The sequence below is a fragment of the Ischnura elegans genome, chromosome 6, assembly GCF_921293095.1.
Source record: "Ischnura elegans chromosome 6, ioIscEleg1.1, whole genome shotgun sequence".
Classification (NCBI taxonomy): Eukaryota; Metazoa; Arthropoda; class Insecta; order Odonata; family Coenagrionidae; genus Ischnura; species Ischnura elegans.
This window is the reverse complement of record NC_060251.1, coordinates 112,257,410-113,337,097: the sequence shown is the minus strand read 5'-3', so window position 1 is coordinate 113,337,097 and position 1,079,688 is coordinate 112,257,410. Positions and strand designations below refer to the sequence as shown.

Genomic DNA, 1,079,688 nt, shown 5'->3' with positions numbered 1-1,079,688 from the left:
CCATGAGGCAGATTTCAGGGGGTGCGGCAAAGTTTGAAAAGTTTATTGCAAAAAAGTTATTTAATCTTTCTAATTAAATCATTTAACAATAATTATTAATTTATCAATTTTAAAACAATAATATTAATGAAACTTTTAACTGGCAAATGGTGTGTAATTTCAGCTACGGCATCTCAAAGAAATAGCTTATGGATGTACTATATTTTAGTGGTGGTGTAGAAGAGGTATAGGGGAGGAAGGGTGGCAAACTAACCTTTCCCCCCCCCCCTGATATAACTCCTAGTTTCAACCCTGCATATAAAGGAATTTTGACTTGAAATACTTTACACATCAAGTCCATATTAAATGGTTTTATTTACCTGCTACAATTATACCCAGAACAGTTGTGAATTTCAAAAATTTAAACAAAGTGTTTGCCATGGTTAAGGCATTAAGAAATCAATTCTCTTTTGGTCCTCTTCGTATATGCATAATTTTTGATAATGTGGACTTCGTTCCGTAGCAATTCGGATTAGCGACGCTACTCTGTAGGTACTTTGAACGAATATTATCAGCTGGAAATACCATTGACGAATAAAATCAAACCCACTAGTCCCACATGTAGTTGGGGGCACAAACGGTTCCTCGATTTTTGATCGGGGCACCAACCAATGGAATGCATATTATTATAGCCATAAAAATTCACACGAATAATATTTTACTCACTCACTTACAGTGGCGGCTTGCCCATAAGGACTCTCGGACGCCACCCCTCCCAAATATTTGAAAAAGTAAAAAAAAAATCCATGAATTTATAATTATATATCTAATTAATCAAAGTGTTTTTTCAGTCACATACATCGAAAGTGTTGGAAAAACACGAAAAGAAATAGCGCGAGAAGTTCGTATTTGTAGCCGTGGGGCGCTGGCCAGAACGTCCCAATCCATCCCCATGCAGTTATATGGAGAGTGGTAGTGGTGGGGGCCGCTGGTGCTATGACGCGTCTAACGTTGTGTCTTATGGAACTCTTGGGACGTCGTCCGAAAATGCGCCGAGCGACGTGTGAGTTGACATCGCTGCGCAGGCCGGCGGGCGTACAATCTGGCGTCTACTTGGTGCTGCCACAGAAAAGGGACGTACGGAATCAGAATGGTCACTGTACTGGGTGTAGTTATACGATTTTAATTTTTAATTACTGGTAGGTATTGCTACAGAAAATAAATTATCCCATTATGCTTGCGTTTTTTTGGTGTTTGGATTCCGGGACACATAAAATCAACCAGTTAAAGGCCGTATTGATGTAGGAAAACTATTCCCGAGTATTTGCCACAGTTCTACTATGATTACGAATTTCAAGAACCTTGGGGAAACTAATATTATAATGTTTAGGCCTGAACAATGTATTCATATCTTCCCGATGTTTAGAAATGCGGTACCTATTTTTCAGATAAATTTATCAAAATACCTGCAGTGTTAGGAAAATCAGTTAACATTCCCCACTGATTTATAATTTAAGAAATAGGTGCGTGCGTGATAGGGAAGGATTAAACATGATTTAACCCGTAAAACGTGACTTTAAATGGAGTTATTCAATGAATGTCAAGAAGTTCCGCGTACAATGTACCTTTTGTGTGTAGGGTCATCATTTTTCTAGCCATCCTTGTTCTATTAGTTCATGTTCACCTAATTCCTCAGCGGCAGAGCGGTAGCTGTCTGACGGAAAATGGCCACTTGGGTCTGATTTAAGTGGCTTCGAAGAGTTCATATCAGTGCGAAGATCCTTACAGCTCCTATCTGTGGTTCAGAGTCGTCTTCTTTTACGATCTAGAATTTATATTCTATTATATCATGGCAATGATTTCGAATACATGGTTATTCCAAGTGCGAACCGTTGGCGTTTCGTTTGTTTACCACATATGAATCTTAGACTCAAGGAGATGGTCCGTGACGTCTGCTTGAATGCCTTTGCTGACCTTAAATTCGTCCCTCAGCTGAATCAGCATTAGTGGACCACGACTTCTATCTCCCTTGAGTCATCCTTATAGTAACGGCAAGACTCTCGGAAAGAACGGAGTGAAATGAGTTCAGACATCATTTTTGAGGAGTTAACTGTGCTTAATTGCCGATTAAGAAGTTTCTTAGTGCTGTGTGTACATTCAAGAAGACAATTTTGAATTAAGCAACAGTGCTCGTTTTTGTTATAGGGAAATATAGGGAAAAATTGTCCCCAAATCTGTGTCCAGGCACCTTGTTCTTTTTGGTCGTATTTTTCGTCGGCCCATTTTGTGTCATCCCTTGTTTATTAAGTCCCTTGTTTATTTATAGACTAGTGCCCTTACCATGTGTTCAATCGGAAAGAAATTGTTGTCCGGCGCTGATTTCAACGAACGTGTAATTGATCACTTCGCTGGACAAAAGGAAAGAAGGATAGACTTCTGCAATATAACTAAAGGCATGTGAGTATTTCAGATTTTGTTAAAAATGTGTGAGAAATGTTTAATTATTGATTTTCAATCATACTGTATTCAAGAAGCAACGCGTACACCGCAATCAAAGTTTGCATCTGCAATAGCAAAGCTCGCGCATTCTAGTAGTGTTTGTTACCTAGTGGAAGTCAGTGACACTCCCCTCCCTCCTCAGGTGTTACAAGTGTCATTGCTACCTAAATCTTTGCAAATGTTGAATAGATTTGACAAATAACGCATTATGATTGCAAAATGAACAACATAAGTGTATTGCGGGCATATCCGCACGAAGAATTTAGGCGCTAAAACCTTAAGTTACGTATTTTCGTTTGTATTTGTAAAATATCGCAGCAAATATATTTTTATTCTTCAAGATCATTGATCAGTACAATCGAGAGTCCGGACTAAGCCGATCCGTATGACCGAGATTATTAGTTTTAGTATTTATTAATCACGCTTTATTGAGAAAACTAGTAATTTTTGTTGAAAAAAACGGAACATATGGCATCACAAAATTTTATTCCTAGATTGCCGTAAAAACTTAATAAAATACAGGAAATATTAAAAAACTATGACCCCCGGTGGAGTGCGCCCCCCCAGCATTTGACTCACGAGCCGCCACTGCTCACTTATTCTCACAATTCACATGAATAATATTTTACTTAATCAGGATCAATCGCGTGAATTCCATCCCAGCAAGCCGCTGTTTGAGCCAGGTTATCTTCTAACGCTGCAAATTACACGCACGCATTTTTTTTATTCCACCAGCGAGCCCTGTGGACACCAAATAGCATCGTCGCTGTATCCATGTCTCCATTGGAAGTCATACCGATGTTGATCAAGTCACGGACGGTGGTCCACTGGCGAAGACAATGTCACGCTAACTGTTTTCAAGTAGTTTAAAATGACACAAAAGAATGAATCACAGTCGGACGACGGTGAACTAGACCGCTAGGGAGCGAGGGTGCGGAAGGAAATACCGCAAAAGTTAGGAGGTGGGGGAGGATTAAAAATGGAAAGCGGTGACACCTGGTTGAATGGGGCACTGCAACTACCGAAATTGCTTCGTAACACCAAGAGAGTTTAAAAGGCGACGGGAAAACAAAAGACAATCGGTGTTCAAAAGTAATCATTTTAAATTATTTAGCTTGGAAAACAAAATTATTTTAAACGAATTAATAACAATATTAAACTATAAAATTAAAGATTATTTATCAATTTAACACTGAAAATATATTTTAAGTGTTTTTACGAAAATAATTCAGACTTACTTTTTCGTGACGTCATGGACGGCCTTCACTGACGTGACTATTCGCTCCCGCGGAGCCAATCCCTCTCAGTTTAGAGCGAACCGGCGTGGAGTGAGGATGTAAAGTGAGAAAGCCATGTGCGTGGTTTCGTTTTCCCGTATCATACCTATGTCATTACCGTTTCATTTTAGTGTTTAATGTATCGGTAAATTTGCTGTTATTGTAGTCGATAATAATTCGTGAGTTGACTGCTTTATTAAGACTTATTCCGCCTGGGATCATGTTTATGCTAAGAACCTCAAGGTTTGAAGGTAGTGTGTTTGTGATATTTTCGCCAGTGACTTTGTTGTGACTGCGTTGTTCCTGCCAAATATACGAGGATAGTGGAGACATTTGGTTCTACATTTCCAATCCGTCCCCTATAGTCACCTCTAATTCGCTTTTGCGGGTCATATTGCTATTGTGAAACAATGCACGTCTAAATTGGTCATCGTGCGGTGTCCATTGGTCTAGTGTCAGTAGTGCTGTTAGGATGTCTCGGAAGAATGCTCGGGAGTTTGTTACCAAGGTGATGGAATTTTCGTAAGTCTGTCCCATTTGACTGCCGATTGCTATGACTTGCCCTTCACATCCATCGCAAGGCATGATGCGGAGACCCTATTGGACTTATTTCTCAATATTTCGTTTTGAGAGTTGAAATAGACGCCTCTCCTTTGTGTCGTCGGCGAATGGTTGTGATCGCTTGAATTCATCACAGTTATTCGGCAATTTCGACCGAATTCAACCGACCAAGACTTCTCAGTTTCCTTAATTAATTTTCTCTCATTGGTCGTTCAATTACATGAACTTAGCAACCGATCACGTTAATTTTTGTCTCTTTCTTACTATTTGAAGTAAATCGAATTGTTATTTCTGAGTGTAATCGAGATGGAATAAGTTTTTTGAATTTTGGCGCACTTGCTAACATTGTACCATTATGCTGTAATAAATGAGTGTCGTCTTCCGGTGATGGTTTCCTAAGTTGCTATGTTCTATTTTTCCTCCACGATAAGTCCAAATTTATCCACTGCCGATTTAATAATCTCAACAGGTCATGGGCCCAGGAAGTCGCAAAAAATTGGACTAAAGTCTTTGGGTACGTTTATTCCCAGTAATTCGTGTGCGTTTCTATAAAAATTAATTTTTTTAGCCTGTGTCGCGAGACCACGTTGTGGCGAAAGTTGTGTTTCAAGTTTGTGCGTCGAAAATGGGCGAAGAAACTGCAACATCCATCACGAACATTCACTACGGTGCGTGTTCGTTGCCGCAGATGGAGAAGTTGCGAGGAGCAGCGAATTACGAGACTTGGGCCATGGACATGGAAATGTATCTCATCCATGAGGATATGTGGGACTTCGTGAGCGAAGAGTTGTCTGCTAGTGCCACGGCGATACAGAAGAAGCTAGCTCAAAAAGCGAGAGCTAAAATCTACATGCTTCTTGAGTCCGGCCCTAAAATGGAAGTGACGGGTAAGCAGACGGCCTATGCAATGTGGATGCATCTGAAGGCCACGTACGAGAACAGAAGTGTGAACCGACATATTGCTCTCATCGATCAGTTGTTCGATGTGAAGTTAGTGAATTATTCCGACATGGAGGAATATGTGAATAAGTTCACGGAGATTGACACTAAGTTAAAGAGCATGGGGAAGCAGGTAGACGACGAGCTCCTCGCAGTCCTGATGCTGAGAGGGCTGACGGAGGACTACTGGCCGTTCCGGATGGCTGTGGAGAACACTGCGACGGACAAACTCAAGGTGGAGTCAGTGAAGCAGAAGCTGCTCCAAGAGGGTTACAGGGTGTCAACTGACATGAAGGCGTCAGCAGTTGCTTTTACCGCGAAGCACAAGAGCACCTTTCCGTCATCTGGTGGGAAGAAGTCTGATACAGGTTGTCGAAAGAAAACGGGATTCGACATAAACAAGGTCAGATGTTATAAATGCCACGAGTATGGGCATTTTTCCCGTGATTGCCCAGACAAAAGTGTGAGTAAAAATGTAAATGCTAAGGGCTATTCGAATTCTTTAAATTCTGAGGGTAGAGAGAAAAGTGTTGCCTGGCAATGTCAAGTACGGCCTGAAAAATGGTATATAGACTCTTGTTCGTCTGCTCACATGACGAGGCGCAGAGATTGGCTGTCTGATTTCGATTCTAATGCTGGTACAGACATGCAAATCACTGTGGCAAACAATGAAAAGATTGGTGTTGCAGGGAAAGGGATTGCTGTTGCAAGACTGAAACAAGGTGGGGTGCAAAGCATTTCAAATGTATTTCATGTGCCAGATTTATCTGCAAATTTGTTGTCTGTGAGTTGCATGACTAACAATGGGGCCTCAGTTTTATTCACTGACAAGGGATGTGAAATCTATGAGTCTGTCAATCTAAGTGTTAAGGGAAATTTAATTGCAACCGGTTCTGTTGATGGTGGTGTGTACACCTTGGATGTCAGTGAAGGGAGGGAAGTAGCTGAAAGTAAGCCTGTTAAAAATTGTTTTGCTACAGCATTTCAAAAAGAAAACCCCTTCGAATTGTGGCATAAGAGGTTAGGCCATTTAGGGCGCAAGAATATGTCTGTTTTAGAAAATTTAGCTGATGGTATGAATTTGGGTGAATATAATCAGTTTGAGCCATGTGTGGCCTGTGTAGAGGGCAAACAGTGCAGGAAACCATTTCCTGTTAGCAGTCCTCGTCTAGAAAAGACATCCAAAGTCCTAGAATTAATTCATTCTGACTTGTGTGGACCAATGGACCCCCTCTCAATTCACGGTCATAGGTATTTTTTAACGTTTATTGATGACTTTACCAGGAAAACGTTTATTTGTTTTTTAAAGAGTAAAGATTCTGTATGTGAAGACTTTAAAATCTTCAGAATGAGGGTCGAGAATGAGACCAATGAAAAAATTAAGTGTTTGCGTACGGACAATGGGTCTGAGTATGTAAATGATGCAATGCTAAATGAGCTAAAAAAGTTGGGAATCAGACATGAAACTTCCATTCCGTACTCACCTGAGCAAAATGGTCTTGCAGAGCGTGCAAATAGAACAATAGTTGAGAAGGCTCGCTGTATGCTTCAGGGTGCTAACTTGCCTAAGTGTCTCTGGGTGGAAGCATGTAGGGCATCAGTTTACCTGAAGAATAGGTCCCCCACTAAAGCTTTGGTCAATGCTTTACCAGAGGAGAAATGGTCGGGAAAGCGGGTTGATTTGAGTCACCTGAAAGTTTTTGGATGTGTTGCATATGAGCATGTTCCAAAACAATTTAGGAAGAAATTTGATCCAACCTCTAAAAGGCATTACTTTGTAGGGTATTGCGAAGAGTCCAAGGGTTATTTTTTAGTGGACCCTGATAAGGCTTACAGAGTTAAAAAGGCTAGAAATGTTGTATTTCTCGAAAATGTTTTCAGGTCCCCTAAGGAAACAGAAACCAGAGTTTCTAGCAATGCTGTGCTAATGCCTCTAAGTACCTCAGTAGTGGAATATCGAGGTGCAGATATTGATGTTGCTTTGCCACAACCCAATGAGTCAGATGGTGTAGACAATAGCACATCCAGTGAGGGTCAAGGTGAGTGTGAAACAACAGATGTAGGCATTGGGTCAAGTGAGGGTAATTCAGGGTTTGAAGGAGTCAGAGACGGAGGTGTACTTCGTAAGTCTCAGAGAGTTATCAAACCCACACAGTACGCTGACTTCATTCTATATCTGACAACAATGGGTGGAGAATCGTGTGACCCTGTCAATAGCTGCATGGATCCCCAAACTGTTGGAGAGGCACTCTCTAGGAATAGGGATAAGTGGTTGGAGGCCATGGAAGATGAATGGAATGCTTTGGTTCAAAAGGGAGTTTTTGAATTAGTTGACCTTCCCAAGGGGAAATCCACTGTTAACTGTAAGTGGGTATTCAGGGAGAAGAAAAATGAAAATGGGGAAATTGTGCGATACAGGGCTAGGCTAGTAGCCAAGGGTTGTAGCCAGAAGTATGGGGAAGACTACAAAGAGACATTTTCTCCTGTAGTAAGTTATGCTACTATTAGAGTTTTGATTGCCTTAGCAGTAGAACTTAATTTAGAGATACGCCATTTTGATGTCACGGCTGCCTTCCTAAATGGTGAGCTGAGGGAAACAATTTACATGAAACAGCCTGAGGGTTTTGTCAAACCAGGGGCTGAGAACAAAGTGTGTCTCCTAAAAAGAGCGATCTATGGGCTTAAACAGGCTTCAAAATCATGGTATGATAAGTGTAAAAGGGTATTAACTAATATGGGATTTAAAAATTTTTTGACTGAACCTTGTGTTTATGTAAAGGGTGATGATGATTCTCTGGGTATTCTTGCTGTATATGTTGATGATTTTTTGGTTTTTGGTCAAAGTAATGTTGCAACAAATTTGCTGAATGCACTCAAAAATCACTTTGAATTAAGAGATCTTGGTGAAGCCAAAAATGTTCTTGGCATGAGAATCAAAAGAAATGGTGATGAAATTTCTATTGATCAGAAGGAGTATGTAAAGGGCATGTTGACTCGATTCAAAATGTTGGAATGTGATCCCATCTCAACACCTATAGAGGTAAATTTAAACAATTTACAGAAAGGTGATCCAGAAAAACTTCCACATGTACCTTACCAAATGTTAATTGGAAGTTTGATGTATGCAATGGTTTGCACTAGACCTGACATTGCATTTAGTGTGGGTAAATTAAGTAGATATAACAACTGCTACACCATGGAACATTGGGAGTATGCAAAGAGGGTCTTGCGTTACCTGAAGGCAACAATTGACTATGGTATTGTGTACAAAAGGAGTGGAAAGTCAATTGAAGGGTTTGTGGATGCTGACTGGGCTAGTGAAAAAGAAGACAGAGTTTCTTGTTCTGGTTATGTGATAAAGTTTGCTAATGGTGCAGTGGCCTGGGCTAGCAGAAAACAAGACTGTGTTGCGACATCAACTGCTGAAGCAGAGTATGTTAGCCTTGAGTTGTGTGCAAAAAAGGCTATTGTACTCCACAATATTGTAGAACATGTGTGCAAGGTGTTTAAAAGGGCTGTTCTGAATAGCAGCGAGCTTAGTGCTATCAATGAGTTGTGTGGAAAGTTTGTATTATTTAATGATAATCAATCTGCTGTGAAAAATGCCAACTCTCCTGATATCAAAGAGCGATCCAAACACATAGACATTAAGTACCACTTTATTAAAAAATTAGTTGAGGATGGCAAGGTGATCATGAGATATTGTCCAACCAATGAGATAGTGGCTGATGTATTGACTAAAGGACTGGTGAAGGTCAAACATCAGAAGTGTATTGAGGGTATGAATATGGTAAATGTATATCTCGATTAAGTGAGGGTGTTATTTCTGAGTGTAATCGAGATGGAATAAGTTTTTTGAATTTTGGCGCACTTGCTAACATTGTACCGTTATGCTGTAATAAATGAGTGTCGTCTTCCGGTGATGGTTTCCTAAGTTGCTGTGTTCTATTTTTCCTCCACGATAAGTCCAAATTTATCCACTGCCGATTTAATAATCTCAACACGAATCCGTGTGAAATTAGTGCTGTGTCAGTTATGCGAGTGATATTTCCTGGAATTCTTCTGCATCGGAGAGAGATCCTGAGGGGTGAATGGTAAGCAAATTTCATTTTTTTCACTATTGTACTGCATTTTCTTTTGTTATTTGCCAAAAAGGTGCCTTTACTTAATCCTTAATCTTTACCGGCAATAGAAGCAATTTATTTACATGCTCGGTGTTGTATACTCTGCGGATAAACAATTTTATTTGTGTTTGGCTTGTTCCTTCGTGAAATAAATTCTTTAAAAAATCAATACTAGGAACTAAGAATACTAGGAAAAAACAATACTAGGAATACTAGATAAGATGCATGGAACTAAAGAGTAAGAATATACTTACTCTATGATGGAACTTAATCGTTGTGGGTATATGATGCAGATCTCATGATGTTGGTGACGGATGTTTTTAAAATATTTCGTTGCATTGTTTACTTGTTTCAAATTTTACCATTAGACCTCTTAGTGGCATTTAAAATTTTACCTGCACTTGAGCATTCGTTATGAATATATGAGTCTTCTCTATATGCTTGACGAGAGATATTCTGGATATATTGCCACTAGGTGAATGGTTAATCTTATTAATTACGATTCTATTATTTTTTGCGGCAATAGGTTAGTTCCTCTGTAACATTACCACATTTGTGTCTCAATGCTACTGAATGTTGATTTTCGAGCTATTATTTGATAATGTTTACCTGATAAACTAATGTTAATAGTCTTGTCGGCATATTCTGAACATACATAACTCCATTCACCGCAACGCCTACGTCTTCCGATATGTTCTGGCGTTGGCCTCTATAGTAGGGTGGTGCGAAAAAACTCAAATTACAAATTTAGTGTCGCTATAGCGCGGATTGATTACAAATAGTATAGGTTATTATTAATTTAAACATAAACATAGTTTAAAAAAGTTATTTTCCAATCGCGCAATATCATTAAAAATGTATAAATTTAGTAATTTAGCCGATTTTTCAGAGTAGTTTATTAATTACTTAAGGTCATATTTTAATCTAAAATACATGTTTGATTATGCAGCTCGTCCTTTGCTTAGATATGATTTCACTATTTAAACAACTCAGAACTCACCAAGGGGAGGTGGCTGTACTTCGAGTTCCACCCACATCCTTCCCTCAATCCTACCAATGAGGGACAGCGCTACTTACAATATTTACATTTTTTGTCCTTCTTTTAACTTTTAGTTTTTGAACGCTACTTTGCACCGCGATTTGGTGGTGTTGGAAGTCTGGCATAATGGATAGCGGTATGCTGGTAAAAGGTAGCGGAATGTTGAACATAGCCCTAATAAATGCATCTCAGGCTCAATAAACGCAAAATTTAAGGGTTGCCTATGTTACCAATTTCTCACACGGCTCCACTGCTTGCGTGAGGTAAGGGGAGTTTTTAATATCCCAATCTGACTTATCGCCTGATTCAATGAAGGAAGCTATTTCTTCATTGTTAATTCTCCGAAGAAGAGGTGGAGTAGATAGTTTGACTACATTCCAGTCATTCAATTCTACGAGTATACTTATAGTCAGTTGCTTTGAAGTTCATGGCAGGAGTAATAAAGTTTCCGTTATGTTTGCCTTTTGGTTAAGTATGTGGCATTTAATACTCTTTTCAGTCCTAGCTCTCTAATGTGCCTTCTGTAATACAAAATCATCTTGTACTAATTATAGTATGGAAAATCGTACAGCAAATGCTCCCAACTTAATCGTTCATTTCTTTCAAATGCATTTGGCTGAAAAGTCCATGCATAATTCCGTGTGATTAGAGGATCTTGGCTATTGATATTCGCGTCTAACGCCTAAATAGGTAACATATCCAGCATTTCTTTCACCCTAAAGAACACCTATCATCACTTCGTCGTTTTCCAAAGTATCTCAAACGGGAATTCTTGTATCACACATTTTCAAATTTGGATTTATTGCTTCCATACGAAGAAAAGATATTATTATGATCTGCAAAAGATATGGTTAAAAATATGATCAAATAATTTCAACTTTGTTGCCTTCTGAATTCTGCCAAGGGTAAACGTTGATCGTCAGAGTTTTTGCTGTTTGCTGTTTTTGCAAATCTTCGGCGGTTCCAAAAATTGCTTCCTTTAAGTCCTTGCTTTAAAATACGACTTCCAAAATAATTCCATTTTCAACCTTTTTTCATGTCATTGTTAACTGTGCATCGTATTTCCTTCGCCAAATAGTTCACGTTTAAATTCCTCAGTCGTCATTTTCCTCTCTTTAGTTTCAAATTGATGGTTTTCGAAGACAAGACTCCGGTGCCGAGTAGGCTAATTCCATGCGAGGTAGATGTTCTGGGGTTTTTCGAATCGAAGTAATAATCATACTTTTTTAATTTTGCAAAATATGCATTGTTGTCACCACTCGCGAGGTAGGCTTTTAATTTCCCTACCGTCCCTATTTTAAAATTCCCTCTCTTCTCCCTTGGGCGCGATTCGATCGTCTTTTGGTTATTTTTGACATTCGAATGTCTCGAGATTTTTCGTCTGCTCGGGAAATATCCGTCGAAGGCTCAGTTTTCAACACGTTCAACACGCCTTTGGGTAAACAAGTTAGCTGACGGCCTCGGGCGAGAACATATGCCGTCTTCGCAACGGAAGCGAAGCAGGTGACCAGGTCCTCGTCTACGCTTATTCCAGGTATGATTTTTGCATTCCCTATCACCATTTTTTCCGGTTTCTTTCACTTTGGTCCTGGCTTTTATATGCTTGCCTCCGATTCTATTTTTCGGTGTGGCAATAAACGCCTCGAGGGAGCACATTTTTTGGTGCCGAATCACGGGAATTTTTTGTTACGAGGTGTTTTTGTTTCCATTATTCGTTTCTGTGCTATTTATCACGAGAGGGACGGACTGGACAAAGGGTACAGAGCTCTGACGAGGGAGCAGTTTGAAGCTATCGCTTCTTTGATTCAAGCGGAATGTTTAACGCAACGATTTCTCTTGGAAAAGAGTTAGCCAGAGAGTTGAACGATGAGGGAGCGGAAATCTTAATTCATCCAAAATTAGATATCTTTCGCACTCGTGGGGCACTCATTCAGGATGTCTACGCTAAATTTCAGATCGCTCAAGACAGTGGCGTAATTAGGACTATGCTTGGGGGGGGGGGGGAGGATGGGATAGCCTGGGGTGGTGATCCCCCACCACCCCAGAAAATTTTTGAAAATATTGGGAATTATTTTTGAAAAATAACATGCCTGGAAATGCATTTCACATCATTTTCGCTTAAAAAAAGTTAACTTTAAGCAGACGGAGTCATTAAATGTAAAAACTAGAAAATAGTTTTACATATGCTTTTTTATTTCTCTGCGGCATTAGGGGGGATCTATCTTCCTCATCCCCCCCCCCCCCATACTTACGCCACCGGCTCAAGATAATATTTTCGAGTATTTCCACAATTCCAATAAACCGGATCTTCTTCTCTGTGGGCTCGAGCCTTTTGGAAGACGTCGAGAACCACTTTTACTTCATTCCCTTTGTTTTAGAGAAATCATGTTCATTTGCATCGAACAAGTCTGTAGCGGTGTCTAATTATATTATCACAAGTAGGTTATCCCTACTTCTAATGATTGGATTTCTGTGCCATGCGGGTACAAATTTACTCGTCTCACGACGTTTTGTTTGTGTGCGTTTTGTTTGCTTACATTTCCACCGCACTAATTCGACTCCGGCCGCGAATTGCCTTCCTGTCGCTGTGATGTGGCGAACGTCCGTCGCCCAAGCGTCGCTCTATCTTCCGTCGGCGGACTGCATTTTATTTCCCCATCTAATGCGAGCGGAGCGCTTCGACTCCAGCCACGAATTACCTTCATGCCGGTGTGATGTCGTGAACGCGCGTCGCTCTTTCTTGCGCTGGCGGACTGCATTCTATTACCGCATACAGCGAGCGGATCAATTCGACTCCAATCCACGAATTCATTTCCTGCTGCCATCGCGGGTGCGACGCAGGGGGCCACGATGTTTCCCTTCAACGCAGGCAGACTGACACGCTGCAAACTTAACCCCTTCCACTTCAATTATTTTTCTGAATATCGAGCTCCTATGCTATGTTTATTTTTTCTGTGGTTCTTTTTGAAATGGTAGGTAATGAAATGATATTTTGTGATTTATAATCAACGTAGAACCGTGAAATGAAACGTGATTATTAAGCATGAAGAACACAGCTATCGCTACTCGAATAAAATCATTTTAATCCTTCCAATGCATCATGTTTTATGAAATATGAATTATTTACGTACGCTATGTATGTTTTAACATTTTTAAACTTTCAAAATAATTATATTTTTCCTCTAAATAGTGCTCAACTTATGAAAATCCGATGAAGAGATACACTCGTCATTGCGCGGTTTGGCGTCTCGAAAGTTCATGACGAGCTAGACTCGTCATAACAGTGCAAGGAGTTAATATATGAAAATGGGCTGCGTGGCTTGTGGACGATTTCATTATTCAACTCTTCACTCCTCTAATTCTGTTGCTAGCAACAACGGCGTGTCGAGGATTTTTTCTTGGGGGGTTGGGGCAATATGGTCTGTCAGGCAAGCTATCTTCTCGTATTTGAGATTGAAAGCAACACACAAATATTACCGTACGAAATATTCTCTTCATTTTAATAAGAGAGGTATTAATATGAAATTAAATTATTGAAGTTCCGGAATACGCAATACAAAACGAAAATAATGATGACCATATTAAAAACCTTGTCTATTTCTTAAGCTTCCGTGGGAGGGGGAACCGTTACCCCCCCCCCCCCCCCAAATCTGCCAATGGCTAACAGCCATGTCAGTCGTCCTGCTGCGGACCCTGTTCTTCTGATCGCCCCCCCTACGCTGCCGGACTCAAAGATCGTGGGACTCTCCAGATACCTCTCTCACCGCCATCGTTCAATGTGTACCTTCGCAAATGGTTTTCCTCGGTACAGCTGTATCTACATCTACATAATACCCCGCAAGCCACCTAAAAGGCATGCGGCAGGGGGTGTTAGGACACCAGCCATTTACTCATAAGAAATTAAGTCCTCTGACGAAGTTAAGACTAGCGTTTATTAAATTCTTTTATGATTCGGGGGAAAAACGTATTCCCATATCTATCCGTTCGGCAAAACATCTATCTTAATTTTTTGCTTCTGTCGGACCTGGAAATATAGTGTGGCTCTAATATTATGTTCTCTGTGTCGCTCTTTAAGATATCCATTCTCAATTGTTCAAGCAATCTATGCCTAGCGCGCAGCCTCCGAGTCTCCAGCGGCTCCCAGCCTAATTCGCTTAAAATCTGGGTAAAATTGTCTGTACACCCGTAGCGGTTTTTGACGAAACGCGCAGCCTTCCTTTGTATTTTGTTCAATTCGCGGATAAAGTCTTTCTGCACCGGATCCCATACGCTCGCTGCATATTCAAGGTGCGGTCGGACGAGTGTGAAAAAGCACCTTTAATTTACTTTCTTATCCGAAAATCTTCCCACAATACGCGTGACGAATCCTAGTTTCTTCAGGGCTATGCCGCAAATATTCTTTATATGTGTTCCCCACGTGAGGTTCGAGGTTATCGTAACTCCCAGGTACTTCACTTCGTCTGTTGCCTTTATGTTAATACTATTCACTGCATAAATATAGCTATAGTTGGACGAATTCCGCAAGAAATGTACCGTCGTGCATTTGCTCAGATTAAGTTCGAGACACCACCCTTGATTCCACAGAAGTGCGTATACGAAATGCCGCTGGTCAACTGGAGCCAATCAAGGTTCCCTTACATTGTGAATCACAAGTCACTAATATTTCATCCTCAGCGGTTAACCGGCTGAGACCGCATGTGTCAGCTTACATAGGGCATCTGTATGTGTTATATCACACTCCCCTTCAACGGCCTAAAGAATTTGTATGCAGCAGTCTATTGCCTATATATGCTCCGTTCACAATCTTGAAGACTAAAGCCGCCATTCTTCCTCATTTGACGAAAGATCTTCCTCCGCGACCATTAACGGATTCTTTACGATAGAGTTTTTCTCATCTAATAATTGCGGACAGGTCTTATGATTCGACCTCACCGGTTGACTTAATTTTAGGAGATTATCTCCCAAAGCATTTTATTGGTGGGCGAAAGACATTCGCTATTTTTTATTCTACTGCCTTTAATACCATTTTTGGATTGGTTTTAATGGGGAGCGTACCTACGACATCCTCAATAGAGTGGTCTCCTATTATTTTTTATTGCCTTAATCGAAAGATTATGACTCCTGGAGTACGTATTTCACGCTTTTAGATTTTTAAATGACGATATCTATCTTTAGCGATTAAATGAAAAGTGGAAATTTTCAAGCGCGCGAAAACGCGACGCCTAAGTATTAATGATGGGAAAACCCCGTGTGACGTCATTCTTGTGCCTGCAGACGCCCTGTGAGGTGACCATGGGGCGAGGCTTTGAGCGCTGATACGGTGCAGGCTGCTAGCAGGTAGCAGAGTACTCTGCTAGCAGGTAGCGCTTGGCTAAAATGAGGATTATTAATATCCTATCAAACGAAGGAAACTTTTCGACCTTAGGCAGTTTTAATAGGTGATTATTAAGAAATGTTTCCCTGAGCTCTGTGCCTCATGCATGCATTGGTAATCACAGACGATGTAAAACCCCTATCTACTCCTATAGAAACTAGGTCACTGTGACGTCACGTGGAGTAGAATCGCATGGGCACCAATCTGGCCTTTTTCAAATGAGTTTAAAATTGACCGTTGCCATTCGTCTAAACTGGGATTTCTAAAACCAAATAATTTGTATGTTATGAATACACTAATGGTGGGTAACGGATCGCAATCAATGCCTTTCGTCTTCTTTTATGAAGGAAACTTCCCCATTTCCTCACTCCAAGTGTCATGTACTACCCTTGAAGAAATGCCTCTTGCGAATCAACTGAAGCGTTTTTTTTGGAATTAGAAGAAACGTTAAGTGAACCAAGTCAAAATCCTGAAGATCGACCTTGTGCAGAATTCTTCTCGCGAACCCATTGCAGAGATGTTGCGGGCATGCACATGGTGTCGTTACCTTTCAGAAAACATATTTACCAATCATCTTCATGCTTACCATCTTTATCAAATTACGAATCTACGGTTGAATATTTTTCCTGAAGCTCTATCGCATACAACCAAAAAGATTTCGGATTTTCTTCGAGGAATTCACCGAGTACTTTTTTCTTGAACTTTCGTATTGCAGTTCGCATTGATTTCTTGGTTATTGAGCGTTGTACAGCGTAACTTTCTTTAGCTTCAAGTTCCTTCGATTTATTACCCAACGTAATGGACTTTTTGTGCAAGTTGTATAGTTTTCTCTGTTTCCTAAGGTCCTTTCTGACATCGTTGTAGTATCAACTTTGTTCTTTATTATCACATTTCAATTTTTGCGGAATATATTCGTTGATTCCTTGGCTAAAAATTTCTAAGGAGTGTTTCCATGTTACATTTGTGCTTTTATCCTCTGTTTTAGCTACGAATTTTTTGTAGGAGTCATTAAGCATCTCGCAAAATTTAATGATGTTGCATTTATAAAATAAGTAAATATTGCGTTTCGGTTTTACAGCTGACACTACATAAATTTTTAACGTTGGAAAAATTACTCTGTGATTACTTATACCGTCAATAATATCGATTTGATTTTATCAATTTCGAATGGCTTACTGCTGAAAGGTCTAATATCTTATTTCCTCTCCTAAGCTTGTCAACTACTTGAGCGAGAGAGTGATTTGCAAGTGCGATATGTAAATCTCTGATTCCTCTATTCCTTGAATTCGGTTTTAGAGTCTAAGTATCCCAAATGTGTATGTTTTGGGCCACCAAACCTTATATTTGCTCCTATTATGTTCAATTTGAATCTGATATATCGTCCAAATGATTGATTTTCTCCAACATTGCGAGTATCTTGGATCCAATTGGGGCTTTATCCCCCGTTGTTTTTTTGAGCTAAATGCTTAATGCAATATCTCCTGCAGTTGAAATTGGGATGGGTCTGTCGAAAATTCACATTCCTCGGTTCGTCGCGCTTCCTAACCGTGCGGAGTGCCAATTAGTAGGATATTGTGACGCGTCTGAGCTTGGATATAGTGCTGCATTTTTCCTACGCTTTGTCAGAGGAAAGGGATCAAATGTTTTTTTTGGGCACTAGGACAAGGTATCTCCCCTCAAGATGATTATCATACCAAAATTGGAGCTATTTGCGACACTTTTGCTGTCACGACTCTGGAATTGTATTTTCCTCACTTTGTGAGATAGGTTTTCTATTACCCACTCTTTGCCTTTTCAGATTCAACCGTTGTTCTTTCACGATTGACTACTCCTCCTCATCTACTTAAAATACTTTTAGCCAATTAGGCACCAAATATAAATAGTAATCTTCCAATGTGTTCATTGCGTCATATTGGCACTCATCAATCAGAACCTGGCTGATTGTGCCTTTCGCGGTCACCTTCGACAGCAACCAGCGCGTGCTCAATTATTTTGGCCAGTACTATTATTTCTCCTATTGACCTTTGGCCCTTAGAACATATTCTCTTGGAAGCATCATCTCTCCCAGAAATCAGGCAGACGAAACCAACTACTACATTCTTGCAGGAGGAGGAAAGTCTCTAGCATGGATGCAACAATAGGGTGGTTTCCTATTATTTTTTTATTGCCTATATCGAAAGATACTACTCCTGGAGTACTTATCACGCTTTTAGATTTTTAAATGACGATATCTATTTTTCGCGAGTAAATTAAAAGTGAAAATTTTCGAGCGCGCGAAAACGCGACGGCTAAGTATTAATGCTGGGAAAACCCCGTGTGACGTTGTTCTCGTTCCCGCTGCCGCAAGTGAGGTGACGTTGGGGCGAGGCTTTGAGCGCTGATACGACGCAGGATGCTCGCAGGTATCAGAGTACCCTGCTAGCAGGTAGCGCTTGGCTTAAATAAGGATTTTTAATACCTTATCAATCGAAGGAAACTATCCTACCTTAGGCAATTTGAATAGGTGATTATTAAGACATGTTTCCCTGAGCTCTGTGCCTCATGAATGCATTGGTAATCTCAGACGACGTAAAACTCCTATCTACTCGTATAGAAACTAGGTCCCTGTGACGTCACGTGGAGTAGCATCGCATGGGCGCCAATCTGGACTTTTTCAAATGAGTTTAAAATTGACCATTGCCATTCGTCTAAAATGGGATTTCTAAAACCAAATAATTTGTATATTATGAATACACTATTGGTGGGTAACGAATCGCAATCAATGCCTTTCGTTTTCTTTGATGAAGGAACCATTCCTATTTTTTCACACACCAGATTGGTGCGAGTGATGAGATACTTCGAAAAATTCATTGATGCGATTCAGCCCAAACGCGGAATGCCTTGTAGAGGTTTCACAGTGGACCCGTAGTCTTTTTCAAGTGTTGATGTTGGTTCAATCCTACCAATTTCGAGCATTGGTAATTGAGATTCGAAAAGGCGGTAAAATCTCGGCCGGTATTAATAAACTAAACTAGACCTTATTACTACTAAACTTTCCTAGACCACCAAGGACTTATAAGGGCAGGGGGCTGACTCAAGCACCCCTCACTTCCACTTGCGACTTAAAAAACCCTTACCACTTCCTTAGGATGACCACTTATCAAGGTTTATAGTTAAACGCTATCATTTGGTCACTCTTCATGGCAGCGGTGCAACTAGGAATTAAGGATTTGGGGGGGGGGGGGGAGGGGTTCGGCGCAACTAACACTGGGGGTCTGAGGACTATACCGGACAAGGTGGTATGGACTGCTGAGCATATTATGCGACTAGTAGTCCAGGTCGTGCGCATGGCGCCACAGCCGGAGAGAAAAGCCCGAACTTTGAACACTTGAGGTGTTCGCTCTAGACTTATTTAAGTAAACCGGTATAGTTCACAAATTTCCACAGGGGAGAATGACGCCTCGGTAGCTTAAGTGGCCAAAGCACTCAGCTAGAAATCGAGGGACCTGGGTTCGAATCCCGGTCAAGGCGAATGATTTTTCCTCTGTGGATTTTTCGCACAAATCGCTTTGCACCCCCACGACCGTTTACCTCTGTGGGAGTTGATTACGGCGGAGTGTTTTCCAATGAATTCGGTAATAGATGCATTCCTCGTATTCGAAACTTTCTTTTCGACTAAGGCAGTCCATTTAAAAAATGAGTGACTTCCTTATTCACTTCAGCGTTTATTTATGTTTTTCAGCGCTTTATTTCTTGTCGGGGTATTCCTTCAGTTATCTATTTTGACTGTGGCACCAACTTCGTTGGAGCAGATAGAATTCCCCATAATTATATCGTCATGTTAGTTCCAATTTGCATAATTAGGTGTTATTTTATCTTTCTCCAGAATCGGGAATCATTTGGAAATTTAAACCCCTTTCTGATTCTCATTTTGGGGGCTTGTGGGAAGCCGTGAAGTCTGTGAAGTGATATCTTCGCAGGGTGGTTCAAGATCAAACTCTGAATTTTGAAGAGCTATATTCATTGTAATGAAAAATTGAGGCAATACTGAATTAATGCCCTGTTACCCTTCATGAATTGAATCACGTCGGCTGAGCCTTCGGGAGTAGATTTTTTACCTCCGGGTCATTTTTTTAAACTGGCGAGACCTTAACAGCATTGCCATGAAACATCAATAACGATGATATTTCTCTCTCCCTACTCGTTGTAAGCTCATCGAGAAAATGTATGTAAATTTTTGGCGGCTTTGGTTGAGAGAATATTTGCACACGATTCAACAACCCGTCAAATTTAAGTATACCGGGACTAGCCACGGTGATAACTTTTTATGGAGTCACCCGCAATGCACAAGTAGTGAGAAAAATCCACAGAGGAAAAATCATTCGCCTTGACCGGGATTCGAACCCGGATCCCTCGATTTCCGGCCGAGTGCTTTAGCCAGTTAAGCTACCGAGGCGTCATTCTCCCCTGTGGAAATTTGTGGACTATAACGGACAAATTTCCACAGGGGAGAATGACGCCTCGGTAGCTTAACTGGCTAAAGCACTCGGCCGGAAATCGATGGATCCGGGTTCGAATCCCGGTCAAGGCGAATGATTTTTCCTCTGTGGATTTTTCGAACCCGTCATATGGTTTGAGGTCTCTCCTAACATTAGTTTTGGCGACCTTCTCCTCATTCGAGAATACAATATTGCTCCTTCAAATGAATAGGGTAGTTTCCTTCATCAAAGAAAACAAAAGGCATTGATTGCGATTCGTTACCCACCATTAGTGTATTCGTAATATACATCAGTGGCGGCTTGCCCATAAGGACTTTCGGACGCCGCCCCTCCCAAGGATTTGAAAAAGTAAAAAAAATAAATATCAATTAATTCATAATTATACATCTAATTAATCAAAGTGTTTTTTTCCAGTCGCATACATCGAAAGTGTAGGCAAAATACGAATAAAATAGCGCGAGAAGTTCGCATTTGTAGCCGCGGGGCGCTGGCCAGAACGTCCCAATCCATCCCCATGCAGTTATATGAAGAGTGGTAGTGGTGGGGGCTGATGGTGCTATGACGCGTCTAAGCTTGTGCCTTATGGAAGTCTTGGGACGCCATCCGAGAATGCGCAGAGCGACGAGTGAGTTGTCATCTCTGATCCGGCTGTCGGGCGTATAATCTGGCGTCTACTTGGTGTTGCCAGAGAATAGGGACCTACGGAATTAGAATGGTCACTGTTCTGGGTGTAGTTTCACGATTTTAATTTTTAATTACTGGTAGGTATTGCTACAGAAAATAAATTATCCCTTTATGCTTGCGTTTTTGGGTGTTTGAATTCCAACCATTTTTAAGGCCGTATTGACGTAGGAAAACTATTCTCGAGTATTTGCCACAGTTCTGTTATGATTACGAATTTCAAGAACCATGGGGAAACTTATATCATAATATTTAGGCCTTTACAATGATTTCCTATCTTCCCGATGATTAGAAATGCGGTAGGTAGGTACCTATTTTTCAGATAAATTTATCAAAAGACCTGCAGTATTGGGAAAAATGAGGTTACATTCCCTACTGATTTATAATTTAGGAAATAGGTGCGTGCGCGATAGGGTGAAGGATTGAACATAATTTAACCCGTGATACGTGACTTTAAATAGAGTCATTCAATGAATGGCAAGAAGTGCCGCGTACAATGTACATTTTGTGAGCAGGTTCATCATTTTTCCAGCCGTCCTTATTCTGTTAGTTCATGTTCACCTAATTCCTCAGCGGCAGAGCGGTAGCTGTCTGACGGAAATTATCCACTTGGGTCTGATTTAAGTGGCTTCGAAGAGTTCATATCAGTGCGGAGATCCTTACAGCTCCCATCTGTTGCTCAGAGTCATCTTCTTTTACGATCTAGAATTTATATTCTATTATATCATGGAAATGAATTCGAAGACATGGTTATTCCAAGTGCGACCCGTTGGCGTTTCGTGTGTTTACCACATATGAATCTTAGACTCAAGGAGATGGTCCGTGACGTAATTTGTTTGCTTGAATGCCTTTGCTGACCTTAAATTCGTCCCTCAGCTGAATCAGCATTAGTGGACCACGACTTCTATCTCCCTTGAGTCGTTCTTATAGTAACGGCAAGACTCTCGGAAAGAACGGAGTGAAATGAGTTTAGACATCATTTTCGAGGAGTTAACTGTGCGTAATTGCCGATTAAGGAGTTTTTTAGGGATGTGTGTGCATTCAAGAAGGCAATTTTGAACTAATCAACAGTGCTCGTTTTTGTTTTAGGGAAATATAGGGAAAATTTGTCCCAATTCTGTGTCTAGGCACCTTGTTCTTTTTGGTCGTATTTTTCGTCGGCCTATTTTGTGTCATCCCTTGTTTATTAAGTAAACGCAATCATAAGAGTCCTTTTCTTTTTTAAAGGCTACAAGTATTAGTATCTCCTCACCTACCGAAAAGTAGGTCCCTATTCTGTGGTGTTGCAGTGTTGCTGTATATCTTGTTTTGGTGACCAGTTGACTTATTGTGTGTAAATTATTTTATCGAATTAGCGATTGGTATGTAAATAGGCCTAGTTGCAGTTGAGTTAAACGAGTTAGTGATTGTTACTGTTTTAGTGTTAGTGATTGTGTAGTGCATCAGTGATTCATAATGGCTTCGTCTGTTTCCAACAATGTGAATTTTATTATTAGTAATGGAATTAAGGACCTGGAACATAGGATCGAGCTCAAGAATTTAGCCCCCCCTCCCCCTAGGCTTATACTAAATGTAGACGAAACGGTTTCGTTCGGTAAATTTCCAATAATTTGTACAACTGTGCTGATTGGTTGTGTTGGTGCAAAGTCAAACATTCTTTTTTATTTCCTTGATTGGTAATGGGAGTTGCATTGACAGTGGATGGTGTCTCGGATTTAAAAGATTTAAATGATTAAGTCAAAAAACATATATTGAGAGAAAACATATTAATGCTTGCATTGAGTATGCCGTGTTAGGCAAAGTTGACATAAGAGTCCAATGATATAGTGCGTACAGATTAAGAACTCAAAATCACTTTTTCAAAGACGACGATTTCAATTTTTGGTTAATTTTTCAATAAAATTATGCCTCATTTGTGACATTTTGTACAATGAACTACCACACAGGACAATTGATTGCTTAAAGGCCTTGATTTATGCAGACGAATTTAAGTTTTCTATCCAAACTATAAGAAACTCTTCAGAACTTGACTCCAAAAATACCCATGATACTACTTCAGAGGCCGAGCCGAGTTCGAAACATGATCGATTTGAAGATAGAAGAAATGCGATGGCTAAGGAAGTTTGCGATGTAATTATGACGGGAATTGAGGATTGCTTTAATAAGTAAATTTGGACTATTATTCTGTAGCAAAATTATTCCAGCCTATGTTGTTTCAAGAATTTACCGAGAGTTTTCCAGAACATGTACTTGAAACCGTAGCTAAACTGTTTAAACTAAACAAAGTGGAGCTGAAACAAGAAATTCGAGTTATATACATCAGAAGAGATTTTTAAAGGCAACCGGCTCATTGCGGTTTCTTAATTTTATTTATGACAACAACCTAAAAAAGCTCTCCCAGAATGAGTTAAACTACTCCAGATCATCGGCACCATACAAATGACAACAGCAGAAAGTGAAAGATGTTTTTCAACATTGAAACGAATAAAGACATTTACTAGAAGCACGATGAAAGAAGATAGACTTAGTGCCCTTGCCATGTGTTCAATCGGAAAGAAACTGTGGTCCGGCGCTGATTTCAACGAACGTGTAATTGACCATTTTGCTGGGCAAAAGGAAAGAAGGATAGACTTATAACAAAGGATAGACAATATAACTAAAGGCATGTAAGTAGAGTATTTCAGATTTTGTTAAAAATGTGTGAGACATTTTTAATTATTGATTTTAAATCATACTGTATTCAAGAAGCAACGCGAACACAGCAATCAAAGTTTACATCTGCATTAACAAAGCGCGCGTATTCTAGTAGTGTTTGTTGTCTAGTGGAGGTCAGTGACACTCCCCTCCCTCCTCAGGTGTTAAAAGTGTCATTGCTACCTAAATCATTGCAAATATTGTATAAAGTTGACAAATAACGCATTATGATTGCAAAAAGATCAAAAGAACTGTATTGCGGGCATATCCGCTCGAAAAATGTAGGCGCTAAAATCTAGAGTTACGTATTTTCGTTTGTATTTGTAAAATATCGCAGCAAATATATTTTTATTCTTCAAGATCATTGATCAGTACAATCGAGAGTCCGGACTAAGCCGATCCGTATGACCGAGATTATTAGTTTTAGTATTTATTAATCACGCTTTATTGAGAAAACTAGTAATTTTTGTTGAAAAAAACGGAACATATGACATCACAAAATTTAATACTTAGATTGCCGTAAAAACTCAATAAAATACACGAAATATTAAAAAATTATGACCCCCCCGGTGCGCCCCCCCAGCATTTGACTCACGAGCCGCCACTGATATACAAATTATTTGGTTTTAGAAATACCAGTTTAAACGAATGGCGATGGTATATTTTAACCTCATTTAAAAAAGGCCAGATTGGCCCCCATGCGATTCCACTCCACGTGACGTCACAGGGGCCTAGTTTCTGTACGAGTAGATAGGAGTTTTACGTCGTCTGAGATTACCAATGCATGCATGAGGCACAGAGCTCAGGGAAACATCTCTTAATAATCACCTATTAAAATTGCCGAAGGTCGGAAAGTTTCCTTCGATTGATAAGGTATTAATAATCCATAATTAAGCCAAGCGCTACCTACTAGCAGGGTAATATGCTACCTGCTAGCAACCTGCATCAGCAGCCTGCACCTGGTGGCGCACATGTCCCCGCCCCAAGGTCACCTCACTTTGCGGTAGCGGGAACCAGAATGACGTCACACGGGCTTTTTCCCAGCATTCATACTTAGCCGTCGCGTTTTCGCGCTTGAAATTTTTCACATTTAATTTAATCGCGAAAAAAAGATATCGTCATTTAAAAATCTAAAAGCGTGAAATGCGCACTCCAGGAGTAATAATCTTTCGATTTAGGCAATAAAAAAATAAAAGGAAACCACCTAATTTTGGTGACTAAGAGCAAAGATGTGGATCACTTGAACTTTGTGATACAGAATCAAATCGTTGGTATTCTGCACTCAAACAAATCTATTGACTGCGTAACACACGAAGACGAGGTCACCTGCTACCCTCCTGAATTTTTAAACTCCTCGGACGTGCCTGGCTTACCACCGCACAATTAACAACTGAAGGTTGGCTCCGTGATCATGATGCTTAGAGACCTATATCGATCATTACATACTATGCAATGGAACGCGTTTGGGGATTAAAAAAACTGGCGATCAATGAGATTTTACGGGACTATAAGCACGGGAATCTTCAAAGTTGAGGAAGTTCTCATTCCGAGAATTCGTATGATACCAACCGATATACCCTTTAAATTGAAAAGAATTCAATTTCCAATTCATGTTGCATTTGCGATGACGATTAGCAAATCACAGGGTGAGTGTTTTTGGCTTTTTTTGAAAACCTATGCATGTACAACCCCTTTCTTTGCGGGGGTTGTAAGAGTGCTCGAGTAAAAAATATCTTCTAGACTATTTACTCGTGCAGTTGTTAAATTAATACCCTTGCCTTCTTCGGTATAAGGGCTATACATTTTCTTTTTGAAGTTTCTGTTATTTCTTGAGCGTCCAAGAGCCATAGAGCGTCCCACATAGAGGAATAAAGGAGAGGAAAGACCTACCTGAAGATATTTTTAAGATCTTCCCCGTAAATACTGCAATTTTTAATACTTAATAAGTGTTCATCGATTCTTGGTTGATGACATTGTGGTTTATAATGGAGAGTTTGAAATTGAATTATTTGGGTCAATATTCATTTGTTGGTTGTATGATATTATGATTAATGAATTTTGATACTATAGGTGTATTTTCTGTTTCTTTACTTTGTTATTACATAGGTAGACTTGTCAATCATTTTTAAAAATCTAATGCTGCCACCAGACAATAGCCCACTTGCATTCACATGCAATAAATAAATTGTGGTTCGCACTCCCACTGTTAGGAAAACGTGTGTTCTTTCATTGACGTAAATTCTCACATTTTTTCGTAATGAAGTTCTAGAAATTAGAAAACAATGATTATCGATCGAATTACAATTATTTTTCTGACTCTAGGGTTTTCAAAATGATTTTAACGACGAATGTATCTGATATCTCAGTGAATCCTCACTGCTTTAAAATAAAATTTTCAACGTAATTAGTCATTATTTTAATGAATTTTGTCGTTTTAAAAAATCGGTGTTAAATATTCACTGAGTTACATGCTTCTATCATGTTGATATTAAGAATGATTCAATTAAAAAAATGAAAGTGTTATTACTTTGGATTCGAGCCCTAACAAAAACCCTCCCAAATAATGCGCGTGAAATAAACCTACTCAGCTACGGAGCCACATCTACCCATCATGTAAACGTTGCGTCCAAATTTGAATCCAGAGAGAGGAACAACCTCGCCAAGGAGCCCGAATGAAAGCACTCCGACGACCAAAACGTGAGCGTGAATGCGAGTTTCCTCAGTGCATTCCATCCGCTTGGGCTATTGCGCCTGGAGTCTGACTGATAGCCCGATCGTCCCCGCGTCCGTCCTCGACGGCTCTCGGTGCCGTGGAGGAGAAGGATGCAGTCTGCCTCATGTGCCAATCTTCCAAGTTTTCACCGACCTCGCCACTTACGTAAAGTGGGACAGTTGGGTGTCTCCATATTATTGAAAACGATTTTACCACAGGGGTCATAAATATATTCGAAAGGTGATTCCAAATGGAGATATTTCCATTTTGAAATCTGTCTTTCCTCGCCTTCTGATTTCCCCCTTTGCAACTTTAGAAAAACACCAAATCCGGCTCATTCACCCTACCTAAATACGTCACGGCAAAATAACGGGTGAGCGTGATTAATAAGTTTGAAGACATGGGTGACTATTTCGGTCATAAGTTTATAATTATCATATAATAGTATCTCACCATCCCTTCAATACATGCGCATCTACACACTACCTCGCAAGCCACCTGCAGCTACTGTTTAAGCCTAGCCTGCAGCCTCCAAGTCACTAGCGCTTCCCAACCCATTTTGTTTAACCCTCGAGCGGGCGCACCTGATCTATTTACACGTACATTTTTTGCGTACTTTATCCACGATATATGCATTTATATGATAACTCTCGGTTTTTGTTAAAATTTCTCTTTATTTGTATGATTTAGTTCAAGCTTGTACATTTATAGGTGATAAAGATATAAAGTCACACAGGTGGTACACGACCGGTCGCGCGGCGTAATTTATTCACTATGGTTGTCGGGATCCTCTTGTCGATCTAAAAATAAAATTCCAAAAATATTTTGTTTTTAAAAAACTCACGCTCATAAATACAATATAAACTCTATGCTCACGCTATGCACAGTCAAAATGACACTGTGATAATACACGGGGCCTTTCAAGAAAAGCAAAGCATGAGGTACAAGGTCGGTCGCGCGGTGTACTTAGTACACCACGGGTGCCGGTTCCTCTTTCCGATCTAAAAATAAATTAGATACAATACTTCGAGCTTTGAAAACTCGCACTATGGACAGTCAAAGGACATTGCAAGAATACACGAGTCCATTCTAGACCAGAATGACCGTTCAATGTTGAAATCCTTGGTTTTCGAAGATTGGCGTACTTCATACGCCAGCGCGCTCGCTAGAGGGTTAGCAACTGTGTTACGCTTTCTGTATGCCCATAGTAGTTATTGAAGAATCGCGCATCTTTCCTTGGTATATTATTAAGTTCACTGATTAACTCTTTCTGTCCCAGATCCCATATGATTGCTGCACTCTCAAGGTCTGGCCGGACGATTGCGAAATAGCACCTCTCTTCAGGCGCGCCGACTTACAAAAAATATTGGGGGGGCCCTAACCGGGGATCTTGCCTTGGGAAATTTTATAAGTAGTGAGTTTGAAGTTTTTTGAGCATTTTTGAAGAGTCATATGATCAAAATTAGAACACTGATAACTCGAATCTCGATATCTGAACACTCCGGGGAAAATCTACAAGCCTGACACATTATTTCCTCACACCCATAACGAATTTTTGACGGGGCTCGGGCCCCTTCAGGCTCCATGGAGTCGGCGCCACTGCATGATAATATCACTTAATTAAATTCTTGAATTATTGGGGGGGCTCCGCCCCCCCAAAAGAATTATTGAGGGGGCTCGAGCACCCTCAGGCCCCATGGAGTCGGCGCCTATGCCTCTCTTTTACTTTTCCATTCGAAAATCATCCCAACAACGCGCTTGACCAACCCTAATTTCTTCAGGGTTCTGCTACAAATATTTCTTGTATATGCTCCCCATTTTAGGATGGAATTTATCATAACTCACACATACTTCCCTTAATCTGTCGCCTATATCTTGGCGTCATCCATAACATAAAAAATAGGGATATTTGGGCGACTTACGCGAGAAATGTAGCGCCGTGCATTTGCTCGGATTAAGTTCGAGTCCTCACCCTTGGCTCCACACAGTTGTGTTTCGTAAGATCAACCTTTTCGTAAGCCGTGCTTATATACATGGAGGAAGTTACGACAGTCCAAGAAAGTTATCATATTTATTACGATACGCTCGAGAATCTTGTCTATAATGAAATCGGTCGATAGTTTTCTGGGTCATGTCTGTTTCCCTTTTTGAATATCGGTGTAAAGTTTGCGATTCTCCAGTCCATTGGTATCTTTCCTTCTGTCAATGACTCTCTCGCATGTGACTAGAAAGATTTCCGACGTACACTGAGTACTTTTTTCTTGAAATTATGCAGTACAGTACGCATGGATTTCTTGGTATTTGAGCGTTGCGCAGTGTAACTTTCATTTTCAAACTCAAAGCAGGGATGTTGCGGGCATATGCACGGTTTTGTTACCTTTCAGAGGCCGTATTTATCGATCTTATTCAAGTTTACCATCTTTATCAAATGGCGAATCTACGATTGAAGATTTAAACTGGCGCACTCTCGCGTATGACTAAAAAGATTTCGGATTATCTTTGAGTAATTTACCGAGTGCTTTTTCTTAAAACTTCGCGGTGCAGTTCACATCGATTTCTTGGTTACTGAGCGGTGCGAAGCGTAACTTCCTCTTGCTTAGAGTTCCTTCGATTTTGAACGGACTTTTTGTGCAAGTTGAAGAGTTTCCTCTGTTTTCTAAGGTCCCTCCTCACATCGTTGTTATACATGCAAAGTTCATCTCAATCAAATTTCAATTTTTGCGGAATATATTCCTTGATTCCTTGGCGTAGAATTTCTAAGAAGTATTAAAATGATATCGGTGCTTTTATTCGCTGCTTTAGCTACGAAAACCGAGCACGATTTGTTAAGCATCTCAACAAATTCATTGAAGTTGCATTTATCAAATAAATAAATATTCCATTTTGGTTTTACAGATGACTCCACTCTGAGTAAGAGTATATTATTTTTAAGGTTGCGAAAATTATTCTGTGATCACTCGTACCGTCAATAATATTTTGCGAATCGAATTGTCGAATTAATTGATTCATCGACTTGTTCTATCTGATGCATTAACTTCGTATGACTTACTGCTAAAACGGCTAATCTTGTAGGCTCGTCAACTACTTGTGCAAGTGAGTGATTTTATAGAGAGTTCAGTAAGATCTCGCTGATTTCTCTATTCCTTGAATTCGGTTTTACAGTTAAGGGGAAGGCCCAGCGTTTGAATTTCCCTATTTAACGGCTCACGAAGCCCTCTAGCCGCAGCGCCGGAACATGGAGACGGAAGCCAAAGCGCCGCGAGGGAGAGAAAGGAGGGGTGGGGGGAAGGCGACTCCCCTCCCGACTTCGCCCGCGACGACTCCGAGGAGAAATTTGATACTCGTGATAAATTTGATACGGGTCGCTGGAACAGGGGTCGCAGTCGGAGTTGATATGTGACACCTAAGTGGCGGCGAGCCAATTAAAAATAGTAGTAGCCAACTTCTGTGGGCCTTGTTCCTCTCTCATGCGCTGAAAAAATATGCCTGTTAATACGAAGGTCCTTTTGAGTTTACACCTTTTCCGAAATTGTTGACGATGTTATCTTCATAATGTAAACAGGCAGTTCGTCAACATCACGCCGCCGACCACAAATTCGTTGTCCTCAAAACGTAAGTTTGCCGTTCAATATCTTCTCAATAAGCTTAACTGGGAGCAGGAAGTGAAGACGAAGGAAATAATGCAGAATGTTATGAACAAATATTTTTCAATACGTATTACCAGAAATGGGACAAATGCAAGAGAACCAGCGACAGGTTTGAAAAAAACGTCGATGTTGGTTAGACAAGGATATACCCAGCTGACACGCATAATAATCTCCTTGAGACTCCTTGCAAAGGTTGTAACCTATTATTGTTGAACGTATTCGTATTGGCTTTGCTTTCCTCCGAGGCGATTTTATATCACTATTGTTATCTAATTCCTGGTATTTCTGAGTAAAGCAGCAAAGAAAGGCCTAAGAAAGACTTTAAGAGGTCTAGTGATAGGTCTTACAACAAGAGCAGAAAAGTGACTGATTTGAGAAAGCAACAGCAGCTGAACTAACGCTAGCCACATCTGCAACACTGCGCTCGCAAGGGAATGATGCGACAGCGAAGATAAACACGGAAATGACCACGACCACTCCCACCCGAGGGAAACGGATATTACAGAAATGGAGTAAAATATCTACAACTGAGAATTAACTGACGCCAGAAGGAGCTCTTTCGTCGATTGTTGATTGCAATTTCACAAAATTTCTATCCAAAATTATTCGTTAGACTGCCAATATCAGTGGCTACCAGCTTCATCTCAGTTATGAAAGGGCTAGACGAAAAAATACTTCATACCCAGAGGGGACATCAATGGAAGAAAAAAATTTAAAGTGGACCTTCAAGGGTTTCTGAACCACACAGTATCGCGCATCATAGCATCAATGCCAATTCAGTGACGATCACGGGGTCAACTTTTCCCTTGAATGCAAATGAAAACTAGTTGTAGAGCTGGTGAATTTATTCTTTATGTTTTCTTATGATTTAAATACTTTTGTTAATTTATAACGGTTCATACATAACTTCATGCTTTCCATTGCATTTTTAAAAATACAAAACGCTTGCGAGGTGATTTTTGATGAATATTATATCAGAAAAAATGATGACAGAAAGTTCAAATATTAATTAACTACTACTTATGTCTTGAAATGCAGGTTTCGGCTCTCCCACAGATTTTTTTCATCGAGTTCTGTTTTATTGCTTCTTTTCATCGGTGTTAATTTAAAAAATATTTCTAGCTGTAACTTAAGTAACCATTGTTTTTAGCATCCAAGTGTGATTTTCAAGCAAGCTAGGTGACATATATTGTTACATTTTATTAATAATTAATTATATTAGTTGAACATATTTCGCGTAAGCATAGTACCTATATCAAATCAGAAACATCTCCATTTTTAGTTTGCCACCCGTTTTTCCCTTCCGTTTCGTAAACTACGAGCGATGATATCTTCATTACGTAAAAAGACTACATTCCGTTAAAAAAAACATCATAAACCACAATTCAATACTGAAATTTCATTTTTTAATTTTGTTTTATTCCCAAACCACCGAATACAACTCAAATTGAGCCATTTTATATTGAGTATTCAAAAAATTTAACAATTAATTACTTACACGAACAACCAAGCTCTGGATAGGGAAACCTACCCAGGCGGGACTCAAACCCGCGATTTCTTGTTTGGTAGGCGAGGACAATACCCAGCCACTTATTTATAGCCCAGTGATTATTACACTGCAGTGAGATAAGTTTTGAAATTGAACATTATGTAAACCATCTCCCGATGTGTTTATTTTTTAATTAATTGAGTTATTATTGACTGCAGTCAGAGAGGATTTTAAATTGAGCATTATAATAACCATCTCTCGATAGGTTTATTTTTAGGTAATTTAGTGAGTATTACTATGCAGTGAGATTAGTTTTGAATTTGAGCATTACGCTAACCATCTCCCGCAGTTTATTTTTTATGGTACTGAGTTATTATTGCACTGCAGTGAGATATCTTGTGAATTTGAGCATTACGCTAACCAACTCTCGATGGATTTATTCTTTAAATAATTCAGTGGCAGTGAAAATTGTTGTGAAATTTAGCAGTACGCTAACCATCTCCGCATGGGTTTCTTTTTTAAGTAATCGAGTCATTATTGCTATGCTGAGTGATATGTTGTGAATTTCACCAGAACGGTGACCATTTTACCGATGGGTATATTTTTTAAGTAATTGATTGATTCTTGCTACGCAGTGAGATTTGTTGTGAATATGAGCATTACACTACCCATACCCAGATCGGTTTACTTTTTTAAGTAATTGCCTGTTTACTGCACTGCAGTGAGGTATGTGTTCAATTTGAGCGGTACGCTAACATCCATGGGATGGCTAAACTTTTTACGTAATTGAGTGATTATTGCTCTGCAATGAGATATACTGAGAAATTGAGAAGTACACTTGCCATCTCCCGATGTGTTTATTTTTTTAAGTAATTGAGTGATCATTTTACCGCAGTGATATATGTTGTGAATTAAGCAGTAGGCAAATCATCCCCCGATGGCTATATTTTTTAAGTATTCAAGTGATTATATCTATTCATTTTGGTAAGTTTTGAATTTGTGAATTACGCTAACCATTTCCCGATTGATTTATTAAAGTAATCTAGAGACGAGGGTGCCGCGCCCGCTTCCAGCGGGCTTCCCCCGCTCTTTCCAATGCAGGTCCACAGAGGGATAGGCGCGTTTCTAATTTTAAAATAAAGAAATAAAAGGCAGGGTCTAATGTACAAATTTAATTGGAATGTTCATGTACAAATTGAGGTCAGAGGACCTCTTTAAACACAACATTGGAAGTAATTACACTATCCTCTGTTAAACGCACATGATGACTCATACTTACATATCAACAGGGGACTTGAATGTGGAATCAGCCGCATTTTGATAAAAGTTATTTAAGGAATGCGATATGTATCCGCAAATGAACAAATGTATCAGTTTGTGCGCCGTTTAAGTCACGAATATTTACCAGTGTTTGTTTTTTTGTTTTTTTTTTAATCATTTAAAAACAAATTTTAGGAAACAATAGCAATATTTAGGAAGAAAGATATGCCGTCGCGTGTTCTCCGATAAATTCTGTGCATTTTGGTACCTCATTTGTAGAGTTTGGTTGCGTATAAGTTGAGAAAAAGGTATCTTTACAGTAGAAATAATATGGAGGATTGTTGCTATGCAATTATATATGTTCTGAATTTGAGCAATATGCTGACCAGCACTGAACCAGCAAGGTTATTTTTCAGTAATGTAGTCATTATATCAACGCACTGAGGAATGCGTTGAATTTGTGCATTACGATAACCATCTCCAGATGGGTTTATTTTTTTTAGGAATTGAGTCATTATTGCAATGTAGTTGGGTATATTGCAATTTGAGCATTACATTATGTCACGACGGCAATATTTTTTAAGTAAATGGGTGATTGTTAATGTGCGTTGAGGTAACTTGTGAATTTGAACAGTACGCTAACCATTCCCCGATGGGTTTTTTTATTCCAGGGGACTGGATACCACGCCAGAAAGTGCCTTTGCAGGACGCCGCCATTCAGGTCCGTAGGCGGCCATGATTATATCTATGCAGTGAGGTAAGTTTTGACTTTGTGCATTGCGCTCACCATATCCAGGTTGGTTTATTTTTTAAGTAATTGAATGATTATTGCTATGCACATAGGTATCCTACGTATTTGAGCATTACATTAACCATTTCCCGAAAGGGATTTTTTTAAAGAAATTGAGTGATTATGGCTATGCAGGGAATAGGGTAGTTTCCTTCATCAAAGAAAACGAAAGGCATTGATTGCGATTCGTTACCCACCATTACTGTATTCATAATATACAAATTATTTGGTTTTAGAAATACCGGTGTAGACGAATGGCAAGGGTCAATTTTAACCTCATTTGAAAAAGTCCAGATTGGCGCCCATGCGATGCCACTCCACGTGACGTCACAGTGACCCAGTTTTTATACGACTAGATAGGAGTTTTACATCGTCTGAGATTACCAATGCATGCATGAGTCACAGAGCTCAGGGAAAAATGTCTTAATAATCACCTATTAAAACTGCCTAAGGTCGGAAAGTTTCCATAGTTTGATAAGGTATTAATAATCCTTATTTAAGCCAAGCGCTGCCTGCTAGCAGGGTACTCTGCTACCTCCTAGCAGTCTGCGTCGTATCAGCGCTCAAGCCTCGCCTCAAGGTCACCTCACAGGGCGGCAGCGGGAACCATATATACGTCACACGGACTTTTCCTATCATTCCTACTTAGCCGTCGCGTTTTCGCGCGCTTGAAAATTTTCACTTTTCGTTTAATCGCGAAAAATAGATATCGCCATTCGAAAATCTAAGAGGGTGAAATGCGTACTCCAGGAGTAATAATCTTTCGATTTAGGCAATAAAAAAATAATTGGAAACCACCCTATTGACTGATTATTGATATGCAGGGACGTATCTTATGAATGTGATCATTAAGCAAACCATCTCCCGATGGGTTTATTATTTAAGTAATCAAGTATTTATACACAGACTGTCCCAAGGGCATTTTGTGTCATTTTTGACCTCTAATTTTAGTACTTTCCCTCGAGCATTCTTGAAAATTGGCATACTAATAGGGAAAGGTCCTAAGTTTTGTTAAGTGTTAGCTACATTTTACAATTTTGACCTTTGACCTCACAATGTGGGCCCAAACCAAATTTTTTTATTTTCCATAAGGGGTTTCAATGATAAAAAAATCGAGATAGAAAAAAGTCTGAATTTCATTGACCAATATGTCAATTCTTAGGTTTTCGAAAACGAGAAACCCGAAAATAACACTTTTATTTTCGAAAATTCAACCATTGACCCAGTAAGGTAACAGTCAAGGTCATAAGGGTGGCAAAAAGAATAAGATACCAAAAAAGGTGTCGATCCATGGCTTTTAAAGGGTGCACAAGTCATTGGTATTGTCCAAAGGGTGCTCAAGTCAGTTTTGCAGTTCATTTATCAGTATTGTTAATTTTTTGATCTCAGAAGGTCATCATTATAATGTAATCTTTACGCTTTCCAATGTAACGATTGAGGTATTTTTTGAGTAATTTATTGATTATTGCTGTGGAATACGTTTGTGATATTGAGCATTACGAAAATTATGTCCCGTTGGCTAAATCTTTAAGTAAACAATTGTTAATATCTACGCAATACGCTGAACATCCCCCGAAGGTTACTTTTATGAAGTAATCAAGTCATTATATGATTGCGATGAGGTAAGTTTTGAATTTGTGCATTACACTCACCATAAGGCGATGGGTTTGTTATTAAAGTAATTAAGTGGTTATGTTATGTAGTGTCATGTGCTGTTATTTTAGCATTACGCTATACATCTCCCGGTTATATTTTTTAAGTAATGGAGTTATTATTGGTTTGCAGTGAGATTTGTTGTGATTGTGAGCAATACGCTAACCAACCCTCGATGGGTTTATTTTTTAAGTAATTAAATAATAATTGCTATGCAGTGATTTTATTGTGAATATGAGCAATACCTTAACCTTTTCCCGATGGGTTTATTACTTAAGTATTCAATGAAATTTCAATGAAAATTCTATGAAGTATGGTATGTTATGAATTTAAGCATTATGCTTAATATCTTATTTATTATGCTTATTGGTTTATTTTTTTAAGTAATCGAGTAATTGCTGCTATGAAGTGAGTTATATTTTGAATTTGACAATTACGCTATGCATCATCCGATGGGTATATTTTTAAATAAAGAAAAAATTATTGCTATGCGGAAAGTTATGTTGTAAATTTGAGAATTTCGATAACCAATCGCTAATAAGTAATTTTTTGAGTAATTGAGTGATTACGAGCGTGATGCGCCCGCTCCCAGCGCGCTTCCCCCGCTCTTTTCAATGCAGCTCCACAGAGGGATAGGCGCGTTTCTAATTTTAAAATGTAGAAAAAAATAAAGGGTCTTATGGACAGATTTAATTGGAATGTTCATGTACAACTTGGGGTCAGAGGACCTCTTTAAACACAACATTGGAAGTTATTACACTATCCTCTGTTAAACGCACATGATGACTCATACTTACGTATCAACAGGAGATTTGAGTATGGAATCAGCCGTATTTTGATAAAAGTTATTTGAAGAATGCGAGATATTGTTGCAAATGAACAATTGTATCGGTTTGTGCGCCGTTAACCTCAGGAATATTTACAGTTTTTTTTGTTTTTTTTTTTTAATTATTTAAAAACCAATTTTAGGAAACAATAGCAATATTTAGGAAGTAAGATATGCCGTCGGATGTTCTCTGATAAATTCTGTGCATTTTGGTACCTCATTTATAGAGTTTGGTTGCGTAGAAGTCGAGAAAAAGGTATCTATACAGTAGAAATAATATAGAAGATTGAATTGCTTTGAGAAATGTTTTGAATTTCAGCATTACAATAAATATCTCCCGGTAGGTTTAATTTTTGAGTAATAAAGTACTTAAACTTGATTGTTTCTGGCTTTACTTTGTGAAAATCCATTCTTAATAATAAAAAGTTATTGTACTTTTCCACACGATTTAATTAAATCGTGTGGAAAAGTACAATAACGTTTTATTATTTATAAAGTACTTAATGCGCTACTGTGATAGATGTTACGAATTTGAGCAACACACTAACCCTCTCCCGAAGGAGGTTTCTTTTAAATTAATTGAGCGATTATTATAGTGCTGTGAGATATGTTGTGAGTATGAGCAATACGTCTATCACATTCCGATGGGTTTAATTATTAAGTAATTAAGTGATTACTAGCTATTACCATGCAGTGTGCTCTGTTGTTAAGGTAATCAATACCTGTTCCATCCGGAGGGGTTTATTTTTTTAATAATTGAGTGATTATTACCATTCAGTAAGAAAATTGTGGCTTAAAGAATTACGCTAATCATATCCCATTAAGAATATTTTTGATGTAATTGAGGTATTGCTGCATCTATGTGAGACATGCTGTGATTTAAGCCATTACAATAACAGTTTCAAGTTGGTTTTTTTAATTTATATAAAGTAATTCAGTGATAATTGCGCTATAGTGAGCATTTAAGGGAATATGAGAAGTACCCTAACTATATACCAATTGATTTCTTTTAAAGTAATTGAATTTTTGCTATGCAGTGAGGTATGTTGTGAATTTGTGCATGACACAAACCATCCTCGAAGGATTTATTTTTTAAGTAATGAATAATTATTGCAGAGCAAAGAGATGAGTTGTCAATATTAGCAGTGCGCGAACCATCTCCAAATGTGTTTATTTCATATTCCAATGATTAGTGCTGATTCGTATTCGTGCGTAAAAATTGACACATTAGAAGTTTGCGAATGTTTTACCACTGCCATTAACCCATGAATTTTGATAATTTGCATTTGTGCGTAAAAAGTCACATCCTCTGAATTACCATATAACGCGATTCCACGTATGCCGCTAGGTAGAAAACATGGAGGAACATGATGTTTAGTGTTTGCATTTCTAAGAGTCATAGAATTTGAGAATTTTTATTTGTTTTTAAGCTTTTTGTTATCCCTTGTCTATTAATACTTTGTATTCGTGCGTAAAAAGTGACTCGCTTCTGATTTCTATAAAAAACGATTCCTCTTAAGCAACTACTTAAAAAATATGAAGGCACATGCAAATCAGCGTGTACTTTTCTAAAGATCCATAGAATTTAGGACTAAGTTCATATTTCACCCCTTTGCTACTATCCCTTTGCTGTTCATTACTTGCATTCGTGGTTAAGTCCCATCCTCTGAATTCCTATATAAAGCGAATATTCCTATACCACTATGTAGAAACATGAGGACACATCCAACTAAGGGTAAACCATTTCTAAATATCAATAGAATTTCAGTAGGTATTTGTGATTGATCTCACCTATGTAATGATATCGTGGTTATTGATTTTTTTCGTATGTAAAATGACACATCATCTATATTCCTATATAAAGACATCTTCTTATCCCTCTAGGTCGGAACCATAAAGAAGCATCCAATATAGGGTTAGCATACATAATATCCATAGAAATTCAGTATTTCTGCATATTTTCACTCTTGTCATTATCTGGTGGTTATTAATAATTTTGCATTCGGGCATAAAAAGTCACTTCCCTTGAATGTCTATGTAAACCGAATGTTACTATGCAACTATGTAGAAACATAAGCACACATCCCATTAAGGGTTAAATTCCATTTCTAAAAAAGTATATGATTTCAGTATTTGTGTATGGTTAAACTATTTTCACTATCTCATGGTTATTGATTATTTGCATTGTGCATAAAAAGTCACGTTGTCCCAATTCCTATCCAAAGATAATGTTCTTATGCCACTACGTAGAAACATAAAGTAACATCCAATTTAAGGTTTGAATTTCTAATAAACCATACAATTTCAGTATTTGTGCATGTTGCCACTTTAGTTATCATAACATGCTTATTGATGATTTTTGCATTGGTGCTTTAGAAGTAACACCCTCTGAATTACAATTTAAACCGATTCTTCCTATGCATAAGATAGAAAATATAATTGCATTTCCATTTCTGTGTTTTGCATTTCAAAAAAACCTTAGAAATTCATTATAAGTGCATGTTTTCATTTTTGTCGTTCTCCCATGGTTGTAAATAATTTCCATTCGTGCGTAAAAAGTCACAACTTCTAATTTCCAATATAAAGCGAATATTTTTATGCAATTAGATAAAAATCGTCAAGAAACATCCAATTTAGGATTAACATTTCAAAAAATCCGTAACATTTCAGTATTTCTACATGTTATCAATTTTGTGATTTATCCCATGGCTATAAATAATTTGCATTTGTACCTAAAAAGTCACATCTTCTAAATTCCAATACAAAGCGAATACTTTTATGCCACTAGGTAGAAAAAGTTAATAAATTTTTAATTTAGGGATTGCAATTCTAAAAATACATAGCTCTTAAGTATTTGTCCACGTTTTCTCTTTTGTCATTTTCTCATGGTTATTAGTAATTTCCATTCGTGGGTTAAAAGTCACATTTTTTAATTCCAATACAAAGCGAATATATTTATTTCACTAGGTGGAAAACGTAAAGAAACGTCCAATCAAGGGTAACAAATTCTAAAAGTCCATATAATATCTGTATTTGAGCACGTTTTCACATTTGTCATTTTCACAGCGTTATTAATAATTGTCCATTCGTGCGTAAAAAGTTACATCCTCTCATTTCCAATACAAAGTGAATACATTTATACCACTAATAGAAAACGTAAAGAAACGTCCAATTTAGGGTTTGCAATTCTTAAAGTCCGTAGAATTTCAGTATTTGTGCACATTTTTATCATTTGTCATTTTCCAATGGTAATAATAATTTCCATTCGTGCGTAAAAAGTCACACTAAAAAAGTACTAAAAGTCACATCTTCTGCAATCCATTAAAAAGCGAATAATATTATGACACTATGTAGAAAATGTAATGACACGTCCAATTTAAGGTTTGCTCTTCTAAAAGTCCATACAACTTCAGTATTTGTGCACGTTTTCACTTTTGTCATTTACCCATGGTTATTAATAGTTTCCATTGGTTCGTAAAAAGTCACATCTTCTGAATACAAATAAAAAGCGAATCTTTTTATGCCACTAGGTAGAAAATGTAAAGAGACGTCAATTTTAGGATTTGCAATTTTAAAAATCCATATAATTTCAGTATTTGTGAACGTTTTCAGTTTTGTCATTTTCACATGGTTATTAATAATTTCCATTGGTGAGTAAAAAGTCACATCTTCTGAATTCCAATACAAAGCGAATATCTCTATGCCACTAGTTAGAAAACGTAAAAAATACGTCCAATTTTGGGCCTGATATTCTAAAGGTCCATAGAATTTCAGTATTTGTGAACGTTTTCAGTGTTGTTATGTTCCCATGGTTATTTATAATTTCCATTCATGCGCAAAAAGTCACATCTTCTGAATTCCAAAACAAGGCGTAAAACTTAATTGCATTAGGTAGAAAACGTAAAGAGACGTCAATTTTAGGGTTTTAAATTTTAAAAATCCATATAATTTCAGTATTTGTGAACTTTTTTAGTCTTTTCCTTTTCCCATGGTTATTAATAATTTCCATTCGAGCGTGAAAAGTCACATCTTCTGAATTCAAATACAAAGCGAATATTTTTATGCCACTTGGTAAGAAACGTAAAAAAACGTCAAATTTAGGGTTTCCATTTCAAAAAGCCCATAGAAATTCAGTATTTTTGTGCACGTTTTCAGTTTTGTCACTTTCACATGGTTATTTATAGTTTCCGTTGGTGTGTAAAAAGTCACATCTTCTGAATTCAAACACATAGAGAATATTTTTATGCCACTGGGTGGAAAACGTTAAGGAACGTCAAATTTACGGTTTCGAATTCTAAAAGTACATAGAATTTCAGTATTTGTATACGTTATCGCATTTCTCATTCACGCATGGTAATTAAGAATATTCAATATTGCCTTAAAAGTCACATCTTTTGAATTCCAATAAAAATCGAATATTTTTAAGCCACCATGCATAATAGTCTTCGGTGCGTAAAGAGTCACATTAGTAAAGTTTACACTTTTGTCATTAACCATGGTTATTAATAATTTGCATTCTTATAGTAAAAACTCACATCTTCTGAATACCAATTATAAGCGAATATTTTAATGCCACTAGGTGGAAAACGGTAAAGGCCGCTTTACACGGTGAAAGATCATTCGAAAGATCTTTCGAAAGATCATTCGAATGATCCATCATTCACCGTGTATAACGGAAATTTCCTGGAAATTTCCAGCGTGAATGATCATTCGAATGAAATTTCAGGCCTGTTCTAATTTGCTTGAATGATTTCCGTGAGTGATATGAGCGCACGGCGTCCATCTTGCCATTGGCATCCACCTCGGAATTTTAATATTTTATATAAAAACTTTGGAAGCATAGTAACCCATGAAATAGATCAAATAATTAATATGTACTTTGAGAGAACATAAATTCACAAACATCAACTGTCAAAAGTCAGTAATTTGGAAATAACATTTCGGATAGTTAATGAATAAAGACGTCGTTTTTCTCCTCGATTGCGTCTATATTTTGTTTAATTTACAATTATTAAACTATAGTTCATGATTTGAGCGCTTAAGTTTCGGGTCAGAGTCCCAATTAATCACACAATATCTGTTTATTCGGTAAACACATTCCAGCCAACACGAGCCGCTACGTTATCTTGGCTCACCTATGGGATCGCAATATTGCCTATCTCTAATCATTCAAGGAACTCACCCGAAAGAAATTTCGAGCATGTCCTAATTTGCTTGAATGATTCCGTGAATGATATGAGCGCATGGCGTCCATCTTGCCATTAGCACCACCTCGGAATTTTAATATTTTATATAAAAACTTTGGAAGCATAGTAACCCATGAAGTAGATCAAATAATTAATATGTACTTTGAGAGAACATAAATTCACAAACATCAACTGTCTAAAGTCAGTAATTTGGAAATAACATTCCGGATTTTTAAAGTTCAAAATCGTCGTTTTTCTCCTCGATTGCGTCTATATTTTGTTTGATTTACAATTATCAAACTGTATTTAATGATTTGAACGCTAAAGTTTGGGGTGAGACTCCCAATTAATGACAAAATATCTGTTTATTCGGTGAACACATTCCAGCCAAAACGAGCCGTGACATCACATTGGCCCACCTAGGAAGTCACAATCTAACGGGGTTGCCTATAATTCAAGGGGCAAACCCTATAATGCCGATGTCCCACGGTCAAATTTGCGTCAAAATATTTGCATCAAAATGTTTGTCCAAATATTTTGATGCAAATATTTTGATACAACTGGACTGGGGGTGTCCCACGATGCATCTCATTTTGATCAAAAACAAACGAAAGACGATATTTATGTAAACAATTAGGAAACTTGTGGAGGTGGAGGATTCTTTCTTTTTTAGCAGGCGAAATTGTCTGAACAGGCCTCTTGAACATTAAAGATGCGAAAAAAAGAAAACATAAGGAATGCTGAACTTGGCCTTGGCTGGAAAGGGGGTATGAAAGCGTTGGAATAAGCATGCTAAACATGTTGGAGAAGGAGTTGGTCGCCGATGTTCCCGTTTATTATCGATAATAATTGACAAGTGAGGATATTTTCATGTCCCTTATCAGCAAGGTTGAGGGCAGAATAAAACGCCAGGATACAAACGTGAGGCAGTTTATTCCCGCGAGGAAAATGTTATTAATAAATGATGGACATTGTGGTTGAGGAGACGTTATAACGTCTGAATTCATATATGAATAGTGCTGTAAGCGTGCATTTAAATCACATTTTTCTCTCCTAATCTAGCAGTTTCTAAAATAAGGTCCTTATCCGATAATCATAGTAATAGAAACGGGCAGCTGTAGTGTTCCATCGGTACAATCGTCAGTTCATATTATTCATTTCTCCAGCTGCTCGCTCGCATTGTATGCCTTCCACAAAGCGTAAAATTCGGCCACGATACCTAAAGTAAATCTTTTATTATTTCCAAAACATCCCTTCTGGTATTGCGATTCTAAATATCGCTTCCTTTCTATTAAAGGTCAACTAATTATTACGGATTTCCTAGTTGAGAGCTTCCATCGCCTATCACTAAGACAAATTTTTGCTCATATTTACCTTTAGGGCCACACCAGGCGATGAAATAGACGAACACGAACGTATATATATATATTTGAAATAATGTTTTGTGAATTCACTTCGTGGTATGTTGATATTATAAATTTAAAACTAAGCCTTTTAGTATTCCATACAATACTAATGAAAAAACTCAACCGGTTTCGATCTTTTCAGGTCCTTATCTAGAGGTTTACGATTAAGATAACGACCTGAAAAGGTGTAAACCGGTTGGGTGGGTTTTTAATGCATACAGTGTGGAATAGAACAAATTTTATTTTTGTGTCCATAATATACATAATTATTAATTAAAATACTCATGCAGACGATAAATAAGTTTAACCTATTTGGCCTGTGTGTCAGCGCTTGGCGATGCTTTTTTGTCAAAGGCTCTGTGATTGGTCGGTTTCATCCAATTGGATGAAAATTTAGAACCTGTCCTATCGACGATAAACGATAGGACCAAAAGCCAGTTGGACAAAATTTTGACCGTGGGACAGGGTGCGCGTCAGTTGCATCAAATTTTGATGCAAATATTTTGACGCAAATTTGACCGTGGGACATCGGCTTAAGTTAGCCCATGCATATCACAGTCCACTTTCTTCACCTGCTTCGATAGCAAGCAATGAGATGACACTGAGCCAACTTCATTGTAGAAAGTATGAGGATGCTGAAGCGCACTCTTTCGAAAATAGAACAGGTCGCTTCCTTTTTTCTCTTCCCGTTACCTTTCTTCTCTCGCACAGAAGTGATCTTTGCTCGACTGCATTGTGAAGGCTGTGTACCCGAAGGGACCCCAAACATAAAAACTCATGTTTTACCGGCCTTCAACCTTGAGGAGCTTTTGCTTTATGCTTATTATGTTCTTTTATTATGGACCTGGACGCCGCGGCGTCAATACGGGACTGGTCCCATAAGATAGGATTTTTCTGAACGAGTAACCATGTGCAGATTTTCCCCAAATAATCTTTTCACTTACTTTATAATTTAATGAACCGGAAGGGAAAAGACCTCGGGCAGCCATTTGAATATTAAGTTCCCTTACGATCATGTTACAGAGCACTTTATCTTGAAGCATAATCATCTTTGCTCTGCAGCGAAAACAACCCATTATGTACTTCGTTACAGGATTACCAAACGCACGCTTTATTAAAGTGGTTTTCCGCTGTCAATACGTACCGTTCTAATTCGCCTCATTACTTAGTGCGCCATACCCCACCGAAAGTCAAAGCAATACCAAAGTATACTGAAGCGCACATGTAAACAAAGCGTTCCATCGTCTGCGAGCTCCAAAACAAATCATGTGGTGAGAAACGGTCGGAAATATCGTTAGAATCGAAATACACTATCGATAGTCGCACCAGTGCGCATCGTTTCTGCGCAGAACTTTCACCGAAATCATTCACGGAAATCTTTCACCGTGTATAGCGGTACCGGCGAATGAATTTCTTGCGAATGATCATTCGAATGATCTTTCGAAAGATCTTTCGAATGATCTTTCACCGTGTAAAGCACCGGGTAGGAACGTCCAATTAAGGGTTCTGAATTTTCGAAAGTCCATAGAATTACAGAAATTGTGCAGGTATTCAGTTTTGCCATTTTCGAAGGTTATTAATAATTTCCATTGGTGCGTAAAAAGTCACATCTTCTGAATTCAATACAAAACGAATATATTTAGGCCACTTTGTAGAAATTAAACACAAACGTCCCAATTAGGGTTTGCAATTCTAGAAATCTATAGAATATCAGTATTTCTGAACGTTTTCACTTTTGTCATTAGTACATGGTTATAAATCTTGTAAATCTTCTGAATTCCAATACAAAGCGAATATTTTTATGCAACTAGGTGGAATATTTTAAGGAATGTAACATTTAGGGTTTCAAATTCTATAAGTCCATAAAATTTCAGTATTTGTGCACGTTTTCACTTTTCTCATTTACGCATGGTTATTAATAATTTCTATTCGTGCGTAAAAAGTCACATCTTCTGAATTCAAATAAAATTCGAAAAATTTAATGCCTCTAGGTGGAAATCGTTACGAAACGTCCAATTTCGAGTTAGGAAATATAAAGGTCCATAGAATTACACTATTTGTGCACGCTTCAGTTTTGTCATTTTCACATGGTTATTTATAATTTCCAATTGATGCGTAAAAAGTCACATCTCATAAATTCCAATACAAGGGGAATATATTTATGCCGCCATGTAAAAAAGAAAAAATCTAACTTAGGGTTTTTTAATTCAAAAAATCCTTATTATTTCAGAATTTGTGCAAGTTTTCACTTTTATCATTTACTGTGGTTATAAACTATTTGCATTCGTGCGTAAAAAGTCACATCTCCCGATTTGCAATAGAAGGCGAATATTTTTATGCAACTAGTTGGAAAACGTTAACGAACGTTCATTTGAGGGTTTAGAATGCTAAAAGTCCATAGATTTTCAGCCTCTGTGCAGGTTTTCAGTTTTGTCATTTCCACATGGTTACTAATAATTTTCATTGGTGCGTAAAAACTCACATCTTCTGAATTCCAATATTTAGCGAATATTTATTTGCCACTAGGTGGAAAACGTAAAGAATCGTCCAATTTATGGTTTCAAAATCTAAAATTCCATAGCATTTCTGTTTTTGTGCAAGTTTTCACTTTTACTCATTTACCGTGGTTGTAATTAATTTACATTCGTGCGTAAAAAGTCAAATCTTCTGAATGCCAATAGAAGGCGAATATTTTTATGTAACTAGTTGGAAAACGTTAAGGAGCCACCATTTAAGGGTCAAGAAATCTTTGGGTCCGTAGAATTTCAGCCTTTCTCCACGTTTTCAGTTTTGTTATTTTCACGTGGTTATAAATAATTTTCATTGGTGCGTAAAAACTCACTTCTTCTGAATTCCAAAACAAAGTGAATAGTTTTATGCCACAAGTCGGAAAACATTAAGGAACGTCAAATAAAGGGTTTCAAATTATAAAAATCCATAGATTTTCAGTATTTGTGCAAATTTTAACTTTTCCCATTTACGCATGGTTAGTAATAATTTCCAACAGTGCATAAAAAGTCATATCTTCTTTATTCCAATAAAAATCGAATATTTTAATGCTCCTTCGTGGAAAACATTAGGGAACGTCCAATTAAAGGTTTGGAATTCTAAAAACTCCTAGAATTTCAGCATTTTCGAACTTTTTCAGTTTCGTCATTTTCACACGGCTTTTAATAATTTTGCACTGTTGCGTTAAAAATCGCATCTTCAGAATTCCAATATAAAGCGAATATATTTTTGTTCCTCCGTAGAAAACATAAACAAACGTTATATTTAGAGTTTTCAATTCTAAACATCCATAAAATTTCCGTTTTTGAGAACGTTTTTAGTTTTGTCATTTTCACATGGTTATTACTCGGAAAAAAAAAGTTTAGTTAGAACTATCGAATTCTGATGAAATTTATCAAACTTTTGGGTTCATATGTCACATTGAAAAATTCAGTAATTATTACCAAACCAGTTTGATAAATTCTATCAAACTGATTTGGTAATTATTACCGAAATGGCCACAGCAGTTCGATAAAAACTATCAAAATCGAAAGGGTAACAAAACCGACGTAGCGTGCATAAGTGAAAGATTTTCAACCCAGAAAACACTATTCTGATTGAAAATCATAAAATTAGGATTTTGACGTAAGTTCCTGCAAAAGAAATACGAACAAACAGTGGAAAAATATAAGCCTTCATGAAGCATTGAACGTGGGCCCCCCGCGTGCCAAAATAATTGCGAGCTTAAACGGTGTAATATATTATTGTTGTAAGTATTTAACCTTTGTTTCGAAATGTGAATAAGGTGTGACTACAGTTTCCCTTTGTATGCTTAAGAGGAATATTTGATGCACACAATTGCATTACGTAGTTACTGTATATGAATATCTAGTGCAGATGCGCAAGAAAACTTTACTTGCAGGCTTTTTACATCGATATAGAGATGGCTTTAACGTGCTGGGTGATATCCTTAACATGGATTGGGTCTAGTATCGCGGCTTTTATCACATGTTATTAAACATGATCGCGAGTGATTATACCTCAGGAATACCTCTTATTAAAGTTTTTATGCGTCGAAATACACAAACATCTCCTTAAAGCTTTAATATCTATGATAATATGCGATTCAATCAATGTCTTTGATGCACCAGCTAACGGGTAGTATTGCAATTAAAGCAGGAAAAAAAAACAGAAAAATGAACGTAAACAAAATTAAAACGTTATCGCCATCACAAATAATGAAAACAAAATCATTTCTACCTTTTATGTAAGGCCTGTTTAAGAATCTTTCAACTGCAAATGTGTATTGATATAAACATAAGACGAACGAGAGACCGTTCGATAGATTACGAAACACTTGGTAAATTCTATCAAACCAAATTTGCAGAGCAATGTAGAGTTTGATAATTTTTATCAAACAAGCAATCACCTTCGTAAAATTAATCATAACTTCGATAAAAGTCACAAAACTCAGAATCGTATTGAATTAATTCGGTTATTTCTACGAAACTCTTCCATACAATTGACCAAATTATGCAATACCAAAATTTTTGATGAAATATATCAAGAGCTCACGCTAGCGTTTGGTAAAATAAATGAAGTGCTTAGTAATTTGCATCAAAGTTTAAGTATATTTAATAAAAATACTCCCTATCGCACCAGTTCGAAAGTTTTAATCGAATCTTTTTTTTCCGTGTAATAATTACCATTGACACGTTAAAAGTCACGTCTTATAAATTCTAATTCAAAGCGAATACATTTATGCCCCTATGTAGAAAACGAAATCAGACGTCTAATTAAGGGTTGACAATTCTAAAAATCCTTATTGTTTCAGTATTCTTGCACGCTTTCACTTTTCTCCTTTACCGTGGTTATTAATTATTTGCATTCGTGCGTAAAAAACCAAATCTTCCGATTTCCATTAGAAGGCGAATATTTGTATGCCACTAGTTGGAAAACGTTACATAACGTCCAATTTAGGGTTTCGAATTCTAAGGGTCCATAGATTTTTAGCCTCTGTGCACGTTTTAAGTTTTGCCTTTCCCACATGGTTATTAATAATTTCAATACGTGCGTAAAAAGTCACACATTCTGAATTCAAAAAAAAAGCGAACATATTTATGCTACTATGTAGAAAATGTAAAGAATCGTCAAATTTAAGGTTTGCGATTCTAAAAGTTCAAAGAATTTCAGTATTCGTGCAAGTTTTCACTTTTATCATTTGCTGTGGTTATTAAATATTTGATTTCGTGCGAAATACGTCACATCTTCGGATTTGCCAATAGAAGGAAAATATTTTTAAACCACTAGTAAGAAAACGTTAACGAACGTCCATTTCAGGGTTTGAACTGCTAAAATTCCATAGAATATCAGTCTCTGTGCACGTTTTCAGTTTTGTCATTTAAACATGATAATTAATTGCAGAAAGGTTTCTCGGGTTTTCCACCGGTTGATATCGTCCATGTCTCCCTTTAATTAATTAATAATAATCATTGGTGCGTAAAAACACACATCTTGAGAATTCCAATATTCTGAGAATATTTATTTGCCACTGGGTGGAAAACGTTTACGAACGTCCAAATCAGGGTTAAAAATTCTAAGGGTCAATAAATTTTAGCCTTTGTGCACGTATTAAGTTTTGCCTTTTTTACATGGTTATTAACATTTTAAATTCGTGCGTAAAAAGTCACAAATTCTGAAATCAAATAAAAAGCGATCATATTTATGCTACAATGTAGAAAATATAAAAAAATCGTCAACTTTAAGGTTTGCAATTCTTAAAGTCAATGGAATTTCAGTATATGTGCAAGTTTTCGCTTTTATCATTTATCGTGGTTATTAACTAATTGCATTCGTGCATAAAAAGCATAATCTTCCGATATGCAATATAAAGCGAATATTTTTATACCACTAATTGCAAAACGTAAACGAACGTCCATTTTAAGGTATAGAATGCTCAGAATCCATAGATTTTCAGTCTTTGTGCACGTTTTCAGTTTTGTCATTTTTACATGGTTATAAATAATTTCATTTCGTGCGTAAAAAGTCACACATTCTGAATTCAAATAAAAAACAAACATATTTATGCTACTATGTATAAAATGTAAAGAATCGTTAAATTTAAGGTTTGCAATTCTAAAAATCCATAGAATTTTAGTATTCGTGCAAGTTTTCACTTTTATCAATTACTGCGGTTATTATCTATTTGGATTCGTGCGTAAAAAGTAACATCTTCCGATTTGCAATAGAAGGCAAATATTTTTATGCCACTAGTTGGAAAACGTTAACGAATGCCCATTTTAAAGGTTACAATGCTAAATGTCCTTAGATTATCAGTCTTTGTGCGCGTTTTCAGTTTTGTCATTTTTACATGATAATTAATAATTTTCATTGGTGCGTAAAATATCACATGTTCTGAATTCCAATATTTAAGGAATATATATTTGCGACTAGGTGGAAAACGTTAAGGAACGTCTAACTTGGGGTTAAGAATCCTAAGGGTCCATAGAATTTTTTGCCTTTGTGCACGTTTTAAGTTTTGCCTTTTTCACATGGTTATAAATAAAATCAATTCGTGCGTAAAAAGTCACGTTCTGAATTCTAATAAAAAGCGAACATATTTACGCTACTATGTAGAAAATGTTAAGAATCATCAAATTTAAGGTTTGCAATTCTATAAGTCCATAGAATTTAATTATTCGTGCAGGTTATCACCTTTATCAATTATTGTGGTTATTAACTATTTGGATTCGTGCGTAAAAAGTAACATATTCCGATTTGCAATAGAAGGCAAATATTTTTATGTCACTAGTTGGAAAAGGTTAACGAACGTCCATTTTAGGGTTAAGAATGCTAAAAGTCCATAGATTTTCAGTCTTTGTGCACGTTTTCAGTTTTGTCATTTTCACATGATTATTAATAATTTTCATTGGTGCGTAAAAACACACATCTTCTGAATTCCAATAATTAGAAGATATATATTTCCCATTAGGTGGAAAACGTTAAGGAACGTCAAATTTAGGGTTAAGAATCCTAAGGGTCCATAGAATTTTAGCCTTTGTGCATGTTTTAAGTTTTGCCTTTTTTTAAAGGGTATTAATATCGATTGAGATTAAACATTTTCAACTACAGCAACATTTTCAACAACAACAACAACAGCAACATTTTCAACAACAACAGCAACATTTTCAACAACTACAAGAACAGCAACATTTTCGACAACAAAAACAGCAACATTTTCGACAACAACAACAGCAACATTTTCAACAACAACAGCAACATTTTCAACAACAACAACTGCAACATTTTCAACAACAACAACAGCAGCATTTTTAACAACAACAAAAGCAACATTTTCATCAACAACAGCAGCAACATTTTCAACAACAGAAACATTTTCAACATCAGCAAAATTTTCAACAAAAGCAACATTTTCAACAACATCAACATTTTCAACAACAGCAACATTTTTACAACACCATATTTTCAGCAACAGCAACATTTTCAACAACAGCAACATTTTGCACAACAGAAACATTTTCAACAACAGCAACATTTTCAACAACAGCAACATTTTCAACAACAGCAACATTTTCAACAACAGCAACATTTTCATCAACAGCAACATATTCAACAAAAGCAAAACTTTCATCAACAGCAACATTATCATGTACAGCAACATTTTCAACAACAGCAACATTTTCAACAACAGCATTATTTTCAGCAACAGCAACATTTTCAACGACTGCAACATTTTACACAACTGCAACATTTTCAACAATAGCAACATTTTAATCAACAGAACATTTTCATCAACAGCAACATTTTCATCAACAGCAGATTTTTCAACAACAGCAACATTTTCATCACCAGCAACATTTTCCACAACAGCAACATTTTCAACAACAGCAACATTTTCAACAACAGCAACATTTTCAACAACAGCAAAATTTTCAACAACAGCAATATTTTCAACAACAGCACCATTTTCAACAACAGCAACATTTTCAACAACAACAACATTTTCAACAACAGCAAAATTTTCAACAATGTAACATTTTCAACAACAGCAACATTTTAAAAAACAGCAACATTTTCAACAACAGAAACAATTTCAACAACAGCAACATTTTCAAAAACAGTAAATTTTCAATAACAGCATCATATTTAACAACAGCAACATTTTCAACAACGCAACATATTCAACAACAGCAACATTTTCATCAACAGCAACATTTTACACAACAGCAACATTTTCAACAACAGCAACATTTTCAACAACAGTTACATTTTCAACAACAGAACATTTTCAACAACAGAACATTTTACACAACAGCAACATTTTCAACAACAGAACCATTTTCATCAACAGCAACATTTACAACAACAGCAACATTTTCAACAACAGCAACATTTTCAACAACAGCAACATTTTCAACAAAAGCAACATTTTCAACAACAGCAATTTTTTCAACAACAGCAACATTTTCATCAACAGCAACATTTTCATCAACAGCAACATTTTCATCAACATCAACATTTTCATCAACAGCAACATTTTCAACAACAGCAGCATTTTCAACAACAGCAACATTTTCAACAAAATTAACATTTTCAACAACAGCAACTTTTTCAAAAAAAGCAACATTTTCAACAACAGCAACATTTTAAACAAAAGCTACATTTTCAACAGCATCAACATTTTCAACAACAGCAAAATTTTCATCTAATGCAACATTATCAACAACATCAACATTTTCATCAACAGCAACATTTTCGTCAACAGAAATATTTTCATCAACATCAACATTTTCATCAACATCATCATCATCATCAACAGCAAAATTTTCAACAACAGATTTTCATCAACAGGAACATTTTCCTCAACAGCAACATTTTCATCAACAGCAAAATTTTCAACAAAAGCTACATTTTCAACAGCAGCAACATTTTCAACAACAGAAAAATTTTCAAAAAAAGCAATATTTTCAACAACAGCACCATTTTCAACAACAGCAACATTTTCATTGACCGCAACATTTTTAACAATAGCAAAATTTTCAACAATGCAACATTTTATACAACAGCAACATTTTCAAAAACAGAAACATTTTCAACAACAGAAACATTTACAAAACAGTAAATTTTAACCAACAGCATCATATTTAACAACAGCAACATTTTCAAAAACGCAACATATTGTACAACAGCAACATTTTCAACAACAGCAACATTTTCAACAACAGCAACATTTTCAACAAAAGCAACATTTTCTGCAACAGCAACATTTTCAAAAACAGTTACATTTTCAACAACAGTAACATTTTCAACAACAGCAACATTTTACACAACAGCAACATTTTCAACAAAAGTAACATTTTCAAGAACAGCAACATTTTCAACAACAGCAACATTTTCATCAAATGCAACATTATAAACAACAGCAACATTTTCATCAACAGCAACATTTTCGTCAACAGCAACATTTTCATCAACAGCAACATTTTCATGAACACAATCATTTTCATCAACAGCAACATAATCAACAACAGCAACATTTTCATCAACAGAAACATTTTCATCAACAGCAACATTTTCAACAACAGTAACATTTTCAGCAACAGCAACATTTTCAACATGGGCAACATTTTCAACAACAGCAACATTTTACAAAGCAGCAACATTTTCAACAAAAGTAACATTTTCAACAACAGCAACATTTTCAACATATGCAACATTTTCATCAACAGCAACATTTTAAACAACAGCAACATTTTCAACAACAGCAACATTTTACACAACAGCAACATTTTCAACAAAAGTAACATTTTCAACAACAGCAACATTTTCAACAACAGCAACATTTTCATCAACAGCAACATTTTAAACAACAGCAACATTTTCATCAACAGCAACATTTTCGTCAACAGCAACATTTTCAACAACAGCAACATTTTCAACAACAGCAACATTTTCAACAACAGCAACATTTTTTACAACAGCAACATTTTCAACAACAGTTACATTTTCAACAACAGCAACATTTTCAAAAACCGCAACATTTTACACAACAGCAACATTTTCAACAATAGCAACATTTTCAACAACAGCAACATTTTCAACAACAGCAACATTTTCAACAAAAGCAACATTATTAACGACAGCAACATTTTCAACAACAGCAACATTTTCATCAACAGCAACATTTTCATCAACAGCAACATTTTCATCAACAGCAACATTTTCAACAACAGCAACATTTTCAACAACAGCAGCATTTTCAACGACAGCAACATTTTCAACAAAAGCAACAATTTCAACAACAGCAACATTTTCAAAAACATCACCATTTTCAACAAAAGCAACATTTTCAACAAAAGCTACATTTTCAACAGCAGTAACATTTTCAACACCAACAAAATTTTCATCAAATGCATTATTATCAACAACATAAACATTTTCATCTACAGCAACATTTTCGTCATCAGCAACATTTTCATCAACATCAACATTTTCATCAACATCAACATCATCATCAACAGCAACATTTTCAACAACAGCAATATTTTCATCAACAGCAACATTTTCATCAACAGCAATATTTTCATGCACAGCAACATTTTCATCAACAGAAACATTTTCAACAACAGCAACATTTTCAACTACAGCAACATTTTTAACAACAGCAACATTTTCAAATAAATAACATTGTCAACAACAGCAACATTTTCAAAAAAAGCAACATTTTCAACAACAGCAACATTTTCAACAAAAGCTACATTTTCAACAGCAGCAAAATTTTCAACAACAGCAAAATTTTCAAAAAAAGCAATATTTTCAAAGCAGCACCATTTTCAACAACAGCAACATTTTCAACAACCGCAACATTTTCAACAATAGCAAAATTTTCAACAATGCAACATTTTCTACCACAGCAACATTTAAAAAAACAGCAACATTTTCAACAACAGAAACATTTTCAACAACAGCATCATTCACAAAAACAGTAAATTTTCAACAACAGCATCATATTTAACAACAGCAACATTTTCAACAACGCAACATATTGTACAACAGCAACATTTTCAACAACAGCAACATTTAAAAAAACAGCAACATTTTCAACAACAGAAACATTTTCAACAACAGCATCATTCACAAAAACAGTAAATTTTCAACAACAGCATCATATTTAACAACAGCAACATTTTCAACAACGCAACATATTGTACAACAGCAACATTTTCAACAACAGCAACATTTTCAACAACAGTTACATTTTCAACAACAGAACATTTTCAACAACAGCAACATTTTACACAACAGCAACATTTTCAACAACAGTAACATTTTCAACAACAGCAACGTTTTCAACAACAGTAAAATTTTCATCAAATGCAACATTATCTACAACAGCAACATTTTCATCAACAGCAACATTTTCATCAACAGCAAAATTTTCGTCAACAGCAACATTTTCATCAACAGCCACATTTTCAGCAACACCAATATTTTCATCAACAGCAACATAATCAACTACAGCAACATTTTCATCAACAGCAACATTTTCAACACTAGAAACATTTTCAGCAACAGCAACATTTTCAACAACAGCAACATTTTCAACAACAGCAACATTTTACACAGCAGCAACATTTTCAACAAAAGTAACATTTTCAACAACAGCAACATTTTCAACATATGCAACATTTTCATCAACAGCAACATTTTAAACAACAGCAACATTTTCAACAACAGCAACATTTTACACATCAGCAACATTTTCAACAAAAATAACATTTTCCACAACAGCAACATTTTCAACAACAGCAACATTTTAATCAACAGCAACATTTTAAACAACAGCAACATTTTCATCAACAGCAACATTTTAATCAACAGCAACATTTTCAACAAATGCAAAATTTTCAACAACAGCAACATTTTCAACAACAGCAACAGTTTCAACAACAGCAACATTTTACCCAACAGCAACATTTTCAACATAAGTAACATTTTCAACGACAGCAACATTTTCAACAACAGCAACATTTTCATCAACAGCAACATTTTTAAAAACAGCAACATTTTACACAACAGCAACATTTTCAACAAAAGTAACATTTTCAACAACAGCAACATTTTCAACAACAGCAACATTTTCATCAACAGCAACTTTTAAAACAACAGCAACATTTTCATTAACAGCAACATTTTCGCCAACAGCAACATTTTCATCAACAGAAACATTTTCGATAACACCAACCTTTTCATCAATAGCAACATAATCAAAACAGCAACATTTTCATCAACAGCAACATTTTTATCAACACCAACATTTTCAACATTTTCAGCAACAGCAACATTTTCAACAACAGCAACATTTTCAATAAAAGAAACATTTTCAACAACAGCAACATTTCTAGAAATAGCAACATTTTCATCAACAACAAAATTTTCATCAACAGCAACATTTTCTTCAACAGAGACATTTTCATCAACAGAAACATTTTCATCAACACACCATTTTCAACAACATCAACATTATCATCAACACAGACATTTTCATCGACAGAAACATTTTCAACAACAGCAACAATTTCATCAACAGACCATTTTCAACAACAGCAATATTTTCATCAACAGCAACATTTTCATCTTCAGCAACATTTTCATCAACAGCAATATTTTCATGCACAGCAACATTTTCATCAACAGAAACATTTTCAACAACAGCAACATTTTCAACTACAGCAACATTTTTAACAACAGCAACATTTTCAACATAAATAACATTGTCAACAACAGCAACATTTTCAAAAAAAGCAACATTTTCAACAACAGCAACATTTTCAACAAAAGCTACATTTTCAACAGCAGCAAAATTTTCAACAACAGCAAAATTTTCAAAAAAAGCAATATTTTCAAAACAGCACCATTTTCAACAACAGCAACATTTTCAACAGCCGCAACATTTTCAACAATAGCAAAGTTTTCAACAATGCAACATTTTCAACAACAGCAACATTTAAAAAAACAGCAACATTTTCAACAACTGAAACATTTTCAACAACAGCAACATTCACAAAAACAGTAAATTTTCAACAACAGCATCATATTTAACAACAACAACATTTTCAACAACGCAACATATTGTACAACAGCAACATTTTCAACAACAGCAACATTTTCAACAACAGCAACATTTTCAACAACAGCATCATTTTCAGCAACGGCAACATTTTCATCAACAGCAACATTATCATCAACAGCAACATAATCATCAACAGCAACATTTTCAACAACAGCAACATTTTCATCAACAGCAACATTTTCATCAACAGACATTTTCATCAACAGCAACATTTTCATCAACAGCAACATTATCATCAACAGCAACATTTTCAACAACAGCAATATTTTCAACAATAGCAACATTTTCAATTACAGCAACATTTTTACAACAGCAACATTTTCAACAACAGTTACATTTTCAACAACAGCAACATTTTCAACAACAGCAACATTTTACACAACAGACACATTTTCAACAATAGCAACATTTTCATCAACAGCAACATTTTCATCAACAGCAACACTTTCATAAACAGCAACTATTTCAACAACAGCAACATTTTCAACAACAGCAACAATTTCAATAAGAGTAATAATTTCAACAACAGCAACATTTTCAATGTCAATTCGTGCGTAAAAAGTCACACATTATGAATTCAAATTAAAAGCGAATATATTTATGCTAATATGTAGAAAATGTAAAGAATCGTCAAATTTAAGGTTTGCAATTCTAAAAGTCCATAGAATTTAAGTATTTGTGCAAGTTTCTACTTCTATCAATTACTGTGGTTATTATCTATTTGGATTCGTGCGTAAAAAGTAATATATTCCGATTTGCAATGGAAGGCGAATATTTTTATGCCACTAGTTGGAAAACGATGACGAACGTCCATTTTAGGGTTAGGAATGCTAAAAGACTATATATTTTCAGTCTTTGTGCACGTTTTCAGTTTTGTCATTTCCACATGATAATTAATAATTTTCATTGGTGCGTAAAACCTTACATCTTATTAATTCGAATATTTAGCGAATATTTATTTTCACTGGGTGTACAACGTTAAGGAACGTCCAATTTAGGGTTTAGAATTCTAAGGATCCATAGAATTTAAGCCTTTGTGCACGTTTAAATTTTGAATTTTTCACATTGTTATTAATAATGTCAATTCGTACGTAAAAAGTCACACATTATGAATTCAAATTAAAATCGAATATATTTATGCTACTATGTAGAAAATGTTAAGAATCATCAAATTTAAGGTTTGCAATTCTAAAAATCCATAGAATTTAAGTATTCGTGCAAGTTTTCAACTTTATCAATTACTGTGGTTATTAACTATTTGGATTCGTGCGTAAAAAATAACATCTCCCGATTTGCAATAGAAGGCAAATATTTTTATGCCGGTAGTTGGAGAACGTTAACCAACGTCCATTTTAGGGTTAAGAATGCTATAAGTCCATAGATTTTCAGTCTTTGTGCACGTTTTCAGTTTTGTCATTATCACATGATAATTAATAATTTTCATTGGAGCGTAAAAACTCGCATTATCTGAATTTCAATATTCAGCAGATATCTATTTGCCACTAGGTGGAAAACGTTTAGGAACGTCTAATGTAGGGTTCAGAATTCTAAGGGTCCATAGAATTTTAGCCTTTGTGCACGTTTTAAGTTTTGCCTTTTTCACATGGTTATAAATAAAATCAATTCGTGCGTAAAAAGTCACACGTTCTGAATTCAAATAAAAAGCGAACATATTTATGCTGTACCATCCAGCAGCCATTGCTACGCGTGAGTCGGCACGTAGGCTTGCTCATAGAGGTATCTGGAGGGGGCATAAGCGCTCTGAGGTGAAGCCAGGCATAACGGTACTTTTGCGCATTTAGCCATCACGCTCTTCCCCGCTTCGTCGATTTGCCGTAAGCTTACATGTTAAGTAAATATTGTTTTTTTCTGAAACCAGTGGCTACAGAGGTCATATAAAGGTACCTAAATATTTATTAGTGTGTTTATTTTCATGGATATTATAATCTACATCCGGAAACATTCCGTTAGGCAGATATATGCTATTTAAACTTTGCATTCGCAGATGGTTTGCTGCTCGGCTTACGGGTGCAATAATCGCACGGAGAGGAAGAAAACAGGCCTTACTTTCCACCGGTGAGTAAAATATAGAATAAAATAGTCAAAAAAATGCAATATAGCGTGAGATGTTCGCTACACCTGATACATATTGAATTTGTTACCTACAACGCGCTCGTGTTTGGGGTTCCTTTTAATGTGAATAGTTGATAATGTTATTAGTCAACGGTAGTAATTAAGTATTTTATTTGTATTTTAAGTGTCATGTTAACTATTTTGTTGCGAGTATAATATTTTAAGTGTCATGTTAACTATTTTGTTGCGAGTATAATAGTAACGATGGGAAATAATGCGACTGAAACACGTGTCACACACATCTTTTAGATGGCTTGTAAGGAATTATGCGGAGTTATGTGGTGTTCTGTAATTTTTCAGTTAAAATATTGAAGATGACATAGCAGTTATGAGGCAATTAGGTAGAATACACTTCATTGTTACAAAGAATATGCGGGCAGTTAACAATATCAATTTTCTCATAAGTCCAGCTTCTGCCCTTTGTAATTACCTTAAGGCATCACAGAACACTGTTAATTACGTTATTTGATTGTTATTCTCAGCATATGTTAAACTTTACGGGACAGGAAGTGGTAATTATTGCTAGTACCTTAATTTAAATACATTATCTATAGTAATATTTTTTTGGAATTGGTGTATTTATAAAAATAATGGTTATTGAACAGGAAATTTCTTTCCACCTATACATATTCACTTTCGCAGCCTTTCTACTTTTTTCAGGATATCCTTGGAAGTTTGCTGGTCCTTTTATTAAGCCATTTCCGAAAACCTTTCACCATTTACTTTCCTGTGATGAATCATGAAGAGTGGCAGTTGCTCACTGGAAAAATTATGAATTGCAATCGCCTTAGCTGTTTGCATTTCGGTTTTGCATTTTTGGCCTCACCCATGCATTGTGTATGTTTACATTTTCTGTTGATCTGCCAAAGTTGAATCTTGTACTTGAACAATGTGAAAATGTTTTGTGTCGTGAATTAATCTTTTTGTAATTTGCCCATTAAATGAATTTTTATGCTTGATTTTGTTTTTCTTTGAAAATCATAATATGTCGACCTTTTCGTCAAGTTAAATTTAGAGGCACGCACTCAGACGAGTTCACTCGCGTGCAAAGGGGCATTACTTGATGTAGTATGGATATTTTCCAGGGGCTTGGGTAGTAAAAATAAAATAATTTGTATCGAAAACGTAGTGATTTCGCAATCTTTCGTCCGTCAATCTTACTTGAGCATGGTCAACTGCGGACGTACGCACTCGTAGTGCATTAACTTGCATTACGAGAGGTAGCACCGTTCTTTTTCGGGGGCTTTGACAGTGAAAATGGAATTATATGAAACAAAGTCGTGAGTTATTTCTGCGTAATGTCGTAAAACTTATTTTAACTTCGGGTTTGGTCAATATTTCTATCGTACAGGAGCAGTTCATGACGAGTTCAATGGTGATTACTATGTTCGTAGAAGTAACGACGGTGCATAGCAACATATTCAATCGATCTTTAATTTCCAGATTAAGATTCATTAAGTTAAAATTAATACAATTTTCGAATTGCCAGCCATTGTTTAGCTAGTAATATTGAGTCAATTATGCTTGACTAAACACCTCATTATCCGTTGATTATTGTCTTCCTGCAGGTCACAACGGCTATGATCCAGCATAAATTTATTCTTTGGGCATGTATTACTATTTATTTTCATCGTACCTTTCGCGAAAAATGCCTAAAGGTATTATTTATGAGTTAAAAGCAAAAATTTGTCGTTGCCCCGTAGGACTCTGTGTTATAGCAGGGCAGCGCATCATGGCTAAATGCGCAATTTGGCCACGCCCCCCTGGCTTCACTTCCCGCTATTAGAAAGGATAGGGCGCGCCCCCTCCAGTAACCTCTATGGGCTTGCTAGTCCAAAGTGAAAGTCTACGAGAGGACCCGCTCGTGATCGGCGGATGTCGGTCCAGGGGTAGATAAGAGGGTTTTTTGGACCTTCCCGGGGGGAAGATTAAAAGGGTATGCCTAGCTTGGCTCGGGGCTGAGTTGTTGCGTGGCGACTGGCTGAGCTGGACCGGCCAGGAGGCTGGGGACATATTTGTTCATAAGAAAAGGGAATAAAGTCACTACTTTTTATTCAGAGTGACTCCTTTTATTTCCGGCACCAGATCCTTTCACTCGAGAGACGTTCGTATTGTCGCTAATATCTCGTTCGAAGACGAGCGGGATAAGTTTTATTATGTCGTATCCCGCTCGTCTTCGAACGAGATATTAGCAACAATACGAACGTCTCTCGAGTGAAAGGATCTGGTGCCGGAAATAAAAGGAGTCACTCTGAATAAAAAGTAGTGACTTTATTCCCTTTTCTTTTGAACAAATATGTCCCCATCCTCCTGGCCGGTCCAGCTCAGCCAGTCGCCACGCCACAACTCAGCCACGAGCCAAGCTAGGCATACCCTTTTAATCTTCCCCCACGGGAAGGTCCAAAAAAAAACCTCTTATCTACCCCTGGACCGACATCCGCCGATCACGAGCGGGTCCTCTCGTAGACTTGCACTTTGGACTAGCAAGCCTACGTGCCGACTCACGCGTAGCAATGGCTGCTGGATGGTACACCTCCCTCCTTAGAAATAGAGAAACACGACAAGTTGTTTCTCTCGAACCAATAATATGTAAAATAACTGCAAGTACACCATACACCACAAATTATACCCTTTTTAAAAACTGCGTAAAAGAACAATGACCAATAATATAAAGGTCCTTTAGAAGTTTAGATTGCATCACAATTTTTAACAATGTAACATTTACATAAACAGCAATACACAGTTAAGCAAAACATGAATCCGAAACACAGATAGCTCAGTACTGACATATTAAAGTGATGTTTTACGTTACTTGTTTCACGACTCTCATTCTCAATTATTTTTTCAAGGTCCCTTACTTTAGTACTAGCATAGTCTAAATCATCCACATGTTGTACCAAATTAATAAGGGGCAAATGATCATGTATTTTATCCAAAGAATACCCGTGCTCTGGATTACAGCAATCAAATGTTAAGGAGAGTGGGGGAATGAAATCGTTTTTAGTGCGATTCATGGTAGCTATCATTTCTCCTTGAAGGACAGTCCCCGTCCCATAACCCTTGCAGTATTGAAGAAAAGTTAACCTTCCCGTTCCGTTCACCACCACGTCATACGGATCTTGTTGATTGCACAATATAGTCACACTCTCCGGCTTTGGAGCCGTGTACAACCACTCATTTGCGTCTACTTGTACCCATAAAGTTTGGTTTAACCCAACAAGTCGACGCTCACAAAGAGAATGAATCTCATTAATAAACTGCATCATTTTAGCTTCGCAATCTTCGTGAAGCTGTAATAATTGCAATGGATATAATTGCTTGCAAACTCTCCAATTTGTTGCAACTTTCTTGCACCAAGACAATTCCTCCCTTGAAAACTTAACATAATATCTATTCATTTTATCAATTAACAAATATTCCTTCTGGGGCTTGATATAAATAAACTTATTAGAAGTTCCATTTACCAAAGTGGGTAAGGGTAAAACACGATATACATTAAATCTCAATGAATTGCAAAGAGGTAAATACAGCACATACCCTAAAACTTCCTTAGACCAAAATACATCTAAAGTTAACAATTTTAACATAGCGTTACTGTAAGCCACACTTGGCGGGAAGGGAAGGGACAGTTCCTTGGGCAACTTCGTCTCTTCCTTCTTGAACACACTGAAGATCTCTCCTGGACTAACTATCTGTGGCTGTAACACTCCTTGTCGCGCGTTGATTATAGCGTCCAGTATAATCTCGTAATTACGGGTCACTTCCTCTATTACAAACGCAAGTTCTCTCACATGTTCCTGACCCGTTAGTGCCAGCTTTAAGTAGTTAGTCTCGTTTATTAATTCTCCAGTCGCTTCATTCACGTATCCCTTCAGCTCGTTCAAACCTTTCGATAACCTTTCTTCATTGGTCTGCACGTCTGCAAGTGTGCTATTCACAGCGCCTATAGTCGCCTTGATTAGGGTCACATGTTGCTGTGCAATAGTCAGAAATTTTGACTGATCCTTCTCTAATTGACTAATTTTGTCCATATAATATGATGCATCAGTCTCATCTAAGGTGCCAAATATTACCTTACTGACTTCACCCAAAAAATTGAAAAGTCCTCTCCTTTTCCTCGTATTGCTCCCAGCAAACTGCGAAATCAACCACCTCAGCCTATCTACATTTAACATTTTTTTTCCAGCGTCGGCATAGTGGTTAAACATCCAGTTAGATGAATCCACTGCGTGTGTTGATTTAATAAGCAGAATTGACTAGTCTTTTCTGCGTACTTAGCTACGAGAATCGCGTTTCTTTCCAACTCCGCCAGACTAATATAAGTTATCATCTTCCACTCGCTGTTGTATAGCTCCGCCTCACCATTAGCGTCGTAGTAGAGTCCAGGAGTTTGACCATATTTTTCTAGGAGATAATCCGCTGTCATCGCCCCCGCCACCACACACAAAAACAGGAAGGGTAAGGCGGTCATCTCCTCTTGCCCTGCGAAGAGTTAGAAGAACAACTTCAGACGATTACAATGAACCTTAACCTCCTTTCCTTTCGCCTTTTTTATGATCACGTTTACTCCGTCAACACCCACTACCGAGAAGGGTCCTACCCATTGAGAGGAAAGCTTCTTCGACCGCTCCCTCCTCACCGTCTCGTCGAACAGTAAGACTTTATCACCCTCCAAAAACAGTTGAGGATTGGAATTCTTATCATACTCCGTCTTGTTCTTCTCCTTCGCTTCCATCAATAATTTTCTGGCCTTAGAATGACTTTCCTGCATTCTCGATTTCAACTCCTTCACGATCTTGGATCTGGATCTTCTCAAATCATCCTGGAACGTCAAGAGATACTTGTTTTCTTGCGACGTCACTGGAAATGGCCCCACTATATCCAAATTACATTTTTCGAAGACTGTCTCTGGCGTTTGAGTAATTACCATCGGCATCTTGGTTTTTGGTTTAGTAAGTTTATTCTTTTGGCACTTATCGCACGAGCGTATGTATTTCTCCACATCGCTCTTCATCCCTGGCCACTTATGATACAATTTCACTCTTTCATAGGTTCGATTCATTCCTTGGTGGCCGCCCACGGGTGAATCATGTATTTCTCGGAGAATTTCTTCCTTCCTCTCCTTGCTGATCTGCTCACGAGTCTCGACCTCCGATGACTCGTTCTCTGAGGCTTCTATCGCCCATATGCGACTTAGTGCATCCGCATTCGAGTTCAGCTTCCCTTTCTTGTATATGATTTCATAATCATACTCCTCCATCTTAATTCGCCATCGCATTAACCTCGAACTTGGATCCTTCACATTAAAAATCCAAGTCAACGGCTTGTGATCAGTTATTATTGTAAACTTTCTGCCGTATAAGTATGGCCGAAAGTATTGTGTTCCCCAAACAATAGCTAGTAACTCCTTCTCAATGGTGGAGTAGTTTTTCTCTGCCTTGTTTAATGCTCTTGATGCATATGCAATCGGCAGGTCTTTTCCCGGCGTACCTTGTGATAAAATGGCTCCTAATGCCTTATTGCTGGCATCCGTAGTCAAGAGGAAAGGGCGAGAGAAATCCGGATACTGCAATATCGGTTCCGTCATCAAAATTTCCTTTAAATTCTGGAAAGCTTCTTCTTGCTCCCCTTTCCACTCGAACTCCGCGTTCTTTTTCAGCAACTCATGCAAAGGCCTCGCAATTTGACTGAAATTGTGGATGAATCGCCTGTAGTAACCGGCTAATCCCAGGAAACTCTGCAGCTGCTTAGTATTTTTCGGCCGTGGAAACTTATGAATCATTTCCACCTTTCCAGGATCGGGTTTCACGCCCTCTTCCGAAATTACGTGCCCCAGATAATTAACTTCAGTTCTTAAAAACTCACATTTCTCAGGCTGCAATTTAAGTCCATATTCCCTCAATCTCCCAAAGACTTCTTTTGACCTGTCATTATGGGAGTGAAAATCATTGCCAAAGATCACAATATTGTCCAAATACACGAAGCATCGTAAGCCTTGCAAGCCACTTAGGACGGTGTTCATTAATCTTTGAAAAGTAGCAGGCGCTCCCTTTAATCCGAACGGCATCCTCTTAAACTGAGAGTGACCTTGAAACGTGCTGAAAGCCGTCTTGTGTTGATCATCTTTTGCCTTAGGGATTTGGTGGTAACCACTAGCAAGGTCCAATGTACTAAAATACCTGGCCTTTCCCAATTGATCCAATATTTCCGTAATGAGGGGCAACGGAAATGCATCTCCCACCGTCACATCATTTAATTTGCGGTAATCCACCACAATTCTCCATTTCTGCTTGCCGGAGGCATCCTCCTTCTTAGGAATTACCAGAATAGGTGAATTCCAGGCGCTCTTACTAGGTTCAATTATTCCATCTCGCAGCATGCCTTGTATTTGCCGGCTAACCTCCCTTTTGTGCACTTCGGGGATGCGATAATTGTAATTGTAATCTTTGTAATGTATGTGTTTCTAATGTTTTAATCCAATGTACATGTTTTGTATGTTTCGTTGTATCGAATGTTTTCATAAATGTGTTGTATACAGCATCCGCGAGGGCCAATCCTCGCCGTGGATGAATAAAGATAAATAAAGATAAGGGCGTGTATTAATGGCATTATTTCCTTCACGCGATGGTGTGGGAATTTCATGGGCCACTGCCGTAGTAGCGGTTAGTTTATCGCCCGGCAAGAAAAATACATCACTATAATTCTGACATAAGTCCAAAAAATCTTCCAATTCCCTTCCACAAAGGTGGCTTAATCGCAATTCTCTCTTTAAAATTTCATTTCTCCTGGCGCCTCCCTCTTTTAGCTTTGATGAAGCGTCTTGGGAAGTTATTTCAATTTTTTGCAATACCCTTGGAGACAATTTACACTCGACGTCCTTATCGGTCGTGTTCATTGCGCTGGCCGTACATTCTCCGTCCACCCCAATGGTCAAAACTTCAGCCAGATACACACCATCTTCTAACTTCTCCTTTGCTAATACTCCTTCTCCTTGGGAAGTAGTTGGTACTTTTACTATGCATTCACAGCGAGCGGGGATTTTAATCCTTCGCTCCACGACGGGATCACATTCCAATTTCTTTTTCTTATCCATTTCAAGTTGCAACCCTCTCATGAAAACCTTTCTTTGCTCAACGTATATTACAGCTCCTAATTCCCTCAGTAAATCTCTTCCAATAATTCCATCAAAACTCAGAGAGAAACGGGAGCCATCAATGAGTTGAAAATCTAAAATGGCCTCTTTATTTTGGTCTTCTAGCGTTAAAGTCACTCTTCCTTCTGTGGTAATGAGATCCTCTGTGATGCCTTTCACCCTCACTTTCTCAGCGGGATAATAATTAGTCCCTCTTTTCAATACTGACGATTTTATTAAACTTACGTCAGCACCTGTGTCCAGCAAAAGACACAACTTTCCGCTTTTACTTTCAGGACAGTGCAGCGTTATCGAATCTCCATCGCCGACTCCAGATATGCTGCCGACGTGTATCTGCTTAGGCTTTTTCGGGTTGAAACCTCTCTGGCCCTCTTTTATCTCTTCTTTATCTCCTGCGAAGAAGGACCCTTGCGTGCTCACTTTATATCGGCACTCTCTCGCCATGTGCCCCTGTTTCCCGCACCGAAAGCATTTGATTCCCTCTATTTTCCTTATCCCCTTTTCTTCGCAAGGCTTCTTATTTTTATAATAGCACTTGCTAGCTAGGTGGCCCCGCTTTCCGCAATTATCGCAGTGTACCCGACTTCGAGCATCAGATGATTTTCCCCTCTCAATGGCAGACAGTATAGCGCTTTCTTCCTCTAGAGCTACTTCTACAGCTGTTGGCAATAGCAACGCCTCCCCTTTACTACGCACTATGGTTTGGATCCGCTCATTCTCCAGCCCCTGAATGAAGCAGGCCTTGGCTAAATGATTCACCAATGCTACGGCACCAGCCTCTTCGCTCTCATTCGACACTCGGCGAGCCGCGTCACGCAATTCCGTTTGCATAGCATCAATGCGCGAGCCCCAAGACGCAATACTCTCCCCTTTGTGCTGCTTTGCATTAAACATGGCACAAGCATAAAAGTCAAGAGTCCGCCTAACGGCATAATTCTCTTCTAAAATCGCCTTAACTTGCGCCCATGTATGAGTAAGGTCTCGCACCATTAACTTTGATCTAGCGTCACCAGTTATTCTCGCCTTCACAAATTTTAGAAGTCTATCATGCTGAGAGGGATTTACTAATTCAAATACTACATCCACATTTTCCACAAACTCCCGTAATTTACTTTTATTTCCATCAAAGGGTTGACTAACAATTTTCATCGCTTCTGCGATACTGCAATAATCGCCATTTTCAGAAGATTGCACCGCGTTGGCCATCTTAACTATCTTATTTACTTCACTTTACACAATGAGGGAATTGGGGGGGGGGGGGGGAATTAGAGGACCAAGTGTGGCTTACTCACAATTTTTTTTCTCTTCTGGTGAGTCCGGCTCTTTCTGAAGGTCCCCTCGGCGACACAGGCAACGCTCCCTCCTGGCTGATAGCGGGCGACTCCTGTTGATCCTTCCGTGTTCTCCAAAGACGACAGCTCTCAGAGAGTGATGGAGTCCTCGACTGCGACTCCAATTAAGACTGCCAATCAATCCGCGTACCCGAACACCTGACACCAGTTTTATTATGTCGTATCCCGCTCGTCTTCGAACGAGATATTAGCGACAATACGAACGTCTCTCGAGTGAAAGGATCTGGTGCCGGAAATAAAAGGAGTCACTCTGAATAAAAAGTAGTGACTTTATTCCCTTTTCTTATGAACAAATATGTCCCCAGCCTCCTGGCCGGTCCAGCACAGCCAGTCGCCACGCCACAACTCAGCCACGAGCCAAGCTAGGCATACCCTTTTAATCTTCCCCCACGGGAAGGTCCAAAAAAACCCTCTTATCTACCCCTGGACCGACATCCGCCGATCACGAGCGGGTCCTCTCGTAGACTTGCACTTTGGACTAGCAAGCCTCCGTGCCGACTCACGCGTAGCATTGGCTGAGCTGGACCGGCCAGGAGGCTGGGGACATATTTGTTCCTAAGAAAAGGAAATAAAGTCACTGCTTTTTATTCAGAGTGACTACTTTTATTTCCGGCACCAGATCCTTCCATTCGAGAGACGTTCGTATTGTCGCTAATATCTCGTTCGAAGACGAGCGGGATACGACAATGCTACTATGTAGAAAATGTAAAGAATCGTCAAATTTAAGGTTTGCAATTCTAAAAGTCCATAGAATTTTAGTATTCGTGCAAGTTTTCACTTCTATCATATACTGCGGTTATTATCTATTTGGATTCGTGCGTAAAAAGTAACATCTTCCGATTTGCAATAAAAGGCGAATATTTTTGAAACTACTAAAGGGAAAACGTTAACGAACGTTCATTTTAGGGTTTAGAATGCTAAAAGTCCATAGATTTTCAGTCTTTGTGGACGATTTCAGTTTTGTCATTTTCACATGATAATTAATAATTTTCATTGGTGCGTAGAAACTCACATCTGCTGAATTACAATATTTAGCAATTATATATTAGCCACTAGGTGGAAAACGTTAAGATACTTCTTATTAAGGGTTCAGAATTCTAAGGGTCATTAGAATTTTAGCCTTTGTGCACGTTTTAAGTTTTGCCTTTTTCACATGGTTATAAATAAAATCAATTCGTGCGTAAAAAGTCACACGTTCTGAATTCAAATAAAAAGCGAACATATTAATGCTACTATGTAGAAAATGTAAAGAATCGTCAAATTTAACGTTCGCAATTCTAAAAGTCAATAGAATTTAAGTATTCGTGCAAGTTTTCACTTTTATCATTTACTGTGGTTATCAATTTGGATACGTACGTTAAAAGTAGCATCTTTGGATTTGTAATAGAAGGCGAATAATTTATGCCACTAGTAGGAAAACGTTAACGAACGTACATTTTAGGTTTAAGAATGCTATGAGTCCATAGATTTTCCGTCTTTGTGCACGTTTTCAGTTTTGTCATTTTCACATGATAATTAATAATTTTCATTGTTGCGTAAATACTCACATCTTCTGAATTCCAATTTTTAGCAGATATATATTTGCCACTAGGTGGAAAACGTTAAGTAACGTCCAATTGAGGATATTGAATTCTAAGGGTCCATAGAATTTTAGCCTTTGTGCACGTTTTAAGTTTTGCCTTTTTCACATGGTTATTAATCATTTCAATTCGTGCGTAAAAAGTCACACATTCTGAATTCAAATGAAAACCGAACATATTTATGCTACTATGTAGAAAATGTAATGAATCGTAAAATATAAGGTTTGCAATTCTAAAAGTCCATAGAATTTTAGTATTTGTGCAAGTTTTTACTTCTATCAATTACTGTGGTTATTATCTATTTGGATTCGTGCGTAAAAAGTAACCTCTTCCGATTTGCAATGTAAGGCGAATATTTTAATGCCACTAGTTGCAAAACGTTAACGAACGTCCATTTTAGGGTTAAGAATGCTAAAAGTCCATAGATTTTCAGTCTTTGTGCTCGTTTTCAGTTTTGACATTTTCACATGATTATTAACAATTTTTATTGGTGCGTAAAATGTCACATCTTAAAATTACAATGCAAAGCGAATATATTTATGCCGCTATGAAAAAAACGTCTATATAGGGATTCAATTCTAAAATTCCTTATTTTTTCAGTAATTTTGATTCGAACGGTTACCTATATAGACTTGACATTTTGATGGGTAGTAATTAATTTCAATATTTCCTCGTCTTTATGTTAGATTTAATCGATAAATTCATCAAATATAAACTTTCCTTTTATTTATCAACACAACTCAGTAATTTTTTTGATCGTTTTACAATAAAAATTTTCAAATGATCAGCCGTCTAAGCGCTCTTGCTTTCCCTGACCTGACCTACCACATGCCACTCAGTATGACAGATAAGCCGCTTATTCCATTTCAATATGCAATGAATGTGCTAACTAAGACATCAAAATGGGCTGATAAAATATAGTCAGTGGGGTAGTCAGGGGGGAGGGTTCCGGGGGGTCCGGACCTCCCCTCCCCCCCCTCCCCCCCGAAATATAAAAACGAAATTATTTTCCTACATAAAAGAAAACAAAATTTTGAAAAATCATGAATTTACAAAATATTTCTTTAACAAATGAAATTTTTTCAATTATGAAAAGTGTCAAAATAAGTTTAAAACCCTCTGCTTGGCACTTTTTTCACAAAAATTCCCCCCTGGTTTTAGACCCCCCCCCAAAGAAATTCTTGGCTACGCCATTGAATTTAGTGTACTGATTTCCTGAATAAAAATTGCATTACCATTATAAATAAAATAGAAACGCCTAACCTGTCATTTTGACAGGTGTTGGTCCATTAAGGTGTAAGGAAATGTGGTTAAACTTCTTTTCTATATGAAAAAAATTTAATTATATTTGAACAGAAAACGTACCATAAAAAATATAATTCAGAAAAAATTAAGACAAAAAATTTCAGGTAATTTGTTGAAGTAAGTAAACTAGGTTACCTGTGAAAATTACGGGTCTGGTCCTTCTAGTGTTAAAACAAGCCACAAGTCATGATAAGCTACGAAAACATGGTGGTGAAATGAAATAAATTTAATGATTCAAGGCACGTTTTTGTTGAAGATACCGAAAAAATAAAATCGCATAGAATGCAAAAGCATTTTTTTTCACAAAATGATCCCAGAATATTTGTCGTGAAGTTAAAATAGACCTGTACAGAATACATTGTGATCAAAATCTGGGGTCCTAGTTGACAAAGGTTTGTTTAATTGAAGTGGAGAACCCTGTATTTTTCAGGTTTTTTTATCCATAGCCTACTTCTTCAGCCGTTTGCGGCAAAAAAACAGATGGCCTTCACCGTTTCACAGATGTTGATGACGTCACGCACTCTTGTCGAGTAAGAGAAGGCGTCTCATCTAATCATTGGTCACGATACTTTACCTCATATTATTGTCTGTTATATACACTCATGATTTTGGAGTAATTTTGATTGATTTTGTTAAAAACTAAAATATTGACTAAACTCACCCTAATTCATTTTTTTAAAGAAATGATAGCATAAGATTGTTATTTATTGTAAAGTACTCCACCGATTAAGGTAGGTTTCCATGGAGTATTTAAGAATCACTATGGCAGTCTCACCTCCCTTCATGCACTTCCCTCTTGAATTCATAATAAGGTCCTTTTCATTCCCTAAAAAAATCCTATTCTATTCCTTCCTCTCCCTCGTTGACATAACATTCTACCCTGGGACGCCGTCTTACAAAAAATATGGGGGGGCCCAAACCGGGGATCTTTGTTATAAGGAGTTATGGCAGTGGTAATAAGATTCACACAGCGTTAGTTCAACAAGATATATTCGGATATAAACGGATACAACTCAATGGTACATTAGGCGCGAACACACAGAGAGAACACTAGCGTGCACCGGAAGTGCGCGCGCACACAATCGACAAACATCCAATACAATCGATAGTATCGAACAATCGATACAGGATCATAGCAGACAGACATTAAGAAACTATTGAGCACACCCTTCAACACTCCCCTTTGCTCATAGTTGCAGCCCCAATTCTTTAGTGAACTTCTGAGTCTTTATACGGTTTAATCCCTTGGTTAAAATGTCAGCTACATTTTCAGAGCTTGGGATGTGCTCATAAAATATTAAACCCTTGGATACACAGTCTTTGACATAAAAGTAACGCACTTGGACATGCTTTGAACTTTCGGCAACAACCTCATCTTTGGACCATGAAATGGCTCCCAGGTTATCACAAAAAATTTTACATGGTTGAGGACAGTAAAAGGATTGCCCTAATTCCTTCAACAGGGATGATACCCATACAACCTCTCTAGCTGCTTCCTGCATTGCAACAAATTCTGCCTCACATGTTGATTGAGACACAATCTTTTGCTTCCTTGACAGCCAAGACACAGCACTGCCAGCCAGTATAAAGACATACCCACTCCTGGATTTTCTGTCCACTGTGCAGCCTGCGAAGTCTGAATCACAAAACACCCTTAAAGTTTTCCCAGTCTTTCGATAAACAAGTTTCAACTCTTTCGTTTTGAGCAAATACTTAAACACACGCTTCACAGCTCTCCAATCAGACAAAGTAGGATTTACACACTTTTGACTTAGTTTACCTATGGCACATGCAACATCTGGACGGCTTACCGTGGCAACATACATTATATGACCAATAGCTTGTTCATACAATTTTTTATCAAAGGGTTCATCACAATCAATATCAAAACCAGCTTCACACTCCTTAGCTAAAGGTGTTGACACCCCAGTCTCATTCATAATATCAAATAACTCTAACATTTGACTCACTTGGGCAGATTGGTCGAACACAACTGTCTCACTGTCAGGCATATGTAGATGAACAGAAAGAAATTGGGTGTCAGAGCCCAACATTTTGACATCCAACTTTTCTTTAATCTTGCCCTTAAAACCTTCAATCATAGACTTTTTCCCAACAATCAAAAAATCGTCAACATACACAGCCACAATGAGATCCTTAGTTTCATTTACATATACACATGAATCACTCAAACAAGGTTTCAAGTCCATACCCTTCAAAATATTGTTTATGTGTTTGAACCACATTCTCCCTGCTTGCTTCAACCCATAGAGACTTTTCTTTAGTTTGCACACATATTGGTTCCTATTCTTTCCCTCAATTTCGAAAAATTCAGGTTGCTCCATATATATGTCCTCATCTAAGACACTGTTCAGGTAAGCGCACTCAACATCAATGTGTTCATAACACCATTCATTCTCAGCACAGAGAGCAAGTAAAATCCTCAATGTTCTGCGTTTTACAATTGGACTGAAGGTTTCAGTGAAGTCCACCCCAGGTCTCTGCCAGAATCCCCTTGCTACAAGTCTAGCCTTAGGTCTGTTTGAGTCCCTTTTAATACTTAGAACCCACTTACAATCGATCACATTTGTATTTAACGGTCTCTTGACAATGTCCCAGACATCCTTTTTGTAAAGGTTCTCTAATTCAGCCTCCATAGCTAATCTCCATTTTCCAGATTCATTTCCCCTTAAGGCATCATTTACAGAAATGGACACACACAGATCTTGAGCCCTACAAATCATTGCAATGTTCCCACAACAAGAATGAGTCTTTTCTTTTCGAAGTCTGGAAGACCTCCTAGGAGCAAGTACATTTTCAACTCCCAAGTTAACCCCATCGTCAAGTACCCCCTCATGATTTTCATCTCCATTCATCAAGTTCTCCAAGAAAAAATCATCATCTCCTTCCTCATACTCACCATCACTCTGGACTTCAGGCTCATCCGGGTCAAAGGTCCCTTCATCATCCACATGCCATATCCAATCATTACATCTCCTTGGAATGTGAGTGATTTCACACATCTCTTTACACGGGAACACCCTCTCCTCAAAACGTACATGACATGATATAATGACACTCCTACTTTTTGGCAAATAGATTCTGTACCCCTTCACTTCTCTATCATATCCCACAAAAATACCTTCATCTGCCCTACAGTCAAACTTATTTCCAGTTGGACTCACCAGATACCAGACCTTACAACCAAACACCCGCAATCTAGAAAGCTCCCCTTGGATGTCAGCCTTCTCTCCTTTCCATAATTCCAAGGGAATTTTGTTCTCAATTGCAGACGATGGACACAAATTTCTGATATGACATGCTGAACTTATTGCTTCAGCCCACAAGAAAACAGGAAGCCCTGCTTGAATAAGCAAACACCTTGCCATTTCCACTAGTGTTCTATTGGCACGTTCAGACACACCATTTTGCTCGGGGTTTCTAGGCACACTTTTCCGATGCAGAATACCCTCAGCCTTCAAATAATTCTCAAACTCAACACTTGTGTATTCGCCACCATTGTCTGATTGAAAAACACTTATTTTCACCTGATGCTGAGCCTCAACCTCTCTCTGGTATTCTCTAAAGCATTTAAATACTTCACTTTTTTTCTTGATTATCCTGACATTTGTGAATCGAGAGAAATCATCAATGAAAGTCACAAAATAATGACCTCCCCCCAACGATTGACACTGTGCCCTGCCACTTACGTCACTGTGGACAATTTCTAAAGGGCGTTCACAATTGTGATGAGCAACTTTCGGAAATGGCAACTTAGTCATTTTACCCTTCACACAGACTTCACATAATTCATCGTCCCTTTTGGAATCCTCTTTCTTGAGATCAAGACCTGGGATTCTGTTCATAGCACCTTCATGGAGATGTCCTAATCTCTCGTGCCACAACGTACTCTTGAAGGCTTTGGCCTGAAATACTTCGATTTCTGTACCACCATTGCACTCATCGTTGACAGAAACATTTGCGACGTAGCTCTCATCTGGCTCAGTCTCTAAATAATATACATCATTTTCTACTAAGGCATTGAACAACACATCACCGTCATCATGCTCTCCAATAGCTTCATTTAATCTGAACACGGTCTGTACACCTTTCTTCGCCAGCTGTCTGACAGACACAAGATTCACGTCCAACTCAGGTACCCACAGAGCATTTGATAGTGACAAGGTCCAGCCCCCACAAGAGTTTGCTAACTTGATGACAATAGTTCCCTTCCCCTTCACGGCCAGACGTCCCTTTCCAATCTTTACTTCTCCGGTGGCAGGTTGGAAATCGAAAAATCGGTGACGGTCTGGCGTCATGTGGTTCGAAGCACATGAGTCTAGGTAACTAACACACTTTCTTTGGGAGCAAGCCAAAGCAAACGCCGATATGAGTCCTTTAAACTTCGGCTTGTCCCCTCCTTTCTCGTGTCTCTCCCGTGACTCCTCGCCTTTTCCTTTTCTTTCCTCCGACTTGTCTCCCCTCGGCGCACCACACTGGTAAGAAATGTGGCCCCACTTACCACACTTATAGCATTTCTGATCAGCAGTGCTCCTCTGCTTTCCGTTGTTGGCTGCTCTCGTCCTGCTGAACTTCCGCGCTGCCAACGCACTGCCATGCTCAGAGGACTCCGCAGCATTAATCCTTCTCTCCTCAAGCAGTAGGTCTGCCTTCACCGCCCTAGACGTCAGTTTCTCATTGATCTTTGTTATTCTCACATACGTAGAATACTGTGGATCCTTCACGAGTCCCGCCAATATAAACCCGCAGAGCTCCTGTATCCTCCCAGTGTACGCTGAGATGTCCATCGCCTCTGTCTTCTCAATGCTACCCAGCTCTCGGAGACACATAGCTATATCCATGGATGTAGCCCTCCCATGAATCTCTTCTAAGGTGTCCCAACACTCCTTGGCTGACCTCAAATGGCTGATGTCTGTGAGGTACTCCGGGCGCACATGCCGGAAAATGTATGCGCGAGCCTTGTTGTCCTTGCGCATATTTTCTGGTCTCTTCAACTCGTCAGCACTCAGCCCGGGGTTGATTGCGTCCCAGCAGTTCAGAAAAATCATCGACGCCTCCGACATGGTCCTCCAATATTCGTAATTATCCTTGCTCAGGATTGGATTCATTTGCCTATCCGAATCCAGCAACTCATCTTGATCCGCCATGGTCTCGCCTTTTCTATTATGTCCAATTTACCGAATCACTAACGTCTATCACCACACAGCACGATCCCTGGGCCCATAACCTGTTATAAGGAGTTATGGCAGTGGTAATAAGATTCACACAGCGTTAGTTCAACAAGATATATTCGGATATAAACGGATACAACTCAATGGTACATTAGGCGCGAACACACAGAGAGAACACTAGCGTGCACCGGAAGTGCGCGCGCACACAATCGACAAACATCCAATACAATCGATAGTATCGAACAATCGATACAGGATCATAGCAGACAGACATTAAGAAACTATTGAGCACACCCTTCAACAATCTTGCCCTGAGAAATTTTATAAGTAGTGAGTTTTAAGTTTTTTAAACATTTTAGAAGAGTCATCTGATCAACATTAGAACCCTGATAACTGGAATCTCGATATCTGGACACTTCGTGGAAAATTGACAAGTCAAACACATTTTTTCCTCACGCCCATAACGAATTTTCGAGGGGGCTCGGGCCCCATGGAGTCGGCGCCACTGATTCTACCCTCTAATACTATCTTCAACCCCCCTTCTCACTAAGTACTCGCTCCATCCATACCTCCTGTCTCTACCGTAACTCATTTAAAAGGTGCCTCTCTTCCCCCACCTCGTCCAGCACTTCATCATTCCTCCTCCCTCCAGTCTTCTTTCCAGTCCATTTTTCCATTCCATAAAGCAGTACATTCCAGATCCGATTCTTTCCTAGCCATTTCTTGAAACTCCATTTTAAGGATTCTCTCATAAGCTCCTTCCAGTTCATAAACGCCTCTTTTTCTAATACAATTGACTTTCTGATGTCCTCACTGCTCTTTCCATTTCAGAGACTAATGTTCTTGATGATGGTTTGCAGGTCCCCAATGGGAATATATCCATAATGCCCTTGTGCTCCATGGAAGTTTGGCCCAGGTGTATGGTCCAAGTAAGTCCTCCTGACTGGTTGACAATAAGAGATGGTTTGTTACTTCTTGCCCATCTTCACACCATGTGCAAATGGCTGAGTCCAAAACATCCAGCATTGGCAGATGTCTCATTACATGCTACCGTTGAGTGAGTAAGCCCACTGCCATAATTACAGTAAAACCTCTATGTAGTGAACCTCTTTACATCATAAACCTCCATACCTCACAGCACCTCTACAGTCCCCTACGGTCCCGTCAGATTTAAATGTAAATTTATAGGCAAACCTCTATATAGTGAACCTCTTTATATCATAAAACCTCCACTTATCATACCAAGGAGACACCCCCGAGACGGCCTTACTACCTCCACAAATCATGCCAAGACAACTAGAGACCATTAATGCAGCCGCGATTAAGTACATTGAATGACATTTTCAATGATAAATGTTTCACGATTAATTTTTTTTATACACCTTTAATATGCTGTAATTTTCACGTGAACCATTAATTAAGGCCATTTTGTTCCATATGAGAACATACCTAACAGTTAATAAGAAAAGAGGTTTCCAACTGTTCTAATAATTTTAAGTGACTGTTGAATTAAGAGAGCTCACATTGTTTTCTCTCACATCATGGTAAAAATCATGCTGTTGCGCTCGCTTTCTGTTATTATTAAATGATAAATATATGTTCACTAATGCATGCATGTTTGTTTTAACACATAAATACTTTGGTTTAACAGACAGCAGTGCCTTTCATTTCCGAAGGTTATGAAAAAATGGTGCCTATCTCTAAAACCTCTCTATAGTGAACCTCCATGCATCAAATTGCCCAAATTTTGGTCCCCTCCATTACGATGTAAAGAGGTTTTACAGTACTAAGGTAGTCCTCATAGTAATAGATGTAATGGTAAGCTAAATGCCTGCTGAAGGGTTGAGGTTGATTTTATCAAAACGTGAACATGGTGTCTGTGTGAGTGTATTGAATAGGTAGTGAAGGCTTTTTTGGCTGCTGACTGAATGAGCCATTAGGAATGGCAGGGAATGATTGGCAGAAAAAAACCTAGCATCACCATTAACTTGCCCTTAATGTACTGCACTCACGGGCCCATGGCTAACCATTGCAATTTATGGATGAAGGGGGAAGGATGTACTTCAACAATCTGATTTCTCTTGCTGTCTCATATGTAGTTAAATCCATAAATTCCATTTGAATGCGTAACTTTCAAAGAGAGAAACTCCAGAATTTCCCAATTTCACTGAACTTAGGTACATCACTCATGGTATCTACGTAAATGTGTTGAATATATTATGCTTTTGACGTAAAGTACTCACAATCAGAGTGAAAAATATAACAAACATTTCATTGCTTCATATTATTTTACACAAGTTGCTTCCTCTTATTTCCACAAATTGCTTCACCTTATGAACACAATATCGAGTAGAAATGGCATTGTAAAGCTTTCATGTAATATTTCAGGCCTGCCAGGTGAGCCATGGTGAAATTCTCATATTGCCCAGGATTCCTTTGAATTGGGCATTGATCCATGCACCTTTGGCTTTCTGGGCCACCGTGCAAACCACTATTCTATCAACATCGGTGAATTCCCCTGGCAAGTGTAATGAGACTCACCATACATGATTTTAGGCCCTTTTGGTCCATCATGGATGGCAATGGAAGCGATAAAAACTTGCCAAGTGGATGGCATAGTGGTCCACTTAGCAGCCCAGAAAGCCAAAGGTTTGATTCCTGGTCTAGAGGAATTTTTTCACTTGTAAATTTATGAGAAGTTTTTGATGATGCCAAAGAAATGTATATGTTGGCATGGTCACCAATACATGGAGATAGACACCTCAAAAAATTTGAAACATTTTAAATATTTGAACATCAACTTCAACCCATAGTTTATTAAGGTAAATGAGGATGAAATTCAAGACTAAGGCACAGGTGTATGAATTTCACATTCTCACTGTAAAGGTGTAACTTTCTCTCCCATATCCATTTCATGCAAAAAAAATTTACATTTGGACCCTAGTTACTCAGACTGTTGGCCTAGCATGGCCTTGTTGGTTGGGCCAACAGTCTGTGTTACTAGGGTCCAAATTCCTTTTCTTAACTCATCTGTCTTATATCAGGCTTTTAAGTATCATATGTATTACATTTTATCATTAATTACATGTATTTATTTTATCAGCACAAGATTGTGATCCAAAACACATCTGCTACTGCAAATCAGTGTTAGTTTTTCCCTTTAATCCTAAATCTCTGCTTTACCACAATTTCGTCTGTTTGGTATCTCACACTATTCCGGATGACTCCCTGAGTTGTGTTTGCACTGTTTCCCTCTTTGATTCCTATACTCTTATATCTGCGTATTATTATTAATGGCTAATTTACATTTTAGCATTATGCCAACTAAATGTGCAGCTGATTTAATGATGATGTATGCAAGGGCGCAGCCAGGAATAAAGGCTAGGGGGGGTTTCAGGCACAACTAATACTGGGGGGATGGGGGGGATTGCATACCCACCAGGTTAAGCGGGAGGTGCACAGGCCTTCTGCCGAGGGAGAAAAAACAAGATAAATGGTTCAAAAATGGTGATTTTTACGGCCTTCTGAGGGATGTTTTGTTAATCCTCACACTATTTTATAAGCAATATTAATCCAATTAAGTAAAATAGATTTGACTTAAAAATTTCTATGAGCTCTGGGGGGGTTTATCCCCCAAAACCCCCCCTCGCTGCACCACTGGATGTATGGTCCTCCAAAACATGCAAACTGACAGCAAAATATCTTTATATTCAACCCACAAAATACCAGCGTGAGCAACTCACTATTAAGTTAAACAATTCTCACTTAATTATCATCAACTGTCTTCAAACATGAGAGAGGATTAGCCTAGCTCTTCACACATTTCTACTATCAGCTAATCCTTTAACACCTACATGATTCTTCTGCTTTATATACTCCATTACCTGCTCTATGCACTTCATCATTGGCCTCCTCCTGCCATTCTTCCCTTGATCCAGTCCTTCAGTGATAATTTTCTTTATTCCAATGCATCCAAATATGTCTCTGATTAAATTTTCCTATATTCTACCTAAAATTTTCAAAAGAATTCTCGCCTATCCTTCATAGAACATCCTTATTAGTAACAGGATCTTATGATCAGGGGCACAGCTAGGAAATAAGGCTAGGGGGGGTTTTAGATGCAACTTACACTGGGATTCCCACCAGGGTAAGCAGGAGGTATGGATGCCCTCCCCCAGAAAAAATTTAAGGTATATGTTTAAAATGGTGAGTTTTACCGTTTTATGAGGGATATTTTATTAATTCTTACACTATTATGTAAGTAGTAATAATTTCATTAAGTAAAATAGATTTAACTTAAAAAAATTTCTGATCTCTGGGGGGGTTTTAGCCCCCAAACCCTTCCCTCGCTGCGCCACTGCTTAAATAAATAAATAAATAAAATAAATAAATAAATAAACTTTATTGGCTCTAGGAATCCTTTCCTTTGGAGCCTAAATTAATACATAATCATAAACACTCAGGCTGAGAAGGTTAAAATAAAAAAAAGAAGAAATCATGAAACACTTAACCAACCAACTCAAACAACCACCTGTATACAGATTTCCAAAGACATGAAACAAAATCAAAAACCATACAAAAAACATAAAAACCCAAAAATTGCAAGTTGCAGACGCTTATATAAATTCAGGTATCATAAAAATAAAAAGAAAACAAAGACTTTTTGAAATTATTGAATGTTGAGATATTTTTTAACTCTTGAGGAATCGAATTCCATACATGACATGAATTAATATAAAATGAATTTTGGTACATGGTTGTTTTATGAATAGGTACAATTAATTTATTTTTATTTCTTGTAAATCTTGTTTTTTTCATAAAGTTATCTATGTAAGGCTGGAAAATATAACAAGGAGTTTCAGTTTTTAAAACTTTATACATAAATAGACCCATTTGAAATTTTCTTCTTTTTTCAATTTTTAACATTTTTAATTCCTTATAATATGGAGTGACATGCTCATAATATCCAATGTTACACACATAACGCAAGATACAATTTTGTATTTTCTGTAATTTAGATATCTGACATTTATTAATGTTCGACATCACCAAAGAACAGTAATCAATATGAGGAATCAACAAAGCATTCGCTAGTTTGAGTCTCAATGGTATTGGCATTAGGTTACGGAAGCATTTTAACTGGTGCAAAGATTTAATTACCTTATTAGAAATGCATGCTATGTGTTCGTCCCAAGTTAGTGTTTTATTTAGAATAACGCCTAAATTTTTAACCTTTTCAGAATAATCTATTTCTACGTCATTTACTTGAATTTTAGGCAGTAAGCCGATGTTTATGGAAGACAAGACCTTGGCACTGCCTATTATAATGCTCTTAGTTTTCTGTGAGTTTAGTTTCAGACAATTTTAGACGCCCATTCACATATAATTGAGATATCTTCGTTAACTTGTGCAATAGCGCTAGAGATCGCATTGCGATCGCAGTCAATATAGATCTGCAAGTCATCAGCATATAGATGGTACTTACAATGACGTATCTTATTTGGGAGGTCCTGAATGTAAATGACAAAGAGCAATGGCCCCAGTATTGCTTATGATTATAGCTTCATCATTCTTCAATGCAACCACATTCCGAAAGCTTCCAACCTTTTTTTCTGCTGCTGTAATCATCCATGCCTCACTTCCATACAGAAGCATGCTCCATATGTAAGTCTTAATAAATTGTTTCTTAACTTCAACGCTTATATCCAGCTGTAAGGAGACTCCTATTTTTTTTAGGAATTGTGTCTACGCTTAGGCTATTCCACTGACTTTTTCCTTCTTCCTTTGGTCCATCCTTGGTCACTTAGCAACGCAAGTAGCAGAACTCCTTCTCCTCCTCAAGTTTATGGTTTTGTAGTTTCAGGTTGGTCTTCACCTCTGCCCTGCCAGTGCCAATCAATATTTGTTTTCTTTGCATCAATTTTCAGCTTCAATCTAGTTATCATATTCTCTTAAATTAATAGAATTTTCTTAAGGTGTCTCTCTGCCTCTGCTATGTCACTGGCAAATTGGAGCATACTAATTTTTTCTCAATGCATTTCAATCCTGGTGCCATTTCATTTGTTTCATTTATAGCTTTCTCGTTGAAATCATTGAAAATTACCTACTTGGGACAGAGTGCACACTTGTCTCAATCTATAGTTATTCTTGGTTTTTGGCTGCTCTACCAAGATTTATTCAAAGCTAATTGATTTTTATGAAGATTGTGGATAATGCTCCGATCATTATGAAATACTTTAACAGGATTGTGGGCATTGCATTCCAATCCATGCTATGAAAAGCATTTTTTTTGTCCAAAAACTCAATGAATGCAGGTTTGTTCTTCTCCAAACTTTTCTCTAGGAGCAGCTGAAGGGCCAACACGGATTCCCTTATGCCCTTCATATTCCTAAATCAAAATTAGTCTTCGTCCAGAAATTCCTCCCCTTTCTGTTATATTCTCCAGTAGATAATTCTTGTTGATACTTGCGTGTCAAAAACACTGGATTTTATCAGGCTAATGGTCTTAATCACATGGCATTACATTTCTCTGCTTTTTTCTTTTTGGGAATAGGTATGATGATGTTCTCCTTGAAGTCCCTTGGTATGTTGTTTACACTATGCAGGTGGTCTGGTAGAGCTGAGTTCAGTGGCATAACCATGTGGGGGGGGGGGATGAGGGGCTTGATTCCCCCCAAAAGCCTCAGGAAATTTAAAAAAATATTTAAAACTATTGTCTAGTTTTGTCATATAACAACTACATCTGCTCAAAGTTAAATTTCAGTGCAAAAATGATGGAAAATTTATTACCAGGCACGTCATTTTTCAAAATTTTGCGGGATCCTCCGTTGCCTGGGGTGGGGTCTTACCCCAAAGCCCCTCACCCCCAAAGCATATGCTACTGGCTGAATTAATTCCATCACCCCTATATTTGAATGAATTCTGCAGTGATTTTATAAATTCAAGATGCTTTATTCATCTCTTGGTCCTGTATTGCAGTATTCAATTTAGATCCAAAGATTGAAGCTCTTATGCACTCCTTTTTGACTTCACTTGCTTTCAAATTACTTTCTGTGTTTATAGGGTGGTGTCAAATTATTTTATTATTGTTTAAATCGACATATTATTGCTCCTGGAGTACGCATTTCGTGCTTTTAGATTTTTAAATTACGATATCTTTTTTTCGCGATTAAATAAAAAGTGAAAATTTTCAAGCGTGCGAAAACGCGACGGCTAAGTATGAATGCTGGGAAAAGCCTGCGTGGCGTCATTCTGGTTCCCTCTGCTGCCACAAGAGGCCACCTTGGTGCGAGGCTATGAGCGCTGCCTCGATGCAGGCTGCTAGCAGGTAGCAGAGTACCCAGCTAGCAGGCAGCGCTTGGCTTAAATAAGGATTATTAATACCTTATCAAACGAAGGAAACTTTCCAACCTTAGGTAATTTTAATAGGTGATTATTAAGACATGTTTTCCTGAGCTCTGTGCCTCATGCATGCGTTGGTAATCTCAGACGATGTAAAACTCCTATCTACTCGTATAGAAACTAGGTACCTGTGGCGTCACGTGGAGTGGCATCGCATGGGTGCCAATTTGCCCTTAGCTATTCTTCCCTTCCAGATGTCTCTCAACAATTGTATTCATCAAAATATCCTGTTTCATGAAATGATTGATTTAGTTGTCCCATCTTCTTATTTTTTGAAAATGACTTCTCTTTTCTCCTGCTCTCCTCAGGACATCAACATAACCCATCCATTCATAGTCCATCCATTTGACCTTGTACATTTGACCAATCCATTGTAGTACCAAAAAGGAGTATTTATAACGTGAGGGTCGAGGAGCCCTAACCTACCCTGAAATGAGGGAAATAAAGAAAAAATTAAGCACTGTAGTCTGAATTAGTTTTATGAGCATTGAAATAGGGAATGGTTGTATTATGTATTGATTCTCCATCACATACAGTATAATTAGTTTTACTTAAATATGAAATATCCTTTTTCTACGAGTTAACCTGTCCTTACCTTCATCTTGACATCCCTACTATTATCGACCTCTCATCCCATGTTTATGCTTAACACTGCTAGTACCACCACATGGGAGAGATAATCGAATTCACTAATTCAGTGATTCAACCCAAAGATTAATTGGGATAGGTGAGGATAAAGCTTACCTCAATCCAAGCAACAGACATGGGTATTTCTTACATTAAGGGTAGTGGAGCTATTTCTTTCCCTGGGCCACCTAGAGGCTTTTGTTTGGTGGTGTCTAAAGGCTTAACCAGGGATTTAAACCAGGGATCCCTGGATCAGCAGCCAAGCCCTCTACCCACTAGGCTACCACTCTCCCCAGAGGCAAACGGGAAGGACTCACTGAATGCTCTTACAACGGCAGATATTTCTCAAGTGACTTGACAGGCTTGATCGCCTCTCATCTCTGAGATTACACTTTACAGTGCAGGCTAACAAATGTTCAAGTGTTGTTAATGGTATATAAGGGAATTGTAAGGAATGGAGGTGGGATTCCCTGGAAATTAAGATCTATATATGCTTCTAGTATGCTCCATATTGTGTTTCCACCCGAGTTTACTCTACTTATGCAATCCTTCATAATTCATAACCTCTTACAAGCATGCTCCAGATCTAATTGTATGTCCTCAAGAATGTTTTTCTTACTTCAAAGCTCATATTCCCATCAGTGAGTTGATTCTTTTTAATGTTGACTGTCATCTTTGCTTGGGGTACTCCAATAGGGTGGTTTCATATTATTTTTTTATTGCCTAAATCAAAAGATTATTACTCCTGGAGAACGTATTTCATGCGATTTTTAAATGACGATATCTATTTTTTGTGATTAAATGAAAAGTGAAGATTTTCAAGTGCGCGAAAACGCGACGACTATGTATGAATGCTGGGAAAACTCTGTGTGACGTCGTTCTGGTTCCCGCTGCTGCAAGTGAAGTGACCTTGGGGCGAGGCTTTGAGTGCTGATACGACGCAGGATGCTAGCAGGTAGCAGAGTAGCCTGCTAGCAGGTAGCGCTTGGCTTAAATAAGGATTATTATTCCCCTATCAAACGAAGGAAACTTTCCGAAGTTAGATAATTTTAATGTGTGATTATTAAGAGATGTTTCCCTGAGCTATATGCCTCATGCATGCATTGGTAACCTCAGACGATGTTTAACTCCTATCTACTCGTATAGAAACTAGGTCCCTGTGACGTCAAGTGGAGTGGTATCGCATGGGTGCCAATCTGGCCTTTTTCAAATGCGGTTAAAGTTGACCATTCGTCTAAACTGGGATTTATAAAACCAATAAATTTGTATATTATGAATACACTAATGGTGGGTAACGAATCGCAATCAATGCCTTTCGTTTTCTTTGATGAAGGAAGCTACCCTATTGGATGTATCCTTCTCGATTTGTGCATTGCTGTCCACTCATCTTCTCAGGTAACTGAACTCCTTTGACTCCAGTTTTTGGTTTCCTGAATTATATGTAGTTGGTCCAGCGGCATTCCTCATTTTGGAGGGAAGGGGTCTGGACCCTCTAGGCTGCATTTCTCAAATTCACACCATTATCTGTTTTATGTAAACTAATCCGAATAATATTATATATGAAGTAGCATCACAGCCTGCTCCTGCCATGGCCTTGCTCATTACCATTTAAACTAACTCACACTATTTTAGTTATCTTCGTCTTCATTTCACTCATTTTGTGGGGGATAGGAGGAAGCAGTGGTGCAGCAGCGAGGGGTGGGGGGGTTTTGGGGGATAAAACCCTCCCAGAGCTCAGGGAAATTTTAAAGTTTAATCCATTTTACTTAATACTTGATTGGATCAGTATTACTTATAGAAGAGTGTTAGGATAAATCAAATATCCCTCAGAAATCCATAAAACTCGCCATTTTGAACCATTATTCTTAATAATTATCTGTAGGAGGGCCCCTGCAACTCTTGCTTACCCTGTCAGGTATGCAATACCCCCACACCCCAAAGTATTAGTTGCGCCTCAAAACCCCCTAACATTAATTCTTGGCTGCACCCCTGGGAGGAAGCATGCCTGCTGCGTATCCCCTGTTATACGCATATGCCTCTCCATTGGCCTGAACCTTTTCTCTCGTGCCACTGAATACTGATATTAATGATGATGACTGTGATTACATTGATCCATCCAAAGGATATAATTTGATTGGCAACAGATTGATTATTTTATCTCTACCTAGTGGAGGTCTGGAACTTAATCTATAAATCTTGGTTGATTTATAATAAAAATATTTTGGCGCATTTATCAGCGGGAGTCCATAGGGGTAGAAGTGGGAAGCCCTCCAACCAATCCAGTTGGAAATTATTTTTCTAATATTTATAGATTTATTCATTTTAGTTTATCCAAAAATGATAATCAATTACAGAACAAACCATAAATTTGCCACATATCTCAATATAAGTAGCAGTATAAAATTTGCCAAGAATCTTCATTTACAGCAATTCCTCAAAAAATTCATATACGCCGACCTAGGACCACATATGTCCAATTTTCTAGAGTACATACATATTGTATGTACTCTAGAAAAGGTATGGTACTCCTATGGTATTAAAGATTCTGGTGATAAGATTTTTCGTCGTATTACATGTTTCACGCTATCCTCCATAGTACAGTCTATTGTTCCTGCAGCACACTTTAGGTTCATACTAGTCAATTGATACAATTATTTGTGAGTCATTCACTCTATTCACAATTGTCACACAGACATTAATTCATGCATCCTATCTAGTCCAATTAGGGTTTACATGGTGGAATCATATGACCATTTATTTTTCTTATATAATATTGTAAAAGGTAATAATTATGAATCATCATCACTGGTCAACAATCCTAAGATTGGGTTTGACGTAGCTCTCCACTCAATTCTCCCATCAGCTAATCTTTTCACACCTATGAATTGTGTCTTTCACAACCCTCTTTATCCATTCCTTGTATTTTATAAAGCATCTCCCTTATTTGTTCTTTCCATCCACTTGTTTCTTAGCAATGCCTTCATCAGGCCATTATATGGCAGATTAGGTTGTCACCCCTTTGAATAAATTACTACAGGACTACCTCTAGAGTGATTTTTTAGATGTGGTTGTTGAATTTAATTATGCACCATATTTTTGTTACTAAAAATGTTATTAAAATGATTGTTTAATATTTTGTAAATTAGTAATTATTGATAAATAATTTCAATAGAATGTGAAATCTTTTTTGAATTAACCTTTTAAATTTTGCTGCCCCCCAGCACCCCTCCTAGTTCCGAGCCTGATTTGAAACTTAATTCCATAGTTCTCCAATGTGAATACATATATAGTTCCCAGTAATCACTGTACACAGTTATATAATCTATTCAGTAGTCTATAATCACTTGATACAGTTCTACAGGTGTACTGGAACAGTGTAGGGAGTCATGGAGGACTCTGAATAATTACAAACTCCGTGACATCAAGAGCGTAGCAGCAGCATGGCACTCCTCTTCCTAGATCAATCAGAGAGAGGAGGTAGTAATCACACGGTTGAGGATAGGGCACTGCCCACTGACTCATGCGCATCTCTTTACTGAAGATAAGGAACCTCCCCAATGCGATGATTGCAGGTGCCCGCAAAGTATTCGACATATCCTCATAGAAGGTGATAAGATGGATTATTCTAGGGGGAGAACTAGAATCCCTTCTGGAGTACTACCCTACCAATTTTAGTAATACCATTCGGTTCCTCAAGGAAATAAGAATTTTTAATAAAATTTAAGTTTACTCATCCAGTTTGAAAAGTCAAAATGTACAGTGGCTATTTTTTTATTCTGTATCCATTGAAATATCGGAATCAAATTTATAGTAGTGGTGCGAAGTAACCTAGCCGTCGACGCACTCTAAATCACAATTCTACTACTACCAGTTCTAAGTATTTGCAACATAGTGATTCTAAAGTTAAATGTATATAGTTATAAAAATGTACACTCTTAAATCAAAATTATACATTATGTTCAATTCATATAAAAAGGTGATTAACTGTGGCCTAATAAGAAATAAATTATAAATAATGTGTAAAATTTTGCACGCTGCATACTAAATATAAATATTTTGCACGAAAATTGCTAGTACTTTATATATTTTACAAAATGCGCACCACGTACAGAGAATACAAAAACGAAACACAAAACTATTTTAGGCAACCCGCGCACCACCCCCGTACCCTCCCCAACCAAAATTCTGGCTCCATACGTGGCAGTCGGCGTATAAGAAGTTAGTGAGAAAGTGCCAATATTATCCCCTTTACTCGAAAATTGAGGAAAACATGCAAACGTTTGTAGAATGCTGATTTTTAAAATTAGAAAATGGCTTGCTACCCAGTGTTGTAGTTGGGCCGTTACGGCGTACCCCCTAAAATCCAAACTCGTTATAAGCGGTACCGGTTAAAATACCTTAGCGGCCGGATGTACTATAGGATCATTCCACCGTTACGTACGGGACATTTGTACTGATTTTTCGAACTTTCAAATAGTCTTTTCGGCTCCTTACATTTTTTGTTTTCATTGAAACAATCATTTATTGTTAGGTACCGGGCTAAACTATTTTTAAAACTATAGCTTTGGCTTTAACCCTTTGTTGTAACTGTTGGATTAAAAAAAAAGTGCCTGTTACGTACGGGACAAGCTGGGTCCACCACTAGTTCGACTCATGTAATGAAAAATGGTATTTTAGCTCATGGAGAACTTTCGTAATGGTGTGCTATTTTTTTTCATGTACCTTAAAAAGGAAGCTTTAAGAACATGTGGTTGACATGATCAACAAAACATTTTCAACTAAGCTACAATTTTTTTAACTTTTGTTACGTACGGGACAAGGGTGTTACGTACGGGACATTGTACACTTCAGGTTAAAAGTAATTGAAAGTAAACAGAGTTAAGATGGTCAAAAAGCAAATTTATCACAAAGGTTACTAAGCAAATTGCTATAGATGAAGATAGTATGTTTACAAGTATCATTCTCTTGATCATTTAACTAGGCTAGTTAAATTAAGTCTAGTTAATGAAAAATTATAATACAATGAAGTTATCCAAAAATTATACAGCTATTAAAATACTGTTACCATGGTATTAAAAGAGACAACTATAAAGATATCAGAGTCATACTTTAACATCTTCAAGGTTAAATTTATATAGTCCTCTGTTGTTGACCACTGTAGGAGGAGAAATAACTTTAATCACCTCTGTCTCTTTATTGTATACAATACAATCAGGTGGGATTGGCCATTTATAATGCCCTGGAGGACCGGTGGGTACCATGACTGTAACTTTAATTTTCTTTTCTGAGACAATTTCTGTGATTTCTCCTGGAAATAAATCACAGTTATATTCCACAAGAACCCACTGGCCTTCTCTATATTCTTCCTTCACTTCAACAAATGAGTCTACATTCTTGTTGATATCTTTAGCATTTTTCAGTCCTAAAAAACTTTTATTTGAGTAAGATATCACATGGAAGCTGAGAATACCTGGTACTGACTGCACTTTGACCCAAGGCTTTACTTTGGTTACGGTATCATTTATGTAATCTTCATCAGCATAGTATACCTTGGTCTTTGAACAAACTTTCGAAGCAACTGCTGCAAAGTCCTTGGCAGATTGAATGGAGCAGCCTTCTCCCTGTGCCATCATTTTCATCCTCACTAGCCTCTTGACATTTCCACCAACACCATCCACAATACCTTTACCATGTGATGTTGCAAAATACTTCCATGTGAAGTTTCTATTAAATTTTTCTGAGAGAACTTGAAGGGTTCTTACCATAAATTTGTTTTTAAATTCAGAGGAGGGACCGTCACTCCAAATCACTTCATTATACCACTTACCATTGTCTTTCCTTAAAATTTCATCATAAAGCAAGTTTAAAAATACAAAGATAGTGTCTTTGTCCTTATTCTTGCTGTTCGAACATATAATAAATGTTTTGCATTGGCCATCATAAAAAAATGCAGCAGTGAACAACATAACGCTGGGGCGAGACCAAAGTGCACTCTGGATTTCATTTTGGTACTCGCAACTGAACGACATTGCAAAATCAATTTGTAGCACACGTGTTGTAGCAGTTGCCTTGTCTAATACAAATTCCTCATTTTGAATACGCTTTGTGTTCACGTGTCTTAAAATATTAGGGAAACTGTGAGTTAACTTTTCATAAATATCACCAGCACTGTCTTCTTCCACATTCTGTTTGACTCTCCCTTCATCATTCTTCACCCATTCTTTCCACAGTATTCTAATTTCCGGCTTATTAGGAAAGGGTAATAGTTTGCCTCCTGAACATTTTTCACAATTATTATTCCAGCAAGAAGAGTTAGTAGAACTATCACATAAAACACTGCTCCAAAAGTCATGATTGTACTGGATCTTTAAAGATTTTAGTTTCAAAATAAAATTTTCATGAATTTTACACTTGCACTGTTCAGAGGGAGTTTGGTTCAGGAGGAGAACGTTTTCAGGCCTCAAAGAGCAAAACTTTGAAAACCCAATTTTAATGTCCTTGTGGAGTTCTTTAAATACATAATAGGCTTCTTTTAGAAACATGGTCATGAAATGTTTTTGCAGCTTAACTTTTTTACCATCTTTCCAAATGGTAATAACATCTTTCATGCCTGGACATGTATAAACAATGTCGGAGCGAAAATAAAAATCTGTCACAATTTTTTGATCTTCTTTCCCTTGCTTGTCTTCTAATTTTGTATCTGTCTCATCAGAATGATCCAAATTCAAGCGCTTCACTAGTCCTTGGATGACAGCCTTCTTCTTTCGGGGAGACTTTGGAAGAGATCGAACAGTTTTTGAGACTGCTTTAGAGAAGGTCTGTTTGCAGGTGTATGGCGAGGGACCTGAATTGCATTCAGGAGAACTGACCTGTGCTGAATTTTTTAGCTTCCGTTTGGCAGCTCTTTGCTGTCGTTTTCTGTCCCTTTCATACTTTTTCTTTTCTTCTTTTTCTTTGTCAGTCATATTTTGTCTTTGTTTTTTCCTTAATTCATCGATCCTCTTCCTTTCTTTTTCGAGGTATCCATCACGATCATTTAATTTGAGTCTATCACGCATTTTCTTTATTCTAGCAGCACCAGTTGACTTAGGTTTTTCGACCTCCATCAGAATTCTGGAAAAGTATAGTATTTATAAACTTGAAAGTCTCAGTCATTACTTTGTGGTACTTACGTACACTTGCTTAAATAAAAGTCTTTCATGTGGTCCATATTAGATTATTTTCTTACCTGGGTCCCCACGTAGTAATTAGTCACAAAAATAAAACTTGCTGAAATCACTGGAGCTCTGGAACATAAGATACCCTGGCTAAAGGTACCGTAAATTTTAGTATCAAGAACAACTATCCCAATGATTCCACTCCTGAGGCCAACCCCACACAGAGACAAAAGAAACTAAGTTCCACCTTCCTGACTCCACCCACTGTATATCATTGAGGTAACAAAGTCAAATCATACAAATAATTTAAACAGTCATGCCTTACCATTTCACTCATCTTACTTTTTGTAACCTTCTCTCCCCTCCCCCTTTGAACTTCAAATTTCATCTGTTCTTCTGTTTACTACAATGTATCCTTTCAACCACAGCACCAATCTAACTGCTGCTTTGTAATCTTATAATAGAAACCTAATTTCTGGCTCTTCTACCAGCCAATGCATCATGATAGAACCCCCCCTCCCCCCCCCCAACCTTGCCTAAAAATTCAATTGAGTGCCCTAATTTTTAGTTTGAATTGCCATAGACCTAGAATTTCTGGCCTAAATATATATGTATGTCTTCATTTTCTCTTTTAGAATTAAACACAATCACCATTTACAAATGAAATGACGTGGAAAATTCGTTTTTATTTGGATTGCACATTATTTTGTGAAATGTCCCGTACGTAACGTTACGTACGGGACACAAAAAAATTGAACATTTGGCTATGTTTAAATTTAATTAATTTTTTTACAACATGATAAGCATTTAGTTTTATCCAAAAGCTGTTTAGAAAATCATTTTTAAAGTTGCTGTCTGTCAAGAAACTTGCTGAAAAAAGAAATTTATCTATTTTGTGTTACGTACGGGACAATGAAACAAGGTGTTTTTAAAGACGATGTTTCACTATTATATAAATGCTGAAAAATATAACTTGGTGATAGAAACTCTTATTTGATACCACATTTTGATATTACAATAACACAGATAAATACAAATAGTATTTACTTAAGCTTTGGTATGGTAACACAATCTATGAAAATGGTAATTTTTGAATAGTTGATGCAGAGACAACTTTGAACCGAGGTTACCTACATATTTAAACATATTTTACTTAAATTCTTAGTAAATACTCTTAATATAATGTTATAAGAAGACAATCATGATGCAATATATTGAATTATAAAAAATATATTTTTTTCCAAAAGTTACCTATTTTCATGGAATGGCCCTATATTACATGTTCAGCTATTGGAGTTTTTGGTGAGCACCGCCTAAATTTTTTTTCCAACTACAGCACTGTTGCTACCTCGAAAATAGTGAAATAAGATGAAACAAAAAGACCACTTTAGGAGCGAATATAATTTGTAAGCACGCTCGATTGAATAATCTTTTGATCTGAAGGAGATATACGTTATGCGTAGAAAATCGTAAAATTTTACGAAATATAATATTTAAGTGATTCAGTCAAAAATTAGAGTTATAAGATGAAATGATTATGGTTGAACTCCGTTTTTTGTGTGCACAACACATGATACATACTCATTTTATGCCCAAATTTCCTATTTTAATTCGCTGAACCCTTTCGAGAAAAAACTTCGCGTAGCAGTGGCGCAGCGAGGGGGGGTTTTGGGGGATAACCCCCCCAGAGCTCAGAGAAATATTTAAGTTTAATCCATTTTACTTAATTGGATTGATATTACTAATAGAATAGAGTAAGGATTAATAAAATATCCCTCAGAAAGCCGTAAAACTCACCATTTTGAACCATTTATCTTAAAATTTCGCAGTTTATTAATCTCGCATCTACCGCTTATCCTGGTGAGTACCCCACACATTCCGGTATTAGTAGCACCTAAACTCCCCCCCCCCCCCCCCCCCCCCCGCCCCCACAGCCTTAATTCCTAGCTGCGTCCCTGTCGCGTAGTCAAGGAGGGTCAACTAATAATATCACTTGGTTATTCTGTGGGAAGCTACTTCTGCAGAACTGGGATTAAAAATGGAGGAACGTTTGCATTAGTTAGAAATGGTGTTTTTTTACAATCGATTAGCCGTAAAAATGTGATTCCCATGCACAATCTTTTTGAATTTTCGATTTTTAAGTTTATTTCTTTATATGTTGTTGTCATCTGTATGTATTGTAATCCAGACAGTGGCGCCGACTCCATGGAGCTTGAGGCACAGAGTATATACTCTGTGCTTGAGGGGGCCCGAGCCCCCTCAAAAATTCGTTATGGGTGTGAGGAATAAATGTGTCAGGCTTGTTTATTTTCCCCGTAGTGTCCAGATATCGAGATTCTAGTTATAAGGGTTCTAATGTTGATCATACGACTCTTCTAAAATGCTTAAAAAACTTAAAAATCACTACTTATAAAATTTCCCGGGGAAAGATCCCCGGTTTGGGCCCCCCCCCCCCAATATTTTTTTATAAGTCGGCGTCCCTGACTCCAGATGAGGATATTAACCTTAATGTAGATGAATTAATGATCCTGCTTGATAAAGTGCTGAAAACCATAAGGAATTTTTGATTTTATGAGGTGAAGTTAACACTGAGTTCTCAAACGAAGAATGTTATCGAGTAAGAAAAGTTATTAATCCAATCAACTGTTTCAACTTAACTCACTGCACCATGTCTCCAATTAGGATATTAAAATACAATGAATGTGTTTTGGATCGCGATCCTCTCTCTTCACCTTAGCGCCAACAGGAACTATACCTACGCCTAGCTTTGAGGACACATTCTCCCTAAATAATATTTCTTGAGGAAGAATTTCCACCAAAAAACGCGTTCATGACGCCGAAAGAGACACCTTGCCGCTCATTTTCCTCTTGAATGAAATTTAGGATATAAATGAAAGTATAACTACGACGACAGAGAAAGAAGAAGGAATGAAAGAAATTAGACTATAAATGCTCGAGACTTATTAAGAGGTCATTACAGTTAATTTCCGAGACGAAATAATGGAAATGACTGCAAGCGAAGTTCGAATACGTGAGAGGCTGAGCTGTGAGAAAAGAAAATTCGGTTACGTTGCAGTTAAGAGTTACATAAATTATACAGTTTTGGAGGAATCACAGAAATGCGAGTTAAGCGAGAGATCTATTAAAGAGGGATGATTATCAGGCAAGAAGCCAGCAGGCGTCAGGGATTACTATAAGGCACAACGCAGCCTTCGGCATATGAATTACACGTAAACAGTCCACTCCATCACCATCGCGCTGCTTACATTTTTCGCCGGTAGTTGGCGTCTTCCGGGCTGGAATCGCGAATAGAAATTAGACAATTTTTGTCAACCAAAGCGGATTCTTTCCATTGAAAAATGACCGACAAGTTCTGCTTCTTGGCAGCATGGATGTTTACCATAAAAAAAACTGCCAAACTGCAAGGTTTCAATACAAGAGTCAAAATTTGTAACTGTGGTAGAATTTTTTTTTCGGTTTAGGCACATTGAGAACCGGATGCTGAAATTTGGTGGAATTGGAAAGGAATTGAACATGATATAATACAGTTAATCTCCCAATTTTTATCACTCGGCAAACGGGTATCCGAAGTCGTGTCCGATATTATTTATTGACACGAGTGCATATCATGGAGTACCAGCAGCTCGATTCTGTAAATGTCATACCTGTGCTTCGCGTGGTTCGAACCACAGTGGAGTTCTCACGCCTCTCACCGTGAAAGACGTTCAAGCGATCCTGTAAGCCTGTGTCGTGAGATGTTTGACGGATTGCGAACGATCACTTCAGTTTCTTATGTTGGTAGCTGTGCGGACGCGAGGAACGAATCAGAATCTCCGATACAAACTTACTTCAGCGGCCAACTGCAACTTCAGTTACCATAGAGAAACATATACAATGCCGTGGAATATTCACTCCCAAAGTAATTAATACTTCTTTACTCAATTTTGAGTGAGGTCTTTTCTTTTAAAAGTACCTATTAATGATAATTTACGGTTGCTTAATTAGTTTGTAGCTATAAACTGTATATTACCTCTTTTATATGTTGTCAAGTGCTGCGTATCGAAGTCAGTTATCACGTAGCGGGCTCGTAATTGCACAATTAGCTCTTATTTCCTCATTGTATGGAGCTAATGCTTACGCGGAATGACAACAAGTGTTATTTTATTATTTAATAATGGTTCATTCTCGTATGCGTTTGAGCTGTTCTCATCATTTCAGTACATTATTTTAAATGCGCTGTGGTGCGTATACATATATGTCTGATTGTGCAAGCACATGCCACTATTCACGATTTATACTGATGAAAATGTTTCTGGCGCGAATACGAGTAGATTATTAACAGTTTCTGCTAGAGGGCGAGATATTTACATGTCTTAGTATTTCTATTGTGTCAACAGAAAAACGAATCATGTTTGTCGTGTTACTGAACGGCAGCAATAATGCATGGAAGAGATGGAATAGATGATCAATGTTTATCTTAACGTACTAAAGTATGCCCCGGCAAGCCATCTAATCGTCTACGAATTAATCGTGGTGTGAACTCAGTGATCCATCGCCAATCTCGCGTCTCGAAGGGATTGTTGATATCGCGTATCTGCCGCCGAAGTATGTGCATCTATTGCCTCCGTCGACATTGATGCTCATGCAAAAGTAGCGGAGGTATGTAAAGAGCCTCCATTCTCGTTAATAAAAACAAATCGAAGGCTTGAACTTACGAAACAAATATTAAATAAATCTGTTAACATTCAGTACCGCACAATACTTTTACCATTGGTTCTACTCCAAATTATTATGAACATTAAGTTGTGAGTATTTTACTTGTACATTCTAGAAGATGCACAAATATAAGATAATTGTCAAACCCTCAGCGCAAGGTTTAACTTCCCACCAACTTCAATCGCAATGAAGGCCAATCAATTTAAATAGGACGCGAATGTAAATTTAACTTTACGCATTTCTTTTATTTGTTTTTAATACATATTACTTATGGGAAGTGACAATATGAAATAGCCACCATCGTAATTAATGAATAATGTGCTATTAATTATCAATCACAGCGTAAATTCATAATGAAAAATTAGAGCGCATTGCCGCGACGAAGCTACCACGGGCCCTCTTGGGCGTGAATACTTTCACGGACGCGGCTGCGAGAGTGACGTCACTAAAAAGTTTCAGAATCGCTCCAGCGTCAAAGCCGTGAATACATTGACGAAATCCGCTTGTGACGGCCATATCACATTTACAGAATCGAGCTGCAGGAGATAACACCCCCGCAATTACGAAAATGAAGTAATAGATTAGCTATCATAGTCTGGATTAGTTTAACGTATCGCAAGTAGCCGGAGCTTGCATTCATAAGCCTCCGAACATAAATTTGTTGGTATAGCATTGGAATAAATACTAGAAATTTTCCAACATTATAAAATATTTGACGACGTTAATTTCAATGTTGCTTCATCATCATCAATATCATACCATAGGCCTTGAATATGATGTAGCAATGTAGTAGCATCAGAATCTAAGTCGCAGTATATATAATAATCGCGGATATTTGCAAGTTTTTATTTCAACATTACACCGAAGGCCTTGAATATGTTGCAGTAAAATTGTGCCTAGGTCGTCATAAATTTTTTTTAATCGGGGAAAATAGCAAGCATTTATTTAAATATGAAAAATCCCTCTCCATCACGGTTGAATCTTCGGATTTTATTGGATGATATCTGGTAAATTGGTTTATGGTAACTAAAACATGCGACCCGCTCCATTGTTGCTGGCACCATAGAGTGAGGCCATCTGCCGGAAAGAGACGTGTTGAATGGTAGCGCGGCAAAAAGGAAGAAGTGTGATAGATGGCAAAAGGTCGATGGACCCACCAGACCCAGCCCTTTCTCCCCTAAATGTATATGAGACGTGTCCTTAGAGACCTCTTTCAACCGGAAATAACAGGTGGTCAGAAGAAAGACAACGGATGACCGACGACCAGTTTTGGGAGCGGGAGACATATTGATGCGCACAGAATTTCAAGACTTCAGCGCGTTGTGGCGGTAATCATGGTCGTAACCAGCGGGGGGCAGCAACTTCCACCCCCCCTAGAAGCAAAAGTAAATTTAGTTCAAAACGAAATTTTTGAACAGGTTTTCTTTAAATCCAAGAAAAATAATATTAGTATTAAACGCGTAATTTAAGCAAATTAGTTTTTTGGAGCAAATAATTTTAAAAAAATAATGTAGCGCTGTTCTAATTTCCTTGAAATTTTGGTTCCCTTAACCTTTCATGTGTTACAACTTGAACGACCACGGCTTGCCCCCCGCCTCTAGTTTTTTTGACCCTGAGTACGCCCTTGACGGTAGTGGCTTAATTAGGAATACACTTAGGGGGAGACGGGGGAGCGTGAGGCAACTCGGAAAAATTTTTGAAAAAATAAAATTCCTGGAAACATATTTTACATCATTTAGGCACTTAAAATGTAACTTTAAGCAGTTGCAATCACTATATCGATGGCTAATTCTAACAACACGTAGGTATCTCAAAAATAGCAACTTTTCAGGAGACCAAAAAAAAACATTTACTTTTTTTTCATTTTACACTGAATCTAAAAACCAAAAATTCATAAAACTGAAAAAGAAGCATACATTTGTAAACAAGCAGTTGTTTTTTGCTCGAAGTTTATTTTTTTAATGTTATTACACTTTTTTAAGGTACTTGTCTCATACCGGCCAAATTTTGAGGTACATATTGCTAGAACTTAGCCATCGATATATCAAAAACCAGGCTATAGTTTTAAGGAGTTTTTTTCAAATCTCAAAGGCTCTGGGGGGGATCTATCCCCTCTTCCCCCCAATAGTTACGCCACTGCTTGGCGTTAATTGCATGCTTTCATAAAAAATATTACGCATGTCAGTCAAAGCCAGGGTAAATTAATTCAAATTCGGATCCAGAAAAATTGACGGATTCATTAAGGAAAACTCATCGATTCGGATTAAGTTTAGTTCTTATCAAGACGAAGTGTAATAATTCTAGAATAGAAGCGAATACTCAATCACTCACTCAAAATGAAATGTCGTCTTTTTTTGACAGTAATTCATATCTTCCTAAACCATGATGGCATGTGCAAACTTGAAAATCCAAGCATGCCGGCAGCTTTTCAACCTAAATTTTCAATTTTCGCTCTTTCTTTAATTTCGCCAAATTGCATTAATAGTAATATAAAATGAAAATATTGACGTCATCGATAACTTACTTTCTACAAACAAATTTTGGCCTCATCGACAGCTTGCTTTTGAAACAAAAGTTCATATAACTTCGATATGGACCCATTATATGCATACAGAGATGCTTGGATTATAGTGTGAAGTTTCGTGCAATTCTAGTGCGGAATATTTGAGTGAAGTTAATTATCAATTTGTTCCCATTAATATTGGTAAAATAGGAAAAATCTAACTAAATAAGTTTCATTGATTTTTTATGCTTTAAATGTGCCATGAATCATTTCTCTATGGGAATTTGGTTGTGGGATATAAGAAATTATATGAGGCGTGTTCAGAAAATATCATGTTTTTTTATATCAGTTCGTCTATATTAATGCTGTCGTCTTCAACATAGTCTGGTTTAATGTAATACATGGTTATTACCCCGGCGGACTAGGGCAGTGAAGATTTCCTGGGTTTCACACTGGGTATGGTCAAACGTATATCTCTTTCCAACATTTCGATGTGCAACTCATCCATGTGTGATTGACGAGTGAGTTTGACGAGGAACCTTATCCGGTGTGACACCCGAGAAATCTTCGCTGCTTTAGCATCATCCGTCGTACATGAATTTTTATGTTTTTTATGTATTTGAAAAATTTTCTACTTGTATCTAATAGCAGAAAAACCATTCAAGTTTTCAAATACATATTTTATGTATTGTACAAGAGTGGAACAAAGAAAAAATTAAGGATTATAAATTACAAAAATTCGAATAAAAAATAAATCATTAATTCAAAGAATAAAATAAAATAATTTATTAGAATTGTAACAAATGAAGCGTCCGTCGGCTTGGTTACACAATACATTAACACGTACAAGTTAACCCCTTCCACTTCGATTAGTGCTCTGAATATCGTACTCCTATTCTTCATTTATTTTTTCTGTGGTTATCTTTTCAATGGTAGGTAATGAAATGATATTTTGTATTTTGTAATCAACGTAGAACCGTGAAATAAAATGTGATTATAAAAAAATTAATAACACAGCTATCGCCACTCGAATAAAATCATTTTAATCCTTCCAATGCATCATGTTTCATGAAATATGAATAATTCATGTATGCTATGAATGTTTTAACATTGTTAATTTTTCAAAATAATCATGTTGTTCCTCAAAATAGAGCTAAAATTATGAATGAGATACACTCGTCATTGCGCGGTTTGGCATCGCAAGTTCATGACGAGCTAGACTCGTCATTCCGGCGCAAGGGGTTGTAACATAACATAAACAAGCCACCATATTGTTTTTATATTATTTAAAACTGACAATGGTAGTGAGGGATTGTTGTGAAGGAAAAGGGGAGTTGTGTATAGAGAGTTGAAGGAGGCAGACGTGTTTTAAGGAAGGATCGGGATAAGGACTAAGAAAGGTGGCGGTGTAGCAGAGAAAGGAAGAGAAAGCAGAGAAGGGGAGGCGCCTACGAGAGGAGAAGAGAGCGGGAGGAGAGGAATATAGCGGAACTCAGGATCCACGCTGATGCAGTTCATGGCGGTGGTTCAGAAGAGTGGTTGTGGTAGATATAAATGGAATTGTGATAACATGGTGGCTTTTGATGTTGGTTTTATGCTCTAAGTTTCAAAATATAGAGTTTGTTTCGAATTGTATTGGAATTATTTGTTTATAAAGCAGCTAAGATTTTAAAAAGTTACATTTTGGCGCCGCAACGTGTAGGGCACGACAGCAACACGTGATCCGATGAAATCTATACATATTTAGAGATATAATTAGGCCACGGTGTTTGTTAAACCACGAGGATACCCTGAGAAAGTGGGATACGTAAACAATTGCACGCGTAGTCTAACAACCACTACACACTTTAACAATAAGTGAACTCTCGACCGGGTACACGAGAACTTGGAAAAATGGCGACGATAGAGAAATGTTTTAAGGAATTAAAGAAGGCGGAGATAATAGAGGAATTAAGAGAGCTTGGTTTGAATACCGCCGGGGTTAAACAAGAATTGATAGATAGACTGAGAACCGCATTTGAGGAAAAGGGAATTAATATTGATTCGTATCGGTTTAAATTGAAAGAAGCACAGATAATAGAACCTGACGTAGTTACGTGGTTGAAGGAGTTCAGAAGAGAATTTGTGGAGAAAGATAGACTTCAAGAAGAGCAGAGAGAAAGGGAAAGAAGAGAACGAGAGGAGAAAGAAAGACTGCAAGAAGAGCAGAGGAGGAACATGAAAGGGTTATTAAGAGACGTGATCAGAAAACAGGCAGATGGAATTGCAGAAATTCAGCGTGTAGTTAAGGTACTTATTGAAGAAAAAGTAGAAGGAATAAGAGAGGAATGGAAACAGAAGCTATCCGCACACAGAGAAGACTTGGAGATGGGGCAGAAAGAGATTAGGGAAGAGATTGGTGTATTAAAAGAAGATTCACGACAAGAGAGGATCGAAGTTCTCGCAGCATTAAAAGACGTACAAGGCAGAACAATGCAGGAGATGGATAACATCGGTGAAGAAACAAAGCGAAAATTTGAAATAGTAAGCGAAAGAATTTTGAAATGCGACGTAAAAATAGAGCAGGTGTCGGAGAGAGCAAGCGCGGAAGCGGCAAGGCTAGAAAAACAAATGCAATTAATCGGCCGGAAGGAGACGGAGTGGTTGAGAATGCAGGGCTACAAAGGAGGAAGTGTATCACAAATACCTGCAATCAACGTGAAGATTCCACAGTTAGATGGACGAAAAGGAGCGAGACCGATGCGATATATGCACGAATTGGAGGAGTATCAAGGAATATATCATCTGACGGATGGTGACATGCTCAAAATTATTCGACAAGGCATGGTAGGATCGGCTGGGGAATGGATGACTGCCACGTATCATTTGCAGAATGATATGGAAAATTTCAAACATTTATTCTTGGCACAGTTTTGGGGAAAACAACATCAGATGGAGGTGAGGAGAATGCTCGATTCCGGTCAATACAACAGGAATGGAAATATGAGCAGGTTAGAATATGCTACGAAAAGGATAAGTGCAGCAAAAGAATTGCAACCTGCCATGGAGGACGAGGAAATCATACATAGACTCGAGCATCATTTTGGACCAGAAGTAAATGCCGCCATTATTACGCAGCATATAACGGCATTACCGCAATTATTGGAACTTTTGGGACGATATGACAACGCCGCACCAGAACAACACCAAGAGTCTAGACCGGAGGCAGGACAACGGGAAAACCGACGCCAACAATGGAACGAGAGAGAGAGAGACGGGAGATGGGATCCAAACAATCCGTATAGGCGGGGAGAAATGGAATATCACCGAACAGCTGATCGCGTGAATACCCTCATTTTCGAGAAGAACGATGGTATTAGTGTTGCGGGAAGAAAATCGGAAAACTAAATAGGTCTCGTTGTATTCCATGTCCTGACGCACCGAAGACCGAAGAAGATGGGACGATCGAAAATACGAATACAGAGGAGAAAAGGAAGAGGAAAAATAGAGTTAGGAGTCTAATAAAGTCACCACAAGAATTACTCAAAGAGGAGAAAGAAGACGGGGGTCCAGGAATCAGATGCCCGGAAATAGAGATAGCAATTAACGGGTTGAAAATTGGTGCACTTATAGATACAGGATCGGAGATTACCTGTATAAATGAAGAGTTTTACGATAAAAACAAAGCATATTTTAAGGAAGTGATGGAGTTACCTGTAAGGCCCCTTTCAGACGTGACGGCTTTTCGCCGGCCGCCGTCCACGGCACGGCACAATGCCTTTAAATAACCATAGTTAGCAATGGGTGTCTTCAGACGAGTCGAATCACGCCGTGGACGACACGACGCCGTGGACGGCCGCCGTGGTATCCACGGCTCCCATTTCAATCCGGCCCGGCGTACGCCGTCCACGGCGTGAAATAAACACTGTGGTGTATTGGACTGTTCAGACGCGTCGACTTATGCCGTCCGCCGCGTAGTTCTATAGAATTCAGAGTAGCGTGATCGGCGAAGAAATGCGGACATGAATAATATTTCATCGTTCCCATATTTTAAATTGTGTTTTTGAACGAGATGGGAGATTTTATAGTGGACGTTGACGCTTTTCTACCAAATCCAAGTCATGCAATTACGTGTGCGATATGTCCAACAGCTATCAAACTATCTAGAGCTAATCATTCATTTAAATGGGGAAATAGAGAAAAAAGGCTAAAATATGTGTATTCTATTAAGTAAATAATAAGACTAACGATGTACGCAAAAATAGTCTATATGACTATGTACATATCAATTGTAAATTACACCGAGTCTAGACATTCCATACGATCGGGGAGCTGCCGCGGCCTGCGCGCGCGGCAAAAACATCGATTTTTATTGTTAGCTGATTCTAATGGTCGTATTTGATTTCTCTTGATGGACACCCTAAAACGTTTGATGTAATTTAATGTAAATATCTTGAGATAGCACGGTGATCCTTTTTTTATAATCCCAAATAAACACAAAATTTCGACGAAAAACAGTCCTACAATTTGTATAGTATCGACGATAAATATCGATAATTATAACGAAGAAATTAGGTTATATGAAATGTAAATTGAAGGTGGCACTAAATAAACTATATCTTATGCGTAGTTAACTTGCAAAAATTTCACTTTCCAACGTCCGTCGAGCACGGTATTCCCCGTGGACAGCTGAAAGCTCCGAACTGTGCCGCACGTTCGAAAAATCGATCTTAATTTCGGCGTCGCGGGTGGTCGCTTTCTCCTTTTGGTATCACTCTCTATAGGTTTTGTTGCATATGTGGTGTAAATATCTCGAGGTAACTCGGTGATCCTTTTTTTATAATCCTACATGGACATAAAAGTGGAGCCTGAGGAAAAGAGGAGCCTAGTAATTTAAACTTTTTTAAAGGAACTCTACCAAGCATGCATAACCTCAAGGATGCGGAAACAGTTAACTACCAAATCGAGGTATTGAACATTCTGGAGAGGATACAGCAGTTGCGAGCAGTTTCTTCTCCTCTAGCAGGATCAATTCATTCTCCGACATCACTTAATTCTACGCCGTCAAACCAGTCAACTTATTCTGTGAGAGAAGTGGTATAGTGTTTTGGGATTTGGGATGCAGCGAAAGGTTTCAACTTTATCAATATTTTATGTATTTTGTAAAAGTTCTTTGTATTTTTTTTCTTCCTGTTTGATTTTTTTAATTATTTGAAAGTACTGGAAAGAATTTCTGATAGATAATGTTTTGAGAAGTAAACAATAAAAAATTCTAAAATCGGACTGAATGAAAAAATCACTATGATGCACTCCCCAGCTCACATGAAAGTGTTAAGATCCAATACATTATCTTTCTTTAGTAATGAAATTTTATGTTTCCTTTGTCTAAAAACAATTGTATGAAAAATAATGCTTAAATAAATAATTTTAAAAAGAAATTAAATAATAATAACCAATCAAATGAGTTACTCATTGGCTAGTTACAGATTTCATATTTGTATCGAGGTTCCCTAAACTAAATTTTATATATAAGCAGCATAGATAAAATTTATATCAGCAGTATAGATAAACAATTAAAATAATAATTTATATTATTGTTTTAAAATTCGCTTCTATTCATGATAACGACTCAAGAACTATTGAATAAATGTCGCTGATGGCCGTGCCGATTGCTTGCCGTACTGTTCTCTGTATTTAAAAGCGCGCCGCGCCGTGAACGGCGACCGGCGGAAAGTCGTCTCGTCTGAAAGCTGCCTGAATTTCACGGCGCGGTGCCGTGGACGGCGGCCGGCGAAAAGCCGTTGCGTCTGAAAGGGGCCTAAGAGGAGTTCAAGTAATGGGAGCCATTGGACGGAAGAGTGGTAGAATTAAAAAACAAATATTTCCCACGATGAAAATCGGAGATATTTATGTTGACTTGAATTTTACCGTAGTCCCGGGGTTAATAAAAACAATCATTGTGGGTACGGACACTTTAGATATGTGGAAGGCTAAAATTGACTACAGAGATAGGGTTTTAATTATAAAGCACGGAGAAAAGACGGTGAGATGTCCATTCAAAGGGGCAGAAGTACCTTCGCAGCGACGGGTAATGCACATAGAAGAATGGCAGATGGGAAAAGGACATGTGACGCGAGAGTAAGAAGTGATTTCCACGGAGGAGATAGAGAGCAGCGTTGAGAATATCCCGGAGCTTTCAAGAGAAGAGAAGGCAGTATTAGCGGATGAAATTAAGAAGAGGAAAGAGATATTTAAGATTACGCCTGGGAAAATAAAAGGGTATTCATATAAAATTGAGGTAAAAGAAGATGAATAATTTCATGGTAAATGTTACACTATTCCGCTGAATCTACGAGGGAAAGCAAGGGAAGCCATTAAAAATCTGTTACTCCAAGGGATTATCGAGAAGAGTACGTCACGTTACATATCACCGTTGGTTTGCTTACTTAAGAAGGACAATTCAGTACGTTTGTGCATGGATGCAAGTGCAGTAAATAACATTATCAAGCCAGATTATGCCACATCCAGAACACCGCAGGAGTTATTTCAGGAATGCGCCAACGCGAAAATTATGACATCGCTTGACCTCACACAGAGTTTTACCAGATAGAATAACACCCACAATCTAGGAAATATTGTGCCTTCACATTTGAGGGAAGGATCTACCAATTCACCCGAGTACCATTTGGTTGTACAATCAGTAGCAGTGCATTAGTGAGAGCACTTGATCATGTTTTGGGAGACGAATATGAGAATTTCAGTCTGAAATACGTTGATGACTTATTAATTATTTCACGGAATTTAGAAGAACATTTTGGACATTTGGCGAGAGTGCTGGATAAATTGAAGTAACTCCTACTGAAGCACATTTCGGACATAAACCCGAACGTATTTGGCACAAATGGTTATCTAACGAAGACGCCGTGGAAGCGGAGAATGATGAAATTCTTTTAACTAAAATCCGTGAACATATCGCGAAGAAAGGGGAGAAGAGGCGGTTGAGAGAAGAAAGAAAACTCAAAGGAAGGATAGAAAAGTTTGAAGTGGGAGACCTAGTGTTGATACGTACGGATCCAGTTTCAAATAAGGAAAGAAAAATTTTCAAAGCATTCTTACCTATCTATGAGGGTCCATACGGGATCAAGGAGTCCAAGGGAAGTTTTACTTTTCTACTGATACATCCCATAACAGAAGAAGAACGTGGAGTATTCCATGTATCCAAGTTAAAACGATATCAAGGAGAGATCACAAAAACACACCACCAACCACAGCAACACACACACGCAAACAACACAACCGTCTTAACCCGATTTCAGAAGCAAACTATGGACGGTAGATGAAGAAAAAGGGGAAGTTAGATCGCAACGAATACCTACATTGTAGTTACGGCAGCGAAAGGCAAGCACGAAGAAGCAATTATAACGCGAGGAATAATCCTATACTGACGGGAGAATAAATACTTTGTAGCAAAAGGGTCAGTTGCAGGACAATGAAAGAGCAACTTAGGGGATTAGTGCGTAGGGCGATTAGATAAGTGGCGAAATTATTTACATCCTGGAGAGATGGTGGAAGGGTGATATGACCACATAAAATTGAGGGTAAATACATGTGTTATAACTTGATAGGGATGATAACAAAAAAGGTTTTGTTGGTTGTTTATTAAATACGTATGTAATGTTTATATGCTTGGAATGAATGATGACAATGATGAATGAATGAGTAAAGTGGATAAAGCAGGGGAGTGATAAGTGAAATAAGTGTGGCAAATAGAAAAATGAAATGCCAGTATGGAGTGAACAGTGTTTATGTGATGGGAAGAGGGAGTGAAGTGCTCTGGCTTTAAACTGCAATAGAAGAGGTATGAATGTGTTTTCAAAGTTATAGTTTCAAGTGTTTATTATTTTCCTAAATATTATTGTTAATCTGGTACATTATTCAGGTCAATGCCGATATTATATCTGATCAAATGGTCAACGAGGCATATTCTGCTAATGTGAATAATTAAGTATAATATTGTTGTGTTTAAGAAAACGACTGAAGTGTTATTTTGTTTATTGGTATTTGGAGGGAGTAATAGGGTATGCAATCTCATTTATTTAGAAGATAATATTTTGAAATTGTTTGGTAAGTGTATATTGTAAGACCTACAGTTTGGAATGCTGAAATTTTTAGAAAAGAAATACCAGTCAAAGTAGAGGTGTCGGGGCCACCATCAAAATTTATAATTAGAGGTTTTCGAAACAAAATTTTGTATCTAAAAAATAAAAAATTGTTCTTTCGACGGGGCAATGTAACATAACATAAACAAGCCACCATATTGTTTTTATATTATTTAAAACTGACAATGGTAGTGAGGGATTGTTGTGAAGGAAAAGGGGAGTTGTGTATAGAGAGTTGAAGGAGGCAGACGTGTTTTAAGGAAGGATCGGGATAAGGACTAAGAAAGGTGGCGGTGTAGCAGAGAAAGGAAGAGAAAGCAGAGAAGGGGAGGCGCCTACGAGAGGAGAAGAGAGCGGGAGGAGAGGAATATAGCGGAACTCAGGATCCACGCTGATGCAGTTCATGGCGGTGGTTCAGAAGAGTGGTTGTGGTAGATATAAATGGAATTGTGATAGCATGGTGGCTTTTGATGTTGGTTTTATGCTCTAAGTTTCAAAATATAGAGTTTGTTTCGACTTGTATAGGAATTATTTGTTTATAAAGCAGCTAAGATTTTAAAAAGTTACAGGGTTTATGTCGAAATGCATGAACGCGCGATTGAACACGAAAATGCACCGTGTAACCACCCAACTTGTTCGAATGCATGAACGGAAAATAGAACCTGTTCTAATTTGGTTCATGCATTCGTACATGCTCCGTTCCGGTCCACAAAAGTCATTCACGCAAACAGACAACAACTAGTACGTTTTCGTGTACCGGTTAACCAGGCCTTTATAAAGAATTTTGTCTAATTATGCGCCGGAAAGTCGTATGCTTACGAATTGACAGTTGAGGGGGTGAGGAGCCAGGGGCTTAAAGTGATATTTTTCTCAACAGAGTTAGGTACAGAAATTGTTTGAAGAATTATACAAAAACTTGATTGCCAAGAGATACGAGTGAGTCTCTGTTATGTGCTGACATCGAGATGAAAATCAAATGCACTACTTTAAATAGCTAGTTGATCTTGTTTCTCTTCTTTATCTAATTTCTGTACTTCACTCTGTTTAGAAAAAAAAATCATTTGTACCTCTTGGCTTCTCACCCCCTCAATTATTAATTATTGAATTCATTCGTGTCCGGCGAAACATGATGAAACTCCTTCATGATGCATCAGAAAGGAAAAACAATGGCAGGTTCCACAATTTATGAAATACTGCGACCGGTTTCAATACGCATGAAAGCCTGATGATGATACTATGCATTGAGACCGGTTGCAGTATTTAATAAATTGTGGAATCTGCCATCAGGGGCGGTATGGGGTGATTGGGGGCCCTCGGCTGTGGCTCATGACGGGACCTCCCTTACCTTGAAGGATCCGGGGGTTTTTCCCGGGGAAAAGTTTGTACGAAATTGCATGCCCGGAATTGGATTTTGACGCTATTATCTTAAAAGTCAGATAAAAGTCAACACTATAGTCAGATATCAGTGGCACTTAAAAGTCAGATAAAATTTAATAAAAAAATAGCAATTTCTTTAGAAAAAATACAATGAAAAGAATAGAATGAGAATTTCACGGCTTATAAAATTTAATAATGCATTATCGTTCTATTATCTATTATTTAGTGTATTTCTTTCCTTGAAACCGCGCTAAAATCTTTAAAAAAAAACTCTAAAATAGCCTTTTCGAATAACTCTTTCAAAAAAGAATCAAGTTCTCCTTAATCTTCTGACATCTTTATTTTTTAATATAATCTTATTACAGAGAGTACCTACGCCGTAAATAAAGCAACCAGTGAAAACGTAGAATTTTATGACAGCAAAAAAAAAACTTTTTGGCTCTAGTACTCTTGGGTCTTTTTATTATCCTTTTCATACACGCTTCAAGGTAGACGCGAGCGTTGCGGGGGGGGCCTTAAGGTCGGGGCCCTCGGCGATCGCCGACCAGCCGACCTGGCCAGACCGCCCCTGCCTGCCAATGTCTTTCCTTTCTGATACATTAATAATTATTATACGATGTGGTCTTTTTTAACTTGATGTCCGTGGGTCTCCTCAGCAAAATCTGTCGAGCGGAAGTGATGCGTTCACTTGAGACCTTTCATTCGAGACTCCCTCGGATATTCCTCCTCAATGATCAATTCGTGCCATGATGTCCCATTGTGTGCTTGCACCCTCCACGGTCTTTCGCTGTTGCGGCCTTTCACCGCCAGGGGGGCTTGGTCAGTTGAATGAATCGGACGCTCGCTGGCAATAGCTCGCGAAGTGTCCAGCCAGCCAGCCAGTGAGTGGCCGGGCAGAAGCGGATAGCCACCGGCTGGACACCACTCTTGACCACTCGAGGAAGCGTTGGCACGCATCGCTCGTGGGCCACTCGCCGATTGTCGTTTTTGCCGGAAATCGCCAAGACGAGCTCCCTTCATACACCACCGTTTTCATTGTCTAGGCCCGATTAGAAGAGGCTTATGGGACGTGATCAAACGCAATTCATCTCGGCGAAGACACTGGGACGCGTGCGGACCTCGGCATTCGACGTCGAAGCCTCCGGATCGTCGACGAGAAATTCCCGGGACATGCGCTAGCTGACGCCCTGCGGAATTCTTTCCTCTGAAGATCGTCGCTTCTTCGCTTGGTAAGTTTTGATTGTTTTTCTTGCTTATTCTCCTTTAATTCCGGTTTTCCTATGCTAGATTTACCCGGGAATATTTTACGCCGGCTACTTTCACAGGAACTTCATTTTATGTCGACAATTAGATTGCTTGAACAATTGAGAATGGATATCTTTAAGAGCGACACAGAGAATATAATATTAGAGCCACACTATATTTCCAGGTCCGATAGAAGCGATAAATTAAGAGACTTTTTTTGCCGAACGGATAGATGTGGGAATTCGTTTTTCCCCCGAACCGTAAAGGACCTCAATAAACGCTAGTCCCGACCTCGTTAGAGCACTTCATTTTTTTTAGCCGTAAACGGCTGGTGTCCTAACACCCCCTGCCAAACGCCTTTTAGGCGGCTTGCGGGGTATTATGTAGATGTAAACAATATGAGGATTGGACTTAACAATAATTGCCATGAGACCCTGGAATGGGAATCGAATCACGAACCTTTATATTTTCGGGCCATTGCGCCAAACGGTAAGCTATCCGTGCTCCCTGATTCCCGTGGCAATTTATCGGGGTTGACGGTTATATAGTTTTTAGGCTCCTACGATCCATCCAAAATGACAAAGAAGGCCGGTCTTGGGAAATTTTTATCAATCTTCGCCTTTCTCCCTGTTCTACTAGAACTTGCTGAATAATGGCAGGAGACGATAAGTAGATAGTACTTAGGTCGTTAGAAGTCGTTGTCGCTGTTTATGAGAGAAATCCCGTTTGACTAGCAACAATGCGCTTCCGCAACCGTCATGAAAAAATCATAACAACAATTTACGCACCCAATCAGATTTAAAATCATATGATGAAAGAGTAATGGTAATAATTTTGATATTCCACAGTTTTAATGCTCAACTATACCATTTAACTATGTATCGATATCTATGAACAACAATTTTATGTAACTGTAAGCAAGTCTGTGTAACTATTCAATTTCTTCGATCCCTTATGTGCCTGATGATGGAGATATGTGAAGCCTAGGTCTCAGAATCGTTGTGCGCTAATCGTACATGGAATATAAAAGTTATAATTACTATTACTTTTTATAATAATTAGTTAATTCCATGTAGTTATGCCTGAAACAGAGCAATTTAGAAATCAAATCTCTATTTGACGCTAAGTTACATATAATTTAAGGGTTTTTGAATCAGCCCATGTGCTAGCTTAAATCTAAGGAACTAATTAGGAAGGACTAATTTTTCAAGATATTATCTCCCTCGCGTGGTGAGAATCACTTTTTTTGTAGATTTCTCAGAGAAATATTAACAAGAGATTTTTCCATCCTCCGCACATTGATTGAAATTGCGCAATCTCAAATTGCAAAAAGGTGTGTTAACATACTGAGCGTGTCTGTGCATCAGTAATTTTTTATGAATTCACTCGTGAGGAAGGATATGTATCAGGATACATATAAAACTAACTTATTAGCATTTAATTCCCTAAATGTTTGCCAGTTTCCATGTCAACCCCTGTGAAAAAATTGTATAAAACTGTTTCAAATTTTTATACATTCCTATACATTGCCATGGCAATGTATAAAAATTTGAAACAGTTTTATACAATTTTTTCATAGGGGAATGTTTAAGTCTGGGAAATCGAAGTTTCATTTTTATCAGTTTTTGGCTATTGGACAGCCACCTTGTTTCTTATTTGCTTTTGAAGTTAATTATCTATTTTTTCCAGCTCCTTAAACTTGAACATATCCGGTCGATGATTTCGCTAGTTACCTTTCGTTTACTTTCGGAACAATCGAATATAACGGAAAATCTTTCGAAATTTAGTTCTCTTTTATTGCCGTGTTAATATTTTCCTGTTTTCAACGCCTTATTTCGTTGTCTGAGGACGACAGTTTTGCCGGTACTCGCGACACCTCTACAGTAGGGCGGATCGGAAAAATCGATTTTTTTCAAATCCATCTGGCCCAATGAAAAAAAGTTGTGGGACCGATCAAAAATAAGGCCTGAAATTTTTGAGACCTCTAGTCGAACCCCTGACTCAAATGCAATTTAGGGGGGGGAGGGTCAAAATTCGAAAAATATAACATTTTATGGTCATTCCCTATAGATTTTGCCGAGTTACTGCCCTACTAAAACAAAATTTTCGTGCATTTTGACGTATCTGCCACCGTTTAGCCAAAAAATGCCTATTTTTGAGTCCGCGTCCGCGAAGAAAATGTTCCAACGCTCACGAAGCGTCGCGGATACAAGAGCGGCAGGCCGATCCCGTCCCCTCCGAATATATTTTTCGAATTTTGACGCTCCCCCCCTCAAATTGCATTTGAACGAGGGTCAGGGGTTCACGTAGAGGTCTCAAATTTTTCAGGCCTTATTTTTGATCGGTCCCACAACTTTTTTTCATTGGGCCAGATGGATTTGAAATAATCTATTTTTCCGTTCCGCCCTACTGTACAGGTATAACCAATAGTCGTTCATTTTATTTGTATGCTAACAGCAACATACTTCCGCAAGCTTCTCACAAAGATAATTAATGTTTCTATGAGTCACCTTGGACGTCGCTTGCGCACAGCAACTTGCACCAAAAACTCGCAGGTAGGGTTCCCGAAATAGTGTCAACTTGTTTTCTATGGATAATAGTCTTTGTTTCAATTATGCCACTTCGATTTCAAGTAACATCATCATTCAGATCCAGTACTTTTGAAAAATTTTCAATCGAAGGTATGTAATAAATTTTTTATCCATAGGAAAATAGCGGGTACATAAAACAAAGTAACTAATATGAACTTTTGTACCATAAATCTTATTGTAATTTTTTTTTAAACCTGATGCCATTGAAATTCATAGTAGCTGCCAAATCCTTAAAAGAAAAAGAGATTGATTTTCACAAATTTGTAGAATTTTTTTTCCCATAGTACCTTAGGAATTGTTGAAAAATTAAACTTTTATTATTTCTTGTCAGACTAAATTTCCTCCTTCCTTTCCAAATACTTTTTCAACAATATGAATGAAAAAATCTGGGAAGAAATTACAGGTTATTGGTTGAATATGTAACCCTGGTCATATTGGGTCAAATTGACCCAATTGGGAGTTATATGGTGTCAGGTTTGATTGGGCATGCTAGAGTTAAAAGCTCCTCTTTGTAATGTTCGGAATTCGAAGGCCGTTTTCCACTATTCTTTGATTAACGCAAACTAATAGAGTGGTTTCCTATAATTTTTTTATTGCCTAAATTGAAAGATTATTACTCCTGGAGTACGTATTTCACGCTTTTAGATTTTTAAATGACAATATCTATTTTTCGCGATTAAATGAAGAGTGAAAATTTTCAAGCGCGCGAAAACGCGACGGCTGAGTATGAATGCTGGGAAAAGCCCGTGTGACGTCGTTCTTGTTCCCGGTGCCGCAAGTGAGGTGACCTTGGGGGGAGGCTTCGAGCGCTGATACGACGCAGGATGCTAGCAGGTAGCAGAGTACCCTGCTAGCTGGTAGCGCTTGGCTTAAATAAGGATTATTAATACCTTATCAAACGAAGGAAACTTTCCGAACTTAGGTATTTTTAATAAGTGATTATTAAGAGATGTTTCCCTGAGCTCTGTGCCTCATGCATGCATTGGTAATCTCAGACTGTAAAACTCCTATCTACTCGTATAGAAACTAGGTCCCTGTGACGTCACGTGGAGTGGCATCGAATGGGCGCCAATCTGGCCTTTTTCAAATGAGGATAAAATTGACTATTTCCATTCGTCTAAACTGGGAATTCTAAAACCAAATAATTTTTATATTATGAATACACTAATGGTGGGTAACGAATCGCAATCAATGCCTTTCGTTTTCTTTGATGAAGGAAACTACCCTATTCTTGAACCCATTTCATTGGCGGATCGAATCGTGTAAAGCGTTTAAATTTATGAATACTTAGTCTATGTGATTGGAGGTGAATCGAAAAAACAAGTCAACTCATTAATTCTAGATTTCATGGTAGACCAAAGGTAAACACAAAGTACCGTTCCACAATTTTTTTAATGCTGTCTGTTTTTGGAACTGTTGTTTGCGTTTGCTTATGTTCATTCCACCAATTCACGATGAAATCAGTTGATATTATCTCTAGATTTTGAGAAATTATTTGACATAGTATCTCCAAAAAAATCTTTATAAAAATACTATCATGAGGATATAACGAGAAAAAAGTTAAAGACGGAAACCCGTATTTTCCAGTAATCGTGAACAAAAAGTAGTTCTTGACTTCCATTCATTGGATAACAGATTTAAAAAATCATTATTCCATACGACGGATTAATTAAAATCTATAATAGATCAAAATTAGTAGGTATTCGGGTGTAGAGGGAATACCTTCGCGCGTCCTATAGGATTTAGCACCACAGATCTGGGCGATCTTTAAGATAATATTCAAGGAGTCATTTTTTGAAGACAAATAAATTGGAAAATTGCAACCATACTCCGATATGAATAAGAGGAAACAGTATTATCCCAATTATAAACCCAATAAACTATCGATCATTATCATCAGCATCAATTATAGGGAAGATCGTTAGCAATATCATGACTTTTCTGGACAGTCAGAACTTCATACATGGAAGTCAGAACGGCTTCCAGAAGGTATATCATGCGAAACACAGCTCCTTTCTTTTTTATTTATGACATATTTAAATTTGATGAATCGAAAAGAGGCATTATTTCAAACGAGTTGAAGCATTATTTCTAAATTGTCAGAAAGTTTTTGACACGGTACCTCACAAAAGACTTCTAAAAATATTACATTCATGCGAGTTGAACGAAACAGTAGTAAACTAGATACGTGACTTTCTGAGTGATCGTAAGTAAAAAGCAGATCTTGACCAAATAGGCTCTGATGTAGTTAAAGATGACATCGGGTGTTCTGCAAGGAATCGTAATCGGTCCCCTTTTGTTCATTGTGTATGTAAATGGCCTCTGCTCCAAAATTACCAAAAATATACTTGGATTGTGCTCCTTTATAAGGTAGTCGCTGTCAGGAAAGAACAGTAATAGACTAAAAATCATGTTAGATACTATTATAATTAAGGGACGAGTATTCTAGCCATGTAGACGACTTGATTTTCGTATGTGTGATAACCTTTTTGTTTATGAAATAAATACATTCTTTTGTGGGTGAATAAATCACTAATCGCGGGAAGATAATGTTGTACGTGAGAGTTCCAGGAAGTTGGTTGATTATTTATCGCTTTTCGGTGCAATCTTCGTTACTTGTTGGCAATATCAACTTTTCTATCAACTTTCATTACTGCCGCAGCGATAGCTTCGCCTCAGCTGTCCATAATAAGACGTTTTGAACTTTTGACCCCTATCTCGTAAACAAGGAGAGATATGAGGCCTTGTCGCAGTAATACTTTCGTTAGGACTGTTCCAATCAAGATAACTGGTTTATTTGCACTCTTACGCACTTAGCGACTCGCCATTTAAAAAGAGAGGTTCTTCCTCATCCATTTACTGTGTGCAGGGGATTAAATGATTTAATTTATGTTTTGCTGTGCCTTTGGTGATCTTAAAAGCATCGAAACATTCCAAAAACAGAGTACAAATTCTCGTGCATTAAAACTTTTACGTACATATTTTATGAGAACTAAATATCTTATGACTCCAGCCTCTTATTTCGGCAGAATTGTATTGGAAATTAATAATGGCTCACCTAACTCAGCCAACCTCCGTGTTGAATCACTGGTTTGAAAAGTTTGATTTGGGTATTCTTCAGTGTACTGACTTAGGAAAATTAATTTCGACGGGTGGATTTTTTTTCATACATCAAGCTTTTGTATATTTACGTGGGTAGAGTATTTGGTTGTTCGTGGTATTTCAATTTAAATTTATCGCAGAGGGTGGTATGTGGATTCAAAACATATCCATGGAAATATCTACATCATTTTTAGCGTACTTAATTTTTATATGACTTTTAATGTGCATTGTTTTCACATCGTTAACATTGATACGTGAACGCCCAGCCTCTCTCTTCCAAGGTTCTTCCCATTGTGACGTCAAATTGCTCACTTCTTAAATCATAAGTCAAAAACTGCTCATACTTTGAAATGATCTTCACATCAGAGCAAAAGCGATGATATAGACGGATCATCATTTTTAGATCCCTTTTAGCAGCAATCGTCCTCTCAACACGGTGGTACGCTTACAAAAACCTTTCCCTGAGTAAGAACACCATAATTCCCCAGAACAAAACATAATTCTTTCCAGATTTTCTTGCCTGGAATATCCTTTGATAAATTACTTTCCTCCTTTAAGAAGGAATTTTTCTGAGTAAAAATTCCTTTACTTCGAGAATGTTCCATCCAATAGCTTAAATAAAAAATTCTTTGAGAATTCCAAAGAGAACTGAGTATCTATAATTACCAAGCAACAAAATTGAACCAATCAATGCCAAAGATAAAACTCCGTGTTGTGAGTGCAAATTGACGTCACACATCAAAAAACATGGAGGCCGTGCGTTACAGCGCTTTCGTAGATTTAAATAATTAATAATAAGGTTTCGATACCTCCGATTCAAGTGAAATTTGAAATTTAGCATTTTTTATCGGTAAAGATTTTTATGCTGTTTTCCAAGAGTGGGCTTAATACTGTTCTACTTTTTTAGGGTAGTTCAATAGTAGCAATATTCATTTGCCAAATTTTCATATTATAATTCCATATTCTGATCAATCAATCATATTGCTGGAAATCAACGACAAATATTATAAAATTATTTTAACGAAAGATAACCATGTTTACCCAGGATTTCATCAACGGAGACAGCGTGTTGACTTTTAACACCTTTGCTTCATTTTATGGGATGCCACTTACATTTTCATGGCTATGGTTTTCAATACCCAATAAAATAATGACATATCAAATGAACATTAATTTATTAAAAAAAACATGGTATAAATGCATTCGACAATATACTGATTGGCTGTTATCCATAAGGATAATTTATCGAGGTCATTTCGAAGGCTACACTGGTCTTCACTGTTTTTGATCCTTCGTTAGGTTTTGCGGTCATCCGGCAAAAGACGTATTATGGAGTCAACTCTCTCGTGCATGTCATTGATGAACATAAAAAAATAGCGGACCAATGCACTTCCTTGGGGAACCCTCGATGTCACGGCTGTCTCCATGGTATATTCTTCATATACTCTTATCCTCTGCAATCTTCCTAGCATTTATCATTCCTAGCATTATTATATATCTATTTAATCCTAGCATTTATCTGTAGCCTATTTATCTTCTGTATCAATTCAAGGTGAGATACCGTACCAAAAGCCTTTCTATAAATCAGTGATCACCGTATCAATAGTCTACCTTGTTCCAGGACTTCAGCTAAAGGTTGCAATAGTAGTAGGCTCCCGCAAGAAAAGCCTTTCCTAAAACCATATTGATATATGAATAGCCATTTAGTTATTTTTGTCCCGGAACGTTGGGCTGTGGATACAATGCTGTAAGCATCATAATTGAAATAAAAATACCGAACGCAAACAATAACTGTCAATATATACCTGCCGTCGATAAAATAAGTAAATTTATTCGTATGATAATGAAAGAGATACTACTTGGTGATCTCGGCCCGCTTCCATCGGTCTTATTCATTTCCCAGGCCAATTCTTTCTTGAGGTATTTAGAGCTGGAGGTAATTCCTCTCTCTCTCTCAGTATACGAGGATTGTAATTGGAATTGGTCATCCGCAGTCATTTAACTTTTCCCCAGTAGGTCAATTTAGTGGAATCGCGCAATGTATGAACGAGAGCGGCTGTTTTCCCCATCTTCCATTCCCGTTAATACGCAACAATCGTTCTCCATCTTGCGAGTATGCTGAAGTTCTCATACATGTGTACTCAGATGACGTCATGTCCACGTGGGAAAAGTGACGAAAGCGACGAGTCCAAGTCAATCGATATTTATCAAAATTGTCTCGATGCACTGAACGGAATGCTGATACAGCTTCTCCAAGTGGAGCTAAGAAATTGCGCATTTGGCCATCTTGAGAATGGCCCTGTCCATCAATTTTTAGTTATTCTCAATTTTTTAATACCTAAAAAGCTTGAAAAGTATACAATAAATACACTGTATTTTCGGAATAGTTTCTTCTTACGTATAAACTACATTAATTTTAAAATTATTTGAGTAAAAATGAATTGCTACATATGCAATATAATTACATCAAGTCAGCATGGAAATCGGTAACAGTTGATACTAAAGGAGAATCTAAGAAATATCCTCATAACAGTGAAAGGGTAACAATGGGCTCGTCTACCATTTTCTTGAAAATTGCCGATTTCAATAGATTAAAAAAGATGAGGAGACCCATATTTTTCCGTGTTTCTATCCGCCGCGTACTTCTCAAGCTAACACTTCTCTAAGCTATTCAAGGCGAAAAATCTACGGGCGTAACCCTTTCTCATTGTCAGATAAGATGGCGACGTCATTGACTCTTTCCGTGCGACTAACCGCTTCTCCGTAAATTCTCATCCTCGAGCATCCGTTTCACGAGGCACGTTGTAATTGAAACTATAATTAGGGGTTCTTTCCGTCAAATATTGAGTCTCTATGAACAACTTTACGAAGGAGAACTTAAATGACGCCACAAACGCATGAAAAGTGGGCGGCAACTTTCGCATATTTATTTCATCTTGAAGGTATGACATAAAATGATGCTTGAATCAGGAAGACTTCGCCGACTCTAATCTTTACGTACCACCTAGAGAATTCTTTGAATAATGTTCGATTGGCGTCTGAGTGAGTGAGGGCATTGCGCTCCATTTCATTAAAATGGGAAATGGTGCATCTTTGAAAATGTTCTTAGCTTTTAGAGTTCGGAAGAGATTGCGACTAGGAGGATAAATTAGATGCATCCCATGCGACGGTTTTTGCAACTCAAAAATGACCTCTTCTCACATTCGAATTTTGCTCCTTTTAAAATACATTGGAAGCAGTTTTTCAAAAATTCATTTACATCTTCCAGTTTTTGTTTCCCCATTTTAATGTTAGTCTGTACTTCTTCTCTTCTGCTGCATTCCAATATCTTATTCCTATTTATTCTTATTTTCACCTGTTACATCTATAATATCAGACGTATTCACCTAAATTTAAAATGTAATGGAATATCCTTTTTTTAAATGAGTTAACCTAGCCTTAAAATGATAGTTGCCCTTCCCACTGTAATAAGTACATCATTTAAAGTTATTGTGAAGTAGGGAGAGGGCATAGAGATAGTCAAACCCGAATATTCAAAATCGCCTGAATTTGACTTTGAATTTTGGACCAAACCAATAAAGTTCTCCCACGGAGGCAAAGGTAAGGGAGAGAGAAGTAGGCTTCCCAAAACCGACCTTCTAAAAGCGTAGCACTTATTTAAAATTCTTTACGTTAATTCGATCCGACTTTGGAAAAATAATCACGTCACAAAATATGAAACGTCTTTTACTTCCTACTTTTTAACAACAATGACGAAATATATAAATAAACACCTAAACTTATTTCTCCATCATCTGGTTGCCATGAACAGAAACATATTAATACTTGAACGTCATGATCATCATCAGTTAGCAATATGAAAGTTGTTTTGACGCAACTCTCTATTCATTTTTCTCTTCTTCTATACATCCTTCGTCACCTGCTCTAAGCATCTCATCCGTGGACTATCGAGCACATGGGACCCGGCAAATAAAAATACAAAGGAAAGCAAAATAGAAATCGTCAAAAACTGCTACGGGCGTACACCGTACAGGCAGCGTCACACTGATGTTAAAGGCCGTATCACACTAGCGACTGCGGCCGGCGCTGCGGCTGCGACTGGCCCGTCAACCAATCAGAGCGAGGCAGTCGACGCTGCGACTGCGACTCCGAAGAATAGCCGACCGGCTATTCTTCTGAGTCGCAGTCGCAGCCGCAGCCAATCAGAGAGCTCCATTTCAATCTCGCGTGCTTGCGGCAGACGTGTTTGTTTGTTTTGGTTACCGTAGCGAGGGAAGTTCAAGAAGGTTATAAGATAACGCTGAGATAATTTCGGATTTTTAAAGTAAAGATGGAAGCCCAGTATATTGGATATTGCACCCGAGTACACAGGTGAATGAAAATGAAGTACGTTTTAACATATTTTAGGAACATTTTCAACAATTGCTGCTCTCTATCTATATCTAGTTTTTCGTAAACAAACATGCCACAAGCAGAAACGTTCATACGTGCGCATGCGCGATCGTGGCGTCGGCCGCAATGTGTGATGGGGTGCAGTCGCAGCCGCAGCCGAAATCGCGGTCGCAGCGGCGGTCGCAGTCGCTAGTGTGATACGGCCTTAAGGCCTTATCACACTAGCGACTGCGACCAGAGAAATTGTTCATCTTCCAGAACGACACTGAAAACTTCGAATCAGAACCCCACTATATTTCCTTATCCAACAGAAACTATAAATTCAGAGAGATATTTTGCCGATCGGATAGGTATGGGAATTCGTTTTTCCCAGAATAATTAGTGACTGAAACAAATGATGAGTGAAACTTCGTTGGAGAATTTCTATTTTATTTGTAAACGGCCGGTTTCCCAACACCCCCCGCCACACTCCCTATGAGACAGCTATCGGGTTATAAATAGATCTTAGATGTACCTCTGCCGTTCATCCTGTCTAAATGTCCCACAACGCTTAATTTGACAATCCCATAGGGTCTCATTATGCGATTAAATCACCCCTTCGTCTACCTTAGGTTTTCCATACAATAGGGTGGTTTCCTATTATTTTTTATTGCCTAAATCGAAAGATTATTACTCCTGGAGTACTATTTCACGCTTTTGGATTTTTAAATGACAATATCTATTTTTCGCGATTAAATGAAACGTGAAAATTTTCAAGCGCGCGAAAACGTGACCTTGAGGCGAGGCTTAGCGCTGATACGTCGCAGGTTGCTAGCGGGTAGCTGAGTACCCTGCTGGCTGTTAGCGCTTGGCTTAAATAAGGATTATTAATACCTTATCAAACGAGGAAAACTTTCCAACCTTAGCCAATTTTAATATGTGATTATTAAGAGATGTTTCCCTGAAGTCTGTGCCTCATGCATGCATTGGTAACCTCAGACGATGTATAACTCCTATCTTCTCCTATAGAAACTAGGTCCCCGTGACGTCACGTGGAGTGGCATCGCATGGGCGCCAATCTGGCCCTTTTCAAATGAGGATGAAAATGGACCATTGCCATTCGTCTAAACCGGTATTTCTAAAACCAAATAATTTGTATATTATGAATACACTAATCGTGGGTAACGAATCGCAATCAATGCCTTTCGTTTTCTTTGATGAAGGAGACTACCCTATTCTCCTCCCTTTCACTCTTCTTTAAAAAATTCCAAATTACTCTCAAGATCATTGGATTTTTATTATTTTTCTTGACCTGAACGAACTCTATACTATTCAGAGAAAACATGATCATCGTGTAAGAACCCAACTATGTTTCCAGGTCCGACAAAAACAATAAATTAAGAGTGATATTTTTCCAAAAGGATAAGTAGGAGAATTCGTCTTTCCCCGAATGATTTAGAACTTAAATAAATGATAGGCGAAACTTCAATTGCGCATTTTCTTGTTATTTTTCTTACTACTTTTTCATTATTTCTAGCATATGGGCTACGGGTCCATGGCTTTTCTCAGCATTTTCGTTTTCTTCCGAGATGTGCATGTATGTGCTAATATGTGGCCGGGCGCATTTATCTCGCGGCCAACTTCCGGAATGTCTCCCCAGAGAGCGTGTGTACACACAGCGTCAAAGGGCCTCGGCCACGAGCTGCCTAAGATAAGAATTGAGACTCTTGGTAGTGTTTTTAGAACTGGATAACCGTATCGTCACTATTCGCGTCCCTCCCTCACCGCGTCCAAGACTTTATTCTGAAATATCCTAGTAAGCATGGGAAAGAGCGATTTTTTTGCCCATATACAAGCATTTTAGGGATATGTTTTCTTTAATGTAATGTTACGTAAAACAAATTTTCAAAACTTGGTGATATCATTTGCACGTCGAAAATGCTTTGGTTTTAAATCGATTAAGCTGCAAATATGATTTGCAAAAGCGATATGTATATCATCACTTGTTAAATTCATATATTTATTGCAAAAATGAGAAAGTTATAAGACAGAGAACCTTATGTTGAGCCACACATGACTCACAAGGACTCAAAATGAAAAGGTAATTATGGGCTGCTTCTATAATTTTTTTGTTACACATAATGATTGCGATATTGATACATACTGGCGCAAATAATATCGCACAATCCTTCAAAAAAATCGTTCTTCTTCTTAAAAAAAATTACATAATTCACTTAGTGATAGCTTTTTTAGATGAAGGTAACACTTAAATGCTTAAAGGAAGGAATCATTTAATTAAAAATTCCTGAAAACTGCTTTCTTATGATGCTATTAAAATACCTTCCGGGATAAGTTAAGCCATTTACCTTAACAGGTGACGTTTTGTTACTGTATTGTCTATTCATCAAAAGCGGTGAAGTCAAATTATGGTACTCGGGGTTATTATTTTGAATTACATTGTGATCATTTGAAGTTTTATCAAACTGTGACTTCGCAAGCGATGTTTAAATGGTATCACTTTCATATCACCTGTGGGATGGAGACGTAAAAGTGATGCAGGTGGCTTAAAAGTGACATCTTTGAGATTTAAAACTGATACATGATGCCGCTAAGAAGTGCTCATGGTCTAGTTTCAGTGGCGTAGCCAGGAATTTCGTTCTGGGGGGGGGGGGGTCCAAAACCATGGGGAAACCATGGGGGGGTCCGAAACCAATGTTTCACAAACAGGGTACCAAGTAATGGATTTTAAACTAATTTTAACACTTTTAGTAATCGAAAAAACTTCATTTGTTAAAGAAATATTTTTTAAATTCATGATTTTTCAATATTTCGTTTTCTTTTATGAAGGAAAATAATTGTGTTTTTGTATTTCGGGGGTAGGAGTCCGGACCTCCGCTGGCTACGCCACTGCCAAGCTTGTATAGAAGTATCTCACTCACCCTCCTGTTCCGACCGTTCAGCGTCAGGGAATACCGCTGATTGGCTGATTCCATGGATACCAATGTTTGTTGAATCTCTTCTATAATTGGACTCGTTCACCTATTTCATTCAATAGTGAAGGAGTTTTTAAAAATAAAAATATCCGTTGTTTTCCGTCATTCCAGTCGTAGCCTATTTCTTGATCTATTGACGGCGAAAGGTTGATGGCATTATTTATTTCGCACATAAGTTGTTGACGTCCCGAACTCATACCACGTTTTTGCAACTTCTCCGGCCTTTTTCATGGACCTCGTGTGGTTCGTTTCTCTACACTTTTAATTAGCGATCGTGATTGAAGCTGAGCTTAAACACTCAGAGGCAGTGGGCCTTGCCATCTCAAAACAAACAGATTGTGCAAAATTATGTTAGGTGACCAACATTTCTCCCAGTTATTTATTAAAAAGATGTATCCTTATATTGAATTGTGATAGTTCCATTTTAGCTCAGAACTTAACTCCGGGGAAAGTTACGATCCTTTGTACATAGATGCGTCACGGAAAAAAGTCATATTTATGCTAATAACTGTAGAACCATATCACATAGAGCTGTGATTCATATTTCATTTGAAATTATATAGATATTTGAGCATTTTTAAATAATTCTAAATAAGTTTGAAGCGGTAATAAACAAAGAGTACATAATTAAACAATAAAAATAGCAATTCTTTAACGATTAATATTTCAAAAAATGTCTCATTTTATTATCTTCAAATTTTCAGGTTTATGCCTGTTCCATCATTTAATAACATTTTTTAAATAGCTTTTTTTATGTTTTATGCCATGTCAAAATCGCGAAAATACAACAAAATACGATTGGTTCAGCGGAATTGATGCGTTCACTAAAAAACTCAGATTCACTTACTCGCGCGGTTTGTTTGGATAGGTTAAGGTAGAACTCACCCCATACCAATTTTAACGGCAGTGGATTTTAGCCTTCAGCGTTCATTTCTTTTGCTCAGGACCTCCTCGCACTCCGATGGTTTTTCATTTGGGGTGTCAGAAGGTTTTATCCGGGATAACGAATCCTTGGGTAAATAACCGATCGCTCCAACCACTTGGCTATTACACTCCCCCAAGAATCAGGTTTGGAAATATTTATGTATTTAAAATTATATGATTAACTCGCTTATTTCTACGTGATTATCGTTAGAATTGATATTTTACTTCTCAATACATTTAATGGCTAATCAATAGATATTGTTTCTTTATCTAAATCTACATCTACATAATACCCCGCAAGCCGCCTAAAAGGCGTGTGGCAGGGGGTGTTAGGACACCAGCCGTTTACAGCTAAAAAAAATGAAGTATTCTAACGAAGTTGGGACTAGCATTTATTAAAGTCCTTTATGGTTCGGGGGAAAAACGAATTCCCAAATCTATCCGTTCGGCAAAACATAGCTCTTAATCTATCGCATCTATTGGACCTGGAAATATAGTGTGGCTCTAATGTTATATTCTCTGTGTCGCTCTTGAAGATATCCATTCTCAATTGTTCAAGCAGTCTAACAATAAGCCTAGCGCCTAGTCCGAGTCTCAAATACAGTGTTTGAAGTGAGTGCTTGAACATAATTTATTCCTTGACTTGTCCTATTCATTTGTCCATAAATAATTTATGCTAGGGAATGCACTTACTTGGATTTTAAGGCGGATAGTTTGTATATTTCTGGACAAAAATCTTTTCTAGTAAGCTTTAGGATTCACTTACAAGGAGAGGTTGTACAAGGCTTTGGATAGAATATGTATATTATTCAAAGCATTATGTATTAACTTTTCCAGTCTCCAAATTATATCTGTGTTAATGAGAAGCCACGTGGTTTCATCGTTGGCCTCATCTTCTTCGCAGCCACGTCCGAGCGCTCTGTTTATACTTATTGTGTCGCCATAACAACGTGTACAACGCTGCGCTCCACACGCGATGACTGCCGGATTTTATTTTAGACCCAATTTGAACAGCTTCCAAGGTTTTCCTCTCCCGTTTTTCTTTTGGTATAGCGTGCACTCCGTCTTGTCTAGCGTAGGTGTAGCACTGTCGCTCTAAGAAGGAATGACACGATGAAATTCGTGCTCCAATTGATTTGGGCGTAAATACTGTTCGCGGGTCGTTGCTCAGCTGTTTTGATCTCGCTCCTTGGTCGGATTCCCAACGGCGAATAGTGGGCTGAAATCGAAAGAAGCTGGCCAAAATGTCAAAAAGTTTTTTTCAGTTAGGAATGTGAAATAACGCATAAAAATTCTCAAATTTTTGCATAAAATCCCGCATTTAGTTACTTCATGTGCTCGTACGTTCATAATACAGATGGGGTCAAAGTTGGGCAAATTTCGCGAAAAACTACCACCTTAGTTTTTTCTTAAATTTACTAAAGTTAGCCTCTTGCTGTAGTACAAAGGAAATTCTAAATATTATTGTAAAGGCCGCTATACACGGCGAATGATCTTGCGAATGATCATGCTGAATGATCATGCGAATGAAATCATTCGCTGCGATGTAAATTTATGGGGTTATACACGGAGCATGACGACGCGCATGAAATTCGCGAATGATCTGCGCCCAGAGGATGCGCAATGGTACGCCTTAGCAACAATAGAGCTGTTTTGTTTACCTTTGTGTTTACCTTTGCGGCTTGTGTGGTGGTGTAAACATGAACAGCAGGCAAAGAAAAATAGCCGTTGCTTCGGCCGTAGCCGTTATTGCTGCCGCGGCCGTGCTATTAATGCAGCGAAACCGAAGAAGAAGAAGGAGCGTGTGGACGAGGCCGTGGATAGAAAGGAGAGATAGTGGCCGAGGGACGCTGTACATGGTTCAGGAGGAACTTCTTTTGGAGGACCGGACAGCCTTCCGGAATTTCCTCAGAATGACGGAGGAACAATTTGAAACTGTGTTAAATGTAACCCGTAGGGATTATGAGAAGGTCGACACTCTCATGAGAGGAGCCATATCCGCGGACAAGAGGTACTATGTTTGCTCCATTGTCATGGTGAAAGTATGAATATTGTGCTGCTTATGCTGCAAATAAATAACTGATTTCAGGCTTGCGTTAACTCTACGGTTCCTTGCCACTGGCGAGTCGTTCCGGTCATTAATGTATTCGACAAGAATCCATGAGACCACGATTGGACGAATAATTCCGGAAGTATGCTCGATCATTACAACTACCACCTTTCAAGGGCCCGTCGGGTGGTGGAGAATGCCTTCGGTATTCTTAGCAATAGGTTTCGTGTCTTCCTGACCACCATGAACCTAGCTCCAGAGAAAGTGGAAGTGGTGACACTGGCTGCCGTGACTTTACACAACTTTTTGTGTGGGAGTAACGTACCTACGCCTTATGTGGAGGACTACCTGAATGCCCTACCTGGATTACCTCAGCAAGGGGGAAACAGGCCTGGGAACTTGGCATTTCAAATTAGAAACGAATTTTGCTGTTATTTTAATTATTTGGCAGAGTGACTGTAATTTTTTAAATGTGCGCCCATAATTTCATTAATAAATAATTTTGTGATTATTTATTAATGAAATGATGGGTGAAATTATTTGTGATTTTGTAATTATTATTAGCATATTAATGAAATTGATACCTAGTGCTGATTTCAATATAACTGCAAGTATCGTAATTCCTTGTCTTTTGATTAGCTGCTCATCAGGTAATTTCCCAATCTTCATAAAATTATTTACTCTTGTTAGTGAGGGACTAGGGAAGAGCATAGTCATAGAGCACTCCAGTGAAGATGTTCCAATTATTCTTTTTTCCTCAAAATCAAAAGTCACCCTTGTTTGAATGATGGCTTCCAGTTCAGTGATAATACAGGACTTTTAATACTCTTAAATAAATAATAAGGTAAGCACCCATGGCTATTTAGAATAGAATGCAAATAACTATAGTAGATAGAGCGGTAAAGGTAATAAATCATAAGGGCTTATTTCATTGTATAAATTTATTACGTATATAATAGGGATTACTCCCTCCTCATCATTCCATCAAAAAAAAACCTTTTCAATCTCAAACATTAGCCTGCTCTTCTCCCTCCTATCATTTATGGCCTTAAGCCGCTGGGCCACCAGCCTCCCGAAAGCGTCTTCCTCGGAATCTTCATCCGACCCTTTGGCCAGAGTCCCCAATGCTGCCGCCGCCGCTTGCAGGAGCTCTGCAGCTTGCTCCGGGTTAAGGGAATCCATCCTTCTCTTCTTGCCCCTAGCAGCAGAGGTGGATGGGCCGGCCATCGACCTGCTGCAATCGGAGGGGGTAGGTGAGGGAGTGGCAGATGAATCTTGTACCTCCAGCACAGACCCATCGTCATCGAGGAGGAGCTCCCACTCCAGCTCCATAGCAGGGACACCACTTTCCTAGAAAGGATGAATGCATTAACTGTAGAAAAAGGATCTTCTGAGAAAACGTCGGCAGAAACAAAGAAGCTACAAATTCATGCAATTGTGCATTTATTTAGGCACTGCAGGAAATCCATTTTCCTTATTACCCTAGCGGGCTTGAGTAAGTGGAATTATACAGCGGAGGTATAACTCCTTTTCAACACTCCAAAATGCTTATTGTTTTCATTAGCTATTCTTTATGAAATATCGTTGTAACATTATGAAGCAGAGCAAATAATGCAATGATAGCAACTCTTGTTCATTTCCATATCACTGCTTACCTCGGTCAACTCCAAGGGAGAGGTATGGGGCCTAACACTAATCGTCTCCTCCAAAAACTGCATGGCCTTGAAATAATATAGCGAGGGTGTTCGCACCTGCAAGAAAAGCATGTGAAATTAAATGCTTGAAATATACATACCACAGGAAATTGTCGACATAAACTTATTGAAGAGAATGTACGAACCGTATCGGCGCCTGAACCACTTTTCTTTGTGGCATCCACCTTCCTCTTCTCCGCCATGTAATTTGTGCGGAGGGCATGCCACTTCTTCCGGCACTCCTCCGCTGTTGTGTTGGGCCTGTCCATAGTGAAAACAATGTCAATTGGATCATACCTTTTTCTGATATAATTGCGTAACTAACGCACTTATTTAAAAATTCATCTTCAACGGTGCTATTGGCAAGCCCATGAATATTTCCCGATTTGAGGCGCTTGTGTAATAGTGACATATTGCAGATATTTATTAATATCATCCATTAAGAATTTGTTAATTTAACCTAATCATAAATTCCGAACAGGTAGCGGCAACATCCTTATTAAAATAACAACTCTGTTGGTCAGCCACATAAATCTACCGATTTCAAAACTGCTAGTGCTTTATATTTAAATGTTTTTATCTAAGGTTCTTTCTATTGATTATTGTAACTTGGCACTTTCGGATAAATTTGAATTACGGGATTCATCACTTATGTATTTCATGTACATGTCTTTCTATATTACAAAAAATAATAAATTTATGTACACAATAGCACTTCGTCCTTTTTCCAAGCCATTTTTCCGTCTCTGTTTCTGCGAAAGCGTCCACCGTATCAAAATTATCAACAGAAGTCCCGTTACTCCTAGTGAAAAACACCGCTTTTTTAATAAAAGACGGTCGAATTTCAGTATATCATATGAGAAACTCCATGGGCAAGTCATGGTTCACTGGTTCCGTTTCTTCATCCATAGTTCCGTTTCCGAAAACAGACAAGATGGTCGCCGCGCGCTAGCGCACATCCATCATTCACAGGATCATGCGATCAAAAATAGAACATGTTCTAATTTTCGTTGAATGATCATGCGCATGACGGATCATTCGCGAATTTTTCCGTCATACACGGCGAATGATTTCATTCGCATGATCATTCAGCATGATCATTCGCCAAATCATTCGCCGTGTATAGCGGCCTTAATATACAGCCCATTTTATTCTATTCCATTATTTTTCTAAGATTTAGTTTATTTGAACCTGTTTTAGCCAATGTTTTTGCGTATATGCACTGAAAATGTAAGTATCTAATGCCTCCAAGTTCCGCTAAGTGACTTATACTGTGCAATGCTAATAAGGGTCTAAATTGTGGATCTGAAGTAAAATCCGGTGCATACTTCTAACCCCAATTTTTATTTTTTCGAGCGTGCAGTCGACTCCGATTGCGGCCGGCTTACAGTGGTACACAATCGTAAATAGCTGGTCAGCAATGCAAATCGAAGTTTAATTGTGTGAATTTTTTATCGTCTGATATGGTGAATTGATGATTTTTTTCTGAAATTTACTAACTTCGGCCTCTTGCTGAAGTGTTATGTATATCCTTTTAGGAAAACCTATAATGCCATTATAACTTACAGTTCTTATTAAACTATTGTATGATTATTCAAAGATTTTAATTTATTTGCAACAAAATGGCGGAGATAATGTGCCATGAAATACATTTGGGAGTGCATTGTTGCGTCATTGTTGTATTGATATAGAAGCATGCAAAGTTGGACAATAGCAGCCGCCGACGTGCGAGCTACCGAACAAGCAGAGCGCGAATTTCAGGGAGACGTCACCGTTCGCCGGTGGGACCGATTTCTATTCTAACAAATGAAAACTTTGCCATGAAGTCAGTGCTGCTAATGTATAAAACATGGTACTTATCAAGTATAGGTTACTACTGGAAATTTGCCCTTTCTAAAATTTCAATTTCGAAGAAATTTGAAAGGAAAACATTTTTAAAACCAATATGTGAACTGGCCAGCCGGTTCTGAAGAAAAGGGGCGAACCGGGGCTCCGGTACGGAGCTATTCGGAAACAAGTGAACCGTCTCAAGCGCAAAGGTGAAGCATCTTATCGCAGCTGAGCGCGAGATTCGGACACGGCTTGAATTTGCGCAAATTTCGGGGTCTTCTCATTACAAAAGTTATATTTTCTCTATGCATCATAACGTTTAAAATTGTCTTTGCTCGTATGGAAATGATTCTGTTACAAAATTGCATCATCTATCGTTGATAGGCAAGTTCTCGCGCTAAAAATGGATTTTTTTCAAGTTCCACTGCATACTTTCACCTTACACCATGAGTGGCATTAAACAATTGCCGTCAATGGCGCGAAGGAAGCTGACATATCTCGGCGTTCCCAGTTGCTGTCCTTGCATTTTTTCAACCGTGCTACAGTAGTAACACTTTTTTTTAAAAGCTGTCGGTTTTTTTATATGTGGCAGATGATTATTAACTCCAAGGCTTTCCAACACCTTCCTTATTTGGTCCTGTTTCTATTAATACTTCCTCAACTCATAGTCGGTCCCGCATTTGAAACGCCCTCTTTCCCCTCCACGACGCGAACAGCGTTGAGACGGTCGCCCGGAATGGAATTCCTATTCGTCTGCTTCATCTATTGACCCCATCCACATTTTAAAGATTGCTCTCAGCCGGCCATGAACTATCTTTAACGATCATCTTCATCTTTTTCTTGTTTCTCTGATTTCTTCTATTATTTCGAATTTTTCATTGTAAATGTGTTACTGGAACATACTGCTCATTTAATTTTGTCCTTTTGGGTTTTTAACCCCTTGCTAAATAAATAAATTAGTCGACAATCTTAAGATTAGTTAGTACTTCGCTCTCCTATCTGCTTAATTTTAGATATTTACGTGATTCATCCGTGAGTTCAAGATAACCTTCATCATTCTTCGGTAACAGCACATTTATAATGCTTCCACTCTTGACTTCTCTGCGGCTGTCAAAGTCCAATCTCATGTCAAGGGGGGCTTTTAAGTTTTTTATTCCTCTTCTTTTTGCCTAATGATCTAATAGAAAAGGACTGATTCTACAAATTCTGAATGATGCGCAAAGTCATGTTTCACTGCCATTTGACACATGCTTCAACTAACAAGTTGCCTTGTGATCGCCTTTTCTTTAAGGCTTTTGGAAGATTTCTCTTTTCTCCCTCTCTTCTTATTACTTCCTCGTTATTTCCGATCCAGTTCACCTGCATCATTCTTCGGTAGCACCATTAAATATTATATAGAATGTATTGAGAATAAATGGGTCGCTCCACCCTTGCGACACGAGTGGCGACTTTTTTAAACCCTTTTGAATGCAGAGACCTCTACATTGCACTCTCAACACTACTCCGTCACCATGTCGGTGGCTCTGCATTGTTAGTCTAAGCACCCACTACCGCCGCTAATTCTTTTGAGGAGATGGGCAGATTCTTTTGAGGAAATGGGCATGTTTTTATGATAAAATATATATGTACAAATACGACTGCACGTTATTGCCACACTTAAATACATAACTCCACTACCGACTATGGTTTTACACTCCATGTTATTTTCATGATACGACTTCCATACAGAGTGTAGATATCATGGCCGGTAGTGGAGTTATATATTTAAGTGCGTATATAACCATTTTTTGTTCATATTTTATCATGGATATATTGAATTTCCACCACGTCAAGCCTGAAACGATTTCATAGATACTATGTTTGTTTTATAGTTCATTGAGCGTATGAAGATCGTCAGTCATTCAAAAGATTTTAGGTGTTTTCCGGAGCCTGTGGGAACCAAACCAAAAATATATGAAGCGTGACAACTATGGAAACGACGGAATTATAAGTGAACATATTTTATGGAGGTATTAGAAATATTTATTGCTGACGTATAACACATTTATCTTAATTTTCAGTTGGAATCTTGAAAATAAACACACTCCACACGTGTCTGTCATGTATCAATAATCGTATTGCCGCCACTACGCTGTCAGCCATGATAGTTTTTGTTGTCTTTTGTTTGCTGTGTGTCTTCTCTTGTTTCTCGCGTGGCACCTCGGTTGTTGTTCAGCGGTGATGGCGTGAAGGCATGCCGATGTAGCCATGTGTCTGTGTTTGGTGATAAATATCGCTTCACAGCGAATCGTGCATAGTCTACATAATTGAGGAAAAGGACTCAACAGTGTCGACGCCTATTCTTCGACAGAGTCTGCCATTAGCGATGTGCCAAACGATCGTGGGCTGCTAGACTCCACTTCATAGTTGTAATGAGGCAATCTAGAGGGCTCTGATGCGCGTTGGTTGACGACACATCTTTAGGGCCGACTTGGAGGGTCCTCTCATTGTAAGATTCGTGGGGCCAACGCCCGCAATCGGCCGAAATCTATTTTTCGAATGGCCGTCTCTTTTGTGCGATGCGTTTGATTCGTCCTTTGAAAAGCGCTCGGACTCCGCTCAAGAGGTTGGGTCTCGGCGCGGACTCTTGTAATGGCCCTCGCTTAATTGGATTGAATTGACCCGACCGAACCTTAAGGACTCGTTCACCATTTCTTTCATGTTTTGTCGATTGCGATAGAAAAGTTTTGAAACTATGGAGAACCGTGTTTTTCCGTTTTTATCGATCCGCCGCCTACTTCTTGATTTATTAGCGGCGAAATTTAGACGGCCCTTTCGCTGAAAAGTTTATGACGTCACTGACTCTTACCGTGAGACTCACTGCTTCCCTGCTTCTTCATAGTTTCCCTTAATAATTCATTCATCTTTGGCTGTGCAGCTGCAATCGTGCGTATATGCACGCGCTGCCACTGGTTTCGACGTATTAAAGAGATGGCCGGAGATATCTTTTGTACACATAATAAAAATCAAAAAGGTATCGCTATGCTGCTAGGGTAGCGACAGTGTAATCTGATCATCCGCTTATAAAAAAAGCGCTCAATTCCTTTGGTCATTTCTCTATTACCTCGACAATGACAACGTTTTTCATCACTGGAGTGTTGTTTACCATAAAGCAAGTAATTTGAGCTCTACAGCCTCGATGGCGAAACAGAAAATGAGTCTCCACTGGCCGTAACGTTAGAGATCACGTCACAGGTACGAAGCAAATTACTGTTGGTTTGATGGAACGAAAGGATTCGCAACAGTGCATAACCCCTAGACTCTTCAACCGGAAACCTTCGCGAGCACTCCTCAACTTCAAAGGAAACTTTGGGAGGTTTGAAGTTGAGTTACACTGCTGAGTTGAGTTGAGAACTACACTGAGTTACCTTGGTTACACTCAAACACACATACATATCACACTCAATCCTTGTGCTCAGCTCTGGGATAAATCGTATAAAATCGTTTCAGGCTTGATGGTGGAAGTTCGCTCTATCCATGATGAAGAACACAATTGGTAATTTCCACACTTTTTAATTCGACACTCAGCAATCGACCATGGTTTCAACACATTGTGTCATTTTCAAGAATGAGGCGAGAAAAAAAGAGAGAGGTTAGGCGCTCGCTTCTCGGTTACACGGAGAAAAAAAGGGTGTCGTTAAAACTACCGCACTGTTCCTGGTTGAAAGCCCCTGGGGTACATTAACGCGAATCGAGGTTAAAATTAGCAGAATCCTTGTTAGTGTTGCCAGACCCTGTCCAACATTATGATTAGCCGGAATTTTGGTGACGGCTGCCTGGTTAATTTGACTAGATAGCGGCTTAGGATCTGTTTAAATAGTATGTAAAGGTCAAGGTCCAAGGTCCAATGCCCAAGGTCAATGTTTCCGTAAATTTATTCATGATAGAATCAATCACACAGGCCAACAATGAAAACACTTTTTGACTGAAAAGACCGTATTCTTATGTTTTTAAAGTTGCTGAATCCAAATATGATGGTTTTAAAGTTGTATCACCCACCATTTATTCACATTTTACAGTTAAATTTATGAAATTAAGCAATATTTTTAGACTTTAACAGCTTTTTTTATAGTTATAATAAAATTGAAAAGTAGGTCTAATGAACGAAGATAATGGGGGATTACTGTTGGTACTTTACCGAGAAGTTCAGCAAGCGATTAATCGCAGAAAAAGCTACACAAGAAGCTTCAAGGAAAAAAGGGAAAGAAAATGTAGACCAATTCCAGTTGATAAGTAAGCCCTGTATTATCACGCTGTAGTAAATACAAGCAATTTTATCACGATGTGGTGAACAGTAAATACAAACAATTTTATGATGTAACACAGTGTTTCATTGATTTCCCTGTATGCCGTATAGGGGTATTAGACAAAATATTAAAATACGTATTGCTTGGAAACTATGGGTGATACAAAAAACTAAAGCCAGGTTTGGATTCGGTACATACAAATGTATAAAGATCAGCTATTAGAATAAAAAAAGTTTTCAAACAAAATTTTTTGCTGGGCTGTGTTATCAGAAGGCGTAAAAAAATCTGACCGGATCAATATCTACTGCACCGTGAAGTAATTGTAACCATAAATCCAGTCGGTACATATTTTATTTCACTGTGCATTAAAATAGCACCGGGATCCTAGTTAATCTAGCTATAATTTTGTCCGTGTGACTTCCTACATGCTTCCAATGGCCTCGGACAGGCGTCGGTCTTGTTCCATAGATAGTATCAGCCTCCCAACGAGTGAAAAGCATTCGAAGGCGCGCTTGCAACCGACAGACACGTGGCTTGAGGCAGTATAACCGCCTCAATCTCACGCGTGGATAACGGTTGAGTTAGTTTATCTCGTTTTTGGACCTTTTTTTATCGTTTATCATCGTTTTTCACGCGTAAAGGGAACGTGTGTCTGACGTCCTCTCGTCGTAATACGTAGTCTACCGCCGTCACAGGGAGCGGCTATGTCTAACAAGTGGCTTATAAGTGGCAGACGAAGCTCTTTAATTTCATGATCTGCGTAAAAAAAAATGTGTGTTGCGTAACAGTATCCCGCGCGGGTGAGGTAAATAATTGTTGAAAACCTTCTGATGAGTGAGGGAGAGCATTGAAAAGAAAGGTCTTTCTTTTTTTATTGAACGCAATGGATTAATTGTGGTGCATATTCGCTAGGGAAGAGTAATGGTGCCTCGAGAGGAATTTTGAAGTAGAGTATCTCGTAAATACTCTCGTCGAGAACGATTCTTCAATTGAAGCAGCCTCCCATTTCATTTTATGCCGGAGTTCTTCGCCATTGTGACATCCTCAACTGTGCTCTAGTGCTTACGTTGTTCCAAATCCACTCTTTGATGACGGCGGCGTGACAGGTGGTGGAGAATATTTTTAACGACAAGGATCGAGTAATAAGGTTAGTATTAAGTATCATGTTTACCCAATTAAATGCCGCCTGCAAGTACACTAATTTTACTGAGATCAACCCCAAATAACTTCAGCAACAATCCCAAGTTTTAGTCGTATCCAGGGTAAATATTTCCTTCATTGATGTATTTTGTCTTTCTTTCCCTGTCGGTGTATCATTTTTTTAATAGTATTGATTAATAAAATCAATGGTTTGCGAGTGCACTTCGTAGAATGGTGACATGATGAATTGAAAAGTAAACTTCGTCGTTTTCCTCACAGTATTTATTACAACACTCAACCGGTTTAGACCGTTTCAGGTCATTACCTAGAGGTGATCAACCCCAGTGTTCGAACTTTCACCTCTTTATAAATACCATAAAAAGTAGAAACAGGTTGAGCTTTTTAAAATAAATACCATGTGGGATACAACAAAGCTTACCTTTAGATCCATAACTAGTTATTTAGCCAGTTTGGAGTTTCTTAGAGATTACACAACGTGGAGTCTGTTTTTAGCTTGGAGTTTTAGCTGAGCAATCAATTTTCTCGGAATTTTATATTTTTTTTCATTTTAAATGTCCACGTATAGAAATATTGCCAATTTGCAGTGGTATTATAACGAAATAAAATTATGAAGCAAATACCTATAAACAATATATAAAAGAGAATCGGGAAGAGGCTGAATAAATAAGTGATGCTATCGATTATCGGAGAGATGAAATAGCACCAAATTTGTGAAGGCGTTCGGGGAGAGAGAAAGGGATAAAAGGGTGGAGGAATGGAATTAAGAAAGTGAGGGTGGGGGTGGAAAAAGGTGAGCGTTGAATGAGTGATAATAATCTGGGAACTGGTTCTATATGGAACTGTAAGTGGGTATTATTTATAATGTTTAAAATTAATTATATTCAATTTAGAGACTTCTCTGAAAATAGAGTCGTCATTTCAATATTGGCTCGATTTCAATATCTATGAACTTAAAAAAGAAAATAGAAATAATTATCTTCTAAAATGGAATATTTTCTTTGTCACGGAACTCCTGTTAAAAGTAATGTTTAAAATTATTTTCTTCGAACTGCCGTTGACGTAAGTTCCACAAGCTGAATAATTAAACAAATAGATATTCCAAATACTTTGGTTTAGTCGAACTGATGAGTTGCCTCACGAATATTACAACATTATATGCTCCAGGGAACAATACCTAAGAATTTAAAAAAAAGCTTAGTGAAGTGTCTGATCTGGTGTTTACCACTTTACGGTGCGGAAACGTAGATACTTAGGAAGGAGAGCGGTATAAGGCTTTCGTTATGTGGGTGTGGCGGAGAATGGATAAGGTGAAGTGGACGGAGAGGAGGAGGAACGACAAAGTGCTGGACATGGTGGGTGAGGATAGACAGCTTCTATATGAGATACGAAAGAGATAGAATGTCGCCTTGGCAGTACTTGGCGGGATCAGTAGAAGATACAGAAAACACTCAAGGGGGGGGGGGGGCGCAAAAGATATTTTGAGCTACCTTTACTTTAATCGTAATGAAAAATAGTCAAGTTACATGCAAAGTTTAAGAAAGTTTTATTGAAACTGATTATACACATATACAGGACAATACCATCTTATGACATAAAAAGTTACAATTGTGGTTATGCAAATATTCGGCAATGAAGGAAATGGCATTTATCACCGGGGGGGCGCGCCCCCCATTCGTATCCGCCACTGGTGGGGATGTTGAAAACAGTGTTGGAGGGTAGAATGTCGGGTAAGCGAAGGGGAGGAAGGAAGAGAATAGGATTTTTAGATAGAATGATGGAGAGTAGGCCTTATTTTGAGTTGAAGACAGAATGCTGAAGTGAGTTGAAGATTGTTGAATTGAAGTACATGTAAGGAAGGGAGACTGCCAGAATGCTTCTTTGCACACCATGGAAACCCACCTTAATCGGTAGAATACTTTAATAATTAAAATAATAATAGATTCTCCTGCCAACCTCTAAATGTACTGTCATCCTCCATGCATTTAAATGTAATTACTTAATAGGGTAGTTTCCTTCATGAAAGAAAACGAAAGGCATTGATTGCGCTTCGTTACCCACCATTAGTGTATACATAATATACAAATTATTTGGTTTTGGAAATACCAGTTTACACGAATGTTAATGGCCAATTTTAACCTCACTTGAAAAAGGCCAGGTTGGTGCCCATGCGATGCCACTCCACTTGACGTCAAAGGGAACTAGTTTATATGCGAGTAGATAGGAGTTTTACATCGTCTGAGATTACCAATACATGCATGAGGCACACAGCTCAGGGAAATATCTCTTAATAATCACCTATTAAAACTGGCTAAGGTCGGAAAGTTTCCTTCGTTTGATAAGGTATTAATAATCATTATTTAAACCAAGCGCTACCACCTAGCAGGGTACTCTGCTACCTGCTAGCATCCTGCGTCGTATCAGCGCTCAAAGCGCCCCAATCAGCGCCCCAAGGTCACCTCACTTGCGGCAGCGGGAACCAAAAGGACGTCACACGGAGTTTTCCTAGCATTCATGCTTGGCCGTCGCGTTTTCGCGCGCTCGAAATTTTTCACTGTTTCTTTAATCACAAAATATAGATAACGTCATTTAAAATCTAAAAGTGTGAAATTCGTGCTCCAGGAGTAATAATCTTTTGATTTAGGCAATAAAAAAATAAAAGGAAACCACCCTATTCGCGGACAGTGGAGCGATCCAAACTTCACGAATAAGTAATCTATAAATGGAAGCAAAATTTATGTTTATTATAAAATCCATGCAGTTTTGAATATTTGAACGACATCGAGACAAATGGATCGCCCTGCCCCAATCATAGCGTAGCAGACTTTTTTTTAAACCGACTGAAAATCCCGAGCGAAGCGGCATTGTAAATCAAGTTTCAAACGGGATGGGCCTCCCCAAATGCATTTCCATTGGTTTTTCTGCCCGAGATTTTGTTTAACCTCGTCGTGGATATTTTTAATTTATCTTCACCCTTCATTCTGTCATGGTTGCTTGACACACGTTGTCCTTGGCCTTGAACTTCTTGCTCTTCGACCTGACAACTACGATCCTCCTCCTTATCGTGACCAATTCTAGAGGTCATGGAACTTATACTATCGACGAGATGGTTAATCTCCTTCATAATGTTCCGAACGGAATGAGATAACTCATGACGACAACTTTAATGTACGCCTCGTTCCGTAATTTCTTTTTTTTTAATGAATGAGCAAATGGATACGCCAGAACTTAAGAGTTAGGCTAAAAGTATACTGCGGGTAACTGGCACCCTCTTCTATAAACACTCTCTGGATTATTTGAACCGTAATATTTTACAATTAAAAATAGTAAATCTCCCAAAGCATGGCCAATGCTTATCCACGCTAATTCTCCGTTGGCTACTCTCTATTGCTCAGTCTGGGCCATTTTTAGATTACGAATGAGTCACATATCCAATTTACGCTTATACGCTTTATCCAAACCTTACAAAGTTTGATTTCTTTATTTCCAATATCTGTTCTTAATCACTCAAGCAATCCAAGGCTAGCAGGCAGCCCCCGAGAATGAAGCATCTCCATCTACATAATACCCTGCGAGCCACCTCTAGGGTGTTTGGCAGGGGGTGATCAATCACCAGCATGCAATTGGACTTTCACATGCACACCACACGGTCCAAAATAAGTCACGCATACTAACAAATTATTTAATTATTACCACATGCTGTTAGAAATAATAATAAATTTCAGAAACGTGCATCAAGTTATGCATAAGTTAGTAGGCAACACTACAAGTCATACAATGTATTTATGAGTTCTAATGCTGTCTTTATCATCTGTTATTGATCGTGGAAAAAAGACATTCTGAATCTGTTTGTTGTACAGTCTAAATCTAAATACAGTCTAAATCCCTACCTATCAAATGAATTTTGACATTTTTCGAAGCAACCATTCACTTCCTTCTGACATTCAAAGTTCCGCTCCTTTTTTCCTTCGTCGCTGCTGCTTCATCTCCAGTCGTCTTTTCCTCTCTGAATCTGAACTGAACTACATCTACATACTACCCTGCAAGCCGCCTCATCAGGCGTGTGGCGGAGGGTGTCAGCGAACCACCCGTTAACAAATGAAAAGGAAAATAGAAGTTCCACCTAGCATTTACGTGAAATACTTGATTGTTCGGGGAAAAACGAATTCCCATATCTATTCGTTCGGCAAAATATATCCCTTAATCTATCATTTCTGTCGGATTTGGAAATATTGTGGGTTCTAACGTGATGGTCTCCGTGTCACTCTGAATATATATCCATTCTCATTTGCTCGTCGAATCCTAGCTTCTTCAGGACTCTTCCACGGATATTTCTTATATATATTCCCCACGATAGGTTAGAACAGTGGCGTAACTATGGGGGGTGGATGAGGTGGATAGATCCCCCCCCCAAAGCCTCGGAGAAATAAAAATAATATTCAAAACTATTTGCTATTTTGGACACAGTAAATTTTAACGTAACCTTTTAATGAAACCCAAATTTTAAGTGCCAAAATTATGTAAGATGTATTTTTGCAGGCATGTTATTTTTACAAAATTTTCCCAAACCGGGGGGGGGGGGGAGGTGGGAGGTCGCCCTTCCCCATCCCCCCCAAACATATTCCTAGCTACGCCACTGGGTTCGAAGTTATCCCAACTCCCAGATACTTCACTTCATCTGCCGCATTTATATTGAAACCACACAGAACTTAATGCCTGATTACACGATACATTAACACGTACAAGTTAATGTCTAAATGTATGAACGCGTTATTGACCACGAAAGTGCACCGTGTAACCACCCAGCTTGTGCGAACGCATGTACAGAAAATAGCACCTTTTCGAATTTGGTCCATGAATGTTCCGTTCCGGTCCACCAAAATCGTTCATGAATTCACACATTAATTCCTTGAAGTCAATTTACCGTGTAACCAGACCTATACGCATGGGGATAGTCGGACTACTTAGGCAATAAACGTAACGCTACGAATTTGCTCATATTAATCGCAGCTTCGCCCAAGTAATCGCACATACTCCATCGAAGACTTCTCTCTCCGTTGTTATCTATCCTCGAATCGCCGTCTCACCTTAAAATCCACTGCGGTCAACACCAAGTGAAGTATTTTATCATCGCGAGCGGTAAAATTGATGACAGACACGTTTAATTCGACATTTGCTCTCGTCCCCTCCCCTGACATCCCTATCGCTATCTTATCGGCGAAAGCTCTCCCATTTGTCATCTGAAGGTCAGGCACAGCCTTGAATTGAAAGGTCTTCCCCGTGAGTGGGAAAATCAATTCCTTCACGAAAGAAATAAGTACTAATGCAATTCCTGGCGCCCTGTGGTCGGCGTCTGGCTCAGAGAATTTCCCTTGGGGGAAAATCGATTGGAAAACTGGGAATGCTCTGAATCAGCCCCTTGTGATTTTCGTTGGAAATATTTATAATCAGTGGAAATCATTGCTACTGAGGAGAGATATATAGAAAGAGGAAAAGGAATAAGCCTGTGTTTTATAGACTTGGAAAAGGCTTTCGATATGGTAAATTGGAAGAAACTGATGGAAATTATGAAGATGAAGAAAGTAGACTGGAAGGAAAGAAGACTAATAAGTGAATTGTATTTGGGACAAAAGGCAGCAGTGAAAGCGAATGAAAATATGACTGAATGGGTGGAGCTAGGTAGAGGGGTTAGGCAAGGATGTTGTTTGTCACCAACTATGTTCAATATGTATGTTGAAGACATGATGAGTGTGACATTGGATGAAAGAGAAGAGGGAATAAGTATTGGTGGAGTAAAAATAAGATGCATTAAATTTGCTGATGATATGGTGGTTTTAGCAGAGGACACAGAGTCATTGCAGATATTGGTAACAGGGTTGGAGGAAGGAATGGAAGCATATGGAATGAAAATAAACGTTAAGACGACTAAAGTGATAAAAGTGAGAAATGTAGATGGTATGAGGGTGAAGACAAAAGAAGGTGAAAAACAGAATGTGAGAAGCTACAGCTACATGGGAACTTTGTTAACTGAAGACTGGAAAAGTATAAGAGAAATAAAAAGAAGGATAGGAATGGCGAAAGAAATTTTCAAGAGGAAGAAGAGAGCCTTGTGTAACAAGGCACTGGAATTAAAATTGAGGAAGAGATTGGTGAAATTCTATGTGTGGAGTGTTAAAAATTAAAATTACAGTAACAATTACAAGTCTTTACTATCAGATTGTAGAGACCACCTGACAACCGGCGAATAGTGCAGTAAAAATTTCGAATAACTGAGTTATAGAAATTGCTAAAGTTGCAATTTCACTTGCAATACAACCAATTATGACTACTATAACAACACAAGGGGTGTGATATTTTTTACCCATCATAAGTAAGCTACAGCACAAGAGTGACTGAACTTGTAAATAAGCAATTTATGATACTCAGGGATTCGAAGTCATCTATAGGCCCAGGTAAAGAAGTGAAATCATTAAAGTAATTGTCGATTGCTAGCAAGTAACGATTACAACGGAAGTAACGGTTCCTCGAAAATGAAAAGGAGACTTCGTTGATTTCCACTATTTTATTTTGTCCGAACGACATGTTTCGAACCTCAGAGGTCATTATCAAGTACAAAAATGATAATGACCTCTATGGTTCGGAACATGTCGTACGGACAAAATAAATTAGTGGAAATCAACGAAGTCTCCTTTTCATTTTCGAGTATTAACTTCCGCATAGTTGAGCCTAATAATAGGGTGGTCCTATTATTTTTTATTGCTTAAATCGAAAGATTATTACTCCTGGAGTACGTATTTCACGCTTTTAGATTTTTAAATGACGATATCTATTTTTCGCGATTAAATGAAAAGTGAGAATTTTCAAGCGCGCGAAAACGCGACGCGTAAGTAGGAATGATGGGAAAAAGTCCGTGCGACGCATTTCTGGTTCCCCCTCCCGCCTTGTGAGGTGACCTTGATCGAGGCTCTGAGCGCTGATAGGACGCAGGATGCCAGCGGGTAGCTGAGTACCTTGCTGGCTGGTAGCGCTTGGCTTAAAAAAGGTTTATTAATACCTTATCAAACGAAGAAAACTTTCCGACCTTAGCCAGTTTTAATAGGTGATTATTAAGACATGTTTCCCTGAGCTCTGCGCCTCATGCATGCATTGGTAACCTCAGACGATGTATAACTCCTATCCTCTCGTGTAGAAACTAGGTCCCTGTGACGTCACGTGGAGTGGAATCGCATGCGCCAATCTGGCCTTTTTCAAATGAGGATAAAATTTGACCCTTGCCATTCGTCTAAACCGGTATTTCAAAAACCAAATAATTTGTGTATTATGAATACACTAATGGTGGGTAACGAATCGCAATCAATGCCTTTCGTTTTCTTTGATGAAGGAAACTACCCTAATGAACGAAGTAGTGGTTCCTCTTTTTACCATAAGGAGAAAATTAAATTTTAAAAATTAAATATCGTAAATTGTATTAGTTACATGTAAAAATTACTGCAAAAGTAATCGCTGCCAGTAATCCGATTACTTTTACTCGATTACTTACCATCACTGAATATAGTCACATACAAAACATTAGCATCGTCCACAGATTTTTATTTACCGCACCATATTTCGACTACTTTCGTCAGTTACAAGGAAGAACAGCACCTAATGCGAAATAAGAAGGTCAATCAATAAGCCCTTAAAATTTCCGAGGGATAGCTCTCTTAGAATCAAAAATTATTTTTTCCCAGCAAGCATCTTGTCTAGTCAGATGATAGAGGTTCAGCTTCACTTGTTTATAAAAATGGATAAAAAGAGTTTTCTTACGGTGGACAAAGATTAGTTTTTTTGACTGATTCAACGCCGAAAGAAACCAAAGCTAATTTGAATGAAGCTTATGGAGGTTATCCTAAGAAGCTTATCCTAAGTTACCAACTACTTACGATTGTTTCAATGAATTTAAACGTGGCCGGACATTCAAAACATGGATAACGTTCCAGATGCCCTATGTAGATGCCTACCCCCGAAATGATTGACAATGGGATGTTTTGAATATCGGAGAGTGGAAAGGGTGCAAAATATGCCATATTTTGCCCATTTGCCTTTGTTGTGTGTGTTGTTTTCGTCAGGAGAAGCTAAAAAATAAACACTGAAACTTTGATTCATAACTTTCTTCCTTTTAAACGATTGCACACCGAATATTTTTACTAGCGAATTAATTTTTCTATTATTATTTTATTTCATTTATTTCTTTGCCTTTTTTTCTTTCTTTGGTTGCAAGGAGCAAATTTACATTATTTTTTCTTGTTTATTCTAAAGTTGATATACATTTTCAACAATCGAACATAATTAAAACTATAAGAAGTGGAAGCGTATATAAAAAAACTCATAGAAGAGCATGATGAGGGAGTGTGTCTGTAGTTGGAACTGTAGGATCATAGTTTCAAATGCATGTGCGTTAAGTGTTATTAGTTCCCCCAAGTCTGGACTTAAAATTATTGCTCTAGTTGAGTTATGAATTGGTTTACTGAGGGAATTTTATTTGTCGTCGCAATGTTACTTTTTATCCCAGAGAATATTTAAAGGAATTTACTGTGGACGACACCGAATCTGCTTGAAGCCCCTCCATCACCAAACTCCGCATAAGCGCAAACAAATTTCAGTTCAAACTGATGACTTCAATTTAACACGTGTAAAAATAGTTTCTTTCTGCCGACAGCAAACGCAAAAACACTGGGTGACAAAAGCTATGCACCATGCGATAGGCGTACAGACAGCGTTATCCAGATGTTAGCGAATTAGGCTGGGAGTCGCTGGTGACTCGGAGACTGCGCGCTACGCTTTAGATTTCTTGAACAATTGAGAAGGGATATATTTTAGAGCGACACGGAGAATATCATATTAGAGCCACACTATATTTCCAGGTCCGACAGAAGCGATAAATTTAGAGAGATATTTAGCCGAACGGATAGATATGCGAATTCGTTTTTCCCCCGAACTATAAAGGATTTCATTAAATGCTAGTCGTAATTTCCTTAGAGCACTTATCTATTGCCAAAAAATATGTTTGCTGTGACCGAGATTAAAATTATGACTGTCTTTATGCTTTCAAGCATAGAATTGGTATTTCAAAACAGTAAGAGGCACGTTATCATTGGGAATATCATTGATTCCGTAAAAAAAAGGTGTTACTTTCATGTTGATGGTGATAAAAAATATTATTTTCGGTAACCAGTGGACGAAATCTTCGTGCCACTATGAAAGCTTCGACAGTTAGTCCGGAGAAAAAACAGGATCAACTATCTACTTCAAGTTTTATTCTTCAACCATTTTTAAAGAGTCACAACAAAGTAAAAAAACAAACCCTTGACTACAAAAAAGTACATAGATACTTTTTTCTGTTGATAAAAAAATGGCATTGTCCGCGAATATACGAAATATACATTTCATGGAAATCTTAACACTCCCCCTCGGGCAATACCTGTTTTGAAAATGCAATAATCATTTCACCTTCAATCTCTGAATGAGTACCAAACAACACAAGACATTATAATTATAAAATATTCAAACATCTTAAATTCTATTGTACAGATCCTTAAGTCCTATCATCTTTGATAGCACTTTGATTCTTGTCCCTGGCAGTCTTTTAGTAAATATATCCGCAGTATTCTTGTCTGATGGTACATATATAAAATACACCATTTTTTCTTTGACTTGTTCCATGATGAAATGGTATTTAACAAAGAAATGTTTGTTTCCTTCAGTTATAACATCATTTTTGGCAATGGCAATGGAACTCTCATTATCACAATAAATAACACAAGGTTTAGGCATTAAACATCCTTGATTAATTTCTATTAACAACTCTGATAACCATACTATTTCAGTTACACACTCATACAATGCAATAAACTCTGCATGAGTTGATGAGGTTGCCATGCATTTTTGCTTCCTTGCTCGCCAGATAAATGGAGCCCCTGCTAAAGAAATATGATATCCTGTAATGGACTTACAATAACCTTTACTGCCTGCCCAGTCTGCATCAGAGTATGCATTAATTTTACTTTGACATTTTTGATAACATAAAGCATAACCTCTAGTCTTAGATAAAAATCTAAACATAGGCTTGACATTTTTCCAATCAGTTTGACAAGGCTCCTCCATATACTGACTTAAAATACACACAGCATAGGAAATGTCTGATCTTGTATTTCCAGACAAATGCAACAAACAGCCTATTGCTTTTCGATACAAATAATTGCTTATTTGGTTCTCGACATCTCTCTCTTGAAAATCTACTGGTAAAGGAGTATTCACCCCATGGCAATCTTGTATCTCGAATTCTTCCAACATATATTTTATATAATTCTCCTGATCAATATATACCACACTTCTTTCAGGTCTCTGTATTCTGATGGACAAAATATTATGGGCTGAACCAAGATCCTTGACTCCTACATGCTTACCTAGATAACACTTAAACTGTGATATCTTGTCCTTCGTTCCGACAAGCAACATATCATCAACATAAACCCCTACTTTAAGGTCAGACATGCTAAAAATACATGGATCACTTAAACACTGTTTTAATCCATACACAGACAAAATTGAGCTTAGATGCAAATACCAATTTCTACCTGATTGCTTTAAACCGTATATACTCTTGTTTAACTTACATACATAAAACTTTCTATCAACCGTTATATTCTCTCCGAGATATTTTGGTATCTCCATGTACACATCCTCTTCTAATTTACTGTTTAAATATGCCCCTACAATATCCAACTGATCCATTTCTAAATCTGTCTCAACAGCAATAGCTATAAGAAGCCTCAGACTTTTCTTTTGAATAACAGGACTAAATGTGTCATGGTAATCAACTCCATGAATTTGACCATATCCCTGAGCAACTAACCTTGCCTTGAACTTTATAATTTCCCCTTTATCATTACGTTTCAAAGCAAACACCCATTTTGAACCTACAATATTTAATCCCTCTGGTCTTGGCACTATTTCCCATGTCCCTTGGTCTGACAAAACTTTTACTTCTTCTTGAATTGCCTGTTTCCAAAACTCAGAATCTTTACTATTTAAAGCCTCTGTTACTGTCCCTGGAATGGAAGTACACTCAATACTTGCATGAGCATAGTTGCAGCTTTGACAAGATGTTGGCTTCCTAACACGCTTTGACCTCCTTGGAATGGACTGGCTTGGTACCTCACCTGCAACCTCACCAGGGTCAAGGTTTGTCACTGGTACCTCTAAATTAGTAACTGTGGGTAGTAACAAGACAGGCTGTTCAACGTCATCCTCCAAAACTGCAACACGAGGCGCTGCCTCCTCTGGTATCTCAGGCACTGCTCCCCCTGAAACTGAATCTGGGACCACTGGAGTCAGACCTGGGATCACCACCGGGTGTGATGAAATTTGGTTTGATTTAGTCTCCTCAGCTTTTCCATCGCCTGTGAAAACATAGCCTTGTTCCACAATGTCTTCTCCTGGATCAGGTTTGCCATCGCTGTCTAGATCGGGAATCTTGATTGTTGGATCCGGAAGGTGGAATGAAAATGCCTACATCTTAATCAGACGTTTATTATCACCCGATGGCCGCTCTCAGTGAGCACGTCCGTTTTGTCCCAAGTCCAGTCAGAGAGAGAGCCTTATTCCCCAAGCTATCCCATACATACCAAAAACAAAGCAATAACAATATTTTCCAATATGGCGGACAGCGCATCACTAAGGCGGCAATACAAATAAAAGAGAACTCAAATACATAACATCCTCCCCCCTTTTAATCATGAACATAAATCTTCAATTAACAAAATAATCCTTTAGATAGGGAGGCTGCTTGGTCATCCGCCTCGGACGGTTATCTTGTCCAGGAGAATTGTCTACTGCCATCTGGGCTTCTGGTCTTGTGTCCTCATCAGTCTCTGTCTCAGGGCTTGGAGCAGTTGAAGGACTACCGTTTACTACTGTGGGCTCGGGAACCTCATCTAATATTAAGGGAGGTAGCTCACCTCTCCAATCCCACGAGCTTCTTTCCTCAACATCTCTGCCTGGAGACCATGCCTGTGAAATGAACTGAGAATTGTCATTAGGAGATATTCTCCTCTGGAGTTGGTCTACATGACGCCTCTCAATTTTCCCCTCTTCATTTTTTACTTTAAAAATTCTAGTACCCTCAATTCCTACAATTGTCCCACGTTGCCAAACCCTCTTACCCCCATAGTAAACTCTAAAATAAACTAAATCCCCAAGGGAATATTTGTAAGACTTGAGACTTGAGTCAGGTCTTCCCTCCCCCCCATCAATTCCAGTGTTGGGGAGCAACCGGTCTAGTAAGGTTGTTAATTTGCGACCCATTAGGATTTCACTCGGGGCCCTTCCCATATCATTAGGGGTTGACCTCAACATGAGGAGAATATTTGGGAGCTCCTCTACCCAGTCCTTTGATGGTAGCTTCCTCAACAATCTTTTTATGGTCTGGACAGTTCTTTCCACTTGGCCATTAGAGGCTGGATGGTAAGGAGGAGTCAAATAATGGCTAATCCCATTCCCTTCCAGATAAATTTTAAATTGTTCAGACGTAAATGCTGGGCCATTGTCAGATACTACTAGATCAGGCAACCCATGAGTAGAAAACCATCTTTTCAATTGACAAATAACAGTACTGGAAGAGAAAGACCCTTTAGTAAATGCAACCTCAACCCACTTCGAAGTAGCATCAATCAAAATAAATAAAGTATGGCCATGAAAGGGGCCAGCAAAATCCACATGGACTCTCGACCACGGCTTTTTAGGAATATCCCATGACATTACTTTAGCCTTTGGAGGGTTATGTTGTGCCAGCGCACAACTCTCACAAGATTTAATCATGATTTCAATATCTTTGTCAATATTTGGCCACCAAGCATAACTGCGTGCCACTCTTTTTGTTTGGACAATGCCTTGATGGGCTTTATGCAGCAACTGGAGAACTGAAGGTCTCAAAGCTGCTGGTATTACCACTCGATCCCCCCGAAGAAGACACCCACTCATTACAGATAAAGAGCCTCCATGCCCTCGCAAAAAGGTTTGAACAGCGGGATTAGAAGAAAATTGCCGTCCTCTAAGGATACAGTCCAAAACAATGGATAGTACAGGGTCCCGTTGTGTGACTTCTGCAATTGATGAAGCCGTCAATGCGGAAGAGGGGGGGGGGCCTCTTCCAGCAACAAAATACCTGCTGGGTCTGGGAAGGAGTCATCTCCATCTTGGTCAATAGGTAACCTGCTTAAAAAATCAGCATTACAATGGTTACTCCCTGGTCGGTGTTTTATAACATAATTAAAATTGGCCAGATACAGACACCATCTCAATACCCTAGGAGATAAAACTTCTGGAAGCTGCTTCCTTTCACTATTAAATATACCCACAACAGGTTTACTATCAGTTATTATAGTAAAATTACGCCCCCACAAATACATATAGAACTTTTGCACACCAAAAATCACTGCCAGGGATTCTTTGTCCACATGTGAATAGTTCTTCTCCCCTGGCTTCAACACCCGAGAAGCAAAAGCCACAGGTTTTTCATCGCCATCAGGCATAACATGCGATAAAACAGCACCTACTCCATGAGGAGAGGCATCACAAGCAAGAACTAAGGGAAGATTGGGGTCAAAATGTACTAAAGAAGCAGTAGTGACCACACATTTCACATATTCTATGCACTCATCATGTGCTGAAGACCAATTCCATGGAGTGTCTTGTTTCAGTAAATCATACAAAATATGAAACCTGGAGCCCTTATTTGGAAAGAATCTGTCATAATAGTTAATAAAACCCAAGTATACTCTTAAGGTATCAACATTATGAGGAACAGGGGCACGTAATATGGCTTTTACCTTCTCATTGGTAGGGAAAATTCCATGTCCATTGATCAAGTACCCTACAAACTGGATACTCGTTACCCCGAATTGACACTTCTCTGGTCGAAGACGAAGTCCTGCAGTAGATATGCGGGATAAAGCCTCTCGCACTCTCTGCCACAACTCTTCCTTAGATGAAGCTTGCACCAAAATATCATCTAAATAGACAACCACTCCTTTGAGTCCTGCCAACAAGGTCTCCATTGTCCGTTGAAAAATGCCTGGTGAGGCACTCAGACCCTGGCTAAGGCGATGTACCTCGAATAGCCCCTTGTGAGTGTTCAGGGTAAGGAGTTTAGCTGTCTCTGGATCCACTGTCAGCTGCAAAAAAGCTAAAGACAAATCAAAGCGTGCAAAAAACTTTCCACCCGCTAATTTAGCCAAGAGTTCATCTATAGTCGGAAGGGGATACACATCTCTCAAGCAATTTGGGTTCACCGTGCAAGAATAGTCTCCACAAATTCGAATTGTTCCATCCCTTTTTAACACATTCACCACAGGAGTTGCCCATTCAGACACTTTCACAGGAACCAAGATTCCTTCATTCACCAAGTTATCAAGTTCCTTATTCACTCGAGGAAGCAAGGCAAAGGGAACTGGCCGTGCTTTTTTGAATACTGGCTTTGCATCGTTCTTAAGATGAATACGAGCAGGTGGTCCTGAATATTTCCCTAAGCCAGGAGAAAACACATGATGAAAGTCCGCAATCTCTCGAGGAAGGCTATCAAAGTTGCTCAAATGATTTACCCCTGACACACTTATCATTAAATTTTTAAACCATGAGCGTCCCAAAAGTGAAGGACCTGGGGTAGCAGCAACTAAGAGCAACAGCCTAGCATTTTCGTTATTGTACGACACATTCACCATACACTGTCCCAAAATGTCTAACTTTTGATTGGACCAGGTGGACAATCTAATCTCTGATGGAGATATCTTCAAAAAGGGGAATTTCTCATCATACAATGTTTTACCTATTATGGTATGCCCCGCTCCACTATCAACTTCCATTAAGACAGGCACATTCTCTATATTGACATAAATTTTAATAGGAGCAGGGGCCACTGAAGCAGGGGTATGAAAAAGCATAGATCTTATCTGATTTGCACTGGATGGGCTGGGGACTGGCTAAGGAGACTCATCTGGAGATGGTAGATGATGCTGTGAAGATCCTTGATGCTGCCAAGACGGCCCATGACCACCTCGAAACCCTGGTTCAGGAGACTCATCTGGAGATGGCAGATAATGATGTGAAGATGATGGCAGATGATGCTGCGAAGATCCTTGAATCCGCCAAGACGGCCCGTGACCACCACGAAACCCCTGGTTCCGCTGCTGCCGCACAGAAGGTCCACCATAGGTCCTCTCTTGAACGTTATCCCGCCTTGGCTCAAAGCGGTCTGCATCCTCCTGATGCCCACGGTGCTGCTGCTGCTGAGCTCCCCCATCAGACCTCTGCATCGCCGCCCGGCGTTTCCGGAAACACATCTTCGCGATGTGCCCCTTAAGGTGACAATAATGGCAGGTGGCATCCTTCATGGGGCAATTGTGCGGGGATGGAAACCCACAACGGTGACATCCCGTGCCACTCTGCGCTGGACCCCTCACTTGATGCTCATGACGTGGGCCAACCGGACCACTTCCCGCTGCCCTAGTCACTTGTCTCGGGGACGAAACTGAATGAATGTTTATCACTTCCACCGAACCAGCACTTTGAAACTGGCGAACGTGAACTCTAGCCCTTTCTGCCGCAATAGCGCGATCAGTTGCAACCCTTAGAGTAAGCTCTTCGAATTTAAGGGAAAATAATTGTTCTTTTAAGCTCAAATTCCTCATTCCGCGGAGCACTTGCCTCAAAAGGGCTTGATCGAGGTTGTCGAACTTGCAGTGTTCGGCCAACTGTTTAAGGTCCGCTAGAAAATCTTTGAAGGCCTCATCCGGCCCCTGCATGCGGGCATCAAACTTATCCCTTTCAACCCACACACACGCGGTAGGAATAAAATGGCTAGACATTATGGCCATCAGTTCATCAAAATTTTTAGTCCCCGGCCGGTCAGGAGCGCACAATTTTTTTGCAATCGCGTAGGTGTGAGGACCAGTACACGATAAAAGCACAGCCCTTTGTTGGGTAGGTAAAACCACATTATGTGCCTCAAAATAAAAAAGTAATTGTTCTTTAAAGTCCTCAAATTCTTCTGCATTCCCACTAAAATTAGGGACCATACCGACGTTTATTAACGGAGCACATGCCGTACCCACGCCACCAAGTTCGCCCGTAGCCATTTTGAATTATGTCGGTTCAGAGTCCACAAAAAAAACACAAATCACAGGAAATCGGTAACTAACAAAATAGAGGTATTTTCATCCCATAATATGATCACTTTAAGTCCTCTTGTCCACAGTATCAGTTCGATAACGAAAACCCCTTAACGTGCAAACACAAAAACTACAAATCCATAACTTTGACGAAAATTTAAGAAAAAAGCGATCACACATCAATTGAAGCCAAAAATTCAAGCGATAAAAGCAGCAAATACACACGCCAATCAGGCAAAAAACAGCAACCAAAATCCGTTAAACACGTGCACACAAGATTCCACCAAACAGGCAAAAATTTAATCGGCAAATAATAAAAAAAAAACACATGTAAGAAGCGTTTACGCCAAACAGGCAATTAAGTAACGCCAAACAGGCTCTTAAATAACACCAAACAGGCAAGAATACTGAGGCACTAAAGTTTTACGACCACGTGGTGAGCACATTTAAAGTTCAAGTTCAAATTCACGTTTTCATTTCACAATTCAAAAGCAATACTTATTCCAGCCACCAATCTTGCATTTCCGCCGCTTCCGATGGATCCCATCCTCGTCGCCATTTGTTGGATCCGGAAGGTGGAATGAAAAGGCCTACATCTTAATCAGACGTTTATTATCACCCGATGGCCGCTCTCAGTGAGCACGTCCGTTTTGTCCCAAGTCCAGTCAGAGAGAGAGCCTTATTCCCCAAGCTATCCCATACATACCAAAAACAAAGCAATAACAATATTTTCCAATATGGCGGACAGCGCATCACTAAGGCGGCAATACAAATAAAAGAGAACTCAAATACATAACATTGATATCATCTAGGCTCATCTTGAAAGGAAATTTTGATTCGTTGAACCTGACGTCTCTGCTGATTATTACTTTCTTCTTTTTCATACTCCAAAGTCGATATCCTTTGATGCCCTCTTCATATCCTAACATGATGCTTTCTTCTCCTCTGGGACTCAATTTTCCATCTCTTGTCTCTCTTGGCTGCCATGCCCATGCTGGCATCCAAATACTCTTAGATAGTTATAATCTATCTCTTTTAGTTCCCGTCCTTTCCACAAACTCATTGGAATATTGCTATTTCGTGCAGAAGTAGGAGACAAATTTCTGAGATGTACAGCAGTCATGAGAGCTTCTCCCCAAAATCTTTTATGAAGACCAGATTTTATCAGTAAACATCTCGTTGTATTCAGAATAGTTTCGTTGTACCTCTCAGATAGCCCATTTTGCTGTGGAGTATATGCCACTGAGAAACGATGTAAGATTCCACATTCTTCCAGGTGTACTGAGAATTTTTTATCTGTGTATTCTCCACCATTGTCACTCTGGAATTCCTTAATTTTCCTATCGTGCAGGCACTCCACTCTGCGTTGAAATTTCTTGAAATTTTCAAATACTTCTGACTTCTTTTTCAATAAGTAGACCATAGAATACCTTGTAAAATCATCAATAAATGTGACAAAGTACTTAGCTCCATTTAAAGTCTTGGGTGTAAATGGACCTGCCACATCAGAATGGATTTGTAGCGATGGCTACGCTAAATAACACACTTCGGTTATCTGCGGAGAGGCGTTTATTGTGACTTGACAATACAGAACTGACTTGGGTAGCCCAGATGGCTAGCTTATATACATGCGGCGAATATTCTGGAACGCCGCGCCGGATCTTCCTCGAACCTTCTAGAATTCCTGAAAAGATATAGGAAAAAATACCGGCCGGCGCCAGGACTCGAACGCGCGCCGTCCGATTAGTAGGCGGACACTTATCCACTGGTCCAACTCTACATTGTGGCGGACGATGCGCCACACTACTCCCCCCCTTGGAGGAGAGACAGAGTGTTGGCAACAAAACGTTCTGGAGGACGGACGGCGCGGCCGGAGCGAGTGGTGGTATCTGGTGACGGAGTAGGCGGAGGGTCCTCCTCAAGAAGATGGGCTGGCTTGAGACGGTCGATTGATATAGTGGCTGGTTTGCCATTGATGTACAGGGTATACGTCTTCTCACCGCGGCTGAGGACAGGATATGGTCCCGCGTAAGGTGGTTGCAGGGCTGGCCGCAAAGCGTCTTGGCGGACAAAGACCTGGGAGGATGTGGCCAAGTCCTTGTGGATGAAGACACGCTGCGATGAGATGTGGCGTGACGCAGGGGTCGGACGCAGCTGGCTCATGTGGTTACGCAGCTGAGAAACAAGATCCTGGGAGTCCAGATGCTGGGCAGAGTCGACAAAGAAGTCCCCGGGAAGACGCAGTTGCTCCCCGAAGAGGAGTTCGGCAGGTGTTGTCTGTAGGTCGGCTCTCCAAGTTGTGCGGAGGCCGAGGAGAACTGTGGGTAGTGCGTCCATCCATGAGTTGGAAGAAGAGCACATGAGGGCCGCCTTAAGAACGCGATGTAGTCGTTCGACGAGTCCGTTTGCCTGGGGATGGTAGCTCGTGGTGTGATGTAGCGTTGTTCCCAGAGTGGTGCAAAGTCTCTGGAAAAGAGATGACACAAACTGTCGTCCACGGTCGCAGGTGATGTGTTGAGGACAGCCGTAGTGAGCAACCCATCCAAGGAGAAAGGCGCGGGAGACGCTGTCTGCGGTGATGTCTGCTAGGGGTTCTGCGACTGGCCAGCGGGAGAATCGGTCGATAATTGTGAGGAGGTACCGGTAGCCGGAGCAAGACGGGAGAGGTCCCACGATGTCCATATGTATGTGTTCGAAACGCCTGGTTGGCGGAACGAAATCTCCAAGTGGCGTTGTGATGTGACGAGACACCTTGCAACGTTGGCAGGAGAGGCAGCTGCGAGCCCATGCGCGACAGTCCTTTCGCATGGATGGCCAAACATATCGACGGGAGACGAGTTTAATGGTGGAGTTTGCACCAGGATGACTAAGGGAGTGGATGTTGTCAAAGATTTGCCGGCGATATGAGGGAGTAACGTAGGGGCGTGGGGTTGGCATGGAGGTGTCGCACCATAGTGAAATGTTCGTTCCGGGTACAGGCCTACGGTGAAGTTGAAGAGCCGTACCGCTGTGGCGTAGTCTTTGGAGCTCTTCGTCTTCATCTTGGGAGCGAGAGAGAGCGGCGAAGTCAATCGGAGACGGTGTGGATATGGATTCTACCCTGGAGAGACAGTCCGCGACGACGTTGTCAAGTCCGGAGATGTGTCTCACGTCCGTGGTGAATTGTGAGATGAATTCCAGGTGATTAAATTGTCGTGGTGAGCAGGTGTCGCTACTCTTCTTGCTGGGGCCAAAGGCATAAGAGAGTGGTTTGTGATCGGTGAAGATGGCGAAATCGCGGGCTTCAACCATCGGCCGAAAGTGCCTCACTGCTTGGTAGGCGGCGTAGAGTTCGCGGTCGTAAGTGCTCCACTTCTGCTGGGAAGGTGTCAGCTTGCGAGAGAAGAAACCGAGTGGCTGCCAAGAGTTCCCAAAATTTTGCTGTAGGACAGCGCCGATTGCGGTTTGGCTAGCATCGACGACAAGAGCCAGAGGTGCTGAGTCGATTGGATGCGACAGGGTTGCCGCCTTGGCTAGTCCGCCTTTAGAGGCATCGAAACTCTGCTGAAGTTCTGGTGTCCAGAAAATTGGAGTGGAGCTCCTGATATCAGGACCTTGAAGTAGAGCATTGAGAGGGGCCTGTGTGGATGCGGCGTGTGGTATGTGCTGTCGATAAAAATTCAGCATACCGAGGAATCTCCGAAGGTCCTTTATGGTCTTCGGTGGAGGGAAGTTGTTGATAGCAGCTACCTTGTCAGGTAACGGCGAGCATCCGTCAGCGCTCACGTGAAAGCCCACAAATGTGACCTTGGAAGATCCTAGGACACACTTAGCTGAGTTGACGATGACACCGTAGTCAGAAAGGCGCTGAAATAATATCCGCAGGTGTTGATGGTGCTCTTCCTGCGAACGGGAAAATACTAAGATGTCATCTATGTAAGGAAAGCAAAAATTTAGGCCTTCGAGAGCTTCGTCGATGAAGCGCTGCCATGTTTGGGCGGCATTTCGAAGTCCAAATGGCATAAATAGGAATTCAAAAAGGCCGAAGGGTGTAATTATGGCTGTCTTCTCTATGTCTTCGGGAGCCATTGGAATTTGAGTGAAGGCCTTGGCACAGTCGATAACACTGAAGATGTTGCACCCCTGAAGAGCGTGGGAGAAATCCTTCAGATGGCGGACGGGGTAGCGGTCCGGTATCGTACGTGCGTTGAGAGCCCTGTAGTCACCACAAGGTCGCCAGCTACTATCCTTCTTGCGAACCATGTGTAGTGGTGAGGCGTAAGGGCTGTGTGAGCGACGTGCAGTGCCTTCGCGTACTAGTAGCTCGAATTCTGCCTGTGCATCTCGGAGTCGATCCGGGGCTAGACGGCGGGCACGGTGGTAGATTGGCGGTCCAGGTTGTAGGCGTATGTGGTGCTTGGTATTATGGTGGATCTCCCGAGGAGTCCCTGATGGCCGCGTGATATCAGGAAATTCGGCCAGGAGGTCGTGGTAGGATGAAGAGCCCGACAGAGCGCGCACGCTGTCCTGGTAAGTTCGACCTCGATGACCCGATGTAGAATGGCCAGTGATTGCGTCGATGAGCTGAGCAGTGGCCATGTTAGGAATGAGTTGAAAGTGGGTTAAGAAATCTGCTCCGATGATTGGCTCGGTAACGTCGGCAACGATGAATCTCCAAAGGAAGTCACGCGGGAGGCCGAACTGAAGGCGTAGAAGTAAAGTACCATAAGTACGGATCCTACTGTCATTGGCTGCGGAGAGCTCGTAGTCAGTGCAGGTTCGTTGTTCGGTGCATAATTTTACAGGGTAGATTGAGAGATCCGATCCTGTGTCTACGAGGAAACGCCGCTGGGAGAGGCGGTCGGTGACGAAGAGGCGGCAGCCTGTGATAGAACGACTCATAGCCGCCGTTACGAGTCGCTGTTGGAGTTTACCGGATTCACTGCATTTGCGGTGCATGGCTGGATGCAACGTCTGGCTTCGGCTCCAAATTTGCGATGGTAGTAACACATCTCAGGCTGAGCGGGGCGCGGCGCGGGTAGAGATCTGCTCCAAATCCGTGAGTACGGAGGTTTTTTCAGATGAGCTTGTATATCTTCGAGCTGCTTTGAGAGTTTCTCAACCCGTTGGGCCAATGACGAAACATCGTAGGTATGGCGTACTGCATGGATGGCGGGTGCAGTTGGAGGCGGAGCCACGGCGACGATGCGGTCGGCCATATTTGCAAGTTCATCAAGAGGCATTCAAGTAACTTGCGTTTGCAGGATGGCTTGAGCGTTGGCCGGAAGACGTTGCAACCATAATGTGCGGAGGAAAGAATCCTCCACAAGGGTGGTGCTGATGAGAGACCGCATGCGTCGTAATAGTTGCGAAGGCTTGGTATCACCGAGCTCTTCTGCTGTGAGGAGTTGCCGCACCCGTTGATCCTCGGAGGGAGAGACGCGCTGTATCAATAGGTTTTTCAGCGTTAGGTAACGATTCTCGGCCGGAGGATTCACGATAAGATCGCTTATTTCACTGGCAAAACGATGGTCTAGGTTTCCCACGACGTAATCGTATTTAGTCTTGTCCGAGGTGATGTTGGCCAAAGAAAATTGTGCTTCGACTTGGGCGAACCATATTTCAGGCTGTGCTGGCCAGAAAGGAGGCAGTTTCGGAGTGACGCGGTAGACGGCAGCAGTGTCGACGCCGTAGGATGATGGAGACGGTGAGGCTTGCTGCGATGACAGCGTTGTTTGCTGCTGTTGTTGCTGCAGAGCCTGCTGGTGCTGTTCTTGAAGGAGCGCTAGCTGTTGGCTGTGGTTCGTTTGGTGTGCGGCGAGTTGCTGCTGGAGTCCCGCGATTTGAGCCTGCAGTTTGGCGAGTTGATCTGCGTCTGCCATGGTCGCGTGTTGTCGGGGTCACCACTGTAGCGATGGCTACTCTAAATAACACACTTCGGTTATCTGCGGAGAGGCGTTTATTGTGACTTGACAATACAGAACTGACTTGGGTAGCCCAGATGGCTAGCTTATATACATGCGGCGAATATTCTGGAACGCCGCGCCGGATCTTCCTCGAACCTTCTAGAATTCCTGAAAAGATATAGGAAAAAATACCGGCCGGCGCCAGGACTCGAACGCGCGCCGTCCGATTAGTAGGCGGACACTTATCCACTGGTCCAACTCTACATTGTGGCGGACGATGCGCCACAGATTCTATCCAAGACCTTGCATGTATCTTCTCCACCTATGTTAGGAAATTTTAACCTTTTCATTTTCCCAGCATTACAAGTGTCACAATAAAAATGGTTAATTCCACATTTTTTATCCAAAGGAATTCTTGTGTTGTTTGGTACTCATTCAGAGATTGAAGGTGAAATGATTATTGCATTTTCAAAACAGGTATTGTCCGAGGGGGAGTGTTAAGATTTCCATGAAATGTATATTTCGTATATTCGCGGACAATGCCATTTTTTTATGGTAGATACTATGGATGCTTTCTTTGTCTCAGAAATAATCTTGACATCTTCAATGCTGACTCCTCCTACTGTAGTGATGTAATATAAATTATTTACGAGAAATGCCTTTAAGAAAACTTCTCCTTCATCTGATATCTCGTTCACCCCTTGATAACATGAGAACTTCATTCCCTTCTTGTCCAATACTCCTTGTGAAAGCAAATTATCTTTCAAATCAGGAATGTACAGTACATCTGAGAAGTCTATAGTAAAGCCACCACATTCAGAGGAGATCTCCAATTTTATGGTGCCAATTCCTTTGACTTCCAAAGCATATCCATCACCCACAACAACTTGACCAGTTATGGGACAAAGATTTATGAATAAATCTTTTCTATTGGTCATGTGGTCTGATGCTCCACCGTCCAGTATCCATAATCCCCCACCTCCTATACTTTTCTCTTGGTGAGTACACAATGCTTTATATCCTCTTGTGATGACAGAAGCTCGCCCCTTCTTCACAGATTCAAAATTCTGATTCTTCTCTGTAGAATTTTGTTTCTTATCGGGGCACTGGAAAGATAGATGTCCCTCTGTTCCACATACATAACAGATGGGAGGATGGCTTTTTCTTCCACCTTTACCTTTGTTCTTTCCTTTCCCTTTAAATCTATTCACTCCATGCTCAGAAAACTCTGATTCCTTTGTGACCTTGTAAACTTGATGTGCATCGCTATTATCTTCAGATTTGAGCTCTTTCCTTTCTCTTGACATGCATAGCATCTTCTGCTCTTCCACAAGCATGTCACCCAATACTTCTCTTGAGACTAATTTCCCTTTCCGATAACTCTGGACAAAAAACTTCCAGTCAGATGGAAGGCCGTTTAAATATACATTAGCTAGCATATCATCATCAATTTCCATACCACATTTCTTGATTTTCCTGCGATAATCGTTTATTATGGCAACATATTGATGAATACTCATCTCCTTAGTCTTCTGTGTGTTCCACATAGCTCGATTGAAGCTGCATAGCTCAGAGCGGCCGTAACTCGTGCACATGGTCTCCAACGCTTCCCACGCTGCCTTAGCATTATCGCAGGCGTCCACATGCTCCAGAAAAGTCTTCTGAACGTTACAATAGATGAGTCCCAGACATGTGTTGTCCAGCCTTTTCCTCCGTTTCACCTCATAATCCGGCGGATCTGCCGCGACTAACACACCGTTCTCTTCTATCGTCCACTCTTCAAAACCTTTGATAGCTTCAATACATTGAGCTTTTAAGAATAACCCCTTCATTCCTAGTGTCCACTCGTAATAGTTCGGCCCTTCAAGTTTATCAGCCACAGGTAACTGCCCCTGGGCTGACTCGCTATCCATCATTTGATTTTGCCGCCGTCCGGACATCGTTCCTCTCTTTTTCTTTTTACAAGTTCGACGAGTTATTCCAAGCCAGACTCTGGTTGATTTGTACTCGAAGTTTATCACCGTTTGCTCAAACGATAGTCTTCTTCACCAACACGTTTAATTCTCCGCACTTATGCCTGCTGGGCCCATAACCTGATAAAAAATATTATTTTCGGTAACCAGTGGACGAAATCTTCGTGCCACTATGAAAGCTTCGACAGTTAGTCCGGAGAAAAACAGGATCAACTACCTACTTCAAGTTTTATTCTTCAACCATTTTTAAAGAGTCACAACAAAGTAAAAAAACAAACCCTTGACTACAAAAAAGTACATAGATACTTTTTTCTGTTGATAAAAAAATGGCATTGTCCGCGAATATACGAAATATACATTCATGGAAATCTTAACAGATGGGTTGATATTTTAATGTATAAGGAGAGTTTCACTGAGAGATGTAAGTAATTGGAAAAACGTTGACGCTGACGCTTGATAATCAAGTACTGTTGATGTTTAAAGTATACTGATATTTTATGTTGTTAGGGAGTCGTTGATGGAAGGAAGTGGGAGACAAAATGAGGACAGAGGTAATCAAAGAAGGGAGGCACAAAATAAAACTGTATCTTGAATAAAATAGAGAGGATTTGAAAAAACAAACGTCTGACGTTACAATCCTATATTGTTATAATTTCGATCAATTCTCCCGCCAGACACAAAAATAATGTATAATATACTCATAATGCCAAATATCATGAGTTAACTTCGATCTATAAGAATTTCAGAAATTCATATCTATTAATATGAATTGTGTAATTCACTTTCACGTAATAAGTAATTATGATTAACGTAAAAACTCTCATAATTTCGTTAGCGAAGTTATCATTGGCGTGTAGTTGGTTAGTGGCCTTGAATTCTTCATTTTTTTAAATCTCTGTGTAACACAGGGGCGCAGCTAGGAATTAAGGCTAGGGGGAGTTTCAGGCACAACTAATACTTACGGGTGCGGCGTATTGCATACCCACTAGGGTAAGCAGGCGTTGCGGGGGCCCTCCTCCGGAAAAAATTTAAGAATAATGGTTCAAAATGGCGAGTTTTACGGCTTTCTGAGGGATATTTGATTAATCCAAACATTATACTATAAGTAATACCAATCCATTAAGTAAAATGGATTAAATTTAAAAATTTCTCTGAGCTCTGGGGGGGGGGGGTTATCCCCCAAAACTCCCCCCCTCGCTGCGCCATTGGTGTAACAACATTCATTTGAGTAATATAAGCCATCAAATCCTTGATCGATTGTTTATGGACTGACTGCCATATTTGAACCGTTGATCTTCTGGAGAGTATACCTATGATAAGTCAGACATTGATCCTTTGCACGAGACTTGTCAGAGAGAGAAAGGAAGGAGAAGACTGCCTCGTATGAAAATTGACTTGGGTTGAAGTTACTTGACCTCTCATGAGAGTAAATAGAAGTGCATTCTCTGAGGAAAAGGTTAACTAATCTGATTATTTGTTTGCCTCCCTTGACTCCAATGGGAAGCATTACTCCACGAACCTTTAAGGGGTCATTGAAACCCTGCAGGGGTCTCCCCCCCCCCCAAATAATGATGGCATATTCTCCCGAACCCAACAATCCTACTCTCTCCCGCCCTTTCCCTGCAATTTCCATGGGAACGAAAATCTGACAGATTGTCCAACCGGATTTGATGTAACTTGTGCACTTAACAGATTACATATCATTATTATCTTCCACATCATCATCTTCGGTCAGCAATCCTAATATTGGATTGACGCAGCTCTCCACTCAATTCTCCTGTTAGCTAATTTGTCCACACCTACTCATTTTTTCTCTTTCGCATCCATTTTTACATTTTCCATATATTTCATTCGGGGTCTTCCTTTCCGTTCTTGCCATCTAACTGTCCCTCGACGATTGTCTTCATCAGGCCTCATGTCTCAAGATATGGCCGATTGAGTTGTTTCGTTTTCTTATCGAGGTTTTCATGGGGCTTATCTTCTCTCCTACCCTTCCTAGGACTTACTCCGTCGATTCGTTTGATTTTCATCGTTCTTTTGAAGCACCACATTTTGAAAACCTCCACCCTTGGTTTATCAGCTGCTATCACTCTCCGTGCCTCACTCACTTACGTAGAGAAGCACACTCCAAATGTAAGTTTTGATACACTCCTTTCCTAATTCTTGCTTCTTTTACAGCTGGGTCCTGACATTATCGTCGCTACTTGGCTCTACAATACACTGTTCTTTCTTCTGTTATCTCCTGTTATTGTGAAGAACCGCAAATTCTTTCTGGATTTCAAGAATTGAGCTCCAGTCCGCGTATTAAACGCCGTCTCAAAGTTTACAAACGCAACGAACGTAGACTTGTTCTTTTCTCTTCTCTATATGAGCAGCCTGAGGGACAACATTGTTTCTCTTGTAGCTTTTTTAAATTTACATTTTTCTCCATTCAGGAACTCCTCTGCTCTTCCTTCTATTCTTATATAAATGATCCTTTTCGGTATACTCGACGTATGGTTCCTCACGTATTAGCGGCTCTTTCTTTTCCATGACCCGTTTTTCTTGACGAATTTTCTTCTGCCATGAACTTCTTTAAATGGGCTATGTAGCCCATTTCTAAAATTTTTTCAGCTCTCTTCCATCGATTTCGTGGTCATATTCTCTCCTATTTTGTCATCCATAGCTTCTTGAAATGCCAATTGCTGTTGAGCCTCCCTCATTTTTTCAGCCTGCCGATTTTTTACCGCATTCTTAAGGTTTTTATTTGTTGCCATCTCATCTCAACTAAGTTAATGCCACTGTCCATATCTTACGTACCTTTAATTTAAATATGTATGAGATAAAATAAAAAATCCTTTTTCGATTTGAATTCTGTTTGTTTTGATATCTTGTAAGGTGATCATAACGACGAATTTATATATTTTTGTTGCGCGTTAATTTTCTGCGGAAAGTAGAACTGACCTCGGTTGTATCTGACCTGTTGACCTTCGCTGAACGTTTCCGAGTGAAGTCATGAAAATGGCATTTCTCAATCGGTAGCATGTGCTGCCGTACTATGTACTATGCCGCACATCAAACATGACACGCACGCATCAAAGCAGTGGTTGCAACTGCAAATATTTCATGTTGAGCAGCTCAGTTGTTCGACGCTTGTTCTTTGTACGTTCTCATTCAAGTCTTCATTGGTAGATCCTGTCAGTTATTGCATGTGACATTTAGATTTACTGCTATGTTATTCATGGGCGAATCCAGCGAGGGGCAGGAGGGGGCAGCTACCCCCCTAGAAGCAAAAATCGCAAATTTCTTTAAGGAAAATAATATTTTTTCAAGCAAATAATTTTAAAAACTAATAAAGAGCTGTTACAGTTTCCTCAAAATGTTGATTTCACTCACCTTTTCCATGCTTAAATCTTACCTACAATTTGAACAACCATGGCTTTCCCCCCCCCCACCCCCAGTTTTGATTCTGGGCACGCCCTTGATTTTATTCAAAACCCAGCCAAATTTCACGTAATGCTACCCTCATATTAATTACATCCATACGCAGTACATTGCGCTGATATTTTTGAACGAGATGACAATACAATGGAAAGCCGTACGCGTCTCAAAAGTACTCTTCATGTGTGGACATACTATGTTTAAAACGAAAACAACAGGAACTTGGTTAAAAAAAACCTAATTCAAGGTTGAAATGAGTGGAGCAGTGCCGAATATCGACAGGAGTATGTGTTAATGAAGAGCTTAGAAGAGTGTGCGAAAAGAGGTCTTCGAAAATCCTTAAGGATAAGACGAGACAACTTAGTTGGCCACATTGTGAGGAATGATAGCCTGATGAATACAACTGTAGGGCAGGTAGAAGGAAGGACGGCCCCGAATGAGTTACATGGGACAGGTTGAAAAGGATGTAAAGAGAAAAGAAATATGGAAGGTTACACGGGATTTCCACCGTGTCAGGTTCTCCAACTCCATCTCGGCCGACGTTTCGATGGGCGAGTTGTCCATCGTCTTCAGGGCATGTCGAGTCTTGAAAATCGTCCTCCTTATATGTATATGTATGACGGCGGTATCAACCGGGGCAGGTGTTATGTGATTGGTCGAGAGCTTCCCGCCTTTTTCCTCGTTCCTCACGAATGCTCCTCAGCGCTGGTTTTCATGAGGCGCTCAGAGTGTAGCCAGTGTCACGGTTCATGGTGGTGTTGAGACGAATTTCAATGGCCTCCCCTGCCAGTATTTCCCAAAAATTTTCTATGCGACAAAGGACCTCGGTCTTCTCCCAACAGATGGCGTGGTCGGAAGAAATGCTGTGTTCGGCCACGGCCGATTTTTCAGGCTACCCGAGTCTGAAATGTGGTGTTCTTTTAATCTTGTTGAAAAGAAATACGTCACTATGAAACGGTTTCCAGGTTTCCTCGAGGCTCATACAACTATCATTCAATTAAAAAGGCAAGGGTGACTTTTCAATCGCTTTCAGCAGCCATGCGTTCCGATTAACTGAAAGATGGTACCAGCGATGGTTTCAGCGACTGAAGAAGAAACGTGCAGAGAGATGGAATAAAAGGGATGGGATTTCCATCCCTGGAGCCATCGCGGAAAATGATTGCGTGAAACAGGCATTTTTCAGCCATCGTTGAAGCTATCGCTCGGAAGGGGAAGAAAAAATGATCATGTGATTCGGGTTAAATGGATACCGAGATCGCTTTGAAACCTCAATTACGTACTTAAGTTTTGTTTTTAAGTTGGGAGAAGACCATTAATTGCGAGACGCGTTTACAGGGGGCGAGATAGGAGGTCAAATCGAAAATAAAATAAAATAAAATTGTGGAAATTGCTCCTGCTTCTTCATTATGTTCCGTTTCCACTCCATCTCGCATGAAACCTCAGATTATATAGGTCAAATCGAATCTCACGCAATGTCACTTTGGGAAAGGAGGAAATTATCACGTAATTTCTTTCCGAAAGAAACAGCGGAAAGTAAAGCATTTACGAACAAGGAATGTGTGGCTCAGAATATAAATTGGTGGTCATAAAATCAAGCGGGGGAACATTTCATTTATCTGGGCAGCAAATTAGAAGACAGCGGATACGGCATGCAGTAAGGACACGGGGAAGAGAATTGCGCTGGAAAAGAGGTCACTCATTATTAAAGAGCTCATGGGAGAATCGTTCCGTAAATTTCTACTTTATAATTATCATAGACATCAAATAATCACTACTCATTGCTCATGAAGCGTTTCATATGATTTTATCCATTATACTAACATGTTATAAAAGATACGAGTCGATAGGAATGTCTCATTTGCCGCTATGTAGTCTGGTTATTTTGTCCTCCAGAATAAAATAATGCATTGATGTTTCAAATGAAGTGGTTGTGACCTAAAACAAAAGGCGTGCGAATATGTGTATTGTTTATGTGGTTTATGTCTATCGAACTCTGCTCTAAGAAAACTGCTGGAAGCGACGAAACTATAAATTGTTTTGGTAATAATAGGGTAGTTTCCTTCGTCAAAGAAAACGAAAGGCATTGACTGCGATTCGTTACCCACCATTAGTGTATTCATAATATACTAATTATTTGGTTTTAGAGATACCGGTTTAGACGAATGGCAATGGTCAATTTTAACCGCATTTGAAAAAGACCAGATTAGCGCCCATGCGATGCCACTCCACGTGACGCCACAGGGACGTAGTTTCTATACGAATAGATAGGAGTTTTACATCTTCTGAGATTACCAATGCATGCATGAGGCACAGAGCTCTGGGAAACATCTCTTAATAATCACCCATTAAAATTGCCTAAGCTCGGAAAGTTTCCTTCGTTTGATAGGGTATTAATAATCCTTATTTAAGCCAAGCGCTACCAGCTAGCAGGGTACACTGCTACCTGCTAGCATTCTGCATCGTATCAGCGCTCAAAGCCTCGTCCCAAGGTCACCTCACTTGCGGCAGCGGGAACCAGAACAACGTCACACGGGATTTACCCAGCATTCATGCATTACAATACAATTCAATTACAATATTTCAATACTCTCTCCCTCCCATTTTTATAGTTGACGATTTAAATAAATTGTTTTTATTTTATTTACTTTTTTAAACCCTAGACAACAACGGCCCAGTTTTCCTACGGGAGGAGAGAAAAATATTTATTACTTATTTATCGTATCTTTCGGTCTTTCTTCATCTCTCTTTTATAATCTATCGATTTAGACAATAAAAAATAATAGGAAATCACCCTATTGCCGAAAATTCCGTATTTAATGAATTTTTATCCTTTCTCTAATGCATAAATATTGCCAATGATTTTGAATTGGCACATAAAATGAGGCGCGCGACAAGATATAAAATTTAAACTAAGGAACTCAGGTCAAACTTAGGACATGTTCAGGACCGTCACGACGGGACATAGTGGGTGAGGATAGGCAGCTTCTAGACGTGATACGGAGGAGACAGAAGGTATGGGTGGCGCGAGTACTTAGCGGGGAGGGGATGTTGAAAACGGTGTTAGAGGGTAGAATTTAAGGTAAGCAAGGGAGAGGAAGGAAGGTAACAGGCTATTTAGATAGAATGAAAGGAAGTAGGCCTTATTTAAAATTTGAGCGGGAAGCCTATAAAGGGAGGGTAGATTACCAATAGGGTAGTTTCCTTCATCAAAGAAAACGAAAGGCATTGATTGCGATTCGTTACCCACCATTAGTGTATTCATAAATCACAAATTATTTTGTTTTTGAAATACCGGTTTAGACGAATGGCAAGGGTCAAATTTTATCCTCATTTGAAAAAGGCCAGATTGGCGCCCATGCGATTCCACTCCGCGTGACGTCACAGGGACCTAGTTTCTACACGAGAGGATAGGAGTTTTACATCGTCTGAGATTACCAATGGATGCATGATGCACAGAGCTCAGGGAAACATGTCTTAATAATCACCTATTAAAACTGGCTAAGGTCGGAAAGTTTTCTTCGTTTGATAAGGTATTAATAAACCTTTTTTAAGCCAAGCGCTACCAGCCAGCAAGGTACTCAGCTACCCGCTAGCATCCTGCGTCCTATCAGCGCTCAGAGCCTCGATCAAGGTCACCTCACGATACGGGAGGGGGAACCAGAAATGCGTCGCACGGACTTTTCCCATCATTCCTACTTGCGCGTCGCGTTTCCGCGCGCTTGAAATTTTTCACTTTTCATTTAATCGCGAAAAATAGATATCGTCATTTAAAAATCTAAAAGCGTGAAATACGTACTCCAGGAGTAATCATCTTTCGATTTAGGCAATAAAAAAATAATAAGAAACCACCCTATTAAGGTAGGTTTCCATGGAGTATTCAAGAAGTGTTATGGCAGAGTACTTTAATAATGATAATAATGATGGATATGTGTATAAGAATAATATTATATAATACAAGTTGGGGATGGGGGTAGCGTTCCTGCCTGTTGTACACCTCGGGAGCCTGGAGCCGCCCGGAGCTGTCGTTGCGAAGGAGGAAAACGGGCTTTTTCGATTAAATTCCGGAAAATGGGTATGAACCGGTTCGGGCAACACCTTTTGCGCGCCCGTGCGAGTGCAAATTTATGGGTGCGATTGACGATCACGCGTGCCAGCCAATGTATCGCTAGACAATTGCTGGGCGCGTGCCAACCAGCTCTAAGAATGTTTTCGGGGAAAGCGAAAGTGGCAGGAACGAAGGTCGGTTCGAACTGGATCAGCAATTGACGCAAGCGGTGCGCAAGGCGAGGAAGTCGTGGCCTCACTTCATCAATTTGCTCCGTAGTCATGACAGCAACACTGCCAAACAATTGTATTGACTCAGAAAGTCTCGGTTTAATGTTTACAATTGCACTCAAGATGCCCAGCAGACGTCTCCGTGTTTGCCTGCCAACATTAAAGGCGCCAAGATGCGTATTAGATATGCTTATTATTTACATAGGGCACATAGATGTGAATCCACTGTTTACAGGATGTCCCATTTATCTTGACCACCCGAAGTAACTTTTTGTCCAGATGCAAATTCAAAAAGGTGTCAAGCTAATGTTCATTAGCCGTCAGGGGGACATTAATCAGCATGATTGCCTTCCTTGTAGCTTTTGTTACTTACAAAGATATGAATAGCGGTATGTCTTTTTTAAAGGGCACTCTATATTTTTTATTCGGCAATTCATATCCTCTCCTAAAGACCTATTCAAATATGTAGCACAGTGGACCATTAACATAAACACAACGTTATGAAAACATAATAAACTCGTCTGGTGTGCATTTTACTATGTTTTCATTTGTTCACCGTCAACGTCAGCAAGTGGAGTAGTTCCAATACCCGCGCACCTGCACTAAGCGCTAGAGAGTCAGTCATTTTTCCTAACCCCGTGTTTATGTTAATGGTCCACTGTGCTACATTTTTGAATAAGTCTTTAGGAGAGGTAATGAATTGCCGAATAAAAAAATATAGGGTGCCATTTAAAAAAAGACATACCGATGTTCATATCTTTGTAAATAACAAAGCTACAAGGAAGGCAATCATGCTGATTGATGTCGCCTGACAGCTAATGAGCATTTGCTTGACACATTTTTGAATTTGCATCTGGACAAATAGTTATTTCGGGTAGTCAAGATAAATGGGACACCCTGTATAAAGGCATCATTTATGTACGTGTCGATACTTCCTCCTCGAACTGGGTCAATTATTTTTTTTCGTCTGAAATTGTCTAAGAATCACAGTATTTTCTGCATTGTCTAGAGAATATACCTCTGTTGGTTATTTTAAATTTATTGGAAAAGCTATTTCGTTTTCATTGTAAAAGTGAACTTAATCATATTATCATGATCAAAATGTATTTTTAAAGCAATTAATGCTAATGAGATATATGTTCATTTTGATATTTTGTAAAGGGAATTTTCTGTTGTTAATTTTGTGAAAAGTCACCAACTTGCTGTAGCTCAAGTCACTTATAATGCCAGCGAAATGTGACGTTAAAAATTATTATCATTACCACGTTTTTATGAAGTCGAATTCTTGTCCGTTCTTTCGGGGAAAATTTTGCGATTACAAACTCACTATCCGATTAACTATTGCCTTAAAATTTTCAGTGCAGATCAGAGACAGATTATAATCCATTCTTGCGCTATTTATAGTTCCATAGTTCTTTAGAGGCAATTTGAGCCCCCAATTTCGTTCAATGATGATAGAAAAACGAAATTTAACCGATCAACGTTTTGTAGCATACACACGAACAAACTCCATTACTTCACAGGCAGTTTGTTTCAGTGCAGTGGAAAAAGTATTTTTTTTCTTGAATTTCAAAAATATCTGTTCCATCCATATAAAACGGAAGCGGAGTGTGGCAGAAAAATTTAGGCCGAGATAAAAAAAACACCGGAAGCGAACCGATTTAGAGGAAAAAAACATGGGTCTGGAAGTTTTTTTTTATATCTCGACGACTTGAGTATTTTCTACTGCAGTAATCCTGTGGTTACAAAAGCTAAGATTACCGTATTTTTAGTTAAAATTATCTACAGTCTAAAATCCCATCGATTATGTCCAATTTCAAAAATCAATGGTAGCGGTTGGAATGATTGCTAATCAGCAGAGGCGTAATAAAGTTAACTTGGGAAGGGAGAGGAGAAGAACAGGTTGATTACCCTGACTACCTGGGGCGATTCCAAACAAAACAGTGGCGACTTGCCCATCAGGGCTCTCGGACGCCGCCCCTCCCAAAGTTTTCAAAAAGGAAAATAACTAAATACCAATTCAATTATAATTACACATCCAATTATCCAAAGTTTTTTTCGATCGCATACATCGAAAATGTAGGAAAAACACGCAAAAATATCGCGAGAAATTCGCATTTGTAGCCGCGGGGCGCTGGCCAAAACGTCCCAATCCATCACCATGCAGTTAGAGTAGTGGTGGTGGGGGCTGCGGACGCCGCCCGAGCATGCGCAGAGCGAAGTATCTAGTGAGTTGGCATCGCATGCGCCGGCCGTATAATCTTGGTGTTGCAGAATACCTTGTTTTGGTGACCAGTTGACTTATTATGTGTAAATCGTTTTAATGTAAATAGACTTAGTTTTAGATGAGTTAATCGAGTAAGCGATTGTTAGTATTTAAGCTTTAGTGATTGTTTTGTGTATTAGTGAATCATAATGGTCTCCAGATTGCTTTAAAAACTCAATAAAATACACAAAATATTCAAAAAATTTGACCCCCCGGTGAAGTGTGCCCCTCCCAGCATTTGACTCACGAGCCGCCACTGAAACAAACCCCAACTCATCATCATAGGACAACAATCCTTAACATTCCATTTTTTCGGGTGTACGTCTGCGTGCTTAATATTCAACTCGAAGTTTCGTTCCTCCAGCTGGGAACGTCGTCAGGAGACTGAAGATGCTAACATTTTTCTCTGGAACAGGAAAACCGTCCCGTATGAGCCAGGACACAAGATCCTCCTGGATGAGGCCAAAGCCATAGCAAGAACATCTGCACATTATCCAAGGCTAATTAGAGAGGCGATAGACATTTCTAAACGGGCTATAAATTTTAATAGGGATGATGGATATAATTTAAGCCATGTGTGGAAGAGATATCTTTCAAAAAATTGAATTACAATATTCCAATACTCTCTCCCTCCCATTTTTATAGTTGACGATTTAAAGAAATTGTTTTTATTTTATTTACTTTTTAAACCCCTGACAACAATGGACCAGTTTTCCAACGGTATGAGAGCAAAATATTTACACCTTCATTCTCCTAACGACGTTCCCAGCTGGAGGAACGAAACGTCGAGTTTAAATATTGCGCACGTAGACGTACACCCGAAAATGGATTGTAATAGTGCATCTAATCACTGCGGAAACCTTAAAATCCTAAGATTGCTTTGACGCAGCTCTCGATTCCGCTAGACTTCTCATAGTAACGTCTCTTTGACATCCTTTATAACCTGTCCTATGTAAATCATTCAGGGCCGTCCCTTGCCCATCTTCCCTTCAACCGGTCCTTGATTATTTTCACCAGGCCATCGTGCCTTACGACGTGGCCAAATAAATTGTCCGTCTTCTCGGTAGCACCATACATCGAATTTTTCCAGCTTTAACTTTTTTACTTATATTTTCTTTTCAGGGGTCAGGGGTGGCACATTTTTGTTGTAAATACGGCCCCTCACCCTAAAAATATAAAATTAAATATTAATGTTTAATAATAAATTAAATTATGATTACCCTGTCGGCCTAGGTGGTGGCAGGGCAAAGTCCTCGACTGCCAAACCGACGGTCGTGGGTTCGAGTTCCGCCTGAATAGGTTGCCCCTATCCAGGGCATGCGTGTTCGTGGACGTATAATTGATAATGTTATGAAAACCCCGTTGTAAAAGGCCAAATAGAGCTGTTTTCAGCGGTGTGGTAGTAAGCAAATAAATTACATCAAGCGAGGAGAATACTAAGCGCGTGTAAATTTTGTGCTAAGTGCTGTTTTTGTAAATTCTTTATTTAGGTAGGAGATTAGACGCATTTTATTTTCAATTTAAATTAAAATAAATACCATCATAAAATGTATTAACTTTATCTGATAGACTATCCTTTTTTCACCGAACACAAACATTTTGAGTCAATTTTAAATATATTAATTAAATATCTTAATAATTTGAATATATGAAAATATCCCAAGTAGCACAATAGCCATTTTCATATCTAAAATATTTTCATTTTATATAACTTTAACGCCAATAGATGATTTAAGAGTGATATAATTTAAATATCAATATAGAAATCAGTTTTCTAAAGTATTTCAAGCGATGAAAAAAACGCCAAAAATATTCAGTGTACCAAACTTGATATCGCCGCTATTCATGAAACAGCAATATAAAATACCACCGGGAGAAGGGATCGTCACTGGCCTATTTTATTATTTTCTTTTGATATGTCTACTTTCCTTCACGTCTGAATCAGCTGAATTTAACCATTTTCTTTTTCGTAATATAATAGGGTAGTTTCCTTCATCAAAGAAAACGAAATGCATTGATTGCTATTCGTTACCAACCAACAGGGTTCTCATAATATACAAATTATTTGGTTTTAGAAATCCCAGTTTAAACGAATGGCAATGGTCAATTTTAACCTCATTTGAAACGGCCAGATTGGCGCCCATGCGATTCCACTCCACGTGACGTCACAGGGACCTAGTTTCTATACGAGTAGATAGGAGTTTTACATCGTCTGAGATTAACAATACATGCATGAGTCACAGAGCTCAGGGAAACATCTCTTAATAATCACTTATTAAAATTGTCTAAGGTCGGAATGTTTCCTTCGTTTGATAAAGTAGTAATAATACATATTTAAGCCAAGCGCTACCTGCTGGCAGGGTACTCAGCTACCTGCTAGAGGCCTGCGTCGTATCAGCGCTCAAGCCTCGCCCCAAGGTCACCTCACTTGCGGCTGGGGAGCCAGAACGACGTCACACGGAGTTTTCCCGGCATTCATACTGAGCCGTCGCGTTTTCACGCGCTTGAAAATTTTCACTGTTCATTTAATCGCGAAGAATAGATATCATCATTTAAAAATCTAAAAGCGTGAAATAGGTACTCCAGGAGTAATAATCTTTCGATTTAGGCAATAAAAAAATAATAGGAAACCACCCTATTATTATGTAGGTAGTTGTATTTACTTCATTGTCTTATTTATCTTGCACATTTCATTACATCTTTGTTTATGCATGTTGTTCTTTACCCAATAATTATTGTTCTTTATTGTTGCCCTTGTAAGTGAGACGCATTTAAATCATTGTGATATTAAAAGGCATCCTCTGTTGCTGTACCATCATGCTTATTTGCTGAGGGATCTTCGGAAGAAAGGCAAATAAACCACTATCAATATTTATTATACCTTAGCTGTACGTTAAGTAATACTCACAAGAAAGAAACTGATGGACAGGATTGTCAAGTACCTGCGTCATGCGCTAAATGAGAAGCATAGTCTAATCTTGTGACTATAGAGGCTCATATATACGTCGTTTCCATAAACAACTCGCGCCCTCAAAGCAAACAGCATGACAAGACTTGAGACCCACGGTGTTTCTCTCACGGCGAAAGTAAACTCTTATGACAAAAAGACAACTTCTTAGCTAAACGGGAGAGGGGCTTCAGAGATAAGTGCGAAAGTGATTTATTTACCATAGAGAGAGGATGCATTCACACGCATCCATCCGCAGGTATGCATGTGCCCCAGTGAAATCATTTTTTTCTTCTTCTGGTAAGGAATTTCTCGCTTAAACATCATTGTTGCATCCTGAAATTTTCACGGAACGTGAAGTATATCATCATAAGTTAACAATCCTAAGTTTGGTTTTACGCAGCTCTTTATCACACTCTCCTACATTCTGCATGCATGATGAAAGTGACGGAATAAACAATGAGGAAAGGGACGGTGAGAATGACCGTGTGATTCAGGAAATGATAGGCACAGCTATCACTATTATGGTCCCTTAAAAGCTATCTCTGGAGCTATCACTATGAGGGACGGAAAAATGATCATGTGATTCAGGCTTCACAATAAATTACAAGCACATAACCCAGTAGCACCAATAGGATTATATCTGTATATTTGTAAGATTTCGAAATACATCGGTGTACAGATTTGCAAATCTGTCTTTTATACATATTTTATACATGTATGATGATCCATGATCCTATGATGTATACCAGAATCTTTAAAATACACAAATAATATCCTTACGGCGTAACCAGGGATCATCAGACATTTATAAGACATGTATAATATACAGGTTTACGGCAGTTATACGTATTTAATGTATATAAAATCCATATTATGGCAGCAGATATAATACGTATAATATCTAGATATTATCTGCGTGGTAGTGGAAATTGGCCTATATTTTGTACAGATATAATATATGTACAGTGTATATTATGATACGTATGAAATCTACATATCATCCTTTTGGTGCAACTAGGGTGGCTGTCTGTCAGCCGGAAAATAACTACAAACTCGCAAATAAAATTGCAAAATAAGTTAACTCGATCTTGGATAAAAACCTGATTTTTAACCGCGAGCGTGTGAAGAGGATAATTCGTTTTCATTAGCCACCGAAAACGAATCGAAAGCGAATTTTGAGGTGGGGAAATTAACAAAGATGGAGATTTTTCTGGAACGCATCATAATGAGTAATCAGTGGCGCCGACACCATGGGGTCTGAGGGGGCCCGAGACCCTCAAAAATTCGTTATGGATATGAGGAAAAAATTTGTCAGGCTTGTCGATTTTCCTTGGAGTGTCCAGATATCGAGATTAGAGCTATCAGGGTTCTAATGTTGATCATATGACTCTTCTAAAATGCTTAAAAAACTTACAACTCACTACGTATAAAATTTTCCGGGGAAAGATCCCCGGTTTGTCCCCTCAATATTTTTTTGTAAATCGGCATCCCTGTGAGTAATTAGAAAATTCTACGCTTCCCACGGCTCGGAGAGCGATTATAGTTCAATTTCAGAAATATTTACCGGCAATGGGGTGGTTTCCTACTATATTTTATTGCCCAAATCGAAAGATTATTACTCCTGGAGTACGCATTTCATGCTTGTAGATTATTTTATGACGATATCTATTTTTCGCGATTAAATGAAAAGTGAGAATTTTCAAGCGCGCGAAAACGCGGCGGCTAAGTATGAATGATGGGAAAACCCCGTGTGACGACGTTCTGGTTCCCGCTGCCGCAAGTGAGGTGAACTTGGAGCGAAGCTTTGGGCGCTGATACGACGCAGGCTGCTAGCAGGTAACTGAGTACCCTGCTAGCTGGTAGCGCTTGGCTTAAATAAGGATTATTTATACCGTATCAAACGAAGGGAACTTTCCGATCTTAGGCAGTTTTAATAGGTGACTATTAAGAGATACAACATTCCCCAACCATTAAGTTACTTGTGGTCGAAGCGCTTTAGTTCATATTTAATATTGTGTAGTTCTTGAAATGAGTGAAAATTCCTAAATTTGGCGAAACTCCGGCAAAAATTGGCCATTCGATAACACTCGACTATCACCGAAAAAATGAAGTGCGCACTGCAGCCTAAATATTTACACAGTTTACAAAGCTCCAGAGAATTGCCGCGGTATGCAGTAGTAATCCTTCGTGTATGATATTATTCGCATTAATTTAAATCCTATAGATATATTTTTGGATGAATATCACGTAGAGGGCCAAAACCCCTCCCCACCGAAATTAGAATGTATAACCGCCGCCTATACTAAGTATTATTAATTTTGTCCATGGCATATAAAATGTACCGATTCAGTTTCGACCTGCTGAAGCTATTAAAGCCTTCCCGAAGCATTTTTCAACGCAGTTGAATTTCTAATATTATCAGATTAATTTTTAAAATTTTACGGTGATCAACTTACTACAAAATTTTGAGGGTTGGAAAGTAGGAGCCAAGGGTAAAAATTTTGGAATTGAAATAGCTATCGCCTAATAACGCAATTGCATGATGATGACATTTATTGAGTAAACTGGGGTGGTTTTTGAAATAGCTGGCGTCATGATCTTATCTACACATATTTTGACTAACAATACGATTATTTTTTAAATTGTTTTCAGCTGTTTTTGAAACAGCAACATTACTTGAAGCGAAGCATACAAGGCTAAAATTGTGGATGCAGTCCAATGGGAGAACCATGCGGTGTTATTTTAAAATCATGTGGCATCCCCCTTATTTATTGCGTCACTCGCAGCATAGCTGACTGCTTCTGCCGTCTGCTGCTACGCTAGTGACCTCACTTGTGTCGGGTAGCTATAGAAACACGCAGAAACAGGAACAACGCGTGTCATCCCGCATGGGTGGGGTGCGGGTTGGGTAAGGGAAAAGCTGGTATCAAAATTCACAGTGGTGGGTTCATATCTGATTTTATTTTAAGTATCTTAGTGACATATTTGTTTCTCTAGTATTATTAGTACCACTTTAATTCACCAATACCGAAGAGAAAGCTTAAACATCATGTTTTCCGATTTTGTTCAGAAGGTCACTAGCATGTTAACATTTTTGCGCGTATAAATGAGCATCATGAAGGAACGTTGACTAAAATATTGCATCCCATCATTTTATAAGAAGAATGCTTCTTTCTGCCCGCCAAGAACATCTGTGAAGGTATAGTATAGTAGTATTCATGGCTCTGGCGTCTGACGCTGATTTTTTTCACACCTGCAATTTTCATCGAAGGGGGTTACCCCGGCTGGTACCGATTAATTAATTATGTATGAGGCCAGGTTTTACCGCATTGTATTTTCCAGTGGGTGTACTTTTTTTATCATTTTGGTATCAGTAAATCTGTGGAATTTAACGGGCGCTCTTGTATTTTGGATTTTATCTATGATTTTTGGTATAAGTTGCCGTGAAGAAGATATTATTCGCCTTTGCCGATTGAATAACCTAATATAACGCATGCTTACTACCTCACATGCTTGCTGCGCTAGTCAAGGTTATTATCAGATTAAAATTTTCCGGACGAGCCAGCTGATGTGGGATACGTGTTGTTGTCGTTTGCTCTCTCGCTTGAGGTTATTTTTTGTGCGTCAGTGACCTTTATGCAGCAACGACGAGAATCTTCAATTGAAGATTGTAATATGTAGTAATGTGAATTCGTGAAAGTGATAGATCACTCTTAATTATTCATTTTAAGCTGTGTTGAGTTTCTTTGAAATGCAAGTCCGTCAATAATGAAATTATAGTCAGTATGAATGATGATTATTTTTATGTGGACTTTATTGTCTATGTTTAGACTTTCATTGACGAGTTTGTGTTTTTTCCAGGAAACGAAGCATCCACAATGGGTTACGACGAAGCCCTGAAACATTTGGGGGAGTTTGGTCGTTATCAGAAAAGGATTTATTTCCTTCTTTGCATACCAACTATTTCTTGTGCCCTCCATAAACTTGCGTGGGTATTTTTAGGTGCCAGAGTGAAACACCGGTGAGTTTTCTTCTGAATTCTTTGCGAAAATTCATGTTATTGACTCGGATAACATTCCCCTTTACTAAATGTTTTTCTTTAGGGCACACCAAGTGTTGAACAGGTGAAATAATTGTTTTAAACCAGTAGGAGTTATCTTTAATAATAGATTTTTTCTCAAGTCATGCATATTTATTATCATTAGAATGTGGTGTATGTTTTGTTATCCCAGATGAAATACATACATTTATTTCAAATGCTATGAGGTTCAATTCACTCTGTCATATCAGAGAGTATTGTCAGTATTACAAGTAATGGGATTGTAGCTATATCGCAAATGTTTCTGAACTATAATCAAGAGTATTTATTGCCCCAGTATTATTTATCAATTGAAATATAACTTTCAGGTGCAAGTTACCATATGAGGCGGACAATGCCACATTTGATTTGGGAAGTGACTTGAACATGACTATACCATGGGACAAGTCTCATCATGGACCCGCAAAGTGCCTTCGTTATGATGCCAATTTTACATCGGAATACTTTCAAGAAGGCATACCTGCTAATAAAAGTGTTGAATGTCACAGCTGGGTCTATGACACCTCCGTATATGAGAGCAGTGCTGTCATGGAGGTGAGCTCTCTAATACCATAAAATGTTATTCATTAAAGTAATGGAATGAAATTAGAATAACTACAGTTTTTCCAGAGTTTCCTATGGAGTAACGGTGTTTGGAAACGCTTAAAAAGAATTTAAGATAGTCATCAGAACGTGAAAAATTCCTTGTCCTGTGGAATTTTTTCCCATGACAGTTATTGTGATTTTCACCACCATTCATGAGGCCAGCCAAAAATTCATCTTGTAGGTGTTTGAGATAATGATTTTGTGCTATCAATCAGAATACCATATAGCCCCTAGTGCAAAAAATATGTGTAAATTTCACTAAGGGAAAGCCTTTGCAAAAGTCAATGCTAATGATTTTTCCACTCCATGATATTTGCTCTTTGCGTAGATTTGCATATAATATAATATATTACAATCAATTTATTGTTTGCCTGGTCATGTGGCATCAGGGCTGCCGACTCATAATAGATATTGGGGGTTCCATACTGGTTTACTTGTTAACGCTGGTGACCTAACGCACGCCTATTTAATCAACTTGCAGGGTAGTGTAGAGGGGTGGGACTTTGCAAATCCTAGGGTTATTTGCTGAGCTCATTCACGACCTCTGGTAAAAACCCTGTGTAAAGATATGCCACTGGCTACTCCACAGTTATTTCCTTCTATTACTACTACTTACTGTCACCAAATTAGCAGCTGGTGTTTTCTTTGATCTAAGCAAAGCCTTTGATCGAATTAATCATGAAATTCTCATCTCTAAACTGCAGTCAGTGGGCATCTTGGGGAAAGCTCTCTCCTGGTTGTCATCATACCTAACTGACCGTCAGCAATTTGTCAAATATACCTCCAGAACAGCAAAAAGCATTACAGTAGTTAAGTCAAATCCCCTTACTGTGAAAGCAGGAGTACCACAGGGTTCTATACTAGGGCCATTGCTATTCCTAATTTTCATTAATGACTTGCCAGACAAACCCCTCCTCCAAAATGCCATTCTATATGCAGATGACACCTCAATCATTTCAAGTGAGGTAAATAGGAGTGACCTAGTTAATACCACACAAAGCAGTATCAACAGCATGTCAGAATGGTGTCATGATAACGCCCTTCAAGTCAACATTGACAAAACAGTTTTTCTTCAGTTCCATGGCAACCGGTCTCCATGTACCTCAAGTATGATCTTAAATGTTGGTCCTCACGTGATTTCCCGGGCACATTCAACAAAATTATTAGGTGTTATCCTCACTGACAACCTTGACTGGTCATCACATATTGATTATATAATGAATAAACTATCCACTGGCATATTTATTATAAGAAAGCTGGCTGAAGTAACTACCATTGATACTCTGAAGATGATATATTATGCCAAAATATATCCTCACCTAACTTATGGCATCATCTTTTGGGGTAATGCTAGCTGCTGCCACAAAGTTTTCTCTATGCAGAAACGTGCAGTGAAAGCCATGGCCAGAGTTTCTATGCGAGCACCTGGCTTACCTCTTTACAATGATCTGAAAATACTAACATTCCCATCACTGTACATACTCAACTGTGCCTCTTTTGTTAAGAATAACCCTGAATACTTTCCAAAAAGTAGTTCTCTCCATAATCACGCTACCAGAACCACCAATGACATTCACCTCAAAGACTACCATAGCACTTTCTGCCAAAAAGGACCCCTTTTCTCCCTATCAAAAATATACAACAGGCTACCGTATGATATTAAATGTCTTCCACCTACACCATTCAAGAATGCTTTGAAGAAATATTTAATAGAAAATATAGCCTGAAGGATTTTATGTTGGGCTCGGAGTAATCTTTGCCCATCAACCACTAAAATTGTAACTTTTTTTCTTTTATCTGTAAAAATTGTAAACGTTATATCACTTCATTTATTTGTAACTATTACTTTAATTATTTACTTTATTTTGACGACTTCCAATGTCACCGGAACATGTGATCTCTAGGAACAATAAAAATTATTATTTTATATTTTTTTATGTTTTCACAGCATTTTTGCTGGTTGTAGGCAAGGTTCGGGTATCACCAAGTACTCTCGTCTCTTTACTCTGTTTTGAAAAATTTTCTGACAATCCGGCAAGTATTTAAAATTGCTGCTTTTTGTATGGTAATAAACAAGTTTTTCGGCAGTCCAATAGCCCAATAGTTTGAAGACCTTGATGGAGTGAATGAGGCACTACTCCTCCTTTAGTATTATTATTATTTTTTTTTTTTTTTTAATTTTCTTCAGTTTTCACTGAGTATCTTTAGTGTTAAGAGCACGGGTTTTCACCAAGGTAACTCTTCACTATTGAATTGCGTTGAGAAATTTTCTCGTGATATGACAGGTTGAAATTATTACAGCCTTTTGCAGTTTGATGTAAGTATTTGGATGGAGGTTGAGTATTTTGAAACTATTTTGTATGTGTTTTGGGATGATACCGGTAGCTGAGATGACAATTGGAGCTATATAAACCTGTTCCATATTCCATATTCTTTTTATTTCTATTGCCAGATCTTGGTACTTGTTAATTTTTCCTGTAATTGTCTTTTCGATGTTATGCGACAGTGGCACGGCAATATCAACTATGTAGCAAGTTCTATATTTCTTGTCAATCAACACTATATCTGGTCTATTATTAACTATAGTTTTATCTGTTTGAATAGGCAGATCGTAATAGATTTTAAATTCGCCGTTTTCAAGCACTGTTTCAGGGTGGTACACATAATATGGGGTCTTAGTATCTATTAACTTGTGTTGGTAGGCCAGTTTTTGGTGGATAATATTTGCAACTTGATTATGTCTACTTAAATATTCTGTATTAGCTAGCATCTTACAGCCAGATATAATGTGCTGGATTGTTTCAGGTACTTGAAAACACCTTCTACATTTGTCATCTGTTATGCTTTTATCACCAAGGATGTACTTAGCATAATTTTTAGTGCGGATGACCTGGTCTTGTATTGCAAGCATGAACCCTTCGGTTTCTCCATAAAGTTCACCCAATGACAACCATTTGTTTGATGAGATTTTATCAACATATGGTTGATTGAGGTCATTGATGTGTCGTCCATGTAATTCCTTCTGGGCCCATACTTCTACCTTTCTATTTAATAGAACAGCTACTGTGTTGGTTGCTTCATCGGTCGTGCCATTTTTTAGATTTAATGGTGTTAATTTGTTGTCGGCATATACTATTGATTTGTGAAGCTTCGAACTGTTTGATTTATCGTAGAAGAAATGTTTTAGTCCATGAATTTGGTTTTTGAGGAGCTGTTGTAAATCTATTAACCCTCTACCTCCCATATAGCGGGGTAGCGTTAGCCTTTCTATTGCAGCCTTTGGGTGATGTAAATTAAATTTTGTGAATGTTGTACGTATTGATCTTTCTATGCCTGCTATTTCGGTTTTGGGTATTATTATTATTATTATTTGGGTATTATTATTATTGGGTATTATTATTATTATTATTATTATTATTATTATTATTATTACTTACTACTTCCTTGGCACTACAGCCCGGTATGGGCTTTGGCCTCCCTTTCTATTACTCATCGGAATATTTTTAAGATCCCCACAGTAGCTCTCATTTACTCATTGTAAAATTTCTTAAATTGTGGTAACATAGATAAATTATCTTCTTTTCCAGTGGAACTTAGTATGTGAAGATGCATGGTTACGTGCTACTGCCGATTCGATTTTTATGAGTGGAGTATTGTTGGGATCATTGATATTTGGAGACTTATCTGATCGGTTGGTATTCTTCTTTCCCTCAAAAACATTTTCATGGATATAATTGTGATGACCCTCTCTCATTGCATTATTTTTGACTTCTACTGCAGGTTTGGGCGAAAACCAACTTTCTTCTTTTCCCTGGTCTTGCAAGTCATAGCGGGCATTTTTGCAGCTTTTGCTCCTGATTACATCTCATTTGTGATTGCAAGGATGATAGTCGGTGCTACAACATCTGGAGTATTTCTCGTGGCATATGTGATAGGTAGGTTATCATATAGTATCACCATTGTGAGGGTGACATGGCATATGACTCTACATATGTGATGTCAGAAATCCAATGCATTTTTTTCTTGGGTTTCAGGAAACATATTTGTGAATGAAATTTGATGATACTTTTCTATGTAATCTTTCATTTTTTTGTAACCATCTTCCCTCTGAGCTAATTTCCAATGTTTTTAATGAAGATCCTTGCGTAGGTTTAAATAGGTAGGTCGCATTTATTCTGGAGCACACATGAAAGGTGTAATAAAATAGAGTCGGATTACTCGAGCTTAAGTTTTTTTGTGATTATAAAATTCTACATTTTCATTAGTTGCTTTATTTACAACACACTCAGAGAGAAAATATTTCATAAAAAATAAATAATAATTAAAATTAAGCTGTCAGGAGATGTGAAAGAGCCGTGTGTTTTTCGAAAGGGTTATTCGCAACGGTTATTTTTGAGGTTTTTTAGGTTTCAGTGCAGTTTCAAGGAACGAATTCACTGAATCAGTGGCGCAGCAAGGGGGAGGTTTTGGGGGATGAAACCCCCCCCCCCCCCCCAGAGCTCTCAGAAATTTTTAAGGTGAATCCATTTTACTTAATTGGATTAATATTACTCATAAAATAGTGTGAGGATTAATAAAATATCCCTCAGAAGACCGTAAAACTAACCATTTTGAACCATTTATCTTAATTTTTTGCTGGCGGAGGGCCTCCGTACCTCCCGCTTATCTTGGTTGGTATGCCAGGCCCCCCCGGGATTAGTTGTGCCTGAAACCCCCCTAGCCTTAATTCCTAGCTGGACCCCTGCACTAAATAGTTAATGGAACCATAGTAAATTATTAAGTTTTATGAGCTTACAAATTATCACTTTTCATAGTATATTTTCTTACAAAATCACTATGTTTTATCAATTTCTATCTAGTTTTTAAGAGCCAGAATAGTGTCAAAATCCATTTTCAGTCTTGCAACTTCCTAAAATTTTCTGGGAAGGGCCGGAAAATCCTCTGTTAAGGAGGACCCCATCAGCCCAGCTGAAGGGCCCCCAATCACCGCAGACCACCCCTGGTGAATTTCACTTGTGTAGAGTACGAGTATGAATTGTGTGTCGATGGTTATCCTCTTTGACGTTGCAGGTGTGGAATTGGTGGGACCGTCTGCAAGACTATTCACTGGAGTGTTCTGTCAGTACTTCTTCTCATTTGGGTTCTTGGTCACTGCCTTCTTTTCATATTTTGTGAAGGACTGGCGGATGCTTCAAGTCGCCCTCACCGTCCCTGGAATCATTTTCTTCAGCTATTGGTGGTAAGCATTGTTTTGCCATGATTAGACTTTATGAAATACGATTAGGTATGTACCATGTTCCTGCTGTAAGATTTGCTCTTGTATTTTGGGCATTGAATATAGGAAAATAACAATTTCTTTGAAGCAAATTGTATTCTTAAATTGACATCTATTATTAATGGAAAAATGACATCTTTTACATTACCATAGTTGAACAGTATTAAAATTATGAAAAATTAATTATGGAAAATAAATGCTGTGTGGAAATCAATTCAAACAACAAAAAAAGTTAAGACTTCTGTGAGGTGACATGTAAATGAGAGAAATAGTTAAGCGTGAACATCCAAATGGAAAGAGGGGATCGATGCCAGGTGTGATGAAGAAAGCTAGTATCAAAGATCGTATTTTATCTTAAAAACATTCGTATTGAATGAGAGGAAATTGATAAAATATTCAAGAGGTATGGGTAACATTTATATGGAAAACTTATCTCAATTATCAAAGCTTAGTGAGGAAATAAATAATGTCTTACAGCTAAATCATTTCCACATCGCTTTTTATTACAAATGCAGTATGTGAAGTTATTCAACAGGAAAAATTAATGGAAAAATAGTGTTGAGCAGGGCTTTGTATTACTCAATTGAAAAGAGAATACTACTTGGCTTTCATGGAGCTTAAAATTTTTCTTTCTCTCTACTTTGCCAAATTTTAGGGAATTTGCTTTTGAAATAATGGAGGAAGAGAGCAGACATGTCGATGCATCAAACACGCAGATAATGGTTAGGGCCACTTAAATGGCACTGGAAAACACTGAATTTCCCCAGTGCATGGTGTATGTAGTTTGAAAATTCCCAGTTGAAGGAGAACATTAGTCAGACTTATTTGTGGAAGGCAGACATCTGAGACATAGTCCAGTAGTTCCCGAAGTGGTAGCATCTCTCAACAGCTCGCCAATGAGCTTCACATTAATTTTTTCTGCCGCTGTACTTATCTGCATATGTATTTCCATGTTGCACTTGTGTATCAAACCATTTTTTTTGTCTTTGTAGGATCATTCCAGAGTCAGTGAGGTGGCTCTTGACTAAAGGAAGGGTAGATGAAGTGAAAGTATTACTTAATAAGGCAGCCAAAGAAAATAAAGTTGAAATTCCAGAAGAGCTTTTTAAAAAAATCACAGAGGAAAAGGTTGACGAAGAAGATAACACTCAACGACACTCTCTGCTGGATTTATTCAGATATCCAAATTTGAGAAAGAAGACCCTATACATTTTCTTCAATTGGTGAGTTTTATGATTTCAGTGTTTATGTAAACAGATTGCGAAGGAGATTTTATGCATTTCTTCTATTCTTGTTCAGTTGTTTATATTTAAAGACAAGCTCTTGAGGTTAAGGCCGTCTACAAAAAACAAATTTGCTTACGTTTCCCTCATCTTAATGTTGACGTAGAGAACCTCGTAAATATTCTGAACTTGGTAATCATAGCTGTGGATGAACCTTATAAGCTAGGATTTTTGGGTAAGTCTTGGAAGTAAAAAAATACTTTGCCCTTCAAATAATTATTATTGTAGTTAAAGTATTCTACCGATAAAGTTAGGTTTCCATCGAGTATTAGCACTTTGCGTACCGGGGTATTTAAATTCCTAGGAATGCCGATTCTGGGTGTAGGTGTCGAGATTGGAAATATGTGCATATTAGGGTGTAATGCCTTTGGTTTAAACATGGTTAAAAAGCTAATGTTTAGAATACAAGTTTACCCAATCAAACAATACAATGCATCAATTCATTATGAATAACGAACAACCACTGAAAACGTACTAACGAATACGTACTGTATGCTATAAAATTTTTTAGGTTGACGCGCCTAAATGACGAGAATCTTCGTCATCCGTCCGGAACGTTCGGGAAAAAAATGACGAGAATTCTCGCCATCCGTACGCAACGTGTTAAGGAAATATACCACCAGTCTTCTTTCTCTTCATGGACTTCTCTCTTTAAGTTCACAATAAGGCCATGAAAAAGAATAAGACCCTTTCATTCTGTCTAAAAATTCCCATTCTCTTCCTTCCTCGCCCTCATTTACCCAACATTCTACCCGCTTATACAATTTACGAGATCCACTTCCTGCTCAGTATTTGCTCTATCCAACCTTCTTTTTCCTCTGCAACTCATCTGGCGACTACCTTTCCTCACCCACCATGTATGTGCATTGGAATCATAGGCATAGTGCAGATTTTTTTGCATTTCCAGGCTCCCAGCAATATCTAGAAATAAATGAAGAGTAGTCCAGAATGTTCCCCTCCAAACCCTTACCCTTCTTTCTCCACCATGAGGATATAAATTGATGCCTGGCATTCCAGAATCGATAACCCCTGAGTGGTCTCTGGCAAGGGAGAAGAAAATTTGGCTCTGTTTTAATATCAAGATGTGAGTAGGGAACTCCAAGCACATTTATGAGTCAAAGTTAAAGAAGGCTTGTTTCCTAATGAGTCACTGGTTTGAAATCAGACATTTCATTGCATTTAGGAAATTGACGTTAAGTGCGATTCAGGCTTGGAATTACTTGCATTATGTGATTGGTTTTTCACAATGTCAGAGTCGCCAACTTTTCTATACCCACCCATTCAGCCAGGGGCTAGGAATTAAGGCTAGGGGGGGTTTAGGTGCAACTAATACTGGGATGTCTGGAGGGTGTGGAATACCCGCTAGGGTAAGCGGGTGGTGCGGGGGCCCTCCCCCAGAAAGTTTTTAAGATAAATGGTTCAAAATGGTAGGTTTTACAACTTTTGGGGGGATATTTTATTAATATTTAAACTCTTCTGTAAGTAATATTAATCCAAATAAAAATATTGAAAAAAAATTAGAATGGATTAAACTTGAAAATTTCTCTGAGCTCTGGGGGGGGGGGGGGGTTTTATCACCCAACCCTCCCCCCCTTGCTGCACCACTGCGTTCAGTTGCATAACCTAACCCTTGTTGTACATTTTGATACTTTGTGAGTTCAGTTGGCTTTTTGCTTCCTAAAAGTTCTGCATGTAATTAAAACTGATGTTAATTGAGACTTGCACAATTATGAATGCTCTTTGTTCTCATTATTTTTACAAGAAATATGTTACCAAGCCTCTGATTTACATGCTTTATAATTAACCATTACAGCTTTATATGACTGTCCACAGGATGGTGATTAGTGGTTCATATTACGGGCTGTCTTGGAATACCTCCAATTTGGGAGGCAATGACTACCTCAACTTCATAATCTCCGGTGTGGTCGAGATCCCAGGTAATGCAAAGTATCCATCCATTCTAAAGAATTTCTTTTGACCCTCTGGTGGGTGCACTCGTGACGCATTTCCTCATATTTTGGTTTCTGAGCTCTCCATTTGGTGGTGTTTGTACTCAATAATGCCTGTGTCCAGGCCCAGAATGGGAACATGTTTGTTGCGGTGGCCGAGTTGAAAGGAAATGGACACCCAGGGTTGGAGGATATTCAATATACAGCAGACTCCCGATTACCTGGCTGCCGTTTATCCGTGCATGATTTTTACTCTTGCTCAATTTTTTCCGCGATCTTTAAAAGTAAAATAAAATCGAACGCAAAATCATCGGAATTACTGCATTAATGCTAGGATAAATTCCGTTAGAATCCCCTTCGGAAAATGGAAGTATCGCCCACTAGCTGCATTCACGGGAGCACCGTGATCCTATTTTCCAAGCCTCGCCGTGCACGACCGCGCTCCGCTAAAAAGATCGCGAACTGGCGAAGAAATCTCTCATTGAGTCCGGGAAGCACTCTAAAATAACAGAATAACTGCATAAATAATAATATTTTGTATTTTTTTGGTAAATTATGAACATTGCAAGACATTTAAGTGAGAGTTTGGATTATCCGTGTATTCCGAGTATTCGTGCCGACATTCCCCATCATTAGCCCAGATAATCGGGAGTGTACTCTACTTGTTGTTGTAATGAAAATCTTCATTCTTAATATCATATCTTTAAATACAAAGCAACTAGTAGCAACTACTTAATGAAAGGAAAATAATTTGTTTAATTATAGCTAGCTTATGAGACAAACAAATGCCCTAAGGCTACTGGCTATTAATAGCAGATAACAGAACGAAATGTAATGACCACTCTGGGTCATCACTCGCAGATCGGGAGTGATCAGTTATGTCTGCCCATCATCATCTAGTCTCGGGCATTCATTGGTCGCTTGAGGGTGGTCAGTTTTCCCATGGACTTAGATTTGCTAATTGTTTATATGCAATTAAAAAACTTATCCTCCAAACGTCTTAATTGCTATGTGACATAAGTGAGAGTTTGAGGAGTCAGGATGAAGAAGACTTAAACTTCACTTGTTTATAGTTGTCATGGGGGATCGGGTTGGTGTGGTGGCTAGAGTGTTGGCTTCCCACCCGGCGGGCTCGGGTTCAAATCCCGGCAGTGGCAGAGAATTTTCAGAGACTGCCCGATCCCTGCTTTAATGTTGTGTGGAGGACATTTCAAGCGCAACACTCCGTCCGTCGGATGGGACGTTAAGCCGTGGTCCCCTTGGCGCCTTTCGTTAAGAGCAGGCTGACGCCGACGCCGGGTTTCTCTCCACCCTTCCTTACCTACCCTTCCCTCATGGCGCAAATGACCTCAGCTGTCGGTCGCCTCCTCCAAATACCATACCATTTATAGTTGTCATGATAGATGGCATTGTAAATTATACCAGCATTTACATTCACAGTTCATGTAAAAATAGTTGTCAATAATGGTGTGCTAGATATTTAAAATAACTAAAATATCATGGTATTTTCGTTGAGGGACAACATAAATCAGATGCGAAGATAAGCAGGACATGGGTATGAACTAATATGATTAGCAATGTATGTCATTTTGGTATCAAGCTACAAAATATACAATATTTACTAGGAACGAGTCGATTCCAAATGTCGATTCTCGATTCCACCGATTCTCGGGCGCGGAATCGAGAATCGATCGCCTAAAGTCGATTCCGATTCCATCGATTCCAGGAAGATAAATGTATTGAGCATAGACTATAATTTTGGGGCATAAATGCTGCCACATACCTGAGCGGCCACGGTGTCAGCCTTGCCCGTGCGGAGGATACGCCCGGCACAGGGGTGCTGTGATGAACATACCTAAGAGGCCTCGGAAACATGAAAATGTCGGCAAGAGCGACAAACCGACGAACCCTGAATTGGCGCGTGTTCATGAGCAACTCTTAGAGAAAAAAAAATTGGAAACCACGGGATCGTGAAGCAATGCATGCGTTTTCCGTTCTTTTATTAACCGCTGGTCACGGCAAATCAAATTATTGCGATTATGAATCACATTCGGAGAATTCATCTGGATCACCAATTTTAAAGTATAATAGATCGATATATATTTTTTTATTTGAAGTCTGATGATAATAAAAACGTGCAGAGAGCGAGTTTTCCTGTGAAAAAAAGTTTCTTACAAATACGCGCTGAGAGCGGGTTTTTTTATGTGTAACTTTTTTAGACTAACACGCGTCTGCGTCAATAAAAAAAATAGACACATTCGCGTTTGTATAGCCCAGTTTCATCCCTTGCAACCCTTGAGGAAGTTGATACTTGCTTGGCATAAGCCGCCGCGGCCTCCGGGTGGACTCGACAGGTTGCGTTCGGCCGCCACCGCGCGCCCGCCAGGCTGCTCTAGTATGTATGGACGCAATGAACGCTACATTATTGTTTAGCCACCGAGGCCAAACGAGAATGTAGCCACCGCGGCTACTGTTATTTTTAGGGATGGTCAGATCGGATACCTCGGATCCAAATATCCGCGGATATTGCCCTTCATCGGATACATCGGATCCGAAGTCGTGGAAGACATCGGAACTGGATCCGAAATTTTAAATAATAGCTTCAGTGAATACAACGCCCCATCAGGGTGGAAAGAGTTCCGATTCACTCTTCGAATGCGTCGTCGCATGCGATTCTTTTCCTACTCATGAACCGTTTTGTTTGAAAACTCTCGCAGAGGTTGCGAGTAGAATTTCAGCTGTGGCCAGGATTTTCAGCCAGAAAATAAAAAAGGCAAAATATGACTGGCACACAGTGTGACTCTTCCCAAGAGATTGAACAATCATCGGAGGAATCTCAGCGCCGTAGGATAATAACCACGTCAAAAGTAACAACGTCGCAGATTTCAGAAAACCACCCTCGGCCGTCCATCAGCCCGTGCCTCTGTTGTTTTTTTTTTCGTATCCGAAATCACACGGACCAAAAATCATTGTCTTATAAGGAAAATATCAAATCACACGAAAACAATTGACGCGTGTTTCATCCCTAACTCGTCTCACCAACTGACCTTTTTTGGCCTACCTGCTTCAATTCTCCGTTTCTAGACGTCAAATGTTAGGAGAGTGACTTTCTGGGCCCGAAGATATCTTGATAGCTTTTCAGCTCTAATTGATTGCCACTCAGTTTTCTATCTACAATTCTACAATTAGACTTTACTGATATGCAACATTGTCCAAACAGCACAATTTTCAAAGAAACAAGCGCAGCATTAACCCCTCAAACAATTAGAGACGGATCGGAAACGCCAACTACATGTATCACGTAGCGCGCCCGGCTTCGCTTTGAAGGCAACGACGTCATTGAAGCAAGATCTGACTTCTTCGTCCGACTCCCTCATTTGTAGCCTTGTTGTTTGAAATACGGAGGAAGCGTGCTCTTTCCTCTCCACCTCTCATTTACGCGCCCAGTGGCGGAGCCATGGGGAGGGTCCGGACCCCACCCCCCGAAATATAAAAACACATTTATTGTCCTTCACAAAAGAAAACAAAATATTGAAAAATCAGGAATTTACAAAATTTTTCTTTAACAAATTAAGTTTTTCGATTATAAAAAGTGTTAAAATTAGTTTAAAACCCATTATTTTGTGCCCGGTTTTTCAAAAATTCCCCCCTGGTTTTGGATCCCCCCCCGATTGAAATTCCTGGCTACGCCACTGCTCCTTCCCCTCCACCTCTCCTTTACGAGCTTCTGCTGCCCACCCCTTCCTCATGCTGAGCGGTTGAACACATCATCGCACGTGACGATAATGCCGTTTTAAATACTGTTAATTGTGTTGCTAATTGAGCAGTTGCAATTCAATTTAATGATACATCAATAATAATGTCTTTCATTGTGCATAAACATTTCCATTGAGATAAGGAGAACCAATGAATGCCGTGTGCATGCACTGTGGTGTATTTTATCGCGAGGATGTGCTAAATCCACCTCACCATAGTCGATGGCAGGGGGGTAGCCAGGAATTTTGTTAAGGGGGGGTCCAAAACCAGGGGGGAAAATTTTAAAACAACAGGGTACAAAGGAGAGGGTTTCAAACTAATTTTAACGCCCTTCATAATAGAAAAACTTCATTTTTCAAAGATTCTTTTTTTTTTCATTTTTGTAAATTCAAGATTTTTAAATATTTTTTTCCCTTTTATGAAGGAAAGTAATTGTGTTTTTATATTTAGGGGGGTCCTCTCGCTGTGCCACTGGTCAGTGGTTCATCCTAAGATTTTTCCTATTTTCATTTCCAAACCCAAGCGTAACAGTTTAGGCCCTGTGTATGTAAAGATGTTTTTAAAAAACAACTGGAAAGCCCATAAAATAATTTTTAATTTATAAAAATATTAAAATGTGTATGAAAATCTAAAAAGCATTCCATTGATTGTATGTACCCACAATAAACTTGAATAATGACTTTGTTTAATGGCAGGAATTTGAAAATGCCTTTGGATTCGAAAATATCCGATTCGAAAGATCTGGCTCCAAAAATCCTGGATCCGTCCATCCCTAGTTATTTTATTCCATTCAATTCCCAAATTTTAATGACAGCAATGCTACAGATAAATCAAAATCCCACCTGTTAGAAGGAGTAAGAATCAATGGAATCGGAATCGAGAATCGGGAATCGATTTGAAGGAATCGAAATTGGAATCGGAATCGAAAAAAAGTGGAATCGACTCATCCCTAATATTTACCTTAATCAGCCATTTCTCCTCAGATTTTTACTTCGAACTTAACGATAGGATTGCAGTTTGTATTTGCTGTAAATTTCCTTTGCGCAACCACTTGTGGGAGTGAAATTGGTGCTTTCACCAGAGGGTTAAACAGACTTTTGTGTCACTTCTCCCTGATCCATGATTTATTTTTGTTTGCCAGGGTATACTTTTGCACTGCTGACTTTGAATCGATGGGGTAGGAAACTGCCACTGTGCGGTAGCATGTTGATCGGAGGGCTAGCTCTGCTTCTCACCCTGGCTGTTCCTGAAGGTAAATGCTGTTTTGCCATCACAATCTAAAATTCACTGCCTCTTTATCATTTTGCCTATCTCATCTCTGTTACCACACATTTGAAAAATCTCATCTTGCATAGGACAACTAATCAAGTCAGAGCAGTGTGTCCCATATCTTAATACATACTAGGAGGACAAGATGGGTCATTTTGAATCATTCATTTTGTTTAAAATATAATTCAACCACTCATTTTTTATTCTTTTGATCTGAAATTTTGGTACTTGGTATATTTTTGCTTTTAATTTGCTAATATAAAAAAAAGGATTGATAGTTGCAGAAGGTGAATAGAGATTGTGCATATTTATTGAAATATATAATGTATATGTATAACCCCATCAACGTGTGTATTAGCTGTGCGAGTTTAATCATGATCTCCTATAAATTTTGCATTTTCTAATGAAATAAATTTTTAAAAAATTGTCTCTGAGATTAATTTCTTTGTCAACGTACGGGTAAAGGTAGATATTGATTCACAATGTAATAGAATTTTCCCCATTTTGTTTCAGATATGAACTGGTTATTTATTTCCTTAGCCATGTTTGGTAAACTGGCTATCACTGCTGCGTATGGGGCCATATATATTTTTTCGGCTGAGCAGTTCCCTACCGTAATAAGGAATGTTGCCATAGGAGCCAGCTCAATGTCTGCACGAGTCGGAGGAATACTCGCTCCTTTCATCAATTTATTGGTAAGTTTCATTTGGCATTTGAAGGACTCATGAAAAGGATGCATCTCTACCACTCAGCTGGTTATATTTTGTCATTTTAGTGATGTAAAACTTTTTCAATACTAAGCATTTATGTAAAAAATTTCTAGAAAAATTTGACAATTAATTTAAATTAAGCATTTCACAAAATATTAGCTTCCTAGCTATGGGGCATTAGTAGAGTTAATAAGTGTAGACAGAATGCCACCTGTCATTCTTCTGAAGAACTAGCCACAGTAATTTATGGAGTTTGAGTCTCCATTCTATATTATGTCCAAGTTATTTTTTATCCCAAGGTTTCTTCCTTCATGATTTACACCACATGAAAAGTTCAAATACATAAATGACTAGACTTGGTATCTTTCTAAAATTTCAAGGTAATTTTCCAGTTAACCCTTTCGAGACGGCAGTGTTTTCGTCTTAGCATGACTGCAGTACTGAGCCCCAAGAGACTTCTTTCTTGTAGTACGGAGCATTTTTGGAGGACATTCGTTAAGAAGGGTCTCGCCGAACCTTTTTTGACCCCTCCCCGCTGGGACTCCGCATTATCTCGGACTCCAAGAGTAGTAGTGCTCCCTCCTTTCAGGGTTTACGACCATACCTACGGCATTGATTCGCGATCAACTTATGTATTGCTTATATGTATTTAGCACATGGATAATTGTTGCTTGCACGTAAATTGCAGACTTTGAATTGAATTTTTCATTTTTTTCTGAGCATTGTCAACTTTTAAACGAAGTTCTAAGGTCAATATTAACACATTTAATGCAGTAACAATTTCCATGTTGATGTTTATACAGAACTCGAGAAGTTAATATTTATCGTAAAATTTCGTTTAAAAATTGTAAACGCAGCTCAAAAGACAAAGACTTCAATTCATATGTTATAATTCTTGAGAAAAGAACAAATATTTATTTCGAAAACTGACTGGTTAAACAATTGCCTGACCGCGGACCCTTACTGCTAAGAGGGGTAATAAAAGACGAGGGGTCAGGGTACCTGCTCCCGGATTCCGAGGGTAAAGCCTAAACCCCGTAGTGTTGGGTCCCAAAACAAAGACGTCGTACACCCGCGACTCATAAAAGGGGGATAGCTAGAAAACTCTCTCTATATATGTATACGGCTTTCGTTCTCTTGGTCAGGAAAGTCTCAGACTGAAATATACGGCTTTCGTCTCCCGGGTCAAGAAACGCCCACACGTACATTTACGTCTTTAGTAGGGAAAAGGTTAATTCATAATCAACCTATTTTTGCTAACTCCCACCCTTATTTTTGTGCTTTTTTCATCAGGGTCTGTGATAATTATTTCTATCAATACCAACGTTGGCATATGGGTAGTGGAATCTTTTGCTAATTACTCTCTATGGATAATGTACTGAAAATTATTACTTCTGTAACCCAGCCAGGCGCGTGCTAGGCCGCCTGGACACCTGGACTAATCCCAGTGCACCCTCCTGCCTGAAAATCTTTGGTGCCCTATTGTTCCGAAACTGACAAATTTTACAGCCAGAATACCAACATTGAGCAGTTAACTTGATTTCAATGATGTCTCATTTATCAGCATAATTAACATCATCTTGAGTATAGAAAATAATAATTTACATGAATACAGTTAAACCTCTATGTAGTGAACCTCTTATAGTGATGTTTTGTAACTTACCCAAATTTTCCTAAAGAGAACCAATTTCTTGAAGGTGATTCTTATTGTCTTTGAGGCTGTTTGATATATTTTTCATTGGCATTAATATTTCATATGATTTATTTTCTCACCAAATGGGTTGTCTCAAAGAAAAAATATGAGTACGACTTAAGAGTTACATGATTGAACTAATTTTATTTGTCTGATTTTTTTCAGGCAAACTACTGGAAACCCATGCCCTTCATCATATTTGGTGCTTTGGCCTTTGCTGGGGGACTAATGGTGCTCTTGCTGCCGGAGACAATGAAGAAACAGTTACCAGAAACAATAGAAGATGGGGAGAACTTTGGAAAGTATGTCAGAGCCCTGATGATGGACATTAATTGGAATGGAAGTCAATCAGGGGCCTTATGTACATAGAGAAAATCCTCATGCTATGGATAATCTAATTGCTTTTTGTACTAGCAAGAGAAAGATGTTTAGATCGTTCCCCTCATAGAATTATACAGCAGACTCCCGATTATCTGGCTGCGGTTTATCCCTGTTGCGTATTATGCGTGCATAATTTTCACTCTCGCTCCATATTTTCTGCGATGTTATAAAGGAATTAAATCGGACGCAAAATCGCCGGAATTACTGTATTTTAATGCTAGGATACACCGGGCGTATTATTTCCATTAGACTTCTCCTTTTTAAAACGGAGGCATTTGCGCACTACCTGCATTCATGGGTGATCCACGTTCCTGTTTTTAAAGTCTCGTAGTGCGCGATCACGCTGCATGATCACGGATGCACGTCCCGCAGCAGCTGCAAACCGGGCAACTTGTGCGAGACACGACTACGTGGCATGGTGCCTGAAAGTGTTGTTTACGACGTCATGAAGTGGTTTTGAAGCACTCATACAAACCACTTTTTTGTATCTGTGATCACACAGCCACGGATGCGTGGTTTTCGATACCAGTTCATAAAAGGAACCGAAATAATACCGGTAAAACCTTGTTATCGCCGCTAAAAAAATCGCGTACCGGCAAAGAAAGCTCTCAATGAGTCCGGGAAGCACTATAAAATAACAATAATTGTGTAAATAATATAAAATTGTTCGAAAGGGAATTAATTCAGCTGCAATGGCAGCACGGCAACGGGTAAAATATAATACAAACAGTATCAATTAAGATACATATTATTATATTGTTATGAATCAAATTTTCATATTTTATGTATTTTGTCCACTCTTAGGTACTTTTGGTGAAGTTTTCTACACAAGGGCTGAGATTTTCGAAATGTAGAGGCCATTGCATAGACTCCACCTCTGTAGTGAATGAGATTTGCTCAAAAAGATTATTTCCGTTCAACTGAGGCGTACTTATTAGATTCCGGAATATTTACTACATACTGCTTTACTCTCTACACGCAATACACCGTATTTGATTGTATCTTATTTATTACAGTCATAAATATCTATTAAATGCAGTATTTTATTTCTTTGTGCATTGAAAAATAGTGCATGCAAACTTCAGAGCAAATCTTTATTTTCTATGGAACATGAAATATTTTCGCAGAGGTATTTGTTATAATAATTTTGTAAATTTTATATCAGATTTTTTCTGATGACTAGAAATATTGAAGTGAAGTTTTTCATTTTTACTAGTTCAAATTTTTATAACTATGTATTCTATTTTTATTCAGTTTGTGACCAAGTTACTATGAAAATTGTAAAAACGCAACCATTTTGTGAGCTCTTAGTTTCGAGCTCCACCACGAAGGTCCTTGCGGATTCCACCAGGGTATGTGGAGGCTAGCGCCAGGGAGGCGCCTCGAGAAAGAGACGCTCATAGAAAGGCAACGGAGAAGGATGTCTGCACACGAGAGACAATAGTACACATCTGTATTGTTTGCCATCTAGATAAACGTGGTAGAAATTATTTCCTTCTATATTTTTGAAGTGAGGTTAATTACAGAACTATCCTAACCCCCTTTGGATTTCATAAAAGCGATCTTTAAAACACATACTATATGTATATTTTAGGGTTGATGGTAAAAGTTTTGGGCTTTAGTCGGTCTAAAGTGGGGTTTAGCCCCACTAAATGGAGGGAGATAACCCAACTAGAAGCCCAAATAGCCTTTTTTGACTGTATTTGTCAGGAAAGCATTAGATCTTATATCGACGTAAATTTCATTGCTATTCACGCAACAGGATTGAAGTATAACACTTGGCAAACGTGAAAAGATTTTCACTATGGCTGGAGACATGAGTGGGATAAATTTACAACATCAGCCAAGAGTTGCACTTCGCACACATACTCCAACTTTGCTATCAATGGGAGGGACTCATTTTCAGGCCCCAAGTTTTGCCTCCTCATATAGGCTTCCTAGTCTCAAATATTGAATGTGTGTCACTGATACCTAGTCCTTTGTGATAATCAAATATTCAATGGGTCTTACCTCAGATAAGTTCTAATTACTATGAATTCTATTTCAGAAAAATTGTGGAAGACCAAGAGGAAGCCACAGCCCTTTCTCCACGCCATAAGAATGATAGTGATGTGGGAGATAAGAAAACTGTGACAGCATAGCCATGACAAGTAGATTTTATGAAATCAATCCAAAGTTTTATACATATACACATACATTCTTTCAGGGAATTTAATCATTTAAGTGCAATCATATAATAAACGAGTAACTATGTGCAATTAATATTTACCATCTTATGAGAAGGATGCTGTGCTTTAATGGCATATTTAAAGTGCAAACATCATCTATTTATTTACTGAAGGAATTTTACACCTTAGGATTTTTACACTTCTACACTGAACACAAAGTTGCTGGAAAAGTAATGATCTCGTGTAGCTTCATGCTTTTTTGTCAAGTAACAATCCTGTGTATTTATACTTCTTTCTCTGAACAAACTCCTACCATTTACGCTATATCATTAGCCTCATTTTATACTCATTATTGTGATATCTATATCCAAAATTATCATGTAATTGTTTCGCTTTTAACAATGTATTTGTTATCGAGGAGGTGAAAAGAAAATTCTTGGCTCCAATGAAGTCTACATAATTGCCAGAGTATGTCATTGATTATTCCAAGGGTTTACTGCATCAGTATTCGTGCAGTGCTTTGTGGTTTGTCGCTGTGTTTTGTGGGCGTTTTTTTTTTGCAGTACCCGGAAATTGTGGTGCTACTATGTGGCATTCGCTGCTCAATAATTGTAGTTTGAATGTGAAGATGCCAGTTTGTTGACCGACTGATAAACATGACAATAGTGAATTTGGGTTGTGATGACTTGCATTGCTGTTAAAAAGTGCTGTTGAACTTTCTAAGAGGAATGCAGAAAGCTAGTTAGTTCTTTGGAATATTCAGACAAAAAAGGTAGAAGTGCGTGTGATGTGATTCTCTACTCTGAAGTATTCTTGTTTTAGAGTTTTGTGACCAGACCGTTACAGGACAAAGATAATATAAAATTTGATTTTATGAGAATCTCTTGATGTGCTTTTAGCAAATATTAAAGATAATGGAACTCTACGGAGCAAATGCTCTTTAACTTAAGTGAATTCCCTTCAATATGTTTAAATATGGTCTTGAAATTCTGTATCCATTAAAATTTTGAGTTTAGGTCATCAATTTGGGTATTTAACATATGTTAGATTTTTTAATGGATACATATGTAAGTCAAAAGGTTGAGAAAGAAAATATGATATCTTAAAATTCTGTCACTGATATGGGTCTTGCAAAATCCTCTGATATGAAACAGAATTGAAGATTTCAACTTAATATGGGGAATGGGGTTGGTGTGATGGCTAGAGTGTTGGCTTCCCACACCGTGGGCTTGGGTTCGAATCCTGGCGGTGGCAGACATTTTTTAGATACTGCCCGATCCCTGCTTGAATGTTGTGTGGAGGACATTTCAAAAGCAACACTCCGTCCGTCGGATGGGACGTAAAGCCATGGTCCCCTTGGTGCCTTCCGTTAGGAGCAGGCTAATGCTGATGCCGGGTTTCTCTTCACCCTTCCTTCAATACCCTTCCCTCATGGTACGAATGACCTCAGCTGTCGGTCGCCTCCTCCAAATACCATACCATTCAACTTAATGATTACTATTTGCCTCTTCACCTCTTAAGAGACTGTGCAGTGGTAAGCTATCTACTCTTGGCTGTCAACACATAATTTTCCGAACAATCACCTATTGGTAGACATTATGAATTGGAAAGTTGATCTTTGCATATTGATTATGCATTCCCTAATGTCATCCTCTCTTGAGGGCACATGGAAACATTTGATGGGGAATGTTTAAAAGGAGAAAAAAGTCAGTTGGGGAAAGTAAGCAGTAGAGAAATTGGATATCTATTCAAAAATCCAGACTCACAAGCGAGATGGTGTACAGAAGAATCTGGTGGGTTGGATGTATTTATCTTATATCTATATCTTTGGTGGGCTGAATTTATTATGTATGTTATTACAGGAAAGAGAATGAATGCTTACTGAAAGAGGTATATACTATGTATGCACAAGGGGCATATGAAAAGTAAGGTCTCCAAACCTTAGGTGTCGCAGCATGCAGCACCACACAAAATCTAGCCACTCTGTTGTGTTTATGGGTTCTTCCCCCTTGCCGTGGCATAAACAGTTCCTCATTAGCAAGATAATTATCGATGCAGCACCCATTTGCAAGTGGCATCCCAATTGCTGCTCCTTCCAAGTGTGAACTGCTGTCTGTCGTTAAGTTTCTGCATGCGAAGATGGTCGTTCCGTTGAAAGTTCATCTCCAATTGGAAGAAGTGTTTTGTCCAAAGTGCATATGTAGACTTCAAAATGTACGGAAGTGGTGCAGAAAATTTACTGCTTGTCACCTCAACATTCATGACGAGCAGTGGAATTTTCAAAATCAGCAGGAAAGATTATGGCTAACGTCTCCTGGGACAGGAAATGTGTCCTCCTGGTCAATTTCATATCTAAGGATACAAAAATTGACCACGCAAGGCACTATGAGACGCTAAGCAAACTTTGAAGGGCTATCCAGAACAAAAGACTTGGCAGGTTGGCAAAAGGCATTCGATTGCACCAGGATAAGGCATGATGCCCACTAGGGACTAGGATGTGGCCCACAAAACAATTTCACTCATTGAGTAATTTGGATGGAAAGTGATTGATCACCCACTTTAGAGTCCAGATATTGCTGCTCCCTGTGAATATAATCTCTTTCCAGCCCAGAAAAATATTTGGGAGGATAACAAATTGCGAACGACGAAGACATTTAAGAAGCTGTTCTTGCCTACCTATGGGAAACGGCAGGAAGCTTGTTCAAAGAGGGATCACAAAATTTTTGTTTATTACTATGTACAGTGAAACCTCTATGTAATGAACCCCTTTACATGGTAAACCTCCATACTTCATACCACCCTTACGGTCCCATCAGATTTACATGTAAATTTATAGGCAAACCTCTATGTAGTGAACCTCGTTATCTCGTAAAACCTCCACTTATCATACCAAGGAGACGCCCCCGAGATGGCCTAATTACCTCCGCAAATCGTACCGAGACAACTAGAGACCATTAATGCAGCCTCGATTACGTACATGGAATGAAATTTTCAGCGATAAATATTTCATACTTACTTTTTTTCTTGTACACCTTTAATATGCTGTAATTTTTTAAGTGACTGTTGAATTAAGAGAGCCCACATTGTTTACTCTCGAATCATGGTAAAAATCATGCAGTGGCGATTGCTTTCTGTTATTATCAAATAATAAATATATGTTCACTAATGCATGCATGTTTGTTTGAACACATAAATACTATGGTTTAAAAGACAGCAGTGCCTTTCGTTTCCGAAGGATATGAAAAAATGGTGCATATCACTAACACCTCTCTATAGTGAACCTCCATACATCAAATTGCCCAAATTTTGGTCCCCTCCTTTACGATATAAAGAGGTTTTACTGTAATATTCATTGGCAAAAAATCTCTGCAAATATTTAAAAAAACTTTGGAGACCTTACTTTTCATATGAACCGCACAGCACACGGAAATCGTACACATTTCAGCTGGATTGCATGTCTTCTACTCAATGTGGGAAATTTTTTTTTAGGAGGCCAGAGACGTTTTGTTTCTTCTGGAAGGGGCAGAGCTGGTAAAAAAAAACCTTGTAATCTCCTCCCGATCCTTTTCTGAGGGCCCAGAGAGTCTCCCACCCAATTATGGAGGAATTAGTGAAACTTTGGATAATTTGGTGAAATTATTTCATTCGCATAAGTCTTCAAAACAAAAATAATATATGTATGAAGTTTGATTTTAATTTTCTATTTACATAGTTAATTTGATATTGTACACCAAAGAAATTGGTTGATTCAGTGGAGAGGTTCATGGGATATGCACTGCATGTGTACATCTATGTATACAATTTTTTCCATTTGGTAAACGAGGGAGAGGATGGAAGAGAATAGGAATTTTAGATAGAGTGAACGGGAGTAGGTCTTACTGTGAACTGAAGAGAGAAGTACATGAAGGAAGGGGAGGCAGCCTGAATGAAGTACTCAATGGAAACCTTACTTAATCGGTAAAATGCTTTAATTATAAAAAAAAATACTAGCTAAAATTGGGAGTGGGCCAACTCCAGGTGTGCTCAGCTATGGCCGAGAGGCACAGTTGTTGATTTCTACTAGGGATGGGCAGATTCTTTTCGGATTCGGATCGGATCCTTGATTTTCAAAGCCGGATCCATCGAATCTGATATTATCACGTCCAAATACATTTTCAAATTCCTGATGCTGAGATGTCCCCGATGATTGTTCAATCTCTTGGTAAGATTCTAACTATGTGCCAGTCGTATTTTGCCGTTTTTATTTTCTGCGGCTGAAATTCTCCTACGTAACCTCTGCAAGAGCTTTTAAACAAAACGGTTCATGAGTAGGACAAGAATCACATGCGACAGCGCATTCGAAAATAGAATCAGAATCTTTCCACCCTTATGGGGCATTGCATTCACTGAAGCTATTATTTAAAATTTCGGAGCCAGATCCGATGTCTTCCGCGACTTTGGTTCCTATGAAGGGCAATATCTGTGGATATTTGTATCCGATCCGACCGTTCCTAATTTCTACTCAAGGAAATTGTTTGGTATGTACCCACTTTGGTTGAAATTCTTGATAGAAAGAGTTTGGACCATTGAGACAAGAAGGGTGTGGGAGAGCAGGTCAGAAGAGATGGTCACCGTACGTTTGTCCTGCAGTCGTTAGTGAACTCGTGCATGGATGGAAGGCATGGGCATAGCTCAGGTTGCTTACTGCCCCCAAAAAAATCGACAAATTAAAATGCCAAAAATTTCAGTATAACTTAAAAATGTCATCATCAATTAGTCATCTTAGGGGCAAATATGAGTAAGAGGGCCTGGTTGGTGTAGCCAGGTAATTTGTCTTGCAGGACTACTCCAGCACCACTGACCTTCTGGGGAGTACCCTTTTTAAATTTTGCGCTTTCAAAAGTGGGTTCCCACAACTCTGGTGGAAATAATAGTATTTCTATGTTTGGTCATATCGATGGGAATAATTAAGTAACCAAGCTTCAGAATGTATTTTATTGGAAAAAAATTATTCGAAACTTCATTTTTTCTCAATGTTCTGGGAAAGGAAAGGTTTTCATCGCTCTCCAAATTTCTCTGTTTTGTAGATAGAAAGAGGAAGAAAGTTGTAAAAAAAAGATCCTTACCACTAGAATATTTCGCCCATTATTAAATATTAAAGTCTTACAGTTAGTGAACAAAATCATAGCAGGATAGACTTAAGAACAGTGCAAAGGATGGCTCTCAGATACCAATACGGAATGTGCTCGATCAACCAGATGGCATTTTGTTCAACCAAACCCACAAATTGAAACATTTAGGGTTGAAAGAAGGAAGTGTGTAGAGCGAGAGAAAAACATAAAGAGATATGAGACAAGATACAGATGTAAAAACCGCCCAGGAACCTGTGTGACCCTGTTTTGAGGAAAACCACAGACTGGTCAACTACTAAGCACGGCATGCAGGGAGCAGGCAAAAGTAAACCGCTCTGAAAATTTTAACTACATATTAATAATTGTCAAGTTTAAACAATTTTTTAGAGAATATAATTTTTTGCAATTTTATTCGGTGAGCGATTACGACGCCAAAAATATTTTACTTAATGTCTGCACAAAAGCTTCAACGCCTCCAAATTAAATCACCATGGGCGATTTAAATACCTACGATATAATAGGGACGGAATAGCGAAAACGCATATTCTGTGTCGCACACGTTTGAGGAGTTAATAGCCGCTAACTTTGCTTTGTTGATAATACAGTGGCATTTAAAAGATTAAGGATAGCCGAGTTTCAAGAAAGTAATGCAGCTCAATCAGATTTATAACAGGGTCAAAACTGCGGCCGCTCCCCAGACTTTGAATTCATTTTTGAAGTCCAAAGCAAACACAATCATTATTTGAAACTTCCCGCTAAATCGCATTTGCGTAGTCAATTGTTAATTTTCACTGCAGTGGAGTGGCGGCATTAAATTTATTGTTAATACTTGTGATAATTTATTTCGCATCGAAATATTTTGGCACACAGTCCTATGAATTGGTAGCATTAGTGTAATTTATCGTTGTCATTTGTGGTCACTTGTGTGAATCAAATATATAAGTTGAAGTCGAGAGAGTGCCTTGACTTCTTGTATCCAAAAAAGTATAATCTCACGTATACTTCCTGATTTTGTTTTTCGTGAGCCATAATTTGCAAAAATGTATGATTCGGTGCATCAGGCTTTCATTCAAGCGATGATGTGCCGTAAAATCGTTCTTTGGAGCGAGGCGGCAGACTTGTTGGGAAACTTAGCAAAAAACTTCTCCGAGAGGCGTAAGTGTTGTTTTCATGTCTTTTAGTGTTATGTTTTCATTTTAGATCTAGATTGAAGTTTTAAATTGCAGCTGAAGAATACCAGCTTCAGGCAGTAATCGATGAAATTAACGGCCGAGTTCGTGATCTTAAGATGCAACTACGAGATGTAACGTGCGAGGTGACTGGAAAACGATATTGCACCTTGGTGGTAACAGTGGAAACATACGTGTCAAGGTTAGTATGATAAAACGGTGTGTCATACGGTTTTATATGCTTAGGATGCATATATTCATCATGGTATTCATTTTACAAATGCATGTATTATTCTGTTAAGGTTATCATCAAAGTACACTCCCAACGAGCTACAGCTTTTCCAGAAAATACTTGATGAAATCGTCACTTCTAATAATGGACATATTTTAATGAACACCTGTATTAATTTGAGCAACAGTTTACCCGAGGATATGACTAAATCCAATGCTGAGGGGGTCATTCGGAGATTTCTTGCTGACAAATGGTTTATTCAGGTAATGAAAATGTTTATGGTTGAAATACTTTGTGGTCTGATACTGTGCCATGAATAAATAAAATTACGGAAACTTTATTATTTGCGCGAGTTTTTAAGTAAACATTTTTTCTTCATAGGGCGATAAAGGATTGATATACCTTGGTGCCAGATGTATTTCTGAATTGGAACCTGTCATAAGGGACATGTATAAAGATTATATTGGAGAGTGCCCACTGTGCCAGCAGTTAGCCATTGTGGTAAGATCATTCATTCATATTTCATGAATTTATTCAATTGAGCCATCGGATTTTTCATATTTCTATATCGTAAATATTAAATGTGCCATCAAAATCAACTGCCCAAATAGAATGCCTTTCAACAATCGCTATTATTTATGTAAGCAAGCTTGGATTACACAATCAATATTTACCCTCAAGTTGAGTATCAGAGCTATGATTACTCATGTGTTGGCTCTTGGACACCACCGTTTTCCAAGGTAGTAGTTCCTTCTGAGATTCAATCGAGTATATGCAAAATAGTTAATCCTCAACTATGTCCCTTGTGTGGCCGGTACTGTAATTGCACAGTGACCTTGCAATGACCCCAACAAAGTGGTGGCATGGCTGCTGGGGCATAACCTTACACCTAATGGTCACCACAAGATGACCTCGAGCTGAATGCAAGGTGTGAAATGTTAGCGCTTTTATCTGCACTCGAGTGGTATTCCTATTATTTTTTTATTGCCTAAATCGAAAGATTATTACTCCTGGAGTTCGTATTTCACGCTTTTAGATTTTTAAATGACGATATCTATATTGCGATTAAATGAAAAGTGAAAATTTTCAAGTGCGCGAAAATGCGACGGCTATGTATAAATGCTGGGTGAATTCCGTGTGACGTCATTCTGGTTCCCGCTGTCACAAAGTGAGGTGACCTTGGGGCGAGGTAGTGTGCGCCGTTGAGATGCAGGCTGCTAGCAGGTAGCGCTTGGCTTAAAAAAGGATTATTAATACCTTATCAAACGAAGGAAACTTTCCGACCATAGGCAGTTTTAATAGGTGATTATTAAGACATGTTTCCCTGAGCTCTGTGCCTCATGCATGCATTGGTAATCTCAGATGATGTAAAACTCCTATCTACTCGTATAGAAACTAGGTCCCTGTGACGTCACGTGGAGTGGCATCGCATGGGCGCCAATCTGGCCTTTTTCAAATGCGGTTAAAATTGACCATTGCCATTCGTCTAAACTGGGATTTCTAAAACCAAATGATTTGTGTATTATGAATACACTAATAGTGGGTAACGAATCGCAATCAATGCCTTTTGTTTTCTTTGATGGAGGAAACTACCCTATTGAAAAGTATCACACATTTTTTTTGCGAGAAGTCATTAAATTGTGATTCAATGGGTTTAAATTATGTAAAACATATCTTGTATGATGTTGGGCTCGATATGGTGGAAGTTCTTATTATTATTAAAATTGGACATAGCAATATTTCCTCTGAGTTTTATTGTGACACAATGCATTTCATCGTTACAAACATTGCACTTGATGATGTTGTTAGTAACTACGAAATGTATTGTGTCATAATAAAACAGTGGAAATATTGCAATGTCTAATTTTAATAATATGTTAAACATATTTCAACTTGAAAATATGGCTAATTCCTACACAGAATTAATTATGTACTATGGCTCTGAAAGCACCCCGAAGTAGTACGGAGTAGCCCTGCAAATGATAAGTTGCCAACAGACAGCAAAGCCTCACTCAATAAATGTTGCAGGATATGAGTCAGAAGACAGCGATGCATGAACTTAAGTAAATTAGCACTCAAAGCATCCGTGTAAATTTGTGTGCTAACTGGAGTATATATCTTGCTGTGTTAATGGCGATGAATGTCTTGTTACTTAATGGTTCATTCAACTTTGTCACTCATTCAAAATGAGTTATCATTATTATTATAAAGCATACCTGAAAAGGCTCCTCTTCAAGATGTAAAAGTACCACCTGGAAGAAGGGGCATAGTTGTGGAATGCAGCAAAGGAGTTCATATGGAGGAAGACTTCATGGTGCATGTTCACCGTCAGATGAAGTACTTCCTTAGTAGTCTGAAATACTAGTCTGTATCACTGTGCAATGTATGTGCGTACACATATTTTGTTTAGTGAATTTTTGTCTTCCGATTCCTAATCTCCTTGCCTCACAGTCCTACAGGCCATCATGTTATCCTCTTTCAATCATTTATTTATTTGCTCTAATCATCCTGCTTTTTCTTGGCCTGCCCTTTGTCCTCTGGGTTCCACTGCTACTTTTTTCAGTAACCATTCTTTTCCCATACATTGCATATATGTACTCGTTCCACTTCAATTGCTGTGCTTTTATTTCATCTACCATTGCGTCACTTAAGTATTCATTATATACCTGATCCTTTGATTCCTTATTCTTTCTTTTTGGATTTGCCACCTGCTGTTAAATCTTCAGTTATGAATATAAGTTTGAGAAGGTATATTTCTGTTAATAAATCCAATGCAATCAAGCTCGTATTGATTTGCTTACACTGAAAATATGAATTTCGTTGGAGTTTCACGTGAGATTAGGGTGGGAAGGGCCAAGCCTCCCTTCATGTCACCGAGATGGAGATGCAGAGGGTCCAAAGTCACCTAAACAGGGTTCCCACTCAACCGTGAAAACCTTAAAACCGTGAATTAGCCGTGAATTTCCTCTACCGTGAAAAAACCGGGAAATAGCCGTGAATTTCGTCTTAAAACCTTAAAAATCTCTAAATCTTGATAATAATACCTTCCCAGAAATTTTCATCTTCGTTCGTAGCTAGCGCACTTCTATTCATTGTGGCGAGCATCGTCGCATGCGGCCGCATGGGTCAGAAAAGCGTGGGAACGAATGTTGCCTGAAGAAAAAAACATTCCCCAGCGCAGGCCTTTTCTCTCTCCCTCCTGAAATATGACACCACTTCTCATCAGCTTGTTTACTTTCCTCAAATGGCTTGGTTTCCCCTCCCTCGGTCACTGCTTAGTCCCCCTTCCACCCAATTAGCCTTCCCACTGGCTGCAGCGACCACTTTCGAAACTAAATCTAGATGGCCATTGTGTCGAAAAATTTGAACGTTTATTCAACACCCTCAATCCTATGACTGGAAGACCGCTAGCCTTGACAACCTGCCATGCGCTGTGGACTCTACGCTCCCTGCGTTTGAACCGGGTGACAGCGAGCTTTCGGCGTGACGTTACTAATTCTCGCGCATTGCGGCCCTGAAAACGAGAGAAGATTTCCGCTTATGGCAACACAGCTTTACACGATTGTCGCATGCGTCGACCTGGAACTTGCCAGTTTTACGTCGCAACCGGAAAGTTTGTGTGGAGTTATTTACTGTCGGTGGTGATCCAGTTCCTCCGCTTTGTGCTATTAAGGTAATGCTGTTTGTTTGTGACGTTAAAGCCTCAATGCCGTCGCGATATAAACTGCTACATAGTCTCACGAATACAAGGATCAAGAACTTTGCTATTTCCTTGATCCTTGTATTCGTGATATTATGGATTTCCACCAAGTTACGCCCTCTACGATTAATTATGCTACATAGTCGTTCCATTTTTCCCAGAGCGACGGTAAGAAGGGAACATGATTTGCCTCTGATTAGAGAGATCGATTCAGTTTTGGTTTCAGAGTGTTACGATAGCAGAGAAAAGAAGTCATTACACTGCCGCTTTCAAAAGAAAGTTATACGGTGGAACCTCGATCTATCGTTCCCGCATTGATCGTTCGCCGTTTCTGGTCCCAAATTAAGTTCCTTATAGACAATTTAATTTTTTCCCGCATCTATCGTTCCCCGAAGTATCGTTTCTCGCATTGATTGTTTGAAGATCGCGGTTCCGACGCAGAATTTTCCCGCATCCATCGTTTGACGAAAATGAGACGAAATAAATACAATGTGTCATTTATGGCTAATAACGACAAGCACGTAGTTGGAATCCTCCCCAAGAGATGGAACTACCATTGGGAGAAGCTCAGTGCCGTGGGAAAGTAACATTAGCGCATTTCCCAAGAACCTTTATCCCCCTCCATTCACCATTCGCCTCCCCCCTTCTGACGCTTTCCTCTTCTTCAAAATAAAAACAGGTCCCAACTCGCGCAGGGATCTTATTACGAAGACCTTAGCTTCGAAAAAAATATCGAGTTTCACGAGAACAATAGAAACGTGTTTCGCGCTCCCCCCTCTTCTCACCAACTGACCTTTTTCAGCCTAACTGCTTCGAAGTTCCCAGTTTATGGAGGTCAACTGCTGCATGAATCACCTATTAGCCCAAAAGGTGTCTAACAATGATATTCAGTAATTGCTATTATGCTTTTATTAGATTGAAATGTTAGTAATTTGCACGTTAAAAAAAACGAGACCACACATGACGTATTTTAAGCAAGGAAATAGATGGAAAAATACGATGGTGATTTTTGGCGAAACGCGATATCCTCGTAGCTGAGCTTACGGCAGTTAATTCGGCATTTTGTTCCGAAAACATCATACCAGGTTGTTATCAGTTATCAATTTACGAGCTATACTACTACTAGTAGTCTCACTTGTTAGAGTTACTGACGAAGGGATATCTTCTCAGGATTTTTGTTTCTCCCTACTAACAATCCGAATTCATCTGATCATCTGGCGCTACGCTAATTAGAAAAGAATGGGCATCTTTTGGGTAAAAAATTTCATGGCGCAGTCATATGGTCACGCTTCGCCCTCTGCAGTGTGCTCTGCGTACCCCCGTACGCGATAGCATCAGTTCCGAACTTCACCTCGTACGAGTGGTTCCCTACTTTCCGGGGTGGCTGGACTTCGAACCACCGAGTGTTTTCCATGTGGGTTTAATAAAGTCATTTTCACTAGTTTAATTTTAGTCGTCTTCCGACCATGGCCCCTCCGAAGAAACTATTGAGAACTTTAAGAGATGGACTGAAAATAATTGAACATGAAGAAAAGAATCCGGGCTAGATGCGCGTGAATATTGCAGAGCGCCTTGGGTTGTCCGCTAGAACATGACGTTAGGGGTGGGGGTAGAGTGAGCTACCTGGAGAAAACAAGTAGAGATATGAAGGCGAAGATCCAGGTGGGCGTGCCACTGACGATTAACGCAACATTGTTCACGCTTTACACACTACCTCAATTGTATTAAAAATATATTCATTAGACAGGAACAATTCAAGTAATTGACTATTTTTGGCCTTCGTGATCCATCTCACAACCAGTCACTGCACCGGCGAATGCGGTTGTTTTAGGCACAACATGCACATTGCTCTCGTGAATACGTGTACTGGAAATGGTGTTTGATGGATAAGAATTTTTACATCTGACTGAAATCCATAATAGCAGTGTAAATGCCGAGTGGAGAGGAAACATTCAGAATTTTGAAAGAGATATGGGTCGAATCAACAATATGACGTATGTGTCTTGATAAAGTACTACTATTCCTGTTATTATCTAAAATATTGTTTTGAAACCTTTAATGAATTTCTTAATCACTCGCCAAAATCCTGCGTTTCCTGGGACATAGGCAATCTAGCAAAAAAAATTAAGCATTGATCGTTTTTCCGCATTCATTTTATAATCGTATCGTTATTAATAAAGAAAAATTGTCCCCAAGTGGAGTTCCAAAAAAGGAGGGTAGTCTTAGAATCGTGTTCGTCTTAGATTCGTGCTAATACGGTGTATGAAATTGTTTTTCGATTTATTATGTTCTATTAACAATTTTCATAAAATATTTTCCGCTGAATAAGAAAGATTCAATTTATTATATTCTATAAACAATTTAAATAAAATATTTTCCGTTAAATAAGAAATATTGGGGTGGGGGAAATTCGGTTACTGTGCAGTAATAACAACGTGTGCAAAAAACAATCTCTCAGCGAGGAATTAAAAAAGGACCTCGAGTGTCCGGACGGAAGAAGGTCCGAAGGGTATTCGGCGTCCGGGCAAGAGCGCGGTTGGGCTGGTCCTTTAGTACGCCCTGAATTTTGCAAACGATAGATCACGTCATAACAGATATCACTTTTCATTGCGGCGTTAACATTCACGGCGTTTTTCGCGTACGTTAATTTTCTGTTGATATACGGCCAGTGATTTTCTTATTGTTGGCTTATTAACGGACCGTGAATTTAGCAAAATTGAGACCGTGAAAACCTTAAAAAAACCGTGAAAACGTGAAAAATAACCGTGAAAACCTGGAAAAAGCCGTGAATTTCATTGTTCAGGTAGAGTGGGAACCCTGCCTAAATGATTACGTAATTAATGGATGATAATCACGGAAACGATTATGAATCTCATGAAATTATGGGATGGCCCCTAATCTTCATCATGTATGAAATGTAATATTGCATCCGAAGTATACATACGTGATGATGTTTCTGACTGATAATGTATTTTGAATCTGCTTTCAGGGGAAAAAATGCAATTCGTGCTTCTGCCGCACTCATTTTCATTGCCTCAGGAATTACAAGGCAAGAAGTGAGTCAGTGAATACTAATATCTGCCTCAAGTGTGGAAACGATCCAGAGGATTTCAGTGAAACATTCCAGAAATTCACCATTTGATGCGCGAGTCGAAAGAATTATGAGGTAAGAAATGATAAGTCTTGGTGATTCAGCTCTCCTTGAAGTGAGATGAAGAAGAATCATGTACCCAGCTCCTGGGGGAATCATTGCTTTTCTTGTGATAAGCAAGATATAGGGGCACAATTTGTATGTTTGCTCTTGCGCAAATCTTCCACCTGAGCTTGGTGGCATTAAACGTCTATAATCGACTAGATAATTCTTGTCGCAATAATATGTTGAAATAATTCTTCTGCATACAATGTCGATCAGTCATTGGCAAAATAGGTACAACATTATTCCTATGTACACTTGAGCTGCTTGTCCAGAAAAAGTTTTATAATGGGATTGATGGATAAATATATCAAGATTTAATTCTGCCATAGGCTACTGCTGTAGCCATTCTGCTGTTATTTGATGGGTTTTGAAAGTAGTACTAATTGTGAGTTAAAGAAAAATCTTGTGATACCACAAATTAGGCAGTGAATTCAATGTAATTCTATCAGCTTTGCAGTCTTAATTGTTTTTTGGTTTTTCTTCTCTCTTACTGTGCCCTTGTATGCAAGTGAATGGATAATTCATGTTGTTAGGTAATTTATTTTTGTTAACTCAGAAAGATGTAAATATGGCTCTGTGCCCTTACAGTTTATTCAAGTATTTTTAATGTAAATAACTCTTTGAAACTGTATTGGAATGTATTTATGTGAATTACTTGTAATAAATGTTTGCTACATCTCATGTTACCTGCCCGATAGTGCTAAGTCTCAATGATGAAAATATTTTTGTGAGAGGAATGGGAGAAGTATTTACAATGGATCTACTAGTAAGGCATGGCTGCACACTTCATTAACTTGTGCGAGTTAAGATGTGAATCATTTATCAAATAAAACGTTCTAATTTCTGTTTATGTATCTGTACAAATTAGGTGGTCATTCTGCATTTTCTCTTTTTTCTTGTTTTGCTTATGCATTTACATTTCAACTCATAAGTGTTATTGCATCATGTAACATCCCATTTAGATTGGTTTTCTAAGAAAAGTAGGTGATTTTTTTTGTTTATAAAATAACTTTCAACAGTGATATATCATGAGATATTGGTTTGCTTGCATATGAAAATTTTAAGGTAACAGAGGCTCAATGGACATCCTGCCAATAAACCTAGTGCACACATGGTGCTTCCATGAATTTTTAATAAGGCTTTTCTATTGCTACTTAATTGACTGTCAGTGCAACATTTTATCTTTCCAAGCTACATTTTCTGGAAAACTTGGCAATAATAATTTCTAAAAATTTGCTTGCTAAGAGTTATCAGATATTTCAAATTAGCCCATGAATGGATGCATTTCTGTACATAGAAAAAATGTAAATTATAGCTTGAACATAAATGTTTTTGGACAAATAAACTGATTAAGATATGTTATGACATGAGAATCCTAATAAAAATGAAAGGTGGACTCTCAGACCTGCTCCTATCTGAGTTTTTTTTGCTGGATTCAACTTCCGTTACTTGAATAGAATTCCGAAATGGCTCTTCAGGTAATCCATACTGCTGGAAAGCACGTCTGATGAAAAATGTGTACTTCTGCTAGCCAGCATACTTTACAACCTAACCTTGACTTCCTACCTTAATGAATACAATACCAGGGTTCCCACTCAACTGTGAATGCCGTCTACCATGAAAAATCCTGGAAATAGCCGTGAATTTCGTCGTAAAACCTTAAAAACCTCTCAAACTTGTTTGTAGATCTACGATTGACATATCAAAAGGAAAAAAAAACGATATTTCGATCATGTCTCAAGGCCGAGTCACTCGCAGATACAGTCCACGCATTTATCTGCACACGTATATTTGAAGCGCAAATATTGGTCCGTGTGTCATGACGACACACAGACCCTAAGGCTGTGACTGGAAGACCTTTAACCAAAGTGATCATTAACCCCGGCGAAAAATCGGACACCTCTTCACTTCCCTGTCACCCTCTATTTTCCCACTCACAACCTTTAGCCGGCCCTAAATTTTGCTAACGATAGGCGACGTCATAAGAGCACTTTCATTGCTGCGTTTTGCATTCCCGGCATTTATCGCATTTAATGTAGTTAGAGTGGGAACCCTGATATCAAATGTGACAGCTGTATGTATTTTTAGAGAGGTATACTATATTCAATTAAGTTATATGGATGCATAGAATCGTAGAATGCTTGTATTTAATTGTCTCAGTGAAGGTGAGGAATGATTTAAAAAATTCCAGCAGTGGGATATGTTGGGTGAAATAATCAACTCTGTAATTGCGATTGAGATACTTTCTCGAGGCCTCCAGAGCATGACTGTGAGGAAATCCTGCAAACCAGGTGAAGTTGAAGAAATACAGTGGAATCACAGCACAATACGAGTATTTAATGAAATATAAAATGGCATGGCATCGAAGGTGGTCCCACGTTGTCATGAGTTTATGGAAGGAGGCAAGTGGAATGGAAAAATGGTGACTTCTAGGTGGCGGGTGGTGGCCAGGCAGTGTTCAAGTAACAGCAGGTAGAGGACGTCCATTCCGAAAAACCAAAAAGACAAAAATCAGCCTTAGTGCTGAGGCGTACATATCTCCTTTTATTTATATGAGATGAGTGCTCTGTCTCCTCTTATATATTTACATACATATTCTAGAGGAGACAGGGCACCTCAATGCTCTTGGTAGCAATGTCAACTCTTGGGCTGGGTGGGACTAAGTTCATCTTCCCCTGTTGCCCTCACCATAGGCGGATTTAGGACGGAGGAAGGAGGCAACTGCACCCCCCCCCCTCCCAGATGCTTAAAAATAGATGAGATTTTTAACACAAATTTTATATTTTAATGTGAAAGTTTTATATTAAAGTAATAAAATATTATAACTTTTATATAAAAGTTGTTAATATTTACGTATTAATAACTTTTATATGAAGATAAATAGTATATTTTGTACAGTAATTGTTGCATGTACACAGTTTTTTATCCTAAATATGAGAAGACCGTTCGCCTCTCAGATTCTTGTCCTTCCTTCCCCCCCCCAGAAAATAATCCTGGATCTGACCTTGGCCCTGCAGCTACCCCTGTTAGTAGTAGGAACTCTGGTCATGGTTCAATTGCATCACCTAAGTCAAACTTGACAGATCTCCATACCTTGTTGTCAAGAGTCAAACTCTGGCCGGTGTGTGAATTTTGATTTAGTGTGGTTATTATTTTTTTTTCTTCAAGCATTGGTTGCCGTGTATTGCCCAATCATGATTAACAGTTCATAGTGACTGGTTATGAAAATCTCCACCTCTCAATGCTGATCGTAGTGTTTGGTGATGGAGAGACTGAATTTCGTAGATCATGACTGAAGCGGTCATTTTGACTGCAGCACTTCAAATCAGTAAAGTTAATTCCTTTTAGATTTATTTGCAGTGATATTTCTCTCTGTCATGAACCAATTATATGTAACTGATGGAAAACTATTGATGGTGTATCGGGAAATATGTATTCAAACTGCATGGTGGTCAGCTTGTTAATGTTTTATGGCCTATTTCTATTTTGATCAATTCCCTGATGAGTTTGTCTCAATACTCACAGTTATAGCAGAGTATCTTGGTGTCATCAAATTGCGCAGAGTTCTTGTATTCTGTCCAGTGCTTGACAATGGCCAACTTCTTTTGCCCTCTCATGGGAATGTGGCACTTGTTTCTTTAGCCACATTTCCACAGTGCAGTCATGAGTCTCCCCAGTGTAATAAACCTTCCCATATCCACATAGAACATGATAGACCATTTGTTTGCTCTTGTCAGAGAAATTAGATTATGGTCAGGAAAAAACCCCAGAGGCAGATCAAAAATATGAAAATTGTGATGCTAATTGTTGGATGCTGAAATGAATTGAATATATTGAGTGTTGCTACATTTAAGGTGCAAGTTGGGTGTTTTGTTGCTTCCTTGGCTGGGTGGTATGGGGTATATTTGACACTGCCTGACTTTCTTTCTACCACTTGGCTATATTTCACAACATACCTCGTTCCATTTTCAAAGCTCTAGTTATTCTATACCACTTCAACATTGATTTAACGTCTGGAAATTTTTCAAATATTCAGGCGGGAATTCAGGAAAATTGAAAGTTGGTATGAACCATGTGGACACAAATTGATTTTAATCCTATTGGATTTTGCCCTCTTAAAAACACAGGGTTGGTCCCTGTTTTTTGTGGTTTGTAGATGACTTGGATGTTGCATCTCTTCAGTATTCTTGCATTTTTTTCCAGATGCAGAAGAGATGTAAGACTGGTGTGCGTCAGCAATTTCCTTTTATCCAGGGGTAGTTTGGGGTGATTTGGAGCCCTCGGCTAGGCCTCATGATGAGGCCCTGCTTACCGAGGGATTTGGGGGTCCTCCCCCGGAAATTAAATGCCCAGAAATGGATTTTGACACTGTTCTGGTTCTTAAAAACTAGATAAAAGTTAATGCAAAATAAATCAATATAGCAAGTAAATATGCAATTAAAAGTGAGAATTTCACAGCTCATAAAGTTTAAAAATGTATTATGATCCTACTACATATCTGTTTAGTGAAATTTTTCGTGAAACTGCACTGAAATCTAAAAAAAACTCAACAGCCTTTTCGAACCCCTTCAAAAAAGCGTCAAGTTATCTTTTTATCTTCCGACTACTTCGTTTTATATATATTTCATATGATCTTTTATGCCTTGTATGTTGTAAATAAAGCAACCAATGAAATCTTAGAGATTTATAATAGCAAAAAAAAAACTGGTTCAAGTAATGTGATTCTTTCTTCAATACACCTTTCATATATGCTTTACAATACACGCGAGCATTGTGGGGGCCCTTGGCGTTTGCCGCCCTTGCTCTTATCTTGCAATCTTGTTGTGGAACGGAACTTTTTAAGACCTTGGAAATCTGTTCTATATGTAGGTTTCCTCCAACCTTCCACTCCCTCCACCTTCCAATTCTCCAACCCTCACCTATAATTTTGCGGTGATTATTTTTTAAAAATAAGGCCTCCATGAGTCGAATCTAATGTGATACAGATACATTTATGTTGACTTTGCTGAAGTGACATACTATATAGTGACTGACCTCAGAGAAGCCTGGGAGAAAAGTTGTTTAACTGACGGATATGGAGCAATTGAAACAAAATGATGATTTTTTAAATCAAAGCTTACCTATGTTCCTAGAAATAGCATTTATTATTCTCATTAAATTAATTATAACGCTGATTGTAGTGTACCATTATTGCAGTGTTACATTTGAATTTTCAATACCTAGATGCGGTTGAGGAACTGCACCTTCTCTGGTTATTGGGTCATATCACGGGTGTATACAAGGGAGGGGGTACCGGGCACCTCTGAATGAATACTTTTGGCATTGAAGCTGTCTATCAATTAGTACTTCCCTTCCATTTTCTAATATTATTGTATCTCCTAAATTTCTCATAATTTCACTTTTATTTTAATAAAAATTATATTCCTAAGTACTTTAAATTACTCAATTTTTATGTAAAATAATCCTCCATTCAGTTTCATCATGAAAATGAATAAATAAAACTATAAACAATAATTTCTTAACGCTAATTTACACTGTGAAAGCAGTTACAGAAACTGATAAATGGATGCCTTTTGTGGGCACTATCACGATTTGAGATTAGCTATCAGCAGCAGCTTTAACAATATTATTTAAATTGTCATTAAAATCGTTATATATTTACCAAAGGCCATTGTTCTCACTCGTGCATTATTAGATTTCGCGTGAAGTAAAAAATGAAGTAAATATAGTTTTATACTACGCGCCCGTGAATGAGTCATACGAAAGCGGTAGATTAAAAACACCGGTTTTCCAACGTGGAAAAGGCACCGATCAAGAAATATATTTATCAATTTTCCAAAACATTAATACGCTTCCCAGAGTTTTCCTTTTCAATTGGTGGTTAAAATTGTTATCAAACAGTTCTTTACACTTCCGGAGGTAGTCGACTTCCGCGCTTCCGCTGATGATTTCTGCGCTTTCTGCTAGGAGAACAAAAAGCTGATTCAGCTGACGGACGAGGGGCGAACCGACGACCTACTTGCAACCTTGATTGCATATTTGCCAAGGTTTATGCAGTCATGTTCTCGTCAGCCATAACAATCCTACGGAGACAGGGGGCACAAAGGACGGTAATTATGACACATTATTTGAATCATCGGCTAGCTCACTCATGGAAGATATACGTGTTTTTTATTTTATGTTTGAAAAATCCTACATTTTGCACTGATGTTCTTTTAATGCTGCCAGTATGGAACGTGGTTTAATAACAGTAAAGATGTAGTTACCCGTATGATTCCTGACTTTATGGATATGTCTATGGTAACTATAAGAGGAGAAAAGAGAACGAAACAATTATTGTTGTTTACGGTGTTAAGATTCCAGATTTTACTATACGCTATTTTGGTTCCTCAGTGTAATAAAATTGTAACTCATCCAATGATATGCTTATTTGGTTGCAGAAGGCATTGTCGTCATGGTTTTCATCCGCCCAGAGTACCTATGCCACAGATGCAACATTCGAAATTAAGGTATGACCTTTGCGAGTTAAACTCGCGTATACATCTGAAAAAATAATCTTCCTCGATCTATCAATTTATGTTTATATGTTTATTTCCGTAGTGTTGCCGTCTTCACAAGTTGGATAACGGCCCTCCTTCGACCGCAACTGTGACCAAGGATGATGCCCTTAAGTATTACAGGGATATGCAGCTTATTCGACGTTTGGAAACAGCTGCAGGGAATTTGTACAAAGAGAAAATCATCAGGGGTTTTTGCCATCTCTCATCCGGACAGGTGATAGTTGGCTTTCCGAAGTATCTACTCTGGGCACTTCATTGCTGATAATTTCTCCTATTGATTTCTTCATTCCTTTACAGGAAGCTTGCAATGTGGGGATGAGAGCAGCTATGAGAGATGTAGATTCAATCATCACTTCTTACCGGTTAAGTATTACCGTAAATATAATGATAATAATATATTTTTTCTCCCATACATATGTTACTGAATGATAATGAAAATGAAATAATTAGTCCACATAGCACGAAATATCTAGAATGTCTTCAGCTAAAATCTAGAAAATATCTTGCAATATGTATATTCTATTTTGTAAATATCTGAATGTCTGCTTTTCTGATATCTATAAGATATCTTTGAGAAGATATTTTCTAGACATTCATATTCAGATTGGAAAAATCAGGGTTAATGACTCAAATGTAATATCTCAAGTAAAAATTTCTCCCTTGAAACTTGACTGAATCTGGGCTGAAACTACCTTGAAACTCTCTACCTTGGTTCTATGCTGAAACTGCATTGAAATTGAAACAAAACCAGTGGAGTTTGGAAAAGGGATGGCAGTGAAGTAGCAGTGCGATTAAGTACTCCAACTACTCCAATGAAACTCCCTTGGCCGACTAAACTGAAACTCCCTTGGCTAGCTACACTGAAACTCCCATGGCTACAAACTAGACTGAAACTCCCTTGGTTACCTGCTAGACTGAAACTCCATTGGATAGCTAGGTTGAAACTCCCTTCTATGCCAGGCTGAAACTCCCTTGTTTAACTGAATACAATTCCCCTACCCAATCCATTAAAATTCCATTGTCAAATCATATGAAACACAGTAAATTAACAACTTGCGCAACCCAGCCAACAGTGGATGATCACATAACAGATTTCTCCCACAATTTTGCATGCATGATAAAAGATAAAGGGTGGACAGGTGATTGCGATCAACAATAGTTATAACTGCAATGACCACAAAATTTTTCAAGACACAATTTATTAGAACACGAAAATACATCAATAAATTAATAACTGTTAAAAGCACATACAAAAATATTCCAAATGAAAGAAGCCATGGAAGTTAGATGCTCCTGCAATAGAGAAGGAACTGATGATAAAACGACCTAACTCAAAATCAAATTAGCAAAATTGCACATAAAAAACTCTCCTTTACGTGGCTTATTACTTATATGGTGTATTAATGTGAAGCATTCAAATTATAGAAAGCAAAACTTAAATTATCACTGGGGAAGCATGCGCTTTGCATCATAGTTCAATGAAAAACGAAGCGATGACTCGTTACTTAGGCTATGTGTGAACTCCAAACGAAAACCACGCAAGATTCCAAAACATTCAACAGTAACTACAGTAAACTCTCGATTATACGAAGTGATATTGCGGTCCCGGCAAAAAGCCTATGGTAAATACATGGCGCTATTCGATTATACGAAATGTTTTGAATTTACGAATCTCAGATCGGTCCCCAGGAGCAAAAGGCATTCGTTTAAAAAAAAAAATATATCCAAAAAAATATATCCGTTCAAAAAAAAAAATATATCCAAGATGGCGCCGGATCAGTCAACTCTAAACGCGAACGGCGTCATAAACTCAAAAAGTAGTAGTTTTAAGTGTCCTATCTGTGTAAAAAAAGTGGTGAATGGTATCAGTTGTCACGCCTGCTCAGTATTATTCCATAAAAGCTGCGCCAAGTTTATTATAAATGCCGCAAACGACGTAAAAACCTGGCTGTGCCCGGCGTGCAAGGTGTGCTCCGAGCAACTTAAAAGCTCCGAACTACAACGTGATCTAGCTTCTAAAGAAAAAATTATTTCGCAGTTAATGATGGACCTGAGCTTGTTACGCGAAAAAAATAGAGACCTGGAGCTGCAATTGAAGTCAGTGGAAAGGTCCAAGGATAAGGTAATCAAACAGTTGACGAAAGATTCGAATGTGTTGCGTGAAGTGATCAGTGTATCTGGGCCAAAAAAGGGCTCAAAGTTACCAGACGCTTGCTGTTCCTACTCGGCCGCTGTTTCTGATTCAATCTCTAAAAACGAGTGGTCCCGACAAAAAGGTACCCTACGAGGAAACAGATCGTCGAACAAGGTTCTCTCCCCGCCCCCGCTACCCTTGGATAATAGGTACGAATTACTCAGTGAATTCTCGGAAGACTCGCAATCTCATCATCCCGCTACCCAAAGGATCGTGAATCCAGTGAAAATCCCACAACATTACAAATGGCGCAAACGCAAGAAGAACACAACATTATTGTACAGTGACAGCCACGGCCGTGGCCTAGCGGCAATAATGAGTGAGAAATTCGCTGGAAAGGAGCACGAAATCGTTGGCGTGGTGAAGCCAAACGCGGGCATAAACGACGTGACGAAATGTTGCGAGGAGAGCTCCAATTCCTTGACAAGTAGTGACAACATCGTTATCATGGCCGGGACGAACGATATCTATCTAAACAAAGGTAAAAAGGTAATCGATAGAATCAAATCCCTAGTAAGCAAACTGTCAAATACAAATGTCGTAATTGTAAACATTCCCCACCGTCACGACATTCCCAGTGACTCGTGTGTCAACATTGAGACTAAGAGAGTAAATTTGGAACTCAAAAAATTGTGCGAAAGCCTTGAAAATGTTACCGTAGTAGATGTCAATGGTTTTGACCGTGGTCTTTATACGAATCATGGCCTACATCTCAATGGTAAGGGTAAAAACCAATTAAGTGCTCTAATAGTTGACTGTATGGGACTGAAAACAGGTCAGGACAGTAATGTGAAAGCAGATGTATTGGTCACTGCTCATGCACCTGAAACTGAGACTACTCCCTCGCTCTGACTAAGAGACAATATCAACACTGGGTTAATAGACCCGCCCGTGCGTGCTTCCCTCAACAATGGTGATCCTCATATGGTAGCTACATGCTCAAAACTGCGTAAGCCAAGTGAATTTTCTGTTTTTCACGCCAATGTTCAATGCATTCGGAATAAACTGGGTGAGCTAGAAACTCTTTTAGATGAAGTGGCCCCGAACGTTGTGTGCATTTGTGAACACTGGCTTAAGGATGGTGAACTACCCTACCTCAGAATCCCAGGTTATGTGCTTGCTGACGCATATTGTAGGAAAGTTCTCAAGAATGGTGGTGTCATGATAATGCTAAAAGAGGGACTTGAAACATCCTCTTCTAATCTCTCTGTTAGTCACCTGTTGATGGAACGTGTGTTTGAATTCTCCTTGGTTAATGTCGTCTTGGGTTATCAGTCCATTTGTATTTTATCTGTGTATAGGTCTCCTATAGGATGTTTTCGACTTTTTTTGGAAAATTTTTACTCCTTACTGGAGCAAATACTTTGTTCCAGGCCCGATCAATTAATAATCATCACTGGTGATTTCAATGTGGATCTTTCTACTGTCTCTAAGGATCGGACAGACTTGCTCTGCCTTCTTAAGTCTTATAATCTTTTCCCTCTCATTGATCAACCCACCCGTATAACAGACCATACCTCTTCTTTATTAGATAATATAGTTACTAATTTGGACTCCACTTTAGTTGTGTCCAAGATTCTCAGGTCTGACCTTTCAGACCACTACCCTCTTGTTGCTAATTTTTCAGTGCCATCTACTCCGCAGGTTGAATATCGCATAGGTCGCTCTTGGTCCGCCTCAAATACGGCTAATTTCATTAGATTACTTCAAACTGAGACGTGGACTGATGTATACTCTTTTAATGATCTCAACTCCAGCTTTGATTGCTTCTACAAAAAATTCTTAGCTTTCTTTGATTTCTCCTTCCCTGTAACTAGAAGGAAAATTAAACCCACTCCTTGTAATCCTTGGATAACCGATGAAATTCGTTATTTCTCTCGCCTCCTTAGAGACACTGCATACACCTGCAAAAACTCTGACAACCCTGAACTCAAATCTCAGTACATTGAGCTGAAAAAACAATACAGAAAAATGATCTCAGAGGCTAAACATAACTTTAATGACCAACGAATTTCTTCTGCTGATAATAAGTCCAAAGTCATCTGGAAAATTATAAATAGTTCTAAAATGAAGCAGAAACCCACCCACCTCCAGTTAAAAGATGAATCTGGTAATTTAATTAATGATCCAACGAAATTAGCTGCAGCATTTAACGATCATTTCTCGCAACCCAATGGTTCAACTCCCACCCCTGGACGTCCATCTCACCAACCCAACTGTTCAACAGCTTCATTATTCCTTTACCCCTGCTCTGAAACTGAGTTAACCTCTATTATCCGAAAGTCTTGCTCTAAATTTTGTGCAGGTACTGACGAAATACCATATCACTTAATACGCCTGTCTTATGATTATATTAAATCACCTCTTCTTTTCCTTGTTAATGCCTCATTACAACAAGGAGCCTTTCCTGATTCTCTAAAGGAGTCTAAAGTAATACCACTCTATAAGAAGAAGGGCTCTATCCACGATTTCAGCTCCTATCGACCCATTTCACTTATAAATCAGTTTGGCAAGGTTTTTGAATTAACTTTTTATAGAAGACTGACCTCTTATTTAGAGTCAAACAACTTCCTATCACCTTTTCAATATGGCTTCCGTAAGTACAGATCTACCAGTCTTGCTATTGCCCAGGTAGTCGACAAAATTTTAACAGCACTAGACCGCAAAACGGAAGTACTTGGCATATTTTATGACTTCTCCAAGGCTTTCGACAGTGTCAACCACCGTATCTTGCTGAATAAGTTACCCTCTTTTGGCATAAGAGGTATTCCCTATCACTGGGTAGAATCATATCTCTCCAATAGATCTCAAATTGTCTCAGTGGTGTCGAATGGTCATAAGTTCAATTCTCTTCCGAAATTTCTGACCCAAGGTGTTCCTCAAGGATCTATTCTTGGCCCAATTCTATTTTTATTATACATAAATGACCTCACCAACTTTGTATCCTCTGCAACTGGTATTCACCCAGTATTATATGCAGATGATGCCAACTTTATTATAACGTCCTCAACTGTCAAAGGGTTACATACAGCAGCCAACTTTGTCTCCGATCAGGTTCTTACTTGGTGTAAATTGAATTGTCTTAATCTCAATGTCACAAAATCCCAACTTATTTACTTCTCTAATTTCAATAAAACCCCTAGTTTGCTTAATGTTGACCTAAATGGAACATGTATTCCTCAGGTTGACGACACCATGTTTCTGGGAATGAATATCGATGCGCATCTTTCCTGGGAAAAACTTGTCTCTAATCTAGCTGGTCATCTTAGCTCTAAATGTTTCCTAATCAGATCAATTAGATCCACTGTATCCATTGATGTTCTTCTAATTATTTACTATGGGGAATTCTACCCCCATTTACTATACACCATTCTACACTGGGGCTCTTCACCCCATGCAGTGACCATTTTTAAAATCCAAAAAAGAGCTATACGTTTGATTGCAAACAAACCATGTAGAACCCCATGTCGCCCTTTGTTTAAATGTCTTCGCGTGCTACCCATTCCCTGTGTCTACATACTTTCTGTTTTATTATATGCCAAGTCAAACTTTAAGGACTTTGCACTAAACTCGGATATTCATAACCAGGGTACTAGGCAGCAGGGTGACTTGCATATCCCATTTGTACGCACTAAGAAAGCTATCTGTGGCTTTAAAACAATGACTCTAAGGCTTTATAACAAGCTTCCGAAGAACCTAAAAGCTCCTATGAGTTTGTCGACATTCAAAACTAAGTGTAAAAACTTTTTATTATCCAATTGTTTCTACTCAGTTGATGAATATTTATCTTTGTAACTGCCTTTGTATTTAAACTGCCATTTTGTAAATAACTTGATTTTGTATACATGACGTGCCATATACAATGTATGTACAATACTTGTCGTCTGGCAAATTAATAAATTATTATTATTATTATTATTGTTTATACGAACTATGGCGAAATATTTGTCAACAAAACTAGTTACCCCGGCGTAAGTTGCTAAAAAAATCAGCGCTTCCAACTGTGGTTCATCAAAAGTGTGAAATCGTAAATGATAGTGCAACTTTGGAGAGAAAGGGTTCGCCTAAAACCTCACGGTGGGAATTTAGGGGAAGTAGGAGTTCAGTAAAAATATCGCGACTGACATAATGCCCCTATTTACGTGCCTATTCGTAAACATGGCATCGACAATACTTCGTAGTTTAACATGTCAAGAAGGCCGCGCGGGGTATTTTGTACACTCCTAATTAACCCTTTGCACTGCTGTGAACGTACCTGGTACGTTCGCAAGGCAGGCTGCTGAGAACGTACTTCGAAGACTACTTGACTACTTTTCGCCGAAGCACTTCGAAGGTTCCCCAATCCGGGACCTTTTCCTCGACGAGCTCACCCTCGCTGGCCCCTCTCTTCGACCCTCCAAGGGGGCCTTTCTCCCCAAAAGTGACCGCTCTGACTGCATTTTGAAAATCTATCAATCAATGCCATCATCAAAAAATAATTGTTTGCATCGCACTCCTGCCAATCAGGCATTTAAATGATGAACCGTGTTTCTGCGATGAGAAATAACGATTTTGTTAACTTTGCTAAAATGGCCAAGTTAATAAAATTGTTCCCCGTTCTCCCTTGCCGAGAGATCTTTCTTTCCAAAGTCTTTGTTTACTTCCTCCCGCGGACTTCTGCTGATCTTGCTGACACCCACCTTACGCATCCCAAACCCCTCCTTCCCCAGCATTTCCCATTCACTCCCTCCCTAAGGTGACGGAGCTTGAGTGCGCCGCAAAAAAATACTGCCCCCAAAAGTAGACTGAGGCATAGCTGAAGGCCATTTCCCCACCCTTCTTTGTCCTGCCCCCTTCACCACTCCTTATGCTGACCACACTTCTTCCCTCAGGCAATCCCCATCCCACTCTTATTCACCCCACCCACTGGGAACATTCCCCGATTGTGGAGAAGGGCATGGTTCATCTTACCTGCAACGGGGGTAAGTTATTAACCGGAGAGAGGCTGAAGAAGTATCTTCCACAATCGGGAAAATGGTCCCGCGCTTATAATTGTCTCTCTTCTTCTCAGCTGACTTTTCAATTGAAATTATTTTCTTTGCTCTTTTCACACTATATTTATTTACGATTATGGCGCGACTATTTTTAGTGCTAAAGCTAAGAAAATCTTTTCTCTATGTCGATGATCCTTTGCATAACTTTCAATACGGCGGAGAAAGGAACACGAAAACTAAATGAGGTGAAGATGCAGTTTTTTGCGTGTCATTTTTGGGAATTCACGCAAGTGAACCAATTCTTCATACACATTGAGAAATGATGAAACGTCTCTTGTAGGAAAACAATCAATGCGGATAATAACGTTTCTCTCTTTATTTCTCCGATAATGGAAGATGTTTCTCCTGTCGTTTTCCGGTTGGAACCTTGCTCCTGTCGGCATATAAGAAGAGAGGAATACTATATGAACATAACACTTCACACCCGGTATGAAGAATATGGTCCTGATGAAGATTGAAGTCTTTCGTAGGAACGTCTGCAAAGATGATGGAGCACAGTATCCGGACGTAGAACTCAAACAGAATTTACTTCAAATATTCGCCAGAAGATATCCTACGTAATTTATGATCGTAACTAAATCTCAATGAAAATAACTAATTGAAAATATAGCACATTCAGCTGAAAATACGAAGTAACTCGAAATATTAACTTGCGAAGGTTATTTTGGAAACGGGTTAAGGCCCTCGTTTTTTTTTCTCATCACTGAGCGATAGAGGGCGACATAAATGGCGGTTAGGCCGGCTGCCGCTAAAATTCCATGGGTGCTGGAAACAAATATCTATCTTACGCGTACTTAATTGTTGTTATTCGCTCCTAAACACAATTTTATAACATTAAATTCTTATAATAAACTTTGCAATTCATTATTTGATTACGTTTTCTAAACTGGTCGGGCATTTCTTAATCGATCGTTGATGTTGAAGTATGAACAAGAAACGGGAATTTTAGGGTGTTATAATTATTTAACCATCTTTCATAGCATAAATCGATAACAAAAAGCCTTTTCTATGAATTATACCGAGAATAACCACCGAAAACATTTAAATAAGACCACTAAAGGCAAAAAACGGCGGAAGAAACAAAAGTGAACATTTTTTCGTGACTTATGAAAAAGGCTTGAAATTACGAAACTCGATTTTACGAAGTGCCAATTTCCCGGTCCCACTGACTTCGTAAGATCAAGAGTTTACTGTAATAAGTATAAGCAGTAAATATACATTGCACTATAGCGAAACCCACCCGCATTCCTTATTTCTTCGAAAGCCCGCTCGAGCTCACCGAGTCCGGTCCTCCGAGGATGACTAACGGACGGCGCGGCATTGATGACCGGTTGGTGTAATATCCTCCTCGTCCGGGGTATCCATGAGGCAGGAAAAGTGGACGGCAGTCGCCAACGCATTGAAAGAAGAATTCGTTATTGGCTGCATGACCCCCGAAAAAGGAACTTGAAATCCTTAAACGTGCCTGGATTAAAACACAAATTCAATGTCAACGTTCTCATGGCTAAACATGGAAGGAATAAACATGCTATCAGAAACGCTTACCTCCAATTATGACTGCAGTTACCACCACCGACCTCGTTCTCCCCTTCACCTTAATTTCGATTAATTCTTGCCGTTAACAACCGTCGAAGTACCAGGAAAATATTTATGCCATCAATCTTTGCATGCCAAAACCCACGCTCACCACTCGTCTTTCGCTCCTAGCAACTTAAGAGAAATAACGGCAACCGACAGCTTGACGCACGGGAAAAGATATACGTGTTGCCAAAAGCTAAATGTAAAAAAATACATTGCCGCTGAAAACAGGGGTCGCGTATTTGTCCGGTAGATGGGTTCCGTATGTTGGCAAAACTTACGATGGGTAGCACACGCGCAGCAAGGGAGAAGCAGTTCAAATTCATGAGGGAGAGGGGATACCCAAATGCTGCAGCAGCTCTGTGGCAGGGCAGTAAAGACATTCGGCAAGAGAGATGCAGTGGAGCCATAAATTCGGCCTGGCCTGAGGCTATTGTCCAGTTCAGTATCAGTGGAGCACACATGCCGCAAAGGAGAAGCAGTTCAAATGCAATGGACTTGCAAGGGAGAATGGCATCACCGAGTTTCAGTTGAGTGCCCTTTTTCTTGTTGAGGACAAGGCAGTGCGGTGCAGTTACAAGGTTGTTTCAAGGCAGTTTTCACACATTCAGTGGAGTTTCAGCCCAGAATCAGCTGTTTCAAGGGAGAAATTTTTACTTGAGATATGTTTCGGTATAACAAGAGTTTATTTTTCAACTGACAACATGCTGGTGGGGCAGGAGGAGATGGTCTGCTATCTTCTGGGGATTCTTCCTGAATATTGGAACATCTCTGTCTTTTGCTTTTTTCTGATAAGGGCTTCCTCCTCCGATTCCAAATTTGAAGTTTCCAAAGCATCTCACAATTTCCTGTTAGATTTCTTGTAAGAGTCTCATAAAAGGTTATGGCAATGTTTTTTAAGATACATAGTAAAAAAGAATTTAGCTGTAAATTAATGAAGAAGAAGAGACCAGAATATTTTGTCATACCTTTTATTCCACTGAATTGGATTTGTTTGTTGATGTAGTTGATAGTTAGCTAATTTTGGAAGAAACAAGCGTAGTATAAGCGCATTCAAACAAGACGAGACGGACTGGAAACTTCAGGCAACGCAAACTGAGTATATCACATTGCTGCGCCGTCGCCCCTTCGCTTTGAAGGCAACGACGTCACATGCAAGATCGGACGTGTTCGTCCCTTGCTCCTTCGCTCGTAGCCTTGTTGCTACGAAGACGGAGGGAGCGCGCTCCTTCCCCTCGACCTCTCCTTCCGCGCTCTTCTCTTATAAGCATTTCTGGTTTCTTTTATCTACAATTTAGTCCAACAATGAACACACTCGTTCAAATTTTTGAAAGTGCAGGTTTTGACACCAATATAATTTTCAGTTGCAAAAATCCTCATATTAGCGTCTGAAGATGATTTTTGAAAAATCAGGTCCTCAGCGAAATGGAAATTGCTCAGCAAGACAATGTTGACCATTAACCCGGTATGTCCTTCAAAACTACGCGTTTCTCTACGTTTTATAAGCGATTACTGTATGCTGTATGAATGCTGCAGGATGCCCACTCGTGGCAGTAAATTTAGCGCGCCCTCCGGAGTGAAAAACCCCGCGTGATCTTTTCCATGTTCATCTCTGGGGTACCGACGTGACGGCGCGATGCTAACAAGAAAAGCAAACAGGAGCATTTTTAAAATACGCCACTAAGGGAGAAACTCCCCTGCCTGCTGCTTGTTTTTGACCCAGGGTTTCAGATGACTGACTCACGCTGAAAACCAAGGCCACTCAGTTCCCCTTGGACTTGCGACCGGCGAATGGGAGGGGGGGAAGATAAGAAGTTTGTGTAACAGGCGCACCCTCATTTTTGGCTGCAATTTCTGGGAAAAAAGGTGCGCCTCTTACACGCGCTTATACGGTATATACGAAGAACTTGTGTTGATGCATTATCAGATGTGCCCTATTTAATTCTTTTGTGGTGTACAAAACATTGAACACTTCTACCCGTTGGACCTTCAAAAAATTTGTTTCGGAAGTAGCCAAGGGCTGGGCTAAATGTGAGGAGGGAAGAAGTGCATCTTCCAGCGATGATGACACAGAGGGCGAGGTAGAAAGGCCAACTCAGCGAGCGCCTCGGCAGGATAACCCGGCAAGGCTAGCAGGGGGAATGATGAAACACACTCTAGAGAAGATAGTGGGGCATGGGAAAAAGAAATATCCATCGCGGATGCGTCGAGTTTGTTCTGCTAATAAACTTAGGAAGGAAACAGTATTTGTATAACAGACAGTATTTGTCTCACACCAGTTGGCTTAATTATAAATACAACACAGTTTGTTTCTCATGTACTTCTTACTTATATGATTTTCCATCAGGATGCTATTGGTATTCAGGCAACAGAATACCGTATAAGCTTGTGTAAGAGGCGCACACGTGTAAGAGGCACACCCCTATTTGAGGATCGAAGCTATAAAGAAAAACAATTTTGCGACATTTTTTTATCCTATCGTGCGGTGTTGCAGACGTATGCCTGGAATTTCGACAGTTATCGAAATGTCCTCTTTCAGTACTATTTGAAAGAGGAAATTTTGATAACTGCGGCGGCATAAGAGGGAGTAGAAAGAGTTCCGATCCTCTCTTTGCATACGCCATCGCTCTACGTTGCTTGTCCTACTCATGAACAATTTTGTTTAAAAGCTCTCGCAGGAGTATTGCAATAGAATTGCAACCGCGGAAAATTTTAAGGCAAAACACGACAGGCACATAGCATGAGCTTTCCCAAGAGATTGAACAACAATCGGGGCAATCTCAGCGCCGTAGGATAATAACCACGTCGTAGATTTAAGGCCCCTTGCACACGCACCGATTTTGGACGGCCGGTAAAATATCGGCCGTCCACATTCCAATAGTGAACAATGGGAGAGCATTGGAGCTTGCACACCTACCGACCACACGCCGGCACCTACAAAATGCCGGTTAGTGCCGGCTATTGTCACTGTGGATCGCCGACGCCGGCTCAAAAACTTAGCAATGTATCGTTTGACCGGTAAAAATCCGGCGTGTGTGCAAGCATCGCTTGGCCGGTAAAATATCGGCCAATATTTTACCGGCCGTCCAAAATCGGTGTGTGTGCAAGGGGCCTAACGGAACTACACTCGGCTCTCCATCAGCTAATGCCTCTGCCGTTTTTTTCCTTTCCGAGACTCCACAGGAAAATATCAAGTTACAGGGGAACAATGGAAACGTGTTTCATCCCTACCCCATTCCACCAACTGACCTTTTTCGGTCTACCAGGTTCAATTCCCCGAGTTTCTGGATGTCAAATGCTACGTGAGTCACCTTCTGAGCTCGAAGATATCTCGATATCTTTCAGCAAGTGTATGACACGCACGAGGTTCAAAAAAAGAAAGAGATCTAACGCGACGCATATCTGACAGAATTCAAGTTTTTAACTTTTAAGCTCTAATTGTTTGACACAAAGATTTATAGCTAAAATAAGGCTACTAATATTCAACATAGTCCAAACAGCACAATTTCGGAAGAAACAAGCGTAGCATAAGCGCATTCAGACAAGACGAGACGGACTGGAAACTCAGGCAACGCAAACTGCGTATATCACATTGCTGCGCCTTCGCCCCTTCGCTTTAAAGGCAACGACGTCACATGCAAGATCGGAAGTGTTCTTCCCTTGCTCCTTCGCTCGTAGCTTTAAATACGGAGGGGAGGGAGCCCTCTTCCCCTCGACCTCTTCTTCAGCGCTCTTCACTTATAAGCATTTCCGATTTCTTCTATCCACCATTAAGTCCAACAATGAGCACACTCGTTCGATTTTTTTCAACCGCAGGTTTTGACACCAATATTACTATATGCAGTATAAATGCCGTGGGATGCCCACTCGTGGCAATAAATTTAGCGCGCGCTCCGGAGCGAATCACCCCGCGCGATCTTTTCAATGTTCACCTCTGGGGTACCGACGTGACAGCGCGATGCTTGCAAGAAATTCAAACAGGAGCATTTTAAAAATACGTCACTAAGGGAGAAACTCCCCTGCCTGCCGCTTGATTTTGACCCAGGGTTTCAGATGACTGACTCACGCTGAAAACCAAGGCCACTCAGTTCCCCTTGAACTTGCAACCGGTTAAGGGGAGGGGGGGAAGATAAGAAGTTTGTGTAAGAGGCGCACCTCCATTTTCGGCTGCAATATCTGGGAAAAAAGGTGCGCCTCTTACACGCGCTTATACGGTAATCCTTAGGTACTTGTAGGTTACCCTTTCAAAGGAACAAACAAACTAGCGCAACCGATCCTCTCTGTTTGGCCATGGCACCTAATTTAGTGCTGCCACCTGGATTTCCTTCCGGATGCCAATAATTTTGGGCTGTATCTGCTAAGGAAAGAAAATATTTTTTCATGCTATATAACAATACATACAGTAAAACCTCTCTACATCGTAATGGAGGGGACCAAAATATGGGCAATTTGATGTATGGAAGTTCACTGTAGAGAGGTTTCAGTGACAGGCACCATTTTTTCATATCCTTCGGAAATGAAAGGCACTACTGTCTTTTAAACCGTTATACTTATGTGTTTAAACAAACATGCATGCATCAGTGAACATATATTTATTATTTAATAATTACAGAGCGAGTGCTGTCATATGATTTTTACCATTACTTGAGAGAAAGTGATGTGATCTCTCTTAATTCAAAAGTCACATATATTTAATTAAGATAGTTGGATAACTTTTTTCTTATTTACTGTTAGGTATGCTCTCATATGGAACAAAATGGCCTTAACTAATGGTTTACGTGAAAATTACAGCGTATTAAAGGTGTATAAGAAAAAAAATAAGGGTGAAGCATTTATTGCTGAAAATGTCATTCCATGTACGTAATCGCGGCTGCATTAATGATCTCTAGTTATGTCGGTATCATTTAGGGAGCTAGTTAGGCTATCTCAAGGGTACCTCCTTGGTATGATAGGTGGAGGTTTTACAAGATAAAGAGGTTCACTACAAAGGGGTTTGCCTATAAATGTAAATGTAAATCTGACGAAACCGTATGGGTGGTATGAAGTATGGAGGTTTATGATGTAAAGAGGTTCACTATATAGAGGTTATACTGTATATCTCAATGGGAGTATGTTTGGTTCAATGAATAAAGGATGGGAGTGATCATAATGTTGTTTAAGTAATATTAGTCTTACTATATTTTCTGCTTGAAGTAGGCTGATTTAATATTGCTATAGTAAGCTCTGCCTCAACAGGTAAGCCTATAATCCAACTTGGAGAATAATTGCTTCTCCCATATCAGGCGATAATCTAATGTTACTCCCAGATACATATTTTGCTCCTTTTGTCATTTTAATGATAGGGCATTGCAAGGATGCATTGAGCATCCTAAGGTGTGATACAATAATTTGACATCAAGATCATAACAATCATAAATAAAACACGTGTTGTGTTTTTCTTTAACTTATTTCTAAGCCTTTATAAAGGAAATAGTGTTGCAGACTGGATAAGTCATGCTACATGGAATTAACAACTCCATCCCAAGTAGAAATTACATAATTTAAAGCCACATCACCAAAGATTTCACCAAAGTTGTTAAGCCAACCATCACCAAAGTTGTTATCTTACCAGTTAATGCAAAACTACATACATATATCATTAAGGGGAATTAAGAACAGAATAGGGCCCAGAACAGAAGCCTGAAGTACACCACAATTGGTATTGCTTAAGTATAGTATTAATTGTTAGTGCATTTGATTTTAGCTGAGGATTGTTTAGGAACATAAGTAATCTTTAAGAAGATTGGTAAAAATATAACCAACTGTGTATTGAATATATATTTATTTGGATTTTTAGTGCTCATGGTTGGACTTACCTTATGGGAGTGAGTGCTGCTGGGGTTTTGGCTGAGCTTACTGGAAAAAAGTCTGGATGCGCCAGAGGAAAGGGAGGCTCAATGCACATGTATGCGCCTAACTTCTATGGAGGGAATGGCATTGTTGGTGCGCAGGTGAATAATTTTTTATTTTGGCTAGTAATGTGCTGTGAAAACAAAGTGAAAGAATCCTGTTGATTTCAGGAGAGTTCTGAAAATTCATTTGTAGAGATAAAAGAGGTTCAAATGAAAACTCCTGTGAAGAAACAATTGCTGTGAAGGTTTTTTTAAAGGTGTATCCAAGAGGGAGGTTTTTCTGTTGTACCAAGTCAAAAGTTGTTGGCTTGGATTTGTAAATGCAATAAAGAGGCTTTTAATAGGATTTGTAAAGATTTCACACCAGTCAATCCAGAGAGGATTTCAATATAAGCATGGCATCAGGGTTTTTAAAGTTCATGTAAAATAATTATGGTGTCCTTCATGAAGTTGTCAAGAAGATTTTGATATAATGTACTCTTGTAAGGCTGACCAAAGTCATTTATTAATTCGGCATATTCATCAGTGATAATGTTTCTAGGAATACTTCTTCATCACAGGAGGCGGAATGCATCACTTGTCACTCTTCAGGTTCTTCTGCCTCATTTTTTGGGCATAGTTTGGATATTAATCCTGCACTTAGCAATGAAATGTCTTTCATTGAATAGCCTAGTCCATAAGCAGACTGTATGTTGTGGGCACCCACATCAAACCCGCCATTGGCCCCTTCATTAAATCATGACCTGAAGTGCTGAGGCAGGGATGTGCAGCTTGTGGGCCACATGTAGCCCCAATACAATTTCACGGAGACCACACAATTATAACCTTTTTGTTATTTTGACTGTTCTGGTAATTGGAATGCCGAGAGATTTTTTTGATATTTCATAGAAAATTACTATGGTAGCATTAATTAAGCATGGGTCGGTTCTTATTCTGGTTTGTTTCCTGACACCAGTTCTTAGTCCCAGTTGTCCATTCCAATTCTTAATGAAGTACATAATTTTTGCTGCTTAATTTTCAGAAGCTATTAATTATTTTAATTTACACACTATAGAAACTATCAAAAATAACTTGTGTATGATTGGATACATAGGTCACTCCAATTAAAGTATGTACTATCATTCGCAAAAGTCTTGCGACAAATCGAGCGGCGCCACTTTCGCTCCACAAAGATTGTGCCCGGAAAATGTATGGTTTTAGGGTGTATGCAGCAATCCAACACTAGTCTTCATGGTTCAACATATGGAGAACGGGTCATTAGGTGGGTGAGGTATTTTTTCATCCTTTTCAGTCTCGGGATTTGATCGCTTCCATTGAAGTGAAATTAATGTTCATTATATTCCCCCAAACACATTGTAGCATTTTATGCAGGAGGAAAGATCGAGGGTAATTCCTCGGAGAGATTTTAAAAAGCTTGTAGCTTGGCTCTTTTTGAGTGATCTTAGCTCTTTTCAGAGAGCTGGAAATCACGAGTCGTTCACTGTGAACATGGCAGACTTTTGTTTACATCTATCGACTCGGGTTGATGTTTTTAATACAATATCTACGACATAAGATACGAGGCAGCTTTGATATTCCAAGTGTTTCATCCTATAAATATCTGAGCAAACACGAAAAAAATGAAATTAGTTAAGCTGATCGGCATTAATTGTTGCGTAGTAACAACAGAGTTCTCCGACGTCCGTCAATCGGTAAAGATGTATCCCTTTCCACGTATTCAAAGTATGACGAGGAAAACTTAATGCCAGATTAAAGTCCTATTTTCAATGATTTTCGGATTTGAACAGGTATTGTTTGATGATATGTTCCGCTGCTGAATGAGTGTGAATGCGAATTTATTAATCTATGCTGCTATGTCGTTGATGATTCAGTTATCATATTTAGCTGCAATCATTTACATATACTCTGATGAATTCGGGATAATGTAGGATACTTACTTAGCATCATTAATTAACTTCTCTACTTGCATTAATTAGGTTACATGGTTTTCGGAAATTTGTTTGTTGGCAATACGTTTTATGTTTAAGGCAAGATTGAAATCGGTGGAACTGCAGCTAATTTCATAAAACCTTTCAAGTCGAGTAAGAAGGACGTAAGGAAATCCTAACAGAATTTCTGTTTGAAATGAATATATACGCTTGCTTCATTAGAAATACAAATACCGAGTTAGAAACGTAATGACAAATAATAATAACGATAAGGACGATACCATACTGAAGTCGCAGGCGACTTGAGCAACAACATCATAATATTCCTATAGTGTATACTAACCAGCCGAAACATAAAGTATGCGAAAGCCTCCGTGCTCAAGTTATAATCATATAAACGAATAAAAGACTAAAATGCTGAGAAAGTGATTATTTTGATCAAAATTCATTCAATTGAGAAGCACATGAAAACATATCAGTGTTTCAATCACAATAAATTATTAAAATTATGGCTTTCAACAATTGAAGTCTGAATAGCGCAGTGGAAGAATACTTGACTGGTAACGGGAGGGTCGGCGTTCAAATCCCTCCAATGCCCAAAATTTTTTTATCCTCCTCACAGCCGTATTTTATTTTAAAGTTTTTATATTTTTTAAATGTATCTTAAGAGGGTACCAAATGTTGAATTTGAGCATTTTTTTACTACAATTTCTAATTTAAATGATCGTGCGACAAGAATCCTGCGTTGTTAGCGCGTTAGGACGAATCATTGCGTTTCCCTTGAGGGAACTCCAATCAGAATCACTGGTGAATGTGATTCCCATTGTTATAAGGTTTCCTTTACAGGTCCGTAACTGCTCATCATTATTAACCTTTGGGATGAGAACTATCGTAGTAATCTAAGGTTCCATATACGTAATTTCTTAAATAGATCAATTTTAGCTGATTAAAAAGAAAATTATGAGTGATATTTTGTAAAATTTTGCCGCGATTATGCTGTCCGTCTATGTAGTATGCTGCCCAAATGTCATCAACGTGTCGCCATTTCCCACCAAGTTAATTTTTCCAGTAAAGTTTTTCAGAATAATTTTACCCTTTTCCGTTTCGTAAATAAGCATGCTGCACTGCAGTGACGAAAACTTTTCTTTGAAAATTTTCAAGAAAAAATCCCTCGATAGAAAAAAACATAAATTAAGTGAAGAATTTACTTTTAAACTGTAGGCCTCAATATTCTATAATCAGTGTTTTTTAGTACAGGAATTTTGATGGAAAGGGACAGAATGTGAGTCCAGCTGATCTACTACGTACAATCCTAGGAATAACCTATGCAATGGTAATCCTTAATCGTGCATGCACCCCGGCGCTTATTTTTAAATATAGGAAAGGCTTATTATGAGATATTTATCAACTATTCTTCTAGTGCGTACTTTCTTCAAGCAAATTATGGCATCAACATGTATATGATAGAGCTACAAATTGGCCCTATTTACACTATTTTGGAAGTTTGTGAGAATCACTTACGGCCTGCGAGTTTTACTCCAGGTAAATTGCTTCCTTGTCCTTGGCTGGTACAGTTACGGTAAAGATGTAGGGCAAGACGAGGTGCAGGACCTATCAGCTGACCAAAACTACGGCCCGGGAGCACCCTGTTCAGCATTAAGAGCTGAGGGAGCGGCTAAATTCTGCGCAAAATATTTTACCTCCCTAATCGATAGTCTGGAATTAAAAAAGGGCGAATATTGGTTGAAATTGACTTTCAATTTAATCTCTGCCCGTCGTTGTTATAGGAAACCTTACCAATGGAGGCATACATGGATAGGGAAAAGTCGTAATATTAAGTCACTCTTGAAGTTAGCTGTCCTTAATAATATAATAATGACCTAAATATTAAAAACGAAACAATAACTAATTTATTTTAACAAAATAGAAGATTAATGTGATATGATCACTAAATATGTTAGTGCTATCGTAAAAATTTAAGCCTCTCCTAGATATGTAAACAGTAAAAATAAAGACACATTCTGCTAGCAACGATGAGGCCTTGCGATTTTTTTTGGCAATCAAAATTCCATTTTTTCCGAGGAAACATTTCCATTGGTGTAAATATATTTATCCAATTAACAAAAATTGATAATGAAGAAGAAAGCTTATGAAGCTATCTTTATCAGCTTCAACCTACGTAAAGAACTATTTAATGTCAATCAAGTAAAGATGATGGAGTCGAAAGAGCCATATTTATTTTCCGGAAAATAGCCAGTTTATTTTTTATTCATTTATTAACTCTCCTATATCGAACAAATATTTCTACAACTTAGTATAAAGTCTCCTGAATGACGTTGAATCCCTAAAAAGTGTTACGCGCGAGTTGATTTCCGTGTTCCTAATGGCGGAATCGTGCCCCCAGCCGGCCTTATGGGGTTTACCGTTGGAAGCCAGTCCTCATAGGTACCCACTCTTTTAACGGGTAACTATTTTCAATTCTCTACTCCAGTGAACTACGAGTATAAAAATAATCTCAAACGCCGCGACGACACAACAACATCAACGCATGATCGATGCTCGTTTACTCAACTGAGCATCGTAATGATTTCCTACGTCTCCTATCGTGCCACAATGACCTGTTCGTGAGTCGTTCCCAGAGCTACCATGAAGATTCATACCCAGATAGTGATCATTCAAATTTAATGGTGGCCAGAAATCGACAATGGAGCGAAAGTGTCACTGCTCGATTTGTTGCAAGACTTTTGCAAATGATAGTACATAATATAAATGATGAGCCAGAAAACTTTTTGATTTTTGCTTTGCTCAGATTATATTGGTACCCAGTCTTTTTGCTGTCCGTTCCAATTATGGTTCTTAGCTCAAGAACTGAATAAGTTAACCAAAATACCCCTATTAAGTATAAAGTAATTTCATTTATCTTCAAAAATTGTTCCATATGTGTGTCTCTCAGAGCCTGTAAAATTTTAGTTGCTACCTGCTGGCTGGCTGAACTCTGGCTGAAAATCAATCAACTCTGGATGACAAGTTATGTGTTGTTGGATAACCTTTATTGAGTGTCTTAAGGTAGCCATTATGGGATTGCATTTGGAACCAAAATGGCTTGAGCTGGAAATCCACGAATATCACTAACGAAGGTTCTCCAGAAGGCCTTTAGATGCGTCTCTACCGATGGTGCATTCAAACAGGTTTTCAAAAATCACTACTTGCATTATGGACAGGCAGAGGGATCAGAATTTCATGGGGAAATAAGCTATAATTATGGCTGTTGATTGAAATTTATGTTCATGGTGGTGTGACCTCTGTGAAATTCATAACTTTTCAACGCTGCTCCTAACAACTGCAAATTCTTCTAATGCATGTATTGAGTATGAATTGGTTGCTCTGAACCCATCCCTGCACTGGCGTCATTTTTGAGAACTGATTAAAATGTGCCCAAAGTGGCGACATAAATCAAGCTTTTACCAGATGGATTGAGGCCTCCGAAATGTAGCCCCTTGGACTCTATCCTCCTCTGCTGTAACTTTTGTAGCAAATGAATCAATTTCCAGCATTATTTGGTGGAACTTCTTTCCCCACCTCTGTACTCCTTAGAATTATGTAGTTCCATACTAGCCGTTCCTCTCGAAGGTTTTGTTTCTCATCAGGATACTTTATTGTTTTTAAATGGTTTCATGATCCCATATTTCTCTCATTTTCACAATTTTGATATCGTTTACTTTGAAGCAATCCTATTCTCCATTGTTCATGAGGTGCTGCTTGTTTTAATGAGGTTTCCTCTGTGCCAAATCCTGTTCCATAACAATTTCACCTATGAAGGAAGCTTTTCCTCATGCACCAATCAGTGAAAGACTGCTCTCAGGTCACATTTACCACTCATGTCTCCATCCGCTTCTGTCCCGATCTTTCTTCTTCGTTTCATTTAAGCTGTTGATCTTCACCTGATGATCCACCAATTTAATTCGTCTCCTTCCTCTCTCCTTTAAGTGTCACACTTATTGTACATATCTCCCTCATCACATGGCCCAACCAGTTTCCTTTCCTTTTCCTTAATTCCTTGTGGAGCGATCTTCCTTCTTTTACTTTCCTCAAAGCCTCCTCATTTCTCATCTACCCATTTTAATTTTTCTATCCTCCTTCACACCTGCATTTCATCAGCTTTTAGTCTATTTCTTTCCCTCTTACCTAATGTCCACACTTCATATCCATTCGTGAAAACACTCAATGAGTGACACTCTTTCTCACCTCCAGATCCAAGTTTTTACTGCAGGGCAAGTTTTTCTTCTAGCTGAAGGCCTCTTTTGCCATTGCTATCCTTGCTTTTATTTCTTTAATTCTGCTTCTTTCTTCTCAATCCATTTATTTAAACTTTATTCTCTTGGTGTAAAGGGTGAGTTAACTCTTTCCCCTCAAATTATCCTCAGGCTTGTTTCATCCTCAATATGGCAATGCTTCATTGATAAATAAATGGATTGAAAATTTGTTAATTCCATGCAACTTTTTTCCATAATAATTTGGTAATCCATAATTTTATTTGGTAAACCCTGACTTGTTTCATCACATCATTGCAGAGTATAATAATGGGTTTGAAATATCTTTGCGGCTGAGGGGGAAGGAGCTGGAGTAAAGGAGAGGAGGAGGTGGGCAGAGGGAAAGTTTCTTGGTGGTTGACTTTCCTACAGTCAATTTGGGAACAACCGGTTTGGCTTAGGGCCTCGGACAGTGGCTCAGTTCAGTGCTTCAGTTGCTCTTAGACCTCTGTTGTGCTTTCATTTGAGTGTAAAATTACAATGGAGCTGCCTAAATCAGCATTTCAGAATTTCTTAATGGAGGAAAACATCTGTTTCTAGGCGACACTGGGTTCAACAGGCATGGGTTATTAATGAAGGAATGGGAGATGGTGAGAATCAGGGAATTGCGTGAAAGACGTGGTGGCATGCAGAAGGTAAGTGACATACTATGCTTGAAAAAGGCACATCACTTGAGTGGTGGTTGGTGAAAGTATGTGTGATTAAGCATCTGTGATGGAAAGAGATATTGTTGGCGTGATTGTGTTGTATCTAATTCAAATTATTGAGTAGCTGAAAACATTGAAAGGGGAAAATGCCTAAGGCCTATAATGGACCAGCCTGGAGAGAAGTGAAATATCTGTTTCCATGGCATTTGGTTACATTTGAATTGCAATTGAAATTTTTTTATATTGGGCATGTTTGAGTAAGCAAATTTTAAGTTAGGAATTATTATACGAGTTGCTTGCTTTGTTATCAAACCTAGCATTTCCCATTGATACTTGTGCCTCAGCCTTTCACCTGCTCTGTGACTGGTTTCAGTAGGGTGGCCGACCCTTCCCACTTTGTGGGGATTTTTGGCCCTTATCTATCAATGAGGACCCCAATACGTTTTCTTGACACTTTAAAATACCCTTAGTCAATGCATGTAAAATGTAAGTTATTAACCTTTTAACTCTTCTCACTTTCAGGCTCCCTTGGGAGCAGGCATTGCATTTGCCAGCCAGTACAATGGCACAGGTGGTGTGTGCCTTTCTTTGTATGGTGATGGGGCTGCCAACCAGGGACAACTTTTTGAAGCCTATAACATAGCAAAGCTGTGGAATCTACCAGTCATATTCATTTGTGAAAATAATGGCTATGGCATGGGTACCAGTATTGACCGATCGTCTGCAAACACTGCTTACTACACACGTGGTGACTACATACCTGGTATCTGGGTGAGTTGGGTGGGGAAATTTTCATGGATTTGGCATTGCACAATATAATTTATATTATTTGAATTGGTTATAACAATCCCTCTTGAAGTACATGTGGAATCCAAGTAAAAATACATAGAAAAGAAATAATATGCAAACAAATAGGTGCAAAATTAAGTTATTGTGATAGCAATATTTCAGAAAAAAATGGGCATGGTTTTTGTTTGAAGAGGTGTTGAAAAAAATTAAATTTGATGATTTAAAAGATTATAAGAAAATTGTTATTCAACGAAGTAATGTGTAAAAAACTACTCAGACAAGTTAGGAGACGTAGCTTCTCACAAAACTTTTGAAGATATTATCACCTATGTAATTATAAATCTTCTCTTAATTTTCATTTTTAAACTTCCATTTATTTGTGGCTTATCTAAAATACACTAATTTTTTTCTGACATTTCACATTTTAGTATGAATATTACCATCAATATTATCCATCTTTGACTTGGTATTCTTCAGATAAAGATTCTAATGCTTGTATGTGACTTAACGATTGTGCTAAACAAAAATTTGGCCTTGGAATGTAATTTGGACTTGAGGGAGCTATGCATGTGTTAGAGAGCTATGAATATCTTTTTATGAACTTTTCTTGAGTTTGCCCCCGCGATAGAAAATTGAAGGCCACAAAGGTCTTGGACTCTATCTTTTTTTTGATTCTCAAGGCTGCAAATTAGTCTCCAGAATGGGCATTGAGTTGTTGGCTGCCTTCATTTTCTTACTCGGTGGCCTTCCTTAGAAAAATCTGTCTATATTATTTGCTGGGGAAGTGTTAAATCATACGTAATTGCATAAATTTTTCACAGGTTGATGGGATGGACGTGTTGGCAGTCCGAGAAGCAACAACATTTGCCATTGACTACTGCAGTAGTGGCAAGGGTCCCTTAGTAATGGAGGCATATACTTACCGCTACTCTGGTCATTCAATGTCTGACCCAGGCACAAGCTATCGAACAAGAGAAGAGGTGCAAGAGGTCAGACAAACTCGAGATCCAATTACATCATTCAGAGAGAGGATAATATCTTCCAATTTATCTTCTGCGGATGACCTTAAGGTTGGTAGAAAGCTCACAGGAATGGGTGTTAGTGTCCTTCTAATATGTGTATATATTTGTCACAAATAGTGGTATTTCAAAAGTTTTCAATACTTTTCTTCAGGAAAACTTCATGAAGTTTTCCCTTTAACTTGTGGTTGAGATTAGATTAGATTAGAATACTGTATAAGCGCGTGTAAGAGGTGCACCTTTTTTCCCAGAAATTTCAGCCGAAAATGGGGGTGCGCCTCTTACACAAACTTCTTATCTTCCCCCCCTCCCCTTCACCGGTCGCAAGTCCAAGGGGAACTGAGTGGCCTTGGTTTTCAGCGTGAGTCAGTCATCTGAAACCCTGGGTCAAAAACAAGCGGCAGGCAGGGGAGTTTCTCCCTCAGTGGTGTATTTTAAAAATGCTCCTGTTTGCTTTTCTTGTTAGCATCGCTCTGTCACGTCGGTACCCCAGGGATGAACATGGAAAAGATCGCGCGGGGTTTTTCACTCCGGAGGGCACGCTAAATTTACTGCCACGAGTGGGCATCCTGCAGCATTCATACAGCATACAGTAATCGCTTATAAAACGTAGAGAAACGCGTAGTTTTGAAGGACATACCGGGTTAATAGTCAACATCTGTCTTGCCGAGCAATTTCCATTACGCTGAGGACCTGATTTTTCAAAAATCATCTTTAGACGCTAATATGAGGATTTTTGCAACTGAAAATTATATTGGTGTCAAAATCTGCAGTTTAAAAAATTGGATCGAGTGCGTTCATTGTTGGACTAAATGGTGAACAGAAGAAATCGGAAATGCTTATAAGTGAAGAGCGCTGAAGGAGTGGTCTAGGGGAAGGAGCGCGCTCCCTCCCCTCCGTATTTCAAGCTACGAGGCTATGAGTGAAGGAGCAAGGGAAGAACACGTCCCATCTTGCATGTGACGTCGTTGCCGTCAAAGGGAAGGGGCGAAGGCGCAACAATGTGATACACGCAGTTTGTGTTGTCTGAAGTTTCCAGTCCGTCTCGTCTTGTTTGAATGCGCTAATGCTACGCTTGTTTCTTCTGAAATTGTGCTATTTGGACTATGTTGAATATTAGTAGCTTCGTTTTAACGATAAATCTTTGTGTCAATCAATTAGAGCTTAAAAAACTTAAATACTGTCAGATATACGTCGGGTTAGGTCTCATTCTTTTTAGAACCTCGTGCGTGTCATGCAATTGCTGAAAGATATTGAGATATCTTCGAGCTCAGTAGGTGACTCACCTAGCATTTGGCCTCCAGAAACTGGGAGAATTGAACCTGGTAGACCGAAAAAGGTCAGTTGCTGAGACGGGGTAGGGATGAAACACGTTTCCATTGTTCCCCTGTAACTTGATATTTTCCTGTTTTCCTGTGGGGTCTCGGAAAGGAAAAAAAAAAATGGCAGAGGCATTGGCTGATGGAGGGCCGAGTGTGGTTCCGTTAAATCTACGACGTGGTTATTATCCTACGGTGCTGAGATTGCCCCGATTGTGGTCCAAACTCTTGGGGAATGTTCATGCTATGTGCCTGTCGTGAATTGCCTTAAAATTTTCCACGGCTGCAATTCTAATGCAATACTCCTGCGAGAGCTTTTAAACAAAATTGTTCGTGAGTAGGACTAGCATCGTCGAGCAACGGCGTGTGCGAAGAGATGATCGGAACTCTTTCTACTCCCTCTTATGCTGCTATTACCACTGCAGTTATCAAAATTTCTTCTTTCAATTAGTATTTCAAAGTATTAGTATTGAAAGAGGAAATTTCAATAACTGTCGAAATTCCAGGCATACGTCTGCAACACCGCACGATAGGATGAAAAGCCACAAAAATTTTTTCTTTTTAGCTTCGATGCTCAAAATAGGGGTGCGCCTCTTACATACGCTATTACGGTATGTTAATCTGCTCAAAGAAATTGGTTCCTTTGGTGTTATAATAGCTTGGACAGATGAAGAGAAGTAAGCAAGGCAAAACGCAGTGTAAAAAATTGCTCACAATTAGCAAGGAGTACAGGTACTTAATGACCATAATTATTTTGTAAAATGAAGTTTTGAAATAGCCCAAAATTTACTCCCTGAGAAGGCGATGACAATTACACACTTATTGCGACAAGGTCAGGGTAATTCTACTATCACAGCATTATTCTCAACTGTGATTTTTTTTGCAACTTTGTTTTAATTTTTTAGTATTAGGGATGGCCACATCGGATACCTTGGATCCAAATATCCGTGGATATTGCCCTTCACCAGATACTTCGGATACGATTTTTCTGAAGGCATCGGATCTGGATCTGAAATTTAAAATTTATGCTTCAGTATATGCAACGTCCCATAAGAGGGAGTGGAAAGAGTTCTGATCCTCTCTTCACATGTGCTGTTGCACTGCAATGCTTGTCCTACTTATGAGCCATTTTGTTTAGAAGCTCTCGTGGGGGTTATGCAACAGAATTTCAGCTGTGGAAAATTTTAAGGCAAATTACGACAGGCACATAGTGTGACTCTTCCCAAGAGATTGAGCAACCATCAGGAGAATCTCAACGCCGCAGGGTAATAACTACGTGAAAAGTGACTACGTCACAGATTTCATAAAAACACCCTCGACCCTCCATCAGCCCATGCCTCTGATATTTTTTTCCTTTCCGAGACCACACGGTTCATAAATCATTATCGCAAAGGAAAATATCAAGTTAAACGAGAACAATGGAAACATGTTTCATCCCTACCCAGTCTCACCCACTGACCTTTTTCATCCTACCTGCTTCATTTCTCCATTTGTGGAGAACAAATGCTAGGTGAGTGACTTGCTGGACCTGAAGATGTCTTGATAGCTTTTGACTGTTGGATGAATTACCACTAATGATGAGATTCAAAAAATAATGAGACCAAACAAGTGGCATTTCTAATACTACAGTAAACTCTTGATTATACGAAGTCAGTGGGACCGGGAAATTGGCACTTAGTAAAATCGAGTTTCGTAATTTCAAGCCTTTTTCATAAGTCACGAAAAAATGTTCGCTTTTGTTATTTCCGCCCTTTTTTGTTTTTAGTGGCCTTATTTAAATGTTTTCGGTCGTTATTCAAGGTAGAATTCTTAGAAAAGGCTTTTTGTTATCAATTTATGCTGTGAAAGATCGTTAAATAATTATACCACCATAAATTTCCCATTTCTTGTACATACTTCAATATCAACGATCGCTTAAGAAATTCCCGACCAGTTTAGAAAACGTAATCAAATAATGAATTGCAAAGTAATTGTAAGAATTTAATGTCATAAATTTGTGGTTAGGAGTGAATAGAAACAATTAAGTAAGCATAAGATAGATATTTGTTTCCAGCAACCACAGAAATATTAACGGCAGCCGCCCTAACAATACTCTAAGGGCCTAACCGCCATTTATGTCGCCCTCTATCGCTCAGTGACGAGAAAAAAAGAATAATGAGGGCCTTAACCCATTTCCAAAATAACCTTCGTAAGTTAATATTTCGAGTTACTCCGTATTTTCAGCTGAATGTTCTATCTTTTCAATTAGTTATTTTCATTGAGATTCAGTTACGATCATAAATTACGTAGGATATCTTCTGGCGAATATTTGAAGTAAATTCTGTTTGAGTTCTCCGTCCGGATGCTGTGCTCCATCATCTTTGCAGACGTTCCTACGAAAGACTTCAATCTTCATCAGGACCATATTCTTCATACCGGGTGTGAAGTGCTATGTTCATATAGTATTCCTCTCTTCTTTTATGCCGACAGGAGCAAGGTTCCAACTGGAAAACGACAGGAGAAACATCTTCCATTATCGGAGAAATAAAGAGAGAAACGTTATTATCCGCATTGATTGTTTTCCTACAAGAGACGTTTCATCATTTCTCAATGTGTATGAAGTATTGGTTCACTTGCGTGAATTCCCAAAAATGACACGCAAAAACCTGTACCTTCACCTCATTTAGTTTTCGTGTTCCTTTCACTGCCGTATTGAAAGTTATGCAAAGGATCATTGACATAGAGAAAAGATTTTCTTAGTTTTAGCCCTAAAAAATAGTCGCGCCATAATCGTAAATAAATGTAGTGTGGAAAGAGCAAAGAAAATAATTGCAATTGAAAAGTCAGCAGAGAAGAAGAGAGACAATTATAAGCACGGCACCATTTCCCCGATAGTGGAAGATACTTCTTCAGCCTCTCTCCGGTTAAAAACTTACCCCCGTTGCAGGTAAAGATGAACCATGCCCTTCTCCACAGTCGGAGAAAGTTGGTAGTGGGGGGGTTGAATAAGAGTGGAATGAGGAAAGAAGTGTGGTCAGCATAACAAGGGGTGAAGGGGCAGGAGAAGGAAGGGTGGGGAAAGGGACTTCAGCTCTGCCTCAGTCTACGTTTGAGGGGCGTATTTTTTTACGATGCACTCAAGCTCAGTCACCTTAGGGAGGGAGTGAATGGGAAATGCTGGGGAAGGAGGGGTTTGGGATGCACAAGGTGGGTGTCAGCAAGATCAGCAGAAGGCCGCAGGAGGGAGTAAACAAAGACTTTGGAAAGAAAGATCTCTCGGCATGGAAGAATGGGGAAGCGCGCGAGAAGAAAGTTCATGGTTAGAGTTAGAAGTGCGTCTTCATTACGAGTAGCCTGAAAAATAAGTTGGTGGTAAATAGAGCCCAATACTTAAGATATTTAAGTTGTTTATTCAGGAAGGCTAATATATACACGAAAAGAAAAATCCGTTATTTTTTTACTTTTTGCCCTTCTCCATCGCCGCTTCCACCATGGTTTCTCACTTGCATAAATGGGAATTTAATTGGGGACCTAAATCGTTAGCTTGATCAAAATATCTTAATGTTTGGAGGTCAGCGTATACTTCTTTTTTGTTTGGTGAAATTACTTCCTCACTTTCATCTTTGTCGTCACTGCTATTATGACTAGTCCTGGCTGCTGCTTCATCCGACGTAGGTACCGGCGTCGCATTGTCGCAAGCCTGGATATCATCGTCTAGGGCAATATAATCGTTTGATGTTGCGCGCTGTGCTCTTCCTGCTTTGTCCAAGTATTTTTCAAAATCATCTTTTAAGCCTCTAATCTCCTCCGCGATTTCATCCGCTGCAGCTTCCTGAAGGTATAACGTAATAAATCAACCATAGCCGTGATATTATAGCGGTAGAATTACTAGTAGGCTCGTTGTAACAATTACCAACCTCGAGAACATCCTCATGATGCGCTATCTGAGGGAATCCGGCCGATTTCCAGCAATTTGCGATTGTAGTGGAGGAAATCAAGTACGTCTTTGAACCGTGTTTCTCTGATGAAAAATAACAATTTTATTAACTTGGCCATTTTAGCAAAGTTAACAAAATCGTTATTTCTCATCGCAGAAACACGGTTCAGAGACGTACTTGATTGCCTGATTGGCAGGAGTGCGATGCTAACAATTATTTTTTGATGATGGCATTGATTGATAGATTTTCAAAATGCAGTCAGAGCGGTCACTTTTGGGGAGAGAGGCCCCCGCTCGGAGGGTCGAGGAGAGGGGACAGCAAGGGTGAGCTCGTCGAGGAAAGGGTCCCGGATTAGGGACCCTTCGAAGTGCTTCGGTGAAAAGTAGTCAAGTAGTCTTAGAAGTATGTTCGTAGCAGCCTGCCTTGCAAACGTACCAGGTACGTTCACAGCAGTGCAAAGGGTTAAGTAGGAGTGTACGAAATACCCCACGCGACCTTCCTGACATGTTAAACTACGAAGTATTGTCGATGCGATGTTTACGAATAGGCACGTAAATAGGGGCATTATGTCAGTCGCAATATTTTTACTGAACTCCTACTTCCCTTAAATTCCCTCCATGAGGTTTTAGGCGAACCCTTTCTCTCCAAAGTTGCACTATCATTTACGATTTCACACTTTTGATGGACCACAGTCGGAAGTGCTGATTTTTTAGCTAACTACGCCGGCGTAACTAGTTTTGTTGACAAATATTTCGCCGTAGTTCGTATAAACGAATGCCATTTGCTCCTGGGGACCGAGCCGAGGTTCGTAATTTCAAAACATTTCGTATAATCGAATAGCGCCATGTATTTAGCATAGGGTTTTTTTTTCCGGGACCGCAATATCACTTCGTATAATCGAAAAATTCGTAAAATCCTGCTTCGTATAGTCGAGAGTTTACTGTATTTAGGTTTTTTTTAAGCTCTAATTGATTGAATCAAAGTTGCTTATTTACAAAAGCCTATATCAATATTTAAAATTGTCCAAACAGAACGATTTTCAATGAAACAAGTGTGGCATCAGCACCATCAAACAAGAAGATATGGCCTGAAAACGCCAACTGCATGTATCACATAGCTTGCCCAGCTTTGCTGGAAGGCAATGACGTCACAAAATGGCAAGACCTGACATGTTTGTCCTTGACTCCCTCATTCGTAGCCTCGTTGCATGAAATATGGAGGGAGCGAGCTTCTTCCCTGCCACCTCTCCTATACGCATTTCTGCTGCCCACCCCTTCCTCTTGCTGAGTGGTCGCTTCGTTCTGTTCCCGCACCTTGTCACACCTGATGTTTATGTTGTTCTAGACATTGTTAATTGCATTGCAGACTGTGCAGTTGCGATTTAATTTAACTTATTGATATATCGTATTTCTCCGAATATATTCCTCCTTCCAATATAGTCCCCCCCTCTAATTTTGAGGCTTCCGTTTTGGGAAAATTTTCTTTTTAATGCATAGGAATATAGTTCCCTCTTTACTTTTACTACGGACATTTTTGGAAAAAAAAGGGGGGACTATATTCAGATAAGTACTGTACTTATAAAAATGTCTTTCATTGTGAAGAAACATTTTTATAGACTAATAGAATAGCTAGACAATAGAATAGATTATGATTCATTAGATATGATTTTTTCACTAATTCACTTAAAATTTGCGGAAAAGGCAAAATTTTGTTTTTATTTACCGATTTGGCATTATTTCATTTTGTTTCACGTTATTTTGCATTATAGTGTGTTGCAAATTTCACGGATCTCAACTTATTATTAGTAATAATATTTTAGTTATCTTTAGATGGAAGGATTGTTCATAAAAGTTGTGTACCTCGCAGGTAAGTGTATGTCTGTCGTCATTGAAACGTTTAGGCTTGATTTACCTGATAAAAGATGTACCAGTGTATATTATTTCCATCTTACAACCAACCTGACCTACGAAAAGCATTCATAATCTATCCTGTTTGTAAATCAGGGAGTACTTTGTATTAAAATACATATATTTAGTACAATAGATAAGATAATTTAAAACAACACTTCGCACAATCAATTCATTTACAATGTTCTTACACAATTACATACATTATGTAAATGACATTTTGTTGAAGTAAAAAAGAATGCAAAAATTTTTAAAATTTTCAAACTGCTGTATCTTAACTAATGTTCTTAATATCCTGAAGAATAGAAGTCCATAAATTACATGATTGTATATAAATGGTTTTATGATATTTATTGGTCCTGTGAAATAGTAAAATTAGTTAGTTTTATTTTTTGTATTTCTTTCAATTCTCTCTAAATTGTGCAAATTCTGGTGGAAAATATAGATTGAATTTTTAATAGAAAAATTATTTTACATTCATACTGTTCAGCAAACAACATGTTTTTACAGATATCTGGAATTTTTTCTCTTTTGGTTATGGTTTGATTCTCCGCCAGTTAATCCAGATTTCTTCTAGGTGAAATCATGCCTGTGCATTAAATCAAACATTGTTGGCACGAAGTCTTCAACCTCCTCTACTTTAGTAAAATATATTCTTCAGAGCTTATCCTATGCATGTAGGTTGGTTGAAAGTCCAGTTCCCGTAAATTAATGTCAGGTTTTAAGCTTAATTTGCCAAATGGCCAAAGTTGATAAGAATTGTTGTGCTAGTACATATCTTTAATAGATTTTAGATCTTGAGTATGGCTGAAATAGTTTAGTACTCCTATTACTTAAAACAAATACATATTGTTTTAAAAAAATTCCAATACATATTAGTGCCAATGCATTTCTTGTGAGATATGTGGCTCGATAAGGTGGAAATTATTAGTATGTACTAGTTAAGTAAGACTTTGCAATATATCCACTGGATTTATTTTTGACGACATGTTTCGTTGTTACTACAATATTTTTGATAATGTTGCTGTTGCAATGGAACCCCTTATGCGAAAATAAAGTCACTAGAAATATTTGGATATCTAATATAAATTATAATAGAACTGAAAGTAAGAATGCAGCTTTTAATAATTACATTTCCTTTATTTTTTATGAGCAGAAGTTGGAACAAGAAATCCGCAAGGAAGTTGATGAAGCAGTGAAGGTTGCAAAACAAGATGAAGTAATAGGATTGGATGAGCTTGCTGCAGACATTTATTCTAATCCATTGGAAGAAAAAGTTCGAGGGATTACACCATGGAGTCCGTTGACTCACAAAAGCATAGGGCCTGCCGTGAATGTTAAGTAAGGTGTTCAGTAACACCAATGAATATTTTACAAGTGATATTAATTATCAGTGATGATAAAAATTCATAGCTGGAAGCAGTGATTATAATAATGTGACTCTTAAGCTGCAATACTCATTAAAGTGGACTGCTGAAATTATTGAAATCCTGGGTGCATTTGGACTTCTTCATAGTAATGGTTATCTAATTTAAAGAAAAACTCTTGAGGTAATGTCACTACTCATTTATTTCGTACTGTTTTGTGGTGCTGAACATGAAATGTCATGCAAATACTAAAAAGTTTTTTTGTGGGGGATTTCAGTGCAACTGACCTTGTAAATTTTGTACAAGTGTAATACTCCCTATTTAATGTTCATAATTTTATGTTTGTAAATTTGGTGCTTATGAAAGAATTTCTTACAATCATATTAGGTAAATGTAGTATTTATAGTTATAAAGTTAATTGTGTTAGCTGTGTGCAGTTGTTTTAATGTTGGGTTTACCTTTTGTCAGAATTTTGATCCTAAGACATAGACAAAGCAATTGTAGGACTCAATTAATGTTGAAATCACTAGTCAAAATTCTGGGAGGTACCAAATTCAGTTGTTGCTTATGCATTTTAAAATTGTGAATGTTATTCGACTAGTTAAATACATGACATTTTTTAATAAGTATGTCTCTTTCCTTTTTCTTATACCAAAATTTACTTCCTTAATTAGATATTTTTGAAGTTTTCCATTTCAATATTGAATCATTAGCATCTTACTGACAACCTTGAAGCACAAGTTGTGTATATAATATCCCAATGGGTATTTTTTGTTAAATACGATAATTTTTTTATGCATGTATTTTTGGAGTGACCAGATTCCAAGGGATGAAAAATAAGACAGCACCCTGTGAAAAAGGAGGACTAATGGAGAAAAAATGAGACCCTTGAAAAAATAACAATGATTTCATAATTAAGAGCAATGAAAATTTATTTGCATGATTAAAGGACCTTGAAAATGACACCAAATGTCGAAACCATGGTCGGTTAAGTGATAAATAAAATAGTGTGGACATTACCATTTGTGCTTTAATCATGGATATAGCATTATTCCACAAAATTAAGCCGGAAACGATTTTATAAAAATTTATTTGCACCAAACTTAAATATATTTTACTGTGGATCAAATTTTTTCTAGCTACAGTGGAACCTCGTTAAAGCGAGTACGGGCTATAGCGACACCCCCGCTATTACGAGAGATAGCCGATGCACCGTCGATTGACCCTATAATAAGCGTGTTAAAAAATTCGTTTTTACGAGACCCTTTCGGTGTTGGCTCTCGCCATAGCGAGGGTTTCACCGCCGGAAGACTTTCATGAAGACTCCTTAACCTCTGTAATTGCTAGCGATCTGTTAGAAATGAAGTTAATGGAGTGCTCAGTCTCAAATTTATGTGGTAAACTGTCGTTCGATAAATATAATGATGACAAAACAATGCTTTGCATGATTTTTATTCAGTGCGGCGCTTATAAATTGTTTGAATAGTTAGTCGTTATTAGAGTAAGGAAATTTAGTGATGCAAAAAAACATCGCCTTTCTTCTGGATTTATGCTTACGTTTATCGGATAGATGTTTATCTGTCGCCGCACCACTCCTGTTCCTGTATATCTGTTCGCAACAGGTATATTGGCTATTATTTGCTCCACCTCCGGTAAAGCGACAATTCGCTATAGCGAGTGTTTATTAGTGCACCGTGGGGTGTCGTTATATCGAGGTTTCACTGTATATTGGCATTTTTAACTGAAAACTATTGAATTTGATACAAGCATATTGTTTGACATTGTAATTGGCCAATTTGAGGCCCTTTGCTGAGGCAATGTTTAATTTGTTTCTCTCATCAGTCCACTGAGGTGAAATGAGAGAAAGTGCCCTTTCAGCATTTTGTGTTGTACCCTGGTATGCTGAAGAAATATTGAGATATTCTGAGTGGCTATCAACAGATTTTCTATGTATCATTCATATTATGTGTATCATTATATCAAAAAGGAGGACATTTCCTGATACTAAAAAAATCCGCCCGGACATTGAACTAACATCCAAAAAAGAGTTGTCCGGATTAATCTGGTCGTCTATTCACCTTATGTATTGTGGCTCCTGCTGATGAAAATTAAGGTCAATAAGGCAGGGTAAAGCCGTGAATTTTGACAAAGAACCTTAAATCTCTCAAATTTTGATTGTGGAACTACGATTGATAGATCAAAAGAAAAATCGATATTTCGATCTTGATCCAAGGCCGAGTCACGTGCAGATGCTGTCCACCCATTTATCTGCACTCGTAAATTCAAAGTGCAGTAATTCCTGTGTGTGCCATGACAGTACATTGACCTTAAGCCTGTAATTAGAAGACCAGTAACCCAAGTGTCCATTAACCGTGGCAAAAAATCAGGCACTTCTTCACTTCCCTACCACCCTGCTCCCTCCATTTTCCCACTCACACCACCTTTAGCCGGCCCTGAATTTTGCCAACGATAGGTGATGTCACTAGAGGTAACACTTTCAGTGCTGCGTTTTGCATTCACGGCATCTGTGGCTTTTTCTTTTTTCTTTTCCTTTTAGTCAATGTGCGTTGCCTGCGGGCAAATGGCTGTGATTGTTACTTGATAAATATTTATATCAAAAATGGCTTTTCAACAGTCCGTGAATTTGACGACATTTAAACCGTGAAAACCAGGAAAAAATAGTGAATTTTATAATGTAGTTATAGTGGGAAACCTTAGAATGAAGAAATGAAATGGGTAGGGTGTGCAAGTAATGTCAAAGTTTGAAAGAGAGTGGGAGGGAAGAGAAAACTTTTGAAAACGATGGGTAGAAGACAAAAAAATTTAATTGGTCACATTGTGAGACACCAGGGTCTTTTGAAAATTATCATAGAGGGATACTTTGGTGGGAAGAACGGCAGAGGTAGGCCATGGATCAGGTATATAGAGCAGGTGATGGAGGATGATAGAGAGAAAGCTGGTGCCCAAAAAATAGGGTGGTTTCCTATTATTTTTTTATTGCCTAAATCGAAAGATTATCACTCCTGGAGTACGTATTTCACGCTTTTAGATTTTTATATGACGATATCTATTTTTCACGATTAAATGAAAAGTGAAAATTTTCAAGCGCGCGAAAATGTGACGGCTAAGTATGAATGCCGGGAAAACTCCGTGTGACGTCACTCTGGTTCCCGCTGCCGCAAGTGAGGTGACCTTGGGGTGAGGCTTTGAGCGCTGATACGACGCAGGATGCTAGCAGGTAGCAGAGTACCCTGCTAGCTGGTAGCTCTTGGCTTAAATAAGGATTATTAATACCTTATCAAACGAAGAAAACTTTCCGACCTTAGCCTGTTTTAATAGGTGATTATTATGAGATGTTTCCCTGAGCTCTGTGCCTCATGCATGCATTGGTAGTCTCAGACGATGTAAAACTCCTATCTACTCGTAAAGTAACTAGGTCCCTGTGACATCATCGCATGGGTGCCAATCTGGCCTTTTTCAACTGAGGATAAAATTGACTGTTGCCATTCGTCTAAACCGGTATTTCTAAAACAAAATAATTTGTATATTATGAATACACTAATGGTGGGTAACGAATCGCAATCAATGCCTTTCGTTTTCTTTATTGAAGGAAACTACCCTATTGTATGGTATGCCTACTGAATGTGCTATTCAAAATACGTAGCATGGGCGTACCCAGTGAGGGGCAGGAGGGGGCGGTGGCCCCCCCCTTCCCTCAGAAGCAAAAATTGCAAATGTCTTTAAAGAAAATAATATTTTTTTCAACCTTTTCCATGCTAAAATCTTACCTACAACTTGAACAACCATGGCTTGCCCCCCCCCCCTAGTTTTGATCCTAGGTACGCCCCTGATACATAGTCTATCATACAGACTCTGAATATTCAGCCAACTCGGGAACAGCTCCAGTGTGTTCTGCTTCAGTGCATGATCTCATTGGACGCTTAGTGAGAGAAGTCAGCTGTTTTTATAAGCAGGAAGTGCTATCGAAACAAACTGCCCACTCTTACCATAAAAACTAAGCTCCTCAACCAGTGCAGTGACAGTGCTCTTAAATTTTTACCCCAGGATCTGCTCCATTGGTTGAATGTGCCCACAGCTTAGATTGCATGCAGTTTACTCAAAATAGATATGTTATAGAGGACTTACTGTATGCTTAATGTAAACTGTAGGCACTAATTGCATTTATCCCAGTATATAACTGCTGTGTAATTAGTTGTTTCAGGCATGACTCTATGGAATCTACTTAACTTAATGAAAATAAGGAAAAAATTGTAATTCCACGTAAATATTTAATGTACGACCTAGGTTTCAATGTGGTACACCATTGTCTGATAATGACGACCATGGACGTCCTTCATCACCTGTCCTTTGTACCTGATCCACGTCACCAGACACAATGACGTGCCACGTCGAAGTCCAGGTCGCACATAAGATATTTATGCGGAATTAGAAAGTTTTCTTTACTTTTCCTTATATAACTGAAGTATTTGTGACTATCTATGCATGAATTCACATCAATAAAATATTTTATTGCCATCTCCATTACTAAACTATATCACTTAAATGACAAGAGCAGGTATAAAGGGATAAGTGGAGGAGTAACTTCATGTAGTCCTTTAAATCATAAAAGAATTAGACCTGCTCTGAGTTTGAAGTAAGGTGTATAATAAAAACCAAAGAATATTTTACAAGTGATATCAGTTATGTATTGGTGAAGATAACTCTTAGCTGTAAGAGGCAAGTACAATAATGTGACTAAAGTTGTAACACTCTTAAAGAGTGGACCACTGAAATACATATTGTAAATCCTGGGTATTTGACTTCTTCATAATGTTGGTGATATAATTTCTGTGTTCATAACTCTCCCTTGAATTCACACCAAGTTCTTTTACCCATCAAACTACCTTCATTTACAGTCCTTAACATCAAGTCAGGAAATCCTGGTGGCTGCCCATGTTAAGGGAAATGATTCTTCCATTGTAGAATTTTTGTGCTCTGGGTCCTAGGTACCCATGGGTACATTCAATACAGTGTGTGTACCTCACAGCATCACCCTTATGGGGTTGAGTAGTTTTACATCAGAAAATCCTTTTTGGTTTTTAACTCTCGGAGCTGATGTTTTATATAGTTGAGCCTAGATTATCTGTTATATCACTGCATATTGAATTACACTGAGGAATTTTTTAACTTATTTTCCGTTGTCTTCAATGTTTGAGCTGCCGGTGGGTAAAATGGGCATGCTGGTTTCAAAACTCTAGCTAGTTTTCTTCTACCACATCAAGTTTTTTCACTATTCCTTGTGTGATAGCTAGGTCTCTGAACACCTATTTAGGTAAAGACTTTTCTGAAAAGTAGGAGTAATTATTAAGCTAAATGTTGTAACAAAATGGCTGTAAAGTCATCTATTTTTTTATTATGAGCATTTAAAATACCTCTTACAAGCCATCAAAGAAAAATGTAATTTGCACCATCGCCATCCTGAATGACATCAGCTCATGCAATAGTGTGGTTCTTAACCAACTTGATCGAGTACATTATTGAAGTTTTCAGTGGAGATATTGTATTATTGTTGTTTTTATACTGTGGTTATTACGCCATATTTTTTGTGTCATAGTTATTCCTTGATATGTCGAAGCGTAGCTTCAAGTACTGTATTGTGCCTAAGTGTAGCAATACGGCTAGAAATGCTCCAAATAAATATTTTTATATGGTCCCCCAAGACTTAGAACAAAGATTGGTTTGGATGAGAAAGTGCCGACAAATGTGATTGAATGAAGAAAATGAATCCTAACATTAACACAATGTTTATCAGATTTGACACAATCATACACTCATCTGGTAACCACTCTCTGCTTGTCAATCACTGGAGGCATCATTGCTCTCTAAGTGGCTCATGTTAACCTTATTCAACTGATGCTATAGGAGATCAGTGACAGGAGCACAGCTACTATAATGAGTCACAGGCATGTAAGCTGATAGTTGCTTCGTACTTCAAGCTTTGGTGTTGCACAGGTTCATAGGCGGATCTAGGGGGGGGGGGGGGGTTGGGGGCACGGGGCACGTGCCCCTCTCCCCAGACCCTTACGAAATATGGAAGATTTGAATAAAGTCCCATTATCATTGCATTCGTTTTGTATTACAAGGTATCCTTGTGCCCCCCAGAAAAAATCTTGGATCCGCCCCGGCACAGGCTGCCTACACAGTTATTTTTTTAGTCAATTCACATGTATCTGTATCTTTGTATAAAATGTATCTATATCTTTGTATGTATAAAAATAGGGTATCCTTTAGCTTAAAAATTTGACGTGATAGATGAAAACTGAGGTATGTAATTATCCAGAGGCCAAAAGTTAGTCTAAAACAAGTCGCAGATCTAAGACAACAAAATGGCTATTCCCGAGTGTTATCCACCATTAATTTCCCTCGCCAGTTCCCGAAACACTATTATACTACCCCTTTGTTACCTGTTGCAATACTATCCAATTTATTCGTGAAAATATCCGTGAAATACTGTGGTAAGTAGAAGAGTCTGAACAAAGGAATTTTTTTATTTGTATTGGAAGAGAACAACCGCTCTGTAAACACAAGCGACCTATTTACGAATCATTTTTTGTGATTTCGTTTTATTTCTTATAGTTGAAAATATAGTTTTTTTATCATGAGGCGAATTGAATAATACTAAAATAAGCTTTGAAATAGTATTAGAATCCCCTGCGCCAGTTTGAATTCCCACCTAGAGCGCAGCGGTGGCGGCATCTTTTCATTGTTCCTTTATTATTTTTTTCTGACGTTTGGAGTCCTCCCATTGATTGTATCGATCATGTCTTTCAGGAAGTTTCAGAATTGCTTAACCCGAATAGCAATAAGATAGGTTCATGTTCACTCTTCAAAATTAACGTATATGTCTTCTTGGTAATATAAGGTGTGTGAATTGAGCTTTGGGCTTAGTACTATGACTTAGATAATAGATCAAAAGTGAAAGTGAAAAGCTTGTAGGCGTACAATCTTAGTGGACGAGTTCTGATATCATGCCTTAAGTGTTTTATTTACCTTAAGGTGCGCATAAAAATCCGGCGAAATTTCATAGTGTCCATTTTATTATATTTAGGTCAATATTTCTGTCCTAAATATGTATTTATTTGTTGGTTTCTGTGTTTGTGGGTTTCATTGATTTCTTCACGATCGCCCAGCGTTGCCTGTTATGAGAGCTTCATAATCACCTTTTCCCTTTATATTTAGGAGGCGAAAAACAAGACAATGGCTACCGGAGCAGGTAAATCATTATTACTTCTAAATTATGGCTTTCATTAAAAATCGATGTGTGCGAATTAGTAGTCAGCTGACCTTTCTATGTTTTCATCCACTAAGTATTCCCTCGAAATCATATGTAAAGTTTAAAACTTATTCATTTGCAGCTGACCCTTGGATGATTACTCCTCGTGAGAGGGCGAGGTATGAAGAACAGTTCAAGTCATTAAAGCCTATCAATGGAATCATTACTGGAGCCCAAGCAAAAGGCTATTTACTTCAGTCGCAGCTCCCTCCTCCTATTCTCGGTCAAATATGGTAAGTTATGAATGTAAATGTGATGTGAAGTGATGTTTATATTTAATTAATAATAACAATGTTTATTCATCATCTGTGGTTTTGCAGGAGTTTGGCTGATACTGATTCTGATGGAAAGATGGATATTAATGAGTTCAGCATTGCATGCAAACTTATAAATTTGAAGCTTAGAGGGTTTGAGCTTCCTAAAACATTACCACCAAGCCTGCTGGCTACTCCATCTTTGGCAGGATTGGCCACAGCCACAGGTACATAGATATTTTAAATCAAGTATAGTGTCTATTTCTATATTCCTACTCCCTGCAGTTAATTAATTAGTCTAAGGGAAATTTCGATTACATACCCAATCTACCTAGCTTCTATCTTACAATTAGGGGAAGCAGTGTTCTTTTGTCAAGATTTTACCTTTCTGGCTTAAAGAAATCATGCATGAATGATGGCTCTGCATTTTAAATTGCATTTTTCTATATTTTTGCCTTTTGCAATCAATGGTCAAGTTTTGTTGATCATCATGGTTTAGTATCAGTCAAGTTAACAAAGCTTATGAATAATTGATTAAAACCCCATTCAAAGCAGTTAAAGTAGCCTCTCGAACTACAGATAAAGAATTTTATAGAAGATCAAGTGTTTAGTTCTCCATTTAATCACTCATATTATTTTATTTATTTCTTATTTTTATTTTATTTTATTTATGAGTTATTTGTGAAATTTTTAGCATTAAATTTTGTGGAAAATGCTGGTAAATTGTAATACATAGTTTGAAAAATCAGATTGTTAGTTTTACACTATGTTCATTTGCTATCCTAGCATTCTCTCGTTTCCTGATTTAGTTGTTCATTTGTAGCTGTAGCTATTTTTAAGACTGAATACTTATAGTTTTATTGTATGTGTATGTACAGTACAGTAAAACCTCTTTATATCATAATAAAGGGGACCAAAATTTGGGCATTTTGATGTATGGAGGTTTACTATAGAGAAGTTTTAGTGATAGGCACCATTTTTTCATATCCTTCGGAAATTAAAGGCACTTCTGTCTATTGAACCATTATATGTATGTGTTTAAACAAACATGCATGCATTAGTGAACATATATATTTATTATTTAATAATTACAGAATAATTACGAGCGCTATCGCATGATTTTTACCATGATTCGAGAGAAAACGATGTGGTCTCTTTTAATTCAACAGCCACTTAAAATGATTAGGATAGTTGGATACCTTTTTTCATTCTCTGCTAGGTATTCTCTCATATGGAACAAAATGGCCACAACTAATGATTAACGTGAAAATTACAGCATAATAAAGGTGTATAAGGAAAAAAATAAGAGTTAAACATTTATCGCTGAAAATGTCACTCCATGTACGTAATCGTGGCTGCATTATTGGTCTCTTGTTGTCTCGGTACGATTTACGGAGGTAGTCAGGCCGTCTCGGGGATGTCTCCTTGGTATGATAAGTGGAGGTTTTATAAGATAAAGAGGTTCAATACAAAGAGGTTTGCCTATAAATTTACATGTAATTCTGACGGAACCGTAGGGGTGGTATGAAGTATGGAGGTTTATGATGTAAAGAGGTTCACTACATAGAGGATTTACTGTAGTTATGTTTGCGTGGAAAATGCTTGTTTTTTGGGCATAGTTTGACTCTGATTTCTTTTCAATTGATGGGTTGTTGAATCCATTCTCCCCCTATGAGAATATTTTTTGCAAAAACCATTTTTCTGTTACCCTATGCACACATGCGATTCTCCTTTCTATACCCTACTTTTCCAGATACTCTTCATTAACTGTTTGTATGCTCATCAATCATGAAAATTTAATTCACATTGATAAACTAATTGAGTAAAGTTTTTTTCACCTTCAAAATATTTGTTGGTCCAACCGCATATTGATCTTAGGGGTTTCAATGTTAAAATATAGAGGGGATAAGAATATGCTATTTCCTTGGTTTTTGGGCATGAGAAAACCAATGTAACCACTTTAATTGTGAAAAATCCTGCCATGACTCCTGTAAGGTCATGGAGTTGGTCCCCCCATTGGTCAGAAGAGTGGGAAAAGGGAAATATAGTTACCAAGGTGTCAAATTATCGGCATTCATGGGTACCCAAGTGTCCAAATATCTGTATTGTCATTTTATTGAACCCGAGCAGTTTTACATGGGTCAAAGTTTTATGAGGAATGGTCCAAAATATAAGGATTATCAGTATGTAAAGTAATTGATAACAATAATAATTTTTATTGTTCCTAGAGATCACATATGTTCCAGTGACATTGAAAGTCGTCAAAATAAAGTAAAAGTTACAATTAAATGAAGTGATATAATATTTACAATTTTTACAGTTTAAAAGAAAAGTTACAATTTTTGTGACCGATGGGCAAAGATTACTCAGAGCCCAGCATAAAATCCTTCAGGCTATAGTAGTTGTTTTCCATTAAATATTTCTTCAAAGTATTCTTGAATCGTGTTGGTGGAAGACATTTGATATCATACGGTAATTTGTTGTATATTTTTGATAGGGAGAAAAAGTCCTTTTTGGCAGAAAGTGCTAGGGTAGTCTTTGAGGTGAATGTCATTGGTGGTTCTGTATGATGTATTCAGACCCGTCTTATCAACTATGTCACCTCCAATTGCCTTAGTAAGGTCAAAGGTTGCTGAAGTAAGGGTTGGATTATCAAGGCAACCAGCATGTCAAACTCTAGTTTTGGAAGGTTGCTATAGTCAATGATGATGTCCTTGAGACCGCTATTGTTTGACCACCAGGAGTCATATTTTTGTCAAACATCCCTTATATATTCTTCAGACTAGGTAGGCAATGTACATTTAACTCCTGATTATCCAAGCCAATGATGAGGAGAGGCAATATGTATAATGGGAACACACAGATAACCCCAAACTTTTGCCTAAATTTCTTTTATTTTTCATAATTTGTGTAAATCAGACTAATTCTTTTTATTCATGCACATTGTATGTATTGTATATATTTTAGATTGTTGCAAGGCCTCATTAACAGCTTTCTTCACCCAACCTAGGACTGTTTTAGTGGGGATAAAATCATTGTGCATACATATTTTTCCCGCTGCATCACATACTCCAACAAACTATCTACGCTGGCGAGTGTGTGGCTGTGACTCATGCGATCTCTATTCCCTTCATCTCTGCTTCCACTTCCCCCACTGCTTTCACTTCCACTACTTCCTTCCTGTCTCATTTGACCTCACGACTGGCTGCGGTGTAAACCTGGCTGAGTATGACGAAATCTCCGGTTCTTTTGGCCTTTGTTCAACCATATGCGAGGCAGTGGCAATAATTGTACATTTGCCGTATGAAAAATTCATTAAAAGATCATAGATAACAATTTCTTGTTTTACGATTGGTTTTCAATAGAAGAAATCTAATAAATCAAGAGTTTTATTCCTTTGCTCTTCGTCTTTGCAATACTAGAGTAGACATCCAAGTAAACTTGAAACATTCCTTGTCAGCTAGTAAAGAAAATGTAATTACGTTTTATGAAGGAAATCCTAATGGAGCCTTGCTTAATGTATTGCATTTAAATTTGATAATTCCAGCATTTTTGGCATCTTTTTTCATAAGGTCGAGAAAAACGTAGGAAGAAGGTGAAACTCATGCACTCTTAAATCTTAATCCATAGCAGGAATAATCCGCGTACGGATAATCAGGAATTTTATATTAATGGTGAATCACGGGTTATATTTAAAGGGTTGCCAGCCATTGGGCCCTTTATGCAAATTATCCACCAAATGACCTAAGGTTATATGGTAGTTGAAGATCACTGGTATATGAGACAGCCACCCTTGTGATTGAAGATAACTGTTGTCGTAGAACTTGGAAGTTTGCTGTGCGTGGCTGCATACACACCACAAAATTTGCAATGAGTAGGAATCCGTGTGATGCTTATGTAAATTACTTCTTTTTACTTCATTTAATGACTACTTGGTTAAATTTGGTATTTCTAGCAATTTAAAGAGTGTAAACTACATCCAGGGAATAATATGTATATTTTTCATTCCTTCATCAAAAGAATAAAATTGCGTTATGTATATACTGCCACCTGGTCCATTTGAATCCTCTCGACTTGGTAATGAATTTGGAATACCTATTTGGATATTATATTTTTCTTCATTAATACCAATTTTATCATTTGCTTTGTCTATTGTCATTAAATTAAGCCAAATATATGGATATTGGCCCTCTATACTTTTCATGCGAGATATAAAAGCCTACAAAATGGTCTGCCACACTAAGAAGTTTAAGGGGGGCAATAGAAGAATCAGCAGCGTGTAAGGCAATACTGCAAGCATCAAAATGAAATGTCAAGCTATGCAATCTCGGAAACTGAAACTTCTCCTAGACAGTGCATCAACTGATTAGGAAATGAGATGAATCGAGTGATGTAAGACAAAGCTATTGGAAGAGTTTTAGATTTGACAAAAATGACAAACATTCTGGAAAAGCAGGTGAAACACTGTTGCGTGTTTTTACTTTTTCTATTTGGTTCATCCTTTGGGTAAGATAAGCTATTTGTTTATTTAAGTTACTTGTGATCACATGGTTTGTTCAGCAGAGTGCCATTGGTACACAAGCCCATTTTGTGTTGGAGAAATTACCATTCACCAAACAGTAACGACTAAAGTTGCTAAATGGGAAAATCACAGCCTTAAAAAATCCCACTATTAAGTTAGGTCATTCGTAGTGTTCTCATTATTGTGTAAGCTTGTGATAAAGGAATTGTACTGGATAGGAGAGCTTAACAAAAGCCAGCTTCAGGTGTGTGGATGCATCACCTACGAAAATTATAAGAAATGATCATAAAAATTTTCAGAAATGAAAATCAATCAGAGACCAAATAAGTCTAGCAATCATATGAACCAGTTGTGCTGAATATTTGTCAACCATGCTTCATCCCACATTCCATGCATCCAATGGGGAACTCATTATGTGTTTCCTGATTCACCATTTGTGGCATTGTCCATCCATAAGTTTTTTTTTGAAGTCCCTGTACTCCCTTGCCTACCTTTCTCTCCCCACCAACAGCTACATATATACTGCCTATAGGACAGTGGTCTTTAAAATATTGGCAGATGGGGCAAGATGTCAAAAAATGGGGCAGATTTGCTTTCTTTCCCATCTCATCATCACTGAGGAGACATTCATATCCAAAGAAAAAATTGCAGCCAAATTTCACTCTTGGTGTTAATTCTCTCTTAATTTTCAAATGAGAAAATGTGAAAATTGTCACCTACTTTTCATGAGTTGTTGACTAACAGTTATAACAAGTAGGACACTTTTTGTGCAGCAAGTAGTTAGCAGTGCTGCAAGCAAGTGCAACTATAGTTATGTGCTATAGGCTATGCTTAAAACAATTGGAAATCAAAGTCAATTTTTTTCATCAGCATGAAGCTGCAGTGTGACTCTTAATGTAGGTGATGTGTTACATTCTCTCTTCCTCAAATTATGTAATATGTTACATTAGAAACACTTGAAAAAATTAAGCCTGGAAAAAATGTAGTTTACTTATACATATTTGTATTTTCCAGATTTCTCTTACTTATTGTATAGTTTATGATAATAACCATGTGTGTAAATACATCAGCGTGTGATTAGAAAATATAAAAACCTATAAATTTTAGCACTCTTTTGAAATATCTAACCTCTTGTGCAATCCCCCTGTAGCTGTTGAAAAATTTATGATCCACATCCTACACAAGATAAAAAAAATTTAAAGAGGATAACTACATAATCACAAAAAAACAATTGCCAGAAACATCTTAATTTGTAAAGCTCCAAAATTTTGACTGGAATTAGCTCTAATTAGCATTCAATAGGTATGCTGTTCTTAAGTTATACTCACCACCATCGCCACTGGGCTAGATGCACACCAAGTTGACAAAGGGAAGATTATATGAAATGATATGGCTGTGTAGACTTTAGGGAAGTCATTAGCAACAGGAGCTATGCCAGGTTGATTTATGAGGCTCAAAAGTATCCGAGAGGTTATGGCCCTCTTAGCAGGATGTGTTAACGTCGACAACTGATGCTGTTTATTGTTTCACTTCAAATATCCCGAGGAGTAGACAACTGGGCAAAGAACAGAGAAATGTTGTTTTCCTTATTTTTCAAAATCTCTCTCAATGGTTAATAAAAATAAATTGGTGAACAAGCCCATAACGTACGTATATGCTAAGGTTGAAAGTCGCAATAAGGTTGAAAATTGAAAAAAAAAATCATTTGTTTTAGCCGGAATTCAAACTCAGATCACCCGATTGTTGGTCAGGTATGCTACCAGTATATGTACCCATCAAGCCATCTTCTTTCAGGGTTCCCACTCAACCTTGAAAACCCTTAAAATCGTGCATAGGCCGTGAATTCCGTATGCCGTGAAAAAACCTGGAAAAGCTGTGAATTTCGTCCTAAAGCCTTGAAAATCTCTCAATCTTGATTTTATGATCGTAGGACTTCAATTGACAGATTAAAATAAAAATGGATATTTCGATCATATTTCAAGGTCAGTCATGCGCAGGCATGGCCACGGATTTATCTGGACATGTCCTTTGAAGCGTAATTATTTGTCCGTGTGTCCTGATGATACATTGACCTTAACCCTTTTAGTGCGGCGTGCCAATATATCGGCTTTTACTGCTCGGCTGAAAAGTGCGGCGTGCCGATATATGGGCTTTTAAGTTATTGTTGTTAAATTTTAGGACATTGAAATAAAAAAACTTATATATCAGTAAATGTATAAAAATATTGTGATTATAGTCCAATTTAATCTCATTAATAAAAAAAAAACTCTTAAAGATATCTAAAAAATTAACTATATTATGTTTATTTTTCCTAATTGCTACATTTTATTAAAATACCCTCCGCATTTTTCGACTGCACCACGGGAAGAAGTTTAGCACTAAAAGGGTTAAGGCTGTACCGAAGCCGGAAGACTGGTAAACTAAGTGTTCATTAACACTTGTGAAAATTCAGACACTTCTTAACTTCCCTGGCACCCTGGTCCCTCTATTTTCCCACTCACAACCCTTAGCTAGAGCTGAATTTTGCAAACGATATGTAACGTCAGGAGAGATATGTAGCGCTTTCTTTGCTGCTTTTGCATTCATGGTGTCTGCCGCGTTTGTTAAATTTGTAGTTAACATGCGGCCGATGATTGTTACGTGATCAATATTTCTGCCTAAAATGGTTTATCTACAAGCCATGAATTTGAAGACATTTAGACCGTGAAAACCTGGAAAAAACGGTGAATTTTATGATTTAGATTTAGTGGGGACCGTGTCTTTCAAGGGGAATCTCAGAGTGGGTTAACCAATCAAGGTGTGGATGGAAGTCGTGCTTACTGAGCTACTGTCAAGGAAATAAACCTTACTTTGTTGCTATTCCATGATGGAGTTTGGGGCAGTGGCTTAGTAAGCACGACCTCCATTCCCTGTGCCATCACCTTGTGGTCTTGAGACATCTACACCTTGTTCCCAGTCTGAATTTATCGTGATAGGAAGATGAATCATTCTGAGAGGAGGAAGATGGCTTGTTAGCGTAACTGGTAGCTTATCTGACCAGCAATTAGGAGATCCAGGTTTGAATCTAGGCTAAGGTGGTGTAGAATGAGTTTTTTCATGGTGAATTTCATCCTTGGTGTTTATAACTTTGCACCTTTGTGTGTGACTGCGTGCAAAGTTACTTGCACTTAGTCAGTACGTATGTACTTAGTTGGAGTTTATACGTTAGAAACTAACTTCTACTAAACTCATTTAAGCCAGACTGAGGTAAAATTTACAAAATAATTCATTTACCTTAACTATTTTCTTTTAAATTATCTTTTGCTTATCACACATGGAAGTACTTTAATGAGAGATATTTGATTTATAAAAACATGAGGCAATTACAGTGTTCATCTCGGGACTTGGGACTCAGTTTGAGTTCAAGTGAGGTCTTTTGATAACAACATGGCAACTGAATCAAGTTTGAGTTGTGAAGACTTGTGTAATGCTATGGAATACAGTCCGAAGTCGCAATAGAGTGGGCGATATCACAGTTACAAGCATGTTGGCTATGTTACTTGTAATACGGGAAAAGTATCAGACTTGTAAGTGTCCTTATTATTTTCATTGACCGTGCATTGTGTGATAGGGGCAGGATAATTTATCACCTATTTAAAAGTTATCAACTCAAGCGTATCATATTTTTTATGTATTTGACTTTTTTTTCTTTAAGCTTTGATAGAATAATTGAAGTTGGGAAATGAGTTTTTTTTAAATTTAAGCATCAACCATCTTTGTTGATGGCCTAACCTTTCGATGTTTGACCTTATGGTGTCATTTGTATGGGATGAAGCTGGTCAACGTAGGATAAAAAATATGTGAAAAAAGTACCAATTGTTCATCACCATGATTTTCCACGAAGTTGCCAAGAAGCCATCAAGAGTTGGAAAAGATAAATATCTTTTAGGAGATATTTATTTTTTCCAGCATTTGAGTTTAATGTATTCTGAAAAAGTCATTTTAGCTTTGCTGTTGGGGCCTCTGCTCCCTGCTAAGTGTTAAACTTTTGTTTATTATTATTTTTTTTATGAATATTAATTATCAATGTGTTTGTGGTATAATTCCTAGTTTTATAGCCATTGTGCTTGGTGTAGTGTTACCTCTTTTTTTTACACTTTTGAAAGGACCACATAAATAGGGTGGCTATAAATATTTTGGCCAAGACTGGGCATCTTAGTATTGGAGGGGGGGGTCTTCAGTGAAGTCGAAAAACCTATAGCCTTACTCCATGGAAATAGATTTGTAAAATTAAATCCAAGACTATGAATACAATTAGGTAGGATGTGCTTTGGGGAGGTGAGTAGCATGGTGGTGGGGACAGAATCCAACAATAGGGAAGGGTGCTGCTACATTGCTCCTGTGGCTTTCGGCTCCAAGCTGACGGTGTTCTTTGATAATGCCACAGTTTGATTATTGAACGTTGAAGTTGCTTAGAGTATTTGCATCCTAAATTCTTACTGCTGTATTGTGCTACGCTTTCTGTTATAAACTTCTATAAGGACATAATTCCTTCAATTTTTTCACAAAACTGGGACTTATTGGAGAATTTTCGGAAACCAACAGGATGCCCTCTAAAGCAGGCCAAACCGGGACATATGGCCACTTTAACCGTAAATATGTAACAAATTCAAAGAAAGTTTTAAATAAAGGAGTTATTTTAGGTGATGTCTTTGTAGGGACCTGATCTTTTGTTAAATTTGGAAAAAATGTTGGATATAGAGGAGAGAAATACATTTCATGATTTATTTGACCTAAAGCTGTTTGATAAAGACTTTATACTTGCTACGAGTGTGATGCGCCTGCTCCCAACGGGCTTCCCCCACTCTTTTAATGCAGGTCCACAGAGGGATAGGCTGTTTCTAATTTTAAAATGTAAAAAAAAGGCAGGGTCTTATGCACAAATTGGAATGTTCATGTACAAATTGAGGTCAGAGGACCTCATTAAACACTATATTGGAAGTAATTACACTATCCTCTGTTAAACGCACGTGATGACTCATACTTAGGTATAAACAGGAGACTTGAATGTGGAATCAGCCGCATTTTGATAAAAGTTATTTATAGAATGCAAGATATTGTTGCAAATGAACAAATGTATCGGTTTGTGCACTGTTAACGTCAGGAATATTTAGTTTTTTTTTAATTATTTAAAAACCAATTTTAGGAAACAATAGCAATATTTAGGAAGTTAAATATGCCGTCGCCTGTTCTCTGATAAATTCTGTGCATTTTGGTACCTCATTTGTAGAGTTTGGTTGCGTATAAGTTGAGAAAAAGGTATCTATACAGTAGAAATAATATAGAATATTGTCATCTACACCCAAAAATTAACTTAACTTTTTGAGTTTTATTTTGTAGTAATTTTGCTGATTTAAGATTTGCTCCCTGCATGGTGTTTAACTGACGGCATTTGTTCCCTTACCTTCCCAACAGTCCTACCCCAGCAGCAGCAGCCGCCTCATCCCCATGTTGGGGGTGGGCCTCCTCCAATGCCCCCTCCCCCTGCTGGAGGCATTCCGAGACCCATGGTCCCTGGCTTCCCACCAGTTGGTTTGGCACAGCCCATGACGGCCGGGCAGCCCGTGAACAAGACCCAACCTGTCGGCATGATGCCGGTGGTTCACCCGATGGCTCAACCAATGGGTATTCCACCCCAGGCACCCATCATGTCCCAGCCCATGGGCATGATGGGACAGCCCTTGGCAGCTACGGCGGCTCCTCCCCTCGCCATGGCCCCACCAATCACCCATCCAATGGCAACGGTTGCGCCCATTGGCATGCCGCCTCAGCCGGTGGGCATGGCACAGCCTGTATCTATGGCACAGCCAACCTCTATGCCGCCTCAGCCAACTTCAATGGCACCTCCAGTCTCCATGACTCCGCCAGTTTCTATGGCTCAGCCAGTTTCCATGGCACAGCCAGTTTCCATGGCACAGCCTGTGTCTGCGGCCCAACCGGTATCAATGGCACAGCCTGCACCGATGACGCAGCCGTTGGCAATGACACAGCCAATGCCGATGGTACCACCAGTACCAATGACACAGCCAGTAGCAATGGCACAGCCAGTGCCACTGGCACAGACAGTGCCAATGACACAGCCAGTGCCAATGACACAGCCTGTGTCAATGGCACAGCCAGTTACCATGGGGCAGGTGCCTCCAATGACAATGGCACAGCCAATGGTGCAACCCCAGCTGAATCTAGATTCTCCCATCGCTCCAGCACCAGGCATTGCTGCTGTGATGGGGCAGCCTGCAATTAGCACAGGTAGGCAATTAGAGCATTGACATCTGTATGTACTTGCCGAAACATGAAATGGTATTGTGCCAAGCACATTTTTTAGAAATTAATGTGTTTCAGCATATTACATCATGAATAGAATGGATGGTTGCTGGCATAACTTTGTGTAACTTTATGTTGGATCAGGTTGGCTACTCTTCTGGAATGCTTAGACAGTCAGGGGAAATCCGGCAATTTTAATTTCTCTGAATAGTGAAGGAATGTGAAGGAGAGTGACAGAAATATCTGGATATCTTTTTTTTTACCGTAAATGTCTATTAATGATTTTGCCTCATCCTGCTATGCGTATATGTACTCTCAGTATTTGAAAATACCATTCCCAGGATGTCATTCAGAAAGTGTTCAAAACATGAAAAAACTTATAAACATTAAAATGTATTCTATCATTATGATTTTTACTTGAAAATTTTGAGTTTAATATTTCAATGCAACATTTTCATCTTCCATAATGATTAATATTTGGTGAGGCACAAGTTATGAAATTGGCGATTTGAAATATTTGAATAAATTGAAGTTCTTGTATGCTAGAAAAATAAACATATATTTATTTGTTGAATTAATTTGTATTTTTTCAAATTACTGAGAGTTGTGCTGATTTTTTAAAATTGGTTTTTATGATTTTTTTATTTAAATATTTTTTGAAATTATTAATATTCTTAATTTAAATTTAGTCCATCAATTGATACATGAAAGTTCTTACTTGATTTTTAATAGGTTGTATTGTTATTTCCAAGTATTTGAATGACATTCCTTTTTAAAGGTCCACTCATACCATCCATGACCCCTGTCACAACTGCCAGCGTCGCTCCCAGTGTCCCTGCTCCGCCATCTCTTGAAGGAACTCCCCAAAGGTCTAACTCTATTGCAAGCATTGAATCTCCGTAAGTATTTTCTCTTCAAAAAATTATCAAATGAAGTTTATCATTAACTGTTAGTTAATTTTTTTCAGGGAAAATGGGTAATATTTTTTAATGCTGCCGAGTCCTTTTCTTTTTGTTAATTATAGAGTATTTGTAGTTACTAATAGCTTGCCCCAACTTTTACTTCATATTCTGATGTTTTTTCAATGAAGATACACAAAGAATGGTATCAAGGGAATCGTTTGAGTGCAGCTGCATTGTGAATTTTGTTATGATTTGAGTTCACGTGGTCATTGCAAGAAGCATAATCAGGAATAAATGGGGTTGTTCACTCGGACTTGAAATTGCATTTCATCCGAACATTTGGTGGGTTGAAGGGAAATGTGAATTTTGACAATAAACATAGTGTTTCCTCAGTATGCTATTCTCTCACAAGTTTAAAATACATTCAGGGATTCTCTCTTAAAATATTAAAGAGAAGGTTTTTAAGATAATTTTTCCTTTAGTTGCAAAGATAGAGCTGGGAAGAGGTTGGTGTAAATATACACTCAGTCAGGAGTGTGTGAGATCCCTCCAGTGTTACAGCTGCAGCCAAAAGCTCCCATTGACAATGCAGTAAAAAAACTAGAGATGGGTCGAATAGCAGTTTTCTCAAACTCGAATGTCGAATACGAATATTAAATCATTGCTCGAATATTCAAATACATCGAATTTCGAATACCTCAAATACTAGAATTGCGCAAAGCATATTAATCGTACGTTTTTTATTCTATTTCCCTTGATGAATGTATAAATAAAAAGGTATACACTGGAACCTAGATCTATCGTTTTTCAGGGGGGATGAAAAAAACGATGAATGCGGGAATGTTTGACTAGGTTGCCTATGCAGCAGGAAACCCAGGATTTTGGTGCGCAATTAAGATTTCCTTTAAAGGATTCAAACCGGAATTTGGCTGATTATTGGCTATCCCACGGCACTGAGGTTCTCCTGGTGGGGGGAATCGGGGATTTTCAGATTTTTTCACCCGATCATTTTCAGTTCCCCATGTCGAACTCTTTTCACCGCTCTAATCCACGAATTTTGATGAAATTCGTCAACTTGCCTAATACTGCGCTACGTGCACTAAACGACTACAGTTCTCTACATTTTTTCGAGTCAATTACCAACGACGTGCGTGGGATAGTGTATGACACGAAATTCAAAGTATTTGAGGTATTCGAGTATTCGCGGATACCATTCGCACATCTCTAAAAAATACCCTAGATCCATCGTTGAGGTGTATTGGTAGGAATTGGAAATTTTGAACTAATTTATTTTTCATTGCAGTGTTTCTGTTGGATCTCCGCCATCTGCTCTGCCGTCACAGGATTGGGCTGTTCCCAATCCATCCCGCCTTAAGTACACCCAGTTGTTCAATACAAATGATCGAACTCGTTCCGGGCATTTGTCTGGTCCACAGGCAAGGAACATCCTCGTGCAGTCTCAATTGCCTCATCCAATATTAGCTCAGATTTGGTAAGAAGACTTTCCTTTTATTAGGCTCTTTAGTATATTACTTGCCATAAATTTGGGCAACTTTGAAAATTTTTAAAATTAAAATAATGATGCTGTGGCTTATCCTCTTCAAACAAAACTTTTGGATGATGTACTTCATGGACATGATGATTTTTTTTACTCAATTTTCTTTTATAAACTGCATACCTTTCAGCAAGTCTTCTGGGGCTTAAAAACTTTTAGAATCTTCAAGCCCCATTGTTGTTTTTTCAATACTTAATGACATATTCTTTTGATGGTCAATAGTTCCTGGAAGTGGCTATGTATTTCAACTCATGTTAGAAGTTACTCACTTTCTACTTATGGTTAATGCATGTTTTTTATAACTTCATAATCTTAACCTCGCTGTAAAATTTTCCTCATACAACAACAAGTTACAGTTGGATAAACACAATGTGAATGCTAAGGGTATGTAGTATTAAAAACTGGCATGCCCTAAAATAGATTTGAAATTGCAATAATTTGCTGATGGTTTGTTAAGGCCTAGTATACATAAAAAGCATAAAATTTTCATTAGTTCCACATGCACTTCCAGACATTAGCTACTACTTCAATTGTGTACAAAAGTAAGGTACCACTCAAGTCAGCATGGAGGCGAAAAGAAAGAAATTAAAATAATAAAACAGATGACCAAAGTTGTGCTTCTCACCAAAATTTTATGTTACAATAATTGATTGTGTGTGTGTGTGCACTCATTGGAGTAAATTCTTATCATGAGCATCATCAGGAATTATTTCACACTCCTTCAACTTTGGGGTACTCTGTCAAGTCTCAGCTTTATATTTTGTTTCTGCCTTCAACTATTTTAATAAACTTAATATAAACTTATTGGGAATAAAGGTCACGAGTGCTTCAGTGGGACATGCTTAATAAGGCTCATGAGGTAGACTGGCGAAATAATATCACTACTTAGCAGCAATACTTTCGCCTACTCCTCCATCTAAGGAAATACATAAATGTTCAAAATCAAAAACTCATCAACCGTCTCCTGCCAAACCAGTATCCTTGTCATTTTTTGTAATTTGTTCCAATCCTTTTCTTTCCTCTTTTGACATTTTATAGTGATTTATTGTCAATGAATTTTATATTAGAATAGGGAGCATACTAGCCTACTGTAGGCGTCAAAATGATGTGCTGCTATACTTTGCAAATTTATATCTGAGCTTCAGCGCATACCATAACAATAAATAATATGTCATTTTAAAGGAAATTTTATTCTCAATTCTGATTTAATTTTTGTTTCATAAAAAATTCAAAAATCAAGACATGCGATTGTAATAAATGAAAATACCTGATTTTTATGTAGTTACGATTATATATGGGCATTGAAAAATACTCCGAAGCGAACGAATGCTGCATTGCCACGTCTTGCGCACGAAACTTTGCTTCCTGATAACTGGCACTGGCCGAGCGCAGCCCCGTTTGGTAACATGACATTAATAGAAGTTATTAACATTCACAATTATTAATATTTTAATAGATAATGGATTATAGAAAAATTGCAAATAAATGAAGAAGTGTTTCTGTCAGTTTTATTTTTTCTTTCGGGGTAAACTGTAGGACTAGATAGCGTTTAAACATTTTCGTTATTTTAGAACGAAATATGCGTTCTAAAAATACGCAAAAGGCATTTTGTTAATCTACATTAATGTTTGCAACTTATTGTGGAAGATTAATGTTGCTTACACAGTACTTTTCCCTGGGTTGAGTTACAAAGTTCATGAAGTTGACAAAACGGCTAATTTTATTGTATGCGGAGTCATTTATTGTAATTGTGTGTCTTGATTTTTGAATTTTTCATAAAAAAATTAAATCAGAATTGAGAATAAAATTTCCTTTAAAATGACATAGTATTCATTGTTATGGCATGCACTGAAGTCCAGATATAAATTTGCGAAGTACAGCGGCTCATCATTTTGACGCCAACAGTAGTGGGTAAAGCGCTTGTCTACTGGCCAAAGAGCCCCACTTTTAAATCCTGGGTGAAGTCTTTGGATATCCCCAAACAAAACCCTCAAAGGGCAATGTGGCCGAGGGAAAGGAGCTGGCTCCTCTACCCTGAACATGTGAAGTTCACACATACAGGTCTGGGGTGAGCTCTACCTCACCTATCCCAACTCACTTTCGAGTTCAATCCCTGAGTGAGTGAGTGAGATTGTGATGACGGGAGTTATGATGGCTTTGTAATTTTCCACGTAATTTTTAAATAGCCAAACTGGTTTCTTCACTTACTGTATTATTCTCAAGGTTATAACTCCATCGATAATGACACAGTAAATGTTGAAACATGTAGGGTGAATGGAAGTTGTGTGGAAAATTACTTTGTCGTTATTACTCCCAACCTCATGTCAAAATTCCATGAAGTTGAGCTAGCAATGGTTGAAAATTATATACATATTATCAATTTTACTTCGTTGTGTTTGTCCGTGTGTCTTTTTAGACCTCTACATTCACTTTCAGGAATCTGGCAGACATTGATAGGGATGGTCGTCTCTCATGTGAGGAGTTTGTGTTGGCCATGCACCTCTGCGACCTAGCCAAAAGTGGGGAGCGACTCCCCCCAACCCTGGCAGCTGACCTGATTCCACCCTCGTTCCGAAGAATCAGGAGGGGCAGCGTCAAGAGCGTTGGCAGTGCTGGCAGCGGCGTGTCAGGAGGGCCAGCCGTTGCCCAGCCTGTGGGAGTCATCGACCCAATGGATGCCAAGGATCCAAATGGCCTCCCGACTCAGGGCAAGTGATGCTCTCTGGTGACTGCTATCATGAAACGAAATCTAGAGAGAAATCTCTAGACCACCTCTTTTTATTCAATTGGCATATCTGCCTCACTGTCTTCTTTTCTCAAGTTGAACTTCCCACTTCAAAACTCAATATATCCTATTCCTTTTCATTTCATCACTCCTAGTTTAGAATCTATCTGTGGTTAATGATGCTATACTCTTCCTCACCCCCCCTCCCCTTGTGTACATAGCCTTCATCCCTACAAATATGCACACCCTTTACACATTGTTGTGGGAAAGTTAGTCACTGTGAAGAATTTGTTCTGATGGAATATTGATGCTTATTCATGCCAAACGAAGCAAATTCTTCTAGGTTGTGCTCCAAACAAAAGCATTTGCTTCAAGATCATGCTAATGAGCATTCCCTTGTCATTCATGCATCCAGCCCAATTTCTCTGTGGGTTGAAGACAAGTTTGGAATCACTTCAAATGCTAAATTGAAATTGGAAGCTATAACGTGGTGGAAGGGCTCCATCATAGCAATGAAGAGACTATCACCTCCACGGTTTGTTTATTTGTCCTCTCCATGTTTTTTCAATCTACTTGAAAATGTTCTGACAGCCAAAACCGGTCGTTGTATGTTAAGTAAAGTGTGGAAATCACAAAGTCTCTTCATTGTTATCACTTAAAATGTTGTTCTCTTCACTCTCTCCTGATGCTTGAACTTGCCTTTGTAGACTTAACTATCAATGGCTTCTTCTTTTGCAGACTCGTTTGAGGACAAGAGGAAGGAGAACTTTGAGAAAGGGCAGGCTGAACTGGAAAGGCGGAGGAAGGCACTCCTCGAGATTCAGAGGAAGGAGCACGAGGAACGGGAAAGGAAGGAGAGGGAAGAACAGGAGAAGAGGGAGAGGATAAGGTGATGCGCTATTGTTTTTATTCTAGCCATCATTTCTAGAATCGTATTGAAAGGGCTTAGCGGGATAAGATTGTGCAAATAGTCCCATAGCTATTTGGAACGAGACTGGAACCTTTATGTGGAGCAAGAAAAAACATGCTTTTCAATCAATTTTATGTTCTCCATGTGGTCACTGCAGCTTTGGTAAATGCAGCTGATTAACTCCACAGTTTGAAAGTCTCCTTGTCTACAAGTCCAGCCATTTTTACATTGTCCACCATACGCCTCATTTTCTTGATGCAAAGCTAGATGCGAATGAAAGCAATATCGCATACATGTGTATGTTCAGCATATTTTATCATTGTCACTCAATGAATCACATTTTATTACAGCTGCTACTACCCACACGAGTGAAATAGGCATAAATGATCTCAGAAATGCATCGTGTTTGGACTCATTCATCTTTTAATTTTGCATATGTTGCTAACTTTGAAATCCCACAGAAATGTATCATAAACAGGGTAAAGCTCCCGTTTGGTTAATTTATACCCAATATTCTAATGAAGAAATCACTTAGTCTTATTTTCACTCTTTTTTTATTCCAAATGAAGTAGGTTTCAGCACATAATTCCATTTTCAACGTTGAAAGTTAGGTTTGTTGAAAAAAAGGAGCCTGGAAATAAGAATTAAGTGATTTCATTACGTTTTGACTCCCTGATTATTTGTTCTGTTGTATGAAACTACCAAGTTAAGCTGAAAAATTACGGCAGTTCTCATCCTTAACTTAACAATTTGACTTTTGACCCTCAGGCAGGAGCAGGAGCGCAGGAAGCAGGCGGAATTTGAGAAACAGCTGCAGAGACAGAGGGAGCAGGAGGAGCAGAGGGAAGAGGAGCGCAAAAGAGCTCAGGAGCAGAGAGAGGCTGCAAGGAGGTACCTATTCTCTGCTCTTCATTTATCAGGGTTCCCACTCAACCTTGAAAACCTTGAAACCGAGAATATGCTGTGAACTTCGTATGCCATGAAAAAACCTGGAAAAGCCATGAATTTTGTCTTAAAGCCTTGAAAATCTCTCAATCTTGATTTTATGATCGTAGAACTACAATTAACAGATTAAAAGAAAAATGGATATTTCGATCATATTTCAAGGTCATTCATGCGCAGACATGGCCATGGATTTATCTGGACACATCTTTTGAAGTGCAATTATTGGTCCGTGTGCCATGATGACACATTGACCTTTAGCCTGTACCAAAGCCGGAAGACTGGTAAACAAAGTGTTCATTAACACTTGCGAAAATTCAGACACTTCTTAACTTCCCTGGCACCCTGATCCCTCTATTTTCCCACTCAAAATCTTTAGCTGGAGCTGAATTTGCAAACGATATGTGACGTCAGGAGAGATAGCGCTTTCTTTGCTGCGTTTGCATTCATGGTATCTGCCGCGTTTGTTAAATTTGTAGTTAACATGCGGCCGATGATTGTTACGTGATCAATATTTCTGCCTAAAATGGTTTATCTACAAACCGTGAATTTGAAGACATTTAGACAGTGAAAACCTGGAAAAAACTGTGATTTTTATAATTTAGATCGAGTGGGAACCCTGTTTATTTTGCAGATATGCTTAATTTGATAAAAGTTTTGGTTCTTCCATTAATGTAGTAAATAATTTGCTTTTTTTGCTGTGAAGAGGATGCATACCTCCCCATAGACCAGTCATATATTTTTTGTTGGCCTATCACTCCATTAAAACTTAAGCTATCATCTTGAAAGTTTTGATTGTACACATGTAGAGGACCTTACTGAACATTTACCTGTTTCTCAAGCATAAAAAAATTTCATCTTAGAAAATACTGAGTTAAAACTTTCATATATACTTGAGGTACAGGCAGATGTTTATCTGGGTGTACTTTATTTAGCCTGAAAATTACAAGTTGAGGGCGTATGTTTTGAGTAAATCATCCTTAGAGGCACCGAATTTTTGCAAACCAAGATAAAATGACGATGGAGCGAAATTGACTTGGTTTAGTGAAATTTGCTCAGTTTAGGAAAAATTCGTTTTTCATCACTTTTTCATGCTGAAGGTTGACCGTACTCCAAGAGAACCTTATAATAGTGAATTTTTTGTGTTGGTTTTGTAAGAAATACAACCATTCGTCATTCAAAAGTAAATATTTGCCTCTAATATTCCATCATCAAAAAATACAGTTCAAATGGTAGGTATGCATCCTCTTAAATTATTATGGTAAACTCATTATTACAAAGTTTGTGGGACTGAAAAACTGGAGGTTTGTAATAACAAACTTCGTAATAGCATTTCTTTCAGGAATTATCACAAAAAAATGTACCTTTCCAAAATTCCTTGTCTCTTCAATCTCCTGTACGTATACTTGCACTGCGGAATACCTTCAGGGTATGATATCAGCGATTGAATAATGAAAAAATACATAAAATCCTCGATATTCGAATGATATGTGTTCAGAGACATTGTTCGTAAACGTCGATAAACCTGTGCAAGGCATTGAAAAGTGTGGTTATCCTGTAGAATGCAACACTGCAGTGCAGTTTTGCATTAACTCAAGTGTTGTGACGAACTTATTTAGTTGCACGTGTGACGTGGTATGCCAAATATAATGCTCTATCTGGGAAGGAAGAATGGGCGAAACGCTGAACAGTTGCTGACTTCACAACGGATTTAATTGACGCTGTTCAGACTGTGTCCAAAGTGCGATTTCATTTATGCCACACTGCGTCGCATCGGCCAACTCGAAAGGCACCAAATGTGAAATTTTGGGCACGCTTGAATTTTTCGAATGTTCATATCTCTGAAAGTTCGTAAATCAAATGTGCATAGGAAGTGGACTAACTGTACATCCAATTTTAGAGCGGTAATGAGTGGGTCACCATGATTCCACGGGAATGAAGCTTACTATATGATGTAGCGTGCATACTGAAGTATCCAAGTATCTCATACTGAAGAAAGAACCGTAATTGATGCTCTTGAACACAGTACACGAGGAAACTTGAATGTGGCAATGATTATGACGTAGCGTAGTTTATATCCACCTTTAAAAATGCCATTAGTGTGTCATAAACCACTGTTAGTATATAAATGCCATTGCTTCTCCGTGGAACTTCGTGATAAAGTTCACTTATAAACCTCTGGACTGGAAATGAGGTTTGTAATTTCGTAGCAATGAAACTTTCATAATAACATTTATTTTACTATAGATTGGATTACCCTTTTCATCGGGACCAACAGTTTGCTTCATAAAAACGAGAACTTCTTAATAGTTGTTCATATTAACGAGAGTCTACTGTGGTGTGATTTGAGATGTATTTTTGCGTTATACGTGTTCAGTCTATGTACTTAGTGTTAATTCATGATAAATACAGATCATGTCTAGATACACCTTAAATTGTTGTGAATAGCTACCAAAAATAATTTTTTTCAATTTCCAAATGTTAATGTTTATTGATCTGTGGCTGGGTGAATGAGAAGAGTTTTGGATTTCACAATGCACTTAAGAAATGAGAGAAGCATGTTGAAATATGACCTTTTGTTCTTATTGATTTATTGACGTTTTTGTGTTCCAGGGAAATGGAACGTCAGAGGCAGCTTGAATGGGAGAACCAGAGGTCACAGGAGCTTCAGTCTCAGCGGCAGAAGGAACAGGAGAAAGTGCTGCAATTGAAGGCCAAAAATCAAAATCTTACCATCGAACTTTCGCAGTTGGTAAGTGGTGTGACATGATGATGACACTATTTGTCAACATGCATAGTAAGTAAATTTTGCCATTAGAAGGGGTCACAATACTAAACATTTCATTTTATTTCAACTACATACCTAGAATGGGTGAGAACATATCTGGTGTCACAATGGAGTATAATGATAGTGATCTGGATCTCTTTAGCCTCCCCTATCACTTTTTTCAATTTAGCAGAGAACCTTTGTTTTATCCGAGCGAATCGGAAGGTTGTTGGAAATTCTGTGCTCATCCATCACTGATTTTTCTAGTTCTCCATGTTGTAAATGCTTCTGGTACTTTTTGGTTCTGGTGGCTGCAGCCCTTCCCATCCTTTACATCATTCATCTTAGTTCATACCTCATTTACTTCAGTGAATAAGTCTCTCTTAATCACTTACTTTCATTGAAATTCACTTGAGGAGAGTGAGCCAGTTTCTTAGGTAGGTGCAATCTAGCTACTTGGGAGATTTTGGAGTGAATGAGATAGTGTCTCTATCCCCTCTTGATATTGTATTTGGAAGTTTGTGATGTGTGGAAGTCATCCATTCATAATCAGGGCAAAAGGTTTGATAGTTTATGGCTTTGGAGATCATTCAGCTGTTGCTACAGTTTTAACTTCCTTTATATTTTATACTTTATCCATATTATATTTTCATCGGTGGTGAAATTTTGCATTCAGTTCTTGAAAATCAGTTAGTGATCACGATCATTAATATCTACAATAATGTCAGTGTCTTTATTTGCTTTTCTTTCATTGAGCATACATTTTTTATATTAATAAAATTGAATGCGGTCAGTTTTAGTGTGGAGTGTGTTAGAGCTTGAAGTTGATATAGAGTTGGGAAATTCATTTAAATGGGTGCAGTATTTCTCATCTGAGGGAAGCCCTATTTCATGTATAGGTTGTTCATCAGGGTTCTGACTGGGTTGTCAGTTGCCTCTCTGCTGACATCTTGATGTGTATGTCTTTTGATTGTTATCATGGCATGCCATGACGGTGATATAAACTGGTTTATTTACTCTTCATCAATTTTATAAGTCACAAGAACTCTACACATTTCGTATTTCATTTCATCTGTCATCTGTGGTGATATTTTTTTCTACCTTTAAAAATCAATTAGTAATGATGACATCAAATTGCTAGTATAGTTTAGGTGCCTTTGCTTGCTTCTCTTTCAATGACACTAATTTTTTTTGTTTGTATGGTTAATTTTAACGAGACATATGTTAGAGCTGTAAATTGAATTTGAGCCTCAAAATTCAATTGAATCGGGCTGAATTTGATTTGATTTGCTGTAAATATCAATGCTTTTACGGTTTAAATATTTTATAATGGATGAGGTGTAAATATTTGCATTCTAATGATTCATATTTTATTTGCTCTGCTAAGTGATCAGTTTTTTCATTTGTCAAGCTGGTTATGGTAATCTGTCACTCAGGAGGATCATCCTCCTTTCAATATTTTATCCCATCAAATGTGATTTGAATTTTAATGACTGTGATCATAAACATGATTTTTTTATTTTATCGTTTCTCCAATTTGATTCCAAATTGATTTTTTTCCATTTAATTAGATATTTTAGGAAGGTGTTTGCATCTCGATAATGTGTGGTGGCACTAAGAACGAGCTCATCCTTCTGCATCCTAGTGTCAGAGGGAAAAATTTGAAGGAGATTCGGCAGTATTTTTTTTTCCTTTTCCATATTTTTTTTAGGAAGATTCAATTTGGCTTAATATGAAGTAAGAATCTCTGATTTGCACTGCCAAAATATTCAGGACTGCTGTCAGATTTCTAGTCTGTTTAATGGTTCCACAGTCTCCTATGTTTCAGCTCCTAACTCAGGTGCCGTCTTCAAGGAAATAAATTTCAATGATGTCATTTCCCTTTAGACGGTGCCTGAGTAGTCGGTAGTGGAAATGTCAGAGGCAATGGAGACATTACACTGGCTGGAAACTGGAGACAAGTTCCTTAATATCGTTGGCCGGGAGAAATCAAAGTCATATTTCGACTCTAATTTTGGCCTCTTTTCTTTTTTAATCTAAACAGAATGAGAAAGTTAAAGATCTTACTGGTCGCATCTCTGAGACTCGAACCGGAGTCACTGGAGTGAAGAGCACTATAGATGGCATGAGAGCTACCAGGGACTCAAAGCTGCAAGAAGCGTCCATGCTAAAGGTAAGTCCTCCTAATCAAAACTTTTGGTATTGTGTGTGATGGACTAAATCCCAGTCATCTTGATAAAATGAACTTCGACCTTTTCCTCAAAAGCTTTATTCGCCTGGTTCCTGCACTTCAGTGAAATTCTTGCGCGGCTCTTGGGAGAATGGCACAGGAGTGCTAAAAATTTGTGGGAAAATAAAATTTTCGTGGAAAAGTGCAAAGTTCATTTTTTCAGTGCTGTGAACTTCGAGAAGGTGACAGCCAGAGTCTTGTCTGGGTACGATAATAACCCAGTCATTCACATGGGTGTTTTGTTTCCATCAGGCGAGGCTGAAGGAGCAAAATCAGCGTCTTGTTGCATTGGCTGCTGAAAAAGTGCGATTGGAGGCAAAGAACAAAGCAAATCTTCAGGCCCAGGGCACTGGAGGAGACGTGGTGCAAACATTCACTGATAAACAGATCACTTTGAAGCAGCTGAGAGATAGGCTGGATGATATGCAGAAAGAGGTGAGGAGAATGGTCGTAGCAATTATTATAATGTGTAATCTTATAGTCTGCAAGCGACTGAAAGAAAGCTATGATGAAATACCTGAAGGTCAACACAGAAAACTATTGAATTAATTGCGTATTTTGACTAGAAGCTTTTTTTCATTTTTAGATTGCTTTTTGCATGTATTCCTAATTTTGAAGCTACCAACATATTTGAACTGTGTAATATAGAACTTTGAAGGTTTCATTTAATGATTTATGTGTACAATAGGTTGATTTACATTGGTTGTTGGTTTTGAGTTCATTGATGGGTAATTTCAAATTGTTCTGTTTTTGACTCATTTTCGGTGTTGGTTTTTCTCTTCAGATTGATGGGAAGATGCAAGATATTGAAAATAACAACAGTCAGTTGAATGAATTGAAGGATCAGCTATCAAATCTAGTCCAAGAGTGTGAAAATATTTATACCGTTTATGAAGAGAAAAGGAACCAGGTTAGTCAAAAGCTTTTTTTGTTCTAATGTATGTAATTGTTATGGATTATAAAATATTTAAAAACAGATTGGCATTAATGTCTAAAGGCCAGCTTTGAATATGTGTGAAGGTCTTTGCATTTTGCTACAGAGGAGCCACTAACGAGAAAGCATTCAGATATTATGAAATCCAATTGTTGGCCATTTTGTCTCATTTCCCCCTCGTGTAAGCAAAACTATGCATTTGCCAAACCTCTCCCCTACTTGTTTATATAAGATTTTTTAAAATTTTTATATTTACTTCATATAAAAGAAGCCAAATATGTTATACCATTTTCTAAGTGTTTCTGTTGCAATGTCTCATAAATACTATAAAAAACCATGCACATAAAGTGCTCTAGTTGTATTTACAGGTAAACTAAATTTATTTAAGTATTAAATATTTTATTATTATGTATTGGTTCCCATAACACTCAACACTATCTGGGCAGTCGGCATTACATATAAAAAATTTACTCTTAGTGTACAACTAACTAAATGCTTTCCTTGACCTCTCCTTTCTTCCATAAAGAATAAGTTCTCAGTTGTACAGTAAGTACATAAATCTGTGTCATCCCCGTTCCAAAGGAATTCTTATATAATATTAGAGCATCTCCTAATGTTCCAATTTAAAGCAAACCCATTTATGATGCATTTATAGCCATACATCTCAAAATAGGCCTTACTACCATATTAATAATCGCTAAAAATTGCCTTTCAATTAGTTTTCATTTATGGACATAAGGCTGTGGTCATTTGAATTACTTACAAACCATTTTCGATTTGGCAAGACACTGCACTGACACCGGTCGTGCTTAAGATGCCCACTGATTGACTACCAAAGCCATAAGGATGGATTAGACCATATTTCTTATGTATTACAGCTTATGTCCATTTCGGAATGGCATTTTGGCTCCGATACAGTCCTTATTTATTATTCATAGAGGTTAAAGTCTATCACTTAGCTGTAAGAATTGTACTTCTAATAAAGTATCTTTCTTGACCAAATTACTGTTTTAAATTTTTGGTTTCCGGTTCAATTGGAGAAGTAAAATTTGTCTCTTGCCAAGGAAATAATGTCCGTTTTGGAGTACATTTTCCTGAATTTTTTCATGCCATCTGCTCAGAGAATTCGTTTAATGTTGAAGAACCTTTGTCCCATTGTTGACCAGGCATTAGCATGCTGATGGTTGGGCTGAAAGGCCTTATTTATGATACCAACAGTCTCATTTGCTCATTGAAAAACAAAGTGATGGTATATTTGTGAATGTTTTTCTGCTCTCTTCACGTGCGAAGGTTATCAACATGAAGGGTGGGCGGGCAGGTGATTACTCGGCTTGGGGCGATTCTGGCTGGAATGCGGGAGGTGGTCAGGCAGACTCTTGGGGGACGCAGCCGGACAATTGGCCCGCTGCTGCCCCTGCCGCTGTGCCTGAAGCTCCCCCTGGCTTCATTCGTCATCGTGCTCTCTATGAATTTGTCGCACGCAATGCTGATGAGCTCTCATTCCAGCCAGGTGATATTATAATGGTAAGTTGTTTAACCACTGAGCAAACGTGCTAAATTCACTCCCAATAGTCGGGACATTGTGGCATTATTACCTCAAGTATACAGACTCCTATAGGTCGTGTGTCATTTTTGATGTCTTTGTAACTTTGATTTTAGTAACTTTGCCACGAGCAATTTTCATGAATATTTTGGAACGTAGGTTTTTGCAGCGGGAGGCATCGTTGCTAACGATTTTCGGGAGCAGCTGCGTGTTGCGCTTTGTCATGCGAGGTTTTGTGTCCATTACAGGGTGGATCATCAGGCGATGAAGCATTCGGCGAAGGCATCGCCTGATGATGTGCCCTGTAATGGATGCGAAAGCTCGCACGACAAAGCGCAACACGCAGCTATTTCATGAATATTTCTCGAGGCAACGTTACTAAAGTCAGAGGTCAAAAATGACACACGAGCTGTGGGACAGTTGGTACATAGCATTCTATTCATCATGGCGGAGAGGCACATACTCAAGGGTTATTTAATTCTGTTTAATTATTCGTGGCTGGCAGTAGGGTGGTTTCCTATTATTTTTTTATTGCCAAAATCGAAAGATTATTACTCCTGGAGTACGTATTTCACGCTTTTAGATTTTTAAATGACGAGATCTATTTTTCGCGATTAAATGAAAAGTGAAAATTTTCAAGCGCGCGAAAACGCGACACGTAAGTAGGAATGATGGGAAAAAAGTCCGTGTGATGCATTTCTGGTTCCCCCTCCCGCCTTGTGAGGTGACCTTGGAGAGGCTCTGAGCGCTGATACGACGCAGGATGCTAGCGGGTTGCTGAGTACCATGCTATCTGGTAGCGCTTGGCTTAAAAAAGGTTTATTAATACCTTATCAAACGAAGAAAACTTTCCGACCTTAGCCAGTTTTAATAGGTTATTATTAAGACATGTTCCCCTGAGCTCTGTGCCTCTTACATGCATTGGTAACCTCAGACGATGTATAACTCCTATCCTCTCGTGTAGAAACTAGGTCCCTGTGACGTCACGTAGAGTGGCATCGCATGGGCGCCAATCTGGCCTTTTTCAAATGAGGATAAAATTTGGCCCTTGCCATTCGTCTAAACCGGTATTTCTAAAACCAAATAATTTATGTATTATGAATACACTAATGGTGGGTAACGAATCGCAATCAATGCCTTTCGTTTTCTTCGATGATGGAAACTACCCTGTTGGCTCCATAAAAAGCAAGGCTATACCGACACACCAATTCCAGCGAGATCACCGAAGTTTAGCAATGTTTGGACCAGACTAAGATTATTGGATTGTATTGTTGACCATGTATACTCTGTGGTTTTCTTGCCTCGTTGTATCCATAGGTTCTGTCTTCATATGGTAGAAAGTATTCAAAGTGGAATCTTTCATCAATTTTTTTCACAATTGTGATAAAATAATTAAGAGACTTCTACAAGTGATTAAAATTTTTTTGGCTATTTTATCGCTCCATGGTTTGGGTGACCCCAACATTTCTGGACCAATTCTGGTCACTTCCTCGAGAGAATCTGGTTTAATTGAGAAAGTGGTCAGCATCAATCAGGGAACCTTTGGTACACTCTTGAATTGTTGCTGAAAAAATAGCCCAATAGTCTCTGATCACCCAGACGACCCCCTGCAAAAGTGTTAATGAAGGAGTATAGGGACTTTGAGGATATTTTTCCATTCCATTTTTTGATCTGTTATTGAGTTATTCGAAAGTCCAATTGAAGCGTCTGTTACTTTTCAGGCAAAAATGAAAGCTTTGGAAAGGTGGTTTTGTGAATAAAGCTGTTAAGTGGGTTGAGGTGGTTTTTGTACTATGTCTGTATAAATTGCGATTATTATACTATTATAGGTGAAATGTGGCTTCTAAGAAATATGCTCTCATGAAGTACTTTTGAATAACTATTTTTACCGAAATTTATGCCAAACCAGCATTTGGTATGCTTGTGCTTTCGGCATTTGTCTGGGGACATTAACAAGTGAACTCATTCCTGAGCTAGACTGTCACATGACGTTGCAATAGGTTAAGCATTGAAGCTGTCATTCTTCGCTGACAAGATTGAAATTTTAACCTCAATTTTAACATCTTTAGAGGTTGCTCTGCCAGGGGTAAAATGGTATGTACTGTTCTCATTGAAAGTTGGTGTGAACCCTGCTTTTCTTGCTTAATTTATCATTTGACTTCCAATCTATCACAATAAATCATTCGAATGTTTAAGGTTCCACGTTTAATTGAATGATTGCTTTGTATTTTCTTATGGAGGTCCCAGAAAATCACAATGCAGAACCAGGGTGGCTTGCTGGTGAGCTCCGAGGACACACTGGCTGGTTTCCTGAGTCCTATGTGGAAAGGATTGATCCTGTTGTTGGTAATGGTGATTTGGCCAATGCCCCAGGTGTTGGTGCTGATGCCCTGGGAATGGAGGCTTTGCAAGTGAAGCGAACACTTGAGTGAGTGCATTTTTATATTAATCACCAACTCCATTTATTTTTTTTATATATCTTCACCATCCCGAATACAGCTCAATAGGGTGGTTTCCTATTATTTTTTTACTGCTTAAATCGAAAGATTAGTACTTCTGGAGTACGTATTTCACCCTTTTAGATTTTTAATTGACGTTATCTATTTTTCGCGAATAAATGAAAAGTGAACATTTTCAAGCGCGCGAAAACGCGACGGCTAAGTATGAATGCTGGGAAAAACCCGTGTGACGTCGTTGTGGTTCCCGCTAACGCAAGTGAGGTGACCATGGGGCAAGGCTTTGAGCGCTGATACATCGCAGGATGCTAGCAGGTAGCAGAGTACCCTGCTAGCTGGTAGCGCTTGGCTTAAATAAGGATTATTAATACCTTATCAAACGAAAAAAACTTTCCGAACTTAGGCAATTTTAATGGGTGATTATTAAGGCATGTTTCCCTGAGCTCTGTGCCTCATGCATGCATGCGCAATCTCAGACGATGTAAAACTCCTATCTACTCGTACAGAAACTTGGTCCCTGTGACGTCACATGGAGCAGCATTGCATGGGCACCAATCTGGCCTTTTTCAAATGAGGATAAAATTGACCATTGCCATTCATCTAAACCGGTATTTCTAAAGCCAAATAATTTGTATATTATGAATTTGTATACTTGAATAGGTACACTAATGGTGGGTAACGAATCGCAATCAATGCCTTTCGTTTTCTTTTAATGAAGGAAACTACCCTATTAAGGCCTTTTACATGCGGAAATAACGTGTAACAACAGCAATCACACACGACCAAGCCTTGAGCAGGGAAAACCTACCCAGGTGGGACTCAAACCTGCGACCCACAGCATGGCAGGCGAGGACTTTTACCCTGCTGCCAATGAGGCCAGCAAGTGCGTGCATTTAATAATGTATTCAGTAAATTGAAATATAATTGCACTTTTCCACAGTTATTTTAATGTGCATGACATGTTTCGGTTCACAGAGCCATCATGTGGTAAAAGACATAACAGTACAAGAGAACATAAAATTTTATACATTAGGGGAAGAGGTGGGGAAGGATTTTACGACTTTGAGGGTGGGGTGGGAAACAGAAGTACAGTGGGGAGACCTTGAGAAAACAGAAAACTAAGGAGATACGGAAAAACCAGGGGAAGGAGGAGGAATCGAGTAATCTAGGTATCTACAATCGTTCTTCCACAGCTATTACTAGTCCTCCACCTGCCCCTGGTTTTTCTGTATCTCCTTAGTTTTCTATTTTTCTCACTGCCTACTCATTGTACTTCTGTTTCCCACCATTTCCTGAAACTTGTCAAATCCTCCCCCACCTCTCCCTCAAGTGATTAATCTTGTGCCTGATGATGACTCTGTGAGCTGAAATTCATCATATCCATTAAAATAGTTGAGGAAAATTGCAATTTTATTCTATTTTATATGCCAATCATTCCATTATATAATTTCAGAAACTGTTAAATTTATTGAAAATTTATTTGGCCTGGGTTAAGCCTGGAATAATTGTCCTTGCTCAGCTCATCTCAACTTGAGCTCTAGAGCTGTGATTTTTTTCTTAATTAGAATTTCACTGTAATAATTAATTATGATTACGGTATATGTCTGAATATAGTCCCCACCTTTTTTTCCAAAAATGCCCAAGGTAAAAGTAAAGGTAGGGACTATATTCAAACGCATTTTGTTAACTTTTCCCGAAACTGAAGCCTCAAAATTAGGAGGGGGGGAATATATTCGGAGAAATACGGTATGACCTGTAGCCTGAGTAGCACTAAAGAGATGTACTTATGTTGGTTGATGCATGAGGAAGGTGCAAAGCATCACGCCACCCGTAATGTGTGTTTGTCTTTGTTATATGTGTCATAATGAGTCGATTTCGTGATGGTGTTCATTCAGGATATACTGTGTGCAGGAGTTTGTTGGCATTTCATTGCTTCTGCAGCATATTTTTATGTTCTTTTCTGGCAAGTTTCTCTAGCAGTGGGCATTGGATGTGTTTACTTTTAGATTCCACTCAGGCTTGTATGAGTTTCCTTCACGGAGGTACAAGTCAGTATGTAAAGAGGACAGGAAAGGACTGTAGGCATTCTAGCTGTGGGTGTGGTAGAGATTGGAGGAGGTGAAGTGGATAGAGAGGAGCAGGGATTGAAAGGTGTTGGACTGGGTGGGTGGGCTTTCCTTTGATCGCCATTGTTCATTTCTCTGCAGGTGTGAAATTGCGTTTGAAATCTGTGGATTTCTCTCCAGGGTTCCCACTCAACCTTGAAAACCGTGAATAAGCCGTGAGTTTTGCATACCGTGAAAAAACCTGGAAAAAGCAGTGAATTTCGCCCTAAAGCCTTAAAAAATCTTTGTCTTGATTTTACGATCGTACAACTACGATTGACATATTAAAAGAAAAATGGATATTTCGATCATATTTCAAGGTCATTCACGCGCAGACATGGCCATGAATTTATCTGGACATGTATATTTGAACCGCAATTATTGGTCTGTGTTTCATGATGACACATTGACCTTAAGCCAGTACCCAAGCCCCGGGGACAGGTAACTGGTAGTCACTTGCAAAAATTCAGACACTTCTTAACATCCCTGTCACCCTGATCCCTCTATTTTCTCACGCACAACGTTTAGCCAGAGCTAAATTTCGCAAACGATATGTGACGTCAGGAGAGATAGCACTATTATTGCTGCATTTGGATTCACGGTGTCTGTCAAGTTTGTTAAATTTGTAGTTAACATGCGGCCGATGATTGTTATGTGATCAATATTTCTACCAAAAATGGTGTATCTACAAGCCGTGAATTTTATAATTTAGATTTAGTGGGGACCCTGCTCTATGTTCTGATGTGAAATCCCTGATTCTATGAGGTACTCATTCTTGTGTCCATTGGGGAATTATTTCCTCGTTTATAAAGAAATTAAGGTCATCTTCGCCATTTAACCATTCCTTACCTTATCATCAGTTGTTCTCATGTGTGGCCATTACTGCATTGTTATTCTGTTGATCTTAAAAATTTTCCCATTACAGCAGTTTGATGGTAAGGGTGCGATGATGGTTAGAAGCTTTCAGACACCCCAAATTAAAATCCTCTAAGTGCAAGGAGGCCCAGGGAAAGGAATTGGTACCCCAACCCCCAAATGTGTGAAATTCACATGCCTGTGGCTTAGTAAGGGGTGAGCTCTACCCTCACTTAACTAAACCAACCTTTGGGTTGAACGATTGTATGAGTGAATCGGTATGAAGAAATTTTACATAATGTTGTGCTGCTAGTATCCCACTTACTTAGCCTCCCATGTCTTGTCATCCCCATTCAAATTTGAGTGTCCAACTTGCTAATATTTATATGTTTTAATTTTTTTGTTGCATGTAGATTAAATATTACTGTTTCTCTCCTTTTCCAGAGGAATTCAGGAGGTACCTGAAAATGTGAGTGATAGTGGATCTCTTATGGAATCTGCGGAGAGTGCGATACCTCCTGCCGCTGCTGATTTGGGAAGCCCCATCTTAGGACAGGTAGAGTAACATTGGCTGGCACATACGATGCTAATGAACACTTTCTGCACTGCTAGGGTTGCATGGGCTTTAGCCCTGCTGAAAGGTCTTTTTGGGCATTATTTGATTCCGGAATTATATCCATAGTAAATATTACTGTAGATTTATGAGCCATAATATGAATGACTGATTGATAATCTTCGCTCCACAATATGCCATTTGCAGTTCTCATATAATCGTGATGGCCTTTGTTTTTTTGGACAATCATTTTTTCAATTTGCTTAATTTTTTAAGTACCCTAAATTCTCATTTATAATACACATGGTATACATGGTTTTTTAGTACATTTTTGAAGCCATTAGATGCATGTTATATCTAAATTGAATGAATGCATGTTAGAATGAAAATTACTTGGTGGGTACTCGATAAAGAAATATCTTTTAAATCTAGCATTATATTAAATCCGTGAAAAATGTGAAAAAATGCTGCCATCTGTCCTTCCAAGAATATAAATTTCAGTATTCAAGATTTTTGCTGTAGTCCTCTCCTAAGTATGTTTCAGTGTGCAAAATACGTAAAATTTTGGATACGTATGGATAACAGCCAAAAGTAGACCTGTACATTATACTTGAGTACATGAAATACTTGGGAATGTGGGGTAAGTGGTTGAAGCTTAGAGGTTCAAGGTGCTGATTTATCAGCCCAATGTTTAATCCCATGTAAAAATGTTTGTTTATAATATTTTGAGTTAATTTCACTGATTAATATTATAGATTATATAGATGTTTATCACTCCTAATGAAATGGTATTCCTCGTTCAGTATTTTGTGTTCTTTGTGAAAGAAAGTATTCGTCTCTTTTTACAAATGCCTGATGTGCCATTGAATCGGGCCTCAGCTCTCTGGGAACGAAAGCAGAAATTGTCGCGAGAGTGAAAGGGTTAATGTCCTCTAAACTTCCATCCCGGTCCCAGCTGAGGCAGAAATGCATCTACAGCTGTTTTTCTTTTGTTTTCATATGCGCTTTTCCTCACCTTTTTCTGAACAGTTTAAACTTAGAATATGAGTTAAAATCAAGTTTATAAATATTTCCAGCTTACTCCTCCCATTGGCAACACCTTGGTGGTAAAGTCGGCACCATTGGCATAGCCTAGACTTTGAAATGGGGAGGTTCACGGGAGATTTCAGGGGCTTTCTAGGGTGTATGAAAAATACATCAAGGCAATTGTGGTCCTCCCCCAGAAAATTTTGGGATTTTCAATGCCGAAAACGTGATTTTTAGGGCTCATAAACAGTAATTTTGTACAAGTATTTATTAAGTTATTTATTGAGGCCATCTTACTCTTTTTGGTGTCTCTTTTAAAGGCCCAAGGGGGGAAGGGGGTTGTTACCTGGAAACACCACCGTGGCTACGCCTCTGCTCAGCTTTATATGTTAATGATGTGAATTTTTTTAAAACCTATTTCAGCTGTAGTTTGCTGTGACAACTAAAATTAAATGTTAAATCATCATTTTTGCCTTTGCTGTGTGTGAGAAATTTCTATATCTTTAATATATTTGTCTATACTATATAATAATTTCCAATCCCTAAGTTGTGCACTCTAATTGGCTGAATGACATTGCCCAAATTGCTAAGCTTATTAGCTGCAGCATGTTACTCCCTTAAAATGAAATTCACTTAAAACACTTTTTGGGAACTTCTCTTATGTTGTTTCCTGAAGTGTTTTTAAGAACATTGGTCTTTTATTGTAAGTTAGCATAATCCATGTATGATTTTGCTTTTGACAGGGGGAGATAGTGGATTATAAAGCTGAGGCCTTATACCCATGGCAAGGAACCAAGGCAACTCACTTATCATTCAACAAAGGAGACATCATTGATGTCAAAGAGAAGCAGGTATGCAAGATTACGGAAATTGGTTGCATTCTGTATTTTTTTTAAATTCATTGGAAGCCAAAACTTAATTGGGATGCTATATAAATTAAAGTGTGAGCTATGCTATACTTTATGGTGAACCATGTTAGAAAATTATAAGTAATTTGTATTTATTTCTGCATTACAGGAAAAAATGTTTTATGGGGAATTGGATGGCATGTCTGGTTGGTTTCCGTCAAATGCTGTCAAGGCTTATACTGCTCCAGTCCAGATGATTACTCCTCAGCTAAGCGAAGGTACATGTTTTTTCTATTTCTAATGCAATTTCTTTTTTGGTGCCACATGTGTATTTAGGGGTTTAATTTCGTTCTTAGGAAGAGTAGAAAATAACTGCCACATGCACTGATAGCCGCAAGTGTATATCCAATGATTTTATTGTGTAAAAAAATACCTTTTAATTGAATTGTACTGGTTTGTAGCATCAGCAAATCAGGGCTGAAGCCTCCATCCCTGGCTACATTCATGCATTGGTTATGCTCTTGTGCCTATATGCCTGCCTGGTGAGTAGCTTTGCAGTTCAGCTTCAAATTATTAGCTCTTGTTCATGGGAGAAGTCCAGTGAAATTTATTACTGAACCAAAGTTTATGAATTCATTCATTTTAGGTCATTCAATGAGTTTAAATAAGCATTCTGAACTACTTTGATTCACAATAGGTATCAAATGTTATCAAGTCTAAATTATGGCTGTATCATGTTCAGGTTAACCTTAACCAGGCATAATAAAACCAGACCCCTATGTTTATGATAGCTTTGACCATCCAAATTAAATAGTATACATTTCTGAGTTTCCTCTAATTATGACTTCAGTGTGATTTTCATAATTCATGAAAATTCATTCTCCCACCCGCTCCTCCACAATAACCTCCTACTACACCAACTTAAATTCCGTCTTTCTCTCTCTCAGAGATCACTTTTTTACAGACTCCCTACCTCCTTCAATGCCATTTCGAGTTCTCACCCTTCCCTGGATCTTTCAATGCCCATAAGATTACTCAAGAGGCAGCTTCGAAAAGCCATCTTCTGAATCCCTTTTTTTATATCCTTTTTTTAGTTTTTTTATAGTTTATATTTGTTAAAGCTGCAGATTTTATGTTTTGTACTCAATGAAAAGGCCATTTTGGCTGTGTTTGAATAATTTAATATATTATAAATAAATAAATAAAATTGCAGATTTGTGAGCTTATTCGATGATTTTTTCCTCAGAATTCTACGTAGCTCTCTATCCATATCAGTCGACTGAACCTGGTGATCTCAGTTTCCTGCAGCAAGAGGTGATTCGTGTGGTCAAGAAGGAAGGAGAGTGGTGGACTGGGGTGATTGGGGAAAGGACCGGAATATTCCCTTCAAATTATGTGCAGAAGGTGCAGACTGAAGTGAGTACATTTTGATCGGCTGCCTTCTTCTGATATTTTTTTTTCCTGGGTCAGTGGTGCTAATTGTTAATTAGATGTAGATGGGGCTTTCTCTGTGGAGAAACATGGTGGAAAGGCATCCCAGCACCTTTTTTTTTTATAGTAGACTTAAAACGGCCCTAATACTTGCAACCCTGTCACCGGAGAGGCTCTCTATCTTCAGTAAACTCCCGATTATCTGGGCTAATGATGGGGAGAGGTGGCAGGCATAATAAAAAAACACAGTTAATCCAAACTTTCGCTTATATTTCTTATCAAGTTCATAATTTACCATAATCAAATTATGTATTAGAATTTATGCTCACAGTCTCATATTTTAGATTGGTTCAAGGACTCCGTGAGAGCTTTCTTCACCCAACCTAGGACTGTTTTGGTGGGGATAAAATCATTGTACATACATGTTTTTCCCACTGCATCATATACTCCAGCAAACTATCTACGCTGGCGAGTGCCTGGCTGTGACTCACGCGATCTCTACTCCCTTCATCTCTGCTTCCACTTTCCCCATTGCTTTCACTTTCACTACTTCCTTCCTCTCTCATTTGACCTCTCGACTGGCTGCGGTGTAAACCTGGCTGAGTATGACGAAATCTCCGGTTCCTGTGGGCTGTTTTCAACCACATGCGAGGCAGTGGCAATAATTATGCATTTGCAATATGAAAAATTCATTCGAGGATTGTGGATAACATTTTATTAATTTAAAATTAGTTTTCCATGGAAGAAATCTTCTAAATCAAGAGTTTTTTCCTTTGCTCTTCATCTTTGCAATACTAGAGTAGCGTCCAAGAAAACGTGAAACATTCCTTGTCAGCAAATAAAGAAAATAATTACATTTTACGAAGGGAATTGTAATGAAAATAGTAAGCCTTGTGTGTCCTAGCATTAAAATATGATACAGGCATCCCCCAAGTTACGTATGTCTCGACTTACGTAAATCCGTACTTACGTAAGTGATAACCGTATTTCAAATAATTACGTTAATTTTCGAATGCGAGCGCGAAGAAGTAGGTATTCGCTCGTACAACCTATGGTAGAAAAAATATCGAATGGTTATCGAGTTTTTTACGTGCTAAAAAATCAAAGTGACCCATATTTGTCATTCTTCGAAGGAATTTTCATTAATTTCTGTAGAAAAATCGCTTATAAATCCTAAGTCAGCAATCAACGTGAAAATTTGCAGTTCTAGGGATGGATGTGGTTGCGCTCATTCCTGTACGATACGACTTGTTATACAGCATGCACACCCGAGCTCCGACTTTCAACTACTTAAAAATTGTATCCTTAAGTTTGGACATTTCCATCTGTGGAATTAAAAGAAAATGAAGTTCAAGCAGAAATCTTTTTGTGGAAAAGAATTGTTTAGTACCCACGTAACGGCATTGAAATTTTGAGTGTTGGCAATGAACGCCGCGAAAAAGTTAAGAAAAAGTTGACACACGATATTAATTGCGTAATTGCATGTTTCTGGCGGAAGATTTTATTAAGCTGAATTTTCTCGTTCTCTCATATTTTGTGCAACTGTAAATGAATATTGCGTCATTGAAAGCTTTTCCCCACTAACTTTGTTGCACGTTAATGACGGAGTTGGCTGAATAAAAGCTCACTTTTAAATAGCGTCGTGCTTTGGAAATACTCTTCGATGTTTTCAGCAAATTAAATATTCAAATGATGATATTTTGGGGATGGTACGGTTAGCCGATATTTTCACGTCATTTTATTGAGATATGAGAGAATGAAAGTATGTTTCCGTGCTTGAAAGATTGAGTGTATGTGCGTGTGAATGTATCTAAGAATATAGTAATTTACTGGTATTTTTTGTGTGTTATTTGCTCGTAATCCTAGACACTCCTACGTGTATTAACTGTGACAGTGAAACCACCAGATTCATATCGATCAACGTAATATATAAAAGGCAGAAGATATAATGATTATAGGTAGGTAGACAATGCATTCTTTGAGCCCTTAGACCGCAGTATAACATAATAAATCAATTTAAGTATTCAGTTTAGTAATGTAGTGCTGAGATACCGTACTTTCCCGAATCCTACGCATTTTGATTGGCAATGCTCGAGATGCAACTCTCAGACTACCTATATTAATGTTTATCGATTTTGTATCTAATAACGTAAGAATACGCGGAAGAGATCATGAATATCGCAGTGAATTGAATGAAACTTCACCGAGAATTTACCGTGCATTTCTCCGCTGAGAATATCACCGCGCCGATCGAAATCTCTAAGCATTAACGCAAAGGTTCGACTTACGTAAATTTCGACTTACGCAGAGTCTGCCGGAACGCATCTCTTACGTAACTCGGGGGATGCCTGTGATCGTTTTGTTTCCGTGTTTGATTTTATATTTACAAAGATCGCAGGAAATATCAAAGGAGGGGGAAACTCGTGCACAGATAGACTGCAACAAAAATAATCTGTGCACAGATGATCGAGAGTTTACTGTTATGCCATGTAGTGAGACCATTGCTTGACTATTGGTTTCATTGCTTGACTATTGGTTTGATTTACTATGGATCACAAAACACATTCTTTTACACTCCAGCATTTACATGCTCTGACGCTCTTTAAACTTATTCCTTGTCCAGAATTAATGCTAACTCAACATAAATTGGAATTTGCTTTTCGCTATGTCTTCTATTATTATGTAATGCGAGGGTCTACTATTGTGAGGTGCATCACCTTTTTTTTCCTGAAAAAATTCTTTCAATGTAGATCCTCATTCAGTGGTACAATCCTAGCTTGGGTTTGGTTCCTTTTGAAAGCTTGAAGTCACTATTAATACATTTTTCAACATTCCATAATTTCTGCGATGATGATAGCTTCTTGGAATTGGATCATTTCCTACATCCGGCTGGTATCCAAACTTTTGGTCCCTAAGATTTTTCAATAAGAGTAAATTCTTAATGTTGAAATACGTTGTAATAAAAATTCCTGTATTGTTCTGTGATCATGTTTGTAAATACATATACTAACGGGCAGGGTTTTTTATCTTTATTTACTTGGAAGAAGTCTTGAGAATTGCCATGCTATGTAAAATTAATGCTTTGTACATCAGAAATGTGTTCTTTGGTGTGTATATTTTTATTTAGACGTGCATAATTACCATTGGAATGAGATTGAATTCGTTTCCTTGGATTCTTGGTGTGCTGGGGAAAATTAGCTCTACTTTACTATAGTTTTTCAACAGTTCTGCCTTTGTGGACAAATGTCATTCAAAATTTTAACATTTTTTATGCCTAGACTCAATTCAGTATTCAGAGTTAAATATTGTAAAACATGAGGGGAAAAAGGGTTGAACAAAGAAATTAAAATGGTCCATAAGTTTATTTTTCTAATCTGGATGTAGAAAGATTAGGAAGATCTAGATAAATAGATTTACCTGGGATTTAAAATTAAAATTTTGTGGCTACACCAATGCCTGACAATGGTACAGTAGACTCTCGTTATTACGAAGTTCACGGGACCGAAAAACCAGAGGTTCGTAATAACGAAGTTCGTATGAATGTTTCTTTTAGGAATCTTGGAAAAAAAACAGTATATAGTAAATGCGTTTAAATTAGGCGAAAATATATATATAAATAGGAAAATGCGTTTCAGTTTCTTGACAGAAGAATGACGCAATCTAGGGTTGATATCTTCCCGAATACAATCAGTCCAATATACGAACTAGATGTGTCCCAAGATCTTGTTCCTAAGTTGATAAACCTACAGTCCGGCTGCCGAGAGTTGTCCGATGATAGGAAGAATGGTCAGGGTATGGGGCAAAGTTGCCAGGTAAGCAAGGGAAACGCCTGCAAAGGGTCCCGTAAGGATAGGAGCCGGAAGGGACTACGAGCGTGAAGGACCCAGAGGAAGAATCACTTGGTTTGGTAATTAGAAGAAAGAGCTTGTTTGGGTGGATCAGGCTTATTTAAGTGCTCCTGGTGCATTTGACGTTGTATGACTAGTCGAGGGTGTGATAGGTGCGTTTGGGGGACAGCGATTGGCTGTAAACCGTGCTGGCTCAGCGTTATTTGCCCCTCCTACTGTGCCGTCATCGGACAAATCTCGGCGGCTGGACTGTATGCAAGGAATCGAGGAATGCGGTTATCCTGCATAATGCAACACTGCATTACATGTATGCGCTAACTCTCGAAATTTGACAATTTTGAATGCTTGTACCTCAGAAAATTCGCAAATAGAATGTGCGTAAGAAGACTATACGTCCAATTTACGAGCGGTTATGGGTGGGTCACCACGAATCCACAGGAATGAAGCTTACTATATGATGTGGCGTATGAACTGAATCAAGAACCATAACTGCTCTTGAGCACAGTACACGAGAAGAACTCAAAACGTGGCGTGTTTATTAAAACTTATCGTAGTGAATTTCCACCTGAATGCCGTTGCTTATGTGTGGAACTACGTAATAAAGCTCATTTTGTAACAGCTGGGATGGGGACTGAGGTTCGTAATTTTGTAAAAACGAAAATTTCGTAATAACGTTTCTTTTACTATAGCTTGTATAGGCCTTTTCGTCGGGACCAACAATTTGCTTCGTAATAACGAGAACTTCGCAATAACGTTGTTCGTATTAACGAGAGTCTACTGTATATAGTTGAGTGTAGGAATGTGTGAATGTAGGGATAAAATTGGCAAAGTATTTTATATCCCATGTATATTTTTGTTTTTGACTCATCATGGAAGATATTCTTTCTCTCTCATTTGTCTAATAAGGTGGAGGGGGGTTATTGGGGATTGGCTAGTTAGGAATATAATTTATTTTTAAAATGGGAGAGTAATAGGGAATTTTTGATTAGTTTGGGTAAGTGGCTCTATGCTTGAAAGGCAGCAGCAGTAAAAGGTGGAAGATTGTTAATGTTTTACATTATATAGATAATAAGGTTCAACTCTGGTAACCATACTCGGCAATATGTCTGTCTTGGGGAAAAAGTCGGTAGTGTATTGAGGGGCATACATGAAGCGTGCAAAATATGATCTTTCCAGGAAAGATTATTGATGAAGATCACCGGTAGGCTTTTAGCTGTCCATTGGTAAACAAACATCCCAGGCCTCCAATTGGAGCGTTTTGTTTTTTTTGGTGTAAATGTTTGATTAGACGATGCGTAGATTAATTTCCATCCACGTTTAAAAAATATATGTATTGTCATAAAACTTTTATTGCCTATTTGTAGCTCATGGGCATGAAGGCACATAATCATTTTTTTTGATCCTTAGTGTAAGATCCTAACGGTAACGTAGTTTTATTGCTTACAAATTTGCTATTTCTTCAATCAACACTCCTCAAAGTACTATGTAGCAGAAATACATTTACAGTGCTTACAAATCTTGCGTACTTGTAACTTCTCAGAATATGCCGCAACCATTTGTGAATAAAAACTTGTGACATGTGGATTTTTTAACTTGGGGACAGGCTCACTTGTGGAGCAATGCTACTGGTGTGGACTTGCACTTGTAAAAATGCCTATGGACTAGTGGACTTTGGCATGCATGAAATTCTGCAACATACAAGTTAATCACTTGTGAACTTCTGGCTTTGATATGCAGATCCCTTAAAGAACGTGTAAAATTGTTTCAGGCCTTACTTGGTTGAAATGGAATGTATCCATGATAAAAACTACAATTGGTAATTTTCACACTTAGTGCAAAACTCAACTACCGACCATGGTTTCAACATTCTATGTCATTTTCAAGGTATATCTTGAAAATGGTATAGAATTTTGAAACCAGGGTCGGTAGTTGAGTTTTATATGAAAGTGTGGAAGTTACCATTTATAGTTTTACCATGTACCCTGGAAGAAATTCTTATTTGCATTCATCGAACTGTAGTAACCTTAACAAGGATTTAGCTATCCTGTTTTTTATTTATTTTTATTATTTTTTTAAATTTTGGAGTTTGTACAGGTATCCATAGTTTCATCTCATTCCATTTGGTGACCTGCATTTTGTAGTGTAATTATTCTCCTCTACTTGGCTTGGCTCATTCGTGGCTACTCCCTACTAACCTTGGCACGCCTTAATGAGCCGTTATTTGTTGCAGCATCAGACCATCAAAGCCACTGCTACAATTAACAAAGCTCAGCCTGAAAAGGAAGTGGAAACTAAACCCTCAACCCCTGTTGCAGCTGCGGCTGCGCCTGCTGAGTCTGAGGTGAGGGATTCTTGGGTGTGCTTGACATAATTAATATCTTCTCTCTCTCTCTTTCTCTTTCCTGCTTATCTTTGAAATAACTAACTCCTTTTGTATACTTTTCATTCAATTAACGCTTCAACAAAGCCGGCAAAGACAACGGGGACTCCTGAATCTGCAGTTAAAACTATTGTTCAGGTACTTGACTCATAGAAATGCATGTCCAAAATGTTTCATGTCAATAGGATTTTTTTTGAGAAACAAGATTTGAAATGGTTTGGGTTTCCTGATACTGTTTAGTGTCAATGAAACAGCTGCATATTTGTTCTTTTCGCTGTATCTGTTACAGTGTATTGGCTGAAGTATGAATGCATGCATAAACTATTTAGGATCAAAATTTTGCATCTTCAGGCATGCGGTTTGTTTGTCTTACTCTACAATACGAGTCGTTCATTTTTGCTTATTTCAATGTTGCTAGATGAAGTTTTTATTTTACTTTTTTAGCCTGTATATTTTGTCATCATCATGTGGTTATAGCTCATAGAGACGACCGAGAATTTTACATCAGAGGTTTCTCAAGTCATTCACTAACACTGGAAAGGTTACTGGTCCCTTTACACTTCTTTTGTCAAAATTGTTCCGCATACACACTTTGCGTACAATCATCACCGCTCAAGAGGTGGTATAAATACTCGCCGGTGGCTGGACCATCCACGGGTATATAACCCGGTCGAAATTGAGGATCGTCGTCATCAAGTCAGCCTCTAAATGTGTTGTTACCCACCTTGCATTTGAATGGTTCATTTTCTATCTCTACTTTACGCAATCAGATTAAAACTAGAGATGGGTCGAATAAGGGAGTTAGAAAATGAACAGCCTTCATGCGTGCATTTTCAGGTATGCATACATTCCTCTTAATAATAATAAAATTTCTTTATTCGGGCGAGGTTGAGACAAAAACGTCCCCTCTTCCACCTAGCCCCTCCATAGCGTCAATGCAAGCATATTAAAAAATGGTAGACAAATGTTTACAACACAAAGAATATACAATATACACTGTTTGTGAAATGTCAAAAATATAAACAACTATATGTGAAAATTTTGTGTAAAAAAGATGTCTGTTTGTGGGAAAAAACATAAGGATAAGGGTGTAATATCCTTCAGCGAAAAAACCCACTGCAGGAAAACGCCCACACAAGAAGGGGGGCGTGAAAAACCTGCGAAAACCTACTGAGTGAAAGCTAATTCCTCTACCTTATTACCTCCTAATTACCTCTTAGTGTTGTTCTCATGGAGTCATCTGGATTATACGCATTGTAATGCTTATATTCAATGATAAGTTTTCGTAAAAATATTATTAAAGAATTGAACCAACCAAATGTGCAAACCTTCATGTAAGACCCAACAATTGTCAATGGATTTATATTGAATCACAGACAATCTATGCTGTGTATTTGAAATTCGAATAATTGATAACTTTGTGTCATCGATTATCAAATAGTGTAAAAAGCTCATTGTTCGAGCTATTCGGTGATTGTTGAATGTCCCATCCCTAATTAAACGTTTTCTCCTGCCAGTCCTGGCTGTCTAGATAACTCAAAGAGATGGACAATTGAAGTGGTGCACGTCTGATTGTGCAAGTATGTGCCCCGTGTAAAACGGCCTTCATACATACGTCTTTAGTATTAAAAATGGCAATAAAACTCACATATTTGAGGGTTTAAAGCCCCTACACATCATAGCTGATGTATCTTTTTCCCAAAATATGGTCTATCTGATTCAAATAAATGATAATTTTGTTGTTTTGTTGAAATTTTGAAAGCTTTAGGGAAAAATTCTAATACAAAATACTAGGGAAATATTATCGAAATACTAGCGAAATTCTATGTATTAGGGAAAAATTTAATTTTTTAATATCGATATTTATTGGTCTGTTTTGTTTTATAAAATCCTTGTTTATAGTTAAGTGGTTGTATTTCATTTTTGCCAAGTTGCGCATAGTTTTTTAGCCTCAATAATTTTTTTTGTGGATTGGATTCTTGAAATTTTGATTTAGTAGTGTTGAATGTATAGAATTTTATCTGCATACATTAATGTCCTATTCAACTTTTTGGCTTAATGGTCTTCATTTGACTGTGTCCACCTATCATTATTGTCTGAGAAAGAGTTGAGCTGACTTATTGGCATAAGCATTCAGCAGGAAACCAAAAGCTTTTTCATTTCTTGAGTATGGACTGCAAATAGGTGTAAAGGATCTTTCTTTCTAGCATGCAACCTTTTTATTTTCTCTTGTGTTTGTTTGTATGTTTCTTTCCATTGTTCATTTCCCAGCATGGAATTTTGAAGGTCATCCATTCTTTGTTGAACATTTTAGTCCAAAGACATTGACGTTGGTGACTTTACAGGGCAAAGGAAAGAAACCTGAGGTAGCCACTGTGATTGCACCCTACCAAGCCACTAGTGCGGAGCAGTTGAACCTTCAGAGGGGCCAACTGATAATGATACGAAAGAAAACGGCCACTGGATGGTGGGAGGGAGAATTACAGGTGAGTTGTGGCTAATAGTCACATCAACTTCAGCTGGGATAACTAACTTAATCTGTTTTATGTATCCTAATCCTCACATTCCGTAATACAGTAAAACCTCTTTACATCGTAATGGAGGGACCAAAATTTGGACAATTTGATGTATGGAGATTCACTACAGAGAGGTTTCAGTGATAGGCACCATTTTTTCATATCCTTCAGAAATGAAAGGCACTACTGTCTTTTAAACCATTATATTTATGTGTTTAAACAAACATGCACACATGAGTGAACATATTTTTATTATTTAATAATAAAAGAAAGCGAGAGCTACCATGCGATTTTTACCATGATGTGAGAGAAAACGATGTGAGCTCTCTTAATTCAACAGTCACTTAAAATTATTAGAACAGTTGGATACCTCTTTTCTTATTTACTGTTAGGTATGTTCTCATATGGAACAAAATGGCCTTAACTAATGGTTAACATGAAAATTACAGCATAATAAAGGTGTATAAGAAATATTAATCGTGAAACATTTATCATTGAAAATATCATTCCATGTATATATTCGTGGCTGCATTAATGGTCTCTAGTTGTCTCGGTACAATTTGCGTAGGTAGTTTGGCCATCTTGGGGGTGTCTCCTTGGTATGATAAGTGGAGGTTTTATGAGATAAAGAGGTTCACTACATAGAGGTTTGCCTATAAATTTACATGTAAATCAGACGGGACCGTAGGGGTGGTATGAAGTATGGAGGTTTACGATGTAAAGAGGTTCACTACATGGAGGTTTTACTGTATGTTCCATGCTATTGGCAATCATCAAAGTCTTTTTATAAGAGATAAATCTCTTCTTCTTCTTCCACCTTACTTCCTTGGCTGTTGCCTGTTTCCTTCAGTACTCCCCTTCAGACCACATCCAAGTCATCCTTCAGCCTTTTCTGTGGTTGACCTTGACGTGTATGTTATAAATGTAGTAGAAAACCCTCATTAACTCCACTTATAAAGTTGTCATGGAAAATAACCAATAATGGGTAGTTGTTGATGTTTGGGGACGAAAGAGATAGAACACGGAAGTTTATATAATTTTTTGTACTGAAAAAGATAAAGAGGAAGAATAAAGGAAGTAAACTAAACTGTAAGTAGTGATAAGATACTTAATTCTATCGCTACAATACGATAACCTACACTTATCTTCTCCTTTTAAACATTGTCTTTTGCCACTTTCACTTTTCCATGTTCCTCCATTCTGTACATGTGTTCGCTTCACTACACTTTCCTTTGGTGAATCCATTCGTTAATATCTTCTATTCCACACTTTCTTCTTATCATATTACTCCTATCTCTATCCAGTAGCATTCTGTCAGCAGTTCCCTGCAGAATTTTCTACTCTACGGTTTCAAGTAACCATCTGGTTTTGAAAGTACAGTGGAACCTATCGTCATGACCACACCTATTAACCGACTTCCCCTCTCAACAACCAGTATTTTACGGAACCAGTTATGGTGCCCATATGGTTCATGGTACATATTTAGTTCCCCTATTCTAAGACCACCCCTCGATGTGACCAACTAACCACCATTTTTTAGGAAAAGAATTCCCTCTATTCAGCGAATAAAAATGCTAAGAGAAGCAATTGAATTACAGGTTGTCTTAGTACAGGCCTGCAAACAGTACAAACATCTTCAAGATAATTTTTTCTGCCAAATATCCATGTGAAGCTACAGACATTTCAACATTAAATTAAACTAAATGACATTTATACATGCATTAACTTAACTTATAGTTACACCTGATTTGTGGTATTTGGCATAAATACTAATGGCCACAATAGGCTTTCGAAGGCTGTGGATTTTTAATGCAGTCCTAATAATTCATACCTCCTGTCATGCAAATTTTGTTTCCAGTGCCATTTTATGTAATTTTATGCATGGGAATGTGAAAACATTGAATGAAATTACTGTAAATTAGAAAATTTCCTGTGAAAATCCTCGTAAAATGTTTGGGGGATGCAGTCTTAGGTTCACACCTTCTACTGAAATGTACCACCTCCCCAAATGAACCTAAAACCCTAAAATTCTTCCAGCTACAGCCTTGGATTGAATCCCTGTTAATAGAAATGATTTTTCCTTGTAAATTTCTGTAGTAGAGTGAAATAAATTCACCCTCTTTTCTCACTCTGCTCTTTTTGGCTCTCTCATAGTGCAATCACTTCTTTTTTTTTCAATTTATCATTTGCCATATGCAGTGTTTATAGTGTTCATACCATTCCACCCTGATCGTCAAATGACTATCAGTGATGTTCAGAGGGAGGTGATCCATTGAAGACAAAATAGATCCCTATCTCTGCTGCTTTCCCTGATTCTGAAGCCAGCTGGTCATTTAAAAGCCATTATTAGAGCTACCTTTTGTTGAAAGTATCCCAGCAAAGCAATTTAAAAAATAATTCTGTGTTGAGGGAAAAAGTTCATGATTTTAGTGTGTTTCTTGTGAAATTGAATGCAAGCACTATGGTAAATTTGTGCTTTTCTATCTCTAAATTTATTTTTTGGGTGAAACTTATAGAACTTTTAAAAATTAATTTAGAAATTTAATACTTCAACCATTCATTAATTTTTTTAACGGAATGAAGGAAGATTCTGAATGAGGAATCACTTTACACACAAGGCAAATTCTCATTTTGTTTGCAGGCGAAGGGGAAGAAGAGACAGATAGGGTGGTTCCCCGCCTCTTACGTGAAGGTGCTGAGTGGGGGTCGTATCGGTGGAAGGGAGGGTGGTGTGAGCCCCAGTCCCGTGGCCGTCACCCCCGAGCCTCAGAAGGACACGCCCACGCATCAGTCGGCTCCTCCTCAGCCGGTGGCTGCAGAAGAAGAGAAGCAGCCCGAACCAGAGCCTGAACCAGTGCCAGAGCCTGTGCCGGAGCCAGCTCCTGCCAAACAAGATGACGGACTAGGTAGTGGCTGATTCTGATTCACCCCAGAAACTAGGATTATATTTGGTGATGCATCTGTCATACAGCTAGTCTCATTTTCTTAAATTCCTAAAGTGATTCAGTCCCAATTATCCAGGCTAATGTTGAGGAGGGAATACCGTATTTCTCCGATTATAGTCCCCCTCTGATTTAAGTCCCCCCCCCCAATTTGGAGGCTTCAGTTTCAGGAAAAATTAAAAAAAATGTGTTTGAATATAGTCCCCCCCTTTAATTTTACCACAGGCATTTTTGGAAAAAAAGGGGGGACTATATTCAGACATATACGGTAAATGGAAAATACTGATAATCCAGACTTTCACATTCATTTCTTATACAGTAGATTCCGTTTAATGGATCCACCGGTTACTTGGGGCAGCCGCTTAATTGGGGCAGATCTTGAAGAACGGAACTCCATAGAGGAATATCCCAGAGTATTCTCCGCTTAATTGGGATAGCATGCCGCTTTATTGGGCCATGAGTCGGCAACATAGACTCTATACCCGCGACGAAATTAAAATTTTTTTGTTTTCAGAATACTATTTTTTTTATATTTTCCTCCTTTGATTTACTCTCATTTTTCACAAGTGTTCCTATTCTTGCCCTATTTTGGAAGCTCTTGCTGTTATACTATCAGTAAGAGGATAGAACTTTTCTTTAATAGGACTTGAAATTCGTGCGTAGGTTTCTGCGGCGTTGTTCACGATGACTGCTAATTTCCGGGTTCTCCAGCCGCGTCTGTCGTTTATGGTTGACTACAGTTTCGGAAGCCATCCTGCCTCCGTCTTCAGGTCGAAGGTGACCTGAAGACGGAAGGAGGATGGCTTCCGAAACTGTAGTCAACTTTAATAGGACTTGGTAAAAGACATTCATTCAGCATCGCCCGAGACTGTGAAAAATATTTTCAATTAAATTGTTATAATACTTAAAAATGATAATAAATTAACTAAACTCGCTGATTTATTAATCAAATTAATAGTTTAATAAACTTATGTTGCATTATAAACATTTTTGAGTCTTCTTTCTACCATTTCAAAGTTTTTTATACCCATATACGAGAGAGTTCGTCTAATTGGGGAAAAGTGCACAAGTCCCGATACGTCCCAATCAACCGGAATCTACTGTACTTGTCATAATTTACGTAAATAAAATAATTATTATTTATGCATGTAACTAGGGGCAATCTGATTTGAACAAGGCCAATCAATGCATATTCAATTCTCCAAATTCAAGCAAGAGTATCTTGGATCAAAGATCTTATGTTAAGGATCATCAATTTCAGTGCTCTTTTTTGCCACCTTTTAAATTCAACTAATCATGATGTTCTTATTTTTTCAGAGAGAGTTGTAGCCCTGTATCCGTACACGGCTCAGAATGAGGATGAGCTTAGCTTTGAGAGGGATGAGGTGATAACGGTGATTGCGAGGGAAGAATCGTCGTGGTGGAGAGGGGAAGTTGACGGCCGCTCGGGTCTTTTCCCGAGCAATTACGTCGAGCCCCTATCAGCGCAGCCAACGCAGTGTGAGTGGCCATTTGATCCTTACCTTTGATTACCTAGTGGGAACGTGTAATTGAGAGAATCAATGGTACATATACATAAATAGTGAAAAATTATTATGTAGATCATGAAAAATGTAAAGATGCCGATGATGCAAAGATCAATGAATCTGACATCAGCCCTAGAATTGAAATTAGAGGTAGAATTGATTATACTTCCTCCATCATTAGTTGGTTTGATGGCATGAGTGATTTTGTTGTTGCAAATACTCCAACAGCTAGTTCTTAATGTTTCCTGGATCCATTCTTAAGTCACTCTTTCTTGTTGGACGGAGTGGTATCCTATCCTCTTTTTATTGGTACCAGTGACATTCTTTTGTTGGTTGTTCTAATTTCAGTAATTTCTATGACAACGCTGTTTTAAATTTCTTTTCTTTCTTTGGTTTTACACTCCAAGTGAGGCCTTGTTTTTTTATGAAAATTTGCAAAAAGGAGCTACATTGTCAATGCTTTTAAGTACTATAAAGGTCTATACTTAAGGTACCTATTATGTTATTTTCCAAAATGATTTTATAATTCAATGAAGCTGCTTATTAGTTTTCCATCAGAAATATGAACGTAATGGTTTTCCTAAATTTGAATTTAATGCAAAATTTTGGTAGTTTTAGTGATTGATGTGATTATAAACATTACTGTGTACGAAGTGGAAGAAGTTTTCCCGATTGAAAAGAAGTTAATCCGAGAAAGTATTCTCTTTACTGTGGTCACATCAATTTGAATAAATTTGAAACTGTAAATAAGGTACCTACTTATTCATATTACATTAGGATTATTTCACCAAAACATTTGTGGTAAAGTTTGGATGATATCCTGGAATCTTTTGGTGTTTTAATGTGTCCAGGATGTAGGAGAAAGTACCCTATTTTTGCCTTTGGTGATAAATTTGTAAGGTAAATACCTCGCTCACTTTTTTACATTATCTCCATCTTATCTCAGCTTTTCTTTTGAACAAATCAGACTTGCATAATACTGGAGCCGCATCATAAACTATGGTTAAAAAATATATTTTCATGCTAAGGAAAAGGAAGTTAGAGACTGATATAATGTGTGTGATATATTTTGCTGTTCCTATGAGATATTTAGGAAATATATCTCATTTGAATGAAATTGTGTTATGAAGTGAGATAATGGCTCCTGGGATACCTCATGCTATGTATAATACTAGACTTTGACTCAATGAAATGCGATAATGGCTTGCACTCATTCATTCTGAACCCTTTCTGATCAAAACCCTGTGCACCATTTGTCCATTCATGCCAATTGGGTAGTTAACATTTTGAGGGATAGGCAATTTTCACCAACTCAACTTATTACATAGTGTTACTGCCATCCTCTCGAGCTTGGTGGCACTGTTTTCCGCTGTGTAGTTTTAGTCCTAGGTCTTGGCATCTCACCGACTTGGAAGCTTTACTATTCGAGAAAAATAATGAAAAAGCAGGAGCAATTTCCACAATTTAAAATTTATTGGTACTACTGGTTTCGCTTTACAGCATCATCAGGTACAAAATATCAAAGTGTGCAACGTCTTAAATGTGAAAGGCAAGATGAGGGTGGTAAGACGGGAAGGTGGAGGAAGGGGAAGAAAGGAAGGGAAGGAAGAAGAAAGGATTTCTTCCCCTTCCTCCGCCTTCCCGTCTTACCACCCCCATCCTGCCTTTCCTATTTAAGACGTTGCACACTTTGATATTTTGTACCTGATCATGCTGTAAAGCGAAACCAGTAGTACCAATAAATTTTAAATTGTGGAAATTGCTCCTGCTTCTTCATTATGTACCGTTTACGCTCCATCTCGCCTGAAACCTCAGATTATATTCGAGAAAAATACTATATCTACCGCATTGCCTTAAGTGCAATCATTATGTTTTTTTTAGCTATAAATCATATCTGCCAGGCCTGATTTCACTATTTTGGTTTGCTGATCATCTGCAGGCAGTCTCTACATCATCTTGAGGCAGGAAGGTTGAACTGACATGACATCTCATGTATTTTTTCCCTGATCCAGACTTAATCCTCGTGTTTTCATGTTCTTCAAAATTTTTCATATGTTAATTAATTATAAAAAATTGTAATTGCCATTTAAAATTGAATCACATGAATTTCATACTCCAGGAGTTATAATCTTTTGATCAAGGTGATTGAAAAATAGTAAACTACCTATTTGAAGTTTTCATGGGTACTTTTGGCTTTCATTTGGCGTGGATATGTCAAATGTGTATCATTTTTTAAAAATGAGGAGTGGTAACCACTTCATGTTTGTGGTCTGCATGTTTAAAAGATATGAACACTAATATTTTCACTAGATATTAATTTAAATTAATAATTAATTTACTAAATTTAAGAAGTACACTCATTTACTGAAGTGTGTACTTCTGTAATCAATGGCTCAGTGCTCTGCAGGCTGCATGAAATTCTTAATATTTGTATAGAATTTCAGCTTGCAATAATATCAGAATGAGAATTGTATTAGCAAAGGAGGCATTCATGAACAGGAAGGAGCTTATGAGATGAGCTCGTTATGTAAGAGTTTAAAGAAAAGGTTAGTGAAGAGTTTGATCTGGAGTGTATCGCTTTGTGGCGCAGAAACGTGGACACTTAGGAAGGAGGACGAGAGAAGACTGGAGGCATTTGAGATGTGGGTATGAAGGAGAATGGAAAAGGTGAAGTGGACGAAGTGGATGAGGAACGACGAAGTGCTAGACATGGTGGGTGAGGAGAGGCAGCTTCTAGATGAGATACGTAGAGGGGATTTGAGGCATTCAAGATGTGGGTGTGGCGAAGAATGGATAAGGTGAAGTGGACGGAGAGGAGGAGGAAGGACAAAGTGTTGGATATGGTGGGTGAGGAGAGGTAGCTTTTAGATGAGATACGGAGGAGACCGAAGGTATGGATGGAGCGAGTACTTCGTGAGGAGGGGTGTTGAAAACTGTGTTGGAGGGTAGAATGTTATGTAAACGAGGGAGAGGAAGGAAAAGAATAGGATTTTTTGATAGAATGATTGGGAGTAGGCCTTATTATGAATTGAAGAGGGAACTGCTTGAAGGAAGGGGAGGCTCCCAGAATACTTCTCAAGTACTCCATGGAAACCGATGTTAATTGGTAAAATACTTTAATGATAATAATAAGAAGCAAAACATGTGAAATTCATTCCCAAATGTTCCTTTAACTTCCTAATATTCTAGTTATGGACATCTCTCTATTTAGGGCAAAATGAATGTTTTAACTTTAATGTAAATGGTATTAAAAAGCTTTTCGGTGGATTTAAAAATACTTCAAGTAAGCTAAATTTTTAAATAATTGCTGTGTTATCATTAAATTTGTTAGAAGTAGTTGATCAAAGATAAGGACTGCAATTTTATTGTTAAAGATTTAAGCTGTTTATGGTTGGAGACTGAAGCTATGAATTTGAAGTATGGTGTAACTGCCTGCATTAAAAAAATTGATGTGTGGCTTGGATGTGCATAATATCCGTTTCAAAATTCTTTCGCCTGAGTTTGGAAATCAATCTCTTGAAGACTGCTCATTCTATTTAAATTCAAAGTGCATCAAATTAGCTTGTTCATTGAAGCATTTACTGATGGCATTTAAAATATTTTGATGTAATAATAGAAAGGTAATTTGTGCTCAGAAACAGAAATTCAGCCCATATTTCCAGTTGATTCGGATACATAACACTTACGGCAATGAAACAACTGCCAAGATTGAGGTATGAACATTTCCTTTCTGTATGTTTTATCTGATGGCTTTTTCAATGGTAATGTGGAGGTTCATGTTATTTTACTCACCAGTGCTTTAGTTATTGTTACTAATGTAAAAATTTGAAACACAGGTTTTAGCTGCAAGATTCATGTGTACTGGAGTCTTTCGGGAGCAGATCACTCTTGGTCAAGCATGACATATTGAAGTGACTTTTGAAAATGGAGGGATTGGTCAATCTTGAAAAAGCGTAATATGCAGATTCTCCCTTAAGCCTGTTTCACACTAATGTAAAAATTTTCTATTTCTGATCCACACGTCATATGGAATTTTCAACTGGAAAAATGCCCTGAAATTCCATTTCTGAGTGCTCGATGAAATTGCTATAAGCAAAAAAAAATAGTTTACATGCCTTCAGTAAATACAGAACTGAAGGAACGTCCGTTTGATGTACCTCATTTTAAAATAGTTAAAAGTGGTCTTTGAAATATTGACCTTCAAGCTCAGGTGACAGAATATTACAATTGATGGTGGTGTATTGTGTCATTATTCAAGGAGTCAACCCAGGTATCATCACTGCATGCATTTTAATGTCTTCAAGTGAGTGGCAATCTCAACTTAAATATACTGTGAACCTCAAGAGTAAGTGTGCTGCTCTGGTGAGCCACCTCTCAGGGCAAATGGTAATCATGTTTAAGCCTCATGAATTTTTCAATTCAGTTCTCTGTGCTTTTGAGAATAGACTTGGCAAAAGAAGCAAGGGATGTATTACGTAACAGAGGATTTTGAGGAGAAGTTATTTGTAGGAAGACACTTGTACTATGTATATGTATGATTGGACACTTTCCTGCCAAATAACCCATGAATTCATGAATTTTTCTTGGGCTCACCAGCGCATTAAAAGATTGAAGTCAGCTGAAATTTTGTGCTCTACTCATTGCCCATTCTAAAGGCCATTTTACACGGGGCACGGAATTGCACAAGTTAGAGCTGCATTAATTTCTAAAATGGCGTGGACTTGCGCGAATGCATGAACGAAATTAGAACAGGGGCTATTTTGCCATCTCACGTCCATGCATTCTCGCATGTGTTCTAGCAATTTACTGCTTTACAGGACGCAATTTTGATTGCGCCTTCGCACCTACGTCAGATTGACTGAATTCTTTCCTTAATCCTATTGGAAGAACTGCTGATTGAGGAGCAATTAATATCTCTAACCTTTCAACTGACGCAGTGATCCTATAAGCCATGCTAAAATATGCTAAGTCCATCAGACTTACACATGTCACCCTTTTTTATTCATATCCTTCACCACAATTCAGTGCTATGCGATTTGTTTTGGTTTTTAGTTCGTCGATGGCCACATTGGTGTACACAGGGGCGTATTTACCAGTATGTCAACTACGCCATGGCATAGGGCGGCACAAGTTTTTATTTCTTCAGTTTTTTCAATATTTTTTTTGAAGCAGTTTCCTTCCAGAATGCGAACATATTGATTCAAAATCCCGCGCGTTTTCTTTTTTAGAAAAAAGTTCCACCATAGGCTGCTAGGAGTGCAAAGTGTGTGTTTATATTAATCATTTTCTTGCCAATGATCATGCTATTCCTTTTTTTTTGGCTAATTCCTGTCGTTAGGCGTGAGGACCTTGTGGACGCATTGAATTTGGTTTGCGTTATTTAAAGAAAAGCTCTGAGTTGTGAAAAGATTTGAATTTTGTGTCTTTGTGAGGGTCTCAAGATTTGTGTGTTTGATTTTGTGAGTATGGCTTATCGATGTGAGAGACTGAGTGGAGCTCAATAAAAGAAGGCACACCAAGCGAAAGAACATGCTCAAGAATAAAGTTCTCGAAAAAATTGTAAAATTAGATTCTTGGGTTCAAAAAAAAGCAATAAAGCTTTCCAGAAAATGCAGATTCCATCATAGAAGTAGTGAACGTAGAAAGGAATGAATCTGTTTGGCAAGAACGGATCAAGGTGACATATCTCCTAGGGGTGGCAGACATCGACTAGTGTAGGGCGGCAATTGGGGTTAATACGCCCCTAGGTGCACAAGTGCATCTGTTGTGTGTATGTACGTTCCAGTTTGCTAGTTTACCCCGAAGGTGTACTTGAGTCTAAATAGTATGCACTAAGGTGGCATACATGGTTTAGAATTTGGCCGCAGAGAGCAGCAGATTTTGATGGCACACTTCAAGTCCTGAGAAATGACAAGGAGGTCGGATTTGGGCAACGACCGCCCAAAAACTATAGCTAGGGCCTTTTTGCCCAATATCAACCATTTCAGCAAAATTTCAAGATTTTAAAGAAGGGTTAATCACCACAACAATGGGGTGCTCTCTTGAAATTAAAAAGGTAATTTTTTCACAAGTTTAGATGAGTAAGTTAAAGTTATTAACGTATGCAAAATATGACTTCCTAATTCTCAGTCTTCTTGTTGCTAGAGGCTTCAAAGTTCGCAAAAATTACTAAATTCTTTCGCGCTACAAAAACACCCTGTGACGTCAGAATGCGAGTAAGCAGACTCGTTCCATGGCAATAACAAAACAGTAACGACGATAACAAACATCTACGACGATACTGATTCATAATGTGAAGGATGTGTAAAAACAGATGAGAATGGTTTAAAAGTTTTTACGGTACTTGTATTGTGCAATGGTTGACTCCGACTTCGTAAAGACGTATTCTGGGAACATTCTGAAGGTAGATTAATTCTTGGCTGCTAATTTCTTCTCCAGTAATGAAGATTTCTTGGCGTGGAGCTGAGAAGCCGCAAAATTGAAACGTAGCATAAATCAATAATCTCGATCGCTAGTAATCTAAAGCTTGGTTTGTCTCTCATTTAACTAATGTCATTTGCTCATTGCTTTTAATGTGTACTTGGTGCAATATTGGAATATGTGAAGTTAATGTTTTGGAGAAATACAACGGATCATATTTTACACCGATTTACTAAGCATTCATAAGGTCTGGAAGAGAGACATAAGGTGTTTCAGCAGTTTTTTAGGTTCAAGTGTTAATAAATTTGAGCATTTGCACTGTTGGGGCTAAGGTGACACCAGAACATTAAGTGAGAACAATAACCTCACACTGTGGAAATTGCAGTGGATGAGGAGGCTGAAAAAGTAGTAAACTGTATTTGTCAAGATTGTGCTGGATCTTCCAGTATTCATACATTCTTTAAACCTGTCATTTGTTCAGGATAAATATTTCACATGACTGATGATGGAATTAGCATATAAAAAAATGAATTGTATAGAGAGATACATAGGTTTTTCTAAAACTGGGACTAATAGTCTACTGGCACCACGTAAACCTATTGTTTACTGGACTCTGACGTCACGCTCAGCCAACATGGCGATGGGTCCTTTTTGTGCATGGAAGATTAATACTCAATTTTCAAATTGAAATTTTATGAATAATACGCAGGTTAGAGAAGAACTGCTCTCACTGTAATTTTCAGCGCGAAGGATATTTTTTTATCATCCATTTTCAGTGGAATCTCACACTGTAGAAATTGCAGTGGATGAGGAGGCTGAAAAAGTAGTAAACGGTATTTGTCAAGATTGTGCTGGATCTTCCAGTATTCATACATTCTTTAAACCTGTCATTTCTTCAGGATAAATATTTCACATGACTGATGATGACCAATCCTGTCCCTCCTAATACCAATTTTCATCGGTCACTTCAATTTGTGCCAGTACCCTTGAGAATGGGTGATGAGTCACAGCACAAAATGACAATTTTTAACCTGGTGGCAAGCCCATGAAAAATTCATAAACTAGTTTTTTAGTTGCCTTCATACTTAAAGGTCTGGTTTGAATTGGAATAAATGCTCAATTCTATTTTAGCCGATGTATTAATAGCATAAAGAGCACTAGTGATAATAATTTGCCCGTGTGGTCAAATTGAAATATTTGCCAGGCTGTTTGTCGTTTAGTTTGTTGCAGAATGGCAAACATGGCCCCACTCATGCTGGGATTTCTTTTGTTAATTTTAGGATCTGTTTGTACATCGCTCATGCTGTCTGCTACTTCTCTACCGAAAGGGGTCCCATTTGATTAAGACGAATGCTGCTGCCCTCTTCTCACGCATCTGGGAAACGCACTTATCTCTTGAAATGTCCTGCTGCGGCACATTATGGCATAATTATCCAAATTGTTCATAAGTTAGCAAGAAAGAGGTTTTTTCTAGTATTTGCCACGTATGACTGAATTGTAAAATTTGGGAGCAACAGATGTAATCTCAGACTAAAAGGCTGTTTAGATATTTAAGTTTAGGATATTTGTTGAAATTGACAGGTCAAATGAAATGTTTTTTATCAAAGCAATGTATATATACATAATTAATTTATTTTGTTATTTATACAGTTCAAGTAGGCAAGAAAATACATCCTCCATTCAAAGCTATGGATCACTTTATTCATCAAAGTGTAGATGTTTATGTAGGTGTCACAAGTAAATACCTAATCTGTGTAGGAATGAAATCTGTATTGCCCATCAATCATAGAACTGTTATTGTAAATTAATGTTATCCCTCACAAAGTTTCCAAGAGTAATGTGCTTTTTTTACTTTTTTGTTGCTTCATTCGCTTTCTTTTTTGATATTTTGCAAAGGATGGAATTGATGGATTGCATCTAATTTGCGTTCATCATTCAAAATCCTGCATGAGAAGTTTATTAAGCAGCATGGTAGTGGGACCAGTAATAGACACCATGAGCATGTACTCTTATTTTATAAGTTTTAATTTTTATACATAAATTTACCCAAATGTTTGCCTTACAAAAATATATATTCAACATTTTGTTTTATTTTTTATAAAAATTGTAATGAGGATTTTTTTACTCCTTCCTTATACACATTTTCTTTCCGCCACTACCATGTTGACTTTAAGACACCAGTGTCTCATTTAAAACGTCTGCTTTGGATTGCCTCGTAACTTATTGCTTGTAACAATCCTAATTTGCCTCACCTAGCCATTTCCTGTTTTTAGCTAGAACATGAACACCTAATATTGTTTTAGATCTGATGATAGTTGTTAAGCAAGGTTTAAACTTTTGTTATCGATCCATGAATGCTTATTCATGTGAGGTATATTAATTGTTATTCATTTTTATTGTGTTTTTTTAAGTGCAGTTAATATTAATTCTGCCTACATTTTTTCACACCTTGGTGCTATAATTATTTTAATTAATAGAGAAATCTCATATTAAGTACTCAACCACAAGCCATAATTTTTTTCCTTTGCCACAGATGTGCTAGATCTTTATGCCGCTAAGTTGAGTGGAAGATATTGATATTATGTTGAGTCATAGTTGACAAGTGTTCACCATGGGGCCTGGGCAGATACCAGTTTTCCCAATGCTATCACCAATACTGTTTTATCAGTATCTGGTACTAGTAGTTTCTAATATTGATAGGTAAAGGACTTAAAGTTTCTCGTGCTAATAAAGTGTTCATACTCTAGTGGGCTAAGTTGGAAGGTCTTAAGCCTGAAATATTGTCATTTATAATGGCAGTAGTATTTAATACTCATTTATTATACATATTTGTATTCATCTCTGTCTGTGGAAGCTTCTTCCTCTTAGCCTGGTGCTTAGCATGTATATAATATCAAAAGTTTTTTATATGAGTAGCTGGTTTTATTTAGTAGATTCAAAGAAAGCAAATACTCTACTGCATTGCAATCATAATGAGCTTCAGGCTGAGAGTAATTTTACTCACGAAACATTGTTCCGGTTGGCTTGTAGAAATTTTCTGGATAAGTGCTTGCTTATGTTTTTAGGCTTGAAAACCGTTGAAGTGTTGGGAAAAAAGGTATCTAACTGATACCGTTGATTGGTGTTGGCCCAAGCCTACTGGTTTCCTAATCACTGCAGGAAGTACTCACGATTTCTGAAGTGTATCTTATGGCTGTAGCTTGGTTAACAATTTGTTTACTGAGATTATTCAGATGATGTTTTCAATTATTTTGATATGCTGAAGTTGTGAAGAGGTATGGAAAAAGTAATATCCTGAAAGGTTTTTATAACCAGTCGGAGGAAAACCTGGCAATAATGCGTCATGGTATTAATCAATCATGAAATTTTATTGAACCTAGTAAATATGTAAATGTATATCTTTCCAAAGTACTCTCTTTAATCAAAATTGTTATTAATCTTGAAACAACTTTATGGATGTTGATGTTAATTGTCCTTGCTATGTGAAAGGTATTTTGTTATCAAGGATATTGAAAGTCTGTTATATTATTTATCCTATGAATTGCAATGTATAGCCTCTAAAATTAGTTGATATTTATTTGTGTTAAATGATATTTTTGGTCCAATAATACTCTATAATGTTAGAGGCATTTACATAGATGAATGATACTGGTAATTTAAGCTTGTGAATGTAATTGTTAAACTTGTAGTATATCTGGTTACCATTCCTGTACGATACAAGAAAGGTGGATGATGATTGGAATTAAAATCTGTTCCAGGAAATAAGATTTTTCTATTTCCAAATATTTATAACAATATGACTGAGGGATTGACGCCTCATCAATCATGGTCTAAAATTCCTCCAATTGAAGTATTGCCCCTAAAAGTAATTTTGTGTAAAAGTCATTGGTCTACGTGGATGTGTGTGTAATACACATATGTAAATGGATAATATGGTTAATATGCATAGAATTAGAAGAAGGGAAGTATGATAGCTAAGTTGACTTTTTGAAAATAAATTGTTGAATTTATCCTATCTGGTCGTCATTTTTGTGTAATATGCGTTCATGGATTGCCAACTTGTTATTTTTTTTTACTTTTCAGTCAACTCTTGCAAATATGGTCTCCAGTTCCATGAAATTTGCTGATTATCTTGTGCTCTTTTCTCCTCATCTAATGGTTTGAAAAATGCATAAAAAATCTCAGGGGATAAATCATATGCTTTGATTGGAATTTGATCTTGGATCTCCCAAATTTGGGCCACTTGCCCTAACGTGATCTGTCGCAAATTTGGCACTTCTGGGTGTAAATCCCAGTCAAGGCAAATGATTTCTCCCCTGTGGAATTCTTGCACTTTGGGGTGACTTGTTAAAGTACACCACTGGCTTGTTCGCACTGTCACTGTCACTGAACAGTGATTTGAAAAATACTTATCTGCTGTTTCATCACATTGGCATTAAATTGATTCTCTAAAGGTTTGATGCATCTTAAATGAAGCTTGTGCTGAACTATGCCTAAATCCTCTTTCAGTGAATACAATTGTATTATATGAAATGTATTTCATCCTCTCAAGCTGAGTGATAGTGCAGTGGAACCTTTATTAGGCCCGTAGTCTTAGTCGACCCTGTAGGACCAACCGACCCTGGATACGTCATCAGCCCGTACATAAAGCGATCTCACCCTACATACGCCGCATCAAGCCCTACATATGGCCGTTTTTGGAACTAAACTGGGCCTACTTGATGTAGGGTACCTGAACCAGCCCTCCACCCTACAAAAACATGGCGGCCAAATTTCGTCCGCTGATCACTTCGATTAAAGAATCTATGTTACAATGGATATTAAGGGAGGCAAGCTTACACAAACCATTTTAAAATGTACAGTAACACAGCGGAAAGGTAATAGTACTACCACATTATTCCTATCAAGTTAAATAAATAATAAAATTGGCTGAAGTATAATAAGTACAATACAGTGGTATACATCACCTTGTTTCTGTGGATGTTTATTAATATTTTTCACGTTTGGCACTTGGTACGCTTTTTAGAAACCAATACTTCGTTTACTTATAATCATTGAAAAGGTATTTTCATGCCGCTATTCGCCACATAATAAATTTAACAATGGAAGGTGAAAGCGAATGACGAACCTTGATGATGTAACGTAAATTCTCACATCAATGATCATATTTGCCCCATACTTATCACTATCTTGTACATACCACTTTTGAAGTAATTTAAAGACAATATGATTCTACTTTTGGCTCGATATGAGAGTATTTGTAGCGATAATTAATTTACCGACACGACCTGGTGGATGACACCGATTGTTTATTTACCTTGAGCCGTTGCCCTAACAATACGCCCGAAAATTATCAGATGTCTTTTCTTAGTTTCATAGTTAGGTCTCATTAAGCAACTAGAGTGGAAAAATGGCACTGGGCCATCATCTACGTCATCTCAGAGAACTTGATGACGTAATTACCCCCCCCACCATTTATGTAGGGTCGACTGAGAAACGCATGTAGGGGCCTCTTGTTATGTAGGGACGGATATGTAGGGTTGTCTAAGAATACATGCCTTAGAATTGAGCCAAGGGGAAATCAGGGAATATTGTCTATGGCATCAGAGCCCGAAACATTTGTAGAAATCTTGACTCACAAACCAAAGTAAGGATTTTCTGTTCCTTTCAACCAAATTTTTTGGGTCCCCCCTCCATTAGGACAAGTAATCAAAAGTTAAAGTTAATAAAAATTGCCCTCTCCACCCCTCCCCCAATGAGACTTGGTCCAGGATCTGCATCTAATTCTGTTAACCTGAGTATTGTATGGACAAATAAAATAAAAAACGTACTGAAAAAAAAATTGTTCAAATTTCACTTGCGTATGATTTCTTGATGCCCCAGGTTTATATTTTGCTGCCAAAGGCTGAAATCTTAGATACCAATTAATCAGTTACAAGTGAAAGTAGTATTTATTATTTCCGGCAACGAGAAATTTCACCCAATTTCACCCTGAGACATTAAGTTTTGTGAAAAACCTTCAGATCAAAAGACTTGCCAAAGTTTTAGGGAAGTGTTGGCTAAATCACTTAAATATTGACCTCCTGCTTCCATGATCATAAATTGTGGTGTATGGGCACGGCACTAAAAAACTAATGTGTTGTCTTAAGCCACTTAAAACTAACTGCAGAAGAAGACATATATGGCAGGTTGATTGATTGACCATGGTATCAACTTGACTTGATGGCTGATGCATGGCAAATGCTAAAGCCTTTTGATTTTTTCCTTGTGGAATTTTCATCTTTCAATGGACACTCAAAAGGGTGAGGGAAATGATATTTCTTCTCCTGAATTTTCACAAGTAAAACCTGTCTCCTTTTTATGTGATCAGGTTTCACAAAGTGGAACTTTAAGATGTGACTGTAAGTTGGAGGTATAAATTTAGGCAGGCTGTACTCTATTAATGAATTTTCTGTGTCATTGGAAAATCTCATTTGATGCAAAGACTACGACTACTAAGACTACTAAGATTGAATCACTTGAGAAAAACTTCCTTGTGATTGATATGGAAGAGAACATTTCCGAGTGATAATGAAGGAAGTTATGACATGAGTGATCTATTACCTCAATTCTTAACCCTATGAGTGAGTCACATTATTACTATAAATTTTATTTTAATGTATGTTATATGCATGGTGTAATTACTAGTAGATATTTTAATCTAGAGAAGTGTTTTTGATTGGTAAATGTGTTTTAATTCATCAAATATTTTTGGAGTGGATTATTGTTGTGATGTTTCTGCGTGTGTCATTATTGATGGTGTTCATGCATTATTTGATGGGAGACTTTTATGTATCGCATTGAGTTAGGTGTTGTGTGTGTAGATATCTTATTTTGAAAAGATTGCAATGCAGGGAGCTGTTTTTTTCTGCTGCATGGCAAAATGTTTCCTCTTGATTAGGTACTTCTCTAAATACCTGTGAAGAGGTACCCAAAAGTATGCTGACTTAACTTATTTAACATATGTTTTGCATAAAAATCTCTTAGACCGCTTCCGGGTCATAAGCTGGAATGCTGCCATCATTTTTACCACCAACCTGGCCATCATCTTCAAGGCTAATAGGGTAGTTTCCTTCATCAAAGAAAACGAAAGGCATTGATTGCGATTCGTTACCCACCATTAGTGTATTCATAATATACAAATTTTTGGTTTTAGAAATACCGGTTTAGACAAATGGCAATGGTCAATTTTAACCTCATTTAAAAAAGGCCTGATTGGCGCCCATGCGATGCCACTCCACATGACGTCACAGGGACCTAGTTTCTATACGAGTAGATAGGAGTTTTACATCGTCTGAGATTACCAATGCATGCATGAGTCACAGAGCCGAGGGAAACATTTCTTAAGAATCACCTATTAAAATTTCCTATGATCAGAAATTGCCTTGATTTGATAGGTTATTAACAATCGTTGTTTAAGCCAAGCCCTACCTGCTGGCAGCCTACATCGCAGCGGTGCACACTTCCTCGCCCCAAGGTCAACTCACACGGCGACAGCTTGAACCGGAAATACGTCACACGAGCTTTCCCCAGCATTCATACTTAGCCATCGCGTTTTTGCACACTTGAAAATTTTCACTTTTCATTTAATCGCGAAAAATAGATATCGTGATTTAAAAATCTAAAAGCGTGAAATATGTACTCCAGGAGTAATAATCTTTCGATTTAGGCAATAAAAAAATAATAGGAAACCACCCTATTGGATAACATGACAGATATCCCTGAGGAATTGATTGATGATTGAGGAGTTAGATGGAAGATAGTACTTTCTAGTCTCAATCTCACCCAATGAAGACAAATTGTGTATTATTATTGCATATTATTATTATTATATCTCTGATGGTGATGGCCAGGTCAGATGTCAAAATTTCGGCAGCATTTCAGTTCTTGACCCAGTGGAGGTATCTTGAGCTTTTCATGCCTTCTATTCTCTATGAAAGCACCCAATTCATCTTCAGATAGCAGTTGTGTTTATTGTTCTTCTGGTTGTGTGACAGAGAGCTTGTCATTTACCTAAAATAAAAGCATTGGTAGTACATAAAAGTAAACTTAAGTAATGTACAGTAATGTTATGGAAACAGATAAACATTGGATACGTTAGACTTGACATGAATAACATGGAATTAGTGCTAAAAAATCACTCAAAGATAATTATCATTGCACTGATTTATGCTAGTCTGCTAGTACTGTGTAACATAGTCCATTTTTGAAAATGGCCAGGGAAGTAATTTAATTTCAGGGAAGTAGGGAGATGATTAAATATTTTTGAGACTTGATGCAAAGGGCTAAGCCTATTATATGTATTCTATATTGTAGCCAAAAACATGAATAGTATATCTACATGAATTGCCATAAGGAAAAATTCCCCTGGACCGGGAATCAAACCACGGACTTTAGGCTTTCTGGGCCACTATGCTATCCAGGATCCTGATCTCCCATGGTAATTTTACTGAGGCTTATGGTACTAGATGTTAGGCCCTTGTGGTCCATCAAGGATGGCAACTCAAGGGAGAAAAGACTTCAACTCCATTGCCGTTCAAGTGGCAGAGTTTGAAATATTATACATAACACTATGCACAGCTTTAGCGCTGGTTTGAGGCTCTCCACTGGTTGTGGCTTTGCAATTTACTTTTCTTTAAGAGTCTATGAACAGTTGCTATGGAATAGTATCTGTGACTAGTTTCTGAGACTCTTTATCATCTTCAGTGGAGACATTATTGAGATAAATCTCCGAGACTTGAGTCTCTGAGATCTCTTGGAAGCTGAGAATAGTCTCTGATGGACACAGTCTTGAGATTGATCTTGATTTTAAGTCAACAGTGGGCACATGATGGACAAGTGGAAGACTAGGGTGGTATGGAAGACATTAATACAGCTACTCGTTTAGGAGTAAAAAAATGTTTGCTCTTTTGCATTGATATGCAATACTAAATATTGAATGATAAGATGATATCTGGTGCTAAAACATCTTCAAAATTCACCTAAATTTCCCTGGAAAGATGGTCATAAGCTTTATTTTTACCTTTAAGACTGTATCACAATGCAATGTTTGTACCTGTTGTTCTTTTGTGTGTAATGGCATGGTGATATTGTATTATCCTTTTGGTGGAGACTTTGAACTTCCCAGTTTTCCTGAAGCTGTTTTAGACAAGGCATTTCACTTGAAATTTATGTGCATAATCTTAGGTTCAGTGAAAATTTAATAGTTTGTAGTCACCAGTTTCGACTGAGAAAACATGAGTAGGAGTCAGCAGGTAGCTCCTGTGTTTATTTTCTCAGACTTCATACTCTTACTGCATACATCATTGAACACATTCAACTGTCTTGTGTAAAGCAGCCTTTCAGATTTTATCTTTAAGTGTATTTCCGTACCCCTTGTGTGAGGCTTTTTTGTTGGTAGTTTTGTTCCTCCAGATCCATTGTTGATGAGTCATTAGCAGTTTTCTGGAGTCAGCTATTCCAAAAATTTTTCATATGATTACGTTTCAATGATATGTGCTGACAATTGAACAACTTTTTCTGTTGCAGAGCAATTCTGATGAACTTTTTAGAAAGTTCTTGCATTAACCCTCTGACTGGTTTTTGCAAAGTTTTCTAGGGAATCATATCATCTCACATGAAATCGCACATCTCAAAATTGTCATAGGTGTGGTAGTTTTAATTTTGATTTATTATTTGAATGGATTGAATGTTTGAGCGCTCTCTCTTTGCTTGGCTGGTGTGTCCATTATTCTTTCTTTTTGGATGAGACGTACATATCATATTTCTATTGTATAATTATATTTGGCACTTTTTTTTTATCATGTGGGGAAAACATTGTCCAGTAGGTGCAGAACTTCTCTGGAATCCAAATAAGGAAGATAATTTTTTCTCATATTTAATATAAAAAGGATACAGTCAGAGATGTTAACAGTTTTTTTCAGTTGCAGGCTCTTTTCTCCATTTATCATTTACTGTAAAAATTTTATTTGCTTTCAAAATTATTCTTTAACATGTTAGTTCATGGCATTATACATATTTACTGAATTGCTCGTAAGAAAATTACAGTCATAGTTATGTACTTAGTTTTTCTGCATGAGAGAAGTTATTAGCACAACTCCATTTTCATTGAGGATTTACATAATCAGGTTGATGATGTGGATGTCAATCCCTGACAAAAACAGAGTGGTGTAATAAATCATTTATATGGAACAACTATGCACGTATGTTTCATTTTTTATTATTTCCATATGAAGTATGTGTTCTAATTCTTTTGGTTGCAATATTATTGCTCAAGTAACCAAATTATTAATAATTGAATATAGTAATTGAAAAAAGTGTTACTCATTCTCTCAGCATTGGTGGACTGTTCCCAGAATTTTTGCAAAATATGCACACAGTTAACGCAAACGTAAATATGTTTTTTTTTAATTTTTAAGTGGAAAATCGTATCAATCACCCTAGGAAAACTGCTCATGACATCCTTATCGTTTACTTCATTTCCACAATCCCATGCTGTGGTTGTTGTTCCGTATGCTTAGCATTTTGAGTTCAGTTTCTGCAATGAAGAAAATAATGTATGTGTAATAATAACTTTCCATTTATATTTTTAAGTATGTTTGTATATCACTGAAAAAATTCTTCCCCAATAAATACTTTGATTTCCTTATTTTTCTTTTGCATAAAAATTTCAAATCAAGCGGTACAACTTAATTGTTTAGAATGTGTGTACGTTGGCTTGAAGAGTCTATACATATTATTTGTAAATTGAATTTATGAAGTATTTTTCTGATGTCTTTAGTTTTTTTGTTTTCCATATCTATCATTAAAGTGAATGTATCCTGGCTCATATAATAAAATTGCTGTTCTTTGAATAAATGTGAAAAATATTGTTCTGCAAAACTTAAATTTTTTTCTCGATTCACTTTACATAATTATGCCTGCAGTTCAGCAACCGTTTAAATTGACACCAGCAGAAAAAAAGCGGCAAGGATATATTTATGAATTGATCAACACAGAGCAAGCATATATAGATGATATGTCTGTAGTTCATGATGTAAGTCACCTATCCATCTTCCATCATATCATGTAGATGTGTTCTCATTATTTTTTTCCTATTTCCAATGTTCAATAAATAATCACGTGATTGTCTTTCATTCACAGGCATTTGAAAAACCTCTTCTAGAGAGTGGAATTATTACCCATGAAGAAGTGCAAAAAATATTTGTTAATTGGAGGGATATAATTGTTTGCAATTATACATTTCTTCGGCAAGTATTTCATTAATCTAAGTTTACCATCCAGTGAAAGTTGTGGCAATTTTTAATTGTATTTATCATTTGTAATTGTAGGGCATTGAGGGTGAGGAGGGAAATGAGTGCCAATGGTGTAATCAGAATGATCGGGGATATACTCTGTGAGAATGTGAGTATGCCATGAACAATTTTTATGTGTACCTCAGAAGCGTTGCTTTTAATTTTATTCAAAAAGATGTTACTGGTGACATCTTTTTTGCATTGATATTGATAACATATTTTTATCACCAAAGGGAATTGTGTGGACTATGAGGTTCTGAGATGACATTCTGTTTCTCTCTGAAAGATATCTGTTCTTAGCTGCCCAATCAATATATGCCTAGCAACGTAGCCTCAATTGGCTCCCACCCTAATTTTACTATTATATTTACTATTTTAGTGGTACCCAAATTTTTTAGTTACCACTAAAATAGCAAAAAGAAATTATTTTGCCATGTATTTCTGAAAACTGCTTTGGTATGCTGCAATGAAAACTATAAAATGGCCAAAGTTTAGCCAGGTATTATTACCTACTTTTCTAGATCTTATTTTGATGGTATCACTTAGTCATCATTTGTGTTGTAGTCAAATTTTAGTGTCGAAATTGATATGATATCTTTTACAATTAATAATGATGTCTGATGCTGCTTAGGTTATGCCTGACATGCTTTTTTCCTGTTGACATTAGCTTTGTTAGGTTTCTTCTGCATCTATCCATAAAAGTTATAATATCCATATGTATTTCTGGTGAAGGCTTCTGTGGTGGGTAGTTGATAACGATAGCTTTTTTCATCTCGGAAGTGAAATGTATGCTAATAATACATACAGTCCTGTGGCATTGCATGTATGGCTGCATAAACTATCTTTTCTTCTAAAGCTAACAAAACTCTGCAGAAGAAGAAGATGCCATGGCAGTTAGTCGTACAACAACTGGCATGAACTCAGGAGATCTGTGTTTGAATCCCAGTTGAGGCAAATGATTTTCCTTTTGTGTGTACTTGTGGATGACTCCATAATGGTACACAATGTGACTAGTCCATGGTTTATGTCTTGTTTAAATATATTGATGCTAGTTTATATGTCTTGTCTCAATTGTCACTGTAGGTTTGCCTTTTTGCATCCATGCATCAAATGTTGTGCTCTTCTTTGTGTCTTTTTTAGCTCCCCAGGATGACTGCATACATTCGCTTCTGCAGTTGTCAGCTGAGTGCCGCTGCCTATCTCCAGAAGTTAACGGAAGAATCAGCCGAGTTCAAAGCCTTAGCGAAGAAGTGTCAAGGGGACCCAAGGACCAAAGGAATGCCTCTTTCATCGTTTCTCATCAAGCCAATGCAGAGGATAACCAAATATCCTTTGCTGATCCGCAAGGTGCAGTGGAAATTTTTCTTTTCAATCCTCTAGCTCCTTAACAGTGTGGAGAGAAATCATGTAGCTAATTTTGATCTTGTGAAAAGATGTATGTATATTGCAGTTCATAAATTATAGCATGTAACCATGTGACCATGAATCCCAAGTTCCTACTATCGGCACAAAATTGCCGGCCTCGGTGGCAGCAGGGTAATGTCCTCGCTTGCCAAACAAGAGGTCGCGGGTTCGAGTCGCGCCTGGGTAAATTTCCCCGGTCCAGGGCATGGTTGTTCGTGTATGTTTAGTTGTTAAATTTGTTGAATACCCTGATGTAAAATGGCCAATATGAGCTGTATTCGGTGGTTTGAGAATAAAATAAAAATAAAAAATTTAATTAAAAAAAAGTTAGAACGCTGAACTTTAAGCATTTGTTTGAAATTCTGCTAAAGCTCCATTGGGTTGTATCATATATCGTTATACTCATTGTTTATTCAACTACAACAATGAATCGTTAAAAATTGTTTATAGATAAACATTTAGCTTCTACAGTTTGGAGAGTGAAGAAGAACACGCAAAAAACTGTGAGAGCAGTGAAACGGTCGTCTTCTTCACCTCGTCGACATCCATCTTGTATATCGTTACTCTTACTTAAAATACAACACAAAAACAAAAATTGCCTTATGGCAATCCACACTTCCGAAATGGCGATTTTCATTTTTATGGCATATTTTATGCAGGAGGAACAGTAGAAAAATTTCCTTGCATGAAAAGTTTGGAAATATTTTTTCATATAGAATACCGAACTTCGATATTCATGTAATATTCTACACCTCGGAATTTGAAATCTATCTTTTGACAATTTAAAAAAATAAAAGAATGGGTAAAATATGATTTTAAAAAGCTATTTGTAATGCGAAAATGTCGTTCTCTTTAGAAAAAATAGCTGGCCCCGGTGGCGGTGGGGTAAAGTTCTCGCCTGCTGAACCGTTGGTCGCAGGTTCGAATCCCACCTGGGTAGGTGGCCCCTATCCAGGGCTTGAATGTTTGTTTTGTGCTTTGTAAAAGGCCTCTATGTGCTGTTTATGGGGAAGTTGAAAAATAATTAAATAAAAAAATACAATTAAATGTACTAATTAAATATTTTGCCCGTGCAGAGATGAAGAAGACGACTGTTTTGCTGTTCTCATAGTTTTTCGCGTGTTATTCTTCACTCTTTCAACCGTAGAAGCTAAATGTTTATGTATAAACAATGTTTAATGATTCTATGTTGCAGTCAAACAAACAATGAGTTGAACGATATACGAGGGTTGTACCAAAAGTAAGGTTCCCATATTTTTTACAAATCAAAACTTTTTTATTGGTATTAATTTTCACATCGTTGAAGAGCTTACACTTTTGCCTATTTTTCAACATAGTCTCAATTTTTTTCGACACACTTTTAAAAACAGTGCTCCAGCTTTTTTATCCCTTAGTTGGAGAAGTCTCTCGCCAACCCGTTGAGAAAGTGTGTGACCTCTGCTCGGGCTTCATCGTTGCTATTGAAGCGTTTGCCAACTAAGAGTTTTGTTTTGGGGATAAAATGAAATACCCACGCTTCATCTCCGGTGACGATAGCGACCAACAACTTCTCCTTGTTGCCCCCCACCATAAAATTGTTGAAGAAATTTGCGAGCAGTGTCAAGGCGTTGCTCCACGAGTCCGTCAGTCAGCATCCGAGGGACCCAGAAAGCACACATCTTGCGATAACCCAACGTTTGTGTTAAAGTTCTTTCAATTGTGCCGTGAGAAGCTTCAGAAATGCGTTCAACAAATTCACAGACAGTGACCCTCCGATCTTCGAGCAGCTCACTGTTGATCTTCTGGACAATCCAAAACTGGCGGTCTTCATCTTCCATCTTCATCGTGAACTTCCGTACGGCCCTCAGCAAAAGCTCTGCAACATTTGCGGACGTGCTGAACGGGCATGCACTCTTCACTATAAAGTTCAGTTAGCTGCTGATGAATCTCCAATGGCGGTAACTTCCTTGCAAGGAGAAATCGGATTACTGCTCGATCCTCATACATGGCGGGAACGAGGATCATCACTTTCATTGTTGACGGTTGCTAAGCCAATAATGAGCGACACAGTGAGTTGCGGACTGGCGGACTCAGAGAGTAGGGGAACCACTGCGCACGGCAATGTTGTGGGATTTAACCTAGCACCTTCGCTCAACATTGTAGCTCATTGGGAACCCTACTTTTGGTACAGCCCTCATATGTATGACACGACCCTATGGAGCTTCGGCAGAATTTCATTCAAAATCTTAATGTTCAGCATTCTACCTTTTTTTGTGGCGATAGTAGTTGGGTACTATCCTTCCTGAGCAATGTTGGGCGGCCTGCTAGTACATATTTTATTTGACTGCAGCATTCGTCTCAAACTTGGCCAGCTGTTGAGCTAGAAATAAAGTAAGAGCAGGTAAAAACCCTGAAGAATACCTTGGGAAATTTGTGGAATGAGGGTTGACATGCATTAAAACTAGACTTTTCCCATGCTGTATTTGAAATGGATGATGAATGAATGTTTAATGTAAAATTTGGAATGGTTTTCTATTATGTTTTATACTTTGTAGATGTATTGCCGTATCTGTCAATTTCATATTTTTAACTGGGAATACTGAAATTAAAATCACAAATTTTATGCTTATGCCATTTGATAATGTTAAATTACCTTACAACTCAAGGGAAGATCCTTACAAACAAGCAACACAGGTTATATAATATGGAAATTTCTTTGATCTCTTTATTCTGTATTGCCTTAATGACTTAAAAATTAATCCATCTATTATAATATATATTTCTTAAATTCTTAAGGTATTTCTCTTGTGATTATATTACAAATCATTGTGACGCTTAGGCCATGAAATCTGTAATTAATCTGTACATTTGATGTTCCAATTTTATTCTTACAATATCTGATTCAGAATTGCTTTCATTATTCAGATCCTTGAATATACTCCCGAGGGACATCCAGACAGGCAGAACGTTCAGGAAGCACTCTTCAAGGCAGAGGAATTTTGTATGCAGGTTAGCGTTTCTTATTTTTACATTGAAATGTTATTTTTAGTTATATATATATGGTAAGTTTTAGTCATTGGCGAAGTGTGACGTTCAAGCTTAGTCATCACATGTGTGGCGGGTGGCCAATTTCCAGGATCCAATTTTTTTAAATGAAATTAAACCCTTGTGGATAAAATAACTCTTAAAAATTGTGTTTTCAATGCCGGGGCTCCCATGGCCGAAGGCTGCGGACGGACTTGTGAAGCCTGAGGTTCTCTCAGCACCTTCCGTTTTCCTTAGACTCTGCAAACAAGTGAACCGAAAAATGAAAGAGCATATGAGACTCCTGCAGTGGTTACCGCCTGAGTATCTTTCTTCTTGCACTAGTCAACACTCTCAAAATTGTAATTAACTAGATATATTGGGGATAGGGGCCCCATCTCGCTCCCTTTGTGGTTTAGTTTTTGCATTTTAACTTTATTGCCGCCTTCTGTGCTGCTTCCTACTCTTTTTCCGCTTAGGTAAGTAGTCCACCCCTGCACTTATAGCGTACAGCAGACTCCAGATTATCCAGCTGTGGTTTATCCGAATTGTGGATTATCTGTGCGTGAGTTTCACTCTTGCTCAATTTTTTACCGCGGTCTTCATTTTAACAAATAAAATCGGACACTAAATCATCGGAATTGCTGCATTAATGGTAGGATACTGGCTTATTATTTCCGTTAGAATCCCCTTCGTAAAACGGAAGCGATCGCGATAGCTGCATTCACGGTAGTACCATGTTTCTGTTTGCCAAGCTTCGAAGTGCGTGACCGCTCTCCATCATCACAGATACACGTTCCGCAGCAGTTGCAACCTGGGCAACTTGAGCGAGACATGACTACTTGGCGTGGTGCCTGACAGTGTAGTTTCCGATGTCTAGCAGTGGTTTTGAAGCATTTGTGCGAACCACTTTTCTGTATCCGTGATCACAAAGCCCTGGATGTGTGATTTTCGAAACCAGGCCTTACATGGAGCATTAATAATACGAGTACAACCATGTTATCGCCGCAAAAAAGATGGCACTGGTGAAGAAAGCTCTCATTGAGTCAGGGAAGCACTCTAAAATAACAGAATACCTGCATAAATAATAATATATTGTTTGTTAGAGGTAAATTAAGGACATTGCAAGACATTTAAGTGAAAGTTTGGGCTATCCGTGTTTTCAGAATATTCGTGCCATCCCTCCCCATCATTAGCCCTGATAATTGGGAGTTTTCTCTCCTTGTAAATTCTGGGGCTTCCCATTAGGTGTCACCTCGCTACTGGTTGACAAGTGTTGAACTTTCTGTGCAGCACCGGGTGGTTAAGCTTAGCTGCTCTATCCTAAAGACAGCTGCCTAGCATGACAGAAAGAAACCGAATGAGCAGGGATTTGCTGGCCTCAGCATTAACAAGCCTACCCTAATGCCATCAGTGCTCAGTAGAGGAGATTATCGAGGCATCCTTCAGTGGATACAATGGTTGAGGTAAATCAGGGAATTGTATAGACCGTTTTATTTTTATTTTATTCATTGCCACACAACAGCGCTATTTGGCCTTTACATCGGGGTTTTCACAACATTTTAGAATTAAACATACACAAGCAGCTTCCTGGATAGGGGCAATCTACCCAGTTGGGACTCAAACCCACGACCTTCGGTTTGGCAGGCGAGAACTTTACCGCACCTCCACCAAGGCAGGCAAACTAGTTTAACAAGACTAGTCTCCAATGGACACAGTTCTGAGATAACTCCTGAGATTTGGCCCCCTGTGAACACAGCTTAGAGAGTTCCGTGGTTTCTCACTAGTCCAGTAGTCTACATCTTGAGCTATTCGCTTAGAAAAATTGACAGTCTTTAACCCTTCCGCAGATAAGTTGATGATGACATGAGCTCCTGAAAGGATCTCATGTCATCATCAGAAATTCCTTCCCTCAGGGAACAAATAAATGAACCAGAGCTCTAATGATGTTATCAATTCTAGAAGAGCAGGCAGTAACTTTTGTGTTTTATAATTTTAAACTTAGGAGATGATAGTGGCGGAATGCAGAAGATTTTTTTTGCCATCATAAGTAATTTTTACCATCCATCTACGGAATTCTTTTATTGAATATTTTTCCTTGAATAAATTGTGATACTGTTTCAGATGCATTTAAAATGTCTGAAAATGTTGTGTGGCTAGATACCCGGGTATCCGCATTCGGGATGCAATTGTATGTATATGCATCAATAGGTTTATATTGTGTTTTTGTTTTTAGTTTTATTTTTTCTGTATTTTTTTCATTGACTGAGTCTTGATGTAGTGTTTTTTTTTACTTTTGAACCATTGTCAAATGATTTTTACTGAATTTTTGTAAACCTGTAAATTATCTCATGGGCCAAATGGCCCACGATAATAAATTAATTGAATTGAAATTGAATTGAATTAAGATTTTGGCTCTGAGTGAGTGACCCCAAAATATTTTGAGTTAATTTTGTAATTTCCTTCTCAATGGTGTAGTTTTGTCGGTGGTACCCACTTAATTCTTGATGAGAAACTTTGATATCAGTACATGTGTGGATTTATTGCTTGTTAGTGTATATGTAGTTTGTGGTATAGATTGGTTTTTATTGCCACTTCTTCTTATATTATTCAAGGTCAATGAGGGAGTTCGACAAAAGGAAAACTCTGATCGCCTTGAATGGCTGCAGACACACGTCCATTGTGATGGTTTGGAAGAGCCATTGACCTTTAACTCTTTGACCAATTCGCTTGGTCCCCGTAAACTAATGCATTTTGGACTTCTCTCTAAGGTAAGTGCTATTGTTTTCTCTACTGACTCATCCAGCACAAGGGACACGCAAGGTTTGGAGTTCAGTGATAAGGGATAGCAAAGGATGCCAAGAATATCTTCACCATACTCAAGTTTTCTTTTGTTCACCAAAGTGTTTACAATATTAACTTCATTGGTCCTATACATGTGCTGGTACATGTATAATATTCATAAAAAAATAGTTTAGAATTCACTTTTCACAATAGAGTACAAAACGATACCTCCGCTGTACCAATGCTCAACAATCCCCCACCGAATCAAATCCTCTTATCTAGAAGCCCAACAATACGCATCCGCTCAACTAGCAGTAGCTGGAGCATAAACGCTCACCTCCGATTCTCCAAGCTTTGGAGGTGAGTGTTTGTGCTTCGGCTATTGCCGGCTGAGCGGATTCTTATTATTGGGCTTCTAGATGAGTGGATTTGATTCGGTGGGCAATTGTTGAGCGTTCGTCCAGTGGAGGTATCGAAAAAGTAAATTACAACAAAAAGGTGCATAGAACTAACTATGTAACATGCAATCCCTGTTATCTTTGGAACAAACCAAGTAGTCAAATAGGTCGTTGTAGGTCTCCTCTATAGAGCATCCATGGAGAAGAAGTGATGCATTCTGATGGATAGCACAGACACACTCAGAATGGGTTGCAGAGGAGCCTGACAACACGCACCATTTATGCCACAACAGACAAAATTTTGAAAACCCTATTTTAACATGTGGGAATTCAAATTAAATAGCTGCAAACAGCTCATTTAGATTACTTAGAAGTAACCTCATTTGCTTGTGGACATTTTTGGACACACTCACCTTATCTTTCTTTCCTGGCATAAGGCGTGAATACTCATAATTTTGGTAGAATGACTGAACTAAGTTCACTGCAGTTTTTTCTATGTTTTTCCCCCTCCTTGGATCTGGTATGGCTATGATGCCTTTCATTCTTAGAATTCCCTAGCATGCTGAATTGTATATTCACTAGCATTGATTTCGGTGGCTACTTTTTTCCTACTCCACAAAGTCGGAGCTAGTGTTAGTAGCTGAATTATCTCTCGCTGACTGCCTGCTGTCACCAGGTTTTCTTTTAGTAACCCAACTAGCACATCCATATCACTCGCTTTATCAAGAACTTCTGAATCATGCTCTGGAAGGAAATCTTTATCCAGTACTTTGAAAACCTTTTTGTTCAAATTAGAACAGCATTAATGAGGTAAAAAACATTTGTGAAGTTTTTTGTCAATACAAAATGGAGAAAGGTGATTTGTATTGACATGCATCCTGTATTTTGATGTGTTTTATATAGCAAACAATCAAGTTTTCCCCAGCAATGACGGGGAAGTGCTATGAATACCTTAAAATATTCTATTTCAAAAATATATTTTTCTTATCGGGAGAAAAACAACCTGCACATAAAAAAATATTTTAATATTTGAATGTATTATGCACTAGATACATGTTGTAAATATTTTCTTAGATATAGAAAACAGTTAACACAAGCATTCATCGCACTTGAAGGAGGACCCAACACTGACGACCAGAGTCGTGAAAAGGGATTTTTTTTGCATAAAATTTTTTTTAACAACAAAGCAAGCAAAAAGCCATGAATTTTATTTTTACAGGTGGTGGGTCATACCTTAAGGAATATTAGAAAAAATAATTTAGCTTGATTCAGATATTGCCTCAGGTCAAAATTTGATGTTTTATAGAACCATGTTTTTGACGCAAAATTTTCTAAAATCTTATGAAACATACGAGTTTAGAGAATTTCCAATATTCCTTAGGATATTTTTCAATAAGTCTTTGGAATCCTCATGACTTCTATAGCAAACCTGCAAATTTTCATAAGAATCGGATGAAAACTATGGCTGAGACAAATTATTTCCCTCTGGAGGCGCAAGTGCCTCTGGAGACCGCATTCATTGAAAAACTGCAGTTTCACCCAAACTTCAAATGGTCGTGAAAAAAAAACTATTAGAGATAGCCAAGAAATATTTTACACTTTTTCATTCCAGCATGGAAGGATGAAAATTGGCAAGTTTCATCAAAATCTGAGTCGGTGGGTGTCATGCCTGGATGAACTGACATGGAATGACCCAGTTGGAATTTCAAATGGCACAAAATTATCATTTGATTTTGGGAAGGAATTCACAAACATAATAAAAACAGTTTTCAAGGGAATTTTTGTCTTAAAACACATAACCCTTTGTTCTTTTGTTATTTTCCGTGGTAGATTGTTGAATAATTTGCAAACCATATGCATAGGCCCAATGCTGAACATCGTGAAATTGTTAGTATTTGTCTTATATTTAGATTTTTATCTTGTATCATTAATAATGAACATCTTGATTGGTTTGTGATTCAATTTGGACCTTTCAAGCATGCTGCCTGAACGGTAGGTAGTGAAATTCATGTTAATTACTACTCTGAGGTACCTACTCTGCATAAGAGACCTATGTTTCAGGTTCAATCTGTCTTTAGTACCATCTCATCCAACTCATCATCGGCTCACATCAAGTACTCTATTAGATATATTTATTATAGATGACCTTTCTAAAATAAAGGAACATGGCCAATATCCAGTTCCTTTCTTATCTGACCATGATTTAATATACATCAAATTTAATCTTAAGGTGCCAAAAATGAAATAGAAGGTAATTTGCTACCGCGATTTCAGTAAATTTGTCCTCCGTAATTTTCAAGAAGAATTTGATAATATGCCATGGGCAGACTTCATGTCCACCAATTCTGTAGATACCAAGGTATCAACCCTTATGATTAATTTAAATCAATTATTAGATATTCATGCCCCACTAAAAAGATTTACTCCGAAACGAAACCAACTTCCATGGATAACCCCGGAAATAAAAAATATTATCAATAAAAGGGACATAATTCGCCGCAGTTACACAAGGAGTAAATCTAAAAAACTTTTTCTGGAAGTATAAAAAACTGAGAAATGAATTAATTAATGAATTAGTTAATCAATTCAAAATGAAAATGTTTGTTTATTAACTCGAAAAATATGATTGTAATTAAAATATGATTGTAATTATGATTATGAATTATGATTATTTACTCGAAAAATATGATTGTAATTAAAATACTGTAATATATTTGTCATTGATACTGTTAAATTGTATTTTCACTTTTTCTATGTTGTTCACTGCAGAGACTTAACTGTTAAATTTGATATGTTCCATAGGACAAGGTCCTAGAACAATAAATTTATTATTATTATTATTATTACTCTAATAGGTACTCTGCTACCTGCTAGCATCCTGCACCGTATTAGCATTCAAAGCCTTGCCCCAAGGTCACCTCACTTGCGCCAGCAAGGAACCAGAACGACGTCACACAGGATTTGCCCAGCATTCATACTAAGCCGTCACGTTTTCCCGTGCTTGGAATTTTTCACTTTTCATTTAATCGCAAAAAATAGATATGGTAATTTAAAAATCTAAAAGTGTGAAATAAGTAGGTACTCCAGGAGTAATAATCTTTCGATTTAGGCATTAAAAAAATAATAGGAAACACCCTATTGGTTGAAGGGAAGGAAGGGGATAGGGTGAACACTGTTCATGTTATTGCCATCTAATTATTAATGTCGGCTCCCATTTTTTGACTGAATTTCCAATTCTGTCATATGTCCAATTTGTAATTTTGCACATGATTTCACTCAAATGCTCCTTTGTTCGTTTTTCGTGCAGGCAAAAAGCGGGAAGGAGCTGGTTGGATTCCTAATGAATGACTTCCTTCTCCTCGTCCAGCCGAACAAACCATTGGGCAACAATATGCAATTCTCGTTTGAAAGGAACCAGCACATTCAGTTCAAACTCTATAAAAAGGTAAGTGCCAGTACTTGCTTGGTGTGACTGCTTTGGTGGAAATCAAGGTTGTCGGCAGAAAATCTAGGACCATCTTGCATTGATATGTAATTATTTTCCTGGAATGTGTATCAGATCATCAGTGTTTGTGTCAAGGGGCACAGCTAGGAATTAAGGCTAGGGGGGGTTTTAGGCGCAACTAATACTGGGGTGTCTGGGGGTATGGCATACCCGCCAGGGTGATCGGGAGGTGCGGGGGCCCACCCAAGAAAAATTTTTGGATAAATAGTGAGTTTTACGGCTTTCTGAGCGATATTTTACAAATCCTTTCACTATTCTATAGCTAATATTAATGCAATTAAGTAAAATGGTATAACCTAAAAAAATTCTCTGAGCTCTGGGGGGGTTTTATCCCCCAAAACCCCCCCCTCGCTGCGCCACTGTTTGTATCTGTGATCATGTGTATTATTACCGTGATGAAATTCAACCTACACCAAATACATTGCGGAATTTATGGCAGTGTTTTGAGCGCTAGGAGAAACTCTGGCATTTATTGTCATTGAGATATAATTACATTAAGAAACCAATATTTTTTTAAATCTCTAACAACATAATAAGAAGGGAATATTCAATAAATGAAAACGAATGGGCTCTACAAATGGCCTCCTGCAGTATGCATTTGATTTCCCAATGTATAAGTCAAGTTCAGCCAGTTCACGCTTGACTGTAATGTTAAGATTTTTTTTCACTAAACTAATCTCCTCTCCCCATGTACCGAATTATTTCAATGAATCGCGATTACACAATGGATGTGAGTGTATGACCCCATTGTTAATTCAATGTGTTGATTGTTTGCTGTTCTTCCTTAGCCATTCTTCTTGAACCAAATTGAAATGACCAAAATGCCGAATGCAAATGGGGATACGGAGCTTTTGTTGAAGACACGAGATTCCAAGCGGTGCTACCAGTTAACAGCTCCATCTGTGTCTGAGAGGAATCTTTGGATGAAGCACTACGATGAAGCTCAGAAGCAGTTCGTCGAGTACGAAAACTCTCGACTTCAGCGGCAAATGTCCAGTAAGTGGTTTCTTGCTGTCCATTCCCTCCAGGAATATTTGATGATTAACATTTAACGTTTGATTTAAAAAGTTGCTGGTAGTTGTGTTGATGGCATTAAAGAAGTCCCCCCTTGGCCTATGCTAGATGATGTTAATAATCATGGATAAACCTATTTATGTGAATAACTAATCTTTGCCAGAACTAGTGTTATTGTTCTATTTAGCCTGTAAGTAATTTTTCCTTTACCTGTATCTAAATTGCTTCATGCTTTTTTTGTCGTACATTCATACATATTGACGATAAAATTGTTAAACAACTAATTTTTGAACAAGTTATAATTTACAAACCTTAAAGACTTAGCAAATATCATTTTGTGTTACATTATAGCTGGGTAAAAGTGCATTTCTATTCGTTTACTTTGAACCTTGCTATCAATCACCATTTTTTTACTCAAATGAAAACTTTCCTCCAATATTAGAGCAATTAAATTTTGGTCAAGTTAAACCATGTTACTGAAGTTTATCAACTACCAAAATTGATTCTTCTAATGTATTTTTCAAATTATGTTAATTAATTTACTGAGTAATAACATCAACTGTTTTGCACCCTTTGTCAAAGCTTTGGTCAAACCCAGAAATGTTTAGTGATGTGACAACAATTTTATTTGTACCAGACTATTTTTTTTAAACCTATTGTTTCTGAAATCATTATCAAATTTAATGAAATACCTACCTTAGATTAATACTTAAATGTTTCAATTTTGCTTGAGGAAAAGCATCACATGGTACATATTTGTAGATGAATTTATGCATGCATCAAATGTCAAGTTGAGGTTATCTTAATGATTAACTGACCCAAGAAAATAATATTTTGGGTACATGAGAATTTCGGAAGAATTTCCACCAAAAATCCTTAGCAAATTGTAAAACTTGCATACGTACTAAATTAATTTTTAGTGATGCCATCACTGATCAATGTTTCTCTTATTTCTGAAAGAATCAATATTCATGATTTCAGTTACCTGTTTCTTGGATTAATTACAATCCATGAAGCCAATAGTTAGGCTAAGAATTTTTTCTCTTACCCTTTTACTTTCCATTGAATATGGAGACAGATATGCATTCCCAAAAGCTGTTTTGTTTCATATAAATATCATATTCATTTAAAAAGTTGCTATGTTATTAATAATCTGTTTAAAGCCTTTGTAGTCTGTATTATAAAATAGTAAAACATTCATTGGCAGCAAAAGGGTTAGTTGTATTTGGCCGTACTCTCATATTTTTCTCATGTCAATCCCTGCAGAAGAAGCCCAATTTGGGGCTCGTGGTCGTATCCTGGTCGTAGTGATGGAAGGCCATGGTTTGAAACCATGTTCTTCGAGTGGTAAGACTATTAATACATCTGCATCCAAGTGCATGGAGTAGCTTCGTATTAAACTTCAGTACTGATTGTAACTGCATATATGGCTAACATATTTACTTTGTAATGATATTTTCCCACGAAGGAAGAGAATGGCATCAGCATTGTTTTTTTATTGTTTCACAAATGGTATGATTGCTTAACGTGTCTGCCATATCTAATGAATGAAAGGGACATTTATGATTTTATTTGGCTACAGGTCAATTCTTACTTTCTGTTCAACTTTAGATATCTAATTAAGTCATTTGCCTTATTATTGGGATTGAACTTATTTTTTAATTGATAGCCAAGAATGATGGCCATTTATCTTAGGAAATTCTTATTTAATTGTTGAACCATTAGCTATGCTATTCAACAATGAAGATGGAAAAAATAATTTAGTTCCCATCAACACTTCTTTGCTTACTGAATTAATTAGCCAAATTTTATTTAAAATATTCCTTGAAGCGCACAGTATATGATTGTATGAGTATTTAAGAAAATATCATTGTTTTTTTTTTGTCTGAAAAGCTGGTAAATTAGAAAATTAAGCATTGGAATATACATACATAGATATTTAGTAATGAGGATTAGAGACGACTGGTTCCTTTATTATTTGGGTTATTCCATGATGAGACCAAAGGACATTCTCTTTCTATTATGTATTGTAATTCTGGTAAAAATGTACTTTCTGTTGAATGGATTAACATGCATGGATTTCCCGTTTCAGTGCTTTTTGGAGGAAGTATTGCATGGTTATGGATTAACATTTGCACCTTTCCAGCTGAGGCTGTTTCTGTAACTACGAGTAGAGTGCACTTCGCTGTAGCTATTGCACTACGATTAACATGCTGCTTTTTAATCAGCCCTAACCCATTCCTGTAATTATTGTTCTACCTCCATTTTCATGCTTGTAGTCCGGAGACGACCTCCTAAAGGCAAGCTTCGAATATCAATTGAACATGGAAACAACTTTGCTTATAATAAAGCTCAAGGTAATTTTTCATTGGAAAGCAGACATTATTATTACATAAGGTGACATGTGAAAACTTTTGCAGTATATCATGCCCATTGATTTTATTTCATTTTGGGCAAACCAATGTCACTGTTAAATAATTGTGTATGAACTAGGGTGATTGCAAAAAATCAATGCTAAATTTTTACTGGGGAAGTCCACCAAAAGAAGCCAAATAGTCTAAAAATGATGTTCAGCAAGTTTCAACTTTACATGACAGCATTATCTCGGCTCATTTAGGGTAAAGCTGGGGGAAAGTATGATTTTCAGCAAAAATCAAAGTTTTCTACCGTAAAATGAGAACCATTTGAACCAGGCGTTCGAGATGTGGGTTTGGAGGAGATTGGAGGAAGTGAAGTGGACGGAGAGGAGGAGGAACGAGGAAGTGCTGGACATGGTGGGTGAGGAGAGGCAGCTTTTAGATGAGATACGGAGGAGACAGAAAGTATGGATGGAGCGAGTACTGAGGGAGGAGGAGATGTTGAAAATGGTGTTAAGGCCTGTTTACACGATACATTAACACGTACGAGGTAATGTACGTTTGCGTAAATGATTTTTGTGGACCGGAACGGAACATGTACGAATGCATGAACTGAAGTAGAACAGGTTCTATTTTCTGTGCATGCATTCGCACAAGTTGGGTGGTTACACGGTGCATTTTGGCATTCATTCTCGCGTTCATACATTTAGACATTAACCCGTACGTGTTAATGTACGGTGTAAACAGGCTTTTAGAGGGTAGAATGTTAGGTAAATGAGGGAGAGGAAGGAAAGGAATGGGATTTTTTAGATGGGATGAAAGGAAGTAGGCCTTAAAATGAATTAAAGAGGGAAGTCCTTCAAGGTGTTGCTAACGAATTTTGAAATTTTTTTGTATAAGCATTATTAGTTATCCTGGAGGGTATGCAACCCATTCGCCAACCTTCTACGCGCGAAATGCAGCCAAATCTTTCATTTGTATTGAAAATATGCATGGAACAAAATGCACAGTGTGGAAGTGTAAGAGTGTAAAAACAATTTTCCTATTAAGTGATGCAATGGCCAAGGTTCTTCGTTGAATGGCTTACATATAATGGAGGAAGTACATACTTTGATTTTTGCTATACATCACATTTTTTCCGTTATTATCCCTTGATGAGACAAGAGTTATTGTTGTCAAATGAATTTCAAACTTTGCCAATATCATTTTAAGACCAATCGTCAACTTTCAGGGGGGGGGGGGGGCAGGGGTTCCCCATCATATATTACTAAGAAAATTTTTCGCACACACCTTGTGACTATTTCAATATGAGCCATCAGTTTTGTCTCTGCTGCTGGAAACTTCCAGTACACACCACAAAACTGCAGGAATACCATAAAAATAGTTTTGTGGTGTTAGCGCTAGTCTCATTAGGAGGGTCTAGCTGCACAAATGAGACTGTAGTTCATGTATTTTTAAACTGTTACCCAGGTTTATCCGAAAGAGCATCTCTGGTGACATGCATGTTTCATAAACTGGGTTTTATTATTGGTTTTCAAAGGGAAGAACTACGTATATTTCATTTTATAACAATGGGTAATATTTGCGCATTTATTCCATTGAGTGATTTTTTGCACCTATGTGGAAATTCATCTCGAAAATTCGTTTGGCTTATCTACGATTCAAACCCAGATCTCCTGATAGCCGCTCAGGTATGTAACCCACCAGTCACTCCACAAAACTAGGTTCAAATCCTTTGGAAGATCATTGGCCATTTTTTAGGCTCTTGTTTTACCGTTCCTAATCTAAATTTTGTGTTGCTATCATTCTGTTCAGACAAAAAATTGTCAACTACTCAGCAATGTGCCATTATTTTTTCAACTGTTATCAGTTCATTTCCGTCTTTATTTTGGCTCTATTAAATAACAGTGAGTTGCTAGGTCTATGAAAATATAGATCTGGTATATTATCTTTGCCAGGAGTTATAGTGTTGACAAGTTTGAGTGATGTCAAGCTTTCCCAGTGGATGATGTAGGTTAAGGTTTTTCCTCTCCTGTTTAGTTACTCCATCTAGTGGCATTTCCACAACCAAAACTCATTTGCTCTAGTATTAGGTATCTGAGGATGGTTGCAGAAGTTTTAAAGTTTGCTTAAATATCAGAAGTAGAGGTGACAGCCAGCCCAGGTAAGCAACCTGAGAAACCTTCATCTATTAGGAAAGATTGTCGCGGCTTTCTTTCTACGATCAGTAGTACTGCCAAATCGGTGCATTTAATGAATAAACAGGTCTTTTCTTCTCCATGATAATCATTCACATGGCTCAACAGCAGTGTAACTGGTAGCATACTCAACTTGCAATCAGGATACAGGTTTGTATCTTAGTTAAGCCAAATGATTTTTTAATGATGAATTCCATCCTTGGTGTATATTTCAAACTGTGGCCGTGACTATGTATGAAGTAACTTTTTACATTCAGTGATGTGAAGGATATTTCATTTCCATTTCCCTAAGCATTGGAGTACCTGGGATATATGCACATTTGTTATATTGGACCGGTGATATGCTAATATACATAGTGTGGATGATGGAATAACAACCTGGTAGCCTTATATTTCGAATTACTTATGTTGCATGTGCCTGTTATTTTCAAAGCAAGCTTAAGTCTTATCATGCACAAAACATTACCATAAAATCCATTTGCAAGGTAACAAAATTAACGTTTCACATAAATATTTATTGCACGTTAATGTTTCCAGCCATATTTTGCATTTTATTAGAGCATGCAATAGCACGCATATCAATTTATTAGTGAATTTATCTATTTTCTCGAGTCAAAATATTTGCTAAAATTTAAATCTGCCATTTTTCTTTAATACTCTGTCTTTTTTTATTGACAATTCCATTCATATTTTTAAAATTCCCCGTTCACTCAATTTATACATCAAAACATGAAGAATTCGTGTTTACATCTTAAGGATTTTTTCTTAGTGAGCTATATCAGTAATTAGGGACTCAAATTTATTTTGCTCTCCCTTTATGAGCATTCTTGAATGAACTCTTGAATATTAAAAAAAAAAATTGAATTATTTTGCATGGAGTTCAGTTTTGTACATGTCTTTCCTTACCACCATTATGGTACTTAATTTCTCTTTTCTCCCATGAAATTCTCTTGCAGGCAAATGCGAACCATTCTGCGAGGTCAGCATGGGATCTCAGGAACAAAGGACGCAGGTCGTCTCGGGGACTGTCAACCCAAGATGGAATGCCACCATGCAGTTTTTAGTCAAGGATTTGGAAGAGGATGTCCTTTGCATCACTGTATTCGACAGGGGACATTTTGTTCCAAATGGTATGAGAATACTTCCAATCCCATGCTCTAGCATTACAAAAGTGCAGGGTGTCTTTTATATGAATATAGGCTGAGAAAGAAGTCATTAAAATCCATACTTTATACTACTTACAGAGCTAATTCGAAGTGCATAATATACCGGGTGTTTCTATATGAATATCGGGGTTTTCATGCTTTATAATATTTATTATGCTAAACTTACAGCTTTAATTAATACATTACATGAAAGAGCAACTCAAACAGTTTTGTTTGCCGTCAACAATGTGCATGTGCTCTCTTTTTCTGCCGCCATCTGTTAGAAAGCGCTAGCAGCGAAGATGGCGACTAATGAATAGTAAGGTTTTTGTGTTTTACAGTTTGCAAAGATGGAATCTGTAGTTATTGTGTAACATGTGTTCTATACTAACTTCGGTTGTGATTCTCCAGGTGATAATAAAATCCATGTATACACTGCAAGCTGACCATTCCGAATTAATGAAACATGATTGAAGCGACTGTTGCAACAATTACTCGAGATACGCTTGGGAGGAACTCGCATTTCATCTTTATGTGTGCCATATGACGAATACAGCACACGTTAAACATTAATCGGCTATCGTAGAAAACTATTTGAGTAGCTCTTTCATTTGATGCATGATTTATAGCTGTAAGTTAAATGTAATTAATATTATAAAGCCTTAAAGCCCCGATATTCATTTAGAAACACCCGGTATATTATGCACTTCAAATTAGCTCTGTAAGTAGTATAAAGTATGGATTTTAATGACTTCTTTCTCAGCCTTTGATTTGTGCCAAGAGAACTCCGTAATTTTGTGGATTTGAGCGGGACAGGACTAGAAGAGAAGGTGGAAAGAAGACAGATATTTCCTCCAAAGCAAATATTTTGTGATATTTTTTTTTGCAGAATTCCTGGGAAGGACTGAGGTCAGCATAGCGGATATCTTGTCCATGTCCAGGGGTCAGTCTGTCGGCCCCATCACCATGAAGAAACAGCTGCACGAGGTTGAATGCGGGGAGATCGTCCTTAAGTTGGACCTTCAGCTGTTCAAAGGGCAGTATTGTGGATAGGATTTCACTGAACACCCTTTTTTTTCTACCGTCACTAATGAGGCCACTCGAACAAAAGTGTATCATCAATATATTTTATTTTTTCATGGTGCGATGAGGAATATTTCCTCAGACAGTGCATTGCACTTGCATACCAATAGGTTATCAAGCGTTAAAATGACATTATAATTGATATCATTGTAATCAATTAAGTGATAAAACTGCCGAAGAGTTAAGTGATTAAACCAACCACTTGTCCCTTCTCAAGTTATTTCTATACCCGCATTGAGGTAAGATTTTTGAGTTTTATTTCTATTGTGCTTAAAATTATTTCAAGTATTCCAGTATCAATTAATGTGTGCATACCATAGTGAGGGACAAGTGGCACTTACAGCCTTGAAATGAATTATTCAAACATATCTCTGTTGAGAAGCATTAATCAATATGCAATCATGAATTTAAACCAAGAACAAATTAATTGAGTAAGATTCTTTTTTATTTTTATATCCTTTATAAATACTCTTAATTTGCACAAAATATTTAATTCATATCATTCAAGGAAAATTAAATATATACATATATATATTGTCATGTTTTAGTGACTGTTATTGAAGGCATACTTGTTGCTATTGCCAATATGTATTACTTTTTACATTACTAGAATATAATGTATTTATTTTTGGAGCTTTAAGAGCTAAATGCCTTTGTGTGTTTGGCATAAGCATATCGCAATGAACAAATGAAAAATTGTTAGATGACATGGAAGTTTAAAAAAGTGTTTATACGTGAAGAAATCATCTGAGTAGTACAAATTTTTCTGGTGGCCTTTTTTCACAGTATTTCATCATCCACATGTAGTTATTCCCATACATATCATTCATGGTAAAATTCAAAAGAAGCTCAATTCACACTCAAAAATTTTGTTTTATAGTAATATTTTTCTACTGTATTTTTTCCTGATGTTTGTTCACTATATTCATATGTGGAAGACTTCAAGGAAGACTCTTGTTTAACAGATGGTCTTGACCAATGGGCTGTTTCTCAGCGCATAATGTGGTTACTTTTATTTGTCATGGTATGATATTAATGTAGTAGTGATACCACAAACTGTTGTTGTTTCGTTTAGAGTAATACTTGTTGCTGTTTTTGTCATAGTTTTTCTTGCATTGTGGTGCTTAAATATAGCATTAATTAGTTCCTATTGCTTTGTTGGATTATTTAATCTCATTAACCTTCACCTTAATGATGTTGTGTAATGGTAAAACTAGGGTTGAATCAAATGTCGAATCCTCATCATCCTTCATCAACACTGAATGGCTGATTGTCCTCACTTATAATATGCCTCACTATTTTTTTTATCTACTCCGCTCTTGGATTTTTAAGTTTAAACTTTTGGGAGCGATAAACAACTTCCTTCAGGATCTGCTGCTTTGTAACAATCCTGACTTTTTTGGGTTCCTTGAAGAGAGAACTTTCACAAGTTGGGGATCTTGAAATGGATGCACTCAAGGTAGATAAAAAGGCATCATGATCATGCTTTCAGATTCGCCTGTTAATGCAGGGTGAAGATGTTTATTATCATCAACTGGTACTTTGCCTGCTGGCAGCTCCCAAACATCAAAGTCGTCTCCACCTCCTGTCCAAGGCTTTAGTTTCCCTGTACCTTCCTCCTAACCTCTTTATATCCATCATCTTCAATTTTCTTCTTCCTCATCTCTTTTCTCCTTCCACCTTGCCCTCGACTGCTGCATTCAAAATCCCCTTCCCTCTTAAAATATGCCCAATCCAATTGTCCCTCCTCCTCATTACAGTTCTCAATAGGGTGGTTTCCTATAATTTTTTTATTGCCTAAATCGAAAGATTATTACTCCTGGAGTAAACATTTCACGCTTTTAGATTTTTAAATGATGATATCTATTTTTGGCGATTAAATGAAAAGTGAAAATTTTCAAGCGTGCGAAAATGCGACGACTAAGTATGAATGCTGGGAAAGCCCTGTGTGATGTTTGCTCTGGCTCCTGCTGTCACCGTGTGAGGTGACGATGAGGCGAGGCTTGAGCGCTGATACGACGCAGGATGCTAGCAGGTAGCAGAGTACCCTGCTGGCATGGAGGCGCTTGGCTTAAATAAGGATTATCAAATGAAGGAAACTTTCCGACCATAGGCAGTTTTAATAGGTGATTATTAAGAGATGAGTTCCTGCCTGAGCTCCGTGCCTCATGCATGCATTGGTAATCTTAGACAATGTAAAACTCCTATCTACTTGTATAGAAACTAGGTCCCTGTGACGTCACGTGGAGTGGCATCGCATGGGCGCCAATCTAGCCTTTTTCAAATGAGGATAAAATTGACCATTGCCATTCGTCTAAACTGGGTTTTCTAAAACCAAATAATTTGTACATTATGAATACGCTAGTGGTGGGTAACGTATCGCAATCAATGCCTTTCGTTTTCTTTGATGAAGGAAACTACCCTATTATGTTTTTTCCTCCCCAACTCTATCCATTACCTCCTCATTCCTCACTGTATCCACCCTCTTCACTCTATCCAGCCTCCTCCAGACCCACATCTCAACATCGTTGGTATTATCCCTATCTCTTCTTCCTAAGGTCCACGTTTCGCATTCACACAACACAGCACTCCACACATAGCATTTCACCGTTCTCTTCCTCAGTTCAAGGTTCATGTTGCTATGTAACACCTTTATCTTCTTAGTTTCTTATAGTGATTCTTGTCTTTATCTCTATCTCACACCTCCAGTCTTCAGTCAGCACGCTTCCTAAATATCTATACCTTCTAACTTGCTCTATCTTTTCCCCATTGATCATGGAGAAAGACTTAATCCATAATCAGAATAAAATACAAAGGAAGTCTGCGTGGTTCGTAAAAAACTGCTACGGGAGTACAGACAGCATTACCCAGATGTTAAGCGAATTAGTCTTGGAGCTTCTGGAGACTCGGAGGCTGCGCGCTAGGCTTAGATTGATTGAACAACTGAGAATGGATATATTAAAAGTGCCACAGAGAACATAATATTATAGCCCCACTATATTTCCAGGTCCGACAGAAGCAAAAAATTAAGATAGATGTTTTGCTGAACGGATAGATATGGGAATTAGTTTTCCCCCAAACCATAAAGGACTTTAATACATAAATGCTCTTCGTACTATGATTTCCTTTTTTATGTGTAGAAGGCTGGTGTCCTAACACCCCCGGCCACATGCCTTTTAGGCAGCTTTCGTTTTTGCAACATTTACTTTCATTTCAAGATGTTGCATAGAAATTATTCCTGAATGGTGTTGGAAGTGTTTTTTCAGTGCTACGTTGTTATACTTTTCGAGCGTCTCAAAATCTGCACTCTGCAATGCCTAATCTTGCAAAGTCACTGTATTTTTGCTGGTGTTGAAATGTTGTAAAACCTCCACTTCCACATCCACAAACCAGACATTTTCCCAGCGCAAGCCAGTGGTCACAAAACTATACAAAATATGCAACCTAAAAGTCCAAAAAGTCTCTCAATGGCAACATGTTCATCTTTCCACCACTGCTAGTTCCCACTGTTGCTCACTGATGGCTCTATTGCAGCCCTTGCAAAGACTGCACCATTAAAAACTTCAGATAGCCTTAATGGGAAGTTGACAAACGATTCATAGCAAGGCAGTGGCGGATCTAGATTAGGAGCTAGGGGTAAAGTTGGAATTTGGGGAATCCCTTTCATCAGAAGAGGGGGTTGGGAATTTTGGAAATTTAGGATTTCAAGGCTGAAAAACAGCTATTTTTGGCTAATTCTTTGACAAAAAAGACGCAAATATGCCCTAAGTTTAAAACTAATTTGTAATTCAATTCAAAAGAGATCACATCGTTTTCTCTCAAATCATGGTAAAAAAAACCATGCGATAGCGCTCGCTTTCTGTTATTAATAAATATATGTTCACTAATACATGCATGTTCGTTTAAACACGTAAATATAATGGTTTTAAATACAGTAGTGCCTTTTATTTCCGAAGGAAATGAAAAAATGATGCCTATCACTGAACCTCTCTATAGTGACCCTCCATACATTAAATTGCCCAAATTTTAGTCCCCTCCATTACGATGTTAAGAGGTTTTACTGTATACAAATGACTAAAAATTTAATGGAAACAAAGGGTGTTATTTGGAACCCTTCTTGTTCTTCTCGTCAAATCCACTGTTGAATCTTCAAATTCTTGAATGTGATGGAATTGGGGCTGGTGGGTTGATAGATTGAATGAACCACTCCTTGTAAAAAACCATCCCTAGACCTATGGTTCATTTCAAATATCTTTGCGACTGAGAGGCATGCCCAAGTTTTTGGAGGGTGAGGGCGGAGGGCAGATGACTTCCAGAAATCAAATCAAAATGCAATGGGCGAAGTCTAGCATCTGGTTATAATTCAGTTACTTTCAGACCCCTGTGGCGTATGCCGTAAGTTAGTCATAAGTATTGTCCTCAAATGGTTCATTGTTGCTTACACTCTTGCGAGGGATCCCTGCTCCCAATTACATATTCATCCTGGATGAGTAAATTGACTGAATTCCTGTTGACCTCACCAAAATATGAAAAGTGGGGCGCAACTAACACATTTTTTCATTTTAAACTTGTGATGCAATGCCTGTATGGGGAGCATTGTTTTTTTTTGTCGGGACTAATCTTTCCCTTCTATCTTCTGATTTCAAGTAATAATAATTACTTTTTATTACTGAATTCATGCAGTGAATTACAATTTCGAGTCTCAGTGAATGACTGCATTGATAGAATTCCCTTCAACATACAGTAATTCATCTCCCGAGATTACCCTCTGAGCATAAAATTTTCATTCATTTACCGTTCATTTTCCCCAATATAAGGTAAACTTTTATTCCCATCTGGAATTCACAATTAAGTTTAATTTCTTTTGAATCTGGATGAGGATCATGGTGGAATGAAGTTCTCCCAATGGTGAGTCATTGCTTGATTCTGACTACCATTGAAAATTTCCCGGTCTCCAAAATACTCGTAATGTACCAGTCACTTAATCCTGGGGTTACTAGTCTTATGATCATTTTTAATGACTCAGTTTTGTGTTTATTTTTTCCAACTTTCGTTGGCATTCAGCTATTCTTGTCGTCAGACTTTCCTTCAAGACAAAATTAGCTCATCTTCATTATTGGAAACTTTAAACTAACCCTGCTTATTACCTAATAATTGCGTTTTTACCCTTAATCGGTTAATTATTTCAATTTCTGGTGAAAATATGCTTTTGCATATTAGTGTATATAAAAAAATTGATAAATTATTAAATAATGCAATGTATGACATGAAATACAATGCCCATTTTGGGTTAATAATTAATTTGCATTGGTGAAACTGAAGTTCAAAAGAGACTCGGTAATAAACATAGGACTGAATGGAATAGGAATAAACAATAAATTAAATAAACAATTTACTAATGGTAACTAGGTAGTTATCTGCCTTGTTGAAATTCATGAAGCATCAACGTAGATCGAGAAAGCTCATTGAGATGGCGATAGTTTACTATGCCTTTGTAACACTTGTTTCTTCCGACATGTATCGCCCGAAGTTCAAAGAAATACGTAGAGATCTCTTGTGCCAGCAAGGTCGAATGTTGTATCGCACGATTTACATTGTTCGATGAAGGGGCAATGTTTGGAATTCATCTACCTCGCAATGTATCGCGAATGAGTCCCAATTTTTTTGTTCTGGCTACGGCCTAGATGTCGGCATTCGGTAATTATTTCGTTCATTCCTCACTCAGGGTTCGAACCCATACTACCAAGGCAACTTACCTCCCTCCATCCATCTTCCCCGTCCTCGGACCCCTGGACCTCTCTTGTGCGGCTCCCTCCGTAGGATTTACGACCCCTGGTCCGGCGCGCGGGAATATTTATGTGGGCCAATTTGCGGTTGAACAAGTGGCGAGTGCTCCTCACGTGACTAAGGGTCAGGGTTGCGAGTGTGTGTATGCGTAGTGATTTAGGGTTTTTTTTAAATTGATCACAGACCCGAAGGAATTCCTTTTTCTGAGTTTCGAAATGGTGTTAGCATTAAGTTACCGAGAGGAGGTGCGATATAAATATATATTTAGGCCTCGTTTAGTGATTCAGACGCATTTTACTCCTTGTTATGGCCCTGGGTTCGATTTTTGGCGGTTATTATTTTCTCTTTCTCGTATGGATATTTGAGATCTTCCCGTGTTGCTTGATTTAGAGGCCCCTGTGTATCTCTTGAACTGTCTTGCAGCCACGGGTCCCTGTCAAATGGCTGTCTCCTGGGAATTTCCGGAACAGTTGGTTTCAAAAATCTTTAAATCACGATTTCACGTCATAGCATTGCTGGAAGGTTTGACAAGAGTGTGGGGGTTCATTAGGGTTAGGGATAGGGGTAATTAGGGTTTAAGGCAACCTCTGTAGTTTGTGATTGGGTTTTACGGGTGGAACATAGTCCCATAAGTTTCTTAGTACGTAGAGGCCCATTCAACGAGAAATCCGTACTATTTAGTGCGGAATATTCTTACCCCGAGCCAGTGCTGTAGTTGGCAAAAAAAACTAGGCGGTACTCACCAAAAATTTCCAACAGCTGAATATGTATTATACATTCGTAGGCGATTGAAATGTCAAACTCCAACTCTTATATTAGTTCCAAGTTGTGCCACGAGATAACTCTGAACAAGTAAATAATCATTTCCGATTTTTCTTTCTGAAATCCATTGGACAATTTACGGTAGGGCTATTTTTTTTACAGATTTAAGAAGGTAGTTTATAACGAGTACGCTTGTAACGAGTTTGGATTTTAGGGGTTACGCCGTACTGGCCCGACTACAGCACTGCCCCGAGCATTAGATTGTAACTTTTTCATTCAGAATGAGCGCTCATTCATTCATCGGATTCCTCTGGTGGCTGGAGTGTTGGCTCCCCACCACGCGGGCCGGGGTTCGAATTCCGGCTTTGGCGGAGATTTTTCAAATTCCTTTTCTGGGATTTGTGGAGGGCACTTCTAATGCAGCACTGCGTCCGTTAGATAGGACGCTAGACCGTGGATCCCTCGCTGTCTTTTTGAGTGGATAAAATTAGTTTGAATTTAAATGGATGTACGCACATAAATGGATATGGAATGCAATGTTAATTGAAGGAGGTGATCGACAGCTGATGTCATTTTGCCGTGAGAGAAGGGTGGTGAGAAACCCGGCGTCGGCATTAGCCTGCTCTACAGGAAAGGCGCCAAAGGACCACGGCTTAACGTCCTATCTGACGGACAGTGTGTCGAATATGAAATGCCCTTCACAAAGCGCCAAGTAGGGATCAGCAATAATCTCCACATAAGCCGAAATTTGAACCCCGGACCACGGAGCCTATATAGCGCCATTCAGCGATAAATCCCAGTCACTTGAATGAAGGAGTTATTATCTAATATTCGAAGTAAGAATAGTCTGCGCTAATAGGGTGGTTTACTATTTATTTTTTTATTGCCTAAATCGAACTATTATTACTCCTGTGGTACGTATTTCACGCTTTTAGATTTTTAAATTACAATATCTATTTTTCGCGTTTAAAAGAAAAATGAAAAATTTCAAGCGCGCGAAAACGCGACGGCTAAGTACGAATGCTGGCGAATCTCCGTGTGACGTCGTTCTGGTTCCCGCTGCCGCAAGTGAGGTGACCTTGGGGCGAGGCTTTGAGCGCATATACGACGCAGGCCGCTAGCAGGTAGCAGAGTACCCTGCTAGCTGGTAGCGCTTGGCTTAAATAAGGATTATTGATGTCTCATCAAACGAAGAAAACTTTCCGACCTTAGCCAGTTTTAATAGGTGATTATTAAGAGATGTTTCTCTGAAGTCTGTGCCTCATGCATGCATTGGTATTCTCAGACGATGTAAAACTCCTGTCTACTCGTATAGAAACTAGGTCCCTGTGACGTCACGTGGAGTGGCATCGCATGGGCGCCAATCTGGCCTTTTTCAAATGAGGATAAAATTGACCATTGCCATTCGTCTAAACCGGTATTTCTAAAATAATTTGTATATTATGAAAACACAAATGGTGGGTAACGAATCGCAATCAATGCCTTTCGTTTTCTTTGATGAAGGAAACTACCCTTTTGCATCGGATTTCTCACTGAATGGGCCTCTATATCAATTTAACAGCAGGTGTCTTGGGACGATCGCAAACATTCATGCTCTGAAAAAGGGCTACTTACCCAATCGGGACTCGAACCCTCGACCTCCCGTTTGGCTGGAGAAAACTTTACCTCGCCATCACCAAGGTAAGCTATTCATTCTCGAATCATTCTATACATGGATATTCATTCTGAATTAATGAGTTATAATCTAGGGCTCGGGATTATGAATCATTTGCGCTAATTAATAAGAATTTCTCGTTGAATGACTCTATGTATGGTCTTAAGGAAAACAAATCCAGAAATAAAGTTTGGAGAGAACAATGTAGATATTTTGAAAACTAAGAGTCCACTATCAGATTCTGGCTGAACGTTAGTTGCAATGGTCTGTTTGATTCAACGGGAAGTGCGACTGATTGATTGAATATTTACTTAGAGAAGGGTCATCAAAGACTGCTGTTTTTCCAAAATTTCTAGTGGTTGCAAAGAGTGACTTCTCGTGTGAGTAAGGTTATGGGTTTTTGTACATTTTTTAATAAAAAATTTCAGATTTTTGGTATTTCATAGTAGAACTTCGATCAAAAGACGTGCTTAACCCTTAACGAGTGACGTGCAATTCTTGTTACACTACCAGAGACGTGCGGTCTGGGAGACCGCAAGAAAACAAAAATTCATAAAACGTTGCAAAGTCTTTTCTATTGCTTAGTTTAATGTTTCTTTGTCTGCTTAACTATTCTAAAACTTATATTTAAAAGTATGCATTCCCAATACGAACCAATTTTTCAATAAAAATTGTTATTTGAAACAGGATCAAAAAACTGATATAAAAACACTTGAGTTATTATTATCGTACTTTTTAAAAATTAAGTACTTAATCACCCACGTTATGTGTTATCACGCTTACTTACAAATTGATAATTACTATCACTCATGATTAATCACTAAGAATTGTTTTTAACAACTTTTTTAATAATTTTCACCAGCATTACGTTTATCGTTTTTTTTTTAATTTAGTGACGTGAGGTCTCACAGGCCGCTAATCAAATTCAGTTGCAAGTTTTCAGAAATAAATAATAAGAACGTTGAATTTTAACCATGCCATGTCCGTATTATTCAAAATTATGACGCCCACGAGGATTATAGATATTTTGAAATAGCAATTTTTAAAATATTCTTAATTTTAGAAACGCAGCGGTCTCTCAGACCGCACGTCACCGGTTAAGGGTTAACGATGAATGTATTTATTACCTTCGTCTTGGTATCCGAATTAGTAGATAAAAATTAATATGTGCTGCCTCGAGTCATGTCATCACGCTCTGACCCCGATTATCTCCCGGAACTCAAAAGGAAGGGTCTTGTAAAGGGTCGAGCTATAGCAAGTACCCCACCAGCGACCCCTAGCGTTTCCAACTTAATGATTTTGCTATCATCGAAGCGAGTATTTTCTTACTGCCCCAGAAGAGGCAAATATAATTATGCAGAAGTACTTAATAGTTTTATCGCGACTTTAAAAAATTAACCTTCTAAAAACGGTGCCATTTTATAAACTAGTTCAATTAAATCAAGAATCATAAAAGCTATATAATTTAGCAAGCTATATGTTTCGTTGTGGCTTCGTAACATGCAAAACACTCAATTTCTTTTGATATCAAACTTCAATTTTTCCCTTTCTGACAAAGAGTATGTAACCAATCAGCAAATCCAGGAGTTCACTATCAGATTCTGGCCAAACGGTAGTTGCGTCGGTCGATTTGATGCAAAGAAGAGCAAAAACTGATTGATGATGTGGTGGAAGTTATTGATATCAGTTAAATACGACATTGCAGTCAAGGGCGTGAACCCAGGATCATAACTAGGAGGGGGCAAGCCAAGTTGTGACATTTGAAAAATAGTTTTATTTTAGTTACATATTTTATACTGATACATATCATTTTTCGTGGCTTTAAAGAAAATTTGTTGAATACTTCCATTTCAATTCAGTACTGATTTTGCTTAAAGACTTTTGCGATTTTTGCTTTTAGGGGTGGCAGCTGCTAGTGATGCCGACTAATAAAAAATATTGGGGAACCGGGGATCTTGCACCGGGAGATTTTATAAGTAGTGAGTTTTAAGTTTTTTAAGCATTTTAGTAGAGTCGTGTGATTCACAGCAGAACCCTGATAACTCGAATCTCGATACCTGGACACTGCGGGGAAAATCTACAAGCCTGACACATTTTTTCCTCACACCCATAACGAATTTTTGAGGGGGCTCGGGCCCTCTCAGGCCCCATGGAGTCGGCGCCACTGACCCCCCCCCCCCCCTGTCCCTCGCTGGGTACGCCCATGATTGCAATATTTCCACTGATTTTATTTTCGCTCGACGCGTTTTGTTCTTACATCAACATTAAACCAAGCTTCAAATGATTCCAACCACGATTGCATTCAGTGGCGCAGCGTGGGGGGGTTTTGGGGTTAAACCCCCCCCCCCAGAGCTCAGAGAAATTTTTTAATTTAATCCATTTTATTTAATGGGATTGATATTAATAATAGAATAGTGTAAGTATGAATAAAATATCCCTCAGGAAGCCGTAAAACTCACCATTTTGAACCGTTTATAAAATTCCGTAATTTATTAATCTCGCACCTACCACTTATGCTGGTGGGTATTCCATACCCCCACACACCCCGGTATTAGATGCACCTAAACCCTCCCCAGTCTTAATTCCTGGCTGCGCCCCTGATTGTATTATACGGAGAATATAATAGATAAGATTAGCAGTTCATAGTCTAATTTATGGATTTTTGCCACGTTGACTACTCACGTAAGAACCCGTGCGTTGTCTTGATGGAACAGTACATTTTCTTCTTAAAATGTGGTCGTTTTTCCTACAAATTTATGTCGAATGTGTCCAAAAGCTCTAAGTAATAATCGCCAGTGATCGTTTACCCTTTTTCACCTTCTGGTCATCATCTTGTGGTGTTCTGCCCGTCGGCAGGTCCCCCGCGCCAATGCTGTCTCCATTCCCTCCTAACTCTATTCCCTCATCTCCTTGAAGTCTCCATATCTTCCAATTTTTATGTTATCAATGAACTCTCCTTCCCCTTCTTGTGATCCCTTCCACCGTTCCCTCCAAAGCTACTTTCAAAATTCCATTCCCTCTCATCAAATGTCCCAGCCAGTTAACCTTCCTTTGATTTATTTTGTCCATCAACGTTCTTTTCTCCTCTATCCTAATTAACACTTGCTCATTCCTAACCTGATCCGTCCACCGTATTCCCTCCATCTTCCTCCACACCCACATCTCAAACGCCTCAATTCTGTCCCTGTCTCTCTTCCCCATCGTCCAAGTCTCACATCCATACACAAAAACACTCCACATATAGCATTTCACCAATCTCTTCCTCAATTTTAATTCCAGTGCCTTGTTACACAAGGCTCTTTTCTTCTTCTTGAAATCATCTTTCGCCATTCCTATCCTTCTTTTTATTTCCCCTACACTTTTCCAGTCTTCGGTTATCAAAGTTCCCAAGTAGCTGTATATTCTCACATTCTGTATTTCACCTTCTTTTGTCTTCAACCTCATACCATCTACATTTCTCACTTTTATCACTTTAGTCTTCTTAACGTTTATTTTCATTCCATATGTTTCCATTCCTTCCTCCTACGCTGTTACCAATATCTGCAATGACTCTGTGTCCTCGACTAAAACCACCATATCATCGGCAAATGTAATCCATCTTATTTTTACTCCACCAATACTTATTCCCTCTTCTCTTTCATCAAATGTCACATTTATCATAGCTTCAACATACAAATTGAACAGAGTTGACCCTTTGGTAATCGATGTGAGTAACACCGCGTTTATCCCAGAAGCAGCAGCTTTTGCGCTCGGAGTTCGACTCCAGTTTGCGCGTCTGTCCTCGTCAGCTCTTAATAGCGTAAGAGCAAACGATGTCGCTTGCCTTGTGTGCCAGCCCTCCAAGATTTCTCCGACTCGGCCCTATCAGTAAAATGCAGGGGTGTTGTGGGGGTGATTGTGGACCCTCGGGTTGGGCCCTCCTTATCGGGGGTCCTCCCCCACAAAATTTGAGGAAATGGATTTTGACGCTATTCTGGCTCATAAAAACTAGGTAAAGGTTAATAAAAAATGGAAATTATTACGGCAAAATGGCAAATATTATGGTTCTATTATCAATTTAGATAACATGTTTCTTTTAAGTGCACTGAAACCTAAATACCCCTATAATAACCTTTTCGACAAACGTTTAAAAAAAAAGCATCAATCTCTCTTTTATCTTCTGACATCTTTATTATGTTTATTTTTTCGTATAATATTTTCACAAAAGATTTAGATGAAGCAACTAATGAAAACGTAGAATTTAGTAATTACAAAGAAAACTTTGGTTGAAGTACCTAATCTCTTTTTTATGACACCTTTCATATACACTCCACGATAAATGCGAGCGCTGTGGGGGCTTCCCCCTTGGCTATCGCCGACCTTGCCAGACCGCCCCTAGTAAAATGGGATACATGCTTGTCTACATATCTAAAAAAACGATAGTACCTATTAAATTTTTCGACGTGACGTTTGTCTAGTGGTGTGCGTGGCAAACAGGTTGAGTGTTCATTGAATTTCGGCTGAGTCACTCATGCTTACCTAGACAGCCCGACAACCGATCGAAGTCAGTCCGCAAATGGCACTCGGAAGTGGAAGAGCTACAACCGATCACTACCTCCGTCTGTTTTAAATGCTGCCGGGGGAGCATCGAGTCCTGAGATCCAACACAGGGAAAAGTGGTTTCTGAACGTGGTAAGTCATGCAATTCATTCAAAAGTGTTCTTATCTGTGGTAGTGAAGGTTTATCGGGTGTTCCAACGGGTAATATCCTCCGTGGCTACCAACGTTTCGAGGTATTGTTGATGGGTTGCTGCCCTGAACCCTGAGTCATTCAGCACTGTGGATGGAGAACGACTCGTACCCTGAAACCAGTGGCGTAGCCAGGAATTTCGTTCGGGGGGGGGGGGGGGGGGGGGGGGAGGGGCCCAAAACCAGGGGGGAATTTTTTTCAAAAAACCGGGCGCTAAGTAATGGGTTTCAAACTAATTTTAACACCTTCATAATCCAAAAAAACTTAATCTGTTAAAGAAACATTTTGTAAATTCCTGATTTTTCAATATTTTGTTTTCTTTTATGAAGGACAATAATTGTGTTTTTATATTTTGTAAGGGGGGGGGGTCGAGATCCCCCCCCCCCTGCCTGAAACGTTGAATAAGATGGAGGAGATGGAGAGACCCGATGGAGCACCCGAACAGCCTTTATCACCAGCACACGCGGGAAAGGCATCAGATCTTTTTTCTAATCTATGACACATTGGGAATACTTCCATCTCAAATCGATCAATAATTCTCAGCTATTCTCGACTCTTCTACTTCCTATAGTTTCATATTGCTCCCAAATTTGGTCCATGTCAGCCCCGACTGATCTTAAATCCCTTGATTGCACCCCACACTTCTTTTCCAAAATAGTCATACATCCTACTGAACTTCATATTTAAAATGGATTTATGGTTACTTTATAAAACCATAAACTACATTTTTGGCTGCCCTGAAATCCATTCTCTGTTGAGTTTTAGGATATCAACTCGATCCAGCCGCTCGCTCTCCCTACCCCTTCCAGATGAGGTAGAAATAGAATAGAAAATGAAATTTATTATTCCGGCATAAGTGTGTTCCTTAGGAACATATAGGATTATAAATATAACAGAGTCAGGAATATTACAAGAATAAGTAGATTTACATTATACATCGATGTCACAGAATGCGACTAAATATATGACAGAGTAGAACAAAAAATATATATGTATATATAATTATCAGCAAGACAAACGTATGAACTCATAAATAAATCTGATTTTATTGACTTTAGCATCAGCACAATAATCAGTTAACTTAAGCATTAGCACAATAATCAGTTAAGTTACAATATTCAATTTACATGTAGCAATATTTCATAATATTTCTTTTTGAATTGATTTGCATTTTTAGGTTATTTTAAATCGCATGACAATTTATTTCATATTTCGCAAGAGGTGACATAGAAAGACCTAGCGTAAATAGGTGTTCTATAGTATGGTATATAAAGTTCTTCCATTTGGCGTGTTGGGCGTTTATTTGTTTTAGCGTTATATTGTATATTTTTGTGTAAATATGCGGGAAGTTCAATCGTAATTAACTTGTACATAAATGTTGCCTTATAAAGTAAGCGCCTATCTTGTATTTTTAACCATCTTAGTTTTTCAGAATATGGTGTCACATGTTCATAATATGTGATGTCAAAAATATACCTTACTCAGGAATTCTGAATCCTCTGCAGTTTCAGATTTAGTTCATTTGTAAGGTCGGAATATACCACGCAGCAATAATCTATATGAGGGAAAATAAGAGTGTCCACTAATTTTTGGCGAAGAGTACGGAGGAGACTCACGTTTGGATGGACGAGTTTCGAAAGGGGCGGATTATGGATAGAACAGTGTTAAGAGGGAAGAAAGTTGGGTTAGCGCGGAAGGGGATATGAGCCGCCCATGACTTCATGGGGTCTCTCTCTTTCTCTCGTCGTAGGGAGATGGAAGTGCTGTGTGCGGAGTAGGCCCACTGCTAAATATCCGAATATAATGAAACCTCGGTTAGCGAACGCCTCTAATAACGAAAAATTCGGGTAACGACCGAAAATTGTCGAAAAATTTGCCTCGAATAGCGAACAAAATTTCTGTTCGCGAACAGATGTGTAGCGGACATGTTTGTGTACGGTGCTGTGCGATTCCAAATGGATACAACGTAATACAATGTCTACAATAGTAACTCTACAAGTAATAGCATGTAATACAATACCTATATACCCAGTAACTTTCATATAATAGCGAGTCGATAGGAACTAGGAACAAATAATTCCTATTACCTTCATTTCTTTTGGGGAAAATTGCTTCGGATGGCGAATATTTCGGGTAACGACCAGCTTTCTGGAACGGATTGTGGTCGTTATTCGGGGTTCTACTGTATGTGTGTCTTGCCGGTCAAACGGAGGTGAATATGCGAGGCCCACAGCTACCTATATGAATGTGTGCGTTGCCGGTCAAACGGAGGCGCCCACTGTCGCCCCTAGAAAGGTGGGATATTAAAGGAGCGTGTGAGCCCCCAATTTGGCGATTTTTGGAGACATACTCCCGGTGCGAGGACGACGTGGAGTCCGTTGGAGAGGGAGAAGGAACGAAGCTGTACCTCTTCGTACCTCTTCACTGAAGAGAGAATTCCACCCCTTTATGACTCTCCCATTACTGTGAGACATCTCCTGACAGGGTGTGAAAAATACCGTGCTGTGCGCCATCGGCTGAACATCGGAGGAGACCTAGGGCACATCCTAGGAGACGACCCTCATAGTATCAGCCGAGTCATCAAGTTTTTAATAGAGACCGAGCTAATTAATAGTGTTTAAATTACAACCTTTTTATCATCTGACTACCCCTTCTTTTTCCAAATTTTTATGAAAGTTTAATTTAAAAAAATGTATCTTTTAAAATTTTGATTTTATAGATTGTCGGTGGTGCAAATGACCTTAGTTGTCGAGGCACCCTAAAACGAAATACTACTACTAGTACTAATATTACGAAGCTGCCTCTGGGAGAACAGCGCCATCACAAGGTACCGTCCACGCCAGGGGCGCAGCTAGGAATTAAGGCTGGGGGGGGGGGGGTTGAGGTGCAACTAATACCGGTGTGTGTGTGGGAGGGGGGTATGGAATACCCACCAGGATGAGCGGTAGGTGCGAGATTAATAAATTGCTGAATTTTAAGATTAACTGTTCAAAATGGTGAATTTTACGGCTTTCTGAGGGATGTTTTATTAATCCTTACACCATTATATTAGTAATCTCAATCCAAATATAACGGATTAAACTTAAAACAATTTCTGAGCTCTGGGGGGTGGATTTAACCCCCAAAACCCCCCCTCGCTGCGCCACTGTGCATTATACCAATCTTTGGAATTCAATTCAGTAAATTAATGAAGCTTTCACACTCGAGCAGTTTCGATTTTGAAGCGGAAATTCAGGAATGGCAGCATTGCATTTAGGCGGGACCCCGGGATGAGTTTTGTGATCGAATAAATGAGAAGCAAGAGGAACGTCATTCTATTAACAATACAGTAAATCTCATAAATTGGAAATTGTTGTATTATACCAGACGAAAATGAAGTTAACCGACACAAGAAGTACGGTCAATAGGGGTAACTTTGGCCCAGAAACGTACAAAGATTTATAGTTCTGTATTTTGCCATTTGCAATGAGTGATCGACTTATTTCTTGCATCAGTCGACTGGTGAAAGTTATGATGAAGGTCAATTAAAATTCTGATCAAGGTTAACTAGGAATTCGGAACATTAACTGGTTATATATACATTGAATTATAATATGATTTTTTCTCGCAGAAATGTTTTTTATTTTTCATTTTTACACGATGTAAAATAAATTTACAGGTTTAAATCAAGGAACACTTGTTAATAATATACTAACTGTAAGAGGTATCTTATGTGGGGTATCTTTGCTCCAATTCGTGGTTTAGAACTAGATTTGTATGAATTTATTGCATTGGGCCAAATTTACGCCAATTCAAGGTAACTTTGGCCCAATTTTTGAAAAGTTTTGCGGTGAAGGCACTTATCAGATAGACGGGGTGATAATCGCTTTATTTCGTTCCGTCCACTTAATCTTGCGCGCGCCCCAGGGTGGGCCAGCGGGAGGCGCAATTGATTCTTCAATTGTTTCTCCTTTTCCTCTTTTTTTTCTCTCTTGATCTTTTCTCCGAAAAATGGCGTGCGCGGAGGCGTTGGCGGGTAGAAGGGAGAGTTATAGCCTCGCTCACGTGTGGATTTTCTCACGGTGTGTATCTCGCCCGTCCTTCTTACAGGAGGAGATAAAGACCATGCGAAGAGGGAGTCCAGTCTCTCTCAATTGAGATCTATTACGAGAACTGGGAGAAGTATTGGCCACTACGCGGGTCAGATATGTACGGACCGGAACATTACCTCTCCCACTTGTATTTTGACTGCCTACCCGTAGCGCGGGAAATACGTCTTCGGTGTTATTCTAATGCGAGATGTCAATAAATTCAACAATTACACCGACCGCTCCTAGTCGCGAAGTAGTATATCAAAAAATTATTCCATTCAGACATATCTTGCATTTCTAGTCCATAAAATCATGTGTGAAATTTGAGGCATAAGATCGTATCTAAAATTTCGTCCATAATATCGTGAAACGTTTGATATTTATGTTTTGATTACTGTTATTGATTTGATGTTTATCTTTGATTTGATGTGGGTGTTTAATAAATACTGATGGAATGTTGCCAAGGAGTTGTTGAGTGGAGAGAGGAGATTGTTGAGAAGGAAGCCATTAAGAATGTAGCTTGAAGGAAGGAGACAAGAAAAGAAAATTGTAAAATCGCGATCTCCGGCAGGAAATGCATCGAAGTCGTCCAGAGCATCAGGCAACAGTGCAAAATCGCGGCCAATCGGAGCGCTTGGCTCAAATTTTCTACAGTTTAAAAGCGGTGCGTTTTCGACCTAAACACCATTGGTAATTTTAGTTCCTACTGACATCAGCTATTCAGGTTTAAAATTACATGAGATAATTATTCTTTACTCTGTATTTCTAGGCCTGATGGAAGCGATAAAATAAGAGAGATATTTGGTCGAACAACTGGTACCTACATGAATTCTTTTCCCCTTATACCAAACAATAAAAATCTTTAAGTGGTGTAGGTGGAGCACAGTCATCAACTATCTCATACGCAAATCTTCTTTTATTTTTTCGTTGACGTCTGGTGTTCTAGCACCCTCCACCACACGCCTATCGGCCTTTTGCAGTATAGTAAGTAGATGTAGGTTGTTTGAGTGGAGAGCATGAATCACCAGCATGCAGCAGGCAATAGCCTCATGCGCTCCACACGATTATCTAAAATACGTGAATAATGATATGTAAAAGTAGGACGTAAATATTAGACGGCGGTCGTTGTGAGCTCCAATAAAGTCCTCCATTGTTCAGGGGAAAAATGCGTTCCTATACTTATCCGTCAAAGATATCTCCTATTTAATCGTTAATGTTGGACCTAGAAACATGATGAGATTGCAAGATGATGTTCTACGTGTCGCTCTGAAATACAGGGTGGATAAAATTGTATCACGAAATTATAACCCGGGATACCTGATGATAATAGGAACTAAAATTACAAATGATGTTTTGGTCGAAAACGCACCATTTTTAAACTGTAGACACTTTGAGCCAAGCACACCGATTGTTGCGCGAGTTCGCCCGGTTGCCGTATCCTCAGGACAACTGGATGATTTCGAATACTTTGCCTGGCGGAGATCGCGATGTATCCAAGGCATCCGGCAACAGGGCAAACTCACCGCCAATCAGAGCACTTGGCTCAAAGTTTTTGCAGTTTAAAAATTATGCGTTTTCCACCAAAATATCATTTGTTCCAGGGTTAGAAATTCGTGAAAAAAAATTTCTCCACACTGTAAATATGCTCTTAATATAGGCATTTAAGTTAAGCGAGTTTCTTTCCGAGTTGACACTTACCGTTGCATATTCATGGGGATGTTTGTTTGACCTACGCAACAAATGTACTTCCGTGCATTTTGTGCGGGGGGGTGCTCCCTCTGGGTCCCTGCTTTATGCAACCCCATGCCCCTTCATAGTGACGTCGTGAGTATTCGGTATACTTCGAGATTCGGAGATCTGTCTCAGCGGATGATGCAACTGTGTTATTGGCTAGCAGTTTTATTTGAGGAAGATACGTTGAATTCCGTGGTTCAACCTTTGCGTCCGTCTCAAGCTAGTTTCCGTCGTCTTATCAATAAGCAAAGACCACGATAACACAATAGATTCCATTCTATTTTGTCGAAATCGTTGGGGAATGGCGATCAACTTCGATAATTACTCTGAGTATCAAACGAAAGTCTCCCTATTTGATGTAACTTTTTTAATCGAATAATTCGTAACCTTTATAGGTAATTGTCGTCTTATTAACTCTTCACTTTCACCTTCCAAAATCTTTGCCAATCCAAAACGCCTTGTGATAAATTCTTGGTTTCTTCCACGGATCAGCCATTTCATTCATTAGATCCCAAGATTGTAATGTAACTTCCTTTGGATTACAATTTGTAAATGTCATAAATGTCGTAAGTAAAATAATAAAATTCCGTTCTCTTTATCCTCTCAGGTGAGGAAAACTTGGTGATTATTTCATAAGTAGTAATTTAAAAGGCCCAAAAAATATGTTCTTGCCTAAAATAAGATAATTAATTGTTAGTTGTATTTGCTTTGGCAACATTGCAGTCCATGCCCCAATAAGACTGTTAGTAAAATAAAACTAATTTCTTATAGGTATTCGTCGATGCTACAGATTTCGAAACTGGAATCCTCCATGTTGCCTGTGTCACGCGGAAATCGATGGGTGTATTTTTAGAAAAACGAAAGTGGCCAGGTTGCCATGGACTCGTTGCTAGGTAATTCACAAGGTTAGCCAATGCTTGTGGAGGTTCTTAGAGTTTAAAATGCAATATAATCCTTTCCAGTGATTGTTCGAACTAGAAAATCATTCCAAATCGTTAAAGAATGAACATTCTGAAATAGCAGCGTAGCAGCATTTTTTTCTTCGCCATTGAATTCACAGAATTTCATAGGCTTCGGGTGATATCAGCAAAAAAATGTAATTGTTCTACTTTCAAAAGCTAAAAAATCACCTCAATAGCTTTTGGAGGGAATAGATAATACAGTTATCTATCTCCCAAAATTTCAAGTTCTACCCAATCGTCAAGATTTTCTGTAATTCTTTACGTGAAGAATAAGGAAAAATATGCTTGTAAAACGGTGATCAAATCCTTGGAAACGTGATTGTTGTTGAATCGTGATCGCACGTCAGATTGTGAAAAAATTGTGTTGCAGGTCAAAGTATTTTCTTAACATATCGTACAGGCTACACAACAATATAACTGGAATTCAGCGGCAGATTGCAATTTTATTTCAGAGGGTTGCAATAAAATAACCGAATCAGCGCATTTTATGGAATAGATATCGAAGAATTGGGCGCGGAAAAATAATCATTATTAAAGTATCCTTCCAATTATGGTAGGCTTCCGTGGAGTACCAAAGAAGTGATCTGGAAGCCTCCCTTTCCTTCCAGCGCTGCCTTCTTCAATTCACTGTAAGGCCTACTCTCTTTCAATCCATCTAAAATTCATATTCTTTTCCTTCCCCTCCCTCGTTTCCCAAACATTCTACCCTCTAACACCATTTTCACCATCCCCTCCCCGCTAAGTATTCGCTCCATCAATACCTTCTGTCTCCTCCGTATCTCATCTAAAAGCTGCCTCTCCTCGCCAACCATATCCAGCACTTCGTCGTTCCTCCTCCTCTCCGTCCATTTCACCTTCTCCATTCTTCTCCATACCCACATCTCGAATGCCTCCAATCTTCTATCGTCTTCTTTCCTCCGTGTCCACCAGTGGTGGATACAGAAAAAAATCAAGTGGGGGGGGGGGGGCGCAACATATCTTGACTTGTCTTTACTTTTATCGTAATAAAAGATCAGTCAAGTCACAGCCAAAGTATAAGAAATTTTTATTTAAAGTGATTATAAACATGTAAAAGACAATGCCATCTTATGATATAAAAAAGTTATAATTATGGTTTTGCAATGTTCGGCAATACGGGCGGACCCGCAAGGGGGGGCGCGCGCCCACTGCGCCCCCCATCTGTATCCGCCACTGGTGTCCACGTTTCCGCACCGTAGAGAGCTACACTCCAAATCAAACTCTTCACTCACCTTTTCCATAAACTCTTTCATATCGATCCTCTCAGAAGCTCCTTCCTGTTCATGAACGCCTCATCTGCATTAATTTCTAAAATGGCGCGGAATTCCGCGAATGTATGAACGAAATTAGAACAGGGGCTATTTTGCCGTCTCGCATCAACGCATTCTCGCATGTGTTCTAGCAATTCACCGATTTAAACGACGCAATTTTGATTGCACCTTCACACGTACGTCAGATTGCGCAATTCCGTATACCGCGTAAAACGGCCTTAAGATTGGTTTGATGCAGCTCTCCACTCAATAGGGTAGTTTCCTTCATCAAATAAAATGAAAGGCATTGATTGTGATTCGTTACCCATGATTAGTGTATTCATAATATACGAATTATTTTGTTTTAGAAATCCCAGTTCAGACGAATGGCAATGGTCAATTTTAACCGCATTTGAAAAAGGCCAGATTGGCGCCCATGCGATGCCACTCCACGTAACGTCACAGGGACCTAGTTTCTATACGAGTAGATAGGAGTTTTACATCGTCTGAGATTACCAATGCATGCATGAGGCACAGAGCTGAGAGAAACATCTCTTAATAATCACCTATTAAAACTGCCTAAGGTCGGAAAGTTTCCTTCGTTTTATAGGATATTAATAATCCTTGTTTTAGCCAAGTGCTACCAGCTAGCAGGGTACTCTGCTACCTGCTAGCATCCTACGTCGTATCAGCGCTTGAAGCCTCGCCCCATTTTAGAAGACGATTCTTCTTAGGTCACCTCACACGCCGACCGCGGGAACCAGAGTGACGTCATACGGGCTTTTCCCAGCAGTCATACTTAGCCGTCGCTTTTTCGCGCGCTTGAAAATGTTCACTTTTCATTTAATCGCGAAAAATAGATGTCGTTACTTACAAATCTAAAAGCGTGAAATTCGTACTCCAGGAGTAATTTTTTCTATTTAGGCAATAATAAAATAATAGGAAACCACCCTATTCTCCTATCATCCAATCTTTTCACACCTGCGTATTTCTTCTCATTCACATCCTCCTTTACTTGCTCCATATTTTTTGTTCGAGGTCTTCCTTTTCCGTTCTTGCCTTCCACTTGTCCCTCGACGATTGTCTTCAGCAGGCCATCATGCCTCAAAATATGGAATATGTGGTTGTTTCGTCTTCTTATCAAGGTTTTTTTTAGGCTTCTCTTCTCTCCGACTCTCTTAGGACTTCCTCATGACTTACCTACCTTACCCGGCAGAATACTTCATTGACACGCTTTACCCTCAACAGTGCAGATTCGGAGGACTCAAAGGTTTGGAAGGAGCTCGTATTAAAGGAGTGCTGAAAACAGTGATAGAGGGGAGACTGCTTGGTTTCCGGGGAAGATTAAGGAAGAGAATAGAGTTAACACGAATTAAACTGGGTCTCGCTGTGAATTAAAGGGAGAAGTGTAATGTGGGTACAGTCGTATGGGTCGGTAAGTCATACGGGTATGGTATGTTATTTGAAGGAGACGACCGACAACTGAGGTAATTTTCCCATATGTGAAGGCCTTTTTACACGGGTCACGGAATTGCTTTACAGGTTAGTACTGCATTAATTTCTAAAATGGCGTGGAATTGCGCGAATTCATGAACGAAATAAGAACAGGGGCTATTTTGCCATCTCACGTCCAAGCATTTTCGCATGTGTTCTAGCAATTCACCGCTTTAAGGCCGTTCTACTCGGGGCACTGAATTGCGCAGGTTAGAGCTGCATTAATTTCTAAAATGGCGTGGAATTGAGCGAATGCATGAACGAAATTAGAACAGGGGCTATTTTTCCGTCTCGCATCCACGCATTCTCGCATGTTTTCTAGCAATTCACCGCTTTACACGACGCAATCTTGATTGCGCCTTCGCACGTACGTCAGACTGCACAATTCCGTGTACCGTGTAAAACGGCCTTTACACGACGCAATTTTGACTACACCTTCGTACACACGTAATATTGACAAGTACGTACTTATTGTAAAACGGCCTTGAGGGTGAGTAAGGTAGGGTGGAGAGAAACCCGGCGTCGGAATAAGCCTGCTCTTGACGAATGGCGCCAAGAGGACCACTGTTTAACGTCCCATCCGACGGACGGAGTACCTGAAGATCCCTCCACAAAGCGCTCAGACAAGGCTGGGGTGGTCTATGAAAAAACCATCATCCCTAGAAACTCTGCCACCTCAAAACCTAAAAAATTGAAAATCGCCTGCATATGTAGACGGCTTGGAAGGGTAGAATGAATAAAGTAGGTCTCTATTCGGTGGAGATCTTAAATATGTATTCATCTTGTTGCCTACCTTGTTGTACGTGATTTCAGGTGTGATACGAACGCATGAAATACGTTACTGGTAGGACAGTTCTATCACTTACAATTTGCGTCGTTTGAATCTCTAGTTTACCATCCTCCACAGTCTTATTCTCCTCCCTGGAATTATTTTTACGTCTCTTCTCTTCTCAGATACTGTCGTAAACTTTCTGCAATTCATCTTCCGTCTTCGTTCATTTCCAAGACCTTCTAAGTGTGACATGGTTTTTTCATGTATATCTTCCGCCACCACCGGGATTTGAACGCAGGTCCATGGGGTGGCAGGCCATAAGGTCGGTCGGGGTGATTCGCTAAATCTTTCGTGTAAACCCAACCTGACCGAAATTAGTAACGAAGTATTTTTCCATTACATTATTATTATTTTTGCATTGATCATCAATAGGATGGTTTCCAATTTTTTTATTGCCTAAATCGAAAGCTTATTACTCCTGGAGTACGTATTTCACTCATTTAGATTTTTAAATGACGATATCTATTTTTGTGATTAAATGAAAAGTGAAAAATTTCAGGCGCACAAAAACGCGACGGATAAATATGAATGCTGGGAAAAGCCCGTGTGACGTCATTCTGGTTCCGGCTGCCGCCGCGTGAGGCCACCTTCTTGCGAGTATAGCAGGCTACTCTGCTTGCAGGTAGCAGAGTACCTTGCTAGCAGGTCCCGTTTGGCTTAAATAAGGATTTTAATACCCTATCAAACAAAGGACACTTTCCTACCTTAGGCAATTTTAATAGGTGATTACTAAGAGATGTTTCCCTGAGCTCTGTGCCTCATGCATGCATTGGTAATCTCAGACGATGTAAAATTCCTATCTACTCGTATAGCATCTAGGCCCCTGTGACGTCACAACATGGAGTGGCATCGCATAGGCGCCAATCTGGGCTTTTTCAAATGAGGTTAAAATTGACCGTTAAAATTCGATTAAACTGGGATTTCTAAAAACAAACAATTTCTATATTACGAGCGTGCTGCGCCCGCTCCCAGCGGGCTTCCCCCGCTCTTTTCAATGCAGGTCCACAGAGGGATAGACGCGTTTCTAATGTTTCATACTTACGTATCTCATACTTACGTATCTCATACTTACGTATCTCATACTTACGTATCTCATACTTACGTATCTCATACTTACGTATCTCATACTTACGTATCTCATACTTACGTATCTCATACTTACGTATCTCATACTTACGTATCAACAGGAGATTTGAATGTAGAATCAGCCGCATTTTGATAAAAGTTATTTAGAGATTGCGAGGTATTGTTGCAAATGAACAAATGTATCAGTTCTTGCGCCGTTAACGTCAGGAATATTTACAGGTTTTTGTTTTTTTGTTTTTTTTTAATTATTTAAGAACCTATTTAAGGAAACAATAGTAAAATTTAGGAAGTAAGATATGCCGTCGCATGTTCTCTGATAAATTCTGTGCATTTTGATACCTCATTTGTAGAGTTTGGTTGCGTATAAGTTGAGAAAAAGGTATCTTTACAGTAAAAATAATTACTGCACTGTTTACTAGCGTATGTTACGCACTATTGAAATTAGGTTGAATATGAATATTTTTACTCATTTTTACATTTTGTATTTGAATGGATTTTTTAATGATAATGATTGTAGCACAGTAGGTCTGGGGATCTTGGTTTGAATCCAATTCTAGATAAATAATTCTTCGTTTTTTGAATATTTTACTTCTTAACCTACCAGAATCATCCGATGTCATTGAACTTAAGGTGTTTTCGGGCGAGAATAGATAGACGGAAGTCGTGGAGAATCCTCTTTCTCTTTCCACAGCGGAGTGTATTTCTGTGATTCCTCCCAAATTTTCCATCGTTCAACCCCGCCTTATCACAGATGTTCTATTTCGATAAAGGTCACTCTAGACCATCAGCTGCCTCGATTAAATGTCAAGTGAAGGTCCGATGGACATGGTCGACATCCTCCACATCACGTATGCACCATGACGATGTCCTACCTGAAGTGAATAATCCGAAGTCTCTGATAAACGAATGAGTCAGCCGGACGAATCATTCGTGCACGATGGATCATTTTTTCCGTCGCTTTACTTAAACATTTCTTGTTTACTCAAGAAGATGGGTTTGCGGCTTGGCGACCCAAAACAAATGATTTTTCCGACTGTTGTTTACAAAAAAAGTTGACCACCACAGACGGCATTTACATTCACATAATACCCTGCGTGCCACCACTAGGGTGTTTGGCAGGAGGCAGTGGCGAAGCGAGGGAGGGTTTTGAGGGATAAACCCCCCCCAGAGCTCAGAGAAATTTTTGAGTTTAATCCATTTTACTTACATTGGATCAGTATTACTTATAGAATAGTGTTAAAATTAATCAAGTATCCCTCAGAAAGCCGTAAAACTCGCCATTCTGGAGGAGGGCCCCCGCAACTCCTGCTTGCCGTGGTGGGTATGCAATACCCTGCACCCCAAAGTATTAGTTGCGCCTAAAAGCCTTATTTCCCCCCCCCCTATTATTAAGCCCCCCCCCCTAGCCTTAATTCTTGGCTGCGCCCCTGGCAGGAGGTGAGAATACACCAACAAGTAGCATGCAATACGCTCCGTTTTCGTAGTCATCGAAAATGGAATGGGTAAATTTAATTTTAAAAAGCTCTTTGTAATGCGAAAACGTCGTTCTCTCTATAAAAAAACAACGGAGTGCATCAATCGGATATTTTACCCGTGACGAAATGAAGAAAACGACCGTTTCGCAGTTTTCATAGTTTTTCGCGTGTTCTTCTTCACTCTTTCGACCGTAGAAGATAAACGTTTTTGTTTAAACGGTGTTTAATGATTTATTGTTGTAGTCGAATGAACAATGAGTGGAACGATATATGGCATGACCCTATGGAGCTTCGGCAGGGTTTCAAACAAATGCTTCAAGTTTAGCGTTATACCCTTTTTGCGGCGATAGTTATTTATTATAGTATTCGACCGATTAAGGTAGGTTTCCATGGAGTACTAAAGAAGTGATCTGGAAGCCTCCCTTTCCTTCCAGCGCTGCCTTCTTCAATTCACTGTAAGGCCTACTCTCTTTCAATCCATCTAAAATTCCTATTCTTTTCCTTCCCCTCCCTCGTTTCCCAAACATTCTACCCTCTAACACCATTTTCACCATCCCCTCCCCGCTAAGTATTCGCTCCATCAATACCTTCTGTCTCCTCCGTATCTCATCTAAAAGCTGCCTCTCCTCGCCAACCATATCCAGCACTTCGTCGTTCCTTTTCCTCTCCGTCCATTTCACCTTCTCCATTCTTCTCCACACCCACATCTCGAATGCCTCCAATCTTCTCTCGTCTTCTTTCCTCAGTGTCCACGTTTCCGCACCGTAGAGAGCTACACTCCAAATCAAACTCTTCACTAACCTTTTATTTAAACTCTTACATAACGATCCTATCAGAAGCTCCTTCCTGTTCATGGAGCAGCGATAGTAGGTAACCTATAAGACGAGCTTGTTACTATCAGTTTGAATAACTGGCCTTGGATTGTCCCACAACGTTTCTCCTTCTACAAAATACCGCGCTAGCCACGTCTAGGGTGTTTTGCAGTGGTTGAACAATCAACAGGCATGCAACAGGATCCCCTTTATGGACAGGTTCTACTGTTGCTGTGTACAATTTAGTGTCAGTTCACAATGTTTAAGACAATTTAACAGCCCGCCGATTGTGAAGTTAGGGCAGTGATACGCAGTGGCAGCTTGCCCATAAGGACTCTCGGACGCCGCCCCTCCCAAAGATTTGAGAAAGGAGAAAAAAATCAATACCCTTTCAATTTTAAGTATACAGCTATTAACCAAGGTGTTTTTTTCAATCGTATACATCGAAAATGTAGGAAAAACACGCAATAATAACGCGGGAAGTTCGCATTTGTAGCCTCGGGGCGCTGGCCAGAACGTCCCAATCCATCACCATGCAGTTATATGAAGAGAGGTAGTGGTGTGGGCTGATGGTGCTATGACGCGTCTAAGCTTGAGCCTTATGGAAGTCTTTGGACGCCGCCCGAGCAGCGCAGAACGACGTATCTTGTGAGCTGACATCGCCGCGCCGCCCGGCGGCCGTGTAATCTTGGTGTTGCAGTGTTGCAGAATACTTTGTTTTGGTGACCAGTTGAATTATTATGTGTAAATTGTTTTAATGTAAATAGGCCTAGTTGTAGTTGAGCTAATCAAGTTAGTGATTGTAGGTGTTTTAGTGTTAGTGATTGTTTTGTGTATTTGTGGTCTCTAGATTGCCTGAAAAACTCACTAAAATAAACAAAATATTAAAAATTTTGACCCCCCCCCCCCCGGTGGAGTGTATCCCTCCCAGCATTTAACTCACGAGCCGCCACTGGTGATACGTTTTCTGTCTGCAAGAAACATTGCAGTGGCAGAAATTCATCGGCAGATTACTGAAGTTTACGGTGCCGTACAGTCCGGACTTGGCGCCAAGTGATTTCCACTTGTTCCGCCACCTAAAGGAGTTTCTTGTCGGCGAGCGCTTCGACACAGATAATGATGATGATGTAGTTAAAGACTGGTTATCTTCGCAGGCGGCCCATTTCTACAGCTTAGGCATTCAAAAGCTTAATGAACGATGTTACAAATGTTTAAATAAGTATGGAAAGTATTTAGAAAAATAGAGGAAGATGTTCGAAATGCAAAAAAAATTGTTTTGGAAAAAGAATTTATTTTTGATTTTTTTTGCTTAACTGGACCTTACTTCTAGAATAACCCTCGTAGCATTTCTATGCAAGGTTTGAACTATGCTAGGTGTTCACTGCGAAGATAATAATGCTGAACATTTTGAAGATTAAGAAATAAGTAAAAAATGGTTTCTTCTGAGTTTTCTACGGAAGTCATGAGAAGTCGTACTTTTTTTTGTAACTCCCGAATCGTTTTTTCATGCACCTCAACCACGAAGTAGTGAAATGTTGTAGTTTGGTAAACGACGGGAAAACTCATTTGTCAGACACTATCACCGGCTGCACTTAGCGGAGCCACGATTTGGGAAGATAATATTCACTTCGCAAGCAACTCACGTTATCATGACCTCGCCGAAAGCACGGACGAAATTGCAGTCTCGGTAACTCCAGTGAATAACCCCAGTCAACCAATTGCCAAGCCAACCAAAAGTCAACCACAAAAACAATGAATTTTTTGCGCATTTCTTTGCGTTGTCAACATCAGGTGTGGTTTGCGTGAAAATGGATACTTATCTCTTAAAACTTGACAATCGAACAATAATGCATTTACACTAAATGTAGAGACATTAATAAAATCCGGGTAAATATATTATGATTAAATGATAATTAATTATTATTATAATTTTTTTAAATTTCAGCTTCTTTTTACATATTTTAAATACCTAACTAGTATTTTTAAAGTTTTCTCGGATATTACACTATTACTTATGCCACTGATTTTCTAAAAAAGCAGTGGTATAAAGTATAGTGTAATTTCCAAGAAAACTTATAATGGAATACCACAAAGTTAATCTTGAGTTAGTGAATTTTTTTATTTTTTATTTTAATTTAGTTTAATTTTTTTATATTTTACTTCGCAAATACGGAATTAAAGATATTTTAGCTTTTTTTCTCTTCCACAATGAATGCATATTAACTCCGACCATGGTTTCCATACTGTTATAACATTATCAAGACACATATTCTAAAAAGTCAATTATTTAACATCGAAAGATGAGAAAGGGGTGGGGGCGGAGTAGGGGGAGGGGGTGCGCTTTACTCTCACACCTCTCTCATTCTCCAATGTTTAAACAATTGACTGTTAAAGACTAAGTCACACGGTACCAACATTAACCAGTGCGAGTCAATGTCTAATTGCCTGAATGATTTTGATGGACCGGAACGAAAAATGTACGATTGCATGAACCAAATGAGAAAGATTGAACTTGAACATTTTCTTTACTATTATTTTGACTATTCACCTGGGACGTAGGAAAAATTAGGCGAAAATGATACATGCATTAATAAAAATAATAATAATGAATAAATACCAACATATTAAAAAAGAACTAAGCAATTTTAAAAAGGTAACTAATCATATTTCTTGATGAAGTCTTCTCGGGTTCTCGGCCAGGTTAATAGGTTAGTTTCCTTCATCAAAGAAATGAAAGGTATTGATTGCGATTCGTTACCCACCATTAGTATATTCATAATATACAAGTTATTTGGTTTTACAAATCCCAGTTTAGACGAATGACAATGGTCAATTTTAACCGCATTTGAAAAATGCCAGATTGGCGCCCATGCGATGCCATTCCACGTGACGTCGCGTCACAGGGACATAGATTCTATGCGAATAAATAGGAGTTTTACATCGTCTGAAGTTATTAATGCATGCATGAGGCACAGAGCTCAGGGATACATGTCTTAATAATCACCTATTAAAACTGGCTAAGGTCGGAAAGTTTTCTTCGCTTGATAAGGTATTAATAATCCTTATTTAAGCCAAGCGCTACCAGCTAGCAGGGTACTCTGCTACCTGCTAGCATCCTGCGTCGTATCAGCGCTCAAAGCCTCGCTCCAAGGTCACCTCACACGCCGACAGCGGGAACCAGAATGACGTAACACGGGCTTTTCCCATCATTCATACTTAGCCGTCGCGTTTTCGCGCACTTGAAAATTTTCACCTTTCATTTAATCGCGAAAAATAGATATTGCCATTTAAAAATCTAAAATCGTGAAATACGTACTACAGGAGTAATAATCTTTCGATTTAGGCAATAAAAAATAATCTAAAAATCTAAAAAAAAAATCTAAAATCGTGAAATACGTACTACAGGAGTAATAATCTTTCGATTTAGGCAATAAAAAATAATAAGAAACCACCCTATTCTTTCGTATAAGCCGACGTTTCGAGAGACGACTTGTCTCCCATCTTTAAGGCCGTGTTACTCTTTGGAAGTCCAATTTCACACTGAACCGATACGACCGTTTACGAGGACAACAGTACGGCTCAGGCGTCGTCCGATTGGCTGTAGGTCTTTTGAAATTCTTCATATTCTCAAATATAATAATAATAATATTCTTTAATCATATTTCTCTTGAACATACAAATTGTTGAAGTGGGTCTACCATTTACGGGTGAGCAGTTCCACAGCATGCAGGAGGAAATTACGAATGAGCGCTCAATTCACTAATCGTGGAATTAAGGGAAAAAGAATAACTCACTGACATGAGTAGGCATTTTCCTGCATCTACATCTATATATAGTAAATAAATAAAAGAAAGTCGAAAATTGTGTTAATTAGAACACTTATAACTCGAGAACGGCTGCACCGATTTTAATGATATTAGGTTCTTTGGATTCGTATCAGCCCCGGATAACATATACGACATTAAAAAAAGCATAATTTCACAAAGAAATTCATCTCTTTCTAGTGATATGTTTTTAGGAGTTAGTAACGCAACAACAATTGATAAGTCGGTCAAAACTACAAATTAAATTATTTGTTTTGTTTTTACCAATTTAATAACAGAACTTCGTAACAATGTAATATTTTAATTACTAAATATATTCAAAATATTGAAATTGTATTTAAAACTTTAATTCTAGCTAATTTTAGGCTCCGCTCGAGTTGACTCTTCACTAACGTGTTTGTAAACAAATCTCCAAGCAATTGTTGACAAACGGTAATGTCCTGTGGAGGAATCGAGTAGTTTGATTTCACTACGTCGGAATGTTTGAAAATCAGTTACATCGGAAGGTGAGCTAATCAACAAAGTGTTCCGCAATATGACTGATCACCACAAAAATCAAAAATGGTGTATCTAAACTGTAAGTTCATTGATTTTTGGGCGGTACGAACTTCGCCGGGTCAGGTAGTTATAGCAAATACGCGAATTGGCATAACTTGATTAGTATATACTTTGGACCAGTAAAATTTGGTGAATGGGTACATCTTGGTATTCCTCACAATGCCCAATTGAAATATTTTTTGTATATAGTCTCACTTTCGATATATATCGAATCTACTTTTTCTTATATAATTATATCGAATTGCTATAACATATAGGATTTTACATCCAAGGACATAGTTGACCAGGAATTTTAGGGTTGATAATCAAAGACTGGAACTTAAATCAATAAGATAGCGAATTTTCAATACACATGTCAGTATACTTGATCATTTGATACGATAATGATAGCAAACTTGCAAATTGGCGTATCTTTATAACTATTGATGTAAGTTGGAAGAAATGTTATGAATATGTTATTCATAGCATTGTCCACACTGCATTATTGAAATATATATTTGCTTATAATATATAAATAATATATTTGCTTGATAGGCTCCCATTCAACACATATCGAATCTATACTTTTGTAAAATATATCGAATTGTTATAATTTATAGAATTTAACATCTACGGGGATAGTTGAGCATTCATTATGAAGGAAATAACCAATGAGTGGATGGCAACTTAATGTGATCGCAAATCGTTCAAATCAAGTGCCGCTATAATCGAAAGTTCAATTCGTTAATGGTAGCAGATACGGAAATTGGCTTATCTCCTTTGTTATTTCTGTTAGCCTATTGAAATTTGGTTTTCTAGGTGCATCTTAACCTTTTTCATGCAGCCCTTTGGAAATATGATTGATTGGTGGACTCCTATTCGATATATATCGATTCTGCATTTCTTCAAATTAATGGTATCGCTATTCCTTAAAGGATTTATCATCCACTGGTATAGTTTTGTTGGCATTTATTGGGGAAAACAATTGAATGGAAAGGAAATCAATAGTATCGTAGATTATACATTGCAAATGTCAGTTTAGGTGAAATACCGTTACCATTATCAAGGCTATTTTGCAAATTGGAAAATCTTGAAAACTATTTCTTTCATACCAAAGAAATTTGGGGAATGGTTACAAATTAGTATTTTACATACTGCATTATGGACATATGTTTTGCGAGTGGTATGTCTTTATATATTTATCTAATGAATCTGCGTTTTATTTTCAAGTTTCGCTTATCAGAACGGTTATGGACTTTAAGAGTTGAAAAATAACCACAAAATCATCACTATCTTGAAATTTTTAAAACCTTATTCCCATTATGTCTCAATGCTAAACTTAACCTATCCAAAGAATGAAATATCCGTCAAATTAAATCATATTGAAAATAACAAATATTTTTAACAGTGAGCAATTAAGTTCCTTACCCTTTCAAAAAACAGCGGGGATATATTTGAATATTTAAACCACTTATGGACACAATACTCGACAACACATGACCCAATAATGTTCCCCCCCCCCCCCCCTAATTACCCGCTTGATGAATTCAAGCGCCCATCGACTCGTTAAATATAAAATGTTCATACAAATAGGTGAGGTTTTTGAATCGCAGGGCCTTGAACATAAATAAGGCCTTTTGCAGTTTTCGGCGTTTTGGTTTTTTTCTCTCTTCATGGTTTCGCACAAATTGTGCGATTACACGGTGCATTTTTTTATTTCATCACACGCTCATATATGTATGTATTGCGTAGCCAGGCCTAAAGTACCTGTAGTAAATAGTTGAAGGCGCGGTGCGTGGCAACGCATTTGATAGCCGACAAGATAATACTCCATTTTAATATTCGGGAGTATAATACTCCGTACTCCAATTACCTACCCAGGATCTAATTGCTTTCTCAACCCTACTTGCTTACGCGGGTGCCTATCTTTCGTATGTTTCCGAGACATATATCTACATCTACATAATACCCCGCAAGCTGCCTAAAGGGCGTGTGGCAGGGGGTGTTAGGACACCAGCCGTTTACAGCTAAAAAAATGAAGTGCTCTAACGAAGTTGGGACTAGCGTTTATTAAAGTCCTTTATGGTTCGGGGGAAAAACGAATTCCCATATCTATCTGTTCGGCAAAACATCTCTCTTAATTTATCGCTACTATCGGACCTGGAAATATAGTGTGGCTCTAATATTATATTCTCTGTGTCGCTCTTAAAGATATCCATTCTCAATTGTTCAAGCAATCTAAGCCTAGCGCGCAGCCTCCGAGTCTCCAGCGGCTCCCAGCCTAATTCGCGTAACATCTGGGTAACACTGTCTGTACGGCCGTAGCAGTATTTGACGAAACGCGCAGTCTTCCTTCGTATTTTTTTCAGTTCAGTCTTTCTGAATTGGATCCCATACGCTCGCTGCATATTCAAGGTGCGGTCGGACGAGAGCGAAATAGCACCTTTCTTTTACTTTCTCATCCGAAAATCTTCCCACAATACGCTTGACGAATCCCAATTTCTTCAGGGCTCTGCCGCAAATATTCTTTATATGTGTTCCGCACGTGAGGTTCGAGGTTATCGTAACTCCCAGGTACTTCACTTCGTCTGTTGCCTTTATGTTAATGCCATCCACTGCATAAACATGGTTAGAGTTGGACGAATTCCGCAAGGAATGTACCGCCATGCATTTGCTCAGATTAAGTTCGAGTCCCCACTCTTGGCTCCACAAATAAACGTTGTTTAAGTCGGATGATAGAATTTCATAGTCAGAGTGATCACTAACTTCGCGATCGATACCCTAGAGGTGGCTCGCAGGGTATTATGTAGATGTAGATAATACCCTGCGAACCACATCTTGGGTGTTTGGCAGGGGGTGATAAATCACCATCACGCAGCATGCAAGATGATTACCACATGCACAACCGACGGTAATGAAGATCTTACGCATGCAAGCAATATATACTCCCACATCCGTGCAAAGGCAGAAGTCGCCTACTACTACTTATTAAGGCAATATACCAATAAAGCTAGTAAACTAAAAACATGCTATTAGAAATACTGAAAAAATTCGGAAATATGCATATAGGAATACCTAAGTTATTAGACTACACTACCAGTCAACTAACTTATTTGTAAGCTCTAACTCTGCCGTTACAGTATCTTATTGATCACGAAATAACGACACTCTGAATCTATCGGTTATACAGTCTATCTTTCTTATTTTATTTATATTATCTGTTCTAGCGTAGATGTTGACGTTCGTATGATATGGCTAAATTCGTCGGAAAATACACAGCTCTCAGAATTTTCGTGATAGGTTAAGCCTATTTTTCAGTCTGCGGTCTAACAGAGATTTCTTATCCGAGTATATTTAAGTATTTTCTCTCTCTTTCACATCCTTCTTTACCTGCACTACACTTTCGAGGACTCCATTCACTTGACCCTCAAAAATTGTCTTCATCAGGCCATCATGTCTCCAGATGTGGCCTATAAGGTTTTTCCGTCTTCTTAACAAGGCTTTCACGAGGTTTATCTTGTCCACTATCTTCCATAGGACTTCCTCATCGTTCCACTTGATTTTCGTGATTGTTATTTAGCTCTACATTTCAAATACTTCAACCCTTGATTTCTCTGCTGCTGTCATTGCCCATGCCTCGCTGGTATTGGGAAGCAAACTCCAATTTATATGTTCTGACGATTTACTGCCATTTGTCATAAATCAGGTTGTTGGGGGCCGTTGTTAAGTCATAGTAGGTCTCAATTTAGACAACTTAACAATGTTTAGTGGAGTTCTTCAATAGTCCTACATTCTTCGGTCGTCATGTAATTCAAAATATCCGGCAGTGTAAAAACACTTATTGAGTTTTAATTGGCCTCCACTTCTCTTCAAGTACAAGTATATGAGACTTTGTGAACGATTTTGTAATAATGATAATTTTGTGTGTTGTGATAATGCAGGCGGAGAAGGAGTTTTCCGTGTACTTTTGACTTCTTTGTCATCTTTTTTTATTTTTTTACTAGGATTGCACGAGTATGTAGATGTAGTTGTTGACATTTCATTCCATTGGGAACAAGCAGGGATTTGATTGAAGAACCAGCTTGTGTAATTTATTTTAAATGTTTGGCATTACAAAGTCTATTTGACCTTGGAAATTGGATTTAGCAAACCCCAACATCAGTCTTGAAACCTTTCATCTATTAAGTATTGTCATCGGCGTTAATTTACTGTTTCCGACTTGTATACTTAGTGGTGTGTAAGTGTATGCCTTCCTTCACACCTTTGGATTTAACTAAATTATCGGTTGGGATTGCTGTAAGAAATTATACCAATTGGAGCCTGTTCAGGATTGTGAATTGGTGTGAGGGGAGGTAAGTTATCTGTAATAATAAATATACCTATACATATATATTTGTTTCTTTACCTTTAAGCTCCTGTAGATAAGTAGATCCGTACTTTTGCGGGATACTCTGTTCCTTTTGAAATTTAGTACGGCTTTTTATTTAAAAATAGGTGATAGCTATGGGAAATTTTAAAACAGCTTGGGTTTAAAAAAATCACATAAGTCCCTCCACTTACTTTTCCCCGATCAGGGTCAGCGACATGGTCCCTTCCAGGGGATGTTCGAATCCCGTACCCTTTCTTTGGGTATACCCACCTGCACTGCCTGCATGGATCGGCTAATGAACCAACCGCCACTTAACTGTTTCGCCTCCACCAGAAGTCTTTCCCCCGGCAGAAAGAGCAACGGTACATCGAGGAAAAGTCCTCTGTTCGCAAAGAGGGGTGCGGGGAGGAGCGGCCGAAATATCTCTATTCTGTCCCGAACCTCGCATACCGACCAGCCGTTTGGGGTAGGTAGCAGTAGCCGGAGTCACGCGTGGTTTTTTTGCCTTTTGTAATCTGCACATCAGTAAGTCACTGCACTTCCACGGTGTTTGGCTCCGAAAGAAGGATGAGATGAAACTCATTTTGTATTCTTCTTAGTGGATATTTACTTACTCCTACCATGATTTCGATATTTATTAGAGTCACTTCGATATGAGTTACACTCAATAATGATCTATCGTGGAATAAACATATTCGAGAAATAACCGGTCACGCTAATCGTAAAATGGGTTATGTTAAAAGAATATTAGGAAGGTGCGACGACAAAGTGAGAGAAATTAGTTACTTCTCCCTCGTTAGACCACATTTAGAAAACGCTACCAGTGTTATGAGACCCTCATGAAAAAGCCTTAGTAACAGAATAAGAACGCGTGCAAAGAAGAGCTGCCAGGTATGTGAAAGATCGTTACGATAGTCTTGTTAGTGTAACTGACCTCTTAGATAAACTTGGATGGGAATCTCTGTCGGACCGTAGATTGAAAAGTAGACTAAACCTTTTAGATAAATTCAAGAGCAGTGCCTTTTCTAACTAAGTTAACCATATCTTGCGGACGACAACATACTACGGAAGATCAGATCATGTAAATGAAATAAGAGAGATAGATTGTAGAACAGACAGATTCAGAATGTCATTTTTTCCACTATCAATAAGAGATTATAACGGCAGCGATAGAACTCATAATGATTGCATGACTTGTAGTGTAGCCTACTAACCTATGTAAAACTTAATGCATGTTTCTTAATTTTATTATTATTATTTCCAACAGCATATAGTAGTATAATTTGTTAGTATGTGTGGCGTATTTTGTACTGTGTGGTGTACATGTGGGAGTCCAATTGCATGCTGTATGCTGGTGATTTATCACCCCCTGCCAAACACCCTAGAGGTGGCTTGCAGGGTATTATGTAGATGTAGATGTTTGGATGGAGTATTTACGAAGTATTCTGGCAGTCTCCTCTCCCTTCATGGGCTTCACTCTTAAATTCGCAATTAGTCCCTTTCAATCTATCAAAAAATCCTATTCTTTTCCTTCCTCTCCCTCGTTTACCCAAAATTCGACCCTCAAACACTATTTTCAACATCCCCTCCCCGCTAAGTACTCGCTCCACCCATACCTTCTGTCTCCTTCGTATCTGATCTAGAAACTGAAATATTTCCACTGGCTATATTTTCTCACCTTGTTTTCCGATGTCAAAACATCATTTTTGTAACAACGAAACAACGCTAAACGAATGAATTTAAAATATTGCAATGTCTTCCTTAACTAACTAACTTTCACAACGTACCATACAAGATAGTTTCGATACTTATATTATTTCCAATACCCTTTCGAATGGCCTGCATCCTTTCATCATTAAATCATTCAATACCAAGTCTTTGTATCTTCAGCGAGAAACGGTTGTTTTTGAGGAAACACGAATGTAACTCTTCATATGTATCTTCCCTCGTACTATTAAGGATAGCAACGTTGTCTCAATTGATACGATTAATGGCGTCGCTCGCTATGATCACTCATTGCATGTTTTTTCATAGTTCTAACCTTGCATGTATTTGCTCTAGGAATTACTAACCATTAGCAACTTTTTAATGAATAAGCATGCATATTTTTCTAGTGTGCGTAATATTTCTATGACCGTGCGGTGTGCATGTGGTGGTCCTCTTGCATGCTGCATGTTGGTGTTTTGTCACCACCTGCCAAACACCCTAGGGGTGGCTCGCAGGGTATTATGTAGATGAGGATATGTAGATGAATCTGTAAGAATCTCTTAAGTTTTTTTACGTCCGCTACAGAGTGCAATCGCAAAGCGCCTGCAAAAGTTATGAAAGGAGGTTATATCAGTATATAATGATGTTTTTTTAAGGGGAGAATTGCGTCTATGGTGAAGCAGTTTTAGCTTTAGCAGTTTAGTAAAAGATGCTACTGCAAAAAGATGAGTGAAAGATTTATTGGTGGGCTTCGCTAAATTGTCTTAAACATGTTTTCCCTAGGAAAAATTATTATCTATCACCTCGGTTACTTCCCACAACCAGCTGAAAATAACATTTACGAGTGTAAAACAGTAATTTCCCTGCACTTATACTGGTATTTTATTTTATTTTAGCTAGCAGAAATCTAGCAAGTAGTATCTATGTTTAAGTAGTACAGTAAAAGAGTATATTTTCAGGGATATCCGCACTAATAAAGTGCCTAATAGAACAGAAATTTTATGCGTTATTTATTTTATGCTTTTTTTAAATTTGCATATTTCTCATAATTTATTTTTAACTTAATGTTATTTATATTTTCTAATTACTATTTTATATTGATTTATTTTATACATAGAATTATCTTGAATGATGGGAAAACTACGATGACAATTACTGGCGAAATAGCAATGATTATGTTAGCATTGTTCACTTTAGCGTGTAGCGCATTTGCCGAACCAAACTTAGCCTCCTCAAAATATCAGTCGAAGACCAAGTTCAAAAATTATCAAACTAACATGGCGGACTACTGGCCTCGTTGAAAACCTCCTTGATTTGATCTCATGACTTGTCATTTAGCATCCGGTAACAGGACAAACCCACAGCCAATCGGAGCGCTCAAAGCTTCTGTAGTTAAAACAAAAGGTGCGTTTTCGACCTAAACATCGTAAGTAATTTTGGTTCATATTGGCATCAGCTATCCACGGTTAAATTTCGTGTCATAATTTTTATCCATCCTGTATAATTAATAACTTCTCAATGATGTTACTTGCGGGTGCAAATACTTATTGTTAGTTTCGAATAAAGAAAGTAAATGTATCTGTCAGAACTCATCTCCGCGTTACGGACAATAGGGTGGTTTCCTATTATTTTTTTATTGCCTTAATCGAAAGATTATATCTCCTGGAGTACATATTTCACGCTTTAGGATTTTTAAGTGACGATATATATTTTTAGCGATTACATGAAAAGTGAAAATTTTCAAGCGCGCGAAAACGCGACGACTAATTATGAATGCCTGGAAAACTCCGTGTGCCGTCGTTCTGGTTCACGCTGCCGCAAGTGAGGTGGCCTTGGGGTGAGGCTTTGAGCGCTGATACGACGCGGTATGCTAGCAGGTAGCAGAGTACCCTGCTAGCTGGTAGCGCTTGGCTTAAGTAAGGGTTATTAATACCTTATCAAACGAAGAAAACTTTCCGACCTTAGCCAGTTTTAATAGGTGATTATTAGTTTATTATTAGTTATTATTATTATAGTGATGTTTCCCTGAGCTCTGTGCCTCATGCATGGATTGGTAGTCTCAGACGATGTAAAACTCCTATCTACTCGTATAGAAACTAGGTCCCTGTGACGTCTCGTGGAGTGGCATGGCATGGGCGCCAATCTGGCCTTTTTCAAATGAGGTTAAAATTGACCATTGCCATTCGTCTAAACTGGGATTTCAAAAACCAAATAATTTGTATAGTATTATGAATACACTAATAGTGGGTATCCAATCGCAATCAATGCATTTCGTTTTCTTTCATGAAGGAAACTACCCTATTGCGTTAGCAAAGGAGGCGTTCATGAACACAGGAAGGTGCTTCTGAGAGAATCGTGCTGCTTTTTACTTACTGCCCTTAATGCCTCATACGTTTCCTCAAATCGTTACCCAAATAGCTGAAGAGCTCTACTTGCTCAAGTTTTTCACCAACAACTTTTACCTTGAGTCTCACATCTCTAGATCGCGATGCTTTACAAAACCGAATTAAAACTACACTGAACACCCGCTTCCGGATATTGCACTAAATCATTTTAATTTCGCCGATCAAGCATTGGATATGGTCATAACAGACAGAAATTACAAAAAAAATAGCGCATGTAAGTTTAGGCACTTTATAGGCAAATTAAGCGATAAAATTCTGATACGCAGCATTTAACGTGAGATTCAATATTTTAATATCAGCGTTCTAAAAAAATAGCACTGAAATTAGTTAGGGATTTTAAATAAACGGAAAACATATTAGCGTTAGACTGTGGAATGTGAAATGTTGCATGAATTTTTTTACATGACCTTTAAATAAACATTTTTTCATAGTTCTTACCGTAGAGGAAGACACCTTGTAATGAAACATAACCTGGTGATAAGATGGAATTGAGATGGAAACTTCGGAAAGGGCATCGAAGCGGCTAACAACAAAAAATAACACGATCATCATTAAAACCATCATCTACATCTACATCAACATAATACCCTGCGAGCCACCTCTAGGGTGTTTGGCAGGGGGTGACAAATCACCAAATAGCAGCATGCAAGAGGACCGCCACATGCACACCGCACGGTCATAGAAATATTGCGCACGCTAGAAAAATATACATGCTTATTCATAAAAAAAACTTGCTAGTGGTTAGTAATTCCTAGAGCAAATACATGCAAGGTTAGAAATATGAAAAAACATGCAATGAGCGATGATAGCGAGCGACGCCATTAATCCTATCAATTGAGACAACGATGCTGTCCTTAATAGAACGAGGGAAGAATGACATTTTAAAAATCTCTGTTTCAGTCTATTTATTTTATTTTATTCTCATGATAGCGTCTTCTATAGTACGATGGTAAACGAAGGATATGATTCACGTCGTCTGAGAAAATACCTTCTCCGATTTTCCTAGGTAAGTTAAGCCTATACTTCGATCTACGCTCCTGTAAAGATTCCCATCCTAACTCGTGTAAAATACTTGAAACGCTGCACTTTTTGTCGAAACAACTCATCATAAATATGGCCGCCCTGCGATGTACTCGATTGATTTCAGCTATTAGTCCTACCTCGTAAGGGTCCCACACTCACATAATTTTATTTATTTATTTATATTTATTTTATTCTCAAACCACCGGATACAGCTCGTATTGGCCATTTTATACCGGGATGTTCAACAAATGTAACAGTTAAACGTACACAAACGACCATGCCCTGGATCCTGCCCTGGAAACCTACCCAGGCGGGACTCGATCCCGCGACCTCGTGTTTGGCAGGCGAGGACGTTACTCCGCCGCCACCGAGGTCGGCATAATAGTGATAGATAGCTCCAGCGATGGATATTCAGGACCCAAGAGAGTGATCGCTGGACCCATCATTTTCTGAATCAACCGGTCATTCCCACCGTCCATTTTTCATCCCTTATTCCATCGCATTCCGATGTTACAACTATAAGTCAATGAAAAGGCAAGGGTGACTTTTCAATAGGGTGGTTTCCTACTATTGTTTTTGCCTAAATCGAAGATTATTACTCCTGGAGTACGTATTTCACGCGTTTAGATTTTTAAAGGACGATATTTATTTTTCGCGATTAAATGAAAAGTGAAAATTTTCAAGCGCGCGAATACGCGACGGCTAAGTATGAATGCTGGGAAAACTCCGTGTGCCTTCGTTCTGGTTCCCGCTGCCGCAATTGAGATGACCTTGGGGCCGAGGCTTTGAGCGCTGATACGACGCAGGATGCTATCAGGTGGCAGGGTACCCTGCTAGCAGGTAGCGCTTGGCTTAAATAAGGATTATTAATACCTTATCAAAGGAAGGAAATTTTCCGACTATAGGCAGTTTTAATAGGTGATTATTAAGAGACGTTTCCCTGAGCTCTGTGCCTCATGCCTACGTTGGTAATCCCAGACAATGTAAAACTCCTATCTACTCGTATAGGAACTAGGTCCCTGTGACGTCACGTGGAGTGGCATCGTATGGGCGCCAATCTGGCCTTTTTCATATGAGGATAAAATTGACCATTGCCATTCGTCGTGGGATTTCTAAAACCAAATAATTTGTATATAATGAATACACTAATGGTGGGTAAGGAATCGCAATCAATGCCTTTCGTTTTCTTTGATGAAGGAAACTACCCTATTGCTATTAGCGTCCGCGCGTCTGATAAACACTCCTCGGAAATGCGTTCTACCTAAACGACGATTTTCTTCTTTTTGGTTTATTTCAAGTAAGGGGAGCAAGATAAACATTTCGGTCATTAAAAGAATCAAGGAATGAGTAAAATGTAATTTTAAATAGGTCTTTGTAATGGCTATAGAAGATACAATAAATTTTACCAATAAAATATTTTGTCCGTGGCGAGATGAAGATGACGACCGTTTCGCCGACCTCTTAGTGCATTTCGCGTTCGTCTTCACTCTTTCGACCGCAGAAGATAAACGTTTACGTTTAAACAATGTTTAATTATTAATTGTTGTTGTCGAATCAACAATGAGGAAAAATATATATGACACGACCCTATGGAGATTCGGCGGAATTTTATAAAAATGCATAAAGCTCAGTTTCCTACCTGTTTTCCCAGTTTAGACGAATGTTAATGGTCAATTTTAACCTTATTTGAAAAAACCATGCGATGCCACTCCACGTGACCTCACAGGGACCTAGATGCTATACAAGCAGTCAGGAGTTTTACATCGTCTGAGATTACCAATGCATGCATGTGGCACAGAGCTCAGGGAAACATTTCTTAATAATCGCCTATTAAAATTGCCTATGGTCGGAAAGTTTCCTTTGTTTTGATAGGGTATTAATAATCCTTATTTTAGCCAAGCGCTTACTGTTAGCAGCCTGCATCGTATCGGCGCTCATAGCCTCGTACTAAGGTGGCCTCACACGTCGGCAGCCGGAACCAAAATGACGTTACATGGGCTTTTCCCAGCATTCCTACATTGCCGTCGCGTTTTCGCGCGCTTGAAAATTCTCACTTTTCGTTTAATCGCGAAAAATAGATATTGTCATTTAAAAAATCTCAAAGTGTGAAATACTTAATCGAGGAGTAATAATCTCTCGATTTAGGCAATTAACGAAAAATAGGAAACCAACCTATTTAAAATATTTATGCACTAGGGGAGGCATTAATATTATTTAAGGCGAAATTTTATGCAATTAGTACCATAAAACAAGAAAAAGTTTTGTTGCCCTCTGCAGCATTCTTATGTTAGAGTTCGAAATACAACCATGATTTATGCTAGTATGACTTATTTAATCGGCCAATTCGCTTTATTAAAAAAATCAACGCATTCTTGTATTCCAGAGAAAAAACGGGACAAATTGCAAATGAATTCATCACGACCGACAGGTTTCTTTGTTCGACGTCTTATTTAGTGGATGAAAAGGTATGCAACTCTTCATGAGACATCAATGGCGATTGATTGATAAGTATTATAAATTTAATTAAAAGGAAATATGTGGTATTTCCCAAATAGTAGCAGCCCAAATAATGCTGCAAAAGAACATGTTCATAGTATTCCTATGTGGACTTACATAAATACAGGCCCACTAGGATTCGACCATGCGAGTATATTTACATGGTCGAAGGTCGTTTTATAGGATTTACATAGTCGGAGCTAAGAATTTCAAACAGATGACTGTCGACGTTAGGATCTTTCGGACTGTGTATCTCGGAAGCTAAGGCTAAGAAACTTCGCAACCCAATTCCATCAATGTGAGGCCAGTTTGCTGCTAGTTCATCCGGGAAATGATAGATGGCGTTCAGTACAAGATGATTCTCTCGTATGAAAGCCCAATAGCTGTGAAGCTAATTTCTTCTTTATTGCTTAACATTTTTTTTCACCAATTATTTTCTTTGAAGCGGCATAAACGGTCAACAGCTATATCAGTCCATTTTGGTGTGTAAAAAAGACGTATAATATTCGTTAGCTAAAAATTAGCGAATCTGGGATCATATTCAATGTTCACTAGTTACTGATACATGCTGCAAAATAAATACGTCACTACATTTACCGCTCATTTATTTTTTACAACGTCCATCGTTTCCATCAATACCGTTTATTAAGCGGAAATGCACATATCCTCATTGAATGGAACCCATGCTACCCTTGAGGCCCATATTGAGAATTGAATGGGGTCAGCTACCCGGAAAGTTGCTTACACCGTAGATTAGTGGCATAGAGGCATTAAACAATAAATTTGATAATTGGATGCGTAGTCATGACACATGATCATTAGCATTTAAAAATAAATATGATAGATGTATGCATAGGCATTGACCACGATTAGAATCACCTAATTTTCGTATGTGACGAAATTTCATGGTTCAGTTAAACATTTTGTGTTTACACGATTGTGATAGAAATTGCGTGGAAATGCAAAGTATCCTCTAAAGGCATAGCTTTCTTACAACTATGGGAACGAATTCTGTTGAAATTAACTGTACTTTTAATTACCATTCGCGAGCATTTCATGCCTCTAGCCATGATTTATATTTAAAAGGTCATTCTAACTAATGGACCCATTTTCAAAAATTCGTAGGTTACAAATTATTAAATCATTACAAATTATTAAATTATTGCAAATTATTAAATTTATCAGATGAAATTGATATGACACATCATGAGGAAAAATTTCAAAATTCCCCTTTTCATTGGCATAAAACTTGTTCATTTTGGATGTTTACTTGAATAAATGCGAGGTTTTGAAAATGGATGCATCATTTAGAATAACTCGGTATTTTAATGGAGTATATAATGGTTGGTACCACATTTGTGTTTCACGTTGTAATTCATTTCTTACGATATTACCTAACTTACCACGTGACCATAGTCAATTCTCACTGGACTATGTGAGGGCGGGATTGTAGGATAAAGCAACGATAAATCATTTGTACGTGGTAGCTCTTATGTTAGCGTGAGATTCCAGTGCTCTTACCTCAATGGCGGTGTCCATAGAAAAAGATGGCGCGGAAGCTGGTGAAATTAGCGATTAGAAACAACAAATTAATGTGAAACTTTGGAACGTGCAATCTTTCTTTCGTGCGCTTTGCCACCATGTTTTTTTTTAATTCTCACCTCGAATCAAGGAAGAAGACTCCTCTGAACAATAAATAACGCGGATCAAATAGGAAATTTAGATGTTAACTCCGGAACAAACATCGATAGTATCGTTTCGATTCGATACGGCTGAGAAACGACTGGTTAAACATTTTCAATGCCTCGTGTACGGAGCATTGTGAGGTTTGCTGTTAGTTCTGCTGAAGAAAAATAGATAGCGACCAGCACACCGAAATATTTTCCTATAAGGTTTTGTAGCTTATCCTTTCGTAGATCCTGCATTATAATTATGGCTATTTTTTCTGTAAACTGGGCTCATGAGAAAAAAAATTTAGGAGAGATGTATTCACGGCAGAAGTCCGTAGGGGCGGGTGAGAAGGGGAAAAGATGTTGCGGGGAGTGGGAGGTAGTTCTTTGTACCGTCTCCCTGCGAAGGGGAAGGGGTAGCCTTCCTCGTAGTGGACTTGAAGGGGAAAAGCGCGCGCAACCGATGGAGGGGAAGGTCCTCTCTCTCCATCCCCTACTCTCACTGCCCCCTCCTCCTCCGCCAACTCCCTCCCCTCCTCCGCCTCGGAAAACTCTTCCTCCGCAGTTACAAACTGTGTTCCAACGAGACCACATCGGAGCTCGACTTCGCGATCGCCAGCCCCGTCACGTGGATTTGCGCTGCGCAGTCTTCGCTCTAACGACGCGATTCTCGTGTGTGTCGGTGGCGTAAACAATTCTCGGTTGTCCTGGCATCCTTTCCAGCGCAGGAATTGTTGTGTCGTGAAGATGTCATCCTCGGTGTGAACGGAGTGTTCTTGTTCTTCATTGTTGTTTTGTGTTCTCCGGTGGTGTTTCGACCAATAGTCAGCCGTTCTCTCGTACGTTCTTTTGTTGACGGCATTGTTGCGTCGCTCGCATCGACTCCATTTATCCTCGGAACAACTAAGTGGTTTTGTTTTGTTTATTTCGCTCCAGTTGAGTCAGATGTTTTGTTTACTGCTGGAACCTCATCGCGACGGCCGTGTTCGGTCGTCTCCCATAATCTGCGTCTTTGAGTGTTTGTCGTGTTGAGGTAGTTCTTTTTCACTCAAAGAGTGTGGGATATCTCTCCCTTGGACTGGATCCTCCCTGTTTTATCGTCCTCCCTGGCTTATCCATTTGATTGCGCCGCTGGTGAGACGTACATTCTCTGCCCCCTCCCCCTTAGGTTCAGTATCATCACTTGCTGTGTATATACACACACGCTTTCGCATCAACTGCGAAGGTGAGCGGGGCTTCGTCAGACATGCGTCCCCTCAGGGGTACCCGCGAATCGGCCTCCGAAGCCCCCGGCCTGGGCCCCCTTCGCCGCCGCACATAACAGGAATAGCAGAACAAGTGCGCGCTCGGTTGTGTTGAAGAATTGCACAAGGAAGGGGACACAGCAGTTTGGAAAGCGCCCAAAAAAAAGAAAAAAAAACACGAAAAAAGTGAAGTATATAGTAGTTTTATACAAGGCTATTATATCTGGCAGTTGGGAAAGTTTGGAAGGAAAAAAAACACTGAAAGTGCATAAGAGTATAGAAGAGGGTGTGTGATTTTTTGATTAAGGAGGAAGGAAGGCTGTTCAATCGTGTGTTGTACAAATTGTTTTACGATTCGGGAGTAGTCCTCTCGTCAGTGTCATCGTCGAGACTTGGGAAACGCAAGACTTCATCACGGAGGACATGATGGATTCCCCTCTGGACGTGGAGCCCGGGTTCGAGCCCCAGCAGCGCGCCCGTTCCAACACGTGGCCGCTGCCGAGGCCGGACAACTACCCCGGGGACGGGGACGAGGTGGTGGGGACCATGGGTGTGCTCGGGGGCCCCGCCGGCGGCGTCCTCCCCGACGGCGGTCCGCCGCCACTGATCCCGGTGGGTCCCGGGTGCGTCCCCTCGACGGCCGTCGGCGTCGCCGGTCCCGTGGCCCCGGGCGGCGGGGCTCTGCCCAAGAAGAACTCGAGCCGACGGAATGCTTGGGGCAACATGTCTTACGCGGATCTCATAACGCAGGCCATTCAAAGTGCTCCGGACAAGAGGCTGACGCTGTCGCAGATCTACGAGTGGATGGTTCAGAACGTGCCGTACTTCAAGGATAAGGGAGACAGCAACAGTTCTGCTGGCTGGAAGGTAGGCCATACCCATTCTCTCAACATCGACGTACTATCATTGGAGTACTAAGCACGGTGGCCAGATTCGCGGCGAGTTACTACGATAAAAAGTTAGGGTAGTAACCGTTACAGGAGCGTAGGACAAAATGTAGACTAAATTTACTTAGTAAGTCCGGAGAAGAGTTTTTTTTCTGGCGTCATGGAAAGTATCTTTTGTTTACCGTCGTTCTTGAAATAGATGGCAAGACAGAGTGATTGAAAATTTCATTCTTTTCTCATACTATTCATGATAACAACTGTATCTGCGTTATTAAAATAAATGGCTTCACTCGGTAGGACGACTCATTGTCTGTTTATCTTGATATTATGTTTCATTTACTCTAACATTGCACGGATTTACTGTGCGAACTACTAACCGTTGGCAGGTTTTGCTTGTGTGCATGAATGTCATGCATATGAGAATACACAAACATGGTGCTTACTTGATCAACTCCTGCCAAACTCCATAGAGGTGGCTCTGAGGGCGCTAGGTATGTTAATATTCCGCAAGTCGCTTCAGTGGACGTGTTGCGGGTGGTACTTAAGTCCGATGTACTCGGTGTAAGGGTTTTATATAAGAAATGTTATGCTTTTCTTGAGAAAATTATAATAGGTCCTATATTGTTCACTCACTCATACCATGCAATAGGGTTTACAGCTGAAATAAATGAATGTCCCATGCAAAATGGCATATCGGTCCCTAGTGTACTGTGCAAGTAAACTGAAACACACAATAAGGAATTGTGAGACCTTTGATTGAGAGTTGTCAAGCTCCAATCGAGCATTTATCAGTCCTTTGTTTTTTTTCGGGAGAAAAACGGATTTCTATACCCATCCGTTCGTCAGATTTCTCTCGTTTTATCATTTCTGTCTCTAGATGATGTCACGGAAGATTATGTCGTCCGTGACACTCTGAAACATATCTATTCTTAATTTCTAAAGCAGTAATAGCCAGCGCGTACGATACGAGTCTCTAGCAGCTCCAAATCTAATTCTCGTAAAAGCTGTGTAGCGCTCTTAGTTCGTTTTTTGCTGGCCTTTTCACTTAATGGGCTCTAGACTTTCCTTAGCAACTCTTCCAGCCCACATGTCCTATGACAAGACCGTAGGCTTGAGAGTTGAATTATTCGTAGCTCCTCAAAGATTGAAATTCGTCACAGCCAAAGCCCATTGCGAAAGTTAGTAATCATATTGCTTTCCTGCACATGCCACCGGAATCTTATGGGGTAGAGGCGCTTTCCGCCAAAAAGCGTAAAATGGGAGCATCAATCAAATGGGGCATCTCTTAAAAAGTTGATCGACGTAGTTTCTGTGAAAGATTCTAATTATACTCATCTATTTGTGGTCCAATTAGGATAATGGCTCAAAAATCGCTTCTACAATTGTCTATGCCGTTTTGACTTGTTTTTAAAATTGTTTAATACGTTGGTGTTCCTCAAAGTACCGCCAGAATCTTGCAAGTTGATGTCGATTCTAATCCCTCTCTTGTCAGGTGTTATTTATGTATTGTAGTGTAGATGTTTTACGGTGTATTTCACTTGGTGAGTCAAGTTTTGTAAATCGTTGGTTTTTCTGGAAATATTTGGCCGCATCCTTTGTTTTTGATGTTGTATTCACAGTAACGTGTTTTTCATAAACTTGAAGCCTGTCTTGCTTCTTATTTTACTATTTTCGTTCGATTTTCCCGTTATGCTTTCATTTTTTCGTTCACTAGTTGTGACTTGATGATTAGACGCACAAAATGTTCGTTTTCGGGTTTGCAATGCTGCTATATGTGGTGCTTTTGTTAATTGCTCGTTGTTTCCTCTCCAGTAATAGATATTCTATAAAATAACATGATTTGCTGTAGTGGAACAGATGTGTTGAACTTCTGCTGCTACATGTCGCTAAATATGTTCTATCTCTCTTTTAAACTGCTAACTTCCTGGACATTTCAGTAAACCTCGGCCATTTTTCAGAATATTATTTGTTTTGCGATGTCTTGTATACATTTTGTATTTTGCCATCTTTTTTTTCCGGCTGGAAAACGGTAAACTATTCAGCGATTAAACTAGACAGCAGCTCTATTATTTTTCGAAATGTTGTCCTGCACTCGCTTTTTCTTTTGTAGGTAGTGTGAATTGATGCTAGGTTTTTAAAAATATACGTACGGAATTTCTTTTTTTTTGTTCTCACTTTGTTTTTACGTTAGTAGGTGGTGTTTTGTCAACTTTGAATTACTCTGGACAGTAACCGATTGTTGTCGAGTTTGGACAATGTCAAGAATTCCCCGTGGATGAAGTAGGTATAGTTTTCTTAGTTGATCTCCGGGTTCAGTTGCTCCATCTAGTGGGGTTTCGACTACCGAAACTCCTTTGCCCAAGCATCAGGCATCTGAAGACGGCTATAGAAGTGTTCTTTACCGAAACGTCTGAAGGAGGTGTGGCAGCCGACCCGGAAAGCCAGCTGAGAGGCCTTCATCTATTATGTCAGATTGTCTAAGTTTTCTTTCTATGATCAGTAATTCTGCGAAATTGGCGCTTTTAACCTATACGTATAATGGGGCTTTTCCTCGCCGTAAAAAAACTCAACGTTTTTGCACTGAACTGTAACTTGCTCTGATCTGGAAGTAACGCTGCTTACTCGTTCCAGTCATTCATAGACAATATGTCCTAATATTGCGAGCGAGAAATAGCACCACAATGTTATTAATTCGATTTGTTTTATCATCGGGAATATAAATTTCTGTTAACAGTCGTATTTGTTTCTCCGTGATTTTGCGACACAAGTGCGACTGATTAATTTGTTATGATCGTGATCACAACATCTGATCCGGGGATAGATGAATATATTTTAAAATCTTCATGGCTGTACAATATCATAAGATTTTTTTGATTCAGCCATCCACTCTATGTTCTTATCTGCGAGTAATTGGATATTTTCTTTTAAATTTCTTTGTATCCTCAATGTAAACTTTACATTTCAATTAATCGTGAAGAAAATAATTGTATAATTATGAACGAGACAGAATGATATCACCACAAACATAAATATCGGTTAGAATCCCAAATGATACCTCGTTTCTCCATGAATGTCGGGTCACTCTGCCTGTCGGCGACGCTATTGAAGAATTAAGTAAACCTATTTCAATGCGCGGTGATTGACATCGCATGTATAGGCCGACTTGTGGATCTTATACGGTTGCAGATTATTAGAAAATAGTCGTAAAAAAAGACTAAATAGCACAATAATAGGAGGATATCACATGGAATAGCGCTGTAACATTATCAACGGAAAAATTAATTAAATGGCCTTCTCTATTTTGCTATTTGCGAATTTTTTTATACCGTCGAATTTCACAGATTTTCGTCAAAATCTGAGATCATAATGGGAAAGCCGAAGGGGCTGGGCACAGGGTGGTTTTGAAAGATATCAGAAGTGTGGCCAGGAGAGATCCGTTTATTATAAAAATTAATTAATTAAATTCATAGAAGAAAATAAATTTTGAAAAATCATAAATTTACAAAATTTTTCTTTGAGAAATGAAGTTTTTTCGATTATGATGTGTCTAACTTAGTTTAAAACCCTCTACGTAGTACCTACCCTATTGAAAAAAAAATTCCACCCTGATTTGGTGGACCCACCCGAACGAAATTTCTGGCTACGCCACTGGTCTGCAGCAAAGACTTGTAAACCCATATCAGTACGCGGTTGATAGCAACGCGTTTAGGGGCTACGCTAGATTCGTAACTGCGAAAGGTTATTTATTCGATGTTCAGCCGTTGCTGGTAATCGACGTTTTTGCGTTTTATGTTGTGTGTGGCGGTATTGTGTTATGTGGCTATATTTTTTGTTTTATTGTTTTGGGCGTGTAATTGCTGTTTTGGATCTTGAGTATTTGAAGTGTGGTTTGTCTGTGTAGCTCCATAGCGGTGTCAGTAGAGTGTTTTGGGTTTTGTTGAGTGAATGTTGGAATGATTTTGCCATGCCATTAAGGCATTTTGTCATTGTTTTTATTTTTAGGTTTATAGAGGTTGACAGGAGAATCCTCTATATAGTAATACTCGTGGTGTGTGACCCATAGTCGAATGTTTTTTGTTTGTAAGTGCATTATATGCGTCGCATTCGACTCTCGTGTTGGTGACTGGCACATGTGCTGAAAGTGCGCCTCTCTCTCTCGCACGCAGTTTCTCATTGCTGCCATCTCATGGCGGCAGTCCGCAGCGCAATAACTCTCGGTATCATCTTAATATTTTTTTCATTACGAGTCCTTTCCCTCCGTGGTTGGTAAGAGCATTGCGCCGCTTGCCGTCGGAGATGATACGACGAACGTTTGGACTTCTCGTAGCCGATGGCTCTAGCAATGTGGTACGACTGCGGCCGAATTACAATCCAATTCGATACCTCCTCTGCATAAACGCTCAACAATCGTCCACCGAATCAAATCCGCTCATCTAGATAGCCTTTATAGTACTACGGTGGGCGATTGTTGAACGTTTATGCAGTGGAGGTATCGAATTATTTCCACTGTTAACTATAAAAATTTTCGACTAGAGATTTGATATTTTGGTTTTCTGCCATGTATTTGTTTATGTTCCCGCTTAGCAGACTATTTAAATTAGTGCTTCGGAAGTCAACGGGGAATAGCCTCTTTCCGTGTGTTTTTTCTGTGTTTTCATTAATTAAAAATGCATCGTCGTACATCAAAATTGAAGCTCTTCGTCGAAACATGTCATCCTACATCTCGATGCGGAATTGATTCCTCTAACCTTACTATAGACGCAACAATTTTCTGAAGCAATGCTTAAACATACCAAGACGGTCAGTTTGACTATAATAATTTTTATTGTACTTATATTTTAAAGCATATCCCTCACCAAGGCTCAGCTGTCAAGGGATTTGTTTTGGTTTATAGTTCGTTGACGGCAGCGTCGGAGTACGAGCGCCTCCGACTTACGTAGGTACTTACCGGTACGCAAGAACGCCTTAGGATTAAGGATAGGTTTAACCTATGTTTACCCTGTGAGTACGCCCCAAAGATATATTGGGCAGAGGATAATTTTTCCACGAAATTTTAACTCGGGATAGTAGATGCGAGAATTGCTGATGACGTGTAGGTCGAAAACACACCGTTTACGAACTAAGTATAGAAACTTTAAGCTAAGCGCTTGGATTGGCCGCGAGTGTGCACTGTTGCCAGATGCTCTGGACAAATCATTACTTCGAATACTTTGCTTTCGGTCTATCCAAGGCATCCGGCAACAGGGCAAACTCACGGCCAATCCAAGCGCATTGCTCAAAGTTTCTGCAGTTTAATAAATGGTGTGTTTTCGACAAACTATCCACCATCAACGACTTCATTTCCCATCTAGCTACCATTTCAAGTCCAGGCTGACGGGCTCCAATTACTTACTCCTTACAGACAGAAATTTGGGATTAACATTTAAGTATCCCTACTACCATCCTCAGCAAATTCCTCTTCTATGAGTCTTTTTTATATCTTTACCTCCTTCTAACTATAGGTTTTAATTTTAAAATGTTTTGTTTATATTTTTAAAATAATAAAATGAAAATATAACCCAGAAAATGAAAAATGAATAAATACATTCCCAAGAAAATTACTATTTAAGAGAAGTAAATCAAACAAATTTATTCGGTCGATTAAAAATAAAGTAAAATTTAAAAATAACAAAAATTAACATTCTATATTATTGCTTTTTCCAATTGTTTTTTATTAATGCCAAGTGTATAGTTTTAAGCTTCCTTTTTGCACAAACAACATAATAAACGAGAACGGTACATATACGCTATTAAATTTTAATATTATTAAAACAGGCTGGTCGAGGAAAGGGCTCATCGGATCAGCGAAACTCAACGCGAACCTAATATCTATCGTGAGCGAACATAAGCATCACTCTTAATTTTTTGCTTCCGTCGGACCTGGAAATATAGTGTGGCTCTAATATTATGTTCTCTGTGTCGCTCTTAAAGATATCCATTCTAAATTGTTCAAGCAATCGAAGCCTAGCGCGCAGCCTCCGAGTCTCCAGCGGCTCCCAGCCTAATTCGCTTAACATCTGGGTAACACTGTCCGTACGCCCGTAGCACTTTTTGACGAAACGCGCAGCCTTCCTTTCTATTTTATTCAGTTCGCGGATTAAGTCCGGTACATTGGTAAAGTCGCGGCAATTAGAGTGCTTGGCTCAAAGTTTTTGTAGTTTAAAATGGTGCGCGTTTGAGCGAAACATCAGCAGTAATTGTCGTTACTACTAGTTATCTAGGGTTAACATTTCCTGACTCAAATTTTCTTCACCTGATATAGTCCCTTGCAGAAAAATCTTAACACTCTTGAGCCGAAAATTTGCCGACGGTCTGAAGTCCCAAATTGATGCCGAATGCCGCTGGACCACGCCCCCAACGAACAATCCGTTCCTCCGGCTACTGTCTTCTTCCTTGCCGGCCACAGAGAGTTTTCAAGCCAACGGAAAAAAGAAATTTTTACCCGCGATTTTTAATACGGGTGGGGTCAGAATCTCTCTGCTACCGCGTGAGTGAGAATTTACTGAATCCGTCCGTTCATCCGCAGACATTATTTTTGTGCGTAATTACAAAAGGCAGTTTTGGCGTAGCAACGTAACTTATTCGGCGTCGTTCTTTGTCCTTCTTCGCTTCGACCTATCTTTCTACGATTATATTGAGCTATTCATTCATCTTAGATCATAAATATATTTCTAAAATGTTTAGCGGACTATCGGTCACTTATATTGTTTTTAATTTAATTAGAATAAATATGTGCGGCCAAAATATCGGGACTTCATTGTTCCATTATCAAGGCTTGAATAAAATTACGTATATAATTTTTGATACCTCATCATAATTCAACCATCCTAACACTATTTTTACGCAGCTCTCCTATCCGCTAGACTTACCATAATGACGTATTTCTTTACTTTTACATCCTTTATTACCTGTCCTAAGTAAAAACTCTTGGGCCGTCCCTTGCCCTTCTTCCCTTCCACCTGTCCTACGATAGTTATCATCAGGCCATCATGTCTCATGGTGTGGACAACTAATTTGTCCCACTCTTCTTATCATTACTCATTACTTGCTCGGTCGATCCATTTTATCTTCATCATACTTTGGTAACACCAGATTTCGAATTGATTTCTCTGCACCTATTAACGTCCAAGCCGCGCTCCCGTAGGGAAACATGCTCCATTGTAGCAACTGTTAAATTGCTCCTACTTATTATTATTACAGTATTCTACCGATTAAGGTAGATTTCCATGGAGTACTAAAGAAGTGATCTTGGAGCCTCCCTTTCCTTCCAGCGCTGTCTTCTTCAATTCACTGTAAGGCCTACTCCCCTTCAATCTATCTATAAAACCTATTCTTTTCCCTCCCCTCCCTCGCTTCCCTAACATTCTACCCTTTAACATCATTTTCAACATCCACTCCCCGTTAAGTACTCGCTCCATCCATACCTTCTGTCTCCTCCGTATCTCATCTGAAAGCTGCCTCTCCTCACCCACCATGTCCAGCACTTCGTCGTTCCTTTTCATCCCCGTCCATTTCACCCTCTCCATTCTTCTCCATACCCACATCTCGGATGCCTCCAATCTTCTCTCGTCTTCTTTCCTCAATGTCCACGTTTCCGCACCGTGGAGAGATACACTCCAAATCAAACTCTTCTCTGACCTTTTCTTTAAACTCTTACATTTACTTGCATAATATATTTTTACTATATAAGTCTCTTTGATTTCCCTAAAGCGTCTTTCTTCTTTTCAGCGGGGGTGTGATTAAGGGGTATCGCCAAAAATTCATACGGGTTATTTTTTATGCTAGCTCTAAGCATAACCGAATCCGATATTCGTGCGTATGTTCTTTGGAGCGGGACATAGGCTTCGCGGCATTGCCAAACCGGCGTCTATTCGAGACTTTGAAAATTTTTGGCTCTTGGGAGGTAAGATTTTTCTTTCTGGTGCTATTTGACTTCGGGGCGTAATCTTGGAGTTTATATATGTAGGGGAGAGAAAAATTGTGCGACGAAATTTTATACTGGATAGCTGGTGCCAGGAGGTATCAAAATTACTGGTGATATTTTGGTCAAAAACACACCATTTCTAACCTTGTATGCATCGCGATCTCAGACAGGTAAAGCATTCGAAGTCTGGAGCATCCAGCGACAGGGTAAACTCGTGGCCAATTGCTCACTTGGCTCTAAGTCTCTATAGTTTCTCAATGGTGTGTTTTCGGCCCAAACGTCATTGGTAATTTTGGTTTCTACTGGAATCAGCTATCCAAGGTTAAAGTTCGTGACACAATTATGATAAATATCCGAAATATTCTGCATCTTTTTCTATGAAACAGACTAAAGTCTGAAAAATTAACTTCACAGCTTTGGGCCGTTTATAGAAACATATCACTTGAATTACTCGACCCCATCTATCATTCATCAGCAGAGCTTACCGCTAACTACCACTTGCACTGTATTGAAAATGTGACGAGGTGTTTTTTTTTATTTATTATCAACTTCCCCGTGAACAGCACGTTTACTACGAGGATTTCCAACATTAACAAAGTACAACACACACATCCATGCCCTGTATAGAGATCACCTACCCAGGCGGGATTCGAACCCACGATCGTTTGGCAGGCGAGAACTTCACTCCACCTCCACCTAGGCCGGCAACGATGTCGCAACGATGTGTTTTCCGAAGTTTACTTTTTAATTCCGTATAATTTTCATGTTATTTTACATTTGAAGATGTATTCTTCCTCGATTCATTGCTTTGATAGAAAAAAAACGTACGAAAAGGTCATGGAATAATTTGAATGCGACAGTGCGCTTTCCAAAATTTCACACTTGTATTCCCTTTTATTAAGAAGAGACCAAGGCTCACGCTAACCTTTTCGTTATTTTCACCTAAAACCGCTCTAATTCGACACCTCTCCTGCAAAAACGCTCAACAATCGCCCACCGAATCAAATCCGCACATCTGGTAGACCAACAATACGAATCCCCTCATCTAGTAGCCCAACAATACGAATCCGCTCATCTAGTAGCCCAACAATGCGAATCCGCTCAGCTGGCAGTATCCGGGGCATAAACGCTCATATGCTATTCACCAAGCTTGGAGGTGAGCCTTTATGCTCGGGACACTGCCAGCTGAACACCATTCGCATTGTTGGGCTACTAGATGAGCGGATTTAATTCGTTGGGCGATTGTTGAGCGGTTTCGTAGTGGAGGTATCGAATTGTTTCTACGAATGCCGTCATTGATGCACGGGTATTGAAGTATTTCAAAGTACTCCACACCGAATGATTTATTGCTCAGGTAAACAAACTGACCTTTTTTAGAAAAATTGGAATTTTTTCGTATTGAAATAAATATTTGTAATTAAAATATACCTGAGTTGATATCAATAATTATTGAAATAAATACTTTAAACAATTATCGTGGAAATTTGCGAGCATTTATTTCGATAAAGTTGTTTGTTTATTTCATCGATGTCTTTTCCGGAGTTGACTTCTCAATTTTTCACTCTATTTTTCATCGCAAAATATTTTCGCACGGTTCACAGTGATGACTTGCTTAAAGGCCGCTATACACGGTGAATGATCATGCTGAATAATCACGTGATCATTCACAGCAAAATAGAACATGTTCTAATTTTCACTGAATGGTCATGCGCATGACGGTTCATTCGCGAATTGTTCCGTCATGCACGGTGAATGATGATGCGCATGATCATGCTGAATGATCATGCGAATTAAATCATTCGCCGTGTATAGCGGCCTTCAGAGTGGTGAATTTTCTCTTCCTTATCCAATAAATTAGGAGTGAGGTGGAAAAGTTAAAAAAATATATATTTGGCAAAGCGGGAATGGCATGGATATTTTTTTCTCCATCTTCATCACGAATATTTTAATCGAAAATAAAGAAAGCATTGTTGAGTATACCCATTGATGAAGTATTTAATAATTATATTTCTGCACAAAGCGGCGACTTCATCTATGTCGGATTTGCCTTTTCACTCGCAATATCCTGGCTCAGTGTAACTGATTTCGCTCGTATTCGTAATGAGTGGAGGGAAGCATTAATTACGCATACATTACCTCCGAACCGCAGTCATACAAGTGTTTAAGAGGCTCTCTTTGGCGGTTTTAACCGGCGCGATTTGCTTTTTCAAACTCGTCCTGCAGCGTTTTTCATATCTGTTCGCGGCGGGCAGGCGGGATATCTCATTCGAAGCCACTGTGTCGACCCGCACAATGCTCGCGAATGATTGATGACGATTATTGAAATAGGGTATTTTTTTTAAATGTTGCGACGCTTTCGCTCCACGACGTAGTAAGCGTAGCGTTTTGCGAGCCGCTCTTTTCCGTCAGTATGTTGGTCACGTGCCACCTTTGAGTCCTTAACGTCAAAGAATGTTACGCGCTCTGGTTTAAAAATCGCGGCGTTGCGTCAAGAAACGCACTTATCTTCGTGAAAGAGTTATTCCGATGTCTGCCGAGTTGAATTTTTTTCTAACCCCATCGACGTATTTTCCGAAGTTTACTTTTCAATTACACACTAGATCCTTGTTACTTTGCATCCCAAGATGTCCTCCCAACCAGTGGCGCAGCGAGGGGGGTTTTGGGGGTTAAACCCCCCCCCCAGAGCTCAGAGAAATTTTTAAGTTTAATCCATTTTACTTAACTGCATTGACATTACTGATAGAATGGTGTAGGGATTAACAAAATATCCCTCAGAAAACTGTAAAACTCACCATTTTGAACAATTTATCTTAAAATTCCGCAATTTATTAATTTCGCACATACCGCTTATCCTGGTGGGTATGCCATGCCCCTTACACACCGGTATTGGTTGCACCTAAACACCCCCCCCCCCCCAGCCTTAATTCCTAGAGTCGCCCCTGCTCTCAACGATTCATGATTTTAGCTAACAAAACACGTATAATTTTATTTAAATCGTATTTCGCCTATACCCGCGACGCCAATTTGCTATGAAAATTTTAACAAAACCTGACTGAGACAAAATACAGTAACAGTATAAGTACTAGCGTAGAAAAATAAAAACTAACAAGGAAACGGCGTGGAAATAATTGAGTGACACTGTGCGATAATCAGGAATGATTACAACAATCCCCACTTATAATTGTAGCGAAAAGACTTTTTGTGTCTTTACGTGGACTTTGTGTTATGGAATGTAAGTATGGAAGTTCCGCTGGTGAATGGAATTATTTGTCGTCCACATGAACATACTGTCCCGCTAACTGCCGCGATAGGTGTGTGGCAGTTGGTGTTCGGACACCAGCCGTTAAATAAAAGTAAGACAGAAAATAGAGAGGGAGAATCACGTAGTCAATTTTCATAACAATCTTTTATATCTTTTCATGACAATCTTTTATATCTTAAAATATTTCTCTTATATTTATGATCGCACTCTTTCCTATATAAATTTGTCTTCTCCGTACATTTTTAGTTCAAAAATGTCTCCTGTAGTTTGATCATAGATTGAAATCGACTGATTTGAGCATTGCTTGGTGGTACGATGAAATTTTCAAGGTGAAACAATACCCTGCGCTGTCCCGCAAACTTTTTATTATTAGTTTATTTTACTATCAGATGATAATAAAAAGTTTGCGGAATAGTACTGGGTTTTGTTTCACCATGGGCATTGATCAGAAATGATTATTTACCTATTTAAGCAAATGTTGCTTTGAGTACAACTTACTTATGCTGTATTTTCGCCCACTCAGTGACAAAAACAGAATGTTAAGTAGTATAGGTGAGGGTAGATATCAATCCAGACTTAAGGCGGGATTAAAGGAAAAATTAGCGAACATTTTAAGATGAGCATCCAACGAAAATTGACCTCAATGGATCTTGGGCGTTCAATGTTTTGATTAACGCGTACTAGACGACATCTACACTTCTAGTTCAGAACTAAGATCGAACTGTGGAACACATGGTATTTACTGCATGGATGTATTTTACAGAGTTTACTTTTCGATTCAATGTAATATCCAAGTTATTTTCACCCTGAGAGGTCGTCTTCCATGATTCACTAAGCCAACAAAACACGGATGGAGAGCGCATGTAAAAAAAAATAATTACGGCGCTGCGCGTACCAAATTTTCCCGTAAATTCAGGGGTGGTTTGCTTTTATTTTTTTATTACCTAAATCGAAAGATTGTTACTCCTGGAGTGCGCATTTCACGCTCTTAGATTTTTTATTGACGATATCTATTTTTTGCGATCAAACGAAAAGTGAACATTTTCAAGCGCGCGAAAACGCGACGGCTAATTCGAAGTAGGAATGATGGGAAAAGTCCGTGTGACGTATTTCTGGTTACTGCTGCCGCCCTGTGAGGTGACCTTGATGCGAGGCTTGAGAGCTGATACGACGCAGGCTGCTAGCAGGTAGCTGATTACTCTGCTAGCAGGTAGCGCTTGGCCTAAATAAGGATTATTAATTCCCCAATCAAACGAAGGAAACTTTCCAAACTTAGGCAATTTTAATGTGTGATTATTAAGAGATGTTTCCCTGAGTTCTGTGCCTCATGCACGCATTGGTAATATCAGACAGTGTAAAATTTCTATCTACTCCTATAGAAACTAGGTCCCTGTGACGTCACGTGGAGTGGAATCGCATGGGCGCCAATCTTGCCTTTTTCAAATGCATTTAAAATTGACCATTGCCATTTGACTAAATTGGGATTTCTAAAAGCAAATAATTAGCATATTATGAATACACTAATGGTGGGTAAGGAATCGCAATCAATGCATTTCGTTTTGTTTGATGGAAGAAACTACCCTATTGTAATAGGTATTCGTGGCTTTGAGTCCCGTGGTTTTTAAAAGCGATTACGGAACGCTGCTATCGATCAAAGAGTTGCTGCGATTGATGATAATGATAGTATTCTTGGCGCCGCCTCCTCCTCTCGACGCCATTTGATCTGCCTACTCACTCCCTCGCCGTCTTCTCGCTATGCCATGACCTTCCTTCGGCGGTGTTTTTCCATTCCGACGTCGCTGCTGCTTCCATTTACGACTGTTATAGTGTCGATCGCTTCCACGCGCTCTCTCACTCCAGGAGCAACGGACGACGCGCTATCATCGTAACCACGGCGACGGGATTCTGCACACTCCCTCTTTTAGATCCAGAAGTCCTGTGCTTTGTTGGCCTTGCTCAAAGATCAAACCACGCGGTCATCAACTCACTCGCTTTTCCCATCGTTTTTTTACAAGATGAACTGAACAGGAAGGAGCTTTTGTGATAATCTATATGTAAGAGTTTAACCCTCATAGTTCCACGGGCCGATATATCGGCTTTTTTTCCACGGGCTAAAAGTGCCACGGCTCGAGGTAGACCAGATTTTCAAGCTAATATTGTTGCAATAATTAAATTTATCCTTTATCCAATGTATTAGAATATTATAATCAACAAATAATCTCTTTTTAGTGAAAAACAACATTACATTGGTATCTAAAATAGTAACTTCATTTAGGTTGTCACTTTTGCTAGTACCACCAAATTTCGGTGTCACTTAGAGGGTTAATTAAAGTGCTAGTAAGGTGTCTGATATTGGGTGTAGCGCTTTACAGTGCGGTAACGTTGACACTTAGGAAGGAGGACGAGAGAAGACTGGAGGCATTCGAGATATGGGTGTGGAGGAAAATGGAGAAGGCGAGGTAGACGGAAAGGAAGAGGAACGACGAAGTGCTGGACATGGTGGGACAGACAGCTTCTAGGTTATTGTAGAAAAAAAGAGTTAGATGGTTGAACGTTGGGTAAACGAGGGAGAGGAAGGAAGAGAATAGGACTTTTAGATATAATGAAAGCCTGTATGACTTATTGTGAATTGAAGATTGAGTTCTATGAAGGGAGGCGAGACTACTCCATAGATATGTACCTTAATCGGTAGAATAATTAAATAAGAAATATAACAAGATGACCGCGACGTAAAGCTGTACCCTTGAGTCCAAAAGTCACTCCAACAAGCCAATTGGCAATGCGAATAAAGGATGTTGCGTATTTGTTTGCGTTTTTCGATATAGTGCTTGGTTCGTGTGAAATAAGGAAGTTATATCTATAAGGCAATTCTTTTTTCCCTTTTGTGTGTGCATTGATAAATATTTTTGCTATAAAGTATATTTGTTTTTTAATTTTTTTTATTTTCCCGGTGTATTTTCTCATGGCTTCCTATTATTTTTAAAAATTATTTTTTTCCCTTCAATATTGGTCGTTGAGCATTTAAATATTAGAAGAATTTAATTATTTAGCATATCTAAAAGGGAAAAATACTCGTAGTAATAGGAAGTTATCGTAGACGAATGGAATTGGTTGGATGGTGAATCTGTTGTTAACGTTAGCGGTCTGCCATATTTGCCGTCAGCCTGACGTAGATGTAAAGGACACGGATAGTCTAAAGTCTCTTATAATATAATGGGGATAAAGAGTGGTCACTTATTTCGCCATTGTAAGTAATGCTGCAAGAGATCAACATTATGACGTTTTACTGTTGCCACTACGGTGTTGATAGTGCGCGGTCAACTTGGTCCTAGCTCCAAGGTTCACCACCTTGGTCCAAACATGCCTCGAGCGTCTCAATGGTAACCTATGTATTGTGTCGCGTGAATTACTTGCATTTGGGTGTCATGACAAATCATTTGAAGGACACTCAGTGACCATTGATAGGCGAGTAAAATTACAAATATTTTTATATGTTGTATTTAATTTTGATATTTAACTTATTTTTCCCCCTGGCCTTTTCGATGTGTCAGCAACAATCGATTAATCGCACGCTTGTTCAAGCTTGATTTTTGCTCTAAAATCAATATTTATTTGGCCTCGATCTAGGTGCATTCTTATCCACCGATGCGATTTTGTCAATATATAACCACTTCCAGAAGGATCGCGTCTCGTCCCATTTTGAACTGGCGCGAAAAGTTCCCGCGTCACGTGATATATATAATAGTAGCGGGTATAAGCGGGTGGTGCTTGGCTTAAATAAGGATTATTAATACCTCATCAAACGTAGGAAACTTTCCGACCATAGGCAGTTTTAATAAGTGATTATTAAGAGATGTTTCCCTGAGCTCTGTGCCTCATGCATGCATTGGTAACCGCAGATGTAAAACTCCTATCTACTCGTAGAGTGTTAGGATTAATCAAATATCCCTCAGAAAGCCATAAAACTTCTACTCTACATAAACCTATCTACTCGTAAAGAAACTAGGTTCCTGTGACGTCACGTGGAGTGGCATCGCATGGGCGCCAATCTGGCCTTTTTCAAATGAGTTTAAAATTCACCGTTAACATTCGTCTAAACCGGTATTTCTAAAACCAAATAATTTGTACATTATGAATACACTAATGGTGGGTAACGAATCGCAATCAATGCCTTTCGTTTTCCTTGATGAAGGAAACTACCCTATTAAGTGGAGAGCTGCGTCGAACCAATGTGAGGAATACTGACCAATGATAAATGACATTTCCTTGTAATCTTTCATAAGTCGCATGCCCTTGTTAACCTAATGTTCAAATCACATCAAATAACTCAAAAGTATAAAATTAAAAAAAAAAACATTGTATAACGCGCGCATTGTACTCGAGTATTTTGGATCAGCTTTGCGATTATTTTCTCGTGTTCTAATGAAGACAACTGGTTTCTCCACTACGTCGATGTCACATTCATTATTATCGTCGTTTCGGTGGCGTGGGGTTGCATAACGCCTTGGCGCGCTCAAATCAGTCAACTTACTTCACTTACGTTATATTGAGTCGGGGCGATATGGGATTAACTAACTGCCGTCGGCGACCGTGCGGCTTCCCCTTATCCTGGAGGAAGTGGTTGTTCCGTGGCCACAAAAGCTACACTCCACTCACTCTGTTAGATCACCACTAGTGCTATCTTTAGGCGGGGATTGGTACCACTGTCGTAGTCGCCATTGAGAAAGCCAATGGGAGCGGATGGGACGAAGGAATTAACGCTTTAAATGGCAGTTCATGGGGGAAATTTACGATGAGAATAAATTAGGGTTAACAGAAATATTAGCTTCGGAGCGTCCATAGAAAAAATATACCCTTTGTATTCCCGTCGTATTGAAGTTTTGTTATATGGCCAGTTAATAGGGAAGTTTCCCTCATCAAGGAAACGAAATGTATTGATTGCGATTCCTTACCCACCATTAGTGTATTCATAATGTACAAATTATTTGGTTTTAGAAATCCCAGTTTAGACGATTGTCAATTTTAATCTCATTTGAAAAAGGCCATATTGGCGCCCATGCGATGCCATTCCACGTGACGTCACAGGAACCTAGTTTCTATACGAGTAGATAGGAGTTTTACATCGTGTAAGATTACCAATGCCAGTTGCATGAGGCACAGAGATCAAGGAAACGTCTCTTAATGATCACCTACGAAAACTGCCTATGGTTGGAAAGTTTCCTTCTTTCGATAAGGTATTAATAATCCTTATTTAAGCCAAGCGGTACCTGGTAGCAGGGTACTCTGCTACCTGCTAGCAGCCTGCGTCGTATTAGCGCTCAAGACTTGCCCCAAGGTCACCTCACACACCGACAGCGGAAACCAGAAATACGTCACACGGACTTTTCCCAACATTCATACTTAGCCGTCGCGTTTTCGCGCGCTTGAAATTTTTCACTTTTCGTTTGATCGCGAAAAATAGACGTCCTCATTCGAAAATCTAAGATCGTGTAATGCACTCTCCAGGAGTAATGATCTTTCGATTTAGGCAATAAAAAAATAATAGGAAACCAGCCTATTACCACGCATGTTATGAAAAGAAGATATTTTTTAATTTTGCGAGTTTGGAGACTCTAATTGTCAATTTCTTTATCATGTTGGTATACATGCCCCTTGAAGTACGATACAACCATCAGCTGTATTCATTCTTTACTTTGCCTGTGTTAGCCGCTTAGGTCAGACGTGTTTTAATGAGCTCGACGATTTTCATTTGTTAAAACAAATGCATCAAAGGATGACTAAAATGCAAAGAATTATAAGCAAATTAAGTCTAAAAACGTGTAAAATGTTAACAAAGGCCTTTGGTGAGTGGCCTTTCACGAGCGGTGTTAGCGTTTCCGAGGTGGCCGTGAAGATGTTGTACGCATATCAAAAACGGATGAAAACGGAAAAAATGTGAAAGAAATGTTTACGAACTTCTAATGTTATGAATATCCCATGGTGACTATTTTGAAGGTGACACCATTTATGTGGATGAATAAATAAATACATTTTTTCCAAAAACTTAAATTACCGTAAATTTTTTTAGAACACTTCGTGCATCTGGGTGTTTTATTCGTACTTTATACCGATAATATCTTGAAAACTAATTAAAATTTTCTGCTTGTTCGAAAACACGTAACTCATAAAAATCTCCTCTTCTTTTACGCTGCTAAGTTTGAAATCGATCTGTACTCATGGCCGATTTATTCAATATATTAGCAAAAGTTACCGATGGGATTAACGAAAATTAGCTTCATATAAAAAAATTAACTACCTTAAATGGTAGAATATTTCAATAATGATAATAGTTTAGCTAAAGTATGTTGAGTTTCTTAATACGAGCTCCAACTCAATCTCAACTTTAGTCTGAGACTTGAGTACATACTTGAATTACAATAATAAAATTAACGTTGACTGGACACCATCTATCGTTTGTCTGCAGAATTATTACCACAAACTGCCACTTAAAAGGTACTGAAATTGAGTTCAGCGGTATCTTAGCAGCACAGATTTATTTTCCAGAGTTTACTTTTAAATTAGATATTATATCCACGTTATTATTTTAATCATGAGGTGTTCTATTCCACAAAGCACGTTTAGAAATAACAAAAAACGATTGCAAATCGCACGAGAAAAGTGAATACGACGTTACCCATTCCGAAGTTTCACGCTATTTTTCTCGTGAATTCCTAATCGCCCGAAACTCAAGCATAATTTCATCAGTTTCCGCGTTATTTTATTCTGTGATCACCAATATTGACGTGAAGTTTCTGGAATCTCACGCCAAACACTCCATTAAAAGAAAATATGTGAAATCATTTGTATTAACCGGTCGTAAAGCTTCAATCATAAACTTAACTTCATTTGAGTTGTCGTGATGGCACCCTTAAACGGGCTGCTGTAGAATTTAATTTTTTTCCGGCGTATAGTCTAATGGAATAATTCTCTGGTTTCTAACCTTGTGTTGTTTTCGGGTAACTGGTCCCGACGTTTCGAAGGCTGAGTTTGCCATGGTCATCAGGGAAACAATATACCCAAAACCACACCCGGTAGGAAACCCGAGAGTTTTTCCCTCAAACGAATTCATATGACAATAAACCGCCTGACTCCAACGAAAGAGACATCTAGCGGTTATCGCGGAGTTAGTTAATGAATACTGTGTTGGGTGGACAATTTTTGTCAGAATTGAAAACTTTCCCAATCTTTTAATATTTCAAGTTATCTCCGTAAATAGACATCTTTAGGCTATAAACAGAATAGCCTTAGTCCTTGCATCGTATATTTTAAACTCACCTTTTGATGAAAACTGAATATCAAAACTTCAGCAGTTTTCTGTTTATCCTTTAGTCGGTAAGGTTGATTTTTTGCAGGTTTCCGAATAATTCCATCAAAGATTTTGATCTTTCGTAAGCCCGTTTTGATTTAATTTTACGAATGAGCGTAGATGCTCCAGTAAGTCGAAGTGCACACACTTATACGTTGGAGAAAATAGATGTGATTTCCGAGGTAGGTAGTTGCGTAGTTCAAAGATAATCTTATCACTTTATTACGACTGCAGTCGTTAGTATAATGAATTCATCACTCAAGGAGATTGCGAAGGAATTATACGCAGTATATAAGACGTTTCCTTACTGCTGCTGCTGCTGTAGAGATTACTTCGTATCCGTCGATAAATATGGAGCAATACGAGAGCAATTCTAGCCAAATCTTCTTAATATGGTTGACAAATTATGAATGTTGTCTGACATTTCTCATAGAATCCATGGCAAATCGAATAATGATGGTAGGTGTGGTTGTAAAAATTACTTATGTTGTGTAATCTAACAATAGAGGTGAAATTTTGAGTGGAAAAAATAATTAATTAAATTTCTCTGTTCTTCACGTTGAACAGATTTCGTGCGAATCTCCGACGTTGCTGCCGGTAAACTAATAGAACATCTACTGAAGTCTTTTATCTACAGCATGGTTGGGCAACCTTTCCATGTCTGTGTAATCCAAGCATTACGCGCCGTCCTTACTATAGGGTAGTTTCCTTCATCAAAGAAAACGAAAGGCATTGATTGCGATTCCTTACCCACAATTAGTGTATTTATAATATACAAATTATTTTGTTTTAGAAATCCCAGTATAGACGAATGTTAATGATCAATTTTAACCTTATTTGAGGAAGGCCACATTGGCGCCCATGCAATGCCACTCCACGTGACGTCACAGGGACCTAGTTTCTATACGAGTAGATAGGAGTTTTACATCGTCTGAGATTGCCAATGCATGCATGAGGCACAGAGGTCAGGGAAACATGTCTTAATAATCACCTACTAAAACATCCTATGGTCGGAAAGTTTTCTTCGTTTGATAGGGTAATAATAATCCTTATTTAAGCCAAGCGCTACCAGGTAGCAGGGTACTCAGCTACCTGCTAGCATCCTGCGTCGTATCAGCGCTCAAAACCTCGCCCCAAGGTCACCTCACTTGCGGCAGCGGGAACCAGAACGACGTCACACGGAGATTTCCCAGCATTTATACTTAGCCGTGGCGTTTACGCGCGCTTGAAAATTTTCACTTTTTATTTAATCGCGAAAATAGATATCGTCATTTGAAAATTTAAAAGCGTGAAATACGCACTCCAGGAGTAATAATCTTTCGATTTAAGCAATAAAAAAAATAATAGATAACCACTCAATTGTATTTTATGGTGTCTTTTCAGAAACAAAATATGTGCTTAATGCAATCATCACGCGCCGTCCTTACATTTTTGGGCTGTATGTGGTGATTAGATAGTTCTTTGCCAATACGTAATATTTTTGCTGACTCTTTGAGCTTGAATAAAGTTGTTGGTTCTAAAAGGATGGGCGCTGTACGACGCTGAGAGATGATTTTTCTAAACCCCAACCTCCGGGTTAAAATATGCCGTTCAGGTTGCGTGCAAGTGATTTTCAAATTCCCGTAACAAAAAGCCACGAGGACACGGAATATTGAGCACTCCTCAGTTTTCAATGATGAGCTCGAAGTATGACTGAAGTCAATGTGTTTATAGCCCGTTTAATACTTGGTGCTCCTTGCGCAGACGTCGGTTTTGGGTGCGGGCGAGTCTGTTTTATGCCCCGTTCACACTACGCTCTTTTTACGCCGGTTAGCCCCTGACCATGGTTACAAAACGAGGTATGAACGCAAGTTACCGTTAATCGTGGTTGGGATTCTGACCACCGTTTTCCGACCATGGTTGGCGGTAGTTTATGCGTGTGAGAACGCAAGTTGTTTATAAGCTGGTTAGAAAAAGAAGGCGGCGTAGCAGCTACAAGGTGGGATAGGAGGAAACAAGGTGGGATAGGATAGGGACGGGGAGAAACACCTTACCCCTATGGAAGCGGAAAGGGCCCACTTACTAGCGAAACCAGACATCATCCATTAATGTGCCAATGATTTTGGAGGATTTTCCCATTAAAGGGAAAAATCCACCGAACAAATCGTTGGATATTTCCCCATGACACTCGGACCAATTTGTCCGTCAGCGACGCGAGTGGCGACTTTTGTAAACCCATTTAAATTCGCGGTGGTTGACAACACTTTTAGAGGCCGTCTTCAGGGTCCTCTTTTGTAATATTCGTGGTTTCGTGATTAAATTTCCCTCCCACTGGTACAATAGAAAATACCGAAACTCGATTTCCAAACTGCGGCGAAAGTGGCGCCGCTCCATTTGTTGCAATACATCTGAATCCGACTGTACTCAGATGAACTTCTAGTCCCCGCTACACGACAAAAACTTCATATTATGTTGGCTCGCCGTAGGCGCGTTTGAGCTGTACCGGTAAAGCCATCTTTACCCCAACCAGCCAACGGACATTACAATGAATTTTGTGCGCATATGTTTATGTTGTGAGTGTAGTGTGTTGTTTGTGATAGAAGAAACTTATATTCTAATCAGAGGATTAACATCACATAAAACATTCTTAACATTCCACTTAATTCAAATTCTAACACAGACCACGCCAATGTTTTCATCTGAACGCCCTCATTCACATATGGTTACAGTAATATCACGCTAAGTGCTCGGCTTTGGGATCAAGTTATGAAGTAGGTTGGCAAGAAGGCATTTCAAAATATGCAATATTTCTATCCAAGGAAACATTTTAAACTACCTGTGAATATTAATTATAATAAGAACATGGAAACCTAATTTCAGGTCTTAAAAATAGCCATGACAACCCTATTTTATTATTTCAGACTTCTAAAATCAGCTCTGCACGGATAATTTATTGCTATTTTATATCAATTAACATGTCTTAAGGGTGTATTGAGGGTGAGAAGTGTCCCTTTACGCAGCAGACTAAACCCTCGGTGGTCCCCGCGACGGTCGGCGGTTGCTCATTTTATTTCCAGATGACGCTTGGCCGATATTCCTTTGTTTATTTATTCATCTTGCTGGCTCGCCGCGAAGGCCGCGTCCCAAGGAATGCCTCGCGGGCCGGCGTGCCTGAATAAGAGTAGAGAGAGCCTGGGTGACTAAAAACGATTCGCCTCCCGTGACGAAATGAGGCTTCTACGAGTGAGTACTACGGCGATCTTGGACTCGGGCGCGTGAAAAACGTTCCGTTGCGTCATTTCGTCTTAAATGCCCCATCATCGTCTGCGACGGGTCGCTCGCGTGCGATCCAAATCTTTTGTGTGATTGACTGATGAACGGGATCACTCCGGCGAACGAAACAATCTCTCCGGTCGCTAGCGACCCAAGTCTGTACCGATAAAGCGTACTGCGTCTGTTCGTTCGCGACCGAAGTCGTTCTTCGGTCACTCGCGACCCATTCCGGTCGTCATTCGCGATTGAGGGCCGTGGTCGGTCATTCACGATCGATCAGATATTGTCAGTCATTCGCGAGCGTGTCGTCGGTAACCGAGGAAGGGTTTTCAATGACAACCGGAACTGTGGCTGAAATTCTCCATCAAATACTACGCTTCGGACAAGCGTCGTTTTTCCAATTATGATATTTGATAAAGCCACGCAAGGTAACGGATTTTTACGACTGCTTACGCTCTGCAGATTTGGATGAATTTTAATGTGAATTTTTCTGCGTTTCGATTATGTTTACTAATCTCGATACTAATTATTATTTAAGCAGCGTTAAATACTACCAGGGATGACATTTATAATGAATTGTAGCTACGGAAACCCTTTATGTTTTCCATGTGTAGTAATAGTGTATATTTTTGGCACCAGACGGCATTTATACAGGTATCTTTTACGGTTATCCATTCCTACATTCGGAACGAATCCATAGTATCTTTCTATCTGACCTTCAAGGCCTCGTAGTAAAGTCCACTGGTTGGGTGATCTAGGAATAGAAGTTTATAAATTCGCGAAGTATTTCCAAAGTTATCGCAGTTGATGGTATGTTGTCTTAATAATTCTGCAACCGAATATCCGTAGAATTTTCATCATTTTTTATTTTTTAGTCTTCAATTGCATTATTTTCGCATCGTGAACATTGTTGCCTTAACGCTCGTTGCCGTTGGAGCTTCGCATCGTGACGTCAATTTAGATGATAAGTAAAAATACTGCGCTAAGATTGAAATGATCTTCCCAGCGGCGCATGTGCGATGGTGGATATGGCATCCAGTATCTTCGAGGGGCAATCATATCCACTTTCCACTGATTGGTACGCTAACGAAAGCATTTCCCTCTGTGGAAACACTTAATATACATCTCCTCCCCTCTCCTCCGAAGTTCCCCCTCCTCAGTCGCTTTCTCCTCCACTCTTTGGAGTTCTGCGCATTCCGTAGCCACCAAGTTTAGACTGAACTGTTCATAAGTAACCCCAGAATACCCGAATAATAATGTGAAATATAATTAATTTAACAAAAACTTAGTTCTGTTCTAATTTTTGTGTATTGTCTGTTATAATGACAATTATTTGTCTAAAAAATCCGCCTGCGTTTCCAAACATTTATTCACTTTCTTCATGGCTTATTCCGATTTTTAATTTAAATCTCTTTAAATCTGTGAATAATCTGTCGTTTAAAAAAGTTCTCAATCAAAAGCGACATTTTATTCACATATTTAATCAGTCTTACATAAAAACAGCCCTGATGTAGGTTGTTATATTCACTGAAACGTCGGCGTAATTGTGAAACATGGAGTTTCGAATGTCATCTGTTAGAAATTTGCGGGCTTGTTTTTGTGTATGCTCTGATGGGGATTCTATGATTTTTTTCTTAATTTATTTGGGCCGTTATCTTGGTTCTACGTAATAATTGCCATAGTTACATAACAATCGTTACTCATTTTTCATTAAGCGTTGTATACCGTTTTAGTTCAATATACTAACTCGTCGTTTCAAGATTCAGGTCTCGCGTTGAGTTAGTGTGATACACGTGTTGAGTTCAGTTACTGCAATGACGATCACTAAAAATATTTTCGCTTACGCCCTATCATGGACTCACGACGATTCCTTATGTTTTGCTTTCGTTATGTTTGTGTGGTAACCTATCTTTGCCCCGTTTCCTCCGTCGATATTAATTTTAATCTCAAACAGGAGGACGTATCTGCATTATCTTATCGCTGATATTTTTTTCACATGGTGGCATTGGCTGATAGCGCTTGAGATTATATGAAGACGATTCGTTGGAGTGGGAGTTAAGGTTTGAGCGGCTCTTTTCCGCTACGCGTTTATTGTGTCGATGTAGGAACTGATGAAGGGAACATTCGCGAAGATCGCTTTCAAATTTAGTCCAAAGGTAGTGTGCAAAATCTTCCCCCTCCCTCGTGGCCTAGGGGTGGAGAGATTAGCTTCCGAAGCACCTTGATTTTGTTTTTTTCAACCGAAATCTTTCCCGCAACACACTTGGCGAATCCTAGCTTCTTCGGGGCTCTGCCATAAATATTTCTCGCGTACATTCCCCGCGATACGCTCGAAGTTTTCATAACTCCCAGGTACTACACTTAATCGGTCGCATTTATGATGACACCCTCCACAATATATACATGGAGATAGTTGGACAACCTGCAGGAGAAATTTACAGTCGGATTCTGAAGTATTGCAACAAATGGAGCGGCGCCACTTTCGCCGCTATTTGGTAATCGAGTTTCGGTATTTCCCTATTGTACCAGTGGGATGGAAATTTGAACAACATTCCCGCCTCCCGCAATATTTTTAGAACAACATCATTAAAGGAACGTTATGGACGTGGATTTATTATATAGCATGATCTGCACAATTTATGTGGTATTAAACATTGCAGATACCCGCATACATTTCCCTTTAATGACGTTGTTATAAAAATATTGCTGGAGGTGGGAATGTTGTTCAAATTTCCCTCCCACCGGTACAACAGAAAATACCGAAACTCGATTTCCAAACTGCGGCGAAAGTGGCTTCGCTCCATTTGTCGCAATACTTTTTGAATCCGGCTGTACAAGCAGTGCATTTACTCAGATGAACTTCTGGTCCCTACACGACAAAGACTTCACATCATGACGCGCTGTAGGCACGTTTGAGCTGAGCAAGTAAAATCTGATGATTTCCCGGCGAATATAGGTATTCGAAAAAGGCTATTTGGGCTTCCAGCCGGGTGGTCTCCTTCCCATTCTGCCGACGTTTCGGAACACGAGTCGGGTTCCATCCTCAGGGCTAATATTCTATAGTGCTTCTTCGATTCGTGCTTAATTTTTAGTGCTTCTCTTTGGTTGCCCACACCAACCAATGGAGCCTAAACGGCGACTACATAATTACTGGTCTACAATTCTAGGATTGGTTTAACGCAGCTCTCCACTCAGTTCTCTTATCAGCTAATCTTTTCACACCTACGTATTTATTCTCTTTCACATCCTTCTTTACTTGTTACATATATTTTGTTCGAGGTCTTCCTTTTCCGTTCTTGCCTTCCATTTGTGCCTCGACGATTGCCTTCATCGGGCCATCATGTCTCAAGATGTGGCCTGTAAGGTTGTTCCGTCTTCTTGTTGAGGTTTTCATGAGGCTTCTCCTCTCTCCTATTCTTCTTAGGACGGCGACTACAATAGCATCAATTTCGACGTGTTAACAAAGTTTAAACTCTCGCACTGACTGTGGTCTGAACCATCTAAATCGGTTCGATCGATCGAGGCTCCGAGGTGGCCTGCTCGAGTGTGCATGATCTTCCTCCTCATGGACCTCGGCTCTTTTTCATCGGTCAGGAGTTCATCTCGGCTGGCCGCTCGAGGTTATCAGTGTGAAGTGAAGGCGGTGTTGACGATAGGACATGCGATGGGAAAAAAATGCTCGCATCAGCGCATGTATCGGTGGGCTTTGTTCGCTCATACGCCATAATTTCTACCACAGCTTCCCGTCCAATATCATCGCAATGCACGGTTTCCGTCTATTCCAGGTTCTTTACCGCTATAATGCTCGTTCATTCCGGTTACATTTGCTGTAAGGCTGTTCTTTTCAAGTTAATATAGGTTCATTAATGGATGGAGAGGAGGAGGAACGACGAAGTGCTGGATATGGTTGGCGAGGAGAGGCAGCTTTTAGATGAGGTACGGAGGAGACAGAGTGTATGGATGGAGCTAATACTAAGCGAAGAGGGGATGTTGAAAACGGTGCTAGAGGGTAGAATGTTAGGGAAACGAGGGAGGGGAAGGAAAAGAATAGGTTTTATAGATAGATTGAAGGGGAGTAGGCCTTACAGTGAATTGAAGAAGGTAGCGCTAGAAGCAAAGGGAGGCTCCCAGATCACTTCTTTAGTACTCTATGGAAACCTACCTCAATCGGTAGAATACTGTAACAATAATAGGTTCATTAACTGTGCGTTAAACTCGTTCGCTCGCTCATGGTGAAACCATATTCTGTACAACCGCGAGCCCATTATTTGCATTAGATGGTTGGCAACGCTCTATGCGGCGAGGGAGTGTAACTACAACAACATGCTTTCGTTCAATGTGTTAATTGATTAATATTATTCCATAGAAGTCAAATTTTGATTTGAAAATGTAAAAACTAGTATTTTAAGCAAATACTCTAGGCAGATGGTTCTTACTCTTTTTTTTGTATATATAGCCTCAAGTATCAGGACGTATAGGTTTGGAAAGTTTCTTTTTTTTTTACTTGAAATAGCAAAAATTAACGTGCGATAGATGTACTTTCTGTAGTTGTACCTTCTCACCACCAGAGGCACTGGGCTCGTCGCACTCTCCGCAAGTCTCCATTAGAAAATTACATTGTGTCAAGTGACTGTATAGCTGCAGTGAAATTATTCGAAAAACTGCTGTCGTCACAGACTTATATGAGGCTGTGAGGTATTTTCTGAACTGGTAAACAATACAAGCTCTGCGATCCCATTGCTGAAATTTAAATGAGGTATTTGCAATCATCTGCATCTTGGTATTGTTCAATTCGTCAGTATATTTATTTACATGCTTGTGTTTTGTTGACAAAAGATGCCTTGCCAAGGAAAAAATTCGTCTCAGCATCAAAGCTTTTTACGGGTCAGTCATGAAGAGCTTTCCTCAGATATCCTCGCAGGCCTTATGATTAACACTGCTCATACCCAAGTCGAATCAGCTAGCTTAAAAAATCATATCTTAATTAGGTTTCTCACGTAAATATGTACTCAGAGTGGCGTCATTGGTACCCCATGGAGATGAGACAGCGCGAGGCCGAGGAGAAGCGGCAATCCGAACGGCATGAGTCAGTGACGTCATTAACTTATCTGGGAAAGTGTTATATCCGCCAATTTTTCGTAGCAATCAGCTCGAGGAGTTTACAATGGATCAAAAATGGAAAAAAATCGTTATTCTTTTCATTTTCATAAGTATAGAGCCGTGTGTAGATTTGTTGTGATGTTCGCGGTGTACTCAGCTGAAGTGTGCCATGCGTGAGTCTGAGGCCGACAGTTTGTGCGTCTCTCTTTCTTCAACACTGTCTGACTGTGCTCATTTCGGTCACTGGAGGCCCACATGTCGGCGAAGGCGCCGTTATGCAACGCGAGTAAACACCGTCGATATATACACTACGACTGCCGCCATACGGGTGTTTGCGGCTGCGATTTGCGTATTATTCTTTTTTCCCTTTCCCCGTTGTCCACTCCATAGTACGGGTCTCGCTTTTCTTTTTTTTTCTTAATTTTTACTCCCGCCAAAGAATTTCCCAATCTTCTTCCGATCGCTGAATATGTATGAAGAACATGGCGGTAAAGCGTAATATCTTTTGCCGTTTCGCGCGCATTTCATTCAGCGGCGCCACTAGGCATCTGTATCTCGTTCAGAGCGACTTTAAAAGTAGTGGAAGTGGTAATCTTTTATTCGTAGAAAATCGTATCCAATGCGTTGAATGTGTGATTTATTTGATTAATTGGCTCAGTTACACATTACGGCCGTGCATTTCCTCGTGAAAAGTGGGTATTTGTGACTGGTGGCGCCGCGAGTGGCGGTTATGAAATCTGATTTTAATACGCGCGGAGTGACAACAATTCTAGAGGCCAAATTGAGAATCCTCTAATGTAATAGTTGTGGCGAAATTACTTAAACACCGCTCTTTGGTTATTAGGCGGCGATAGGGGATGGGGTAGTCGCCCCCTCCATAATTTCCAGAAATTTTGAAAAGGTGTTAATTTTTAAGGTCCTCTCCAATGTTGGTTACCGAACGGTGCATTTCCAACAATGCTTTAATAATGATCATTGAATATCTAAAAGTCACGTGTCTTCGCATACCTCAAGACTCAATATCGGTGCCATGAGAGGTGATGATGCATCCTCATGCTTTTCGATTGGACTAGGAGCATTGAACAACATGGGAAGGAATCATTATAACGTATTTTACATGTAATACACTGACATATTAACAATGGAATGCTGATATGTTCCTGCTCCTCATGTGTAGCCAAGAAATTGCGCATCTGGCCATCTTGTGAAGGGCCTCTACCATTTTGATCCATTTTAATACATGAATATCGCGCCACTTAGGCATATTTTCTCATCTTACTGCATGAGAGGTGTTTGCGGTTTGTAAGAAATATTATTTGGATTCCATGCGGCAGTTTTCCCGCCACAGCATGTACTAATCTGTCAATTCATAATTTTCCTTCGTTTCTGGAATAATTGAAAAGGTGGCACCCTTATGAAAAGGATTATTTCACGAGCCAAGCAAGGTATTTAAAAAAATATTTATGAATATCTAAAAGTTACCAGACTGCATAAAATCAGGCATAGATGCATTATTACCTATTGTGAAAAGCATTGCATTCATCCAAGCCGCAGAGGGAAGTATTATACCGCCCTCCTTAAACCACCTCTGCTCTGCATATTTAAATGTTAATTAGTTTTTTATTCTTGTGAGTTCATTCAATGACGAATCAAATTATGTAAACCCTTTTTAACCCTTCTTTTCGACTGAATCATAATTATTGTGGCAGTTACATACTTTGCCATTTAACCTTACAGCAAGAAAGAACAAGTAGTGTTAATATTCCCTGAGAAGAGCTGAAAATGTTTACATTTTTGATGTTACTTAGTCGCAGCATTGGAATATAATTGGTTAAAGTACATGTTAGCGAAATTAGAGTCGCACTTAAATAGTTTAGATACACTTTGGTATCGGAAAATGGTTATGAGAATATTTTTTACATTTTTGCAACCCCAAAATGCACTACTCTTGAAATTAATTTCGCACAGTTTTCTCATTTATAATGCATGGCAGTAGGACCTGTTTTGAGGACCGGGACGGGCTTCAACTGTTACCGCGGGCGTAGCATAGCGACCGACATTCATTCGTTTAAACTCAGTTTCTTACGTTAATTACGCAGGATCACTCTTACCTCGCGAAAATCAGTGTTCTTATCTCCGTGCGGTGCCGAGATAGTCGACTTATAAGTCGACCGCGTCACGTGACCGATCTTCGGTCGTTGCGACGTAATTCATCGTCGCAGCGACGCGACGCCATGGTGCACAGTGGCCGGGAACGAACGAACGTTTGCCATTTTTCCCGAGCGTCGGCCGTGAGAAATCCGACCGAAGTTACGAAAGCGACGATCATAAAACATTTTGCGCCGCATTCAGCTCGCGTCGTCTAGCATCGTCCGTGCATTCTAGCATTCAATAGGTAGGGACTTCGGCGAAGAATCGGGGACTCCACAATCGAGTCCATGTCACGAGGAAAATTAATATCCGAGAGATTTTGTGTCACACAACTGACCTTATCCAACAAAGTGTTGCGGTCGAACTGTTTCGTGCAAGGCGAAGACGGGGCAGCCATAACTTGAAGAATTACTTCATTCGAGAGCGATATTCGACTTTTATACCCGTAATCGATATCGAAATGTGAAGATCCCAGGTCAAGTGGTACCCTTTGGGTCTGATTGGCTGATTCAGGCTATGAAAGCGTTTTCATTTTGTTTCTTAGTTTGAAAATTTTATTTCCACTAAAACTAAAAAGCCAAAAACACGCCAACATTTTCATACACAAGTTCAGGAATGGCGGTTGTGACAGCTGAAATGGTGAGGTCTGAGTTAATCATAATATCAGGGGTTGGAGCAATGAAAGGAACACTGTCCCTATTTTCATCATGTGCTACCGTACCATTTTCCGTCACTGAAAATGTGAACATACGATGAACTCGTGCATGTGGTATACAGCAGCAGCCAATCAGCCATACAAGGCCAAATGTAAATTGTGTCCACTCCAATTATCAAACATTAAAGACTCCTCAAATAACGTAGTGAAATAGATACCGTAAGCAAAAATGTTCCCTGTTAAAAAAAGCTGAGTTAAAATGTTCGCTGGACTTGGCATTTGAAAATATAATGGTGTGATTTAGGTATAGTGCTCACAAGAAAAGTAAATATTAGGATTTTCGTAAAATCTACGTTCAAGTATTTCATTGCCCACTTTTTCCATTTCCCTCAGTATGATTGTAGTTGGGTTTATTAACCTTGGTCCCTGGTTACGGCTACGTAGCTACCGCCTGAAGCATTCTCGCCGTTGCTAACTGTGACGTCAAAGCCTCACCCAAATTAGGAGTGATTGTTAAAGTTATTGCCGTATCTTCTCTTCTCTGTCGTGGCTTCATGACCTCTTGCATATTAGTTGCCTTAATTATTGAACTACAGATGGATAAATGTAAGCTGTTTGAGATATCTCACGACTGTGATAACAATTATATTGGACGGACATCCCAATATTTGAAATTCAGAAGAAGATCCCAGAAGATCAATTATGAATAAAACCCATGTCTTTGAATCAACAAACAACGTTATCCACAGAAAAAATAATTTGGAGTTGGAAAATAACAGTGTTCCAGCTAAAGAACATAATTTAACAAAAAAATAACTTAAATAAATTATTTATGTTAAAAAAAACATAAGTAGGTGCATTAAAAGAACTGGAAGTATGAATACAAGCAAAATTTGCGATTAAAATAAAAAAAATAATCTGAAACACCAAAATCAATTGCATTTATGCATTATAGCAACAATGAAACATATGACTCCACCATATTTCAATACTGGTACGTGTAATGTTGTACTGCTCAAAAATGTTTTAAATACTGTTTATTGTATGTATATAGTTGGATTTTTAAAAATATCACTCATAAAGACTGTCTGCATTTTTTTAAATTTCATAATAATGCATTCAATGCCTGATGAAGAACATGCTTGAAGAGTTGATGAACTGAAGAATTTTGTTTGTAGACCATCACCTCAAGAAATTGCCTGATTTTTTAAATGTGCATTTGTACTGAATTGAGCATAGCTGGTATCCATTTTCGGTTTTCCATTCCTGTTGCTGGTGGAAGTGTCACTCGACATAGCTGGCATCACGAATATTAGAAAAGAGGATCTTCAAGTCGGCCTCTAAAATTGTTGTCATCCACCGCGCATTTAAATGGGTTTACAAAAGTCGCCACTCGCGTCGCTGACGGACAGATTGATCCGATTTTCACGGGGAAATAAGGAGTAATTAGGGGTATAACCCGAAATTTATACACACGATGATGTGATCCATAAAATTCAATAAAATACGTTTATTTGCTGTCATATATCGCGAAATCAGTGATCACTATATGAAATCCTATCATCGGATTTAAGCAACGTTTGTTTGTGGAGCCAGAGTGAGGACTCAAACTTAATCCGAGCAAATGCATGACGGTACATTTTTTGCAGAGTTCGTCCAACTTTAATCATGATTATGCTGTGGATGGTATTAACGTAAAGGCAACAGACGAATAGAAGCACCTAGAATTTACGATAACCTCGAACCTCTCGTGGGGAACACATATAAGGAATATTTGCGTCATAGCCCTGAAGAAATTAGGATTCGTCAAGCGTATTGTTGGAAGATTTTAGGATGAGAAAGTAAAAGAAAGCTGCTATTTCACACTCGTCCGACCACACCTTGAATATGCATCGAGCGTATGGGATCCATTGCAGAAAGACTTAATCCGCGAACTGAATAAAATACAAAGGAAGGCTACGCATTTCGTAAAAAACTGGTACGGGCGTACATACAGCGTCACCCAGATTGTAAGCGAAGTAGGCTGGGAGCTGCTGGAGACTCGGAGGCTGCGCGCTAGGCTTACATGGTTTGAACAATTGAGAATTAAGAGCGACACGGAGAACATAATATTATAGCCACACTATATTTCCATGTCCGACAGAAGCGATTAATTGAGAGAGATATTTTTCCGAACGGATAGATAAAGGAATTCGTTTTTCCTACGAACCATAAAGAACTTTAATAAATGCTAGTCGTAATTTTGTTTGAGGATTTGCTTTTAATACGTAGACGGGTGGAATCCTAACACACACTGCCACACGCCTTTTAGACGGCTTGCGGGGTAGTACAGGGGCGCAGCTAAGAACTAAGGCTAGGGGGGGCTATAGGTGCCACTAATACTCACGGGTGTGGGGGTATTGCATACCTACCAGGGTAAGCAGGAGTTGTGGGGGCCTTCCTCCAGAAAAATTTTAAGAATAATGTTTCAAAATGGCGAGTTTTACGGCTTTCTGAGGTATATTTGATAAATCCTAACACTATTCTATATGTAATACTGATCCAAATAAGTAAAAGGGATAAAACTTAACTCTTTCTCTGAGCTCTGGGGGGGGTTTTATCCCGCAAAATCCCCTCCTCGCTGCGCCACTGGGGTAGTATGCAATCGTTGATGAAATATAAAACTTTTCAACGCTATTATTCCTCGCAATGGTAAACATTATACTGCAAAATATCGGATAAAAGGATCGTCTTACTCCGGGCCGCGTGGTACTTTTTTGAGAACCGATTAAAATGTGACAGAAGTGGCAATACACACAAATCAGCCTCCTATGGATTGGAATTGGGCCTCCTGTATGCAGTCCCCTTCGGCTTCTGCCTCGCCGACGTATTGCGATGGAGTCATTGCCTCTTTTTTTTTCCTTCGCGAGTCATGACCTGGTCGGCAGATCTGGTAAATATGCCAGTCGCTTCGTATGCTTATCATCATCATAAGCCCGTTGCGAAATCGCTTCTCCCCTCCCTGTGCCGACAAAAAAAGTACTTTACGAGAAAACATCAGCTATTCGTCGCGGGAGGAGAATGGGTGAAAATCGAATTCCTCTGGCGGCTCTTCCAATGCGGAAGGAATTTGTCTTTTGTTTTCACCCGCGTCGATTAAAAGGAGTTAATTGCGAGTTTCTCATGCGCATTCCTTTTGCATTTATCCTCTTTATAAGAGTCGGCCTTGGTCAGTTCATTATTTGAAAGTTCACGATATTTATATTCGTGATCTTTCAAATTCATAAATTTTGAATGTAATTTAATACTGGGAATATTTGATTCAGCTAATACCGATAATGAGTGGATCGCCTTTCTTGCCGTTGCTAACTATGACATCATAACCTCACCCAAAATTTGGAGATATTGTTATAATTTGTTCGAATCCCAGCTCGTGTGTCTTCTGCTCAAGTTTCTCATAGGCTGGCATCTGTGTACTATAAAGCCCGCTCGCTCACTCATATAAGTGTTTGGGGTGAGCGAGATGGGGTACGGCTATAATTCATTGAGTCGATCCCCTCTAAAATCTTCTGACCCTAGGAAAAATTATCAAAAAATTAAATTTTCCATTTCTCTATTCATTTATTCATTTAACACTAAATATGGGGATCAGTGGAAAAAATGGCCACCAAAATTCGATGGCAGCGCTCGATCATCAAAATGAAGGAGAGAGTTAGGAAATCATAGCACTAAATTTGTTTATGAAAATGAAGGAAGCAGAAGTAAAATAGGAGAAGTGGAAAAGAAGGGGAAGGAACTTGAGACGAAAAGATGAGAAATATAAGGTAGGATTATTATTACGTAAAATAACATTGTATTTTTTTTTAAGTCATGTTCTTCACGGCTTGTTTCTATGCGAACAATTATTTGCTGACGTCAAAGGATATTGAATAATTGAGTGAAGTAAAATTTGCAAATTCGAAATCCCCTTATTTTTGAGCACGCTAATGTTATGCGCTAGTCTCTAACGTTTGAATGTACGGGTGCCAGTAAATCGATGTTGATAGGAAGGAAGAAATCTTCTTGCACTGAACGAGGTTATCTTCGGTCCATTTGACTCGAGTATCTCGAGAATCTATCTATGATATCTCTGTGAGTGTATACACAGCCGAAGTTTTTTTTAGAGTAATGCCATAAAATAAATCCGCTATGCGATTATTCTGGTGAGATAAACTGAGTGTAAGGATAGGAAATGACAGATATTTTTCTTCTTGCCCTGCAGCTGATATTGCAACCCATATGACATCCCTTCCCCCGCCTTACATCATTGGGTCATTCCGCGTATATCATTGTTGACTTGAAGGTGTGAATTTTTTTATTTCCAGTAAAATATCACACTACTTTTTTTGGAAAATATATCAACTATTGGGAATGACCCACAATATTCCAACAAGTTTTGATGCGACTGCGCAGACCTCTCCGATATCCACGTTTCTAGATCACCATGGCCATTTTTTTGAAAAAATTATGCCAAGTTCATTTTTGGCGTGAGAAGGGATGGTAGCTTTTTAATTATCACTGTTTTAAACTCTCAAATTCGCTAGATATTATAAGTTTCCACTCGCTAATTAGCTGTATCCTGAAGTTTCATGGTTTCAATATTCTTCTCGGTTTTTGCGTAACCTGAAAATTGTCACAATAGTATTAAAACATAATAAATTGCAAGTATTTGCTATTTATTTACATTTTGTACGATGTAGACTGTATAAATCGTCAATTATACGGGGCTGCTGAGGCCAAAACGATGGAATACTGATTGCTATACACCTCGCTCAGGAGCAGTTCAATATAGCCGACTCCCATTAAAATAAAATTTGCAAGATATCTTCCAAGTCGTAGTATCATACTCATTGTGTGGACTGAGAAAAAATGTCAAAGTTGTGTGATTTCTCATAAATTAAAATGGAGCTCACATCTCGAGGTCCCTCAAAAGATGGCGAGGTGCGCAATTTCTTGACTACAAATGAGGAGGTATCAACTATCCGTTGTGGACATGAACAATAGTGGTCATTTCGTACGTAGTTCAATGTTCCAAGTCCAACGGAAAAGCGTGAAAGGGTGATGTGGTGGAAAATTTTACGTAGGGCCACTTATAACACATCTCAGCGTTCTCCATTTTTCCTGCGGACACAAGTTTTCACTTTCGTGGACCCGTCGAGGCATTTCCTTCGGCCACGCCTTTTTTGGTCGCACCCGGCCACTGTCCAAGGAATGTGTTTCTGTCCTTAAACTTAACTCCTTCCCAACCGGCGACGTTAACCGAGTCCAATCCATGGGAAATAAATGTTTGTGTGTTATCCAAGATTTTTCCCTCCCGTTCGGCGTGGTCCACCCCTCTCTCCATCCCTCCGAGCTGCGAACACCCTTTGAACAGGAATGCGGACGTAGTTGTTGTTGACCCGTTGTTCACAGTGCCCAACAGGTGGGTCAGGCGCCACCACTAAAGAGAGCACCCCCTGGGGGCAGCGGTGACCTTTGGCTCTCTCCTTTTACTCGACCCGCGGGGTGTACCACAAGGTTCGGTTCTGGGACCGCTCTTAGCTCAGCGTGTGACGCATTCGCAGTGGAAGTTTTTGGGAACATGGGCGATTGATAGAATCTATTTATCCGAAGGGTATGTAACGCAAGGATCAGCACTGGGGCCGCTCTTAGTTCAACTTGGAAAAAGATAGTAAGTCACAGAATGGAAAGCTCGGTATTCTGAAAGGTGGCTATTATTTCATTAGCTAAATAAGAAACTTGTAAAAATAATGGATGAATATCTAAAAGCCACTAGACCTCGCAAATTAGGCTCAGATGAGATCGGATTGTTGAGAGGCATTGCATACCACCAAGGAGCAGTGGAAAGTATGGAACCGACCTCCTGAAAGCAACGACCCTAATCCTCCCCTGCTCTGTAGATTTGTCATATTAATCAATTTTTTACTGTATGAATTCAATCAATTACGAATCAAATTATGTCAATATACATGTAAGCGAGATTAGAGTCTTGCTAAAATATTTGCGGTACACTTTGGCAATGGAAAAAGGTATTGAGTATATTTTACTTTCGAAGGTTTCACTGATTTGTCTGTGGATGTAACTAATTACTAGTGAACCTCACACGTTAATAAAAAGGCAAATTTTTGTTGCTGTTAATTATTTGAATTTCACTCTTCGATTGTCATGCAGTCTAGTCATTAGAAACTATTGTATATTCAACTTATTTTGTGGGTAAGGTAATGTCTCTCTTTGCCGGGCACTTCATTTGCGTGCAAATTCGAGCGAAATTAGTCAAGTGGTTTATTCGAGGGAGTGTTAACGAGCAGTGAGTGTAATTTCTTTCCTGTCGAGTGACGCGTGTAGAGAAAGGTGTGGCATTTCATTTGGTGTCACATTCTCCAATTACCTCGAGTAAAATGGGGAAAATGTCTCTGAAAGAGGAAAGTATTCAGTGCCCGACTTCGCACGACTTATGGTGACAATATATGCTGAATGCTAAATCCCATCGGTCGAATAATGTATTTGGCATGTCTAGTGTGTAGCATATAAATTTGTAGTGAGGTAATCCTTGAAAACCTAATCTAAAATTGTAATAATTAGAGAGATCTACGCTCACATTAGACAATTTTACGATCCATGCCGCCTGGAGCTTTCGTTTCTTCTTCAGAAAATGCTTCTACTTGCTATCCCGCAAGCCGCGCGAACGAATGACCAATGACATAATTTGATTACATATGTTGACATAATTGGGTTCGTCATCGATTGAAGCAAGCAGTGATGATTTCTCGTGTTTCACGCTGGGTAAGATTTTCCGTTCCTCCATTCAGTTAGCACGCGTACGAACGGAATCGCATTGGATTCCTGAATCCGTGAGGATGATGGTCGAGCCACTCATCGAAACGTTGGAAGGAGATATGAAAAATATCACCTGGTATGAGACACGAGATCTCTTCTCTGCCAACAGCTTCTAAGGGACGGACCGGGACCTTCTGCATGTAGTCCCCTTAACGGTGGGTGTTCTGACGCATATCCATTAAATATATCTAGTGTAGGTCGTAAGTTAATGTCATTAAAAAAATCATTCTATGCCAACGTTTCGGATTTTTATGAATTCAATTTTTAGGGCTATATAGAAATAAACATACGAGGGTGCAACACCTACATCTGATAGCTTATTCAACAAAATCGATTCAATTTCGTGTGGGATAGCTACCATAGAATTTTTAGTGTTGGTAAACCGTTATTTCTACTTGATGTGGATGATTCCTCCAATATTTATAGTTGGTGTATCATATAACAAATATTTTTATAGAAGTATTATTGGAGGAATAATAAGACTAGAATAATGATGTATGACAAATTCAAACGTAATCGTCCATCTTAAAATTCACCCAAACTAAAGACATATATTCGATGTTTTAATGGATATATAAATCAAGATGTGAAGAAGGGAGAGATTATTACTCTTCGTTATGTTGAAAAACTAATGAATAATATCCACCTTGTCAAATATAGCTGTCTTAGTCGATCTGAAACGCCACCGAAATTCTCTCAATCGGCTAGGACACTGGAATATTTGCTGGAGGGATTGTGTCAACCGACTAGGTGCAGAAAAAAGGCGACGGCGGAGATGATATGGAGGAGAAATGCGGAGGAGGAGAAAAAAAAGGAATAACAGTTGAATGAGTTTCTCACGCGAAGTGGTGATGTAGCGAGCGCCACTCTCGTTAATGCATTCGCCGGCGGTTAGTAATTAGCAAGTCGGGTGGTGGGGAGGGGGTTGACGGGGGTACAAGGGGGGAGGGGGTGGCGTGGACATTGGGCCTTGGGGAGGGTGGGGCGAGGGGGTTGTCATAGGACGGACGGCAGCCTTGTCACGTGAGGCGATTCGTCACGTGACACACCGCGCGATACACCTTCACATGTTTTCCACCCTCCCCCCTGTGTCTCACCTAAGAGAGTCTATATCCGTCCTAGTGCCCCATACGTGATAGATCCAGTTCTTCCACCATTTCCTGTGTTAGCTCCTAACAACACCAAGTCCTACGGCGTACAATTAGTGTAGTATTACACTGATTTGTTATTTTTATTATTATAATAAAAAATCTGTGGCACCATTTCTTTTTTTAGTGCTACAGAAGAGGAATTCCTTTCACAATAGCGGCGAAAATTGCGACAAATTTCTATGCCCCTTTTCAAAAAGAAAGTCGACAAGTTCATTCGTGAAAACGTTTTTGGACCCTACCTGCCTGATAAATCCTGTATTCGAAGCAACTGGTGGATGGAGAGAGTGAATGATGAGGAATCATAAGGCAAGCATTTTGGGAACCGTAAGAAATTGACGTCACATCGTCAAACGGAAGAATTTACCTCATAAATATGATATGGTTGGGTGATGGTAGAGTGGTCTGGAGAGCTGCCTCAAACCATTATCGGATTTTTGAGGTACGATGCAAGTGATTAAAACATGTATGTTATTCCATTGGTTCATTACATGCATTAATTATGAGAACGCTGTCTCATTCGCGGCCAAAATCTGATTTGTCCTTATCGTATCTTGTGAGATATTTTTTATTCACTGCGGTGCGCGGAAAATCCCCTTCCATGGGATCGTCACTGGTGAGTATCCTTAATTAACGTTTCCATGTTAAGAAAACGCAAAGTGGACAAATTCTACCAAAGGAAACTGGATTCGGCCTAACCCCGACCAGAAGCCCACGAATTTGTGCTAAGCGCTTCGAGCTATGAAAGTGCGATGCATAAAAAATAAATCAGTTTCCTGATGGTTGTGTAACATTAAAATATTCCAATGCACTGTCGTTTCGGAATTTTATGTTGGTATACGTATTGTGGTTTCTGCCTTATCTTACTTTTGCTGACTGCTTGTTTCTACTTCCTATCGTTTCGTTAATCTAGTTTAGTTCTCACAATATTGTGAAGTGGAGGAGAATCGTCCGTTATTCGATTGGGGAAATTTTCTTTAAGTTTACATGCATATTTAAATTGACACCCTCTTCAAAGAAAAGCAGATTCATGACCCATTTTCCGAGGCACTGCGCCTTACGGAATTCACTGTAGCAGCGCTTAGCAGGAGGAAAACCTCGTTTATAAAATTCAAAATGCATGTAAAAGGTTGTTATAATACTTTTAAATAATTCCAATTATAAGAGCAAAAGGATTTAAGTTTAAGTAGTTCCTGCAATGGGTACTGGATATTGACGTAATTTTTCAATTAGACATCGCATTCAAAGTATGCAAGTAGGTAATTATGGTTTTAGGAGTAGTATATTTTTTGATGTTTTTGGCAATGCAATTTTTAGACAAACAAAATGTCTGTCAATAGGTCATACATTACGTTTGTAAGCACTTTTTCCCCCTAATTATTGAAAAAAATGTCATTCAAGGATGGCATTTATGGAGAATATGTTGTGCATGTTTGCCGAACTAGCGAAAGGTATAAAGTTCTATTCGAAGTTGTTGATAGTTGCAGTGTTATGTGCTCGGGTAATATATTTTAGTTTCTGTAGCACTAATTACTACATTTACATATGCACTATATATGTGAAGTGTTTCTGTTTTGTTATTGTTTCTGTATTGACCTGTTGAATACTTTCTCCCAAGATACGTTCACAGTATTTTTTTGCAATGACTCATTTTAATCGTTTGTTAATAACTGTTCCCTATGCTCATGGTAATGGTTATTATGTTCCATAAGCTTCCTTGAGCTATGTAATCATCACTTATAATTAGACTGCTGATCCTTTCCCCTTGATACTGTGTTAATTCTCCGTCTTCCACGAGCGTCCCAGAACTTCAACAAATATAAAGGAAAGAGATTTGGCTGGTTCCTTTTAAGAACTTTATTCGCTACACTCGAAGACGCGTTTTGACGCTTTCACTTAATTTTATTAAAACACTAGAATAGGAATTTTGAATGGAAACGGATGAAGAGAGAATGGTGAACAATTTTTTAATGCGAAACCTGCGAAATTTCTTTCTTTTTATTTTTTGTTGGACCAAATTTACTGTAAGACACTTAAAGCGAGAGCAAAAAGTATTCGGACGGCTCTTGTTTCCAACCACTTTGGCTATTTTGACTCAGTTGCACCTATTCTTCGGACACAACATTACTCTAATGTTATTATGGACTGCTCCGACAAAGGCTTACACATTCAAGAACGAAAAACTGATAATAAGTATCTAGAAATTGAGTTCAATATAGAATCTGCAAAACTTTCTAACACATTGAAAATCACTTCAAGTGAGAAATAAACGCGCAACACAAAGAAAATGAAAGTTTTAGCAAGAAACAAGAGCTGTCCGAATACTTTTTGCACTCACTGTATGAATTATTTTAAAGACTTAAAGGTTAGTGAAGAGTCTGATCTGGAGTGTAGCGCTTTACGGTGCAGAAACGTGTACACTTTGGAAGGAGGACGAGAGAAGTCTCGAGGCATTCGAGATGTGGGTGTGGCGAAGAATGGAGAAGGTGAAGTGGTCGGAGAGGAGGAGAAACGACGAGGTGCTTGACATGGTGGGTGAGCAGAGGCAGCTTTTAGGTGAGATACGGAGGAGACAGAAGGTATGGATGGAGGAAGTACTTAGCCGGGATGGGATGTTGAAAACAGTGTTAGAGGGAAGAATGTTAGGTAAACGAGGGAGGGGAAGGAAAAGAATAGGATTTTTAGATAGAATGAAAGGTAGTAGGTCTCATTGTGCACTGAAGAGGGAAGTGCATGATGCAAGGGGAGGCTCCCGGAATTCTTCTTAAGCACTCCATGGAAACCTACCTTAATCGGTGGAATACTTTAATAAATAAATTATTAATAATTTCAAGGGAACTTTTCTCCACGTATCGCGTAAAAGAACCAATGCGATTGTTAGAAGTATGTAAATAATGTTAAGGACTTCAGGTGCCCCAACCGGTAGCGTAATTTTGAACAAGTAAGTAATACGTTCCGAAAATTGCATAATGCGACTGGTCGTGTGGGAGGGAAGAGGCCGATCGCTTTGCGAAAGTAAACATTCTCTGATTCTCGCTTTCGACCTTCAGGATATTGCGTCCTTGACTGCCCTTTCCTCGTCGCTATCATTTGAATACGTACTTGTACGTAGTTTCTCCCTTCTTTCGACCGTAGCCTGCAAGATGATTCATTCACCCTTTGTGTGTGTGAGTGACTTCTTCCTTATCTGCCGGAGGAATGATTCGGATGGGTCAGCGATGACATCCATTGTTAGATTCTCTGGAAATTTTATCTGTGGAATGGTTTCGTTTGCCGAACGATGTTAATGCATCCGCTCATTCGCGAGTGTTTCGGCGCTAATTGACACCGTGACTCATGTCGAATTCTCTTTGCTCAGATATAAGTCGTCAGCGCTGACCACGACGGTCATGACGAAAATTAGTGCATAGATTTCAAGAGCTCTATTCCACGTCAAGAATAGGGTAGTTTCCTTCATCAAAGAAAACGAAATGAATTGATTGCGATTCCTTACCCACCATTAGTGCATTCATAATATACAAATTGTTTGGTTTTAGAAACCCCATTTTAGACGAATGGCAATGGTCAATTTTAACCGCATTTGAAAAAGGCCAGATTGGCGCCCATGCAATTCCACTCCACGTGACGTCACAGGGACCTAGTTTCTATACGAGTAGATAGGAGTTTTACATCGTCTGAGATTACCAATGCATGCATGAGGCACAGAGCTGAAAGAAACATCTCTTAATAATCACCCATTAAAATTACCTAAGTTCGGAAAGTTTCCTTCGTTTGATAGGGTAATAATAATCCTTATTTAAGCCAAGCGCTACCTGCTAGCAGGGTACTCTGCTACCAGCGTGCATCGTATCAGCGCTCAAAGCCTCGCTTCAAGGTCACCTCACAGGGCGGCAGCTGGAACCAGAAATACGTCACACGGACTTTTGCCCATCATTCCTACTTAGCCGTCGCGTTTTCGCGCGCTTGAAAATTTTCACTTTTCGTTTAATCGCGAAAAATAGATATCGTCATTCGAAAATATAAGAGCGTGAAATGCACACTACAGGACAAATAATCTTTCGATTTAGGCCGTAAAAAATAATAGGAAATCACCCTATTCTTCACGTCTCTAAGTTACGGGCGTGTACAATGAATCCCGTGCTAGTGTGGGTAGTGTATTCGTGAATCCAGACAAGAGATACGCCAACTCTTGGCTGAATTCGGAGCGCCGAGGATACCAAACAATTCCCCAAGCAAACCATGTTGACAAATCATTGGTATTTTTGGGAGTTAACTGACATTTCTAATTATATTTTTGGTATTAAGCTATCATAACATCGTAAGTAATATATTTTATGCATTCATATTCACGTAAAATGCCTTTTAGTTGTCATTCATTGCTACAATTCATCATATACTGGCACGGTGGTTTGCTTTTTTGAAGCACTTGAGGTAACCGACATATTGCAGTTTCTTTTCTAGCCTCCTAAGAATAAGGTTTTTTATCGGAGTCACGCATTTATGGTCATAAGGAACCCTTTAAATAATCATCGTCAGATAGTGCAGGATAATTCAGCTACAATTTATTAATTCCTTAATTTAAACTGCTATTTTGTCCAAAGCATATTTCTAGTTACGCTACTGCTGTAAAGAATACTTTGTATTAATGAGGGGAAAAGATAAAGATGGACAAATGAAAGAAACTTATCAGGAAACTCAAGTAACTAGCTATGGACAGGGAGAAGTGGTGGGCTCCAGAACTCAGGATGGTAATACTATGAATGCTTGAACCTTGGCTCAGCGCACTAACCATCCCCAGCACGCACGTGTGTGAAAAAAGAAAAAAAATAATGCCGACGCTTTCCGTGGGGTAAATTTCCTCAATGTCTATTCGACAGTTCGGTGGAGTTATTGCCGCCTCTCGCAGACACAACGCCCCCGCGTTTAACGAGGGGTCGTGAATGGTCCCGCACCGTAATCTTAATATTCCGAGCTGGAGTCGCAGGGAGTCCCATTGTCATAAAGATAGGCGTCCACTGGAGACTGAAAGTCTCGATATTGAGTCTCGAGTGAGTTGAGTCTTAAAGTGGAAATGGGAATGAGACCGCCTTCGGAGACTATTTTTTTTTCAATTTTCCCGGCGAATAGACTGAATAAGGTTTTCCCGGGTTTCCTTCCGGGTGAGACGGTCCATTTTCTCCAACGTTTCCTCGCCCATCGCGTTCTTTCTTCATTCCCTGATGACGAGGAACGTGTCGGACCTCGAAATGTTTGAGAAAATGGACAATCTCATCCGGATGGAAACCCGAGAAAGCCTTATTCAACGAGCGATAAGTCTGAAAGACTTCAATAATTGTCGCCAATGGACATGCATAATTCCCAGCTCTCTGGACGCAGTCTCATTGTCAGAATTTGATACAATTATGTTCTCCTGAGACTGGTCTCAGACCTCAAAATACTAATAGCGGCGTAGTTTTCAGTAATTTTCCTTCACTGAATACGCATTTGAGAAAAATCTTTGAGTCTCGGAGGCCTCTTGGAGACTATAAGACTAGTCTCTTATGGACAAAGTTCAGAGATAAATTTCGAGATCAAGTCCCGAAATTTGGTCACCAGTGTACACTTAGCTTTACAGACATTTTATAACACAGCCCAATAAAGTGCATTCGAACATAACTGATTCTTCAGGCCTTCCGATGAGGCATGATTTACTACCGAGGAAAAAGGTGAAGGACTTATAAGGAAATCTAAAAAAATACTTCTATCCATCCTGTACAATTTAACCACTGAAAATCAAGCACAGGTCATACCAACTTTTCATTTTTGATTTGCCTGAATTCTAGACAGAAATATTTCATTTCCCTGACTTCGTATAAGTGGAAAAGCGCTGGAATATAGGGGAATGTAGCTAGCTTTAAATCAGTATGTAGATTGGTTCAGTGTGAAATAATTGCATTTATCACAGGAGTGTAAATTCTAGTCAAAAATGAAAAAAAAAACGAAATTTAAAATCATAGGAGTCTTTGAGTGATTGTCTGTAATCTCAAAATTTCAATCAAATCATTACAATGATAACAATGCAACTCTTGGCTTGCCATTATTGAAAGTCGTCGTTTGCACTCATTTCTGTATCCTCCTCATTTTCTAAATCCGCCAGATTTCGTCTTAATGACTTCTTCTTCGCCTTCTTCTCACTATTTTTCTTCCACACATAAAAGATAAAACCCTATGAGGAAGAAAACGAGGGAGAGGAAGGAAGAGAATAGGATTTCTAGATGGAATAAAAGGGAGCAGGCCTTATTGTGAATTGGATAGAGAAATCCATGAAATAAAGGGGACACATCGAATCCTCACTTTTCGGTGTTCTGTGGTCCATGCGTTTGATTGAAATGGCTCACCATATTTGCTTAACTTATTGCGCTCTTGTATTGTAGTCGCGTGGGATATTGTGGATGACAAGTATTTTTTTGCGTAGTGTTTTTCAATCTCAAGTTCATCTGTGTCAAGTTCAATCTAAGCCCATTAGACCGTGAAAACTTACGTGTGTCGTTTTCATTCACCATACAGGAAGCAGTTCTTATTTAATTTAATTCAAGAAAACCAAGATTTTGTTCATGCTCCATTATTATTTGTGCTTCAACTCGATGGTTTGTAAAGGTTTTCCTTAGGGATAAAAATTACCATAGATGGCGCTTAGAGGTGTCACTGATGGTCTGATACCTACACTCGTAAGAAGTTGATCCTTTCGCTTTTTGACACGCTGTGCTCGGAGGAAGGGCTGCAGTAAAGATGCGCACATCGTCTCAAGAGAACCGGAAGTCGTTTTTTTTATTTGCTCCACCCTCAACACTTTCGGCACCTTCTCTCTCTCTCCCTTTGGGCCGGCAGGGGGGGTTGGGGTGCGGGGGGAGGGGAAGGGGTGTTTGGAGGGGAGTTGTGGCCATGGCGACGATCGCAAGTCCATTTGGAATTCTGATGGGCGAAAATTTTGGCAGTGTCCGATGGGAAAGGACTTCTGGGGAGATTCCTGGAAAAGTAGCCTTCAGGTGGATTGAGCGTCCGGTGGGTGCTATATCACGGGAGAGGGAGAATTAAAAAAAAATCCCCTTCGGGAATCACTTTCTTGACATCATGTCATAGAATGCATGCACGTAGAAAAACGAGCGGTTATCGCGATCATGGTTTCAACACTTTTATGCCATCACCAACATCTTATGGAACTTACGTACAAATTTATGAATTTTGTTTCTGCGCCACTGCTTCGTTAATTTTAATTTTACTTCACAGCCCCTAGTGGTGTCCTTGCGGGCATAGCGATACGAATTTCTCCGGGGAGATAAGGTATAGTTAGGGCTGTTAACCGGAATTACTATCCGTGATTATTTGAAGAATTATACTCATAACTTTTCAATACTCATAAATAGAAAGATTGTTACCTTTGCATTGAGAATAAATGGATCGGTTTGAACTCATCCCTAAAAAAAATGATAAAAACAAAAAAATGGAAAAAAAATTAATAAAAAAATCATCATCATCATAAAAATTCACAATTTGAACGATGTTTTATGTGAAGTGAACCACTAATTGTAAGTAGACCCTTCACTGACCACTTTCCAACAACATGTGGTCATTTAGTTCGTAGTTCTTCTAACTTCAATGTGCATAGTTCTATGCATCGGACAAATACTTATCTTAAATATTTTCTTATATCTAATTTTAATCTCAATTCCCCGTCATTATCTATGAAAAATCGAATTTCTCTGTCTATTAAAGTAAAACCAATTTTATCGTAACCGCGGTGAGGCCGTAGCCAATGAATTAAATTTATTTTTATGGTGTGTTATTAAAATTTATCAGGGACATTTTGTCTGATTTTTCTCTTCCTCCTGATTATTATTGTATGTTATCATTATGTACTTTAATCATGAGGTAATTTTACATCGGCGTAATATTCGTGCATCTTATGGCCAAGAGTGTTCTACCAGGTATATATTTATTGCTGGAGCAGAATTTGTTGAATGTATTTTCATTTTTTATGGACACCCAGACCATAAGTAGACTCATTTATTCATTGACGGCACGTTTTCTCAAGTTTTTTATGGCCTTTTTCTCAAGTTCTTCTTCCCTTATATTGTAAAGTTAAAACTGGCTAATGCCGAAGAGGTGGTTTACGCTCACTGTGGCAGTATCTTTTTCGCTATGGAAAAATCAAAAATCGATCCGTCCTACTTATCCCGTGCTCATCGCTGCGTTGCGAACATTTTTTCCACCTCATTCCTACAACTTCCTGCAATCTAAAGAAAACCTAGGCGAGGCACTTACATAAGCCGCATATCTTCAAACGCAGCCCCACCGCTGCATCTAGCACAAGAACACCTTGTAGTCAGACGTTACCTCTCTCTGAATAATTATCTGGTGCTTTCCCGGCGATTAGATTGAATACGGTTTTCAGTCGCGTGAGTGTCCATTTTTCGCTAGCGTTTCGATGTCCGACAGGTTCCTGGTCATCATGGAATGATGCTGGTGCAATGTCAGTGGCCTGTATTTATGATAGTATCGCAGTTGCGGTCTCTTCCCATTGTTTGGCGCCGATTTTCGTCCAACAATGACCAATAATAGTTTTCAACGATTGCCCCCGAGCGCGTTGCCCAGCGCGTACCCTGAGTCACACTGACTAGACACTCCCATCCAGTTTCAAACCCGGGAAAATCGTTACAAATTCCAATAGGGTGTTTTCCTATTATTTCTAATTGCCTAATTCGAAAGATTATTATTCCTGGAGTACGCATTTCACGCTCTTAGATTTTTTAATGGCGATATCTATTTTTCGCGATTAAACGAAAAGTCAAAAAATTTCAAGCGCGCGAAAACGCCACGGCTAAGTGTAGGAATGATGGGAAAACTCCGTGTGACGTATTTCTGGTTCCAGTCGTAGTCGTGTAAGGTGACCTAGGGGCGAGGCTTTGAGCGCTGATACGACGCAGGATGCTAGCAGGTAGCAGAGTACCCTGCTAGCTGGTAGCGCTTGGCTTAAATAAGGATTATTAATACCTTATGAAACGAAGAAAACTTTCCGACCTTAGCCAGTTTTAATAGGTGATTATTAAGACATGTTTCCCTGAGCTCTGTGCCTCATGCATGCATTGGTAATCTCAGACAATGTAAAACTCCTACCTACGCGTGTGGAAACTAGGTCCATGTGGCGTCACGTGGAGTAGAATCGCACGGGCGCCAATCTGTCCTTTTTCAAATGAGGTTAAAATTGTCCATTGCCATTCGTCTAAACTGGGATTTCTAAAACCAAATAATGTTTATATTATGAATACACTAATGGTGGGGAAGGAATCGCAATCAGTGCATTTCGTTTTCTTTGATGAAGGAAACCGCCCTATTTTTACGAATTTAACACACGAATCGAAACTGTGAGGGGACTGTAACTCTTGAGTGGGATTCGTTCGCGCCGAATCTTTTCCTGCATTCATGCGAGGCGGCGTCTGCTTTGAGGAGATCTCTCGGTTGTGAAATCCTCCCCGTAATCTCTTACTACGGAAAGGCTCAAGGCTACCATAAATGAACGCAGCGCCTCGTTTCCCTGCGAGTGTGAGTGGAGAGTTTTCAACCTCAAGAGTGGGATGTGACGTTTTGTGGAAGTAGTACGAGGAAGTGGTCTTTGGGAGGATCGCGGGATGGACAGCTTGCGAGGAGGAGGTCTCGAGGGGATTAATAATACATGGAGGCACCTTCAATCCTCCTAGCAAAAAAAATCGTGCTTTATCCTGTCCAAGGAGACTAAATTGAGAAGGCCCCGTTACATCCAAACGGAAGGTTTATTTCTGTTGCCACTTCGGTCCCCTTTTTATCGGTTTTCAAAAATGTCAGCAGTGCTGCGATAAACCATCCACCTTTTCCAATATTTTGCAATATATAGTCATTTCTATTGCGGCGAATTGCGTTGAAAAGCTATTAATTGCCTATATAACACCAATCCCAACATAAATGTCGGTTGAAAGCTCAAGTTATTGGTGACACAGGCCAACAAAAAATTTAGTTTGAAAACTTTTTTTTATTTTAATAGCTGATCTTTATAGATTTTTATGTGCCGAATCCAAAACTGGCCTTAGTTTTTTTGTATCACCCATAGTTTCCAAGCAATATGTATTTAATATTTAGTCTAATACCCCTAAGCGGTATATAGGGAAATCAATGAAACACTGTGTTACATCATAAAATTGTTTTTATATACTGTTCACTAGCATCGTGTTAAAATTGTTTGTATTTACTACAGCGTGATAATATAGGGCTCACTTGTCAACTGGAATAGGTCTACATTTTTCTTCCCTTTTTTCCTTGAAGCTTATTGAAATGAAAAAAACTTTGTAAATTTCACATTAATTTTAATAACACGACCAGTTTCATCGCTGCGCGACATCATCACCTGATTTTTTTCATTTCAATATGAGGCAATTTCACGAAGTTACGCCGCAAACCATTCAATTGATCCTTGAAGCTTCTTGTGTAGCCTTTTCTGCGATGAATCGCTTGCTGAACTTCTCGGTAAAGTACCAACAGTAATCCCCCATTATCTTCGTTCATTGGACCTACTTTTTCAATTTTATTATAACTATGAAAAAGCTGTTAAATTCTAAAAATATTGTTTGATTTCATAAATTTAACTGTAAAATGTGAATAAATGGTGGGTGATACAACTTTAAAACCATCATATTTGGATTCAGCAACTTTAAAAACATAAGAATAAGGTATTTTCGGTAAAAAAATTTTTTCATTGTTGGCCTATGTAATTATAGATGAAAGTCAGACGTTATTTGATTTTGATGAATCCATTTAAATGCGAGGTGGGTTCGGCAGGTGGAAAAGATATTTGATGTTTACATTGCGTGAAGGTCGTTTTACACGGGGCACAGATTTTCGCAGGTTAGAACTGAATTAATTTCTAAAATGGCGTGGAATTGCGCGGATGCATGAACGAAATAAGGACAGGGGCTATTTTGCCATCTCACGTCCACGCATTCTCGCATGTATTCTAGCAATTCACCGCTTTACACGATGCAATTTTGACTGCGCCGACCACTCACGTCAGATTGTGCAAGTACGTCCCACGGTGAGCAGAAACTGCCTCTTTCACGTTAACCACTTTTACCATTAAAGTTTAAATGAAGGAGAAGATGAGGAAAGGCTACCATTGCTATCGGCGTCAAAATGATGTGCCGCTGTACTTTGCAAATTTATATCTGGACTTCAGGTCATGCCATAATTATGAATAATACGTCACTTTAAAGGAAATTTTATTCTCAATTCTGATTTTTTTTGTTCTATGAAAAATTCAAAAATGTAGACAGGCGAGTGCAATACTCGGCGCACCATAAAATTAGCCGTTTGTGAACTTCATGAGCTTTGTAACTTCTTTGTAACTCTATGTAACTCTTTGTAGTTTCTATGATCCGAAAATACACGATTTTTATGTAGTATGGTTTATATATGGGCATTAAAAATTACGCCGGAGCGAACGAATGCTGCGTTGCCACGTCTTGCGCGCGAAGCTTCGCTTCCTGGTGGTCGGCACTGCCCCATCGCGGCCCCGTATGGCAACATGGCATTAATAGAAGTTATTAACATTCACAAATGTCAATAATTTTATAGATCATAGAAAAATTGCAAATAAATTAAGAAGTGATGCTATCAAATTTTATTTTTTCTTTCGGGGTAAACTGTAGGACTAGGTAGCGTTTAAACATTTTCATTATTTTGCAACAAAATATCCGTTCTTAAAATACGCAAGAGCAATTTAATTAATCTACAATAATGTTTGCAACTTATGGTGGAAGATGAATGTTGCATTCGTAGTAGTTTTCCCTAGGTTGAGTTACAAAGTTCATGAAATTGACTGAACGGCTAATTTTACGGTGCGCGGAGTCATTTATTGCACGCGCGTGTCTACATTTTTGAATTTTTCATGGAAAAAAAATAAACCAGAATTGAGAATAAAATTTCCTATTAAATGAATTCTTATTCATTATGATAGCATGAATTGAAGTCCAGATATGAATTTGCAAAGTACAGCGGCACATCATTTTCGACGCCGACTTTAGGCGCGTGCTCAGCGCCCCTCTTGCTTATGCTTTCTTCGGACAGTTGGCTTTTCTCCGAGGCAGTGGTGAGCCCCGTTGCGGCGATCGTGTAGATTGTCCCGCTGTATACATTGTGCGCGTGTGTGTACAATGGCGAGGATGTTGTTTGGTGATAAGTACACGTTGTGCATGACCAAGGCGGGGGAGAGGAAGCCGATGGGTGGAGCGATAAGGATAAGGAGGCGTGAAGTTGGATGCTCACGGACGAATCAAGATGCAATGCTCCGTGATTAGCGCGGGTGAGTCGGAAAAAAGGAATTAAATGACTCCATGCTTAGACCATATATATGGTCTAAGACTCCATGCATTGGTATAACTTCTGTCGAAACGTGCCGGCCTCGGTGGCGGCGGGGTAAAGTCCTCGCCCGCCAAATTACTGGCTACGGCTACTTTTCTTCTATCACAGTCAGCGATATATCGCATATCACTTGGTAGCAACCTGTGCTATATTCACCGAATCCAGTGATCCAATCATAGTGATTTCGAATGTTGCATCACCGACAGTGACTGCTACTTTCCAGTAACGGTGATTCAATCACAGTTAGCAATATATATCGCTCAACGCTAATCCAGTGTGTGAGTGCAGAGAATTGTGGTGTGCCTGGGTGACCTCGCCAGTGTTCTGTTCACCCTGCATTGTCAATAGGGTGGTTTCGTATTATTTTTTTATTGCCTAAATCGAAAGATTATTACTCCTGGAGTACGTATTTCACGCCTTTAAATTTTCGAATGACGATAACTATTTTTCGCGTTTAAATGAAAAGTGAAAAATTTCAAGCGCGCGAAAACGCGACGGCTAGGTATGAATGCTGGTGAAAGTCCGTGTGACGTCATTCTGGTTCCCGCTGTCGCCGTGTGAGGTGACCTTGGGGCGAGGCTCTGAGCGCTGATACGACGCAGGATGCTAGCAGGTAGCAGAGTACCCTGCTAGCTAGTAGCGCTTGGCTTAAATAAGGATTATTAATACCTTATCAAACGAAGGAAACTTTCCGACCTTAGCCAGTTTTAATAGGTGATTATTAAGAAAAATTTCCCTGAGCTCTATGCCTCATTCATGCATTGGTAACCTCAGACGATGTAAAACTCCTATCTACTCGTATAGAAACTAGGTCCCTGTGACGTCACGACGAGTGGCATCGCATGGGCGCCAATCTGGCCTTTTTCAAATGAAGATAAAATTGACCATTGCCATTCGTCTAAAACCTAATAATTTGTATATTATGAATACACTGATCTTGGGTAACGAATCGCAATCAATGCCTTTCGTTTTCTTTGATGAAGGAATCTACCCTATTACGACAGATATTTTGCCAAACAAATAGGTATGGGAATTCTTTTTTCCCCCGTAGAATACAGGACTTCGATAAATGCAACGTTGGAACGTTGCCTTTTTACTCGTTAACGTCTTGTGTCTTAACACCCCCCGCCACACGCCTAATGAGGAGCCTTGCTGGGTAGTATGTAGACGTAGATTAGTGCTCTGCCAAAATCATGATAGAGTGACGACCAAGGTGGCAGATGTGTGCCTCGATTGTTTTCTGATTATAACACTAAGAAAAGGAAGTTTATGAATTTGGTCCTGCAAAATCCGCGTAGGCTTTCCGGCAGGTTCCTATAAAACTGACCTAAAAGAATATTTGGCTCCATAAATTAAAGAAATTTACCCAGCTTTATTATTGGCCCATAAATTCATATGTATGTGCGCCAAGCATACGTAACCGGTAAAACCGGTATTCCAAAAACCAAATAATTTGTATATTATGAATACACTAATGGTGGGTAACGAATCGCAATCAATGGCTTTCGTTTTCTTTGATGAAGGAAACTACCCTGTTGGAGATATCGTTCCTGACTCCGAATCCTGCCTCGCCGTATATAAATCGAGTTAGGAGACTCGTGCTGATGAGGTGGCGATGCCAATAGTGAAGAAGAAGACATCGCCGCCGTCTTTCCACTGACACACACAGCTGCCGACCAATGATGACTCAACCTCGCGCCTTGAATTTTACGCATGACTCGGCGAAGCCTTGATTTTTTTCTCTATCGGTGTCTTCAATTTTTTGCTCGGAAGGATCTAGTCGGAGTGTCATAGAGGACTTCGTGAGTAGGTACACAATAGACTGAATACGCATAATGATAATAGATACATTACAGTGGGCTTGTCATCAATTTTGATTTATCGTCTTATTTGATAGAGTTAGATAGGGTAATTACGCTTTCGTGGCCTGCTCTACTTTTTGGGCCATCTTCATGGTAATGGGAGTAATTATTACTAATTGTAAGAATTATGTATTTTTAAATAGTATTCTACCGATTAAGGTAGGTTTCCATGGAGTATTAAAGAAGTGATCTGGGAGCCTCCCTTTCCTTACAGCGCTACCTTCTTCAATTCACTGTAAGGCCTACATCTACATCTACAAATTACCCTGCGAGCCACCTCTAGGGTGTTTGGCAGGGGGTGATCAATCACCAGCATGCAGCATGCATTTGGACTCCCACATGCACACCACACCGTCCAAGAAACGTCCCGTATAATAACAAACTATACTACTATATGCTGTTAGAAATAGAATATAGAATAGAAATTCAGAAACATGCAGTAAGTTTTACATAGGTTAGTAGGCTACACTACAAGTCATGCAATCTATTTACGCGCTCTATTGCTGCCGTTATAATCTCTGCCTACTCCCTTTCAATGTATCTAAAAATCCTATTCTTTTCCTTCCCCTTCCTCGTTCCCCGAACATTCTACCCTCTAACACCATTTTCAACATCCCCCTCCCGCTAAGTACTCCTCCCATCCATATCTAATTTAAATTAATCTCCTCCGTATCTAATTTAAAAGCTGCCTCTCCTCACCCACCATGTCCAACACTTCGTCGTTTCTTTTCCTCTCCGTCCATGTCACCTTCTCAATTCTTCTCCATACCCAGGAATGCCTCCAATCTTCTCTCGTCTACTTTCCTCATTGTCCACGTTTCCGTATCGTAGAGGTCTACACTCCAGATCTAACTCTTCACTAAACTTTTCTTTAAACTCTTGCATAACTATCCTCTCAGAAGCTCCTTCCCGTTCATGAACGCCTCCTTTGCCAGATATATTATTAATAATAAATATTCCACACAACATTAATGTAATTCAACCGGTTTCGTAATTTACCTTGTTAATCTCAAGCGTACAAGAGAGTCAAGAATGATCTTAGGCTTTCCCGGCGTATCGAATCGTGGGATGTTATTCGGGCACTACACCGGGTCGGGTTCTTCAAATCCATCTCGGCCGACGTTTCGATGAACAAGTTGTCCATGGACAACTCTCGTCGAAACGTCGGCCGATACTGAATTGGAGAATCTGACCCGGTGGAATTCCCGAATAACCTTCCACGCTGTAAGAGGGTTGCTCTCTTTGGAATGACACAGTAAGCGCCGTATTCTAGGTCGTTCATCAATAGATAAAAAGGTGAACTATACGGCCTCAAAGTCAATTGGGAAATGAAAAACTCCAATGGCCGTAAAGGGGACCTCGTCACAGGTATAAACAAAACACTGTTTTGGTATGCTGGAACGGGATGATTCGCAGCAGGGACCAACCCACGGAGTAAGTGTTGTGTGTGTGATTGATTGTGTGTGTGTCTGATTCCTTAACAGAAGCAGCCTTAGCGAGGCCCCCCAAAACCCTCGCGAAGGTTTCTTCACTGTTGAACGAGTGTTTGTGAAGGGTTTCCGGTAGAGAGGCTGGGGTTGGTCACTGCTGCGAATCACCCCGTTCCAGCATACCAACGCAGTGTTTTGTTAATACCTGTGACGAGGTCCCCTGTTACGGCCATTGGAGTTTTTCATTTCCCAGATGTCGTTCATCAAGTTTTGATCCCGATTCCGATCAAAATCGATTCGGTTGCCTCAATGGTAATGCTATATCTCACTCCCAAGTCCCAACTCAGGTTGAATAGCCAAATCCTGAGATTTCCTCCCCCATCGCCTCTAGTTTAAAAAAATAAATATCTCTCGTAAAAATACTTGCACATGTGATATTGTGCTCTAATGCTGATAATTTTCGATTATCAAGAGACCATGAATGAAAATAGTTCCGGTTAATGTCGGGTTTTGAAATTTTACCCCAATTAATCTAGCTCAAGTGAGTCAAGTTGAAGTTAATTTCTTTTCTACGAACTCCTACTCAAAATCAACTTGAGTGTGAGATCTGAACCGCTGAGGTAGAGTGAAGACATAAGTTTGAGTGAGGTTCTGGAATACGACCTTATTTAAAAAAACCTATTGAGTTAAATAATCGCTGTGTAGAATTTGTGCTAAGAGTTTGAACAATGAATATACCCGTATATTACTTTTTCCTCGATTCGTCGCCTACTTTCTCCTACTCGCCATGTAATATTCTACTACATACATTACCTACTCGAGGTATTCGCGGCTTAAAAATTGAGGGCCTTAAACCTATCGCTGGTAAGTTGATGACACTCCTGTGTATCGAGTCACCGCTTTTTAGCAACTCCTGGGTATCGCGCGACGATTTTGCGCTGTTTTTTTTGCGCTCTCCTTAAGGGTGCTCGCATAGTGAGGAGGTAAGAGGTGGAGAGAGAGGTAGAGGTCGCGGTACATCGACGTAACACAAATACGTTGTATGTTACCGGCGCGCGCATAGTGAGCAGGTCGAGGTAGAGGTGTACCTCGCGGTTCACCAGGAGGTCGCGCGGGACCGTTTTCAAAGACAAGCGAGTTTGTCTTTCGGGCGGTGTGTCGCGAGGTATGTCGGGAGGCTTCTCCGTGATTGGTGCGTTCAAGGCCCATTTCATGTGATATCCTAATGTTTTCCTGAAATTTGTCTGGGTAATACTTAAGTTGCAAATACAGATGGTGATATTCTCCCAGATCTTATCGCGCTCGATTTATGGGATGAGCACTGAATTCGCGACTGCTTAACGACCAGTCAGCCACCACTTACATGCTAATGACATGTCGTCACCATCACCGTTACTATCGCTTAACATTGTGAAAATGTTTCAACTAACCAATATCCATTACACTTGATGCCACACGGTGAAAGACTGGCTATGACGTGATCGAGGCTATGGGAAAGCTGCGTGCGTAAACCTCTTTACTATGCGATACTACCTCTACCTCCTCTATTGTTATTTACGTGGTTAGAGCATTTGATACCCCAAGGGATTTTTTAAAACTGTTGCTTATTCTCGCTTGTCAGTGTTTTCTTTCTATAAAAATGAAAGAAAAAACAGTCCTCGTCAAGGATTGGGTAAAAAAAAGCGGTGGAGGCCCTCTCCGAGAAAGCGAGAACGGGGAATACTCCCGACTGAGTCGAGGTTTAGATATCGCTTCGATATGCTTTTGTTTCTCGATTTTTTTTGCGAGAGATGGCCCATGGCTATTTAGACGGCGACCTGTTGAGTCCTTAACGGAATGGATTGGGGGGGTGGGGTGGAGAGCCTCGCGGCTGGAATAATGCCCAAGTTTACCATTGATTAACTGCTGCCCAGAATACCAGGAAATAGCTCCTCTACTTCAGCGAAGGGGAATGCTTTCCCTACTCCAGCCGAGATAACATTGCTTCGATGATTCGAAAATTTTAATTGAGTGGAAAATATGTTTTTGTTTAAAAACATAAGCGTTCGTGGAGAAGATTGGAGGGGAGATGAAGAGGAACGACGATACGTGCTGTAGTGGTTTGAGTACACAGTTTCAGTTAGCATTTGTGTAAGTTATTTTATGGATACTTAGCAAGGAGGACGAGAAAGAAACGGGGGCCATCGAGATATGGGTAAGGGAAAGAGTGAATAAGGTGGAGTGAACGGGGAGGAACTGCGGAGCGACTTGCAGAAATGTGAGTACTCAGTTTCATGTAGCATTTACGTAAGTGGGAATCGATCGATTCAGCTTTCACTCGGAGAAAATACATGCGGAATCAAGATTTACGATGGCGGTTCATCTTCAATCACATAAGCAGTTTGTGTATACTTAAAAGAAAGAGGATGAGACAAATTTGTTGCATATTTGGGTGTGGAGAAGAATGGAGAGGGTGAAGTGGGCGGATAGATAGAAGAACGACGAAGTTGTGGTTTTGTTGAGTGAGGAGAAGAGGCTTTTGAGTGAGATACGAAAGAGAATTAGGTTTGGTCTGATAGAGTTCTTTTGATAGATTTAAGTTCAAAATTGACGAAGGCTTCCATCGTACTCTGTGTGAAAATTTCTACTCCAAATCTACTCCATTACATTTACTCCATCAGTTCTTCCAACGTTTCTTTGCAGACTGTATAGTGTAATAAATCCGGGGATATACACCATGCCTTCGATATGTGCGTGTGGATGATATTGGAGAAGGTGAACTGGACACAGAGGAAGAGGAATGATGAAGTTCTCCACATGGTAGGTGAAGGAAGGGATTTTAGATGAGATGTTGGGGAGACAGAGTTTGCGTGGCGGGAGTACTGAGCGAGGATAGGATGTTGAAAAAAGTGCTAGAGAGAAGAATGCTTTGATAGAGGATTAGGGGGAGGAAGAGAAGAGCGTTTATTGATGGAGAGGAAAGGAAATAGGTCTTATTGTGAGCTGATGAATAGAGAACGCCCGGAATAATAGGAGTGTCCTCTCTAAATTTGTGTTGTGGTAGCCTAACCTATGCGGTTGCTTTTCGATTCTATCTTTTCGATCTGAAACAATTTTTTTTTGATTCTTCGTTTCTTTCGATTTATGTAAAACAAAATTTTTATCTTGAGCTTAAATTGCTTTTTATCAACTGTTCTTGTCTAATCTATTTTATTTTGTCTTTTCAGGTAAGAAGTGAAACTGCGTCCAGATTAAGCGTTGAAGTTAAGTGGCAAAAGGGATTATTGTTATTTTGGTGCTCGTAAGAGTAGGTTTTTTTTATAGATACACATAGAGGCTATTGATGAAATATCTTTGTGGTTTTTCCGTTGAGTTAGAGATGTTTTATTCTGTTATTTATGTAAATTTATTTTGCCATTGACATTTTGTTTATATTTTTATATGTTATTCTGAGGTTTAGGTCATTTATGAAAAACATATTTCCTGACTTTTTCGGAAGTGTATTTTCCATTTTCAAGCCTTATTGTATGAAAAGATCAGAGATACAATAAATACAAAGGATGATCGAGTATTAAAAATTAATTTTACATTGCAAGATATAGTCAATAAAATATATTAATAAAAGATTGTAAATTTAAAAGTCAAATTAAGAAAATTGTTCTGACATACCTTTTATGAAGTTTTTTTTTGTTTACTAGTTGCTATGTTACATATTATGCGTGAAAATTATATTATGACACTAGTTACCTCAGACGAAATACTGAATATGGATTTGTTGTCGCGAGTCCAAATTTTAACTGGATGTACTTGATTTTGTGAATTGTGGATGCTTCGCGGTTTTGTAATTCAGAATCGCCTTATCGAGTTTGTGTTGGAAAAAATATGGTAAAACACTTTCTCTTGAATGTTCGGATTTTATTCTGATTTGTTCCAAATTTTGCTCGTCACCTTCTACCCTTTCTCTATTCCCGCTTTGCCGTCGGACTATTTAGCTAACAGAGATAATGCAGTAGACTTTTTAGTGGGTTCGTAAAATTTTCATCATCATCGCTTGGCATGAAATATGGTCATTAAAATTATTGATGTACATGGATTTATTTTTTGCGAGCGTGATAAGTTGGTGAGTCGAGTTCTGATCTTAAGAGTCCCGGCATCAAACCCCGATTGAAGCCTTGGTTACAAACTTCAACAAATATCCACGAAGTGCGAGGAACTAAAGGAACCAAAACTTCTCCGTGAGCGTATAAATTTCACTCGTTCGAAAAACACGGGTCGAATTAAAATTGATTTTTGTCGAAAATCACTCCTCTTAATTTCCATATGGACGAATCAATCTCGCGGGAATCTTCGGATTCTTTTTTTTTTTTTACAATTTTCTTTCCTTGAATCTGAGTTCTGGGTGTGAGTCGATACATGGCAGCATTTAGAAGGACCAAATGGTCGTAATTATCCTTTCGGAAACTGCTAAATGGAGATAATTTATGTTCATCGCCTTGAAACTAAAATTATTTACGACATTGTTTTGTCCATTGCAGATGTTAACAGAGCTACAGATGTTCAAGTATTCAACATGTGTAGCTCCGTTTCTCGAATTTTATCCGGCTGCATATTTCGTCACTGGGTAAATCATGCTCCGAGCATCCGTGCTGAGACTGTGTGCTATTTCATTTTTCAGCCTCTCGTCTTTCCTTATAGCATTTCTTCATTTTTCCTTTACATCAAAGTGCGTCACATATTGACATGATTCTTGTTATGGACGGAGCTTATCCGTTTGACTTTTGTGATGAAGAGCTATGCTGTTGCCGGGCTAGTCGAAGCGTTCTACTAGATAAGCGCGCGAAGAAAAGTCAAGACCATTCATTCTGGCACTAACAATTAGTGGTGGAAGTGGGTATGAACTAATATTTCTATGGAAATGTTGCCGGTTATGAGGACGTATCCCTCCCTTAACCCTTATAGTGCCAGCGGGCCGATCCATCGGCCAGGGGAGTGTGTGCGAAGAGTGCCAAGGGCCGATCTATCGGCCGGTTTTTTTTTACGCTCTCGCCTTTTATTTTTCGTGTTTCGTGTAGCTTTAGAAACTATATTTAGTGTCTTTCATGCTTTAACATACCCGTAAGTTTTGGGAGTAAATTTCAAAAATTATTTTCTGAAAATGCATATTAGGCTTTATGTAAATTTTTAAGCGCAAACCTACAAATTCGCCAAAAAAGCCCTGGCATTCTTCAGCATACCGGGCAAAATAGGCTGGCACTAGAAGGGTTAAGAGGATGGCGAGTAGCCGACACCCTCTTCGGTAAATACGCATACACACGGTATTGCATCACGTGACTTGGGGAATTCAAACATCAATGAGCCCGGAAGTAGATATTTGGCAACATAAAAAAATAAATTCAGTGTGTTAAAATATTTTTAATTTTACTCACCTATGATAGGTCACTAAGCTTCCTTAGAATGCTAATAAAATTAGACTTTGCAATAGTTCCCCTGGGTTTTATTTTAACACGACGCGCTTCGTTGTCACAAATAACGTTATCAAGTACTTTATTAATTGTTTTGTTATTATTGTTTGTAACGACTAAACGCGTCGTGTTTAAATAAAACCCAGTAGATATATATATAATAGATATAGAAATGTCTAATTTTACTAGTACATACTTAGAACTTACACCACATCGAGCCTCAACATCATACAAGATATTCCCTTGAACGATTTTTCTTGGCAACCAAATGCACAACAAAAGTGCAACATTTCGCTGATAGTATGCAAATCACGTGACTCAATACCGCGTTATCATTGAGACGCTCGAGGTATGTAGGCACCAATGTAGTGACGTCACCTGCCCTCTATTAATCCTTACTCTTTTGAGTTCCCTCTTAACCGTTTGAGTACTGTTTTTAGTGGCGTATTACTCCTATTGAAATTAGGGTATCTGTTATGAGAATTCCAGTCCTCTAGAAATTCTAAGGCGAGCCCATTGCCATGCATTTACGACTGATACATTCCTGTTACGAATGTTACTCCTTTCATAACATTTAACTCGTTAACGTTAACGAGAAAGTCAGTCTCTATCAAGTAAAAGAGTGTTTCCTACCAATATACCGAGATATTTTAGTTGTGATCTCTTTACTATCTAGTAGTAGGAGCAAATGATATGAAATTAGTTTCATCATCATCATCATCACTGGTCAACAATTCTAAGATTGGTTTGACGCAGCTCTCCACTCAGTTCTCCTATCAGCTAATCTTTTCACACCTACGTATTTCTTCTCTTTCACATCCTTCTTTACTTGTTCCATATATTTTGTTCGAGGTCTTCCTTTTCCGTTCTTGCCTTACACTTGTCCTTCGACGATTGTCTTCATCAGGCCATCATGTCTCAAGATGTGGCCAATAAGGTTGTTCCGTCTTCTTGTGAAGGTTTTCATGATGCTTCTCTTCTCTCCTACTCTTCTTAGGACTTCTTCGTTACTAACTCCGTCGATCCATTTGATCTTAGTTTGTTCATTTTAAATCGAAATTAAATCGAAGCTTGAAGGTTGTACGTGGTGGAAGGGCTCCATATTACCAATGACAGACACTTATATACTTCCGCAATGTATTTGTAAAATTTCTATCTCAAATAGAATTTTTTACATATATTGTGGAAGTAAAAAAGTGTCTTTTATTGATAATATTGTTATTTTTTAACTGCTCCGTCTTTATTTCACTCCCCATGGAATCTCCACTCCCGGTACCGACGCTAGAAAAAAATAAAAATCTTTAAAAAGAACTCCTAATAGAAAAGACATCCAGAGTATTGAAATCCTTAGTTTGGTTTACTGGAGCCCTCCATTTGTACGCATTCCAAGCTTATTCTTACTATTATTTATGAAAGTATTTCTTCAAGTCCTTCATTGTTCAGGGGAAACACCAATTCCCCTACGTGTCCGTTCACCAAATTTTTATTTTGCGTTCTCGTTTCTGGAGCACCTGAAAATATATTAGGGTTCTAAGATTATGTTCTCCGAGTCACTTGAAAGAATATGGGTTTTAACTTGCTCAAGTAATTTCAAATTAGCGCAATGCCTCTGAGCTGTGGTGGCTCTCAGCCTAACTCGTGTAAAAGGTGTGTAACGTCTCTCATAGCCTTTTTTTTAGCAGCTTTTAGAAGTTGGGCTTATTTAAAAAATAATAGCTATCGAGAAAGGTTCACAGATTTTAATTAGTATTTCGTGTTTGGAGAGGGAATATCGCATTGCATGTCGACATTTGGGGTGGACTAAACGCGTTTTTGTGGGTGTCTGCACTTATCAATGAGTGCCACTTGATTCGGGGCAAATCCTTGTTCGTTTCCCTTTTTAATTACCGCCCATCGGAGTTCCCGAGTTTCAGCGGCGATAAGCGGCGGGCGATAGTGTTGCAGTGAGTGCGAGGGCCTTTGCCTCGGAAGCCGGAAACAACTCCACTCACCCTGTCTGCCGCCTCTCCTCGTGGTCGAGGGTATTTCCCGGGTGGAAGTGGGCGAAATCCACAGTGCTCCTCTCCGCTGGTGAATCTTGTGAAAGAGCATGCTGGATCGTCGTCTAGTCGTGAGAATATTGTATTCTTTGAACCAGCGATGTCGAGGGAAACGAAATTGTTTCGTTTCGATCCGCAGCGAAACGAAAATACGAGGCATGGTAAAGTTGATGCGTAGTTTTCCGCGGCGTTGTCTAGATGATGTCTCCTTGCTTCTGGGTTTCACCGATAAGACAGTTTCTCCGGTATTCCAACCGGCGTCTTCAGGTCGATGTCAGGATTCAATTTTTGATGACTTATATAGTGCATTCTTAGCGCCAATTTTTCATGCTGGATGCTGATTGGTCCACCTTCTTTTTTCTCCTATGACCCTCTTCCACGAGTTGTGGAGAGGGTAGCCGTCTTCTCTATTCATGTTTTCAGGTGTCTTGAATATTTCGATAGCCTCCTTTATTAGCCTGGGATAATATCTATTTTCTTTTGCAACAACTGTTGCTTACTGTCAAACAGTATCTGGTGTCCGGGTACACTCCAACGGTGAAACCCAGAAGCATGGAGACATCATCGAGGCATGGTGAATATTAATTAAATACAGTAGAACCTCGGATAACGACCACAATCCGTTCCAGGAAGCTGGTCGTTATCCGAAATGTTCGCTGTCCGAAACAATTTCCCCCAAAAGAAATAAAAGTAATAGGAATAATTGGTTCCTAGCTCCAATTGACTCGCTATTATGTGAAAGTTACTGGGTATATAGGTATTATATTACATTGTATTACTTGTAGACTTACTATTGTAGACGTTGTATTACTTTTTATCCATTTGGTATCGCACAGCACCGAACACAAACATGGTCGCTACATATCTGTTCGCTAACAGAAATTTTGTTCGCTACTCCAGGCAAGTTTTTAGCGAAATTTTTGGTCGTTATCCGAATTGTTCGTTATCAGAGGTGTTCGCTAACCGAGGTTTCACTGTACTCCAAATGCCGAAGCAAGTTTTGAAGGACGTTATTAAAATTGTCCGAGTTAGGAGAGGGATCCTTGTACTTACTCAGGAGATGATGAAATTTTCTGTTCGTTGCGTAGGTTTTCCTTTCTCCTTTACTCCAGAAAACACGGTGGGTTCTCCTCTCGAACTCTTGCCAGAGTTCTTGGTCACACCTAGTTAGGCTCTTAGTCAGTTTAAGGTGAATGTCGTTGGTGATAACCTCCAGTCTGCTTCTTTTAACGTAGAGGAAGTTAATCTCGTCAAGTAAGATTTTCCTCCGAATATTAGTGTCAATGGAGTAATTAATTAAAATTTACCTGTCAAGGCTGTAAAGCTCATTATTTCATATTCAATGAGGCATGGGTTTAGTTCCGTTCCCGCGCGAAATTAAAATCACCATGGAGTTTAGTTTCGACCCGGGACGAAACTAAATTAATCGGAACTCCACCGCTCATAGTTAAGTTACGATCCCATAAGTTGAGTGGAGGAGGATAAGAGGGAATAGTTTCGACCTATTACGTGTGACATACGTGTAGAGGGGTTAAAAAATGTAGCAAAAAAAATAGAATGGCCAGTTTGCGTTCACCATTTGCGTTAGAGGTAAAAATGAGTGCTCCATGCATCAAATGGCGATAGACCGAATCTCTACTTAAGTCAACCATCCTTCGTACTCGGTGTGTGGGTCGAAACTATAGTACTGTTCGACGGTGAAGCACGTGGTCCCTCAGGCTCGAAATATTATATGTATTTCGTTTTTTTCCCAGAGTTTTTGTTTAGTATCGACCCGAAGTAGTTTCGACTCCGATTTCGTTTCGACCCTGGGTTTAGCTCTCCGGGTTTAAATCTATTTCGTTTAGTTCCTATATTACACTCCCGGGAACGAAAAAATTGAAATTTTACTGGTTTTAACTTCCGTTTAGTTTCTACTGCCACCCCTGATTTGAACAGTGTGCCTTTTCAAGTAGACATACAGTACTCGCGATGTATTGCGTCAACCTTGGCGCAACGCTATGGGCGGGAATCTTTACTCGGAGGTAACAATGGAATCCGAGTATTAAAAATAAAATGTAGTAGTACTTTTTCACAGTTATTTAATACGTACGATGCGTTTCGGCTCAGAGTGACATCATCTGATTCAAGAACAGTCACCAAGTCTTGTTTCAGGTGATGGCTCTAGTAACTAAATCGCGTCGTAAGCATTGAAATAAGTGTGGAAAAAGGTAATTACATTTTCAATTTATATTTCGAACTTCCGCTATATCACGGCTTAATTTGAAGCCGAGTGTTTTGAGATCATACGCACCAAAATAGGTTTTTTGCCTAAAAAATATTTTAATACTTAATGATCATAGTATCATAATAGCAGATATAATTTTCATGTAATGATGGCAGAGTAAGTTTTGATATTTCGTGATTATTTACGGCAGGATATTAATTTTTCACGAAGGATTAACGGAAGAATCAATTTCGTTTCGTTTATCTTCTGTCCTTGTCAACATTGAAGTAACGTAGTGTTGTGGTTATCCTTTTCTTGGAAAAAAATATTTTAATACGCATAGCGGAAAGAACTCCAAATCTGTCAGAAATCTTCGATATTTTCGCTGAAAACGTCATGAACGAAACGTCAAAGTCTGTGAAATCGACTTTACGATAAGGCAGAAATATCTAATTGAGGGAATGTTTTTTGTGGGATTTTTAACAGGAAAAGATAGCGAATGTTTTTGGAAGGACCTACCTTATATGCGGGGAAATGCCAGTGGACTTTATATCAAGGGCATACTGTGGTGATCCGTAGTGAAGTGGTGCTTAATTAGGCCCGTGGGCACCTTTTTGGTAGGAGTATGGAAGTGCTCTCTTCTCTTCGTTTAAACGCTAATAATACCATTATCTACAATGGCAAACTGGAGTCATAGACCTTACGTATATTTAAAACCTGATATGTGATTAGGCCTTCTCAATGTTTTCATCCCATACTACAAACTGAAATACTTATAATTAGGTATTAATGGTTTAATTATTGCACAAAAATGGAGAATATGTAATATTTTGGCAGCCATTTTGGGAGCCATGTTTACCTGGCTCTCTGAAGGAGCGTATTGGTTACAAATTACGCGCTTCTTTGCGTCCAGCGATGCCCATTTTGAGTAAAACCTCGTCAATGTTAAAAAAAACTGAATTTTAAACAGTGTGTTCAATTTGAGACGCATTTTATACCCTTAAAATCATCGCTAGGCATTTGGTAGGCGATTCTCCTATTTAAACGCCTCGTGAAAAAGTAATCGTTTAGATATTTTTGTAAATTTTTTCTTTTGCCGCTACCTTTGATCCCATTGAGGGATCGAACGAAGTGCACTCTGGGTAGGAAGCGCCTCTCAGCGCCCAGCGGTGTGCGCTTGTTTCGAAAGCATCGGCGCCCGAAGTGTGTGACCCACTCACTCACTCATCCCTCAGCTTTTATCTGGCAGCTACTCGGCCGCTATCGCTTATGGCAACTCAGCGCTCTCTTCCTACCCCCTCCACCGCCGCCATTATCATCCCCTCCTCCCAAGGAGGTTGGCTCGCGCCTGGTGGAGTCAAAAGGGGCGAGATAGTGCGCCATTTGACCGGCGTCGCCGTGAATTAATTCGTGACCCCTTGATAATTGTAAATGAAAACTTGTACTTGTTATTTTCCGCAAACAGTTTTATTCATACGAATACTTTCAAGAAAATTCGTATGATTTATATTATTTACAGTTGATGGAAAGCGCCCAGGAGGAAGGAGTAAATGTTCATTGGTAAAAAACATCAAAGATTGGACATCAATTCGAGAGAGAGATACTGGACATCTATTTCAACTGGCAAGAGAGTGATGCCTAAGCAGCCAAGGCACTCAATAGTGTAAGGCATCAAGAAGATGAATGTAATTATCTTCACGTTCCTGAAAAGAGCGCAATTAAGGCCTTTACGGCGGGGAAAGTAACGAATGACACTTTGTATGATCACAAACACGTATGCCCTGAATAGAGACCACCTATCCAGGCGGAACACGAACCCGCGACCTTCCGGTTGACATGCGAGGATCATAACCCGCCGTCACAGAAGCCGGCGTCATCGCAGTATCATATTATCTCCACGTGACGATTGTAAGAAATGTATTGAAACCAATCGAGTGTATGAAAATGTTTGTGGTAAATTGCTAACAAGTATTAGTTTACAGATGCTGGAATTCCACCACCTTAACCTTGAATAAACTCTCTACCTTTTGATAATGCTACAATTTGCATTTGTGAGGGCGAAAACTGGGCTTATTGGATCTAATTTGTGCTCGAATCCCAAAAAATGTCACCAGTTTTCTGTTACCTTGAAAAACATGTTGGTATTCTATAATTAGGGTCGTAAACTCATATTCTCCATTGCAGTTCATTTAAATAATTCGCTGAATTGTAGGAAAAGATGAGCTCCTAGGAGAAAAGTCTTCCCCATTCAAGAGTTAGATAAAAATTTGAAAATGCGAACATTCCCGCCCTTATTTTCACAGGTTAGTGACGTCATTAGAGTTCTGATTCATTTACTCGTTCAGGAAAAACCTTCCAAGGGTAAAAGGCGAAATCAACATCATCTAGAGCGAAAACAACAATGAATCACGCGAAGCCAATTGAAAAGCCCGAGAAAAAGGTCCACCACCTCTGGGTATGAATGAGTTCATGACGTCCTACGCAAAGTGATGTGTACATTTTCAAGGGAATACTCCGTACGAGTAATGTATGTAAATAATGGAAGTATTGTCTCATTGTAACCTTCGAGGATTTCTTATCTTATCGTGGGAATGTACGGGGAGGTTGTTTTATTCTCTTCCTCATTCAGGTACCGTAAACGCCTGGTTGAATGAAAAGCTTACCTATCTCAGAGAAAAGTATAAGAACAGAAAATACACCGTTTGGATTCGGAAAATACTCCTATACGAATACTATACCACTAAAAAATGAAATGTGAACAAAATAATCCTTATTTCCAATGCAACTTAATGAACCATGGTGTCATCGGCCAAGAATCGATAGACACTTGCCCTAAAAATTTTAACATTTGCGGGGAACATCTTAAAAATTTCTTCAGATTGGTCATACCATTTCTTCAGGTCACTCCTTCATTCCTCAATGTAGGAAGGATTCCTTCAAACTGTCCGTTTTCTTCTTCTTGAATTTTGAATTTGTGTTCCTTTCTTCCTATGTAGCTGGGTGAGTCCAACATTTGACCTATTTCAATCCAAACCCGCTCTTGCATAAACGCTTTATGAACCCCACATGGCCTGTTTATGCTTCTCCTTAATTTCAATGGTTTTTATCCCATAAACCCTAGCAGAGCTGTGACACTGTTCCCCCATTTTATGCCTCCCAAGAGTACACTTTGAAATAATACTCAAGATTTGAAATAACTGTTTTCCAATGAGGATTCCACACTGAAGTAGCGTGTTCTAACACAGTGTGTTCTAACATGAAGAAACGTAGTCTTGTAAGCCATTTATTTGGTTTCCGACGTCTTTTCTGGACGTTGATTCTGTTTACAGAGCATCAACGCATGTTGCTATGTTATAAAATGCGTTTCTTAATCAAAGTGTATAGAAACGCTATTGCTGGCATTCTGAAAAAGGAAACAAAAGCGGAGAAATGTTTTTTCCACAGCAAAATAATCCCGGTGAACGATCCCGTTTTCTTAAAACGGCCTTAATTTGAATTGCATACGAAGCGATAAACGTGGTGGGTGAGAATTGGTTTGCGTTGAAGGACAGCACTGCGCGTTCTCAGTTACTCTGCGAAGTGGAGCCTTGTCGTTCATTTACGCATGTACACGTGTATTTCAGACAATTTTAGAGGGGGTTATCATAAGACTTTTTGTCCTATCTCGTCTCGTTCGCCCCAAACATTTGTATGAGTGAGTGAGTCGTAAGTGGGCTTTATAGTATATACATTATCCTGCCGTAATTTGATACCGGGAAATCCAGTGTTAAATGACGTTTTTTTGAGGTTCGACGCGGCTATTTTATTTTGAAAGTAGCGTTGAAATGAATCGAATGAATTGTATCATGCGTCTCTGTGGAAATTTTTCAAAATGAACTATATCGTTAAAAAAAACTACGAAATCGTTCAAAATCAGCGAAATCGTTCTTAATGAAGTCGAGGAACAATTAATACAAAACCTCTAGAGTGTGTTGTGGTTGCTTTCGTTGTTATAGTTAGCGATGCAGCCACTAACCCAACGCGCTTAATACAACTTTCGTAATGGACGATTTCTAGGGTTCAGATATTAGCGACAATGGATTTTGTGAGAACTGTGATCAGAAAATTACGACGGGAACGAGAAGTTTAACTTTTGCTCACTATCTTTTAAATTCGGTGGAACGTTGGCCACGCAAATTGGTTTCCGGGAGGAACAATTTTTATCGCCGTGAACTGATTTTGACTTGATTCGGTATAAATTCGAATTTTACTTTGACTGCAAATAGAATATACAGGTTTGGTCTTACGTTCATCTACGATGAAATCAAAAGTCACTTGGGTCCATCACGCATGCGATGTAGATTCATGGAATTTCGTTCAATTCAAAGAATCTTGAATTATGAACGATTTTAGGAATCGATTCATATTCATGAAACAAGTTAATGTGAACCGAATCGTCAGAATGAACCGAATCTCCCTCCTGTACTGCGGAGTAAATTATTCTTCTCCACTCGAAGTGATTTCCTACATATCTGTCTCTCTCAAATCTCCCCTCTCCTCTCTCGCGTTTTCCCCATCCCACTTCCCCATGGATGACTCCTTGCCGCCCCACCCCTCCCCTATTGCCCTCCCCTCCTCAAACACTCTCCTCCCCCCCTCCACTCCAGATCCAGTGGCCGTGCGCCCGTCACGTGCCTCTTATCTCTCTCTCTTGCCTCCGTGAGTGAGCCGCTGAGGATCACGGGAGATTGGAGGAGACTGCTAGTGAGTCCGCGTGACGTCAGGATTGCGCCCGTTCCGACTTTTTAAGTCTTGCACACGGATTCGCAATGTATACTTATGTACACGTATGTTTTATTTCCACCAATCCGTGTAAACATAACCGTGTATGCATATGTATACCTTTCCTCCCCACCATCTCCAACACTTCGTCGTTCCTCTAGTTTTAATAAGTATTCTGGCAGTCTCTCCTCCCTTCATAGATTTCCCTCGTCAATTCACTACAAGGCCTACTCTCCATCATTCTATCTAAAAATCCTATTCTTTTCCTTCCCCTCCCTCGTTTACCTAACATTCTTCCCTCTAACACTGTTTTCCACATCCCATCCCCGCTAAATACTCGCTCCATCCATCTAGTCTCCTCCGTATCTCATGCAGAAGCTCCCTCTCATCACCCACCATGTCCAGAACTTCGTCTTTCCTCTTCCTCTCCGTCCACTTCACCTTCTCCATTCTCCTCCAAACCCACATCTCAAGCGCCTCCAGTCTTCTCTCGTTCTTCCTGTATGTCCATATTTCCGCCCCTTTAAGCGTTCCACTTCAGATCAAACTCTTCACTAGGCTTTCCTTTCCGTTCATATTCACATCCAGGGGCGTAGACAGGAAAATGTGCTCGGGGGGAGGGGCTTGACCTGGGGAAAATATGACCATTTCTGTCCCTAAAAAGCACATTTTATTCTATTTTGGCGCTTAAAATTACACAATTAATGAGTCGTCGGGAAGGTGTTTTGCTAAAACATATTGGTGAGGTAGAATTTTTTTTGTAGGCTAATATTTTCTGCTAAAATTAATTGGTTTGGGGGGGGGCTACGATTCCCCCCCCCTGGCTACGCCGCTGCTCTCGTCAGTTCTTTCCTATTCATCAACACCTCCTTCGCTCAAACAATTCTCTTCCTAACGTCATCACTGCTGTATCGGTTTTTCTCTAATGTGCTCCCCAAATATTTGATTTTCTCCACTCTCTCTAATTTGTGAACACCTACTTTTATCTTGACTCTCACATTCCCAGCTCGAGATTCTTTACGAAACCTTATAAACTTAGTCTTCTCGTGATTAATCCTCATGCCGCATTTCTCGCCACGCTTTTCTTACCCATCCAATGTAGCCTTCAGTCCTCTTACTAACTGTCCAACCAACGTCTGATAATTTTAACACGGTACCGTAAGTTGTGAGAACACGTTAAGACATAATCAAAGACCGATCTTGCAGAAGCGATACGCCTTCTTAAGGTTTGGCGACAATATTCGATTCTTAATCTTAGGGTTGCCTTAGATAGGTCATCATCACCCGCCTTAACTGCAGCGATCGACAAAATAACCTTGAAGTTTATCGGGGAGCAACAGTGATTAAGCAACTCGCGAGGTCAAAGGAGAGGAATTATCACAAGGAGTCAACTAATCGGATACACCAGGCAAAACAGAGCATACAAGCATTTTCAAATCTGTTGCTCGCGAAGAAGGATACTACTTCCTCAATTATCTATTTCTGATTTTTCCCGATTTCTCAGAAGTCCCATTAAGTGTCAAATATGAAACGCTAACTGCAGAAAGGCATACTGTCCAAGTTGGACGATATTTATTTTTTAAGTTGTTGCTGTATAGGTGCAAGACCCAACGTTTCCTACTAAAAAGGAAACAAGTTATGGAAACAAATGCTCGGTGTTATTAGCATGACATGTTTCTTTTTAGGTGGGAACGTTTAGTCCTGCACCCAGCAACAACTTATATAAAAAAAGATAAATCATCCGACTTGGATATTAATGCCTTCCTAGAGTTAGTGATTCATATATCCAGCCTCCAAGAATCTTGTAATTTGTTATCACGTTATATTTCTGTACAATAAAAACGTAAACACAAGTCAACGCGTAACAACTGGTAACAACCGACTGAAGAGTAATATGGTGGACGTCGATAAGTTTAAGACGGGCTGCCATGTCTTTTATCGACATATTTAGTTAGTGCTACCGAGTAAAAATCGTTAGGCGAACATAGAAATAGCCAATTGTCGTTAAGATTTTCGATAAGCTAACGACGTATCAACGTCGATGAGACTTGCTATCGATATAGAGAAAGCCCCTAATGCCGCGTTAACAGCCTTGAAATTCGCACGACTTCCATTGAATAAATTCTCCCAGGCCCGCAATCGAACCACGGACCTTTGGCTTGCCGGGCCTCTGTGCCTATCTCTTTCCTCGTAAAGAGGGTTAAATTGTGGGGATTAATATTTACCTAACCTCAATATGTGAAAGGATGCCTTTCGTTTTCTTTGATGAAGGAAACTTCCCTATTCTCGACATTACGGAGGGCCATTTCTCGGACGCAAATTTCCCATTTCACCGCCAAACCAGGAGATGGCTCGTATAACCTGATGGCCGTCCGAAACGTAGGAAATAGTAAACTCTTATCACTCATTTGTAAACCAGAGAAGCCTCTCTGCTGTATGTCCTCACTTACCAGTCCATTCTATTCTACAGTTAATAAAATATTCGCTAGAGTATTAAGTGCGAGATTCAATTGAACTTCCGCATTAAGTGTCGATGAATTCCACACGAGAGACCAATACACACTTTTCATAAAAGATATCCGATTCCCACACTGACTTTGTCCCTCAAGATTCGATGGAATTGACTCCCTAATCACATATTTCCCACCGCGTCTGAAGCCATGACAACGCTACTGTTCCCACACTGATTGCAATCGCTAACCGCGGGCTGTCTCCGGTTTGAACCGATGTGTTATCAATTATCCGGCAGTCATTTAGGAGTTAACGATGACTAGCCTTCTTCGTATTCACAGTAGAATATTCGGAGTGGAACATTTAATCTAGGAACTGGAAGAATTGGCTTGGGAAAGGAAGATGAGGAGGTCTGCGGTTGACCAAACTTAAGATAGCACTACTGTGAATGAATGAATTTACCACGAACATTACCATATAGGATTATCTCATATCATCCAGTTCTTGTGTTATCAATTATCAGGCAGTCACTTGGGAGTACAGCATAGACCTGTGGCTCATTAAAATCATAATATCTCAGAAATTGGCTTATCCTATAGTCGCGACCAAACTTACTATCCATACCGTATCAGCTTCTTTTGTAAAGAAAAAACGAGTCCATGTTTGGTTCATTTCAGTTGGCTTGACGGCTAAGAATTCGACTCTCCCCGAGCGCATTTTGTGGAATTGGCGTGGCGCCGACAGTAATGATTATCGGATAGTAAGAGATTAAAAAAAATCGCGAGAGGATCACGACGAACATTAAATAAGGGAAACATAAGCTTGAAGAGGGAAAAGAATTCCGCCACCTACATTTTAGGTAGCTAAGTAATCGAGAGAGGAGGAACCAGCGATGGATGAAGCAAGAGTTATTACAAAAGCGAACGCGTGGAGGGTATTATGCATGAGCAAGAATGGACCTACAGCTTTATTGTAAACCTTATTTTAATATTTAATACTTACATTAATATTTTACATTACTTACTTTAATATTTTCCATTACTTACTCTAATATTTTACATTATTTACTTTAATATTTAAAACTTATTTCATATTTAAAACTTATTTCATCCTTAACACTTCATTTTCAAAGGTAATTAACTTCTTTTCCGTTCTTTTGTCGATGACCCATGATTCAGCTCCATGTAGGAGGATAGGTCTTATTACTGTCTTACAAATTCTGAATTTGGTTCTGATGGATAAAATTTTTGATATTGGCAGTTTGTTCAGGGCATACATACTACTACATATTACTTTTATTATTACTATCGACCTTAATGTTTAGTGCACACCACTTGTGGAGAATTTTTTTTAACTTTAGCGAGGCTTGGACGATGACAGTAGCGGAGACGTAAGGAGTGGAATCATTCGAAATGTGGTGCCATCGCAGAATGATATTGATGAATACGGTGGTTTCCCATTATTTTTTATTGCCTAAATCGAAAGATTATTACTCCTGGAGTATGCATTTCACGCTCTTAGATTTTCGAATGACGATATCTATTTTTCGCGATTAAACGAAAAGTGAAAAATTTCAAGCGCGCGAAAACGCGACGGCTGAGTAGGAATGCTGGGAAAAATCCTTGTGACGTATGTCTGGTTCCAGCTGTCGCCCTGATCTACTCGTATAGAAACTAGGTCCCTGTGACTTCACGTGGAGTGGCATCGCATGGGCGCCAATCTGGCCTTTTTCAAATGAGGTTAAAATTGACCATTACCATTCGTCTAAACCATTGCCATTCGTCGTGGGATTTCTAAAACCAAATAGTTTGTATATTATGAATACACTAATAGTGGGTAAGGAATCGCAATCAATGCATTTCGTTTTCTTTGATGAAGGAAACTACCCTATTTGTTCGACCGAGTAAGCATTGCGGAAGTGCCAAGAAGTGCGCGAGGAAGAGAAATCTTTTGGAGAACACAGGTATGAAGCCTGGCTTAATAAATCGGCCTCATAACGGTGGCTCGACGAAGGCAATCGTAATGGGGCAGTTGGGTGAGAAGAAAGGCGAAATAACACCCAGAATGAGTTTCATGGAACAGGCCATTGTGAGCGTAAAAGAGAAGCATTTACAAATATGAAACGGTTTGGTAATTGGAGGGCAGATTAGAGAGCTCCTTCTAAGCAATCTTCGGATGGTTGTCTTTTGATTTATGATAATTTTTCGACTTGGGTTAAGACGACTGCTTCAATATCATAACTTTAAAATAATAATCAGAATTCAATGCTAAATAACCAAATGAGTGACATTGTAATATAAAGTTTAAAAGTACTGACTCATCAAATGTTTATTTAGAATCCATTGTACGTATAGTTGTCATAGCATGCTTATGCAACAGACGAATTACACCACAAAAGGAACTAACAATATACTTTTTACATGAAAATTAATTATCAAAACTAATAATTATTAGTAAAAAGTGTATTTAATCATAATTATAAGAATGATTTTTGTTAGAAAACGGCATGTCATTTTTTACTCAAATTAAACAATTCAAATACATCAACATATTCAATTTATGGAAATGGAATAGCCAATCACGATTTGTTAATTTAAAAGAAAAATCTGCTTTACTTCATACTGCTGAAATACTCAGTGTTGTGAAGTTGTTCCAACGGTAAAAAAAACCCTTAATTGATAAACCCCTTCAAAAGTTTCCTATGTGCGAGAAATGCTTGGAAACCATTTTTAAATAATTCTTACTTTTTTTCAAATGTAACGAGCACATGGTTTAAATTATACTTTCAGATACGGGATGCAATTTAAATGTTGAAGGCAGCTAGAAAACGGAGAGAAAAGGAAGCTAACCAGGCCTTCGCATTTGTCGCATTCTCAGAACCCCTTCTGTACCCCCCCTTTCCGGGGGCAGCCACTTTGGGAATCTTCGGGAGTCGCCGACTGAAGACGATTCACCCGATGAATAACGAGAACCGAATATTTCCAATGAGTGAGAAATACTGTATTCACTATAAACGCAAATGCTGTTGGCTCTCGATTAACGAAATTAATCCGTTTCGGAGACCTCCATCCAATGTTAAATTGGTATTATTAATATGCATATTACGTATTTCTACAAGCAGGCTATTGCCTTGTGGTAAAATGAGAAACATTACAAGTTATCCGGCCTCGGTGGCGGTGGGGTTAAGTCGTCGCCTGCCAAACCGTAGGTCGTGGGTTTGAATCCCGCCTGTGTAGGTGGTCCCTATTCAGGGCATGGATATTTGTGTCGTGATTTGTAAATTCCTCCGTTCTAAAAGACGTATATGTGCTGTTTACGGGGAAGGGGAAATAAATAAAGTAAGATGAAATGAATTAAAAAAAAAACTGCCTACCTCTGCTCAAAGTAAAGGAACGGAAAATACAGCTATACGGTGCTAAAGAATTACTATTATGAGTACCACAGAACTAAGAAATTAAATTTGAGCTAAATAACCCGATTTCCAATTCGCCATAATGAACAAAATGACAAACAATTAAGAATCGAGGAATACTTACTCTTAAAAAATTGTATTACATGCGGGGAAGATCGGAAAACTTCTCTCAGGCCCACTCAGGGAATCATACATTTCATTCGAATCACTCGATGCAGTTCATTCGGTTCACAGTGAACGATTCGCTCATGAGTGACTCAGCTCGAGTGGGTCCACAGCAACAGTAGCGGCGGTGGCTGCTGCTGTGTAATGTGTCCTCATCATTGACGACAGACCTCTGTGTGTGTGTCTTATCTCGACCTCCCGCCGGCCTCTATCTCCAAGCTCCATCTCTTCCCTAACTCCCCCTCCATTCGGAGAGTGGGATTCAACTGTTGACTCCAAGCATGTACACGCCGGAACATCCGAATTTCGATTGTCTAATGTTTGAAATAAGTAATGCCTCGTTCACATTACGATTGTTCTAGCGATCGTCCTAACGATAGTTGGCCGAACTAGCCGTGTGAATGCATGCCCTGACATTAGTTGACGTAGTTCCGAATGTTGCCACTTTACGATGGTAATGCTCTGGGAGACAGGAAACGGAAGCGACAAGAGAAAGAAGAAATGCTCGTGAAGCTCTATTTTTTCATGGATTTGTCCTAGGAAGGAATAATATGGGTGGAAGAAAACTTATTTGGTAAATACACGTTGAATGCAGTAATATCTTGTACCTGCATACCTCAACAGCTTTGCTAACCGTCAATTTCCCGTTCGCTTTAGATGTCAGCAATAGAGGGCAGCACAGGTTTTAACAATCGTCGTGTGAATGCACGGTAGTTCCGACCATCGCTGGAACAATCGTAATGAGAATGAGGTATAAGCCTGTTTTTGTGCACGTCCTTAAGTATGGGTATACCAAAGCAAATTTCCTTTCTTACAAAAGGGTGGTTTCCTGTTATTATTTTATTGCTTAAATCGAAAGATTATTACTCCTGTAGTACGTATTTCACGCTTTTAGATTTTTAAAATGACGACATCTATTTTTAGCGATTAAATGAAAAGTGAAAAATTTCAAGCGCGCGAAAACGCGACGGTTGTTTAGATTATTTTATTACTTTATTATTTTTTTATGCTTTTCCTCGAGATTTCATCTATTTCGAATATAAATTATTTATGTACTTGTAAAATTAAAATTGATAACACAGGCCAACAAAAAAAAATTGTTTCAAAACTTTTTTATTTTATTAGCTGGTCTTCATAGATTTTGATGTGCCGAATCCAAACCTGGCCTTAGTTTTTTTGTATCACCCATAGTTTCCAAGCAGTGTGTATTTAATATTTAGTCTAATACCCCTATACGGTATACAGGGAAATCAATGAAACACTGTCTTGCATCATAAAATTGTTTGTATTTACTGTTCACTACATCGTGATAAAATTGTTTGTATTTACTACAGCGGGATAATACAGGGTTCACTTGTCAACTGGAATTGGTCTACATTATCTTTCCCTTTTTTTCCTTGAAGCTTCTTGTGTAGCCTTTTCTGCAATGAATCGCTTGCTGAACTTCTCGGTGAAGTACCAACGGTAATCCCTATTATCTTCATTCATTAGACCTACTTTTTCAATTTTATTATAACTATAAAAAGCTGTTAAATTCTAAAAATATTGCTTTATTTCATAAATTTAACTGTTAAATGTGAATAAATGGTGGGTGAAACAACTTTAAAACCAATATATTTGGAGTTGAAGGAAAATTGGACTTCGTTTTTCCATATATATTAATTTTTTTATTATTATTATTTTAGGATTCTACATATTTGGATTTTACATATTTGGATTCAGCAACTTTAAAAACATAAGACTAAGGTATTTTCAGTAAAATGGTTTTTTCATTTTTGGCCTGTGTAATGAATTGATCTCTTTAAACTCAATGTCGCAATTGTTCCAATCAAGGAGACTTCTGGCGGTTATTATAGAGGTAATTTCCTCGGTGGTTTCGGCACCACGAATTTTTAAAAAAATATCAAGATCCTCAAGTTGGCCTCTGGGTATGTTGTTACCCACCGCACTTTTATATGTGTTTGCAGAAGTCTCCACTCGCGTCGCTGATGGGAAAAGCGATCCTAGTTTCAAGGAGAAATGAGGATAATAGTTATGTCAGTTGACACACGTATACATTCATGATGATTCGATCTCCCCATTTCGTAATGTTCCAGCTCTATTCCTCGCAATCGCATAACAATACTGCTGATTTTTGGGAAAAATTGATTGCAAAACAGTTTTCGCCTCCCTGTGGACTTTTTCGGAAACCTATTAAAAGGCTTTGGTGCTTTCCCGGCGAATACTGTTGATGAAATCTTCACGGGAAATCAGCCAGGTAATGATGGTCATTGCTGCCAACGTTTCGATGGCCTTCTCTGCCATCGTCTTCAGGGCGAATGATCAAATCTGTTCTTTCTTACATCAAGATGGTTTACCAGTTTCCTCTTTAAAGAATTTACTTTCGCCCTGAAGACGATGGCAGAGAAGGCCTTCGAAACGTTGGCAGCAATGACCATCATTACCCGGCTGATTTCCCGTGAAGATTTCATCAACTATTAAAAGGCGTTCAATTTATCAGCAGGAATCATTGTGTTTTTATGGGATGACCTACGGGAGTATCTTCAGCAGTGATTTGTAAAATTAAATGAGTACCTTGGAGGGTAGGAAAAATTGGAGGAAATTTTTTTCCAACGTTACGGTTTATTCATATAACCTTAATAAGGTATTGAAATGAAAATGGATGTAAAATATTCATGCATAAATAAACAAAACAAGGTTTATAACAATGTTGAGTATCAAAACTGATGGGGCCTCTCCTGTGAAGTTCCCTTGGCGACGGTATAATCAATATTAGGATTGGAGTTCAATGAATGAATGAATTTACTCACCCATGCTATAAATTCCACGATCACCGTCATATATCCATCATATTTCACCCTCCTGCTGTGTCTAACATAAGCTCTCTCCCCTCTGCCCCCCTCCCCTCTGCTCGACAGTTGAGGTGCGATACACGCGCTGCGTAGTCATCGACCTCTCGAAAAAAAAGAAAATCAAGAGGCGTTATCGATAAGGGGTTCTCACCTATAGGCCTTCCCCTCCTCAGCCTCCTCCTCCGAATGAGAACCTCCCGTTGCCCCCAACAGGTTGGATGGTAACCGCCCCCCCCCCCCAACCCCACCCCGGAGGACGAGGAGGAACCTTGAAATCGCGGAGGTGTTCGTGGAATTTCGTAGAGCGCGGAAAAATTATGGGATAAGGCCTCTGAATCACACCATCAACTATAAGCTATAGCTCCAGCCATCTCACCAATGATGGCGGAAAAATTATCGTTTCACGCAATCGTTTTCCACGATGGCGTTAGGGATAGAAATCCCACCACTTTTTACATTACTCGGCGCGTCGTTTTTTCCATCGCTGAAACCTCGCAGAGAAATTGGTCTCCGTATTCTTAGTCGACCCTACATATCCGTCCTTACATAACAAGAGGGCCCTACATGCGTTTCTCAGTCGACCCTACATAAGTGGTGGGGGGTGATTCCGTCGTCAAGTTCTCTGAGATGTCTTAGATGATGGCGCAGCGCCAATTTTGCAATCTGGTTGCGTAATGGGACCTAACTATGAAACTAAGAAAAGGCGTCCGATAATTTTCGGGCGTATTGTTAGGGCAACGGCTAAAGGTAAATTAACTATCGGTGTCGTCCGCCACGTCGTGTCGGTACGTTAATTATCGCTATAAATACTCTCATTTCGAGTCAAAAGAAGAACCATATTGTCTTTAAATTCAAATTCAAAAGCGGTCTGTTCAAGATAGTAATAAGTACGGGGCAAACATGATCATTGACGTGGGAACTTACGTTTCATCATCAAGGTTCGTCATTCGCTTTTACCTTCCGTTGTTAAATTTATTATGCGGCAAATAGCGGCATGAAAATACGTTTTCTATGATTATAAGTAAACGAAGTATTGGTTTCTCAAAAGCGTACCAAGTGTACTGTCTACTTACCTTGAGAACCGGGAAATCCTGGAATACGCATTGGATTTCGGTATTCTGTGAATCTCCTGGAACACTAAGGGAACCAAATGACTTTTTTTTTCGCAAAAATAGTTAAATTTGGGAACCCAAATTTCCGTGAGGATCACACAAAATCAGTGTCATCCCCCAGTCTCCCAGCGAAAGGCCGGGATCATTGGAGGGAAGTGGCCGAATGGAGAGAAGAGTGAAGATCCTTGCCTTGTTTTGACGTCTCGTGGTCCACTGGGCCTGATCGCTTATAGTGAGTATTGTCCCCTTCGAGCGCGGCTTAAGCCCTGCGAAAGCGTCTCAAGTAATTATTTTAAAAAATAATCGCAGATCCCAAAGATCGTCTCCTATAGGTCCAATATGGTTTTACTCTATTTAAAGTGTCAGTAATCTTGTGAAATTGATTTTGGGTTAACTTGATGGCATAAGACAACGATCAAATGCTACAGATGTGAAATACCCTCCACGGAGGTTTTCTCAGGTTTTTCACGCCCCCCTTCTCGTGTGGGCGTTTTCCTGCAGTGGGTTTTTTTCGCTGAAGGATACTACACCCTTATCCTCATGTTTTTTCCCCACAAACAGAAATCTTTTTTACAAAAATAATTCACGTATAGTTGTTTATATTTATGACATTTCACAAACAGTGTAGGTGTATTGTTTATCCTTTGTATTGTAAACGTTTGTCTACCATTTTTTAACCCTTTATTACCCAATGTTGCTTCTAAGTAGCATCAAAAATGTTTAAACTTTCAGCTCTATTTAGGAGATATCTAAACCAAATATTATTTTGTAGTGTAAATTTTAATGACGAAATACTTAGCTGCCACGATAACAATCATTGAATGTAAAATTTTCAAGTTTTCAAAATGAAAAATATTGAAATTTAATTTCTCCCAGTATCAGTTCTGGGTTATAAAGGGTTAATATGTTTGCATTGACGCTATCGAGGGATTAGGTCGAAGAGGGATCTTCTTAGTCTCAACCTCGCCCGAATAAAGGCATTTTATTATAATTACTATTATCCTGCGGGTATCGCCGCTTTAAGGGAAGAAAAACTTAGTAAAAAATAAGGGAAGGGCAATCGCAGTCAGTCAGCTGTTGGATTGATGGCTGGCGATGAAAGATGTGCGTGGAATGTTATGCAAGTGGGTCTGGCCTCATCGTCCTCGCATTGGCCTCCAACGACTTCCTTCGCAGCCAATAGCCAACAGTGCCACGGCCGAGCCCCGAATTAACAGCGACATCTTAATTCAATTGGAACCTCCGCACAAATCAACGGCCATGCCAATCGGAGCCAACGATCAACTCGCCTCTTCTTCCATACGAGAATGTTATACTTTCCTCGCTCGCGATATCCCCGAAGAGATCTTCTCCCTCCTACCCCCGCAAGGGTCGCCGCCTTATCGTCGATGTTTTTGAGGAGCAATTTGTGCAAGTCTGTTAGTGGGGCGATGGTTTATTTTCACGCTGATGTTTCTGACGCTCAAAAAAAATGGCCATTCCCAATGGTCAAAATATCGGTGCGAAATCGCAGACACTGTGAATTTGTTTGAGGAGATACCCGCAGTCATCGCATACGAGAAAATCGGATACAGTCGTTAGGAACTCAGGAGAAGAGATGCGCTATAAAAGAAGGCATTCATAAGGAGATTTCGGTTATTAAAGGGCCGATTAAGAAGGGACGTAAGGAGATTAAGCTGATTAAAGGGTCGTTAAGTAAGAGTTTAAAGGAATTACTTGATCTGGAGTGTAGTGATATTTGAATCCCTAATCCTTCATTCGGCAGCTGTGGGGCGAATTAATTTCACAAATTAATACTTGAGCAGTTGGAGTAATTCCACTATTTGGGCAGCACATTAAAGGAAAACGGATACCGTAATAAGGATATCAGGAAGAGAATTGTATTAGCAAAGGAGGCGTTCATGAACAGGAAGGAGCTTCTGAGAGGATCTTTGCGTAAGAATTTCAGATTAGTGAAGGGTCTGATAGAAGAGTGACGCGCTTTACGGTTCGGAAACATGGACACTTAGGAAGGAGGACGAGGGAAGACTAAAGATCTTCGATATACTGGTGTGGAGAAAGATGGTGAAGGTGATGTTGACGGATAGGAGGAGGAACGACGAAGTGATGGATTTGGTGGGTGAGGAGAGGCAGCTTCTAGATGAGATACGATGGAGACAAAGGTTGGACCGAAAGGTTTTTAATGAGAGGTGGAAGATTTAAATCGGCGAAAACTTTTACTGAGCTGCGGGTGAAAATCTCTCGGGTTTTACACCGCGTTCGGTGGCTACTCCATTTCTTCTTCCAAAGATTCTACGGGGACTATGTAAATTCATAAACCGGGGATCTAAGCAAAACCGGTCAAGATATGGATGTGGAGAAGAAGGGAGAAAGTTAAGTGGACGGAGAAGAGGAGGGGCGACGAAGTGCTGGACATAGTGGGTGAGGCAGCTTCTAGATGAGAAACGGAGGAGACAGAGGGTATGGATGGAGCGATTACCGAGCGGGGAGGGGATGTTGAAAATAGTGTTGGAGGGTAGAATGCTGGGTAAGCGAGGGAGAGGAAGGAAGAGAATAGGATTTATTAAAGATGGAATTAAATGGAGTAAGCCTTATTGTGAATTGAGAAGGGAAGTCCATGAAGAGAGAGGAGGCTGCCGGCATACTTCGTAAATACTCCATGGAAACCTACCTTAATCGGTAGAATACTTTCATAAATGAATACATTGGAATCACTCCATGCGTTTGAAAGCAAGCACCCATAACTTGGTCGACTTGCGTCTATTCGGGCCCCAGGCGACTTGTTGCGTCAGGCGATAAATGGAGGTACTCGTTCGATTGCAGTGAGCAATTGGGAGCGATTCATTCGCTTTTTTATATTCCTTTTCAATTCAATTGGCTGGAGATCAGAGAGCATGTAATGGAAACCTTGATTAGCGGGAGCAATCGCTCAATTGGCCGCGAAATGCAACCAAGCGAAACGCATCACACGTGTCTTTTTTTCTTTCTTAATTCCCACCCGCCGCGCCGCCCCGCGGGTGGAAATGCAAGTCGCAGTCAATCGTGGACGACTCCCACCTTGCGGAGCCTGGGTTCACATTCGAGCGGTGGCGAAGATTTTCAGGCGTTTCGCGAACCTTGGGCAGCGTGGTAGGTCAGTGTGTTGGGCGTTTGGCAGCCGACCGCGGGGTCCCCAGTTCAAATCCGAATCATGTCTCCGACTAGGGTGGCTTCCTACTATTTTTTTATTGCCTAAATCGAAATATTATTACTCCTGGAGTACGTATTTCACGCCTTTAGATTTTCGAATGACGATAACTATTTTTCGCGTTTAAATGAAAAGAGAAAAATTTCAAGCGCACGAAAACGCGACGGCTAAGTATGAATGCTGGGAAAACTGCGTGTGACGTCGTTCTGGTTCCAGATGTGGCCGTGTGAGGTGACCTTGGGACGAGGCTTTGAGCGCTGATACGACGCAGGATGCTAGCAGGTAGCAGAGTACCCTGTTTGCTGGTAGCGCTTGGCTTAAATATGGATTATTAATACCTTATCAAACGAAGAAAACTTTCCGACCATAGCCAGTTTTAATAGGTGATTATTAAGAGATGTTTCCCTAAGCTCTGTCTCTCATGCATGCATTGGTAATTTCAGACGATGTAAAACTCCTATCTACTCGTATAGAAACTAGGTCCCTGTGACGTCACGACGAGTGGCATCGCATGGGCGCCAATCAGGCCTTTTTTAAATGAGGATAAAATTTACCAATGTCATTCGTCTAAACTGGGATTTCTAAAACCAAATAATTTGTATATTATGAATACACTAATGGTGGGTAAGGAATCGTAATCAATGCCTTTCGTTTTCTTTGATGAAGGAAACCACCCCATTATTATTATTGTTTTTAATGCACTCTATCGGTCAAGGTAGGGTTGAATATAGCCTTTTGCTGTTCGCATCGGCCAAGGTGATCACGGCATAACGTCGTATCCTACGGACATGAAGTGCCCTCCAAAAATAGCTCAAGCAGGGATAGCAGTCTCTGAACATTGTCTATCACCGTCGGAATTTGAATACGATCCCACGGAATAAGTAGCTACAAATGTAGCCGTCACATCGACCCGAACCCGCGATATCTTTCTCACTGCCTCATCAGTTTTCCCCTGTCCTGTGCTGCTCAAATAATTGAACTATCTATAGACAGTCACTTGCAAACATTGTCCGTCCACCAAATTATCCGGAAGATAGAGACCACTCACTATTCGGGACGTATTTAACACCAAAATGGAAGAGATTTTTTCACTTCTGTGTGGTTAACGCGTCGTTGTCTTCTATTATGATCGACTTGCACTCTATGAGGATATTTGATGCGAAGAGTGCAAATCTAGATGGATTTAATATAGAAGAAAAACGTAACAATGAAGAAACTAGCGGATAGCAGAGCTGCGTTAAACCAATCTTAGTATTGTTGAATCGTGATGATAATGACAGCTTGGATTCGCGAACTCAAAGAATCATCATTAGAAGTTGGTACAGCCAGAAAGAGTGAGTAAAAGGTTTCGTCAGTATAAATTGATACGATGACACATAGCGAGTACAAGGCTTTATCAGTGAAAGTGAATACATCAAGGAATCGCGACAACAATGTACTGAATACTCATTGCTTGACACTGAAATGTATCAGGAACATTTTCATTTGGTAGCAGAAAGGTTTTTCGGGTTTTCCACCGGTTGATGTCGTCCATGTCTCCCGACGTTTCGAGCAGCGACTTGCTGATCATCCTCAGGGGATCTTCCGAATGATCTTTCTTTCTTTTTCTTCTTCGGAAGACCTCCTGAGGATGATCAGCAAGTCGCTGCTCGAAACGTCGGGAGACATGGACGAAATCTACCGGTGGAAAACCCGAGAAACTTTTCTGCAACTGATACGCTGGGAAAAGCTAAGATGATGCATTTGCATTTGGTACTTTGAAAGCCCACATTGGGTGTGTGTTATCGGAGATAGCGTTTGCACTTCCTCGCTGTCTCAGTGGTTCCTTTCGCTTCACTTTGGGGAGTGTGTGAGAGAGAGAATGCCCGGGGGCACGTGGAAAGAGGCGGATGCGGTGGTGTGGGAAGGGCGGGCATTTTCCAGCTGTTTGGAAATCGCCGCCGCCGACGCGCATTTTTGGGGAGGCTGCGATTTCGGAGAGGAAGGGGTGAGAGGTCAGGGGGGTGGGAGGGGAGGGAAGTGTTGGGAAAGGAAGGGGGTTGAAGGAAAAGGGGGGGAAGTGAAGGGGACACTCCGAAACAATATCACCAGTAAGGTAGTTTCCTTCATCAAAGAAAACGAAAGGCATTGATTGCGATTCGTTACCCACCATTATTGTATTCATAATATTCAAATTATTTGGTTTTAGAGATACCGGTTTAAACGAATGGCCCGGTCCATAAGAGGTCGCTCCGAATTTTAGTCATCGTTGTTTGTGCATGGAGAAGTGCTTTTATTGTTCTTCTATTTAAGTGCTCTTAAAATATGAATTCTTGCTTTTTGTGTTGCTTGGGGTGGCCACCCCCCACCCCAGGCAACGGGGGGTCGGGGAAAATTTTTGAAAAATTACATGCCTGGAAATATGTTGCATCATTTAGGCTCACAAAATTTGACTTTGAGCAAATGCAGTCATTAAATGTCAAAACCAGACAATGGTTTTAAATATTTGTTTAATTTCTCCGAGGCTTTGGGGGGAATCTATCCCCTTATCCCCCCATAATTACGTCACTGATGTGTACCATTTTCTTTATAATAAACTCAAATAAGATAATAACTAAAGCCTCAGAGGTGTGAAGTATATACATATGCGTCCCTGAGCATAATTTGTAAGTCTTAAAAGAACGAATATTTCCCCTCTCACTAACATTAATAACCCAGTGATATGAGCTATCCTATCGTGAGGAATTATTGGAAAATGAATAGAATGGCTAGATGATTTCATGAAATCAACGTGAGAGGTTTTAGTACTTTCAATGTAATTTAGTACTTTTATTGTACTTTTATTGTATTTAGTACTATCATTACCACACAGTAATTTTACCACTTAGTATTTAGTACTTTTGCTACTGTACATAGTAAATTTATTCTATTTTAGTACTGTCATTAGATACTTTTAGCACTTTCATTGTTTATCTGACCATGCGTAGCGTGCCTCATGAGGCGTGTAACGGTAGTGGTACAGAGCAAACTCCTCATGAACAAGTTTTGATGTTGAAACCCATAATTAGACGGGGGGGGGACACGCTGTTAGCAATATTGTCTCCATAATCTAAGTTCGTCTGACGCCTGTGAAAACTAGCCTTCCTTTATAATTATGATGCCACGATGCGACTTGACGCGGCTTTTGAGACAATCGAGTGAAAGGAATATTTCTGAGGATTAAAGCATATAATAGAGAATAGAATGGAGAATAAGAATAGAGTGGATGGTGAAAAACTTGAGCAGGTTGAGCAGTTTAACTATTTAGGCAGTACGGTAGAGGAAAACGGATAGAGTAGTAAGGACATTAGGAAGAGAATTGCATTAGCAAAGGAGGCGTTCATGAACAGGAAGGAGCTTCTGAGAGGATCGTTATGTAAGAGTTTAAAAAAAAAGGTTAGTGAAGAGTATGATCTGGAGTGTAGCGCTCTACGGTGCGGAAACGTGGATATTGAGGAAAGAAGACGAGAGAAGATTGGAGGCATTCGAGATGTGGGTATGGAGAAGAATGGAGAAGGTGAAATGGACGGAGAGGAAAAAGAACGACGAAGTGCTGGATATGGTTCGCGAGGAGAGAGAGCTTTTAGATGAGATACGGAAGAGACAAAATGTATGGATGAAGTTAGTGCTTAGCGGGGAGGGGATGTTGAAAATGGTGTTAGAGGGTAGAATGTTAGGGAAACGAGGGAGGGGAAGGAAACGAATAGGATTTTTAGATAGATTTAAAGGGAGTAGGCCTTACAGTGAATTGAAGAAGGTAGCGCTGGAAGGAAAGGGAGACTCCAGATCACTTCTGTAGTACTCCATGGAAACCTACCTAAATCGGTAGAATACTGTAATAAAAATAGGGGGAAGATATATGAACTGAGGAGATGCATTAAAAAGAGACGATGAACGCAGGCACAGCTACCTATGTTGCCGAGCTTAAGAGGGAGTCGGCTGGTGGAAAAGCTGCGTTTCTTCACAGGGCACACCGCAGAGTTGAAATTATCAACCGTAACCAGACCTAACTGGTGAAAAGCTGTTTAAACCATGCATTCAAGGGATCCTCGAACCCGAGTCCTATCTTTCGAAGGAGATAACGATGTCCTCGTAACGGTAGACGCCATCTAGCATTTCGTGAGTCGCTAACACTTATCAATTACCGTGCGATTATTTAGAATTACGCATGCAATGATACCATCAACCCCAATTGAAATAGTCAGTGCTTAACCCTTAAGTTTGGCACGACGCATGTCTTCTCTTTGCGTTATCTCACACATTCGCTGGGTCGTATGTCTTCGCTGTCAAATCTGCTTCCTCCATTACGCGTTTCTCCAACCACACGTGGAGAATAAATGAGATGAGAGGATAGTTCCGTTCCACACATATATCTAGAAACGGGGCAATCGGCAGAAATGTTTCCATGATTAATCGTTTGTGGTAATAGCAATTGTCCCATGTGTACATGTTAAGGAATATCCATCCAAATGCACACGGCTTATCGGCAGTTTATTAGCATGAATTATTATTATTGAGCAAAACACCACCTATTATAACATCACAATTGAGTATCTTAGAAGCCAAGGGGGAGAAGTGCAATATTTTATTTTTGGAGATAAGTACTGGTAATCCTAGGTGGATAGGAGACTGTGAGTGGCAAGAGTTTAGATAAATGTATTTTTTTATAAATTTGATCAGTTTAAGCGGGGGCGGATCCAGGATTTCTGTCTGGGGGGGCACGAGCAAGGCCGTATCCAGGATTTTGTTCAGGGGGGGCACAAGGATATCTCGTAAGACAAAATGAACGGAAAGATAATGAGACCGTATAAAAAAATAGCATTTTTTTGAGGGTCGGGGGGGGGGGGGGGGGGGCACGTGCCCCCATGCCCCCCCCCCTGGATCCGCCTATGAGTTTAAGTAACTACAATTACCCTAGCTCAACTACTTATCAATAACAAATCAACGGCCTCTCTCATTTAGTTAACATGCATCTTCCACTCTTGATTTCGTTCTCTTTCGTTCGCGTATGATACTGGTGTAATTTTCTCGGGGTTTCCACGGGGTGAATTGCTCGTGGGCGGACATTTCGATAGCTACCTGAGAACGATGGCATATGTAGGTATAGCAATCGAAGCGTTGCACTGTGGGGCCAAACCCCACTTTAGACGGACCAAAGTCCAAAACGTTTATCATCAACCCTAAAAAATATTCATGCATATATTTTAGAGACCGCTTGAATGAGATCCGATGTCACGTTTTCAATATTTTCGCTTTGTCTTGATTTTTGCAAACGCGTCGGACCGCAAGCAACTCGCCTGGTGGAAAACGCGACAGGATTCATTAAAGTATCTTACATGTATCGTAAGGCTCTAGAGTTGTCACTTTTAAATTATCAAATAATGTTATTATATGCTGTTTCAAGCATTTTATTTTTATTTTATTTTACTTTAAAGAAAGAGAACCACATACAGCCTACGGTTGCCATTTTAAAGTGGCCAGGTAACAATGCATAAATTAGACGATGAAGACGCAATATAACAAGTATAAAACAACAGTTACATTTACAAAAACAAAAGGGCAACAAGAATCTTCAGGTACTGCCTACTTCGGTGACAGATAGGATAGGAAAAGGCTTATGAAGGCTTTCAATGGTATTCCAAAAGAACGTTTAGTAAGTGTAAGTGTAGGAATGGGCATGTGGATTAGGGGATGAGAACGGGTTGCAATTGGCTTTATGGAATCAGCAATTACTCTAGTGTATAGGATAACAATTACTCTTGCTCAAGTGTTTTCAGTCGAAGTTACATAGTTTTAAAAATAGCACTCTAGACTCAAACTCTACTTTAATATGAGATCTGAACCGCCGAGGTGGAGTTAGGACTTAAGATTGAGTCAGGTTCTGGAATGCGGCCCTTGGTTTTTTTTTTAAGCGAAGGTGACATTTGGTAAGCTTCCGCAGCACGGGAAGTAAGATTTTACCGGAAGTGGTCTAGCCGGAAGACGGAGGTTTGGGGTCTCCTGAGGAGGAGCTGTGGATCACGTAATGATTAAATGGTCGCATCGCTTTTGAGCGAATTCCGTCCGCCGAGGACTCCTTCCTCTACTACGTTTTCCGTACAGCCATCGTGAGTATGGTCGTTCACGCAGACCAAATTGATCGCAAGAGGGTAGTCTCCTTCTACCTAGTCTAATAGAGTACTACCATATTTAAAGAGATTGAACATAAAAAAAGCCATGTTATATTTTCTCCTTGATTTAAGATCAAACCAGGACAGCTTTTTAAAATAAGGGGTAATGTGTTCATCTCGCCGTAAATTAAAGATGAATCTCTTACAGGAGTTCAACAGACGTTGTTGCTTGATATTCAACTCCTCAGTTAATAGATGGCTTTCACCAACTACCTCAGCATTTCCGGTGAAGTTAGAGTTGCATGGAAGTGGGAGTTGGCGTCTCTTAATTCTTCAACTCTTAGCTTTTCAGACGTTTTTGCCGATTTCCCGCCCTACCTGAGATACCGATCAGTCGTACACCAAGCTGGCAGCAACGCACAGCACACTCATTTCGCTTATGGGAGTGGAATTCGTGTCATGCGAATGTCGATGAGTCAGGCGCTGTCGTTTTGTGTATATAAATATATACACATATACAGCGGCGGCACTCATACCAAATGGAGCAAACCTCCTCTAACTGGACTTTCATTTCTGGACTTCCCGTCCGATTCAGCCCTCTCAGCGACTTAATGGATTCCCCACAATTTTTGTACGAAATTTCGGATTTGTGAGTGGACATTCGTTTTAACGCCTTTCACCGACTACCTCAGCATTTCCGGTCAAGTTTAGAGTTGCATGGAAAATTCATCCAACTCATAGCGAGCATAGGGGTCCTGTACAGAAAGATTTTAATCCATGAAATTTATAAAATACAAACTAAAGCTGAGTGATTCTTCCAAAAATGCTACGTGCGTACAGAAAGCGTTACGCGGATGTTAAGCGAATTAGGCTGGGAGCCAATTTGAGACTCGGAGGCTGTGCGTTGGGCTTAGATTGCTTGAGCAATTGAGAATGGATATCTTTAAGAGCGACACGGAGATCATCATATTAGAACCCCACTATATTCCCAAGTCTGGCAGAAGCGATAATTTAAAAGAAATATTTTGGCGAACGGATAGGTATGGAAGTTTGATTTTTCCCCGAACAATGAAGGACTTTGATAAATGCTAAACGTAGGTTCGTTGTAGCATTTTCTTTTTATCTGTTAACTCCTGGTGTCCTAACATCCCATGCCACGCGCCTTTTGAAGTGACAAGAGTGTTAGGACGCAGATGTAGACGTGATGGCTCATAGTTTGCCCACACTTGCTGGGATGTGTGGGTACTAATAGGGTAGTTTCCTTCATCAAAGAAAACGAAAGGCATTGATCGCGATGCGTTACCCACCATTAGTGTATTCATAATATACAAATTATTTGGTTTTAGAAATCCCAGTTTAGACGAATGTTAATGTTCAATTTTAACCTCATTTGAAAAAGGCCAGATTGGCGCCCATTCGATGCCACTCCACGTGACGTCACAAGGGCCCAGATGCTATACGAGTAGTCAGGAGTTGTTAATCGTCTGAGATTACCAATGCATGCATGCAGCACATAGCTCGTGGAAACATTTCTTAATAATCACCTATTAAAGTTGCCTATAGTCGGAAAGTTTCCTTCGTTTGATATGGTATTAATAATCCTTATTTAAGCCAAGCGCTACCTGCTAGGAGCCTGCATCGTAGCGGTGATGTTAGCCTCGCACCAAGGTGGCCTTACACAGCGGAAGCTGGAACCAGAACGATGTCACACGGAGTTTTCCCAGCGTTCATATATAACCGTCGCGTTTTCGCGCACTTAAAAATTTTCACTTTTCATTTAATCGCGAAAAATAGATATCGTCATTAAAAAATCTAAAAGCTTGAAATTCTTACTTGAGGAGTAATAATCTTTCGATTTAGTTAATTTAAAAAAAAATAGGAAACCACCCTATTGTATCCCAGGGAAAGAAATTGTTACCTTGAACGTTGTTACTACTTATATTTGCTTACAAATTAATGTTCAAGGTTATCTTTTGAGGAATTGTACCAGTGAAACAGAATTGGTCGTATTGGAATCGAAAGTATGTTACGACGAATATTATCGGGTTTGCAGCCAGGTTAATGCTTTTATGTATTACAATTTCTTTCCCTGGGATACAATACGGTGGTTTCCTTTTTTTTATTACCTAAATCGAAAGGTTATTGCTCCTCAAGTCGTATTTCAAGCTTTTAGATTTTTAAATGACGATATCTATTTATCGCGATTGAATGAAAAGTGAAAATTTTCAAGCGCGCGAAAACGCGACGGTTACATATGAATGCTGGGAAAAGCCCGTGTGACGTCATTCTGGTTCCTGCTGCCGCCGTGTGGGGCCACCTTGGTGCGAGGATATGAGCACCGCTACGATGCAGGCTGCCAGCAGGTAGCAGAGCACCCTGCTGTATTGCAAAGCATGTACCTTGTTGCATCATGTATTTGCAGCTCACTTAGAGGGGATCAAATATGATCCTGTGGCGATTGGCGAATTCTGGCCGTTCTTTTGTCGAAATGCGCTCATCAGGACTGTGGGGGCACTTCCTTAATCCTCCGCTGACTGCAGGCGTTCGAATCTCCGTGCGGGCGATGCGTGGCGACTTCATTTTCTCGTCGAGCGCGTCCCGCCGGAGGGAGCAGTGGGCGCAGGTCGACGTGGGTGTCTGGAAGGCCGTTCTCTCTCTCTCTCTCTCTGCTCTATTCTGGGCGACCGCATGCGCAAGGAAAGTGAAAATGGATTGCCAAGTCCACTTGACCTCCATATCAACATTTTGAGAAGATATTTCTCTCAAAGTCTAGGCCTGCAAGCAAACGCATCAGCACGCCATCATTTATTGGCCTCTTCTTCAGGGCTTATAACTAGGGATGGACGAATCCAGGAATTTTTTCGAAACCGAATTCGGATCTGATCCTTGATTTTCGGAGCCGGATCGGATATTTGCGGTTCCAACTGCATTTTCAAATTCCTGACGCTGAGATTCCCCCGATGATTGTTCAATCTCTTGGGAAGAGTCGCACTATGTGCCAGACGTATTTTGCCTTTTTTTCCACGGCTGAAATTCTCCTACGTAACCTCTGCGAGAGCTTTCAAACAAAACGGTTCATGAGTAGGACAAGAATCGCATGCGACGGCGCATTCGAAAGTAGAATCGGAACTCATTCCACCATTACTGCGCGTTGCATTCACTGAAGCTATTATTCAAAATTACGGATCCAGATCCGATGTCTTCCGCGACTTTGGATCCCATGTATCCGATGAAGGGCAATATCCGCGGATGTTTGGATCCGAGGTATCCGATCTGACCATCCCTTCTTATAACGAAATATTATTAAATGGACGATGAGAACTTTTTTTGCGATTAACCCATGTGATTGATATATCAACATGAGAATTTAAGTACACATGAAAAATGAAAAACAAGAAACTTTGTATATGAACTTGTTTTTTCTCGGCGAATATTTCTTATAAATATTTCTCTGGTTTCTAGCCGAGTGAGAAACCCGAAACTCACTCACTCACTCACTCACTTTCTCACTCGGCTAGAAACCCGAGAAATATTTATAAGAAGAAACTTTGTGCTTTCGCATTAATATTTACTTGCACGACCATGGTTTCCATGTTACACGTCACCTGAAGATGACGGCGGACGTTGAAACCATGGTCGTGTAAATAAATATTCAAGCGAAAGCACAAAGTTTCAAAGCTTTTTCATTATTCATAACAAATCGATCTCACAAAGTTACGCCTCAAAAAATCAATTTTATTAAGTACATATGATTAAAAGTATCTTTTTTTTAACATTTTGAGTGGTACTTAAATCCTCATACTGTAATTTAAATATCCGTGAGTTATTTTTTTATTTCCGCGTTACAATTTTACAAATTAATGTGGGTGTATCAAATTATAATTAATTATTCTCGAACTTCTACTATCCGGTCTTTCACTACAGCTATGTATTTCTTTTAAAGTGTTGACATACCTCAGAATGTTAGTGTTTTCAGCGTTGAAAGTATGTTGCGGTCGTTTGCGTGATTTTTAATGCACAGATTTGACTTTAATCTTTAACTGATGGCTTATTTGGGTAAATTCAGGAAAAATTGGGAATGTCACCGAGTCTCATTCGCTCACTTAGTGATTCGACACGAAGGTTTGTTTGGGTAAGAGAGGGTAGAGCTGACCCCGGCATAACCCACAGAAGTATGAATAAAACTTATTTAGAACAGCAGAGCTAATACATCTTTTTATATAAATTTGTTGATAATGCATACGGTAGGATTTTAATAAGATCCTATGCATGTACTAATATATTCCAACGGTGAAGATGTGACCGTTGGCTTCAATGGTCATGTGTAAAACTCAGTGGCCGCGGATTTGTTTATATTAAATTTTTTTTAGAAATTCTGATTTTTTTGTCTGTCCTATGTAACTGTTAGTTCAACTATTTAGGCAGTACGTTAGAGGAAAACGGATACAGTAGTAAATACATTAGGAAGAGAATTGCGTTAGCAAAGGAGGCGATCATGAACAGGAAGGAGCTTCTGAGAGGATCGTTATGCAAGAGTTTAAAGAAAAGGTTAGTGAAGAGTTTGATCTAGAATGTAGCTCTCTACGGTGCGGAAACGTGGACATTGAGGAAAGAAGACGAGAGGAGATTGGAGGCATTCGAGATGTGGGTATGAAGAAGAATGGAGAGGGTGGAATGGACGGAGAGGAGGAGGAACAACGAAGTGCTGGACATGGTTGGCGAGGAGAGGCAGCTTTTAGATGAAATACGGAGGAGACAGAAGGAATGGATGGAGCGAGTACTTAGCGGGGCGGGGATGTTGAAAATGGTGTTAGAGGGTAGAATGTTAGGGAAATGAGGAAGCGGAAGGAAAAGATTAGGATTTTTAGATAGATTCAAAGGGATTAGGCCTTACAGTGAATTAAAGGAGGCAGTGCTGGAAGGAAAGGGAATCTTCCAGATCACTTCTTTACTACTCCATACAAACCTACCTTAATCGGTAGAATACTGTAAAAATAATAATTGTAACTGTTATCACGGTCGTATCACGTATTGAATCCACTGCATTGCTTCTTAGAATTTTAAGTGTTTCAGATTTAGAATATAGAATTTGGAAAGTGTTTGTGAATGTCGCGCGGGGTCAGGTTGAACTTGTAAGCCGCCTCCCACCATTCCGCCTCCGCCGGAGGGGGCCTTGCTCGGCATGTCCGTCCACCCTTCCATCCGCCCCCGTCTTTTAAAAACTCCGGGCGAAACCGAGAGTTCGTTTCGACATCCATTCGCTTCTCCAGTGTGTGCGAAATCGATTCCAGAAATAGTCACCGCTTCCCTCTGGTTGTGGGTGGGAAAATAATGCGAAATCGTCGTTCCGCATGGTGGTAGTTTCGACAAACAAAGAAGTTTGTGTCTGTATATACATGCGAATCCTTGCATTCGCAGTCCCCCACGTTCGTCTGTTATCAATGGGGATAATAATAAGTCAGTGACCAGTCCACAGAACAAAGAGGTGAATGAAGTTGACGAGGAGACAATATAATACAAATTAGTCGAAACTATAGTTTCGAATTAATTGTATTATAAAAGAGAAAGAAAGGGAATGATATTTTCGTATTCAATGACAGGAAACACGATATTCTGATGATAATAGGGTAGTTTCCTACATCAAAGAAAACGAAAGGCATTGATTGTGATTCGTTACCCACCATTTGTGTATTCATAATTTACAAATTATTTGGTTTTAGAAATCCCAGTTTAGGCGAATGGCAATGGTCAATTTTAACCGCATTTGAAAAAGGCCAGATTGGCGCCCATGCGATGCCACTCCACGTGACGTCACAGGGACCTAGTTTCTATACGAGTGGATAGGAGTTTTACATCGTCTTAGATTACCAATGCATGCATGAAGCACAGAGCTCAGGGAAATAGGTCTTAATAATCACCTATTAAAACTGGCTAAGGTCGGAAAGTATCCTGCGTTTCCTACGTAGGTATTAATAATTATTTATTTATGCCAAGCGCTACCTACTAGGAGGGTACTCTGCTACCTGCTAGCAGCCTGTATCACAGCGGCGCACATATCGTCGCTCCAAGGTCACCTCACGCGACGGCAGCGGGAACCAAAATGACGTCGCACGGGATTTTCCCAGCAATCGTACCTAACCGTCGCGCTTTCCCGCGCTTGAAAATTTTTACTTTTCGTTTAATCGCGAAATATAGATATCGTCATTTAAAAATCTTAAAGCGTGAAATGCGTTCTCCAGGAATAATAATCTTTCGATTTAGGCATTAAAAAAGTAAAAGGAAACCACCCTATTGTGCTGTTTTTACCTGTTAAAATATTTATTTAACTAATCATTTGGGAGTCAAGTGTGATCTTACTCCTCACTCTTGAAGAGGCGGTCGGAGTGGGCTGCCGAAACGTCGGAGATAGGACCTTACGCCCGGTTGACAAACTGCGTATCCTTTCTGCGTATAATTTCTACTATTATCCGCCCGAAAAACAAATGAAATAGCTTTTTTTGTTGGTGTGACCGCTAGTTGCCCATCATTTCCTAAATTTCCCTTTCCAAAATATATTAAAAAAGGATATTGTGTGTCGTGTAGCGAACAAAAGGTTCCGTCTTATTTTTTTGTACGAATTGTCCTCTTGTGGTAATTTATTATTTATTTCCTAAAAAGAAGCCTTGATTATGCCAAACGAGCGTGGTTCGTTGGGAGACCCTTGGGAATTGCGACCAGCAATTTCGCGTTCCAGTAATCTGTCAATTACTTCCTCATCTGGAGCCTTGTATTATGCGAGGGTCATTGCGTGGCCTTTTCGAAGCAGCCAGTCCCATGGTTGCCATAAGTGGCCGCTGGATGGACCTATGAGATCGTCTCTTTTTGATGGAAGGAATTATTTCCTCCAAAATCATCCCAAAGTGTCCTTCATCGTTAAAAATGATTTTTGTTCAGGTTTAAAGCGGAAGCGTGGAGCGCTTGGATGCCGATCGAGGTGTCCCGGGTTCAAGTCCGTCCCCGGATGAGCCCATGGCCTACTCTGGGGTGAGGTCTACCATCACCTTTCCCAACTAACCTTCTAGTTTAATCACTGAGTGAATGAGTGAGAATAAGGCCGTTTTCCAATCCACGTAGTATGCACTCATTCTCTCGTTCCCTTTCTCCCTTGCACCCTGCTCCCTTACTAATGCTCTACTGGCGCCATAAAGTGTGAACGGAAATAATGCGAACTGTTGACAGAAACGAAATGTGAAGCGCAGGGTAGTGTTAGGACATCTGGTAGTTAATTTAAGAATCAATTTCACCCTGCTTCTCGGTTTGTTTACGTTTGTAATTTAGACTGCTTAGTATTTTGACTTATATGGCACCGATTGGATGCTCTCTCTGCACATAATAGGCGCAAAATTACTTACAACTCCAGTTCAAGATTTATGATTTTTCCATTGCCGCCATTTTCACGTCCACTTCCTACGAGGGCACGTTCACTCGGGAGCATCGGCGTTCCCTTGTTCACTTACCCTTCGTTCCCTTGCGCCCTCGCCGATTGGATCCACCCTTGCTGTCGTCATATCCGTAAGTTGACGATCGAAAAGCGCACGAAGGGTGAATAATTGCGAATTAGAAAACGGCCTAAGTCTCATGAGCGGTCCAGCGGTCCTGTATCTTCTATTTCTTCTATCCTCTCGCTTGCGCGGAGAAAAAAGTGTGATTAAAACCACCCCTTTGATCTGGTTGAAATCCTCTGCGGTAGAATAACGAGAATCATGCTTAAAATTAACACAATTGTACCTAGCGTTGCTAGACCCAATCTAGTATTATGGTGAGCCAGAATTTGGGTAGCGGCTGACTTTTTAATATTAGCTTGGAGGCCGTTCAAACACTACGTTAATCCAGTGTCCCACCGTCCATTTTACGAAATATAAATCCTCGAGGTGCGAGGTGGTCCAATGAAAGGAACTTGCTCCCATTATCCTGACTTTGTATTACATACTCGTTAGTGGCTTAGTTCGAGGTGAGGTCTATCCTCACCTATCCAAACCAACATTCGGGTTGAATGACAGAGTGAGTGAGTTTAAAAAAATGTGAAAAGTTGACAATGTTTTGCTTAAAAAAATAGGATAGTTTCCTTCATCAAAGAAAACGAAAGGCATTGATTGCGATTCGTTACCCACCATTAGTGTATTCATAATATACAAATTATTTGGTTTTGGAAATACCGGTGTAGACGAATGGCAAGGGTCAATTTTAACCGCATTTGAATAAGGCCAGATTGGCGCCCATGCGATTCCACTCCACGTGACGTCACAGGGACCTAGTTTCTTTCTATACGAGTAGATAGGAGTTTTACATCATCTGAGATTACCAACACATGCATGCGGCACAGAGCTCAGGGAAATATGTCTTAATAATCACATATTAAAACTGGCTAAGGTTGGAAAGTTTTCCTCGTTTGATAAGGTATTAATAATCCTTATTTAAGCCAAGTGCTACCAGCTAGCATGGTACTCTGCTACCTGAGGTTAATTATAATCTTTCGATTTAGGCAATAAAAAATAATAAGAAACCACCCTATCAGCGTATATACGTGTGGGAGGCATTATCCAATCACCTGAAAATTCCGCATTATTCCTTCTCGACCCGTCTCTGTTGAGCATCATGCTCTGGTGGGTGCTTTTTAACATGCGTTGCGAGGAATATCGTGTTAGGATTAGTCACAAGAGGACCAAGGTGTAGTACAGAATGGCGAGCAAGTTATGTGAGGCTCGAATTATATAGTAGGTAGTCTCATACTTGAGGACAGAAAAAAGGTCAGAAATCGAGAAAAGGGGGCAAAAGTTAAGATCTTACATCAATATTTTTTTAGAGGGAGGATGGAGAAGTGTGAAAATCCGTCATTGGTCATTATTAGATATACGTGAAAATCGCACTTTCATTTTTATTTTATCGCACTTCCAATAACAGTTTATCGCATTTTGTAGTGTCTATATTTTTATTTTCATAATGAGGTAGATGACGATAAAATGTAGTGAAACACATTTATATGACAAAATACAGAATATTTTAAATAATTATGTTGTAGGACAATAATAAATTAAGGAATAAGACATATAGCGGCGGAGGTGTAGCTTACCCGCGCCTACTTGTAGTTCGCGGCCACGAAGAGTCCCAGCCAACTAGCAGCTGGCCAGTCGCTCACATGCTTTAAGCGGTGAGTGTCGGCGGAGCATTTAAACTGCGCTCGGCACAAAATGTACGAAATTTGCCGTCGAAAAGACCAATATCATAAGTAAAGTATCATAAAAGTCCAGTCATCGCATCTATGTCGCATTTATTTGCGCACATCGCATCTATTTCGCATTTATCGCTTTATAACATAACACAAATACGGAAACTGGTGGAATTAAGCGATGGAAAAACGGTAGGTGGTACTTCATAAAATTCTGATTGATATCGGCAAATCGTGTGTTCTCCTGAAAATGGAAATTGTGAGTTTTTTTTAAATTTCGTCCGTGCTTTATGCTCGTTTCGGCGATAATATTTCATGTGCCAAAAGAGTGGCGTGAAATTGCAGGTGTTTTGTGGAAGAATTAAAAATATTTTTATCCTGTCTGTTCCAAAAAATTCAATATTATAATATTTTCTAATGGTAATTATTTTTTATCTTTTCAGGTAATAGCTCGTGGGGAGAGTTGATCCAGTTTGAGGCGTTTAAGCTAAGTGGGCCTGCTATCAGCTGCCGTCTTAAATTTACTACACATGACTGCCAAGTTTACGAGAATGTCTTTTCGTTTTATCTAATCAAGTTGATAAATAGCCTTCTCTCGTGTGGCTTTTGTGATAAAGCTTCATTTTAATTTGTTGTCTTCATGAAATATGAATCTATAACCAAGTCACGTAAATGCTAAATTGAGCTCGAGTTATCCAGATGACTTAGTAATATGTTCTGTCTTTGATTGCTTGCTAATCTGCGATGCACAAAATTTAAAAGAATCTGGCTGGAAGGCGCTAGGGACTCGGAGGCTATGCGACAGGGTAAGCGTGGCTTAATCAATAGGGAATGGTTATTATTCGGAGCGGCTCTGAGAACATCGTATAATATATGAGTGGGTGAGAAGCCAAGGGGTTCAAGTGATTTTTTTTTCGGAACAGAGTTAGGCACGGAAATAAGGCAAATAAAACGAACGAGATCAATTATATATATCATATTAGTGCATTTGATTTTCCACTCGATGTCATCACAGAAGAGCAGTAGCAGTAAAACACCGTTAATTATAAAATACGTTTTAGCAGTAAAATACGTTTATTTGCTGACGACGCTGTCATCGATCGCGAAGTTAGTGATCACTCTGACTATGAAATTCTATCATCCGACTTAAACAACGTTTATTTGTGGAGCCAAGAGTGGGGACTCGAACTTAATCTGAGCAAATGCATGGCGGTACATTCCTTGCGGAATTCGTCCAACTCTAACCATGTTTATGCAGTGGATGCTATTAACATAAAGGCAAAAGACGAAGTGAAGTACCTGGGAGTAACGATAACCTCGAACCTCACGTGGGGAACACATATAAAGAATATTTGCGGCATAGCCCTGAAGAAATTGGGATTCGTCAAGCGTATTGTGGGAAGATTTTCGGATGAGAAAGTAAAAGAAAGGTGCTATTTCGCTCTCGTCCGACCGCACCTTGAATATGCAGCGAGCGTATGGAATCCGGTGCAGAAAGACTTAATCCGCGAACTGAATAAAATACAAAGGAAGGCTGCGCGTTTCGTCAAAAACTGCTGCGGGCGTACAGACAGTGTTACCCAGATGTTAAGCGAATTAGGCTGGGAGCCGCTGGAGACTCGGAAGCTGCGCGCTAGGCTTAGATTGCTTGAACAATTGAGAATGGATATCTTTAAGAGCGACACAGAGAACATAATATTAGAGCCACACTATATTTCCAGGTCCGATAGAAGCGATAAATTAAGAGAGATGTTTTGCCGAACGGATAGATATGGGAATTCGTTTTTCCCCCGCACCATATAGGACTCTAATAAACGCCAGTCGCAACTCCGTTAGAGCACTTCATTTTTTTAAGCTGTAAACGGCTGGTGTCCTAACACCCCCTGCCACACGCCTTTTAGGCGGCTTGCGGGGTATTATGTAGATGTAGATGTTATTTTTTTCCGTCCCTTCCTAGCGAAATATGACCGGTTCAAGCAATCATTTCCGCGATGGCATCAGGGATGGAAGTCGTATCCCTTTTTCCATCGCTCGGCACGTGTTTTTTTTATGTCGCTGAAACTATCGCTGGTACCCTCTGGAAATTTCTGCATAAATTGAAAATAATGTAATATTTAAGGTGGTTATCCATTGGAAGTTTTTATTTCACCATTTTTATGAAAAATCGTTTGAAAATTATTGTTGAATATTTAATTGCCACTTGTGGGAACTCGTGACGGATTATCCCTGATAAGGAACGCTTACCACCAAGGCGTCGTGGGAATTAATGAACCGCTTACCCCTTTTCACCTCTCCTCCCCCCAAAAACGACCTTATTGCGCAGCTGTACAGTAATATTATTATTTATAATTGTTGCCTCTAAGTTAGCGAGGAATTTATAGGTAACGGTCATAAGAATCCATCTTAGTGGTCAAGAGATGCAGTCATTTCTTGGATTGGGAATAAAAAGTGTGGGTGAGTTTGGTATAGAAAAGGGAGATATAACCGACCATTTCCAGGTGACATAAAGGAAGTAAAGCTTGCGATTGTGCGAGATTTTAGGGATTGACGTTGCAAGGGACATATAAGTTGAATTTTGTGTGATTTTAATATTTAATTGTCAATACGAATTGTTATTGTGTCGTAGGTGACAAATTTATCGTATTCTGACTTTGTATATTATAAGCGAGATAATTTCATTCATTCAATGAAAACAATGTTTGGAATAATTTCTGTGCTATCCATTAATCCCCAAATTTCTTCCTTATTTTATTTGTTGCATGTATTTCAATGCTACCGGACTGAAGGGACTTATATTTGAAGCCTACAGGTGCGATAATATTTTGAACAAATTCCTAAATTGAATGTCTTAGTCGTAAGTTTTGGAGAAAATGCATTGTTCATTGCGAGGAAAGGTCAAACTGGGTCACAGGTGACCTCACAGGGGATGATTTTTAGGGGGGCGGATTTCCACTTTCATTTGAGACACGCTGGTTCACTATATTGGTCGAGGATGCTAAACTTTGAGATGAAATGGGCGGACAAGTAACGTGTCGCGACATCACCGTTTTTCCAATGTTTTTTTTGTCGCGAATCCACCGTTTACGATTTCCATTTTCTCCACCGGAGTCGGCCCCACCTTCGAAAAAGGTCGAACGGGCGGAGTTACAGATGGGGTGGGCGGAACACAGGTGGGGTCTTTGTCACCCCAGTCGTACGTCATTGTTTTTACGATACCTTCACATAAATTATCTTGCATTTATTTTTTTCTGTAAGTAGTATGCTTCTCTACGGAAGTGAGGCATGGACAATGACAGCCGCGGAGAAATCGAGGGCAGAGGCCTTTGAAATTTGTTCCTACAGAAAAATGATTAAAATCAAATTGATGGGTTGATTGGACAATTAGGAAGTCTTAGGAAGAATAGGAGACAATAGAAGCTTCAAGAAGACCTTCATAAGAAGAAGGAACAACCTTATACGCAATATCTTGAAATAGATGATGTGATGAAGACAATCTTCGAGGGACAAGTGGATGGCAAGAACGGAAAAGAAAGCCATCGAATAAAATATGGAACTGGTAATGAAGGATGTGAAAGAGAAGAAATACGTAGGTGTATAAAAGATTAGCTGATAGGAGAACTGAGTGGAGAGCTGCGTCAAACCAATCTTACGATTGTTGACCAGTGATGATGATTCATTTTTTTACTGCGTGGGGAAGAGGCCACATTCTTTGTCACAAGGCATCTTGTCTCCTTTTCATTTCAATATGTACTCTTACTTATTTTACTCGGAATCTATAATCAAGTCACGTTAATGCTAAATTGAGCTCGAGTTATCCAAATGACTTAGAAGTCTTTTCTTAAATTGGCAAATAATACGTTCTGTCTTTGATTGCTTGCTAATCTGCGTTGCACAAAATTTAAAAGAATATTTATTTGGAATCGTCTTTAACGGCTACATTTTTAATAGAGAGAGGGGGGGTGGATTTAAGCGAACAGGGGTTGTGATGTCGGTATGTGTAAGTAGTGGGGGTGGAGGGCTAGGAGGAGAATGTCGGAAAACAACTCCACTTTGCCCCCCCAGGCAGCAGCACTTGGCTTTCCAAATCCTCACCCCCCCCCCCACTTTGAAATGCCGCGTTTTCCTTATTTTTGCTCTCGTCGTTCAGTTTTGAGGAAGCTTACGAAAGAACCGCTGCGAGTGTGGGGGACGGGGGGAGAAACACTTTCCAATCGATTCCTCCGAACAATAAATTCCCTATGCTGAAATTTCGCGCTCACAGGGGAAATATCTGTCGCGAGTAAATCCCCCCTGGGGTTAGGGGGGGGGGTGTCTGGTCAGTTCAAATGCCCCGCTCACATCGCGATCGTAACGACGACGGGCATAGGTACCATTTGACGGCAAAAATAGACTCCCAAATTTTGAGTGAACGCGCTAACGAACCATCGCAACTCGTGTATTTCCACTCTCGACTTCTGTACTGCTGTAAACGTCCCAGACTATCTCTCTCCAATTAAGAAACATGCTCGATACAAAGGCGTACCCAGGATCATAACTAGGAGGGGCAAGCCATGGTCTAGGGGGGGGCAAGCCAAGTTGTGACACTCACCATTTTCAACATCCCCTCCCCGCTAAGTACTCGCTCCATCCATACCTTTCTGTCTCCTCCGTATCTCATCTAAAAGCTGCCTCTCCTCACCCATCATGTCTAGCACTTCGTCGTTCCTTTTCCTCTCCGTCCATTTCACCCTCTCCATTCTTCTCCATACCCACATCTCGAATGCCTCCAATTTTCTCTCGTCGTCTTTCCTCATTGTCCACGTTTCCGCCCCGCAGAGCGCTACACTCCAGATCAAACTCTTCACTAACCTTTTCTTTAAACTCTTACATAACGATCCTCTCAGAAGCTCCTTCCTGCTCATGAAGGCCTCCTTTGCTAGTGCAATTCGCTTCCTGACGTCCTTGCTAATGTGTCTGTTTTCCTCTAATGTGCTGCCCAAATAGTTAAATTGCTCTACCTGCTCAAGTTTTTCCCCACCAACTTTTACCTCGAGTCTCACATTCCTCGCTCGCGATACTTTACAAAACCGCATTACCCTAGTCTTCTTGTGATTAATCCTCATCCCATACTCCTCGCACCGCTCGTCTAACGCATCCACTAGAGCCTGAAGCCCCCTCGATGACTGGCTAATCAGCGCCTGATCATCCGCGAACCTTACAGATTTATTTAGTTACATATCTCATAATAATACATATCATTTTCCGTGGGTTTAAAGAAAATTTGTTGAATACTTGCATTTCAATTCAGCACTGATTCTGCTGAAAGACTTTTGCGATCTTTGCTTCCAGGAAGGGGCAGCGGCGCCCCCCTCCCTGTCCTTGCTGGGTACCCACGTGGCTCCATATGTAATTTCTGATGACTTGTTTCCTTACTTCTATGCTTGTATTCTCAGCTGTATGAAGACTCTAATTCTACTGGCTATTTCTTTCTTGCTTCGGCCATCGTTGGTAATTCGACTTCATAAGTATCAAAACTCTTTCACCTCTTCAAGCTTATGACTTCATAGGTTAATGTTTGTCCTAACCTCCTCTCTTTTGCGGAATACTAATATCTTAGCCTTCTTGTTGTTGATTTTCAGCTGATATCTGGCCATTGTTATTAACCATATTTGTCAAATTCTTCTTCAGATCCTTCTCTGTCTCACCTATGACTGATACGGATGCATCATTAATTTTCTCTCGGTGGCTTTTCCTTCAGTTTGTCCCTCCGTTACATTTCTCTCGTGATTTCCATGTCTTATTACACAAGGTCCTTATGTGCCATATTCATGGTTCCATTTCTCCTTTTTTTTAATAAAACCTCCTTTATTGGTTGTAGTCAGTACAAATTAATCGAGTCGCGTGTCTAGTAACAAATTTCACGTTAAATAAAAAGGGAAGGCGTATTCTCCGTCATTCTTACCATCGCTTTATGTAGGTATTCGTACATTATTGCCTTTCTTGATAAGTACTTATACTTGCAAAGACCTTAATTTGGCTTCAATATGTTCCGTCTGCTACTCGTCTTCCATTTAAAGTTTCAGTCTCCTCCGTGTCGTCATGTAGGGGAGACCGGGGCACGTTGACCATAGGGGCAGGATGGCCCAGTCGAGTTAATTCATACAATATACACTGAATCGTGCTAGGAATCTATCAGAAGGTTGGTAGAACACTTCCCCTTTCTCCACAACACCATTATGACTGGCGGAGCAGTTTTTGACAAGTTGTAGCGATTAATTGTATTTGCGCGTGTTTCAGTAAAATTCTACTCCCAGGTTAAAGGTGTGTTATTTAAGTTTTGATCAATTTGGGCCCAATAGTTGAGTACTATAATTAAAGCTCGTAGTTTAAGGATAACTTCTGTGTGGCATACAATCTAAATTGCTTCAGTGAGTTTTGTAACGAATAGAATTTATTGTAAACATGGCGATGGGGCAGGTTGGCCCAGCGACGACGGGGCACGTTGGCCACCCGGGCCAACATTCCCGTCCTATGCATTTCTTCGTCAAAAAAGGCCTAATTTTGAATAGACGGTCACTTGCATCGTCAATTGAGCTGTCATTCAGGTGTAAATTACTTAACATTGTTATACATCGGTTACAATGCATGCTTGCCAACAAGAGTGTGGGAAGTACCTTTTTTTAAGTTTTGTTACCTTTTTGGACCAACACATACGTTTATTGGGGAATTTATCGTAGCATGACATTAGCATTACATGTCATATTACCTGAATTTATCATTCCATACGTTCCTCCTTCTCCAAAGCTAGATTTACATTTTTCTGGTTAGCATATATGTCACTGTTTATGAAAATGTGCTTAAGTAGTTTATCCGAGAAAAATGAAAAAAAGCCGAGTGGACTTACGCATTTGATTACCTCTTCAGTAGGAAGAATTGGATTACAATTTAAATTGAGCTCGAAAGCTGGATTACCCTTTCCTCACTTACATGGATTATTTTCTGTTACATTTGAAGGTAAGCTTTCATCAATAGTCAACTCTAGTGGTTCCGCTGGGTCTGCGATTAGTCGTCTTTGGGAGCGTTGGGTTGCGTCTGAACTGTTTGGACACAAAGACTCAATAAAATACACAGAGGCTACTAAAATATAAGCGCAGTGGTGAAGACAGACATCTTGAACGTAACATAGTATCACAATGGAACGGATGTCAACTGGAGCTAAAAAAACAAAAATACGCGCGTCCGATATAGGAAGATGCACTTATTCAATGTGCCTGAAGTGTGCCTTTTTCGACGGTCAGCCTGGAGCACAATGTATTTAGTGCACAAATTGCAAGCGTTGTGCTCATTAGACATGTGTGAACAATGAAATCCGCGTACTATTTCACAAGAGCAATAATTGTGCTGATCTTTTGTATCCGGACAGTCACAAAAGTCAACTGGTCAGTATTAGCACGTCAGAAATCCTAAATAATTTAAAGCTTTCCCGTTGTTTTAGTAAAATCGTTACATAAACTGAAATATATTTCTTGATTACTATTAGTTTTATTTTGATTTCCTTAAATCATACCAGTTCAGCTTATCAAAAAATACATGGGTCGACGTGCCCCAGCCGCTGGGCCAACTTGCCCCGATGTAGGGGCAGATTGGCCCACCTGTCATATGCCCAGTATTTATTTCTTTTTTTAAATTTATAACTCATATATTCAGGTTTATTTATTGTCATCCAGATTTCGAAAGACTGTTCTATGATTTAGCAATAATTTCATAAAGTTAACTATGCATAAATAAAAAATATTTAAAAATGTAAAAAAATCGGGCCAACGTGCCCCGGTCTCCCCTACTATGGTTACTCCAAGATATGTGTATCTATTCGTTGTTTTCAGCAAACTTTAGGAGTGAATGGCAATATTTCGTGGAACCGTGTCATTCGTGACGTAATGACCGGAAAACGTTTGTATGATCCACAGAATTTATTCTTAACTGACCTAATTTTCGACAACATTCTACACCAAGGATGAACTTTTCCACGAAGATAAATCATTTGTCTTATCCGGGATACAAACCCGGGTCACCAGATTGCCAGTCAGCTATGCTTCCAGTTCCAAATGATGTTTTCACGGAGAATTCAATCCTTGTGGTGTATGACTTTGCCCCTGTACGCGTGACGCCGTGCCGATTCGCTTTTTTCATTCAGTGCTTTGGAACTTTCAAATTATCGAGTACAAATGAGCATGGTACATTTCAATATCAAGTACTGAGTAGGGATTACATTTTACTAGCTATTCCTAGCTGCATCAAGTTCTACTGAGGATACGTTTTTCTGTCTTTATGTTATTTTTATTATTAGTTAAACGAGACGTTGCAATATTTACATGTGATTTATTGGAGCACATTAATGTTCGAATGAATTCAGAGGAAAAATTGCAACGTCTCATTCAATTAATATTAAGAACTTCCGCCATATCATCGTGCCTGATATTATATTAGATCATGATACTTATTTTTTTTTAATTTTGTAATTCATGATTGCTATTTAGCATATCCTGAAATGCATTAAATTCCATGAAATGGGCACTTCTGCCGTGTTTCGTGGTCTGTCGTACTCGCTGGATCGCTTGCTGTGTGTTCGCTGGCCTCATCATCAGTGCATTCCTTAGATAGAGGGACTTATAAATATCCACCTCGCTCGCAGCGGCGTCGGAGGCCCTTCGGCTCCAGAGATAAGACGCGGACATCTCGTTTGTTCTAGTTCGGAGTGGAGACTGTCAAGAAGGAGGGAGTGGGGGTGCAGCGGGAGTGACCTTCGACCCCGCGGGGCGGGCAGCCGATCTCCCGCCGTTGAGTCGCCACCACCGCTGAACGTTGACACGATTGTAACGACGAATGGACACGCAGTGGGAATTTGCAGTGGGCCTAACAATTACTTTCCGGTATCGAATACAACTATCGATCATGGTACTGCCTCGTTCAGATTACGATTGTTCCCTGCAATCGTTGGAACTATCGTGCATTCACGCAACAATGGTTAAGGGCCGTATTCTTAAGACGACCCTACAAAACCGTCCCTACATAACAAGAGGCCCCTACATGCGTTTCTCAGTCGGCCCTACATAAGTGGCAGGGGGTGATTCCGTCATAAAGCTCTCTGAGATGACGTAGATGATGGCGCAGCGCCAATTTGCAATCTGGTTGCGTAATGGGAACTAACTATGAAAAAAGAAAAGACGTCCGATAGTTTTCGTGCGTATTGTTAGGGTAACGGCTGAAGGTAAATAAACAATCGGTGTCGTCCGCCAGGTCGTGTCGGTACATTAATTATCGCTACAAATGCTCTCATATAGAGCCAAAAGTAGAACCTTATTGTCTTTAAATTTCTTAAAAAGCGGTCTGTAGAAGATAGTAATAAGTACAGAGCAAATATCATCATTGACGTGGGAACTTACGTTGCATCATCAAGGTTCGTCATTCGCTTTCACCTTCCGTAGTTAAGATTATTATGTGGCAAATAGTGGCATGAAAATACGTTTTCTATGGTTATACGTAAACGAAGTATTGGTTTCCCAAGAGTATACCAAGTGCCAAACGTGAAAAATATTATTATATATTCTCAGAAACAAGGTGCATGTAAACCGCTGCATTCTTCTTATTGGTTCAATAAATTTTATAATTTATTTAACTCGGTGGCAATAATGTCGCAATTATATTACCTTTCCGCTTTGTTTCTGTACATTTTAAAATGGTTTGTGTGCTCGTCTCCCTCAATATGCAGTGCAACGTAGATTCTTTAATGGAAGCGATCAGGAGACGAAATTTGGCCGCCATGTTTTTTGTAGGGTGTAGGACTGGTTCGGGTACCCTACATCAAGTAGGGCCCGTGTAGTTCCAGAAACGGCCATATGTAGGGCTTGATGTGGCGTATGTAGGGCGAGATCGCTTTATGTAGGGGCTGATGACGTATCCAGGGTCGGTTGGCCCTACATGGTCGACTAAGAATACGGGCCTTAAAACCTGTGCTGCCCACTATAGTGCTGACATCTAAAGTGAACGAGAAATTAACGGTTAGCAAGGCAAGGGAGATATGCAGGGTCAAGATATTACTGTGTTCAACGTGTATTTAACGAATAATTTTTCCTCCGCCAATATTCTTCCTTTCTTGGACAAATTCATGAAAAAAATAGAGGGAAGGGAGCTTCACGAACTTTTCGTCTTTCTCTTGTCGCTTCCTCTTTCGCCATCGTAAAGTGGCAACCTTCGGAACTACAGTAACTATTGTCAGGACATGGTTCGGCCAATTATAGTCAGGACGATTGTTCAGACAATCGTAATCTGAACGAGGCATACGATTCAGTATCGAGCATTGAGAAGCGATTACTTTTTACTCGCTATTCCTCTCTTCTCATGACTATTTCTTATTTTTTTATTTACATCACCCCAAAACCAGCTCTGCTTGGTCTTTAGATCGGAGAACTTAAAGCAATTAACATGAGACAGCGACAAAAAACCACTCACTAAATGGAAAATGAAAGAAAATACTTTATTAGGTTCACTAATTTTGCTTGAAAAAGCCCCACCCGGGCTTCATAACATAGTTACATCTTAAGGTATGTTTTGAAACCCGGATTGTGATTTTTCAAGTATATTGGTGAGCCTAACAAATTATATTATTTCATTTTCCATAATGGAAATGTTTCATGAAGTTAAGCCTGAAATCATCAGTCATAAACCATGCCCTGATTTGGGGTAACCTATCCAGGCGGGATTCGAACCCGAAGCTAACTGCCTTATGCTAGCAATTCACAGCTATATAGACTTATACTGACTCTTTCTCTTACTTAAGATTCCTAGTTGTAGCAATTGTAATGACTATTCCGTGTTGTCGCGATTCCCGTCGTACTCCGATTGGATACCGGGGTTACTACGATTTGAGTAGTAAATTGAAATAAAACATGAACATTTTTAATGCAGCCATAGTTAAAAAAAACAATTAATAGAATCACAGAACATGGTGATGCAGATAATTGCTAACATACGAAATATGAAATACATCGGTGGGCTCAAAGTAGTTATTTAACGTGTCAAAAGATGTGTACAATTGTTGGAAAAACACAAATATTTTGTTTGATATGTCCAATTAAAGAAAAATACCGTGGCAGGAAACACACAACACAACACGAGAAGGGTTGTGTGATAAACCGGCGGATACCTTTTGAGAACTAGTCGATGTGTTTGTGGATACGTACAAAAGATAAACAAAACTCCCATTACCTGGAAATATAATCAAACCAAGTGTCATATTTAAGGAATCCGATAGAGCCATAGAATGTTTTTAAATTTCTCGCTGCATGTGTTTTAAGAGTAGTTCTATGAAATGCCGTTTTGGAAGAATTGAGTGAGTGTGCACTGTCATCATCACAAGTCAACTATGCTTCATTGGTTTGACGCATCTCCATTCCTCCATTCTATCCGCTATCCTTTTCATAGCGAATTATTTCTTTAAATACTTAGTAGCCTGTCCTACGAAACTCATTCGGGGCTGTCCGTCGTCCTTATTCCCTTACACCTGTCCTTCCACGATTGTTTTCGTCAGGCCACCATGCCTCACTACCAAGGTATTCCATCTGGATCGGATACCTTGGATCCAAATATCCGCGGATATTGCCCTTCATCGGATACTTCGGGTCCAAAGTCGCGGAAGACATCGGATCTGGATCCGAAATTTTAAATAACAGCTTCAGTGAATGCAACGCCCTTTAAGGGTGGAAAGATTTCCTATTCTCTCATCGAATGTGCCGTCGCATGCGATTCTTGTCCTACGCCACTGATCGGTGGTATTCCGAAGATTTTTCCTATTTTCATTTCCAAACCCAAGCGTAACAGTTTAGGTCTTGAGCATGTAAAGATGTTTAAAAAAAAACAACTTGAAAGCCTATAAAAATGATTTTTAATTTATAAAAATATTAAAATGTGTATGAAAATCTAAAAAGTATTCCTTCGATTGTACGTACCCAGAATAAACTTGAATAATTACTTCGTTCAATAGCAAGAATTTGAAAATGCATTTGGACCCTAAAATATCCGATCCGAAAGATCCGGCTCCGAAAATCAAGGATCCGATCCGAATCCGGATCCGAAAAAAATCCTGGATGCGTCCATCCATAGTTTTTTTTAACACTTCTCTTTTCTCCCTCTCTTCTGTGGATTTCCTCATTGTTGAAATTAAAGACGGTAGCACTTTTCCACAATAATTTAGTGCGTACGACGCGTTCCGGCTCACATAGTAGTACATTTGGTACAAAATGAACGAATCTGCGATCCGAAACGCGTCGTACGCATCACTACATCACGATGAATCAATTGAGCTTCCTCATCGGTTCCACTCGGTCGTTCCATTTTATCTTCATTATTCTTCGGTAACACCACATTTCGAATGCTTCCAATCTTTACTTCTCTGCCCCTGTCAACATCCAATCCATACCGCAGTGAAATATGCTCCGTATGTTACATCTGATGAATTGTTTACTCGCTTCAATGCTTTTGATCTCAGCTGTAGGTATAGATTCTCCTTTTTTTTCAGAAAACCTCATTCGGCTGGGCTGTTCTGCTGGTTATTTCTGTCTTGCTTCCCCCATCGGTGGTAATTTGTCGTCCTAGGTAACAATACACTTTCGCTCCACGTGGCTTTTAGATCAAGATTATTCCACTCGTGGTGACAATAAATGATGCGTAGTGTGCAGTTTCCATAAGTAGAGATACGTGCAAATCGCACTTTCATTTTTATGTTATCGCACTTTCAATAACAGTTTATCGCATTTTGTAGCGTATATTTTTTTATTTTCATAATCAAGTGGATGACTATAAAATGTAGTGAAACACAGTTATATGACAAAATACAGAATATTTTAAATAATTATGTTGTAGAACAATAACAAATTAAAGAATAAAACATTTAGTGGCGGAGGTGTAGCTTGCCCGCGCCCACTTGTAGTTCAGTTCGCAGCCACGTGGAGTCCCAGCCAACTAGCAGCTGGCCAATTTCTCAAATGCTTTAAGCGGTGAGTGTCGGCGGAGCATTTAAACTGCGCTCGGCACAAAATGTACGAAATTTGCCTTCGAAAAGGCAAATTTACGTAAAAATATCGTAAAAGTCCAGTCATCGCATCTATGTCGCATTTATTCATTGGCGCACATCGCATCTATGTCTCATTTGCGATTTTCACGCATCTCTATCCATAGGTCACCAGACGACAGTTGCTTGGGGGAATCAGATTTTATCGTCTCCATGGAAAGCGTTTCGTCGAATCGAGTCTGGTCCAAAAATCGGTCCACAAAGCGTGAGAGACTTGCTTGGAGTGTTAAACTTTCGACACGCGCACGCGTTGCATTGAGGTGGTCCACTTCCCGAAAGCGGCAATGGGTTGACACGCCCCTCCAGGAGCATCGCGCCGTTAACTGCTTTCGCTTTCGGTTCCGCGGCGGAAGAGGACTTCGGAGGAATTCTTAGAAATGTCGGACAAGGTGGGAATGCAAGAGTTGGGCTGGCAGCACGAGAGACGCGGAGGCTACGCACTGGGCTTAGTCTGCTTGTGCCATTAAGAAATGATATGCTTCGGAGCTTTTTCGGTAAAATGCACCAAAGGATGAAGTTCGCTATGAAAAAATATTTGACTTAGCCGGGTTTCGAACCCGGATCTCATGATTACCGGTCAGGCGTGCTACCAGTTACAGCGCCAAGCCATTTTATCAGAGCAAACTTGGTGGTGTAGCTGGTAGCACGTCTGACCGGCAATCGCGAGATCCGGGTTCGAATCCCGGCTAAGTAAAATATTTTTTTAAAGCGAACTTCATCCTTTGGTGTATTTAACTTTGCACCCGTGCGCGTGACCTCGTACAAAGTCACTTGTTCCTGCAGTGCTTTTTCGCTTTATTTCGCGAACCGAGAATAACTATGAAATCTAACGGAGGTATTTATTTGAACGAATAGGTTTAGGAATTCGATTTTTCCCAATCAGTGAACGAATTGAACATGTGATAAGTTGAACACAGAACGAAAACTAGATCTAACAGTACATTTGAGCACGCAAACACCTCCCGCCTCAAGCCAATTACGGGGCGTAGTTTAGATGTAAACATTATAAGATACCTACCGAGAATCAAACGAATGGAGGCCCTATTTACAGTCGAAGACTAGAAGGTAGGTTCTTGGTCCTCAGCGGCCCATTTTCAATTAAAAAGGATTAAAGACGTCGGATTTTAAGACTCAAATCGACCACTTACTCATGATAGATGCACATTATTATCCAAGTCATTCTACGGTTTAAGATTGGCATGCATGGAGAAATGAAAGGATGGAGAAAAAGTGATCAGTGGAATCAAGACACTTGTGGTCCCCTCATCCAGTGATAATTTATGCTAGGGTACACCCACTGAAAGATGTGTCAACGTGGCAAGTTTGTGTTTTATCAGATGATCTAAATCATGATGTGATTAAACATGCAGAAACGGTGTAGAAAGACTTAATCCGCGAACTGAACAAAATACAAAGGAAGACTGCGAGGCTCGCCAAAAATCGCTACGGGCGTGAAGACAGCGTTACTCAAATCTTAAGCGAATTAGGCTGGGAGCCGCTTGAGACTCGGGAGGCTGCCTGCTAGGCATAGATTGCTTGAACAATTGAGAATGGATATCTTTAAGAGCGACACAGAGAACATAATATTAGAGCCACACTATATCTCCAGGTCCGATAGAAGCTACAAATTAAGAGAGATAGCCGAACGGATAGATATGGGAATTCGTTTTTCCCCCGTACCATATAGGACTTTAATAAACGCTAGTCCCAACTTCGTTAGATCACATCATTTTTTTATTAGTAAACGGCTGATGTCCTAACACCCCCTGCCACACGCCTTTTAGGCGGCTTGCGGGGTATTATGTAGATGTAGATGAACATGATGTGTAGAACTAGTGCCACCATTCCTCGCACCTCTTTGTCATCCTCCTATTCATCAACTCCACCTTATAGATTCTTTCTTACACCCACATTTTATGCGTCAAATCTTTTTTCGTCGTCCTACCTTATTGTCTAATCGTATAATTGTCCAAGAATCGCCCCTGCCAATTCCTTCCACTTCCCTCGTAGAAATTCCCACTTAAGTTCCCAGGAAGGCCTATTTTCTTCAATTCCAATTATAAATCTAATTTTCTTCCTTCTCTTCCCGCGCTTACCCAACATTCTGCCCTCCAACACTTGTTTCCAATATCCCTTTACCGCTCAGTCCATCCAAACCTTTTGGCCCCTCCGTTTTTCATCTGCTTCTCCTCACCCACCATGTCCAGCACTTGTTTCTCCTCCTATCGGTCAACTTCATGTTCTCCATTTTTCTTTTCACCCTCATTTTAAGTCTTAAATCTTTTCTCGTCATCCTTCCCAAGTGTCCAAAGCACTACTATCCACATCAAGACTCTTCACTCGCCTTTTCTTTGTGCTCTTACGTTCATATGTATCTTCCTTCCGATCCTATGTAGCCAATGATTTTTTGTATGTTAATTTCCATGTTATGCGTTTTTTCAACATATTATCTAGGATCTTGCATCTCTTGCTAAGTCTAGGGTTCGGTAAGGGGTGAAAATATGGCTACGACATTAATTTTTAATTATGAGGTGATGTTATTGAGTAACCGTTGGGGAAGTACTGCAAATGCGGCCTTCGAAGTGGTGCGATATGTCTTGAGTTTTCCACTTCGGCGGCGGTTAGCGGAATGAGGAACTTCAGAAAACTCACGCGACCGTCCAGCATACCCGTAGGGCCTCCATACCTCGCTAATGGGGCATTTGGTGACTCACCTAGAATTCCAGTAATTGTTCTTCTTTACGTATCTGTATGTATATCGTTTCTTTTAACTTTGTCTCTAAAATTGTAAATACTTACAGCATTTATTGAGGATTGTGTACATTCGTTACACATATGTATGTATGAATGCAAAAAAAAATATTTTTTTTACGTTACTTTTACTGTATTTGAAACATGACTGCCGTAGTTCAAACATTTAACGGGATACAATAAAGCTGTTTGGGTGACAAGCATTTCACAGTTTTTACTTCAGTTTTTTCTTCCCTGTGTATGATCTTAATCTGATATTATTTTATTGACACAAACTGTAAGAGAGAACTCTTGATAATGAACAATATTCGTTCAAATACCTTCTCTTTTTTCAGTCACGTAATTACTAAACACTAAGCTAGTTGAGTACATGTCTACATATCTTGCGCCAAGAAACAATTAGGATTATTAGGAACTCGCTATGAAACTTCTGAATTGGTCCCAATCAAAATTCTATCAGTCATTGTTGAGAGATTCGTGCGAAGTCTTATTTATTTTTCGTATCGCGTCGCTAAATAATGTGTAAAGCCTTAAAAAAGCGGATTATCAGTTACAGTTTAAAAACAAATAAATTTTAGTGTTGAACGAGTTATTTGGTGACAAACTTGTGCCGCGTGCTAAAATTTACGTATTTTATCTTCAATATACTGTTTTTGCTTATAACTGTCGGATTTTAAACATTTAACACAAAACACTTAAGCACGCGAGTAATAAGCAAGGATTCTCAATTGTTTATTTTATTTATATCTACCCTTCATGCACCGCTTCCCTGGTACTTTTTTCGACAGAAAATTTCGGGTATTTTTTTATCATTTTTAATGCTCATCTGTAGAATCCTAGAGTGAGGATATACTTACTCTATCGTAGAATACATGCCAATTTTGTGGAAGAAAATTGCCAAATGCTCAACTGAGTAGACGGCGAGTGTAAATATCTCACAAGGGGCGAGTATATGGATTACAACTCGCTTTACGTCTTCAGCAGTTCCGTGGCATCAGTGGCTGTTGAGAAAGTCGAGCGAAATCTATTTTTTTTTCGTCTCGTGTCGCGAAGTTCTCTTTAAAGCCTTGAAATTCGCGGAAAAAACCTCTGAGCGGTGCCCAGAGGGGGGAGGGGGTGGACGTTTGTCTCGATTGGTGGTAATGGGGTGGGTGGGTAGGTGGGGGAGGAATTGTCACTTCCCCCATCCCCCTCCCGCTCTGTCTCGGAGCGGGCGCGCGTTCAAATTTAGACGCTTTTAGCGACGCGGTCCTCTCCTCGTGTCGTCTGCGAGAGCGCGCTCTTATCTGATTGGCCCGGGGCAATTCCTCCCGCGCTAACGGAATCCAACGCGCCATCCATGACGTCACTCGCGGGGGAGATATAAGCCTGCTGTTCTCGTCGAAGTTGACTGCCTTTATATAATTGAAGTATTATACCGATTACGGTCGGTTTCCATGGAATATTTAAGAAGTATTCTACCAGTCACCCATCCCTCTTCAATAGGGTAGTTTCCTTCATCAAAGAAAACGAAAGGCATTGATTGCGATTCGTCACCCACCATTAGTTTATTCATATTATACAAATTATTTGGTTTTAGAAATACCAGTTTAGACGAATGGAAATGGTCAATTTTAACCGCATGCCAAAAAGGCCAGATTGGCGCCCATGCGATGCCACTCCACGTGACGCCATAGGGACCTAGTTTCTATACGAGTAGATAGGAGTTTTACATCGTCTGAGGTTACCAATGCATGCATGAGGCACAGAGCTCAGGGAAACATCTCTTGATAATCACCTATTAAAATTACCTAAGTTCGAAAAGTTTCCTTCGTTTGATAGGGTACCAATAATAATCCTTATTTAAGCCAAGCGCTACCTGCTAGCAGGGTACTCTGCTACCTGCTAGCAACCTGCATAGTATCAGCGCTCAAAGCTTCGCCCCAAGGTCATATCACGTGGCGACAGCGGGAACCAGAATGACGTCGCACGGGGTTTTCTCAGCATTCCTACTTAGCCGTCGCGTTTTCGCGCGCTTGAAAAGTTTACTTTTCATTTAATCGCGAAAAATAGATATCGTCATTTAAAAACCTAAAAGCGTGAAATACGTTCTGCAGGAGTAATAATCTTTCGATTTAGGCATTAAAAAAGTAATAGGAAACCACTGTAAGACCTACTCCGTTTCATTCCATCTAAAAATCTTATTCTCTTCCTTTCTCTCCTTCGTTTACCTGTCATTGTACCCTCTAACTCTGTTTCAACATCAAAATAGACTGTAGTGGAGGGACTGCTACCTTCTGTGTGTGTAGTCCTCTCGCCCGTGACGTATCCTTCGTCGATTTTCACTCTCTCCCCACCGTATTTTAAGACTCAAATCACCGATAGCGGTGCTGAAGGCAGTGACGTAAGTAGATAACATGGCCGACGCATCTAGGATATTGTTGTGGTTATAACATAGTTGTAATAGCATGAATCGTCGATCCACTGCGAAAATTTAAGTAGAAAATATCAAGGAAGATTTTTCTTGGCTTTGAGGAGGTATTTCGATTCCTAGGGGCAACGACAAATAGCAGTTAAAATTAAGGAATTAATAAATTTTAGCTGAAATATCCTGCACTATCTGACGATGATTATTAAAAGGATACCTTTTGATCATAAATGCGTGACTCCGATAAAAAACATTATTCTTAGAAGGCTAGAAAAGAAAAAGTGAAATACGTCGGTTACCCCAAGTGCATTAAACAAACAAACCACCGTCCCAATAAATGATGAATGGCAATGAATGGCAGCTAAAAGGCATTTTACATGAATATGAATATATTACTTGCGACTTTATGATTGCTTAATACCAAAAATATAATTCGAAAATTCAGTAAGTTCCCGGATATACCAATAATGTGTCAGTATAGTTTCCTTAGGGAATGTTTGGTATTCTCGGAGCTATACTTCCGAATTCGGCCAGTAGTTGGCGTATTGCTTGTCTGGATTCACAAATTGTGTCGTCTTCATATATTACGAAATGCCCGCGACTGTCAACTGTCGCTCTCGTGGGTGTTGAGTTGTGGGAAAAAGACTACATTCTCACTTCGGAAAGGGTGAAGATGAGGGCAGTGCATGCATTAAGGGCGAGTCGGGTTTTAAAAATTCACGGCCGTTATGTAGGTCACGTGGCGAGATCGCGCCTCCGTCCCCCTCCCGGCGGTCTCTCTCCGTCAACACTTGTTTCCGCGCAATATTTCAATCCTGCCGAATGAACGGCGGTGAAATTCACATTGATTTGCCGCGAGAAATTAATCCTCTGAACCGGGAATCGAACCACGAACCTTTGATTTTCCGGACCTCATTGCGGATATTCGCCGCTGCCCAGATACAATACAATTGCCATATCTTTAATGGTCTTCCCAGCGGCCCCGAAAGCTGGAGGTCCGTTGTTCGACTCCCGGTTCAGGGCAAATTTTGTCTCATGTAAACTCGTTTCCGTGTTTATCAAGCGTATGGATTCAGCGAAAAAAGGAAAATTTGTGGGTGGGAATGAATCTTCTCGTTCAATTGTATTAGGCTCAACTATGTGGAAGTTAATACTCGAAAATGAAAAGGAGACTTCGTTGATTTCCACTAATTTATTTTGTCCGTACGACATGTTTCAAACCAAAGAGGTCATTATCAAGTACAAAAATTGAATGGTAAGCAAAGTATACAAAAATTGAATGGTAAGCTAACATATATACTCTTTGTATATATGTTTACTTACCATTCAATTTTTGTAATTGATAATGACCTCTATGGTTCGAAACATGTCGTACGGACAAAATAAATTAGTGGAAATCAACGAAGTCTCCTTTTCATTTTCATGAATCTTCTCATTCACTGATGACTGCATTCATGTCATTGAAACGGCTGACTATACTTTTGACTCAACGTAATATTAGGAATGAACTCTTTCGTGATTGTGTCTAAAAGTGAAGACACCAGTATTTTATCATTTCTCGATCCGTCCCTTGCCTACTCCTTATAGAATTTGTAGTTGGCATGGCTAATGGAAGAATTCATCGAAGTTCCTGATAGAGATTTATTGGTCAAAAGACGCAGGGTAAAATAGGGAACTGCTTACATGTCTAGGAATAAGCCGACGGGAGGATAAAGTGGTAATCGTCCTCAGATTAACGTTAGGGTTTATGGTGATCCGTTATGAATACGACACATTTATCGGCTACCACTCCTTTTTCCTATAATTTTTGTATTTCTTTACTCTAATCGTTTTAAATGCAGATTTCTTCCGCTCTCAAGCCTACCTACTAATTTGGAGATAACTATTTTTCTCCTCTTCAGCATCCACCTACCTACTTCTACACAAACTTTATTCCCTCCAAAGACTGATTTCAAAATCCCCTCCCCGCTAAGTACTCACTGCATCCATGCCTTCTGTATCCTCCGTATCCCATCTAAAAGCAGCCTCCCCTCACCCACCATGTACAGCACTTCGTCGTTCCTCCTCTTCCTCGTCCATTTCACCTTCTCCAGTCTTCTCCATGCGTCGTCACGATTTCTTTCTGTCATATCTCATCCTCCTTTTTGAGTGTCCAAGTTTCCCCGGCGTATAACGCTTTAAACTTTAATATTATCGGTTGTTTCTTTAAACTCTCACTAGCCCAGCGAGACACGTTAACCGGATAATGAGGTCGAGTGACTTCCGAGTCACGTTCTTAATAAGATTACGGCCCCGAGGCACAGTAGACGAAATTATGAATTATTAAATTTTCGCAGCGAGGGCTAGGCTCGGAAATAAATTTACGAATTTTGCCATCGAAAACGCAAATTTGCGGTTTAAATATCATAAAAGTCCAGTCATCGCGCCTATGTCGCATTTATTCACGTGTATCGCATTTGCAATTTTCGCGTATCACTAGTCGTGACATACCCCATTAATCGGGGAACTCAGTGTATGGAGAATGGCGAAGTCATCTACCTGATTTGATCTTCAAAACTGTTTAAAAAGTAGAACTTTAGATATGTGCCTACATTATAAAAAGCAATTAAGTTCTGATTCATACATTAGGTTTTATTAAGTTTAAAAAAAAGGAAGTTTTACTGCCCCACCAAATTCTTTTGAAGAAAATGACCTAGAATCATGGCACATGATTTTTATCTTCTGTTATTTTTTTCTAATATTTATGCGCAAATATATTCTTGAAGTTACGTACTTTTCCTCTAAATTTATCGCTTTTTTCTACGTCTTTGTATCCAGTCTTAATTGATGGTCGTTAAGTCCCTCACCTGGCAGGCTAATGCTGGTATATGCACCTAGTTACCTTTGGATGATTGTATAAAATTTAGTCGTCTGGTCTTAAGCCATCCAAATAAAAAATCACAAATTTACCAAACGAAAAATAAAAACATTATTTGCATTGGTAACCCCAAATGGGGGTGTAACTGTAGGAAAAATAAGTTGGTACCGTTCCGCTCCTAGTTCTTATTAACCCTTTATAACCCAAAGTTGCTTCTAAGCAACACCAAAAATGTTAAAACTTTCAACTCTATTTAGGAGATATCTAAACTATATATTATTTTGTAGTGTAAATTTTAATTACGAAATATTTAGATGCTAGGATAATTATCATTGAGTGTCAAACTTTCAAGTTTTCAAAATGATAAATCTTGAAATTTGATTTCTCCCAGAAACAGCTCTGGGTTAGAAAGGGTAAAGATTAATACCCTGGTTAATGTATATGATATTTATGTTCTGTTCAATTTTCGCGAATCGCGAATTTATGCGCATAATTATTCTTGAAGTTTCACACATTCCCTCTTGATTTAACACTTTTTTTTTTTTTTTTTTTTTTTTTCCTGGGCCCACCCGGCGGGCCCGGGTTCAAATCCAGGTAGTGGCAGAGAATTTTCAGAGACTGCCCGATCCCTGCTGGAGTGTTGTGTGGAGGGCATTTCAAGCGTAACACTCCGTCCGTCGGATGGGACGTTAAGCCGTGGTCCCCTTGGCGCCTTTCGTTAAGAGCAGGCTAATGCCGACGCCGGGTTTCTCTCCACCCTTCCTTCCATACCCTTCCCCATGGCGCAAATGACCTCAGCTGTCGGTCGCCTCCTCCAAATACCATACCATTTTCTGGGCCTGGTCCTTATTACGCATCGTGGTGTCTGGCAGGCAAATGCGTCGTCTGTCTGTAGATGGAGAAAGCGACGTGGGGAGTTGTCTGGGCGAATTCGGTGGACCTCACTCGGCTCGGCCTCTCCAAGAATGCCATCTCCCAAGTGCCACGCCCACTCCAGCCCAAGATTAAAGATCTCCACCGAACATCTGGAAGGGAGAGGCTTGCTCAATTGTTTGTGGACCGTATGGAAGCGAAAAGAGGACCGTTTCAAAAATATTGTGGATTTGCTGACTTCGATCGAATATATCAAACGCACGGCGCTAATATGTTCCGTTGCTGTCGGTAACCGGTGCATTATTGCATCTAGATTTTCGGATGAAAAGCGAAAGTGAGGGTGCTACTTCGCACTCATCCGGACACACCTTGAATATGCACCGAGCGTAAGGAATCCGTCGCAGAGAGACCTTAACGCAGAGGAGAGCTGCGCGATTAATCAAAAACTGCTTCTGGCGTTCAGAAAGCGTCACACCGATGTTTAACGAATTGGGTTGGGAGTAGTGCTGAGCGAGAGTCTCGTCCCGGCGGTCGAGACGAGAATATCATTTCTCGGCATTGTCGGGACGAGACTCTCGGCGAGGCGAGAGTCTCGCCTGGGTCGAGAGTCTTGACTAGAGTCGAGAAGTTTCGCCCCTTCGAGATTTCTCGACACCGGTCGAGACTCCCGGGCAAGGCGAGAATTTCCGATGAATACCGCCATCAGTCTATGATAGTGTTTACTAAGGTATCCCTTACGACTTTTATGGATTTATTCACATTATAAAAGTATTTTATTTAATGATTTACCCTCTGCATCCAATTTTTTAAAGTGTGCATGATGATAATAGCGTTTCAAACGAGGGATTTCGAAAAAATATTTCCTTTTCCTGAGCTCAGTATTCAATATTAAATTAGAATCTTGGAGTGAAGGTCTTTAAATTTAAATGTAAATTTTGCTGACGTTTCGGTTTATTTACAAACCATTATCAGGGCTTAAAATGAAATTGAGCATATAATTTTGATGCATAGGCATGTTAAACGGTTACATCAATGTTTTATTATGGTAATATAATAAAAAGAAACATTCACTTGTAAATTAACAAAAAAGAAGATATCATAGTCAAATTCTATAGAATTTTATATATCTTTTTGCAATGTTTATTTATGGTAAGTAAGGTTCATGGTTACCAGTCAATTTTGGTTAATTAAATGATAAAATATGCTTAAGTTATCAATGTCGATCTTATATTACAACTATTTTTAGTTTTGGAAATATATAAGATGTCTTAAAATAATCTTTTTGTTAAATTATTTTCAATGTCTAAAATAGAAATAGTTTTATTTTTTTTGAAGGGGCCGAGAGTCTCGACGGGTGTCGAGAAATCTCGAAGGGGCGAGACTTCTCGAGTCTCGTCAAGACTCTCGACTAAGGCGAGACTCTCGCCGCGCCAGGAGTCTCGTCCCGACAATGCCGAGGGATGAAATTCTCGTCTCGACCGTCGAGACTCTCGGGTGGTCGAGAGTCTCAGCCCTAGTTGGGAGCTTCTAGAGACTCGGAGGCTGCGCGCTAGACTTATATTGCTTGAAGAATTGGGAATAGATATCTTTTGTTGCGGCACGGTGGACATCATGCGAGAATTATTAGAAAGTTATATATATTCTATGCGTTGAGTCTCCTGACGACGTTCCCCGCAGGAGGAACGAAACGTCGAGTTCAATATTAAGCACGCAGACGCATCCCCGAATATGGATTGTAATAGTGCATCTAATCGCTGCGGAAACCTTAAAACTAAAAAAGGTATGTGCCTTATTTATTTATGTATACTTAATATTTTTTATTAATATTAGTAGAACCTTAATATATTTATAGGTACGACGGAAACGATTAATTAAAATAAATAATTTTCCCATGGGATTGGTAAAGGAATTCGTTTTTTTTTCCGAAAAATAAAGCATAAATTTATTCAAGGAGCTTCGTTAGAGTATTTCGTTTTTATATGTTAACGGCTGGTGATATAATAATAGCAGATGGTCACAACCCCATAGAGGCAGCTTGCGTAGTAGTAGTAGATTTGTGTTTTCTAAGTTTTAATCGAGTTGCGCATTACAGGGTTACCGAATAACGAGGACACTGATGAATTTTTAATTCCGAGTTTCGGTGGAGCGTAGAGCGCGTCATTACGTAGTTAGTGGGAAATGATGATGTAAAAACACTAAACATCCCAAGCAGAACTATTAAAGACAATTTATTCGAATTTTGTTTTTAAATTGTATGATTCTGGTGATGCCAGCAAAAAAGGTATTATTGCAGCGTAAATGTGTTTAGCGTACACCTGTTGAGTTAAGGGACCTCAGTGGCTGTTGGGTGAGGTCCTTCTTGCGAAACCGAAGGTCGCGGGAGCGAGACCCGCCTACGAGGGTTGCCCCTACCCTTGGCATTGGTGTTTGTCATCGTCTAGCGGTGATATTTGTTAGATTCCCCCTTTGTCAAGGCCTTAAATTCCCTGTTTTAGGGGTAGTTGAAGATAAATTAACGAAGAAATAGAAGGTTCAAATGATATTTGATCTGAGGTTTCCGTGGCGTTTCTCCAGATGAGTCACGGCTTTCGGGTGTTCTTCCGCGTTGAGTTGTCCATAGGTGACAAAAGTTTCTCCAGCCTTCCTGCTGGCGTCATCAGGTCAGCCAGGCCAGGTCCGTCAGGCAGGTTTCAGGCCATTACTGACTTTAAGACGGCTGGAGAAACTGACGTCACCTATCGACAACTCAACGCGGAGGAACGCCCGGAAGCCGAGACTCTCTTCAAATGATATTCCCTGAATTTTTCTTCGATTTTATCGTTTGAAGAACATATATCCAATGATGCTTTCATTGAACCCAAAGCGTATTGTAAACTGGGGCAACTGAAATTTGTAAATTTACAGCTATCTGATGGAATAATAAATATCATTTACAAATGCAGCATTGGCACTATGAGTACGCCAGAGATACGTTTCGCCGACTAAGGCGCGACCAGTAGAAGTATGAGTGGTTGATGATTCTAGATTTGGTTGGTTGGTCTCGCTGAAATCGGAGGCTGAAGAGGAAACCCAGACGCTATTGCCAAAGTCTGAAAGGGAAGGAGAGGAGAGGTTTGTTAGGCGAAATCGTGCGTTGACCGCGTCAGAGAAGCAGCGTCTGTGAGAGTTGGGGGGGGGGGGGGTGAGGAGTGAAGGGGGGAGGCCGTGGCCATTCTGGAGAGAGGTCGGACACGTGCCTGAATTAGGCCGTGTGCTCATCACGCCGCATTACTGGCCATTTACTCGAAATACTATCATCGATTGAGTATCACTATCATCCGTGGATCGTTTGCCAATAGTTCATTTCAGAATGTTGACGCTGCGACCGAGTGGCGTTGATAACTGTTATTTAAAGCTTTTATATTTTTTAATAGTCTTATTTAACTATTCGTTAGTCGTGGACATTGAGGAATGAAGACGAGAGAAGATAGGAGGCATGCGGGTATGGAGAAGATGGAGAAGGTGAAATGGACGGAGAGGAAAAGGAACGACGAAGTGCTGGACATGGTTGGCGAGGAGAGGCAACTTTTAGATGAGGTACGGAGGAGACAGAATGTATGGATGGAGCGAATACTTAGCGGAGAGGGGATGTTGAAAATGGTGTTAGAGAGTAGAATGTTAGGGAAACGAGGGAGGGGAAGGAAAAGAATAGGATTTTTAGATAGATTGAAAGGGAGTAGGCCTTACAGTGAATCGAAGAAGGCAGCGCTGGAAGGAAAGGGAGGCTCCCGGATCACTTCTTTAGTACTCAGTGGAAATCTACCTTAATCGGTAGAATACTGTAATAATAATACTTAATTATTAAGATATTATACCCATTTAGGTAGGATTTATAGGAGTATTTACGAAGTACTCGAGCAGTATTCCTATCCTCCCTGGACTTCCCTCTACAGTTCACAGTAAGGCCTACTCCCTTTCATTTTATCTAAAAAAATCTATTTTATTCCGTCCTCTCCTAAACAGGTCTATAAATTAAATATTTCAATCCGCCAATGTTCCGAGCATGTACGTTCTCTTCTTCATTGGTTAATTTAAATATGGCAGAGTCATACGGCTAGAGTTATTAAGTAATACCTCCAAATTTCAATTAAATACTGAGGAAGAACATTTGCCTTTTCGAACCATTGCGAAATTAAGTATTTTGTTGATGGACTTACACCTCAAGAAGTATAGATTTCATTAATTCTGTAGAGATAAAGAAAATTTAGCCATTGACTATTATTAAAGAGCAGTAAAAGGGTTACTCTGGATCTAGCAAGGGTAGGCTACGAAAGTGGATTCCACGAGTGTTTTTTTGGTTCAGTATGCAATCAGAAACCGTTATTTACTTGTTATTCGGTCCAAATCTTCTTTGCTTTATTGCAATTAATTATTTAAAATCGCACAATCAACCTACTCATTGTTTAAGCTTACCGGGAGTAGCCACGGTGATCACTTTTACGGGGGTCACCCGCAATGCACAAATTGTGCGAATAATCCACAGAGAAAAAAATCATTCGCCTCCACAAACGGAGAGCATGGCTAATGACTTAAGCGAATGATTTTCTCTCTGTGTATTATTAGCACAACTCATTGTCATTGTTCCCCGCTATTGCTAGGTGATCGCTTAGTGGTTATAGTAATGAACTCCGAAAGAAAGGTCGCGTCCCAGCTCAGCAACAGGACCGGGCCCTGGGCCACCCACAAAGCGTGGGCTTTCCGCCAGTATAGAGGTAAATCTCACAAAATCGGAAAAACAGAATACACCATCATGTATAAGGGGATTCGAAGTGAAGCTGTGTTGTTTTTTAGTTAACACGTAGTCGTCAACATAGACGTTTATAAAAGTTTGACACTGCTGATAAAAAAAACGATATCCGTTTGCGTTGTGAATGTAGCTTTGAACGCAAGCAGTGGCCTTTCCTATAAATACGTTACAAATTCCTTTTACGTTACAAATTGAAAACACCTTGAAACAGTGGGTGTCCCACCAGAATCAACCCGAGGCCACCCACATCCTAAATTCAGCCCTGCGCAGTAATATTTTTTCCTTCTCGTATCAGGAATATTTCTAAAGGAATTTCAAGAAGTATGTTTTTTTACGTGTATTTGACTCATTTAAATGTTTCCTATAACACTAGGGTACTTAAGATAATCATTTGGCTGATTTTTCGATTTGAAATATTTTATTGCATGGAAACTAGGAGGAGGTGGACCAAATGACAACTAAGTAATTTTCTGTACCTGCCTTTCCTTTCTGCGATTTTTATTTTTTATCCTTTGAAGGAAACGGCGCGTGAACTTTGACTCAAAAATGCGATTCAGCAAGAGAATTCGGTTAGTGGGAGGGAAACCTATGTTAGTTGGGAAAGTTACCGAAAAACGTTATGATTAAATTTATTGTTAATCTCGGAAAAATAAACTCGGTAAAAGTGGTTTATGTACCTACTGAAAAAGTAACTGGTTAAAGTTTAAAAAAATAATTTAACGTTAGTTAACTTAAAAAGTAAATATAAAGTAACCTCAAGGGCATATTTCTTTTGAAGTTGCAATAAAGTAATGCAAACTTCAAATTCAAAAATACCTACCTAATTTATGTAACTTTTACTTAAAAAGTTACCGAGGTATCATACTCACTTCAAAATTGATATCGGACATCGGTGTTCCCCTGCCCAAAAGAAGAAGTCCTACTGCACAAAACGTTCTCTCATATCGTGCTGATGAAGGGATATCAATATTATTCCTTATGAAGATATTTCAAATACAACTTGAGAGTTCATGTAACGTATAACGCCAATCGAAATATGTTACTGCTTCCGCATCTGCGATTCTAAGTGCCTCTGTCTGATGCGAATAGGTTGATGCTTGTATTTTGAAAAAAATCTATCATTTACGTCCATATTAGAAAACGTTTCGTTTTTCGTCTCACTCTTGGGATGGAGGTGACCGTGAGACACCGGCTCAAGAGGGAGCAATCATGGGTAAATTAGGTGGTGGATTAGGAGGATGGAAGAGAATACTGATTTGAAGATAGTAAGAAATGGGGTGGGTCCTATTGCGAATTGAAGAGGGAAGTTCACCAAGGGAGGGGAGACTGACAGAATAGTTCCTAAGTATTCCATGGAAAACTTCCTTAATCGGTAGAATATTTTAATGATAAATTCACCAAACGGCAGTGGGATTGTGATGGCGTTATCAAAGATCGTACGAAAAATGTCACACTTGGAATCTTAATATTTTTAGAGAAAATGTTCATGGGTGCTCGAATTTAATATTGAAAGGAAAAGAGTTAGAGAATTGTATGTCTGTATCGGGACGGCATCTATCTATTCCAAAAATCCTGTAGCAATTTAAGAATGACGAGAGATATATTGTATCAATCGAATCCTCTGACAATGAGTGGAAAAAGGCTGGGGTTATCGGTAAGACGCTCCATGTAAACTTACCTACGCTACACTGTTTTTGTAACTGTGAACAGTTATTTCTCGATGTACAGCTCCGGCTGGTAATCGGTGTTTTGGTGTTTATGTTATTTGGCGTTAGTGTATTATGTGGTTAATTTTGTATCAACGTGTTGGGTGTGTGATGGCTCTTTTTGGTCTGTTGTATTTAAAGTGTGGGTTATTACCATAATTCCATAGTGGTGTTAGTAGCGTGTTGTGTGTTCTGTTAAGAGAGTCTTCAAAGGATTTGGCTATGTCGTGTCGGCATTGTGTCATTGTTTTAATTTTGAGATTTTCGTATAAGTAGTGATTGCGGTCGAACCAGGGGGCGCCCGTGATGGTCCTTGGAGCCTTGTTTTGTATAACTGTTAGTTTGTGTAAATGTGTATATGCGATAAATCCCCATGCCGGGTAGGCATAGGTGAGTAACGGCCGGATCATTGCCGTGTATAAAGGCCGTTTTACACGGTACACGGAATTGCGCAGTCTGACGTACGTGTGAAGGGGCAATCAAAATTGCGTCGTGTAAAGCGGTGAATTGCTAGAACACATGCGAGAATGCGTGGATGCGAGACGGCAAAATAGCCCCTGTTCTAATTTCGTTCATGCATTCGCGCAATTCCACGCCATTTTAGAAATTAATACAGCTCTAACCTGCGCAATTCCGTGTACCGTGTAAAACGGCCTTAAGACCTTTTTGGTGTTCAACGCCAGATGTTTACTCTTTAGCAAAGGGTGTATTACCTCGTCCGGTAGAATACTTAAATAACGTCGGATAGAATTCCCGATGGACCAGTGGCCGACACATCTTATGGGGTGAGGAATCTTACATGTCACTTCTCGCTTCGCAGACGACTGGTTCTTTCGTTCGCCGCTTGGGGTCGCCCTGCGTATTCGTCACGCAGTATTTGGCGCGGGGGGGGGGAGGGGGATGAGATACCTTACCTCCCCTCCAATTCCCCTCTTCTCCTTTCCCCCCCTCCCATCGCAGTCTTCCTCTCCTTCAGGTCGGCCCAATGACCCAAACATATTTCTTCCGATTTATTTTTCTTTTTTTATCCGTCGGCGCGCGTGCGGCGCTGGTTTTCCACGTTATAAGCTCTCATCTTTTTCGCGACGCGCTTTCATTTTCGCTTTCTTTCTTCCATCGGTCCATTTATCGTTTGCCTGCGGCGAGACCCTCGCGGTTATCCTCATCGCGGCATCTGAAGTCACGCCATCGTAACTCGCGGCTCCTGTAACGTTGAAGTAGCTGCTTAAAATGCTGGGTATTGGGGTAAATAAATATGACGCCAAAAAGGAAGAATGGATTTGCGTGGTAGCCTAAAGGCCGTTATACACAGGGCACGTTATTGCGAGGGTTAGAACTGCATTTCTCTCTTAATATTAAGAGCAATTGCGCGAATGCTAGAACGAAATGAGAACAGGGGCTAGCTTTATTATTTAATATATTTTCACAGCATTTTTGCTGGTTTTAGGCGAGGTACAGGTATCACCAAGCACTCTCGTATTTTTACTCTGTGTTGAAAATTATTCTGACAATCCGACAAGTATTAAAAATTGCTGCTTTTTGTATTTTAATTAACAAGTTTTTCGACAGTCCAATAGTTTGAAGACATTGATGGATTGAATGAGGCACCACTCCTGTGGCAGAGATAATGATTGGTATTATGTGCACTTTATCTGATTTCCACAATCTCTTAATTTCATTTTTAAGTTCTTCATACTTTTCCATTTTGTTGGAGTAGGCTGTAGTGATATTATGCGAATTAGGTACGGCAATGTCTATCAAGTACGTTTCATTGTGAGTTTTATCTTGCACTTCTAGATCAGGTCTATTGCTATGGACTGTTTTATCGGTAATAATTGAACGGTCATAATAAATCTTACAGTGATCGTTTTCAAGGATGGTTTTAGGTGTGTGCTTATAATAAGGAACTCTATTTTCTATGAGTTTATTACTATTATTGTTGTAGTAGTAGTATTAATATTTAGGGTGCGTCGACGGGTAGGTCATTTCGCACCACTACTGTGTCATTTAATTCCAAAACTTATGTAGAAAGAGAGCCACTGCATACGATGTCTTCGCACAAAGAGTGAGCATTATTAGATTTTATTAAAAATATTTATTTCTTTGAGGAACTGAAACGTATAACTTAAGTTGGTAGGGCGGTCTCCTAAAAGGGCTTCTACGTCTCCCCCTAGATTCATCCGTCCTCGCGCGTCGCGGTACTTAACACAATCTATTAGGATATGTCTAATATTTAACGGGCACCTACAATCATCACATTGGGGAGGTTCTTTCTCTTACAGTCTTAGAGTGAATTCATGAGGGAAGTCAAAGTTGGGAGGAGAGACTGCGAGAATACTTATTAAATTTTCTATGGAAACCTACGTTAATCGGTAGAATACTTTAATAATATGGACCAAACCTACCTTCAGGTGGTTAAATGGTGACTACTTTCGTATGTTTAGCGGGCGAGGAGCCCTATCTCGTCCACCCTCCTTCTACTCGATGCCCCCGTTCGCTATGTTTAATTTGTCTATTTCATCATTGGGGACCTTGAAATAGTTTCCTCGCGGCCGTGGCGTGGTCGTGAATGCCCCAAATTAGCGTGGATCGGGACCTGGCCAACTCTTTTTTTTTAATTCCTTTAGGAACTAGCCTACGCCGTGGGACACTACTGTTTCAAACGGAGTTCTGGACGTTGCAATGTTTGCATTGAATTTGGTGGTTCGAAGAATAGTTTTTTGGTTCTAAAGGCCTGTTTACACGGTACATCTACACGTACGGGTTAATGTATAAACGTATGGACGCGAGAATGAACGCCAAAATGCACCGTGTAGGTAACCACCCAACTTGTGCGAATGCATGCGCAGAAAATAGAACCTGTTCTAATTTGGTTCATGCATTCGTGCATGTTCCGTTTCGGTCCACAAAAATCATTCATGCAAACAGATATTAACTCATACGTGTTAATGTGTCGTGTAAAGAGGCCTTTATAGTGTACAAGAAAGTGTTTCGACTTACTCGTGTCGTGTTTACAATACCGTAATTGTAGAATTACCGGGCGAAGATTCGAGCTAAGAATATGCCTGAAAATTATTTTGGAGTTGAATTATATTGTCCGAAGAACAACGCCGTAGATTGGCCACGTAATGAAACACAACGCTCACGTGGGAAACATCATGAAAGTAAATATTTATGGAAAAATCCTCAGAGGACAAGTACGGAGAACAGATCAAGAAGGATACGTGGAAGATGATCCTCGGGTGAATGAACTAGTTTGCGATAGGAAGAAATGGAGGTATCCAGTGTACCAATTGCAATAATGTGAATGAATGAATATTATTTGGAGTTTAAATTTTTGTTCAGGAGAGAGGACATAGTTCGAGGGTAAGTGTGTGAAAACTACTAGCGAAAGTTTGGTCTTGTCCCATGGTAATTCAATACTTTTGTCCGGCCTTCTAATTTTACACAAAAATATTTATATCGCCGTACAGTTCTCCATGTGCAGGCGGAGAATGACTTCTGGGCTTTGGTTGAATGATTTGTTTGCAAAAAACATATCTTAGTAATTATTCTTAAATCAAAAGTTACTGGAAATTCACGTCAAAAGTACTTCAAGAAATGTTGCTTTCACGATAATTTTCAATACATAAATATTGTGCCTCTTGATTATATTACAACCAGGTCTGAATATAACGACACTGTGCTGAAACCGGTCGTGAATGGAAAATTTAAGTATTAGTGTATCATTGGTGGTAACTTTTAATTTTCTTATGTTTTAGATTTACGCTATATTAAACCTGGTACAACTCAATATCTTCAAACTTGCTGTCACGACTCGAGTTAGCTTTAGACACTTTGTGACTGGGTTTATCTTCGTTATCAGATCGGCGTGATAATACGATTATCTAATTGGGATGTTTCGTAAAAGGGAAATCCATAGTACTCTTATCGTTACTCAGCGTTGTCTTGTCTTAGTCGAAGGCTTTGTCGTGCTTTTGTTAGTTTTTTGGCGTGTAACGAAAGTTCATCTGAAATGTTTACCTTCGCAATGTTGTTGTATAATCTTATCACACATTATTTACTTCTTGTAGTCAGTGTGGGTTCTAACCTGATCAGTATGTGAGCTCTTATGTGCTTATAAACGGATACTGCAGTAAGAACATCAGGGAAAGGAGTTGTGTTGGCAAAGGAGGCGTTAGTGAATAGGAAATTGCTGATGAGAGTTTTGATTTATATGGAGCCTGAATCAAACGTCCCTATCAAGGAATAGTACCACCGATCGATCCAATGATGTTAGTCAAATAGGGTGGTTTCCTATATTTTATTGCCTAAATCGAAAGATTATCCATGGAGTAACCCATGGAGTACGTATTTCACGCTTTTAGATTTTTAAATGACGATATCTATTTTAAGCGATTAATTGAAAACTGAAAAATTTCAAGCGCGCGAAAACGCGACGGCTAAGTATGAATGATGGGAAAACGCCGTGTGACGTCGTTCTGGTTCCCGCTGCCGCAAGTGAGGTGACCTTGGGGCGAGGGTTTGAGCGCTGATACGACGCAGGATGTTAGCAGGTAGCGCTTGGCTTAAATAAGGATTGTTAATACCGTATCAAACGAAGAAAACTTTCCGACCTTAGGCAGTCTTAATAGGTGATTAATAAGAGATGTTTCCCTGAGCTCTGTGCCTCATGCATGCATTGGTAATCTCAGACGATGTAAAACTCCTATCCACTCTTATAGAAACTAGGTCCCTGTGATGTCACGTGGAGTGGCATCGCATGGGCGACAATATGGCCTTTTTCAAATGAGGATAAGTTTGGCCATTGCCATTCGTCTAAACTGATATTTCTATAACAAAATAATGTGTATGCTATGAATACACTAATGGTGGGTAACGAATCGCAATTTGCCTTTCGTTTTCTTTGATGAAGGAAACTACCCTATTCACAATAGATAGAATGGGAATTTTGTTCGGACTCCCGCTACTGCTGGGAGGTTACCTCCTACTTAACCCCCTACTTGTTGCTATCCTGGATCCTTTATATTGGGTCCTGGGTACTTTATAGTGTGAATATATAGATTTTGAACTATTAATTCTCAGTCTTTGAGTGTTTTATGTGCTATTCATGTGAATTTTGATCTATAAATTACTATTTTATTTGTTATCTTGGTTGTTCATACTCATTGCAATATCTCTGTTCATATTTATTTCAATTTTGTAATTGTTGGAGTAAAAATGACTGATGTTTGAATACAGACCCGAAAATTTTGGTGCTCTTACAGACATTACCCACAGTTAATAATTATTATATAATAATATATCGCATTATATTATGTCATGTAATATTATGTTATGTCATGTTGTAACAACCAGTAATGAAAGTACAGGACATTAAAATTATGGCCACTGATTTCTCAAGTCTCCGCGAGGTTGTACAAGGTGTCAGACGAGGGAGAAATTATTATATTGGTCGAAGGTCGGTCTTGAGAATAACGTCATCACGGGCAGGATATTGGGCGCAAATTAGGTCGATTGCATGGCGATCGTGAGAAAATACTTAACATGTAGGAATTCAGTGGTTCATCCAGACCTTTTCGAAACTTTTTTTTTACCTCGAACAGGAAAAACTAGTTCTACCGTAAAAAAAACTGCCCGAAATACCAATAGTTCGTCTGCTCATCAAAAGCTTTCACCCCAAACTCAATTTATTGGAATGACGTCAAACGCTTGGCATAGGATAGGACAATGAAATTATACACGCGAATGAACACCGATATTCTGCATTGTCGTACCATTGAATTTCATTAAGATTTTTTTCATTTTTTATAAAATTATATTTCATTTCATATTCATATTAATCCAAAGGAAAGACATACGAGTGGTCACCTATATTTCTGTAACTAGGGCATAAGGATTGTAGGTAAAAGGAAATTATATCTCGTACAAGGAAATTATAATATGTCATGAAAATAAAGTACGCTTCAGATAATATTTATGCCTTTGTAAGCACATATTTAAAGAGCGACGTAGCATTATATTTCTGCACCATCAAATACACGAATTATAAATTAAAATGCAATAGATATCAACATTTTTACGATGAAAACCGTCAACACGAGATTAAGGGCATTGAGTATTCCAAAGACTTACTAATGTCTATGGCTCTGTTCCATCATTGAGAGTGATTTGGACATCGATGGAAAATTTTTCACGAAAATCATTCATGGAACACATTAACAAAATTAATTCGCATTCTCTTGATAAATCCCCACGTGAAGTATGGAATAGCGAAACTCTAAAATATTAAAAGTGTCTTTTTACCTAGACGCTTGAGTAAAAAAAAATCATCCGAGCTAATAGGGTAGTTTCCTTCATCAAAGAAAACGAAATGCATTGATTGCGATTCCTTACCCATCGTTAGTGTATTCATAATATACAAATTATTTGGTTTTGGAAAACCCAGTTTAGACGAATGGCAATGGTCAATTTTAACCGCATTTGAAAAAGGCCAGATTAGCGCCGATGCGATGCCACTCCACGTGACGTCACAGGGACCTAATTTCTATACAAGTAGACAGAAATTTTACATCGTCTGACATTACCAATGCATGCATTAGGCACAGAGCTCAGGGGGACATCAATTAATAATCATTTATTACAATTGTCTAAGGTCGGAAAGTTTCCTTCGTTTGATAGGGTATTAATAATCCTTATTTATGCCAAGCGCTACCTGCTAGCAGGGTACTCTGCTACCTGTTGGCAGCCAGCATCGCAGCGGCGCACAATATCCTCCCCCCAAGGTCACCTCACACGGCGACAGCGGGAACCAGAATGACGTCACAAGGGATTTTCCCAGCATTCATATTTAGCCGTCGCGTTTTCGCGAGCTTGAAATGTTTCACTTTTCAATTGATCGCGAAAAATAGATATCGTCATTTAAACATCTAAAAGCGTGAAATACGTACTCCAGGAGTAATAATCTTTCGATTTAGTCAATAAAAAAATAATAGGAAACCACCCTATTGAACTTCCCTCTTCTATTCACAGTGAGATATTTACTTTCATTCCATGTATTAATTTCGTTATTTCCCTCCATATAATCCCCGCTTACGCAACATTCTACCCTGTGAAACTGTTCACAACATCCACTCCCCGTTCAACAATCGCTCCATCTATACTTTTTCTCCTTCGTTCCTCATCTAAAAGCTGCCTCTCCTCACCCACCATATCCAACACTTCGTCGTTCCTCCTCTTCTCCGTCCACTACACCTGCACCCACATCTCGAACGCCTCCAGTCTTCTTATTAGGCACTAGGCACCAAGGGTGCAGCTAAGAATTAAGGCTTAGGGGGGTTTTAGGCGCAAGTAATATTTAGGAGTGTGGGGGTATTGCATACCCCCCAGGGTAAGCAGGAGTTGCGGAGGCCCTCCTCCAGAATTTTTTTAAGATAAATGGTTCAAAGTGGCGAGTTTTACGGCTTTTGAGGGATATTTGATTAATCCTAACACTATGCTATAAGTAATAATGACCCAATTAAGTGAAATGGATTAGACTTAAAAATTTCTCTGAGCTCTGGGGGGGGGGGGGGGGGGTTTATCCCCTAAACCCCTCCCCTCGCTGCGCCACTGCCAGGCACTTCGTCATTCCTCCTCCCCTTCGTCCCCTTAACCCTTTCCATTTTTCTCCGAACCCAAATCTCAAAAGCTTCCAGTCATCACTCGTTCACCTTCCTGAATGTCCATGTCACCGCACCGTTTCAGTGCTACACTCCAGATCATACTTCCCACTATTCTCTTTATTTTAATACCACTACTTAACGAATCTCTCATAAGCTCCTTCCTGATCATGAACGCCTCCTTTGATAACGAAATTTTCTTTCTGATTTCCTCTCCGTTTTCTTCTAATGAGTGACATCATGGCAGAATTATCAGTGCCAGAACGCACTTCCCTTACCTTTTTTTGGATGTGAAATATTACTCTGTTTCTTTTATTACAATTTATTATTTACATCTACTAGCTTTTAGATGATGTACGGAGGAGACAGAATGTATGGATGGAGCGAGTAGTTAGCGGGGAGGGGATGTTGAAAATGGTGTTAGAGGGTAGAATGTTGGGGAAACGAGGGAGGGGAAAGAAGAGAATAGGATTTTTAGATATAATGAAAGGGAGTAGGCCTTACAGTTAATTGAAGAATGCAGTGCTGGAAGGAAAGGGAGGCTCCTAGATCACTTCCTTAGTACTCCATGGAAACCTACCTTAATCAGTAGAATACTATAATAATGATTTACATTTTATTACGATTTTTTTTGTTTTGGTTACGAATGTATATAATAGTAATTTTGAGGCAGCAAAATTGTTCTTTCCGAACCCAAATCTCAAAAGCAAAATTGTTTAAAGTGTTATTTGACCATTATGTCTTTTGTTAAGCAGTGCGGAAACGGCGTGCCGGCACCATCACACCTTTCCCTGCTTCTCATGTCCTGCCGAAATAGTTGAATTTATCCATCTGCTCAATATTTTGCTCATCTCTTCTTGATTGATCTCCGAGTTGACGATGATGAAGGACGCGAGGCGTTTTGATGGGGTTGTATGCGCGTTGCACAAGAGCAAGGGGGGTTGAAGGGAAAACTGAATGTGAGGAGACGCCTCGCCGCCGTCAATTGTTCGTGCCAAGAATGCGGTGGACACGGGTGGGCGCCAGAGAGCGGACGCCGCGCCTCGGCCAAAGGGTCTATCCTCTCTCTCTCCCTCTCCCCTGCTGCCGCTACCACACACACGCACTGAAACACATTTGGGAGATACGGTATGTAATAGAGTGGGAGAAGTGGTCGTGGGGGTCTATTTATGGGGACGGAGTTCGCTCAAGGATTTTGTCATTCGGACGATTTTAAATTGACTTTATATGGCTAAAATATAACAATATCAGCGAGGGGGCTTCAGGCTCTAGTGGATGCGTTATACGACCGTTGCGAGGAGCATGGGATGAGGATTAATCACAAGAAAATTAAGGTTATGCGGTTTTGTAATGCATCACGAGCGAGGAATGTGAGACTTAAGATAAAAGTGGGTGGTGAAAACTTGAGCAGGTTGAGCAGTTTAACTATTTAGGCAGTACGTTAGAGGAAAACGGATATAGTACTAAGGACATTTGGAAGAGAATTGCATTAGCAAAGGAGGCGTTCATGAACAGAAGGGGCTTCTGAGAGTATCGTTAAGTAAGAGTTTAAAGAAAAGGTTAGGGAAGAGTTAGATTTGGAGTGTAGCGCTCTGTGCGGAAACGTGGACATTGAGGAAAGACGACGAGAGAAGATTGGAGGCATTCGAGATGTGAGGATGGAGAAGAATCGAGAGGGTGAAATGGACGGAGAGGAGGAGGAACGACGAAGTTCTGGATATGGTTGGCGAGGAGAGGCAGCTTTTAGATGAGGTACGGAGGAGACAGAATGAATGGATGGAGCGAATACTTAGCGGGGAGGGTATGTTGAAAATGGTGTTATAGGGTAGAGTATTAGGGAAACGAGGGAGGGGAAGGAAGAGAATAGGATTTGTAGATAGATTGAAAGGGAGTAGGCCTTACAGTGAATTGAAGAAGGTAGCGCTGGAAGGAAAGGGAGGCTCCCAGGTCACTTCTTTAGTACTCCATGGAAACCTACCCTAATCGGTAGAATACAGTAATAAACCGATTGTGGCTATCGATTAATCGGTAACGTATTCAAAGGTCTTCTACTGTTGACTGGAGTCGCCCTATTGTTGGCGGTTGTAGGTTGACTCTAAATGAACTGTAAACAATGGACATGCAGATGCCCCCTTCCATATTGAAGACATGAAAACGGCCCATCTTGAGAATGACCTTAAGATATTTACTCCATTATAAATATTCAAATACATTCGAAATTGCAGGTTGTTTAAAATTTTTTCATCGGATCATAAAATTCGGTTCAGATTGATACTTGAGAAAATGCATTGCTTAGATTCCACACGAAAGTTGTTTCACCTCAAAATGCACTTGTATTTCAATTGAATTTTACCCATTTTCCCAGTGTAAATCCGTTGGAGTCGGCCATTTTTGGTGAACCCGGACCTAATTCATCCCGCCTTCAACTGATCCCTTGCATTGTTTCCACTTCATTGATTGTTGATAGTGTTCGATAATATTTGATTGTCGATGACAGTCGACTGTCGTAGGTCGACGATTGCCCACAGTCGATAACAATCACGGCCGACTCCCATGCGTTTTAAACGGAAGGATGAACATTAAGTGAGCATAATTGTGTTTCGTCATGCATTTATGTAGGAAACTTTCCTCGAATAGTAACTACAGGCTACAGTCTAAACTTTTGCAATTCGGAGGAAAAGATTTTTCAAACATTTCTGATATGCAACTAGCCGGGTAAAAATTGTGGAGAACAAGTGCGCCAGCCAATCCAGTTAGCGTTGTGTAGATGAAGGGATTTTACTGGTAAATTTTAGTTTCCATATGTTGCATTTGGCGTTTCAATTCGACCGCCTAATGTCCCCAAATTGAACTCTCATTTTAAATCCATATTAAGGTCACCTTCATTATCATTATCACCTTCATTCCATCTAAAAATCCCATTTTCTTGCTCACCCTTCGTCGTACAACTAACATTCTACTCTCTAACAGGGTTTCCTACATCCCCCCCCCGCTCAGCACTCCCACCATCAAATCCTTTTGTTTCCTCTGTAATAGTAAGACCTGCATATCTTCACCCACCTTGTCCAGCTATTCGTCGTTCCTTTTCTATTTCGTCAGTGTCCACTTCCTTCATGGACATCCCTATACAGTTCCCTCAGTGAGGCCTACTCCCTTTCATTTTATCTAAAACTCCCATTCTTTTCCTTCCTCTCCCTCGTTTACCTAACATTCTACTCTATAACACTGTTTTCAACATCCACTACCCTACACTACTACTTATCATCAACGATCTCTGTTGCTACCGGCATCTGTTATCCAGGTTTAAAACTTAGTGTCACTATTTTTGTCCACCCTGTACGTTGGAATGACGCTCGAATCTTCAATCTGGGAATCTGTAATGGTATTTGGAGGAGGCAACCGAGATCTGAGGTCATTTGCGCCATTAGGGAAGGGTAGGTAAGGAAAGGATGGAGAGGAACCCGGCGTCGGCATTAGCCTGCTCTTAACGAAAAGTGCCAAGGGAACCACGGCTTAACGTCCCTTCCGACGGACGGAATGTTGCGCTTGAAATATCCTCCGCGCAGTATTCAAGCAGGGATCGGGCAGTCTCTGAAAATTTTCTGCCACCGCCGGGATTTGAACCCGAATCCACGTGGTGGGAAGCCAACACTCTAGATACCTCACCAACCCGATCCCCAATCTAGGAATCTCTTTTGCCTCATTCACATTACGATTGTCGGAGCGATCGTCCCAACGATAGTTGGCCGAACTTGTCGTGTGAATGCATGTCCTGACAATAGTTGACGTAGTTCCGAACGTTGCCACTTTACGATGGTTAGGCGCTGGGAGACCGGAAACGGAAGCGACAAGAGAAAGACGAAAACCTCGTGAAGCCCAAGTATTTTCATGGATTTGTCCTAGGAAGGAAGAATATGGGCTAATTATTCGTTAAATACACGTTGAACACAGTGATATCTTGTCCCTGCTTACCTCAACAACTTTGCTAACCGTCAATTTCCCGTTCACTTTAGATGTCAGCACTAGAGGGCAGCACAGGTTTTTACAATCGTGGTGTGAATGCACGATAGTTACGACAATCGCTGGAACAATCGTAATGTGAACGAGGCATTTCCTACTGTTCGGGCCGGAATCGTTGTCCTGTGTCTGCCTGCCTCTCTCTCTCTCTCTCTCTTTCTTCTCTTTTCCTCCATCCGCGTCTGCTCCATTTATTTTGTTCCCTTCCTCTCTCCCTCCCATTTTCTTCTCCACCTCCCTGCCTTTATTTTTATCCCCCTTTCTCTCCACGTCCACCCCTTCTGCATCCATTAAACTTCTTCTTTCGCGTCACTTGTCCTCACTAATCGTTTTCTATTTCGCCTCCTCCGACCAGGAACCTTGCCATCTCGCCTCCCTTCCTCGTGATTCGAATTCTCCAACCGTTTCTGTCGAAACGTGATTGACTGACGTATCCACGATCTCCGTGGACACTTATTGGATGCCAGCTATTTTTAAGGGCCGGTGTAAAAAAATTGAAATATTTATTTTTTCTTTACTTTTTGGATTCCATTTACTGTTGGAATTTGTCTTAACGAATCAAGTATATGCTCAAGCGTACTGCATAGAAAATGATTCAAGCCGTGATGTTGAAGCTTGATTCGTGTTGCGGATACGGAATCGCTTTTCAAAAATGACCATTGCGCGGTGAAAGTGCGGAGCCTTGTATTCATAACGAATAGTTAGTTGCCAAAAAATGTGGCAAAGAAGGAAAAGAGATGGGGTTTTATATCCGCAGTTAAAAAATGGCTTATGCAGTATGAGGAAGTACAGTTTCTGCTAAGAAAGGTGTTATAAACGTTTTCAAATAAAGGTATGTAATTCTTATGCGTTATGAGAGAAAGTGTGTTATGAAAGTGTGTGTGTTAAGAAAAGTTATCCATGTGTAGATTACTGTAAATTCACAATCGAATGCAATTTTTCAGAAAACAAATCGCTCAATGAAACGAAATAAATGTATTTTTTATGTATGTTAGCACAAATCATGTTCTAAATAGTATATGATGGTAGCCCCAAACTTTTACACAAAGGGGTTTCTATATATTCCTCAATTATTACAGGTTTTTTCTCTCGATGTAATGTATTGAATATGAGTGGTATAAAATTATATTATTATTATATTTGCGATAGATTATTTGTAAAGAAATTGTAAGAATTCGATGAGTTACAACATCACGGATGTAATACCCATACCCAATACCTGAACCCATGCTCAGTTATTGTTAAAAGGCATGGTTGAGCAGTGATTATAAAGTAGAAGGTACCAAGATATGAACTCTAATGTAGCAAATAACCACCTTCTCTCACCTTCCCTTCCTGATGAGTACAGGCATTTACATCTTGTCCTATAATGATATTACCATTGCAGCATGAAATTATGTCAAAAATTTCTAAATGAGTATCACGAAATATTCTGAGATCCAGTCAATGTAATAATAATTGATTTACAACATTTCCTTTGTCCATTCATGTAATATTGTCTCCTATTCAGTAGGGAATTGCATTTGAATGTAGACTATATCTTGAGCCTGTGGTATAATTTTATTTTTGGTATTCATTTCGTCAAAACTCTCTTGATATGTAATGTAGACACGCAAGTATGAAGAAAGACAATCTGATGGGTAAGTTGCTAGATTAGTGATCTAACCACGGGGGACTTAGGTACCTACATATATTCAAGATATTCTTGTGTTGCAGATCTACTGTGAACACCTAAAGGTGCCGCAGCGAAAATGTATATAATATTCTACATAAAAATAAATACATTATTGATAGATGGAAATGACATAATTGTATAAGGATCTTAATTACCTTCAACTTGTCCCTAACTAATTATTTATCAACTTTAAACCTTCTGATTCAAATTCATTATAATATCGAACTTTTTCAACACTTTTTCGTTATTAAATTAACATTCATTTTGACCCATCAATAATATAATACCACTGGTATGTAATTACCAGGTACCATATGTGAGGTCTACTTCCCTTCTAAAACTAAAATAACTTCAATAGACTGGTAACCATAGGTAATATGATTGACTCCTAGTCATCAATATGCAAAAATGCAAACTGTTAAGGAATTCAGGAAGCAGGCGGTTCTGAGTGATACCTGCGACATCAGTTTGTATGTGCAGTTAATAATTCGTCACTCAAAATCTAATATACTATAGTAATATACGGTATAATATAGTACAATATAATAGAGTATGGTAATATATGGTTAATGAATTATTCACAAAGCTAATTACTTGAATTGTAATTGCTATAATAATATTTCCTTCATCAGCATAAGATTACCTTCTCTTTCCGCCACAGCCGTTAGAACTCCATTCCATATACCAGTACCAAGGCTTTTAGTAATTAAGCATTCTCTTTTCTAACCAACTTACCTCCCTAATGAATTATCTCTCTCCACTAATCCCTTTTCTTTATCATTCAAACGTTTTTCTGACGTGGCATCATCTCATTTTTACCAAAATAACTTATACTATAATACTAGGAATGTGGCCACCGTATCGTTTTTTTTACGATTTGATTTGTAATCGTGTCATATTCTTTGTTTGATTTTCATTATCATCATTGCACTTTGAACTGTAATCTCGATGTATGTGTAATTTTTTTTTTAATGCAGCATAGTATAAAAAATAAAATCTAAAGTAAAATAATTAAATTTCAAGACTGACTTCAATACAAGATTCCGGTGAATATTCACCTGAAGAGAGTACAGAATGTATTGATAACGGTCGTGGAGTGAAACTAAACTATTTATGGAGATTGAGTCGGTGACTTTTTATCTACAAACGTGCAGGAATACGAAAGAATTTCTCTCAGTGTCGTAATTGGATTTCGGCTACTTGGTGGCGATATAAAAAAGTGTTCGGAATCCAATCGATGAGAGCGCGAATATTTCTGTGTTGGTCGTCCCCTCTTTTTGACGTGACACGTGCTCTCTCTTCTTTCGTTGCGTTCCTGGGGAGCGTGGATACGAATTCCGAGACGGTCACCCCATCTGCGGACGAGTTAAATGCTTCGTGTCGGTGACGTACTGTTCGAGGGGGCTGGGAGGGGAGGGCAGCGGATCGGATAGGGGAAGGGAGGGGGAGAAGTGGGGGATTTTTTTTAAGCGGGCTTGATTGTTTTAGGTTTGAGTAGGCGAGGAAAGCCTTTATTTAGTTGACATGCTCGCAAATAAATTCAATGTTACATGATTAGTAAAGTATTGCACCGATTAAGGAAGGTTTCCATGGAGTATTGTTGTAATTAAAGTTGTGATGTCTGTTTTATGTATTGATATGTATCATTGAGTTGGTCACAATATTTAAAGAACAGGATTTCTCAGCACAAGTCATCAATAGACAATAGAATAACGCTACGTGCTCTTGTCAAGCAAGGTGTAAACAATAGCCATACTTTTGATTTTGATAATGATCAAATATTGACTATTGTGACGATGACTGTTCTGGCAGTTCCGCTTCTCCTCTTAAGGCCGTTTTACACGGTACACGGAATTGCGCAATCTGACGTATGTGCGAAGGCGCAATCAAAATTGCGTCGTGTAAAGCGGTGAATTGCTAGAACACATGCGAGAATGCGTGGATGCTAGACGGCAAAATAGCCCGTTCTAATTTCGTTCATGAATTCGCGAGATTCCACGCTATTTTAGAAATTCATGCAGCTCTAACCTGCGCAATTCCGTGCCCCGTGTAAAAAGGCCTTTAGACTTCACTCCTCGCACACAGTGAAGCCCTTCATTCTATCTAAGAATCATATTATCTTCCACTCGCCCTTCATTAGAACTCATGTTTCCGCACCTCAAAGCGCTACACTCCAGATCAGGCTCTCATTAGAGCTTTTTATGAAAATACTCTTACATAACGATCCTCTTATTAGCTCCTTCTTGTTCATGAACGCCTCCTTTGCTAATGCAATCCTCTTCCTGATGTCCATGCTGCTACTATCGTTTTCCTCATTTGTGCTGCCCAAATAGTTGAATTGCTCTACCTGCTTAAGATTCAATAGAACTCAGAAAAGTCATATCTCTAAACTTTCCATTAAATTAACTGGTTTTTGCCGAAATTAGTGACATTTGTTTTTTAATGGCAATTCTTATTGATCGTAATACTGGGCGACAAAAGTTGTTAGTTTTGTAAAGCTCCACGAACTATAAATGTGAGGATCGAGATTAAAAGCAGGTGGGTAAAAACTTGGGCGGGGAGGGGGTGTTGAAAATAGTCTTACAGGGGAGAATGTTCTTTAAACGAGAGGGATGAAGGAAGAGAATATGATTTTTAGATAGAATGAAAGTTATTTGTTCTTATTGTGGATTGAAGAGGGAAGTTCTCTGCATTTCTTCAGGGTTTTCTTCCGCGTCAGCTTGTTCATAGACAGCAGTTTCGCTGGCTATCCCGCCAGCATCTTCAGGTCACCTTCGTCCGGAAGACGCTGGCAGGATATACAGCGAAACTGTTGTCTATGAAGGAGCTGACGCGGAATAAAACTCTGAAGAAATGCAGAGATCAGACCTTCGCCGCGGAAGCCTATGTTCCAACATGAAGATGGTAGTGCTTGAAGGAAGGCAGGCAGGGACCGAATAATTCTTAAATGCGCCATGGAAACCTTCCTTAATCGGCAAAATAATTTAGTTTTTATAGTGTTTAGTTCGATTGTTTAGTGAAGCCGTACGCCTTTTTTTATTTTCTGTCAAAATAAATCATGGAACATATCTTCTTTAAATTGAAACATGAAAGTAATGGCTTATTTGCGGAATTTGTGGCGTAGGTATTCATTTAGCTGGCAGTGTAAGTAGGGGGTAGGGTAAATGATGAGACGGAATTTGCGAATGGGAGTTAAGAGGGGAAGGGTGAAGGATTATTGGCACTCGCGAAAATCGTTTCTGTGCTGGAATGCATGGCGGTCTGAAAGAGACATTGGTTTTGAATCTCTTTTCTTTCCTTTTACTTTCCATGCCACCCCATTTATTGTCCCGAAGTGACGTGCTGGCGTCAAGCAGTCAAACTCAAGAATTTTCCTTCCCACCCTTCAACTCACTTAAACCTTCGCCTTGATCCATTAATTTTGAAGACGACGAAGTTTTTTTATTTATTTATTCATTTTTAAATTTCTTCCTTGGCCACCTTCCGGAAAAGAAAGAAACAAAAGTACGTTATGTTGGAACAAATGGCTGACGATTTGTGGCCCATCCGAAAAAAGTATCGTGCCTACGTGATGACAAACATTTCGGGCAGAATTGAGCTTTCTTCGCCAGCACTCAATTGCCCTACACGCCCTAATGTGTTCATTTGTTTCAAATTCTTTCGTTACGCTCTCTTTCGCAACTTTGGCATTTCGGTGATTTCTTTTGTTGTCATTATGTTTCAGGGAGTTAATAGGGTAGTTTCCTTCATCAAAGAAAACGAAATGCATTGATTGCTATTCGTTACCCTCCATTAGGGTTTTCATAATATATAAATTATTTGATTTTAGAAATCCCAGTTTAGACGAATGGCAATGGTCAATTTTAACCGCATTTGAAAAAGGCCAGATTGGCGCCCATACGATTCTACTCCACGTGACGTCACAGGGACCTAGTTTCTACACGAGTAGATAGGAGTTTTACATCTTCTGAGATTACCAATACATGCATGAGTCACAGAGCTCAGCGAAACATGTCTTAATAATCACTTATTAAAATTGTCTAAGGTCTGAAAGTTTCCTTCGTTTGATAAGGTAGTAATAATCCATATTTAAGCCAAGCGCTACCTGCTAGCTGGGTACTCTGCTACCTGCTAGCAGCCTGCGTCGTATCAGCTCTCAAGGCTCGCCTCAAGGTCACCTCACTTTGCGGCAGCGGGAACTAGAAATACGTCACACGGACTTTTCCCATCATTCCTACTTAGCCGTCGCTTTTTCGCGCGCTTGAAAATTTTCACTTTTCCTTTAATCGCGAAAAATAGATATCGTCATTTAAAAATCTAAGAGCGTGAAATGCGTTCTCCAGGAGTAATAGTTTTTCGATTTAGGCAATACAAAATTTATAGGAAATCAGCCTATTGATTGACACCCATGTAAATTATGCCCCGTGTTTGAACATCGTTTTGATGATCGACGTTGTGCATTGTTGTGGAATACGTCGGCAGTCGAATGTACATTGCCATTTTGATTATATCGTCGAGAATGAGTTGACCACAAGCTAATGTACATATAGGCCCTGTCGTGTTTATTTCAATAATTTGCACTGTAGAAAAAAAACTTTTTGGCTCGAACCGTAATTTTCGATTGTAACTCCGAGAAAAGAGATTAATTTAACAGTAAATGTTACTCATTTTCCGATAAAATACCTACTCATTGATTTTAGAGAAAATGCTATGGCCCTCTTACAATATGTAACAGATTCGTCAGCTAAGAAACTAAAAGGTAAACTTTAATCCGGTAAACACGAAAGCTCATTACATAGAGTATTTATTACAGCCTAATAGCTTTAACAGCATCAAATATAAAAACCGTCACAATAATTTATGTATCTGTGGATTAACTTGGTTTTAGCAATAAAAATTGAATACCATCACCAACCCTGGATTGAACTTCTAGTGCCGTCTACTGGCACTAAATTTTGAAACCAGGGTCGGCGATTGTGTTTAGTATTGTGCTCTAAAACTAAGTTATTTTAAATATAAATATAGCGAAATTAGGTCTGTTAGTTAGCCTTTAGTCTGTTTGTCCACAGCGTTAGGTATGAACCTATTACTTATAGCATTGTGGAAACTGAGCTACAATAATGAGAGACTGCTGAATGAAGCAAGTAACTTTGTATGAAGTCACGCGCATTGGTGCAAAGTTGCACCAATGCGGTACCAAGGAGTAATTCGCCGTGAAAAAATCATTTGGCCTTCCCGGGATTCGAATCCTCATCTCCCAATTGCCGGTCGGGTTCTCTACCATTTACGCCATCGAGCCAAAGACTTCTAAGGCGAATCTTTGGTGTAAGCAACTTTGCACCCGCGAAAGAACTTCTTGAAAGCATTAAGGATCACCATATACATATGAGACTGTTTCACAATTTACTCTCACCCCCATTACGTATTCAACGCCTTTCTTTTCGCTCAGTAAGCGATCGTAAAATTGGTATTCCCGCCGTGACTGTTTTATTTATATATTTATTAAACGATATCGTAAAAATCTTTGGGCGCTAAAATCTTTCTTTAGTCCGAAGACCCCGAGGTAATGACTGCGATGGCATACAACACACGTGCCACATTTTAATAGCCCATTCGTTTATTACGCCCATAAAAATTTAAATCATCATGTGTTGCAACCGAGAAGAGTTTTATTGTGCAACAATTGTTGCTGCTGGGCGTTACCATGCTACCGATGCACATGCATTGCAACTTCCATTAGATCGAAAAAAGGCCTCGCCTGGCGAACGGAAGGTAGCTGGTTCGAATCCTGCCTCAGTTACTGTTATTGCCTGTTACTCGCGTGGGCGTTAACAATGGTTGATTGCTAATTTGAGCTTGATTCCCCGATGTGAAGGCCGTAATATGCTGTTTTCGGGGGAGAAGGAAATAATTATTGTTTCGCTGATTAAATTACAAATGAATGTTGATTATTTTGATTTATAGCGCTTTTTAAATATCTAAGACCCAATTCTGCGAACATTTTGGCTGTCTCACGAAAAATTGACATTTATACATTCAGTGGATTGGGCCGAAATTTGTAACATTTATTTTTTTAATTGGCTTTTTCCTGGTGTTCATAATATTGGGCGACCAGAGTTGTATGGTTTTGTAAAGCGCCGCGAGCTAGTAATGTGAGGCTCAATATAAAAAGGAGGTGGGGAAAAATTTTATCTAGTGGAGCTGTGCAACTGTTCGCGCGGCGCATTGGAGGAAAATGGACATAGCAGTAAGGATGTCAGGAAGAGAATTGCGTTAGCAAAAGAGGCGTTCTTGAACAGGAAGGAGCTTTTTAGAGGGTAATTATGTGAATGCATGTAAGTCATTATGTAAAGAAATGCCGAGGTTGTAAAGATAAATGTAAGAGATTGGTGAAGAGATGTGAAGTGTAGAGCTTTACGGTGCGGAAACGTGGACACTTAGAAAGGAGGACAAGAGAAGACTGGAGGCGTTCCAGATGTGGTGTAGTTACTTTATTAAGTGGTTCGGTTAGGTGAGAGTAGAGCTCACTCCAGATATAACCTAAGGCGTGTAAAATTCGCGTTTTCATGGTGGGGACGTTTCAGGAGCCTTGAAAATGTTTGGAGGATTTGAAGATCCATTAGTTCACGGAATGTTGCCCGTTGAAAGAGGGAAAAACTGGGGAAATAATAAAGCAGTATGGCTTTAAGCTTAGGGGAGATGTTGAAAAATCACCAAAAACGCTACGTAGTTTTGCATGAGTCCTTAATGACTTGTTGAGCAATTTTATTACGTCTGCTAGAAAATATTCACTGATAAATCAAATTATTTTCCTTCATTGCCACTAGATCTTTTTAGTTTGCAATATTTTACTCAGATAACTGGAATTGGCGACAGCGCACGAGTTTTCCAAGAGTCCTGAACTTGTTTTGGCCACTGGGAGATCAGTCGCAGCTCCACTTTCTATGAACGAAAACCGTGTCATAGCGCGCATAATTTCAGCATAGAACCCTTATTAAGTAAGCGACTCCCTCCTTCTGCCACTGCACGAGAGGTAAATGCCAATTTGTCGTATGTCAAATGTCTTTCCTCTCTGAATGCTTTCATAGATCTGGGATCCAATTTGTTCTTCATAAATGAGCGAATCTACTTAGAGATCTTACCTACTCAGTGATGGTTGCATTACATTTGGGTGTAAAGGAAAGGAATTAGTCACTTGACTGGATTTTTTTTTAAATTCTGGGTCAGGTGTGGCGTGGGCACCTTCTCTTCCACCAACCAAATTGTCCTCATATAAAGATTTTATTCAGTTACAATAGCGCACTAAATTAACTCTGGAAAATAAATCTCCTTTAAATAAACTTTCAAAAGGCCTTCTCCCAAATTTGTTACTTTTGGGACTGGGATAGATATAAATGCCATAAATATGGACTTTATTGTGGTAGGCTGAGCGAATTAAAATATTGAAAGAATGTGAATGAGGGGAAATAATTGTCCTGCATTGCGTATTTTGAACAAGAACAGTTACGAAATATCTTGTATGTAACGAGTAGAATTTTGCTACATTATAAGGGTTTCGAATTAAGAATCTAAAATTAACGAAATGGATAATATGGATGTTGTTACAGTAAAGAGTGATGAGAAAATCAGTTATATGAATAGATATTGGACATTAGTAAATTCCAAGCAACTTTTTACCAGATAAACCCTGTCCGGTTATAATAATCGCGTGTCATTATCAAAAGAAATACTTTTTATTTTGATTTTAAATGATTGCATTTGATTTTTTCGAAAGTAATCGTCTGCCCCCGTTTTGAAGTAGGTACTGCCTGCAGGCAATGGACTCATAAAGTTTTCATCGCTTGAATTTCGGAGAAACTTGCTGTGCTAATACCTTTGAACTGAAAACAACGGAGTGTTCTTCGATATGTACCGCTTACCACAAGAGGAATCGAAGCCAGGCTGAAAGCCGTCCGGAGCAGCAAAGAAATTCACGGTGGGAAGAATCTTAAGTACTTATCACAACAATCACTACTTCACGTCAGCCACCAGACCTATAGATGTGATTAATAGGGTAGTTTCCTTCATCAAAGAAAACGAAATGCATTACCTTACCCACCATTAGTGTATTCATAATATAAAAATGATTTGGTTTTAGAAATCTCAGTTTAGACGAATGGCAATGGTCAATTTTATCCTCATTTGGAGGAGGCCAGATTGGCGCCAATGCAGTTCCACTCCACGTGACGTCACAGGGACCTAGTTTCTATACGAGTTGATAGGAGTTTTACATCGTATGAGATTACCAATGCATGCATGAGGCACAGAGCTCAGGGAAACATGTCTTAATAATCACCTATTAAAACTGCCTTAGGTCGGAAAGTTTCCTTCGTTTGATAAGGTATTAATAATCCTTATTTAAATCAAGTGCTACCTGTTAGCAGGATACTCTGTTACCTGCTAGCAGCCAGGATCGCAGCGGCGCACGATATACTCGCACCAAGGTCACCTCACACACCGCCAGCTGGAACCAGAAATACGTCACACGGACTTTTCCCATCATTCCTACTTAGCCGTCGCGTTTTCGCGCGCTTGAAAATTTTCACTTTTCATTTAATCGCGAAAAATAGATATCGTCATGTAAAAATCTAAAAGCGTGAAATACGTACTCCAGGAGTAATAATCTTTCGATTTAGGCAATAAAAAAACTATAGGAAACCACCCTATTGTTAGAACACAAACGAATGCGGAAGATACCAAAGCTACTCGCTTCCCTTAAGAAGTTCCAAACGAAAAGCAATAGATAATATGGAAAATATTAATTTGTAAACTTTAAAAAAATATTGAAAGCTATAAAATATCTCACCTGATTTCCACCGCCCGAGGAATGCGGGCTAGCCGTTGACTTCCTGCGGTACCATCAACGTTGTACTTGCGACGCGGCGTACGGTGCGCCGTCGCCTGGTCCATTTTGTAAGTGCTCGGTGGATCCTTCTTCTATCGCGACCGTATGCCAAAAGATCCTCTGGAACTCACATTATATGAGACGTGCAGCGCACGCCACTTGTCTTAGCGTATGAATAAAACATCTGCACCACTTGACACTTCTTCCGGCACTATTTTGAACTCGATCCGCTCACTGAAACATCTAAATATTACCCCGCAAGCCACCATAATAGGCGTGTGGTGGAGTGTGTTGGGACACCAGCCGTCTACATTTAAGAAGCACTTGCTCAAACAAGATTACGACTAGCATTTTTTAAAGTCCTTTATAGTTCTGGAGAAAAACCAATTACAACACCTATTCGGTAGATTATCTCTCTTCATTCATCGTTTCTGTCAGACCTGGAAATATAGCGGGATTCTTATAAGATGTTCCCCGTGTCGCTCTGACGGATACTTATCCTCAATTGCTCAAGCAATCTAAAGGCCGTTTTACGCGGTACACGGTATTGCGCAATCTGACGTGCGTGCAAAGGTGCAATCAAAATTGCGTCGTGTAAAACGGTGAATTGCTGGAACGCATGCGAGAATGCGTGGACGCGATACGGCAAAATAGCCCCTGTTCTAATTTCATTCATGCATTCGCGCAATTCCGCGCCATTTTAGAAATTAATTCAGCTCTAACCTGCGCAATTCCGTGCCCCGTGTAAAACGGCCTTAAGCCTAGCGCGCAGCCTCCGGTTCTCTAGCGGCTGAAAGCCTGATTCGATAAACATCAGTGCACTTCTTTTTCTACGCCCGAGCCATTTTTTTTGGCGCATCGCGCAACTTTACTTTGTATTTTGTTAAGTTTACGGATTGAGTATTTCTGAGACGATTGATCCCATATGCTCGCTGCATATTCTGAGTGTGGCAGGATGAATGTGAAATAATGATTCTTATAGTGCGAAGTAGTATGCGTAGCAAGGTTTTCGGGTTGACCTCCGCGTCGTTTCACCTTCATGACGACAGTTTCGCCGGCGTTGCAGCTGGCGTGTTCAGGTTCGAAGTGCATCTTGAAAACCTGCATCAAACACGTCGAGCCAAAAGACGCCAGCTGCAACGCCGGCGAAACAGTCGTCATGAAGATGAAACGACGCGGAGGTCAACCCGAAAACATTGCTACGCATGCTGCATCACCCCGCGAAAGTCTCCATCAACAGTGCGAAGTAGTGGTGGTCCGCTCACCGAGTGATCAGAGAGTTCAGCCCCCCCCCCATTGCCATTCGAGTAATATCATCGTCATTCGTTATTGGCCGCAGTCTCGAATCGTTAACTCGTGATCATGCGTGCATGGATTTAATATCCGTCGCGAGTTCCATAACCGGGCGCGGAGTCATCATCCTATGTGTGTTCTTGCACCATATCTCGGAAAGGAAGCGTATCTCGAATCACTTTTCCCGCCAGCGAGGAGACTTAAATGCCTGCCTCATTTATCACTCAAAGGTATTCCTTACAGTGGACGAGTTACTCGGGGACGTGGACTCGCGGGGATGCATCATCGACCCGAGACTCCACGAGTATAACCGATGCCGTCGAGAATAGGGACTCAAAGTTTTGCGACGATTTGTGTCATATTTGACCGATGAAATCTATCGGGTAGTCCCCTGCCGATTTGTTCTCCATCCTCTCGGTCATACATTCTCATCCTTTCGGTATGGTATTTGGAGGAGGCGACCGTTGGAGCTGAGGTCATTTGCGCTATGAGGGAAGGGGTAGGTAAGGAAGGGTGTAGAGATAGCTGGCGTCGGCAATAGCCTGCTCTTAACGAAAGGCGCCAAGGGGACCACGGCTTAACGTCCCATCCGACGGACGGAGTGTTGCGCTTGAAATGTCCTCCACACAACACTCAAGCAGGGATCGGGCAGTCTCTGAAAATTCTCTGCCGCTGCCGGGATTAGAACCCGGGCCCACCGGGTGGAAAGCCAACACTCTAGCAACCACACCAACCCGATCCCCTTTAATCCTTTCATTAAACTACATAAGCTTTTCACTGGCTCTGTCTGAGCATTAATCCGACTCACGCAATACCATTTAGAGATGCGGTGCATAAAATCCTTCTTCCTAGCTACCACTCCAATTAAATCTTCCTCTTCTGATCACTTAATTTCGCTGATTCCTAGTACTCCGTGGTCCATTATTTGTATTTTCACCAATAGATTCTCCGGTCTTTCCCAATCATGAAGTCATTCTGGATTCCCCATGAATTTAATGTTAATTTCAAAGAAAAAAAACTTTATTTTTGAAGTAATTTCAATTCTTTAGTGTCACTTGCGTGTAAGGTTGAAATTTAAGATCGTCACGACTCTCATTACTTTCGACCTGTTTCATATATATATGCAAATAGAAAAAGTATTGATACACAGTGTTTGTTGTAACGCCTGTGTGTTTTCTATGCGAATAGTGTGGATGGAGGATCTCTTTGATTTACTACCGTTTTAGGTTCTCCATTTCTACTTTCTACGTTTCTAGGAGCAACTCACCCATTGTCTTCAGGTATATAGGATGCAAGTTAGTTTAAACACTTAATGCAGTAGTAATACATTTGGATAACCAAAAGATTTTTGTACTGCAGGAAACCTCGAGTACTAGTTTTATACTTCTAATAGTATGGAGCAGATCATTTATTTATTGCGTGGCCTCCTAACAATTTTTCCCTTTTTTCACAAATATTCCGTATTTTATTGCGACAAATTTCTCACGTTACTCAACACATTGGGATGTAGTTCCTCGCCTGGAATTCCTGATTCATCGTCAACACCCGTCGAATAATTCATGATCATAATTTCCTCCATTCCAGTACGTACGGAATACGTTTCATCGTCCAAGGGCTTACTCTATTTTCATTCCAATTAATTTGCATTGAAATTAAAACGAATTTTGATAATGTAGCTCCACTCTCATATTTGTTTGTTCAGCAGGAGTTTCATGTTAGGAGTTGAATGAATCATTATAATTCCATGAAATTTGTACTAGGTAGGGGAAGCAAGGTTTAATATGACGTAAACAGTTTTCGGGTTTCCATCCGGGTTTGAGCCTCCATCTCTCTCCTTGCCGACGTTTCGCTGGGTGAAGGTTAAATCTCTCATATGGTTTAATATCTTTAAACGGTTGTTATTTTTTAAAGAAAAATATCCGTGTACAGTTTTAGCGGGCTTGGCTTTCTATCGCTTGAATGGTCAACAATTCCCCTCGGCATCACTAGCTATGCGACCAGAAGATCTTGTTCTAGGAGAAGTGAATAGTGAAACTATGAATGGAAGGAAAAAAATCTCTTGAAACTTTTTTTGCCGTGGCAAATGCTTAAGAATGTACGATCCGGAGGTATTACGGAGACAAAGCCCATTGTGGACGTGATGGTGGTGCGGTTGATGAAATGCAAGGTCACCAACAACAGGAACGCTAAGATATCGCAGCTTCCTTCGCGCCATAGATGGCAGTTGTCTAATGCCATCGGGCTGTGAGGTGAAGAAAATCCAGCGGAACTAGAGAAAAAAATTGTCTGCAGCTAGTTCAAGAAATTGCTTGTCAATTATAAATGTTGCAACGAATTTATTTCTAAACGAGTCAAGGTTATTTCACTGCATGTCAGGAGGCAGAGAGAAACATTTAATTAGCGTGAATAGAATTAGCCTTTATTAGCATAAAATAAGGCCATCATCGAATGTATCGCTATTTATCATGGTTTAATTAAAGTTTGCTGGTATGTGTTATACGGCTTCGCCAAGGAGGAAAGAGGTCTTCTAAAAACCTTAGAGGGAAGACGGGACAACTTTGTTGGGCACATTCTGAGGTATGATGGCCTGATGAAAGAAATAGTGGAAGAATAGCTGGAAGGGATTATAAAGGATGTAAAAGAGAAGAAATACGTCTCTATGAAAAGGCTAGCGAATTGGTGAGAGAAATGGAGAATCTTGGAATTGGTGACTTATGATGATATAAGTAATCCTAACTTATCCGAATTTGAATGATTTAATATTTTTGCACAATTTATTTTATGGTAATTAATGGGCATTTCTTAGAAAGATTCATCAAAGTCATATTGGCAAGGGAAATTGGGTTAATAATATCTTTTCAATCCTTTGTTCAGTGTCTGTTGAAAATTGAACATCTGAGAGTACAATCAAACTAATAACACCAATAAAAAAAATAAAATAAAAAATATTGAAAAAACGAATCATTATTCATCATTATGTAGAATTACTTTCTCTCTCTTCTCATTACCTTGGTTGAGTACATTCGGAACATTTAAAACGGTGATAATTGAGAAATTACCGTGATGAATATTCCAATCTTCAGCAGGTCGTAATCTCCTTATACTTAAACGTTTCTGACAAGTCATCGCTCGGTATCGGCTTAAGGTTCTAGCGCTTTCCCTCCAGACTCTGAAACTCGGTCCGAAAGGGTAAATTTTCCCGACAAATGAGGAATGATTGTGCAGATTCCTGTGGCATAGCGCCAACTTTGTCTCGAGATCACCCGAACTCGCACTCAATATGCAACAGCCCCGCGAAGTGTACAGTGACCTTTCGCGGTAATAATAGCCGCGGATTTTTAAACGTATAAATCAACTCATCCTTGAAATTGCGATGAATGATTTATAAGATTTCGAAGAGCGTTGCGTGTTTCCCTGGATACTCGATACTCGTGACGGAGGAGTTCCTTGAGGCCATTGTAGCACGGTACGATTTCCGTGCGATGGGGCGGAAACATGGACACTTTGGAAAGAGGACGAGATAAGAGTGAAGGCATTCGAGATGTGGGTGTGGAGAAGAATGGAGGAGGTGAAGTGGTCGGAGAGGAACGACGAAGTGGTGGACATGGTGGTCGAGGAGGGGAAGCTTTTAGCTAATTGGGGGAATTTATCATACCTAACCTTTCGGAAAAATATCTCTCCCAAATAGGGTGGTTTCCTATTTATTGCCTAAATCGAGAGATTATTACTCCTGGAGTGCGCATTTCACGCTCTTAGATGGCGATATCTATTTTTCGCGATTAAACGAAAAGTGAAAAATTTCAAGCGCGCGAAAACGCGACGGCTAAGTAGGTATGATGGGAAAAGTCCGTGTGACGTATTTCTGGTTCCAGCTGTTGGCGTGTGAGGTGGTGACCTTAGGGCGAGGCTTGAGCGCTGATACGACGCAGGCTGCTAGCAGGTAGCTCAGTACCCTGCTAGCAGGTAGCGCTTGGCTTAAATAAGGATTATTATTCCCCTATCAAACGAAGGAAACTTTCCGAACTTAGGTATTTTTAATGTGTGATTATTAAGAGATGTTTCCCTGAGCTCTGTGCCTCATGCATGCATTGGTAATCTCAGACGATGTAAAACTCCTATCTACTCGTATAGAAACTAGGTCCCTGTGACGTCACGTGGAGTGGAATAGCATGGGCGCCAATCTGGCCTTTTTCAAATGAGGTTAAAATTGACCGTTGCCATTCGTCTAAATTGGGATTTCTAAAACCAAATAATTTGTATATTATGCATATATATTACTACCCTATTCTCGTTTCTTTCGGACCTCGAAATATGTTGTGGTTCGAGTATGATGTTTTCCTTGTCGCTTTGAAAGATGTCTGCTCTCTATCGCTCAAGTAATCTTACCCTAGCTCCCAGCTTCCGTGTCTCTTGCCGCTCCCAAACTATTTCGTTTAACGTCTGTGCATCGCTTTCTGCTCGCCTTCTTGACGAATCGCGCTACTTGCGTACGTATCATCCGGCCCCTATGGTGCCGAGGTATTGTCTCCGTCTGCGAACCAAAAGATTCGCGGGTTTGAATCCCATATGGGCATATTTACCGCTTTCAAGAAATGGATGCATGTGAATGTCAATCAAGTAAATGGTAAGAAAGGACAACCTATTACTCTCAAATTCTCTAGTCATAGTAATCTCCTTATATATTTCTACTGTATAGATACCTTTTTCTCAACTTATACGCAACCGAACTCAAATAATTAGGTACCAAAATGCAAATAATTTATCAGAAAGCATGCGACAGCATATCTTACTTCCTAAATATTGCTATTGTTTCCTAAAATTGGTTTTAAAAAATTGCCCTTGATATTTCTCTCAGGGGATGAGGCGATCCGCCATCTTGACGTCACGCACTTTCTCCTTGGTGCAGAGCAAACCTTTATTTCAGGATATTTAATCGATACCAATTTAGTTTCAGTTACATATTATTATATTTTTTGCAGTATAACGCGCTTTCAACATATTAATTCAAATTAACACAGAAAGGTCTTGGACGCAACACGTACTCAGTCTATGGCGAACTTCTGTCTCTCTTTCTCTGGCCTTAATATTTTTGTAAATATAGCGTTTTCCTTAATATTTTTGTAAATATTAAGGAAAACGCTAAACAAGTATTAACAGAGAAAAGGTTAATTACTTCCAATGTTGTGTTTAAAGAGGTCCTCTGACCTTAATTTGTACATGAACATTCCAATTAAATTTGTACATAAGACCCTGCCTTTTTTTTCTACATTTGTAATTAGAAACGCGCCTATCCCTCTGTGGACCTGCATTGAAAAGAGCGGGGGAAGCCCGCTGGGAGCGGGCGCATCACGCTCGTATTATTATATTAAAGATATTATAGACGACATTATTGATATGATTATTTTATTGTGTTCACTGATTAAGTCTGTTAAGAACTAAGCCTCAGGAGCAGTGACGTAACTAGGAATATGCTCTGGGGGTGGGGGGAAGGGCGACCTTCCCACCGCCCCCCCGTTCGGGAAAATTTCGGAAAAATGACATGCCTGCAAAAATACATTTTACATAATTTTGGCACTTAAAATTTGGGTTTCATTAAAAGGTTACGTTAAAATTTACTATACGTCAAAATTAGATAATAACTTTGAATATTATTTTTATTTCTCTGAGGCTTTGGGGGTGGATCTATCCCCCTCACCCCCCCCCCCCCATAGTTACACCACTGCTCAGGAGTATGATATTTACTCAAACAACGTTGGCGGGCCAGTTATTTTCCCATCTAACCTCGAGAACTATTTTTGTTGGCAGTGTGCAGAAGCTTGTTTCTGGGTGTGAACATTGGACCCTCAGTTCATTAGCCAAATTCTTTACCTAACAGGCTACCACGCTTTCCATTATTTTAGTATTGGGACAGCATATTACCAATTTCAGTGTTCAAATTTTTTCCTCTCGGGAAGCGTTGAAATACAACCGATCGCGCAGCGGTTGGCTTTCCCGTGGCAGTTCGCATGGATTGGCCAGACTGTTTGACAAATGCTGTCCATTGGGTCACTATCAGTTTAACAGCGGATTCAAGTGGATTTAACTGGTATTATGTCTGGGATTGAGTCCTTCTCGCCTCATGAGGTGATAAAGGAAGTAAGTTTGCGAACTCGCTTGTAAGGTTTCCGACTCTTTATGCCGCATTTTTGCCGTTGCGATGGAAGCGAGAAACCTTAAGCAACGTGTCCTCTTGTGACCGAATCTCGAGAAATGATATTGAAATATGTTTCGGAACTGCATTATTCTCATATACTCCGCGACGTCTCCAAGACTGTGGTACCTATCGGATTAGCTCAAAAATGTGTCCACTGAAGGAAATAATGCAGCATGGAGGTTTTCGGGGTTACTACCGCGTAGATTCATCTCTGCAGACGACAGTTTCGCCGGCTTTGCAACATGCTTCTTCAGGTCAATGAATAGCCTTCGAAGCCTGCTACAATGCCGGCGAAGCTGCCGTCTGCAGAGATGAATCTACGCGTTAGTAACACCGAAAACCTCCACGCTGAATCCTCACCTCACCGCGAAAGCCTACACAGAGAAGTAAATAATAATACAAATTAAGAATAATTTGCATAAAAAATCAACGCTTTTATCGCTAATTGAAAAGGGTACAATGAATTCTCTAGAGTCCTTGAATACATTGCTTCATATGCAATGAAAAATTGGGGTTTATGTTCCACTGTAGCACTCAATTTATACTTAACACCATCACATAATGAAACTACGAAGTACAGTGAACATTAAGTTATCTCCGGAAGGCAAAGCGCTCGAAGTCATGAGTTGTCCATCCGGCAACATGGAAAACTCGCGCAACTCGCAAACTCGCGATTTAGGCAATAAAAAATAATAGGAAGCCACCCTATTGTCAGGGGGGAAGGGAAAAGATGACTGCCGCATTTCATCAGTTTGAGTGGTTGAAAATACACATCGTATGTTTGCTATTAAGACGTTTTATACATATGTTATTGTTTAATAATTTAATTAGAAAAATAAAATAACTTTTTAATAAGCTTTTCAAATTTTGCCGCCCACTGAAATCAGCCGCCCGGGGCACGTGCCCCCTCTGCCCCGCCCTTGTTCCGGTCCTGATTATAACATTCGTGAGAAGCGTGGTCCAAAAGCACTTACAAGTCTTACGTGCCGAAAAATGACTTTAGTCTTGCGGGAGTTATGAGTCCCCTTAATGTCTTTAAGCTTGCACGTCTCCTCGTTGAAACGCTTCGCGCGCGGGTCGCGGATGCATCGCCGAATTAATGTCCGCCCACGGACAAGGGAGCGAGAGAGAGATATCGCTATGCGTTCTGTGCGACGCGGAAATGGCTTGGGGCCAACCGCCCAAGGACATCTGCAGATTAATTAGCGTCATTCCGCACTTACCCCCACTGTGCTTGCAGACTCCTCGCTGTAAAGAATCCTGCAAGGACCTGTCGCGCTCAGTCCCACCTCTATTGCAGCGGGAAAATGAAGTGATAACTAACTATCACTTCGACTGAGGGCCGTACTCCATAACCTGACTCAATCTTCACTCTTACCACGGTGGTTCAGATTACAAACTCAAGTCGAGATTTCAACTTCATCAAGTTGCCACTTTGGACGAATTTTAATCGGATTTTGAAAATGTCCCCATCGCGGGGAAGAGCGAAAAGCGATGATTTTTTTCCTTTTTTTTTAAATAAACATACCACCTAGCCCCCCAAAGCCAAAGGATTATCGTGAAGTGCCATATCAGAACGTGCAGTTGTTGCGACAAGATTAAAACAGTGAAATACGAGCTGTCAGTATCAACAAATATAAACAATGCAAGTACAAATAAATTTTATATATTTACATCAGTTTAAGTGCCTTCTTAAAATATGAATAATGCATTATCAATATTTGCAATAGTGTTACTTATAATATTTGTGTAAAGCACGCTTCAAACTCATGTTACATCACGATAAATGACTATTTTGTGTTTTAGTTTACGAATGAAGTTTAGATCTAGAAATAGAAATAAAAGTCTGATGGATAAGTAGTGAAGACATATAAAAGTCGAGACATAAATGAAGTTTTTGGTTGAAGTATACTTCAACTCGACCCAATTGAGCGTGATAAACTGTGGTAAAACTTACAAATAACAAGATAACAAAGATATGGAGCTTTAGGTGGTCTCCAAGGTGACAGGAGCAGAACTGAGCCACCATGAAAAAACAAAAATGTATGCCAATAAAAGAAAATGATAATGCAGTAAATATTAAATGAGTGTTTTAAAGAAATAACATCGAAGCAAATGTTCAATTATATCTTGCGAAAAAAACCAGTCTTTGGCAAGTCTTAACATTTTATTTGGTGATTTTTTTTTAATTTTAGCGGGCAGTAAATGAAATAACTTTGGCCCCATGTGAAGAAAACAACATTCAAATAATGTTGACCTTGGACTGTTTGTTCCTACACATTACTCACTCTTTAAATTATATTGTATTTATCACATTCACGCGGCATATTCCCACCTCTGCGATAAAACAATTTGAAATAAATGCATTTATCTAAACTAAATAAGGAGGCGTTCATGAACAGGAAGGAGCTTCTGAGAGGATCGTTATGTAAGAGTTTAAAGAGAAGGTTAGTAAAGAGTTTGATTTGGAGTGTAGCTCTCTACGGTGCGGAAACGTGAACATTGAGGAAAGAAGACGAGAGAAGATTGGAGGCATTCGAGATGTGGGTATGGAGAAGAATGGAGAGGGTGAAATGGACGGAGAGGAAAAGGAACGACGAAGTGCTGGACATGGTGGGTGAGGAGAGGCAGCTTTATATGAGATACGGAGGAGACAGAAAGTATGGATGGGAGGAGTACTTAGCGGGGAGGGGATGTTGAAAACGGTGTTAGAGGGTAGAATGTTAGGTAAACGAGGGAGCGGAAGGAAAATAAAAGGAATTTTAGATAGATTGAAAGGGAGTAGGCCTTACAGTGAATTGAAGAAGGCAGCGCTGGAAGGAAAGGAAGGCTCTCAGATCCCTTCTTTAGTACTCCATGGAAACCTACCTTAATCGTTAGAATACTGTAATAATAATAAATCTAGAGGTATATCTAAATAGTAACCCGCAATCCGCCTCAATAGGCTTGTGGCGGGGGTGGTAGTACAACAGCTGGTAACAAATAAGAAGGAAATGATCAAGTGAAGTTCCTCCAAGCATTTACCGAAGTCTTTTATTGTTCCACGGCAAAATGAATCTCCAAAACTATTCTTTTTCTGCTTGAGACTTTCTCATCGCTAGATTTCAGTTCTCTCCATAGTTTTCGGGTTAGCTGCGTCGAAGTTTGTTTCAGGATGAAGTTTCATGGCTTATGCTGGCCACATCTTGAGATCAGGTCCTTGCTGCAAGCACATTCTGACACTGTGAGATTTGATTCATTCGACTGGATACCTCGTTGATGGTTTCAGGCGTTACTTTATGGAAGTTGCTCATGATGAATGAAAATTGTACTTTGTTTTTCCACATATGTAGGTATATTATACTACCATTTCCATATATATTTATTGAGTATAGGAGTATATTTAACATATTCCAGCATTTCCACATGTATGTGGAAAAACAAAGTACAATTTTCGTTCATCATGGAGACCTCGTGTTGCGTTGCCCCATCTCTGTCTGAGGCGTAACTTCGCCATTCCCCAGGAGCAATAAATAAAATGATGGCGGTTTTCTCATGACTGCTAGACATATACCATGAACCTGTGATAATTATCGTCCGTAGCGCATTAGCTTCAGCATCCGCGTGTGCCTAGAGAAACCCATAAGTGCAAACTGTGAGGCTAGGTGTTGACACTGGTGCTAGGAAATAAACTTTTCCAACCATCCCTTGTCTGCTTTGCTAACGTCTTCGATCTGAGAATAGTCGAACTGTTCCCATCCCATTCCTCTGTCTACGGCCAAGGTTTTTTATGTCAGAATTGGTGTTCATTCTTGTTCAATGCAGCTAGCTATGCCTTAATTTACCTTGGTGGAATTTTTTATGGCATGGTAATTAATATGCATGGCCGATAGTTAAATATTTATCAAATGTATAATGCTTGCATATTTTCTGTTTGGTAAAGGTTTTATTTGAACTTATATCTATTAGAATCTATTTAAACTAAAGTAAACGTCGTTTAACGAAATGTTTTTCTCTGTTTTTTTTGCAGGTAAGGAAAATCCGATATCTTCCCTTGTGTTTGCGGTTCCCTTATCTTCAGATATGATCTAGTAATCGGGTATGGTATATAGAGTTCTTTTCTATTAATCCAACACCTATGATGTTCCACTAAATAATTATCTGAAAATTTTCTGCTGTCTTTTGGTGTGTATGTTATCGTTTCTTTGCTCATTTTGTGTTCAGCGACTTGGTTTGGGCAAAAAAATGACTTTTTTCTTGATCAAATTTTCCCATTGTGGAGAAGATTTTCACGGCATAAGGGTCTCAGATCCCATTGTTTTTTCAAAATCGGATAATGCTAATTACTGCCGCTCGAGGCTTATTATTACAGTATTCTACCGATTAAGGTAGGTTTCCATGGAGTGCTAAAGAACTGATCTGAAAGCCTCCCTTTCCTTCCAGCGCTAACTTCTTCTATTCACTGTAAGGCCTACTCCCTTTCAATCTATCTAAAAATCCTATTCTTTTCCTTCCCCTCCCTCGTTTCCCCAACATTCTACCCTCTAACACCATTTTCAACATCCCCTCCCCGCCAAGTACTCCTCCCATCCATACCTTCTGTCTCTTCCGTACCTCATCTAAAAGCTGCCTCTCCTCACCCACCATGTCCAGCACTTCGTCGTTCCTTTTCCTCTCGGTCCATTTCACCCTCTCCATTCTTCTCCATACCCACATCTCGAATGCCTCCAATCTTCTCTCGTATTCTTTTCTTATTGTCCACGTTTCTGCACCGTAGAGCGCTACACTCCAGATCAAACTCTTCACTAACCTTTTCTTTAAACTCTTATATAGCGATCCTCTCAGAAGCTCCTTCCTGTTAATGAATGCCTCCTTTGCTAATACAATTCTCTTCCTTATGTCCCTACTACTGTATCCTTTTTCCTCTAACGTACTGCCTAAATAGTTGAACTGCTCAACTTGCTCTAGTTTTTCACCACACACCTTTATTTTAAGTCTCACATTCCTCGCTCGTGATGCTTTACAAATCCGCATAACCTCAGTCTTCTTGTGATTAATCCTCATCGATTTTGAAATTTCGCAAATATTCGGGATGAATTTGGGAAATCACTAAAACTGGGCCAATATCGGTAAATATCTGTGGTTATTATAACTTCCTGCAATATATTTACGACGTGTAATGTATATCTCAAGAAGTTCTTGGTTTTGCGACGCGTGAGAATGATCAAAACATTATGACTGTAGTCAACAAGCATACTACCACTTAACTGTGACTGCTTGATTCGTCAATTCCGATTTTGCCGCTTGGAAGCTGAATTTACGGCGAATTAACTACGTTTTCAAATATTATGCCTTTATACATGTCTAAGTGATTATTTTGATGGAAATAATTCCTATAGTTAAGCCTAAACAAATGTTATTTTTGACATAAATGTAAATTTTGGCTTGGTAATGAATATTTGATGACTTATTGCGAATGAAAAATATTTTTGTCCATCACGATAGTGAATAGTTAGAACAACCCTCGCACTTCTAAGCAGATCTATTTTTTTGTAATGAGTGGCGAGCGATTCATTTACTTCCAATATTTAGTATATATTATTTAAAATGGAGAGGAATTGCACTGAAATGTTCTCTATTTAACCGATTATTTTATCACTAATAGTAATTTCGATTCAATGCCATATAGTTTATTTCTCTGTGAAATTCTGGTCGCTTTTCCCGTCAGCGACGAAATTGGCTACTTTTGCATGCACATTTAAATGCGCGGTGAATGACAGCATATCTTATCATACAGAAAGCGTTACATAGGTGTTAAACGAATTAGGCCAGGAGCCGCAATGGACTCTGAGGCTCCACGCTAGGCTTAGACCATTTAAGAATAGATATGTTGCAGAGTGACATGGGGAACTTTCAAAATTCTATTCCCTCTCATCAAATGTCCCAGCCAGTTACCCTTCCTTTTATTTATTTTGTCCATCAACGTCCTTTTCTCCTCTATCCTATTTTACACTTGCTCATTCCTAACTCGATCCGTCCACCGTATTCCCTCCATCTTCCTCCAAAACCACATCTCAAACGCCCCAATCCTGTCCCTTTCTCTCTTTACCATCGTCCAAGTCTCACATCCATACATAAACACACTCCACACATAGCATTTCACCAATCTCTTCCTCAATTTTAATTCCAGTGCCTTTTTACTCAAGGCTCTTTTCTTCTTCTTGAAAACTTCTTTTGCCATTCCTATCCTTCTTTTTATTTCTCCTGTACTTTTCCAGTCTTCAGTTAACAAAGTCTCCAAGTAGCTGTAGGTTCTCACATTCTGTTTTTCACCTTCTTTTGTCTTCACCCTCATACCATCTACATTTCTCACTTTTATCACTTTAGTCTTCTTAAAGTTTATTATTGATAAATGCTAGAGAATTTCCCTTTTAATTGCTAACGGCCTAACGCCCCGCCCTTTAAGGGGTTTGCGGGGTAACATGTAGTTGTAGATTTGAAGAGGCCGACGGAAGAATCTTTTGCATCGTAATACATTTGGTCATGGCGATTCCTCTAGTTTGAAACCTTGTGTTGTCATGCCTATACCGTGGACTATACCGGACAAGGTGGTATGTACTGCCGAGCATATTATGCGACTAGCAGTCCAGGTCGTGCGCATGGCGCCACAGGCGGAGAGCAAAGTCCGAACTTTGAACACGAGAGGTGTTCGCTCTAGACTTTATTTAAGTATACTGGGACTAGCCACGGTGATAGCTTTTTACGGAGTCACCCGCAATGCACAAATTGTGCGAAAAATCCACAGAGGAAAAATCATTCGCCTTGACCGGGATTCGAACTGGGATTCCTCAATTTCCACAGGGGAGAATTACGCCTCGGTAGCTCAACTGGCTAAAGCACTCGGCCGGAAATCGAGGGATCCAGGGAGGGTTCGAATCCCGGTCAAGGCGAATGATTTTTCCTATGTGGATTTTTCGCGTAATATATTTGGTCATGGCGATTCCTCTTGTTTGAAACCGTGTGTTGTCATGCCTCCGCTCGATGTCGTCGAGTGATTGGTGATTCCTCATTGCAGATCGTTTGTTGCGACATCCCCTCCCCTCTCCTCCCCTTTCCAATTCCTCCCCCCCTCCTCTACCCTCTCGCTCGCAACTCCTATTTCTCCTCCCTCCTTCCACTGCGATGCAACGTCCTTCGCGGGCGAACTTCTCAAGCGACACGCACTTATAACAAACTCCATCTCTTCATTCCTCTTTATTGCCTCCCAACAGCTTTTATGGGAGGGATTCGGGATGGGCGCTATTAATAGCGACGGTGGGCGCTTTGCCCCCTCCCTTCCTATAACGCCCTACCCCCTACACTCCGCCAGTGAAGAACCACTTGAAAATGATTCGCGCTAATTAGCGCATCTGTTGAACTCATAACGCGATGGATGCGATCCTTCTTCGCTGATTTGCAGTCTCTGCTCTGATGGGATTATTGGGGGAGCAACTTCTTTTTATTTCCTTTGCCCACGACCGATTGATGAATTCAATATTGTCAGCCGAAACGTGATGAAATTCATTCATGATAGTGTAGAAAAAGAATCCAATTGCAGGTTGCACAATTATTTGTTGATACGATCGGTTATGATACAAAGAATCATCATTTGGTAATTATTGTCCATTTAATTTCCATATGCATAGTAAAAGTTGGCAGGGGTGCCTGTATTGAATGGAAGGGAATATTCTTCTTTTAAATGAAATCGAACACAATATAATCGTACGATATTCCTGAACCTATACCTGTAATTTGAGAAAAAAATCTTTCTTATATTATGATAGGATATTATCTTGTGATACTACCTTGCTCTTCAATCGAGATAATGTGCCAAAGGTAAGTAAGTGGCAAAATCACGGACGCTGAGAAAATTCATTAACTCCCTTTGATTCCATATTTGAAGCCTTTTTTCTTCTTCTTCCTTCACAGTTTCTTCTGATATTCTTGCCTCGAACAAGAATGCAACACATAATTTCAGTTATCAATCAATTATAACCGAGTTAAAGGTGGAGTAACTGTCTAAAGAAACCTTCCAAATTTCCCCCCCGGGATTCGAATCCGGGCCCACGAGGTGCGAAGCCAACACCTTGGCCTCCATAACAACCCATCCCCCGCCTCTTCTGAAGGAAGGTGATACTCCTCCATATCCTTCAATCTTCTGCGATCCCTATTTCCAATCGTACGTGAACTGGACGCGGATTTTATTGGAGGCCGAGCTGATGTTCATCGGAATAGCTCAGTTTCAGGGCTTCTCCTTAAAATGACCTCGGATGCGACATCAAATGGTTGGGTCAAGACGGTCACCATCCCGTGGTCTTGTCGTCTAGGGAGATTTGCAATGCTCAAATGGATTGTTGGGGCATTGACGAGTGGGAGAGAACTAGCCAGACGAGAAACGCGTGGGTGTAGTCACCTTTCCCTCTCATTTCATTCTTCTAGTGAGTAGGTATCTAGGAGTCTTGCGTTTCTGTCAATTGGTCTACTTCTAGGATACCCCAATCCGTCCTGTGGATGCTCAATCCTGCCTTTTCGCTTTCTGCTAGACTACGGTTGCAGAATATTGATAAAAGTTTTAAAAACTATGCCAGTAAGTAGATTAATAAGCATAACTAAGGGCGATTTCTGAACGTATTTTCCGGATTAGAGCATTAAACCCAGATTCATCTAGGAGAAGTTTTATCATGATTTTGTATTTGATGAGATTTTACGTAATTTGAGATTTCAGTATTTTTATTGCGATTTTATAATTTTTGGTGACATAAATCTTTATGAGAATGTTTTTAAAATCCAAGAAGATATTGCTGAAGATGTATTGTGTTTCAAGAGTAGTTAAACGAAATAACTAATATACGAGCATCCCGGTGGGCTTATTTAAAGAAATCAACCTTCGATGGGATGAAATTGGGCATCCTCTATGCAGTCCCCTTGGTGTAGCACCTGTAGCTGGTCGCTAGAGTTTTGCAAAGGAGGACCACTACAGTGTGGGGCCGGAATTATATTTTGGCTTCCCACTGTTTGTCTCCCGTTTTGCTGGAAGGATGTTTTTTGGTCCATTTTTTCACGTTTTTTTGCCCGCAACTTCACGCAATGTCGAGCTACAGCGCTGGGACCAGTGGTCTGAACCATTTGCGTACAGAGATTCTGCGTCGAACCAGAGACGCTTCCTACTGACCTTTATTCAAACTTAATATACAGGGTGTCCCATTTATCTTGACCACCCGAAATAACTTTATGTCGAAATGCAAATTCAAAAATGTGTCATGCAAATGTTCATTAGTGGTCCCGGGCTCAAAGTGACTTTTGTGTTATGTTTTGACTTGGTTGTCATTTGTTTACTGCTAACTCAAGTAAGTGGACGAGTTTTTTATGTTTTCATAACGTTATGTTTATGTTAATGGTCCACTGTGCTACATTTTTGAATAAGGCTTTTGGAGAAAATATGAATTGCCGAATAAAAATATAGGGTGCCATTTAAAATAGATATACCGCTGTTCATATCTTTGTAAATAACACAACTACAAGGAAGGCAATCATGCTGATTAATGTCCCCCTGACTGCTAATTAACATTTGCTTGACAAATTTTTGAATTTGCATCTGGACATAAAGTTATTTCGGGTGGTCAAGATAAATGGGACACCCTGTATATAGATAGAGAGCGGGAATTACTGCCTGCATTTTTTCAATGTCGCAACCAATGTCAGTAGTTTGTCCAATATTACACAAAGATATTTTGCGTTCCGTGCTTTTGGGATACGTTAACTGCCATAAATTAGTTGCGAACATTCCTTGTGTGCGTTGTGTAAAAATTGATTTCAGTTCCAGTTGGTAATCAATGGATGGAATATTTTATTTCTTGGTAGATATTGTGGCAGTGATGAAGTTTTCTTTGATCCGAATGAAATTGTCGAGTACTGACTCTTTGATTAATTCGCAAGGAAATACCTCGTGTGTTTGCAATGTCTCCCATGCCCCAAGGATGAGGCTCTTACACGTACGATGAATTTGTGTGAGGTTTTTAAAATTCCTATGCATCTGTGAGCTGCAGCATGTGATTCACTCACAATATTATTACTCCTTGTCTTACGTATAATGTTTATTTTCCGCCTACGGGAAGGTCGACCAGATTCCTAACAAAATGTTTCAATTTTTTTGCTCCGCGGTCAGTCCACTTAGACCGTAAGAAGATAGTCAGATCTCTGAGGGTGCTTTCACAGTTCGGCGTTGCGTTGACGCCGCGGCCAGCGATCCAATCAGAGCCTGTCTTTGAGAATTGATGACGTCACGTCTCCAGCTCTCTGCTTCGTTGCAGAAAAACTGAACCTGTCGGATTTTCTCTGCGTGAAGGCGGCAGTACGCCGACGATTTCGAATTGGTATTTGTTTATGGGAAGCTTAGGTATACAAATATGCAAGATTAGCTCTAATGGGAGTGACAAATGCTGTTTATTTCATTATTTACTATTATATTGAACTGTTAACCATAGATATTTCGTATCTTTCCTAAAAATAGGATAAATGTTAACCCTAAATTAGATTACAATCACTGAGGAGCGTAGATTAGCATAACACATGCCCGTCAATGGTATTACAAGCTAAATACAGCGTAAGAGGTCCTTGTTGGTGACCACGGTCGTTTAAATTCCAATTGATATCTAATAATTGTGCCCTCATGATTAATCAGTTGGAGCTATTTAGATAACATGACTAGGACAATCTGTTTGAACAACAGTTATCATTAATAAATATTCCTGATAACATTCCACGTTACTCATGTTCACTGAGTGCATGTAATTAGCTATTTTTCGAATATTCCGAGTTAAGAAATAAAATTTAAAGATCATAATAATGCATAGGCGAGGGCCATCATTACCTGTATGATTATCGACATTATGGTCGCCATATTAACCTCAAATGCTATTTATAGTTAAGAAGAATATTTTAAGAAATGAAATTGCGTAAAAATGCACAAAACAACATATGTATTGTGCGTTTGGCTCGAAATCATAAGATGATATGCTCCCAGGCCGATTTTTAGGAGCCAACGCTTTTTGCCTTTCATTTGTTTTCGCAACGGAGAGTTGTGAAGGGCTCCAACTTGCTGCGATGAGTTAGCTCCGCCCCCAAGTATGCAACGCCAAGCTATGAAGGCACCCTTAGGGTATTGCTCTTTGTTCTAATTTATGAATTTTATCATTAGTATAAAAATTTAATTACCTAACCTTTTACTATCCAATTCCTTATCGTTAAAAAGTGCATTCGGTGAGTTCTCTTCCGTCATTCTTGCTTAATTTAGAGTCTAGACCTATTGGGTCTAGACGTAAAGACATTGGTAGAAAAGAAGTGTGGTCTCCGATAAACCAGTTTCACTTCCTGCTTCTTATGCGTCTGCCTCGCAACTGATCATCCACCTTGCGTTTAAAAACTTACTCAAGAAATAAATTGGCTCCGCGCTTATTATAATTCTTGGAAAAAATTCAAGGAACACGTTTTGAAAGCAGTGGCCTGCATTTAGTCCCACGCCTTAGTGCACTGATTCCATTTCTTTAACCATTTACTATCGTTTTAATTTTAAGGGGTCGTTTGACCCCCAAGTCGTTCGGAAATAGCAGAAATTTAGTCATAGTTTAAAATAAATAACTATCGTTCTCTTTCTTATCAGTTTCAATCCTTCTCATACTTCCCATTCAAAATTTTTTCGTGCATTATTACTAATATCTGTTTTCCCGTAGTGTTTTATGCGTCTTGTTTCCCTGTATATTTCCTTCCCTTCCCCGCTTAACTTAGCATTCTTTCCTCTGACGCGATTTTTAGCGTCCCCCCTCCACTCAGAGGGGTTATTCTGTATTTCCAAATATGGGTTCTAATTCCTGTGACGTCACAGATTTAGTCATCCAAGGCAGGGTTCCCACTCGACCGTGAAAACCTTAAAACCGTGAATAAGCCGTGAATTTCGTCTACCGTGAAAAAACCTGGGAAAAGTCGTGAATTCCGTCAAAAAACCTTAAAAATATCTAAAACTTGATTGTAGAACAATGATTGACGTATTAAAAGAAAAATCATCATGTCGATCATGCACGTTTCAAGATGAGTCACGCGCAGACACTGTCCACGCGTCGGAAATTGTCCATGCCTCACTCCCGTATAGGAGCATACTCCAAATGTAGGTTCTTATAAATTGATTCTTTACTTCCATATTTGAGTTTCCCGCTGTAAACAGGTCTTTCTTTTGGTGGAATGCTCTCTTCGCCTGGGCTATTCTGCTGATGATTTCTTTCTTGCTTCTCCCGTCACTAGTTATCTTGCTTCCCAAATAACCGAATTCATCCACCTCCATCAGTTTTTGCTTCCCTATTCTAATGTTAGTCTTGACTACTTCTCTTCTGCTGCATACTAAAATCTTGGTTTTCTTAGTGCTTACTTTTAGTTGATATTTACCCATTACCCTACCCATATTAACTAGAATATTTTTCAATTCCTTCTCTGTTTCTGCTTTAACGGCTATGTCATCGGCAAATCTTAGCATGCTAATTTTTTCTCCATGGATATTCACTCCCAATGCCTTTTCTTTTATTTCATTAATGTCTTTCTCAATGTAAACTTTTAAAATTACGGGTGACAATGCACAGCCTTGTCGCACTCCTTTCCTAATTCTTGCTTCTTCGCAGCTGGGCCCTGGTTTTATGACCGCTACTTGGTTTTTGTATAAACTTTGGATGGTTCTTCTGTCATTGAACGATTCATTACTGTCGTGTAATAACTAGTTAGTAGTTTTTACCTCGAGCAATGAATGACTCAATGAACGATTCATTTGGATATCTAGCAGCTCTGCGTGCGTCGTCAATTTCGTTTGGAAATATCTTCCTTTTGTCCCTGCTGCTGCTTCCGTTTTCCTCCAATGCGCTGGCCAAATAATGGAGATTGTCTATCTGCTCAAGTTTTTACGTGCCAACTTTTATCTTGAGTCTTACATTCCTAGCTCACGATGCATTACGAAACCGCCTAACCTCGGTCTTCTTCACGGAAAAAAATATGAACCTTTTAAATTTCTATTGTAAAGATTATAAATTTATACTGTAAAGAGTTTAAAGAAAAGGTTAGTGAAGAGTTTGATTTGGAGTGTAGCTCTCTACGGTGCGGAAACGTGGACACTGAAGACGAGAGAAGGTTGAAGGCATTCGAGATGTGGGTATGGAGAAGAATGGAGAGGGTGAAATGGACGGAGAGGAAAAGGAACGACGAAGTGCTGGACATGGTGGGTGAGGAGAGGCAGCTTTTAGATGAGATACGGAGGAGAGAGAAGGTATGGATGGAGTTAGTGCTTAGCGGGGAGGGGATGTTGAAAATGATGTTAGAGGGTAGAGTTGTAGGGAAACGAGGGAGAGAAAGGAAAAGAAAATCATTTGTATATGGATTGATAGGGAGTAGGCCTTGCAGTGAATGAAAGGAGGCAGTGCCTGAAGGAAAGGGAGGATTCCAGATCACTTCTTGAACACTCCATGGAAACCTACCTTTATCGGTAGAATACTATGATAATTGTTATTGGCCGATTTGAGTGAGTATGGGGCTCAGCCGTGTAGGCTTGAATCTAGCCCTCGACGCGTTTGGTCTGCGCTGGATCGCTCTCAACTGTTCCGTGGATTGACACGCAATTATCTTGAGGTGCACTGCTGCCACCGCCGTGGCGTGGGTGCTTTTTGCCACCCGTCTGTCTGTCGTCCGATCCTTGAGCGTTTGATGGCGGAATGCGCGTGAGGAAGGACTCGGCCATCTATCTTGGGAACTCTCTCGGAGGAACAGACCGTTCAAACGACTCGCTCTTCTAAACGTCCTTGGCGTCGACTGGTGTGGGTTGCCCCCCCTCACAGCGCCATATTCTAGTGCTCATTGCGAAGAGGAGGTCGGTCGTTCTTGCCTACTACTTACGGCGGGATTGTAGAAATATATCTAGCGGATCTTAACACTAGAATTCCCGGCTGGGTCAACTTGACCCAAAAGAGAATATTTATGTGGATTACTTTGGAAAGGAAGAAAAGTTTAAGACTGATATATTTTATGACTTTTAATTATTCAGTTTTTTTTACCACTGTGTAAAAGTTGGGCCTGATATTATTATTTTTTCTATTTTTTTCTCATCACTTACATCTGCCATGCCCGGATGGGTCGACCCAGAGCATTAAATGCATTTGAAGCCTTTCTACTGCTCTTTTGTATTCAATCTAACGGTGTGATTTATGCTGATTTTTTTGTCAAAATGTTATTGAAATTTTTTTTACCTGATACCATTGAAATTCATTGCACCTCCCAAACCCATCAGAGGAAAAGTGATAGGTATTCATAAATTTGTGGAAGCTAGTTCCCATAACACCATGGAAATTGTTGAACAACCACATTTTTAATATTTTTCGTCTAATTTCATTTTCTACTACCCTCCCAAATGATTAACAAACAACGTTAATAAATGAACTGGGAAGGAATTAAGTATTTTGAGTAAAATATGCAAACATGGTCATGTTGGGTCAAATTGACCCACTCGGGAATATTAGGGTGTAAGGATTGGTCGGGTATGCTAGTGTTAACCCGTTGACATTCAGCATTAGAGATGATTTTAAAGGAATCAAGCCTTTGTCCATTGATAATAGGCTTGTTTCCTTCATCAAAGAAAACGAAAGGCATTGTTTGCGATTCGTTACCCACCATTAGTGTATTCATAATATACAAATTATTTGGTTTCAGAAATCCCAGTTTAGACGAATGGCAATGGTCAATTTTAACCTCATTTGAAAAAGGCCAGATTGGCGCCAATGCGATGCCACTCCACGTGACGTCGCAGGAACCTAGTTTCTATACGAGTAGATAGGAGTTTTACATCGTCTGAGATTACCATTACATGCATGAGACATACAGCTCAGGGAAACATGTCTTAATAATCACCTATTAAAACTGCCTAAGGACGGAAAGTTTTCTTCGTTTAATAGGGTAATAATAATTCTTATTTAAGCCAAGCGCTACCTGATAGCAGGGTACTCTGCTACCTGCTAGCAGCCTGCATCGTATCAGCGCTCAAAGGCTCGCCCCAAGGTCACCACACACGGCGACAGCGGGAACCAGAATGACGCCATGCGGGCTTTTCCCATCATTCATATTTAGCCGTCGCGTTTTCGCGCTCTTGAAAAATTTTCACTTTTCATTTAATCGTAAAAAATAGATATCGTCATTTAAAAATCTAAAAGCGTGAAATACGTACTCCAGGAGTAATAATCTTTCGATGTAGGCAATAAAAAAATAATAGGAAGCCACTCTATTTTTTCGTAAAATGTTTCGTGAATATTTCATGAATGCTCTTAGATACACTGTGAATGCGTACGGCGATATTCAGTAAATTTCTGGAAATACTCTTCATAAAACCCGGTGACTGATTGGCTTCTTTGTGCCAAATTTCTATTTTTATAAATTACATTTGTTGAAAATATTTCTCGTCAATAAAATAATAAAAGAGAAGTGCAAAAATGCTAATCTGACGAATTTCAACAAAAAATATGGAAAAGTAAATGATGCTGAAAATGAAATTAAACTGTACCAAAATATATCAACTTTTGAGTAATGTTCGGTGTGAAATTGTTTGAAAAGGAAAATGTTCTGATTTATATTTTTTGTTTTATTATAAGCTCCTGCTAACACAAACAGCACACTACGCAGAAAACAAAAAAGTGCGCAAAGTAATAATTGCAATCTAAACTGACCGACTTTGGTGCTATTGGTTTAGCAAATTCCTTTATTACGAGCGTGATGCGCCCGCTCCCAGCGGGCTTCCCCCGCTCTTTTCAATGCAGGTCCACAGAGGGATAGGCGCGTTTCTAATTTTAAAATGTAGAAAAAAAAGGCAGGGTCTTATGTACAAATTTAATTGGAATGTTCATGTACAAATTGAGGTCAGAGGACCTCTTTAAACACAACATTGGAAGTAATTACACTATCCTCTGTTAAACGCGCATGATGACTCATGCTTACGTATCGACAGGAGACTTGAATGTGGAATCAGCCGCATTTTGATTAAAGTTATTTATTTTAAAAGTTATTTAAAGAATGCGAGATATTGTTGCAAATGAACAAATGTATCAGTTTGTGCGCCTTTAACGTCAGGAATATTTACCGTTTTTTTAATGATTTAAAAACCAATTTTAGGAAACAGTAGCAATATTTAGGAAGTAAGATATGCCGTCGAATGTTCTCTGATAAATTCTGTGCATTTTGGTATCTCATTTGTATAGTTTGGTTGCGTATAAGTTGAGAAGAAGGTATCTATACAGTAGAAATAATATAGAAGGTGGATGTAGGCAATGAAATCCCGTTTATAACAAAATAGAAAGATGGTCCCCTGAAATTCATTGGAAGCGATTTTTACTGTATGTCCATTGAAAGAAAGTAAGTAGATATTACCCCGCTATTAGTAATCTTAGACCTGATATCAATCTCAGAATAACGGCATTGCTTCGAACTCTTAGACATTGCCTCGAAATTTGGGAAGAATATTTATCCTTTGGCAAATATTGGAGTCTCCGATAATGGTATTACTCCCATTTGCTCTAATGTCACTCGACTCTCCACACTAACAGTCCTCAAGCTCAACACATAGCTTAACTCTGCTCCTTGGTGTCTAGTTAGTGGGCATCAGCGTTTGCGTTTGTCCTCGTTGCTATGATATAACGCCCCTTTGCTCTACTAGTTGGAAGGGCGTCTTGTCTCTTCGCTGCAATCCACTCTTTTACTTTACGAGATTGCAAAACAAAGTAAGTGGGTGGTACAGGCATTGCGAAAGTTAGCGTCTCCCGCTTCAGACCTCCTCCTCGGCTTTTCAAAATGAAATGGCACGCTCTTTTACCCCACGTAAATTTCCCTTTCTGTTCTACATAAAATTTAAGATGGCATTTATGTCATAGTCGTGGTTAGCGATGGCGATAACTCTAGGTAACTTCCACCGGCCTTTGGTCGATTCGCGCTAGAAGGACGGTCTATAATCCGATGCAGTTATTCCGAGTCAAACCTTGGGGGAGAGGTCATCTTGTGCTAGACTCTGGTTTGAAGCCAACAGGCATCAATCATTATTGCTGTTGGTATCTTCTGGTTGCACCATTGAGCTTAATTTCTACGTATTCATGGATACTTCAAGTTCCTACCAGAATTTTACCTCCTAGATAATTGGCTCGTTCAACAAAATTGTAATTTTGTGGATTGTGATAGTGTGAAAAAGATATTCGCATTTCCATTAAACGATCATTCACACACTTGTCGAGCTTTTGGTGGCTAATAATCGACGGACTTAACCATTTGGGTGGTAAGTTGATGACGTCAGGAACTCAGGCCGAGTATGTTACCGATTCTCCGCCACTCCTCGGCTTTGTTAATGGGCCTCCCGTTGTTCATTGTTATTTGCACCCTTGTGAGTGAGTCCTGTCATCAATGGAAGATTAGCCATCGAAGTCTAATGTAACCAGAACTGTAAGGGAATGTTGTAAACAGCGTTGGAGGGATGAATTAATCGGTAAAAGAGAGTGAGGAAGGAAGAGAATAGGATTTATAGATAGAATGAAAGATAGTAGGCCTCATTGTGAATTGGAGAGGGAAGTCCATAAAGGGATGGAAGACTGCTAGAGTACTCCTTAAATTCTCCATGGAGATCCTTATATTGTTAGTCTCGCACCTTCATCGCTAGGATACTTTAACAATGATATTGTTCTTTTAAAACTCAAGTCATCATTTTGAAAGTTTGAGGGTATGTATATACATATATACTCGACCATTATCAATAATAATTGGCTGTTTGAAATCGGAATTTTTTTTATAATTATTGAGGTAAAAATATTATTTTTATGTGTGGGAAAATTCTCAAAAGAGTCTACTATTCATGACTTTCAGTTTCATTTGGATTAGATTAGTTCTGAAAGAAAGGTAATAATTCAGGAGAAAGAGTGGTGGGGAAGTAGCGATACGTCCTCCTCAGGCAGGTCTACACGGAGGGCGATATCATCCATATGTTTTATCATCATAGCTTTCCCTCTTCTCGGAGCATTCAAGGTGCTTCAGCGGTAGCAAAAATAATTTTCTCGATGTCTATTGTGTGTCCGATACTTCTACCAACCTCCGCTCAAAGTGAAATAGCTCGTGCCAAGAGGACGTAGAAACAAACATATATCAGCCGCGAAATCGAACACCCAGACAATCCGGCACACAATGCATACTTCGCTTGCCAATTCACTCCTTCAGCTTTTCCCTCACGCGTGTGTGAACTCAGCTTAGGCTATAATATGGCGTGCAAGGAGACTGTTTGCGCACTTAGTTGCAGTCTGCATACGTTGATAGTTAACATCTAAAGAGACTAACATGGGACGAGTTTGAAGCAGGAGTTTAAGTGGGGGAATGATAATTTAAATGATGAGGTTTGCAGAATGATCAGGCTTTGATTACACAGTCAGCGAGAGTGCTGTAGGCTCTAGTGCAGTGGTTCCCAACCGGTGTGCCGAGGCACTAAGGGGTGCCGTGAGATCTTTTGAGGGTGCCGCCAAAATTCACATTACATATTTGTATCGTAATACTATTTTTTTTTATTTAGGCAGAATCAGTGTAAACAGTATTCTCATATCATCTAGGACTAGGTATAAGGTGTTGTTGCATGCAAACTCTCGAAATGAAACAAATAAATAAATAATAATAAAAAAGCTACGGAGATTTTAAATATCTATTTCCTTATAAGGGTGCCGGGAACTTTTGAAAGGCTTTCCTAGGGTGCCTCAAACAAGAAAAGGTTGGGAACCACTGCTCTAGTGGATGCGTTGGACAAGCGTTGCGAGTAATCTGACATGAGAACAGAAGAACAATGTTGTGCGGTTTTGTAAAGCTTTGCGGGATAGCTTCTGTATAATCTGTGTCTCACCCAGAAGCTACCTCTCCTCACCCATCAGCACTTCGTCGTTCCTCATCCCTTCCGTCAAATTAACCTTCTCCATTCTTCGCCACACCCACATCTCAAATGCCTCCAGTCTTCTCTCGTTCTCCTTCCAAAGTGTCCACGTTTCTGCACCGTAAAGCGCTACACTCCAGATCAGGCTCAGGGCTAGCTTTTTATTTTAGCACATAAACGACTATCCTCTCATCCTCTCTGTTCATGAACACCTCCGTTGCCATAGCGATTCTCGTTCTGAGGTCATTACTGATGTGTCCTTTGTCCTCTAATATGCTGCTTAACTAGTTGAATGGATGTACTTGCTAAAGTTTTTATCCATCTACTTTCATATTGAGTCTCAAATTCCTAGCTCGCGATGCTTTTCAAAGCTGCATATCTTTGGTCTTTTTGTGATTAATCCTCATGCCATATTTCCCGCTATGTTTCTCCAATGCATCCACTAAAACGTGTGGCCGTCTCGGTGAATCTCGGACTAATCAACGCCTGATAATCCGCAAAACTCACTGATTTAAATCATTATTCCCTTGCTTAAATTCCTTTCCCTCATTCAACATTTATAACTCTCGTTATCATAGCGTTAATGTATGCACGCCGCTGCGTTGTCGTCATGGTATCACATGATTGAGTCGGCGTATTGTTGAGTTCAGGTGCACCGAGAGTGGAGGGTGTAAGTGAGCGGAGGAAAGCATTATCGGAGGGATGTGATTAATGTCTGAGTGCTCAACAGGTGGGGCGTAAGCGATAGACACCGCGACTTAAGCGATGAGCGGCGACATTATCAGTCCGTCAATCATAAACCAGTTGTACGCGGTGAACAAGTGCGAGTTCACACGGGCAAAAATATGCTTAGGTATGCAAATATAGAAGAATAATGAATCGTTCAATGACAGAAGAATCATCCACAGTTTATACAAAAACCAAGTAGCGGTCATAAAATCAGGGCCCACCTGCGAAGAAGCAAGAATTATGAAAGGAGTGAGACAAGGCTGTGCATTGTCACCCGTAATTCTCAACGTTTACATTGAGAAAGCCATTAATGAAATCAAAGAAAAGGCATTGGGAGTGAATATCCATGGAGAAACAATTAGAATGCTAAGATTTACCGATGACATAGCCGTTATAGCAGTAACAGAGAAGGGTTTGAAAAATATTCTGATTAATATGGGTAGGGTAATGGGTAAATATCAACAAAAAGTTAGCACTAAGAAAATCAAGATATTAGTACCTATGTAGCAGAAGAGAAGAAGTCAAGACTAACATCAAAATAGGGAAGCAAAAACTGATAGAGGTGGATGAATTCGGTTATTTGAGAAGCAAGATTACTAGTGACGGGAGAAGTAAGAAAGAAATTAACAGCAGAATAGCTCAGGCGAAGAGAGCATTCCACCAAAAGAGAGACCTGCTTACAGCGGGAAACTTAAATATGGAAGTAAAGAATCAATTTATAAGAACCTACATTTGGAGTATGCTCCTATACGGAAGTGAGGCATGGACAATTTCCGAAGCGGAGAAAGCAAGGATAGAGGACTTCGAAATGTGGTGCTACCGAAGAATGATGAAGATCAATTGAATCGAACGAGTTAGTAACGAGGAAGTCCTAAGAAGAGTAGGAGAGAGGAGAAGCCTCATGAAAACCTTAACAAGAAGACGGAACAACCTTATAGGCCACATCTCGAGACATGATGGCCTGATGAAGACAACCGTCGAGGGACAAGTGGAGGGCAAGAACGGAAAAGGAAGACCCCGAACAAAATATATGGAACAAGTAAAGAAGGATGTGAAAGAGAAGGAATACGTAGGTGTGAAAAGATTAGCTGGTAGGAAAACTGAGTGGAGAATTGCGTCAAACCAATCCTAGGATTGTTGACCAGTGATGATGCAAATATACTCGATAATTATTCTATGAACGTCAATTTTGTTATATTTTTCGATGAGGGATTTGGGCATAGAGTTTATATCACTACAGAATGCGCTCCCATTCTCTACTCCAGCGACTCCATCGATTCCCGCCGATCACCGTAAATATTGGCGCTCCAGTCGCTAGGATGTTTGTCAACATACGTATCGGCCCGCAATTTATACGCCAAGCGGTGAATGGGGTAGTTTCCTTCAACAAAGAAAACGAAAGGCATTGATTGCGTTCGTAACCCACCATTAGTGTACTCATAATATACGAATTATTTGGTTTTAGAAATCCCAGTTTAGACGAATGTTAATGGTCAATTTTATCCTCATTTGAAAAGGGCCTCATTGGCGTCCACGCGATTCCACTCCACGTGACGTCAAAGGGACCTAGTTTCTATACGAATAGATAGGAGCTTTACATCGTGTGAGATTACCAATGCATGCATAAGGCACAGACTTCAGGGAAACATGTCTTAATAATCATCTATTGAAACTGTCCATGGTCGGTAAGTTTCCTTCGTTTGATAGGGTATTAATAATCCTTATTTTGCTACTGGCTGGCAGGGTACTCTGCCACCTGCTAGCAGCCTGTATCGCATCGGAGCTCATAGCTTCGCACCAAGGTGGCCCCACACGGCGGCACCTGGCACAAGAATGTCGTCACGCGGGCTTTACCCAGCATTAATACTTAGCCGTCGCGTTTTCACGTACTTGAAAATTTTCACTTTTCATTGAATCGCGAAAAATAGGTATCGTAATTTAAAAATCTAAAAGCGTGAAATGCGTACTCTCGGAGTGATAATCTTTCAATTTGGGTAATAAAAAAAATATCAATAGCATTGTCGATATCCCGGTTTAAGGTCTTATTCATTAAGTAAAATTTATTCTATGACAATATACCGAAATTTAAGCTTTTCGGTGTTCAACGTTTGGTCATTCTCACAGGGTATTGCATCAGTAGCCTTTTTTATGTGATAAAATCCGTAAACGCGCTAAAAAATAAGGATAAACTCTGATAGGTACATTATGTTGTTTATTTGTTAGTTTACAATACACATGATGGTGTTTATCAGTGCATCTTCATGTTTTTAAGTGCGCTAATAGTTTGTTTCAGATACAGATTTCGTTGTTTCAGCTTATTTGAAGTGTTCTTAACAATACAAGTCGAGGAGAATATTAGTGTAGCAATAAATATATCGCAAAAAGCCCGATCGTACATTACTGTACGATCAAAGTTCGAACGTGGTTTTTTCTAATGGTTATTTTACATTAACGAAAGAGGAGGATTAACTTATTTGAATAGCTGAGAAAGTCAACTATTTAAAATAGTTTGCGAATAGAGAAATCACGTTTTTTTCTGTGTCTCGAGCAGTCTTCCTTTTTGAATTGCATAAGTTTTACACGATCGTCATTTTCTGATATATAGATGACGCCAAGGGTTTGGAATATTCATGCAATTGCATAAAATTCCCGATGGCGTAAAATTTATTGTTACGTTGGTCTCGTCGTATTGTCATGTTTGACGGTGAAGAGGTGAGGAAAACCATTCCTGGTTTAATATTATTTACCGGACAATATTTTAGAAACGTTATACGTAAATGTACGTACCAAATATGTTGACCAGGGTATACTGATATATTACAGGAAGTAAACTTCCGTTGTTATATAATCCATAGCACTCAATGATATCTAGTGTGACTATCAGTCATGTATCAAAAATCGTAGAATCTTGCTGCTTACTTAGTAGACTCCTGTTAATCGGTAATCACGCATTACTAACCTGAGTTGAAGTCAACATACCACCAAGGATGAAATATTCTCGAAACTATTTTGTTGCTCCTACGGATTAACATTTAAAAATCCCTAATCACGCCGCAATGGAGATAAAATTCTAGTCTTATATATTCATATTAATTTCTGTTGCATTAAAAATCAAAAGTGGTTTAGTTTTGTAATAAATTTAGAGTTTTTGAGCCTCTGCGTTGGAATAAACATAATGATGTACGTAATAGGGTGGGCCGAAAAACACGGAAGTATCCAAATTGAATCGCGGAAGTGGGGAAAAGTTGTCACTGGTCACCCTGATTACTAAGAAAAAAGAGTTTTGAAAATCGGAAAACGTCTTACGTCGTACATGTCGTCCAATGCTTCGAAAATCGTTAAAAATGTGTGGAGTTTTTTCGCGAGTTTAAAAACTATTTTACAGTGATAGGATTATCTCAAATTCGATATGCTAAAATTCATGTTTGGGTACTTTTTCTCCATTTAAGTCCTTTATTGATTACCCTGTGTCACTCATTCTGGGAATTCATTTATCTTTTTTCCCAACCTCTTGACCATCCAGTTTTTTTTTCATCAGGCCATTATGCTACATTATGTAGCCGATTAACTTGTCGCATTCCGTTAGGATTTTTAGAGTTATTATTTTTCATTTCCCACTCTTTTAATGATTTCTTCGTTACTTCTTTGGTGGATACGCTACTTAATCGTCAAAATTCATCTCTAAATGATTATAAAGTAACGACCAAACTGCATAGCATGTATGCGCACCCTGAAGAAAAATATTTTTGGCTCAGCATAAATCGATTCTTTTATTTTTTTCGCGAAAAATCATTTACTCGTTATTTCGTGCAATTTATCTCAACGGTATCAAATGCTCTTCGAGAGAGTCAGTTACAACGCGCTGTAATTTTCAATTTTTTCCTTGCGTTATGCGTTGTCATCGAAAGGTTTCGACCTTTGTTGTTTAATATCGCATTTTTTCCTGGTATTACTGGGCTAATTATGGACAAGCTGTGCTTCGAGTGGGACGTTGAATACAACTGTTTCCGTAAGCATGCAGGTGAATGCTCTATGTTTTTCGGTAACGCATTTTCATTGGCAATCCGCCAACATTCGCCGGATGCATTTCAAAGTTTTATTTGCAATGAAATGAATTTACGTGAAGTGAAACGAGGCATAATTGTAGTGTACCCTGATTTGATGGTGATATTTTCGGTGCGATAGATTGTGAGAATTTGTTCAGCGAGGGAGTAACAATGAAAAAAGTCAAACTCTGAAGGTCAAACAAGAGTGAAAACGCGTTGAACAAACGAAGATGAATTTAGAAAGTGAATGGGAAAGCCGTTATCACCTGTCCTCCGCGTGGAATATGGATTTATTCATTGATGCATGTGAATGTCATGGATACCAGCAATAGGGAAGTTTCCTTCATCAAAGAAAACGAAATGCACTGATTGATATTCGTTACCCGCCATTATTTTTTTCATAATATGCAAATTATTTGGCTTTAGAAATCCCAGTTTAAACGAATGGCAATGGTCAATTTTATCCTCATTTGAAAAAGGCCAGATTGGCGCCCATGCGATTCCACTCCACGTGACGTCGCAGGGACCTAGTTTCTATTCGAGTAGATAGGAGTTTTACATCGTCTAAGATTACTAATACATGCATGAGCCACAGACTTAAGGGAAACATCTCTTAATAAAACCCATTAAAATTGCCTAAGTTCGGAAAGTTTCCTTCGTTTGATAGGGTATTAATAATCCTTATTTAAGCCAAGCGCTACCTGCAAGCAGGGTACTCTGCTACCTGCTAGCATCCTGCGTCGTATCAGCGCTCAAAGCCTCGCCCCAAGGTCATTTCACTTGCGGCAGCGGGAACGAGAACGACGTCACACGGAGTTTTCCCAGCATTCCTACTTAACCGTCGCGTTTTCACGCGCTTGAAAATTTTCACTTTTCGTTTAATCGCGAAAAATAGATATCGTAATTTTAAAATCTGAAAGCGTGAAATACGTGCTGTAGGAGTAATAATCTTTCGATTTAGGTAATAAAAAAATAATAGGAAACCACCCTATTCCTAAACTATTGGGATGCTATGATAGATTGATTTCGGCCTGATACATATGGACCTACCGATTCATTCACACACTTACATACGGTGCTGACGGAATTTTCAAAGTGTTGGTCAAGCTCAATATGATGAATTTGGAGGAATAATTTTAATTTTTGTTTTTATTTTTGGTATTTGTGCATGAAAAAATTGCTGAAAAAGTCTTTGTCATGTCATGAATATTCATCCTGCCTATATAATCCGTAATTGGAATATTTGGAACTTTTTACGAAATATCTTTTTGTAAAACGAAGGTATTGGCTGTGGAATGAAATTTCGCCGTTGATGGGTATTCGATACTTGAGGCTTCAAATTTACTGAGAAATTATTGGATGTATAAAATAGAAGACTTGTCGTTTGTCCCCTGTCATCATCATACCGATTTCAAATGAGGAATTTTTAATTTGAATTTAAGTAAATCTAGTAAACTTTTTTAAGTGAATAAAGAGAAGCATTAAGTATGCACTTTCGAATATTTCATTACGGGTGGATCTAAGGCTTTTGCGGCGAAGTAAAAATGTAATCGTGAAGTCGAAGGAAGCCCACGTCCTCGAAATGTGGAGAGAAATTAACCAATTAGACTTGACTGGAGGACTCTTCCTACGCCTTAATATATTAGAATATATTACGTATTAGAAAAAATATTTTTAATTTGAAGCGGCGAGAAGTATGTTGGAATGTTTAGAAATTAATAATTTCGATTAGAATGTTTCTTGTCCAGCTTAATATCTGAGGGAGATGATATATTTTCATTCCAAACATCCGTTATTAATGTTGAACTACCTTGAAATATTTTTACCGCAATGAGAGTTAGAAATTGAACACTAATAATCCAACTTCATTTGTTCATTGACCTTTTGAAATTACAAGATTTATTCTGAAGAACATATTTAAAATGGTTTTATATGTATAAGAAAAGTAAAGAAAGTACACCATAAAAAGTGTTCTCAGACACTCAGAACAATTTCATTTGATATTGTATCTAAATAAGAAAAGAAATCACTCATACCGGGTTGATTAATCATTTTATTGGATAAATTAATCTAAGAAAAGTAAAGAAAGTACACCATAAAAAGTGTTCTCAGACACTCAGAACAATTCCATTTGATATTGTATCTAAATAAGAAAAGAAATCACTCATACCGGGTTGATTAATCATTTTATTGGATAAATTATTCTACCGGTCACGGTAGGTTTAAATGGAGCATTTTGCAAGTGTACGGCTACCTGTCTCCCCTCCCAATTAAAAGTTCTGTCTTCAATTCCTCCTAAGGCCCACACGCCTAAAAATCCTATTCTTTTCCTTCCCCTCCCTCGTTTCCCTAACATTCCACCCTCGAACACGATTTTCAACATCCCCTCCCTGCTAAGTACTCCCTCCATCCATACCTTCAGTCTCCTCCGTATCTCATCAAAAAGCTGCCTCTCCTCACCTACCATGTCCAGCTTTTCGTCGTTTCTCCTCCTCTCCGTCCATTTTCTATGCTTTTCAATACGCAAATACCTGTCTTTTCTCGTCCTCCTTCCTAAGTTTTCATGTTTCCGCTATGTGGTGTCGCAACCTTTTTTCTTCTCAGACAATAATAATCACTTAAAATCTTTAGAGCTTTATTTCATCTCCTCAATCCAAAATGGCTCTCTCTCTAACAATCCCCTGTTTACTCCTCATCGCCATTGCGCCCTCAACTCCAAAACACCAAACTAAATACAAATATGCATACAAATAACAAAAATACAATTTAAACATCAATGCATAATTAATTACGCCAAACATCATGGACACGACGTTACAGCAATTATAAAAGCTAACGCCTTATGTACGACTGTAGTAGTTTTTGATGAATCATACATCTTTCCTTTGTATTATATTAAGTTCACGGATTACGTGTTTTATGCGCCCTATCCCATATGATTGCTGTATGGGATTAGGCGTGAAGGTGTTGCCGAAGGAGTGGCTAGGTGAGTTTGAAATAGCCTTTTCACTTTTATTTTTTCATCCGAAAATCTATCCACAGCGCGCTTGACCAATCTGAGGTTCTCCAGGGCTCTGCCACGAATAGTTATCCGATGATAGAATTCCATACAGATAATCACCAACTTCTCGATAGATGACTGCGTCGTAAACAAATAAACGTATTTTACTACCCATTCAGGAGTGGGGGCCATTACCGTGCTCCCCTACCCTGACGTCACTTTTACTGCATCACTGCCAATTCCGTCAAGAACTACTTTTTGCTGGTATTTGACTACAATCATCTGAGTTCCATTCCATGTGTACTCCCTGGTAATTCACTTAATTCGTATTTATTTTAACACCATCCTTAATATATACCTTGGGATAGTAGGAGGACATCCGCAGGAAATGCAATCAAGTCGAGTGGGAGCGTGCTGCGCCCGCTCCCAGCGGGCTTCCCCCGCTCTTTTCAATGCAGGTCCACAGAGGGATAGGCGCGTTTCTAATTTTAAAATGTAGAAAAAAAAGGCAGGGTCTTATGTACAAATTTAATTGGAATGTTCATGTACAAATGGAGGTTAGAGGATCTCTTTAAACACAACATTGGGTGTAATTACACTATCCTCTGTTAAACGCACATGATGACTCATACTTACACATCAACAGGAGACTTGAATGTGGAATCAGCCGCATTTTGATAAAAGTTATTTAAAGAATGCGAGATATTGTTGCAAATGAACAAATTTTTCAGTTTGTGCGCCGTTAACGTCAGGAATATTTACAGTTTTTTTAAATTATTTAAAAACCAGTTGTAGGAAACAATAGCAATATTTAGGAAGTAAGATATGCCGTCGCATGTTCCATGATAAATTCTGTGCATTTTGGTACCTCATTTGTAGAGTTTGAGTGCGTATAAGTCGAGAAGAAGGTATCCATACAGTAGAAATAATATAGAAGATTGTCCCAGAGAATAAGTAGCGCCACTCAATTTGTGGGGAACTTTTTGGACTATTAGCAAACACATTGTTGCCTTTTGTGGTGTAGTTATATCCGTATTTCCTCGATCACTTCCCCTCCTCTATCTCCTCCGTTTCCAACGCAACCCTCTCCCCTTCCCTCACCCCATTCCCAATTCATGAACCCGCTCGCATTCGGGAAATTTCGACCGAAAATAGTCGTGAGGGAGCCAAGTCACGCGGATATCGCCGAAGTAGAGAGCGTGCGCGCGTCCACTCGGATACGCGTGCTCTTCCGTGTGGGTGGCCGGTTGGGAGGGACGTGGGAAAAATCGCGTGTCCCACTTTTTATCGCTCCCGCAAAAAGGTTTCGAAAACGTTCGTCGTCCGAGCGATTCGCGGTAGCCACGTGCCGCCAGTGGCGCTCGTGTCGCTGCCCTCTCTTTCGTACATGCGCGTTTCGTTTTTTTTGTGTACCCCCCCAACCTTACCAATCGAAAAGAGTTTATTATTAGATAGTGTTACCTACGCATCGGCTGAGCTAAGGTGCCATCTTCGAACTTGCCGCGTGAGAGACGCGATGAAATCGTTAAGAGGTCATTTATGTTCACAGTGAACAAAACGGGGCCGCTTACGATTCCTTGAAGGACACCTATTGTCACTTTTACTATTTTGCAATGTCTTATGGTGCTATAACAATACAGCGATATTAGGGAGTCCCAACTAGAGGTAGATTAAACTCATCTTTAAAAATTTCGCGGGTGTTCGTCATGATGGTTGAAAACTTTTTGGGCTAGGCCCCTCGCCAATTTTTGGGTGACACCCAAAAAGTGACGAGGCGACTTGAACCAAAAAGGTTTTAACTACCACTGGGGGTTAACTGTTTGTTTTGAACTTATTAGCTTAAAGGAACAATTTGAAATATTTGATCATGTAGAAGAAGACGGCGATCAGTGCGAAGTATTCTATAGTAGGTACTCTTGAAGCATTGGACTCCATACCTATGAATACTCGTAAATTTACGTCCTATTACGTGGATGGGGAGCGAGGTCACTTATTCGGTGGATGACTTAGCTCCTGATCGAAGGGTCTCTGGTTCAGAGCCAGGTGAATCCTTCGGAAGCCCTCAAATGAAACTCTTGAAGCGATATACAGGGTGTCCCATTTATCTTGACCACCCGAAATAACTTTTTGTCCAGATACAAATTCAAAAATGTGTCAAGCAAATGTTCATTAGCCGTCAGGGGGACATTAATCAGCATGATTTCCTTCCTTGTAGCTTTGTTATTTACAAAGATATGAACATCGGTATCTCTTTTTCAAAGGGCACCCTATATTTTTTATTCGGCAATTCATTACCTCTCCTAAAGACTTATTCAAAAATGTAGCACAGTGGACCATTAGCATAAACACGGTGTTAGGAAAAATGACTGACTCTCTAGCGCTTACAATTACTGCAGGTACGCGGGCATTGGAACTACTCCACTTGCTGACGTTGACGGTGAACAAATGAAAAAATAGTAAAATGCACACCAGTCATAAGAAACTCGTCCACAGTAAGTGGACGAGTTTATTATGTTTTCATAACGTTGTGTGTATGTTAATGGTCCACTATGCTACATTTTTAATAGGTCGTTAGGAAAGGAAATGAATTGCCGAATAAAAATATAGGGTGCCCTTTAAAAAAGACATACTGATGTTCATATCTTTGTACATAACAAAGCTACAATGAAGGCAATCATGCTGATTAATGTCCCCCTGACGGCTAATGAACCTTTGCTTGACGCATTTTTGAATTTGCATCTGGACTAAAACTTATTTCGGGTGGTCAAGATATATGGGACACCCTGTATGAACAGGGGAAAGGACTGGATCCCACTCCATCACTCCCAAAACATGTGACACTGCTATTATTTGGCAAGTCCTCGTAAATCTTATCGCGCTCGTAACCCGAAAGACACATTAAACGATATCGGATTACTTATAAATATCTTACAGGTACTGGATACGTTCCCCTATCCAAGGGTGGGCGTTTATGATCGGCTTACGTTGTTGTTCGTTAGAGTATCTCCGCTGTAAAGGTCTTAATTATTCTACCGATTATGGTAGGTTTTCATGGAGTATTCAAGAAGTGATCTGGAAGCCTCCCTTTCCTTCCAGCACTGCCTTCTTTAATTCACTGTAAGGCCTAATCCCTTTCAATCTATCTAAAAATCCTATTCTTTTCCTTCTCCTCCCTCGTTTCCCTAACATTCTACCCTCTAACACCATTTTCAAAACCCCCTCCCCGCTAAGCACCAACTCCATCCATACCATCTGTCTCCTCCGTATAGCCGCTGTTTTTGGGTGGTGAAAATATGATTTAAAAATGATTGAACGCCATCAGTCAGCGAAGAAATGCAAGAGCTTGGATGTGTTGAACTTACTTTTAAATTTGATGGACGGTCTTTGAGAAATTGCTCTTCAAACTCTTGGGACAGAATTTTGCAGAGGATTGTAGATGTTGCTGCCCACAGTAAAAATTCGATGCCGGTACTTCGGAGCATCTGAGCGAACTTCCACGTGGACGTACGACGCAAATTGGCCGCTAATGATTAAAAGTTGAGTTCTCCGGATTAGTAACAGAAAAAGTGGGAGATTTGTAATCGGGTGTTTGCAGGTGGAGGGAGTGGAGGAGGAACGTCGAAGTGTTTGATATGGTGGGTAAGGAGAGGCAGCTTCTCGGTGAAATACGGAGGAGACAGAGGGTATGAATGAAGTGGGTATTGAGTGGGAAGGGGATGTTGAGCGTTTGGGGGATGGATTTTAAGTAAGCGAGGGAGGAAAATAGGAGTTTTAGATATAATGAAAGAGAGTAGAAGTTATTGTGATTTGCAGAGGGGAGTCACTGAAGGAAGGCAAGACTGCCAGAATACTTCTTTAATAGTCCATGGGAAACTAACTCCAGTGGGTGGAATACTTTATTTAATAAATAACACCTCAATAAATTTAGATGCTTTTAATGACAATTTTCAACATCCATTCGTCGCAAAGCCTACATTCTGAAATGGACGATGGCAAACGAACCATGGATTATGGTAATACCCGATCGATTTTGAGTGAATGGCCGAATCTATTTATCATACTTTAAGTTTTATTTCCAATTCCAATTCTGGTATATTGCAACCTTTGTTACAGTTTTTACTGTTAGATATATTTTTTGCATAATTTCTTCATAACTCGGTGGGTATATTATAGGTACTATATAATTGTTGCTAGTGAATAGTCTTGTGTACTTCTCGGGTTTTTTCATATTTTTATCCTATGCTGAACTTATTTTTGTGCCAGCTGTTTCAGTGTTTTCATAATTCTTTGATTCTGTGTAGATTGGCACAGAAAAGTAGAGAATATATAATTTTTCTTACCATTATTGCACTGCTTTGACTCAATCGTCTGTCCAAGCCTCGCTTAAACCTCTACGTGCTCTAGTACGACTGGGCGTTCTCCATGGTTTGAGTTTACGCAAGAGTCTTCAGTGGCATGAAGACAAACTAGAGCGAGCGATAGTGATTGGAAATTTGAAATAGTAAGCGCATAACCCGAGAATAATGCCGAATAGAATATTAGAAGCCTCTTCATTTAGCCTTTTTTCTCCTAAAGCTCTACAGTACATCAATCTTCTGGTTCTAATGCATTCCATTTTCGAATGGTATTCCTTGCTTTCGTCCTCGTCGTGTCCCATCCACAAGCGCCAGTAATGCCGCGTGATGAGACGGGCTGGGTTGATCGGCAAAATCTTTATGTTCCCTAATGATTTTTTCTGGAATTTTTGACAATACTTGAATGCTGCGAGTTTATCACTGAAATTTCTACAGTTTTCGTTTCGTTTTTAGGCATAAATCGATTTCCCCGAGGCTACATCTCACTGCGGGCCGTCTTGAATAAGTCATCCGGAATATGGACGGAGGTCGTAGGAATCGCGCCGAAGTTGGCTTCGCGTCTTGGAACATGCGGGAAATTTTTCTCGGAATCGCCGCGTACGCCACCCCTTATTGTAACGGAACTGAACGGATGAAAGTTGCCTGCGAAGATCTGTTAAAAACGAGGGCCCGTTCACACGTGTGTGCGATTCGAACTCTCTTCTGGCTCTTACGTGCTTTTCTCGCAGTTTTTGGTGGTCCTCACTCCACCTTAACCCACCCTGTAATCCTAATAGTGAAGAAATATCTATGAATACTTTGGTATTTGGTTAAAAATGCTCATTTTTATTTATTTAGGTTAGGTTTAGACTTTATCTATTTAGTATTGTTAAGTGGGTGGTGAAAAACTTGAGCAGGTTGAACAGTTCAACTATTTAGGCAGTACGTTAGAGGAAAACGGATACAGTAGTAAGGACATAAGGAAGAGAATTGCACTAGCAAAGGAGGCGTTCATGAACAGGAAGGAACTTCTGAGAGGATCGTTATGTAAGAGTTTAAAGAAAAGGTTAGTGAAGAGTTTGATATGGAGTATAGCTCTCTACGGTGCGGAAACGTGGACATTGAGGAAAGAAGACGAGAGAAGATTGGAGGCATTCGAGATGTGGGTATGGAGAAGAATGGAGAGGAGGAAATGGACGGAGAGGAAAAGGAACGACGAAGTGCTGGACATGGTGGGTGAGCAGAGGCAGCTTTTAGATGAGGTACGGAGGAGACAGAAGGTATTGATGGGAGGAGTACTTAGCGGGGAAGGGATGTTGAAAATGGTGTTAGAGGGTAGAATGTTAGGGAAACGAGGGAGGGGAAGGAAAATAATAGGATTTTTAGATAGATTGAAAGGGTGTAGGCCTTACAGTGAATTGAAGAAGGTAGCGAAGGAAGGAAAGAGTGGCTCCCAGATCACTTCTTTAGTACTCCATGGAAACCTACCTTAATCGGTGGAATACTGTAATAATAATAATAATGATAATAATAAAAATTATATTTTTCTGTCGATTAAGGTAGATTACCATGGAATACTTGAGAAGCATTTTGGGGAAATCTCTTTTATTCAAGCACTTCCCTCTTTAATGCGGAATAATACCTACTCTTTTTCATCCCATCTAAATATCCAATTCTTATCCTTCCTCTTCTTTGTTTACCTAAATTGCTACCCTCTGTAACACTATTTTCAACATCCCCTCCTCGCTAAGTACTCCTCCCATCCATACCTTCTGTCTCCTCCGTATCTCATCTAAAAGCTGCCTTTCCTCACCCACCATGCCCAGCACTTCGTCGTTCTACCTCCTCTCCGTTGACTTCACCTTCTCCATTCTTCGATACACTTACATCTCGAATGCCACTCCAGATCAAACTCTTCATTAACCTTTACTTTAAAATCTTTCATAAAGATCCTCTCATAAGCTCCTTTCTGTTGATGAACGCCTCCTTCGCCAATGCAATTCTCTTCCTGATGTCTTTACTACTGTATCCGTTTTCCTCTAATCTGCTTCCTAAATAATTGAATTTCCCTACTTGTTCCAGTTCTTCCCCACCTACTTTTATTTTGAATCATACATTCCTCGCTTGCGACGCTTTACAAAACCGCATTACCTTGGCCTTCTTGTGTTTAATCCTCATCCCATACTCCTCGCACCCCTCGTATAACGCATCCACTACAGCCTGCACACTCCTCCCTGACTGGCTAATCAGCGCCTGGTCATCCGCGATCCTAACTGATTTAAACATCATCCTCGTACTTTTACTCCAGCTTCAAACTCGTCCCACGCTTCTCATACCATCTCCTCAGCGTATGCGTTAAAAAGCAGTGGCGATAGAGGAATGCCTTGCCTCACTCCTCTTCCTATGCTTGCCCACCTAGATTCTCCGTCCGCTATCCTCACCTCCCCAGTCTGGGCCATATAAATATTACGAATGAGTCCCTCCAATCCACGTCTGTTTTCTTAAGAATATCAATTATCTTGACCCAGTTCACTCTATCAAATTCTTTTTCAAAATCCACGAAGCAGGCATACACGTCCTGGTCATTTTTTAGGATCCTCTCTACGTGGGACTTCATTATTGCTATTGCATCGCAAGTTGACTTCCCTTTTCTAAAACCAAACCGATCTTCGCCCAAATACTCTTTTGCCCTCGAGGTACCCAGGTTCGAAATTACTCTACTCCTAACAAAAGGCGCCCAAGGGACCAGCGTTTAACGTCACATCCGACGGACGGAGTGCTGAACTTGAAGTTCCCTCTTCAAGGCACTCAAGCAGTGATCGAGCTGCCTCTGAAAACTCTCAGCCACTCTTATCTGTATTAACTCTCTATGAATTAATGGAACAGCATCATTCATTTACGATAACCTTGTATTTCAAAGCCGAAATTACATTTAGCATTTATTATGTTTTCTATTAAATCCACGAACACCCGCAAGCAGCCTCAATAGGTGAAATATGATTTGATGCTTTCCCAGCGAATTATGTTTTGAAAGAATTAACCCGGTGGGAATCCAGAACAGTTTACCAGCCTCATTAGGTGTATGGTAGCGGGTGTTCGGAAATAAGCTGTTTCAGAAAACGGTGAGCCTTGTGGTTTTTTTACTACTGAGCTCCACTCACATTTACATAAACCCCTTTATTTATCGCGTTGCTTAGTCTGTCTTCCCTTGGCCTCTCCCCCTTCCAATTTTCTCCCCCACACCACTCTACCTCATATGTCTATTTAGCAGTGATTCACCCGTTTCTCTCCACCTATGCTTCCCTGTCCACGTCCGTCTGCACCACAAGGCTGTCTGCTGGCGCGACGCGCTCCTGGCCCTACGCTCGAAATGAAGTCTCTCTGTTTGCTCTCGGGAAGTATCAATCGGTTTTAAGGGTATGTGGCTTTGTAAATCATTGTAAGCTTGGAATATGAGATTCGAAATAAAAGGAGATGGGCTAAAAGTTGAGCAGATAGAGCAATTCAACCTTTTCCGCGGGAAAACGGAACGGCAGCATGGATATCAGGAGAAGAACTGCGTTAGCAAAGGAGACGATCATGGACACGAAAGAGTTTATGAAAGGATCGTTAAATAAGAGCTTAAAGAAAAGGCTAGTGTGGAGATTGATCTGAAAGTGTGCCTCATTTTTCGGTGCAGAAACGTGGACACTGAGGGAAGAAGACGAGAGAAGATTGGAGGCATTCGAGATGTGGGTGTGGAGAAGAATGGAGAAGGTGTAGTGGACGGAGAGGAGGAGGTACGACGAAGTGCTGGATATGGTTGGCGAGGAGAGGCAGCTTTTAGATGAGGTACGGAGAAGAGAGAATGCATGGATATAGCGAGTACTACGAGATATAGCGGGGATATTGATAACAATGTCATAGGGTAGAATGTAGAGGAAGGAAGAGAATAGGATTTTTAGATAGAATGAAAGGGAGTTGGCCCAATTGTGAATTTAAGAGGGAAGTACATGTAGGGAGGGGAGACCACGACGATACTTCTTCATTAATCCATGGAAACCTACCTTAATCTTTATTTATAATTGTAACTGTCGATACTTGTTTTTATTGATCTTTCAAACAAACGTAACGGAAACGGTGAGAGACGGACTCTTTCTTCTTCTCCTTCCTTTCCCATCTGTTCTCGTCCTTTCGATATGTATTCCACCCTCTCCAATCCTAAATCCCGCTTCCCCACCTCCTCTCCGTCTGCGCCCCCTCCCTCGCCACCCCCGCCCCCGCTACCTGTGAGCAGCAGCCCCCATCCCGCCCCACCCCCTACGCTCTGTCTCCTCTTCTTTCGCAACCGCGTCCCCTCCGCCTTCATCTTGGAATAGAACCGACCTTTTATACTTGGCAGTGGACGGCGGCGCGGCAAGTATGCCTCGTGGATGCCGCGCGCGGGGGAGTTGAGTGCGGTGGAGCGCGCGTAAATTTAGGGGGGGGGGGGTGCGGGATAGGAATGGATAGGGCGTGCTACCTCTGCTGCAATTAAATTCGGTGTATCAGATTATGAAAAAAAATACTTGCATTTAAAATGCTACTTCTTTTACTGCAGCGATTAATGTCTCTTTGTATTAAAGGGGGAATAACGGGGTGCTGCCACCACTAACGACGCCTACATTTTAGCAATTAGTTTTGGTGCGATGGGTTGTAAAAATTGTTGCTAAAATTCATAATGTCAGTCTTTTACTACAGTTATTACAGTTATTACAGCTCATTATGTTTTTTAAATCTGTAAACCATTTATTTAAATAGCGTTATATTTAGAATATGTTCTGTGTGTAGAATTGGTTTTTTTTTGGTGGAGCTATTAATTTTATCGAAGCATAAACTATATCTTTTAATAAATATTCAGTAAAATTATGTTCTGTATCTAGAATTTTGGTGTTTTTGGTGCAGATTATTTTTTTTGCGTATAAACCATTTCCTTATGTGAAGATTTAGTTAAATTATGTTATGTGTGTAGAATTATGGTGTTTTGGCGCAGCTGTTAATGTTTTTGAATGACGATTTAGTAAAAATATGTTCTTTGTCTAGAATATTGGTGTAATTAAATAATAAGGAACGGGTGAGAAGAGTAGTCTTTTGAAAACCTAATACAGCTTACGAAACAGTTCATTCGGCCACATCGTTAGACGTGAGGGTCTAATGGAAATAGTCGTTGAAGGACAAGTGGAAGAGAATAACGGTGGATGTAGGCTATGGATGAGATGTATGCAGCAGGTGATGAAGGATGTACATTAGAAGCATTATGTATGTGTTGAAAGATTGGCCGATGGGGGAATTGAGTGGTGAGCTGCATCAAACCAATCTTACCATTGATAACTGTTGGTGATGTAAGACTCTCGATTGCTTGTAAATAGCTACTTAGTCGTTATAATCAAACATAAATTATCATAGTTTATGGAGAAGAATGGAGAGGGTGAAATGGACGGAGAGGAAAAGGAATGACGAAGTTCTGGACATGGTGGGTGAGGAGAGGCAGCTTTTAGATGAGATACGGAGGAGACAGAAGGTATGGATGGAGTTAGTGCTTAGCGGGGTGGGGATGTTGAAAATGGTGTTAGAGGGTAGAATGTTAGGGAAACTTGGGAGGGGAAGGAAAAGAATAGGATTTTTAGATAGATTGAAAGGGAGTAGGCCTTACAGTGAATTGAAGAAGGTAGCGCTGGAAGGAAAGGGAGGCTCCCAGATCACTTCCTTAGTACTCCATGGAAACCTACCTTAATCGGTAGAATACTGTAATAATAATAATAGTCCTCAAATGTAACACTTGATTTCTCTTTCAAATATTAAGCCCAATTGTTTAAAATATACCCCAGGTAAACTTCCAACGTACTCTGGGCAAGTTTGATCACTAGACTTTGTTTAAGTAATTATTTTTTTATCGGACTAGTCATTATTCACGAACAAAATTAAATACGCGAATAAATTGACGAAGAATTTCACTCTGCGTTGAGTTAATTTTTATTTTTTAAGCGGTAGGTATTTGAGAAAAAATACTAAACTCTAAATCCGTGTAAAATGTGCCCCTGTCCTACCTACCTATTTCTAATTGCTACTGTGCCCCTACTCCAAAAAGTTCAAACTTATAGCATCGGTTATTGTAGAACAGTGTGAGCGCATTGCTAGATGGATTGGGTTGGGAAACGTTACATGAGCGAAGAACGAAATATAGAATGAACCTACTTAGCGGATTCAGAGAGGATGTGTCGCAGATGACATGAAAGATATACTTCAATTATCGTTTTATCGTGATAGAAGAGATAGCTAGAGGAAGATAATGGACTGCAGAAGAGGGAGTTTTAAAATGTTCTTTCCTAGGACTATCAGGGATTGTGGCAGATGTACCATAATTGTAGTAAATCACTGCACTCGCTAGGTCAACCAAGTGCTTGTAGTTTTTTCTGGTTTGGGTGTGTTTGCCCTTGTTTTCATTTTGCGACATCCAACTAGTTTTTTATGTAGTTTGGTGAATATTTATCCGCGTAATATTTTTGTGTTTTTTGCATAGTTGGTGTCAATTTGAATGCAGCAATTACTGGGAAAACGTAAAATAAAGTAAATAAATGCGTGATTGGTTAAAGTTCATCTGCTGGCATGTGCATGTGTTATAGCCTTTATTTTCGATGATTACGAAGGCGTAGCGTATTACATGCCGCATGTTAGTGCTTAGTAAACACTGTTTACTCACCCCCTGCCAAACACCCTTGTGGTGGATCGCAGGGAGCAATGGAAATGTAGATAAGCTAGTGATCAGCCTGCATTGAAGATAAAATTCCACCGGTCGAGAGAGATATGCATCCGTCCTATTTAATACAACAACACACTCACGCAGGGATGGTTTGGAAGCGTGTGCAAGACGGAGAAAGGCGGTTGGGGAGGGGGGGAGTCAGAGGGACCATGTGGCAAGTTGAGGCTTCATTGGCTCATCGTCTGGTCAATTGGCCGATTGATCCCGCTTTCATTGGACTAGCTTTACCACCGATTGATTTATTGGAGGCTGTCGTGGGGAAGGGAAGTGGGACCTGCGGCGTATATACGTTTCCGAGAGGGAGTCTTCGTTTGGCGGGTTCCTCATTTGCTGCCACTTTTCCTGCTGTGCGCTCTTCTTCGACGTCACACATGCCTTGTTGCTTTACCTCTCACGCAACATCCGTTCTAATACGAACCAGCGACAATGACGTCACGTGCCTCCTTTTTCATTCTCTGGGCGCCCACGATGCGACCGGGTTTCCTACAACATTTCTGTTTACGCCATAGGATTGGCGTAACTACATGCTCCATTACAAACTGTACTCAGCAAACTATGATTTTTCTACGATTGAATGCTTTATTCTCCATTACTCTCCACTTCAGTGAAGAGGGTGAGAAGGTGAAGGCGACGGTCTCCACGCCCACAGCTCGAATGCCTCCAGTCTTCTCTCGTCCTTCTCCCTCAGTGTCCACGTTTCTGTGCTGCACTCCAGAGGTTTTAACTTGTAAAAAAGAGTTTTTTGTTTTTTTTTTCCGCGGCAATTAAGAGAACGGCTGAGGTTTCCTCTCCGCTATCGAAGACCGCGTGAGATCTAAAGGCCTGGTTACACGGTGCATTAACCGGTACGGGTTAATGTCTAAATGTATGAACGCGAGAATGAACGGAAAAATTCACCTTGTAACCACCCCAAAATGTACAAATGCATGAACGCGTGAACGGAAAATAGAACCTGTACTAATTTCGTTCATGCATTCGCACAAGTTGATAACAGAGCCACCTGGTGGGAAACGACACATTTAGTTGTCATCTGCAGGGCTATTCCACGGCCGTCTTGGCTATTTAGTAACTCTTTACGCGTTTTTGTTCATTTGTACTGTATCGTAAGTGCTTGAATCCTACCACAAACTCACCATTTGCATCTACACTAATATTCGTATAGATTATCCCTGTATGTATGCCGGACATACCAAGTTTATGCCTATGGTATCTTATTGGTTGTATTATGCCGGAACAAAACAATCGATGAGGTTGTCACAGAGTTTTCAACACGACATTTGTGAAATACAACGGCTATCATACGACATATAGAACAAATTTAAACATAATTTATATTATACGAATTAACGACAATTCTACCTTTTTATACGTCCGAGGTGGGAATGCGCTGGCCCACCACAAAAATACGACTCACATTACGCAAGTTCATAAATCGGCAAGACCTCTAAACCAACATCTTTTCCATCAACAGCAAATATCTTCTTAACTTTATAACCGTCCCGGACAAAAGTAGAACAAAGTATTAAAAATATCTACTCTCATACATCATCTACACTCAGTGAAACAGATGACTGAAAAATGTCTAGTAAACACGGCTTAAAAACAAGATGCGTCTACAAATTTTCAGCCTAAGTATTAACTTTGATAACGGTTTGAAATAAATAGAGTTCTATTGAGATATAGCATTAAGCGAGAGATAACGATAAATATTAAATATAAATAAATATTACTGGCACGAAATGAAACAACTTCGGCAATTACAATGAAAACCACTGTTTACACGGCATCGCAAATATATTACCAGTATGTGAAATTTCCTGGTCCTACAGGAAACAACGAAAAGGGAATTATTTTCTGGTAGGTATCGTCTGCTTCCTACCTAATGATACTGTTTTCACATTTAAATTTTGCGCACTGTAAAGGGAATAAACAAAAACTAAACGCCTCCTGTTACGAGAAAATGTGTGAAAACTTGTGCGAACGCATGTACCGTGTAACCGCTCATTCATGCTCCTCGTTCACGCAAACGTCCATGAATTCAGACATGGAAACAGACACGCATTCATACATTAACCCGTACGGGTTAATGCACCGTGTAACCAGGCCTTAACAATCTCCCCTATTTCGGCGTCAGTATCTGGTTATGTGAGCAGATTTGGAATATTCCAGTGCTTTCCATGAATGAGCTGGAGACGAAAAACCGGGAAACGCCCTGACGAGGTCTCCGATAAGGGAGAAGAAGTGCAATAGAAACGGGAATAACAAAATAAAATGCCGGAATTCTTTCTGGTTTCTCTAACAGGTCACTTATGGTATAGCCATCATTTATATAACTCGGCGTGCGTATCTTCATCAGGATGACTGTGTCACTCGTCTACACTGATAAAGATAGGCGAGAAAATAATCGAAACATTGGATATTGAATACCTACCTGACCCGGCCGAAAACTCGAGAAGAATTCCTGCTAAGAGAAGGTCTAGGATTCCTATTTTACCCATAAATTGCTCTATTTTAAATTTGTATTTTCATTTCTTTCTTTGTCGAAGTGTTTCGGAGCGATTACCGTTGCTTCCTGCGTGTCTCACTGGCTCTCACAGTAGTGGTGTGTCTGATCCGACTCGGAAGCTTGTCTTCGCGGTCAGCGCGGAGGTCATGTGTTGACCCCAGCAACCTCATATTCCACGGAGCCGCCCTCTCTTCGACATGTGACGCGCATTTCTGGGAAAGGGGATGATTGGACGGCGGTTGGAGGGGAGGAAAGGGGGTGGAGGAGAATGTTGGGAACACATGAGCAGCGACAAGGGGGAAAGAATAGGGTGGTTTCCTATTATTTTTTATTGCCTAAATCGAAAGAGTACGTATTTCGGAGTACTCCTGGAGTACGTATTTCGGAGTACGCTTTTAGATGTTTAAATGACGATATCTATTTTTCGCGATAAAATAAAAAGTGCAAATTTTCAAGCGCGCGAAAACGCGACGGTTAAGTATGAATGCTGGGAAAAGCCCGTGTTACGCATTTCTGGTTCCCGCTGCCGGCCTGTGAGGTGACCTTCGGGCGAGGATATGTGCGCCGCTGTGATGCAGGTTGCTAGCAGGTAGCAGAGTACCCTGCTAGCAGATAACGCTTGGAATAAATAAATATTATTTATACCCTATCAAACGAAGGAAACTTTCCGACCATAGGAAATATTAATTGGTGATTATTAAGACATGTTTGCCTGAGCTCTTGTGCCTCATGCATGCATTGGTAATCTCGGACGATGTAAAACTCCTACCTACTCGTATAGAAACTAGGTCCCTGTGACGTCACGTGGAGTGGCATCGCATGGGCACCAATCTGGCCTTTTTTAAATGCGGTTAAAATTGACAATTGCCATTCGTCTACATTGGGATTTCTAAAACCAAATAATATTTTATATAATGAATACACTAATGGTGGGTAACGAATCGCAATCAATGCCTTTCGTTTTCTTTGATGAAGGAAACTACCCTATTGTAGGGTATACATCTTGAGCAGAAGTGCGCATCGCCACCCAGGCCCAGCCTGTCTTACAAGGACTACCACATTTTTGAAAATCTGGTCGTTATTTCAACAAAGTTATTATTTTTAATACAGAAGGAAGGCAAACTTTGCTCGGTTAAAGTTCGTGGGCTTCGATGTCTGGGACTGTGAATTTGAGACGAATAGAGAAACTATTTTGAACGTATCACGTCCTAGAAGATTTAATAATTTTCAGCTACAACAGCTGCCGGCCTCGGTGGAGGCGGGTTTGAGTCCTCCTGCCTGCCAAGCTGAAGGTCGCGGGTTCGAGTCCCGCCTGGGCATTGGTGTCGACTCCATGGGGCTTGAGGGGGCCCGAGCCCCCTCAAAAATTCGTTATGGGTGTGAGGAAAAAATGTGTCAGGCTTGCTGATTTTCCCCGGAGTGTCGAGTTATCGAGATTCGAGTTATCAGGGCTCTAATGTTGATCATACGGCTCTTCTAAAATGCTTAAAAAACTTAAAACTCACTACTTATAATATTTCCCGGGCAAGATCTCCGGTTTGGGCCCCCCCCGATATTTTTTGTAAGTCGGCACCCCTGCGCCTGGCTATATTACCCCTGCCCTGGGCATGGATGTCAGGTATCGTCTATCGTCGTCATGTTCTATCCCGCCGATGTAAAGGCCAATCAGTGCTGTTTTCGGGGTTAAGAAAATGAACGAAAATCCCAAACGAACTCCTCTGGTCGTAAATGTATTGTTCTCTGTGTCCACTGTATTGTGATGTACACTTACTGTGCCACATGCCCCTTGCGAGAGTTTGAAATCGAGTGAGGTGAGTTGACCATCCTATTATGCCTCGTTCGCATTACGATTGCCGAGCGATCGTCCCAATGATACTTGGCTGAACTAGCCGTGTGAATGCATGTCCTGACAATAGTTCACGAACGTTGCCACTTGACGATGGTTAGGCGCTGGGAGACCGGAAACGGAAGCGACAAGAGAAAGACGAAAAGCTCGTGAAGCTTTATTTTTTACGTGGATTTGTCCTTGAAAGGAAGAATATGGGCGGAAGAAAAATTATTCGGTAAATACACGTTGAACACAGTAATATCTTGTCCCTGCATACCTCAACAGCTCTGCTAAACGTCAATTTCCCGTTCCCTTTAGATGTCAGAACTAGAGGGCAGCACAGGTTTTAACTATCGTCGTGTGAATGCACGATAGTTCCGACAATCGCTGGATCAATCGTAATGTGAATGAGGCATTGGCTCTTGGCGGGGTGACTGGAAGACTTTTTGCTGTTCCTTCTGCCTTTTTCTGCCGCTAAATATCTGGCGAGACAGAGGAAAAAAAGGAAAATGGGGCCTTTCCTAAAATTAGGTAGACATACTTTCGGCTCTTTCATCCCAAGGGATTATTATTGGCTGTGACTTGTCCATTTCTCCTTCTTACCCCTCTCTTCTCATTTTGGCCATTCGGAAGGCTCTCTTTCTTCTTCCTATTCCCGTTGCTCAGGTTGAGCTTAACCCATTCTCCGTGTGTAGCCATTTCTGACCACTATCCACCCCTATTGTCTCCAGCGCACACGCGGTTAAGCGGGGATTACACGTACGAGTCGACTCGGTGGTACTAGCCGACTCGGACGTGTATCATATCAACTTCCGGCCGAGTTCACTATCGATTGCTGTGGTTCTCGATACTCGGACAGGGTAGCCGCCATCCTAGTAGCTATCCGAGGGTTCTCGATTAGATCGAAATAATCGCACTGGTCCGACAGCAGTGGATACCAGTTTAAAAGTGGAGAATTGTTATGGAGGTATGTTATGGAGAGTTTTGATCAAAATTTGACCAGAAGCCACAAGGCCGTTAATTGGACAACAGTTTAGTAATCGAGTTGTTCTTAACGGTGTTAGCTGTCTGGAATTTAGTATTTGAATAGTACATGTGCACTGAGGTTCAGGCGTGCCGACTTACAAAAAATATTGGGGGGGCCCAAACCGGGTATATTGCCCAGGGATATTTTATTTATAGGGATACATAATTTCCTCTTCCTCTCCTGAACATCCTTCAGGCTGCTCAACAAAACAAGTCCCAGCGCGACTCTCCTTCGGTTAATAAACATCGCCAAAAACCAATAATAGGTTATATGCTTGTTATAAAAATACCGCCAACGACAAGACTTCACTAGCGATAACGTGGAATCGACAGCACCAGACAGCACTACACGTGTAGACACAACAGCGAATCCAAGTGGAGTCGAAACTCACATTCGATTCAATATAAATCGATCGACTACGAGTTAACTCGTGTGTGTAATCCTTGCTTTAGTCTTGAAGGCGTCTCTGTCGCAGGTAGCACAATGGACAGACAACCATCCCTCCACCCTCACATCATACCTCTTCAACCCCTCTCTTTTCAGAGTCAGCCGGCAACCTTCAACACAGCAACCGTTTTCTCCACTACGCCATCGGCCGAATTCCAATCCCAGTACACCACCTTAGTGTATACCAAACACAAAGGAAGACTGCGCGTTTCGTCAAAAACTGCTGCGGGCGTACAGACAGTGTTACCCAGATGTTAAGCGAATTAGGCTGGGAGCCGCTGGAGACTCGGAGGCTACGCGCTAGGCTTAGATTGCTTGAACAATTGAGAATGGATCTTTAAGAGCGACACAGAGAACATAATATTAGAGCCAAGCTTTATTTCCAGGTCCGATAGAAGCGATAAATTAAGAGGGATGTTTTGCCGAACGGATAGATATGGGAATTCGTTTTTCCCTCGAACCATAAAGGACTTTAATAAACGCTGGTCCCAACCTCGTTAGAGCACTTCATTTTTTAGCTGTAAACGGCTGGTGTCCTAACACCCCCTGCCACACGCCCTTTAGACGGCTTGCGGGGTATTATGTAGATGTAGATACCATGTTCTAAACGTACCTACGTACGACCGAAGGGCTGGTTTACAGATGCAGCCGTCTACAAACTATAAACCGATATTTCCTTTGACTATTAGGGTTTGATACGGATGTGACATCAATGCAATTAATCGCTGCACTCGCTATTTTGCACATGTGAATGCATTTTTTCTCTTTTCTGGTTTTAGTTTATAGGATCTTCTCCTCCTTTTTACCATCTAACTAGTTTTATGCAACTGTACTGCATATTTATCCTCTTAATAATTTTGTTTTTTGTTGTTGTATGCTTGGCGTCAACTTGCATGTAGAAATGCATGATCGGTGAGAGCTCACACCGCCTGCTAGCATATGCATGTGCTATGGCCTTTTTTTTCGATGACTGTTTTTTTATGTTGCATGCTGAATGTTTGTGTATACACATCCACTGCCAATCACTCTTGAGTAGTGTTTTATGTAGATTTAAACCAAAACAACGCTTAACGCTGAGGTTAGCTGAAGGATATGTAATAAATTTAGGGCAAAAAATTATTTGTATACGTATAATTGACCGAATTAGTATATTTAAGTGTATCTTAGAGGATCATAGGGCTTACAGGAAGGTTGGAGGAATGAATTTGGCAGCGATATGGAGGATGGAATATGTGGCCGAGGAGCTGCAATTTTGATGCTGTGCGTTACGTTGCGTACATTCATAATACGTTTAATACTCTCGTTCATCTTCAGAGAAAGCAAAGAGTTTTGGCGCAAATAAAATTGTAAAAACGTTCTTCTTCAGGGCCTGCATTTGAAAGTGTCTGTTCTTTCATTGCGCTGTGAGTGCGAGCGATGGACAGGGGACTGCTGCGAAAAAGGAAAACTCAGCCCCAGAGGTGGCCAAATGATTGTGAACTCGGTGCGAACTTTCCATCAAATGGAAAAAATCTGTGGCAAGATGTCATCTGAATAATATGGATCGGAATATGACCCACTTCTATCTTAAATATCCGCTCTTATTTTATCCATTAAAAGTTATCTGATCTGTGAATTCCTATATTTATTGTGGTACCCCTTTGCTACCTTGATACTTCCTTCCTTTGATTAATGTAATCTTATTTATATTGTCGTAGTCTATGAGGTGGAAGAAAAAATGAAAAAGGCAATTAAATTCATGTGCTAGACATTTATTTGATTTGAGAGGGGATGTTTATTTGTCTTAAAAGAGACTCACCCTAGGTTGGCTAAATTGAGATCTTTTCTTTATGATTTTCAGGAATATAATTCCTAATCACCTCTGTAAAATATTCAAGAATAGGCCAGAAACAACTCAGATAAAAGCTCGCACAAAGGGCTGTTATTCACGTTATCCCATTCCTCGTGCAGCTACCAACCAAAACTCAATTTTCATTAAGGCGTCAAAAACATGGAATTCTCTCCCTAAAGCCTTAACATTAGAATTAATGCACTCAAACATGAATTATACATGGCTCAAATCAATGCAGAGAAAAATTGAGCTTAGTGTTCAACATACTTCACACCCTACCTATTACGAATGTGGTAAAAATAACCTAGCTCCTTTGTTATCCTCTTATTATTTTTGTACTATACTGCTGTATCTGTTTCTTTGCTTCTGTATCAATAGCTATTTCTATTTGCGTGAAGTTTTCTCGGGTTTTCAAACGGTTTAATATGTTGTATATCGCTAACGTTTCAACGGACGACTCGTCCATCACCATCAGGGTCAATGAATGGTTTTTATAATCCACCCTGGTGATATACAACGAATTAAACCAGTGTAAATGTCAAGAGGATTACACGCAATTAACTTACTAACTTAAGAAGGAATTCCTTCGTATTTGAGCAATTTCTAATTTTTATTTTTCATGTATTGGGATTTTTGGTGAGTGTTTTTCTTCTTACTTTTACGTTTTGCATTTATCCAAGGGCGATGCCCAAAGCGTAATAAAGCCTCACCTAAAGTATTCTATTCCATTTTTTTTAGAAGGAAACGAGTTGGTTCGAGTGGTAGTGCCCTTTTTCATCTGGGATTTGCCACGATCATCCCCGGTTTCCTTTATTTCGCAAAGTGATGATAATGGACCCGCATAGTTGTCATTGTCGGTGGAAATCCTTAGTTACTCTTTTATATGCTTCCACGATGCGCGATATTTTTGAGATTCTTCCCCAACGGTGTCTCTATTGCGTGGAGAAAAAGAAAAAAAATCTTTATTCGTTCCTTCCATGCGTTTACAATTACGAGTCTGAATTTCAGAATGCGCGTATGATTGCCTTTCGCCGTATGAGGTGACCTTGGGGCGAGGCTTTGAGCGCTGATACGACGCAGGCTGTTAGATAGATTTAAAAATGCTGAATCTGAATCCCTTGAGAAAGCGACCACCATCGGCCGGGAAACGTTGGGGCCACCCAAGAATATGGTGGTCTCCTATTATTTTTTTATTGCCTAAATCGAAAGATTATTACTCCTGGAGTACACATTTCACGCTCTTAGATTTTCGAATGACGATAACTATTTTTCGCGATTAAACGAAAAGTGAAAATTTTCAAGCGCCCGAAAACGCGACGGCTAAGTAGGAATGCTGGGAAAAGTCCGTGTGACGTATTTCTGGTTCTAGCTTTCGCCGTGTGAGGTTTGAGGCTTTGAGCGCTGATACGACGCAGGCTGCTAGCAGGTAGCAGAGTATTCAGCTAGCAGGTAGCGCTTGGCTTAAATAAGGATTATTAATACCTTATCAAACGAAGGAAACTTTACGGCCTTTGGCAGTTTTAATAGGTTTTTAGATTATTAAGAGATGTTTCCCTGAGCTCTGTGCCTCATGCATGCATTGGTAATCTCAGACGATGTAAAACTCCTATCCACTCTTATAGAAACTAGGTCCCTGTGACGTCACGTGGAGTGGCATCGCATGGGTGCCAATCGGGCCTTTTTCAAATGAGGATAAAATTGACAATTGCCATTCGTCTAAACTGGGATTTCTCAAATAATTTTTATATTATGAATACACTAATGGTGGGTAAGAATTCGCAATCAATGCATTTCGTTTTCTTTGATGAAGGAAACTACCCTATTGATGCAATATTCGTTTCAGTATTCGCTAGCCCAGATTGATGAAAAACCCAGCCTATTCCAGAAGCTACCTCTGTCATATCATAGTAATTTGGTTGAATTCTGTATGTAATCGATTAACCTTTTGAAAAAATATTATTTTTGCAATGAATTAGACTTTAATGCCAGTTACGGTTACCGAAATCTAATACTAATGTTATCTTATTTTGTAATCGTCGAAAGAATAATTTTTCCATATTTTGTGCCAACTAAACATACATTCTAAAGGTACGCCGAACGAGACAATTATATTTGATCAATCGATTTAATAGTATCCGTAATTGATTTCTTGCTAGCCTATAGCTTTTTTATCTACTCCGTATGCATTTTCAGTACTTTAAAAAAATTTATTATTAGCACATTGTAATGGGTAATCTTTTTCTCTTTTCAGGTAAAGGAGTTTCTTTTTTTGGAGAGCCTTATTACGTCGCTGCGTTTATGATGTATATTTTCCTGAAGTTACACGGTATTTATTTGTTGTTGTACTTGGTATATAATGATAATTTTTAAGCCTTAAGTCCGCATTACTATCACAGAAGTGCTAAAATTTATAAGAAGTCTCATAAATGCAGGTTCAATATTTTATATTTGAAAAAATACTTGAGTAACACTTTCAAGTATTTGTTAGTCCTTTTTGATAACAAAAATGAGCATGTTTTGTGTGAGTGATGCCTTAGTTGTCTTCATTCTCTCGTATTTTTTAGTCCATAATTATAAAGTTTATTTCCTTTCAAGCATCGAGAACCACTCCTGTGTAGATAATAAAAATGGATTCGTTTGCAGTGAAAGATTTTTCGCGTGGATACTCGTGTGTTGAGGAGTTCCTCATTTTTATTGGAAAACTGTGATAAAGGGAACATGATCATATAAACGTAAAGGCTCTCCATTCCTTCCCTCCTTCCTGTTTACCTAATTCCACCTAAACGCCGGCATGTAGAAAAAATAGGAATAAATCATCTGTGCTTAGCACTTTGCGGACATTCCAGTTCCCATACGTCATTGGTGGAATTCATTGAACGAATTGGTGCGAAAATAGGAGTGAAGTTTGGTCGACTTAAAAGTAAGCAGTTAAGATTAAACATCGTTATGAGCGACTCAGAGAAGATAAGAAAGAATCCAACTATATTTTCAGGTCCGACAGACACGATAATTGAAGGGAGATATTTTGCCTAACGGATAGGTGTGGGAATTCGTGTTTCCCCCGAAAACTAAATAACTTAGCCCATTTCCGCCCAGAATACTTTCTGCTTGCGATTGCGAAGATATTTTGGTACGTTAATCCTATGATCGTCCGTCGCAATCCATTGAAATATTTTGGTGACACTCGTAATTGATTCTGCAGAAAGAGCAGTAGCTATATAGATACACTAGATGGAAATGAGGTCAGAATATAATGTTCTTAAATTTCTACAAGTGACCTTGATAGAACAGATGAATCTTCTGGATAAGGATATTTTTGGATGAAGGAAAGTTAAAATAATCTATTCAATGTCATTTTCTAACATTACTTTTAATGATACTTGCATTTAATTTACCGGCAGCAGGCGCCCATGTTGAATTACCACTTCGCACCCGTCCCTTTTCGTCCATGGGTTCATTTTGACCAACTTAAAAAAATAAACTAATCAGTTGATCAAGTTTTTTCAAGCTTCAATATCATATTGGTGACATTTTGATGGCAAAAAGAAGTGCAGTTTTTCTTCAACAGTCTCATATCCTCAGAATGGTAGGATGTAGTCATATGGCTGCGGTGGGCGGAAACGGGTTAAATAAATACTAGGTGGAACTTTGATAGAGCGTTTCCTTTTATTTGTCAACGCCTGGTGTCCTAACACCCCCTGCCACGCGCCGGTCGAGGTGGCTTCAAGTTCAAAAATAGTTTGCGGGGTAGTATGTAGATGCAGTTGCGCAATCCTCTCATTAATGCGAAGCAGGCGGGGGCCCCGAAAGTCCTTGGCAGAGGACCCTGCACCGAAGGGACGCCTTCAAGAGATGCGGAATCGGTCGGACTCCGATGATTGGGGACGCGAGGGCTCACGGGAAGGGTCTCTCCGCCCCATTGGCGGTCGGAGAGGGTTGAAGGAAGGGTTTGAAGATTGAGTGGGTCTTTTAATAAACATTCTCCTCTTTAAGGGGGGAGGACACTGAAGTGTCGTTGGTTAAGTGACTCCGTTCCCGACAAGGGCGGGTTTTACGGAGGTGGGGAGGTTTCCTTCGATGTGGGAGGTGCACTCCTGGAAGCTTTCTATGATTAATACAGCTCAGTAGTATAGCTATTTCATTAGTCACAGTAATACAGCACAATACAATAGTTATTTTATGGAACAATAAAAATCATTATTATTAATAACGTGCGAAAATTTCGCACTTTGACTTAATGGGCGTGAGGAAAAAATGTTTCAGGCTTGCCGATTTTCCCCAAAGTTACCAGATATCGAGATTCCAGTTATCAGGGCTCTAATGTTGATGATATGACTCTTCTAAAATGCTTGAAAAACATAAAACTCACTACATATAAAATTTTCCGGGGCAAGATCCCCGCTATGGGCCCCCCCAATATTTTTGTAAGTCGGCATCCCTGGAATTAGGTTCAATTCGTGATTACAGATTAAGTGGACACCCTGTTGATGTTTGTATACATGCGGTTGGTAGCCTTTGCTTCGCCTGATTGACCACGGGACGCCTTCGTCTCACCTTCACCTCTCTCGCCGCTGTCCACGCTAATATCAATCTCCCCTTCCGCCGCACATTTGTATATGTGTGGTACCTGTTCCGCTGCGGGCATCTTTTCACCCCTTCCCACCCCCTCCCTCTCAGGCACGCATCGCATAATGGCCTCCCTCCCTTCCAGGCCATGGCTGGCTCATGAATGACTGATACGCGGTTTCCGCTTAACCTCTTCTTGCCCATGTCCATCTCGGCGGCCAATCTTTCGGACGCCTCCAAGGAGAGGGAGTGAGGGAGGAGGTTTTTTTTTACTGTGTGTTCGGGAGGGGTAGGGGATGGTTCTGTGGAATCGAGAGCGTTGGGAGGTGAGATAAATAGTCGAGGGTGTAAAGTGGAGAGGAGGAAGGGGGTGATCGTCATTTTTCAGGCGGCGCCGTCGCCCCTGGCTACGACCCGGGGCTTCCCTCACCCCCCCTTTCAATAATCCTGGGAGGTGGTCGTTTTCACTGGAGACGTATCGGTCTGAGCGGGGTCAGCCGAAATTTCGGAAGGTTGAAACGGACGTATTTCACGAAACATCATCGATGCTTGAACTCAAAACCAAGGAGACCAATTACACAGGCCAACGATGAAAAAACTTTTTTACCGAAAATACCGTATTCTTATGTTTTTAAAGTTGCTGAATCCAAATATGATGGTTTTGAAGTTGTATCACCCTCCATTCATTGGCATTTTACCGTTAAATTTATGAAATCAAGCAATATTTTTAGAATTTAACAGCTTTTTTATAGTTATAATAAAATTGAAAAAGTAGGTCTAATGAACGAAGACAATGGGGGTTGGGGATTACTGTTGGTACTTCACCGAGAAGTTCAGCAAGCGAGTCATCGCAGAAAAAGGTAGGCAAGAAGCTTCAAGGAAAAAAGGGAAAGAGAATGTAGACCAATTCCAGTTGACAAGTGAACCCTGTATTACCACGTTGTAGTAAATACACACAATTTTATCACGATGTAGTGAACAGTAAATAAAAACAATTTTATGATGTAACACAGTGTCTCATTGATTTCCCTATACATGTACAGGGGTATTACACTAAATATTAAATACATATTGCTTGGAAACTATGGGTGATACAAAAAACTAAGGCAGGTTTGGATTCGGCACATAAAAATCTATAAAGATCAGCTATTAAAATAAACAAGTTTTCAAACAAAATGTTTTTGTTGGCCTGTGTTATAGGAGGCAAGTTTCCAAGTAGTTGTTTGACAAAGTTAACTATAAATGATTTTTTTTTGTTATAGAGCGCGGTATAAATTTTGGAATATAACTTAGATAAAGCAAGGTCTACCATTAGTATTAATTTAAAGTTCGTTTAATGATTGGTTTCGGTTCAATAAGGGTGCAAACGTCATGATCATTTGGAAAATCCCAAAAAACTGGTACCTACCACCCATACCAAAAAAAACCGCTACTTTATCTTTTTGGCTGATAAATATATCGTAAAAAACCTCCACATTTTATCACCAATATACAATGCAGAAAATAGTTAACTTTACTTTATGCAAATTACGTTGTAATCAAACCAGCCGTTACTTCGCTACAAACCTTCAATCTCTGGCATGCTTCCTTTTCAAATGGACAATAGTCCGTCCCGTGGAAGTTTGAACCCCTACGTCTCCTTTCACGTGGCGCCAATGTTTTCGGTCTCCACCTTCAAGTACCATACCATAACATAATTGCATGTGTAATATTTGCGTAAACTATGTACCTCATTAACTATGTTGTATCTTTCATGTAACATGACATTAGCTTTCACTCAGTAGGTTTTCGCTGGTTTTTCACGCCCCCCTTCTTGTGTGGGCGTTTTCCTGCTGTGGGTTTTTTCGCTGAAGGACATTACACACTTATCCTCATATTTTTTTCCCACAAACACAAATCTTTTTTCTCACACAAAATTTTCACGTATACTTGTTTATCTTTTTTGATATTTTACAAATAGTGTATATTGTATATGTTTTGAATTGTAAACGTTTGTCTACTATTTTATAATATGTTTGCATTGACGCTATCGAGGGGTTAGGTGGAAGAGGGGACTTCTTAGTCTCAACCTCGCCCGAATAAAGACATTATTGTTATTATTATTACACCATATCATACCATACCTGGGATACTATAGAAAGAAGGCGATAGTCCTACCCTTTTTCATCTTCAATCATCAATCTGCGTCGGTGGTTCAGATTTCAAACTCAAGTTGACTCTCAACTTCATCATTTGGCCACTTCGGGTGCATTTTCGTTGGTTTTTCAAAATTGAACACAACACGACAATGGGCGCAGAGCTGTCCATTTATTCTCAATATTTACAATTTAATATTTGCAACCGCGAGAAATAGCATTGCCAAATTATGAATTTCATAGATGGCATCATCACGAATATAAAGTTCGTTTGACACACAAAAAAACTTAATGAGACGGTCATCATCACGGTCAACAAATCTAAGATTGGTTTGACGCAGCTCTCCACTCCTCCACTCAATTCTCCTATCAGCTAATCTTTTCACACCTGCGTACTTCTCTTTTACATCCTCATTCCTTATTTACCTGTTCCATAAATTTTGTTCGAGGTCTTTCTTTTCTGGTCTTGCCGTAATAAGGCGGTAAAAAAATAAAAAGATGGAGCTTATGGGGAAAATTTTGCTAAATTTGTATATGAGATGCAGCCTATCTTTCTCAAAAGAGGAGAGCCATAGGAATGGCTCGGAAAAAAGTGTTTGAAGTGGAGGAAAGAAGAATGGGTGTAAGGAATATGGGAAAGAATGAAGGAGGAAAAAAGGTTGACAGGGGTTAGTGGTTTTTTTCAGAGGGCGCGGTTGATCCTGGGTGCAGAAAAGGCACGAAAATGCACGCCTGCCAAGAGTCCTCAAGCCGTTGAGGGATGGTGGACGGGAGGCCAATATTACCACTTCGTGAATGTCATCAAATAAAGAGTCGCGGGAGGAGGCATGTATGACGACTGAAAGAGAGGAGTAGTGGGAAGAAACACTATTTCAAGACGAGCAGTGATCTTTCATTCGGTGGATATGCCGGTGGTAACCCGTTCATGCACGGTGTCCTCATACGAGGACGCCAAATTTTTATCGTAATAATGCCACTAAATGTCACTGAGTTGGTTTCCTGGGCTAAGTCTTGAACGTGATAACATATTTAAATATTTTTTAACAAAATATAGTTACAAAAAAACCCGAAAAATGCTCCCACGAATGTTATATAAACAATAAAAGATATACGTAATAATACTCAAAAGGGTTTTGAACATTTTTCTACGTAAAAGATCCAAATCATAATTACAGCGTATTAAATCACGATGACCTGTTTGTAGCATGATATTATCATATAATGAGGATTTCAAAATTTAGCCATTGCATGGCGAAAAAGTTTATTTACAACTATATTACTTCAGTATTATGGTCAATTACACGTAGAAACACGATTTTGAAAAGTTTTTATCGCTTGTATTTACTAACTCATGCATGAGAGGGCTAAATGCAGGATATGCACGATATTTTTTTCGTTGTGCATCAAAACTCTGATATTGATGGGAGAGGGAAAGCAAGAAATTTATCAAGAAGGGGAACGGATATCAGAAGACGGCATGTTTTACGTCTGGCTCGGTTTCATGGAACCACAGCCTTTACCTTGCAGCGAGGGGGAAAAGTAAAGGATTCAAATTTAAACGTAAACGAAGTACCAAATATAATCTATGAACATAAATGCTTATATTCGGTATATCCTCTATATTACCAATCTATCCGTGTTCTAGTCATTCCTATATAACTCAAACATAGCGCCCCTAGCAAACGCGTCAGTGTGTCAGAAAATAAAAAGAGTTGTGGCGTCGCACAGTGGGCTAGAATCGAAAAAAGCTGGCCAAAACCTCAAAATCGATTTTTTTGAGCTAGGAAGTTGAAACTTCGCATACACATTCTCAAATAAATTGTGCATAACTACCCAGATTATTTTGGTCCTGTGTTTTCACTTTAACAATATATGTGAGGTCAAAGTTGAGCAAATTTAGCGAAAAACGACCACCCTCGATTTTTTCTGAAAATTGCCGACTTTATCCTCGTGCAGTGGTTTTATAAATAGTTTTATCGACAAAACTGTTATACCATCTTAATTGACACTTCTTATTCTTTCATTTGAAAGGTTTTTAAAGATTTTGTTTCATCAATAACCATAGATACATAAGAAAATGGCGGAGCCTGTTTTCAACCCATTTTTTTACATAAACGTAGAAAAAAAGTAGACATTGTCACCGGCTTACACTAAGTAACTTATATCATGTCGTTCTTTGAAGCTTCTACATTGTGAATCTAAAGTCAAACCTTGCACCAATTTGCAACCCCGAATTTTAAATCGTTTTTTCGAACGCACGGACGACTCCGGTTCTGGCCGGCGGCGGCGGAGAGTACGGCGACGCGGCAAGCGGGTGGATGCAATATGGTCTCATTCACTTTTATGTGTGGATAACAGATGTATTAGTGACAGAAAATAATCACCAGAAAGTAAAATTTATAAATATTGCTACGAATGACTCTCATTATGCAATCGCTGGGCACTGCAAGAGGTGCACTGAAAGGTTTCTTTCTTTGAGTGCATTCCATGGAGAATTGACTTAAATCGCGTACTTAAAGTGGGGAAACGGACTCTTTTACTAACTAATAAACTTTTAAAAAATAACAGTTAATATATTCCTTAAACGTGATGGAAAATGGCTCAATACAGTACTTGATTTTGCCGAATTTTGCCAAATCAAGTACTTCCTTGGTGCTTGAAGAGTTCATTATTCTTATTTAGATTATATTCTTGATTTAAAAGCAATTAATAACTATTCCTTATGGAGCACAATTCACATGTTGCTCTAGTTTAGCCAGTGCAGATGGACGTCAATTCATGTTTTCAGGGTTGTATCGAAAGAACGAATAGGAGGAAAACGAGTGCAAAAGGAAGATACAGTGACCATCCTCGGAGGCAAGAAGAACTCTTGCCAAGTGGATAAAATGCAACCCCGAATATTATGTTATGTCAGATTAAGAGGCCCTCTCAATAAGTAATTGTGTCCATGCAGCTCACCAAATTTCGGTGCAAGAATCTTCGAAAATCTGAAATGCCAGGGATATAATATTAACCCCAGCGATGAGAGAGTGACGCGAGCATATGATTTCATTTACCCGAGTGAAATTATTGTAGCAGAGGTTATATAAGAAGTTTCCAAAAATGGTTCTGTTCTCTTACTGCGACTCGAATCTTAACGTGCATTTCCACAGATCCTAGTCTCGCGTCGCATATAAAGTGCACTTTAATTTGCAAACACGGCTTTGATAGCAGTGAGGACATGCGATTGCACGTGGGAACGAGGGCCTATGTCTCATGAATTATTGCTCGTGAGCACCTTTGTGCCTTCTTGTTTAAGTAAAAAATGCTGTTCGTTAGGCGAAGCATGAAACAGGCACGAGTATTCAAAAGTCATCACAATTATTCTAGATTTCCTCTCCAAATAATTTAATTTTCTCTCTCTCTCTCTCACTGACGCTTTTAATACAATTATGGTATGCCACCAACCGTGCATAAGGTCTTCATTTAAGGAGCTGACATTGCAACAGAGTCCATTCTTAATTGCGACAAATGACAGGGGAAGCAATATAGGCACGATATAAGGACGTGAGAAAGTTCCGTGAACGGTTGACTAGAAAAATGGCACGAGTGGCCACAAATAGGGATTTATTTCGAAGACAACTCCTAATGTCATAACTGATAATGACAAAAATTATACCAATTAAACTGGAGGAAACGCACAGCTTACCGAACAATGTAATGGATCTGTTTTTGAAAAAGGAAAACAATGCTTTAGCTCAGACAGTGAAAGTGATAAAAACTCGTCAGATAGTGAATGAGAAACAGTAACCTTTTATTGCTGAGAGTGCTAATTGCAGAATGTTAGTTGGGAAAAGCGTAAATTGTGTTGCTTTTGTTTATGTTATGTTTGTATGGTAAAATATTCCTGAAAAATAACCATTTTGTCAGCAGCGCAGTTCATTAAGAATAATGACGTTGATATATAGGTAAGAGTTTTAAATCAATACTTTATATTGAGCATAAGACATAGATTAAAATGAACTGTTATTCTTAGAAAGAATACATTATTCGATGTGAGTAATATGCCTTCCGAAGCTTTTGAAGCTAAAAGGAGTTCAAACCAAAAACAAGTTCGAAGGACTCGGCACTACAACAATACTATAAAACGACCGTTGTCCGAAGGCTTTTAAATATGTATGACAGGTTAGGAAGTGGAGGCCATGGATCATCGAGGGCTCTTGCCTAGAAAAAGAGCTTGATAGTTAATAAAAGAGTCCGTTTCCCCAGTTTAAGCACGCGATTTAAGTCCATTCTCCATGGAATGCACTCAAAGAAAGAAACCTTTCAGTGCACCTCTTGCAGTGCCCAGCGATTGCATAATGAGAGTCATTCGTAGCAATATTTATAAATTTTACTTTCTGGTGATTATTTTCTGTCACTAATACATCTGTTATCCACACATAAAAGTGAATGAGACCATATTGCATCCACCCGCTTGCCGCGTCGCCGTACTCTCCGCCGCCGCCGGCCAGAACCGGAGTCGTCCGTGCGTTCGAAAAAACGATTTAAAATTCGGGGTTGCAAATTGGTGCAAGGTTTGACTTTAGATTCACAATGTAGAAGCTTCAAAGAACGACATGATATAAGTTACTTAGTGTAAGCCGGTGACAATGTCTACTTTTTTTCTACGTTTATGTAAAAAAATGGGTTGAAAACAGGCTCCGCCATTTTCTTATGTATCTATGGTTATTGATGAAACAAAATCTTTAAAAACCTTTCAAATGAAAGAATAAGAAGTGTCAATTAAGATGGTATAACAGTTTTGTCGATAAAACTATTTATAAAACCACTGCACGAGGATAAAGTCGGCAATTTTCAGAAAAAATCGAGGGTGGTCGTTTTTCGCTAAATTTGCTCAACTTTGACCTCACATATATTGTTAAAGTGAAAACACAGGACCAAAATAATCTGGGTAGTTATGCACAATTTATTTGAGAATGTGTATGCGAAGTTTCAACTTCCTAGCTCAAAAAAATCGATTTTGAGGTTTTGGCCAGCTTTTTTCGATTCTAGCCCACTGTGCGTCGGTTTGAAAAAAAAGAATAAAGACGAGGGGGTTAACTAGCGAGGCTGCGTGGCTTTGATGGACGGGGTTGGCGTGTTTAACGGCGGCCTGTCGGCCGCAGGCACATTTGCAGCTCTGTGTGTGGAGTGCTTCCAACGTCGTCATCGTTTATGTCCAACACGCAGGCTTGGCACGGCCGTTTGTGTGGTCTCCGCGGGTTTACGACCGACTACTACAGCCCATGAGCCTGCTGGACACATTGGGCATGCCGACCTACCTGTTGCCTCCACGCTCGCAACAGCACGCCACGCCGCGGACGTTTTAATGTGGAGAACACTGGCGCGCGTGGATTTCGAACGATCCAACCACCGTTCCACCCGTTGCGTTCACCATTTAAAAAGAAAATATGTAGATTGTTATGGTTGTCATGGTATTATACCGATGAAGGTAGGTTTGCCTTAAGTATCGGAGAAATTGCCTTAAAAATCGGAGTCAAATTGTCGACTCAGCGCTCCAGCTGACCGTTACACATGCTGCGAGTGATAGCACGGTATCAATTACATAGTATCTTCTCTTCTCTCTTTCGGTTCTAAATATCAAATACATGATTGAAATGGCACATTGAGCTACAAATGACCTCTTTGGAAGTAACAGAGCGGATATATAAGCCTTGTGTCTTCCTGTAACGATCATCGTTCGCGCTCTGAAAAAGAATGCGACGCGCTTCGCAGGGGAGAACATTTTTCAAATAAGTTAAATAGAAATAGGAACTCGCAAAAAATAATACAACTGGTAGAACTACAAAGTAGGGAGTATTAGATGATAGTCAATTGATTTTAGGCGACAAAACAATGTGGCTTATGAAGTACAACATCAAGAAGCTGTTTCGTAAGGACCTTAAATGGTGCTCGGGAATTTCCATCCGTCATATGGTCATATAAATTTTAAAATATGTTGATCATTGCAATTAAATTATAATGCAACGTGATAAAAAAGAAACCATTCTGGTATTATGTAGAATAAAAAATACTAATTGAAAGAAAAAAAACATTGTTTTAGCGGGCTTCATAATAGACGACGATATATCGTCGTTGGCACTTCTGGCGCATTCTGCAAACGACGATATATCGTTGCGTGGCACTCAAAGGGTTGAGAAGTATTCTAGCTGTCTCCCCTCTTGTCATAGACTTCCATCTTCAATTCACGATGAGGCATTTCATTCTTGTGATTCATCTGATAGGTTTACGGTGTATGGACCTCGTGTGTCCTTCTTTGTAGTCAACAGATTCACCGGCATTGCAGCTGGCTTCCTCTGGTCGATGACTCAGGACCTTTCTGCACTTCATTGACCTGCAGAAGGGAGATGCAATGCCGGTGAAACTGTTGTCTACAAAGATAGACACTCGCTGAAAACGCGACGGCTAAGTAGGAATGATGGTAAAAAGTCCGTGTGACGTATTTCTGGTTCCCGCTGCCGCCCTGTGAGGTGACCTTGAGGCGAGGCTTTCAGCGCTGATACGACGCAGGCTGCTAGCAGGTAGCTGTGTACCCTACTAGAAGGTAGCGCTTGGCTTAAATATGGATTATTACTACCTTATCAAACGAAGGAAACTTTCCGACCATAGCCAGTTTTAATAGGTGATTATTAAGAGATGTTTCCCTAAGCTCTGTGCCTCATGCGTGCATTGGTAATCTCAGACGAATTAAAACTCCTATCCTCTCGTGTAGAAACTAGGTCCCTGTGACGTCACGTGGAGTGGAATCACATGGGCACCAATCTGGCCTTTTTTCAAATGAGGTTAAAATTGACCGTTGCCATTCGTCTGAACTGGGATTTCTAAAACCAAATAATTTGTATATAATGAATACACTAATGGTGGGTAACGAATCGCAATCAATGCGTATCGTTTTCTTTGATGAAAGAAACTACCCTATTCCCATCGTGATTACCTTTCCATTCCATCCACTGAATTAATATAGTATATTGCGATTAGGGATCTGAGTAAATGACACCATTTTGAACATGAATTGCGAGTGAGATTTTAAAGAGGGCATCATCATCATATGTCAACAATCCTAAGATTGGTTTGACGCAGCTCTCCATTCCGCTCCCCTATCCGCTAGCCTATTCACAGTGACGTATTTCTTCTCTTTCGCATCCTTCATAACCTATTCATTGTAACGAAATATGGCTCTTCATTTGTCCTTCTTCCCTTCCACATGTCCTCCTGCGATTGCCTTCATCAGGCCATCTTATGTCATAATGTGGACAACTAAGTTTTCCCGTTTTCACCTTAAAAATTTTAGGAGACTTTTCTTTTCTCCCACACTTCTTATCGCTTACTAATTATTAACTCGGTCGATACATTGAATATTCATCATTCTTTGGTAGTAGGTACCAAATCTCGCATGCTTACACCCTGCACTTCACTGTTCCTGTCAGCGTCCTAGCCTCGTTTCCATAGAGAGACATGATCCATAAGTAGCATCTGTGGAAGTTTTTCTTACGTCTTTGCTTGTATTTACAGATGTAGGTAGATCCATCTATCATTAGTATGCCCTCTTTTCTTGTGCTATTCTAAATGTGATTTCTTCTCTCTTCGCTCGTTTCTGATCAATCGACTTCCTAGCAGGCAAAACTGTTTTAGCTCTTCAAAATTTATCTTATACGCTTAAAGAAAAGGTTAGTGAAGAGTTTGATCTGTGTAGCGCTCTACGGTGCGGAAACGTGGTCACTGAGGAAAGAAGACGAGAGAAGACTGGAGGCATTCGAGATGTGGGTATGGAGAAGAATGGAGAAGGTGAAATGGACGGAGAAGAAAAGGAACGACGAAGTGCTGGATATGGTTGGCGAGGAGAGGCACCTTTTAGATGAGATAAGGAGGAGACAGAAGCGGACGGAGCGAGTACTTAGTGGGGAGGGTTTGTTGAAAATGGTGTTAGAGGTTAGAATGCTAGGGAAAAGAGGGAGTGGAAGGAAAAGAATAGGTTTTTTAGATAGATTGAAAGGGAGTAGGTCTTACAGTAATTTGAAGAAGGCAGTGCTGGAAGGAAAGGAAGGCTCCCAGATCACTTCTTTAGTACTCCATGGAGACCTACCTTAATTGGTGGAATACTTTAATAATTATAATTCAATATTAGTTCTAGTCTTCTCTTTTTTGTTGCGACCCAATATATTAGTTTTCTTAATGTTGCTTTTCAGCTGATATCTGACGGTTTCCCTTTCCATATCTATAAAAGTCATCTCCAAATAATTCTCTGTCTCGGCTATGGCTGCTATGTGGAATGAGTGCATGGAATTACCAATGCGGATGACGGAAGAGCTGTTGAATTGTGGCCATTAAAATCGGTCCCTTGTAGTGTGAAGAGGTCGTCTAAATCTACTCTTCCCTTGACAACGGATGGATTGGGTCTCGGAAACAATAGAAATCGACAGTAGCGTTGCTTACTGTTTGGATGCATGGGCTGGCGGGCCAAGGGTCGGCCTATGAAGACCGCTGGCAAGTTATTTATGCCTTGAAACCAAGCGAGATGCGTTATCTTGAGGAATAGGACCAGGAATAATAGTCTTGTTGAATTTTTCTGTCCTCTCTTCGAAACTACTTCTTCTAAAGTGCCCGAGTCTATGATTTGCCTCATTTTTCTATTCTTATCTAGCGTTCACATGTGATGCCCAGCCTATTCGTAGAGTGTTTAGGACTCTCATTATCCCATGAATGCTAGGTAACCTTTATTATCCTCTGATTACATTGCTAGAGAGGTCTACAGTGGTCATAGGATAATTAGTGACCTAATTTGCGTTCAAATTTGTCACAAAATTAACCCGGGTAACCAGTGCGTACTTTCGGTCAATATGGCTGCTAAGAAACGAAATGTGGATAAAAAGTTTTTGATTGAATGAAAAAATGGATGAAAATGACTTAAATCTGGGTTCAAAACATAGCTCTATAGTGAGTAAACTCATCCGTAAATTACTTCTTAGGTTCGGTGAGTGATTCTCAGCAAGTAGCTAGAAGTACGGAAAGAATTTTACAATTTTGAAAATCAAGTATTATATTTGCTGTGTACATTATAATGGATATAAAATAGAGGTATAATTTGTTCGAAAATCAATTACCGATGATATTCATTCAGATGATGGTGGATTGACCGTGGTAACGGATGCGTGCATTCCTCATCACCTACCGCTTTTTTTACCTACTCCCACCTCAGGGTTACATCGCACACTACATGGGTATCCTGATTACGATATTTACCACTTAATTTGAATCAGGTTTCCCCAGGTAATAGTAAAATCCAATTGGAGATCCCATGTGGTAAGTTACAGTCGAACGTGCCTGATCTCCACGAGTTCACAAGTGTTAGCGGCTTTCTCGCGTCAGCAGTGTATACCGGCTGTTTCATGAATTTGTAGTAATGCAGGAGTTGACGGGGGAAATAATTTTAAGCGTTTTTTTTCATAACAATGGGGTCGCAACTCCTTATGTTAATGGGTATCTTAAACAAAGTGTAATTACTGTGTTACAACTGGTACAAACATGTGTTACAACAAAGTGTAATAACAGTGTTACAACTTCTTTTGCAAAAATTGTAAAATTTAGAAACCCAAATCTCCGCTAGTCAGCTACTAGTGCAGCTTTATCCTCTTTATCCGTCCCTAGTCTCTCCCTTCTCCGACTTCAATCAGACATCAAATTCATTTATAATACCCTTTACTCCCATTTCGACAGTCCTGACATTGTTTCCTTCCTCAACATTAGAGTACCTTCCCGCCACACCCGATCTACCTCTTTACTCCACATTCCTACACCCAGGCTATCTGTAATTAAGCGCTCACTTTTCCATGGACTTTCTTTTCTACTAAATTCTCTTCCCCGTGATATTGATCCGTTTGCTCTGACACTTAAAATTTGACTCACTTCCCTTCAACATATATATCGCATAAATGACTAGATAGCCGGATAAATGTTTGCTGCTTTCTTTTATTCTATTTAAATTTGTAATAAATTATTATTATCTAATTATTTAATATTTTTTGTTATAAGTGCACTTTAAATTGGCAGTCTTGCTGAGTGTGTACGTCTTTATTAAAATATAAAAAAAATAAAGTAACATTAAAAAAGTAAAATGCAAGCAAAAAACAACTCTTTGTTTACGAATGAATGCTTCTTTTTCGGTTTTATGAACTTTTGATTTTTAATTTCAGTGTGCAAGTAAAAAAAATTAATAATTTCTTTTGCTCTCATGAAAAGTTGCTATTTTTGAGGTACGTGTTGCTAGAACTTAGCCATCGATGTCCCTTGTACCTTAAATGGTTTAGTCCTCACCTGCCAACCTGATGGTCGTGGGTTCGAGTCCCGCTTGGGAATGGGTGTTTTTAAATGTTTTTTCCAATTATATTAAAATGATCTTAATCTGAAGTAATGTCTACCCTATCATTGGTCCCACTATCCTCCCGTAGGAATTTCCCGTAAACATTTCCTTCATTTACAATGCCTTAAATGGCAAGTTCCGATCCTCAGAAATACTGCCTTTCTTTTTACTCCACATTCTCACCCGCTCCTTCCGTAATAGCCACCTACTACACCAACCTAAATTCCGTCTTTCTCTCTCTCAGAGATCACTTTTTTACAGACTCCCTACCTCCTTCAATGCCATTTCGAGTACTCACCCTTCCCTGGATCTTTCAATGCCCATCAGATCATTCAGGAGGCAGCTTCGAAAAGCCATCTTCTGAATCCCTTTCTTTTCTTTTTCATATCCTTTTTATAGTTTTTTTATGGTTTACATTTGTTAAAGCTGCAGATTTATTTTTATCAATGTAAAGGCCATTTTGGCTGTGTTTGAATAATTTAATAAATAAATAAATTGGGGAGAATCTGTGATCATTATAGGCATTATTATCTTCCACCCTTTACTTTTCTGCTGCTATCAACGTCCATGCCTCGCAATCATGAATAATATTCTCCGTATTTAGCATCTTATGAACGATTTGAATTTTTTCATGCATTTAAAATAAAATAAGTGCAATATTTGTAGTCGTAGCGCGTTAAATTCCTTTGATCAGCAGTGGTACTGCTCGACTGGGTTCGGTTGTAAGTCTATATTTTTCCCCGCAGTTGTCTTCCCGGGGCCGTGAAAAGGCAGCCCGTTCGCTCCGGGGTTGAGAACGTTGACCGACACGTCTTCTTAACCTTGGAATAATCGGCTCTTAATGCCGAGTGATGAATTATTTCCTCTCTCCTCAGTTCGCCTCCCTCCGTCAGCAATAGTAATTCTGGACGCTTGAGCCGTCGCCTCCTCCTCAACTCCCTGGCCTTCTTACCTGCATTGCTTCCCCTTTAATGCATTCACCAAATTTCCGATGTGGGACGTAAACAAACCCAAAGTTGCCCAACTTCCGAGCAGCTCCAGCGCCGGTGTCCGTGGATTTGACTGCCGATGCAACGCCGCTCGTATTGCTCGCTCGCACCCTCTTCCGGGAATTTCTGAAGTCTCCTCCGTGGACGAAAAAAAAGAGATGTAAGCGGACCGGAGAAGGAAGATTCCACTATGGTTACGCATGAGGGAAGGGGTTGGGGTTGAATATGTTAGATCGCGCTTCGGTTCCGTTAAAAAAAGATCGATGCTTTGTGCTGCGTTTTTATATCGATGCCTAAAGTTAGTCACTCACTCACTCACACACTTAGCGATTCAACCGGAAGGTGTGGAGAATTCGCGAATAGGGTAGTTTCCTTCATCAAAGAAAACGTAAGGCATTGATTGCGATTCGTTACCCACCATTAGTTTATTCATAATATACAAATTATATGGTTTTCGAAATCTCAGTTGAGACGAATGGCAAAGGTCAATTTTAACCGCATTTGAAAAAGGTCAGATTGGCGCCCATGCGATGCCACCCCACGTGACGTAACAGGGACCTAGTGTGATGGCGTCACTAGCTTTTGAAAAGTGGGCGGCAGATATCGCATTTTATTTTTTTTAATTACGAGAATGTGGCCGAAATATGTATATCCAAGTTTTACCTTCCTGAAGCTCTTCTTCCCAGTATTCTTCTAAATCTGTCCCGTTGATACTTGTCCCTTGGTCTTCCTGTGGGAGATTCTTTCAACAATCTTTCCTTCCATCATGTTTCCCTTACAACTGCAGTGCCTCATTACGTGGCCAATCAACTGTCTTCTTTTTTGGCTTGTAGTTTTCCGTAGCATATTTTCTTCTCCAATTCTTCTCTATACCATCTTATTTCTCACCCTTTCGGTGAATTTTATCTTTAGTACTCTCTGTCTGGAAGACCTCTTCACTTTTTTGATCTCTTTTTCCGAAGATCCAAGCGTCTGAACCATTGAATGCCTCTGCTCACCTGAATGTTTTCGCGTACTCCTGAACAGTTAACCTCTACGTTATAAATAACAGATTTCATCGGTCAACCATTCAGTGGTTCATATAAGAAACAGGAGTGGACATACAAATACATTTTCGTTTTATTATAATTGTTTTCTTTCGTAATGCTCACTCCTATTGTATGTAACTTTTGGTTGTGATTTTGGTGTATTTATTTTTCTAAATAAATTACTTCATAATGTTTATAATGCCTCTAGGGTCTGAAAGGCCCACGGTGATAAAGCGAATTGAATTCTGTTAACGAGCTGCCATTTCGGATGTGAGTGAAGGATTCCTATTATTTGTTTTACATTTCCACTTGCTGTCTTCCCGAGTTTCTTGACCATGCAGCTCTGTAGTCAGTATTGTGGTGGTAACAGGTTGAGAACAAGTAATATTAACAAAAACTTTCCTATGCTTTTAACTGCAAAGTGTACTAGAACTGAAACCATCGAGCAGGCCAAAGTATACGAGTCAAAAGTGTCATCGCCTTAAAAAATTACTAAGTAAATATCCTACCTTATCTTTATCATCCTTTCGTTTTAATTCCTTTATCTTCTTTTCCAATTTAGCTACTATTGTATGCATGAAAAAATATGTTGCTATGATTGTTTGTTTGTATGATTGCCTCCAGCCTAATTATACATGCTCTGATACATGGCCCTCGTCATTGCGTTGTCGTCACAATAAAACGTTGCACTATGGGCTGAAATCGAAAAAAAGCTGGCCAAAATTGATTTTTCACTTGTAATTCAGACAAAACTATGATTTTTTCCAATTATAGAATAATCTATATACCTACTATAAAGCCCAGTTACGACCACTCACTCACTCATAATACAAATGTTTGGGGTGAACGAGACGAGATACGACAAAAAGTCTAATGAAGACTCCCTCTACAATAGGGTAGTTTCCTTCATCAAAGAAAACGAAAGGCATTGATTGCGATTCGTTACCCACCATAAGTGTATTCATAATATACAAATCATTTCGTTTTAGAAATACCGGTTTCGACGAATGGCAATGGTCCATTTTTATCCTCATTTGAAAAGGGCCAGATTGGCGCCCATGCGATGCCGCTCCACGTGACGTCACAGGGACCTAGTTTCTATAGGAGAAGATAGGAGTTATACGTCGTCTGAGGTTACCAATGCATGCACAAGGCGCAGAGCTCAGGGAAACATGTCTGAATAATCACTTATTAAAACTGGCTAAGGTCGGAAAGTTTTCCTGGTTTGATAGGGTATTAATAATCTTTATTTAAGCCAAGCGCTACCAGCCAGCAGGGTACTCAGCTACCCGCTAGCAGCCTGCGTCGTATCAGCGCTAAGCCTCGCCTCAAGGTCACCTCACAGGACGGCAGCGGGAACCGGAAATACGCCACGCGGAAAGATTTCCGCGTGGCGTATTTCTGGTTCCCGCTGATTTAAATTTCATTCCGCTAATTTAACGGCTTTTAGATTTAAAATTCTAAAAGCCGTAAATAAGTATTCCAGGAGTAGTAATCTTTCGATTTAGGCAATAAAAAAATAATAGGAAACCACCCTATTGTCTGAAACCCCAGTAAAAATTATGAAAACATTAAATTTCAAATTACTAAACCCGTCAATTAATTAAAAATTGAGTATGGAGATTAGTTCAAAAATTGGCCACCAAAATCCAATGGCGGCGCAGCAATCATACAAACAAACAATCAATCAATTTAAACGAATGGATGATGAAGATAAGGTAGAATATTTACTTAGTAATTTTTGAAGTCATTCTTTTAATAGGTTCTTTCCAAATGAACAAAAGTTGATCACATCATAGCGTATTAAAACTTTCCTCTGCTTCTACCTTCAAAGTGTACTAGAACTGGAACCATCGAGCAGGCCAAAGTATACGAGTCAGAAGTGTCATCGCCGTGTGAATGTCTTCTTTGCGGCCTTTTGAAGCTCCTCTCTCTCTCGCCTTTGTACGTAATGTTTCTCGGAGAAGTGGTCAACAAATCCTATGTTGGGAAACGCTGCGCTTCCACTTGTAAGCGTGCCGCTCTTTGAAATTCTAGAATTACGGATTCCTCTGCGTTTAACTCTGGACGCGTCCACCTTGAAAATGCAGCCGTCGCGAAGCTTCGAGAATCATTCGGAATGTCAGAGGCGCAACCTTGAGTGCCTTTGAAATGCCTCAATGAAGTGCGGAAATGAAAACGAAATTATTAGTTCCTTGCGCAAGATATCTTTTTTATATAATTATGATGAACATCTGTGGCATTCTAAAGTGTATGTAGGTCTGGGGGACAATCAAACGTATTTGGATTCTTGATTTTTTTATTTTTTCTCTAACACTATTTAAAAACACAAGATGCGCCACAATACTGAGCAAGTTTATCCCCGCCTTAAGATGTATTTCATGTTGTTCATGGATGTTGTTTATCAATCACTTCATGGGTAGGTCAAACTCCCAGTTCATATCGAGAGTGGGGAAGGAGGAGGTTGCATGAAAGAAATGATTTGAATGTAAGCAAGAGAAGAGCTGGTCATTTATAAACACAGTGATCCTTTAACTAATAACTCGCCCCAAGATCATCTCACACGGCGGAAGCGGGAACCAGAATGATGCCACACGGGCTTTCCCCAGCATCCATACTTAGCCGTCGCGTTTTCGCGCACTTGAAAATGTCCACGTTTCATCTAATCGCGAAAAATAGATATCGTCATTTAAAAATCTAAAAGCGTGAAATGCGTACTTCAGGATTAATATAATCTTTCGATTTTGTCGATAAAAAAATAATAGAAAACCACCCTATTTTTTGGGTTGGGTTTGGTACAGGTCTTTTTTATCACTTTTATACGATTAAAATTCTTTGTTAAAAGGCCTACTGAAAGCCTAAGAATCAGAATATAATACTTATCACTAGCCCGTCTGCAGATCACATCTAAATACTTCTCAGTCACGCTTTACTTCGGTCTCCGTTGCCAAAGGTGGTTTACTTCTGCTGCTCCCTGAAGAAGGTTCAGGTAAAATCCATGCCTCGTTCCTCTAACGAAACTTGCTCCTCATATACCGTCTGATTATATAGGAATAACCGAGTGTATTTTTGTTCTCTTTACTTAGCCTTATCTATTAGAGGCCTTATTAAAGGTATTATCTACCGTGTAACTGCAAGTTTTACTCCCTCTCATTCCAGCACTTCGTCGTTCCTCTTTCCCTCCGTCCACTTCACCCTCTCCATTATTATCCATACCCGTGTCTCGAAGACCTTTTCTCGTCTTCCTTCCTAAGTGTCCACGTGTCCGCTCCGCAAAGCGTCTATACTATATGATCTTAGGCTTTCCCGGCGTATCAGGTGCAGAAAACTTTCTCGGGTTTTCCACCGGTTGATGTTGTCCATGTCTCCCGACGTTGCAGAAATAAGACGCGCTCACAAAATTCCAAAAATACACGAGTTCATCAAGTCGCAAGCTGTGCGACTTCAAAACTCCCTTTCACGCAACCCGCTTACAAAAACACCACGGGATTACCTAGTACAATTTAAACGCCTCAAAAGCTGCAGACTTCCAGAAGAAATTTTAATTCGCTCATACCGAATTCTTTCCTATGTCTTTGCTTTCAATAATTATTATTGTTATTGTCAAAAGTGTTTCTTGTGGTTTGAAAAGAAAATGAAAAAGAAAATACTTAAAATTGTGCAAAACCAAAAAAATGTTAAAATTGGTAAAATATGCGAAAAAAATATAAAATGAACAAAATGCATTCTAATGCACCAAAAAATGAGATAATTGAGAAAAATCATGAAAAAGGTTGAATTTTTGAAATGCCATGTTTTGGGCCAATCAGGGCCGTTCCCGGCTTCCGATGTCGGTTAGGTTTAGTCTTCGTAATTTTAGTGCTTTTGCACGCGCTCACTATAAGCTTGTCTTTCTTATTCTCCTTCACTAACATTGGAATGGTTATACTGGTCCCTTTACACTTGTATTGTCATTTTTGTCCCGCGTACGCACTTTATGTACATTCATTGCCGCTGAAGAGGTGGTATATACACTCACCGGCAGCTGGACCATCGATAGAACCCGGTCATTATTGAGGTGATTACCAGCAACAGCTGAACATCAGGTTAATAACTGGTAACCACAGTTACCAAACATGCGTTGCGTTGTAATAATGATGATGATGATGTTTACGACACCCGTGAACCTATCAGGTTACACCTGACCTCGGATGGGGTGTATATATACTGGTCAAATTATCGAAGAACGGCATTCGGAAGATCCCCTGAGGATGATCAGCAAGTCGCTGCTCGAAACGTCGGGAGACATGAAAAACATCAGCCGGTGGAAAACCCGAGAAACTCTTCTGCACTTCTCACTGTAGATCATACTCTTCAATATTTGAATTCTTTGAAGTCTTACATAATTATCCTCTCATCAGCTCCTTATGACCCGAAAAAACAACGATTTAATCCGCACCTGTATGTGAAAAAAATTGTGACAGATAATTTTTGCCTGCCGAAGCTGGATGATCTGCCTTACATGCCTGCCATTAGCTTTTCTTCACCTTGGCGGCTGATCTTCATCGCCTGATTTGGTGACGCACTCAGAAATGAATGCTGTTTCTGCTCTGGAGCGAAACGCCGAGCGTATTGCGTGGCTACTTCCAGCTATGCGATGGGATTATGCCGAAGAATTGCGTATTATTTTTAATCCCGCGTAAATAAAAGCGACTTGTACGTGTTCGGAGTTAGAAGTGAGTGGAATTTATTACTTTTCTGTCGGTTCGGAGGAATACGAAGTCGGAGGCGTTGCATCAAAGGCTTCGAAAACGATGGAGTCTACAGTCTTCGACGGGAAACGTAAATCAGTGAGCTTACACCTTTGCTTGTGTTGAAATATACGATATTTTGCTGAAGCATCGAAAGCTGAAGACGGATTTAGATTTGTTTTAAGCTGAGAATATATTTTTCATTTTATTTCAAATTATTTTCACATTTTTGATTGTTTTGGAGTAGATCGATCGGAAAATTAGAATCCCTTGCAGGCTGTGATATTACGTCGCGATACGAAGTCCATGTATATGGTAAATGGTTCGACAGCAACAATTAAAAAAAATAAATTTGCCTACTCATATATGTTAATATTAATGGTAATATATAATAATGTGTTATTCCAAAAAACTAAGTGGTTTATTACAATTTTTATTAGCATACCTGTAAGTTAGTTGGTCTACTAGGCAAAAGTCTTTTTTTAGGGTTCTAACGGGTTTTTATTTACGTGCATTGCCTAAATAATGTAAGGAACATGCAGACATAAAAACAATATGTCAGCAATACATCGTTTCTAGTTTTGAAAACTAAGACGCTCAAGAAGAATGATCCCACTCCTCCCACGAAATTTTTTGTGAAACTTTTTTTTATGCTGTGGTGATTTGAGTTGTGATTTTCATTTAAATAAAAATGAAACGGATACGGTATTATTTTCAGAGTAACTTGCCCTCGGATTACCTTCTTAAGAAGAAAGATATGGTGTTTTCCTGGCGAATAGGCTGCTGAGGTAATTTGCGCCGTGAGGGAAGGGTAGGGGATGATGGATAAAGATAGAGAGTGAACCGGCGTCGGCTTCAGGTTGCTTTTAACGAAAGTGGCCGAGAGGACCACGTCTAACGTCCCATTTGACGGACGGAGTGTTGAGCTTGAATTGTCCTCCATCCTTGTGGCAAGTAATCAGGTAGGGATATTAATCCAGGTCATTGATAATAATAATAATAAAACGCCTTTATTCGGGCGAGGTTAAGACTAAGAAGTCCCCTCTTCCACCTAACCCCTCCATAGCGTCAATGCAAACATATTATAAAATAGTAGACAAACGTTTACAATACAAAGGATATACAATATTTGTGAAATGTCAAAAATATGAACAACTGTATGTGAGAATTTTGTGGAAAAAAGATTTCTGCTTGCGGGAAAAAACTTGAAGATAAGGGTGTAGTATCCTTCAGAAAAAAATCCACTGCAGGAGAACGCCCACACAAGAAGGGGGGCGTGAAAAACCTGCGAACATTTAGGTGTTGCTGACGACTGTATTGAATTGCTCTTGTTCTTTTAATGATTCAGATTTTGTACGATGTTTTCATCAACTTTCGGCTTTGCCTTGTGATGAGTGTAATCATGGGTCTGTTATCAATATTCAACGGTGTTCGGCGAGGTGCTGTGGAACATATTGCAATGATAAATGAAAATGAAAAACTCGCACGCACGCACGCAACGAATTTCACTTTCTTTACGTTATCGGTAGTTCCCAGCCAATGGCTGTGTACTACTCGTTTCTATATTTATGGTTTCCGGCTAGATGTGAGTCATGGCAATACCGTTAATGAATGAATTAGGGAGAAGGGATGTGGGATGGAAGGAAAGCGGTTTTTGGGAGTTTGTGCTTAGTTTTATCAGGAAGGTTGTAATCCCATAGATGAGCGATCAGTTCATTATTTGTTAAGGGCAGTGAATTAGCGAATTTGTGAAGAGAGCTCTTCAGACAGTGCAGCAATGGAGTGATCTTCGGGTCCTTTCGTAGGTTCCGGTTGCTGATGAACCACGGAGCGCCGACTATTTTACGAATACTGACGTTTTCGGTGGTTTTTTAGTCGTTTTAAGTGATATGCAGCAGCGTGGAGCCAAACAGGAGATTCATAAGAGAGCAACGGCTTGATGGTTCTGGAGTAAAAAAATGAAAAACTTTGTGTATGTCCACAGTATTTATTATCGTACGACGCGTTTCAGCGAATCACCTTCGCCATTATCATGTTGTACCTGTTGATGACGAAGGTTATTCGCTGAAACGCGTCGTACGGCAATAAATACTGTGGACATAGACAATTTTTTTTCATTTCCATTTATCGCTGGTATCAATAGACTGAATGAAGAACTTAAATGCCACATACTGAAACAGAGGCTACGCTACGCTAGATGTGGTAACTGGTAACAGTTATTCACTCGATGTTCAGCCGTTTCTGGTAATCGACGTTTTGGAGTTTTTTTGTGGTGTGTGGCGGTATTGTGTTATGTGGCTATATTTTTTGTTTTATTGTTTTGAGCGTGTAATTGCTGTTTTGGATCTTGAGTATTTGAAGTGTGGATTGTCTGTGTAGCTCCATTGCGGTGTCAGTAGAGTGTTTTGGGTTTTGTTGAGTGAATGTTGGAATGATTTTGCGATGTCATTAAGGCATTGTGTCATTGTTTTTATTTATAAGTCTTCCTGAATGTATATGTTGCGGACGAACCAGGGGGCTCCCGTGATTGTCTTTGGTGTTTTATTTTGTAGTACTGTGAGTTTGTGAAGGTGGGTGTTAGCTATGGATCCCCATGCCGGGTAACCATACGTGAGTAGTGGCCGTATCATGGCCGTGTACAAAATCTTCCTTGTGTGTAGCCCCAGGTGGGGACTTTTTAGGAGGAGAAAAATGGCTGCAGACGCACTTTTCGCCTTTTGTACCGTTGCTGTCGTATTGGCGCTCCATCCTTTTGATACCCATATCAAATACCGAAACGTTAGCCGAAAGACGAAGAATCAAAAAGGGATCGGACAGTCCATTGAAATTTTTAGCCGCCGGCGCGCCGGTAGTTGAACCCTAGTCCATTGGGTGGAAAGCCATTACTCTAGCCACTACACCAACCCAATCCCCTACTGAATGGGGTTTTCTGTTGGGTGATAGTGTCCGTTTTCTCCAACACGTCGGGCTCGAGACCCGAATGAAATGGTAACCCGAGAAAACCTCATTCAGTTAAACCTTCGTTAGATATTCACAAGTACTACATTCATGTGAGATCTTTTCGAAACGCAGCACGCTGCCCATGTGATTTAGCGTGCTTGCGAATTGGGTAAGCGTGGGAGGTTTGCGAGAAGGAAGGAATTATGGTTTTAGGGTCGTCGTACATAAATCTGCGCGAGCTCCTCCTCATCTTCCTCGCGTTCCCCTTGGCTCGTGGCGGCACCTTGAACGCTGGTTGTCGAGTACCCACGCTAATAGCATTCCGGAGTTTCTAATTGGAGTTGTTAAGACATCAACTCCGTACTTTTTGGCAGGAAGAGGAGAAATTATTCAGTCGCGTGAGTTCCCTTGATGCACTCGCGTTCTTGCGCAGTGTCTTTTGCAACCAATGAGCCGTGCAAGAGTTGAACCGCAGCCGCCGACGCCTTCGCTAAATTGTGAGTAGGGAAGTGAGAGTATGACCAGAAAGACTGTATCATTTCCGTAACCCTTTGATGCTCCTGGCTTTTAATGTTGTACGTGCAGTGAAATATCACTCGCTCACATATTAACCTGAAGGTTGGTTTGAACAGGTGAGGATGGAGTCCGCACTCCGCACTAAGCCACAAATGGACACAAAAATGTGAGTGAATTTCACACATTCAGGGTAGGCTTCGGTGTCATTAGTTTGTATCTAGGACTTGGATGTCACGTATTGAAATTGAAGCCCTGATGGTACTTATATCAAGTATCGAAACGTTGGTCGAAAATAACTAAGTTTTATTTGGCGCCATTATGTTGTGGCTTCATAGTATCTTAAATGTGTAGGACAAAAAAGTATAATTTTCAAAATACTAAATTTTCCGTTGTTTTCTGAATGCACCTTGCATGCGGTGGAAAGTAATCAGGTAGAGGCATTGATCCAGGAAATCTAGGTATTGCTGACGACTATATTGAATTGCTCTAGTTCTTTTAATGATTCAGATTTTGTTCGGTGTTTTCATCAAATAAAAATTCCTCCGATCAACTTTCGGCTGTCGCTTTGCCTTTGGGTCTGGTATCAACAGACTGAATCAAAAACTTGAATACCACATATTGAAACTGAGGCCCTGTTGATACCCATATCAAATACCGAAACTTTGGCCGAAAGTAATAACTGATATCTTTATTTGATGTTATTATGTTTTGGCAACATTATGTCTTGCAAAGTAGTCCTGAATAACGCAACCGAATGTAGAGGAAAATGTGGTGAAAAAGGTACCATTTTATCTAGGCGACCAACAAAAAATGTGGCTTTTCACGGTAAGTACTTGTACCTGTTGATAGCGATGGTGATTCGCTGAAACGCGACGTACGATAATAAATACTGTGGACGTACACAAAGTTTTTCATTTATCATTGAAATATGTTCCACAATATCTCGCCGAACACCGTTGAATACATCAGGAAAATAACGTCTAAAAGATCGTCTGGAAAATTTCGAAAAATGTTTTAAGCTATTTCGGATTTTAGGTCAAGGTGCTCTCGAATGAAATTCCTTTGTGTAGAAGCTCCCTTGGTTCGTCTGTCCCAAAATATTGAGCGGAAGTAAGTAGATCATTATTAATCCTACCACCGCGTGCCAAAGGTGTTATGAGATTTCTCGGTGAGGGATGGCGGGGGTAATTATGAAGCCTCTACACTTTTCCGCACGGCAGGAGAAATGGGTTACGTGGGGAAGATCCGTTAGGAAAGGGAGTGCTATATTAGTGGCTGAGCTTGTACAATATCTTTTACAATATCCACTCATGAGATATACCGTATTCATTTCCGCGACATGTGTTATTGTCAACCTTAAATCTTGACGAAGCTGTATACGACTGCGGCGGACAGGGAGATATCTAACACATCTATTTTGCTTCAGTCGTTGATACAGTATTTTAAAATGACTGAATAGAATTTTCCTCCATCAAAGAAAACTAAACGCATTGATTGCGATTCGTTACCCACCATTAGTGTATTCATAATATACAAATTATTTGGTTTTAGAAAGACCGGTTTAGACGAATGGGAATGGTCAATTTTAACCGCATTTGAAAAAGGCCAGATTGGCGCGCATGCGATGCCATTCCACGTGACGTCACAGGGACCTAGTTTCTATACGAGTAGATAGGAGTTTTACATCGTCTAAGATTACCAATGCATGCATGTGGCACAAAGCTCAGGGAAACATCTCTTAATAATCACCTATTAAAACTGGCTATGGTCGGAAAGTTTCCTTCGCTTGATAAGGTAGTAATAATCCATATTTAAGCCAAGCGCTACCTGCTAGTAGGGTACTCTGCTACCTGCTAGCATGCTGCGTCGTATCAGCGCTCAAAGCCTCGCCCCAAGGTCATATCACGTGGCGACAGCGGGAACCAGAATGACGTCGCACGGGGTTTTCCCAGCATTCATATTTAGCCGTCGCGTTTTCGCGCGCTTGAAAATTTTACTTTTCATTTAATCGCGAAAAATAGATATCGTCATTTAAAAATCTACAAGCGTGAAATACGTTCTGCAGGAGTAATAATCTTTCGATTTAGGCAATAAGAAAATAATAGGAAACCGCCCTATTTTGCAGCGGAATGGCTGACGGGTCCATCGCGTGTGTCCATCTCTGTAGACAACAGTATCGCCGGCATTGCAGCTGACTTCTTCCGACCGATTCAGTGCGGAGAGAGGTTGTTTCGAACATCTTTTGCGTAGAAAGACTAATGAGAAGGCGCCTGACTCCGACGGTTGTGCATGAAACACGGTCGAAACCATAACTCTGCACTTCATCGACCTGAAGTAGCCAACTATATAGCTGGCGAAACTGTCGTGTACAAAGATAGACAGAGGCGGTGCATGTCCTGAAAAAGCTGTCTGCCTTATTTTCACCACACGCCCAAAGCCTACAAAAGTATGAATGAATTATTTATTATACACAAAGGTCTCTGGCCCCGTAATTCTTCCGGACACGCCTTCTCTCCCATCCCACCTTTCCATACTCCTTGGCTTCTTCACATTAGTTATTGCTCCCTCAAATTAACCGCTCACTGTTACAGTCTTTTTCCTACCCACCTCATCTCACCCCATGAACTCCCCCCCCTCCAGGGTTCCCACTCGACCGTGAAAACCTTAAAACCGTGAATAAGCCGTGAATTTCGTCTACCGTGAAAAATCCTAGAAATAGCCGTGAATTTCGTCATAAAACCTCAGAAATCGTCAGAAATCTCTCAAACTTGATTGTAGAACTATGATAGACGGAGTAAAAGAAAAAAAGGATATTTTGATCATGTTTCAAGGCCTACTCACGTGCAGTTACTGTCCACACATTTACCTGCACACGTGTATTCGAAAGCGCAACTATTAATTGGTCCGTGTGTGCCATGACAGCACATTGACCTTAAGCCTGCGATTGGAAGACATTAACCCTGGCAAAAAGTCAGGCACTTCTTCACTTCCCTGCCACCCAGCTCTCTCCATTTTCCCACTCACACCCTTTTAGGGACATAGTCGGACATGAATTTTGCTAACGATAGGTGACGTCATGAGAGATAGCACTGTCATTGCTGCGTTTGCATTCAAGGCATGTTGCGTTTGTTACATTTTTATTTAACGTGCGGCCGATGATTGTTACGTGATCAATATTTCTGCCTAAAATACCTTATCTACAAACCGTGAATTTTATGATATTTAGACCGTGAAAACCTGGAAAAAACCGTGAATTTTATTATGTAGTTAGAGTGGGAACCCTGCCCTCGCATGCACTCATCCCTGCATTGCGCTAGGGCAGCGCACATGATTTTTCCACAATGCGGTGAAACGCACTTTGCAAGTCTGAAATAAATGCATGGCAATTACAGGTTGCTCATTCAATCATGAGTATCCAATTCGTTCACCTTGTTATACCTAAAACAATCAATTTTAATACATGAAAAATCCTGATGCTGCACCAACACCCTCATGATTTTGCTTTTCCCTGGTGAACTTTTCGGGTGGCCGTGTCCATTTATCATGATGATAGAAGAACAAACTAACTTTTTGAATAATTTTCCAAAATTTAATCAAACTTTTACCGACCTAGGTTCTAACAGGTAACTGTCGTTCTCAAAGTACTACGTAAGTCCAAGGTTATCCGTTGAAGCCCAGGTCGGTGTAAGTTTGACTAAAATGTGGAAAAATATAAAAAGAAAACGTTTGTGTGTTCTTCTATTGTCTCAATCGAACAATTCTACCAAATTAAACCGGAATGTGTTGATTACACAATCTATATTATTTTTAAAGTGTTCTAACCTATCAATATATGTTCCTATGGATTATTTACGAATTATTCTTTCAGTATCACCTTCAAGGACCTGTTGTGATTCGCTCTCCTATCCAAGTTACTCCGACTACGTGTGGTTACGTCTCCAAGGGTGTTGCTCACGATTTCAAGCATTGGACCAATGTCTGGATCGCTCTGCTCTCCTCTTTCAGCCAATTCAAATTGTTGCGAACCATTAGGCGCTCATCACGAGTGTTCTACTCTATGGTTTAGCCATGTAAACTGACGGCATCGCTTTAAAATTCATTTTCCCCATTTTGTGCTACTTTATGGAGTTTATTGTTTGGGCAAAATTGGGGTCAAATAAGGGAATACAAATAAGCTAGAAATACGTTGCAAAAATTTTTATGGAGACTGAGGTCCCGTTCATAACAACTTAAATCGGCTTACTTTCTCTTAATGTTCCCAGAGTCTATGAGTGAAATACTCCACCGATCTAATCTCAGAACGTTGAGCCTTCGTGAAATTGATGTAAGAGACCTTTGGATAGTTTACATTTCTATCAATAGATATGATTTTTTTCCTCGGTACTGACTACTTCGAATAAATATTTGACATTTATTAAAACTAATAATTATTCCAGGTTATGGACCAGTAGTTGCTCATCACAAGTGTTCAACTCCATAGTTGCGTCAAGTTGATCTTTTATGAACTAAGCTTGAGGGTGCACGGAATAGTAATTTAATCCCGGGTAGAAAGTGTGGAAATGAAATTCAATTTTAAATTTACGTGGAATATGAAGTTAGAAAACACCAATGTAGGGGTTGCCTGTTCGGAAGGCAAACGTTTTTGACCGGCAGGGAGTTTTCGTAAAACTTTCAAGCGAGAATATGGGATCCGACGCAGAAATACTTAATCCTTGAGCTTTATAAAGTACAAAGGAAATCTGCACGATTCGTCAAGCACAGCTGCTTTCGCACGGAAAGCTTTGCTGAGGTGTCAAAATAAATAGGCTCAGAGCCGCTAGAGAACTGGAGGCTACGCTCCAGGCTTAGATTGCTTGAGAAATGGAGAATCGATATTTTTGAGAGCGACACGAAGAACATCACATTACGACCCCACTATATTTCCACGTCCTTTAGAAACGATCATTTAAGAGAGGTATTAAATATTGAAGAGAACGGATTGGTATGGGAATTCGTTTTTCCCGTGAACAATACAGGACTTCAATCATTTTATGACGGAACTTCGTTCGAACACTTGTTTTTTTTGTCATTGGCTGTGTCCTAACACCACCCTCCACACGCCTATTAAGGCAGCTTGCTGGATAGTTTGTAATTGTAGAACAACATACTTAAGATTCACTTGTTTCCCTCGCATATTAGCCCGTAAGGTGAGAGTAGGAGTGGGGTAAGCGTTATGTTACGGGTAATGGGGGACCTGGCGCATAATCTCATCCCATTATGAGCAAAGCGGGCATCTCCACTCTTCTGTTCCCCCCCCTCCTCGTGCGCGCGAGTAAGTCATCTGGAGCGTGAAGGCTTGAAAGTGATTGGAGGCTGATGCCGCCTTAGTGTTCGGACAAGTCGGTCGTGATTTCAGCGATATCGATCACCGTTCGCCGTTCACTTATTATTATTATTGTATTCTACCGATTAAGGTAGGTTTCCATGGAGTACTAAAGAAGTGATCTGGGAGCTTCCCTTTCCTTCCAGCGCTGCCTTCTTCGATTCACTGTAAGGCCTAATCTCTTTCAATCTATCTAAAAGTCCTATTCTTTTCCTTCCCCTCCCTCGTTTCCCTAACATTCTACCCTCTAACACCATTTTCAACATCCCCTTCCCGCTAAGTACTCCCTCCATCCATACCTTCTGTCTCCTCCGTATCTCATCTTAAGTCTGCCTCTTCTCGCCAACCATATCCAGCACTTCGTCGTTCCTTTTCCTCTGCGTCCATTTCACCCTCTCCATTCTTCTCCACACCCACATCTCGAATGCCTCCAATCTCGTCTTCTTTCCTCAATGTCCACGTTTCCACACCATAAAGAGCTACACTCCAAATCAAACTCTTCACTAACCTTTTCTTTAAACTCTTACATAACGATCCTCTCAGAAACTCCATACTGTTCATGAACGCCTCCTTTGCTAGTGCAATGCTCTTCCTAATGTCCTTACTACTGTATCCGTTTTCCTCTAACATGCTGCCGTTCGCCGTTCGATTCAATCTCGAATGGTCGATTGTCGGTCATTAGAGTCATTGACGTAGGTCAATCATTCACATTAGTTGCCGTGAGAAAAAATCTCCTGGGCCAGGAATCGATCCACGGACCTTTGACTTTGTTTATTTATTAATGCCTGTGCCTCTGAAAACTACACAATTGGCCTTTTACATCTGGGTTTTGTACCTTAACAATTAAACATACACGAACGTCCATGGTGTGGATAGGGGCAACCTATACCCAGGCGGGACTAGTACCAGCAGCCTAGATGGACCGCAAGGGCCTAGTACCTAGCAAGCAACGTTAAACCTCGGTTTAATTGCAATGGGAATGAAAGGATAGCATTGCGTAGTGGTGTGCGCATTGGCCCGGAAAGCTTAAGGTCCGTGGTTCGAATCTCGGTACAGGGGAATATCTTCTCGTGGCAATTAATGTGAATTTCAACGCCGTTCACGCAGCAGGCATATTGAAATAAACGACATGTTTCAATCATAATAGATGCCACCGATAGACTCAACCGATATCGGTCACTACCGTTGTGAATCACGACCGATACGGCCATGACGAATTTCGTTAATTAATTATTTTCTTTCTATTAAATGCGCCAAATTGGGTGACATCTTAGAGCTGGTGAAGAATTAGAAAACAGTTCTTACGTTATTTGATCATTTATGATTGTATTAATAATTACTGGAGAGGTTATTAGTTGAAAAGTCACTGATTGGATCCAAGCTTTGTAGTGTTTAAAGTAATTAATAAATGGAGGCAAAAGTATTAAAGGATAATATAGGAAATTAATTTATTTATATAATTTGCTCACATATAGTATTCAGGCCAATTTATAGTGAAACAGTAACATGATAATGGTGGATATAGGTGAGAAGTTTAACGTATAAACAACAAAAAAGCATAAGAGAGACAATTGCAACCACAGAAGTAAAATAAATCATCGCACATATGAAAGAGGAATACGGGGGGGGGGCTTATCTTTTTTTTTATAGAATTATGGGACGTGGCAAGGCTGATGGAAGAATCATATGAGAGCAGGAATGGAGACATTATCTGGTAGAGAGTAAAAAATTAATTAAAGGCGATAGTACAGGGAACGTTTAATGAGAGAAAGCCTGGGGATATGTAAGTGGAGAAAGGAATGGGAGCGAGTGGAACGGCTAGGCACTCGAACATTAGCGAAGGAGACTAATTCAGGAAAATCAATATTCGAATTTAGAATATTAGAAATTAGTTTTGAATCATACTTTGCTCTTTGATTGGAATGATTTTCTCTTTGAGTTTAGATTTAAATTACGTATCGCGTTCTTTATAAATACGATTTTAAATACCATAAATCTATAGGGTATTGCTTCCCATCATTACATATGATCCATCATAATTTAACCATAAATTATTCAGTTCGAGGAATTACATTTGTCACTCTTCGTTAAAACTTTCGCGGGTACTCGCCTTGTTAAGTAAAAACTTTTGGCCTATGCCGCCGCGTTGTTGACGCATATTTAAATTTAAATTAAACAATATACTTGTCACACTCAATAAATTAAGGCTGCGCAATACTTTCCTCACTCCTAACTGCTCTCCGAAATCTTCCGCCCCTGATCTCGCCACTGTTTCCGTCTAAATAAATAAATAAAAACTATGGCCGCGATCATAGTAGGCTAAGATTTGAGATATACTCAGCTCAAAGGATATGCTATTCTCTCCGCCACTTCACCTACTTCGTTCCTGATCGCTATCGACTGCCCAGTTTATCCTTTCCTTCCTCCAAGCACACCATCCTTGGCCTTCCTTCGCACCTCTGCTCATTTATGGCTTCTGTGTTTGTCGATGCCAGTAATTACTGGCATCGACAAACTACTTAGTCGGCCAAGGAACCTCCTTAACGACCTCATTTTTTCGTCTCCTGTCCATAAATTATACTCCGTCCATTGAAATTTTTCTTGTGGACATTAATCAAGACATTTTTCCACGGGCAAATGTTTCGATATCGTAACTGGCGCTACTAAATTAATCGAAAGGGAATTTGGTGAGGCCGAGTATTGCACGGTTGGTGTGAGAGGCGGCTTCGTATTCCTTTCGGGCCGTCCGTGGGGGACCACCCTGTTCTGTGTGGGCAAAAAGGAAGAGGAATGACGAAGTGCTGGACATGGTGGGTGAGGGGAGGCAGCTTCTAGATGAGATACGGAGAGGACAGAGGGTTTGGATGGAGCGAGAAGTGAACGGTCAAAAACCGCGCAAGAATACTTGGTAGGGGTGTATGAAGAGGAGGAGTATAGGATTTATATATGGAATGAAAGAAAATAGGCCAAAATGTAAAGTCATTAGGTAAGGGTATGATTGAAAGGGGTACGGGAAGGATACATGCGTTAATAGTATTGTCTTCCTAATATTAATACACTGCAGCCCTCCAGTTAACTCTTTCTTTTACCTCCTTGGGGCCCTTCTTTCCTTTGTCCTTCTTGATCTGCCCTTAGTACCTACACGTCCCTTTTTCTTCCCTCGGGGAATTTCCCTTTAGTTTTTCTTCGATTGTGTTTCCCAGAATCACGAAAAGACTAAGGCTGGGCGGTTATGTAAAGCATCGCCAGCTAGCAATGTGAGACTCAAGGTAAAAGTAGGTGACTATCAGCATGAGTAGGTAGAGCGATTCAACCAGTTGGGCTTATTAAGAATTTAAGAAGGGAGTCCGTGAAGGGAGGGGTGACTGCCAGTATTCTTCTTAAATAATTCATTCAAAAGTACTGCGATCGGTGGAATATTTTAATAATAATGCGCCCCAGATTGCTGCGATGTTTCATTACTGCTGCCAATCGAACTTGTTCTTCTTTGGCGCATAATGATGAGGGAACGATATGTTGGGAATTAATTATTAATAATAATTAACTCATTTATTGCCCTAGAAGTTTTAACTCCTTTGGAACATAGAAATTGTTTAAGTGGTGAGTAGTGCAATTAACTTAGTAAACTGGAATTAACATAGTAAAACTGGAAAAGAATAATTTCTTTTTCTAACAGAAAAACGAACATTAAACAATAAATAAAGAGCAACAAACAAAGAACCAAGAAATAAATAACAAAACCATAAAAAAGGAAATTTATGAAAAATGAAACAAGAACTAGATTACTACTTCTAACACAACAATAGGTATTAATCACATCAATGAGCAGATAAAGGATTATTAAATTACATGATCAGTGTTCATGGTTAGCAAGAAAGTAGGTGGGTGACAATCCTTTTCTTAAATATTTCCTGAGATGCTCTGTCTTTTACATGTTTCGGCAAATCGTTCCACAGCTTTGAGGCAACAACAGTAAATGACTTCTGAACTGTAGATGCGCGGAATTAATCGCAAATATTCCATGCAAGCCTGCCTAAACTGGTAGAATATAAGTCAAAAGGGCGTGGAATTTCATGCATGTTTAATTGCTTAGTTGAAAACTCCGATGTGAAATGCTGTTGTTTTCGGCGGTAAACGAATAAACGAATAAAAAAGGTCATTTCATTGTTACGGAGGAGGTGTATAAGAAGAGGAAGGAGTCAGAGAGGGTGCAATGAACTTGCCGCGAGCATCTTTTTCCGAAAAGGACCGGATTGCCATCCTCATTCCCCTCGTGAAGGGGAGCGGCGCAAGCAGAAGAATCCCCGACACGAATCTGAGCGGCGGCGGCGGCGGCGGGGGTGGCCGCCCCCCGGCTAAGCAGTTCCCCTCGGTTTATTTCCGTAAGCCCTCCCCGCTCGCACCCTGGCCCCCGTCCAATGCCACTCCGTCTCTCATCCCCTCCCCACTCCCACCTTTGCACGCCCCCGCGCCTCCACCGTAACCATAGCACCCACACACCTCCAACCACTGCCCATCTAAATCAGTGATTTCGTGTGTTCGAACCGTAGATGAATGCCGCGCTGAGAAGGCCTGGGGAATATGTCCTCTAAGCCTTAACATACGATTATTTTTCCCACCCATAAGCATATGGTTGTTTCCTATTATTTTATTATTGCCTAAATCGAAAGAATATTACTCCTGGAGTTCGCATTTCACGCTTTCTGATTTTTAAATGACAGTATCTATTTTTCGCGATTAATTGAAAAGTGAAAATTTTCAAGCGCGCGGAAATGCGACGACTAAGTATGAATGCTGGGAAAATCCCGCGTTACGTCATTCTGGTTCCAGCTGCAGCCGTGTGAGGACACCTTGGTTCGAGACTGCGAGCACCGATACGATGCAGGCTGCTAGCAGGCAGAGGAGTGACTTGGTAGCAGGTAGCGCTTGGCTTAAATAAAGAGCAATAGCTCGGAAGAGACGAAAAAAAATGATTGTGTGACTTGAGGCTTTACGCAGAAATTACTGGTGGAAAAATTCACGATTTATGGAACTGTGGAGGGAAAGAGATGTACTCTGAAGACCTTAAGGAGAAGGCGCGTAGTTCTTCCACCCTTGACGTAACGCTTAACTCACATTTTAGGCCTTTCTTTCTCTCTTTACAGACTAATATGCGTGGGATACTGGTAAATTTTAAGTCTGTAGGGCCTATATTACCCCTTTATAACCAAATGTTGTCTCTAAGCAACATCAAAAATGTTTAAACTCTCAGCTCTCTTTAGCAGATATCTAAACTAAATATTATTTTGTAGTTTAAAATTTAGTGAAGAAATAATTGGCTGCCAGGTTAATTATCATTGAGTGTAAAATTTTCAAGTTTTCAAAATGAAAAATCTTGAAATTTGATTTCTCCCAGAAACAGCTCTGCGTTAGAAAGGGTTAATCAAAGAATGGAACACTGGTGTGCGATCGCGATATCAAATTCTGATGACAGGAGAGGCAACAATGTCAGCGATTATGTTGTGTAATGCTAATAAATTGCTCTATGGATCGACAGAGTAAGTAATGAGGAAGTGCTACTAAGAGTCGGAGGAAATTGAAGTCGGATAATGGTATTTATGTAGTATCGCCCTGGCCCCGGGTATATATGACCCTAGCCGGGGGTAATTTAACGAATTCATTAATCGCTAGAAGGATTAAATAGAGCTCGATTAATATCCCAGTGAACACTACAATTATGGCCACACTGTGTCCTAATTGTGGTTTACATGTGGCAACTATGGCAGTGGCTAGCCACAGCTTGCCATATTATGGCCAGACTGTGGTTGCCATGCGGCAAGCCATAGTTTGGCTTGCCAAACATGCCAAGCTATGGCCACACTGTGGATCGTCTCAGAAAGGCCACAGATTGGCAAACCAAACATTTGTAAACATAAGTATATTACGGTTGCTATTGATACAGGTTAGTTGGTAAGTTATTAAAATGGAAGTTGATTGATTTAATTGATATAAAGAAAGTGAATTATCCACACTCAAGCCACATTATGGCGAGCCACACTTTGACCACACCATGGCCGGGGGTCAAAACCACTATGGGGCCATAATGGCAACTGATGGGGTTCTTTTTTATAAAATAATTTTCGAAAAATGTTTAAAATGGTAAATCAAGAATCCGTGTGATTTTGTACCTGTCTTCCCTACGTTATGAGGTTGGTTCACCCCCATGCCAAACCCTTGTATCAGGGTGTCAGATGTAGACTGCGTAGAAATCATGTTATAACTGTTCGACGGGGCGAGAGAAGACGTGTATTCGTCGCGACATTGACGGGCGTTTGGCGCGGAGTCCGTCGGCGACTTAATTGCGCGTCGACGACACACGAGGGAGACAAGAGACGATCGGGCAGCGAGAAGGAAGACGCGCATCTCCCACCCTCCCCTCCCACGTATTTTCTTTTTTGTCCCCCTCCCCACACCTTCGCCCTCCAATCCCCCCCCCTCCGGATTTATTCATGATTACCCCTCATGTCAATTCTCTCTCTCGTAGCCGCCGAAGATGAAGGAGAGGGGGACTTCTTGCCTCTCCATATCCACTTTGCGAACAGTGTCAAGATACCCGAGCTTGAAGTGATATATATCGGTAACTACGGGATAGATTGTAAGGAAATGTACTGAGAATCAAAAGAAAATTATATCTGAGTTTCCAAAATATCATCTCCAAGTTATCCAAAGGTAAATGAATACTGGAAGAACAGAGTGCTTCTTGGGAGTTGGGAAAATTATTAAAAAATAACTGAATAAAGTTTAAGTTAATATCGGTAAAAGTAACTTCTTCCACCCTTGACGTAACGCTTTACTCACATTTTAGGCCTTTCTTTCTCTCTTTACAGACTAATATGCGTTGGATACTGGTGAATTTTAACTCTGTACGGCCTATATTACCCCTTTATAACCCAATGTTGCCTCTAAGTAACATCAAAAATGTTTAAACTCTCAGCTCCATTTAGGAGATATCTAAACTAAATATTATTTTGTAGTTTAAAATTTAATGAAGAAATAATTGGCTGCCAGGATGATTATCATTGAGTGTAAAATTTCAGCTAAATTTGCTTTCCATAACAATAACTGATTAAATATAAAGTTTTAAAAAGTAGTTTTGACGTTATTATTTACGCTTTTAAATTATTTTTTCTGTAACTTTAAAAAGTAATCACAAAATTTATTTTTTCACAAATTCGATATAATAAACGCTAACTTGCCATATGATTCTGTTGAGCTCCTTTCTCATGTTCAACTGTTTGATATGAACAACGATACCATTCGTGCCACTGCTTTTTTACTGGGGACTGAATTAACAATCCTTTATGAATGTGTTGCATTTATCGCTCTTTTCACGGCTACAATTGGTGTGTTTTATGTTATTAAATTGTCCTTTTGATGAAGGATTATAGCAATTTCATCTCTACCACTGAATAGCCTGGCAAATGAACAAGGTAAGCGGTGAAAAGTGGAACGCCGATAACTTGTTGATAGTTAGAACGCCGAGAGCGTATAGATAGAAGTTGATAGGCCCCGAATAGGTGCTGTGCGCTAGGCTTAGATTACTTGAGCAGTTGAGAATGGATATATTTCATAGCGATACGGAGAACATCACATTAGAACCTTGCTACATTTCCTGGTCCGACAGAAACGGTGCATTAAGAGAGAGATTTTGCCCAACGGATAAGTATGGAAATTCATTATTCCCCCGTGGGATAAAAGAATTTGACAAATGCCCTAAAAAATTCCTTTTCATTTGTGAACGGTTGTTATCCTTTCCCTTGGGCTACAACATTGTCGCGGTGGAAAGGCTTGCGCGTTCCTATGACCCCTAGAGCTGCACTGGCGGGATTAATTCTAAATTATTCCCGGTAGGGCCACCCATGCCAGATAGGTCGAAGGGTAGGAGCCAGACGAAAGGTAGTCCACGTGGTGGTGTCACGTGAAAAACACTGTTGGAATGGAAGTGGGAAACCCTACCAACTATCTCTTCCCTAAAAACATGGAGTACAACCAAATGAGCCTCGGAATCTCATCGTCTGGGACCCGTCTGTAAAGGGCGGGTGTCGGGCACGGCAGCGAGGTGGGCAAGGTCCTCGGGGTCGTCAACATGCGAAATCCTTGCAGAGACGAATCATCATCATCATCATCAGCAGCAGCTGCAGCAATGATGAAGGAAGGAAAGAAGACCAAGGAGATGGAGAAGAAGAGGTCAGCTATTCTGGAAGGAAAGGGAGGCTCCCAGATCACTTCTTTAGTACTTCATGGAAACCTACTTTAATCGGTAGAATACTTTAATAATAATAATGTTATCCTATAACCCCGTCACGTTCCTATTGAGGCGGCTTGCAAGGTAGTAATTGGATCTAAGGTATCTAGACCTTTTTTGCAAGGGCAGAATTTGGGGGTGTTCAGCCACTTGCCCCCTCCCATTTCGGATAAACCTTCCCCCACTCCTCTCCCCCATCCCTCCCGATTCCCCCTCTCAACTGCCCCCCCCCCCTCCGCCACTCCTCCCACTATTTGAGGAGGAGGTGGTTCTCGACCCTGATGATATTTCACACGGCTATCTTCGCCGCCCTCCCTCTTGGCCAATACCCAGTGCAGAATCGGGCGCGTGCAGTCCATTAAGACTCTTCCATTCTCAACCACTTAAATCGGTATTACCTTATTATGTGATCTCTGCATTCCCTTCGGGTTTTCACCGCGTCCGATGGGTTTTGGGGAAAAGACTTTCACTGACATTGCAGTCAGCGTCTTCAGGTCGAAGTTGAAGTAACTCGGAAAATTTCCGCCTAATATAGGCCTCTTCATCCCTCTGCTGCTCTCTCATAGGTCGGTGGTTATCCATCTCTCATTGCTGGTCTCCCATTGGTACCTGACCTTTCGACCTGAAGACGCTGCCTGCAATGTCAGCGAAACTGTTGTCGCCAAAACCCAACGGACGCGGTGAAAACCCGAAGAGAATGCAGAGATCATATAATCAACGCCGCGAAAATCTTCGAACCTACATTACCTTATTATGTGTATGTAATGATGATGGACCAAATCGGTCGCTTCAATGCTTTCGAAACCATTCACTGTTTTCAGCATCCCCTCCCCGCATCACGTGTAGCATGCCTTAAATTAAAAATAATATTCATTCATAGAATCTCCTGGGTTTTGCAAACTTGGCGGGACTGCGCCCAGATACTGCAAGCGTAGCCTTGGTCATGTACGTACTGGCCGGCAGTGGAGCAGTTAGGCAGTTTTGGGAGATAAACCCCCCCCCCTAGAGATAAATTAATATGTAAATATTATCATAATTATCAAGTAGTTGTTATAGATGGCTCGTAATGCGCTTCATGGAATGAACTTTTAAATGCCATTTCTCTCGTTATTTTTTCTCTAGAATAGAATTGCTTGTTTTTTTTTGCTGAAAGAGACCCTGGGAATAAGATGAGCAAATTTGAAAATTAAAAAAAAAATGTTTTTCGAATTCTTCCATAAGGATAATGTAGGGGGCGTAGAAACTTTATATTGTTTCTTGGTAGTAATTGTCTAAAACTCCGTCTAAAGAGTGACGTCTAAATAAAAGTGGAGGAGTTGGTATGCCGGCCTGTCCATTTCGCAGACTGCGGTTGTCTGTACCTACCTACCGTCACTTCGGGCGGCCTTGTTCCGATGCTCAACAGCTCATTTAGAATCTTACATCTCCGATATTTTATTGATAGTCAAAAGTATTTGCCATGTATGGCTAAATTTTTTAAAAACTGTTATTTGCAAAATATAATAAGTATTTAAGCGGATGAATTTGACTTGAATATAAGGCTCACAAGTGTTTATATTGCCATTTGTCCCTTATTTTGGAGATTAACGCGATAATTGAGGTTCGAATCTTATTATTGTTTCCTGGCAATTATTTCCTGAAAATCGGTCTTAAAAAATACTGTTTCCCTGGAGCATAAATATTTTTAATGAATTTAAATTGGTGTATAATGAATGTGCATTGAATGAGGCGTATGACAAGGAATAAAAGTTAACCTCAATTGAACTCTCTCATTAAGAATACCATTGTAAACGATACCTACATTCTCTCTGCCGTTGGTACCTGTATTCCCTCCCCTATCGTTGCCTTGGTGGCGGAAATAAAAGGCTGCGCCCTCTAGTGCCCCCTCCGCGCATTCTCCCCTCCCCCATCCATTTCTCCCCCTCCCCTCCCTTCGCCAACTTCCCCTCCTTTCCTCATCTTTTGTTTCCAAACGCGCGGATGAGGAAATGTTGCGAATCGCACCGCGCACCCTTTCGGCGACTCACGGAGCGCAGCCCTCCCTTCAACTGTCATCGCGTCCCTGTGAATTCCTTCCATCTACTTAAATACCTGCGTAAAATTAATTACATAACAAATTTATTTTTTTTGTAAAACAACTTATTTATAATACACATAGATCAACCGGCAATCTGACAGTTGTTATTGCCTGTTATTTATCGGTTCATTCATTGAATTATTCTTCCGGTTAATGTAGTTTTACTTGGAGCATTATGCCGATCACCACAACCTGTCTCTCCTCCCATCATAAGAGCAAGGATTACAAAAATGAATCAACACTCTCCCCTCCAGCAATGTATTCAACATCCCCTTTCCGCTCAGCTCTCGCTTCTTCCATACTTTCTGTCTCCTCCGCACCTCAATCGCCTCCAGACTTTCCTCGTCCTCTTTCCTCAGCGTCACCTTTCCAGTTCCTTAAAGCGCAACACCTACAAGATATTTCCAAACCTTACCCTCTCACGAATTTACTCTCAATATCTCATTGTGGAAACTTATTATACAGGGTGTCCCATTTATCTTGACCACCAGAAATAACTTTTTGTCCAGATGCAAATTCAAAAATGTGTCAAGCAAATTAGCCGTCAGGGGGACATTAATCAGCATGATGGCCTTCCTTGTAGCTTTGTTATTTACAAAGATATGAACAGGAGGAGTTATATGAGAGGAAATGAATTTCCGAATAAAAAAATATAGGGTGTCATTTAAAAAAGACATACCGCTGTTCATATCTTTGTAAATAACAAAGATACAAGGAAGGCAATCATGCTGATTAATGTCCTCCTGACGGCTAATGAACGTTTGCTTGACATATTTTTTAATTTGCATCTGGACAAAAGTTGTTTCGGGTGGTCAAGATAAATGGGACACCCTGTACATAAAATAATTGCGACTGCATTTGATAGACTTCCACTTAGCTGAGAAGCATGCGATAAATAAATACAGTAAGCTAATGATAAGGGGGGCGTGGTAGTTTGGTGGGTGGAACGCACAGCTGATGATGGAAGGCTCCCGGGTTCTTATCCCGTGTGAAGCCTTGAGACACCCCGAAGGCCCAGGCCCAGAGAAAGGAACTGCCATACCTTTAATGTGTGATAAATGCCTCTGGCTGAGTCTGGGGTGAATTCTACCCTCACATGTTAAAACCAACCTTTGGGGTAAGTCACTGAATGTGTGGGTGGGTGAACTTAATGGATTTCATCAATGCATTTTTTTTTCATAACTTTTATAAAATAGACTGGCATTTTGCCTCAGCAGATATCGCATTTTCTATTGCCTATTATATTTCTTTTCCATCTAATTTTGCTGTCTGCAGCTCAGGGGCAAATACAAGGGATGGGCCCAGCCCTCCCCTCCAGAAATGGAAAGAATAATTAATCTGAATTGATATAAACATAATGCGCCTTCTAAAATAGTGGTAAAAAGTGAATACCTTTTTTAAAGAATAGTATTTAAAGAATGAACCTACTAAATTTTTTTATGCTTCCTCAATTGAGCTACCAAAAAATAATTTAAAAAATTACTGTGATTACAAATAACTTATTATTGGTATTGCCCCCCCCAAAATATTATCTATATTCGCCACTGCTGCAGCTAATTCCAGTCCTCCAAATATCTGTTACTCTGCTTCTTTCTATTATATTTTCTCCTGTCTATCTCCACTCCTAATGATTCCCTCTGCCTATTCTTCCGCCCTTAATTTCCTCCGCGACTCTCTTCCAACATTCTCACGGCGTGGCATTCCTTCTCTCCTCGCCCACCTATCTGTCTTGCTTCCGCATTTTTCTCAGAACCCTCATCTCAAGCGCACCCGGTCTATTCTTATCATTGTAACCCTTGCTAAGTCCTCCTCCATTTCATTTGCTTTACAATTTTCAATTTATTCTGTTGTACTCTTTCATCCATCATGACAACTACCTTTTTTGTGTTTGGAGCTGGTCGACCTCGGATGCCTTGGTGATGGGTGGGAAAGGATAAAATGGAAAGGTGGAAGAAGTCGCTTTGAGTGTAAAATTTTGAACTATTTTCTGGTGGAAATTTTTTCTTTTCTCTTCGTCTACGATTTTTAGTGATTTTTCTTCATCTAGTCTAGACAATGGGTTGGTGGATTGCTAATCAACTAGATAATTATTGTGGTCAATTAGGTAATTGCTTGCTGAAATGGAAACAATGAGTTTTTAACAGTTTAAGAAATCATTCAACATAAAATTACCGATCAAATGTGGTTGCCAAGAAGAGATGGAGGCATGGAAGGAGAATTACCTAGTTTCATGCTGAAATCCGTGGTATTGAGAGGGATGATTGGTAAACGAAGAATGGAGAAGAAGAGGATTGTTTTCATGGAAGGTGTTAGTCCTTCGAGGAGGTAGGAAATTATTTTCAAAGATTTTTTAAGTGGCATTTATGATCTTGAGTGTAGCCCTTCACGATGAGGAAACACGGACATTTAGTAAGGAGGACGAGAGAAGACTGCAGATATTCGAGATGTCGGTGTGGAGAAGAATGGAGAAGGTGAAGTCGACGGAGAGGAGGAGGAAGGACGAAGTGCTTGACATGGTGGGTGAGGAGAGGTAGCTTCTAGATGAGATACGGAGGAGACAGAAGGTTTGAATGGATTGAGTACTGAGCGGGGAAGGGATGCTGACATCAGGGTTAGAGGGTAGAATGTTGGGTAAACCAGGGAGAAGAAGGGGGAGAATCGGAGTTTTCGATAGGATGAAAGGGGAATTATTCTGAATTGAAGATGACTTCCAAAATTGTTCGTAAATACTCCATGCAAACCTGCCTAAAAAAATAAAGCACTTAAATGATAATATTTTTGCCAAGGACTCCTTGCTTGTTGATGTTTATGTATTCAAGATTAGTTTTGTGATAGTAGTGGGGTGGAATTACGTCTCTAATGAATTTATTTGTTAAAAATTGATAAAATATTTACAATTCATTTCAAGGTGCGTCCTTAATTATTGCTAGGCAAAGCGGATCTCTGAAATCCTGCGGCTCTATTTAAGTTCTTCCTGTAGGCTCTTCTTTTCCTTTTCCAATGTGGGGGAGAGGGTAGCATTCCTGGAGTTTGCCGCCGCATGTCGGACTTGGCGTATAATTGCCTCCTTGATACACTCCCCTGATACCACTGTGAGATATTTGGCGTGAACTCCTCTACTACAGTTTATTTTTTTCATTTTTCTCCCATTAAGATCCTTAACTTGAGATGTAAAAAAAGCATTTCATTTTCTTCGAAATCTCTTATCTGTTGATGGAAGCGCTAGACATAGACGGAATGCATGGCTCCTAGGCTTTTTGAGAATTCCCGGGAGTTTGTTGAAGGAATAGGAGTCATCGGATATGTTTTCCGACACGGTACTGTTAAAATATTTAGTGTTTTTTAAAACAAGAAATTTCCATTTTCCCGCCGAATTCATTAGGAAAAATTATTAAATTATCATTATATTTACACAAGAATATTCCAGAGCGATCCTCAAGTCTTGATTCTGGCTCAAACTGGACTCCATTGCCACTTTGGCATTACGAGACCTTTCTCAATTCCCGACTAAACTTCAATCGCCATTATCCAAAATATCCGCCGCTATCGCATCTTGTATTTAAAACGATACCTCTCGTAAAAATACATCAGAGTGTAATATTTTACTCAGTATTGCGAATTTTTGATGGGCATGAGACCATGAATGAAAGTAGATTAGGTTAATGCATCTTTTTGTCAATTTTTTCACAGCCAATCTAGCTCAAGTGGGTTTAGTTGATGTTAGTTTTATGAAATACAAACTCCAACCCAATCTCTTAAAGGAGAAAAGAAAGCTGCTCATTCGCACTCGTTCGACAGCAAATCTATGCTTCTTTTTCAGTTTTATGTATTTTTAGTTTTTAATTTCAACTAATTACATACAACTGAAAAAATAAATATGTTTTTTGCTCTCCTGAAAAGTTGCAATTTTTGAAAAACGTGTTGTTAGAACTTAGCCATCGAAATGTTGCGACCGTAAGTGGTATTTTAAATGGCTGCCAAGGAGGCCGGGATGTTTGTATCTATGTATCTAAGTCAGAGACTGTGATTTTAAATGGCCTATCTTTATGAGAACTATTAAATTAATTAGATTAAAGTGGAGATATTTTGATTCATCCATCTCCACACATATTTTTCGAAGGACTAAAATTTCCGATATTTTTTCAACATACCTCGTAGAGGCCGGCTATCTACCCGCCCTCTACCGATCTGCGTAGATATGGCTGCCCTGTGTGGAAGAGTATTGAGCGTTACTGCTGGCCGAAATGGCCTGTATTCATCAATTAGATGTGCCAATCAAATGATGGAGGATCCAATGGAACATGCCACCGGTTTGGAGAAAAGAGAGTTGTTGGCCAAGGCCGCTGCAAATGATAACCCTTTCGACATGAAAATCTTCAAGCGGGGACCTGGAACTAAGGACTGTCCGACTGTCGTACCGTCAGCTTTTGAGGCCAGAATAATTGGTTGCATATGTGTAGAGGATTCATCTAGTGTTGCTTGGATGTGGCTGAAGCAAGGGGAGCCTAAGAGGTGTGGATGCGGTTATTGGTTTAAGCTGGAGCCCAAGAACCCCGTTTACAAATTTTTTTAGATTGTTTCATTCCATAAATTTGCTGTAAATCATATTAGCCTTTATCTTAAATAGTTATATGCCCAAGATGGTCATGTATAAATAATAATAAATATTATTCCTTACTCTAACGGTCTCCTGTAATCGCAATAGGTTGGTTTCCTATTATTTTTTTATTGCCTAAATAGAAAGATTATTACTCCTAGAGTACGCGTTTCACGCTCTTAGATTTTCGAATGACGATATCTATTTTTCACGATTAAACGAAAAGTGAAAATTTTCAAGCGCGCGAAAACGCGACGGCTAAGTAGGAATGATGGGTAAAAGTCCGTGTGACGTATTTCTGGTCCCAGCTGCCGCCCTGTGAGGTGACCTTGAGGCGAGGCTTTGATCGCTGATACGATGCAGGATGCTAGCAGGTAGCAGAGTACCCTGCCAGCAGGTAGGGCTTGGCTTAAATAAGGATTATTATTACCCTATCAAACGAAGGAAACTTACCGACCATAGCCAGTTTTAATAGGTGATTATTAAGACATGTTTCCCTGTGCTCTGTGCCTCATTCATGCATTGGTAACCTCAGACGATATAAAACTCCTATCCTCTCGTGTAGAAACTAGGTCCCTGTGACGTCACGTGGAGTGGAATCGCATGGGCGCCAATCCGGCCTTTTTCAAATGCAGTTAAAATTGACCATTGCCATTCGTCTGAACTGGGATTTCTAAAATCATATAATTTGTATATTATGAATACACTATTGTTGGGAAACGAATCGTAATCAATGCCTTTCCTTTTCTTTGATGAAGGAAACTACCCTATTCTTATAGTAGGAGCGGGAGACGAAGGTCGCTTCATACCTTGCGATTCTGCGATGGTGATGACGGAGAATCAATCCGCGTCGACACGTGTGATGGCGATGCCGCGATGCAGCCTCAGTGTGCGAGGTGGCGGAGGAGGCGTCGACGGCGATTCAAGGATGAAATCCCCGCTCGAGGCGGGCGCGGCTCCGATGATCGGCTGCCAAATGACCAGCCTCCGACCGAAATAGTATCGCCTCGGCGAAAAGAGCGCCATGCGCCTAAAAATAAGCGATACGAAAATTATGCACGCGTGCAATTAGGATGTGCGCCTGAGGTCGAAGGAAAACTCGAATGAGGCCCTCTGATCACTCCGTCTGAGTGCCAGGATGTGCGCAGACATTAGGGTAGTTTCCTTCTTCAAAGAAAACGAAAGGCATTGATTGCGATTCGTTACCCACCATTAGTGTATTCATAATATACAAATTATATGGTTTTAGAAATCCCATGGCGAATGGCAATGGTATAGACGAATGGCATGGCTAATTTTAACCTCATTTAAAAAAGGCCAGATTGGCGCCCATGCGATGCCACTCCACGTGACGTCACAGGGTCCTAGTTTCTATACTAGTAGACAGGAGTTTTACATCGATATTTCGATTTAGGCAATATAAAATAATAGGAAACCACCCTTTTCATGGATTCAGTACGTCTGTTGCCATTATGTGCCACGATCAAATTAAACAAATCGGTCATTTTATTTATCTCGTGTTTCATTATTCATTTCATTATATCAATATAAGATTGGAGACAGGTGGGGCTGATAGGTAAAATTGATGTGTCGTGTTCCGCATCTTTGCATTTGTTATAATTAAACGCAGTTGCTTTAAATCGGAATAAAAGCATCACTTTATAAGCTTGCATGATCTTTTTTCAGTTATATTTTCTCATTTTTTTTTACTAAAATGTAATGCTTTTATTTGTGTTTTTTGATTAATATTTAAATAAAAGCTATCAATGCAACCTTCGGTGCTCAGATATTAAGAACCATGAGACTTAATGTCCATGAACTTCATGTCTGACATATTGGTGTGTTCATTTCCAATCAATGGCTGGTTAGCCAATTTTAAAATCCCAGTATCTATACTTTTGTGGATGGTATTGTGTTTTCTTTGCATCCGTAATTACTCAATATCCTTAGAGAATGGATTCCTCTTTCCTGTATTTAACGCTGAAAACTTTTTAATTGTAATTCGAATTCATTTGTGTAAGCATATGCACAATAGAGTCTTTGAAACAGACGTTTTACCTTACCTTATAATATTTCCCTACATTTGGACTCTTCTTGCAGTACTGAAGAAACTAACGAATTTGTTTTTCTCTTTCTCAGGTAAGATCTTCTCAACTCTCTGTGGCCGAGCACCCGCTGCTGAATTATTTGCGTCTGGAATTAATTGGTTTATCTTGACCGTAGAAGTTGTTAGAAAAGGCTGCAGTTGTCCAAGGATCTTTGGTTTTAATTGCCTTTATCTGCACTGTATTTCCACGTCTCACAGGTATGGAACGCAGTGGCTTTCTATATAATAAATCATTATCATACGAACACCTGCTTATATATGTATGCTTTAGTTTTATCTTAGATGTGAGCTGACATAAACTATATTTGCTGTCGACGTAAAATCTCTGGATGATGCATTGAACTTGCGCTTTTATATCATGTATTATGCCTTGGAATTTTTTTTCCTTTTTTTGAAAGCAAGAAAACAGTTTCATACTAGCGTTTGGTCTTAAATGGGTTCTTAAGTCTTATCTCTGATGTGAGGTGACATAAACTATATCACCAGTCAGCTAAAAATTATCTCTGCGTGATGCATTGAACTCGTGCTTTCGCATAGTGGTCCTTGAAAGTGACGCTGTCCGACCCTAAGTGATTTGTTGAGGCGAGGTGTTGATGATGGATGCTGATTGCTACTGTCGGTGTGTGCAATTGCTACACCTCCCAGTTTTTGAAGGCTATTGCCCCCGGAAGAAGTTTAAGAATTATTACTCTCTTCCTCCAACAAATATGAAATGAAAGTTTCATGATTTTAAACTCTAAAAATTACGAGTTTGCTGGAGAACGTGCAAGTTGAGTGCTATATAGATTTCTAAAATGGTGATAAAAATATTTATTGTGCACGGTTAAAAAAATGGTAGTGTAAGTATATAAAGTACGTAGTAAAACATACTGATACTACCGCTGTTAATTCGTGTTTCATTTCCTATTCTGCGTTGGTCATTATTGTTAATTAGCAATATATTCCTACTTCGGCAGCTAATAGATAACAACTAAAGTGTTCTCATGTGGTGGACCGAAATTTATATGCGATTAAACGGACAACTATTACTCCTGGGATTTCTTTTGCGTAGTATTTAATTAAGATTGGTTAGTATAATGTCTCTGTGCTTGTTATGCTTACAACACGTATGCGCTATTAGCTCAGTTCACGATACCTCTCTTTTCAAAACAATCCGGTATATTTATTTTATAGTTTTCATCATATTCTGAGTCACAAATTTCCACTGCTGTAAAAGAAGGGCTAGCATCAGCGTAAAGAATGTAGCTCTAGCAAAACGTAATGTGATACCTAGGAATACAAGCTCCCAAAGAAACGCTAGCAAATCGGATGGTGCTTCAATTGTAGGACGACTTAATTATTTCTTCGAAAGAGAAAAGTTGGTTTAAAGCACGTAAATAATTCGTGCCAATTGAATGGGAGTGACTGACTTGATTCCCATCCGCTTTATTTTATCTAATACGCGTGCTCCTCGAAGGAATTTCTTCAGTAATCACTGTACTACGAACGATTTACTTTTATGGTGGAACTTTGAGCCAATAAATGGTTTGATCTCGCTATTTCCCCTTCCAGCCAGAAAAAGAAAAATCCCTTAAAAATTTTCCGTTCTCGGAAGGATCCATAAAGAGTCTTTCTAGTCCCCTCTGCCGGCTTCACTTCACAGTTCCATTGTGGAAAAATACTCCCCGAATTGAAGCGTTTCAAACTTTTGCGAGAATAAGGAGAGGATATATTTAGGATACTATTTCTTAAGGATATTGGGAGTAATAGTTTTCCAAGGTATTTTTTTTCGTGCAGGTTTTAAGATAAATTCTTTATCTACTTCGTTCAATTGTATTAGGCTCAACTATGTGGAAGTTAATACTCGAAAATGAAAAGGAGACTTCGTTGATTTCCACTAATTTATTTCGTCCGTACGACATGTTTCAAACCAAAGAGGTCATTATCAAGTACAAAATTTGAATGGTAAAAAAGAGTATATGTGTTTCCTTACCATTCAATTTTTGTACTTGATAAGGACCTCTTTGGTTTCGAAACATGTCGTACGGACAAAATAAATTTGTGGAAATCAACGTAGTCTCCTTTTCATTTTCGAGTCTTTATCTACTCTTGGAATGCAATGCGGAGGTTTGGAAAACAGAGTTAGTTTTGAGAATTATTTATTCCTGATGAATATAGAGTACATTTTATCTCCCTTATCAATTTTCACCTTGCACATTTTGTGCATGACAGAATTAAATTAATCTCTGTATGCTAGCGCATTCAGATTATGCGGCAGGATAAAGCGATATCGTTTCAGATTTAAACACTTGAGGCCACTTAATTCGTCTTTGAAGGGTTCAGGTCTGGAAGTTGTTTGTTGATAAATATTGGGGTCGTTCTTCGAAGGTATGAGTGAATTTTTGCAGTGCTTATCACCATATCTACTCTTTCAATAAATCCTTCTTTAGCTGACCGTGGACATTTTCGCACGAAGAGCTATTTTTGAGGCTTGAAATTATGATTAGCCGCGTCGAACCATATTTCCTCTGGACGACATTATCGCCAGCGTTGCAGTCAGCTCCTTCAGGTCACTAAAGTAGCGATGCAGCACCTTTTCCACCTTTGCTATCCCAGCCATAGGCGGATCTAGGGGGGGGGGGAGGCACGGGGGCACGTACCCCACCCAAGAACCTTAAAAAATATAGAAGATTTTAATAAAGTCCCATTATCGTTGCGTTCGTTTTGTATTACGAGGTATCAGAGATATTTTAGAAATGACAGATTCAGAATGTCTTTTTTCCACGATCAATAAGAGAATATAACGGCAGCGATAGAACTCATAAATAGATTGTATAACTTGTAGTGTAGCCTACTAACCTATGCAAAACTTAATGCATGTTTCTTAATTTTATTATTATTTCTAACAGCATAGGGTAGTATAATGTTTTAGCATACGTGACTTTTTTTGGACCGTGTGGTGTGCATGTGGGAGTCCAATTGCATGCTGGTGATTGATCACCCCCTGCAAAACACCCTAGGGGTGGCTCGCAGGGTATTATGTACATGTAAATGTATCCTTGTGCCCCCCTTCAGAACAAAATCCTGGACACGGCCTTGCTTGTGCCCCCCCAGAAACAAATCCTGGATCAGCAGGGTTCTCTGCTACCTGCTAGCAGCCTGCATCTCAGCGGCGCATATATTCTCGCCCAAAGGCCACCTCATTTGGCGGCAGCGGGAACCAGAATGATGTCACACGGGATTTTCCCAGCATTCATACTTAGCCGTCGCTTTTTCGCGAGCTTGAGAATTTTCACTTTTCAATTAATTGCGAAAAATAGATATCGTCATTTAAAAATCTAAAAGCGTGAAATACGTTCTCCAGGAGAAATAATCTTTCGATGTTGGCAATAAAAAATAATAGGAAACCACCCTATTTCCACCACATCGTACCATATACGAATTTATCTTACCAGATTTTCTATGACGTAGGATAATTTATAACACTCGGTGAACGAGCTCATCCATGGAGTAGAGGGTGATCAAATGAATATGAATTTAGTCTCTCCTTTCATACTTGAGAAGATGACTTTCTTTCGTCTTTGGGAATCTGAGCGAAGACCTCTTCATGTCCTCGTGCTGAATGACATCAGTTCTCTCTTGAGATTCGCTTTCCATGGCGGTCGGAATATGATGACGCCATCCCCTTGCATGAGCCTAATGCATCATCCCGGCATATGGAAAGAATCGATTGAGTCGCCCGCGGATTAAGGACTTCTGATTAATAATCTCGTGCAATTCGCGGCGGAGTGTTCCCGAACGGAGAGTCATCCTCTAAACGTTTTAGAATATTTGCAAGCATCCCCGTATTAATTTATGTTCATAATCATAAGCAAACAACCCTGAGACAAGTTTGACGCAGCTCTACATTTCCGTCTCCTATACGCAAGCCTATTCATAGTGACGTTTTCTCCTGTGTAACTTTTCTTCTATGTAAGTCCTGTGGGGTCGTCCTTGCCCTTCTTCCCTTCCACCTGTCCTACGATTGTTTTCATCAGGCCATCATGCCTCATAATGTGACCAACAAGTTTCCCGTCTTCTTCTTAAGGTTTTTGGGAGATTTCTCTTTTCTCCCACTTTTAACTTCTCTTGTAAATTCTTCCTTATTATTTCCGATCCATTTTATCCCCATTATTCTTCGGTATCACCACAATTCGGATGTTTACACTCTTTTACTTCTCTGCACCCATTCACATTACCTCGCTCCCATAAAGAAAAATTCTCCTTTTGAAGCTTTATTTTATGTCATAATTATTATTAGTCCTTTTAAGAACAAATGAGGTTGCATGTCCATTCATTTGTTGCTTTTTTATATCTGTGGCTCTATTTTTATCATACCTATGTGCTTTTAGCTGGACATTTCAGAGAAGACCTCCTGTGGCTATATTCGATCCTCGTCTGAATCTACATAAAAGCCCGCTTGCCTCCTCAATAGGTATGTGGCGGGGATGGTAGGACACCAGCCACAAAATAGAATGAAAATGTAGATGCGCGTATGAGGTTCCGCTTAGCATTTATTGAATTCTTTTATTGCTCGGGGGAAAAACAAATTCCCATACCTATTCGTTTGGCACAATATCTCTCTTAATATTTCGTTTCTGTATAACCTGGAAATACAGCGAGGATCCAATATGAGCGAGTGTAATGTTATAAAGCATGTAACTTATTAACTTAGTTGATGAGAGTTTACCTATATTTGACGAGGGTAAAGTGTAAGAACTATGATAAATAAATTATTCAATTTAGTTTTTGCTTATTTTTCTTCTATCGAGAACAGAAGAAATACCTAAACTTTTCTCGGGTTTCCGCCCGGGTAAGATTTTCTGAGAGCGCCGACGTTTCGGGTTCCGACTCGTTACCCATTCTCACGGCCACTGAAACGTCGGCGCTCTTAGAATACCTTACCCGCGAGAAATCCCGAGACAAGTTTAAATATTCTGTTCGCCGGGAAAGTGCAAAGCCTTACAGAAGAAATACCAACGGTACCTTGAATTCTCCGTAGGACCTTTGGACTTAGGCATCAAATCGCACAAAACACTGGTGTAGTTTAGGTTTGAAATCGCTTCGCGCTTACTATGCCTCCTTTGGTTTGGCTCCTAGCCGTGAACATGAGAGTTAATCCTGAAAAGTTAATTATGAGGATATTAAAGAACATTAGACCTTAATGTGAGTGGTCGAAATGACTGAGAAGTATATCCGTTTTTATCCCATCTTGAGAATGTTAGTCGCATACTTTGCTCCCTTGTTGGTGATGGAATACGTTTGCAGGTGAAGATTATTCCTGTCAGTCTCAAATAAATCGCCGTGTTCCCAATGGATAAACATATGCTTTGTATGATATACGGGGGAGACTATCCTGTCGTGACACTCGCGGGTGGAGCCAGTGTTTTTGCCGATCGGAAATAATCCGGTGCCAAATTAATTTTCCCCTCATAATTATGTAACATTTCGAGTTCGGTCGTGTCGCTATTGATCTTAATTTCCCGGCTCACAGATATATTTCCGGATGCCGTCGCGCCGCGCGTATTTCTTCGAATGATATTTCTGCTCCATATATTTCGAAACCGATGAGTAGAGAGGGTGGGATGGGATGTCCCCGGAACAGGGGCCACAGGGAAGGGGATATGGTTGGCGACCTATAACCGTGCGCTCGACTGAAATAATCTATGGAGCGCATTTTTCCGGAATGACAGTAAAATTAGACGCACTAGCGTGGTATACCCCACCCGATCCCTGAATGGAGAAACACGGCCTATACCCCGTCGACCCTCCCATAAAAACCCAACCCCTACTCTGCCTCGAACTCTTTTTATCCCTTCCCTTACGAACATGAATCACCGACTCGTTTGGCGCCCATTTTCAGGGAACGGGAGTGGTCTTTTGCGTGAGGCCTTTCCCGGGGTTACCTCCGGTTTAAACACTTTTGTATCACCAACCTTCCAAGGTGCGACTCATCCATATTCATCAGGGAGAATGATTTATTTTGACTGAATAAAAAACACAATTGAAGTGTTGGTGATTGTTTTTCGGGTTCATTCCGCGTTGACTCGTATTTTTTTTGGTCCGCAAAATATGAGTCAACGCGGAATGAACCCGATAAACTTTCAATAAAAGTTTATCGCATTTTGTAGCGTCTATTTTTTATTTTCTTAGTGAGGTAGATGACGATAAAATGTAGTGAAACAGTTATATGGCAAAATACAGAATATTTTAAACAATTATGTTGTAGAAAAATAATAAATTAAGGGCTAAGACATATATTGGCGGAGATGTAGCTTCCCCGCGCCCGCTAGTAGTTCGCGGCCACGTAGAGTCCCAGCCAACTAGCAGCTGGCCAGTCGCTCGCATGCTTTAAGCGGTGAGTGTCGGCGGAGCATTTAAACTGCGCTCGGCACAAAATGTACGAATTTTGCCGTTTAAAAGGCAAATTTGCGTAAAAATATCATAAAAGTCCAGTCATCGCATCTATGTCGCATTTATTTTCGCACATCGCATTTGCGATTTTCACGCATCTCTAATAATGAAGTTGCTCATGAAATTACATGCAGAGAAGAAATTTAAAGAAAATTACATGAAGAAATTACATGAAGAGACATAGAAGTTCCATTTTCAATCAACAAATAAAATTATAATTTAAAAAAGTTACCATTATCAAGTGTAAAAAGATGTTAGCAAACGTGCGGAAAACCTAAGGATATTGACTGTCGTTCTTATTGGAAAAAAAACCCAGTGCAGGAAAACGCCCAAACAAGAAGGGGGGCGTGAAAAACCTGCGAAAACCTGAGAGAGCTAATGTAAACCTATCTACAAATACAATAAATTCTAAGGGAATGTCACTCAGTACCTGTAAGAAAAAGAAAATTAGATGGAGATAAGTGATGAATCTTTCCTGCAAAAAATTACATGAAAAAAATTACAATACAAAAAATCTCTGATTAAAAAAGTTAATGCGCCTTATTCTCCCATCTTAGCGATATTTCTCCCTAGCGCGAGCTACTCATTTGTTTCGTCCTCCCGTGAGATTTGACGCGCTTTATTTCAGTCTTCTTCTTTCCCCCTCCTGGCGCTCTCCAGATCTTCATATCTTTTAAATTATTTCTCTCCTCCTCTTTGTCTCGCATATGCTTCATCAAACAGAATGCATGTCTCGAAACGGGACGCTTTTACGAATTCTTCCGCCCGGGCAGAGCTTCAAGCGACAGGTTTTTAATGAAGACCGATGCGTGTCCATGAATCGAGGGAATGATGCCTGTTTGGACATGGAACACAAATCATTTTTTTGCCTACTTTCAACGTAGGTCCACGAATTCTAGTCTCCGGAGGCAGTGCACGTTTGGCAAGGTGTGGTGTTTAGATTTCGTGATCGGTGCTGGCCTGTGGACGAAGCCGGGCTCAAATGTTTTTGTGATGCACCCAAGAATGAGGATCGTTATGTAAGAGTTGTAAAGAAAAGGTTAGTGAAGAGTTTGATTTGGAGTGTAGCTCTCTACGGTGCGGAAACGTGGACACTGAGTAAAGAAGACGAGAAAAGATTGGAAGCCTTCGAGATGTGGGTATGGAGAAGAATGGAGAAGGTGAAATGGACGGAGAGGAAAAGGAACGACGAATTGCTGGATATGGTTGGCGAGGAAAGGCAGCTTTTAGATGAGATACGGAGGAGACAGAAGGTATGGATGGAGTTAGTGCTTAGGAGGGGATGTTGAAAATGGTGTTATAGGGTAGAACGGTAGGGAAATGAGAAAGGGGATGGAAAAGAATAGGATTTTTAGATAGATTGAAAGGGATTAGGCCTTGCAGTGAATTGAAGAAGGCAGTGCTGGAAGGAAAGAGAGGCTTCCAGATCACTTCTTTAGTACTCCATGGAAACCTACCTTAATCGGTAGAATACTATAGTAATAATAATGATAATTAAGGTTTTATTTGAACTTATATCTACCCAAGAATGTTACTACAATAGAAAAACCTCCTGTCGGCCACTAATATCTATACTGTGCGTCGTTTAAGGGCGTTTGTGATGTTAGTGTGAGATATAGTAAATACGGTGAAGTAAGTGGTTGGAGAGGTGGAGTAACGACGAAGTGCTCGAAATGGTTGGTGAGAAAATAAAACTTCTAAAAGAGAAAGGGAGGAAACAGTTTGGATGGAGTACTGAGTGGGTGAGAGATTTTAAAACCCGTGGAGCTCATCGTCGTTCATCTTCCTCTCCGTCCACATGTGCTGATGGTCGAGTTGGAGGGGTTTTAGTGAAGGTACGGCTGGGCCCATTTCAGTGCTCTTTATCGGGAAATAATGCTTAGAGGCTTATCTATAACCTGATTGCCGTTAAATAACACTGTGAACAATTTTTGAGGGACAATTTATTTTGGAAATAAAACATCTCTTCGTTTATTTTTCCATAACTTTAGGTTCACCCTACTTGAAAATACAATAGCAGAGTAAACTATTTTCACAATTAATCATAATACAGAAATTTCTTAATACAATAATCAATTACCAAAACAGTCAAGGCCGGCCGAATGTCACATGCAAAATTCTGTATAAATTAATAAAGTTGCTAACATCGACTATATCTGCCCGCGAAACATTTTGTTTGATTTTTCATATCTTTCATACAGTTTTGCATGATTTTTTGCTAATGTTCGATTTTTTTGTAAAATATCGTCTGTGGTATCGTTTTATTTAGCGAAAACCGTGTTTGAGGAAGTGCAGTCTCTCCTAAGGTTGCAAAAAGACTTCATGTATCAATTTGAAATTCCATCTAGCTCTGAACACGGTATTATTGAAATTTTGTTGGCACTTAGCGATTAATTTATTTGCTTTTTCCTATTCTTGTCTCTAAAAATGGAAATTTCGTTATTTTAAATACCTTCGTGTCATTGGTGTAGTCAGTGAACTGATACTGGCTCAAATCCGATTATTATTAGTCAGCTAAATATATCTTTCACATTAGCGTTCCTTCCTTTCGCCGGAAAAGTTATATTTTTTGTAAAATATACGACTGAATAATTTTCTTATGCTATGCTTCTCCTTGGTTCGTTAATTTTGCTATGTCAGGCTTATCGTTAGCACTTCACCTGAAAGGCTTCCGTTTCGGCTTGCGGTAATTTATCGCTTCGGAATTGTTAGAGTTTTCTAAACTTCCATTTCCCTTTAAGCTTCCGAGCTTTTTCTACCCTTATCTGAACCCCATCTGTCTTTTTTATTCCGAGCTCAAATCCTTGGCTTCGCCTTTAATCTTGTGTTTTATAAAAATATCCGATAAGGCCATGTGTTTTCAATTTTCCGCCGGCTATAATTCTCATCGTTGTGAGTGTTTTTAAAAAATATATCTCTCCTCATCGTTTTTCTTCGTCTTCGGCAAATGTTCTCTCGCTCTTTCTCTTTGCTAGCCGTTTTTATGATGATCCCTTCTTATTTTTTATTCCTTCACCAACCATTGGATTTCTTTGGTTTTGATGATTATTCTCGCCGAACGCGATGCCTGCAGCACCTTCCGTTTGCACCTATTTACTACTCGACGGTCCAACACCAGAAGACGGTCTTATCTCCGTCGCGTCGTCTGTGCGAATCCTCGATTCCATGCCTCCGTGTGTGTTTGAGAAGGAGTCGTTTTGTTTCCGCACCTTTTGACGTCGGAGAAAGTTCATTATGTTCCCGCGGGGTCTATGCATTGCCTACAGGGGGGAAGTTTTCTTGTTACTCTCTGAAAAAAAAGGTCCCTCGGTTGAACGATATCTCATTCGTCTTGCATCCTACAAAGGACTCGAACTTCGAGAAACATCTCGGAACTGTTGCGGAACTAAATGCTATCGCGGAATCATACTCAAAATTCAGTGTAGTGTGTTAAGTGAGGATTGAGTGGAAGGCGAGGCCTCGGAAAAAATACAATACTGAAGTTACACGTTAAAATTTAGGTGTAGGAGCACTATATTCGTAGAGCTCCAGCATATTTTTTACCCACCACATAAATACCTTTAAATAATCTCGTCGGTACAAATTTTTGAAGTTATTAAGTATACCATAATACACTTCATTGCACTGTATTAAAAGTAAATGCAACATTCCGTAAGTGATGTTTAAAAATTGTTGCTTTCATGTATGGATTGGAAAATCAGACATTTTATCCATAGCTATCATTCAGCGCATTTATTTTCAGTGAATGCGTTTCCTCAAGTTAGAGTCGAGATTGTAGTTATTTTCGTGTTGATTTTAAATCATTACTTACTGTGAAAAACCACAGTTTTTGTTGATTGCCAGGATAAAATATTACCTTTTTCGCGACGTTTTCCTGAAAATTCAGTTGCATTTTTCAGGACTGGTTTGCATGACATAATGTTGTCACAAAATAATTACACAAAATAAAAATATGACTTTTTATTTTCGGCCAACGTTTCGCTGTTTTATGTAGTATGACCCAGCACCAGACCCGTGATGCTACTCATTAAAAGCGATAGCTGAAAGTTAAACAGAGATACTTTTATTCGATGAACTCTCCATACATAATCAGAATCATTGAAAGGACAATAGGAATTCAAGACAGTTGTCAGAAAGAAATAAGTGTCCTGTATCGATCCCTTTGGCCTCGTTACTTGCCATCGCATACGTGGTGTGTTTAGAAAATAACGGGATTTGTTTTCCTGAAAAATATCTTCTATATTATTTATTCTGTATAGATACCTTTTCCTCAACTTATACGCAACCAAACTCTACAAATGAGGTACCAAAATGCACAGAATTTATCAGGGAACATGCGACGGTATATCTTACTTCCTAAATATTGCTATTGTTTCCTAAAATTGGTTTTTAAATAATTTAAAAAAAACGGTAAATATTCCTGACGTTAACGGCGCACAAACTGATACATTTGTTCATTTGCAACAATATCTCGCATTCTTTAAATAACTTTTATCAAAATGCGGCTGATTCCACATTCAAGTCTCCTGTTGATACTTAAGTATGAGTCATCATGTGCGTTTGACAGAGGATAGTGTAATTACTTCTAATGTTGTATTTAAAGAGGTCCTCTGACCTCAATTTGTACATAACATTCCAATTAAATGTGTACATAAGACCCTACCTTTTTTTCCACATTTTAAAATTAGAAACGCGCCTATCCCTCTGTGGACCTGCATTAAAAAGAGCGGGGGAAGCCCACTGGGAGCGGGCGCAGCACGCTTGTATTTACTTATTCGTCTAAATCAATGTTGTCCCCATTAGATATTCATTTTTTTAGATGTTCACAGCCATTTATTTCAATTTTTACTGGTTTTCATCGGTTTTTAATGTGCGTGGGTGTTCATAATCATCAACGTCTTCTCGGCCATCTTGGAAACGCTTATACCACTCCTAAATTCTTGTTTTACTCATAGCATACTCACCTTTTGTTTTTTTTTAAGCATTGCGTACACATTGTTTGCAGATCATTCTTTGATCCACTCCTTTTAACAAACGAAAATCGCTCATAGAAGCACGTCTAACGGAGGCTGTCACAGATAAAATAAATCATGAATGCTGCGGAAAATTTTGCACGCTTCAGGAGAATGTATACCAGCATCTTGGACCATATAAGACCATATACTGTTAGTAATTTATATGGACTCACTAACTGCTACTTGCAGTAGTTTATGTGGTCTATGGCCAGCTTAATAAAAAGTTGACAATCGGAAATCCGCGAAATTTAAAACTTCACGTTATCCTCTGAATGCATTTCACAGAACACATTTCGTATCCACGTGCTTGATCGCGACTAGACTTTTGGTGAGGGGATGCTGATGGCATGGGTCAAAATGAAGATGATGCTAGACTAACTCCCTTTACCTTGGCTCCAGTGACTGTCTCTTCAAGCTCAATGACGTGTCGAGCGCTCTCTCTCTCTCTCTCTCTCACTCCAAGAGCTGGCGATAGATGGCATCTTATCGGCTCGTTTTTTTTCGACGCGCGTGGGTGAAGCGGAGAGTCAAATGTCTGTCAAATGAGCCGAGGGGAATGGATTGGAACAACGGCGGGATACGGTTGCGCCAAGGGAATTATGGGATGTCTGTCGGCAGCAGCTCCATCTGCGTGAAGAACAGGAATTGAAATAACTACAGCAGAGAGATCTAAGCGGAGCAGTTTTTGAAGATTTGAGAACGTTTTTACCGTGTTCTCATTTTTTAACTGCCGCTAAATGTATCACGTTGGGCAAACAAAAGAAAACGGCGTTTTTGGATAGGAATATGCTTTTCTTCGTGGTCATAATCGATACCGAAAGACAAAATTTCTGGTAGGGTGTTACTTCAAATTCCGTGGAAGAATCAAAAGAATTTTTCTATTTACAGAAGTTCGTTAGAATAGTAAAATTTTCAGATATTACAACTTTTCTGAACCTCAAAGGTCATAAGATATATTTTAGGGACATGATAGCATCGTCGTAGCAAGGGATTTTTTATATATTTAGGAGGATTGAAATACGGCCATTGGGAATAAATATAAAAAGACATTCTTTTGCCGATTGCGGACATCTTCAATGACCGCCAGTATGGTTACTGTACGGGATTTTAAGTGGTTCCCTACCTGAAATGCTACTTTTTGGTATTAGCTATTGGCACAAACAGTACCCAGTTCCGTGCGAAAAATCCACAGGGGAAAAAAATCATTCGCCTTGACCGGGATTCAAACCCGGATACCCCGGTTTCCGGTCAGGTGCTTTAGTCAGTTCAGCCACCGAGGCGTCATTCTTCCCTGTGGAAATTTCGATGGAATCCCGGTTCGTATCCCGGTCAAGGCGAATAATTTTTCCTCTTTGTATTTTTCGCACAGTTTATGCGTTTCGGGTGACTCCCGTAAAAGTCATCACCGTGGCTAGTCCCGGTATACTCTAATTAGTACCAAGTTCCATTAAAAAAGTGCAGCGTTTAACTTAATTTGGCCATGTAGTACTACCATCTAACAAACTGAATGGGAAGTTCCAAGAAAAGTTTCCACGGCGGAAATGAAAAACGATGCGAACTTCTCAGTGATAAGATCTATTGGCGACTCGGGTGTCGATGAATTATGACATCATCCGGTGTGGATACTGATTTTGGTCTTATTACTTATTCAAGCAGAGAGGAATGGGGTAAGGCGGTTACGTATTGTAGTTAGATATATTTATGTATTGAAGAAATAAGCATTAGGTTTGGAATTCATTCGAAATTAGTTGTGGATTTAACTCTTGAAGTTATAAAATAGCGTTTTAATCTAGTTGGTGGAACTTTTAGCAACTGAGCGAATGGTTTCGGCTTCGTATCTCTTTCAATTTGTGGAAAATTCAAATGCCAGAAGAGTAAATTTTGAAATATTTAGTCTGTGATGGGGAATCTCATTAATGGATCAGCCAAATCAGAAGCTAATCGTAATTATAAGGTATGAGCAAATAATTTTAAATTTAGAAGAATTGGAGTGGCGCCACAATCGCTCTGGTTGAAGTTTTTACTTCTTTTCTCGTGGTGTATTAATCTTAGATTACCCTGCGATGACGGAAATTCAACGCAGTTTCTTACATGAGAGTTAAGCTGTAGGCTCATGTAATCTTCTTAAATCGATTTACAAAGCTTATATAAGATAAAGCAATTTGTTTGTCTCCAGAACTCTCTCTCCAGCTCGTTCGTGGCCTCTATCGACGGAATTTTTTCGCAGTTTTTCCATAAGTTTGTTTATGTGGGAGTTTACCATAGTAACGATTGTATTCGTTTACTTTTCACTCAGAGAATTGAGCAAGGAGGGCGCGCTTTTTCATCTTCTGAGCATTATTGATAAGAGGGATATCATATTTAATATTTTTCTTAGTTTTTCCTTAATCATTCGATGGAATATGATTTTATGGTTTTCTAATTACGATCTTCGCGAGTGTGGCCTCCGAAAAATATAGAGCAATAGGGGAAGTCAATTATCGCCAAACAACATGTGTGGCGACACTCAATACTTGGAAACTTTTTGCCCCGTGGTTAGGAGTTCCTTCCCAAGATGGCTGAATGCGCATTTTCTTGAATTCACTGGGCAAGGGGGTATCATCATTCCAATGTATTGCGTTCAGTGATACATATGTAAGTGTATGGTTTTCGGCAGACAATCCAAGGTCACCGTTTCAAGTCGACGCCCTTGCCCTATGAAAAAAAGGCGAGCGAAATTCTCGCAACCCCGTTCGTTGGCTGTGCTACCATGCCGACCATTTAGGGCAGGCATAACTCACCCCCTCGTCCGGAATTACATCCGGGGTTTGGGGAGAGAGAGTGGTCGCTGCCAAGGCGATGGGGAAGTTGTCGTTGGGAAAGGGAGGGAAAAGGAATTTCGGAGTAACTTATTCTTTTAAGACGGGAAAAATTGTTCTCTTGAATATGAGCGACAAAGTGTCACCATGAATATTTGAAAATTATGAATATTTCGCTTACTTCTAAATACTACCACGCAAACTGCCTCAATAAGCGCCTAGAAAATTTTTTTAAGTCCTTAATTGTTCGGGAGGAAAACGAATTCCTATACCTATCTGTTCGGAAAACCTTTCTCTTAGTGTATTCTTTCTTTGGGGCTTTGATACGAAGTGGGGTTTTAATAATAATGGTGTTCTCCGTGTCGCTCTGAAAGATATCCATTCTCAATTGCTCAAGGAATTTAAGCCTACTGCGTATCTTCCAAGTCTTCATAAGCTACCGTTCATAATTCATGTGAAAGGTGACTAACGCTTTGTGTTCGCTCCTAGCAGTTTTTGATGAGTGAGGCAGCTTTGTGCCTTGTTAAGTTCAAGAAGTCTTTCTTCTATACCCACATCTCGAATACCTCCGGTCTTTTCTCGTCCTCCTTCCAAAGTTTCCATGTTTCAGTACGGTTAAGTGCTATATAATAATAATAATGTTTATTGTTCCACACAAATATAAATTTTAAGAAATACATGGCTACAGGAACATAGGTACCCCTTTGGAGTTAAAACTCCGCTTTGGCGTTACCGACTCGTTCTTCAGTTGGAGTGCTTTCGTACATATTACGCAAAAAATGTTACCTTGCTGAGTCATTCGTATTGAGAAATAATAAGCTCCCTAGCATATGAAACATATATAATATGTAAACATAATATATATAGATAAACATATAGAATATGAAACCACTAACTAACATAAAACAATCATAGCATCTCATTCCATTCATTACAATAACTCATTCACCTAAGCAAATGTGAAACATCATTATGAGCAAACACCCACATCTTTACCCTTTTATTGTTATATATTCAGATAAGACTCTTCTATAGCATTTTTTAATGTATTACTAGTCTAGTGAGAGGCGTTACAATGAAAATATAATCTTGAGAATCTGCAGAATCGATTTCATATTAAGTTAACTGCATTTTGAAACGTTGGCTTGCGCAGCGAGATGCATTGTTGTCGACGTCTTTCGGGAGCAGCTGCGTATTGCGGTTTGTCACGCGAGCTTTCGCGGCCATTGCAGGTCGCATCATCAGGCGATGAATGAGAATTAAAGAGGGCAAAAAAATAATCTTGAAATTAATATTTCACACATTTCCACGTATTGAATTTCTTTTTTCTTTGTCTGGAATTCTATCCTTTTCACTTTTCGAGTATATTTTCGTGTTCTCATTGCTTGGTCAATGTTGCCATGTCCACCTTAATATTCTACGTAGTGATAATAAGGTTGTAAAAAAGAACCTAAGCAGGACCGAATATGCTTTTCTCGGGTTTTCATTCGGGTGAGACTGTTCACCTCTCCAACAATTCGAGGTCCAACACGTTCCTCGTCATCAGGGAATGAGAACGTTGTCTAAAAACTTGTGGTTGAACTCGGGCTGTTCACCGCGTGAAAGTATACATTGATGCCGGCGCGCCTTCCGAGTCGGTTTTTGAAACTTCGGCATCGATGTAGACATCCCGAGTTCAGCTACAAGACAACATTCGCCGGGAAAGGAAGAGATCATGCTTCACGTTTTCTGGAAACGTTAGAGAAAATGTAAATTCTCTATCTGAAAACGAGCAAAAATTTTATTCAGTGTATTCCCCGGGGAAGCAGTAAATCATTCTTCTAAGTAAGACTTAGTTTTGTGACATGTTAAACGCTCCAACACTCGGCGATTGCGTTCATCGCATAGCTCCTCGACAAACCAATCGGGATCCTTTCCTTCCGTTTCGGCACGTACCATTCCAATTTACCAGAGTGAACGAGAATCTCGCAGCATGGGGATCGGAGCGTCATCTCGGCTATGCCCAGCCGTAATGGGGGTCGCGCGATTTGGTAGGACATAGTTTTTGGGGGAGTGGGATTGTTGGTGGACGGGAGGGGGTTGAGGGGTGAACGCCACCGCTTACTTACCCCTCCCTCTGTCCCCCAAACCTCTCCCCTCCCCGTTGGCAGATGAAGGGAAGGGGTGGGAAGAAGAATCACTTCTTTTTTCCACATCCCCTAGCTTGACTACTTTGGCTCCCGTAACATCCCCTTCGCCCAACTCACTCTTCCCTCAAGGACTCTAACCGTTGCATTCCTGGATTTTCCTCTCCTTCTTTCTCTTTCGTTTATATGTATAAGTAATAGTGATAATCAGTGTTTAGGGTGCGTCGGCTGCTAAAGCCATTTTGCACTACTGTACTGACTTGATAAGAGAAAAAATAATAATACTAATTAAAAAAAACTAGTCCTATCTGAATATTTGATCGGATTTTTTGAAAAGTAGCTTTCATTTTAAAGGTCAGATGATCCTAAAAATCTTAAAAATTAGCAATTATATTACAAAGGTAAGTTGATCGCAAAAATCTGATGAGTTGCGTGACGTCTTTGTGACTGTCTCCTAGTACTTCAGCTAGATTTCCCCAGAGGTTGTGACTCACACCTTTATATATCTAATACTACTATATGTCTTCTTTTTCTTTGAGGTTTGTCAGTTTTATTTGTACGTACCCATTATCGGTAGAATACTTCAATAATTATTGCAGTAGTACAGTCCTAAGATTGGTGTATCGTAAAACTCCATTTCTCACTTTTAAAGACTGCATAGCTCCGTACTTCCTTGTCGCTCTTCTTCCATGTGTTATCTGTACTCATCCCTTGATCTTCGTAGGCGGGCTTCTCCTTCAAAATTCCCCTCCATGATAATCCAACTCGAGTTTCTAGCCGCTTGCACATCGAGCTTTAAGTATTCATTTTCCATCACGACCGCATTTATCATTTCAGTCCACCGTGCCATTCGTACCCTCCTTTGTGGGAGCCAAGCGGTGGCTATACAGCTCGTTTTTTTTCTTCGAATAACTCGTCTTCTTTTCCTGTGGAGAGGGCGCCAACGAGTGATGCTCATTTTTTTGCCTTTTCATAGTTTTCTTTCGGGGCATTTGTCAAAGTCACGCCCTCTGTCATCTATTATTTCACTTTCCCAAACGCCTATTACTCTTTCTATTCCTCGGCTGATTTCAATGACGTGGGTCTCCTTAGGATAGTCAACCCCTTCTTAACTTTGCAATTTAGTTTGAAATTCTTTTCAGCAAGTACCGTGATCCACATTTTTGGAACACCACAGTATTCTTACTGGCTTTGTAAAATGTTCTGGAGGATCTACAGTTTAGGATTTCGACTTTTTTTTGCAGTATTTCTTTGTCAGGCATGGTAATAACTCATTGATTCTGATACACGGTTGATTGTGAGAGCTATAAAGATAGTGAAATATTAAATGTACTTGACGTAAGCGGCGGAAAATCTAAGTTAAAATCTAAACTTAAAAAATTATTTACATCCAATATTATTTTGCTTATTTATGATTGGTCAGAATTGTAGTGTTATATCTTTCTTTCATTATCAAGTTTACAAGTGCTAACTTCTTGCTTCTGTTTCGGCTTTAACTTGGATGTGGTTTTATTACGCAGTTTCTTAATTGGGTCTCTTATCATTTGAAAATAAAATGACATAAAACGTGAGTTATGAAATTCAATTGCTGTGGTGAAAGTTATTTTGTTGACGATCAGAGAAAATCTTCGGCTACTACATCCATAGCTACGATTTTGATAAACTTTTTTTTTCCACCATCCCCATGAACTTACGATTTCGTATTGTTTCAACCATTTACTCAATGTTCCTCGCCGTCGTATTGTTGTTAGGTGTAGCACTTTTCATTGATTTTCACCCCTTATGAGAGATATACTTTGTAGTTAAATATTAAAGGGGGAGTAAAGGTTTTCTTTCTTCGTTGGTAAAAAAGGTGAAAGATGATTGTATATTCACATCTAGTAAGTATGCCTGCTTTTCAATATAAAATTTAATCAACTTATTTAACATTACTATCAACTCACTTGTAGTATTAGGGCAAGCACTTGAATCATTTTAGTAGACATTGAACCTTCGCTCGTAATCACATCAAATTTACACCGAAGTGAGAAAACGGAGTGAGCGAAACACTCCAAAATATGTAATTCAGCACTGAATTCATTGATGAGCACGTAATATGTTAGAAATTTTCAAGCATTCTTCCCGTGGGTTAATGTAGGTAGCGGAAAGTCTGTGCATTCAATTTTTCGTAATACATTTCTGAGTTTCGTTAATTTATTCCCATACCTTTGGCTGGAAATATCGATTTTTATAGTTTTTCTATTTACTGATCTTCAAATGCTATTTTTAATATTCAAATTTTATTACTTCATGTGTTTTCAAATGTTATGCATATATATTCTACCGGTTAAAATAGTTTTTAGTGGAACATTTCGCAGATTACCCATTCCCGAATTGAACTTCAGTCTTTAAATCACAATGAGTTCAATGCCCTTTCAATCTACGTATTCTCTTTCTTCCCTCCTTCCTCTCCCTCGTTTACCCATCAATCTTTCCTCTAACGCTGTTTTAAACATCCCCTCCGCGCTCAGCACTCGCTCAGAACCTCAAACGAAACCCTCCCTCTTCTCCATGTAATAACTAGAATCTACGTCTCCTCATCCACCATGTCCTGCACTTTGTCGTATCTCCTCCTCTTCGTCTACTTCGACTTCTTCATTCTTCTCCGCACTCACATTTGGGATGGCTAATGAAAACGATCGGAAGAAGGCCTAAGCTTGCAAATGAATGCCGTGCGTCTGTTTATTGAAATGATTTTTTTCGGCCATTTCCCCGAACTTATGATTCTGTCAGATTTGCATATCTTCTCCTTCTTCGCGCACTCTTTCGCAATCGTATCGGCCTGCTCCTTTGTTTTTTCCCTCCCCCTTCCCTCTGACGCCATCGCCATGTTTTCATCGCCCTTCCCTGCTCCCTTGTTTACCCACAAAGCGCCCTCTACTTCCTAGTTTCTGTTGTTGTTTGTGTCCCTGGGCTACTCCGCGCCGGCCGTCCCTCTGGGTCAAGGACTCACTCCTGCCGGTCAGTCTCCTCCAGACTTCGACATGATGTGAACAAAATCAGTCATAAAATCTGCAAATACTAATCTATACTCGTATTCAAATCATAAAAAGGATTATAGAAACACAAACCGATTGTTGAGTCTAGTGTTAACGCATTAGTGCCCGCGAACTTAAGAATAATAATAATAATATTCTCGATTCTCCGTCGAGATCGTGTCAATATAAAAGCAATATTCAAGTTAAAAATATACATATTACAAAATATAAAATCCATTTTACATAATTTGTTAAACGATTGAGAAATTAATTCCCAGCTAATTCAGAGTATTCTGATGTAGTATAAAATACCTGTTCATGTAGAAAGCCTTTGACTAGTCCCTTAAACGTACTAATTGTAGAAACTGTTTTAGTTTTTGGGATAAGTGATTATAAAGTTTTGCTCAAGAAAACTGTGTGCTATTTTTAGTGAAACTTGTATTGAAAATTTTTAGGTGGACATTATTCTATCATGAAACGGTTCCACGAAGTATCGCCAGCAAGTATCTGGCGATATTTCTTGGGACCGTGTTGTCGATAGCATAATGACCGGAAGACATTTGTGTACTCCACATCATTTTATTATTAACCGACCTAAGATTCGACAACTTCTGTCATTTCCAAGGTGGAGCAATGACTGATACAATCTGATTTATATTGACAATAAATTAATAATAAATTCGCTCACATCATGTAGAACTCCACCCTCAAAATGCCATAACCTATCGAAACCTAAGTCGGTTAATAATAAAATTCTGTGTACCATACGATGGTTTCCGATCATTGTCACCAGTTGTGGCCGTCTGGAACTATATCTACCAAGTCCAATTCGTTTAATACAATATAAACTTTGGAATAAATGCTTTTGTATTTTCTCAATAACATTGAATTGGTCGTGATACGTTTTACTAGTACTTCAGTAATTCCTTAATTTGAACTTCTGCAGTTGAAGGAAATAAATCCTTTCTGCACTGTAGTGGACGACGTTTTCTCACCTGTGCCCTTGGGGTTCTTACATTTGAAAGTATTCATTTCTCAGCGAGTCTAAACCTTCTTTGTGCGTGCTTCCAAATGTATTTGCTAAACATTTTGTGTTTACAATTCAGCATAGTATATCATAAGATCTGCATTTCATGGAAATATTTTTCCCTGCATTTCATGTATCTGTTGGCTGACTCTGATCCTGATAATACGAGTCGATTCCTATCTTTCCCTTAGTTCCTATTTCATTAATAGTTCGTGTTCATTCTTCCCTTATTTGGATATGTATCGCTTTATCTGGACTTGCTACTTGCTTATCTTGATTTCTCTATCGTTCCTATACGTTCAAGTTCCATTCTCTGGTGTAACTAAATAACTCCCTCTATAGAACTCTTTCTTTGTTTTTTTTGGCCGATTACAATGTTATAAACTGATGATTTTATTTCCTGGATTCAAATAGTTTGGGACTGCATGGGTCAAAGTTGCTTGCTTTTGCCAGAGCAATGAATTTGGAGGAGTTTTTTAAACATCAGCCTTGACCTTTTTTAGAAACCGAATAAGCGTCGATGCTTGCTAAAATTCTTTTATTTCATCGCTGATATGAATGTATTGATAAAATGGCGAGACAACGCCCAAGAACTTCGCCGTTAATAAATAATATTTGGGAAGCATATTAAGGAAAATTGATGCAGTATTAGGGAAATCGGGACGGGAATTGCGTTAGTAAAGGAGACGTTCATTAAGAGAAATGAATTATGAGGTGATCGTTATGTATGAGGTTAGAGAAAAGTTAAGTGAAGAGTCTGATCTGGAGTGTAGCGCTTTACGGTGCGGAAAACAGGACACTTAGGAAGGAGGACGAGAGAAGATTGGAGGCATTGGAGATGTGGGTGTGGCGAAGAATGGAGAAGGTGGAGTGGACGGAGAGGAGGAGGAACGACGAAGTGCTGGACATGGTGGGTGAGCAGAGGCAGCTTTTAGATGAGATACGGAGGAGACAGGAGGTATGGATGGAGCGAGTACTTAGCGGGGAGGGGATGTTGAAAACAGTCTTAGAGAGAAGAATGATATATAGCGGAGGAAGAAAGGGAATAGAATTTTCAGATAGAATGAAATGGAAAAAGCCTTGTTGTGAATTCGAGAGGGAGGTCCATGATAGGGAGAGGGGATATGGCTATAATACTTGGTCAGTACTCCATGCAATCCTACCTCAATGGATAAAATATTTCATTTACTGAATTCAATTCAAATGCAATTGTCTGACTCTACTATATATATGACATGGATTCATCTCGAATATTGTTGGAACAGAGTTGTGAAAAGTGAAATTAAATTAAAAAGCATTTATCAATGAGCATTCGGCAAAATTACGCTACGTTTATTTGGTAGAAAGAAAGGAAATAATGCCTATGAAGTTAATTGCGGGAGGGGAAAGACCTGAGGGAAATATATTGCCAGAATACTTCGTCAATACTCCATGTATGCCTAAATGGTTAAAATACTTTAATAAATGTGCGGAATGCCATAGTCGCATCTTTCTGTGAGCTGCCTTTAAAGGGAATGGTGAGGTGGCGTGGCTTTATCGGATGAAAAATGCTCTCCTCCGTCTTCATCCCCTTTCATCGCGATATCCTCCTCTTGCCTCATTGGCATCTTTCTCCCTCTCTTCCCCAAACTTCCACCCCTCCCCCCGCCCCCCGGTGGCGCCCGTCCCAAACCACCTTTTCAACCCCCGCACCGCCTGCCATCTAGACGCCGTGTCGCTAGGCTACGCAGTGGGAAACCAGCCCCCACCCCTACCCTCCTTTATATATATATATATATGTGTGTTTGTGTGTGTGTGTGTATGCTGTGCGGGTGGGTGGTTGCGAGGGAAGAAAGTGTTGTGCGCGAGGGGATGGGGGCGGGGGGGTGGGCGCCAGGGTGGCCACGTTGGCGCCTGGCGTCGTCAGACTCCAGCCTCCGGCGCCACGAATACGCGTCGACGCGGACCGATCCCCCTCTGCCCCCTCCCCCCCCCCGAAAATTCCTCCGTCCCCACCCTCCACACACCGCATTTGCCACCCCCCTCTCTCTCTCTCCTCACCCCCTGCCAACCACCATTCTAACCCACCCCCGAAATATACGCAACGCAACCCTCCTCTCTCCTCCACCTTTCCATCTCATCCCGTCTTATCTCTTCTCCTAGGACTGATTTCCACCCGTCCTTCCTTGCCCTACATAGGCCCTCTCTCCTCCAACCCCCCCTCACACATCATTCTGTTCCCACATCTCCCGTCCGAAACCTCCCCCGGACTGCATTCCCCTCAATACCACCTCTCTGCCCATCCATCTCCCACGAGCTCCTCTAACACTCGCACTAACCCCTCCCAAAGCCCCCCTCCCTCTTCTTACACTTTTTATTCCGACTTAGTCGTCACTTTCTCCGGTGGGGAGCCGCTGGGTGGGTGGATGGGCGGTGGTTATTACCCCCTTCCCTCTCTGATACTCCTCACCCCCAGGGACTCTCTATCCAGGGTCTCCGCATACCTACCCACCCTTTTTTTCTCTCCCTTGCACTCTTCTGCGAAAGTTTCTCCGGGACCTGATTGAACCCTTTTCCTTAATTTTGGTCCTTATTTTGGCGTCTGTTATACCTACCATTTTTTGGGTATTTTTTTTGGTGATGGAATACTTACTTTAAAAAAAATGCTATAATGTTGAAATTCTCTGGGAATATAAATAAGGTATGGTTAAAATTTAGCAGTATTACAGGTTTAGAAATATTACCTCAGTATGCTCTCATTTGTAAATTTTTATAGGTATATCGCTAGAAGGCAAAAGTTAACATAGAACTACTGTGTGTGCACTGAAAATTTCAAGATGATGGAGTAAATTCAAGTGATTCATTCGTGATATAGTGGGAGTTCGACGTATTGGAATAAAAAATATAATCACGGGTACACTTACATTGTTTGCTTTAAATTTTTTAAGAACAATTTTAGTGTCCCTTGATTATTCTTCCTGCTACACAGTTCCACCAAATACCAGTTTCGCCATCCATCCTTAGGTTGATAATAAAATAAAATCTAATAGGGTAGTTTCCTTCATCAAAGAAAACGAAAGGCATTGATTGCGATTCGTTACCCACCATTAGTGTATTCATAATATACAAATTATTTGGTGTTAGAAAACCCAGTTTAGAAGAATGGTAATGGTCAATTTTATTCTCATTTGAAAAAGGCCAGATTGGCGCCCATGCGATGCCACTACACATGACGTCACAGGGACCTAGATGCTATACGAGTAGATAGGAGTTTTAAATCGTATGAGATTACCAATGCATGCATAAGGCACAGAGGTCAGGGAAACATGTCTTAATAATCACCTATTAAAAGTGGCTATGGTCGGAAAGTTTTCTTCGTTTGATAAGGTATTAACAATCCTTATTTAAGCCAAGCACTACCAGCTAGCTGGGTACTCTGCTACCTGCTAGCATCCTGCGTCGTGTATCAGCGCCCAAAGCCTCGCCCCAAGGTCACCTCACTTGCGGCAGCGGGAACCAGAACGACGTAACACGTGGTTTTCCCAGCGTTTTCGCGCGCTTGAAATTTTTCACTTTTCATTTGATGGCGAAAAATAGATGTCGTCATTAAAAAATCTAAAAGCGTGAAATACGTACTCCAGGAGTAATAATCTTTCGATTTGAGCAATAAAAATATAATAGGAAACCACCCTATTGCAATTTTCCAAAGTTATTTTAATGCGTACAACTGCTTTCGACTCATAGAGCCATTATCTGGAACAATACCACCTCTTGGGTGCAAAACCTAGTCCAAGTATCTTATACAAGACCTGACATTGGACCAGATGATGGTCCTGTGAGCCGAAAGGCGTCGTAAGCATTGCAATAATTGTGGGTAAGTGCAAATGTGTTTTATTTCAATATGACGGTGTTAGTTTTAACGGAGTAAATGCCGGTTTTATAGAAACAAAGAGCAATCAATTATCGAATGGGGAATACTTAGCGTGACATTCTAGAACTCATACATCAATGGCGGTTTTCATAAATCGCGGAGCGGGGTTAAATTATCGTGGGTTTAGTCGATAACGAATTTACGGGAATATTGGCGTGAAACTTTGGTAAGTACAGCGTCGTATTCTTTTATTTCGTGCGCTTTGCAAACGTGTTTTCTAATCTCAGCTTTAGCCGTGGAAGAAGACACTGGAATGAAAAATGACTTGGTTAATATGGTATAGTTAACTCCGGAGAAGATATATTTGGGGATAAGAAACAGCTCAACGCAAATTCAATACCTTATAAGTGGCAGTTTGCTAGTATATTTTGTAGAAGAATGATATATGTCCTCCAGTCAACGCTAATTTCGTCTGTAAACGCTCCGAAGCAGTGAAGTTGAGTTTTTTTGTATATCTTAATTCATATTTATTGTTAATTTTTTTAATAAACCGGTCTAAATATGTCACCGAAATTGACAATTAGGGAGATATTCGTTGTAGTATTTGATATTTAAATACTATTGTTTAATGCTGTCTGGGAGTTGTTGAGAAGAAAAGGAACAGAGAAAGTTGATTGAAAAGGTAAAACGATATAAAAGTGTAATATGAAGATAAGAAAGAGATTTTTGAAAAAAAACTATTGTCCGATCATACAGCATCCTGTTAAACAAAAGGGCATATCCGAGGGTGATATCGCCCATAGAACGGGTGGTGTTTGTGCTGATGGAATTTCAATGGCCATCCTATGAATGGATCAGTCTTGGTTTAGCGAGACGATCGAAGTGAAACCGAGGTCATCTGCGCGATTCAAGGGATCTTGGCGGGTTTGTTGGGCAAAGATGTGACTGATATGGAAACAGGGAATAAGGATTAGGGTACCGATGGGGCCCTTTCGAAAAGTATATGGAAACTTATTTTAGATGAGGAGCGTGAAAGGTATGTTGGTGTAAATTTATGGTGTAATTGATTCATTTTAGTGTCTCGCGTGGGAAGGAAAATTGGTCTCATTTATTCGCCTGTTTAATTGTTCATTGAGGTAATACCAGTAACAAAAGTGCAGTGATAACCTTAAGCTCTAATATGGTGCCAATTCTATTCTTCTAAAGTTAGCCTATTTCATTTTCCATGCTAAATTGCGAATCTGTCAGTCTGGTATTGTAATAATCTCTTGGCTTCCTTGATTATTTCTTTCAATGCTGCATTAGTATTTTTATCTATTTTGACTAACTTTATAGTAATCTTCTATCATAGAATGTGTACCTTTTGTGGCACCAATGTTCTTCCTTTTAAATGCCAGAAATTTCCTTTTGAAACCACCTGTATATGGCGTGGGTATTAAGATGTTTTATGCCTAATTCCTACAACTGTGGGTGACAGGAACACATTTACGGGAATAAATACCATTCAATTATTATTATAGTATTCTACCGATTAAGGTAGGTTTCCATGGAGTACGCAAGAAGTGATCTGGGAGCCTCCCTTTCCTTCCAGCACTGCCTTCTTTAACTCACAGTAAGGCCCACTCTCTTTCAATCTATCTAAAAATCCTATTCTTCTCCTTCCCCTCCCTCGTTTCCCTAACATTCTACCCTCTAGCACCATTTTCAACATCCCCTCACCACTAAGCACTAACTCCATCCATACCTTCTGTCTCCTCCGTATCTCATCTAAAAGCTGCCTCTCCTCGCCAACCATATCCAGCACTTCGTCGTTCCTTTTCCTCTCCGTCCATTTCACCCTCTCCATTCTTCTCCATACCCACATCTCGAATGCCTCCAATCTTCTCTCGTCTTCTTTCCTTAGTGTCCACGTTTCCGCACCGTATAGAGCTACACTCCAGATCAAACTCTTCACTAACCTTTTCTTTAAACTCTTACATAACGATCCTCTTAGAAGCTCCTTCCGGTTCATGAACGCCTCCTTCGCTAATGCAATTCTCTTCCTAATGTCCTTACTACTGTATCCGTTTTCCTCTAACGTACTGCCTAAATAGTTGAATTGCTCAACCTGCTCAAGTTTTTCCCCACCCATCTTTATCTTAAGTCTCACATTCCTCGCTCGTGATGCTTTACAAAACCGCATTACCTTAGTTTTCTTGTGATTAATCCTCATCCCATATTCCTCGCAACGCTCGTATAACGCATCCACTAGAGCCTGAAGCCCCCTTGCTGACTGGCTAATCAGCGCCTGATCATCCGCGAATCTCACTGATTTGAACATCATTCCTCCCACTTTTATTCCAGCTTCTAACTCATCCCATGCTTCCCTTACCATCTCTTCAGCGTACACGTTAAAGAGCAGCGGCGATAGAGGACAGCCTTGCCTCACACCTCGGCCAATGCTTGCCCACCCGGATTCTCCGTCCGCTACCCTCACTTGCGCAGTCTGGGCCATATACAGATTACGAATCAGTCGTCTATCCCTCCAATCTACACCTATTCTCTTGAGAATATCCATTAACTTTACCCAGTTCACTCTATCAAACGCTTTTTCAAAATCCACGAAACACGCATATACGTCCTGGTCGTATTCTAGGTTCCTCTCCACGAGGGACCTCATTATTGCTATTGCATCACGAGTTGACTTCCCCTTTCTGAAACCAAATTGATCTTCGCCCAAATACTCGTTTGCCCTCGCCTCCATTCGTCTGTTCAATATCCTCAGCACCACTTTCGCCGCATGCGATATTAAGCTGATAGTCCTATAATCTCCGCATTCCACAGCTTTCTTCTTTTTCGGAAGCGGAATTAAAACCGTCTTCACGAAATCTTCCGGCCAGCATTCCTCCTCATAGATCCTGCGCAATAGTTCGAAAAACCTATTCTTACCTTCCTTCCCTAGATTCTTCAGAAGCTCACACGGGATATTGTCCACGCCTACTGCTTTCCTAGCCTTCATATCACGAAGTGCTCTCTCTATTTCCGAATCTGATATCCCCGGCCCAAGATTATCCTCCTCCACTGCACTTTCCTCCTCTAGAGTCAATCTCTCTGGTCTGTTCATTCCGTCATACAGGTCCTCCACGTATTCCTTCCATCTACTCTGTACCTCTTCTCGCTCGGTTAGCATCCTCCCATCTTTAGCCTTAATTTTAGACATGGCTTGTCCTCTTTTGCCGCCCGATAGCGACTTAACTTTGGCGTAAAACGCGCCTATTTCTCCATCCTTCTGGAACTTTTCCATTTCCTCACATTGTCTTTTCCACCAAGACTCCCTTGCCCTCTTAGTTTCACGTCGTAATCGATTATTCAGTTCCCTATACATTCTTTTTCCCTGTTCCGTGTCCACGTTCTTCCACTTCCTCCTCTCCTCCATTTCATTTACCATTGCCTCCGTTATCCACGGCTTCCTTATCCTTCTACTGTCAACGTAACCAATTGACTTCTCCGCCGCTTTGACTATTCCCGTTTTAATATTATCCCATCTTTCCTCAACAGTCTTAGTACTTTCAATCTCCCGTATACTAAGGTCCACTAGTTCCTGATATTCTCTCCTCATACTCCCCTTCAGGGCTTCTACGTTCCATTTCTTCGCCTTCCTAACTTTCATAAGTCTTTTGAATCTTACATTGCATTTCATGAGTACTAGATTGTGGTCCGAATCCGCATCCGCTGCGGGGAAGCTGCGCGAGTTTTTCACACTATTCCTAAACCTCTGTCTTACCATAATGTAGTCTATTTGATATCTCCCCACATCCCCTGGACTTTTCCACGTGTACCTTCGCCCTTTATGATGATTGAACCACGTGTTAGTGATGAATAATTTGTTTCTCCTACAAAATTCTGCTGCTTTCTCTCCCCTGTCGTTTCGTATTCCTAGACCAAAATCTCCTATTTCGTGCCCATCCCTCCCTTCCCCCACTGAGGCATTCCAGTCCCCCATCACTACCAGATTTTTCTTACCCGGTGTGTCTCTAATTATTTCCTCGAGCTGTTCATACACCTCATCTACTTCTTCTTCCCTATGATTGCTAGTGGGCATGTAAACTTGGACCACCACCAGGTTGGTGGGCCGCGCCTCAATTTCTACCTCCAGAATCCTATCGCTTACCTGGTCTATACCTACCACACGCTTACCCATCTTCCCGTTTAATACTAAAGCTACCCCTCGCTGGCTCTCTTCCCCTCCACTATATATAACCCTATACCCATCACTCCAATAGTCCCCGCCATCCCTCCACCTCACCTCGCATAATCCTAATATATCTATCTTCCCTTTATCCATTTCCCTTTTGATATTTTCTAACTTTCCCGCCCTCATCATAGTCCTCACATTCCACGTCCCCACATTTATAGCCGACTTCTTCTTCTCCATCTTCTTGGTCTTCTTTTCTTCATTCTCCATTGCTGCTGCAGCTGATGATGATGATGATGATGATAAGTCTCTGCAAGGATTTCGCATGTTGGCGACCCCGAGGACCTTGCCGACCTCGCTGCCGTGCCCGACACCCGCCCTTTGCGGACGGGTCCCGGGCGATGAGATTCCGAGGCTCATTTGGTTGTACTCCATGTGTTCAGGGAAAAGATAGTTGGTAGGGTTTCCCACTTCCATTCCAACAGTGTTTTTTACGTGACACCATCACGTGGACTACCTTTCGTCTGGTTCCTACCCTTCGACCTATCTGCCATGGGTGGCCCTACCGGGAATAATTTAGAATTAATCCCGCCAGTGCAGCTCTAGGGGTCATAGGAACGCGCAAGCCTTTCCACCGCGACAAGGTTGTAGCCCAAGGGAAAGGACCATTCAATGCTAATTTTAAAACAATTTTAGAAAGAACATATAAGAATTATACCGTTACAGAATTTCGACCAATTGCAGGAATTATTTTAGGAGTAAAGTCTTCAATTCACAACGTAATGTGTATCGGTCCACAAAGTATTGCGGTTATTTCCGGCCTAAATTCGGGAGACTAAATTTCTTGCCAGGATGATAGGCAAAGCCTCTATTCATCCGTGAATATGAAACTAATATGAGTAGTGAGGATACACATCATTCATCATCATCATCACTGGTCAACAATCCTAGGATTGGTTTGACACAGCTCTCCACTCAATTCTCCTATCAGTCACTCTTTTCACACCTACGTATTTCTTCTCTTTCACATCTCTCTTTACTTGTTCCATATATTTTGTTCGAGGTCTTCCTTTTCCGTTCTTGCCTTCCACTTGTCCCTCGACGATTGTCTTCATCAGGCCATCTTGTCTCAAGATATGGCCTATAAGGTTGTTCCGTCTTCTTGTTAAGGTTTTCATGAGGCTTCTCATCCACTCTTCTTAGGACTTCCTCGTTACTAACTCGATCGATCCATTTGATCTTCGTCATTTTTGTGTAGCATCACATTTCGAAGGCTTCCATCCTTGCTTTCTCCGCTTTGGTCATTGTTCATGCCTCACATGCGTATAGGAGCATACTCCAAATGTAGGTTCTTTTAAATTGTTTCTTTATTTCCATATTTAAGTTTCCCGCTGTAAGCAGGTCTCTTTTTGGTGGAATACACATCATTACCAGTGTTTTATGATATTCAAGTAATATGTTTCGAATACATTTTCATCTCTCTGCATCGTCAGAAGACTGTCCTGCAATGTAGCGTGTTCTGTGCTCATGAGTTGCGGTCCATTCCGAGGCGTGAGCAAGACAGATGAGCCAAGGCCGCGCGAATGAGTCGCGAGCTCCGTCTTGAATGGGCTCTGGGTTTTCCCCAGCAGGCCTTCCGCCCATCGTTTCTCCAACATCTTCGCCTGCGCAGCACGTGCTCTGTTGCGCAATAATACGACGCGTGTCTCCACTTGAAACAGAATTGTCATTACCTAAGTCATGTAGATGCAACCACGGATATGTGAGCTCTGGCGGAAAATTGGCGGTAAAACTAGCTCAATGCGATCGTTAACTCTGACTCAAATTCACAAGTCATTATTAAAAATTCGTTAGATGAAGGGAAAAAATAACTTACAACAAAAAAATCTTCCTAATTCAGCCATTCAATTACAAATGTAAAATAAAAACAAAGCTAATGCTGATGCCATCTTTTCCTGAGTTGGTGACGTCATCAGACTTCCGGTTCATCAACTCGCAATGGATTATTATGATTTCAGTAGATGGAAATTCCTAACCTTATGGGTATTCCTAACCTTAACTCCCTATGAGGGAGTTAAGGTTAGGTATAAATAAATACTCCCGATCCAGCCATTCCATTATAAATTAAAATTAAAAATAGGAATAATAATACTAAATCGAATGTTGCTTCCCACTTATCGTGAGTTTGTGACGTCATTCGATTCCTGGTTCATTAATTTGTTCAGGTATGACTGCTCATTGAGGGAAGGAATCCCTCACGAAGATGTAAAAAGCAACGACCAACGTTTGAAATTTATGGTAATTACCCTTGCATTCACTTGTTCGTTTTTCCACTACCCTCACTGAATTCAAGGAATCAGTCCATGACGCATTGTTAGTATCGTGTGAGTCGTAAATACCCTGGTAATTATCAATATATCTCAGGTGAATTTCTAGGATTTTTTCCAATAAGTAATGACAACTCTTGAGCAGTTCAACTATTTAGGCAGTAAGCTAGAGGAAAACGGATGCAGTAGGAAGGACATTAGGAAGAGAATTGCATTAGCAAAGGAGGATTTCATGCACAGGAAGGAGCTTCTGAGAGGATCGTTATGTAAGAGTTTAGTGGTAAAAGGTTAGTGAAGAGTTTGATCTGGAGTGTAGCACTCTACGGTGCGGAAACGTCGACATTGAGGAAACACTACGAGAGAAGATTGGAGGCATTCGAGATGTGGGTGTGGAGAAGAATGGAGAGGGTGAAATGGACGGAGAGGAAAAGGAACGACGAAGTGCTGGACATGGTGGGTGAGCAGAGGCAGCTTTTAGATAAGATACGGAGGAGACAGAAGGTGTGGATGTAGTTAGTGCTTAGCGGGGAGGGGATGTTGAAAATGGTGTTAGAGGGTAGAATGCTAGGGAAACGAGGGAGGGGAAGGAAAAGAATAGGTTTTTAGGTAGATTGAAAGGGAGTAGGCCTTACAGTGAATTGAAGAAGGTAGCGCTCGAAGGAAAGGGAGGCTCCCAGATCACTTCTTTAGTATTCCATAGAAACCTACCTTAATCGGTAGAATATTGTAATAATAATGACAACTCTACTCTGCACGAGTACATTTGGGGATTGGGTCGGTGTGGTGGCGAGAGTGCCTTCCTACACAGTCGGTCCGGCTTCAGTTACTGGCGGTGGCAGAGATTTTTTAGAGGCTGTCCAATTCCTGCTTTAGTGCCTTGTTCTTCAGTTGCATTACTCCGTCCGTCAGATGAGACGTTAAGCCGTTGTTCCCTTGGTGCATTTCTTTAAAGGCCGTTTTACACGGTACACGGAATTGTACAATCTGACGTACGTGCGAAGGCGCAATCAAAATTGCGTCGTGTAAAGCGGTGAATTGCTAGAATACATGCGAGATTGCGTGGATGCGAGACGGCAAAGCCCCTGTTTTAATTTCGTTCATGCATTCGCGCCATTCCACGCCATTTTAGAAATAAATGCAGCTCTAAACTTCGCAATTCCGTGCCCCGTGTAAAACGGCCTTAAGAGCAGGCCACTTCCATCTCCACCCTTCCTTACCTATCCTTCCCTCATAGGACAAATGACCTCAGCTGTTACCTCTGCTTATCATACCATCGTCTAATACATTTTGGTGAACCAAAGTCACAATGCCTTTCGAGTTGGTAGTGAAGGCTGTTCGGGCGCTCGACCGGGTATTCTCCTCCATGGCTGCCGACGTTTCGGGGTACCTACGAGTCGTACTCCATCCTCAGGGTTGAAACGTCGGCAACCATGAAGGAGATTAACCCAGTGGAGCACCCGAACAGCCGTCACTAGCAGCACACACCGGGAAAGCACCAGATCATTTTCGCCTTTCGAGTTCTTTTTCGACTGTGTAATCCGTATCTACGAGGTATCAGGAATTCATCCACATTGGCAATTCTCTCATGCTGGATGAGAGCAGAGTTTTTTTGGAAGAATTCGCCGGAATGGTAATCAGGCAGTATCTCCTGCCCTAGTCTCCCAGAAATAAGGAGTAATAAAAAGAATAGTCTTCGCTCCGGAATACCCTGCCTGTCCCACAACCCCTGCCATCGTCTACGTTACGACTATCACTCTCACCGTCCGTACCCTGGCCCTCGCTCCTATATATATACGTACAAGTATCCTTTCTCTTCTACCCTATTCCTCATGCCCCACTGACTCCCACCATTACTGGATGTATGTATATATATTTTTTTTACTCCCCCATATCTCTGTCTCTCCTACCCCCTTGTACTATTACCCTGAATTCTCCTCATTTCCCCTCTCTAAAACCATCCCTATAAACCTCCTTCCAGTCCTTGCACCCTCACCCTCACTCCGGCAATAAACATTTCCCATTCGTTTCCCCCTTCGCAGTTTTCATTTCTAACCCTCCAACGGAACTTCGTGTGACTCGAGACTTTGCCCTTTCAAATGGCAATACCCGGGAAAAGTCTTGTTTCAGCTTTTCTCCTCACGGGATATCAAGCCATGGGAAAAGTATTTGAACAATTTTATCGGACGCAATTACTATTACTTACAAGGGAAGACCACGTACCTTGCTCCGCCTTTTCAATGCCGTATTTTTTTATGGCCTTCGGAATGTTGAACGCATCTCTGAACTAGTAGTGGTTCCGTGGAATGGGCCTTAGTGTGGCTGTAATTAATTAATGTAATTAATTTCATGCGGTAGTTTCCACAAGCCGTATATAATTCCAAAATATCTTACCTTTAGTAAGTTGGGTCAGGTGGGGTCGTGGTAGCGTATCGGACTCCCACCTGGGGGGGCAGGGTTCCTGCCATTAAAATTAATGAATAACTTGACGCCGTAAGACCACGATGAAGACAGCAATATATACTGGCGTGACGAAGCCCTAATCATGAATTCAAGGGCGAAGTCCATGAAGGAAAGGGGAGACTTCCAGAATACTTCTTAACCCTTTCTGACCCAGTGTTGCCTCCAGGAGTAATAAAATATCAAGACTTCTCATTTTAAAAAATGTGAAAAATTTCTTCTCAATCATAATTACTGTGGCGGCTACAGATCTCGCTTCTATAACTTAGAGCTCAAAATAACGCGTAGTTTAAATCTTTCCTGACTAGAGCTGAAAATGTATGCATTTTTGATGTTACTTAGAAGCAGCATTGTGTTAAAATGGGTTAAATACTCCATGGAAACCTACCTTAATAGGTAGAATGCTTAGGCAGTTATTCTTAAAATTGACCTCGATTACGTTATGTGAGAGGTAATCTAAGTTGCGTTACGAACGAGGGAAGGCTACGGAGACCTCCGAAGGCGGAATGAGAATCTTTTGAGAATCGTGGGGCGTGGTATTTGTAAGGACAGTTCTATCGCATAGAGTCGGTTGAATCGCTAGATTACCATCCTCCATTGTCTCATTCTGCTCCCTGTAATGCTTTTTACGTCCTCAACCCCTCCCTTCCTCTCAGATCTTGTCGTCAATTTTCTGCATTTCATCGTGCAGATACGGAGAGATTTTGAGACACTCTCCTCCTCCTTCCCACGTCTTACTGGATCCCCAGGACCGACTATGAGTGAAATGGTTTTTTTATGCTTTACGACGATTTTAAGTAATTAAGTTCCAAACAACATGAAATATCCATCTGTATCACCGAGTCTCTGAGCCTTCGCGTCGCGGAGTCGGGACGTGAAGCGCGATCGAAAAATTGCGTTCATTTTTGCAGCTGCAAACTTTTTTCTAAGATTTTTGATTTATATTCTTAAGCCAACTTTACTAAATATTCTCAGTAAAAATTGGAGAGCTGTAATTTCTCAAACTAAAGATAATGTCTACTTTATTACAGGTTTAGCCTTATAAATGGAGCCGCCATTTTTCGACATTATACCACATCGATATAAACCAAAATATTTAAAAATAATGGAAAACGTAGATAAAGTATCATATTACTGGATTAAAATTTTTCTTATTTCATTTATATCCTTCAAAAACTCTACCAGCAGCTTAACTTCTAAATTTTTCGACGAAAAATGAGATCGGGCGTGTTTTTGGAAATTTGGTTGTGGTTGGTCCTCTGTATCTTAGCAACGGATGAGATCTATGAAAAATGACTTATTGTTTCATGATCATCAATTAGTTTTGATCATATGCGTCAAGTTTCAAGTCTCTACCTCAAAAAATGCTATTGTGGAATTTTGTCCGGCTTTTTCCGATTTCGGACCACTGTGCAGCGTGTCCGGGAAGACGGTTCACCGGTCAGTGTGGTGACATGTTTGAGTCCCCGTCTCAATTACCTGTGATCGAATACCTTGCAATTACCTGAGGTGCATACTTCTCTTGGGCATCTGAGAAATATCTGCCTTAAGTGGGAAATCAAACTCACTTCCCCTTTCCTCCCTTTAAACTTCAATGGAGAATGTGCATTACCATCCTCAGTGGAGCTCCGTTGTAAGTACCATGTTAAAGTGAATCTCTTTTTAATCAGCCGTCCTTCGTAAACTCGATATTACCCAGAGTTCCCACTCAACCGTGAAAACCTTAAAACCGTGAATAAGCCGTGAATTTCGTCTACCGTGAAAAAACCTGGAAATGGCCGTGAATTTCGCCATGAAAGCATAGAAATCTCTCAAACGTGATTGTAGAACTACGATAGACGGATTAAAAGAAAAATCGATGTTTCGATAATGTTTCAAGGCCTAATCACGTGCGGATACTGTCCACGTAATTATCTGCACACGTGTATTCGAAGCGCAATTATTAATTGTTCCGTGTACCATGACAGTACATTGACTTTAAGCCTGCGATTGGAAGACGTTAACCCTGGCAAAAAATCAGGCACTTCTTCACTTCCCTGCCACCCTGCTCTCTCTCCATTTTTTCACTCACACCCTTTAGCCGGACATGAATTTTGCTAACGATAGTTGACATCATAAGAGATAGCACTTTCATTGCTGCGTTTGCAGTCAAGGCATCTGTTGTGTTTGTTACATTTGTAGTTAACGTGCGGCCGGTGATTGTTACGTGACCAATATTTCTGCCTAAAATGCCTGATCTACAAACCGTGAATTTGATGACATTTAAGACCGTGAAAATCGGGAAAAAACCGTGAATTTTATAATTTAGTTAGTGTGGGAACCCTGTTACCAAACAGGCACAATTTATCATTTTAAATTTTAGGAACAATGAAAGAATGAAAAATGTGAAGTGGACTTCCCGCTTTAATTCACAGTAAGGCCTAATTCCTTCCATTCTACCTTAAAATCCCATTCTCTCTCTACTTCTCCCTCGTATACCCAACATCCTGCCGTCTAAAACTGTTTTAAACATCCCCTTCCTGCTCGTAATCTCTCCATCCATCTTGTCTCCTCCGCATCTCGTATGGAAGCTGCCTCTCCTCACCCACCATCTCCGTCACTTCGTCGTTTTTCTTCCTCTCCGTCCACTTGGTGGCCATAAAAATCGTCGAAGTTTCTGAGCTATTGGCATTGCTGCCCTCCCGAATTTTTCATATGATCTTACCTTGCCTCCATTCTAATTCTTTCGGAGCCGAGTTAGGTGCCTATCAGCCATGAATGTCGTCTTTCCTAGGGATACACCAAGACTGTTGTCCTTCTTCCATCTCTGGTAGTGGTGTACCCTAAGTAGGTGAACTATTCCTTTTGCTCAAACACTTCTCCTTTGTGGCGGATATTGACCATTGTTTTATTTTTCAGGCATGCAAGTATCCGTAGCGGTAAAAATCATGGTTAATGAAGAATCATTCTTTAGTCAAGAAGTGAGAGTTGAAGTTAATAATAGTAGATGAGAAAACTACAAAAATTTGTGCAAGTCACCAATGGGAGTTTCCTTCATTCTCATTTTCGTGCCCTTAGTTTTCTTTTCCCTGATGCCGTTCGTATTTCACTCCCGCAAAGGCTTTCCTCCTCAGTTTTGCTGCTTGTTCACTTTTACGAGATGCCTTGAAGCTCATTTGTTTCATCCTTATCTTCGATACTTCCTCTTATCCGAAACTATCGTTAATGGAGTCATTTATGGGAGTCCTCCTTATAGATCGCGGCGTAGGAAAGAAAGAACGACTTTTATGAAGGGGCGATTCCGTGGAATGACCAGAAGGATTCATTCGTTGCCTAGTTCCGCTCTACCACCGGGATTCTTCCTTCCGTTTGATAGGCACCCTGTGGTACTTAAAAAAGTGGATATGTTTCCATGGCCCTCCACCGGTGCCAATGACCGGCGCTAGGGTCTACCGAAGTACTGAGCACCTCTGTGCTTTTTGCTTTTCTGATGATAAGAAGTTTTAAAAAAACTTTTTGCCCTTAAGACACCAAAACTACTGTCCTCATTCCTCCTTTTTATCTCTAAAAATTTCTTCTTGCGGCAAAGAAACGATTTTCAATGATACGGTACTTACACAAAGAAGGTTCTCGTCCATCGCGTGCAAGCTTTATTCTAGCTACCACTTCTCACGAAAATTAGCGTAAAGTTTTAGGGAAATCAATAGTACAATAATTGGAAAGGTAATTACATCGCTTGAAAATCGCTATGCCCTTTATGCTGGCATCGATTTTTTTGAGATTTCATGAATTATTTTACGATTAAAAGTGTCGAATCTTATGCGTACAATTTCATGTCCATTAAAAATATCGAGTTTAGGTCGTCAGTTACGGTGTTTAAAAAGTAATTCTTTGCCAACGTTTATGAATTTAGTTAATGTATGTATTCATGGATGAGAATTTCTGATGTGGCACATCATTATTGCTACTTCATATTTGGATGAATCCTCCAACACTATAAGTGAATTGAATATATTAACAGGAAGGACTTTAAAAAAACTTGCATTCTGTGTCTAGGAATAACTAAAAGAACCACCCATCAATTTCATGTCGTAAACCCTGCTAATACTAGAACCAAAATCACTGGTTTAATGAAAACATCTATATTGCCTCATGTGATGTGTAGAGTATACAAGATTAAGAAGTACGAGCTTTTTCTGAGGCCTGGAAATGAGATACTGTATTTCTTTCACGTTCAATGTCTGCTCATTATATGTGGGGAGGAATTTCGTAAATGGATATTTTTCTTAAATAGTAAACCGTGATATTTTTTCTTTGCGTATCTCATCTTCACACATTTGCTCATTCTATGGAAACTTTTTTCTTTTTGAATATAAGCGGCTGAGTCACGCCCATTTCTCAAAGTGACGGACTTGCCTACAAGGAATTTTTGCGGCCATCTATCATTCATATGATCCATTGCTTAGTCCTTGTGGAATTAAATTTAGCAGTAACATGCAAATTCGTATTCATGGATTTGGGGCACTCAATTTTAATGTTAAGAAAATCCTCTTATTTAAATATATCAGAGATTCCATTGAATTTGGTTAATGGATGGTGTCCATAGTTGCGGAAAGTAGTCTGAAGGTTACAACCCCCATGGCTTATAGCCACTTGCGCTTGGTCAGAATAGGATGAAAAAACGTTATTTCATACTCTAAAAGAGGAACTTGCAGGATGATTATTTTTCTCATCGCAAAAGTGAAGAGCGTAAACATTGAAAGCATGAAGTGTGTTATGTACTATGATAGACTAAACAATTGGATTGGAAAATGTTTTAGCCCCTTAATCTGTACAGAGGGAAATGGTACTTATAAATGTAATCAAAATAATCAAATAGACTAAATAATGACAAGGAGTGTGGCAAACAGCCTTTATAATCCAGCCCACTTCTATCAAGTATCTATCGATATACATAATATTTCCATCAAATAAACATAAGGAGTTCACCAACGAGATATGGAAATTAAATTATGTTCCATTATACAACAATATTTTATAGGTATCGAACGTTTTGAAAGAAAAAATAAATTGGCCGATATTAGCTTGAAATATTGTAACTTGTTTAGAAACCGTTGAAACGTAATTAGGCACTGTAATAAAGCGCTTTTATCTTTTTTATTAATTTTGATACCCAATTAAATGCAGAGCCTTGTAGTGGGTTATATTGTTGTCGCGTGCCGTATACTATTGTAGTAATACCTGATAAATGGTGCGTTTTTTTAGTAGAAATGGAAAGGGTGTTGAGAAGATGAAATTATTCGAAATGTTGTCGGATGATTGGTACATCACACGATGGAGTTCATGCCTTGTATCCTGTTTATTGATCATCATCAGTGGTCAACAATCCTAAGATTGGTTTGACGTAGCTCTCCACTCATTGTCAGTTCTCCTATCAGCTAATCTTTTCACACCTGAATATTTCTTCACTTTCACATCCTTCTTTACCTGATCCATATATTTTGTTCGAGGTCTTTCTTTTCCGTCATTGCCATCTAGTAGCCCCTCGACTATTTCCTCAACATATCTCAAGACATGCCCGATATGGTCAATATCAATGTTTTCACGAGGCTTCTCTTTTCTCCAACTCTTCTTAGGACTTCGTCATAGTTTACTTGTTGGTTCCATTCGATTTTCATCATTCTTCTGTAGCACCAAATTTTTAATGCCTGTTTTAATTAGCTGTTTCAAGAAAAAATGCGATTAAATGTAGAGTTTAAAAAAATAATCTTCACTAAATTACTAGAGCATTATAATAAACAGCTGCCATACATTTATGAATTTACATCAATCGATTTTAAAATTAAAAGCTGTATAGATGAATGCAATGTGTCTAGTTCTCAACTGAGGAAAACCTGGTAATGCTCTGCTAAATTGATTCTATCTGTTTATTAATTTAACCGTGGGAGTTGTTGACCGTTCTCTTCAGGTGAAACATCATTCTTCCTATTTGCCATCTCGTTTCGCCGCATAGCCTTCCAAACGATTTGTTTTACCGGCCCATAAAACTCAAAAGATTGGGACCGATTCGGAGCCGATGGACCCATGGGAAAAGGGTTTTTAATGCTCAGTTGAGTTCTTTAGATGTTTTCTCTAATATAAATAAAGGCACATACATTTTATCCCTGTTCCACAAACTTGTCGCTCTATATAGGGATGTGGCTAATAGCAAGTGGACGTAGCTTCATCTTACGTCACGGAAAACCATGAATTGCATGTGTGAGCGAATATGAACGTATACTTATAAGGTCATTGGAAAGATAATCTGAGGTTTCAGGCGAGATGGTGTGGAGACGGAACATAATGAAGAAGCAATTTCCACAATTTTAAATTTATTGGTAGATACTACCGGTTTCGCTTACAGCATCATCAGGTACCTGATGTACCTGATGATGCTGTAAGCGATGTAGTTCGTACCTGATGATGCTGTAAGCGAAACCGGTAGTACCAATAAATTTAAAATTGTGAAAATCGCTCCTGCTTCTTCATTACGTCATTGGGAAGTTTTGAATTCCTGGAATACGCCCTTGTTTTTTATAATGTTGAAATTGTTTATGCGTAAGATGAGCTATATAAAATTATGTCTTCCGTGTTGCTGTGAACGTTTTGTCTCTTCTATTCTCAATTGTTCTAGCAATCTACCTAAGCCTAGCGCGCAGCCTCCGTGTCTCTAGCGGCTCCCAGCCTTATTCGTTTAACATGTGTGTAACGCTTTCTGTACACCCAATTTTAGTCAACTTTATATTTATACAATGCCAAAATTTAGTCACGTCAACCAATGTAAAAACATAAAATCTCAAATACTTAATTTAATTTTGTTTATAAATATATATTAGCAGAGCCTATTAATATAACCATGGCTTGTAGGGTTATTTAAATATGTGGGTATCACAGCTATATCAAAGCTGGTGGTGTGCCGTGAGTGAACAGATTTTTCGTCGCGAACAGCTCGAAAAGTGGACGAAAGTCGAAAGACAGAAACATTACAAATCTCCCCCGTTATCTTTTTCTCCCGATCGTTGGTAAAAATAAAAATGGGTGAGCGAGCCCTTTCTGCGAAATTTTTACCAAGTTTTCCTTTCATTGTGGCAGTGATCGAGTCCATTGTAAATAGCTGACACGATTCGGGCATCATCGCTTCAGATCTGGAGACATTGCAAGGTGTCCAAGCGACCGTCCGCGTCCTCCGTCTCGCCTTTAATTACCGTCCCTTCATTGCGATTGGAGAGCGCGACCTCGGACACGAATTGCGACCTCTAATTACGGAAGCGCTCGACGTGGAGGGGGGAGAGAGAGAGAGATATATATAAAGAGATGCAACAGATGCGATTAAAAAAAGGGGCGATGTCCGTGTTCGGAAGGCACAATTACGAAGCCATCCACGGACACCCAAGTGCGAATTTCATCCCCACAAATGAACATCGCGGGGAGACGCACCGAATAATTGGGTCAATCCGGAGAAATTATTCCCTGTTCGAGAAGGGAAGATAAGGGAAAAAGTTATAATTTCATTAATGAGAGGGATTAAAAAAAAGAATATTTCGCGGAGGGTGTATTCGTCGTCTCTTTCACCTTGGATGGATGAATGGCTACCGAGGCTTGGACGATAAAATTTTTCTCGAGAGGACAAACTAAAAAAAATAAAAATATTTTCGTCTGTGAGCGAAACAAATGCGGGTGATTTCCGGCATTTTTCTCCCCCTTAATTCACGTAGGATGAAGGCGCATGATTATATGAATAAAAAAGTCGAGAGATGGGGTGGATGGTGGACAAGGAAACGACTAGTTAACCCTCACACGCACCGTTCTCGAATATGAAAAAGGGACAGACGTTTTGATGATGCTATTACTGCCTATTATGTGTCGTCAGGGCGATTTTGCGAGTGGTCCAATTGCAGCTCATTACTGAAATCATGGACGACGGTACGGAATGGAAGGAGTGGGTGGGCCCAGAGTTTGGTTATGGCGATATATTGGTCTATATGATATGCTTGGTTCCTGGTCGATTTTTGCCGACGTCCTGCCATGCCTAAATTAATCCGGCTGGCCTTTGTGGCGACTGGGTTAGGTCCTCTCCGGCGTGTGTGAAGGTCGCGGGTTCGAGTCCCGCCTTGTTGGTACTTAACGTGCTTATCTTAGTAATGTAGATCTCTACCAATCCAGCGATTTGATCGCTGGGTTTTTCTCTTTAATAGGAAAATCCTCCTAAATCGTTGGCACATTAATGTCTAATGCCGGGTTTCGCTAGTCAGTGGGTCCTTTCCGCTTCTATAGCGGTGAGGTGTTTTACCCCGTCCCATCCCTTCCGCTCCTATCCCTATCCCAGAGGCGTCGACGGGCTCCTATCGCGGCGGCGCCTCTTTCCTTGTTCCTTCCCATCCAAAACCCTCCCCGGGAGCGCGGGCAAGGAGAAAGTCTCCGAATCCAAAGTCTCTGACTTGGTTCCCGACCCCGTTGTGTTGTATCCTTCAAAGGACCCTCCTAGGAGTCCTGATCTCTTTGTAGATCTCTTTCCCAGTGCTGGGCATTTTCAATTCTTGTGTGTTATTTTTTATCAACCAACCTTTTATGCGAGTAATAGGTGATTGGTAAGTATTAAAAAAAAATAATTTGGCTTTTGTTTTTTATTTCATTTGTTTATTTAGAGGTTAACTTTGTTAAAATATGGCAAACATATAACGATCTTTCAAAAGACGGATGGAGTGATATTCCTACAATTAGCATTTACAATCGATGATCTACATTGAGTAATTTATACACTCATTCAAGGACTCAACGCGAATATTGGCTAGGATAGGTGAGGTTAGAGGTCGTCCCGCACTAAGCCACAAACGTGTCAACATCACAAATTCAGGGCAGGGGCGCCGGTTCCGATCCACTCGCTCGTCGAGGTTTTTTTTGGAGGGGGTGTCAGAAGACTTTACCCGGCATTAACAACATCATATTTCAAGCCCATCATCGAGATCTTAATTTCCGCATCCGCATTCCTGGATAGAGGTAACTTAACGCAAAGTGTTAAGTTACCTCTATCCAGGGCATAAGGGTTCGTGCACGTACAGTTCTTAATTGTTGGGATTGTCCATAAGAAGGCCATTGCGAGTTGTTTTCGGGGTATTTGGAAATTAAGATCTAGATGATGGGCTTGAAATATGTTAATGTTGTTAATACCGGGTAAAGTCTTTTGACACCCCCCCCCCCCCAAAAAAAACCTCGACGAGCGAGGGGATTGGAACTGGCGCCTGAATTACCCTGAATTTGTGATGCTCACACGTCTTTGGCTTAGTTCAGGACGGGCTCTAACCTCACCTATCCTAGCCAATATTCGCGTTGAGCCATTGAATGAGTGAATGAATTCCACCCACCCAATAAACCCAATGTAGATCATCGATTGTAAATGCTAATTGTAGTGTAAAAAGTTTTGTAAAATATCGTAAAATGTAGAATAAATTTTTAGATTGATCCAAGTAGGTATTCAAAATGAAAAAAAATAAATTTCATCAATGCTACTGCTTTTGCCATGGAATATGATCAAGTTTATCGTAAGGCGAAAACGTCAACTAATAAAACTGATCAAAATTCAAGGTTTTTGGTTAAAAAATATTAACATAATTTCCTTGTCGTGGATTCTGTCTAATGTGCGCATTTCAGCGTGTTAGAAAACCATTATTAGCGCCTCCCCACTTGCTTTTTCAAGTCCAGAAATGTAAAACACGCGTTCTCACGAATTTCGGGGCAAACGAACATCTCATTTTCGCCGAGCAGAAACGCGATTAGAAACTATGAAGTTTTAATTTCGTGCAAAGTGTTAAGGAGTGGAGAAATGTGAACAGCGACGAATGTAAAAACAATCCGAGTTTTCAAGTGTAAATTCCTGCGATGCAGCTAGGTTTTGACTTATTGGCAATTTTCATAAGTATTGGAAAATATCCATGCATGTGCATAATATCCTCCAAGCATCTATTTTGTAGGCAAGCATGCATTCTAATGCAATTTCTCTTCCTAAAATGTTTTACTGTTATTTCTTTGCTCCTTAAACCTTAGCACTGAAATTTTAGCACTATCCAAGGATCACGGAGAAAAATGGTGAAAATCCCATCAATATTTCTTATTGTAGTTCTAGTATCCATCGTACTGGATGATGATCTGAACTAGTGGTTACAATATAATTACAAATGGTAAACAGATAAACTGATATTCTGAAACATTTTTTGACAGTTTGTCAGAACGTAGCTGCTTTTAATTCTCTAAGGACTTCGCGGACCCGTCAAAGATTTTATATCTCGTTTCATTTTTATCGGATGGCCTATTATAAAAAAAAGTTTGCGAGCATTCAAAATATTTGTCCAACTCGAAGCATCCGTGGATATTTTGGCTCGAATTTATGGCGATATTTTCTTACGTCGAGGTGGGCGAGACATATCCTCGGAGGAAGTCGGAGTAAATGGGTGTTCCATTCCAGGCGATGATTCGAAGCAGCCACCGGGGATAAATATTTATGTTGCCATTGGCACTCTTCCCGCGACTGTGATAATTGACCTGCCGCGATGCCGCCGCCATCATCACAAACCAAATCAATGCGATCCAAACCCCGGAAGTGTCACTGACGACCTTTAAACGAAAGGCCTGCGCTAACCTAGTTGGCACCGTTCCGCTCTCTTGGAGGTTGGCCGATAGTAAAATTGCTGCTACACCTCCTGCTAACTAGGTTTGTTAGTTTGGTGATTTGGTCCATCAAAATTTAATCTCAGTTGAAATATGATCTGGAGGCTGAACGCGACAGGTTTTTCCACCCTGAGCTGAAGCCTGCGTTAACAACGTGAGGCTTCAGAAAAACGCCTCAACCATTATTCACTCGACCTCCTTCCTTCAGTGATTCAACCAGATGGAAAGGTTAGAGTGGATCTCCCCTCATGTTAATAGGGTAGTTTCCTTCATCAAATAAAACGAAAGGCATTGATTGATATTCGTTGCCCACCATTAGTGTATTCATAATATACAAATTATTTGGTTTTAGAAATACCGGTTTAGACGAATGGCAAGGGTCAATTTTATCCTCATTTGAAAAAGGCCAGATTGGCGCCCATGCGATGCCACTCCACGTGACGTCACAGGCACCTAGATGCTATACGAGTAGATAGGAGTTTTACATCGTCTGAGATTACCAATGCATGCATGAGTCACAGAGCTCAGGGAAACATCTCTTATTAATCACCTATTAAGACTGCCTAAGGTCGGAAAGTTTTCTTCGTTTGATAAGGTATTAACAATCCTTATTTACGCCAAGCGCTACCAGATAGCAGGATACTCTGCTACCTGCTAGCAGCCTGCATCACAGCGGCGAACATATCCTCGCCCCAAAGTCACTTCACGCGGGAGCAGCGGGAACCAGGAATACGTCACACGGGGTTTTCCCAGCATTCATACTTAGCCGTCGCGTTTTCGCGCGCTTGAAAATTTTCACTTTTCATTTAATCGCGAACAATAGATATCGTCATTTAAAAATATAAAAGCGTGAAATGCGTACTCTAGGAGTAATTATCGTTCGATTGAAGCAATAATAAATAAGAGGAAACCATCCTTTTCACGGGAGTGTGAATTTTAAGCATTCGGGGTGGGAGAGGCAGTTCCTTTTCGTAGGCCACCTCGCGAGGATTTTGTTTGGGGATATCCGAAGGCTTCACCAAGCATTTGAACCCAGGACTCCTCGATCAATCGCCAAGCCCTCTACCAACTGGGCTAACTCGCTATTGAAAAATATATACTAAAAAGCCAAATACCGGAACGAATCGTGTTAACTCAGCACTGTTTCACTGTTGGAAGTAAGCCTGGAGTAAAATTGATATCGTTTCTCTTATTAACTTATTATTAAAGTATTCTACCGATTAAGGTAGGTTTCCATGGAGAGCCCAAGAAGAATTCCGGGAACCTCCCCTTATATCATGCACTTCCCTCTTCAGTGCACAATAAGACCTACTACATTTCATTCTATCTAAAAATCCGAATCTTTTCCTTCCCCTCCCTCGTTTACCTAACTTTATTCACTCTAACACTGTTTTCAACATTCCCTCCCTGCTATAAGTACTTGCTCCATCCATACCCTCTGTCTCCTCCTTATCTCATCTAAAAGTTGCCTCTCCTCACCCACCATATCCAGCACTTCGTCGTTCCTCCTCCTCTCCATCCACTTCACCTTCTCCATTCTTCGCCACACCCACATCTCGAATGCCTCGAGACTTCTCTCGTCCTCCTTCCTAAGTGTCCACGTTTCTGCACCGTAAAGCGCTACACTCCAGATCAGACTTAACTAACCTTTTCTTTTAATTCTTACATAGCGAACTTCTCAGAAGCTCCTTTCTGTTCATGAACGCCTCCTTTGCTAATGCAATTCTCTTCCTTATGTCCTTACTCCTGTATCCGTTATGAACTAGGTTTGATAATTTCGTGATTTGTGCTATCAGCATTTCATTACAGAGGATATAAATAGTATGGCGACCGAACGTGGCTGGGTAGTTCACCCTTGCCTCCGAGTCTTTAACTTGTCTGGAGCAGAAGAAAAGTAATATGATTTCTCCTCTATAATTCTTCATATCATGATCTCAGCGAACAAATCATTTCCCTCTTTCCCCTTCTCCTTCTCTCCTCCCCCCCTCCCCCCCGTGTTCACCCCGGAAAAGTCGTTCTTCTTCCTCGATTGCAGTAAAACTCTTTGCTTCACGGCAAACTTGCGTCTTATACCATTTGCACCTCTTTGTCCCAGCCTCTGACCATTTTTCAAGACGCGCAATCCATCGTATTTTCCTCGAGTTATTCCTTTTCGTTTTTTCCCTGCTCTGATCATCGTCATCATAACCCATGGGTCCGTAGATTCGTTTCATCTAAATTTTCATATTAGCCCGCAAGCTACCTAAGTGGGAATGTGGCGGAGTGTTAGGACACCAGCCGATAATATAGTAAGGATTAAAAGAAGCAAAAAATTAAAATGCGCATGCGAAGTCCCACTTATCATTATTAAAATCCTTTATTGTTCGGGGGATAAACGAATTCTTATACCTGCCCGTTCTTAAAAATATCTCTCTTCATTTATCTTTCCTGTCGGACGTGGAAATACAGCTAATATGATGTTCTTTTTATTGATGTGAAAGATATCTTGGCCGTGCCAGCGATGATTTCAGCGACGGAAAAAGGGACGTACCGAGTGATGGAAAAAGGGATGGCATTTCCATCCCGGGAGCCATCGCGGAAAATGAATGCGTGAAAGGGTCGTTTTTCCGCTATCATTGGAGCTATTGGTGGAGCTATCGCTCGGAAGGGACAGAAAAAATGATGTTGTGATTCAGCCTTAACTAAGTATTATGAATAAATTATTTAATGTTTTTTTATGAATATGAGCTCCATTAATTTTTTTGTCATTTCAGTAGATAATTGATTCCAAATTAACAGCGTCAGCGAGGAATCTTGCTTCTATTTAAAACAATATTGCCTCCAAAATTCCTATCCTTTTCACAGAACCATAGTTGATCAAAGTTGAAAAGCTTTTGTGGCCCATGTTACTTGATATTGTAGTCCAACAATTAATCCTGCGCGTATCGGTCGTTAGGCGTGTTACGTGTGCATCAGGGGTGGTATGTCGTGACCCGTTCTTAATGAGCATATGTGGGACCGAATTTTCAGTGAATTTTACACTCGTATCGCTTTCCACGCCGGCGTAAACTACGGTAGATATGCGCGAAATTGCCAAGAATAACTGGGGACGAATATAAACGGTGACAACACCCGCCGATTTGTACTCTAATTACTCCGTATTCAATTTCCACTTCTGTGCTTTTAGCGGGGTGCAATCTCTAATACCTTCTCCACTGGTGCCAAACACTTCCCCCTTCAGTCCATGGATCCACTTGACAATTGTTCCGAGTAATATGTGTCGTTGGGTCCAGATTTACCGCGTTGCATCGAAAATTTAAGTAAATTTCCTCGTTATACTTAAGGCCATCAATATGTGATGAATTTTGCTTCTCGTGTGCTTAAAATTAGAATATTATGAGTGAGTTTATTTGCAGTTGTCCTCTAGCCTGGGTATCTTAAGTTTCGTATGAGGAGTTTATTGTCATTTATTCCGATATTTTCCCTATTCTGAGTTTCAAAGCGTTTAAACTCGTTATGTTCCTCCTAGAAACAAAAATCTCTAAATGGAATACTACATTCATTTATTATATAGTATTCTACCGATTAAGGTAGGTTTCCATGGAGTGCTTAAGAAGAATTCCGGGAGTCTCCCCTTACATCATGCACTTCCCTCTTCAGTTCACAATAAGACCTACTCCCTTTCAATATATCTAAAAATCCTATTCTTTTCCTTCCCCTCCCTCGTTTACCTAACATTCTTCCCTCTAACACTGTTTTCATCATCCCATCCCCGCTAAGTATTCGCTCCATCCATAAATTGTCTCCTCCATACCTCATCTAAAAGCTGCCTCTCCTCACCCACCATGCCCTGCACTTCGTCGTTCCTCCTCCTTTCCTTCCACTTCACCTTCTCCATTCTTCGCCACACCCACATCCCGAATGCCTCCAATTATATAATTTTCAAAATGTAGAGGAAAATGGCTACGTCTTGAATAGAAAAATTACTGCGAGTGGTTAAAGAGTAAGTTCAAAAGAAATTACATCTTAAAAAAAATAATCGTTGAAAATATATGGTGCAAAATGTTATGGCTACCGATAAAAGTTGTGCAGTTACTTCCTCTTCAGATGTGGCCATCAGTGATAGTTGTGATATTTGTCTGACATTTCTTTGCCGGCATCGCATCGTATATCTTTCTGTGTTCTTATTTACCAGTGACATCCTTCATGTGCCTTATCAACATAGGCTTTTTACGATTTTTTCGCGTATGAATCGGTGGAATACTTTATGTATCATGGTATTTAGGTCGAGTGTATGGCTTTTTTTAATGTATCATCAAAATGAATTTCGGAACATTGTATTTTAAATTTGGACATGAAAGTAATGGATTATTTACAGAATATATGTCTTATTCATCTAGTTGGCAATGTGGGGGTAGGGGAAATGGTTTGACGAAATGGGGAGATGGGGAGATGAGAGGAGGGTGATGGCTTATTGGCACTCGCGAAAATAGTTTCTGTGCTGGAATGCGTAGCGATCTGTTGTAGGAAGAGGCATTGGTTTTGTATCTTGCCTCTTTTCTCATTTTTTTTACTTTCATTTCAATTCATTTAATTTTTTATCGTGGGCCTTCTGGCCCATGAGATAATTTACAAGTGCATAACAATAAAATAAAAATAATTTGACAAAGGTTAAAGGAAAAAAACACTACAGCAAGACTCAGTGAACGGAAAAAATAGAGGAAAAAAACAGAAAACAAAAACAAAATATAAATCTATGCAAGCATACCAATATATACAATTGCATCCCGAATGTGGATACCCGGCTATCTAGCCACACAGCATTTTCAGACATATTAAATACATTTGAAACAGTATCACTATTTATTCAAAGAAAAATATTCAGGTGTAACATAAAAACGTAGGACTAATAGAAAATCACACAACTTTCCATACGTTAAGCCACCCTATTATTCTCCCAAATTGACTTCACGAAGTCAATCCCAATAATTTTACTCCCCTCCCCGTAACTCACTTAAAGCTTCCCCTTCGTCTATTATTTTTGAAGATAAGTTTTTTTTGTGCATTAATTTGTTATTTTCTTCCTGGCCACCTTCCGAAAATGAAAGTCGGTAGGATATTTTCTCACCGCCTGTGGCGCAGTGCGCACGATTGGGACTGCTAGTCGCATAATATGCTCAGCAGTGCAGACTGCCTTGTCCGGTAAAGTCCACAAATTTACAATGAGCATAGCGACGCATCGGTTGCTAAACTGGCTAAAGCACTGGAGCAGAAATCGGGGGATCCGGTCAATGCGATTGATTTTTTCTCTGTAGAATTTCCGCACAATAGGGTAGTTTCCTTCATCAAAGAAAACGAAAGGCATTGATTGCGAAGCGTTACCCACCATTAGTGTATTCATAGTACACAAATTATTTGGTTTTAGAAATCCCAGTTTATACGAATGGTAATGGTCAATTTTATCTTCATTTGAGAAAGGCCAGATTGGCGCCCATACGATGCCACTCCACGCGACGTTACAGGGACCTAATGTCTATACGAGTAGATAGGAGTTTTATATCGTCTGAGATTATCAATGCATGCATGAGACACAGAGGTCAGGGAAACATGTCTTAATAATCACCTACTAAAACATCTTATGGTCGGAAAGTTTCCATCGTTTAATAAGGTATTAATAATCCTTATTTAAGCCAAGCGCTACCAGCTAACAGGGTACTCTGCTACCTACTAGCTTCCTGAGTGGTATCAGCGCTCAAAGCCTCGCCCCAAGATTGCCTTACTTGGCGGCAGCGGGAACCAGAACGACGTCACACGGGGATTTCCCAGCATTCATACTTAGCCGTCGCGTTTTCGCGCGCTTGAAATTTTTCACTTTTCATTTAATAGCGAAAAATAGATATCGTCATTCAAAAATCTAAATGCGTGAAATACGTACTCCAGGAGAAATAATCTTTCGATTTAGGCAATAAAAAAATAATAGGAAACTACACTATTAGTGCATTGCGTGTAACTCCTTAAAGTTATCACCGGGGTTGGTGCCGGTATACTTAAATTCGGTAGGATAATGATGTGATTGTAATGAAAAGACGGCTGTCCTGCCCGTGCGCCAGCGAAATAGAGCGAGTAGGTATTCTGCAATGGTAGTGAGCGTTTCGTTGCATTCTTAGGAAAGCGGAGGGCGTTGGGAAGACGACGCCGCGGCTCTTGCCGTTATCTCCTGCACTCCGTGTAGACGACTCCTCCGTGGCTCTCCTTATCTCTCGGCCGTGTTGCCAGGTGCGACCACATGCCACTCATCCACGCTCTAATCTCAATGCACACCCTCCGACACTATACATACATGCCTCCTCTCCTTCGACCCTCGCGCTAGACCTGCGCAATCCTCATTCAACGAAGGCAGTGGTCGAAGTGACACATTTTGCCAGAAAAAAACTCAATGCGGTTGATAATTTCAACTATTTTTTCTCTATCTTGATTTATTATTCTAGGGATAAATTAGAAACATTACGATGATAGCGAAAGATAAGCTATGTTTATGTGTGCAGCAATTTAGCAATTTGTGTGACTTCGTCCTAGAGAGGGTTTAAAATAAATATCTAAGATTTGTGGCCATTAGGCCTAGAATTGTGGCGGAAAGTGGTAGTACGAAAATATTTTGAATCTACTAAACCATATAACCAAATAACCGGAAAGGGATGGATGTACAGGATGGAGTGACTCGGAGGCGATCATAGATAGGAACAGCGACTCCTAACGGGATTTAAGCTGCAGAGAAAGAAGAAGAAAAAGCTGTTGGTCACTTTACCCCAAAGAAGGACCAGGTGGATAAGGTATTTGCGATGTTCAGTGATTACGTGAGTAATGTATTCGAAGGAAATTTGGAAGGAATATGCGAAGGATTAAAAAAGAACATGTTTTCAATTAAATTCATTAATGCAGAGCCAATGCCGTTTGGATGTTTCTTAAAGAAAACGAAATGTTCAACAGGCAAGAATTTTGATCCATGAACCAAACCCTGAAAACCTTCATTCATTAGTAAAACTATCTTTAATATCGTTAATAGAGGTATTAGTGTCGCTTTTATTTTTGGAAATTTGTGCATGCAAGGTACTGTGGAATCTATATTTGGTTGATAAAATATTTCCGTGTAGAAGAATGAGGTGTCATCAATTTGGGCATCAAAGGGGTCGGCTCGCATCAAAAGTTTGCCTACCCCTATTCTAATTAGCCCCGCATCTCGGGATTATAATTAATTCTATATTATGATATTATCTCCGGTATTCCATCGAGGTAATAAATAAGGCTGTCGCAACTTCGTGTCTATAGCTAAATTATTTAATAAGTTAAATTATTGTGTGCGCGGTATTCTTCTATAATTTACTGTGAGGGCAATAATGCATTGAGATGTTGAAAGCCACCAAGACAATCTGTTACGAAATAATGTGCAGGGAATTGCGAATTTAAGAGGTTCTGATGAAGAAGTAATGCGAATTGTTGCGGAAAAAAATCGATTCCGCTCAAAACACTGGATGAGAATGAACGATTTCATGGAAAATAACACCCTTATGAAGACGAGCTGCAAGCATGCCCATCTCCAGAGGCCTATAATTGAATGCAGACAGCTTGGAAGAGATTTCGAAGGATGGGAACACGTCATGAAAATGAATACTAAGGGATATACCGGCGCCAACAGTTCAGATGGACTGAGGCTGAAAAATCGGGAGATTAGAAGAATGCGGGAATGGGATCTGCCGTGGTCTCCAATCATCGAACTGATAGCCATTAATTTATCCTTCAAGAGAGACGCTAAACTGTGCTCTCCCCGCGGCGTTTACCTCCGTGATGAGGCTAATGCCGTGCCCTCCAGGGTCTCTCTGCCTACTGCTTCTTCGCTATTTGCCTGGAGCATCCATCTCTGGCGTAAATTATTTAGACTGTCGATCGTATTAATAGTCACTTATTGTCTTTCACAACAGTCATCTCCATTTCTCATTGCTGTCAGTTTTTAGGCCTCATGTCTCGAGAATGAATTATGAGTCATTATGACCACGTTTAATCTTCAGTATGACAGGAAAATCAATACGAGGATGCATGATTGTTATTTTGGGATGCATAATTCGTAGAATTTTACTCACAACGTCATGAAATCATTCCATTAGAAATGCTGTGACTCTTATATATATGAAATGAATTCGCTATAATCATCATCAAATGTCAACAATCCTGATATAGGCTCTCAACTCAGATATCGCATCGGCTAACCTTTTTCCTATTGACGAACGTATGTTATATTGTTTATCGTACTCATATATTATATTGTATATCTTTGTCGTACATCGGTCAGTAATGGATCTGTATGCATCTATTTCGATGACTCTTTGCTGTACTCTCTCATCGATCTCAGTCGGCCGATCAATTTGATTTTCATGATTTGTCTGTATTTCCTCATCTGGAAATCTTCCGTGGGTGACTTCCTTTCTGATAATAACGTCCGTGCATCACTGCCACAGAGAGCATTCAAAAGATACTGATTATCATATTATTTTTTTCTCACTTAACTGCTTTTATTTAGTACTGTATAAATAAAAGTACTTGTACATTCATCTATTTGCCAAATACTCCCTTTGTCTAGGGTACATTTTCCTTACTTAGTTCATTACATTGTCCATTGTTTTGTTAATTGCTTTGTTCGTTGCTGCCTTCAGTGCTGTGGTAATTGATTCGTTTTTCGCTTTGTTTATGGCTGTGATCATTGCTTTGTTTATTGCTTTGTTCATGATGCCTATTCGGCTTCCTGGTTGGAAGAATTATTTCGTCTCCTAAAAAGTTTTGTTCTGATTTCCGCATTTCCCAGCTGCTTTAGCTTTCTCCTGGGCGTTTCGCTAGATTAAACTTCTTGTATTCCTTGTTTAATGCTAATCTTTGCCGCTTCGAAAAACTTAATAAAGAATAAAGAAAGAGGTACAAAAAATAATATCATTCATTCAAGTCGACGTGGGTTGCAACCCTGATTTCGTCATTGATGTTCCAGCGAGGTGGATATATGCTATTTTAACTCGGTTTTTAATGCATTCTTTACAGCGAAGTCTTTGGTTGTTAACACACTCAATGCTGGTGTCCTGAATTCATTTCCAATTTATCTTGGCCAGCGTACTCCCTCGGTATTCGCTGCTAGATCTAGTGTTGCTTTTTTTACATTGAGTTTTATTACGTTGAACAAATACATTTATAAAATCAAGCCATAATTTACTTTACATTTTGAGTCATTCTCAGCCATATAAGGCTCATCATAAGGTTCTCTGCCTTTACCGTCTAATTGTCTATAGTAGGAAGAGCGAAAATTTGTAAGTTCCATGTGTCAAAATTTTATTGAACTCACCTAATTTCTTTTTTTGAAATTTTTTACTGATGTCATTTATTTACTGCTCCTATCATCGCAAAAAATTTTGCCTTGCTTTGTGTTCACACATATTGCACTGCAATTTTATATCATCGGTTCTACATCCATTCATATTCAGGTCATGCAACGATTTTTTTCATAGCGAACATTTTGGCATGCTTCTCATTATACTTTCATTCTGTTCCAACTGCTGCCAGTGATCCTCGCGTCCGCGAGTACACATAATGATATCTTCTTTTTCTTCTCGTCGGTGGCCTCGAGCGACGTTATGAGGGCGTTAAACGGTCTTCCTCCGCTATCACGCATGCATATATCGTGGTTCGTCATCCCGGTGTGGTGCGTGTCCATTGCTGCCTCTCGGCGGCGGCGGCGGCGTGCGTTAGTCACGCGAATATAGGCAGATAATGAACGTGTTTCAGATATTCTCCCTTCGCGCCAGCCAACCTGACGGTTTGCTGCGACTCCTCTTTCGAGGTGATCGTCCAACAATCCCCAAGGTCGCATCCCATTCCTCGGAGCACTCTCTATCTGCAGCAATTCTTCTCGGGTTTCTCATCGGGCAAGTTTTATGAGTCGATGCATAAAGCTTAGATTCATTTAGCAAATGAGAAAAGATATCCTTCAGAGCGACACGGAGAAAATCATATTGGAATCCCTCTATATTTTCAGGTCCAACAGAAACGATAAATGAAGAGAAAAATTTTGCCGAACGGAGAGTTAGTGGCATTCGTCTTTCCCCAAAACAATGGGGGGGTCCTCTGAGGGTTACAGCGCACCGGGGCCACGGGAACCAAGTCAGAGAGTCATACGCCCGCGCTCCCGGGGAGGGGTTTGGATGTCAAGGAAAAAAGGAAAGAGGCGCCGCACAGTGGGCGGAAATCGAAAAAAGCTGGCCAAAACCTCTGTGGAAGAATTTTTGGCTAATTTATGGCTAATTAGTGGTGATTCTAGATGTTTTTGATCTGAGGAATCCAATTTTAATGTTTTTAGGACTCTATCTCTACAAGAAGACGCTCTAAAAACAAAATGGCGGAGAGGCCGTTTTTGCGTCATCCGATGGGTTGGTCTAATTTCTGGAAATCTACCACAAATATTTTTCCATCAGTGTAATATTTTTATATTGACGTTATAAGTCCTCTATTTGCAATACAAATTAGAATTTTAATAACTTTCTCATGCAAACAATATAGTAAACTCTTAAAGATTCGAGGATGCGTTTAGTTCTATTTACATAGAATGGGGAGGATTATAGTTATTAAACGCATTATCATATTGGAGTTTTTATTTTTATGTATGAAATAAATATAATATGAGCGATAAAAACATCAAGAAGGTAAATGAAAAGTCAAAATCTAGATATGATCCAGAATCTTCCTCTTTAGCATCTGAATCAATTTCTTCCGTCAATAGAAGTTTTCTGACTTGGTCAAATACCTTCTTTGTATTTTTTACCAACTTTTGGTTTAGATGAAATATATGGGTCGGATGTAAGAAGCATTCCGTGAAAAAGGTTGTGATTAGTGGCTAGTCTGTATATTTTTCCTTAGCGATGCTCTCTAAATCGTCGAATATCTTTATTCCTTGCTCCCAAGGCCTCCTCGGATAGCTGGCCAATACGAATAATTGCGTCCTTAATAACTGCTGCATCGTGAATCAAACCTTAATGCATATAGAACCCGAATAAATTTTGACATAAATTTTGGCCGTGGAACAAAGATATTCTGTTAATACAGCTTCATTTATTTGCAGCTAACATATAGCATTTCATGCTGCTCGTTTCTGCCAATACATCGCATACCTACAAAACCAAGCTATGAAAGAATTTAGATATAAATTGAAGAGTAAACACTTGATAAAAACTAGTTATTATTATTTGCTTTATATGCCATATCTTTCCATCAATCACCATAAGCAATAATATTAAAGTCACCAAAATACTGTCGATCTGAATTGGTCAAAGATTCTTTATCTGCTCATTAATATACCTTTCTTCTTCCACGAAAACCTCTCTCGTTACTCGGGTCCATTGAATAGTTATTGGTCCACAAAATCTGGTCAAGGATGAGCGAGGATTAGACCATAAATATTTACCTGCATCAAAAAAACTCTATCATTTACGTTTCAGAATGAGAACGTTGCGTGGTGCTAGTACTAATATTTCCAAATGTGCTTACCTGATGTAGTGTCTTACAAGTGAAGTGGTATAAGAGAGGTCGCGAACTAGCTTTCGTATCTTACATTAGGTTTCTCACATGTGTGCTTGTGCTGGGAGTGGCCAGAACTTCCGTCAAAACCTCATTTACATATTAGGATGGGTTGTTGGGGCAGACTTTCATTAAAAACTTAAGGGAAGATATTATCCTTGAGGCTGTGTGATTTAATGGAGACTGCAAGTTAACTTCACATTTTACCTCGGAAATAGATATCCCTCAGGATATGCTGCACTTTTTGCCAAACTGATTTGGTCGTAACTTGGGTATGTTTTATGGCCATGATTTCTCGCCGTTTCACGAATTAATATATACTGCGCCTTTGTCGGATGGCCCGCTACAATAAGGGACCTCTTCCCCCGATAATTTGTTTGAGCTATTTCTTTCCTTCTCCGTTTGTCAAGCATCCTCTTGGTCCTGGTTGGTGTAATTGTTGTTGCTTATTTAACATTTTTTTCTGTAGCATCACCTCCTATGGTACGTAACTGCGTTGACGTTGCCACACATAATTCCTCTTTCGAAGTGCTGCTTCTCACATTCTTCTGTTTTCCTTCTTTTGGAATTATCACTTGCTCTATCAAAAGGCGTCAATGGTCTTCCTCCACGAGTAACCTATATTGAGGAAATAATTTTAGGAAAAGGCAGTTTATGACCAATACTCCTCGCACGTGCCCCTAAAAATTTTGCATGCAGGAGCCAGTTGCCGCTGTAGACAAAAGACGGCAAGGGACAGTGATAAAGGTGCCGTCTTGGTGAACCGCGGGCAAAGTTTGAACACTGCGGATATCTAGGAAAGGATTAAAACACAGGAGCTGGGAATAGCCCAAAAAGAAAGAAAGGGAATATGTGGAAAATATAAAATGAACAGCAAGTGTGATTACAATCCTAGTTTTCCAAAGAATTGGACAATCAGAACACCCTCTGTCCCAAGCGCTGCGACGCCGCTCCGCTACCAGCCGTGCGTTATTTTACATTATTCAACAAAAGTGGAAAAGTTGCAAGTATGCGCAGGATTTTATCGATCCATTACATAGAATAAACCTCGCTCTAACTGTTGATGATAATATCTCCGCGGAGATAAGCGGAGATAAGTAAGTTTATCTCTGATTTAGTTCAAATTTAAACGAAAAACAGTTAATTTTTAATTAATATATCATGGTCATTCGGAAAGCGTTGTTTTCCACGATGAATAGCGTTATAGTATTTAAAAGATACATATTATTGATGTGTATTCGCCAATAGAACAATATTTATGTTCTGTTCACACACCAGGGCAACAAACATAGAGATTTTTGAAAAAAACGTAGATTTGGAAATTCGCGAATTTTTATCACTTTTTGAAGGATATTACACATATTAAGAGCATAAATAAATTTAAAAAAGTTAACGTATTTGGAATTATAGACATTCTAGAACAATACTACGTTACTTTTGGATTTAAAAAAAATAGTGAAAAATTGGGGTTTTGGCCAGCTTTTTTCGATTTCCGCCCACTGTGCGCGCCGCCGCGATAGGAGCCCGACGACGCCTCTGGGATAGGGATAGGGTTGGAAGGGAGGGACGGGGTACACCCTCGCCGTTGTAGAAGCGACCAGGGCTCACTTAATAGCGAAACCATACTTTAATGTTTTCACGAAAAGGAAAGATTTTCCCAGAAGGAAAAAAAATCCTACGATTTTTCGTAGATCCCCAAAACAATAATAGAGTTTTAACGAATGCTTGGCGGAATTCAGTGAGAGCATTTCCTTTTTAATTACATATTGCTGGTTGTATTTTCTCATTTGCTCGGACCAGCAATCCGCCTCTCGCCTATCGAGGCGGAATGTTGGTCCGAGCCATCGAGTATGATATTATTTTCCGCTGTATTCTGTGTTTACTTTGTCTGTGGCAGCCGCTAAGGTTAGACGTGTTTCAGTGAACTCTGCGATTTTTGGATCACACTTAATTGCCTGTTCGTGAATTTTTGGCAAAATAAATACTGTAACGATGCCCCTGCCTCAATATTCGCCAGACATGGCTCCGTGTGACTTTTTCCTGTTTCCAGAAACAAAAAGAACCTTAGAGGACCGTCGTTTTACAATCATAGATGACTTTATAAGAAATCGCTGGAAGAGCTAAAGAATATCCCAAATATTAGAAGTGTTTCGAGGAGCATTGGCACATAGTATCTTAATGGAACTATTTTGATGGGGACAACATTAATGTGGGCAAATACAGATTTTTTCCAAAATTCATTTTATTTATTTATTGAATCATTCAAAACAGCCAAAACGGCCTTTATATTGAATAGACAACTTAAAATCTGCAGCTCTAACAAATATAAACCATAAAAAAACTATAAAAAGGACATTTAAAAAATGGATTCAGAAGATGGCTTTTCGAAGCTGCCTCTTGAATGATTTGATGGGCATTGAAAGATCCAGGGAAGGGTGAGAAGTCGAAATGGTATTGAAAGAGGTAGGGAGTCTGTAAAAAAGTGATATCTGAGAGAGAGAGAGTCGGAATTTAGGTTGGTGTAGTAGGCGATTATTACGGAAGGAGCGGGTGGGAATGTGGAGTGAAAAGAAAGGCAGTATTTCTTAGGATCGGAACTTGCCATTTAAGGCATTGTAAATGAAGGAAAGATGATGGAAAGTCCTACAGGAGGATAGTGGGACCAATGATAGGGCAGACATTACTTCAGAGCGAGAAGAATAACGGAGGTGAGGAACACGGTGTCGGACTACTGAAATAAAGAAATTAACTGGGCGTTCAAGAATTTTAAAGTTGGAGGGACAGGCAGGGGAGTAAATGACGGAGTAGTACTCGTGGATTGGGAGACCGCAACCGGTGAAAATAGCTCTCATGGCGTTTGGATCGGTAACAGTGGTTAGTCGATAAAGAACTTCCACGACTGACATGGCCTTGTATTTCATTTTGTTGAGGTGAAGAAAAAAAGTTAGTTTGGGGTCGAAAGTAACACACAAGTCATTGATGGAGGAATCCATCGGAACAATTTCATTAAAAATAGTGTATTTATAAGGAGTGACGGTGCGTTTTAAAGAAAAGGGTACGTATTAAAAACACTATAATTCCCGATTTTTTCTGAACACACCTCGTAAATCCAAAATGAGCAGTGATTCCCAAATTTATTCTTCATTCTCGCTGGTACATTGGGAGAGTGCTGATTGATCGGAGGTGGGTGAAGGTGAAGAGGAGGAGGGGTAAGGCAAAGCAAGTCCTTGGAGGCGGTGGATGGATGGATGTAGCCCTGCCTCCAACAGCGACGCTTCGAGAAGCCATACACCACTCCCATCCCCTTCCCCCGACCCTGCCTCTTTTTCCCTTTTGCTCTTAATTTTCTCATCATCATCGTCGTCGTCTTGAGAGGGGGTTGCTCTTACGCACCTCTGATTGAAATATCGCCTCTCTCTCTCCCCCTCCCTCCCTTGCGTGTCGGAGCGGTGCAAGTCCCTGGAGCAATGAATACATACCCGCCTCACACTCCATTGCGATACCCTAGAAACAGCACCTCCCAACCCCTCCTCCACCCTCACCGTAATTCTTTCAACCCCCTCTCTCCGTCGCAGAGTGTAGCGTGTACTATGGCTTCTTCCTCGACCTCCCCCACACCCCCAACCCTCATCGTGGCGTTTTCCACGGCCCACCCTTAAAGCCAACCTCCCCATCCCACTGCCCCACGCTTAAGTCCTCCAAGCCCCCACCCCCAACCCTTATTTAGCCCCTCTGGGGTTCAAGGGGTGGCATTTTGACCCCTCCCTCCCCGCCCCACTCTCACCGGTTGCTTCTTCTTTCTTTGCGGACCCCGCATTCTTTCTCACCCACCTTGTTACGTCCTCGTGCTCTCCACCAAAATATCTCAATTCTCCTCACGGGCTGTTGTATTTCTCCCCGCAATTTCTCGTCTACTCATTTCAAGCAGGTCGTTAATAGGTGGCGAATAATTTTTAAACGGTTTGCGGATGCAAAACATGTGAGAGAAATATTAAAACTGTTAAAATATTTGAGAGTCTTCATTAATTTTTACGTATGAGTTTATTTCTTGAGTTTATGCTGTTCTTTACAGTAAACTAAGTCATTTTTAGCATAAATTAACCGCTGAAGTAGGTGATGCGAAAAGAGAAAAAGATTATGCCATGAAGAATTCATTCTAGTTGTGAACAGAGGAGTAGTAGTTTTAGTATTTAAAAAATTATGTAGACAGCTCCTGGAATACGAGAGAAAAATTAAATAATAAACTGCAGGTGCAGTCATCTATTTTTAGCACGAAGAAATTTAAAATTATCTTTTTTGGGAGAAATATATTCTTTGCCGCGTAATGGAGAGATATAATGTGGGTATGAACAGAGATTCCATTTCAATTGAAATTGAGGGGACATTATGTACTGATCATTTTTCTTTATCTTAAATAAAGTGATTCAGTAATGAAATGCTTGTATACGGCTCTCCTCGTACCTTTAAATCCCCACCGCTAGCCGTCTTTGGTCACCTTGGTATCGGGGGTTGACATTTCGACCACCTTCATCCGTCTCACTCCGCGCATATATCACCGGTTGCTTCTTTCTTCTCGGACGTCGTATTCGTTCCTACTCATCTTATGACGCGCTTTTAATAAAATATCTAAACCTGCTTCGCATGATGTTGCCTTTTTACCTGAAATCTCTATAAGGCTAGTCAATAATAGTAAGTAAACAATTTTGTATGGCTTAGGACTCTTAATAGCAAGATTGGTATTGCTTGAAATTTCGGAAATAATTTCAATTTTGACCTGCGAACTTATCAAGTCATTTATTATTATTGTTTGTAAAGTTACCGGTAGTGTTTCATATACGTTCGTTCATGCCCATAATCTTATGAGTACAGGAAAAAACTTAATAATTTATTACTTTGTTACTGCAACCTCAAATGAATCGCGGAATTGAATGATCCGATGAGGAAAGTGATTAACATGTGAAGTAATATTTCTTGTTGAGAATCTTGAAATATATCTTTAGATAGTGTTGCCGACAGCTCCTTAAATTCCAGCCAGTGATTTGCAAACTCGCTGCAAATACAATCATCCATTTTTAACGTTCAACCACATATTTAATCTTTTTTTTCAGGAGTTGTATTTTATGATCCGCATAAACGAAATACATGCTCTGCGCATCAATAAGGATTCCATTTCATTTGAACTTCAGCGGTCGCAATGTACTTTTGAGTTCAGCGGTAGTTGCAACGAGGCCATGTCGCATGCTGCTTCTTTCTTAGCGGATCCCTCTTTTGCATTACTTATTTTTACTTACTTTTTATTTTTACTCCTGGCCTTTTAACGCGCCATTCACCAATTATATCAATTCTCCTTACAAACTTGCTGTCACGTTTTTGCATTTTCCGATTCTATATTTCTTTATAAACTCATGCTAGCTTGTAGCATGTAGAGTGAAATTTGCTTTCTGTTAGGATTCTACGTCTTAATCTACATACTACCCCGCAAGCAGCCTAAAAGGCGTGTGGCAACGGTTGTTAGGGCACCAGCCTTTTACGCATAGAAAGTAAATGCTTTATCGAAATTGCGACCAGCATTTTTCTAAAGTCCTTTATGGTTTGGGGGAAAAACGAATTCGTATATCTATCCGTTCGGCAAAATATCCCTCTTAATTTATCGCTTCTGTGGGACCTAAAATATGGGGGTAAAAAATATATATATTATGTTTTCCGTGTCGCTCTCAAAGATAGCCATTCTCAATTGTTCAAGTACTCTAAGCCTCCTAGCGCTCAGCCTCCGAGTCTCTAGTTAACGTCCAGGTAACGTTGTCTGTACGCTCATAGCAGTTTTTGACGAACCGCGATGTCTTCCTTTGTATAATACTCTGTTTGCGACGACTAAATTATGCTTTTTGAATACTACTTAAGTTTTTTTAATGTTTCTATAATTATACACGAAAAATAAATGCTTCGAGGCCAAATGAAACTAATTGGTTTTATTTCTATTTTCAGGTGAGTTCCATCTTTGGATTAGACTGTGTATACTTGAAAATTCAATGAAAGTTGGTAAGTGTGTCATAATCTTATTTTGTGAGAGATGTTTTCGCATAAATGCGTGTGAACAACCAGCCATAACTTTCGTGTGTCATAGTCTCTCTCCATTTATCCATGGACTCGTATTAATTTTTTTTACATTCTTGAAAATCTTTTAACTACTTTTAGGTTCCAATGGCAGTTATATCATGCCGTTGGTGTAGAACTTAATGTTATTCTTCTCTATTTGCTAGTTCTATTGTCCATATTTGGACAATTTTTCGAATGGCTATACCACTGTTATATTTTTATGTAGTGCAGTTATTTTCATCTAATGCAACTCTCTTCTCTCACAACTTTTCCATATATTCGTCTGCTACAATGGGCTTCAAATCAGTTTTCTCTGTCATAACTTCGAATGAGATCTTTTCTTTCTTCATATTAGTTTTTTGAAATTATTTTATATTTATACATTTATTTTGTTCATGACTTCTTGTTTATATTTAAATATGAACTCGTGAGGTTCTGGTTATTAATAATAAAAACATTTTTGCAGACGTTCCTAAAATTCACTTTCCATTCTAAATGCTTATTATATCATGAGAGGTGCTTAAGTGGTCATGAATTAAATATTGATTTTACTGTGCAAAAATATCCACTTCAAACATTTCAACAAATAGATTTTAAATCAAAACACGAATTAAGAAAATTGATGTGACGTATCTTTTATGTAGGTTTGTAGATTGCATGTTAGTTGCCATATGAAAATAATATATTTTATACTTTTTATATTTCCATCAATTCGATTACGTAATTATATTTTTGCTGAAACCATCTTTGTTAGTTATTTAATTGCAGTTTTTTGACCGTGTGAATGCATACCCCATTCCTTCAATCAGTCATTCTGCATGTGCTGTTTCTAAAATTTCGGTGTTAAAAAAATATAAAATGTGGTGTTCATCTAGAGCGTTGTTAGAAAGTGCACAGAACTGTATGTTATTTCCAAAAGATGATTCGTTTCGGTAAATCGTTTTTTTTATGAGTGACCCAAGCCTCAAGAGTTCATATTTAAATACAACAATTATTTTGAAAAGTATCTTAATGAAGGATTTCGAGCTCTTTGCGAGTTTTTCTTTTCGATATTTAAAAACACCTAATTGTTTTCGTTCTATCCTTCTCGCAATTGCTGTATGAGAAAATTATATTACCTATGTTATATTATAAATTAATATTTATATTAATTATTATTATATTATAATTATAAATATTTCATGTTCAAAATTCTGGCGTATATCTGGGACAGTGATTCCGAAGAGAATCCCGTAGAATGGCGAGAGACATTAGCTGTGGTGAGAACACTAGACGCATCCTCGTTTAGTGACATGCGTCCTTAATACGGCCGTTTGTCCATTGCCTCCTGGTCATCTTTTTTCTGACCTTAATCTTTTTCTTACCTCTGTTTTGCCTCTACATTTGTCTCTAAAGCCATACCATATCTTCTCTCGATTTTCAGTATTTTCTCACATTCTGGATCATTCAAATAATGGTCATTCGATCGAAAGTCTAACTACCATGAACATTTTTAATATAGTTGATATTTTCTTACATAAGATGTGCTGCATATCACTTAGTTTTTGATCGGTGAAAAAATAACAAATTAAAATCAGATAGACTGGAATAAGAGTCCAATTCCTTTACGCAGTATCAATTTTCAGGTCTTTCGATTTGATGTTGGTAGTCAGTATTGACATGGGTAAATTAAATAAATATTTTGATGATTTAAGTTGAATTTATCATAAATTATTCAGTAATACAATATACAATGAATACATTTCATGATCAAAATATTGTATTAATGTATGACATTTTATAAAAATGAGTTTGAATGCATTTTCATAAACTCTCGCTGAGCTTTCTCCTGTAATATTTATAATCGCTTCCATGATTTGTCCGTTATGAATGAGTGTCACCCATTAAACCTTTTATAAATTTCTCTAGCAATTCCTTTCTCGTGTACCTAGCGTATTGCCGTACTTCTAACCCAAATGTCATTATCGTTTTCTGTGGTGTGTCCATAAATATGGATTATCTCCTATTAAGCCTGTTCTCTAATTCTCAAGTATTCGTTTTAACACTTTTCTGCGAATGAAATTTCAAGTGATATTTTGAAGCAATTATTCCTTTTCTTGTAGGAGACAGGCCGAACGATTGAGACGTGTCGGATGTTCGTAATTCGGACTTCGAATTATTTTCTGCTCCTTCCTCATACTATGTGTCTTAGTATTGCTCGGACGAGAGCCATAACGACTGGCATGTCAACAATTTGACGAACGATCTGACGAACCACGATCTGATGAACCACGATATTTGGGACTGCATAATCGAGGAAGCCATCGAAATCCGCCTCAGTCCAAAAAGTTACAATCTTCATTCTGGCTTTCATCTGAGCAATATTTGGACACGTATAGAAAATGCAAAATACACTCAAGGAATGATGTCTCCATGTTTCTGGGTTTCACCGCGTGGATTTTCTTTGTGACGACAGTTTCTCCGGTATTCCAACCGGCGTCTTCAGGTCGATGTCGGGATTCAATTTTTGGTGACTTATATAGTTCACTTTTGGCGCCAATTTTTCATGCTGGATGCTGATTGGTCCACCTTCTTTTCTCTCGTATGACCCTCTTCCACGAGCCGTGGAGAGGGTTAGCCGTCTTTTCTATTCATGTTTTCCGGTGTCTTGAATATTTCCATAGCCTCCTTTATTAGCCAGGGAAAATATCTATTTTATTTTGTAACAACTGTTGCTTCGTTAAACAGTATCTGGTGTCCGGGTACACTCCATGCATGCTCCGCAATGGCGGAGAGCTGAAATTGCTTATTTCTTGTCGCTATTCTGTGTTCCTGGATGCGCACCTGGATACGAGAGAAAAGAAGGTGGACCAATCAGCATCCAGCATGAAAAATTGGCGCCAAAAATGAACTATATAAGTCACCAAAAATTTAATCCCAACATCGACCTGAAGACGCCGGTTGGAATACCGGAGAAACTGTCGTCAAAAAGAAAATCCACGCGGTGAAACCCAGAAACATGGAGACATCATCTAGACAACGCCGCGGAAAACTACGCATCAACTTCACACTTAAGGAATGAACAGAAAAAAAGCAAGATAGGAACAGGAGTCAATCAGACCGCACGTAAACGTAATTGTCGATCCCAACTAACGTCATTTCAATTCAGTGATAAGTATGTCACAGTGAGGTGTTAAGATCTTGAAAATTGGAAGCGAGTCGTTGTCCGAATCGTCGGTGGAAAAGAAAGAAATAACCTGGTACAGAACTCGAGAAGAATTCCTAAATATTATCTGCTGTTAAAAGGTAATTTTATTCTCTATCTGAATTTCATTTATTATTTGCCTCACGTTTTATCCTTTTTCTGCCTTCAGCTCATCCGCGTCTTGATCTCATCTAGATCAGTTCATTCTGTCATTAATAGTTCAGCACACTTCTTAAAAACAGCAAGAGTATCGCTATGTATGTCAACATTTGTTATCACAGAATTATATAATCGCAACGACCTTGCAGCTGGGGAAAGTGAAAAACCCACTGCATTATTTTACATATATAGCATAAAAACAAGGAAGATGTGGGTATGGAGAAGAATGGAGGAGGTGAAATGGACGGAGAGGAAAAGGAACGACGAATTGCTGGATATGGATGCCGAGGAGAGGCAGCTTTTAGATGAGGTACGGAGGAGACAATGTATGGATGGAGCGAATACTTAGCGGGTAGGGGATGTTGAAAATTGTGTTTGAGGGTAGTGTGTCAGGTAAGCGAGGGAGGGGAAGGAAAAGAATAGGATTTTTAGATGAATTGATAGTGAGTGGACCTTACAGTGAATTGAAGAAGGCAGCGCTGGAAGGAAAGGGAGGCTCCCAAATTACTTCTTTAGTACTCCATGGAAACCTACCGTAATCGGTAGAATACTATAATAATAATCCCCGCTGACTTCTCTTCTCCTATTCTATTTGTCTCCTTCTGAGTGTGTTCTGAATTTCTCTACTATTCACTTTCATTTCCTTTCCCTGTGTTTTTGTACGTACTTTTGCCGTCGATTGAGACTTCAGTTGGTCCACACCTACATGTCTGTACAGCTTTTTGCTTCACCCACCCATGTTCGATGCCCAGTTTTGTCTCAATATCCTCCTTTCGACAGCTTTATTCTTCGAAGGTGGGGTCTACCCACGCACTCTTCAAGTACAGCTAGCGCCCCTCTGAGTACATGCGGCGGCTCTCTCTAGTACCAATCGTCGAGCTGCATTTCGCTGTCCCCATTATTTCTCTTCTCGTCCGCATTTGGCATTGACCGTGCGCATGACTCACATTTCGAACACTTTCCACGTGCACGTCGTGTGTGTGTGTGTGTTTTCGTTTTTTTTTCATTTCCCATCGCTACGTCCTCACCTGTTCTGTCGGCTTTGAAAGAGAGACGAAGTCGAGTACGTAGACGTTACGATCAGTTGGTGTTGGTGGGTGTGGTGTGGTGTAGGAGAGAGGGGAAAGTTCAGTGCTCTAAACGGGGCTTGTAGTGAAACTGTTACGTCGAAAGGAAAAACTTACCCCTCCTAGCAGTTATGGGCTATTGCGGAAACGTGGGACGCAAATGTAATGATTCAAGGTTGGGCGAATTCTAAACATGTACTCGTAATTTTAACCCAACTTCCCAAATTGCAAGAAAGTGAAGGATTATTAATGTCATATGAACTATTTCTTCCATCAATTCGTGTGCAATTGAAAAACCAAAAATTTCATCAAGTCACTTATATGCAACTATATCGAAAAATGAAGAGTAAGAGGATAGTGCCCTGGGCTAGTGTTCTCGTTAGTAAGTGTATCTCGTATAGTATGCATGCACTGCAGATGTATCTGACAATCGAAAATATTTCGGGGGAGCTGAAACTCCCAAAACCACCTGGCTGGCTACATATCTCCAAAAATAACAATGAGGTAACTTTTTTTGAAGTGACCTCCTTGGCTATAGCCGGATATCCACACATATTTTCTTCACTTTTTAGGCTTCAAATATATGCTATCCTCAGTCGTCATCACAATTTTCACTATTTGGACTGAACATCCACAGAATGCTTACTCACTCCTGTGACCATTCAAACCAGAGATGGTTTTGAACCTCGCCAACAATCTGCCTCCACTCTCTTCTATCTTTGGCTACATATATTGTGCTATCCACAGTAATATTTTTTTCTGAACAAATTACGAAGGTATTCAATAAAATAAATTATAAAATTGCACACAAAATTACAACACTCTAAAAACTTCTGTACACAAAAATAAAATCAGAAACCCCTAAAATACTGAAAAGTAATGTAAAATATAAAATTTCATGCTTCGATTGTAACACTCGCTATTTAGGACAAACATTACAATATTTAAAAATCAGGATTTCACAACACAAGTCTTCAGTAAAAGGTGGTATAACACCGTGTGCTCTTGCTAGCCATAGCATAAGCAATGGCCATGTTTTTGATGTTGACAACGCCGAAATTTTAGATCATGAGGTTAATGTGAGAAAAAGACTATTCAAAGAAATGTTTCACACATCTAGATCAATTAACAGCTGAAATAAAAAAAGAGACATTGAAAATCTTAGCAAAATTTTATTTTATTTTATTTTATTAATCGAAATTAATGGTAACTAGGTTGTTAGTACCTTAGTTACCTACTATCAATAAACAAATATGTGCAAAACTAAGGTATGTCAATTTTTTTGTGTGTTCCCTTCTCATATTTTTTATTATACCAATGTAAAAAACTGTTTTGTAACATTTACTTATGTATCAATATTGTATATTATTGTATTGCATTGTACCCTCATTTTTTCATTCAAAGCCCTGATGAAGGAAACCAAAACGTTGGCAAACAACTTTTTGCATTATATATGACCTATACTCCAGGAATATTTTAATCAGTAATAATTTTAACAACAGTTGCCCTGATGCCGATACCGAGGCGTTGACGTAATACGAAAGAAAAGTAAGATTATGGACACTACAATGGCTTCGTTATATATTTCTATAAATTACTTTTTTGCCTTAACTCCGTGGTAAAACTTTCTTGTTGAAGATTTCAAAGTATTTGGAGAAACTTGCGTCTGTAGTACCTATCGAAAGGGGTTGGCTACTTTTGCCAGAGATAACTGTGCGCCACAAGGATAGGAGGACAATTCTATTCGATAATTGACTTATTCATCGTCACCAGGACCGTTAATGCTGGTTCTCGAGTGCCCAGGTGTATAATGTGTGTCCCTCAGGTGAGGTAGGTTTCTATCGATTGATGCATTTTTGCTTTTTCCCGCCAATTTTAGGATACAATCCCAGGTGCTGCTCTAGTGGAATACGTCATCTATACTGAAATTTTCCCTCTAAAGGCAGATCTCCATCGCCTCCTTCGTGAGGCTGTCCCAATATCTTTTGGAATGGCCCAAAAGTGCTGTTTCCTTCCATTGATATCGAGGTTGATAGAATGATCTTCGACCGCCGATCTAATTGTTGAGATTGGCCTAATCGAAGTTGCCGCTGGTGCTCCTTCTATCTTCTTCTATATCTTTTTTTTACCTACTTTCGCGTAAAATTAGAATTATCTTCAGTGTCCTAATATATTACTCTCAGTTCTTAATTTTTCCTGATCCTTCAAATACATTTTCCCGGAGATGTCTATCGAATTCAGAATTGATAGCTTAGGCATCTAGTTCAATAGCCGTCTTAAACCGTCATAACTGTCTTAAAGCTGAAATTCCTCTTCGTTACGTCACAACTTCTTCCCCCAAATTATAAAATCCCCCTCCACATCCAAAAATTGTATAAATTTGATCGCATCTCGTGAGGTTGAACATGTTATAAATTTTCTATCTGAAGACTTGGTCAGGGGAACAAAATTTTAACCTTCAAACGTCAGCTTCTTATGCTTTCAGTAACCAGCTCAGGTAACTCTGTGATTCAATGTATGCCAATAAAGGCATGAATCGTAGACAAGACTTTTCAGTGGAGGAATGCTGCTCGCAGCTGCGGAGAGCTAGATAACTGCACGTACTCGTTACGCAATTCCGTATTAGGGAATTCTTGAGCCTGAAGCGTTTGCCTGGGAATCGGTGTATTTGAAAATAAACTACGCTTTTAGTTAACAGATAATTCCGGTGATGAGTGAAAAAACATTGTATAAATGTTTTAAAATATATGTAAGGTAGAATAATCAGAGACGAATGGTTTTGGGCTCCACAAATTTTTACCAACCGGCCCAGGTTTAGACAAACTATTTTCATATCGAGGAGGAATACCACATGATTCGAGTTTATTTGAACAACTTAGTTTAAAAAATAAGGGTAAAAGCTCCTACTGAGTCCCATCTCTTATAACTCTTTCATTGTTCTGGGGAAAAGCGAAATCCTATGTTTGTCCACTGTCCAAAATATCTCTCTTAATAGGGTAGTTTCCTTCATCAAAGAAAACGAAGGCATTGTTTGCGATTCGTTAGCCACCATTAGTGTATTCATAATACACAAATTATTTGGTTTTAGAAATACCGGTTTAGACGAATGGCAATGGTAAATTTTAACCTCATTTGAAAAAGGCCAGATTGGCGCCCATGCCATGCCACTCCACGTGGCGTCACAGGGACCTAGTTTCTATACGAGTAGATAGGAGTTTTACATCGTCTGAAATTACTAATGCATGCATGAGGCACAGAGCTCAGGGAATAATCACATTAAAAATACCTAAGCTCGGAAAGTTTCCTTCCTTTGATAGGGGAATTATAATACTTATTTAAGCCAAGCGCTACCTGCTAGTAGGGTACTCAGCTACCTGCTAGAAGCCTGCGTAGTATCAGCGCTAAAAGCCTCGCCCCAAGGTCACCTCACAAGGCGGCAGGGGGAACCAGAACGACGTCACACGGACTTTTTCCCATCATTCCTACTTAGCCGTCGCGTTTTCGCGCGCTTGAAAATTTTCACTTTTCCTTTAATCGCGAAAAATAGATATCGTCATTTAAAAATCTAAATGCATGAAATGCGTACTCCAGGAGCAATAATCTTTCGATTTGGGCAATAAAAAAATAATGGAAAACCACCCTATTTTAATGTAAAAGGGAAGCCTTTTAGGTGAAGCGCGTGGCTGATATTCGAGGGGTCCTGGGTTCCAATCCCGGGTGAAGCCTTCTGACTTCCCCAGAAAGAATACTCTAAGCGCGAGATGGCCCAGGGTAAGGAATTTTGGCCCCCTACCCGTAATGAGTGAAATTCACACAGTGAAATGAATGATCTCTACCCTCACCTATCCAAACCATATTTCGGGTTTAATCGCTAAGTGAGTGATGTAAAAATTGGCGTAATATTGAAGAATGTTTTTTTTTTAATATCGTATAAATATGGAAAATATCGTATATGTACAGTTGCACGCTTGCTCGTATCAGCTGAAAATCTGCATTATTCGCTATCGAACCCACTTTTTATCATTATGCCCAGTGGATGCGAAAAAACAAATGTTGCGAGGAATATGGGTTATGAATTAATGCAACGGGAACACCAAGGTTGTGCGGTTTTGTGAAGAATGGTGAGCAAGGAATATAGACTCTAGATTAGAGCTTTACCTTCACCTGTGACTACGTAGATTTCCGCGGTGTTCAGGTTCCAATTTCTCCATATTTCCGGTGCAACCGCGTCGGTTTGTTGGTGATGACAACAGTTTCGCTGGCACTGCTGCCAGCGAAACTGTTGTCATCACCAACAAACCGACGCGGTTACCTTCACCTATTCAAACCAACCTTTTCGTTGAATCACTGAGTGAGTGTGATCAGGGGCGGATCCAGGATTATTTTATGGGGGGCACAAAGCTCAGACAGCTCTTCTCATATTAGACATTAAAAACAAAATATATCAATTAAAGAGGAAAATAATTTTCTTTATTTTGGTATGAAATTTATTAATCTTAAGTTAAATGATTGAGGCTCCGTAATATACAAAATAAAACGAACCCAATGATAACCGTTTAAAACTCTTTTAAGTAGTAATGATTAATTTAAATAATTAACTAATGGCAGCGGGCGTAACTTGGTGGAAATCCATAATCGCAGGAATAGAAGGATCAACAACTTTGCTATTTCCACATAGTAATTTATTAACACCGACCATTGTTTCGTTACTCTGTAATAAATTACTATGTGGAAATAGCAAAATTTTTGATCCTTCTATTCCTGCGGTCTTTTAAGTAGGTCTATTTTTTAAGCACCTTGGGGGGGAGGGGGGGAGAGGAAGGTTTCCTTCCCCCTAAATCCGCCTATGAGCGCGATGGTAAAATAATTTATAACGACCGGTCATATTTGAGATTTTAGAGTAAATTATTCCTCAATATTTTTGCAAGTCACGTGTGTGATGCTGAAGCCTGATTATTCCTCTCCGGCCAGTTATCTCATGCTGTGGGGACTAGTCGGCTCCTTTCCGTAATTTTTTGTGCTCACAGGGTTTTACTTCGCGCCACAATACAACCCATTTCTGACGATGCGTCGGCCTTTGTCATGTGTGTTCCATTCACGGTTCCCCCGCCATCCGAGGCTTTTCCCCTTTGCGCTACTTGACCTTGCGCTCCTGCGGTGCCGTAAAAATTTACGACCCCGTCATTCAATGACTGCCTCTCCACGAAAATTTTTTCCGCCTCTTTTTCGTGTGGATCGCACCTTAACGGGCGTTTCGTGAGGGCAAAGGGAAATTGTCCCTGCTTCGGCGAGGCGTTGATTCTTTGCCACCAGATTGTTTTATTGTTGTTCCTCTCTCGATTCGATGCTTGTTCATCCGATTGCAGTTTCAAATCACTCTTTAAGGGGACTCATACCTACCTCACTATCGGTCGTAATTCGTGTCTTTGATGGGGTATTAGTCGTCCGAAACTTACGCTCTCTTCTTGAAATGTGGTTCTGGAGAAGATTGGAGAAGGTGAAGAAGGGAGGAGGAACGACGAAGTGTCAGACATGGTGGATGAAGAGAGGCTGATTCGAGATGAGATTCGGAGAGTCTTTCTTTATAATGGCAATTTGGCACAATTTCAAGATAAACCCAAATGATAAATGATATTATTCCATTTTAAGATGGATGGGGTCAACAAATAAATCAACAGATAAATTTTTTTAAAGAACCTTTACTGTATTCTACGATACTCTCTATTTTGCTGTTATGAGTTTAACAATAAGATAATTACAACATCAATATCAACAGTCGCATTTTAAATGAATTATTATAAAAAATACTTACTTATAGTGATTAGTGCAATGATATTTTCTTTATTACATGGGATAACTGGTGAGCCTCTCCTTGAAGTAATTTATATCTGCAGAGGACCTTCCTTCAGGTATATTCTCCTGAAGCTGGTGTTCACATCATTATTGCGATTTTTTATTAATAAAAAAATCCGTCGGCTAAATTGGGTATCTTTTCCCGTGAAAACCTCAGTCATTGCCATGAGGAAAAATTTTCCTGTCGTGGGATTCAAAACCACGGACCCTTGGCTTACAGGGCCACTACGCAGACTACGACACTATCCATGTTCCTTAATTCCCATGGCAATTTTACGCGCTGTGGACCGGAAAGCCAATGGACCACGGTTCGATTCCCCGTCGAAGGCAATTTTTTCTCCTGGAAATCAGTGTGGTTTTCACTGCCGTGTACGCGGAAGGATTTAAAAAATTTCTCAAATTCTGTTCTATTTTCTTTTTCCCGCTCTATCATTAAATTTAGTCGCGTAAGCATATCATGTTACACCTGAAGAAACTTCGTGTCTTTTGAAAATCGCCTGCTTGAATTTTAATACCTAATCTGTATTAAACATAGAGATATTAGACTTAATATTATGTTTAGCTATAAATTGGCATGCTCTAATTAAGAAGAAACTTCCCAAGTATGGTTTCCTGTACTTTTGAGGTAAATTCATTGGTAAATATATAAAGATTCGTATACTTCAATATCTCACAGTGAACAAGGAAATGCGAACGTATTCGGTGAGGGTATCGATGAAAATGTTGCTTCTTTGCGTCAAGTTGACGGGGAATGACTCGTAAGTTGAATTTCAGAATACCGACTCGTTCCACCCGCTCGCTCTCCCTACTCCACCTTCCTATTCCCAGAATCTCCCTGACCAAGCGCTCACCTTTATATCGCCTCTCCTCCCTTCTAAATTCGCTCCCTCCTTCCACAGATCCTTTTTACCTGTCACGCAAAAAAATTACCGCACAAGCTCTGACCCATATGTCTGCTAATTGAAGGTTATACTTTCCCTACTGGTTAATTCTTTGTTTGTTTTTATGTTGTTATTGTATTGTGTCTAATTCATTTCATTGTGAAAAAATTCACTGTAAATTGGCGTCACGGCTGTATGTGAAAATTACTTAAATAAATAAATAAGTCTTAGGGATAATTATTGATAGGTAAAACGGAGCGTACCTGTTTGGGTATTTAGCGTATAGTAAAAAAAACATTAAGTGCTGATCACTCATTCATCCCCGCTAGCAGGTTGAAAGTTATTTGATGGGTATCATCCCTTGACCCTTTTTAAAAATGTTTTGGGTTAATCGCTTCTTTTGACCCTCCTCTCCTTAATTCTTCGCCAGTTCGCTTGAAATCCGATGGTCTTCACCTGTCTTTTGGTGGTTATATTGAGCCTCTACGGCCTACCCACCCCAAAATACCTCTGAAACCAAATACGTGCTACTATAGTGGTAGCAAGCGCAGCCACGGTTGTTTCTTTTGGGGGGGGGGGGGGGAGGGGCGACGGAATGTTTGGAAAAAAATGAGGGGTAGGCAGCCTTGTTTCCCCCTCGCCGCGGAAGGTAATATCGGGGAAACCGTTTGGGGGTCATTGGGAAACACTTGTGTGCTTCATCGATTGCCCTCCCCCTCCTCCTCTACTTCCTCGCTTCATCCCCTGTGGCTTGGCAGGGGCGTCAAAGGGGAGTCATTGTTAAGGGGCCAGCTACTACATACGTGGGAGATGTGGTCTTGGTAGTAAGGGCACGGGAAAGATTTTATGAAACAATTTTAGATTTCAACATTTATTGAACAAGTCCGAAACACGTTTGAACTTATGGCGTAATAGTTTCTTGAACGACGTTCGCTGACGTTTTTCGTGATTCCGCCTTTGCTCATCCAGGTTAAATTTAATTTAGTGTAAGTGGATGGCACAATATTTTATTTTAGGCTTATACTGTAAGTAAGTCATATTTACGTATAAAAACTAGCGTATATTGATTACTAATTGCTCCAATAAAGGTACTTATGCTTGAAATTGAAATTTGAGTGTTTTAATATCCTTTTTCAATCTACTTCCTTAATTAGATTTTTTGGTTAGTTCGATTTTTTTACTGGTGCCTTAAGGTCTGAACTATCCGAGTTCCACTGAATCAGTGGCGTTACTATGGGGGGGGGGGGGGGGTGAGGTGATAGATCCCACCCTAAGCCTCTGAGAAATAAAAAAGTTATTTAAACTATTATCTAGTTTTGAGCTTTAAGCCTCCCCCCTTGAGTCTTGAGCCCCCCCCCCCCCCCAAAGCATTTCCTAATTACGTCACTGCACTTAATCATCATACGGGTTAACGCCTGGCGCTCTTAACATCTCCAGCCTAACGACCATTGAGGCGTCTCGCGGGGTAGTATGTAGATGTACTATTATTACAGTATTCTACCGATTAAGGTAGGTTTCCATGGAGTACTAAAGAAGTGATCTGGAAGCCTCCCTTTCCTTCCAGCGCTACCTTCTTCAATTCACTGTAAGGCCTACTCCCTTTCATTCTATCTAAAAATCCTATTCTTTTCCTTCCCCTCCCTCGTTTCCCTAACAGTCTACCCTCTAACACCATTTTCAACATCCCCTCCCCGCTAAGTATTTGTCCATCCATACATTCTGTCTCCTCCGTACCACATCTAAAAGCTGCCTTTCCTCGCCAACCATATCCAGCACTTCGTCGTTCCGTTTCCTCTCCGTCCATTTCAACGGGGGGATAAATATATCGTGGCCAAGGGGAATACTTTGAGATTGAGTAGGCCACTGTCCGTCCGTTTGAAGTTTTTTTTTTACCAGTTTACCAGTACGCATTTTTATCGCTTCTTAAAAATGTCCACTGCGCATCGATTAGTGCTGATCTATCTATTTATCTTCTATATGAAGTTAATTGATACAGATGGTTAGAACTATTTTTTGTCATTCTGACCTAAAATCACTGTGTACTAAATATAATATATTAACTGTGAATAAAATGCTGAATTGGCTCATCATTATAGAGAACTATTTCAAAAATGAGCGCAAAATTAAATGTAATAATACACATTCTACGGACAAACGCAACAGTCATTTGTTGAAAACTTATCTTTATAATAACATGCACGGTAAAAGGTTGCTGAAGTATGTTGTGCCTCACACCTTTAATTGTATCCCAAAGGCTTTATGTAATCTCAAATCTTTGGCCGACATTAAAAGAAAAGTGAAAGATTGGTTAATAAGTGATATTGTAAACTTGTAATTTCTCTATTTTAATCTGATATGTACAAAATATATTAAATTATCATAGTTTTGTTTAAAAGCCCCTAAAGTTGAAGTTGAAACTTGTAATGTAAATGCTATGCTCTCAATGTGCCACATGTTGTATTGAATAATTGGAACCTTCTGACAAGCCATATGGCTTAGAAGGACCAAGTTTGTACATGCGAATAAAGGCAATTATTATTATTATATTAAATATAGCCTCCTCCGTTTTGTCATAGTGATAAATACATTTGTACATTCGGCACTCCTTTATGGAGGCGGTTTGCAGGTAATAATGTGGATGTTAACGGTGTTGATTTTTAACGATTTTATTACTCCCTCTTGAAACCTCATTTGGAGTATGCCACTAGAGAATGGGACCCGTGTGAAAAAGGAGTGGATTTGGTTATAGATACAGAGGTTAGCGATAAGATTTGTGAAAAATTGTTATGATAAATATTGTTGTATAACTGAATTAATTAGGAATTTTGACTGGGGAAGCAAAACCAATCGAAGGGAAAATTTTTGCTTAAATCTGTTCTTGAAAATTCAATTGGGTATGCTTTGCCTGATGATCAAGATACTTAAAAAGAGATCGTAATCATCACGGAAGAAACAATCGCAACGGTAAGATTTGGGATATAGACTGCAGAACTGATCGATTTATAATGCTGTTTTTTCCACAGACAATGAGGGACTATAATTCCCGCGATAGTTAAAATTTAGAATAAATTGACTCGGACTGGATAAAATAGGCTCTGTATGTTTAATTAATAACTTTCTATATATGTCAATAATAGCAATCTCTTCCGTCTCTCAGAGTCTTCCGTGGCGTTCAGAATTTGTGGATTTCTCCATTTTCCGGGTTATCGCCGCGTTTCGTGGTCAGAAGTGACGACAGTTTCGCCAGGATTCCACCAGGCGTCTTCAGGTCGAAGTGTCACCTCGACCTGCCTTCACTTCGACTGACTTCGACTTCACTTCGATCTGAAGACGCCTGGTGGAATCCTGGTGAAACTGTCGCCACCTCTGACCACGAAACGCGGCGATAACCCGGAAAATGGAGAAATCCACAAATCTCCATGCATTTTTTGGCATGTTATAACTAAAGCATGAATCACCGACTATTTTAACTTTTCGTTTTTCTATCACAAACTTACAGTTTTATTTTTGTGGTAGCATTTTTGTGCACTTAGCTGTACTTAGTTTCTCGTCTGACAGCGTATAGTTGTCCTGAGTGTTTGGCACGTATCCTGCGAACGACCGCGTTTCTGATTAAGGCTAGGATGAGTACTGATTTCATGGTGTGGAATCACCCCGCGCCACTCACCCTGTTGGTGGCTTGCCCTGTACTTGTAGATGTACTCCTTTTATTTTCCAGGGTATCGATGTATGTATACGTGTGGAGGGGAAATGAGGGAGACGTTTTTCTTCACCCTCCTCCTCCTCCTCCGCCAAACCATCTCTCCCCTCATTTCCTTTCGGTGGCACAAGGAAGCACAAATGTAATTTAGGGAATCCCCACTGTCTCGGTCACGTGATCGAGGTGGTAATCACGTTAGGAAGGTGGGGTGGGGGTCGGGTTTGTCGGTCTTTGGCGCGGGGGGTGGGTTGAGGGAGGGTGCCGGTGTGGTGGGGGAAGGGATTTCTACCCCTCTCCTACTTCCTCCCCCTCCCCCCGTCCACCCCACCCCTACTCTCCCTCAAAGGACGCCTTCCCCTCCTGTGGAGCGATTCCGTAACACGTAAACGTGTGCCTACCCTCCGCGAAGATTTGCCGGTAAGGGTTCGCACAGCTTGTTGCTATTACTTTCTCTGTGAGGTAATGCTCGCATGTCCCATTACATGATTCCGATGTACGATCGGTTCTTCAGGATTCCTTCTTGTTCACGCATGTCCTTTACAGGAGCGTAGATCAAAGTATAGGCTTAACTTACGTAGGAAATTCGAAGAAGATATTTTCTCAGACGACGTGAATCACATCCTTCGTTTATCTTCGCACTATTGTAGAAGTGATCATGAGAATAGAATAAAAGAAATCGACTGCAAAATAGAGAGATTTAAAATGTCATTCTTCCCTCGTACTATTAAGGATAGCAGCGTTGTCTCAATTGATAGGATTAACGACGTCGCTCGTAAGGATCACTCATTGCATGTTTTTTTCATAGTTCTAACCTTGGCATGTATATTTTTCTAGTATGCGTAATATTTCTGTGACCGTGCGGTGTGCATGTGGCTGTCCTCTTGCATGCTGCATGTTGGTGATTTGTCACTCCCTGCCAAACACCCTAGAGGTGGCTTGCAGGGCATTGTGTAGATGTCTTATCCATCCAAAGCTCGTTGTGTCACACCTGAATTATTGTGTGATTTCGTCGTATTTTGTGTGATTTCGTATTTTACTCCATAGATAGTTGATCATATTTTCATAATAGCCCATATGAATCTTGGAATGTGTTGGGTTTTACGAAAATTTACCAAATCGATGGGTAGGTGTTAGTTATCTATCTTGGCCTGTAATAATCACCTAGTTTAGAATTACTTAAATGCGTAATTGTGGTATTTATAACAAAATCTGTTTTTAGGGAATTTGGATAAGGCCTCTTTTGCATTTTTCCCTTGAGATTATGAATCCGTTAAAATTTTCTCTGTTTTATGATATTAAATATACTGGAGTGCATGTACGTTTCTGCATGTTTTGCATTTTTTGTCTTTGGAAATGAAAAAAGCAAATTTTCATTTCCTTTCTAAAACAGGACGATTTTTCAATAAATAGCAACATATGCATGGCTTTTTCAGAAAGGACAATTTCGCCCCAAAACAGGAAGATTTTTCATCGCCATACAGGATCACGTGATAGCTTCAGCGTGCCACCAAAAGTACGTCCTAAAAAAAGTGACCAATGTAGAAACTGCAAATCCTAAAAACAAACAATTGATCGTGTTGGTAAACTCTTCTCGGGGTTGCCCTGAGGATGAGCACCGATTCGGAGCTTGACACGTTGGCCAACATGGAAAAATTAACCCGGTGGGAATACCGATAAGAGTTTACCCAAATCATTCGCCGGAAAGCATCAAATCATATTTCAATTGATCATGCAACCGGAGAATTTACTTTAATTGAAGGGAAAATTGCACCGAAAGCGACAATGACACACCTAAAATAATTCGCCAAGCAATAGCAAAGAAATATCACCTAATAGAAGGTAAACCATAATAGGAATAAACTGCCCATGAGGTGATATAAATCAGGGAGTATAAATTACGTACATTTGGACCAAACATTTTACGCAGATGAAGCCATAGCGTGTAATCGACTAGGCATTACACTTCAGGACAAGAAAGAGAAAGTTAACCAACTCATTGACATTTCATCATTTCCCTCTTATCAAAGTATCCATCACAAATGGAATTAAAAAATTAGGGAAATATACGCCCCTCGCTATTGAGCTAAAAAAGAATTTGGAAGCAAAACCATGCTAACACAATGCCTATAAATATGTCAGTTAGTTGTATCGTACCGTGCAGTTTCGAGAAAAACCTTATCCAACTTTTCTTAATAGTAAAAATCCATCCAATAATCCTAAAGCAACATGCGATATGCTCAGAACATTTCTTAGATCCCAACAGCAACAAAATCAAATATGACTTGGCTACTGGCAGTCATGTTTAATGATGCCAGAATAACTTTATTCAGAGATAAAATGCATAATAATGATACTCTGGGACTCATAGCGCGAAATTATGTAGCTTCGTGGGTGGAGCCATTGACTTGTAAGCGAAGCTCCTACATTTCAGTCTGGGTTGAAGCCTAGGAGCACTTTTAATCAGAACTACTCGCGATTAGAAGATATCCAAGGAAAGGAAGTGTATAATATACTCAGAATTATTATTATATTATGATGTTATTTGTCTGTGGTTTAATCCGGGGTGAGCTCTACCTTCACTTATCTAAAACAATCATTTTTATCGGTTCTGGTATTAGGAGGGGGCGACCGACTAAGTAGGCTATTTTCGCCATGAGGGATGGAGAGAAACCCGGCGTCGGCGTACGGCTGCTCTTAACGAAAGCAGTGTTGGGTATCATAGCTTAACGTTCCTTCAACCGTTGTAGTCTCCCAAATCCTTCAATCAGGGACATGAAGGTATTCTTCCCGTTAAAGTTATCTTCTATGGAGTATTATTCCGGCAGTCTCCCCGCCCATCATGGAGTTACTCACAACAGAGCCTACTGCCTTTCATTTTATCTAAAAATCCTATTCTCTTCCTTCCTCTCCCTCGTTTACCGAATATTCTTCCCTCTAACACTGTTTTCAACATCCACTCCCTGCTCAGTACTCGCTCCATCCCTACCTTCTGTCTCCTCCGTATCTCATCTAAAAGCTGCCTCTCCTCACCCACCACATCCAGCACTTCGTCATTCCTCCTCCTCTCCGTCCACTTCACCCTCTCCATTCTTCGCCACACCCACATCTCGAATGCCTCAAGTCCTCTCTCGTCTTCTTTCCTAAGTGTCCACGTTTCTGCACCGTAAAACGCTACATTCTAGATCAGACTCTTCACTAATATTTTCTTTAAACTCTTACGTATATTCTTAGCAAATTTTTTTTTTTTATATTATTAACTTCTTTTGTGCTTTTTTTGTCAATGCCCACATTTCAGAACCATGGAATAGTTCAGTTGTGTTTGGCAAGATGAGGTGGAGCAGCATACTGAATAAAATGTTAATACTTCCTGTACTGTCCACTGGTTTATTATTAATATCAAAGCGTTTCGACGCTTAGCGTCATCATCAGGTCAAATAGAAATAACCAGTCTAGATATTTCTTTTTCACCCGCTGATTACGCTGTGGGACAACATTTGTTATTTCTGTATTATCTGATGGTGACGCCAAGCGTCGAAGCGCCTTTTTATTTATAATAAACCAGTGGGCAGTGCAACAATTTTTTAATCATTTATCCTTGTAATAGTATCGGCAGTGAAATTTCTTTTATACATCCTAATATTTTTTATTCTTATCGACGTTTATTTTTTAATAGTATCATTTTAAACAGCTGGGTTGTAACCATTTAATTATGACAGTGATCATAACAGTATAATCTTAACAGAGAAAGTCATTCCTGGCCAAAGTCGGCTGTTCCTCGTTTTTATCCCTCCACCTCCCTTGTCTCATCCTTTCACTTTCAGATTCCTCAGCTTCTTCCGCTTTTGCCATCCACCCTTTTTGAATTCTCGTTTCAAGCGCGATGGAGGGAGTGCCATTCTCCTTCCGTCTTCAAATGGGGCCCCGCCCCTTCCATTCTCATCTCTCGGTGGAGGAGGGTCCTCCATCAACACCCCCCCCCTGTCATCTTTACTCCAACTGACATCTACTCCATCTCTGAAGGAACTCCCCCTCTGTTTATTTGGCGTCAAAATCGGAATCGATAATGACCCTTTAAATCGGCGCTTGGACGGGGACATGACGCCGATCGCATTTCTAAGGGACACCAGACCCCTCTTCTTGCTGAATATATTATTTTGCCCATAAATAGAACCTCGTTATGGCTGTTTGGAAACATGCGTCGTCGCGTGACCCATCCAATGCCGGCCTCTAAGGCGGCGTAAAGGGTTGTAACTAGGTGACACGCCAGTCTCTACCAAATAGGTTGTTTTCCTATTATTTTTTTACTGCCTAAATCGAAAGATTATCTCTCCTGGAGTACGTATTTCACGCTCTTAGATTTTAGAATGACGATATCTATTTTTCGCGATTAAACGAAAAGTGAAAATTTTCAAGCGCGCGAAAACGCGACGGCTAAGTAGGAATGATGGGAAAAGTCCGAGTGTCGTCATTCTGGTTCCCGCTGTCGCCCTGTGAGGTGACCTTGAGATGAGGCTTGAGCGCTGATACGACGCAGGCTGCTAGCAGGTAGCAGAGTACCCTTCCAGCAGGTAGCGCTTGGCTTAAAAATGGATTACTATTACCATATCTAACGAAGGAAACGTTCCGACCTTATACAATTTTAATAAGTGATTATTAAGAGATGTTTCCCTGAGATCTGTGACTAATGCATGCATTAGTAATCTCACACGATGTAAAACTCCTATCCTCTCGTGTAGAAACTAGGTCCCTGTGACGTCACGTTGATTGGAATCGCATGGGCGCCAATCTGGCCTTTTTCAAATGAGGTTAAAATTGACCATTGCCATTCGTTTAAACTGGGATTTCTAAAATCAAATAATTTGTATATTATGAAAACCCTAATGGTGGGTAACGAATAGCAATCAATGCCTTTCGTTTTCTTGATGAAGGAAACTACCCTATTCTTTAAAACATGGTCGAAACCTGATAATGATTCCTATCCATCTACAAACGGCTGATAACCCTGACTTAAAAGTGATTGTCAGGACACCACCTGATTACAATAAAAATGATGTTGGAGTCATTTGAATACTTGATTTCCGACTAAAAAATATTCCTGAAAGTCCTCAAATGTTCGGGGGAAAACGAATAACTGTATAAATTCGTTCGCCAAAACATACCTCATGTTAATAATCCAATTACTATTTCCTCGGTTGCTTAAGCATTTTTAGCCAAGCACGCAGTCTCCGGCTCTCCAGCGGCTCCCAGCCGAATTTATCTAAAAGCCGCTCGTTTCTAGATTTGTCGCTAATTTTTACTCGCAGAAGTTCTTACCGAATCCTTTGTAAGATGTTTAGTTCACGGGTTAAGTCTTTCTGTCGTGTGCTGTTAGTGAAAAATCGTAAGTGGATGGCAACAGAACAGAAAAGGTAGACCTTGAACGAAACATATTTGCACGGTACACGGAATTGCGCAATCTGACGTACGTGCGAATGCGCAATCAAAATTTCGTCGTGTATAGCGGTGAATTGCTAGAACACATGCGTGGATGCAAGACGGCAAAATAGCCCATGTTCTAATTTCGTTCATGCATTTGCGCAATTCCATGAAATTTTATAAATTAATGCACCTCTAACCTGCGCAATTCTGTGCCCCGTGTAAAACGGCCTTTACACGACGCAATTTTGATTGCGCCTTCGTACGTACGTCAGATTGCGCAATTCCATGTACCGTGTAAAACGGCCTTAAGGATTTTTGACCCCTGATGATGTCGATCGTGTGCTATGGCGGAAAAATTGATATCCATATTTTTCTGCTAATTGAAGTACTCTATTACTCTTGTAAGTTCCTTTCGGGAAATGCAACGTCGAAAATATTTTTTGTTTAACTTTTCACCCCTGTTACTGGGAGCGTTTTCAAGAGAATGAAAGAGCATTGGATTTCTCATTCTCTTGAAAAAGGTCCAAGTAGGAGGAGTTAAAGTTGAGCGGAAAATATTTTCAACGCACCATTTCCCTGAAGGAAATTACCACATAGATAAAAGAAGCGGCGGAAATCTTCATACAATAGTTACTATATCACTATTTTCGATAAAATTAAATTGGTAAATAAGGCCATTGTTGGGTCCTCTACAGATTAATTTTATTTATTTTATATTAAGTGTATTCCCAAACCACCGAATACAGCTCATGTAGGCCATTTTATATCGAGGTATTCAACAAATTGTTTACAATTTTACAAACACAAACAACCATACCTACTCCGGAATGGGGAAACTATACCAGGCGGGACTCGAACCCGCGACCTCTTGTTAGGCGGGCGAGGACTTTACCCCGCCGCCACCGAGGCCGTCATTGGACCGATTGTCATTGGAGATGATGATAACAGTGACGTTGGAGCGTGACTGTTTCTCGATTTTTTTCACTGCTTACGCTCCTCTTCCCTGGTGTCCACGACGACTGATTTCTTCTCTTCCTCCGTTTGAGTGCAATGTCACCTATTTCAACGCCTTCGCCTGCCATTCAATCCTTCAATCCAGATTCCTTTCCCTATTATGTCGGAGGGGCCGTGACTGCCACGCGTAATGATGGTCATTGCGGCGATGATGGCGTTTTGATGAGCTTTTAAGTGGGAATGATGTAGTCGGAAATATCATCCATCGCCTCCTTCGATCCAACATTGAGGGATTAATGTGCCTCAATAGAGACAAACCACACTTTTGATATCTTAATCCGTTACAGCTTCAATGCATTGTAAAATATCGAGCATATTTTGGGCATTTTAGGAGAAAAATGGTGGTAAATGTGCTGTAAAAATGGATCAGGAAGTTTAGTTAAATTTGAACAATCAGTCTTCACAATTGGATGACTTAAACGTGCCGGACTCGGTGGCAGTGGGTTGTAGTCCTCGCCTGCTAAATCGAATCACACGGGTTCGAGTCCCGCCTAGGTGGGTTGACATTATCTAGGTCGTGAGTGTTTATGATTATTCCGCGTTGTTTTATGCTAGATTTCACCGCAGTAAATCTCTTAAATGCGCCATTGTCAAGGCGATGAAGATGAATAATTAAAATAAAATCCTCCAATAAATTGGAAATGCAGATGTTTAAGTTTAGTATGCGCTGATTTTAATTCATACCAGTCTGTTTAAGAAGTCGTATCAGAATCCTAGGCATTTTAATTTGCTAAAGAATTTGAAAGTTCAGGTAATGGGCTCTTAGAGCCTTCCTAGATATTCGAAGAAATTACGTCATCCTACCTTAAGCTCTAAATCACGGTTTTAAGGTTTTTACTCAACCGTAAAAACCTTAAAACCGTGAATAAGCCGTGAATTTGGTCTGCCGTGAAAAACCTTGAAAAAGCCGTGAATATCATCATATAACCTTAAAAATCTCTCAAAATTGATTTTAGAACTGCGATTGAAAGATCAAAAGAAAAGTGGATGTGTTGATCATGTTTCAAGGCCAGTCATGCGTAGCATTTATCTGCACACGGATATTCTAAGCGCAATTGAAATGAAAATACACAACCTTGGTAACTTTTCACTGGAAAATTATTTATTGGTACTACGCGTTTCGAGTGTCTTTTATTATAAGCGCATTCATATAAGCGCGAGCGACTATTCTTATAAGCGCAAGAATTCTTCTAATGTAAGTGCAATTATTGGTCCGTGTTTCGTGATGACACATTGACCTTAAGCCTGTACCAAAGCCGGAAGACTGGCAACCAAAGTGTTCACTAACCCTGGCGAAAATTCAGACACTCCTTAACTTCCCTGGCACCCTGGTCCCTCTATTTTCCCCACTCACAACCTTTAGCCGGACATGAATTTTGCAAACGATATGTGACGTCATAAGAGATAGCACTTTCATTGCTGCGTTTGCATTCAAGGCATCTGTGGTGTTTTTTACATTTTTTAGTTAACGTGCGGCCGATGATTGTTACGTTATCAATATTTCTGGCTAAAATGCCTCTGTAGTACTTCACCAACTTACTAAAAATAGCAGCACTTTCATTGCTGGGTTTGCATTCACGGCGACTGACGCGTATGTTAAATTTTTGGGTAACGTGAGACCGATGATTGTTACGCGATGAATATTTCTGCGTAGAATGGTTTATCTAAAAACAACGAATTTGACGACATCTAGACCTAAAAAAAAACCGAAAAAAACTGTGAATTTTATATTTTAGTAGTTTGAGTGGGAACCATGTCTAATTCGGAAATATATAATAACCCCCTGATCGGTAATCATTTAAATATTCTCTTCTCCGCAATCACACACCTATTATTCGCCTCTTATTCTTCTGTGGCTATCAGGGGCAGAAAAAGGGGCGCCCATTTATTACGTGAGGTGATTTTGGCGATTTTTAGACCCCCCCCCCCTTGGCCCCCTAGTGATATATCGTGAGCTTTGGCTTAAAAACCTCCCTCTAATCTCGCGTGAGATTGTTCCAAATGCGTATTTTCAGTTTAAATGTATACTTCATTGCGTTGGATTTTTTATTGATTGTTTAATTCAAGGGCGTACACAGGTTCAAAACTAGAGGGGAGCAAGTCGTGGTCGTTCGAGTTGTAACTCAGAAATGGTCAAGGAAACCAAAATTTCAAGAAAGTAATAACAGCGCTTCATTAGTTTTTAAAATTGTTTAAAAAATGCTCTAAAAATGTTTTTATTTTAATTACCTACATGTTTGATACATATATCACTTTTATTGGATTTAAAGAAAATTTGTTCAAATTTTTTGTTTTGAAATAAATTTACTTTTGCTTCTGGGGGGTAGCTGACCCCTCCTGCCCCCCGCTGGGTAGTTCCATGGTTTAATTACTTTTATTTAAGATTAGTTAAGACTAGGATTTAAGTTTACTAAGATCGTAATTTTACCCTGTACCTTTCGGAAAAAAAATTCGTGATACTTTCCAGGACCCCTTCTCCACCCCGCCGTGAGATTAGCTTGAGTTCCGCTTGACTCCCTTCCCCCCTTAACGTCTCACGTAATTACTGGATACCCGCAAACGTATGTTACAAGACGAGCCCATCTTATAGCTTCAGTCTTCCGGATTGTTGTCACTGCTTTGACCAGCAACGGGGGTAATGGAGGGGGAGGGGCTGGTTGGACCCACTTACCCCTCCCTCTCCCCCTCCCTCCCTCGACAATCATTCTGTTTGGCTCGGATGCGTTTTGGCGGCCATTGAGAGCGGGATCAGATATCTCAGCGTTTGGATATCCTCGTTAACAGCAGAGATCTTCCTGCGAGTGGACTTTGGCCCTGAGTGAACCGTTATACCAAAGTTTAATACGCATTGTGGGATGCATGTGGTTTCATCGATTCGGATGTATGTATAATAGTCGCGGCAGTGGGGCTACCGCTCTATATTTATATTATAGTTATGTTTTTTCCCAATCATTTCAGTTGTGTCACAGAGGGAAGATGAAGAGTTGGACATGGTGGTCAAAGATTTGAATTCGTCTGTGCCTTCTAATTGGCTGAACATGACATTATAAAGAGTACCTGTTCTTAATTTCACCATCAATCAGAATTGGTCTAAAGGCAAGTGGTAGGGTCACAGGATCGCCTTGGGAATCGTGTGTGCTAATCAGGTTTTGCTATGAGTCGTCTTATCTGCAGCTATAATAGAGACCATTTAAAAAAGCGGTAAGAATATCAAAAAACGACACTATATGCAAAAATTCCTTGAAAAGAAAATCATAAGACTTTAACTTGACTCAAGCCAGTATTTTCCGATGGTGCCGACATCTTATATTCTCATTGGTGTCTCCCTGGATCAAGTCCAGACACTCTCATCATTACACTTCCATCGCCATTCTACGTTGCCTTCCATGGGAGGTCCCAGGGGCGGATCAAGGATTTTTTTCTGGGGGGGGTGGCGAACGTTATGATGACCGTATTAAAAATCTTGTCTATATTACGAGGTTATAGGGGGGCACGTGGCCCCGTATCCCCCCCCCCCCCCTAAATCCGCCTATGTGAGGTCCATCGTGGAATATGTCAGCGCTCAATGCTCACTGTCCATGTTGTCACAACGTCCTCAATTGTGCCAAGCACCCTCCCTCAACTTTTTTCCCTCTTTGTCTCAAGACCTCTTTCACTCCCTTGAAAGCACTTTGGAGAATATGAACTTTGAATTTAATGAAGATGGTACAAATCAAAGGAAAAAAGTTTATTTTCCCAAAACCACTAATAGTAAGGTCTTCAATGCTCCCTTTCTTCTTTCTTTTGCAGTCTCGCATCCTCCTGATTTTATGACATCCAAGGCATTGACTTTCATGAATTTGCACTTTGATAATAGCGTACGTTTCGATACCATGGTTGGTGGTGTGATGTCGCAACCTTTTTCCTCTGACAATGATACAATAATAATCACTTATACTCTTAAGCGCTTTATTTCATCCCCTTCATCCAAAATGGCTTTCTCTTTATAACAATCCCCTGCTTACTCCTCATCACCATAGTGCCCTCAACTCCAAAACACCAAAATAAATACAAATATGCATACAAATAACAAAAAAAAAACAGTTTAAACATCAGTGCATAATTAATTACGCCGAACATCATGGACACAACGTTCCAGTGGTAAATTGTCAGTGGTGTAGATACGTAACTTCGGCAGATCTCCCGCGATTCAGTGTGTACTACTAGAATGTTTAACTCGCTTTTTATTCACCTTTGCTGATGAGAGTATTTTTTTTTTTGAACGCGAGGAATGATTGAACACAGTCGAGGCGTCTCAATTCCCGCGCCCGGCGACTTTCATTTTTTTCTCCCTTCGCCGTCCCTAGGTGGCGCTCGCGCGGAACCATCGCGCTCTTACGGCTTCTTCTCTTTATTTGATTATTGCGTGGCGCGTCTCGGAGGAGGTTGATTTAAAAAAAGAGGGAGAAGCGAAACGGGGAGGAAATATTATCCCCCGAGCAACAATGCGAGATATGTCGTAGGTTATGGAGCGTGGATGCGTCGTGATTCTTTTTCCTCGTATGGTAAACACGTGGGTAGTTTAGGTGATGCCTATGTATAGCTAGCTGATTGTGGGTGTTGAAATGGGACTGGGATGTTGCTCTCGAAGATGGCTTCGTTCGCTAATTTCATTTTATCTTCGATTGTGATGAAGTTTAGTAAAAGGGAGAGAGAGAGAGAGAGACCCATCATTTTTCCGTTTTTTAGTATTCGCCGTACAGCATTATCACTACTCACTTTGTTTTTTTTTATTTTTTTTTAGATTCGCTTCACTTTTGAAAATAGTATGCAAGTATACGAGAGATTGATAAAATGTACCAGGTGAAGAAAAATTGTGATAGGAATGATGCCAACGGACAACGGATGAGGGCTCAGGGGAGCCCTTCGAGGATACAACACACCGGGGCCGGGAACCAAGCCCGTGGCTTATACGCCCGATCACCCGGGAAGGGGGAGGAGAGGAAGGGAAATGGAAAGAGGCGCCGCCGCGATAGGAGCCCGTCGACGCCTCTGGGAATGGATAGGAGCGGAAGGAACGGGACGGGGGAAAACACCTCAGCGCTATGGGAGCGAAGAGGGCCCTACTATTAGCGAAACCCGCCAAGCCATTAATGTTCTAACGATCTTGGAGGATTATTCTATGAGGAAGAATAATCCAACGATCAGATCGTTAGATAGGAATGATGCCAATAGGAACTGAAATTGCCTGTGATGTTTCGGTCGCAAACGCGCCGTTTGGCGACTACAGAAACTTTAAGCCAAGCGCTCCAGTTGGCCACAAGTTTGTCCCTGTTGCAGGGTGCTCCGGGAAACTCATGACTTCGAATTCTTTGCCTGTTGGAGATCGCGATGTAACCAAGGGATCCGGCAAAGGGGCAAACTCGCGGCCTATCGGAACGCTTGGATAAAAGTTTCTGTAGTTTGAAAATGGTGTGTTACGACCAAAACATAATTAAAAGTTTTGGTTTTACTTACATCAGCTATCGTTGGTTAAAATTTCGTGACGCAATTTTTTTCTACGCATTATATTTTGTGAATCTATCAAATATTTTAATACTTAAACAGATTTATAAACGGAAGTTAACCTAAACAGCAACAAAAAAGTGGGGGATATTCGGCTTGATTTTTTTTGTAGTGGCCACCCTGGTATCTCGTTTTCCTCTCGAGGCATTCCAAAATCTGCGGAGGGAGGCCTTACTAAGCAGTGTCGCGAAGGTGAGGGGAGGGCGGGGGAATGGGTGGAGATGGAGTTAATTGTCGGTCGTTCGAAGGGAGGGAGGGATTTTCGGGGCAGCAGGAGGGGGGAGGGGGAGGAACTCTATCGCATACCGAAGCGCAACAGGTTGCTCCTCCCCACCCTCCCTCTCTCCACTTCCCCTCCCTCTCCTTCCCCAATAGAACGGCGCTCGAGGTGCAACCTTATGCCTCATTCACATTACGATTGTTCCAGCGATTGTTGGCACTCTCGTGCATTCACACTGCGATGGCTATAACCTTAAAAATTTTGTGACAACATTTCCTAATTTTCCTTTCCTTTGATTAATTTTTCGTTGCTCTCCTATCTGCTGGCCATTTCCAATGGCATATTTCTTCCCTTTTGCGTTCTTAAAAGCACGTCCTGTGTAACTCAACTGGGGACGACCATTTAGGAATACAAACAAAAATCAGAATTCAGCTCTTTGAGAATTTCGCCTAGCTTTTGGGTCGCCAAATCACTTATTTATGTATTAACCTTCACCCAAAGCTTCCGAATTCCTTACATGATCGATCAATTTAATGTCCATGACTTATCGAATGCTTACACTTGCCAAGAGAGTTCGCGAAGTAACGATGATTCCAAAGGTAATGGGTATCTTATCTCCCGTGGGAATATCGGATCTGCTGCACGAGCAGCGATAAATTGGTCTTCTAATGATTAATAGATGTATAAAATTTTTAAATATTTACTAGTTGAAATAAGGAAAATTGCGTTTTTCCACGATTATTTTACTGCGTCCGACGCGTTTCAGCATAAGGAGCTACGTTGGTACAAGATGAAAACATTTTTGTGGAAAAGTACTGTTATATTTTATTTTTATCTGTTTAACTTCCACTACGTCTCACATGAATCACTTTTATTGATATTGTGAATTATTAAATATTGTACCGCAAGTGATGGACTTCGACTGGTCCCTGGGGCAATTAATGGGGAAACGAAATGGTGAAACGCAGAAATGTGAAGGGGGCCGATAATGATCCCCCGTTTGTCCTTTTAGTGTTAAAAATTGATCTCCGGCGTAATCTGTGGCTGCAACAGTCTCCGTCGGTTTGGCGGCCGAAGGGGAATGAGCCTGAGCCTTTGGACTCTCCACCACCCCCACGCGATGTCTCGGATCAACGGGCATTCGTCCGCTCTGTAATTAATTAGATGGGCCGGGTCAGCGGGGGGTCAAGGGGAAGCTGTTGCCCTCTCTTCGTCCGTCCACGTGACCCCCCGCGAACCCCAACTCCTGTATCGGCGCGGCCGAACGCGGACACGAAATTTCTCCGCGGCAGTGAGCCGTAGGGTACGATCATAGCCGACGCCACGCGCTGTCCTTGCGCCAAGCTCATTGCGCTTCGCTTCGTCGCCTGATCGGACCAAATTCTCAAGAGCATGGCGGGAAAGTAATAAGACTGGAAATTATTTCCCTTAAACTGCAGTATGAGAGTGAGAGTGTGATGGCGTTCTCAAAGATCGTACGGGAAATGCCACTACTGGAGATTTTCAATCTCCAAATAGGGGAAGAGTGAGGGGTAATGTTTTGGAGGAAGAGTTCCCGCGTTTCCAGCCGGGTCCAAGGGTTTTTCTGCACCGACGTTTCGAGGGCGAAGTCTGCCATCGTATTCAGGGTGAATGGAATAGACAAGATGTGTCCGTCTTATATACCTTCGCATTGGGTCCTCAGATCCTTCAAGGGGTAATGTGTGCACGATTTTAATATCGAAAGGAAACAAGTTGAAAAACCTGTAATCTGTATCGGGATGCTATCTATCCCAAAAACCCTGTTGCTGTTTAAGTTATTTTTTATTGCTAAAATCGAAAGATTATTACTCCTGAAGTATGCATTTCACACTTTAGATTTTTAAATGACGATATCTATTTTTCGCGATTAAATGAAAAGTGAAAATTTTCAAGCGCGAAAACGCGACGGGTATGTATGAATGCCGGGAAAACTCCATGTGACGTCGTTCTGGTTCCCGCTGCCGCAAGTGAGATGACCTTGGGTCGAGGCTCTGAGCGCTGATACGACGCAGGATGCTAGCAGGTAGCAGAGTACCATGCTAACTGGTAGCGCTTGGCTTAAATAAGGATTATTAATTCCTTATCAAGCGAAGGAAACTTTCCGACCTTAGCCAGTTTTAATGTGTGATTATTAAGACATGTTTCCCTGAGCTCTGTGCCTCATGCATGCATTGGTAACCTCAGACGATGTGAAAGTCCTATCTACTCGTATAAAAACTAGGTCCCTGTGACGTCACGTGGAGTGGCATCGCATGGGCGCCAATCTGGCCTTTTTCAAATGCAGTTAAAATTGACCATTGCCATTCGTCTAAACTGGGTATTATAAAACCAAATAATTAGCATATTATGGATAAACTAATGGTGGATAACGAATCGCAATCAATGCATTTCGTTTTCTTTGATCAAGGAAACTACCCTATTTCCCGTTCACTTTAGATAATAATAATAATAATAATAATAATAATACGTCTTTATTGGGCGAGATTGGGACTAGAAAGTCCCATCTTCCATCTAACCCCAAGATGTCTAACCTCTAGATGTCAGTACTAGAGGGCAGCACAGGTTTTAACCATCGTCGTGTGAATGCGCGATAGTTCCGACAATCGCTGGAACAATCGTTATGTGAATGAGGCATAAACATGGTTTACAGGACCGCCAATCATCAAAGCTCGATCTATCGAACCGAGTCGTTACTTTATAAGCGAGCGGCATGCATAAATCCAACCGCCCACAATCTCGTCTGTTGGTCGTTGCCATAGCAGTGAGGATGACTCTCTTCCCGCCTCGCTCCTTCTTCAGCGGCTGTCTTGTCTCGAGAGAGGAGTAGCGCGTTGCACAAGCCCTCGAAATGAACGGGGCGGGAGGGAGAGAAAAAAAAGACAAGCGTAATAGCGATCATCGTAGTGTGAGGGGAAGAAGATGTTGGGAAAGAGTGGAGGGGAATGCACCCCCGTCCACGTCACTCCATCTCCGTACCCCCCCTCCCCCCTCCGCAACGCGTTTGATGGCCTCGAAGTCTCGCAACCGCGCGCCACCGCCACCAGAGGGCACTGGGGAGGGGGTGGACGGGTGAGGGAGTGGGGGCGGGGTGTATCGTGATATCAGGGAGAGAGGAAGAGTTAGTCACCGAAGACGGGAATTGAGATTTAACAGCATTCGATGTCACCGGGGTTCACATGAGATATCTTCCCAAATAGTAACTTTTACCGACATTCATCTGCATACAGCCCTGCAAACCTACTAAAAAGGCGTGTGGCAGGGGGTGTAAGGACACGAGCTGTTACCATGTAAAACGCAAATGCGCTAACAAAAATAAGACTAGCATTTATGACCTGGGGAAAAACGAATTCCAATGTCTATCCGTTTGGCAAAATATCTCTCTTAATTTATCGCTTCTGGAAATATATTGGTACTATGATATTATTTTCTCCGTGTCGCTCTCAAAGATATCTTTTCTCAATTTCTCATGTAATCTAAACCTAGGGCGCAGCCTCTTGAGTCTCCAGCGGCCCCCAGCCGAATTCGTTTAATATCTGTGTAACGGTTTATGTACGGCCGCAGTTGTTTTTTGAAACTGTTGCATGCATGTAGCCATTAATTGCTTTGAAATTTGTAAATTCATTGTATTCTAGCTCCTGTTTGGATAAGAAAATTTATTTAACAGTAATTTCATTGGGTGATGTATCTCTCTCACCTCCGAACTAATAATCATCACATCTTTTCAAATTCTTGAGCTGCAACAACGGCCAAATGCTAAATGATACCATTCTGAATTTATACTGGTATTATCTGGTATTTGGTATTGCACGATTCACGTATCTAATGATATAATTAGATCTTGAATTTTTAACATTTATATCCGCAAATGTTTGACAATGGTTTTTCTTTATTTACAGGTAAGCGTTCGGGCATGGGATAATAGTATGATTTCATAGACATTGCATCCTTGCTTGGAAGGTAAGCTTGTCTGTTGTACTCTGCCTGCGGTATTTGGATTGCTATGCCTCAATAAGTACAGGCTCTCAAAGAAATTTCGCTCTTCAATATTCACGAACCTATATGGTGTACCTCAAAATTGTTCTGCTTAGCGGCTTAGAAGCTAATTAATATGTTTGATGGATAGATCTGATAGAATGTAATATACATATCCTGCATTACACGGCAAACGCGTTTCCAATCTAATTTAGGAGAAATAAATGTATGACTGGAATTCGCAAAGAACGCGAAGGAAGCATCTTCATGGTGTTATTTGTACGTGGAATACTCTCAATGTAATTTGCTCCTCACTGCTGCAGATGAGTAGGTTTGCAAGCAACGGAAGATGCTTGGGTGATTGTTTATTTTGTACCCTGATTGCTGCAGTTTAATTTTTCTTGTACTTGAATATTATGTTCTGTATGTATTTTCTTTATTATGGTATCTACTGAAACACTTCTTTTCCGATTCTTAATCAGAAATCCGTACCAATGGTTGATTTTCTTATGAAGTGGATAACAAATGCAATTTTTGTCTGATTGTTGACCATATATTAATACTTTTTTAAATGAATATATCATCTCAGTGAATTTTTATATGCTCTGGTTGATCATCTAATTATCTCGTCAGTTTTTTCTTTAAATCGGTCGTTTCTCTTGTAGCCACTACTGTAGTGTAGTTTCTAATTGTTATTTTTTGTAATTGGAAATACTTAATACTATAAAAATATATATATATATATATATATATATGTTTGAACAGGTAATTAAGACCCTCTGTAAGTTACCCTTCGAATTCAGAGTAGAGTCAGTGCATGAAAAGGAAATACGCTAGAAAATAAATACAACAATTTATTTTCTGAAAAGTAAAAAATCAATGGAAAAAATACCGTGGAAAAAATTGAAGGGGTAGTATATTTGGAAGATGTTAAAACATGAATTTAAAAATATAAATATCTTTACAAAGAATTAGCGGTAGCGGAGGTAAGAAAGCCTACATCCTTTTATTGTTTGGCTTTTCTCATTAAAATATTCAATGACTAGTTAAAAGAATAAGGCATATGGACTGATCGGCGTAAGTGATATGATCATAATAATATGATGATAATGATATGATGGTACTTTATTTCATTCATTTGCATAATTAATAGCATACAATTAGCATCAGCTATGATGGAGTGGAATTATGGCAGCACAGGCAAGCAAAAATGTCTAATTGTAAGAATCAAGGCAAGTGTATGCACGGAAAACGGTTCATTATTACAAAAATATCAAAATCAGTGCGCTAAAGCAACAAAATGGGAACCTCCATTACAAAACATTTCACGGATACTGAAATTGCTTATCAAATAAAACCGTAGCATATCTTTCGCTTTATGTCCCGTGAAATTGTTCCGCCCTCTTGGTAGCCGCGGGTCCCTCTGATGCAAATGCATTCACACAGCATCCCTTCAAATGGACCCGCGTGGGGGCGTTCCACTCGTTCGTGATTGGCGATGGCTCGTGCCCTGCTTCCGCTGTTCCCATCACAATTGGACGCCCATCCCTTTATTCGCTGAAATGGGAGCTCGACTTCCCCACTCACCCAGACGATCAAATCAAACACTTCATGCGACTCTTGTCGGAATCATTCTCGTAACAGATACGAGCCTTTCGCCGCGATTGCCTGTGGTTCCAACTTTTGCTGCGAACTGGAGGCAGTTCTCCGGCAATTTAATCTTTGCCATCGCAACGTTTTCTCCGGAGGCTCCCAGTATTACCTACAGAGGTCGTGCGTCAATTTGAGACGAGACATGGGAACGAAGGTAATCGACTGTTTTCGTAGCGGTAGGTGAAACATGCCGAGTTCCAAGTTCGCAAGGCCCTATTGTTAATGATGCGCTGCGTCTTAGGCGAACTGTAAATAGACATGAAATATTTTTATGCATATATCTTTTTTTATTCTGGAAAAAATAAATGCTGGCATGCAAGTATATATTTTATAATACTATATTCTTTCATGTAAATTCGCTATCATAAACTTTAATCGAGTCCAATGTTTCCATTTGGAAACAGATTTATGAAAATTCATGAAATTATATTTCGTATGTGTGATTACTTTTATGGCTTCTGTTATGTAAATAAAGTATGGAAGTATTTTTTGAAGTGAATCGCATGACTTTTGTTTACTTTGGTCGTCAATTATACCTTTTCAGAATTGGTTATTTTCATCACCTCTGTAGTGATTATGCGGTTTATTCGATATTGTTCATTAATTTCACTCTCCAGCAACAAATGCTCATGTATTCAAAAGATCAATATATATTACTTTGTTAAACTTTGTTTTTTGGTCGAGTGTATATTTATTTTTCAAGCAATAGCAAAATGTTGTGGCGTTTTCCCATTTGGAAATATGCTTGAAAACGCATTCAAACATTTTTTCCCGGGTTTTCTATCGTAATATCTCTTAATTAGTCATAAAATTAATAGGATCTACAAAACAAAATAAAAATCAGTGAGTCAGTTAGTTCGGTCTTTAAAGATTTTAAAAATACAGCAAAATCTGACCAATTATTATTTAGTTTCTCAGATCAAGCCTTTATTTATGTTACAATTCTTTTGTAGCTTATCTCAGTCTATAGTTGTCAACACAGATATTGGACAAAAACCGTAACAACACCAAAGAAACGTAACTTACGCGTGGCAACCGGGGTTGAAATCTGGGCGGTATTTTTCATGGACAGCACGATAACTGCTCGAATGCTTTGTGTGGGGGGCACTTGAAGTGTCCATCGTGTGGGACCTGTGTCCGTGATATAATAATAATAATAATAATGTAGGACTTAATTTTATTCATTTACATAATTCATATAATGCAATTAGCAACATCTATAATGGAATGAAATTAGGCACCCCACGAGAGCACTCCTTTGGTAATAATAACAATAATAATAATAACAATAACAACAATAATAATAATAAAATGCCTTTATTCGGGCGAGGTTGAGACTAAGAAGTCCCCTCTTCCACCTAACCCCTTCATAGAGTCAATGCAAACATATTAAAACAAAACAAACTTTTACAATACAAAGGATATACAACATTTGTGAAATGTCAAAAAACATGAAAAACTGTTTGTGAAAATTTTGTGGAAAAAAGATTTCTGTTTGTGGGAAAAAACATGGGGATAAGGGTGTAGTATCCTTCAGCGAAAATAATCCTTTGGTGGGGAGCCAAACAAAAATATCGAATAATCGAGGCAAGTTTAAGCACAGAAAATTGTCCATTATTGTAAAAATATTAAAATCGGTTCACAATAGGCCGTGCGTCCCGTTGGCGACTTTCGTTAACACCAGGCCGACGCGTCGCGACGCCGGGTTTCTCTCCATCCTGCCTTATGGTAATGGTTATTTCAGCTGTGGTCGCCACCTCCAAATGCCAAGCCATACCATTGAGGCCTCTTATGCCCCTTCCCCCCTTAGTCCACGTGCCTCTTTCCTTCTCCACAAGTGTCAACCTCCTTAAATTTCCCTCGCAGTGGACACGTGGTCTCGGTGGACATGTCGTTTGTAGAATGCGGTGTGAGCTGGAACATCTCGGCTCGGTTTAGTTCGTGTAAGAGAAATAGACAGAGAGGGAGATTGGATCGTGCTCAAGTGGAAGAACGAAGGAGGCGAAGGAAAGACGATACGATGACGTCTGTCCTGTGTGTGCTTGTGTTGGGTTGTGCTCGCTTTGTCGGTTGAGAGGTTAAGGGGATGACTTTGCCTCATCTTCCATGCGGGAGAGAGGGGAATTGTGTTGGATGCTCACATAGAGGCGACACCCTATCCTTTCACTCTCTTCGATACCCTCTAACAATGTCTGCAACTTCCTAAAGGACCTAGATTAGACGCTTTGGAACAGGTGAAAATTTTGCAGCATGCAGTTCCAATGACAACATTGTAAACGTATGACTCCCACTCCCCTCTTTTAAGCCTCCCACTCCTAAATTCCAGGGCCTTATGACATGACGAACTCTTCGGCCTCTCTCTCACCTGAACCATCCCCCCTCCACCTGCCATGCCCTCCCTAAGGGAGCCTCCTCCCCCTAACTTCTTTCATACCATGTGACCAAGTTTTTTCCCCCTCCCTCTTCTCTGTTGACCAATCCGTTCAAACAAATTACCTTCCTCCCACCCCCTCCTAGCCTGGTATAAAATGATGTGATGGACCACTGTAGAGTTCACCTGATGATGACGTCTAAAGTTGAAACCACGGTCGTAAATTTGTGAATAAATATTAATGTGAAAGCACAAAGTTCTTCTTTTTATTTTAATTTTATTATAATACTGTTCCAACATCCCCTCCCCGCGCAGTACACGTACCATCTAAACCCTCTGTTTGGATGAAAGCTTCCTTCAAAACCTTCTGATTTTTACTATTACCAATTACCATTACCAATTGTTATTATTTTTTTTAGGTATTCTACCAGTTAAGGCAGGCTTACAAGTATAATTTTGCAGATTCCCACGGCCTGTATCCTCTCCCAATTTGAAATTTCCTCTTAAAATCGCAATTAGGCCTACTCCTTTTCATTCCATCGAAAATTCCCATTCTTTTCCCTCCTCTCCCTAGTTTAACTAACATTCCACCCTCAGACACTGTTCTCAGCGTCCCCTCCCCGATAAGTACTCCTTCCATCCAAAACTTCTGTCTCCACCGTATCTCATTTAGAAGTTGCTTCTTTTAAAATAGCATTGCTTTCGCATGTGTTAACTTTCACCTTAGAAATATTAAAATTAGACTCTATTTCTCAAAATTAATCGCCGAAATGCATCTAGATTAGTGGTACGAGTCGACATTGAAGTGGACGTCCTCAGAATCTTTTACTCATTAAATTTTACACCTATTATATGTTCCACATCATTTCGCCTCAACCGTTGATTTCACTGGCCAAGGTTGTATTATTGTGAAAACATATCTCCGGTCTTTTACCTTCTGGTTTTCCCTATAAAAACTTTTTCATCATTGTCTCTTCACTTCTTCAATGGCCCAGCCATCTCAATCTCCTGCTTCTTATGATTCCCACCATATTTGGTTCTTTGTACAATTCACCTAACAATTTACTTTTTCTAATATTCTGTGTGTCTCTTTTATTAAATATGTGATAATGGTACAGTATACAACAAACAGGGTATCGCACTGTTTTGGTCTCGTTGTTTCGACGGGCAATGAGTTCTTCGCGCGTTTTGGGGGTTAAATATCTCCTACATGTGATAGGGATGGAGGGTTTGGGGTGTGGGGAGCTGAAATGGGAGGGTGAGTTGGGGAGAGGCGCCTCTGCGGTCGTATCTTGGCGGGATTAACTTGTCGTCGCTGAGAGAGAGAGTGTGTGTGTGTGATGGGAGTGATCGTCTGGCTCCAGAGGGAAGCTGGAGTGGGGTTAGTGTAGATCACCCGTCCGATGAGAGGACCCTCACGCATTGCTGTTAGCGGGGGACTTACAGTGACTCGTTGTCTTCTCAGTGGTCTTTTGTCAAAGGGCGCGTTGCTGAGCGCGTCTTTGAAAGGCAATCATCACCACTGGAGAACTCCTTTTAACACTATTAAAAGGAGGAGTTATTCATGCCCACTACCTCACCTAGTGACTCTTGCATGAAACTGTCCTTGTGTTGTAATTATTAATGTCTTAGTTCTTTCGTCGGGTGGTAAATTAAGTTGGCTTTTAGGTCTTTAGTCGTTTGTGCTAAATTAATGTCTTAACTTCCTCCTAATTTTAGGTTTATTGAACCATAGAGTAAGTATATAGTATACTTACTCTATGATTGAACTTAAAATGGCCAAAATATAAAAAAATATAATGATTGAATATCTTCAATTCTAATTGAAAAAGGGAAGAATAAGTGTGATTGAGAGAAATACGAGTTGGTATAAAAAATAAATAATGATAATGAAATAAATAAATAACACGAAATAAAAAATGTCAGTTGTTGAATGAATGTCGAATTTCTATATGTAGGTTTTTTTTTGGTTCGCACGAGTCCTGTAGAAAAGTTGAAAATAAATGAGACCTATTGTTTTATGTATCGGTGAAAAGAGTGGATAAGATTATGAGCAATTATTTTCTGTAACTTTTATCGTTTTAAAGGATATAATTACACGAGATTGAGACTGACAACACTTTAAAATCGGCTGGTATCCCATAACCTGCCGCCACTCGCCAATTGAGACGGCTTGCGGGGTAGGATGTAGATTGAGGTCAATTTTTCACTTGCTGCGGATGTTTCTAGATCAGTACCTTGAATTCAGCGAGTCGATCAGTGCAAGTAATGACAATTTGGACTCTTGATAGATCCCCACTTAAATAAACATTATAACATTCCATATATTTCCGGTTCAATGTAGAGGAACCACAATGTGGGGAAATATAATTAAATTTGCATATTCCAAACTGAATATCATAAATACAGACAATGGTTTTGATACAGTTATATCATTATTAAGGTAGCCCTTCTCCATGCAAATATCAATGTGCAGTATCAAAACCTCGGTTGGTTTAAATAAATATTCACTGTGGAACTTACGAAGTTAATTTTATTTGCTTATATATTGGTTTCATAAAGTGAAGCCGGACACCTTACACAGGGATCAATCGCCGGGAAAAACGGAAATCTTGTCCGTTTCTTAATTCATTTTGAATGATTTGTCGGCCTCAGTGGCGGCGGGGGTAAGTCCTCGCCAGCCATACCGAATGTCGTGGGTTCAAGTCCTGCGTGGACCCTTCCAGCGATGGGGTAGTTTCCTTCATCAACGAAAACGAAAGGCATTGATTGCGTTTCGTTACCCCCCATTAGTGTATTCATAATATATAAAATTATTTGGTTTTAGGAATACCGGTTTAGACGAATGGCAATGGTCAATTTTATCCTAATTTTAAAAAGGCCAGATTGGCGCCCACGCGATGCCACTCCTCGTGACGTCACAGGGACCAAGTTTCAATACGAGTAGATAGGAGTTTTACTTCGTCTGAAATTACCAATGCATGCATGAGGCACAGAGCTCATGGAAACGTTTCTTAATAATCACCTATTAAAACTGGCTAAGGTCGGAAAGTTTCCTTCGTTTGATAAGGTATTAATAATCCTTATTTAAGCCAACCGCTACCTGGTAGCAGCCTGCGTCGTATCAGCGCTCAAGCCTCGCACCTAGGTCACCTCACTTGCGGTAGCGGGAACCAGAACGACGTCACACGGGGTTTTCCTAGCATTCACACTTAGCCGTCGCGTTTTCGCGCGCTTGAAAATTTTCACTTTTAATTTCATCGCGAAAAATAGATATCGTCAGTTAAAAATCTAGGAGCGTGAAATGCATACTCCAGGAGTAATAATCTTTCGATTTAGGCAGTAAAAAAATAATTGGAAACCACCCTATTGTATGTTGTTGATTGTTTAAACCCCCAATGTGAAGGCCTCATTCGGCTGTTTTCCGGGATATTTGAGATGAATAAAACACTCACCCCATGCCAAACACCTGATAGGTAGATCGTGCGAAGGAAATTGTATTTACTTAAAAATGAAAAGGTTAATGCGTTGACGAAGAAGGTGCTGCAATCTCCTCCTAAAGATGTAGGCCATCAGAAAAAAAGACCGGCGGGGAAAAGTCTCCAGAAAGAGGAGGAATTTCTGGGGGGGGGGTAGAGGGGATTGAAGTTGGAAGACACGCCCGAGTTGATGAGGGGGAGGGGTTGCCGACGTGGAGTGGGAGGGGTCTAAATGGGGAGGAGGGGGTTGAAATGGGAAGCGGTGGTTGGTCGGTTTCCTCGGAAGCGGAGGTGATAGCCCGGCGTGAAAAGGGGATTAATTAATCAAGCACTTCAATTAATTTAAATAAAACACTCTGCCAGACTCGTCTCTCTCCCCCTCCTCCCTCGCTCTACGTAGCTGCGTAGTTCTGCCCCCGGGTTGGAGGGGAGGGCCGTCTCTTCTTCTCTTGGTTAAGTCTCTTGGCCTCCCCTTCCCTGCCTCGCTCCCCTCTCGTGTCGCGTGAAGATGTTCTTTTGTTTCACTTTGTGTCCCATCTCCTCTGTCGTCGCGTCTGGCATCCACTCTTCGTCTTCTCCCTCTCTCTTTCTTTCTCTTCCCCTCTCATTCCTTGCGAGGCGATTAGTCGCGGGAGAGCACCTCTTCGAAACCATAGAATGTTACAGCCAGGGTTTCAACCCTGTCTTTACTTCTAAGCAACATCTAATCTTAAGGTCCGTCGTTTTTAGAAATTGGTGCCTTTTCAGCTCTATCAAAAATATAACTGATTTATCAGTTATTATTTGTTTGCGAAATTAAATGTTCAAATATGTGAATGCTATAATTTTTATTATTGATTTCAAAATTTATGTATAAATGAAAGTTCAATCTTCACATTTGATATTTCTTTCAAAAAAGCTGGGTTGGGAAGGGTTAATAATTATAATAGTTCTTCTGACGAATATTTCTCGGGTTTTCAGCTAGGTTTAAACTTTTATACAAGCCGACGTTTCGAAAGACGACTTGTCTCCCTTCATCAAGGCTGTGTTACTTTATGGAAGTCCAATTTCACACTTTCTCTTTTTCTTTTTTTTCTCTTTTTTGTGTGAAATTGGACTTCCATAAAGTAACACAGCCAGCCATCCTCAAGGCTGTGTTACTTTATGGAAGTCCAATTTCACACTTTCTCTTTTTCTTTTTTTCTCTTTTTTGTGTGAAATTGGACTTCCATAAAGTAACACAGCCTTGAGGATGGGAGACTAGTCGTCTACCGAAACGTCGGCTTATATAAAAGCATTAACCTGGCTGAGAACCCGAGAAATATTCGTCAGAAGTATTCACCAGGAAAAATTAAAATCGTTTATAATAGTATTTACTGGCAAATTTCCACAATCCCTTAAATTTAACGTCCCGCTTAGTATTATCTTCAGGACCGGTACATCTACATCGATATATTACCGTGCAAGTCGCCTTAATGGGCGTGTGGCAGAGGGTGTTAGGACACCAGTCGTTAAAAATGTAAGAAGAAAAAACAGAAAAAGAGATTCACGAATTAATTCACTCCTACAATTTATTTTTATGCCCTCTGCTGTTTGGGAAAAAGTCTATTTTCTTATGTCTATCCGTTAGGCCAAATGTCTCACCTCGTCGATTTCAATCGTCTTTGTAAGAACAAAAAATGTAGTAAGGCTCTAAGATGGATGCCAAATTTTCGCTTGTCAAGATTTTTAATTGCTCAAGCAATCCCTACAATGCCTACCACTTAGCTTCCAAGTGTTTAACGACTTCGAACATAATTCTTGTGAAAGACCTTGTTTCCCATCTTCCAATTTTGGAATTAACGAATAGAATGAAATGCAATTGACAACTTCATGCTTGAATCCGTGAATCATCTCCATATTGGAAATAAAATAATAAAACTTTGTAAGCTTCACTTGTATATATTTACATGGGCACGACACGGGTGTCGTAATGTAGTTACATCTTCAGGTGACTGATTTTACATGCATAAACTTTCCTTTTTATTTCCAATGAATGAAATGCATTTAATTCGGTCATGGAATAAAAGTGAACATGGCAAATTGCCAGTTACTTTCAATCAAATCATTAATATGTTAGAATTCCACAAGAATAAGCGTGTAACAACTGTCTATATTGCAATCGAAGATTCTCACCTTTCAGCGTTTCATTTCCTGTCACCGTCCGCACATTCGAATTCGTGAAGTTGCCACTGACTCGCGTCATTGACGTCAGAGCGAAGTTCACGGGGAAGTATACTATAGTTAGGAGTGTTGGAGGGAACTTAATATTCGTGATGGTATTTTTATCTTGTCAATGCAATCATTCGCGAGAGAAAATACTTATGCCATTGAAAATAATGAGAACTAAACGATCGCACGGTAAGGATTGGAAAGAGTTTGGATGGGTAGAGGGCGGATAGCGAGTTCCTATGCCCAACATGTGTATCACGTGACGTGGGAAAATTAAACACCATTGAGCGAAGAGGAAATATTATGCAATTATCAAAATCAAATGCATTATGTTAAACTATTTTTTACTCTACCCTCCAATGAAAGTTCACTGAGCTCCCATTGAATGATTTTTCTGGGCACACAAATGCCTAGAAGTAGTGTACCATTCACTAACCATATACAAGTCACGCGACATTAAACGTTAGATACCATTGAGACGCTCGAGGTATGTTGGAACCAAAGCAGTGACGTCACCCGCCCTCTACTTATATTTAAATTAAGCCGTTAAAGTTAATCGGTATGCGCGTAAAAAAATGAAATGAACGAATTGAATGCAAATTATTTAATTCAATATTGAAATCAAAGTAATTGTCGCAAACTGCCGGTTTCTGAATCGCCTCTGCCGGCCTTAGAGGCGGCAGTCCTTGCCTGCCACACAAGAGGTCGAAGGTTCGAGTCCCTCCTGGGTAGGTTGCCCCAATCCACGTTGTTCGTGTACTTTTATTGTTAAGTTAAAAAATTCCGATGTAAATGGGCTGTGGTGCTGTTTTCGTTGGTAAAAGAATGAAAGAAATAAATGAAGTGGGAAGGTTAGCAAAGCTATTACAGGATGGTCCGGAGAATAACGCAGTAATTCGTTTTCAATTTTCGATCCAGTTCTACCTCCCCTTTATTGCATGTATATGAGCCCGTAATCGCTTCGTACGGTCCGCCTGGTCTCACCTGTTGCGCCTCGTGGGAGAATACCATGAGTCATTTATTCACATCATTATCGGGAGTCGGGGGTTGCCAAGAAAAAGGTTGTGATGACTTTATAAAGACTATCTAATTATTTAGTCATGATTTTTCCTTCGTAATTGTGTATTCCATTATTTATAAATAGTAATTTAACAAGCTAGCATTTTACATTTTTTCGATCCTGAGAAACGTTTTATTAAGCTCTTATCTTATTTTATGTGATCCTTTCCTAATTTTCCAGTTTTTTCCCACCTTTTTCACGTTGCTTCGACTTTCTCTCCTTGCTCACTGGGCTCGGCTAAATTTATATCTCAGCTTCAGACGTCCATCTGCGTGGTATTTGGCGTGGCTCGTGAAATACCTGTCAAAGTAGAAAATTAAATTTATTTTACTGCTGCAGGCACTGATTAACCATGAAGATGGCATTTTTATACCTAAGCCTGGTGGTGGCGCTGCGCCCTTAACTTGATTTCGGTTTTCCTATCCTTTGCTATGTTTTCGTGTATTAAACATCGCAATTATTGAGTCTAGAAGACACTGGGCGGAATTAGTTTGCGGCACCTCCTATTTCGCCCTTCTCTTTTTTCATATCATACTCCGCATAATCCTGAATGTCCTCATTTCTGTCTTTTGGGAATATTTTGATCCTATTTGCCTAGGATCCGCGAAAAATGGGAGTAGCACTACTATTTGAAACTCTGGAGCTGTAAGTTTTCTTAATAGCTCTTTCTTAAGGTTCGGAGATCTAAGATCATTCCAAGTTTAGCTACGTGGTATATTCGAAGACTGATTTCCAGTGGCTTTCGGGGAAATTCAGAATAATTGCCATCATTAGCAACGATCTACAATCCCAAGATTGGTTGCACTCAGCTCTCTACTCAATTCTTGCCCCTCACCGCCGCGCCGAAGGCGCGAATATTATTCTGTGCCAGTGAGCCTTGGCTCACCCCTACCACCCCAGCCAACCAAAGTAGAAACGTGAAACTAGAATAATTTTTATATAATGCAATAAAGCTCGGACAGCAGTTTGAATTACCATTCTGGTAATAGGTAAAAGAAATTTTTAAAATTATATATTTATTTTTTATTTTTTTGTCTGTCAATTTTAAAAGTTATCAACAGTTCGTGTAGTATTATTCTCTTGTTTTCTTTTTCATTTATTTAATTTTTTGTACGGTTTTTTATAATAGATCTTTAGATGATTTTTTTGTTATTATTTAAAGAATGAACCATAAAAACCTTTGATTAGAAGGAGATAAAGAAATAGAAAAGACTCATAGAAGAGTAAATTGGTGAGACAGTGTATATGTCGTTGAAATAATTGGGTCATAATCCCATATGTCTGTAATCAGAGCCAATCGGCTAATCTTATAACACCTACATTATTCTTCTGCTATGGCCTCTCATCCATAGCCTACCTCTGCCGTCCATCCCTACACCTGTCGGTCGACGATAATTTCCGTTTTTCCATCGCGTCTTGTGATGAGACCGATTAATCAGTCCCGTGTTCTACCAAAGTTTTTCAAAAGACTTCTCTCCTACTTTTTTTTTCACTTCCGCATTACTCGCACGGTCTATTCATTTGATCTTCATTATTCTTCTCATCGTCATCATAATTATCAGTCAACAATACTATGGTTTGTTTAACGCAGCTCTCCATTCCTCTCTCCTATCCGCTAAACTTTTTGTAGTGAGGTATTTCATCTCTTTTATCCTTTACTAGCTGACCCGGCGAACTTCGTACCGCCTAACATTCAATGAACTTATAGTTGAGTTGCAGCATTCGTATCAAATGACTTTAGGCGCGCCAGTTATAGTATCTCTGTTTGGAAAAAATGCACTGCGTAAACGTGCTGCATGCGTAAACGCACCACGGTGTGCCCTACACATTCGGGTTTAATGTCTTGCGTCAAGCGCCTTCTGATAAACAACAGTTTTTGTTTTGTTATCAGGCGCAAGATAAAGCAAATGAAGCTAAATAAAAATAGCGAAGCGAAGCAGGGACGCAGCGAGGGGGGTTTTGGGGGGTTAAAACGCCCCTAAGAGCTCAGAGAATCTTTTTATAAAACATTTGGTTATTAATATTAGGGGGACGGATGAATCACAAAATATTTAACTGTTCACACAGCCGCAAAACCTACCATTTTGAACCTTTTATCCTAAAAAATGTCTGGGGTGGGCCCCCACACCTCTCGCTTACCTTGGCGAGTTTTCTATACCCTACAGACCCGCCAGTATTAGCTGCGCCTATCCTTAATTCCTAGCTGCGCCCTTGAAGCGAAGGAAGAAATACAGCGGATGGTTTACCGACTCGTAAACATACTACATATTATTTACCATGAGAAAATCATGGGTTTTCACTGACACATGAGAACAAACATCACAAAAACTGAAAGACCGACCATGCGATTTGTTAATCGTTATCACGAATGCAGCACGAATTGGAAATTGAATACGTTTAAGCTCGTAAGGGCATATAAGTTGGGACATTGGAATCTTCGGATTGAGGACTTCCTCATCTTTGAATTTTCCATTGAGTATAGTGGCGTGAATCACTTTCATTATCAGTTTTTTTAATAACCAAACACGTTCCGTTGGATAGTTTTGGTTGGTTTGGGTTTCGAAAGATCATGAACACAGAGCCTACCTTTAGCTGTAAATCGTGCCGTGGTAAGCCAGGTGCGTCCAAGGACTTTAAATATTCAGATAGATAGTTGGTGACTTCGTCTTCGTTTATGACAAAGTTAAAAGATTTGAATTCATGCAGAGTACACGGACATTACTGATAATCAACAATTGCTTGTAGATTTGTTTACACACACGGTAGTTATGTGTTTGTTGACAACTCAATTCGAGCTGAGCTTACCTCTAATTATATTATTTTAATACTATTTTAATATTAATTTAATATTTTTAACATGTTTGAGCATTTAAATTTTTTTAAATATTGTTAAAAAGATCAGTCAATACATTAGTAAAAACGAAAAAAAATCTTACTTTTTTGACCGTCTTAACAATCAACTCCTAAAAACATATCTCTAAGATAAAGATGAATTTTTTTGCGAACTTTTCCTATTTTTTAATAGCCTATATGTTATCCGGGGCTGAGACGAATCCAAAGAGCCCAATGTCACTAAGATCGGTGCAGCCGTTCTCTAGTTATAAGTGTTCTATTTAACACGATTTTCGACTTTCTTTTATATATATAGAAGATAACATGTCCGATGTAGCTGATTCGCGGAGGTCCCTTGCCCTTCTTCCCTTCCACTTATCCTTCTACGATTGTTACCATCAGGCCATCGTGCCTCAAAATGTGGTCAACTAAGTTGTCACACCTTCTGCTTAAGATTTAGGGAGGCTTCTCCCAAAAACCTCATTCTTCTGTAAGACCAAATTTCTAAACAATTTAATAAGATGATAAGTTTCGACTAGACAGATTTGAAAATAATACATCGCATCGATACAAATGGACTAATTAATTTTTTTAAAAATAAGAATAACATTTCATTTGATAGTACACGATTGATCAGTTGCTATCATCGGCGTGAATACTTTCATTGTGAATTAGTGGCGAAGCCAGGATAGGGACAAAGAGGGGGTGGTAGAGGGATTACGATTCTATCTAGTATAAATTGGATACCCAAGGGAGGGGGCTATATTCCCCCTAACCCCTCTCCGGATATACCATTTGATTGCAACATACTAAAAGGTGTAAGATAGGTCGTAAGAGTGGAGCTTATTTGTATTCCAATTCGTTATAGTGGGTAAATATGTAGGATAATACAACTAAATACTTTCGTACAAAGTGGTAATCCCTAAAGACTTCTATTTTATCCAGTGTGTGTTTCGATCCAATTGGAGGGGGGTTTATATCGACTATAGCCCCCTTAGCCCCCCCCTATAGATCTGCCACTGTTGTGAACTATTCCTGATTTTACATTCCTATTCTCGTATTGATGTCTTTGCTAACGGTAAAAAATTGTTTCCGGCCTATTGTAGGTACTTACAAGGAAACATGCGGTAATCCTCCCCACTAAATCATGTGACATAAGCTTCGTGCGATGCTTACTGATTGGCTAGTCGGTGTAGACAAAAGGTTGGGTAGCGTTTTACATTCATGAGGAATGGATTGAGAGATTGTTTGAGTGGATTGTGACGAGAGATGGCGCTGCAATTGCAAAGCGAGAGACAAAGCGCCGCGTGGCGTCCCTCATTTGATCCTGACGGTAGAAAGCTCACGTGCGCAAGGGGACGGTCGCGATCGTCATCTTCATCATCATTCCAGCGGCAGATCCGGTTGGCAAGAAATGCGCAGAATTGAGTTATGACTGCCAATATTCAACTTGTGGAGCGAGGTAGCCTATTGGTTGTTCCTGCTTCAAAACCCGCGTTAAGCCTTCGAAAACCCCTAAACAAAATCCTCGATGCGCTAGGTCGCCCAGGGAAGTAAATGGCCCCCTACACTGAATGTTTGAAATTCGCTCGCTTGTGCTGGTGCTGGGGTGAGCTCTACCCTCACCTATCCAAGGCAATCTTCGGGCTGAATCACTGTGGGAGTGATTGAGTAAATTACATCTACATGTACATAATTCCCCGCAAGCCGCCTAAAGGGCGTGTGGCAGGGGGTGTTAGTACACCAGCCGTTTACAGCAAAAAAAAAATGAAGTGCTCTAACGAGGTTGGGACTAGCGTTTACTAAAGTCCTTTATGGTTCGGGGGAAAAACGAATTCCCATATCTATCCATTCGGCAAAACATCTCTCTTAATTTATCGCTTCTATCGGACCTGGAAGTATAGTGTGGCTCTAATATTATGTTCTCTGTGTTGCTCTTAAAGATATCCATTCTCAATTGTTCAAGCAATCTAAGCCTAGCGCGCAGCCTCCGAGTCTCCAACGGCTCCCAGCCTAATTCGCTTAACATCTGGGTAACAATGTCTGTACGCCCGTAGCAGTTTTTGACGAAACGCGCAGCCTTCATTTGTATTTTATTCAGTTCGCGGATTAAGTCTTTCTGTACCGAATCCCATAGGCTCGCTGCATATTCAAGGTGCGGTCGGAAAACAAGTAATGGTGATAGATTTTGAAATGTAACGATTATTAGTGAAAAGTGAATTAAATTTAATCGTTAGCACTAATTCAGTTACTTTGCCTCAGGTATTCTTTTTATGAAAGTCTTTGGTTCCCCAAGTGGCCCAGGGAAGTAACTGGCCCCCTACAATGAATGTCTGAAACTCGCTCGCATGTGGCTGAGGCTGGGGTGAGCTCTACCTTCGCCTATTCAAGGCAATCTGCGGGTTGAATCACTGTGGAAGTGAGCGAGTAAATTACAAGTAATGGTGACAGATTTTGAAATGTAACGATCATTTCTGAAAAGTAAAATAAATTTAATCGTTAGCAGTAATAGGGTGGTTTCCTTCATCAAAGAAAACGAAAGGCATTGATTGCGATTCGTTACCCACCATTAGTGTATTCATAATATACAAATTTATTGGTTTTATAAATCCCAGTTTAGACGAATGGTCAACTTTAACCGCATTTGAAGAAGGCCAGATTGGCGCCCATGCGATGCCACTCCACGTGACGTCACAGGGGCCTAGTTTCTATACGAGTAGATAGGAGTCTAGATCGTAGTACGAGTAGATAGGAGTAGATCGTCTTAGATTACTAATGCATGCATGAGGCACATAGCTCAGAGAAACATCTCTCAATAATCACCTATTCAAACAGCCTGAGGTCGGAAAGTTTCCTTCGTTAGATAAGGTATTAATAATCCTTATTTAAGCCAAGCGCTACCTGCTAGAAGGGTACTCTGCTACCTGCTAGCTGAAAATTTTCACTTTTCGTTTAATCGCGAAAAATAGATATCATCATTCAAAAATACTCCAGGAGTAATAATCTTTCGATTTAGGCAATAAAGAAATAATAGGAAACCACCCTATTCAGTTACTCCGCCACTTTGATATCGGTCTATCGCATCTTATTGAAGGAGCGCCTTTCACAATCTCGGAGCATCGCGCTCCTCCACCTATCGTAATCCTCCCCACCTCTTCCCCCACTGCCGCTCCATCTCCCTTTTCCTCTACCCCACCCCCTTTCCCCCCGTACCTTCGCCGCTGGCGCCTGACTCCTTGGTGATCTCCCCAGTGGGTGGGTGGGCAGTGGTTGTGCGGTTCCATTAGTGCCAATCGACTCCTGGGCGACACACGTCGCGTTGGACGACGGGAAGGGGGAGAGGGAGATGGGGGAGGAGAGGGGGGGGGGTTGGGAAGGATAAGGGGACTCCGTTAAAGGGGGAGTGGTGTTGTGCATTGGCTGCCTTTGGCGCTGCGGCACACTAGGAGACATTTGGCTAAGGGCCGCTCCTACGATGCGTAAGAATTTTATGTCTCTCAATATCTCACTCGCACCCCTGCTAATGGCAGATGATGGGAATACATTTTAAAGGTGTTATTAAAATTTTCTACAGCCTAAGGTAGGTTTACGAGCAGTATTTTGCATATTACCCTAGCCTGTCTGCTACCCACCTCCCTCAACTTGGACTTCCACTTGCAATTCACAATAAGGGATAAGTACTCCCTTCCATTCTATTTTTTTAAAATCCTATTCTCTTCCTTCCTCTCCCTCATTTACCCAACATTCTACCCTCTATTACACTGCATTAAGGTTTTCTTGGGTTTCGCATCGGTTCAGGTCAGAAAACCTGAGAAAACTTTACTGCAATTGTTCGGCGGGAAAAAACCAAAAATTATAACACTCTATTTCACTGTTTTCAACATCCCCTCCTCGCTTAGTACTCGCTCCATCCATACCGTCTGTCTCCCCCGTATCTCATCTAGAAGCTGCCTTTCCTCACCCACCATGTCCGGCACTTCGTCATTCCTCCTCCTTTCCGTCCACTTTCTCCGTTCTTCTCCGTACCCAGATTTCGATCGCCTCCAGTCTTCTCTCGTCCTCCTTCCGTGCTGTCCACGCATTTGTACCGTAAGGCACTTCACTCCCTATCCGATCCTTCGCCAGCCTTTTCTTCATACTCTTACGTAACGATTCTCTCATCAGGTCTTTCCTATTCATGAACGCCTTCTATTCAAATCTAATTGTCTTACTGGTGTCCATAGTGCGTTGATTTTAAGACCATGATGGGTTTGCTACTAACGCCCGAAAAGTATTTTGCAGTGAAAAAGAACTCTACATAATAGTTTGCATATTACCCTTTTCTGTCTCCCATCCCTTCATCAACTTCCTCCTTCAATTTACAACAAGACCTACTCCCTTTCATTGTATCTAAAAAATCCTATTCTTTTCCTTCCTCTCCCTCGTTTTCCTAACGTTCTAACTATCCCCTCCGTGAATGAGTGTCACTTCCATAATGTTTGGTTAAAAAGGCTTGGGAAATTGGCAAAGAACTCGATAATAAATAGGCTCTCAAGTTTTTCCATGATTCTCGAGTGTAATTAAATGATCAATGTTTTAAACACGGAATTAGAAAATGCATTTCGATGAGGCGGTATCAAGTGTCCGTCTGATACGTGGGGATTGTCTCCATAACAAACTGGATCATCCAACGTCAGTGGGGGCGAGAATGCCTTTCGCGATGGTTACGCGATCCACTTTGATCAACTTTTCCGCGGGAATCCCCCGTAAAATTATAATCCACCTTCTCTCACGTCACACGGTGAAGACCAAACTCCGGATACACTTGCTATCCGTACTATTAATAGGCATACTGCGCATGGTGACATCGCAGCTCGTCTGGGTCTCCATCGAACGAATGGCTTGCCTTAACCTATCAGCAGTATCCAAGAAAAAAGGCTAAACTTGCCTTATCGTGGTTTTGAAGTTGAGCAAGCTTCGCAAAAATTGCCCTAATTGATATTTTTGGAAAATCCGCATATTAAAAGTAATGGCACTCCTTTTGCACTTATGTAATGAAGCCATAAATTCATATAGTTATTTAACATTTTGCTTTATCATCAAATTTCACGACTTACAATTAGTTTTTACATTTGTGACAGATACGATACAATATGGCGCACACTGTTTTTCCTCGAATATTAGTGTTTTTATGTAGGACTTTGAAAGAAAGGGTCAACAAGTTACCTCGAGATAATTACGCGTATACAACGAAGCCTTTTGATTTTGACGCGTAGAGACGAATTGTGGCCACCTGCGAAGCGACGCGAAGTTAAGATCGATTTTTAACCGCGCGTTACAGTGCGGAGGTGGCCGCTGGCCAACCGAAATACCGTACTTGATGGACGTTGAGAAGTGAATCTTTTATTGATAAGGAATTGAATAAAAGCATTAATATAGCATTACAAAATTTATTCCCTATTTATTATGACGTGATTTCTTCAGTGTCTTTTAACATTTTTCAAAAGAAACACCCTATGAAAAACGGAATACGCCAACATATGTTATGACAAACTTGCATACATGTACAAATACGCATTTCTGATGTATGACAACTGTCTTGTATGATGTTGGGAACGATATTGTGGAAGTTCTTAATATTAGTAAAATAAGACATTGCAATATTTCCACTGAGTTTTATTGTGACACCACGGGTTTCGTCGTTACAAACAATATTGTTGTTAGTAAGGGCGAAACGCGTAGTGTCGTAATAAAACTCAGTGGAAATATTGCAAAAGTCTTATTTTCCTAATAATGACAACTGAGTAGAAATTTTAACTTCCATATTAAAAAAAAACATTTTTAAGATTTTTGGCCAGCTATCTTTTCGGTTTCAGCCCACTGTGCGATCCAATGGTTCACGGAGGCCGTGCTTCAGCTCCCGCCGCGATGACCTCTGACCTCCTGTCACGACTGTCGCATTCCCTGCGTCCCTAGCTAGTCGAATCCACCGCTTGCGGTGTCCTCATCTACGCCATCTCCGCGGATACGCACAATAATCTCCGTCACTCACTCTTCCACTGCCTTCGAGAACCACCGCGTCCCTCCCTGCCTAATTAACATCGGCGATTTGTTATTCCCATGACGCAGGAACTTCTTCGTGCAGCGGCGAAGGCGGCGTGTGGTGTATTACGGAGACAACTTGCTAATCGGCCACGGTAGGGCGCTGGAGAGGATATCAGGCGAGGTTGGAGCTGCGTCGTTCCTCTCTATTGAAACGCTCGTTCTTACGGTTCATTTTCATGACTCGAATGATTCGAATCACATTCATCATCATCATCATCATCGCTGGTCAACAATCCTAGGATTGGTTTGAACCAGCTCTCCACTCAGTTCTCCTATCAGCTAATCTTTTCACATCTACGTATTTCTTCTCTTTCACATCCTTCTTTACTTGTTCCATATATTTTGTTCGAGGTCTTCCTTTTCCGTTCTTGCCTTCCACTTGTCCCTCGACGATTGTCTTCATCAGGCTATCATGTCTCAAGATGTGACCTATAACGTTGTTCCGTCTTCTTGTTAAGGTTTTCATGATGCTTCTCTTCTCAGTGGCGCAGCGGGGGAGGGAAGGGGGGGGGAGGGGAGGGGGGGAGGATAACCCCCCCCCCACAGCCCAGAGAAATTTTTAAGTTTAATCCATTTTACTTGATTGGATTGATATTACTAATAGAATAGTGTAAGGATTAATAAAATATCTCTCAGAGAGCGGTACAACTCAACATTTTCAACCATTTATCTTAAAATTCCGAAATTTATTAATCTCGCACCTACCGCTTATCCTGGTGGGTATTCCATACCTTTACACACTCCGATATTAGTTGCACCTTAACCCCCCCCCCCCAGCATTAATTCCTAGCTGCGCCCCTGTCTCTTCTCTCCTACTCTTCTTAGGACTACTTCGTTACTAACTCGGTCGATCCATTTGATCTTCACCATTCTTCTGTAGCACCACATTTTGAAGGCCTTTATCCTTGCTTTCTCCGCTTCGGTCTTGCTATGAAAGAGTCTCTTAATGTATTAATAATAGTTAATCTCATAGAGACAAATTTGATGCGATTTTGTAAAGCATCGCGATCCAAATTGTCAGGCTCAAAATGGAAGTGTGGGGCTCAAACTTGAGTAGGTGAAGAAGTTAAACTATTTTGGCAGTACGGAGGTGGGAAACGGAAACAGCAATGAGGGCATTAGTGAGAGCATTACGTTAGTAAATGAGCCATTCATGAGCAAGAAGAGCTCATGAGAGGATTAATTCGTAAGAGTTTAAATGAAAATCTGGTGAAGAGTCTGATCTGGAATGCAGCGCTTTACGGTGCGGACACGGAAAATGTGCCATCAGTTGTATGATCCTGAGCCATGCGTGTTAACGAAGGTCATTTTTAAAGTGTCAATATTTACATGCGATGATGCTGTTTAAACTCCTTCCTCGTCCGTAAATAATTTACATTCAGCATTACACGGCATTCATTTTGTCCAGTGTTCATTTGGTTAGTATTGTACGTACATTTAGTTCATTTGGTGAATTTCGAATGACTAGCAAGAACGACTAGCAAGAACGACTCTTAAGCATGAACCAAATCTGACGACTCGAATCACGGGGATGCATTGAAATGCCCACACCTAGCCGAGATGGCTGGCAAACGAGCTTCTTATGTATATGCGCGATGTATGCTAAACGGACGATTAAATCGACGAAAGGCCCTTAGCCACGCATCAAGCTCTGATCGTCACATCCAGCGTGCGTTAAAGTTGCAGGGGAAGAAGATAACACCTGAATAATGTGAAGGTGGAGACACGCGCCGCGGTCGAAGACGACTTCGCTTTTAATTGACGCTGAAATGATGCACGGTGATGCTACGACGCTCAAGCTCCGGTTAGAGCAAGGTCAGCGCATACGCTAATTCTTTTTTCATTCTACGGATTGATTTGATGAGCAAATTAAGTTTTCGTAAAACATTTTGTTTCGTAAAACATTTCTATTTTGTTGGTCTTTTGCACTGATTTTGATATTTATTGTACCAATGAAAACTTTTCCTTTCATAATCTTGCCTTAATGCTTCGGTAGTTTTGCTTTTCTGTGCTGCCATAAGTATCGGATGGCAAGTCTACCAAATGTGTACTCTTTTGGGTCACCTAATTTCATTCCGTTAAAGCTGATGCTTATTATATGCTATTAATTATGTAATTTAATGAAATTAAGCCACACCTCATTCCTCATTATATTATATATTTAATTATTCATTATTTATCAAAATTTCAACATTTTTTTAACGAATACATTCCATTTCAGCATTACTGTTACATTAAGGTTCATTGTACTACAGAATTGTAACTGCGATAGACACATTTTTTTTGGATTCAGATATAAAATTCTTATAATTTAACCATTTAACACTATATTGGTCTACAGACGTTATGGTCTCGCCAACCCATAAATGGCTTCTCAGGAGGTGCCGGGGTATTTTTATTTAGACTAAACAAGCTATTAACATCCCAAGGTATGGTTGAGTATGGGAGAATATGTTTCACATTATTTAAAATAGAATGGATATGTTCATAATTTTAAACTCATGCCAATGATTCATTGATATTGACTTTGTTGCTGAATAAGTATAATTATATATTTTGATGACAAAAATTTAAAAATAGATGATTATCAGAATTTCCAAAGGCATACGAAATGAGCGTTATATGTAAAAGTGGAAGATAACTCCTGAATGATGCTAATAAAATAAATATAGATGCCGAAGATTTGTGGACGCTAGAGCTTTTGTTTGAAAGATTCTGCCATGGATTTTAGGGGCAAAGAACCTTGTAGCTGCTATTCACGAACCTCAATTCATGAGCGCATTAAAGATTCAAGCATTCAAGGTTTTCTGTAACTTGCTGGATTTTATTGAGGAACATATATTATTTTTCTTTCAAATTTATTCATATAAACACCCTTTCGATATGTACGGAGTCAATTTCTTTTATTCTCATTGTTTTTTTATAGGTAGTAAAAATCTTGGACCCAAAGTGCCCTTTCACATTTATAATGCCGTATTTCCCAGCTTAGTGATATATTATTGACATTAAATAAATAGAGTAATGTTATCATTGAAGGCATTATAATCAATTAAATTATTATTGTAATCAATAATCGAATAAAAAATAGGAAGATTGTTACTTTCAGTCTTTTAAAGGTTATAATTACAATCCGAATTCGATATGGCCATCCGGCGATGGAAAACTCCATTAATTATTTAAAACTTTTCTTGACGTGAACTTAATCCAGGATGGTGCGTATTCCAGCGGAATGCTTTAAGCATTCCTTTGTTTGATTCTAGATCAAGGAGACGACAAGATTTAAGATCCATGAGATCAGATGGCTTTCTGAAAGATATGACTCAAAAATAAGAACGCAAAATATGCGGATCCACTACCAGCGCAGCGAACATTTTACCAAATCGATCGACACACCGAAAAGGGGAAATCTTACGGATTTCCATCAAGGGATGAATTAAGGGCTGATTAACGAATCCTTCCGCACGCCTCGTTAAGCGATTTCGGAGGAACGCTTTATCATTAGGCTAATGGTGCCGCCACAACGCACTTCATTCAGTCAGCGGATGAGAGATTAGTTTCCGATATGAGATGAGAGGTCAGAGGACGAGACCCGCGCATGGACACTTCCCCTGGACCGCCCACTTACCTGCATTATTAGCGCTCTTCAATTAGCGGACCGTGTCCGCAGAGGTTGTTCACGATTTCAATCGTTCACCTCCGTGATACCCAAGAGGATAGGACACAGCATATAACTTTAAACGCACGCATTACGTCTTCTTCGACTCATCCGAGGCCGCTGGCAGGTATGAGACGGATAGAATCTTCATAAGGATCGCATCCGGACTGAAGAAATTTGTATAACTCTCAGAAAGCGTCGAAAATGTTGGTTACACTAGTCCCTGTGTCCGAACTGCGCAAATCTTCCCCTTATGACGAGGGTGGCATGTTATTTACTCGAAGTCCCAGCGATAAATTAGGCGGTCTTGCAGGGGGGTTATTCTGTATTTCACTTTCTGTAATTCATGCTCGAATTCCGATGGCGTCACAGATTTACCCGCACAGGGGAATTGTTTGGTAGTTGATTAAGCGATCCCTTTTGGCGCTGAAGTAGCGCGGCTCACCGCAACGAGAACGGTTCATGACCAGTACAATTCCTCTTACTTACGTACTTTCGGAAAGATGTTGTTTCTAGTTGGTGACTCGGTAACCGATTCTCAATTATAGTATCATGATTTGCAACAACGTATGACTCACTGGCCGGTTAATTTTAAGATCCCGCAGCTCTCCACTTGTGGTCAGTTTTAACTCGGAAGTACAGAATAAGCTCCCAGGTATGATAGCGACAATTTGCGCGATTAGTACTCCCGCGGTCAAGACATCTTTGAGCAATAAACGCAGTTCTTAGGTAGGTACTTATTGAGCAGGGAGTGGATGTTGAAAAAAAAAGAGAATGCATAGAAGAAGAAGAATGTTAGGTAAGCGGTGGAGGGCAATGAAGGGAATGCGATTACTGGACAATGTGAAGGGTAATAAGGTGTATGCCGAGACGAACAAGTGGTGTGAAGTACAAGATGGGAACTTACGAGCATAGTAAATACAGTACCAAGATACGCTTCAGCCCCCATTTCTCCCTATCCCAAGCTATTTCTTTAACCTCACTGAGGCCCTTATTCCCCGTATCCTTCATGATCTATTTAAGGTACTTTTGCCTTGTTCTTCCTCTGTCCTTTTTCCTCGATTCTTATTTATTCTATTCTACACTCCTCCATCTGCTTGGAGGGACCTATCAAACAGATTAAAAGGGCCAAGTTATTTGGCGTGGAAGGATCGTAATTTTAAGATAGAGCCTCCGAAACAGCTCTCAAATGCGGTAATTTTTTTTCGGACATTGGGGTATAGAATACTTGAATGGCTTTGGAAATATTGAAGCGCTTCCACATCGATACTTGTAATTGTATAAAGAGGCGGAAAATGATAATTTCGAGAGCATTTAGCAGAGGGTATTGAGCGTTTTATATTTTGTATTTTTGACTTCATTATTGCGTGCTGTAGGTCATAATAGAGGGTTTTTCCCCAATACAACCCAGAATTTCCGGCTAGTATTCCGTATATCGTATTTATGTGAGCAGCAGATCCTTAAAAATTAACCATCGTCCACCCTTTTCATCAAACGGCTGTTAAGGGAAGAATTAAAAAAAAAAATTAGGAATATGTGGTAATGGCCAAGTCCAAGTAGTTATCGCCTGAGATTTTGAAGCCACAGCTTATATACCTGTCTCCTGAGTGGTAATGGCCAAACTCAAGAACAATAGATGATAATGTAAGGAACGATCAGATAATGAAGAGGGGCGTAATTTCTTCAGAAGAGAGGAAATAATTCACCCAGAGGCCAAAGAATAGGTCTTGATAGCGGAATTCGTATCATCCAAATTCATTGCATGCGCGGAAATTAACATTGGCGATCATAGAAAAATCGTAGAGATCGGGAACTCACCTCATAATGCGGGATTTCGTTACATTCGTGGTCGTTATAAGCGAACTTTTCTGTAATTATAATTTCTCGCCCTATCCGCCCATTATCTCTTCAGCATCCTCCTCTATCACCAGATTTCGAAGGCCTCTTCAGTGCCCACCGCGTATTCTCACTGACCTTCCCAACACGTCTCCCTCTCTCCTAAACCCATACCCCTCAGCCGAGGTGAACCAGGTCCTTAGCTATGATCCACCGTCGCCACGCATTCCGCTACGTTCGGCTGCGCAGATTTAAGAATTCTGCGCGTGAACGGCGCCGATCTTGAGGTCTCCGCTGGCTCGTCAGTCAATAGAACGATATTTATATCCTGCCGCTTTTTTTTTATTGTTGTTTACGTCGCCATAAAAGGCATAATCTACTTTTATTGATCGAGACGAAGATACTTGGAAATGACCACTTAACCACTTAACATATGCAGATTATTTCTTTCGCCATTTAATAGTTTATATGTTGTTGGAGATATTTTTTCCGGGAACGAAGACCTGTTAAGATGAGTGGAAATGAGGACTCATCTTGCATGAGTAGCGAAGGAATTCTGATTACGAATGAAATTGTATTTTTTTCTCTTCTTTAAGTTTAATGGGATGAGTATTAATTGATCTCATCGTTTAATCTCCGAAGTTTAAATATGCGCTCCAATTATCCGTTCCCAGTTATTTTTTTTTCTTCAAATACGTTCGCTATTATATTGCCAATCTCTTATATGTGTTTTATTTTCGAATAATCTTTCGGTAACATCTCTCAATTGCTGCTTCAAATATATGCGTTAATAAGGTTAGCTTTGTTCTTCTATTACGACGGACTCATCGTTTAAAATTCCCGTTAGAATTCAATTTTTATCGTTTTCTCGATGATCTTTTTGTTGCATGTTGTTTACAAAACATTGTTTTCCGTCCTGGTCCCTAACTTTTTTAACCCTTTATCTGTATCTCTACTACGTAAAGAATTTCTTCCTTCGATCTTTCACAATCTTTTCGTGGTATCGTTATCTTGATTATTTTTTTCAGTTATTAAAAATAGGCTATTGCACTCATAAAGTCGTCCTTATTTTCTATAACTATAACAATATACAAGATTAGATCTACAAGGCCTTTTAGTGCATACATACATACTTAGAAATAAATGCCATTTATAGCGTAGTATTCTTAAGATTGATAAACTGCATCCCTCTATTTCGTCCCATCCAAAGGAAGTTCTTTTGCCTACCTGTGGCTCCTCTACCCACTATTAGTCTTGATCTGTTGTAGGTACTTGTCCCTTGGTCTTCCGATGGGGACTTTTCCAGCAATTTGTCCTTCGAAATGTTTCCCACGTAAACGCCCTGTCTCATTACTTGACCATTTTCTTTGGAATCCAGTCTTCTTCTTTGGAGTACAATGAGCTATAGTTTCCTTTATTCTCCCATTCTTCTATTTTAAAACACGGCTATCCTTTTTTCCAATTCTATTTCTTAATCTGCAATAAAGGAATATTTGGTGAACGAGTCCGTTTTTTGGGGAAAACTTCGCTTGTCTCGCGTTTTCTGATGGAGAACATTTTTTTGCGTGTTTACAAACATTCTGGAGGAGGTAGGTGTGGACAGGAAGCTCGTTTGAAGGGAGTGAACATGACTCAAAGAGGGGAAGTGGACGGGGGAAGGGGAGAAGTGGAGGGGGAGGGTGGGAGGGGCGGGTGAAGGGCAATGGGATTTTGAAGGCCGCGGTGACGAACGAGATGAGGAGGGGAGGAATGGGAAGGGGATGGGGGTGATGATGATGCTTGGGATGAATTTGAGCACTCATCAGGAGACGAGGAAAACCGGTGAAACTTAATCAGTTGATCAGTTTGCTGACCATGCTCACTGATGGGAAAAATGTTATCGGGCTCAATTAGGATTACTAAGTTATATTTTAAATTAATTATTATTATAAATTACTCTTTGAAAAAAAACCTGTAGGATTACAATCGCGATTACAGCTAATTTTTATTTTGCTTCTGTACATGATGATCGGTACACTTTAGAATACTTAAATATTTATTAAAACTTCCATTAACGTTAATGAAATGAAAACCTTTGTTGCATTCCACCAATTTACTGGCTATTTAAACTGATGAAAGACAACAAAGTTTTTCAATTCACGGACGTTAAATATGCTTCCACAAAGTGGAGCCTTAGACGATAGGGATGAAAAACTTCCTTTGCCAAAATTCTAACCTCACAATAATTTAAGTTTGTAATAAGTATTGGGATGTTGAAGTGTACTCCTTGAGAAGTGGGGTAAGTTTGCATACTTTTGGGGTTCGACAATTGCTCATTGATGCCTATATTGGGGGAGGGGTCATAATAGACCATAAATGTGCAATGCATTGTGCATATGTAACATATTTGAACTCTCCCTAACGGACTTGTGACATGGCTCCAAATGTCATTAAATAGCCGAAAGCGTTTGAGGGTGTAACATGAAGTCTCCAGGCAATTAATTAATCCGCTTTCGATTCTCAAGACTTGCATACATTCCTAATATTGCAATCCTGTTATTGTTATTCTACAGCCCTCCATTTCTCCAGAACCGAAGATATTTCGTTTACTTCTTTGAGGGTCTCCTTTCGCATAGGTATCCTTTACTCCCTTGGCGTTACTCTGGAGACTTTTCCATCAAAGTCTCTTTATACTGTGTTTCCCACGTGACTGCTTCGTCTCATTAGGTGGACAATCACCTTTCTCGTCTTTGGCGTACGGTGATTCGTAGTGTTCTCTATTCTTCTTTTCTTCTATAAAATTCCTCTCAAGAGTATTCCTTCTACGAGGAAATTGAGTGTGTTAAGTGAAGTAAAGAAAGTGGAAAGAAACCTTCGATTCTGCGTCGATGGCCGTGTGTATGTCTAACTGCCGCTTCTAAGCTCCATCGCTGATTAAGCGTCTCCTTGGTGAATCCATTCCATCGAGGACGTTCGCTGCGTCACACACTGATTATCCGATGAATCCTTAAAGGAGGAAATTCAACATTCAGAGTGAGTCACGTCCCTCGTATCCGAAACCCAATCGCAGATTCCTGTGACGATGAGCATAAGATTTTCTGACGGTTCAAGCTGAAATATAAATTTTTCCTTGAAATATCGCAGAGACTATTGAATAGATAGTATAATAGTTAATATCTCTCTAGTAATACACCAGAGCAGTGGCGCAGCTAGGAGTTAAGGCTGGGGGGGGGTTTAGGTGCAACTAATACTGGGGTGTGTGGGGGTATGGAATACCCACCAGGATAAGCGACAGGTGCGGAATTGCGGAATTCTTAGATAGATGGTTCAAAATGGTGAGTTTTACGGCTTTCTGAGGGATATTTTATTAATAATTACACTATTCTATTATTAATATCAATCCCATTCAATAAAATGGATTAAACTTAAAAATTTCTCTGAGCTCTGGGGGGGGGGGGGGGGTTATCCCCCAAAAACCCCCCTCGCTGCGCCACTGCACCAGAGAATGCATCTACGTACTATCCCGCAAGCCGCCTCCATAGGCGTGGTGCTTGGACACCAGCCGTTTATAAAGAAACTAGCTGGCCACCCAGCGTTGCTCAGAAAGTATAGTACCCGGAGAAGTCAGTGTCTGGGAACTTGGATTTCATGATCACATTACAAGATTTGTATGTTTTCCATTTGAGCGTGTCAAAAGATGCGCCTGCCCGGCAGGATGTCGAAACATACGAGTTGTATGATTTGACGTAGAAAACTGTAATGAGAAAACATTGCAAAGGACACGTTGGATGCAACAATAAGTAGCTTTACGGGGTTTGGGAGCATGAGAGACACCGGTGTACTAATTTTGGTCACAATCCGTGCAGCCGTATGGAAACGCATAGCGGACAGATAAACATGCCTCCTCTTTTATATACACAGATAAGAAGGCTTTAACAAAGTTCCGCTTGTCATTTATTACAGTACTTTTTTTTTTGAGGGAAATGCGAATTCCCATATCTATCCGTTTGTCAAAACGTGTCTCTTATTTTTGCGTTCCTGTCGGACCTGGAAATATAGTGGTGTTCTACTATTATGTTCTCCGTGTCGCTCTTAAATGTCGTTCTAATATAATACCCTCACTTATCCATCAGTATCAGGTATCAGGTTCTAATTTAATACCCTCAATCGAAGCCTAGCGCGCAGCCTCCGAGTGGACAAAGCAAGCATCATCAAGTAGGCTAATATTCCTCGCACGTTCTCGCTGACTGGCTAATCACTGCTTGCTTAGCCGCGAATCCTACTGATTTTATCATCATTCCCCGTCCCCACTTCAAATCCTGTGTTCACCTACCTCATTCTACGTACCATCACCTCAGTGTACACGTTATAAGTAATGGGCGGTAGCAGACAGTTTCATCTCACGTGTGCAATTCTTTGAGTACTCAATATTGATTTTAGTTATTATAGAAAATTTCGAGATCTCGAGTATTCATTTATGTACGTTAGCAATTTGGCAAGCAGCCAGCAAAATTCGATGTTCCTGTAACAGAGATTATTTTTGGCCCACCATTGATTGCACTTTTCGTTGAAGAGCGGGAAGAAGTTGGGGCCAATTCACAATATCATTGCCTGAATTATCTTGGTGCAGCTATGGAGTTGGAAACTTGGAAGAGCACCCACTGGTTCAAATTACTTGAAGCGGATTAACTAGGCTTGGATTGGTCGACAGTTGAGATAGGCCCAAATATGAATTATTTGTAGCCAGTGGTTAGGAAGGTATTAATGTCTATCGAAAGTCGACAGTATGAGCTTACGAAAGCTATCTATTATCAAAGGGATGATTGGCAAGATTTGATGAACTACGATTAGTGGAATATTATACTAATAAGTCTGGATCATTACGAGACTAGTTACGCCAACTAAAGCTGTTGTGAGTGGGGCTTCCAACTCCGCGATGGATGGACGAAGACGCTGAACAATCGACGATCGTGGCGCGTGATCGCCGCGAGGTTCGACTGTTCCGATGACGCACACGCTCTCTTCGCTTGCATTTTTTTCAATTCCTCGTTGCTCGGTTGATTTCGTCATGTCTCTCCGTTCGAACGCATCGTCGGGTCTATAAACTCACTCACCATCGGCAGTAACATCGCATCGCCGCCACTCTCTCAAGGTCCCGCACGCATCCCGTACTTCTTTAAGCAGTACGTACATGTACAACTACATTATACCTTGCAAGCCACCCCTAGGGTGTTTGGCAGAGGGTGATCAATCAGCAGCATGCAAGAGGATTCCCACATGCACATATCACGGTCATAAAAATGTTACGCATACTAACAAATTGTATTCCACATTCATACAAAGGCAAAACTTGCCAATTAATCATGAAGGCTATCTTCCTATGAAGCTAGAACATGCAAAACATACGGTTAGAAATGATAAGAGTATTCAGAAACTTGCATTAACGAATATATATGTTAGTAGGCTATAATACAAGTCAAATAACCTACTATTAAGTCCTAACGCTGCCGTTATAGTCTCTTATTGATCGTGGAAAAAAACGACTATCTGAATCTACCTGCTCTACAATCTATCTATCTTATTTTATTCATATGATCTGATCTTCCGTAGTATGTTGGCGATCGTGAGATATGGCTAACTTCGTTGGAAAATAAACTGCTCTAAACATAATTGATTTAGTCTAATTTTAAGTCAACAGTATGATAGCAATTTCCATCCGAGTTTAACTAAGAGGTCAGTAACATTAACAAGACTACCGTAACAACTTTTCACGTACCTGGCAGCATTTCTCTGCACGCATTATAACTCTGTTTTTAAACCTATTTCACGAGCATCTCAAACCCTGGCAGCGTAAAGGTACAGTGCAACATATGTATTGCCCGCACATCTGGGCAAATATTAATGCCGATGATCCTAGAATACTTTGCCTGTGATACTGGGAGCATTCGATCGATTCAACATGAACATCCCTAGCCTTTTCATGGCGACGTATTTCTCCTCTTTTACATCCTTTTCTTGGTATGTTTAGTGTTCGTTTTTCTGTTAGAAAAAGAAATTATTCTTTTCCAGTTTTACTATGTTAATTGTACTGTTCACCACTTTAACAATGTCTATGTTCCAAAGGAGTTAAAACTCCTAGAGCAATAAATGAGTTAATTATTAATTATTATTTATAAACTGTCCTATGTAACTCAGTCGGGGCCGTCCCTTGCCCTTCTACCTGTCTTTCTACGAATGTTTCATCAGGCCATCTTGTGTCATAATGTGGCCAACTAAGTTGTCCCAAGGTCTTGTCTTCCCCTTAAGGTTTTTAGAAGACTTCTCTATTGTCCCACTCTTCTTAGAACTCCCTCATTACTTACTTATTCGATCTATTTTATCTTCATCATTCTTCGGTTGCGCTACATTTCCAATGCTTCCAATCTTGACTTCTCTGCTGCCTTCTCTCGCGGGAGAGGAAGGAACAGGATTTATAGATCAAGTGAAGGCTTTATTTTGCATTTAAATCCAAAGAAAATGCAAGTCTCTTAATTGAAGATGCAAGTCGCAAGATGAAGATGCGAGTCCAAATTGGAAGAGGAGAGGAGGGGTAAGGAGCAAAATTCTCCACGTAAACCCATCTTAATCGTTATAAAAAACTTAAATAAATTGTTGAAATGTTACATTTATTGTATTTATTGAATAATATTCATTGGAATTGCTAGTGTACGTTGAGTTGTTGCAAGCAAGAGAAAAAAATGACAAACATGTGTGCGAAGTTTTGAACACCTAAAGTCGCTTAACCTACCCGAATGCGTGTTGACATTCCTCGTAGTTAATGAGGCCATTAAGATGCCTTCCTTGGTTTTCGGGCGTAGCCGTTGAGCGTTGGCTGCCTTGGTCGTCGTCCGCGTCGCAAGGACGCCGCATTCCGAGAACTGGGTCGTTTACGAGAGTGCACGCAGTTGCGGGACGGGGGGGAGGGGAGGGGTTCGGTGAGTGTTGGATGCTCGCGGCGGCTGTGGTGGCGAGATTGGCAGGGTTAAGGACCAGGAAGTGAGAGAGAGAAGAGGAAATCTGGGGGGCGGAGAGGGGGTAGGGGAAGACGTTAATGGGATCGGCCAGCGGGCTGGGGAGGGGGTGTGGTCGAACAGTGGTGGACCAAGTCGGTTCTTTCAGTAATGCCGATCACCGTTCACCATTCACCAGAGTGAGTCAATCGCGAATGGTCGATCGTCGGTCGCTATGGTGATTGGCATTTCTCAATCTCAATTTGCTGGCCTCGGTGCCGGCGGGTAAAGTCCTCGCCTGTCGAACATGAGGTTTGGGGTTCGAGTCCCGCCTGGGAAAGTTTCCCCTATCCATAGAATTGATTTTCGTGTTTGTTTAATAGATAAATTTGTTGAATAGCCCGATGTAATAAGCCATTTTGAGCTGTACTCGTTGGTTTGGGAATTATTATTACAGTATTCTTCTGAATAAGGTAGGTCTCCATGGAGTGTTCAAGAAGTGATCTGGAAGCCTCCCTTTCCTCCCAGCACTGCCTTCTTTAATTCTTTGTAAGGCCTAATCCCTTTCAATCTATCTAAAAATCCTATTCTTTTTCTTCCCCTCCCTCGTTTTCCTAACATTCTACCCTCTAACACCATTTTCAACATCCCCTCCCCTCTAAGCACTAACTCCATCCATACCTTCTGTCTCCTCCGTATCTCATGTAAAAGCTGCCTATCCTCACCCACCACGTCCAGCACTTCGTCGTTCCTCTTCCTCTCCGTCCATTTCACCCTCTCCATTCTTCTCCATACCCACATCTCGAATGCCTCCAATCTTCTCTCGTCTTCTTTCAAAATAAAAAAAAGGACATAAATGATAGAGGTTCGATTGGTGAAATGTGGACTCTTCCTCTCTCCAAACTGTAGACTATGCCGGACTGCTATTTGCAAGTGTTGAACTCCTGATTTAACGGGACGGCCGGTGGCAGGTTAAATTACAGGGACGGTGACAGAGTACCGGAGACCATGGTCCGAGACTAGATTCTCCGAGACTTTGTGTCGAAGACCATAGCGTGAAAATCCGTAGAGCGAAAGTCGTTAGCGGGGAAGTACTGCGTTAAGTACGGGGTAGATTGTCCGGTGGTGGAGGGTAGATTCTGAGGAGAAAATATTCCTGGGGGGGGGGGGGGGGGTGATTTAATTTAAAAAATTAAAAATAAATGCCACACAGTCATAACCGATGCTAATCTGGACCGGTGTCGGTCACCTATGCCAATTGCAACCGACGTAACCCATCACTTGTCATGGTCTTTTGCCCAACTACGACCGACCGACTTGAGTCGCGAATGATTGGCGAACGAAATGGGTCGCGAGCAGCCAGAAAGATTCTGTCGTTCTTTGGAGTGATTCCGTCCATCAATCGGTCAAAGATCTCGGGTCGCTCGCATGGTGGACATCGACATATGTATTTCGATCAAACTGAATATACACTTCCTAAATCCTGCTATGTCAATCGACTGCTAAGACTCGACTAGCAGGTGTGGACGGCGACACGAATCAATTGAGGTCTCGATTCGATCTATTGGCGAAGCTGAAGGAATTCAGATCTGAACGCAGGAGTCGATGGCTGCTGCTATGGCGACGACCAAGAGATTTCATGTATTTAGGTTTCAGGATTTTAACAAAAAATTGATTATAAAGTGACTAATTTAAAAATGAAATAAAACCTTCATCATGAAAAACATTTAGTTCAAGTACCGATTGGTGAAAAACGTTTTTTATGAGTATGTCTTTCATTTTGTGATTCGTTACCTTTGATTGTATTTGATATTTTTCATGCATAACTTTAAATTGACGATGCGAAACTCTGTAAATACTTAGCAGTACTCTGTAATCCTTTATATAGTTCTAATTATGACGTTTAATTATTATTTAAATTTCATTTGTATGCATCCTTCTCTGCCTGGTATACGCACTAATTATCTCTTCTCTTGTCTTTACAGGTAAGCCTTTCTTCCGAAGTACCTTATTAATTGCGGGTGATTGCCCTGCGTGGTAAGTTATATTTGCATCGTCAGTAATGGAGTTGAAGGGTACGATACTTCCGGATTTCATGTCTTCAGGCCTCTAACAGCAGAATCCTATTGCAATTGGGTAATTTCCTACTAATTCATGTCGTCCTACTGTGTCCAACGAAGACAAACTATATCAATCACTGCGCTTAGCGTCAGTGACTACTGAAATAATCTCTCAAGTACCCTTACAAGTTCCTAACAATATCTCATTTTATAAAAATAACGTACGTAATTAAAGCTCATAAATTTATGGAAAAAATGCGTATCGATGTATCACTCGAATTAAGATGAATTTTAAAGAGTTGTTCCCAAGGAAAAGTTTACCAAGGTTGGTACTCTGCTTGTTCAAGCTCAAAAAATAGGCTTTCTTTGCTTTGCAGCCGGGATAAATTTATTTTTATTTATATGCTCCATGTACAAAAATACTGAAGAAGATATTTTACATTGGATTCATAAAGATAGGGTTAAATAATAAAGTGCATCAAAGGAACAACAAAGGGACACTTATGAAATAAACTTAGATATTACGAATGACATCATTACCATACCCTTCTCCTCTGCTCTATGCGTAATTTAGAGAGGGAGGGGAGAAGGAAGAGGGATTCAGAGAGGAAGCCTTCTGATAGCGGTCGAATATGATGAAGTTGATGGCAGTATATCAACAGAAGGAGTTTTGATGGAATTGTAGGTTAGAGGTTGCCGGTAGGTAAGGGATCTCTGAGAATCATATAAACGGTGGTGAGATAGATGGAAAAGAGACGAAGATACTATTGAGATGCTTTTTTATAGATAAAATTTTGCCTTGAACATTTGCCGTTCACTTATAAAAATGGGCAAGGAATGTAAAATATTTTCCTGTGGCGTCGTCTTCATTGTCCATTGAAGTGCGACCAGCGAAGTAAATCACCGTACAATCCTGTGTATATCTTGGTCATCTCAAGAATCGTACTGAAGATATCCGACGACCGTTCTGCCCAACGCTACAGCTGCAGATGCAAATGGACAGCTCGATGGAGAGTGAGTCGCGTCCTTGGTTGGAGGGGAGTGTATCTCGTTCCCAAGGACGTCGGTTCGTATCCCGTTGCCTCAGCTTCCGCGTGAGCACTAACTGCCCTTCGCCCCCCGGCATTCCCTTCTGTTGCGACATCTCGCGGGGGAGTGCGATCTGCATTAAGGAGTCTGTGTAGGTATCCACCCACCTATATACGGATTTGAATTTACCATCGCGTGTGTTTCGTGTCGTCAGTGCTATTAGTTGCGTAAGCGTTAATAGGGTAGAAAGGTTTCTCGGGTTTTCCACCGGTTGATGTCGTCCATGTCTCCCGACGTTTCGATCTGCGACTTGCTGATCATCCTCAGGGGATCTTCCGAATCATTCGGAAGATCCCCTGAGGATGATCAGCAAGTCGCAGATCGAAACGTCGGGAGACATGGACGACATCAACCGGTGGAAAACCCGAGAAACCTTTCTGCAACTGATACGCCGGGAAAATCTAAGATCATACGTTAATAGGGTAGTTTCCTTCATCAAAGAAAACGAAAGGAATTGATTGCGATTCCTTACCCACCATTAGTGTATTCATAATATTCAAATTATTTGGTTTTAGAAATCCCAGTTTAGACGAATGGCAAGGGTCAATTTTAACCTCATTGGAAAAAGGCCAGATTGGCGCCCATGCGATTCCACTCCACGTGACGTCACAGGGACCTAGTTTCTACACGCGTAGGTAGGAGTTTTACATTGTCTGAGATTACCAATGCATGCATGAGGCACAGAGCTCAGGGAAACATGTATTAATAATCACCCATCAAAATTGCCTTAGTTCGGAAAGTTTCCTTCGTTTGACAGGGGAATAATAATCCTTATTTAAGCCAAGCGCTACCTGCTAGCAGGGTACTCTGCCACCTATTAGCAGCCTGCGTCATATCAGCGCTCAAGCCTCGCCTCACGGTCACCTCACTTGCGGCAGCGGGAACCAGAACGATGTCACACGGGATGTACCCAGCATTCGTACTTAGCCGTCGCGTTTTCGCGCGCTTGAAAATTTTCACCTTTCGTTTAATCGCGAAAAATACATATCGTCATTTAAAAATCTAAAAGCGTGAAATACATACTCCAGGAGTAATAATATTTAGATTTAGGTAATAAAAAAATAATAGGAAACCACCCTATTGGAAGATACTGAAGTGTTTTCGGGTTTTCCACTGGGCACATGCATTTCTGCGGGAATTTTCTATCTGTCCAGCAAATGTCATCCTCTGATGTACTGTATACCTATATGGCAGTTAAACAAGGAGAATGAAAGTGTGATGGTATATGGGCCATACAATTTCGTGCTTTTATAATTTTACTATTCTCACAGTGCCGATAAATTGCTGAACCTGCACATTTTTACCAGGATTATTTCTCATCGATGTCTTTATGTTTATTAATACTATTAATCTCCCCTTCCTCGTTGCCTCTGTGTTCACAGATGGATTTGCTTGATGTTTGTTAAATTATTTTCCACTGTATTAATCATTAGTAAATTACCCGTGGTAGTTATTTTAGTGTCTCGTGTAACGAATTTGGTAGAGCGGTCAGCCATTGGCAGTAAATTTTATTTTGTGATTAGGCTTTAGCTTGGACTTTGCCTCCGCCTAGTAGCATTGCGGTGCAATCAAAACTTGAAGAATTTGCTCTTTGATCTTCATTTTTTTGTAAAGGATGCTGAATTTATGTTCAATAAGCTTTTATCGCTATTTAGCCCTGCCGTTTTCATTGAACTGGAATTTAATAGATACTTTTTCTTCCCCATTGTATATGGGTTCACGATTTTGCTCGGTGCATTTTTGACCATTCAACTGAAACAGCGGGAACACGTAAAAAAATGACGATCGTGTGAATGAACTCGCTAACGTCTTCGGACGCACTTGATAAGGCGGAAGATTCTCAGCCGCGAGAAGAAAGTTCCACTTTTTCATTGACTTTCGCCTCAGAAAGAGACCCCTTGTTATCGAGTTCCTTATCGTTCCTTATATTTGAAGGGAAGATCCACTCTTGGGCTAACGAAGATACAGCGACTTTGACTTTTATGGGAGGGAACTTCGTAAGCCTCTTCAACGGTTAAATTTTTATCTTATTGCGCTAAATTTTTGATTTTTTTAGCGTTGCCCTTAGCGAAAATACGGTTGAAATTTCAACAGCTATTTGGGACCGCTGTTGAATCCAACAGTAACTGTAGATAATACAACAGTAACTGCTGAATTCATCAATAAGTGTTGGATTTATCTGTTACTGTCAGAGTTAACAGTTGTTGTTAGTTTTAACAGTTATTCTTAGTTTTAACAGTTACTGTTAGTTATAAAAGTTACTTTTAGTTTTAACAGTTACTTTTAGTTTTAAAAGTTACTTTTAGTTTTAACAGTTACTTTTAGTTTTAAAAGTTACTGCTAGTTTTAACAATAACTGTAAGTTTTAATAGTGGTCCCAATTTACTGATAATTTCAACAGTTTTTTCACTAAGGGTGGACCTATATTATATAATCATATTAAGTGAAGGCTGAACGTGATTGAACCTTGAAACCAGCAATACTTGTTGGAAAATGTCAATTTTTTTACGATGTACTTTTAAAGAACGTTTTTCAGATGTAGCACGTTTGTATTACGTATGTAATGATTTGCCGTTTTATATAAAAGATTGTATTGGAGTTCTAAATGAGTCAATCAGTCAATTGGAAATCGATGTAAATTATTCCTGAAAACAAAATTAATGGTGTCACAGTAAAACAAGATTTTACTAATTAAAAAATATACTGTGTGATTTATTATCCTTCAATATGTTACAATTTTAAAATTACTTATACGGATATTTCATGCTTCTTGGTTACCAGATATAATTAGAGTTCTAGGCGTGGCGGCAATTTTTGGAAAATATATTCATATTATTTTGAAAATTCGATAAATAAATCTGATTTAGCTAAGACTATTAAAAAAATGCATTTTCATTGAGAACTGTTTTTTCTTTAAAATTACAAGAGCTCTACAATAGACCTCTGGGCAAAATTTTAATTTGCCATCAAATATGTTCTAAAAATCAACAAGGATAAATGTATACGTAAAACGTTTATTATGTGTAATAATTTTCCATGGAATGTTTTTTAATCGCAAGAAAAGGAAGCGTTTCTCATCAGCAGACACTCCCACCTCAATACGTATTTCGATTGGCTGACGGAAATATGACGTCAGCTCATGCAACCATGCGGCGGTACCATGAAATCCATAGGGGTTCGGCGGATTTGCAAGATCTTCAGCACGGATCGGCACTTCGTTAGCGTTTCACTTTGAGAAGTGTACATAATATCGCCGTGACGTGCTTTTCCGAAGAGTGAAAAAGTTACTAGGCATATTATTTTGCTTCTGTGGGCATCATGGATCCTGGTTTCGATAAGGGAGACGCGAGAAAATTGCCTAAAATTTCAACTGCCTCAATGTTTACATTCATAAGTAGAAATAGTAACTACATAAATTCTGAGACCCGGGGAGTGAAGACGGCTAGGTGAGTATATCGCCACGATTGGAAATTGATTTTCTTAGGATATTACTTGATGTTAACGTTTCTAAATCCTTTTTTTCACATAGAGTCGGACGAGAAGAATACGGCGATGATGCTATAGGTTACGTGCAAGTTAAAGGTGATAAAAATGAATGCATCGTCCGTGCTCGTATTCGTAGGTTCGATCGAAGGCCAATGTTGTTGAAGCCCGTCTTTTAGAGGAGAGCGGCGAAAGCGAAGTTGTGACTCTTTCGTGTAAGGATTGCATAGCCAGTGTGGGTACGTAAGACTTTACTGTTAAGTGGTATTGTATCTTTTTTATATGGCATTTTAAGGTAAACAAATTTTCCCGTTATTTATTTGTGTAAAACAACCTGATGAAATTTTTAAGTGGTGAAATCTCCGATTTAATAGACCTAACAATTAGTATTTCCTGAAGTGTGGAAAATGTAATATGGAACTTCTTCGAAGTAGCCCACTTGCTCAAAATTTCACTTTTAAGTAACTTAATGGGATAAAAAAAATCCCCTTTTTCTGTTGCTGTTCCTTACATTCTTTACCTGCAGCAAAAATATAGGAGATAAAACTAACTATCCGCTTATTATTATTACATTTGTTACCTGTCAAAGAGCTATAGGGTTCTACGGTACTTATTAATTTGGTTTTGTAAGCATATATTCGTGTTACTCTAACATTGTAAACTCCAGTCTTTCCCTAGTTTAAAAGAGAGAATTACTTCAGTTAATGATATTAGAGTTTTCGTAGTAAGTACCTATAAATCAAGAAACTGAAATTCGTCGGCACTTTTTCATCCGAACAGTTCGTCGTTCACCGTCTTGGGGGACCGTATGAAAATACTTATTTGAGGCATTTCCACTAGTATTACTGCACATAGGCACAATGCAGTACTTATAGCTGCGCTTCGACAAATCGACGAATTACGTACGACAACAAAAACGGCGTAATATCCACAATATCACTAATTCTTTACCTCCTCTACAGTAATGCGCACAGACGCGAACAACACTATTGCATGAGCTGACGTCATTCAAGATGGCAGTGGTGCGAATTACGTTCTTCTTGCATGGCAAGTGACAGCTATTTTAAATGCTCGAAATAAAAAAATGCAAGATTATACGGCCAAAGTGTTACACTACTTAATTTAATATTTACATGTACTTTTCAGAAAGGTCTTCACCTTGATAGGTGTCCAGAGGTCTATACCAGGAACGAAGATTAAAATTGATTGCCAAATTCCGCCGTAGCAGGCAACCAGAATGACTATGGTATGGCCTTTAGAGGATGCGACCAACATGTCTGTCGCGACAGTTATGATCATTTGCGTCACAGGGAAGGGTAGTCAAGGAAGGGTGGAGAGAAACCTGGCGTCGGCATTAGCATATTTTTAACGAAAGGCGCCCAGGGAACCATAGCTCAACGTCCCATCCGACGGACGGAGTATAGGGTAGTTTCCTTCATCAAAGAAAACGAAATGCATTGATTGCTATTCCTTACCCACCATTAGTGTATTCTTAATATACAAATTATTAGGTTTTAGAATTCCCAGTTTAGACGAATGTTAATGGTCAATTTTAACTGCATTTGAAAAAGGCCAGAAGGCGCCCATGCGATGCCACTCCACGTGACGTCACAGGGACCTAGTTTCTATACGAGTGGATAGGAGTTTTACATCGTCTGAGATTAGCAATGCATGCATGAGGCACAGAGCTCAGGGAAACATGTCTCAATAATCACCTATTAAAACTGCCTAAGGTCGGAAAGTTTCCTACGTTTGATAAGGTATTAATAATCCTTTTTTAAGCCAAGCGCTACCAGCTAGCAGGGTACTCTGCTACCTGCTAGCATCCTGCGTCGTATCAGCGCTCAAAGCCTTGCCCCAAGGTCACCTCACTTGCGGCAGCGGGAACCAGAACGACGTCACCCGGAGTTTTCCCGGCATTCATACTTAGCCGTCGCGTTTTCGCGCGCTTGAAAATTTTCACTTTTCGTTTAATCGCGAAAAATAGATATCGTCATTCAAAAATCTAAGAGCGTGAAATGCGTAATCCAGGAGTAATAATCTTTCCATTTAGGCAATAAAAAAATAATAGGAAACCACCCTATTGCGCTTGAAATTTTCTCCACACAACAATCAAGCAGGAATCGGTAAATTCTCTTAAAATATCTACCACCACTTGGATTTGAACTCGTGCGTACTGGGTAAGAAGCCGACATTCAAGTCACCACAACAACGCGAAGCCCCTCTTTCGCTAGAGGGTTGCGTGTATGTCGAATCCGTGTCTAGGTGTGTAATAGTGAGGGCCATGGTGCTGCCTCATTCGCCAAGGGCACGACTATCTCTATCCAGGCGATTGGGAAGCGTTGTGTGTGTATATACGCCTCTTTGAAAACTTAGGTTTCCATTTCCGTGTTCGCTGAGCTCCGATCACTCATTCATTTGCACTGTATGTAGGTACTCATAACTCATGCCTTGACGCTGAAAAGCTCGTAACCGTGTGACCGGTTGTGCGCAAAGACCGCTGTGTAAAGAAAAAGTTGCAATGAATATAAATTAGGCATAGTATGATATACTATTTGGATACGTATATATCCTTAATATTAAAATAAAATTGTAAATTTAACACATATTTCAACGTAACTCAATCCTATTAATAATTCTACCCAATTATTTTTGTCAATCAAATGTATTTAATCAAAAATGTTATTGCTGAATTCTTCATTTATTAGTTCTAAGTTTCTGCTCACACAAACAGAACACTGCCCCCACAGCATAAACAATTGCGCACGAAACCAATCTAATGTCAACTGGCTGGTTAGGGTGAACTGGTTCACCGGGACAGCGGGAACGCATCTCTGTCGGACCGTAGATTGAAAAGTAGACTAAACCTTTTAGATACATTCAAGAGCAGTGTCTTTTCTAACGAAGTTAATCTTATCTTACGGACGGCAACATACTACATAAGATCAGATCATATAAATAAAATAAGAGAGATAGACTGTAGAACAGACAGATTCAGAATATCTTTTTTTCCTCGATCAAAAAGAGATTATCACGGCAGCGATAGAACTCATAACGATTGCATGACCTGTAGTGTAGCCAACTAACCTATGTAAAACTTTACGCATGTTTCTTAATTTTATTTTTATTTCTAACAGCATATGGTAGTATAATTTGTTAGTATAAGTGACCTTTTTGGACCGTGTGGTGTGCATGTGGGAGTCCAATTGCATGCTGCATGCTGGTGATTGATCACCCCCTGCCAAACACCCTAGAGGTGGCTCGCAGGGTATTATGTAGATGTAGATGAAAGATGCGATGGGGACCACTGGGTTCAAACCCGGGGGAGGCAGAGAATTTTCTAGGAGGTAGGAAGGTCACCCAATCCCCACTGCAGTGCTTTGTGGTGGGCACTTCAAGTACAGCATTCCTTCCGTCGGATGAGACGAAGGAGGCACAAGGAAAGTCTGGCCATCTCTCTTAAAAGAGGGATTATGCAATGCTCGGTTGCGGCGGGGTAACGTCCTCGCCTGCCAAACAAGAGGTCGCGGGATCGAGTCTTGCCTGGGTAGGTTTCCCCTGTCCAGGGCATGGTCGTTCGTGTACGTTTACTCGATTAATTTGTTGAATACCCCGTTGGCTAATATGAGCGGTATTCGGTGGTTTAAGAATAAAATATATAAAACAATAAACTTCTCTCGGGTTTTCTGGGTGAGAAAATCTATGAGCGCAGACGTTTCGGGTTCCGTCTCGTCACCCATTCGCAATGTTACTGAATGAATATCTGAAGTGACCGTTGAAGCAAGGCGTGGGTAGAATTGGTCGAGCCCCGATTGTTGTGGCAGAGTTGGACCGTGGACCAGCGAAGACTCAGCGACCATAATAGGGTGGTTTCCTATACATTTTTTTAAATTGCCTGAATCGAAAGATTATTACTCCTGGAGTACGTATTTCACGCTTTTAGATTTTTAAATGACGATAACTATTTTTCGCGATTAAATGAAAAGTGAAAATTTTCAAGCGCGCTAAAATGCGACGCCTAAGAATGAATGCTGGGAAAAGTCCGAATGACGTCATTCTGGTTCCCGCTGTCGCCCTGTGAGGTGACCATGGGGCGAGGTTTTGATCGCTGATACGACGCGGGATGCTAGCAGGTGGCAGAGTACCCTGCTAGCAGGTAGTGCTTTTCTTAAATAAGGATTATTAATACCTTATCAAACGTAGGAAAATTTCCGATCTTAGGCAGTTTTAATAGGTGATTATTCAGACATGTTTCCCTGAGCTCTGTGCCTCATGCATGCATTGGTAATCTCAGACGATGTAAAACTCCTATCCACTCGTATAGAAACTAGGTCCCTGTGACGTCACGTGGAGTGGCATCGCATGGGCGCCAATCTGGCCTTTTTCAAATGCAGTTAAAATTGACCATTAACATTCGTCTAAACTGGGAATTCTAAAACCTAATAATTTGTATATTAAGAATACACTAATGGTGGGTAAGGAATCGCAATCAATGCATTTCGTTTTCTTTGATGAAGGAAAATACCCTTTTTTTCAGAGTTCGATTCCAAGAGCTGCTGATTTAGTAATGATAAGGAACCCTAAACATCGGCGGACTTAATTTTTCTTTCTTGCGCGGAAAACCGAGAGCAGTTTATTCATTCTGGACATCAGGAAGAGAATTGCACTAGCAAAGGAGGCGTTGATGAACAGGAAGGAGCTTCTGAGAGGATCATTATGTAAGAGTTTAAGGAAAATGTTTGTGAAGAGTTTGATCTGGAGTGTAGCGCTCTACGGTGCGGAAACGTGGACACTGAGGAAAGAAGACGAGAGAAGATTGGAGGCGTTCGAGATGTGGGTATGGAGAAGAATGGAGAGGGTGAAATGGACGGAGAGGAAAAGGAACGACGAGGTGCTGGATATGGTTGGCGAGGAGAGGCAGCTTTTAGATGAGGTACGGAGGAGAGAGAAGGTATGGATGGGAGGAGTACTTAACGCGGAGGGGGTGTTGAAAATGGTGTTAGAGGGTGAATGTTAGGGAAATGAGGGAGGGGAGGAAAAGAATAGGATTTTTAGATAGATTGAAAGGGAGTAAGCCTTACTGTGAATTGAAGAAGGTAGCGCTGGAAGGAAAGGGATGATCCAAGATCATTTCTTTAGTACTCCATGGAAACCTACCTTAATCGATAGAATACTGTAATATTAATTAGCTGGGAAAATGTTTCTTGTTTCTCATGGGAGTGAAGTTTCCATCTTGGTATTTTTACGTTGCAATGACCTCAACCGTTATGTAATTATCCTCACAACAGTGGATTCAGTGTGTTAGCTCTTTTGCCTAGAAGGCGCATTGCATGGGAAGCGTGTATAACCGAGAGAGTGAAGGACAGGAAAATTTAATTGATACATTAATCAATTCGACGACCTTGGCGCGTTGCGTCGGCGCTTTGTTGATAAGTATCGCCGCCTTAACGTAACCTTTCCGTTTTCAGTTCATCTATTAACTTATAGAAGTATACGCATAAGTTCTAACCTCAAGGTTCAATCAGTAATCAGTGTCACTGTCTCGTTCCCTGATTTAATTTAAAGTTTGGTTTCGATATATTATAGGAGGCGTCCACTTCTTTACCTTGGGATGCTCACCTTAGGTCTGGTAGCCGTTGTATGTATAATTCTTAGGGTTTCACTGAAGCTTGAAGAAGTATTATATTATAACGTACACAGGTATCATCATCATCATCACTTGTCAACAATCCTACGATTGGTTTGACGCAGCTCTCCACTCAGTTCTCATATCAGTTAATCTTTTCGCACCTACGTATTTCTTCTCTTTCACATCCTTCTTTACTTGTTCCATATTTTTGTTCGAGGCCTTCCTTTTCCGTTCTTGCCTTCCACTTGTCCCTCGACGATTGTCTTCATCAGACCATCATGTCTCAAGATGTGGCCTATATGGTTGTTCCGTCTTCTTGCTAAGGTTTTCATGAGGCTTCTCTTCTCTCCTACTCTTCTTAGGACTTCCTCGTTACTAACTTGATCGATCCATTTGATCTTCATCATTCTTCTGCAGCACCACATTTCGTAGGCTTCTATCCTTGCTTTCTCCGCTGCGGTCATTGTCCATGCCTCACTTCCGTATAGGAGCATACTCCAAATGTAGGTTCTTATAAATTGTTTCTTCACTTCCATACTTAAGTTACCCGCTCTAAGCAGGTCTTTCTTTTGGTGGAATGCTCTCTTCGCCTGGGATATTCTGCCTATGATTACTTTCTTGCTTCTCCCGTCACTAGTTATCTTGCTCCCCAAATAACCGAATGCATCCACCTCTATCAGTTTTTGCTTCCCTATTTTAATACACAGGTATATAAAATTTAAATTGTTAGGAAGAGGGGGATAGAATTCCCATAGAAACGGATATATTGAAAATAATGTTTGAAATATTTTACAGCAACCGCATTTGTTTGAATACGGTAGTTAAATCTTTTAGTTTTACTTAGGCCCCTCTAATTTATTAGAATTAATAGCTTATTTGTATAATTAACGAATGCTAATGCAGACATATTTTCTAAAATGCATTCATGGTATGAAATAATATTTTGAGTATTATTAACAGTATATATATGGTCATGGTATCACATTAAATTTTTCCCCACGTTGACTTGAAGTTCGCTGAGAACAGGCCTTCTGGTGGAGATTCGGAGTATAAGAAGAGTATAGCACATTTATTGCATGCCAGTTAAGGCTATTTCAAGTAAATAAAATCTAGACGTTTTCAATTAATTTTGTAGCGCATTCTGTTACAAAAAGGATTGAAACTAAACTTGAAATCAAAGCATTTGTGTAAAATTGCCAGTAACCTTTAATTCCTGAACTCAAACATATGGAGCATGTTTCTATGCATATGAGCGAGGATTGGACGTGGATATGCGCAGAGAAGTCAAGGAGTGGGAGCATTCGAAATGTGGTTCTACCGAATAATGATGGAGAATAAATGGATTGAACGCATAAGTAACGAGGAAGTGCTAAGAAGAGTGGGAGAAAAGAGAAGTAGTCTAAAAACCTTAAGTAGAAGAAGGGACAACTTAGTTGGCCACATTATGAGGCTTGGTGGTCTGATGAAAGCAATCGTAGAAGGACAAGTTGACGGGAAAAAGGGCAAGGGGCGGCCCCGAATGAGTCTCACTGTACAGGTTATCAAAGATGTAAACGAGAAGAGATACGTCGCTATGAAAAGGCTAGCAGATAGGAGAGAGGAATGGAGAGCTGCGTCAAACCAATCTTAGGATTTTTCACCAATGTTGATGATGAAACATTGATTAAATAGTATGTTAGACTTGCACAACATTCTGCAGTAGACAACTCTGTAGTAACTGTAAGGATACCTGTAAGGATCCTGATGGAAGGAAGGCCCTTTTAGTGGAAGTGTTCCCTAATGCCTCGTTAGCATTACGATTGTCCGAGCGATCGTCCTAACGATAGTTGACCGAACTAGCCGTGTGAATACATGTCCTTACAATAGTTGAGTAGTTCCGAACGTTGCCACTTTACGATGGATAGGCGCTGGGAGACCAGAAGCGGAAGCGACAAGAGAAAGACGAAAAGCTCGTGAAGCTCTATTTTTTCATGGATTTGCCTAAAAAAGGAAGAATATGGGTGGGAGAAAAAGTATTCGGTAAATACACGTTGAACACAGTAATATCTTGTCCCTGTATACCTAAACAGCTTTGCTAATCGTCAATTTCCCGTTCACTTCAGATGTGAGCACTAGAGGGCAGCACAGGTTTTAACCATCGATGTGAGAATGCACGATAGTTCCGACAATCGCTGGAACAATCGTAATGTGAATGAGGCATAAGGGTCGGAAGACAGCGGCGGCGAAAGACAAAAGCGATGCGTTCTTGTTTCCCCTCCTTTCAAAACCGCCTCTCCTCCCGATTGTTGTAACTCCATCCTCCGTTGCCGTGATTAATAAGTGTAGGAATGCGAGATCTGGCCAGAGGGCAGCATTGGGGGAGATTGGCGAGGTGTATAGAGGGCGTGGCGGTCGGAGGGGGAGGTCATGTGGAGAGGTGGGGCGTGGCGGCGGAAGGCGAGGAAGAAAATACTTAGGTGGTGGGAGAAAAGATTTATCTCTTGAGTCGGTCATTTCAGCATTGCCGATTATCGTTCACCACTCAATTGAATGAGTCAATCGCAAAGGGTCGATCGGTTGTCACTACCTATGTCAATCCTACCTACCGTCGTCAAAACTATTTTGTTTATATTTTTGGCACCAAAATGGTAAACTTATACCAACTACAGAAAGTCCGTTGATACAGCCTACAGAAGAATACAACGTATTAGCATGGGTACAAGGCGCAATAAATCTTCATATTTTTCTAAAAAAATGTAAAAAAAATGGTTGTTTACTTACCCCCAAATTGAAGAAATACTTTGTTTAATCAAATTTGATAGTTATAATAATATATTTAGTCTAAGATATTATTTTTGCTAATTTTGATATATAGATGGCTAAGTTCTAACTACTCGTATCTCAAAATTTGGCGGGTATGAGTTCATACTGCTGATACTGTTAATAAAAAATAAACTTCAAGCAAAAAACAATTCTTTGTTTGCAAATGTATGCTTATTTTTCAGTTTTATGTATTTTTGGTTTTTAATTCCAATTAAAATTGTATACAATGCAAAAAATAAATCGTTTTTTTCTCTCCTGAAAAGTTGCTATTTTTGAGATACGTATTGTTAGAACTTAGCTATCGATATGTCCCTTTTTCCACTAATTACAAACAAATGCGTGGAAGATGTAATGATGGTAACCTAAACACAGGTAGCATAATGAAGATACACTTAAGTTTGTTCCACAGGAGTTTTCATACCATGTATACAATTAAAAAAATAAATCGCTTTTTTTCTCTCCTGAAAAGTTGCTATTTTTGAGATACGTGTTGTTATAACTTAACTATCGATATTCCCCAAGCATTAAAATTCCTGTGGAACATACAAAAGTGCATCTTCATTATGTTTCCTCTCACCAAGTTCCACCAAGCCTTCCAGCCCTAAATACAGGTCCGCCTTCTGAGGTACCTAAAGCTCCTTTCATTCCATAAATGTCTTATTTTGTAGTTAATATGGAGTAATAAACAGTATTATAATAAATGTATGACAGTGAAGTAAATAGTTAATGAAATAAAGTGACTCCTATGGCATTTTTTACCGAATAGAACACCATAACTCGCGAGCAGCCTCCGAGTCTTTTGCGGCTCCCAGCTCAGTTATTTTAACGCTTACCTTATTAACTGCTTATCTACATCTACATAATACCCCGCAAGCCGCCTAAAAGGCGTGTGGCAGGGGGTGTTAAGACACCAGCAGTTTACTCATAAAAAATGAAGTGCTCTAACGAAGTTGGGACTAGCGTTTATTAAAGCCCTTTATAGTTCGGGGAAAAAACTAATTCCCATATCTATCCGTTCGGCAAAACATCTCTCTTAATTTATCGCTTCTATCGGACCGGGAAATATGGTGTGGCTCTAATATTATGTTCTCCGTGTCGCTCTTAAAGATATCCATTCTCAATTGTTCAAGCAATCTAAGCCTAGCGCGCAGCCTCCGAGTCTCCAGCGGCTCCCAGCCGAATTCGCTTAATCTCTGGGTAACGCTGTCTGTACGCCCGTAGCTGTTTTTGAGTTCAAACATGTCCCCTAAGACAGCGGGAAACTCGTAAAACCACCGTCAGGCCAACATGGTGTGCAATTAACTAAATAAAATATCAAAATTCCAAATATATACTCAATATAGCAGTTTTTGACGAATCGCACAGGTTTCCTTTGTATTTTATTCAATTCACGGATTAAATGTTTTTACGCCGGGTCTCATATGTTCGCTGCATATTAAAGGTGTGGTCGCACGCAGTGGCGGCTTGCCCATAAGGACTCTCGGTCGCCGCCCCTCCCAAAGATTTGGAAAAGGAAATAAAAATTAAATACTCATTCAATTATAATTGTACATCTAATTAACCAAAGTATTTTTTCAATCTCACACATCGAAAATGTAGGAATAACACGCAAAAATAGCGCGAGAATTTCGCATTTTTAGCCGCGGGGCGCTGGCCAGAACGTCCTAATCCATCGTCATGCAGTTATATGAAGAGTGGTAATGGTGGGGGCTGCTGGTGCTATAACGCGTCTAAGATTGTGTCTTGGGACGCTGTCCGAGCATGTGAAGAGCGACGTATCTAGCGATTTGATATCGCCGTAAATTGTTTTAATGTAAATTGGCCTAGTTGTAGTTGACTCAATTGATTCAGTGATTTTTAGTGTTTCAGTGAGTCATAATGGTCTCTACATTGCCTAAAAAAGTCACTAAAATACGCAATATATTAATAAATTTTGACCTCCCCAGTGGAGTGTGCCCCACCCCGCATTTGACTCACGAGCCGCCACTGGTCGGACAATTGTGAAATAGCACCTCTTCTTCATCCGAAAATCTTTCACAACACGCTCTACGAATCTTTCTTTAGGGCTCAGCCTCAAATTATTCTCAAATGTTTTCCCCACAATGGGTTCGAGCATGTCGTTCGCACGGAAATAATTCTGGGAAAGTGCAATCTTCATTATTTCAATATGCCGAACGTACGGTACATCTCGCCTGAATGGCTTGAATATGCTGCTATTGCAGTGTCTATTACTGGCGATTGAACCAGTCTCATTGGGCGTGTGAAGGCGTGATTACTCGCTCCGCCGATTTCTTTGAGCTGCGAGGAGTGGAACAAGCGATCGGGCTACTGGAAGAGGGGGGAGAGGTGTGAAGTATTGGGAGTGGAAGGGGGGTAGGAGCGTATAGTGGCGCAACGTGCAGTTGCAACAGATGAAATGACGTCCCTCCCGCTCGTGTCGCGTGCTGCCATGACGACCGCGCGGCAGCGGGAGCAATTATCGACTCCGTATCGGCGGCGATGGGGAATTCCCAGGAAAAAAATGTAATATGCACTCTTATTGCGGAATTAATGAGAATCTATTTCCATGGTTGATAGTTTTCAGTCTTGCAGCAACGGGAGCAATTTATCAGTTCTGACGCCTTCGCGTCGTGTGCTGGTAGTGAAGGTTGCTCGGGCGATACACCTGATAATCTGCATGGCTGTAGACGTTTCGGCGTACGAGTCGCACTCCATCTTCAGGGCTGAATTCATTCGATGGAGTACGACGCGCACTCCGACAACGGCAGCCATGCAGATTACACGGTAGAGAACCCGAGAAGCCTTCACTACCGATTTATTAGTTAATTTAAAATTTCGCGGCCCATGCTTATAATAAATAAGTTCTTTTGGGTAGCTCCGCGTCATCGTGGATTCGCCACTGACGTATTCCCTGCGCTGACACGGCGTATCCACCACGTCCGTCTGTTATCTAACTGGTCCATCTTTGGAGCTCCACTGTTAAATTCTCAAATTTTATCCTAACACCTCCTCTTTTCTCAATGAAAATCCTACAGAAAAAAAATTATTTGTCACCATCACTAATGAATTTCTCTCTTTGAGGATGGTGGAGTGGAAAGAGAGGCGAGCCGCAGAATCCAAGTAGTATGGAGAAACTGAATAAATGTATCAGTGGAGTCGTTATAGGATTGGGAACAGGATCGAGGGAAATGTACGCAAAACCGTTGTGCGGCCAACACTGTTATATGGTAGTGAAAACTGGCCTGATAAGAGAGGCCACGAAAATGAAATGGATGTGGCAGAGATTGTTGAGAAGATTGATGGGAAATACTTCCAGAAGATACAGAATTGGGAATGAGACGATAAAGTAAATTGTAGGAGTGATTGAGGTATGAAGAAAGATTCAACGGATGCAGAGACGCAGAAGATGTGAGGGACTGGGTCGAAAATGATTTGAGGGAGAAGCTGTTGACTGAAAGGGAGACTAGTTTGGAACAGCGACCACTAGGGGGAAAAGCTGTAGAGAAATTAAGAAGAAAGATATATTAATGATTTTCACGCCATAGAATACGGTGGATTCCTATTTTTTTTAATTGCCTGAATCGAAAGATTATTACTCCTGGTGTATTTCACGCTTTTAGATTTTTAAATGACGATATCTATTTTTAGCGATTAAATGAAAACTGAAAATTTTCAAGGGCACGGAAATGCGAAGGCTAAGTATGAAAATCCCGTATGACGTCATTCTGGTTCCGGCTGCCGCTGTGTGAGGCCACCTTGGTGCGAGGCTAAGAACGCCGCTACGATGCAGGCTGCTTGCAGGTAGCAGAGTACCCTGCTAGCTGGTAGCGCCTGCCTTAAATAAGGATTATTAACACCTTATCAAACGAAGGAAACTTTCCGACCATAGACACTTTTAATAGGTGATTTTTAAGAAATGTTTCCCTGAGCTCTGTGCCTCATGCATGCATTGGTAACCTCAGACGATGTATAACTCCTATCCTCTCGTATAGAAACTAGGTCCCTGTGACGTCACGTGGAGTGGCATCGCATAGGCGCCAATCTGGCCTTTTTTCAAATGAGGTTAAAATTGACCATTGACATTCCTCTAAACTGGGATTTCTTAAACCAAAAAAATTGTATATTATGAATACACTAATGGTGGGTAAGGAATCGCAATCAATGCCTTTCGTTTTCTTTGATGAAGGAAACTACCCTATTTAGGCCTGCAACTGTTCATGACTCCATAAAGGTTCACCGCTGCCTGGTTAAATTTATTTCTAAAATTATTTCACGTCGTTTCGAGTGTTCAACATCTGTCACGATAGCAGGAGCCAACTGATGCAATGATGTCCATAAAGGCACGAGTCTTAGTGGCAGGAACGTGAGGCAACGCGAATCTAAGAATTCGCAGTTAAATACCTTCACTCGGTGTGAATCATAAATCGGTAATTATTTCCTTCTTTCCTCTTGCATTAGCGGCAGATAAACGTCTCCCCCCTCCCCTCATCTTCCTCGCCCCATTCTTGTCCGATGGAAACAATCACTCGTGTCGCCACGAAACTATTTGAGCGAAAAAAGTAATGTATCGTTTTGCAGAAGGTTTTGATCGATTTATTGCCGTTATTTGCGCCCTGAATCACTTTTAAAAGCCTTCGAAATGCCCTCTGAATAATTCAGTTGATTTTTTTATTCGCATTCATGGTTGAATGGATGATTTGCCGCCGCTTGTCGGAGCGCGTAATACCTTATAGGCACGAGAATGCCTCCCTCGTATCATGTGTCGTGCTTGCCTTCCGCGGAAAGGGAGTGGAATGGATGACGTATTCCTCCGTTTGTTTGTTTACGCTCCCACTCCCGGTCGCATGAAAGGATGCTTAAGGAGTTAAGGAGGAAGGCGGTGTCGGCGGAGGAAGTCGCTTCAAAACATTGCAGAATGCCTCTCCTGCGCACCGCTTAAAGCCCATTTTAAGTTCTTGGTAGGTTTTACGTTGCAATTAGTGATAGGCCAAGACAGTCGATGTCGATTACGGCTCATCACTTTCTGGAGTGAGTCAATCACGAATGGTCGATAGTCAGTCTCTATGAGTGTCAATCACAATCGATGTGAATCACAACGAATATCAATCGCTGCTGGTGTCATTCGCTACCGATATCAATCGCTACAGATATCAATCGCTACCAATGTATAATCGGTTAAGACCGATATTAATCGCGAAGGACGTTGTTTAAACCGCTAAATTACGTAGGTAATGAATGGCGAAACCCGGCGTCGGCTCCTAACGAAATGCGCCGAGAGGACCACGGCTTAACATCCCATCAATCGACACATTATATGATGCCCCGAAAGCGCATTAAAGCTGTCCCGGTAAACATATTCACCCTAGCCTGCCAGTTCACATTACAATAATTATTTTGCACCTATGATCGTTTTGTGTGTGTAGTGTGGTGTTTTTGTGAACACAAACTAAAAACCAATACTTTGTTTGGCATAAGATTTTTTAATAATTGTTTTATGATTATTATTTTTTTCATTGTATGCCTTTGTTTAATTTTTGATTTTCTCTTTTTTTGTTGCAAGCAGCAGGGTTTTTTAAATTCTTTTTCATTATTATTATTATTTTCTTAAGAGAATTTACAAAATTTGAACAGATAGTGCAGTGATAAATTTACTAAAAGTAAAAGAAGGAAAGACATCTAGGATAGACTCATAGTCGAGTTATTTGCTGAGGCAGTTTGTATGTGGTTGGAATTGATGGATCATAATTCCATATGTGTGTTAGACGAGTATTTTGGGTTGCCCCGAGCCTGGAAATAAAGCTATGGACTTGTTTAGAGATGAATTGTTTCACCGTGGGAAGCTTATGGACGTCTGACATTCGGGTAAGGCGGGGTAGGTTTAGGAATAGGCGGATGGATTTATTCTGGTTTGAAAAAAAATCGCAGCCATAAAGTAAGTGGGACGGATGATTGTCGAGTACAATTTGGTTCTGCAGCTGTGGGATAATGGAGAAGTGCGGAAGGATAATGAAGTTAGTGCTTGCCTATTACTGCCTCTCTCGTGCAATTGTTAAGGTGGGCATTGTAAGTTAGTTTTTCATCTAACAAGACGCCGAGAAATTTGTTAGTTTTTGCTCTTGGTATTCGAATTTCGTTTATGTTTGGTGATGTTTGTGTTGTAAATTTACGTCTACGTGAAAAGTGTATGTGGCTAATTTTGTCTGCGTTGAATTGTATTTTCCATGTGCGTGTCCATTTGTAGATAAGTTTTAGATGTGTGTTAAGTTTGCTGGTGTTCGTGTCAATGACGTCAATATCACATGCTCAATTATGTATTGTTGTCGGTAGTTTTGATTCGATAATTTGTGGATGGAAAGTAACGATTCTCCGTGTTCGATATCTCGTTGTCATTTGCGGCAGCGGCGGTCTGCCTCTTAGCGGGTCGTTCCTTCTTTGCGTTCTTCTCTCTTCGCCTCGTGTCTGAGGTTTCGCTCCAGATTTCCCCCCCCCTCCTCTCCGATCGGCCGCCGAGGCAACCGCATCCAACCTGTTGCTTTACAGAGGCGGCCGGGCCAAATATGCCGCTGAGAGGAGTGGCGAGCGGGGGAGCTGGACTGGTGGGGTCCCGCGAGATGGAGGCGCACTTGCCGGTACGAATGCAACACTACTCGGCGGAGGGACCGTCGCGACATGAAGTTTAGACATTTTTCTTTTTAATTTATGAAACAGAAGAAGTAAACCAAATCATCATTATTTCTGCAATAAGGTATCAATTTATGCTCTGTGTTATTGAAAATTCAAAGATATGCTGAAAGCTATTTCTGATGGAGGTGAAATTCATTGCAACTGCGCGATTTAACGCGGCAGGCGTTTTTACCCCGACGGACACATGCTGATCGAGTTCCACAGCGTACAACGATTGTAGAAATAGCCATGGTACTAGCCTATATCGTAGACTATATAGTGTAGAATATCTATGAATAGAATTTTCAAAAATACCTCGGAAAAAGTCGAAAAAATGACTTTCTATGAGATTTTCTCGATTTGGGACCACTGCGCGTAGTGATTTCAGGAATGGTGAATGCACATGCAATTATTTTCTGTTCCTCCCCGTACAGGATTACTTAGATTTACGTTGGGCATATTAAGGAGAGTGAACGCTCAGAGATCTTACTCATACGGCGGGAGCGGACCGCTAAGTACCATGTTCTCAGCCTCCATGAATGGAAAAGGTTTAGGGGAGTCGTCTAGCAACACACCATTGGCCGCCTCATCGTCATAAGACAACAATGCTAAGATTGCTATGACGCAGCTCTCCAATCCTCTAGCCTTTTCATATTGACGTATATGTTTTCTTTTGCACCCTTTATAATCTCCCGTATGTAACTCATTTGGGGACGTCCCTTGTCCTTCTTTCTTTCCACCTGGCCCTCTACGATTGTTTTCATTCACCATGAACAATGAAAAATATTTGGCTTTGTCGGGACTCGAGCATGGATCTCCCGTTGTCCGCTCAGGCGTGTTAGCCAATAACACCACCAGGGCGTAGCGAACTTCAGGATGGGTATAACCGAACAAGGCGTTGACGTAACAAGTCCACTCTGTGGCATAGAAGACGGGATTCATGCAGTGCTTTCTATCACAATCGATATAAAAACAATAGGGTAGTTTCCTGCATCAAAGAAAACGAAAGGCATTGATTGCGATTCCTTACCCACCATTAGTGTATTCATAATATGATAATTATTTGTTTTTAGAAATCCCAGTTTAGACGAATGTTAATGGTCAATTTTAACTGCATTTGAAGAAGGCCAGATTGGCGCCCATGCGATGCCACTCCACGTGACGTCACAGGGACCTAGTTCCTAAACGAGTGGATAGGAGTTTTACATCGTCTGAGATTACTAATGTACGCATGAGGCACAGAGCTGAGGGAAGCATCTCTTAATAATAACCTATTAAAAGTGTCTATGGTCGGAAAGTTTCCTTCGTTTGATAAGGTATTTATAATCCTTATTTAAGCCAAGCGCTACCTGCTAGCAGGTTACTCTGCTACCTGCTAGCATCCTGCGTCGTATCAGCGCTCAAAGCCTCGCCCCAAGGTCACCTCACTTGGCGGCAGCGGGTACCAGAATGACGTCACACGGAGTTTTCCCAGCATTCATACTTAGCCGTCGCGTATTCGCGCGCTTGAAAATTTTCACTTTTCATTTAATCGCGAAAAATAGATATCGTCATTTTAAAATCCAAAAGGGTGAAATACGTACTCCAGGAGTAATAATCTTTCGATTTAGGCAATAAAAAATAATAGGAAACCACCCTATTGGTGAGATAGCCTATTTTATTCTCAGGGCGGATACTTGAATTACCAGTTGAATACTCGGGTGATTGCCTTGAAATACTCCCTACCCCCTTCACCTCGGCCCCCCCGGGTGGGGGGCAGTGGCCTGGGTGCTCCATTGTGGCAAGGTCGTTGGTCGATTACGTCCTGTTGGGTTCCGTTACCTTTAACACACGTGTTGGCCGTCCACTTGAATTCCCAACAACCTCTGTCTCGGGTATCGAAATGGAAGTTCGCGCAGCGAGAGGTGAGCGAAAAAAATACATGAATCGAAGACTTTTAAAGGGAGGGACATTTGGTGGATGCGAGAGTATAATTACTCCCGGTAGAGAGAGGGCCTTCACCTCAAGGTGATAACGCCACCACCTCCGAGGAAAACGATCAATCTTGCCAACGATTGGCCCTCTGTTACTCTATTGAATACACTTCGCAACACGTCGTTTATAATATAAATGTAAAATACAGTGCATCGTTATTACTATTAGCGTGCTAAATTTCTAAGATTATGTATCTGTCCCTCAAAAATAAAATTTTTTTTAAGGAATTAATGTCATTATAGTTATTTGTAATGTCTTGGTATTTTATTCATCTACATCATCATCTTCATGCGCTGCGCGGTTCGTCAAAACCCGCTACGGGCGTACAGACAGCGTTATCCAGATGTTAAGTGAATTTGGCTGAGAGCCGCTGGAGACTCGGAGGCTGCGCGCTTGGCTTAGATTGTTTGAGCAATTGAGAATGGATATCTTTAAGAGCTACACGGAGAACATAAAATTAGAGCCGTAATATATTTCCAGGTCCGATAGAAGCGATAAATTAAGAGAGATGTTTTGCCGAACGGATATATATGGGAATTCGTTTTTCCCCCGAACAATAAAGGACTTTAATAAATGGCAGTCGTAATGTCGTTAGAGCATTTCCTTTTTATGTGTAAAAGGCTGGTGTCTTAACACCCCCTGCCACACGCCTTTTAGGCGGATTGCGGGGTATTATGTAGATGTAGATGTGCATACTAACCCGCAAGCCGTCTCAATGGGCGTATGGCGGGGGGTGGAAGAACACCAGCCGTTAGCAAGTAAAAAGGAAATGCGCATACAAAGCTTCGCCTGTCATTAATTAAAACCCGTTGTGGTTCGAGAAAAAAAATAATTAATTAAGTTAAAAACGAATTCCCTTACGTATCCGCTTGGCAAAATATCTCTCCTAATTTATCGTTACTCTAGGACCTGGTAATGTATCGGGGTTCCAAAACTATGTTTTCCATGTCGCTCTGAAAGATATGTATTTTCAATGTCTCAAGCAATCTAAGCGTAGCGCGCAGCCTCCGAGTCTCCAGCGACTCTCAGCATAATTCGTTTAACGTCAGAATTACCCTTTTTGTACGCCCGTAGCAGTTTTTTACGAATCGCGCAGATTTTTCTTTGTATTTTATTAAATTCACGGATTAAGCCATCTTGCGCCGGATCCCGTATGCTCACTGTATATTCAAGGCATGGCCTGAGGAGTGTGAAATAGCACCTCTCTTTTAATTTTGCATCCAAAACTCTACCCGCATCAAGCGTGACGAATCCTAGCTACTGCGGGGGACTACTGATAATATTTTATGCGTTCCCCACGAAAGGTAGAAGTTATCGTTACCTCCGGTTACTGCTCTTCATTCGCCGTCTTTATGTGAAAGCCATCGTCGACAAATGATTGGGGGCAGTTGGACGACACACGCGAAAAATGTACCGCCGTGAATTTGTTTGGAATTATTTTTAGTCCCCACTCTTGACTCCACGTATGAGCGTTGTTTAAATGCGATGACAGAATTTCAGAGATCTCACCGATTCTCCGTAGTGAAAAGTTGACAACAAATAAACGTATTTTTCTGCCTTTTCGGGAGTAGAGGGCATTTATGTATAGGAATAACACAAGGGGGCACATTACACTTCCCTGTGGAACACTTGATGCCATTATAACTACTTTAGAGCTAATTACGTCAAAAAAATGCGTTGCTTACGTTCACTGTTGCTTGTTCATTGGGGTTCAGTGAAATGTTTTTGCGAAGTTTTTGCGCAAATTATATCCCTCCGAAGATGATGATTTATTCCTAGAAGTTCGTAGTTTCGAATTAGGGTAGAGGGTGGACTAACTATTACTTGTCGTATTCTATGCACGCTGATGAAAGCGATTTCTGGGTTTGAGGCAAGTATTTGTATTGGAGAGATAGCTTCCGTGGGAAAGGAAGTGTATCTCGAAGGAAATCTTGGGATTTAGTGGATCTAATTATGGGGAAGCTGCGAAATCAATTTCAGAGCAGGAGTGGCTCTATAAAGCAGCGCGAGAGAAAAAATAATGATGTGCCCCTGGAAGGAAACGATATGTGTTATTGGAATGATATGGTGGCAGGGAAAGGGCAGTAATTTAAATCCACTGATAGAGACCGGTTGTTCCAAATCTACTATACGCTCCGGCAGTAGTGCCAAATTTGTTTCTTGCCTTGGAATACGTAAAAGTAGCCTTGATGAAAATTAGTTTCATTTCTTTTTCATTACAAATTACGAGTTACAATTTTGTCATCGCCATTGGTGTACAATCCTCAGGGCAGCTTGTTGCACATGACCTGTCAGTTCTTCTGCAATAGGCTTTTCTGCTCCCGCTGACAATTGCCTTTCTTTCAGTTGCCTAATTGTTGAATTTCCTTCAAATAAGGAATATTATTATTTGCCAGGTATGTATTGCTGTCATGATTCCTTTTAACCGAAATTTTAATCCAACTAGCCATTGCAGTAAACTTTCCCTTTGAATTGACAATAAGGGCTATTTTATTTCATTCTAATAGTATTTATTTTCTCTTTACAATAATCTTAAGATTGGTTTGACGCAGCTCTCCACTCAGTTCTCCTATCAGTTAATCTTGTCACACCTACGTATTTCTTCTCTTTCACATCCTTCTTTACTTGTTCCATATATTTTATTCGAGGTCTTCCTTTCCCGTTCATGCCTTCCACTTGTCCTTCGACGATTGTCTTCATCAGGCCATCATGTCTCGAGATGTGGCCTATATGGTTGTTCCGTCTTCTTATTAAGGTATTCATGAGGCTTCTCTTCTCCCCTACTCTTCTTAGGACTTCCTCATTGCTAACTCGATCAGTCTATTTGATCCTCATCATTCTTCTGTAGCGGCACATTTCAATTCTCCAAGGCATCCGCAACCCGGTGGATGTACTCGGTGGCTTTGAGCTCAGTCAGCTGCGAGAAAAATAATCTTATGCAAAACTTAAGTAAAAATGGTGAGCGAACCCAATGTCAACACCGCGTTGGTGATGCTGCGACCGTCTATTTTAGAGGAGCTTTCAAAAAAGATTCAGATTTTAAAGTGAGCTGAGCGTAGTAGGGTATGTATATACATACTCATCACACACCCTTCCCTCAGTCCTCTCCCCTTCCCGCTCCCCTCCATTCTCACTCTCTCCTCCCCACCCTTCTCCGTCTCCTCCCTCCCCTCCGGCCATCATCCCCTCCGTACCCTCCTCCCCCCCTCAATTCTCCACATTCCCCGCACCGCGCCACAGCCACTATATACGCCGTGGTGCGTAATTATTACCTTCTTTTTTCAATTCTTTACTCTCACCGCCAAGACACGGGAAAGGTGCCACGCGTGGCTCATTCGATAGCCAAGTTCTGAAAAAATATGGTGATAATGATGTTTCATTCTTTTCCAACGAACTAATGAATTTCCCTCGGGTATACAACCGGGGTCAGGTCTTCTACTGCCGAGGTTTCAATAGAAAACTCCGCCATCGTTTGCAGAGGGCGTTGAAGCCGGATTCTTTTCAGTTCAACCATGTAAATTCCGCGAATTATAGCAAGTACGTAAAATATGTGACACGTTAGCAAAATATCAACTCAAAAAACGTATCAACTCGCGGAGCTGCTTAGGCTAGCGCCTCTTCATCATTACTTGGGTTGAACACTGGTACAGGGGTGGTATTAGTCCGCCATTCACCCCACATCTACATCTACATAATACCCCGCAAGCCACCTAAAAGGCGTGTGGCAGGTGGTGTTAGGACACCAGCCATATACACATAAAAAATGAAATGCTCTAACGAAGCTAGGACAAGCATTTATTGAAATCCTTTATGGTTCGGGGAAAAAATGAATTCCCATGTTTATCTGTTCGGCAAAACATCTCTCTTAATTTATCGCTACTATCGGACCAGGAAATATATTACGGCTCTAATTTTATGTTCTCCGTGTAGCTCTTAAAGATATCCATTCTCAATTGCTCAAACAATCTAAGCTCAACGCGCAGCCTCCGAGTCTCCAGCAGCTCCCAGCCTAATTCGTTTAACATCTGGGTAACGCTGTCTGTACGCCCGTAGCCGTTTTTGAGTTCAACCATGTTCACGAAGACATCGGGAAACTCGTAAAACCACCGTCAGGCCAACAGGGTGCAATTTAGTAAATAAAATATCAAAATTCCATATATGTACTCGTACTATGCGGGAATGGATTTTCTCGCCTTTCCACATGATTCCGGACCGTCAGTTCAGAGTCAGGTGGCTCCTGATTTGTTGGTTTCCCTCTCCTTCCTTGCTCATCTGATTTTCGCCTAAATTGCGGGGATCTAACTCGGTCGGAAACCCGAGAATAATCCATCCAAATATCATGCTTTCACATCATCGTGTAGCTAGTCGATCTAAGTCGCCAATGGGGTGGTTTCCTATTATTTTTTTAATTGCCTAAATCGAAAGATTATCACTCCTGGAGTACCTACGTATTTCACGGTTTTAGATTTTTAAATGGCGATATCTATTTTTAACGATTAAATGAAAAGTGAAAATTTTCAAGCGCGCGAAAACGCGACGCCTAAGTATGAAAAGCCCGTATGACGTCATTCTGGTTCCGGCTGCCGCTGTGTGAGGCCACCTTGGTGCGAGGCTATGAACGCCGCTACGATGCAGGCTGCTAGCAGGTAGCAGAGTACCCTGCTAGCAGATAGCGCTGGGCTTAAATAAGGATTTATAAAGCCTTATTAAACGAACAGGAAACTTTCCGACCATAGGCAGTTTTAATAGATGATAATTAAGACATGTTTCCCTGAGCTCTGTGCCACATGCATGCATTGGTAATCTCAGACAATGTAAAACTCCTACCTACTCGTATAGAAACTAGGTCCCTGTGACGTCACGTGGAGTGACATCGCGTGGACGCCAACATGGTCTTTTCAAATGAGGATAAAATTAACCATTCCCGTTCGTCTAAACCGGTATTTCTAAAACCAAATAATTTGTATATTATGAATACACTGATGGTGGGTAACGAATCACAATCAATGCATTTCGTTTTCCCTGATGAAGGAAATTACCCTATTGTGATTTTGAATTTCACGAATATTGGTGGGTTTCATTGTCCAAGTAGACTGCTTAACTCAATTTCAAAAAACGATATATATTTACTTTTATCTGCTCAAAAGCGTCCCAGGAGTGACAGTTCGCTTCATGATGGAAAAGGTAGAAAAGCAAAAGAAGTCGCCTTTACAGAAGACAAATAATTTCATGTCCACCTTTACGGGAATATCAAAATAAATTATGCTAATCATCGATCCCTAGCGAAAAAAAAATAAAATAAGCAATTTGGGATTGCTCTGTTGTTGAATTAACAATATCCGTCGTTCAATCCAGGTTTAGGATGTAATTCGTTCGTCATTTGTTATTATCGCCCCAGTTTTATTTGCATTAATTTACGAGCCTCTCTCTTGAAACCCGGCGTAGACATTAGCCTGGTCTTTGCGCATGGGGCCAAGGGGACCACGGATTAACGTACCGTCCGACGGACGGAGTGTTACGTTTGGAAAGTCCGCCGCACCACTGTCAAGCGAAGTTCGGACAGAGTCTGTTAAAGTCTCCACCACAGCCGATATTTGAACCCGAGCCAGCAGGGTGGGAAGCCATCACTCTAGCTATCACACCAGCAAGGTCCCAAACTAAATGTGGAACGCAATTATATAAAAATAATAATAATAATAATTAATTTTATTGTTGTGGACCCTTTAGGTCCTGAAGACTTTGCAGAAATGAATATTTTTTCTTGTTTTTACAATGAGAAAACTATAGGAAATAAATATAAATACCGGATAACTTCAACACACACATGAAATTCAGAAGAATATAAATAGTACCTTACATATTGCAACAACAACGTCCACCCAAAGACATAACTAGACCTGAAATAAGAAATGGTGTTTATCTTGAGCAGAAATGAATTTGAGAAAAATAATTTGGGGAAAGTTGACAAAATATTAAAGAAAAAGTGACCGAATCGTGATAATGCTCGTGTGTATAGGCGTGAAAATACAGGCGCGATGCGGAGATTGTGTGGGAATTTGCAGGGGGGGAGGGATAGGGATAGCGAGAGGGGATAATGGCCGGAGGGGAGGGTGTGGAATGGGGAGGGGCAGGAGAGGAGGGGAGGAAAGGACGGGTTTTGAGGGAGGAGGGGGGGGAAGGGGGAGGAGAGTTCACTACTACGCTCACCTCAGCTGTGCGCGTTCGTTGTAGTCGTATGATACTCGGGAGGGAGAGAGGTGGGTGAAGTGGTTTGTGATGGGGATGGGGGGGCGCTCTTGTCAGGTTCAGCGAACTCTCCTCCTCCCGACCGAACACTCTCAACGCGGCGCTCTGTTGGCCGGCCTTGGGATTCGGCCTTCCTCACCCCCCTCTTCTCTTCCCCCTCCCCCCGTGTGTGTGGTGTGAGCCACCCCCTCCCATTCCACACTCCCATCGCAGCCTCCGCAACAACCCGTCGTCTTATTCGAGGCGGCAGCAGCGAACTCCCTTCCTCACCTTCCAAAGCATGCCTTTGACTCCTCCGCGATGTTTTCATCACCTCTCGCGAGACGATTTGTATCGATTTATCGAGCATTCGATATCATTCTTGTCAAACTAAAGCCTGGTGTACCCACAGAAGTGGACCACTCTTTGCAGCAGCTTCGAAGCGAGAGAGCAATCCAATATTAAGATTACATAAGCAATTTATTTTCATCACCACCTCGCGACGAATCTAAGATTCGTATAGATTTATCGAGCTTATGATATCATTGTTGATTATCTAAAGCCTGGTTTACGTAGGAGACCGCTAAGGCAGCAGCTCCGAAGCGATATTGCAATGCATTATTAAGGTAATAATGCTATTTATATTCATCACCTGTCTCGATGATTCAAAGATTGGTACGGACGATCGTTTACCGCCACTAATGAAGAAAAAATTGAGCGTTCAGGTGAAATGATTCGTATTCTTACTATTGACGAAGTGGCGCATCGTCTGTAAATTAGTCACATGACCGTAATTCAAAATTCGTGGGCAGTATTGTGGCATTATATATTTATAATTTTATAACTACATCGCGCATTTTAATTGACTTACCCTCATATATTTGACATCTTTCGATTAATGGTATTCGCATGCTGCAAGTAGAAAATTGTTACCAATGAAATAAAACTGACCAGACTCAAATTCCTTCGATGAAGACATCACTCATTTTTTGTAGCATCTCTACGGTTGTTACAGAAAGATATCGTTGTGTTTTCCCGTAAAAGATAACTTTTATGATAGAAAAAAGTAACTGAGACGTTGGAAATTTAACATCCTCGGACAAATCTTGAAGTTAGTGATGCATTCATCAGTTTGTTTATGTGTTAATTTCTTTATTCTTGCTTTCTTTTGCGTCGCAATTTCCGTGATCGTATTCGACAGAATTTCCATCTCGTCAGCGGGGTTATTGCTTCCTCAGATTCTTGTTTTTTTTCTCTCTCTTGCAACATTACTGGCGCCAGCGGGTTTAGTTCTGTGTGGGATTTGCGCCGAGAATTATTGGAGAAACATTAACTTTAATTCTTTGGTAGTACGTGCTTAAAAATATGATGAAATGTCCATTTGATTCCGCCTCTGAAGTGGAAGCAATTATATTGGTCGCGTGCGAATGAAAATTATTGTATTCCGAGAAAAGGCAGCCATGAATTCGATCGGGAAAAAGTGCTCTTCAATATGTATCCGCCTCTTTGTAGTATTGTGGCGGCAATCAACCGATTTCGTAAGCTAAATGAGAATTATATGCGCGCTTGCGAAGAAATTGCGGATACAAAAGAGGGACTAATAATAAGGATGCAACCATCCCTCCCTGCAGGGTTTTTAGGTCCCCCTTTTTTATGATACCAAGTCTACATTTTATGTTATTTATAATTCATTTCACATTATTTTTCATATCTAATTATTATTATTATTTTCATAGATATTTTACCAGTTACGGCAAGTTTACATACTTCTTCCAGAGAGGCAAAGAGTATGCAATAAACTTGAAAATTTTTAAATGAAAACATTCAGTGTAGTATCATACCGACTTTTAACATGAACTATTTTCAATCGCCATTCATTTTACGCGGCTATTTCAATGCAATAAGTATCCATAGGCTATTGTGGCAAAGAACGTGTTTAGTTCTGGAAGCTGTGATAATGGGTTGGCAATGATCCGGTGAGAAGTTGGCCGGTGATCCTTTTTGTTTCATCGTACGCATAATGGCCAGAGTGATATTAAATTACGAATATGAAGTACATGCATAAACGAAGATTTGCTATTTTTACCGCAATTACATGACTCGTTTAGAGATACTCTCATATAGCCGACAGAATGTGAATTGGTGAGTTTACTTCTCTTGAGTCATCAGGAAAGGGAAACAATCACTGAAGGGGAAATTGTACGGAAGCTTTAATGCTAAAGGTTGACATTAGAGTGCCAATGTGAGTTTTCACTAAATACTCACAGTTAAATATTTTCATTGTCTTGAATGAGAATAATAATCGCTTGCTGTCTTGGTTTAATTTATTTCGTTGGAGTTAGATGCAGTTTTTTTGTACTTTCTGCAGTGGCGTTGGGGTTATAGCTTTATTTTGTAATATTATTATTTAAAAAATTAATTAAAAGTACTGAAAGAGCAAAATAGGGGATAAATGAAGTTTTACATTTAATTTCGAAGAATTACCACGGAATACTCTCTCCCCAGTAGGATATATTCTCTTTCTGAGAACCTTTGTTCGATTAAAAGAAAATCTAAAGGAACAGTCGTTTGATTTTCCTATCAAGTCGTAGTTGTCGACTTAATTTGCCTCAAATTGGAATGGAACTGGTCTTTAAGGGAATTAATCATGAACCTAGCGTGGCGTAAATTGTGACGTCCGTTATATCGCCTTTGTCCGAGTCTTTTCTTGGAAATTACCGCGTTGCGCGAGTCACACTCGAAGGTCGTTCATAGTAACGTGTGCAGCTGCGATGCCGAGAGCGCGTGGTAGTGCTAGCGACCACACATTCTCCATTCTTTCCATCATCCCCTTGACCCGCCGCCCTTTTTCTCACAGCCTCTCCGGGCTCTCTCCTTTCATGGATGCATTGAGCTGCATGTGTGCATGTAAGACAGACTCCTTACGTGATACTTGTTAAGTGGTTTGATGATTTATCGGAACCATCATCCACGGCCTTGGCTATTGAGAGTGCGATTATATTACAGCCCGGTTTTCACTTCAAAGAAGTCGATTGCTTTTATCAGTGGCGCAGCGAGGGGGGATTTTGGGGGTTAAACCCCCCCCCCCCAGAGCCTAAAGAAATGCTTCAGTTTAATCCATTTTACTTAATTGGATTGATATTCCTAATAGAATAGTATAAGGATTAATGAAATATCCCCCAGAAAGCCGTAAAACTCACCATTTTGAACCATTTACCTTGAAATTCCGCAATTTATTAATCTCGCACCTACCCCTTACCCTGGTGGGTATTGCACACCCCGGTATTAGTTGCACCTAAACCCCCCCCCCTCCCTCAGCCTTAATTCCTGGCTGCGCCCCTGGCTTTGATAGCAGCTCAAGAACGATGTATTTGAGTTTCTTTATATTTAACGTGGGAACAGTGTGGCCACAATTCGGTCCCCCCATTCCCCCACCACACCGCTCTTTTATGGATAGATATGGAATGTACAGAAATTATATTATTTTAGAATTCTAACGCGTAAGGTAGGCTTGCATGGAGTATTTAAGGAGTATTCTGGCAGTCTGCCATCCCTACATGGATCTCCCTCTTCAATTCGCAGTAAGGCCAACTCCCTCACTACTCCTTCTCTGCAATAATTTGATTCCCACTACCTTCAAGTTTGCGAGTCAGGGAAAAGGAAAGAAAGATACTGAGAAATCATATTTTTGTTAAAATGAAATTATGGTTTTCGTGTTCCTTTTACTTATATACTTTCTTTTAGCTATATCGAGAAATCCCATTCTCATCCTAGCATTAATCCCTATTCTCTTCCTTCCTATTCATCGTTTACCCACACATTCTTCCCTCTAACTCTGTTTTCAACATCCCCTACCCGCTAAGCACTTGCTCCATCCATACCTTCTGTCTTCTCCGTGTCTCATCTAAAAGCTGCCCCTCACCAGCCACCATTTCCAGCACTTCGTCGTTCCTCCTCCTCTCCGTCCATCACACCCTCTCCCTTCTTCTCCATACCTACCTGTTCGAACGCCTCCATTGTTGAGCCATGAATTTAAAAAATGCTATCCTTAGTGAATCGTATTGTTAGACTTTAAAGTTATCAGTACGAAAGGAGTATTTTCATTTATCCTTATATCAACTTCAAATGACACCTAAGAAAATAAATATGCTTTCACTGGATTAAAAGACCCAACCAAACACCGAGGGAGCGCACCTCTGCAGTAGCCGGGGGTAGGTGGGGAGGTTCCGAGGGGTCCGGACCCCCCCCACGAAACATAAAAACACAATTATTTTCTTTCATGAAATAAAACAAAATGCTGAAAAATCATGAATTAAAAAAAATTTCTTTAACAAATGAAGTTTTTTCGATTATGAAAAGTGTTAAAATTAGTTAAAAACCCATTACTTAGTACCCCGTTTTTCAAAAATTTTCACCTCTGTTTTGGACCCCCCCCCCCCCGAACTATATTCCTGGCTACGCCACTGCACCTCTGAATGGGATGAGATGCCAATTCACTTGAACCGATAACTTTTCCGTTATGGAACCATTCAACGTGTCTCTTCTCCTGAAGTTGGCTGGCACAAGGAAGGTGGCTGCTATGACAATAGCTCAAAGATAATGCCACTAAGTAGCTCAGTCATTTCGTCACAGTAATCAACATGGAAGTATCCCGAAGAGCGCCTATACAATTTGTGACGGCACAGGGATAGTTCGAAAAACAAAAGAAAACGGCGTTAGCGAAAGAGAAATATTTTCGAACCCTCATTTTGCTAACAAAATCAAATTGATATTTGGTATGCAATTGATACTTCATAATTTGCAAATTGAAAAAAAGCTAGCTGTTACATTTGTCTTCTCTTTCTATAATCTTTGGATTCCCTCTATCTTCAAGTGTACAAGTAAAAAGACAGAATGATATTGATAAATCTTTAATGTTGTGAAAATGAAATTCTCTATTTTCCTCTTCCTTTTAGACTTTCTTTTATCAACATCGGGTATCTCATACTCGACGTATCGTTTTAGTAGTTCCGTGTAGTGGTTAAAAATTATTTCTGCATCGTTACTGCATTGAATTTAATCGAAGGACATTAGATACTAGCAATTAATCACATTTAAATCACATTTAAGGACGAATAATTGGCAAAATTAAGAAAACCTCAAATTGACTCGAAAATTGAAAGTATAGTCTCGAAAGTCTGAACAATTCAGCTTCCAATGTGCTCGGAACTATTATTTTCTTAACCACTGTGATATTTCAATGAAATTCGGCTTTTTAATCAATTGATTTTGAACCTAAATTGCGCTTCGGTTGGTGGAAATTGCCGCGAGTACTTCGTAATCCGCGTTTAAAGCACTTGACTTCTGCGTCATTTCCACAGCTATCTCCTCAAGTAAGCGTTGGCAATGTATGCACTCACATGCCTCCCTCAGAGCCCGCGATGTGATAAAATTTCCCTCAATAAAACACTGGGTGCCCACTCACGCCATCTATCGAGGCGGCGAAGAAATATTTGCCACGGCTATACAAACTGCTCTAATATTCGTGACTTCCATCGAAGAAACAGAAATCTGGTTTCTTGCGTCTGATCGTTTCGCAACCACGGCGTAAATGATGTTTAGATTCATCGAAATTTCCCATATAAAAGTTCTACTGGTCTTAAAATCGGTTCATGGGACTAAGCTACCCGTATTAAATTGACTGATGCAGACGATATGCAGTGCAAAGAATACTTATTGATTGAAGAAAGCATGATGGGAACTTTGGGTAAACTCGTCTCGGGATTTCCAGCGGGTTAATTCATCCATGACGGTCAACGTTTCAATATCCGACTCGGGGCTCATCCTAAGGGGTAATTGTTGCTTCATTTGTTTTTCGTTGCTAAGTCTCATTGTTACGATAAATTTAGTTAATTAAATTATATTTTAATAAACTAAAATGAAATATGGCAGTTTCTTTATCGCACCTGTATTTAGGTCACGAAAGAATCTATTTCCTTGGCCTTTGACCTTTTTAATTTTTAAAATATTAATGTGACCTTTTTAATAAAATTATATTATTTAACTGTAATAACGAGCAAGTTTGGACATAATGATAGCACTTTTCTCACGAGTTTTACTTAGATATGACACGTTTCAACCACTTGTTTGTGTCTGACCTTGCGGTCGAATCTTTGTGCTATATTGTTTTCTTCAACCCAAATTATATGTGACATAATGCATATATAATAAAACTATAAATTATCATCTGAAACTAGTTTGAATAATTGTCCTTAAGAATAACGAACTTATGTATTGCAGTGGCATGCCAGAAACACGAAAAAAAACAAAGATAAATAGTTCAATTATTATCGGTCTTCTGATATTTATCGCTTCTGTGGTATTACTTTCTCGACGGAAAAAAAGGATATTGCTCTCTAATTTTGAAAATTCTGTGAGAAAATGGTGATAGAAAGCTCTTTTTCCGGAGATTTTACATTTGATCCCTACTTGGATTATTCTTCGCATTTCTATAGAAATTACTGTATGCTTTGTAGTCTTACTGTTCCTTAACTTGAGGAGTGTTGAAATATTGTTCCCCGTTTCCATTACTGTAGGTACTCAATGGAACTTCCATAAATTGTTCGGTCGTGATTCAAACTAATTTTTCTGTTTGGTGGACGGCAGAATAATCATACTAAAGAAAAGCGAAGCATAAGAAATTGGAGCACTTGAAAACTCACTGGTAATAAAACCTTTCACTATTCTGATAAGTGAGCCAATAGTCTTTTTCTACGTGATGTCCACCTCTGTTGGCCAAACGCCTAAACATTGTACTTATTACTCGCGTGAATAATGTATAGATGAGGATATTATGATCGAGCCATAGCTTGTCTAAATCTTCTAAGTATGACTACCGCGTTGATTAATCTTACCTGTTTACGTTAAAGAAAACGGTTGGAAACAATTGACAGTGTTTCACTGCCTATTTCTTCATTAAAAAAATACTGCGACTAGAATCTAAAATGTATTTTTTTTACCTCTCGGTTTTAAATAAACCTATTGAATGAACTGAATTATTTTTTATGGAATGATCCCTCCTGTATGACCACTCTTTCATAACGACGAGTTAATTGCTTGAAAATTATCCTATCACGTTGAAATTTCCGGGGACGTACATGACGTAGAAGAATGATGAGGACCAAATGGATCGACTGAGTACGTAATGAGGGAGTCTTAAGAATTCTGAGGTGGAAGAGAAGCCTTATGAAAATCTTGATAATAATACGGAACAATAAAAATCGGTCACGTGATGTAGACCGATGGAGATAATCGTGGAGGGGCAAGTGGATGGCAACAATGGAAAACAAGAGCCGAGAATAAAATTACGGAACAGATTAAGAAGGACGTAAAAGAATAAAATATGTTAAGGTGTGAAAAGATAAGCTGACAGAAGAATTGAGTGAAGGACTGCGTTAAACTAAACGTAGGATTTTCGTTTTCTTGTTACCTTAACCTCATATAATTAATGATTAAATAATTCCTGGAGTATAGGTGATATATATAATGCAATAAAGGTTGTTAGCCAACGTTACAGTTTATCTAAAACTTGCATCAGGGCTATGAACGAAAACATGAAAACGCAATAAAATACTATTATTTTATATAGTTTTATTATCTAGGAAGAGAGTTGCATTAGCAAAGGAGGCGTTCATGAACAGGAAGGAGCTTTTGATAGGATCGTTACGTAAGAGTTTAAAGAAAAGTTTGGTGAAGAGTTTGATCTGGAGTGTAGCTCTCTATGGTACGGAAACGTGGACACTGAGTATAGAAGACGAGAGAAGATTGGAGGCATTCGAGATGTGGGTATGGAGAAGAATGGAGAAGGTGAAATGGACGGAGAGGAAAAGTAACGATGAAGTGCTGGATATGGTTGGCGAGGAGAGGCAGCTTTTAGATGAGATACGGAGGAGACAGAAGGCATGGATGGAGTTAGTGTTTAGCGGTGAGGGGATGTTGAAAATGGTGTTAGAGGGTAGAATGTTAGGGAAACGAGGGAGGGGAAGGAAAAGAATAGGATTTTTAGATAGAATGAAAGGTAGTAGGTCTTATTGTGCACTGAAGAAGGTAGCGCTGGAAGGAAAGGGAGGCTCCCAGATCACTTCTTCAGTACTCCATGGAAACCTTCCTTTATCGGTAGAATACTAATAATAATAATTTTTTTTATTATTTTTGTTTTTGTAATATATTGTGTTCTCGTGTTTTCATTCATAGCCCTGATGATGGTTTTAAATAAACTGAAACGTTGGATAACCACTTGTTTGCATTATATATTACCTATACTGCAGGAATTATTTAATCGTAAACGTAGAATTGTTGCCCAGTAATGATTTTTAGTTGATCGTAGTTAAATATATTACTATTACTCAAATATAACCCTGGGTGATGATGATAATGATAAAGTAGAAAGTAGACCGTTTTTAACGAATGCTTGTTCCTCAAATGTCATAACTTGACCTTCTAACTATTTTCTCAAATGCTATTTCAAAAGTACATTTCAAGCACAGGGAAATGTGTTATACTTAATGCTGATAATTTCATGACGACGGCGAAGCGATAAATACATCACCAAAATAAGGCCGATCGATCTGTATGCATGCGTATATGTCCCTCAGATGTATTCCAACTTTTATTTTTGATTTCCATTCCAGAATAATCTTATCGCATATAAGTATTCGGTGCATGCTATTCCCGTCACGTCTTCTGTCCACGGTCCGCTTAACCGTAAAGCCTTTCGCTCCGTCTCTTTGCTTCATTCCAACTCCAGCCAGCCGCATACTTTCTTCGCCGGCGCGACCTTGACCCATTGATAATTGGTAACTTAACGCCGATGACCGCCTGTTCGCTGCGGCGGCGATGTGACGCCTCCGGAAAGGAACGAAGGAGTGGAAGATGGGGGCGGGAGGGGGGAGGGTAGAAGGGGGTTGGGTTATAGTGAGTGCGAAATAGTGGCCATAAAAGAACGCAGCGACGGCGGAGGCAAAGCCTCCTTCCGCGTTATTCGAACTCCTTTAGGCCTCTCCTCCGCGCGACGACATTCCAATAAGAGCTTATACGTATATCTCTCATTTCGAAACGACTGGACCGCGATATATTCATGAGTTACAGATCTATAATAATGAGTTATTGATGCGAATTCGGAGGAGGTTGGGTTAAAAATTCGGACTGAAATTCGAGTAACACGGGGATATAGCCGGCCTCGGTGGCGAAGTCCTCTCCTGCCTAACGAGAGGTCGCGGGTTCGAGTCCCCTCCGGAGTAGGCTGTCCCTATTCAGGGCATAGTTGTTTGTGCACGAATAATAGGGTAGTTTCCTTCATCAAAGAAAACGAAAGGCATTGATTGCGATTCGTTACCCACCATTAGTGTATTCATAATATACAAATTATTTGGTTTTAGAAATGCCAGTGTAGGCGAATGGCAATGGTCAATTTTAACCGCATTGAAAAAGGCCAGATTGGCGCCTATGCGATGCCACTCCACGTGACGTCACAGGGACCTAGTTTCTACACGAGTAGATGGGAGTTTTACATCGTCTGAGATTACCAATTCATGCACGAGGCACAGAGCTCAGGGAAACATCTCTTAATAATCACCACTGGCTATGGTCTGAAAGTTTCCTTCGTTTGATAAGTTATTAATAATCCTTATTTAAGCCAAGCGCTACCTGCGAGCAGGGTACTCTGCTACCTGCTAGCAGCCTGCGTCGTATCAGCGCTCAAGCCTCGCCTCAAGGTCACCTCACAGGGCGGCAGCGGGAACCAGAAATACGTCACACGGACTTTTCCCATCATTCCTACTTAGCCGTCGCGTTTTCGCGCGCTTGAAAATTTTCACTTTTCCTTTAATCTCGAAAAATAGATATCGTCATTCGAAAATCTAAGAGCGTGAAATATGTACTCCAGGAGTAATAATCTTTCGATTTAGGCAATAAAAAAATAATAGGAAACCACCCTATTATTAAATTTTCGTAAAACACGGATGCAAAGGCCAATACGTATTGTTTTCGGTGGTATCGAAATTAAAAAAAATATAATGACCCCTGGATAAGTGAGTATTGATGAATAAATCTGGTAAAATCTACGTTAATATTATAATCGGATTCTGCTTCCTCCTCATTTTGCAGCGTGTATGCTTGTCTTCGTTATCTTTTGGCCTCAATTCTTCTTGCCCTTTTGCAGCATTCCAACATGCATGTGTTCATATATGCCTGCTGATTTGGAAACTGGTTTGCAGTGCTTTATCAATGAATTTAAGATTTTTCTTAATGTGGGACGTGGAACAGGAGAAGGTTGAAGAAATACCTGGGAAGGTAATCAGGAAATTCAAGGCATGTTATTGTTTCTGGAATATCATGGAGTCGTAGGGGAATCAAAAGAATAGGTATGGATTAATCAACATTGGCGTATTCTTGGAATGTTAGTATTACGTAATTCACCAGCGAGCATTCATGTTGTCGATGTGCTTTAAACCGGTTCCTGTCACCCCTTTGCGACATTCCCAGATGAAGTTAAAAATATACGCCTGCCGACTCTTTTCAAAAGTAATAGCCGGCCCGACGAACGTTGATTTTCATAAATTATATAGGGACGTGGATATGGAGACGGGGAGAATAAGTTGGCCTGAAAACCTGGAGAGCCAAGGAATTTCATTATTTAGGGAAATATAATAGATGTCATGCTAAGTGATAAATACGTCTGTAAAAATATCTCCATTTTAATTGTCAATTATCGATTTTTCCTCATTTACCTACGCATGTGTATAGACTTTTTCAATGTTTGAGCATTACATTTCTTCCATGTCGAGCAAGTGTGGCTTTGTAAATGCTGAAATTGATAATTTTACGCGATAATTTGACTGAAACTGTATAAATAAAAAAATCTTATTCGTAATTATTGTTAATACACAATATAATGTAACAGGCATATGGCAGTCTGAGAAATGTCTGAAAAGTGAAAACGTCATGGAATTCAGCGTACCACTGCTTTAGCGGCCAGCCTGGAAGAGAGCGGAGAGTAAAAAGGAACTGCTACACATGGTGGGTGAGGAGGAGAAGAATTGCTGAGGAAATGCGGAGGAGATTATACAAAGTATAGTGTATTATAAGTATACCACACGAGGTATAGGCTATATTTACATAGCCTATACCTTGAATACTTACCTATATTTACATAGCCTATAAATTATGAGATTTTTTACGTAAATCATATCCTTTGTTTACCGTCGTATTATGGTAGACGTGATCACGGGAATAAAATAAAGGAAATCGACTGAAAAAGAGAGACTTTTAAAATGTAATTCTTTCTCCGTACTGTTTAGGAAAGAAACGGTGTCTCGATTAATAAAATTAATGGCTGCTCTCGCTAGGACGATTATTTGCATGTTTTTATTTTTCCATTTTTCAAACCTAGCATGGATTTTTCATAGGAATTACTAACCTTTGGCGGCAAGTTTTGCCTTCGCATGAATGTGGACATCTATTTTGTGATGAAGCGTAGTATTTTTATGACCGTCTGCGTATGCGTCCTCTTGCATGCTGGTGATTCATCACCCCTTGCCAAGCACCCTAGAGTTGGCTCGCTTTGTATCATGTAGATGTAGTTAGTGTGTGTGGGTGATTAGCGGGTAGAAAATATCTGGGAAATAAAATTCTTACATGCAAAGGTGTTGTGCTCGGAGCAATAAGTTGCTTTTGTGAATAGTAACGCCATGTGAGGTACCAATCCAATTATTGTTACTGCAACTCGAAATTCCCTGTATCGAGTCGTGTAGTATTTGTTGTTTTGGGCGCATTGACGACTGAGGTCATGATCGCCACAATGTCAGCCCCTTAATTAGAAATTAATGTTTACATTGTTTTAATAAAACATGGGTCACGAGCCAGTAATTTTTGTATAATATTTTATTCGCAAGATCAGTATTTTCTGTAAATGATAAAGCACGTCTCAAGAGACTCAGATTGAGAAAGGTGGGCAAATGCTTGGGCATGTGGAGCAATTCAACAATTTGGGCAGCACATTTGAGGAAAACGAATACAGTAGTAAGGACATCAGGAAGAGAATTTCGTTGGTAAAGGCGGCGTTCATGAACAGGAAAGAGCTTAAGGGAGGATCGTAATGTTTATAGAAAAGGCTAGGGAGTTATATGGTGACTATCTAACCAAAATCTATATCCAGCACAAACACACGTTTTTTATGAAATTTCTTGCATGGAAATAGTTTTCTTATACTTCTCCAGGTCTGTCCATGATAACCTCTCCATGTCTCGGTATTTATGATAGGAAATCAGCGCGCTGTCTCAGTACCTACTCAGTACGCAGATACACGTCTTGGTTCTAATACATTTGTACTTATTAGTCAAATGATTGTATTCTCCATGGGCATGTCTGGGACTTAAACTAAAGGACCAAAGCGGATAAGGCGTCTTTTATTAGCAGTTTTTTCCTTCGAACATGATCATGCCATATTTTTAGAAGAATAGGGTAAGATGGTAACTTAACCTTGGCAAGTTGACAGAAAAAAATGACTCGGCCCGCTGTATTTCTCAGTACATGCATAAAGGTAGATAAAATATTGAGATTTCACTTGTGGTCTTCTTGCAGCGTGAACCAAAATCGCATAATGGGAGTCGTAGACATTTATATTTGCATCGATGGGCGCTGAGAAAGGGACTTTAGTGTGGACGTAGTTAGAAAAGTAAATAATTAGGAAGATTGTAATTACTACGCACCATTTTCGAGGTTATTTTTTAGTTATTACCTTGGCTATATGGACTTTGCAGGGACAAAGTCATAGAATCGGCTTCAAGCCATATGCAGAAAAGGTACCAAAGCAGTGAATGTTGCCAGGTAACTCATACTTTAGGGTAAAATACTGCCTATTGAGATGCTGTAATCACTCCAATTACCTCTGAATAATGTCTACTCGTCGTGGAACGCCGTGTTGTCTTCTCGTCTTCATCTCGGTGAGGAAACATTACGTGAAATGGAGCCGTGTGCCTATCTTTCAAACCCGTGTTCACGTCTGGTCGTGAAATTTAATGGTTTCCGCCCGAAAAGGAGCAGACGATGGCGCGGACCTCTGTGCGCGCCACTTGTAACATTTTTTAATGACGGCGAATGGCTTTAGTTTTGTAATCTCTTCAACTCATCTAGCTCCCGGTCCGTTATTAGGATTAGGTGCGGTGTAGCAACTTCCGAAGCGAGGCGGGCTTTGACGCGATTTGGGAGATGGTATTTAGGACCAGTTTTGGAGCGGTTCGCCGCCCCGGCTGGATATTTTTCGCAATCTCCGCCAGCTTTCTCCGTCGAGAAAAGTCACGTGTTACAAAATGGATTTCAGCTTGCGTGTAGTTCTATGTACCTGATAGGTGAGGGGTATGAGAGATAAATTAAACGATTTACAATACCCATAAAATGTCAAATCACCCGGAAGTATTTAAACGCTGCCTTCTCCTTAAGTTTCTTATTGCAATTATTTCAGGGTGCAATCTTCCCTTCAGCACAGTATTTTGGTATCCCCTCCCCGCTATGTACTCGCTCCATCCAAACCGTCTGTCTCCTCCGCATCTCATCTAGAAGCTGCCTCTCTTCACCCACTAAGTCCAGCACTTCTTCTTTCCTCGTCCTCTCCGTTCACTTCACCTTATTCTTCAGACCTACACCTCGAACGACTCCTTTTCCTTCTTCCTAATTCGTAAATATAATGTTCTCATCTGCTGCGATGTCTTGTACTAGATGATGGCTCTGTGAGCCGAAACGCATCGTATGCCTTAAAATAATAGTGAACAAGGGCAATTACATTTTATGATAATATAATTCATAATTATTATAATAACTTCCTTTATAGCACGCCTGACTCGGCTGATTTTATTAATGTGCTGCAGGGTTTATTGTAGTAAGGGTTAAGAGAAAATAAAATACGAAGATTCAACCGTGATGGAGTACAATTTTTTCCAAATTGAAATAAAAACTAGCAACTTTCCACGATTATAAAATTTATCACGACCTTGGTTTCAATGTAGATGGTGTAGTACATTAAAACTTAAATAATAAATTTTGTTATCGCGGAAATTTGCAATCATGTCTCAAGATGTGGCCTATAAGGTTGTTCTGTCTTGCTTCGATTTTTCAACTTACGAGCAAGGTCTCGGAACGCATCTTGTTCGTATGTCGAGGGCTTACTGTAGTTAAGAGAAAACGATAGATGGATATGCCTCTTTTTTTGGTCGCTTTACTCTTGCAGGATGTGGCGGCAGAGTGTTCATTCTGAGGAGCATCCACTTTTTCTTTCCGCCCACCTGTCCCTCGTCTCCTCTCCTCAAACCCCCTCGCTGCCCACCCTTTCCTCTGGCTGCTCCCTCTTTCAACCCCTTCCCTCTTCACCCTCCCACGCATTTCAACCCCTTTTGTGGCCTAGCGCAGATGTCCCTCCCCATTTGCAACCCCTTTTTCTGCAAGGGGAGAATTTTTCGCAAAATCCCATCCGCTCCCGCACCGGTCTCCGCCGAATGCGCCCTTTTTTCCCAAAAATCTTTTCGCTCGCAACTTCCTTTCATCGCATTTCCCCTTCATCTCTACCCCCCCCCCCCCGCACATGCATGCATGCGACCGAAAATCCTGCTTCTGGTCCTTCACTTCATTCCCCATTCACCCATCTGCCCCACTGCGACTGCCCATCCCATCGATACGCATGACTAAACGGATGGACGTCTCCCGAACGGGAGAGGACCTAATATTAGGAAAATTAACGCACAGTACTCCGTGGGAGCCATAAATCTTCTTACTATTGATTTCAGCCACTCTGCTTATTTGCCGTGGCTTCTGTGGTGACCAGTCAATGGGATCATATTTTTCAGGCCTTTTTCAATGTCTCTCAACGACAGTTTCGTTGCCCCACCAGCATCATTATGTTTAATTGAACATCATCATACTGGATATTAACAAGCATTTATTTTTTGTGTTTTAGACAGGTTTTTTTGTAAGTTAGTCACTCATTTACAGTGTAGTTATGGCGAGAATATCGATTAAACGTCATCCTACAGAATATTAACAAACATTCATTTTCTGTGTTTTAGACTGGTTTTCGTATATTTTGGAAGAGTTAATCAAGTCTTCCATTAGAAGTATCGAATGATACGGTGGATTCCCTTAAAATATATTCGCGTACCCTGCATGCTGTCACTAGTGCCACCTTTTCGGTGTTTTCAATGCCGGATTAACTAACTTCTCGGCCTAATGGTTGACGCGCTAAGCCTAAATCACACGAATGAATCTTCTCGAAGTGACTCATACCTTCTTTCCCATTCCGTGCGATTGCTTAAATTATGGTGGAAAAATTATCGTTTCGCGCAATCATTTCTGCGATGGCTTCAGGAGTAGTAACCCCATAAGTTGACACAATGCTTAGTACATATTGGTTCCGCTGACCGAAGTCATTACGTACACGGTTAACGTAACTGCTGAAGGGTTAAGCATCATCCTTTGTAAATGGTGATATTATTATAATTATATAAAAATAAATTAGAGGTGTTAATGAAAAATTATGAAGGAAATAGTTTTTTGAAAGAAACATTTTTGAACTATCGGTGCAGAATTGAAGGGAAAAAAGTCATCTTAGTAAAGGAGGTGAAATGGAATACGGACGAGGCAGGAAAGACGTTCGGTTGTGGGAGGAGAGTGAGCTAATGGCTGTTGGCATTCTTCTTCTTCTTCTTCGTCCACTTCCCTTCCTCACTGTCTCTTTATTCGTCCTCTCTCTCTCTCTCTCTCCCTCCCTCTCTCTCTCTCTCATCTCATACCTTATTCCATCATTCGGAAAGTCCTTTTTTCCGTCGCTGAAACCATCGCTGGTGCTATCTTTCAGTCAATATGAAGGTACGGCCGCTAACAGCTATTGTGACGCAACGCTTGGCTTTTAATTGAATGCAAATTTTAAATACGGAAAAGGAAGCAGTAAGCGATGGAAAAAGGGACGGTGGGAAATACAGTGTGATTCAGAAATGAGAAATTCATGTTGGAACCGCTACTCCGGCACCAATTTCCCCACCTATTTTTATTCTCCTCCATTTCCCTGCTATTCATACACGCACTTCATGGGTTTCTTTCCATTCTTAACTAACACTACTCTCATCAGGTCTGCCTTATTTATTAGAGCCTACTTTTTGAAAGCTATTATTTACCTGATATGCTAATCTCTGTTTGCACTTTTTTCTTTTTATATATCTTCGCGTATAATTCAATTTTTCCTCGTGCTCAAATTAATCAACAGCTACTTTTCATTACAATAATTAAACAATTCGAAGATTGGTTTGACACAGTCCTTCACTCCGCCCTCTTATCAGCCAATGTTTTCGTATTTACGTGATTATACCCTTTTAAATAATAAATTGTTATTTCTATTCCACTAATTCTGAACCTTTCCCTGCCCTTCTTCTCGTCCGGTTAGTCCTTCCGCGACTATCTTCATAAGCCCATCATTGGTCATGATGTGGCCGCTTAATTTGTCCCATCACCTTCTTAGGGTTTTTAGAAGACTAATTTTTTCTCGCACTCTGACCATGACTTTCTCATTACTGACTTGGTTTTCTCTTCTTCATTCTTGACTTTCTCTTCTTCATTCTTCTTTGGCGCAACATTCCGAATGTTTCCACTCTTCAACTCACCTGCTATTAACGATCGTGCCTCGCTGCCATGATTAAATATACTGTGTGAAAAATCCACATGGAAAAGATCATTCGCCATGACCGGGACACGAACCCGGATCCCCCGATTTCCGGTGGAGTGCTTTATCCAGTTAAGCTAACGAGGCGTCATTCGTCCCTATGGATATTTGTGGACACGCCCGGAAGGTGGTACGTCGGGGTATTCGTGTTCGAATCCCGGTCAAGGCGGATGAATTTTTTCTTCTGTGGATTCTTCGCACAATTTGTGCATTGCGGGTGACTCCCGTAAAAGTTATCACAAGGGCTAGTCGCGGTTTACTTACACTATTAAATATACTCCATATTTAGCTGGTGATGAATCGTTTCCTTCCTTGTACGCTTGTTTTTATCGTTTTCTTAATGAAAATACAGCATCTGTAATCTCCACTAAGATTCGTGCCAAGCAAGGGAGCGTGAGTGGGCTATTTTTTTCAGCTAGCAGCGAGCGTCCAATCCAGTCACTTAATCTCTATCGATGGGCTTTCGCTTCAGAATTCATCCGCCGTGGTCGTCTCCCTAATATGCTAACCCTTGCCATCCTCCCCACCCTGCGTACGCATATGCACCCCTGCAGGAGCGGGCGGGCGGCTGTCCCTTTGTCGGTGACCGCACCCCCGCATCCCGGCTCTAGGATCTCAGCCGAATGGCCGATTACGGGACTTGTTTTGTTTGACTGCGAAATCCTCTGCCATTCCTTGCTGTCATTGGAAGCAGTGGCCTCATGCCCTTTGACAATCGGTTGCCATTCTCTCCCCTCTGTATAAGGTTGCGTTGATGTGGGTGGCCAGATGATCGGTGGAAAAAACACGGAGGGATGAGGGAGAAAGAAAAAGATAAATGGAGCGGTTATGGTTGGATGGGGAAAGGAGAGGGTTTGGCCGCAAGAAATGTTGTCCCTGTTGCTCCCGTGTTTGACAGGAGTTGCAGAGAGAAAATTGTACATACTCACTACTTCGTATCAAATCGTTGCATTATCGGTATTGGTTTGTTTTGCGCCATGTGAAAATCGTATTATTTATTTATTAACTTCCCCGTGAACAGAACATAACGACATTCACAACGTGGGTTTCAAAGTTAACAATGCGCAACACATTCTTATTTTTCGTGTGTTTTAAATGGATCTCATTGCTTATCAATATATTTGGAACTTCTTGGCTTCTTTCTACATACACATAGGTACACCCCGCAAGTCGCCTCAATAGGGGTGTGGCGGGGGATGTGATAACACCAGCAGTTAACAAATAAAAAGAAAATTCTCAAACAAAATCACGACTAGCATTTATTAAAGTCCTTTGCAGTTCGTGGGAAAAACGAATTCCAATATTATCCGTTGGGCAAAAATATCTCTCTTAATTTATTGCTTCTGTTGGACGTGGAAATGCAGTGGGGGTCTAATATTATGTTCTCTGTGTCGCTCTTAAAGATATCCATTCTCAATTGCGCAAGCAATCTAAATCTAGCGCGCAGCCTCCGAGCCTCTAGTGGCTCCCATCATAATTCGTTAAATATCTGTGCAATGATTTCTGTACGCCTGCAGCAGTTTTTGACGAATCGGAATCTTTCTCTTTGTATTTCATTAAGTTTACAGATTAAGTCTTTTTTCGTCGGTTTCCATATGCTCGCTGCATATTCAATATGTGTCCTGGTGCGTGTGAAATAGCATATCTCTTACATTTTAATCCGACAGTCTTTCTATAACATGCTTGCAGAATCCTAACTTACTTAGGGCTATGTCGGAAATATTTATTTTATTGTTCCCACGCGTGCTCGAAGTTATTGCAACTCACAGATACCTCACTTTATCCGTTTCCTTTATGTTGACGATATCCGCATCATATACAAGGGGTTAGTTGGACGACCTTAGCTTGAAATGTAGCGCAATGCGTTTGCTCTGATAAAGTTTTACTCCCCACTCTTGGTTCCTCGCATGAACGTTATTTAAATTCAATAATAGAATTTCAAAGTCAGAGCGTGTTCACTAATTTCACTATAGATGAGTTTCGTCAGTAAATAAACGTATTTTACTGCTTATTCGGGAGCAGATACAATTTTTTTACGTAAAGAACATACGAGGGCCAATTACGCTTCCTTGCGGGGCACCGGATGTCAGTTTTACTACATCGTAGCCATTTCCGTGTGGAACTACCTTTTTTTCGCAATTGTAACTACCATATACTACACTTTATCTGTCGCTTTTATGTGGACGCCATCCACAACATATATATAGTGATAGTTAGACAACCCACGGAAGAAATGCCTTGTCATTCTATTGTATGGAGTTCAGTATTCGATGCCCAACACTGTCTTCGCAGTTATTTCGATGGCCAAAATCAGCTATAGAACAAGCCTTCTCACAAAACTACCCAAAGATCTTTTTTTACCCCAATAGCTCTCCCTCACGAGTCCTCTTCTTCCCCTCTCCCCAGAATCCACCCTCTCCTCCTGCATGCATCTCGGCAACCTTTTCCTTTTGGCTGATGAGGGCGGACCCTCATTCTGACAGATGCTCGCCCAACCCTTCTCCACCTTCGCAAAAGGGAAAGTGCCCACTCTGCCCTCTCACGGCTCAAACCCGACTTCCTTTCTCCACCCTCGACTCAAAAGAGGCGAAGGCAGAGGGATTATAGGCGGAAGGAGTCCGAGCTAGGATTGCCAACTGGACGGTGGTCAAATCCTCGAAATATTGTGAGCCTCAACAAAGCGTGGAGGGTAGTTCGGTGGGCTTAGCGCATGTATTAGGAAACATCCATGGACTAGCCAGCTCAGCGGTGGTGTTCACTGGTGACCGAATTTCTAGACTCGAGGCTCGGAGATTTATATAAACATGTGTCCATCGAAAGAAAGTCGATAGTAACGCTCTGTATAGTAATGTGGAAGTTAATAGTAAAAAATGAAAAGGAGTCTTCGTTGACTTCCACTGATTTATTTCGTCCGTACGACATGTTTCGAACCGTAGAGTTCATTATAAAGTACCGCAAATTTGAATGGTAAGCAAACATATATTTCCACCCTCTCCCCCACCCCATCAAGGAGTATATCGATGGCTAAGTTCTAAAAACACGTATCTTAAAATTTGGCCGGTCTGAGGTAATACTGCTGATACTGTTAATAAAAAATAAATTTCAAGCAAAAAACAACTATTTTCTTGCGAAAGTATGCTTCTTCTTCAGTTTTATGTATTTTTGGTTTTTAATTTCAATTACAATTATATACAACTAAAAATATAAATCGTTTCTTTCCTTAAAAGTTGCCATTTTTGAGATCCGTGTTGTTAGAACTTAGCCATCGATATATGTTTGCTTACCATTAAAATTTGTTGTACTTGATAATGACCTCTATGGTTGGAAACATGTACGGACGAAATAAATCAGTGGAAGTCATGGAAGTCTCCTTTTCATTTTCGATAGTAACTCCTCTATAAGCACGATACGAAGGAGAAAGAAGGTATGGATGGAGCAAATACTGAGGGGGAGGAAATGTTGGAAACAGCGAAGGAGATGAAGGAAGAGATTAGGCATTATTGATAGAATGAAAGGCTCATCATCAGTGGTCAACAATCGTTGAATAAAATTCACTAACTCTTGATTAATTTTGTGGTATTCCATTATAAGTTTTACTGGATATCACACAATTACTTACACCACTTATTTTCAGAACCAACATTATTTTCTTTATTTCTATATGGACTTCCTTATTTAGTTTAATAAGGAAGATCGGTCGATCCATTTGATCCTCATAATTTTCTGTAGCATCACAATTCGAAGACCTTTGATTTCTCCGCGGATTTCATTGACCGTAGAAAAGCATGTTCCAAGAATAAGTTCTTTTATAATGCTTTAATAGTAATTACAATTATTACACTCGTCGAATTCTTTTTTTAGTGGTGGTAATGGCAATCCAGAAGTATCAGGTGCACTTTTTCCTTTCTTTGACGCTCTTCTACCCTTTTGCCGAAAAAATCTCTGCCCCTTCACCCCTTCCTCCACCTTTTTCACAGTCCTCCCTCCTCCACTTTTTACATTTTTTCTCCCTCTTTTTCAGAGAGAGAGAGAGAGAGAGAGAACCCTTTTTCCCTCCCACCCTTCAACCCTTTCCCTTCCCCCTCCCACCCACGCGGTCCGCGCTCGCTGATTGGCCGGCGCCTCACCTGACCTGCCCCACCCCCAAACGCCACAATCCCTGTGCCCGCGTCGCTCCGCGCACCACGGACACACAACCCTTTCCCCTCCGCCCCGACGTCTTGGTCCCTGTGACTGGCCCGAGGAGACGCACTCGCCCCTCCACCCACTCCAGAGGGTTCGTGCGAAATTCCTCCCCCTCCCTTCCTCTTGAAGGAAGGGGCCGTGGGAAGATGCTGGTGCCCTGGAGTGGGGGAAGCGCTGCCCCCCCGCCCCCGACTGTGTTCGCGAAATGAAAGGAGGGAGCTTGGATGTTTCGCCTCAGCTGCAACTTGGGACTCTTGGGATTCTCTTTCGAGTAACGGTTTTGGCCATTTAAGAGGATGCCTCACTCTCTCTACGTCTTTTTTGAGCCCTAACTACAACTGTCATTCATAATAAGAATTATTATTAAAGTATTCTACCGATTAATATAGGTTTCCATGGAGTGTTCAAGAAATGATCGGGAAGCCTCCTCAATATATCTAAAAATCCTATCCTTTTCCTTCCCCTCCCTCGTTTCCCTAACATTCTACCCTCTAACACTATTTTCAACATCCCCTCCCCGCTAAGCACTAACTCCATCCATACCTTCTGTCTCCTCCGTATCTCATCTAAAAGCTGCCTCTCCTCGCCAACCATATCCAGCACTTCGTCGTTCCTTTTCCTCTCCGTCCATTTCACCCTCTCCATTCTTCTCCATATGCCTCCAATTCTCTCGAATGCCTCCAATCTTCTCGCGTCTTCTTTCCTCTGTGTCCACGTTTCCGCACCGTACGGTAGGGGTTACGGTAACCTGAGCCCACCATGGATTAATAGAAAATAACCACTCGCAAGCAATGCAAGGGCTATTCTTTACTGTACTTTTAGGAATTTATTTTACAATTTTACAAGCTTATGAATATATTGAAGCACCGTTTACAATTGCGGACTCAGTTTATGGATCCACATTTTTTGTAGCCACAGGATTTCATGGGTTACATGTAATTATTGGTACAACATTCCTATTAATTTGCTTGGGACGGCACTATATAAAGCACTTCTCATCAGGACATCACTTTGGATTTGAAGCTGCAGCCTGATATTGACATTTCGTAGATGTAGTATGATTATTCCTTTATATTTCAATTTACTGATGAGGTAGAGATCGCTACACACCAGATCAAACACTTCACTAACCTTTTCTTTAAACTTAATAAGAATTGACCGAGTTTAAAAACCGCGCTTACTTTAATATCACAGAATAGGAACAGGATCCTATTCTGTGCCAATACGTTCGGCGTGAAAAGATGGGAGTCTTTACGGGTGCCTTGAGCTAAGTATAAACTAAATTTAATTAGTAAATAATGGTATCACTAAAGAGTATTTCTCTTGTCGGATGACGTAAATCATATCCTTCAGTTTACGTCGTAGTAGGGTAGACGTGATAACGAGAAGAAAATAAAGGATAAAGACTGCAAATCAGATTTAAAACGTCTTCCTTTCCTCGCAGTGTCAGGGTTAGCAACATTGTCTCGATTGTTAAAAAAATTAATAGCGTGGGATGACTTATCACATGTTTTTATTTATTCCATTGTTCAAATCGTGCATTGATTTACCATTGAAATTACTAACCGTTGGTTGCTTTTTAATGAATGTGCTCGTATTTTTGTGATAATGCGTTGTATTTTCATGACCGTATGATGTGTATGTGGGGATTGTCTTGAATGCCGCATGCCGGTGATTGACGATTCCGTACCAAATACCTTAGAAGTGTCTGGAAGAGTATTATGTAGATGTAGATCACTCCGAATTTGAGAATGGACTCCCAGTTGTAAGTTCCTGGCTTAGGTACCCTACTGTAAATAACTCTACCAGTTTTTAGGAATGCTCTTTATGAATAAACTACATTTTAGTGTTATTGTGGGTCCGAGCCTACCCTGAAAGATGTATTCCCGTTTCACTTCTCGATTCAATTTCCATTCTTGGCAAAAAATTGGAAATTAAGTTTTGGAAAAAAATCGGGGCGTCATGACAACTCAACACTCCCTGTCAGCTATTCTTTATGCGTGAAATGTCGCTTAAAATGTACGCTACCGTTTTTTTTTCAGGGTAAGTTGTACATTCTCTTGTATGCATTTTCCTGCATCTTTAACGCCAAAGTTTGTGTGATGTGAGTAATAGCGAATCATTATTTTTGCACGAATCGTTTATTTAACCAATACGGCTACTACATGTGTCATTCTCAAATGGTATCACCTATCTTTTAGTGCCCTTTTTGTACCCGTAATAATGACCCAGAAGACCCAAAGTCGAAACCGGTTGGGTTCATTAAACTTTCGTGCAAAATTAATTAATCGTTATTACTTCCATTTAACTGACAACGTTCCACAAAGTTGATTTAAAATTTGCCAGTGCATTTTTTTGGGGGTTATATTTTCATGTTTGAAACATAGATACATGTTGTAAAGAGTCTATTCTGTATGCAGTACGTAAAATAGTTACGGAATTTGGTAGATCGTAAGTAGTCAACCTAAGGAGTGGTGGGGTGATTTACGTTCCGTTATAAATACGAATTTATTTTGAACTTGTTTCTAATACAATTGAAGGAAAGTTCACAATCCATAGTGATCCGGGCCTTAGGACTTACGCGATCATCGCAGCATATTTGGGACCTTTGGAATTTTATGTTTTCAATTGTTGCAGCAGGAGTGGCCCTTATTTCACCTTGTGTCACTGCAGTTATTTTTTCTCCGACAGTATGAGGAAGTCTCTTAAATAATTATTTTTTGCTCTCAATTTCTTTTGATGGAAAATATATCTTGGAAAAAATTTGGGCCTGTATATATCACTATCATTTCAGACTAAAAGTATTGATGATGTTATATCTACGTATACATGTTCGTGCAATCAACCCCAATTGTAGTGTAAAAGTTTCAAATATTAAAACAAATCGTAATAGCTAAGTATGATTATATATGAAAGAACTCTGACAGCGACTTGGTATGTATGCTTTCGGTGACTTATACTTACTGCATTTGTAGCGATGTGCCTCGTCCATTTCCATTTCTATTTATTTTATTAGCTTTATTTATTTAATTACATTCGTTATTTAGGTTTTCGATTGTATTAATTTATATGTTAGTCTATGTCTTGATATGGTGATTTTTAGATTGTTTATTATTTATTCAAAAGAACGTTGCTAAGTGTTGTTTATAAAAAGAAGGGGATTGTAAAAATGAAAAGGGTGGACGTACTTAAGAGGGGCAATGCCAAATTGAGAATTTCAAGGAGGTTTTATATTATTTTAGCGACCCCGACGTCACTTATAAAAAGCATTCAAGAAAGCGGACAAGAGGGCTTTAGAAATGCTATAAATGTTTAAGCAATTCCGTTAATTCTGGGCTGATTTAACCCTTAATAACCCAGTGTTGCTTCTAAGCAACATCAGAAATGTATAAATTTATATTTTTGGGGAATATCAAAACTACAAACTATTTTGTGGTGCAAATTTTTATGAAGGAATATTTAGCTACCATGATAAACATGATTTGATGGAAATTTTTCATTTTTTCAACATGAAAAATCTTGAAATTTGATTTCTCCCTGAAGTAGCTCTGGGTTAAGAAGGGTTAAATGTGTACGTAGGCTACGAGGCTCTGATTTCGTTTAGTGTGAGATGAGGCTGAGTGTAGATGGGGTTAAAGTGATTTGAGGGTGAGTGTTGGACGGTGCCAGATTGGGAGGGTGGCATATAGATGTGAATTATTAGGCACAGGGGGCAGGACGTCCGCTGCACGGGAAATTAAGATCGTGAGATATTGGGCGGATGTCACATCTCCGCAGTTTACCCCAAGAGAGACTCGTGGCTGAATTCCCTCTCAATGCAAGGCAGACTGCGTGTCCTTGAGCTACGAAATGTTTTGCAAATACGTGGATACATAAGTTTAGTCCGAAGGTCATCAGCGAAATAATTATCCAGGAACGGCCCTGTCTGAGAATTTTTATTGCAATTAAGTTTGTTTTCTAGTTTTGGTCATCGTATGTCATGCTTTAAAGGAACATAACTTTTTCCCTACGCTTAAGTTTCGCCATTTATTATTAGCATCCTTAGGGCTTACTAGTATGTCATCATTTTTATATTTAAAACACAATAAAGGACATGCTATGGATGATTTCACTTTGAGTGCATCAATTGTTGATACGTTTAGGAAGGTAACAACAAATTTCTATTCCTGTTATTCAAATTATTGCATTAGCGAAGGAGGCGTTCATGAACAGGAAGGAGATTCTGAGCGGATCATTATGTAAGAGTTTAGTGGTAAAAGGTTAGTGAAGAGTTTGATCTGGAGTGTAGCACTCTACGGTGCGGAAACGTGGACACTGAGGAAAGAAGACGAGAGAAGATTGGAGGCATTCGAGATGTGGGTATGGAGAAGAATGGAGAGGGTGAAATGGACGGAGGGGAAAAGTAACGACGAAGAGCGGGATATGGTTGGCGAGGAGAGGAATCTTTTAGATGACATTCGGAGGAGACATAAGGTATGGATGGAGTTAGTGCTCATCGGGAAGGGGTTGTTGAAAATGGTGTTAGAGGGTAGAATTTTAGGGAAACGAGGGAGGGGAAGGAAAAGAATAGGATGTTTGGATAGATTGAAAGGGATTAGGCCTTACAGTGAATAGAAGTTAGCGCTGGAAGGAAAGGGAGGCTCCCAGATCACTTCTTTAGTACTCCATGGAAACCTACCTTAATCGGTAGAATACTATAATGAATAAATTATTCAAATTGTGGATAGTCTATTGCCTACCGACGACCAACCAATTGCCTAGAAACTTTCAACACAAACGCGTAACTCATCTGTGAAAAATATGCTGCATGTCTCTGCATAATTTTGATATTGGTTCCTAAGGAGGTTCTAAAAATTTATTCAATTTCTCGGGATTGTGAGCAATTTTGTGCTTCAACTCAAATCTATTTTGGGGTGTGTTTATGCAGTTCAAATTCAATAAAGGTCTCAACACATTTTTGTTTCAATTTTCTTTTTTATGAAATCTGATTCCTAGTTCCTACTAACCCGCCTCACCGCGACTGATAGATTTCATTCCGTTAAAAATAACTAATTTACGTTTACAGTCCATCCGTGTGATACAAGTGGCGAATGATCGCCTCATCGACTCGACCGGTTGACTTAAGTAAATACCATCATCGAATAATGTCACGTGACGGGTTTGCATTAATTAAATGCCCCTCGGGAGCCGGTCCTCGAACGACTTGCCAAATTTTTCGCTCATGTTAGTTAGGATTTGGCGCGCATCGTGAAGTGTTGACAGGTTCAGGCGTAGAGACACGTGGAATGGTTCCATAACGGAAATGCTATCGCTTTAAGTCATTTGGCTTGGGATTCCATCCAAAGGTGCTTTCCCTTCGTGTTTCCTCTAGCCTTTTAATCCGGTCAAAGTATATTAATTGACTGAGGTGTCACTTGACGGTGATGTAAAAATAATTGAAAATACGAATTTTGTGCCGATTACTTTTTTAAGTAAATAAATAAATTTTTTTGGGTCCAGGAGCTTATCCTTTGAAGCCTATATAAGCAAATACTAAACAGTCTGACTGAAAAAGTAATACATTAAAAAAAGATATCATAAAAACACTCGGTATGATGATAGTGAACTGGAAAGCAGAGATAACAAATTCTTATGTTAATTCATACATTATCAGGCATTCATATTTATACTACTATATAATGTTAATTCATACATGAAATTTCATCAAAACAAATATAAACAAAATGTTTATAAAGATATCCAACATCATGTAATAATATCTTTTTTCATTTCTCAACTTAACAACTGTAATTTTCAACATAAATAATTTTAAGTGATTTTTAACAATGCAAAATTATACAAAAACCATAAAAAAATCGAAATTTTGATGAACATGAAAACCCAATTTTAAGTCTAGCCATACGATCCACAAAGGATTGCAGTTTTTTAACTCATGGCTGAATACTGGAGGTGTGGGTGTTGCGAAGATTTGAGAAGGTGGTGTGGACGGACGGGAGGAGGGACGACGAAGTGCTGGATATGGTGGGTGAGGAGAGGCAGCTTCTAGATGAGATGCGGAGGATGCAGACGGTATGGAGTGCTGAGCGGGGACGGGATGTTGAAAACGGTGCTAGAGGGTAGAAAGTTGGGTAAACGAGGGAGAAGAAGATAGGAGTTTTAGTTAGAATGAGAGGGAATAGGAACTATTGTGAACTTAATAGGGATGTCAATGAAGTTTGGGGATACCGCTAGAATACTTCAAAAATACTCCAGGGAAATCTACCTTGATCGGTAGGATGCTTTTGTTATAAATTCATTGATATGTAAATGAATTTATCATGGATGATGGATTATGAAGGTGAAGAAATACTTCAGTATGTATATGAAAGCGGGAGAGCTGCGTATAGACTATCTTCGAAATCATTGACTTATGATGACTGACGGATGGATTTATTGAAGATAATAATAAATATCCTCCAGTCACGTTTCGTTAATTCGTTTTCGCTCCATGCAGTCTTAAGGTTTGAGTTATGGTTAGCTAGAAATGGGGTATCTTTGACTGAAAAACACTTTTATATACTCATAAATTATAATTTCGTTATTTTGTGTGAATTTTAAAATTATCTTTTTAAGTTAGATAGGTTTATTTGTGCCTTCTATTTTGATTTTGCGTTTTCGGAGATTTATGCATAATCAGTTATCGTGGAAGTCAAAATCACTTGAAAATTAAATCGGCAGGATAAAGAAATAACAGTTTTCCTCCGCTTAGAAAATATCAGGTAATGGATTTTTTATATTTACGATAATTTTTAATATAAATGAAAACTAAAGATAGCATTGTCGCTGTATTGGGACATAGTCATTGATACTGTATTCGGGGCGAGATATCCAGTAATAGCATTCATTTTTCCGCTTGGCTAATAGGTAATTGGTACGAAATTCTACAATATTTTAGATAAATGTTAGAAAAAATAAATGGAAAAGGTGTCATTTTAAGCTGGATTTACAACAGGAATCATATGAATGGTAAAAAAATGAATTTAAGTGTTATAGAAAGTATAAAATCTATACTTCTTAGGTATACATTGCTTTCAATTCCTTAAATGTATATTTATGCTTCCTCTTTGCCAGCTGCTAAGCTCCGTAAGTGAAGTCCCACGAGTGATTCAGGTTTCCGCTTGAGTGCACGCCGGTGTTAGACATGTGCTTCTCAAGGGGCCCAATCCATCATAACCTTTCCTTTTGCTCTGCATTCGCCTCCTTTCCACGCCTAACTCCTTACTTCCTCCACGTCCCTGCCGCCCTAACTCTCTGTCTATTGCACCTTTTGCTCCACAAGCTTTGTCCTTCCGCTGTCCTTCCCTTCCACGAAATATTCCCCACTTCTCCCAGTGTGAACGCTCCTCTCATTTATGGCCGTCACCCACATATTTCTTCTGTTGCCCTTTTCCCTCGGGAGTGGATACCATGGGGATAAGTTTCTTCGATTTTTTGTATCTCAAAGGGCAATATTCAGATGCGCTAAAGCCAACCTTCGATGGTTAAGCTGGTTGTTACGTGTCGTGTAGATGAGAGAAAAGGTCGTTTGGTGTAAACCTTAGGCACAGTGGTGTTCATCACTACTATGAAGCAGCGTAATCGCCAATAGTCGGTATGGAACTTTCTTAAAATTTTATAACCTTTTGTCAAGATTATATAAATTTCTGATGATATTTTAATAAATTTATATTATATTTTGAAAGGGTAACGTTGTAGTTAATCTCTGTCGGACCGTAGTTGAAAAGTAGACTAAACCTTTTAGATAAATTCAAGAGCAGTGTCTTTTCTAACGAAGTTAATCATATCTTACGGACGCCAACATACTACGGAAGATCAGATCATATAAATAAAATAAGAGAGATAGATTGTAGAACAGACAGGTTCAGAATGTCTTTTTTTCCACGATCAATAAGAGATTATAACGGCAGCGATAGAACTCATGAATAGATTGCATGACTTGTAGTGTAGCCAACTAACCTATGTAAAACTTAATGCATGTTTCTTAATTTTATTATTATTTCTAACAGCATATGGTCGTATAATTTGTTAGTATACGTGACGCTTTTTGGACCGTGTGGTTTGCATGTGGCAGTCCAATTGCATGCTGCATGCTTGAGATTGATCACCCCCTGCCAAATCCCCTAGAGGTGGCTCGCAGGGTATTATGTAGATGTAGTCTAGTGGGTAGAGCACTCGGTTACTGGCGAAAGGGTGCCGCGTTCAAATCTCGTGTGAAGCCTCCGGACAGCCCTCAGTAAATTACTCGAAGTGCGAGGTGGCTCAAGGAAAGGAACTGGCCCCCTTACTCTTAATTCGGGGAACTCGAATGCATAGCCTAGTTCACAGCTCTACCTTCACCTATCTAAACCAACCTTCGGGTTCAGTCAATTAAAGGGATATCCTAAAAATATTTTCCGAGTCCTGCACTACTTTTTGGCGGATTTTATTTGTCCCTCGCATTTATTTCGCTACATTTACAGCCATAATTTCATCTCGTGACTCAACCAGGCACGTTCTACAAAATATATATTATTTTTTTCCAGAAATCAGCTCTGGGAAAATGTTTTGTGACGAAAATCTTCGGAATATCTACGGGTTGTCTGTTCATGTGGAACCAAAATACAATTGTCCGAAATTATTTTTCCAGTATCCCTTCATTTCACAGTGACCCATTGGCTTAATCTCTATAGTCTAAGGCTCAACTTTGTGGAAGTTCATTCTAACAAATGAAAATAACGAACTATGTATTCATCCGCCAATTTATTCTCGCGGTACGACTAGTTTCGACGCAGAGGCGTCATCATCAAATAGGTACCTGATGGATGATGGCGGTGGATAAATACATAGTTCGTTCTTCTCATTTGTTACTCATTGGCTTCTTTTTAACTTTATCTTAGAAATAAATTTTTGACCCGAATTATCCTCTAGAAACGTTAAGTTTGTTAAATAAAAGCCAAAATGGATGCGAAATCGCTTCAAGAAATATTTTTTCGCAAATTTTTGTCCTTGATTTGTGTCTGCGTATCCCGTTAGAGGAAAATGTGCGACGAAGTGCTGGCCATGGCGACAGGCCTGGAAAGAACGCTTCTAGAGAAGATGCGGAGAAGAAAGTGGTTTTGGATGGAGCGAGTGCTCAGTGGATGGGGACGTTAAAAATCAAAATGAAAGGAAGAGTTTTAGGCAAGCGGGGAAAGGGAGGGAGAGAAAAGGAATATTGATCGAAATGCATAAAATTGCCTTTTTTTTTAATGAAGAGGAGAGTACGACAGGGAGCCATGCCTGGGTGATTTACGAATTGCTCAATCATGCCTTAACCGATGGTTTTAAAATGTAAAATGCTGCTTCACTTTTCTCCACAATATTTTAATTCTTACGACACGCTTCGGCTCCCAAATCCATCATCTAGAAGAAAGGCCTCTGTGAGCCGATACGCATCATACGCATTAAAATAAATTCGCAGAAGTGAAATTTCATTTTATTTTAATACTAGCTGACCCGGCGAACTTCGTACCGCCTAACAATCAATGAACTTACAGTTTACTTACACCATTTATAAATCAAGAGCGGCTGTATCGTTTTAATCATGTTTAATTTATTATAATAAAATAAGGATACAAATTCAATAAAACTACGTAATTGAGTACCAAAATTGCTTGTCAGAAAGACATTTTCTTCATTGAATCTACATAGGGTGGATCGGAGCACGTTTACGCGGATTTTTTTCAACAAATTTTCTTACGTTTTAGCTTAAGAAATTTTGGGCATTGTGGTTTAATAAAGCAGTTCATGAAATAAAAATTATACGCATTCAGTTGTTGGCTATTTGCGTCTTTAGCTGTAAAAAAATGTTTTTAGGTCCAAGTCTGTTGCATACACTTGGCCCATTCAGGGGGAGGTTGACACAACCCCAGACCGCCGCTTGACTGATGCTCAAAATCGTGCAAGAAAAGCCCCGATGAGGCAGCATTCGCATTAAATGACTTAAGGCGCGCCAGTTTTAGTATCTCTGTTTGGAAAAAATGCACTGCGTAAACGCACCACGGTGAGCCCTACACATTCGGGTTTAATGTCTTGCGTCAAGCACCTTCTGATAAACAACAATTTTTGTTTTGTTATCAGGCGCAAGATGAAACGGATGAAGCTAAATAAATATAGCGAAGCAAAGCAGTGACGCAGCGAGGGGAGGTTTTGGGAGATAAACCCTCCCCACCCCCCAAGAGCTCAGAGAATTTTTTTATGAAAGATTTTGTTATCAATATTAGGGGGACGGATGACTAACAAACAAAACAGATTTAACTATTCACACAGCCGCAAAACCCACTATTTTGAACCATTTATCTTAAAAAATGTCTGAGGGAAATGCCCCCACACTTCCCGCTTACCTTAGCGAGTTTTCTATACCCTACAGACCCGTGGTATTAGCTGCGCCCAAAACCCCTATCCTAGCTACGCACTTGAAGCGAAGGAAGAAATACAGAGGATGGTTTATCGACTCGTGAACATAGCACGTTAAATTGACCATGAGAAAACCATGCGATTTTTTAATCGTTATCACGAATGCAACACGAATTGGAAATTGAATATGTTTAAGCTCAAAAGGGCATATGAGTTGAGATCATGGAATCTACGGAATAAGGACTTCCTCACCTTTGAATTTTCCTTTGAGTAAAGTTGCGTGAATCGCATTCATTACCAATTATTTTAATCACCAAACACGTTCCGTTGGATAGTTATGGTTGGTTTAGGCTTCGAAAGATCATGAACACAGAAACTACACTTTGCTGTAAATCGCGCGTTGGTAAGCCAGGTACGTCCAAGGAATTAAAATATTCAGATAGATAGTTGGTGATTTCGTCTTCGTTTGTAACACATTTAAAAGATTCGAATTCATGCAGAGTACGAACTATTTGAATTTACCTCGTTTTAGTCATCCACATCTTCGTACTTGCTCGCTAAATCAACCATCTTTGATTCTTTTGGCGATCAATCATATTCTGAAACTCTTTGTTGATGAGCTCACCTCAATCATTCCAAGGAAATGAGTTAAAACTACTCGACTCCTCGACAGGAACACGGACATTACCGTTTGTCAACAATTGCTTGGAGATTTGTTTACAAACACGGTAGTGAAGTGTCAACTCGAGCTGGGCCACGGCTGGGCTTACAATTAACTCGAATTAAATTTTTAAAATGTAATTTCAATTTAATTAATATTTTGAATATATTTAGTAATTGAAATGTTATATTGTTACCAAATTCAGTTATTAAAGTGGTAAAAACAAAACAAATTATTTAATTTGTAGTTTTGACCGACTTATCAATTGTTGTGTTACTATAACTCCTAAAAGCATGTCCATAGGAAAGAGATGAATTTTTTTGTGAAATTATCCTTTTTTTAATGGCCTATATGTTAACCCCGCCTGAGACGAATCCAAAGAACCAAATCTCATTGAAATCGGTGCAGCCGTTCTCGAGTTATAAGTGTTCTAACTAACACGATTTTCGACTTTCTTTTATATATATAGATTTATTTATTTATTTTATTTCAAAAGCCCACATACAGCAATTATTGCCTATATACAGTGGCGCAATAACAAGATAATAAATAATATATAACAAGAAACAAAATACATATAATGTTACGGGAGTCACATCAACCTAAACTATGCCGAGTATCAAGTACATATAATATAACGAGAATCAAACCTCGAAATTAAAGAACACAATTATATAAAGCTAAAGAAAATTGTAGCAATGGTAAGAAATGGGAAGTGTTATTGATTTTCAGAGAGGTAAGATAGAGCCAGGTTAGTAAAGACTTTCGGGGATAGGGAAAAGGGATCAATACTCGGAGGAAGGGAATTAAGAAGTGAGGGAAGGCGGGAAAAAGTGAGCGTTGAATGAGTGATAATACGCCAAACTCCCACTATATCTCGCCTGAATCAGTTGAGTTTTGCCGATGATTTTTTTGCTTTCATAATAATTAACACCCATGAGCACCAAATTAATTTTTTATTTTCATGCATCTGAGCTGATATTTCGCTTTCTTGACGAATTCTCTCGTCTCATCAGGATGGGTAGCAACAGCGGGTGGATATACTTCATCTGGATGGGCGCCAGACTTTAATCCTTCCTTGCGTGCAATTGGAATCACCGAGCTGAAGCCTGGTCTTTTATTTCCCCTGCCTCATCAACTCGGTCATCTTGTACGTGTTCCATTCGCGCTGACTCCTCCAGATTAAGACGTTCTCCCCCTCTCTCTGACCTGCATCAGCCTCTTAAGGAACGTAAACAGCAGCCGGAGGAATCAGAGTCCTCCATTGTTCACTGGGGCTGGGATGCCTATGTATCGGGCCGAAGTCCTCCGCTACTGGAGCCAAACAACAGGAACGTGGGAACTCCACACTGTATGACTTCATTCCAATCGTCAACGAGGATCCACAAGTGTTCCCTTAGCGACGTTAATGTGTTATACATTTCGGGAGGTATTGTATTAAAGTACTCTGCTAATCAAAATAGATTTCCATGGGGTAGGCACAGGGGTAGGAAGCATTCTGGCAGCCTCCCCTTTCCTCATGTTCTACGCTCTTCAATTCACATTGAGGCCTACGCCCATTCATTCTATCTAAACACCACATAATCTTTCCGTTTCTCTCTAATACTGTTTTCAACATCAGCTATAAAATAACGAAATAATAATTTATGTGCACTTAAAAGTGTTTTCAGTCAAAAACACTTCATTTCCATTTAACCATAACTAAAACCTTAAGACTGCATGGAGCGAAAACGAATTAACGAAAACGTGACTGGAGGATATTTATTTTTATCATCATTAAATCCATCCATCAGTCATCATAAGTCAATTATTCCGAAGATAGTCTATATGCAGCTCTCCGGCTATTATATACATACTGAAGTATTTCTTCAACTTTGTAATACATCATCCATGCTAAATTATTTTCATATCAATGAATTTATAACAAAAGCATCCTACCGATCAAGGTAGATTTCCTTGGAGTATTTTTGAAGTATTCTAGCGGTATCCCCTAACTTCATTGACATCCCTATTAAGTTCACATTAGTTCCTACTCCCTCTCATTCTAACTAAAAATCCTATCTTCTTCTCCCTCGTTTACCCAACTTTCTACCCTCTAACACCGTTTTCAACATCCCCTCCCCGCTCAGCACTCCATTCCGTCTGCATCCTCCGCATCTCATCTAGAAGCTGCCTCTCCTCACCCACCATATCCAGCACTTCATCGTTCCACATCCTCTCCGTCCACTTCACCTTCTCCATTCTTCTCCACGCCCACATCTCAAACGCCTCTAGCCTTCTCATGTCCTCCTTCTTAGCGTACCCGTCTTAGTTTCCGCATTTTTCGAGTTTGGTTTGCGTGTTGCGTTTGGCGTTTCAGTTCGACCGCCTTATGTCCCCAAATTGAACCTTCATTTTCAATCCATATTAAGGTGCATCACCTTCATTCCATCTAAAAATCCCATTTTCCTGCTAACCCTTCCTTGTACAACTAACATTCTACTCTCTAACACTGTTTCCAACACCCCCTCCCCGCTCAGCACTCCCACCATCAAATCCTTTTGTTTCCTCTGTAATAGTAAGACCTGCATATCTTCACCCACCTTGTCCAGCTATTCGTCGTTCCTTTTTTATTTCGTCAGTGTCCACTCCCTTCATGGACTTCCCTATACAGTTCCCTCAGTGAGGCCTACTCTCTTTCAATCTATCTAAAACTCCCATTCTTTTCCTTCCCCTCCCTCGTTTCCCTAACATTCTTCCCTCTAACACTGTTTTTAACATCCACTACCCGCTAAGTACTCGCTCCATCCATAACTTCTGTCTCCTCCGCATCTCAATTAGAAGCGGACTCTGCTTACCCACCATATCCAGCACTTCATCGTTCCACATCCTCTCCGTCCACTTCACCTTCTCCAATATTCTCCACACCCACATATCAAACGCCTCTAGCGTTCTCATGTCCTCCTTCTTAGCGTACCCGTCTTAGTTTCCGCATTTTTCGGAAAGTAATCACTAGTTCACTATAGTTTCACCAACCGTCCTGCTAGCCTCGTGAGGGCAAAGTTGTGGAGTAATTTTCTGTTGTCCTCTTGCATCGTCAACATGGTTAGTCGTAACCCGGAATTTCTTCCTCCAATATCACATGATCATTTTTTGTCCTTCGTTAGCGATAGATTCAGCAATCCCTGCAATGATGGCGGAAAATTGACCGTTTCCCGAAATCATTTTCCGCGATGGCAGCAGGGATGGGATTCACATCCCTTAATTCCCCACTCGGCACGTCCCTTTTTCCGTTGCTGAAAAAATCGCTGGTGCCGTCTTTCAGACAATCAGATTTCACGGCCGCTTAGGGCGATTGTAACGAAACGCTTGGCTGTTAATTGAATGACAGTGGTAAATACGGAATATGAACGAATGCGCGGTGGTACAGTGGACGGTGGGAATGACCGAGTGATTCAGAATATGATGACGGGAGCGATCATTCTTTTGATCCCTGAAAACCTATCGCTGGAGCTATCATTCTGGGAGACGAAAAAAATGCTCGTGTGATTCAGGATAAAGGGATCATATCTTTTTCCTTCGGCACTGTGAAGAAAAATTGATAAGCTCGATCAAATTTTATCTTTAATGAGTTTTTTTAATGTCCAAAAAAACTTTAGGTGGTAATTTACCAGATATTAGCGTCAATTCAATCTGAGGCATGTGAACGCTATCATACCCTCCCATACATTTTTATATTCATCACTTCTTCTAAGTATTTTTATAAGCAATCTTTTCAGGCTTGAATTTACGGAAGAGTGTTACATTTACAATAAAAATATAGCTTTTTCAATTTAAATCCACACCTAAAATTTCTGAAGTGATCTGAGTTTTTACTCATCAGTATTCGCACCAAGATGATGGCAGTTCTGTTTTGAAATCTGAATGTGTGTAGAAGTTAAAGGTGTGGCTTTAACACTAAGTTAATCTTCTTTTTCATTAGTCATATTCTGCAGGTAGGTGTTTTATATCTTTTTTTTATTGATGAAATAAATTTATTCCAGCATCGGTAGTACACACATCTGCAAGGCTAAATTCAAATATAAAATTTGCAAAAAATTACATACCTACATGAATATTGAAATTACCAGGACAAGATTCTTGGGAATTCCCAAGATAATCATTTAACTATGATATGTACAACATTATAACAGAGTGCAGAGGGTTAATAAATACTGTCAGAAGCATGGAAAAAATAGGCATTCTAGTTGCCATCTAGGAAATTACCTTACAATGCATCCTCCAGATATTCATTAACTCTGTAGTAGCATTTTTCAGCTAGGAGAAGTTTTAATTTCTTTTTAAATACGGAGAGTGAGTTGCTATTTTTTTATTTTTTCTATAATTTTATTGTGAAATACGTATGATATTTTTTAAATTTCCTAATCTCCCCGGATGAATCTATCCTCTTAGAGTTGCTGTCGTGTCCCCCCTGGCTACGTAAGCATATTCGTCACTGGTTTACTAGCTCACTCTGCCCCAAGGCAATAGTATCTTATCGCTGGGTGCCTCGCATCTTCCAAGCTCAAAGCCTATGGGCCTCTTGTTTTCGTCTTTGGCCATCAGTTGTGAGGCAGAGCTGACTTCAGCGGCACCACGAGTGATAACGGTTGGTGTAATTGATGTTTCTTATCGTGCAGATTCTTAATTGTTCTCTTCCGTCGATAGGTAAATTGCCATATACATGTAGTCGCTTTTATTTCCTTACAAAGTGATGACTTGCAAAGTGTACGATTGTATATACTGCAGATGATATTTTGCTCTATCGAATATAATTATCGATTAAAAGTTTTTTTAGCCTGTAGTGCGGAGTAAGTGGAAAAAATAGTTTTCTCCCCGGACAGGTTGTAAAATTTCGTGGAATGCTGCGCTCTGAAGCTTTGACGTATATAAAAACAGATCGTAATGTAGATGGCTTGGACCTTAGAAATACTATTCACTTGTGCACTGACTTAGGAAATTTATTTATATGTGTATCTATTATACCTATTCCCATTGTTTTATAAATGACTGTGATATCTCATTCCATAATTTAATTTAAGAATATATTGTCTATTATTTCCACATATGTCTAAGAGGTTATTTTTTGTGTATGATATCTGCACTAGCATTTGTTTAACACTTAATTTTATCCTCGAATACGTTTTCATTATGCCCTGCGAGTCACCGCCAAAACAGTAGCATGCAGGCACTCCGAGTTGTCTCCCATTCCACCTTGTAGATCCTTCTTTAGTTCATAGTAGGACCCATCCCTTTTCATTCTATCTAAAAACCTTATTATGTAATGAGGAAAATGTAACGTGAACATTCATGCAGGTCATGCGTGTGTGCTCGCGCCAGCGTGCATAGCTCCGTGCACGATAAGACTGTAACAAAAGTACACATTCACTATTAGCTAACTTTTTACTGTTGTTTGCAGTAAAACAAAAGCCTCTTTATGTAAGATTAGAGCAAAGGTTTTAGAGAGAAAAAACGAAACTCAATCAGTGCCTACTGAAACCTGATATCATGAGAATAATTTCTAATAGTTTTAAAATCCATCCTTTTATAAATGACTTAGCACAATTTCTTCTAAATCTGGGCTAACCGTCGATTATTCCTGGACGTTAAATTCCTTCACTATCAATTGCATGGAGACATTGACCCTGGCTGAATGGATTCCTTTCCATTGATCCCCACTGTGAACACCAGACACACATTCATCTATTCACCCCCTCATTACAGTAAAAATTACACTCTTCACTCACCTCGAGTTAGATCTATGCGTAGCATTGCCTTTAATGCAGCAAACTCTACGTATTTAATATAAATCCAGAGCATCTAAAGATGAAATACTTGTGCACTGACTTAGGTAATTTATTCACATGTGTATTATGCCTATTATGCCTATTTCCATTGTTTTATTTATGACTGTGATATCTCATTCCATCATTTTTATTTACAAATATATTGTCTATTATTTTCAAATATGTCTAAGAGGTTATTTTTGTGTATGATATCCGCACCTGCATTTGTTAAACACTTTTATCTTTGTCAATTGTGAGGTCTGTGGAAAGTTTTGTATGATTTTATTCTGTGCTGATAAGCTCTTCAAAAAAGTCAGAAATTGTTATAAGAATTTTTCTTATTTCCAAAAACAATTTGTATATTTCGTAAATGGGTAATTTTACCCGCCGTTAAAAAATTATAATTAAATTCTGGAAAAAATGGGAGGATAACAAAGGAAATACAAATGGAAAAAGACAAACAAGCAATCATTATTCCTAACGAATGCCGCTCATTCAATTTTCGCTCTAGTAAGTTTATCAATTGTGGACGAAATGGGCCTGCAATTTTCAAACGCGTTAGTGTTTTTCGGATCAAGTACATATTTTGTGATGAAGCTTTGTTTTTTTTCATTTGTAAATTGTAAAACTATGTAAAAAAATTTGCCCGAAATTTCAACTTTCAAAAAGAATGTTCCTATGTTGTGTTCCGCACCTTGAGTGATATCGTGGGCCAAGGGTGATTCGGGGAAGAAAACAGAAGGAAGGGGTGCATTTCATATTTCCTAACCTTTCACTCGCGGTGACATTTCTACCTTGGGCTGAAGCGCCTCTCCCCAATATTAATAATATAACCTCTCACTGATCGATGTGTTCCACCCGCCGCGATTGTCATCACCTGCGGAGAATCTAGGGCCCGCGAGCAGAAAACAACAGCAAGAGTTGGAAAACACGACTCTTTGGGTCTCCTCCAGGTAGCTGTGTGTGTGTCGCACACCAGGGCTTGAACGGAAAGTCTGAGAGTTTTTTTTTGTGGTGGTGATGGTGGAAGGAGTTCCGCTTGTTCCACCGTGATCTGATGAGAGATTTTTTCGAAACAGAAATACGCAGGAGGCATAGGGTTTGGATGGAGAGATTACTATTGTGGGCAAGGAATTCTAAAAACCACGAATGTTAGGTAAGAACTAGATAAGCAAATGGAGCGTTTAATAAGAATATGAAGGAGCTAGTGAGCTTTGCAAGAGTGTTAAGAAAAGTCTAGAAAAGAGTTTGATCCAGGGTGTAGCGCTTTACAGTGCTAAAAACGGTTGACGCTAATTGTAAGGAAAGGAGGCGAGAGAAGATTGGAGGGGGTCGAGAGTTGGTTATGGCGAAGAATTGAGAGGGCAAAGCGGAAGAGTTAAGTATTTTGATGAAAATATCCTTTGGGAGAGTAATTGACTAAGAATAAGGAGTATTGACCGTGTGTAAGCATAAAATTAGGAAGTAAGCCTTATGATTGAGACGGCGCCGCGGTCGGCAAAGTTAGATCAAACATTCTGGACCGAACACGGAGTTGGAAGTCTATTCCCATGCAATGTTATTGCGTCGCAAAAGTATTACTCCTAGTAATACAGCAGTTGCAGCCACTGGAGATCAGTGTCCTCGACTGAGTATGGACTTCATTGGATATCCAACACCACCAATGTTTGCCTCATATTGTCTTGGGCATAGTAAAATAATAAAAGGCAATGCACGAGAAGTTTCTGGGAGGGTAAAGTGGACGGAGAGGAAGAGGAACGATAAATTGCTGGACGGGATGGACAATGAGAGGAGATGAAACTTCTAAAGGAGATACGGAGAAGAGAGAGTGTTTGGATGTAGCGAGTGCTATGCAGGGAGAAGATGTTGAAAGCCGTGATGGAGGGAAGAATGTCAGGTGAGCGGGGAAGATTAAGGAAGAGAATGGACTTATGGATGCCGAAAGATAATTGACCATACTGGGAAGTGAGGACAGAAGTTCTCTTTCGGGTCAATGTACATTCGGGGGTATTATCAAAATTCTCCAGACGAATGGCTTGTTTAAGTGTGTGTTTGGATTTGAGTTCTGATTCCTCCTGCCCCGGAAAGCAGTGACTGTGATCAACCGTTAATATAAAAGTGAGAGTCATATGAGATTTTTTCGCACACTTGCGTATGAATGCAAAAGGCCTGTTTGAATCAAAACTCGCCGTAATCGTTGTGCACCTACTTGATGAAAACGAAGTTGCATGCTAACGAATCGTGCTTTTTTATATTGTGCAGGATGAATGTATTTTTCATCCCTCCTTTCCGCTTAACTCTATAGCAATTTAAGTATAACGGGACTAGCCACATTGATAACTTTACGGCAGTCACCCGCAATGCACAAATCAGCGAAACATTCACCGAGAAAAAAATCATTCGTCTTGACCGGGATCCAAACCCAGGGATCCGGGTTCGAATCCCGGTCAAGGCAAACGATTTTTTTCTCTGTAGATTTTTTTTTAACAATGTTCATTTGTAAAGAATTCAGAAAAACTGTAAACAAACTATCTACACGGCTTGGTAAATATTATATCGCTAAATGTAGAGTAAAATACGAGTTCGAATTACATATCTAAATACACTAAAGGATGAAGTTCGCCATGAAAAAATATTTGAATTAGCCGGGATACGAACCCGGATCCCACGATTGCTGGTCAGGCGTGTTAACTAGTTCCACTTTTTCATGGCGAACTTCATCCTTTGGTGTATTTAATTTTGCACCCGTGCGCGTGACTGCGTACAAAGTCACTTGTTCCTGCAGTGGTTTTACATATCTAAAGCCTAATTTTACTGAGGATAAAAAATAGTGAGATTCACTCGTTTCAATTCCTTTAGCTCATCCAGCCATTTTATACTCTCGTGCTAGTTGAAGGTAGCGAGAATTTTTTCTTCGTAGTGAATTTTAATCCGCTATAGTTAAATAATTTTTACTGATAGATGTCCTTCCTACGATTATTCCAATAATTGTTGACTAATGTTATAAAATGTTATCGATGCCACTGTGCCAAATCATCGGTAGAAATTCCAAAAGTTGTGTTTTGAGATTAATGCAATCTGACTTGATCATCCATATTACATAGAAGGAATCAAATTTTATGATAATGTAATATTTTAAGCGAAGTTTAATCATGTTGAAACAATAAAAAAATGTGCATTATTTTCTGAGATGATTTTGTAAAGTGTACAATTTTTTTTATTAGTCCAACATGAGTAATAGATTCCACAAAGTTATGTTATACAGCATCCTATTTGTGAAATCTAATCAGTTTTTCTTTTATTTTGCAGGTAAGCGAGTGCTATGTGCTGGTTCTTACAACCGTCCTTGAAATTATACCTACCTGATGGCTTTATGGAGAAGTACGGTATTTATGGACATTTTATATCCAATCCTAATTTAGTTTCTTTTCCCTGTCAACGCTTGAAGAAGAAAGAGAGGTATTTAAATGTTCAAAGACGCGCTTTCAAATTATCATAATTTATATGAATTTATAAACTAAAATCATCGAAGACGCCCAAAGGAATGAATTGGCTCCTGAAAACTATATCCATGTAATTCACACTGCCTGTAGTCTGCGGTGAGCTCTTCCCTTACCTATCCAAACCAGCCTTCTGGTTGAATCACTAAGTCGTTGAGTGTATAAACATTTCGAAAACAACTTGCGATAGCTTAGGCATTTGGTTTAAAAGCATTGTTTCCTTATGATTAATTTAAGCTGTTGTAAGTATGTGAGAAAGTATTTCAGTGCATATTCGAGCGAAGGAAGTTTTTTATTTGAAGGATAGTTTTCAGGAGACTTGGAGGCAGCGCGCTGGGCTTAGATTGCTTGAGAAATTGAGAATGGAAATCATTGAGATCGACACGGAGAACATCATGTTAGAACCCCACCATATTTCCAGGTCCAACAGAAGCTATAAATTAAGATTGATGTATTTCCGAGCAATAATTGTGTGCTTTTGTATCTCCCTCTTATGTTTTTTTGTTGACTAGTGTAAAAAATCGTAATTGGAATATCATTCATGGAGTCTTGTGTATTTTTTTGTACAAAAAACTCTTAAAATGTTCGGAATTGTGTGGATTAAGCCAAAAGGACCATTTTGGATCATATAAAGTTATGATGGACGTCTGTATAAGATGCTTCGTGAACCCAAGTATTGTCTTCTACTTATCTTCAGGCTCCACTACCGTTTGGAGATGCATGGATGAGGGGGTTTTCTTTCCGCCTTCCTCTTCGTCTTCTCAATCTGTCGCAGGATGTTTTACGACCGTGGAAGCATGGGGACTTGTTTTCTCATGAATCTTTTTGTTTCCTCCCTTCCCCCCCGCATACCGAGCTATTTCGCGTTTCGACCAAAGAGGGTCCTGTGTCTGTCCTTCAGGTGCTCAGCATGGCGAAAGTTTGGACCGCGCGCGTTTCAAAAACTCTCAGATTGAGTACCTTCATAACCGTGCTGGATTAAGGAAGGTAACAGGAATGGCTGTGTGCTGGAATTTAGTTCATTCGAAAAATAAATTATTCGTCTACGTTAATGTTGCCATCATCATAGTTCAAACTTATTATTATGCACTTGTCCAAGCGCTTCTTCCAAGCCCCGAAACACTCTTCAACCTCGTTATTTTCTGAGCACGCCTCGTACTTATGTTTAGTCATAATTCCTTGGTGGCATTGATTTGTATAATCACTGAGGGGGAGAAAATTACTAAAATTGTTATTTTCCGCTGATGGGCATTTATATATTTTTACTTTTATGAGGTCTTTTCCAAACATGAAGGGTTAAAAGATGGTTAAAAATTGCAAGGTTAAGATATTATGGCCTTCATACGTCCCTATTATCACAGGAAAGCTCGAATAAGCCGAATCTTTAAGCGGTTTATCCATCAGAACTCTTGTGAATGTCTTTTTTTTAGGTCACCTCTCTTTACCTCTTTCAAAACTTCTCAAAATGGGAAAGTCAAGATGTATCGGTAACTTGAAGACTTTGTCCCATGAGGTTCGATTCGAGCTTTTATATACAGTCGCCATTACGTTGGTCCCGAATTTATTCTCCGTATTCTTGCGCCCCAGCCCACCGCAATAGCGGGATACATCAGTGTGCCTGGGTTTCCCTTGCATACGTTCCGTCGCACATGGTATAGCGGTAGTGGTTGAGGTATGGATAGGTTGGGTGGGAGAGGAACGTACGTATATATATCTCTCTCCAGAGAGACATGCGTCCCTGTTGTTGACAGACTACGGAGCGTGGCAGGTGTCACTCACTCAAGTCTTATTGCCCTCCCCTCCCCTCCGTATCTATATCTATTGCTTCCCCTCCTCACCATACCTCCGAAAGATTCATATGGACCGCCTGTTCTCTTCATAATCTCTGGTCCAGCCTTCACTCCAATACGCATATCTCTGTGTATGTGCCTTCCAGATTTCGTTCTCTGTCTTCCCCTGCGTTTTCGGACGTTTTATGATCTTCATAGTGGCAGTAAAGTAGCAGAACCGGTGATGGACTTGAAGATGAAGTTAATTCAACCGATTCTGTGATTTATTGGAAGTCCGACGTGTTAGCATGAAAATTAATTGAATTTTCCGCAGTTATTTTAATGCGTGAAATGCGTTTCGGCTCGCAAGGCAACACACAATAATGGGAAAAATCAAATTTATACTATTGAGGAAGAGGTGGGGAATGATTTGGTAAGTATGAGGAAGGGATATACTTCTGTTTATATTTAATATGTAGATGAAAGTAAAAACTTATACTGCTGAATGGTTCAACATTGGCTTTCGTTTCCATTTATGGGAAATTTTCCTCACTCCTCTTGTCTCCTCACTCTTGGGACCCCGTTCGTATGCCATTGTCTCCAGAAGTCTGATTTTACTATTTTTTTCATTAAATTACCCCAACCTCATTACGTAGGAATGACAATAATAGCCACATGTATTAAAAATAACAATTAAATTGAAGATAGAATCAATTTTTCCAAACACTACATGGTGAAAAATACACTTTTTCTATCGTTCCCCTATGATAGAGCTCCACACCTTTATATCTAAGTCTTAAGAATTCAAAGAGTTTATGGTTTTGTTTAATTTTTTAATAAAATTACTCATAATTGGTTGGGAGTGGTAATTTTCGTAGTCCCTCATTCAAGCCACTAAGTTCATAATTTTTTTCGTCGTTTTATTTAATGTGTTTCGCTTACAGTCGGTTTTTAAGAAATAAAGTGTACATTTTGAAAGCGTTTTCCCAAACATTTATGCTGTCCAAAAAGTACAATTTCGAAATATACTCAAAATACGCATTTCCGTGGGCGATGACCTCCTAGTTATAACGTAAACCTGTGCAAGCAATGTCTTCAACTTTGAAAGTGCGAAAAAGTCACTGGAGGCACACTCTCATAAATGGGGTGAATTTTGATACAGTAATAATTTTTATTCCGTAACTTTTGCCATTGCAACGGTACAGGTGTGCAGCCCTGCATTGTGTAGTTGAAAGAGGAACTTCTTCTGTTTCGAAGTAGGACCCATTTCTTCCGTGAACCTGTCCAATAACAATGTATTAATCAATCTCTCCTGTTGTCGATTTTCCCCTTTAGAAGAGATCGATGCTGATTATTCCGCATGCATCCAAAAAGGTCGTGGCTTTAACCTGGCTGGCCGGTTTCACCATCTTTGCTTGCTTTGGAGTCCATTCACCTTCATAATTCCATTGTTTTGACTTCTATGTTTGTCTGTGGTACAGTGATGAATTCATATTTCGTCAGCAGCTATGTATAGGCACAGAACCTTAGGATTACGACGGAAAGGCGCCAAAACAGCCAGTGTTTTGTTTATTCTCCTCTGTGAGGAAACGCGGCACCCATCTTGCCGGTATTTTTTCACGTCCAAATTTTCCTGAAATATTAAAGCAATTGTGCTTTGGAGTATACCTGTTGCCTTTATAGTTATAGCTATATTGCTTACTTTGATTCATTTATCACTTAAAACCATATTTTGGAAGGATTTTCATTAATCTGCTAGTGTGACCACGTTTTAATTGATATACCCCACTGTAGATGGTTGCATACACAGGAGTAGATCTGCCTTGAACTTCATTCAATTTAGCTTTGATTTATTTCTGTCTATTCTATCTATTCTTATCTTTTACCCTTTCAAAACAAGTGTTCGATCGCAACGGGAAAATCTATTTTATCAATTTTAACGAACAAATGAAAGTTGTTCACTAGATCGGCAACAAAAATAAAACTCTGGGATTTATGCAGCTGAAACTCGAAATGCTTAGTAGTCAAGAGTGCTGCTTACAGTGAAAAAATAAGTTTTGATACTCGGAGAGCTATCTCTTGGAAATAGGGTAGTTTCCTGCATCAAAGAATACGACAGGCATTGATTGCGATTCGTTACCCACCATTAGTGTATTCATAATAAACAAATTATTTGGTTTTAGAAATACCGGTTTATACAATGGACTGGAATGACAATGGTCAATTTTATCCTCATTTGAAAAAGGCCAGATTGGCGCCCATGCTATGCCTCTCCACGTGACATCACAGGGACCTAATTCCTATACGAGTAGATTGGAGTTTTACGTCGTCTGAGATTACCTCTGGTTTAGCATGAGGCGCAGACTTCAGGGAAGCATCTCTTAATAATCACCTATTAAAACTGTCTATGGCGGAAAGTTTCCCTCGTTTGATAAGGTATTAATAATCCTCATTTTAAGCCAAGCGCTATCTGCAAGCAGGGTCCTCTACCACCTGCTAGCAGCCAGCATCGCAGCGGGCACAATATCTTCGCCCCAAGGTCACCTCACACGGTGACAGCGGGAACCAGAATGACGTCACACGGGGTTTTCCCTGCATTCATACTTAGCCGTCGCGTTTTCGCGCGCTTGAAAATTTTCACTTTTCATTTAATCGCGAAAAATATATATCGTCATTTAAAAATCTAAAAGCGTGAAATGCGTACTCCAGGCGTAATAATCTTTCGATATAGGCAATAAAAAAAGAATAGGAAACCACCCTATTCTAATAGCCTATTGAACGATCCTCGTAAATGCCTTCCAGATTTTATCACGCACACTCCTCCAGAGCCTTTTAATTGTCGTAGTAACGACAGGAAACTCTACAGTTATTTTTAATTAGCACATTCCATGAGGTGAGGAAGTTGAATCTTATTTTCACTTTATTATAATTTAGGGTAGGATTAAAATATGTACCTTCCATACTTTATCATATGCAACTTGCCCCCTGCCTGTTCTGACATAATGCAGTCTTTGTGACGAAATTAGCACTATAACTATTGTAAAATAATATATTTGGCTATGAAATTGAGGACGAAACTTAGTTTTCCTATAACTATTGTAGCAAAATTTTCGTTGATTTTCAACAATTATGCAAGTGAAGATTAATTAGTTAAAGGGAGTTGAAGATGAATAAAGGTGACACCATCCATGGAGAAACTGAACTCACGTTAGAAAAGTTTTCTAAAAACCTCTCTTAGAAATGATGTTGAAAGTAGGGCTGGCGATTAAAAAGAGAGGAGGGAAGGTATGGCGTTGGAGAATCGATAATGATATTGAATTAATCCTTATCGAAATATATATTAAGATCAATCTATCCCTCATGTTATTAAAATTCATTACTCAACTGGCAAAAAAATATATTTGAAAGGGTAAATAGTATCACTAAGATTACGTGGAAAGTAAACTATTTTAACTCAATGAAATAGCGTTACAAAGAGTTGATGAAAGCCAACGAATTCCTTATATTCAATGATATTGTGGGCCAACACCTTAGAACTTAATGATTTTGCAAAGACCTTTAACTTTCAATTTTTAATATTATTCCAGGGAGTCGATGAAAACGTGAGACTTCCTACTTCCCGAATTATCATGGCGGAATAGTCGCCTTGAAATTAATTACAATTCGAAAAAAATCAGCGATTGACATTTTTATACAGAGAATGAGATAATAACCGACTGAGATAATTAAAGTAAAAAATTTCTATTACTAATCGATTTTTTTAAATGTTTGATTGTTAATACCTAGTAAGCATAAGGATAAGTAAAAAATAAATGAAGGAATAGATGTAAAAATATCTCATTAAAATTTAGCTTAGAAATAAAAATTGAATTGCGTAAAGTGCAATCTAAAATTTATTAAATTTCTTTTTTGTGCAATTTTTGGTAACAAAACGTAACCATCGATGTAAATACCTAACGTACATTCACGTCGGCGATTTATTTTCTAAACGATTTGAAGCAGATTATGACGACTCATATCCTCTGGAAAGCTTATAAATAAAAATTGGACGATGTAAAATACTTAAATTTTCAATTCCTTTTTGTAATAGCAAAATTTACGAACGTGAATTCCTAACATGCACGCGAATGGGCGAAATATGTTGCGTGTGATCGAAAAGCGGATTAAGACGATTCTATCTTCTGGAAATCTTCACGGACTCCGGAATAGAAAGGGGAGATGCGTGAGTGGGGACGCGAGGCTATCCGCGAAAGAAGAGAGGATGGGGGTGGGGGTTGAAGGGGGTGATGGTTGTAGGGGGTGGAGAGGGGGGTGGGGAGGTTTCGAAATGAAAGGCATTGAGGAGACGGGCACGTGCAGACGGGGGCGGTTTTCCACCCCCCCCTCTCTCTCTCTCGGGGGTGGTCGGTAGCCTACTCCTCCCCCTCCCTCCCCCAGGGGCTGAAGGGGAGATTGCAGGGGTGGGCGAGGAAAGAGCCATTCACATGATAAATAGGGGCTCAATCACCGCGGTGGCTACAGAGGCGTCTGCTTTTGTATTGAAGTCTGCTCTGAAGGGGGTGGGGGTAGTGGGTGGAGGGGTGTGAGACAGATAGGGAGGCCTTGGGAACCAACGGAGAAGGTGGGGGTGGAAATGTAAGGGGTTAGAGGGAATCAAGATGATGGGAGGGTGGGAGGAAGGAAAGAAGCGGTATCAGGGGAGGTGGAAGATGTTTTGAGGCGCGGGGTGGAAGGTCGAATGGGGCAAAGAGTGGGAGAGTCGTAAGAAAAGCGTCAAATGGAAATGACTGGAGAGTCGAATGGATCGAAGTGCGGACAAATTGCTAGGTGTCTTGTAAATGTGAGAGTGGTTTGTAAAATGGCAGTGTAGTCAAATGATGAAACTGTATAATGACTTTAAGATATCATCAAACGGGTATAAAGCCTGGTCACTCGGTGAATTAACCCGTAGGAGTCCTGTATGTCAGGATACAAGTGAATGGACACAAAAATGCATCGTGTAACCACCCAAATTATGCTAATGCTTGAGTAGGAGATACAACTTATTCTTTTGTAATTTTGTCCATCGGTTCCGTTCCGGTTCACCGAAATCGTTTAAGCATTCAGAAAATAACCCGTAATCTTTTAATGTATTGTGTAACTAGGCCTTTAATGTGGTCAACTGGTAAGAAATGTAGCCAATTGGTGCTGGGTATTTTTCATTAAGGCTTCGTAGCGTTTCTTGGAATACGGGAACATTTTTATTCTATTTAGTCGAAGAAAAATATTTTATCCTCACCGAATTACGAGACTCCGCCACATTAAATGCATTTCATCATTTGTGGGTAATAGTGTAAGATAGTTGGGATGCCAGATAAAAGTCGAATTAAAAGTAGTGAGTTGTTGAATATGAATTGAGTCAACGGTGAGAAGGCAGAGTTACAATAGGAGTTGCAGGCAGCCAAATTGGATAAAATTATAAAAGATAATAAAATAGTAATATTTTTCTCCATTGGGTTGTAATTCGTCGAATGAGAGAAAAGTTGCTTAGTATTTTTAGGGAAAAAACGAATGGGTTTTTATCTGAAATAAATTCAACAGGGAAGAGAAAGACTGCGCATTTATCTGATAATGATAGGAAGTGATAGAAATATGTTGGCTAAATATTTTGACACTGCTAAATGAAGTATGACTTTCTGCCTAATTTTTGAGTTAAATGGGAATGTGTGCAATTAAAATTGAATTGAAGGAGTGGAGTCAAATGGGAAAATGGGAAATGAACGCTGTACCTTGTCTACGTATCTGTGTCTTGTGAAGAAAGATCTGGGTGAAATAAGACTTGGGGCCGCACGTAAGAGGGAATCATGATAGAGTTGGAGAGATTGGAAGAAAAGAGTCAAATGGGAACGAGACGAATGGAAAGGAGTCAAATGGGAAAGAATTCAAGTGTTGAATAGGTTTTGGGTGAGCGGTTCTCTTCAATAGGCTGCCACTTTCTTTCTCCACTTCTCATTTCCCTCCTCCCGCTTCTCCTTGACGACCGCAGCCTCTCTGATGCTCACGAATTTAACTCTCTCTCAGCCGACCCGACCGCCCTCCGATCAATGACGTCTTAATGAATAATATAGATCGGATTAGGGTCTGTATCTCGTGGGGCTGGGATCGTCGCATGCACTTTGAACGCCGCCTTGGGCATTAAACATTCCGTCTGGACCACGATGCGCCTTTATTATTGGCGGGGGACCCACAGGTTATGGTAGGCTCGTGAGTAGGTATATGCCAAGAAATGCATTGGCATCACTTCTTTTAAGTTCATCCGATTCAGGCATGATATAGCGGAAGTACGACATATTGAAACGAAAGGTAGTCGTACTTTTCTACAATGAATATTATTATTTTGGAAAAGTGCATCTACCTTTAATTTCAATATTTATTTTTGCACTATTTGTGTACTCCGTTTTGAACCTGTTGACGAGAATTATTTTAATTAAGTTTCCTCTCTCGTCATTGTTCTCTTATAAATCGTCACTTTTGCTTCGGCAGCTTTGAGGAGCATTAATAGCGTACTATACCTCGCGTTTTGACCGTGAGATCAATTAGGTTAGGTTTGGTTAGTTCCAGGAGCTGTTTTTTTTCTGATGATACAGGAAAAATCGCAGTCTGCTGGAGAATGATCTAGTGATTGAAACGTGTTTTACAGTGTACATTTAACTCGTGGAGAAGTGTCATCTACTTTTCACCAACGAGGTCTTCAACTAATATGATTTACAGTTTGAACAAACATTTATTTAATTAATGCAGTCCAAAAACTGCGCAAGGTCAATTAAAAAGGACTCGAAATAACAAGGAATAAAATTAAATATTAGTAAGCAAAAGGTAAACAACAATGAATAAAATAATAATGGACAGTATTATCAAATTAAAAAAAACAAATGAATGGTAGTATGTACATAGGGTGGCGCGAGGAGTAGGGGGAAAATTACGATGGAGATGGCGTAAGAGGCATTAAAAAAAAGATAAAAATTTGGAACACATTTTGAACGAAGACATTCGGAACATGCATCAATGCAGGGAATATTTCAGAGTTTTCAGTGCGTATGCCACAGTCGCGGCTTCGGATTTGGATGTGCGGGGGTGCTTATGGTGGTTCCTCTTTCCCATTCCTGTGAGTCGCGAGACCCCAGCGGCTCTCTGTGTGTGTGCGTGTGATGGGTCGACGACTGCCTGGCAGAGAGACCCATCCATCCATCCATCCGTCCGCGGCCGCCGTCATTTCTTATTCCGACCCATGCCTCGCAAATCCATTCCCCGTCCCTCCCTCCCGACTCACTCACTTTCAATCAAAGCAGCACCACCAGCATCCCTCCTTTCCCCCCCACCCCCGTCCACGCCTCCCTGCGGTCCATTATCCTTTCCCTCACCCCCCCCCCCTCCCGAGCGTCAATCCGAAACACTGCGCCACCCACGCGGCGCGCCTCCGTGTCCTTTCATTACGCTTTCGTCCAGCACCTTTCGCTCGCTCACGGGTCGCTGACGCTACCAACCGGATCCTTGGGATCCCAGAATAGGGTGGTTTCCTATTATTTTCTCAATGCGTAAATCGAAATATTATTACTCCTGGAGTACGCATTAAACACTTTTAGATTTTTAAATGAATGTATCTATTTTACGCGATTAAATGAAAAGTGAAAACTTTTAAGAACGCGAAAACGCGACGGCTAAGTATGAATGCTGGGAAAAGCCCGTGTGACGTCAGTCTAGTTCCCGCTGCCGCATTGTGAGGTGACCTTGGGGCGAGCATATTGTGCGCCGCTGCAATGCTGGCTGTTAGCAGGTAGCAGAGTACCCTGCTAGTAGGTAGCGCTTGGCTTAAGTAAGGATTATTAATACCTTATCAAACGAGGGAAACTTTCCGCCATAGACAGTTTTAATAGGTGATTATTAAGAGATGCTTCCCTGAAGTCTGCGCCTCATGCTAAACCAGAGGTAATCTCAGACGACGTAAAACTCCAATCTACTCGTATAGGAATTAGGTCCCTGTGATGTCACGTGGATAGGCATAGCATGGGCGCCAATCTGGCCTTTTTCAAATGAGGATAAAATTGACCATTGTCATTCCAGTCCATTGTATAAACCGGTATTTCTAAAACCAAATAATTTGTTTATTATGAATACACTAATGGTGGGTAACGAATCGCAATCAATGCCTGTCGTATTCTTTGATGCAGGAAACTACCCTATTTCCAAGAGATAGCTCTCCGAGTATCAAAACTTATTTTTTCACTGTAAGCAGCACTCTTGACTACTAAGCATTCCGAGTTTCAGCTGCATAAATCCCAGAGTTTTATTTTTGTTGCCGATCTAGTGAACAACTTTCATTTGTTCGTTAAAATTGATAAAATAGGTTTTCCCGTTGCGATCGAACACTTGTTTTGAAAGGGTAAAAGATAAGAATAGATAGAATAGACAGAAATAAATCAAAGCTAAATTGAATGAAGTTCAAGGCAGATCTACTCTGACGCTACCAACCGGATCCTTGGGATCCCAGAATAGGGTGGTTTCCTATTATTTTCTCAATGCGTAAATCGAAATATTATTACTCCTGGAGTACGCATTAAACACTTTTAGATTTTTAAATGAATGTATCTATTTTACGCGATTAAATGAAAAGTGAAAACTTTTAAGAACGCGAAAACGCGACGGCTAAGTATGAATGCTGGGAAAAGCCCGTGTGACGTCAGTCTAGTTCCCGCTGCCGCATTGTGAGGTGACCTTGGGGCGAGCATATTGTGCGCCGCTGCAATGCTGGCTGTTAGCAGGTAGCAGAGTACCCTGCTAGTAGGTAGCGCTTGGCTTAAGTAAGGATTATTAATACCCTATCAAACAAAGAAAAATTTCCGACCATAGGCAGTTTTAATAGGAGATTATTAAGAGATATTTCCCTGAGCTCTGTGCCTCATGCATGCATTGGTAAACTCAGACGATGTAAAAATCCAATCTACTCGTATAGAAACTAGGTCCCTGTAACGTCACGTGGAGTGGAATCGCATGGGCGCCAATCTGGCCATTTTCAAATGAGTTTAAAATTGACCATTGCCATTCGTCTAATTCGTCTTAAACCAAATAATTTGTATATTATGAATACACTAATGGTAGGTAAGGATTCGCAATCAATGCATTTCGTTGTTTTTGATGAAGGAAACTTCCCTATTACCAGAATGTGCTTATTCTCAATACTGGCACCCGAAACTAAATCCTACTGAGCTGTTTAACTAAAAAAAAAAACTTAGCATTGCATTGACCGAGTGAAAATAATCATGGGAAAAGCAAGAATAAATTTTGTAAGCTCCACACATATAAGTGAACCTAACAAACGATATGTAATACCTTTAATATATTAGTGAACCTAATAATGTTTATTCTTTCATTTGCAATAGTGGAATGGCTGCACACAGAAGTCATCAGTTATAAAAAACTGCTATCGGGATCGCGAAGGTGTATTTGTAAAAAACAGGGCTAAGCGACAAGCTAGTAAAGAATGTATTTTATTGTTTATATTAATCATTTTTTGCACTAATAAATCTTAGTCAATATATTTTTTCTCTTTTAGAAAATTACTTAAGCTAATTTAAAATGGTACCACTGGTTTAATTTATGGCTTTGATGTGCGCAATTTCATGTTGCTTCTTTTTACTCTTGGTTAATGACAAGTACTGCAGTCCTGAGATTGGTATACTGCAGCTATCCATTCCTCCCTATCTAAAGCTAGTTCTGTTTTACTTCCTTGAGGCTCTTCCTCTTATCCTGCTTTATCTATCCTAGGTACTTGTCCCTTGGTCCTCATCTGGGACCATAATATTACTGTCCTAAGAATTATAATCTGCAACCCTCCATTTCTCCGAATCTGAAGCTATTATCCGATCCGATATCCGATTTTTTCACCTCTGAGGGTCTTCTTCCCAGCACACGTCTCGCTATTTCTATGGAAAGATAAATATTTTTTCTCTTGGAAAAAATTCTTATCTAATGTAAAATTTCTGGCGACAAATGTTCTTCAAGTTTGATGGCCCGTTTATGTGTAAGTAAATAAATATTATGTATATTCTATCGCTTTAGCACGCCTATCATGGGTTTTGGAGACTTTAATTCCTATTTTAATTGGCCTCATGACATACACTTCTAAAGTTCAGGGGAGGATATTGATGAATGACGTTTTTGGAAGAAGATAGGCTCCCTTCTGTCTAATCATTTGGACAATAAATGAACATATTTTATGTACACTATCTTATTTTTCTATTTTAGAAAGATACTCCTTATTCATTGAATATTTTAAAATTTGCTAAATGTTTTCGATGCCTAAAAAGATTCAAGAAGTTCCAGCAAAACTTCCTGTGATTGTATGCATGTGTATGAGGTATCAATTCTTATTTGGGGGAATAGTTGATTTCGCTATGAGATAATGAATTACTGATGAAATCACGACCTCATATTCGAAATTATAATTCTAAGCACTTGCCTCAATGAGATATTATTATTATATTAATTTCAAAATCCATGAATTCATTTATAATTCATCCCGGGATTTTGGAATTGACGTCTGGATTGGGATCCAAGGTTTATCGAATCTCGGCTTCCAATGTCAAAATCCCCATTTGAGCACGCCAGGGCTTCCTCGTGGCTGTGATGTGAGAGGGGTACCGCAAGGTAGCGACCTGGGTCCAGTCGGTTTCAAGCGAGGGTTTGTCGGTTGCGTGGGCGATCTCTGCTCTTTCGCGTAGAGTGCTTTCGCCCTAACCCCTATTTGGGGTACGTATCCCTTGCTCTTCAAAGGGAAATGGCAGGGGCAAGAGCCCTTAGGGTGTACCCTATCGAGGGGACCTGTACCTACCTCCTCTCGGTTTCAATTCCATCTTTGATTGGCGAGTTTTTATGCGTGAGTGCCTGGACGGTTTTATTTCGACACTTGTTGCTTCCTTACACTCCACTACATATGATACCAGTGCCAAACAGTACCATTCTGGAAGCTGTGAAGATGGTTTTCTATGACGGCAAAAGTGTGAGAGAGGTAGCAAAAGTAAAGAATTCATCAAAATCTGCATTATCAAGACATTTAATGAAAGCATTTACTTCCAAGTATAGAGACTGTAATTTTTCAAAGTAATCTGACATGTGTTTTTTGCCGTTGGATCATGGGGAGAGATACGTGAAAATCGCACTTTCATTTTTATTTTATCGCTCTTTCAATAACAGTTTATCGCATTTTGTAGTATATTTTATTTTCATAGTGACGTTGAAATGTAGTGAAACACAGTTATATGGCAAAATACAGAATATTTTAAATAATTATGTTGTAGAACAATTATAAATTAAGGAATGAGATGTATAGCGGCGGAGGTGTAGCTTGCCCGCGCCCACTTGTAGTTCGCGGCCACGTGGAGTCCCACCAACTAACAGCTGGCCAGTCGCTCACATTCTTTAAGCGGTGAGTGTCGGCGGAGCTTTTAAACTGCACTTGGTACAAAATGTACGAATTTTGCAGTCGAAAAGGCAAATTTGCGTAAAAATATCATATAAGTCTAGTCATCGCATCTATGTCCCATTTATTTGCGCACATCGCATCTATATCGCATTCGCGATTTTCACGCATCTCTAATCATGGTATACTGCAATCCTTAGATTAGCATATTACATCCATCCATTTATCCCTATCCCTAGCTAGTTATTTTATCTCTCCGAGGCTCTTTATTCCCTCTGACGCCTTGATGTGCCCTACGTACTTGACCGTAAGTCTTATTCTGAGGAATTATCCATCAATTTTTCCTTTTATTATGTTTCCCACGTAACTGCCTCATCTCATTCCTCGGCCAATCCACCCCCACACAACACAAAATGTCCACTGGATATCCAATGGATATCCATAATGTCCACCACATATCCATATCCATGGGAGATGTCTAATATATGTATATACACTGGATATCTATGTCTGGATATCCATGGCTGGATATCTGTCAGAGTACACCCAAGGATATTCATTAGACTTTCTAAGATAGATGTATTACTGAAAATATTGAAATTACGGCATATGGTAATTGTAGTTTAAATGTAATAATCGATTTCTATAAGTTTTAAAAATGTGAAAAAATATATTTTAATGAGAGCTGCAGTTTCGTAAAGTTCGAAATTTATTCTGCAAATCAGGATTTAGTTCATATTTTCTACACGAGCATGTTTCGGCATGCGTGATAAAAGAAGACTGCGTAATTTAATTGACAACGTGAGAGATCGAAGGCTTTCCTGACGAATACTTCTTGATCTACTTGATGATCTTCTCGGGTTCGGCGCTGTGTTAGGTTTCGTAAGGCCTTACCGGAAAAAGATTTTATCAATGAGTCACGTAATGGTGGACAACAATTCTTCCTGACGACGTAAGCAATGGGAGTCATAATCAATGTCCACAGAAATCTTGAAGGATATCCATTGGGTATCCACTGGATGTCCAATGTATATCCATGGTATGTCCAGATAGAGGAATTTGGATACCCATTGGATATCTAATGGATGCCATGGTTGCCAACATTGATATCCAGTGGATGTCCAATGGATATCTTTGTGCTGTGTGGGCCGTGGTCTTCTTTGGCGTACAGCGATCCATAGTGTCCTTTCTTCTCCTGTGTACCTCCTCGTTTCTCACCCAAACCGTGAATTATATCTGCTGCACCAGGTCTCGTAGGCCTCTGTTCTTATCTGATCACTTTTTCCGATGATCCAAGCTTCTGAACCAGAGATACCCACTCCCATCACGAATGCGTAACGTTTACCGTTGAGAGAAAAGTTGTTTTCATTTACTTGCATCCTTAAAATCTAATAAACAGAATCATTGAATAATCAGAATCAATCTGATTTAACAGAAATTTTACCTCAAAGATTTCTATTTCAATTCCTTATTCACATTTGCCCCTGCCTTATTCTTATCTCCACTAGATTTTCGCTGTTGAACTACGGACTAGCTGACTATGTACTGATTAGTTTGGGCTTTGTACTTTCTGATCATTCAATGGAATAGATGTAGTATTGATAGCATTTATATTTGATTCAGTGTTCGTTTGCAATGACGGTATTTTACGCCATTGAACTCTTATTTTTCTCTGCTTTGACGTGAGCATAGTAATTGATGTATCTACGCATACAGTCCTCTGAATAGCAAATAGTTCTAGCCTTTTCCATGCGGAGGCGTGTCAATCGCGTCTTCTGCTCGCGTCTCGTACCTTTCCATCCGGAAGTCGCTGCTATGGGAGGAGGCCTGCTTTATTTTTGGATCGAACGAGACCTCGGAAGCGTAATAATATTCGGGGCTTTTCTATAGCGATTCAAATGAGAGACCCAAATGTATTTAATCTCTCTTTCGGGGTTCATTGGCCCGCTCCCTCATGCCTCCCCCTCCGTTCTTCCGCAGCCGATATGTCATCCGCTCGTTGAGTTGCGTGTTTCTTTTCCCTTTGGGGGGTGCCCCTCCTGCGGCACCCTCCCGCCTCGCTAAATACATTCGATGTCCGTCATCTCTCTTCATCCTTTGTCCCTGTCATTTTGATACCACCAATGTCTTATAAAGCCTTTCTCAACCCTCTAAGTGTTCAGACCGTTGTTTTGTTTTCCTCTCCAAAAACATTTACATTTTATTCAAATTACAGTTTTTTTTATTATCTCACTCCTTCAAGCAACTTTCTCTCCTCCTTTCTCCCCCAACAATCCTACTCGCCTTTTTATCAACCACTCTTTGACAATAGTAATTAACAGTCTTTAAATATTAATCGTTACAGTGCTATCCTTTTACCTAGGATATTGGCAAAAAAATGCAGTGGGCATTTTTAATGAAATGCAGAAACTAGGAAAAGAACCATTATAGAGCTATTTTTACATATCTGTATACGTTTCTCAATTGATGAGGTTATGCTGGTTAATAATAAAAAAATTTACGTTTGCAGAAATATATATATTTTTATTTCAATGTCACAAAGTTTAACAAAATTTCATTAGGAGCCGATGTATGCGCCCCACTAAAAAAGCTATACTTGATGGATATGAAAACAAGAAGATATTTTAATTTGGTCAGTTATATGTTTCATAGATTTATGTGCCATGTTTTTAGTGTTTCAGTGACTTCTATCTCTTGAGAAAAACATTTCCTATTATTGTTAATGTGTTGGTGAGCTGAACGCAAATATCTACATGTATCACATTATCGGTCCACAACTTTTCAGAAATCATCTAACGTTGCCGCCCCGCAAACATGGAATAACCTTCCTTAAACAATCAAAGACTCTTCGTGCGTGTGAAAATTCAGAAAATATATTTATACTTATTCATATCTAGCCCAAAATAAACTATTTAAATCAGTATACGCATACATGTTCTGCATTTTTGTTTATATTCCTTTGTTACTGATTCCAGATCTTGTATTATTATACTCGGACCTTAAAATGAACGCTGAGATGTTAACAATATAAAAATAACCTTCCATTCGGGTGTAATAATCTGAGACAAATAAAATAAATTACATGAATTGCATGTATTTTTTCCAAAACTTCTCGTTTTCTTGTTGAAATAGATTATTTGATTGTACGCATATCTTTGCTTTACTGGTTGTTATAGACTATTATAGCAGTAGCTGCGAGGCGATATCTCGCTGCTACAATCAAGATAGAAGTATTGATGCGCGTCGTGACGACAGAGGTAGAAAAGCAAAAGAAGTGGCAGTTGCGAAAGAACAATAATTAGCTAGTAGGTAGTAGAGCACCCTGCTAGTAGGTAGCGCTCGGCTTAAATAAGGATTATTAATTACTTATGAAGCGTAGGAAACTTTCCGACCATAGACAGTTTTAATAGGTGATTATTAAGACATGTTTCCCTGAGCTCTGTGCCTTATGCATGCATTGGCAATCTCATACGATGTAAAACTCCTATCTACTCGTATAGAAACTAGGTCCCTGTTACGTCACGTGGAGTGGCATCGCATTGGCGCCAATCTGGCCTTTTTCAAATGCGGTTAAAATTGACCGTTGCCATTCCTCTAAACTGGGATTTCTAAAACCAAATGATTTGTATATTATGAATACACTAATGGTGAGTAACGGATCGCAATCAATGCCTTTCGTGTTCTTTGATGAAGGAAACTACACGATTGTCTGTACGCCCGTAGCATTTTTTTACGAATCGCGCAGCTTTGCTTTATATTTTACTACTCGCCACAAAGCGCATCCCACTAATATCTCTCTCCAACTCTAATCAAGACTTCATGCGAACCCGCCTTAATCGGTTGGAAAACTTTCATAACATACTATATCTATTTCACGCAACCTTTCGAGGAAACTTGACGAAGAAGATTGCGAAGCGCCGTTTTGTGACGTAGAGTCATCCTTCACCCTCGGCCGTGCCATTAATGCTAAGGAACCTGGTCCACCCTCGCTGCTGGTGCAGTTTGAGTGCTTCCGCTGCGATCAATTTTGCGTTGCGTACGTCATTTCGCTCCGTTTCCGGATCGTGATTCGAAAAAGATCCTTGCTTCTGTACGAGACTGAAATTTTTGGAGTCCCATGAAGCACTAGTATTTCTGACTGGAATCTGTGAGTAAATCCAAAGTGGTCATTTAAGCCAATAAGATCGCATAGCCGCTAAGAGCGACTGTAACGCAAGCAATGGAAAAGGGACGAAGTGTATGACGACCGTGTGATTTAGAAAAGAATGGGTCAAGCGATCGATTTTTGGTCCCTGACAACTTATTGCTGAAGCACAACTCTTAGGGACGTAAAAAATGATCATGTGAATATCAAAATATTTGAAAGACAAATGCGTGGGAGAATGGTTCCTGTTGGAGTATTGCTTTTGGAGAGTTAAATACTAATGAATTCTGTTAATCGGGTTGAAGAAAAATTAGGAATGTAATAAATAAGAAATAAACTACGCGTAGAATAAGTAAAATAGCCCTGGCGAAGAGAAAATTCCACCAAAAGTAAGATCTGGTAAGAAAGGGAAATATAAACATATTATAAGGAAATATTTTATCGGAATTTACATTCGCAATATAGGCTCTTTACGAAGATAATGACATCAGCGGAGAAATCAATGGGGAAGGCTTATAATGCCACCTTGTATTCATGCAGTTTACCGCTTCATACAATGCACTTTGAGTTGCACGTTCGTCCGTGCTCGAGGTTGTGCAATTTAATGCTTTGTATAAAATGACCATAGGGTATGCCTTTTTTCGTTCGCGATTGATTCCGTCGCGAAACCACGGTCACACGTAATTATTAAGCCTTAGTGATTCCTGCACAGCCCTCTATGTCTTTCCGCCAACAACTCCCTTCAACCACAATTCCTCCACATATATCTCTCGAAGGCGCATTTTAATTCGGGCGAAATTGGCGACAGATATATGGGACACTAGAGTCTGTGGGGACAAAGGGAGACGGACATATTTTTATTTATATAGTTTTATGTGTACCCAAGAGGATGATATAATTGAGAGTTTTAATAAGTTTCACAAAGCACCCTTTCAAGCCCATAACTTATCGTCGTCAGACTCAAACACTGAGCGTTTTTGAAGGGCGTCCGTATATTTCATCAGTCTGGCTCATCAAGCGCCTTCTCGTTGGACCCAATTTATTCTCTCTTTCGCCTTCCCTTCATATCTCTCTTCCGTGCTCTTTATTGCCGCGACGGAGTTCCTCCCCGTTTCATCATCTCCCTCCTTTTGCCTCTGTCCTCCTCTTTATTCTCCTCACGACTCTCCCTACCCCCTACTCAACCCCTTCTGAACCACCTCCCCTCCCCCCAAAAAAAATCCTCTCCGAGATACGCTCTCTCCGCGTGCTCTATTCTTTACCTCTTGACGCATTCGCACCTTCTTCTGTTCTCTTCTCTCGCCTCCTCCAACCCCCCCCCCCTCAGTTATTCTCCATCGAAATAGCCTACTCCATTCTAATTGATCTACTCTATACCATGCTCATGCTCTGCCCTCTGCTCAACGAGAAGAAGTATGCTCAATAAGAAACACAGGCGCGGTAAAAAGGCTTCTTCAAGAACAACAATGTATCGCAAAAGATAAAAGCAAAAACGACGTAAAGATTTTACTATTGATGAGAGAGTAGAAGTGTGTAGGGAGATGAATGTGCTTTACAATACCATTTGTTGAAACTTCATGAAAAAGGGTTGTTTTGTATAGCAGCTTGAAAGACTTTACTTTTGAACGTTGCAGTCGGCCCTGTATCGAAATACGGGGTGTATCTAAAAAGTAAATACCCTTTCTAAAAAGCTGTAAACAGAATTCTAAAGTTCAATTTCTTTTGACACATGAAAGAGGATATCTTAAGCTACTTTCTATGTGGTTTCTAAGTTTTTTGAGGCACTGTAGCGGACATCAAATAACTTATCTAGTCCGTCCTTTTTGAACGGTACCGCTACACAAACTGTTTCAATTAATGTTGGAACGTCAACCTACTAGTACGTGCTTCAAGTACTAGTGGGAGTGGAATTCGGATGGTACCATGTATGGAATATACGCTGAATAATTGGATTGCTCCTAACTGAACTGCTGAATGAGGTTTAAATTTTCGTGATCATGAGTAAGTATTTTGGGAATACATCGGATATGGTATGTATTTGGAAGAGGCGACCGACAGCTGATGTCATTTGCGCCATGAGGGAAGGGTACGAAAGGGAGGGTGGAGAGAAACTCGGCGTCCGAATTAGCTTACTAATAACCGAGGACGCCAAGGGGACCACGGCTTAACGTCCCATGCGACGGACGGAATGCTGAACTCGGAAATGCCCTCCATAAACACTTCATTAAGTATCGGATTGTTTTCGTAAAATCTCGTCCGGGCTTTGAACCGAGACCCCTCTCGAAATCCATTCTAAGAGATATTCTATTTGACCCACGGACCTTATACGAAACGTTTTCGTATCAATTCATTTTCTCTCCCTCTCATTAAGGAATTATTGTCAGTGGTAATATAACTTAACAAAAAGTACGTAATTTTATCAGTCAACGTTTCATTGAAACGTGCTCTCAGATTAGGTTTTCAAAATGAATTTTTACTGCGGTATTCACGCAATACCTCTCAGATAAATTGAAAATATTTACCGGGAATTTTGAAGAATTTTTTTCCCTCACACTTATTAAAATGTTTACAAATAGTTTTTAAAAATATCAAAATTGGTTGGCAGTGACTGATTAGGATACCGTTTGCCATGCTTGTCCGTCCGATAAATTTTCCCTTGCCGCTTTGTAGATAGATAACATTATATGAAGTATGTATGCCGAGGAAAAAGTACACTGAACATTTTGCAGTGTAGCAACGCCCACGAAAAAAGCCAATGATTTAAGCTTAACGATTAATATTAATTCAAAAAGAGGTTGTTTAGCTGTATTTGTTCTAGTTGTTTGCGTCATGAATTTCATCAATATGTTTTGTTTGCACTTTTAACTTCGCCTAATCATACCTTTCCTTCTATAGAAACCATGACCGAAGTTACAACTCATCAATCCATTTTTTATTTAATTAGTGGGTAAATTTTAATTAATTCATGCCAATTTTAATTTTTACGTTTCCAGATTTTTGTATTTAGACAACTTTTTTGGACAGCATAAGATTTAAAGTGATTCTAATGAGATAGTAAAGAGTTTAGAGCATTCTGGGGGTGTTATAATAGGTCTGTTTTATGATAAACATGTGACATGCTGTAAAACTTGCCTTCGTGATTACCTAAACCTATTTTATTTGAATTATTATAATTTTTCTTTTAATGTGAATGTATCCTCTTTTCTCATAATGGCTTCATATCCTTAGTTATGTGCTCTGGTGGTGGCTAAAGTTCGTACTGGCGGTCTTTCAACCCGTTATTTACCTCTTGCAGTTTCATCGCTATCCTTTGTTTACACTTTTTACCGTGGTTACACCTTCTCATCGTTCTATAATAAGGTTCTATAAAAAGTTACGTAACCACTTATCTTTTTCTTTTGTTTTAATTCCCTCGCACTTTGCGTCCTTGTGAATGTTTGCATCCCCTTGCCATTTGTATCTATTTATAAATGTCGAATTCTAAACAATCGTGGCGTTACGGGGTTACGGGCCCAAGAAGTCTCGGATTTATCTTCGTCTATCTCCCACGCGAAATAATGAGGTTTACCCTCAATCCACCCCTTCCCCTCATCTCCATTACATTCTTTTCTTCCTCTCTTAATCCTTTTTCCTTCTCTTTCCCTTAACGCTTTCCCGACAACCCTTCCCCTCCCCCCACGACCGCTGCTAAAGTATTTATGCGATCCTGGCGACCAGAAATCTCAGTTTTATTCCAAAACCTCCCTTCCTTCCTCCCCTCCCGTGGTGGTTTTTTCGTTCCCAGGCCAAGATTCCGTCGTCCGTAATGGATGCTCGTTAAATCACCCCCTCGCGATGCCTGTCCGAACTCACACTGTTTCAAAGGTGTCGATGCTTTCCTTTTGCTCTCTACACAGGAATTTATTATTTTTACTCTCTCTTTTGCATTGTATTCTTGCCTAGAGGAGGTGAATTGGCTTCACGCGTACGAGATTTGTGTCTGCGGAGGGTAATTTTGTAAATTTATATCGACGTCTTTGTGCTGTTCCACGTGTATGTTATTATATTTTGCCACGAGTCTCACCAGTCTGTGGCATCTTCAAATATTTTAATTTTTAAAAGCAATGACTTCGTACGATATAAATCTACTGAAATATACTATTTCAGTAGGTTTTCTATCTTTAGGTAGGTAGGATTACTATGTGAGTTCGTTACCTCAGTGAAAATGTGAGCTGATGTTGTTTAATAAATTGTGAGAATAGGTATCCAAAACATTTAGGCGCTTCGCAGAAAATTGGCAGCTATAGATCCAATTTACTAGCGATAACCCGCCAACTTATTCTATCAATAATCGTGACAATGGAAATACGATATACAGGGTGCGTTCCAAAATTAATGCAATTGAATTTCCTGCGCCGCTTCTGTTAGTCGGAGTAGGTTCAAACCACTGTGAGTATATTGAGTCAACGCTAAGCTTTACAACGAATCCAGTTTTAGTGATCTCGAAGCTGTGAAAGCGGCAGGACGTCAGTTTGCGCCACGACCGTGTCACAAAAAAATGGAATCGACAATCGAGCAAAGTTTAAGTTTTATGCTTACCTGAAAAATAAATCTGTTAAGGAGACGAATAAAATTATTCTTGAGTCTTACGGAGACTCTGCAATGTCCGACTCACAAACTTTGAGGTGGTTATAGGCCTTTAAGAAGGGCCGGGAAGAGGCAAATCCCCAAAATGGCAAGAATGAGCTAATGAAAATTGAAATCAGTGCTCATTGCCTTTTTAGACAGCAAAGAAGTCGTCTATAAGGAATGTATTTCTCAAGGTAAGATATTTAATGCTGCCTTTTACATATAAATGCTGGAAAGACTACGAAAAAGGGTCATCAGGACGAAAAAAAGACATCTCCGCTACCTGGCTACTCGATATCGACTACGCGCCTTATCACAACGCGCTATTATATAGTCAGCGAGTTCATGTAATAACACGAGGTTCAACTGCTGGCACAACCCCCTATCGTCCAGAAGTCACCTCAGAAGACTTCTTTAGACTTCTTTCTGCTACCTGGGATTAAGGTATTCCTGAAATGAGCCCATTTTACCTCTTTAGAAGAGAGATAATCAGTCATAACGAGGACCTTGCGAGAGGCCCCCGAAGAAGCCTTCCTGGGCGACTACCGGTTATGGCCGATTCGCCAGAAAAAAATATGTAGAAGCCCAAAGGGAAGTGCTTTGAAAAGTGTACATGAAAATATGTTCAATAAGATTCTTTAAAAAAATATATTTGCATTACTTTCGGAACGCTCCCTGTATTTAGATAATCATATCATTTTAGCTTGTAATCCTGATAACCGTACCGCTGCACAGTGGGCTAGAATCGAAAAAAGCTGGCCAAAGCCTCAAAATCGATTTATTTGAGCTAAGAAGTTGAAACTTCGCATACATGTTATCAAGTAAATTGTGCATAACTTTCCGGATTATGTATTTCCTGTGTTTTCACGTTAGCAATATATGTGAGTTCAAAGTTGAACAAATTTAGCGAAACACTAAAACTATTCATGAAACTACTGCACGAGGATAAAGTCTGCAATTTTCAGAAAGAATCGAGGGTGGTCGTTTTTCGCTGAATTTGTTCAACTTTGACCTCATATATTGTAAACGTGGAAACACAGGAAATAAATAATCTGGAAAGTTATGCACAATTTATTTGAGAATGTGTATGCGAAGTTTCAACTCCCTAGCTCAAAAAAATCGATTTTGAAGTTTTGGCCAGCTTTTTTCGATTCTAACCTACTGTGCGCTGTCAAGATTCGCGGAAATACTGATAATAAACTGTGAAAATCCCAATACTCAGGATGACCTCACTAATCATGGTACCGTCATAGTGATAGAGAAGCAGTGACTTTATCCCTCCACATACCAAAACTGGTATTCAATGGTAACCTTTTCATCGGAGTTTTACCTGACGATGTCTTTCTTAGTCAAAGCCTGGTTTTTAAAATAAGGAAATTGGAATTGCGAAGTTTATGCTCTCTAATCACAACGATTATTAAATCCCACAAAGTCAGGCCTGAGACAAAGTGTTTCACCTTCATTTTATTTATTTATGCACCTGATGATGGCGTTCTGCGTCAAAATTGTGGTAGCACTAATAAATTGTGTGGAACAAAAGAGTACTTGCTTTTCAACCACAAAGATAAACAAACGCCACCAAGTCACGCTAGGGACTCTTGAAAAGATAGAATATAAACTAGAGAACCTACATGAACATACCTGCGTGGTCATTACGTCAGTGTTTTCTGTCTGAATATGACGGATTACGCCAAAATCATGATGCTAAAAAAGTAGATTCTCAAAATACGTAGATGTTAACTACTGTATTAGTAATAATATTTACCTAGATAATTGTCATAAAACTTTGTACTGTTCCACGTAGATATAATTGTGATTTACGGCTAGAGTCACCATTCTATCGTGTCTCTCAGTATGTTCCTACAAATGGGAGATTGTCATTTATATCTTTTTTACTTTTTAATGGTTAATAACGTAGGTACTCCAGGTATGTGGGTGTAACATTGTTTAATTATGTATGAGAAATTATTGTCGAGCAGAATATGTGGGTGTTACTCACTAAAGAGGTAAAATGGTATGTGATGTGGTACCGTCTCAACATACGTAGATATTAAGCAACTATATTGGTATTCATTGTAGCCTGCATAATCGCATTAATGGTACAAAAATACAACACGACGATCGTTATGATCTTAAAAATCGTCATGATTGCGATTATCGTCATTATTGGTCAACGTTGAATCGACAGTTTTCTATTCGACCACGCGATGCATAGAAATGTCGGCATATATTACGATATATATTTCGCCGCGACTTCTTCCTACTTACGTATGCGGGTGTATACTTTTTGTCTCACACCTTTGCCCCGCGCTTCTCTTCGCGTTGCTATATAGTCCCACTACTCCAATTCCACCTCGCCAACGCTGCGTATCCCTCAAATCCCAGTATCCTCCCCCGCCCACCCTCCTTGGATACCTACACCACCTCCACCCCCATCCCCTTCCCAAGTGCCAGCTCCATCCCCTCCTCTCCACCCTCCCCCCCCCCCCCCCCCCCCCAAAGGCAGCCACTGGCCCCCTGCCAGTCTGAGGCTCCCGCCAAGAACTCACGCCGAGCTTAAATCTTTGGACCACCGTCCGTCCCTTCCCTTCCCTTGCACCCCTCCGCGAGACGCCACCCACGCCTTAACCTCCCTCCACCCCCCAACACTGTCACCTACGCCGGAGCAGGAGGCGAACTCGTCTCCTCCACGCCACGCACTCACATACGCATCCTGACGCACTAGAAATCGTGGTGCCTTGGCCTCAACACCAGTCTTCACGCCCAGCCATGGAGAGAGGCATAGAGGGCGAAATGCCGAGTACAATAGGTTGGTTTCCTGTTATATTTTTTATTGCTTAATCGAAAGATTATTACTCCTGGAGTACGCATTTCACGCTTTTAGATTTTTATATGATGATATCTATTTTTCGAGATTAAAAGAAAAGTGAAAATTTTCAAGCGCGCGAAAACGCGACGGCTAAGTATGAATGCTGGGAAAGGCCCGTCGAAAGACGTCAAGAAAAAAAAGACGTCATTCTGGTTCCCGCTGTCGCCGTGTGAGGTGACCGTGGGGCGAGGATATTGTGCCCCGCTGCGATGCAGGCTGCTAGCAGGTAGCAGAGTACCCTGCTAGCAGGTTGCGCTTGGCTTAAATCAGGAGTATTATAACTCTATCAAACGAAGGAAACTATCCGACCTTAAGCAATTTTAATAGGTGATTATTAAGAGATTTTTCCCTGAGCTCTGTGCCTCTTGCATGCATTCGTAATCTCAGACGATGTAACTCCTATCTTCTCGTATAGAAACTAGGTCCCTGTAACGTCACGTGGAGTGGCATCGCATGGGCACCAATCTGGCTTTTTTCAAATGACGTTAAAAGTGACCGTTAACATTCGTCCGAACTGGTATTTCTAAAACCAAGTAATTTGTGTATTATGAATACACTAATGGTGGGTAAAGAATCGCAATCAATGCCTTTCGTTTTCTTTGATGAAGGAAACTACCCTATTGCCATCGAAATTCAGGAACTTTGATAGCGTAGTGCTCCGCACAATGGCCCGGAAAGCCAAAGATCCATTGAGTAACTAGCTAAGCATTATTTCAACGTACAAATTTAGTATACCATAACTAATTTAAGTATTTTTTAAGTATTTAGTATTAAACGAAAATGTGTGCTGAGCATAACTAAATACGAATGACTAAGTTCTACAGTTACATGAATGCCTTGAGTAAAAATTCCCCTTGACCGGGAATTGAACCACTGACGTTTTTGGTGGTTCGCATTACCGCGGGGCGATTTTCGTATTTGTGGTTTATTTTAAGTAAGAGGAACAATATAAAAATTTCCTTCCATGAAGTGTTTGGAAATATTTTTCATATAGCATACCTGTAGCTTCGATATTCGTGTACTTTTCTGCACCTCGAAAATTGAAATCTACCTTTCGGCCATTAAAAAAAATAAAATAATGGGTAAAATTTAATGTTAAAAAGCTATTTGTAATACGTAAAAGTCATTCTCTCTGTAAAAAAACAATCAAATATTTTTCTCGTGACGAGATGAAGAAGTAGACCGTTTCGCGTTCTCATAGTTCTTCGCGTGTTCTTCTTCACTCTTTCGACCGTAGAAGCTATACGTTGACGTTTAAACAATACTTAATGATACTGATTCATTGCTGTAGTCAAATAACCAATGAGTAAAACTTTGTTTGGCAAGACCCTATGGAGCTTCGGCAGAATTTTATAAACATTTTTAAAGTTCAGCGTTCTACCTCTTTGCGCCGATAGTAGTGCCATGATCCTTGGTATAATTACCATGGGAATTCAGAAACCTAGGTAACGTAGTAGACTGGGCGGCGCCAAAGGTCCGTGGTTCGATTCCTGGTCAATGGGAATTGTTCTCATGGCGATTCATGTCATTTTCACCGGTGGTAACGCAGTATACTTTAAGTATAACAAAATACTGTAGTTTGTATGGGTTAGTTCTATAGTTACTTAGTATCTCGTGAATACGAACTTAGCCTTAATGAACTACTCCTATTATCTAAGCACTGTATGAACAGAGAACTGAAGTACCCTGTTTATTAAAAGTCAGTCTGTTATTCGCTTTGGTGGTGTAACTGGTGGCATACCTGACCGGCAATTGGGAGATGCGGGTTGAATCCCGGCAAAGCCATGTATTTTTCACGGCATAACATGCTTGGAGTATATTTTCTTACCAATATAATGTCCTATATTCCATCTCGTCTAGTCACAATACTCGTAAGGAATTCGTGGAAAAGTTTCTTAATCAGGCATTAGTGTCCAACAATATTTTTTTTTAATTCGGCTGATTATAAAAGTAAAACATTAGTGAACAAGAAATATTGATATTAAGAGTCTTTTCATGCAGTTGTCTTCAATTTATAACAGCTGGTTTCTTTCCTCTAAACCCATTTATTCACTCACTATGACTTCCGTCTCGTAATGTTTAGGTGTAACTTATTATTTCCTGATAAGAAGTATAGTATATAAATAAAAGAAGTTTAATTTTCTCTACCTGTAACTGGACAAAAAGAATCTTATTTAGCATGTTTTCTGGCCGAAATCAAAGGAGATTTGGAGTCTCATTCGAATTGTTTCGCCCTAAAAAATATTTTTTACATATTTATTTATTTTCTGGTGCTTATAGATATGCGGATTGCCGCTCTGTGGTGTTTACGATTCCGTAAATCAGTCAACCCTTTTTTTCCATCGCCCGCGTATACCGATGCAATTACCCCTCTTCCCCAAATCTATGAACAAGGCTGTAACAAATTTCGTCTTCTCTGCCAGCGTTCGTTAATGGCTTTCCTAACTCTCCAGCTCATTATTTCTCGTCGGATATTCCTTCTGCCTCTTGATATCCTCGTTGAGATCCTAAGTGTTTCTCCCACTGCCAAGCATTTTTATTTCCTCGTCCAACGCTGTCATATTTCACGTCTTTTGGCTTTGAAGCGCAATTCTTTTGATCATGGGAGTGTGGGTGTTTTTCTTCCACCGGTTCATTAAGTCGTTGTGATGTCCGCGGCCATTTTAAACACCAGTGTATAGTTAAGGCCTGGTTGCCCATTTTTTTCTGCCGGATTACTGATATTTGAAATCTATTTGGGTTTTGAAACCATGAAAATACTTCAAACTGACTTTTTAATATCCCACTAATTCCGAACTACATTCTTGGGAAAATATGGTAACGTATCAGAGAAAACGAGGTCGATAAAATTTTGTGATTAGTTGAAATCTTGACTCGCAACTTGCATATTTTCGCGATTTACCTTCATATAGGGCTTTACCCTTACAGTGCCGGGGAGCGCCATCGCGCTCCTCTTATTATTTCTCGCGAAAAGTCCCAGGAGCGCGACAGCACTCCTCCTGCAATGTCGTTCTTTAAATTATAAAAATCAACTCATATTACCAAATATTATTCAAATAATGCATTAAAAGGTATCAGTGGCGTAACTAGGAATATGCTTTGGGGGGGATGAGAGGGGATGGGCGAAGGGCGACCTCCCACCCGCCACCCTTTTAGGAAAATTTTGGGAAAATGCCATGCCTGCAAAGATACATTTTACATAATTTTAGCACTTAAAATTTGGGTTTCATTAAAAAGACAAAATATTACATAAAATTTGATTTAATACGAGGCAAGACTAGACAATAGTTTTGAATATTATTCTTATTTCTCTGAGGCTTTGGATCTATTCCCTTCATCCCCCCCATAGTTACGCCACTGCCACATATAATAAAGATTTCCTAAAGTTTTAGAATATATACGTTCAGTTGATTTTGAGACCTAATTTTTTTCCTAACCTACTGCAAAATCAGCAAAATGCGTCGGCACTTTTAGCATAATACCTAGGAAATCGGTTAACACTCAAAGGGTTAAACAAGGAATATAAATATATTTTTTCTGGATCAGATTAATCCTTTGTGTCTTATCTAGCCGCTCAGTAAGAGCGCATTGTATCAATATACATTCTGGAGTGAACGCTTTCCTTCACTATGGCGGAGGTATGGCCAAATATGGATGTATATTAGGGCGGATCGGAAAAGTCGATTTTTTTCAAATCCATCTGGCCCAATGAAAAAAAGTTGTGGGACCGATCAAAAATAAGGCCTGAAAAATATGAGACCTCTAGGTGAACCCCTGACCCTCGCTCAAATGCAATTTAGGGGGGGAAGGTCGAAATTCGAAAAATATAGTATTTTATGGTCATTTCCTATAGATTTTGCCGAGTTACTGCACTTTAGGGCAAACATTTCGTGCATTTTGACGTATCTGCCACCGTTTAGCCACAAAACGCCTAATTTGAGCCCGCGTCCGCGAAGAAAATATTCCAACGCCCACGCAGCGTCGCGGATACAAGAGCCGCAGGCCGATCCCCTCCCCTCCCCGCTCGCTTCTACCCCTCCCACGCCTCCAATACAGCAAAATTCATCCCGCGTATGCTGCTAGGAGGTCGTTTATCTTTGATGATATAAATCGGAAGATGGTAGAAGGTAATAAAGGAAGCTTAGTGAGACGACTTGTCCCTTATTAGGGGCCTCCTCGGGGTTAAACAAATCGATGTTACCAACTTTTAGAGAAGTGATGAAATAGTTTTAGATCCGAGAACACAGGAAAGGAGCCTACGGTCCATGAAAAGGCCTCTCGAGTGGCTATAAAGGTGTGCTTACTTCGGATATGCGCTCCAATTTCGGCTTTGTCCGACAGATGTGATTAAATGGATTTTGGGCAAAAGCCGCTCGCGTCCCCTCCCCGCAAGCCTCTCCCACGCGCCAAATGCACCAAAATTCACACCAAGTGCGTCTTACTTCGTTAGTCTAAATATTTAATGTTTCAGTATCGTCTGTGGAGGAACAATCACGAAAGAATTTTTCAATGCCTGCTTTCCAGTCTGTATTTCTTTTGTCAGTGTCATTCCTCGTCTTTCGCTGTTGTCAACAAAGTTTTGGTGAATTTCTTCACGAATCTCTCGTCCGTATGTATAATAAAAAGAAATATTTAACTTCAAATTTGAACGTTCATCAATAGATTTTTGAAAATCCACAGCACTATGGTCAGATGTAGCCGGAGGTACTGTGGTCTCTCTCCAATATGTCATCAGCGAGTGGTCCTTAAAGTTGATATTAAAATCCAGCACTTTAAAAAATCTCGGATCGGCCGCCAAACGCATACTTGCAACAACGCAAATTCGGTCCTTAGATTGCCCTCCCATTGTTTATGTCGCAAATCTAAGTCAACTTAGTGCAATTAGCAAATAGACCTCTGAAAGGGATGAAATATGATTTGATGCTTTCCCGGCGAATGATGTGGGTAAATTCTTTTCGGGATTCAACGAAATTTATCACTGATGATGAGCCCCTAGTCGGAGCTTGAAACGTTTGCCATTTTGGAAAAATTAACCCGGTGGGAATCCCGAGAAGAGTTTACTCACATAGCAAGGGATGTTGGAATTATGCTTGTAGCATAAGGATGATGCCTCCTTTTTGGGCGGTATTCACCATCGCATTCAAATCCTTTTTATTTTTGTGTATCTAATTTTCACTCGGAAAGGAATAGAGAATCGCAGATTTCATAACTTCTGCTAATCCTCCGACGGGGGAGGCAAAACCAAAAGTGGGACCCTGTTTCTTCAACTAACATCACACATTCCCCTCTAAACTTGGATTGATAAGTGCTCTTGCCTTTTTTCATCAGACAAAAGTATAGTCTTTCACTCCATAAAAATGTAGCCCTTTTATGACACCATTTGATACCTCTCTTTTCGTATTCACAATAATTAGCATCTTTTTCTGTCTACGAAAGTAGTACTTGCAAACTACCTTGGATGTTTCTAACGAAGTTATGATTTTTGCGTCAACTAAAGTTGCGGGGACGATCATTGCTGTTTCTTTGTTCTTGCATATACCTCTATCACATTTGGCAGACGCATTTTCCACGCAGAAGTTCCAGTTTGAGTTTAGTCCTGAATTTTTATTTGATGAGGAACGTAGAGATAAAAATCGGATGATTTCTCTTCAGTTTAATTTTCTTCGGATGAATTGATGAAGACAATTTTTGATACTGTTTTCCCACACAAGAATTGACGAGGTCGACCCAACGCTCCCCGACGATTCCCTTTTTTTCCTCAGTTGTCGAGTTTCTTTAGGACTCAATCCAGCAGCCATCATCTTTAGTTTCGTCCGCTGGACTCTCAACATACTTCTTCATTGGGGGGCACCTACTTGCACTTACACGCAGAAATATCGCATAATTTCAAATGTTCTTTCAAAAGTGCTTGAGTTTTGTACTTCAGCAAAACTCTACTTTTGGCCTATTCGCATTTTCCGTAAGTTTTAGTACTTCCTGTTGTACCGCTAAATCCATTTAGTCACACACATAATGGAAGGGAACCGTCACCATAGTTCGCGCACCTTTATAGCCACTCGAGAGGCCTTTTCATGGACCGTAGGCTCCTTTCCTGCGTTCTCGGATCTAAAACTATTTCATCACTTCTCTAAAAGTTGGTAACATCGATTTGTTTAACCCCGAGGAGGCCCCTAATAAGGGCCCCTAATAAGGGTCGTCTCACTAAGCTTCCTTTATTACCTTCTACCATCTTCCGATTTATATCATCAAAGATAAACGACCTCCTAGCAGCATACGCGGGATGAATTTTGCTGTATTGGAGGCGTGGGAGGGGTAGAAGCGAGCGGGGAGGGGAGGGGATCGGCCTGCGGCTCTTGTATCCGCGACGCTGCGTGGGCGTTGGAATATTTTCTTCGCGGACGCGGGCTCAAATTAGGCGTTTTGTGGCTAAACGGTGGCAGATACGTCAAAATGCACGAAATGTTTGCCCTAAAGGGCAGTAACTCGGCAAAATCTATAGGAAATGACCATAAAATACTATATTTTTCGAATTTCGACCTTCCCCCCCTAAATTGCATTTGAGCGAGGGTCAGGGGTTCACCTAGAGGTCTCAAATTTTTCAGGCCTTATTTTTGATCGGTCCCACAACTTTTTTTCATTGGGCCAGATGGATTTGAAAAAAATCGATTTTTCCGATCCGCCCTAATGTATATGTAAGAATAAGGATGAGTTCAATATATTAGAGGAAAGAACTTAATGTTGGCCTTCAATGCTCAAAAAGCCTGCCGGAAAATTCCAGCGAAAATGTGAGGGAGTATGCGATGTTAGAGTGTCTTAATATTGAAATAATGTATTGCCTATAATGTAGAAAATCCCCGCAGAAACATTTCGGTGGCGGCGGGGTAAAGTCCTCGCCTGCCAAACCGAAGGTCGCGGGTTCGAGTCCCGCCTGGGTAGGTTGCCCCTATCCAGGGCATGGTTGTGTGTGATAGTTGTTGTTTCATGTTATACCCTCCGATGTAAGAGGCCTTGTGAGCTGTTTTCGGGGCGATGAAAGTAAATAAATAAATAAAATAAATTCGTTCGTTTGGGATTCCCGGTTGTAGATTAAGGGAATATGTAAGGGGAATATGTAAGTACCCTAGATTAAATCTGAGTAAGATAGATTGCGGATGAATTTGTTCACTTGTTCCATAAAATGGTGACAGAATAAATTAAACACTGCAGTTCTACATTAAAATATTTAATTTAAATTTATTATTTTAGCAAAATATAGTATTTTTATTTCCTTATGGAATTGCAGTGTTTAACTTCTTCTGTTCTAACGCCATAAGCCATTTCATTCCCTAAAATATTTCCTATTGCAATGCGGAAAAGGTAAGCACCATATAATTAGAGGAGTGGATGTATGATTCATTTTTTGCTAATTCATTCATAGTGAGTCATTCAATCCTAGATTGGTGTACTAAATCCTTGATCAACCCTCTCCACATTAGCTCCTTCAATTTCCTGCGCCCTTTTTTCTTTTGACCTTCTCCATCCTCTTCTTGTTGGTATCATTAATCCGGAGACGCTCTGAAGACTTTTTATGCAGTTTTTCCCCTCCACATTCACGAATACCGATCTCGAGGAAGTCTGACTAATGGTGGTTATAATTTTTATTTCTCCGTGAAAATGAAATTGTTATACCTATCATAATTGGTGGATGTGGAAACTGATTGGTGCCACTTATATTAGGAGCACCAGATGTAGCTTTCTCCCGATTAAATAATATAAGATTTTGACTTTTACCTCCTACGTTAACTTTACTTTAAGCAAGAAGTTTAGTAGAAAGAGGAGCAGGAACTGGATGAACAGTGTATCCACCATAAGCAGGAGTAATTGCTCATGCTGGGGCATCTGTTGATCTAACTATTTTTTCATTACATTTAGCAGGTGTATCCTCAATTTTAGGAGTAATTAATTTTATTGCCACCACAATTAATATGAAGTCACCAGGAATAAATATAGATCAATTACCTTTATTTGTTTTAGCTGTCGTTATTACCGCAGTATTACTTTTACTATCATTACCAGTACTAGCTGGAGCTATTACTGTACTTTTAACTGGTCGTAATATTAATACATCATTCTTCGATACTGCAGGAGGAGGAGACCCTATTTTATATCAGCATTTATTCTGATTTTTTGGACACCCTGAAGTATATATTTTAATTTTACCAGGATTTGGTATAATTTCACATATTATTGCTCAAGAAAGAGGTGAAACGGAAACATTTGGAGTATTAGGTATGATTTATGCTATAATTGCAATTGGAATTCTAGGGTTTGTGGTATGAGTTCATCATATATTCAGTGTAGGAGTAGATGTTGATACACAAGCATATTTTACTTCAGCAACGATAGTTATTGCGGTACCTACTGGAATTAAGATTTTCTACGATTAATAAAAAAAAACTATCTGTGGCGTAATTAGTTTATGTTAACGGCTGTAAGTGAATTTCTAATTTTTATTTTCTTTTCTTTCCAGGTACGTTCTTTGGCGATGTGGAGTGCTTAGTGTAGTATCGTCATGGAGTATTATATGAGTAAGTGGATATTTTAATTCCGTAGTCGTTAAGGTGTCGGTCAAGTATGAGATAAGTATATAGTTTAAGTGGGAAGTTGACAAAACATTACTTTTTTCTCTTCTTCACATTTTCGTAGACATGTCCTTAAAAGACGTGGTATGCGTTTCTGTAAATGTACCACGGTTAACTGCATTTTTCGTGTGTAGTACTTATTCTAATGGTCGAGAAAGCCCTCGAACATGATCTTGATTTAATGCATGTAATCGAAAATAATATTTCATTCAGCAATATCGATTGTTGTTGAATTTTACTACTTTTTTAACAATTTTGGAAAAATAATACCTTATCGTGATAAGTTGCATAAAAATGACGGTGTCAATGACAATGACAAGTATTCCATCTGCGACTTCTTTTTTGAATACCATTTATGTTGGAAAGGACTGCTTTGATAATAATACTTAAACTGCAAGCAGACAAAATATTACATAAAGCATGTGCAATATTCTTTAGGTGAGTGATGAATGATTGCCAGAAAATTCGGCAATTTTGATGTAATTTTAGAATGAATATTCCTGAAGTCAAAGTGTTTTAAAGTAGACGTCTCTTGAGGTTGCTAGGACTAACTCATGTAGTTAAGATCGCTTAGTGACCATCTTTCGTCGATATTCATCCTGATCAATCTCTCGTGTGTTATTTTTTGGAATCCCAAGCCTTTTTTTCTGTCTTAAGATTTTTTTCCTCTCACTCCTATATTTCCGATTGAAATAGTTCCTTCTTTCCTCCTCCTAACTCCTTCCCAAGCCATAACTCTCCTTCGCCCTCAAAACCGTTTATCTGTCTTCCTCTCTTTATATTTTCACTTTTTTCGTCAACTCCTGCCTTTCCTTTTTTTGTCTCGGAAATTTTCAATTCTATTCCAGTCGCTGTCATAATTTATGTTGCCCCTCTAATCCTAGCGAGATTATAATCATTTATTTCTCTCTCGCCCTCCCTTGACCGTTTTTTATTCCCATCCAATCCATGCTCTAACTTTTAAAAACCTCGGTTAATCATTCTATGTGAGAAAATATATGATCATGATCTTCGGCTGATCATAAATACGCTTAATACAAGAATGAGGAAGGCTAAACTTTTCAGCTCATCTCATTATCTGAATTTATTTAATGCCAGGATGAGTTTGATGATTTCAGAGGCCGGTTGGAGTAGATAGTGTGAATTATGGCTTAAAATTGATCGTGAATGTCAATGGTTTTGGCACATAAAGTACTTTATTATGAAACTCTATTACTTACTATTCTACTAATTATTTTGCTTGCTATTGCGGTGGCCGCATTTTAGTCCTCTTGCTAATCTTTCAAGCTTGTAAATTGCATTATGGTATCGGCCACGGTTTTTGACATACTGTAAGCATTCTTAGCTTTTCTCCCTTTTTTATCCCGGCATTTTTTCACCCTTTTTGTTATTCATGATAGTATTTTTCCAATTAAAATCAATGCTTACGTTTTTCTTTATAATTCAATCCTATTTTAAACTTTGTTACTTAATATTCACGCCAGTAAACTTGCTGACAGTTTTTATCATTTTAAGATTTTGCCTCTCATAATGACGAGGAGAAATTTTATTTGCAAGTCGATGCCACGTGTTGATTTGGCTGATCCCGTGAGTTCATGAACTTGAAGATCGGTAAGGTCTACTTCTTGTTGATCGCTGTGAAAAAGTTAACAACTGACTAGCGAGCAACTCCAGCAGTCAAGCCAGCCAGCTCCCGGAGTTCGCCTTACCCTACTAACCGCGGTTTACCTGTACCAATTGTCTTATTATATATTTTGTGGATGCATTATTCCTCTCATAGTACACCAGGATGGATAATTTGTCTCAAAATGTTCGCAGGCATGACGTTTACAAATTCATAGCGATGGTCGAGAACCCTGAATAGCCTTAACTAATATGAATAAACTTCTCTCGGGTTAGCGAGTGATTAAATGAAAATAAGGTAGCCGACGTTTCATATTCCATCCCGTCACTTATTATCAAGGATGCTGATTAAAAATTTGAAGTGACCGTTGAAGCTCAGCATCAGGAGTAGAGGTATAGGTCGCGTCCTGATTGTTTTGGCGGAGGACCGTGGACCAGCGAAGACAGCTCTGGCGATCATAATTCTTAAGACCTGTTTACACAATACATTAACACGTACGATTTAATGTCTGTTTGCGTTAATGATTTTTGTGGACCGGAACGGAACACGTACGAATGCATGAACCAAATTAGAACAGGTTCTATTTTCTGTGCATGCATTTGCACAAGTTGGTTGGTTACACGGTGCATTTTGGCGTTCATTCTCGCATTCATACATTTAGATATCAACCCGTACGTGTTAATGTGCCGTGTAAACAGGCCTAGAAAACAATTGTGGCGATAAGGTATTATTTTTCCCAAAATAATGATAAACGAAATGCTGGACATGGTGGGTGAGGGGAGAAATAGATGAGATACGGAGGAGACAGAAGGTATGGATGAGCTGGTAGTGGATGTTAAAAACAGTATTAGAGGGAAGAAGAGTAAACGAAGGATAGGAAGGAAAAGAATAGGATTTTATTAGAAAGAATGAAAGGGAGTAAGCCTTACTATGAATTGAGGAGTGAAGTCCAAGAAGGAAGTGGAGGATCCTAGAATAATAATAATAATCAAGAAGGAATTAACAACTGAATTCCATAACAGACTAACATCCATCCTTAAAACAGAATTAAATGCACGAAATGTAATCAAAGCCATCAATACGTTTGCGGTACCTGTGTTGACGTATACATTTGGAGTGATTGACTGGACCAAAACCGAAATAGTAGGCATAGAAAGATCAATACGTACATCATTCACAAAATTTAATTTACATCACCCAAAGGCTGCAATAGAAAGGCTAACGCTACCCCGCTATATGGGAGGTAGAGGGTTAATAGATTTACAACAGCTCCTCAAAAACCAAATTCATATACTAAAACATTTCTTCTACGATAAATCAAACAGTTCGATGCTTCACAAATCAATAGTATATGCCGACAACAAATTAACACCATTAAATCTAAAATATGGCACGACCGATGAAGCAACCACCACAGGAGCTGTTCTATTAAATAGAAAGGTAGAAGTATGGGCCCAGAAGGAATTACATGGACGACACATCAATGACCTCAATCAACAATATGTTGATAAAATCTCATCAAACAAATGGTTGTCATTGGGTGAACTTTATGGAGAAACCGAAGGGTTCATGCTTGCAATACAAGACCAGGTTATCCGCACTAAAAATTATGCAAAGTACATCCTTGGTGATAAAAGCATAACAGATGACAAATGTAGAAGGTGTTTTCAAGTACCTGAAACAATCCAGCACATTATATCTGGCTGTAAGATGCTAGCTAATACAGAATATTTAAGTAGACATAATCAAGTTGCAAAAATTATCCACCAAAAACTGGCCTACCAACACAAGTTAATAGATACTAAGACCCCATATTATGTGTACCACCCTGAAACAGTGCTTGAAAACGGCGCATTTAAAATCTATTACGATCTGCCTATTCAAACAGATAAAACTATAGTTAATAATAGAGCAGATATAGTGTTGATTGACAAGAAATATAGAACTTGCTACATAGTTGATATTGCCGTGCCACTGTCGCATAACATCGAAAAGACAATTACAGGAAAAATTAACAAGTACCAAGAATTGGCAATAGAAATAAAAAGAATATGGAATATAGAACAGGTTTATATAGCCCCAACTGTCATCTCAGCTACCGGTATCATTCCAAAACATATACAAAATAGTTTCAAAATACTCAACCTCCATCCAAATACATACATCAAATTGCAAAAGGCTGTAATAATTTCAACCTGTCATATCACGAGAAAATTTCTCAACCCAATTCAACAGTAAAGAGTTACCTTGGTGAAAACCCGTGCTCTTAACACTAAAGCTACTCAGTGAAAACTGAAGAAAATTAAAGAACAAAATAATAATAATAATAATATTTATTCCACGTAGTCATAAGTCAAAAATACATACATGCAATAAACGAAACAATAAAGTAGAATATAGTTTCTCCTTGGGTATACCTGATTATGGGTAACCATGATTTCCTAAAGCAGCGGCTGATGCTGATTTATAAACGTTTTTTTAACAAATCATAATAGGAGAAAAACAATTTTGATAATCAAATATACGTGCGCTGCACAAGATCGGAATACAGAAAAGAAAATAATGCCTCTTAAATACTCCGTGGAAGCCTACCTTAATCAGTGGAATGGTATAAAATAAATATTGAAATATGTATAAAAATAATATATAAATAAAATAAAATGATAAACGAAAATCATCATGAATCGATAATGCTGAATGAAATATCATTATCGTTTCATATGATGAAGTTGCGGGGGAGAATAGGGTAGTTTCCATCATCAAAGAAAGGCATTGATTGCGATTCGTTACCCACCATTAGTGTATTCATAATATACAAATTATTTGGTTTTAGAAATTCCAGTTTAGACGAATGTTAACAGTCAATTTTAACCTCATTTGAAAAAGGCCAGATTGGCGCCCTTGCGATGCCGCTCCACGTGACGTCACAGGGACATAGTTTCTACATGAGAGGGTAGGAGTTTTACATCGCCTGACATTACCAATGCATGCATGAGGCACAGACCACAGGGAAACATCTCTTAATAATCACCTATTAAAACTGGCTAAGGTCGGCTTAAGTTTTCTTCGTTTGATAAGGTATTGATAATCCTAGCGCTACCAGCTAGCAGGGTACTCTGCCACCTGCTAGCATCCTGCTTCGTATCAGCGCTCAAAGCTTCGCGCCAATGTCACCTCACTTGCGGCAGCGGGAACCAGAGCGATGTTACACGGAGTTTTCCCAGCATTCATATTTAGCCGTCGCGTTTTCGCGCGCTTGAAATTTTTCACTTTTCATTTAATCGCGAAAAATAGATATCGTGATTTAAAAATCTAAAAGCGTGAAATGCGTACTCCCGGAGTAATAATCTTTCAATTTAGGCAATAAAAAAATAACAGTAAACCACCCTATTTTAGCGGTGCTCCTGTTGGGATTCGGATCTGGTCGGCGGGCGCGAAGGAGAGTGGGAGTATTATGAGGTAATCGGTGGCGGAGAGCGAGGGAGAGAATCATTTCTACACCCTCTGTTCCCCCCCGCCCCTTGTCCCTCCTTCCTGGCGTCGCCGCATCTCCGTGGCGCCGCTTTCAACAGGTGGGCGGCGCGGCGGTGTGCGGCAGAGGGGAGGTGATGGCGCGGCGGGAAAAGGTGGCGACGACCACCGCGCCTCTCGGCGGACTCATCGCGAACCGCCGCCCGCTCTCTCTCATTCCCTTGCAAGATTTTGATTCTCCACTATCGCTTGTTTATCTCATCCGTTCTCGAAACGGACGTGAAAAACTGTCAGTTATCCAGTTTGGATGAAGTAAGGTGACAATGAGCCGCATATAAACGCACATTATTTCAATACTTTATCATTAAGGTGACACAACTTCCATAATTTAAGGGAATGAAGTGTTCGAAAATTTTGAAATACGTCGCCGAAAAGAGTTTTCATCATTTTCCATTGTAACCACAGGAAAAAAACATGCAAACAAAACGGTACGCATGCGGATAAATGGTTATTCCTCTTTTTGCACCGCATTATTTTCTTTTTTATAGTTTCCACATTCTTTCCGAAAATATCTTTGCTGTCTTGTTTAGCGATATTGAATTTGTAATCATGCACTCCCTATTAGGCGAATATCAGATCATTGGACTGGCTATTATATGGGTATAAACGCACATTATTTCCTATCCTATCCTATTGTCACGTCCTTACAGTTCTTGTGTTTGAATTTTGTTTATCGATAAACATGATGATGATCGATTGATGACTAAATGTAATCAGTGAGCTCCAATTTAAGCAGGGATTGAAAAATCGTATACCGAATTACCGATTTCTTCGGGCACAAGAATGGCTACGCTTCTGGATTCTCATTTGTGAGCTGTTATCTCACCCTCAAGCATATATCTTGCTCACGGATGTAGACGAATAATGGCTTCAGGTAATTTCGGATTGTTATTCTAATTTACCAGTAAAAATTGGTTTATCCTAACTGAAATCAAATTTTTGGTTAATAATAAATGCGTACTAGGTTTATATTGTATAAAGATGTAAAAACAAGATGCAGGAGTAATACATTATTATTATTATTATTATATTGATTAAGCAGTTGAGAATAGATATCTTTTGGAGCGACAATTGATACGATGTTATTAATGAAATTGAGGTAACATAGCTATAAACTTCCTCTCAAATTCAGCTCATTACACTACAACCGCTGAAGTATAAAGCGAAATACAAAATCTCAAACTCTGGTGTCTCTTTTTTTCAAGGACAGTAGTTTATATGAATCGGCCATAAATCCCTTGCGAAATTCTTTCCAAGCTGTCAAATAAATCATGCCCGGACCACTGCTGATGCTTTTTGTGGTGGTCTGCCGGGTTTACTTACCTGCTGGGATCGTCCCACAGACAGGTCTACCGACAATTTTTCGGTCCTTTCCGATTGCTCTTCAACTACGCCGCCCCGACACCTTGGAAACCGCTTAATCCCTTTTGCCGACATCCTCACTTAGCCCGGCGTCGTCGCACTGAGATTCGCCGCTCCAGGATTTTCGTCCTCGAGATGTAATTTGAAGATATATGGCCCGCCTTTTGGAGAGAGGGCAAGTATTGCATTCCCCTACTCCAAGTAATGATTCTGCGAACACAGGGTGCAACGAGAGAAATCTTTTTCTTCCCAACCGTGTTTAATTTTTTTTCTTGCGCTCAGCGTCCGCAGAAATCGAGTACAAATCAGAGATAAACTCACTTTGTGCACTATCGACTATGGATGTATCTTCGATATAATACTCGCCATTAACCACCGTTCCTATTTCCAGATCAGTTATGCGGCTATTAAAGGTAAATTATATTTTCGCGGTCATTAAAGGTGAATAAATGTCTCTTCTTTGCCGCATCTATTTCTAAATAAATATTTGGGATATACCTCACTACGAGATTTTACTAGAACACCCACTTCAGTGGTGATCATTGACACGGGTTTTGAGACAAAATTTTGTCTCCTCATTCGTAATTTCCTACGTTTTGTTAGAAACAAAATATATATTTTCTGCATTCCTCACGCTTTCCCTATAAAAATGGATTCAGGATATGGGTTTCGTATCCCGAATCCATCTTAATATTCCCCTAGTGCTCATATCTGAGGCTAAATTTGTCCTTCCTTGGTAATGTTCTTCAATAGAGGAGGAAAAAATACTGCAATAAAGATACTTCGAAGAGAATTGCGTCAGCAAAGAGGACATACGTGAGAAGGAAAGAGCTGATATGATATTTAAAGAGAATAAAGAAAAGGCCAGGGAAGAGTCTGATCTTTAGTGCAGCACTTAACGGTGCGGAAACGTGGACATTTAGAAAGGAAGAAGAGAGGAAAATGAAGCGTTTGGACTGTGAGTGTAGAAAATAATGGAGAAATTGAAGTGGGTGGAGAGGAGTAGGAATGACGAAGTGGTGGGTGAGAAGAGGCATCTTATAAATGAGACGCAAAGGAGGCAGAGTGTGTAGATCCATGCTGATCGAACTCGCAAAATACTCCACGTAAACCTGCCTTCACCGGTCGAATTCTTTCATAACATAAAATAGTATTTTCCACCCATTCGTTGTCCCATTGCTTGACCCACTCACCGGTTTCTTCTGGTAGCCGAGAATTGCTATCAAGTGCATGTCAGACATAACTTACATGGCAATGCTCCAAATGTTTCATGGGGGATCTGGTTAGTGTGGTTGTAGTTGAATATTGGCTTCCCCACCCGTGGGCTCGAGTTAAAATCCCGGCGGTGGCAGAGAATTACTAGAGACTGTCCGATCCCTGTTTGAATTTTGTGTGGAGGACATTTCAAGCTCAACGCTCCGACCGTCGGATGTGACGTTAAGCCTCCTTCAAATACCATGCCAAACCACTAAATATTTCATGGCACGATACATTTTATTTTTCCCAATATGCGAGAGTATTTATCAAGCTGATGTAATGATTTTGAGATGGGAAATAAATTATTAAACTTTCGACGGGTATTACTAAGTGTGGCGTAAAATTAGTAAAGTAAGTAATCCACCTGAATCATTCATCCTGAAAGACTTTTCAATGTAATATTATTAATTTTTCTTTAACATTGATTGAAATGGCAAATTAATTACCATGTGCAAATATTGGTTTCTTTAAATATTGTCTCGTATGATATATTTGGGCTCATTTTACGCCTAATACTTTCCTTTTTACATTAACCCAGCAGTCGAGGGGATTATAAGGAGACACTTTCACATGACCTATAACATCTTCAATATGGACAGAGGTAATCAAAGAAAATCTGCTTGCATGCCTTATAATTACATTTCGCGTGGATCGTTTATGTTCTTATTTATCATTCTTATAGGAAGACGGGTACAAAACTAAGGATATTATACAAAGAGTAGCATTGTTGGAATTTGAGTCGTTTGTGAGTAGTATATACAGGATTAGAGGTCCTTTTAAGTGAGTATGTTAAAATTACAGAAGAACCAAGAGGTCATACCAGATGCAGTGGAGAATCCAATGTGTGATACAGACATTCTAATAGGTTGTGATTTCGAATCACTGTAAAATTCCGTTATGGTATTCATGAATCTAACAGATCGCAATTGTTATTTTTAAGTGTTGCATAAAATTAGTAAAATAAGAAATCCATCAAAATCATTCAACATGAAAGGTTGTTCAGTGTAACATTATTAACCTCTCTTTAATATAGCTTGGAATGGGGAAGGGCTAATTCATTTGTGTTGGCAGTTATGTCGTGGAGATTTTATGTGCACTCAGCGACTTTCTGTGTTTTAGGTCTATTTTTTAAGTCTAATGCTTATCATGCTCACTCTACAATGGACCTCTTTATCGCTTCGCTGTCTTCGATTACCTCTCAAACCATATTTGCCCCTTTCCTTATTTCCGCTCTTAAAAATCCATCGAGGACTGTTGAAACCGACCCTCTCATAACGATTACCGGAATTCCTCCCTATCGTACCGTGTTTTTTTTTTATTTTCCATTTATTCTTCCTCCCTCTCCTGTGAGAGTGGGATCGGAAAACTTTATCAGTTTATACGTCGGAAGCGTTTAAAAATTAACAGTGTCAAGGTGATTTGAGATGGGTATCGATTCGAAATTAAAAAAATATGGGAAGAAATGGCAGGTGGAGAGGAGAGGAAAGAACTACAAGATGATAAAGGGGAAAAAAAGGAGGAATCGGGAAGAAATGGAGGGGGGTGAGGAGGGAATAGAGGGTGGTAGGGGGAAGGGCATGTGATTCCTCTCCCTCCCACGCCCGTTGCCATGACTACGGCTTCCATATACCCTCCCTCCCCCTTCCAGGAGCTCTCTCTATCTCACCCTCAAATTTTTCTTTTCGTTTCCCGGAATCAGGGATTGGGTCCCCTCCTGTAGGTATACAAGGGATGACCCCTCACCTCCCCCCCTACCCACCACCCTCTTTCCGATGAATCCTTAACTTATCCCCTAAACACGAACCCTCACCCCAGCTTTTTTAACCGGTAAACCCTATTTCCACACCCCCAAACCTTCCACCGTATCCACACCCCATGCCTTATACCTTTCCGTCCCACGCCCCCCCCCTTAACACGTAACTGCGAGACACGATATATACGCATCGCACAACACATCATCATCGATTATATTTTTGGGTTCGTAGTGTTTCATCCATTTCAGTCGATTGGCCCCCCCGTCCCCTCCTCTCAGGGTTTTTCTCCTCCCTCTCTCCCAAGGTGTATTTCGGAAATGGAGAAGGGATTTTGGTTCTTCCCTTTCTCGTTGCCTCATAATATTTCATAAGCGAAATGAAGGCCAATCGTTTGATAGAGAGAGAGGGGAGTGAAGGCCTCCTCCCTGGCTATTCGCTCCAGGGGTTTGCATCGCACTAAAAAAAACTCAAGGGAAGTGACGTCTCGATAGGAATTGCAACTCGCAGCAGGGGTGGTCAGAGATTCTTCAGCGAGAGAAAAATTATGATCTTCATTTTTAAAAACGACCGTATTTAAATAGATGCTCTATTCCTTAGGCTTTATTAAATCGGGCAGATCAAAAGAATTAATACATAATGTTGAATGAGTTGATATTGTGCGCATTTTTTAAAAATATTTAATGAGACGACTAATTTCTCGCGCTATTCACAATAGATTACGGTTTAATTCGGTAGATTTTCTCAATTCTCATGACTACTTGCTTCCCCCACCACAAAAGTTACAGGTATATATATTTCGGTACTTCTGCTGCTGTTCGACACCTTTAGAATGGCGGTTATCCGTTGAAACTTTGATTAAAGCGTGGAAAATCACTAAGGCTTGTATGTTCTTCTACCATCGTGGTAGATATACTACATCATCAAGGAGAGTTCATTGGGGAAGAAAGAGCAGGCGGGAGTAGTTCGCAGAACATTTATGCAAAACTACCATATTGTCGGTACATCAATGGCATAGTCAATTGAATTCATTCTACAGTACTGAATGGAAAATTTTTACCACAAAGAACCTTTTAGATACCTTAAGTTGCATAAAAAATAAAAAAACTACCAAAAATTATAGTGAGCAAAACTAAGCCTGGTATTCCATTGTTTTTTTTGGAATGGTATGATATAATGACCATTCTGTACATCGCGAATATGGATAACTGAGTATAAGTTTTCTATATTAAAATTACTGGTGCCATCACAGATACAGCGTTATAAAGAGAAATGAATAAATATCGTGGAAATGTGGTATTAGTCCAATTGACGTTTCCACTGCCGTGAAATCAATCTTATTCCTGTTTTTGACGGCTAATACATCGCTTCCAGTGTTCGCCAGAAGAATTCCTTCCACCAACCATAACCCCGCATAGTGTACTTTTCCACGTGATTTCTAAAAAGGGTTTCTCTTTCTTCTTTTTATTAGCAAAATTTGTCACAACTATGCTTTTCTATGATAATACAAGTAGTTTTCGAGTTATAAGAGAAAATTCGTTTGAACACGTGGTTTCCCCCCCCCCTCATGCTTTCTAAGCTTTCAACCTTGAATCGTGAAGCTGCGTCTCCACGAACATGTCTTGTACTTCGTCGTTCTTATTCCTGTCCGTTCACTTCACCTCTGCATATTTCTTCTCACCTGTGGACAAAAAATTAATTTCATGAATTGAATGAAGAGTTTGTGTCCCTTTGTGAAAGTAAACAATGCGAGAAAATGGATATTATTGAAAATGGAAAATGAATACCTATTTCCCTTGATATTCAACATTTCCATACAGCTATCGTCAGTTCCTTGAAAATTACCGGATTGGCTCACTAAAAAGTAATTGTTGGCGTTTTAGAGGTCATTGATTTGTTTCACTGTTCATTTTCAATTACTTGGACGCGTTAGTAGTTCAAAATTATCGCCTGTTGCGCAGCTGGGTATGGTTGTGATCAGGCTCCGGTCTCCGGGGTATATTCACGTTAATGCCTTACTCCGTGGTCAATTTGGAATGCTAATACGACCCTAAATGATGCATCCCTCCTTTCGTATTTTTCTTCACAGATCCAATTGATTCCTCCCAATGTTTTGTGCTGCTCCTTCTCCATTGGGGTCACTATCCATCTCAATGTTGAGGCAACCATTCGGCATTGCATATTTTTGCATAAGACGGCGGTGACTTTCATCTTTTTCTCCGCGCGCCACTTGGATAATCGTGTTCGGGCCGATATCTAGTTACCTAACCTTTCATCCACTTGATATTCTCTCTTGGTGTGGGCTCCTTGAAATTATCCCTTGTGATTTGTAAATGAACGGCACCGGTTATACTCCTTTCAGAAATTTGCAAATCAATCTGTCCCAAAATAGGTCTGTGCCTTGTCGCGTCCTGTTATGGCTGCCACCTTCATTGTTGTCCCTTTGGCATTCATCTCCACAGTCATTGGATGGCAGCGTGGTTGAGTTTTTTTGAAGGGATTATAATTACCTTGGCTGAGGGTCAGTTGCGTAAGCATGTCTGCTGCAGTATATCTCCTAATTGTTAGTGTAACAACAAAACACCTGTCAGGCTGCTCACGAAAGCTTGCTCCATTGTTCGCATTTTTATTGGCAGATCGTCGATTCAATGGATTGGAAGGCTTGCTATTTTTTGTTATGTTTCGACAAAGTTAAAATACGCGTTGCTGATTGCCAAGCGGAAGATAACTGAACTTTTTTTAGTTTCTCCAGGACCCTAACACCATGGCAATAATGGCAAACATTATTGTGTTAAAATAGCAATAGTAATCTTTACACAGAAGTGTGCTCTCTACGTTTCTTGTGCAAAATAGATGAGAAACTAGAGAAGGAATTGCTGAAGGTGGGATCACTGTGAACTCAAATAAATTACAGCTCATTTCTGAGCTGTCCTATTGACAGTGTCCATTCTTTTCAAAATTTCAAGAATCTGTGCGACACTTCTAGATCCCAGAATCATGCTATTTTCATCTTACTTATTCGTTCAGTCATGGAATGCTATTGAGTATATGTTATTCATATCGGGTAAGTTTTCATTCAACCATAGATTTACAGAGTTCTTAATATTGAGTTAAGGACAGATACATTGGCTGGCGCAGTATATGTTACAAGTGCTGCATTTTTTGATTTGGCGACAAATATCGAGTGAATATTAAGATGGGATAGAGATATCCATGAGAGCCCTTAAAATTGGGTGCCATTTAAAAAAGACAATACGTACAATCATGCTGATTAATGTCCCCCTGACGGCTAATGAACATTTGCTTGACTTATTTTTGAATTTGCATCTGGACAAAAAGTTAATTCGGGTGGTCAAGATAAATGGGACATCCTGTAGTCTAATGCTGCAGTAGGTACACTAAATGTGCATTCTCAGCAATAAAGCATCACTGACGACGTTGAATTCCATCGCACTGTCTGATAGATTCATATGCCGATGGCAAATTTTGCTTGTACATTGGATATTTCCCGTGTGATAGGCGAAATTACCCCTCCTTCCGTTATGAAGATGGAGGTGAAAGGGTTTCTAGGATTAATGTTAAATTGATGTGGGATCATTATTACTGGTCAACAATCCTAAGATTGGTTTCAAGCAGGTCTTCACTCAATTTTCCTGTCAGCTAACCTTTTCACACCAACGTGTTTCTTCCTTTTCACATCCTTCTTTACCTTTTCCATATATTTAATTTGCGATATTTTACCGATTGCTGAATTTGTTGTCTCCATAGTTAAATCAGCGTTGCCATTCATGTGTTGAACCCATCATCATCGATTCATATTACGTTCATAGCTGAGCTGCGTCACCTTCATAAATATATGGAACCTAGGTCGACCATGTTTAATATCGATTCGTTCTCTGCCGCTGTCGACGAGTATAATGTTATGGAAATAGTTCGTAGTAGTCGATTGTTGTAGCAGTCAACCTCGACGTGTAGTCGAAGCTTACAATATTCAATTGTTGGTATCGGATTCCATAGAATTTTTGCGTATCCTTCCGAGGTGGGTCGTGCATGTCCATCTTTCGAGAATAGCGAACGTAGAATAAAGTTTTCACTTTCTCTGTTTCACCATCTCAAATTTCAGGATTGCCTTTGTAAATGCCTCCCCGCGGAGGCGAGTGAAATTCCTGCAAAACATTCCGCTTTGAGAAGTGTATAGTTCCCAAGGTTGATGCGAGAAGATATAGAACTTGCCAAGTCGCCAAGAAACTTCAATTGCGAGGACATCTTCATGCTCTTCCTCTTTGGAAGAAACGATTCTACGAAAGCCACTCTCAAATCCCGAATACGACTTCAGTCAATCAGATCAAAGATAACAGAAAATTTACCGCAACTACCACCGTTTCGGCGTGTGAATACAGGCTCATTTAGCATCAAACTCCAATTCTGAACTAGAGATTATGGCGTGATTACTGGCGATACTACTCGTAAAACAGTGCGGTGTAACTCCAGAAACATTAAATATATCATCATCACTGGTCAACAATCCTAGGATTGGTTTGACGCAGCTCTCCACTCAGTTCTCCTATCAGCTAATCTTTTCACACCTACTTATTTCCTCTCTTTCACATCTCTCTTTACTTGTTCCATATATTTTGTTCGAGGTCTTCCTTTTCCATTCTTGCCTTCCACTTGTCCTTCGACGATTGTCTTCATCAGGCCATCATGTCTCAAGATGTGGCCTATAAGATTGTTCCGTCTTCTTGTTAAGGTTTTCATGAGGCTTCTCTTCTCTCCTACCCTTCTTAGGACTTCCTCGTTACTAACTCGGTCGATCCATTTGATTTTCATCATTCTTCTGTAGCACCACATTTCGAAGGCCTCTATCCTTGCTTTCTCCGCTGCGGTCATTGTCCATGCCTCACTTCCGTATAGGAGCATACTCCAGATGTAGGTTCTTATAAATTGTTTCTTTACTTCCATATTTAAGTTTCCCGCTGTAAGCAGGTCTCTCTTTTGGTGGAATGCTCTTGTGTCACGAAATTTGAACCCTGGATTGCTGATGTCTGTAGGAACCAAAATTAGCAATGATCTTAAGTTCGAAAAGGCACCATTTTTAAACTACAGAAACTTTGGGCCAAGCGTTCCGACTGGCCGCGAGTTTGCCCTGTTGTCGGATACCCTGGGCAACTCATGACTTCGAATGCTTTACCTGCCGTAGATCGCGATGTATCCGAGGCATTGGGCAACATGGCAAACTCGCGTCCAAGCGGAGCGCTTGCCTCGAAGTTTCTGTAGTTCAAAAATGGTGCGTTTACGTCTACACATTATCAGTAATATTGGCTCCTATTGGCATCAGCTATTTACGGTTAAAATTTCGTGATGCTATTTTTCTCCACCTTGTATATTCTGTTTGGCAAGGGAAACCACTGTAGTGATCGGAAAATACTCTGCGTGGCGGGAAAGGAGGCGTGACGCTACTTTTCCTGTCCTGGGGTGCGAGGGTCCTAGGAGCATTTCTGAGAATTCGTACCATGCACTAGGGTACTTTAGGGCCCTTCCCGCTCCTAACCCCTTCCTGCCACCCGCACCCCCAGGAACTAGATATATAGGGCAGAAATTCTGCCCCGCGCTAGATAGTTTTTAGGCAGTACAGTGAGTGCGGAGTGCTTGGGCAGATCGAGTTCGTCGTTCGGGGACTTCTGCATTTCTCCTCCGGGGACTCTTCGGGACCTTGACGCGGGAGCTGCGGTAGATCTCGAACGACGACTCGTGTGGAACTCGAACAGGACCCTGACCATTAGCATCGCCTCTCCCTACTTGCCGCCACGTAAGTTTGATACCCCAGACTCCCACCTCCGTGCGCGCCAGCCTCAAATCCCCCGTGCAAGTGTAAGGACTGAAGAGCAAACACCAATAAAAGCTGAGTATAGTAACTCCCAAAGAGTATTTGATTCGCTCTCCCTTCGGCAACCTTATCCCCTAAGTACTAAGTAGGTAGAAGTCATCCCGTCACGTCATAATGGTAGTAGCTAGCGGCCCGTCTCCACACCACCCATTCGCACTTCATCAAGATGTTCCATAGGTTTGAGGATTTCTAGAAAAGAGGTTGAAGTTGATGCCGTTCTTGTTTAAAGGCAAGCGTGGCACGGAGATAGTTGATGTGCCGCAGGAGCCTTAAACGAGCGGGAAGTAGGATAGGGAAAGAGGAGCGGAGAGGTGGTCAGTTAGCATGAACGCCAATTAGGGCTCCACTCGAACTGGAATCTTCGTCGTAAATTAGTCCCAAATCGGGTTATGCCGTCTGGGATCTTGGGGGAGCCTTGGAGGGGTGCGTAGGTAGTAGGGTAAGGGGGGAGGGCAGGAAGGAACTGAAGGATAGGGTGCGTTGGTGGTGGTAGGAGGTGGGAGCTTAAGCTGAAGGGGGAAATTAAAAGAAAAGCTATTAGGCCGAGAGGAAGAGTGCGGCATTAAATTCTCTCCCGTCTCCTCCCTCATTTTGCCCCATTTGACTCTCTCCCTTTTCCCTTCCTACGTTTTCTCGAATCTTTCCCGCCTTCTCTTCATTTGGCGCGCTTTTCCTCCCGCGATGAAGACACATATACACACACCAATTCAATCCACTCTTCCCGCCATTGCATTTCCTCATTGTGGGGACTCAAAAATTTCACTCTCTTCCATTACTTGAATTAAATCGATTCAATTTCTGCAGAACGTACTTTATACACTGATCTATATCAATTTTTTCCTCTTTCAAATGCTTCAATATCCTATCCTCGAACAAAACTAGTTCTATCCAAACCGACTGTTTCCTTCGTATCTCACTTAGGAGAGGCAGCTTCTATATCAGACACGGAGGAGACGGATGTTTGGATAGTGCGAGTACTGAGCGGGGAGAGGATTTTGAAAAGAGTGTTATTGGAAGGAGGTATTATGGGTGCACGAGGGAGAAAAAAAGTAAGAGAACTGGGTTTTTAGGTTTCATTCAAGTGAGAAGGCCTTATTATGAAATGAATAAAGAAATCCAGGAACGGATGATGGGAGATTGCCAAATTACTCCATGGAAATCTACGTAAATCGGTTGAATACTTTAGTAATTATTAAAACTTCCCGCAGCAACTTCCCAAAGTGGAGAGTAAGTTATAGAGTAAAGCGCCTTATGGTGCGGAAACGTGTACACTTAGAAAGGAGACAAGCAAACTCCTTCGATATGTGCGTGTGGAGGAGAATGGAGGAAATGAAGTGGACGTGGAGGAAGAGGAATGGCGAAGTGCCAGACATGGTGGGAGAGGAAAGGCAGCTTCCAGGTGAGATACAGAGGCGACATTTTGTTTTTATGGAATGAGTACTAAACAGGCAGGCGATGCTGATATCCGTTTTAGAGGGTACGTAGTTATGTGTTGGGTATCCAAGGGAGAGGAAGGAAGAGAGCAATATTTTATATAGTATGAAATTGAGGGGGGCTTATTGTCAAATGAAGGGCTATGTCCACGTTGGGAAAAAGACTAGCTGGGGTGATTGGAACTCATCATTAATACCTGTAAAATTTTTCTTTCTAAATAACACACTCGCCAGTCAGCGAGGGGACTGCAGGTTCTAGTAGATGCGTTAGACGAGCGGTGCAAGGAGTATGGGATGAGGATTAATCACAAGAAGACTGAGGTAATGCGGTTTCGTAAAGTATCGCGAGCGAGGAATGTGAGACTCAAGATAAAAGTAGGTGGGGAAAAACTTGAACAGGTAGAACAGTTTAACTTTTTGGGCAGCACATTAGAGGAAAACGGACACAGTAGCAAGGACATCAGGAAGCGAATTGCACTAGCAAAGGAGGCGTTCATGAACAGGAAGGAGCTTCTGAGAGGATCGTTATGTAAGAGTTTAAAGAAAAGGTTAGTGAAGGGTTTGATCTGGAGTGTAGCGCTCTACGGTGCGGAAACGTGGACACTGAGGAAAGAAGACGAGAAAAGATTGGAGGCATTCGAGATGTGGGTATGGAGAAGAATGGAGAGGGTGAAATGGACAGAGAGGAAAAGGAAAGACGAAGTGCTGGACATGGTGGGTGAGGAGAGGCATCTTTTAGATGAGATACCGTGGAGACAGAAGGTATGGATGGAGTTAGTGCTTAGCGGGGAGGGGATGTTGAAAATGGTGTTAGAGGGTAGAATGTTAGGGAAAAGAGGGAGGGGAAGGAAAAGAATATGATTTTTAGATAGATTGAAAGGGATTAGGCCTTACAGTGAATTGAAGAAGGCAGTGCTGGAAGGAAAGAGAGGCTTCCAGATGGCTTCTTGAACACTCCATGGAAACCTACCTTAGTCGGTAGAATACTATAATAAAATAACACACTTAGGCAGCGGAAATGAAATTAGTTGAATTTGAGTTGCATTACAAAATACGTATTACATTTTTTACCATCGTATTTGTAAACAATAATCGGAGCGACTTGTTTCACATCTCCACTCAATTCTTCTACTTAGTAAGCTTTTGTGCGCTCCTCGGCCTTTAGCAATTCATGGTTGGAAGAAAATTGTTGTTGAAAATTGAAAACAACATGTTTTGTTGATGCTTTGTTTTGTAGAAAAGCAAAGTAATTTTCTTCCAACCATATAATGGAATTCTACAAAGTAAAGGCCTCAACAATTCAGTGCATTTAGCAATTTATTAATTTTCCTTCATATAAGGAATATAAATCAACAAATATATATTTCTTTCACGAAGCCTTCCTTTTAACCAAAATTTTAATCTAACTAGACATTGCAGTAAATTTCCCTTCGAATTCGTTATTAGGGCTATTTTCTCACATTATATTTAACAATCGTATTCTCTTCCTTCTTTTTTTTTTCTCGTTTCACCGACATTCTACCCTCTAACACCGTTTTCAACATCCCCTCCCCGCTCTGTACTCGCTCCATCAAAATCTTCTGTCTTCTCTGTATCTCATCTAGAGGTTTTCCCTACTCGACCACCATGTCCAGTACTTCATAGTTCCTTTTATCTCTATACTTATCCGTTATGAAGTTTATTTAATTGCGCCACTGCACAATGAAATATGTACCGTTTACCTGAACACACAACTTAAAGGAGCTAGCTCGTTTTTTGTTCCTAAAATTGTTTAGATTTACTTTTCTTGTGCGTGACTAATTATCGCGTAAAATGACCTCTAGCTGATGGTAATGATCGCGGTCGACACCCGAAAATCATGCAGAACCGTAGATGAGAATGATCATGTCATTCACTCAGTTAGTGGCTCAACCGTGAAGGTTGGCTCGGATATGTGAGGGTAGAGCTCATCCCCTACCAAGCCGCTGGCTTGTAAGTTTCACATGTTCAGGTTAGGGGGCCAATTGCTTTGCCTCGTACTTCGAGAATATTACTTGTGATATTAGTTCACTCTTTTTTCATCGACATTGTGATTGAGTGCCGTGGTGTTTCACCAACATCTCCTGCCATACTCTTCAACCCTTTCGCATTCATTCTGTCGAGTTCTGCTTCTTCCCCCCTCCCTCCTCTTCTCCCCCGCGGGTGAAATTGCAATTCTCCCTTTTACTCCGCCCCCCCGTACCCCTCCCACGCATTCCTCTCTAACCCCTGCTTGTCTTAATTGAAGGGGGAAGGGAGAAATGGGGGAAGGGATGTAGAGGGTGTGAACGGTGTGGTGAGGGTGAGGGGTCCAGGATGTGTGAATGGTCCTAGGGTTAGGGTGAGGAGGAAACTAATTCAGTAATGATTTCCCAGTGTTCTAGAAATTCGAATATAATATATTATGAGGGGATAAGAAGCCAGGGGGTACAAGTGATTTAATTTCTGAACAGAGTTAGTGACATATATTAGGTATAGAAAACAAACGAGATCAATTAGGCATTTGTCAGTGCATTTGATTTTCCACTCGATGGTCACCAGGATTTTGTGTATTTCTTCTATCATTTACTATACCTAACTCTGTTCAGAAAGGAAAATCACTTGTACCCCTTGGATTCTTACCCCCTTGTATGTAATGTAATTATACTTGTGGTGAATTTTTGCCGGCCTCGGTGGCGGTGGGGTAAAGTCCTCGCCTGCCAAACCGTAGGTCGTGGGTTCGAATCCCGCCTGGGTAGGTGATCCCTATCCAGAGCATGGATGTTTGTGTTGTGCTTTGTTCATATTGGAAACCCTCGTTGTAAAAGGCTGTTATGTGCTGTTTACGGGGTATGTGATAAATAAATTTAAAAAAATAAAAATATAATTATTTTTAAGGTATTCTACCGGTTGAGATAGGTTTGTATGAAGCATTTGTAAATTACTCGGGCAGCCCCCTGAAGCATCTAGGCGTATTCTCTTTCACTCATCTAGAAATCCTATTCTCCCTCCCCATACCCAACCTACTAAGCATTATTTCCTCTAACACGGTTTTCAACATCCCCTCCCCGCTCGCTCCCGCCTTGCACTCCCTTTTTTATTCGTCCTATCCGTCCTTCTCCATTCTCCTCCACAAGAAAATTTCGAGCTCTTCCATTCTCCTCTCGTTCTCCTTCCTTATGTGTCCATGTTTCCGCGCCGTCGAGCACGTAACTCCGGATCACACTCTTCACTACGATTTTCTTTAAATCCTCTCATAACGATCCATGTATCAGATCCTACATGTTCAGCATTTCTCTTCCTGACACCGCCGTGCTTGATACTGTTGTATCCTTTTTCCACTATTTTGCTGCCGAGTAGGTGTATTGCTTTGCTTGCTCAAGGTTTGGCTCACAGCTTTAACTTAAGTCTCGCATTCCTGGCTCGCGATGCTTCAAAAAACCGCAGAACCTTGGTCTTCTTATGATTATACCTCATGCCATGTATCTGCAACGCTTGTCTAACGCGTCCACTAGAGCCTGCAGCCCCCTCGCCAACTGGCTAATCAACTCCTGATCACCCGCTAACCTCACTGATTTAATCATCATTGCTCCACTCTTACTACAACTTTCATATCATCCCACCCCTCTCTTATCACCTCAGCAGAGTACAAGTTAAAAAAATAACGGTGACAGTGGACAGCCTTGCCTTACTCTTGGCCATTTCTTGCCCACCCAGATCCTCCTTTGGCTACCGTCGTTTTTTTTCTTAATGTAATTGGTGATTAATTGTAAATAAACTAGCTCTTTTATCTCAGTGGTTCAGTACAAGTCATGTGTAGATTACGAAGGAATCACACATTTCTTCAGTTTTTTCCCTTACTTTGATAAGAATGCTTGGACGACTCCTTTGGAAGCGGACTTCGGAATCCATCGACCACCCTCATTCTCTCCCCTCACCTCCCACCCCCAATTCTCTACCACCACCCCGTTCACCTGACCCCTTTTCTCCCTGTGGATGAGCCCCACACAACCACCCCTCCCAACAATAGACCCCTCGCTCATCAATCCCACTTGCGTGGGAGAGTTTCAAATTCCTTTCCCGAGAAGAAGGAATCGACTTCGTCCCGTTTGAATAATGTAATGCCTTGATTCGGTTGAGGTGGTCTTCGGTTTGTGTGTGTATTGGGTTAAGGGTCGAAGTGCCGTGCAATAGGGAGGGGAACTGCTGGAAGGGTGGAATGGACTGTCTCAAGGTTTTCCGGACAATTGGGACTGATGTGTGTGTGGGGGATGGTTTAGGGTTTTGCGAAGGAAAGGGTCATTGGATACGTGGCGTCCGAGCTTTGGGGCTTTTTCTGTTACCCCACCAATCGGTGGCCGCTTCTGTGAGGCCCAATGTGATGCAGGTTCAGAATTCTCAATGAAGAAATTAGCACATCATCTCACTAAGATTTTCAATTCGTAGTTTTATATGGTTACATGAGGACATGGATCGCCTAGGTCTAAAGGCCGTTTTATTGAAATAATTTGAGAAAATTGAAGACTCATTTATTGCAAAACCACAGGTTACAGCGCTATATGCCCAAATGATATGTTATTAAACTAACTAGATATAAACGAAAATCCATTCTCTAGATAGGGGCAACCGACACAGGCGGGACTCGAGCCCGTGACCTCTTGTGTGGCTGGCGAGGAGTTCACTCCGCTGTCACCGAGGCCGCTAAGAAGATGAAATATACAGGGTGTACCGTTTATCTTGACCACCCGAAATAACTTTTTTTCCAGATGCAAATTCAAAAATATGTCAAGCAAATGTTCATTAGCCGTCAGGGGGACATTAATAAGCATGATTGCCTTCCTTGTAGATTTGTTATTTACAAAGATATGAACAGGAGGAGTCATAGGAGAGAAAATGAATTGCCGAATAAAAAATATAGGGTGCCATTTAAAAAAGACATACCAATGTTCATATCTTTGTAAATAACAAAGCTACAAGGAAGGCAATCATGCTTATTAATGTCCCCCTGACGGCTAATGAACATTTGCTTGAATATTTTTGAATTTGCATCTGGACAAAAAGTTATTTCGGGTGGTCAAGATAAATGGGACACCCTGTATAAGAAAGTAATCCATCGGTAAAGACAGGTTTCCGAGGAGTATTATCATACTGGCCTCCCCGTTCCTTCATCGACTTCCCTCTTCTATTTACCGTAAGGGCTGCTGATTTTCATTCTTTCAATACAGGCATTATCTTACTCCCTCCACCCCGCCTACGAAGAGCTCTTTCCTCTAAAGAGTACGGTTTTCATGATCTTCTCCACAGTCAGTACTCCCTCCTGCCAAAACTTCTGTCTCCTCCGTATCTCATTTATGACCAAAGTGAATCTGGGACGAAATATTATCGGTATGTGGAGGAGGAGACCGACAGCTGAGGTCATTTTCGGCATGAGGGAAGGGTAAGGAAGAAAGGGGTAGAGAGAAACCCATGATCGACATCTGCCGACACTCTTTGCCACCAATCTCTAATAGTTCAAGATGGTAATGTAAGTATTTCATGAACATTTAGTCAGAAAATCCAATGCACTGCTAATTGTAAGTATCTAATTCATCTCGTTTGTTTTCTAAACCTAATTTCTGTACCTGACTCTGCATAGAAAAGAGAAATCACTTGTACCCCTTAGCTTCCAACCCACTCAAATGCAATAACATTTAATTTTCCCGGTTGGAGGAAATAACAGCATTATTAGGGGTAACGCACAATTTTATTGTCGTCTGGGGCCGAAAGTTGCTCCATTTTAACGCCCACTTAACAGTTTTCCAGGAATTAAATACTTTTCCGCGAGCTTGTGCTGCCACACCCCAAACGACGAGCTGGTCGCTCGCAGGCCGCATTCGCGATCTTTTGCATCTCGGCGGTTTGTGTTGGAGTGCCAATGCACCAGTAAGTTAGTGGCAGGGCCACCAAACGATGATGTTACAAACGTAAGAGCTTTGCAGAGTCACTCCCCCCGTGGGAGCAAGGGGAACTAAACGCCAACTTCGCCCCCCTCACAGTAACTCTCTCCCGCGACGACTCCGTCTTCCGATTGGCGATCAATCATCTTATTCCCAATTCTCGGGCTGTTTGTCAGGAGAGAGAGAGAGAGCGCGCGTGAGTGAGTCGGCAGAGCCGCCGGTGAGTGGTGATTGCAGTTCCGTGGTGAATAGTTTGATGAGCATTCTTTCGATGGGTGGAGCAGGGGGGGTAATTTCTTAGGAGGGGTCCACGAGGGAGATAAACACCCCACCCCCGCACAACCTCCGATACCCTTCGACCGAAGTGAGATGTCAGCGATGACAACAATCGTGCTCTTAGCAGTTTTTTTCCAATTGATTAATCTGGTAAGGTTTCCCCGAAGAAAAAAAAAGGGAATGAAATGAGTCTGCATAAGATAGCATGCAAGCCATGTGGCAATTATATCTACATCTACGAATTATCTATCTATCTGCATCTAGAAGCCGCCTAAGTGGCGTGTGGCGGGGGGTGCTAGGACACCAGCCGTTAAAAAGTATAAATTAAATGCTCCAACGCAGTTCCGTTTAGCATTTTGTGGAGTCTTTTGTTGTTCTGGGGAAAACGAATTCCTATACCTATCCGTATCAATTCATTTCTCTTTATGATGAAGATAAAATAGATCGACCATGTAAGTAATGAGGAAGTTCTAAGAATAGTGGGAGAAAAGAGAAGCCTCCTAAAAACCTTAGGCGGAAGACGGGAGAAGTTAGTTGGCCACATTTTGCGGAACGATGGACTGATGAAGACAATCGCTGAAGGACAAGTGGAAGGGAAGAAGGGCAAGGGACGGCCCCGAATGAGTTATATAGGACAGGTAATAAAGGATGTAAAAGAGAAGAAATACGTCACTATGAAAAGGCTGGCGGATAGATGAGATAAATGGAGAGCTGCGTCAAACCAATCCTAGGATTGTTGACAAATGATGATCTCTGAGTTTTTAGTTACTGTCGGATCTGGAAATATAGTGGGGTTCTAATATGATGTTTTCGGTGTCGTTTTGAAAGATATCCATTCTCAAGTTCTCAAATAATGTAAGCCTAGCGCGCAGCCTCCGAGTCTTTAGCAGCTTCCAGTATTATTTGTTTCACACCCGTGTAACGCTTTCTGCACGCCTGTGGCCATTTTTGAGGAATTGCGCTGCTTTCCTTTAGCATTCATTTGTTTCACGGATTAAGTTTCTGCATCGGATACCAAATGCTGGCTACATATTCGAGGTGTGGTCGTACGAGTGCGAAATCGCACCTCTTTTTTACTTTTTTTTATCCGATAATCTTCCCACCACTCGCTTGACGAATCCCACCTCCTTCAGGGCTAAGCATCAAGTATTCCTTGCATCGATTTTTTTCTTAATTATATTCCTCATAACTTTCGTATTATAATTAATCGTCCCCCGATGATGATCGCTGTTTTTCTTCGAAATAAAACTTCCGTGGTGCGAGGGGTTTGCATCTGGAGATGCATTCTTACCCCTGCCCCTGCATTTAAGGGTGGTCCCAGACACTGGAGCAGGGGAGGGGTGGTTGTTTTGGTCGGACCCCTATTCCCTTGGTCGCTCAGAAAGGGTTCGTCTCCTCGAGGCTTTTCCCCCCACTGCCGAAATTTTCCCACTCCCAACCCCATTTCATCAAAGGCGCTAAGAGGGTGGTTTTTTTATGCACTAAAGTGTTTTTCCCTTCCGCGTCTCCGCGCTTAATGATCAAGGAGGTGTGCGTGGAAGAAGAATTGGTGGGATGGGGTTGTTTTGGTTTTGAGGTTTGTTTGGGTCCTCGATGTTTTGATCACGTGCCCACTTCTTCGGGCCGTTCTCTCTCGAGTAACGAAGCTCCATCGCTGAACTCGATAACAAAGATAACACGATTGCTGTGAACTGGATCAGGTGTCGCTACTTATGGGCTGAATCTTAGGGGAAATGAAAACAAGAATGGGCATGATTGTTGATTTTTGTCAATAACACAGGCCAACGATGAAAAAACTTTTTTACTGAAAATACCTTATTATTATGTTTTTTAAGTTGCTAAATCCAAATGTGATGCTTAAAAAGTTGTATCAACCACCATTTATTCATATTTTACAGTTAAAATTATAAAATCAAGCAACATTTTTAGAATTTAACAGCTTTTTTATAGTTAAAATACAATGAGAAAGTAGGTCTAACGAACGAAAATAATTGGGGATTACTGTTGGTATTTCACCGAGAAGTTCAGCAAGCGATTCATCGCAGAAAAAGGTACACAAGAAGCTTTAAGGAAAAAAGGGAAAGAAAATGTAGACCAATTCCAGTTGACTAGTGAACTCTGTATTATCAATCTTCATTACTATTGTAAGTAATTTAACAGTAAATACAAACAATTTTATGATGTAACACAGTGTTTCATTGATTTCCCTTTTTACTGTATAGGGGTATTAGACTAAATATAAAAATACATATTGCTTGGAAACAATGGGTGATACAAAAAAACTAAGGCCAGGTTTGGCCTCGGGACATAAAAATTTATAAAGATCAGCTATCAAAATAAAAATGTTTTCAAACAAATTTTTTTTGGCTTGTGTAATTTTTGTTTGCCTCGTGTGCTAGTTGAGTACGATACGCAGAGTCAACGGAATATATCTTGAGAACAGTGGTCTCACGATGGCAACGCTGTATGTAAACATTCATTAAATTTCAAGGTATCTTTTGTATTATACCGTCTCAAATCGTCTAGGTTGTTGCAGTATTTTTTCCTCGAAGAACTCTCCGTGGGCCGGGGATCGAATCCCGGCGGTGGCAGAGATTTTAGAGATGGGTATAGAGAATGGAGAATGTGTTATGGAAAGAGAGGAAAGTAAAAAATGAAGTTCTGGACATGGTGGGTGAAGAATGGAAACTCTTAAATGAGACAGATGTATTTGAGACACCATATAGAACCCCCCCTGACTTGGGTAGTGGGTTAAAAAGTGTAGTGTGGAGCAGTGGCTTAGCGAGGGAGCGGTTTTGGGGGATAACCCCCCCCCTCCAGAGCTCAGAGAAACTTTAAGCTTAATCCATTTTACTTAATTGTATTGATATTACTAATGGAATAGTGTAAGGATTAATGAAATATCCCTCAGAAAACCGTAAAAACTCACCATTTTGAACCATCTATCTTAGAATTCAGCAAGTTTTAATCTCTAACCTAGCGCTTATCCTGGTGGGTATTCCATACCCCCACACACCACGGTATTATTCGCACCTAAATCCCCCCAGAATTAATTCCTAGCTGCGCCCCTGGTGTGGAGAAACGTAAATGAAGATGTTAAGACTTGCGCCCGTTGAAAATAGTATTAACGCATTGAAATCCTTTGCTTCCTAATAATTATGTAACATCAGTACTGTTTAATGATGTAGCAAAACTCGTTTGAATTATTGCTACGAAAATTTCTTGGACAGCGCGGTGAAGGGTTACGATTAGAGTAATAAGGAGATGAGGAAGAGGATTACGTTAGGAAAGGAGGCGTTCATGGGACCGAGAAGGAGCTGATAACAGGATAGTTATGCAACACTTGAAAGGAAAGGCTGGTGAAGAATCTGACCAGGAGTCTTAGAGCTAAGCGAATGTAAGAACATGGACACTTAGGACGAGAAGTGACTAGAAGCGTTCGAAATTTGCATGTGGATGAGGATGGAAAAGTAGAAGTGGACGGAGAGGAGACAGAATGACGAAACGCTTAACATGGTATGCGAGGAAAGGAAGCTCTGAAATGTGGTGCAGAGGCGACAGATGGTTTGGTCGGAGCGTTTAGTAAAAGAAAAGGGGGCGTTGAAAATGGTGTAGTGGTGTGAATGTTAACTAAGCGAGGAAAGAGAGGAAGAGAATCGGACTGATAGATAGAATGGAAAGGAAGAGGCCGTTTTGGAAATTGAAGAGTGGAGTCCAAGCTGAGGTTGGAGACGGGCGATGGTTATCTGCAAATTAGTCCACCTAAACTTTCCATATCTGTGAAAATACAAACAGAAACATACAGAATTTGATGAATGCGCAAATTTTCATTGTTTTTCTTTTAATTTAGATCAGTACCAGTGTTGCTGTTTCTTTCGTCGTGGTGAAATTTGTTAGTAAAATTTTCATAGTTGGCGTCCTGTAGGTTTTAAATAATTTTTAATTAACCCTTGAGAAAAATAGCTGCTTAAGTGTTCTCTTCCAATTTTTTTCTGAGGAAAATTAGTTCTACCACCTAATTCAATCAATTTGCTAGTTGAAATTGGCCACCTCACTCTTAAGAGACCGCTGGAATTCACGGTGTTTTCGTGTGGTACGACTGGTCTTTGTGGACCGATTTTGTTTGCGAAAATATACATTTTTGCAGATTCCTATTCACTTAACCGTCATTCTTTGCCCTCAAATATTCCGATCCAATATTCAGATTGCTTTTAGCACTCTTTTAAAATGTAGCACATCGGTCGTAAAACGTCAGTTTTTCTTACACGTGGGAGCGTAGATATAACCAGTAGTGGCTCTGTTGCCATCTTGCCGATGGATTCAGATGTAAATGTCGATGCTCGTTTGTTTTCTATCTTCGTCGTCTAACCTTCCCCCATCCCTGCTAGTTGCAAAGAGGACCCACCCTGTGGACATATACCCTAGCCGTCCATCGCACATCCCTTAAAAGGACATCCCATTTGTCATTATTGCCGACTGCGCCGAATTACAAGGGTAAAGAAGTAAAGTCCTGTTGACTGGATATTTTTCTGGGACGCTAATAAAATCCCTTTAAAAGTCTTCTGCATTCCCAAACTGCAAATAAAACTTTGTTACAACGACGGCTCTTGTAGCTTTCGTGAGATGGGATTATATTTTTTCATTCTCGGTCCATTTTTACGCCGCGGGAACCCGCCGTCTCTGTAATATTTACGCACTGCTCACTTCTGCCTCCACCCCCTACATGTCTCCATCTCTCCATAATATTTGTGCCCGCTTGAACTTATTTCAAATCCCTTATCCCACCCGCGGATGGTCGTTTAATTAATTTTAAGGGTCTCAATGAAGGTGTTTTTCGGGCACATTCCTACCTTGGAGACGTAAACAAAATGGCCGACGCCGTTCGCACCATGCCGTCTTTTGTTATTTCGTCAAATTCGCCAGACTTCGGACTCCGTCCTTCTTTTGTTTCTGCGCTCGGTGGAGCGATCTATCGGCGTCTCCAGACATTAAAAGCGGTGACGAAGACCTCGTGTCGAGGTCTGGATATCTTTGCAAGAGAAGGCTCTTTACGGCATCGAAAAGAAATGTAGACTTGCGTCTTTTATAGTATACGGGCTTTTGCGACGTGTTTTTACGACTTATATTTTTACGTTAGTTATAAGAAACCATTCCGTTTGTTTTTCCTTACGTGCCCTCTTCTGCGTCTACTGTCGAGTGGAAATTTCTGCATGTCTGCAATGTTATCTGTTCTGAAATCTGTGACTCTCCTACATTCGATCGGGTACTTCGTCGGAGTACTTATTATGTAACTTCGATAGTTTGCTTCGAACTGCCAATTTCTTTGCACGTGTAAGGTTTTCGTGATTTCTAAGTTGGCCGTTTCCTCGTCTAGCTATTGATTGTTTATAGACCACAGTATTGCCGTAAATTTTAGGTATTTATTTTGTGGCAAAACATTCCGGAACTTATTTAAACTGTGATTCATTTATGTGTGAAGTTCAGTGGTATTTTTGCGCTAAACTGTTTGCTGAATACCAATGAATACGTGGTTACCCACAACTTAATGTGATATTCATCATTGCCTGAAAAATTTTTTATTCAGTTCACCCTGTATGGGATTCCTTAGAATAATCTTTCTGCTCCAAATCTTTTATTCAAATAAAAATAATAGCTATCAATTATTTATATGGGCGAGTTGGAGGAAAATTTTCGCATCCATTCGCTGTGATTATTTTTTCCTACGTGCCCTCAGGTAGCAATGTCAGGTCACATAATTTTGAAATACAGCTGAGGCACTTAAAACAGAATATTTTGCAATTCTTGATTTAATGCACTGCAGGACTACCACATGAACTTATGTTCATATTGAAAGTTTTTAATATATATTTGGCATTCATTGGGTCGCGAACATATTTAGTTTATTTCTTTTATTTATTCCCATAACACTAAAAACAGCTCATATTGGCCTTCTACATCGGGGGTTTCAACAATATTACATTTAGACGTGCACGAAAAACCATGGTCTGGATGGGGACAACCTACCCAGGCGACACTCGAACCCGCGACCTCTTAGTGCGGCAGACGAGGGCTTTACCCCACCGCCACCGATTCCGGCATCTTATTGATATTCGTAAAAGATTGAAAGGTGGAAGTCATTTTTTTCACATATCATCAAAATGCCGCTGGTGCAATTTTATCGGAATATATTTCAATATTTTCTTTTATGCGCCAGAGGGCTACTGCTTGATATTAAAGCCATATTAGGAGTGTTTAAAAAAATATATTTGTCATTTTTCCAGTAGGAAATACATTCTGTTAAATTTGCTCTTGTTGATATTCTCAAAAGATTGCAGGATTTTTCTATCCGACAATTATGAAACAAGATATAACTTTTAAAGTATACCGGGACTAGCCTAAGACATACATAGACTAAGATATAACTTGCTTCGGCTCGAAATGGGAGCCCTTATTTCGTACGGTTCTATATCCTTGTCATATTCTGTCTCTCATTTCCCAAATCCCCGTTATTTCTCCTCCTCCAGACGTTGCTTAGCATCGAGGCCTTTCGTTTCGTCCTCTCCCGCGCTGGCGATTTAAAAGCAAATGACCGCGCTTTCGCATGCAAATGCAACTCTGGCCCTCAACAACATAAACGCATTCAATCTCTCTCTTTGTCTTGCGCCTCGTCCTTTCTCGTTGCGTCCCACGCATGCACCAATCGGGCGATGAGCGGTCTGCGACCCTTGAAGAGCGGATATATCCACCCGCAAAGTCGGTGCAATGGCTCAGCGACGTCACTCGGAAATAGGAAGGACGGAATATAAACCGACAATGGGGTGGGATGGTTTCCTTCATCAAAGAAAACGAAAGGCATTGATTGCGATTCGTTACCCACCATTAGTGTATTCATAATATACAAATTATTTGGTTTAAGAAATCCCAGTTCATACGAATGACAATGGTCAATTTAAACCGCATTTGAAATAGGCCAGATTGGCGCCCACGTGACGTCACAGGGACCTAGTTTCTACTCGAGTATATAGGATTTTTACATCGTCTGAGATTACCAATGCATACCAATACATATGATTCCTAGAGAACGTGTCGACGGATTTAAAACAGAAGAATTAAGCAGGTGTTAAAAGATTGGTCGATGGGAGAATTTGGTGGAAAGCTGCGTCAAACCATTCTTAGGATTTATGACTGTTGGTAATATTTTACCGAAAGATTTGTTTAAGTATGAGAGATTATTTTAACAATTTTTCCGTTGTTAAATTTTAGAGCATCAAAAGGGACTATTTTTACCAAAATTCATCGCCGTTAAAGTTCGAAATGTTATATTTTTCTAGATGGCTGCGTTTGAATATCTGTAACTTCCTATCCAACAGTCTGTCGTTCGCCTAAAGACTCTTTTGCCAGAGCTCTTACGCGCCTGATATTATTGCTATTTTGAGTTTTTTTTTAACAAAAGAAACTTTTATTTAACTGAAAAGAAGTTAATTGCTTTTCTTCACCCTTTATTGGTCTCTTATTGCTACTTTTTTTTACTCTTCTATGCTCTATATCCTACGAAGTGAAATCTTTACTCTCCGTTATGTTGGTGCCCCATCTTTTGATGAATCAAGTATGAATCTCAGCCATGTCTTTGACCACCTCTGTATGTCATTTTCTCCAACAAGAGCTTAATTTCGTTTAATTTATGCTCAGCCTTTAGTGATAAAGATATTATAATCCGTCAAGTGTGCTCATTTCATATTGTCATTTGAGCGTTTGAATTTTACTGCAACAGTCGACTGCTAAGAAATGCTGTCCAATAGCTCATGTATATTGCGGCGATAAAAAGTTGTTTTCATCTATATTCTGGAACTTCAATATGGAAAATACTAAAAAAATTAACCCTCCTTTGTGTTTTACCCTTCGCAAAGTTAGATAAAACTTCTCGTGGATTGCCTTTGTTTTAAAATCCAAGACAATATGAGGAAAATATTTGCATTTAAAAGAGGAGTGGCTTTGTAGCATACCCAATAAAGTCCATACTAAGTAAAGGACACTGCCCTCCAGTGGCCGCAACTGTTGCATCGTATTACTGGGAGTAGTTTTGCGGCGTAATAATACTGCATGGGAATAGACTCCCAACTCTGTGTTTGGTCAAGAATGTTTGATCCAACTTTGCCGCCCGCGGCGCCGTCTCAATCGTAAGGCTTCCTTCCTAATTTTATGCTCACACACGGTCAATACTCTTTGTTCTTAGTGAATTACTCTTCCAAAGGATATTTTCATCAAAATACCTAACTATTCCACTTTGCCCACTCCATTCTCCGTCATAACAAATACTCAAACGCCTCTGATCTTCTCTCGTCCTCTTTCCTCAGCGTCCAAGTTTTACTAACTATATAGCACTATACTCTGGATCCAAACCCTTCCTCTAGTCTTTTGCAAACACTCTTTCAAGACGATAATCTAATTTGCTCTTTCAAACTAAATGCCCTCATAGTTTTCCTAAATTCTTACCGCTAGTTCACCCACCTTTCATGAGATTTGGAATTCCATGCCCACTATAGTAATCGATTCATCCCAAGCCCATGTCATCCCCGGATTTCAGTTCTGCAAAAAAATCTCATAAGAGAGGATGGAACAAGCAGAACTCCTTTCACCATCGCCAACACAGTAAGGAAGTTGCATGTTCCGTGAAATACTTTCGTTAAACCTTATCGTGAAGTATCTTGAATGGTTTAAGCACTTCGGTGATGGCAACTCGAACTTGGAGACGAAAATTTAAATGAAAATTGATTAAAAAAAACCGATTCAGAATCGAGGATGGAAACGTTTTCGTGATGGAGAGGCCCTGTTAAGGAGGGTGGAAATGTATTGATGCTTTCCTTTCGACAACCCCTTAAAGCGTGAAATGGACAACTACCTCTCGATCGCGAATTAAAAGATCATGATCGCACCAGCTCTACATCGGAATCTCTCACGAGACGCGGAAAAAAAATATTCGGTCTCGCGCGTGAAATCACCCTCTCCTTGCCTACCCTCTTATATCTTCTCGAGTTTTCCACCCTCATGTCACCCCCCTCTCTCATCTCACAATAAATCCCTCTTTAGAAATGAAAGCCGGCACAACCTACCCCTATCCCCTAGAATAATTAATAATACACGAAAAAATTTCGGCCGTCTTTTTTTAATAATGCCGACATCAGCGCCGCCGCGGTGCTGGTCGTGATTAATGACCAAAAGGCTCCCGTCTCCTCTTCAACTTGTGCTACTCCGGGAGTGAAAAAATGTCGGAAGAAGAAGAAGACTTCCTACTCATGGCTTAGCGCGTCTTTCCCTCCTGCGTCTCTTTTTGACGATTCCGGTCGCTTTTCATCGGGGCTCTCCCGAGACATCTCCTTCCCCAATGGTTCCAGCCTCCCCTCCTCCGCATCAATTGCAGCGGGAAAACTTAAACCGGCTAGCAGGGCTCCCCGCGTGTTATATCACGTCTTAGCGTCTGACAACACCCTTAGATCCGCTCGAAAATTTTATCCATCGAGATTCTATGGCAGAATAAAATTGATGGGTTTAAATTGGAATGTAAGTCATTGAGCGATGGACATTGATTGCCAATGTTCAAACAAAGTGCTCCATAGGCGATCCAAGATCGTGTCGCAATCAGCCATGCAGTCACCATCAACGGTGAAGTGGCTCTTAAGTGTGGGGTCACTCTAAAAAATAGTGTCATGAACCAAAAGCCGTCGACTGACTACCAATAGTATTGTCATAAATCCAATACATCGGCTGTTTACGAATACTTAACTTCAAACAGTAGTCAATAAATATTTGATTTTTCTCGTTGAATAGAGATAATGAACCTTTCTCTGGCTTCCGACCAGGTAAGGCACTCCAATTCCGTCGAAGTTTCAATAATTTAGAACCTTTCCATTGTCATGTACCTTTCATCAGGACTGATTGAACTCGTTGCCCTCAATCAATCCTGAGGACGCGGAAAAATATTCAATTGAGACGTTGGCTGAATTGGAGAACCGAACCCGGTCGGAAGACGGAGAAAGATTCATCGAAATAGTTCTGTCCATAAGGTTGAAGTTTCCGTTGTAAATGTAGAAATTAAGAGCAATTGGGTGCTTTAGTTGATTATTTTATCGTTTGACGACCATTTCCTATGATTTCACAATGTAGAGGAAGGAATATGATGGTATTTTTAAATAGAATGAAAAGGAGTTGAATCTCAAGGAGAATTTAAGAGGGAAGTCCACCAAGGAAGGGGAGACTGTCAGAATCCTTCGTAAACTCTCCATTGGAACCTACCAACTATAGGTAGAATGGCAAAATTATCTGAACCATCCTCCATTTCAGGCAGGGTAGTAGTGACAAAAGAAGCATCTTTCAAGGGTATTTTTTTCTCATTTAGCGATCATATTACTTCTATCATTTTAACTCGATATATATATCGTCTATGGTTTACGACTACTGTTAATAAAAAATTGCTAGCCGTCATTGGTCAAAAACTTATTACAATCGGTATTTATAAAACCGTTGCCACTCCGAATCGAAACCAATAGAATGCTGGTCTTAATGCACCACGCACGAGAGCTGTTGAAGTCGAGCTGGGGCCTCCGAACTCTGCCGACTCCCATACGTTTTAACACTAGAATGCCCGGCTGGGTGAATTTGACCCTGAATAGAATATTATGCTCATTATTTTGATAGGAAGAAAAAATTTTAAGACTCATATTTCATGACTTATAATTGTTTAGTTTGGTTTACCACTGTGCAAAATTTAGGCCTGATATTATTATTTTCTATTTTTTTCTCATCACTTACACCTGCCATGCCCGGATGGCTCATTTTGACCCAGACTATCAAATCCATTTGAAGCCTTTCCACTTTTCCTTTGCATTCAATGCAACGGTGTGTTTTATACTGATTTTTCGTCAAAATGTTACTGTAATTTTTTATTTAACCCGATACCATTGAAATTCATTGTACCTCCCAAAACCCATCAGAGGAAATGTGATAGGTATTCACAACTTTGTGGAAGCTAGTTTCCAATAATACCATAGAAATTGTCGAACAACTACAATTTTTACATTTTTTGTCTAATTGAATTTTCTACTACCCTCCCAAATGCTTTATAAACGGTATTAATAAATTAACGTGGAAGGAATGAAGTGTTTTGAGTAAAATATGCAAACATGGTCAAATTGGCTCAAAATGACCCACTCGGGCATAATAGGGCGTAAGGATTGGTCGGGCCTGCTAGTGTTAAATAGGAGCATGCGATAAATACGATTGAAAGCAACGTGCATTTTGAAGTAAAAAAACTGTTGTCTAGTATCCAAATAATTTATCTTCCAAGTGAAAATCACTTCCGAATTAAATGAGCTGGTAGCAAAAATTTCGAAGCTGCGCTTTTTCCCTTGCATTGAAACGGAACGACAATCTATAGGTCCCCCTGGACCAGTGGCGTAGCCAAGGGGGGGGGGTCTGAGGGGTCCGGACCCCCCCCCCCGAAATATAAAAACATAATTATTTTCATTTACAAAATAAAATACTGAAAAATCATGACTTTTAAAGATTTTTCTTTAACAAATGATGTTTTTTCGATTATGAAAAGTGTTAAAATAAGTTTAAAACCCATTACTTAGTACCCTGTTTTTAAAAAAGTTTCCCCCCTGGTTTTGGACCCCCTCCCGAACGAAATTCCTGGCTACGCCACTGCCCTGGAAAATGCGAGACAATCTATTTATTGGACTCTGTTGGGATATCAGTAATATCAGCATTCCAATGTTTAGATATAACGGCCGTTGTATGTCAGTGGCATTGAAAGTCTACGTCTCATTTTCTCTTGCTCTTCGATGCGTCTTGGTTCGATTCATTGGCTGCTCGATTAAACGAAATCATATGGGTTCCTTCGATTAATCGATGATCGAACCTTTCGAAGTAGCCAGGGTGTTAGGAGTCGTGCAAGAGGGTGCAGGAATGCAGGATGGCTGCGATGAGAGTAGGCTGGAGGGGATGAAGAAGGATAAGAAAAATGATCCATTAATCTCCGGCCCGTAGTCTGGTCGGCGCCGGGCGTCTCACACGGGATGGAGGAGGACAAAGGGCAAGTGGCGGGGGGTGTCTACGTGGAGGCGAGGCGGTAGTGGTTGTAGGGAGCTGGCTTGCGGAATGGTGGTAGAGACGCCGCGACGCGCGGTGAGTTTCGTGTCGTGAGTGTGACGGGAATTCGAACCAGAGTCTCGAGAGACGTGACTCCTCAACGCACTGGGATCTACATCGACATAATACCCTGCGAGCCACCTCTAGGGTGTTTGGCAGGGGGTGATCAATCACCAGCATGAAGCATGCAATTGGACTCCCACATGCACACCACACCGTCCAAAAAACGTCACATATACTAACAAATTATGCTACTAGAAGAAAGAAGAACTCCTGTTAGAAATAATAATAAAATTAAGAAACATGCATTAAGTTTTACATAGGTTAGTTGGCTACACTACAAGTCATGCGATCTATTTATGAGTTCTATCGCTGCCGTTATAATCTCTTATTGATCGTGGAAAGGATCGCGTTAAACACTATTATTTTATTATCGAATTTGGTAATTCAACCATTTGGACAGTTCATCAGAGAAAAACGGATGTAGAGGTGTGGACATCAGGAAAATAATTGCGTTAGCAAATGACGCGTACGTGAACAGGAAGCAGCTTATGAGAGGATCGCCACGTTTAAATTTAAAGAAAAGGTTTGTGGAGAGCCTGATTTGGAGTGTAGCGCTTTATAGTGGTGCGAAAACGAGGACACTCAGGAAGGAGGGCGAGAGAAGACAGGAGGCGTTCGAGATTTGGGACTGGAGAAGAATGTAGGAGGTGAAGTTAGCGTAGGGGAGGAGGAACGACGAAGTGCTGGACGTGGTGGGTGAGGAGAGGCAGCTTTTAGATGAGATACGGAGGAGACAGAATGTATGGATGGAGAGAATACTTAGCGCGGAGGGGATGTTGAAATCAGTGTTAGAGGGAAGAATATTGGGTAAATAAGGGAGAAACGAGGGAGAGGAATTCGACCTAAATTTCGGCGTCTTCTCTTTATTTCAGAATGACGTTCTCTTTATGATATTCGAAGAAAAAAGGACCCAGCCGTAGCCGAACGTATGAGGATTGTTTACTGCATGAAATAACCACTAATTGGTTCCACTTTAAACTTTTAAAATCCGCTGATTCATGTTCTAAAGCTAGTTTCAAGGTGGAGAGATTTTCGCGGAGTTGGTGTCTTCTGGAAGTGTATTTAAATTTTCTTGAGTGGAAAAATCTGGATCCGTTCGCTACCATTCGTCTTCACGGTCACTTCATTGCAAACCGTCGAGTGCAGGCAATTGCAGGTGTGACTGCACCGGCCGTAACGTATTTTTAACTCCCTAAACGATAGGTGAGCTTCTTCACGCTTTAGCATAATGCATTCTGCCTTTGCCCGAGACACTCCGCCATTGAGGTAACTCCCTGACAATTATAACGGATTCATTAGACATGGGCTTTCCACTTTTGAAAAAAGAGCGCTCTTTGCTTTTTTCTTTTTTTTTCAAGAACTAATGACCGGGCCCATATTGGTCGCCATGGCTTTCTACGAGCACAGCCAACGGTACATCTTTTGTCTGCCAGAGATTAGCATGATATGCGCTTGCGCTGCCGTAGGTGTAATTAATTCCCAGGCACCCGACTGTATGTCTTTATGAACTTCGTCAAAAGAATGTATAAGTGGACTTCTGAGTTTATAGTAATAATGCAACATGAGGTTTAACGTAAAATTAGATGTAATTGGAAATAAAAAAAACTTTAACAGGCTTACAGTTGGTGAAACAAGCATACTGAATTTTGGCGGCCAAACAGAAGAAAGCGGGGTTATCAGGGAGAAAATGGTGTGCAGAAATGCGTTAGCAAAAGAGAAGGTTATTTTTAGGAATTAGCATTGAAGAGTTGTTTTAAGTAGAATTTAGAGAAAAGTTTGAAGAAAGGAAAATTTCGAGTAGAATTTCCGTGGAGTGTAAAATATAAGGTATCCGGAAACTTGGTTGCTAAGGAAAGAGGACAAGAAAGGCTGGATGTGCTCGAGATGTGAATTTGGGTGAGAATGTTGAAGGAGAGACGCAGGAAAAGAAAATTGAGTAAGTAAGAAGTGTTGGACAAGGTGGGTAGGGCAGATCGGAGTTACTGAGGGGACAGACTAATCCTCTTTGGAGTAGGTATACTAGGTGAAATTTTATATCCACATTTTCCTGAAGTGACGTCATGTTTTCGACATAGGGCGAACCTCACTCCCAAAAACAGACCAATATGGCCAGTAACCTGAAGGCCTTCCACGGAGCTGAAATGACCTTGATAAAGAGACATGGTGGACGTGGGCCAAACGTGTGACAATATTATGGGTCTTAAAATATCTATTATTTTATCAACCTAATTTAACTTCTAGGTTAAAAATGTTGTTTTAAGCATTATGTTCTAATGTTTAAAAGCCTCCTAGCGGAAACTTGTCCCCTTTTTTTGTCTCGTATGTTTAACTGGTATGTGCGTGAGCTTCCAAAAATTTCGACTAAAAGTATGATGCTTTGGTTGAATCTAATACACATACACGGTTGATCACGCCCAACTGATAATTTAAAAATAGTGTTCAAAATAAAATTGGAGTCAGTCCCTTTAAGAATTTCTCTTTTTCGATAAATCACTAAAAAACAGAAAAGGTTATTCACGCCGCGAACATTTACCTGCGTTAATGCATGGCATATACAAACGTGGTATACTTGGATTCGGGCAGTTTGTTCGGAGGGTATACTGAGCGGTAAGAGGATGTTAGAAGGGGTGTGAGAGGAACGAATGCTTGGTAAGCAGGGAAGGGGGAAGAAAAGAGTTGGATATACCTCCAGACGAAATGGAAAAGAATTAGCCTCATTTGAATGGAAGAGGAGAATTTAATTTAGTCATAGGGGCAGACTGGAGTGATTTGCAAAATCATCCCGATGGAGGACTTGCGCATATAACTTCATTTTCTTATCATCATGGAATATTAGTACCAAATAACAGCGTTGAATTGGCTCCTCCGATTGGATCTGAGCGATTCTTACTTTATTATTACTATAGTATTTTACCGATTAAGGTAGGTTTCCACGGAGTACTAAAGAAGTGATCTTGGAGCCTCCCTTTCCTTCCAGCACTGCCTTCTTCAATTCACTGTAAGGCCTACTCCCTTTCAATCTATCTAAAATTCCTTTTATTTTCCTTCCCCTCCCTCGTTTACCTAACATTCTACCCTCTAACACCGTTTTCAACATCCCCTCCCCGCTAAGTACTCCTCCCATCCATACCTTCTGTCTCCTCCGTATCTCATCTAAAAGCTGCCTTTCCTCGCCAACCATATCCAGCACTTCGTCGTTCCTTTTTCTCTCTGTCCATTTCACCCTCTCCATTCTTCTCCATACCCACATCTCGAATGCCTCCAATCTTCTCTCGTCGTCTTTGGTCAGTGTCCACGTTTCCGCACCGTAGAGCGCTACACTCCAAATCAAGCTCCTCACTAACCTTTTATTTAAACTCCTACGTAACGATCCTCTTTAGAAGCTCCTTTCTGTTCAAGAACGCCTCTTTTGCTCTTGCAATTCGCTTCCTGATGTCCTTGTTACTGTGTCCGTTTTCCTCTAACGTGCTGCCCAAATATTTGAATTGCTCTACCCGCATAAGTTTTCCCCACCTACTTTTGTCTTGAGTCTCATATTCCTCGCTGGCGATGCTTTTCAAAACCGCATTACCTTAGTCTTCTTGTGATTGCTTCTCATCCCATACTCCTCGCATCGCTCGTCTAACGCATCCACTAGAGCCTGCAGTCCCCTCGCTGACTGGGAGATCAGCGCCTGATCATCCGCGAACCTTACCGATTTAAACATCATTCCTCCCAATTTCACTCCATAAAATTAATTTTTACTATAAGTTTTTAGTACTTTTGTTTGATTCCGTGGTATTAGAAAAATTTTCTTCAAAAATGTTACCGTGGCAATTACTCTACTATTATGTATGTTATATCTGCCTCAAGTTACCGGCCTCGGTGGCGGCAGGGTAAAGTCCTCGCCTGCCAAATATGAGGTCGCGGGTTCGAGTCCCGCCTGAGTAAGTTTCCCTTATTCAGGGCATTGTTATTTGTGTGTTTCATTGTTGAATTCGATGAACACCCCGATTTAAAATGGCCAATGAAAGCTGTATTCGGAAGTTTGGGAAGAAAATAAAAAAATAAAATAAAATGAAAATAAAAAAGGTCACTCAGAGAAAAAAATCTTTAATTCGTCCTCCTTAACTATCCCTGAAATATGATTCATACTTGTTAACTAAATATGACCCCTGAAACACTATGTATTAGTGTGGATAAGCGCTGTGGACGTGTGTCTCTGCGATTGCCTGCCGAGGAGTCTGGTTCTCTCTCGGTACCAAAGCGGTGTCTCCCCATTTACCTTCGGCTTGTTCGTTGGAGAGACAATTAGCGTCTCTTAAGCGACAGCCAACCTGGTCTTCTTTCATCTCCTCGTGGCGGCCGCCGCGCTTCAGATGTTTCGTCGAAGATAGGGACGGGTGCCGCCGCAGACGCCGATCTCAAGAGCCTTCGCACACTTAGACGTCAACTGTTAATCACTTCGCGAGCACCCTCTTTAGTCGGCCCCCCTTCCTTCCCCCCCCCCTTATCTCCCATTCCCTCGCACTCCTACTGCGCCCGTACAGCTCCCTCTTTCATTTACGTGGCCTATAGTGGACGTATATATTTTTAATCCCGTGATTTGTGTGATAAACTTATCGCCCTTACTTTAGGTATTCTTAAATATCCCTGGATGCAAATTTACGTAATTAGATGTTCACTACTTGTTTTGCCTATTTTAGTATGGTATACATTGCGATTTGAACACATAGTCTACTCGAAAATGAAAAAAAATTGTGTGATTGATTGACGTACATAAAATTTAATTTTCACAGGAATATATGATAAGTTTGAAGATATAATCTAATCAAAATGAAAAACATGGGAATGTAATTATTTTATGGACATAAAAATTTGATTCCACGGGAACGTATGATACGTCGAATACAAATATAAATGCTCGCAATAAAAATCAACAGAATTTACTTATTAAAGTATGGGGTATCTGTTATGCTTGTATTCTCAGCCATAGATTCTTTTTGTAGAATATCCTCTTCGCCTGAGGTATTTCTACTGACTGTATCTTTCTTGCTTTGCCCATCTCTGGTTATTCGGCTTCCTATATAAAAAACCTGTATCATCTCTTTTAGTTTTTGTTTTCCAGGTTAAATGTTAGTTTCAATCCCGCCCTTAATCCTTTATGCTGCTGAATATTTTTTTTTCCTTTTACTGATTTTCTGCTGATATTTGGCCATTGCCTTATCCATATTTGTCAAAGCCTTCTTCATACCATTCTCAGCCTTGGCTATGTCGTCTGCAAACTGCAGCATACTAGTTCTATCTACGTGCATATTCACTCCCGAAGTCTCCTCTTTGACGCAGTTTTCGGCTTTTTCAATGTAAATATTAAAAATTACTGGGGGAAATGTACATTATATCGTAGAATGTTTAGCATTATTTCACTCTATATCTTCTAATTACGAGTAAGTACGAAGTGTTGCGTTACTACGGAATTAATTTTCCGTAGGATTTTAATGCTTTTTTATATCAAACCATAATTTATAACTGTTGAATGAGAAGTTCTGTAACTAATTTATTTTTATTTTCATTGCAGGTTTGTATTGGCCGATTGAAAAACGGAATCGTCCCCAGACCATTGTGAAATTATTAGTCCAAGAGGCTCCTGAAACATGTAGGATATTGGGTAATAGTAGGATAATAAAAGTGCTCTTCATCAAGGATTTCTGGATGATATGGTTGCAGTAGTAAGCAATTTGATAAATTTCTAAACTTCTTATATCCGAATAACTGTACCTGTTTATCAACAACTTGGATGATAATGGCTGAAACGGAAGTTTTTTTCTTATTTTTATTGGAGCTTTGGTGTCAATTTAAATTCATAGCTAAGTATACGGATTAACTTTATTTTAAATGCAGAACCGATTATAAGATTTTAAGTTCGATCCTAACTATCACAAGTCACTTAGTTGGTCGGAATTTTCTAGCGTTGGAGATGTTTATAATTTCAATGCTGTGATTTGTTCCCTATTATGTCAAATTCACGACATGGGATCTGATATATATTCTCCTGCTGCCACATTCTCTCTTGCGTTGTATATTCGCTTTCGTGGTCTTATATCTTAAATGGTTATTTCAGTTGGTTGAAGTTTAAGTGGTAGATGGATCATAGCAGTAGATGCAATTTAAGCAGCAGATAATAACGCGGGGATCCGTTTTTTTGTACATTGCGAGGAACGACATATCCCTGAAAATACGGTACATAAAAGAAAGTGTAAATACGTAGGATATTAGGGCCTGTTTACGCGATACATCAACATGTACGAGTTAATGTCGGTTAAAATGAGCGATTTTTCGGGGCAAGTACTAATGAATGGACCATATAAAAACGTTATACATATTTCCTGTGTATGCGTTCGCGTACAAGTTTGGTGGCTACACGGTGCATTTTCGTGTTCATTCATGCGTTTATACATTTGGGCATTAACTCGTACGGGTTAAGTTACCGTGTAAACAGGCCTGTAGAGTAGGACACATTCCTTCAGCATCTGGGAATGTCTGCCTTCGAAGATGGAAGGAGTTCCGCTACTGAGAAGAATGTACTCGAGTTTTTAGCTTAAAAACTGATGACTCGTGTGGTGTTACATTCCTCGAGAATGGCACAACGCGGCATATCGATGTTTACTTATCTTTAGGTCTGTCTCCCCCCCCCCCCATCTCTTACGAATGGAGGAGACTCGCATTTCGCGTGCCTATTGAATGCTCCCTCACTTTCCTCGCGGTCCCATTCAACAGTCGAAAAGGGAAGCGACGTGGCGTGCACATGGCATATATGGCGGGAGAAGGATCGATTGGTCGAACTGAGTGTCTGTGTGTATTGCGTGAACATCCATTCTTCATCCGACCAACTCCTCCGCCCTCCACCTATCCACCCCTCCCTTATTCCCCTTCCCCCTGCAATCGTCATTGCTCTCATTTTTCCTGCTGTTGTTTGGACGACGTTCTTTGCTCTTCTTCCTGAATATTACACTTCCTAAACAGGCTCATTCAACAATTCACTCACAAATAAAATCCGCGGATTCAAGCATGATGCAGTGGAATTTTTCCATATTGAAATAAATACTGGCAAGTTTCCACGATTATAAAATTTATTAAGACCTAGCTTTCAATGTTGCTACAACATCTCCGATGAGGACACTTACCAGCTTATTTCCTTATTCCTTATTTCACTTACTAGCGTATTTTCTGGCCCCCTTTCTTTTTACCTTTTGCTTTCGTGTGTTCATTGCTTCCTGTCATCACTGAGGCCGAATTCCAATTCCATTTGGGGTTTATTAGGTGTAAGTACTTTAATTTTCACAGTTTCTGGAAGTTACGTCAAGTTTTTCGACTTAAGGACGAAATTCACGACCAAAGCAGGATGTAGTGCGGCTGAAAGCGTGCCATGGAGCCGTAGTGAATAAAACATGGCGGATAATGGGCAATCGTGTAAACAAATCATTTGTTCTTAAAATGTTGTTTTATCAAGATAAGCTGCAGTTATATGTTTAAAATGGTTTTTAGACAGTACTCAATTTTATTTGAAGGCCTGTAATGACTTATACCTAATTCTTGACTATTAAATATCATCTGGTGACTTACTAAATATCGAATCTTCATAATTTCTAAACATGGCCGCGGATTTTATCCTCTAGCTAGGCAGTCAGTGAGTTGCATATGCAATCGTTGGTATATGTTGCGTGGTAATAATACTAGACTTACTAAGGGGACCGTTTTGAAAGTGGCATCGAATTTATCCTCTCTACTTTAACAGACAGGATATCACGCTGATGTTGCGTCGCAGTTAAAAGAATTGCCGTTAATAGTGACGTAATAATGATGTATGGCTTTTCTGTTGACGTGGAAAATTTGGCATCGTCGGCACTTTCGGAACTGTCTTAGTTTCCTGATTCCTCTGTGTCCCCAGGACGTCTAAAGATAGAAAAGTTATCGTCAATTATTCTCACCCAGATATAGATTATACTGTTATCGCGCTAGCCGAACCATCGTCTGGCGGAGAGCTATGGAGGGGATGATATTTTAAAGACATACTCTGCACTAAGGAGGTGAAAGTTGGAATGAGAACTGTACAGTGTACATTCTAGGAAACTCAAGACTGATACGGTATTCCGTCAAAGATATTCTTTCGGTTCTTCGTTATTCTTTTGTTATCTTGCGGCGGTTGTGTTAAAACTGTTCGGAATTAAATATCAAAGTTAATGAGTTGTCAGAAGCATTTCCTTCATGTCATTATTAATTCGGAAAAATTTCGCTATTCCTGATTGAAATCCAATTCGTTTTCCGTAGGTCCTTTTATTACTTACTAACTGGTTACTTCTTTCTACCATTAACAAACTAGCAGTTTGATTTGCATGTCAGCATGTCCGTGTCCTTAGCTCTCTTCTAGTTTCTTGTTTGACTGCGTGTCGTTGTCCTGACTTGCATTCGGTGAAGGAGCGCGCTTCCGATCAAGGCTAGAATAAGTGCTGCATGTCTGATGTGAAATCACCCAATGCCACACACCGTGGCGGTAGCATGCACGCTAACTCGTAGGTGTAGAGTACTCCTGCTGGTTCCACTTTTATGTCATCAATTTTTACTATGATTCCCGTAGATTCAGTTTTAATTCTTCTCCGTTCTCGCTTAAAGAGTATGCTGCTTTTTGACTAATGCCTTCTTGTCATGCCAAGCCATTTCTTTCATAATTTACATTTTATTTCAAGGAACAATGGGCTATATTTTCCTGCCTATTGAGTGAAAGCTGTGGTGTGTATTATTCAGTAATGAATTATGAATTTCTTGCACCGCGATTCTCCCAAAGGTGTTGAGTTAAAATTGATTTTTACCTACTGGCAACCTAAGAATCAATCATCATTGATCTCTAAGGTGTTGGACGTTGACATATCATTTGTCTAGAGTTTTCTCTTCAACGCTCTTGCCATTGTCGTTTCCTGTCGTTTACTTTCGATAAAAATATTTTTTAAATAGAAAGGTTTACCAACGTTTTGTGGATATGGTATGTTATTCATTGAAAATTTTGAATTAAAACGAATGCATCGGAGATGTTTGACTTGTGAGTGTCAACGAGCATTTATTAAAGTATCTTATAGATTATGGGAGAGGGAAAACCATATCCTATTCGTAATCTATCTAATAATCTTAGTCTGCTGTGGCAAATAATTGCCAAACTTGAGAACATAGCAATATCAAAAAGATATTTATTTCATTTCCCAAAAATTACATCAAAATCGATAGAAATTCAGTGAAATTAGGCACCCTTAGAAGAAACAATCTTGTGTTAGGGGTTGCCGCCATTCAGTAAAAATGAAGCAATTCTCGGCAATACATATTACAAGTAGTTAAACAAAAGGAGCTCATACATGAGTCACCATAGTAACATGTGTCCATCTATTATGAAGTAAAGTATGTGAATAAACTTGTAAACCGTTACAAAATACTATAAGAATACAGTAATGGGAAATTATCATTAAACAAAATAATATTCTAATAAAATTTGTTGAAAAATAGAAGAGCATAAGCAATTGACATAATAAGTGGAACCGTCGTCTTGAGGAAAATCAAGAAGTTGTCTCAAATAGAAATTCAAAATCATAAAAGAACGTAAAAGAGACGAAAAACTCTTCAATACTTCCAAGCTTTTTTCCTTGCATATATGGAGCCTTTCCACCTCGTACAAGCTTCAAGTTTTCGATTCAACATAAAAGCGATATTACCTCTAATTATAATTTGAGCAGTGCGCTTTGGTATGGAGAGTAATTATGCGGGTGTTGCCATGCCGATTTCGAATGCGTCACTTCCTCTTCCTTTGTGCATAATTGGTTTTCGCGCCTGAGTGCCCGCGTGTGTGGCGCCTTTTTCCCTGTCCATCACGACCGCCTCTCCCGCTACTTGGTTGGTTCCGTCAAATTCCGCGGAAAAGCTCTTGCTGGGCACTCCTCGTCGCCCCATTCGACCGATGTGTCCCTCCTTTGGTTTTCCCCCCCTCTCCCTTCCTCAGAGGGCGTCCAGACTGATTTCCATAACGACAGACACTTCTAAGCGCCCTCTCTCTACACTCATATACATGCGTCTTCCTCTCTTTCCCTCCATTTCCGCTGCCTTTTATGTCCTATGCCGCACTAGCCGCCTCTCCTCCAATTCACTTACATTTCTTCCTTTGACCTCAAAAAAAAACCTGTGTGGGTGAGGACACGGCGCATAGGCGCATCTGCTTTTTTACGTAAGCCATTTCTTTACCTCTCTCTCTCTGTCTCTCTCTCTGTGTCTCCATCTCCCCATTCCACGGTCACATTGGCAGAGCAAAGATCCGTTGGAGTGTATGCACAGTTCGATTGACATTTGGTGCCTCTTCAGCATCATCTGCAGCTCTACAGATCACTGCAACAATCTCCTCATCAGCTGCTTCCCCTAAAATATCCCCGCGTGACGGGACTCGAACCTGGGCCCGCGAGGTTAGAACCTTACTCTTCCCAAGCTACGCCAAACCTCGCATCATATTACATGACCTATCCAGGGGGTCATTTCCTGGGAAGTGGTACTCCAAAATTCCTTTGATTCTCTTTTTCTTCGGTCTTTGTTTCTTAACCAATCTCTCAATTTGAAAGAGTTCGAATCTGGACATGCTGAGCCAACTCGCAAAATGATGCATGTAAACCTGCCATAAGTGGTCAAACTTATCATCATCATCATCATCATCTACAGCTTTACTGCCGGGTGTGGGCTTTAGCCTCTCCGTTACATGATTACATTCAGCTCTTCCTCTTGCTTTCTCCTTCCATCTCGTAACTCCAATTGCCTCCAAATCATCCTCCACACCCTAAAGCCATCTCTTTCCTGGTTTAACTCTTCTTCGGAACCCTTCCATCTTGATATTAAGTATTTTTTTGGGTATTCTGTCTTTTTCATCCTTTCTGCATGGCCCAACCATGCGAGACGAAATGACACAATTGGCAAATCTAGCTATATCCTTCCCTCCTAGTATTTCTTTTATCTCATTGCTCATTCAAATTCTCCATCCCTCTCTTTCCGTATTAGGCCGTAGAATCTTCCAATTATTAATATTCTAAATTTATTTATTTAAGGGATTTCTTCTTCCAGTCTTGAACGTTCTGCGTTCTTCCTGAAGCCATAATTGACCCCTGATTATTCAACCGTTAGTACCAGTGTTGTGTACTCCAGCATTGGTGAGGCTCATTTTTAAGGGATTATCTATAGATTAACTTTTTAAACAGCCTTTATCTCCCTTATTGTCTACAAAGAAGCAAATGGAATGATTGGCTTCATCGATGAAGAATTTTGGGTATCTAGAATCGATGAAATTTATTAATGAGGGCCAATTAATATAGACGTTAAGTGCCCATTAATGGTTTATGATCAGCGAACGTTGTGAAGGGCCGAAATTTCGTCGAAAGTGTAACGACGTTTATCTGCTATTGGTAGCTTAAGACAGCCCTTAAATTTTGCGATCGTCGACTAGTGTTAAATAATTTCATGAAAAATCGGTTTAAGGTGTGATGATCGATCCTCCAAATAGGGTTTTTAAGTACCATAGGCAAGGGATGTGTGGCTGGAGAGAAAAGTAGGTTGGGGAAGAACTTAACAGGGTCAACTATTTTGGCAGAACATTACGGGATAACGTATAAAGAATTAAAAACGTTAGGAAGAGAAATGCGTTAGCAAAGGAGGCGTTCATAGGGAGGAGCTTATGAGAGGATATTTATGAAAGAGTTTAAAGAAAAGCCTAGAGATAATTTTGAGCTTGGGTTCAGCGGTTTATGGCGCGGATATATGAAGATACTTAGGCAGGAGAACGAGAGAAGACGAGATGTGGGTGTGGCGAAGAACGGAGAAGGTGAAGTGGACGGAGAGGAGGAGAAACGACGAAGTGCTGGACATGGTGGGTAAGGAGAGTCAGCTTCTAGATGAGATACGGAGGAGACAGAAGGGCGGAGCTAGTACTCAGCGGAGAGAGGATGTTGAAAACATTGTTAAATGCGTAGAATGTTGGGTAAACTAGGGAGAGGAAGGAAGAGAATAGGATTGCCAGGTAAAATGAAAGGAAGTAGGGCTCATTGTGAATATAAGAGGGATGTTTATGTAGGGTTGGGATTCTGCTAGTATACTTGTGAAATACTCCAGGGAAAGTTACCTTAATCGATAGAAATCTAGAGTAACAAAAATATTTCTATCTCCCGCGATGACTACGACAAGTTAGGTGATCAAATAAGCCTCTACTCATGAATATCGCCTTTATTTCTTGACTTCTGTCTATCCCTCGTCGCAATTTCCCCCACTCCTTCCCTTCCCCTCCCCATCCCTTCGGTTGCACACTTGCTCTATTTTTAAATCCCTCTTCCTTCCCTCATCCTTCAATGTCCGTGTCACCACTACATTATGCATCGCCTTGGGCCATTCGCCTTCTCCTTCTTCCTATTCTTCGCGTAATCGCGTCTCCTCTCCTTCGCGTAATCATTTTCCTTACCTTAACACCGAATCGTTAAATCACCTTTACACACGTAGGTTTCCAGGCCTCGGTGATACTACGAAAAATTAATGGTTGGTTGGTACCGATTACCATTGACATTTGAATATGACAATAGGGTGGTTTCCTGTTATTTATTTATTTCCTACATCGAAAGATTATGACTCCTCGAGTACGCATTTCACGCTCTTTGATTTTTGAATGACGATGTCTATTTTTCGCAATTAAATGAAAAGTGAAAATTTTCAAGTGCGCGAAAACGCGACGGCTAAGTATGAATGCTGGGAAAAGCCCGTGTGACATCATTCTGGTTCCCGCTATCGCAAAGTGAGGTGACCTTGGGGCGAGAATATGTGCGCCACTACGATGCAGACTGCTAGTAGGTAGCGCTTGGGTTAAATAAGGATAATTAATACCCTATCAAACGAAGGAAACTTTCCGACCTTAAGCACTTTTAATAGGTGATTATTAAGATCTGTTTCCCTGAGCTCTGTGCCTCATGCATGCATTGGTAATCTCAGACGATGCAAAACTACTATCTACTCGTATAGAAACTAGGTCCCTGTGACGTCACGTGGAGTGGCATCGCATGGGCGCCAATGTGGCCTTTTTCAAATGCGGTTAAAATTGACCATTGCCATTCGTCTCAACTGGGATTTCTAAAACCAAATAATTTGTATATTATGAATACACTAATGGTGGGTAAAGAATCGCAATCAATGCCTTTAGTTTTCTTTGATGAAGGAAACTACCCTATTTGCGAATTCTCCACACATTTGTTACAAAATACTTGTTAAGCTTTAATAACTTTTGACACAATCCGGTTTTCAGCGTTGAGAATGTTTTCAAACGCAATTGGGTTTAATGGTGATTAATGTAGCATTTCTAAAGTATGTAATTGGCAGAAAATCGCTGGCCGCGGTGAGGTATAGTCTTCGCCTGCAAAGAAAGACGAAGTGGGTTCGACTCTCGCCGGGGTAGGTTGCCTCTAACCAGGGCTGGTTCGTGCACGAGTAATTGTCGAACCCTCTGATTTGAAAGGCCAATTTTTTCCGGTGGTATTATTATTACAGTATTCTACCGATTAAGGTAGGTTTCCATCGAGTACTAAAGAAGTGATCTGGGAGCCTCCCTTTCCTTCCAGCGCTACCTTCTTCAATTCACTGTAGGGCCTACTCGCTTTAAATCTATCTATCTAAAAATCCTATTACTTTCCTTCCCCTCCCTCGTTTCCCTAACATTCTACCCTCTAACACCATTTTCAACATCCCCTCCCCGCTAAGTATTCTCTCCATCCATACATTCTGTCTCCTCCGTATCTCATCTAAAAGCTGCCTCTCCTCGCCAACCATGTCCAGCACTTCGTCGTTCCTTTTCCTCTCCGTCCATTTCATCTTCTCCATACCCACATCTCGAATGCCTCCAATCTTCTCTCGTCTTCTTTCCTCAGTATCCACGTTTCCGCACCGTAGGGTATGGGAATAAATAAATAAATATATTCATTTTACTATATAGGTTTCAATTTGACTGCGTCATATTCGACGATTACTTAGTCCCAGTAGTGGTTATTCCGATGTGGACGATGTGTACCTCCGTAGATTCTTAGAGTAAAAAAAACCTTAGGGAAAAAAGAGGTTTATCGGACAAGGAGAAGGGCATGGGAACTTGATGTAAAAAGGTTTTTTTTCCTTGTGATCGTTCGGTGTGAGGGGGAGGAGTAGGTAGTGGGTCATCGCATGCGGCCAAGGCTCTGTGTTTCGTGTGTGTGCGGACATTAAATAATTGAGAAGTGGGGCGATGGCTCTCGCATGTCTCAAGACGAGCCCCTCCCCCCAATGGCAGTACCACCCCCACCCCCTCTCTATCGCTCCCTCAACTCTTCCGTCTTCGGCCGAATTCCAATCCAAGTATAACATCAGAAATGTAGATATATTGCAGTTCATGCTTCAGTACCTACGTGCACTCTGATGCATATTTAACACTAGAAGGGTCAAACCCGTAGTAAACTTACTTACGGGTAACATGTATTTACTTAATTATATTGCGCCCAGAATTTTTTTCCTGTCGTCTTCAATTTCAGTGGCTTCAATTTATATCATAGGGTACGTATTCTGTTAAAATGTATTTTTTTACGTAGAAATGGAGCAATACCACCTGCCTACCTCAAAAACCCCCGCCATAATGCCGGGTTGAGAGTTTCTATTTTACTTATAACGGGCATGCGTGTTTTATTCAAAAAATGAGTGCTTTATATTACTTCTGGCAATGTTGATGTTTTAGTTAGCACATTTATGCATTAAACATTCCTAAATACATTTTGAATGGAAGCAAGCAGCATATCTGCCGTATCGAGTGGCTGTGGTAAGTTGGGGTAGAGGAAGCAGCACCTACGTGACCGCTGTTAATTTTAAATTTTATATTGTGAAAGGATTCGTATAAAATAACTCAATTGCATTGATAAATAAAAATGTTATAATAATGAAATCACAATTTAATTTTACCAAATTCACGGGTAATGGTCCCTCAAGGTATTCTTGCAACCCCGGTCCTTCTAGTGTTAAGTGACCCCCATGCAACCCCTGTGGGTCATATGGCAGCGGGTGATGATCTAAGGACATCTTCAACGACTTTTGACGTAAAAAATACTGTAATTTTGACCTTTTGATATCATAATATCGGTCCCATGACAACATTTAATGTTGTCAAATGGGATTTCCATGTTAAAAATTTCAAGATTGGAAAAATTCAGAATTTATTGGTGAAAATGCCATTTCCTAGGTTTACTGTAACCCTTGTAAGGTAACTGGGGCAATTACCACCGATGTCAAATGGCTGACGATGGTGATCTAATTTCACCTTCATTGACTTTTTTATTCTTCTAAACCTAAAGTTTGACACCTTGGTTGTGCGGATACTAATCATCATACTTCATTCACCTTTGACCTCTGTCTTCCAATTTGAGATCATTCGGTGTACAATGAAGATCTGTGGACCTATGCAATGACTTTGACAGCCTTAAAAACCTATGGTTAGGCATATTGGTTGTCCAGATAGTGCGGAACAAACCGCGGTGACATTTGACCCACGCACGAACCCTCGAGGTCAACAACTTGACAATACGGGTACGTGGACTACCATTTACTGGGGCACCCTTGAAAAGTTAACTTTCGACTCTTTGGAGTGCAAGCTTTACTTTGCCTCCCCTATGACCTCGATGGTAACCACACGAGGGTCACTGTAGGTTTTTTGCCAGTAAAATTAGGTCTATTCTTTTTCCAGTGACCATAAATCTGGAAGCGATATTTTACCAAGACATGAGCACTTTTTCTATCTTTTTTTATTACGAGGGAATTCCTTTCAGTGAAATCAAAATTTGAGTTTGGACCGATATTATTAGGTCAAAAGGTCAAAGTAATAAAAATAGGTAAAAATCAAACAAAATAATTTACAAAACAAAAATTTACAATATTTTTTTTATATGCGTGCCAAATTTCATCAAAATCTCATAACTTTAAGAGCCTAAAACTTGAAAATAAAAGCGACGCAAGATTAATGGGACAGTTTGTGCATCTTCCTGATTTCCTTCAATGTGCTGCCCAAATTTTTGAATACGATTTACTCTCTCGATTTACCGACCACCTACTTTAGGGAAGTAGAATAGGATTTCATCCTCTATGGAACTAAGTTACGTCCCACCCCGTGGCGGCTCGTGAGTCAAATGCTGGGAGAGGCACACTCCACCGGGGGGTCAAAATTTATTAATATTTTGTGTATTTTAGTGAGTTTTTAAGGCAATATAGAGATCATTATGACTCACTTTTTTATAGTATTCTGCCGATTAAAGTAGGTTTCCATGGAGTATTCAAGAAGTGATCTGGGAGCCTCCCTTTCCTTCCAGCACTGCCTTCTTCAATTCACTGTTAGGCATACTTCCTTTCATTCCATCTAAAAATCCTATTATTTTTCTTCCCCTACCTCGTTCACCGAACATTCTACTCTCTAAAACCATTTTCAACATCCCCTCCCCACTAAGTACTCCCTCCATCCATACCATCTGTCTCCTCCGCATCTCATCTAAAAGCTGCTTCTCCTTGTCTACCATTTCCAGCACTTCGTCGTTCCTTTTCCTATCCGTCCATTTCACCCTCTCCATTCTTCTCCATACCCTCATCTCGAATGCCTCCAATCTTCTCTCGTCTTCTTTCCTCAGTATCCACGTTTCTGCACCGTAGAAAAACTAAAATCACTGAATCGATTAAATCAGCTACAACTAGGCATATTTACATTAAAACAATTTACATATAATAAGCCAACTGGTCACCAAAACAAGGTATTCCGCAACACTGCAACACCAAGTTTATACGGCCGTCGGGCGGCGCGTGATGTCAACTCACTAGGTACGTCGTTCTGCGCATGCTCGGACGGCGTCCCAAGACTTCCACAAGGCACAAACTTAGACGCGTCATGGCACCAGCAGCCCCCACTACTACCACTCTTCATATAACTGCATGGTGATGGATTGGAACGTTCTGGCCAGCGCCCCGCGGCTACAAATGCGAACTTCTCGCGCTATTTTTGCGTATTTTTCCAACATTTCGATGGGTGCGATTGTAAAAAATACTTTGGTTAATTAGATGTATAGCTATAATTGAATGGTTAATTATTTTTTTCCTTTTTCAAATCAATGGGAGGGGCGGCCACCGAGAGTCCTTCTGAGCAAACCGCCACTGGTCCCTCCGCTCTTATAGCCTTGCACACTTGCGGGTGCAGCCCGGTCGATTTTGCAAATGCACCTTTTTTTTCTTCCAACTGTTTAATATTCAAGTTACGCGGCGGTGCGCAGAATGCACGAGCGTCTTACGTGCGTCACGCCTGTCTCAGTTTTCGCTTCTTGTCGTGGTGGGAGGAGGGTGGAGTTGGAGGGGGGGGGGGCGGTGCGGTAAGTAACTCGTGCGTGAGAGGTGCCTCCGCCGATGTGTCTGAGCCGTCTTCTTCCTTTGAGCAATTAGACGCGCATTCTGCATCCTACTGTCCGTTATTTCTGTCGTCCCCGTTCGAAGACCAATCCCTCAAAGAATGCCCGTTCCATTTTATAACTATAATGTTCATAATTTTAAATATCTTCCATTGATGCCTTGACATGCAAAATATTTTGATTTGAGAAGTAATTACATTATGCGCTTAGAAACGGAATTTCAGCATATATTCCTGGTTGCCGCCTGGTTGCATCGCATCTACGGCTTTTTCGCTACACATTGTAATTGATATACCTATCAAATATTCTTCACGTATATTATAGCTGAAGGCTTCAATGAAGATATATGAATATTGATGCTGTGATTCCAATTTTAACTACAGTTTTAGATGCATAAGTAAACATTCCTCATATTGCACTCCGCGCACAACTGTTATTAAGCTGTTATGACCGTTTTCCCGTTCCAAAGTTCATCTCTATGAATACTTCAATGATTACGTACGGAAGGTGTTAGTAATTCGATATCCTTAACCCCTTGGGTTGTAATGACGAGTCTAGCTCGTCCTGAACTTTCGACGCCAAACTGTGCATTGACGAGTGTATCTCTTCATCGGATTTTCATAATTTTAGCTCTATTTAGATGAACAAGATAATTATTTTGAAAGCTTAAAAATGTTAAAACATACATAATTTATATTTCATGAAACATGATGCATTGGAAGGATTAAAATGACTTCATTCGAGTAGCGATAGCTGTGTTCTCCATGTTTAATAATCGCATTTTATTTCACGGTTCTATGTTTATTAAAAATTAAAAAATATCATTTCATTAACAACCATTTAAAATAGAACCACAAAAAAAATTAATAGAGGATAGGAGCGCGATATTCGGAAAATTAATCGAATTGGAAGGCGTTAAGCATTCATATTAGGTTACGATGGGTATGAACTGCCAGGAGCAACACAAAAAGAAAAGAAAGTTTTCTAAATAATAAGCGGCAGTTTTATACGAGTTTCTTATTCAATACAAATATTTTTCTCCTTCGTTTTACCATCATAGATGGCATCTATTGAGGATCATCATCATAATTACTAGTCAAAAATCCTAAGATCGGTTGAAAGCAGCTCTCCACTCAATTCTCCTATCACATAATCTTGTCACACCTACGTATTTCTTCTCTTCCACATCCTTCTTTACTTGTTCCATATTTTTGTTCGGGGTCTTCCTTTTCCGTTCTTGCCTTCCTCTTGTCCCTCGATGATTGTCTTCATCAGGCCATCATGTCTCAAGATAGGGTTGATAAGGTTGTTCCATCTTCATATCAAGATTTTCACGAGGCGTTTCTTTTCTCCTACTCTTATTAAGACCACCTCATTAATTTCTTGGTCCACCCATTTGAATTTCATCATTCTTCTGTAGCACCTCATTTCGAAGGCCTATATCCTTGCTTTCTCCGCTGCTATCATCGTCCACGCCTCACTTCCTTACAGGAGCATACTCCAAATGTAGGTTCTCATAAATTGTTTCCTTACTTCCATATTTAAGTTTCCCGCTGTAAGTACGTATATCTCTCTTTTTGGTGGAATGCTATCTTCGCCTGAGCCATTCTGCTGATAATGTCTTTCTTGGCTCTCCCGTCGCTGGTTATGCTGCTTCCAAAATAACCGAATTCATCCACCTCTTCCTTCTTAATATCTCTATTTCCATTATGCTAAAATTCAGCTGGTATATGCCCATTATCCTACTGTTATTTGTCAGAGTCTTCCTGAAAACATTTTCTGACTAATTTCTCTGCTTATGACTATGCCATCGGAAAATCGTAGAAATATAAACATAAGGGAACTGTGAATGTGCTTCATTATGTCCATAAATCTTATTCTAATCTATAAGCTTCCTCTCCTCATTCCCATATCCATAACTTCGTCGTTCATCCTCCGTTCCTTCCCATCACTTCCTCCATTCTTCTCGTGACCCACGACTCGAACGCCTCCAGTTTTCTCGTCCTCCTTCCTAAGTGTCCAAGTTTCCGCACCGTAAAGCGCTACACTCCAAATCACACTCTTCCCTAGCCTTGTCTTTTAACATCGATAGCCTCTTCTGTACTCTTTGCACCCTTTTTCTAACTTTCATTGGAATTGTAAAAGCTCATATTTATTGCTCCTTCTCTTTGATTTCGAAAGTTAAGTTTTAAAATATAAATTTTTCCCTCTCATCCCTCACTGTAGAGATTGGTTTTTAGAGAGCTCTTTAAAAAATGGATTTGATTGTTCCTTGCGTGGCCAAGCATAATTTTCTCTCGCGTTTGCTCCATTTTAAGATTAAATTTGTATTATGATGGGGTTAAATTTTGATGCTAATTTTGATAATTCCGTGCATTTAGCTCCGGAGGAAAAATGCTTGCAGGAACTCCTCCGCCTGTGTGAGGAAGCCCATAAGAATATGGGATTAGGATTTTTTTAGCCTTACGTGATAACGGTAGCAATTGAAATTAGCTAAATGAAATTAATAAAGCATTGCTATCAGATTACTTAAGCTAATGTTAACGAAGCTTTGCTTGAATCCAGATTGCCTGGCCATAGTGATTCGTGTCCGCTTTTGTTTTGACCGGTGCATGTGGCGTTGATAAGTAATATGGGGCCATTAAAAAAAAAACCATAATTAAATGAAGCTTAGAACCGTGGGCTACCCCTTGTGTTCAAATGTTGTGATAAACAACACGCATTAATATGTTAATGGCTCAATACTCTTATTGATGCTGCTGCTGTTTAATAGACCGTTGTGAATGCTATTTCTAGTTTTAACGGTTACGAATATTGTGCCGCCTTTTAAAAACGTAAATAGAGATTGTTCAGTGTCTATTATGAAATTCCATTGAGAGGCCAAGTACCAAAATGTTACTGACGTAATGCATTTCATTAGCTTAACCTCCAAATGGACTCTATCAAATGTCTTTGAAAGATTTTTTCTCAACTCGTATTATTTTTGGAAATGAAATTCTAAAATTCAATCTTTATAATGGGCTAAAATACAATTACTGTCTATTCTTTGGAGTAATTTGAGTGAAAGTTACAACGTAAATAGTTTTTGAAGGAAATATATAATATAAGTTATTCCATGAGTGTTTTCATGAGATTCCTAATACAAATTGGAAGTTGGAACGTTGACATCATTATTTAGTTTTGACTTACAATTAGAAGGTAGTTAATCCTGTAATAGAAAGAAAAAACGTTATTCAAATTGATGTATAATGATTAATGCGTTTTCCTTCAAGCATTTTTACCTAGCCTTTAAAGGTATTTATACTTCTGAAATATTTATCTTTAAATTATATTTCTGTATTTGTAATATTAGAAGCCAAGTAATAATATTTAATGCCACATTTGACGGAGTGCCACGATAACCAATGCTATTTCGCTTGACAGAATTCTAAATAAACATGAATATTTCTTGCTCCTTTCCGTTTTCTACTTTTACACCATTTTATGTTTGTCTGTACTTTGCTTTTCAATCTATAAATTATATATTTAATTCAATAATGTATCTTTAGAAAAAAGAACATCAAAGCTGAAATGATGCCATGAGCGTAATACTGTATGATATTGGACTAATAATTTGAATTTCCTCGCATATCAGTGAAATCTTCAGTAATTGACCATTACCTTAAGTGCCATCAACGCAGGTCTAATTAGCTATGATCATTTCGGCGGTGGGGAGATACCATTTTTGAAGCGCGCTGCTGTGGACAGCTTAGGATCAAATGACTGCAGTTTTACGCCTCGGAATCGCGTGGAATTTTCCGCGGCATTTCGGAAGATTTAAGGGTTAATTATTGTAATGCGTGGAGCGTGAGGGTAGTAAACACGCGAGGGATCGCGAGCGGTTGACCATAGTTTGTACAAGTTTAATGTCATCCGTTTAATTGATTAGAATTCTTTCCCGAGACTTAATGAGGATTTCCCATTTTTTTTCTTAAAATCCTCTTCACTCGTGAGAAAATTTTAGGGGAAACATTAGCCAAGTGGGCCGACTCCGAAAGAGATCGTGCGGGAGTTTGGGAATCGCGTGTGTGATTCCATCTCGCCTTTCGGATGCGGAGGCGCTCATGCCGAAGCTAAAACGTATGACACGGCTCGCAAACACCCAGCCTCATAATCCCCGTGGTCGGTTTATTCAATGGGAATTGGATTGCGTAATTAAATCTCATTTTGGTGAGATATTCTACGTTTCTACGGCACTCTGATCCATCTTTCAGAGTTCTAGGTCCTTAGATTACACAGGCCAACAAAGAAATTTTGTTTGAAAACTTTTTTATTTTAATAGCTGATATTTATAGATTTTGATTTGCCGAATCCAAACCTGGCCTTAGTTTTTTTTGTATCACCCATAGTTTCCAAGCAATATGTATTTAATATTTAGTCTAATACCCCTATACGGTATACAGGGAAGTTAATGAAACACTATGTTTCATCATAAACTTGTTTGTATTTACTGTTCACTACATCGTGATAAAATTGTTCGTATTTACTACAGCGTGATAATACAGAGTTCACTTGTCAACTGGAATTGGTCTACATTTTCTTTCCCTTTTTTCCTTGAAACTCCTTATGTAGCTTTGTCTGCGATGAATCGCTTGCTGAACTTCTCGGTGAAGTACCAACAGTAATCCCCCATTATCTTCGTTCATTAGACCTACTTTTTCAATTTTATTATAGCTCTAAAAAGCTGTTAAATTATTAAAATATTGCTTGATTTCATAAATTTAACTGTAAAATGTGAACAAATGGTGGTTGATACAACTTTAAAAACAATAGAATAAGGTGTTTTCAGTGAAAAAGTTTTTTCATTGTTGGCCTATGTTATGTATTGACTTCTCAGTATCTTAAGAGTACAGAAAAAAGTGGGGTACTCAATTCACTCAAAAATACTCAAATCACCGCAACTTCGGCTTTCAAAGGGGAAAAAACGTACAGTCATGCCACACGGAGCCACACATTTCAGGTGGAACGCGGGTCACTGAGTTGTTTCCCTAAAATCCATACTTTATTATTTGAGCACTCTTTCCTAATGTCCTCCTGCAAAGAATGGAATTTTTTACCCGTAAATGCTATTAGCCTCTTCCGCAATTTCGATGCTGAAGTGAAACGTGACTGATTACCATTTTGAAATTCCTTAGTCGTTTGTTATTAGTTGTTCTCACGTAGTTGATTGCTATTTATCAATAATAATAATTATTTTTGTTATGCAATTATTATGATTTTTATGAATTCATTATTTTTTCCTCAGTTTTAAGGGACTTTTAGTCTCAAGCAATTTTCAATGTGAACATTTTCATTCATGTGCCTAGGTTTCATTAAAAATCACTCACTCAATTACACATTAACTTGTACCTGTTAGCCTACCGCGTAACCAGCGCTCTGGATGACATTCCATCGACATCGTGAGCTACCTGGTGAGATCTTTGCCGCTGTGGATGTCCGCCTTTTTGGAACGGCGTCGGAGGGCGCTTATGGTTGCCAAGCGATGCACTCAGTCATGTGGAGCAAACCAAGGACCCCTTTTTTCTCCCACTTAGCCACCCCCCCCCCCTGATCCCTTGTGGTCTTACCGCCGCCGGACAGGGGGGCGCCGACACTTGTACCCTTATGCACTTCCGCTGACTCCCTCGTCGAACCAAGGGATGACCACCGACTGTAGTCAAGTGTACTATCCGTGACTGAAGGCCGGTTTCTAGAAAAAACAGCAGTACTTATAAATTTGGATTAAGGAATAAATTAGCTTAACTGCTTCAGGGTGTTTCTAGAAAAAAAAGATGTTTTTCTGCAGATCCAATCATGGTTAGGATAAAATGAGGGTTTCAATGAAGAGAATGGGGCCAATATATGGGAACACTGTGGTGTGACGGTATTTGAGGCAGAAGTTTTAAGGCACCTATTTAAAATTCAGTCCGTCTCATATGGGGCGAAGAGGATGGGTTTGGAACTATCGCCGCGCGTGAGACTGCCTTACTTTTATTTGGCAGAATACTTTGGGGCAAGGTCGTTATACTCGCAGAAGTGTAACGACCTTGGCCCCTTGGTGATGGGCAGTGTCGTCATTTTTCATGTGTGATACTAACTTCTACTTTCTCCATTTCTCCGCGTGGAGATCAATTAAACGAGGCTTCGCGTCGTGGAGCAGCGCTAGCATCGCGCCCGCCATAACTTTCCTTCCTTTGGGGTTAGAGTCCTCTCTTTTTCGAAGGCAGTTTAAGAGGGAAGGAAGTAAGATGGGAGAGGGGGGAGGAGGTTGGTAATAGGCGGATTGGAGGCGTCGTGACGCCTTGGCTGGCGTCGGGACGCCGAATGGATTCCGGGGGGATAAGAACCCTTGCCAGATTCTTCTCCCGAGCAGCGCCGCCAGTGGTTGGTGGCCGAACTGCCACTCTCGCCTTGACGATCTGCCCGCCCCTTCACGGTCGTCTAATAAAACTTCTCTGTGCCTGCCTCACACTCCTGCACACGTCATAATGGATTAATTCAGCAAAGCTTGCGAATTGTCCTCTCTCTCTTTCTTTCTCCACTTTTTTATTTATTCCTGCTTTCTTTTTTCTTCATCTTGGCATGCTGCGGCTTGGAGGAGTTCTCCTTCTTCGTCTCGATCCCCTTCAAGTCATGAAAATTCATTCATTCATAACATTTCACCGATCAGAAAGGTGGATTGAGCGGCCATAAAAACCTAAACTATTCTTTTGGCTAGGCCTTTCTCCATTCATTCCACCATTTCCTTCATCGATTTTTCCTCGTATGAATCTTCTTAATCTAATCCAAAAATAATGCTTTTCCCCATGTTTTATACCATCGTTTTCTTTTCGAATACCGGCTCTTCTACAACCCCATTATATGCAAACGGCCTTTATTATACAACCCTACTGTACTAACCAAATTAATATTTCTAATATTGGATATGAGTGCTTTTAAAGTAAGCTCAGGAAGTCTTCTGATCATCATCATCACTGGTCAACAATCCAAGGATTGGGGTGACGCAGCTCTCCACTCAGTTCTCTTATCAGGTAATCTTTTCACACCTACGTATTTCTTCTCTTTCACATCCTTCTTTACTTGTTCCATATATTTTGTTGGAGGTCTTCCTTTTCCGTTTTTGCCTTCCAATTGTCCCTCGACGATTTTCTTCATCAGGTCATCATGTCTCAAGATGTGGCCTATATGGTTGTTCCGTCTTCTTGTTAAGGTTTTCATGAGGCTTCTCTTCTCTCTTACTCTTCTTAGGACTTCTTCGTAACTAACTCGGTCGATCCATTTGATCTTCATCATTCTTCTGCAGCATCTTATTTCGTAGGCCTCTATCCTTGCTTCCCCCGCTTCGGTCATTATCCATGCCTCACTTCCGTATAGCAGCATACTCCAAATGTAGGTTCTTATAAATTGTTTCTTTACTTCCATATTTAAGTTTCCCGCTGTAAGCAGGTCTCTCTTTTGATGGAATGATCTCTTCGCCTGGGCTATTCTGCTGATAATTTCTTTCTTGCTTATCCCGTCACTAGTTATCTTGCTTCCCAAATAACTGAATTCATCCACCTCTACCAGTTTTTGCTTCCCTATTTTGGTGTTAGTCTTGACTTCTCCTCTTCTAACTCACCAAAGTAGGCGTTTAATTTTATGTCTAAGTCACTGAGTACTTATCATCCTCAGCTCTGAGATAAAAGCTCCATTATGTCTTTAGTATTCGATGAAGTTTCTGCGTGCATTCATTTGTCGTGCGTAATGGAATGGTAGAATTAGGAATTTATGGTGTTCTCCGATTAAATACCTTGCGTTGCCAATAAATGAGGGTGTAGTTGATAACTTTAAGTTTTTTTTCATTTTTTTATTCGTAACCAAGGTGTAGCTTATGCATAGATTAAATGTAGCATTTACCATAGCCGAAAAGGGTAGAGTATAATGGCCAGTAGTAATCCATTCCCTGCCAAACACCCCATTAATGATTGAAAATTGCCGTGTATGTGTTGGTTAAGCCTGTTCCTGCAACACTCTATTCTATAATATATATGATGTATCTTTGCAACCACTGAGAAGATTCTCCTTCTGTTGTATTTACTTTTAACATATGTTTTGTTTCCTTAAATTCTGTGTCTTTACCTCCGTACTCATCACTATTTCCCCTCTTTTTCCACCTTACCTCTCATTGCTATTGCACTATATCTGAGGTCTTTTACGATTAAATATTAAGGATGTTAGTTTAGTTAAGTTTAAATAACTTCACTAGTAAACTTAAGTTAGGAATATGTACTTGACATGTTGTTGTTTTTCGCATGTTTGTATGGCGTCAAAATAAAAAAAAACTTAATGAATATCTTAAAAACTTAATGAATATGATTGAAATACATCTAAGATCGTTATTTGTAGTATCATTAGAAATATCATTTAAATCATTAAATGCTCCGCATCATTTATCACTAATATTTTAATCGTAAATTCGACTCTTTTTAAACCTTGATCTGGTCAATTTTATAATTTTCTCTTTTTTCTTGACTGCTAGAGTTATTGATTTCCTAGTTGTATAATTAGGCCATCTGTTTTTAGGAGGTTGTCGGAATATTATTTTTCTCGATTGTATGAATACATACTCGATGGGATGACCTCTGCGAGCGAATGAATGCCTAGGAAATGCGCTGCATCTCAGTTCAACTTAACGTACTTGTAGCTATAGTTACAGCAAGAGACGCAAACTGGTTCTGCGCAGTGGAACCGAAAGAGTGCATAATCATTTTGGGTCCAATTCGGCTTTCTGTTAGCCGTAAAGTTTTCTTGCTGCACATAAAATTTTTATCGCCGCATGCAGTCGCAGAAAATGAATTCCTTGAGGACGTGAATCTCATTGCTGATATATATGGTCTAGATAAGAGCAATGAAGGAAATACAAATGCCAAGGATAGTAAAATTCGTCGCTGTCATGAAAAATTTGGGTTTTTCCCATTATCTATGAAGCTTCTCAATTTCAGCAGAAATCGCTCAATGGGCAATGGATTATTGTTTATTTAGGAATGCGAATCAGCTAAACTCTCTGCCATCGGTGTGAAAGAATGTGCTGCACTGGAACATCGGAGAACCGAAATAAAAATTGAACTAGCCAAGAACAAATTGACATTTAATAGAAACGATCTGATGAATTCAAAAATGATAAAAACAACCAAATGCCTCATTAATAAAATTATGGAAATTAAAAATAAATAACACGAACCAGACCAAATCAATTCAGCCTTGAGAAAGCCCAATGATCCAATCGCATATGCGGGTGGTGAGGGGGACACCTGCCCGGCGAAAGCCGGGGCAAATTAACTATAATGATACGCAAACGCTAATCAAATAAACGGCTAACTCAAACATAAGGCTAAGGCTTATGTCTGCCATGTGATGCGTGGATAACTTCTTTTAAAGTGAATAGAATTGTTCTGTGATGATTTTTTGATGAAATATTTCTGGTAGCTATCAGTAATATGGAATATGGTGTAAAAAATTGGGTTGCGATATCAAGTGATATTTTATTCTACTCTGAATGCGACTGGATTGAAAAATGCCTATCTGTATCACTTCTAATCCGTTGTTTTTAAACTAACATCATTCCTAGATAAGCTTCTGTCTCCTGTAAGCACGCTAACTTTCTTTCCTTCTAAAGGATTTCCTTGATGCTGCACCATGACTTCCAATCAACTTCACCTTCAGCCTTTCTCTCTATCTCATTGTAAGAAGTTCATCCCATTTCCTTCGTCAATGAGATATATGTAGTAAGATATTTAAATATTTTTCGGAACGGATGGGTAGGTATAGGAATTCATTTACCCTTCGAACAATAAAGGAATTTCAATAAATTGCGATGCTTCAAACGCGACTGCGTGAGATTCAATAATCGCAATGAAAAATTAAAAATATCATCTTCCAAAGTAGTGTATTTTAATCTTCATGCCATACTCCTTGCACCACTTGTCTAACGCATCCACTAGATCCTGCAGGCCTCTCTCCGAGTGACTAATCAGCGCCTGATCATCCGCGAACTTAACTGATTTAAACAGCATTTACTCCAGCTTCTAAGTCATCCCACGCTTATTTTATCATCTCCTCAGCGTATACGTTAAAAAGCAGCTGCGATAGTGCACAGCCTTGCCCCACTCCTCTGCCATTGCTTGCCCACCCAGATTCTCCGTCCGCTACCCTCACTTGCGCAGTCTGGGCCATATACATATTACGAATCAGTATCCTATCCCTCTAATCCACGCCTATTTTCTTGAGAACATCCATTTACTTTACCCAGTTCACTGCACCAAATACTCTTTGCCACGCTTGTCTAACATATCCACTAGAGCCTGCAGCTAGGGCGTACCCAGGACCATAACTTGGGGGTGGGGGGTAGCCATGGTCTATGGGTAGGGGGCAAGCCATGGTCTAGGTGGTGGCAAACCAAGTTGTGACATTAGTTTATGAGATTAAGTCCTTGAAAAAATAGTTTTATTTTAGTTGCATATCTTATACTAATGCGTATCATTTTTCGTGGGTTTTAAGAAAATTTGTTGAATGCTTTCGTTTCAGTTCAGTGCTGATTTTTCTTAAAGACTTTTGCGATTTTTGGTTCTATGTGGGGGGGGGGGGGGCGCTGCCCCTCGCTGGGTACGCCCATGGCCTGCAGGGCGCTCGATGCCTGGGAAATAACTCCTGATCATCTGCGAACCTCACTGATTTAAATTACGATTAATGAATAAATACGATTAATGAAAGGTAAAATTTCATTTGCAAATATATGCGAGCTTCCCTGTATGCGGCGTGGTGCATTTTCGCGAAAAAATGGGCGGATGCATCTTCGGCTTTCCCAGCCTCTCTCTCGATGGCGCAGGTCGGCGTGGGTGAGGAAGGACAGACGGCGAGTGAGTGTCCGACACGAGGGTTTTTTTTCGCCCGAATCCGTTATGGTTTTCGTGTGTGTGGGTGGAGTAGGCGGAAAAGGCCTTTCATCCCCCTCCCCTCTATATGCACCCTTTCAAGCCCTCTCCCTCCGCCGGCCAATTTCTCGCCCCCCACCCTCTCCCTTCCCACCACACCCACCCTAGCAACCCTTCCCCCCCACCATCCCTCCTTCAAAGGGAATGGAAATTTTTCTCGTGGAGAGGGAGGGTGGGGCGGAGGGGAAAAGGGTTTGGCGGGAAGTGCGTCCGGAGTGGCCGCGAGATGTGAGTGTGCGGTGGCGGTGGAGGCGATGGTCACTGCAAATGGCACTGAGGTACTGAGATGAGGTCGGGGAGTCTGTAATGAGAACCCTCTCTCTCTCTTTTGGTCCGAATTCCAATCCAAGTGTATCACCTCAGTATATACTAGGTACTAGTTCAAGCAGTGGCGCAGCGAGGGGGGTGTTTTGAGGGATAAAACCCCCCCAGAGCTCAGAGAAATTTTTAAGTTTAATCCATTTTACTTAATTGTATTGATATTTCTAATAGAATAGTGTAAGGATTAATAAAATATCTCTCATAAAGCCGTAAAACTCACTTTAGAACAGTTTATCTTAAAATTCCGCAATTTATTTTTATTATTATTAATTATATTATACACATTATTTAAAATTCCGCACCTACCGCTTTTCCTGGTGGGTATTCCATACCCCCACACACCCCGGTTTCAGTTACACATAAACCCCATATTTCAATCCCTTAGCACTGAGTTGCACTGAATGGTATGCATAGCAGTCTTGGATTTTAAATGCTATATTATATTTATTTGCTTATTACTTACTGTCCTTGTATCTGGTATTTTGTTGAAAAACCACAGGCATCGGAAAACCACTCATTTCATTAAATCATCTGTATATTTCGTCGCCATCATTTTGAAAGTTATATTCCTTGCTGGTAATTGCAAGACAATATGGGATGTAACTATGGTGAAAAATGGATTGTCAGAGGATAGGTGCTTCTGGGTTAGTGGTCTCCTTCGCAGATGTATCACGGGCAGTCGCCGTAAGGGTCGGTCCATGGCTCACAGATAGTCTGCGCAGAAACTTATGGAGTTGTCTGTAAGGCACATAATCGGGGCAGGTCATAGAAAGTATAAAGTATTTTAAATGGCTTTATTTACTCGTATTTACAAACATCAGTGACATTAGTAGTTACGAAATTCATCAATTTAAGCGCTGCGACCGTTAGGACAGCTGATTGCTTGCATTTAAGATGGCAAGGCGACGAACATAAAATGTTGAGTAAAGGTCTGCTAGAAAGACTACGATTAATTCTAAATCAATATTTTCCAAAGTGCTTTATCGAATTTTGTTTCCTGAAAATTTTCCAGCAAACAGGAGTTTTCGATAATACGGTAACGTCAATTGCTCATGTGTCGGAGTTTTGAGATCGGACTGTTCTAGGAAATCGAGAAGAAAACACCGGGGAAGACATCCAGAAAGCTAAGAAATAGCTCTTCTCAAGTTAAATATCTTTCATGAGACAGTGAAGGCGTTCGTGGTACCCTCACCTACCCTGGAACCCTTCTTTCCTCCCCCCCCCCCACCCTTCTCCCCTTCCGACACCCTAAAAAACGACACTTCCCTCCCACAACCTTCTATATCCCCACTTCTCGTCACCCGAACTCCATCCTCCACCTTCAAGCACCAAGAAATATATAACGAGGAACTCTTAAGACTTATGTTACACTTGATAATGTTGTTTGTAACGACGAAACGCGTAGTGTCATAATAAAACTCAGTGGAAATGTTGCAATGTCTAATTTTACTAATATCAATTTAAATACCTTGTTGCCGGCGGTTTGCTATTAGTTATTCTTAATAATGATAGATGGCGCTAAGTACGTGTTAATGTTTCTATAAACGCCTAAATCCTGTTAAGCAAATTTTTCGTCAAATGCTGAAGTTATATTCTTCGTTTTCTTTCTATCATCTGGCCTCAACACTATATACTGTAAACAAGCTCTTGCGGCTGCTTGTGATTTAATATATGGCAGTTCCAATGTGTATAATTACTCAGAGAAGCAAGGGGTAATTATTTTAAAAACACAGTAGAACCCACTATACTCATAAGACATCATCATCACTGGTCAACAATCCTAGGATTGGTTTGACGCAGCTCTCCACTCAGTTCTCCTATCAGCTAATCTTTTCACTCCTACGTATTTCTGCTCTTTCACATCTTCATAAGCCATATTAACTGATATATTCCAGACAATTTCATAAGGAGTATCACACTACTACAATTGATATAGATTTTGAGATAGTACATTTTGCAAGATTTGTAAGGGTTCAGTTTAGGAAAAGGGCATTCTTAATAGTACGAGCGTAAGTGCTGATGACAGGAGCAACAGTTTTTCAGAGAAGGCTGTTGAAGCGTTTGATCAGGAGTGTGGCGCTCTACCGTGTACAGTTAGGAAGGAGGATAGGAAGAGGCTAGAAGCGTTTCGTACTGGCATGTCAATACTCTGTGTCAATTACGTACACCTCAGGTAGATTCTAAGGTGATAATACCTTTTGTAAGATAGAAAGAGGATCAAGGCGAGGGAAAGGACTACTTACGAACGCGGGTGTAACGGTACTCTGAAGAAATTTCCGAGGTTCCCTTACACCACTCAGAATGCAGGCTGAAGGAGGGGGTTGCCCACCTGGCAGCGCAGTGAAGGGGTGGGAGGTGAGGGTCTGCCGAAAAGGAAAGGGGTTTAAGATGCCGAAGAATTGCAACCAAAGAAACGTGCTCATCCCCGAAAAGCTCTCCTCTTTCGTAATTCACACTGAAGCGCTGGGAAACGAAACCATTTATTATCACTATTATCATTATTCATAAAAGTATTTTACTGCATAAGTTAGGTCTGCAAGTAGCATTTTGCGAATCAGTTCCCCCGTCTCCCATGCCGTCATGGACTTCCTTCTTCAGTTCACTATGAGGCCTACAACCTTTTCTATCCAAAAATCCTATTCTCCTCCTTCCTCCCCCTTTGTTTACCAAACATTCTATCCTCTAAAAGTGTTTAACGTCACCTCCCCGCTCCAACTCTCGTACTCGCTCGTTCCAAACCTTCTCGTCTTTTCCCCACCTCATCTAAAATCGTCCTCTCCTCATCTGCCGTGTCCAGTACTTACTTCGTCGTTCCTCCTCCTCTCCGTCTACTTCACCTTCGTCAACCTCATCTACACCCACATTTCGAATTCTTTAAGTCTCCTTTAGGAGAAGGTGAAATGGACGGAGAGGAAAAGGAACGACGAAGTGCTGGACATGGTGGGTGAGGAGAGGCAGCTTTTAGATGAGATACGGAGGAGACAGAAGGTATGAATGGGAGGAGTACTTGGCGGGGATGTTGAAAATGGTGTTAGACGGTGGAATGTTAGGGAAACGAGGGAGGGGAAGGAAGAGAATAGGATTTTTAGATATAATGAAAGGGAGTAGGCCTTACAGTGAATTGAAGAAGGCAGCGCTGGAAGGAAAGGGAGGCTCCCAGATCTCTTCCTTAGTACTCCATGGAAACCTACCTTAATCGGTAGAATACTGTAATAATAATAATAATAATTGTACTCCATCCTCAGAGTCCACGTTTCCGCATCTCATAGCGCTATAGTCTTGATCAAACTCTCATCTATCATTTTCCTTATACTGTTGCATAACGATATGGTCATCAGCTCTAATTAAATATTAATATTAAACTATATACTAAAGTATTTCCACTGCATGCATCGAGGAAGCTCATCCCTTGCCATACACCCTCAAAGTGCTAGGCGGTGGGCAGTAAGTATGCACCTGGTAAGGCAGGGGATTTAGGGGGGGGGATGAAGTGGAAGGGGAAAGAAGAAAAAAAAAGGGTGTTGGTTGTTCCGCCAAAAAGAGATTGAGGAGAAAGGCATACCGAAAAATTGCTACCCAAGAAACATGCTTCTTTCCCAAAAATTTGCCTTTTTTCCTTTCTCCAAGAGCGGAAAGCCAGCAAGCCACCGAACACGGCCAGAAAGAAGCCAACGGAGAGTGAGGTATGGCAGGGGTGTGAGGCAAAGGTTTTGTGGTGGGGATAAGAGGTATACCCTGGCTCTGGGGCACATGGAAGAGAGGGGGTCTGGGGGGGAGGCGTTGTTTGTGCACAAAAGGGTTAAAAATAGCCCCTTTGGTGGGTCAGGGAGAGAAGGTATAGCTTGGGCAGCGGCAGCAGCAGAGTCCTGCGCCCACAATCGCACGGAAAAGAGATGTGCTCCTCTTTCCTCCCCTTTCCATCTCCGAACTTCGCCAAAAACCCGATTCCCAAACCATCCCCCCCTCTACCCTGGAACCCCAATGCTCACCAACTCTCCTTCCAAAAAGTCCGCAAAAACGGTCGACGGTGATGGAAAAGGGGTGGTTTTTATTCCTGGAGGGTACCAACGACGAACAAACCCTAATTCTCATCCATCTCTACACTGGTGAATGCAAACCTACCACTCACACGAGTTTTTCGATGATATATTTTTTTAAATTAGAAGTTTTTTCGCGGTCACATCTTAAACAATGCGACGTTTCGCCCGAAAATATCTTTCTACGCACAATTCTACATAATTCTGGTTCTGTGATTTGTCGCTGGAAAATTGTGTATCATATGTTTTTCTTTGTATAATGTTGTTGTTCTCGTAGTGTAGGGATGATATGAATTCTTTGGAAAATGATATTCTTTTTTATATTTTCTTGTTAGTTTATCGATCACAATGAGTAAGTTGAGTTGAGTTCATGATTTTATGTTTAATTAATTCTGTTTGAATCTACTCTATGAATTTGTATAAGTAAATTGTATTTGTTCTAAAAGGACAACAGTCCTAGAACAATAAATGTATTTTTTTTCTAATTCCGTGCGAACCTCCTCAAAGGTAATATACTTTATAAGAGTTCACTAATATATTTGAAAAAGGATTTCATTTCACAGTTATTTCGTGAGACCTGTTTATTATTTCATTTTCCATAGTGGAAATGTTTCACATGGTTAACCTTTGGCAGGGGGTGAGTGTACACCAACCTGCTCCATGAAATACCTGCGTCTTCATAGTGAACAAAAAGATGGCCATAACACATGCACACACCAGCAGGCTGTGTGAGCTTCAAATAGCATGTGCAATGATCAAAAGCATGAAAATGAAGATTTTTATCAGGGAATGTTGATTAAGGGCAGAGTCTAACGACAACCCCGCCAAGATATTTAGAATTCATTGATGCATTTTCCTAATTTTTTTACTGTTTTGTTTATTCATATTCATGACTTCTCTGGCAGATACGAATAATCGTAGTTTCGATTCCTTTCCGTAGGCGCGTTCCTTTATTTTCTTTATTCCCCATTGAATTGCTCAAGAAAGGGAATATTATAATTGCTGTGCTTGTGTCATCACGATGTCCAAGTTAACCCGCATATCACCAGACTTTTCCTACCGTAGTTGAGCGCTCCGAAGTTCTTCCTTAAGTTGCGGTCGACTTTCTCTTTCTCTGTTTGGTTTAGGGGGTAGAGCATTTCACGGGTTCGACGCTAGGCAGCGCTAGCACTCGATGGCTTTTTTCAGAACTGTGTGGTTTCCATGGTATGGTAAGCCAACTTTTACAAAGGTATGGTATACCTTTGTAGAAATTGCCTTGTTGTAATTATTCGGTAACCTAAACAGACATATAATAATGTGCACAGAACCCTGATAGCCTTCTCAAAACCCTTGTGGCGTCGGGTTTACGGACATCTGCCGTTGAATATAATGAAGGAACTCCTTGGAGTGAATTAACGACGGAAAATCACCAAGAATATTTTAATGTTCGTGGGAAAACTATGTTTACCCGTTCGGAAAAATGTCTCTAATTTTATCGTTTCTGTTAGTCCTGAAAATATGGTGAGGTTCTAAAATGATAGGAAAAATGGTCAGTTCTTCAGAATGGCTCTGAAAAATTGCTCAAGTAACCTTAGCCTAGCACTTAGCCTCCGAGTCACTATCGGCTCCCATCGTAATTCCTGTAAAAAGTGCGAAACGCTTTCTGCTCGCTCGTAGCCGTAATCGCGTCACTTTCATAGAATAGAAAGCAATTTATATTTTAATTTGTTGAATTGGAACAGCGGACTTTAATATGGAAGGGTGATCTTTGTTATAATATGTATTTAAGTCATAGAAACTACTGAATGATATGAATTCTGAAATTCCAATTTGTACATCTGCATAATACCCAGTGAGCCACCTCTAGGGTGTTTGGCAGGGGTGACCTATCACCAGAATGTAAAATGCAAAACAATCACTACATGCAAATCACGTGGTCATGAAAATATTACGCATTATAATTAGATTTTCTTTTTCCTCTGATCTTGACCTCATTTAAGTAATGATTAAATAATTCCTGGAGTAAAGGTGATGTATATAATGCAAAAAGTTGTTAGCCTACGTTTCAGTTTATTCAAAAACCTTCATCAGGGCTATGAATGCAAATACGAGAACACAATAAAAGAAAATGATATACAATATTGCTACATAAATGTCACAAAAGAGTTTTTTTACAATAATATAATTTTAAAAAAGAAGAAAAAATGCACAAAAATTTTGATATACTTTAGTTTAGTACATATTTGTTAATTGATAGTACGTAAGCTATTACCAAACCTAGTTACCATTAATTTTGATTAATTAAATAAAAATAAGTTTTGCTAAGGTTTTCAATGTCTGTTTTTTATTTACAGCTTTTAATCGATTTAGATATCAATAAACAAATATGTGCTAAACTAAGGTTTGTCAATTTGTTTTGTATTTCCTTCTTATTTCAAAAAATTATATTATTGTAAAAAAACTCTTTTGTTACATTTATTTATGTAACAATATTGTATATCATTGTATTTTATATTGTTCTCATGTTTTCATTCATAGCCCTGATGAAGGTTTTAACTAAACTGAAATGTTGGCCAACAACGTTTTTGCATCGTGTACATTTGACCTATACTCCAAGAATTATTTTATCATTATGCATTATAACAAAATATACGTGCACATTCATGGAAAGGCAAAAGATGACAACGGCTTTTGAATTCTGAAATTCCAAAACTACTGAATATGATATGAACAAAAAAATTTGCATTAAAATTGTACATTAATTCCCATTGAAACATAAGTTGTCTCCTGATTTCCAAGCGTATGTAATTCATTCAGCCCCACCGTAAAGGGAAGGGCATTTTCCAAGATTTAAGCGGATTTGGAGCCATAATAATACCGAGAGGCGAGCATCTTCTTTACATTATGGTTTGAGAAATCGTAACCGCTAATTGCCCCGGCAAAGGCATATCTTGTGGCTTTGCGGTAAGATATGCGAATGGTCACCCACGATCACTAAGAGTGATGCATTTCGTTTTCTACTTTCGAGAAAAAACTGCTCGGAATTGTATCGTTTCCTTTAATGTGAAGCTGGAATATTCATGGCGTATTCTTGTTTGCACAAGGCTCGTTCTGAAGATTAAACCGCTTTTGTTTGTCCACATATTTTTGAATTGCACATCTCGGCTCTGTCTTGGGTGCAAGTCATAATGCTTATTTATTAAATTACATTCTTTTCCTTTAAGTGGAGCAACCTCCCTTTTAAGGCGTGTGCTACTTCAACGTTTTTTTGATAATATAAGTTTATATTACTAATTTTGGCAATATGCCAGAAGTGATTACGAGAGGAAAATAAAGGAAATAGAAGGAAAAACAGATAGATATAAAATATCATTCTTTCTTCGCATTCAAAGGAATGACAGCGTTGTCTTAAATAAAATTAATGGCGTCACTCGCTTAGACGATTCTTTAGATGTTTATCTTTTTCTATTGATCTAACCATACAAATTTTTAGTATAGGATTTACAGAATTTTGGAAAGTTGCGTCTTTTTATGAATGGGCGCGTAATTATTTATCATTATGCGTTATGTTTTTATGACCGTGCGGTGTGTTTGTGGGGATTGCCTTACATACTGCATGCTGATGATTGGTCACCCCTGCCAAACACTCTAGAGGTGGCTCGCAGGGTATTATGTAGATATTGGATGTTCCCAAGAGTAGATTTTCTTCAACTCGTCTCAATGATTGAATGTTATGACGTAGAAAAAGGTTCATTTAACCAACAAACGTAAGGATATGATGTTGGTATGTCTTTATTTTAAACCTTGTTATTCCTTCTACGAAAAGGAAGCTGGATTTTTCTGTTGCTGCAGGATTTTTTTGACGATTATTTATCGTAATTTTTCGCTGGTATTGGGGTCCCCGTTTCAATTATTGGTTATTTACTTGTATTCGAACCTCTCATTTTTTTCTTTATTCATCTTTACTGGCGGAAGTTCAACAGTTTTGAAATCAATAAATGACACATCGACGTTTTAAAATTTCTCGCAGTGAAATAGTAGAGTACTTAAAATATTCAGAGTCCCAATAAAATATCATGAATTCATGTGAGCGTAAAACGTGGTTATTCGCGAATAGTCTCTAGATTATATTTTGATCGCCATGGGTCCTCCGTAAAATATTTTGGGTGCGTAAAATATAATTGCTCTGTTTACCGGGCTTGGAAAATACAACATGCAAGCTCAGTTTACGACAATAAGCTATACTTTAATGGATTTTTTGGGCCTAAAAAATGTAAGGGATTGAAGATTGTTCACTTTAATGAATTCTCTTTGTATGTACCATTTCATGCACGTTACAATCTTCTCACTCGTACCGTAATTTATTAAATTTGTACTTGTTTCGCCTTGCTCTTAATTTTGTTCGCAAAAACGGAATTCATTTATAAGCATTAGTAATGCATCAATAGGTTATTTTAAATCTTTAAACGTAACTTTCTTTATGATTGATGTCTCGTTCATTTTCGCTCGATGCCATCGGACAGATGTGTATCATCGATGTGATACATTCTTGCTCTGTATAGAAATCCAACTCTACATAGTTTATAATCTATTGGAAAAATTTCTTTGGAAAAACTCATTCCTAATTAAGGGGGAACGAACTTAATCACAGAAAAAGTCCTTGCTCGATATTATTTACCTTAGAGTTTGTAATAATTCGCCCATTGCATAAGTTTTTAAGTAATAGTCAATGATAAATTATTTTAATTAATTATTTTTGTGAAGATATTCGAAGCATTGATAAAATGATAATTGCATAAATCTCCACTTAAATCTCCTATCAGCTTATCTTTTCGCACCTACGCATTTCATCTCTTTTACATCGTGCATTACCTGTTTCATATATTTTGTTCGAAGTCTTCCTTTTCCGTTCTTTTCATCTGCTTGTCCCCCGACGACTGTCTTCATCAGGCCATTATGTCTCAATATGTGGCCTATAATTTGGTTCCGTCTTCTTTACAGGTTTTTCACGAGTCTTCTCTTCTCTCTTACTCTCCTAAGGACTTAGGACTCCTCATTTGTCAGTTTATCCATTTGATCCTCATCATTGTTCTGTAGCGCCACATTTCGTGAGCCTCCACCCTTGTTTTATCTGCTGCTGTCATTGTCCATGCCTTACTTCTTTGGAGAAGCATTCTCAAAACTTAAGTTCTGATAATTTGTTTCCTTTCTTGTATGCGAAAAATTTCTCGCTGTAAGCAGAAAGTATTATGCTAATAATTTCTTAATCATTTACTAATAACTCAAAATGTATTCCGTTGACGAGCCTTAGTTTTATTTTTATCTGGATTCTCAATGTGCAATAACATTTCATCAGTTCTTTGTGAAAACGACGTTTTAATATTATTTTAAAGAAATCAAAGTATTTCCACAGGTATTGCGATGAAAACACGTTTGAAAAGCGGATTTTTTTAAGGAAGTGTATAGAAGGTATAGCGCGAAAAGTCTGTATTTTACTAATTGCCTGTCAGTGAAGCGCTATTAGCAAGCGTATTTTTCATGGAATTTTCATCAAAATGGCATACTATTTCGTATCTCTTACCATCCACCTTAAAACTACCTGCGCACCTTCATCCCTAATGCCAACGGAAAACCTTTTCCCCAGTGACCACCGCCAGAAGACGTTCGAAGTTACATGCGCTCGGATGAACCAGTTGCCATTCCTTTTACCCTTGCCGCCTCTGTCTCCGCTGTCTTCTACGCCTAGACTCATAACCACCCCGCCGTTACCCCATGTTCCCTTAGCCTCTCTCCTCTGTCCTCCTCAATTCCACCCTCGCGTGTGCGCTGTTCCTCCGTGGTCATTGAAGGATGGCGCAGGAAATGGGCTTCGCGAACTCGCAATCTTTCTAGCCACGAATATTTCAAAAGAGGATCCTCAAATTGGGAGGTTTCCTATTATTTTTTATTGCCGAAATCGAAAGATTATTACGCCTAGAGTACGTATTTAACGTTTTTAGATTTTTAAATGACGATATCTATTTTTCGCGATTAAATGAAAAGTGAAAATTTTCAAGCGCGGGAAAACGCGGAGGCTAAGTATTAATGCTGGGAAAACTCCGCGTGACTTTCGCGTTTTCGCGCTCTTGAAATTTTTCACTTTTCATTTAATCGCGAAAAATAGATATCGTCATTTAAAAATCTAAAAGCGTGAAATACGTACTCCAGGAGAAATAATCTTTCGATTTAGGCAATAAAAAAAAATAAGAAACCACCCTATTGAGAATCTTATAAATAAGTTTTAAATCATCTGTGAGCCTATGGGTGTTATTATTTATATTTAATTAGTATAATTTATTATTATTATAATTTGGTGTTATTATTGCAATGATGCTTATCACAGACGTTCATATAACGGTGTACTTTTTCCATTATTTCGCACGCGTAAAAGGCTGTTCGGTGAACTTCCATCGCACTACCCCTACTGACCGTGGGATTCAACTGTTGATGCCTCCCAAACATGATGTCCAATTGCCGCAGATTCCAATCCTTCCGCTTTTCCCCCTCCGGCTAAGCCCCTGATGGCTTTATTTTTTTACGGAAATCCGCTGAATTACAACGATACGTACCTACTGCCGGGGATCACTGATCTTTTTATCCTCTTACGGTCTCTATGCTTTTTTTTCGCCGCGAGGAAAATGCTCTAATCTCTGTCCCTCTTGAAATTGATCTCTTTTGAACTTCCTCTTGTGGTTTTGCCTTCGGAATCCCCGGAACGGCGGGGACGCAATGGTAAATTTCAGTGAATTTTCGCGATAATTCGATTCTCTCGCCGCATTAATAATTTCATAAGTCGACTGTTTTCGCCCACATTGAGGGTATTATGAGGTTATTTATAACGTTTATGCGTCATAGTCTATACCTTGGAGTGGCGGCCCATACTTTAACCACTGAACGGCTCATACATGTGGTTACACTTTGGTTTATATTTTTTTCTATAATGGTTCTACATTCATTGATCTTGAAATTTTTAGTTTTCTTTGAAGATTTTGGGGAAATTTTTCCTTTCGCAGTCGTTATCATGGACCAGTTATATTATATAGACTCCAATTTTTTCAACTCTCGCTCATTTATGGAGAATTTTTCAGGCATAATATCCAGTACACTCCCACGGATATCTGACAAGATGAAATAATTATTGTGGAGAAAAAATTCCATCATTTTAATCATATAGAGAAAAAATAATAGGTCACTATGTGTAATACTATTCTCGTAGTTGATTTATAAAAGAACGTGACAACGGTCGCCATTCGTTAAATGATAAGTGATTGGTCAAAAATTTTAAACTGACTGATGACTTGCTATGGAAACATGGGTACTAAGGAAGGAGGAGAAGAGACTGGAGTTATTCGGGATGTGGATCTGGAGGAGAATGGAGAGGATGAAGTGGGCGGAGCGGAGGATTAACGAAGAAGTGCTGGACATGGTGGGTCAGTAGAGGCAACTTCCAGATGTCAGAGACAGAAGGTTTGGATGGAAATAGAGCTGAGTGGGGAGGGGATGTTGAAAGCAAGTTTTTCGTTGCCATTCGTTACAAAAACCAAATTTTAGTAATAAAATGTAAACAATGACTTAAAATAAAATAAAAAACAAAGAGCAATATTTTTCTTTCTAAAAATAGTTAAGTAAAGTGCTTTCCGGCACTATTTATTTTGCCGTGACGTCACTGCAAGACACTATATCTCCGGGAATAGGAAAATAAAAATCCATGCTTGAGGTCATGTTAAAGATCTTAATTTAGAATATTTAAAGATAAGATAAAGATATTTCGAATGATTTGGCGAACTGAGGATTGTAGGTGGAATAACCCTTTCTCGGCCCTTGGTCTATTCGCACGTTCCTTTCGGGCCCTTAAAAATCCGACTCATTTCCCGGGAGACGACCCTGATCGTGTTCTTTCTCCACAGGTCGTTTCTTTTTTTCTTAAAACAGCCGTCTTTCCCTTCTACAATGCCTTTCTCCGCCCGCTCATCCATTTTCTAAGAGGATTTCTTCCTCATCCTGATTCCTCCTTTCACTTCGAGACCGGGGTTCCGGTCGTGAGTCATCTTTATTTCAGCGCCTCTCGTTGCGAGCACCAGCATCACTCCAACTCCTCAGCCTTTTCCTTACCAGCACTGTGTCTTTGAGTGAATCCGTCGCAAACTCTGCGAAATTCTTAAGAGACTCAAACGTCATCGCAAGGAATTTATTTTTGGAAGGTGGAAGATTATTTTTTAACAATGAGGAATAGCAATTAATATTGCAATAAAGTTGGAGGAATAAATATATTTTTTTCGTTTTTCGAACCATATATAATAGTGTGCATCAAAAGATAGGAGGCTAGGACAAACATTACACCGAAAAATAAAACTTGAAATGGTGAAAGAGCTTTGTTACTACGGAATTACCTAGCCGCATTACCGACAATGGACGAAGCAAGAAAGAAATAGCAAGTAGAATTGTACAGGCGAGGGGGGGGGGGGGCTTTTTATCAAAGGAAGAATCTACTTGCAGCTGAAAATGCTAGTGTAAAAGTGAGGAAACAATACATCAGATGCTACATTACATATGGGCGTTTGAAGCGAGGCTAGCACGCTAAAGGCAGGAGAATTCAAGAGTGGGAGCTTACGCAATGTGGTGCTACCGAAGAATGGTGAAGATATAACGGATCGACCGCGTAAGTAATGAAGAAGTACTAAGAAGAGTGGGAGAAGAGAGAAGTCTCCCAAAAACCACAAGGAGAAGACGGGATAACTTAGAAGGCCACATTATGAGACAGATGGCCCGATGAAAACAATCGTAGAAGGGAAGTAGGTGGAAGGGAAGAAGGGCAAGGGATGACATCGCAAGGATAGCGAATAGGAAAGCGGAATGAAGAGATGCGTCCAAATTATCTGAGGTTTGTTGACTTAAGATGATGATGATGAGCATCAGTGGTTACAGTAGCGTGTCTAAATATCGAATGGAACACTCAACAAAATGGAACATTTACGGAGTTGACTACGTTTTGATCCTTCCTTCTCTCTCCTCTCCTTTGGTGCTTACTCTCAGTAATTCTTATTCTCAGTGTCTCCAACTCTTGTTTTTTTTAAATATCACTTCATCTCCTATCTTCCGGTCTTCTCATCTCCTTAGTCACTCTTGGAAGATAATCGGTGGGGATTTGATTCGTTTCTAATTCCGCCCTGATGAAATAAGTCGCCCTTTTAACGTCGGATTAGTGAAAAAGTTGTCATCCGGTCCCGTGCCTTATCGCTTTTTTATCCATCGAGAAAAAAATCCTCACCATCTTCGTCTGTTATACCACCGTACCGTACACCACTTCCATTTCCATCTGCTTCTGTCTCGAGCTTTCTTCTTTCTTTCCTCGTAGCTGTTGATCTTTTCCTGATCACCACCAATGTAATTATTCTCCTTCCTCTCTCCCTCAACTGAATGTACATGCAATGTTTATGATGTATTATACAATATTTATGTACAATGTGTATAAAAATTATCATACATTGAATTACAGTGAATATATACAATGTGTTATACAATATAATATACTTTTCCCCCTCATAACACAGCCTTACCAATTTCCTTCCTTTTTCCTTAATACCCTTAGAAGCAATCTTTCATCTTTTACTTTGTCAAAACCTCCTCATTTCTCATCCACCTTTCTTAATTTTTCCATCCTCCTCCTCTCACACAATTCATGAGTTTCTATTCCATTTCTTTGCCTCTTACATCAAGTCCACACTTCAAATCCGTACAAGAGAACACTCCGTGAGACACAATTAGGTACCTATTCTCTTTCTCACGTTTAGATACAGGCTGTTACCTCAGAGCAAGTTGTTCTTCTAGCTGAAGGCCTCTTCAGACATTACTAACTTTGCTTTTATTTCTGTAATATGTCTCAAGTCGACTGTCATTACTGTTCCTAGGTAACGGTGGCATTTCACTTTTCCAATCACACCTTCCACTTTCACACTCATATTATTTTCACAGCTGTACATTTCTTTCCTAGATTTATCTTAATTCCATCTTCCTTCGTCCCTTCTTCCAAAACCTTGGCCTATCAAGTAATGGGATATCACCTGCTAGCATAACCTTAGCATTTCAATTTATTGCGATTTGCGTTGCGAATCTTGTAATTTCTTGTCTTTCCACCTGCTTACACCTTCTTCTCTACCATCATAACATTCATGGTTCATGTCCTCAACATATATATTTAACGAGGTCGGCGACAGACAGCTTCCCTGCCTAATTCTTTCACCAAGATCCACTCATTATGCCACATCCTCATTTATATTTTATTCAGCTTTTTTCCTTGCTTACAAATCTCTAATGAGTTTTCTCAAACCTTACGCACCAAATTCTTTTCGTATTTCAAACAATTTATTCCATTCAAATATTCGAATGTCTTTTCCATATCAATGTAACAGAGTGTCATTCTTTTTCCTCTCTCCCTGTATACCTTCCCCCTACCATCCGTAACAGACCAAAGGAGCAAGGCATGCCCTTGTGCCTTTCCCTTTCCGGAAGCAAGATCGTTCCTATCCTGCATTGGAAAAATTATTCCTGGACTTCCGTTATTTTGGCAGTAAGATGAAAGTTTTTACTTAAAGGTTCATCATCAGTGGTCAACAATCCTAAGATTGGTTTGACGCAGCTCTCCACTCAGTTCTCCTTTCGGCTAATCTTCTCACACCTACACATTTCTTCTCTTTCACATCCTTCTTTACTTGTTCCACATATTTTGTTCGAGGTATTCCTTTTCCGTTCTTGCCTTCCACCTTGTACCTCGACGATTGTCTTCATCAGGCCATCATGTCTCAAGATGGGGCCTACAAGGTTGTTCCGTCTTCTTATTAAGGATTTCATGAGGCTTCTCTTCACTCTTGCTCCTCTGAACTCCTAAGATCATTGGCTGATTTGAGCGATTCCTCTGCTTAAAAAAATAGTAGGTATTTGAAGGGACTGATTTGGTTTTCTACTCGTGTTATATATGTATAATTTGTTTGACTCACGACTTTTCCAGAAAGTTGCGTTGGTGTGTGTTTCAATTATTTTCGTAATATACGTAATTTTTCGTGCGAAAGATCCACAGAGAAAAAATCATCCGCCTTGACCGGGATTGTGTGCCTCTGTGATCTTTCGCAGGATTGTGCATTGCGGGTGACTCTCGTGTAAGTTATCACTGTGGCTAGTCCCGGTATACTTTAAACTGCGTAATTTTTTTCTCTTTATGATATTGTAAGCTCTAATTTTTCGATATAGATGTGTAATGGGAATCTCTGCTAAGTGCAAATTATCATTATATTGACACCTAATATTTCCTTTTCTTGTGTAAGCTTTTTCCAATCCCTTGCCTCGTGGCTCAGACTTGAATATATTGAACTATTGAATAAATTCTTAAGATTCACAGATATGCGGTGGAATGTAATGTATAAATAAATTTGATAGAACAGTGGGAATTTGAAAAATATTATTATAATTTGTGAGGTTAGAAAGTTCCATTAGCCTCAGACACTTTGATTTATATTATTTGGAATAGCTAAGTGAATCAAAATTCCGAAATATTTTTTCGCGGAGGATTCAGAATGATATTTTTAATGGTATCAAACATGGATTTTATTTTTGAATAAAACGGGTTGGGATCATTAAATGTGATTCTATAGGCGAGGGTCACTTGGTAAAATATCAATTGTTATTTTTTCGTACCTATCTTAAGCAGTTGAACTTTTATCATTTGTATTCTGGTATGTATTCTAAAGACTCAAAGAGGGTAATATGAAAATATTACTCCTGCTAAGGGAATATAAATGTTGAAAAATCTTATTTTGCCGTTATAGTTATTTGCTATCAATTTAGTTATTAATAAGAGCATGATATTCCTATATACCTTAGTGTAGATAAATTAGGCCTTAAATAATGATTGCATATTTTCGTTATAGTACAAAAAAGTATTTTCCTATTTATATTGTTAGACGAGTAGTAGAGAAAGCTTTCTCAATGATATTTCGTCCCAGCCCAGAAACAGGGCACTGTTGCATTGAAATTCCCATTCGCCGCGAGCTGTGACACATCCGGACTTGGAGCACTTTTGCGTGAATTAGTGAAATACATGCCCCAAAGGGCTCTGACCATTGTGGCGCACATTTTCGGCGACTCCACCGGTAACTATCCTTCGATCCTGGTCATGTGACTCCAAATAAATAAGACAGATTCCTAAAAGGTAACGGCAACGGCTGATCGAGACGCACAGAAAAGAGACCAGTGGAGGTCGAATTTCATCGGCAGCCTAATGCACTGGTTGGGATATCAGTTCGCCGAGCGTTTCCGTCTGTCATTTGTCTACATGCTGTGGGCGCACAGAAAGCGTCACACTGATGATAAGCGAATTAGGCTGACATCCGCGAGAGACTCGGAGGCTGCGCGTTAGACTTAGGTTGCTTTGCAGTTAAGAATAGTTGTCCTTGAGAGCGACACGATGAACGTCGTACTAGAACCCCTTTATATTTCCAGGGCCGACAGAAAATGTAAATAAAGAGAAATGTTTTGCCGAATGGATAAGTTTTTCGCCGAACGATAAAGGGCTTATATAAATGTTTGGCGGGACTTCATCAGAGCATTTGCTTTTTAGTTACCAACGGCTGGTGTCCTGACTCCCCCATTCGCCTATCAAGGCAATTTAATAATAATAGTATGTCTTTATTCGGGCTAGGTTGAGGCTAAGAAGTCCCCTCTTCCACCTAACCTCTCGATAGCGTCAATGCAAACATGTTTAAAACGGTAGATAAACGTTTAAAATACAAAAGATATGCAATATACACTATTTGTTAAATATCGAAAAAGACAAACAAGTATATGTGAAAATTTTGTGTGAAAAAATTTATGTCTGTGGGAAAAAACATTAGAATAAGGGTGTAGTATCCTTCAGCGAAAAAACCCACAACAGGAAACGCCCACACAAGAAGGGGGGCGTGAAAAATCTACGAAAACCTACTGGTTGAAAGCTAATGTCATGGGTAAAATGTAGATGAATAACATATGGGGCGGATCCAGAAATTTTTTTGTGGGGGAGGGCACAAGGGTCTGACAGTTGTTCTCATATTTGAGATTAAAAACAAAATACAACAATTACGGTAGAAAATGTTGTTATTACTTCGATATGAAAATTATTAATATTAAATTAAATGATCGAAGTTACGTGATACACAAAATAAAGCGAACGTAATGAGAACTGTATTAGAAATCCTGTCTATTTTTTAAGCGTCTGGGGGGCACGTGTCCCTAAATCCGCCCATTGGTAGTTTTATTCAGTGCATTGTTGTATTGCAATAAATTTTTCTTGTGATAAATTTATTCCACAAAACAACCTTGTGAATGCTCTTATTTGCAACTTTTCTTATCATATATACAGGGTGTTTCTAAATGAAATCGGGGTTTTCACGCTTTATAATATTTATTACGCTAAACTTACAGCTATAAATGATACATTATATGAAAGGGCAACTCAAACAGTTTTGTTTGCCGGCAACAATGTGCATGCGCTCTCACTTTTTCTGCTGCCTTCTGTTAGAAAGCGCCACGTAGCGAAGATGGCGACTAATGAATAGTAAGGTTTTTGTGTTTTATAGTTTGCAAAGATATTGTGTAACGCGTGTTCCATACTAACTTCTGTTGTGATTCTGCAGGTGATAATAAAATCCGTGCCTCCACTACAAGCTGACCATTCCGAATTGCAACTGTTGAAACAATTACTCGAGATACGCTTGGGAGGAACTCGCATTTCGTCTTGATGTGTGCCATATGACGAATAGAGCACACAGTGAACATTTATAGGCTATCGTAGAAAACTGTTTGAGTAGCTCTTTCATTTGATGCATGATTTATAGCTGTAAGTTAAATGTAATAAATATTATAAAGCCTTAAAGCCCCGATATTCATTTAGAAACACCCGGTATATAAGATTCATTGATATTTAATTCGCAGTTGTCTTCGCTAATCGATTCAAAATTCGACGCCATCTTAAATGTTTAGTTATATTTTGTAAGGCTTTTGGATTCATGGACTTAAGGAAAAATTTTTATCAACCTTGTTTGGATCTGTTTCTTCTTTCTGTGCAGCTTGATTCCCTTAAGGGGTCGCTGTTCCTGACTAATCTCCTCCAAATAACTCGATCCTGGGCATCCCGTACAATCTAACCCTTCTCCCTCAAATCATTCTCGACACAATCGTCGAATAATCATCGGTGGAAGTAATATTAACATCATTAACTCGTATTCATTATTTTCATCTCGAAATACTCAAATTATTACCCTTATAACACCGATGTTTTCTGTTTTCATCAGCGGAAAATTGTCATGCGTATTTCTTTTTTGAAAATAAGACACGGTCTCAGGCGTTATTTGTGGAATTCCTTCATTATTGAATAATATAAAATAACTTTGTTTTATTCCACACTTTATTTTAAATTGCACGACCCGGGTTTCAACATCTAGTGCTATCATCAGGTTTCAGCATATAGTGGTATCATCAGGACTAGATGCTGAAACCCGGGTCGTGCTATTTAAAATAAAGTGTGGAATAAAACAAATTTATTTTATTTTATTATTTCTTTTTTGTCACTGAAGAATTTTTCTACCGAGCTCCTTGAATTTTCGAAGTTTGACTGACATTTTAATGAAGTGGTCTGCAGTTCAATCCATAGTTTATAGGTCCTCGCTTCGTAGAAGTAGGTACTGCGTATATTCGTATTCAAGGGAATGGCTTTGAATTAAAAGGCGATATCTTTAATCAGGTCAATGGTTTTCCCGCTGATATCTTGGCGTCCACAATTGCTGTGTCCCTCGTCGGAAGTAATGCGTGAGAAGTTTGAGCGACCAAAGGCGAAGTATTTTAAGGGTTAGGCACGGGTCAAAATGAAGGGCATGGGCTGGATCGTAGCGGAGTCGTCGGCGACGGAAAAGGAAGAGTAATTGTGGGGGAGGAGCAGGAGGGGAAGGAGGGGGACGTTTGAAATCGCCCGCGCGTCAGAGCCACTGAAGTCAGCACGATGGAATGACGATCCCCATTCTCCCCAGTGTAACCAAGACGCTGCGCATCCGACCATGTTGTGAAGAACTTCGCTCAGTGGCATAGCCAGGAATTTCGTTCGGGGCCGGAGAAATAGAATAATCATGGTCAATTATCAAAATTGGCCTACCCAATTGATAAGAAGAGATTCTATGGATTCTACTTTGACCATGCTCTAATTTTAACTTAGCAAAGTCCGTACAAGGACTCCATATGGGCTACATGAACTGTAAAAGTCTCTAAAATCAGGGGGGAAAATTTTTAAAAAATAGGGATTAGAGGGTGTTTAACTAATTTTAACGCTTTTCATTATCGCAAAGCCTTCATTCAAAAAAAATATTTTGTGTGTTCATGAATTTTCGATATTATGTTATCTTTTGCGGAGAAAAATAAGTGTGTTTTTTTTTATTTCAGGGGGGGTCCGGACCCCCCTGCCTACGCCACTGACTTTGCTCACTATGTTCTCTTTTAATAAATGGAAAATCATACCAATTAAAAATTTAATCTCAGACCTAAGGATCGCTTTAATATAGTGAAATTTTTGAAATAAGCATAAATTAGGATAAACGAAGGCAATATTTTCAGATATTATGGGGAAAAAAATTAGAGCGCACTGGATGCCATCTATCATTTTTCTGCAGAATCATAATGGCAAGGTCACGCACAAAGTATTAAATCTATATGATCTGTTTCTCAACCGCATCGGTTTCTTTTCCGAAGTTTACCTTTCCATGTGAAATCCATGTTATTTTTCGTTCCGAAATGTCTTCTCCATAAATTCACGGGGAGAACTAACAACAAACAGTTTCAGGGTGCATGAAAAGATGAATACTGTGGTGCGTCCACCTAAATTTTACGCTAATTTTTCCGTTAGTTCAAAATCGAATCACTAGGTTACTTTTCGCACTGAACACACCAGGCTCCACGCTAATAGGGTAGCTTCCTTCATCAAAGAAAACGAATGGCATTGATTGCGATTCGTTACCCACCATTAGTGTATTCATAATATAAAAATTATTTGGTTTTGAAAATCCCAGTTTAGACGAATGGCGATGGTCAATTTTAATCGCATTTGAAAAAGGCCAGATTGGCGCCCATGCGATGCCACTCCACGTGACGTCACGGGGACCTAGTGTCTACACGAGTAGATACGAGTTTTACATCGTCTGAGGTTACCAATGCATGCATGAGGCACAGAACTCAGGGAAACATGTCTTAATTATCACCTATTGAAACTGGCTAAGGTCGGAAAGTATTCTTCGTTTGATAGGTAAGGTATTAATAATCCTTACTTAAGCCAGCGCTACTAGCTAGCAGGGTACTCTGCTACCTGCTAGCAGCCTGTATCGCAGCGGCGCACAATATCCTCGCCCCAAGGTCACCTCACACGGCGAAAGAAGGATCCAGAATGACGTCACACGGAGTTTTCCCAGCATTCATACTTAGCCGTCGCGTTTTCGCACACTTGAAAATATTCACTTTTCATTTTATCGCAAAAAATAGGTACCGTCCTTCAAAAATTTAAAAGTAATTACTAACTGGCCTTTAGAATACGAATTGAAGTGTAAAATGTTGTTATTAAATATCAGGACTGTTTAGGAAAGTTTACCGCGTCTAAAAAAGCGCTACCCTCGCATTATTATTTAGTTTAGTTCCTCATTTGAAATACATTATTCTCAGCAATGCATGGACATCCTGCTAGGCATGTCCGCCGATTGTTGAATTTGATAGCGGCGCCATGGAATGCTATTTCTATGAGTTCTTCACTGATTTCTATTATTTCTTGAGTTTCAGATGGCATTTGATCGACACTTAATTATTTTCACTGTCGATAGCTGCCCATGGGTAGCATTATCCGGTTTCTAAACCTTTGCTGTAGTAAAATATAATGTAGTTGAACATGTCTTTTGTCTCTTCACATTTTCCATGTAAGTATATCTTATTCGCATGCGATTCTTAAATAGTTTGTTGGAAACCACCTATTTGTGTTCTGCGCGAAATTCCAGGATCCTTTCTCCTCTTTCATTTCGATTTCCTAATCCATATTCTCCAGAATGACCCTTCTGACATTCGCCGACGGCAGTATTTCAATCACTTAAAACAACTAGGTTGTATTCACCCCTATTTGATTACTTCCGTGATATTTTCGTAGACGCCTTCAACTTCTTCGTACTCGTAGTTAAATTAAAAATAAAGCAATTAAAATGTGAATAAAGTACAACCAATTTAATTAGTTATTAGTCCAAAGAGCCAAATAATAATAATAATAATAATAATAATAATAATAATAATATGTGCCTCATTGGCCTGAAAATTGCACTTGTTCCATGTATGTGCGCCCAACTACCTTTTTACAGCCGTTTTCGCAACTACCTTACTTTAAATCGATTTTTAAAAAGATATTTCATAATTTCAAAGTCATATGACGAAAATTATTGTCATTTATTTGCATTTTTTTTCTTCACTATCGTTTTTCAATGGGCTATCGTGACAAAGTAATCCAACTAGAATCTTATTTTGTCCTTTTGTTTTGTTATCCGGACCACTGTGCGTTCCAATCTTTCCATTGTGCGTATTTCAGTGGTCAAAAACATTAAGGGATGGTGTTCGGTGCGTATAAAGCGGGGGAGGGGGGTTGGCGGGTTCGAGATGGGTAGTGGAGGGGGCGTGATGGTTAGAGGGAGTATGCGGGGAGTCAACAGGGGTCAATCGTACAGCCGACGACACTCAGGACACGTGACGACAAAGTCCATCTTCACATCATGCTTCTTTAATTCTCTTCCCCTCCCCTCCCATACTTCCCCCGCCCACCACTACCAGCACTGTTAAACCCTGTCGCGTTCAGGATGGCAAGCTATGATACCGGTCATTCCTGGATCTTCCCAGATTTAAATCAATTTCAGTAAAAAATACAGCTATTCGCTCATTCGTATTGTTTACTCTAGTATGCACATGGGATTAAAAATGCGCTCTTTCGCCAATTTTTTTTTAATAATTGTAGATTGTGATTGAGTTGAAAAATTATTAGAGATCCACAATATTTGGCTTTTCTATCTAAGGCTTGAAAAGCGAGTGTGAAAGAGCTAAAAATGTAAAAATAAATCCTTATAAAGCTCTAATTTTTAATTTGGTAATGGGTTTCTATAGAAAGAACTCATCTAGTGTCGGTTGAAACGGTGTAAATGCGAAATTTTTGTGGGAAATATGCACAAGAGCAACATGGGTCCTATAATTATCTATTGATTCGCTAAAATAACCTGCATGTTTCGTCGCTTTGGGATGCATAAATATCGATGATTACATAAACCTCTAAAGGTATGGAAAAGCTGGACCGCATACGACCCCGTTTGAGTGTTCAATATCTCCAGGATATCAAATTTTAGTGCTTTATTCATCAAAGCTTTTCACTAGACCTTGCTCCTGGTGACTTTCGTGTCTTCGATACACTGTAGGAAGGAATGGGACACAAACGTTGGCGAAGTGACGAACAGGTGAAAACCTAGGTGCACGAGTGGTTTAGAGACACGACCACGAGATTTCTTACCGTGTTGTATCCGTGCACTTCAAAAGCGTAGGAAAACTGAAAAGTTGCTCCTAGATGCAACAATAGGGTAGTTTCTTTCATCAAAGAAAACGAAAGTTATTGATTGCGATTCGTTGCCCACCATTAGTATATTCATAATATACAAATTATTTCGTTTTAGAAATACCGGTTTAGACGAATGGCAATGGTCCATTTTTATCCTCATTTGAAAAGGGCCAGATTGGCGCCCATGCGATGCCACTCCACGTGACGTCACAGGGACCTAGTTTCTATACGAGAAGATAGGAGTTATACGTCGTCTGAGGTTATCAATGCATGCATGAGGCGCAGAGCTCAGGGAAACATGTCTTAATAATCACTTATCAAAACTGGCTAAGGTCGGAAAGTTTTCTTCATTTGATAAGGTATTAATCATCCTTATTTAAGCCAAGCGCTACCAGCCAGCAGGGTACTAGGCTACCCGCTAACAGCCTGCGTCGTATCAGCGCTCAACTCGCCTCAAGGTCACCTCGCAAGGCGGTAGCGGGAACCAGAAATACGTCACACGGAGAGATTTCCCGACATTCATACTTACGCGTCGCGTTTTCGCGCGCTAGAAAATTTTCACTTTTCATTTAATCGCGAAAAATAGGTATCGTCATTTAAAAATCTAAAAGCGTGAAATACGTACTCCAGGAGTAATAATCTTTCGATTTAGGCAATAAAAAAATAAAAGGAAACCACCCTATTACAAAATTATTGAACCCCTCAAGGTTTTCATTTGAATCAACATCGTAATATTTGTCATATGAACATTTTTAATCGGACAATGACTTTTGCTGATCTCAGTTAAAGCACCTACGTCATTAGGAATTTATCCGTTCTTATTTTAGTTAATTATTTGTTGACGACTCTTCTGAAAACTATGTACTGCTGTTTCACGTCAATTGAAATGCATACAGATTTAAATTGAGGGTGTGAATTTATTTTTACTGATTGCGTTCAATATTTCTTTCCTTTGAGTCGTTGGAGAAAATGAAAAAAAAATAGATCAGTGTGAAAAACACACTAACACATCAATTTCACATGTGAAAACAGTTGAAATTTATATTTCATTTATGGAATCTGCAGTGTGTTTAATTAAAATCAATTTTGACGTGGGGCATTCGTGCTTTCACTTCGTTATATATTTTTACTTCGCTGTCTTTGAATTACAAAGGTTTTTTTTCACCCACGGTCTGAACAGAGCCGTGCGTGGTTAATATTCAGTCAAAATTTTAATAGTTTAAGGGCTTGAATATTTTTTTTCGAATGCGATGTTGTAAAATTTTGAGTAACCTAATAAATATTAAGTGTATATTTTTGTAGGAATTCATAGGGAACTAGTGATAAGGTAGATTGTGCCAGTTTTAATACAATTTGTTCTTGAATCCGTCAACTTATTACAGATAAATTTACTTATTTATCTAAATATTTATCTTAGTTTTCCCCTAATAAAGCAAAATCTGGCCTTTAAATTTTTTACAGCAATTAACGACAGACGATCACACTCATCCGTCCGATCCAGGCGGGACGCGAACCCGCGACCTTACGTATGACGAGCGAGGACTTATTCGCACCCCCACCGAGGTCGACAAAGTCATTTCAATTCGGTAAATTCGATTCCGTAACTGCGCTATTCAAAACAGATACATCTTTCTTATGTTTGCAATAGAACATTACACGAAACAAGTGTTTTTTATGGTTAACGTGGAGCATTTTGTTTAATCACCCCGATCCACCCCGCGTTTCCTCATTCAAGTTCGCTGCTTAGTTCTCAAAAAAGCCTTTTCCCTTACATTCATCATTTCTTTACATTTATCCTATTATCTTTCGCTCCCTATCTCGCTTACCTCACTTTCCTCCTCACCCCCTATTTCCTAGTTCTTCTGCCTATTTTTATCGAAGTATTTTATACTTTAAGTATGCATGGAGTGCTAATGAAGTACTATAGCCATATCTCCTCTCTATAGCTCTGACTTCCCTCTCCAATTCACAACAAGACTTTCTCCATTTCATTCTACGTGAAAATCTTTTTCCCTTGCTTCCTCCTCTATATATCATTCTTCTCTCTAAAACTGTTTTCAACATCCCCTCCCCGCTAAATATTCTCTCCATCCATACCCTATGTCTCCTACGTATCTCATCCAAAAGCTGCCTCTCCTCACCCACCATGTCCAGCACTTCGTTGCTTCTCCTCCTCTCCGTCCACTTCACCTTCTCCATTCTTCGCGACACACACATCTCCAACGCCTACAGTCTTCTCTCGTCCTCATTTCTAATTGTCCATGTTTCTCTATCGTAAAGCGGTTCAATCCAGATCAGACTCTTCGCTAGCCTTTCCTTTAAACTTATTTATAAAACTTACTTACTTATATAAAATTTTACTTATCGATCCTCTCATCTGCTTTTTCTTTTGATAAACGCTCCCTTTACTAGCGAAATTCTTTCACTTAATTATTCCTAAAATTAATCTCAAATCATGGAGATTAGTTGACTTTGCTTACGGTTTCAATGTTGATCTCACCTCCTGAAAAATGGTATCCTCCTTTCTGTGCCCGTTTTTGTCAAATATTCAGTCCGAAGAGGTTGATTCTTCTTCCTGTTAGTGTTCATGAGCATCTTTAAAGGGTAATTATCAAATAGTGATCAACGAGGTGCTTGAAATGGTGAGGAGAGGCAGCTTCTAGATGGGATACGGATTAGACAGAAGGTATAGAGGGAGTACTTACTTAGCGGGAAGGGGATGTTGAAAACGGTGTTAGAGGGTGGAATGTTAGCTAAAAGTGGGAGAGGAACGAAGAGAATAGGATTTTTAAGTAGAATGAAAGAGTAGGCGTTACAGTGAGCTTAAGAGTGAAGTTCATGAAGGGAGGGAAGGCTGCCAGAATACTTCTGAAATACTCCAAGCAAACCTCGGTAGAGTGCTGACATCCCTGTGTAGGCTTTCGCGGTGTGGTGAGGATTCGGCTGACTGGTTTTTGGGGTTGCTACCGCGTAGATTCATCTCTGCAGACGACAGTTTGGCCGGAATTGCAGTAGGCTTCTTCATGTCAATGAAGTGACCTTCAGAGAGTTCATTGACCTGAAGAAGACTGCTGCAATGCCGGCAAAACTGTCGTCTACAGAGATGAATATACGCGGTAGCAACCCCAAAAACCAGTCAGCTGAATCCTCGGTAGAGTACTTCTTTAATGTTAATTAGTTAAACCAAAGTGAATAGCGTTCGATACTATTTTTTATGGACTAACGGTGTATCACAAAAGATCGAGCAAAGCCAGTAAAACGCTTGGAAAAACTTCCACGAACAGTAGCAGCCAATGATTGATCGAGCTACGACGTGGAGGGTGTTGCATGATATTCTGTTCCATGAGGTCATGCCGGGTCTGTGAAAATATTTCACGCATCGTTTCCTGTTCTGTTCACTTGCCCTCGAAAGGAAAAATGCGTCTTCATCATGATTTAAGGACCCCATGACATCTTCGTGAGAGCGCCGTCCTTAGAGCCGAGCTTTTTGCTCTCCTTGGATACCTTTTTGTTTAAAAAAAAGCCCACATGTCTCATTTTCTTCGACATTTTCACGCCCTTTAACGCGGAATAACGTGCATTTCGGGACAGATTAGGGCTTCTGATCGGATTAAAACTAATGGGAGTTACGTGAAGTGTTGAGATGAGCATCATTTATTTAACTTTAAAAGGGGTCGTATGGCAGCAGGAACCCTCTCAAAGCGTTGTGACCACCGTGGCACGGGGGCAAATTATATTTCATTTTTTTTAAATTGGATTACTCGTCATAAATTACCACGTTCTAGATAATGAACTCCTGAAAAGAGAATGGGTTATCAACCCTTGAAGACATCCTTTCTGCGAGCTATATGATAACTGAAATTACCACTATCGTGTTGAGCGGAGATGAGGAAAAAATCTCACCGTCAAAAGAAGTGGGGCGTATGTGCATTTTACATAAAAATGAGGATAAATTTTAGCAGAGTGTTTTATATTCAATTTTTATGAAAATTACGACGTCACCCGGCCCTTTGTTTTAATCATCATTGTCTATGTCACATTAAGGGGTATGGTAGTCTAATGAATAGAAGACACTTTTTACATATTCATCGTTCTTCATCTCCATCGTCTTCGTTAGCACTGCATTTCTTATGCTTCCACTCTTAATTTCTCTGTTGCTTTAATGTTCTACGTCCGCACTGTACCTCGTGAAAAGGACAGATGTAAGTTTAGATGAATAATCTGCTTCTTTATTGCCCATCTGTGAGTAGATTCGTGTTTCGGACAATTGCCCTATTCGCTAGGGATATTCTACTTTCCACAGTGATGCGAAGTATGACGCGTGTTTATTGTGGTCCATTATGATGGCTCAATTTCTTGCCTGAACACTTGCATATGACTTCCTAGGTGATAAAACCTGGTCGAAACCAAATCAGAAAATCAAAAATGCATTATCGGACACAGTTTTCCAGAGGAAAATTAATCATGCGAAGCGTGTTCAATAGGGTAGTTTCCTTCATCAAAGAAAACGAAAGGGAATGATTGCGATTCGTTGCCCACCATTAGTGTATTCATAATATACAAATTATTTGGTTTTAGAAATCCCAGTTTAGACGAATGTTATTGGTCAATTTTAGCCTCATTTGAAAAAGGCCAGATTGGCACCTATGCTATGCCACTCCACGTGACGTCACAGGGACCTAGTTTCTATACGAGTAGATTGGAGTTTTACATCGTCTGAGATTACCAATGCATGCATGAGGCACAGAGCTCAGGGAAACATCTCTTAATAATCACCTATTAAAACTTACTACGGTCGGAAAGTTTCCTTCGTTTTATAAGGTAATCCTTATTTAAGCCAAGTGCTCCATGCTAGCAGGCACTCTGCTACCTGCTAGCAGCCTGCATCATATCAGCGCTCATAGCCTCGCCCAAAGGTCACCTCACACGGCGACAGCGGGAACCAGAATGACGTCACACGGGCTTTTCCCAGCATTCATACTTAGCCGTCGCGTTTTCGCTTGCTTGAAATTTTTCACTTTTCATTTAATCGCGAAAAATAGATAATGTAATTAAAAAATCTAAAAGTGTGAAATACGTAGGTACTCCAGGAGTAATAATCTTCGATTTAGGAAATAAAAAAATAATAGGAAACCACCTTATTGTTTCAGTTCCTGATCAACTTCTCGCGATATCACCCTTGTGTGTTTTTATTTGCGGAAGTGTGCGTGGATTTCGGTGGCCGAGTTTTTATTCGGAAGGGATTGCCAGCAATGCCAGAGGGGTTGATGCGGAGATTGGGGTGGAGAGAGCTCGAATGTGTGGGGGAGGACGGGTGTGAGGGCGAATGGGGGAAGTTGTGGGTTGAAGGGTCGCAAGATGAATGTTATGGAGTCGTCCTCTGGTTGGGCTGGGTTGGATGGGGGATTTTGGGCACGAGGCTAGTTTATTCCTGAAACAAAAGAGTAGCGATGTGAAGGACTAAGCCTAATCTAGCATGGGAGTGCTCGGTGACAGTTAGCTCTTTTCCTACACGTCACACGTGCAAGTGTAAATGTACTAACCACGAAAGCTAATCACATTAAAAGATTCTCGAGTGTGCCGCTAGAATTCCTATCGCTCCACTTGCACTGACATCATGCCTCGTTCACATTACGATTGTCCGAGCGATCGTCCTGACGATAGTTGACCGAACTAGCCGTGTGAATGCATGTCCTGATAATATTTCACGTAGTTCCCAACGTTGCCGCTTTACAATGGTTAGGCGCTGGGAGACCGGAAAAGGAAGCGACAAGATAAATTCTCAAAGCTCGTGAAGCTCTATTTTTTTAATGGTTTTGTCCTAGGAAGGAATAATATGGGCGGAAGAAAAATTATTCGCTAAATACACGTTGAATACAGTGATATCTTTTCCCTGCTTACCTCAACAACTTTGCTAACCGTCAATATCCCGTTCACTTGAGATGTCAGCACTAGAGGGCAGCACAGGTTTTAACCATCGTCGTGTGAATGCACGATAGTTCCGACCATCGCTGGAACAATCGTAATGTGAATGAGGCATCAGTTTTCAAATCGTCGCTTGTAGCGCAACCGGTCATCTATAATTATCCTGTTTTCGCGAGAGAACACACGGCAGTAATAAGTAATTGAACCAATAATACAAAGTACAAAGAAATTAATATAAATCACTTATTTAGCGCGTGCGAGATGACTAAAAAAAGACCACTTCCACTACGATTAACGTCGAAAATCACTCCGAACGAGATACAGCTACCTTGTGGCGCCGCCGAATAAAATGCGCGCGAAACTACTTAAGATATAACGCTGAACTGCCATGATCTTGGGCATCCGTTGATGGAGTTCCCTTCGTACTAACACCCACGTGCTCATCACCAAAACCTCCATAAAATATGGAACCAGTAAAATGAAATGCCTCGAAGGAGCAGGATTGGAGCGAGTGGAGTCACTCGTCTATCTTGGAGCACGTCAGACATCTTGCGTCGAATAGCCGAAGCTGAGGCGGCGCTCATCTCTAAGAGGTCGCTACTGTGCTCGATGAACATAAAACTGGAGACCAGGAAACATTCGTGTTAGTTGTGACACTATTATGTGTATCGGAAGTGTAACCAGTGTATCAGAAGCTTGGACCATCGGAAAAAGTGATCTGAAAAAAATAGAAATCTGAAACACCTTTTGCTGGAGGAGGATGATGAAGATAAAAATGGACGGAGAGGGTGAGAAATGAGGAGATATATACAATAATAGGAAAAGTAAAGACTTTGGATTAGTATACACCAAGCTAACACGGTGGATAGGCTGCGTAATGAGTATGACACTCAACAGATATTTAGGAAAAGTAATGGAAGGAAAAATTGATGGAAAAGTCTTCAGAAGAAGATCAAGGGAAAAGTGCCCAGTGCATATCAATAAGTATACGGGGAGAAAGTGTCTCAGGGAGGTGAAAGAACTAGACTGAGATGTAGAGTTATGGAGGTCTGCAGTATACCCATACCAGTATAGCAATACTATATATCTATTTAAATGGATTAACAATTTTATTTTAAACCCTTATTACAATATTGGTATCATTAAATTAATATAAAAAATTTCTTTAAAAGCAACGGTAAATTCTTTTTTCGGTCGATTTTCTCAAACTCACGCACAGCCGATCGTGATCACATAATCCTGTTTATGCAAAATATTTCAATTTCCGGGTGAGCTGTAGAATATTTTTATCATCGAAAAACTTTGAAAAGATAATTCTTTTTATCTTCTTACAAATTTTCTCTATTGCCTCGAGTGAATTTTATGCTTTCGAGTTACTTACTAGAGTGAGGACAATTGGTATTACACGTGCAATGCATTTACGTATCAGTTTTATCATAATCAATTCAAGTGCACCAAAAATGCTGTGTACACATATCAGGTACGATTTTTCAAGAACTTTACTCAATTATAAGATGGCTAAAATACAATACATATTCCTGATAATGTAGTAGGGGGCAAAGAGGTGTTATTATGGCTGGATATGTAGGTAAAGTCGTCGATAAGATGCTTGGCAAGAAGCATGAAATTCCAAGATAAAAATACCAGTAACTACGGAAAATATACGCATAGAATGCTCTTTTTGTTTTTGGATAGAATTTTATTACCTCCTTTTTTGCAATTGTTAAATCGTTGCATTGTTTTACGACCCGATTACGACCTCGAGTGACAAATATTTTTTCACCATTTCCGTTCTATTCTTCGTATCTCGTGGATGCTTTCGTGTCTTCCAGTACTTAATAGTTACGAGTGACCATCACCTCCAACCCCCTGCCTGGCATCATTGCTGTGATCTCCGCCCTTAGAACCGGCGATTAGTTTTAACATTCTGTCGTCCCCTCGCGTGTGACTATCTTTCCTTCGGAAGGAGATGGGGGGAAAAAATGTCGCCGCTTTTTATTAAAATTTTCGGCCCGCGCAATATTTGACACGCACTCAAGCTCGAAATGAGACAGCCGTAAAGTAATTCCCCAAATCCATTTGCGCGACACAGTTTTTTCGTCGCCGTGGGTCGCCTCGTTGTCAGGAGAGGGCGCCACCCGCCCTTTGTCCTTCCTATCACACACTCACCCCTCCCTCTTCCTAATACAAACGGTTTCCACCTCAGCTTTTTTTCCTGCCTCATCTTATTATCAATCCACACGGAGTACTTGAATATTTTCGGGTTAAATAATATTTAGAACTGACTTACGCAATAGTATTGAATTATTATATAGTATTCTACCGATTAAGGTAGGTTTCCATCGAGTATTAAACAAGTGATCTGGGAGCCTCCCTTTCCTTCCAGCAATGCCTTCTTCGATTAACTGTAAGGCCTACTCCCTTTATATCTATCTAAAACCCTATTCTTTTCCTTCCCCTCCCTCGTTTCCCTAACATTCCTCCCTCTAAAATCATTTGCAATATCCCCTCCCCGCTAAGTACTCCATCAATACCTTCATCCCTCCATCCATACCTTCTGTCTCCTCCGTTTCTCATCCAAAAGCTGCCTCTCCTCGCCAACCATATCCAGTACTTCGTCGTTCCTTTTCCTCTCCGTCAATTTCACCCTCTCCATTCTTCTCCACACCCGCATGTCGAATGCCTCCTATCTCCTCCCGTCTTCTTTCCTCAATGTCCACGTTTCCGCACCGTAGAGAGCTACACTCCAGATCAAACTCTTCACTTACCTTTTCTTTAAACTCTTACATAACGATCCTCTCAGAAGCTGCTTCCTGTTCATGAACGCCTCCTTTGAATAAGCGATGAATAATTTAACACTTTCCAGGCGATTAGAATGGACGCACTTCTCTCGGGTTTTCGCGCGGTTTAAAAAAAATTAAGGCACGCGTAGTTTCGGGTCCTGTCTCGTCACCCATTCTCATGACTAATCTATGAGAATGGGTTACGGAAGAATGGAAGAATGAGAATGGGTGGAGACGGAACCCGAAACGATGGCTACCTCAAGGTGCGTTTACACTGTGTAACATGTTTTAGAAACGAGTTACATATAATATGTTTTACGAAAAGGTTACAAATCCGTGTAACATATTTCATGTAACATTGTGTTTTAAAACAAAAATTCGTGTTACACAATAAGTTTTTAGATTCCCACACGAAGCGGGAATGCTACTTGTAACATATTACACGGATTTGTAACTTTTTCGAAGAACATTTTGTATGTGACTGGTTTTATGTAACACGTTATACAGTGTAAACACATCTTGAGATTTTATTACCCGCGCGCAAACCCGATAGAAGTTTATTCAGCGACGAATGAGTTATAGTTACCCCGTCATGTCTATCTGATACTTCGATCATCTCGTGGAGCACGCTTTTAAAAAATATTTGTGGGGGAACCCTGAATAATCTAGGTTTAATCTAGCTTGTTGTGGGGAGATTTTCGGATGAAAAAGCCAAAGAGAGGTACTAGTTCGTATTCGTCTAGCCACGTCATGAATATGTAGCGAGCACATGGGATCCGGCGCAGAAAGCATTAATTCGTGAACTTCATAAAATACAAAGGAAAGCTGCGCGAATCGTCAAGAACTACTACAGGCATACAAATAACGTTGCACATGCTAGAAAAGTTAGACTGGTAGCCGCTAGAGACTAGGAGGCTGCGCGCTAGGCTTTGATTGTTCGAGCAAGTGTGAGTAGATATCTTTCGCAGCGACACTAACAAGGTAGTGTTCTTCATAAAAGAAAACGAAATGCATTGATTCGATTCCTTACCCAAGATTAGTGTATTTATAATATACAAATTATTTGGTTTTAGGAATCCCAGTTTAGACGAATGGCAGTGGTCAATTTTAACCGCATTTGAAAAAGGACAGATTGGCGCCCATGCGATGCGACTCCACGTGACGTCACAGGGACCTAGTTTCTATACGAGTAGATAGGAGTTTTACATCGTCTGAGGTTACCAATGCATGCATGAGGCACAGAGCTCAGGGAAACATGTATTAATAATCTCCCATTAGAACTTCCTAAGGTGGGAAAGTTTCCTTAGTTTGATAGGGTATTAATAATCCTTATTTAAGCCAAGCGCTACCTGCTACCTGGGTACTCCGCTACCTGCTAGCAGCCTGCATCGTATCAGCGCTCAAAGCCTCGCCCCAAGGTCACCTCACTTTGCGACAGCGGGAACCATAATGACGTCACACGGCGTTTTCCCAGCATTCATACTTAGCCGTCGCGTTTCCGCGCGCTTGAAAATTTTCACTTTTCATTTAATCGCGAAAAATAGATATCGTCATTAAAAAATCTTAAAGCGTGAAAGACGTACTCCAGGAGTAATAATCTTTCGATTTAGGCAATAAAAAAATAAAAGGAAACCACTCTATTGTATCATATTAGAACCTTACTGTTATTTCCAGGTCCGACATAAACGATAAATTAAGAGGTATATTTTGGTCAGCGGATAGTTGTGAGAATTCTTTTTTCCCCCGAATAATGATGGACACTAAGAAATTCTACGCGAAACTTCGTTAGAACATTTCCTCTCTATATGGACCAAGGAAGGAGTTGGCGATGAAGAAATATATATAACCCTGCTCTCTTCCTCCTCCTTTCCTTCTTGCCCAACATTTTGCCCTCTAAAACGGTTTTAAGCATCCTTTTGACTCTGATAAATCCATGTACGATACGTTCACGCATTCGTATTTGTTTATATTTGTTGTAAAAGTACATTTTGCATTGATTTTTTTATTAAAAAAATCATATTCATTGCAAAACATCCCTGAAGAAGGTAAAAAAATGTATGGAAACGATGGCCAAAATTTGCATTTATTTCTGAAAGACACTAATGAACATTATGAATTGATATTAAAATTAAAACTTTAGTGTTATATTACAGGTTTGTTCATAAAAACGAATTCAGCCAAAGGGTATTATAGCTTATTGTTAGAACTTGTTTTGTGATAATCATTTTGCATTCAAAATGAAAGTGTCTCTGCTACAAGCTCTACACAATGCTTTGCGGTACGCATATGACACTGAAAACGCCATCGTTGATACCGTGCAAGTATATATATATATATATGCAGTCTTGGCAAGTAATCGAGTGAAAGTAATGGGACTGCTTGTAACGAATACTTTTTACGACATGCATTTTTTTCTTGTAATTTACTCCTTACTGTGAAAGATGAATCGTTACTTTCGTTTTAATCGTTTCTTGCTCGTAATCAACGAGTACTTACACGTACCACTGATTTACATTTACCAAGGCCTACAGGTAACTTCGAATCCCTGAGTACTATAATTTGTTTGTTTTGGTTCAGCCACCCTTAAGTTCTAGGTTATTTATGATGGGCACAAAATGTGACACCCCTTGCGTTGATTCAGCAGTTATAATTATATATGTGGCAATTGAAATGGCAACTTCAGTAAATTATGTGACTAAACTATTACATACGTATTTTTAGTGCACTATTCGACAGTTGCCTGGTAGTGTATAGAGTGGACAATATTACGAGAAGTAATTGTTATTGTTACCGTAATTTTAATACATTGCATTTAAAAATCAATAATTGGTACCCGTAATTGATTACATTTTTACGAAGTGACTGCAATTGAGACCATTTACTTTTTCTCAGCACTTTTATTACCAGCACCGTATATAGGTATGAATGTGTGTATACATATATGTATATGTATGTCGTTCTTTCTCTGATTCCCACCCCCGTATCACCCCTCCTTCGTGCCCGAGTTATCTCGTCACCAAATCTCTCGATGTGTGTCCTTCGCTTCGGAGCGACGACGTCCTATTACGACAACCCAGCCTCATATACGCAGACAGATCCACCGCCCACTTCAAATAGCGGTTCCAACATTTCCACCTACCACGTAATTCTCATACACTCTCCAGAAATGACCCGCCATTCCCTTCCCTACTGCCTCGCCCTCCCTCCCCAGTTAATACCCTTCGACCTTTCCTCTTCCTTTATCTGTCCTTCTCCTTTCTTTGGCTTATATCCCCTATTTTTTGGCCCCCTACTAAAATCCGTATCTTCCTTCCTCTTGGTAACTTCCCTCGATTTGCTTCGTTCTCTTCCGGTTATCAGTTTGTGCCTTTTACTACGAGGGTGAGGGCGCAGTCAATTTTGTGGCCTATGTGTTCTGTTGCCGTGTACCGACCACTCTTCGCACGAAGTTCGGTTAACACTGCAACTTTCCGACGGTTGATAGTAACTTGTCTGTAATTTCATTCTTCTCTCTCTGTAACAAATGTTTGGACTGGAGGATAGCTTGCGCTAATAATTAACCAGCAACATTTTTAGTGCATACATCGTAGTCAGCTCGGTAATGAAACACCTAGACGCGCAAAACTTATTAATGGGAAATCAACATGGATTCAGGAAAAGCAGATCGTGCGAAACTCAGTTAGCGCTTTTCGCCCACGATATTTTAGTCTCCGGGGAAGACAACATTCCAGTAGACGCGATTTTTCTTGATTTCAAAAAGGCATTTGATAAAGTACCCCACGGAAAGTTAATAATAAAACTGAAATCTTATGGTCTAGACGAAGATGTCATTTCCTGGATTAGAGAATTTTTGAGCGACCGCGTCCAAAGAGTAGTATTAGACGGTGCAGTCTCCAATGAGGTTAGAGTGACTTCTGGCGTTCCTCAGGGTAGTGTCATTGGCCCACTCCTATTCCTTCTTTATATAAACGACATTGGCGAAGTAGTGCAGAGTAAGTTACGATTATTTGCAGACGACGCTGTAGTTTACAGAGAAATCCGTTCCAGCAAAGATATAGATGAACTAACGAATGACCTTGCTGCTATCCAAGCTTGGTGCGATGCTTGGCAGTTAGAATTAAATTTGGAAAAATGCGTCGTAATGAATTTCTGGAAGAAGAATAACTCCCTACAGCGTAACTATGTCATTCGGGGCACGCAGTTAAAGGCAGTTGAATCTGTGAAATATCTAGGGGTTAGACTCAATAATGATCTATCGTGGAATAAACATATTCGAGAAATAACCGGTCAAGCTAATCGTAAAATGGGTTTTGTTAAAAGAATATTAGGAAAGTGCGACGACAAAGTGAGAGAAATTAGCTACTTTTCCCTCGTTAGACCACATTTGGAATACGCTGCCAGTGTTTGGGACCCTCATGAAAAAGGCTTAATAACAGAGTTAGAACGCGTGCAAAGAAGAGCTGCCAGGTATGTGAAAGGTCGTTACGATAGTCTTGTTAGTGTAACTGACCTCTTAGATAAACTCGGATGGGAATCTCTGTCGGACCGTAGATTGAAAAATAGACTAAACCTTTTAGATAAATTCAAGAGCAGTGTCTTTTCTGACGAAGTTAACCATATTTTGCGGACGCCAACGTACTACGGAAGATCAGACCATATAAATAAAATAAGAGAGATAGATTGCAGAACAGACAGATTCCGAATGTCATTTTTTCCACGATCAATAAGAGATTATAACGGCAGCAATAGAACGCGTAAATAGATTGCATGACTTGTAGTGTAGCCTACTAACCTATGTAAAACTTACTGCATGTTTCTGAATTTCTATTCTATATTCTATTTCTAACAGCATATAGTAGTATAGTTTGTTATTATACGGGACGTTTCTTGGACGGTGTGGTGTGCATTTGGGAGTCCAAATGCATGCTGCATGCTGGTGATTGATCACCCCCTGCCAAACACCCTAGAGGTGGCTTGCAGGGTAATTTGTAGATGTAGATGTAGATTTAGTTGGAGTGAAGATTTTCTGCATTTTAAAGCTTCAAAAGATAAATTTGATCGAACTCGATCGTAATATTTTTTTTTCTCAAAATTTTGCGGAAAATAACGCTAATCGCCACCATGAAGGTGTTGAAACTAGCGATCATCTTTGGTTTTTCTCAATAAATCGATTAATGATCGCTAGTTATTCAAACAGAAAATATTGATGCGTTAATGATTTGTGGCCGTAAAAAGGTGATTTTCCATGAAAAAGTTTTTAATTTTGAATTCTTTTCGTTGTTTTTCACGTCGGATTATTGTGCTTAGGAAGCAGATAGGGCAACAAGGAGGTATAAAATGTACTCCTTGCATTTTTATACGACCAAAAATCTCACCAGTCAGCCTATCTTCCGCACACCCGTCAAAAAGCGAGGACGATTGTGGATAGTTATGCCTCACATCTCGACCATTTCTTACTCCAATTCTCCGTCCTTTACCCTCATTTGAGTAGTATGATTGTAGTAGCCATGCGCAGATTACAAAGACCCTCCAAATGTACGCCTTAAACCTTTAATATGGTATCCAAATAGTGGTTAGCTTTGAGAACGAATGTTTCTGCAATGTTACTATTCCTAATTCTCCATGTTTCGTGAACTATCGCTTCGGCTGCCGTTAAGTAAATATGAATACAAGCAAAGGCATTTCCTGGGGGCTAATGAAGTATTAGTGGCATAGAACATAAAAGCTTGGAAAAGTAGCAGGCACCTACGACCAGAAGACGCTGGCAGTAGCACCAACGAAACTTCCCGAGGTAAAAGGCAATGAATTCCTCCGGTATGTATCAGCATGCGGTATTCAATGTATTTAGAGAGTAGTCTTACTAGCAATGAGACTTGGGAATACTACCAACAGTATTTATTCCGTATTCAACGTTATTCCTCCAGTATTTTTAGCCATTCCTACTCAATTCATCTCTATTCTACTGAGAGTATTCCTCGGTTTTCTCATCGTATTCATTGACATTCCAGCTATTCCACAGTATTTATCTACATCTACATACTATCCCGCAAGCCGCCTAAAATGGCGTGTGGCAGGGGGTATTAGGACACCAACCGTATAGATATAATAAGAAAATGCCTAACCAAAACTACGTCTAGCATTTATTAAAGCCCTGTGTGGTAATTCCCATACCTCTACGTCAAGAATAATGTCTCTCTTAAAATATCGTTTCTGTCGGAGCTGATAATATATACGGGCTCCTATATGATATTATCCGTGTCGCAGTAAAAGGCATATATTCTCAATTGCACAAGCAATCTAAACCTAGCATGCAGCGTCCGAGTCTTTTATTTATCGGTTTTCCAATAGGGTGGTTTCCTTCATCAAAGAAAACGAAATGCATTGATTGCGATTCCTTACCCACCATTAGTGTATTCATAATATACAAATTATTTGGTTTTAGAAATCCCAGTTTAGACGAATGGTAACGGCCAATTTTATCCTCATTTGAAAAAGGCCAGATTAGCGCTGATGCGATTCCACTCCACGTGACGCCACAGGGATCTAGTTTCTATGCGATTCAAAAAAATCATCACGCATAAAATAAAGGTTTTCAGGGAACACCGCAAAAAGATTGGTGTATCCACATCCGTTAAAAAATCCAATTAAACAATGAGCAAAAAGGTGTCATGAGGGAACCACCGTGGGTCGCCGCTTAGGTGTCGACTACTTCTTGGAGTGGGGAATTGGAGAAATTGGAGGCCAAGGTTTTCTACTCAATGGAGTCCCCTTGAGACAGTGCAGTAAAAGAGCAGATACTCACGTACCCTAGGTTTATCTCCTACGAAATAGATCTCGGGGTCAATCCAATGCGACCATTGCCGTGCCTGCGACGCAACTCCAATAACTTTCCCGTCCATGAATTGCTCTCTTATCCTGTGAGACTCACGGTTTCCGAGAGAGACCTTCCCCTCTTTCTTTTCGCGGACGCACTTTCACCAGTCTGTCTGCGTTTCGGTGATTTTATGTTCTGTATCACTATCACTTGAATGCCCCCAGGAAATTTCCTTGTGTGGGTTTGTGTATATATATATATATATTTGGTCATCCTCGCACTCTTCAGATCCAGTCCATTTGGCACGATTTTTCTGCTCCTTGTCTTTACATTTTATCTCTTCAATTAAATTCTCTCAATTGTATTAGGCTCGACTATGTGGACGTTAATACTCGAAAATGAACAGGAGACTCCGTTGATTTCCACTGATTTATTTCGTCCGTACGACATGTTTCGAACCATAGAGGTCATTATGAAGTACTTGATAGTACATTTTCTTTCTTTTCATTTTCTTCGATTAAACTAAACGCCATTGGAAGTCATCCCGCCCTAGCCAACGAGATTCCTATCAAGTCGTCATTTTGATTTTCTTTGTCTAATCAGAAACTAATTGTCGCCTTACTATAGAAATTTGACTACAATCGAAACTCTATGATAGATTTTTATGAAGTTTATATGCTTATTTTGCCCGCTGATTTTCAATATACTGTCAGTTAGCCGATCGAAAATTTTCTACCTACCTTTTCTGATATTTTTCTCCTCCCAAACGTATTTATGAACATGTTGTTTTCTTTTAATGTTGAACGCGGGTTGATTGTGGAAAGAAAGCGGGACATGTCTCGGGTTGTTTCCCGCCGAGGCATGAAAGAGTTTTATCTGAACAGAACCACTTGCTGGAGCACTCCAGTTAAAAAATCTTCCGGAGAACAGAAAAACATCCCGGAAACGACTTACATTAGGTGCCAATGAAATCTTTTGGAAACTGAATTGCACTATAAGTCAATGGGAATATTCTTCCAGGGCAGTATACACTGATTTCGACTGCTCAAATCTACCGTAGCCTAACTTAGCTTGCTTTTTTCTCGAATCTCGGTAAAACCTCACATCTCCTCGGGTCTTTACCGCTTAAGTAAATAGCCTTCTCCCCCTGTGCTCATCACCTTCTTCAGTTCGGCTTAACTCCTATTATTCCAATTTTCTCGTGTGCAAACTGTTCTCTTATGCCTTTCCATGTTTATAGTTTTCCTTCTTTATATCACCGTTTTCAGCTTCTTTTCGTCCATATATGCAGTTCAACCAATTCAGACGTGATAAAGGAGAAGTTCGGCAGAGAGTAGAATGAAATGTATTTGCACTTTTCCACCGTTATTTTAATGCGAAAGATGCGTTTCGGTTCATAGAGAAATCATCGGACACAAGACTTGTGGTACGCATTAAATTATTCTTCAGCTTCTTTTGTTCCACACGTATTCGCTCTGTCCTCGCACACTGCTTCCTATTTACATCCCAAGCTGGTGAAAACACTGGAATATGAGATTTCATTTTATGTTAACTTTTAAGAGTTAAAAATTTATATCTTACGAAAATTTTGCGTTCATCGTACGCTTGTTCTTATGTCATCATCATCATCACTGGTAAACAATACTAGGATTGGTTTGACGCAGCTCTCCACTCAGTTCTCCTATCAGCTGATCTTTTCACACCTACGTATTTCTTCTCTTTCACATCTCTCTTTACTTGTTCCATGTATTTTGTTCGAGGTCTTCCTTTTACGTTATTGCCTTCCACTTGTCCATCGACGATTGTCTTCATCAGGCCATCATGCCTCAAGATGTGGCCTATAAGGTTGTTCCTGTCTTCTTGTTAAGGTTTTCATGAGGCTTCTCTTCTCTCCTACTCTTCTTAGGACTTCCTCGTTACTAACTCGGTCGATCCATTTGATCTTCATCATTATTCTGTAGCACCACATTTCGAAGGCCTCTATCCTTGCTTTCTCCGCTGCGGTCATTGTCAATGCCTCACTTCCGTAAGGAGCATACTCCAAATGTAGGTTCTTATAAATTGTTTCTTTACTTCCATATTTAAGTTTCCCGCTACAAGAAGGTCTCTCTTTTGGTGGAATGCTCTCTTCGCCTGGGCTATTCTGCTGATAATTTCTTTCTTACCTCTCCCGTCACTAGCTATCTTGCTTCCCAAATAACCGAATTCATCCACCTCTTTCAGTTTTTATATCCCTATTTTAATGTTAGTCTTGATTTCTTCTCTACTGCTGCAGACTAAGATCTTGGTTTTCTTCTCGTATGTAACCTTCATTATTGCGGAAAATGCCTTCCTCTGTCGCACGCGGCTTCCTTCTTGAGCGGGTTACACATACTATGAGGCACCACAAAAATGTCGAAAGTGGCTTCCCAGTTCCGTGTTTCGCCCGCTCTTTCCAAAAAGTTTTGGAGCATATAATAATCCGCTGAGGTAAGGCCAATATTTTACTCTCCTTTGTCATCCAGTCCTTGTGCGCAGTGCATCTCCCCGCTTGACCGACTTCTATCCCTCCATTATTACTGTGCCCCCAGGGAAAATGAATCATTCTTCCCCTTTCCGTCTTCCTTGCCAACCCTCTTTACCTCTCCCATCCTTCTTTCGGTCCATTCCTCTCCCTTTGAAATCTCTCCGATCGAGAGAAGTAGTTTAAGCCATGTACATACTGAACTGCACGATCGTATTGCTACACATAAATACTCCTTTCATCTCGATCGTCTGGGTTACAGCATATAAGTATTTACGTTGATTACTTTAAAAGTTGTCGATTATTGCTGCCAGCTCTAGCTAAGAGAAATTAGAATATAAAACCTACCTTTACGTCTAATATAATTCACTACGTATCATGGCAACAATCAATCAGTATGGTGCGAGATTTGTTTGGACGAATTTAGCGTACATCCTTCTCGGGACCAAGATTAGCACGTATTTAAAATGACATTTAAAAAATGTCTCGCATAGTCTGCTGGTCACCTACAAATATTCATCGCTATCTTTTTGCCTCAGGAGTTCATTGCATTTTTATAAATGGTAAAAAAATGTGTTCAATGCTTTGCTAAATAAATTGCTGCGAACAACCACACAATTAAACGAAACATTATGTTTACGTATTAGTCTATGACACCACAGGGTGAGAGCCCATTTCTCCACTCTGAGTAGAAACCTCCTCCACCGTCATTTACGGACTCAGTGAAATAATTTGGTGATCCTTCCTGTTTCGTCCCTTTTTCAATATTCTCACGCTGTAACACTTTGGATTATCATATCAATGTCTATCTTATAGCGTCTAATTTAAAATACGTTAAATTTTTCTTCGGTCACCTACATTACTTGGGTGTTTATTAGGGGTTAAGTCTTTGCCGAGCTATGAGATTTGAAATATCGATGAACTAAAAATGTGGCCATTCAAACGATTCACAATAAAATTATCTTCAATTCACGATTCTATTTAATATTTCCAGTTCCACATTTACCGAAATCCAGATCATTTTTATTAGCTGTTAATTTGTAGACTTCAAAAATATTAAAAGAGATTTGATTTTTCGCTGAGCATACTGGAAATTTAAAGCCTAATAACTTGTGCGTCAAAATTTGAAACTTGTAAAAGATTGAATGCACCCATGAATCCAATGACGAGGAGTTGAGCTTGAAAATGAGATGAATTTTTAATATTTTTCCTATTCAATTCGCTTTGAAATATTGTTAGCTTTGAAATTTGGTTGGATATCTCACGGCTAAGTGTCGAGGAAAGAATTGTACTTGGATGAAATGGAGAGGAGGGATTAAAGAGATAGGTCTCTTTCGTAGAGGAGGGAGAAATGAGAAGGGAGGCTCTGTCATCGGCGGCGGTTGACGAAGTGATGGGAAAAAAGTTGCCGATCGCTTCCCGAAAAACTTTTTCGTCTCTTCTCTATCTTCCTCTTCCCTCTCCGACGCGGCCGTAACCATATTCCGCACGGCCCTGGCTACAGTTTTTACGGCTACCTCGATTTGAGGGGTGTGGGATTTTGATGTTCCGATAGCATTGCCGGGAGATATGTGGCGCCTTGCCTTCTCTCCTTAAGACGTTCGTTGGCATGCAGTTATCCTCTCCATGTACTGTGGGAAATGTATGCACCGTTTAAGGTCGGTTTGCACGGAAGCCGAATGTTCTCAAATTTCATGCACGAAAACCCACCCTCTCTTACTGCATATGTCATGTCAATTTTTACGTAGGAATTGTCGCACATTTTCGAATTGTTATATTTGAAATTTGAAAAATACCATCATCATAAGTCAACAGTTCTAAGATTGGTTTGACAAAGCTTTCCATTCCTCGCTAATTTTTCAAAGCAACGTACTTCTTCAGTTAAACATCCTTTATAACATGTCCTGGGTAACTCATTTGGGAGCGTCCCTTGCCCTTCTTCCCTTCCACCTATCCTTCCACGATTGTTTTCATCGTGCCATCATGTCTCATAATGTGGCCAAATTAGTTTTTCCGTCTTCCCCTTAAGGTTTTATAGAAGATTTCTCTTTTCTCCCGCTCTTCTTACCTCTTTCTCATTACTCACTGAGTATTTACATTTTGTCTGTATAATTCTTCGGTAGCACCACATTTCGAATGCTTCGACTCTTCACTTCTCTGCACCTGTGAATGTCCAAGTCTCACACCCACAGATAAACATACTCCATATGTAGCATCAGGTGAAGTGTTTCTCACTTCTATACTTGTATTCCCTGGTGTAAGAAGACTCTTCTCTTTGTTGAAAGCCCACTTCGATGAATATATTCGACTATTCCTTTCTTGCTTCTTGGATCGTCTGTAATTCGGATTTCTGGGAAACGAATCTCTTTCGCATCTTCAAGCCTGCTAGCTCTGCTAGTTTTATATTTGTTGAGGCTTACCGGCTTTATCTGCGTCCTGATATGTTAGTCTTTCTATTGCTAATTTTGTTGAAACATAGATGGAGCTCTTCCATTGGTTGATTTGTCGTCTGCTTCTCGAGCTGTTCGAGGTGAAAAATTAAAATTGCTTAACCTTTAGCGCCTTAAATTATCTATCTTCTAAAATATCAAAATCAAGTCCCAAAATTTGGTCACCAGTGGACAGAAGCTTTGGGAGCTTAGGGAAAAGTAGTATTTTCTACCCTCATGAGCAAGTTAACTTCTTTTGGAATCATGACGAGGCATCACGCTGAAATTTTCTGTATAAGCGGTCAAAGGTATTTAAAAGGCTATTGTCACAGATAAAGGTTCAGGTTAGATTATGAGAAAAACCACGTAGAAGAATAATGTATATTTTTTCGGGAATCACTGTGGCGCCGTGCCGCGAAGGCCTCGCCACCTTTTCGCCTTCGATCAGCCTCTGATTTTATGTAGGCACCCTGTTTCACAATAATGCACTACACAGTTAAAATTAATGTACTTAAAATATGGGAATAATTGTCCAGGGATTAATCGAATCGGGTCATGTGTGAAAGGCCCCTACGAAATAGGTCACGTGACGCTCGATCCGTAATACATATCTCGTCGCCAGAGGAATCGTGGGAAGACTATCCGGTTGTGTCATTGGCGCCCAGTTTGCAGCATCCCCCAGAGAGACTTGGGGATCCATGTGTTCATCTGTGTTGGTGGATTACTTTTTTTCTGGTGGAATATCCGAACACATTCCACCCCTTAATAGTCCCTTCTCAGGAAAAGGGTTTTCCCTTCAGAGAGAGGGAAGGGGCTCTTGTATGTATGCGTGGGTGGTCGCTCACACCCCCACCCACCCACCCTCCTCAACCCCCGATCATCCCCCTTGCGCGCCGCCGTAAAAAGACTTTCGCCGTCGTCCGTGCACTTTCTCCCCGACGCCGCGAGCGGGCGGTGGCGTCGCGACGCCAAGGTGGCGCTCTCTCCGACCCAACGGGCGACTTGGCTGCCGTCCCGAGGCTGTCTCTATGTATGGCAGGGGGTGGGAATGTGTGGCGGTGGGAGAGAGAAAAAGAATAAAGGGTGGTTTCTCCTTCCGTTTCCCTCTCACTTTGGATACCTACGCGCATTTATTTTTTCCTCGAAGGGGTGGAGCAGGGAATTGAAATGGGGTTGTCTTTGCCAAAGGGGAAAAGTTTGGTTAAACGAGAGTGAAACCAGAAAGTAAAGAATATATGTCGTAGCGCAAAAGGTTCTATTGCGAGTGGAGAGTATTAAGGGATGGGATCGTTGAGGAAGGAATGTTGAGAATATGGAAAAAAAACCTGAAGACAACCTAAAGAACTCAACATTAACCAATGATAAAAAATCTGTCAAATATGCCTCCTGGGGATGATTATGCATGTGAGTTTCTGTAAAATGCTAGAAATGGCAGGAGATATCATGGATTAAAATTAATTAAATATATACATTCTCTCGCAGGAATCCATTCCGAATAAGACATGGCCTAAATATTTCCAAAGCTCGACGGGACCTTTATCTCAGATTCTTCGAAACAATTTAGGGATGTGCGTTGCGGAAAGAAATGGCAACCTACATCTGCATCTACATAATACCCTGCGAGCCACCTCTAGGGTGTTTGGCAGGGGGTGACAAATCACCAACATGCAGCATGCAAGAGGGCCGCCATATGCACACCGCACGGTCATAGAAATATTACGCGCACTAGCAAAATATGCATGCTTATTCATAAAAAAATTGCTAATGGTTAGTAATCCTAGAGCAAATACATGCAAGGTTAGAACTATGAAAAAACATGCAATGAGTGATCCTAGCGAGCGACGTCATTAATACTATCAATTGAGACAACGTTGCTATCCTTAATAATACGAGGGAAGAATGACATTTTAAATCTCTCTGTTTTGCAGTCTATTTCTTTTATTTTATTCTCATGATCGCGTGTACTATTGTACGATGGTAAACGAATGATATGATTCACGTCGTCTGAAACCTAATGTAGGTAGCAGTTATTAATATTTTAAAGAAGAGTAGTCTAGTTAATGGCATCATTAATGTGATTTTTTTCTACAACTGATGACTTTGTAAATTATCTATATAGTCCTAAAAATATTTAAATATAAAAATAAAGTTAATAAAGTGGTGGATGATATCCCTTGCACTTATTTTTACCTGCACGCATTACTTCCTTCCAGGCAGAGATGGAGGGGGTCATTGGAATTATAATACTGAGTTTGGCTTTGTGAAAGGGGAATGTTTGGTAGAACGGTAATTAAATGAAGATATATAAAGGAAAAGAGAAGGAATGGACTGAAGGAAGAACAGCGTCAATAGCATGCGAGTTGTTTTAGTGTAATTATCTTGTGGTTAAATTGATAACTTTGAAAGGACCTTTTTTGAAGAGTGTTTTGCCAAATATGGGCCATATTGTTTTATTAACTCCAAAGACTGTTTGATAAAGGAATGAGAATAAGGTGGCGGCATGTTAGCTTGCTAAACAGGGGGTAGTAATTGTTTTTTGCTGTGTGACCAATTGGGACGGAGTTTTAGTTATCCGTGGTGGCATTAAAAATTTGTTTTTGCAAGTCAGCTAATTATTGGTAATCATGTTTCTTATGATATTTTATGCTATTGAAAAAGGGCACTTATTTGGATTAAATTGAGAATTTTGAAATCATGACTCATCTGCCTGATAGTTCATATAATCTGTCCGATAAACATCTCATAAATGACCTAATACCATTTACCGTTCTCCTCTGTACCAAGTCCCCATCCCCATTCCCATAAAATATTCGGTCACGTCTTCCCTCAGCCTGTAAATCCTGAATAAGGTTGTATATGATAAATTGGTGATTTCATATTAACAGAAAGAGTTTTTTTTTTAGAATTGTAGATAAGAGGTAGCCGATAGGTAAGGGATCTCTGCGTCATAGGTAAACAAACGGTGGTGAGGTAGATTGAAAAGAGATGAGATCTGTGTTTTACGGGTAGGGACATGGAAGGAGAATATTTATAGAATGTCGTTTGACCTGGAATGGCCATTCATGATTTGGTTGAAAAACCTGAGGCCACTGAGTGCGTGCCCTCCTTGTAAAGGAACAATCTCACGTTGAGAGAGGAGGTCATCAGAAGTGAGATTACGGAGGGAGGGGTTACTATTTTTCATAATTTTATGAAGAAATTACTTAAGAGGCCTCGTAAGGGTTTAGAGATTTGTGGGACAAGCTGAGGACTATATGTGCGAACAATAATCAGTAAGTGGAAAAGCACATCCGAAAAAGACAGATTTCAGAGCTAGAGGACTCTGTATATCTGTAAATCTATATAAAAGTCCAACTAGAGCCATTGCTTTGCAATAGATGTGCTTAATGTGAGGTGCAAAGGTAAGCATGGAGTCAACCAGGACTCCCAGATCACTATGGGATGCAACTTTTGGAATTGGTTGTTCTGAGAATCTAGAGGAAGAATTTACAGAATTAGCACGCTAGGTCTGGTTATCATAGTGGCCATTCATGATTCGGCGGAAAAACCTGAGGTCACTAAGTGCGCGCCTTATGAGTAAAGGAACAGTCTCAAGTTGGGAGAGGTGACGTGTGTATGAAATGCCTCGCGATAGTTTAACACTTTGCGTGCCATGGACGTAGTATTAAGTTCTGTTAATCCTTCTGAAGATTGCCATGGACGTAATATTACGTTTTTCTATTTTATTGACTTTGTTTGCGTGAAGCCGTAATAGTTAGCCCGTAAAACTTTTCCAGTTTACTACTTAGTGGTTCTGTTATTTCAAAAATCAACTCCTCGATGGAAAAAGAGTTCACTTTTTGTCATGAGGACGAAAAGTCCTCTGTAGCTGCCGGCACCCTTTTCTTAAGCTACTTTGTGTGAAAATTCTTTGGAGGGAAGAACCGTTCGTTGAGGGTGCAGTGACCCTTTTTGTCATCCAGGATTTTGAAAGATTTGCTTGGAACAATGCTTTTCTTTGATTTCCATGGTTTAAATAGTTCAAATTGAGCGTAATAAAAAAATTATGCATTTTATGGCGGTACATCATTTGTTGCAACTTTTTTATTTTTCAAAAACAGTAGGTTTTCATTGTTGTATTATAAGTTTAAAATTTAGCCATACATTTTATTAAACTGATTCATTAAGAAGAAAAAAGTTCATTTTTATTTTAATACACATCGTTATAAATATAGTTTTGGTGCTAATGTGTTTAAAAATGTATGAATTTAGTAAAAATGGCTGGTTTTTTCAGTAGGGCTTTTAAATTAGTGACCGGCACTTAAAGTGTTAATGGAACACTGAATTGAACTGTTATCTTCATTTTTCAGAACTCGATTCGGCACAACCTGTCGTTGCACAACCGCTTCATGAGGGTGCAGAACGAGGGCACGGGCAAGTCTTCGTGGTGGATGATCAACCCGGACGCCAAGCCGGGCAAGTCGGCTCGGCGTCGCGCCGCCTCCATGGAGACGTCCAAGTTCGAGAAGCGCCGGGGGAGGGCGCGGAAGAAGGCGGACGCGATGCGGACGGCGGCCGCGGCGGCGGCGGGCAACGCCCCCTGCGACCTCCAAGGCGTGCATCCGCACCAACAGCAGCAGCAGACGCAGCCACCGCCCTCCTCGCACCACCTGCTGCGCGGAGGAGGACCCACCGCCACTCCCAGCCCCGCCTCTTCCACGGAAGGCCTCGACCAGTTCCCCGACTCACCCCCATCCTCAGGTAAGTAATGCCAACGGGTCATACCTATATTATTAAATGGATAAAAATAGGCCTTTGGCCTGGTGGCAACGTGTACATATGATGCAAAAACAATAGAAAACATTATAAGAAGCCCATAGTCTCTACTTCTTCAATCGCTTTTTAAAAATATGCAAATTTTTCGGGAAGGGCTCAAATAGTGTTGCTGGTAGGTCGTTCCAGCCCCTTATGGTCCTACTCAAGAAGGAGAACTGCTCTGCATTTGTCCTTTGTGATCGGCACTTCATCTTGAACTGGTGATCATTTTTTCCAACAAAGCTGGGTTTTGATATGTCCTTCCCAAATTCTTTCCATGCCTTTTCCCCACTCATTATTCTAAACATGCCGCATAGCCTGCTTCTTTTACTCCTCTCTTGTAAACTCTCCCACCTTAGAACTCTGAGAGTTTCTGTAACACTTTCCGTTTTTTTTATGCTTTCCCAACATATACCTAGCAGCTTTTCTCTGCACCTTCTCCAATTTCTTGACCTCTCCTTTAAAATGAGGGTCCCAGACAAGAGATGCGTACTCTAAAGTTGGTCGTGCTAGGATTGTATAGGCCATTTCGTAGGTGGCCGTGGTGCTTCCTCTGAGGTTTCTCATCACCCAGTAGCCTAAACTACTGAAGAAGTAGCCATGAAATGTTAAAGATATGCCACCTGTACCATGGTAAGGCTAAAAAAAGGATTTTCCCGAGAAAAAAATTGAGCTTGTTTTACTTAAGTTATTTTTTTGACTCCCATTAGTAAAGAATATAATTCCATACAGACCTCTGGTATTTTTCCTTTCAAGATACACTCAAAATAATGGTTGAAAATTTGTATCATTGCTCGGAAAAAAGAATGCTGCAATTCAGTTAATATTTTGAGTTAATTTTGTTAATTTATGTTTAAGCTTCGTTTTCTACCTACACACGATTGTATTATTGAATCAAATGTTTTCCATTTTATTCTTTTTAAACTTTAGAAGTTAACAACCCGGCGTGGACTAATATTCATAGCGTGTATTATAGAAAATCCGCTTACAACAAAACCTATTTCAATCAGGAAACCACCGTCTTAATAATTGTAAATATTGTAGTCTTCCCATCGAAACTCTCACAAGTTGATTTTGAAACAGAGTTCTTATTTTAGTTACTAACTCCAACTCAACTCGCTTGAGCTCGATTAACAGTGGCAAATTTTTTTCCTTTTCACCACTACGATTATAGAAAACTCTTTACTAAACTAAAAGGACTTTATAAATGAATAGATGCCGTAGTGGGAACATCGAACATTCCTGAATAGAGTTGAAAATGTATGCATTTCAGATGTTACTTAGAGGCAACATTGGGTTATAATGTGTTAATATGTACTTAATATCTGGCCTTTTTCCTCCCTCAGGTCTCCCGCTGCAAGGGGGTGGGCCCGGCACCCCCACGGCCTCCCCTTTCGGCTCCGACTTCCGCCCCCGGGCCTCCTCCAACGCCTCCTCGTGCGGGGGCCGCCTCTCCCCAATCCCCGCTGCCCTCGACTCGGACTCCTCGCCGCTGCCGCCCTCCCGCGGCGGATGGGAGAACAACGGAGAGTACTCTCCCTACGACCGCTACGCCACCGAGCAGCTCGCGGGCAACCTGGCCGAAGGCATGAAGATCGGCGAGGCGCAGTACCTGCAGCAGATGAGGCACAACGGATACGTGGAGACGCAGCAGCAGTCCCCAGGAGGGTCGCCCTTCCCGCCTCCGCCGGCCTACGACGCCTACCACATGCACCAAAGGGCGCCCAGGGGGATCCCGCCCTCGCTGGGAGGGGGGTCTGCGGGGGGTCACATGCTCCCCCAGATGGCGAGGCAGAGGCAGCAGGAAGTGGAGATGGTGGCGTACCACGGGATGGTGCCGGGAGGGTGTCCGATGCACCCACACATGCAGCAGTGCGGCTGTGCCAGGGCGATGGACGCGTCCCCCGTTGAGGGAGCCATTCAGGGGCACTGCGAGGTGGGTGGCAATTAACCTGTTAACGCTTAGCGGTACCATGTGGTACCAGTTGGTAGTGTAGTACTAAACGAGCCTTTTTTTGTTATTTATTGTAATTTTTTTGGATTCCATACGCTCGGTGCATATCCAAGGTGCGGACGGACGAGTGCGAATTAGCACCTTTCTTTCACTTTCTCATCCGAAAATCTTCCCACAATTCGCTTGACGAATCCTAATTTCTTCAGGGCCATGCCACAGATATTCCTTATATGTGTTCCCCACGAGAGGTTCGACGTTCGACGTAACTCCCAGGTACCTCACTTCGTCTGTTGCCTTTATGTTAATACCATCAACAAAATAATCATGGTTATAGTTGGACGAATTCCGCAAGGAATGTACCGTCATGTATTTGCTCAGATTAAGTTCGAGTCCCCACTCTTGGCTCCACAAATGAACGTCGTTTAAGTCCGATGATAGAATTACGCAGTCAGAGTGATCACTTATTTCGCGATAGATGACAGCGTCGTCAGCAAATAAACGTATTTTACTGCTAATGCGGGAGCAGAGATCATTAATGTATATAATGAACAAAAGGGGTCCGATTACGCTTCCTTGTGGAACACCTGATGTAACTTTTACTACATCAGAACTAACTCCGTCGAGAACTACTTTTTATTAACGACCTCTGAGAAAGTCGCGACCGCATGCAATGCATGTACCGACATGCATTTGCTCAGATTTAGTTCGAGTCCCCACTCTTATAACAAAGCATCACGTGGAGCTGCTTAGGCTTGCGCTTCTTCAGCACTAGTGGGGTTGACCACTGGTACGGGAGTGGTATTAGGCCCGCCACTCACTCTAAGGACGGCAGAAAACCCGTAAAATCGCCGTCGTGGAGACATTCGATAGCATAAGTTCGTCCGTCGGGTGGAGGCAGCCGAGCGAGGGTGGGCGATGGTGGAATCGCCGTTTCGCAGAGCTATAGGTGGTAAGCCAGTTGAACCGGGCTTAGGTATGATCATTTCAAAACCACTCCCGTCAAGCTGTCTGCAACGAGACCGTTGACGTGATAAATACACCGCTAAGGGACGCACTGTGAGCGAGTAATTTGCCGAACGAGGTACATTGCAAGCGAGTCGGTCGACGCGGAAGGATGTCATTCCCAAGTCAGTGGCGGGACGCTTATTGCAGGAGGTTGCAAGCGGATTTGCTGGGCGCCTCATAGTCGCTGAAGCTCCTCAGGGCATCTTTGCATTACCACCTAATGTTACGGAAGAGGTGAGCGCTTACTATCTCCTCTCAACATCTAGTAATTCATAGTTTAACTAGAGAGCATCTAACCCCCCCCCTCTCACTAGATTTTTTTCAATTCTGGTAACGTACTCTTACAATGATCAAGATGGAGCTAGATGAGGGCTTCAGAATAAGTCTCAGTATTCAGGTCATCATCCTCACTGGTCAACAATCCTAGTTAGTTTGACGCAGCTCTCCACTCAGTTTTACTATCAGCTAATCCCTTCACACCTACGTATTTCTTCTCTTTCACATCCTTCTTTACTTGTTCCGCGTATTTTGTTCGAGGTCTTCCTTTTCCGTTCTTGTCTTCCACTTGCCCTTCGACGATTGTCTTCATCAGGCCGTCATGTCTCAAGATGTGGCATATATGGTTGTTCCGTCTTCTTGCTAAGGTTTTCATGAGGCTTCTCCTGTCTCCTACTCTTCTTAGGACTTCCTCATTAATAACTTGGTCGATTCATATTCAGGTAGGGTGTTGAAACCCCCTCATAAATATTTTCTCCTGAGGTAGCCTAGGGTTACGTCGACGGAGGTTTAGTCTCAAGGCCTGGTTACATGAGTAGAATGTATAATATTAGTAGTAGAATGTAAACATTACCACATACCTACGAGTTAATGTCTACATATATGAAGGCACAACATATTTGGCGTTCACTCATATATGAAGGCATATATGAGTGAACACCAAAATACACCGTGTAATGACCCAAATTTTACGAATGCATGGGACGAAAATAGAACTTGTTGTAATTTTCTTCATGCAGTCGTACATGTTCCGTTCCAGCAGAATCATTCATGCGTTTAGGCATTTAGACTCGTAAGAGTAAATGTATCCTGTAACCAGGCGGTGAGCAGTTCAGATTTACTCTCGCAATCTAGTAGTCAGTGGAGGGTTCTAGTCATATTTCCCTTGAAGTAACCTTAAATTACTCTGGGGAAATGAGTTTGGCAGACGCATAACGCGTCAATCTCTTTCGATCGGTCGTATTTCTTGATATTTACGGAATATTTATAGGTTGGATAATTTTCACCATTTATCTGTGTATGAAATGTCAAAGTGAAACTGGGACAATTATGGTCCGATCAGATTCTAAGCTGCATACCCTTACAATGTCAGGATGACATATACAGTGGCGCAGCAAGGGGGGGTTTTGGGGGGTAAAACCCCCCAAATTTTTAAAAGTTTAATCCATATTACTTAATTGGATTAATATTACTTACAGAATAGTGTAAATATTAATAAAAACACTCCTCCGAAAGCCGTAAAACTCACCATTTTGAACCCTTTATCTTGAAAATTTTCTCAAGGAGTGCCCCCACACCTCCCGCTCATCCTGGCGGGTACTCCACACCCCCTGACACCCCAGTATTAGTTGTGACTAACCCCCCCCCCCCCAGCCTTAATTCCTAGCTGCGCCCCTGGACATATGAATGAGTTTTAAACCAGAATTCTTAATGGAATCAGGCCGTTTGATAGTGAGTGATCTAGCCACTTAGTTATCACAATTAAAACTATTACAGCTATGCTATTACGAAATATAGTTAATTATTTTCAAGGTACTTTGATGCTCCACTTTTGGATAATTACATGTTTAATGCTAAATATTCTCCTTTTCAATTCATTTGTATGAATCCGCGTATCTTCTATTCTGGAAAATTATCGATTTCATAAAACCGTTGCTTCTGAACTTACGTGGGGGGAAGGCTGAGGAAGGAGTGGAGGAATTAGTCAAAATCGTATTTAATAGTAAAGCATGAAATTAAAATCATCCGACTTTTACCGCCATGAAAATTTAGTATATTTTTGATAACCAATGAGAACACTCAAGCCATCCGCTCAGGGAGGGAAGTTTTAAAAATTCTTTTAAAAATTTAATGCGGTAAACAAAAAATGCGAGGTTTCACTTTACATCTCCTGTTTTAACGAAAAATTGCTAGCTGAAAAAATAAAAATCCCGCGATCATGCTGACACATGTGCCTGAGCTCATTGTTGTGGATTCTTGCTATATAGTACCTCACGGTCTAACAGTCCAAGCAAATATGTACGGCATTGGGGCATAGACCACTCTCTTATTGGAAGAGTCTGTTTTCTAAAAACTGGTTGATGTGAGTGGAACGATGGCAAGGGCGTGGAAATTTTGACGGCTTTCTTTGCCAGCTACGAAGTGTGTCACGTGCCTCCTCGTTATTCGCCTTGTGTGATGGAGGGTGCGTTATCAGTTGCTTAGCAGACGGAAGGCGGTTTCGGAGCGGCCATGTGCGCATGTGCTCAAGGGGACAATGTGGACGAGATGCCCCATTCCATATTGCCGAAGATTAATTTCCGCACCGACTTCGGTCACTTTTTTTACTGCTTTTAAAAATACTTGCAGCGCGGCTATGAGTGCTGAACGATCCACTTTTTAAATATTTTTTCGCGTTTTTTTAACCACGGATACAAGGGGACTCCATAGAGGAAGCCCAATGCCATTCCATAGAAGGCTGATTTCTGCTGCCACTTTGGTCGCGTTTCTATCGGTTTTCAAAAATGTCCGCGGCGCGGTGATGAGTGCAATGCGATGCACTTTTTTCCAATATTTTGCATTATAATGTTTGTAATTGCGACGAAATGCGTTGAAAAGTAATGAATTCGATTGATCGCATCATCTTGTGTATAAATCTCGGTTAATACTTCTAATTATTATACCTTATTTCTCGTGAAACTCTCGGATCAATTTGTCCACCAGCGGCACGAGTGGTGAATTCTGTAAACACATTTAAATGCGCGGTGGTTGACAACACATTTAGACACAGAGTTGAAGGTCCTCTTTTGTAAAATTCGTGCACGGATATTACAAAAGAGGATCCTCAAGTCGGCCTCTGAATGTGTTGTCATCAAGGAGGTTGTAAATACACTGTGTGTAGGGGGCATAACTGGTTCCGAGCGTTGAGCGCAGTGAGGCAGGAATGGGGGTGCTTGGGTAGGAAAGCCACGCCCACTTTGACCAAAACATTGATAATTCCATAAGTGTCAATACTAACTATTTGGCGAAATATTCGGTCATGATCGTTGTTACGTTAAAATAAACTATCGCTAATGAATACAGTAAACCTTTTTTCTATCATTATTGGAAGTCTTCGTGAAAATATGCCTCGAATATCTTTTCCCAAGGAAAAATTGGTCACCACGGCTCGGCTGTGCAACTTGCTTAGCCGAAAATAACATTTTACAAGTGTAAAATATCCATTCCCCTGGACATATAACGGTAATTAATAAGATAACAGGCAATGGAAATCTTATTATAGCGGACCGGTCGCAATAATAGTATGAAAATATGTTCACGACGATATAATATCACCACTACATAACTATATGGACAGGTTTATATACAACAGCAGTATGACGAACGATCGAAAAACTCCGACGATAATAAAGAAGTAATTGTTGCATTTTCATCTTATAAATCAGAGGCGATATAAGGAATAGAATACTTGATTGTATACGTACACTGTATGAGACTAAGTCCGAAAACGGTCAAACCAAGACGGTGGATTTCTTACCACGCTTAAAAATCGAATACAGCGCCTCCAGTGTATTTACAACCTCCTTGGTTGTTATCTACCGCGCCTTTAAATGGGTTTACAAAAGTCGCCACTCGCGTCGCTGACGGACAAATTGATCCGAGTTCCACGGGGAAATAAGGCATAATTAGGGGTGTCAACCGAAATTTACATTCATGATGATCTTATTTATCAAATTCATAGCTCTTCAATGCTAATCCTCGCAGTTGCAAATATTATGGTGCAAAATATTAGATAAAAGAGGATCCAATTGCACTCATCACCGCGCCGCGGACATTTTTGAAAGCCGATTAAAATGCGACCGAAGTGGTAACAGAAAGCAGCCTTTTGTGGGATGGAATTGGGCCTCCTTTATGAAGTCCCCTTGTTTGAAACTGTGAGGTTTAGCCTTAGAGCTTATATTACTGTAGCAGTAGCAGTACTAGTGTGAACCCTGTCCCAGCGCATTAAATCGCATTCTAACTCTTGTCACTAGTGACGCGAGGATCAGTAGGTGTCAAAGCATTTGGCTCTGAATTCCCTTAAGAACTACATTGGGACATATGCTACCTATGGGATATATGGTCCTGTGCATATGGTCTGCTCCTATGCTAAGATTACAGGGTAGCGTCTCGTCTGCGGTTCTTTTTTCCAAAATTTCTAATTTTTTTACAAAAGCTCGCTATTCAAAATTATTTTTATAATTTTCGCTCGGATTTTTTTTTATATTTAGCAATAACCGACAACATTCACCGCGTAGCGTATCTTTTCCGTGCTAATACGTATATTGACATGTATCCTAGCAACTAAAGCGCCACTATTCACGGCGACTGTTAGGAATAAATGGAATCGCGGGAGTGGAGAATCCTGTGTAATAGTTTTGGGTATAGCATTCAAAACTTATGAATTTGGTAGAACTCATCGTCAGGAATATAAATAATGGGTAACAGCCCTGATTATATCGTATTTCTCCGCGAAACTCGAGTCGTTTTGCCCGTCAGCGACGCGAGTGGCGACTTCTGTAAACCTATTTAAATGCGCGGTAAGTGACAACAAATTTATATGCCTACTTCTGAATACTCTTTTGTAATATTCTTGCTAATGATCCAAGGCGAATTGAATTCCCCAATTATGGATCATAAGGCCATTTCTTTGTTGAAATACAATTCGCTAATTCAAGCAAAGTGTCTGACACCTGGCGACCAAAAATAGAAACTTTGAGTAAATGATCCCGTAAAAAGAGCCGTTAGAACGCTTTTAGTTTTCTTGATTTTCGACAGTGTCCGCGAGGATTGGCATATATGTTTTCGATATTTTAATAAAATGAGTTCGAAGAATTATGCAACGATTAATCTATTTTATTTTGACTGAAATAAATTTTATAGAATTAAGTTACGTCTGAACACGATTCGATTAGCATGCACTTTCGGGGACAGCAACAAGTTTACACCACCTCTAACCAGACTTGTACGAAATGTTTCATATGATATAAAATTGAAACATGTACCCGTCGCTAACGAGATCGAATAAAAGGAATGATCCCCTGATGATGATGATATTAGGTTATAAAGCTTTTCGCGTGAATCATTTGTGGACGAACTTACAAAAACTCATAAACTTTGTTCGTAAACATTTTACGAGCGAATTTATTTACTATGCGATGCAGAAACGCACAATGTTTTGGTTACGCAGCTCCAAGGTGAAACATTTAATCGAATTTTTGTTGCATTTAGATAACAGGTTTCAATGGGGTAGTTTCATTCATCAATGAAAACGAAAGGCATTGGTTGCGATTCGTTATCCACCATTAGTGTATTCATAATATACAAATTATTTGATTTTAGAAATACCGTTTTAGACGAATGTCAATCGTCAATTTTAACCTCATTTGAAAAAGGCCGGATTAGCGCCCAAGCGATGCCATTCAACGTGACGTCACAGGTACCTAGTTTCTATAGGAGTAGATATGACGAATGGCAAGGGTCAAATTTTATCCTCATTTGAAAAAGGCCAGATTGGCGCCCATGCGATTCCACTCCGCATGACGTCACAGGGACCTAGTTTCTACACGAGAGGATAGGACTTATACATTGCCTAAGATTACCAATGCATGCATGAGGCACAGACTTCAGGGAAACATTTCTTAATAATCACCTATTAAAACTGGCTAAGGTCGGAAAGTTTTCTTTGTTTGATAAGGTATTAATAATCCTTATTTAAGCCAAGCACTACCAGATAGCAGGGTACTCTACTACCTTCTAGCATGCTGCGTCATATCAGCGCTCAGAGCCTCGCCCCAAGGTCACCTCACTTGCGGCAGCGGGAACCAGAACGACGTCACACGGAGTTTTCCCAGCATTCATACTTTGCCGTCGCGTTTTCGCGCGCTTGAAATTTTTCTCTTTTCATCTAAAAGCGGAAATAAGTACTCCAGGAGTAATAATCTTTCGATTTAGGCAATAAAAAAATAATAGGAAACTATATTGAAAAGCTATAGATTATGTATGTATAGGTAAAAATTGAATTTATCTATCTTTGGAACAACCCATCCCACTCTGCATAAACCGAAGAGGTTCCTGAAGCAGTCTTTCTTATTGGTCATAGGTTTAAAAGCTCTAAATTGTGTATTAAATTAGCCCTGGTGCAGAGGGAAGAATTTTAGTTAAGCGGAGAAGGGGATGAAGAGGGTGGGCTCACGGCCCATAATAATTATTATTATCAAGAAACAGTTTGTTACAAGTCGATCATGTGGTCAGGTGGTAACACAGAGCACACAAATACATAATGTCCAAAATATAGCTAAGCACAAAACTACAAAATGGCCCTCAATATTCAATTTTATTAGCCTCGTCACTAAACGAGTATTTATTGAATTATTATGATTATAGTATTCTACCAATTTAGGTAGATATCCATGGAATACTTAAGAAGTGATCGGGGAGCCTCTCTTTCCTTCCGGCACTGCTTTCTTCAATTCACTGTAAGGCCTACTCCCATTCAATCTATCTAAAAATCCTATTCTTTTCCTTCCCCTCCCTCGTTTCCCTAGCATTCTACCCTCTAACACCATTTTCAACATCCCTTCCCCGCTAAGTACTCCTCCCATCCATACCTTCTCTCTCCTCCGTATCTCATCTAAAAGCTGCCTCTCCTCACCCACCATGTCCAGCACTTCGTCGTTCCTTTTCCTCTCCGTCCATTTTACCCTCTCCATTCTTCTCCATACCCACATCTCGAATGCCTCCAGCCTTCTCTCGTCTTCTTTCCTCAGTGTCCACGTTTCCGCACCGTAGAGAGCTACACTCCAGATCAAACTCTTTACTAACCTTTTCTTTGAACTCTTACATAACGATCCTCTCAGAAGCTCCTTCCTGTTCATGAACGCCTCATTTGCTAGTGCGATTCGCTTCTTGCTGTCCTTGCTAATGTGTCTGTTTTCCTCTAATGTGCGGCCCAAATAGTTAAATTGCTCTACCTGCTCAAGTTTTTCCCCACCTACTTTTATCTTGAGTCCCACATTGGATAGTGCTCCAATATTTCCTCAGGTAAACCATTACAATATTCTTTCCCCAGTATAGTAAGGAAAATTTAGCGTATTAGATTTAATATGCATCGGAGGTTTTATCTTAAAATTATAATCCTGCCTCGCAAAATATTTAAGTCCATTTAAACTGTTTCATATGACCCACCACGCAGGATCGCCGGTGTATCAGGGTGTCCAGCGACCAAGTAAATTGAGAACAGGGTTGTTTCCTATTATTTTTTATGGCCTAAATTGAAAGATTATGACTCCTGGAGTACGCATTTCACGCTTTTAGATTTTTAATTGACGATATCTATTTATCTCGTTTAAATAAAAAGTGAAAAATTTAAAGCGCGCGAAAACGCGACAGCTAAGTATGAATGCTGGGAAAACCCCGCGTGACGACATTCTGGTTCCCGCTTCCGCCTTGTGACGTGACCTTGGGGCGAGGATATAGTGCGTCACTGCGATGCTGGCTGCTACCAGGTAGCAGAGTACCCTGCTAGCAGGTAGCGCTTGGCTTAAATAAGGGTTATTAATACCTTATCAAATGAAGGAAACTTTCCGACCTTAGCCAGATTTAATAAGTGATTATTAATAAATGTTTCCCTGAGCTCTGTGCCTCATGCATGCATTGGTAATCTCAGACAATGTAAAGCTCCTATCTACTCGTATAGAAACTAGGTCCCTGTGACGTCACGTGGAGTGGCATCGCATGGGCGCCAATCTGGCTTTTTTCAAATGCAGTTAAAATTGACCATCGCCATTCGTCTAAAATGGGAATTATAAAACCAAATAATGTTTACATTATGAATACACTAATGGTGGATAAGGAATCGCAATCAATGCCTTTCGTTTTCTTTGATGAAGGAAACTACCCTATTGGACGTGAAATTTTGGTCTCTGGAATTATCCAGGAATTAATCTCAAATTTTTGCTCCAATTTGGAATTTCGAAATATTTTATTTCAAATACATTTCACTTAAATTTCGCCAGTTCAACGCCCATTCCATGGCCCAAAATGTGTTCGTCGTAATTTTAACTGCAGTTGCTCGGTAGATTTTTTACAGCCGCATCGATACGTGGAATGTCGGACTAGACAATAAAATCGAAATATTACTCTTTAGTCAAGTAAAATTAAAAAAACGCGAAGAATAGAATTCCAGGCGACGGGTCAGTAAGTTGTTGACGTCTCGACGTCATCATCTACTTATGAGGTTGACGCGGGTTCTTGGCTTGCATAGAATAAATTAAAATTTTTAAATTCAATATGTGATGACCTATTCTTGTCCCTCCAAATATATGAATATAATATTGGTTGAAATGTCATAGCAATTTTGGGTGTTTTATTTAAAATTCTTATCTATCGCAGTAATCCCATAAGATAAATCTGGAACTTTGTAAATTTTTCCTGGAACTCCGGGAATTATGGGTTAATTTTTTTTATTTCATTGGCTGGACACACTGTATACTTTATATATAGGTACCCCTAATTCGTGCTTCTATCGTCTTTGACGATAGTGATATTCAGACCAAAATTTTTAGCATCTCTGTAATTTTTGCCTTCATTTTTAAATTACCCGTTACAAATATTGCTGCTAAGCACTGAACTTCTGTCAGCTATTTGATCTCCCCTTTAATATGACGATCCCAAACTGGCGCCCGGTATTCTAAAGGCCGTTTTACGCCGAAATGGCACGGAATTGCGCAGGTTAGAGTTGCATTAATTTCTAAAATGGCGTGGAATCGCGCGAATGCATGAACGAAATTAGAACAGGGGCTATTTTGCCGTCTCGTATCCACGCATTCTCGCTTGTGTTCTAGCAATTCACCACTTTACACGACGCAATTTTGATTGCGCCTTCGCACGTACGTCAGATTGCGCAATTCCGTATACCGTGTAATACGCCCTTAAGATTGGTCTGACAGACGCTTCGTATGTGAAGTCTTCTTCAGGGATATAAAAATAACTATCAAAACATAACAACTATAAAGATATATATAACTATAAAAGCTTTGTACGTGGTGGAGTGGCTTTCGGAGCAGTACCTATGTAGATTTTAAGAGACTAAATGGGAATACGGCCAAGTCAGCATCTCTTTCGCAACTCGGCCGGGAAATGTAATTAGAGATATTATTGAATGAGGGTCCTTGACTCCATTTATCCATCCCGAGGTTAATCAAGTTTGGGTAAGAATATGTGATATTTTTGGATGTGGGAGGGTGAAGTAGGTCTTTGTATCATCGGGGAGGAGGATGACTATACGTAAATTGCTGGTCGAAGGCGAAGTCTTACAGATAGAACAGTGGAAGACGTAGAAATACACCGTCTGCGAGGATAGCAATAAGCCTTTAAGATAGGAGAATGAAAGATGGAATCACTTGGTTGGATGTCCGAATCCATTTCTCTCCCACTCTTGATGGTGATCTTCGCCGGGAAGTAAGAAAAAGGTCTTCATTGGATCGTCGTGAGAGGCAAGCCACTCGTGCGTTTGTGAAGGAATTCTACTGCTATTATGACCTGATCGCTAGCTGACCTTTGACTGTCTAGGAATCAGGTGCTATAATATTATTTACGCCGAAATCTTATTATTCGTTAATGTTATTATCTAGAAATTGAATTCCTTTTGTGTTGCAGCCATAAAAATTCTTTTGCCGAGTACATATGTTACGTTTCTGAGACTATGGGAGACTGCACTAGGAATTTCGCTGGGGATTAATTTTGCAGTGCTTTCCGTATAACTGATGTGATGATGATGTGGTATTGAGGTTCGATCTTCAGAATGTAGTTGTCTCTCAACTTTACACCAAAGTTTCGCCCTTCTGAGAATTGTCAGAGCTGAACGTAACAACATTACAAAATCAGCTATTAAATTACAGAAGTAATTGTATAATTAGACAGTACTCAAGCATTTCGTATGTGTCAATGAAAGCATATGTCTATTTCTACAGCTGTCAACCTTGAAAATGGCTGTATGCGCCGAAACCTGAATCGATAGAAATAAGTAAGGGTTGAAATAGACAAGTTGGTTTTATTATTTTAAAGTTCATAGATTACCACCAAATTACGCTGAACTCTGTGTATTTTATTTTGTGTGCCTTGAGTTTTTAATGCTATGGATTTGGTAACTAAGCAACAGAAAACCTTGCAAAAGGAAAACCGTATGAATAACATTTGATGGTTCATGCATCATTAATATAAAGAACATAAAAATAAATATCTTCCTCATTATTTACGTAGTCAATCCATTGGATTTTCGGAACCAAGTGTACCCTACGTTTTTGGTAAGCTCATTATTATTACCTTGCACTGCTTATAAATTGAGTTTTTTTCCTTTCCCTTGACCTCAATTTTTGACGTTCTTTAGGTTCTTGGAGTGAGGGTATTTATGACTGATCACACAGGCAAAAAAATTATTTTTTTTTAAACTTTTTTTATTTTAATAACTGATCTTTATAGATTTTTATGTGCCGAATCCAAACCTGGCCATAGTTTTTTGTGTCACTCATAGTTTCTAAGCAATATGTATTTAATATTTAGTCTAATACCCCTATACGGTATATAGGGAAATCAATGAAACACTGTGTTACATCATAAAATTGTTTGTATTTACTGTTAAATTAATTACAATAGGAATGTGGCGTGATAATACAGTGTTCACTTGTCAGCTGGAATAGGTCTTCATTTTCTTTCCCTTTTTTCCTTGAAGCTTCTTTTGTAGCTTTTTCTGCGATGAATCGCTTATTTAACTTCTCGGTGAAGTACCAATAGTAATCCCCCATTGTCTTCGTTCATTAGACCTACTTTTTCAATTTTATTATAACTATAAAAAAGCTGTTAAATTCTAAAAATATTGCTTGATTTCATAAATTAAATGTAAAATGTGAATAAATGTGGGTGGGTACAACTTTAAAACCATCATATTTGGATTCAGCAACTTAAAAAACATTAGAACAAGGTATTTTCAGTAAAAAAGTTTTTTCATTGTTGGCCTGTGTTGTTTGTTATTTCTGTTAAATTTGGGTGTAAAACTTATACATTTTTATTATCTCATATATTGCAGTCCATGTCCCCGGGACTGTCCCCGCCGCACCTAGGGGGGCAAAACGGCGGTTACTCTCCCTCGGAGGCGGCATCGGTCCCACCGCCTCCACCGCCCCCGCCACCCCCGCCCCCACCCTCTGCCCCCGCGTCTTCGGCGTGCACGTCGCCCCCAGCGGGGGCAGTGGCCTCCCCCGCATCCGCCTCCTCCCCCTCCGCCCCCGCCGCCGCCTCCAGTGCCTTGCTGGCCTCCCCCGCTCCCCCGCCCCCGCTGTCGCCGTCCTCCGCGTCTCCGGCGGCGTCTTCGGGGGCCACCGGCCTTCCCGCCCCCAGCCCCTCCTCCTCGGCCGGGGCGGTCGTCGAAGGCGAGGTCGGCGTGGAGGCGGAGGAGAGGCGGAGGGGCGGCCGGGGGCCTCTGAGGGCCATCGGGGGCGGCAGGACCACCTCGCAGATGATGGGCCATCTGCTCGGAGTGCTCAACAACAACAGTCGGAACAATAACAACAACGAAGATTACATCTCGCAGCAACAGCACCAACATTACCTCTACCAGGTACGCCTTCGCTTTCTCAAGGGCATCAAATTGGACGATTCTTAATCTTGTGCAAGTATGATGATCTAGTGATTGGAGGGAAGTTAATGTAGCAATTAACAATTTAAGTGTGCCTATCACTGAAAGAAAAAATTGGCTGTGGTATCCAAGAGTTGGACCCCACATCCAATTGAAATGGTTGCAAGGACCCCATCCATTTAGTTGGATGAGGGAGCCATTTTAAATGGCTGGGTAAGAGATGGTCGTGAGAACCAACTCTTTGGATACCACAGCCAGCTTCGTTGGGTCTAACGTCCATCTATATTGGATGCCACAACTTTGCGAAATTGTTGCTGTAGCGTTTAATGAATGGGTAATATTTCAGCGGATATTATTATTGATAATGACACTAGTGGCGTAGCGAGGGGGGTGGTCCGGGGGGTTCGAAACCCCCTCCAAAATATGAAAGCACAATTACTTTCCTTCATACTTAAATGAAAACAAAATATTAAAAAATCATGAATTTATAAAAAATTCTTTTATTATGAAAAGTGTAAAAATTAGTTTAAAACACTCTATTTATAACTCTATGATATTATCCCTGAATTTACTTGAACTTGCATACTATTTCACTGTTAATTCCACCTCCTTAACAACGGCATTGGCCGCAATTTTGTCCAGGTAGTTAAAAGTCAGTATATTATAACTAAAGAGAGATTGGATACTAAAAAAATGTAATGCTAACGAATATTTTTTCTCCTCTCTGGATCGTTGGTCGCTTTGGGATATTCATAACGTTCTGCGTAATTAGGACGCAACATGGTCGTTGATAGTATAAAATAATGTAGTTTCAGAGAATATCCTCGTATATACCTGAGGTCAAGTATTTTGTGTTTCAAGCTTTACGTATCTGTGACAGGAATTTAAAGAGAAATCGGATAACTTTTCTCTTTTCTTCGACATGGTGGTGATGTGTGACCATTTCGATGTTTCTTATTGGTATCATTAGAAAACTTACGTGAATTTTCTGTTCTTATGCCTTTTTATTGATTTTGAGTCTCGCATTCTCGCAAGGTACAGCAGGCGGTGTCTGGAGCTCCGTACCAGCAGCAGGTCATGGACGATTTATCCCTGAACATCGAAGCGCTGCACGGCGGCTTCGACTGCAACGTGGAGGAAGTCATCAAGCACGAGCTTAGCATGGACGGGAGCCTTGAGTTCAACTTCTGCCAGCAACAGCAACAACAGCAGCAACAACACCATCACCAGCAGCAGCAGATGCACCAGCTGCAGCAGCAGCTGCACGCGCACCAACACCACCCACAACAACAGCACCACCACCCTGGACACGACGTGCACCATCACCACCAGCAACAACAACAGCAGCACCATCAGCAGCAGCAACACCATCAACAGCAGCATCACCTCCACATGGGCGGTCAGCACCACATAGCGGCTCAGGAGAGCCACCACCTGGGGCACCACCCCTTCCACCACCAGCACCATCACCACCACCCGGCCTTCCATCACACCCATCACCATGGCCACCACCACCACCCCCTGCTAGGCGGTGCGGGAGGCGGTGGAGGAGGTGGAGGCGGCGATGTTAGTCTGGGCGGAGGCCACGGCGTTGGGGTGGCGGAGCAGGACCTTTTGGTGGGGGCGGGCCCCGCGGGGCCCTCTGCGGTCGTGGGACAGCAAGGGGTCGTCCCGTTCGCGACGACAGTAGCTACGGGGCCATCGTGGGTTCACTAGCGCATCCAAGGTGAGCGGCAAGGTAACCCGGTCACTAATAATTTATGCATTTTGAGTTCATAATCAGGGTGGAAACTGTCGTGGAGTCACTCAGCATGCGTAAACTTGAAACGTTAGCGTGGCTTTGATAATTTGAGTGCCACTCTATCGCCTAGAAGGGTTTATGATTTCGCCATAGAGTTACCTCTATTACACGTGTCGTTGTACGCCTCTGTATTGCTCTTTTTGAGCTGTTTTTCCCGCTTTATTTTTTGGATTATCATCGCTCGTTTCTAAGCATCGATTAGCTGGTTACCTCGCTATTAGTCCAAGGTCTTCTTTTTTACAATTCGGTCACCGTCGTTTCTTGTACGAGTCAGTCCCAAGAGTATTTGATGGGCAGCAAGAACGTGATCATATCGGAATGAAGTTCTGTGGCCAAGACCATAGATTTCGGAGGATTGGGTTGGTGCGTGGGCTAGAGTGTTGGCATCCTACCATGTGGGCTTTGGTTCAAGGAGATAGATTGGGACGTTCGGGATTTCATCAATTTTTTTAAGTTAAGTAAGGCGTAACTTAAAAAATGACGTGAACTTAAAAAATACAAAGAAAACGCAGAGGCGGCTTGCCCATAAGGACTCTCTGAATCCACCCCTACCAAAGATTTGAAAAAGGAAAAAAGGGGAAAAAATGAAACACCCTTTCAATTATAATTATACATCAAATTAACCAAAGTTTTTCCAATCGCATACATCGAAAATGTAGGAAAAACACGTAAAAATAGCGCGAGAAGTTCGCATTCGTAGCCGTGGGGCGCTGGCCAGAACGTCCCAAACCATTGCCATGCAGTTATATGGAGAGTGGTTGTGATGGGGGCTGCTGGTGCAATGACGCGTCTAAGCTTGTGCCCTATGGAAGTCTTGGGACGCCGCCCGAGCATGCGCAGAACGACGTATCTAGTGAGTTGACATCACGCGCCGCCCGGCGGCCGTATAATCTTGGTGATGCAGTGTTGCAGAATACCTTGTTTTGGTGACCAGTTGGCTTATTATATGTAAATTGTTTTATTGTAAATATGCCTAGTTGTAGTTGAGTTGATCGCGTTAGTGTTTTGCTGTTAGTTATTGTTTTGTGTATTAGTGAGTCATAATGATCTCTAGATTGCCTCAAAAACTCTCCAAAATATTAAAAATTTTCACCCCCCGGTGGAGTGTGCCCCTCTCAGCATGTGACTCACGAGCCGGCACTGCCGAAGCCTTGACGACTTTTGCTCCGTTAACTTCTCATTATCCAACAATATCCTTTCCTGATACCGTTACTACTAGTGCTTCCATGATGCTGTAATGTGCGTCCCATATTATTAAGCTGGTCCACGTACCCAAGTTTTGCTCAAATTTCATGTCTTCTTTCGGATGACGTTCACCACGAAAATATAATTCTACGCTAGTCTCTCATAATATTACGCTGTATGTCACAGCCGAAATATGGCAGACTTATTTCATTACCCCTGGTGGAGTTCAGCGCTTTTTCCAGGAAAAGCCTCTTTCTTGGAGTCCCTTTTTAAATGAAGGAATGAGCGCCGACCACAAAGATTGGAAGCTGACTATCGGGGGCCCCAACTCAAAAACTTAGGGAAAATTCTTCTTAATATATATTCTCCGAATTACGAATGTCATCAAGACTTGCAAAAATTTCCATCTGGTGATGGAAATAGTTATAACCGGCGGTGGAACGTGGGAGACCAAATTAAATTTTCTTTCAGTCTCTCTGATAAGTTGTGAGAGGGGGAAAAATTATTTTTCATCCATTTTTTTGTTCATTGATAATATAGACTCATCCACTTTCCATCTTTTTTTTGCTGTCTCTTCTATCTCTATGAATTTTTTCATAAAATGCCCCCCTCTTCTTAGCCATGTTGATGAGTAATTTTTCACCCCTCGTTTATTTGCCGAGTCTTTTTAGGTGATGAGCGATTTCGGGAAACGATTCCCTAATTCCGTCATTTGAATTTCAGGGTCAAATTAAAATCGTCCCTTCAGGGGATGGAAGGGATAAAAGGTGGTATTATGATATATTATGTGTTATATGCATGTTGGGAGTTATTTCATTCATAACTTATCTCGTGAAATTTGAGCATATTAATAAACTAAAATGTACTGGCAAATTTCCACTCGCTTAAATCGCACTGCACCGGTCAAAATACGCTTTTTATTATCTTCAAGTGACTTCTTCGCCTAGTTACCGGAGTCTCCTGGAGTAGAACTTAATAGAAGGGTAAAGAGTTCTCGGGATCGCCACCGGGTCAGGAACTCCATATCTGCCAACGTTTCGATGTCCGACTCGGTCATCGAAACGTTGGCAGATATGGAGTTCCTGATCCGGTGGCGATCCCGAGAACTCTTTACCAAGTCCATTCGCCGGGAAAGCACGAAATCTTTCTTACTAGAAGGTTCTGCGTTAGTATAGTAAAACTAGTCGCGCAATTTTAGTATTTGTGGAAACTTGCCATTGACTTCAAAATTTATCGTTTTCATATGTATAACACAATTGACTAAGGAAAATTTTATTTAACGATCGGAAAATTGAAATTACAATGTAATTTTGGGAGCATTTTTTTAGCTACGCTATGGTTATAAGTTTTACGGAAACGCTGGAATGAAGAATATATCCAAAGTAAGAACGGAAGTCTGTTTAATTCCGTAGGAAATAAAAAGAAAAAATATAAATTTAACGATTGAAAATAAGAAAGAAACACATCGCAATGGAAAATACTATTAGTTAATTGGCCTCAAAAAATTACTAATTAGGCTGTTTTATACTCGTTCACTGAATCAAGCCAAAGGTTTTTTGGGATGGGTGGGCGTAGAGCTCACCCCAGCCTAAGCTATAGGCTTGTGGGTTTAACACTTTTACCACCTAGCACCTCCAGGATGTTAATTGGGTGCGTCCGGGTGCTTCACCCTGGAATTGAACCCGGGAACTCGCGATCGACACCCGAACGGTAAATTCTGAAATCCTAGTCATATTACGCCAAGTACACAGAAATGGTTCTAAAAGGGACTTAAACAATGGAAAAAGTTTTATTTTAAATATGCTTTCATTTAATTATATTCAATCCAAATACCCCTATACTATTTCTTTTCGACATTTATGAATTGTGTGCATACTAAAGCAGAATAAATAAACAGTAAGTCAAGAAATTATTGATTGCGTTTATGATTTAGTTACTCTTTTGTTTCTAGTAGTCTCACCCAGCTTTCTTTTCTAGCGTATTTCTCTTTGTTACCAGTCTCCGTGGCAACCCAATCACTCCCTCCCAACCGCCGTTTTATTAGATCAACTTTCCCTAGCCTTAGATGTGGGTGGGGAGTGGATATTCAAATGGACCATCTCTTCCTAACTCACATTATTCTTTTTCCATTCCAAAATTCTCCTCACCGTATTCTTCATCCACCAAGACCTTTTTTTTAATAAGTCTTTCTTTATTTGAAATCTTATTAAGTTCAAATTTCTCAAAAAAAAAGTTTTCAATTTGTATACGGAATCATCTTCTTTTCCAGTTCTCCTCGTCTCCAAGTTTTTGCCGGCATTCCGTGAAATAGGGGATGGAGTAATTATTTTTTTTTAACCTCGAAAAGAGAATGAGAGGCGTGTGATGAAGTTCTTTTATTCCTGGCCTAACTCCGAGTGCAATTTGGACGAATACTTCCCAGATAAAAGAACAGTTGTGACGGGTGCATTTGTAAGAGAGAGATGGAAACTAATTTGCCTGGATACAATGTTTGTGGGCGCAATGCATTTCGGATGAATACAATGACCATCAGACAATAGGTATAACCGCAATGCCATCTATTGAGTTGCGTGAAAATTATGCCTATACATTTACCTTACTCTAGTATTCGTTTTATTCAGTCATTGCAAGAACTTCTCTCCCGATCTACTCGTATACGCCATTGCTCGTATTTTATGTGAAATTAATTTTGGTATTATATCGTATTATTCCATATGCTCTTGTACGGATATTATGGCTTTATCTGTATTTATCCTTTAATGCTTCATAGTCTTGTACTAAAGGCACTGCATGCATCATAATTTTCAATCATTGAAAGAGCAATTAAGGACTAAATTTTCATAAAAGCTAATTTGGCAATCAACAGGCGTGACACGAAACCCTGGAAAGTGTAATGTGATGTTTGCATGAGACTATCAATCTTTGTCACTTTTAATTTGAATAGTATAGTTGATAAATACTGAAACTGTATTTGATTTGAGACATTGATACGCAGGGGTACGTCCGGCTGCCTCTTTCAGCATTGCGTGGAAAATATTGGTAAACTTGCCATAGAATGCTCATGTAACAATTTAGGTATAATTGGCCAATTTGAGAAATATCTGATATTATTAAATAGGCGTTGTAGCTTCTGGCAATGCTATGTTTACAAGGCTTTTCCCGTCCTTCTCAGGTAGTTTTCATGTAAATACATGCTTAATTCTCTTGAAAATGACCGGAGAAAGTCGAAACAGGTTGATAGTAAATTTAGTGTGGATTGAAGTATTGAATTATTCAGCATCATATATGCATGTCTTTATTCCACTGACTGAAATTTTCTTCTGTTGTTTTCTCGCGTGCCATTTTTTCTTTACGTTTATAATTCAAAGTAATGGTTCCAGAATGTGTAGTGTGAATTGCCCGGTGATCTGAGCCACGATAAAACATGCTTTTTGGGTTCCTTCAAACCGCGATAGAGTGTATGATTATTGTGTTAGCGAGGGGGAGAAAGGAATAGAATATGATTTATAGATTGAATGAAAGGAAATGGGAGTTATGTAGGATGGAAGTCAAAATTTGGTAGACCTGGGTTATTAGCAAAATCCACCTTGTAAACTTCCCTCAACCGGCGGAGCATCCTTAATGAATGGCCTCTTCTACATTTTTTTGTATTCCCCGCATCTTTTCCGTTCGCGTAATCCTCTTTTCCACTTCCTCTTCCAGCTAACTTATTTCATTTTCCTCCATCTTCCTCACATTCTCGTCATCTCCTCTATTTTCGACGTCTTCCAGTGGAGGAGTGCGGGCCAAGATTCTTCTTCCTACTGGTAGTGAGAGAGACACCCCGACAACTTTCTCGCCCCCATTCCGCCCCCGTCCGCCTCGTCCCACGGGGGTTGATTCCGCCTCCCTCCCTCCCCTTGCCATAACAGATTTCCATTAATTCCATTTCCTCCCCCTCCCCACGCCTCCCCTTCATCCCTTAACCCACACTCCCCCTCTCAATATACTTTCGCGACCGTTTACTTCCCCCCCTTCCCATTCCTCCAATAGCTCACCCTCACTCTCACCGACTGTCGTCGCCTCCTTATCTTCACACTGTTTCCGCCTCTCACTCATTTGTAGTGAAGGCTGCTCGGGTAGTCCACCGAGCAGTTTTCTCCAACGAAGTTACTACTTGTCGTATTCCATCCTCAGGGCTGAATGACCTCAGCTAATAGGGTGGTTTCCTATAACTTTTTTATTGCCTAAATCGAAATATTATTACTCCTGGAGTACGTATTTCACGATTTTAGATTTTTAAGGGACGATGTCTATTTTTCACGATTTAATGAAAAGTGAAAATTTTCAAGCGCGCGAATACGCGACGGCTAAGTATGAATGATGGGAAAAGCTACGTGTGACGTCGTTCTGGTTCCTGCTGCCGCAAAGTGAGGTCACCTTGGGGCAAGGCTTTGAGCGCTGATTCGACGCTGGATGCTAGCAGGTAGCAGAGTACCCTGCTAGCAGGTAGCGCTTGGCTTAAATATGGATTATTAGTACCTATTCAAACGAAGGAAACTTTCCGAACTTAGGTATTTTTAGTGTGTGAATATTAAGAGATGTTTCAGAATATTTTTTGGTTTTCAATAATCAGTTTTTATCTTTTATCTGTAAAATTTTAACGAGGAGCTTGGAGTCATTGCAGGGTGGTTATATTCTCCTTTTAAAATTCAATTGAAAATCTGGGTTACTTTTTGCAAAAATGGTATTAATTTTTAGATTAATTATTTAATCTATTGTAATACTTTTTTCTCAACTTTATTTTATACCGAAAAAAATATTTACATTTATGATATGTATGCTTAATATGAAGAGATGTAAAACTCCTATCTACTCGTACAGAAACTAGCTCCCTGTGACGTCACGTGGAGTTGCATCGCATGGGCGCCAATGTGGCCGTTTTCAAATGAGGATAATGACCATTGCCATTCATCTAAACCGGTATTTCTAAAACCAAATAATTTGTATGTTATGAATACGCTAATGGTGGGTAACGAATCGCAATTGCCTTTCGTTTTCTTTGATGAAGGAAACTACCCTATTAGTCGGTTCTTTGAATATAAGTAATCACAGAAATGCTCGAAGGCTGGACAGAAAAAAATCGGAAAAATTACTGTGTTCACTAATTATTAAAAGCAACAAGAATAGATTTTGTTTTAATATTTGTACCAATAATCCGGAAATTTCTTATTAATTATAATTTAATTCAAAGGAAAGGTAATTGCATTTTTCCACCATTATTTAACGGTTTCTACGTGTTTAAGCTCACAGACGTATAATCTGGTACAAGACTTCGTAATACATAAGAAAATCATATTTATACCTTCCTAGAAGGTACGTACCTATGTGATGTTCTCATGTAAGACATTGTCTTGCACCATATGATGGCTCTGTGAGCCGAAACACATAGTACACATTAAATAATTGTGGAAAAGTGGTACTAGTAATGATTTCAATATGTGGAACCTCCGCTATATCACTCCTGAATCGGTTGAACATAAGTTAATTCGATATCTTCTACTGCGATACTCCTGAATCTAAAATAACATTAAAATTGCACACATCGCAGTGGATGCGAATTGCCGATTTTTTTCCCATTTTTCACTCACTAGATAATGGGGAATGTTTTTACCTCGTTGTCAAAGAATCAATTTCTCGTCTGTTTTCTCTTCCAGTCAAGATCTTTTAACTCAATTTTAACCGTTTTCCCTCTCAGCTTTCGACTTCAAATTTTCAGCGCAGATTAAAACTAGATAAGATTCCATTTTAACGCTATTTCTAGTTATCTATCGGGAGTATGAGCCACCAATTTTTTCAGTGGACATTTGATTGTTCCCTCATTGCATCATATCTTTTAACGACTTTATTCTTAGTCATTAAAGCAAGTGACCAACCTCTGGCGCAACGGAAAATACATCTGGGATTGGAGCAGAAGATTCTAGGTTCGCGTTCTGGCGGGGTCTTAACTATTACTCATTTTTTTAAACAGTTTTTGTGAGTTGTCTTTGCGTGTCTTACATCCTTTTAGGCTTCGCTCTCATTAATGTAAATATTTTTTTCGGGTTAAAATAAAGTTGAGAAAAAAGTATTACAATAGATTAAATAATTAATCTAAAAATTAATACCATTTTTGCAAAAAGTAACCCAGATTTTCAATGGAATTTTAAAAGGAGAATATAACCACCCTGCAATGACTCCAAGCTCCTCGTTAAAATTTTACAGATAAAAGATAAAAACTGATTATTGAAAACCAAAAACCCAATCCGCATTCGCTTTTGGTTTGACAATGGAGTGTTATATAAAGTCATCATCAGGTATTTGAGCTTTTAGTTGTAGTGTTGTGATAAATATTTACAGAGAAATTAGTGGTTTTTAGATGCTCCAAATGTTGCAAATTGTTGAAATGTTTTTTTAGGTTCAAGATGTTGAAATTGATGCGCACCACGTTTTATGTTTTGAGTGCGTTATTTTTTTTTATAACTTAAGTGTAGGACCCTGGGGCTTATAAAAATTTTTTCATTTATTATAATACATTTTTTCGTCGTAAATTCTCTGTGCCTTCATCACCAGGGTTGTTTTAAAAACATAAAAATGTAAACAATATGAACATTAAAAAGCGGTGTTTGTTCAGAACTGCACATCGGAAAAAATATTTCAAACAACCATTACATACGAAATTAAAACTTTCATTTGAAAATAACAGACAAAGGGAATAGAAATAGAGAAAATTACTGCAATAAATGGAAAAGAATGCAGCGCTCAAGACTTTTTGTTATAACTTCCACAATAATGGGTTAAATCTAGCAAAACACGGTTAGAATTAAATGTGATAGATGTATTTACCATTTTCAACCATAAAACTTGTAAATTCAGGGTGACTTTGAAAGATAATAACAAAAAAATGACGCAGCGCCACTGCGGCGCCGTAAATCCAACGATGTAACTAAATTTGTAAATCCATATGAGGGTTTATGAATGAATGTGATTTCGGTACTCAATGAACGACTCCGTGTCGGTATGTTCTTTTCCTTCTGTCTTTCAGAGGATGTAAGCATCCCATCATCATTGTCGCATTGTCTCCTAACGAGCACGTTTTGCTTGTCCCTGTGGTTTGTCACTTCGCCTCTCTCTCCCCACCCAGAAAGAAATAATCCCCTCCCCACTTTCACCATGCATGTCCCCAGGGTCTCAGGGGCGCTCTCCTCCCCACCCTTCGTCCTCCCTCACCCCCTGCAATTCACCCCCGCCTGAATCTATAACAACATTAATTTTCCGCCAGGAGGAAACCGTCAGAAGAATTCCCAAACTCTCCCACGAGCCACGGAGAACACTTACTTGCGCCCCATCCATGAAACCCCTCCCTTCTTTACTCCTCTCCTCCTCCTCCTTCCTCGCTACCATCCTGTCATCGTGACCTCACCTACCTTCACTCCTCCCTTATCTTATATAATATTCTTTAAGATTTTGGGGCTAAGTTTTCCTGGATATCAGACAATTACTTATACTTACCACTTATTTTTTATCAGAGCGCGAGACTCTAGGGAGCCGTTAGAAATTTTTAGAATTATTGAAAGTCAGGAGAGTACTCTTATAAATGAATATCTCTACCCATCCTTTTCCCCTATTCTGGCGTTCGTTTTAAAATTCATCAAGTAACTAGGTAACAATAATAAGATAAACAAATCATAATTTGCGCCTGAAGATGATGATAATTCATTGAAACCCGGGTCGCACTCTGATAACAAATAAGTGGTATAAGTAGTTGTCTGATATCCAGGAAATCTTATAATGGAATACCACAAAGTAAATCAAGAGTTAGTGAATTTCGGGACTAACTGATTCGTTTGCTCAACAATATACTTTTGACTTTGATTACTTTTGAATTGATCTTGGTTTGACTTGAAAAAATGAATAAATTTCGATCTAAAAAAATAATTAAAGTAAAGCGAAGCTAAAGGAAGAATTGAGTATAGGAATTGATTGAAAAATTAGTTATTGTAATGGCGCCAAATTAATGTGCCGCTCAAACAACGTCTGGGATAGGCTTGCTATGGGAGGCAAATGAGATCAGGCTTATTGTTAGTGAAGATACTGTTAATCGAAACACGTCGGGATGGAAATGTAGCGAGGCTCTAATATGATGCTCCACTTGATAAAATAGACTTTTTTTCTTTTCCACAATGATTTTTAACCCAACCGGTTTCAAAACTTCTTTTGCGGTACAAAAATAGCCTAAAAATATTTTCTTATATCTCCCATAAATGACAAATATATACTCAGATATTTATGGATATAACTTCAGCTGTATGGGCTGTTCGTTGATAATGCTAATTATATAGGCCGTCAGTTCGTGGAGATCGTATGAAGTTGAAAACATACTCGGTTACTTTCCACTATGATTGCGTAACGCAACCATTTTCAACACTTCAGTGTTATTTATGTCACCCCAAACTCGACCAGATTTTTGTCCCTTGAGTTACTGATTGTAACGAAATTCGGCAAATCTTTTTCAATTTATAAGAAAATTTACTCTCCAAAGTCTTTCCGTTGTACATGCAACGGTTTACAATAAATTGCTGTGTTGTGAAACTGCCAATTTACGAAAGTATCTTCGCAAAGTCAATCCTCCCGAAACAATAGAGACATAAAATCCTGCAATATGTAATTTTAAGCATTGAAAAATGTTATTAATGAATCGTTTAAAATAATTTCGACGATAAAATATATTTTTATATCAAATTAAAATTTTCAAATTGATTTTTGACAGTGCAGCTACCTCTTAGATTTTTCCCATTTTTCTTATGGTATACATACATACGTACATACCCACACAATAGCTCTCTTCCTTCCCCTCAGAAGACCGCCGTCTCGACCTAATCAAATTCCGGGTCGGCGAAAATTGAATGTAAAATTTAAAGAGGTGACAATCTTCGAAGTCACTTGGACGGACGTCTTTTAACGTCTACTCAAAGAAGGAAGGGGATGATGGGCCTAATGTTTTTTTTTGGAGGGTGGAATAGGAGGGGGGATGTTAAGGGCGGAATTTTGTGTGGGGGGGGCAAGGGACAACAGTGCGTGGGAAATTAGAAAAATCTGAAGGAAGGGGGGACGGCGGAAAATATCTTTTTTACTATTTTTATTTTTTTGGTGGGTGGGTTATCCGTATAGGGCCTACGGTTTGTTTAGTGGTTAGCAAGAGGAAGTGAAAAAATACCTAAATGATTGCAATGAGTGAAGCGGGCTTTATCTCTCTTACTAACTGTCTTAGATCCCAACTGTATCCGTTATATACTTAACTATAGTAGTATACTTACTAACCGTAGTATATCCATGATTAAAACACAAATGGTAATATCCACACTATTTTATTTAACACATAACCGACCATGGTTTCGATGACACAATGACAAATATGACACAAAGTGTCGAAATAATGGTCGTTTAAGTGTTAAATAAAATAGTGTGGATATTACCATTTGTTTTTTAATCATGGATATAGCATTATTCCACAAAATTAAGCCTGAAACGATTTTATACGAACGGTAGCATACTTACGCTGCATGAGCCAAGTAGCCACATGCTTCTCTTATCGAATTTTACATGCTTTCATATAACTCGTTCCTTAATGGAAAAATAAGAGGTTTTAATTTTTTATGCACAGTAGACTTTTTCTTTACGATATTTATCCGTTTCGGAAGACCGAGCGTAAAGCGATTTCCGTCGTATCGGTATTACATGATTCCCGACAAGGAATTACTTTCAAGGAATACCATTTGAGTGTTACTATGCTATGAAAAATATATGTCTCTGACACACAAAGTGTAGAATTGGGTAATTGATAAAATATTGTGCGCGAGGAGACAAAATCATCGGAATTAAAATATTTACCAGCGAACGTGTAATGTTGGCTCAGATTGGTGTCCTGCGAAATCCATCCTAAGAGGGCATTCATGCATTACTTAAGCAACCCCAACGGAGGGAAGAGGATTACGTCTTTACGGGAGTACTTTTGCTTGCTAAAGTGGGAAAGAGTTTCAGTATTGATTTTGGGTCTAATTCTTTCGCGAAGATAGGAGGAAAGTTCGAATTGTAAGCATGGCACGGTAAAAAGAACACCTAATTGTACTTTTTGTTTAGCGGACCAAAAATAATATATAAAAAGTAGTACTACAGTTCTCTGATGGCACGGTTGTTAAGGTACCTAGACTGCATAATTATAAAAAATGAAAACATACTTTTTAAAAATTGAATTCTTTATATAAGGTAAATATTTAAACAAAGGGGTCCTTAATATCACACGGTGAAGTGCAAACTACAATAGCGATGTTCTTATTAATTTAAAAGGTGTTACAGAAAGTGTATTGATTCTTAAAAATGTGGTGAATTAATTTATCCCAGATACAGCTCTCTCTTTTATTCCTCGCTCTCATAATGTGCGGTAGTAAATACTTATTATTTATATAATAAATTGAAATTTTTGAGTATAATTTAAATGTATACAACACAAATATTTACATTAGGTTTGGCGAAATTCACCGAAAAGTATCTATGTTATCAGTGTACATGGGAACTTTTGTCGTTGATATTATCAATGTTCAAATTTCCGATATTCGATATTTTCAACCCGATTTGGACATGGAAAATTGTGCCAATAACATCAAAAACCTAAATTTTTGACCCGATGTTTGATATCGATATTTTTACGCGCCGGAATATATGCATGCAGCACCAGAGCTACGTGCTCTGCTATAGCGCCATAGGTTATACGCATGCATGTACATACCCACTGTGACTACATGTTGTCAAACGTGACGTGATAAAAAGAGCGTGACACCCAGACCCTCCCCCCTGAGCAAAATTTGTGAGCACTGCGCCTAGTTTACACTTTAAAAACTGACAAATCTTACGTGACAAAGTGGGCGAGGTGTTCATCGTAAGTCGAACCCAGGGTAAGGTGGTGTACTGCATGTCTTTTTATTTTTAACCCTCCCCTACTCACTAGGGATAATTTTTTCCTCCTTTTTATTCCACCCTCTTACACTTCTTTTTTTATGTTGGTGAGGTTCATTGAGGGGGACGAAGAATAGGAGACTCGTCTTTCGAGATGTGGCAGGCGGTGGGGGAGAGGGCGGTGGTTTAGTGGTTGAATTCTGTTAGCGCGTAAGAAGGGCGTTGAGTGGGTGGAAGTTTTAGATCAGGGGTCCTTCCTCCTCCCTTCCCCCGCCGAAATGACAAATTTCGGGCCGAAAATAATAAATCAGGAAGGAGGAGTTTGGAGGATGGGGTGGTTTTGGAGTTTCTGAATGGCGTTCGGGGGTGGGAGGAATATTTTTCGACGCGCGGTAAGAATAAGATTTCCCTCCCTCCCTCCAATACGTAACCATCCCCAGCTATCGGGCGTGATGAAGCAGAACCAAGCAGGGGGTAGGGTAGTAGGAGGAGGAGGAGGAATTTGGGGGTGCATGTGGGGAGGGGTTGGAACTTTCGGGTGGAAAAATTCATATTAAAGAGAGCCTGGCGTCGCGCTCTTTACCTTATTTTTTATGCCGTGCCTCAAATGACCGTTAATGAGCGAACGACTTTTATTTCATCCCGAGGGGTCGTCCCTCCCAACTGTTCCATGCGGTGACTTTTACGCATTCTTTCTTCGGCGGTCTCTTCAAGGTACCCACATCTTTTTTTTCTCTCTTGATGACTGGTTTCTCCACTTTTGAAATATTTCTGATCTCCACTTCATTTTGTAATAATTGATTTGTAAGTGATATCCGATTGATATCGCATCTTTATTATCGTCATTAATATTACTTGCATTTGTTTTAACATTTCTTGTGAGAGTGGAGTCATTTACTTATTTTTTTACGATTTCTGTAGGATTTCTTGCTTAAAAACCGTATTAATTTAATTTTTATGCAATTTCTTGGGACTGTAGCATCATCCATTTTTTTCCAATTTCTTTTGGCTTACATGCTAAAAAGTATCATTTTAATAAATTACAAACGTTAACGAAGTCACGAAAATTTGTGGACGCGAAAATCCAGGATACAGTATTGAGTGGATTTTGCCATTTTATTATGGAGCACATATTTGAGCTTTTCTTTCTCATAGGTTATCGGTTTTCTTTTACAAAATACTTTCTATTTGCTCTCATATTGGGGCCATGTTTTGTTAATGAGGGGATTTATAATTCCTCAATATTTTCAATTTGTTCCGGTGGTTGTAAACTACGTTTTGATTGCTGTTATTTTCATATTCAGTGGCTCAAACTCTACAGTAAGTGTAATAAGTTCTTCGTTGGACGCGATATTGGAGGGACTGAGATCATTTTGCGGATACCTGACACGTAAATACGTTTCTACACGCTTGTGATAGAATATCCCACACACCATACTGATAATTCAATTATTCCACGTGAAAAAACATTTACCCTTTACCAGCTGGCTTGCCTTCCGTTATATTTTAAATTCAAAAGTTTCTTAAAATATATCCCTTACACTTCCCAATAACGGAGGGAAATATACATACTTTACGGTCAAGAAGGGAAGCACGTACGTGTATGACAAATGAGGGTAGATGATGGAAAATAGAGTGGTCATTAATAGATCGGGGGGAGAGGCAAGGTTGTCCGCTATCGCCTCCGCTGTATGACCTGTATGCCGAATTTGATATCGCCCGCAAAAAGCACCTGGTCACTGATGACGGTTTTTGATGAATAAATTACATGTAAGATATTGGACAATATATCTCGCGCGGGTCTGATGAAATTTAATTTTGCATTCCTGCTATTTTACCACGATGCATAATGACGGTATTGATGGAGGTACTATTCCCAAGAACATATTCTCATCTTTTGTCTTTTTAATTTCATCGGAGATGTTTATAGAATATCTTGGAAAACGGTATTTGTCCTCTATATGATAATATCCTTCAGTTCTCACCCTTAAGTATACAAATTTGTTGCTCTCGTGGAATGAATTCTCAAAATAATTGTGTGGCTAAAGTTGACGCGAAAGTGTATGAGGTTACGCAGAAATTGTATGAGTGCCTCCCAATCTCTTTTCCGTTTATCTTCTCTTTCATTTTTGCTTTCCTTATTTGTCCTTTTCAGCTTAATATTATTCTTATTTGGAATCAGTCAGTTATTCTTCAAATAAAATGACTCCCAGCTATTTCAGCCTCTTACCGCATCCGCTCAGAAAAGTGTGATTATTTTATAATTTCATCTTTGACAGTACGTCACAAACTTTTTGTGTTTGAATTTATTTTGCTTCCTGTAAACTATTTCCACGTGCCTTCTTCCTCAAAAACTCGTTATTGTTTTCTTATACCTGAGTTTTACTCAGAGGAGGTGAATAACCCGTTTGAATAACATTTAACATTTGCCTAAGTAGGCAGCTTTATTAGGAAGGGCAACGCCAGTTTAAATGCAAATATGCCTGCATAATGGCAATGAGAAGAATATCGATGTTTACTCGATTGTGGGAGTTGAAAATGGTTATTATTTGGAGGTCCACGTTTTGGAAAACATTAATGACTAGTTATGCTGTTCTCTTAGGTTCATCGCGTGCGTCTTTATCGGCAATTTTGTATCGGTTGGAATAATATTTAAAGTGAATTTTCCGCGCGAGGCATAAATATGAGCGATGGGAAGAAAATTTGATATCCAAGTTTTGCTGATGGGATGGAATAATAGGGTGGTTTTCTATTATTTTTTTATATGCCTGAATCGAAACATTATTACTCCTGGAGTTCGTATTTCACACTTTTAGATTTTTAAATGACGAATTCTATTTTTCGCGATTAAATGAAAATGGAAAATTTTCAATCGCGCGAAAACGCGACGGCTAAGTATGTTTGCTGGGAAAACACCGTGTGACGTCGTTCTGGTTCCCGCTGTCGGCGTGTGAGGTGACCTTGGGGCGAGGCTTTGAGCGCTGATACGACACAGGGTGCTAGCAGGTAGCAGAGTACCCTGCTAGCTGGTAGGGCTTGGCTTAAATAAGGATTATTAATACCTTATCAAACGAAGGAAACTTGCCGACCTTAGGTAGTTTTAATAGGTGATTATTAAGAGATGTTTCCCTGAGCTCTGTGCCTCATGCATGCATTGGTCATCTCAGACGATGTAAAACTCCTATCTACTCGTATAGAAACTAGGTTTCTGTGATGTCACGTGGTGTGGCATGGCATGGGCGTCAATCTGGCCCCTTTTGAAATGAGGATAAAATTGACCATTGCCATTCGTCTAAACGGGTATTTCTGAAACCAAATAATTTGTATATTATGAATACACTAATCGTGGGTAACGAATCGCAATCAATGCCTTTCGTTTTCTTTGATGAAGGAAAATACCCTAATGGCATTATATGGACAGGTTATTTTGATATCCTTTTTATTTCTGCCTTGATTAGTCATGGAGATATGCTGCATTTTTGTATTATGTCCATACTCAAAGAAAAGTAAATTGCTTTCACGCTGGCAAAGTTCACAATAAAAGTGAATTGTTTGGCGGTGAGCTCTATGAGCCTTCTCGATGAGCGATCAGCTATAATCTCTGTAAATAGTTATAGTCACATTATGTATGTTAAAAATGTGATGGCCTACTTATTTATTTCCGCATGTTCTTTTCCTCGATCAAGTACCACATTGTACCCTTGTCTAATTACAACGAATATTCTTCCGCTTAACCACGTAATTCTGATTGTAGACCTCAACTAGAAGTTTCCTAGAACGTGAAACCAATCTTAGGAATGATGACTGTTGATGTCTATGATATTTCGCATGTGTTTTAATTTTCGTTGAATGATTCTCATCACTGAAAGGGCAAATCCTGCATGTTTGTGGGTAAAGCGAATAAGATCCTCCCCCTCTCTTTACATCGCACCCATACCTTCCCACTTCTACTCACTGCAACCCCCTCCCCCTCCTACTCTCGTCGACCAATGCTCTTTCGTGTGGATGCGGGGGCGGGCACCTCTCGACCAATCCGCTCTAGACAAGGGGGCGGGAAGTTCGAGGCCGGGCAACAGGTCCAGCGGAGGAGGGTAAGGCGCGGAATTCCAGCCGCCCTCTCGCGATCGAAGACGAGGAAGGCGTCCGCGAAGTGTGATCATTCCCTCATCATCATTACTTAACAATGCCAATATTTGTCTTCATTGCTCTCTCCTATCCTCTAGCTTCTTCATAGTGACATATTTCTTTTTTTTTATCCTTCATAACCTGTCCTATGTAAATCAATCGGGGCCGTCTATTGTCCTTCTTCCCTTCCACTTGTCCTACAATTGTTTTTATCAGGCCATCATGCAAAGGCACCGACTCCACGGGGCCTGAGGGGGCCCGAGACCCCTCAAAAATACGTTATGGGTGCAGGAAAAAATGTGTCAGGTTTGTCGATTTTCCCCGGAGTGCCCAGACATCAAGATTCGAGTTATCAGGGTTCTAATTTTGATCATATGGCTCTTCTGAAATGCTTAAAATACTTAAAACTCACTACTTATAAAATTTCCCGGGGCATGATCCCCGATTTGGCCTCCCCCAGTAGTTTTTGTAAGTCGGCATCCCTGCCATCATGTCTCATACTTTGGCCAACTGAGTTGTCCCGTTTTCTTCTTAAGGTTTTTGGGATTTTTATCTTTTCTCCCACTCATCTTAGCACTTCCTTATTAATTACTCGGTCGATCTATTTCATCTTTATCAGTATGCGTGTGCACCACTTTTCGAATGCTTCCACTCCTGACTTCTCCGCTGCTGTCAACGTCCAATCCTCGCTTCCATAGAGAAACTCGATCCATATGTAGCATCTGATGGATCGTTACCTCACTTCTATGCTTGTATTCTCGGCTGTGAGACGATGCTTCTATTTGTAGAGAACCTTCTTCGACTACGCTATTCTACTGACTAGGTAATAAACCTTTTCACCTCGTCAAGCTTTCTTTTCGTAGCTTAACGTTTTTCCTAGCCTCCTCTCTTTTGCTGCGTGCTAATATCTTAGTCTTCTTTTTGTTTCTTTTCACCTGATATTTGGCCATTATCCTTTTCATGCTGTCAATGCCTTGTTTAAATCATCCCCAGCCTCAGCTGTGACGGCTATGTGCCCGAAAATCCTAGAATAATAATTCTTTTTCTGTGGATATTGATACCCTTGTAATGATTATTATTAATTTATTTTCACTCTTGGCCCATGATAACATAACTGTACATAACTCTTAATTAATGAAAACGGTGCCGCACAAAAACAGGAAAAGAAAACAAACCTTAATAAACGTTCGCTGTACGATCTGTCGTTGCAATATAAACTTTTCAGTTCGACAATAATGTCACTGTCAAAGCATTCCTTGGCGAGCAGCACGCATGCACAATGCAGCACAAATTACACATCGCATTTCTTAATTACAGTGATTGGGGCGTTACCTATCCTTGGCTCATACACCGAACAAAGAATAAAATATATACAGGGGCAAAGAACTGATGAGGTACATGTCCATGTTATCAGGGAGTCGCGCATCTGGGGTATTTCACTCATATACGAAATAGCTATTCATTCAAAGAATACGACGAGTTAGGACGAAAAAACATCTTCCCAATTCAATCATTTTCTCATAAATTTTAACTTAGAAAACCCCGAAATTTGTCGTCCTTTTTTCTTGAGTTGGTGACGTCGTTAGAGTTCTGGTTTATTTACCCGTTCAGGTAGATCTGAATTGAAAGTCCTCCTCATTACCATGGTGACGGAGCAGTGTTGAGAGTGCTGTCAAGTCAACTAATCGGTGAAATATGCATAACTATCACGTTCGGATAAAAATGCATACATTTATCATGGTTAATATTTCTTTACCCATTAATGTCTGATTGAAAAAATAAATTATGGTTAAGGGGATCGAGTTGGTGTGGTGGCATTCACGAAGTGCAGAGAAGTACGTTGAGATCTCTTATGCTAGGCATATTGAATGGTTCATCGTACGAAATACATCGGCCAATTAAAAGGTTAAGCTAGTAAATTGCCAAAAGAATCGAATGACGGACCACTTCCGGTCATATTACGTCCTAGCGAGGCGGATACGTATTAACTCGTGCGATTATCATTTGACCATAAAACGAGGGGTATCGTCTGCGGCGCACTATATCTGCTTACAGGAAGAGAAAATCAGTTCCACGCCACGAATTAGTCGATCGGCCGCCGCGTGGATAACGCGTGCGTGCGACCGACAACAATGTGCCTGCTGGAGAGGGATGATGCGTCACCCGCTGCTCTTCTTTTTTTTCCTCGTAATTTCGTTCGTCAACACACACACACAAAAGTCCAGCTCATCACGAGTATGCGGCCAGCTCTTCTCTCTCAGACTGTGTCGAAAGCTGCCGTACCCTAAAAACCCTCCAGGTGAAAGGAAAAAAGGGTTCATTTAAGGGTGTCGTGTGTGTGGTAGGGATGGGAAAGAGGGGAGACGACGATATGAGCTTGACATTGTTTTGAGTTAGTTCGTTCGGGGCGGCGCGTTCTCGCTTGCGATTGTCGCACAGCGATCCGACGCAGGTTTTCTCTTCGTACGCTTCCCTGAGATCGAGGTGGAAGCTGACGCTGGTATGGAAGCGTCGTTTGAGTCTCTTTTTTTTAATTATTCATTTATTTCATTTCACTACCTCTCTCATCGTTAATTTTCCCTCTGGCCACGGAGTCGGGTTTAGCGTGTTCAAATGTGTGATTTTGATCCGCGTGGAAATGAGTTCGGTGTCACTTGCAAACTGTGGGTTGAAGTCCTGGGTGTCAGTCCATAATCCTCCGTTCACATTAAGCGAATGCTAGTACGCGAGTAGCCCGTTAATTTGCGTGAGAGCATATCCTCTACTACATCGGCGGAAAAGCGTGATCCAAGAATAGTAACATCAGCAAATTATCCTTTATCTTTAAATGAAAAAAAAATTCAAGTATTCATTTATTTTCGAGGGTGGTGGCCAAAATCGCGGGGGTTGGATTACTGGGTTGAAGGGTCGGGTTAGCGTATGGTCCCGGGTTCAATACCCGGCCAAAGATTTTGGACACTGCAAACGAAATCCTCGGAAGTTCGAGGTGGCTAAGGGAAAGAAACTGTTCCCCATTCCCTGGATGCGTGATATTAACGAGTCATTGACTTTGTTCGAGGTGAGCTCTGCCCTCACCTAACCATACCAACCTACGTGTTGAATCCTTGATTGAGTATTCATTAATAAATATTTGTGTATTGTGATATGTAATAACATATATTTACTTATGAATCGCAAAAGATGTGTATATATAAACTGGGAATTTAGTTAAGAAACTGTGCATTTAGTGGTACTTACTGTCATAGGTAACTACTTGTGAAATAATCATTATATTTTGTGAAAAAGTGTTCAAAAATCTTAATTTTTCTATTTCTATCGTAACAATGGGGTGGTAGAATTCTATAATGTAGGTATGTGAAGATATGATTATTCTAAGCCCGTGGTGAAGACTTAAAATGAGGTACCTACTATTTGCTTTTTTACATTCGCAGTCTTGCTTTAAGAGCTGGCTCGTAAGTCAGCCCTTGGCGGGTTATAAAACCTGCTCTCTTCCCCGTTAATGATTGCCTAAGTCAATTGGAAAACCAGTTGTGAGGATACCCAAATTTAATGGGATTTGGATCACCTGTCTTTGGATTTATGCATTGACCCAGTTATCGTAACAACTATTTATGCCACTGGCATGATTGGTAAGAGGCGAAACAAATATGATTTGTTGCGTCTTAATTACTTCAGGCGTGACCCTGTGGAGTGTACTCATAATGTAAAAGTAATAGTAATAAATTTGTTATTCCACTTTTGGGCAGCACATTAGAGGAAAAATGATACACCGGTAAGGGCATCAATTGGGAAATTACGCTAGCAATGGAGGCGTTTTTAATCAGGATAGGGCTCGTTAGCACGTAAGAGTTTAAAGAAAAGGCTTGTTAATAATCTGATCTGGAGTGTAGTGATTTACGGTACGGAAACATGGGCACTTAGAACGAGAAAAGGCTGTAGGTCTTTGAGAAGTGGGTATGGAGGAGAATGGAGAAGGTGAAGTGGAGGAAGTCTGTGCTAACTCACACAACGTTCCATGTAAGCTTAAGTTAAGTGGTACCTAGTATACCTGCATTTAAAATCGAAATCGATTATTGGAAAAATCTCTGAACGATTTAATTTGTTTCTATGAACTCCTCCATTGACCTAAGGGCACTATAGTCTCACACTGAGTGCTTAAGGCTAGGGTTCTCTAGGGTTCTTAGTTAAGCGGACCTTAAGGTTAATTTTTTTGATAATAATTTTTCTGAAACCAGCTTTAAGGAAAGTTAGTTCGGCCGGCATCGCATCCCAGACTATTCTGCGCGTTGATGTGGTTTTGCAGATGCCTCGAAATGAAAGAGTAGATACAAACACTCGCAGTTTTCTCGTCTTCCGCGTTGTTGGCGACCTTCAAGCCGTGAGATGCAGTCTGACACAATTACCGTGCGAGTAAACTCGTGAGGGATGAAGGTGGAAGCGCCGCTGACGCCCGCTAGATGGGGTTGGTGCGCTCCCCGCGTAATTATCAACCTCCGGATGGGTAATGGAGTCGCGAATGTTGACGAGTAGGTGTACGGAATGGCGACGGCGAGCTTGAAGGTGGAAGAATTTCGCTGGAGAGGTGCGAAACATTTTGTGTCTGAGAGAAGCTCACAGGAGCTCCGTAAGTCAGGTCGCACTAACAAGTTCACCACGGTAGAATATGCTGTGAGATATCAAAAAGAAGGACTTTTAAATTTTAAGATAACCATTATGTTAAGAAAATTAAAATAAAAAACCATTTAAAACTCCTAAGAATTTTAAAACTAAGAATTTAAAAAAACTGTCGGCCTCGGTGGCGGCCGACATGTAACGAGTCATTGACTTAGTTCGAGGTGAGCTCTGCCCTCATCTAAATATACCAACCTACGTGTGTTGAATCCCTGATTGAGTCCCATAAGTCCTCGCTTACTATACCGAAGGTCGCAGGTTCGAGTACCGCCTGGATAGGATTCCCCTTCCAGGACATGAGAGAGTGCGATCGTCTGTTGTTGTTTGGTTAAACTCCCGATGTAATGGCCACATTGTGCTGTTTTCGGGGGTAATTGACATAAATGAAAATGAAAACTGAATAAATGAAGAAGAAAGTAATTTTTTGAATTAATTGTTAGTTTGTCCGTTCGGATTCTTCCGATTTTCACACGTCGGTTAGGATCAGTTCTTCTGAAATGTTTTGTGCGTCGTACACTTCTTCTATCGCAAATATTCCATCTTCTCTTATTCACTTGCACGAAAAAGGTAACACTGGTCTCTTTACACTTGTTTCTGCCATTTGTTCCCCTGAGTGTATTCTGCTGCATTATCACATCCGCTGAAGAGAAGTAAAGTTCTCACCGGCAGCTGGTACACTACCAGGACGAAATGGAGATCATCGTCGTTGTCCATAAAAGAGGACCACGACCTTATTGCCATCCTTCGCCTGAGGACGCCTGTAGGATTGCTGGCGAAACTGTTGTGTATTATTCAACGACATTCGCAGCCCGAAAATGTTGACGTCATCCATTCATTGCCGCGGACAAACATTACTTATCAGGTTTTTGGAGTGGAGAATGCGGACAAAAAAGGATACGCACACAGTGTAGTCCTCAGGAAGGGGAATTGTGTTAGCAATAAGAGGTTTTCGTGATTATGAAAGGGCTTTTGAGAGGATCATTTCCTAAGAATTTGAAGAAAATACTGTATTCCGCATTTTTATCTGTAATCTGGATCGTAGAGCTTTGCAGTGTGGAAACGAGGACGTTGAGGACGGTAGGAGACTAGAATTGTTCGATGTATGTGTGTGGAGAAGAATGTAAAAGGTGGAGTGGGCGACGAAGACGAGGGACGGTGATTTTTGGTCATGGTTAGCAAGAAAAGAAAGGTTTTATATGCGAGGTGCGGAAAAGACTGTGTGTTTGGATTGAGGGAGTAACGAGTGGGGAGGGGATGTGAAAAACCTTACTTGTGGGAAAAAATGCTTGGTTAACGGGGGAGAGGGAAGGAGAGAATAGGATTTATAGGCGGAGTGAAAGACTAATGTGCCTTGAAGAGGGAAGCCCAATTTGGGAGTGGAGACGGCCATAGTGATAATGAAATGCTCCAAGCAATTCTAACTTATTACTATTATTATTATTACAGTATTCTACCGATTAAGGTAGGTTTCCATGGAGTACTAAAGAAGTGATTTGGGAGCCTCTCTTTCCTTCCAGCGCTACCTCCTTCAATTCACTGTAAGGCATACTCCCTTTCAATATATCTAAAAATCCTATTCTTTTCCTTCCCCTCCATCGTTTCCCTAACATTCTACCTTCTAACACTGCTTTCAACATCCCCTCCCCGCTAGTATTCGCTCCATTCATGCATTCTGTCTCCTCCGTACCTCATCTAAAAGCTGCCCCTCCTCGACAACCATATCCAGCACTTCGTCGTTCCTTTTCCTCTCCGTCCATTTCACCCTCTCCATTCTTCTCCATACCCACATCTCGAATGCCTCCAATCTTCTCTCGTCTTCTTTCCTCAATGTCCACGTTTCCGCACCGTAGAGAGCTATACACTCCACATCAAACTTAACCGGTAAAAAAAACTTAAACAATAAACCCTAGTAGCCTACCAAGACGGCGCACGATGTGGACACGGAAGAGATTACTCCCTTAAAATGACCCCATCGCTAATAGCGTCGAGGGTGCGGGATACGAGTGGGATGGACTGTGGCGTGGTGTGGAGTGGCTGGCAGCAGGAAGTGACGTGGGGAGTGAAGTGGGTTGCAGGTTTTCATGAAACATTCATAATTCTCGCGTGTCTGCTTCGCCCGAATAACTTGTTCCATCAGATTCTCATCATGCAACACCACCGCCCCTAATGCTAGCATCCCTCCTCCTCGTCCAGCCAGGGGGTGCGAGCGGCGCCTCATAGCGGGAAAAGGGGTGAGCGTGCGGGGGATGGTTGCAGAGTGTGGCGGTGTCCTACGTAGGGTGTGTTCCCTTCCAACCCCTCGGTTCACAATGCTCACCGCATAGTGCTGGTACAAAGTATGTAGTGTATGAAAATGATAGAAATTTATTAATTGTCCTGGGGCTACACCCCTTAAGAGCAAAACATATACATTTTTTTGAGCAACATAAATTTAAAAAGTCAACAATTTGAAACTACCGTAGTGAATATTAAATATTAATAAGTACGGTTTTCTCAATTGAAAGGCTGACTACAGAGTATTTTGGAAATCATTAAACATAATTCATATGCATACTTTTTTTAAAGTTAGCAATAGAAGCATTGCACTTAAGTACAATAATTTAATATGCTAACTGCCTCAAGCTATTGCTGCCGAATGCAAATAATAACAAAATTTAGTGGTCAGAATGTAACATAGTATAATATTTCATCGTAAAACTAGCAGCAGGAGAACAATGTTCTGTGTTTTTGTGCAGGTGGCTCCAGAGATGATTTGCAGTGAGAGAGAAAGAATTATGGAATTCCATTGTGCGGTCACTAAGAAAAATGGAATAGGAGTGATTATAACAATCGCAATCAGGGTTAGTTTTGGGGCATCTTGATGCTTATCCTTTTCGGTGCGATTTTTAAGCAAAGAATTATTAAATTAACTGAGCAACAAGCGAGAAGAAACATAACTAGGTTAAATAAGTGGTTGATAGTATATTATTTTACTGCTACTAAGAACTTTTAATGATGGAAATGAAATGAAACATGCAAACTTCACCAATTAATTTTAAATTTTTACACGAACCGGGTTTCGATTATAGTGCCTTTTTTATATCTTGCGAAATTAAGACGATGCATTCTAGACTTCAGGCTTGGTTATACCTGTTCGAGTAAATCTCTAAATGCATGGAGGATTTTGATGGACATGAGCGACAAAGTTACATTTGAATGAATTAAATTAGTTCTACTTTCTCTTCATGCATTCGCACTAGTTGAGGTTACGAGGTGCATTTTTGGGCTCGTGGACGCACTAATGCATGTAGACATTGACTCATACGGGTTAATCTACCGAGTAATCAGGCCTCTACATGTAATAAGTGGGACTTTCAAGCACATCCATGCTCTGTGTGGTGTGAAATCATGCATGCAGGACAGCGAAATGCAACGGCACACAACATTTATCGTCTTATCCCGATATGGATCATTATCATCTATATCATATAGCTGTTGAAATTTTCATCTCTGCCGCATGAACCGCGTAGGTAATAATTCGATCGGAAAAAATTCATCTGTACCGGAACACGGATCTTTGGCATTCCGAATCACTGCGCAGATCCCGCACTTCCGTATCAGTTTACCGAAGTGCTAGATGTATTGTCCTGTAACACCATATCTGAAATGCCTCCATTTTTTCTTTTTACTCTTACCTGGAGTACAGGTCTTTTATGTAAGCCTTTTCCAGGATTAACAACTAAAACATTCTTTGAAGAAATAGTCTGCAAATGTATGTGAATATAAACTACTAGGGAAAATAGCAAATGCAGTCTCTAAAGTGAAAATGAATGCAAGCAAAAACAAAAATGAACTAAACGAATGGAAGCAATAAAATAAATAAAGAATTGAAAAGAATATCGTCATTGCAAGAGAAATAAATTACAGGTCTTAAATTTCTAAAATCATTAATTGATAAATAATGCTGTCTATCTGAGAACAGATTGCTCCGCACGAAAGTCCTCAAGTATTAATTTCCCTATCCTTAAATATCCCTAAATGTGGCAGGTTTTTGATATAATTTTTTCTTCTCACCTTGATATCTCGTGATTGGATATTGTTCCAAATAGTTAAGTTTAAAGAAGAGCATATCCTACACACGCACCAGATCAGTCATTTATACGTAAATAGCGACCTTATGTGATGGTTTCTCGGTGGTTTCCTAATGGAGTACTAAATGGCGATGGGCATCCTTCGGTTCGCTGCGTGTTTGTCATTGCCGCGTGAGTGCGATACGTTGCGAAATCGCAAGACTTCTGCTCGTATCCGTCTCGTAAGCCAGCTGAGAACACTTCTAGGCCGTGACGTACGCTCTCATCTCCTGTTATATGTTTTCGTGCAGCTTTAAGATTTCTGTCGATTTGTTTGAAATACAGAAGGAGTTCTGGTGTCATCAGTGTATGAAATGACGCCACCTAGTTGTGCACCAACGGACCAGCATTCAGTTCCAAATGCCCTTGTGACTATTTGACCGAACAACAAGCAATTTGAAGTCACAGTTAGGGATGAACAAAATACGTCGAGTGTGGATTTTTTGCCTAAATAATGTATTGAAGCGAGAACACAATTTTTTTGTAATTTATTACACCATATTGTTAAAATGATAACCGTAAAACTAAAGACTCAGCGAAAATTCTCTTCATTTTTCAAACTGTGTATCGTGAACAACAATCAATGCAAATGCAATGTTTCCTCTACGGGGTTAATGATGACTAGCAGAGAGTGGTAGCTTAGTGGGTAGAGAACTTGGCTTCTGATGGAGGGGTCCTGGGTTTAAATCCCGGCAAAAGTCCTCGGGCGTCCCAAATCAAAATCCATGAAGTGCGAGGTGGTCCATGGAAAGGAACTGGTATCCTTACCCAGAATGTGTGAAGTTCACACTCCTGTGGTTTAGTTCGCGGTTAGCTCTACGCTAACCTAACCAAAGCAACCTTCGCGTTGAATCAATGAGTGCGTGTGGTTAACGTCCGTCTATTTGAATTTTATTAAGCTTGCGGATTTAGTTTTCCAGCTCCGGACTCCATATTTTCGCCGCATAAGAAGGTGTGGTCGGATGAATGCGAAATAGCACCTCTCTCTTACTTTCACGTCTGAAAATCTTCCCACAATCTGCTTGACGAATCCCTTCGCGCCGTAAAGCCTGAATCACACGATCATTTTTTTTCGTCGCGAAAGTGATCACTATCGCGATCACTCGCAAAATGATCGTCGACGGCAGTTGTTTTTCGCGATCGTGATGACGATTCCCATCGCTATTTTTCATCACTCGTCCAGTCGCTTTTTCCGTCGCTAAAACCGTCCCTAAAACCCCATATCAGCCAATCAGAACGCATGACCGTATGGTGTGATTGCAGCGCAGCGTTTGACAATTACGGGAACGACACAGATAAACAAACACGCTATTTTTATTTTGGTGATGCGGGTCCCATGACAACGAGCTGTGATATCGGAAACGATGCGAAAAGCGACGGCGGGAGTGACCGTGTGATTCAGAAAAATGATCACTTGAGCGATCGCTTTTCGCGACGGGAAAAGTGATCGCGATAGTGATCACTTTCGCGACGAAAAAAAAATGATAGCGTGATTCAGGCTTAACCAAAACAACAATCGGCCCCGAGTGCACGGGGATGGCGTGGGGGGGAGGGAGGGCGATGGAAAAATGCCCCATCTTCCTCCGCCATCAATCTCGCATTCATTGACGGATCCAATTGAAGGCGGGGAGGGGCGGGGGGGTGTGAGAAGAGAGGAGAGGGGGTAGAAGGGGACTTGAGGACTGCTGAGGGGGAGGGGAGGCAGAATAAGTGCAAATTACGCGTGTTTACTCGTAAGGGGAAGTCGAAGACGATGGAGGAAGACCAGAGGGTGAACCAATTAATTTGACGTGTCTTCTCTCAACATTATAGACAAATTTAACAAATCGAGCTGTCTCAGGGTCAAATTTGTGAAGTGATGAAAATTTTAAAAAAATCCTAATTTTACTTTCGAATATTTTTCCAATAAAAACCCCCCTCCCCTATCCACCCCTCCACTTCTGCCTCCTTCGCCTGCATTCTCTGAGCGTATGCCGGGTCAAAACCACGTAACACCATCAAAAGATGAAACAAAACATTGAAACCCGGATTTGTGATGACGAATTCTTCAGTGAAATTTGAAAGTCTCATTTTATTTCCATCACTTAAAGCAATCCATGGTAAAAGTGGAAATAATTACAGCAGTAAAGTAATGTATTACTAACTACTTTCCTGCCTTAGTTATGTTTTCTCTCGTGCATTGGTCAATTAATATAATAATTCTTAGCTTCTAATTTACGGCGACGTTTCAGAGAACTTATTCACCTTTTTTTTTCTTTTTACCTCAAACTCATTTCATCTATGAACAGGCTATCGTTTGAAATGAAAGAACAACAGGTTAAGGTCCTTTTAAATAGTGCCAATAATATTTTTAATTATTTGTCCTTATTTATTAAATCAAGTTTTTTATTGCGTACATTAAGTGTTCGAAGATTGGTATCAGTGGAAGAGTTGTAGGAAGGCATTGATTGAGGCATTGCTTAGCTATCGAGTGGTTTTTCTCTCACATGATATCCGAAAATTGATGACCCATTTCCACTTAGCTCATCTGACCCTCAACGAAAAACATGTCCGAATTGATCCGAGGCAAGAGGTAATTATACGCTCTGGGATCATCTTCGAAGGAATTAATTATTGAGGTCGGAAGATCTCCATCGACCTTTCACGTGCGACGTGTATCCGCGTATTTGATATGGCTTCCATTTTTCACGCTACGGAGCAGGCAATAATATTTTCGCGCGGAGGAATTAAAAATAAAACATTATCGCCGGTTTTGTAAAAAAAATTAGGAAATTTTATTTTGTTTCCTCGATCCGCGGAATATTTTTCAACAATGGGGTCTCCGAGAACCAATCAGGTGGCTTTGGGTTGACTATATATATGGACGGTAACGTGGGGTTTTGGATGGGAGAAGAAAAATCTCTTGCGGACGTTTTTAAGATGTAAACAAGCAATTATGGGAGCCCTAGCAAATTGATCGCTTTGTCATGATCATCTCACACGACTTCAATGGTGGTTGGGTTTGAGGTCTTAAGAGTCGAGGGGATGATCATCATGTGAATGGTTGAAAAGAAATCTCTCCCGCTTTGCAAAGTGGGGGAAATTATTTTAACGTGCAAGGAAGCGTCGAAAACATCGTTTAAAAAGGAAAACGCGCAAAACACCTTTTGAAAATGGTGTTATCGCTAAAAAAAAAAGATGAGGGTTGAGACTCATCAACACTTTTATCATCCGTGATCGCAAAAAGATGCTACAAAACTAAAAATTCTTTCCGGGCCAATCGTTATCCATTCAATTTTCTTTGCACACAAACACGTACATTCTTGCAATTTTTATTCGCCCCATCACTTGGCCAATTCAACGACAGTATCTCTTTCATACGATAACTGCAAAACAGCCCGGACGAAATTCATTAGCTGCGTCACGCTTCGGAAAACAAGGTTCGAAAACGTATTTCTCATCAAATAACCATCACGATCCATAAATGTTTCATATTTTTTTGGGAGAATTTCGTTTTCAAAGGAAAGTATTTGCAGGTCGTGCATATTCATCAAAATTACTTTCCTCTACGTACACGGTAACTTGTGACAAATATGTTTTATGAAACACTTGGATACCCTCTCCACAAATTACATGAATACATTTACGATCAACAACAATTTTTTGCGGGAATGTTTGGCGTTTCTTTAGATATGCAATTCATTTTTACATGCAAATTTAAAAAATACATATTTTACGAACGGTGAGGTTTGGGGAGAATCAATAAGGAAACGTATAAATTATTGCTTCTTGAATGCGTGAATATAAATGCTAAACTAATGCTCAAAAGTAAATAACTGGTTTTTCAGCTGGGTGTATCCTTTTGTAAACAATCCCAAGCCTATATTCTTTTTTAAAGGTTAAACGGAATGGATACTGTCCGGTTAGGGAAAGAACTCTTCATGATTTAGAATGATTTTCATCAAATATGTGACCGTAGAACTTTCAATTGATCATTTTAGCCTTTGAATTTTTCGATTTCATTTACCTAAACTTACATTTTAGAGAGAAGATATATAGGATGCCTGCTCAAACACATTTTGCTACAAAAATAACCTAAATATAGAAATAATTGTATTAATACCACAGTGTAGCACTTAGTTCTAATTATGTTCAACAGATACTTGCGATTCATTGGACTTCTAAGGAGATGGTTAATTTAAGATAGCATATTACTTTGTCTGCTCCAATTTTATGTACCTATTTTATACGCATATGGGATCTGGTCCAGAAATAATTAATCAGTGAACTTAGTTAAATGCAAAGGATTCTTAAAAAGCTCCTACGGGCGTGCAGACAGAGTTGTAAAACAAATTTGACTGGGAACCGCTAGAGACTCAGAGGTTGCGCGCCAGGTTTAAACCTGTATCACACGATCATTATTTTCGTCATTTTCGAGTGATCACTCCAGCGATCACTCGAGTGATCACTCGCAAGTGATCGTCGCCGTCAATAGGGTGGTTTCCTATTATTTTTTTATTACCTAAATAGAAAGATTATTACTCCTGGAGTAGGCATTTCACGCATTTAGATTTTTAAATGACGATATCTATTTTTAGCGATTAAATGAAAAATGAAAATTTTCGAGTGCGCGAAAACGCGACGGCTAAGTATGAATGCTGGGAAAAGCCCGTGTGACGTCATTCTGGTTCCCGCAGTCGCCGTGTGAGGTGACCTTGGGGCAAGGATACTTGAGCCGCTGCGATGCAGGCTGCTAGCAGGTAGCGATTGGCTTAAATAAGGATTATTAATACCTTATCAAACGAAGGAAACTTTCCGACCATAGGCAGTTTTAATAGGAGATTATTAAGAGATGTTTCCCTGAGCTCTGTGCCTCATGCATGCATTGGTAATCTCAGACGATGTAAAACTCCTATCTACTCGTATAGAAACTAGGTCCCTGTGACGTCACGTGAAACGGCATTGCATGGGTGCCAATCTGGCCTTTTTCAAATGAGGATAAAATTGACTATTAGCAATCGTCTAAACTGGGATTTCTAAAACCAAATAATTTGTATAATATGAATACAGTAATGGTGGGTAACGAATCGCAATCAATGCCTTTCGTTTTCTTTGATGAAGGAAACTACCCTATTGTTTTTCGTGATCACTGCAATGAAGAGGATTCCGATCAGTTTTTTCATCACTCGGCCGGTCGCTTTTTCCATCGCTGAAACCGTCACTAAAACCCCATATCAGCCAATCAGAACGCATTATTGTATGGAGCGATTGCAGCGCAACATTTGACAATCGTGGGAGCAACGTAGGTAAACATAAACACGCTGTTTATATTTTCGTGATGCGGGTCCCATGACAACGAGCTGTGATATCGAAAGTGATGCGAAAAGCGACGGCGGGAGGGGCCGTGTGAATCGGAAAAATGATAACTCGAGCGATCACTTTTCCGGTTCCGAAAAGCGGTCGCTCGAGTGATCATTTTTCGCGACGAACAAAATTATCGAGTGATTCTGGCTTTAGACTTCTTGAGCAATCGAGAATGGATATCTTTCAGAGCAACTAGGAGGTCATTATACGACCTCCGTGTCGTACGTTCCGATCGTATCGTATTAGAACTTTATTTCCAAGGTCTGACAGAAACGATAAATTAAGAGAGATATTTTTCGGAACGGATAGGTATATGAATTCTTATTTCCCCCCAAACAATAAAGGACTTTGATAAATGCTAGGCGAAACTTCCTATTCATATTTCCTTTTCATTTATTAACCCCTGGGGTCCTAGCACCCCCTGCCACAGGCATATTGAGGCGGCTTACGGGGGAGTTAGTTGATGTATTTTCATCTATATTGCAACGTTTTTTTTTTCGCGAAAACGGGATTTATTTCCCATTCCACATTGAGGAAATCCGTGCTCTCATTGAACACGATTCGCTTCCCATCGAAAGGGAAAGAGAGCCAAATCCCTATTCAGGGTAGTAATACTTAGGCAGGGTTATGTTTCATCCTTCATGCTTGAAGTACATTTTATGTTTTCCAACATTTCTTTGCTCCAAATGGTTTCGCTGTGTCCGTCACCTCTCCATCTACTCCTCGTAATCTCATCCTCCCCTCCGACGCTATCGAAGAACACGCCGATAAAGCTTCCTTCTCCAAGTCCGTTTTTCTTCCTTATCTCGCTGACGTTACCCCCTCACCCCCCACACCCAACACCCTCTCAACCCCTCGTACTGCGCTGACTGAAGGCCCTTCTCCACCCAACTACATTTTCCTTCACTTACTACACCATCAGCTCCCACTCCGCCACTAGCAACGAATTCTGTGCGGATCGCCGAAGCTGTTACCAAATGTGCATGTCTGTTGTATTTTTCATTTTTTAGAGCGGATCACATGAGTAAACATAATGAGCGGTGTAAACGTAATCGAGGCTGCATGTATCGCGCTTGTGGATTTAGGAAATGCTTTTAATTACGCTGATAGGAATTTAATGCTCGCAATCCTGAAAGAAATACATGCGTTTTATTGTAACAGGAGAATTATTCACAAATGATACAAAAACCAAGTGGCTGTGTCTTAAATTAAAATTTTATTAAATTTGGATCTAGCTCCGAAGGCGCAGGAATAGGTAAAGGAGTGAGACAAGGGTGTGCTCTGGTACCAGTAATTTTCCATATGTTCATTGAGAAAGCTATTTCCGAAATAAATGAGAAAGCGCCATAACTGAAAATCTGCGGTGGAAAAGTTAGCGTGCTGCAATTTGCTGATGACATTGCAGCCATGGCAGAGACTGAGAAAGACCCGAAGAAAATTATATTAACCTCGTCGTACCTCCTTCTCTCCGTCCACTTCACTTTCTCCATTCTTCTCCAGATCCACATCTCAAGCGCGTCCAGTTTTCTCTCATCCTGCTTCCAACGTGTCCAAGGTGAAAGTTCTCCCGTTGTACATTCACGAAACAATCTCTCACCTTTGACTAACACATTACTCCCTCTGCATTCGCGGAAACCATGTCTGATGATGAATTTCAGCAGATTTGAAAACACGGGCATTGAATCAGTCCGCGTACAACAGCTCGACACGGAACAGGCACCGAAGTGGCGAGACGCCACGTCTGGGGCAGCAATTCAAAGACCTACTGTGATAGTGTTATTAACGCTACTGCGGCCCTGTAAATATCATTTTATTTCATAGGATTTACTCTTTAAGTACAACGCAACCTGCCATGTTGAGCGAAATAAAATACCCTAGGAGCTTACGGATTGCATGGTATGGTATTTGGAGGCGTCCGACACCTAAGGGCTTTTACGTCATTACGGAAGGGTAGAGAGAAACCTAGCGCCGGAATTAGCGTCCTGTCAACGCAATGCGCCATGGGGACCGCGGATTTGACGTCCCATCCGACGGACGGAGTGTTGCACTTAATGTGCCCACCACCATGCACTCAAGTAGGGATTGGATATCTTCTGAAAAATCTCTGCCGACGCCGGGATTTGAACTCGGCCATCTGGATGGGAATTCATCGCTTTGGACACCTAACCAACCCAATCCCCGAAGCTCACGGACCAAAACGGATCTTAATTTTCTCGATAACCCTCTTTCAAAGTTGGCATTAACTGTTGCGTATTTTATTTTTTGCAATATGATAGTGTAGCTGAATTTTAGTTTTCGTTGAGACTTTTGTTCCCTTATATCTACCCGGCTCTTAAAATGAATTTAGTCATTTTGGTTATGGGTGAGCAATGCTGTTCTGGCTCTAGATCATTCTCTGCGCCGCTTGTACTCATACCTTAGCTCGCTGCCGATTCCGAGCGTGCGTATATAAAAACTCATGCCCATATCTGCGCCGTATCGTGGCATACAGCCGCTAAAACGGATCACTTTCCTCTTCCCCAAATACTTCTTCTCGACGCACTACTCCCCTTCATTTTCTGCTGAATCCGCCTCGTAAGTTCTTATTGTCGCCACTTCTTCCTTCCCAACTTGCCCTATTCTTTCGGACCGTCCTTGGGTTTTCCTTTTTACTGCTTTATCGCGATGGCAGCAACCTTCTCTCGACTCGTTACTCATCCGTCCTGCAGAAGAAAGATCAGCCGTTTGGCTCGCGTAGTAAGTGCGTTCGAACGCTCGTGGATGGTAAAACTTTTCCAGCAATGTTGGCCAAAATGTGGAAAGGTTTTTTACCATCTGAAAGCGTCTCTTTTTAAGGTTATCTGCTTGCAACTGAGTGAGTTGGCCGCGAACATTACAGTAAGGAGAAAACTCCATTCGGCTGTCCCTCTACGCGCATTGAAATGGATTTTGAAAGTTGCCGATCATCTAGCTAATGACAGAGCGATTCGAATTTCACGGAGAAATAATGAGGACCGTGAACAAAAATATTATCTAAGTGATCTTATAATCCAATGTGCAAATTAATTTTTGGCTCTTTTTCTCGCGAGTAGGTATATATTGGACATAACTTTAAAATCACGTCCTCTGGATCGAAGTGAGTAAACATATTGTTAATATTGTGATTAAATTAAAAAGAAGAACTTTGTGCTTTCACATTAATATTTATTCTCGACCATGGTTTCAACGTTAGACGTCATCATCAGGTGAACTCTACAGAGGTCCATCGCATCCTTATATACCAGGCTAGGAGGGGAAGGGAGGAAGGTAATTAGGTTGAACGGATTGGTCAACAGAAAAGAGGGAGGGGGAAAAAACTTGGTCATATGGTTTGAAAGAAGTTAGGGGGAGGAGGCTCCCTTAGGGAGGGCATGGCAGGTGGAGGGGGGGATGGTTCAAGTGAGAGAGATGATGACGTCTAACTTTGAAACCATGGTCGTGAATAAATATTAATGTGAAAGCACCGAGTTCTTCTTTTTAATTTGATTATGAATCGCTTTCACCAAGTTATGCCTCAAACAATCAATATTGTGATTGTCAATATCACGAACATTGAAAAATAGTCGATTCCATAATTCTTCGTTAAAACTTTTGCAGGTACTCGTCATGTTGAATAAAAACTTTTGGGCTATGTCGCCACGTTAATTCTTGGGTGGCCCCAACGTTTCCCGACCGATGCTGGTTGCTTTCTCAAGGGATTCTGAAGAGTTGGGGAAATTAAATTCATATATATATAGGGTCTGTGTCAGGTGGTGGAGGAGGGAAGCGGGAGGTTGGAGGAATGGGTTGTTGATTGTGTTTTTTTCTGATTATGGGTTGCCAAGTACGGCTAATTTTAATGCCGATGTACCTGTTGAAATTGTTCTTCTCTTCTTTAGATATTTCAATGTCTTCTCTGACGAGTCTCCGTTTAAAACCTTTTACTTCGGCAACGATTTTTGCACTTAAAATAGTGCTGGTCGATTGTATGGCCCAGCGCTGCGTGTTCGGCTACAGCGGACTTTGTTGACTGCCCCAGTGGCATCGCTCTCTCGTGCTCCTCTAGGCGTGTTTTGAATGATTTGCCTGTGTTCGCCTATGTAGTAGTTATTTCCACATTTGTGGCAAGGAATTCGGTAGACCCCTTCCACTTTTAGTGGAGTTCTATTTTATATGGAGTTGACTCCAGTCCGTAACTAAATTTGTTGTCGCTCGTAGTGCTTTTTCATGAGTTAACTAAAACAGACGTCAGCGTCGCTGATGGTAGAACGATCCGAATTTCACGGGAAATAAACCCGTGCTCTTTTAAGGAATTGTTCTGGGTTAAATGTTACCTTTATATTGTGGAATATTAAATATTACTTAGGGCTGCTAACCGCAGTTTATATGTGATATATATGATAACCTACCTCAACTAGTGGAGTGCCGGAATTGAAAATAAATTAATGTCTTTTAAATACTTCTGTTCTTTGTACTAACTAATATTTATATGACTATTAATAATAATCTAATATTTCTTAGCAACAGAAGTGAATTTCGAAAATAGTGTGTCCAACGAAGTCTTTTATAATGGTGCTGAAGGAAAACTTTAAGTTACTTTTAGCTCTTATGTACCATATTTTTCCTTTCATATCTACTAAAACTCAATTTTCTAACCATTTTCTAAAGAATCATAGTAATTGGCTGAAGAATTGACGTATTATGGGTGAAATTATGCAATCTATACCCTTTGTTCAATGGTATTCATTAATCAAGAGCATAAGCCTCAATTTTTAACTTTATACCTCTTGAAAATGGCAAGTCTTTAACTTTACACTTGAAAAAGCTTTTCCGGTAATTTAGGAACAAAATAGTCCCTTAAAATTGCTTTGCACGACGTACTTGCGGCTTCTAAAGAAAAGAATTTTAGCCTTAATTCGTGTAGTGCCTGATTTTCGTTACTTCGTCAGGGAAATAATTACTTTAGGTTAAAACTCTTTTGGAGCACAAAAGCTTTTTTTAATTATGGGCACGCCCCATTACCTTAATCATGCCACACTCTTTTATACATGGAAAGATTTTTTTCATAGCTAATGAATTGAATTAACCGAGATGAGGAAAACCCACCTTCATCACTTTTTTTTACGTGTCGCGCGAGATTCATTTTTAGCTGAATTGTGATTCGTGGAACATTCTTGGGAAATTATCGCCAACTCTCGTGGCTACAATAAAACCAGTGCGTTTACCTTTTGTCATAAAAATGAAACCGAGGAAAAAATTTGAGCTTGTGGGATGAAACGTTCTCAAAATTTTGAAAGGAACTTGTGAAGCTGTAAATAGCGGTTTAAGATGTCTAAAACTTACTTTAAAAAGGCCTGCGTCCCTTCCTAACGTGGGCTGACCTATTCAATTCAGAGGAAGGTCTAGTCCCTTTCATTTTATCCATAAATCTTATTCTCTTCATCCCCATTCCTTGTCTAAGTACATTCATCCCTCAAACACTGTTTTTAACATCCCCTCCCGCTCAGTATCCGCTCCATCCATACCTTCTGTCCCCTCCAAATCTCCTCTAAAAGCTGCCTCTCACCACCCACCACGTGCAGATATTTAACCTTCCCTTTCACCTTCTCCATTCTTCTCCTCACTCACATATTCCTCGACTTTTCTTCTTTCCTCTTCTTCATGCCTAACGTCCAATAACTTACTCATTATTTGCAAATGCTCAGGGTATTTATAATGGTCCCATATCAGTGCTTACCCCTCGGTTTTGATAATGTTTCCTTGGAGAAAAATCTTGAGTCACAATTTTCTCATACACCATTTATACCTTGTTGTGGATTGTGATTAAGATTGTAAAGTGGGGAGAACCATATTTTTCGTTTCTTTTCCTTCTTTTCGATCTATTCACGGCGATTAATCGTTGGCCTTAACCCTCTTTGAAAATGAGTTGATGACGTCACGCACTTCTTTCGAACGGTTCACCGCTAATCAGCTACTCCTCGGCATTTTACGTGGTTCTTGTTCGGTTCATTATTGCTAAGCGTCTTGCAAGCGACTTCGTCTCTTAATTATATGCTCTTGCCGACCGAGTAAACCACTCGCAACACGATTGACGTAACCAACTGATGAAAAGTGAGTGGTAACTTACGATTTTTATTATTTCAAGCCTACGTTAGCTGATTGGAGAGTGTAATACGGTACAATCTCTGTAATCCTGCCTTGCGGTATTCAGACACGTCCAGTATTCCGGCTTGCAGGGCCAGCTAATATGCTTTCGGATAATATAATGTCGTCAGTTTTAAATAAGCTATTTTTCGATACAAAGTAAGTATTTTGTTTTATTATTACATATGTAGGTGTTCGTCAGTTCATAATTTTCATAAAAATTTGGTTACGTTGCCCTCTGATTCGGGAAAAAAAATATTCTTTGTAGAGTCATAGTGGTGTCTAGTGTCCTTTATCGACCATAGTCGTAATTATTAATGTGGTTATCGACCTTGACTCACACCCTGAGCAGTAAGGTGATTGGCGTCAGCATATTAATGAATTGCCAAATTATACGTAGAAAAGCTTTTTGTGAACCGTGTTAGTTTCCAATAATCCGGCGTCTTCGACTATCCACCTATGCCATCTAGCGATTTGATCGATGGATTTTTCTTCCTCAAAGGAAAACCCACTAAAATCGTTGGCACATTAATTGCATATGCTTGGTTTCGCTAATAGTAGGGCCCTCTTCGCTTCTATAGCGTTGAGGTGTCTTTCCCTCGTCCCGTCCCTTCCGTCCCTTTCCTTTCCCAGAGGCGTCGCGACGCGTCGTCGGGCTCCCATCGCGGCGGCGCCTCCCTCCTTTTTCCTTCCTCTCCTCCCCCTCCCCGGGTGATCGGGCGTATAAGCCACGGGCTTGGTTCCCGGCCCCGGTGCGTTGTATCCTAGAAGGGCTCCCTCCCCTGAGCTCTCATACGTTATCCGCCCATGCCACAGCTGCATATGTCTCGGCTTACCGTGATCGCACCTTATTTTCGTCGTAATTTATCTTCCTCTTCCACCAGCACAATTATTTTAATGAATAGCAATTTTGCGTTTTGAGTGGAAGACCCACTTTTCATGCTTGAAATGCACGTGAATTATGAAAAAATATCCTGGTATATGCTGTGAATGTTTAAAGATACAGTAAAACTCGCATACGACGATCACACATTCAACGAAATCCCGCATATTACGAGGTGAGTTCCCGGTCCCTTGGACTTTCCTATGATCGGCAATGTTAATTTCCACACTTGTAAGAAATCCCCACTGTTACGAACTATTCTTTTGTCCCTTGGGGAATTATTTCCTCTTTTATAAATAAATTACCGTCATCTTCGCTACTTGACCGTTCCTTACCTTAAAATCAGTAGTTCTTACGTGTGGCTATCACCGCATACTTAGAATCCTTTCCTTTACAGCTGTTTGGAGGAAAATGTGGGACGATGAGTAAATTTTACAGATTTTTGGCTTAAATAGAGACGAATTACGGAATATTAGTCGGCGATCCTGTGATGCATATTCCTTTATTACGGATATAACGAAATCCTGATTATAAGGGGGATCGGGTTGGTGTGGTGGCTGTAGTGTTGGCTTCCCACCCGGGGGGCTCGGGTTCAAATCCCAGCAGTAGCAGAGAATTTTCAGACTGCCTGATCCCTGCTTGAGTGTTGTGTGGAGGACATTTCAAGCGCAACACTCCGTCCGTCGGATGGGACGTTAAACCGTGGTCCCCTTGGCGCCCCTCGTTAAGAGCAGGCTAATGCCGACGCCGGGTTTCTCTCTACCCTTCCTTCCATACCCTACCCTTCCTTCCATACCCTACCCTCATGGCGCAAATGACCTCAGCTGTCGGTCGCCTCCTCCAAATATCGTATCCCGTTTATAACGAAGTAAAATTATAATCCCCTGAAGTTCGTTATGAGCGTGTTATTATGTGTAAGTGCAAGTTTTTTTTTAATGGAATACATTAGTATATCTTACAGAGCACAGGCGGGAGTGATGCGTGCCCTTAAGAGGGCTTGAAGAGTGTGATGGAGTTGTAGTTTAAGCTCCGGCGCCAATATCAGTGTGGCGATATAGAAGCGGTGTTTCCACCTCGGAGATGGTAGCCGGCAGGATGAAGTGTTGGACTCAGTGGCGCCATTAGATGATAACCGCCAAGAATACAAGGTGGAAGATTCTTTGCGGAACGACTTTGGTCCGCTTAGTCCGACGTCTCAATTCTCTAGCAGTCATAAGAACCTCTCTATTCTTTATCTTTTACTTTATGACCAGGGCTCACTCTCCTCTAGTGTTTTGACTAGTATCTCGCCTTATACCCCTTCAGACAGACCTTCTTCGGTGAAGGAGTTGTACTTTTTCTTCTGAATAGAAAGAAAAATAGGCAGTTCGTTCATCGATTGAAAAATGTTGATTGTGATACAGTTGAAACAAACAGGAAGTCCTGCATTTTCATTTCAGCGTTTCTATAATTCTGCATGCAGTTTAAACGTGCATATTAACGGTTCTCATCGGTTACTGGCGACAAGGATAAATAATAAGCATGTGCTGTCATTTCATATGTTTTAAGTTATTGTATCAAGTTTTGCCAGCGAAACAAATCCATAGCCCCTCATTATGTGTCATCATTTATTCAATGTGAATTATTACCCCTCGTAGGGCTCAACACTAAGCTATAGTTTGACCATTCAAGGTAGCAGTTGTTCGAATTTTGATGAAAATATCGGACGAATTACGCATACGTGTGCCCAGTCGTGGAAAGCAACCCCTTGTTCTCCTGTATGTTATGCATTCCTTGTTTGATGGATGTTGTGCTGGTTGAATATTCGCTAGGCGATCGTGATGTGTAAAATGTCCGTAATTAATTGTCCCTGATATTATTTTTGCGCTATTAGAAGAGGCAATAAGCCCGCTTCATATAACAGGGTCGTTTATTCAAATCCTAAATTGCAAGTCATTAATGGAATACGATGGGTGAAAAAATAAGATAATTAATAGAAAATAAAAATGTTTATCTATCAGTTATCATCTCATAATCTCAAAGTAAAAAAGCAACATCAAAGTTGCCGCCCAATTTTCATGAGTTGGTGACGTCATTTCGAGTTTTGATCCATTAAATCGAACAAGAATAATCTTTCACTCAGTGAAGGAATCGCTAGTAACAGTATCAAGTGGGACAAACCACACGAAGGCCCGAGACCGAATGAGGCGCTGCCAACCTTCATGGGTGAGAAAGTCACAACTTTTAGTTGATACGTAATATCTCTCTCCACCAAATTTCCGTGACCCGCCGCAATCGACGCTGCTGTTGCGCGCAGAGGAGTCTACTTGTGCAGTGGACGCTGAAATTACGTTCTCTTAATTCTAACTCACGTGGTAGTTGGGTCAAAGCTAATGAAAAGGTTGAGGCCGATAATACTTTTTCGCATGGGGAGTGTGAAGAAGGCAAAGGACCGAAAAACTGGAAAATTATGCTTGTCCTTATTTTTTAAGGTCCACTCAAAATCGAAAAAATTGCTCAACAAGGTCATTGCTCCTTGCTATTTTTGTGAGTGTTTTTCTCTCGGAAGTCATGAAATCACGTGTTAATCGTTCGTGCTTCCGCACACCTCCATATCTGTTTGAGGTCCTGGGATCCAGCCACTGATGCCTCGTTCACATTACGATTGTCCGAGCGATCGTCCTAACGACAGTTGGCCGAACTAGCCGTGTGAATGCATCTCCTGACAATAGTTGACGTAGTTCCGAACGTTGCCACTTTACGATGGTTAGGCGTTGGGAGACCGGAAACGGAAGCGACAAGAGAAAGACGAAAAGCTCGTGAAGCTCTATTTTTTTCATGGATTTGTCCTAGGAAGGAAGAATATGGGCGGAAGAAAAATTATTCGGTAAATACGCGATGAATACAGTAGGTAATATCTTGTCCCTACATACCTCATCAGCTTTGCTAACTGTCAATTTCCCGTTCACTTTAGATGTCAGCATTAGAGGGCAGCACAGGTTTTAACAATCGTCGTGTGAATGCACGTTAGTTCCGACAATCGCTGGAACAATCGTAATGTGAATGAAGCATGAGGGGTCGGGAACCAAGTGACTACGCGCAACAAGTTGAGCATTTGTTTTGTACCGAAAGGAGGGCTGTTGAATTTGAGGGGAGGGCAAAAACTCCTTAACCCGCCCCTCCCCAACACCGCGGTACACGACCCCCTCCTCAACCCCCCCCCCTCTTAATAACCCCCACCAACATTTCCCCACACTACACGTAAGCAGTAGGTTCTCGACCACTCTCGACACCTTTTCATCGTTATCTCATTTCTCCCTCCAACAATTTCCGCGGTCTGCCGTAACGGACGCTGCTGTCGCGCGTACCCATTGCCACCTGTACAGTGGGCAGTGGAACTACGTTCTCTCTCTTCAAAATCACGTGGCGCGGTAGAAGTTCGAACTCTAGTTCATTTTGGTGAAATTTTGTTGCATTAAATTTACAAATTCTTGATCTTCTTTTGTTCCTTGGGCGGAGGAAAGCAGTCGACAGCAAACCTGCACATCCACGAGTTACGTGATAGAGAGCTAGTGAAAGTTGACACCACGGCCAAGATAACACGAAACACGTCTAGGCAAGAAAATGAAAATAAAAGAGCAATACGAAAGTGGTGTAATTCATCAGTAGCGAATAGCAACTATTATGCCTAACAGCCATTTTTGATGCCCTCTGTCGCTTACAAGGGGAGACCACGTATCTTGCTCCGCCTTTTTCAATGCCATATTTTTTACGGCATTCGGAATGGCGAACACATCTCTGAACTGGTAGAGGTTCCATTGAATGGGCCTTAGTTTGACTGTAATTAATTAATTTTCATGCTGTATTTTTAACAAGCCTTATATAATTTCAAAATATCACCAGACGGGACAGATGGTGAAGTGGTATTATTAAAGTATTCTACCGATTAAGGTAGGTTTCCATGGAGTACTAAAGAGCCTCACTTTCTTTCCAGCTCTGCCTTCTTCAATTCACTTTAAGGCCTACTCCCTTTCAATCTATCTAAAAATCCTACTCTTTTCCTTCCCCTTCCTCGTTTCCCTAAAATTCTACCCTCTAACACCATTTTCAACATCCCCTCCCCGCTATGTATTCGCTCCATCCATACATTCTATCTCCTCCGTATCTCATCTGAAAGCTGCCTCTCCTCGCCAACCATATCCAGCACTTCGTTGTTCATTTTCCTCTCCGTCCATTTCACCTTCTCCATACCCACATCTCGAATGCCTCCTATTTTCTCTCGTCTTCTTTCCTCAATAGCGATTAAAAATTTTCCTCATGCCTATGCTTGCTGCAATAAAAATTTATGAAAGCTTGACGCCGCATGATCAAAATGAAGACTAGAAAATTAACAGCCGTGATCTAGCGCCGAACACCGGCTCCCGGGTGAGAGTCGATCACGCTACCACTGCGCCATCTGTCCCGTCTGGTGATATTTCGAAATTATATAATGCTTGTAAAGAATACAGCATGAAAATTAATTAATTATGGCCAAACTTAGGCCCATTCAGTGGAACCTCTACCAGTTCAGAGATGTGTCCGCCATTCCGAATGCCATAAAAAATACGGCATTGAAAAAGGCTGAGCAAGGTACGTGGTCTCCCCTTATGAGAGAAAAAAAGAACCCACGTTTTTTCCGATATCAGACACATTTTCGTTTTGGTGTTACGGACTTAAATATGACATTTTACGCACCGATCAGATCTCTTTAAACCATGTAGAGTTGAACGGCAGCTAACGTTAAATAGGGATTTTGATTGGAAATTAGGTTTGATTTCTTTCTTCGGCGTATGTTGGAGTGATAATTTGTATCCATGTGTTCTTGAAATTTGAGTATAGAAACTTTTATTCGATTATTCTATTTACTTATTCAAAAATTTAAAATAACGCGTTATTCATTGCAAAAAAGGACGTTATCTTGAAAGCAAATGCTTTTCAATCAATTTTATATGGTACGCAATCGTTATTTTTCCATTTCTCTGACAACAGTACCAAGGAATCTGATTTCGTACTTTGTTTTATGTCGGAAGTAATAAATCATGAAATAGCTACTGCTTCACCTAAGTAATTCAAAGCTTTTCGCCTTTTCTGAATATTTTTTTCATACTCTGTCCTCAATGAAAAGTTGAAATTATTCCTAATTAATTACTGGAGTTGCAATCCGAGTACGCGTATGAAACAATAACTAGCGTCGGCTTCGTAGACTTCGTGCATCGGCAGGTCAAAGCGTGATTCAGGACGACAGATATGTGAATGTCTTCCGCGCAACTTCGCAACCGATTCGGCAGTGCTAGGAATAGATAAAGTATTTTCATTATCATGTCTTAGAGGAGGTTCAAAAATATTGGGAGTGAGAGCACTAAATTTTTAAAGTCGGAAAATGAGGGAAATCCTAATCCTCTCATAATATCTGCTGCATTTCCTCGTTTTGATTTAATGGCTGGATAACTCCGTAAGTCCCATCGTAGTTCCTTTTATTAATTTTATTTTCTCAAGCTTTAATTTTTATGAGCGGTAAAAGGGACAAATTTGCGAGGAGTACAATCCGGTATTATGGATTACATACTAGCATTCTATAATTGACGTCGTTTTATGAATCTATGTGTTTGAGTAGAGCAGATACATGGTTATTGCGTCCAACGATTGCTTAAATTGCATTTCAAGTGTCAATTTGAATTATTGCACAAGTAGAAAATCTAATGTATATCGAAAGAAGAGCTGCGATAGATAGCTCGCGCAGTTGAGAATATACATTTTTGAAAGCAACACGGAAAACATCATATTAGACTCCACTATATTTCCAGGTCCGTTAGAAGCTATAAATTGAGAGGGATATTTTCCCGAACGGATAGCTGCAAGAATTCCTTTTTCCCTTGAGCAACAAAGGACGTTAATAAATACTCCATTACAGCATTTCCATTTTATTTGATAACGCTGCTGTCTTAACAGCCTCCGCCACACGCCTGCGGAATAGACTGGCGGGATATTATGTAGCTGTAGAAGTATGATGACTCGATTAAAATACAAAGGAATGATATTTAACATTTTAATGGAGGTGCAAAATATTTTTGATTCTGTAGTAATTCGGTTTTTCTCGAATCAGTAAGAAAAAAAACCAAACGATTACGTCTTATATGATTCATTTTTCATAAGTTGATACAATGCCTACTACATATTGGTTCCGCTGCCCGAAGTCATCACTTGCACGGTTAACGTAACCTCTGAAGGGTTAAGGATCATCCTTTGTAAATGGTGATATTATTATAATTATATAAAAATAAATTAGAGGTGTTAATGAAAAATTATGAGGAAATAGTTTTTTGAAAGAAACATTTTTGAATAGGGTGGTTTCCTATTATTTTTTTATTGCCTAAATCGAAAGATTATTACTCCTGGAGTACGTATTTCACGCTTTTAGATTTTTAAATGACGGTATCTATTTTTCGCGATTAAATGAAAAGTGAAAAATTTCTAGCGCGCGAAAACGGGACGCGTAACTATGAATGTCGGGAAATCTCTCCGTGCGACGTATTTCTGGTTCCCGCTGCCGCCTTGTGAAGTGACCTTGAGGCGAGTTGAGCGCTGATACGACGCAGGCTGCTAGCGGGTAGCTGAGTACCCTACTGGCTGGTAGCACTTGGCTTAAATAAGGATTATTAATACCTTATCAAATGAAGAAAACTTTCCGACCTTAGCCAGTTTTAATAAGTGATCATTAAGACATGTTTCCCTGAGCTCTGCGCCTCATGCATGCATGGGTAACCTCAGACGACGTATAACTCCTATCTTCTCGTATAGAAACTAGGTCCCTGTGACGTCACGTGGAGTGGAATCGCATGGGCGCCAATCTGGCCGTTTTCAAATGAGGATAAAAATGGACCATTGCCATTCGTCTAAACCGGTATTTCTAAAACGAAATAATTTGTATATTATGAATACAGTAATGGTGGGTAACGAATCGCAATCAATGACTTTCGTTTTCTTTGATGAAGGAAAATACCCTATTATCGGTGCAGAATTGAAGGGAAAAAAGTCATCTTAGTAAAGAAGGTGAAATGGAATACGGACGAGGCGGGAAAGACGTTCGGTTGTGTGAGGAGAGTGAGCTAATGGCTGTTGGCGTTCTTCTTCTTCGTCCACTTCCCTTCCTCACTGTCTCTTCACTCGTCCTCTCTCTCTCTCTCTCTCTCTCTCTCTCTCTCGCTATCATCATTTATATCTTTAAATAGACATTTTGTTGAAAAAGGAAGATAAGATGAATGACTCGAGGGCCGTAGGAGGGAGAGGGACGCGTGAAGGATAATGGTCCTGATGTATTGCGGACGATTTGATGGAAGCTCGCGTGCGCGAAATGTACTTATCGCTTTTATGGGCTGCGGACATGAATTTATCATGTATGGGAAATGCGATGAGTTGCTTGCCCTCGCTTGCCTACGTGAGGTTTTGGTTTCTGAACAACGTCGCTTTCTTTAGGTATGCGAACACATTAACATTTACGTTATAAAGCGGGTTGTTTGTTATTTTCTCTTGAGCTATAATTTTAATGCAATATGTGGTCAAATGCATTGCTTAAAAATAAACGGTGAACAATAATCCCTTCCACTGTGAGCAATTTTGTTTTGCGAAGTGGAAACGAATGTTGGAAAACCTACCTACCGTTCACGAAAAATTGAGAAGATCATAAAAGAAGGTGTTCAGAATGGTTGAAAAAAAGGATGAGAAAGATCTAGTGATGTTGTGTAGATTGGTTTAAGGGATAAACTTGCATGTTAAGCTCACCTAATGATAGTGATAGGTGCTTGTCATAGGTTATATCCTTGTCGTACCCCGAGCGTGTATCATTGTTGGATACTCCCGAGATAAGTGTCTGATTACACTTGTTCCAATAAATCTCTTTTGAGGTGGATGTTGGTTAATGCTGTAGCTCTCCTCCTTACCAGTATCTACGTTTTCTTCTTATTGATTTTCATTTTCCATTCTTAAAATAATTTTTTCAGAAAATTTTTATGAGTTCAGTGATTCATTTTGCACATTCTGTTACGATATTAATACATCCTGCAGATATTAGCATGTTGATTTCTTTTCCTTTTGCCTCCATTCCTTTGACTACTTGGTCTCCTATTTCCTTCGTTGCTTCCTCTATGTTACACAACGATTGGTGATGGTGAAAGGTGACCTTGTCCCACCCCTTTTCTCTACGCTTCATCCTTCCTGCATTCAGATTGCGGCTACCTTGTTCACTAAAGGGGTGGATAATGGTTCTTATGTCAGCATAAGAAGGACATGGGTTTACGCGAATTTTAAATAGGTTTTAGTTATTGGTTACCGCACGAATAGTTCATAATGGGGAAATGAATGGCAGGATGACAACTTTACGTTTCAGTTCTCCATCACCGACTTCCGCTCTTGTTGCCACCATTCAATGGGTTTGTCCATGAGTACCCAAGTGCTGTAAACACTACAAATGGCACCATGCTCAAGGAATCTACATATAGCGTTAATGTTAAATTTCAATTGACGAATAGACTCCTCTTCTAACAATCCCCTTTTTCCGCCAAGCGTACACTCAGGCATACTCGTGTGAATTTCGAACACGCAGGGTAGGGTGCAGTTCATCTAACGTTGGCTTACAACTTTTTGCATTATATAAGACCTATACTCCTGAAATTATTGAACCATTAAGTTTCAAAAGGTTTGCATCATTTAATTTAATTTACAGTATCGTCTTGGACTCAACCTGATGGAAGTTCTGAGCATTCAGCAATAAAGTTATACTTATCTCCAATTCATTTTAATGTAATAAGTTTTAATAATATTAAGCCATGCAGTAGGCCTCACCCTATCTCCTTCTTCAGTCCCATCGGCTCTTCTTCGTACACTTACCCTTCCTCTATTTCCACCCCGCTGAGATCGATGTTCCTACGAAGGGGAAGTTGTACTCTCGCGGGGGAGACGAATGGGAGAGGGGGGGGGGAGCGGTTCCGGCTAGGGAAATTACAATTTGTCACAGCCCAACCCTGACACCTCTTCCTTCTCTATCTCGTGCCTCGGCGGCCCTGACTCTTCCCCTTCATTCTTTAATCTCAAACCCCTCCCTCTCTCCTCGCACCGAGTTTTTCCAAGTTTTTTGGCCAAACCACCCACTCTACCCTCTCTAACAAAAAAAACCCCTCCCGTTTCCCGGAAAATTCCAAGGTTACGTACTAATTTCTTGAGAGTGTGGATAGTGCACTCGTGGATAGTACACGTGTACTTGTGTGCATACTTCCCCGAAAAGCGCCTCTATAGATCTGGAGTGTAGCGCTTTACGGTGCAGAAACGTGGACACTTAGAAAGGGGGACGAGAGAAGACTGGAGGCGTTTGAGCTGTCGGTGTAGAGAAGGATTGAGAAGGTGAAGTGGACGGAGAGGAATAACAACGATGAAGTGCTGAACATGGTGGTTGAGGAGAGGCAGCTTTTAGATGAGATTCGGAGGAGACAGAAGGTGTGGATGGGAGGAGTACTTAGCGGGGATGGGATGTTGAAAATTGTGTTAGAATGTTAGGTAAACGAGGGAGGGGAAGGAAGAGAATAGGATTTTTAGATAAATTGAAAGGGAGAAGGTGTTATTGTGCATTGAAGAAGGCAGTACTGGACGGAAAGGGAGGCTCCCAGATCACTTCTTTAGTACTCCATGGAAACCTACCTTAATCGGTTGAATACTTTCATAATAGGTGTGTGGCGGGGGAGTTAGGATACCAATCGTTAACGAATAAAAAGGAAATGCTCCGCCAAAGTTCCGCCAATCATTTATTATAACGCCCTCTATTGTTTGGCGGATAAACGAGGTCCATAGCTATCCGGCGCGATAGCTAAGGATCCCTCTTTAACCTCTGATTAAATAATCTTGAGTTCAATTCCCGGGTGGAGGGATCAAACACCCAGGCGAGAGACGAACACGCTCAAGTAGTTTTCCAAGTGCGAATTGGCCCTGGGAAAAGAAACTGTACGCCTTCAATGCGTGATATTACGAGACGACCCTTTATTCGTGGGTGACCTCAACCATCACTAATCCAAATAATAATAGTAATAAATAATTTTATTACTCCACACACAAATTACATGACAATAGCAAAATTGAGTAATTTTTGGTAGCCGCCAAGGATAACCTGTTTGAGGCTACCATCCAAAATAATAATACATTATGCTTTACATATAGTGTAGCTCATTTTGTGTTACCTTGATAATGTATAATAACAAAGCTCAAGCGCGTACATAAAAAAAACAACTAAAGTAGTATAAATAATTCATTTACATCAATATTTAATAACAATATTTGTTCTGCACTTTCTTTGGTGAGAAGCCAAGAATATGCATTTTGCAAAAACTTTTCCAAAGACTTTGAAGTAAAGCATGACTGGGGTACCAAATTAAAAGCCTTTCGTCCTACGTACAAAAAACATCTTTTAAACAAAGTCAAATTTGGTTGTGGTAAGGGCACACTTATTTTACGCTTATTTTATACTTATTTTATCTAGATGACATAATATCCCTGATTATTAATTAATTTACCATTATTATATTTTATTTACGTGAGGCAAACGTACAAATTGTAATCATCATCATTAGTAAACAATCCTAAGACTGGTATCACGCAGCTCTCCTATCCGCAAGCATTTTCATAGCGACGAATTTCTTCGCTTTTACACCCTTTATAGCCTGTCCTATGTAACTCATTCGGGGCCGTCCGCTGCCCTTCTTCCCTTTCACCTGTCCTTCTACAATTGTATTCATAAGGCCACCATGTCTCATTATGTGGCCAAATAAGTTGTCCCGTCTTATTCGTAAGGCTTTTAAAAGACTTCTCTTTTCTCCCACTCTTTTTAGTACATCCTCGATACTTACACGGTCAATCCATTTCATCTTCGTCATTCTTCGGCAGTACTACATTTGGAATGCTTCCACTCTTGATTTCTCTTTACCTATCAGCGTCGAAGCCTCGCTTCCAAAGAGAACATTCTTCATCTGGCGAGTGCTAATTGAAAAAAGTAAGAAATATTTGTATTTAATCATCATTTTATCGTTTGAGAAGCTCAAATAGAACTTACGCACAAAGGTTGACTTTTTAACTGGCTAAATACAGGTAAAGTTAGAAATTTTCTACTAGCATAACAAAATCCGTTCGCATGCACTGTGAAGGTTCGGGTTGGTGTGATGGCTATAGTGTTGGCTTCCCACCCCGTGGGCTCGGGTTCAAATCCCGGTGGTAGCAGAGAATTTTCAGAGACTGCCCGATCCCTGCATGGATGTTGTGTGGAGGACATTTCATAAGCGTTAAGCGTCCGTCGCATAAGATGTTAAGCCGTGGTCCCTTTGGCGCCTTTCATTAAGAGCAGGCCAATGCCGACGCCGGGTTTCTCTCCACCCTTCCTTCCATACACATGCCTCAGATTTACCCCAGTGTTACCCAGATGTTAAGCGAATTAGGCTGGGAGCCGCTGGAGACTCGGAGGCTGCGCGCTAGGCTTAGATTGCTTGAACAATTGAGAATGGATATCTTTAAGATCGACACAGAGAACATAATATTAGAGCCACACAATATTTCCATGTCCGATAGAAGCGATAAATTAAGAGAGATGTTTTGCCGAACGGATAGATATTGGAATTAGTTTTTCCCCGAAACATGAAGGACTTTAATAAACGCTAGTCCCAACTTCGTTGGAGCACTTCATTTTTTTTAAAGATGTAAACGGCTGGTGTCCTAACACCCCCTGCCACAAGCCTTTTAGGCGGCTTGCGGGGTATTATATAGATGGAGATGCCTCATGGTGCACATGACCTCAGCTGTCGGTCGCCTCCTCCGAATAGCATATCACACCGATTGCGCTGTGAGGGAAGAACGAAAGATAGAAGGTCGAGGAGTGAATCAGAGGGGAGAGGAGTAAAGAGAGACGAAGTGTAGGATGAGGAGAGGAGGCCAAGGAAGGGGATGGCGGTAAAGAACGGAGAGGGAAGTTGGGGTAATCCGGGCTGCGTGCCAAATTTTCAAAACGCCGCTTTGGCTGCGCGAGGGGGTGGGTTGGGTTAGGGAGCGCTGGGGAGGGTTGCGATGGGAAGGACGGGGTGGGCTACAATTTGGGCCGTGTGTGAGGGGAGAGGGAGGGCGCGTATTCGGGACAGTCTTTAGGGGTGGGTGCTGCTAGGAGGGTTGGCGGCTGTCAAGTGAGGGATGAACGATAGATATGGCTGAAGGAGGAGGGAGAATAGGATGAGTGCGCTGAGGGGTTGCAATGAAGAAGGATTATACGTCGGAAGGAAAGGATAGGGGTGGAGGAGGGGGACGAGGAAAAACTTGGACGATCATCGGCAAAAGTTGCTCCTGACGAAAGCACTTCCCTTCGGGTGGATTGCGCTTTCCGTAATTCAAATGTTCGCGCTCTTCCCATCGGCTCGAAACGAGAGAATTCGGATGAAGCTTAGTGCGTGTTGGATATCGTAGAAACGAGTTGGACGTGAGAGAGATGATGAATATTACTCAATGGAGGTTTCACCAATCGGCCGCCAATTGTGCAGAGACGTACATGAGAACGGGTTAAAAGAAGTCGCCATTCGAAGGTCTGACGGTAACCAACCCGAATTTCACAGCGAAATAAAATATAACTCGACAGCTTACAGAAATTACTGTGCGTAACAGAAGGAAGGAAAAAGTAAAGGAAGGGAACTAATCTCATTGAGCGAGATAAACCGTATTTTCAACTGGATGAAGAAAAAGATTCCAGGATTTAATGGGTGCATCTTCGAGTTTTTTTTTAACCCTCCTGTTTTAATATTTGTTAACCTAATGGTATAAATTATCTTAAGTAGATAGTCATTCCGTTGACCTGAGATCTATTAACCAGTTGATTAGCTTGATAGTAGTTTTTACATCTCGATTTAACGCAAAAAAGTAATGGTGTGACTATCACTCGAAATTGTCCTCTCAAAGCGGAGAACTCTCACTACACCGTCCGTCAAACAAGCCGTTTAACTTTTGACCTTCCGGTGAGCCATGGTGGTGAGCGTGAACACGTAATTATTGCGTCTTGAAAGCGTGAAAGCAATTCTCGCGGGACAACTTTCTCCGCCGAGGTCGTCCGTTATATGCTCACAAGAAGGGCATCTCAATAGCTCCCTCCCCCCTCCCGCCCCTTCCCACAGATCACCCTACTCCATCCCCGCTTCCCTTTCCCGTAAAAACGCACCCCTCGCGACGGCTTCATCCCCCTTTTGTCGTCGTCTTCTTCTCCCTATCGCCACCGCTGTCCCGGGATACCGCCGCCAATCCATTTCCCGCAAAACCACCCCCGTAACGAACAAACTCAATCGACAGATGGGTGGGTGGGGTGGGGGGGTCCTTACTTTATGAGTCTTTCCTCTTCCTTCTTGCTTTATCATCCTTTCTCTTCTCTTGCCCTCTTCTTCTCCTCATCCTTTCTTTTTTTCGGGAAAGGGTCGCCTACGGTTCTCAGGCCATGCTCACTGTATTCCATTCTTCCCGAATGAGATGGTTCGCTAATTTTATATTATTTTTATACATCGTATTTTTATTGAATTAAAAAATGAATATATTGGTATTTTTCGTACACTTGACCCAATGCTTACTTTCAGAGCCGTTCGCAGCGAAATATCGACGTCCATAAACCTTAAGCAGTTTAGTTGATGACGTAAAGTACTCATGCCGAGTGAGGCGTTGCTTCTCCGCTACTCAATTGACCTTTTTAAATGCAATCCTAAAAATGGTGCACTAAAGTTTTCCTTTTCCTCAGCTAATTATTTTGACTTCCTGAGGCTCTCCTTCCCCTTCTCCTTCTTTGTCTGTTCAAGACATGTTTTCTCTGATCTTTCTCTGGAGACTTTTGCATCCTTCCATCACGTTTTCCACGTAACTGCTGTGTCTCGTTACGTAGTTAATCCTCCCGTATTCTTCTATGGCGTACAGTGATCCATAGCGTCATTTATTCTCCTATGATTCTACACACCTCCTCGTTTCTCAACGTATTTGTCCATTTTTTGTTCAGCATACTCCTCCATCCTCCTCCACGTCACTTACGGCCGTTTTACACGGGGCACGGAATTGCGCAGGTTAGAGCTGCATTATTTTCTAAAATGGCGTGGAATTGCGCGAATGCATGAACGAAATTAGAACAGGGGCTATTTTGCCGTCTCGCATCCACGCATTCTCGCATGTGTTCTAGCAATTCACCGCTTTACACGACGCAATTTTGATTGCGCCTTCGCACGAACATCAGAATGCGCAATCCCGTGTACCGTGTAAAACGGCCTTTAGACCTCTTTTCTTTTCCGATCAATTTCTGCGATTGTCCAAGCATCTGAACCACGGAGTGCCACTGCCCTTACTAATCTTTTCACGCACACTTTCTTCATCTTCAGTCTAATGCTCATCGCAAAAAGTAGCGGCATGTATGTTGCGAACCTTCTTCTATACTTCTCTTCCAGTGCCTTAAGATTCCCTCCATGTTTTCGTTTCGACCCTTGGTATGTTTGGAGTCTCGAAAGATTTGCCTCTGGATGAAGTCCAATGTTGTTCGAAGGGGTCACGGGCGGGCGTCTTTCCCATTCAATCGGAGGTCAGTAACTTCCGTCTCCAAGGTCATTCAATTTTTCTCACATATCCGTCTGCCCTCCACGATATGTTCAACAGGGTAGTTTGCTTCATCAAAGAAAACGAAATGCATTGATTACCATTCTTTACCCACCATTAGTGCATTCATAATATACAAATTATTTGGAAACATTTAAGAAAACCCAGTTTAGACGAATGGCAATGGTCAATTTTATCCTCCTTTGAAAAAGGCCAGATTGGCGCCCATGCGATTCCACTCCACGTGACGTCACAGGGACCTAGTTTCTAAAGGAGTAGATAGGAGTTTTACATCGTCTGAGATTACCAATGCATGCACAAGGCACAGAGCTCAGGGAAACATGTCTTAATAATCACCTATTAAAACTGGCTAAGGTCGGAAAGTTTTCTTCGTTTGATAAGGTATTAATAATACTTATTTAAACCAAGTGCTACCTGCTAGCAGCCTGCATCTCAGCGGCGCACACATCCTCGCCCCAAGGTCACCTCACTTTACGATAGCGGGAACCAGAATGACGTCACACGGGATTTCCCAGCATTCATGCATAGCCGTCGCGTTTTCGCGCGCTTGAAATTTTTCACTTTTCATTTAATCGCTAATAATAGATATCGTCATTTAAAAATCTAAAAGTGAGAAATTCGTACTCCAGGAGTAATAATCTTTCGATTTAGGCAATAAAAAAATAAAAGGAAACCACCCTATTACTGAATAGAACTAATTCGGGTGTTTTTTGGTAAATTTTATAATTTAAAATTAGCTGCAAAATGAAAATCAACAGTTGCTCCCGAACAGATTCACAGATCAATAGTAATCAGGATATATGTATAAAAGCTTTTATGTCCGATAAAAATTTTATTTAGATGATATCACAATGTTTTTAGTCATTAATGTAAAAATAAAGAATTACATATTAATAATGAAAGACACTTTGTTCCTTCCCCAAGTTTATAAAACTTTTTCTAATTTATTACCGGTAAAGAAACGAAATGTCTTTCATTGTTAATATGAAGCCCTTCCACCACGTACGTGCTTCAAGTTTCGATCTATAGAATTAAACATATATGCATAAAAGATACATGCGTACCACTACAGACAATTTTTACGATCATTTTGAAAATATGTTTTCAACGTCGTTAATTTTTAAGCTTTTCACAGAACAAATACATTTTTTCAAGTGTTTTCGTCTTTAGTAGTTACCAGCTAAGCATTGAAGACCATCAGCACCATTTAAGTATTCTTAAATTGGGTTTGTAGGAATACGCAATGCATTTTTTCTCTCATATACTGACTGCTCTGACCGTGAACTATCCGCCGATGTTTTGTGAGCCTCTCATGCTATTCGTTTTTTAACAACACCTAAAAGTGGAACCAGATTCTTGCGGTAGTGCTTTTGATGGTTCTGGTCAAGCCTCCTCAAATTAAATCAAATTATGAATTGTGTCCTAATAAACACATTGTAATAGACAAGTTGTTTTCTAATTTGTATGCAGTTAGAGATATTTATATGGCTCTAACTACACGAATATAAATTGTTTCGTGTATAGCTCTATTAACTGCTGAAACTGTAGTCAAACAGCTTGTGATTGGGTTTATTTCCTCTTCATTACACCTATTTTCTTATAAAATAACCCGTCGCTAATTATTTTCTGGGCACTTGCTATCCAGGTTTACATGGTGAAACTTTTGATATTTATAGAACGACTACTTATTATCACCAGTATTGAATTGGTAGGAGGTCCCAATAAGTACATCAACAAAGAAATGTAAACTTTAAATGAAACGAGGGTTTAACTTCTATTGGTAGTTTTTGTGGTGATCAATTGATTGATTTTGGCTTTTGGAAATTCTATTTTTTCTCTATAGAAATAGTGGATACATATTCTTGTTCTCAGTATATTTTCTGTGCTATTAGCGTTCTAGAAGTTTGCATACTAATAACTACAAAAAAGGAAGGATTAAATTTATACACATGTCGATTTTATTTCGCTCTTGGTCATTTGTGGATAAATTTAACAGAATTGAAATACTTTTTACGTGTTCAACCCAACCGAATCGCTCCATGTCGGCCCAAACACATTTGGAACGTCATGGAGCAAGTTTTTTTATAAAAACCAAAGCTGGAGAACTAAAAAAGGTGTATTTACTCTATTTTATAAGTTCCTTCCGCTTTCAATAAAAAAAGATGTGAATTTCACTAAAACTTTAGTGTCTACTGTTGCGTGTCAAGTATCAAAACGTGTACCATTCTAGTATAAACCGTTTTCGGGCTGGAGGAACGGAACGTTTTTGATACACGCGGTAGTACACTCGAAGATGGTCGATACTGGTGCATCTAACCACTGCGGAAATCGAAAAAACCAAAACTTTTTTCATACCCCTGGAATACTATAAGTAAATATTCCGAACCGCGGAAGAAAAGTCTAATCACACGTGGAAGTCGCTACCTTTCTCATCCCTTTACCATTTAAAATCTACCATTTTTTTGTCAGATAAATCGACGTAGGAAAAGTTTTTAAAGTAGTTGGGAAGCTGTTCAGCAAAACCCGTGCTTACCGGTAGAGTACCATTAATAAAAATCCAAACTCGCCCCATCTCTCTCTCTCCCTTAGACTTCCGCACCCATTCCTAACCCTCAATTTAACCCTCCTCCGCCCTCTCGCCCCCTAAAACCACCCCTCCTCGAAGCTTTCCTCCTTTCCGCACGGCTCAGACGTGAAGACTACCTTTGAAGCGCCGGCGCCAGTCTCCCCACCCCCCTCCGTCCCATAGAAACCTTCCCACAATTCCCCTTTCCCCTCGCGGCACATCCCGGACGCCGGCGCCACTGGAATCCCACCCTGTCGACGCCTCGTATTCTCTCCACCCAACTCCTAACCCTTACCCTTCGTCCCACTACTCGGGGGGAAACTTGGAAGGGCGGCGGTAGCCCAGTGCGGGCCACTCCGTACGTCTACTCAGCTACCGTCTCTCTCTCTTTCCCTTCTTGCCTTCAAAACCACCCCAATCTCTCCACCCTCCCTCCCCCGAAGTCCTCCCCAACACTCTCTCGTCTTTTTTTATATAGTTTCCTCAGCATCTCCGTCCTCCATCTGAGTTCCTCGCCTGGGTGGCGACGGAACCAGCAAATCAGGGAAATTTTCAGCGAATCCCCGCGGCAGTATAGGCAGGGCAGTTGCTCACATCGTAATTACGGCGTCTTCGTCGAATATTTATAAATTAAGTGTTACATTGCAGTGCGTAATAACGACAGCTGATCCAGAATAAGCACAAAAGAGGGGGGGAGGGCAAGGTTTCTCTCTTCCCCTATAGATTCGACAACTGAACAAAATTGCCATTTTATCTAGAACAAATTGAGAATTTACTCTAGATAAAATGTGTATATCTCTATTATCTGCCTTATTTCCTTTAAGCATTACATGTAGATTATTAATAATATTAAAAATGAAGGATAATAAAAATATAAGTACGAAAATGAATCTGTTCGGAGAAATGTTTAAACTAATTTACAGGCCAGTAAAAAAATTTTGTTTAAAACCTTTTTTTATTTTAATAGCTGATCTTTATAGATTTTTATGTGCCGGATCCAAACCTGGCCTTAGTTTTTTTTTGTATCACCCATAGTTTCCAAGCAATATGTATTTAATATTCAGTCTAATACCCCTTTACGGTATATAGGGAAAGCAATGAAACACTTTGTAACATCATAAAACTGTTTGTATTTACTGTTCACTACATCGTGATAATACAGGGTTCACTTGTCAACTGGAAGTGGTCTACATATTCTTTCCCTCTTTTCCTTGAAGCTTCTTGTGTAGCTTTTTCTGCAATGAATCGCTTGCTGAACTTCTCGGTGAAGTACCAACAGTAATCCCCCATTATCTTTGTTCATTAGACCTACTTTTTCAGTTTTATTATAACTATAAAAAAGCTTTTAAATTCTAAAAATATTACTTGATTTCATAAATTTAACTGTAAAATGTGAATAAATGGTGGGTGACACAACTTTAAAACCATCATATTTGGATTCAGCAACTTAAAAAACATAAGAATAAGGTATTTTCAGTAAAAAGGTTTTTCATTGTTGGCCTGTGTTATTTAAGCAGTACTTGACACACTGTAATTCCGTGAATTCACGTGCGAATACAAAAAAAATCTGTGCTTATTTTGTAGAGGTCTTTAAAACCATCGAAGAACTTTTTAAAGTGCTAACTTAATCTCCTGAGATGTCTAGTCTATTTATCCATCAGCTTATATTGAGTAGTCAATCTTATTATAAGTCAATAATATTCAAAGTACCAATTGCGTCTACGGATGTGTGTTGATATTTTTAGACAAAAACGTATTTGCCTTATATCAAAGTGTTGCGTGCCTCAAAAAACTTCCATAATTTATTTAAAAAATACTATCGCATAAGAAATACGTATCTTTATATATTTATATGGATTATCTAAAATTCTTTTCAAGCATTGTTTTTACTTGTTTGGTGAAGTATTTTACATTGTTCTTAATCCAAATTGTATTTAAATATTTTTTGTTACCCCAATTTGCTTGCGGTTCTTTAGTCGATCTGCTAATGTGTGATTAGAGGTAATAACAAATATTTTAGCTTGATTTCCTTGTTGCATTGCTCATGTATTCAGTGTTTTCTCTCTTTCTGTTTTTCAGGCTTACCTCTCGGTATCAGTCTTCTGTTTCTGTTGACGCTGATCGGGATGGTTTTCCCGGGCACTAGGTGGTCCAGCAGATGCTGCCAGCAATGCAGTCAGGCCATTTGCAGGCCCCACGTCTCATCTGCTCCGCGACAATGGTGCGGGCCCTAATCTATGAAGGCCCCAATGTTTTTCCCTTCCCATTGGAGAATTCCTCCTGTCCCCAAGTATGAACGCGTCGAAGTCAAAAGCGCTCGACTAGAAAGATTGTATTAATATTATTATTATTACTACTCTGTGGTTATGTAATTATAGTGAAGAATACCGCTGTGTAATTTTATACCCGTTCTCCCTACCTGAGATACTAAGAAGAAGTTGATAAAGAAGTGTTGACTCATGGCGTTTAAATATTATTACAATTATTATGAATGATGTTATTATTATTATTTTCACTGATCTCGAAGCCTCGTGTGTTTTATTTGTTTTGTTTTAATTTGTTATTTTCTTTCTATTCGTCCCTTGCCGTCATGTTGTTTTAACTGAGGACAGAGCTCGGTGATGGCAGGGTGGCGACATCTAACGACTTAAAGGAGAAGTAGAGACGTTTTGGAGGAGGGTTTTGGGGGGTGCGAAGGCCTATTAAAATAAATTATAGAAAATGGAGAGATATGTAGGAAGTGTTTTTCAGTTTTCCATCGCCTCTCCTGACCTGAATGCGGTGGCAAAAATCGCACGTCCTCCCACGTTTGACTGTCGAAAGGGTTCCTTTTTTTTAATGGAGAGAAAAAGAGTCAGTTATTTACTAGAAAAGAACTAGAGGTCGTATTTGACTGCGTCCACGCGACAGGCCCATTCGACGCCTCTCCCGAAGCGAAATATATGTCTTCCCAAGTCCTTAATGAGTGCAGTGCACGATGAGGTACTAGAATAGGAAGAACATTTAAGGGTGCTACAATGCTACCTATCCTCAAGGGGTGCGTATTCCTGATTATAATGTTCTCCGCTTGTTCCCGGGTCCTCATGCTCTTCGGGAAAACCGTGTTTTCTCCAATGCAATGTTTTCTACATGCTCAATTGATTGTTGAATATTGCGGCGTTGATACATTAAAGTTTTCCGTTGGTTAATTTGCTGACATGTTGGGGAATGCAGAAACTAAATGGTGAATACTACCGTATAACTACCTCCAGGCCCATTACAAGGTTTCTTATGAACTCAAAGGCAAACTCCATTTTATCGCAGAATCCTTCAGTTTCCATGTCATCCGATTGTTGGAGAGATTTTTTTTAGTTTGCCGGGACTGAAAATGTTTTAAGAGGAAGAGATTTGCCGTTGTGTCTTGTTGAATGTACTTTCTCGTGGTTGCTGACTTCTGGTCAGGCAGATAGTGGACGCCCTGTTTTTTTTAGTACGTCCGAGTGAGCTGTTGCATACCAAAGAAGTGGAATGATAATGGTAGGAGAAAAGAGATGCAATTCACCTCGGTGCGTGATATGGGGACTGAATTCGCGTACAGATCACTTCGTGTTGAATTTTCCAGTACCTATTTTTATTGGAAGAAGTTCGTGTTGTATTCTCCGTAATTGCAACGGCGCGGAAGATAAGTTCTGGCTTTATAGAATAAGGAAGAAGATGGAATATTCCTTCTTATTCATCCCCTTTTATATCGGCAGCGGTTAGAATTATTTAACGGGTGGAATTGTTATCATTTCTCGATCGGTTCCCGTTTGAATGTGTCTCCTTGTCAATCAGAGTAGAATTCTCAGTTCAGAACGTAGTTAATCTTGGTGCGAGTGCTTTACTTATGGGATAAGGTATGGAGATTGAACTAGTGAGAGTACTTGCTTGTTTGGATCGACTTAAAAATTCGGACATCAATCGTAGTTGTCGCTGTCGGCTACTTTAGAATCATCGGCTTCGTGTAATCGTGAAAAAAGTGAGTGAAAAATATTGTTGTGGCCATGCTTTAAAGGTTTGGTAAATAAACAACACTCCAGGTGACCGCTGAAAAAAATGACACATTCTTCCTTTTTTTGTGTAATGTTTTTTTTCCGAAAATGATCCCGTTCCAATTTTTGGCGTGTGATATTGTTCCACCAGCTTCGTCTTCGTTCAATTCCTCGTCAACTTGATTGGAAGATGTAGTGTGAAGTGTTAGCTTGCAGGTGTCGTCTTAAAAAAAAACTTTATTTTGGAGAACCCTGAAATTTTTGGTTGTTCATTATCCTTGGTCCGACATTGGGCGTTGAGAGTGTAGAAACGCCGTTATTTGCGTTGTTGTTTCCTCGTATGTGAGTGAAATTGGAAGAAAAAATTAATTTGAACCCTTTTGTTTCGAACAGTTCTCTTGTGCAAGGTGAAATCTGCAGCGTCTAGAGATGCATATATTTGGTGGAGATATTTGAGGAAGAAAAAAGACTTATTAAATGTGCCATAGTGAGATTGTTGGGGGCTGTATTAGCAGTGCCTCCGGCTAGTACCAAATTTAACGAGAAAGCGGGAGGCAAACATTGTACAGGAACATATGAACATATATATATGCATAAATACATAGTTATGAGGACGGAGAACTGAAGTGAAGTACCTACACGTTGGGTTGTGCTGTTACATGAAGAATTAGAAATAAACAATTAAGTGAGAAGGAATGAACCTATTACACATATATATATTGAATGAAAAGTGTAAATATCTATTATTACTGTGTCATGATTTGCGATTGTGTGTTGTTTATGGACGAGCATCTAAGCAGAATGTAGTGGCCAGTCATGTTACCTACCTTCCTTTTTTCCATTTTTTGTACTGAGACACCTCTTTTTGAAGTTTTATAGATTGCGTTAATTTGTTATGATGAACGTAGACATTTGTAAAATATTGGTTTCAGCATCTGAGATGAAACAAAGAGTCGAACAGAAATTATCTCAGGTTAAACAAAAAGGATAAGGGAGGTGTGGAGGGTTTTTGACAGAGGTGGGAACTCAAATGATGGACTGAGAAAGATGTCAAAACTGTCGTACTTATTCCTCCTCTTATGTTACCACCATTATTTCCTCATCAACAAGTTGTACATTTTTTTTGTAACCGTTTGTTCCCCAGGGAAACCATTGTTGTTGTAACCTCCACTTTATTTCCTTTTACTGTTTCCCCCCTTTGAACTCCGTAACCAAGAATACCTGGAGAACGCGGAATTTCTGTTCCAATTTGTGCTATGAACTTCTCAGTTTTCTTCTTTTCAGCATATGATAAGACATGCTCGTTACTTGTTAAAGTTTATGTGTCAGTGACGCGGAAGCTTAGTAAAAATTATTGCACGTAAATATCTGATCATTGTGTCATTATTTTATCAATAAAATCCTCACCCTGCATGATAAACCTTTTCGCCCAGTATTACCTGAAAGACGTTCCAGATTTAGGAATCGGTTGGTGCTACTCCTTGGTGCTACTGTCCCAGTAGCACATTGGCCTCTACAGCAATGTTGCAGCGGTGCGAGTCATTATTTTCCATCCTCTAACCTCAGTCCTCCTCAAGAGCTTGGCTGTTCATCGAAGGTATCTGGAGAAAAAAAATTAGATTATCCTTCTCGTAGGATAATCTACTATTTCTCCAGGCACAGCAAATTTGGGTTCGCAGGTTCGAGCCCGCATCGCCTTAATGATGGCGACGAGATTGTCCAATTGCAAACCCTTTCAGCCCCTGTCTGTCCTTGTCCCATAGGGCGTCGTCGGGTTATCATAATGGCGGAACAGAGTGATCCAGATACCCGAAACATATGGCATATGCCCAAGAATAAACTTTATTCCCGAGCAATTTCACGGGTTAGGTATTAGCTGATTTCGATGTAAACTCACTCTTCCGGAGGATCATGCAAATGCGTATTCATAACGATTTTCAAGTCGACTGTCCGCAAGAGCTTTAACTGAATAAGGAATTCTCGGCTCAAACTTTTCCGTTTTAAACCTAAATTTGCCGCCCTGCACGTTCGTCCTGAGACCCTGTAAATACGGCATGGACAATTCAAATCCCTGGTGAAGCTTTCGGGCACCCCCAAATTAAAAACCTAGAAGTATGGCGTGGAAAGGAACTCCTCTACACTGAATGCGTGCCGTTCACACGAGTGTGACTAAGTTAACCATGCGCCCCGTTATATTTTTTGCTATTCTATTACGTGGGTTCGCGCCATAGCTAAATTCATACGCTAAATTTGGCTAGTTCGCCACTCACTTGTTTTGTTGTGCACCCGTGTAGGCGATGGTGTGATTGTTGAACGTTGTTGTTTCGTGGTTGTTGGCCATGAACGGAGCAGTAGTCATTCTGTCGTCGTGTTGTGTAAGGACCCTTTCAACACTACTGCTGAGCTGGCGCTGGTCATAGGAAGCCATCGACGGGGACCCGATATTCAGGTCAGTGGTGGAGTGTGGGACTCCCGGCGCATAGAAAATACAGTCAACTAATATTCGAGCCCATACGGTGCACAGTCTTTGGCCCTTGGGGCCGGATGCCTAAGGATATTGAACCCGTTGTCGTTAGAATTTTTCCTCTCGATTCTTAGGAATCTCGGGTTAGTTGGTATCGAGCTTTAAAAGGAGCGGTAACGACGGAGGGATTAGATGAACTTGATTCTATCCTGGAATGATAACGAAAATCATCTTCCATCACAAGATAAAATATGTTCACCGCGCGGCGAGTTTTCAATCTAAGATAGCGCAGTAAGAAATTATGTACTATATAACATTAAAGGATTAAATGCTGAAGGATCGGGGTCGAATGAATTAGCTTCCGCCTCACTCAATGTTCCCCAAAACCGGAGTTGGGATATTGAGAATTGCGCTACCCAAGTTGAACTTGGTCGAATTTAATGGAGATATTATTACAAGGCAGAGTTTTCGTGACATATTTGTGGCGGCCCGAATTCGACTGAATTGTCGTTGGTGTCGTCTTTGCCTCTTGCTAGTTACAATTATGCAATGGCTCGAGATTGTTTAAATTGACGCTACTACAGATCCTCATTGTTGACGAATGCGTGTTTGGAGACATTATTGGGTTTGAAACCTATACAGCGGTCCGCTGAACAATTGCGGACATTTTCTACATTGCTGATCGAATCCTTAGGTGCGTTAGGGGCTTTGGGGCATCGTATCGAAGAGTGGGCGGTTCTCCTATTGTTCCTGTTACGGAAAAAAGTTGAGCACAGACCTGAGAGAGAAGTGGGAGAAAGAAGGGACGAGGTTTGTTAAAGAATTTATTGCGTTTTTGAAACATTTCATAGTCGCGGGTGTTAGAAGTTTCCAAGTGTGAACCCCGAAAAGATGGGACACCTGGCCCAAGAATATTGGTGATGCAAAACGAAAAAAGGGTTCAACCGTGCAGGACCTGGACGGGTATATATGAGTTATTCTCTCATATCCTCGAAGGAAACCTTTTTCTCTACAAAGGTGCAAATACGTTTCGTTAGATGAGAGATACCCAGTGAATGAATTAGATTTGTTTAAGATATAGTTCAGTTGTGGGACGATAGAGAGTCTAATAGAAGGATTGGACAACCCTTAAAATTGCGTACGTTAAAACAGTTGGAGCAGCGTGTCAAAGAGGGGGTGTTGTTCGCGCCATAGGGAGTCCTACGCTAAATTTGACGAAATCGACATTCACTTGGTTTGCTGTGTGTCCGTGCTGGCGATGGTGTGATTGTTAAACGTTGTTGGTGGCCATGGACGGAGGCGTTGGTGATTCTGTTTTCGCGACATCAGGGTCTCAAGCCGACGCTGCCAGGAGGAAGTCGTCGACGGGAGCACCACATTCAGGTGAGTGCTGATTTGTAGAGTATAGAAATAGAAGCGGGCGTATAGAAAATATAGCCCATTGCTATTGTCGTACAGTGCACAGGTCGTCCTGGGAAAAGGAACTGATCCCCTTATCTGAATGTGTTTGTCATGGATGTCATGAAAAGTCATATATGAGCTCTAGATTCTACTATCTTAACCATCATTTGGTTAAATCACTTGAGTGAGTGATAGCACAAAAGAATGGGGGCGATAAATTGGTGCTTTGCCTTTGATTTTATAATACCCGGAACACGAAACGTTCGATAATATGCATGAACACACTAGCTTGATCATATTCATGACCAAACGCTTAGCCCTTGAACTATTGCAAGCTTATCTTAAAGTTTTGTCCATAAGAACGTATTTTTTTATTTGTCTTAGTTCTGACATATATACTGCTGTTAACCAAATCGTTCAAGCGACATTGTAAAAATCAAAAGAAGGGGCAACAGTAAAATTTTTTGAATGAAATGCATTAAAATTTTTCTTTTACGATTCTTACCAGCTTCGTTGATAATGTATCTTGGAGCGTAATTCCCCTGAGGATGTTAAAATTATTGAAATGCACAAAATCGTTCAGAATAACCAAATTATCCAGAGTTAAATCCGATTCAGGGAGAGGACATGTTCACCAGAAAACTAGGAAGTGATATGTAAACTTCAGTCAGGGAATTTAAAATTTTAGATATCCGCAGGACAAATGATTGTGTTATATTTTAAAAATGACACGAGACTCTCGGCTTTACACATTTATTTGCACAAGTACAACACGTCCATGCGAGTGCTCAGGCCAGGGCTCGCATACAATATGCCGCCTCCGGACAGGCTTAGCTCGTCGTCAGTTCTCCTTCCCCTCGCGCACGCTAGCGGCGCTCCTTCCGCCACATCCGTCGTCAGCCCGACGTATCCCTCCGCCGTGATACTAGCGCGAATTCAAATGCTGCTAACAATTGCATATCATCCAAAGTATTACGGTCGCAACAATGATATTTATCTTTTTTATCATTTCCACAGTTTTAAGTATCAAGAATGTTTCATGCTTTTAGGTCCATTTATTATATTGTAACTACATTTTTCGAAACATGAGATTTTAAAATCATTAATGCCCACAGGATTGATGATTCCATATAATGAAATGTAAAAACAATGCATTCATGTTTTTTTGCATGTTCATTATTTTCAAAGTTCTATCTATTGTGAAAATTACATGATTTTAAGTCGATTTAGTGTATTGTAACTAATGTTTTCGTACGTTGATATTTTAAAATTTATGGAAGTCCGCAGGATAAAGGATTGAATAAGATCAAAAGTAATGATTATTATAAAATTTTCACAACGGTTAGATCGGTGTAAATTATAAACAAGGAAAGAATTTAATTGATACATTTTCATGTGTTAAAAACGTATTTAGACATTCTCGTATAAACAGGCCTAATATTTACATTTCATCCAAAGTATACACTTCAAATCAATGAAATTTTTTGTTTGTTCATCATTTTCACAGTTCTAAATAATCGGTTAACTTCATTTTTATTAGTTGATTATGTACAATGTAATTTATTTCTCAACATCACTAATTTCATCAGCAATGACAATAACAATAAAAATTCATAACAATGGCATCATCAACAATAACAATGACAATTTCATCAATTACTTTTAATGTTAATGATTTCATATTGGCGAGAAGAAATTCTCAAAATTTTGATTTCCACATAAGTATTGATTGCATATCATCGAAAGTATTACCAGCGCTCCAGTGAAATTTATTTCCTGTTTATTATTTGCTTATTTCTAAAAGTTGTCAGCATTTCTTGTACTTGAGTCCATTCGGTTTTGTTTAAGAAGCCTTTTCGTATCTTTACATTGTCAAATTTTCAATTTTCAATACACTAGTGTTCATGAAAGTATAAATAATGACAATTTCATCAATGTCTTTTTTTTACGTTTACTACTGTATTAATTTTACGTTAATTTGACATCTCTAAATTATGTTAAACTTTCATGTTCATATGTCGGTAAAATATAGTGCTCATTCCATTTGACTTTTTCGATTCTTGATATTTTAAAATGTTCACTTTGTTAAATTAAACTTAATTTAAATTAATTAATTTTTTGTAGGATTCATTTGATTATTGTATATCATGGAAAGTATACATAGCGCTCCTAAGAAACGTTTTGCATATTTTTGATTTATACAGCTCCAATTGTGGCAAAAATTGCATGATGTTAAGCCGATTATGCATATTATAACTAAAGAACGAGTATAACCTTCGTATCAATGCATTTTGTTAATTCTTTATTATCATCATATTTATAACTGGTGTGAAAATTTCATATTCTTAAGTCGTTTCGGTAAAGTATCAATTACTATTACGTATTTTGAGAAACTCAAATTTTCAATATCTATAGGACTAACGTTTGCATTTATTACAAAGTTCATACAGGGCATTAATGCAATATTTTTCTTTTACGTGATTTGTACATTTCTAAATAATGTGTAAATTACCTTTTTACACAATTCAAAAGGATTATAGAATGTATGCCATATATAAAATATCCAAAGTGTAAACAGATCTGTATTGAAAATTTTATTTCGTTCATCAATTGCAGAGATCTTCAGAACGTCATTCTTCGTGGTATAAGTATAATTTTTTCTTACCTTCAGTAAAAAATATGAATTTTATCATTTCGCATTTTTCTTGCTACAAAATGTATTGCTGTGATACTTGCTACAAAAACTACTGTCATATTATTTTTTTTAACTTTTTTATTTCCAAAAAGTTCATTGATTTCTCCACTCCAATAAGTTGTTGTACCCATCCATTTTCCGTTAAAGTACGTTTTTCGTTCCATCCCCAAAAATTAGATTTGATTTGAAGTGTTGATCGACACTCTGCCATTTTTTTTATTGAAAATTTGTATGGAAAGAAAAATCATGCTATTGAGTCAAATTTCATGAGCAGGAAGAAAACCGCTTCCTTACGAAACATTAATAATTTATTTGTTATAAACTCGATTCAAATGCACATTCACAAAAATGCGGAATGATACTACAAAATTATTTTTTTACATCTTCGATTCTAATTCGCTTGGAGAAAAATGCAAATTGACAATATAAGCATAAAAATTATTTTAAGTAAAGTATATTACTTTATTTTGCAGGAATTCGGATTGTGTACGATTCAGAAATAAATGTACAATGTATAAATTATTTTTTGTGTGCTGTAGGAAAAATGACTAATCACTGAGACATGAAACGCACAAATGTGAATATATTTTTTGACACCATAATTTTCAGGCTTAGGAAAATATTGATAGGTGACAATGAAGAAATGCATTCCTATTCTATTATCCATGTTAAGGTAGAAAAATGCGAAATAACAATACACTAGTCGACATTCTTGTTATAAATTCGATTTTCCTTGTGCAGAAAACCATAAAAATTAAGCAGAGTGAGAGAGGTTCTTTCATAATAGAATACATTGTGCAAAATGTAAAAATAAGAAACTATAACGCACGAGCGAATACGCACTTCTTCTATAATCCGTTTTTGTGTGAAGAACGAAAAAAGCAAAATCACGTTTAAGAAATGAAAATTATTTTTGTGAATATATTATTTAATAGCACACTTAGAAAAAACCGTAATGAGGAAAAAGAAGTGAAAATTCGCATGGTATAATCCATTTTCGTATGAAGATAGAAAATAAAAATTAAAAATACAGAAATTATTGTTATTAAAAAAAATGGCGCGAAAGAAGATACGACAAAACCGAAGATAATTTACTTTCTATAACTCAATTGTAGTTTGCAGGAAAATAAATGTGACATAACAGAACAGATAAAGTGAAACATAGGTTCTGTAAAACAATTATTATGCAAAATTGGGAAACTGCGAAGAGAAAACACTTACACTAAATATTCCATTTGTGATCTTTATTTTCGCGCAAAGAAAAAAATGCGAAAGGAAAATTGAGAGGTAAAATTGTTGTTATAAGCTCCATCTTAGTTCGAATAGAAAAAGGCAGAATCACATGTTAAAAGTGAAAATTGTTTGTCACAAACTCAGACTCTGAAGGGAAAAAAATGCGAAATGACACTATATGTTAAAATTGCGAACACTTTTCGATTTAAGTGCGAAGGTAAAATATTGCAGAATTAAAATTTAAAGTAAAAATTTTGTTATAAACTCGATTTTAGTGTAATGGAAGAAAAATGCGAAACGATAATTCAAAAGTGAAAGTTCTTAATATGTACTCGAATATAGCGAGAAATTTGAACAATTATGAATGACACTTTAGAAGTCATGAACTAGAATTGTTGTCATGAACTAGATTTTTTTTAGAAAGGAAGAAAATGCGTAATGACATTTTTAAAGTAAAACATGAAAGAAAACAGTATTTAAGTACGTAGTGAGATAGATGCGAGATGACAATTTAGAAGTGGAACATCTGTTTTAAACTCGATCTTAGTGCCACTGCTGAAAAACTTGATCACCCTTTAAAAGTTAAAACTTTTTTATAAACATAATTTCACTGAAAAGGAAGATAAATAGAAACGACATTTTAGAAATTAAAATTTTGATTATAAAAACGATTTCATGCGAAGTATGAAAAATGAGATATGAAACTCTAGAAGTGAATATTGTTTTAATAAACTAGATTTCGTGCGTAAATTAAAGAAAACGAAAAATTACACTTTTGATATGAATTACTTTGTTATCAATGCGATTCAAAGTCGGAAGGAGGAAAAATGCGAAATCAATAATCAAACTGCATCAAACTACATTCTCGTTAAAAACTCCGTATTACATCGGATTAAAAAAATGAGTACTGCTACCATAGAGATGTAAATTCTCGCTTTAAATATTAAATTTGATTTTAGTGCGAAGAATGAGAATTATGAAGAGACACTGCAAAGGATAGTTCAAGTGATATTTTCGATTGCAGTATGATTGAGGAGAAATGCGAAATGACACTCCAGGAGTCAAAGGTTTTGTAATAAACTTGAATTAAGTTCCAAAGAATAAAAATACGAAATAACAGCAAAAGGAGAATAATATTTTTTAAAGCTCGATTTGGGTGCCAAGCAAAAATGAGAATTGGCACTTTATAAGTGAACGAGTCAATGGGCGCTTGAATTCATCAAGCGGGTAATTAGTGGGGTGGGAACATATTTGTGTCACCTGTGTTCAAGTATTGGGTCCATAAGTTGCTAAAAAAAGCGAAAAAAAAACACTCAAAATGTCATTGAAATGGGCCGAATGGGCGAACAACTCGCTCATTCGCCCTCAACAATACTTAAGGTCGTCTTAGTTACCACGATGATATGAACGTTAGGAGAACGTTTTGAACTTAAAATTTACGTAATGGAGAGAAATTTAAATTTAATGACGGAAGTACTTGTGAAATATAGCCGATTTTCGTATTTAAGCCCTTATTCTAGGATTGCAGCACCTCCATTTTTTGTTATGAGCGTTTGAACGCACCAAACTTAATCAAATTAAAAACATCATTTTAGAAAATAAACGCACAGAGACTAATTCGGAAATGACTATCGGAATTAATATGTGAGGAAGGCTTAAACAACGAAACGAAATGATCTAAATAAATATATGAATACGTTTAAGAATTGGAGAAAGAACCAAAGAATGCTCAACTATCCCCGTAGATGCTAAATTCTATTGATAATAGCAGTTCGATATATTTTACGAAAACGCAGATTCAAAAGGTGTTGAATGGGAGCGTAGTATGGAAATATATTTCAATCTTGCAGCATGAACAATGCTATGATGAACATATTTATCATATATCTTCGGTCTCACATCAATAGTTATAAAGATACGCCAATTTGAATATTTGCTACCATAATTTTATCGAAACATCAAGTATACTGACACGTGTATTGAAAATTCGCAGTCCTATTGATTTAACTTCCACTCTTTGATCATCAACCCTAAAATTCCTGGTCAACTATGCCCTTGGATGTAAAATCCTATATGTTAAAGCAATTCGATATATTTGAAGAAAGAGCATATTCGATATATATCGAAGGTGAGACTACATACAAAACATATTTCCATTGAGCATTGTGAGGAGTACCAAGATGTACACATTCGCCAAATTTCATTGGTTCAACGGATATACTATTCAAGTTATGCCGATTTGCGTATTTGCTATACTTATCGAATCGATATTTCGATTATACGGACATGTGTACTGTAAAACACGCAATGCTATTGGTTTAAATTTCAGTCTATGGGTATCTACTATATAATTCCTGGTCAATTATGTCCTTGGATGAAAAATCATATGTGTTATAGCAATTCGATATATTTTACGAAAAACTAGATTCGATATATATCGAACGTGAGACAATATACAAAACATATCTCCAATGCGCATTGTGAGGAATACCATGATGTACCCATTCACCAAATTTCATTGGTCCAACGTAAACACTTATCAAGTTATGCCAATTTACTATAAAAATCGAATCGTACTTTCGACTATACTGACACCTGCATTGAAAAATTCGCAGTCCTATTGGTATCCCTTCCATTTCATGGTCACTCCCTTATCCCTGCCTTCTCAACTATCCCCATTCCAAAGTTCACCTATGTTCTTATATTGGTGACGTAGATAGCCGATGCGTGACTTTTTTACGGGGACCTATTACAAAAAGATATAAATTCACATTGATATATCTTTATTACGAAACGTCACTCATCTAAATAATTTATGCGTGCGCATAATTCATTCCTTTCCTAACATTTTCTTAAAATTTTTATATCCGTAACTATGTAAATAGGTCTGAAAAAGGGCTCCATCGAATGCAAACGTGTATCGATCATATCTTCGACTCTAATCAATCGATTCGCTTGATTTGACTTTTGTCGGATGAAACACATTAGCAGGAGTATTGTGTATGATTTTCAAGTTCAAAACTTGATTAACAAAAATTTTATTAGCGATTAAAGCGTAACTAAGGAGATTAGTATCGATGTAACTCGTACCTGAATCGATCGAGCAGAATGGCCATCATTGCAAAAGTTGAATATTTTAATAATATTATTACCCTGAAAATTTCATTCATCTAGCTGAAACAGTTGCTAAGATATTCAAGATTGTATGCTCCACAAAAAGATGGCGACAATGATTTTTCGCGTGCAGGATAATTTTCGGAATTTAATTATTAATTAACCAAGAGGGTAACGGGGAAAGTAAGCCGAAACGTTAGGGTGCACCCTAAACGGTTTTTCATGGAGATTCCAAATTTTCATATGGCACATGTCTCAACGCCGAAGTCCGAGTTTGAAAATTCGCCCTTCACGACAATGTAAAATCGAAATCGTTTATTCCTCGGAATTGTTTCGACGTACGAAAATTCCAAGATAGCCAAAAAATCAACCAAAAAATCCTACACCTTATATATCAAGGAATTTGTCCTACAATTATTGCAAGTTGGTCAAAAATATTCCTAAAGTTTTCCCATAAGAAAAGCATTGAAAGCGTTCAAACAATAATAAAAAATACTAAATATCAATTCGTCGCTATATAACCACATCAAAAAATTGACCACAAAATCTAGTTATTGTTCATTGAATATCATGTTCCTTGGACGTTTAAAAGTACAAAATAAAAGCGAAAAAGTTTTAGTCCCATAAGGCTCCCATGTTAATTCAAGTCGATATATCTCGAAAACTAATAGACTTTTTCAAGTTTTCAGATTTTTTCTCCCGATGAATTTGTTTTTTACTTTTACGTCCAATAAGCCAAATACCCCAACCTATCACAGTTTGGGCTGCGAATTGTGATGAATCAGTCCTCAGTGAGTGAAATTGCAGCCTTATTGATGCGTATATTTTAATATTATTGTTGCAAACATAATTTTATGCGAGGAAAAAATGTTTTGCTTTAAAAGTAAATAAAATTATAAATAAACTATTTAGTGCGTTAACCTACATTGTGAAATCAAACATTAAAAATAAAAATTAACGTTAAGAAGACAATCTTGGTTCAAAGGAAAAAAATAGGGAAATATTATTATTACCACAATACTCCAGCTTTTGATAGATTTAAATCGAATTAAAATCGATTTTGGTGCGATACAAAAAAATGCAAACTGTCACTACAGAATTGAATTTTATAGCTAAAAGCACGATTTCAGTGCGAGATAAAAAAATTCAAAATGATACTCTAGAATTTAAATTTCATGCTAGAAATACGATTTGAGAGCGAGATAATAAAAATGCGAAATGACACCCAAGAATTGTATTTTATTGCAAGATACACGATTACAGTGCGTGATAAACAAAATGCAAAATGACACTCCAGAATTGAATTTTATTGTTAGAAACACGATTCCAGTCCGAGGTATGAAAAATGCAAAATGGCACTCCGGAATTGAATTTTATTGCAAGAAACACGATTTCAGTGCGTGATAAGAAAAACAAAATTACACTCCAGATTTGAATTTTTTGCTACAAGCACGATTTCAGTGCGAGAATAAAAAAATGCAAAATGACATTTAAGTACTTTATTTTCATGCTAGAAATATGATTTTAGTGCGAGGTAAGAAAAATTCGAAATTAAATTCCAGAATTGAATTTATTGCTAGAAACACGATTTCAGTGCGAGGTAAGAAAAATGCGAAATGACACTCAAGAATTGAATTTTATTGCAAGAACCTTGACATCAGTGCGAGGTATGAAAAATTCAAAATGGCACTCCAAAATTGAATTTTATTAACAGTGCGAGATAAAAAAATGCAAAATGACACTCCAAAATTGAATATTCATGCAAGAATTACTATTTCCGAGCGATAAAATAAAAATGCGAAATGACACTCAATTATTGCATTATATTGCTAGAAATACGATTTCATTACGAGGTAATCGTGTTCCAAGCAATAAAATTCTATTCTGCAGTGTAATATCGTATTTTTTTATATCGCATTGAAATCCTGTTTCTAGCAATGAAATTCAATTCTGGAGATTCATTTTGCATTTATATCTCACAGAAATCTATCTTGTAATTAAATTCAATTCTGCATTGTAATTTCGTATTTTTAATTTTGTAGTGTCATTTCGCATGTTATTTACCTAGCACTGAAATCGTTTTTCTCGCAATAAAATTCAATTCTTGAGTGTCATATCGTATTTTTTTATCTCGTCCTGAAATCGTGATTCTAGTAATAAAATTCAATCTAGCAGTGTCATTTAGCATTTCTTATATCGCAATGAAATCGTGTTTATAGCAATAAAATAAATTTCTGAAGTATCATTGTGCATTTTTCTTGTCTGATACTGAAATCTTCTTCCTATCAATTAAATTCAATTCCGGACTATCATTTTTTTCTCCTACTGAAATCGCGCATCTAGCAATAAAATTCAATTCTGGAGTGTCATACCGCATTATTTTTTATCTCGCATTGAAATGGTCATCTTGGCAATTAAATTCAATTTTGCAGTGTCATTTCGTATTTTCTTATATGGCATTGAAACCTTGTGTCTAGCAATATAATTAAACTCTGGAGTGCCATATCGTAATTTATATCTCGACATGAGTGTTTCTAAAAATAATGTAATAATTCAACTTAGATTTTTAATTTTTTCACTTTGAGTATTCTTGTTCTAAACGCTGATTCACTGCTCAAAGTGAAGAAATTAAAAATGTGATCGGGTTATGATATTATTGATGCAAATATAAATTCCCTACTGAAAGCAAAAAATTAAGAAATGAGTTGTATGCGAAAATTCTTGTTCCAACGCGAATTCAGTATTAAAGATGGATAATTTAAAAATGTGGGTTAGATACGAATATTATTTTTTAAACGCGAATTCACTATTAAAAATGAAAAAATTAAAACTATGTGTTGAAAATGAACACACTTGTTGCAATCACGAATTCGATACTCAAAGTGAAAAAATTAAAAATGTGACCTGGATACGAATATTCTTTTTGCAAACGCGAATTCACTACTCAAAATGAAAAAAATTAAAAATGTGGCTTGGATACGAATATTGTTGTTGCAAACGCGAATTCATTACCCAAAGTGAAATAATAAAAAAGATGAGTTGACTATGAATATTCTAGTTACCAACGGAAATTCACTATTTAAAGTGGAAAATTAAAAATGTGAGTTGGATACGAATATTCTTGTTGCAAAAGGGAATTCACTGCTCAAAGCGTAAAAATTAAAAATGTGACTTAGATACAAATATTCTTGTTACAAATGAAATTTCAGTACTCAAAGTGAAAAAATTGAAAAATTGCGTGGGGGATGAATATTCTTGTTGCACACGCGAATTCACTACTTAAAAGGAAAAAATTGAAAATGTGAGCTGGTTATTAATGTTATTATTATTATGTTTGAATCCCGATTTCACTCTTCAAAGTGAAGAAATTCTGACATGGATACAAAGATTTTTGTTGCAAACGCGTCATCACTACTAAAAGTGAAAAAATTATAAATGTGACTTGTTTATTTTTTTTATTATTTTTTTTGTATACTTTCTTGTTAAAAACGCGAATTCACCACTAAAAAAAATTAAGAACGTGCGTTGGACGCGCTTATTATTATTGCAAACGCGAATTCACTACTAAAAGTGAAAAAATTAAAAATTTGTGTTGGATATGAATGTGCTTGTTGAAAACGCTATTTCACCGATCAAAGGGGAAAAATGAAAAATATGCGTTGGATACGAATATTATTGTTGCAAACGCGAATTCACTACTCAAAGTGAAAAAATGAAAAATGTATGTTGAATATGAATATTCTTGTTGCAAACGCGAATTTAAAACTCAAAGGTAAAAAATTAAAAAATGTGCGTTGGATATGAATGTTCTTCATGAAATTGCAATTTCACCACTCAAAGTGAAAAAATTAAAAATGTACTTTGCATGGGATTTATCTTGTAGCAAACGCGAAATCCCTACTCACAGAGAAAAAATTAAAAAATGTGACTTGGATACGAATATTTTTGTGGCAAACAATAATTCACTTCTCAAGAAGAAATAATTAAAAATACAGTTAAATATGAATATTCTTGTTGCAAACGCAAGTTCAATACTCAGAGTGAACTAATTAAAAATGTGAATTGGATACGAATATTCTAGTTAAAAAACCCGAAATCAATACTCAAATAAAAAAAAATTATAAATATGAGTTGGATACGAATATTCTTGTTACACCGGCGAGTTAGTGTCTCTAAGTGAAAAAAATGTGAGTTAAATCTGAATGATGTGATCAAAGTGAAAAAAATTAAAAATATGACTTGGATACGGATATTCTTGTTGCTATCGCAAATTCACTATTCAAAGTGAAAAAATTAAAAATGTTATTCGGATATGAATTATCTGGTTACAAACGTGAGGTAACTAAAAGTGACCAAATTACTAATGTGAGTGGTATTAGAATATTCTCCTTACTCAATGTGAAAAAATTAATAACGTGAGTTGGATATGAATATTCTAGCTGAAATACCCAAATTCACTGCTCGATTTGAAAAAAAACTAAAAATGTGCGTTGGGTTTGAATATTCATGTTGCAAACGCGAATTCATTACCGACAGTGAAATAATTAAAAATATGATTTGGATACGAATATTCTGTAACAAACGCGAGTTCAGTACTCAAAGCGAAAAAAATACAAATATGAGTTGGATATGAATATTTACTACTACTAACGGGAATTCACGTATCAAAGTGAAAAAGACAAATATCCTTGTTGCAAATGAAAGTTCCCTACTCAAATTTAAAAAATTTCAAATATGAGTTGGAATCGAATATTCTTGTTGCACTCTCGAATACACTACTCAAAGAAAAAAATTACAAAAATGAGTTCGGAACGAATATTCCTGTTGCAAAAGCGAATTCGCTCCTCAAATTGAAAAAACTAAGAATATGAGATTTTAATGAATATTCTAGTATCAAACGTGAATTCATTACTAAAAATGAAAAAAAATATGCGTTCGTTATGAATAATCATGTGGCAAACACGAATTCACAATTAAAATTGAAAAAATTAAAAATATGAGTTTGATTTGATATGAATTTTATTGCCAGATTGCAAAATGACACTCAAGAATTTTTTTATATTTATTTTATGGCAAGAAACACGATTTCGGTGCGTAATAAACATAATGTAAAATCACACTCCAGATTAGAATTTTATTTATACAAGTACGATTTCAGTGCGTGATTAAAAATTGCAAAATGACACTCAAGAATTATTATTTATAGCAAGAAACACGATTTATTTGCGCATTAAAAAAATGCAAAAGGACACTCCAAAATTGAATATTCATACAAGAATAACGATTTCAGAGCGAAATAATAAAAATGGGATATGACATTCAAGAGATGAAGTTTATTGCAAGAAACATGATTTCAGTTAAAAAAATTCTGGAATTCAAATTCAAATCAATTCTGCAATTCATTCAAAAAAACATGCGAAATACAACTCCAGAGTTAAATTTTATTGATAGACAAACGATTTCAGTGCAAGATAAAAAAAATGCAATATGACACTCAAGAAATGAATTTTGTATTTATTTTGGGTTGGGGTCAGAAAAACGATTTTAGAGCGAGATAATATAAAATGCGATATGGCACTCAAGAATTGAATTTTATTGCAAGAAACACGATTTCAGTGCGAGATAAAACAAAATGCATAATCACATTCCAGGTTCAAATTTTATTGCTAAAAGCACGATTTCAGTGCAAGATAAAAATAAATGCAAAAACTAACTCCAGATTCGAATTTTATTGCTACAAGCACGACATCGGTGTGAGAAAAAAAATGCAAATTGACATTTAGAAATTGAATTTTTTTTTAGTGCATGATTTAAATGTGAGATTTAAAAAATGCAAAATGACACTCAAAAATTAAATTTCAATTTAAAAACACGATTTAAGTGCAAAATTAAAAAAATGCAAAATGACATTCAAGAAATTCGTTTTCATTACAGAAATACGATTTTAGAGCGAAATACTAAAAATGCGAAATGACACTCAATAAATTAAATTTTATTGCAAGAAACGCGATTTCAGTTTGTAATAAAAAAACGCAACATCACACTCCAGATTCGAATTCTGTTGCTACCAGCACGGTTTCAGTGCGAGATTAAAAAAATGCAAAATGACACTCGACAAATGAATTTTCATGCTAGAAATACGATTTCAGATCGAGATAATAAAAATGCGAAATGACACTAAAGAATTGAATTTTATTTCAAGAAACACTGTTTCAGTGCGTGAAAAAAAAATGCAAAATCACAATCCAGATTCGAATTTTATTGCTAGAAGCACGATAATAGTGCGAGATATAAAAAATGCAAAATGACACCCAAAAATTGAATTTTATTTTTAAAAACACGATTTAAGTGCAAGGTTAAAAAATGCAAAATGACACTCAAGAAATGAATTTCATTTTTAGTACATGATTTAAATGTGACATTTAAAAAATGACACTCGTCAAATGAATTTTCATGCTAGAAATACGATTTTAGAGCGAGACAATAAAAATGGGAAATGACACACAAGAATTGAATTTTATTGCAAGAAACGCGATTTCAGTGCGGGATAAAAAAATGCAAAATGAGACTCAAAAATATAATTTTATTTTTAGTACATGATTTTAGTGAGAGTATTAAAAAATGCAAAATGACACTCGACAAATGACTTTTCATGCTAGAAATACGATTTTAGAGAGAGATAATAAAAATCCGAAATGACACACAAGAATTGAATTTTATTGCAAGAATCTCGCTTTCAGTGCGTGATAAAAAGAAATGAAAAATCACATTCCAAATTCGAATTTTATTGCTACAAGCACGATTTCATTGCGAGGCAAAAAGAAATGCAAAATGACACTCGAAGATTTGAATTTTCATGCTAGAAATACGAATTTAGAGCGAGGTAATAAAAATGCGAAATGACTCTCAAGAATTGAAATTTATTGCAAGAAACACGATTTCAGTGCGAGACAAAAAAAATGTAAAATGACATTAAAAAGATGAATTTTATTTTTAGTAACTCGATTTAAGGGCAAGATTCAAAAAATGCAAAGTGACACTCAAGAAATTAATTTTCATGCTAGAAATAGGATTTTGGAGCGAGATAATAAAAATGCGAATAAACACTGAAGAATCGAATTTTATTGCAACGAACGCGATTTCAGTGCGAGATAAAAAAAAATGCAAAATGGCACTCATATTTTGAATTTTATTTTTAATAACACGAATTAAGTTCGAGATTAAAAAACTGCAAAATCACACTCAAGATTCGAATTTTATTGCCTGAAGTTGTTGAAAATGTTGTTGTTGAAAATGTTTTTGAAAATATTGTTGTTGAAAATGTTGTTGTATTTCATTTTTGTTTCCGAATAACATTCTTAATTTTTTCACTCTTCGAAGTGAAATCAGGTTTGTAGCAAGAACAGTAATCTCAAATTTATTTTTTTAATTTTTTAATTCTCTGCGGTTAAGCAACGTTTATACCTAGGATTTTCATATCAAAGCACATTTTAATTCTTTTTTCTATTATCAGTGAAACCGCGTTTATCAGAACCATCATCATTTCCACGTCACATTTTCTTTCACTCTTCGAAGTGAAATCATTCAAGGTCATTCACGGTCATTCACCTATCAAATTCATTGACCTCTCAAGGTCTTTGAAGTTTATTGACATTTAACGTCATATTGTTTTCAAGGTCATTAAGGTCAAAAGAGGTCATTGACCTTGAAAGGTCAAGGTCAATGACGGTCATTGATTTTTCAAGGTCATTCACGGTGATTGATCTTTCAAGGTCATTCACTGTCATTGATCTTTCAAGGTAATTCAAGGTCATTGATTTTTCAAGGTCATTCACGGTCTTATTGACCTTTCAAGGTCATTCACGGTCATCGACCTTTCAAGGTCATTTATGGTCATTAACATTTCAACGTCATAGAACTTTCAAGGTCATTGGAAGTCATTATTTCCAAAAAAAAAGTCATTGGCCTTTCAAGGTCATTTAAGATCAATGACCTTTCAAGGTCAATCTAGATCATTTATCTTTCAAGGTCATTCACGGTCATTGACTTTTCAAGTTCATTGATGGTCATTGACCATTCAAGGTCATTGATGGTCAACTTATTTTTTATTTTTTCAGTCTTCGCAGACCACGTTTATAGCTAGGAATATCAATGGAAATACGTATTTTTTTATTTTTTCACTCTGCGCAATAAACGGCGTTTGACACAAGTATTATCATTATCAAATCAAATTTTTAATTTTTCACTCAGCGCAGTGAAGTCGAATTCAAAGAAAGGATTTTCACATTCAAATCAAATACTTAATTTTTTCGCTCTCCGCGCTGATATTTCACTAATAACAAGGATTACAATCATGAAATTCCATTTTTTATGTTTTTTAGTCATCGCATGCATGTCATTGACCTTTCAAGGTCATTCACGGGCATTGCCTTTTCAAGGTCATTCACGGTCATTGACCTTTCAAGGTTATTGATGTTTATTGGCATTTCAAGGTCATCGAGCTTAATGTGATTTCAGATCTAGATAATAAAAATGCGAAATGGCACTCAAGAATTGAATATTATTTTAAGAAAAAAGATTTCATTTCATGATAAACCAAATGCAAAATCAAACCCCAGATTCGAATTTTATTGCTACAAGCACGATATCAGTGCAAGATAAATAGAAATACAAAATGACACTCAAAAATTGGATTTTATTTTAAGTAACTCGATTTAAGTGCGATATTCCAAAAATGAAAAATGACACTCTACCAATGAGTTATCATGCTTGAAATACGATTTTGAGCGAGACAATAAAAATGCGAAATGACACTCAAGAATTGAATTTTATTGCAAGAAATACAATTTCAGTACGTGATAAGCAAAATGCAAAATAGAGCTACAGATTCGAACTTTAGTGCTACAAGCACGATTTCAGTGGAAAATTTAAAAAAATGCAAAATGACACTCAAATATTGAATTTTACTTTTAATAACACGATTTAAATACGAGATTAAAAAACTGCAAAATGACACAAAAGAAACCAATTTTCATGCTCGATATACGATTTCATATCGAGATAATAAAAATAGACACAATATTTCAGTTCGTGATAAAAAAATGCAAGAACACACCCCAGATTCGAATTTTATTGCTACAAGCACGATTTCAGTGCAAGATAAATAGAAATACAAAATGACACTCAAAAATTGAATTTTATTGCGAGAAACACGATTCCAGTTCGTGATAAAAAAGTGCAAGCACACCCCAGATTCAAATTTTATATCTACAAGCACGATTTCAGTGCAATATAAATAGGAATACAAAATGAATATCAAAAATTGAATTTTATTGCAAGAAACACGATTTTAGTTCGTGATAAAAAAATGCAAAAACACACCCCAGATTCGAATTTTATTACTACAAGCACGATTTCAGTGCAAGATAAATAGAAATACAAAATGAATCTCAAAAATTGAATTTTATTGCAAGAAACATGATTTCAGATCGTGATAAAAAAATGCAAGAACACACCCCAGATTCGAATTTTATTGCTATAAGCACGATTTCAGTGCAAGATAAATAGAAATACAAAATGAATCTCAAAAATTGAATTTTATTGCAAGAAACACGATTTCAGTTCGTGATAAAAAAATGTGCAAGAACACACCCCAGATTCGAATTTTATTGCTACAAGCACGATTTCAGTGCAAGATAAATAGAAATACAAAATGACACTCAAAAATTGAATTTTATTGCGAGAAACACGAATTCAGTTCGTGATAAAAAAAATGCAAGAACACACCCCCGATTCGAATTTTATTGCTACAAGCACGATTTCAGTGCAAGATAAATAGAAATACAAAATGACACTCAAAAATTGAATTTTATTTTTGGTTTCACGATTTAAGTTAAAGATTTAAAAAATGCAAAATTAAACTCCGGAATTTTATTTCACTGCAAGATAGACGATTTGAGTGCGAAATAAAAAAATTCAAAATGACGCCACTAGAATTAAATTTTTTTGCTAGAAGCACGATTTCAGTGCGCGATTAATAAAATGCAAAATGACACACAAAAATTGAATTTTGAAGCAAAGAATACGATTCCAGTATGAGTTATGAAAAATGTGAAATGACATTTTAATATTGAATTTCATTGATAGATACACGAATTCAGTGCGAGATTAAAAAAAATTGCGAAATGACACCGCAGAACTGTATTTCATTACTAGAAAAACGATTTCTGTGGAAGATAAGAGAAATGAAAAATGACCATATAATTGAATTTTAGTGCTAGGAAGATGATTTCAGGGCGATATAAAGAAATGAAAAATGAAGCTGTAGAATTGAATTTTTGTTGTTAGAAACATTGAATTTTTTTGCTAGAAACAGGATTTCAAGACGAAATAAAAAAATGGAGAATGACACTCCAGAATTGATTATTTTGCCAGATACACAATTGTTTGAGAGAGAAAAAAATGCTAAATGGCACTATAGATTTGACATTTTTTTTACTAGATATACCATTTCAGTTCGTGATAAAAAAATGCAAGAAAACACCCCAGATTCGAATTTAATGCTACAAGCATGATTTCAGTGCAAGATAAATAAAAATAAAAAATGACACTAAAAATTGAATTTTATTGCGAGAAACACGATTTCAGTTCGTGATAAAAAAAATGCAAGAGCACACCCCAGATTCGAATTTTTTTGCTACAAGCACGATTTCAGTGCAAGATAAATAGAAACACAAAATGACACTAAAAATTGAATTTTATTGCGAGAAACACGATTTCAGTTCGTGATAAAAAAATGCAAGAACAAACCCCAGATTCGAATTTTATACCTACAATTTCAGTGCAAGATAAATAAAAATACAAAATGACACTAAAAATTGAATTTTATTGCGAAAAATACGATTTCAGTTCGTGATAAAAAAAAAAGCAAGAACACACACCCAGATTCGAATTTTATTGCTACAAGCACAATTTCAGTGCAAGATAAAAAGAAATACAAAATAACATTAAAAATTGAATTTTATTGCCGAAAACACGATTTCAGTTCGTGATAAAAAATGCAAGAACACACCCCAGATTCGAATTTTATTGCTACGAGCACGATTTCAGTGCAAGATAAATAGATATACAAAATGAATCTCAAAAATTGGATTTTATTGCGAGAAACACGATTTCAGTTCGTGATAAAAAAAAATGCAAGAACAATCCCCGGATTCGAATTTTATACCTACAATTTCAGTGCAAGATAAATAGAAATACAAAATGACACTCAAAAATTGAATTTTATTGCGAAAAACACGATTTCAGTTCGTGATAAAAAAAAATGCAAGAGCACACCCCAGATTCGAATTTTATTGCTACAAGCACGATTTCAGTGCAAGATAAATAGAAATACAAAATGACACTCAAAAACTGAATTTTATTGCGAAAAACACGATTTCAGTCCGTGATAAAAAAATGCAAGAGCACACCCCAGATTCGAATTTTTTTGCTACAAGCACGATTTCAGTGCAACATAAATAGAAATACAAAATGACACTCAAAAATTGAATTTTATTCCGAGAAACACGATTTCAGTTCGTGATAAAAAAAATAATAGAACACACCCCAGATTCGAATTTTATTGCTACAAGCACGATTTCAGTGCAAGATAAATAGAAATACAAAATGACACTAAAAATTGAATTTTATTGCGAGAAACACGATTTCAGTTCGTGATAAAAAAAAATGCAAGAGCACACCCCAGATTCGAATTTTATTGCTACAAGCACGATTACAGTGCCAGATAGATAGAAATACAAAATGACAACCAAAAATTGAATTTTATTGCGAGAAACACGATTTCAGTTCGTGATAAAAAAAATGCAAGAACACACCCCAGATTCGAATTTTTTTGCTACAAGCACGATTTCAGTGCAAGATAAATAGAAATACAAAATAACACCAAAAATTGAATTTTATTGCGAAAAATACGATTTCAGTTCGTGATAAAAAAAAAGCAAGAAAAAACCCCAGATTCGAATTTTATTGCTACAAGTACAATTTCATTGCAAGATAAATAGAAATACAAAATAACATTAAAAATTGAATTTTATTGCCGAAAACACGATTTCAGTTCGTGATAAAAAATGCAAGAACACACCCCAGATTCGAATTTTATTGCTACGAGCACGATTTCAGTGCAAGATAAATAGAAATACAAAATGACACTCAAAATTTGAATTTTATTGCGAGAAACATGATTTCAGTTCGTGATAAAAAATGCAAGAACAAACCCCAGATTCGAATTTTATGCCTACAATTTCAGTGCAAGATAAATAAAAATACAAAATGACACTAAAAATTGAATTTTATTGCGAAAAACACGATATCAGTTCGTGATAAAAAAATGCAAGAACACACCCCAGATTCGAATTTTATTGATACAAGCACGATTTCAGTGCAAGATAACTAGAAATACAAAATGACACTCAAAAAATGAATTTTATTGCGAGAAACACGATTTCAGTTCGTGATAAAAAAATGCAAGAACAAACCCCAGATTCGAATTATTTTCCCACAAGCACGATTTCAGTGCAAGATAAATAGAAATACAAAATGACACTCAAAAATTGAATTTTATTGCGAAAAACACGATTTGAGTTCGTGATAAAAAAATGCAGGAATACACCACAGATTCGAATTTTATACCTACAAGCACGATTTCAGTGCAAGATAAATAGAAATACAAAATTACACTCAAAAATTGAATTTTATTCGAAAAACACGATTTGAGTTCGTGATAAAAAAATGCAGGAATACACCACAGATTCGAATTTTATACCTACAAGCACGATTTCAGTGCAAGATAAATATAAATACAAAATGACACTAAAAATTGAATTTTATTGCGAAAAACACGATTTCAGTTCGTGATAAAGAAATGCATGAACACACCCCAGATTCGAATTTTATTCCTACAAGCACGGTTTCAGTGCAGAATAAATAGAAATACAAAATGACACTCAAAAATTGAATTTTATTCGAAAAAACACGATTTCAGTTCGTGATAAAAAAATGCAAGAGCACACCCCAGATTCGAATTTTTTTGCTACAAGCACGATTTCAGTGCAACATAAATAGAAATACAAAATGACACTCAAAAATTGAATTTTATTCCGAGAAACACGATTTAAGTTCGTGATAAAAAAAATACTAGAACACACCCCAGATTCGAATTTTATTGCTACAAGCACGATTTCAGTTCAAGATAAATAGAAATACAAAATGACACTAAAAATTGAATTTTATTGCGAAAAACACGATTTCAGTTCGTGATAAAAAGATGCAAGAACACACCCCAGATTCGAATTTTATTGCTACCAGGACGATTTCAGTGCAAGATAAAAAGAAATACAAAATAACATTAAAAATTGAATTTTATTGGGAAAATACACGATTTCAGTTCGTGATAAAAAAAATGCAAGAACACACCCCAGATTCGAATTTTATTCCTACAAGAACGTTTTTAGTGCAAGATAAATAAAAATAAAAAAATGACACTCAAAAATTGATTTTTTTTGCGAAAAACACGATTTCAGTTCGTGATAAAAAAATGCAAGAACAAACCCCATATTCGAATTTTATTGCTACAAGCACGATTTCAGTGCAAGATAAAGAGAAATACAAAATGACACTCAAAAATTGAATTTTATTGCAAGAAACACGATTTCCGATCGTGATAAAAAAATGCAAGAACACACCCCAGATTCGAATTTTATTCCTACAAGCACGATATCAGTGCAAGATAACTAGAAATACAATATGACACTCAAAAAATGAATTTTATTGCTAGAAACACGATTTCAGTTCGTGATATAAAAATGCAAGAGCAAACCCTAGATTCAAATTTTATTGCTATAAGCACGATTTAAGTCCAAGATGAATAGAAATACAAAATGACATTCAGAAATTGAATTTTATTGGGAGAAACACGATTTCAGTTTGTGATTAAAAAATGCAGGAATAAACCCCAGATTCGAATTATATTGCTACGAGCACGATTTTAGTGCAAGATAAATAGAAATACAAAATGAATCTCAAAAATTGGATTTTATTTGGAGAAACATAATTTCAGTTCGTGATAAAAAAAGGCAAGAACAAACCCCAGATTCGACTTTTATTGCTACAAGCACGATTTCAGTGCAAGATAATTATAAATACAAAATGATACTAAAAGTTGAATTTTATTGCGAAAAACACGATTTCAGTTCGTGATAAAAAAAATACTAGAACACCTCCCAGATTCGAATTTTATTGCTACAAGCACGATTTCAGTGCAAGATAAATAGAAATACAAAATGACACTCAAAAATTGAATTTTATTCGAAAAAACACGATTTCAGTTCGTGATAAAAAAATGCAAGAACACACCCCAGATTCGAATTTTATTCCTACAAGCACGATTTCAGTGCAAGATAACTAGAAATACAAAATGACACTCAAAAAATGAATTTTAATGCGAGAAACACGATTTCAGTTCGTGATAAAAAAATGCAAGAACAAACCCCATATTCGAATTTTATTGCTACAAGCACGATTTCAGTGCAAGATAAATAGAAATACAAAATGGCACTCAAAAATTGAATTTTATTGCGAAAAACACGATTTCAGTTCGTGATAAAAAAAAATGCAAGAGCACACCCCAGATTCGAATTCTATTGCTACAAGCACGATTTCAGTGCAAGATAAATAGAAATACAAAATGACACTAAAAATTGAATTTTATTGCGAAAAACACGATTTCAGTTGGTGATAAAAAAAAATGCAAGAACACACCCCAGATTCGAATTATATTGCTACAAGCACGATTTCAGTGCAAGATAAATAGAAATACAAAATGATACTCAAAAATTGAATTTTATTGCGAAAAACACGATTTCAGTTCGTGATAAAAAAATGCAGGTAACACCCCAGAGTCGAATTTTATTGCTACAAGCACGATTTCAGTGCAAGATAAATAGAAATACAAAATGACACTCAAAAATTGGATTTTATTCGAAAAACACGATTTCAGTTCGTGATAAAAAAAATGCAGTAATACACCACAGATTCGAATTATATTGCTACGAGCACGATTTCAGTGCAAGATAAATAGAAATACAAAATGACACTCAAAAATTGGATTTTATTCGAAAAACACGATTTCAGTTCGTGATTAAAGAAATGCAGGAATACACCACAGATTCGAATTATATTGCTACGAGCACGATTTCAGTGCAAGATAAATAGAAATACAAAATGAATCTCAAAAATTGGATTTTATTGCGAGAAACATGATTTCGGTTCGTGATAAAAAAATGCAAGAACAAACCCCAGATTCGAATTTTATACCTACAAGCACGATTTCAGTGCAAGATAAATATAAATACAAAATGACACTAAAAATTGAATTTTATTGCGAAAAACACGATTTCAGTTCGTGATAAAAAAATGCAAGAACACACCCCAGATTCGAATTTTATTGCTACAAGCACGATTTTAGCGCAAAATAAATAGAAATACAAAATGACACTCAAAAATTAAATTTTATTGTAAGAAACACGATTTCAGTTCGTTATAAAAAAAATGCAAGAACACACCCCAGATTCGAATTTTATTGCTACAAGCACGATTTCAGCGCAAAATAAATAGAAATACAAAATGACACTCAAAAATTGAATTTTATTGCTAGAAACACGATTTCAGTTCGTGATAAAAAGATGCAAGAACAAACCCCAGATTCGAATTTTATTCCTACAAGCTAGATTTCAGTGCAAGATAAATATAAATACAAAATGACACTCAAAAACTGAATTTTATTGCGAAAAACACGATTTCAGTTCGTGATAAAAAAAATGCAAGAACAAACCCCAGATTCGAATTTTATTGCTACAAGCACGATTTCAGTGCAAGATAAATAGAAATACAAAATGACACTCAAAAACTGAATTTTATTGCGAAAAACACGATTTCAGTTCGTGATAAAAAAAAATGCAAGAGCACACCCCAGATTCGAATTTTATTGCTACAAGCACGATTTCAGTGCAAGATAAATAGAAATACAAAATGACACTCAAAAATTAAATTTTATTTTTGGTTTCACGATTTAAGTTAAAGATTTAAAAAATGCAAAATTAAACTCCGGAATTTTATTTCACTGCAAGATAGACGATTTGAGTGCGAAATAAAAAAATTCAAAATGACGCCACTAGAATTAAATTTTTTTGCTAGAAGCACGATTTCAGTGCGCGATTAATAAAATGCAAAATGACACACAATAATTGAATTTTGAAGCAAAGAATACGATTTCAGTATGAGTTATGAAAAATGTGAAATGACATTTTAATATTGAATTTCATTGATAGATACACGAATTCAGTGCGAGATTAAAAAGAATTGCGTAATGACACCGCAGAACTGTATTTCATTGCTAGAAAAACGATTTCTGTGGAAGATAAGAGAAATGAAAAATGACCATATAATTGAATTTTAGTGCTAGGAAGATGATTTCAGGGCGATATAAAGAAATGAAAAATGAAGCTGTAGAATTGAATTTTTGTTGTTAGAAACATTGAATTTTTTTGCTAGAAACAGGATTTCAAGATGAAATAAAAAAATGGAGAATGACACTCCAGAATTGATTATTTTGCCAGATACACAATTGTTTGAGAGAGAAAAAAATGCTAAATGACACTATAGATTTGACATTTTTTTTACTAGATATACCATTTCAGTTCGTGATAAAAAAATGCAAGAAAACACCCCAGATTCGAATTTAATGCTACAAGCATGATTTCAGTGCAAGATAAATAAAAATAAAAAAATGACACTAAAAATTGAATTTTATTGCGAGAAACACGATTTCAGTTCGTGATAAAAAAAAATGCAAGAGCACACCCCAGATTCGAATTTTTTTGCTACAAGCACGATTTCAGTGCAAGATAAATAGAAACACAAAATGACACTAAAAATTGAATTTTATTGCGAAAAACACGATTTCAGTTCGTGATAAAAAAATGCAAGAACAAACCCCAGATTCGAATTTTATACCTACAATTTCAGTCCAAGATAAATAGAAATACAAAATGACACTCAGAAATTGAATTTTATTGCGAGAAACACGAATTCAGTTTGTGATTAAAAATATGCAGGAATACTACCCAGATTCGAATTTTATTGCTACGAGCACGTTTTCAGTGCAAGAAAAATAGAAATACAAAATGACACTCAAAAATTGAATTTTATTCGACAAACACGATTTCAGTTCGTGATAAAAAATTGCAGGAATACACCCCAGATTCGAATTTTATTGCTACAAGCACGATTTTAGTGAAAGATAATTAGAAATACAAAATGACACTCAAAAATTGAATTTTATTGCGAAAAACACGATTTCAGTTCGTGATAAAAAGATGCAAGAACACACCCCAGATTCGAATTTTATTGCTACAAGCACGTTTTCAGTGCAAGAAAAATAGAAATACAAAATGACACTCAAAAATTGAATTTTATTCGACAAACACGATTTCAGTTCGTGATAAAAAATTGCAGGAATACACCCCAGATTCGAATTTTATTGCTACAAGCACGATTTTAGTGAAAGATAATTAGAAATACAAAATGACACTCAAAAATTGAATTTTATTGCGAAAAACACGATTTCAGTTCGTGATAAAAAGATGCAAGAACACACCCAAGATTCGAATTTTATTGCTACAAGCACGATTTCAGTGCAAGATAAATATAAATACAAAATGACACTCAAAAACTGAATTTTATTGCGAAAAACACGATTTCAGTTCGTGATAAAAAAAATGCAAGAACAAACCCCAGATTCGAATTTTATTGCTACAAGCACGATTTTAGTGAAAGATAATTAGAAATACAAAATGACACTCAACATTTGAATTTTATTGCGAAAAACACGATTTCAGTTCGTGATATAAAAATGCAAGAGCAAACCCTAGATTCAAATTTTATTGCTATAAGCACGATTTAAGTCCAAGATGAATAGAAATACAAAATGACACTCAGAAATTGAATTTTATTGGGAGAAACACGATTTCAGTTTGTGATTAAAAAATGCAGGAATAAACCCCAGATTCGAATTATATTGCTACGAGCACGATTTTAGTGCAAGATAAATAGAAATACAAAATGAATCTCAAAAATTGGATTTTATTTGGAGAAACATAATTTCAGTTCGTGATAAAAAAAGGCAAGAACAAACCCCAGATTCGACTTTTATTGCTACAAGCACGATTTCAGTGCAAGATATTTATAAATACAAAATGATACTAAAAATTGAATTTTATTGCGAAAAACACGATTTCAGTTCGTGATAAAAAAAATACTAGAACACCTCCCAGATTCGAATTTTATTGCTACAAGCACGATTTCAGTGCAAGATAAATAGAAATACAAAATAACATTAAAAATTGAATTTTATTGCGAAAAACACGATTTTAGTTCGTGATAAAGAAAATGCAAGAACACACCCCAGATTCCAATTTTATTCCTACAAGAACGATTTTTGTGCAAGATAAATAAAAATACAAAATGACACACAAAAATTGAATTTTATTGCGAAATATTATTCGTGATAAAAAAATGCAAGAG

The 1,079,688-nt window shown here is 39.6% G+C and overlaps 9 protein-coding genes across 23 annotated transcripts; 8 read left to right on the top strand and 1 right to left on the bottom strand.

The window, feature by feature from the left end:
- Positions 1-62,356: 62,356 nt before the first annotated feature.
- On the bottom strand, positions 62,357-66,248 carry LOC124161448. The gene is made up of 3 exons (XM_046537770.1): positions 64,740-66,248; positions 62,490-64,199; positions 62,357-62,371 (listed from the first exon to the last, which is right to left on the bottom strand). The coding sequence occupies exons 1-3, from the start codon at positions 66,246-66,248 to the stop codon at positions 62,357-62,359; spliced, it is 3,234 nt and encodes a 1,077-aa protein (XP_046393726.1).
- A 41,018-nt stretch (positions 66,249-107,266) lies between these two features.
- On the top strand, positions 107,267-193,701 carry LOC124161515 (organic cation transporter protein-like). Of its 7 annotated transcripts, none has more exons than XM_046537862.1 (13): positions 172,446-172,549; positions 172,679-172,807; positions 173,470-173,629; positions 174,016-174,241; positions 177,880-177,983; positions 178,073-178,227; positions 179,363-179,531; positions 180,560-180,790; positions 182,684-182,787; positions 187,697-187,807; positions 188,338-188,519; positions 190,393-190,529; positions 192,656-193,701. In XM_046537862.1, exons 3-13 carry the CDS (start codon positions 173,487-173,489, stop codon positions 192,747-192,749), a joined length of 1,656 nt encoding a protein of 551 aa, XP_046393818.1. In that variant the 5' UTR covers positions 172,446-172,549; positions 172,679-172,807; positions 173,470-173,486; the 3' UTR covers positions 192,750-193,701. The 7 variants fall into 7 exon arrangements, 6 of the variants coding, with proteins under 6 accessions (XP_046393820.1, XP_046393821.1, XP_046393818.1 ...); XM_046537863.1 differs by having other exon boundaries at positions 172,462-172,549; positions 172,682-172,807; XR_006865370.1 differs by lacking the exon at positions 172,446-172,549 and adding an exon at positions 191,863-192,088 and having other exon boundaries at positions 172,556-172,807; positions 192,656-192,742.
- On the top strand, positions 123,120-124,137 carry LOC124161516. Its single transcript, XM_046537868.1, has 2 exons — positions 123,120-123,627; positions 123,706-124,137. Exons 1-2 carry the CDS (start codon positions 123,317-123,319, stop codon positions 123,902-123,904), a joined length of 510 nt encoding a protein of 169 aa, XP_046393824.1. The 5' UTR covers positions 123,120-123,316; the 3' UTR covers positions 123,905-124,137.
- A 4,962-nt stretch (positions 193,702-198,663) lies between the features above and the next one.
- On the top strand, positions 198,664-210,539 carry LOC124161514 (non-structural maintenance of chromosomes element 1 homolog). 2 transcript variants are annotated; one of them, XM_046537860.1, is made up of 6 exons: positions 198,664-199,042; positions 199,114-199,258; positions 199,359-199,551; positions 199,670-199,789; positions 205,978-206,154; positions 210,388-210,539. In XM_046537860.1, exons 1-5 carry the CDS (start codon positions 198,928-198,930, stop codon positions 206,128-206,130), a joined length of 726 nt encoding a protein of 241 aa, XP_046393816.1. In that variant the 5' UTR covers positions 198,664-198,927; the 3' UTR covers positions 206,131-206,154; positions 210,388-210,539. The 2 variants fall into 2 exon arrangements, with proteins under 2 accessions (XP_046393816.1, XP_046393815.1); XM_046537859.1 differs by lacking the exon at positions 210,388-210,539 and having other exon boundaries at positions 198,665-199,042; positions 205,978-207,586.
- A 1,605-nt stretch (positions 210,540-212,144) lies between these two features.
- On the top strand, positions 212,145-245,270 carry LOC124161512 (probable pyruvate dehydrogenase E1 component subunit alpha, mitochondrial). 2 transcript variants are annotated; one of them, XM_046537855.1, is made up of 9 exons: positions 212,145-212,294; positions 212,413-212,484; positions 212,625-212,693; positions 212,785-212,958; positions 213,042-213,106; positions 227,386-227,539; positions 234,848-235,096; positions 235,936-236,184; positions 244,433-245,270. In XM_046537855.1, exons 1-9 carry the CDS (start codon positions 212,244-212,246, stop codon positions 244,619-244,621), a joined length of 1,272 nt encoding a protein of 423 aa, XP_046393811.1. In that variant the 5' UTR covers positions 212,145-212,243; the 3' UTR covers positions 244,622-245,270. The 2 variants fall into 2 exon arrangements, with proteins under 2 accessions (XP_046393811.1, XP_046393812.1); XM_046537856.1 differs by lacking the exon at positions 212,413-212,484.
- On the top strand, positions 214,523-218,663 carry LOC124161513. Its single transcript, XM_046537857.1, has one exon. It carries the CDS (start codon positions 214,786-214,788, stop codon positions 215,788-215,790), a length of 1,005 nt encoding a protein of 334 aa, XP_046393813.1. The 5' UTR covers positions 214,523-214,785; the 3' UTR covers positions 215,791-218,663.
- A 6,160-nt stretch (positions 245,271-251,430) lies between the features above and the next one.
- LOC124161510 (intersectin-1) lies at positions 251,431-337,843 on the top strand. 6 transcript variants are annotated; one of them, XM_046537849.1, is made up of 37 exons: positions 251,431-251,565; positions 251,883-251,916; positions 252,059-252,209; positions 252,297-252,457; positions 262,207-263,040; positions 263,834-263,954; positions 265,261-265,449; positions 267,949-268,220; positions 268,976-269,126; positions 269,916-270,038; positions 272,703-272,841; positions 274,901-275,029; positions 275,339-275,521; positions 275,871-275,996; positions 277,311-277,544; positions 279,804-279,991; positions 283,424-283,535; positions 285,302-285,409; positions 285,576-285,684; positions 286,653-286,822; positions 292,916-293,026; positions 293,153-293,203; positions 295,411-295,551; positions 298,223-298,487; positions 299,841-300,023; positions 317,434-317,543; positions 317,651-317,757; positions 317,839-317,911; positions 318,943-319,149; positions 322,111-322,194; positions 324,825-324,980; positions 328,699-328,836; positions 329,685-329,892; positions 331,177-331,257; positions 332,190-332,267; positions 335,422-335,595; positions 336,500-337,843. In XM_046537849.1, exons 2-37 carry the CDS (start codon positions 251,901-251,903, stop codon positions 336,661-336,663), a joined length of 5,847 nt encoding a protein of 1,948 aa, XP_046393805.1. In that variant the 5' UTR covers positions 251,431-251,565; positions 251,883-251,900; the 3' UTR covers positions 336,664-337,843. The 6 variants fall into 6 exon arrangements, with proteins under 6 accessions (XP_046393805.1, XP_046393806.1, XP_046393808.1 ...); XM_046537850.1 differs by lacking the exon at positions 293,153-293,203; XM_046537852.1 differs by lacking the exon at positions 331,177-331,257.
- Positions 337,844-381,948: 44,105 nt separating this feature from the next.
- On the top strand, positions 381,949-1,051,507 carry LOC124161509 (forkhead box protein O). Of its 2 annotated transcripts, none has more exons than XM_046537847.1 (6): positions 381,949-383,500; positions 974,344-974,734; positions 976,135-976,724; positions 989,128-989,658; positions 990,712-991,402; positions 1,048,212-1,051,507. In XM_046537847.1, exons 1-5 carry the CDS (start codon positions 383,057-383,059, stop codon positions 991,390-991,392), a joined length of 2,637 nt encoding a protein of 878 aa, XP_046393803.1. In that variant the 5' UTR covers positions 381,949-383,056; the 3' UTR covers positions 991,393-991,402; positions 1,048,212-1,051,507. The 2 variants fall into 2 exon arrangements, with proteins under 2 accessions (XP_046393803.1, XP_046393804.1); XM_046537848.1 differs by having other exon boundaries at positions 381,950-383,500; positions 990,718-991,402.
- LOC124160133 (cytochrome c oxidase subunit 5B, mitochondrial-like) lies at positions 630,847-631,232 on the top strand. Its single transcript, XM_046535883.1, has one exon. The coding sequence runs from the start codon at positions 630,858-630,860 to the stop codon at positions 631,230-631,232; it is 375 nt and encodes a 124-aa protein (XP_046391839.1). The 5' UTR covers positions 630,847-630,857.
- Positions 1,051,508-1,079,688: the final 28,181 nt, after the last annotated feature.

Bases quoted from the DNA above. Each gene is read 5' to 3' on its own strand.
- LOC124161448 (XM_046537770.1), bottom strand. From the start codon at position 66,248: ATGGCCAACGCGGTGCAATCTTCTGAAAATGGCGATTATTGCAGTATC. The intron at 64,200-64,739 runs GTATTGCAAAAA...GTAATTCCTAAG, and splicing joins AGTGTAAATTGTCTCCAAGG to AAGGAGGATGCCTCCGGCAA.
- LOC124161516 (XM_046537868.1), top strand. From the start codon at position 123,317: ATGAACAGCAGGCAAAGAAAAATAGCCGTTGCTTCGGCCGTAGCCGTT. The intron at 123,628-123,705 runs GTACTATGTTTG...AACTGATTTCAG, and splicing joins GCCATATCCGCGGACAAGAG to GCTTGCGTTAACTCTACGGT.
- LOC124161515 (XM_046537864.1), top strand. From the start codon at position 173,487: ATGGGTTACGACGAAGCCCTGAAACATTTGGGGGAGTTTGGTCGTTAT. The intron at 178,228-179,362 runs GTAGGTTATCAT...TTGACGTTGCAG, and splicing joins TCTCGTGGCATATGTGATAG to GTGTGGAATTGGTGGGACCG. The intron at 180,791-182,683 runs GTGAGTTTTATG...GACTGTCCACAG, and splicing joins CTATACATTTTCTTCAATTG to GATGGTGATTAGTGGTTCAT.
- LOC124161514 (XM_046537860.1), top strand. From the start codon at position 198,928: ATGTATGATTCGGTGCATCAGGCTTTCATTCAAGCGATGATGTGCCGT. The intron at 199,043-199,113 runs GTAAGTGTTGTT...TTTAAATTGCAG, and splicing joins AAAAAACTTCTCCGAGAGGC to CTGAAGAATACCAGCTTCAG. The intron at 199,552-199,669 runs GTAATGAAAATG...TTTTCTTCATAG, and splicing joins CTGACAAATGGTTTATTCAG to GGCGATAAAGGATTGATATA.
- LOC124161512 (XM_046537855.1), top strand. From the start codon at position 212,244: ATGTTCTCGTCAGCCATAACAATCCTACGGAGACAGGGGGCACAAAGG. The intron at 212,959-213,041 runs GTGATAGTTGGC...ATTCCTTTACAG, and splicing joins GCCATCTCTCATCCGGACAG to GAAGCTTGCAATGTGGGGAT. The intron at 235,097-235,935 runs GTGAGTTGGGTG...AATTTTTCACAG, and splicing joins ACTACATACCTGGTATCTGG to GTTGATGGGATGGACGTGTT.
- LOC124161513 (XM_046537857.1), top strand. From the start codon at position 214,786: ATGATGGACCTGAGCTTGTTACGCGAAAAAAATAGAGACCTGGAGCTG.
- LOC124161510 (XM_046537849.1), top strand. The intron at 272,842-274,900 runs GTAAGTGGTGTG...TAATCTAAACAG, and splicing joins CCATCGAACTTTCGCAGTTG to AATGAGAAAGTTAAAGATCT. The intron at 317,758-317,838 runs GCAAGTATTTCA...TTGTAATTGTAG, and splicing joins TGCAATTATACATTTCTTCG to GGCATTGAGGGTGAGGAGGG.
- LOC124161509 (XM_046537847.1), top strand. From the start codon at position 383,057: ATGATGGATTCCCCTCTGGACGTGGAGCCCGGGTTCGAGCCCCAGCAG. The intron at 976,725-989,127 runs GTGGGTGGCAAT...CATATATTGCAG, and splicing joins CCATTCAGGGGCACTGCGAG to TCCATGTCCCCGGGACTGTC. The intron at 989,659-990,711 runs GTACGCCTTCGC...CATTCTCGCAAG, and splicing joins ACCAACATTACCTCTACCAG to GTACAGCAGGCGGTGTCTGG.
- LOC124160133 (XM_046535883.1), top strand. From the start codon at position 630,858: ATGGCTGCCCTGTGTGGAAGAGTATTGAGCGTTACTGCTGGCCGAAAT.